This window comes from Peromyscus leucopus, chromosome 19, assembly GCF_004664715.2.
Source record: "Peromyscus leucopus breed LL Stock chromosome 19, UCI_PerLeu_2.1, whole genome shotgun sequence".
Lineage (NCBI taxonomy): Eukaryota > Metazoa > Chordata > Mammalia > Rodentia > Cricetidae > Peromyscus > Peromyscus leucopus.
The window spans coordinates 76,003,176-77,156,608 of NC_051079.1; the positions used below are offsets into that span (position 1 = coordinate 76,003,176).

Below are 1,153,433 nucleotides of genomic sequence, written 5' to 3' on the forward strand. Positions count from 1 at the left end.
GCCTGCCCAGGATCATCTTTCCCGGAATCCACAGGGAACATGCAGACTTGACTGTGAACAAAGCACTCAGCTCCCCCCTACAAAAGGTGTCATCAGTATCTTACATACTGCATTGTCTTGATTTTTGTGCTTAAAGAATCTGTTTTTTTAATTGAAAAATTTAATAAAATGTACTTTGATCACAGTTTCCGCTCCCCAAACTCCTCCGAGACCTTTCCCACCTCCCCCAACTTCACACCCTTGCTCTCTCTCTCTTCAAATGAGGCAAACAAACAAAACAGAATTTTTTTAAAAAGATAAAGAAATGTGTGTCCCTCCCCCATGAAAATTTTAATTTTCATGTTGTATTTAGACCTCTCAGGACTCCAAAGACGCTCTAGAAATTTTAAATGCACTATGGGGGTGATGTTTTTAAGATGAATACTAATAAACAAAGTGATAGTGCTCCTCTGATGGAATGTTTTTTAAATCTCTCCATCATCAACATCACTGTTTTAAAAATGTAGGTTATGTGAATGATTCAGCCTGATGAGGTCAACAGGTCAGGAGGTAATTGCTATTGAAAAAACAGCTTTTTACTAACAGTTCCCAAGAGAAAAGGCAAGCTACACCTTTGAGGACACAGGTCAAGCACCAGGGCTATTTTGGCGGCCACAGGAGTGAACTTAGCGGCATAGGAGCCCTTATTTGAGTTCCTGCTGGAAAGGCAAGATAAGGCTTGATGTGATGAAACATTTGAGTGGACTCGGGGGTTAGGGACGCTCAAGTTGTCAGGCACCTGGCCCTGGATTGTAGTGGGTAGCCATTCCAGCTTGGATCTGGAAGTTCCAACCCCCATTGAGACTCTGGCAACTGTCACGCCTACGAGGCGGGGCCAAGGGAGGTGTCTGGAGACCCGAGACCTGATTGGGCAAGCGCTCTCTGTTCCTGGACCCTAGACGGTGGAGGTTGACTGAGCAGAGCTCCAGAGAACACCGCTGGACTGCGATACACCTTCCCCAGAACCCCGCAATCTACCTATTCCTTCATTCTGTCACCCACTAAATAAATCTTCCTTTTAACTACGTGGAGTGGCCTTAATAATTTCACCAATACCGGATGCTTAGGGCAGAGGAATATTGTCTCTTGGGGTGCCTACACCAGAAAACAACTAGGTTCAAAGGTAGGTTCCTGGTGAGTGATTTGATCTAAGAACTGACTAACACAGAAAGGATTCCTTCATGTTTTCCATCTAGATTCCAGAATCAGAGTATCAAGAACTTGTAAAAAGAGTAAAGGTAATGAACTTTAGAAAAAGCATGGACCTGAGTACTTTTCCTGCATTGAGAACAAGTTTGTGTGACAACCCTGAGCAACCTGTGGGCAGGTGTCGATTGCTAGGAATCCTGCTTCAGAGAGACCTGTTAGTCTTTTCAACACTGTTTATAAAGGTGTGTGTGTGTGTGTGTGTGTGTGTGTGTGTGTGTGTGTGTGTGTGCTCCTGAAAAAGGAGTGCATGCATTGTGGGCATAAGTATGCCAATGAACAACCTTGGGTACCATTTCTCCTCAGGTGCCATCTACCTTTTTTTTTATTATCGAGACAAGGTGTCTTACTAGACATGTCTCACTGATATGACCAGTCTGGCCAGTCATCAAGCCCCAACGATCTGTCTGTCTCTACTTCCCAACACTAGGGTCACGAGATGGGCCATCACCCCTGGCTTTATCCATGTGTACTGGGGATCAAACTCAGGCCCTTATGTTTGTGTGACAAGCACTTACCAACTGAGTTATCTCCAGAGCCCCTGTTATAAAAAGAAACCTACTCAGTTATTTTGTAAAATGCCTTTACCTCTGGAATTCTGTGATTATAAATTCCTCCTCAAACCTACTGACTTAGCAAATGGTATAATCCGATGAAATCACTTCGAATCGTAGCTAACAGATTGATGTAAAACGTTTAAAACTGTACATTCTTCTTTTCCTTTCCGATACTATGCTTCTCCAAAAAGGGATTTTGTTTTGTGAGTTATAATTACCCCTGTTTACTGTGTACCAATTAAATATTTGACTTCAGAAAAGAAAATGTATTTTTTTCCTTAGGCTGGTGCCAACTGTTATTGTACATTTTTACCCCATTATTTGATCAGCTGTGATCTCTATATGCAGCTGGAAAAGGAATCGGGGAATTAATGGCTCATTGCCCTCCAGTGCTCTTGCAGGTCAGGAGTGCACAGGCTACTCACTCCCTTGCCCAACCATGAATGACTAGCTCTGCCTCCAAGGGAAGAAATACTGATAAAACAAATGGCTAGCTGGCAGACAAGTACAACCAAAAGTGGGGGACAGCAAGACCTCGAATGATATTACATCAAATGAGAGTCTCGCACTTCTCAGAAAATGCATGCCTGGACCCACATAAGGACTAGCTTGTGTGGGCCTCGAGATTGTTGAATCTAAAACTCCAGCCTTGAAGCAAATGAAATTTCACATTAAGTACATTATCTACTCATTAAATAGGGAACTCAATCTTGCTCCCCGACCTGCTGTTTTTCCAATACAGAACATAGATACTTGGGTATTAATGAATAAAAAAGCTACCAAAAAGGCATAATCATTTCTCCAAGAAATATATGTGCAAAATAAAACTATGATTTGCAGGTGGGAGCATTAACCTTGGTTAAGCAAGCCCCAACTGGAATGCATTTTAGTGAAACTGGAGGCAGAAGGAAATGGACAAAGAGTGCCAACAGTGACCTTTAGCCTGGCCAGCGGCTTGCAGTCATGAGAGAGAAAGGCAGGGACAGGCAACAGTAAAGGAAAGACCGGGTGATCGCGCCACTGGTCAGCAGCAGAGACGGGGCCACGTATTTCCTGTCTTTAAAGACCCCAGTGCAGCAGAGACGGACTCTTCAGAAGAACTCAACTACTGCAGGCAAACTGCGTAATTCTGTCTGCCCTCCTGCAGGGAAATTGCTACATATGTTCATTCAATACATTAGTATTGAACTTCTACTTATGCACAATTGACTTAATCACTTTAGTAGTAACAGATAAAATAATTCTAGCTTTTTCAGAAGTTTACTATTTAGTGATGGAAACAGCTAATGGAAACTTAATAAAACAAGCATCTCTGGAAAAATATACGTTAAAAATGTAAGGAAATACTCCTTTTATTTTGTTTATTTGTTTGTTTATTTATTTGTTTGTTTTGGTTTCTTGAGACAGGGTTTCTCTGTGTAGCCTTTGCTGCCCTGGAACTTGCTCTTTAGAACAGGCTGGCCTCGAAGTCACAGAGAACTGCCTGCCTCTGTCTCCCAAGTGCTGGGATTAAAGGCCTGCGCCACCATTGCCAGGCTTATTTTTATTTTTTACATATATGTTTGTATGTGCATGCCTGTGTGTGATACATATTCATGGCACCTTAGGAGGCAAGAAGAGATTATCCCTTCAAGAGCCTCTGGAGTTACAAGCAGCTGTGAGCAGCCCAACACAGCTGTTGGGAATCAAACTCATCATCTGGAGTAGCAACAAGTACTCTTAACTGCTGAGTCATCTCTCCAGTCCCAGAAAAACAAAAAATATCCTCACCAAAGAACTTATGCCAAAGATGAGATGTAGACTCTGATGACACAATGATCCAATGCTGCAATAGTAAAACCAATACCTTGGTGATATCCACTCACTCACCAATTGGACCTAAGGCCTGATTAACAAAAAGGGAAATTATGCCTTGTGCTAGGAACCTGGTCAACTACCAACCCATGGATCTTGGAGGAGAGCCTGCGACTGCCACTCTACTAAAGCAACATACTTCCTAACTACATCCTAAATATTTACCCTTATACCCACACCTCAGTGTAGTCCTTGACCCTCGACAGAGAAAATTCTCTTTGCAAAGGACCGAGGCCATTACAGAAAAAACCACAACCAATCAAAATTCAGAGACCAGGAGATTGTGTCAAGCCCAGTATCAGTTAATACCTCTACAACACGACACCTGCCCCTAAGGCTCCGGGAATCATTGCAGAAGAACAAGGTAGGAAGATTGTAAGAGCCAGAGGAACAGGAAGTTTGCTGTGAGGTTTTGTCTCCTAGAGATGTCAGAGAAGCTGCCACCATGACGTCTCATCAAAATGGCTGCCTAAATAAAACCTAAATAACAATGACACCAGTAAGTATGTTAACATGAAAGAGAGAAGGCTCTTGAGGCCTTAATCCTAGACAAAGAACTACTGGCAACTAAGAAATGCTGAGAGCTGGGGAGTGAGCAGTGTGTGGGTGGAACCCAGGCCACCGTGAGCCAGGGGTATTCTAACCCCCAGCTCCCCACCGGACTCCAGAGAAATCCCCCATCTGTGCCATGCAACCAAACAGGCCAACCAGGAGCCATATGGGCACCATAATGATCTCTTTGTCATGAGGAAGCATGGCCCAGCACACCACCAGGGTACCCAAGTGGAACAAGGAGACCCATATGCATGCCTGGGGCTATCCATTCCGAGCTTCAAGAAGAAAACATGGACCCCTGGTACCTTCCTGCACTAGCCAGATGGACACTATTAGTGTGAGCAGAGGTATAGGAGAGAGAGAGACAGAGTGGTTCACGCCCCATGGACAGAGAGGAAGGGAGTGAACTGAGATGATGAAGGAATTGACCCCTTGACCAGGGGCAACACACTGGAAAGCTTGCCCTGCACTTTGTCTGAGAAGCACAGCAGAGATCACCCTGTTTGTGAGAGCACAGGTGAGCCAACCCTGAGAATGTGACCGTCATCTCCAGTATGGCCGCATGGACTGGGGAGAGATGCCCTCCACCCGTGACCCCAGCCCATCAATGTCTAAGGAAGATGGGAGGGTTGACCCTGAGGTAACAGAGTGGGAAAGCTATCCCTGCCCCCTAACCTGCAACACTCTAGAGAGCAGGCCCTGCACCTCAACAGGGCCGCACAATAGAGCTCAGGTGTGGGTGAGCCAGCGCCAACGTTGTAAACATGGGAGAGATGTCCCCATTCCTCATCTATCTTGTGGCAACATGGGCAGGGGAATGATGGCCTCCCCACCACCCACCAATGCCTGAGGCAGGTGGGGGAGCTGGCCCTGTGGTCATAAGAGCAGAACTGTCCCTGACCACCACTGGCTGCAACACTTGGGAGAGCAGGCCCTGCACCAAGCCAGGACAGCACATTAGAACCAAGCCTGTTAGTGGAGGTGTGGGTGAGCCAGCGAAGTTGTGAGCATGTGAGAGTTGTCTCCATTTCTCATCTGCCTGAGGGAGGGGACGAGCCCCCCTCCCCACTCATCAATGCCTGAGGTCCTGTGGTCATAAGTGTGGGAGACCCATCCCTGACCCCCACCAACTGCAACCCTCGGGAGAGCAGGCCCTGCACCTTGCCAAGGCAGCATAACAGAGCCAACCCTGTCAGCTCAGGTGTGGGTGAGCCAGCCCCAAAAATGCGAGCATGGGAGAGCGGTCCCCATTACCCGTCTGTCTTGTGGTGGTTTGGGCAGGGGAGAGTTCCCTCCTCCCCGACGACCGTTAACATCTGGAGCAGGTGGGAGAGCCAACCCTGTTAGTGCAGGTGTGGGTGAGCCAGCCCCGAACTTGTGAGCATGGGAGAACTGTCCCCATTTCACATCTGGCTGACTAACCCTACAGCTTCCCAGGCCCAGACCCAAGGTTATGACTTGGCCCACCCCATCATCTACATCATCAGTGATATGCTGGAGCACATGAAGGGACTTGACCGGGAAACCCAAAGTTGCAGGGTCTCCACAACACCAGGCATCCAGGAGGAGTCCTAGCGAGGGCCCAGCATGGATAGTGTAGTAGAAATCGGAGGCCTCGAACCGGACTAATAACTCTTTGCAATGAACACTTGCAAACAGAGACATATGGACAAAGGGTTCATGGCGTGACTCACTGTGTCACACTGCAGAGTCCATGACAAGATTTTTAAGTTTTTCCCTTTTTTAAATTTTATTTTTCTTTCCTCTGGAATTTTGCTTTATTTGGAGAGTGTGCAGGAGCAGAGGGCAGATGTGAAGGGATGGGGAAATGAATGAGATCAAGATACATGATAGAATAAATAAATTAATTTTTAAAAAATGAAAAATAGACCATGAATTTGAGAAGGAACAAGAAGTGAAGTGAAAGGGAGAAATAATATAGTTATACTAAAATTTCAAAAACTATATAAAAATAGGTTAAAAAGAATTTTTTAAACTGTTTGAAATTTTGATTTTTTTAAATTAACACAATTTTTTTTATTGATTCTTTGGGACATTCACATCATGTGCCCCAATCCCACTCATTTGCAAGTCTTTCCATGTCTGCTCTCCACCCATGTAGTCTCCCACCTCAAAATAAAATAATAAAAATAACTAAAACGAAAAACCACTTCACTCCTCTGCCTTCCCTGCCTCTCCATCCATTTGTTGCAGTAGTCTTGGGAGCTGTGGTGTGTCACACAGGACACCCTTCTGCCCAGACAGCTTTACTTGCCAATGTTCATTGCAATGAGTTGTTGGTTTGGTTCAAGGCTTCTGACTTCTGGTACACCACCTGGACCCTCACTGAAACTTCTCTTGGATATCCTGCTGTTGCCCAGAGTCTTGGAGATCCTGCAGCTATGGTTCTGCAGGACTGGTCCTTTCACACACTACAGCAGGTCATAGATGGGGTAGATACTGGGGTGGGCCATCTCAAAGCCCTGGATGTCGGCCTGGGTGGTAGCTGAGTCGGTCAGTCTGGGATTTCCACCGGGACTGCCCTTCTCAGGTAAGGGTCAGGGCCAATTCTCCCAAATGCATGGTGAGGGATGGGGCTAGTTCTCCCTTTGTGGGTGGAGGTGGGGGGTAAGAGGAGAAGGTGGGGGTGGAAGGGGGGAGGGTCGGGGCCAGCTCTCCCATGCCCACACCACAGGGACCAGTTCTCCCTAGAGGGCCGGTGTAGCTCTCCTGATGAGGCAGGTGGTGAGGGGCTGGACCAGCTCTCTGGTGCTCAGGCCACCAGGGACAGCTCTCCATACCTCTGGGTATTAACATGGACATTAACATAGCCCCTAGCTGCAGTAGGGCCACAGACCCAGACATGGCCCTGGGTTGCAGCTGGAGCCTGGACTTCACCATTGTCTCAAGGAGGCTTACAGGCCACCTACATAAGCTTGCTCTTCGCTGTCCTGGCTTCAGTTCTGCTTCTCTCCACAATGTATGAACCACTCTGCCTCTCCTTTTCTCCCATTTCTCTACCACATATCCGTTCATCACAGTGGCATTCCCTGTGTCTGTCTGCCGCCCCACACATAATAAATTTAAAAAGAATGAATTTGATTTTTAAGCTAATTGAGAAAATCATCCTAGAAAGAGCGAACATGGCCGGGCGTTGGTGGCGCACGCCTTTAATCCCAGCACTCTGGAGGCAGAGCCAGGCGGATCTCTGTGAGTTCGAGGCCAGCCTGGGCTACCAAGTGAGCTCCAGGAAAGGCGCAAAGCTACACAGAGAAACTCTGTCTTGAAAAACCAAAAAAAAAAAAAAAAAAAAAAAGAAAGAAAGAAAGAAAGAGCGAACAAAGAGAATAAAGGTAGTCTTTCAAACAGTTTACCGAACCCTTCCAAACATGATTCCCTGAAGCTTCCTCCTCTTCTCCCCTTGCTGTGAAGAACTTGCTGTGAAGAAGAAGAAGGAACACTTTTCTTCTATCTTTCTTTACTTAGTGAACTTCTGCTCTTCCTTTGGAACACATAGTATTCTTGAGCTTTGCGGATCCTCCAGTTTCTCTCACAGCTACTCAGCTGTGCTGTTAGGATGAGAACACAGTCTTGGGCCATATCTAGTAGGAGAAGCATGCTGCATTGCAATATAGCTCTATTTTTAAAACCAGGAGGCAGGTTGGATTGTGCCTATAGATTGTAGTTTGCCAACCCCTGGGATAGGTATCAGACAGACACATCCTCTCAAGGATTTCCTCATCCTCTGAAGTGTGTGTGTGTGTGTGTGTGTGTGTGTGTGTGTCCTGTACAACCTAAATGACTCATGCTCCAGTGGATATCCTACTGAGATTCACATGTAACTGAACGTCCTGTAATCTATTGAATAATCCTATCATCACCAAGTAGAACACCCTGTCCTTATAACAATGCCAAAAAATGTAACTGCCCCTTTTCTGGCTAAACTGGAATAAATGCTAGCTTTTTAGTGTACCACTTCCCACTCTTTATCTTTATATCATAACCTTCTGTACTCTCCACCTTCTTCAAGTTCATTAATTTTTGAAAGACTTAGAAAGTAATTTTCATTTCCTTGAGAAGTGTGTGAAGAATTAAGAAGTTTGTAACAGCAGGGATGTGTGTGTTAGTGGGTACAGAAGATAATTGTGTCAAGGTCTGTGTCATTCTGTGTGCTTGAAAACTGTTCATTTGACCATCTGATGACCCTCCCAGCAGCACAAGCAGACACCGACTTTTCACTGGACCTGTTCTCAGCCACTCACAGAGTTTCTCCAGGGCAAACCTATTTTTTCTTATCTGCAATCAAAACTGTGTTTCCCAGGGCTGGAGAGATGACTCTGTGTTAAGATTACTTGCTGCTCTTACTGAGAACTGAGTTCAGTTCCCAGTACCCACATAGCAAGGCAGCTCACAACTGCCTGTGACTCCAGCCCCAGAAGCTCCAGAGATTTCTTCTCATCTCCATGGAACCTGCACGCATATGACATACACATACAAAGATGTGTACACACACATAAAAAACACATACAAAGACACACATGCACACTTACAAAGATGCACACAAACAAAGACACACACATACATACAAATGTACATACAAACAAAGACACACATACAAACACACACAAAGACACATATACCTACAAAGACACACATGCACATATACACATAGATACACATGCACACTTAAAAAGATGTATATATACATACAAAGACACACACACATTCAAAGATGCACACACTAAGATACACACATACATACATACAAACACATACCTACGAAGACCACACACACACACACACACACACACACACACACACCTTTTCAAAGTATATATTTTAATTTTCCTGCCTTCATTATCACTACTATCATCTTGACTATTAACATTACATTGTAAAAACTTAACAATGCATTTATCCTCCAGGTTATCCCCCAAACACATACTTAAATAATCACGTAGCCAGCCAGGAGTACATTTCTGCTTCTTACCATATCCACAAACAACAGTCAATACAGATGGCAATTTGGCATATTTTTATACTCAATATTAAGACTGGAGATATTTTTGAAGGAATGAATTTTGATGTAATTATTTCTTGGTATTCAGGGGCATTTTTCTAGTGCTGAAGTTCAAACTGAGGGCCCTGTACATGCTAAGAAAATCCTATACCACTAAAATACATCCCAGCTTTGGGAGTTTTCATTGCCAACAGACAATTATGTAGGTAATATCTTCTGTGAAGGAAGCTCTCTAGACATACTCACTGTATGTTCAGCATTCATTTTTGCCAGATGGGTGAACACATTGCCTTCTTCAGGTAAATGTGTTACTATGTAGATAGTGGTGTCATAGACCATCTCTCAGACCTTTTAAGAAATCAAACAAGATGACGTCAAGCCTGTTTTATTGGTCTGGGGAAAATGAACTTTTTGGTTTCAAGCTCAGCAGTCCTGTAGAATGGTGTTATTAGAATGATCTATTGCACCATGATGCATTAAACCTGGACACACAGTCTCAGAAGTGGGTTGACAGACATACTCTATAAAGCACAGCCCTGGAAAACAATCACCTCCCAACGGATCCTCAGCTCACACCTCTTACTTCACCAGGAGCCCCAGTCATGATATGAATCTAATGAATAAATTAACCAGTGGCATTTCTACCCAAATCACACTGCTCCCAGTGGGTAATAAAATTGAAGAAGTGTATTTTGATTTTTTTTTTTTGCTGAAATGCCAATTCTTTCACATACTCTAATTTTTAAAAGTTCTCTTATTTTTTAAAAATAACTCCAAGAAGAAAAATGTTTTAAAGATAGAATCTGTCAAGTGTAATTATATATCTGGAGAGGGGTAGTTGCAGAGTAGTTCTTTTTAATTCCTATATTTTCTGTGTTTTTAGATCTCTTTCAAGGCAAATAGACTTTGAGGAGTATACACAGTTTTTTGAAAACAAGAAAATCAACTTTCCTGGCTTGAAACTTCTACTTATTTATTGTCCTACATAGACCAAGTTGTCTGAGGTTTTCTCAGTGAGTGCTCATTATATGTATACCTTTGCCTCCATCCTAACGGTAGTCATTGAAAAACATTCACCAAATGTTAATTAAATAAAATAATCCAGCTAAGCACCTTTTTTTTTTTTTCCCTACTAGCACCCGGAAGAACACCACATGAAGTGCAGCCCATTGCTGCCTTATCATGAGTGCTTGGTGAATTCCAGCCTAAAAGAATGGAAGTGAGGATGGAAGAGGAGCAGGATGGGATCTCTAAGAAGTCCTCTGAACCATCGCACCTGGTGGCCCCACAAACATATTAGCAATACTAGAATGCTATGTCTATAATTGACCCTGGGCTATGTTTTTGATTTTATGGTTTTTGTTTGTTTGTTGCTTGTTTTGTTTTTAAACAGTGCTCACTCCAGACCTGAACCTTCTTCACACATCTCTCATATATTCTTAGCTACTTGTTTGGCTTCTTCCTCACTTCCCCCACTGTGTGGTGTGCCTAAGGACCCCTGCCATAAGATACATTTATAGCCTGGGTTAATTGCTGTCAACTGAAATACACCCACATCGTGAGTGGAATGTAATATGATTTTCCACACTGTCACCATGGCCTGCTTAACTACTGAACAGTGTACACCCTGCCTCTCCAGGAGACATTAACCTAGGTATGTCCTTTGCAAAACTAAGGCACTAGACCTAAAAAGCTCACCTCCTAAGGCTAATGGCCTTATGAAAGATTTTTCTCAGTACAAGCAAGTATGGTTGCTTGCTGGACTTGTAGATTGATTGGTGATGAGTCAAGGCCTTGTTTTGCGGCTCAAGCTGACTTTGAACTTGTGATCCTCTTGCTTCAGCCCTCCCAGTGTTAAGATTACAGTATCCCACCACACCTTATTCAATGTGCTACTTTTATTCAAACTTTCAGTTCAAAAGGAAGTTAATGCTGACTGGGAATTGATTCCCAAGGAAAAAAAGAAATGCTGATTTTACTTTCTAATAACTCTAGTGTCAAGATGAAGGTTTTGAAGCCTTTCCAGTTGTCTAGGAGGGCAACCTTGGATCAGGAGCTCTCATTCAATATTTTGGCAGAAGTAATCGGCCACAAAATGCAAGCAGCAGCTACAGCTACACCAAGATGCATATACCCTGTGCTGTGGAGATAGCCAGGGCCTCATCAAACTGTATTTGAGGAGACAAACAATGGATGGTACAAGATTCGTGTCAACATCATAGGCTCTGAAACATTATTTAGCAGACACATCACTAAACGAACTCAGAATGACTATTTTCCATGATAAGTAACCTGACCCACTGGTTAGGTACAGGTATGAAAAGCCAAATATAGTCCTAACTAGTGGTTGGGAGGAAAAGGTACAAGTACTCTTCACCAACAGAACTGTATAGTAACCCAAACCTCTGACCCATTTCTCATTGAAAAGTGCCCATTTGTTTCACCTTTACATTCAAATGTGTATTTAGAGTAAGTCAGCATATATCTTTATTTAGTTAGTGGCTTTCCATTTTTCTAATCTAAGATGTATCCCTAAGTTAAGAAGAATAAAGGGGTTGATTGAGCAAGGAAGAGGGTATTGGACCTCTGAGCTGTAACCCAAGCTGCCTGCCATTCATCAGGCAGTGAGTGGCCTCAGATGCGTAAGTACTTTCTAAGATGTGACCCTGCCTGGTGCACAAACCAGCAAACTACATGACAAATCCAAGAGAATTGGAGAATGAATGGCATGTGTCTACTTCTCTTTCTAAGGCTCATGCTTGACAGATGTGCTTAAGCATTGCAGTACGTTTAAAACAGCAAGTTCAGATAAAACCTTAGAGCAAGAGAGTCCATCTCTGGAAACTTCTGTCCTAGCTCTGGCCTCTGCTTTCTGTTCCCTCTTTTATTTTGCTGATGTCAGGTCTTTAATCTTCACCTTTGACTTCCCTTTTTTCTAGACCCTTCTCAGTATGAATAGACAAATCGTACGCTCTTTGACTGAAACATGTTCTCACTAAATATTCTGTTCCTGATTGTTAACTTGTACATCAATTTTAAGCTAAGAATGGCATATTACTGATTATGATGGTTAATATTAACTGTCACTTTGATAAGCCTCTGGGCACATCTGTAGGAAAGTACCTTGATCCTTGATTGCAATGACTGAGGTGGAAAGATCTGCCTACTGTGGGTGAACCATTTTCTGCCCGAGATCCTGAACTACATTAAGAGTATAAAGGGAACTGAACAGCAGCATGTGTTCATGTCCTCTAGTTCCTGACTATGGATGAAATGTGACCAGCAGGTTCAGTGTCTAGTTGCATTGACACTTATGTCATGATAGACTTTACTATGAGCTCAAATAAGCCGTTTATCCCTTTAATTGACTTTTTCAGAATGTCTAATCATGACAACAGGAAAAGAAACTATATACTGATATCATCCTAAGCTGCAAACTTATTCTAAACATGAATCAGTGTGTGTGTTTTGAGATTATTAGAAGAAAAGTCTAAAAAGACTTGCAGGTAGTCTTTTCCTCACGCCCCATTCCAACTACAGATGCCAGAATCCATCTGCACCAAACAGCATGCCCATGGACAAGAGTCTTAGCTTAGGTGAAATAACTACTTTTGTCTTTTCTCCACATTTCTCCATTATTCTTGTTCACTCCATTCCTTCCATGCTCAATATTTATGATGCCAAGCAACACAAAACAGAAGCCATCACCATGGTATCTAGGACAAAGGTAAGCAAGGGAGAAATTCTGAGTTCCTGATCCTCCCAACAGAACATGTGTGTTAGCCTACTTGGGCATCCTCAACAGCACCCTGGACTGTTTAACAACTGACACCTACCTTCTCACAGGTCTGGAGTCTGACACCATCTGGTGACAGAGATGTTCGTTCTTGGATGTACTGGCTAATCTTGAGTGTCAACTTGATGATTTTAAATCATTTAGGAGATAATCCTCTGGGATTGTCTGTGAGCAAGTTTCCAGGGAGGTTAAACTGAAGAGGGTGGTCTGCTCTGAGTGTGGGAGCTGTTATTCCATAGGGCTACAGTCCTGGACTGAATAAAATGGAGAAAGTAAACTGGGCATTAGCATCCATGTCTCTTTTTCCTGAGTATGGACACAATATAACTAGCCACCTCTTCTCCTGTCACCGTGCTTTCTTCACCACAATGGACTGTATTGTCAAACTGTGAGACAAAATAAGCCCCTCCTCCCTAAGCTGCTCTCGTCAGGTATTTTACACAGCCAAGATAAAGTAACTAAAGCAGTAAGGAGGTCTCTCTTCCCGCCGTGCAGGCAGCTGTCTTTTCCCTGTGACCTCACATGACCTCCCTTCTGTGCACTCACATGGAGAAAGAAAGGGAGAGAGAGAGCAAATAAGACTAGGTGCTTCCCTAACAACCTCCTTTAACCTTAGTTATACTCTCAAACAACAGCAACAAAAGCCTATCTCCAAAATTATTCATTTTAGGGTTTGAGAATCTACGTTAAAATTGGGAAGACACAAACATTCAGTCTAGCACAGCGGGTGGGGTGGAATTATTCCAGACAAGTTGAGAAGGGTGTTGAGAAGAGGTAGCTCCTTGGACTTGGACCTTCATTTTCGTGCGTGTTAACTAACAGCGAGGTTAGTGCTGAGAATGGAGATGGTGGTTGTGGTGAAAGCTCACAGATATTAAGTCAGGAACAAAATTGGAAGAGAAAAAATTGCAGCTTTGATGTAGCTAGGTGAGATCAGCATTAATTACAGCCATTTACTTGAAATTGGAGAGTAATTTAAAATTGAAGAGTGTAAAATTCACATGTCTGGTTAAGCCCACTAGTAATACTCTGCATTATTCTTTTTTAACTCCACAGTATCACTTGATAAGACCCTCAAAAGAGGGACTTTATAGCAAAAGAAGCTGAAAAATCATGAGGCAAAGTTTAAAGTTGTGGTATTTATCTAAGCACTAGCTACAGGGAAGGTAGCATTTCCAAGGAAGTATTCTCTTTCATTCACTCCCTAATTGTTGACTAATTATCTTCTACTGTCTGACAAACTCAACAAATGAAATCAGATTGCCCTTACAGCAAAATAACCAAAGGCCCTGTCAAGAAAACATGACACAAAGCTGGACTGAGAGCAGAAAGAGTTAAGGGCTGTGAAGTCCTCCTGGACAGAGAAAATGGTGGCCTAAACTACAGTGAAACTCAGTAATTAACATAAAAACAGGCAAGTTCCAGGGATAGACCACTAGGAGGTATGACCAGCTCATTTGGAAAGATAATTCTTATAATCAGGAAGAAAAAAAGAAGCTTTGGGTACCATTAAATATTAAGGTTATAATACCTACAGTTGAAATTAGCATTTACCATATATCTTTACCTACATAAAATATTTGCAAGCCTGATGAGGGCAGGATGCTACAAAGCACTTGCATATGTGTGTGTACTCACTAGTTGGGTAACCTTGGAAAGGTTAACTTCTTTGTGCCTCTATTTCCCTGACTGCTTTGTCACATTTCAGTAAGTCAATGTATGTCCTAGACCTCACAAACTTTTGTTTCTAGTCACTGGGAAATTCTTCTATAACCTTAACACTCCAGCAAGTACACCCACCCAGATGCTATTTGCCAACCCATGCTACCATGTCAGCAAACGTCTCAGCCTGGCCCTCAGCAATAAAAGCACCATACAGCAAAACTGGGTACATTCTGCAACCCCTGGGCTAATCTACAGATAATAATGGATTGGAAAAGGATGGCCAGCTCTATTTGTTGTTATTTTCTTTCTGAACAATGTTTTCCCATTGACAGTTATAAGGGACAAGCGTACAATTTAAATTTTGGTAGTTCTACTTTTAAAGTAACAAAGAGTCCAGAAACAGGACCACATAGACATGACTACTTAGTCTTACTGAAGAAAGAAAGACACTGCACTGGATGAAGAGTGATCTTTTAGCATTGGTTCAACTGGCCATACCTAGATTGTAGAAAGATTTATGACTTCAGGTTCACACAAAGGTTTTAGATATGACACTGTGGTGGTTTGAAAGAAAATGTCCCCAAAGGCAGTGGCACTATTAGGAAGTGTGACTTTGTTGGAGTAGGTGTGGCCTTGTTGGAGGAAGTGGGTCACTGTGGGGGTGGGTTTTGAGGTCTCCTTTGCTCATGCTTCGCTCAACACATATGAAGTTTTCAGGGAATAGAAATGTTTTTAAGAACAATATTATTTTAAGCAAGTGGCTTTTTGGTAAGACACGCTAGAGGATAGCTTGGCAGTGCCTTTCAAAACTAAAAATGGTTTTATCATACAGCCCCCAACTTGCAATACTGAACATTTATTCCAGAGAAATCAGAACATATTTTCATGGAGGGACTTGTAAGTTACTATTCATAGCAGCTTTACTTGTACTTGCCCCGAATTGCGACATACCCAAATGACCTTCAGTGGATAAAAAATACACAAACTGTCGTAGTCTATGCTATGAGATACTACTCAGCATGGTAAAGAGAGGACATTATCTGAACAAATCCCAGTAAATGACAGTGGATGAATAACCAACACAAGAGGTTATTCACACAACTTTCCCAAAATGACAACATAACAGATATAGAGAATGAACAGCTGTTGCCACGGATTAGATGGGGAGATAGTACAGACATGAGTCACTAAAAGTGATGTAAGGGAGCCCTACGATTATGGTACAGTTTTGTCCTTATTATGGAAGTGATAGCGTAAGACTACACATAATAAAACTGATGTAAACATACATTTCAATAGTTAAGCAGAGAAACAGAACCCAAAGGAAGGCACAACTGATAATCAATTGATCAGCAAGTAGACTTATTTGATTTTGATTCACTTTGTTATATGTTTGTTTTTGTTGTAATTTTATTTTTCACTTTTTGAGATGGGGTCTTAGCCTAAGCTGACCTCAAATTCACTATGCAGCACAGGATGACCTTCAGCTCTAGATTCTCCCTGCCTCCTTCCAAATGTGATTGTAGGCATGCACCACCATGTACAGCTTAAGGGGAGACATTTGAGGATTTCTCTCATGAAATTATGGAATTTAAGACAACTTCTGTGTGCTCAAGAACAGGGTAAGTGACAGCATGGCTCAGCCCAAGTCTGAAGTCTGAGGACCTGGGCAGGGAATACAGCAAGGTCAGCGTGACACTACAAGTCAGAGGCTGGAGAACCTGAAGATTTCATGTCCAAAAACACATGAAGATTAGTCTCCCATTTCCAAGAGATGGAAGGAAGAAAAAGCTTTGTTTAACTTTGATTTGCCCAGGCCCTTAGGCAATTAGCTAGTGTCTTTGATACTACTGAATAGAAGATCTTCCTTATTCAATCTATAAATCCAAATACCAATTTCTTCCAGAAAATCACTCATAGACACATCCAGAATGAGTGCTTTGTTGACTACCTGTGTAACCCTTAACCCAAGAAATTAATACCTAAGGTTGGCTTTCATACACTCACAGAAAATACTATGCCATGGTAAATCTAAATAATCATATGAATTGTACTGATGTCCATTTCTGGCTTAAATACTATACTTACATAGCATCTTTACACTGGAGGATATTATTTAAAGGCAAGATACTTGGTACCTTCTTTCTCTCCAAAACCTCCTGTGAGTTTATAATTATTTCAAAATTAAAATGTTACAATAAGAAAAAAATAAGTAAAAGGCTTTTCTGAATGTCAACTTAAGTTATTATTTTAAGCTCATCTTTCAATATTCCATACACACAATTCTCTGAAAGTTCCTTTTCCTATTAATTCATATTTTGTGCACACAAAATTGAAGAAGGTGACACTTAGCTAAAGGACAAAGGACGCTCGCATACATTTTAATGAAGTTTACAAGACTGATGATTATTTTCCACGGTCTGATGCCATATGTTTTTTTCAGATGACAAATGATATTTACAACTGCAATGGTAATGAGATGGCTCTTTCTTGAATTATTATTTCTTCATACAAAAGAAGATGGCAGTGGGAAAGCAATCCACAGACAAAAATCTAATGCTGATGCTCTCATTACAATAAACAGTTGAAGCCACTCTCTCAGGTCTATTAAAGCTGAATATGTATTCACCTCTTTAAAACTCACTTATCCCGACAGAGTTGAGTGATAGAGGAAGTGTACCACCTACTTGTCCAACAAGATTCAACATTATATTTTTTAACTGCCATAAAGTAGATGATGAGAGACTAGTTAGACAGGTGAAAAGATAAGAATAGAAAGCCCCAGTGTAGGCTCAAGCACTGATAAGCACGTGGAGATAATAAAGGCACATTCTACCTACAGATCTGCTATCTTGCTTAATAAATGGTGTCAGTAGAAGTTTACCATCGAGAAACAAAAAGGAAAACTGTGGAAAGTAGATGTCCTCCTGGAGCATTAAGGCTCTAAGGCAAGGGAATCAACTCCATGCTGAGGTCAAACCAGGAAACATATTAAGGGTGCATCCTTGTGAGTGTCTTTAAGGGGAATCTGCCTTTTCATATAGTATTGACAGTAACTATTTCAAATACTTTTAAACCAATGTGTATCTAAGCTGTATTAGTGTCCTAAGGTTGATATAACAGATGATCAAAAGCTGCTTGGCTGAGAGCAGCAGAAATACATCTTATCCAGACTTGAGTCGAGGAGTCTGAAGTCAAGGTGTTGGCTGTAGTGGTTCCTTCTGAAGGCTCCAAGGGAGACTGTTCCTGCTTCCCTCTTAGCTTCTGGTATTATGGGTTTCCTGTGCTGTTCCTTAGCTGGTAGTTCATCAGTACAATGTCTGCCAATTTTATTATATGGCCTTCACTGTGTCTTCAGTGTCATAATTGCCTTCCTTGTGTAAAGATACCGTCATTGGATTGAAGTTCATCCTAATCTAATATGACCTTGTGCTAAGTTGATCCCTTCTAGGAAGATCCTACTTCAAATAAGGTCACATTCACAGGTGCTGAAGGAAAATACCTGAACACATTCTTTTGTGGGATACAGTAAGCCAGTATACAAGTCAAACTGCTGATGCACTCCAGCTTAGATTATCAGCTTTTACTATCTATTTGATAGTGAAAAAATATCCAATTGGAATAATTCCAAGTACATTAAAATATGTTATATCAAACATTACAAAATATTTAAATAAATGCTTGTCCACTCAAGAGAGAAATACATTATAAGTGTGCCACAAAACAAAAATTTATACATAATAAGATTAGTACATTTATATTAATTGAGTTAAATTTTATAGGCTTAATAATAGTGAAAGACCAGGTCATCCAGACAGAAAATAAACAGAGAAATAATGGAAGCTAACAGATGTTATGACTCAAAGGAATAAACAGAGATCTACAGAACATTTTACCCAAACACAAAAGAATATACCTTCTTCTCAGCACCACATCAAACCTTCTCCAAAACTGACCATATACTCCATCACAAAACAAATCTCAACTGATATAAAAGAATTGAAATAACCCCCTGTATCTTATCAGACTATCATGGATTAAACATGGATTTCAACAACAACAGTAACAACAGAAAGCACAGAAACTCATATAAAGAGAACAACTCTCTACTGAGTTACCACTGGGTCAAGAAAGAAATAAAAAAAAAGTTAAAGACTTCCTAGAATTCAATGGAAATGAATGCACAAAATACTCAAACTTATGGGACACAATGAAAGCTGTGCCAAGAGGAAAGTTCATAGCACTAAATGCCTTCATAAAGAATTTAAAGAGATCTCATACTAGCAACTTAACACCTGAAAGCTCTAAAACAAAATAAGCAGACACACCTAAGAGGAATAGATGGCAAGAAATAAGCTGAGGTCTGAAGTAACAACAAAATAGAACAGTACAAAACATCAATGAAACAAAGAGTTGGTTCTTCAAGAAAAATCAACCAAATAGATAAATCTGTATCCAAACTAACTAAAAGGCAGAGATAGAATATCAAAATCAACAAATCAGAAATGAAAAGGGTATAACAACAGACTCCAAGAAAATCCAGAGAATCACTAGGTCATCCTTCAAAAACCTGTACTCCACAAAACTGGAAAAATAAAAAAAAAAAATAGACAAATTTCTTGGTAGGTACCATTTACCAAAGTTAAATCAAGATCAGATAAACAATTTAAATACACAGATAACCCCTAAAGGAATAGAAGTAGTCATTAAAAGTCTCCCAACCAAAAATAGACCAGGGTCAGGAAGTTTTAATGCAGAATTCTACCAGACTTTCAAAGAAGAGCCAATAACAATACTCTTCAAATTATCCCACAAAATAGAAACAGAAGGAACATTGTCAAGTTCTTTCTATGAGGCTACAGTCATCCTCATACCCAAACCACACAAAGGCTCAACAAAGAGAATTACAGATCAATTTCATTCGTTGATGCAAAAATACTCAATAAAATACTGGCAAACCAAATCCAAGAAAACATCAAAAAGATTATCTACTATGACTAAGTAAGCTTCATCCCAGAGATGCAGGGATGGTTCAACATATGAAAATTTGTCAATGTAATCAACCATATAAACAAACTGAAAGGAAAAAATACATGATCATCTCATTAGTTGCTGAGAAAGACTTTGACAAAATCCAAACCCCTCTATAATAAAAGTTCTGGAGAGATCAGGGATACAAGGGACATACCTAAACATAATAAATCAATATAAGTAAGTCCATTGCCAACATCAAATTAAATAGAGAGAAACTTAAAGCAATTCCACTAAAATCAGGAACAGGACAAGTTGTTCACTCTCTTCATACCTATTCAATACAGTACTTGAAGTTCTAGCTAGAGCAATAAGACAACTAAGGGAAATCAAGGGGACACAAATTGGAATGGAAGAAGTCAGTGTATCAGGCTTTTTCTTTTGGGCTACCAACTAGCTCCCAAATAATGATGCAGAGACTTATTACTAGATACGAAGGCACAGCCTTACCTTATGCTTGTCCCACTAGCTCTTATAACTTAATTTAACCTGTTTCTCTTCATCTATGCTTTGCCTCAGGGCTTTTAACCTTTCTTTCATTCTGAATTTCCTATTCTGTGTCTGGCTGAATGGTGGCTGCCTGGCTAACTGGCCCCAAGCATCTTCCCCTCTTTCTCCCTTATTCTCTCTCTGCTCTTCCTGAGCCTAAACTCCTCCTACTACTTATTCTCTCTGCCCACCAGTCCAGCTTATCCCTCTACTGTCTAGTTATTGGCCATTCAGCTTTTTATTAGACCAATCAGGTGCCTTAGGCAGGCAAGTTAAAACAGCAACACATCTTTACACAATTAAACAAATGCAGCATAAACAAATGTAACACACCTTTACATAGTTAAAGTAATATTCCACAACATAAACAAATGTGACACATCTTTACATAGTTAAAACAATATTCCACAAGCAAAAGTATCATTATTCACAGATGATATATATTATAGTATACATAAGTGACCCCAAAAACTCTACCAGGGAATTCCTACATCTGAAGAACATCTTTGGTCAAGTGTCTGGATACAAGATTAAATAAAAAAAAAAATCAGTGGTCCCCCTATATACAAAGAATAAATGGGCTGAGAAATCACAGAATCAACATCCTTTACAGTAGCCTCAAATAATATAAAATATCTTGGTGTAACTCTAACCAAGCAAGTGAAAGACCTGTATGACAAGAACTTCAAGTCTTTGAAGGAAGGAATTGATGAAAATATCAGAAAATGGAAACAAATCCCATGCTTATGGATTGGTAGGATTAACATAGTAAAAATGGCCATCTTACCAAAAGTAATCTACAGATTCAATACAATCCCCATTAAAATCCCAACAAAATTCTTTACAGACCTTGGGAGAACAATATGTAACTTCATGTGGAAAAACAAAACACCCAGGCTGGCTAAAACAATCTTGTACAATAAAAGAACTTCTGGAGGTATCACCATCACTGATTCCAAGCTCTACTACAAAACTATAGTAATAAAAACCACATGGTAGTGGCATAAAAACAAACAGGTGGGTCAATGGAATCGAGTCAAAGACCCAGAAGTAAATCCACACACCCATGGACACCTGATTTTTGACAAAGAAGCCAAAAATTACATAATGGAAAAAGGAAAGCATCTTCAACAAATGATGCTGGTCTAACTGGATGTCAGCATGTAGAAGAATGCAAATAGATCCATATCTATCATACTGCATAAAACTCAAGTCAAAGTGGATCAAAAGACCTCAACATAAATCCAATTATACTGAACCTGATAGGAGAGAAGGTGGAAAGTAGCCTTGAATTCATTGGCATAGGAGACAACTTCCTGAACAGAATACCAATAGGACAGGCACTAACATTGACAATTAATAAATGGGACCTCATGAAGTTGAAAGTTTCTGTAAGGCAAAGGACACCATCAATAGAAAAAAATGGCAGCCTACCGAATGGGAAAAGATCTTCACCAACTCAACATCCAACAAAGGGTTGATTTCAAAAATATAGAGAGAACTAAAGAAACTAGATACCAACAAGCCAAACAATCAAATTTAAAAATGGGGTATAAATCTAAACACAAAATTCTCAACAGAAAAATCTCAAATGGACAAAAAACACTTAAGGAGATTTTCAACATCCTTAGCTGTTTAATAATATTTGTTTACACTGTGTAAAGATGTATCACTGTGATTGGTTTAATAAAGAGCTAAAATGGCTAATTGCTATGCAGGAGAAAATAGGTGTGATTTCGAGGGAGAGAAAGAATTCTGGGAAGAAGAAAGGCAGAGATGCCAGTGAGACACAAAACAAGTCATACATATAGTACAGAGAAAAGGTAATGGAGTCATGACAGAACATAGGTTAATTAAGTTATAAGAGCTAGTTGGGGAAAGGCCAAGCTTTCATAATAATATGTCTCCATGTTGTTATTTGCAGGCTAGTAGTCCAAGATTGTCTGACAAGAAAGCTTACTACACTTAGCCATTAGGGAAATACAAATCAAAATTACTCTGAGATTCCATCTTATACCTGTCAGAATGGCTAAGATCAAAAACATAAGCATCAGTTCATGCTGGAGAGGATATGGAGTAAGGCGAACACTCTTCCATTGCTGGTGGGAATGCAAACTTGTACAACCACTTTGGAAGTCAGTGTGGCAGTTTCTCAGTAAACTGGGAATCAATTTACCACAAGACGCAGGTATACCACTCTTGGGCATACCCAAAGGATGCTCAACCATACCACAAGGACACTTGCTCAAATATGTTCATAGCAGTTTTATTTGTAATAGTGAGAATCTAGAAACAACCCAGATGTCCCTCAACTGAGGAATGGAGAAAGAAAATATGGTACATTTACACAATGGAGTATTTATTACTCAGCTGTTAAAAACAAAGACACCAGGAAATTTGAAGGCAAATAGACCAAACCAGAAAAAAAACTCATTCTGAGTGAGTTAAAAAAAAATCATGCAGACTGAAAAATACAAACACAGTATGTACTCACTCATAAGTGGATATTATCTATAAAACAAAGGATAACTATGCCACAATCCACAGACCCAGAGAGACTAGGTATCAAAGATGGTTCATGGTGATGGGGGGGAGGGGAACTCCCAGATCTCCCTGGGAAGGGAAAACAGAAATTTTGTGAGTAGAGTGAGGGCGGGTGGGAATGGGAACATGTGCCATCAGCTTGAGAAGAGGTAGAGGAGGACAATACTGAAAGAGACTACTTGAAAGGGGAAGCATTTCAGGGTCAGGTAAAAACCTGGTGCAAGGGAATCTCCCAGGAATCTACAAGGATGGCCCAAGCTAATTATCCTGGCAATAGTGGATACATAGCCTGAACTGGCCATCTCCTGGGACCAGATTGGTGCCTAATCCAATTGTCATCAGAGAGGTTTCATCCAGCAACTGATGGCAACAGATGTGGACATACACAGCCAAACATTAGGCAGAGTTCGGGGAATCCTGCAGAAGAGGGACAGAAGGGATTGTAGGAGCCTGAGGGGTCAAGGTCACCATAAGAAAACTCACAAAATCAACTAACCTTGGCTCATAGGGGCTCACAGAGACTGAACCAACAACCAGGGAGCCTGCATGAGACTGACTTAGGCACTCAGCATATATATGTTATAGTTGTATAGCTTGGTCCTCTTGTGAGACTCCTAACAGTGGGAAGAGGGGCTGCCTCTGACTCTTTTACTAACTTTTGGGACCCTATACCCCATACTTGGTCATCTTGTCTAGACTTAACATGGGGAGGCGCTTAATCTTACTGCAACTTGTTATGCCATGTTTTGTTGATACTCATGGGAGACCTGTCCCTTCCTAAACAGAAATGGAAGAAGAGTGGTTTTGGGGATGGGAACAGAGGGACTGGAAGGAGAGGAGGGAGGGGAAACTGTGGTCAGGATGCAAAATTAATTAATTAATTTAAAAAATGAACAATAAGCATGATTGGGCATGTCTTTAATCCTAGGACTCTACAGGCAGAGTCAGGTGGATCTCTATGAGTTCAAGGCCAGCCTGGTCTACATACTAAGTTCCAGGCTAGCCAGGGCTGCATACTGAGATCTTACTTAAAAAAAATAAGCAAATTGATTCTCAATGGTAACAAGAGGGTAGTGGTTACAAATACCATCTTTACATACACCACCAGTGTAAATTATCCAGTCTTTTTCAGGGCCACTTTACTATCTGGTATCAAGTCTTAAAGCATCTATCTAGAGTGCTCAGTAAATGACAAAGCCAAGTGGTCATAGCACCTTCCTGTAATTCCAGCATTCAGAAGAGGAGACAGAGCTTTGCTGAAGCAAGCTGGCTAGCTAAACTAGCCATATTGGCAAGCTCTCAGCTCAACTGAGACCCTGCCTCAATCTATAAGTATAGAATGGCTGAAGAAGACTCTTCACATCAATCTCAGGTATATGCACACATAACACACACACACACACACACACACACACACACACACACACACATACATACACACTCATATGATTTCTAAAAGTGGAATAATTGTCACTATGATATTCATCCTCATTCCTGGTTGGTAGCATTGTGGATAAATTTTCTTTTTAAAAATGTGTATTTTCATGAATTACTTTTACATGAATTAATGATTTTAAGAAAGAGAAATATTTTTGCTATTCCCCCCTTTACCTTGGAAAAAACAATTCATTCTATAGTTAACGATATACAGTTTCACTAGAAATGATCAAATTATTTATCCATGAAGAGTGTACACCTTAGGGACTGGTCCTGTTGACTGGTCTTAACTTACACAAAGCCACAGCATATAGACGTCATCCCTGGAGGCAGATCTGTGGGAATAGGTGAATCTTTCTTCTGAGAACAGAATTCAGTTTGCAGGGATGACTCCTTGTTTTCCTTGGCCCATAAGAAGCTCTGAGATTACTTGCTGTCTTCAGACACTTTGATTTATAGGTAGATCTGGACACGCTTTCCCAAAGGAGAGGGAATGCTACTGTGCACGGACTGTGGGAATAAACAATGTTGATGTTTGACAGCAGAAAAATCAATGAAAGGAACAATGAAAGAGAATTTGAGAACAAAGAAAAAATATTGTTAAAAATTATATCCTAAAAGTTTAAGTGTACTAACCAACAGAATTTCTGCTTAGGTGAAATTTTAGATTCAAAGAACGATTTGAGAACGAGTGAAAATATGGTACTAATTAAGTCATCTAAACTCAGATCAGTATATTTAAAAGACAATAAGGAAAGAAAATAAATAAAATGAGGGCACATGAAATAGTTCAATGTATAAAGATACTTGCCACTAAGCCGGACAACCTGAGTTTGATTCCTGGAACCCACATGGTGCAAGAAGAGAAGTGACTCTCAAAAATTGTCTTTTGACTCCACACACATGCAATGGCACATGTGAACCCATGCAAATAGATACACACACTTACACACACATAAATACCACACACACACACACACACACACACACACTTACACACACATACATACACACACAATAAATTGTGGTGGTATTGTGTTCCCCAAAATATTGTGTACCTTAATAAACTTATCTAGGGTCAGAGAACAGAAAAGCCACTAGTTAGGCAGTAATAGCACACGCCTTTAATCCTAGCATTCCAGAGGCAGAAATCCATCTAGGATCTCTGAGTTCAAGGCCACATTGGAAACAGCCAGGCATGGTGACTCACGCCTTTAATCCCAAGAAGTGAGCCTTTAAACCTAGGGAGTGATGGTAGAAAGCAGAAAGGTATATAAGGCATGAGGACCAGAAACTAGAAGCATTTGGCTGGTTCAGCATTTGGCTGGTTAAGCTTCAGGCTTTCGAGCAGCAGTTCAGCTGAGAGTCATTGGGATGAGGACACAGAAGCTTCCAGTCTGAGGAAACAGGACCAGCTGAGGATCCGGCTAGGTGAGGTAACTGTGGCTTATTCTGTCTCTCTGACCATCCAGCATTTCACCCCAATAACTGGCCTCGGGTTTGATTTTATTAATAAGAACTTTTAAGATTTATGCTACAATAAATAAATAAATGCAATAAAAAATATTTTCCAAAATACTGACATATTAGATAGAACAGCACATAATATGAATTAACCGTTTTACATTTGTGGATTATATATCATGTGAGTAGTGGTTCCATTCTTAGTAGAAGCAAAGTTTTCCAGAAAAATAATATTTAATTGCATGTGCAAAAAAATCATAGATTTTTATATTAAGAGAGTTTTCATATCTTCTTTCTTCTTCTAAAAACATAAATAATTGTGGTATTTTCTTTTTATATGTTCTTATATGATATTCTACCTAACTGCATAAAACAAATTATTCATTTCTCAGAACATGTTTGATGACAAATCATAAAAATAATTCCCAGTCAGATACTGAGAGGAATTTGTGAAAGTTAAAAAGTACAAGAAACCATTACAAAATAGACTACTTAAATCCCATCCCATAACCACTCATCCAGTAAGCACTATGCTATGTTTCAAAGATGCATATGATCTACTCCCTATGTACCAGTCAGGCAGAGAGATACATAAACTTTTATTTTTTTAATTTTTCTTTCCTGGCTCATATTTTTCTAATTAATCCATAATGAAGGAAGGCATATTGATATCTTCAAATAGTCATGGCTTCAAGTTCTCCCTAGTAGCTGTTAATGTGTTAATTTACATGGCAAGGGGGGAGGTAATGATTGCTTTTCTTGCTGGTTTGACAAAATGCCTGACAGAAGCAACTTAAAGAAGGAACTTTGCATTGGCTCATGGTTTGAAGAGGGAAAGCCCATCATGGCACTGAAGTCATGGCCCTGGGAGTATGAAGAGGATGGATGATCACAGAGTGTCTACCCTTCAAAGAGCAGAGAGAGGGTATGCTCCCTTTCATTCAGTCTGGGACTACAGCCCATGGAGTAGGTCTTCTCTGTTCAGATAAATCCCTCTAGAAATATCCTATGGAACCACACAGAGGATTATTTCCTAGGGGGTTCCAAATCTAGTCCTGACAATAAAATTTAACTATTAACAGGTTCAACCCTTGCCAACTTGACATACAAACACATCACATTAAATCATAAACATTTCTTGGGCTGGAGAGATGGGTCAGTGGATAAGGGCACTGGCTGCTCTTACAGAGGATCTGAATTCCATTCCCATCACCCACATGACCACATAACTGTTTGAAACTCCAGTTCCAGGGCATCCAATATCTTCCTCTAGCATCTGTGGGCACCAAACATGCAAATCCTGCATATCAGACACATACACAGGCAAAACACCCACACATAAAATAAAATAATAAAATAAATCTTAATTGTAACATTCCTACTCTGTCCCCCTTGCTGTGGATATCGCTCTGTATAAACAAAATGCTGATTGGCCCGTAGCAAGGCAGGAAGTATAGGCGGGACAAACAGAGAAGAGAATTCTGGGAACAGGAAGGCTGAGTCAGGAGATGCTGCCAGCCGCCACCATGAGTACCAACATGTAAGATACTGGTAAGTCACAAGCCGTGTGGCAAAGTATAGATTAATAGAAATGGGTTAATTTAAGATAGAAGAACTAGATAACAAGAAGCCTGCCACGGCCATACAGTTTGTAAGCAATATAAGTCTCAGTGTGTTTACTTGGTTGGGTCTAAGAGGCTGCAAGACTGGCGGGTGAGAGAGATTTGTCCTGACTGTGGGCCAGGCAGGACCAGGAAAACTCCAGCTACACCCCTTACCTTACTTTCCACTTTTGAGAACCAAGGGCAATAGTAATACTTCCTATAATATTTTGGGAGTCTCTTGAAAAATCCTGACCAGAAACTTCAAAGAGGGCTTATCATGTTCGGTGTTGAGTTTTTGTTAAATGGTTGTTAGCTCTTGGAGGGAATCATTGTCAGCACAAATAGGAAACTTTTATTTAAACTATACATGTATATTTATTCACTGGCTTAATCTTTTTAATTATTACATTTATTTATTTGGGTTGGGGAATGTACCAAGGGTTTCATGTGGAGGTCAGAGGATCCTTTCCTGCCATATGAGTCACAGAAATACAACTCGGGCCCCCAGCACTGCTTCTACCTGCTGAGTCGTTTCCAAGTCTCCAAAACAGACTTTGTTTTTTTAAGATAAAGAACATGTTTCTACTCTGAAAAACTATACAAACAGGTCAGGAGATATAACTGAAAAGACACACACAAGCCGGGCGGTGGTGGCGCATGCCTTTAATCCCAGAACTGGGAGGCAGAGCCAGGTGGATCTCTGTGAGTTCGAGGCCAGCCTGGGCTACCAAGTGAGTTCCAGGAAAGGCACAAAGCTACACAGAGAAACCCTGTCTCGAAAAACAAAAACAAAAACAAAACAAACAAAAAAGACATACGCAAGAATATTAAAACTTCATGTAAATGTGTGTTTAGCCATTTGTGGGGGGAAAAAAATCATGCAATCCACCCCCTGCCCCCAAACTCAGGATAGCTGAGTATCAAACCAACAAAGAAAAATGTCAACTACAAGAAAATATACCAAAATAGCTCTTTACTTTTATTAAACAATCTATACTTATAATAGGAATTTACTATCTATATCCCAGATACAGATATGAAAGAGGACAGTCCTATTTGTTTTCTAAAAGGAAGAATTTAAACACAGTAGTGTGCATTAAAATATTTAAAGGGCACTATCCTCAAGTACAGGAAGAAAACTTATGTGGAACGATGGGCTGGGGCCAGTATACAGCAGCCCAGCTCCTAACTGTGAGCACAGAACAGTATTCACCCTACAAATATCAAAACTGACAAAGTGCCAAGACGCCATCCACTGAAACAAAAGGATTTAAACTTTAGAGTCATTGGAGCGAAATCTCTGAATAATTCTTGCCATGCCTTAAGAAATGAATGCCCTGAAGATAATCCATCAATTAAATGCTGGAAAACAGTAAAGCCACCATCAATCTGGAATTAATTACAGCTGACTCAGAACTGATTGGGGCAATGCATGCCGTAGAATACAAAGATGGATGTGAAAATGTCAACTCGGACTATTTATCACAGCTGAAACTAGAGTTGTTTATGACTTTACGTTTCCCTACACTTGTCAGCAGCATTTCTGGACTTACAGAACAATAAAACCAGGATAGCCTACCCTTTCCCAGTGTCCTTATCATTACTAGGTTATTCCCACTTGAAGTTGCCGCATTAAAGTAGCACTGTTTATACAGCTAAATTATAACTTTAGTTTTATATTTAATATTTATAGTTGTTTTTATTGCCAGATAGCTGTTGTTGGTTTCAGGCTGTCCATACTCTGAAATTAGATGAGCAAAATTTGGCCCTGAACCCACACTTGACACATAAAATATAATTGTTCTGGTTTCCAGGTCCAAGAACCTGGTTCTGGTTAATGGCCAGGAACCAAGAGATGCAAGCTTAAACTAGTCTTTGTAAGTACTGAGAAATTATGGAGAATAGGAAAATGTTCTAAAAGAAATGGAGATGACAAATGTTGGTTGTATTTTGATACAGTCATAAACAGAGGTCTCAGGATTACAAGCACATTTGAAACTGATTTTGAAAAAAATTGAAACAAGTTTTAAAAATAGGTATTTTGTGACTTCAAATAAACCAGAAATCCTCTCAGCACTAGGGAACCCAGTAAACACTTCTCAGACAGCTTTCACATAATTGCTTTTCCAGAGTGAAAACAGAACCCAGAGCCCTTGGAAGCTTTAATTTCAGAAAGGCATTCAGCATGGGAGTTCATTAAGGTAAAGTTTGGCTGCTCAGAGTCACAGAGTCAAGAAATATCAGAGAAGTGACCCCAAGTGACCCATTCAACTAGTCCTGTTGACCACTTCATCTAACCACCTAGATGAAGAGTCGGGGCATTGTGTGAAATTTACAGAGGAAATGAAAATGAGAAGTGTAGAGGAAAGCATCAGGACCAGCAATCCCTGGAAACACTAAGCAGAAGACAAAGGCTAGGAAGCAAAAAGTATTATTGTGAGTACTTAGCAGCCATGTTGGTGATAGCAACTCCAACCCGGCAAAAACAGGAAAGAAAATAGAGTAGAAATCTTTGGGTGAAACATTCACCTGCATTTAAAGAAGATGGATAAAACTGGAAATCTGTATATTTCTGAATGTGAAATTAAAGTTGATTATATATGTTTTATGTAATCCATATTTATTTTTTTAAAGACTTGGACATACAAATAAAAATATAAATTGTTTATCAAAAGTATATGGTCTCATTGTTTTCCATATTACTCAGAACACACTGTTTTCTATAGTAATCTCCTATTAAGGGAGAACACTACCAACTACAGTGCTTCTAAATTTTATAATTAGCACTGTAAAATGTATAGATTTATAGCCTGAAAGTACCTTGCAGCTCAGAACCCCAACATTCTACAACTCTTACAAGAGTGGCTGATACCAGTATTCTACGCAAGCTCACCTCGTTCCCAAGTGGATCACACACATAAAACTCACAAGGACAGAGGGTTGCTTAACCTAGAAAAAAGGCATGTGACTGAGATACTGATACAGTGGGAAAGTATAAGTGAATTGAAAGGGACTTGAGTTCTAGGAGCTCCAGTAAGAAGGCAAAGGGTAACTTTTTCTAATAAAGACTCTCCACTGTGAGGATGGCCAGTATCTCAATGGGGAGAAAGCACAGTCATCAGGAATTTTCACAGGGAAAATAATCACTTTGGGGGAATACTACAAAAGCCTTACAAGACCCAATAGAAACTGAGTACAAACTGCTAAATCCTTTATTTCACCACCCCTCATAGACTAGTCTTAAGTCCTTGACTTTTTATTTTTCATAGTGAATATACTAATTTTAAAAAAAGATTGACGAGCCAGGCGGTGGTGCACACCTTTAATCCCAGCACTCGGGAGGCAGAGGCAGGCGGATCTCTGTGAGTTCGAGGCCAGCCTGGTCTACAAACCGAGTTCCAGGAAAGGCACCAAACTACACAGAGAAATCCTGTCTCGAAAAACCAAAAAAAACAAAGGAGGGGGGGCTGGAGAGATGGCTCAGAGGTTAAGAGCACTGACTGCTCTTCCAGAGGTCCTGAGTTCAATTCCCAGCAACCACATGGTGCCTCACAACCATCTGTAATGGGATCTGGTGCCCTCTTCTGGCCTGTAGTCATACATGCTGTATACATAATAAATAAATAAATCTTTAAAAAAAAAAAAGATTGACACATCCAACAATCACTATAACATCATACAGAATATTTGACATGACAAATGTAGGGTATTGTATTATACATTCTAATTCAGGCTTGAAAAACTTTTCTCTGAAATGAAACAATGTGGTATTACTTTTCTTATCCCACCATAAGTTGAAATATGGCAGAAGCTCTTCTTCATTATGACATTAGCTCTCTTCCCATCAGGTGGTTGTTTGTACTGTCCTTCTTGAACCTAATGGACCTTTATGACTCTCCTACCAACAAAATATGTTTAAATGGAAGACTCGTGGCTTCTAAGGTGAAATTTAGGCTCTTTGATCATACTTTCTTGGGAATCCTTGCCACTGTACGATCAGAAAGCTCAGGCCATGAGGAAAAGCTGTGTCTTACTTTTTCAGCTAATGCTAAGTCTCTTTATGTCAATCACACCAACAAAACTCAAAGTAGTGAAACACTTAATGTTTGACTGAGTTAGTTACTCACTGCTATAACCTAGCCAAGTTGACCATTGCATAACAATGAAATGTTTTCTGTTATTTTAGACTAGTAATGTTTAAGGTAATTTATTTCTACTTATTTGTTTATTTGACTTTCTGTTTGGTTTTCTGAGATAGGAGTCTCACTATATAGCTCAGGCTTGCCTAAAACTCAGTGTGTAGCCCACCTTAGCCTTGAACTCACAGCAATGCTTTGTTTCAGCTTTCTTAGAGTGGGGATTGCAGGTGTGAACCAGAACCATAAATCACCTTTTGCAGTGATTTATGCTTGAGGTCCTAAGTTTAATCCCAGCAGTACAATAAATACATAAATAAACATTCCTCAAGGATCTAATTATATTAATCTGATTAATATATCTGATATTATAATATATTTAATACTACCATCTAGATACACTAGGGTAAAAATAAAAGGCCTCCATATCCAAAATAACTGGGATAACTGAACAATGTGATGTCATCTAACAGAATGTGGTATAATGAGTAGGGCAGTTACCACATAGTTTCCTAATTAAACTAATCTACAGTCACTTCAAGGATTCAATTTCTCTCAGTCTTTCACATCAGTCCCTCCCACTCCTGTTGGGGGAGGGCTGGCTACATGACACCTCTATCTCTCCATGTATTCCCTCCCTGAGGTGTCTGCTGTGAGCTTGTTCTCTAGCAGGAACTAGATAACTCACACTCACAGAGGTTTACACAGGGGTTGCGGGGGGTACCTCTAGCCTGTGCATGTCCATGAGCTACCATTCTGCTGCCTTTTGAATTCAATCTCATGTCTGAAACAAGTCAAGCCCTCACCATAGGCTTATTCTGCTAAGATGCCCTTGCATGTATCTGTATCTTGGCTTGAGGCATCTAAACCAGGGAGAAGGACATGAAAAAAAATGGATCTGCATTTAACAAAGAATGAATTACATTTTAAAATATTAATTGTGTATGACAGCTGTAGCTAGAGTTTTCCTACCTGGCCCACAGTCAGGACAAATCTCTGTCACCCGCCAGTCCCACGGCTGCTCAGACCCAACCAAGTAAACACAGAGACTTATATTGCTTACAAACTGTATAGCCGTGGCAGGCTTCTTGCTAACTGTTCTTATAGCTTAAATTAGCCCATTTTTATAAATCTATACCTTGCCACGTGGCTTACCAGCATCTTCACATGCTGCTTGTCATGGTGGCGGTTGACAGTGTCTCCCTCCGCCTTCCTGTTCTCTCCATTCTCCTCTCTGTTAGTCCCGCCTATACTTCCTGCCTGGCCACTAGTCAATCAGTGTTTTGTTTATTGACCAATCAGAGCAATTTGGCATACAGACCATCCCACAGCAGACAGTCAACATGGGGAACTCTCTAGGCTCACAAAAGATGGAAGATATATCCCAGCCCTCAAAGAACTATGTGCTATTCCATGAATGGTCATGGACACCCAGCACCAAGAGTTTTATCTCTGTATAATTTTCCAGACTAATATTCACAATGTAAATAAATACCACGATTATTACAGAGAAAGATCCTAAGGCTCTAAGAGTTTAAATGGTCTGCTGCTCCTCTCCCTCACAGACGGCTGGGTGGATGATGTCTAGGAAGAGTGTGGTGGTTTGAATAGGTATGGACGGCCCCTAAAGACTCATGCTTGAATGCTTGGCCTACAGGGAGTGGCGATATTAGGAGATGTGGCCTTGTTGGAAGAAGTGTGTCACTGTGGAGGTGGGCTTTGAAGTCTCATAAGCTCAAGTTACACCCAGTGTGAGACACAGTTACTTCCTGTTGCCTGTGGATTGAGATGTAGAATTTTCAGCTCCTTCTCTGGCACCACATCTACCGGCACACCACCATGTCCTGCCATTGACAATAACAGACTAAACCTCTGAAACTGTAAGCCAGCCCCAATGAAATATTTTCCTTTAAGAAAGTTGCCAGCGTCATGGTGTCTTTTCACAGCAATAGAAACCCTAACTAAGACAAAGAGTAATCCAAGCATTTGTCACATTCTCATCCTAAATGCCATCATTTCCCTTCCCTGCTATAAGGAGACAGCTGAAGAGGATTTCCCGAGTAGCCTCACCAGGCATAGGCACAAACGCATAGGGCTTAGGCTCAATGCCTTCTTTCTATCCAAAACCAAAATCCACTTCTCCCCACTACCTCCACCTTGAAGAGTTAGTGCCAGCTGACTGCCTGAGTACAGCCTTGTTCCACACGATCATGCCACTGTAATAGACCCTTCCCTCTGTAGCCTGCTAGGCCCAGTTGTGGTGGTAATCTAATTGTACTGAAATATTATTTTGATTGTATGTTAATAAATAAAGTTGTCCGGGGGTCAGAGCTATTAGAGCCATAGCAAGAGTGTGGCGGTGGTGGCACATGCCTTTAATCCCATAAGATCTCTGTGTGTTCAGGGATATAGTCAGCATTGGAGATATATGCCTTTAAGACCTAGGGGGCTGTACATTCAGACAGTGACGAGGCAGTCATGTGTTTGGGTTTACAACCAATGAGAAGGCAGAACAACATACTATAAAAAAACGAACCGACAGGAAGTAGGTCTCTTTTCGCGAAGCTGGGACAGCAGGAGGAAGGGTGAGATTTTAGATCTGAGCTCTGACCTCTCGGCTTTCTCTTTTACATTGTTTCTGTGTTTCTTATTTAATAAGACGGTTGGATACATCAACATCTGGCGCCCAACGTGACAAGAATCCATTAAAAACTGCTTGGCTTGGTGGCACGTCCGCTTTCCCGCAAGGGCGGCAGACCGGGCGGTTGGCGTCCTAGTCCGAGCGCCGGCTTCCTAGTCCGAGCAGCGGCCCCCTAGTCCTTGGCCTCAGGCCGGACTAACTGAGCTGCTTGCTGCTTGCTTAAAGCCTGCTTGCTTAAAGCCGGTGCTACAAACAACTCAGACCTGCCCTGCCGAACAGGGCCCTGCCTGTAAAGCCAACGCATGTGGTCGGAGCTTAAGGAAGTCAGACCCAAGCCTTGACTTGGCACAAGAGGGAACACGTGGCTGCATTTAAACTTTAGCCAGCTATGCTTTCTTGTTCTCTCTCTCTCTCTCTCTCTCTCTCTCTCTCTCTCTCTCTCTCTCTCTCTCTTTGGATTTACACCTGGGACACTAGGTGGCTGTTTTGAAAATCCCCTCGGATTTCTACTGTTCTACGCAAATTTGGTAAGTCATAATATATCAGATATTTTAAAGGAAACTATCTAAAAGAGAATTTTTTCCCACATTAAAAAAAAATGGGTTTTATGTGTACATTGGAAGAAAATTGGTTTTTCGAAATTTTAGGCAGTCTGGCAATGGAACAACTATATAATATTAGTATTGGTGGAATTATGCACCTTATCACTATGCTAATCCACATTTTAATATTTAAAAAGATAGTCAATTTAAGTGCCAGGATAACAGCTTTAGAAGAACTTGTTAAACCTGTAAAAATTCAGACAGAAGAAATTAACAGTGAAGTTGTTTCAAGTCGGGATCATAAGGTTGCAGAAAGAAAGCCTGTTTTCACACAGTCACCCTTAATTTATCCTGTAACCGTACAGCAGATGCCTGATCAAATGGCTACACAAAATACTTGGGCTCCAATTGAAATGTTGGATTTAAAAAGGGTTAAGGAGGCAATAGTATCTTATGGCATGCATTCCCCATATGTAAAGCAAATGTTAAACTCTTGGTCATCATATAATAGGATAGTACCACAGGACTGGCGGGACCTTGCACAAGGTGTTCTGGAACCCAGCCAGAGACTTCAATTTCTGACTTGGTTTAAGGAGGAGGCTAAAACCATAGAAAAACAATGGAGGGATAAAGGAATACAAGTTTGCCAGGATCAGCTTATGGGCGAAGGCCAATATGCTTCAGCACAAACACAATGTTTATATGATGTCCAAACCCTAATTTTATGTCGAACGGCAGCCTTGAATGCATGGGACAGAGTTGAGGAACCAGGAAAAAAATCTGAGTCATTTACAAAGGTGATGCAAGGCCCAAAAGAGTCTTTTACAGATTTTTTACAAAGACTGGCTTCAGCAGTAAAGAGAATGGTCTCGGATTCAGAAGCTAGTAAGGCAATAATTGAATCTTTGGCCTTTGAGAATGCGAATGCAGCATGCAAAAGAATAATCAGGCCATTAAGGGCAAGATCTGCACCTATGGAAGATTGGATTAGAGAAACAATTAATGTTGAAGCTGATGAGCATGATGATACATGGGTAGGAGAAGTAATTTCAAAAGGTTTGAGGAGTGTTAGATGTTTTGGATGTGGAAAGCAAGGACATTTGAAAAGGGACTGTAGAAAGGTCATTCCCAGAAACAATGTTTCTTCAAGGAACAATGGCAACAGAATGCCCCTTCCTTCTGGAGTATGCAGAAGGTGTGGTAAGGGAAAACACTGGACCAACGAATGTAGATCAACAAAGGACAGACAGGGTAATCCTTTGCCTCAGTCTTCAGGAAACTCCCAGAGGGGCCTCAGGCAGGCCCCCAGTGCAAATCCAGTTCAAACCTTTCCTGCAGCCATAGAGGAAATGCCTGCTCTGGAGAGCGATTAAATAACCAAATGCCTATTGGAATAAATCATGCTGGTCAGGATGATGAAACAGAGAGAATAGAAAATTCAGGAGAAAACATAAAGAAAAATTTTTGGCAAACTTCTATTAATGAACAAAGACCAAAATTAACAATAAAAATAAATGGTGTTTTGTTGTCTGGTCTGGTAGACACAGGTGCGGACGTTACCATAATTGCACCAGAATTTTGGCATCCAACTTGGCCTCTTCAGGAGGTAAACGTTCAACTGTTAGGAATTGGGACATTATCTCAGGTGAAACAGAGTGCAAGATGGCTTGAATGTATAGGTCCAGAAGGACAGAGAGGAAAATTAAAACCATATGTGGCTAACATAACTATGAACCTGTGGGGTCAAGACTTGTTGCAACAATGGAATACTCAGATTAACATCCCTCCAATCTCAGAAACAAATCATAAACTAGCACATGTTACTGAGAGAAATATTAGAAGATATTGTTCTAATGAGTGGTCACCAGCCATCCATATTATACAAGAACAGGGCACAATAACTGATGATCTTCCAAAGACACCAACAGCTCTACCTTTAAAATGGTTAACAGACAAGCCTGTATGGGTCCAGCAATGGCCTTTAACAACAGAGAAACTCCAGGCTTTAGAAGAGCTGGTAGAAGAACAGTTAAATGCTCAGCATATTGAAGAATCAACCAGCCCTTGGAATTCTCCTGTATTTGTTATTAAAAAGAAATCTGGTAAATGGAGAATGGTAACAGACCTTAGAGCAATTAACAAAGTAATTCAGCCAATGGGCTCTCTACAATCTGGGATGCCTTTGCCTACTCTGTTACCAAAAGGATGGCCTCTCATAGTTATTGATTTAAAAGACTGTTTCTTTTCAATACCCTTACAAGAAAAAGACAGAGAAAGATTTGCTTTTACAGTGCCTACTTATAATAATTCTCAACCGGTTAAAAGATTTCAATGGAGGGTCCTCCCACAGGGAATGTTGAATAGCCCAACTCTGTGCCAATATTTTGTGCAACAGCCATTGGAAGTGATACGTAAAAAATTTCCTAAATCTATAATTTATCATTATATGGACGATATTTTACTAGCTGACTCAAATGCAGATACTTTAGAAATAATGTTTGAAGAAGTAAAGAAAATTTTGCCTTGCTGGGGATTACAAATTGCTCCTGAAAAGATACAAAGAGGAGATTCTATTAATTATTTAGGATATAAAATAGAGCTACAAAAAATTAGACCCCAAAAGGTGCAAATTCGGAGAGATAGACTACAGACTCTTAATGACTTTCAAAGATTATTTGGAGATATTTCTCATCTACGAACTATTGTTGGGGTAAAAAATGATGAACTGACTAATTTGTTCAGAACCTTAGAAGGTGACAAGGACTTAAATAGTCCAAGAGAATTATCACCTGAAGCTGAGACAGAATTGGCCTTGGTAGAAAAGAAAGTGCATGAAGGACACGTGGATCGTATTGATCCAAAGCTGGATTGCATTTTGGTTATTTTACCTTCTAGGCATTCTCCTACTGGAATATTAATGCAGAGGGAAGATATTATATTGGAATGGATATTTTTACCAAATAAACCAAATAAAAATTAAAAACTTATGTGGAAAAAATCTCTGACTTGATTTACAAAGGAAAACTGAGACTTCATCAATTAGCAGGCATAGACCCAGCAGAAATTGTCGTACCATTAACTAAGGAGGACATTGAAAAATTATGGACAGAAAGTGAACCTTGGCAAAGAGCTTGCAGTAATTTTTTGGGAGAAATTAATAGCAAATATCCCAAAAGTAATAGAATTGATCTTATAAAGAGAGCTGATTGGATCTTGCCTCGAATTGTATGGCAAAAACCCATATCTGGAGTTCGTACATTTTATACAGATGCCAACAAAGAAGGAAAGGCAGGTTACAAATCAGAAAATTTAAGTAAAGTGGTTCAAAGTCCGTATAATTCAGTTCAAAAATCAGAATTGTATGCTATTCTGTTGGTATTAATGGATTTTTCAGAACCTCTCAACATAGTAACTGACTCTCAGTATGCTGAAAGAGTGGTGTTACATATTGAGACTGCAGAATTTATCCCTGATGCTTCAGAATTAACTTCACTATTTATTCAATTACAAGATACAATCAGGAAAAGGAATCATCCTTTATATATAACTCACATTCGATCCCATACTGGTCTGCCAGGCCCTCTAGCACAAAGCAATGATGAGATTGATAAATTATTGATAGGAAATGTGCTGGAGGCCTCAGAATTTCATAAAAAACATCACGTTAATAGTAAAGGTTTAAAAAAGGATTTTTCCATAACCTGGCAACAAGCCAAAGAAATAGTAAAGAAATGTCCTACTTGTTCCTTCTACAATCAAACGCCATTACCAGCAGGATGTAACCCAAAGGGTACTCAGAGAAATGAAATCTGGCAGATGGACGTGTTTCACTTTGCAGAATTTGGAAAATTGAAATATGTACACCACACTATCGATACTTATGCAGGATTTCAATGGGCAACTGCTTTGAGTTCTGAAAAAGCTGATTCTGTAATCACTCATTTGCTAGAAGTTATGGCCATCATGTGTATACCTGCACAAATCAAAACTGACAATGCTCCATCATATGTCTCTGTTAAAATGAAACAGTTTTTTGCTTATTACAATATAAAGCATATTACAGGCATACCACATAATCCTACAGGTCAAGCAGTTATAGAAAGATCAAACAGAACTCTAAAGGATATGCTAAATAAACAGAAATGGGTAACAAAAACCCCCAGAAATAGACTGCATAATGCTCTTCTAACTTTGAATTTTCTGAATGCCAATGAGAAAGGAACAACAGCTGCAGAGAGACATTGGATAATAGAAAAAACTACAGAATTAAATCAGCCTATATACTTTAAGGATGTGCTGACCTCAGAATGGAAACCAGGGTATGTATTACATTGGGGACGAGGTTTTGCTTTTGTTTCTACAGGAGAAGATAAGCTGTGGGTACCATCAAAATTGATAAAGGTTCGATTTGAACAAGAGAGACCTCTTAATTGAGGAGGTGATAGTTCATCAACCAGCACGAACATCCAATTTAAACTAACTTGTATCAATAACACATGCCTTTTCATTTAATCAGATAATAACTTGTCAAAAGGAAACATCCACAAAATTAGTCTTGGGGAAAGGTTTTTGTTTTTGTCTTTTAGGAGAATGAAGGTTAAGGAATCTGAAGAACACTGGACAAATGAGACAACTGAAGAAAAGTGACAAATCATCTATCCCAAGAAACAGAGTGAAACGGTGTATGGGTATATATTATCTAAAAAATTTTTTATGTCTTCCTAAATGTTTGTTTCTGCTTTTCTCTAAAGATTTAACACTATTGGTTTTCTAATAGTCCCAGTTCAATTAAAATTTAAAGCTGACTTTGGAGTTGGAGAATGGCTCTCTCCTTCTTTAAACTCAAGCATGTTGTTAAAAGGAAAATGCAAACTCCCTGTATCATGCCAGAATAAGAGTCATCTTCTGCTATGGTACAGGACAAAAGCAAAATTAATTAAAGGACTATTCTATTACTAATCTCAACTCTTTGATTCTATTCTGATTCTTTAAACTTTTCTCAAAGTATAAATTTTATATCAAAATTTACAAGATTAATATATATATACACATTTTAAACTTTGTTAAGATATGAATGGTCACATAGAGTACTAACTAATTCTAGAAAAAAGGCTAGCTGCATATATATGTTTTTGTGTTCGAGTCTCTTATCAGCTTTCTGCAGGAAATCATGGCCAGGCCTAACATCAACTGAAGTCTCCAGAAAGAAGATGGGGCCCCACAACAACAACAATTCCACGTGGACAATAATAATATCATTAAGCTGACAAATATCATCCATAGATCAGCTTTGAACTATAAGGTGCTCAGAGCAATTTTGAGATGACTAGCTGAGATGATCCAGTCTCAAAGACTACTTGAATAAGGACTTGAGATAAACCCTGAACTTTGGCATTATACACAGACTGGATAATGAAGGATATAGTTACCTCTCCTAGAATTTGACAATTAACCTAAAATTTTTCTTTCAGGATAAAGAAAACTTCGCCCATACCCAGCAGGAAGCAATTTTAAGAATACGACGCCCACATTCCCAAAGAGGTGGTGTGGGGCGGGTGGTTTTTTGGTCTTTTTAATGGGTTTTGGGTCTGGGATAATTTTCAGTATTTAGGGGGCTTGGTAACAAGTTATTGTCAAGGGTTAGGAAAAAGGCTAAGCAAAGGAGATTAGGTTTAAGGTTCTTGTTTAAAAAAGAAAGAAAGAAAGAAAGAAAGAAAGAAAGAAAGAAAGAAAGAAAGAAAGAAAGAAAGAAAGAAAGAAAGAAAGAAAGAAAAAAGAAAGAAAAGAAAAAGACAATTACTAGTTTTAAATACTTTACATTGGATTGAATTGTTTTATATTGTATACAAATTTGAAACTGATATTGTTAGAAAATGCTATATGTATATTTCTAATTGTATTTATTCCATCCATTTAACAATGTAATACAAATTTCTGATCCTTGAATGTTATTATTATCAACTATTAGGATATAAAGAAATGAAAGCTAGTAGTTAGACATTATCATAGAACTTGTAGTCATATTAGATATGTTTTAAAAATTAAGCAGAGATGTTTTAGACAGGTCATCTTCAAACCCTTCAGAGATCTATAGAATATGGCATTTAAAATGTTTTAATAACTTAGAAAATTTTTCTTTTTTGAGACATGTCGGCTCCTGGCAGTACCAGTCTACTTTAGAGAAAATATGGGCATTGAAGAAACTGCATATGGAGTCAACTTTCATTCTGGCAAAAGTTAGCCACTGGACAACAAAGTATCCTCGAATCAACAGGACAAAATGGACAGACAGATCACGAAACAAGGGACTACTGATTCTTGCCAAAACAAGTGTGGTTATGGCTTTATCAAAAGGCATCTTCTGAGGCCAGGACAATATGGCCCCATCCCTGAAGTGGCCTTCGCATCCGAAAAAGGTACAGTGCCCTTTTCTTCGAAGGCAGCTTAACAGGCAGAGGGCCGATGGATTCTGTTGTACAATGGAACAGCAGATGAAAGCTCATGCCTCTCAAAAGTAGACTGGCATTTAATAGAGGGATGTGGAGAAGAAGGGGATGCTGAGATGAAGCCATATATACACAGCCAAGAAGAATGGACAGCTGAATTTAAAAACTGTCAACAATTTCCAGAATTTAAAATCCTGAATCATGACAGGACACTAGTGGAATTCAGGTGTTTCTGGTACGTGGACTGCTCTCACCCAATGTGAGGTTGAACTGTTGACCTTGTGTACATCCTACTTCACAAATGAGTCTGTCAGATACACTAAGCCTATAGGCTGAAGATGATGCCCCAACACTGCGGAGAAACCTCAGGTGACTGCCCAGGCAGCTGGCTGTTTCTGTCAACTCACAAAATTTTTTGGAAGTTGCTTGCATGCACTTCCTGTTTTTATTTTTGTTAGCTAATATTATTCCCTTCTTGGGTCTCTGAGGGAGTTGAAGATTAGTTAGTTATGGTTGAAGATTAGTTAGTTATAGTTGAAAATTAATTAGGATAGAAAGTGCATTAGATACATCTTGGATTTACCAAAATAGGATAGATAATGGAATTATTTTCTCTGATTTGTCAAATACCTGTTTAGGTATTTATTACTTGTATATATTGTATATAGTTATTGTACTTTTGTATATAGTTTTTCTTTTGTTAGTTATAACCTTTTGCTTTTTTTCTTTTTATTAAAATAGAAAAGGGGAAATGTGGTGGTAATCTAATTGTACTGAAATATTATTTTGATTGTATGTTAATAAATAAAGTTATCCGGGGGTCAGAGCTATTAGAGCCATAGCAAGAGTGTGGCAGTGGTGGCACACGCCTTTAATCCCATAAGATCTCTGTGTGTTCAGGGATATAGCCAGCGTTGGAGACATATGCCTTTAAGACCTAGGGGGCTGTACATTCAGACAGTGACGAGGCAGTCATGTGTTTGGGTTTACAACCAATGAGAAGGCAGAACAACATACTATAAAAAAACAAACCGACAGGAAGTAGGTCTCTTTTCGCGAAGCTGGGACAGCAGGAGGAAGGGTGAGATTTTAACTCTGAGCTCTGACCTCTCGGCTTTCTCTTTTACATTGTTTCTGTGTTTCTTATTTAATAAGACGGTTGGATACATCAACACCCAGTGGCTGCCACATTGACTTGCCTGTTTTTCCATTGCCTTGTACTATGACTCCTACTTCTTGGCCCAAGCCTGTTTCTCTTTGTTTATTTCTACTTATTTTATAAAACACTCTAAGATTGAGCAAACTTTTATGTTTTATTTTCCTGCCTACCTATACGCAACAGAACCTGAATAAGAATGAAAGTTTGCTACTTTACTTCGTGTACCTTTTCTACTTTATGGCAAACTTTTATGGAATATGATGTGAATTAGGAAGAAATTCATTTAAAAGAGTATTTGCTAAGTAGTAGCCCTGACTGGGAGGAAGAGATACTGCACAGTACCCATTCCAACGTTGTTCAAGTGGGAGTTAAAAAGACAAGCATGGTCACAATCACAGCGGTGTGTGTCATACAATACGCTGGGGGAAACAAAGACTACTTCACCAATACCCAGGGGGAGAGCTACAGCAGGCCTTGAGAACAGGGAAAGGCTAATGCAAACGGAAAGAGCAGTTTGGTGTTTGAGGACAGTGGTCCTAGCATGGGGAGGAAAGTGGGGAGCAAGGTGTGGTGGTCTGAGAGGAGACGGCCTCCAAAGGGAGTGGTACTAACGGGAGGTGTGGACCTGTTGGAGTGGGTGTGGTTCTGTTGGAAGAAGTGTGTCACTGTGGAGGCCTTTGGGATCTCATATATATGCTCAAGCCACACCCAGTGAGAAGACCACTTCCTGTTGCCTTCGAGATGTAGGACTCTCAGCTACCTCTCTAGCACCATGTCTGCGTGCATGCCACCATGTCCCACCATGATGACAACGGATGACTAAACCTCTCAACTGTAAGTGAGCCACCCCAATTAGATGTTTCCCTTTATAAGAGTTGCCGTGGTCATGGTGTCTCTTCACAGCAATAGAAAACCTAACTAAGACAGCCTAACATACTCAGCGGCTATAAAAATATTCTGTCTGCGTCTGAGAGACACAGAAGTAGACACCAAGGCCTCAGGGGATGACTCCCAAGCCAGACTCCCTGAGGGGCCTACCGGCGAAGACCACACCTCTGAGGGGACAGCAGTGCCTCCAGACAGCTCCCATAGCACCAAAAAGCGTGCCCACTGCTCTGTGCAGAGCCATGAGACTGATGCTGAGGAGGCCATAAGGCTCCCTGCCAAAAGACCCACACTCCAGGATGTCCGAGTGGCGGCCAGCCCCAGGCCTGGGGCAGAAGAGCAGATAGAGGCCCAGGCCTTGGCTCTGCTTGCGCCTCCTGAGGACGCAGGTGCAGAGATCCCCAGGCAGGAGAACCAAGAGAGTGTTGGTAGTTCCGGCCTGGAGCAGCTGGGCTGTGAGTTCCAGCTTCCAGAAGGCTCTGAAGACCCCCGAGGACTTACAGAGAGCAACATGGCCCAAGCAGCATGGGAGAGTGGCTGTGAAAGAGTGTGCTTCATTGGCCGCCCCTGGCGTGGTGTGGACGGGCGCCTGAATATGCCCGTGTGCAAAGGGATGATGGAAGCCGTGCTGTACCACATCATGTCCAGGCCCGGGGTTCCTGAGAGCTGCCTGCTGCAGTACTACCAGGGGGTCCTGCAGCCCGTTGCCGTGCTTGAGCTGCTCCAGGGCCTGGAGTCTCTCGGCTGTATCCAGAAGCGCCTGCTGAGGAAGCCAGCGGTCGTCTCACTCTTCTCCAAGCCTGTGGTGGAGGGCCTGGGCCAGGCCAGTGAGACTGAGGCACTCTCCTACCCCGAGAGCACCGTCACCTTTTATGAGCCTACGCTGGACTGTACCATCCACCTGGGCCGTGTCTTCCCCCACGATGTCAACTGGAATAAGTGGATCCACTTATAGATGCTGCCCTGGGCCAGTGGAGGAGCCTCTGCCCATGCTCTGTGGCTCGTCCTGGACTACCCCAGAGCCCTATCCCTCACAATGATAATCCTACATCTCTGGTGGGCCTAGCCCGCTTGTAGCAGCTGCCAGGTGACTTCAGTCCCCTCCACTCTGTGGCTCTTGCTTCCAAGGTGCCCAGCCTTCCTGCAGGCCCATGTCCTGCTCTGAACTCAGGCTCCAGCATCAGCAGTATCTGCGAGGGTGGACATTGTTTGGGCAGCAGAGCTGATGGCCAAGCCCTCAGTCACCTGGAACCCACGACACCATTCAGACTCAGAGAGGAAGGGCTTTGTGGAGACACACCACAGGGATACCTAGCAGAGTCTGCTCCTTTCTAGGTAGGACATCCCAATTGGGCTGAACCAAGCCTAGACCTCTGACTCTCATGGGGACCCCTCCTGCCAGAAGCAAGGCCTATAGGTTTTGCTTTTGTTTGTTTTGTTGTTTTATTTTGCTCTTTTCTCATTAGATACAAGCCCCTGGCATGTATTTATTTATTTTTTAATTAAAGTGAGATCAAATGCATTAAAAAAAAATATTCTGTCTGACTGGCATGTCAAGGTACTTGACAGACATGAAGTGTGCTGATGACCACAGGTGCCACTGTAAGCAGACTCAAAGGTTTTTCAACAGAAGAAGAGGATACAAAAGTGATGAGAATGCAGTCCCTGCCAGTGAGGAACTCAACACCTCCTGGGAGCCACAGGTATGTAAACAAATCATTACACAACACTTTGTTTAGTTCTAAGTATAGTCAACACACAAGGGCTTGGGGACTCGGAGGAGGATGCCATCGAACTGCCTGCGGAGAAGAAAGGCTTTGTGTAGGTGACACCTGAGCGAGGTGGCAGGTGAGTGGGTGGCAGCTAGTCCCTGGAGAAGAGGTGGCCCTCAGAGTGGGGCAGGAAGAGCACCTCCAGCTCATTTCTCAATACTGCATTAGTCAAATATTTGCTGCTCTCTTCAGATTTCGTGAATGTGTATCCCAACCCTGTCTCAGGAATTTGCCTGTCTTGTTAGAGATAGTGGATGTTAAACTGTAACCTACCTTTCTCGTCTCAAGAATTTTGAATGTTTGTATACAGAGAAAACCCATCTGGCACATTCCAGAAACAAAAAAAGCTTTTTCAAAATATTTTCCATACACAGAAGCTGGGTATGTCTCTGGAACCTGCATTCTTGGAAGCTTTATTCCATAAGCACAGAATTGGAAGGTATAAACACTGCATACCATGCCTGATAGGGGTGCACAGGACACGCTACACTGTGCCAGTTCCCTCCTCCATGCAGACAAACTCCGAACTTAGGTGCCCATGTCACTGGTATAAAAATGAATCCATTTTCTTCTTAACAGCAACAAATCTGAAAATGACTCCATTAAACAAAATACAGCATTTAATATATTCTTAAAGTTTGAAAAGTACATTGCCTTAGCACAGAAAATCATGATCTAGAAGATGCTCACTTGTTCCACAATCTCTTAGTACACAAACACAGCGAGGTGTGAGTGGTGGTATACTTGTGTCACCACAGTTTTCATATGTTAAAGCCTAACCTCCAACTTGATGGTATGAAAGAGGAGGTGCTTTGGAGAGTGAATAGATCATGGGGGTGGAACATTAATGAGTAAGATTAGAGACCAACGTCAGGGAGCCCACAGAGCTCTTGGGCCTTTCTTCCCTCATGTGAGAACACAACAACAACAACAACAACAACAAAAATAGGTTGTGGGCAACCAGAATCCAATGATGCTGCCCTCCTGGTCTCTGTCTCCAATGTCCAGCACTCTGAGAAATAACATTCTCTCATTATAAGCCAGTGAGTCTGTGGTATTTTGTTATGTCTGAGTCCAAGACCCACACAACATTCTCTTTGCTTTTAAAGGAAGTATGAAGAAAGTAGGTTTGGGTTGACTATCTCCACACAATTCTGTTACATGTGGTAATAGCTATAGAAATGTTGAAATAGAGATTAGATTGTATACAGGAGTTGAAAATAAAGGGGTGGACAATAACAACAGGAAAATCAAAAAAAGAAGAAAAAATACTTACGTTAACAGGAAGATAGTGTGTTTTGTTTTTAATACAAAATTTCAGAGGGCTGCTTGGGAAAGATAGTTTAAGGGTTTTTTTTTAAATTATGTGTGTGTGTATGGGTTTGTAAACATAAATGTAGTGTCCATAGAGGTTAGAAGAAGACATCAGATCCTCTGGAGATGGAGTTAAAGGAAACTGTAAACTGCCTGGTATGGGTGCTAGACTTGAGTTCCAGTCTTCTACAAGGATAGCATACACCTTTAACCACAGATTTTTTTTAAGGTGGGAAAATATTATAGTCATGAACTTATAAGTCCTGAACATACTAAACATATACTGTCTTAGTTTGTTTTTGTTTTTTTGTTTTTTTACTGTGATAAACACCGTGACCAAAAGCAACCTGGAGAAGAAAGTGTGTATTCCAGGTTACAGCTTATGATTTATCATGAAAGGAAGCCTGGGCAGGAATTCAAGGTAGCTACCTGAAGATAGGAACTGAAGCAGAAACCATGGAAGAATGCCTTTTACTAGCTTGCTCCCCATGGCTTGCTCAATCTGCATTCTTATACCATCCAGGACCACCTGCCCAAAGGTGGCACCACCAATACCAGACTGGGCCCTCCCACATCGATCAACTGGACCAGGAAGATGAGAGATCAGAACTTCAATCATAAACATAAAGCCAAGAAGAAAATGGAAGTGGGTGAGACTATAAACTCTCAAAACCCACCCTCAGTGACATACTTCCTCTAGCAAGGCTTCATTTCTTCATAACCTCTCCAAACAGTGCCATCAACTGGAGACCTAATGTTCAAATGTGAGGAAAATTTCTCATTTAAACCACCACAGATCTCGAAACAGTGGAAGGAACAATGGAGAAGGATCATGCCTCAACACCAACATTCTTAACATTTATATAACAATGATCTATTGAAAGAAGCCTGGGGAACGGGGGAACCTTTCATGCCAACTAGCTATGCATTGCATTAAAAGACAGGAAAATACTCATTTCTGGGATACACAGTCCTATTGACTTGGTCCCCCAAGTACTGGGATGAGAGACATTAACCACCACGCCCACCCAACACAAATTTCTTCTTAGTATAGGGCTAGTATGTAGCTCAGAAGAGAGTGCTTGCCTAGCTTGTTCTAGACTCTGGATTTAACACCAGCACTGCCCAAACAAACAAACAATAAAACCATTTCCAATCCTCTTAATAGGATCTCCTTGCTCATCTTACATTGAAAAACGTACAACAAACAACTAATGTGATATAAAGTGGATTGGGGAAGGGTGCTTTACTCAAAGACAAATATGTGAGAAAACATAGAAGGAAAGATTTTTCCATCATGATTTCAGAGGTTTCAGTACATAGTCCTTGGCTCTATTGCTTCAAGGTAGACAGAAGAGACGTAGAGTGACAGACAGGAGGACTGGACAAGATCCCACTCCCCAAGAGCAGCACCTCTCCCTGTAGCTACTTCATCTTTCTAGGTTTCATCTCCCAAAGTTTCCAGAACCTTTCAAAATAGCACCACCAACTGAATACCAGGCAGTTAACACACAAGCCTGTGGGAGACATTCCACACTTAAATCATAATACAGAGTAGGGAAGCCTGGCTTGAATCACTAAAATTTGATATTTGTTTACAAAAACCAAAAACTTTGTATATGGTCATCATCTCTCAGCTCAGAAGAATGCCCTTATAAATTTCTCTATCTACCTTTTATCAGTTATCAAGCATAAAAAGAAAAATATGCAAAGGTTTTCTAACCTCAAGTGACTAATCTTGGACACATGAACATATGAGCAGCATTAAATGGCCACAGTATGTTGCATACAATGTGTATACTTGAGAGGGAATTGAAGGACACGTGTGCTGGAGGACCATAGCTTTTGTCAACTTGACAGAAGCCAGATTCATTTGATAGAATGATAGAATGTCAACTGATAGAATGTCACTAGCAGATTGTTGGGTAGACAAGCCTGAGGGGCATTTTCTTGATTGATGTGAGAAGGTGCAGTCCACTGTGGGTGGTGCCATCCTTAGGTAGGTGGTCCTGGGGTATATAAGAAAGTATACTGAGTACGCCAGAGGAGGAAGCCAGTGAGTAGCATTCTTTCCTGGTCTCTGCATCAATTCCTGCCTCAGCTTCCCTTGATGATGTCCTATGACCTGTAAATCAAATAAACACTTTCCTCGCCATGTTGCTTTTGTTCATAGAGTTTATCACAGCAAAAGAAACCTAACTAAGACAATGTGGGAGGAGTTAGAGTGAGGAGGGAAATGTTGGGAGTGATGTAGATGCAGTGCTGATACATGAAGTTCTCAAAAGGAAATAATTTTTTAATTAATTTTGAAATTGTATTAGTTGGATAGGAAACAATGAATAAGGAATGATAAAATACTTACAAATCTGTAAAAGACATGGAAATTTCCCTTCTTCCTCAGCACTCTCTAGGAGGTGGCTGCCATCTGTTTTATGGCATCATGGCTTCCCCCCAGCCTCTGGTGAAGCTCAAGACTGTCAAAAAGAGGACTAAGTGTAGATGTAACCAAGTGTCTTATTAAATAAGAAACACAGAACCAATGCAAAGAAGAAAGCCAAAAGATCAGAGCTAAGAGCCTTACTGCCTGCTGCTAGCCTCTTAAGCCAAGAGACCTCTCCGAAAGAGATCTACTTCCTGTGTGTTTGTCTTTATATAGTCTTTCTGTTCTGCCTTCTCATTGGTTGTAAACCCAAACATGTTACTGCCTCGTCACTGCCTGTAAGTACAGCCCTCCGGGTCTTAAAGGCGTGTGTCTCCAATGCTGGCTGTATCTCTGAACACACAGAGACTTACCTAGCTCTGCCTACCAAGTGCTAGGATTATAAGCGTACGCCACCACTGCCTTGCTTTCCTATGGCTTGCTAACAGCTCTGACCCCTGGGCAACTTTATTTATTAACATACAATTAAAATCACATTTCAGTACAAATAAAATACCACCATAACTAAGGAGTTCATCAGGTTCCAGTCTCATCGATATGTCAAAATTAAGTGAAATGGGTGGAAACCTAGAGGTATCGACAACAGGGTACCCAAGAAGATTTAAGAGGTAGATCCTGGGGCCGGGCAGTGGTGGCGCATGCCTTTAATCCCAGCACTCGGGAGGCAGAGCCAGGCGGATCTCTGTGAGTTCGAGGCCAGCCTGGGCTACCAAGTGAGCTCCAGGAAAGGCACAAAGCTACACAGAGAAACCCTGTCTCGAAAAAAAAAAAAAAAAAAAAAAAAAAAAAAGAGGTAGATCCTGATGTCCAACACTGGTTATTGGAGCAACAAGAAAACTAAGCATGCACTGCCTAGCAGCTTCTGGAAGCTCTGGTCCATACTGAAAAGGAGCTGGAAGAGCTGCTACATTGCTACAAATCTTACCATGCTGAGATCACTCACGGTTCCTCCAAGAACCACAAAGCAGAAAGGGTAGCAACCACTGCATGTCAGAGTCACCAATCCAATGCCAGGCTATGCAGCAAACAAAAAGAGAGTAGATGGCTCATGTACATGTTTTATTCATGTTTAAATAACACCACAAAAGCTGGAAAAAAAGAAAAAGAAAATGTATCCTTGCTGCCTGTGGGTGTTTGAATAAGATGTCCGTCATAAATACTTGGACCCCAGTTGGGTCCAAATACTTGGAACTGTTTGGGAAGAATTAGGAGGTGTGGCCTTGTTGGAGGAGGAATGTCCCTGGAAGCAGGCTTAGGGTGCTACTCCTGTGTGTTCTTTCTGCATTCTGGTTTCAGATCAAGATGTGAGTTCTCAATGTTACCTGCTTCCATGCCTTTGCTCTGCCATCATGGACTCCAACCCTCTGAAACCAGAACCCAACTAAATTCTTTTATAAGTTTCTTTGGCCGTGGCATTTTATCACAGCAATAAAAAGGTAATAAGACAGCCAAGTGTGGTGGTGCATTCCTTTACCTGTGCCTCATACACAAAAGGAAAGAGACTGGATGTAGTACATTCCATGTGTCTGTCTAAATACTCTAAATACATGCACTTTATCACTGTCTGGCTGTCATCAACATCATGAATTCATGATTTCCAGACATAGTGGAAATAACTTTGTGAAGGGAACTTTAAAATTTTGGTTTTTCATCCTTTCCACAATAATTTCAATCATTACATAGGCCACGCTGGCCTTAAGATTGTGAACCTTCTGTCTGTAGATGTAGTCATCTTATTAAATAAGAAACACAGAGACAATGCAAAGATGAAAGCCCAAGAGGTCAGAATGATAGCTAAGAGCTAAAAACCTTACCCTTCACTGCCTGCTATCTTCCTCAGCAAGAGACCTACTTCCTGCCTGTTTGTCTTTTTTATAGACTTTCTATTCTGCCTTCTCATTGGTTGTAAACCCAACCACATGACCTCCTCATCACTGCCTGTGTGTACAGACCTCCAGGTCTTCTATGGTTGGTATTGAGATTAAAGGTGTGTGTCTCCATGCTGGCTGTATCCTTGAACACACAGAGATCCACCTAGCTCTGCCTCCCAAGAGCTGGGATTAAAGGCATGTGCCACCATCACCCAGTTTCTGTTATGGCTTGCTATTAGCTCTGACCCCCAGCCAACTTTATTTATTAACATACAAATAAAATCACATTCCAGTACAATTAAAATATCACCATATCTGTCTCTCAATCTCTTTGAACTATGACTATGAAAAATGTGCTGTGGATTATGCTCATTGTTAATAATAAAAAAAAAAACTGGCTGATAGCGGGTTAAGAAGAAATTGGGCAAGACAGCCTGACACAGAGAGAATGATTGGAGGAGGAAAGGCAGAGTCGGGGGAGTCGGGACAGATGCTAGCCAGCACTGACAAGCAGGATGTGTAGAAAATGAGGTAACAAGCTATGAGACACGTGGCAAAGCATAAATAGACATATGGGTTAATTTAAATGTAAAAGTTAGCTCGTAACAAGCCTGAGCTATTGGCTGAGCATTTATAATTAATGTAAGTGTCTGAGTGGTTATTTGGAAAGCAGCTGCCAGGACAAGAAAACTCCCATCTACAAAAGTACACCATCACACACCTAGGTAACTTTTACCACATTTTAACTGATGTTAAATAATCTTCTTTAGCAAAATTAAGTACTGCTAAGTGCTATTTTAATTTTACAGTGTAATGATTGAGTGGCTGTTTTGAGACAGCTGCACAGAACAAAGTCTAGGCTCAAACCCATTGCTTCTAATTCCAGACTCTTGACTCACTCCTGGTTGTTTGCATACCTCATCCCTCCCTCATGGTCAGAGGCCATATGCTAGACTTTCTGCAGTGAACAAATGTCTAACACTAGAGAGTAATGATGTGAAAATATAATAACACTTGAAACAAATAGGAAAAATAAACAAGCAAAACTATTTTAATCAAAATCTTCCTAACAGTATATGAAGCAGCAGTTGTATTTAACTTTCATAGAAGGAGCATACCTCAACCTAATAAAGCTACAAATATGTAACAAACTTATAGCCAACATCATGATAAGTAGAGAAAAACTCAAAGTCTTTCCACTAATTTAAAGACCAAGAAAAGGGTGTCTGTCTACTCTCTCCATTCCTATTCAATAAATTTAATTTTAATGAAAAAGAATAATCTTTTAGTTGCAGAATCTAAACCAGGAGCAAATGACAATTCACATTATCCAAAATCCTTAACTTTTATATTTGAACAAGATTAAAGTATTGGAGAATATGGCAATCATGGACTCACGGCAGCTGTGCTACTGCACAGGTTTCACAGAACCTGAGCCCTCCTACCAGTCAAGCAGGGAGGAGAAAGGGACTCACAGGGCCTGATCACACACTGCTGATCTGTTGGCAACCAGCACATCCTAGAAAGTAAAGCATGGTATTTATTGTGTACCCACCGGTGAGGCCCCAGGCTCTGATGGTTAGTTCCAAACTCAGGACAATACAAATGGCCCTGATTAAACTCTGTGGTACACTAAACAAAACAAAAACTAGTATATAGAGAAAAAAAATATGGGGTAAGGGACAATAAACAGGAGAATATGGGGAAGAGAGGAGTCAGATACAGTGTACATGTATGAAATTGTGAATGAACAAAATCTGCTAATAAAAAAAGCAAATAAAGGAATACTATTTTAGTGCAAAAAGAAAATTACACTGTTGTGAAATCCTTTCTGAAAGATATTACATAGTGCACACACATATATCAATGTCTCCTATACTTCAGGTATTGACAAAGGCTGGAAAGAGAGCTGACAGATCAGTGCAATAATCACACAGAACAAGCTTATGCTGCACGCTCCTCGCTCAAAGTAAGAACTAGATATTCTTTTAGTAGAAACAAGGCCCATGAGCCTAAGCCTGTGTGCTTCTTCCACGTTAATGTTGACCAGGAGCCAATCAAACAGCATAGGATGAATTGGGGAGCCAATCAGAAAGCTGTCCATTCACCACCAAGTTCTACCACCTCCACACACTCACAAATAATCTCACTAAGAAACTTGAAACCTAAGAAACTCAACCACCCAAGTAAAAGGTCGTGGAACCAAAGACTTCTGTTTGCTCTGTTGTCTTTCATGCTTTTCTGTCACTGTGACAGAAGTACCAGATAGGAAAAACCTGAGAGAATCCACTGGGCCCACAGTTTGTGAGGGTTTTCAGACCTTGGTCATTTAGCCCCATTGGCTTGGGGAAAACATAATGTTTTATGTGCTACCATAATGTGGTAGAGGAGAGCTACTCTCTTTATGACAAACCAAGAAGTAGAAAACGAGACAGGAAGAGGTCCTGAACAGTAATGGCCCACCAGGTCCTCAGGTAACACCACTTTCTGGGAACCAAGCGTCTAAAACATGAGCCTGGGGACATTTTATATTTAAACCACACTATCTGTGAAACTTCCTGTCCTTTCAAATCCTTTTGATTATACTAAAAGGGACTCAGGAGTACCAACTATGTGCTTCAAATAAACAATCACTCCACAGGTGTTCATCCCAAGGATAAATCATCTACTGTAGTCACAGATACAGTTCATTAAAATCAGAAGTGACACTCTTGCAAAACCAAACACAGCACCTGCAGCTGTCTTCCACGAGAGTTCCACTTCCCTTTGTATTTTGCCCTACTGTTAAAAGAGAAGCAGATAAAGTTACAAGTGGCTTGCCTAGATTGGCATATGACCTACATTACCTCTGTGGGAGTGCCTTGCTCTGAAGGGTGGCTCTCTGAGAGGAATGTTCAGAATTACACACTGCTCCACTTGACCCCACTCAGTAAATGATCTGGTCTCTGGGAAACAGAGCACAAGGCAGCATGAGCAGTCCTGGCTGCTGCCGGGTGCACATTTCCTGTGTGAGTAATCAATACAGAATGACTCAAGCTGAATTCACAAAACTTACTATGTTGTCCATCTCTCTGTTCAGTCTCTCCCTTCCTAATGTCCACACCCTCCTCCTTCTCGGTTAATCCAATCCTTTCCTCTACTCACAGAATTTTCTCTGACCATTCTACTTCAAATCGGTTAACCTCTTCTTGAAACTCTCATAGTTACAAAAGGAGGGAGGGAAGGGGAAGGGGAACAAAGAGAGAAATGAGATACAAGTTGTTTTATACTGTTGAACTTAGAATGTTCAAAGATCCTCATGACAGCATAGCCTCAGTATTTTAATTTTAAAGGTGACAGAGTTGCGTGAGATATGGTTCAAGTTCTCTTTATCACATTAGTAATGCTTTCAGCTTTTATGCAGAACTGTTGCTGTGCGTCTGAGATACTTCCACTCCAACTTTCCTATAAAGACCTTTAAGCTATCATTTAATTCTGAATCAAGGAAGCCTATGCAGTAGGAAGCAACGAGTTCATAAGATCCTTCATTCTGATAAATACAACTACAGTTTCCCTGTTGGCATGTGGTTGTGAAGTCTAACAGAAGATGCTTCATAATAGCTTGATGAAAGAAGTTAGTCTTTCTTACACATTACTCAGAGCTGGCCTGCGAGCTGTGTGCGTGTTTCAACTTGTCTCTGTAAGTTGGCATGCAGAACCTGAACAAAGTTTTCTAGGATTTCTACAAGCAGAGGGCTCAAAAGGTGCTTTTATTACTTTCTCAGAAGAACTTGGAAGTCTCTAAATCAATTTCTAAACAAAATGTCAACAGAGGAAAAGGAGGAAATAAAGGGAAAAATAGCTAGCAGGGAAGAAAGAACTAGTCCAATTAGTTACAAGGTTGCAACAGGCTGACTTCACAGTGAGTCCTCAGTTTGGTATTTCTGTTTCAATCAGGTTCCAAGAATAGGAACCTTGGACTCATGACACACCCAGGCCTTGTATTCAGCACTTCTTCAGCTCTTTTTAAATTTACATTGATCTTTGCCTGTAACACCATTAAGAAGGTTGGCATTGTAGCATCTAAAGATGACCTAAGTATCAGGGCAGTGTGTGTTACATACAAACACTATGCCCTTTTGTACAATGGACTTGAACATCCCAGACAGGCAGCTAGGCCACACTCAGAACTGCTCACTCGGAAGCTGCTCCTAGCCTTCAAGCTCAAGTCCTCTCCAGATCTAGCAAGGGCTGGGATTCCCTGATTCTGAAAGTGAAGTGGATGGTACTCAAGCTTCCCCCCCCCCCCCCCCGTGTGTGTGTGTGTGTGTGTGTGTGTGTGTGTGTGTGTGTGTGTGTGTGTGATGGGAAAGGTAGGTGATAGATAGAGCAGTCTCCTCAAGATGTCTCCCTCACTCCTTGGTCAACATAATGACCTTTGTTCTTGCAAATTTTATTTATTTAAGTGAACTGCAATAGACTGAAGGTTTGTATCTCCCAAAAATCAATGTTGAAATTCTAACAACTGAAGTGATGGTTGGGGCATGAAGACTATGTTCTCCTGAATGGAGTTAGTGTCCTGATATAAGAAACTCAGAAAGCTCACTGGCCACTGGAAAAAAGCACCGTCTACAAATCCAGAAAAGAGGCACTCATTAGACAACAAATACGCTGGTGGCACTTTGATCTTGAACTTGCCAGTCTCCAGAATGATAAGACTTATTTTATGATCCTCTCAGTTTATGGTAGAACTGTTCCTTGGTATCCATGTACTATTAGCTCTTGGACCTTCAACAGATGCCAAAGTCCCAGATGTTCAAGATCCTTGCACAAAAAGGCATAGTGTTTGCATATAACACAACCTGTCCTGATACTTAGGTCATCACTGGATGCAACCTGCCAATGCTATGAAAGAATTGTCACACTGTATCTTTGGGGGAATTGTGGCAAAGGGAAGAGTCTGAAACCTGCTCAGCACAGACGCACATTTTTCTTGAATACTTTCAATACACATCTGACTGAATCCACAGATGTGGAATCTTGGACACAGTGGGCACTCTAAGCAGATGTATATTTTCACATATTTAAAATACAAACGCATGTAAAGTTGTGAACATAAAACAGTAGAAAATGACCAGTGAGGTAGTTCAGAGGGTAAAGGTGCTTGCTGTCAACCCCTGACCTGAGTTAAAACTCAGGTACTCACATGGTAGAAGTAAAGAACTGATGAACAAGTTGTCCTCTGACCTCCACCAAGGCACTGTACCACTTGTGCACTCCCCCCCCCATACACACACAAAATAAAGATATTTGATCACACTGTGAAACCCAAGATTTCATTAAATAAAATCAACCATAGGTTGAGAGGCAGAGCAAGCAACCAGTTGATTGGAAGTAACCATAGAGTGAGGGGAAGTCGGGAGGTCAGAGAAAGAGAGGCACAGGAAGTGGAAGGGAGGAACATGCAGTTGGAGGAGTTCTGTTTTCAGAGTAGAGAGAGCTTGTTTCTGAGAAGATGCTGAGGAGGAAGGCAGCAGCGGTGGCCGTGGAGATGCAGCCAGCAGCTGAGGCAGCAGTAGGACCAGGTGTAGCGGTGTGCAGCAGATATAAAAATGACAGACAGACAGACAGAGGCGGGGAGAAAAAGGTGAAAGCAGTAAAGCAAACCTCATTTCTGGTGAAGTACAAGCATGAGTAGGAAGGCTACTTTCGCTTACTGGAAAAAGAAAATGAGAAGGTAAACTTTTGTATCTGACCACCTTAGCTTGTTCTCACTGTGAAAATGGATGTTCAAAGTAATGATACCATAATTTGCCTGACTACAGTAGATATACTACACACCACGAGCTGTTTAGAGACTACCACTTCCTTGGTTTATCCTCATTAAAAGAATTTCAGTTTTCACAAGATGGCAATGAGCCCAGCCTTAAAAGAAGAAGAGGAAGAGGAGGAGGAGGAAGAGGAGGAGGAGGACAGCAGGGTTGGGGCAATGGCTCATGGTTCAATGGGGTGATGATTTATGGCTCAATGAGTTTTGAGTAATGAAGAACCAAGTTTACATTCCCATCACCCATGTTAACAACAATAAAACCTGCATATAATGGTATGGATCTGTAGCCCCAGTGCTGTGGGTATGGGGAGAGAAGGCTCACTAGCCAGCTAGTTTATCTAAAATGGTAAAATGGATCCCCAGATTCACTGAAAAACCCTATCTCCAAAACTAAGGTAGAGCTGGGCAGTGGTGGTGCACACCTTTAATCCCAGCACTCCAGAGGCAGAGACTGGAGGATCTCTGGGAGTTTGAGGCCAGCCTGGTCTACAGAGCGAGTTCCAGGACAGGCTCCAAAGCTACACAGGGAAACCCTGTCTCAGAAAAACAAAAGCAAAAACTAAGATGGAAAGTGATTAAGCAAGACACTGAACAATGACCTGTGGCCTCAACATATATGTATGTGCACATACATTCATGCATGCCTACACACATACATGTGCACACAAACACACACAGTCCTATAACACCAGGTTCTCATGTAGCCAAAGGTATCTGTAAGAGGCAGTTAAGGTGAGATAACAGTTCTTTGTTTGTAGAAATGTCCCAAGGGCTGAAATGGCTATCGGTCCTTCCTCCCTCATGCATGTCCTTGCTCCCATATTGATAACATGATTCTCATTTGTTCTGCAGTTATGCTGGAAGCATAGCACAGCTGACAGACAAAGGTAACCAAAGTTTACACCACCCTCATCAGTCCCTGAAATGACCACCCCAATGCTGTTGCAATGGCAAATAAACCAGATGCTCATTTAAGCAGGGTCAAAAATCTGTGACCTTCAGCTCAATCGATATCAATAGGAAAATGTAGAATTGTAAGGGTCCTATAAAATGCTGAAGGAAGACCCCAGACTCAAATTGCATGTAAAAGCAAAGAGCATTTATTAATATTCCAGCATGCAGGGGTCGACCCCTGAACAAAATGGCAACGACCCCGAGAGGAGCATGCAGGCTCCTTTTAAGCACAGTTAAAGGGAGTTTCAGAGACAGTTAGGTCATCTCATACATAACTGGTTAAGCAAGCAGTAGTTACATTAGTATACTTTTAATTGGCTGAAGTTTAGTATTACCGTTTTTAGACATACTTGCACAAGTTTGGGCAAGTTCAGATGTGACTCAGAAGAGGCTGCTGGATTTGTCCTTGAGACATTGTGAGGCTGGCTCAGACCTCATCCTTGAATACAAGGGCATTGTGGATAAATGGCCCTTTGTTAGGAGAGACACCTGTTTTGTCCTTCTCAGAGAACTGAAACTAAAATTCAGTTGTGAAAGTGGGAGAGCTTAACCCCTTCAGAATAAGAAGTATCTTAGTTAGGGTTTCTATTGCTGTGATGAAATACTATGACCAAAAAGCAAGTAGGGGAGGAAAGGGTTCATTTGGCTTACACTTCCACAATGCTGTTCTTCATTGAAGGAAGTCAGGGCAGGAACTTAAGCAGGACAGGATCCTGGAGGCAGGAGCTGATGCAGAGGCCATGGAGGGATGCTGTTTACTGGCTTGCTCCCCCTGGCTTGCTCAGCCTGCTTTCTTATAGAACCAGGACCACTGGCCCAGGGATGACCCCACCCACAATGGGCTGGCCCCTCCCCTCTAAGAAAATGTCTTAGAGCTGGATCTCATGGAGGCATTTCCACAACAGGGGCAGTTTCCTCTCTGATGACTCTAGCCTGTCTCAAGTTGACACACAAAACCAGCCAGTACAAGAAGGGTTAGCTTTTCTTGGAATCCTCTGGGAAATTTTATTCCCAGCCAGTAGCTTCCTTTATTTCTGCAGAAAGATGTGTTAATTGCCCTTCTGTCTCACCAAAACCAACCTGTATACTCAGGAAGTCAGGTTTCAGGGCTATCATTTAGGCGAGACGAGAGAGGAAAACTAAAAGAGAGTCATAATTCACCAAACTTCTCCTAATTATGGTATTTTGTGCAACACAATAAAAATAAAGCTAAATTATATGGTCATGATGCCAGTCTATGTGTTCTATGTTCTTATCAATAAAAAATGGCTCTATAAGGAAAAGACAGAATCAATGATGGTGCATATTGTCCTCATGTAATTCCATACCAGGTCATCCCCCAACTATTCAGAGACAGCAGACTACAAATTCTAATGCAAAGGGAAGGAAATTGGAGAAAACGATGGTTTAAAGGGGGATTCTAGCATGGTAGCCCACTCAGCCATGTGGACACCCAAGGGATCCTAGTATTTCAGATGACGAACCCCAGTTCTGGATAGACTGTGCTAACTGTACTTAGACATAAAGCTTATCTTTCATCAACAAATGTGTAAAGGCAGCTATGAATACCCAGTTTCTGGGACTAGAATTTCTGTGCCTCAAACTGTCACTCTACATTTGTCAAAACAGTGCTGCCCACCTCCTGCACAATGCTTCATGAGAAGCAAACTGGTAACAGTACCATTTCTCTTACCTCTGTTCCTGAAGTTGCTTTGTCTTGTAGTATTTTCCTGGGCCAATGCCAGCACAATTTAAACAGATACATCTTGTACACTCAGCACATTTGAGGAACACTCAGAGACAGCGGGATGCAGTGCTGGTCTCTGTTTTTTCATCCTAGATGGAGAGAGTGGAGCTCCAGGGCTATGAGTGTGTCAAACACTGTCCTTGGGGAATGGGAACTTACAGCTACCCATGTGGCTGGAACCTGACCTGACAAAGGGCAGTGAGGGAATGAAGAAAGAACAGACTCATGATGGAGGAATGTCTTTTTGTATGCTGTGAAAATGTTGCTCTGATTGGTTGAGAAATAAAGCTGTTTGGCCAATGGTGAGGCAGAATAGGGTTAGGCGGGACATTCTAACTAGAGAGGAGGAAGGAGAAAGGCAGAACAGAGAGGATGGTGCCAGCTGCCTCCATGAGAAACAAGATGTAAAGATACTGGTAAGCCAAGAACCATGTGGCAAAGTATAGATTTATAGAAATGGGTTAATTTAAGATGTAAGACCTAGCTATCAAGAAGCCTGAGCTGATGGGCCATACAGTTTGTAATTAATATAAGCCTCTGTGTGTTTAGTTGCGTCTGAGCAGCTGCGGACTGGGAAGGGCATAGGAAAACTTCCAGCTACAAATGGCTACAGACACACAGACACATGTACAGAAAAGCTGGGGTCTGGTGGACTGTGCCCACTCTGATGGAGTACACAATCTGGAAACTTAGTGCCTTTATTATGAGTAGCACAGAAGGAAAGTTGGCTAGTCTCCATAGGAGGACTGTGAACATCAGGAGGAAGCTTTAGTTGATAGTGTTGCACACACAGACAACATTCACACTCTTGATCCTGACCTGAGAGAAGGATTTGCCTATTTTTCATGGATCTGAGGCACTAGTCCTTGGCATGGCCATGCTCATGCCAATAATACACATTCATTCTGGACTTCTTCAGATCTCCAAAAGTGCTACTGACAGGTAATCGTTCCTGTAAATGACACAGAAGGAGAAGACAGAAAAAGATCTTGGGAACTGTGATAAAGACATTAGTTAATCATTTCTCATTCCTTTTCCTCTCAACACAGATGTTGAACAATGAGATTCTTGCTCACTTTCTCAGTCATGCTGGGAGCAGTCCAAAGAAGCCATGAGATTTACTGACCCTAATAGGTGCAGAGCTAAGGGACTTCTGGGAAAGACTTTTGTTCATGGATAAAAGGAGAAAAGTGTTCTCTCACGATCTTGGCAAAGGCCCTGTTTCTGCACCTGTACAAATCCATGTAATAACTTGGCTTTGAGAAGTACGGCAATGATTTGGTGACTACAAAGTGTTAGACCTAAGGACAAAAATTAAAGATGCTACAGAATGAAGAAAAGAAATAGCATGGGACCCCATGACCTTAAGCCACCTGCAAACCTAAGAACACCTATTTCTACACATCATATTAATATAAACCCTTCAATTGGTGGGTTCATCCACCCATCTCTGCTATCCTGCATTATGGGAAACATGGACTTGTACAGATGAGAAGTAGAGCCTGTAAATTCATAAGCCTCCACAAATGCAAAAGCAACCCATCAAAACCTATCATGCCTTAGAAACAGCTACTACTTAGAAACAGCGGTGGTGGCAGATCTCTGTGAGGTTGAGGCCAGCCTGATCTACAGAGCTTATTCCAGGACAGCCAGGGCTACACAGAGAAACCCTGTCTCAAACAAAATAAAACAAAACAAAACAAAACAAAACAAAAAAAGAAAAACTAGCTACCAGCAGAGAAAGAGCTAGCTGTAACAGTTTGCAATGAATGCAGGTGAGCTCTGCAAGGAATTTCAAAGCTTCCTTCTCAATGAGCATGTGGTTGCTTAACTTGCAGGCATAACCGGGAAGAACAAGGAAGCCACAGAGAAACCTTGCCAGTGGGAACAATGGCAGTTTTACTTTTATTAATAATTAAGCTTTGCTTTGCTTTATTTTTAATAATTAGTATACTGATGGTGAAGTGAAGGGATAAAGGATGATGATTTTCATCCAAGGGGAGAGATGAAAAGAACATGCAATTAAATGATTAGCTGTAAGCCATGGTCAGAAAGCAGCCCCAGCTCAACAGCCAATAAACCAACAGAGGTGAGATGGCAAGGACTTTAGATCTCCATCCAGCCTCTGGCTCCCGGGCACTGTCCTGGTGACTCAGCACACTCAACTGAGTCACTCTGGCTCCCAGCACCTCCCAGAAACTAGGCTGGGGTATGAAGGAAATGCAGATAAGGTAGACAAATCAAACTGGCTCATTCAAATCATTAAGGCAGTCTACTCATTCTCTGATACCCATATACCTAAATAAAAAGGAATAAAGGGATAAAAAAGATATACAGCAGTGGTTCTCAACCTCCCTAATGCTGTGACCCTTTAATACAGTACCTCATGTTGTGGTGACTCCCAACCATAAAATTATTTTCGTTGCTACTTCATAACTGTAATTTTGCTACTGCTATGAATCATAATGTAAATATCTGTATTTTCCCATAGTCTTAGGCCACCCTTGTGAGAAAGCCCTTTCACACCCGCCCCCCAAAAGGGGCTGCAACCCACATGTTGAGAATCACTGACATGAAGGAAGAACCAGAATGAAAGGAGACACACGGTGTTGAAAAGTCAGCTGTTTTCAAACAACTTCCACAACGTAAACAAAACTGAAATGACCAGAACCAGTGGAGCTGGGGAAACAGCTCAGTTGGTAAACTGCTTGTCACACAAGCATGAGGCCCCGAGTTCAGATCCCCAGTACCCACATAAGAAGTAGGACATGGTAGAATACAACCCCTGTGAGAGTTGGAGACAGAGGCAGGAAGGTTCCTGCAGCTTGGTGTACAGTCAGCCTAGCCGAAGCATCAAGCCCCAGGTTCAATGAAACACACTGTCTCAAAAAAAAAATGTGGAAAGTAATTTAGGTACTCACGTGTACACTCATGAACATGTACACATGCATGCATGACATACAAATACTTATCAAATATATAAAACCAGCAGACAGGAAAATATTCTGTAAATGGGGGCAACAAGATGGCACCAGGACTTAAGGCACTTGCTGCCAAGTCTGACTACTTGAGCTCAATCCCTGGGATCAACATGATTGAACCTATTCCCCCAGGTGTCCTCTGATGTCCACATATGAATTATAGCATGAGTGAGCATGTGTGCATGATTTTGTTTGCATACACATATACCTACACTCATAAATAAATGTCATTTAAAAAGAGAAATATTCTGTAAATATGTAAAACATTGTTTGAGAGTTAACTGGGGTTCAGCCAGCATTTTATTTTATTAGTTAGCCGTGCTGCAAGTCTTTCAAAATAACATGAAATAGGTTGAAATTAAGTCTCCATAAACCAGAGGGCCTTTAGAACATAAATCTGCCTGCCTGAGGCCACACCCTTGCCTTGCCTCATCCTAGCCATATGATTAATCTCACTGCCTTGAATTCAGGAAGTTTATGAGGGTGTAACAAGGGCACCAGCCTCTGAGAGCTCTCACCTCATCTCAGAGTTGGTTTATCTGATGTTTCTGGAAGTAAGCCTGAATGAGAGTCATAATAACCAAGTGTTTTTGTTATGGGAAGAATTGAATGATATGATTAACAGATATTTAAAAACACATTCACAAAAAAAGTGTGTGTCATATGAACATTTGGCAGGTTTCAATAAATGATTATATTTTAGAACATTAAAGAGTATCTCAATGGATTCTAAAATCACAAAACATAAAACTCTTACTTTTGGGCTAGAGTGCAACAACTAACCAATCACTTTTCCTAAGTGTAGAATTCACATATCTCCTTACCACCTGACCACCATCACTGAATAACAATTTCTGCTCTATGGGAGAGCCTGGTGACTAGTAGTGGTGATATTTTTTCCTGCCAGGGAAAAATTTCCATTTATCTTTTTTAAGCATAATCCACTGCTTTAACTCCAAAGATAAATTAGATATTGAAGCTGTAGAGGTCCCACCAAAATATGTGCCTAATCAATTTTTGTTACAGTCATTTATTGCTACCCAAAAACTTTTCCAAAAGCTTAAATTGTTGTCTGAAGATAAAAAGCCATTATGTTTCATGATTTTTTTAGCTCTGGAATTTGAGTAGGGATAATCTTAGACATTCTTCAGTTTTATGACAGGTTGGCAAATATCACTTATGGTTCTTAATAGGAAAATGGAATACCATGAAGAGACCCTAAGTGGTATTATCAAGGCATAAAAACATCTCTCTGAGCAAGGTGGCTATGGGCTAGCTTCAGTAGATTTGTTGAGTGGGATACCTATGTGGAGCCTCCCCAACAAGGTAATCTCATAAGAACCAGAAATTAACATGTTGTGACTCAGATCCAAGACTGAAGCAGTTTGGCCTTTCATAATCTAACCACCAGAAGTCATAAATGGTCACTACTGTTTACTGTCAAAGTAGTCACAAACCATCTTAAATCAAAAGATAAGGTGCATAACACCATCTATCAATAGAGGGAATATTAGCCTCTATGTAGCCATGATGCTAAACTACTGTAGTTAAACAGGCATAGACGTGACACTGGGAGCATCCACAGTATCTTAAATATCAGAGGTCATTATCCAAAGCCACGGGCTGCAAAGCCGCCAGGGTTCTTGTGCAGTATACCTAATCGAAGGGGAGTTGGAAAGAGTCTACTAGTTTGAATTATATGTGTTAATCTCACCAAGAAAGCATCCATAAATTCTTATTAGAGGTTTAAATTTTTGTATACTCAAAACAAACTTACAGGACTGGAGAGATGGCTGAGTGGTTAAGAGCATTTACTGGTTTTAGCAGAGGACTGGAGTTCAGATCCAACCACCCGCATTTGACAGCTTACAACTCTGTAGCTCTAGCTCCAGAGACCTTATGCTTTCTGCTGGCCTCTGAGAGCACACAATCCACTCACACATATACACAGATATGTATAAGTATACATAAAAAGTAAAATAAAATAAAAAGTTTACTCTTGTAAAGTAAAACAGGTCTATTAGACTTAAATAACATGTCCATCATATTTCCTGTTGTTTGCTATATATAACAAATACAAATCTCCACAGTCCCCAAATAACAGATATATATAATCTCACAGTTCTGTAGACATTACATTAGGTAGGAGCCACATAAAGCTAAAGTCTCCATGTCTGAAAGATGGTTCATATCTGGACTCTTGGAAAGAGTCTATCTACTGTTCATTCTGATTGTGAGCTGAATTTGGCTTCTTGAAGTTCTGGTAATATATTGTGTACCCTAATAAAATTTGCCTGAAGATCAGAGAACAGAACAAGCCACTAGGTTAAACATAGAGGCCAGGCAGTGGTGGCACACACCTTTAATCCTAGCACTCAGGAGGCAGAGATCCTTATGGATCTCTGTGAGTTCAAACCCACCCTAGACTACATGAGATTGATTCAGTCTAGGAAACAGAGCCAGGCAGTGGTGGCACACACCTTTAACCTCAGTACTTGAGAGTCACACACCTTTAATCCCAGCATTAGGGAGGAGTTAAGACAGGAAGTGACATGGCTTGGCTAATGGCCAAGCAGTTATAATAATATTAAGCCTCTGTGTAATTATTTTATAAAAGGCTGAGGAACTGTGGGTGAGAGATTTGTACTGACCATGGTCCAGGCGGGACACAGGAAATCTTCCGACTACAAGAACTTTATTCTGTGGTCTACTTCATGAAGAAAAGCAAAAGCAACTTGATGAAAAATGTACTGAAAATATAGAAGGAAATTCAAATAGATCTCTTAGTATGTATTCAACCTTTAGATCTGAATGTATTTGTAGGAGCTCTGAACAGAAACCAGTATTATGTTGTTACAGGTGAAATTTTACCATGTTATAGCTGAACTTTTATTCTGGGGTTGATATGGGAAAAAACTGAACGAAAATGAATACATTTCTTGTAACCAGAGTTTTCTAAACATACATACTTTTTTGAACATTTCTATATCTTGCATTTTAACTTCCTCAGAAAGCCATAGAAATATATTCCTATTCTTTTCTGACCTTAAAACCCAGTTCTTATAAATAGGGAAATCCTTCCAACCCATTTTAACATCAGGGTTAAAATCCAAGGTTGTGTCAATTAATGATGAAGGATAACAATTTAGTAGTTGATAATACTACATATTTTATGTTGTGGCATGAACTCCTTTATACTCGAGTTAATAACTCAAAGTAATTAAATTATTAATTAAATGTAGAACTTACATTTAATCATCCAGTTACAGAGCAAATGTAGGTAGTTTGTAAAATTCCAGTGACTGAAGACAATATAAATGCACAGGTATTTCAGAATGCTAGGCAAAAAGGGAAAAAAATCAGTATCTTGATTTAAACTGTTCTAAGAACTCAAGTTCAGATTTCCCCTTCCAGTTGGCATTTGCTGGATTTCTGGATTCCACCAATTGTCTTCAAATTCTAAACAGGGAAAAACTACTTCCTTAGATGTAGTTTTAAAAAAACACACATATACACACAAAGAGAACTAAACCAAAACCAGCCTTCACTATGAGTGAAGTCTGCAGTTAGGATTCAAACAGTGAGTGCGAGTCAACGGCATAAATATAAACTTCTATATGCCACATATTAATCGTCCTTGCTAACTGAACACTTAAACATTACATGATTTCTAATAAGCAAATTACATCCATATTTTTCCCCAAAAATCAAAGTAAATAGATCAAAGTTACATTTCACAAACTCTTTTCTGCTCTCTGAAGAAATGTTCTCACATGGAAAAGAAGAAACTATGATATGGGTCAATCAAAAGACTGGCTTTAAAAGTGATCAAAACTGTGAAAAACTCATTCTATAAATGACTTAGGGTCATGCAGGCACATTTCCTGAGAACCCCAAGGTCCTATCAGAGCAAAGTACTGGTGTGTAATTTTGCTTCCTGCCTCTTCGTGCTATTTTCATTACCATGGCTTCACCGTGCCAGTGAAAAAAGAAGCTGTAAGTTTTCAATATTATAAAAAGAGCTTCAGCAGCTTGACCTCTCTCTTGCCTTTAATTTACTTGCAGTGAGTCTAGGAGGCATGCATTAGAATTGAATCTTTAACAACAATAAAAATCAAATCCTTTTTGTTTGTAAAAGAAAAGTGTGTTATATATTGGAATTACATGTATCAGTGTGATAGAGAATAAACAAAAGTAGTATTTCAGGATAACGAGGGCAAAACTTGATTACAATCAACAAAGTCTTAGATGGAGAATGGGTAAGAATACACTAAAATCAAATCAACACAGGAATGACTTTAATACCAGAGTAGATACATCCACTCAGATAATTACAGAAAGCAAAAGAAATACCTTCTTGGTTATGGCTTGGGTTTGCCCACAAGCTTTAACTCATCAAGATACTATAGAGTCATAGATAACATGCAAAAACATCATTAAAAACTAGTAGAAAACAGGGAGAGTCCAGGGCTACATAAATGAGGCTAGAGACTAGGTTAAAGAGCCGGGGAAGTAGGGACTATAACTAAAACAAGATCTACCTTCCATCAATAGACACCTCCCTGTCCTTGCCTATGAATCACATGAACCCATGCTGCTGTTGGGATTTGGGCCTGGTTCTATACTGGTCTTTTCGCTTTTCTTCATGTTTCTAATCCAAGGGAGGCATTCCCAAGAGAATACTCCTATCTTCCAGGAATGCTGGTCAGGCTTCATGGTCCTAAGTAGGGAAGAGTGCAGTCTTGTACAAAAGTAGTTAAAGGAACATGGCTACAAAACTCAGCTGTAGGGGCTGGGAGATGGCTCAGCTGGTAGGCACTGAAATTTGATCCCTAAACCCCACATAAAAAGCTGGGCGTGGTAGCCATTCCTGTAACACCAGTGCCGAAGGGTGAAAACTGGTAGATCCCTAGGGCTTACTAAATAGCCATTCTAATCTGAGACAGCAAGATCAACTTTGGGGAGAGACCCTCTCTCAAAAAATAAGGTGAAGCCACGGAGGAAGACATCCCGTTAACCTCTGGCTTTCTCACAGTTGCACACATGTACATACATGCATGCATACACACTCAAACACCTGAACTCACAAGCACACATACATACACATACAAACTTAGCGTACTTACTGGTTCCTTGCCAGGGTCAGGCCTCGGCACTTCCGAAGTCCCCGATTTGACTTCTCCATGATCCATCCTAGCAAACAGCTCTTTTTCTCCTCAAAGCCAGTGCTTCCTTTGGTTTGAAACAGTTCTATGTAGCCTAGTCTAATCTTGAACATTATGTAAGCAGAGGATGATCTTGGACTCCTAATCTTCCTGCCTCTAACTTCTGAGTGCTCAGATTTTAGGTATGAGTACCATGTCTAGCTAAAGCCATGCTAACGTGGGTTCATGACTGATCTTCCTGTAAAACCTAAATTACTTTAAGTATAGACCACCCTGTTCACACATAGAACTGCCACTTCAAAGGCACAGATGACCCAGGAAAAAATCCTCATGTGGTAGTGAAGTCTTACAGAGAAGAGAGGTCCCTTGTTGCTTTGGTTAAAGATAGCCGTGAGCTGCCCACGTATGTGCCATGAACAAAACTCATAGTATATAATGAGCAGTGGGCCTTTTTAAAGGGAAGGCTGGGCCATCTCTCCAGACCCAGGGCAGAGATTTTAAAGAAAAGTAAAAACATCACTGGAGGCCAAAATATCAGGCTCCGTGAAGACAAATTCAACTGAAATAAAGGTTAACTATTTTTATTCAGAAGTTAAAAGCCTCAGAAAAGAAAGAAAACATCTGGGCCTGGGGCAGCGGCAAGGAGTTAAGAATTTGAAGGTGGGAGTAAAAGAAATTGGCTCTTAAGCATAGGAGTAAATTTAGCATTCCAAGGCCAGACTGATGTTTCCAGTGAGTTAGCTGCTATTGTAGCACCAGATCCTTCATCCTCAGAGCATGGTTCTTTACTCTTGCCCTCCTCACAGAGACTGTAAGACCTTTAGGGACACCATCTGGCTTCTCAGCAAGTCCCCTTCTTCTTCTACAGGGTAGAATGAATGACTCTAGCAACAGGATGGAGGATAAAAGCAGGTTGTGTTTATATATTTGTGTACACATATGTGTGTGTGTGTGTGTGTGTGTTCACGTGCCTGGGTGCACATGTGTCTAACAATCTGGGAGGATGCTATCAACATGAGAGTGAAGGGGAGAACATGGAAGGAGTTGGAAGCGGCTGGAGGGAGAAAAGGGAAAGAGGAAATGATGCAATTTTCTTAAAATTTAAAATGTAAAAAAAAAAATTAAGTAATTCACATAAAACGCAAAAATTTCAAGTGCTCAAAATAACTGTAAGAAGTTCAACTCTGAAGATATCATTCCAAGTATGCTGTCACTATTGAATACTACCTGGGCTGCATCTCAGATCCTTGGGCCTGCAGGCCTGAGTCCCAGCTTTACTCATAGACAGTCTGAAATGCTCTGGATTGTCATGAGCACTGCCCATGAGGCCAGGAAGAACACATTGGGGTCTTCAAAATTTTGCTGTATGTGCTCTACTGACAAGAGCCATCCATTTTCTTAGAACCAGTCCTGCAACTGCATTAGGGAGAGCTCTAGAATCAAAAGCTGGCTTGGTAATAAGTTTCACCATGTCCCTAAACACACCCTAGATAAGACAGTCAAGAAGCAGGCTACAGATCTGTACATCCTCTTGTGATGATGGTCTTTGGGCCAATAAAAGAAGTTCAGTCTTGCCTTTGACGTCTGACCTGCAGGGCATTAAATGGAACAACTATTCTTGGCTAAGCTGAACCCTGAAGCTACTTGTTATTTAGATTTTATTAAATCTTGGGATTTGAAATTACTGAAGGCATGTCATAGAGGATTTTAGAAAATCATTCTGACTTCACAGTGATGTGTTATTATCAAGTAAGATAATAATTGGGAAAAGAAGGTATGACAATTAGTGTTAAGTGTCAACAGGACAAAAACCAGGAAACAGGCCTCCATGGTTTATCTAGCTCTGAGCTTGCCTATATGGGATTATCTTTTTATTGTTGTTTTTTAACTTTAATTTTACCTATCAGCCACAGATTCCCCTGTCCTCCCTCCTCCCGCTCCCCCTCTCCCCCCAATCCACCCCCCATTCCCACCTCCTCCAAGGCAAGGTCTCCCCGAAGGAGTCAGCTCAGCCTGGTAGATTCAGTCAAGGCAGGTCCAGTCCCCTCTTCCTCTTCACCCAGGCTGAGCAAAGTGTCCCAGCATAGGCCCTAGGTTCCAGTCATCTCGTGCACTAAGGAAAGGTCCTGGTCCTACTGCCTGGGGGCCTCCTCAATAGTTCAAGCTAATCAATCACCTGCTTTGGGCACTTGCTGTTTAAACTTCCCTAACATGGGCTATACCTTGAACTGTGAGCCCAAAATACCTTTCCTCCCTCAGACTGCTTTGGTCAGGGTATTTTATCATTAGAGAAAAATAAGACAGGAACTTTAAAAGCAGACAACTAGGGCTAGAGCATTGCTCAGTGGTTAAGGGTTGTTGCTGCATGAGGAATAGTTTGGATCCTAGCACTCATTTAACAAGCTGGGTGGCCCACACACAACTGTAAACCCTGCCCTGAGGGGGACAGACAACATCCCTGAGGCTTACTGGCTTCTGGTCTACCCAAGAAAATTTGAGTTTCAAGTTTAGGGAAAGACCCTGCTTTCAGAAGTAATAGGACATCCAATACCATCTTGTGTTTCAACCTTTGAACACACACATAGACACACATACACACACACACACACACACACACACACGTTTTTACAAAGCAGACAATAAAATTCAGTGGTTATTGGAAACCTCTTATACTCTTTTTCTGGTAAAATACTATTAAATAATGAGATGCTTTTTAATGTCCCAATCCAAACATTTTATCACTTAGCCTAACTTGTTTTTTGTAAGGTTTTGTTACCTTTGTTAGTTTGAATTTAGTCTTTTAGCAAGTCTCTCAATGCATTCCAGCCATATTAACCACTGAAGTTTATCAGCACCATCAATTGGTCATCTTGAATGACACTTCACAGTTCCCTTTTTACTAAAATGTTATTTTTTTCCCACTCTTCAGTATCTGCCCATTTCATTGAACATGTCGAAACTCTAGCTAATCATATACTAATAAAGTCAGGCCCTGCACCTGGACAGATGACAACAGATGTTGTGAATGAAACTTTTATTTACACACTGTATCTAGAAGCAGATACATAATTTTTTATACAATTGATTTCCCAAAAATGTGCAAGAAATTACTATAATTCGCTTACAAACCAAAACACTTATTAAATCAATGGACTTTGGATAGTTCATTCTGTGGTGTTCTCAGTACAAACAGTACACACCTGATTTGAAACGTACAAAGTGTAAACTACAGCAATCTGGATTGCAGGTATTAATTTCATAGCACACCAACTATGAGACTTCTTTACCCCAACATGAATACATACTGTTAGGAAATTCTAAGACCTCTTCATCCTCTCTGGTTGGAGAATTTGGGTCGCTTTTCAAAAAAAGTACATATTTGCCTTGTTATATTATGACTGATCAATAAAAAGGATGTCATAAAAACTTTATAGGATTAAAAAAGTATTAAAAGGAATCAAATTTTTTATTATTAACGTACCAATACCTTTATAATTTTAAAGTTATTTTTGGAAGTGGAAACTGTTCTTCATTAAAGAATATTCAACAAAACTGTCTATTGCTGGTAATGTCATTTCATTTTCTAATTAACACTTCACATTCAATGAAAGAAATTCAGATTTAAATCAAAATATATTATTTTGAATCATTCATAAGTTTCTTTCATTTATAACATGAAATGTACAGTAATTAAAGTTGGCATTCCTGAAAGCAGTTAGAGATACTTAGCACTAGCAGAGAAACTGCATAAACAGGTAGGATTTCAATAACTGCCATCCTATTTCAGTAATACTGGCTCAGAAACTATGACATATACTTTGTTTTATCTTCTTAATGCCAATGAGTTAGCCTTTATGGCACATGATTTTATTCAACAACAAGACGGTTGCCCTCTGTAGCTGGTTTTCTTAAAATTATTTTTTAGTTCCATGGTTATTCACTACGATATGTGACCTAAATTTTTAGATTATTGCACCATGTAGAAAGAAAACAGTCTTCCTTAGAGAAAACAAGGTACTTTTCAAGTACTTTCTGTAGTTCTCATATTTATAAAAATATGTTAAGTGTCTTAGGAAGCCCCAAAGTAACTTCCAGCCTTCAGCAAGTTTAGTGGTGAAATATCCGAGTAAAAAAACTGAATTACTTGTTACAAATGAATGCAGCTTTCCTGCTTGCTATTTTCTTGCCTTAACCTAGGAATTTTAAATGTGCAGATTTAAGAACGGCTTACAGGTTGTGTTTGTATCATCTAAGTTCAAAGGAACCCAGAGAGTTAACCAACTTCTATCTAAGCCAAGATACAAGACAAGGACTTACTCTTTCTCTTTCCATTTTTAACAGACACCATCCTACAAAGCCATTATTTCCCACTGTTTCTTATTTCTGTCAAATGGATGTCTTGGCTACAAAAAAAAAAAAAACCTGATAATACACCTTTCTGTGAATCTGATTTCTCAATAAATGCTGATTTTTATTCATAAACTATCAGAACCTGATGATTTCAAATTGAATTAGGACAGGTCATATGAAAAGTTGGTTTTTTGTAATATTAAGTAACAAAAGTTGTTTTTTGTAATAAAGATTGCCCTAAAAATAACACAAAATTTATTATTAGAAAGATTTAGATGAAAAATCAGAATACTCTTGACATTTAATGGGTAGATCCAAAACACAGGGCACCATGAGAAAGAGCAGGAAACAAGCTATGTTCATGTAAGACATGTTGGGGACAGTCCAGATACTTTTGTGAGCCATGATCTTGAGAACATGTGCATGTTTCTCAGATATGAAGCTATCTTGACATTCACCATCAATACGGTGACTATGTGACACCTGCCATCTAACGTAGATGCAGGGACTTTCAACTCACCCTAGATATATTTTCAGTTTTTTAAAAATAAATAGTTTTTCAAAAAATAGTTAAGTGTCTTGCATTAATTTGATAACAAGCCTACAACTCTGCAATAGTTCTTACTCCAATAGCTTATAATGAATGCATGTATTATTACAATATACTCCATATTCCATCATATCAGACGAAAGACATCAGAAAATGAAAATCTTTGTAACAAGGTCCAACCAACATTCCATCAAAAGTAGGTACCTTGCTCCTTAGAAGTCAAGATGCCATTATCACTGTAACACAATGGCATTGTGCCTTTTCTTGTAATATCTCAATTCTAACCCTTGAAAACTAGAGAAAAATTTAAAGATACAGATATGTTTGGATGACAAAGCCAGAAAGTTTGACCTTAAGACCTTTCCCCTTGTGATGTGTGTGGGTTTTTTTTGTTTTTTTTTTTTTTAAAGCATGTGTGGCTGGAAATACTTTCTGAATGGGGCAATCTTTAAATACTATCACTTAATAGTTTTAGTAACACCATTGCAGAACTCAGAACTTAACAGTCTATATTCCAAAATAAGCTTTAAATCCTGGCACATCATTCTCTAACACAATGATTAAAAAAAAAAAGAGATGCCAAGTTACTTAAGAATTAGCATAATTAGCATAATCTTCAAAGGGCAGTCACAGCAGGAAACTATTTTTGCATATCTGATATGGTTTTACAGTTTTTCTCACACAATGCATCACAATTTCCAATTATTTAATCGATGTCATTCAGGGAATGGTCAAACCCAGCCCACTGTAATGACTACACAGAAGAAAGATAAGTCAAATTCAAAATAACTTTTCTATTCAAATCAATTTACAACTTTATATAAACTTTAATGTAAGAAAATACAACTCATTTATGAAACTTGTTTTGTCAAGTTTTTGGAAGAAAAGTATTGACTAAAATCACAGATCAAACATTTAACTGAAAGAACCTCTCTCATACACACACCCATACACACTGCTCACAAGAAACCAGGGTTATCTCACTTTTGTAACAACGGTTTGGGCTTTACAGGGCTTTAAGTTATGCCAATTTGTACCCGAGTTTAATGACAGAAAAGGCAACAATTTCTAAATTGGGTATATATTTGTTTACAATTTTTAATGTAAGGCCATTTATCAAAAGAGACAAACCACAAGATGAAAATGAAGGCAACAGAAAAACTCAAAACAATTATCACATCCTTAGAAAATAATTTAGAAAAGTGTTGTACAAGATATGTTGCAGATTTACATTCCATTAACCAAGACTGAGTCAATTCAGAATTTTGAATAAATCTTTTTTAAAGTGTGAGACTTAAAAAAATCATTTTTCAGTGTATATGTAAATATGTTTTATCCCACACATTTATTCAACTGGGCCATTTAACGTCATGGCAATTTTTATTCTTTACGTTTCATTCAACTTTACTTAGGGTTGAATACACATGAAATGTGCTTTAATGCATAAGAATCACAGTGGATAGCAGCAAAGGACTGGGAGGGGAGCATTAAGGAGAATCTGGTCATTCACATTGTGATTATTCTGCACATAAGAAAGATAACTCACACTTCTAGATCCAAGACTCAAGACAACCCTTTCCAAAGAATCAAAATAAACTCAAGACACCTTGCAGACACTTCCCCACCCCTGAACAAATTGATGACCCTTTCAGACATAAAAACTAAAATAGTTATGGCAGCAAAGACTTCAATGGCGATGTACGTCTGTAAACTGTACTCCAGTCTTGTTTCTAAACCCCACGTGCAAGAAGCAGGGCTCCTAATCTCTCAGTAGTGCTTCTCCTGCAGATAATCCTTCATCTTGTTTGGCAGAGGCAGTTTCTGAATCAGGTCTATTCTGGTGTACTGACGTATGACGAAGCGGCACAGGTACTGCAGAGAGCACACCTGCATGAACCGGGACACTGGGTTAGTCAGTCTGACCGGGTAAGTCGCAGATCCAGGCAACCGTGACCGTGAATAACAAAATGCTCCGTTTTCAGAGTCCCTGATTAAATGCTCAATTAAGTCAACTATAGATGTATGCCCTTCTACGTCTGGCTGTTCGTAAAAGCTGAACCTACCATTTGAGTGCTCAATTCTAGTGTGAAGTGTGAAGTGTTTTACCATGGGAACGAAAGCTCAGGCTTAAAAGGTAGCGGTCATCGGAACTATCCCGAACAAGAAAAGAACCATCAGGCACGTTTGCCAGCTTCCCCTCTGCCTCCCAGTGTGTGATAGGACCCCAATACCACCCCTGTTTTGCAAGCTTCTTCAGCTCGTCCGTAAGACTTGTCACAACCATGGGCCCACTGCTCTGCACCGAGTCATAAACTCTTGAAACCCCAGGTGCAGAGTTGGGATCGAAATTCAAATGACAGCGCACGCTTTCGGCCATGTGCATGTCTGGGCCTGAGAGGCCGCTGAAGTTCCTTTGGATTGGGTTATTCTGCATTGGAGGTAGCAATGGTGAGAGGGCAGGGGCATCATCATGACCTGCTCTAGGGTTCTGCAACATGACTCCTGTGGTGCCAATCAACAAGTTGTTCACCGAAGAATCCACAAGGATCTCTGGGGCTACAACCACATCCTGGTCCACCTGACTGTCGTCTTCGGAGAAGGCGCTGGCCCCTGGCAGCACGGCCGACACCTCCATGGGCGAGGACGTGTCCAGGCAGCAGTTGCACGGCCCTTCCAGAGGGCACATCCCGTCTTCTAAAGGCACGGTGTACTGAAGGTAGTCCTGAGACATGAGTCCGATAACTACAGGCACGTGTTCCTCCAGATGGAGGCGCAGGTCCCCAGGCGAACCAGGGCTGCAGCAGGACTCTGGGCGTGGCTCTGGCTGCAGGTCCCGTAGCTCCCGGGGCTGCAGGTCCCGCAGCTCCTTGGGCTGCAGCTCCCGCAGCTCCTTGCGCACACCACTGACAGGGCCTGGGCTGGCAGCATGCACCAGGGCCTTAACCCGCATCTCCATCTTGATGCATGTCTCCTCCGAGCTGGTGGGCCTCAGCGGCCAGGGTGTGGGGCTGTAGTGGTGGCTGCGCAATGATGTAGAACGGATGGGCCGTGGGGCACGCACGTCCTTGAGGCCCCCAGGCGCTGAAGCTGAGGAGAAGGTGTCCTCGTCTGTGGGTGCAGTCCCACCCTTGCCCTTGCCCTTCTGCTTGGCGGACAATCGCCTCTTCAAGGTGCCCATCAGGCTTTCGCTCTTGGACCTGTTCTTCCCTTTCTCCTCCTCACTGCCAATGTCGCAGCTGGCCATGTCCTTGCCGTAGCAGCTCCCGAATAAGGAGTCATCTTTCACGAAGTCGCCAGGGGGCTGAACCACCATGAACTCGGTTTCGTCTTTGCTTTTACTCAGGTTGAAAGATTTCCGGAAGGTTTTCAAACTAATTTTCTTCATTGTGACTAGTTACCTAATCCAAACGGGTCAATTTCTCTCTGGAGCAGCTATCCCCAAACATCGGGAGGGGCTGTGATGCTTCATGGATGAACTCTGCCCAGCTTCATTCAACCTCTGGAGCTATTTTCCAAAAAAGAAAAAAAAATTAAACATTTTAGTTTTCAAATAAAACAATTTTTTTTAAGCTTCAAAACAAAAGAGTCCAAATCTATTCTTAGGAATTTCACCCTGAAGTTTAGGATAACTGCCTGCTATATACTGGGCATTGGGCAAATACTAGGTCCTTCATTTACTCCTTGTTTTTTGTTTGGTGTTTACTATACAGGTCAGGACTAGGTCTTTTCTATCTGACCAGGCTCATCTTCTGCACCAGCTCTGAAGGAGCAAACTCAGCACTGCCTGTGCACCAGGTGAAGGAGCAAAGCACAGTGAGGGCACTGTGAATGCCCTGGAAGAACAAGCCCTCACTTCAAGCACACACATGTACTGTGAGACCAGCCTTTTCTATGGCCCCTCATACTCCTGAAGGCCACAGCTCTTGGCCATCACAGGGGCACTGCCTGTCTAGAAGAAGAAAAAAACGTAACACCTTTCCAACTACTTAGTGCAACGCAGCTGATTATCAGGAGACCACAGCTCTAACTCACTGGGCCACTACTACACACACAATACAGTGCAATAATATGAATGCTAGTTACCATCTTAAGCCAGTAGAAGGGACATATATAGGAATGGTAAATTATAACCCAAATTCATCTGAAACACACTGCTAACACAGGTGGGAGTTGAGGGAAGAAAGAATCTGACAAGTGTTGTAACTACAGACAGCAGCTGGTTGATGTATAGACAGAATCTGCATGAAATCATGCTCAATGAAACCACTCAGACCAGACAACTTATCAAGAGGAACAGCTACATCATCTCCACAAAAAACAGCAGCAGTTTTAAGTCTCACTGTCATATACTGTTTTTGAAAGATACTGTGCGGTGGTATTGGTTCCCCAAAATATTGTGTACCCAAATAAACTCATCTGGGGTCAGAGAACAAAACAGCCACTAGATATAGAGGCCAGAAAATGGTGGTGCACACGCCTTTAATCCTATCACTTGGGAGGCAGAGATCCACGTGGATCTCTGTGAGTTTAAAGCCACACAGGAAAGAGCCAGTCACAGTGACTCACGCCTTTAATCCCAGGAAGTGATGGCACTAAGCAGAAAGGTTTATAAGGCGTGAAAACCAGGAACTAGCCTGGTTAAGCTTTCAGGATTTCAAGAAGTAGTTCAGCTGAGATTCATTCTAGATGAGGACTCAGAGGCTTCCAGTCTGAGGAAACAGAATCAGCTGAGGAATTGGCAAGGTGAGGTGGCTGTGGCTTATTCTGATCTTCCAACATTCAACCCAATAACTGGCCTCAGGTTTGATTGTATTAATAAGAACTTTTAAGATTTATGCTACAATACTGTAAAAATAGAATACTTATAAATATTTGGAGCACAAGCTACTTTAAACATTAAGCTGTACCCTGAATGAACTAAGTACCTGGTCTTGTCCCCAAGCACAGAAGCTAACTCTGAGACAGACTTGGTAGCTGATTCTTAAATGGTAAGTGACATCACTAAACCTGGGGTTCCAACAGTCCTGTTTGCCATTATCACATAGCTGCACCACAGATGAGAAAAGCACTTGGCAGGTATCTACTTGAAAAATGCTACTAATGCATATGCAACCGATTCTAATATTAAGGGAACATGATCCAATCCTAGATATTAGAAAGTAGAAGCTCAATTAAGCCATATGTTTTTTAATCTCTTTCCTGCAGCTTCTAGGCAAAGACTACTCTAGAATTTTTTAAAGAGTATCTATTTTCCTGTTTGCACTTCCAAAAATATATGCCATCTTTTTATAGGATTACCATCTGTCTTATGCCCAAGTAAGTTCTGAATCAATCTTGCCACTTTTCTAATTCAAAGTTTTAAGTTTAAGCATACACTTGAAAATTTGTATGGTACTTCAAAGGAAAAGGATTTAGGTATAAAAAAAAAAACAAAATAAAACAAACAAACAAACAAAAAACTCTACAGGGCCAGGCAGGTGTCCCAGCAGGTAGAGGTACTTGCCATTAAGCCTGATGTCCTCTGACCTACATACAAACAACAATGGTATATGCAAGCACACATACACTAAACATTAAAAACTGTTTAAATAAAAAAAGAATACTCTATAGACAGAAAATAACATCTAACTGCATTTTTACAACTTTTTTTTTTTTTAAGACAAGGTCTTGGGTAGACCAAATGGCGTAAAACTACTATGAAGCCCAACAAAAACCCTGAACTCAATGAGCCCAAGTGCTGAGATTACAGGTGGGGGCCCCCTCACTCTGGGCGCTACCACCTCTTTTTAAAGGGATGGTTCCAGGTATCCTTGCATACCATTTATTTTAACATCTACTATAAAAACTAGAGACATGTCAAACAATGATTTAAAGTTAACAAAGTAGTTCTGTTACCCTCATTTTACAAAAAGGAACCTCAGTCTCAGAGAAATTAAAACCTGTCCAATGAAGCGAAATCATTTGCTCCTGGGAACAGCGAGTTCTTCCCCTGTGCCACACACCCTGCTACAGGTGTAGTCCTTAGGTCAGTGCTCCTCAAACTTTCCACCTTCTGTGTTTTTAGTCTCTTAGAAGACTTTGAAAAATGCTGTTTGGGAATCACAAAATGTTTTAATTATGTATTTTGTGTCTGTTGAAATTTGTCCTATTAGAAACTAAAACTGAGTTTAAAAATATTTATCTATTTAAAAGCATTAATATACTCATTATGCACTAACATAAATCAATTTCCTGAAAAAGAACTTTATTTTCCAAACAATAAAAACAGTAAGAGAGAGAAGTAGCACCATTTCACATTACTAAAAATCTTGTGCTGACAGAGAACGCAGCTGAGCTTACATCTGCCTCTGCATTTCATCTTTCAATATGCTCTTTATTCCAAGGGTAAGAAAAAAAAAATCTAACAGAGACCATGGAAAGAAAAGATATTTTGCTTAATACCTTTTATATACTTTTATAAAAATATATTCATATTTTTCTTTGATAGTATATAAACTCAAGGAGTGGTTGTTTTGTGTTTCTGTACATGTGTCTGTTCGCACATCCACATATATGTGTACATGTGGATATATTCCTCCATCAATATTTTAAGTTGATGTTGCAATGTCTTCCTCTACTACGGTTTCTTATTTTTTGAGACAGGGTTTCTGGATGAACCTAGAGCTCAATATTCTAATGAGCTTTGGGAATCTGTCTATCTTTGGCCCCCTAGCACTCAGGTTACAAGAGGTGGGCTACAACATCCATCTTTCTACATGAGTTCTAGGATCCAAACTCTGGTATGCTGTGGATATCGCTCTATATGCTGTGAATGTTGTTGCTCTGATTTGGTTGATAAATAAAACACTGATTGGCCAGTAGCCAGGCAGGAAGTATAGTATAGGCCGAACAAGCAGAGAGGAGAATTCTGATAAGTGGAAGGCTGAGTCAGGAGACACTGCCAGCTACCGCTGCCATGAGAAATAAGATGTAAAGCTACGGGCAAGCCACAAGCCACGTGGCAAAGTATAGATTTATAGAAATGGGTTAATTTAAGATGTAAGACCTAGCTAGCAAGAAGCTTGAGCCATTAGGCCCAACAGTTTTAATTAATACAAGCATCTGTGTGTTTGTTTGGGTCTGAGTGGCTGCAGGCCAGGGCAGGACTGGAGAAAACTCCAGCTACACTGGTATTCATATTTGTGTAGCAAGTACTTTATCCACTGAGCAATCTCTCCAGCCCCAAATGATAATTTCTTAAAAGTTAAATTGTACTGGAAATCTGAAACTGCATCAAGATGTTTACTTTTACTCTGTTTCATACAAATGTATCTTGCATTTGAATCATTGCTCATACATGATTTTGTAATATTATGCTTTAGTTAGTCATACAACACCAAAAAAGGGTTTGTTTTTGTTTTCGCTTTTTACAAAAAAAAAAAAAAAAAAAATCACATTTGTGAATATCACCACTGATTCCACTAGAAAAGTCCTTAGGTAGAAAAAGTAGTTAAGGCAATGGTGAGAGACACAGATTTTTACAATTTTAACCTTTGTTTGAAATTTTAAAATGGGCCATTAACAATAATATTGTCTACTGGTTTCATGAAAATGAGAGGCTCATTCTAACCATTCATGGAAAAAAAAATCTGAAACTTAAAGTTGAATGACCATAGTGCTTGTCAATTGTTCTTTAAGTAAAAATGGTGGAGGAGGAGTCTAATGTCAGCCTGGGATACTGGAGAGGCTGACTCTCCCCAAAATTAAAAATTTAAGAAATTCAAGGAATTTGGGGGTGATAAGGACTTAATTACAGTGGGGCTTAAATGGGTGGATCCATTTGTCAAAACTTTATGAACTGTGTACTAAAAGATGTGATTTCATTGTAGATGAATTATACCTCATTTTGAAAACTCAAACCGAAATTTCTAAGAGCCATAGACTAGCTAACAAAAACTCTATTTCCAGGCATGGGAAACTGCCTTTCAAATTGGAACTAACTTGAAAGCCTCCTCCCTGAGGACTATCCAAAGGGAGAAAAGCAATTAATAGACCCACACAGTTTTAAGGCCTAGAAACCACAATGACCAGCATAGCAAGATATACAAAAAGGGTGCGACAGTGGCATGTGTATCTTGGGGGTAACCAATAGCCATCCCATTTGACTAAGGTCTATTCAATAGAAAAGAATTCAAACCTGGTACTGAAAACTTAGGCAACTACCCTTGGCTGTGAGGTCATAGACCCAGGAGAACCTACTATTGCCACTCTGCTAAACCAGTATATTACCCAACTGTATTCTAAATACCTATTTTCTTATTTTCACAGGTTCAGTATAGCTCATCAGAGAAGCCTTTTTTTGCAGGAGAAACCATCACAGAAATCCATAGCTGGCCAGAATGCAGAATGGCCATGGAGTGCCTACTCCCAATTGATACATCTACAACTCAACCCACACCTAAGGCTTGGGGAACACTGCAGAAGAGGGGACAGAAAAACTCTAAGATCCAAAAGTCCAGAACATCAGCTACTAGATGTTTTGAGATATGACAGAGAGCACACCCATGGAATCTTAACAATACAGTCACCTAAACAAGACCTGCAAAGTGACAACACCAGTTGACAACCTGAAGTAGATGGTAGAAATCTCACAAAATCCCACCTCTAGAGAAAGAGCTATAAGCAATCAATGACTAATAGAGAATTAATTTTCTTCAACAATGGGCCTCTTGAAAGGTAATCCAATCTCAAGTTGTCAGTCCTAAACACATATTCATGTAAGCAATAATAAAGGCTCATCGGGTGGTGTTTACAATGTTTGTGCACATATGCATGTGCAACAATAGCTGAAGAGATCATGTGTTTTCGAAAGGAGTGCAGTGGTTCTTGTTAAAATCAAAAGGGGGAAGAGGCAAGCATAGGAATTATATAAATACACTCATGTATGAAATTCTTTTAAAAGGTAAAATGTAATGTTAAAAAAAAAAAAAAAAAAAAAAACGTGGAAGAAAAGTATCTTCTGGTCAGAGAGATGGCTTACCAATGAAAAATTCTTCTGCTTTTGTAGAGGACCTGGATTTAATTCCTCGAATTTAGTTAGAGCCTTATCAGATGGCTCACAATCTTCTGGAACTGTAGTTCTAGAGGACCTGACCCTCATCTGGCCTCTGAGGACATTTGCACATGTGTGGTACACACATCTACATTCAGGCACACACATATATACATAAAATAAAAAATTAGTATTTAACAAGAAAAAATTAATACTGAACACTTGGAAAGATGGCTCAGTGGTAAAGAGCACTGGATACTCTTCCACAGGACCTGGGTTCAATTCCAAAAACCCACATGGCAGCTCACACCTGTCTGTAACTCTAGTTCTAGGGCTTCTGATACTCTCACACAGACAAAACACCAATGAACATAAAATAAAAACAAATTATACAAATAAAGATAATACCTTCACCCAGGAACTGGGGGAGTTAAATCAGCAGCATGATATTGGGAAGGACATCCCAAACTCAACACTATAGCTTGTCGATTAAATAGAATTTGGAAACAGCTGTGTAAGATTACTTAAAAACAATTCATACATACTTTAACCAAGTAGACATGTTTGTCTTTTGGATATGTTCTTTGCCAAAGCTATAAGACAACAATGTCCTTCCATCATTTGGTTTAAACAAACCTACTGCTGCTTACATTGTTTATGGTGGTAAATATAAGCTACATATTGCCAGAGTGACAGAAACTAAGTCTTTTGAATACACGGTTTCATCAGTTCTTATCATCTTAGAGCTTTGTAAATTTGATGAAGCAGTTATGACACTGTGGAACTAAACTGAGTTTATGCATATCTCAGCTCTCCTTAGCAATGATATGATCTTAGATATAACTAAATCTACCACTTATGTAACTTATGAAGTTAAAATATGCCTATATATGAAATGTCCTTAAAGCAATGCCATATACCAGTAGGCCAAATGCTTGCAGCTAGTAGTAAGTAGTAATAGTCCCATTAAATAAATAGGGAAACTGAGGCACAAACACCATAAGACACTTGCCTAAAATCACACACCTGATCAGTTGATTCAAAAGTCTACTTAATCACTACACACACCTTTATAATGCATAATTCATCTTATAAAAAACACAGCTTTGCCGGGCGGTGGTGGTGCACGCCTTTAATCCCAGCACTCGAGAGGCAGAGGCAGGCGGATCTCTGTGAGTTCGAGGCCAGCCTGGGCTACCAAGTGAGTTCCAGGAAAGGCGCTAAGCTACACAGAGAAACCCTGTCTTGAAAAACAAACAAACAAACAAAAAAAAAAAAAAAAAAAAACACAGCTTTAACCTAAACTGTAGGAAACAACAACAACACCACCACACACATCACATATCTATAGACTAGTTTAATAAATCATACAGGTGAAGAAAGATGTTCAAAAAACATTATTGAGAAAAAGAAAGCTATAAAACAAAATGCAAAAATGGTCCTATTTCTCTGTGTGTGTGTGTGTGTGTGTGTGTGTGTGTGTGTGTGTGTGTGTTTACATCTAAACTGGCACATTAAACACCTCAGGTGATACATGAACAACAATAGTCACACCTTAGAAGAATAGGAAAATATGGTCAGAAAGCCCACTTTACTTATTCAGTGTTACTTTCAGTAACAATCACTCCAAGCCACCTTATCTGCCAAAGTTGAACAGTGTATGACAAGACAAGGCTCTGCCAAAGGTACTCCCCTCAAACCCTCCCTAGCCATGTCCAAGTCTTCCTAGTTTTAAATGTCACAATGAAGACAGCCTTTTCATGTCTGACCTCATTCTATACATCCCACACTCACTTCAGCACTGCTTTCCAATTCAATCATAACTCAATCTACTGTGATGGGTCTATTCCCTAGAGCTTACAACTCATCCAGCCAAATCCCTGACATTTACCAACCTGACAACTGAACTCATCCAAAGCAATGGTTTCCATCACTCATACGATTTCCACAGGTTTCCTTCATTTATACCCATTTCTTTGCCTTCACCACTTCTTCTATCACTACAAGACATATGACTGTCAAGACACTGACAAAACATTATACTTCCCAGAAGAGTCTGAAGACTTAGCTACAAGCAGTAGTTAAAAACACAGGCTGAAGGACAAAAGCACTAATCTCCAGGACTTCAGATTCTAGCATGACATGTAAGATGTCAGCAATCACATACGGTAAAAAAGCACTTAGGATGCTGTACCATTCAGTGATTCAAACTAGCAGTAGGGATCTGATTCCATACATCTCCTCTCATTGGCTGACTATAGAGCTGATGACTGCAGCTATGGAAGTCAGAATGCACCAAAAAAGACATTTACTTTCCTGCCCCCTCACAAGAGCTCTACTTAAAAGAGGCCACCATGTTATAGAAAAACCAAATTAGCCTCAGACAGTTTAATAATGTCTCCCAAGTCCACAAGGACTCCTCTGAATAACATGCAAGCACTGAAAGCTGGTGAATGACTTAGAAGTGACCACTTATTTCAATGTATTGACATGAATGAAGTAGGACAATTCACAGGGAGATCAAGTACATAGATAAGCCATTCTTCCTGGGTCATTTCACAAGACCACTTATTTCCTAATGTTCTGCATGTCCCACAGTATGTTTCCTCATCCAGAAATATAGGCAAAAACAGTAATATTCCTAGGGGGTACCTGTAGCATGATGCAATAGGGAGGCTTGTGAGTCCTTTCCCCCACGAAGTAACTGAAGCTGAGCTCATATGTCAAGTAGTATTAAGATACATGCTCAGGAACATTACTGAAGTCTGGAGAAAGCAATCTATGCAGGAGATGGCAAGGTTGAGAGCAAGAGAGGAAGGATTCATCAGAAAGGAAAGCACAGATATAAAGGAGACAAAGGAGGCCAGAAGGGACTGGGATGGCACATTCAAATGCTGAAGGACATTCTGCTACCAAGAATTCTACAGCCAAATCAATGTGGGTAATCAGGAAGAAGAATTAGCATGAACATAAACACCCATGTGTTAAAAAGAGGCTGGGGTGATAGAAGGTCTGAACTACAAACACACCAGGAGGAAAGTGCTCCAGAGAAAGTGTCATTTGGCAATGACTGGAAATGATAAAAGTAAAGGTTAATTTAAACCCTCTCATTTCTCTGCTTTAAAAAACAAAATATAAATCAATTGTACTCATGCAGATGCAATATACAACACACACAGATACAATGTATGTAAAAGAGCACAAAGGATCAGAAGGACATAGGAAAGGGCAAGTTTATATTTTTACCAGAATTAACATGATTTTGAAGTACACTGTGGTAAGAAATAACTAAGGGCCTATGATGTAGTCACAAAGTACTCTGAGAATCTGAAGTTAACATTTAAAAGATATATTTAACACAAGAGTTCCCTATCATAGGAAGAAATATAAAATGAAGTAAATTTAAAAGCTGGCAAAATGACAGATGTAAATGTGACATCGATAAATGTAAATGGACTAAACTTTTAAGGCATTATGGCCCAAAATGTACTCTGTGGGCAAACTGAGCTAATCACTCTTTTTGTATGTTCATCACGGAAAAATAGTTATGGTATTACTACTAGCTGGCTAAAATCAAAAGAACAATATTTTATGACACAAGAAAATTATATGAAATTCAAATTTCTGTGCCTGTAAATTAGTTTTATCAAGCAACTATCACACTTCTATATCACGGACTGTCTATGGTTGCCTCCTCAAAACAAGGAGCTAAGAGGTTCTATAGCATGCAAAAGTTATATATGCTATTTTACAGAAAAAGTTGGTAGATGCCTAACCTAATCAAAGGACTGTCAGAATGAATAAAAAAAGAAAGTTATGTGCTGTATGCTGGTTATTTTCTTGTCAACTTGATGCAAAACAGGGTCATCTGGGAAGAGGAACTATGAGAGCCAAAGTTACATTTTAAGGTTTAATTATTATGCCTTAGAGATGCATGAAACAAAAATGTCTCTGATCTGCAAGCCTCTTGCTCAAGGACAGATAGTTCCTGAAATGCTGGAGGCTATTGTTTATGGGAGATAACAAGCCACACTTTTTTCACTCCCCCAAACAAGTTTGCTTGACCTGGTTCACAGGCAGGAAATACGTCAGGATATGCTTGCCCAAATTGGATATAGGCTGGAGGTATGTCAAGATGTATGCTTGCCCCTGATTGGACCTGATGGGAAATGCAATGAATTATGGGTTTTCATTCTTAAGCTGCTACAAACCATGACTTGAGGCCATTTCCCAGGAACCTGTTTGGACCTAACCAGAGCCCATCCAACTGGCCAGTATTTAATTAAAGCTTGCTTCAAATTTGGCTTTAAACTGTGGTAGTGGTCTTCTTCTTGATCAGTGGGATTAACAGAACCTCAACTGAGGAAATGCTTCCATCAGATTATATATAGGCAAGTCTATGGAGACATTTTCTTTCTTTTTTTGGGGGGGGTGGGGAGGCTGTTTTTTGAGATAATGTCTCTTGTGTAGCACTGGAATTCACTATGCACACTAGGCTGGCCTTGAACTCTGAGCCTGGTCTGCCTCTGCCTCTCAGAGTACTGGGATTAAAAGTAGGGACCATCTCAGCACATTTTCTTGATTGATATTGATGTGGGTATTGTGGGCAGGGCCACTGCTGAGTAAGTGGTAGTGATTTGTACAGAGAGCAGGCCCATGAGAGCAAGCCAGTAAATAAGAACAATCCCACATTGCTTCTGTTTCAGTTACTGCCTCCAGGTTCCTGCCTTGAGTTCCTATCTTGACTTCTCTCAATGGACTCTAAACCAGAATCTGTAAGCCAAATAAACCCTTTCTTCTCCAAGCTGCTTTTGGCCATGGTGTTTTTGACAAAGGAGCCAAAACTATACAATGGAACAAAGAAAGTATCTTCAACAAATGGTGCTGGCATAACTGGATGTCAATATGTAAAAGATTACAAATAGATCCATATCTGTCACCATGCACAAAACTCAAGTCCAAGTGGATCAAAGACCTAAACATAAATCCAGTTACACTAAACTTAATAGAAAAGAAAATAGGAAGCACTCTTGAACGCATTGGCACCGGAGACCATTTCCTAAATAAAACACCAACAGCACAGACCCTGAGCACAACCATTAATAAATGGGACCTCTCGAAACTGAGAAGCTTTTGCAGGGCAAAAGACACAGTCAATAAGACAAAAAGACAGCCAACAGATTGGGAAAAGATCTTCACCAACCCCACATCTGACAGAGGATTGATCTCCATCCACAGTATATAAAGAACTCAAGAAACTAGACATCAAAGTACTGAACAGTCCAATTAAAAAATGGGCTAAAGAGCTAAACAGAGAATTCACAAAACAAGAACTACAAATGGCTGAAAGACATTTAAAGAAATGCTCAACATCCTTAATCATCAGAGAAATGCAAATCAAAACGACTCTGAGATACCACCTTACACCTGTTAGAATGGCTACGATCAAAAACACCAATGACAACCAATGTTGGAGAGGATGTGGAGCAAAGGGAACACTCCTCCACTGTTGGTGGGAATGTAAACTTGTACAACCACTGTGGAAATCAGTATGGCGGTTTCTCAGAAAATTAGGAATCAAACTACCTCAAGACCCAGCCATCCCACTCTTGGGCATATACCCAAGGAATGCTGATTCATACCATAAAGATACATGCTCAGCTATGTTCATAGCAGCACTATTTGTAATAGCCAGAACCTGGAAACAACCTAGATGCCCATCAACGGAAGAATGGATGAAAAAAATGTGGTACATATACACAATGGAGTACTACTCAGCAGAGAAAAACAATGAAAGCATGAAATTTGCAGGCAAATGGATGGAACTAGAAAAAATCATCCTGAGTGAGGTAACCCAAACCAGAAAGACAGTTATGGTATGTACTCACTCATAGGTGGATTCTAGATATAAAATAAAGAACAATCAGACCACAACCCATAGAACCATAGAGGCTATATATATAGCATGGAGGTCCCTAGGACGACTGTGGCATATAATAAATTTCAGTTTTACTCAATTATTGAAAAAAAAATAGCCAAATGAATGGAAAAACATGAACTATGAACCAAATGCTGAGGGGCCCCCAGCTGGATCAGGCCCTCTGAATAGGTGAGACAGTTGATTGGCTTGATCAGTTTGGGAGGCAACTAGGCAGTGGGACCAAGTCCTGTGCTCATTGCATGAGTTGGCTGTTTGAAACCTGGAACTTATGCAGGGACACTTGGCTCAGTCTGTGAGGAAGGGACTGGACCTCCCTGGACTGAGTCTACCAGGTTGATCGCAGTCCTCGGGGGAGGACTTGTCCTGGAGGAGGTGGAATGGAGGGTGGGCTGGGGGTAAGAGGAGGGGTGGGAGGGGGAGAATAGGGGAACCCATGGCTGATATGTAGAACTGAATGGTATTGTAAAATAAAATATATATCTCTGTGTGTGTGTGTGTGTGTGTATATATATATATATATATATATATATATATATATATATATATATATATATAAATAAAAGTAGGGACCATCTCAGCACATTTTCTTGATTGATATTGATGTGGGTATTGTGGGTAGGGCCACTGCTGAGTAAGTGGTAGTGATTTGTACAGAGAGCAGGCCCATGAGAGCAAGCCAGTAAATAAGAGCAATCCCACATTGCTTCTGTTTCAGTTACTGCCTCCAGGTTCCTGCCTTGAGTTCCTATCTTGACTTCTCTCAATGGACTCTAAACCAGAATCTGTAAGCCAAATAAACCCTTTCTTCTCCAAGCTGCTTTTGGCCATGGTGTTTTACAACAGAAACAGAAAACAAACTAAGACATGCTATCTATAAGATTCCTCTAATACGAATGATGAATATCATTTCAAAGGATACAAAAGAATATACCAAGGGAGTAACCAAGAGAGCTAAAATAGCTCAATTAACATCAGAAAAAACACAGGCTTTAAGAGAGTAAGTACTACTAGAGACTTAAACATAGTACTACTAGAGAACAGACATCTTAAAATGAAATGAAGGTTGATACATCATGAAGATATAGTAACTATAAATGCATATGTGGTTAACATTAAACCCCAAAGTACATAAAGTAAAGATGTGAAAGGAGAAATAAACAATTCAATAATACTTACAGATTTCAATAAGGCAGGCTCTCAGTTCACTAGTAAACACAGTTTCCTGACAGAAACAAAGCATGAGTTCAATCCCCACTGTGAAGGGGGAGGGAAAGGAAGGAGAAGAGAGGAAGAGATGGAAGAATGGGGGGAGAGAAGGAAGAAGAATGAAAGAAGCGGAGGGGGGGGGGAGAAAGGGTGAGAGGTTAGGAGGTTGAAGATCCCTAAACTAAAAATATGAAACTTGAAACACACAGAAATCCAACATTTTGACAATTTCACACCTAACCTGGTGTGATGGATTATAGCCAAAAGGAAAGGTTGAGAAAAATAAAAATAACACCTTTATGCTATGTACACTAAGGGAACACAAAACACAAGAATTATTTGTTCAATCGCAGACTCTTCCCTAGGTCATCTCATTACATACAATCAAATATTCAAACTCTGAAAAGAATCCAAAATCACAAAGAAATACTTCTTGTCTCAAACACTCTGGATGACAGATGCTCAACCTGGGAACTGAACACTAACAACAGCTTTGAATGTTGTTTTTAAGTTTTTGTTCTTAGGATAGACAAAATCAAGACTCAACAAAGTTAAAAGGACTGACATCATATAGGATATGTTCTTTGATCACAACAGAACTAAATTTTACACCTACAACAGAAATAAATCTGGAAAACCATCAAGTATTAGGAAATTAAACAAAATACTTCTAAATAATCCATGGACTAAAGACCAGAAACCATAAGTTTTTTTTTTTTTTTTTTGGTTTTTCAAGACAGGGTTTCTCTGTGTAGCTTTGCGCCTTTCCTGGAGCTCACTTGGTAGCCCAGGCTGGCCTCGAACTCACAGAGATCCGCCTGGCTCTGCCTCCCGAGTGCTGGGATTAAAGGCGTGCGCCACCACCGCCCGGCTCAGAAACCATAAGTTTAAAACGTACTTCAAACAGAATATAAAATATATAGTGGTACTTGGAAAAGCAGTTTATAAATGCACTCATGTAATCCCAGCAACTGAATTTGAGGCCAGTGTGGATGGCACACAGGAGACCCTTGAGAACATACAGCTTAAATCAAGCCAATTCTGAAGAGTAGAAAGTATAATATAGAACTGAACCCGGGGGGAAACAAACACACACACACACACACACACACACACACACACACACACACACACAACGACAAAGTAGAAACTAGTAAGATAGATAGCAGGAAATCTCTAACAAATTCTTTCAGATGATAAACAAAGAAATAATTTGTAAATTACTCCAGGCAGTCAATACTACCTGATACCAAAGCCAAACACACTGAGAGAACTGGAGGTGGGTATTCCTCAGTGATCCAAAAAGCCTTAACTCAGTATCAGCAAACTAAATTTGACAACATGTAGAAATCATTATGGTCAAACTGAATTCTTGTATTTTTATGTGTCTGTGTGTGGGTTGTGCTGTCAGGATTGCTTTATGTAATGTGTTTGTATCGGACAACCTGCAGGAGTTGCGTTCTTTCTATAGAATTTGGTTCATCACCCTGATAGTGAGCACTGTTATCCACTGAACTACCTCATGACCCACAAACAAGTTGTTTAACACCAATGATCAATTAATAAAAACAGGGAGCACTCAGAATCATCTAAATAGCTCTATTTCATTATACAAAGAACTTATGATACATTCTAGATGCCTAGAAATCTCTCTGTATCAGTCCCACAGATTCCCTTGTTTCCTGCTTTGTCTCTGCATTTTCCCTTACTACATAATGATTATGTCTTTCTGTCTTGTCTTTGTCTCTGACTCTGTCTCTCTTGCACTCTTTTATTATTTGACCTTTTTTTTCCTCCAGAAATCCTTGACACTGAAATACAGTTTTTCCTGTATTTTCTACCAAAAAAATTGCCATTTATATTTAAGTTCTTGGTTAGTCTTATACTAATTTATATGAAGTAGGGATTAAATTTTCCACTTGGATAACTAATTGGTGTCACAGAAAATATTGACCCTTATAAGAATCAAAGTAAAAAACCAGTAAGAGCATTTTTCAAGTCAAATTAGCCAAAAATTTTCTAACCAATTAGCCATTGCTTAAAAGTATCTTAATACAGTTCTGCAAATTAATTTGGCAATATTCAACTTTTAAAAATTATCATACTCTCTCTTGGCAATACTATTTTTTCTACATTTTAAGAAATAACAATGCTCCCTAAATTATGATTTAAAATAATTGAGTTTTAAAAATCAAAAACATCCTAATTTCCAACAGTATGAAAGCAGTGAAACAAATGCTGGCACAGCTACACAATGGAACGTGGAGAACTCTGAAATTGGTATTTATACAGCTATAAATAACACGGGAGAGCTCGCAGTGTTCATTTGTTAAGTGCAAAACACAGGAAATAAAATTATATGTAAAGTGTGGTCTCAATTATGTAGAAAGAATAGGGAGTAAAGTGGACCAGAAAGAGCTGTTGTTAGATGGCAGAATTCTTTAGACATGTTAGTTAATATGAACTTGGAGTGTTTTTAAGCCAGTAAAATCTGTGAGGTTTTTGTTTTTCTGAAAATTGATTTTACGTGGGAATGGATAAGTAAATCCACCAGTTTCCAGCAAAGCAGAAATCTTCCTTTGGGGAGTCAAGTTATTTCACAATCAAACAAATTCATAAACAAAAAGTAAGTCAATGGATGAGACTATTATTTTTGCTTTAGTAAAACTTCAATATGTCCTCTTTTTTTATCTATGGAAAAGAACATTTTGTGAATCAGACATGAAATTTTTATGCTGATATATACAAGATTTTACACACAGTCTGAAGAGGTGGCTCAGCAGTTAAGAATACTGGACTGCTGTTCCAGAGGTCCTGAGTTCAATTCCCAGCAACCACATGGTGGCTCACAACCATCTGCAATGGGATCAGATTCCTTCTTCTGGTGTGTATGAAGACAGAGCAGTCATATACATAGAATACATGAATAAATAAATAAATCTTTTAAAAAAACAAAGGAAAAAAAAGAAACAAAAACAAAAATAAGATTTCACACACACACACACACAGAGTCATGGTCTACTAGCATTACATATTCGAAATTTAAATGACAAGAATGACAAGCCTATTTTCAATAGTACATCTCCTCCCTACTCAATCTGCGGTCCACAGCTAACCATTGTAATCACTCCCTTGCAGACACCCACTCAGTTTCCTCCCTCTACTCCTACACTAGAGCAGCAGTTATGTCTTTACCTAGGCCACACCTGCATAGCTAAAAATGGCCGGAAAAACAGGCATTCAGATTGGTCTCCTTTAGTTCTCAGGGCCATATATCTGAGGTTAATTTTTTTTATTTCTTGTTGAATTAAAATAAAAAAAAATTTTATTCATTTTACATACCAATTACAGATCTCCCCCTCATCCCTCCTCTCGCTCCACCCCTCATCCCTCATTCGCTCCTCCAACAGGCTAAGTTCTCTCATGAAGGGACAGCTAAGCCTGGTATATTCAGTTGAGGCAGGATCAAGCCCCTCCCCACTGCATCAAGTGTGAGCAAGGTGTCTGACCATAGGTGATAAGATCTAGAAAGCAGGCTCATGCATGAGGGATAGACCCTGATCACACTGCCAGAGGCCCCTCACACAGATCCAGCTACACAACTCTCCCATATGCAGAGGGTCCAGTCCAGTCCCATGCAGGTTCCACCAGGAATCCACCAGGATGACCCCAGATTAAACTACTAGCCACAGCGATGAGCGTGACTGAACTGGCCTACCCTGGTAATCAGATTGGTAAACACCCTGTCATCACAGAACCTTCATCCAGTATCTGATGGAAGCAGATGCAGAGATCCACAACCAAGCACCAGGCGGAGCTCCGGGAGTCGAAGAGAGAGACGAGGGATTATAGGAGCAAGCGGAAGCGGGGTCAGGATCATGATGGGGAAATCTACAGAGACAACTGAACCAAGCTCAAAGGATCTCACGAACTTTGGATCGACAGCTGAAGTTAATTCTTTTTTTTTTTTTTTTTTTTTTTTCGAGACAGGGTTTCTCTGTGTAGCTTTGCGCCTTTCCTGGATCTCACTCTGTAGCCCAGGCTGGCCTCGAACTCACAGAGATCCTCCTGGCTCTGCCTCCCGAGTGCTGGGATTAAAGGCGTGCGCCACCACCGCCCGGCTTTGAAGTTAATTCTTAATGTTACCTAGAAATCAACTTTTTTTTTGGTTCATTCTCTTTTGTTGCTAACCACTCCACCCACATCTTTCCTCACGTTTAAATATTCCATCTTCAATCTCAGCTGATGGCCCAGCTCTAATTCCAGAGAAAATAAGTCATCAAGAGGAAACTTCATGGCTAGGGATAAAGCTCAGCTGTGGAGAGCCTCCCCAACAAGCATGAGGTCCTATGTTTAAAGCTCAGCACCCAAAACTGAAGGAAAAGAGGAAATGGTAGATTTTTACCATGTGTCAATCCACTTAGCAGTATCTGCTACACAACGACTCCTCAACTCCTTTCTCAAGGCACTACAGCAACCTCATCTCCTAACAATTTTCCCCTTTGCTGGATCATTAGTAAAAATGTTATTTCTCACATAAATATCCCACTTTCTGCAAGCCATGTTCCCTAGAACAGTTCCCCTCACAGCAGTGGTCACCAGAGACCTTTGTAAAATCAGCAGCAATAATTCCTACTTTCCACAATCTCTTAACCAGCCACAGCCATCTCCATCACAGTACATGCAGCCCAGGGCTAACTGCTCAGTCCTTACCCAAGATGCTACTGAAACTTGTCAATACATTTGTGCCTTTGCTACAAGGGCACCTCACTTTTAGACTCCCTTGCTGGTTTCCCTCCAGCCTCTTCTGGATGGAACTTGAGACAAAGAGCAAATATTTCCTATGATATTATATGTGGTTTGAATTAGCAAGTGCCAACACAGGTGTAAAATGGGCATAATAGATTTAAATGTCTGTATACACCAAAAGACAACACTGAGTTGGTAGATTGTGTACCACTTTTCTTTTTGGAGACTGTACCTCACTTTGTAGCCTGTGGTCTGGAACTCAGTATGTAGACCAGGCTGCCCTCAAAGGCATAGGGATCTACTTGATTCTACCTCCGAGTTCTGGAGTTAAACGCATGAGATATCTACTACTTTTTTAAGTGCAACCTGTTAATGAATAAAGTAATTAAGGAAAAATGAACACTCATGTCATTAATTTTTAAAGGCTAGCTGCATTAACTTTTTTGTAAGTGAACATTTATTTCCTGTTGAATGTAGCAGGAATGTAGTAAATGGGGTTATAATAAAAGATTCTTAGAAAAGTGCATGTAAAACTTGCTCTGCAAGTTAAACATACAAGTCTCTCTGCATGCTTTAAAGATGAAGGCTATGGTAAACCTTACAATTTCCTGAATGATTAAAGTATCTTCCTAGATATGGCAGGTGACTTTCAATCACACCAGAGTTTAAACCAATCAAGTGACTTAGATTACAGAGTGGGAACTTTTAGCCCCACCCCGACATCATAGAGGGAAGGGATGAGTTAAGAGACTGATTGGACACTATACACACTCTTTAACTGGATCACCAACTTCTGGACACAATAAGTATTTGGAGAGTAGGGCATGTCAAGAGGGCATAGGAGCTGCAAATCACACACAACACCTCATCCCATGCAGCCTTTCTCCCCAGCTGTTCCTGGCATGTAATCCTTATAATGAATCAGTCAACTAAGTCTTTTACTGAGTTCTACAAATTAACTAATCAGAAGAGGTCCTCACTAGGAACCTCTGACTTAATGGCCAGTCAGCAACATGGCAGAGCCGGCCAGGACGTCAAGCTGGCATCTGAATGGGGAAAGTCTGTGGACTAAGCTCCTACCCGTGGGGTCTGTGCTACTCTGGACAGTGTCACAATGGAAAACACCAGTTTTCATGTTGGAAATTGATAACTGTACTAAAAATACATGGTAACTAACACACCTACATACCTGGGCCAGATAAAACAACTAACAGACATTTCAACAAACTGTTTCCTCAATAATAAACCAGTGGCACCTGGGCAACACTGATAAAGGAAATCATGAACATGCTACCCAAATTACTATCAAAATCCTAACGATCCCCACATACCCATTTTATTGACTAAGGCACAATTACAGCTGACTATTTGAAAAGATCTATTGTAATACTCAGTGATAAGTTATGTAATGTCATAAACCCTGTTCCCTGTTATAAATGTAACTGTTTAATAGAATTTACTAATACACAAAACTGACAGTTGAAAATTAAAATCAACTAACATTTTAATAAATGTCAACAGAATGGTATTAGCTGAAATATTTTACATTCTCCAAAATGCTCACCATTTTCACTGCCCACAAAATCAGTGTGACTTTTCTGATGAAGCTGCCAAGTAGATAAAGTTCTTTAAGAATTCTGGACAAACTGAACAATTACATAAAAATCCAAAGATCTGTATTTTGTCAGCTTGTTTTTATTCTGGAGCAGAGGTAGTATAGCAAAATAATGCTACTAAGTGATTTGTTCAAGAATTTGCATTTTCTCTAGAGATGTAATTTGCTCATAAATAAAAATCTCTTCAATATACCAAACTATTATAGTCAAAAAGTTTAACTCAGATTCCTTTTTTTCCCTCCAAGACAGGGTTTCTTTGTGTAGCCTTGGCTGTCCTAGAACTAGCTCTGTAGCCCAGGCTGGCCGTGAACTCTCAGACATCTGCCTGCCTCTGCCTCCCAAGTGCTGGGATTAAAGGCAATCACCACCACTGCCACTACTCCCTGGTACTTAACTCAGATTCTGAAAGACAACACAGACATACAAATAATGACTAAAAAGAAACAAATTGCTGAAGTCTATAGATCATACAGAAACTCCAATCTAAAAAGAAATTTGTTCATCTTTCAAATGTTTTTCCGTATAGAACACATAATTCTTATTATCTCTGCCATAAGTTATGAGCTTTATGTTAAAAAAAAAACCCAGCATTTTCTAAATTACACTTAAATTAAGAATGAGATTTTAGAATAACAGATTTACTATTAAATTTTATCCATTAATCTTAGAGCTCAGAGGATCTCAGAGAGTAGTAATAATCATTTAAACAATGCAACCCTACTAAGCAAAAAATTTAACAATCTCATAAAAAGATTGCTTGCTTTGTAAACAAATTATCTAAAATAATCAATTACTGAGAATTCCCAAAGATGAGGTCTCCTTCTACCTTTTTGTCTGTTTGTTTGTTTGTTTTGGTTTTTAGAAACAGGGTTTCTCTGGTAGCCCTGGCTGTCCTGGAACTTGCTCTGTAAACCAGGCTGGCCTCGAACTCACAGAGATCTGCCTGCCTCTGCATCTGCCTTCCAAGTGCTGGAATTAAAGGCATGCACCACCATGCCCGGCGTCTACTTACTAAATAAATGATCCAAGTTGGGCTAGTGAGCTGGCTTAACAGGTAAAAGATGCTGACATTGCCAAGCCTGATGGCCTGAGTTTCAGTCCCCAGAACCTAACCAGTGAAAGGAGAGAACCAATTCCTGTAAGTTGTCATCTATCTCCACATGTCCACCGACTGGCCTCTCCAAAACAATACAACTTAAACTACTCATATTGATCAGTGCAGCTTAACAGGCTTTGGGCAGGAGATGCAGAATGTGGTAAAGTGCTTGCTTGCCTAACATGGATAACCAAGGCCTGGGTTTTTGCTCTAACACAAGGGGGAAAAAGGAGGGGTGGGGGGGCAAGCCAGCTTGTGGTGATATTGTGTTCCCCAAAATACTGTGTACCTGAATAAACTTATCTGGGGTCAGAGAACAGAACAATGACTAGACAGACATAGAGACCAGAAAATGGTGGCACTCACACCTTTAATTCTAGCATTCTGGAGGCAGAGATCCCTCTGGATCTCTGTGAATTCAAAGCCACAATGGAAACAACCAGGCACGGTGACTCACGCCTTTAATCCCAAGAAGTGGTGACAGGAAGCAGAAAGGTATATAAGTCGTGAGAACCTGGAACTAGAGCCTCTGTTAAGCTTTCAGGCTTTGGAGCAACAGTTCAGCTGAGATCCATTCAGATGAGGACTGAGAGGCTTCCAGTTTGAGGAAATGAGATCAGCTGAGGAATTGGCAAGGTGAGGTTAGCTGTGGCTGGTTCTGTTTCTCTGATCTTTCAGTGTTCACCCCAATATCTGGCTCCTGGTTTTGTTTTTATTAAAAAGACCTTTTAAGATTCATGTTACACCAGCTAGCTGCTAGTTTTATGTGAGGTCCTGATTTATTAACCATATAGTTTTTGAGCAGAGTATGTGATACAGGCCTATAATCCTATCACTTGAGAGGTTGGGGCACAAGAATGAGGGGTTGAAGCCAGCCTAGACCACAGTGAGTTCCAGTCTTGGCAAGATAGCAAAACTATTTCAAAAAACAAGTGGCAACAAAAATCTCCATCGCCAACAAAAATGAGCATACATGTTAACTGCTACTTTCTTGGCTGGAGTTTCTATTGCTATGATAAAATACCATGATCAAAAGCAATTTGGGAAGGAAAAGGTTTATCTGGCTTACACATTCTGATCACAGTCCATTACAGAAGGAAATCAGGGTGGGAACTCAAGGCAGGAACCTGGAAAAACTGGAACAGAAGCCATGAAGAAACACTGCTTACCAGTGCTCCTTATGGTTTGTTCAGCCTTCTTTATCAACCAGGACCACCTGCCCAAAGTGTCACTGTTCCCAAAGAGCTGGGCCCTCCCACATCAATCATTAATCAAGAAACTGTACTACAGACTTACCTACAGGCAAACCTTATGGAGGCATTTTCTCAATTTAGAGTTCCTCTTGCCAAATAACTGTAGCTTGTGTCCAGTTGACAAAAATCTGATGAGCATACTACCATTCCCCCATACACAATGAAAACCTGAAAGCAAAAGAAAAGTATGACCCATGAGAACAATGTGAACTGGTAGAGACAAGCCTGAGCTGCAGCACCCAGCTCAGTGATAGTACACCTGCCGAGTATGTGCCAATTCCTGCTTTCCAGATCCAGCACTGAAAAAAATAAGTAAGTAAATTCAGTCGTAGAAGGGAAGAAAGAAGAAATAGGCCTGAGAAAAGATCACAAATTTGAAACAAGTCCAAGGTTATTTTTTTAAAGAGGTGCAGGAGGGCAATAAAGCCAAAATTAATTGTGAAACATTTATATATAACAAAAAACGCCCCCAAAAGATTGACATGAAAAACTGAGAAAATAACTAATAAATCAATCAACCCGGGACTTCCTGTAGCCAACAAAGAGCTTCAGAGAAGTAAAAAAAAAAAAAAAAATCATAAAAACTAGGGGAAGAAATTACAAAGGAAAGTTTAAAGTCTTTTAAGTTTAAAATCAACGGAATATTACATTCTATGAATAAAAGAATAAGGACGAGACATACCACTGAGAAGCTTTAGTATTTACTAGATAATACAAAAACAACAAAAGACTTCTGAAGACACACAGCTACTATAAACAAGCAGTAGCTGCCCCAAGGTAACAGTGAAGGCCGGAGACAATGGCATTGCTTTCAAACCTCCAAGGCCATCACCACAACAGTTCAGTGGCTCTCCTTGAATCTTCCACATTCCCTGGCATTCTTGCAAGACTACAGGATGGATTCTGGGTAGTGGATTAACAGTGAATCAACCTGTTATCCTCTCCACTTGTCTGGAGTCATAGGACAGCAATTGAAGAAGAACAGACAGACCCAAAAGAAGTCACAAGGATCCCATGCCTCCAAAAACTAGGAAAGCAAAAAGCCAACTGTCAATCTTCATAACACACTGAGATTTTAGGGTTAATCCATGAGTGCCACATAACCTATTTCTGAGTAAACTGTACCTAAAATTCTATACATAGCCAGACTATAAACCAAATACTTGGAGTAAGCATTTCCTGACACACAAGACAAAACCAGACAGGTACTGCTTCCTCCCTTTCCAAGAAGTTTCTACAGGTGTGAGTTCCAGCAACTCAAGGAGAACAAGGGATTCCCCTGGCCAAACAACTTCCAGACTAATACATGGGCTCTTTCTGTCCCTGCTTCTATATCTCCCCTAGCCAAACCCAGGCGATTGTCCATGAAGACAGAAGTACAAATGCCCAACTTCCAGGGTTAAATTAAACCACTTGTATCAATATCAAGAAGAGTTATGTGCATGAGATGCCATGTTGAAATCCTATAGAGAACTGATATACAAATAGGCTAACTGCATAAACATTGGTCTGAATTTATTTACTTATTTATTTAATCATCTGTAAAAGAATGAAGTCTGATCATAATCTGTTGAATTCCTTCTAGCCTGAAATTACAATTTTACAGATGTATAAAAACACAAAAATCAAGACACTTCCTACTTGTTTATATATTCCACCAGTCTGTGATATTTGGTAACATCATTCCCTAAATACGGGAGCTGTTTTTTGTTTTTGGTTTTCATTAAAAGGGATGGCAACAGACAAGTACTCATTGAAGAAGGTAATATTTCAATTGAAAACAGAGCTTGCTGGGTGTAACACACGCTTTTAATCCCAGCATTCAGGAGGCAGAGGCAAGTAGATCTCCTCTGTGAGTTCCAGGACAGTCTGGTCTACAGAGTGAGTTCCAGGACAGGTTACACAGAGAAACCTTGTGGTGGTGGCAGTGGTGGTGGGGGGGGGGGCAAAACAAACAAACAAAAAAACCAAAGCTAAACTTTTGGAATAATGTATTATAAATATCAAAACAAAATTTGCACAAGGAAAGTAACACACATGCAAAGTAGTAATCACCAATGAGAACTTATCTTAACCTCAGTGTGTTAACACAGTTGCTTCAACCATTTGACACTTCTGACACTATGGGCAGGATAATGTCTACAGCAAAGACTGGCTCTCTGAAGAACTTAGTAAACCAACCTAGCCTGTGTAATTATAAAGATCAAAACTAAATGATTTAAGTTTTGGTAAAAATCTTTTATCTAATAGGAGCCACGCAATCCTATGCCTTTGTAAGGAGGTAGTTTAAACACAAGTTCACACTGCCACTAAGGTCTTCAGACATCTTATATTCCATCATTTCTTTCTTTTCTTCTCTAATGTCCAAGAGTTGGCTATGGGAAAATGGGATAATCAGTCTTCAAAACCTTTTCAATAATTTTAAGACAATACTTTAGTGTGGTGGCTATAAAGAGGAAGACAGCTTCATACACGTCAAGGAACTTCACACCATCTAAGAGTATTAAGCCAACAGTCAAGCTCCACTGGCACCCATGCCATGACCTGTGCACCCCTGCCACACATACAGCACACACACACACACACACATACAGCAGCTTGTACACTACCAGTTATCCATGCAGATGCCCAGTTGCTTCCCCCTCATGCCCATTTCTCTTGCTACTGTCTTACACCCTTTTCTCATATTGGCTTCTTTAAGAAGAATGTCTGCATCATACAGAGACATTGCTGGTTCCTCAGCATATTCCTGTTGACCAACCCAAGCACATTTTAAACTAATTATTACTATCATCATTTGCTATATTCTAAACATCAACCTAGTCACATGCACTCTCAATTTTTCATCTCACCTCAGAAACTAATGCTTTACAGATAAAACAAAACTTTTAAAAAAGCTATTCTATAAAATCAAAATGTTAAAATTCAATCTAGATTTGTACTCCAATGAAAGAATGCTGCAATCAATCTTCTAAATGTCTGGCATGTCTAATTACAAATTGGTTTTTCTTTCTTGCTTGATTCTCTGTTGAAAACTGCGGCTGCCAAGAGGTTCCAGATAACTAAGGCCTGACTTCACTAAGCTATGTAAAGGAACAATGAGGAAATATGCTACAGAATAGTTACTTTCCACACTGACAAATAACCACCCTTATGAAAGTGAGCCAGATCTGTCCATCTGTGCCCTAAGCCAGTTTGGTTCATGAGAAACTCACACACATTATGCTCCACAGGGACACAGTTCTCTGTGAAGGGCTGTTTGGGTCATATGGATACTGTCATGATGTATTCACTTGAGCAGATCAGCTGGGACAAAGACAAACAGCACACAATATCAAAGGCTACCTAATATCTACACACCGAGCTTCCTTCGTTCGTGTGGTGAGTACTACATATACTTTCTGCACACTAGGTCCCTGCTCAGTATGCACGTTCCACAGGCTATGTTAAGGACACAAAGGGGAAAGTAGCTATCACAGGCATACTACCCTATGATCCTGTATGAGAACAGAGCAGAAAGAAGAGAACAATTAGACAGCATGTCTGAAGGACACATGCCAATTTGTTACTCCAAGGTACTTAGGAAGGTTCTCTGAGGTGGACACTGGCTATAAGGCCTAAGACTAAACCTCCCACACAAGTAGCCACTGGTGCACATTTACCTTCCCATGTTCTGTAACACTGAGAGTTAACGGAACCAGTGTATCAAGGCTGGGTGTTGGAAAGCAGCATGGAATGTTGAGGAATGGAAGGGCCGTGCTATGACTATGGTATAAGACAAGATGCAAACCTACGCAGAAATCCTGTAGCCCAATTAAGAGTTTGAGTTTACTTCAAATAAAATACATACTTAATATAACTGTGAGATAGATTTAGATCCACTTGAGGATAAGACTCAAAAGATCCAAAGTCTGTTCAAGGTCACAATGCTAGCAAATGAACACCCTAACATATGTCATTCTGTGTGCAGTATGGAAAGGAAAATCTTAAATATGGTCATTCAGATATCAACAAGACAGCCAGTTTAAGACAGCCACACTCTGATTCCTCATGAAAATAATAATCTTACAAAAGTAGAGGTACCAGATATCAGTGCCACCTTTACGACTACAAGAGGTCAGAAGAGAAGCCTCACTCTCCAGTGCCGTACACATGTGTGTATCATCCTGTTTCTGGTGAACACATTTTCTTGAGAGTGCCAGTGACCACCAAGAACTCAGAAATGGACATAAAGGCTTTGTCTCCTTTCCATGTACCTCAGGACTTCTAAATAAAATCACGCAATTACCTCTGTAAGCAAAATGAGAGATTCTCTTGCTAACACAAAGTTTCCTAAAACTGTTCACAGTGAAAAAAAATAGCAGGTTTTCTCTAAGGATAAAGTTACACAAGAAGGTCACGAAGGCGCTTGGTTTCTATTCTCTGAAAAGACAGCTCTTAAAAACAACGGCTTCTCCATTCTACAGCAAGACTGGAGAAGGACATGGGAAGGTAAATGTCTTGGGATCCAGTTGGTACAGCAGCACTTTTCCACACCACACCCTGTGCTGCTTCGGCTGGCACCCAAATCCCTGCCTGGCCACTCCCTGCAGGTGTCCTAAGGGGGGGGGGCACTCAGAGGACTCCCTGGTCAGAAGGGAAAGGAACAGGGCCAGGGACCAATTCAGAGGATGTCTTAAAAGATAAAAGGGAACAAGCAGTGTCTTTAAAGAGATGCTAAATGGAGTCCTAGAAAAACTAGAGGTTCAGGTAAATAACTTGGCACATCCTGACCCGGTCCAGCCCTGGATAATAAACTCTCCTACATCCCTGACGAAGCCCACTGTCCAGAAGTCATGCCCTCAAATAAACAAGGGTTCGGGAGAATGGTTATGGTGACCTACTTTCCTGGGGCAGGGACGGACCTTACACCTTCTTTCTTCCCACAGCCACACACGCAGCACTGAGGAGAAATCGGTGCAGAAGAAAGCCACAGATTATATACACTACCTCTCCTGAATTTCATCCGCGAAGCCTGTAAGCAATACCACTCGTGGTTTTCACTGCCTCCACGGCACTGAGAATTCCAAGTGAAATTCATTCATTCAAGTAAACTACGTGGATTCCACTGTGGGAGTTGGTGGGTTAAAAGTAAACTGCTGCCCTACCGTGGCTGATGTTTCACCTTTGCGTGGGGAAGGAGTTTACCTTTGTTTGATTATAAGTTTATCTTTATTCCAAGGAACACTGTAAATTAAAACCTGTATCTGGGAAGTCTCCCGAGTGTTAAATCACATTATAATTCTAACTGGTATCCTGCACAGTCCTCGGGCACAGCAGCAGCATGCTGCCTTGGTGAGACCTTCAGGAATCCCACGTTATCTCCCCACCGGAAGCCCGAGTCCCACCTCCGTCTCACCGGCCTCCAATTACAAAAAAGTGGGGACGGGAACCCCAGATCGCGTTCTGACTGCACACTAAGTTGGGTGCACACAACTCTTCCAAGTTTGGGGCCAGGCCCTGCTCGCTCGCCCGCCCGCCCGCTCGGGGGCCACGGCCATGGTGTGTACCTGAAGTTGCCAACTCGGGGCGCCCAGGCGGGAGGAGGGCCTGTGCGGGATCGGGGCAGTGCAAACGCCTCCTCGGCCGGCCCTCCTCCCGCGGCCCTTCCGCCGCACCCCGCTCCACTCGGCACCTCGGGCCCCGGGCGCCACCCCCGGGGTCCGGACGGCCGCGACGATTCCCCGGTCCCGCTCCGGCAGCCCCGCCGCGCCCGGCCCGGCCCGGCCCGCAGGCCCCGCCGCCCAGGCCTCGCCGAGCCCCGGCCTCGCACAGCCGCGGGCCGCGGGCAACAAAGGCGGCGGCGGCGGCGGCGGGCCCGGCGTGGAGCCGAGGGTCGGGGCGCGGGCCTGGGCCTCCCTCCCTCCTCCCCCCGCTCGGCCGCACGCGACCCCGCGGCTCTCCCCGCCGCCCCCCCCCCCCCGACCACCACCACCACCACCCCTCGCGCCGCTCACCCTGCGGCCGCCGGCTCCGTTTCCTCCCGGCGGCGGCGGCGGCGGCGAGTGCCGCGCTCGGCCCTCCTCAGGCCGCTCCTCCTCCCTCCTCCTCTTCCTCCTCCCCGAAGGGAGGGCGCGCGGCCGCGGCCCAGGCGGGAGCGGAGCCGCCGCACAGGAGCCCCGGCCGCCCGCGCCCTCGGCACAGCCCGGGAGGCGGGGCGTCGGGGGTGGGAGGGGGCTCCGGGGGGCGGGGCCGTGGCCGCGGGTGCGAGCGGCTCCGCCCCTTTCGGAGCCAGCAGCCCGGGCGGGTCTCAGTCCTCAGGGGCTGCAGGTAGAGGGTGGGACCATGGCTCTGCAATCCTTCCCGGGACTCCCAGGCCGCCTTGAGCCCCCGTCCACGCTCAGCCACAAGTGGGAAAGCCTTCCAGCACCTACTCTGGCTTGGTCTTCGGGACAGCTTAAGAAAACTAGGCGCTTATCCCTTCTGTCAACTCATTTACCCTTCTGTGGAGTTATTTTCAGTAGAATTCCTGCAATTAATAGGGTATAGGGGTGTGTGTGTGTGTGTGTCTGTGTGTGTGTGTGTGTCTGTGTGTGTGTGTCTGTGTGTCTGTGTGTCTGTGTGTTAGGCTTTGGCAACTTAACTCACTTTTTTTTTTTTTTTTTTACAAATTAACACAATATGCTTCTAATGTATAGCAGACCCATTTTATCACTGTTTATAAGTAGGCCAATGGGAATTTATTTTTCCTATAATGGTGAGCAATTAAAGAAAATATTAATATCTCAATAAAGTGGGTGAATACATATTGTTAAAAATCTAGCTTAGAATTAGTGTGAGCTTTGAAAGTGTTTCTTGAATGGTAGGTATGGGCCTTTTAAAAAGAAACTATACGAAGAGAAGAAACAAGGCCGGGGAATAGAAGAGTTAGAAGAGCTTCAGGTGTAAACTGCAAGCCTGCTTTCTTTCATCGAATATGTTAGTTTAAGAAAATAATAGTGAAGTTCAAATAATTGCTATTAATTTCCAGAAACATTCGGTAGTAGAAGGTGTTCATCTAAACACAAAATCTGGGTAAATAATAGAAAGTGGGTTAAATCGGTTTTTATAATGGGATGGTATAGCAGTGCCATTTGGCAATATGTGTTATTTACGAGACTGACCACTGTCATTCTCAGTATTACTTGAATGGATTAATGAACACTATCACTACTGGTATCCTGGTTGAAATGTAACTCACTCCATATTCTCCTTCTTTTCTTCCGTCTCTCTCTTGCCACCCCCAAGATAGCCACCTTAGTCTTGAGCCAACAAGCCCAGTCCCACTTAACTTGAAGTCAGATATCTGTTTTCAGTGAGTAACAGAATATAGACTGAAATCAAATTACCAAAGAGATCAATGGTGATTAAGTAGAAGGAAGCTTTTCAGTCTCTTGCCCGGTAATGATGTTTCCTCATCTGCCCTATGGACAGGAAACTATTACCGAGCACTAGACACCAATGACCATCGGCAGCAGTATCCATGGCCACGACCCTGGACTGTGAATGTGGCAGACCTGGACCATGTTACAGTTTGGACAGTTCATAGAACTATGTAAACATAGATTAGTTGCTAAGTTTTAGCCAATTTCTACCTTCAAAAAGTGGGAGTGCTTGGCCTTGACATTTGCCTAAAGAACTCGATGTCCTGCTCCACAGATACTTGGCTCAGCCATGTTCATTGCTGCTCTATTCACAATAGCTAGGTGTGATGGCTATTCTTGGTTGGAAACTTGACTACATCTGAAATTAACTAAAACTTCCAAATAGAGGGCACACATGTGAGGGACTTCTACTGAATTTGAAGTGGGAAGATCTACTTCTAATCCAAATCTTAGAGATGGGAAGATACATTTAATCTGGGTCATGCCTTCTGCAGAAAGCCCATAAAAGGTCATGAAAGAAGGAGGCCTTTGTGCTTTGCCTGCTTGCCCTCGCCTTGCTAGCAAGTCTATTCCTTCACTGGAATTAGAGCCTACGTCTTCAGGATCCCAGGGTCTACTGAAGACAAGCTGAGGCATCCAGCCTTGTGCAATGAGCAACTTCTAGATTCTTGAAGTTTCCATTCATAGCCAGCCATTGTCCGATTAGCTGGACCACAGGCTGTAAGTCACTCTAATCAATCCCCTAGATAGATAGATAGATAGATAGATAGATAGATAGATAGATAGATGGATGGATGGGTGGGTGGATGGATAGATGATAGATAGATAGATAGATAGATAGATAGATAGATGAGAGAGAGAGAGAGAGAGAGAGAGAGAGAGAGAGAGAGAGAGATTCATTCTGTAAGCTCTGTTACTCTAGAGCAGCAGTTCTCAACCTGTGGGCTGCAACCCCTTGGGCATCGAATGACCCTTTCACAGGGGTCACATATCAGATATCTTGCATATCAGATATTTACATTATGATTCATAAAATAGCAAAATTACAGTTATGAAGTAGCAACAAAATAATTTTATGGTTGGGGTAAAATTTTATAATTTTACCATATCATGACGAACTATACTAAAGAGTCAATACATTAGGGGGGTTGAAAACCACTGCTCTAAAGAAACTTGACTAATACACTAGGAAATGGAAACAGCCTAAATGTCCTTTAACTGGTGAATGAGTAATGAAAATATGGTACATATACACCATGGAGTACTATTAAGCTGTAAAGAAAACTGAAATCATGAGATTTGGGTGGAATTAGAAAATACTACATTGTAGTGATTTTGTGTTCCCCAATATATTGTGTACCCTAATAAACTTATCTGTGGTCAGAGAACAGAACAGCCGCTAGATAGACATAGAAGCCAGAAAATGATGGCACACACACTTTTAATCTTAGCATTCTGGAGATCCGGATCTCTGTGAGTTCAAAGCCACACTGGAAACAGCCAGGCATGGTGACACACACCTTTAATCTTAGGAAGTGATGACAGGAAGCAGAAAGGTATATAAGGCGTGAGGACCAGGAACTAGAGCCTGGTTAAGTTTTAGGCTTTGGAGCAGCAGTTCAGCTGAGATCCATTCGGATGAGGACACAGAGATTTCCAGTTTGAGGAAATGAGATCAGCTGAGGAATTGGCAAGGTGAGGTTAGCTGTGGCTTGTCCTGCTTCTCTGATCTTCCAGCATTCACTCCAATAACTGGCTTTGGTTTGTTTTTATTAATAGTACCTTTTAAGATTCATGTTACACTACATTGAGTGAGGTAACCCATATCCAGAAAGGCAAATCTTAAATGTTCTGGCTCATCTGAGGCTCCTAGCTCCAAATCTTCAGATGTGAGTGAATAACTCACATGGAATAACTACAGAAACCAGGAAAGTAAAAAGGAGATAAATACAGAAGGAGAGGAGGGTAAAATAATTGTAAGACATCTGAAAAAGTCATAAGGAATCATACTATTAACAATCTACCTGAATACACATATAATACACATAAGTTGCTATAAAAATGTACATATAGACTTTAAATGACAATGATTGCTTTAAGAGTCAAAGACCATCTAACAAAATCTCAACACTAGGCACAAGAAATCCTCTTTTAAGTAGTTGGTCAGAGTTGCCCAAGAGATTCCCCAAATATCATAAGCTATTGATATTGCTCTTGGTTGCTCCCAGAGTTGGAAGGCAAGTACCTATTGATGAAGACACCATATGCTTTAGACATAAGACCTGGAGAACCCTGAACTGAAACCTCCCTGAAAGCCTCCTCTCTGGGAACTACATTTCATGGTACCAGAAGGCACCATGAAGCTTCCAAAGGAGGGAAGCCACCAATAGTACTATACAGCTGTGATAACTGTGAACCACAACAATGACAAGCATGCCAAGGTAACCCTGGGGGTGCAATGGTATCATGCACATCTTGGCAGAACATACCACAAGAGCCCTGATGGCTACATGAGTGAAAATATCCTCAATTTTCTTCAGGTACAGTAAAATGTCTGTGTTATAGAAAGGAAAAGAGAAAATGTAGGTAGAGATGAGGAGGGATATGGTCAGATAGGCCTTGGTGCTTCTTTAGTTTGAAACATTGGCCATGCCAACATGTCAGACTTTGGGATGTTGATTTCTGAGCCTCAGTATCCATTTTACAAAGATGGCAAAGACATAGAGCCAGTCAGAAAATGGAAACCCATTGCAGTGGTAAAGAACACCAGAGTTGCACAATAAAGTCATTAGAAGATAAAGAAAGTTTATTCAGGAATTCTTACAAAGGAAGAAAAGAGATCTTATTACAGAGCTGAGCTCCATTCCAAACACAAGGAGACAGTGGGATTTGTAGTCAAAGAGAGAGGTCGGTGCACATAAATTACTAAGAGGAACATCAGAGGCAGAAGACATGGTTAAATCTGAGAATAGGGGTGAAAAGGTATAATATATAATCCTTCACATAAGATAGAGGTCCTTGGGGTTGGAGAGATGGCTCAGTGATTAAGAGTACTGGCTGCTCTTCCAGAGGACCCAAGTTCAATTCCCAGCACTCACATGGCAGCTCACAACTGTCTATAACTCCAGTTCCAGGAGATCTGACACCTTTACACCAATGCACATATAATAAATAAGTTAAATAAATTTTAAAAAAGATAAAGGTCCTGGATGACACTCCTTTGAAAAAGTATCAGGGCAATTAGCAATAAGCATAACATATTTACTTAATCAAGGTTTTATGTGGCATAGGAAGCTTCAGAGATAGAGACTAAAAGACCCAAAGAAAAACTATGTCTGTGCTTCAGTGCCATTAAGAGTGGACAGAATTGTATATTCAGAAATGTGACTGGGCCAAAAGGACTGAGATAAGGGTAACAGACTGACCTGGAGAAAGCCAGAAGAAAGGTCTGGTTTTGTTGTTGTTGTTTTTTCCCCTTCTCGGGTCTTTCTGTGTGGCATTCCTCTATAACTTTTCCCTCCGGAATGGGGGTTTTCCAAGAATCAAGGAGAAGGAAGAAAGTAACCTTTTCATGTTTTATGGCTTTCTTTGAGGAAGGGAGAGTCTAGTTTCTATGACTCACCATGAGAACAGAGTCTGGTTTCTATGGTTTATTTGAGGGTAGAGATAGGACAGGAGACAGAACAGGAGACAGGAAAGCAGAAATAACTTGATCTGGGGCCCTTCCAAACACCTTCAGTTCAAAGTTCTCAGCATATTAAGGTGCCATAAATTTAGAGTATTGTGTCCTGAGACACAACAGGAGAATGCTTGTGGCAGACAGGCCGGAGTGCTCACATAGCACCTAAGGGATGGTAGGGAATGAGTAACTTGTTCAGTTTTTTTTTTTCTAAACTGACCAAGGTCTTCTCTAAAACTGAATGATACAGGTTGACAACAAACAAAGGCAAGCACTAACCATCCAGGCTTCAGACATGGTTGGCTATAGTTAGGTTGTAGAAATCCGTCAACACTTATAATGGCTCTTATCTCATAGGGTTGCTAATAGAACTAAGTATTATATAGCATACTTAAGACAAGGTGAGTTTATCACAAATCCTTAATAAATGAAAAATATCTTTATTTCTCATTCACAGACTTTCCTATGAATGTAGCTATGTGATTTCTTATGTGATTACCTATTAAACTTCATTCTGTTCTGAGCCCATAAAATTCAGAAGGGCAGAGAGAGGCACCACATCCATCACTGTTCCTTCAGAACTTGCTAGTGCTGGGCACATTGTGTGAGGCAGGGATAACAATTCATTGTTGGATAAATGAATGATTTAATGATGCCAGTGCATTTGTTTTCTAAGACATAAACACGAAAATGCTAGGTCTGAATGACACCAAATGCATGGTAGGAAAGAACAGACTGACAATAAATTTGATTTATAGTGTTTTTTATTATTTCTGTTCACAAAATTCCCAGATGTGCTTAGAAAAAGTATTGCCAATTTGTGAATGAGAATCTGTGTGGGTAATTTGTGTGTGTATCATATATGGAACTAATTAAATAACTGTCATCAAGTTTGCCAAACTTTTGAGTTGCTTATAATTTAGTCACTCTTTAACAAACTTTATAACACATAGTTGTAAGTGAGATATATTTTGTTATTTATCTCAAGGCATGTTTAAAGTCTCACTTACAAACACCAGCTTCTGATGAAGGTTAATCATGTTTTAAGAACCTAATTCTTGCCCATAGTCTCAGCTATTCACAAGGCTAAAGCAGACGGTTTACTTGAGCCCAGGAATTCAAGACCAGGCTTTGAAACATAGTGATACTCCATTGAACAGGGATAAAGGCCGGTGTTATGAAAAAAAAAAAAAATACTAAAGACAAAGTCCCTTAACCAAGAGGCGCTCCAATAAAGTGTGATCTGAGAAGAATCCTTGCGTGGTGGTAAAGAGGATTCAGAACTCAACACACGGAGCGGTGACATCGGTAAGTTCTCCAGGAACGGTGACGTCGGTAAACGCCCCACAGTTCCTAATTCTCTCTCTCAAATGAGCGGCAGCCGCTGGTTTGAGTTACTGGCGGGTTCCTAGTGTGTGTGCTCGACCTGCAGTATGGCGGGAATGAGGCCTCTGCAAGTGGCACATTAAGCTGCGTGGTGGATTTAGCCTTTGCTAGTTACAAAACAAAAAAGGTTTCTGGGCTACACGCTGCTTGGATAAAAGCATAGACTCATGATAGCTCCCAGAGCTGGCGGTAAACGTACCACCGCCATGTTGGGAAGCTGAAGGGGGCGGAGCCAGCAGCCACAGAGCTGTTTCAGGCTTAGAAGGCTACAGTTTAAAGCAATAAGTTTGCAATAAGACAGATTCAGATGGAACAAGACTTTAAATGCTTTACAATGTGTGTAAAAATGTACATAGGCTTGGAAGAGAGAGGAAAAGGAACATAGACAGTTATATAAAGAAATAGAAAGTTTAAAAAAATAAAGTCTTTAAAGAGAAAGTAAAAGTAATATAAAAAATAAGCCATGTAAAGATGGATATCACACAGAGAGTTTGGATTATATTGTCTTTGGGATTTTTAACTGCAGAAAGACATGTGATTGTAAAGACTGCTCAGTTAAATCAATGTGTATATTTTAAAGGTATTTCAATTTTGAAAGTTATGGCTAAGGATGTTTTGCTAATGTAATACAAATTTCTGATCCTTGAATGTTATTATTACCAACTACTAGGATATAAAGAAATGAAAGTTAGTAGTTAGACATTACAATAGAACTTGTAGTCATATTAGATATGTTTTAAAAATTGAGCAGAGATGTTTTAGACAGGTCATCTTCAAACCCTTCAGAGATCTACAGAATATGGCATTTAAAATGTTTTAATAACTTAGAAAATTTTTCTTTTTTGAGACATGTCACCTCCTGGCAGTACTAATCTACTTCAGAGAAAATATGGGCATTGAAGAAACTGCATATGGAGTCAACTTTCCTTGTGGCAAAAGTTAGCCACTGGACAACAAAGTATCCTCGAATCAACAGGACAAAATGGACAGACAAAACACGAAACAATGGACTACTGATTCTTGTCAAAACAAGTGTGGTTATGGCTTTATCAAAAGGCATCTTCTGAGGCCAGGACAATATGGCCCCATCCCTGAAGTGGCCTTCGCATCCGGAAAAGGTACGGTGCCCTTTTCTTCGAAGGCAGCTTAACAGGCAGAGGGCCGATGGATTCTGTTCTACAATGGAACAGCAGCTGAAAGCTCATGCCTCTCAAAAGTAGACTGGCATTTAATAAAGGGATGTGGAGAAGAAGGGGATGCTGAGATGAAGCCATATATACACAGCCAAGAAGAATGGACAGCTGAATTTAAAAACTGTCAACAATTTCCAGAATTTAAGAGATTTGTCCTGACTGTGGGCAAGGCAGAAAAACTCTAGCTACACTCCATCTTAAAACAAAACAAACAACAACAACAAAATCCTAATTTTTTACAATTAAAGAAAGTCAGAAATCAACAGCAATTCAAGCAGTGTCAGTCTGTTTGGATAGCTATCACAAAACACTGTAAACCATGTTGTCCATAAGCAACAAACATTTACTTCTCACAGTTCTAAAAGCTAGGTGCTCAAGATTAAGATGCCAATAAGTGAAGGTTTCTTAGAGACCACTTCCTGGTTCATGGAGAGCCATCTTCAAAGGCAAGACTGAGGAACTCCCCAGGGTCTCCTTTATAGGAGCATTAATTCCACTCAAGAAGACCCCTTCCCTTGCCGGTATCATAAGGATTTCAACATATGAATTTGGAGGGTACACAGATTATTAGCAAATGGTAAGTGAGTCTTATTCGGGAAGGAAGCGCAGTGTAGGCTCAATTCCAAACACATGGTATTTACTAGGTCATTGGGGATACACAGCTGCAGAGCATCCGTGGGCAGTGGATGCAAAACAACGAAGAGCAAACCTCACTGGCAGCTGGGATTCTAGCTAAGCCAACTGGGCTTGCTCCCTGTTGCAGGCAGGCAAGGGGCACCAGGCATCACCCAGAGGACAGAGCAGGGACAGGGGAGGCCGAGGAAACGGTCCGATAGCGAAAGTGACTAGATACAAACGATGGAGGTTCTACACAAGCTGACTTAAAGGAACGCTAAGACTGAGCCACACGGGACTGGCTGATGGAGCCAAGCTGGGAAAGAGACCTGGAGAGCCCCACATAAAGTTTAGTTAAGGACAGGGTTTTTGTTGGTAACTAAATCTTTTTTCATTTTATTTTTTTCTTACGATATTAATTCCAAGTTACAAACTCCTAGGGTGATGTAGGCAAAGAAGTATGGCTTTCATTCAACCCTCATATAATCTTAGTTACTACAGAATGGTGAAAAGAGAGAAAGAGAAAAATGAACTTATTGATGTGTATATTCCACACATAATGGGAGATGTGCAAGGCAGGAGGTAACTTTGAATTTCATTATGTTATCAATGACAGTAGATGTGGCCCAGAGAAGAGCTGCCACACTTTGAGTTCTTCTCAGAGAACTCTACTGAGAGGAGCTCACAGAAAGGAATTTCAAAGATGAGTTACTATGAAGCAGAGCTTGAGTTTATTAAGAAGATTTTTTTATTTCATGTGTTTATTCGTTTGTATGTGCATGTACACACACACACACACACACACACACACACACACACACACACACTTGCCATAATATAAATGTGGAAGTTATAAGACAACTTGCAGGAGCTAGTTTAAAGTGTCTTCATAGCCTTACAGTAGCCAAACACATAATCTGGATGCTTCTGAAGTTACATCTCAGACAGTTCCTGGGGGTGGTTACTGACATGAATTGTAAGGTTAACCAGAGGTCACAAGGTTTGCACATGGAAGCTAAGACATGTTATTGTGAATGAAGCTTGTAGTAGAGTCCCAGAAAATTCTAAGCTTAAACCTGGGAAAGACAGGACCATGGCTGTTCTTGAATGTCATTTAGGTTACACTGCAAGCATGCTTCATTTCATCTTCATATTTTTATGTAAAATGTCTCTGCACTGTAAACAAAGGTTTTTTTCTCTGTCCTTCCCCATTCCACAGTCGCTTCCCAAATTACCCCTCAGAGGCTTATATTGATTATAAATGCTTGGTCAATGGCTCAGGCTTATTACTAGCTAGCTCTTACATTTAAATTAACCCATATTTCTTATCTGTGCTTTGCCACGTAGTTTGTGGCTTGTTAGCTCATTTTCTATACATCTTGCTTCCTCAGCAGCTGGCTGGCAGCTGCTGACTCCACCTTCTTCATTTCCATCCTCAGTTTGATTGTACTGCCTAAACTTATTCTGCCTCACCATTGACCAAACAGCTTTATTATCAAACAATGAAAGCAACACATATTCACAGCACACAGAAGGACATCCCACAGCACCATACAAAGGGAATATTGCCTCCATGCCAGCAATCTTCATAGCAACTTTGTTAATAGTGGTGGAATTCTTGACTCTTTGCCAGCAGGAGACTTACATCAGATTTTGGAGTGAGGGGATCCTTTCCTTCCCCAATGCCCCTTTAATTTTCCCTGTCTGTCTATCTTGCCTCAATATGAGATCTTCAACAAAGAAACATGAAGTATTAGAAAAATGATGAGACAAAGGAAAAATACTGTAAGTTTGTGTGGGCGGCAAAAGGAGGAAGGCAAAGTTTGGGTAGGCAAACAAGGCTAGTCAGTCAACACTAAAGCAGATAACTCTGGAACCACCTCTAGGCTCATGGAGTTCTAAACAGTCCTCAGGGATCACCTTTATTCTCTCTGGCAGAAAGCAGAAGGGCATTTTTTGTCTTTGTAAACTTGTGCACTGCTTTTAGGCAAGTAGAAAGAAAGTGCATAGTTTTCCAAAATTTGAGTCTAGTTGCTTCCAGAGCAACCATCCTTTCCATTTACATGTGGCACAGCCTGATACCCCACAGCACACACACTTACTTTGGAGTAATTCTTTTGTAATTTTCTATTCAGAGTCTCCTGAATGAAGATGCCAGATAATTAAAAAGAAGCATCTGATTAAAATGTAGGCTTAGCTGATTGAGAGAAACATCACTGTAAGAGGAAGGCTTTGAATAATGTGGTCGCACATCGTCAGCCACAGAGGGGCATTAGCTGAAGTCAGCTCCATACTGCTGCCATAGCAGCCCTAGGAGTTCTTTACAGAGACCTCCACTCGGATGAAGCTGAGATTCTTTATTATAGAAAAGAATTTCGGGATAGCCAGTTTGAAGCAGAGTTGGAGTTTAATAAAATGAGAAAATGTAGATTTAAGCTTGGACTTAGTAGAAAGAGAAGTACTGGAGAAAGAATGGTGTCCACCCAAGTGAGATTGTGGGTTTCTCAAGAATGTCACCCTTACGTGTCTCAGCAATAGTATACACGTGCGCGCGCGCGCGCACGCGTGTGTGTGTATGTGTGTGTGTGTGTGTGTGTGTGTGTGTGTGTGCATGTGTGTGGGGGTCAGGGGCTGATGTTGGATGTCTTCCTTGATTGATCTCCACCTTATTTTTGAGACACAGTCTTCCACTGAAATTTAGAGCTTATCCGTTCAGGTTAAATGGCCAATGAACTCTAGGGACCTGCCTGTCTGTGACTCCCAATTCCCACCCCCAGAATTGGAGTTACAGATTTGTGCTACTGTGCCTAGTTTTATGTGGGTGCTAGGAGTCCAAAACGAGGCCCTCATACTTGCACAGAAATTTTAAGATTCTTATTTGAAATACTTACTTAAGAGGAATAGTGCTTGGCAGTGGTGGTGAACGCCTTTAATCCCAGCACTCAGGAGGCAGAGGCAGGTGGATCTCTGAGTCTGAGGCCAGCCTGATCTACAGAGCGAATTCCTAAACAACCAGAGCTACACAGAGAAACCCTATCTTAAAACAAACAACAAAAAAAGAGGAGCCTGGCGGTGGTGGCGCACGCCTTTAATCCCAGCACTCGGAAGGCAGAGGCAGGTGGATCTCTGTGAGTTCGAGGCCAGCCTGGGCTACAGGGTAAGATCCAGGAAAGGCGCAAAGCTACACAGAGAAACCCTGTCTCAAAAAAAAAAAAAAAAAAAAAAAAAAAAAAAAAAAAAAAAAAAAAAAAAAAAAAGAGGAATACTGTATGGAGGGAATCTTCATAACAAATATTGTTAATTATGCTGGCATTCTTAGCTCTAAAGCTGGCAAAAGTCCTCAACCATAGTCCAGGGCAAGGGCCTCATTTCCCTTCCTGTGTCCCTTAATTATCCAAGGCTTTCTATCCTGCTTCAACATCACTTAGTGTGCAGCCCAAAGCAAATATATGGAATATAAATAGTGAGGTCCAGAGCTCCATCATGGGTTATTAAAGCACCGAGGCTCAGAGTATATCGTACAGACCTGATTTTACTTTCTTCCATTAGCAACAAACATGTGTCAGAAGTATATTATTTATGTTAAATAAAAGTGTTAGCTCATGGGCATTTAAGGTGCTGGTCACTCTAGATGACCACATTGCATGGCCTGAAGAAGAAATCAGGCCATGCCTCTATTTAGTTCTCTCTCTCTCTAGAACAGAGAGTTAAGAAGCCATGTTGTACTGCAGCCTAATAACCACTGGTTTATGCTGCCTGGCTCGTCCATGCTTTGCGCTATGTTGAACTAAATCCCATGATATGGAACTTCCCATTACTCCTGAAAAATATCAAGTCAGGTATTTTCCTTTGTTTGGGGGGATTACTCTGAAGGTTCTCCTTTGCCATCCTGTCCATAGAGACTCTCTCTTTTTTACTTTAAAATATCTCTCTTAATGATGCTCCTCTCCAAGTTTTAAATGGAAGCCTATTTTTCCACCTAAGGCCTCAACACACTGTCTTTGATATGATGGACTGTCCCTTTTTAATGTTCTCTCACCTCAAAGCCCAATCATAGCTCCCATGGCCATGAGGTCCTCTTTCCTAATAAAGCTCATATATGAAGGGTAATTTCATGTCAGCTCTTTTAATGAATCCACAGCTGCCATTCCATTTTCTAACAGAGGCATTGCTCATTTGAGTCTTTCCGTCTTTAGTAATTAAAATGCCTTTGAAATGGCATTCCTATCCCGAGTCACATCTTTATCTCAGCTGGCCAAAAGTTTGAGCCCAGAAAGAACTCTCGGAAAGAAATGCAGCACAGTTCCCACTGAGGGACTTTCCCGGCCAGGGCTCATTTAATGTCCTCTTGGCTCGGAGTGTTGGCTGAGGCTAGAACAATAGGTGCTAAGCACCTTTGCATTAAGTTATAGATAGTTCCTGCCAGACTTGCAAAAAAGGGCGCTTCAGAACCTGTTCTGCCTGAGCAAGTTCAACTGTCTGGCTTCAGGGTACAAAAAGATACATATGTCATCTTTTAGTGATGGAGAAACAGGATTTTCCTCCTCATATAAGCCCCGTGATCAGGTGATTTAGGAAAACTAAACAGAGACCCTGGACTGTGCCCTTGCTGCCTGAGTAAATCAAAGTCTCCCGTTGGACGGCCTTAGTCGGCAGCAACAGTTCCTCTCCCATAGTGCAATGGGTCCTCTCTGCATGTTGGCAATAATCTTTCAGAACAAAGTCTTCAGCTAAGTCTGGATTTGGGCTTGATTTGTTAGGACAAGCAGGGGAACAGATTGATGCATGCCTGGAAAGACAGTGTGGTGGTTTGAGCTCATAGGGAGTGGCACTATTAGGAGGCATGGCTTTGTTGGAGTAGGTATGGCATTCTTGGAGGAAGTGTGTCACTGTGAGGTGGGCTTTGAGGTTTCATATGTGCTCAAGCCACGCCCAGTGTCTCAGAGCACTTCCTGTTGCGGGCAGGTCAAATGTAAGAACTTTCAGCTCCTTCTCCAGCACCATATCTGCCTGCATCCTGCCGTGCTTCCCACCATGATTATAATGGACTAAACTTCTGAAACTGTAAGTGAGCCACTCCAACTAAATGCTTTCCTTTATAAGAGTTGCTGTGGCCATGGAGTCTCTTCACAGCAATGGAAACCCTAACTAAGACAGACAGGGACTAGAGGGTAACTGTGGGTATTTTGGTAGAAACACACTCTGAATTGGAAATGTAAATTAGAGAACCCAGTATTCACAGGGGTGAGTGCCTCCAAGGCCACACAGATGCTTTCCATTGGGAGGGGAGGGAGAGAGAGAGAGAGAGAGAGAGAGAGAGAGAGAGAGAGAGAGAGAGAGAGAGAGAGAGAGAGAGAGAGAGAGAGAGAACCCAGCACTGGGACCCTGGTCCCAAGCATCAGAGGATGAGTAAGAACGTGGTGCCTGTCAGCTGCCCTTCTCTTCCCTGTTGGTGCGTGCAGGGCACTGGCTTACAGCTGTGGCACGGAAGACAGAGAGAAAGAGAATGGTCAGGAGGTTTAGCCAAGCCCTGGACCTGAAGCTCCTAAAAAGGAAAAAAAAAATCAGGTTATGTGGGGTGATCATTCTGAGGGGTCATGTGTATGTTGTGGGTACCTGCAGAGGTCAGAAGAGGGCGTGAAATCCTCTGGCACTGGAGTTACAAGTGGTTGTGAGCTGCCCACTGTGGGTGCTGGGAATTGGACTTGGGTCTTCTGCAAGGATGGTAAGCACGTTGAACAGCTGAACCACGTTAGGGCTGATCTAAGTTGTTTTGTTGCTCTGGGATGGTGTCTAATGTGGAAGTAGTAGGTATCTCACACGTAAGACTGTGTGTTGCCACTTCCCCATTCTAGAGCAGGGCTGGAGATAGGACCTGGGCCTCTGGAGTGCTAGCTGTGTGCTCTCCCTGATAAGCTACATTTGCAGCACACTGAATTTGACATTACAGTGGACTGGAATTGTTTAGATCTGAAAGTAATGAGAGAATATTTTTATTACTTGATAATGCATGAAAAACCCGAGGATCTCCTTAGAGATAGCTTTTAGGAGTGAGAGCATTTGTGTCCCTGTAATTATTTCAATGAGACAGTCTTAGAAAGTAATATTTCTTTCTTAATAGGAGATTGCATATAGTAATTCCATATTAGCACACACCAACTATTTTACTTTGTGGATAAATAAATAAATATACCAATCATAAAGTTTGAAAAATCAAGCTTTTCTTTTTCAATTTACCATGTATATGTTGAATTCTATTTCTTTTAGGTACTGGAAAGGCATTGTCATGTTTTCTTGGACATCGTGGAAGGTGGTTATGATGGTTAATGCCATATGTCAATTTGACTGGGACAAGTGGTACAAAAATTCTGGGTGTGTCTATGAAGGTGTTTCTGTATGTGGTGGATATTGAATTGGCAGACTGAATAAAGCAAGTTGCTCTCTCTAACATAGAGTGGCACCATCCATTTTAATTAAAGAACCAAAAGATAAATAAGTGGACACTGATGTCTGACTCATGACTCATTACTCAAGGAACCTGTGAATTGATGAATGCTTCTTTTAAACGTCGTTATGGCTTGAATGTGAAATGTTTCCTGAAAGCACATGCATTTGGACTCCAGCTGGTGGCACTAACTGGGGAGGTTGTGGAATCTTTTGGACATGGAGCTCAGCTGACAGGAGTAATAGGTGCGAGCATTGAGGGTTATAGTCCAGCCCTGTTTCCAGTCTGGCCCTCTGCTTCCTGTCAGAAGTGGTGATGTGGACCAGCTGTGCTCCAAGCAATGCTGCTGTGCCTCCAGGCACCAGCCATCCCTGGACATAAGGGGCTGTGTCTCAAGAACCACGAACCAATATAAATCCTTCCTCCTTAAAGTTGTTTCCACTAGGCATTATGTCACAATGACAAGGAAGGTAGTTAACATAACCACCAAGTGTTCGGGTGATTTATAGTATAGGAGCTGTTAATTAATACGCTCAACTTTATAAATGAAAATCAAGTCACAAAGAAGTTAAGTAACTTGCCCAGTATCCTGCAGCTAAAAGTAACAAAATCAACCAAGCAGAATTCGCATGTGTATGTTGGTTCCAGCTATGCCTCTACTACTCAAAGAAGGGGTGTAGTGATATATTGTGTACCCTAATAAACTTGCCTGGGGATTGGAGGTCAGAGCCAGCCACTAGTTCTTGCCTCTACGAAATCCTCAGTCTAAAGAGAGTGAGTTCCTGTTTCTTCACACCTTATATACCTTTCTCTGCCCAGACATCACTTCCTGGGATTAAAGGCGTGCGTCACCATGCCTGGCTGTTTCCAGTGTGGCTTTGAACTCACAGAGATCCAGATGGATCTCTGCCTTCAGAATGCTAGGATTAAAGGTATGTGTGCCACCATTTTCTGGCCTCTATGTCTATCTAGTAATTGTTCTGTTTTCTGACCACAGATAAGTTTATTAGGGTGCACAATATATTGAGGGGACACAATATCACCACACATACCTTAATTCTTTCTAAGGTAGCAACCCCAGTGACCTAACTTCCTATCAGGAGGCTCCACCTTTTAAAGGTTCCAGCCCTTCAACACCAACATACCAGGGACCAAAACTTCCAACATGTAAACCTCTGAAGGAAACACTCAAATAATATACAAACCATGGTAATCAGTGCTAGGTTCACAACAAAAATGAACAGCACTTATTTATTTATTTTTTGCTGTGAAACCTTTGAATATTATTTGACCTTATTTAAAAAAAAAAAAAAAAACAGTTGTGGTTTGAATATGAAGTGTCCTCCAAAGGCTCATGTTAGAACACTTGATCTCCAGTTGGTACTGTTCGGGAAGATTGTAGTTCCATTCAGAGGTGTAGCCTATCTGGGTGAAGAGAGTCACTGGGGAAAAGTTCCTGAAGCTTTACAGCCTAGCCTTGCTCCCTGTTCTCTCTCTGCTTTTTGAATGTGTGTGCAGTGTGACCAGCCAGCCTCCTGCTTCTGCCACTAGACCAGCCCCCCACTGCCGCTCCCGCAACTGCTGCACCCTCCCACTGCCGGGGCCCCCCACTGTTGCCCCCACTGCCAGCCCCCCCCCCCCCCCGCCACACCTTCTCAGCTGTGATGATGGCATCCTTCTGGAACTATGAGCCAAAAGAAACCCCTTTACCTTCAAGCTGCTTCTGTCAGGATATTTTTAAAAATTATTTTATTTATTATTATTATTATTTATTATTGTTGTTGTGATGGGGGTGTGCCATGTGTGGAAGTCAAAGGACAACTTTCAGGAACTGTTTCTCTCCTCTACCATCAGTTCCAGATATCGAATTCAAGTTATTAGACTTGTATGGCAAGTGCTTTCACCAGGCGCCATCATGCATGCCCTTTGTTGGGGTATTTTGTCAGACAAAAAAAAGGATAACTAAGACAGAAACTGACAATGGTAATTGGAGATTTCATAATAAACATTTTCTTCACTTCTTGTCATCGTTGTTTTGGGAGGGAGCATATTGCTCTTGCCCAGATTAATCTCTCTTCTTCATTAACACCGGATTTATTCAAATTTAATTTGTAATGGTTCAGTGTTTAATTTAAACAACATAATGAAATAAACAACTAATGTTTCTAGACCAAAAAACATTCAACATTCACTTGTGAATGTTTAAAATACATTAACTGCTTCATTTCTCAATCCCATATCTTCATAAAAAGAAATCACACCCACCATATTCTTGTTCAAATCGACTCTTCTGGTTTCTCTTTCTTGTTGACAGCCTAACCCCTTGCTGTGACAAAAGAGGTCCAACCAGTTTCTACAGTTCTCCCATCCATAAACTTTATGATTACTACAAGTTACAAATGACAATATGGTAGTTAGATTTTTGATTGATTTGGTTTTAAGACAGGCTTCCATTATGTAATCCAAGCTATCCTCAAACTCTGGGTCTCCTGCCCTAGTCTCCTGTGTGCTGGGATCAAAAGTGTCTACCACCATGCATTATATTAATAATGATCACTACGTATAAATATTGAAGGCCACCAATGAATTCCTTTCCACTAATTTTCTCTTCAATACCTACCGCTAATTGTGACAGTGATAAAATAGGTCTTCATATGAGGAGCAAATACAATAGATTGTGCAGACACTTACAAAAGCGCTTGACCAAACATAGTTTTTCATTATCCAAGGAAATAGCTAAAAGCCTACCAGTACTGATTGCATCTTACATTTTCATTGGCATAAATACACATTTCTTACAACAGCAAACTACTATCTATTAACAATGGTCAGTGAGAAATTTTGTCAGAGATGTCTTGGGGTAGTTTTCTAACACAGCCCCTCTTAAAAAATTGCTATATCTGAATAAACTCAGGATTTAGCTTGAAAAGATAAAGCAACAGAGAGAAGCCTATGGGCCTATTAAGGAAATATCAGTATGAATTAGACCTGTCATTTAAGATTTTCAGGTTCAGTTGTGTTTAAAAATTATTCTGGGGGGATTGTAGAGCAAACAATTGTAGAACAATTACTTAGTTCTTCTTTGAGAGGACAGCCTCACTGGACTCCTGGCAGGCTGCTAAAGAAAATGGTAACTCTCACCTGAGTTGCTGATAAGTATTGAGTAGCAGCAAAATAAACATCCCTAACAAATGCCTGGGGATTTTAGTCTTTACTGGGGATTGGTGCAGAGCAACAGATTTAGGTTTAGGCAGGCCCTGTTGTGTCCATTGCAAAACACCCGCCCCCCTCCCAGCAAGACCACCACAGAGCCATTTTCCCATGCAAACACACAGGGGTTTATTGATGACAAGCTCAAGCTGGGTCTGAAGCAGCAGGTGGAGAAAACAGCCCCGAGTCCTCATAGTAAGGGGTTTCTAAAGGGAAAAACGGCAATCAGGGAGGTACAAGGCCTGGTGTTTCATGATTGGGTGAGGGTATGTAACTTTTGAATTTACTGGTTGGGGTCTGGAGGAATTTTCAACAATGGTTATCAGAAAGCCACAAGGACATTTGGAGCCCGAAGGTGTTGTTTACCAAAGTTTCTCATTGCCAGCCCACCCTGGTGGGGTCACCTTGACCGGGCCCTGGCAGTTTGTGATTTTTCTTGGAACTGTGTGGTTTCTATTGGAACCAGGTTCAACTCCTGGTCAAGTCCTGTTTAAAATGGAGTTCTTTCTTAAAATGGAGTTTGTCTTGTTCTCTTGGCCCTAAAGCAGGCTTGTTCATGAGTAGAAGTCAAGGAACCAGACAGTATATTTGAATAGAAGATATCACCTAGACCCATAGGCTGTTCAGAGCATCTCTAAAAGCAATGGCCTGGTAACATCAAGAAACAGAGGTGTCACATTTCATCATTTCAGGCTGGGGAAGTTGCTTAGATGGCTGAGCCTAAGAGCCCTGGGTTCCATTTCCAGAGTCATATAAACTGGGCGTAGCCAGCAGTTCATGCTTATAATTCCAGTATTCTGGAGTAGAGACAAGAGGATCAGAAGTTCAAGGTCATTCTTAGTTGCACAGCAAATTTGAGGGTTAGTGTTAGGAAATCTCAAATTCATTCAGGTCCATAGCAAAAATGTTTACCTCAAAACAAACAAACAATAAATAAAGCTTTTGTTTAAAAAAAAGAGAAAAACATGAAACAGTGAAACAGATTTTTTTGTGTTTTGTTTTGTTTTGTTGTTTTTTTTGTTTTCTGAGACAGGTTTTTTTTCTGTGTAGCTCTGGCTGTCCTGGAACTTACTCTGTAGACTGGTCTTGAACTCAGAGATCCACCTAACTCTGCCTCCTAAATCCTAGGATTAAAGGTGTAGTCAATCACCACCAAACTTGAAACAAATATTTTTGTGAGATAAAATAAAATCATGTTTTGTTTTCTAGAACTTAACTATGCTTCTTGATTATCATACAGTTAATTTGGCTTGTTGTTTTGATAAAGGAGGTAGAGATCCACTAAGTTAACAAATTAGAAATCTAAAAGTTAATAAATAAAAACACAAGTTTAAATTACATATGATTTTCAGAAATACTGAGTACGTATTTTAATGTAACTCACTGATTTCCTTGGAATTCCCATTATGTCAGTATTTTGCTCATATTTTTCACTTTGTTGTTTATCAGAGAAGAAATAAAGTCATCCTTCTTAATCTTATTTATACCTCTTAATCTCTTAAATCAGATGCTTTTTAATTGTCTAATTTGTAAAATATTCATTATATAAATCATGACTATTAAAAGGAGGAAGTATTTCCTAGGTATAAAGATTAGGTTTTTTTTATTTCTTTTTATTAATTGATTGATGACTGATACGGGATCTCTCTATGTAGCTCTGGCTGTCCAAGAATTCACATAGATCCATTGCCCCCTGCCTCCCAAATGCTTGGATTAAGGTGGTTGCTACCACACCCAGTAATAATTAGTTTTAATTATCCACTTACCACAGTCTAGAATTATCTGAAATGAGAGTCTTAATATGGTATAGTCTAGATCAAGTTGACTTGTGTCACATCTGTGGGAAATTATCTTGATTAGGTTCATTTAAGTGAGAAGACCCACCCATTGTGGGTAGTACTATTACCTAGGGAGGAGATCCTGAACTGAAGCTAAACAGAGCATGCATGCATAGGTTATATTTTATTCCCAATTATGGGAGTGACATGACCAACTTATTTCCCTGATATGGTTGATTGATATTAAAATATACCCTTTCTCCTCTAATTTTCTTTTGTCAGGACATTCTATCATAACAAGAGAAAAGAAATTAAGACATTAGGAAATCATGTGTTGTAAATATCGCTCTGTATGTTGTGAGAATGTGTTGCTCTGATTTGGTTAATAAATAAAATGTTGATTGGCCAGTAGCCAGGCAGGAAGTATAGGTAGGATAAGCAGAGAAGAGAATTCTGGGAAGAGGAAGGTTGAGTCAGGAGTCACCAGCCAGACACAGAGGAAGCAAGATGTGAAGGCAGAACTGAGTAAAGGTACCAAGCCACGTGGCTAAATATAAATAAGAATTATGGGTTAATTTAAGTGTAAGAGCTAGTTGATAGTTAGCATGAGCTAATGGCCGAGCAGTTTTAATTAATATAAACATCTGTGTGTTTACTTAGGTCTAAGCAGCTGCAGGGCTGTGGGAGCCAGGCAGGACCAGGAAAACTTCAGCTACAATCATGTAAAGAGAAAAAAGAAAAAATTCAAATTACTTTAATTTATATTTTATAAAATCGGCATTTTCTTGTTCATTTTTTTTGAATTGGCTACAAATAAAATAGCAAACATTCCACAACTCATTTCAGTTATCAAATTAGTTAAAAGAGATGCGCAGAAACTGACATTTATTTCTAACTAAATTAATTGATGTGGGCAGCCCAAATAGGTTGCAGAAATGCTTATATAGGTTTTTCTATTTTTAATGTTTTTCTTTAAAAAATTGATATTGGTGTGAGAGCAATTCAGCCTATCATTGTCAAAATAAAATGTGAAATATCGAAATCAGAAAAGAAATTAAAGTGTTTTTAAAGTGGAAAATAAAATACCTTCTGAGTGATTATCAAAGCCACTCTTCACCAGAGTCTTTTTAATCTTTTAATCCCATATCAGTGTTAAAGCTTTCTTGTGGGGCCCATGAGACTGTTCAGTGGGCAGCACTTGTCACGTATGCCTGTATCCTTGAGTTCACTGCCTAAACCCACTTGGAGGTGGAAGGAGAAGCTCCACACAGTTGTCCTCTGACCTCTTCATCCCCAACATGGGGCATGCACCTCCCCACACACATCAGCACATGCATGCACAATAACAATACATTTGGAAAATTAAAATATTCTTGTTATTGCAAATATGGCCATATATAATTAATTAATTAATAAAAAAATCCAATCACCAAGCTAGAGAAAATAACAAAAAAAAAACCCTCCACCTTATCACCTTGAGCCACCTTAAGGCTCAAGGCATTTGATAATTAATCTTTATTTTTATGAATACTAGCAAGATGTTCCAGGTCCCCAGTCACTGATTTTTGGGAAAACCTAAATCTAAAGCCCTACCCTGGACTGCCTTGTGGTTTTATGACTAAGGTAATCCTCACTGTCAGAAAGACTCACAGATGTGGGTTCAGGCTCTTTCTTGAAATGCTTCTTCATTTCCTCTTTGACTCTGTTTTTGTAAATGAGGTCCCATGAGACAAGAAGTATGCTCTAAGGTTGGCCCTCAGTTTATATGTGGCCCAAACTTCCTTTGCAGGGCCTAAATAATTTCTTCCAAACAGCCTGACTTCAGCGAAGTGTGTGTGTGTGTGTGTGTGTGTGTGTGTGTGTGTGTGTGTGTGTGTGTTGGGGGGAGGGGTGTGTGCTGTGGGATGGTCTGTATGTCAAATTACTCTGATTGGTCAATAAATAAAACACTGATTGGCCAGTGGCTAGGCAGGAAGTATAGGTGGTACTAACAGAGAGGAGAAAAGAAAGAACAGGAAGGCAGAAGGAGTCACTGTCAGCTGCTGCCATGACAAGCAGCATGTGAAGATGCCGGTAAGCCACGGGCCACGTGGCAAGGTATAGATTTATGGAAGTGGATTAATTTAAGCTATAAGAACAGTTAGCAAGAAGCCTGCCACAGCCATATAGTTTGTATGCAATATGTCTCTGTGTTTACTTGGTTGGGTCTGAGCGGCTGTGGTACTGGCGGGTGACAAAGATTTGTCCTGACTGTGGGCCAGGCAGGAAAACTCTAGCTACAAATGGCGCCCAATGTGTTGGCAAGAGTTCCCACCTAAAACCTGAGAAAAAAGATCCTAAAAAGAGTTCCTAGTTGTTTCTCTCAAGTTAGTGGCAGCCTGTGTGTTTGAGCTACTATGGCGGGTTTCTGCCGTGTGCACCTGCAGTTTGGCGGGAATGAGGCCTCTGCAAGTGGCACATTAAGCTGCATTTTGGATTTAGTCTTTGCTAGTACAAAGCAAAAAAAAGAGGTTTCTGGGCTACACGCTGCTTTAATAGAAGTATAGACCCACTATTTGTGAGAGTTGATGGCTCCCAGAGCTGGCAGAAAATGTACCACCGCCATGTTGGGAAGCTAAAGTGGGCGGAGCCAGCAGCCATAGCGCTGTTTCAGTCTTGGAATGCTGCAGTTCAAAACAATAGGCTCAAGGTAATACAAAAAATAAGCCACATAAAGATGGCTACCACACAGAGAATCTGGATTATGTTCTCTTTGATATTTGTAACTGAAGAAAAACATTTGATTATAAAAGCTGTTGAGTTAGGCCAAAATGTATATTTTAAAGGTACCTTGACTTCAAAATTTGGATGTAAGGATATGTTGCTTTGGAAAGGAGGTTCTGCTTATGTTTCCACAGAAAGCCAGAGGCTATGGATTTGTTCCAGATTAAGATACATCAGGTTTGACCAGCCAAGACCCCCTGAAAGGTCTCCGATGACACCATGACCCAGATGATCCAACATCCAGATCAGATTCAAGGCAACTGGCTCAGACGATGCACCCTCACGGACTACTCCATAAGGCAAGAGAAAGAATAGGTAAGGCTGGTAGGCAGGGAGTATATATAGAAGGAGAAAACTGGGATGAAAGAGATTTAATATCTAGGAGCCAGAGAAGAAGGATGACTCTAGGGGCCAGCCACCTAGCTACACAGTAAGCCACAGAGTAAAAATAAGATTTACAGACGTTAGAGAATGGGAAAAGCCCAGAGGCAAAAGGTAGATGGGATAATTTAAGATAAGGAAAGCTGGTGAGAAACTAAGCCAAGCTAAGGCCAGGCATTCATAAGTAATAATAAGCCTCTGTGTATGATTTATTTGGGAGCTGGGTGGCAGGGCCCCAAAAAAGAGTAAAAAACAAACAACACACACACGAGAGAGAGAGAGAGAGAGAGAGAGAGAGAGAGAGAGAGAGAGAGACTTACAAAAACTGCCTCATCACTCTCCATAATACAAGACCACTCCTAAAATATCAGTATTTTGTTAAGAAAGATACCTAAAGTGCCTGAGTCTCCAGTCAAACCCTGACACACATTGCTATTCTTTATTTTCCTATATATGCATTAGCTATTCAAGTATTTCTATTTTTTCCTTATTAAAGCCTTTTAAATATGTGAGAAAAGTCTGAGATCCTTTTCCCTTTGGGAATATAATTAAATAATTAATGTCAATCTGGATACCTATGATGCCTTTGTTGAGGCTATTAGCATTCCATAGCAGCTAAGAGTTAGAATTAAAATTCAAGGTAGCTAAATTTGTTATTTCTCAAACTATTGTGTCATAGTTCTTGGGGTTTTTTGTAAAGATACATTTTAAGTTATTGGCAGAAATTTTATTTATTTATTCTGTTTCAAATGTCATTTTATTGCAAGATGGTATAACTAATTGCAAGTTTAAACTCTCTAACTTGGTAATTTTAGTTGGGCAGCAAGCTGATGTAAATTGCTTATTCAAAAGTGATTATTGGACCACTCCAGATATAGAACAAGGGTCAGAAATACCTGAGTGGCCAATAGGTTAAGTCATTAAATGAACCTTGATCATTTTTCAGGAAAGGTACACTGTATTTTCAATAGACACTAACACAGGAAGAGTTCTTCACATATTCTAGTTTCAACTTAACTCTCTCTGGCCATCTCAATTGAGGTAGATACATCCACATAGCTGGCTGAGCTTGAGCCTTCTTTGTGAGCAGTTTTAGATGCACATGCACTTGGCAATGGTCTCCTCTTCCTGCTGCACTACATGCTGTAGAAGATTTCTCCAGTCCCTCCTGGCCCTGTGGTCTGGACAAATCTCTCCCACCTATGGTCCTGCAGCCACTTATAAAATAATCACTCAGAAGCTTATATTAATTACCAACTGTATGGCCTATGGCAGGCTTCTTGCCAGCTAGCTCTTTCATCTTAAATTAATTCATTTCTATTAATCTATGTTTTGCCACATGGCTGTGGCATTACCAGTCTGCCGGCATCTCCTTTAGTGGCGGCTGGCATCTCTTCTGCTCTCCTTTCTTCTCTCCATACATCTGCTTAGATCCCCTGCCTGCCTCTAAGCTGCCTTACCATAGGCCAATGCAGCTTTATTTATCAACCAATGAGAGCAACACTTATTCACAGCATACAGAAAGACATCCCACAACAATGCCTTTCTGTACAACATGCTTCTTCACCCAGTATATCACTTGCTCTTGCTCCTTGCTATGCATCATGTTCTAGTAGAATATATTTTAAGGTGTGTTACTTTTGTTTATGTTGCATTTGTTTAGCTCTGTAAAGCTGTGTTACTGTGCCTGTGTAAAATACCTGATAGTCTAATAAAGAGCTGAATGGCCAATGGCAAGGCAGGAGAAAGAACAGGCAGGGCTGGCAGGCAGAGAGAATATATAGAAGGAGAAACCAAGGATCAGGGGAAGAAGTATCCAGAGGAGGAGGAGGACTTCAGGGGCCAGACACCCAGACGCCCAGATACACAGCAAACCATGGAGTAAGAGTAAGATTTACAGAAGTAAGAGAACAGGAAAAGCCCAGCAGCAAAAGGTAGACGGGATAATTTAATTTAAGGAAAACTGGAAAGAAATAAGTCAAGCTAAGGCCATGTGTGATTTATCTGGGAGCTGGGTGGCAGACACCCCCCCCCAAATAAAGAGTAAAATACCAACAAAAACATGATGTCATGCAGAAATATGGTAGTCCAGACCACTTTGCCTCATTATGTGCTCTATGTCGCCTTTCCCAGGAAGTGACCTCCAAGGCCATTGGCAATGTTATTCCTCAGAATGTCAAACAGGTAGTGGCACTTCTGAACCAGTGCCTGCCTGTGCCTTCTCCATATCAACTGCATCCTGGATTTGTTTGATGGTTGACTGCTTACTTCTTCGAGTTGAACAATTTTTTGCTCATTAAGTTTATCAATACATTCTCCAATAGAGGCACCATATTTCTTAATCACATTGACAATCAACCCCTCTACTGATATGGTAGAAAGGTCTCTGGTGTAATCACATTTCTTTGGATAGAAAATACAAGCTAAGCACAGTTCCAAGCACGAATGTCCTGTTACCACAGTTCTGGGGTAAAGGAACTGGAAAAAACTACTCAGGGATCAGCCCAAGACATACTTTTCCTCCATGTTCAGGAACAGGTGTTACAGGGGTAAGATGTGTCTGTCCAATATGAAAGACCCCAGGACCGCTGTGTTCTTCAGACATGGGTCGCTGCGGTGGCAGAAAGTACCACCCGGGACAGAATGGTCTGCGAAAGTTCAGGCAGTGGTATTCGGGTCCCTGCGACCCCTACCCGAGACTGTCAGGGTTGGTGGAAATTTTAAATGTTCTACAAATTATTTTTATTCTTATTAGTCTCATCCTTTTCTTTTTAGTTACATGGTTATCTAAATTGGTCAGAAAATAGATGTATTGTGTATTTTTTATTGTTATTTGTAATAACAACCTCAAGCCCCTTCTATTCCAGTGGGGCTTTCTGGTTTTGTTTTTATAGAAAATAAAGATCTTAATTGTGCCAATGAAAATTTCCTTTATCTGGTTTTGGTGGCATACGCCTATAATCCTAGCACTCAGGAGGATGAGGCAGGAGCATTACTTGAAATAAACAGAAACAATATAGTGAAAAGCCATGAATGCAGTTGACCCATTTCTGATAGTGATGTAATTTATTTAATCACAGGGGCAATTTTCATATCCCCTTCATGTACTTTTGTGAAACTCACTATAATGTCAACCATATCTTTGTGTATGTGTTTATGTGTGTGAGGGGTACCAATGAATCCAAACTTTTCTCATTATGGAAGTGAATACATTTCAATTATCTTTCATATTTTGTAACTTAGTAAAATTTAAGACTCTGAATTAGGGTATATTCATTATTTGATAGAAATAAAAATATCTAATATATTCATATTTGATAGAAAATGGGTTACAGTATTAGATACTGAAATTCAGAAAAAAACATTAATATTTTCTTTTCTGCAAATGCCTTTGCTTTTATCACTCAGGTAACATTATTAGTTGAATCAAATTTTTATATTGAGAAAAGTTTATATTCATAAAAGTAGGTAAATTAAATGTGATCAGCATACAAAAGAATTTTAAGATATTTTGTTTATTTAAGACATGTAGCCAGGCGGTGGTGGTGCACGCCTTTAATCCCAGCACTCGGGAGGCAGAGCCAAGCGGATCTCTGTGAGTTCAAGGCCAGCCTGGGCTACCAAGTGAGTTCCAGGAAAAGGCACAAAGCTACACAGAGAAACCCTGTCTTGAAAAAACCAAAAAAAAAAAAAAAAAAAAAAAAAAAAAAAAAAACATGTATAAAAGGTTAAAAAGGGATAAAAATTAGTTGAATAGAAAAAAATTATTTGGAAAACAATTATAATCTAAAAGCCTGTAAAATAGTGTTTAGTGTAACCATTAAAATTTGAATCAATGCACCCAACGAACTCCCTCCTAAGAGATAAATAAGAGTACTAACATTAGTAAGAGCATGCATTATCTTATTTAATTAAGTGCTATCCATGATGGGACACATCAATCTGCATGATGGTGGACATGCACTGTTAGACTGTTATAGGAACTAAGCCAAGATTTTCTCCTAATTCTAAAAATCATTTTCTAAATCAAATATACATATTGGTTGCCACAGTGTTCATTTTCATTAGAAGATGTTTATTTCTAACATAATTGGAATGAAACCTGGACAGTGTTATTCTACTACTGCTATTATAACCCTTGGTAGCCTCCTACAAAGAAATAAGAAGCATGGCAGAAATTTCCCGAGTCTGTAACTAAAGGTGGGGTGGGGGAAAAACATAATTTCATAGGGAGGTCATCTGAAATTGGCAAACTTCAGGAACAAAATATATTTTGCATCGTTTACTGCCAGTGCACTGATTTAGTTTGTATGATATATATTTCACAATCCCCTAACATACAGACTAGCATAATGAATGGTAACACTATTGTATAATCTAGATCTAAAAGACACAGTAATCACTTGGATCTTTTAAAAATCACAGAAAAGAAACAGACTCCAATTTCTGGTTTGTTTCACTATGGAGAAAAGGAAAGGAATAATTTGCCTTGTGAATTTTATTTCTTCCTTTATGTAATAATAATTGGATATTTCAGGGAAAAAAATCAATATTTCAACAGAAGGTGAAAATTACCAAGTCATTATTTAGACTCAGAACTCTTAGTGGAATTGTTAAATAAATAAAAGTTAAGAGCTCATTTTCTGTCCAGGAAAACACAGAAATGAAATTATCCTTTTTTAAAAAATAGAGATTTTGCCATCAGCCTTTGAATTGATAGAAGTTGACTTTAATATTCCATACTTGGTACTGTTGAAATTATTTTTCCAAATGTTGTGATAATATTAAGCACATTATTTTTCTTTGATTAAATGCCTAGCAATCTGCTCTATATTAAAATTACCTGTGTAGTCAGTATCCAATTCTGATATCCTAAGTATGGATATTATTAGCCTTTTAGCTGTCATAGAATCGCAAAATAGAACAAACATGTCAATCAATGCATGATTGGGAGGATATTTTTATATGTCACCAGGGTTATAACCACATGCCTTACTCTGCAGGGTCTTGGCTCCCCAACTGACATGGAACTTTTGGTAATTGTAGTATAGACTGATTTTTCCCACATGAATTCAAAGACAAAGATGGTGTTGTTTTAGATCTATTCAAATGTATGGCAGAGCTCTTAAGTGCTCTAAGTTTATACAAATATAGTCATCTGGCTCTTTCTCACTTGTGTTTTAATTTTACAGAGTAATCTGCTGTGAGCTCCACTTCATGAATTTTCAGAGTAGAACTGCTGGGCTAGAATCTTAGTACAGCTCAATCCATTTCCAGGGTTGTCTGCCATGAAAAGACTGAGCCCCTTGGTTGGATCCCATTACCAGATTCCTCTTTTCTCTGCTCAGCAGATTTACAGGCCTATAAAACAAACATAAAGCCTGTAACACTGAAACGACATTATTTAAGGAGCTTCAGAGCCAGTATTACAAACTGAGGTGAGTGCATATTAAAACTAGGTTTGAGATGAACATTTTAAAAATGTACAAAGTCTTTAAAATAATGAGGATTTGTTCAAATATACAGAAATTAACACAATGTTTTATAAACCAAATAAAAACAAATCTTCCTTGCCAGGTGGTAGTAGCACACACCTTCAATCCCAGCACTTGGGAGGCAGAGGCAGGCAGATCTGAGTTGGAGGGTATCCAGATCTACAGAGTGAGTTCCAGAACAGCCAGGGCTACATAGAGAAACCTTTTCTCAAAAACAAACAAACAAAACAAAACAAAAACAAAAAATCCAAAAAAAAAAATTCCTTTGGAATAAAGGATACCAGATATGGAGACCAAGAGGTGTCTTTCACTCTTGCTCTCTACCTTATCTCCCACTAAACCTAGAACTCACCAATTCAATGAGACTGACTATCCAGTGAGGCAATTTTAGTAAAAGTGTAGGTCAATATTAACATGTGACTCATTAGCCAAGCACTCTTCAAAATGTGATGTCTAGGACAAGAGAAGCCAAGGTCTACATCTATTCAAATAGGACACATTTGAAGAGAGATAAGACCTTATTCAAAAGAGAGTGATTAAAATGGTAAAAGAATTTCAAAGCCCAAGATATGCAAAATGGTAAGAGGAGTTTGAAGTCAGGAAGACTGAAGGATCCAAAATCATGGCTTCTAAACATCTGAGATTATATTCAACCTTTGTTCAAAGGGTAAGAGATAAATGCCTTCTGTCTAGAGAGAGAAAGCTTATTGTGTGGATCCGTGTTTGCTGCACAGGTATGGGAACAGATAGTATTTGAAAATCACTGTCTGCTACTACCATTGAAACAGTCAAAACAGCCAAGATAACCAACTGATGCCAAAGCCAACAACATGTGACCAGAAGCTGGGTGTGGTGATGAATGCCTGCAATTCCAGTACTAAAACATGCATGAGAAGCTAAGGCAAGAACACTCTATCTCAACTGGGGGGAAAAAGCAGTGATGATGAGAAATGGAGTAGCTATATGGTATTGAAGTCTTACCCAGGGCTTACATCCTCCCATTGTATGGCTTTTTCTGAGACCACAGCTTGGTTTTACTAGGATTAATTAGGGGAAACTGGGACATACCATTAATTTTGCACTTGGCTATGCATGACTTAATTTACAAGAATCATTGTTCTGTTGCCTACTTCTCTGTACAAATCTCAGATCTTTTCAGGGCAACTATGGTGCATGTGATGTTCATGTGTTGCTTCCATTTGGTGCTCCCATTTTTATTAGGTTTATGCCTTTTGAAAAGTGCTTAATTGATGAAGTTTTTGTATGCTGTGCCTCTAGTCTTATTTTTCCCATAAACCTTAGGGTTTTGATTTCAAAACTGTGCATACTTGGTAATTTTTATTCATTTTATTTTAAAATAGCTTTTATTAAATTTGTTTTTGACCCTTTCACACATGTAAATAATGCGTTCTGGTCATTCTAACCCCTTCTATCTCCCTACCACCTTGGTCGACCCCTACCCCATTTCCCTAAAGCCCCTTCCTTATCCCTATCCTTTTGTTTTATTGCCGTGGGATGTCTTTCTGTATGCTGTAAATATATGTTCTCTCATTGGTTGATAAATAAAGCTGTTTGGCCAATAGCGAGGCAGAATGAGGTTAGGCAATACATTCAAACTGAAGACAGAGATGAAGAAGGGTGGAGTCAGGAGAGATGCTAGCCTGCAGCCCAAGGAGCAATAAGATGACAGCAGAGAGGTAATGCCATGGCCACATGGCAACATACAGATTAATAGAAATGGGTTAATTTAAGATAAAAGAACTAGTTAGCAAGAAGCCTGAGCCAAAGGCCATACAGTTTGTATTTAATATAGGCCTCTGTGTGTTTACTTGGAACCCAGCAGCTGTGGGACCAGGTGGGACACAGGAAAACCTCTGACTACATATCATTTTGTGACTCACTAGGTTTAAACAGGGCTGACAGTGCGACTATGAGTCTGAAACTGTCCACTGTGGCTCAGTGGCTCACCTGTGGATGTACTCCCCAAGGACAATAACTGCGGCCTTATGCTTCATATAAGATGAGCTAATAATCTGATATTAAGTACTTCTTGGTGGAATGTGGCACAACGTACATGAGAACCCTTAAAATAGCTGGGAATGCTTCTGAATGAATGCTCTTCAAGCTTTTCTATCTGAACACAGTGGTATGTACTTAGTATTTTATGTACACAAGGTTGGCATAGAATTTTCTTTCTTTTCTTATTTTTTTTTTTTTTTTTTGAGACAAGGTTTCTCTGTGTAGTCCTGGCTGTCCTGGAACTAGCTCTGTAGACCAGGTTGGGCTCCAGAGATCCAGCTGTCTCTGCCTCCAGGGTGCTGGGCTTAAAGGCATGCACCACCACGCTGGGCTTTTTTTTTTTTTTTTTTTAATTCTTTACATTCCTTTATTAGAGCAAGATTGCTGGTGATACAGTGATTTGCTAGGTAGAGTGCTGTGCAGAAATTATATACTCTACATCTAGACAGATTTTGGTTACACTTTGTCCATTGATGGAATAGTTCCATTTATTAAGTTTTACACATCAAAAAGCTTTGAGTTTGACCAGACTGTCCATTAATCATCTCTGAAAAAGTGGCAATTAATTTTAGTTCTGTTTACAACATTAGAAAGCTTATGCATCAGGTAGCTTCCCAAAACATTATTCCATGCACAGTGGCACTGAGCAGACAGAGCTCTTCATCCACCCAGATTTACAGAGTCACATCTGAGAGCTTCTGCCACATACCTGGGACAGAGTACTCTGGGTCACCTCATGGCTGCTGATTCTAACAGCCTACCTTCTTAGCTAGTTCACAGTGCCAGTGATGACATGCCAGCATCTGTCCTTCATATAGATGGCATGAGAGCAATGGGTCTGTGACATGGTGGGAGCAGGTGCTGTTATCCAGGTCAAAAGGCCCATTTAAAAAAATCCAAATTGAGAAAAACATCAAGGGTACTACAAGTCCATGGTAGCAAACTATACCCACTTCACTCAGTTATGGAGACATTAAGATATGATTAAAATCCCTTTAACTCAATCTGCATAGCTCCGAGGTCATCCTGCAAAGCAAGTATCAAAAAATACAAAGTTAAGAAGATAAAGTTTGATAGGATGTCATTATGCAGGTCAAACTGGGAAGGTCATGTTGAGCATTTGCTCTGACAGAGAAGCATCAGGTTCTTTGAGTACACATGGTTTTATTGTAACAAAGCAACTTGTACAACTCAACATTTAAAATAAGCACCTTTTTCCTTCCAGTGAAAACAAAAAAATAAATAAATAAAAATAAAGTTACAACAGAGAATGTCAACTCCAAATAAAACCCTATAGGTTCTTCTGATTCTCCCATTGAGTAGCAGGGCTCAAGTCATCGTTAGGAGAGAATTGTATTGTAAAAGTGTCATCTTAAACTGCAAGGATGTCCATTAAACACCACAATTCAACGTGCCAAAGGAGAAGCCATGTTGTCCCAATGCCCACTACCCGCTCCCCCAGGCACCTCAAACCCACCCTTGCTGACCTTCTCTATCCCCCTTTTTTCCTTTCCTTTTGTTTTCTTTTAATTAAATGAGAGAAAGTAGACAGGTACCTGTTGGTAAATGATGTCTGTAGTCACATAGAGATACAACTGTATCATAGAGATACAATATACAGAGAAAGGAAAAAAGCTAGAAGTCTATGCACTACTACACAGCCTGGCACCCCCAGGCTCCAGAGTACAGCAAGCTGAAGGGCTTTTCTTTTTTCTTTTTTCCCCAGAGCATGGTGGCAGTGTTGAATCCACAGTTTTTGAGACAAAAAGGGATAAAAATGAATTTAGAACAGATAAGTGGAGATTCTTTTCCCCTTGTATTTTGCTCAAGGTATCCTGCCTCTGCCCCCTCCAAATAAGTTGAGAAACATAGTGTTGAGAAGAGAGACCTAGAACAAAGAGCTACATTGAAAGTAAAGCCAGCTACAAACATTTGCAGAAAATTAGAGAAACCCACAAGGATATTTTGGGTATCGAATGGTAATAGGGAATTTTGTGCTTTTCTAGGTACGATGATCATCCAGGGGAATGTCCTTCATTTTCAGCAGATGTATACTGAAACTGAGGGAAAATGTGGTGTGCACAATATGAATGTTCAGCACTATATTTTTAAATTTGTTTAAAAACTTAGCAATGAGTAATTGAAAAACTGGATAAAATTAACCTTAAAAGCTGAATGAAAGGATTGGCAAGGGGTATTATTGTTAATGATATTTTCAGTTTAACTTGTGGTCTACTATTTGAAATGTTCATGTGAATTTTGTATTATATTCTTTGTGTATCACACACACATGTGTATTGGTGGAGAAATAGACTAATTGGTAGTAAGCTAAGATTGCAGTGACTGACGTTGAAGCTTAACACACTCCTTAATTGAAATGGTGAAATAGAGACAGGACTCATTACAACCTATGAAAAAAATAGAAAACATTTTCTAGGGGATGGCAACATTGGTACAAAAATGAGCAAGCAAGCAAATGCTTTCAAAACAGTTAGCTAAACAAACAATCTATGATTATGTTTGTATGAAATATTATTTCCATGGGGAGCCTTTCTGCCTGCTTATGTTCTCTCCTATAATAATAGATAACCAAGTATCTTACTTCTTGGTCACCTCTTCTCTGATGAGATTATGTCAAAGAAGCTCTTGCTCAATTTAATCAAAAATACTTTTAAGATTTGATGGGATGTGTTCTTCTGACTAATAAGAAAGAATGTTTCATTAGAGAAAAGTATGTTATGTGGCATCTATTATAAAAGCCTGCTCCCCTGCTTTAGCTTTGACACAACCGACAGCACTCTGTCACCTCTGATGTTGACAGCTTGAACCACAGGCAGGGCTTTGCTTTTCTGTTCCTTGGCTTGTCTTCAAATCATGAATCCTTTACATTTACTCTCTCAGTGATAAGAAAATGCATTTTATCTGTATCAATCTACGACCATTTAAACATGAACTTTTTTTTTGGCTATCAAAATTATAGGGGAATTTGATTCTCATGTATTTACTAAACAGGAATTTTATGTAATGACTTTACATTTGTCTCAGAACAACATTAACATTTATAAAGAATAGCAATGAACATCTGGGAATGAGAACCAGTCTAGTATGCCAGTGCTGCTGGTAAACGGGCAAATGGAGGAAAAGTCCGGGGAGCAGGGCCGGGTTCAAAAAGGCACAGTACAGATTGAAGGCTGTCACAAGACACTGTAATGCACCTGCTACATTCCAGACCAGAGAGCCAAATTAGTAGACAATGTCAAAAGGCCACAAAAACAAATGCAAAGCACGACTGGGTGGACAGAAGCATCCTAGGAATGATTCTTTCGAACACTGGTAATAGCCAAGATATGTCTATTATGTTTAAGTACTTAACTTCTGATTTCTTACTCTTTAAAATCTATTGGAGCTCTGACACCTTCAGTTATAAGTTACAGTTGGCCACACTTACAGTCTTTTGATGGCATGTGTAAAACATATCCTCACATTGTGGCATCAGTTATTTGTCTCAGAGGAGCCCAATGAAGGAGAAATGCACGAGAAAACCAAAGTGCACATGTACGCATTCACTCCAAATTTCTGAGGAGAAAGAAGAACGATTCCCCTTCTGCCTCTCTGTGACCTTTCTTTATCCTCAAGGGAGCTCTGGAAATCTACTTAACTAGATTTCAGCTGGACAATATTGATGGTTAGGAAGGGAAGGAAGCATGTAATATGATTACAAGTGCCCCAATACTTCCTAGAAATAGCCCTGTGCTCCAGATCCCCCTAAGGAAATGTGTTGCTGTTGTACAATCCGTACAGCATCTTATAATTATACCACCATTTGTTCCTTTCCTGCTTCAAATGTAACTGAGTTACTTATCTAACAGTCCCATTAAAACCCCCTTTAAAAAAACCATTAATCAGTTATTCATGAGTTTTGTCCATCTCTGAAGTATATTCATCAGGAAAAATAACCTCTATTTGCAATTTAATTGATAAGCATACGTACGGTGGTATCTGATAATACAAATGGTGATTCCTAGTTAAGTGCACCTTACATTTAGTAGGATTAAAATTATCTTTATTTACAGTCATCTTTTCTAATGTGATTTTCATAAACCCACTAAAATAAAAAGTAGAGATTGCTTGTATAATAATTGGCATTAACAATATCCATACAATTAGGATTGCCAGAAGAAATAGAAAAGGCTCCATTAAATCTGAATTTCAGATGAATAATTATATTTCTTCAAGTATGCCCTAAATTTTTTGTATGTTCAAATATGTAAGGTAGTTATTTCTGAAATTTAACTTTGTATCCCATATTTTAATTTCTTTAATCAAACAACCATACATACACATGACGTTTAAACTACGTAATTCTTTACTATTAATAAAAGTTTCTCCTTCTCTGGAGTCTTTAGAAGTGTTTCTGGTAGGGCTGAAGAGATAGTTCAGCAATCATGAGCACCAGCCTGTCTTCTGGAGGAGCTTGTTCCCAGCAACCACGTGGCAGCTCCCAACTGTCTGTGTCTCCAGTCCCAGGGGATTCAGTGACTTCCTCTGGTCTCCACTGTGCATTGCATGCATGTGGCGTACAGACATATATGCATCATTGCTTCTGCTCATACTCATCCTCCTGTCTCCCTCCTATGTGTGCTATAAGGATTAAGTCAGATAATCCAGGAAAACCTAACCATCTCAAAACCCAATTTAACCGTATCTTCAAAATCTTTCTTATCAGGAAAGTAACATTCATAGACTTCAGAATTAGAATGAGTCTTTATTCATTACTCAGCTTACCACAGGAAAAGGTTGGCAATCTCAAGTTGTTATAAATTTCTCCATCTGCATCATAAATAAATAATGTAGGGGCTAGAGAGATGGCTCTGTGTTTAAGAGTGCTTACTGTTCTTGCAGAGGACCAGGGTTCAGTGACCAACCTCCACATGGTGGCTTACAACTACCTATAACTCCACTTCCAGGGCATCCAATGCCCCCCCCCTTTTTTTTTGGCATTTGCAGCCTTCTACATGCTTGTGATACACACAAACTCATGTAGGCATAGAAATACATGCACATAAGATACATTTAGAAAAGTGAATAATGGAGCCTAGAGGGATGGCTCTGTAGTTAAGAGCATTGACTGTTCTGGGGGATGTAGTTTAATTCCCAGCACTCACAATGGTGGCTGGCTTACAACCATTCCAGTTCCAGGGAATCTGATGCCTTCTCTAGCCTCCATGGGTATCAGGCATGCATGTGGTGCACAGACATACATGCAATGGAAACCAATACACATAAAATAATTAAAAATTTAAAATAAAATTATACATATATACATATCTTGCATCTGCGAATCATTGGAAGTTTTCTGAAAAGCAGAGCTTTTACTTATAAGAACTACTCCTAGTAATACAGTGACATGATAAAATAAAATTATGGTTTTACTGCTTTTTATATATTTATTAATAACAATAGCAAACATTCTTAACTATTTACTATATGTTAGACATAGTGCTGGGAATATTTTATTTCCTTTAATTGTACTATAAGGCCAATTCTATTATTCTCACTTTCAGATAATGATAATGAAAGATTAAAAGGTTAATTAAATTAGCAACAACAACAATTATTGTTGAGTTTTTTTTTTTTTTTTTTTTTTTTTGAGACAGGGTTTCTCTGCTTAGCTTTGCGCCTTTCCTGGAGCTCACTTGGTAGCCCAGGCTGGCCTCGAACTCACAGAGATCTGCCTGTCTCTGCCTCCCGAGTGCTGGGATTAGAGGCGTGCGCCACCACCGCCCGGCTGAGGTTTTTTTTTTTTTCCTTTTAGTAGTTATTCATTCAGGTACAACAGCATTTTATAGACATTATTCCATTGAATTCTTTTGAAACTCCAACGAGTAGAAAATGCTTCTAATCTGTACACTTAGAGGAAGTTATGTGGACTTACGGTCACACACTTGTAAGTGGCAGAGCAGAGGTGCCACGCTAATCTACTGGAGTCTGAGGATCACAGTATTAAACACACACACACATACTATATATGTATATATATAGTGTGTATGTGTGTGTGTGCGACTATATGTGTGTGACACCACCTGGCAACCATACACTATATTAAGGCACTGGTCTATAGAGTGAACATGTAGCAGAATCAAAGTTACAACAACAAAAAATACCTATCTCTTCCAGTCACTAAAGTGGTGTTCCGAATGCAGCATAGGCACTCAGATCAGGTGAGTCTGTCTAGGTGAGGATGAATAGACCAAAAAGCCTTTCTGGGTGAATCTAATGCATAGTCAGGGTTGCAAGGTGCTGTCATAGCAGCATGTCCTGGTTAGTTTTTGTTGGCCACTTGATACAACCAAGAGTGACCTGGGGAGAGGAAGTCTCAACTGAAGGATTGCCTAGATCAGATTGGCTTTGCCATGCTGTGGAGAATTGTCTTGACTGGATGGTTGTGGTAGGGTCCAGAGCACTGTGAGATGTGCCACCTCTGGGAATGTGATCTTGGGTTGTATAAAAAAGCTGGTCTAGCACTAACAACAGGGAGTGAGCCTGTAAGCACTCGTCCTCCATGGTTCCTGCTCCAGTTCCTGCGTAGATTATCACCTGGAAGTGTAAGCTGAAATAAACTCTTTCCTTCCCAAGTTTCTTTTGGTCATGGCGTTTATCACAGCAAAGGAGAGCAAATTAGAATGGAGAGAGACCCTGAACTTCCAGGAAGTGGCATGCTGTGATGCAGAAACAAATCCAAATAAAATTATTCAGGAGGTCAGTGATATACCTGTGTCACTGGCCACCAGGATGATTGCTTCATCGTCGGGACTACGTGCATCTTGCAGCAGAGGGTTTGCAAAGGCCATGTGTTTGTAACTATTTATTTGATACCGCTATGTCTGACAAATAATAGTGAGCAGGAATCTCAACACTAACAATGACATCAGTGTTTTTGATATGAGGACAGCAGGAAAGCTCTTCAAACTGTAGATACTCAAATTTGTACCACTGTGTTCATGTCAACAGGATGAAAATGAGGGGAAGGAGAGAAAGCTAATAAATGGATTTCCCATAGTCTAATAATACCACATAAGAATATTGTTAGAAGGGTCAATATACATAATATTTACCATAGACTACACTGTCACACATTTGAAGAAAAATGTGCATTTTAGATATAAGAGAAGTGTATTTTAAAAATAGCATAGACTTACATATATTTTATAAATATTGAAAAATTCATTAAAATGTGTATGCATGGCATTTATCACTAGACACAACAGGCATACATAATCAAGTTAGAACTTCAGAGAACAATCAGAGAACCTGGCTCCTGCTAAATTTTATGCTCTTGGGAAAGTGAAGTCTTTCAACATTTCTTTGTGAATTGGTCTTCCATTCTACATTTCTAAGGGGGAAGCATTCTGCCTCCCTTGTCTTCTTTTCCCTCTTCCTCTTCCCCTTAAGGGGCTTGGTCCTGTGTTAATGAGACAGCTTACATAAGGAATAGGAATAGTGATGCCCTCATAAGTCATTAGGGGAAAGCCAGAAAGCTGGAGACATGTTCTCACTTCACAGTCTTACAGTAAATAAGATGAGGCAGCACACAGGTGACCCCAGCACTGGGTAGGCTGAAGGAGGAAGATGGAGAGTTCAAGGTCACCCTGGGCTACAGAGGAAGACTCTATCTCAAAAACAAACACACATCAACAATTTTTAAGGTAACATTTTAAACTTTGAGCTTGCAAATTTGGTATTCTCTAGATCATTCACCTGGCCTTCTGAGATAAGATTCTTGTCTGTCTCTGCAGCACACAGGGGTGCCTGAAATTGTTTTAGATTTCATAATAGATTTTTCAGTAGAAACTGACTCTCAGGTGAAGAGCACATATCTCCTCCTTTTGTTGCTATGTGAGTTTCATGCTGGGTTTATATTTCTGGCTTGAATTTTGTTTTTTTCCTTAAAAGTGTGTTGACGTTGTTTCATTGTCCTCAAGTCATTGACTCTTCTGCAAGCATGTGGCCTGTTTCTCTTTGTTGGGATATTTAAAATATCTTCTCTTCACTTCTGTTTTGAAGTTTTACAAATACTTTCTCTGGTGTTTTCTTTTTCCATTGTGTCGTGCCTGCGGTAGGGAATTTCACTCTGAATGATTCTTACCTCTCAGTTTGGGGGATGTTCCTATGATCCCCTCTGTTTTCTTTTAATCCCTGTTTCTGAAACTCTTATTGATGGAGTTTTTAAAACTTCTTTTTGGACCTAGTTTGCCTCTTTTTTCATATGTTTTCTCTTTGCCTTAGAATTTCACTCTCTGAGCAATACTCTCTACTTGATCTCTTAATTTTCTGTTACACTCTTTCCTTCTCCTATTTCAATACTAATTTCCCATTGTGGCTTTTGTTTTCAGAGTGGTTACATATATATGACTAGTGCTCATCTCATATAGGAAATATATAACTATGAGAATACCAATATATACATCATATACATACATACGTACATACATACATACATACATACATACACATACATACATTATATATGTATATATTGATGTGGGGTGTGTGTGTGTGTGTGTGTGTGTGTTCCTTCCATCTTGAGCTTTTCTACCCCTGCCAGCCTCTTTCTTCTCTTCTCTGTTTGACTCTTTTGTGTCTGGGTTCCCTCAAATGCTCTGTGATCCCTCATGAGCTATTCCTATTTTTAAACAGAGACCTGAAAGGCTGATTGAGATGCTCATTGGGGGCAGTGGCTACAGTCTTGTGAGGATCATGCAGGGACAGCATGACACAAGACTGTCTTGAAGTTTGTTTTTCTTTGGGGGGGGGGAATGGTCAGTTTTCTCACAAAGAAACACGTGTCTGCCTGTAGCTAGGACTGAAACTGGTGACACACTGTCAGTAACAAAGACCATCAGTTATGCCTTCTTTTCTGTGTTCGGGAAAGGGTACCATCTGTTTCCTGCCAAGATTGTGGCTGATAAGGTTTTGACTGCCCCAGAAATCTCTACTTCAGACCCCTCTAGTTCAGTTTTTTCAGGGACTTTGCCACAAATCAAATGAGGAAACAAATGCTGTTTTTTTTTTTTTTAAAGTAACAGAGTAGTGAAATAATACCTTAATTTGCAGAATTTACAGAATTTAAGATACTATGCATACACTCTGTTCCCTATACCTTCTCTACCCTTTGTTACATGAAATTTATGAAAGGCAATTATTGGATTGTGGTCCTACACCAGACCCCAAAAAGCCAGACCAAATCAGAATGGAGTCATTCATGAGGATGGGGACACACTGTAAATCATGAAGACCTTTGTTTTTTTTTTTTTTTTTTTTTTTTTTTTTTTTTTTTTTTTTTTTTTTTTTTTTTTTTTTAGCACAGGAAGGAGAATATGCCAGTCCAAGTGAGAATGGAGTCACCATATTATGTGAAAAAGAAAAAAGAAATCAGCCGGGCGGTGGTGGCGCACGCCTTTAATCCCAGCACTCGGGAGGCAGAGGCAGGCGGATCTCTGTGAGTTCGAGGCCAACCTGGTCTCCAAAGCGAGTTCCAGGAAAGGCGCAAAGCTACACAGAGAAACCCTGTCTCGAAAAACCAAAAAAGAAAAAAGAAAAAGAAAAGAGAAATCAAATGGAAGAGCTGGGAAGATGGCTCAGTGGTAAGGTGCACATAAGCACGGGAACTTGAGTTTGGATCCCTATGAGCAGACTGTCCCTGGAGCTTCCTGGATACATGATATTGTGGCATCAGTGAGGTTCAGATTAGGTAAGAGACTGTCTCAAAAGATAAGATGGAGAGCAATAGAGGAGGCTATCCAATGCTAACATATGACCTTCACGTGCAAGAGCGCACAAATGCATATGTATGCATAACACACACACACACACACACACACACACACAGCCACGCACTTGAAACAAATCTTACTGAACCTAGAAATGGATCGGTTTTCTGTAAGACAGAAGAGTCACAGCACCAATCCCAAGAGGGTTCAGTCATCCCTGGCATCACAGTCCTATGGCTTGGTTGCTGCAGTAACCATGAAACAATCAATCCGCATTTTGTTCAGTTTCTACTTTCTTTAGTTTCTTTTCCTTTTCCTTTCCTTTCCCTTCCCTTTCCTCCCTCCCTCTCTCCTTCCCTCCCTCCCTCCCTCTCTTCCTTTTTCTTTTCTTTCTTTTTCTTCCCTCCCCCATTCTCCTTCCCTCCTTTTCTTCCCATCTTCCCTCTCTTCCTTCCTTTTTCTGTCTACAAAACCAATCTTCTCTATTCAGCTTATCAACATTATAAGATCAGAAGCCAATTATTAAATCATGGTGATTGTTGGTTTTAAATACACAGTGCTGGTTACCATGTGAGAAAGGTCAAGAGGCACAACAAAACCCAGTATCAGAGCTTTACTGGAGGCGGGGCACAGAAGAGAGTGACCAGGCCTGGGAAGAGACACGTGAGGAGGAGGGAGAGAGGAGGAGGGGCAGAGAGCACAAGAGAGGGGAGGAGTCTGTGTCCAGCTTTTTAAGGATATCCCACATGTGCAGGTGGGCTCACAGAGCTACACCACCCATGCGCTGATTGTGTGACCACACTGTGCACATTTGCGCAATCATGCGGCCCACTGATAACGTAAGACGTAAGACCCCTTGCTTAGCTACTGAACTTCGCATGTGTAGTCATATAGCTATAGTGGCAGAATCCTAACATTCCAAACTTTTTGCTTATTATAAAAAAAGGTGGATGAACAGGAACAGGGGCATCATTTCTCCCAAAAAACTGCTTCCAGCTGACTCAGTGGGTGTTGGTTAACTCTTGGGGGATAGGGAGGGTGCTTCTGAGGTAGACAGGCATCCTGGGCTGTCGTTTGCTGCCTTGGAGATGTTCATCTTTCTTGGCCTGGGACTCTGGCTGCTTGTGTCTGACAGGATGCTGGTGACACCGAGAAAAGCTTAGAAGAAAGAATTATTATTATATTTATTTTTTCCTTTGGGGGGCCCCAGGGTGAGAGACGGAGTCCAGATATCAGGAAAGTTTAAGTTTGGCACTTATCTGAAGTAGATCCGACCTGTCCAGATAGACTTAAGCTGGTTTCTGGAGCTTAGAAAAAAAAATTTAAACATATTAAGAAGCAGCCATGAGAAAATTAAAGTCTTGGGCTGGTGACCATGACATGACATTGTAGTGTTTAGTACTCTGCTTATATTGATTAGTGTTAGTGTTAGTGAGAGAGAGACAGAGAGAGAGAGAGAGAGACAGAGAGAGAGAGAGAGATAGAGAGAGAGAGAGAGAGAGAGAAATATTGGAACATGTTTTAAATTTTTACCTGAGATAAGCCTTATCAGAGACAGATTATTTTAAAGCACCTGTTTCCTTTACTAGTTTAGTAGCCAGGAGACACTAAACTCTGTAAGCTCTGTAAGCCCACCTATGCAAATGCAGGGGTATCCTTAAAAAGCCAGACACGTGTCTCTTCCCAGGCCTGGTCACTCTCTTCTGTGCCCCCCACTCCTGGGGGTATGGGTACAGCAGGGTCTGGGGGCATTCCTTACTACCTGGGTATATCTAATGGTCCCTGGACTCCAGCTCTATGGTGATCCTGTAACAATTAGCTGAGTAGTTAATTAGAAGAGGGAACCAGTAAGAGAAAAGCTTGTGGGGTGAGACCTCATTCTTCTGGAATTGGTGACAAGGCATTGGATCCTGGTGTCCTCTGGAACTTGAGAGAGAGCAGGGCCTTGTCTGTGTCACTGTGCATGAGGAGGAGAAGCGCTGCTGACCCGTCTGGAGTGAGGGAGCAAATGAAATGAAAGCTCCTACCTTAGCTGGAAAATCTCCTCCCATTAGGTACCCCTGAAAGTACAATTGAGTGGTAAGAGGAATTAAGTGGTGGAGGTCTGGTGAGGTGGGTAAAGCTGTCCCCCTACCCCAACAATAGGGAAACGAGGAGAGGTGGGACCCCCAAATTCCCACAGGACTGAATAAGTGGCTCAGTGTCCAACAGGAAGGAAATGGATCGCCCCATGCTGCATCCTGGGTTCCCCGTGAGCCCGTGGCCAGGCCTACGAGGTCTGCTGGAGGTCTTAGTTTGATGTCCCCATGCCATGAGGTGCATGAGGGCAGTCAGCTGACCAGTTATCCTCCTAGGTGGCACTTTGAACAAGGCTCAGTTGATGGCCCGAGTGGGGCAGGGCACACACTAGCCCGTGTGGCCTTCTAAAACAGGGACCTGGAAGCCCTTATGCAGTTGCTCGGATAGCATGTGCCAGCATTTGGCAATTCGGTTCATGGGCTTTCTCATCTCTCCCATGGTACCTTAAATGCCACAGCTGCCGAATCACGTCACCAACGTTGATTTTAAGTACATGGTGCTGGTTACCATTAAATCCAGTATCAGAGCTCTGGGCGGCGGGGACAGAAGAGTGTGACCAGGCCTGGTGAGAGACTTGTGAGGAGGAGGGAGACAAGGGGGGGGAGGAGGGAGCAGAAGAGGGGGAGGAGTCTGTGTCTGGCTTTTTAAGGATTCCCCTACAAGTGTCAGGTAGGCCACGCATGCACTGATTGTGTGACTGTGCACGTTTGTGCAATCACACAGCACACTGATGAGGTAAGAAGTAGGACCCCTTGCTTAGCTACTGAACTCTGTATGTGCGGTCATATAGCTTGAGTGGCAGAATCCTAACACTAATGGTTTGAAAAGCATGAGTCTTCCCAAAACTCAGGCTGAGGTTTATTTAGTTCTTTACTCTGCCAGTGTTGGGAGGTAGGGCCACCCAGAAACATTTGGGGCTTTTGAACAGATACATGCTGTCTCCTGAAATTGCGTCCTCACTCTGTAGTCCTAGATGAGTTACCATGACAGTAGGTTGTCCGGAAGCAATGTTACCTCTTGTGTTCTTTCTCTTTATACTCAGTGCCTTGCCCTGCTGCTTTTCTGTCATGTAAGGCCTTCACCAGAGCCAGATAATCTTACTCAATCTTGGACTTTAGATCTCCAGAACTGAACCTCTTTTCTTTACAAAGACCTACTCTAAAGCATTCTGCTATACAAACAGAAACCAGACTTAGACAATCATTAAACTTAAGTTGTTGACACATTGTTATATACAATGCCTGGGTAGATTCCTTAGACTGTTAACAAGGGGTTACATCTAGGAAATGACTTGTGGAAAGAAAATAGTAACAGTGGAATCTGAATTTCTAAGCCTTACCTTCCCATAAATGAACATGTATAATTCTGTATAATCATTTAAATAAAACAGTTTCCTATGTAATTTTGATGTCTAGTTGGAACTGGAACTACTGGCCATGAATCATTCTTTGCTTTTCATCAGAATATTAGAATTAAAACCAGAAGAAGGCTTCTTATGGGGCTGTAGGAAAGTGGGTATTACATGAAAGTAAGGTTGGATTTTTTTTTCATTATTGCTTTGATGACATAAACATATCTGAGTATTCACCTTATGTAATAAAGTTAATTTTTTGTCTGCCTCTGAAAACTGGTTATACTTTTATTTTTCATATACTGATTTTTTTAGAGACAAAGTACAATATCTTTGAAAGTATTTTTTAATCAAATAAAAAAATAGTATTGTGTTTCTAAGTGTCTCCTGTTTCCACCCACTAAAAAAAAATTCCATTGCTAAAAAAAAAAAAAAAAGACACTTTTTCCCCTCAAAAACATTTTTAAAGTTCCATGGTTGTCTTTTTTACTTTTATATTTTGCCAGAGTGAAGGTGAGGGAAATCATGCTCTATGCACCATCATAATTATATTTTGAGAAAATAATTTTCAGTAAACAGAGAAATAGAGAGCCAAGTTTTTTATTTGTAACTCCTGCCTAGCTCTTTTGTTTTGGGACAAAACAAAACAAAACAAAACCAAAACAAAAAACAATAAGTTGTATAGTTTCTCTTAGGATGATAAGCTAGATTCCATGGAGCTTTCCTGAGGACCCAAATTAGCAAACAGTGTCATTCACTATTCATTATTGGTCTTCACATAGACTTTAGCACTTGGATTATGCAGAGTTCCATATTCCTTCAAGCCACACTGAGCTTTGTATGGCAGTGCCCTACATACTGACGTAAATAGTATGCCATTGTTCTGAGTTGGAAGGGGAGACTTCTTGAAAAAGATTACCTAAAAGTTCTCAGTGACTTTGTTTCTGGCTCCAATCAGAAGCAGCACCCTACCTGGTGAGCTTCCCCATGGCTGGAGTGCAGTGTCCTTTGGCCTCCTGCTGTAGCTCCATTCTGACTGTCTGCTCTGACACACCCCAGCTATTCTTTACTAACAAGGACACACCTTGGAAAAGCATTCAGGATGCTGGGTCACTTTTTCCATGTTATAAAATCTTACCATGGAGTTATGATGTGCTTGTTGTTTAAGCAATTAAACAAAGCTCCAATGAATAAAGAACAATTCACTGTTTATCCTCATAAAGGATAGTTGTAGAAAATGGAAAGAAACAGCTAAAAATACTCAAAAATGAGCTGTGCTTTGCCAAGCAACTCATTCGTTTACAAAACATGATTTTCAAAGCAATTTTTATCTTGCTGGCTGGAGACAGCTCTTGTTGATAAAGTACTTGCCATGCATCCTGAGTTTGATGCCCAGCTCCCATTTATCCATATGAAAAGCCTGGTGGCTTGTGCTTGTAACCCAGCTCTGGGTAGGCAGGCACAGAAGGACCCTGGGGGCTCCCAGAGGTCAACCAGCCTAGCCTACCTGAACAGCTCCAGGTCCAATGAGAGACTTTGGTTCAAAAGAGGGGGCAGAGTGAGGCTCCTGAGGAACAATAGCTGAAATTGACTTCTGACCTACACACACACACACACACACACACACACACACACACACACACACACAGAGAGAGAGAGAGAGAGAGAGAGAGAGAGAGAGAGAGAGAGAGAGAGAGAGAGAGAGACAGAGAGAGAATAAATTATTCTTTAAGAGAGCTTTTTTTGATTTAGATTCAATTTGTTTCTGTAAGATGGCCAAATGGAATGCTTTAAAACTAAACTTGCAGAGTTCTACTTTCGTTTTGTTTTGTTTTTTTCGAGACAGGGTTTCTCTGTGTAGCCCTGGCTGTCCTGGAACTCACTCTGTAGACCAGGCTGTCCTCAAATCAGAGATCTTCCTCATTTTTTAGAGAGCAGGCAGGTTGCCTAGTGAGTGCACAGTAATGCTATCCTAGTATTTAGGTAGATCCCCATTCTGTATAACACCGTGGGGCTTCTGCCCCTACACACAGCCAGTCCCTGGCTCTCCTTTTATGTTTCATGTCCCAAAGGACATTGTTACTCACACACAGACACACATAGCTGAAAAAAGGCATGCTGTCCCAGAAGGCAATTCTCTACAACTGGGACACATGCATAAGAACTCCAGACAACTAGGGAAATGGGGAGTTTCTTCAGCATTTGCTTATTAGCTGCTATTATTTGCACAAAGTCATGCCTTTTAAAAATTACTACTGGTGCATTTTTGCCTTTTCCTTTTTAGGCAATTTTCCCACATACTTCATTTTCTTTGAGATAGTGTCTCTCCTTGTATTCTAGATTTCCTTCAAGCTTAATTTATCCTATTTCAACCTGCAAAGTACTGGGATCATAGGTGAATGAGATTGTGTCTTTGTGTGCATATGTTAGTGTGGGTGCACATATGTACATGTATTTGCGGAAGGTAGTGGTAGGAATTGAATATCTTCACAATTGGCTTTCCACCTGATTTTATTTTATTTATTTTATTTTATATTATTTTATTTTATTTTTGAGACAGGGTCTCTCACTGAATCTGAACTCATCAATTGGATAGAGTGTCTGGTGACCAAACTTCATGCATCTGTCTGCCTCTACCTCTCAGCACTGGAATTAAAGGCACACACCTCAGGGCCTGGTCTTTTATATGAGTGCCAGGCTTCTAAACTCAAGAGCTCATGCTTGTTGGCAATTACTTTACCCAGTAAGCCATTTCTCTAGCCCTGCTCTGATTTTTTGGTAGGAAGAAAGGCAAATGATTCCATGGTTTGGTTTCCTTTCTCTTTCTACACTTTCAAACCCACTTGCACTCATTGGGGAATATGTCAGAAAGACATGAAATCACTTTGTCAAGGCCACATAAACTGATACATTGGTACTAGCATTTGCTACTGAGTTAGACTGACAGCTATGGTTCTTCCTTTGCAAGAAATCTTAGATAAAGCTCTTGGGGGAGGAGATTTAGGGAAATACACAACCCTGGGCACCAGCTAGGTTTCCTGTTTGAATCCAGTGGATTTGTAGCCATCTAGATTAAATTCAGATTCCATCAACACCAGTTACTGCAGCTGTCAGAATCAACTGATCAATCGTCAGTCCTGATTGAAGGACACAGAATGACAGTCCATCTATCCAGTGCAAATGACAGGCATGTTAGCCAAATGTGAGGACTTCCTAGGATTCTCAGCAGAACAAGGCTAAGATGATCCTAGGAAGAAGGCTGCACATGCTAGGAAGTGCAGTCAGTGGTCAGCAGGAGGAGGCTGCCCCTCAGTAGAGTGGGGCACCCAGGCCCTTCCTTTTCTCTAGAAGGAGTGGAACTGTCACAGCACCCTAGGGACTCAGTTTACCTGTACAGAGAACAGAAGCAGTTTGGGGTGCTGTGTACCTCTTTCCTCCAGTTTGGGTAAGACCATGAGTTCCACAGCAGTTTCCTCTGAGATCAACAATCCATCATTCAGAGAAGCTCACTAGACAGGAAACAAACAACTCAAATAGCTTCAGGAATTCCCTGAAACTGGCCAGATCCACCGGACCCCTCCCTCCTCAAGGGTATATAAGCAATGAAGACTGTAGAGAGTCACTGTCAGGCCAGTCTAGCTGCCTAGAAGAATCAGAGATCAGCTGAACTGCCCAGAACAGTGTTCTCAACCTTCCTAATGCTGCTACCCTTTAATGCAGTTCTTCATGTTGTGGTGACCCCCAACCATAAAATTATTTTCATTGCTACTTCATAATTGTAATTTTTCTAGTACTGCGAATCATAATGTAAATACCTGTGTTTTCTGATGGTCTTAGGAGACCCCTGTGAAAGGGTACTTCGATCACCCCAAGGGAGGCGTGACCCACAGATAGAGAAAACAAAAACCAGCTGAGCTGCTTAGAAGAGGTTCAGAACAATTGAGTCACCCAGGAAAAACACTCTTCATCCTGTTGAGCTTTCTGTTTGTGTGTGCTCTACAGTGTGCTCCAGGTTTCTAGCTTTAGTGAACTGTCATTCATGCTGGAGAAGTGCAGCTGCCTTTGAGTCATTTCTGCTCATGTTAACTAACCCCTCACCTATATTCCTGTAAGTAACTCCAATAAAAATTACTAGTTCATCAAGTTGGACTTTGGTGCCATCATTACTTTGATCTTTTGTCAGTTCCCTACTGACTGTGCGTAGACATTTGTTCATGTCTCCTCAGGAATAGTGTCCGACATCATTGCTGTGTAGAATCAAAGCAGTTGTGATCACACAAAGGAGACTCACAAGATGTCAGCATCATTATTCCCTCTTGCAAGGAGGAAGAGGAGGGTGAGGAGAGCATTATCAAGGCCCTTTCTCTTCAGAGGTTCTATAAGGTGGACAGTGGACTGGGACTGGGGAGCCTTTAGGAGTGCAGCTAGTCTTACTAGGTCAGTGCGTCTTTTTGATGTTACAGCTTTCCTCAGCTATTCATGATATGGGTGTGATTCATCAATGTATCTTCCTGTAAGTTGCCTAAGAGACTTCCTAATGGTTTAACTGCTTCTGATTTACCCATTAGTAACTCCAATAAAACCTGATTTTCCATGCTTGACTTAGACATAACACTTTCTTTCATGTATTGAAGGCTTTTCTATCTGGGATAAATATACATTTCTTTTTGGCTCTCTAGGAAAATTCATGTTACAGATGGGCTATCTAGCAGGTTGGAGGAAATAAAAACTATTTCTACTTCTAAGTATCTGTATAGTGAAGTATCTTGGTGTATGCTTCTCTAGATAGGGTTGATGAAAGAAAACTCCCAAATGAAAGTCTCCTAATATTAGTAAAACCTCCTAATATTAGTGTGGTTATTTATTAGAGTTAAGACCAGAGAATCATAGTGACATGCTAAATTTGACTCTAAACATTTGGCAGTTAACTCCCAAACTCAATCAACTATCTAATTGTTGTATGCCTCAAGTGTCAGCCATGTTACTTTTATTTGAAAATAACAGACTATCATGGGGAAATTTATAGCAATCAGCCTAAAGTGATGGTGCTTCTGTGAATCTTCAAGTCAGAGGCTCAATTATATCATCGAAGAATTCGTCTTTATTGCTTGCCCTCCTCAGAGCACATGAGCCACCTCCTCCTACCTCCCTGCAGTCACAAGCTGGCTACATCAGCTTCAGATATCATGTGATCACACAAAAATATCCGCAGGCTGAATGGACAGTGAAAAGTACATTCCTTTTCATGTCCTATTCTTAGAATCACTGGCATTTTAGATTCAGTCTCCTGTCTCAGGGGCTGACACTGCATTAAGCTATTCCACCAGTCTCTACTCAACAGGATGACTGGAGATATTCTACCACATCCACCCCTCCTCACACAAAGACTGAGGAGGACTAACGTCCTTAATAAATGAGTGTAACCCACCATACATTACCAATTTGGATTGCTGTAACAAAAGATTTATGATTTGAAATGAAAGAGGTGCAGTCTGCAGTTAAATAAATACTGTGGCACAGTATAACCTGCTCACACCATTAAGTTTGTCCAAGTGAAAAACCTAGTTTATTTTTTTTTATTTCATTACATTTGTTTATTTTTTTAAAATTTCATTACATTTATTTATTTATTCATTTATTTATGTGGGGCGTGCATGTCACAGTGTGTGAAAGAACTGGTCTCTCTTTCTACCATGTGAGAATAGGGGGTCAAACTCAGGCTGTTCAGCTTGTTTGCAAGCTTTACCTGCTGAGCCATCTCTCCAGCCCCCAAACCTAGTTTAACAAAATGAATAGAATCATTGCAAGTTAATCATTATGATCATTATCCTTCTAAAATACACAATTGCAATTGATTTCTCAATTAAGAATGATGTTTATTCATTACCTTAGTACGCTTTGTGAGGAAGCATGAATAAGCCATGGAAATGTGTGAAAACCACCACTGAATGTCAGGGACTATGACTCGGAAGTACAGAGTCTTCAGCTCTTTAGTGAGTGACACTGAGAAGATCACATATATGTGGCTCAGAAAGAACTGATGTTCTTTCAAAACACATTTCCTCAGAATTTGGTAAATCCTAAGGTCATTTTTTTCTTTTGGGAGATAATTCATATAGTTTTTTCCAAAATTCTAAAAACAGAATAATTGTAGAAAAAGCAATAAGTTGATCACTTTGTCCAAAGCAACACAGTTTTCATAAACTTACTTTTATAAAATCTTTGGGAAATCCTGAAGCTTCTAATAGTTTCAATGGTTTGCATATATTGAACAGAATGAAAATGAATTGATTTCTGTTGATCTTGGAGTTGCATGTATCATTGCATAAGCATTGGAAAAACCAAGATTGTCAATCACACAGGCCTATATCCTTCAAAGGAAGGAAATGAATGACACCTGGTCACCTGGAATGCCACAGTGAAAAGTGGTCAAACAACCTGGTGATTCTTTGCTATTTTGTTAGAAGCCAGTTTCCACCTGAATCTCTCCAACATACTGAGTTTTGTTCAGGCCCCAGTCCTGAGCTGTCTCTCAGAGATTGAAACCATCCCTACGAAAGAGACCCCATGTACGTTGTCTCTTCCACCAATAGAATCCATCCTTATGCTTACCACTGATCCTTTCTCTAGACCTAGCACTGAGCTCTGTTTATCAGCCAATAGAACTCATTCTTATTGCCAAGGTCACAGGTGCTTTGCTACTTTGCTAGGAGGTTTCTATGTACTATGCCTAAAACTTTGTTGTGATAATTATCATGTGGAAACCCTTTCCTAAAGTTTTACTGTGCTTAATTGTGTAAGAAGAATAAACTCTGAGTCAGACTCTGGAAGTCTGACCCAGTACCTGCAAAGATGGTACTGACTCTAGTCTTTGCTTCCCATCCATCATCAGGTGAACTGCTTTGCTCTACCAAGTGCTTTTCTGACATATACTCTGTCTTCCATGGCCCAGAAACAATGAAGCCTGCTGAACATGGACTGAAACCTCTGGAACTTAGAACAAAATAGACTTTATTCCCTCAAGTTGTTTCTCTTGTGTGTTTTGTCACATCTATAGACACACAAAGCAAGTACTGGGTTGTTTTGAGCTAAAGGCATTTAAAAAATTAAGTGTGAAAGGAAGAAACAAAGTGCTAGAGGCCCACAGAAATCCACAAAGATACCCCCACAAAAGACTGCTGGCAATGGCCGAGAGACAGCCGGGACTGACCTACTCTGGTGATGGGATGGCCAAACATCCTAATAGTTGTGCCAGAAACCCTCTCCAAGGACTGAGGAATCTGGATGCAGACATCCACGGCTAGGCCCCGGGTGGAGCGCCAGGAGTCTAATTAGTGAGAAAGAGGAGGGTTTATATGAGCGAGAATTGTTGAAACCAAGGTTGGATAAAGCACAGGGACAAATAACCAAACGAATGGAAACACATGAACTACGAACCAAAGGCTGAGGGGCCCCCCAACTGGATCAGGCCCTCTGAATAGGTGAGACAGTGGAGTGTCTTGATCTGTTTGGGAGGCATCTAGGCAGTGGTACCAGGTCCTGGGCTCATTGCATGAGTTAGCTGTTTGAAACCTGGGACTTATGCAGGGACGCTTGGCTCAATCTGGGAGGAGGGGACTGGACCTGCCTGGACTGAGTCTATCAGGTTGATCTCAGTCCTCGGGGGAGGCCTTGCTCTGGAGGAGATGGGAATGGGGGGTGAGCTGGGGGGGAAGGGGAGGGGGCAGGGAGCAGGAGAACAAGGGAATCTGTGGCTGTTATGTAGAACTGAATAGTATTGTAAAATAAAATAAAAAAAAATTAAGTGTAAGAAGTTCACTCTCATGTTACTTCTTTCTTCTTGAAAGCTAGAGATAAAACTCTCCCAAGGCAGATGCCCTCCCAAAACCAGGAAGAAGTAACGTACTTAATAAGGTCAGAAAGTTAAACCCTGTGAAGTCAAGCTTTGCCTTGCTAGTCACTTATCCACTCAACTAACTCTAACTCTGTGTTCCTCTTTATGCTTTCACAATATATGACTGCATATAATTGAGGATAAGCATTTAACTATGCTTCTTTGCATCTTCATTTTCTATGAGGCCCATAAAACTTAAATTACATACATTTGCATGATTGGGTCCTGTTAATGTACTTTCTCTCAGCTTAATTCTCAAGCCAATGCCCCAACTCCAAGACAGAGGTACATTTTCTCTCCTTCCCCTAGTTCCCTATCTTGTATGATGAAGGTATAAAAACTGCCATAGGATCATGAAAAATATTACTATAGATCTACTTTTGGGTGACCTACATTTAAGAAAAGATATTGTCACCAGAAATCAGGGTATTTATGTTCCCTTTTCCATCGTGGCAATTAATTTCCCCCTTAGGCCAGTGCCGATTTTCATTAAAAGGACAATGGTATATCTGGCACATGATGGCTATGGCAATTGGATTTGAGTGAGAACTTGAAGGGATTTGAAACCACCAAGCAAACCCATCTCTGGGAGTGTCCATGAGTGAGTTTTCAGTGAAGTTTAACTGAGGAGGAAATAGCTGCTTGGAATGTAGGTGGCACCATTCCATGGGATCCCAGAATGAAAAGTAAAAAAAAAAAAAAAAAAAAAAGCAGAAGGTGAGCCATGGACAAGTGCCATCTCTCCTCTCCTTTCTGAGTCCAGCTAGGACGTGACTAGCTGCCTCGCATGCCAGCCTCATTGCCTTCCCACCACGATGAACTGTACCCCATTGTTAATTTGGGGGCAAAATAATAGTTTTTCCTTGAAGTTGCTCCTGTTTGGTATTTGGTCACATCAAGGAGAAAAATAACTAATACAATGTGGGTTAGATAATCTTCCATAGGAAAGGAAAGGACTAACAACTGAATTTCATCGGTGGGGCGTGTCAAATGAGAAAAGCAAACACACACATCTTGCATAACAGGCTCCAGAAAAACAGCTCCCATACACAACTTCCACAAAATAAAGTTGGAACTACTAGTAAGTACAGGAGAGAGGGGTCTGATCTCCAGTTCTATTCCTGACACCAAATTTATGATCTTAAGAAGTTACTTTTTTTGTTGGATCTCAAGTTCTCATAAAATAAAAAAGACATTGGACCAGAAACTCTCTGATGGTCCTTAGGACTAAAGTTTTATTTAGGTTTTATTCTCTTAGAAGCCTTTAGCACCAAGCCTTATTATGTGCTTTGCTACCCACAACTAGTTTTTAAGTATCTTTCAGCTGTACTGATTAAAAATGATATGCTAATTCATGTGCTTCTTGCTATGCCCTGAAGTGTGTCCCATATGAAATTCAGATGAAGTCCTACCCCCCCTCAACTGTGGCTATATTTGGATAATTCAGTTTTTATGAGGATATGAAATTTTTCTTGATCTCATGCCATTAGTATCTTCATAAGGGACACCCGAGAGCCCATTCTTTGCCATGTGAGGATGCAATGAGGAGGTGGCCATCTACAAGACAGTCTTCATTAGAAACTGAATCGACTGACACCTTGATCATGGACTTTGAGTCTTTAAAACTTGAAGGAATAAGTTTCTATTATTTAATCTACATAGTATATTTTTAAAATAAGATATTCTTAATTATTAGAAGGGTGTGTCTGTGGTAGTGGATGAAGAAAAGAATAGCATGAGGCATTTTGTCTTGGGGTTCACACAGAACGACAGGCTTCTAATCAAAAGAAGATGAATAGTATCCATGCAACATGTGTGGTCCTTCCGTCTCCCTGCCATTCATCATCTGTGTACATCACATGTCATGTATTTTTCCAGCTTGTGTAGGAGTCCAGCTTCATGTAACTATAGCCACTTTATTGTAACTTCATTTGTTTCCACCAGGTGATCCTGGTACTCCGAACTTAGTAGGCTACACACAGCCATTAAGACAGTCAGCAGATCATTTTGTGCCATGCCTGGACTACTTCTTACCTGACATGCTAATAGTGTTTGAGAAAGCCCATGTCCATTCTTGTTGCCATTGTACACCTTTGTTTAGCTTGGCATACAAACCCCTTATTTCTGCCTTAGGCATGGGCATTCTTTTGTTTGCTGCCACCCAAGTGATGCTTCTGCCCATAAGTCCATAATTACTGACATTTTGTGCAACCCTAGGAGTCTTTGTCCCTCACTACTTTCTATTTTGGTGACTCATTCCTTTTTTTTTTTTTTTTTTTTTTTTTTTTTTTGATTTTTCGAGACAGGGTTTCTCTGTGTAGCTTTCCTCCTTTCCTGGAACTCACTTTGGAGACCAGGCTGGCCTTGAACTCACAGAGATCCGCCTGCCTCTGCCTCCCGAGTGCTGGGATTAAAGGTGTGCGCCACCACCGCCCGGCTGGTGACTCATTCTTGTTCACTGCATTTTTTCTACTACATCTTGGTTCCCGGGCCAAACCTAAAGTAAATTTAAAAATACCCAGTTTCCCTTCTTACTGGGACATATATTGCTTCCTTCATTTGTTCTTCCTTTCCACCAGGTATTGGGCATAAGGGTTGGCAAAGAGGATTCAGCCAAAGGTTTCTGGAAGGAGCTCATTTCATGAGTTAAAAATAACCTAGGTTTACTAGAACAGCTGGAGAATTGACAGAGATTAGGTTCATGGCTGAAGGGGAAACTGGACTCAGGGATGAAGTTACCATGGGAGTTTGAGATAAAGGAGACCTAATGGAAAGACAGAGCTCTGGTGTAATGAGCTGAGGTGCACACCTCAAAACAGCCCCAGACAGAGATGAGTGGAGTCTCTTGGTCTCTAAGAATGACAGATGGAAAGTCAGGAGTTATTGTATTTGTCACACAACTGCAGCTTCACCAGCTTTGAATTAAAGCATTCTGTTGCTCCTAAGAGGCTGTGGTTTTCACAGTTTGAACTCTGTATCATGTCCCCTTGGTACTATAGAGAAATAAAACTCTAAGGAAAACTAGATCTTAGATACCTGAATGGGAAGAATGATACTGTCACTTATTAATGTGTGATCATAAACGTTGTCTTTGGCTTTTTCATTCTCCTCTTGTATAAGTAGGAGTTAATAACAGGTTCCTTATGGCATCACAGAGATTAAATGAAAGATTAAAAGATTTCTTTGCAATGTGTATTTACTGTAAGCCATAGCTATTATGAAAAAAATAAATAATTTTAAAATGACTTTTTAAAAATGTGGTGCTAGGGATCAAGCCCAGGGCCTTTCACATAAGCTAGGAAAGTGCTCTGTCACCAAGTCATTCCTCAGGCCTTCAAGATGATTACTTTTATGAATTTAATAATCATTCCATAACCTTAATATACTGGTACTTCACCACTGAATTGTTTTTTTTTTTTTTTTTTTTTTTTTTTTTTTTTTTTTTTTTTTTCTCGAGACAGGGTTTCTCTGTGTAGCTTTGCGCCTTTCCTGGAGCTCACTTGGTAGCCCAGGCTGGCCTCGAACTCACAAAGATCCGCCTGCCTCTGCCTCCCGAGTGCTGGGATTAAAGGCGTGCGCCACCACGCCCGGCTTTCACCACTGAATTGTATATGTTTTATCTACACATTTTTCATTAATAGTTAGCCAAGCTGAACAAACTGGCCATTAAAACATGAAACACCGATTCTAACTACAAAAGAAGTACAATAAGCCTTCATCTGTGCGTTTTGCATTCCTATGTTCAAGTGAAGCATTTATATAATTATTCTCTTAATAAAAACTCGGGAGTCTATCAGGGTAAAAACTTTATTGATCAGAGAAGCGGCCAGTGACCTCCCCCCTCTCTCCTTCTGTGATCCAAAAAGAGTCAAGACCCTCTCTAAGCCCTGACCCACTACTTCCTGTGTCTATCTGTCCTCAGTCCTTCAAAATCTCTATGGTTAATTCTGATCAGCTAGTGGCTAGCTCTGCCTTCTGATTCAAAATAAACTTTATTGTTAGTCTCAGGAGCATCAAAATGCAATCAAAATATCACACAACATTCTCCCCCCCCCTTTTTTTTTGGTTTTTCTAGACAGGGTTTCTCTGTGTAGCTTTGTGCCTTTTCTGGAACTCCCTTTGTAGCCCAGGCTGGCCTTGAACTCACAGAGATCCGCCTGCTTCTGCCTCCCGAGTGCTGGGATTAAAGGCGTGCACCACCACCGCCTGGCAACATTTCCCTCTTTTTGTCTAAATAAAAAGGGAAGGTTTTAACTCTGATATAGGAAAACTATATACAATAAGAATAATTGGCCGGGCGTTGGTGGCGCACGCCTTTAATCCCAGCACTCGGGAGGCAGAGCCAGGCGGATCTCTGTGAGTTCAAGGCCAGCCTGGGCTACCAAGTGAGCTCCAGGAAAGGCGCAAAGCTACACAGAGAAACCCTGTCTCAAAAAAAAAAAAAACCAAAAAAAAAAGAATAATTATCAGGCAAGAATTACATTCACAATGTCTAGTCCATTTGCATTTGGCAAATTTAGAGAAAATGCTCCATTATCTATTGGTGAGTTCAAAGTTTTGTACCTAATTCACTTTCTATCCTTACTTGTATTACCAACCAAAAACTATCCTTGTATGTCTTTCAACCTTATACATTTTACACCTCTTTTGTGAGTTTCTTTTCTGAATTTGATAACAAGGAAAACTATAACTATGTAGTCTTCAACTCTATCAGAGACCTGAGAAGGATATATTACTTGAGTAAACAGAAAGTGTAGAGCAAACAACTTCCAAGACTATAAAAATGACAGAAACAGTTGATACCCAAGGATCTTCTGCAATGTTGGGGCATCCATCTTCAGCCTACAGGCCTAGAATACCTGACAGACTTTTCTGTAAAGCAGGAATTTTGAAGGACTATCCTGCCTTGTCTTGGTGAAGTTCAGCAGTCACTTTCTTTTGTGTCTTGCTTGTTCAATTTGGACAGCATACTGTCAGCAGCTGAGGCAAGGGCAGTTTGCTGCCCAGTGGCTAACTTTTGCCACAGAGAAAGAAAACTCCATATGGAGTTTCTTTGATACCCATCATTTTCTCTGAAGTAGACTGGTGCTGCCAGGAGCAGATATGTTTCATTGTCATGAAAAGCTTTATGTTATTAAAACATCTTGAATGCTATATTCTGTAGATCTCTGAAGTGTTTGAAGACCACCCATCTACCTAAAATATATCTTTGTTTGATCTAGAAAACATACCTAACATGACTACAAATTTGACTGTAATAGTTGACTATTTATTTCATTAGCATGCATTTCTTTATTATCCTAAATAGTTTGTAATCATAACTTTCAAAGACTAGGAATTTACATTACTTTGTTAAAAGAGCTGCATAGGTACAATACCTTAAATAAGAATAGAAACATATGTACAGTATGTTCTAACAAAAATAACCTTTAATTTGTATCAATATACAAAAATATCTTAAATAAGAGTAGAAACATATATACCGTATAACAAAAATAACAAAACAAAAAAATTTGTATCAATACCATTGTAAAATATTTAAGACTAGTAGTTGCTTTTTTAGTTTAAAAGTAGACTCAATAATCTACCCTTTTATCCTATCATTTCTATACCCCCCTTTTTTTTTCAGAACGAATCTAATCTCCCTTGTTCAGCTTTTTTCTTGACCATTACCAATACCAACCCCCTTACATGAGGACAAATATTTATAACCCATTAAATGACCAAAAACCACCCGCCCTACCTCTTGGGAATATGGAGGTCATATTTTCTAGATTGCTTCCTGTTGTCTGGGGGTGGGGGTGGCATCTCTAGGGGATCCCGAGAAAACTGAGATAACTGTCAAGTCCTGGAAGAGCTAGCTGTATCATTTGTTGCCAGTCTCTGTGTAATGGGAAAGTGCAGGGCTTATCTGAAGTCTGGGCTGGAGTAGTGCATGAGGCTGGACCATCTCAGCTAGCTGCCTTGAAATTGTCCTGAACAGTTTGCAATCCAAAGATGTTCTTTGGGTGATGTTTGTCAGTTTAATGGAGTTAACACAATCCAGGTGGAATCCTTGTTGTGGGGCCCCATCATCCTTTTGGAGACTTCAAAGGTCGCTGTTATGTATGGTCATGGTTCACTGAAGAAAACATTTTAAATGTCATATGCAGCAGATATCAGAGAGGTTCAGGACCACAATTTGTTAAGTACATCTGGAATACATAAACTTCATTCCTAGTTACCTGATTGAGACTCAAGACCGAAATTACATACAGGAAACTAGATGAAGCCTATTTCTAGAATTAGTTAGAACTCTATATGACTATTAATATCACAACAAAAAGTTAAATATATATATGTATATAAACTATAAATTTTGAGATAATATTTATAGCTTAAGAAAGCTTTAAAGAATCAAAATTAAACAAAGGACTATGAGGCTAGTGGCAACAGAATAGTCTCTTAATTTTTTTCTGTCCCATAGCAGGTGGCTCTGTCTGACATGAGACAGAGAAAAATCTGCTTGTGTTTAGAGAAGGAGAGAGCCACGCTCCAACTCCAAAGCCAGCTTTAATTTTTAATTGAACTGAGACTACAAAAAGACCATTTGCCTTGTATGTCTGTAGAGAAGAGCAGAAAGAAACATTTGGGAAAATTTATGAAATCTTATCCTGTTGGAAAAATGCTATTCTATTAGCCAAGTCACTCCTTCTCTTGGGACATTTTTTCTCAGTGATTCTCCCCCCCCTTTTTGTTTTTGTTTTTTTTTTTTTTGAGATAGGGTTTCTCTGTGTTGTTTTGGTGCCTGTCCTGGATCTAGCTCTGTAGACCAGGCTGGCCTCCCGAGTGCTGGGATTAAAGGCGTGTGCCACCACTGCCCTGACGGTTCTCCCTTCTTCTTCAGATGTTTCATTTGTCCTGTGGTCTTCAGATTCCTTAGTTGGATGCTTTTATTCTCCTGGAAAGACAGAAACAGGACCCTGACCCTGCCTTAACTTTGGGGGATTTCCTTTTTTGCAGGTTATAGCTGATCAAGTGAAAGGAATTGTTCATCTTATAAGCTAGTTTAGATTGAATGGCCATGCTGTTTGATGAACTATCACCTCTTCTAATCAAGAAGACTCTCCTATTTGAATCTAATCTTTATCAATTTTGTAGGCATCCATAGCTTTTCTTCTTCCGTGGAAACAAAAGGAAAACCTTTTCCCAATCATAATGCATATCCTAGTTTCCATTCTGAGGTCAACACATCTTTGAATTATATAGGCTGATTTAATTCAGCAGTTTTTTCTATTATCCATCGTCTCTCCGCAGCTGTCATTCCTTTCTCATTTGCATTTTAAAAATTAAAGTTAATAAAGCATTGTGCAATCTGTCTCTGGGGGTCTTTATTACCTGTTTCTGTTTATTAAACATATCTTTTAATGTGCATTTAGATACTTCTATAACTGCTTGTCCTGTAGGATTGTGCGGTATACCTGTAATATGCTTTATGTTGTAATATGCAAAAAACTGTTTCAGTACTAGAGACATATGCTCGAGAATTGTCAGTCTTAATTTGTATTATTCACATAATGACCATAACTGGTGGTCATTATTGGATGGTAATTGGATAAACTAAGGTTGGTTTTCTAATAACCTTGAGCGCTCCTCTTCAGTTTCATATTGTGAAGGTGCAGTAGCTTCTGCTCTAAACTTCTCTGTCAGTGTTTGAATATTTTTCTTAGTTTCATTAATATGTCTTCCTAAGGATTGCATTTGATCAGTCAATTTTTTTGTGTTTGTCATTGATATCAAACAACATTTTTAGGGATAAAACATGAATTACCAAACTGATAATGATTATACTTCACATTATGTCAATCCCAGTTAAGTTGATTATCCCTTCATTTAATTGTTCCATTTTCAAACCATCCGTTGTGGAACCATACATCGACCTAACTCCCTACATCATAACATTGTTTCCCATTTCTAACATGGGAAAACCTTTTTTTTATTAAAAAAAAAAAAAAAAAAAAACTAATTCCAATTCCCATCCTTAAGAATCCCCCCCCCCCAAAAAAAAAAAGAATTCCCAGTTACCTCACCAGATTTGCCCATGATGACAGTCAAGTGTGAGGCTGACTCTCGCTTTGTAGCAAGGCTGGGCAGAGAACACAGGCGATGCACAGCCTGCCTGAGGGCAGCTGCAGCTGCTGGCATGCATGTAGCTGGGAGCTGAATGTGTGGTGGTGGCAGTAACAAGAGAAGCCCAAGCGGGTTTTGGGAGTTGAGGTGGCTGACCTAGTATGGCAGCCCCCCTGAGGAAGGGGCCCAGTGGAAGCCCACAACCCGGGGACAGAGGGAGCTAGCTGCCTGATAAGCAGACACCGGGATGTGTGGAAGAAGCATGGGTGGCTGAGACTGAAATCACGGGGCTGCCTGAAGGCAGAGCTGGCTGGCAGTGGGCATCTCACTGGTGGCGACCGCATTTGGAGCCCGGGTGCCTGCGGAGTTTAGGGCCACGAATGGGTGGCAGCTGGAGGCTGCAACAGGAAAATCCCAGACTTGCTTAGAAGGCTTGGGGTGAGGGAGGAAATGGCAGCAGCTGTGGGGGCTCCAGCAGCGGCCAAAACTGGAGCAAGTGGTTAGTTACACTGTGATTTCATGCCCCGAGTTGGATGCCAGATAAAGTGCTTATCTAATTATTCTTTTTTCAATAAAATCTCAGGAGTCTATTTTGGTAAAAACTTGATTGATCAGAGAAGTAGGAGGGAAGTGACCACTGACCTCCTCTCTCTCTCTCCTTCCTTAAATCAAAAAAGGTCAAGATCCTCTCTAAGCCCCACCCTACTACTTCCTGTGTCTATCTGTCCTCAGTCCTCCAAAACCTCTATAATTAATTTTGGTCGGCTAGTAGTTAGCTTTGCCCTCTGATTCAAAACAAACTTTATTGTCAATCTCAGGAGCATCAGAATGCAAACAAAATATCACACAACATTCAACAATTTCAAAAAAAAAAAAAATTCAGAAACATTGCATCATGGACTCTAGTCATATGGAACTGTAAGCCCAGCTAAATATTTTTTTTCATAAGTTTCTTTGGTCATGGTATTTTGTCACAGCAATAGAAAAGTAACTAATACACCTTCTTCTAGGATCCATAGGCCCCTACACATGTGTATTCACGCACACAAAAATAATAAAATAGTGAATTTAAAAAGGTGATAGAGTGGATGAATATAATCAAAGTATATTAAAAGCTTAGATAGATAAATACAAAGTACAATGACATAAATGTTTGCAAATGTTATAATGAAACCCACTACTGAGCCTACTAGCTAAAAATTTGATAAAATGTTCTAATGGATTGTTTTATAAATGCAATTATTGAAAACATAAAAGAGTTGAAATATGGACATGTATCTGATCCACAAGCATAAGTGAGAGAGAGAGAGAGAGAGAGAGAGAGAGAGAGAGAGAGAGAGCGAGCCAGCCAATTGTAATGACATGAGACATTTGAAGATAAAAGTCCACCGCCAGTGACACACCTCCTCCAAAAGGCTACACCTCCTGATTTTCCCCCAACAGTTCTACTAACTGGAGACCAAACATTCAAATATATTCGCCTGTGGGGTCATTCTCATTTAAACCACCACAGTCGTCCTGCATGAGTCAGACTTTTCATCACTGAAATGAAAAACAGACACACAACTCAGGTAGGGTCTATTTGGGGTCATGGTTTCTCGGGTTTCAGTTAGTGGTTAACTGATTCTATTTTTCTCAACTTTTAGTCCACTGGGTCTGAGGCAAAGCTTAACATCATGGCAGAGGAAGTATGTAGATGAGGAGGATGCCCACTACATAGCAGGCAGGAAATACATAGGAACATAGTAGAACTACAGGAATAGAGCAGATAGAAAGAATGGGATCAGATCATGCCCTTGACCTACTTATAGTAAGGCCTCAGCTCTGGAAATTTCCACTACTTCCTCAAATGGTGCTGCGAGCTGGAGACCCACCACTCAAGACAGGAGACTATAGGGGACATTTCTCATTCAAAGTGTAATGCCTCCACTATTTCACATCATTATTAAAGTTATATTCAAAGCTGGGATTGTTGCTTAGTGGTAGAACACTTACCTATTATGCATGAGGTCCTGAGTTTGATTTACAGCAATGCAACACACACACACACACACACACACACACACACACACACACACACTCGAACATAAAACTGCATTCTTAGTGACTGTAGTTTATTAATAGATTTTTCATGCCATGTAAAAAGAATTCTTGTATATTTTTTCTATTATCACTTAGACTCAATTTTTATTTTATTTATTGACTTATTTATTACTTATTCATGTATGTGTGTGTGTGGGGGGGTGTATGTATGATGTCCACAGAGGCCAGAAAGAAGGCAGTTAAGGATGTTTCTGAGCTGCCATGTAGGCACTCAGAAAGAACCAGGATCCTCTGCAAGAGCAGCAAGTGATCTTAACCACTCAGCCCCTTCTCTAGTCCCACTTTGATAATATTTTGTAACAACTTGGGATAGCTAATTAGTTGTTCTTTGTAGCTTATCCTATAATATTTTTACTTTGCTTTTAAAAATATTATATAAAGCTCATTAAAATTAAAACAAGTGAGGTGTTACCTCAATGAATTTTAGGTATTTGCTCAATTCTGTGTTCTCATTAGTTAGTATGATGCATAAACTTTCATGCTTATACTATACTACACATCATAGTCTACTGGCTTCATTAACATTATGTGTTTCTGATGAAATATTACAACTTCAATCTTGTCTTGAATTTCTACTTATATGAAAAAATTCAAGCTATATATCTGATTAATGATACTGGTATAATTTCCTTGGTATTTAAACTCAGAAATGATCAAATAGAACATGAATAATCATACCTTGAATGGAGTTGTCAGTCACAGGTCAGTATTTCAGCAAGGAAAAGAGTAAAGAATTTATAGGTAAATGTAGTGGTATTCTAATTGTACTGAAATGTGATTTTGATTGTATGTTAATAAATAAAGCTGCCCGGGGGTCAGAGCTATTAGAGCCATAGCAAGAGAGTGGCGGTGGTGGCACATGCCATTAATCCCAGCACTTGGTAGAAGAGCTAGGTAGATCTCTGTGTGTTCAGGGATACAGCCAGCATTGGAGACATACGCCTTTAAGACCTAGAGGGCTGTACATACGGGCAGTGACGAGGAAGTCACGTGTTTGGGTTTACAACCAATGAGAAGGCAGAATGACTATGAAAACGACTTACACACAGGGAAATAGCTCTCTTTCGGGAAGCTGGGACCACTGCAGGAGGAAGGGTGAGATTTTAGCTCTGAGCTCTGACCTCTTGGCTTTCTCTTTTACATTGGTTCTGTGTTTCTTATTTAATAAGACGGTTGGTTACATCGACAGGTAAACTGTATTTCCTATAGGATAGAGATAAAAATCCATACAGTAATGGAGAGTCATCTTTAATAGATCTGTGGACGGATGGGGGCAGTTAACAGAAACATTATTACCACCTAGCAGGAACCATTGCACAAACTTCACTGAAGTCTAACCATAAACAAATTACCATTAACTATAGGCAATTTGGAGAATAAAGCATTGGCCATTAGCTGGATATTCAGAACAGGTTCCCAATTTAGGAAAAGAGGCACCTTATCCCTTGTAGGGGCCCTTTTTAGATATCACCTAAAATTGAATTTTTTTCCACTGCACTTGGAAATAAAACTGTGACCATCAAGACTTTAATTCCAATTGGAGCTTTGTGTCAGTGAAGAATTTCCAGCTACTATTCAGTAAAAACCTACTCAAATTTTGTAGCTGTGTTTGATGGACTGTTGTGCCAGTGGCTGAGTCCTTTGTATTGTGTTAGTAATGTGGAGGCAGGTATCTCTGAACCCCGCTTCTGCTTTACCATGTTGGTCCTGTCTTTAGGAAGGTTTGAATGCAGGCCTCAAGGAAGAAAGGAGTTCTCCTGTGACTTCCCACCTGCTCCTCTTGCTGTGAACATACCCTAGCAATGCTTCACGTAAGCAACAGTAAACAATGCACAGAATGAACTGAATATAGTTGTCTAATCCCAGATAGACTCAATCCACCTTCACACAGTGGACAGTAGCCGCAGCCAGCCCTCAGAAGTCCATATTCTGGCCCTACTGGACAAGTACCCTTCTCAGAGGCTGGGCTTCAACTGCACAGGGGCCCTCCTCCATGCTTCACTTTAGCTCACCAAGAGGATGGACATTCTACTCTCCACTGCTATTATATCGTTGGTGTTTGGTGTTCCCTTTTTAAAATCTTTTCTGTGCTTCTAAATGTAGCTGATAGTTTTTAGACCTTCATATTAAGTTTTCCCTAAAAATAACTCATGGAGTTCTGTCCTCAACCATAACAGTCGTAATAGAAGGAAAAGGATCAAAATGGCTCAATTATGAGTCACTCAAATAGTAGAGCTAGAACTTTCAAAATAATCATATTTGCTTAGAGTGCTATATGGCTGTAATTGGCCAGGCTTGGTGGCATACAGCTGTGATCTCACCATGCAAGAGGATGAGTCAGGAGGACTGCTGTAAACTTAAGCATAAACTCCAGCTTGAGCTGCATCCAGAGACCCTATCTCAAAACACCAAATCAAACAACGAACAAAACATATTTGATAAAGAGAGAGGTCATGGGAAAGTTCTCTCAAAATTGGCTGGATCCACATTTTTCTCTATCCTAATGTGAGTCTCATATTCTTCCTACTATCCCATTAATCTGAACTGGTTACTTTCGTATGGCAGCACCATATTTTCCTGATTATTATCACTTAATAGTAGATTGTGAAATTGTAAAGTATGAATCATCCAAATTTATTCCTTTTCAAATAATATTTGGGCTGATATGATTCTCTGACATTTCATATAAACCCTAAGATCATTTTCATCTTTTTCTGAAGAAAGGGTTGCTGTAATTTTGTAGATATTACTTTGAATATGCAGATGAATTTGGGAGTATTCCTATCTTAATTATATAAAGTTTTCCAATCTATGACACAAAATAGCAAGATGCCATTTAGGTCTTTCAAATTTCTTGCAGTGAAACTTTATACTTCCAAATATTTAACTTTTAGAGTTATTTTGTTAAGTTTTATAGTGGGACAGGCCCATAGGGTCACACAGACACAGACACACACACACAGAGACACACACACATACACACTCACATATAAATGTAAATTTAAAAAACATCTGAAATGGTCAGATGAGATTGTGTTGTATCTCATTGATAGTTTATTGTATGTCTGTTTTATGAAAGTAGAAGTAAAGTTGTTGTACTGATGTGTTGACCTCAGAAGAATCTTGCTGTTTCTAGTGCTAAGGAGCTCATGCAATATCCATGTATATAATGCTACTTATATTTTCTTCCATATAAATCTTTAGTTTTTTTAAAAAAAATTCCCAGTGAAATTAATTCATGTTATATATTACTATGGATATAGCTCAACTGTATGTAATTGCTTAAATATATCAGCAGAAGAAATATATCTGGGAAGATGGTTCCATGAGTAAATGGTGGCTGTATAATCAACCTTGAGCACCTGGGTTTGGATCCCCAGTACTCACATAAGGTGTTGGACAGTACAGTGAATAGCTACAATGCCAGGGTTGGGGATGTGGAGACAGGAGGGTGCCTGGATTGATGAGCTTCACATCAAGTGAGAGGTGCTGTCTCAAAACTAAGGTGGAGAGCTATGAAGAAAGATATTTGGGATTCAGCTGTGACCTCCACAGCTCATGCATGTACATGTACCTTCATGGACATGCACACATGCAAACAAAACATATTGGCAGAAAACTGCATATCTGACGTTGTATGAAATGATTTTTATCTTTCATGGGGTAGGTCATCCAATTCTGACTTTCACATAAAGATCCTGTCAGAACAATCTGTTACACCTAATGCTGTCAGCGGTAGCAGTCCAGCGTTGCTGCCAGTGGCCTGAAGATTCCCTCTCCCCATCAAGTAGAACTGGATCCTTAAGCCCTGGAACAATTCAGGATGAGTCAGAGTGGAGCAAAGTCCGTAAATTTATAAAGCATTTATAGGGGATAGTAAACACTTAAGATTTAAGTGTTTACACACAGAGAGAAGCTTAAAAACGTTATACACTCAAGACATGGAAATGGGTTTCTCAGGAGAGTCACACTTGTTTTTTTACATTGAAGTGTGTGTATGTGTGTGTAATTGTGGTTTTTAAAAATTACATTGTCCAAAGACTGTAACTTACAATAAAGTTTAAACACTAAGCAAAGTTTAAAAATTAAGTAAATATATGAGTCGGTTTACTTGTTTCTCTTATCTAAAAAGATTTTGCTTTGTATATGAAATCTATGTGCACTATTTATATTTAGGGACAAGAGAGAAGTGCTGATAGGTTAAACACTCTGACCCTAAGTAAACACAGTTTTTGAGATCTAGCTTTACCACACTGCTGTGGAATAATCCTCTTGTACACTATAAAGATTTGTCACTTGAATTGGTTTAATAAAATGCTGATTGGCCAGTAGCCAGGCATGAAGTATAGGTGGGGTGGCCAAACTAAGAATGCTGGGAAGAGGTAGAGCATGGAGAGGAGTCACCAGCCAGATGCAGAGGAAACAAGATAAGAATGCTGTACTGAGAAAAGGTACCAAGCCACGTGGCTAAACATAGATAAGAAATATGGGTTAATTTAAGTGTAAGAGCTAGTTAGTAATAAGCCTGAGCTATCAGCTGAGCATTTATAAGAAATATTAATTCCTGAGTGGTTTCTCAGGAACTGACAGGTGGGAGAAAACCATCTGTTTACACTACACTCTAAATTTCTTCATATATTCCTTGCTCTGAGAGACTGTATCTTACAAATAACATTTGGCCCAATCGAGAATACAAATGCAGAGGCAAATGACTCTATCTTGTGACATTAACCTGTGTGCAGTACCATCGAGGAGGAAAAAAAAATGATTAGCCTATTCCTAGAAATAAATGGATGACATCCTATAAACTTATCAAAGTAAATTGGGACAATATGAGCCACATGCGTATATTAAAATTATATGAGGAAAAGCAGGCTTGAGAACTTATTTAATGCACCAGACGAAGGCACAGCTGCAACACCCTCACTTGGTACCATCCAGAGGACATCAAATGATGTAATGGTGATGGCCCCTGCCAACCTGGTATCTTACCACTTGGTGTATGAGCCAAGGGATGGACAGGAAGAGAATTTTTCATGTCCTACCAGCTTCATCTCAGTTTAGTCCCCACTGTAGAGGTGACCTACTTGATTTCCCACCTATCTATGGATCTGCCCATTTGCCCACCTGGATCTGGTTCTCCATTTGCTTCTATGGCCTCCACAGTCATGCATGTTGCTTCTGGAGCTCTACTTGTCCCTGAGGCTTAGCTTAACCCAGATACTGAGGCTTGGCTTGACCATGTGACCAGTGCCTCCAACCAGGCTTGTTCACATCTTATCTAAGCACTTGGAACACTCTGCATCTGCACCAACCTCCTGTGAGCCCTCCAGTGAGGTCTCTTTGGAGCTCCTTGACCCCTGTGGTCACCTCTTTAACCTTTTTTTGCAGCCATTCTGTAGCCAACATGAATAGACGCAGATATAAATATTTTAACTGTGTGATGTGTGCTGTGCAATGAGAGCTAATATTCATAGTTAATATTGGAATACAAGAGCCTGTGTTTGCTCAGCCAGCCATCAAAGGAAATCAGTACAGTTGGCAAACTAAAGCCAATGAAACTGACATATGTAGCTTGTGAATTTGTTGTTACTCTATAAATTCTGACATTGTGGAAAGATGGATGTGTCCATTCATGCACCTAGCATAGCATGCTTGTGACAATAGTTCATTTGCTGTTTTGAACACCATTGTTTGAGATGTCTTTGGGAAAATCAGTGTTATCTCTGTTGGCAATCTTGGTTTTATTAGTTGTATTGATGTTTCCTGATTTTTAGCCAGCAGCAAATGGATCTCAGGGTGTCTTTCTTTACCGTGTCTCCTTAATTTTTCTTTCTCTCCTGCCTCCATAACCTCATGACTGTTCATTTCATGGACACAAGCTAAAACAAACTACACTTTCTTGGGTTTGCTCATGACAGTACCTGAAAGTGGTGGATTTATAGTTACTACCAACTAGAGTTCCAGGAGAAGCTGTGTCTGCAAAGCCTCATCGACTGATTAGAACTCAGTGAAGAAGAGAGGTTGGATGTTGCAGGTCCAGAGGCTATTTACCTTATTTTGGGCTAGCTTTACCGCCTCCATTCCCCCCAGCCATTTCTTGCCCACCTTTGTGTTGGAACTGACATCCTGTGGATAATAAATTCAAAACACTTTGTAATCTATGAATTTAGCAGGCCACTCGCTTCCACCATCCCTAAAACTCAGATGTCATCAGATAGCATCTGAGGTCTATATAAAAGCTCCCCACATCTAGCTGAAATAGCCTCTCTAATGTACCTACTGGTGTATTTTAAAATGGCCTTAAATAATGACTGTTCTGTAAAACTGACACTGCTTCCACTCTGGAACATGGAATTGGGGGTAATCTTAATTTGTCTTCTCTGGCCATGGTCACTTAAATTTGGTTCTAGAGAGCAGTGGTTCTCAACCTTCCTAATGCATCAATCCTTAATACAATTCCTCATGTTGTGGTGATCTCCAACCATAAAATTATTTTTGCTACTTCATAGCTGTAATTTTTCTGCTATTATGAATCATAATGTAAATAACTGATATGTGCCCCCCATGAAAATGTTGTTCAACCACCTAAAGAAGGCATGACCCACAGTTTGAGGACCACTGCTTTAAACTATCTATCATTCCTTTTAAGATGAATGCTGTCTGTCCTCCCCACCCCCACTACTGTGGAAATTAGGTATGTGGGGATGAGTTGATGCTGGGATGTTTCATATCTACAGAATCACAACCCAGTTTTCTGTACTGCTAATGTGGAGATCAGCTCAAACTGTGTCTGATTTGGCTGGTGCCAATGCTCCCTGGGTATCTGGAACAGACTCTTTTCTACCAAGTAGTGCTTTCGGCTGGGAGATCAATTTAATTAGTGAATAATTCTAATCTACTAATTTAGCTAACACTTCTTTTGAGAATTGTATCATTTGGCAAAATGTTTTGAGACTTCACAGAATCCTGCAAAGTTTCTGGGCAGTGTGCCTTCATTTACTGAATCACTGTGGCCCCTTCATATTTGATTAAACTATTCTGTGCTTTGGCATTGTAAGGTTTCTACCAAACCTACTGACTTGTTGTGTTCATTATAACCAGTCTACAAAACACCTGCTTTCCTGGGAAAGGATCTGATTACTGAAACACAGTTCTCACCAAGGAAAGGGCTTAAATTTCTTGGCCCGCTTCGCTTCCTGTTTTATCAGGCTGCCGGTTGGTCTTTCTGTTTGTTGTACTTAGCCAAAATTTCTTCCTTCTCTTTTGTTCTGGAAAGGCCCTGCTGTGAATCGCTCTCTATTTTCTTCTTTCTATCCTCTTAAGGCAGATCATGCTGTGCCCAGCCCAGCATCTAGATTGTGCTGTGATATGAATACAATGCATCTAGTTCCTGCTACCATCTCAGGGGAGCCCTTCAGATACAAGGACATCCAGAGTTAGGCCCCTGCCTCCACTCCACTGTACTCTTCTTTTGTTTCTATTCCAGGTACCTTTCTCCCTTTTTCATTAAAGGGCTCCTCTGGTGCTCTTGAAAGGCAGGACCAGTGGAGGCAGGGGTGCTTTCAATTCCTTCCTTTGTTCCAAGGACAGCTGGTTCCAGCAGTGCCCTCTTAAAAAATGGAAGGAATCCCACTGGGGAAATCACCTGAAACTCAAAATACTTTCTTGCAAAATGGAAGCAGAACCTACTGTTACTAACTCTGTGATCTTGGGTTGGAAGTAGCATTTCTTCACATCTCAGTGTCTTCCTGTGAAAAAGAACAGAGTGGACTAGATTTGTTTATTTTTGGCAGGTGGATAGAATGCTTTGTGAGTCTCTTGAAAGCCTTGGACTTTGTCTTTAGAAGAGTGCAAATCTGAAAACATCTATGAAAACTATAAACAAGTTAGGGTCTGACACACTGGAGATCCAAGTCTACTGGGTTAAACGAATAAAGTCATAAGTACAGCCTCTAAATTCATTTTGAAGCCTCATATTCTGAACATTCCTCTTGAGGCTCTTGACCTGATTGAGAATGTCCTCAGCACTTACGCCTCCCTCAAGCCTCATTTCTGTGAAGTGTCAAACGTTCTCTTTCCCACTAGTTAGTCATAAAGGGTCACCTTGGGCCAAATCACAGAAATGTAATAAGAAACTGTAGGAAGTGGCCAGCCATTATTATTATTATTTTTTTCTTTTGAAACTTGTTTTTCTCCTGTGGCTTTCAAAATTTCTTTAAAGTGGACATAACACAAACTTCACCATTTTAAGTATATATTTTGAGATTAGGCTGTGTCCTGCCCTAAGTTATCCCATATTGTATAAACTTGTGTTTTTTCAGGCATTGGCGTGCTCTATCAGACTTCATTTTAGAAATAGATTTTGACTCCATTTTGAGGATGGAGGATGACTGGGCACCTGGGTGAATATATAAAGGACACCCTTTGCCTGGTAACTGCTATGCAGCACAGACTGGTAGATAATGACTTACTTCTGGAAGGGGGCTGCACTATACATTTGTTGGGGGAAACTGGGACTGTAGGGACTCATGAGTTTATTAAGATCATATCAAGTAAAGCAGGCCTGAGAACTTATCAGCCATATTAGATCATTTGAAATGGTGTATAACTCCTTTCCCTGAACCCCATGAAAAGGTTAACACCTAGCACAGTAATAGTGATGGCTCCTGTCATCTGACTGCCCAGGATGCATATCAGGTGTGTGAGTCAAAGGACTGAGAGGCAGAGAACTCCTGTTTTATGAGCTTTGTCTTGGCTCTATTCCCATCGATTCCCATGTTGACATGGCCTACTCAATTGGTCCTTCTGTTCACCCACCTAGACCTGTAATCCATCCACCTGCTTGTTCATCCACCCATTTGGATGGCTCTTGCCCTTTGCCTCTGTAGCCCGACTCAACACTACAGTTCAATCTGACCATGCAGCTGAACCCTGCAACAGCAGATGTGGTGCCTCTGAAGAAAGCCCATCTGGTTTGTTATTTCATCTGCACAGAGATTCTATTTATTTTTCTATCAGCTTTTCAGCTTTGTCTTCCCAAGCTTATTTGAAATTCCTCAAACCTCCTCTCCTCTTAAATCTTTCATTGCAATTCTATATTCTACATATGTACATTTATAGATATAGATGTACTTACTGTGTGATGTGTAATGAGTGAGTAATTATTATTGGAATAAATAATAATTTATTTTTCATTTTCACCAAGGTTGTCAAGGAAAAAGTGGGAATATCTGGTAAATCATTTTCAATGAAAGCTCCATACCTTGTGAATTTATGTTTATGTGTTTGTATATGATTCTGACATTGCATGTTAATGACAATATAGTTTAGTGTCATCATGTACAAGCACACTGTTGTCTAACCATGACTACTATCTATTTCTGGAATTTTTTTTTGTCTTACAAAAGAAGTACTGTAACTGTTACTCAGGTGAAAAAAGGGTCCCTGTTGTGGGTTCTTGGCTTCATAGATGAAATAGTTTACGAACAATCTTAGAAGGTGATGTGAAAGTGGTTTTATTGGGGTTAGAAACACAAGGACAGGGCAGGAGAAAGAAAGCAGGCTCAGCAGGGGAAGTCTGTGTGCTGCTGCAAAGGAGGAACTCCGGGATACATAAACACAGAACATCTAAACACAATATATAAACACAAAATAGTATCAGTTATTTGTCTTATGGCTGCAATAAAATACCCGATAAAAGCAACTGAAGTGGGCAGGACAAGATTTTACTCTGGCTTGTCATTTGGCAGTGTATTCTACCCACCCAGGCAGGGAGGTCACGGTGATAGGATTGAAGATGTGACTGGTGACATTGCATTCACAGTCAGGAAGAAGAGAGAAATAACTGCTTGTGCACAGCTCACAAGTTCAGTCTAGGACCTCAGACCATCCAGTGGTGCCACCCGTTAGCAAGACAAGACCCATAGCTTCTGATTATGCAATCCTTGACAGGCATGCTCAGAAGCTATTCTAATCTAGGTAATCCACCACAGGAATGCCCTCAGTTAACCAAATACAGACAATTCTGCACAAGCATTCTCAGACGCTTGTCTCCCGGGTAATTTTAGATTCTGTCAAACTAACAGTATTAACCACTCCAATCATCAACAGTCACGTTTTAGCTCCAGGCTGGTATTTTTTAGGTTTGTAAAACAGGTCTTCACCCTTAATACAGGAAGCCCTGGCTGTTTCTTTACCATTGAGTCACTTTCTAGCTACATCTTAAAGAATGTCCTTTTGAAAATGAAATTGATTGCTCAGTGGTTAAGAGCACTGGCTGCTCTTCCAGAGGCCCTGAATTTGATTCCTTCCATCCACTTGGCAGCTCACGACCATCTGTAGATCCAGTTCTAGGTGATCCAAAACCCTTTTCTGGCCTCTATGGGTGCCAAGCATGCAAGTGGTACTTAGACATTCATGCAGGTGAAACACTCATACACATAAAGATAAAATATTTTTGAAAAGAAAATGAAATTGTAAGATGTTTTGTAAGGTGCATTGTTCGAGTCTATGAATGAGACCACTCTGACGATGGTTAAAGTTGAGTGTCATAAATGTTCTGCTATTATGCATGGCTCTTGAGCTGCTTTAATCCTCTTGTTTGAGATAATGTTCAGAAAAGAAGTACTGTCTCTATATAGGTGTTCTTCATAGCAATGTGTTTTTGTTTTCCAGTTGTGCTGACATTTATGATTTTTAGCCACTAAAATGTAAGCCAAATCTGAGCTTTGAGACTCCCTTTTCTTCTCACGCCTCCTTAACTTCCCTGTATTTCTAGCTTGCACAAATTCTGTCTTCTGTTTCTAGGAATTTACTATTCTAAAAACTTCATATACTGTAAGTAGAGTTGAAATGGGGAAGGGGGAATGCAGTGAATTTCATGGACAATAGCAGGCTGAGTTTAGAGAGGAATTTTATTGTAAAGTTATAGGTGGGGTGGGGAGGGTGTTAAAGAGAAGGCAGGGTTGCTGTGTAGCTAGAGTGGCTCTCCAAAAATGGGGTACTACTGAATTGCTTTTCTAGGGGTTGTTATGGGTCTTATAGCAGAAACTGGATTGAGGTATGGGGAGATGTTCAGTCCAGTTGATCCATTCAAGAGGAGTCCAGGTATCTCTGAATTTCAGTCTCAGCCTAACATGGCTTTCAAGCAGTAAGGCTCATCCAGGAAGAGTAAAAACAGAGAGAAGAACACGAGAATCAAGAACAGGAGCCAGAGGCCCCTTCTGAACTTCCTGGCTTCAAGTCAGGACAAAACTAAGGGCATTCTCAGTTTCTGGACAAGGACAAGAATCTTTTGAGGTTTTTGTCCTGAATTGCTTCACCAGTTTCAGTTTCTATTTCCCAATCTCGTCAGAACCATAGAACTTGTTATTTTATGAGAGGCAATTCTATTTATCATAATATAGTGGAGGTTTGTTGACACTGTAGCATTGCCAGAATTCAATTTTAAGGCTGAATAATATTTCATTATGTATACAGGCCACATTTTGTTTACCCACTCATCTGCCAATGGACAATTTCATTTCTGCTACATGAGGCTATTTGAATAATATTGCTGAGAACAAAGGTTTACACATATCCACTTGAGTTATTGCCTTTATTCTTTTGAGTATATGCCCAGAATGATATTGCTAAATCAAATGATAATTATATCTTTATACTTTTGAGAGATAGCCATATTTTTTTTTCCATAGTGGCTACACCATTTTACACTTCCTTTAAAGGTACCCATGTCTTCCAAATTCTCTACTTCATTGCTAACACTTGTTATTTTGTATTTATTTTGATACTTGACTTCTAGTGAGTGTAAAATGCTGACACACTGTGGTGCTGGGGAACCAATCCAGGGCCTTACACATGCAAGCACTGTCCCATTGAGCTCTTTCTCCAGATTTTTTGTGGTTTCGTAATACATTTTTCTAATGACTAGTCACGTATAATAATATCTTTTTGTGTGCTTATTTGCTATTTTGTATAATATCTTTGGAGAAATGTCTAGATAATTTTTCTCTTTTTCATTTTAGCTTGTGCCTTACTCCAAATTCACATGTTAAAGCCCTAACCCTCATGTGATAGCAATTTGAAGGTAAGCCCTTGGGAGTTTATGAGGTCATGAAAATCAAGCCCTTGGTGATGGATTAGTCTTTGTAAGAAGAGACATAAAAGCTGACAAGAAGGATCAGCAGGGAAAGGACCTACTGCCAAGCCCGATGACCTGAGTATGATGCCTGGGATCCAAAGAATAGATGAAGAGAACCAACTCCTCCAAGTTGCCTTTTGCATCCATTGGAGCACTGTACACACACACACACACACACACACACACACACACACACACACACTAATTAAAAATGTAAACTCTATGAATAATTGTAAAGCTGGAAGTGTGATGGATCTCAAAAGTAGAATTATATTGTGTTGTGAGTTAACTGCATGTCTGGAGAAAAGGCTTTTATGTAGAGATAACATTAGAACCTCAGAAGGTAGGACAAGTTAGGAAAAATTCATGACAAAACTGGGATAAAAGAGTATTTCGCCGGGCGGTGGTGGCACACGCCTTTAATCCCAGCACTCGGGAGGCAGAGGCAGGCGGATCTCTGTGAGTTCGAGGCCAGCCTGGGCTACCAAGTGAGTTCCAGGAAAGGCGCAAAGCTACACAGAGAAACCCTGTCTCGAAAAAACAAACAAAAAAAAAGAGTATTTCAAGCAAAAACCAAAACTGTGTGAAGGGCATGCATTAAAAAATATATATATATAGGAAAAGTCAGAGCTTCAAATAATACTGGAATGAGTGAGATATAGCCAGTGGGAACACCATGAGAGGACTTAGAGAAAGGGATGGTCTTTGTCTAGAACAGAATCTTCAGTGATGCCTCTATTCCCAAATCGTGGGAAGCCACTGAGTATTTTAACCCGTGGACCATGGAGGGGTGATATAATAACATCTGAGCTATACTTCACAAGCTTGTGCTGGTTTCTTGTGGTAAACCATTCTGAAGGGGTTTATGTAAGTCCACAATTTAGGTGGTCAAGTAACCCAAGCAAGAGAAAATTGTTGTTTTAGAGGTTGAGACTAACATGGCTCTGGAGGATAAGGATTGAGGAACTGTATAAAAGAGACATGTTAGGGATAAAAGTGATAGTATTTATCAATGCTGTGTTTGGAGATATTTGTACTTTGGAGAGGCATGAACATCCTTCCAGGATTTGTCTGGCACCACTCCATGATATTCAGATTAAAGAAGACTGTTGTAGTAGATTGAGCTCAAGATGCCTCTGAGAAGTTCAAGTAAAGATGCTGAGTCTGGATCTCAAAAGGAGGAAATGGAGATATGATGAAGTGGACTGTTTGCTGTTGAGATTCAGTGAAGCCAAATACAAGGATAAGATTGGAGGATGCAAATGAATAGAATGGGTCTAGACTTGACAATCACAGAGCCATCAGTAGGACTAGTTTTGAAGTCAACTGTCCCTAGTGCTTGGATTTAGAGAACACACATATTAAAACAATCCAACTTTTTTTTTTTTTTTTTGGTTTTTCGAGACAGGGTTTCTCTGTGTAGCTTTGTGCCTTTCCTGGAACTCGCTTTGGAGACCAGGCTGGCCTCGAACTCCCAGAGATCCGCCTGCCTCTGCCTCCCGAGTGCTGGGATTAAAGGCGTGCGCCACCACCGCCCGGCTCAAAACAATCCAACTTTATAAAATCTCTTTTCAAATATGATTATTTCTTTTATGATTAATGACTTTAAATCTCACTTCCTAACAGAAATGACCTACTTCAGCATCAATAGGCATCTTATTTGTTTATCCAATTAGAATATTAACTTATCATTTATCACAGAGCATCTTCCTGTGAAAAGTGGGTTGGAAATATAGCTCAATTGGCAAAGTACTTGCCTAGCATGGACAAGATCTTGGGTTCAGTCTTCAGCATGCATAGTTCTGCACACCTATAATCTTAGCACTCATAAGCAGGGGCATATAGGAGGATCATGAGTTCAAGGTCATTCTCAGCTACATAATGAGTTTGAGCTAGCCAAAAAAGAAAAGAAAAGGAGGAGGAAATCTTCAAGTAGTTAGAGATATAGCCTTTTGAGGGCCAAACTTATTAGGCCTATGTGGTGTCTGAAACTGCTGTGAATAAAAAGCATTATTAGATTATGGATATTGCTTCTAGGAGAGGAGAGCCCCAGAGACTCTTTTGTCATTTGAAAGTTAACTTGTTATAATTGTTTCGGTTTATCTGAGTGACATACAAGATTACCTTCGAAACTTAATACAAGATTTACAGCACTTTTAAAAAAATTACCAAGATTAACTCTTAGCTACATTTTTAGACTAGTCAGTTAACAGACTTCTCCCTACTACCATTGGAGAATCCTGAATTTCAAATCCATTGGCAACATGGAAAATTATCTACAGTAACAAAGAACATTCTATAGAAATGACTAGAATTGAATTTTACTTAGACTCAGCAGGCTCAAAGTCAGAGTCAGGGCCTGATTTTCACTGCAGAGACTACATTCAGGTGGAGCCCAAGTGAAGGCCGGTTATTATTGAAAATGGGGCAGAAGATACTACTAGCATGAAAGCCATGGAGATCACAGAAAAACCCTGTCTGTGTGCTGGGCCACTAAGAATGGTTCTTTCGCTTCTCTTCCTTCTGGAAGTACCTTCTACCTGGAATCATGCATCTGTCCACTCTAACTGTCATGATTAGGTTATGTGACTGAACATGACATCAATATTACTTTGAATTTACATGGCACTCTCCATCAAGGGCTTTCTATCATTAACTAATTGGATCTCATAGTCTGTAAAGAAGACACACACAGACGTCATTTTCAATGCAGATGACTGTGGAGTGTGTCTTAGAGTCACTCCAGCTGGAAGGAGAAAGAGAAATGGGACAGAAACGTCTCACATTTGCAGGCACTGGGGAAAACTAGGAAAGTGGCTGTGACATAAACACACGGACCTGTTTAACACATCACACTGGAAGGCCTGAATCTCCCTGCTACTAGATGGTGAAAGTTAAGTCTCACACATTCTCAGAAAATTGATTTTCTTTCACATTCTGTCTTGGTGTTGATACAAAGTAGGTTGTTTACATAATGAAACTTTGTTCCTATATTAATACCCCACTGCATTTCTTTCTGTGAAATTTTTTTGAGAGGTGAGTTATATACTAGACAGTCCCTAAACTTGAAGTTCATAATTTAATGGTATTTAATATGTTTACAACTATATGTTACCATCACCACTGGCAATCTGGGAACATCTTCATTTCAAAAGAAATCCCCTCCTCTTGTCAAGTTCCTTCATTTCCCTAATGACCCCAGAATCCAATCAACATCTATACTCTATCTCCATTCATTTGCCTGACTGGCCATTTCACAACATGTAATCACATATGGTGGTATGTGAGTGCATGCGTGTGTGCTTCGTAGGCTGGAGGTCAATGCTGAGTGTCTTCTCCAGTAACATTCCACCTCATGTTTTAAGACAGGGTCTCTCACTGAATTTGGAGTTACTGATTTGGCTAGGATGACCGGCCAGCAAGCCAGGGGTCAGCATCTCTACTTCTCCAGTGCTGTGGTTACTAGTACACTCCAGGGTACTTTGACATGGGTGCTGGGAGATTTGAACTCAGATCCTCAGGTTCACATGACAAGTACTTTCTCCACTGAGCCATGTCCTTGTCTAATACACAGGATTTTATAACTGGCTTCTTTACTTAGCATGTTGTTTTCACTGAGTACTTATCTTAGAGTACTAAGCTTCTCACTTAGCTTCTCATCCATCTTTTTTTTTGAGACAGGTCACTATGTAGCCCTCGCAGTCCTGGAACTCACTACACAGAGTAGGCTGGCCTCAACTCACAGAGGTCTGCTTGGCTCTTCCTTGTGAGTGCTGGGATTAAAGGTAGGCATCACCACACCTGGAACGTTTTTAACTGTTACAATTTTATGATACCTGTATAGGTATAATTTATTCTTTCTACCCCTGTAGACACAAGTTTTCCTGTCCCACTGCCACTCTCAGACAAACACATGAGCTTTTGTTAGATGTAAATGCTCAGTCAATAGCTCAGACTTGGTACTAGTTGACTCTTACATTTAAATTAACCCATATTTCTAGTTATGCTTTGCCATGTGGCTCATGGCTTGTTACCTCATTTTCTATACATCCTGCTTCCTCGGTGGCTGGCTGGCATCTTTCTGACTCCGCCCTCCCTTCTCCCAGAGGTCTGTGTGTTTGGCTGTCCCACCTACACTTCCTGCCCAGCTACCAGCCTGTCAGCTTATTAACCAATGAGAGCAACATGTATTCACAACGTACAGAAGGTTTATTCCACACCATACCCATCCATTGTTTATAGATTCATAAATTAATAAATATCTGCTTGTTCTCCTCTTCAGGATCTTGCAAATAATTACTACATATGCTTTCATTTTGATGAAACATACCTAGACGTGGGAGTTGGAACTGGTGGTCTTATACTAGATTCAGGAACTAATGATACTAGATTGTCTTTTTGAAGATCTTTTGACTGTTTTTCAGAATGGCTGTAACATTTTATATTTCCATCAACAGAGTAAGAGATTTGCAAGTCCTCCACATCCTAGTCAAAAATTGCTCTTTTCTGACCCACTAGCATCTCCAACAGCCACACTGCCATGTAGTCATCTATTACCTACCTCCTGAATACTCCCTTCAACCAAAAAATGAGGCAGTGTGCTCACTCCCTGTCCTCCCTGCCTACCCACCCCTTAGCAGCCAACAATTTGTTTTTCCAGGTCTCTGAGTTTGCCTTTTCTAGGTATTTAAAACTGTTATGAACTGAGATGAGTTTGTCTATAATCCCCAACTTCACTTGTTAAACTCCTAATCCCTAACAAGTCTGTCTTTAGACATAGGGACACAGAGGAGTTAATTATAGTAGAATAAGGTCACAAATGTAACACTAAGATGAGTCACCAGAGGTCTCTCTCTCTCTCTGGACAAGCACTGAGGGAAGGTCAGGAAGACATTCTCACTGAAAGCACTCTCAGTGCCTTCTCTGGTACTTCTCAGCTTCCAGAACTTGGAGAATATTCTTTGTTCAAGTCACCTAGTGTATGGGACATCAGCCTGAGTTGACCCATATACCTTTGAGTAGAAGTACAACAGCTAAGCTTTCATGACTTTCTTCTCCATAAACATAGCATTGTAAAGATCCCACCCTTGATATGTTAAGCAACTGCTTCAATCATTATTTCAGGTGAATAATATCCCATGGGATGGGTGAGCTATATTTTATCTATTCCTTAATGGATAGATATTGTTTTCAGTTTTGTAAACTGTGGGGGTCTGTCGGAGTCTAGCTCTGACCTGTTGAAGGGTTCTTGAGGGGGAGGAGGGAGGAATGAGAAAATAATAGAAAGAGAGGATAAGAACGACAGAGACACAGGACAGCTTCAGGAGGTCCCTGGGTCAACACCCAGTCACCCCAAGGTTTATTCCAAAGGGCTTTTTTATAGAATACCAAGGGACTAGGCAAAAGACCTTCCCCTTTTGAGATCAAAGCACACGTACAGTCAAGCATAGACCCTTCAAAACACCTGGTAACCATGCCCATGGCCAAATCATTCCATTATGCAGCGCTGCTAGGTAAAGCAAGCTCAGATTCTTGGACTGTGAGTAAGGTCTCATTAGGAAGCCTCTGTGGGTTTCCATAGTAAACAGTAATGCTGAAAAAGTGTTTTGTTTTCCTTTCTCTCTGGTATGGAGTAGTGTCCTCTCTGTTCCCCCCTCCATGATCTGTGAGCAACACATTGGAAGACCTTCAGTGGAAGTCTGAATGAAACTTCAAACAATACTGACTCCTATTTGTACCAGGGTTTCCTCTACTGTAGCTTTGATATTTATAAATATCTGAAAAACTTTAACTCGTAAACCAGGAATAGTAATAAATTAACAAAAATGATAAAACATTGATTATAATAATATATTCCAGGAAGTTATGTGGATGTGGTCTCTCTCATCATACTTCCTTAATGCAATTACCCTTCTTATAATGATGTGAATGGATACAGTGCACACATGCATGATGAAATAACATGAGGCGAAGGGCACAGACTTTGTGATATAGTGTTAGGCTATTATTACATAAGGGTTACTTGACCAAAGTGATACCACAAAAATTTGTCTTATAACCAAGGCAGCTAAGGACTGAGTGGGAAGGCAGAATATGTGGTGTGGAGCTGGTAGACAAGGGGGTGCCTCACATTTTGGGTGGGATGGAACAGGGCAGTATGATATTTCATCATGCTTCTCATAACAATGAGAAATTTAGAATTATTTTGGAGTCTAAGACATAAAAACACAAACAAGGAACACTTGTATATATTCAGGAGTAGAATTGCTAGGCTGTATGGTAATTCTAGGCTTACATTTTTGACTATTTTCCATAATCCTCCATCACTTTATATTTCCAAAAGGAATGTCTGAGGTTTCCAGTTTCTCCAAATGCTCACCAGTGATACTATGTTGCTCCTTTTTTGATGCAGCTATAGTATAATTATGTCTTCTTGACTCATGCCGGGGCCTTTCTATGCATTTGTTGGTCATTTATGTATCTTCTTGGCAAAAGGCCTGTAGCACGAATCTTAAAGAGTCTATTAAAAAAACAAATCCAAAGCCAAGTATTGGGGTGAACACTGGAAGATCAGAGAGACAGAACAAGCCACAGCTAACCTCACCTCACCAATTCCTCAGGTGATCCTGTTTCCTCAGACTGGATGCCTCTCAGCTGAACTGTGCTGCTCAAAGCCTAAAAGCTTAACCAGCCAAATGCTTCTAGTTTCTGGTCTCCACGCCTTATATATCTTTCTGTTTTTGCCATCACTTTCTGGGATTAAAGGCATGACTCACCATGCTTGGCTGTATCCTTGAACAGATGGATTTCTGCCTCTGGAATGCTAGGATTAAAGGCGTGTGCTACCACTACCTATCCTAAGTATCTAGTGGCTTTTCTGTTCTCTGACCCCAGATAGTTTATCAGGGTACACAATATTTTGGGGAACACAATACCACCACAAAGGCCTATTCTGATTTTTATCCCATTTTTTAAGTTGAATTCTTGTTGAGTTCATTTTACTGTTGTGTCATAAGAATTTGAAAAATAAATCCAGGACAATAGATCTCTATGTGATATATGATTTGCGACTATTTCCTCATGTTCTGTGGACTGTCTTTTCATTTTCATGGTAATGTCCTCATAAACCCAAAGCAATTTTTTTTGAGGACCAATCAGTCCTGTTCATTACTTGTGATTTTGATGGTATATTTAAGAAAACAATTCTTAGTTCACAATTATAAATACTTATAGCTGATATTTTTCCTAATAATTTCATGGTTCAGTCCATAAGCTAGTTCTTTGGCACATTCTGGACAGTTATCCACATAGTGTAAGGTATTACTACACATTCGTTCCTTCCCATGTGAATACTTAGTTATCCCATTTGTTGAAAAAAGGTACTCTTTTCTAAAGACTTGTATTGATGAACTGGTTCAGATAGTCAGTTAATTGTGGTTGTATTTATTTTTTTCTGTAATTAAGAAGCATTTGTATTAACTGTATAATGGAAGCAAGACTCAAATCCATGTGGGTCTTCTCTTAGAAATGTAATTATATTTTGTTCCAATCCTGCCACTTCAAAGTGGCATACAATACTTATCAGCTTTCTATTTTTGTGTTGGGAGGATAAGCTAGAATTTTATGCTGCTTTTATAAATTAAATATTATGTGAATTCATGGCACGAAGTTATGGTGCTTGATTTGGATAATTCATAAGTGGGGAATGAAACCTCAGGCGTCAACCGTTTTTCCTTCTAGCGACCAGTTTTATTAATAAATTGTGACCTTTATTCTTAAATAATATAGGGTGGCATTTGGGTAACTTTTTGAAAGACACAGAACATAAGCTTGCCGGAGAGACAAGAAATGACTTCTGCATATCTGTTGGATCGAGCCTCGTTTATTTAGGAATCTTTATTGTTAGCTCTTTTTATATATTGTTTTCATAAATAAATGAGGATTCCAATTAATTGTTGGAGGCTTGAGAAGGGTATTCTCCCAAGGTTACTCATATGAAGAAATGAGAAAAGAATGCATTCATTTTCTTTCACTGGAAATGTTGCCTGGCTATGGCTATTTAAGATTATGTACAGCCCTGTTTTTCAACTCCTTGGAACTTAAACCACCAACACCAAGGAAGCTGTCTTTGGCCTAATTTGAGATTTCCATTTGACTTGTGATTTGAGATTTTAACAGAAGTATCTTCCATAGGAGCTAGAAGGTGTAGTATGTTGTGTTTTCATTAGTACTGTTCACCTGCTGTGGGGCTAGAAAAGTTGGGAGGAAATATTGGAAGTGCAAATAGAAAATATTCAGAAACTAACAGCAACCTTCCTATCCTTTTCTTCTTCTCCAGTAAACTGACCTCAATGAATTTCTCATTTTCTTTGTATCTGCCACATTTCCTCTGAATCCTTTTCTTTGTGATGGCATGGTTTTCTGTGGTAGGAATTTCTCCTTTCTATTTTTTGGGCTCAGTACATTTTCTATTTATCGGAGATTCAACTCGTTTCACTTTTTTTAATCTCACTGTAACACACACACACACACACACACACACACACACACACACACACACACACACACACAGAGCATTGTTCTAATGGGGGCAAGAAACATAAAACTAGTTCCTTAATTTTACTTACTATTTGGTGTGAATTTGGATCAGTACTTCTCGAATTTTTAAATTTGTTCTTTTGCCAAGGGCGGGGGTGGGGTGGGGAGAAAGACAGAAAGAAAAAGGATGGGTTAGCTATCTTGATTGACATTCCCTCCCTTCCACGGGAGACTGAACAGACCAGTACTGAAAAAAAAAAAAAAACCCAAAAAACCTCTCTAAAATGCAAATCATTTCATAAATTTAATTGTGTCATCGCTCTTGCTATCGTTTATAATTTCTTTTCGTTGAGACTGATTACAGTGCATGTTAGAAAAGTCAATTTGGAAAGCATTTAATAGAATCTTTCCGCGCAGTTCCTTTCTCTCTCTCTCCCTCCTTCCCTCCCTCCCTCCCTCCCTCCCTCTCTTCCCCTTCCTCCCTCCCTCCCCGATCTCTCTCCCCTCCCTCCCTCTCCCTCTCTCTCTCCTCTTGTGTCAGTCCTCCTCTCCCCCTTTTGTGCCTTGTGTATACCTGAGGTGAGGTATCCCAGACGCTGCAGAACTTTGCAGTTCCGTTTTACAGCTTTAGTCATTTAATAATCAGGGAGAGAGTTGGAAGGGCAACTTTAGGAAACAAAACCCAACCTCTCGAAGCCATACAGTCAGATTGTCAGGGTCTGAACAAATCCCCCTCAGAGGGAGAGAGCAGCAGGGCCTTGGGTTGCAGCCAGGGACTAGGCTCCCGCTTCAGAGCCCGCGCCAGAAACCCGGAACTGTGTTCTAAGCCGCGATGGGGCGTGTCTGGAACTCTTGCAGGACTACAACTCCCGACATGCACGTTGGCGGAAGAGGATTCTACCTCCCCTTGACACCTTTATTCATTCCGGCTTCTTAGAGCCAAGATTGTGGTCTAGGGAATGAGCAGTAGTAACTTATAGAGACCGTACCCGTATGTGGACAGAAGCATCGGCAACATTTCACCTAATGCTCTAACCTCAAGGAGCGTCTGTCTAGCTTAGACATCGCGGAACCTCTGTTCCTATCGTCTCAGTTTCCGGGGGACATTAATTCTGGACGGAGGTTGTGGCGCGACAGTTTAATTCTCCGGCGGCAGATTGTGGCGAAGAGATGGTCCTGCCCGGGCTCATCAGGAAGCTTGGTAACTGTCTTTGTTGCCCAGGGTCGGAGCATCCCTCGGGTCTGGGCGTGGTGGTGCTAAGTTCCGGTGATGGGGTCCCGCGGTCAGCGCTCCTAGTCCCTGCTTGCCCAGAACAGCCCGCGGACCTTGCTCAAACGCTGTAATCCTTGGCTGTTTCTAGCGCACCTGCGGCCTCCCGAACACTTAATCTCCCCCCGGATTGTCTCCAGAGTAAATCACGCACATTTAGAATAAGTTATGGGTGGGTCGTCTCCAGAATTGGGAGACAAAATTACTTTGTGCCATCTTCTCTGACAGGCCATCAGCTGGTGGAGATCAGGGAACGCGCCCTCAAAAGTATCCTGTGCAAGATCGAGCACAATTTGATCTGCTATGCTGACCTGATTCAGGAAAGGTTGCTTTTTCTCCATTTGCTCGAATGGTTCAATTTCCCATCCGTCCCAATGAAAGAGGAGGTTCTGAACTTGTTAAGCAGATTGGTTAAGGTAACGTTTTGGAATAAAACAACCAGGGTCAAAATTAAATGTAGCATTTATTGAAAGACATACTTGAGAGTTAAAATAACTTTGAAGACAACCAGAGGTGTTGAATTTTAAGTCACCTGGATATATACTGTTTGTCATTTGTTGTAATAGCCCAATCTCACATTTAATTTAGACATTTGTATTAAAAGAAACATTTAAATAGTTTAATTAACATTGCATATAATGCTATTCAATTAAAAACAATGGTTTCTGTTCCTGTACCTTTCTTAAAGAGTAATTCAGTTGTCAAGACCAATGTGAAAATGTCAGTATAAGTTCAGTTTTTTTATACCTTTAAATCATTGTCCTCATGGAGGAATTCTAATGACTTTGGCATCTTGATTTACAGTGAGGATAGGATAAAGAAGAGAGCTTATGAGGCAGGGACCACCCAGCGTGGTGTGTGTGTGTGTGTGTGTGTGTGTGTGTGTGTGTGTGTGTGTGTGTGTGTGTTGGGGCGACAAAGTACAATGATGAATATGTATAAATATGTTTGATTCATGGAAGTTGTTTACTCTAGAGCACAGCAGTACAGAATTTGTTTTTCAAAACACGGAATGTTTGATTTACCAAAATAATTATGTTTTGATTGTGGTAAAATGAAGTTTAGAACATTTCCGTGTTCATGGCTATTCTTAAGACTTTTTCTTTTACTATAGTATCCCCCAGCGGTCCAACACTTGATTGACCTTGGTGCAGTGGAGTTCTTATCTAAGCTCCGTCCACATGTGGAGCCAGCAATACAGGCTGAGATTGATGGCATTCTTGATGGACTTTTTGTTCTTCCTTCAGAAGTTCCTGTACTGTGTTCTGCCACTTACCAAACTGATCAAATCGGTAACTTTTCTTTTTCTGTATTCAATTTTGTTAAATTTCTTTGCTGTGTATTTTCTTTAAAATCTTTATTTCATTTGTGTAATAAAATTTGTGTATGTATATGTGTGTGTGTGTGTGTGTGTGTGTGTGTGTGTGTGTGTATCTATGTGAACAGTCATTTTTTTCTTGTTTTGGAAGATACAATAGAGAACAAACTAGATTGCTTTTTTTTTTTTTTTTTTTTTTTTTGGTTTTTCGAGACAGGGTTTCTCTGTGTAGCTTTGCACCTTTCCTGGGACTCACTTGGTAGCCCAGGCTGGCCTCGAACTCCCAGAGATCCGCCTGCCTCTGCCTCCCGAGTGCTGGGATTAAAGGCGTGCGCCACCACCGCCCGGCTAGATTGCTTTTTTGTTTGTTTTGTTTTAATAATTATTAAAAGATTGAGAGAAAATAATATAATTTAAAATGAATAATTTTTATTTTATCAGGTGAATTGATAACATAGTAATTAATATATTTTCATTTCAGAATTGTCACAGCAACCCGAAGTTCTAACAGGATATTTCTCCCAAGACAAAAGTAGTTTCCAACAGATGGAAGTACCTCCAGGGCCAGTAGGTATGTATGTATAGGGAAGCTTTGACTGGTGAATAAGAAGACCAATGGACTCTTCTTCCTTGCTTGAAGATATGTTGTGGTCAAACTGGAAAAATCTAGCACAAAATTTAATGTTTCATTTGCTTTGTACTAACTTAGGATTTTGAGTCTGTGTGGTTAGATTTTATGCTTCAGTAACTGTATTCGAGCCACTGTAGGCAGGTAATGGTACTGTCACTAGGAGTTAGTGTAGCACGAATTCTAATTGGTCTTAATAAAAACCCGGAGCCAAATACTGGGGCAAATGCTGAAAAATCAGAAAAGCAGAGCAGCCAGCTACTAGTTCTTACCTCTACAAAATCCTCAGCCAGAAGGACACTCAGGTCCTGTCTCCTCCCACCTTATATTCCTCTCTCCACCCAGCCATATCACTTCCTGTCTCTACCTCCCTAGTGCTGGGATTAAAGGCATGAGATCCCAAGTGCTGGGATCAAAGGTGTGTGCCACCACTACCTGGCCTCTATGGGTAACAAGTGGCTGTCTTTGCCCTCTGATCTCAGGCAAACTTTATTTGTTAGAGCATACACAAAATATCACAAGTTAGTGCTTGTTGAACACAGGTTCTTGTCAGGTTTGTGCCGTGTATGGTACGTGGGTGGTCTTATTCATTCTCCAGCTTATGAAATGGTAACAACAAATCCAGTTATTCTGCTTGGAGACTCGTGGTCAGCCTAGCTTACTTGTCATCACTATTTGTGTAGCAGCCAGTTGACATAAGATTAGAGCATTGTGGTTTAGTGTTCTCTTCCAGGAGTCTCACTTCCAGGTCTCTGTGTGTGGTTGTCCTATGTCTGGTTTCTGCTCTTGTACTTCTGTTGTAGAGACCTTCCTGATGATTCTCTGTGGTGACTTAACATTAGTTTGTTTTCTATTGCTGTGATAAAACCATGACCAAAAGCAACTTGAGAGGAAAAGGTTAATTTCATCTTACAGCTTATAGATATTATGTGCACACTGTCATGTTTGATGTTTGTTGTTCCTCTAACAGGAAACTCGACTGTGAAGTGGCTGAAGTTTTCTGTATTTCCTTGGCTACCCCTGACCACAACAGACAGACATGTTCTCTCCTCCAATGAAAGGTACAGTTCTGATGTAGTGCAGGTCTTTTTGATTCTTTGTAGCCATAAAAATCTGATAGTTAGCACCATTGGTTTTCATCTGGAAATGGTCACAAGTGTTTAAAAGAGGTACAATTTTCAGTATTTCAAATAAGAAAGCCAGAAAATTATTGTACGTCTTTATCTTTGAGCAATCTACCTGTCCATTTTTTTCCCATGTTGTGTATCTGTAGTCGAGGCTGGCCTCAGATTTACTGCTTGTCATCAAGGATGACATGGACCTACTGACTCCTCCCTGCACTTTGCTCCTCTCTTGCGCTGTGGTGATAAACATGCACTATACATCTGGCTCATCCAGTTTCTCTTTGTGGTTGGAATCTTATATACTCTTTCATGACATGCAATCTTTATTGTGTAGATTGATTGCCCGTTTCCTGTGCCCTTCATGAAGAACAGTTGAAAAATTAAACATAAGTAATCTTTTTGGTAGAATATATTTTAAAATGTGGGCTCCACTAGGATAAAAACTTACCCCTCTTGAGAAGGTTGGACATAACTGCACTGATCTTCTCTAGTGTGTACTGATTTAAATTACTTTCAGAAGTAGAGGGCTGATATATAAAAGTTTGCAGAGTTTTGTTTGGTTTATTTTAGGACTGATCATAGTGGAAAGCACTTTTAATACAAGTGCTCTTTAGAAATAGACAGGTAGATCTTGGTGAGTTTGAGGCCAGCCAGGGCACCATATTGACACCCAATCTTAAAAATTAAAAATTGAGAAAGTTTTATTTGTATTTTTAATTATATGTGTCTGAGTGTGGGTTTGTGCATCTGTGAGTTGAGTGCATGTGCCAGAGAAGTCCAGAAGAGGTCATCCAATCCCCTGGAGCTGGAGTTACAGGTGGTTGTGAACTGAGTAATGTGGGTGCTGGGAACTGAATGTGGGTCCTCTGCAGGAGCAGCACGTGCTCTTGACTACTGAGTTGTCTCCCCAGTCCCGGAGAGTGTTTTTATTATCCATATTCACTTGGTACAATTTCATTGAAGTCACAATAAATGAGTTGCTTGCCTCTTTTGATAAGGTGTGAATTTAGGTGAAAAATCAAATTTGAAAGAGTTAAGGCAAGATACAGATGATTTCTGATAATGCTCCAATCATTTTCTTAGGGCAGAATATTGAAGAGGTAGTACCCACCTTAAAAAGGGTTGGGGATGCTTTATTAGTTGTGAGTCAGCACCTAAGGAAGAGGTGGACTGACTCCAGCTGAGTTCTTGAGGTGGATTGTATACAGTTGCTGCTCTTCAGGTAAGGAGAAGCTGAGGGGTGTGAGATAAGAAGATGCCTAGAACAGGGAAGATGACTAGATAATCGAATTCCATGAAATTACCACTATACAGGCTGTTATTTTTTCTTTTAATTAGAAAGTTGTGTTTGACCACACCAGTCCCATTTGGTAGAACTGTGATAGTCTTCACACTCAGGGGTTAATGTGATATAGCTCCTGTTCCTGAGTGTGCTCTGGTGGAGAGTCAAAACCAGCAAACACTCACCACATCACAAAGTGCAGGTATATGGAAGAAGTTCCTCCTCAGAGTTCACTACGGAAAGATGGAGGATGCATGCCCCGGAAAAGTACTGCTGCTGCCAGGCGTAAGGTGTATTGGAGACATGCCATTAGTTGACACGGGCGGGCATAGGTGGACTCTTTCTGATGTCTAACTCTGTTGTCTTAGCTCTCTGAGAAGTAGTAACCACACCCTGATCTGGAACACATGTGAGCTTCTGAAGGACGTGATCATGCAAGACTTTCCTGCTGAGATTTTCCTTCAGAGACCAAGGATTGTTCAGGTAAGTGTCTGTAATTGCTTTAGGTTTTAAAACAGTACAGTTTATCTCACTACATACTAGCAAATTGCATGGCAGAGTAATAGTCTTTGGGAAGAAAACTTGTATTAATATAGTGAAAAAAATGAAGTACTGAGTTATTTAAACTGCTTTCCCTCTAATTTATCTGGAGAGTTATAGTTCTTTTAGTGGACAGTAGTCTGTTGTTCTACCAAGTTTGTCTATTTCAAATTGTTGTTTTTAGGTTATCTTCTTTTTTAAATTTGAAGTCTTAAATTTCTTGTTGTGTGTGTTGACATGAATACCAAAGTGTGCAAGTGGAGGTCAGAAGACAGCTTTATAGAGTTGATTCTCTGCCTCCACCTTGCTGTGGGTTCTGGGCATCAAGCTTAGGTCACCAGGTTGCATGATGAATGCCTTTACCCACTGAGTCATCTCACCAGACCAATTTATGGGTAATCTAAGGGAGAGAATAACCTTTGGAAGTTAGGGGTAGGCAGCAGTAACCTTTGAGTATCTTATGTTAGGGCATAATGCTGGAGAAGTATGTTATCAATGAGCAATATTGATTAGCACTTTCCCTTTGTGCAGTCTGTTGCTTCTCCAGTAGATAGAGATTCAGGTGGGCATTGTGACATATCCATAGCATCTAGTAATACCTGAGCTCTCAGTCCTCACTCAATGCTGAGTGGACCTCAGTGACTAGCACTGTGGGCACCTTCCATCAGAGATGGCAAATGCAAACAAAAGAAACAGCTGTTCATGACCAAAGCCTAAAATGCACACAAATGTGTGAGGTGCAAAGGACTTGCTATGATTCTGTGTGCTGCGTAGTGCAAGGGGACTTTCCTTTTATCAGATGGGGTGTTCTACAGATATTAGAAATAGGAAATACTACTTTAGTCACTCTTTTTATTACTTTCTTTATTTTTTATTTTATGTGTATAAGTGTTTTGTCTGTGTGTCTGTATACCATTCGTGTGCCTGGTACCATGGAGATCAGAAGTGGGCATCAGGTCCCCTGGAACTGGAGTTATGGATGGTTGTGAGCCATCATATGGGTGCTGGAAATTGAACCCAGGTTCTCTGCAAGAGCAACAAGTACTCTTAACTGGTGAGCCATCTCACCAGCCTTAGTCAACTTTTGCAAATTGTTGTTGAGGAGGTGAGGTCTAGCTATGCTGCCCGGGCTGGTCTCAGACTCATGGGCTCAGGTGTACTGGCCTCTCAGCTGCTGGTACTACAGCACACCTTGACCTGTGGAGTTGATTCCCTCCTTTTACTTGTTGTGAATTCTGGGCATCAAACTCAGGGTGTCAGGCTTGTGTGGCAAGAGTTTTGACCCTCTGGCCCTAGTTTCTTATTTTATCAAAATTTGCAACCTTAATTTTTTTTTGACTGTTCATCTTTCCTAACTTAAGTGCCACATCCTTCTTTCTTTTTGCATGTAGTTCTAAAAACATTAATTAAAAAACAAAACAAAACAAAAAACTCATACCCTATTATATGTGTCCTGGAACTTGCTGTGCAGATCAGACTGCTGCCTTAAAGCCGTGATGATCCTCCTGCCTCTACCTAACAGGTGCTAGAATCCTGGACCTGCCCACCAAGCCTGGCTACGTCGCTCTTTGGAGTTAAGCTGTCTGACTGTTTTCACTCTCCCGTCTCAGGGTCTCTTGTGTCTGGTGAAGCTGGCCTTTGCGGGAGATGGGAAGCACCGTGTGGCGTTACAGTCGGTGTCCTGTTTGCAGCAACTGTGCACGTGTTTAAGGAACAGACTCAACTTTTACCGAGACCCCAACCTTTTCTCAAATAAACAAGGTACTTGGCTTATCTATTCGCCAGATAGTGATATTCTTTATCTTCTTCTGCACCTGAACTGTCCCCTGCACCTCAAAGTTTACTGTGTATGCATTTCACAATACAAATTCCCACTCCTAAATTGTTATCGGATTCTTGAACAGTAGCTAGGCAAATAACAGAACCACCATGAGCCCCCCCCCCCCTTTTTTTTTTTAAGTAAAGCAAAGTTGGAGTTACTATGAGAAAGACTTTCAAAAAGATTTAGGTGTGGGCACTAGGAAAGAAAGAGACACACTGAAGGACAGTAGCACACCTCCAGAGGTTGGTGCCAGCTTACAGAGATTTGCTTTAAGGGTCTGAACAATGGCTATGTGTGTGATGTTGGTGGCTTTTGAAGATAAATTGCTCAAAGGACTTAATAAAATATCAGGTAAAATGTTTTAGTATACTTATTTTTATCCAAAGAACTTCTCTTTCCTAGATGAGTTTATAAGGTGCATTGTGTGGGTTTACAGGCTCATAAAATAGGTCAGGAGAGGTCAATGGAATTCTAATGATAGGAGGTCAAGTCATTCATGGTTCATAACTTTCTGAGAAAATTATATATGAATATATATTCCTTTGCAGATGGTTTAAAATTATTCTTCAAAGATTAATTTTTATTATTTTTAATAATATGTAGTTTTATATCTCTGTGTTGCTATTTGCACATAAGTACAGGTACGTGAGGAAGCCAGAGATTTGAAGCTGGAGTTATAGATACATGTGATGCACCCGATGTGGGTGTTGGGAACCAAACCTGGGTCCTGAGGAAGAGCAGCAAGTGTTCTTCACTGCTGCACTGTCCTGTATTCTGGCTGCCCTCACATCACATCTCCTTCCCTTTTCTGTCATGTTTCCCCTCTGAGACTTCTGGCTTTTCATTTTAAGGATGGCTTAACAGAAGTCCCATTTTCTGAAGCTTCTTTGTGGTGAATTTTCTTGCTTAGACATTTGCAGATGCTTTTCTGTTTAGTTCCAGATTCTCTATCCTTATGGTCTTGAGGATTAGGATTCAGACTGTGACAATTCATGTGGGACTTAGGGAATTTTAATACAAGGTATATATTGTGTTAACAAATTGTTTTGTTTGAAAAACACTGATTTGTATTTTATCAAAACCCTGTTTATGCTTTTTGAGTTGTAGCATCTGTAGATGTGCTGGCAGCCACAGGCTTTTCATAGGAAAAGTGCCACCTAGTGGACAGATGGGGTACAGGCTGGCCTAAGCGGAATGGCCTCTACAACCTGATTTCTCTGAGTTTATACATTGTGCCTTGAAAGGTGAATACAAAACTCCAGTCATTTGTTACCCTGCTTTACAGTCTTCTTTACTTGGGAACTTCACTTATCCTCTGCTACTTGAGTATTTGTACTTAACGTTGCAATTACTATAGTTTTAAAGGCTGTGGGCTCTCACTGTATTCATGGGATATGGCTTTCTGTGAATGATCCCAGAGAGCTGGACCCCCGTACTTTATCAGAGAAAGAGTTCTAGTATTAACTGAAGATCAGCTATCTATTCATATATACTTCTGTGTCTCTTCTGGGTAGGTAGCACTGACCGAGCAGCCCAATACTTACAGTCTTGATTTTTTTTTTTTTTTTTTTGGTTTTTCGAGACAGGGTTTCTCTATGTAGCTTTGCGCCTTTCCTGGAACTCACTTGGTAGCCCAGGCTGGCCTCGAACTCACAGAGATCCGCCTGCCTCTGCCTCCCGAGTGCTGGGATTAAAGGCGTGCGCCACCACCACCCGGCCAGTTTTTTTTTTTTTTTTTTTTTTTTTTGGTTCAGTCTTGATTTTAGAAAGCTGAGGAAGATAATGAAAACCAGGTTTGTTTCTAACAAGAAGTGCTCTAAAGAAATAAAAACATGATGTGATAGGACAGGATGCCACTTCCTTTAGATAAATAGTTGTCTTCCTCTTGAAGAGTTGCAAGAGAGTATTCCAGGGGAAGTCAGAGCCTAAGGCACCAAGAAGATAATGTGCTTGAGCAAGGCAAACATGGCCGGTGAGAGCAGGGTGTCATGAACCAGGTACAAGGAAGTGAGGTGAGATGAGAGAGGTTACGGGGCTAAGCATTCGTACTTCCTGAATACTGTGAGAAGTGTGAGGCGTTAGTGTTTTCCCCTTGTAAATCTATCATCTATCAATGCATCCGTGTACCTGTCATCTGTTTATTATTATCTATAGCTTTTTGTAAATACATATACATATGTGATATGAAATGCTGTTATGTCTTCTTTCACTATCATGTGTCTTATCTACAGATACATGTGAATACATGCACATTTATTTATTTATTTATTTATTTATTTATTTATTTATTTGAGGCAGCGTCTTATTCTGTAGCTCTGGCTGTCCTGGAACTCACTATGTAGATCAGGCTGGCCTTGAATTCACAGAGATCCCCCTGCCTCTGCTTCTTGAGTGCTGGGATTAAAGGTGTGCACTACCATGCTCAACTCATGTGCATTTATAACATAAAATGTAATTATGGCTTTTTTAAAAAATGTTTTTAATGCTCACAGTTTTACAGCTCTCTGTAGACATTTTTTGCTACCCTGAAGAGAGGCATTACGTAATAACTCCCTGTTTCTTTTTCTCTAAACCCCCTGGTAACCTCTAATTTTATTGTGAATTTTGTCTATTCTAGATACATGTGAGATCATACAGAATTTGTCATTTTGTGTTGGCTTATTTTCTTTGTAATATTTTTAAGCTATGTTTTTATTATAACATATATCAGTATTTTATTCCTTCCCATTGCTGAATAATTTTACATTGTATGTATGTGTCCTATTTTGTTTATTCATTCATCTTTTGAAGGACATGTGTGTTGTATCTACCTTAAATCATGTGTCAGCGAACACATGTGTGTGTGAATCTGTTGTGTGTGTAGGAATGGAAGATGATACGCTAGGTCTTTCTTTACATTGGAAAGTCTCTAAGCCCTTCACGGCTTATTTCTATTTTTATAATATTCATTTCTATAGCACTGCATAAAGCTTCAGCACGTTGTAGTTACTCATTTATGCTTGCTTTTGCTCTTCATCATAACGTTTCATAGGTGCCAAGTGGTTTATCACTGTCCTTTTCGTTTGCGTCTCCAGACACTAGCGGTGGCTGACAGACTCCCTAGTGGTTTTCAGGTGCTGGTTGTTATTTGTGTGTCTTCTTTGGAGAAATGGCTGTTAAAGTCCTTGACTATTTTTCAGTTGTTTCTTTATTATTATTATGAGTTTTAGGAGTTATTAATATGTTCAGAATATTAAACCCTTACTAGGTATATATAATTTGCAAATATTTTTCCCACTCTGTTTTTTGTCTTTACACTTTCTTGTAATATATTTTGGTACATGAAAATTTTAAAATGTGATAAAGTTGGTTTATCTCTTTTACTTTGTTGTTTGTTTTTGATTTCAATATCTAAGAATCCATTGCCTTGAGGATTTTCTATTTAGTGTTTATGGCTTTAGCTCATGTTTAGATTGATGTTTCATTTTGTTTAATGTTTGCGTGTGGTTCAAGGCAGGGGTGCTTTGAGAGCTTAAAGCTGGGAGGTGTTATCAAGTGTTGTTCTGCTTCACAGTCTTGCTGCCACTACCCAGAGTTTCTTAGTCATGTCAGGAATGTACTCTGTGAGTGATTGCTGGAAAGGTTGAGTTTTCTCATTGAATTTTGTCCTTGCAGAATCATTCTGTCTCTTGTTATTTTTTTAGAAGCTGTTGGATAGAATCTCATTATCAGAAGCCTATTTCTACTAAGGGGTAATTATATTTCTTTATTTCTCCAGATACAATCTCCCAGAATTCTTCTTTGTCTTACTGTCATGAAACAAGAGGTACTTACCATTCCCCACACCCGTCTCCAGGAAGCAGCAGTCCTCGGCCTTCTGTAGTTGGGCGTACTGGCCAGAGGCCCCGAGGAGATGGTCAGGACTGGGATGCAGTGTCTTCCAGGTGACTGGCTCCTGTGTCTGTTTGTATTTTAGGAGGAGAGAATCATTCCTTCCTGCCTTCTCTTGAATAATTGCCCTGTGTGTAGGCCTGTTTAAACCGCTGTCTTTCATAGTTTTGTTATCGTGATCTGCAGGTTAACAAATGTTACCTTGAAACTGTGTGCTCAGAACACATTGATATTCTTTCTCTGACTCTGTGTGTGTGTTACCAAATACAACATGTTGACAGCATTTTACTTTGATTTGTTATTCTGCAACCAATCTGTATTACCTATTCCTTCCTATTTCCTTAAAAAAAAGAAATGGTTTTGCTCCACTAAGTTATTTCTATCAGTTATACATAGAATATTACTTATTTAAAAAACAAAACAAAACATGGCTTTAAAGCAGTGGTTCTCAACCTGTGGGTCAAGACCCCTTTGACAAACTTCTGTCTCAAAAAATATTTGCATTACAATTCATAACAATAACAAAATTATAGTTATGGAATAGCAATGAAAATAATTTCATGTTGGAGGGGGGGTCACCACAACATGAGGAACTGTATTAAAGGGGTCACAGCATTAAGAAGGTTGAGAACCACTGCTTTAAATGAATGATACATTTAAAAATTAGTATGTATGTGTGTGTTGCTGGGGGGGGGGGGGGGTTGGGATAGGGGCTAGCATGTCCTGCAGTATGTGTGGAGATCAGAGGACAACTTTGGATTTGATTCTCTTCTTAACCTTTACGTATGTTTTTGGGGTTAACTCAGATCATCAGGCTTTCATGGTAAGTGTCTTTATTCACTAAGCTGTCTCTCCATCCCTGACATATTTTTTAAATGGTATTTTTATACACATTTCTGTAAGCCTAATCATAATTTAAAATCCTGTGTATTTGGAAAGGAATGTTTAGAAAATATTGTTTAAATGGGGACTCTTTCGAGGGACATCATTTTTCTGTGTGAATGCAGATTTTTCATGTTTTCTTGAAGGGATGGCATTGGATTTCTGTTAGCTCTTAGTAGGCCATAAATTTTGTAACAGCGGCCTTCCCTTGTAACAGTGGCCTTCCCTTGTAACAGTGGCCTTCCCTTGTAACAGCATCCTTCCCTTGTAACAGTGGCCTTCCCTTGTAACAGCAGCCTTCCCTTGTAACAGTGGCCTTCCCTTGTAACAGCATCCTTCCCTTGTAACAGTGGCCTTCCCTTGTAACAGCATCCTTCCCTTGTAACAGTGGCCTTCCCTTGTAACAGTGGCCTTCCCTTGTAACAGTGGCCTTCCCTTGTAACAAACAGTAGCCTTCCCTTGTAACAGTGGCCTTCCCTTGTAACAGCATCCTTCCCTTGTAACAGTGGCCTTCCCTTGTAACAGCATCCTTCCCTTGTAACAGTGGCCTTCCCTTGTAACAGCATCCTTCCCTTGTAACAGCAGCCTTCCCTTGTAACAGTGGCCTTCCCTTGTAACAGTGGCCTTCCCTTGTAACAGCATCCTTCCCTTGTCACAGTGGCCTTCCCTTGTAACAGTGGCCTTCCCTTGTAACAGTGGCCTTCCCTTGTCACAGTGGCCTTCCCTTGTAACAGTGGCCTTCCCTTGTAACAGTGGCCTTCCCTTGTCACAGTGGCCTTCCCTTGTAACAGTGGCCTTCCCTTGTAACAGTGGCCTTCCCTTGCATATAGTCCTAAGCAATGTTCAGTGAGGTAGCCTGTGTCTTGACTTGGTTGTTGCTGCTGCTGCCCTACAAGCTCACACAGATTCAGGTGCCCATGAGTATGGTGTTAGTAACACAAGGTTTACATTCTTGACCTCTTTGTCCCCTTCAGACAGTTTTATAATAGGATAGGCATTGTTACTATTGACATACAGAAAAGCCTGCATTCTCAAGAGGTTGAAACCGTGGCACTTGTAAGGAGTAGTGTTGGGGCTGCGTGTGCTAAGAGCGCATCGTGCTCAGTGGTGGTTGGCTGATAACTTGCAGGTTTTCTTTTTCCTGCTGTAAGGCGTGCATTACTGCTTGGTTCTTCGTGTGTGTACAGCTCCCTCACAGGGCCTGTCAGACATTGAGAGAAACTTGGGTGGTCTACTTCCATGTTTTGGGATGCTTGGGATCTTGAAGCTAAGAAATAAGGAAATAGGCATAAAATCTGGGCAATTTTAAATGTTCTAATAGCATATCTAAATGATTCAGCTGTAGTTGTGGATAACAGAAGTCAGAATTTTGAGGACCCAATGTAAGATTTTTTTTTTTTTTTTTTTTTTTTTGAGACAGGGTTTCTCTGTGTAGCTTTGCGCCTTTCCTAGGACTCACTTGGTAGCCCAGGCTGGCCTCAAACTCACAGAGATCCGCCTGGCTCTGCCTCCCGAGTGCTGGGATTAAAGGCGTGTGCCACCACCGCCCGGCTAAGAATTTTTTAATGAAGAAACCTTTTCAAAATCATCATGTGATGTTGAATACACCAGTAAAGTAACCCATTTCCTGTGCTGTCTTTGAGGCTATTCTTAAGTTGCTCTCATTGGCTTACTTAGAACATTAGCTGAAAATCACAGAAGCCCTTGGCAACTTTATAAACTGGTTTTATCCTTATGATTGGCTCCCATCAATGCTTTGCTGTAAACCTACTTGTTTTGTTTTAGAAGTGAGTGGGCTATTGCTGCTCATGTTTGCTGCTATGGGAATGCTGGTATTTCAGAATCATTAATATGAAAAGCAAAGTATAAATAAATGTATTTTTTGCTTCATGTTCAAGTTTTCTTTTGTGGTGTTGCAGTTCTTAGTCTAGTACATGATAGGTAAGTGCTGTGTTACTGAGCTGTATCCCAAACTCCTTCGTGTGTCGTCTAGGCTCTCTGTATGGAATTTAGTCTAATTTGTCAGAATTCTTACAAGATCAGTGTGGTTGTGAGTGGTGTGAGTTCTACCGTGCAGCAGGTAACAGCAAGTCTGCTGGAGGGTTGCTTCCTCACTCAAGGTCTGTCTCTGTTTACTTTCCAGTGGAAGTAGTAGCCATGCTCATGTGAACTCTAGGATATCTGTGCGTTCTCCTTTGGATGTGGCACACGTCGATCTGCCGGAGCTGGAGACAGAGGATGCCCTGGAGCTGCAGTTCCAGCAGCTTAGTCTTCCTCAGTTCTGCATCTCCATCCTGGAGGCAGCAGTTCCTCTGCTGAGAACAGGTTAGCTGTGTCTGCAATCCCGTTTCCTACAGTTTGTGTTTGTGTGTCTCCTGCAGCTGACTGGCTCTTTCTCTCCTATTACAGTTTTTAGTATCTATTTTTACTTACCTTCCCTAAGAAATTAATAAGCCCCTCCCTTTTTTTACTTTACTAAATGTGAGTGCCATGCTGATACTCAAATAGAATATTCTCTTCTATTCATAGGTTTTTATTGTCATGGGCTTCTTCTGTATTTTAAATATGAACACTAACTATAAGATTTATGTGAAAAAAGTTAAGAAAGATAATTATGACAAGCAAAAAAAATTTGCTGTCGCTCTTTAGTCACTGTTTGAGTTACTCTACTTAACATTCATGTCTTTTACAGAAAGATTTATTTATATTTATGTGTGTGAGTGTCAGTGGTTGGTGCCTATGGAGACTAGAAAAGGGCATCAGATCCTCTTGAATGAGTAACAGGGTTATGAATCATCATGTGGGTCCTGGGAACCAAACCTGGGTCCTTTTTTAAGAGCAGTTAGCGCTCCTAACTACTGAACCATCTCTCTAGCCACATTTATATCTTATAAGCCAGGAAATGGTAACCAAACCCCTTAACTGGATTCCTACCCTTTATAACAATATATTTTACTGTAAAGAAACCCACACATATTCTGGGTCCTGTGTTACTCATATGTACTAAGTGTGCCTTACTGAGGAGTAGTAACAACGGTGAGAAAATGCCTGATCTCTGCCCGAGTTTATTAGTGAGGCCTGTGTTGAGTCCCGGCCTGCTCTGTCACTGAATTGTCAACAACCCACTTCCTCCTTCAGCAGTGGAAGGTAGTGCTTTGTCCTCACATTGTCACACGAGGAAACGAGGGTTTAAAGTGATTTTCAGGCTGACCTAATGTCAGATGGCCAACAGCAGAGGCGTGACAAAAAGCTTTTCAACATTTTCCAGTGTAAACAGAGGAGTGGAAGCAGTAATGATTTTATTCTGTGAGGAGTCTGTTTGTTCCTCCTCAGTGTCGGACATTGAACCAGGTTTTTATGTTTTCTAGGCAAGCACTCAACCCTAAACCTCCACATTTAGTAGTTGATGAACTTGTCAAGATATAAATATAAGCGAGTTTTGCCCTTGTTAGTTTAATCATCAAAAAAAAAAAAAAAAAAAAAAAAAAAATCCCGTATAACTAGTTAAAGTTTTAAGGTTTCTTTTGTTTTGTTTCTTCCTGCTTGGAGGTGATGGAGAGGAAAGTAGAACAAAGGTGTAAGTTTGGGAAGCATTTGTGCCCTGGAGAGCCCTGGCCCTGCCTTGCCAGAGTGGGGGCTGTGGCTTGCAGGAGTGTGGGTGCTGTCAGTGCTCTGTGATGGAAGAGCTGAACTTTGACATCATCAGGTGGTTTTGTTTGTTTGCCTGGGATAGTGGGAAGAACCGCTTTAGACCTAATGGTTTTCCATTTAACCTTTCTTTAATTTGCTGTAAAAAGTCAGATTGATAATTACAAAGCTATATCTTGCACATAAAAATTTCTAAATGTTCCCTTGCCCTTTTGCAGTAAATTATTGCATAATTTGTAGTTGTTCAGTATTGTAAGAAGTGCAGAGAGAGCTTGCTCCAGCTGTTAATGAAAAAATGAATGTGTATCTCTGTGATTCAGGAGTTTGCTTAACTAATAATTCATTAGGAATTAACCTTTTAGATAAAGGATAGGACAGTCTTATTTGAAAATTTGTCTCACTCAGAATTTTGGAAGTGTTTTTGTTTTTGGTCTCAGTAAAGAAAGGAGATTAATTTTTTTTTTTTTTTTAGAGGAGTGTTGGTTTTGTTCTTTTGAGATGGTCTGGTAATGAGACCAAGAACAGGTCATGTGGCTGGCATCACAGGTGTGTACCACCATGTCTAGTTAGCATAGCATCTCTCGGAGTGTTTGTGGGTAGTTGTTTTTTTTTTTTTTTTTTTTTTAACACAGATTCTTAGGTGCCCCAGCCTGGTCTTAAACATACTACATAGCTCAAGATGACTTTGAACTTCTGATCTTCTTGCCTTTACCTCTTGAGTAATGGGATCAGAGGTATGCCTTACCATACCTGGTGTAGGCCTTGCTGGAAGTGGAATCTAGGGCCTCAGGCAAGCCAGGAGGCTTAGCCTCATCCTCAGCTTTGGACGGTTTTCCTATAGTGTATGATACAGTGTGCATGGACACTTACTCTTTTAGTTTCTGTGGTACAGGATTAGCTTTCTGTGTGACACTTATGTGTGAAAATACTCATCTATGACAAAGTTAAAGCTTGTGGTAGTGGACAGAAGTGATTAGAATGCATTCCCTAAATTTGCTTATTTTGTTGTATATAATGTGTAACATGTTTGAAATTGCTTAAATCTATTTCACGGTATTTTTAGTTATTTCTACTCTCAATCCACTTTTCCACTTGTGAGCACATTTGATTTGTTGTGGTGAGTTTGTGATGTCCTCATTCATCTTGCCAGCAGTTTAAAAAACATCAAAAATGGGGAAATAGGAATTTGGAAGCATGCCTAGCTAGAGGGTCCAACTGATTATCTGAAAATGGAGTGACTTTCTTTTCTCTTGTCTTTCTCCTGTTTCTATGTCTAGGCAGCAGAGAAATGATCATAAGAGTTCTGGAACTGCTTGCAGAGGACATGATGCTCATTGGACAAGCAATTTCACCTGAAATCTGGAATGATAGCAGCCTCTTTGCTATAGATGTGGTGAGAATCATCTTCTGTGTGGTATAGACTTTCTGGCAAAATACATGATAGGCTCATTTTTATGCATCTCTAAATGAATGTTTTCCTCATTGGTTTGTTTTACATTAATAGGAACAAATTGTGCAGAACAATAAGAGGCCACTTCGGTATGATGGGTGTCAACACCATCCTTTCTTTTCTATAGTAGAACTATAGTATCTAATGTAAAGATTTACTGGTTTATATTGCTGTTTTCTGATTTTAATTTTTTTTATACTTTTGCTCATAGAAAGTGTTAGTTCATAACAAGAGCAAAATAATTAATTTTAATTGTTATCATATGTAAGATAGTTTGAGAATAGCAACATTGCTATCATGGAACAATTCAGAAAACTCAGTGTTTCCCAGCAGTTCTTTCTGACTTAGAGTAAATTTAAACCTTAGGAAATATAGTTGAAATATTGTATCTTACTACTTGAAATAATTCTTTTTTTTCTTACAATTTTAAGAAAAAATTATATTAGCTCAGTTTATTTTCAAAAAAGGTAAAAATGTAACTCTGGAGCCCCTGGCAGTGGGACCAGGACTTATCCTGGTGCGTGGAATGACTTTTTGGAACACATTTCCTAGGATGGGATAACATGCTCAGCCATGGAACAGCAGGGAGGGGCTTGGTCCTGCCTCAGCTTAGTGTGCCGGACTATTAGCTCCCCAATGGAGGTCTTACCCTCTCTGAGGAGTGGATGGGGGGTGGGAGTGGGGGAGGTGGGGAGAGGTGGGATAAGGGGAAGGAGGGGGAACTGGGGTTGGTATATAAAATGAAAAAAAAAAAACTTAAAAAAAAATAAATACATTTAAAAAATTACCAAAAAATGTAACTCAGATTTCTCTCCCTGAAATTTCTTACATTGATATCATTGCAAGTGAATTTTAAAGAAAAGAGTATTTGATTTGCCCTAGTGTCTAGAAATACAATAGAATGTTCTGTATTGATCTTTTATCTTGTGACTTTGTTGAACTTGTTGATTCTGAGAGTTTTTTTTCTCTCATTGTTCCAGTCTTGGTAATTTCTTTAGGATTTTCTTTCTATGGAATCACATTGTTGGTGAATAAACAGTGTTAGGACTGTGTTATCTATGGATAAAAATCTCATTTCTGTTTAGTCAATTTAGATATTTTTTAGTTTCTACTTGTGGGCCCATTGCTCTGGCTGGAACATCGAGTCCAGTTGGAGTGGATGTGCTGAGAGCCTTGTTCCTCATCCTGTGGGGTGTAGTTAGTCTTTGAGGATTAGATACAGTCTGAGTTCTCCAGTTTTGTGAGGTGCTCTGAGGAAGCTGAGAGGAAGTATATTCCTTGATTTGATGTTTTTGAACAGATGTTGGATTTTGTTCTAGCTTTTTCAGTGCCTTATAGAGATGACCATTTTTTAAAATAGAAGTTATTTGTTTTTCTGTTTATTTTTATATTTGAGTCATGGTCTTGCTAGATATTTCAGGTTGGCCTTGAACTTGATCTTGAAGATTCCTGCTTCAGCCTTCCCATTGCTGAGGTTATAGGTATGCCTCCCCGTGCTTGGCTGGATATTGCACTGTGTCTTGATTTTAATGCATTTGTCCTAACAGGCGGCTAAGCTATCTCCAGAGCGGGCTCACCTCATTGAGGCCTATTTAAAGTTTGCTAGAAAGGGTCTGAAACAGTGGCTTCAAAGTGGAGCACTTTTGTCCTCCAGTGGACGTTTGGCGGTGTCCAGAAGCATTTTTACGTCTCAAATTTGAGTGGTATCTGGTAGCTAGAAGCCAAGACAGCTCTTCATAAGAAATACGTTTTTAGCTGAAGGTATCAATAGTATCATGAGTGAAAAACTATAGTCTTAGAGTATCCTTGCATAGGTCTGGATTCTACTTAGGGTGAGATGTGGCCCCCTAGGGCTCCTATTGGATGTCTGCAGGGATTTCTGATGATTTCTACTGGTTGAGGCTCAAATCTTTATTGTCCTGTCTGCACCCTGTGATTTGTTCATGTTAAATCTCAGTGGTTAGATTTGGTCCACATGTATGCAGTTTGCATCTGTAACTCAAATCACCCATCTCAGCATGGACCAGTGGAACAGTGTTGGCTTCCAGACCTCTTTCTGTGCATTGCTCTTGTGTGTAGTCCTTTGGCCTGTAGTGTCTTACCATCTCAGATTCCGTATCAATCATCTCCATCTTCTGAAACCATTGTGGCTGTCATACTCCGCGGGCCCCTTTGTCTATGTTTTCTCTCTCATTGCTTTGGTTTTGGTAATTTCTTTAGGATTTTCTTTCTGTGGAATCACACACATACATACCTTGCAGGCACTGCAGGGCCTTCTCTTCTTGTTTTTCTTTACTCTGACATGACAGTTTTGTACTGCTAACTCCCCTGTGTCTACTAATTTTTTCCTTATTTTGTGCAGCTTTTTAGTTGTTTCTTAGGAAGAAATGACTAGTCCTTATTGCTATTTTATGACCCAAAGCAGAGGCTTTAAATTTTGCTGTTTAAGCAACTGACTTATCTGGAAGTTACCAGAGTTTTAATTGTCCAGTTATTCTACAGTATGGTCTACATCTCTCTGAGTCATTATGTGTGGACAAATGCTATGCTGGTTAGTTTTTGTCAACCTGACACAAACTAGAGTCACCTGGAAAGAGGACCTTAGTTGAAGAATTGCTGCCATTAGATTGGTCTGTGGGTATCTATGGGAATTTTATTAATTGCTGATTAATTTAGGAGAGCTCAGCACATGGGGGAGTGCCGTCAGGTGGGCCTGGGCCGTATCAGAAAAGTAGCCGAACAAGATAGAGGAAGCAAGCCAGCAGGCAGAGTTCTTCTGTGGTCTGTACTTAAGTTCCTGTCTCTGAGTTCCCGCCTGAGTTTCTGGTTGACTTCCCACGGAGATGGACTGTGATATGGGAGTGTAAGCCAAATAAACTCCTCCTTCCCCCAAGTTGGTTTGGTCAGTGATTTATCACAGCAAAAGGAAGCAATCTAGGGCAGATGTTTGTTCTCCACTCTCTGTATTTCATTTGGTAGAGAAGCTCAGAAATACACAGTAGCTCCAGGAATGCTGTATTATAGCATAACATTCAGGAGATCTGTAAACTTCCAAAGTTTGGTTGTTTTTGGTGCTAGAGCTTGAACCCAGGACCTGTTGCACAAGAATTTTACCACTGAAACACATCCTCAGCCCTTAATGTATCCTTAGTAATCAGAAACTATAACTTTTTTGACATTTCAGTGTAGCATAATTCATTTGTCATTTCTATCTTTTATTTTACAATTATCTGATAAACATTTTTCTTGAAAGAATGATATTGTCTCTTTTGTTAATGTCAATTAGTAATGTCTGTTCTTTTAATTTTTCTTCCTTTCTTTTTTTTTATCCTGTTAGGGAAATATTACAATAATTCATTAGTCATAGAAAATATATATTGCTTTTAAGATAAATTATTTAGTGTTTTGTAAATGTTGGGGATCAAACCCAGGACCTTGCATGTACTGGGCATATTCTTTCCACCTAGCTGTATCCGCAGCCCATGTGATGACTTGTAGTTACTGAATTTTCTTTGTTACTATGATTATGTCTGTCTATATTTAATTAAGGTCTATTTGGGCTGTTAGAAAATGGGCTGTTAGTAATCCTTCGGAATAGAAGTCAGAACACAAGTAAAATACATATAATGCAGATATTTACATAATAAATACTTGTATATTAATTATCTTTCTGATGCCATAATGAATACTTGATTTAACTTGTCAAGGGAAAGGTTTTTTTTAGACTTATAGTTTTGGAGCTTACAGTTTAAGAATGAGTGCAACCAGTTGCTTTAGGTTCAGGTAGGTGTGTGTGTGTGTGTGATAGCAGTGGTGATCTTTGTATGATGTTAATTTGCATACCGCATGGCCAGAAAGCAGAAAGAAAGGGGAAGAGGCTAAGGCTCTTTTGGTCCTCTTCAAATGAAAGCCTCGGGGACTTAAGGATATTTCACCAGGCTCTCCCTCCTGATGGCTTCATCCTGGAGACCAAGCCTTTAGCACTTAGACCTTGGAGGTAGTTAAGCTTCTAACTATAACAGCACCATGCATACACATATCTCTGGTGTTATTTTTTATGATACACGTGCCTTGGAAAGATAGATAAATGGCGTACAGGTTCAATTTCTGTGAATAGTTTTGTTTTTGAGACAGTCTCGTGTATCCTAGGCTAGCCTCCCCACTCGCTGTGTAGCAAAAGATGATCCTGAACTTCTGATCGTCTGGTCTCCATTTCCCAAATGCTTGGATTGCAAGCATGAGAGACCTTCCCAAGGCAGTAATTTAGAGCTTCCTGCATGCTGAACAATCATACAACCAATTGAACTACACCTCTAGTCCTGATAAAATAATTCTTCATCTTCGTTTTTCTTTAAAGTTACTCTCTTCATAGTACTTTTTTAAAAAAGGAGATTCCTTCCCCCAACCCCACATATTGAAGGTTTTCAGCAAGTGATTTTATTCTTAGAAATGTGAGGAATGGATTATCAGTTTTTTTCTAAAATTAACTTGAAGGAGCTTGGCCAGAACATTTATCTGTGAAAGTTAGTCATTCAGTTTTTACTTTTGATTGCTGATCTTTGGTGACTCAGTGGTTTTTTTTTTTTTTTTTTTTTTTTTTTTTTTTTTTTTTTTTGTTACTATAAAGGTTAAATCTGTTATACAAGTACCAGTTGGTAGGTAAGAAATGCTAGGTCAAATATCAGTACTTGAAATTATACACAATTTACTTAAGAATAAATACCTCCTTGGTAAAAGCTATTTTCTTCAGTGTTATATTAAAGGAAGCAAAAAACTGAAATTTCTTTTTGTTCCTACTTTGGCCAAATTTAAGGTAAAGATAGAATATTGTTGTTAAGTCATTAAAGGAGTACCACAATATATTGTTATCAATTTAGAAATTAAATACTTAAGGGTATATAATCATATTTCAAGATAGTTCTAAATAGTTCAGTCATGTCTAACATTCTGTAATTCAGTTTTGTTAAGCACAATATAATGAATCTTCCCCTAGAATTGAATACCTTTATTCATTTGAAGTAAATAAGAGAAAATTATTTTTGATAAAAGAGAAAATTTATTGCTAAGCATTTGCCAAAATTAGATTTTTTCCAGAGTACCTCATTCTACCTTGCATACAAAATCAGGTCTGCATTTTTCCTACACACATGGCAGTTAGGTCGAGGAGCTGCGGGCTGTGCCTTCCTCTCAGGTCGTGCCGGCCTCCTTCTGTGTCCTTCGTTTCTGTTTCACTTCAGTCCCTGGGTCCCTTCACCGTAGCTCACTGGCAAGTCGTCCTTTTTCATCTTCATGTCTCCGTGCTTCTAAGTTCCCAAGTGATCTGCAGTGAGTGTGCAGTGTGCTTAGTCTGCATGTGGCTTTCCATTCCAGCTTTTATGTTACTATGTTGGGAGTTAGACTCTTTATGTTTTATATATACACCTTTCAATGTGAAAGGTGCACTGTCCTGGCTAAGTGGTAAGTTTCGTGGAAATTTATAATAAAATATTTTCCTCTTAAAACAACATTGCTACTTGAGAAGAAAGTTGACATAATTTGATAGTTTTTTTTTTTTTTTTTTTTTTTTTAGTTTGTTGGCCTCTGTTTTATTATTTAATAACATTTGGATCAGTTTGAGGATCCAGCTGTTAAATTACATCCTCTACTCCATAATACTTGCCATTGTATTCGGCACATATTCAGACACGCATTAGAAGCAAGGTCCATATGTGTGTGTGCTCCAGTTTGGAACATTAGGCAGTGGGAACAGGGAGGAGTTTATAGCCCACTAAGCTTTTGTGTTTTATTGTTTTTATTGGCATTAGTTAGGATTTGTCATTCAATACTCAATCACTGGTAGCTTTTCATTACAATGTCAACACATTTGTCATTCCTTTGTGTTTTTATTATTATCACATAGATGATGGTCATTTGGTTGAGTGGCATACATTTTTGTGTTGGATTTTTAATGATAGTATTTTTTTTTATTAAATTTTTTTTATCCATTTTATATACCAACCACAGATCCCCCTCTCCTCCCTCCTCCTGCTCACCCACCCCCTGCTTTCTTCCCACCCACCCACACCCTATCCCCTCTCCAAAAGGGTAAATTCTTCCATGAGAGGACAGCAAAGCCTGGTACATTGAGTTGAGGCAGGACCAAGGACTTCCTCCCTGCATCAAGGGGGAGCAAGGTGTCCAACCATAGGTAATGGGATCCAGAAAGCCGGCTCATGCACCAGGGATAGATCCTGATCACACTGCCAGGGGCCCATAAAACAGACCCATCTACACAACTGTCTCCCATATGCAGAGGGTCTAGTATTTTAACAATAATATTTTATTTGTTCTCAATCATATTTACATGCAAAATTGATTGTTTTGTTTAGCTTTATCTTGTTTGGATGTTTTCAGAAAGAGAAACTGCTCCAGGTATTGGGATCCCTTGGAGAAACCATATGTTACCGTAAAACCAGCTTTAACTTGGAGCAAGCTGAGGCTCTGCTTGTGCACCACAGGATGGCTTTCATCAGCATTACACTGTTCACAGTTCGACTGTTGCAAATCCTTCTCCCCGTTGAAAAGGTAAGGGAGATAAGGCTGGGTGCTTGTATTAAGCATTGTAAATAAATGACTATTTAATGGTGTGAAGATGTTCTGCTTTAGAATATTTTCAAAATATATGTGGTATAGCACCACATCCTCCGTGGCTTGACCCTGGGAACCTAACTGACGAGAAAATGAAAAAAACCAACACACAGACCCATGTACAGAAAAGCCAGGATCAAGTGGGCCATGTGATCTGATGGAGACACACCACCACCTGCAGAAACCCAGAAGCTAAGCCTATTTATTTATTTTATACATATCAACCAAGGAGATATGGCTTTATTGTATACAGCTAAATAAGGAGGTAAATTTAGCTAATCTTTCTAGGAGGTCTCTGTCTTAGTTACTATTCTGTTGTTGTGAAGAGACATCATGACTAAGGCAGCATATACAGGAAAGCATTTAATTTGGGGTTTGCTTACAGTTTCAGAGGGTTAGTCCATGACCATTATATCAGGGAGCAGGGCAGGCAGGCAGGCAGGCAGGAATGGCAGTGGAGCTGTAGCTGAGATCTACCAGCAGCAGACAGAGAGAGAGGAAGAGAGAGACAGAGACAGAGATAGAGACAGACACTGAACTGGGCATGGTATGGCATTTTGACACCTCACACCCTATCTACCCTCATTGACACAATTCCTCCCACAAGACCACACCTTCTAATCCTTCCTAAACAGTCCATCAACTGGAAGCCAAACAGTTAAATATATGTGTTGTATGATATTAAAATATCATTATCATATCATTAAAATATCATACAACATGTATGAGCCTATGGGGACCATTCAGACCACCACAGTCTCTGTAGGGGAGCAGTCTCAGCTTGCAGTCATACTGGAGGAAGAAGCTGTGCTTGGTAATTTCTGCATATAGTGCACACTGATCAATAGAGAAGGCTTTGCAGATTCCCTCTGAGTTTCACCTGGGGATGGCTTTGCCACACCCAGTGTGGCTGAGGCATTGGGATCCTAGAACATGGCTATGCCCATGTGAGTAATACACATTCACTCAGGAAGTCATCTGCCCCTCACACATTTACCCAGAAAGTCATCTGCCCCTCACACATTCACCCAAGACTTCCTCTACTCCTCACAACTTCCCCTTCCATCCTTCCTTCCTTCCTTCCTTCCTTCCTTCCTTCCTTCCTTCCTTCCTTCCTTCCTTCCTTCCTTCCTTCCTTCCTTCCTCCCTCTCTCCCTCCCTTCCTCCCTCCCTCCCTTCCTTCCTTCTTTCCTTCCTTTCTTAATTTCTTTTAGTTTTGGTTTTTTCGAGACAGGGTTTCTCTGTGTATGTAGTTTTGGTGCCTGTCTTGGATCTCGTTGCCCTCGAACTCAGTGAGATCCACCTGGCTCTGCCTCCCGAGTGCTGGGATTAAAGATGTGGGCCACCACCACCTGACTTCTTTTTTATTTCTTAAATGCTACTGTTGCAGCTTGACTTGTGGTTCAACGGCAGTTTTTGTGAACTCTGGAACGTGGCTAAGGAGAGAAAACATGGAGGCCTCTGTCCTGGGTGATTTGTGTTTATTCTGCTCAAAAACTAGGAAAGCTTGAAAATCAGTAAGCTCTTTCCCTTGAAGCGGTCCTCTCTCAGGGCTGCTTTTAAGATCGCTGCTACAAGCAGCTGCTGCTGGCCAAGTCCACCAAATGGAAGGGACAGAGCTGTTTCCTGAGGTGGTGCCCAGCCTGCCCTGTAGTGGCCAGTGCCCTACTATCAAGGAGTTCCCATCCAAGAGGGCATATACTACCTCAGATCCTGGCTTCACAGACAAGGGCTCCGTAGCCTAGGGTGGGGAGGCTGGTTCAGTTATCCTGCTTTAGCTCAGGAGCAAGAGCAGCTTGTTTTTGCCAGAGATCAAGCTCAAACACAAGAGTCCACTGCCCCTGACCACTTCTACACCTGAGGGGAAAAAAGCCTAGACAAAGATCTGGGCAGGTTGTCTGGAAGTCCAGGAACTATTATAGTGTGGACAGGTCAATGGTGACTGTAACATGAATTTTAAAAGGTCTCATTAATAAAAAAAACACAGAGCCAGATATTGGGGTGAAAGCCGAAAGATCAGAGAAGCAGTAAGAAGCCAGCCATGTTCTTCCTGCTAGGAAATCTCAGAAGAGAGAGCTACTTCCTATATACTCATGCCTATATCCTTTCTGTGCCCTGTCATCTTGCTTCCTCCTTCTGCCCAGCTCTATCACTTCCTGTCTGTCTGTACAGACCTCCAGACTCTATGGTTAACTAGCACTGGGATTAAAGGCATGTGCCACTGTGCCCAGCTCTGTTCCCAGTGTGGCCTTGAACTCACAGAGATCTGGATAAATTTCTGCCTCCCAAGTGCTAGGATTAAAGGTGTGTGCCACCACTGCCTGACGTTTATGTATAATATAGTGGCTGGCTTTTTCCTCTGATCCCCAGATAAGCTTTATTGGGGTGCACAAATAAAATATCACCACAGGTAACCGACTATAAAGTGATTTGCTACAAACTTGTAGAACTCTAAAAACCTAAAGAATCCTGATAGTTTGGGAAATGAGTATAATCCATTTCAACAGCCAATTCATAAGGAAAATACCGCCAGTAAAATCTCTGTCAGAGAACTAAAATGTAACTTCAAAATATGAGCATAACTGCCTCTTCCTGGGTTCCGCCTGTCCCATGTTTCACACCTAGCACTTAGCGATGCACTCCTTCTCTCTTTCCCCCCTCCCTCCTTCCTCCCTCTCTCCCTCTTTCTCTTCCCACACTTCTCTCAGACCTACGTAACTTGGTCCTGGAAACCTGATTGGGGTGACCAAGGAATGAAAACAGGACAGACACACAGATGAATAGACAGCTGGAATTGGGTGGGCTGTCCACTGTGACAGACACAGACACCAACAGCCACCCTGAGACTCCGCGTGAGGAGGTGGTTTATTGTGTACAGTTGGACAAGGCGGTGGTCCAGCTAGTCTGGGCAGGAGATCTGTCTGTAGGGGAGCAGTCTCAGGCTGCAGTCATCCAACAGGAAGCTGTGGTTGCTACTTTCTGCACACTGGTCAGTCTTTCCTAAACGCTCATACTTGGACCAGAGGAAGGCTTTGCCATTCCCATGGGTCTGAGACATTGGGGTCCTTGACATGACTGTGCCCCTGACAACGTACACATTCACTCAGGACTTCATCCCCTCCTTACCAATTCACTCATGGCTTCCTCCACCCCCACAATAGAGTGATTTTAAGGGAGACATAGAAAGTGACTAGTACCTTGAACAGTTTTGGCAAATCATTTGATAGAAAGAGATTTTTAAAATTTCATAATTCTTTTTGCATATGTTAAATTTATTTGATTTTTCTACACTTGTATGTATATTCCTTCTATGTATATTCCTTCATTTGTTTATTTATTCAATATTTAACTCATTGTCTTTGGCTAGTAGTATTAGAAACTAGATGTAGAACTAGTTAAGTTAGAATTGGTCTCATAGAACTTAGTCTTGTCTAAAACTTGCTATTATTAATATATTTATTTACATGCTTGACTTGCCTAAGTTCATTATAAAACAGATTTATTTTGTGTGTGTTTTATCTGCATGTGTATATGCAGATCCCCTGGAGTAGGAGTTTTGGATGGTTATGAACTGCCATGCAGGAGCCAGAAATTGAACCTTGGTCCTCTGTAAGAGCAGCAAGTGCTCTTGTTCAGTGAACCTCTCTTCAGCTCCTGGTTTCATTTCTTTAATAAGTTTGGGGTCACATGAAGGGCAGTAATCATGTCTTCAATTCGAGTTCATTTTACTCTATTATTTTTACTCTTGCTAAGCATACAGCAAGCCTTAAAAATACCTCATGTATATAGGGAGACTGACACACACATATGTGTATCTAGTTAACTGATAGACCTTTTAATTGAATGGTTGTCAGTACAAATATAACCATGCTCTCCCCTCTGCAAGTGAGCAGCATGGCTCTTGATGCTAGTCATTCCTGGCAAGGTTAGCTGCTGTTTCTGTTCAGCTGGGTAGAGTTTGTTACTTATACCTATTCCCAGAATTCCTTGGCACATGCAATATATAGTTTCCAGCCTTTCAGAAATTACATCCTTGTTGCACAGCACATGCTAATGTCATCCATCTATTTTCTCTCACTTGACTTTTCAGAATAGATAAGCAGCACTTTAGCATCCAGGGGTTGATCAAGTTTGTTTCTTAATATTGTTCTTTTTTAAAATACATACTGTAATCTCAGTTGCATATTCTAGCTTAATAACGTCTGTGATTTATTTATTTACTTATTTTTTGATAGCACACACATATCTTGAACATTTTCTTTTCCGCTTGCCTCCTTTTACCAGCAGTATAATTACTTGATATTATTTATTTTTTCAGTTTACCAAAAGAATTTTTAAAAAATGCATATTTGGTAGTATTAAATATCCTGATGTTTAGGGACTAGAGAGATGGCTCAGGGCTTAAGAGCCCTGACTGCTTTTGCAGAGGACTTGAATTACTTCCCAGGACCCATGCTGGGCAGCACACAAGCACCTGTAACTTTACTGCCAAAGTTATGACAGGACTCTGTGGGTACCAACATGCATGTGTGTTTACATGTGCACACAGACACACATAAATAAAAATAAAATCTTAAAAATCCTAATTTTTGACTCATATGGCTAATATTTGATATATGGCTCTTTGTTTTAGTATCTAAGCTATATTGATGGTTTAAGCTAATTCTATGGATTCACGTTTTAGTATGTCTTTTCAAAGTTCTTTGTGATTGACATACTCTTTTGGAGAGCTACTTTTCTACCCTTGATGTTATTAAGCCTTCTTCTGTCCTAGTCTTTAGTTCTTTTTAAAAATCTACTTTTCTATTTTACCTAATCCTTTCTTTTTAAAACTTTGGTCTTTTAATTTGGAATCTAAAATAATCTCTTAGAGAACATTTTAATATACAAAGAAGGATAAAAATTTACTTATGATTTCATATTAGTTTGAGGTTTTCTTTTACTATCAAATTGAGAGTATCTATAAAAATTATGCTTTTATGATTCCTTATTATCTAATACACATTTCCACTTAATTAGGCACTTCATAAATTTTAATGGCTACTAATATTTTATGCAATAGAAATGTTCCATAATTTATAAAGACATTCTTTTGGAAATTAAATTTAGAATTTTTTTTAAATGTTGTAAGGAGTAACACTATGTCAAGCATATGTCTACATGCATTTACTCATATTTTGAATTACGTCTGTATTGCATTACTGGATCAAAATGAGCATCTAAAGCATGTTTTTATTTTAGGTATATTAAAAAATCTTGCAGTTCCACAAGGTGAAAAAATAGTACATGGAAAGTATAATTGTGATCTTACATGTGGGAAAATTATTAAAAAGAAGTACTTTTGAGAAGTTGAAAAATGTTGGAAGTGCCTTAAGTCAGTATTTCTTCTATTTATGGCTAAACACTACTTCTGAAATAATGAAGTATGATAGCTTAATTAGACCATTTAAAATTAAAATTTTTTAGGAGTCAAAAACCCATATTCTATAAAGGCTTTGTTTTTAGGTAAGTTTTTGTTATATCAGACAAGTATGTAGATGAATGCATTTCAGCCTAGTGACCCCCTCCTTGACTAGACAGAACATTACCAGCCTGCCCCAGGTTCTTCCTGTGTGTTACCCACACTTGTCCTCTCAACTAACTCCTCCAGGAAGGACTTTTCTCTGCTGACCAGTTTGTCTGCTTTGAAGGTCAGGTGATGGAACTATGAAGTTTTGTTCAACTTCTTGTCTTTGGAACTTTACTACCTTTGCTACTTGTTGAAGCAACTGGTTCATTTTAATTGCAAAATAGAATAACACTTGTTGTTTATTGTGTGTGTGTGTGTCTGTGGGTACATATGCCATAGAAGTCAGAGTCCTGTTTGTGGGAACTGGCTCTCTCCTCTACACTGTTGGTCCCGAGGGTTGAATTCCAGTGGACAGGTGTGGTGGCAGGTGACTTTACATACTGAGCTGTCGAAGTGGCCCTGACTATATTTTTAAATGTAAGGTTATATCTCAGAATTTGACTGTTAATGATAAAATATTGCACATCATTCATGTACAGGTGTTTTATAGTATAGTTATTAAAAACAAAAAAAGCTGGCCTACTTGAGTGAAAGTGTGTCAGTTAATGCATTAACAATAACCTCAGAGGGCACCAGTATGCATCAATATCCCATTTGGAAATGAAAATAAAGCAAGATCCTCTTGGATTAGTTTAACCAAGAACAAGTCTAAATCTGAATTCTCCACGTCTTTCTGCGCCCTCTGCCTGTCTGTGGTTTGCAGTTACTGGCCTGTCTATAATTTGTCCCTTGTGTGTGTCAGTGTCTGTGTGTGTGTGTGTGTGTGTGTGTGTGTGTGTATGTGTCTGTGTGTGTATGTGTCTGATGTTTGCCATGCCTGCCCTAACAAAGGGCTTTTCTCTGTATTTATTGAACACTTCAGGAAACATAGCATGGGAATGGAAAAGAGTTCTTTATAGAAATCTTTAACAGAATTTTACAAGAGAATAAATAACTGACCCCATATAGCACTCAGCACTGCAAACAGTTGTTATCAAGCTATATTCACAGATTGCTTTTAATATTTATAGTGAATATTTGTTTTAAGGTTGCTTCTAACCTATTGGTTGCTTTCAGCAAATGTTCACCACAACACATATACATTGTTCTGGGTCAGAAGCATGCAAGAGTGTGAATTTAAGACCCCAAATGCATTTAGCTTAGCTTGCACAAGCTAATTGCATGGTTCCTTGTTCAAAGCAGGTGAAACTTAGGCTGAGTACACAGCAGGACAGCAGGTTAAGTTCACAGTCTTAACTGATCTCATTGTAAATATTGGCTATGTCTAGAAAGTTTAGTTTTTCTGGAGTCAAGGGACTTTTTCAGAAAAATGTATTATCACAGAATGCATAGGAGAATCATGGCAACCAGAGAACTACGTGCTGTGCCTTTTCATTGTCCTTAGTTATTAACCATTTTTAGTTTTGTTCCTGGAGTTTGGTGGAGAATATAGTCTCAATTCTATTTTCTAGTAATATTAACACATATAATATATTGCCAGGTCAATTTGGAAAAAATAAAATTTGACATTTAAAACGCACATTTTTACTTTGTGAAACATTAAAATGTGGAACCCACTACTGACCTTGGTTCTCATGAACTACCCTACTTGTGATTTTTAAAACCATCTGCTTCTTTACACTCCTCAGATTAATGTTTCCATACAAGACCTATCAATTACCTGAACTGCAAGCTTGTGCATGGGTATGTGTAGATAGTGTGTGTATGTATAGTATGTGTATAATATGTCCAGTGTCCTGGCTTTTTTTGTTGTTGAACATAGATATTTTTCATTGTTTTTCTGAAGATAAATCAGTATCTGTAATTTTTGGTAGTATTTGTGTTTTTAACTTAAAACTTCACTAGATCAGTTTCAGACACTGCAGGAAATTGTAATTAATGTATTTATTGGGTACTTGGTTATAATTTTCTTTAATTAACTAAGTACTTTAAAATGGCATCTAAACAGATCCTCTTCCATTGCTCCTCATAGCTCCATTGTGTATAAACATTAAGTTTTGCTGCCCTCTGCCTGTGAGCAGCCACCAACAACTGGAGGGGAATTTGATGCCTGAAACTTGTCATGTTTACAGAGGTTTTTCCTTTGAAATTGCTAGTAAATAACTTTGAAGAGTATTCATATTTGGTTAAAATGTTGGTTATATTGTGTAAACTAAATTGGGAAATAAAATGAAGGTTATTTCATTTGGGTAAATATGTGTGTATATGATGGGGGAAGCAGGGTGGTGGGAGGGCTGAAAATACTAGCCTTGAACCAGAAAATGCAGAATCCAGGTGTATTCTAGGAATATACTTATATTATTCTCAGCTTGCAAGCAGAAGTAAAAATAAGGAGGACTTCATACACCAAGTCCTCTGGCCGTTTAGTGATGTGTGTCAGGTCTTGTGATTGATGCTGCTGACTGAGTGATTCAGAGCAGTACACTTTGAAGTTTAATGTGCAAACAGATCTCCTTGAGATCTTGTTACTGCTATCTTCCATATTCTGAGTCATCAGGGTAGGGCCTGAGCAGCTGCATTTCAAGCCCCCACCCACTATTGCTGGGGACACAGGGCCTTGTGCTTGCTAGGCAAGAACTGTACTATTGAGCTAAATCCTTAACCTGAGGTCTCCTTTTCTTACAGACTCTTAATGCTATACCATGCAAGAACTAAATTTAGGAACTTAGCACAGTGTTTTGAATTGTTGGTGTAATACAATTTCAGATACAAATATGCAGAGTGAAAAGGTCAGAATTCCTCTTTGAGGAGAAAAGGGGAAAGGAAGGAAATGAATATTTGTCAACTTCTGTTGTCTTAGGGTTCCTGTTGCTGTGAAGAGACACTGTGACTATGGCAGTTCCTATAAAGGAAAGCATTTAATTGGGGTGGCCTTACAATACAGAGGGTTAGTCCATTGTCATCATGGCAGGAAGTATGGCAGCATGCAGGTAGACATGGTGCTGGAGAAGGAGCTGAGAGTTCTACATTTGGATCAGCAGGCAGCAGGAAGAGAGAATGACACTGGGCCTGACTTGAGCATTTAAAACCTCAAAGCCTACCCCCAGTGGCACACTTCCTCCAACAAGACCACACCTACTCTAACAAGGTGACACCTCTTAATAATGCCACTCCCTATGAGTCTACGGGGCCATTTTCATTCAAACCACCACAACTATGTTGTGTGTTCTTTGCTTAATGCTTAATTCATACCCAGCTATTATTTTTCTCACTAGAATTGGGCATTATTCTTTTAAAGTAAAATGTAATTACTATGGAGTTAGACCCTCTAGGTTATATTATTTCACTACAGTGTGTCCAAGCCACCAATTCTCCTTCACTTATTCCTCTTTATTTTCCTCATTCTTGCAAATGTAGAAGACTAACCTCATCAAATATCCTCCTTTATATGGCCTTTAAATGTGATTTACTTGTTTATATTTCCAGGAAAGACATACACACATCATATCATATGGTTCATATCATCTAAATCTTATAGATCTCTTGTCTTCCATTTTGATACCTTCACTTGGATAGTGAGTGGTGTCTCTAACTCCTCACCTCAGACCTAATTCTTTGCTTCATAAGTGTTTTCTCCCTATGGACTTTGTTATTTCAATAAATAGTATCTTCATTTTTCATTTGTTAATTTCTTAGGCAAAAGTTCCAGTCCTTTAGTAGCATTTCTCCAGTGTAAAGTACCTGAGTTGAACCCAGTGTCCTGTTTGAGCTGTTACTGCAGTAAACTCTTTATTGGTTTCTCTATTTTTACCTTTGTGTTTTACCCTATATTCTTTGCAGACTAGTCTCAATACTTGCTTGTGTCCTGTCAAGGGTGTAGCAGGAATCTTAGAAGGTCTTATTAATAAAATCAAACCTGGAGCCAGGTATTGGGGTGAATGCTGGAAGATCAGAGAAGCAGAACAAGCCACAGCCACCTCACTTTGCCAGTTCCTCAGCTGGTCCTGTTTCCTCAGACTGGAAGCCTCTGAGTCCTCATCGAGAATGAATCTCAGCTGAACTGCTGCTCAAAAGCCTGAAAGCTTAACCAGCCCAAATGCTTCTTGTTCCTGGTCCTCACACCTTCTATATCTTTCTGCCTTCTACCATCACTCCCTGGGATTAAAGGTGTGTGTCACCATGCCTGGCTGTTTCCAATGTGGCCTTAAACTCACAGAGATCCAGAGGGATTTGTGCCTCTGGAATGCTAGGATTAAAGGCGTGGGCTACCACTGCCTATCCTCTATGTTTAATATTGTGGCTGTTCTCTTCTCTGACCCCAGATAAGTTTATTAGGGTACACAATATTTTAGGGAACACAATACCACCACACAAGGGCTTCCATCTGTGAGCAAGTCCTTAAGGAAAATCAAAGCCTTACTTGATCTGGTTCATCTCTCCCTATCTCCACCCCTCAGTACTATCTCTAATGGCCTACTTGGAGCTTGTGTACTTACTGTTTCCTTTGCTGTGACTGCTTTACCCCAGATACCTATATTTCCTGACTGTCCAGGTCCTTTATTATGCAGGCACATCTGGGAAGATGGAGCCTAAATTGAAGAATTGCCTCCATCAGATTGGCCTGTGGGAAGTCTGAGGGGCATTTTCTTGATTGATGATTTTTGTGGGAGGACCTGGTCCAAAGTGGACCATGCCATCTTTGGACAGGTGGTCCTGGGGTGTATAGAAAGGAAACTAAGCAAGCCATGGAGAGCAGACCAGTAAGCTGTATTTCTCTGTGGTCTCTGCTTCACTTCCTGCTTTCAGGTTCTTGGCTTGAGTTCCTCCCTGGGTTTTCTTTGGTGATGGTTTGTAACTGGTAAGCCAGATAAACCCTTTCTTCTCTAAATTGGATTTGGTCATAATGTTTATCACAGCAATAGAAAGCACACTAGGACACTCTGATGTCACCTTATAGAGAGGTTGTGCTGCTTCAAAGTAGTAGCCCTTCTTGTCCGTTCCACATCACTTTTCTCTATCTTTCCCATCCTGGTTTAAAAGTTTTTACTAGTATTCCTAGCTACATCTGACATTGTATGGATGCAGTATTTACTCTCTGCCTTCCTCAGTGGAATGTTGGCTTCACAAGGGCAGAGATTTTGTTTTGCGTTTGCTGTGTTCCCAGGATCTGTACAGTGCCCACCATACACAGGAACAGAGGGGAGTTAATAGATGTTGACTGAATTGTAGGTGAGCAGGTATGTGGTTTTCCTCTCTTTCTTTTTCAGTAGGAGAGTTACTCATAAAACAGTGAACATTCTCTTGACTTTCTAATACCTTCTTTCTTACGTATTTAAACTTTTCAGTGATTTTAAACTAAATTTGATTCCATCTTTTGATCTTCATTTTCTATTTGTAAACTATTTTCAGGGCCTTGTTGCTTAATTGATGAAGCATTTATCTAAATTGTTTTATTATTAATAAAAACTCGGGAGTCGGATATTGGGGTAAAAACCTGATAGATCAAGAAATCAGCAGAGGCATGGCGAGCTGACCCTCTCCATGCTTCCCAGATCAAAAAGACCTGTGAATCCTTCTAAGCCCCTCCATACTCTTTCCTGTGCCTCTCTATTGTATTGTATCCTGGGTCCTCCAAAATCTCTGTGGCTGATTCCTGTCAGCTAGTCATTGACTCCACCCCCTGATTCAAGGGTAATTTTACTAACAGTCTCAGATTGTCACATACGATCAAATACCCGGCAACAAATTGATCCACCTCTTAATATTAGACTTTTAGGCAGTTCATGATTATTGTTAAAATAGGACAGCCATGAAATGAATCATGGTTAAATCCAGTAAAAATGACAGAATTTCAGCCATACTACTGAGCCTGTTGAACGATTTTTCTTTAACTTTGACTTAACCACATTTCATTTCTTTAGTTAATACTTAGAATTTTACCACAAAACTAGAATCATTAAAAATCAGTTATACAGTAGCATGCCAGCTAAGCCTTTTCATTTTCACAATCCTCTTCAAGCTGGTGTATTACCTACTTTTCAGGAGTGGCTCTGTGCAACATTTATTGGCCTCCTGAAATTCATTTAGCCACCTTTGAAGATACATTAAAATTTATGAGCCTGAATGTAGCCATTATGAGACCATTAGTCCTGCTCCTTGTGAGCTGCCTGTTTTTTCTTTATGGTTCTTAGTTGTTCTTTTGCAGAGCTGCCAGCTTAAGTTGTGCTGGGATCAAGAAAATTGGGCCTTGGTGGTCCGTGTTACTGGAGTTGTATCCACGCCAGTGGATGTCCACACACTCGAGAAGAGAATTTGACATTGCTGCTGCCGCTGTTGCTGTTATAGCAATGGTGGCCACCGCTGCTACTGTTTCTGGGATTACCATTTCATAATTGGTTACTACAGCTAGCACAGTGGAGACCCTGACAGCAAAAGTAGCTACCACAGTTAGTTAATCTTTCATTCTATTGGGCATGATAAATTTATTTTAATAGTTATATACATTTCGATTGGCTTTGAAAATTATAAATTTATAAACTCAAGTTCCATTTACTTGTGGGATACCATCTTATAAGGACTCCAATTTTCAGTAAGGCTCGTTAAGGAAGAGAATGGTTCAGTTGCCTTTAGCCTACTGGCTATGGTAGGTTAGGACTTCTGTTGGTCTTTTCTGTGTCGAACACACAGATTGCAAGCCCAGTGCCACTTTGAGATCTTTGGCAGCAGTTAACTCTGCAGCTCACACATGATTGAGCCTGTATGATAATGAGTATTCAGAGACGGGTAATACCTGGAGGGTGCTCACCAACCTAAGACAGAGCACCTGTATGGCCTGGGCAGGCGTCTCCATGACTGGTAAGGTGACCTGCTGATGTCCCACGCAACCTAAGTCAGAAGCTCATTTTTTAGTAAAAGGGGGACCTGTAGGGCCCTGGCCCCATTTTGGGTAACTGTTGCCTTGCTTCTGACCTTGACCTTGATATCCTCCATATACTAATTCCCTGCCGGGTTCCACCCTCCTGAATGCTTAAGGGAAGTTCCTTGTCTGTGTATCCTGCATAATGGGCATTAACAGCTTAGATGCAATATTGTAAAACATCGGTAGCGAACTTCTGCCCTCCGGTATTCTCCCATTGTGCTGTAAGCCTGTATTTAAGACCTCCTCCCTCCTTCAATAAATGGTATTCGGCATTAAAAAAAAAAGATTATAGAAAGCATTCAACATTGTGTAAAACCCTGTAACAATGCGGTATTTGTTTTCTTTTGTTCTTTCTCTGTTGTAGAATATTTTTTTAAGGTGTGTTACTTTTGTTTAGGTTGCATTTATTTAACTCTGTGAAGCTGTGATACTGTGTCTGCCTAAAACACCTAATGGTCTGATAAAGAACTGAATGGCCAATAAAAAACAAATAAAGAAAATCAGTTATAATTTTAAATCCATTGATTTTGGTTATGAAATATATCTTAGTTTATAAAGCAACACAATAGGTCTGTCTTCTGTAAGTTTTCTGGAACTATTTGAAATGTGTGGCATTTCCTCTCAAAAAGAGCACAAGTCAATTTTTGCTCAAATAAATTAAGATGGACTTGAATTAGTGTTGTATCTTGTGTAGTTAGTAAGCCCTGCATTGCATGCTTATTTATGTCAGAGAAAATGTTTCTTTCTTCAGGAGTGTCTTAGCTTCATGCTTCATAGCAGAGTTGTAAACAAAGGGCAGCTCCTAGAGGAAGAACAATTTGATCCAGCAGGAGGAAGGTATTCAATCTCCCAGCCTGAGACAAAGAGTCCATATTTGGACTTCAGACATTTTAGGCAGAGAGAAATTGTATTGAATAGAACACAGAAGTAGATGATATGTTGATATATTGGAGAATACAATTTTCTTTTGAAAATGCATAGATACTTGGTAGAGAATATGGACTCAACTAACATTATATTTTACAGTATGTTTCTAAAAAAGCACAGTAGAAAATATTTAACTTTTTTTCTTTTTTTAAATCAAGGCGAGTGAATTTTTGCCAGAGCCCATGTCAGCAGCGTTATTCCTTGTCTCTTTGGACATGCCTATTTCTTTGGAATATCCAGAGTTTCACGACACTGTTGTGGCTTATTTGGAACAGCTGGATTCTGAAAACTACAGCATTTATAAACGAACTGCAGAGGCTGTTTATTCAATTGAATGTACCTGTAACTTTCTGTCTGATGTGGGGAAAGAGGTAAAATGTTTTGTAAATATCTCTGAAGTCTTTTTGGTAAAGCGGTTAGAAAATCTGACCTACACTGTTCTAACTGATAGGCATACAACAAGTAAATTGCTAGGTGTGAGATACATTTTTGTTGAGTGGGCCTGTAGTCTGATTACAATAAGGATATGGTTTGTACAAAAGCAACACAGAAACTTTAGTGTACTGAATAGTGTGTATTCATAGAATTAGCAGTTTCAGAAAGCCATAGCGCTGTTTTACTATATGGGAACTGAGTGATGATGGATTTAATTAGAATTATGATAGCTATGTTAATACATACTTATATACTTGTAGATACAATTTTATTTTAATTTTTTGTGACAGTTATTACATGCTTTCATGAAGAACTTGATAATTTTGTTGCTGTTAATTGTAGTCTTGAATTATTATTTTTAAGATAGTGGGTGTCTTGAGGTATAGTATTGAAGCACTAATTATTACTGTTTATCTCATTTAAAAATTCTATTGAAGCATAAAATATTATATTAAAAGACTAGTGGATCCTAGAGATGACATTGCCTTAAGTAGAGGTATGTGTAGCATCTGAGAATACCCAAATGAGTCTTGCACACAATTCTTATTCCTTTTGAAGTTTCTCTGAACCTCATGTTTATAATTTTCCTTTATTTATTCATTATGATGTTTTTCCTTCGCTTTTGCCATATTCCTTCTCCTGTCACCTTCCCCTGTACTGGGGATGGAATCTCAGGCCTCTAGCCCCTGTTCCTTTTTCTTATTATTTAACTTTTCTGTTTGTTTTTGTAAATTCACCAGGTTGGCCTGAGCTCATTCTGTAGTCCTGGAGGGCCTCGTGTGTGGCCTCAGCCTCCTCAACAGCTGGGTGAAGACCTGGCTTCCTGGCCTGCCTCACTTTTGTCACTTCTTGATGCTGCTGGCTTCCCAGTTCTTTCTTTAAAGTTTTCAGCCATGTCTTTAAGTGGATATTTATTTGGCATTCTGCAGTATTTTGGCTGTGCACCTGTAGATGCCTTCTGTGTTTCCAGAACTTGTTAGGATGGTAGAGAGGAGTGGTAGGTGATAAAATATACCAGTATTTTAGTAACGGAGGTCACAGATGAGTAAAGGAAACCCAAATAATGAATGGTCCCAGGTGATATTTCACTACAATTTCCCCTATACTTTGCCTTGTAGGTTGACATTTGTAGATTGATTCTTCAGAAAGTGGAGTTAAACAAATATGAACAGGGTCTCTGAATGGTTTGATTTCTTGAAGATACTTAGTTAACTATGAGAATGTTATTGCATATGAATTTCATATTTCCTGTCCCTTTTCTCTTTTGTTACAGGGAGAAAAGAATCTCCTAGAATTATTGGAGCTGGCAGACCAAGCCTTGAGGAGCTTTTCCTATCATCATCATTCCCCCCTAATAAAGGAAACCATCTGCATTTGTTCAAAGATGTAATATTTCCTTTTTTAAAATGTGACAGTATAGGGCGGTGTGTGTGTGTGTGTGTGTGTGTGTGTGTGTGTGTGTGTGTGTGTGTATGTGTATGAATGTGTTTATGTAGACTTAGGAATAATATAAATAAAAATGACCTTACATGTTTTCCTATTTTAGTTTAAATTGTTTTATGGGTCTCACTGTTAAATTGAATTACCTTATTAAATTGTATAGCTGCATTAACTAGTTAACTGCTTTATTCAAAAGTTAACTTTAACAGTGTCATACCTATAATGAAAATGAGTAGTTCTTGGATTTGTATACATTGTAGCCATCCCTGTCAACTACTCCAACAGTTATTAGTTTAAGTAGTCAGAGGTGCTGTGCTCAGGACACAGAAGCAGGAGATTTACTTGGAGTTCAAAGTCAGCATGCACTCCATAGTGAGACCTGATCTCAAAAAATAAAGTCAAGACAGAAATAATTCCCCAAGTTTACGATTCTTTTGTAATTATAATTTTATAAATTACCAATTTTATAAAACTTATAGATATTTAGAAAGCATTATATATTGGTTAATTTATTTTGAGGAAACTGGAGCAGGTTCCTATAATAAATTCCACAGTATTATGAATATCAGTTAACTTTGAGTTTTAATTTTATTTTTATTAATGTGTATCGATAATATGGTGCACATGCCATGACATATGTGTGGAGGCAGGAGGACAGCTTTGGGGAACTGGTTCTCTTCTTCCACAGTGGGATCTGGGGATGGAACTCAGGTCACCAGATCTGTGTGACAAGCATCTCCACCCTCTAAACCGTCTCACTGGCTCCAGGCCAGAAGTGCGTTTTTGTTTTTGTTTTTTTGTTGTTCAAATTTTATTCCTTTTGAATAAGGTCTGCCTGTGTAGCCTTGGCTAGCCATGGGCTTTCTGTGTTGACCAGGGTGGTCTGGAACTTAGTGATGTGTCTACCTCTGTCCCCTGTGTGTTGGACTTGAAGGCTTGTGTCACTATGCCTGGCTGCAAGTGTGAGTTTTTACGGGTGTTTTCTTTTTGCTTCTTTCTCTGTCCTGTAATAAGAGAGAATATTTTTTACTAAGGGAAGATCCACTCTTAATTTAAAGATCCTCAATTAAGGAACTAGAGTAGGAGGGGACCTTTCCCATCTTGCTTTGTACTCCTTTGCCTGGTACCTTGCTGGCCTCAGATGTTGTGGCTGTTTTTCTTGTTTACCAGCTGGAAATCTGCACAGGCCAGCCCGTTACTGCAGGGAGAGAGTCAGAAGGTGTTCCTCCATATGCTGTCTCACCCTTGGCCACAGGTGAAGGTGGAGACTTACCAGTGCTGTCTGGAGATTGTGAAGGTGGGGCTTTTCTTTTGCTTGTTTTTAAAATTAATTTGTTAATATGAGAACTAAGAATGGATTCTCATACTATGCCTTTAGAATTAAATTTCATGAGCTTTTGTGTTAGCCTAAGGACTGTATTCCATAAGTAGATGGTACTCATTAGTCAGCTCTCCGAAGGTTGCACTATTAAATTTCCTTTGGCTTCCTAGTCTCACTGAACTGCTTTATTAAATCTAACAACTCCTGTAAGTCTGTTTGGGTGTTGCCATTCTTACTTCTGATCTGTTTTCATATCAATAAAAAGACTACCGTTAAACAGACATGGCTTTTTCTCCCCTTCTGCACCATCGGTGCAGCTACTCTTGGTGTTGATGTGTGTCTTTCCATCCGTGTTTTTAGAATGTATGTTTACTGTAGACTCATGTCTTTATAAAGTGTATTATTGTTCATTTTGTGCACCTAAAGTATAGTTTCATACTATATATGTTTTTGCTAAGTGTTTAGTTTATCTGAAGGATTTGAGATCTACTTAGTTAATTCATCTTTACTGTTATAAGTTGGAGCTTGCTTCCTTTTACTTAATGGTGAATATTTAGGTTGAATCTCCTTTTTACTGAACCAAAGTTTTTAATCCTGAGTGCTGGGATCTTTACCTTGTGGTACTCAGATGGTACTATGCCCATCTGAGATGAGTTTTAAAGACTATAGTCTTGGTAATATCATCTAGAGATGGGCATAGGAGGCTTGTGGAAGGGATTATTATATATTATGGATGAATAAGCTGAAGCTCAGGGAATTGTGTGTATCTTAAGGAAGTGACAGCTGCTCCTAAACACTAAGGTCTTAGCTCTCAAAAGTTTAGATTATTTAATAATGTATATGCATATAAGTATGTGAAATCACATGCATATATTTTGAATTGTGAATTGTTAGTAGTTATAAAGACAGAGCAATTTCCAGTATGAAAGGAATTGAGTTTAAGTTTGTTACTCATTATTGCATGTGTTTCCACCTATTGTATTTGCATTCTATTAATATTTCTGATCACTTCTATTCTCTCTCACATAGCTTCTAACAAAACATTTTCTGTTATAATTGAGAAAGGATTTTTATGTTTCCTTCATGTATTTCTTCCCCAATATCTTTTCTTTCCTTTTCTTCTTTTTTAATTTGAATTTTGTTTTTCTTTCTCAAGCTTCAGTAAATCAAGTCACAAATCAAACACGTCAAGTTAAGGCTTTAGAGTTTTGTCATGTCTTTTATATCTGTTGACTTTTAGGGGTTATGGTTGCTTGGTTATTTATAAAGACTTTGCTCATTAGCAGAACATTACATAACCCACATAGACTTGAACAGCTAGTATTAGCTAAAAAACAATTTTATGATGTGAAAAATAAAATTGGAACTAAATTGCAAACAGAAGAAAGAGAATTCTTTTAGAAAAATCATTATCACTAATTAAAAAAAATTTGTGTTATTTTACAGGAATGTTTAGGTGTCCATAATGTCACTAAACCTGTATCTTCACTTTGTAGTGGAATTCATTTTCTGCTTCATCCAAAAGTCTTATATGAAATCTCTGCATTTGGTATTCAAGAACCCAAAAATGAGGTATGATATGTTAAAAATATGTACAAAAGATTACTCTACCAAGTCAAAGAAATGCTCTAATAAGATTGGACAGCTTCATGTGAAGGTACAAGGAAATGTGTACTTGGTATATTATTAAGTTCTGATATTATTTACAGAAAAATGTTAAAGAAAATGGGTAAATCAAAATACAGAATGCACTTGATCTCAGAATCAGATCAGCATTTTACTATGATTTTCTTTTAGATGTAAGGAACTACAGAATAGCTGTTATTTCAGATTTATTGCTAAGGGTAAAATAGCAGAAACTTAAGGGAGAAAACTCATTAATACCAGAATACAGAATATAGACGACATATGATGAGAGAAACATTTGAAGAAAGATAAGTTTTGTACCTTTTCAGATCTTATAAAACATTACAGGTCTGTGAGAGGACTCAGTGGGACATCTCATAGCATGGCTATGTCTTGTTGAGCAGGTGAATGCTGCTGCCAAGGCCATTCTGTTGTATCTGCTTCAGGGACGATTGGTGATGACAGCACTGACCTGGAACAAGTTTATCGAGTCTCTCTGTCCTGTCATTCCAGTGCTACAGGTACTCTGTGCAATTCATTTTTTATGATACCGTTTGTCTTTGGCTGGTTGTCAGTGATGTAAAAGAATGCAAGCAGCAGAACTGTCACATTGTGAGAAAAATGAAGGGGAGCTTTGAAGGCACTGGGGAGAAGTGAGCAGAAAGTGGGTGGCTGTCTTGTTTCTGGCAGAAGGTTAAACAAGGATAGCTAATTTGCCCATGTATACTTTACATATCTGGGTGGGAGGTCAAAAAGTATTGACTGTGCAAAATAGAGCACAACCTTTTATAAAGGCTTTGAGGCAAAGCCAGCAGTCCTTGTTAAGCAGACATTGCATAATTAGCTTGCCTCATGCATTCTATTTGTGCATGTATTTAATTAGAATGATACTTTGATTAATGAGCTCCTAGGAACAAAGCTTTCTTAAACAGTCCTCCTGGACCCTGAAGGAATTAGGAAAGTTTAGGTCTCTACCTCCCTTGGATGGAAAGGTAGGGCTAGTACTCACAAACCTATTTGCTGTAGTCCAACTGCAGGGGCGTCAGCATGAAGAAATGAAGTAGTATCTGACCATCAGATGAGTTTCACACAAGTGGCCAGCCCTGAATAACTCAAACCATCTTTATTTATACTTCAAAAACAAGCATATTTTACCATACCAACAAACATGTTTTCCCCACCCTCCAGCATTAACCTTTGGCAAAACAAATATGTCAAATATGTTTTTACCCAATTTTTACATCAGAACATCTTTAAACCAAAGTCACATCATTTTGCTAGTGTGACCAAATATCGAGCCAGGTACATCCTTTCTTCACAAAACTAAAAGGTGATTAACATAGGCACTGTGAATGGAGTTTTCCTGTCTTGACTACCTGGTCCCAAATACCTGGGAGCTGCTTCCCAAATTACCACACAGAGGCTTATATTAATTATAAATGTTTGGCCAGTAGCTCAGGCTTATTACTAACTACAGTAATAAGCTCTTACACTTAAATTAAACCACAATTCTTATCAGTGTTTAGCCACATGGCTTGGTACCTTTTCTCAGTACAGCATTTTCATCTTGCTTCCTCTGCATCTATCTGGTGACTCCCCAACTCCACCCTGCCTCTTCCTGTATCTCCATTCGGCTTTCCCGCCAAGCCTTATTCTGCCTGGCTGTAGGCCAAAACAGCTTTTATTATCAACCAATGAGAGCAACATACATTCACAGTATACAGAAGGGTCCTCCCACAGCATTTCCCCCTTTCTGTCTAATCAAAAAAAAAAAAAAAAAGAAGCTGCTGGGTATTTGAACTGGGTAGTTGTGACAGGAAAACTTCATTTACATATGATGCCCAAATGTTTGGCAAGAATTTCCACATAAAACCTGATAAAGCTTGGGGCTGGGGAGATGGCTCAGTGGTTAAGAGCACTGCCTGCTCTTCCAGAGGTCCTGAGTTCAATTCCTACCATCCACATGGTGGCTCACAACCACTTGCAATTAGATCTGGTGCCCTCTTCTGGCCTGCAAGGACACATGCAGGCAGAACACTGTATATATAATAAATCAATAAACCTTAAAAAAAAAGTCTTCCTAATTCAATTTTGGGTTGGGGATTTAGCTCAGTGGTAGAGCGCTTGCCTAGCAAGCACAAGGCCCTGGGTTTAGTCCTCAGCTCCGGGGGCAAAAAAAAAAAAAGTTTTCGAAACACACAAAAGAACAGAGTCAAGCACAGCTTCTTGGTAACTCTCTTTTCTCTGGTAGGCTCTGTTTGCTGGAGGTGAGCAGAGGCGCTGCTCCTTTAAGAGAGGGCTTCCTGACACAGTGTTAGAAGCAAAAGCCACATGTCTAAACATAGATAGGAATTATAGGTTAATTTAAGTGTAAGCACTAGTAAGAGTAATAAGCCCGAGCTCCCAGCCAAACATTTATAAGAAATATTAATCCTCTGAGTCAATTATTTGGAAAGTGGCTGCCGGGTATTTGGGAGTTGCTGGTAGGACAGAGACTTCCACCTTCAAGGCACACTTTTTCAAGAACAATGGTCTTGTTTAAAACATATTTACAAAAATAGTGGTGATTTGCTGTAAACTGCTTGTATACAGTTAGCTTATGTCTTAACTGCCCATTAACGTTTATTGCCACCAATCCTGTCAGCAGTGAATCAGAACAGTTCCCAGGATCTGGAATGACAGCAGGTATTTCCTGAAAAGCTTTGGTTTGCAAGGAATTTTAGGGGGAAATATTTGAGAAAAAAATAGGGTTTCCAGGAGTGATCACATCTGTACCATATGTGACTGACTGAAGTGACACTAAAAACCACCAAGAGAATCTTCACTATTATGAGAGAGAAGAGAGTGTGCAGGCTGCGCAGTCACAGCAGTATTCTGTGCTGCCCCAAAGTCCACTGGTCCTTGCTGAATGAGTCTCTGTGGCCTTTGCCTCATCTGGAGACCCACTGGACAAGCACTCATATACTGATCCAAAACTACACTGCATGGCAACCAAAACACATACTTATTTATGTTAATTAAATTTTACATATATATATATATATATATATATATATATATATATATATATATATATTTGTATGAGTGTATGCCATGTATGTGTGGGTACCCAAGGAGACCAGGATCACCTGAATTGGAGTGAAAGGCAGTTATAAGATGCCTGATGTGGATGCTGGGAACTGAAATTCAGTCAGAAGTGCTCCTAATGGCTGAACTATCTCTCTAGTCCCAGGTTTGTTTGTTTGCTTTTAAGTAAATAATTATATTTACCTTTAGAAGCTGAACAACTGTCATTTTACTGTAAAATAGATTGTTTCTGTGTTCAAAAGTTCATATTCAAAAATTATTTGCTCTATTTATTAAATAGGATCCTATTGTAAGTGTGATAAGATTCTCTAAAAATCTTGTTGGGATTCTTAGAGTTCAGGTGTTTTGCCTGAGAAAGGAATAATCTGCAGCTGACCCACTTGAAAGAAAGGATCAGAATTTGGGAAAAGCTTTTGTCTAGTGCCATGATGTAGGCGGAGTTTCTCTGTGTCTCAGCAGCTTCCAAATAACCGACACAGAGACAATAAATGCTCAACTGATAGCTCAGGCTGGTTACTAGCTAACTCTTACATGTTAAATTAACCCATATTTCTTATCTACCCTCTGCCATGTGGCTGTACCTTCTTTTAGCGTGTCATGTTCATCTTGCTTCTCTCTGTCTCTCGTGACCCTCAGACGCCGCTCTTCTTCCCAGCATCCTCCTAGAATGGTTTCCCACCCAACGTCTTCCTGCCCAGCTATGTCAGTAAATATCAAGTAACACAATGCAACATAGGTAATATAAAAGTGAGAAAAGAGAAGTCTTCTGAAGCACATTCTCAGATGTCCTAGTATGCGTTTACTGTCAACTGGACACAGCCTAGTCACTGTAATATATCACAGTCAGCTCTTTATTGAGACTAATACATAGTTACGGTGTACAAAGATTGTTCCACAGCACCATGAAGAAAAGTGGTTTTTATCCTTCTCTTCCACGTTTTCCTTTCTAGTTTTATTTTTGTTGCTATGACAAGTATCATGACCAACAGCAACTTAAGGAAGGAAAGGATTTATTTGGCTTATACTTCCAGGTCACAGGGCATCATCAGGGGAAGCTAGGGCAGAAACTCAAGCCAAGCCCATGTAAGAAAGCTGCTCTGTGGCTCGCTCTCTGGGTAGCTCATACTCATGCTCAGCTGTCTAGGGCTGGTGCTGCCCCAAGTGGGCTGGGTCTCCCACATCAGGTCATCATCAAGACAGTCCCACAGACATGCCCACAGGCTAGTTTGATCTCTGTAGTTCTTTGGCTCAGGTTTCCTCTCAGATGACTCTAGGCTGTGTCCAGTTGACAGTAAAAGCATACTAGGACATCTGAGAATGTGCCTCAGAAGACTTCTCTTTTCTCACTTTCATATTACCTATGTTGCATTGTGTTACTTGATATTAAAAATATGTAGAAGAAATGGCTGTAATTCACTGGAAACAGACTACAACTTCCTATGGACAATGGTTCTCTGTTCCCAATGGACACATAGGTTTTAGTCCTCAAAGCTCACTGGTCCAGTTTTCTACATGAAGTTCCTATACCACTCCTGCTTGGATCTGTTTGGAGAGGATTAAAGAGCTTATCAAGTGTCTTGAGTATGAACATGCTACTGCTAGGATCGTAGAAAACAGAAATATCAGCACATTTTCCTTAAAATGTACTTTAAAAAATTATTTTACTTTTAATTTCATCTCCTTATCTCACATTGGTTATTTTGAAAAGAGACTGTTATATAACTGACTTGAGGGGAATTGAATTGTATGACATACCTGTATAATTACTGTTATTTTCAAATTGAAAACTTAACATGTATAAAACTGAATGATAATTTCTCTTAAAAAATAATTCTTAGGGCTATGCTGATCCAGAAGATCCTTTAGGCAACTGCATTCTCCTTCTAAGCAAAGCGAGTTCTGAAGCAGAAGGCATTCTCCCTTCTACTACCCGGCTGAAGTCTGTGCTGCGACTTTTGCTAGTAAAAAAGCCTTCGTAAGTACAGTGTAACTTTTTGAATAAGAAAGATTAATGAAGGTGTTCTAGAAAAGTATAGTAATTATATGAATCTGAAACAGTAGAACTAAAGGAAGGAAGGAAGATGGCTTCATGTTATTACTCCGAAGAACCAATCAGTGTGTGGCTGATTGTCTGCTTTACTGAGGTGTTTTAATTTCATTTACTTTGTACTGTTACTTGGGGAGCTGAAAGGAGTTCTTTCCTTCACCATCATTTGTAGATGTAACCAACTGTCTTATTAAAATAAGAAACACAGAACCAATGTAAAAGAGAAAGCCGGGAGGTCAGAGTGCAGAGCTAAAATCTTACCTCCTGCAGTGCTCCTAGCTTCCCTGAAAGAGAGAGCTACTTCCTGTTTGTCTGTCTTTAAATAGTCTTTCTGTTCTGCTTTCTCATTGGTTGTAAACCCAACCACGTGACTGCCTTGTCACTGCCTGTAAGTACCGCCCTCCAGGTCTTAAGGCGTATGTCTCCAATGCTGGCTGTATCCCTGAACACACAGAAATCCACCTAGCTCTTCTAACCACCACACTCTTGCTATGGCTCTAATAGCTCTGACCCCAGGGCAACTTTATTTATTAACATACAATTAAAATCACATTTCAGTACAAATAAAATACCACCATAATCATTGGTGTGGGTATCATCTTAACTAAAATAACAGAAGGAGGGATGTATAGTTATGAATTTTCTTTGTTCCTTTCTGAAGTTAACGGTGAGAACATTTCCCTTCACTGAGAAGAGGGAAAAGTTTAAAGTCAAACAGTGATAAAGAGTATTCAAAAGGCCAAGAGGAGTAGTCTTTTTTAATTTTATTTATTTATTTAGTTTAAAGATTTTATTCATTACTTTTTTATTTTATGTGTATGGGTGTTTTGCCTGCACATATTTCTGTGTACCATATTTATACCTGGTGTTTGTAGAGAGCAGAAGAGGCCACCAGATCTCTTGGTACTGGAATTAGAATGGTTGTGAGCTGTGAGCTAGGTGCTGGGAATTGAACCCCATACTCTGCAAGAACAGCAAATACTCTTAACCTGCTGAGATTTCTCTAGCCCGAGCAAAAGTTTAGAAAATTTATTTTATTTTTAATGATGGGTATATGTGTGTGTCTGTTTGTGGGTGCCCATGGAGGCCAGAGGCACTGAATCCTTCTGGAGTTGGAGTTAAAAGCATTCCTGAGCTGCCTGGTTTGGGTGCTATAATCAAACTGTGTCCTATGGAATAGCATTATGTGTTCTTAACCTCTGAGGCATCTGTCCAGCACAGACATTGTTTTGAGAATAAATAATTTTGTTTTCCCCACATGATAAAGAAATATGTGGAAATAAATTAAAGCACCAAAGAATAAAAGGAAGAGACGCTGCATATATCTGTGCAGTGTGATGCAGGAAGAAGCAGAGCAGATAATGTCAACATGTTCCATGGAGACTGGCTTCCATAATTATTGCCATGGTCCCTGGCAAACACTAGTATTTATTGTGCTAGTACTGTACTCTTTCTCTCTTAGCCAACACCTGCATTTGGTGAAGCAACACAAAAGTGTATTTGTTGTTCTCTTAGGTAGATTGTATTAGTTATTTTGTTGTTGTTGATGCTCTGACAAAATACCTAACAAAAGCAACTTAAGAGAGCAAGGGCTTGTTTTGGCTCATAGCTTAAGGTATGTTATGTTGTGAGAGGCATGGCAGCAGGAGCTTGAGGCAGCCGACCACAGTACATGTGTTGTCAGCAGAGATAGACGGATGTTGGTGCTTAGCTCATGTCCTTTTCATTCAGTCCAGAACCGTAGCTCATGGGATGGTACTACTCACGGTTAGGTTGGGTCTTCCCTAATAATCCCTCTTGTGAAACACCCTCATGAACATGTCAGAGATGTTTCTGTGGTAATTCTAAATCTAGACAAGCAGACAGTGAAGATGAACAAACATCACAGGGGCCCAAGATCTCTAGTAAGCAAAGACACCCTCAACAGGATCCGTGAACAAGGTCTGAATTCTCTTTGAGTAAGAGCAAAGATCACAGTTTAACTTAGATATTCATTTTCTTCAGTCTATACTATCCCATCTATAAATTTAATGAAGTTGGGGACCCTGTCTACTGACTAATCTTTATATTTTTACAGAGTATATAAGTATATTTGGGATAAGCAGGTAAATATTAGAATAATTGGATTCTGGCAGCCAGAGCTTAACCTTAAAACATGCCAAGTTTATATACTAGAAAGGAAGACACAAAAAACCATGTTTTATCTTTCTCATCTCTAGCCTTGTTGTGTGTGAGTCATTGCCTAGAAGAAAGGAACAAACAATAGCACTAAGCAAATGTCTAACTTTCTTTCTTTCCTTTCTTATCAATGTGATAAGATACCATGACCAAGGCAACTCATAAAAGAAAGCATTTAATTTGGGGCTTACATTTCCAGAGGGTTAGAGACCATGACCATTTTGGTGGGGTATAGACGAATTTCTAAACAGTCATATTAAATAAGAAACACAGAGCCAAATACAGAGGTGCAAGCCATAGAGATCTGAGCAATAGTGATAGCCACCAACTAACCTTAGCTCACCACACCGCTGTCTCTTCCCAAGAGAACCAAACCAGCTTCTTCCTGTCTAACCTGCGCCTTTATTGCTTTGCTGTTCTGCCTTCTCATTGGCTCTAAGCCCAGCCACATCACTTCCTCATCACTGCCTGTCTATACAAACCTCCAGGTCTCTATGGTTGGTACTGGGATTAAAGGCTCGTGTCACCACACTTGGCTCTGTCCTTGAACACACAGAGACTCTGCCTGCCATGTGATTCCATTAAGGGCGTGTGCTACCACTGCCTGACTTCTGTTTATGGCTTGCTATGACCTCTGATCTCCAGGCAAACTTTATTTATTAACATACAAATAAAATATCACCACAGTGGGGAGCCTGGCAGTAGACAGGATGTCGTGGTCCTGGAGAAGTAGATGAGAGCTTACATCTGATCTACAACTATGAGGCAGAGTAGGGTGTGGGAGAGAGAGAGTAGGCTCATTGTGAATGGCACCGGGAATGGCTTGGGGTTTTTGAAATCTTAAAGCCTACTTGCAGTGACACATCTCCTTTAACAAGGGTACACCTAACTTTCCCAAACAGTTCCACCAAATACAGACCAAACATTCCTGAGCATATGGGGGGCCATTGTCAGTCAAACCACTACATTCTACTCCCTGGACCCCATATTCTTGTAGCCTTATCAAAATGCAAAATTCATTTAATTCAACTTCAAAATCCCCATGGTCTTTCAGTTTCAATACTTGTTTAAAAGTCTAAAGTCTCATCTGAGACTCAAGGCAGTCTCTTAATTGTAACCCCCTGTAAAAGCAAAAAGCAAATTACATACTTCCAAATGCAATGACACAGAATATACATTACCATTCCAAAAGGGAGGAAAAGGGACAAAATAGTGAGGAAATACTAAACTAAACCAAGACTGAAACCCAGCAGGGCAGACTCCAAATCCTGAAGCTGTGTCTCCTATGTTGAGATGGCTCTGCCCTTCCAGTTCTGTTGACTGCAACAACTGCTTTCTCTTGTGCTGGTTCTGCTTCCCTGTTTGGATATCTCCTAGGCAGATATCCCATGGGTCTGGCATCGCCACATCTTGGGTTTTCTAACACCTTACAATTTTGGTTTTATACTGGGCTTTATCACTATTTGTCCTAGGCTACTCTCAAACTCCTGTGTTAAAAATCCTTCTGTTGCATCCTTGCACAGTTGGGGCTACAGATCTGACACGAAGATTAACTGAAGTTGACTGTGTTTTAGTCTCTGTAAGTCTACCCAGTTGTTGTTACTAATTATTCTCAGTTTCTGATGTTATTTTATAAAACAAAATTGACTCTATGTGAAAATAGATCTATATGAAAGAGTTTTGTAGAAATAGGAACATACTACTGATGGCAGTATGTATATATGGGGAGTTACACTTTATTTTGATAATTCTTTGTATTTCTAGGCATGTTTATAAGCCTATTTATAAGCACAAAATACTGATTTAAATACCTTGTGTTTTGTTTTTAGGGTTCGTTCACTAGCATTAAAGCTGTTAGCATTTTATCTTACCAATGAAGAAGGGGCTGATACAAAGCGCCCATTAATAGATGCCAGAATTCTCTCCCGAATTACTAATCTATTTATTGTGAAAAAACCTATTGACCTTAAACTGGATGACAGACGAGAACTAGTTATTAAGGTAACAATAACTTTTGAGTTTGTTACTGTGTAGTAATTTGACACATTTATATAACATGCATTTTATGTAGTGACTTTCAGGCTGTGTGTGCATGGGGAGGGAGGTGGGTAATTTGGGACTAGTTTCTCATATTCTATATTGATCTGGCTTCTGGATGCCTTTGTTTACTGGGCAGATACTACTTAAGTGTGTTAATCCCACTGGTTGAGAATAAGACCATTACCACATTTTAAAACCAAATTTGAAGCAAGCTTTAATTAAATACTGGCCAGGTTGATAAACTCTCTGGCCAGGTCCATCTTTGGGTTCCCAGAAAATGACCACAAGTCACGCCTTGAAGAGGCTTAAAAAAGCAACCCCACAAGGCTACTGTATTTTTCATCAGAGCCAATCAGGGGCAGTCACATATCCTGACATATTTCCCATCCACATATGATCAAGCATGTCTGGTGTTGGTACAGATGGCTCAAATGAACTTGTTTAGGGGAGTGAAAGCATAAATAGCCTCTAGCCTTTAACTTTGGTTCTCACAAGTCCATTGTCTTCTGGGAATTATATGTATGTGCTGAAAGTGGAAGTTATTCATGGAGTGTCTGAAATGCACTACAGTTGAATAGAGTGAGAAGTGTTGTGATAAATTTTTATGTCTTTTTCTAATTTTTAAAAATCTATGTGCATGTGAATACAGTGCCAAGTTGAAGCCAGAAGAGGGCATTGGATTCCCTGGAGCTGGAGTTACAGATGGTTGTTAGACACTTGACGTGGATGCTGGGGACCAAACTCAGATCCTTTGGAAGAGCAGCATATGCTCTTACCCTCTGAGTTATTTCTTCAGCTCCTGTTTTTTTTTTTTTCCAGTTAATTTCTTAAAATGTATTTTTATTAGATTTATTGTGTGTGTGTGTGTGTGTGTGTGTGTGTGTGTGTGTGTGTGTATATGTGTGTGTGTGTGCGCGCGCACAAGGGCATGCCATAGAAGTCAGTTTTTTTTCCCATCATATGTGTTGCTGGAGATGGAACATAGATCATCAGGCTTGGCAGCAAGTGCCATTACCCATTGAGCATCTCACCTGCTCTTATGATGACCAAACAAATACATTGACATAAAAATACTGGGAATTGCCAACTAGGAAAAAAGAAAAAGTTCTTGTGGAAAGTATTCCAGCCTCTGCATTTTAAGAGAAACACACCCACACCCACACCCACATATGTATAAAACACACACACATATATATGTATCTCCAAAGCAGTTTCTCCAGGATTTTACAGTGATTATAAGATTTTTTTTTAAAACTCTTTACTGAATCCTTGGCCTTTGGCTCCTTTAGTTGACTCCAGAAGGTTAGTACCTGTGGTGCTGTTTTTTGTTTTTTGTTTTCTTTTGGTCAACTTGAAACAAGCTAGGATAATTTTGGAAGAGGGAAGCTTAATTAAGACAATGCCTCCATTAAGTCTGATATGTAGGTAAATCTATGGGCACTTTCTTGATTAATGATAGATGTGGAAGGGCTCGGCCCACTCGAGTTGCTGCCACCCCAGAGCAGCTTGTCCTAAATTATATCAAAACACAAGCTGAGAAAGCCACAAAGAGCAAGCTATGGTCAGTGTTTCTCCATGGTCTCTGCTTTGGTTCCTGCCCTGGATTCTCAGTGATGATTGTGACCCGGAAGTTGTGAGATGAAATAAACCCTTTCCTCCCCAAGCTGCTTTTGGTTTGTGTTTTATTACAGCAAGAGAGAAGCAAACTAAGACAGCATCTATTTAACCAGGGCTGTACCTACATCACTGAACTGATGGAGAATTCTGCCCTCTGTCCTCATTCTTGATTCCCTCCTGGGCTTTATAGCTTCCCATGTACTTTTCAGTTTGCCATCTGTCAGTTTTTATTTATACTTACATGAAGTCTCCAGCATGGGTATTAGCAACAAAGGGCCACACAGAGTAGTTAGTACAGTGCTGGCTTTTTTTTTGTCTCTTTGTTTTTGACAGGGTCTTGCTGTGTAGCTCAGGATGGTCTTGTGATCATAGTGGCCCACTTTTCCAAATGCTGGGGTTGTAGGTAAGGTTACCATACACAGATTCTGATACTGTTTTTTGTTGTGTTTTATTTTGTTTTTTAATGGGCAAATGCATTTTTAGTTTTGTTCTGAGCTTAATGTTTTCTGCTGTATGGTGGCGTTGGCCAGAAGATTTGAGGATCTTCATAGGATATTTAAAAGATACAGCTAGGGAATCAGTGAGTACCAAAATTCTATTATTCATTGTTAGGCTTTTGTAGAATTTGTAGAAAGGGGGGAGAGGAATTCCTGGGATTTCTTGTGAGTCTACAGTAGGGATATATTCTGGTTTGCTTTTTGTTGCTCTGAAAAAACATTGTCCAAAACCAATTTAGAGAGGAAAGTGCTTATTTTGTCTTACAGGTTAATCCATAATGAAGGGAAGCCAAGTCAGGAACTTAGAGCAGGAAGCATGGAGAATCATTGCTTGCTGTTTGTCCCAGGGTGAAGTTCAGCTACCTTTCTTTTGCAGCCCAGGCCCACCTTCCTGGGGATGATGGTGCCACTCAAAGTGGTCTGGGCCCTAAAGCATCAGTTAGAAATTAAGGAAATGCTCCATAGGCTTTCTCATAATCTGATGGAGCCAATTCCTCAATTGAAAATTTCCTTCTTAGGTGTTTCAAGTTGACAGCTGAGATTAGCTATCACTGGATAGAAGTTAGCAGAGGGTATGAGAAAAATGTAATGTTGCTTTAGGTCTTTTTTTGAATTGCTGTTTTTGCTATTTCACACTGCTCTGAAGTAAGCAAATATCAATCTCTGACTGTTAAAGCCATTGGACTTGTCTTCAGAGGCAGAGATGGTTAAAGAAGAGGACCACAGGGTTTGCAGTTGGTAGTTTACAGGACTGAGGGAAATCTTGAGTCATAGGTCTGAGTTGCTTGTCTCAGGTTAGTCTGGTATAACACAGAGATGCCAGGAAACCCAGAAGTTTTCTAGGATATTTGCAAGGTGCTAGTGAATTAATGGATTACTTATGACCCTTAACAATAATGTTCATTAAAAAGGAAGCTTATTTGAACATCATGCCTGTTTCTTTCTGATCTTGTTTCCCTATTACCTAACACACCATTGTTGCAAATTTACATATAAATGTTTATTTAAGTATGTTGACTCTAAGCTTTTGTTTTTATGGCGTGAGCTGTAAAATTTTATTGGGGAATTGGAAGCAGATGAAAATATGTATTTTTGATTTTCAGCTGGAGACTGTTGAAAAGGTATACGAAATCTTCACCTCAGATGATGTTGATCTTGTTTTGAGGAAGTCAGCTGCTGAGCAACTAGCTGTAATCTTGCAAGGTAATGAATTTTTGACAGTGTTCTTATTGCTAGCCTAAGATTTGAAGTTGCTGTATTAGTATTAGTTTGTCAGATAACTGTTGATAGGCCAGGCCTAGCCTCTGACATATTTTAATCTTCATGATAAGAATGTCTTTTTACATGTTTAGATTGTTGAACAAAACCAAGATCTAAGAATGTGTGGCAGACCTTACTTATAATGTTTACTATGGGGTTCTTCATGAAGAGTTTGCTTGTCAAGTTCATTGTCAATATTTGATCTATATAGACTGTCATAGGGGGGCTTATCAAATTATCAAATATAATCCAAAATATTAATAGAATTATGAGTATAAAGTTTTTTTCCTTTTAAAATTTATTGGTATGTGGTAATTTTGATTCCTACATGTTGCTCAGAGAAGTGACCCAAACAGTACTTTTGGATAAGACAAAAAATAATACATTATGGGCTGGAGAGATAGCTCAGTGGCTTAAGGAGCACCTCATGGAGGCTCACAACCATCCATAACTCCAGTCCCAGGGGATCTAATACCCTCTTCAGGGTTCTTAGGGCATGCTGTTGGTTTAAAATATGCATGCAGACAAAACAACCATACACATAAAATAAAATGAAAAAAAAAAAAAGCATTGTAATTCTGTGTATGTGTGGTTTATTGTTTAAAAAGAGTATGTATGTGGTTTTATTATTTAAAAATAAACTAGAAAAAGATAGCTTGCTTTGTTTGTAATATTGCTATTGCATAGGGTTAGTTTTTCATTTTTCCTAATCTTTGATATATGCATTTTAATGTTTCTGGAAAAAGCAAATTCTCACTTTTTTTCTTTTTAAATTTTATTATTCTTTATGGATTTCAATCATGCATTCTAATACTACATATCATCCCCTCTCCACATCAGCCCTCTGCCCTTGCAACCTCCCCCTCAATCAAAATCAAATTTAAAAGACCCCCCCCCAGAAAAATTATCATCATCATCATCATCATCATCATCATCATCTTGTCGTGGAAGCTGTAGTGTGGCCCTTGAGTCACAGTTTACTCCTTAGTCCATTCACCTTTACTTGCAAGTGTGTATGAGCGAGCCCTGATCCTCACTGGCTGCAGCAGCTGCCGTGCATGAGAGGGGGTTCTTGCCTCTGGTCTGGGCAGCCTACTAGAACTGACCCTGTTGTGGGGAAGCCCCTTCCTCCCTAGATGAGCCAGCCCTGAGGACATGAGAGCAGGAGAGCTGACCCTGCATCCCTATCCCCCCCCTGCCCTGCCCCCCCCATCTGCCATGCAGTGCAATAGGTGGGGGGGGGGGTGCGCTGGCCTCAGAGTCAGGAGAGTGAGAGAACTAGCCCTGCCCCTCACCAGCTGCAGCACACAGTAGAGTGGGCCCTGTACCCTGCCTGGGCGACACAGCAGAGCTGACCCTGTTGTCTAGGCTGCAGGTGAGCCTGCCCTGAGGGCGTGAGAGCAGGAGAGCTATATATATTTGAATATATGCTTATTAAATATTTTTTCAGAAATATGTAGTACATTAAAAAATTTCCTTTTATATTTCCTATTAATAACTAGAGGCTGAAAATCATTCATTAGTAGACTGATGTTCATATTCAACCATATCTGCTTATTAATTTATAGAGAATTCTAAATATTTTGAAGTAATCTATTTGAGAAAGAGAAGAAATGAAACAATTTGGAGAAAAAAAATTGCCATGTGGAACTAAAATAATTTGCTTTCTTAAATTCTAGTTCTACTTAGTATCTAAAATAGTTTGCATGTTTGTTAGTTTTTATAGATTTTTTTTTTTTATATTTCATATACCAGTGTGGGAATAGATGTAAGAATTTGTTGGGGAATATTATTTTAAGGTGTGTTACTTTTGTTTATGTTTCATTTGTTTAACTCTGTGAAGCTGTGTTACTTTGCCTGTCTAAAACGTCCATGGGTCTAATAAAGAACTGAATGGCCAATAACAAGGCAGGAGAAAGGATAGGTGTGGCTGGCAGGCAGAGAGAATATGTATATATAGAAATCTGGGAGGAAAGAGATCTAAGATCTAGCAGCCAGAGAAGGAGGAGGACTCCAGGGGCCAGCCACCCAGCTACACAGCCAGCTACAGAATAAGAATAAGATTTACAGAAGTAAGAGAATGGGAAAATCCCAGAGGCAAAAGTAGACAGGTTAAGTTAAAGTTAACAAAAGCTGGCTAAAAACTAAGCAAAGCTAAGGTGGGCATTCATAATTAAGAATAAGCCTCCGTGTGTGAATTTATTTGGGAGCTGGGTGGTGGACCCCCCAAAGAGAAAAAACAAACAAGAATTGTTTGTAACTTAAATGTTTCACAGTACACAGATTCATAAAAATATTTTGTCTTCTAATTTCAGCCCTAGGTATACCATATTTTTAATAGTTTGGAAGTTGGGTGCATAACTGTCCCATATATTTCAAAATGTTTTTAAAGCCACAAACACTTGTTTAACTTGAATATTGTTTTATCTGTAGATATTAAGATGCATGCTGTGGTGAAAAAGTTATGCTTAATTGAGAAGATAATCGGGTATTTAAATGAATGTGTGGGTCAAGATGGCAAGGTAAGACATTTTTTTGTAAGTTGGCCTTTTTAAAGAGAAGAGTATGTTTGTGTATGTGTGTGTGTGTGTGTGTGTGTGTGTGTGTGTGTGTGTGTGTATTATATGCATATGGACATGGAGTTTCACTTGCCTATGCATGAGTAGGTAGAGAACAGAAGTTGAAGTTGAATATCTTCCTCTATCACTCTCTGTATTATATTTTGTTAATATTTTTTTTAAGTTTTATTTTTAAATTGTTTACATTTATTCTCTCATATATACATCCAGACCTCAGTTTCCTCTCCTTCCTCTCTTCCAAGTACCCCTACCCCATCCATTCATCCTCCATTTGCCTTCAGAAAAGGGTAGGCCACCCAGGGATATTAACCAAACATGACATATCAAGTTTCAATAAGACTAGGCACCTCCCTTCATGTTAACGCTGGATGAGGCAACCCAGTAGGAGGAAGGGCCCCAAGAGCAGGCAACCGAGTCAGAGACAGCCCCTGTGCTCACTGTCAGGAGTCCCACAGGAAGACCAAGCTACGCAACCATAACTTAGATGCAGAGGGCCTAGGTCAGACCCAGTAGGCTCCCCAATGGTTGGTTCAGTCTCTGGGAGCCCTTATGAGCCCAGGTTAGTTGATTATGTGGATTTTCTTGTGGTGTCCTTGACTCTGTTTTCCTACAATCCGTGCCCCTTCTGTAGGATTCCCAAGATCTGCCTAATGTTTGACTGTGGGTCTCTGCATTTTAATCAGTTGCTGAATGAAGTCTCTCTGATGACAGTTATGCTAGGCTCCTGTCTACAAGTATAACAGAATATCATTAGGAATCATCACTCATTTCATTCTTTCTTTCTTTCTTTCTTTCTTTCTTTCTTTCTTTCTTTCTTTCTTTCTTTCTTTCTTTCTTTCTTTCTCTCTCTCTCTCTTTCTTCCGTCCCTCCGTCCCTCCGTCCCTCTCTCCCTCCCTCCCTCCCTCCCTCCCCCCCCCTCCCTCCCTCCCTCCCTCCCTCCCTCCCTCCCTCCCTCCCTCTCTCTCTCTCTCTCTCTCTCTTTTCTTTTCTTTTTTTTGCCAGTTGTGTTTTGTTCTATCCTAGGCCTTTGGGCCATCCAGCCTCTGGTTCCTAACTCTTCAGGCAGTGTCAGAGGTGGGCTCACTTTTGGGGCATGGGTCTCAAGCTGGACCAGTCATTGGTTGGCCACTCACACAGTTTCTGGGCTACCTTTACCCCAGCACATTCTGTATTATTGTTAAGATAGGGTATTTCACTGAACTTGTAGCTAACTCATTGTTTTGGCTAGGCTAGCTGGCCAGCGAGTCCCAAGGACCCATCTGTCTCCTCCCAGGAAGTTCTGGGTCACCACACCCAGATTCTACATGGGTGCTAAGGATCATATCCAGGTCCTCCAGCTTGCAAAGCAAGTACCTTTCCCACTGTACCATATTTCCGGCCTGATAGGTTGATTTTATTAGTTTGAACTGAATTTAGCTGAATTTGGATGAATACTTGTATTTTAAGGGAGACCCACCCATCTTTTATTTTTTTATTTCTAAAAGGGGTCTCTAAAGGAAAACTAAGCGTAAAAATTCTATGAGCTTTCTGAAGTGTATTCAATGTTGTTTCTATTTTTAAATTATTTTTTAAAATTAAAGAATTATTGTTTTATATGTATAAGGTGCATCATGTGCATACTTGGTGCCTATAGAGGCCAGAAGAGGATATTGGATTCCTTAGAAGTGGAATTACAGACCATTGTGAGCCACCACTTGGGTGCTTGGAATTGAAACTATGTCCTCTGGAAGAGCAACCAATGCTCCCTAACTGCTGAGCCATCTCTCCAACCCAATATTTAAAGTAATTGTTAATGTAATTTTAAAAACAGAATATCTAACATCTTTTCATTTTAGTTGCATGTAATTTAATGACCAAGCCATAATACTTAGAATAAGGCCATGTGGTATGTCTTATCTCATTTTCCATTGGCAGGTTGTAGAATGCTTGATTCAGCCATGCCTCACGCTCCTGAGGAAGGTTTTATATGCTGACCCAGTCATCCGTGTTTCCTTGTCACAGCAATCTTCTCTCTTGACCCTGTTGTTCAGAGGTGAGTAATCAGTGCCAGAAGGATAACTGCAGATAACATTTGCTTTTCATTGTAGTATGAGAACAACGTTCTTTACTGACTTGAAAAGTCATTGTGAAAAGCACTCAGTGCTTTTGTGGAAATGTCTCTTAGACTGTTGTTGCTTAAGTAGGCAGCAGCTGAGAAAAGCTGAGCTCTGATGACTCTCTGTACCTGCTTGTTAATACATAATTTAGTGTTTATATGGGCATTGTTATCTTTGAAGAGGTAAGGCCAGCTGCTTTCTCTTCCTTTTCTTTAACATCTGTACCCTACTTCTGGTGTCACTTGTCTTTTGGGATTATATCGCTAGCAATCCATCCATGGAGTCTATTTAATGAGCAAAGGAATTTATTTGGGGGTTAGATCATAAGACAGAATAAAGAGGAATTTGTCGCAGAATCTTGGCAGGATGAGGCACGGTCCAATGCTGTTCTCTGGGAAGCTCTGCTCTGTTCTGTTCCAGCATCCAAAACCAAGAGGTAGTGAAGAGAGAGCGTGCATCCCAGGTCTTAAGGGTCCCCCAGCAGCCATGCCCCAGGGGCATGTAACAGTTACCTGCTACCTCACTAGGGGTGGTGCTTCAGGGCATGGCTCTAAAGCTCCCACTACACTTGTCCCTTTGTTTGGCATTGGCTTACAAGATTAGACTGGGATAGAGACTGTAGACCCAGCTAAATCACACTGAATGGTTTAAGCATCTGTGTATGTATGGAAGTTTTAGAAACATTTTAAAAATGTGCTATTAAAAAAAGAAATCAGGTTAGTTTGATTTTAATGATATTTGGATAAAAAAATATTGATTTTTGTCTTGTTTGTTTGTTTCTTTCTTCTTTCTTTCTTTCTTTCTTTCTTTCTTTCTTTCTTTCTTTCTTTCTTTCTTTCTTTCTTTCTTTCTCTCTCTCTTTCTTTCCTTCCTTCTTTCTTCTTCTTCCTCTTCCTCTTCCTCCTCCTCCTTCCTCCTTCTTCTTCTTTTTCCCCATGACAGGGTTTCTCTGTGTAGTTTTGGTGCCTATCCTGGATCATGCTCTGTAAACCAGGCTGGCCTGGAGCTCGCAGGGATTCGCCTGGCTCCGCCTCTTGAGTGCTGGGACTAAAGGTGTGCGCCACCACCGCCCGGCTTGTCTTGTTTCTGCTTATCATTTGCTTTTAATAGACCTGGGTATTTTTATATTTGGCAAGGTTCTCTAGAGGAACAGAACATAGAGTGAGTTTGTATTATGATAAGTGATTTATTATATTGGCTTGCATGATAGGGCCAAGTACTGGCCATCTGCACACCAGAGAGGCTAAGAACCTGGGAGCTGCTCAGTCCTGGTCTGCTGGGATGGCCTGAGAGATTCCCAGAGAGTCAGAGGTCTTTAGTACCTGTTTGAAGGTAGAAGAAATGTGGTTCTGGTCTTGTTGGTTGTTTTACTCTTTTGGTTTTTTAGGGCCCACTACCCAGCTCCGAAATAAATACACACAGAGACTTATTCTTCCTTATAAATGCCTAGCCTTAGCTCGGCTTGTTTCTAGTCAGCTTTCTTTAACTTTAAATTATCCCATGTACTTACTTTTTGCCTCTGGGATTTTTCCTTCTCTTATTTCTATATATCTTACTTTCACTCTTACTCCGAGGCTGACTGGGTGGCTGAGTGGCTGGGTGGCTGTGTGGCTGTGTGGCTGGGTGGCTGGGTGGCTGAATGGCTGGGTGGCTGGGTGGCTGAGTGGCTGGGTGGCTGAGTGGCTGGGTGGCTGAGTGGCTGGGTGGCTGTGTGGCTGTGTGGCTGTGTGGCTGTGTGGCTGGGTGGCTGAATGGCTGGGTGGCTGAGTGGCTGGGTGGCTGAGTGGCTGGGTGGCTGAATGGCTGGGTAGCTGGGTGGCTGAATGGCTGGGTGGCTGAATGGCTGGGTGGCTGGGTGGCTGAATGGCTGGGTGGCTGTGTGGCTGAATGGCTGGGTGGATGAGTGGCTGGGTGGCTGGGTGGCTGAATGGCTGAATGGCTGGGTGGCTGGGTGGCTAGCCCCTAGTGTCCTCTTTCCCTTGTGCTCTTGCTCTTCTTCTTCTCCCGTATCTCTGCCTGCCAGCCCGCCTATCCTTTCTCCTTCTTCACTATTGGCCATTCAGCTCTTTATTAGACCATCAGGTGTTTTACACAGGCACAGTAACACAGCTTCACAGAGGTAAACAAATGCAACATAAAAAGTGCAACATATCTTTACATCATTAAATGAATGTTCCACAGCATGAGCAAATGTAACACATCTTAAAATAGTATTCTACAACATTCTGGTATAATGAAGTATGGCAGCAGCGCAGGATGGACCCAGTCAGGGCAAGGACTGAAGGCAGGCAAGTGGAACACAGTCCCTTTAGGCCCTGTCTGGGCTGCCGCCTGTTCCAGCCTAGAGGCTGTCTCTTGTCCAGCTGCAGTCAGATTCACAGTCAAGGCTGACCATCACATCGTTCTACAGCACTTTGTTTCCTACAATATTACCTCACTTTTTAAATTATTCTAAAGAGGGGTTTTGATCAAATACCTTGATATTTTGTGACCTGTTAGTCATTGGTAAGATAGTAAAATACATAGTATTATAAAATAATTTTATTTTAGCATATCCCCTCGATGATAATCTGCTTACAAAGTGAGTAGGACACAGTTTATTTAAGAAACATTTGTTAAAGTCTAAATCAGGAAAAAAAGACTCATTTTTAAGGTCATAAAATTTGAAGTGGAGTGTGAAATTTTTTATAGCTCTTTACAGAGTGATCACCTGAAAGAATTCTAAGTATACATTTCTGATTTTATTTCTTTCCTTCTAAAACACTTATTCATTCTTTTATTTCTAAAATTTATTTTTTGAGATAGGGTATTGCTGTGCAGCCCTTTCTGGCTAGAACTTGCTGTATGGACCGAGTTGGTCTTGAACTTGTAGTGATCGGCCTGTCTCTACCTTCTGAGTACTGGCATTGCAGGTGTGTTCCATGGTGTCTAGCTTCCAGTTTCCTTTATTCATGTTGGTAATTATCTTATTAATTGCATTTAATCTCCCATTTACTCATATTCATTTAAATTATTCCAATATGGCATTTATGAGTACCTAGCAGACACCACAGCACTTTTACATGTGTGAGATGGCGTTTGGAATCAAGCTCAGGTCATGTGTGTGCTAGATTACTGCTGCACCAGTGAGCCACACTCCCGGCTTGCAAAAGCACTTTGCATGGAAACATAAGCTATATCCTGGTGGAATGTTTAGCAATTGTTCTCTTTCATACATACGCAGGGAAAAATACCATTTTTAAATGAGTTACTCTGCCAGGAAAATTCATTCCTCTGTGAACATTGTGGAGCACATACTATGTTCTGGGTGCAGTGGTAGGCCCTTTTGTTAGAGTTATGAGCATGGCAAATGGACTGTCGGAGTCAGAGACTTTGACAAATAATTATAAATACAGCATAATACCTGAAGTGGGATTTCTGGTACCAGAGGAAGTGCTGAATGTATTAGTGTTAGGAGAGTATTAGATAATGCTTCTAGGAAATGATATTTAAGCTGGGATTTGAGAGTTGCATGGGAGTTCATATAGACATGACTGATTTACTGATAGAGCAAGAAGTTATGTTTGATATGTTGGTTTGTTAGGGACAATGGGATTTGAAGGAGTGTAGGTAAGGGGAATGTGGGATGATGTAAACAGGGCAGTTCATGCAAGATCCAGTAAGTCTTAATAAACAGCAGAGAGGAGCTATATGAGGTTGTTAAATGAGAATATGTATTTTAGAGATTATTCTGTTCTATCATGGGAAGTTGATTGACAGGCTTTAATGATTAAATAATCTTGCGAAACTCTGAATTATAAACTTGCTATGACAGACTCTTATATTGTATTTTAGGGGTAGAAACAAACTTAGTATTTGTTACATCATTACAGAGGGAGGAAATTGAAGTCTCAGAGAATTTAGGGACTTGGTCATAGCCATAACTAGATATGTGTTAGAGGTAGAACTCTAACTTCTTTATTTTTTTTTTCAATGATGACAAAGTTACATATCTCCATTGCAAAATTCCAGACAGTATAGAGCTATACATAATAAAATTCTATAGGTTTTCATCATCTGCTTTTTGAATAGCCTCAAAGAAGAATGTTGTATTCTTATTTCATTTGCCATATTACTGAATATTAGTTTCAGGTTTTTTTATTGTCAGAAAATTATTTGTCTACCATCTTGTGCATATACTGTCATTAGAACTGCTGCCCTCACTGTGGAGTATGGGTAAGTTCTTCTTCAGTGAGATAGATAAAAATAATGGTTCATATAGGTTATAGAATAATAGGGATGGGAAAATGAGGCTGTTGGGGAGGAGCTAGCCAAAATAAAGTGTGCATGAAGAAGTTTTTTTACCTGAGTAAAAAATAAAATGAGTGAGCCTAGTACAACACATGTGATGTGAGAACTGGCTGGGGGGCGTGGCAACTCAAGGTTTAAGCAGATATGGGGCAGGGGCGTGGGAGAAAGAAGGGGGGCGATAGAGGAATGAAAGTGTATGAAGAATCTTAGGAAGCTTCTCTAGTTTGTAAGCTGTTTAAAAGTATAACAAGAAAGGAGCTTCTGTTATATCTGAAACCTGTAATAAGCTTAAAATTTCATGGGTAACTTAGGTAAGGATCTAAATCTGTCTTAACCCCACACCGTAGCCAGTTGTAGTCCAGAAATGTCTTACGTATTTAAATACTCCAAACCATTCCGAACCATTATGTCTCTGCTGAGTGGAAATGGCTGTTTACTGTTAGTTCACTTCTACATGACTCTTATTTCTTTACTTTTTAGATTGTATTTTTAGTCATGCTAATTATGTTTTTTTTTTTTTTTTGTGTGTGTGTGTGTGTGTGTGTGTGTGTGTGTGTGTGTTCAAGACAGGGATTCTCTGTGTAGCCTTGACTATCCTGGAACTCACTCTGTAGATCAGGGTGGCCTCAAACTCACAGATCTACCTGCTTCTGCCTCCTGAGTGCTGGGATTAAAAGTGTGCGACACCACCACCTAGTTTATCTTTTCTTATAATTAGGAAAACTGTATTTTTAAAATATAGATGTCCTGTTCTATAAATTTGAAGATTCTGTGTTGTTATTATTCCTGTGTGATGGTACAGCTACTATTCCAGTTTGTGTAGACCTTCTTAGTTTTCAAATAGTGGAAAACTATACCATTGGAAATGTTACAGAAGTAGATGAAGCTTTTTTATGTTAAAGGACTTGACTAGGTCTCTGAACTAGTATGTGATGGAGTTGTGTTATTATTTCCTGTTAGCTCAGAAGATGTCTTTTTTCCATGTCCTCTCATAATAATAAAAAGCAGAATAACATAGCATAAACACAGTGTTTTAGCATGAAGTCTGAGCTAGGATTATGTTTGTTGTTAGGATCCAAAAATTATAAAGGATCTTTAGTGGGAAGATTTGAGCTAGAAATATGTGTCTTGACAAAGCATCTGTTGGACCTGGATCACTTTGCTGAGATCGCCTACCTCTGGGTGGTGTTTGGTGAGCAGGTCTGCATATGTGGCTCTGGACCAGTAGTGTCAGCGTTTTCTGGGAACTTGTTATAACGAGATGTACATTACATATCTAGACTGAGAAACTGTTTTATATGTCCCCCTGGTAATTCTCACACATACGATAGCTTGAGAGACACTAAAACACTTTTTAGTGATACCAGTTTTTCTGGGTTAATGCTGTATTTCTCTTTCTTTCAAGTTAAGACATTTTAATGCTGAAGTTCATTCTTTTTAGAAGTAAAAATATTTTATGAAGTTGCATTCCTTTTTCTTCCTCAGTTTCCTTGATATTTCATGAAGATTGTACTGTGGTGACTGAAGTCGGGGCATTGTTTTGTCTTCTCTTGTTTGATGAGGTATCAAGAATGGATACATGGTGAGATACAAGGATTTCTATTTGTTTTTACTCTGGCTCATCTAAGGTCTGACGCACCCCTACAGCAGTGCATTGAGTTCTTTTGACTTAAAGCTTTCTATTCTGTACACGTGTTGATGCTTTTTGGTTTGAATAAGTGGTATTTAAAAACCCATGAATTCAAAAAGTCACCCTGAATTATATTTTTGAGCATAACTAAGTATAAATTTGAAGTAATTATTACAGTGATTTTTGTCTTGGATATGTTTTTAAGTACATGTTTTCAGCTTTGTGTACTTTAACGTTATTATTTAAAAAGTATAAAGTATTTAGAATGATAGTCTTTGATTAAAATAACCTTAACAGTGGGGCTGGTATACCTTTAATCCCAACACTCATGAAGCAGTGGCAGGAAGATCTCTTTGAGTCCAAGTCCAACCTGATGTACAGAATGAGTTCCAGGACAGCTAGGGATGTTACATAGAGAAAATCTGTCTCAAAAAAAAAAAAAAAAGAAAAAAGAAGAAGAAGAAGAAGCAGCAGCATCGGTGGGAGGGGCCACAGGGTTCACTTGCTGCTATATCCACTCTGTTATATAAGTCTTTATATCAGTTCAGGTGGTGGCAAACACTTGACTACACTGAATGTTGGTTAGACTCAGTTACACAGTTATGCACTGTCCAAGGGTGGATGGGTTGTACTGCACAGAACTTTGGCCCACTCAGTTTTCTCTCCCCCCACCTTTATAGGTCTGTTGATCCTTGTAATAAACCTTCTTTGCCTTCAGTCTTCAGTCTGCCTGTTTCAGTCTTCAGGAGGTAAGGGATTGATTTATCTTATTTTCATGAATGACAAACTATTGTACAAATTACAGGAGAGCTGGAACACAGTGTGTCTGTGTTCCCTCCACCCTGAGTCATTCCTGCACTGTTAGCAGTTGCTCACATGCTGTCTCTTTCTCCATATAGCGTCTCTATTTTCAACCATTTGAGAATACGCTTTTCACTTTTTAAAAATGCAGAGTACAATCAAGATCATGTGCTAATTTGATTTATTTCTATTTAGGACTTGAAAATATGTAAGTCATTTTTCTTTTTTGTATAATACATATGAAATTTATATACAGCCCTTTTATTTTTTTTCTCAGTAAACACATCTGTAGAAATACTATGAAGATAAAGATGTAGCTGTTGCTTCTAGTTCAGAAACCCCTTCTGTTTTCCTTGGTTACTTTTTACTACTCCAAAATGTAATCCTGTTTTAATTTCTATCACTATAGCTTATTTTTGATGGCTTTTGAAGATTATCAACATAGTGCATTCTTACATTTTGTTTATTTTATTCAACTTGGAAGGATTTGCTTATGTCGTTTCATGAAGTAATATTTTTATTTATAGTTTTATTTAACCATGCTAACTCTAAGTTTAATATTTTTCATATTTCTCCTGCTTGATGCTTGAATTTTCTTATATGTTTGAATGGACTTGAAAGTTTTTTGCTAGTACTTATTTAAAACTTTTTAATTCGTATAAGTGTAAAGACTTTAGCAAAGACTTGATTCCAGAATAAGGTAGCAAGCACTGAGGACCTGAGCTTCAAGGTGTTCCTCAGTGGTGGTGTGGACATCAGCTCCTAGCGGCTGGCAAGAAAGGGAAAGGACAGGGTTTGGCTGGTCAGGGTGGAAGCACCCTAGTCCAAGGTTAGGGCAGCTTCTGGTTGAAGTCTAGTTTAGATTTAGATCTGCATTATGCAGTGATTTTTCGAGAATAAACACTATTACTTTTAAAGTTCTTATCTGATAACTTCACCATCTGGAGCATCCGTGATCTACTGCCCGGCTTTAAATGTCATTTTTGTATTAGTCAGCTTCATAGCAATATAATAAAATATTTGATATAATTAACTTAAAAGCGAGAGGTTTACTTTGGCTACTGTTTTGGAAGGGTATAATATTGGGGTCAGCTTTGCGTTGAGCCTCTAGTGAGGACATCACATTATTGCAGAAAGTTCAACAGTGCAGAACCACCTACCATGTGAACCAGAGAGTTGTGAAGCAGGAATGGGAGTCTCACTGTCCTTTTTGAGGAAATACCCTCAGCTGACCTAAGGAACTCTGTTGTGGAAATTAGCCCCACCAATGACCTTGGGGTATCTGGCCCGATAGAGGCGTGGTTTTTCTGGTATGTGAAGAATGTCAGAAGTTGGTATTTGTAGTTTTTATAGGCAATTATTCTGATTCACTTTGCTTTTCATTCATAGCAGTTAGTAGAAGTTCCTTGAATGATTTTTATAGAACAATATCTCCATTCCCTCTTTCTCCATTTTTATTAGGCCTATTCTTGAAGTATGTATGGTTATTTCATTAGTGTTGTTGAGCTAATCATGGGTAGTGGTGCTGGTTTTCAGTGAGAGCTGTGCTTCTTCCTATGAAGCGGATGCCTTTAGGCCCATGACTGCCTGAAGGTCTTTGTCAGCAATTTTGTATCCATTGATGACACTTTCTGTACAATTATTTCTTTAGGCTTGTTTTTTTTTTTTTTTTTTTTTTTTTTTTTTTTTTACCTCTATGGAATAGAGGTAAAAAGAAACCTCTGCTTGTTTTTCCTTTCTTCTTAGAGAATTACTATGGAACTTCCATAGTTTTGTTTTGTTTTTTTTGACTCAGCCTCCTGAGTGCTGAGATTAAGAGGCATGAGTCACCCCATCCAGCTTAGACCATTCACGTTTTAAAATAAAGAATATCATCCTTTATTCTTTGAAGTGAGATTATCTAGTGCTCTTCAGTTTTCTGACATGACTTTACAAATCAGTTAGTGCTTTGACGTTTCCTGGTGCAGAGACAGTCAAGGCACACATTCCTCTAGACCAGCAGTAGCTACTAGTCTAAGAAAACCTTTTTTTTTTTGTCTTAAAAACACTTATTTATGTTATTTATGTGTGTATGAGAGAAAGAGATTGTGTGTTGTGAGCATGCGGTTGGCCAGCGAGGCCAGAAGAAGGCGGCAGTGTCCCCAGAGCTTCACTTGCAGACGTTGGTGACCTGTGGGTGCTGGAAACCTCCTTAGTTTCTGCAAGAGCAACAAGTGCTCTTAACCACTGAATCAGCTCTTCAGCCCGGCTTTGGTAGTTTTCAGTGGAAAACTGCTGTTAAAATATTAGAAGCTATTAAAAGTAGCTTTACTTACTAAATTATACAGTCTGATTTGGGTATGAAATTCTAGTATTGATTCTTTCATTGGTATGTTGAAAGTGAAAATGAAAGCATGCGTCAGTGGCTCTTATAAACTAAGTGCTGCAATTGTATAACATTGGCCATTAATAATGTAAATTAGTGATTTGTGGGTTTAGTTTTTTAAAATTATATTTAAATTTTATTTTATTTTATTTTTGTGCTAGTGAACCCAGGCTTCCTTAATCCTAGACAAGAATTTGATCACTGAACTATAGCCCCAGCCTACTGGAATATGTTGCATTATTAAAATTATACTTAACATTTTTAATGTATTAGGTGTGACTGTCTTGCTAAACACTGTTAAATTATCTTGGATTCATTTAAGAGACATTGGTATTGAATTTCTTCATGTATCTAGAAATACTTATGGAATCTTGAGTTGATCCATCACTGTGTTCTTAGGGGAAAACAGTAAGTGGAGCTCAGTCACTTAGTGAGTTTGATCATGGACAATTCTGTAGCTTTCTTTTGTCCATCTGTACAGTGGATGCCATAGCAACACTCATGTAACTGGAGAGATTCTGGTTTCAGAAAATGTTTGTCCGGAAGTCAGTCTTCGTGTTTTAGCCAAGCATCTTTAATGCTTAATTTACTGTAGTCATTGTTGCTGACTTCAATGAGCACTAGGTATCTCTGCAACAATCCTAATATATAGACTGTAGCCATTCATCAAGAAAGAATAATGAAGTGTTTTGAAATGTGGGGGAAAGTGAAAGAATAATTAAAATATTATATAAAATGTGATAAAGAGTCACAAAACTAGCTCTCACTTCTGGCCCATTACTTGAGTCCTAGTTAAGAAATTACAGTGTGCAATTATTTAAATTCTTTTTCTTTAGGTATCATTTACCAGTTCATGTGATTGGCCACCATGCTGTGAGTCCTTATGCAATAGTTTTGCCGTTGTCTGCTGAGTGCTTGGCCTTAAAGCCCGTGTCCGACATGCTAAGAGTAGCTTGGAACCTGGCGTGGTACCATGGGAGTGATAATCTACTGAAACAAATGACCTCTGGAGCTAAAATTCAAGAGTAAGTAGTTATATTAAGGTAAATTACATGGAATTAATTAGGCTGCACCTTTTCTGTAGATTAAAAGCTTTTTTGCTTGATATTATCAACTGATTCCAACTTCATTATATTTTCACTTTTTTTAGATCTATGCCTATTAAAAATTATATAAAGCCACTTAAGCTAAAAAGGATTGTATTCTATGCTGTCTTAGGAACTATATAGTGTTTATTCAGTTAATAGATGTACTTAAAGGTGCTGTGGCATTAAAGTTCAGAAAGTGTACCTGAGAATGTTCCTACTTCTAGATGTCTTAATTGTCCCACAGGAATAATACTGTATTAGTGTGTCACTGATAAGGAGGAAAAAGTTAGTATCCACAGTTTGAATGCTATGTAAAACTATGACATTGATGGATTTACATATTAGTTTTCTTTAACGATAAGTTAGCCCTTAATGAAAAGCAAATGAAGACAAAAAGAATTTTTGAGAGAGGCTTATGATAGAAATAAACTTGGGATTATGTTCTTTTTTAATTTTTTTCTTTTATGCTTAGATTTTTAGATGTATTGCAGCTATCCACAGAAGATATCCTTACACTGAGGATCACTTACACAGCTAGTGGGCTGCAAGACTGCTTTCACTCCATTGTTCAGGCTGGAGGCCACAGGGATGTGAGGGCTGCTATCACCAGGATGAGTTTTTATCTTTTGAATGACAGACTGTCTTTGAAGGATGACATTGGTCCATGTGGGATTACGTTAAAATCCTTGGCTTGGCACACTGTGCTAAACAGGTTAGTGTAAGTTTAAGACTGCTAGTTTGAAAGACCTAATTTGAATTATGTTTAGGATCATCTTCAAACCTTTGAAGAGAAGAGTATGTATTTGTACAGTTGTTATCATGAGAGAAATGCTTTTTATAGAAAGAAAAACTCCAGGATAGTTTGTTATCTATAATAAATAATAACGGAAGAGAAGAACTTGACCTTAGTCCTGACATTCCTGAAGGGGTTTTTATGAATTTAACACAATTTATTTATTAATCTATCTTAGAAAATTTTATCCCACAAAATTAAATAATCAGGATACCACGTGGATGAGCCACACTTGAGTGTTTATTCCTGTCCATATTGTAACTGAATTGAGACATTAGTAGATTGACAAATAGCTTTGCTACACCTACTACTGGATGTTTTGTTTTGCCTGCATTTTCTTCTCAGATAAATGATTTCATATTTCTTTTTGATCAAATTTCATAAAGTTAATGACCATGTGGTTGTCTTTTGATAATTATTCGAAAGATTCTAGCTTGTAAATTTCAAATGTTGAACTGGTAGCAGATGGCTACATTTGAAACAACACTAAGACTGAGAAGCCCTCCCTGCAAATAGTTTTTTATTTTATCGTGCACATGAGTAGTGTAAATATGTAACTTTCTGAATAGACACAGTGTATAATTTTCAAAATGATAGGTCATATGAGTTTGTAAATGTGAATTTCTCTAGTTCATTGTTAAGGCTGTAATTGTAACTAAGCCTCTCCAGTGGTGTTCCAAACCAGCTAGTGAGATAGCTTTGCTGAAGAGCTGATGGCTTGATTTATGGTATTTTCAAATTAGTTATATGAAAAAATAACTATATGAAGTATAATTTCATATATTGTTAACGTATGAATTATATGAAAAGTAAAGGTAATAAATGTGAAAAATGTTACCCTTTAATTGCTTTACATTTTACTGTTGTCTCTGCTCTTGTGGTTATTTGTAATGAATCTTTTATGGAAGCGTTGTTGTATTGCGTGCTCCTGGTACAACTTTTCACAGCCCCCTAGTACACTGTAGCTTAAAATAGGCCACAATGGGGATATTATACTAGGTAAACTGGCAAACACAGCGTATTAGTACTCTGTTTTGTCAGACTTCTCCTTTTACATGTGCCATCGTAAGCATGTACAAACTTTGCTGTTTCAGTAAATTTGGTATATTCTATTTGTCAGAAAATTGAATGGCAAAAGCCATTAATATATCTTGACTTCATTGTAGACACTAGATTTTCTTTTGTGCATTAAAACGCTTATTGTATGCTATACCAGACTGAAGCAGAGGCTCTCTAATGTACCAATGGAAGCTTTTAGGTAGTTCAAATTGTACAGTGGCAGTAACTATAGGTGAGTGTCACATTTTTATGATGATGTTTTTCCATAGCTATGAATCTGCTGTATCCATGCATTCAACCAACTATGGATTGAAATACTAAAAAAGATTGGCTGGTCAGATGGCTTAATGGTTAAGAGAATTGCTGTTCTTACAAAGGACCCGAGCTCATTACCAGCACCCATATAGGGTGGCTCAAAATCGCATATAATTTCAGTTTATAGAGATTTTATTCCCTTATCAATCTTATTGGGCACCTGCACACACATGGTGCACATACATACATATAAATAAACAGTTCCCCCAAATAGAAGCATCTGTGATGAAAAGATGTTTTCCGTGTTACTGTTTCCTAAACAATACAGTGTAACAACTGTATTCATTATATTTACATTGTGTTGGATAGTCAAAGTTGTGTGGAGGTAATAGAGTGCTCATGGGAGGATATCCGTAGGTTGTATGTAAATACACTGCTATGCTACAGAAAGGAGTTGAGCAATTGCAGATAACTGTGCTAGGAGCCCAGCTGATGCAGACTGGGGAGTGTCAGAGCCCACAGGGGTGGTTTTGTCTTGCCATGTATCCGACGAGTCCCCTTCTGTGTTTCCCTGTTAACAGTCCTGCACCTCCAATGTGAGGACCTTTTAAAGAATGACTATTCCATTTTCGGACCTTGACCATAAGTTCTTGTTTTGAACTGTTACTTTGTAATTATACTACTAGTATGTCCTTAAATTTACTCAGAATTAATCATAACTATATTTGCATGTGACATCTTTCCAGTTATTTAAGTATAATTTCTTCTAATTTTTCTCCCCACTTTCTCTCAATGTTCTTTAGACTTTTTATTTGTTCATACTTCCTCTATCACCATGATGTGATGACTTTTAAAAGGGAAGTATTAATGTGGGATGGAGTAGACAAAGAAAAAAGAATATTGTTTTTTCCTTAGTGAATTTAGCAAACATTTGTTTACCTACTAGGTACTAGGCACTTCTAGGAAATTTAATAGTAAGCAAAACAAATATGTCCCCTGCTATCATGGAACTCATGGTGAAGGCAGCAAATAGGGTTACCAATAGTGGGATTGCTCCCAAGGAGGAGACTGGATGAAAGAGTTTCTAATCTCACCCAGGAGGGGCCTAGTGTTTCAGGGGAAGAAGTTTAAGTCAAGGAATGATAGAAGTAAGTACAATAGAAATAGGACAGATGCCAGGCGAAGGGATGAAGGCCTCCCATTAGAGAAGAGTACCTTTGAACAACAGAAAGAGAAATTACATGTGGAGGTAAGGGATATGGAGCTGATACAGAATGATGCTATAGGGATGATAGGATTTTGTTGGGTATCATGGAAGATTTCTTGAAATTTTTATGACTTTGACATTTTATTTTGTTAGAATCATTTCTTCATTCTGTCTTTAAAAAATGGTTTTCTAATTTGTATTCCTTTAAATCAAGATTTGGTGGGTTTTTTTTTCAACTGAATGCCATTTTCTCAAAGTAGACATTTTAAATGAAAAGGTGTAATATAGCAATCCCTATATTATATCAAATATCGCATAACTAACTTTGCCATGGTGATGGACTGCTTGCATTAGCATTTATGTTCTAACACTTAGAAGCCACAAGACCATGAAAAAATTACCTAACTATATCTTTGCCTGACTTTTCTCATTTTAAAAATGGAGCTATCAAGGTTTTGGAAACAAGCTTTTAAAATTGTGGCAAAAGGTCAGTGAGTAGTGGATGCTGTGTGACCTAATTCTTGTTATTGTTACTCAAACAACATATTGATAAAGCTCCTTTGGGTGTTTTTAAATAAGCTGTTACCAATGTTGCTGAATCTCATTTCTCTTCCCAATTGCCTTTTAAAAAATGTTTTTCTAAGCTTTACCTTTTTTCCCCTACAGAAATTTTCTTGTCTAACAACCTTCTTGCTATCTTACACCAGTGTTTATTTAAGAATCTCAGAAGGTTGGTTTGGCTTCTGTTATTCTTAAAAAGAGATTCTTCCTAAGCCCCCTTTCAGCCTGTTGCAAAAATCTAGCAACTTCTTTGCAAGATTGTGTATGTGTGGTCCCCCCCTTCTTTCTTGATTTTGCCACCTTGATTTTCCTAATAGTCAGACTTGGATTTGAAATCGTAATTCTTATCAATGAAACCTGGCACTACCAGTTTGAAAATGCACAAGCAGAGGGAGTGTTTTTCTCCCAGCATCCCCTTTGGCACTTTTCTTGAAGTTTCTATTTTAATTTTGGCGACCCTGGGTGAACCTGGAGTTCCATGCATGGGAGGCAAGTGTTTGACCCCCGAGCCTCAGCCCCTGTTGAGCCTGCGCTTTTTCTTACTGAAGAACTTCTCTTCGTTTTCTTTCATCACTAACTTCACATTTTTCTCCACCGTGGCTGATGTTTTGGGAGGCAAATGGCTTTCCTTCATCTGTGCGTTTCCCAGTACTCTAGAGTCTTGCCTTAGAAAATTTGTGCTTGTGTTGACTTTACATACTTGATGACGTGTGCATTTTTAAGAGCTAGAAATCATGATTACTGTCTGTTTCTAAAACACAGGTTTTTACAAGTGCTTCCTGCGTGCACTGAAGATGAGAAACTGCTAATAGACATCATACATTTTTTGAATAAGTTAATAAAGGAACAAAGAAAAAATCCATCAATAGGACTTTTACAGTGGATTCTAGAGTTACTTCTTAGGCATGTAAGTGTGTTCAAAGAATTTAAACTTTTTGTTTTGGAAGGAACTTGCTTGGAAAAACCACTTATATTGTAAAAGAATGTTTTTATAACATGTGTTTAGTAAAATAATTCTTATCTTGTGGTGAATGATCATTGCAGTGTGGCCTCTCTGATATGATTGACTGTTTTTTTCAATGTGCATTCCATAGAGTGAGTGAGACCTTGCATTTTGATGTTTAATAAATCCAGTTCTGTTTGTGAGTTTTTTGCTATATTTTAGTTTTTTTAATGTTAGTGAATTTTAGAAAGTTTTTATGTAATTTTGGAAATTTCATACAATATATTTTTATCATATTTTTCTCTGCCCTTACCACTTCCAGATCTTACCTCACCTCTCTACCCACCCAACCTTGTATTCTTTCTTTTAAAAAACTCTAAAACCCAAATAAACAACAAAAAGAAGTGTACACACACACACACACACACACACACACACACACACACACACACCCTGCTCCAGAGTCTCTCACTTTCTGTAATTGTCCAGTTGTGGGTCTATTTGTTCATTACCATCTATTGCAAGAAGAAGTTTCTCTGATGAGGGCTGAGAGATGCACTGATTTCTGGGTATAGCAGTATGTCATTAGGAGTGATTTTATTGCTTTGTGCATTTAGCAAGCTAATAGTAGTAGGTTTTCCCATAGGGCCTTTGACCAGTCTAGTGTCAGGCCTGATTCCATATCATGAAGCATGCCCTTAGTCCAGTTTAAAACAAATAAAGTTGTTAGTTACTCCTGTAACGTTTGTGCCACTATTGTGCCAGTTGGTATATCTTACAGGCGGGGAGCTATTATAACTTGGATGGTTCATAGCTGGCTGAGGTTGATGATGACCTTTCTTATAGCACCTTCCAGAATTATGAATGCTAGTCTGTAGGGGTGAAGCATCTAGCTGAATTGACCAGCTCTGTTTCTCCATGTTCTGTGATATAAGTATTTGGTGTTTTCAGCAATAGAATGTTGCTTTTGGGTTGTGGACTGTAAAGAGAAATATCAAAATATCAAAAAAGGTAATTGTGTTAGTCAGTGTTCTGTTGCTATGAAGAGACATCATTATCATGGCAACTCTTATAAAATAAAGCATTTAATTTGGGCTTGTTTAAAGTTTCAGAGGTTTTGTTCATTATCAGCATGGCAGTGAGTATGGTGGCATTCAGGCAGACATCATGGTACTGGAGAAGGAGCTGAAAGTTTTACATCCAGTTTCTCAGGCAGCAGGACAAGAGAGCCATGGCCTAGGCGACTTTGGTTTTTGACACCTCAAAGCCCACTCCAGTGACACATTTCCTCCACCAGGCCACACCTACTTCAATAAGGCCACACCTCCCTAACCCCTCTCAAGTAGTACTACTCCCGGATTAAGTTTTCAAATACATGAATCTGTGGGGGCCGTTCTTATTCAAACCATCACATTAAGGAAGCCTCAAGGAAACCTGAAGGATACCTGAAGATGAAGTAGGAGAGAACTGGGTGAATGGCACTCAGTCCTTACTGTAAGGTACTAAAGGATTTACTAGTCCAGGCTTTACTTGTCTTACATTTAGCTGAATGTTTCTAAGAAACTTGCTAAGGGCACTAAAGCCAGCTTACTTTGTGGTGCTCATGGCTTTGTTCATCTGTATATGTCTATGAACTTAGTAAGCCTTTTCAAATGAGAAAGTACACAGTAATTAGAGAAGAATGTCTGGCCTGTTATAGAAGATGGTAGACCTTATAAATAAGGCAACTATGTCTATTATGTTTTGACATATTTTCAAAGTTTATAAGAATACCAAGGTCTGTATGTCAAAACTTGGAAATTCTAATTGACAGGAATGTTTATATACAACTTAAGTTTTTTTTTTTTGATGTTCTTTAATGTAAACCAGTGAAATCAGGCAGTTTTGCTCATAATTAAATGCCTACTTCTATCTTAATACTGCCTATGAACATTTGTTAACTCAAACACATGTAACTTAATTTTGGAGTTTGCTTACCTGTACTAAAATGGCCATGGTAAAGTTTGTCCACGGTATATGTGCAAGTCCATTTATAAACTATAAATTTGTAGAATTATTGCTGTGCCATGTTGCAATTTCATGAGTATGTGCTCATGAATGGGTGCATGTGTGCGTTTTGAGTTTGTTGTTGTTGTTGGTATTGTGCTGAAAATAACTTACTTTTAGTGAGGTAGAGATGATTATACACTTGAGGCATTTTTTTTTTTTATTTTATTTTCTACAAATTGCTTCTTGATTTCTTGCTGGTTTTACTCCATAACTGGCTGGCTGCCTTCCTTTATTCATTCCTTTCACTCATTCATGAAGGAAGGAACTTTTCATAAATTAGGGAGACCTTTGAATTACAGGTACTTTTGTTATGGTTTGTCATTTATTGTTTGATCGATATAAATGCTTCATCTGGGCAAAGAATACTAATAGAAAATGAAAGACAAATTCATTAATTTTCAGAGTGTAGATTGGAAACTGTCCTCCTTTGGAATTTTTTGCCTTGGACCTTATCACCACTTTATTATAAGGAACATATTGTTTGAGAATTCTTTGAGAATATTACCTTACTCTTCTGTATCTTAATATAATGCTATTTTGTTTATCTAGAACTAGCTAATAAGAACCAATTCAGATTCTTATCAGAATGATTTTTAAATGGAAATTCATAAAAGTGGGGCTGTAATTTAATTTTTTCCTTCTTTTGGGGATGCTTCTCAGAACTGCTTTTTTATTGACTTTCCTGTAACATGTCCTGGTGCCATAGTTCACTGAAATCATTGCACAGCCTTCAGGCACAGACTGTTGATTAGGGTGAAGTTAGGTGTATGTGCACAAAGAAAATGAGCCATTGCTGTACAAATGTTTTGCTCTTTAGAGGTCAGCAGTGACAAATGAAGGCTCCAGTAGTTAGTTTAAAGTGAGGATAGAATACTAATACGAAGACAGAAGCTTGAGGTGCGAGAGATTAAGCAGCTGCAATCAGAAGACATCAGCAGAACCATCCTCCCTGTTCCCTTTGTACTTTTCTTGTGTTTAGAAGCGATACTGTTCAAGTTCACTGGGTTTGAACGTTAACATGTGCATTGAAGATACAGAGGGAGAAAAGTCACAGCAGTTGCCAAGCAGAGATAGCTTACTAGTTGGATTGAGTCTTTGGGCAAATCTTACTTTTAGATAAATACTTCATATCATTATGGCAGTCAGTGATTTCTGTTTAATTTTTACTTGTACATCAGAATAAATGTTTCTTTATTGTTACATATAGACATTTGAGAATCTTAGTATGGATCGGTTGTTTATTTTACCACTACTTATAGGAGTAAGTTGGCATATATGTGTGAGTCACCCTTTAGGCTATGATCCTATAGAAAATATATTGATTTTTTTTTTTAAAATAACCCAGGTGTGTGCACTGATTCTTTTATTCATGGGAGAAAATGGATTTGTCAGCTCTGTTTTAGGTAATTTTAATTGTCCCATGGGTATTTTTTACTTAAGATAAAATAAAAAGCTTGAAAAAAAGCACTGCTTAGGTAAAGTATAGTCATGTAAATTAGAACCAAGACAGCCCTCCCCAGGTCTTTACCAAGGTTTCCACTGATATACTTTTAGACTTACCTATCTGATTTATGTATTCTCAACATACTTTGTAATATAAATAACTTTTATATATTTTTATACAGAGAAGAAGATTTTTCTTTTCTGAATTTCTTTTCACTAGATGCAATGCAGGCATTTATTTTTAAGTTGAGTTCTTTACACAAATAATAAGAGCAGTAGCAACATTTAGATTTGATCAATTTGTATGTTATTCTATGCACTGGTGATGTGACAGTGTGCTAAGAATGAGTATTAACTAGATTTGGAGTGTGATGCCTCTTGCTCTGCATTTGTAGGATTTATCCTCTTTTTCTATTGGATTGCCTATTTGTAATACACATGTGAAAACAGATTTTCTAGTTACTCAGAAAGTTAAATGAAATCTTGTCTTTTCCTTCTTTAGCATGGTGTTTGTAACACCAAAATGATTAATGTACCACCGTCTAGTACCTTATAATGTTTTCTACACTCAATGTTGTTAGAAATAATAGTTTTTCAGTTGGTAAACAGGACAAATTTTATAAAGTAGAAGTTTGATTCACTTTTTTTCACTTTCACGTTTTGCTTAGTCATATAAGTCAGTACTTCCCCCCTACCCCCGCCCCAGATAATATGAAAGTTTAAGACTATTGCAGTGGTTTGTCTTGGTGATTTCTTGGCTTACAATTTTTATATGCGTCCTAATCAGAGATGTGCACACTCTTTGTTGCGTTCAGGGAAGTTATAAACCTTTGAGTATCCATAAGTATTACTATAAGTCATTATGGTTGAGAAACAGTCAGCCATCGTAATGAGGTGTAAAGAATATAGTAATCAGTAAAGCCAGTGTTTGAATAGTGGATCTTTCACTTAGTTTTGTGTAAAAGACATGATTATAATTCATTTTATATTTCTAGTCACAGAAACAAAGAGGGGAGTATGGAGCTATGTGTGATTCCCTTCCAGATTCCATTCTGTTTGATTTCATTCTCATTTGTTCCCCTTAGTTCTTTATAATGGATGCACGTTCTTCTTGTTGACATAATACATTAAGACCATGTTGAATTTAGAATGTGTTTATGAATGTAGTTAAAGCCTAGGACTGCCAATTTTGCTAGTTAGATAATAACACAGCAACAAAAAACTTACAGGAAGCAGCACATATCAATCAGAGAATAAGTATATTTTAAAAATGTTTATGTTTTAGAATCCAAACCCACTATTAGACCTGCTGGTTCTGACAGAGTCACAAACACGAGAAGAGGCAGATCACATCCGGACTGCAGTCAGACAGCAGCTCCAGAAAGAACTGATCGCGCTTCTCAATTCCTTGTTGCTGGTTTTCATCACAGTCACCGACAGGTACCATTGTGGTGTTTGTCATTCGGTTATATATAAAGCATGCTTTTCTTTGATTTTCAAGACTTCTTAATTCTTTCTTGACTTCTTAGTTCTTTAAATTAAGAGGTAAATGCTATTCATCAGATAGGCTCAATCTGTTTGTGTTTCTGGTACAGCCTGGTTGTAACTTTTTGATCATCTCTTAATATACTAGACAGATTTTGGTCCTTTGTCAGGAGTAGGTTGGTATAGCTGTTTTGGCTTTTTTTTTTTTTTTTTTTTTTTTTTAATAACAACTTCTATTCCATTGGCCCACACATCTGTTTTTAAGACAATGCCATGCTGTTCTTTTGTTTAGTTTTTTTCTTTTGGAACTATGAATAGCTGGAAGTCAGTTACAATGTCATTATACATTTTTAAAGAATTGCTTTAGTTTTTTTTTTTTTTGGAGTATTTTATGTTTACATATCAATTTTAGGAGTTTTTTTTATTTATATCTGTGGAGAGTGTCATTACAATTTTGATGGAGATTGTTTTTCTTCTTTCATCAGAATTTCTTTTTTAAAAAATACATTATTATTCGCCGGGTGGTGGTGGCGCACGCCTTTAATCCCAGCACTCGGGAGGCAGAGCCAGGCGGATCTCTGTGAGTTCGAGGCCAGCCTGGGCTACCAAGTGAGTTCCAGGAAAGGCACAAAGCTACACAGAGAAACCCTGTCTCAAAAAAAAAAATACATTATTGGCTGGGCAGTGGTGGCACACACCTTTAATCTCAGCTCTCAGGAGGCAGAGGCCAGCAAATCTCTGATTTTGAGGCCAGCCTGGTTTAGAGAGTAAATTCCCAGACAGCCAGGGCTACACAGAGAAACCTTGTCTTGGAAAACCAAGATAAATAAGTAAATAAATAAAATATACATTTTTTTAATTTTTTTTTTTTTAATTTTTAGGCCTTTTTTCTTCTATCCATTTATTGATTGCTTTGTGGCTGAGTTATCCGCTGAAGCGTGTCACTTCCCTGGCTTTCTTTTTGAGCTTTCAATCCGATGTACATTTTACACAAGTTCTTACCCATTTTTATCAGATTGCAACAGCAATTCCTAAATGTATTTCTTTTTCTAAATGAATCTTCAAAATATATTTATTCTTTTTTTAAATGCAGTGGGATACGTTATTGCTGAGAAGTATCTCCATAAAGACAGTTGAAGGAAGCAGAGCCAGCGTGAATGAAGAATGCAGTCACACCACACAGGCCTAAATGTCTGCATGCACTCCTTAGAGTCAGAGTCACCACATGAGAAGGTGTTGTCAGCTTAAGAAAAGGAGCAAATAGATATGTAGTCACAAAGGCACACTAATCCTTATTTTGTTTAATTAGCGAACAGTACTACAGAAACATTAATAAGTTCCAAAATAGCACATGTTAGATTTAGTTGGCAAAGTGCACATCTACCATAAAGTATGAGTTTACTCCTCTATGCAGAAACCAGTTACACTAAACTCTTACCAAAAAAAAATTTATGTGAAGATATCAGTTTAAGTGTACGATGGGTCTTTAATACAAAATTGTCTATGAGAACACGTCATTTTTTACTATATTCCTTTTTTCTTTATGTTAAAGTTATTAGTTATGCTATTGGGTTTAACCACGATAGCAATAAAAAGCAGCTAGGAAAAAGGGAAGTGTGTGTGTGTGTGTGTGTGTGTGTGTGTGTGTGTGTGTATACATACATACATATAGTGATTTTAAAGGTGAAATAAGCACAATCATGTTTTAGGAAGATGAAATAAAAATTCCTCAAGGCAAACTTGGTTCTCATTGGAGAAAATCAGTGGCTTTTATATTGCTAATGCCTGCGGTAGTCATCTGGGTACCGCTCAGCTTTGTGGTTATGTGGGAGGGAAGAGGAGGAGGGAGAGAAGGAGGTTTGAATGCTAAAACAAGGTAGGAATATTTTAAGTAGTATTAGATTGGTTGTGGTTAACCTTGTAAGGAAGTGAACTTACTTAAGTAACTTTTGGCTTTAGTGTAAGTTCTTTGTGCTTCTAAACTGCTTTAACAGTCCGCCATTGAGACATACGTAAAATAATGACCTTCGAAGAAATACATCTGGTGGAGTAGATAATGATGCAGTCAAAGTTGTCAGTTTTAGAGTCTTATAATTAGTAGTACTGAAAAAAATTTCAGGCTTTACTTAGCAGTTTGTTATATAAAGTTTTTTTTTTTTAATCTAAGAATTATATTTCTGAATCCATGCCTAGGCACTTAATTTTAAGAATTTGTTTTTTAGTAGAAAATGTTCTGTTTATGTCAGTTTTGATTATATGTTTCTATTTTTATGGAAAAAGGTGAATTTTAATTAAATGAAAACACTTTCATGACAGTGATTTTATTATAGTATTAATATATGAAGTTAAATTCACTTGAATTTTTTTTTTTTTTTTTTTTTTTGAGACAGGGTTTCTCTGTGTAGCTCTGGCTGTCCTGGAACTCACTCTTGTAGGCCAGGCTATCCTGGAACTCACTGAGATCCACCTGCCTCTGTCTCCTAAGTGCTGAGATTAAGGGCGTGTGACACCACCGCCCAGCAAAATTGTGTTTTTTTAATTTCAGCTTTCTGCCTCACCAAGGTGGCAATGCTAATATCCACTTACTTATTCTTTTCAGTGTACTTGTTACTTATATTTCCCATGACTTACCTTTGTTAATATTTTTTCTATGGGTCCCTTGAAAAACTTATTTTCAGAAGGAATATTTTCTACCATCTTGTCTAATTCATACATTTCTAATGTAATGCACCATCATGTAGAGGACCAGCCCCCATACTTATTTACCCTAGGAACTCTGGAGGAATGAGGGATAAAAGGCTTAGAAATAAAGAGGGAAAGAAACAGAGAGAAAATATTGGATAGACTGGGGTAGGTCTGGATCCTTATCCACCGAAAGGTATTTATTTGGAATAAAGATCTATTTATAACAATGCCAAGTGGTAGAGCAAAAGACCTTCCCCCTTGCTAGTTACAGTCACCTGGTACCCAGGCTCGTGGTCCAGTCAAGCTCCCATGCAGTTCTGCTGGGTACAGCCACTAAGAAACCTAGTGGGCTCCAACACCATCAGAAACCTCCTCAGGAGCTAAGACTGTGGTTTTCCTCTTTTTTCTACGAACAGGAAATGCTTGGAACTTTTTTATGTCTTCCAAACTCAGTTGTCTCTGAAGCTGCTCCAGTGCCTCAGAGTCACAGATGCTCCTCATTTCTATGGCTTGCCTGCCTTGGAACGGACCTTAGGAGGGATGGCTCACCTCACTGCTTTCCCCGGGTGGAGTGCACACTCTCCTATCTCAAAGCCACTTGAGATTTGTGGGAAATACTTGTCGGGTCTCCTGGAGGTAAGTTAGAATGACAACTCTAACACCTAGATACTGTTTATTGATTTTTTTTTTTTTATTTTCATGCCAGGAACAAATGCAGTATATATTGTTATATTTAAGGTAGATTATAGTACAGTATATGCATAACTTATAATGGTAAAATGTTTTAATTTTTAAACACACATGTGAGGTTATATATGCATACTTTCATTTTGAAGACAAGCTAAGGTTTATCCTAAGTATCTTTATAGAAGTGATTTGTTTTTTCACTTCCTTTTCCATGCTAACAAATTATTTCCACTTCTCTGGGCGTTGGGGCAGGGTGGGGTGATAGTCATGCATGCCACAGCACAGGTGTGATGATCAGAGAACTTATAGCTGTCTTTTCTCTCCTTGTACCATGTGAGCCATGAGGTTAAACTTGGTTCACCAAACTAGGTAACTGCTGAGCCATCTTGTTGTGCCCAGATCGTGACCCCCAGAGAGACCACCAAAGACGAGCATGCCGGAATGCAAAAGCAAGGTTTAATTCTGGATATCCAAAAGCAATACAAGCCTAGGCAGGGACTTCGTCCAATACATCCAACAGTGGAGGCTGGAGGAAGCGCCCACCTGTCTGCAAGCTCAGTTTTTAAAGGGAAAAGTCACAAGGTTACATCATTTAGGGGTGCTAGTACGGGTACAATTCTGATTGGTTCACTTCTAGGGACTTCTAGAAATTACTTCTAAGGGAGTGGTTGCCCGCCACCATTTTTCATTGGCTGCCCCCAGATGGGGGCATCTGGTGATTACACAGTCACTATGGAAACTAGGGTTGGGACATTCTATGGTCAAGCAGTTGCCTAGGGGGCCAGGGAGAGGACATTCCATAGTCCGGCAGCCATTACCTCCTGACTACCTTGTGACTCTGTACTTTTACACTTCCTGGTTTCTGGAATCTGAACTGACTGGTCTCAGTAACTTCTGGCCTGTTCTCAAAAGGAGAAATCTTAGGCCTTAATTTTAGGGTGAAAGCATTTTGGTCTTATTTCTAAGATGGCTCATTTTGGTCTCACAATCTCACCAGCCCCGTGCAAACTTTTAAATTGTGAAATATAATACATGTCCAGAAAATATGCAAAATTAAATATCCCAGTGAGTTATTCCATAATTAAACCTTACTAGATTGCCCTCAAATCTCCAAATAGAACCTAATAAGCATTTTGGTCTTATTTCTAAGATGGCTCATTTTGGTCTCACATTTCCCCCTTCTCATGTGCCTAATGGAACCCAATCATGGGTTTTGGACAGTTAGCTCCTAAGTATCCCTCTCTAATAATGGCCATGTATAGTTAGCCATCTTGTCTCTATGCCAGGGAGTTTCATTTTGACTCAGCATTTCAGCCTTTTCTGAACAGGGAATATGGGTGATGTATTCTCTTCTGGAACTGCTTCGAGCTGGCATTGGGGCGCCGATGTCAGGGGGCCCCAAAAGGCTGAAAAGCTAGTTAAAGACTGGGCAAGGGGGCATTTGTCAGAAGCATGTAGCTGCCTGACCCCATAGGGACAGGGAAGAACCATGTTAGCTGGGCTGGTCCACATCAGCTTTTAGCAAGTCTGGAGCTCACAGTCGTCTGGAGCAGTGGAGTCAGTGACTGAAACCTGGAGGTGACTGCCAGCTGAGTAGAAATCTGTTGAGACAAATTTAGCCTAAAAACAATGCTTTTAAGTTGAAGCTCTTCTAGCATCAAATACAGGTTCAGTGAGGAAACCAAAGCAAAATATCATTATACAACATTCTTAAGCCTGAACATACCTTGGGTAAGAAGAAACATTTTTTTAAGCCATTGGTTTTTAACTATAAAAACTGTTCTTAAAAGACTGAGATCTCTCAAATGTCTTCCACCACTGCAACTAGACTCTTTTTGGAACTCTAGTCCTGCATACATTTGCAAACCTCAGCTGTTTCCTATGACTCCTTTATGTTGCAAAGTTTGGCTGCCAGAGCAAGGTATATTCCTGTGAATAAAAGCATTGATGTGCAGCTTTAATATTAATCAAATACCTTATTTATTAAACATATGTTGCCATCTATTTAAATTCTCTAGAAACTTGCTGTTGAACACTTGGTAAAGACATAAGTATTAGGTGTTAACCCGAGTAGATCTTTATAACCTTAGTAAAAGATGGCTGCCAGCCACATGGCTGCCCATGAGGTTACCAGCCAAGATGGAGGAAGCCACGTGGTTGCTGTTTAAAGCTCATTTTTCTAAACAATAATTACTTGCACACATACATACAGTTGGATCCAAGTTACACACATACATACATACAGTTAAAGCTTGCTTACATTTTCAAGTCACATGCCTGTATACATACACACATTAGCAGTAGGCATTTTTAAGATGAAAACCAATAAGAATTAACTTTCAAATTCAGTATTTGCAGGTATAAGAAACCATAACAAACAGTTTACATCACATCCTCTCTGACCTTCTACGACCTTCCATGTACCCTCAGTCCGTTCCTTTGATCCCTCAGACATTTACTCCAGACAAATTGCGCTTTTTCTTTTCCTTTAAAACAGAAACTCTTACCAAAGTCTTTCTTGTGATTTCCCTCAGTACTCTAGAATATATTGTAAAGTTACAATATTTTAAACAAGAACAGAAATACATGCATATACCATAACAAGAATAACTCAATTTGCATCAGCACTGTACCACAGACAAACTGTTGGTGACATTCCATTCTTGGAGCCAGACCTTGATCAGGTTTTAGCCTCAGGGCAGGTCTTGGGAGCCCCACCCAACAGCATGGAAGAGAACCGGGAAAGTGTGCACCATGGAGACAAAAGATTGCTGTTAACCTCAGATTTTCAAGAACACGAGAATGACAGACTGAAAGTGACTCCACGCCGTGGCTGGGCCCACAGACCTGTAGGTCACTCCTCAGCTGTGACCCTGGAGGGGCAGTTAGTTCTCCACCAGCCCCCACACTGAACTCCTTGAGGCTCCTGCTGGCTCCTGCCAGCTCTGCCCCATGTCCACACAGGAGCCCAGCCAGAACCTGCCGGCCATATCTGGGCCCCACAGTGCTCACAGCCCGCTCTAGCACAAAGCCATGCCTAGTTCCCATGCAGCCAAGCCTCTACTCCACAGCTTTTTGAGCGAGCTGGGGCCCCGAACCCGCTGCATCTAGGCCCCGTGATGCCCACAGCCGCCTAGCCCTCTCAGCGGCGCCCTGGGTCCCCGAAGTAGCAGCTGTGTAGCCGCTACCTGCCGGACTCATTGCAAGCTTTCTGCTGCCTGCTGCCTGTGCTCTGGTCAGTGAGAGCAAGGAAGCAATGTTAGGTTAGTCTGTGCCAGTTCAACCACCGAAGGGGTCTCCATCCCTTCGGCTAGCAATCACCCACAAGTCCCAATGCACACACAAGCTCAGGCATAAAACACTCACACATGTGGCCACAGTTCTCACACATTTATACATTTATGAAGGTATAACAAATAACACTGACGAACAAGATAGGCAGACAAAAAGGAAGAACAAGGGCCCTACAGATGGTCCAGGCAGACAGACGAGAGTCCGGAGAGGGAGCCTCAAAAATGCCAAAGACCTACGGATGGGACAGGGAGAATTCAACAGAGTCTCCCGATCCCCAGATGGATCCAAACAGACGGACCCTTCACGGGCATCTCCCGATCCCCAGACGGATCCAAACAGACAGACCTCTCACGGGCATCCTAACAGACGGACCCCTCACGGGCGTCCTATGACGGGGGGACCTGTGAGGACCCCCGCGTCCTGATGAGGGGTTGGAACGTCTTCCAACTCCTCCAGGTCACCTTACAGGCGCGTCCGCCAAGGTGAGCCTGTCAGATTCAACCGCCGGCTTCGGATAAGAAAATGAAAGTAAAAGGAAAGCAAAGACAAGAAAATTGAGCGCTCTTACCGATCGGTGCAGATGGACCTCCGGAGCTCTTAGGGGTCCCGGTGGGGGGTCTCTGGGGATCCCGGAGAGCCCCCAAATGTTGTGCCCAGATCGTGACCCCCAGAGAGACCACCAAAGACGAGCATGCTGGAATGCAAAAGCAAGGTTTAATTCTGGATATCCAAAAGCAATACAAGCCTAGGCAGGGACTTCGTCCAATACATCCAACACAGTGGAGGCTGGAGGAAGCGCCCACCTGTCTGCAAGCTCAGTTTTTAAAGGGAAAAGTCACAAGGTTACATCATTTAGGGGTGCTAGTACGGGTACAATTCTGATTGGTTCACTTCTAGGGACTTCTAGAAATTACTTCTAAGGGAGTGGTTGCCCGCCACCATTTTTCATTGGCTGCCCCCAGATGGGGGCATCTGGTGATTACACAGTCACTATGGAAACTAGGGTTGGGACATTCTATGGTCAAGCAGTTGCCTAGGGGGCCAGGGAGAGGACATTCCATAGTCCGGCAGCCATTACCTCCTGACTACCTTGTGACTCTGTACTTTTACACTTCCTGGTTTCTGGAATCTGAACTGACTGGTCTCAGTAACTTCTGGCCTGTTCTCAAAAGGAGAAATCTTAGGCCTTAATTTTAGGGTGAAAGCATTTTGGTCTTATTTCTAAGATGGCTCATTTTGGTCTCACAATCTCACCAGCCCCGTGCAAACTTTTAAATTGTGAAATATAATACATGTCCAGAAAATATGCAAAATTAAATATCCCAGTGAGTTATTCCATAATTAAACCTTACTAGATTGCCCTCAAATCTCCAAATAGAACCTAGCTGACAACTCTGGCAACATCAAACATGTTCCTTTTGGTAGCCTTCCCCAAAGGATCTTGATTTCTTGGTACCCTTTTCCTTTTCTTTCTCATTCTTGATAGTTTTGCTGTTTATCTTGTGTAGGTATACAAAATGTTTTCTGAATTTTTTTAAATGTGCAAATGGAATCATTTGCTTAGATTTGTTTCATTCAACAATATTCTTAGAAAATTTATTCATTTTGTTGCTTATAGGTGGAGTTTAATTTTTTTTTATAGTAATCTACATACTGCCACAGTGAATTACATTTAGTGTTCTGGAGGGGGCCCAAAACAGCTTGACCACTCAGCTGCCATGACAGGCTTAGGGGCCTGGACACAGCTTCTGTGACAGGCTTACTGGCAGGCCACACCCAGATCCAGGAAAAGCCTTAAGCTGACACCACCCAGGGATCCACCCAGGGATGGGGAAGTACCTGATCTCCCAAACATTCCAACCATTAGATAAGGTGGCCAGATGTCCTTGAGCCTCTTACCAAGATATCCCTCCCACCCTGCCTGGGCTCAGGGCTCTCTGCTCAACACTGTGTCAGACAGAGGGACAAAGCCCCAGAGCTTGAAATAAAGGCCCTTTGCTTTTACATACAGGATTCACTCTCCATGGTGGTCTTTTGGGGGTCCCTGAGATCTGGGCATAACAGTGTTTTGATTTTTGTGTTCCCTGAACATTTTTGCCTTTTGGTGAAGATGAAGATGTTATATGTATTTAAAAATTTTTCATTCATGTTTATTTATGAAAATTTAATCTTGATTTATTGGCTCTACCCATTAACCTTGTTTCTAGTTTCTAAGCAAATGCCTTTAATTCTTCACTTATTGATAGATTTTGTTTATGAAATCATTCAGGCCTGGAATGTTCTATTTGGTAAGATTATGTTGTGAGTTGCATTTTTAGTAGATCTATAATTAGACTATTTTTTGTTTGTCTTAGTATGTTATATTTTTCCAGAATTAAAATTTTTCTTTATCTGTATTTTCAAAACCATTATCTAAAAATTATTCATCTCTTAAATGTCTACTGCATCTATAGTTCTTGCTATCCAGATATAAATTATCTTTTCTCCATTTTTCTTTCATTATCTCACTGGTGATAACGTGTTTTTAGTGTTATAGAGGAGTGACCCACCATCTCCTTGGTTCCTCTTTGTAGTGCTTTCCCTATTGATTTTATATACTTACAAAAAGTGTTCACTTACCAGTGCTTTTAGGTATGGCCTTACTTCACTAATTCTGCCCCTCCCCCCCAGCTTTTCTTAAGTAAGTTTTTTGTTTCAGTAGATTAGAAGCATGGCCTTAATTATATTCCACAATCATCATTTGGCTCAAAGTATTTCAAGTATGATGTAATTAATTTAACGAGGATATGGTTGTGCAAAGTTTTCAGAGAACAGTGTTGCTGTGTGTACTGGGAGCCTTACATTACCAGTTAATGGAAGTCTTAGCAGAATTTTCTGAGATTGTTCTGGAATTTGAAAGCCTAGGTGAAACTTGAACCTAATTAGTCTTATAAATAAAAATCAGAGTGAAATATCGGGGTAATAACCTGAAAGATGAGAAGCAGAGGAGCAACCACCAGTGACTTCTTACCTCTTGGATCCTCAGACCAAAAAAGGGCAGAGATCCACCCCACCTTATCACTTCCTCTCTCCAGCTCCCTAGTGCTGGGATTAAAGGTGTGAGCCAGCACCACCCAGCTTCTACAGTTTACTAGTGGCTAGGGGCCTTCTGATCCCCAGGCAAGCTTTATTTGTCAGAAGACAAAATATCCCACAACACCCAGGCGTCTCCAGGGAACTGACAGGAGGTTGATTCTCATGCACTTTCACTATTAGAAGCTGGCTATGAACGTTGTTTTTAATAGTTAGATATATTTTATTTTATATTTATGATTTTAATTTTTTTTTATCTTTAGAATTTTATACAATGTATTTTGATTCTGTTTGCCCTGTCCCCAAATTTCTTCCTTCTCCTTCTCTACCCATCCAACTTTTTGCCCTCCTTTTATTTTTTAAACTGATGTGTTAAAAGCCCACATCCATGTTAAGAATTTTGATAATCTTACATTTTGAGTGTTTTTCTGTTTTCTTTTTTCTTTTTGCACTTTGAATTTTCTGTTATATTTGGCTGCTCACTCAGAGCTTTTCAGCAAAGACTATTTGGCAGTTTCCATCTTTTATGGACAGCAGTCAGTCCATAGAATTTAAGGTTTAGCTTGCTTCATTCCTTTAATAAGCCTTTTTTCTTTCTCATAGCTTTGTTATAAATATTGTTTGCTGGTCTGTAGATGACCATTTACCTATAGAAACTTACATATGCCAACATTATTCAGTACATAATCTTTTAAATACATCATATTTTCTTTGTTTTACATATTTCATTGTTAGCTTGTGAGACTTGTCCTTGGACCATTTCCACTCCTCAGTAGCTATTTGAATGCTTAGGACAATGATTGTTATCTACAGTTTGTTATTCTCTAAAATTATGTTCTGTTTTTAAAAACAGACTTGGAAGTGCTAAGTTTTTTCAGAAGTACTATAAACTTCAGTACAAATTTTACTATAGCCTCCTTAATAAAATACAGTTTTTCCTAATTATATACATCAAAAGAGATATAATGTAAGCTTTCTCATTAATTACTCTGTGCTATAAGGTGATTGTGATCAGAAATATATGACTATTTTGCACAGGTATATTACCTAAAGAATTGGTTATAATACTTTTTTAAAAGTTAGCTTTACTCATGGATTTAAAATGCAACTTAACCTGCAGGTACCTCATTTGCACTATTAATTAAAGTATGTTTTAAAATTAAAACCATATGTAATTTTTATGGTATATATCTTCTTTTATTTATTTATTTTTAATTGCATTTATACATGTGTTTGCATGTTAATGTGTAGAAGTGCAGAGAGAGTACAGATCCTCTGGAGTTACAGGAGCTGCCTGATGTTGACCACAGGTGCTGGAAGTCGACCATGGAGATATCTTTCCAGCACCGCTATGCATCTCTTTAGAACAAACTTATAATTTTTTTTTTTAAATCAGAGATATGTAAGGAATTACAGTTTGAAGAGAAGCTCAACGTTCCATTTATATTTGGAAACTGTCAAATGTACTTTTGTCTTTAAGATTATTTCGAATCACAGGTGTCCTTCAAATTCTAGAAATCAAAATTAGCTATTCACATTATTGATAAATAAAGTGTTTAATTCTATGTAACAAACCAGTGAGAAGATAATAACTTCATTCTGAGTTCAGTATCTTGAGACAATGAGCATTAGCAGAGTGCCTGAACCAAGAAGTCGATAAAAATATTCCCTATTTTCTAATGTTTCATAGTTATGAAAAATTTGACTAGTAAGTCCTGATTTGGAATAAACAGGTATTTGTTTAATGCTCAATTGAAAATAAGGAGGAAAACATGTATGTCTTTATATTCCCTGATAGGAAGTTAATGTCAAGAAGTCACTTTTGTTAGAAATTGTAGCTGAGTTCTGCTTAGTTAATCAGGTGAATGGGTTCTGTTATCATGTACTGTCTAAACTCTCATTATTAAGGAGAAAGTAAAGCTTATGTGAGTAGACATGGCAAGAGTCGTTGTTGGTTCTGCTGATTTGATTAATGGTTCCTCTGTAACTGAAGCCAATTTCTCTTGAAAGATCCATACTCCCAATATCAGGTCTTTTGTTTCTATAGAGCAGATCTGTTACTTACCTTTTGCATATGTATGTTACATATTTGTAATGTATGTTATACATGTGATTTCCTTTGCTGCTTGAGTTGAAGAAACAAAAAAACAAAACAAAAATCCCTGAAGGAATCCCAGGAGGTGAGGTGGGAGGGTCCATGTGGAGGTTTACCATGAACAGAGCAGTGGGGCCTTAATCAGCATTTGCAGTTGTGTTGGTGCCAGAATTTACAGCAGAATTTTCCTTCAAATGTATGGGGCCTAAGTACAGCATCCTTTGAAAAAATATTAAGTAGGAACTAGAAATTTTTTTGTCTGACTGAATTTTTAAATTTTAAGTTGATAATCTATAGTTACTTTTTGCAATCTCTTCACAGTGAGTTACCAAGCCCCTGTGTGGGGATAAATGTGTGATCCATACAGAAATGCTTCAAAACAATTGCCACATAATTGAGAGAGTTTTCTAATCAGTAATCAAGACTTTCCTAATGTAGTTGCTTAGTTAAGAGTATCTCTTCACAAGGGAAATACTACTGTGTTGTTCCTGTTGGAGAAGTGTCAGAGCTCTCTGATGTGTGGGAAAGAAACAAAATGAGGTCAAGTTTTTAAATAATAAGCATATTCTCAAATGAGCAATAGAAATCTAAGATCACTCAGAAGTAAAGAAAATTTCTTTTTGCATTTAACAAAGTTTAGCATAACCCTGGTAGTGAATGAGTTTTGTAGAGCTAGTAATTTTGCATATACTTTTCAACTACACTTTAAAAATTTCTTTTAAATGCTGCAGCACTTAAAATATATTCATGTTATAAATCAGAAAAAATTTCTAGGAAGGTACTAAATAAACAACCTTTGAACCAATCCCAAAGTTGAAAACATTTAAAAACATTTTTTAACTATGGTAAAATTTACCACTCTAGTCACTGTTAAATGAATTAATAGGACTATTATAAATTTATGTGGCTGATGTTTGATTAGCTAAGTTAGGAGAAAGATGTTTACTGTTATGTACACTTAAGAGGAAAACCACCGTAAAATTTCATGTTTGCTTTCTAGGTCATTACTTCATTTTATGTGGAACGTGGAGGAAATGCTATGTCCTTCATGGGCAAAGGTGTTACGAAGAGCACAGTTCTTTGCTTACTTCACTTATCCCATGAGATGATGACCCAGGCACCAAGCTCGGTAAGAAGAACACAAGCTGCCGTTATCTGAACTGCTGCTGTGTCCAAAGCATTTCAAGCCTATGAGCTTGCTACATGAAAATGTTATTTTTGACTTGTTAATAAGACAAGAAAAGTTGTTTATTTGGAGGTGGGTGCTGGAGAGATGACTCAATGGTGAAGAACGCTTGCTGCCTTCCCAGAGGACCTGAGTTTGGTTCTCAGCACCCACATTGAGCGACTCACAACCGCCTATATCTCCAGCTCCAAGGGATAGATACAAAGCTGTTCTCTAACCTGTGCAGGCAACTGCATGCATGTGTGACACACACACAAAACATAAACAAAAGTAAAATCTTCAAGATAATAATAATTATTTGGGGTTACAACATTTCTTGGAAGTTATATATGTCTGAATTTATTTAAAAATTTATTTTGGTAGAAATCATTAAGTAGAAAATGACATTGGCTAAATAAATCATGGGAGAAAAGCCTCTGTTGAAAGGGAAGCAAATATTTTTTATTTGCTTTATTTTGGCTAAAAATACATTCTTACTTTTTGGTCTTTAAAAATTTAGTTATTTTAAGTTCTCTAAACTTACTTAAAGTTCTCTGTCCTTCGTTTTCATTCTAGGATTGGATGCCACTTTGGTTTTTGCCTTTGGGTAGTCACAGTGAAGAACATGCTCCTACTCAGCAAGGATTGGCCTGGCTAATTCCTTTATGGGTTGATCGAGACCCAGAGGTCAGTATAGAGGAATACCAAGTTTGTCAGGTCTAGATTGAAAAACAACTGAAACAAAACAGATATACTTATGTAATATTGTGGGTTGTTGTAATTGATACAGCTTGTTCCAGCATAGTCATGCTCTGGAGAGAGCTCTCACTTTCACTGCCATTCATATACCTGTCTTTGTGCAGAATGTCCACAGGCTTTTCACTGTATATGTGTCCGGAATTCACTAGTTGGGGGTAGGATCTCATTGTTAAGAGTTCATTTCATTTTAATTATCTTGAGGAAGCCCTATTTCTAAAAGGTCACATTGGAAATGAAAGCTTCCACTGAGATTTGGGGGGTAATTTTTCTACTTAGCTCTCCATCTCTTTCATTAAAACCCACATCCTTATCTTTTCAGGTAAATACATTAATTTCTGTAAATAGATAAAAGACAAAGCACCCCCCAACCAAAAACAATCTTAACCCACTGCAATATCAACTTTAAACTCTGAAGTCCAAAGCCTTGTGTGAGTATTATCTAAATCAAGAATAGATGAGAATTAATATATTTCATCCTGAGGAAAGAATTTGTTCTCAACTCAGTTAGGGACTGTGAAGCACAGAAATCACCTCTCTCGGATGGTGGAGTAGTCATAGGGTCCTAGTCCTGTGACAAGAGAGAAGTAGGAATGGAAGACATGAGGAATGGAAGACAACAAGCAAGTGTGCATGCTGGGGAAGCAAATTCCATCGCCCTTGAAGCACAAGCTCTTGTTTTGTACTATGGATCACAGACTCAGCTGGAGGAATAGTCTCAGCTCTAGCTTCCTACTACTCAGTGGGTAGCCTGACCTCTTCAGGCTGTCTCTCTGGACTCCAGCTGTGCTGTTGTGGCTAAGGATAGCATCACCATCTCTGAAGGACTGGACTGGGCCATCCTGGCCCAGTGGAATTAGAAAGGCAGCCATAGCATTAGAAACTGAGGAGAAAAGAGTGCTGCCTCCAAGCCTGAGGTAGGAGCGGCCAGCCTGAAGATCTCTGAATTATATTTGCTGTAGCTGTAGCTATCTCCAGTCCCGCTCAGGCCCAAGTCTCTCAGACCAAGTAAACACACAGAGACTTATATTACTTATAAACTGTATGGCCGTGACAGGCTTCTTGCTATCTTGTTCTTATATCTTAACCCATTTCTATTAATCTGTAAGTTGCCATGTGGCTTGTGGCTTACAGGTACTTTACATCTTACTTCTCATGGCGGTGGCTGGCAGTGTCTCCTAACTTAGCCTTCCTGTTCCCAGAATTCTCCTCTCTGCTTGTCCCACCTATACTATACTCGCTGCCTGGCTATTGACCAATCAGCGTTTTATTTATCAACCAAATCACAGCAACACATTCACAGCATACAGAGCGATTGATATCCACAGCAAATTGGGGCCATTATTCTCTTTGAAGAATGATGACACATATTGCTTATAGAATCCAAGCCCCACAGTCTTCCAGTCTTTCTGGTTCACTTTCCCATTCCCTGCCATTCACATTGGCACTGTCTTTGCTAATCCAGTCTCCTCTCCATTCTGGCTCCTGCTAAAATATCTAAAGACTCATAATCTTGTCATGGAACAGTATTTAGCCATACGTCTGTGGTCTTTCCAGAGCATGAGTTCTCATTTTGTACATAGCTGAGAATCTTCTTAATTGCCTATAATTATTCTTTTTACATATGTATTGTTAATTCCTTATTCAAATCTTGTTTCCTTTGCAGTTTGCTATAAGCACTCAGGAGGAATTAATACACTCAGCACTTAGTTTAGAAATATTTTCAGCTACGTGTACAATTTCATTGCTCATAAAACACTTAACACTTGAATACAGTTAAATCACTTTTATTTGTGTAAAGCAGCTTTACATTACTATAACAAATGCCAGAGTAAAACAACTTAAAAAGAAAGTCAAGGTGTACTTTGGCTCGGTTTTGAAAGTTTCAGTCCATGGACAGTCAGACTCATTGCTTTGGATCCTATAGCAATGTCTGTGGGAGCTCATGGAGTAGCTCAGCTGCTCCCCTTTTTGCAGCTGGGCAACAGACAGAGAAAAAGTAGAAGGGCCAGGGATTCAATATTTATTTTGGGAGGGCTTGCCATAATATGATTAGAAGACTTCTAACTGCCCTATCTTTAAGCAGTTCTGTTTCCTGCCAGTGGTTCCATGGACTGGGGACCATACATTGAACCCACAAGCCTTTGATGGTTACTTGTCCAAATCAAAGCACCATCTTTTAAGGACCACCTTTATTCTATACCATGTTTCTAGTAACATGTTCTTATTTCTTTCTGATATTACACCATAGTTACCCTTGTAATTGATCGTCCTGGTATGAACTTCCAGTCTTTTAGAGTCTAATCTGTTGTGTAGTTCAGAAGTTACTTCTATGTTTTTAGGTATTTGTTTCAGTATAGCTCCTCTTGTGGGTAAAAAATAATCTGTATTAATGTTCTCAGGCTGCTATAATAAATACCACAGAATGATTGCTTTAAACATCAGCAATGTCTTTTCTCATGTTTTTGGATGTGAGCAGTCCAAGGTCCACAACCGGCTTCTTGGGAGGCTCCCTTCCCACTGCAGGGGTGGCTGCATTATTATTATGTGCTCATTTTTCCTTTTCTTGTTGCAGGCACATGGAGGGAGACACCTTATCTCTTTCTTTTAAGGCAGCTATCTCACTTCATTTTAAAAGCCTAGTAATACTTAAGTGCCATTTTAGTACAAAATTCATATTATAACGAGTTTTAGCCATTTGTTCAGTGATATTGAGTAAGAAATGGTGGATCTTATTAAAAACCTTGATTTGTAGAAGTGTTATTTGATCTGAACTTGGTATAATTTTGGGAACTTTGCACTTAGACTTATTACTTGCTATTTTACGGCCATGTTATTTTTATCCTGTTTGTCACTGAAAATGTATTTTTGGGTCAAAATTCAGAAATGCACCAAATTATTATTTAGATAGCAGTTATGTTATAGCCAGCATTACTGTACCAAATTAAGTTTCTATGAAATATTTTTTTCTTTAACTTTTGAGAAAATACTACATGTTCTATAAAGAAATGTAATTCAGCTATATAATTTTGAAATAATGTATTAAAAAGTTAAAACTATTTATTTGAAAAAGATATTAATGACTTAAGAAAAATAGAACAAAATAATGGGTTTTTTTTATGAATGAGGAATAAATAGAAATCATGTTCAGTAAATATGACCAAGTGTCCTGACTGCTTTTCCTTAAAAAAATTGTAAATTATAATTACTTTAATGCTTACTTATAGTATTTAGTTTACCTTCATGTGACAGTTGACTATAGTATATACTTTTTTTTCAGGTCACTGGTTTTTTTTTTCCAGATACAGAATTTCTGTAAAGCCAAATCATACACATGTAGGGCACACCTGCTGAGTGTCTTTAGAATGCAGGAATGTAAAGCCAATGCTGTATTTACACACATGTAATACACTGTTTTTGTGTATGCTTTAATATGTAGGAATGTAGAGCCAATGCCATACTCACAGACATGTAGAACGCCTTTTCTGAATGTCCTTTACAGCATAGGGATATAAAACCAATGTCATATTCACTCAGTTCTAACACTTCTTTTGTACTAGAAGGATGACCTCATGTTAAGAAAGAGTATCCTTGGATTTGATTTCTCTGTCTTTACATAACAGGTGAGATTCACTTCACTGGGATTGGGATCAGCACTGACTACTATTGAAGCTGGCTGTGTGGCCTTGGCAAACAGTTGTCAGAATATTTCTGGTGGGCTCTGGGGAACCGTGGTGAACATTCTTCTGGATCAGTCAGAATGCAGTGTGGTGCGCCGGGAGGTATGTCTGTATGAGCAGCCTACTCCCACCCTGTAGTTAGAAGTTTTACTGTATCTTGCCGGCCCGCAGCCGCTTGGACAAGTAAACACACAGAGGCTTATATTACTTACAAACTACATGGGATTTCTCACTGGCTAGCTCTTATATCCTAAATTAACCCATTTCTGTTAATCTGTGTTTTGCCACATGTTCTGTGGCTTACTGGTCTGCTGGCACGTTGCTCCTCCCATGGCAGACAGCTGGCGTCTCTCCCTGCCTTCTTCCTGTCTCTCTGCTTGGATTTCCCGCCATAGGCCAATGCAGCTTTATTTATCAACCAATCAGAGCAACACATATTCACGCATACAGAATGACATCCACAGCACACCTGCTTGGTGTCATGGGAGTCTATTGCAGTGTCTATAAGCCTCACTTGACTTCTTGTTTAGCAGGGAGGACTGAGCAAAAACCATTATTTATTTTGCTTACAAAAAATTTAAATGAAAAGTTGCTAATTTATAGTAAAAATGCAAGTCATTTATTCTGATAAAATTAAGGCAGAATGTTTCAAACTTTTGCATTAAATATCATTTTGTGTATATATATATATATATGTGTGTGTGTGTGTGTGTGTGTGTGTGTGTGTGTGTGTGTGTACATATGCTTGTGCATTCACATGCTCTGCTGTGGAGGTCAGAGGACAACTTACCAGAGCCAGTCCTCTCCTTCCATCATGTGGGTTCTGGGGTAGAATTCAGCGTTGACAGCAAGTGCTTTTACTAGATGAGCCATCTTGCTTATATATTTTAATGTGAACTTTTATATCACACATTGAAAAGTGTTCACAGAAAACAGTTGTTTTCACTCAGTACATATAAGTATTAGTATTTATAAACCTTTAATAATAATATTTTCAAAACATATAATATTTTCAAACCCTGGTCTTCTTTAAGAGTGTTTATAAACCTTTAATGATAATATTTTCAAAACAATAATAATATTTTCAAAAATATATGTCAATAATATTTGAGAAGAAAATAAACCAATTTAATTCGTGTTTTAAAAATTATTTACTGGAGGAGACACTGCAGCCACCGCCAGGACAAGCAGCATGTAAAGACTCTGGTAAGCCACCAGCCACGTGGCAAGGTATAGATTTATAAAAATGGGTTAATTTAAGATAAAAGAACAGTTAGCAAGAAGCCTGCCATGGCCATACAGTTTATAAGTGAAAAAAAAAATTATTTACTTACTTGTGTCGTTTATTTGTGCATGTGTGTGCCTGTGAAGGCCAGAGGACAATCTCCAGAGTCAGTTCTCTTGTGGGTTCTAAGGATCAAACCCATTCTACTACAGCTGCCTCTACCCATTGAGCCATCTAGCCAGCCCCAATTGGTGTTTTCTGTCAAAGTGATGATTCACACTAGTAGCTTTAAAAAGGACAGGCAAATAGTTCTCAATGGTTTCTCAATGGTAGCAGTTCCTACCACTAACCAATACTTAGTAGTTAACGTATAAAGCCAGTTTTCTGTCATAATTAATTAGTCTGTCATAATTTCAAGTAATTATTCTTACATTTATGGATTTTTTTTTGCTTCATTAATTTTAAACTTTTAAAACTTACTTCCATTGAAGATGATGGAAAGTTTTACTCTTAGAATTCCCCAAATTCTTGTTATTCTCTGAGTAGAATTGTACCATAATCTTTCATTAAATGAAAATCAGTTCTTATATTTGTATGATTATTTTATTCTGTCACCGTGTATTCTGATAGGTAAAGCTGGACATTTGTGCTTTAAGAAGACTTTATATGAGAAAGAAGGAGTTTGAGGAGGGAGAGGACAAATATTTGCTATCTGTATGTAACCCTACAAAACTAAATTTTGAAATAGTAAAAAATGCATTTCCTAATGAAATGTTCCATAGTTTGCTCATCAGCTAATAAGAAATGCGGTTGTGAGATCTTATGAGGATCTTTCAGCGTGTATAACTGTCCAGCTGCAACCTCTGTTATTTCAGAGATGACAACAAGATGGCAGCATTGACATTTGTATTTTAATTTTCAGGCTGCATTTATTCTTCAGAATCTCCTTGTAGTTCCAATGCCTTCAGAAGTTATAAAGAATTATACTTGGCAGGTGGGTATAAACAGTTATCAACCTAGCAAATATTTTGTATTAACTAGTTTTAAATTTTCAGCATATATGTGCAGCTATCCATTTGTGTCTGTGTGTTTCATGTTTGTGGACTTAAGCAACTAGGAGTCAAAAATATTCAAGAAAAAGTAAATGTACTGAACAACTAAACAGTATTGCATGACAACCCCATACAATAACAATCAGGCATTGTGACTTAGAGAGCTTTTAGATTACACACAGGATATGCACAGATAATATGCAAATGCCACCCTGTTTATATAAGGAATTTCTCTGTCTACAGACTTTGGTATTTGTGAGAGTCTAAGTATCAGTCTGTTGTTGATACCAAGGAATGGCTAAACTTTATTACTTAAAAAACTGTGTGTATGGTAGCAAGTACTTCTTAACTAGAAGGTAGAAATTGTCTGATACGTTTTCACATTTATACATTCTCCTGAGCTAGTGAAATGGCCAGGAACAGGGGAAGAAAACTGGTTCTGTAAAGTCATCTGACCTCCACACACATGCTGTGGTACACGTATAACCCCACGACACACACTGCATTTACTTATTTTAGATTTGCTTATTTGATGTATGTGACTGTTTTGCCTTCATGAATATGTCTGAACCACATGCATGCCTGGTACCCACAGAGGTAAGAAGAGGTGACCAATCCCTTGGAACTGGAGTTACAGATGGTTATGAACCACCATACAGGTGCAGTGAATTGAACCCTGGTCTTCTTTAAGAGTGAAAAGTGCTCTTAATTACTGAACCATCTCTTTAACCTCCACTAAAACATTTATTTCTACCATCTATCTATCTGTCTGACTGTCTGTCTGTCTGCCTGCCTACCTGCCTGCCTGCCTGTCTATCTATCTGGAGTCAAGGCCTCACCATGTAGCCTCAGCAGGCTTTGAACTCACTGTGTAGACCAGATTGAGATCTGCTGTCCTCTGCCTCCCAGAGCTGGGAATAAACACATGTGCCACCATAGTCAGACTGATAAACACTTAAAAAAAAAAATCTAAGAAAAAAATCTCTTTTCTGTGGTGGTTAATACTTGTAGAATTATTGATGGTTAGCATGACATATGCTAGGTATTTTTCTAGAAGCTCATGTGTATTCACTAGCTTAATTTTTGGTGCTGTGAACTATTTTCCTCATTGTATAGTTTAGAAGTTTTAGCATAAAGGATTGAAGTAGCTTGATGAAGCCACATATTTAGTCAGTGGTACATCTTTGCTGTGAGTACAGATAGTCTCTTTCTTGTCCACATCATTAAATTGGTTCTATAATTTAATAATAAATAGAATTGGTTGTATTTACAAATGTAAGCATAATGTGGTGAAGTTTATTAGGGTACACATATCACACCACACATATTAAATTTCTTTTTCTTTTCCTGAGTTAGTGTACAGTTGGGGATTTGATTTTTCTCTTTTTCTTTATATTGAGTTTTTAAAAATAGTGAATATCAAGTCACGAAATAGTTAACATTTAAGTAGATAATTTGGAAAATATGAAAATGCTCTCATTGTAAGCATAAGATATATTTTTTATCATTTTATCCTCATCCTCATCTTCTGATTGTATGCTTATAATAATGTTATATAGTACTTTCCAGGATCCTCTATAAATCTGTTTATTTTTAAATTTCCATTGGAATATACTAATTGTTACTGAATCAAGCTGAGTTTCCAAAAGGCAGGCTTAAGTATGTCACCTGATGCATGATCCAGCTGGCCTTAATCTCCCGGGTTGTTTACTTCTCTAGACTTTACCAAGCCAAGTTTGTGGTGCTGGTACTGTAAGTCATCTCTTGTGTGTGTGTGTGTGTGTGTGTGTGTGTGTGTGTGTGTGTGTGTGATTTGAGAGGTCAGAAGACAGCTTTGTGTACTTTATTTTCTCCTTCCTCTTTTATGGGTTCCAGGGATGAAACTCAGATCATCAGGCTTGTACAGCAAATGCTTTTACCCTCATCTCGCTGTTCCCCAAATATGGTTCTAAAAATATTTTTACTATCCAGTATAGTTTTCTCTTCTCTTCTCTGAAAGACACTAGTATTTTATGTTTTTACTAGTAAAATGGGTTCATATTACTTTTACTGTATTGCCTCATTTCTTACCATTAAACTTTATCTTCTTATATAGAATGTTGGTTTTTAAAGGTTAGGGCCATAGTTTATTTTTATTTTTTTCTATTTTCTTTTCTTATGGCTCTGGGGATTGAACCCAAGGACTTGATGATGCTAGGCAGCAAATACTCTACCACTGATAAGTTTTATATTTTGAAAAATGTTCTACCAATTTCCACCGGAAAGTAGTAGATTGGCATTGCTTTAGCCTTCCTGACTTAGTGTGCAAAGCATTCATCTTACATTCTTGGTCTTATATAAGTGAAGTCTTTGTTTTGTATCATAATATCTCACTCTTTTTGTATGGATACAGAAATATGCTGGGGATGGATTGATCTTAAAGAGTATCATTTTTTATATGTGTTTTAACTAGTCTGTGTTATGGCTATTCTTGGTTTTCAACTTGAGATACCCAGGAAGGGGGAACCTCAGTTGAGGAATTGCCTCCATCCAGATGGCCTATAAGTATTTGTGGGGGTGGGGGTAGGTGGGTGGTGGGTGGGTGCATCTTCCTGATTGCTAAATGATAGAGGAGGGCCTAGCCCATGGTGGGCAGGTGGTTCTGGGTCGTATAAGGAAGTAAGCTGAACAAAATCAGGAATTAAGCCAGTAGGTGATCTCATGGTCTCTGCTTCACTTCCTGACTTGACTTTAGTTTCCCTCCAGAATGGACTATATAACCCATAAGCCAAATAAATCATTTCATCCCCAGGTTGGTCTTTTTTTTTTTTCTTTCTTTTTTTCTTGGTCATGGTGTCTATTATAGAAGCAGAAACCAAAATGTTTACCTGGTATTTTTTTTTAATTTTTGTGAACTTTTTGAGAATCACAGACATACTGCTGCTATTTCCCTTAACACTGAATGATGAATTTCCTAAAAAGAAGGACATTCTCTTACATGATAATAACAATTCTCAAGTTTTTCTAGTGTGTTAGGTAGTTCTCCCAAGGATCTTCTGTAAACTTAGTTTATTTTTATATTTTCATCAAATGCATCCTAACAGTTAACTGAATCAAGGAGCTGCTGAAGGGCAGATTTCAGGGTGTTACCTGACGCATTACCTTATATCTTCTGGATCATCCCACTTTTTTTCTTTATGGAGAAAGGAAATCCAGTCTTGTTTCAAACTTAGAAATATATTTTTTTCATTTAGTTGTTTTCATTTGAAATTCTAATTCTTCAACATTTATAACACTTTTGAAGAATACATGTGATCCAGCTTCTGTAATGTCGTTCAGCTATTATTCTTAACTGCTTCCTTATGATTGAATTTGGATTATTCAGTTTTGGCATAAAAGTCATAGAAATTATATACTCAGATTTATGTATTTTTTCTATTATTTTGGATACATCAATTGATTACTTGATTATTTCCTATTTTCTTCATTTTTACTGTTAGGATATTCTGACACTTTGTCAGTATGTTTCTTATCAGACTCCTTTACTAACTTTAATTTCCTTGTCTGAAGCAGTCATAGGACATTTACTAATGATTTTGTAATTATGTCATTTCTTTCTGTAGTCATCATATTCCGCTCTAACAAAGAGCTTTCCTTTTCTTTCCTGCTCTTTATTTGTTCACTTACTTGTTTGCTTTTGTACAGACTCAAGGGCTCTTAGTTTGCTTCACAGATTGCTACCCGTGTCTCTTTATTTAGTTGATCAGATTATTCTACTTTTGGCAAAGAGTGTCCTTGATGATGACTCTTGTGTCTTTTAAACTTGTCTTTAGGAAGCTTTGAACATTACCTTTATTTCTGGTGCAGAAAGGTATTGTCCTATAGTTCTCTGGCCCCAAACCTTTGCTTTGTGAGGCTCTGATTACTTTTCAGTAATTGAAGTATGTATGGGGGCTGGAGAGATGGCTCAGTGGTTAAGAGCACTTGCTGCTTTTCCAGAGGACTCAGAATCCCAGCTCATACATGACCTCTCACAACCATCTGTTACTTCCATTCCAGGGAATCTGTTATCTTCTGGCCTCTGTAGGCATCAGACATGCATGTGATACACAGACATATAGGACGGCAAAGCATCCATACCATACGCATTAAAAAATTTTTTTAAAGGAGTCATATGTATTCATGTATTAATTTGGACTTTTCCTTTTCCTTTTTTTTTTTTTTTTTTTTTTTTTTTTTGAGGCAGGGTCTGTAACCCAGGCTGAATTCAAACTCCTATGTAATAAGGATGGCCCTCTGATCTTGCCTTCACCTATCTCGTATGGGATTATAGGCATGCACTATTTACCATTTCCAGTTTGTATGGTACCAGGGTCTTGTGCATGCTAGCCAAACACTCTACCAACCAAGCCATATTTCCAACCTGCAGAGTAGTATTTAAAAATGAAGTCTGGCATCTGGATGGCTCACTGTTCTTGATTTATCTTGCTTCTGTATTCTGTTAGCACATAGAGCTAATAACCCTCTGTGCACACACTTGTTTATTTGTGTATGTGTTTTTGATAAAGAGAAGCACTTGTTACTATCTACTAATTAATTATAAATTAGTCATGTGTATGAGTATGTTTCATACTTGCTGTGGTTAATATACATATTTTTCATCTTTTACTGTATACATCATGAAGCACCTTCAATGTTCCATAAAATATTTCTTAGTGAAATCATCTTAATGCTGCTATAATTTATGTGCCTTTATAGATTTCTAATGTATTTAGTATCTTTTTTATAGTCTTTGGATTATATTATAGTAATTTCTATGTGTTACCAAACTAATTCCACTTTAAAATTCTTCTTACATACAAATTTGCTTCTAGTTCCATTTCTATCATATGTAAAAAGTCTATTCACACAGTGACTATATGAGTAAAATATGTGTCTTCCAACTGATATTCTAGTTTATTTCCTTCAGAACTGTTTTCAAGTTATTTGGGGAGTTCTAAGATAATTAATCTGCACTTTTTCTTGCAATTATGTTTATAATCGGCACCTGATAACTTAAGAGTTGCTTTTTCTGGGGTTGGGGATTTAGCTCAGTGGTAGAGCACTAGCCTAGCAAGCACAAGGCTCTGGGTTCGGTCCTCACCTCCAAAAAAAGAAAAAAAAAAGAGTTGCTTTTTCTTCATGCACTGCCATTCTCCCTGAAATTCAGCAGGTGTTCTGTGAGGTCCAATGTTCAGTTCACCTTCTCGGGGACAAGGGTGTTAAGAACACAGAAATCTTGAGATAGAGCTATGAGACCATGTGAACTTCCCAACAGTGCCAAAAGACACTGATTACAATTGAATCTGTGGAGGAAAGCCAGTATAAGTCTCTATTATCCTGGCCCTTGTGCCATTTATCCTCAGTGGAAAGCCTAAGTCAGTCTTTTTGTGCATATGCTTGGTATGGCAGCATTGCTGATAACACTCTCACCACTAAGAAGCTTTGCCATTAGAGAATAGTGATTCACCTAATAGCTTAGTTAAAATCAGTCAACTGAAAATAAATGATGCTGTCTAATACACATGAATTTCCATTCATTTGATTTTCTTTTAAAGATTTACAAGTGGTTTTAAGGGGCTGGAGAGCTGGCTCAGCAGTTGAAAGCACTTGTTGCTCTTCCAGAGGACCTGAGTTCACTTCCCAGCACTAGCTTACAACTGCCTAGATCTCTTGTTCCAGGGAATCCAATACTTTCTTCTGGCCTCCGTGGGTACCCACACATACATGACATAATGCATACAGAAACACACATAGAAATACTTAAATAAAAATGAATCCTGTAAAATGTTTTTAATGTAGTAATTGTTTACATTTTTACTTGATTGTGTCAAGTAACAAATATCCATAGTTATAGAAAGCAATAGAATATATAATGATATTCAGAATATTAATGATATGTATAATATTCACAGATATTATAGTTGTCCCATTCACAGGCATTTTTATCTCTGAATTTACTTCTTCAGGAGCCTACCATATGTTTCCAAATGATGTATTTCCAATATTGTATTTATTCCTTGGACACTTGCCTGTGTAGTTCCCGTGTGACTCCCTGTAGACACTGTTAACTGTTCACGTCAGTGACCAGCCTTGCTCTTGTTGACCTTGTTGCCTCTTACTCTGCAGGGCCTCCTTTAGAACACAGGCACACTGTGCCTTAGATGTCATATTAGTGTCCTTACTTCTTATGGTCACCATTGCCAGTTTTTATTTAAACCTTTGCTTTGTGAGGCTTGATGGTATTTACATTCTTACCTGACTTTTGTTTGCAGATTGATTCTGAACATTGGAAATTACTAATTCACTAGAGACATTAAGTGATTTCTGTTTAAAATTCCTTATCCACTCTTCCATGGCTGACCCATCTAGTGCTCAGTTCCTTATTTATGTGTATAAGTATGCTCAGGATTTAAAAAAAATAGATTCATGTGACATATCTTTTCTCTTCGGAAGGCCTTTTTGTTTTTCCTGCATTGTAAGTTTGTGTCACAGCTCCAAATTTTCTACTCTTAATCTTCTTTCCTCTTTTGTTAGAACTACCTTTTCTGGTAACCATCCCTAAAATGATCATAATCTTATCTACCTTGTGAGTTCTAGCATATTTAAAACTGTCTTTAAAGCTTTACTGGATTGGTTATTTACTATGTACTAGGTTGAAAACCAATCTTCCTAAGAATTTTACCCTATAGTCTTCTAGCATCTTCTAGCATCCAGGGCTGTTCACACTTTCTTTTCTTTTTATCCTTGACCTTTTACTCTTCATTATCTTTTTATTCATGATTTTCTAGAACTTTATCTTAATTTTTTTTCACTGAATACTCACTTAGCTCTTTACTTGAAGGTTTGGCTCTTCTATACTTTGTGACTTTTCACAGTCTCTTTATTTTTTGTATTTTTTTGAATGACTTTTCCTTTTTCTGTGTTATGGTTTTGATCTTAAATGTTCCCAAGGACTGTGTACTAATAGTGTGGTGCACAGTGGATGACAATGTGAACAGTGGTAGTGCTGAGAGCTGGGGCTTCATTGTAGGAAGTCTTTGGGGGACATGCCTTTGAGAGGTACATTTTGTCCATAGTATACTTGCCTTTTCTTGCTCTTCTGATTTCTGGCTGCTATGAGGTGGCCAGTGCTCAGCTGATGACCATGGTGGTCATGCCCTTCTTTTATGATGTTTCTGCTTAGACACAGACCTAAACTCAATGGAGCTAGCCACCTAAAGACGAAGCCTCTGAAATTATGAACCAACATGAACTTTTTTCTTCTTTGAACTTGACTTATGTAGAGTCAGTGTTGAAAAACTGATTGACACTGCTATGTTTTATGTTTCCAAAAATGAATCCCATAATGGGCTCTTGGGTTGATTTTCCCTGACTTCTATGTCATAACTAGATTTACACCGCTTTTTGAGATATTAATTTTTTTGTGGCTATGTCTCTACTATGATGTCTTCTGTTATCTCTGTTTTAAAATCTAGCTTATCTTCTTTGAAAGACTAGAAATCAAAGAGTTTAAAAAAATATTAAATAAAGGTAAGTGTAATTTGGTTAGATTATCTTTATAATTTTATAGTTCAGAGAATAATCACTAGAATTGTTATAGATAGCACTTATTACGTCTTACTTTACCACTGCTTTTAAAGATAGAAAAATGGGACCTCAGAAGATGGTGGGTTTGTGACCTGTGTTTCTAATGGTTGTTCCCATTGTCCATCCAAAAGGCCTTTGATGAGTTAAGGGCTCAGTAGATCTAACTTTTGTGAAGAGCACTGAATAGTTGTTTTTGTTGTTTTCATGATTTATACAATTTATATTTCATTACCTGTTCTCAGTAAATATTTATGAATTTAGGACTCTGGCTGTGATAGAGGAGACAATTACATAGACACAATTTATAAAATGAATTAAATAATTTGACATTAGTATATTGCAAAGTAAAATTAATCATCACTAGGAAATATAGAAATATAGAAAAATAGAAATTTTATGTTAATTTTGTTTTATTGACTGAGTTTGTTAAGTAGCTGTGAAGTTGGAGTTAACCTTTGAGAGCTGTTTTGTTTGTGTTCCTTTGTTTTTAGTGCTAGGGGTCAAATGCAGGGCTTTCTGTATGGCAGGTAAGTGCTTTATTGCACCCCCTAACCTGCCTTAACAAAACCCCAGTTTTTATTTAGCTTGGAAATTCTTGCTCTGGGTAACAGAGGATTTGCCTCATGATGTTTTGGTGTTGTTGCATGTCTCTTGTCTTTATCATGTTGTGTACATTTAAGCATACTAAAACACCCTTAAAACTCTTTGTAGCAGTGACAGTTAAGGTTTACTATTCAATATTTTTGACAAATAGCTCACCCAGCATAGTTTAGTAAAGTCATGCCTCAAAGGACAATATAGGGATAGTAGTGGCAGAGCACTCCTAGAGCATGGATGAGGCCCTTGGTTTCCTTGTCAGGATAATTTATAAATAAATGAGGAACCACATTGCTTGTAACTGACCTTGATGAGTAAGCATGGCTTCTGACCCCATTCTCTTGTCCTGTTTTACCTGTTTCTTTTAGACGTCTGTATTTAAGTTGTTTATTTTTGCTGACTCATTGATTAAGTAGAAACATTTTTAAACCATTACTTGGACCACATTATTTCAGGTATTTATAATAATTGTTTTACTCTTGTGTGTAGGTTTAAAGATACTATTGTGTTTGTGCTCAAGTGTGTAATTACTTGGATGAGAATGATCATTTCATAGAAGCATTTTAATGAATTGACCATTTAGGAGTTAGAGTTGATCAACCTTTTGCCAGGGGCCAGTAAAGTGAAGTCCTTTCCATTCTAGTCTAAGTAGCCATAACTAGAAAGACTTTGGTAGGATCTGGGACATCTTGGCCTTAGTGAGTTGCAATGGCTCTTTTTAAAGAAATGGTTTGTTAAATCAGTGCCTTTTCTCTGTCTTCCCCACAGGGCCCCTGTGTTCATGATGAGGATTCTGGCCTGTCACTGGTAGGAAAACCTGCCCTCCAGGCCCTTTTATATCATTGCCATTTCTATGAGCATTTGACTCAGATGGTGAAACATTGTTATGTAGGAAGATATACGTTTGATTTGAACTTTTCTGCTTTTACTGACACTTCAGAATGCAGTGATTTAAATGGTAAGTATAATACCTTTATTATTCTTATTTGTTTTTACAAAGTATAACTTCTTTTAAATGGCGTTGATGGGTCAGGTAGATAATTAAGTGCTTAAAAGAACACAAGTGAGATGACTGGGGTTTGGATCCTCAACACCTAAAGACATACAAGGTGTGCAAAGTAGTCTGGAATCCCTAGAGCAAGCTGGCTAGCTAGACTGATCAGACTGATAAGCTATTGTGGAAGACATGTGGCATCAACCTCTGACCTCCTTACTCAAGTGCACACATGTGAACATATATACAAGCACACATACCACCTACACATGCAAAAACATGACATTGAAACACATGTGTTCTTTAGAGAACATTTGAAAAATAATGAAAAGTGCACAAGATAAAATTATCTCCAGTCCCCCAGAGAATATTCTTAATATGTTGTATTTCTTACCATTGTTTTCTGCCATGTGATGTTTGTTTTATATGCTTTATGTGCATTTTTAGTCTCTTTCTCTAAACATTGCCTGAACATTACTCTGTGTTACAAATTCTTCTTGGAAGCCATGTTTGACATCTTATTAATGTTTTATAAGTTATTTTATGCCCTTCAGTAAAGTTTTATAATTTTTTTCCTCTAGTAAAAACTTAAACTCATTTGGAACATTCATTCCTTGAAACTCCACAGATTTTTTCCTCCAAACTTTTTTATGAATAAGATCTTTTGTAATTAAATTTTCTAATTTATTTGGTAAAGGTCTTAAAAATCTTCATTTTTGGTATGTCATGAATTTATCAGAATTTTTGCTGAAGTATTTTTACTTCTCTTGGTAGATGATTTTGGATTTTCTAAGTATTATATATTAATACCTAATTACTAAATTAGATCTCATAAAATGAATATCCATTTAACATAAATTGCTTTTAATATTGAAATTAAATATGCTTTAGAATCTTAACATAGAAAAGGTTCAATAAAAGTACAAAAGCCCTTAACGATATGAATTTATTCACTATCTAATGAATGTATATTTGTATGTACTTATACATAATTTTTTATGTCTGTATGCAGAAATATATGTATATAAAGAATAAACTGAAATCATGAAATTGCATTACTTTTATTTACTTAAATGTAATTTATAAATTGTAATTCACATTTCCATTCCCTTCTTAGGGGAACTGAAAGTAGCATATAATGAAGCTCTTAACTTTATAAATAACTGTCACTATTAGAACAGTAACTTACTCAGTTGTTTCGATTTTATGTATCACTGTTACTCCTAACATGGCTCTTGAGCCAATCTGTATTGATGTATTTTGGGTGTTTGTTAGAAATGTGCCTTCATTGTTTCACTCTGCTATAGGGTGTTAGAATTCTTAGGACAAGTGCTGTGGAGGAATTGCACCAACCACCCCTCCTTGAATAGAGCAAAAAGTCATTCTTCTTTGTTTATGGTTGGTTTCCTTTAGGAGTTGCCTTGTTAGTTGTTGGAGAACCTGGGGAGTGTCATGTTAACTGTTCTCTGTTGTCACAGGTTTAGATGACTCATTCAAGTTTTGGAGGGCTCCCTCAGGGACATCTACTCAGGATCATGAGCCAAGCTCTCTTTCCACCTCAGAAACAATGGTAATTGAGAAGGACATAGAAATGCTTCATTTTGAGTCTCTGAATAAGTTTGAATTTGCATAGTAGTAATAAAATATTGTATATAAGCTTAACGTTACAATTATAATCACTGTGGTTTTTAAGAAGTGTATTCTGAGAAGACTCCTGCTCTGCATTTACTTAAAATACTCTGTTTAATGTGTTCAACAACCATATATACACCCACATAACTATGTCCTTCCGAAGTTAAGTAACTGTGATAAATAGTGCTGTAAGAGGCAGGATTGGAATTTTTAACTAGGGATTGCCTGATTGTTGTCAGACTACATATATACTTTCAGTTGAGAGTCATCTACTACTTTTTCTCCCACCTTTTCTGATAGAATCTAGAGTAAAATAGTCAAAAAATATTTCATTAATAGTAGATGAGACATATTCTATATAATTAAAAATCATTAGTTATCTTGAGATTTTGGTTAAGGATAAGGCAGAATGAGAAAGTTTACATGTTCAGATGATCCAATGAAGTACTGATAATTTCAAACATGTCTCTAAATACTCGTATAAGAAACTTTTCTTTAATATCTGAAACGTGAAATTTGTGCATACTTGGATGTCTTTATTCATGCATATGTGGCTTTCTTCCTAATAACTGATGCTGGTCTTCTAAAAAGCATTTCTTCTAAATTAAAAAACACATTGATTTTTCAAGCATTTGTTGATAATGACAGTGTTGTAGAATCTATTAGGGAAGCAAAGGTTTGGTACCTTTGATTTTAGAAGTTTAAATAATAATATGTATATGTGAAAATGTAATTATGTAGACATTGATAAAATTTACCTCCTATATTGTCCCCTTTCCTTTTTCCCTCTTTTTATTAGATTCAAAAGAGAGGAATTGTATTTTATGTGGAAATGTAGAATAATTACCCTGCTCCCACTAGATGTCATACTTTCCAAGCTTAAATGTAAAGATAGTAGGTATCTTTAGTTCAGCAAGAGAAATAATATGATTTTAATACCAAAATGAGTTTTATTAATTGGTTCACAGAAAATCACAGGAAGGACAGCATCAATTCATGCTTAAAAGTAAGTTTCCTCAACTGGTCCAGTTTTTACAAGACTATGAAATAGCTATGCTAGTAAACCTTTAGTCTCCGTGACTAGTTGCCTGAGAAAATCTACCACAGGTAGGAAAGCTGTATTGAGGCTAACGGTTTCAGGGATTTAGGCACATGGTTACATGACTTTGTTGTTCTAGGCCTGTCTTCAGTGAGGCAGGGCATCATGCAGGGAGGCATGTGGTGGAGCAGAGATGTTCACCTCGTGGTATCCAGAGACAAACGACAGTTAGAGAGGAGGATTGGGGTGCACTGGGGGCAAAATCTTTAGCACAGTAGCATTGGGAGGAAATTAGACATTGGGCCCCTAAGATCAGCCTAAAACTCTTATTTATCAGAGCTAATCAATAAATAGTAATTTTTCTGTGTTAACTGTTTTATGTTATTCAACTTATATTTATCATATATAAGAAGAACTTGGTACAGAAAGAAGAATCAAATTTATATTTTTTGGTTTATACCAGCATTACAAGTTAAAGCACTAGATTTTTCTGAGAATTACTCTGGAAGAACTTAATTTACTATGATCCTTATTTAAATGGAAGTACCTTTGTGCTCATTAGCTTTGTGTTGATGTTGCAATACACTTGGAATAATCAACCTAAAAGGAATAGAGACTTGTTTTGTTTCCTAGTTTGTGAGGTTTCAGTCCACAGTTGCTGTGCACGGTTGCTTTTGGCCGGAAATTGCACAATACATTACAGTGTGAATATGTGCCAGAGGAAGCCTATTTATCTCATGACAGCCTGGATACTGGGAAAGACACAGAAAGTGGTTGTGACTCTGATATGTTCTTCAAGGACATGCCCAGTGATCTAAAGTTCTTCCACAAGCCCCACCTCCCAAAGGTTCCCCCATCCCTTCCCAGTAGCACTGTGGGCTGGCACCAAGCTTCAGTACATGGGCCTGTGGGAACTTTCAGTATCTAAACTCCAGCAATCTCTAAATTTACCAGTCCTTAACTTCTTTGTAGTCGATTGTTACATGGGCTGGTAAAATGGCTCAGAGAGTACAAGCATTTACTGTGCCCGCTTGATGACCTGGCTTTGGTCCTTGGATCTCACCGTGGAGGGACAAACTAACTCTCCAGAGCTGTCCTCTGATCTCCATATAGGTGCCATAGCACATGCATGCCCAACTCACGTACACATATACTTTTAATAAAAAATAAAATGTAAAAATATGTCAATGAGATTTTGAAGCTTTAAACATTATTTTTATTAAGTTATTTGATCATTTCATACATGCATATAAAGCATTTTGATGCTCCAATTCCTTGCCTTCTCTTGTCTGCTCACAGCCCAATCAGCTTCTCTTCCTCCCTATCAGTTCCTTTCATGACTTTTGGTTTAGTCTCATGATCCACTTAAACAGGGCCACCTGTGTGACCATTTAATTAGGACTATCCATTAGAGCTTATGAGGTCACCAGTGGGCATGTAACTTAAGGCAGTGGCTCCCATCTCCCTAAATATACCAGTAGCAAACAGCTGAGTAGAGAAAGTTAGGGCTCCCCAAGTGCTTCCTTCATTCATGTCTGACTGTTGGTGCAGTCCCATGTTGATCCCCTGCAGGCATGTGTAGTTGCTAAGAGTTGGTGATTACAATGAATGTGTCTTTCCTAAATGGTATCATTTGGTAGCCCCTCTTCCTATCTTCTAACTTACGTTTTATCTACTAAGACATTTATACCATCTCCACTAGAAGTTATTTTTAATATGTAGCCCTATGCACATCATTTGTATTTTCAAAAGATTAATATTTTTATTAGAGCTTTGTAGAGCCAGTTTCACTTTGTTATCATTATAATTTTATTTTTGAAGACAGTAGATTCCAAACTACAGTATTAGAATTACTGTTACTATTTAATTCATTCTAACTTCCATAATTATACTAATTGCTTTTCTTACCATGGCTAATGTGATGTGTATCTGTGTCCCAAAGAAACAATTCTGAAGAATTTATTTATTTATTTATTTTTTGGTTTTTTTGAGACAGGGTTTCTCTGTGGAGCTTTGCACTTTTCCTGGATCTCTCTCTGTAGACCAGGCTGGCCTCGAACTCACAAAGATCCACCTGCCTCTGCCTCCCAAGTGCTGGGATTAAAGGCGTGCGCCACCACTGTCCGGCTGAAGAATTTATTTACTGGTCACTGCTACTGTATGCAAAAGCAATTGCACTTAGATCACCTGATACTTCCTCTAATGTCTAGAATTGACTAGCATTATCTAGAATGTATAAGTTATGAATTGAGGAAACAAGATGAGGGAATGTCTATCTTGCTGATGGGCTTATCTGGCTGTTTATATCTGTATTTGTTCATCTCTCAGAATTGAGAAAAGTTAAGATCTACTTGTTGATTGGCTTTTCCATTTTGTCTTTTCTAAGCAGAGGACCCTCTTTGATTTGGATCCTGAGTACTGGGCTTGTCCACTCTATGCTGCCAGGGCCACTTTTGGGATTTAGTGATGTTCTCTAATGAACAGTAGTTCAGTCTTTTTTTTTTTTTTTTTTTTTTTTTTTTTTTTTTTTTTTTGGTTTTTCGAGACAGGGTTTCTCTGTAGCTTTGGAGCCTGTCCTGGACTAGCTCTGTAGACCAGGCTGGCCTCGAACTCACAAAGATCCACCTGCCTCTGCCTCCCGAGTGCTGGGATTAAAGGTGTGTGCCACCACTGCCCGGCCAGTCTTTTTATTTTTATTTTTATTTGTTGCAAGTGTAAGGGTTGGTGCCTGTATATTGTCTACAGTGCTGATAGATAAGCAGTGTCATGGGTTCACTGAAAGATTGCCCTAGTAAATACTTCCTAATTGTAGTTTCAATCCAACTAGGTCAGTGATACAGCATACCTTTCCTCATGGAACCATTTCTTTTTTCTCAAAAAGTTCAAAAAAGAGACATTTATACACAGTATACCCCAAATACAATGTAGCTTTATGACCAAGATTTGTTTTATTATTGCTTTAAATTTGTTTTATCTTTTGTCAGAATAAATGATGCAGAAAATGTGGTTCTTTTTCTTTAGATTTTTCCTTATATGGAACACAAATTTAAATAAGACTGATTTTTAGTTTATTTAAATATTTGAAAAGTTAAATTTATGAATCATCATTGTATTTGGAGAAATAAAATTACTGAACAGTTCTTGTTGACACTTTGTTGCAAAAGAAGAAAATGAGGGATAGTGTGAGACCCCGGCACACAAACCAGTAGAAGCCATGCAGATGCAGAGGCAACAACTCTGTTGCTGACCACAGTGTTACACTCCCCTTCAAAGTCACTGATGAGTTACGTAGTCAAAACGCAGTAAGGTTATACTCTAATAATGATTAAATAATTATTTTGTATATAAAATGGCCATTTGCAGGTCTGCTTCCTTTCTTCCGACACTTCTGTACACATATGAAAGTAGCTGAGAAACTCAGAGATGTTCAGTGCTTAAAAGAGCAGAAACTGTCTAAGACTGTAAAGCTTAGGTTGGAAAATAACTGACTATTGTTTGTTATATACTAAAACATTCAGAATGTGATGTTAAAGGCTGAAATTTGATTACCAAAGACAGGTTAGTCAAAGCTGAGTCAGCTTTTGGGTGTGAAGGAGTAAGATATGTCTTTACAGAGATAAAGATGTGAAGACATTTTATTCAGCATAGTGGAATGGCGTGTAATATTACAAGTGATACTAGGGAAATACCACTGACACTTGTTTGGGAATTAAAATTTGTTCTACACACAGACTGGTATATGTAGGGATGGATCAAGAGGCTTTTTAGAGAAATATTTCTGCCTGAATATCTCTGTTGGTATCTACATGACTTCAGTGGCACGGACTTTAGTAAAAAGGGATAAAACAAATAATATCCTTGTTTTAAATGAATTTCAAGTATTTATAGGACCTGCAAGAATTAAGTCTGTTTTTGCAGTTAGGAAAATACAAATGGAGTGCATTTCTTAAGCATTGTTCACATAGGCCACAGATATGTCAGCGTTTGTGTGTTTGGTTTTGGGAGCATAGGAATTAATATTTACTAGTAAAACTTAAATCTTGATAGTGAATTCTAAGAACTACTTTCTGATGTGATAATTTTCATTGTATAGAATTTGAATGTGATAGCTGTAGGAATAGAATATTCATTCTATTCTATTCATTCTATGGGACATATATGCATAATGTCATATTTTGTGAAGAACAATATTTTATATTTCTCTTTATTTTGTTGTCATTTAACAATATTTTCACACTAAGTTATTACAGGTTTATAGACAATACTATCAAGTGCTAATACTTATGTAAATGGACAGTCAATTTGTAAGTAAAGAAAAGCTTCTGGTTGCTGCTTCCCATATTTGCCATGTTTGGTTACTCATGTTATGTGCAAATAGATGACGATATTTAGTCTACATTATGTGGCGATGATACCCTTTGACATCAAAAGTGAAGTATAGGCTCCAATGTAGACGAGTTTCTTAACTGTCTTATTAAATAAAAAAACACAGAACCAGATATGGGTTGAAAACCTACTTGAGATATCAGGGAATTAGGGAAAACCACAGCTAACCTAACCTCACCAACTTCTCAGCTTCCAAAGAGTGAGTGACTTCCTGTCTACCCACTCCTGTATGCCTTGCTTTTCTGCCATCTGATTTGATCTCTCTGTCCAACTACATCACTTCCTCTCCCTGCCCAGCTCTGTCACTTCCTGTCTGTTTGTACAGACCTCCAGACCTCCATGGTTAATGAGTGTTGGAATTTAAGGCATGTATCACCACACCTGGGTCTGTTCCAGTGTGGTATTGAACTCACAGAGATCCAGACAGATCCCTGCCTGCCAAGTGATAGGCTTAAACATGTGCTACCATTGCCTGACTTCTATATATAGTGGCTGGCTTTTTCCTCTGATTCTCAGGTAAATTTTATTGGGAGACATAGAATAATGGAGGACACAATACATCACGACACTCCAGGGTCATGAGGCTAATTGAGGACAGAGTAGGGTAAGCACCCAGAAATGTACTACACTCTTCAGTTACTTGTCATACAGTGTGAGGGTCACAACTCAGGCATACTATTAGTCTCTGCTTGTGAGTTGTCTTCATTCTAGTTAGAGATGCATAGATCTTCTGTCATCCCAGTTCATTCCTTAAGTGATATTTTCTGTGCTTTCTGTTTTTTGTATTATACACAATCCAGTTGGAGTGATTTAGACTTCTTGGTACAATTTATGAAAATAGCTGATATCAAATCAGGAAGCTTTTCTGCTCTTGGGCACAAGGGTATCATTTATAAAAAGGAACATATAAACTATATTCTCACTGGAACTTTTTACACCTTATATTTTTTCATGTTTTTAAAATGTGGCTAGATATACATCCTATTTAGTATGCTAAATCAATTTAAGCATTAGTAATGATTTTCATGGAAGAAAAATGATGAAGTGCATTGTATAGTTACTTTGACAAATAAAATAGGTGCGTCCAGACTTTTGACATTGTGACATGACATCATCCACAGAATTCAGGCTCAAGAACTATTTAATCAAGCTACAGGAACATTTTCTTTTTTCTTTTAATATAATAATATTTTAAGAAAATTGACAATTTTGTGTTGTCCTTCATTCGTAACTATTCTGGAATGCATGCAGTCCATGGACTAGACTTGCCTTGTTGTAGTTTTGTATTGAGGCTGTTGTAATGAACCAAGGAAATTATGGATAAATTAAGTGGTTTACTGTTGGAATAGGATACACCTCTGCCTCCCGCTTAGACTTCTTACTTAAAGTGGTAAGGAATGAGAATGAGGATTATACTAGGAAGAAGGAAGGGCCTAAGCATGATGTTTACTCTAAGTAAGCCATCTTCCACCACCTCATATTGGGGCTGGACAGAAGTCCTAATCTAGCTGAGGGTTTCACATGGGTTCACAAAAGTCTGGAAAAAGAAGCATAATCTCTCAAACAAAGGCAGCTAGTTCCCTCTGTAGATGTAACCAACCGTCTTATTAAATAAGAAACACAGAACCAATGTAAAAGAGAAAGCCAAGAGGTCAGAGCTCAGAGCTAAAATCTCACCCTTCCTCCTGCGGTGGTCCCAGCTTCCCGAAAGAGAGCTATTTCCCTGTGTGTAAGTCGTTTCATAGTCATTCTGCCTTCTCATTGGTTGTAAACCCAAACACATGACTGCCTCGTCACTGTCTGTATGTACAGCTCCCCCCCCACCCCGGTCTTAAAGGCGTATGTCTCCAATGCTGGCTGTATCCCTGAACACACAGAGATCTATGGGGTTAAAGGCGTGCGCCACCACCGCCACACTCTGTCTATGGCTCTAATAGCTCTGACCCCCAGGCAACTTTATTTATTAACATACAATCAAAATCACATTTCAGTACAATTAGAATACTACCACATCCCTCCCTCTATAGATGTACCTGAGGTTTTCCTCCGATTGGAAAGAGTTTATACTGTCAATTGTAGACTTAGATTCCTGGTTATGGCCTTAACTAGTAGCAAATCCCTTGTCTTGAGGAACAGGACTAGAATAGTTCTTTTCTGTGTGAATTAGCAGCATGCAACAGCTAAAATAGTTAGATGTCAAAACACTTACTACTTGGATTTGAACAGATTTTTATATCAATATAGATTATTAAATATAAATAAATATTTCATATATGTGTTTTACCATTTTTCATGGAAGTGGAGCAGCTCATCTTAATGTACTTTTGGTTTTGCTTATTAAAAGAAGAGCTTACTAATAGGTTAAATTGAAAAAAAATATAGAGAGAGAACAGTGAAAATGTAGATTACCCATAGTCAATTTTTGAAACATAGTACCATGCAAAGAAGCCCTTTTATTTCCTCAGTCACATGAGGGAAGTTCTAATTTAACTCATAGATTCTTTCCACAAACATCTTTCTTAAGCTTGGGTTTCCCTTCTCTTCCCAAAGGAGCTAGTAACAGGAGACAGATATATTTATTATTCAACTCATACCTAGGTTGTGGTATTAGTCATGGTGTTTGATTGCTTTTCCTTAGAACTATAAAATTTATCTTGATTGCTTTGACAAGAATATTTTTATATGCCTCAATTGTCATCTGAACAAATATATTTGTAAAATAAGCAAGTATTAGGTTATTTTCCTATTATCTGAATTTAATACAAAATAAGGGATTCAGTGCTTGTCTATGAGTGATTTTAGATGAAACATTCATTCAAATGGCTTTTTATGCTTAAGCTCTGTGATTAAGCCTTCAGAATTTTCTCAATTATCAGTATCAGAACCATTACATTTACCTAAGATGAAAGCTAATGTCTTCTATTGAATGGGAGAATTTATTTTATTTTATTAACATTTTTTCTTTTACCTACCAACCACAGTTCCTCACCTCCACCCTCCCACTTACCCCCCTTCACATTCACTCTTCCTCCATTTCCATTCAGAAAGGAGCATGATTAAAGCGTGGCACACCAAGTTGAGGCAGGACCTACTACCTCCTCCCCTGCATCAATGCTGGTCAAGGTAATTCAGCATGGGGAACAGGTTCCCAAAAGCCAGCTAAGTGCCAGGGACAGGTCCTGATCTCACTGCTAGGATCCTTGCAAACAGACCAAGCTTCATAACTCACACACACACACACGTAGAGGGCCTAGGTCGGTTCCATGCATGCTCCCTAACAGTTGGTCCAGAGTCCATGAGCTCCCTGAGCTTGGTCAGCTGTTTCTGTAGGTTCCCCCTATGTGACTGTGAACCCCTTGTCTTGTACACTCCTCCTCCCTTTCTTCAACAGGACTCCAGGAGGTCGACCTAGTGCTTGGCATGGATCTCTGCATTTGCTTCCATCAGTTACTGGATAAAGGCTCTCTGATGACAATTAGGGTAGTCACCAATCTGATTACAGTAGATGGCCAGTTCAGGCACCCTCTCCACTATTGTTAGGAGTCTTATCTGGGGTCATCCTTATGGATTCTTAGGTGTTTCCCTGGCACCAGGTTTTTCCCTAACCCCAAAATGGCCCCCTTTATCAAAATATTTTTCCTTACTCTTCCCCTCTGTCCCTTCCCCAACCCACCTCCCATACCCAGCCTGCCCTACCTGCTCTATCAAGTTCTCATCATCCCTGTGAAAATTCCCAACCCCGCCCCCAGTTTACTCAGGAGATCTCTTCCATTTCCCCTTCCCAGGGAAGTCCATGCATACCCCTTTGAGCCCTCATTGTTATCTAGCCTCCCTGGGGCTGTGATTGTAGGTTGGTGGTTATCCTATACTTTACTCCTAATAGCCACTTCTAAGTGAGTACATACCAGGTTTGTCTTTCTGGGTCTGGGTTAGCTCACTCATCAGAATGCTTTTTTTCTAGTTCCATCCATTTGCAATACTCCATTGTATAAATGTACCACATACATTTGCCTATAATACTCCATTTTGTGAATGTACCACATTTTCTTTATCCATTCTCAGGTTGAGGGACATCTAGGTTGTTTCCAGGTTCTGGCTATTACAAATAATGCTGCTGTGAACAAGGTTGAGCATGTGTCCTTGTGGTGTGATTGAGCATCCTTTGAATATATACCCAAGATTGGTGTAGCTGGGTCCTGAGCTAGACTGACTCCCAATTTTCTGAGAAATAGCCATATTGATTTGCAAAGTGGCTGTACAAGTTTGCACTCCTATCAGCAGTGGAGGAGTGTTCCCCTTGCTCCACATCCTCTCCAACATAAGCTGTCATCAGTGTTTTTGATCTTAGCCATTCTGACAGGTATAAGATGATATGTCATAGTCCTTTTGATTTGCATTTCCCTGATGACTAAGGATGTTGAACAAGTGTATTTCGGCCATTTGGGATTCTTCTGTTGAGAATTCTCTGTTTAGATCTGTAGTCCATTTCTTAATTGGATTATTTGATATTTTGATGTTTAGTTTCTTGTGTTCTTTATGTATTTTGGAGATCATCCCTCTGTCAGATGTGGGGGTGGGGAAGATATTTGCCCATTCTCTAGGCTGCTATTTTGTCTTATTGACAGTGTCCTTTGCTTTACAGAAACTTTACAGTTTTAGGAGGTTCCATTTATTTATTGTCAATCTCAGTGTCTGTTCTACCAGTATTATATTTAGGAAATGGTCTCCTGTGCCAATGTGTTCAAGGCTACTTCCTACTTTCTCTTCTGTCAGGTTCAGTGTAACTGGATTTATGTTGAGGTCTGCTGTGGAATTTCGTTCTGTATGTATTGCACTGATTGGTTGATAAATAAAGCTATATTGGTCTATGGCAAGGCAGCTTAGAGGCAGGCAGATACAAGCAGATAGACAGAAAGAAGAAAGTAGAGAGAATGAGATGCCAGCCTGCTGCCCAAGGAACAACGTGCCAGCAGACCAGTAAGCCATGGAACACGTAGTAGAACATAAATTGTTAGAAATGGGTTAATTTAAAATACAAGAGCTAGCTAGCAAGAGGCCTGCCATAGACTTGTATCCTGCCACATTACTGGAGGTATTTGTCAGCTGTATGAATTCCCTGGTAAAATTTTGGGGATCACTTAGGTATACTCTCATATCATCTGCAAATAGCAAAAGTTTGACTTCTTCCTTTCCAATTTGTATCTCCTTTTGTTGTCTTATTCCTCTAGCTAGAACTTTGAGTACTATATTTGGAGATGGAGAGAGTGGACAGCCTTGTCTTGTTCCTGATTTTAGTGGAATCACTTTGAGTTTCCTGCCATTTAGTTTGATGTTGGCTGTCAGCTTGCTGTATATTGCTTTTTTATTATCTTTAGGTATATTCCTTGTATTCCTGATCTCTCCAAGACCTTTATCATGAAGGGGTGTTGGATTTTGTCAGAGGCTTTTTCAGCATCTAATGAGATGATCATGTGGTTTTTTTTTTTTCTTTGTTTGTTTATGTGGTGGATTACATTGACAGATTTTTGTATGTCCTGCATCTCTGGAATGAAGCCTACTTGATCATGGTGGATGATTTCTTTAATGTGTTCTTAGATTTGATTTGCCAATATTTTACTGAGAATTTTTTGCATCAATGTTCGAGGGAGATTGGTCTGTAATTCTCTTTCTTAGTTGTGTCTGTATGGGGTTTGGGTATCAGGGTAACTGTAGCCTAATAAAAAGAATTTGACAATGTTCCTTCTGTTTCTATTGTGTGGAACAATTTGAGGAATATTGGTATTAGCTCTTCATTGAAATTCTGGTAGAATTCTGTGCTGCAGCCATCTGGCCCTGGGCTTTTTTTGGTTTTGGGGAAGACTTTTAATGACTGTTTCTATTTCCTTAGGGGCTATAGGTCTATTTAAAATGTTTTTTTTTTTTTTTTGGTGTTGATTTAATTTTTATGTGTGGTACATATCAAGAAAATTATCCATTTCTTTTAGATTTTCCAACTTTGTGGCTTATAGGTTTTTGAAGTATGAACTGATGATTCTCTGAATTTTCTCAGTGTGTGTTCTTATGTCCCGAAAGGTAGATTTTTAATTATATGTAGGCTTCATTTCTATGAATATCTTTGAGTGCATATTGGCCTTATTACCAGAAACTACAAATGAAAATAATCTTAGTATTTGCTTTCATGTATCACTGTAAATCAAAGGTACAATAAGCTAGGAAGTATATAGATGTGACCTGGTGGTCTCTATGTTATAAGTAATGCTTATTTATGAGTTCTGTGGATGCTCCATGTCATGTGTACACACTGACAAGGGCGCTCTCCAGGTATGCCCCCTTAGTGCCCTTTCACAGAGAAAAAGATTGATGGCAAAAAAAAAAAAAAGGTATCTTCCCTTCCAAGAGAGGTATTTTTCAAATAAGAAGTACCAAACATAGTAGGCTGAGTGCATCCAATTTTAGAAGGCCACAAGGTAAATTTGTGTTTGCTTTCTACAGCATTTCTATTAGGTGCAATGTTTTTAATAATGTTCTGTTCTGAAACTCAGTGTCAGCATTTTGCCAAGCTTTTTTTTTTTTTCTTTTAAGTTCTGATATGAGGTAAGATAGAGAAAAATCTTTTAATACTTTGCTGATTTTTTAAATTCTAGATCTGCAAGGTTTTCTGCCACTTTATTTTATGTGTGTGGATTATTTATTTATTTACTTATTTGTCTTGTGTGTACGTCTGTTCACCAATGTGTTCCTGGTATCTGGGGCGGGGCGGGGGTGTAGAATAGGGCATCAAGTCTCCTGGGAATGGAGTTATATGTGGCCATGAACAGCAGTGTGGGTGCTGGGGATTGGAGCTGTGTCCTCTGGGAGAACAGCACGTGCTTTTAAATTCTGAGTCATCCCGTCTCTTCAGCATTTACACTGATTTTTATAGGCGTCATTAAACTTAAGAGTGCAATTTGAAACATCAAAAACAAACCATTTATAATAAATAAAATAGGGCTAGAGAAATGGCCCGACGGTTAATAGCTCCTGTTGCTCTTGCAGAGAATTTGGGTTCAGTTTACTCCATTTGCGGGGATCCAGTGCCTTCTTTCCTTCATGCTCACCAGACACATAGATGATAAATATACGTACATGGAGGCAAAACACTCATGTATATAACAAATCTGTGGTAAAGAAATGTGAGAATCTCAAAAACAATGCATTTTAGGTAGAGAAGTATATATCTTAAGCCTTTCAACATTTAGGCAGCAAGAGCCATAAGTTGCTTATATTAGAAACTTAAAATCTTATTGGGCTTCAAATTAAAACTTGGCTCTTTTGAGTTACTGATTTATGGACATTGTAACAGTTCCTATTAGGGGGTCATAGAAAATGCCCTTATCAGAAAAATAGCAATAACTCAGGATTTAAATTGTTTTGTAGTTATGTTAGCTGCTAAAATTCATTCTAAACTTTCTTTCTTAAGGAAATTTTGCACATCTACTGTTTGTTTCATTTTCCATGCTTCTGCATTAATGAGTAAAGTACCCTGCCTGCTTCACAGGTGGCGACCTCAGTGGGCAGCAGTGAGACTCAGCCTCTGTTGCCATCGACACTCGCTCCTGAAACCGCACTTGACCAGTTTGTGACTCAAGGTATTCTTCTTTTGTGTGTGAGGTTTTTAATCTTATTTTATTTCTTTAGTTTTTTTTCTTCTTCATGCGTGTGTGTGTGTGTGTGTGTGTGTGTGTGTGTGTGTGTGTGTGTGTGTGTGTGTAGGCCAGAGGTTAACGTTAGGAATCTTTCTCAGTTATTCTCCCCTTAAATTTTGAACAGCACAGAAAATTTAATATTTGTAAACTAAAGAGATTTTCAAACCGAAGGTGCTTTGAACTTGTAGTTTATGGTTTTTGTGAGGGTGAAGCTGTGTGACCCACATTTACTTCCTCATGAGTTTTCCATAGGAAGCCTGTAAGCTTCCTTAACCTGGACAGATGTCCTCTTGTGTGTCCTACACTTGCTGCACATTCCCTTTATACCATGTCCACTTGAGCTCCGTAGTTAAGATTTTTGAGCATTTTTTATTTTTCCCTTTAATGAGCTTTGAGCACAATTTCCTCCCTTTCTTTGGAGATAGCTCAACACTGCTCTCTATCACCAGGGAATCATCCATGCAGAGTGTTTCTCTGAATGCCCCACAAGTGCCAAAAATGCATTTTTGCTTATATTTTCTTTATTAGTTCTTTGAGAATTTTGAGCTTTGTATGTGTTTTGAGCATATTCACCCCTATTCTCTCCACTCTCTCAGATATACCCCATCTTTTCTATCCCCCAAACTGTGTTTTTAAGGGGATATTTTTGAGATAGGATCTCACAATATAGCCCTGGCTATCTTGAACTTCCTTTGAAACCAGGTTGGCCTTGAACTCACAGAGATCCTCTGCTTCCCAAGTGTTGGGATTAAAGGCATTCACCACCATGAAACCTTTCAATACAAAACATGCTTTCCAAATATTTTTGGATTGTTTTCTCCCACTGGGTCATGGTCAGTTTAACAGTGGCTACCATCTTAGAGAGAACTGTCTCTCTACCAGTAGCTAACATTTGCTCCAAGGCTGGGGGTGGGATCGTGTGTTCAAGTCCCCTCCCCATCATGTGTTTTGAGACACAGGAATCTGAATCTGGAGCTCACTGGCTGGCCAGTGATCTGCCTATCTCTGGCCTCGCAGGACTGGGATTGCAGATATTTGCTGCCATACCCAGCTTTTTCATGGATCTGAATTCAAGTCTCCATGGTGCTTGGCAAGCGCTTTACCCATTGGTTGATCTCCTGAGTTCACTCAAGTTACTGTTTTCTTTTAGGAAGATATTCTACTTTAATAGAAGATAGAAAGAGAGGTGGGTAGGGAAGGGGGAAAGGAAAAGAGAAAATACAGACAATTTTTAAACTAAATACCTGGAGAACAAATTATTAATTAAACAAATCACAGACATATTAGGATAATCTAGAATAAATAAACAGAATGTTTTGTTAACTTACTGTGAAGTAGTAATTGAGAATTTGGCTATTAAAAAGTCTGAGAGGCTAGAGATACGGCTCAGCAGTCAAGAATGCTATTGCTCTTGAAGAGGGACAAAGTTAGGTTCCCAACTCCTATGTTGAGCTGCTTATTGCTACCTGCAACTCCAGCTTCAGGGAAACCCACAGGGCGCCTGCACTCAAGTGGACCCTCATATTTACATACTTAAAAAAAATAAATCATTGAAAGAAACAGTTCATTGTTTAGGGAAGTGTTTATAAAACTATTCTAATTGCCGTATGGCTCCTTATTAGTTGAGCAATATTTTGTGTTTGAGTCAATAAGCACTGCATATTCATTCCATTTTTTTTAATTCTTGTTTTGGAAAAGCTTAATGATAGGTGACCTGAAAATGAAGAGACTGCAGTTGAGATGCAATCTTTAAGGCTGTGCCATCATTTGAAACAAGATCTATGGGTCTTTATGTTCTAGAAATTCACATGAGCAACCTACACTATATTTTGATTTATTTTCTTGAAACTGAGTACGAAACCCAGGGCTATGTTCATGCTAGGCATAAGCTAAATCCTCAACCTCCTGTAATATATTTTTACAAATGCCAGTATGTTTCACTCTTTGTATTTGGATCACAACCAACTCTGTGTTAAGTTGTATTTATAATGAAGTTTGCAACGCATCTTTTAATTATAGCGAGTATGTTGGTCTTATTTGATAGCATTAAATTTCTGATCCAAAAGAAATAATACTTTCTGAAAAGGAGTTAAATGTGAATACTGATGTATAGAAAATGTTCTTTGGAAAAAGTTTGCTTCATTGAATTTCCATTGCAATATTTGTTCCAATAATTTCATAAACAGGGTTCCACTTTGGTTTCTAGTAATTTGTGTTAGTAAATAAAATGTTTAATAATAGAAAATACTTAACTGAATGTCTACCTTGTATGCTTACAAATCTTTAAACAATTAATGATAAATAGTAAAATATTCACTAAGATAGAATGGCAAATAATACACAGAAATTGATAGATTTTGTATGTGCTTATAAACAGTGAATACAGTGTAGACAAGACATCTATAGTGCAACAGAGGAGTCAAGCTGCAGAAGCAGACCATAAGAAACATACAAAATATATTCAGGGTTTTTTTGCATTTTTAATTATCGTGTGTGTGTGTGTGTGTGTGTGTGTGTGTGTGTGTGTGTGTGTGTCTACAAATACCACACTGTGCAGTGGAGGTCAGAGGATAACTTTCAGGGTAGGCTCTTTCCTTCCACCTTGTGAATCCCAGGGATTGAGCTTTGGTTCCTGGGTTTGGCAGCAGCCATCTTTATCTGCTGAGCCATCTCATCTCAAAAGCCCCTGCAGCAGTTGTAGAAGAAAAAATTTAAAATATTCTCCAAACCCATGAAAATAGATGTGAACAAATATAAAAAACATCTATTATTTTTAGATAGGATACCTTGACATCAAAAAGATATCAGGTGTTAATCAATAAACAGTGTCCAGTCAAAATACCACCACATTTCTTTGTGGAAAACAAGATTCTATTCACAATTAAAACAAAACAAAAATGAGTATGAGAGTTTCCAGGAAAATGCTCTAAAATAGTCAAGACCTACATGGATATTATAACATACTGAGAAATGTAATTGAATATGTTTTATTGCTAGCAATGACAAAACAGAATTGGAAATGTATCCATAATGATTAAAGTGGCACCTCAGATCTCTGAATGAGCCATGGATCTTTTGATAACAATGGTGAAATCTTGCTGGCCATTCGACACAAGAGCACATCTTATACACAGTTACCTGGGTTTCAAAGTGAAAAATGAGTTTATGCAAATACTATAAGAAAACATGGATGGATGCCTATAAAATTATGTAGAAGGCTTTCCATTTTTGCTTCAATATCAGAAATCAATAAAAGGACACATTTTATGTTTAGTAATAATAATTAAAAAACAACTTATATGGCAGAAAATACCATAAAGTGAAGAAATTCCTTGACAAACTAGTGTAACTATTTGTAACATAACTTACAAAGAAAGCTGCATTGTAAGCATGTAAAGTGTTCTTAGTTCTTCAGAAGGAAGAGAACTAGCATCATGTAAAAGTGAACAGAAAGATGAGGCAGACACTCACAAAAGATGTGAGGGTCCCATATTACTGGATAAGTACAAATTAATGCTACACCGTGACCATCTTTCTTAGCTGTTAAATTAAATCACCAACATTAAAAAGTGCTGGCAGTGCATCCTCTTGGCCAGACTGTGGAAAACAACACTTCTATAAATTGAAAGAAGGAATGCAATTAGTGTTACATTTTTGGAAGGGAACTTGGCAGTATCTAATGAATCTATAAATTTATCTTATAGGTAGGAATTTTCACATGACTCATCGCTAAAAGTATGAAAATACATATGCACATGATTATTTAATGAAATATTATTTGCAATTAGAAAGTATATCAAATACCCAGATTCCCATAAATGGGGCTGGCTTTAAATTAATGTCCATGTAATGAACTATTCAGCTATTAAAAAACAAGGAAGATACCTTCAAATTGGTACACGGTAAATCCCCACCAAAATATTGATAAGTACAAAAGCACCTGGCTGGTTCAGTGGGCAGTGTCTGCTGTGCGGCCCTCTAGTGCCCATGTGAAGTGTTGGCTGTGGCGACACACGCTTTTCAGGCCAATAGGGGTATGGGGGGCAGAAGCAGGCAGATAAAACCGGGTTCATGGAGCAGCCATATATTGCCGAAGTTCATGTTCAGAGAGAGAGACAGAGACTCTCTCAGTACATAAACAATAAAGGAAAACAATAAAGGGGAACGCCCAATTTCAACTCTGACCTCCACATGTATATACTTGGGCATTCCCACACATACATCACACTTACAAAATATACTAAAAATATATACTTAGAATATATAGTAGATTTCTATGTTTTGAGACTTGGCTCAGTGGTTAAGAGTACTGGTTGCTCTTCCAGAGGACCTGGATTTAATTTCCAGCACCCAAATGGCAGCTCTCAATCATCTGTAACTCCAGTGCCATTGGTTCTGGCACCCTCCTCTGGCATCTGCAGGCACCAGGCATGCATACAGTGCATAATCATACACTTGGAGAAAACAAACATACACATGAAAGCAATAAAATAATAAAAAATACATGTGTGTCCTCATTTGTTATAAAAGAAAGCAGGAAGCTCAGGTATCAGAGTGGGTGGGTGTCAGGGAAGAAATACACGAGGGTGAGAACAAGGTAAAAGGGGCTCGACAGTGGGCATCGTCACTCTCTTACATATACTCCTAAGCTTAGTTGGGCTTTTATAACCATATTTTATGTTTCATGTGCTACAAAGAGAAAGAAAAGAAAACTTAAACTGGCAAAATGTGAAAGTAATGTGGAATACTGTGGAGGACCAGCCCCCACACTTATTTACCCCAGGAACTCTTGAGGAATGAGGGATAAGAGACTTAGAAATAGAGAGAGGAGAAACAGAGAGAAAACACAGGATAGACTCGGGTGGGCCTGGATCCTTATCCACCAGCCCAGAACTTTATTCCAAAGGTCTGTTTATAACAATGACAAGAGGTCGAGGAAAGACCTCCCCCTTGCTAGTTACAGTCACCTGGTACCCAGGCCCGTGGTCCAGTCAACCTCTTATGCAGCCCTGCTGGTACAGCCACTAGGAAACCTAGCGGGCTCCAACAGAATATAAGCAACTTGTTCTAGTAATTCATAGACTTTCACCCTCAGGTTTAATGGCAGAGAAAACTGCAGGCAGGCATTCAAGTCATGATGCTACTTTACCTTTTGCAACTAGCAATCCTAAAACTTTCTCAAACACACACACACACACACACACACACACACACACACACACACACACATATTACAGAGCAAAGGAGCTAGTAGACAATGGATGATGAAAGGGTGTGTGTGTGTGTGTGTGTGTGTGTGTGTGTGTGTGTGTGTGTGTGTGTGTGTGTGTAAGGGTTTGTGTTTGTGTGTGTAAGGGTTTTTTTTTGTGTGTGTGTGTATGTGATGAAATATTTGATAACTAAAGGTGTTCAATGGACCCTGTAAATTTATACTAGAATTGGAGCTGTCAGTATGAATTATTTTGTTGGTTCATTGATCCATGTGTATGTGCCCAGGTATATGTGTATATATATTATATACATACATACATACATACATATACACATGCACATATATATAAATGGACACATTTCCAGTCTCAAAACAATGGCACATCAATAGAAATATATATATATATACTTAGTGCTCAGATGTCAATCTTTGGTTCTGAATCTCATTCTCCTCTCCATACTTTCAGAACTCTCTGGAACAAATGCTTGATTTCAGGGCACGGGATGAGCAAAGAATAACTTGAACCTGGAGCAACAGAGGTTAATTAGATACGTGGGAAAAGATAAAGGATTGCTATAGAAAAGAATGTTCCTAGGATAATTCAAGCAAAATAAATATGCTATACAGATTAAGAATGTTTGAATTATACTAACGTAAGTAAGTGATCAGAAGGAAATACTCTTTCATCTGCTAGAAAGTCAACTAAAATAAAAAATGCTTTCATTGGAGAATTACCATTTGGTAGCCATTTTAGCATAAAGGAAAAATATATTTTACAGTTATGGAACCTATTAGACACTACCTGTCTCAGTAACATTTATGCCATTGCAAGCAAATTCTTTGAAAGAACAGTGTAAACGGAGGAAGTTCAGAGGTTTCAGCCCACAGGACTCCATCAGCACATTGGAGTGGATTGAGTGGCAGGAACTATTCACATCATGACAGACAGTAGAGAGGGAAACAGGAAGGGGCCATTGACAAGATATCTCCAGGAACCTCCCTCACCCCTTGTCCTAGTGACCCGCTCCCCTTAAGTAGGTCCTGCCTCCCAAAGTTTCCAGAGCCGTCAATTGGGTTTGGTGACTCGCAACAGGATCCTGTGCAAGACACTCATTCTAACCATAGCACTGCTTAGTTAAACAGTCAAAGCTTGTATCTCCAGTAGTGGGAAATAGAAGTCATATCCCATGATAAGATGTGCAGAGAATCTGATCGTGAGGAAACCTCAGAAAGATTCTCCATAAAATTGTCTTGGTCAGGAAAGAGAACAGGACCAAGGAACTCGACCAATTTAGAAAGCAGAACCATGTTAACTAAATGCAAAACGGGATTTCAAATAGGTTACTTTTTTTCTCTTGCTCTTCAGAACATTTGTGGAATGATTGACAAAATTTAGAAAAGGTCTGTAGTTAGATATTAGACAGTATCTGTGTTAATTCCCTGACTTTACTAATGGTGCTAGAGTAATTAAAGACTGTGACTCCATCTTCAGAAATTATTAAGGAAGCATGTATCTGTGAATTACAAACAATTCATAAAATAAAAGGTTCCAGGGCAGGTAGGTAGATAAGTAAAATATTTAGTTCAAAATTCCTTATACTCTTGCTTTTTCTTCAGTGGGAATTAATTCAAAATGTTTTCTCAAAAGAATAAACAAGGACTGAAAGTAATAAGAAAAATTGTTGAGGCACATTTGATTCAGTTAGTAAAGGTCCACAGTCCTTACCTAAAATCCACAGTTCCTGTCAATCAGATTTTCTCAGAAGTCAACAGGTGTCTACTGGCCCACACCCAATGACTGATGCTGCTTTGCAGTCCTGATCACTGCTTGATTCACCCTGTTATGACTGTGCTTGCTTCTCTACAGAAGTAGTTCAAAGAATGTCTACGCTCCCATTGGAGGTGTTGAAGAATGTACAGTCAACTGTACCCTAGTGCTTGTCTAAAATCCCAAAGTCTTTGGAAATTGGGAACATTCTGGCCCCTAGAATTTCAGGGGGGAAAAAAAGACTGTGTTGTAGCCTTGGCTCATATTACTCTTTCCCAGGACATACACATGTATTCGTGTATGTGTGCATGTTGAGTCCTTCTGTGCCCGCACATGTACACTCACGGGGGATGGGAGTTAAGAAGAGAAGCAGTCAATTTCCCTAGCTCCAAGGTTAAGCTGAGCCATGCAATTATGAGAATTAACCAACCACCTACCTCTGTTTCTTTAGGAACTTTCCTGTGTTATGAGAAGTTGTAAATTTTGTTAATAACCACCAGATAAATTGAATAATTTTTATACTCTATTATAAATCACAGGTCAATGTGAAACCAGACCCGTGTGCCCTCGTGACTCGCCGCTGTCTGCTCCTATGCACAAGCAGTGCACGCTTGTTACCCCGTCTCTCCTGTCAGCGGTCTGTAGCCTCTTAGACAACCTCTTGGCAGTTACTCCTAGAGAAGCTGCAAGTGCTTTTCAACAAGCCCGCCTCATAGAGCTTCTCTGTAGGTAAGAGATAAATGGGAGTAGAGACGAGTGAACACAAGACCGTGTGTGCCTGACAGTGTATTCGCATTTGTTCTTACACGCACTAAGTTCCAGGCTTTTACTTCTGCCAGTTGTCTTCACAGTTGCTGTTGTTATTTCCTCCCTCTGTTCTGTACTTTTATTGGCTTCTTAGCTTTATTATTTAGACTAAAAAGACTTTTTTCTTCAATTTAAAGAATTGAGATGGTTCTAAATCTTATGTGCCTTCTAGCACAGACAAGGCATGTAGTATAATCCCCTGCTAATTTTTCATTGGACATGAAGGAGGTTGAAGATTCCTGACTCTAGCAGTCATATCAGAATAATGTTCCCAGGTTGAAAATCACTGTTGAATTTTGCGGCGAGCTCCTCTACCAGCGAGGAAGAACGACCACCATGCAATGATTCTTCTCAGATCACACTTTATTGGAGCGCCTGTTGGTTAAGGGAGAACGGGAGGTGAGGAGCCCCAAGGACTAAAATGCCGCTGCTTATATAGGGAATCAGGCAAACGTGCCGTACTGTGATTGGGTCCCGCCAGAATGCAAGCACGGGGAGCCACGGGATAGGCTGAGGACATAAGGTCGATTACCATACCCGCGCATGCGCAGGTCACAGGACACATAGTCCTGAGAGCATAGCCAAATATGGAGTTTACAGCTAGGCTACCAGGAAGCCAGCGCCATCTTTGAATGGCGGCTCCCTACAGAATTTTATTTGGATGCATTTTGTTATGGGAAACTAAACTCATCAGAAATATTCTGGTAAAATTTAAGGAAACAATGACTTGATTCTTTAAATTTTTCATTTTCCTAATATTAGTGAGTGTCTGATGATGTTTTTAGCATAGTGGCAAAACTTTGGCTATTATGTTTAGGCATATCTAAGTTTATAGTTCATTCCTTGCATAGTGTTGTAGTATTGAACATGCTTTATCCTCTAGAGGGTTGTTGCTGACCCCAGCTTAAAGTGATGAGTGTGAGAAAAATTAGTGTCTGTAGTATACCTGCATATGGTGAATGTGACTTCTCTCTTCCTAACATCCAGCTACTCTAGCCCAGCATGTCTGCCTTCTTTTAACCACGTGCATATGTCCATTCCTCTTTCATTCTCTCTTTTTACTACTGAACAGTGCTGTCAGAAATGTCTTTCTTATCTTTGTTAAGCCATACTACCTTCTCTTTTTCTGGGATATGAAGAAAGAACTGAAAAAAAAAATTCTTCCTTTCCGTCCTAGGTATGGTGATAATTTATTTGTGATGAAATGTGATATTTTATTTGTATGTTAATAAATAAAGTTGCCTGGAGATCAGAGGTCAAATAGCCATTAAGCAAAAGTCAGGCAGTGGTAGCACACGCCCTTAATCTGACCACATGGCAGGCAGAGTCTCTGAGTGGTCAAGGACACAGCCAAGTGTGGTGACACAAGCCTTTAATCCTAGTACCAACCATAGAGACCTGGAAGTCTGTATAGATAGGCAGTGACAAGGAGGTCATGTGGCTGGGCTTAGAGCCAATGAGAAAGCAAAACAGAAAGGCAATAAAAACACAAGTCAGACAGGAAGAAGGTCTCTCTCTGGGGAAACAATGGTGGCAAGGTGGTAAGATGAGGTAGTCGTGACTATTTACCTCTGTATTTGGCTCTATGTTTCTTATTTACTGAGACTGTTTAGAATTTTGTCTACACCTAGGTTTTCTTTTGCTATAAAACACTGATCAAAAGCAACTTAGAGGAGCAAAGGGTTCATTTGGCGTACAGGTTACAGGCCATCATTGTCAAGAGAAGCTGAGCTAAGCTGAGGCAGGAACCTGGAGGCAGGAACTGAAGCAGAGACCATGGAGGAGTGCTGCTTACTGGCTTGTTCCCTCTAGCATGTTCAGCTGCCTTCAACCATCAGGTGCACTTGCCTGGGGATAGCACCTTCCACAGTGGGATAGGCCCACTCTCATCAATAGCAATTAAGAGCATGCTCTACAGACATGCCCACAGGACAGTAGGATGGAGGCAGTTCCTCAGTTGTTTTTGCCTCTGTTCAGATATGTCAAACTGACAACTGACGCTAACTGTGAGAGTTTCACTTTTAGAATTCTCTGTTTTTCACACTTGCCTGACACAACATTTTCCTATTTTCTGAAATACTCTGGGGAACCTTAAATATTTTATTTACTTGTAAAAGTCCTTTCTCATTATTTATATTCAGGTTTATATTCACACTTCAAATTGTGATGTTTTGTCTTTAATAAAAAGCATAGTAACTATGGATGGGGTATTCTTTATCCTTGACAGTACTGTGGATGCCTCTGTCATAGAGATGTGCATCCAGGAACTCAAGACCCCGCCACCCTTATCATTTGCTGTTGAACATTCTCAGGCTCAGGTAAGGAGCTCGGGTCTGCCTCTCATTTTTATCATGGGTTTCGTTGCCTGGAGGGCCAAACAACAAATTCTGAGGAAATCCAACCATAAGAAAAAGTTGGAAATCTCTTAGGATATATGTGGTATTGCATGCTTTTTGAACTAGGTTATGAAAAATTTTACCTTTAATAGAGAAACTGGGATGGAAGAAAAGAACAATGAATACTTTTCCTAACTCCATCGTTTAATCAGTTATGAATGTTTAATCAAATTTCTTTGAGAACCACTATATAAAGGGGCACTGGTATATTCCATTTACTCATTATTTTAGGCTATCTCTAGTATATCTGTTATTTTCACCTAGGTTGAAATTGTTAGACTAACATGTCTTTTTGTTGTTACTTTTCATGACAGGGTTTCTCTGTGTAGCTCTGGCTATCCTGGAACTTACTCACCCGATAGACCAGGAGGGCCTCAAACTCACAGAGATCTACCTGCCTCTGCTTTTTGAGTTTTGGGATTAAAGGTGTGTACCACTACAGTCCAGCTGAACCTTCCAGCACTCGGGAGGCAGAGGCAGGTGGATCTCTGTGAATTCAAGATCAGCATGGTCTACATAGTGATTTCCAGGATAGCCAGGGCTATGTAGTGAGACCTTGTTCTCAACAAAACAAACAAAAAAAACTAAAAACATCATGTATATTTTCAAAACAAGGTGAAAAATTTTAATTTTTTCTTCACAGCTCTTCACTAAATTTGGGGGTGCTTGCCTAATTCTGTATGTAAAATATGCTTAGCAATTTCCAATATAGTTGCTGCTACTAGAAATTTTATTTCAAGGCCCAAATTTAACATCCCATTTGTTTTGTGTGGGTAAGGGATGAAAAGTGGAAAGTGAAGTATTATTTGTGTTGCATTCTGTGAACATAGAAGGCCTCTAGGACATCTTGGAAATACTCTGCATGCCATTTTTGAAGCACACGTTCTTTCTAGTGTAGTGTTTTTATTAAATCAGCTGATTCACAAGATATATGTTCTCTTTACTCTTTTGTTGGTACAATTGAAAAATCTTCACTGAATACCTTCTCTGGTTTAGAATCTCCCTTAAGTTGTTAAAGACCTCCCCTTGTATTTAGAGAATGGATAGCAAATCCATGTATATCTAAGGATGACAAGCATTTCAGAAGAAAAGATAAAGCAAGGGGCAACACCAGATAGTGAGGCAGAGGCCTGTACTTAGTGTCCAGGGAAAACCTTCCCAATCATGACATGTGGTTTGAAGTGAAAAAGATGGTCCTGTAGGCTTAGCAAAGTCTCTGGGTCACAGTGTGGTTGGTCTGTCCAAGAAACAGCGAGGAGTCCAGAATTACTGGAGCGGAATCTGTGGGGGAGGCGAGGCTGGAAAGCACAGTTAGCAACGAGGGCAGACCTTGTCTGCAGTTGTGTCTTGAGTGGCAGTGTAGTTCCATGAGAGCAGTGGCAGACACTGATGGATCCATGTCTGAGTAAACACATGCACAAAAATCACATGAGAGATCATTGCTGTAACGTTACAAAGGAAATGGTGGCGGTTGAGGGATTTCACACAGTACTGAGCAGAGCAAGGAAAGTTGGCCATGCAGGTTGGTTCCAGAGCACACTCTGATCCACTGTGCTGTCTGCTTATGTGAATTGATGCTTGTACATTGTTGTTTGCACAAGAATTCAGAAAATTCTCTAACATTTACCAGATTCTGTTCTAGTTGCTGTTGATACAAAGCAAACATCTGTGCCCATAAGGAATCTATGGATTAGGTGCAAGAGACAGATAGAAGCACATATAAAAGTGAAGTATGGGACCAGATAGTAACAAATGGTATGGAAAGAAAGAGTGACATTCATTGGGTAAAAAGGGCGTGTCACAAGGGGAGCAGTGTGGGACCCACAGAGACCCCCTAGTAAGGCCTTACTGAAGGTCAGAAAGTCTGAGCTTGCTTTGCCCAGCAAGGCTGCATAATAGGATGATTTGGCGAAAGGCATGGTTACCAAGTGTTTTAAAGGGCCTACACTTGTTGGTACTTTATACCTTGACCTTGAAAGGGGGAGGTTTTTTTCCCCTCCCCTTGCTAATGTATAAAAAGCCCATCATGAATAAACTCCACGCATCTGTGGTATTGACCCAGAGCTCTCCCGAAGCTATCCTGTGTCTCTTTTTCTTCGTCTATGTCTATATTTCTGCCTATTATTTCTCAGTTCCTCACTTCTCCATTCGAGAACCCTTTGACAGGTCGGGGCTGGACCCTGACAGAGTGGTTGCTACAGAATGGTCAGGGAAAAAAAAAAAAACCTATAGAAGGTCAGAACAGAGCAGAGAAGGCTGAAAAGGAGAACAGACATAGATGTCAGAGGCAGAGCATGGTGCAGAATGCTGGTAGTGGGGTTACAGTCAGCTGCAGGCAAGAGTGTGTTGCAGTATGTGACTGGCAGGTTTTTGGGTTTTGTTGCTTTATGTTTGTTTGTTGGTTGGTTTGTTTTTAAGAAGGTTATAAATAGAAAAAGATAGTTAATTAACTATATCAATATTTAATCTTAAATGGTTAATTTACAAAATAATTCAGTTTTTCTCTCATGTTTCTCACTGGCTTGATTATAATATTTACAGTATCCATAGGTTAGACTTGCTATAACTTTAATAGGGCATAAAATGGAGATTACAGAGACTTAACAGAGCTGAGTCTCATGGTACATGCCTGTAATCCCAGCACTTGGGAAATGGAGGTAGGAGGAGCAGAAGTTCAAGGTCAACCTCAGGTGTGTGGTGAGTCCTAGGATAGCCCCGACTACATTAGACCCTGTCTCCAACAATATAAAAGAACAACAAAAGTGTTATAGAAATAAGCAAATTAAATTTCAAAATCTGTAGAAGGAATTTGCGAAGGATAAAGTTACATATACTTTTATATAATATAAATAAGCTAGCATATTCTATAATGGAATTTCAAACTCATAGAAGAAGTAAGAGAACAATTGTTTTTAAAAGGTTTGAGGCTGTGTACCATAGAGACATGCACACCTCCAGAAATGGAGACCAGTTCCCAACTCTTAATTATGTTCTCACAGCATCAGACTGAGTGAAAAGACATAGAAACTGACCTCAGCATAGCTCTATAAAATTCCCTTATAAGGATGTACTGCTTAAGAACAGTAACTATATAAGACATATTCTTTAACTGCTGTCTGTCCAGAGGAAGTTTGAAAAGAACATTTACCGGGTATTACTTATAGTATCAGCATTAAGAAAATTCCAAAGATAGTTTTTTAATTTTTCCCCTTACATTTAAGAATATTGTTTTTATACTGAAGGATAACTAAAAGCAAAAATAAATTTTATTGATAACATTAGCTGGGCTGTTAGGATAGATGTATTTTCTTCCATTCTTTTGCACTTTGAGGAATATTTTTGTAAGCAGAGTTCTCTTTAAAATGAGTTTACTTTGGCTTTAAATATCCTCTGTGCTTCTTTTAGGATATTGGTTCCTACTTTAAAAATATAAAGACTTTCTTTAAATGAAATACTGATTTCAGCTTTGGAAATACTACTTTATTTACTGGTGGTATAGTTGATAGTGCTGATGTAACCATTATTGACATACTTCTAGTATTAGAAACTGTGCTTTGCTACTTCATATTAAGTTTATAGCACATAATTTATAATGAGTGCTTTTTAGTGCTTTATTAAGTGTATTTTATGAAGAAGTAATTTCTTACAACACATAGAAAAGTAAAACACCATGATGCCACTGAGATTGACTTTTCATGAGATCTACTTACTCATTGTATTCTATGTCTTTTTGTAAATAGGCTTCCTTTCTCTTGGAATACCTGTCCTCTTTGTCCCAGCTTCTGCAGTCCTGTCTGTTGGTAGATCCTAACCTTGTGACACAGGGTGAGCTCTTGAAACCTCTTGTCACTAATGTCATCCGAGTTCTCATTGTGTGCACCAAAGATGTATTAGGTAAGTTTTTTTAAATTTTTAAAAAATTAAAATATAGCCACATCGTTTTCTTTCTACCCTTTCTTCCCTCCTACTCTTCCCATGTCTCCATCCCCCACTATCTTTCAGATTCATGGCCTCTGTTATCTTTCATAACCTGCTGAGTTTGTATAATGTTACTGATCTGTATATGATTTCAGGATAGGCCATTCGGTAAACAATTTGGGAGTTCTTCCCTGAGGAAGACTATTTCTCCCACTATCAATATTCCATATATGACTTTAGTTCTTTGTCTAGGGTTGAATCCCATGAGATTTCCCCCCTTCCATTCTAGCATGTCTGTTGGTATTGTCCTTTAGGTCTTTAGGCAGTCATGCTGATGAAACTTCATGGTTGCAGCTTCTCTGACATTTCTAGGAGATAAAATCTTACAGCGAACTTCTTGTTCCTCTGGCTTTTACAATCTTTTCGTCTTGTTCTTCTGCAGTGGTACCTGAGTCTTAGGGACAGGTGTTGTATGGTAGATGTATCAGTTTGGACTGGGCTCCACACAATCTCTTGGTCTCTGAATTTTGATCAAATGTGGTTTTCTGTAATGATTTCCATCTGTTGCAATGAAGCATTTCTTTTTGTTGCAGAGAGGTGAGGCCTATACTTATTTGTGAGTATAAGGCCAAATATTAGAATGCAGTTAGGGATTGTGCTGTTTTAGTAAATTGGCAGCTATAGGTTTTCGTACAAGATCCATGACTTCACTAGCCTTGGATAGTTGGCTAGGGTTACAGTAGTAGGCATTATTTTCTTCTTGTGGAGGAAATCCATTAGAGACCTGCTGGTTACCACCAAAGTATGGGTGGCAGAACTGTATATCCTTAGAGCTATTGTGCCATGCTAGTCACTGTGGTAGTTCATAGGCACCTTAGCTGGTTAGGACGATTGCTTGCTTCCCACCTTTGAAAACTAGAATGGGGCCTTCTGCTACCAGGAAATGTGTCCTCAGAGAAGAGGCTTTCAGGTCAGATCTAGCTCTGATTCTCTGGGTCCTGTGTCCAAAGTACATGGTGTCTTCGGCAATAGGGACTTTAGCTATGTTTTGTTTTTATAGTGTAGATGAGAAGTGAACAATATTGAGGGAGCAAATCTTAATCTCCTCCAGGTGACCCCCCACCAACTCTCCCAGTATTTTGGGAGGTTTTGAAGGTATGTTTTATAATTAGAATGATTTGAAGTAGCTCCAGGAGAAACTTAGGGCAGATGAGTAGCTTAAAAAATTGGACCAAAAGTCTCTTCTGTCTGTCAGCTGAAACACATGCTACAGTCTGCAGTGAGCTTGGAGTACTATTTTTATATTTGTGGTTAGGGCCAAATGACCGTTACAGGTATAAGTCAGTGCATATAATATGAACATTTCATAAGCTCTTAAAATATTGAGACCTACTTTATGTTGAAAACTGAATTTAATGGTTAGTAGTAAGAAAATTGAAACAAAAATATAGGGTTGAGTGAATAGTATAGTGGTTATATGTGCCAAACCTGAATTTTATAGACAGATATATGTGTTTATATTTATCAGTGGTAATTATCAAATATATAGGATCATATATGAATATATTTATTTTAAATATAAATCATTTATAATAATGTAACTGATCACTTCATTGACTTTCTTTTCATTCATTCACTCATTTTCCTCCATAGCCCAGAGATTTATGTAGGGCCTAGTACAAATTAGGTAAGCAATTTGCTGCTCAGTTACCTCTCCAACCTATTTTTTTTTTATTCATTTTACATACCAACCACAGATCCCTCTCTCATCCCTCCTCCCTCCCCCTCCAACCTTCCCTCCACCCGCAACCTACCCCTCATCCCCTCCTCCAACAGGGTAAGTTCTCCCATGAGGGTACAGCTAAGCTTACATTCAGTTAAGGCAGGACCAAGCCCCTCCTTGCTGCATCAAGATCCAGCTACACAGCTGTCTCCCTTATGCAGAGGTGCACAGGAAATGTGGGACACTATGAAAAGTCCAACCTATTTTTAATTTTTTTTATCTTGAGATGGTGATTTGATAAGTTGTCTACCCTGGCTTGAACTAATCCTGTAGCACAGGCTGCCCTTGAACTTGAAATCATTTTGCTTCAGCCTCTTAGTTAATCAGGAATTACAGACATATACCATCAGTCCTGACTTCAATTTATTCTTATTTAGTCCTGTGAATTGTGTGGATTTGCTGTGCCTTTGAGGTGTGAAAGTAAAAGATGCCATGATCCTGTGTTATTGGTTCCTTTTTACTCTTATACTCTTATCTCTTTGATCTTTTGCACACACACCCCACCCGCCATGCAGCTCCCAAATAAATCACATGGAAACTTATTCTTACTTATAATTGCCTGGCCTTAGCTTGGCTTGTTTTTTTGCCAGTTTTTCTTAACTTAAATTATTCCATCACCTTTTGCCTCTGGGCTTTTACCTTTCTCTGTCTCTGTATATCTTTTCTTTCCTCCTTACTCCATATCTGGCTGTGTGCCTGAGTGTCTGGCCCCTTCTTTTCTTGCTCCATGATCCTTCTTTCTTCTCCCTCATCCCTCTTTTTCTCCTTCTGTTTATTCTCTCTATCTGTCAGCCCCGCCTATCCTTTCTCCGGCCTTGGTATTGGCCATTCAGTTCTTTATCAGGTGTTTTAGACAGGCAAAGTACAGAGTTAAACAAATGCAATATAAAAGAATGCAACACATCTTTGCATCATTAAACAAATGTTTCACAGCATAAACAAATGTAATACAAACTTAAAGTAATATTCTACAACAACCCTGATCAAGTCCAGTCCTCAGCATCATTTATATCCATGTTAAAATTACCTCTGTGTTTGAGTTACAATAGTATCATGCTTAGAAATTTACTTCATGGTAGCAATAATTTAATTATGCTTTGTAGGTTAAACTGCAGTCTTAACAATAATAAAATTGATTCTTATGAGAAGCGGGTGAGTTAGATATTACAATGATGATCTAACAGAGTCAAGTTATACCTCATGAATTCTTTTTATTTAGTAATTTCTCATGTAGGATTTTTGTGGCTGTTACTTGACCAACACTGACATTAAGTTCATGAAGATGTGCAAAGCATTGCAACCTGAGTGCACCAAACTATGATGAAGATGATGAGTCACTTGATCTAGTACACCTGACAAGAGGTGGTGTGACTACTACTGTGGCCCTACAGATATTTTTTATTGTTCCTCCTATGTATTTTATCGTAAAGAACTATTTAATCCTATGATTAGTTACAAAAAGTACTGCAAGACAAAATTATCAATAATATCTGAAGGTACATTTAGCAGCTAAGTTTTTTTTCTTGTATCTTGCAAAAGTATAAATGTTCATTAAAAATCTATCTTAAGGAAAGTATTTTAAAATTGTTTTCTTAGAAACTAAATTGTGAATGATTTTTATTAAACTTTGGCTATATTTCTGTTTCCATATATTTCTAGTATATGCAAGTATGTTAGATATTTATATCGATAAGTATACTATATATTTATATGATTTGTTAATTCAAATATATAATTCAATTCCTTATAATATGCAAAAAAAAATTCAACTAAAATATTTAGTAAGTACAGTAATAAAGTTAAATGTTAATAACATTTTAAATTTACCTTCCAGCTTAAATATTTTACCATTCCTAAGCCTTTATTGAATAAAAAGAGTACTTATGAATTTTTAAAGGGGTACTACAAATATGCATGTAGTACATGAATATGTGAGTACACAGCATATATTTGGAATTAAATTTTTATGGGATTGGCAATGAGCAAACATCTAAAATACCTCTTAGTGAGTTTAGTGATATGATAGTTGAGGAGCCCTGGGACTGGTTGTGACCTGAATCCTTGAAAGGTTCTCTCTCCAAGCACCTCGTTGGTGCTGAGGAATGCCTAGACAGTGTCTCTAGCTTACTTTAGTGAAGTTTGATGAATGGTGACAGAACTGCAAAGGTGTCACTGGAGAGATTCCCGAGACAGCCACTGCTGTCCAACTTCCGTTTACACAGACAGCACCCTCACTGTGGAAGGTCAACTTCTCTAACATGGGGTCCACACAGGCAGCCGTGCTCAGTCCACTTTGTAGTGTAGCTTTCTTTGTGGAATAATTCTTTGCTTGGCTCTTCAAAGAAAGTTTTCTTTCTCTTCTGCCTTGACCTTAGCACATTGTGCTTTCCTTTTCATCTCTGCACAGAGATGCTAGAGGAAATAAAGAAAATAAGAGGAAAGTTTGTTTCACAGAAATAGACACTGTCATGTTTTATAATGTGCCTACTGTGCAGTTTTGAAATTGTAGTTTATATTTACTGTATCACAATTTCTGATTGTTGTTGACCATATTTTAATGAGAGGATGGCTTGTGTGATTTTGTAGAAGGGTGGAGGGACATACCTTTAAGAAGCAGTAGAAAAAAATGAAATTAATTGTAGTTCATGGATAATTGTGCAGGCTGATTTTTATGCTTGACTCGGAGTAGAGTCATATGGGAAGAGAACCCTTGATTGAGAGAATACCACCATTACATTGGTCTGGGGCAAGCCTATGGTGCATTTTCTTGCTTGATGGTTGATGTAGAGGGCCCAGATCATTGTGGGCAGTGCCATTCATGGACAGGTGGTCCTGGGCGCTATAAGGAAACAGACTGAGCATGAGGATTAAACCTGTAAACAGCACTCCTCCATGGCCTCTGCATCAGCTCCTGCCTCTAAGTTCCTGCCTGTTTGAGTTCCTGTCCTGACTTTCCTTAGTGATAGATGATGATGTGTCACTGTAGGTGTAACCATCTTATTAAATATGAAACACAGAGCCAATGCAAAGATGAAAGCCCAAGAGGTCAGAGCAATAGCTAAGAGCTAAAAACCTTACCCTTCACTGCTGTTTGTCCTCCTCAGCAAGAGACCTCCTTCCTGTCTATTTGTCTTTTTTATTGACTTTCTAGTCTGCCTTCTCATTGGTTGTAAACCCAACCACATGACCTCCTTGTTACTGCCCATCTATACAGACCTCCAGGTCTTCTATGGTTGGTATTGAGATTAAAGGCATGTATCTCCATGCTGGCTTTATCCTTGAACACACAGAGATCCGCCTAGCTCTACCTCTCAAGAACTGGGATTAAAGGCGTGCACTACCACCGCCCAGTTTCTGCTATGGATTGCTATTTGCTCTGACCCCCAAGCAACTTCATTTATTAACATACAAATAAAATCACATTTCAGTACAATTAAAATATCACCATATTTCCCCTTTTGTATTTTTTTTTTTTTGGTTTTTCGAGACAGGGTTTCTCTGTGTAGCTTTGCGTCTTTCCTGGAACTCACTTGGTAGACCAGGCTGGCCTCGAACTCACAGAGATCCGCCTGCCTCTGCCTCCCGAGTGCTGGGATTAAAGGAATGCGCCACCACCGCCCGGCTCCCCTTTTGTATTTTAATAAAAAGAAAAAAGGAAAAAGGTTATAACTAACATAAGAAAAACTATATACAAAAGTACAATAACTATATACCATATATACAAGTAATAACAATGTCTAGTCCATTTGTATTTGACAAATTCAGAGAAAATAATTCCATTATCTATCCTATTTTGGTAAGTCCAAAATGTACCTAATCCACTTTCTTTTTTTTTTTTTTTTTTTTTTTTTTTTTTTTGGTTTTTCGAGACAGGGTTTCTCTGTGTAGCTTTGCGCCTTTCCTGGAGCTCACTTGGTAGCCCAGGCTGGCCTCGAACTCACAGAGATCCGCCTGGCTCTGCCTCCCGAGTGCTGGGATTAAAGGCGTGCGCCACCAACGCCCGGCTCCTAATCCACTTTCTATCCTAACTAATCTTCAACTATAACTAATTAGTCTTCAACTCCCTTAGAGACCCAAGAAGGAAATAATATTACCTAATAAAAAATAAAAACAGGAAGAGTAGCTTCCAAAAAAAAAAAATGTGGGTTGACAGAAATTGCCAGCTCCCTGGACAGTCACCTGAGGTTTTTCCGCAGTGTTGGGGCATCATCTTCAGCCTATAGGCTTAGCATATCTGACAGACTCATTTGTGAAGTAGGATGTACACAAGGTCAATAGTTTGACCTCACATTGGGTGAGAGCAGTCCATGTACCAGAAACACCTGAATTCCACTAGTGTCCTGTCATGATTCAGGATTTTTAAATTCTGGAAATTGTTGATGTTTTTTTTAATTCAGCTGTCCATTCTTCTTGGCTATGTGTGTGTGTAGCTTCATCTCAGCATCCTGTTTTTCTTCATATCCTTCTATTAAATGCCAGTCTACTATTGAGAAGTGTGAGCTTAGTTACTCTTCAAGAATAACTGTTTCAGCTGCCGTTCCACTGCACAACAGAAGCCATCGGCCCACTGTCTGTTAAGCTGCCTTCGAAGAAAAGGGCACTGTACCTTTTCCGGATTGCGAAGGCCACTTTGTCCTGGCCTCAGAAGATGCCTTTTGATAAAGCCATAACCACACTTGTTTTGGAAAGAATCAGTAGTCCTTTGTTTCATGTCCTGTCTGTCCATTTTGTCCTGTTGTCAGCAGTTGATTCGAAGATACTTTGTTTTCCAGTGGCTAACTTTGGCCACAATGAAAGTTAACTCCATATGCAGTTTCTTCAATGCCCATATTTTCTCTGGAGTAGATTGGTACTGCCAGGAACCGACATGTCTCATAGTCATAACAAAAAGAAAATTTTCTAAGTTATTAAAACATTTTAAATGCCATATTCTGTAGATCTCTGAAGCGTTTGAAGATGTCACTGTTAGCTGAAATCTATGGGTTTATTTCAACCCATTCCTTCCCAAGTTGCTCTTGGTCATAGTGTTTTATCATAGTAATAAAAACCCTAACTAGGAAAATACTGATTATTGCGTTTCTTGAGCACTGGAATGGGCCTTGGGAACAGAATCCAGGGAGTGGGACAGTTCAGCTGGCAGGGAGGTCACTCTTCTGATTGGTGTGTCCTGCACCTGAGCCACTGGGCAATTATTGCTTTTCTTTTTGACAAGTGTGTGTGCGGAGTTATATATTTCTGAAGAGTTCGTTTGTTAATAACTTGAAGTATTTTGGTTAATTTTACAGATGTACAGTTAGTATTGGCTTTTCATCGCACATGGACACACTTATTTGACCTTCTGGCCACACTCCTGAGGAAAGCTAGTGCTGTTTCCCTTCTTCTTATTACCTCAACTCTTGCCGAGCACTGGGAGGCAGTGATTGGTAAGAAGATCATTGAATGATTGGGTCTTTCACCTAACAAAAATAAGATAAGTCTTTATTCCCAGTTAAATGTGTAAATTTTTCATGTAGTTATGGCATGGCATATGAAAGAATTGCAGGACTCTTGACTTGAGAATTATCAGTACTGGTGATGACCCTCCTTTCCCCCAAAATGCAGATTTGAAAAATTGCAATAAATTTCAGTATGCCAAAAACCAAGTAAGAAGAAAAGTCTATGGTTTCATGAAAACACACATGTTAAGTTTATAAAACAATTAGATTTATTTTTCTTCCCATAAAAATCAGGCCTTTTTTGCTATAAGCATTCTGTGTTAAATGTACATACATGGAATTTCATATAAAGCTTGAGAAGTTCTAAAATATTATATTTTGTCAAGACATTTTTATAGCATAAAAATACCAAAAATGAGGGTTTTTTTTTATTTTTTATTTCTCATTAATATAAGTAAGTGACTATTTTTTAAGGTAGTAAACTTTGATTTCTTTATAGTCTCATAAATTTTAGCATAGCAAGATTTTACATAGTATTTATATCTAACATTTGCTAGTCTTTTTAATATTCATTTTATTTAATTATTTTTAAAATATATTTTTAGGAAACATAAAATAGAGGCTTCCATATGAGCCACATACATGCTAGACAAGTGCTGAACCATACCTCAGCCATATCTCCAAGCTCTGGCTAACATTTTCATAGCACTGAAATAAAAATTCAGAATTTAAAAATTTTCAGAACTTTAGATGTTAGCTCAAAGCAGTCATCCATGCATTGTCTGTGTATATATACAAAAACACTCACATAGTGAAAAATTAAATAGATTTAACTCAGTATATTGCCTTAATACTGACTTTAAAACTTGATATTTCTTATCCGTGTGCTATTGATAGCTTTGCATCATTAAAAATAAGAATGCTATAAATTTAACTACTAAGACGAATCTGAATAATTCACTCCTTAATTTTGAAGTTTTCAAACATTTGAACCTGAAATCGTTCTCCCTTTAGATACATTGTGCAGATGTGTGGGCTTGTCAGTCAGGTCCCCTGCCTTGAGTATTGCCAGCCTCCAGTTCCTGTCTGTTCTCTTGGCGGAGGAGGAAAAGAGGCGTCTGCAGGACAAGGACAGAACAAACGCATGCCAGGCCCCAACAGTGGCTTTTCTTCTTGATGGAACTCCGGAAAGTCTTAAATTTTCAGAGCGACTTAATGAAACAATTCTTCAGGTGTGTGATTTCTTGATTTGTTTTTGTTTGTTTTCTAGACTTTATATATCTTTAAGGGAATTCACTTTCAGTATTCATAATTTAAAAATTTTCAATCTTATTAAGTAATCAATGTTTAGTTTTTGATTAGGTAAACAATAAAATACAAAACTATAAATAGATTAACAAGTATAGATAGAACTTTAAGAATTACCTCATGTAAAGCTGTGTGTGTGTGTGTGTGTGTGTGTGTGTGTGTGTGTGTGTGTGTGTGTGACATTATGCAGACATTCTATTCTGTCACTAAGCTGTAGCCCCAGCTCCTTGTTTTATCTCTTATTTTGAGACTAATTCTAAGTTGCCCATGCTGGCCTTGAACTCACCCTGTAATCTAGGCTAACGTTGAAATTATGATCTTCCTGTCTCAGCCATTTGAGTGTCTGACATTATGGTCCCGGGCATAAGGGCTAGCTTACCTTAAGTGTAGTTTGGTAGAGTGCTTGCATAAGCATGTGTAATTCTCTGTGTTCCAACTACATACACTGGGTATGGTAACATACACCTGAAATTCCAGCACTCAGGAGGTAGAGGCAAGAGAAGCAAGAGTTCAAGGTCATAGGAGGTGTTCAAGGCCAGCATCAGACATATGAGACACTGACTCAGGGATGGGTTGGGGAGCCTTTTAATGCCATCTTATGATTTGTATCACCTCTTGAAAGGTGGGAAAGGTGGAATCATGTATGAAGGATTTGTACGTCAGCTAGATGGAATTCACACCATTGTTCCCTCTGCTGATTTGTGGTGGTCCCTTTGCTGCTTTGAGTTTGGAGGTTTTTCTGTCCTCTTGATTGTGAGGACTATCCTCAGGAAGATGTTTCTGGTGTGACTACTTGTACATTTTTAACTCCAGCCTTAACTGTTGGAATGAAGAAACGCTGGTAGAAAAGCAGAAGTGAGAGGGAAATGGATGTCATAAAGGCAGAAGGGTGTGCTGCTTCTAGGTAGAGCTGGACCAGCAAGAAAGAGGGAGAGGGGAGAGTAATGGGGTGTTAATGACATGTATGAAAACATTACAGTGAAAGCTGGGCGGTGGTGGCGCACGCCTTTAATCCCAGCACTCGGGAGGCAGAGCCAGGCGGATTTCTGTGAGTTCGAGGCCAGCTTGGGCTACCAAGTGAGTTCCAGGAAAGGCACAAAGCTACACAGAGAAACCCTGTCTCGAAAAAACCAAAAAAAAAAAAAAAAAAAAAAAAGAAAAGAAAGAAAGAAAATGTTACAGTGAAAGCCATTTCTTTGTACATTAATGGAAATTTAATTAAAAGCAACAGCAAGAGGACAGAAGGAGATACTCTCTGGTCCAGCTAAAGGATGCATGGAAGATTTACAGGGCTCCGTGGGGGCACTTTTTTTCTCTGTCCTATGAAATCTAGTTGCTTTCTCAGTACAGCTAAGAATCCTGACAGCCTCCTACATTTCCTCATCTGCCTCCAGAAGCTGTTTGCTTCAGAAGCTTGGTCTCCTCTAGGAGCTCAGCATTTGAGTGAGGCCATAGTTCCCCTGTAGCTGCTGCCTTACTGGCATCCTCTCAGCCTCTCCCAGTGAAGAACGAGATGCTGGGTTGGAGAAATGGCTCAGTGGGTAAAGCACTTATGACTCTGGGAAAGAACCTCGGTCCAGTTCCCAGCCTCACACGATGGCTCACAGCCACTATGACTCCAGTCCAGGAGGTCCAGGGCCTCTTCTAATTGACTTCCATGGAATCTTCGATGCATGTGGTGCACGTTCATACACTTTGGCACACACACATACACATAAGGTAAATCTTAAAAAGAAAGAAACAAGCAAACAAAACAAAAAACTGGATGCTGTCTCTGATGTGTAGCTGAAGTTTTCCTGTGTCCCACCTGGCCCGTGGTCAGCACAAATCTCTCTCACCTACCAGTCCTGCAGCCGCTTGGACCCAAGTAAACACACAGAGACTTATATTACTTATAAACTGTATGGCTGTGACGGGCTTCTTGCTGTCTGTTCTTATATCTTAAATTAACCCATTTCTATTAATCTATAAGTTGCCATGTGGCTTGTGACTTACCGGTACTTTACATCTTACTTCTCATGGTGTCTGGCAGCATCTCCTGACTCAGCCTTCCTGTTCCCAGAATTCTCCTCTCTACTTGTCCTGCCTATACTTATTTCCTGCCTGGCTACTGGCCGATCAGCATTTTATTTATACAGAGTGAATTTCACAGCACTTCCCCTTTTCTTTTTTTCAAAAAGGAAGGTTTTAACTTTAATATAGTAAAATTACATATAACAAAACAATTATCAAGCAAGAATTACAGTTACAATATCTAGTCAATTTATAATATTTAGTCTATTTGTATTTGGCAAAATTAAAGAAGATATTCTATTTATCCTATATTTGTAAGTCTAAGGTTTCATATCTCAGTGTGTTTACTTGGGTCCAAGTGGCTGCAGGACTGGCGGGTGAGAGATTTGTCCTAACCATGGGCCAGGGGGGACACAGGAAAACTTCAGCTACACTGGTTCTGTCAGATTAACAAACTTTTTTTTCCCTGAGATTATTGCATTTTAAAGAGTATAGCAAACAAGAAAAAAAAAATTCATCCCTTTCCATAAGTTATTCCTCCATCCAGTATAGTAACTTATTTTCTAACTTTGGCCTTATCAGAACAGTTTTCTGGTAGAACAAGCTTTGCTTTTATCAGCATGTGTTCCTCTTGGGGGTTTAAATGACTTCCCTAGGAGAAGAATGCTGTAAGAATCATGTGCTCAACCTTTGTCTTCTGTCCTCTTTGAGAAGACCAGAAACTCAGAGAGTCTAGCCTCTTCCTGTAGCCAGTCCTGCTGGACCTGGTGAAATAGAGTTGTAGCTAGGGCAAAGAGGATATTGTTTTCCTAACAGTGCTCTATTCCATTAGATTCACAGTGAAGATGAGCCAGCTTATAGGAAGGTATTTGGTGAAAACTCCATGACAGAGGATTTACTGAAATTTGTCTTGCTCTTCTGTTTCCTTAGAACATTGTAATGTTATTTATTATAAAGCTTGTTTATACCTTTTGGTGTTACAACCTTGAAAAAAAATGAGGTATTATTCAACCATAGGTTATCATGATTTTGCTAATGACTGTGTTTCCTCTCTATTCTTCCAAATTAGAAAAGATACTATCATCCATTCATTCTGTGTGGATATGGAAACATGAAAACATGTTCCCTTATAAGTCATCTTATTCTTGTTCATATCAGCAATAGACTATGGATGCATAGCATTTATTAAAAGGAAAGGAATGAGAAAGCTTAAGATGGAATGAACAGAGGACTTTTATTTGTGTACACATTCTAGAAAACGTGAGTCTAATGTAAGGCAGGACATTGATAGTCTTATAAAACTTTGTTTTCTTTGCCCTATGGATAATACATGTGAGCCAAAGTATCATCAGAATGCACTAAATGGCAACCTATTATTATAGATGATATATGTATTTTTCTCTATGTTTATGTAGGCTATGGGTTTTGCCACATGCTCAAATATCAGGAGGTAGTTTAGTGTCCTAAACCTGATGTTCTTCAAAAGAATACTTAAAGTCTCTATAAAACTATTCTGAGAGGAATATCATATGTGGACCTTAGTCAAATCATTTAATTCATATGATTCAGTTCTTCAAATGCAAAATGAAAGGATTTCATTATTTGTTTCAGTTGCTTCTAAAATTTTTCATCTCATAGGAAATTATTATTAGGAAGTTAATTAAAATGTCATGTCCCAGAATATCTTCTAAATGACTACTTTATAGAATTATATCATAGGGAATACATACAGAAATAGTGTGTAGTTATATTTTTTTATCTCTTGATTCTGATTCTTTTTTCTTATTGGTTAAGAATTTCTCACATATGTATATTGGGTTTTATCAAGCCAATCACGCCCCATTCCCTCTTCTCTAATTCTTTGCCTACCCCTGCCACTAGTATTCCCTCCCAATTCAATATATTTCTTATTTTAAACCCACAGAGTCCATTTAGTGCTGACATTATGTGCAATGTGTGCCCGGGTGTAGGGCCAGATATTAGAGCATGCATGCCCTCTCAGTGTTAGTTTATTTTCTATTGCTGTGATAAGACATCATGACCAAGGCAACTTCTAGTAGAAAGAGTTTATTTGGGACTTACAGTTTCAGAGGATTAGAGTCCATGGCCATTATGGTAGGGAACATGACCTCAGGCAGACAGCCCGGGGTGACACTGGAGCAAGAACTGATAGCTCTCACCTTAAGACACAACTATGAGCCAGAGAGAGTGACTAGGAAGAGTGCAAGTCTTTTCAAATCTCAAAACCTGTCCCCAGTAATACACCTCCTCCAATATGGCCACATCTCCTAATCCTTTTTAAATAGTTACACCAACTGAGAATCAAGTCTTTAAACATGTGCCCCTATGGGGACCATTCTCATTTAAACTACCACATGCTCCAAGACCTCATTCATGAAAACTGACTCTCCCTCTTCCAGCAACCTTCAGTACCTCCTCAGATAGGAATGGGACTTCCTGACCTTCTCCCTGCTGGGATTTTGTCTAGCTCAGCCGATAGAGCATAAAACTCTTAATCTCAGGGTCATGGGGTCATGCCCCTTATTGGGCGCCAGATATTGGTTAAATTATTATGGCCACTCCACGTAGTTAAAAGGGAGGTTTATTTAGTGGCATAAATTACAAATGAAGGCATAGGTAGGTTGCAGGGTCTGGGGAAGACGTAGCGCAGTCTGGCGGTGTTCTCTGGAGAACTCTGCTTGTTCTACCTCCAGCGTCCAGGGTCCAGGACACAAGAGAGGCGGCACATTGGGATCTCAGGTCTTCAGGGTCCTCTCTTGGCCCCCGCCTTGTAGGCGTGACAGTTACCAAAGCCTCAATGGGGGTTGGAACTTCCAGATCAAAGTTGGAATGGCTACCCACTACATCAGTTCTTAGGTGCAACTGCTCTGTTGTATCCAGGAAACAGTTTTTCTCTGAAGTTGTCCACTGCCTGAATCTTACAATCTTTTTGTCCCCTCTTCCATGATGATCCTATCTTCAGGGATCATCATGGAAGAGGGGACAAAATGATCCCTTTGGAGGATGGGGTGTGATATGGATATCTTCTTTAAGTTTCAGCACTCTCTGCCATTCTCTTGTTGACCAACTGTGGGTCTTTGTATTATTCACATCTACGAGGGTGGAGAGATACACTAATATATGGGTATAACAAGAAATCTTTAGGAGTCATTTTAATACTGTATCCATTTAGCAGAATAATAGCAATAGATTCTCTCCTAGAGCCTATGCCAGCTAGCCTTAGGTTCTTGGCATTATTAACAGTGCCAATCAAAAGTTCTGTCTCAAATCCAACCAGAAAGTGGTTTGGATTCTTCTATGACATTGTAACAGTGGTTATATCTGCTGCATTGTAGGTCATTGTAGATCACAAGGTTCACAGCTCAGTAAGATTGATGATTACTTTCTCCTCTGTGCATCACACACTTCAGCTATATGAAAGCCAGCCATTAATGATAAACTTTCCTGATGAATATCAGCTGTAGTTTTCTATGTTCTATGACTTGAGTGTGTGTTGTCTTCAGCTCAATGACCAACAACTCCAAATGAGAAAATACATTCCTGGCACTGGACTTTTATTTGCTAGCCTGTAGTGTCTAGTAGCATCATTGTTGCCCTTGTTATAGGGTAACTCCATATATTTTTCAAAAGTCTTTAGTGTTAGTTGTTCACTCCCTATATCCTTCCTTTACCCTGTTCTCTCATCCTCCACCCTACTTACCCTTCTTTCTTCCTTACTCACCATTTTACCTCATTCTCCATTCTGCCTGTGTTCTGTCTCCTCTCTCTTCAAAATCCTCTCAACCATGTCCCCTTACTTGTTTCCTGACTTCTTGGGGTACTCCAGTTTTAACAGACATATGTAAAAATTCAAGGCTCACATCTACATGAGGTAAAACATTAGACTTTGGCTTTCTGGATCTGGGTTACCTCACTCAATGATTATTTCCAGCTTCATCCATTTACCTGAAAATTTTATAATCTCCCTTTCCTTAACAGGTGATAATATTACATTATTTAATCATACCACATTTCCATTATCCATTCATCAGTTGGTGAACATCTAGACTGTTATATTTCCTGACTTTTGTGCATAGAGTAGCAATGAATATGGCTGAACAATATCTGTGGAGGTTGATGTTAAGTCCTATGGGTATATTCCAAGGAGTGTAGAGTTGGCATTATGGTAGAACTGCTTTTAGCTTTTTGAGGATTCTGCACACTGATTTCCAGACTGGTTGCATCAGTTTGCAATCTCACAACAGTGAATGAATGTTTCCCTTTCCCACATTGATGCCAGCATTCACTGTCATGTTTTTCTATTTGTTTGTTTTTTACAATCTTTTTTGAGACCTTTATCAACGAACATTGCAGCTATATAACTACTTCCCTTCTCTCTCCTTCTTTTACTCTTCCTGTGACCCTCCCATTCATGAAATCATTATTATTATTACATATATATGGATATATTTACACACATATGTGAGTGTGTATTTGTGTACACACATACACATATAACATACTGAATCCATTTAGCTTTGCTTGTGTGTCCACATGAGGAGACAGAACACAGGGCTGCTTATTTGAGATTAGACAACCTATGAGGAATCTCATCTGTGAAGGAAACTGATTTTTCTTCTCCCATCAGTCATCAACCACCTGTAGCTCTTTGTCTAGGGGTGGGACCTCATGGAATTTTTCCTGTCTTTGTCGGTGTCAACCTGTATTGTCATTATGGTGGTCTTGTTTGGGCAACCATATAGCTGAGAGTTCGTGGGTGCACTTTTCCTGTCACATCCAGGAGATTCATTAACAGCAAGCATCTCGGGCCTCTGGCTCTTACAATCTTTTGTACCCATCTCCCATGACTTTTCTCTGAGCCTTAAATGTAGAAGTTGAATTGTAGATTTATTATTTGGGCTGATAACCCAAAGTCCACTTTTTTCTCTGCATTTTGACCATTAGTCATTCTCCAATTGATGCAAAAATGAAACTTCTTTAATAGGGGTGAAAGCTACACTGTTTTGTGGATATGAGGATATGCATTTAGAATGCAGTTAGAATTTATGTTAGTTTGGGAAAATGGCAATAGAAGGTACTCATCTTGAGTCTGTGACCTCTCCAGCCACAGGTACCTGACTAGGTTTACAGTGGCAGGCATGGGTTTCCCTCTTTTGAGGGCCGTAGGTACAATCAGACAAAGTAGGCTACACCCAGGATGAAAGTGCCACTGTCGCAGCACTGTGGATATCTTTCTAGCCTAGTTGATGTTATGTTTCTTGGTGTTAACAGCTAGATAGAACTGTAGATTACTTTTCTTCCTTGCAGTTTGCATGGCACTTTGGGGTACAATGAGAGAAAGCCCTTGGGGAGGAAACTTCCAGATCAGTTCCGTCACATTTCCTCCAAGTCCTGTGTCCGAAGTGCAATAGGGCCTTATGTTCAAATTCCGGGCTCCAACAAGGGACAATAGCAATAGTCTGTATTGTGTTAGGGGTCTTTTGGACTCCCCTGCCCAACCAACTCAAGAGGAATTTCTTGTGCTTGGTCCTGGGGTTTTCACTAGGTGGTCTGTGGTTCTTGGGGAGGTGCATTATTACTCCAAGTCTCATACCTTCATATAATTATGTATATGTATATACATATGCATAGATATTATATATAATTTTAGGTAAATATAAAATAATACAATTTCCTATGTTACTTTCAAGCATCCTTAGTGTTATTTATTCCTTCTCCTTTCTCTCCCTCTGCATTACCCCCTTTCTCCTGTTTTGTCTGTTTTCTGCAGTGCTATGAAGGAAAATCTCCCAAAGATGTCCTGAAAAGAGTTGCTGCAAATGCTCTGATGTCACTTCTGGCTGTCAGCAGACGAGCACAGAAGCATGCTTTGAGAGGTGATCTTCACCATCAGTTGTTTATATGGCATCTTGACAATCATATTTTCTACTACTTGTTTAATTTTCCTTAAACTAAAAATATAAAGAAATTATACTAAAATCTCAATGACACTTAAAATTTTTTTAGCAGTAATCATTCATTGTTTTTACTTCTTTATTTTAAGATTTATTTTATTTTTAATTATGTGCGTGTATGTATGTTTGTCTGTGGGTATGTTCATATGGGTGCAGTTGCTTATGGAGGACAGAAAAGGATATTGGATCCCTTAGAGCTGGAGTTAAAGGTTGTTGTGAGCTGCCTGACATGGGTGCTGGGAGCTGAACTCAGGGTCTTTGCAGTAGCAAAACGCTAACCATCTTAACTACCCAGCCATCTCTCCATCCCCACATGAATTGCTTTTAAAGTACAAAATGAGTAGGCGCTGAATAAAGTGCCTAGTGAACATAGGACCTGGACTTTGACCCTCCCCCCGTACTGAAAAATCAATCAATCAATAATACAAAGATGATGCTTGTAGATTGTGTTTCTGTTTACATGTAGTGATTGTTATTCTAGAGACTAGATATAAAGAAATTTCAAGCTTTAACCTATTACTCAGCTTCATAATTATTAGCGTATACAAGCACATTTTATATCTCTAACACATACAAACATAGTTTTTATGGTACAGTAAAACCAATGATATCAAATGAACAGTATTTTTATATAAATTTTTACACTTCTCAGCCTTTTGGCTAAGATCAAGTGTAGGGTGATGGTTTCTCTTCTGGACATCAGGGATTATAGGTCGGAGAGGTGAAAGAAAGTAATAGGAACACAAACCCCATCCATCCAACTAATGACTTGCTGCTAAGATGAAGCATGCAGGCCAGAATATATAAAGTAAATCTGGAAACTCACTAGGAAATGAAAACAAGCGGGCTGCAGTGTTGTGCTCTTCTTTTCCCTTTTAATTCATTATTCTCTCACAGATTAGACTTGTACAGGTTTTCAGTGACTTGAATATATGAAGCCTTAACATCTTCATAAATGGAATGGCCCCTTTTTCTTTCAGCTAATCTCATAGAGAACTGCATGGAGCAGATGAAGCATATCAATGCACAACTGAACCTGGATTTTCTGAGGCCGGGGAAAGCAACACTGAAAAAAAAGGTGACTTCAAGGTCTGAATTCTCATGTAAGGGAACATGGGTAGAGTGACTCTATCTCCATTGCTCTCGTGCCTACAAAGAGCACAAGGTTAAAATCAGTGTCTGACTTAGAACATAGGTAGAGGCAGTAAATTACTGAGATTCTCATTTGGAAATCTTTAAGTGAGACTTACATATTATTCATTCTTGTTATGCACAGATAAAAATAATTCACATGATATATTGCAAAAATATTTTATACAATGGAATATATAAATAAAAGTGTAAGTTCTCTAGGGCTTGAAATCTGTAACAACCATGATTAATTACATGTTCATATGTCAGGCACAGTCATACATTTCAAATTTATTATCTCATGAATAAACACTTGTAATGACATGGTCACAGAATCCTGCGATTGATGAGGCAATCTCCTTCTATGATTCCCAGATGTTTGTTCTAGCATTGAAATGCTTGACTGTGTATATAAATTGTACTTTCAAATAAACACAATATAACATCGTGGCTGTATATTACCTGTGACTCGCAATAATTATGACCAGTAACATTTACATTTATATTACTTTTTTTCAGAAAATGAATGTACATGTGCATAATAATAGTTAAATATACAAATATATATTCTACCTATTATGAATAATATACTAATTAATATACATAATAAGAGAGAAGGGAAGTAGTTATATAGATGAAATGCTCATTGATAAAGGTCTCAAAAAATTATAAAAAACAAACAAATAGAAAAACATGTGACAGCAAATGCTGGCATCAATATAGGGAAAGGGAAACACTCATTCACTGTTGTTGGGATTGCAAACTGATTCAGCCAGTCTGGGAATCAATGTGCAGAATAGTTTTTATTTAAAAACTGTTAAGAAAACAAGAAGGAGGTGGAGAGATGGCTCATTGTTTAAGAATATATACTACTCTTTCAGAGGACTTGAGTTCCAGAGGATCCAACGTCTTCTTCTGGTCTTTGGATGCACTGCATTCACATGAACACACCCCCACACAGACATGTGTGTGAGTGTGTATGTGTGTCTGTCTGTGTGTACATAATTTAAAAGTAAAGTTAAATCTTTAAAAAGAAAGACAACACTTTATTTCATAGTTTAACTGGTACATGGTAACAATCCATGTTGACAGCTTCTCTTCCTGCTTCTTATTTTCATGCCTAGCCAAAAGCCCTACTTCATCATTGAGAAAGTCAGCCAGCACCTGATATGATTGAAAACCAGTCAGTACCTGCCTTACTTTATTGGGATGAAACATGAAGACTATTATATATCTGAGTTCCTCTATGCTTGATGGAATAGAAATAGCTTTTTTTTTTTTTTTTTTTGGTGCATGTGTTTCTTGAGATATGGTCACCATACCTCAAAGTGTTGGTGGTCGGGCATGATTACAGCACAACTGCAAAATTACTGTTTCTAAAAAGTGCTACATTCATGTTTTCAACTTTTTTGTGTCTATACAGGAGGATGGCTTTATTAAAGAGTTAAGCATTACTATGCAGCTCCTAAGGAATTGCCTTTATCAAAATGAAGAATGTAAAGTAAGTAGAGCTCCTCAGAGTGTTGATAGCAGTTTAAGGTAGTGAACAGCTGAATCTTTACATGAGGTAGCACAGGAAGAATAGTAGACCCTCTGAGTTCTCTTGTTTAAGATGTGTAGTAGCTTGTTTCTTAAGCTCAGAGTTCATTCTCAGAGCTGGATACACTTAATCATGTCATCCTTCAACACTAATTACATTCTTACTTATATCAAGGCTTGAACTTCATAATTGAAACATAAATTCTTAAACTTATCTTTCATTCTATATTGGTAGGCATTTAGTTTTGTTTTTTGTTTTTTGTTTTTTTTTTGGTCTAGAAAGGAATAATAAATGGCTGCAGATGTCTTAGGAAGTGGAGGTTCTTAAAGGTGTTTGTCAAAACTGATTATTCAAAAGGAGTAAGTGATAGTATTTATAATTATAAGAAAAAAGATAAGCATGCATCCTACTTCAGACTAGACATTGTTTTGCTCAGCATGGTCATGTCACTTAAAGAACCCCCTTCTTCCATATCTGCTGTCTTCTGTGGCCTTTGCACAGTGCTCTTTGAGAGTCACCAAGTTATCTTGCTTTGTCTGTAAGTATTGGTTTTGTCCACTTAAGCAATCATACTATTGTGTAACATAAAATCTTCTGAACTCTTGAAGTTGGTCCATCTACAATGACCTCACTTTTGAGGCATTAACTTAAACTTTAGTATAAAAAAATTGGTAAGGCAAAGATCAATTGAGAAACTTCTTGTTTTAAATTTCTTGAGTTTGTGCTCTTGGTTATGGTAAAACTGGAAAAAGCATATTGTATTTGGAAAAACATGGTAAACGTATTACTTACGCTATATTAAGTAAAATACAGGTAACAATTATTTAGAAAAATAACTATACATTTGTGATATATGGCCCTATAGGCTCATATATTTGAATACTTAGTCACCAGGGAGTGGGACTGTTTAAGAAGGATTAGAAGGTGTGGCCTTGTTTTTGGGGAAAGTGTGTCACTGAGAGTGGGCTTTGAGGTTTAAAAACTCACAGTAGCGCCGTCTCTGCCTGCTGTCTGCAGATGAAGATGTAAAGCTCTCAGTTACATGCTTGTCTGCTTCCCACCATGAGGATCATGTACTGACCCTCTGAAACTGTAAGCCAGCCCCAATTTAACGCTTCCTTCTGTAAGAGCTGCCTTGGTCACGGTGTCTCTTCACAGCAGTAGAACAGTGACTAAGACAGCATTTTATAATTTCCAGAAGATGGATTTTCCTCAAAATAGATATTAAACTTATGATTCCTGCATGCTAAGTACTGTTCTTGTTATTTATCCATTGTATCTTATTTGGGAAATAACCTGAAACGTTTGACAGATGGCATCTACCTATGAAGATTAATGAAATAAGTAACCTGTTTCCTAGTTATTTGTTCATATTTGTGTTGTATTACATACTTATAAAAGTATAATTATTCAGCAAGTCAAAGTATTTATATTTTTCTGAGTTGCAAAGAATAAATCCAAACAATAATTACATTACTTTTGAGTATAAATATAAATCTATGGAACAGAAATTTTTTATTTTTTCCTTATTCCAGCTTAGGAAATGTGTCCTCATTACTAATTATTAATTATTAAGGTCATAACTCATTAAATTACCGTCTGCCACACCACCACAATGTATGCATATGCATATGTAACATTAAGGAGTTTTTATATTGAGAAGATCGTGTGGCTTTGAGTAAATTAAACTAAACAGTGGACAGCACTCAGGAGAGGGAACCATGATACCCCAGGAAAAAGATGAGGAGGCCTTAACCTGAGCAGGGGAAAATGTAGAGGGGGTGTAGAGTAGGAAAATCAGAAAAGTTGACATGGAAGAAGAGCAGTATAGAGCAGTCTAGAACAATTTCCAGGCTCCAGTTTAAGCTGCTTACCAGTATGGGAATGTACGATAGAGCACAGGATGGAGGCCCTGATGCTCAGGTTTGCCCATGTGTGTGCTGTGCAAGCCTTTGGGACATCCAGGTGGAGAATCTCTTGTAGCTGAGTTTGTATGGGCCTGAGGAGCTATACATACTGGGGCTAGGATACGTATGTAATTAGTATTTTTACCCAGGATTCTAGTTGAGCTTTTCCAAGATGGTATGCTATAACAGCTTTGATCGTATATTTGGAGCACATGTAAGAGAAGGCAAGATATCAGAGGAGTATGGAGGAGTAGAGCTATAAGACAGAAGGATGGAAATGAAGACAAACCTATAATAAATGCCCTGGTGCTGGAGAGTTTGGCAGCCACAAAAGTTAGAGTGGTCGCAGTGAACCATCAGAACAGGACATAAAATGAGAGGAGCTGACGGAAAAATGCGAGAAGGGGAAATGACAGCGGTAGCATTCCTTCTACAGCTTGACCATTGCATGACACGAGTATGTTTGGTTCTACTAATTGTAAACTACTTTAACGTCATCAGAGAAGTGAATAAATTAGGGGCTCGTTAATAAAGATGGAGATGACAAAGAACTAATGGAAAGATCAAATCCCCAAGGAGACAGGAGAGTCAAGTTTCAGAGGACAGATGAGTGCATAATTCCTGACAAGAGGAGCACTGACTCTCTGCCAGGCAAAGGAAAAGGATAAATGGATGAGAGGACAGATACATGTGGGTAGGATGGAGGATAGACAAAGAATTCATACCTAACCGTTTCTGTCTTTGTGAAATAAGTGAGCAAAGTCATTTGTTGCCAGTGTGGGGCTGAGTGAGAAGCTGAGAGAGTGATAAGAGGAAGACCATGGGGGTAACTTCAAAATTAGAGAGTATTAAATGTTTTGAATGACTTTGCACTTCATTCTACTGTTTGGTCATGTGTGCCCCAAAATGTGTGTATAATTTTTTGCACATGCACTCAAGTACATGTGGGTGTAGAAATTACCTTATAATTCCTGTTTTAAAAAGATACTGCTGCACTTCTGCAAGAACTGTATCTTATCTACAGCATTTTCACACTGGTAACTGATTTTTAATAAAGACTAAGTTACTTAAGAATCTGTTCAAATTATACAAAAGTAATTGCTATCTTCTGATACACAGCACACACACAACACACACACATGCATGCACACACTGTTTAACACATTAAAGATAATCTCAGGAATAAAAACAAAGGCACTTCCTTTTGAATTCTCCATTTCTCTCTCAGTACCTTCCATCTGTCTGTAGTTTGTGATTACTGGCTGATTGGTGATCTTCTCTTGTGTGGGTCTGCAGTTGTGTCTGAATCTGTGCCTAAGTCTGTTGCCTGTTGTGTATGTGTATCTGATGAGGCTTTACTCTGTATTAATTGAACAGCCTACAAAACATGCTATGGAAAGGAATAATGTGTTCTTTTTTTTATTTAAGAAATTTTTTTTTATTCATTTTACATACCAACCACACATCCCACTCTCATTCCTCCTCCTGCTATGTCCCCCACCCCAAGAAAGGGTAAGGCCTTCCTTGGGGAGTGAGCAAAGCCTGGTACATTTAGGTGAGGCAGGACCAAGCCCCTCCCCCCTGCCTCAAGTCTGAACATGGCATAGGTAATAGGCTCCAAAATGCCAGCTCATGCACCAGGGATAGATCCTGATTTCACTGCCAGGGGCCCCTCAAACAGGCCAAGCTATACAACTGTCTCTCGCATGCAGAGGGCCTAGTTTGGTCCCATGTAGGCTCCACAGCTGTCGGTCTAAAGTTCGTGAATTCCTACAAGCTTGGTTCAGTTGTCTCTGTAGATTTCCTCATCATAATCTTTACCCCCCTTGCTCATATACCTCTTCCGTCGCTTAGACTGGACTGCCCAGAGCTTGGCCTGGTGCTTGGCTGTGGATCTCTGCATCTGCTTCCATCAGTTACTGGATGAAGGCTCTGTGATGACAGTTAGGGTATTCACTAATCTGATTACCAGGGTATACCAGTTGAGGCACCTTTTCCACTATTACTAGTAGTCTAATGTGGGGTCATCCTTATGGATTCCTGGGAACTTCCCTAGGACCAGGTTTTTCTCTAACCCCATAATGTCTTCCTCTTTCATTACTCTCCCACTCCATCCCTTCCCCAGCTCGAACATCCCATCCCCTCATGTTCTATTCCCCCATCCCCTCTCCTCTATTGTCTCCCCCTCATCCCCAGTTTACTCCAGAGATCTCATCTTTTTCCCCTTCCCAGGGCGATCCATGCATCCCTCTTACAGTCCTCCTTGTTACCCAACTTCTCTGGAGCTGTGGGTTCTAGTCTGGTTATCCTTTGCTTTACATCTGTTATCCACTTATGAGTGAGTACATTCTATGTTGTCTTTCTGAGTCTGGGTTACCTCACTCAGGGTGATACTTTCTAGTTCCATTCATTTGCCTGCAAATTTCATGATGTCATTGTTTTTTATAGCTGAGTAATATGCCATTGTATAAATGTGCCACACTTTCCTTATCCATTCTTCTGTTGAGGGGGCATCTAGGTTGTCTCCAGGTTCTAGCAATTATGAATAATGCTGCTATGAACATAGTTGAGTAGGTGCCTTGTGGTATGATTGAGCATGCCTTGGGTATATGCCCAAGAATGGTATCATTGGGTCTTGAGGTAGATTGATTCCCAATTTTCTGAGAGGTCAGCATACTGATATTCAAAGTAACTGTACAAGTTTGCACTTTCACCAACAGTGGTGGATGTTCCCCTTGCTCGACATCCTCTCCAACATAAGCTGTCATCAGTGTTTTTGATATTAGCCATGCTGACAGGTGTAAGATGGTATCTCAGAGTGGTTTTGATTTTCATTTCCCTGATGCCCACAGATGTTGAGAAAGTCCTTAATGTATTTTGGGCATTTGAGATTCTTCTGTTGAGAATTCTCTGTTTAGATCTGTAGCCCATTTTTTAATTGTATTGTTTGGTATTTTGATGGTTAGTTTCTTGAGTTCTTTATATATTTTGGAGATCAGCCCTCTGTCATGTTGAGTTGGTGAAGATCTTTTCCCATTCTGTAGGTTGTTGTTTTGTCTTATTTACTATGTCCTTTGCCTTACAGAAGCTTCTCAGTTTCAGGAGGTCCCATTTATTAATTGTTGCTCTCAGTTTCTGTGCTCCTGGTTATATATAGGAAGTGGTTTCCTGTGCCAATGTGTTCAAGAGTACTTTCTACTTTCTCTTTTATCAGGTTCAGTGTAACTAGATTTATGTTGAGGTCTTTGATCCACTGGGACTTGAGTTTTATACATGGCGATAGATATGGATCTATTTGCAGTCTTCTACATGTCAACATCCAGTTATGCCAGCACCATTTGTTGAAGATGCTTTCTTTTTTCCATTGTGCCGTTTTTGGGTTCTATGTCAAAAATCAGTTATTCATATATGTGTGGTTTAGCTTCAGGGTCTTCAGTTCAATTCCACATGTCTGGTTTTATGCCAATACCAAGCTGTTTTTATTACTATAACTCTATAGTAGATCTTGAAGTCAAGGATGGTGATGCCTCTGGAAGTCATTTTATTGTGCAGGATTGTTTTGGCTATCCTGGGTATTTTGTTTTTCATGTGAAGTTGAGTATTGTTCTTTCGAGGTCTGTGAAGAACTGTGTTGGGATTTTGACAGGGATTACATTGAATCTGTAGATTGCTTTTGGTAAGATTGCCATTTTTATTATGTTGGTTCTACTTACCCACGAGCATGGGAGATCTTTCCATTTTCTGATATTCTTCAGTTTCTTTCTTCAAGGACTTAAAGTTCTTGTCATACAGGTCTTTCACTTATTTGGTTAGAGTTACCCCAAGATATTTTATATTGTATGTGGCTATTCTAAAGGGTGATGTTTCTCTGATTTCTTTCTCAGCTTGTTTATCATTTGTGTATAGGAGAGCTACTGATTTTTTTTTTAATTTATTTTTTTAGTTAATCTTGTATCCCGCCACATTACGGATGGTGTTTATTAGCTGTAGGAGTTCCCTGGTCAAATTTTTGGGGTCACTTATGTAGACTATCATTTGCAAATAGTGAAAGTTTGACTTCTTCCTTTCCAATTTGTATCCCCTTGATCTCCTTTTGTTGTCTTATCACTCTAGCTAGAACTTCGAATACTATATTGAATAGATATGGAGAGAGTGAACAGCCTTGTCTTGTTCCTGATTTTAGTGGAATCACGTTGAGTTTCTCTCCATTTAATTTGATGTTTGCTATAGGCTTGCTGTAAGTTGCCTTTATTGTGTTTAGGTATGTTCTTTGTATTCCTGATCTCTCCAGGACCTTTATCATGAAGGGGTGTTAGATTTTGTCAAAGGCTTTTTCAGTATCTAATGAGATGATCATTATTTTTCGTTCAGTTTATTTATATGATGGATTACAGTGACAGATTTTCATATGTTGAACCATCCCTGCATCTCTTGGATGAAGCCTACTTGATCATGGTGGATGATTTTTTGTTTAATGTATTCTTGGATTTTGTTTGCCAATATTTTATTGAGTATTTTTTGCATCAATGTTCATGAGGGAGAGTGGTCAATAATTCTCTTTCTTTGTTGATCTTTGTGTGGTTTAGGTATCAGCGTAACTGTAGCCTCATAAAAAGCATTTAGCAATGTTCCTTCTGTTTCTACAGTGTGGAACAATTTGAGAAGTATTGGTATTAGCTCTTCTTTAAAAATTCTGGTAAAATTCTGGCCCTGGGCTTTTTCTGGTTGGAAAACTTTAATGACTGCTTCTATTTCCTCAGGGGTATAGGTCTATTTAAATTGTTTATCTGGTGTTGATTTAATTTTGGTATGTGGTACCTATCCATAAAATTGTCCATTTCTTTTAGATTTTCCAAATTTGTGGAGTACAGGTTTTTGAAATATGTCCTGATGATTCTCTGGATTTCTTTGTTGTCTATTGTTATGTCTCTTTTTTTGTTTCTGATTTTGTTAATTTGGATATTCTCTCTCTGCTTTTTGGTTAGTTTGAATAAGGGCTTGTCTATCTTGTTAATTTGCTCAAAAAACAACTCTTTGTTTCCTTGATTCTTTGTATTGTTCTCTTTGTTTCTAGTTTATTGATTTCAGCCCTCAATTTGATTTCTTGGCATCTATTCCTCCTAAATGCGTTTGCTTCTTTTTATTCTAGAGGTTTCAGGTGTGCTGATAAGTCGATACTTTGAGATTTCACCAACTTCTTTATGTAGGAATTTAGTGCTGTGAACTTTCCTCTTAGCACTGTTTTTGTAGTGTTCCATAAGTTTGTGAGTTTGTGTATGTTGTGCCTTCATTTTCATTGAATTCTAGGAAGTCTTTTAATTTCTTTCTTTCTTTTTTCCTTGACCCATTGGTGATTCATTTGGGCATTATTCCATGATTTTGTAGGCTTTCTGTAATTTGTATTGCTGTTGAATTCTAACTTTAAGCCGTGGTGATCAGATAAAATACAGGAGGTTATTCCATTTTTTGTATCTGTTGAGATTTGCTATGTGACCGAGTATATGGTCGATTTTAGAGAAAGTTTCTTGGGGTGCTAAGAAGAAAGTATATTATTTTGTGTTTGTGTGGAATGCTCTGTAGATGTCTATTAAGTCCATTTGCATCTTAACATCTGTTAGTTCCCTTATTTCTCTGTTAATTTTCAGTCTGGCAGACCTGTCTATTGGTGAGAATGGGGTATTGAAGTCTCCCACTATTAGTGTTTGGGGTTTGAGGTGTGATTTAAGCTTTAATAATATTTCTTTTACATATGTGGGTGCCCTTGTATTTGGGGCATAAATGTTCAGAATTGAGATTGTCATCTTGATAGATTTTTCCTTCTGATGAATATGTAATATCCTTCTTGATCTCTTTTGATTAATTTTAGTATGAAGTCTATTATGTTAGATATTAGGATAATTTCACCAGCTTGCTTCTTAAGTCCATTTGATAGATATTGTTTAAATCTGGTTTTTTATGGAATATCTTGTTTACTTCATGTATGGTGATTGAGAGTTTTGCTGGGTATAGTAGTCTAGGTTGGCATTGGTTGTCTCTTAGTATCTGTATAATGTCTGCCCAGGACCTTCTGGCTTTCAGAGTCTCCATTGAGAAGTTGGGTGTTATTCTGATGGTTTTGTCTTTACATGTCACTTGGCCTTTTTCCTTTGCTGTTCTTAATATTCTGTCTTTATTCTGTATGTTCAGTGGTTTGATTATTATGTGACAAGGGGACTTTTGTTGGGGCGGGGGTCCAGTCTATTTGGTGTTCTGTAAGCTTCTTATATCTTGATAGGTATCTCTTTCTTTAGGGTAGGAAAGTTTTCTTCTATGATTTTGTTGAATATATTTTCTGTGCCTTTGAGCTGATATTCTTCTCCTTCTATCCCTATTATTCTTAGGTTTGATGTTTTCATGGTGTTCCAGATTTCCTTGATGTTTCGTGTTATGACTTTGTTGATGTTTTCTTTGACTAATGAATCTATTTCCTCTATTGTATCTTCAATGCTAGAGATTCTCTCTTCCATCTTTTGTATTCCGTTGGTTATGCTTGCATATGTAGTTCCTGTGTGTTTACTCAGATTTTCCATTTCCAGCATTCCTTGGTTTGTTTCTTCTTTATTGCCTGTGCTTCAATTTTTAAGTCTTAAACTGAGAGATCAGAGGAATATAACAAGCTACAGCCAACCTCATCTTACCAACTCCTCAGCCTCCAGAGAGAACTACTTCCTGTACACTCATGCCTGTATACCTTTCTGTGTTCTGCCATCTTACTTCCTCTATCTGTCTAGCTCTATCACTTCCTGTCTGTCTGTACAGACCTCCAGACCTCTATGATTAACTACTGCTCGGATTAAAGGTGTGTGCCACCATGCCTGGCTCTGTTCCCAGTGTGGCCTTGAACTCACAGACATCTGGATGAATTTCTGCCTCCTGAATGCTAGGATTAAAGGCGTGTGCTGCCACTGCCTGACCTCTATTTAATATAGTGGCTGGCTTTTTCCTCTGATCCCCAGATAAGCTTTATTGGGGTGCACAAATTAAATATCACCATGCATAGTCTTAAGTAATTTCAAGGCATATTATTATTAACTTGGTCTGGAGGTCTGGGCCAAGTTCAACCCCTTTGGGATCAAGAGCTATTTTCAGAAAATTGTCTCTCCTCATGTATACTGCATTAAGAGAAGAAAAAAGCAGAAGTATTTTCTTGACTACAAATCTCTATCTCTAGACCATGTCTGAGCCTTTTCAAGAGTTTATTTTTTAGTGAGAAATAATCACTTTCCTGCATACCTTACATTTATGGAAACTGTTTTCTACAGTTCTTCTCTCACTAATATATCCTAGTCACCCTTCCTGAGACTAGGCAGGCTCCTGATCAGGGCTGCCCAAGGGGAACACTGCTGACTGAGGGAAGGATATTCCTTCTATGCAGTGAAGATGAATTAAACTATTGCCTTATATAACTAACAACTTTTGGGGTATTTTAACCTAATTTTGCATTTCATATGTCCAGACTAATGGCTGTTTTTATTTCCTTCCCCAAACAGGTGGCTGCTCTTGAAGCACGTCTTGTGCCCGTTCTGCACTCTCTTTGGCCTTGGCTTTTGATGGAGGATTCATTGATGCAAATTGCCTTGCAGTTGCTTTGTGTCTATACTGCTAATTTTCCAACTGGTAACTGGAATCCAGTGTTGTTTTCTATAATAAATTAAACTACTAGTTTCATATGATGCTATTAAGCTGGACTGGAAAAATATGTATGTTGATGTATTTCTCCTTATAAGTGTATATTAGTTAAAGGCAAAATTTCTTATGGGTCTTCTTACTCCAGAGCAATTTAAGAATATGTTTGTTAACCCAGGAGAGTCATTGGATAGTTCAGTAAGTAGATTGGCCTGATTGTTGTGGATCAACAACAGTTGTGGGAAACTCTATCCAGTGAGGGTGAAAATTTATGAAGAAGATAGGTGAAGATTAGAGCTGTTATAGATTCCCGAGCAGGAGACAGGGATGATGGAAGTTAGTTCAAGCTACTGTTGGTTTTGTGAAAGTTGGTGTCACTGAGACTCCCTTTGTTCATTCATTTGTCAGTATTGGCAGACTAGTAAGTATTAGACTGTGAGGGGAACAGAAGGGTAGACGGTTCTAGGAAGAGAAGAGGCATGAAGCTGGTTTTTAGAAGGGAGGCAAAGTAAGTGTGTTGGGTGTGTGTAGTACCCATATGGTCAGACATAGGAGGTTTCACTGGTCAGCAAGTATGTATGATTTCTTCTGGCAACATTCAGTAGCTCAGCAACAGAGATGTCCACATACCGAAGGGTGGACAGGGAAGGGGTGGGAAATAAGTCATCTATGAGCCCATCTTGTCACTGCTACACACATGACAACATTTTTCTTGAATAGTCTAGTACCTTAGGCTGTCTGCATATAACAGAGTGAAGCTCGTGAACTGCATGGGATTCCATGTCTGATTGTAAATTGGAACGTCCTCTTTCCCTTCTACTGCTGCTTTCTCTGTCCCTTTCTTCTGCTTGAACAATCTCTTCTCAATGTATCTTCTATCTCAACCTCCCCTTTAGTGTGGCCAGCTCAGCATAACCTAGGAATGTGGGAGGTATAAAAAGTGAGTTGCTAAGTGTGAAGCAAAAATACATAAAAATTTTAACTAATTTGTGCCATATGCATCCTTAAACTTTATAGAATATTAGAAGTGGTTAGGGTACCACTAACCTAAGCAGAAATCTTATTTTTCTATTTGATGTGTTTCTAAGCAAAAATGCATCATTTAATAGAATATTGGTATTTGAATATAGCTATAAAGTTAGGAATACAGGGAAGATTTTTGTATTTGTGTGTACTTGTCATGTGTGAGTTTATTTCACAGACTGTTCATTTCCAATGTGACTTTATAAGCTGTTCTACCTGCATATAATTTTGCTTTGGGTTCAGATTACAAAGCACTTACCAAAATGTATTTCTAACTCTTTCATGGTTTTTTAATCCCCCAATAAGTCTCATGGTTACCTGATTTACTCAGAGAGCCCTGAACTCTGGGGAGCCACAGATACCACTGCTTGCTTCTGCTGCCTATGAACTCTTTGACCTTGAACAACCCATGAAGAGACTTTTCTGGGTTCTTTATCTTTACCTGGGTACTATGGAAGATAGTGTTTGAGCTATCTCAATTACCTCTCATTGTTAAAATTCTGTTCTTTCACATGAGGGTTTATTTAGATGCTTCTTTTGTGACTATTAAAAACCCCATTATGCTAATCTAATTAGGCCCTGAGTGGGGACCGTCAGTCTGTTGGGGTGAGTGTACACATCCGCATTAGGCTTCCCCGGTGCCTATTTGCAGTTCATGGGTGGGTGACCAAGTCATTCTGACAGACATATATGCTTACCAGTTTGTGTTTTTAAAAGCCAAGAAGTGGAACAGAGGCAACTCTGTGACAGGCTTTTCTTTTGAAGGCTGCAGTTCTCTTTGTTGGTCAAATTCTGGACAATATGTGCAAACTGCCCACAGAGGCCCCCCCAGCAACTCCCTGATGCTGTGTATCCTGAAGCTTGCTTCTCAGATGCCTGCAGAGAACACCACCATTCAGCAGATGGTTTTTATGTTTCTTTCAAACCTGGCCTTATCTCATGACTGCAAGGGAGTAATTCAGAAGGTAAGCACTTAGCTGCTCCTGTATGTCATAAAAGAGTTATTTGGCAAAATAATCCTGTCAATCCAATTTTAGAAGTCAGTTTCTGGGACTATTCTATTATGATTTCAAGACACTTTTTTTTTTTAAGATTGGTGAAAGAGTTAAGAAGCTGTCATTCAAGCTAGTTTGGAGGCCTTAGACTGAAGTAGCAGTAACCTCTGATGATGACGTGTCCTTCTAGTTATCTTCATCGCCTTACATTGTGTTTACCTCAAAAATGACTTTTAGAAGAAACACTGGTATCATACAAATAATAGGTCCAGTCTGTATGCAGACCAGTCAAACAGTAACAGTTCTTGTTCATATGACGGTGACAGAAAGCTGTATGACGTCAAAGCCCCTTTGCCCCAGTTACATTTTACTTCTTTATGGCATGAAGTGTCATTTTGTGAGGTCTCTGGATCTGCAATTCTAAACCTTCACTTATCACTAATTCTGAGTGTATAAAGGAAGGGAATGGGTGAGACAAACTCTAGTCCACGTGGACAGGGAGCAGAGCATCATTATGGTTATAAATGAACAGAATCCCTACTTGTGAATATCTTTTAAAATTTGAATGTTATCAGATCTGTTACTTACTAATGACAGTGATTTGAGTGTTTTTTGTTTTTTCCTCCCCTGCTTAGAGGTAAGACATAGGAGTTGAGTATCCCCCTCTACTGTTTTATGTCTCTGAACCCTTGAAAGATAGTTTAAATATAATCACCAAATAACTTGAAATGGCTTTCTTACTAAGGAAATGGATTGATTGGTCTTACTATGGAAATAGTTTCAATAATGTTTTGCACTCAGGTTACTCTGGCTCATGAGTGTCATTACATTTTTCAGAAATTTCTCAAGTCTGTTGTAATATTATCTTGAAATGCTTCTTGGGGGGAGCATTCACACCATGTAACTTGGCAAACACTATAATCAGTCATCTTCCTCACCCTCATTCAGCCAGTTCTGTTTATTTACTAGCATACAGCTCAATAATTTCTTCATGTACATGCTGATATTGCTACCATTTGTTCATATGTGTGTATGTGCATATTTATAGATATATATGCCATGTATGTCATGTTGTATCTACATATTTGAATATATTTCTTTATACATATTTTCATATAAATGTACACATTTCATATCTACCTATTTATCAGTTCTTTTGCAAGTGATATACACATCTTGAGCCAGATGTATGAGATTACCTTCTTCAAAATGAGAAGTATATACATGTTCATAAATTTAAGGAGAAAACACCTGTAACTATAATGGCTTGAACACCTTCACTCCTTCTAGAGTTGCTAACTCCTGTGCAGGCTGGATTTGGGTTTGTTTCCTTTCCTCCTACAGGATATTTTTAATGAGTAGCAAAATTGCCAGAAGGCCAGTAAGAAAGGGAACTCAGGAGGCCAACTCTGAATTATCAACCATAATAGAGTTGACTATAGTTATTTCATCCATTATCAGGAAAAATAGCAGGAATTAAAATTTAAGCACTATTTTGTTCTCGCCTTTACATTTATACTTGGAAATTGTATAGTTGAAGCGTTTGGAAGAATGAGAAATTAAAACTAGGGAAAAGGATATCAAAATGCTAGTTAATTGGTCACCAAGGGACTAGGAAAATAATGAAAAAGACCTGAAAACAAAATAATATTCTATCTTTACCCACAGAGCAACTTCCTACAGCACTTCCTGTCTCTCACATTGCCTAAAGGAGGAAATAAACATCTCAGCAATCTGGCCATTCTGTGGTTGAAGTTACTCCTGAATATATCATTTGGAGAAGATGGACAGCAAATGATCCTGAGGCTGGATGGCTGCTTAGACTTACTCACAGAGATGAGCAAATACAAGCACAAGAGCAGCCCTTACATACCTCTGCTGATTTTTCATAACATTTGCTTCAGTCCTGCTAATAAGCCTAAAATCCTGGCTAATGGTAAGTAGCCACATCATTTCACACATGTTTAGACCATTCTGCTCAGATTAAAACACAAAGTAGCTCTATAATTTCCAAGCTATTTCTTTATCGGGGACTATGGGGGTCCAGCCCCTCGATAGTCCCCTCCCAGGGTCTGGGAAGAATCTACAACCAGCTGATAATTAATCTTTGATGAGAAGAAATGAATCTATGTACACGAAACTCCTTAGTCCATATACTTTATTATTCTGTGACAGTTATAAGCTTATATTCTGCTCTCATATTTAGGTCATCTTTAGCCTGATTTCTCTCTACACATGTCTGCGATCCCCTCTAAGTTCTATCTTAATTCCTTCATCTAGTTCTGCCCCTTCTAGGTTCTCATCCATCTTGTTCCTTCCCATATCATTTCCTCTCCCATCTCCTTCTCTCTCATCTGGCTCTTCCTCATCTTGTTCTTCCCTATCTGGCTCTTTCTCATCTTCCATCTCGTTCCTCTAGTACTCTCCTGTAGCCCTTCAATCTACTTCTTCCCCATCTCAGTTTGTTCCTCTCAAGTTCTTACCCATCTAGTTCTTCCATTCTCTTCCTTTCTCTCTGTCCTCTGCTTTACAGTTATATATCTCCCCAAAATCACAATCCTCCCCTCCACCCAGGACACTCAGCCTGAACTTCCTCAGGCAGTGATTGTCCGCTATCAGGATCAAATGGAGGGTTGATAAGAATTACAAAGAGGGGCACTAGTTGTTAATTACCATTTGTGACCCAAAGGGGAAGTGACTAATGAATTAACTAAAGGCTAAATATCTAAGAAGAGGGATCTTACGTGCACAACTATAATCTTAAATGTGTTTGGTAAAAGATGTTAAAAATCTATAAGTTGCTAGGTCAATGGGAGAAAATAAAACTGTCTTCTTTTTTCCTGTGGCTCCTATCTGTCCAAGCTGTCTGCCATTTTTCTGCAGGGTGGGGGAAAGTGTGCTCAGTCTCGAGGCAACCTGTGTACATCTAGATGCCTCTGGTGATAGTTAAAGGGAGATCTGGAACTGGAGGTAAGGTTTGGGAAAGGAGGAAGTTAAGCTTAATTAGCACATCCACCAGGCCTTCTCAAACAGGTAGCCTGGATGCTTAAGTCTGTTCTTAGAGAGTACAGAGGTATCTCTGATAAGGTGCTTTCCTCCATCCGGTGATGGACCTGGCCGGATGCTACCAATAATGATAATTACAGGGAGGCTTGAACTGGGAGTTCTGGCTGAGCATAGCTGTTAGCACAGAAGGTTATCTAAAAATTCCTAGAAGTGGTTAGGAAAGTAGTTAGAGGTCTATAAAGTTAGTAAGGCTGTAAGAAAGGAAGGGTCTGAGCTAAATTGTGTAAAGCTATTACTTAATGTCTACCTGACCTAGGCGGTGTCCCCTTGTGGAATTTACCTTAAGTCAGGAGACTCGCCTGTGGGTTGTTATCACTGTTAATCCTCGGAAATTGGGTGACCACCTGGGTGATGTCTCCTTTAGTCCTTGAAAGTGGCTAGGGGAGATATCTGATTCCAGAGAAAGCCTTTCCTGAGGCTGTTCTCCAAATGCCTGGAATGTGTATGTCTAGAGAGTGATCAGTCTACACTGTTAGCCCTTCTTAGGGAAAAATCAATTGGGAAAACTATGAAGGCACACATGATTTTCATAACAGAATACAGCTGATATATAAGAAGCCAAGTAACACCAAAAACTCCTTGGGATTTGGCTTCCTCTGGAGGAATTCCCTGATTCCTCCAGGTAGTGACTTTGCCATAACCAGTTGAGTTCTTATGATATTCCTGCGGCCCACAGCATTTCTTAAACACCTGCTATGCTTAAAGCCCTGTGGGAGGCAGGAGCTGGGAGCAGGAGTAGGTATTCAAGAATGGGTCTAGCTTCTGCATGTTGATCAACAACTGTCATTCCAGGGGACCCGTTAGGTGCAGGGGAGAGAGCAGCAGTGGGCAGGGCTGGTCCCAATCTCACGCTCTCCTTCTCTCTCCCTTCTTGATCTGCTGTTATTCTTGTTCCCTTCATTTCTTATCTGTCTTTGAGCAAATGAAAACTTTGTAGAACAGCTGTCCTGGTTGTAACTCCTTACCTTCACCTTTTTCCATAGCATGGTCACTATCCGATATACTATGAATTTTATATGTGTGACTCTTTATTTCTATGCCCTTTACACTGAGACATTATATGTGTGTGTCTATCACCCATAGTTCTGCCTGTCACCAGTAAGCACTCCTTAAGTATTTAGTAATTGAGAGAAATCCTGACAGGCAAACTTGAAAGCCACAACCAGAAAGGGAAATCATTCTCTGAGATGTAGTGTAACCGGAGGCAATTCTAAAGGAGTCCAGGCGGGAAAGAAACAAGAAAGGAATTGGGGGAATCTGTTTCTGAAACCACAATTAACAAGTAGGTGGGTGTGAATTTCATATGGAATTTTATAGGAGTCACCCTGTTGTGATGAGGGGAGGGGAACCTTTAGTTGCCCATCCTCTGGTCCTGAATGCTCCTCTCGCCTTACATAGCTTCTGTGAAACTTCTCCATCCACAAAATACTCCCTTCTTTGTTTTAGTAAGAAAGAGTTTATAGAAACATAGAAAGTGCCTAGCCTCATTGCTTGTACATGGTAGATAGTTTAAGATATTAACCTTCTTTTCCTTCTGTGTTTTACACCTAATTTTTCTCAGAGACTTAACCACTCCAAGTTTTCCAAGTGAATAGAAATGACTCTGTGCTCATGTTTTGTGTGCATATATTAGTGCTTCTATTTTTTATAACAGTTACAGAATTGTTGAAAATGTTGTACAGAAAATTGTTCAGGTTCAGCCAGCTTCAAACTCACCTAAATTGACTGGATTTGCATCCAGTCTTCCGGCACTCTTCTGCTGACAGTGCTTTCCACCCCTGGGAGATGTGCAACACTGGTTATCTTTCAGTCCTCTTCCACTGCATCGGCTTTGGTCCTCACATCTATAAATAAGGATAATGATAAGCCCCACTTCAGGTGCTAAGATGAATACAGATCATCTGCTGACAGTCCTGATTCATGGGAGCAGCTCCATAGCATCTGGTTTGTTTATTCCCCATTCTCAGAGTAAGTGTTTTTTGTCCCCCTGCTTATTACAGCCTTACTGTTGAGTCAGGAAAAGGAAAGACTTTGGGGGGAGTTGAGGAAGTCTACACTTTACACTTCTACATCTCTGGATTTATGTTATGGATTTCCCTATAATCAGCAGTGTTTTCTCTCCCCTGTCAGTATTAACCAGATGGACACAGTTGGCGAGAAATTATTTTTCCTACTCTCTTGCACTTGACCTCAGTGGGCTTTCTAGGTAAGAGGCAGCTGTATAGGCTCTGTGTGGAGCTGTGAGGACCTGTCACAGGCCTTCCACATGGTGAGCCAGACAGTAGGCTTTAGGAGAGTCAGTTAAGTTACAGAACTGACTAAGGCAGGCTGCACCAGACACGTGGTGTAAATGGTTAGGATTAACTGTGCATTGGGCTTGACCTGGATGCTAAAAACATCCACAGTTTTCCCAGTTTCTAGTAATGTTCAGAGTGAGTATCTTTTGTAACAACACACTGAATAAGTGCCATACAAATTCACATCAAATTGTCCTAAGGTACGGGAAAGATAGTGGGAAACTTACATGCCAATTTTGATTGACAGCTTGTGTCCAAGTGGACAGCTCTTTTGCTTGAAGTAAATTTGCCAGTATTATTGCTTAGCTTTTGTCTAAGCTTTTGTCTAAGCTTTTCTTCTAAAAAGAGAAGAAAGGAGAAATAACTTTCAGGTGAGACTCTCCTTAGTACATGAAGCTGTAGCTTCAAAGACTCATTCTTGTAGGATGCATAATGAACACATTGTCCTTCCCAGTCTTTTTATTCAGAGGTACATGTTCTTGATGTGATCCCTGATTGGTTAATAGTGATCATGAGTCTTGGCAAGCAAAATTCCTCTGCTGGATAAAGGACAAGTTCATGCTAGACCTCAGAGAACTGCAAGAAATAACTTTTCAGGGCACTAACAAGAACAGTTAATCAAGTACATTGGGAAATTTAGCAACTTGAATAAGAATCAGCAGAGGAAAAGATACCAACTTCTCTATCTATATTACAAATAATTATAAGTATTTCTGTCATTTCAGGATGTTCTACTGGACAGTGTTACTTTAGAACATTAATAGCCTAAATTTAAGTTAATATGGATATCTGTTACTAACAATATACAATTTAGATGCAGCAAAAGAGATAATTTAGGAACAAGAAAATAGATTAGCAAAATATTATTCAGAATGCAGCAGAGATGAGAAAGAATTAAAAACATAAAAGTTAAGTGATATGAGAGAAATACCCTGAGACAATCTAAAATGTTTTAATAAAATTATAAATGAAGAGGAAAACGAGAATGGAAGACGAAATGTTTAAAGGGGGATAATGGTTATTTCTTTTTTGAGCAGGGGAAGAAAGGGTTTATTTCAATCTTAAAGCCATCAAGAGAAGCCAAGACTACATGGTGGTGTAGCACAAACCATAGGCATCAAGTCAGACCAATGACTAGTGGCAATGAACACTTCCAAGAAAAGATGAACAGACTAAAGGTTATAAGCTGTGTGACTCATGGACCACATTACAGCTTCCATGGCTAGATTCTTCTTTGTTTGTTGGTTTGGATTTTGGTTTGTCTCTTGGTTTTGTTTGGATTTTTGTTTTTCTTTTAAATTTGGTTTTGATTTTGGTAGGGGGAGGCTGCAAGCGCAAAGGGCAAATGCAAGGAGACAGGGAGATAAGTTAGATCTGAATGCATGATATGAAATCCATAAAGAATCAATAAAAGTTATAATTAAAAAAGAAAGAAAGAAGGAAGGAAGGAAGGAAGGAAGGAAAGGAAGGAAGGAAGGAAGGAAGGAAGGAAGGAAGGAAGGAAGGAAGGAAGGAAGGAAGGAAGGAAGAAAAGCCAAGTCAGGGACTACAAGGCAGGAACTTGAAGCAAAAACCACAGAAGATTTCTACTTACCTGCTTGCTCCCTGCTTTTGCTCAACTAGCTTCCTCATACAACCCAGGACCATGTGCCAAGGGTAGCTTGGTCCACATAGGATAGACCAACCTCCATTAATTAGTAATTAAGAAAATGCCTTGACCTTCTCCACCCCACACACATGAAAGACCACTGGCCAGCCTGACAGGCAGTTCCTTAATTGAGGTTCCTTCTTCCCATACATCTTAAGTTGACAACCAAGAGAGACATCATGGGCTGGCTCTCTTAACAAGGAAAGTATGAACTGTATCAAGCTGAATTTCATCTTTAGTTTCTGTGGCTCAACCCTATGCTTTTCTGTTTTCTTCATTTCTTTTTCTATTTTTTTTTTGAGAATTTTACACAATGTGTTTTGATCATACCTTCCACCCTCAGACTCCTCCCAGATCACCTCTTCTGCCTTACCCACACAAGTTGGCCATACCCCCAAACCCTTGAATCCAATCTGTGCTATTCGGATATTCTCAGATGTGTGGCCTTCATTTGAGTGTAGTTCCTTTCCTATTTGTCTGCTCTTTATCTCCTTCATTTGTCTTATTGTGACAGCTAAGACTTTCAGTTGTATGTTGAACATGATGGAGTAGAATGGAAATCCTTGTCATGTCCCTGATTGTAGTAGGAATGTTCTGAGTTTGGCTCCATTGCATCCATTAGGATGATGTGGTTACACACCACCCACCAGGGACTACACTCTTAAGGAAAATTGATCCCCTCTTATAGCAGCTATTGGTGCCACTACCTTCTTGGATAGGAGTAGGACTCCATGCTCATCTCTTCTGTCCATGCTAGGGGTCAGTCTGGTTTGTGCTTGTACAGATCTTATGCATCCTGTGACAACTGTTCTGAGTGTGTATATCTACTTGCCCTGTTGTGTCTGAAAAACAGTTTCTTTATGGTCATCCATCACCTCTGACTTTCACAAACTTTTCACCCCTTCTTCCTGAATGATCCTTGAGCCTTGGGAAAAGGATATAGTAAAGATCTTCCATTTAGGCCTGAGTATTTCATTCTTATTTTCTGTATCTTGATGCTTGTTGGTTGTGTTTATCACCATCCAGTGCAAACAGAAACTTCTCTGGTAAGGTTTGAGAAATGCATTAATATATATTAATATATGAGTGCAATGAGAACTTCTTAGAAGTTGATTTAATATTATATCCATTTAGCACAGTGGTTCTCAACCTTTGGGTTGTGACCACTTTGGGGGTCACAGATCAGATAATCTACATATCAGATATTTACATTACAATTCATGTTGGGGGGTCACCACAACATGAACTATATTTAAAAGGTTGCAGCACTAGGAATGTTGAGAACCACTGGTTTAGCAGAATATTTAGTAGTAGGTTCTCTCCTAGGATCTATGACCTATCTAGTCACAGGTTCTTGCAAGCAACATAATAAAGCAATATAGAGCAACCTCACAGTCACATCAAGAAGAAGCTTCTCTGATGTGTGTTGACTGAGGCACAAATCATTTATCCAAGTTGTGACTAATTGCTTCTTAGAAAATTTCCCTTGATTTCTTTTCTTAAACTTTTATATCCACAGTTAATTTGTAATTGTTATTCAGTCATGAGTTGACAAATGGAATTGTAATCTAATCTCTGCCCAGTAAATCTGAACCTGATAGTAGTGTGCCGAGTGTGTTTCATGTCCTGTGTAGGACATGTTCATTTGACTGATGTGTCTTTCAGCTTTCTCACTAAACCAACCTTGATTAACACATTTCTTGAATTCTTGGTATTTATATCTCACTCTTGCTGATTCATTTATAATTCTTAAGTCACTTAAGGTATTTAAAATTAGGTTTATAATCATTTATAGTTTCCTATTATCTGTTATGTTTTAATTAGAATTCACACCAACTTCTTGAATTTAAAATGTTTCATGTGCTTTTTTGTATGCATGTTATATTTAATGATAAAGTATTGTCTTTAAATTTTTTATTCACTTACTTTAACAGAGGGCTAATGTATTAATTAGCCTGTAAATGTGGTTTATTAAAAATGATAAGTGAAAGTTACTTGTTAAAGAAGTTATGATATAAACTTAGTTAAATCATAAGGATTATATTATCTGAATGTTTTGGGATATAAAATTACTCGATTCTCAGTTGGAACAAAATGAAATTACCCTCATATTTTATGTAGCCACCCACAATCCATATGCCAAATTACATTTGATAGCTATTTATATAGACTAATTTTGGATAGGCTATTTTATAGGAAAGCCATGGGGAGCTGGGTAATGCACATGAGGTATTCAGGCAGTAGGGGGCTGTGTGGGTAGAACATGACTGTTCCTTACCTGCCTACCACCTTGTCATTCTACCACACAAATTTGTTTAAACTTCGTGGGACATTTTTTTTTTCTTTTTCTTACAAAAGAGTTTGAATTCCTTCCAAAAATGTCACTTGGATTAGTTACTTTTTCATTGTTGTGATAAAATATCCTGACAAAAACCAAGTTAGGGAAGAAAGGGTTTATTTTGGCTTACAGTTCTGGAGGGATATACTCTTATCATGGTAGGGAAGGCATGAGAGCCGAAGGGACAGAGTCCATCATGGTAGGGAACACATGACATGTCAGCCCCTCCTGACAGTCAGGAACCATAGTGCTCATGTTTTATTTCCACATAGGAAGTAGAGACAGGAAGTAGGGCTAAGCTTTAAAACTTCTAAGCCTACCTCCATTAGCATACTTCCTATAGCAGCTCCTAGGGCTCCACCTCCTGGAGTTTCTACAGCCTTCCCCAACAGTAGCACGACTGAGTCTGTGGGGCACATTTTTTAGTCAAATCACAACATAATTTAAACAAAATGTTACTATGTTGAACTTTCATTCAGGTAGTATTTATTGAGTCCCTATAACATAGTGGCAGAGCGATTTGAATACATTAAAGAGACACGAGACACCCCCCCCCACCTCCACCCCCCCCCCCCACACACACACCTTTAAGACAGGGCAGACTTTTATTTGGGAGAAAACCTGCAGAGGAATCTCTTTAAGAATTAAAGTCTGCCTGCTTACAAGCCGGGGTAGTTAAAGGGAGAAGGGGGAGGAGACAGGAAAGAAGTAGAAAAGATTCCTTTGGGGGCCTGAGATTGCCCTTTGCTTTTAGTAAACAAAGAATGGTGAGTAGTGAGTGAAACAGTGTTTGTGGCCAATAAACATCTCCTATAGCCAGCCATTATCCAGGATCTGCAGTAGTATGTCTGGCAGGAATTTAGGGTTTAGTTTTGGAATGCTCACTACTGTGACTTCACAAATTGTAATCAAGATGGAAGAACTTTTTTAAAGGTAGGTAGAGAAGAAGGTTCAGCAGTTCTTGTACTTGTAGCTCTTCCTGCTGGGCAAGGTCAGTGTCCTCATCTGAGAGATCTTGGGGCAGTTTCTGCTATCAGAAAATTTGGAGGAAGGGAAGCTTTGAGGGAGGAGTCCTTCCTCAGTGGTCTCCAAGCCTGCTGATATCTTCTAGCTGTCGTATGTGCTCTCCTCAAGAGACACCATTTTAAAATCATTTAAGAGATGGACATCAAGTCAATCTAACTGCTTCCAGTTGCCATTGAAAGCATAGAGTATCCATTCTTGCTGACCTTCAGGCATTTGTGGGTAATCATGGGATCTAGGTAGATGAAGTGAGAGTGTTGCAGAACCATATGAGTGTGGATCAGCTTACCTGAGAGTAGATAAAATTAAGACAGCAGTTGCATACACAAAGTCCAGACATTAATAGTGTCACTATTAAGATTGTAATATATTTAATCCATTTCTATGGTGAAGATCCAGAAGTCCAGTTTTAGTACTGTTGGCCAAGGGGATGGTGGTGTTTGGTATGGTCTTAGTATATTCTTATGGATCTTGTAAAGGAGAAACTAGCAAGATTATCAAAAATATATAAATGGTAGGATGTTCCTAGTTAGGAAAAGCATGTGAGTCCTTTAATTTGGTTGCATCTGGAGTTGCTGTGATTATCCCCCATCAGTAGCCCAGATGTAAAGCGTGACCCATTGTTTATTTATATTATTATCAATGAGTTTACATTTGTTATACTTTCCCACTGGATATTTAAGACCATGCAGGTGGCCAAAATTAATCACTCTTTTTACTATCAAGGCCAGTTGAAGGTCTGGTTCTCAGGGGTCAATCTTTCCTAGAACAGTACTAGTTTAGTTAGATCTGCTGGGTGGTTAACGTGTAAATAGTTTGCTGAAACAAATGTTTCACCTTTAAAAACACAATGTTTTAAAAATCATATAACTGAGAAAAATAATGAAATTTAATGATATATGAAAATAATAAAAGTAAGTTTAAATTTTGTTTGAAACATCTTGACAATTGCCTTGGAAGTAGATGCCTCTGAATCTTCACTTAAAATGATCAGACTCATATACATAATTAGTAAGTCTTGATTCTCTCCTCTGATAGCTTTGCAAAAAGGAACATTTTTTATATATTGAAATGCCATCAAGTCAAATTTTCTTGTGATGTAAAATACAAAATTCCCATTCTATAGTATATTTGTATAGTGGTGATTATGCTTTTATGATAGATAATCTATTTTTATACATGTGAAAATGGGAGCTATAACAGAATAATTTAGTATAATTCATAATATACTTACTTTTGCATTATTGTCCTTCAGTGCATAAGCTTGTGTTGAACTTGGACCAGAAAATTTAGAGAGCACTGACATCTAGATCATCTGTACCTGGTGTGAAAAGTTTGTTCTGAGATACCCCTTCACATGCCTCAAGTTATAAAAGATGTTATTTGAGGATAGCAACTTATGTTTTTATTCTAATGGACAGTTATTCTGTTTATTGTCATAGATAAGATACAGTAAAGTGTGTGGAACTGAACTTTTATAATTTGCTTATTTGTAGAAAAAATTGTTACTCTTTTGGCTACCTGTTTAGAAAGTGAGAATCAAAATGCCCAGAGGATTGGAGCGGCTTCACTTTGGGCTCTAATTTACAATTATCAAAAGGTTAGTTTTTAAAGTCATTGTTTGAAATGGAGGAAGGGGAGTTGGTGCAGTGAAATAATTAAGACTCTTCGGATGCATTCACGAATATTAGAGGAATACCAGCTAAAGGTAAAAATAAACTTGCAGACCCAAGTTCCCTTTGTTCATTTATATGATTAATAATCTATCAGTTAATATTTTCATTTAATTATTTTATCAGGGCTCAATTCAGAACAGTACTTCTGTTTAATTGAATTTCCCTTTTAGTTTCAATTAAATTGTAAATTTGTTGTAATTTTAGTAAAAATTATTTCTTTGTACAATGTGCCCAGGAGAAATGCATCTTGATGGAAGACTGAATAATAATTTTATCCATGTATGTGATTTCACTTTCTTATGTATATATCATCACTTAATTTTACAATGATTTCAGTCCCTTTAGGAGCAAAGCACAAGGGCTCCCCAGAAGAGTAAAGGCAGGGGGTACTGTGGCCACTCATTCTCTGGCCGCTGGTCTTTTACCGCAAACATTTCATTCCTAAGTGAAATACGCAAGAATTTCTAGGGGGGGGGGGGGTCTCCGTAGATGGCAGTGTTGGGGCACACAGATTTCCTGGAGATGACATACCTCAGCTACCCATGCCTGTGTGGCTCCTCTTCACCCTGGACCAAAGGGTTGTTGCATCCTTCTCAAATGGGCTAAGCAGAGGTTTGGGCATCTTGAAGTCCCTCAGTAAATATATATTGAACAACCAGTAATGTTGGAAGTACTTAATCTGAAATTTAATACTTGAGGTAATGAGAAATTCCCTAAGGATGATTACTCAAAAGTAACAGACTGAGGTTAGGGGAGAGAGTAGGAATAAAGGGAAAGGTATAAACTGTAGAAAAGGGACCCTGTTAACTTAGAGATGAATGGAGGGGAAGCCTCAGAATGTCCAGTGGGCTTGACACAATAGGCTGAACTATTGTATCCAACTGTCTATATTCCTGTATCTTAACTCTATCCTGTTTAACACTGTAGTTAGTAATAGGTAGTTAGTATTGCATTATCCTCATCCTTAATATTTGGGAATAAATCTAACAGATTGTTTTATCTTTTCCAGGCAAAAGCAACTTTGAAAAGTCCATCAATAAAAAGAAGAGTAGATGAAGCATATTCCATAGCAAAGAGAAGTAAGTTCTAAGAGATTATAATTAAATGTGATAAGTAGTAAGTGAAATTTCTGGTTACTGAAATATTTGAGCAGGCCATTGCAAAATGGCAGTATTGTGCATTGCTTAGTTAGGTTTTGAGAAATTTATTCTGAATTATAATTTATGTGAGTTGTGGAGATGTATCCTTAAATATGCTCTAGATAAGCCATTGATAAGAAATGAATGAAAATTCTCTAACATCTTAATTTTATAAATGTAAAATATTTTTATAATTCTAGTTTATGGAGAACATAAATAGCTTGCTAACAAATATTTTTCATAGCTTCATGTAGGAGTGTCCACCCCTATATGTAGCATTAAGTTTAATAAATTGGTATTTATAATTCTTATTTTCCTATATCAGCTTTCTCCAATTCAGAAGAAAACCCTCTAAATGCCTACTATTTGAAATGCCTTGAAAATCTTGTACAGCTGCTTAACTATTCCTGAGCCATGAGGTACTCTGCTCCAGAGCTGACCCCATCCACAGGAGATCTGGATCAGAGACCAGCTTTGCACAGCAGCTGCTTCCTGAATGATGCTGACTCTGCAATATCAGTGGCTGCCTTCCCTGTGAGACATCGCCAGCCATACTGGAAGGGGTAGGACTGGCGACTCCCCACTCTGTTCCTTCCTGGCAGCTTCCAGAAGTAAAGACTTGCTGACCCAAGATGCTGCAGACATAGCGTTCTGGCAGTATAAACATTTTTATACTTTTCTATGCAACGTGTTTTGTAAAAATCCTATTTAATAGTTATTTAATAAAATAATATTTTTAGAAACAAAAACTGACTAGTATTACTTACAGACTTTTAAAAGTGTATTTTATTCATTGAGAATTTTATCTATGCAATGTAGTTTGTTTGTATATTTGTCGCCCACTCCTACAATTCTGCCCAGACCTTCCCCACACAATGCCCCCATCCTAATTTCATATCCTTTTTTTTTTTTATTAAGATAACCCATTAAGTTTAATTAATGCCAAACATAAGTACATGGATGTGAAATCAGAGCATGGTCAGCCTATCAAAGACTGTACCTCTAAATAAAACTGATTCTACCTGCCCTAGAAGCCATCAACTCTTAATAGAATAGTGATGAGAGATTGTGTGCCCCCCCCCCATCCATTCTAGACTATTGACTGGATTGATCTTGTGCAGGGAACCACAGCTGCCATGGGTGCAATGTTCCTGTCATGTCCAAGAAGACACTGTTTTGCCCCAGTCTTTCCTAACCTATGACTCTTAGCATCCATATCCCCCCCCCCCCCCGCCTCTTCTGAGATGTTCTCTGAGACTTTTGGGAAGAGGGTTGTCCCATCTGTGCCTCAGCATTCCAATGATGCTTATTCTCTGCACTTTTCTTTTGTTTATATGTGTTTTCCACAGCACACTCACAAAGATGTTTCTCTGATGAGATCTGAGAGCTGTGCTATTGTATGGGCAGAGAGATACCTACTTAAAAGACATCTTCATATTATCTCCATTTAGGAGAATAATAGTAATAGGTTCCTCTCGCAGGCCTGTGAGTTCCATTGCCATGGGTACTTGCCCAGGTTTACCAAGCATTAGTTTCCTTTTGTGGAGTGTGATAGCAATTTTTGGTTGTCAACATGACTACATCTGGAATTAACTAAAACCCAAGTGGCTGCGTACACTGTGAGGGATTTTTTTTTTCATATTAAAGTATTTGAAATGGGAAGACCCACCTCTAATCTGAATTTTTTGAGGTGGGAAAATCCACCGTAAATCTGGGCCACATTTTGTGGTGGCAGCCTGTATAAAGGCCATGGAGGAAGAAAGCGCTTGCTCTTTGCTGCTTGCCCCTGCTCTCACAGGCACATTAATTCCTTTTATGGCATTAGATCCTACTTCTTCAGGTTCCAGTGTATACTGAAGACCATCTGATACATAGAGCCTCGTGGACTGAACAACTACTGGATTCTTGGACTTTTTGTTGGTAGATTACCACTGTTGGACTAGATGGATCACAGCCTATAAGCCACTTTAATAAATCCCATATATTGATATGTAGATATAAATATGGATATATAGATGTAGATTCATTCTACCTGTTCTGTTCCTCTGCAGAACCCTGACCATTACATGAAGTGAACCTTAAATCCACCTGCAAGGCAGTTACCTCTATAACATTCATGCTCCTACTGCATCCATGGGCATAACTTGCTAAGCTGGCCATTATTGTAGCTAACCAGATTAATAGTGGGTAAAACTTGTGTTTACTTTCCTACTACAGGAGCCTGCATAGCGCCTTCTAATACCCTGAAGTTGGCTAACACAGAATATGCTTGCAGACTTTTATCAGTTGCATGAACACTGTTTTAGGAACAAAAAGGAATTTTATCTTGGTTTCTTTCCTGTTTAAATTTTTTTTTCATAGAATCTGATCCTGTCCATACCAATCTTGACTTTTATACTTGGAGAATACATGAGGCTGAACTGCATGTGAGTATGTGTGTATGATTTTAGAGCTTCCTTGCAGAATGTTTAGTGTCCCTAACTTCTTTTTATGTAATTTAAAAATCATTTGTCATTTTCATCTTTCAAGTTCAGAAAGGCTGTGTAATAATGAATTGAAGCATATGCTAGTGGCAGTATAGACCCTGGACTATAACCTTTTTAATTTTTTTATTTTATTTTATTTATTTAGAGACAATTTCTTGCTTTGTAGCCTGGGCTGGCCTTAAATTCATAGTCCTCTTGCCTCAGGCTCCAGAGTGTTATGATTTCAGATTATATCACCAAACCTAGCTGATATAATTATTCTTAATTAAGATGTAGTTTAGTGGTTTTTCAACATCTACTTTTAAGTTTTTTCTTTACTTTGTGTACATGTGCATGTGTGCCACAACACTCACGTGGATGTCAAAGGACAAGATGTTTATGAAGCATAGTTGTACATATCAGTACATGTATACAGTGTGTATATGATCAGGATAACTAGCCTATCCATCATGCTAATCATGTCTTCATATTGGAACATTCAAAATTCTATCAGCTACTATATTCTCTTTGGGCTGCAGAATATTATAAGTTATTCCTCATTGTCCAGCTACATTTCTGTGTATATTTCTATTTTGTGTAGAGTTTTGAATTCAGTAATTAAACAAAAACCAGTTCAGGTATAGGATAAGTGTCCTAAAATCTGCAACCCCGAATTCTCTGAAATCTGAAATTATTTAAAGAATTGAGCCAGAACTATAGCCACAAAATACAAGTCAAATATTGAAACAGGAACCAATTTGTACTCTGTGAGAATTATTAGAGATATTTAACAGAGTTTGAAGTGCTCTGAAACCTGAAACTTTTTGAGCAAAGTCACTCAAAAGTTTTCTGTTTTCAGATTAGGGATGTTCAGCTTAGAAAGTCTATGTAATTATTACAAACAAGAAAAACAACATTGATAAAAATGTCTTTTGAAATAACTGATCCTCAGTGTGTGATGAGCAATTGTTTAGGAGCTTTACACGTCTTCAAGTTAGGAGACAAAATTGTGTATGAGAGAAATAACAACTGTAATCCATAGGTATGTACCTACCTACAGTTATATACTCTAATTTTACAAAATTATTCAGGAAGTTTTCTTTATATTTTCTTCAATATGAAAACTTTTATTAAGTAATCTCAGCAAATTGCTTCAATCAATAAAATAATCCATGGATGATTATTATGTATTTTATATACTTAATTATTCATTTGTTCATTATTTTTAAGACAGAGTCTTGCTAAATTGCTAGTATTAAATTTGCAGATTTTTCCAGCTTCTGATTAGCTGGGATTATAGGTGTGTGATCATTTAGCCAGAAGTACAATCACAAATTCAAATATTTAAATAAGAATGAGTTTGTACTATGTTGGATGTACTGAGTAGAGCTGGGAAAAATCAAGGAAGCTCTGAAGTTTCTCAGTAGGTTAATTTGAAATAGCAAGAATGCCGATTTTTTTAAAATACACATTGCTTTATTAATTTTTCCTTTGTTGTGACAAATAAATAGACCAAAGTAACTTAATGAAAGATTTCTGTTGGTTCACAGTTCAAAGGAACATGGTTGGGAAGATTTGGTGTCAGGAGCCTGTGGCAGCTGGCCACATCGTAACTACTGTCACTAACAACTCAGACTTTTCTCCCTTCTCCATCTAGGACCTGCAGCCCAGAGACTGATGCCACCCAGTCTAGAGTCCCTTATGAATAACACCCAGTGGTTTTATTCCCATGGTGATTGTTTCTTTGTTTTGAGACAGGGTTTCTCTGTGTAGCTCTGGCTGTCCTGGAATTTGCTGTGTAGACCAGGCTGGCCTCAAGCTCAGAGCGCCACCACTACCCAGCTCCCATGGTGATTCTAAATCCCATCAAGATGACAAACAAGATTAAACATCACACAAACAACCCTGAAAACAGTAATCTTGGGAATTTTTCCTCTCTTTTACCCTCATTTTTTTTGTATTTCGTGTCATTTTATTTTCTTGAAGTTTTTCCTGATGAGTAAGATGGATTTTGTTATAACTTCCATTTAAGGAGATTTCTGTATGTCTCCAAGCACTAGTCTTAGAACTTTTACTAATTAATTAATCTTCCTAAAATAATACTGTTATTCTTATGTTAGAGTCTGTCTTAGTTACTTTTCTCTTGGCTGTGAAGAGACACCATGGTCAAGGCAATTTATAAAAGAAAGTGTTTAATTGGGGACTTGCTTACAATTTCAGAGGCTGAGTTCATGACCATTATGGCAGGGAGTATGGCAGCAGCAGACATGGGAGCAGTAGCTGAGAGCTTACATCTTATCTGCAAGTAGGAGATGAGAGAGACAGAGACAGACAGACAGACAGACAGAGAGAGACTGGACCCTCAGTGGACTTTTGAAACTGTAACGCCCACACCTAGGGACACATGTCCATCAAGGCCATACCTCCTAATCCTTCTAAAAATAGTTCCACCAACTTGGGACCAAGCATTCAAATATATGAAGCCATGGGGGCCATTCTCATTCAAACTACCACACAGGTAAATATAGAGTCAGGAGTGATAATTTGTTCACTTTTGGTGAATGGGTAAGAATGGATCCCAAGATACCTGCCAATACCCCTAAATGTTTGCTCTGTTTCTTAGTCCCTCAGCTATACTGCAACTATACTTTCATCTACCACTCCAGTGATTGAAAAAGGATTTGTGTTTGGATCTTGTGAATAACCACTACTTTTCTGGGGAAAAAAAAAAAAAAAACAGTTGCTCTCTTCAAGAGAATGATCATTTTCTTTATGATTCATTGGTTTTGACTTTTCCCACATCCTGCTATGCTGTGCCGTGTCCCTTTGGAACCAGGGTAGTTGTGACTTTCTCCCCTAGGAGTTCTGTTAGGCTGTGATGGACAGTTATTGGAGAAGCTCATGTCCACAGTCCTGGGGTAGATGTTGCACAGTCAGCAGATTGGCACTGTGCATAGACACTGAATGTACCTGGGTAGTTGGTACATTTAATTCTCTGACATCATGGGTTGAAACATTTCTTTTTCTGATTGACTTGTAAAAGTGGAAAATTGAAATACACACATTATTACCTTACTAGTAAAAAAAATTCTTTAACTTAAAGAATGTAACTTACTGCAATCCAACAAGTAAGGGAAATGAATGGCACCAGTGCGTTGTGTCTGTGAATAAAGGAAACGGTGAACTGAGACTTGATTCTTTGTAGGTTCATACTTAGGAACTTTCTTACACAACTTAAGCAGTAGGTCTCGTGGGACTGCATGAGAATCTGCAGGGCGTGAAGTTCACACTGTAGAAGACTGCCAAGACCCCAGGAATCCTGATCCCTGGCATCAGCACACAAGGAGCTCAGTGTGATCCTATTTCCAATGTACTCAACACTTATCTTTGCATCTCATTTGCTCCTTCTGCACTGAAATCTGTTTCAGAAAATAAAATCTTGTTTAACATTTCAAGGAACACCCTTATGGGCATATATAATGAATTTCTCTTTAATTTTGCAAAAAAATGGGTGTTCTATATAGACTTTTTTTCAGTATTATCCTTACCTATTTTCTCACTGACAGTGGCTAAGCCTTTGTTCTGTCAGTGTTTTGTGGATTAATCTGGTCAGTGATTTAAGCATCCTAGGGCAGACTTCTGGTAGTTCCCTGTGAATTCTGAAAACATTGTTCCTCTCAGTTCTTTATTAGAACATGTTTTCTTTGGCATAACATGGAACACATCAGGTAATAAAATGGAAATTTACTTTTAATTGTTTCCTAATCATATTCATAAAGATTGATTGTGGATTTGAGATGGTTTGGTGGTTTCCAGAGCACTTGTAGCTCTTCCAGAGGACCCAAGTTTAGTCCCCAGCACCCAAAACTAGGCAGCTCACAACTATCTCTAATTCCAGCTCTGGGTTATCTGTCTCCTTATTCTGACCTCTGTAGGTGCCTGCACTCATGCGCACAATACACATAATTAAAAATGAAGTGCATAATAAAATGTTGTTAAAAGGTTAACTGCCCAGAATCTGTTTGTGGTTATAATGCCTGTTTTAAGTCACTTCCTATATCTGTTTGGAAAAACGATGGTTTCATAGAGCTAAAAGTCCTAGACAACATGGCTTCAGTGAGTGAGGTCTTCTGCTTCTTACATTTTTTTCCTTCTCTCCTCCACACCTCCTCGTTCTTTCATGTACATGGCAAAGGGAGAGAATTATTTTCCACTTCTTAGATACAAACTGGTGATGAGGCCACAGCCAACTGTCCTCATGTACTCAAGTGCCCATCTTTCTGCTTTCTCATTAATCATCCTACCTTCAGTAAGTTGATTTGTGAGAAAAAAGCTGCTCCAGCTGTCTGCTATCTTTTTAGAGACTCTTTCCTGAGTTTAACAACTTGCACATTTGCATTCAGTCCTTGAAGTGAGTGAGCATCACATGTGATCTCTCAAGCTTGCAAGGGAGGCTAAGAACTGTCATCCCTCATCAGGACTCAGGGCCATGTCTAGGAAAATTGGTCTCTGTCATTCAAAAAATGGACAGTTTGCTTAGGCAACCACCAGTCTCTTCCCCAGATAGCAGTGCCCTAACTTGCTTGAACAGAAAAAAAAAAAAAAAAATGAGACATTAAGACTTTGTGATTAGTTCTGATTGCATAACTGAAAATATTAGTATGAGACAACAAAGCAAGATGAATTTCAGTGTGTGTGAAGACTGCTTCTCTTCAGTGCCCTGGGTAGAATCTGCCCTGTGGATGGAAGCTGTCAAATTCTTCCTTCCTGTTGTGAAGCAATGAAGCTAGGAAGAAAGCAGTCTTACTGAACATATTCCCAACATTCAGAAAGACAACAATTTGAAATTAGATGATCAATTAAAAATAAAATGGTTTCAAAAATTTAATAATATCTACCTCCAAGATTTTATTTGCAGAATCTAAATGTCTATCAATTCTCCAGTCTTTTGAAAGCCTAAGGCTTTTTAAATGCAGTTCATACTGGTTGGTCATAAGTCACACTTAATCCATCTGGATGGAAATTCTCCAGTTCCAGGCTTTGAGAGTGGAAAATATTAATGTACTTGTTAAACAAGCAAAGCTAACTGCTTTCAGTTTGCTGTTGTTGTTCATAGACATATGTGTTTATGAATGTTGTGTGCATCTGCATACCTGCCAGATGAGGCAGCTGTAAACTTCTGCTTTGGGTGCTGGGAGCCCAACTCTGCTTCTCTGGAAGAGCAGCAAGAACTCTTAACTGCTGAGCCATCTCTCCAGCACGCAGATTGTTTTGTTGTTTTACCATTTATCTCTAGGAAATCCTCCATTTTTGACAGTCACATCCGGTGTGCCTTTCTTGGCCATGTGTTTTACTGGAAAAAACTTACAGGTGTGGCCAGCCCCTTCTCTGTATCAGTTAAAAACACAATCCCTATCAGATTCCCAGGATTCTTCAAACTTTAAGGGCCTTTGTTTTTATGTGTTACTCCTTGCCTGGTTCCCTATTATTATGGACAAAACTTGTCTGAGAATATGTACTTGCTCATATATTATTCTCAGCTCACCTTTTAACCTCAGTGCCATCTTCAGATTCTCTGTTGTGTGGATCCATGTCCTTTCTTCTCTGAACTCTGATTTAACTCAACTTCTTTCCCAAGTGTTCACCCATCTACCTCCACCTTCCATTTCTACCTATTATAAAAGCCCAAGTGAAATGTCACCTTTTCCAGGAAGCTATGTCAGATTCCCAGCTGGGAAAAAAAGTTCTCTACTCTGAGTTTACACAACTACTTCAAGTGTTTAACTTTTAGGTCACTTAGTTCTTTTGCCCATGTGTTGTGCTGATTAGCTAGCATATAGTCACTGCTCCCACCGACTTCATGAGACACGACCTTGGATAAACTTGGGACTTGATGCTTTTTGTGATGCCATGACAAACAGATGCAAGGAGTGTATCTGTCTGAATGAATGAGTACGAAAAATACCTCAGTAAAACTAAGCATGACATAGAGTAAGTCAGGCTTACATGTAGTTCTAATGACCGCAGGAAAATACAAGACCATTAGTGTTTCTTTTGTAGATCCTGAATAAGTTGTGTTGTGTTCTTTTTAAAAAGGGAAATCTCTGTGTTAATTGAAATCAATTTTTAGATTTTTTAAATTTCATAAATAATGGAAGTCTTAACATGCTAGCTATGGTGTGAAAATAAAGCCAACACTGTCAAGAAAGAGGCCAACCGTGCTTTGAGGATCTCTAAGAATCATAGTTGGGAGTGTAGCATCAATGTCAGCTTTTGGAAAATAAAACAGCAAATTCTGGAAGTGACATAAGCTTCAATTGCAGCAGTGTGTCACCTGATGTATCACTGAGACTGAATCAGATCAGCTTCCTCCCAGTTCTCATTTCCTAGTGTTCATACATGGCAGCAAAACTCTGAAAGAGCCTGCCTTTGAACACGATGCATGTGACACATGTTTATTTGCAAAGAAATAGAGAAAGTAGAGGTAAAAGCTGGAGGAGCATTTATTAGCTTAACTTAATGAAAACCAATAACGATGCACATTGTTCTGATACCTCCACAGTAGGGAATACCATCTATAATTGCATTAATTTAAAACTTTCAAGCTTATTTCTTGGCAGCAGCTGATAACACATAGCTTCAGCTGCATGCAGAAAGACACTGAGAGTCTGTATTGTCAATTTAAGTTTGAACCCAAAGGGAGAGCTCTGACTACAGTCTAACTCAGAACTGGCAGGTCTGACACAAGTGACATTGCCTGTGTATAAGTTAAGGATTTAAAATTACTGGAGCTGGTGATGAATAAGACCCTAAACTACCAAGACTGTTGATAACCTCCTCTTAAATTTATTGCAGGGGTGTATTAATTCTTAGAGAAACTGAGGCACAGATTAAGAATCAGAAGGTTTCTTTGGACAGATCAAACTTGCACCCTGGGAGACACAAATTCAGGCACACATATTTGAGGACCTTACAGATTCCAAACCAATTTTATTAGCTGCTTATTAGGGCAGACATCACTGAACTCTGATGTTGATGTCCCTTCAAAGTGTCTGTTTTTAAGCTAGAACTTATGACTGAAGATGAGCATGTCCAGAGGGGATCTTGGGAGCAGATTTGTGACACGAGCTGAGTATGCCCCAAGTGTTTCTATTGCCATCTTTACCTTGCAACCTGAACATGCCCAGAGGCATTCTCTCACCCATCTTTTTGTCACAACATGAGCATGCCCACAGGCATCCCTTTCTGTCTCTTTATGATATCGTCTTGACATTCCTAAAATTCTTCTTGTCTGTCACTTTTTACCTTTTGAGAATGTAGTCCATAACCTTGAGCTAAGAATAGCAAATATTCGTCAGCCATATTTCCTTTTGGAACTGTTTTGTTAATATTTTTGTAATACTGGGGATTAGACCTTGAGCATATTGGCAAGTCTTGTATCATTGAGTTGTATCCTCAGCACTTAACTAGATATATTTTTAAACTAAGCATGCTTATTAATGTGTTTCTTGATTGGGTATGTTCCTAAATGTGCCTTTTCTCTGTGTTCTTTATGAATAGATGCAGTTTCCCCAGATAAAATTTCCATTTTTCCTTTGGAAATAATTCCCATGTTTACCTTATGTGCTTCAGGTAACAAGTCTTAGGCCACTGAATCATTTCTTCTTTTCCTTGTTTTGACTTTGCACTTAACCAAGATATGAAGCATTAAATTTGAAAGACTTTGAAAGGCAAAACTCACTGGTGGACATGAGGGTTACAACTGTTTGCAAGAATTTAGGTTTTTTTCTGTATCAATTGGGAGGACATATACTTTCTATCCTTAAAACTATGTGCTGCATTATATTTATTGATCTGCATATATTATGCAAAACTTGCTTCCCTGGTATAAAGCCCTGCTTAGTCATGGTGTATGATCTGTGGTGGTATATTATGTACCGTAATTAAATATGCCTAAAGATCAGAGAACAGAACAAGACACTAGATTAAACATAGATGTCAGGCAGTGGGGGCGTGGCACACATCTTCAATCCTAGCACTCAGGAGGCAGAGATCTGTTTGGATCTCTGTGAGTTCAAAGCCACCCTGGACTACATGAGATTTACTCAGTCTAGGAAAGAAAACAAAACCAGGCAGTGGTGGCACACATGCCTTTAATCCCAGGAAGTGATGGCTGGGTGGAGAAAGGTACATACGGCATCAGAAGACGGGAACAAAGGCTTTCGGCAGAAGCACCTCTTTCGGCTAAGGAGTCAGAGAGGTAAAACGCAGCAGTGGCTTGTTCCTTTGTCTCTCTGATCTTTCAGAATTTACACCAATATCTGGTACCAGGTTTTTTGTTTGTTTTTTGTATTATAAAACCAATTTAAGATTCGAGCAACAATGATCTTGACATATTGAATTTGGTATGCAAATGAATGAGGGCGGTAGAGCATGAGACTCTTAATCTCAGGGTCGTGGGTTCGAGCCCCACGTTGGGCGCCAATTGTAGCTAGAGTTTTCCTGCCTTGCCCACAGTCAGGACAAATCTTTGTCACCCGCCAGTCCCACAGCCGCTCAGACCCAACCAAGTAAACACAGAGACTTATATTGCATACAAACTATATGGCCGTGGCAGGCTTCTTGCTAACTGTTCTTATATCTTAAAGTAACCCATTTCTAGAAATCTATACCTTGCCACGTGGCTCATGGCTTACCAGCATCTTCACATGCTTCTTGTGCTGGCGGCATCTGGCAGTCAGTCCTTCTGCCTTCCTGTCCTTTTATTTCTCCTCTCTGTTAGTCCCGCCTATCCTTCCTGCCTAGCCACAGCCGATCAGGTTTTATTTATTGATCAATCAGAACAACTTGACATACAGACCATCCCCCAGCACAGCCAAGTGCAGACCATCTCAGACACCTGCACTCAGGCCCATGGTCCTAATCATCCTCTATGCGGACCTGCTGGGTAACACCACAAAGAACCCAAGAAGGGCTCCCACAGGACATACAGAACATCCCACAGCATGCAAGAGTGAGAGTTTTTGTGTGGATACTCATTAGGTGAATTGGTTTATAGTTTTTGTAGGATTTTTATATCATTTTGGCATAAGAGTAATGCTAGCTTTATATACTGAGTTTGATCGGATTTCTTTCCTATCTACTTTATGGAACAATGTCTATCTTTCCTTATTTCTTGCACTTTTCTAGTATCCTTTTACTTCTACAGATTCTTTGGATTTCCATGTGGGGTGTGTGTGTGTGTGTGTGTGTGTGTGTGTGTGTGTGTGTTCATAAAAACTGAAAGAGGATTTTGAGAGTGCAAGAAGAGCTCAAAGTGGAGAAAGAGAGGGTAGTGGAATGCATGTGATATGAAAATAGAAATGGATACTGTCTGAAGGAGAGAAGTGAACAAGCCAGAGGAAGGAATGGAGGAGGCCAGTGGAGAGGTTGATGAATTAGAGTATGATGGTGAACATTTTGTTCAAAATTTAAGATTACTGTACTTAAGAGAACTATAAAACAAAAATGCCTCTAACTTGTAAACCCCACTTGTCCAAGCACAGCTAACTTCCTGGAATGCTGGGACTGTTCTTGTCATTATCTGGTCTTGTACAATTTTAACAAAACTGTTATTCATGTAAGATAACAAACTGTGTGTTTTCACTTCTGTAAACACACTTGCTTGCGCCTGACTCCACGTAGGTGAGACATGTGCCTGATTACATGTAGACAGGAAGTACATCAGGATATGTGTTTGCCCTTGATTGTACGGAGGCAGGAAATATGCATAGCATTATGTCTTTTGCATTTATAAACCCCTGATTACTATAATTCAGGGATGTGTCTTGGGAGTCCACTGTGATGCAGTCCTGGCACCATGAGTATCCAGCATTGGTATCTAAATAAAACCTCTTCTTTGTTTAAAATTAATTCATGGTCAGATTGGTGAATCTGAATGAACCCAGACCCATAACAAGAGCACACTGTAAATATATATATATGAAAACTATCGTAAACTATTATTTCTTGTGCTGACTCTTATTATACTATAAAATTTTATTTTAATTTTACTATAAAATTATTTTTATAAAATAGAAGTTAAGTTAGTGCAATTGAATAACATACTACCTCACAATAGAAGAACACTGCAAGTTAATCTGTTGAACATAAGACAACAAATTCAAGTTGGTACTGATAGCTCCTTAACCAACTGCTGTTATTCTGCTAAATGGCGAGTATATAACTACCCTCTGAATTTATATCTCTAGACCCATAGATTAGTACAGCTATCAGAAGTCATCAAAGTTTCTTTGTTCACTGAGTGGTAGTTAATACAGAAACTCACAAATGGTCAAGTGCAGAGAACAAGTATCAGAGGGGTGCTCAGCCACAAATGGGACATCTGTATCACACCTCTTCCCCAAGGCTCAGTGACCATCAACAAGCATGTGTGGATAGAATATAAAGCCCAAAAGCCAAGGAAGACTGGACTGAAATAGTGTCATCCAGACAGAACAAGACTAATGCACCCATGAAACCATAGCAGCTGCTTGCTTGTACAAGATCAAGTCAACATTCTAATATGAAAGGGAAGGAATTCAGGAGTTCTCGCCTTAACTGAGAAGCTTTTAGGGGATGGAGTGTCAGTTTTATTTTAGGTTATGGCCTCTGTTAAGTCTACCGTGTCCCAGTGGATGGCCCCATACACATTTGGAATAAGTAGATTTTTTTTTTTAAAAAAGGACTTAAAGTAAGGAAGGGGTGGTCAGATGAAACTAGGAGCAGTTAGGCATAAGAGTAGAGATGAATATGATCAAAAACATTGTATGACATTCTAAAATAATTAATAAAAAGTAGAAGAAGCCTGACACAAAAGAATTCATACCAATTATTCTACTTCTAGAAGAATGATAATTGCCATTATTGGTGTGTGGTGATAGAGGCCATAATTTCTATAACCTATAAGTGGTTTACTGAAAAGGACACGAAATAACTTGGGCTCTTTTACTTCATATATTGTATATCTCAATACAGATTATGGTAACAAATGCACGCATAGGTATTATTCATGTTATTATATGTATATTATAGTTTAATAAGGCACTGAAAAATTAGCTATAGATAATAGATACATGAATGAGGAAAATACAAGAGCTATGAGAAAATGTTATGTTGTTTTTAAGGCTGTGGATGTTTTTTCTTTTTTTCTTTTTTTTTAGAAAGAACAGGTACAAATTAAAAGTAAATTGCCTATACTCATAAATATAAGTTCAAAAGATTGAACTAAATATATATAAATTTGCATTGTCTCCAGGGTTGGAATAAAAGGATAAAAAGTCCCAGTGACAAGCATGGAAAACTTCCTTTAATGTTACTGGTCAGGAGAGTATAAGAGACCCTCAGTATGGGCTATTGCCATTCCCTTTCAGGAAACAAGGTAAGGATCTATTGCTGATCACACCACGCACTTCAGACACAGGATTTGGAGGCATATATGTATGGACATGACATGGAGGCCTTCTCACTGAGGGTTATCCCTCAAAGTTTTGGACAGAGACAAGTAAGTCCCCATCAGAGAAAAGCAATCAAGAGCCCTATCCAGCTGTGGTGCCAACAAATCACAACTGTGACAAACAAGGCAAGATATTCTGGTAAGTGCAGCAGAGGCACTGGTTACCTGGGGTCACCAAGAAACACTGAGTCGGGTGTAAGGCCCTCGTAATGGAAGAGCATTCACGCCCACTACTGTAAACTTAGCCAACTGCCTGTGGTGGGTGAGGCCTTGGAAACCAGAAGAGAATCGAGTACTGCCAGTTTCCTCAACCAGCATGATCTGAAACTGCATTCTGAAACTTATCTTTGTACCCACAGACACATGCAGCTCTCATCTCTCATCAAAGCAGCTTCTTTTTGCAGCAAACAGGGAAGTGATAACTAGAGAAAGCCACAACTGATTCAGCTGCAGCAGCCAGTGGATAGTGGGGTACACTTCTCCAGCTGATACATTTGCCACACAGCTCCTGTAGTGAAGGCTCGGGAAACATCGTGGAAGAAGGGACAGGAAGATTTTAAGAGCAGAGGGTTAACGCAGCTGCTGCAAGATTGAAAAAGGACATGAGTGGGGGAAAAGGGTGTGGACCTGGGAGGAATTGGGAGGAGTGAAAGGTGAACACTATTCAGATACATTCATAAACCTCTCTAAAATTAATAGAAATATTCTAAAATGAATAAAGAAATAAAAATAAAATATGTAAGTTATGAACAATAATGAGAAAAATGAAAACCAAAATAAAAATTGTCATGAAAAAAATTGCCTTTAGTATTAAAAATTACAGAGATGAAAAAGGCCACTGCAATGATAAAAGAGTCAATTCACCAAGAATATGTATTTTCAAAAACTTATACATTTAATAACTTTGAAGTAGATGAAGCAAAATTTGTTCTAGAGTTTCTAGAATAAATTGCTAAACCTGTCATCACTTTAGTAGATTTATTTTTTTATTCTTTTTGTTTTTTGTTTTTGTTTGTTTACTTGATTTTTCTCCTATTAGTTAAAATAGATTCTTTTCTCATACAATATATTCTGATCGTAGATTCCCCTCCCTCTACTCCTCTTAGTTCTTCCTACCTCTTATGCCATCTAGCTCCACTCCCTTTCTGTCTCCCGTTAGAAAAGGTCAGGCTTCTAAGACAGAGATAACCGCCAAACCAACGAAATAAAACATAAGTAATACAAAAGCCATCACACCGAAGTTGGACAAGACAAACCAACAGAAGGAACAAGAGGTCACAAGAATCAGAGACCCACTTGTTCCCACACTCAGGAGTCCCATAAAAATACTGAATTGAAAGCTATAATATATATGCAGAGGATGGCACAGCTGCATGCTGGCCCTGTGCTTGCTGCTTCAGGCTCTGTGAGCTCATATGAGCTTCAGAGGGTCTTTTTCTCCTGGTGTCCTCCATCTCCTCTGGATCTTTCTGCCTCTTCTTTTGCAGGGTTCCCTAAGCTTGAAAGGGAGGGATTTGTTGGAGACATTCCATTTAGAGCTGTGTATTTCAAGGTCTCTCTCACAGCATAATGTGCGGTTGTGGGTCTTTATTTGTTCCCATCCATTGCAGGAGGAAGCTTCTCTGATGATGACTGGACAAGGCAATGATCTATGAACATAGCAGATATTATTAGGAGTCATTTTGTACTGCTTTTTTTTTTTTTGAGGTAGCTCTCACACTGTAGCCCAATATGGCCTTGAACTTGGGGCATTCCTCCTGTCTCCACCTCTCCAAACAAAGTTTGAGGAAGGAATAAATTATTTATTATTTAGAGATCAAGATGGAAAAGACATAAAAAGAATGTTGAAAACCTGAACATCTTAACTGACAAACTTGAGCCACAAGATTTGGCAAAGTTTTGCTACTAAAATTTAAGGATAATAGGCTTTTCTGCCTATATGTGGCCCATGTCTACTTGATCCTGGACAAATTTGTGTGTTACAAGAAGTCTTTCCACTTTGTAATTCAGTTATAACCAATAAAAAGAAGATAAAGTGTGTTGATATATTTGAAAACTTACAGATCTCTGAATAACCCCAAACTTAGAGCAGAAACCACAATGGAAATTCCTGAACGATGATGGATGATGAGAAAGTGTACCCACAATACCTGTGGGGTGGAGCAGAGGCAGGAGTTCTCACAACTATCTTCTAGAAAAACTTTGTCTTTAAATCTGCATAAAATGAAGGCCTCCAAATTAGTGAGTAGAATGTCTGTTAGAAGTTTGAAAAATCATGACAGAATTTATGTCTGGGTCTTCAATTCAATTCCAAAGTGTACATAATCATAATACTTTTGTTCAAAAATTAAGTTGCTGTAGAAGTGAGGGTTTATTTCTGGGACCTCTATTCTGTTCTATTGGTTTATATATCTGGCTTTTGTTTGCATGCTTCTTTTGTTTTGTATGCCAAAACCAATTTGTTTTGTTACTTCAGCTTTGTAGTAAAGTTTGAGATGTAGTATTATAATACCTTCTCTACTTAAGATTGCCTTGATTATTCCTGGTCTTTCTACTTCCGTATGAATTTCAGAATCACTTTTCTAGTGTCATGAAATGAATCATTGGAAATTTTATGGTGAATGTGTGATTCTGTAAACCATTTTGCTTTTTCTTTAATATTTCCATACAACATATTTCGATCATATTTTCTCTCCCTTAACTTTTTCCGGATCCTCTTCACCTACCTGTCTGCCCTCCCAACTTCATGTTCTTTCTCCCTTTCTCAAATAAAAGGAAAAAACAAAAATCAAAAGAAAGAAACAAACAAAAAAAAACAATAAGAAAAAACAATCATCAAATCACACCAAAACAAAAAAGCACACGAAAAACATGAAATCCATTTTTATTTTAGTCAACTATTCCTGGGTTTGAGACCTACCTGGGAATTCAGTTGATATATCCAGTGACACTCCATTGGAGAATTCTGATTTTCCCTGCCCCAGAAAGAATCAGTTACAAATAGCTTCTTGGAAAAGGGTACAACTTCTACTTCTACTTCTCCGTGCTCAGATTTGATCTGGTTTAAACTTGTATAGGTCCTTTGCATGCTGTTTCAGTCATGCCAGTTAATCTATGTATCAATCTTATTGTATCTGGAAGACTGTTTCCTTGGAGTCATCCACTACCTCTGGCTCTTACAATCTTTCTACCTTCTCTTGTGCATAAAGAAACATCATTTAGAGCTTAGTGTTCCAAAGTCTTTTACTCTGTAAATTGTCCAGTTGTGGGTCTCTGTGTCAATTACCATTTACTATGAAAAGACGCTTCTCTGATGAGAGCTGAACAATGCACTTAGGGCATGAAATTCGTATGGGCATAGCAACGTGTCATTTGGAATCATTTTATGCTATATTCTTTAGCAGAATAATAGCTGTAGGTTTTCCTCTAGGGTCCACGATCTATATAGTTTCAGGTTCTTGGCCACTTTAGCAGTGTCAGGTATGGTTTCCATCTCATGGCGTGGACCTTAAATCCAATTTTAAAAACAGTGATTGTTTAATCCCATAACATTTATGCCACGGCTGTATACCAGTATATCTTGTAGTCTCTGTAGGTCACAGGCTCTGTAGCTGGGTAATATTTATGATTACTTTTCTCCTCTGGTAGTATGCAAAAATACCTTCTAGAACCATTAGCTCTAATCAGTATGGGTAAGGCTTCTGTTTGGCCCCAGTTCAATCTCTTCCTGTTTGATGACATGAGTAAATCAATGTCTTCATCAACAGGGCCTTATCATCAGGTGAAGTAACTAAATAACCTTGGCAATATTATGTGATATTTGGGGAAGTTTTTTAAAACCCTTTGGTCAATGACTCAATAAAATGTAACCCATTCCTGGCACTGTTGTGGTTATTTGGGACCTTGTCTTCCTTATTATATGGTGACTCCATTTAAATTCCTTTCATGTATGTACATATTTTAGGAGTTTCTACAGTAATAGATTTCCATATAGCTTTTCAAAAGGCCTCTAGTGTTAGTTGTCCCTTACCATATTCCCTCCTTTACAATGCCCTTACATTCTCTGTCCCCATTTAATACTACTAACAACACTGTGTTTTATTTTCCCTTCCAATTAGATAACCACAGAGGGACTGAGGTGGGGGCAGGAGAGGATCTTCTAAGGATGGAAAAACAGAATACTTTATTACTGATTTCATTTTCATAGCATTAACTCTGCCAATCCCATGAGCATGACAGACCTGTCCATTTTAGAGATGAATGTAGAGACTAGGATTGTAGTCACTATTGTGCAATTCCAGCATGAATGGGCTGTTTGCATGAGACTATAAAACATGAGGGATGCTATATGCACCACAAAAACCATTAAGCTGAGACCATATTCGTATCTCAGTGAATCTAGAAAATAGATGTCATAATCAAAGATTTCCCTTAAGCCTTAAGATTTAATGTTGAGGTTTAGTTTTACTTTGGGAATAGTTAGAGCACTTTATTTCCTGTTATTTTTCCCTTTTTATAATGAGAACATCTGTGCTATATCTATCCAATTATTGTGTTTTAAAAACATAAAAACATGTTTGATTTCATAGCTCCATAACTTGGGAAGAATATGCCTGGGAGTGGACCATCCCTTGAGTCTCACTTGTATATGATGAGACTGTAGACTTCAGTTTTTTAAGTTGGTGCTGTAACAGGAGTTCTATAGCTATTGGAATAAAATGGATATATTTTATATTGTAAAATGGCATGGATTTGGGGAGACCTTGGGTGGAATATTTGTATGATTCCATATGTTGCAATCTAGTATGCGAAAGATGTACATAAAAGTGATTAAGTCATAAGGAAAGACATGCACAAACACACTTAGTTGCCAGATAGAGCATACTGATAGTAGCAGTGTGTTTTGATAATTCAATGGATAACACAACTAAGTCTACTTCATTAGAATTTCAAGAGCTAAGAAGGCAGCTTAAAAACTGTGCTGATATCAAGGGCCATGCTAAAACTAGCTTGGCCAATGGTTGCACTGGAGTTCCATCTGAAATTAGAAAAGTAAAATAACTGAGCTTATTAAATTCAGATACACAACACAGAAAGTTTGAAAGCCCATAAATCTCAAAGGGATCCTCAAATCTCAAAGAGGTGAAAATAGACAAGGGAGGTTTTATATGAATGGATTTAATAATTTGTGAGTTGTGTGCTCAGTGTTTCTCCTATGTCAAGAGAAAGTGTACTCTTCCCTTGCACAAACCATATACAGAAACACATACACACCACCACCATGCACACATCACAGATATAACTATATAAATCAGAGCTTAGAGAAGATATAAAGTGACAGAGATTAACTGGAAGTGACACAAACAACTTCAAATTAATTGTTTAACACTGCATTCAAGCTCCCTCATTGTTTAGACTCCAGCCTCCTGGAGAGCAACCCTACACTCCTCTGCAGAAGCATCTACCTACCTCACAGTAAGGCTTTTAGGCCTCATTCTATGGCATAGAACCCTATACCATCCATCCCTGGTGTGAATGTCTTGTAAAGCAGGGCATTTCTGGCTAAACTTCATCCTCAAACTAATTTGACAGCCAGTGCCAAACATTTAACCACCTGCCTCTTTCCTGAAAATTTAGTGAGGCATTGCTTACAGCAGTTGAAGATCTGTCTCCTTGTGCTCTGAGAGGATGAGAAAATAGAACAAAGTAACTTCTCTTTCATACTAGGGAGCTATGTATCCAAGTGTGCTAGGAACAGTCACCATTTCCTTCCAGTGTACAAGATACAGTGTGTGCGTGTGTGTGTGTGTGTGTGTGTGTGTGTGTGTGTGTGTGTGTGTGCGCGCACGCGCGCGTGTGTGTATGTGTGTGTGTGTGTGTGTGTGTGTGTGTGTAGAACCACTCATATTTAGCATTTTAGAATAATTAAACTTATATTATTCACTTTCTGCTCTATATTGTGCTCTATGGAAGGCAATATTGATCCTTTTACTCATGGGATTGTTACTGGACCAAAGGCAATTCTGACACAGCCTAATCTTTCACTTTTACTTCTAAGCTACGATGAGATTCTTCTCAATTCTGAGAACTTGATCTGACTTCTGAACCACCATGAAGGCTTTAGAATTCTGTGGCTTAAGGTTTGATTCATGTTATTTTGGGATTCTGCTGTCACTGTTCTTCAGCTCTTGCTCCTGTGTACTTTCCCCAAGAGGTCACATCACCTCTTTTGACTTCACTCATTGCCTCTGTGGGAAGGTCATGGATGTGCTTGCAAATTGTTTCCCTTATTTATAACTGCTTCATCCTACCACTATCCAACTGCCTCCCCCATGCTTGACTTCTCAGATCCTGTAGGTCTGAGTAGCCCCATCCCTGGAGTAATCCAGGTTTCTTCTGTGTTCTGGCAATCACTCTCAGAATAGCATTAGCACTAGAATGTTCTCTTTTCCCTGGAGCTGTTTGCTGCAGCTGACAAGCAGCAATTCTCCAACCTCAGATACTGGTATCCAGTTACTGCATGATATGTAGAGATCACACAGTCTTAGAGATCATACAGTCTCTCCATGAAGTTTGGAGAATGTTTTCAATTTACTTGTCCATGGGATTTTATAAGGAGTTATGGGAGTTAAGTAATAACAAAGAGACACATGGTTGGATTGAAAATGAAATAAAATATTCTACCATAAGCTCATGTGTGCCCCGGCCAACAAGGCTTCAACAGGAACTCGACCACCCTAAGGACGGAATGATAGGCACAGGAGACACAAAGGAATATACCAAGACAAGATTCTGATCAAGGTGAAACTTTATTTTTCTCCAGAAGGGTTTATATAGTTCCTGCAGGGGCAGGGGGGGGGGGGAAGCAAGAAATTGTTATCTGCATAGGGTGGGGCAAGCTAACAGGATGTGTTGTATAGGGTGTTTACAGGGTGAAAAGGTCAAGGGCTCTGACTCAATGTCCTGTTGCTATGCAACCTGACTGAAAGATGATCTAGTTCCCTGTCTTATGGGGGTCTGTATTTTTTTCCATTAACTAGAGATTCTGTCCTTGTCCCTGACGCATGTGTATTTCCTCTCCTAAAATATTTCTGCATTTGTTTCAGTACTGGGGATAGAACTCAGTGCTTTATGCATCCTAGGCAAGTGTAGATGTAACCAACTGTCTTAAAATAAGAAACACAGAACCAATGCAAAGAAGAAAGCCAAGAGATCAGAGCTAAGAGCCTTACCTGTCTGCTGCAGCTAGCCTCTTCAGCCAAGAGACCTACTTCCTGTGTTTTTGTCTTTATATAGACTTTCTGTTCTGCCTTCTCATTGGTTGTAAACCCAATTACCTGACTGCCTCATCACTGCCTGTCTGTACAGACCTCCAGGTTTTCTATAGTTGGTATTGAGATTAAAGGACTGTGTCTCCAATGCTGGCTGTATCCTTGAACACATAGAGATCTACCTAGCTCTGCCTACCAAGTGCTGAGATTAAAGGTGTGCACCACCACTGCCCAGCTTTTGCTATGGCTCTAATAGCTCTGACCCCCGGGCAACTTTATTTATTAACATACAAGTCACATTTTAGTACAAATAAAATATCACTATAGGCAAGCACCCTACTGCTGGGGATGTCTTTCTGTGTGCTGTGAATGTGTTGCTCTGATTGTTTAATAAATAAAATACTGATTGGCCAGTAGCCAGGCAGGAAGTATAGTATAGGCAGGATAAACAGTGAGGAGAATACTGGAAACAGGAAGGCTGAGTCAGGAGTCGCCAGCCGCCACCAAAGGATAAGCAACATGCCAACAGAGCAGTAAAGCCACAGAACATGTGACAATATACAGATTAACAGAAATGGGCTGAGTTTAAGTGTAAGAGCTAGTCAGTGGTAGGCCTGAGCTAATGGCCAAGCAGTTTTAATTAATATAAGCCTCTGTGTGTTTACTTGGGGGATGTGAATGGGAGAAATTTATTCTAACCTCTGGCCAGCTGGGACACAGAAAAACATTCAGTTACACCCTACCCCTGAGTTATACTCTCAACCCCTGTTCAAATATTAACAGACTATAGTCTTACCTCCTCATATTTACTGATCTTGTGAAAACTGTAGCACAACTGAGCATGTCTGGTAACATTAAGCTCCTGGACACTCTCAGGAATGGATCTCCTTTTTCTACCATCATTTCCTCTTAAAATTCCTCAGATAATTAGCTCAATTTTGTCCTGAAGCAAAAGGACTCTCAATGCCAAGTTACATAATGGACTGTATGATGTTTACTATATAATTAGAGCTCTCCAAAAGGAAAGTCAGTGGTGTTCATGTTACTCTATAATATGTGATGAACTCTTCTTTCAAGAGAGAAGGCTGATTGTGGAAGTTACTGCAGTACAGAGTCCAGGGCTCTTTCGCATGCCATCCACCTAATAATGGTAATTGGGCAGGACAATGTGACAACTATACTAAGCCTGGTTGCCTTGGAGAACTTTGTAAAGATACCATAGGATCCTGAACAAATCTTCAGGGAATTCCACAGTCATTGTCCCCAATGAGAGGGCTACTCATTCTGGATGTAGTATTCAACTACAAAATCTTAAAGGAGAATTAAGACTAGAGTGGTTTGTAGTAAAGAATTAGGTTTCTGTCTTTGGTGAGAGGTAGGTTAGCATGTGGCTAGTGAAATTGTTCAAGAAAGGAATTGTCAGCATTTGTAGAGTTATAATGACATCAACCCTCATAATATTTGTTCTGTTGTTTCCCTTGCAGTGTTTCTATGAAACGGTCTTACCATGTAGCCAAAACTAGCCTAGAACCCCAAGGCTATTTCATTCTCCAAAATGCTGAGATTATACTCCCATGCTACCATGCCTTGCTAGTGATAGAAAACAATAGACAAATTAAATAATATCAGAATGAGTATATTTATTCAAGAATATAGAATAAGAACAGTTAAGAAAATAATTGTTTCTGGGAAGGAGCAACCCAGGGTTGAGCACTGTGGAGTTTCTGATATACGATTTATGGATTCCAAACTGTGTTTCAGCACATCTGTATATATTACATGCTTCACTTCCAGTTCAGGGCAGATGTGGACATGGTTTCTCTGCCAACACAGCTGGCAGCTTGATGCCTGCTGTAGAAAGTGAGATCATGCACACGGGATAGGGTGACACAGAGAAAGACGTTTTTATAGCCTGATGGTGAGGATCTCGTGGCTTTAGGAAATGGTCACCGTGTGCAGGCCAAGGAATGGGGGTTTGCTTTGGATTCAGTGAAGGGTGAGAAGTCAAGAGAATGGGGAGAAATTAGAGCTTCAGCAGGACAAGAACAAGTGTGGCCTAGAAGAATTAGGAAAGAGGGTATTAGAGAGTTGCCAGGGTATCTGTAGGACATTGTGTCTCTTTCTGGCTCTCTCCACCCGACACTGCAAGAAGTAATTTATGCAAGGAGCCTTGCTTTAGGAGAAATGTATCCAGAGACAGGTTGGGGGTGGTTTGAAAACAGGCAGCTGAGTTGGCACAGCAGGTCCTTTTCAGTGGTCAGAATTGAAAAATGGTTTTGAAATTTACAAATGGGCAAGTAATTTCCAGTTTTCACTCAGTAGCAGAGTTCTTCCTCTCTGTTCCTCATTCCATGTTTGCGTCTCCTTCTCCATGGTGAGATTTCTGCTTCCCCATCACACTCAAGTAAAGACATCTCATTTCCTCTCCCTGAAAACAAAGTGATTTTCGAATTAGTATGCAAAGGGTACTACCAACAAGCTAGGACTCTTTAGACTTAGTGAAGTTCAGAGATTTTTCTTTTGTAATGATTTTGATCTATAACCCCAGAACTGAGAGGACACACACAAAGAACTGTGCTCAAAGGGCCTGAATTTTTTTCTAGTATGGTTTCATGTTTGATGTATGCTTGGTTTATTATTTTTATTTGTAGTAAATTTAGTTTGATTTTTTATCTTTACTTTTATTTTTTACATATAAGAGATACGTTCAGTGATACATTATTCCTGTCCACACCCCTTTCTTCCTACTGACCCGCAAACATACGTGCTGTTGTTAGCTTATATTTTATTCTTTTGAATTTCTCTTCTCCAAAATAAACAAATGTGCTATATATACAACTTTTAAATTTTTTTCAAAATTACATGTATAATTTTAAAAGTTGTATATATAGTACACCTACAGAGGTCAGAATACAACTCATGGAGTTGGTTTTCTCCTTCTGCCCTGTAGGTTCCTGGGTTGAACTAAAGCCTATTACAAGTTGTCAGGCTGGATAGCATGTGCCTTTACCTGCTGAGCCAACTCACAGGCCACATCTCCCTTTCCACAAGAAGCGTGCTTTTAAAATATCTTTGTACTTTCTTTTTTTTTTTTTTTTTTTTTTTTTTTTTTTCGAGACAGTGTTTCTCTGTGTAGCTTTGCGCCTTTCCTGGATCTCACTCTGTAGACCAGGCTGGCCTCGAACTCACAGAGATCTGTGGCCTCTGCCTCCCGAGTGCTGGGATTAAAGGCGTGCGCCACCACCGCGGGGCCTGTACTTTCTTACTTTAAGTTTTATGACTGTCCAGCAATCCATATCCTATTCTTAGTGCTCTCAGAAATGAATGTTCATAGTTACTTATTCTCTTGTGGATGAGGATTATTTCTCATATTTTGTTGTTACAACCAATGTCACAATTTTGAACAAAGTATTCCTATGTTGTTTTGTACTGTCAGTGACCTTTGTTTAGAGAGAATATTCCTAGAAGACTTGTTGGCTCAGAATCCTAGATATATAGGCAGTTCTTTCCAACTTCTTTTCGTAAAGACCCACTATGGACAAATAGCAAAGGGTAGTGAATGCCATACCCCAGACAAAAATCCAAAATACCATGCCCGGCATAACATGGAATCAAATTAATGTCTTTGAATTGTGTGCATTCTTCTTCTGAAGCTAACTCCAGCAATGACCTTCTCTTTCTAAAAATCATGCCCACTCATTGCCCATTGTACTCTGATGCTGCACTTGGGCCCCTTCAATCAGTCCTCCTTTATTAAAGTTTCCATTTTCATGGTGGGTGCTGCTTTGGTAAATCATACAAGTTTTGACTGTATCACCTATCAAATAACTATTCACTTTTCTTAATTAAAATCTCTTATCCTATTGCAAAAATTCTGTACTTTTACATAATTTAAAATAGTCAGAAATTCATCAGCCAAAGATTGACTTTAATGTACTAATCCAGATATGAACATCACTTATATCGTGGTATTATTTATTTTAACTTCTCAGTAACCCTTGAGGCTAGAATTGTGGCTCATTACCTAGCATTTATGAGGTTCTGGATTGGATCACCAATTTTTTCATAATCCTGGCATAATGATACATGACTTAAAGCCTATCAATCAGGTAGTAGGGGCAGGGGATCAGAAACTTAAGGTCTTTCTTGACTATATAATGAGTTTGAGGCTAACCTAGGCTATATGAGACCTTATCTTTTTTTTTTTCAGTAACTCTAGTGACAGTGCCTCTAGGTCAAATGCCATATTCAGTTAAAAGAGGCTTGTTATTTTCATGTTTAGATGTATATCTCACTGTCTGTGCGTGGGCATGTGCCTGTGAGTGCAGATTTCTTTGAGGTCAAGAAGAGGATGTCAGAACCCCTGGATCTGGAATTACAGGTGGCTATGAGCCACCCAGCATGGGCGAACTTGGGAAGTCTATAAGGGCAACAAGTACTCTTAACCACTAATCCATCTCTCCACCCCGGTATTCTTTAAAAGCATCTCTTTATCCAATAAAATATGCTCATTATAGATAAAAATAATTTACTTGCTGTCATTTAATGATCTTGTTCAGGGGATGATTTACTCATCTTGTCATTTCATGTATAAATTAATATTTTGTGTTATAAATCATGGTTTCATATTATTTTAGCAACTGTTTTATCAAGCAAATGGAATAAAAAGTTCTTTTAAATAGTCTCCTTGAAATGTAAAACTTTAAACTTAGATAAAGTATTAGAAACAAATGCTAGAGTCCTTTCATGAGTTTGTTTCTGCATGGTAAATTTTGTTATCAAAACATCTCTAGCATTAGGAATGATACAATTAAAAGATGACCAGTTGAGAATAGGAAAGCTACATGAAGGGATGTGGATGAAGTAGTGCTGTGGATATTGATTTGTATAAATAAAATGCTGATTGGCCAGTAACCAGACAGGAAGTATAGGCAGAACAAGCAGAGAAGAATTCTGGGAATTGGAAGGCTGAGGCAGAGAGACACTGCCAGCCGCTGCCATGACAAGGAAGATGTAAGGTACCGGTAAGCCACGAGCCACGTGGCAAAGTATAGATTAATAGAAATGGGTTAATTTAAGATATAAGAACTAGATAACAAGAAGCCTGCCACAGCCATACAGTTTATAAGCAATATAAGTCTCTCTGTGTTTACTTGGTTGGGTCTGAGTGGCTGTGGGACTGACAGGTAAGAGAGATTTGTCCTGACTGTGGGCAAGGCAGGAAAACTCTAACTACAAATGGTACCCAACGTGGGGCAAGTGTTTCCACCTAAAACCCGAGAAAAAAAGATTCTAAAACAGAGCTAAAAACAGTTCCTAGTTGTCTTTCTCAAGTTAGCAGCAGCTTGCGTGTTTGAGCTACTATGGCAGGTTCCTGGCGTGTGCACTCAACCTGCAGTATGGCGGGAATGAGGCCTCTGCAAGCAGCACATTAAGCTGCATGGTAGATTTAGCCTTTGCTAGTACAAAACAAAAAAAGAAGCTTCTGGGCTACACGCTACTTTGATAGAAGCATAGACCCACTATTTCTGAGAGTTGATGGCTCCCAGAACTGTCAGAAAACATACCACTGCCATGTTGGGAAGCTAATGAGGAATTACTAGAATAGAAATGGAGCAGAAAGACACATATTTCTGGAACCCTCTGTGTTGGAGTCAAAAGTGAACAGAGTAATTTTACATTTGCTCTCTCTGAATTATTTCGCATGCGCGTGCGTGCGTGCGTGCGTGTGTGCGTGTGTGTGTGTGTGTGTGTGTGTGTGTGTGTGTGTGTGTAAATATATACCTTTAACTGTGTTGTTCAGTGCTTCAAAGAGCAGGATGTGGTCACATTAAGCTTTATTCTTTTTTCATTTAGATAGAAAAACCAGTTATTTAGGATGTAGCGTGTACAAGTTTGCAAACATATCATGTAGCTGTAGGATGAGAATGAACCAGACCAAAGTTAAATAACAAGCCTGTGGTAAGAAGGAGAAAAAGTCAATCTTTATGTGTTACAGGTTTATATGGCATTTTTTTCCCCTAGCCAAGTATTACCTAATCTTCTGGAAGTAGTTTGAACAATTCTGTTTTCTTAAAAGTTGTAGAGGGCACTGTGAGGTTTAGTAATGCCCATGCAGGTTTATATAAATCTGCATCATAGTCAATTTTAGGCAGGAGAGAGCAAAAAGCAAAGTGATTGCAAGTCTCCTGAGCCCAAGTTAATGTCCTTCTGGTCTTGCTGAAAAGGTGACTGAATCTCCATCCCAGCTCTTGGCAGGAGCCATCTGGCAGAGGCCCTGGGGCAGCACCAAAGGATCATTAAAGTCTTATTATTCCCTTCTCCTTTTGTAGTTGAGATACTTGCAAATTCTCTTGCAGATGTAATAAATAAGCGAGAGACATTCCACAACCATTTACCCAGGGTCCCCCAAATGTGACAACTTACAAAACATATAACAATGTCACACTAGGGCACTGACACTAATACAGTAGGCTTAACTCCCTCAGATTCTCCAAGTTTTGCTTGTCCTCATTTGTGTGTGTCACTGAAACAGGAGGACCCCACAGAAGGGGTGTTACCATAGGAAATAAATTTATTTTTTCAATTCACATTGCTGACCTGGGGAGAATTATAGAATAAAGGAAATATGTACTAAGGTCACTTACCAACAGAACTCAGGAGGTTTTCTACCTGCTGTGATGCCCATTTATCTATTGAGTGGGGGAAAAGGTCGATACTGCCATAGGTGGACAGTGGATGTTAAGGTTAAAATGGTAGATTCTGTAGGCAAGCATCTGGGTTTGAATCCTGGCTTTGATAAGTAGGAGATGTCAGGAGGGGAACATTAGGTAAGTTACCTAAATAAAAATAATTTCTTAGTATACTTCTAAGATTTACAAAAGGATTAAGTGGATTTGCCTGGGGACTGGACCTTGGTGAGGACCTAGCTTTGTTTTTCCTGTGATTTAACCCATTCCTAGTCTGTTGTGTCAGCTGCTAATACCTGGAAACATTTGCTGCCTGGGACCCCAGTGGTGACACTGGGCTTGGACTCAGGTAGGTGATTCACAATATCCTTCCGGCCCTTCATGATGAACTCTGTTTTCATTCTTAGCCCTGTCACAACCCTTTGGCAGGTACCTCTCCTATCTTTTCAGCTCCACTTACTGGATTCTCCAAGTCTTGATACAAAATCATTTCTCCCCTATCTCTTTCATCTCTGTCTCTCCAGACATATTATTTGTTCTACTGCAACCTACTTGCAGAAAACCCGTATCCCACGACTCTTCTAAATCCTTGGGGACCTTGTCTTCTATTGTGGACAGAATCCCATTAGCTCTTTCCCACAGCCCTTCCCATCATTTTCTTAGTCCATCACTACTTCTGTTTTTACCCTGCAAACCTATAGAAGTACTCTCTATCAGAGAGACACAGTTACCACACTTTCATAAGATCCAGGGAAGGCAACAAAACCAAGGAATGGAGTACCCACCCAACAAACACAAGATAATACATCCACACTTACAATCATCTCAGTCATCTTAACTCCAGGTGCCTGGACAGCAGCACAAAGCCAGAAATATTAAAAGTCAAGACAAGAAGATCCCACCATAACCTGGCAACCCTACTACAATAGGCCTCAGGAAATGAAATTTAGCTAAAACATAAGACAAGGACTTAAAAATAGCAATTATGATGATATTCATGGACCTCAAAGAGGATATGAATAAAACCCTAATGCAGTCCATGAAAACACAAATGGTGGAATGATATAATAAAAACAGTTTAATACATGAAAGTAAAATAGAATAGTTAAAGAAGTCAAACTCAGAAATTATTTTTTAGCATAGAAATTATTTTTTAGCAAAATCATAGAAGAAAATTTCCCAAACCCAAAGAAGGAGGTTCTTATCAAGGTACAAGAAGCATTAAGAATACCAAGTAGACAGGACCAAAAGAGAAATTCTCCACAACACATAATAATCAAAACACTAGACCTATAGAACAAAGAAGGAATATTAAAAGCTGCAAGGGGAAAAAATCACAAAGTAATATATAAAGGCAGATACATTAAAATAACACATAATATCTCACAGGAGACTCAAAAAGTTAGAAAGGAAGAGTCAGATGTTCTACAGGCTCTAAGACACCACAGGCCATTACACCAAGAAAAACTAGCAATCACAATAGACAGAGAAAGAAAAATGTTCCACTATAAACCAAATTTAAGCAGTATTTACCAATCCAATTCTACAGACAGCACTAGAAGAGAAACTTCAGTCTAAGAGGTTAACCACAGCCATGAAGACACAAGTAATAAATAATCCCAGACCAGTAAATCAAAAGAAGGGAAGAAAACTCACACCATAAAAAAACAAAATAGCAGAAAAAATAAACACTTCTCATTTTTAACTCAACTTTTATTTTTATTTTATCATTATTATTATTATTATTATTTGGTTTTTCGAGACAGGGTTTCTCTGTGTAGCTTTGTGCCTTTTCCTGGAACTCACTTGGTAGTCCAGGCTGGCCTCAAACTCACAGAGATCCGCCTGGCTCTGCCTCTCGAGTGCTGGGATTAAAGGCGTGTGCCACCACTGCCCGGCCTACTCTTAATTTTTAATGGCCTCCATTACCTAACAAAAAGAGATAGACTAACAGATTGGATTAAAAACAGGATCCACCTTTCCACTATATCCAAGAAACACACCTTAACATCAAGAATATACATCACCTCAGGTAAAAGATATGGTCATTTTAATGTCTGGCAAAATTGACTTCAAACCAGAACTAGTAAGAACAGATAGTGAAGAACTCTAAATGCTCATCAAATCTGCCAAGAGGCTATTGCAGTCCTAAACATTTATGCCCCAAACACAAGGTCAACCAAGTTCATAAAGGAAATACTGCTAAACCTAAAATCTTGTATCACATTGTAACAAGGGGTGCAAGTTGACTATGATGACTCACTCCATTTTGGTACCTCAGATGGACTTTGTCTTGCTGAATATAGTGCCAGTAATGGAAAAGGAGAACGTAAGAATGGCAATTCTGGGAAGAAAAACAACTCAAGGACATAGGCTCTCTGGTGTCTCTAGTTTTGCTAATCATAAATTTTTTGCTTTTATAACTATCTGCTTAGCTGGCAGCTTTGGAAAGGGAAACTTGTGGATTTTCCAGGCATGTTGTGGTTTTTTTTTTTCTTTCTTTCTTCAATATGGACCTTGAGAAGGGCTTGGGCTGCACTTGGGTTCCAAATACCCAAGTGTAGTCACAAACTGGCTGGAATGAAGACTTTCAATGGGCTCATATTCAGTATCTGAGTGGTCTTCTCTGGTGGGAGCCCCACAACAACATAGTGGTAGTATGTGACTTTTATACCTCATTCTTGGCAATGGACAGGCCACCCAGACAAAAACTCAGAAATGATCAAATAATATTTATAATTGACATTACATCTATCCCATCAACATTAATTATCCTCTCATTTGATTGTTCCGTTTTCAGATTGTCTAATGTGTTATCAAACAGAGAACAAATTCCATCCATTGTAAAAGTGTTTTCCATTTTTTAATGTGGGGAAAAAATTCTCTTTTAACAAATTCCTCCCTTTAAGAAATCTTAACTGACTCACCAAATTTGCTAACAATGACAATTCAGATGTGAGGCTGACTCCTTCTGTGTAGAGCAGTAGATGCCTGAACATGTTTCAAGGCAGGTACCTAGTGTGCTAAGAGTCTGAGATGGGGATCCCAAGAGAGCTACAACCCACCAGGAGACAAGAAGCCAAAGAGACTCCAGCCCACATAGGGTGGAGACTCCAGCTGTGTGCAGCTCAGGCCTGAGCCAGGGGCCTGCAAGGCTATGGGCAAGCAGCTTTTTGTGAATTCATAGATGGATCTCTGTCTCCCAAGTGATAGAATTAAGGGTGTATGCCACCACTGTCTGGCCTCTATGTCTAATCTAGTGGCTGACTCTGTCCTCTGATCCATAGCTAAGTTTATTAGGGTACACAATATATCGCCACAGTGCTCCATTGTACAATTTTGGCTTCTTTGTCAAAAATCAGGTGTTCATAGGTGTATGAATTAATGTCAGAGTCTTCAACTTGATTCCATTGATCCACATGTCTGTTTTTATGTCAATACAAGCTATTTTTATCACTATAGCTCTATAGTAGAGCTTGAAGTCAAGGATGGTGATGGCTCTGGATGCTCTTTTATTGTACAGGATTATTTATCTTGACTATCCTGGATTTTTTGTTTTTTGATATGAAGTTGAGTATTGTTCTTGCCAGATCTGTGAAGAATTGTGTTGGGATTTTGATGGGGATTGCACTGAATCTGTAGATTGCTTTTGGTAAGATTGCCATTTTCACTGTGTTGCTCCTACCTACCCAAGAGCATCGGAGATCTTTCCATTTTCTACATTCTTCTTCAATTTCTTTTTTCAAATACTTTTTTTTCATTCTTCAAAGACTTACCATTCTTGTCATAGAGGTCTTTCACTTGTTTGGTTAGAGTTACCCCAAGATATTTTATGTTATTTGTGGCTATTTCTCTGATTTCTTTCTCAGCCCATTTTATCATTTATATTTAGGAGAGCTGCTGGTTTTTTGTTTTTTTTTTTTTTAGTTAATCTTGTATCCTGACACATTTCTAAAAGGGTGTATCAATTGTAGGAGTTCCCTGGTAGAATTTTTTGTATACTATCATGTCATCTGCAAATAGTGAAAGTTTGACTTCTTCTGGGAGGGGGATCTGGGGTTGGTATGTAAAATGAAAAAAAAATTAAATACAAAAATTGAAAAAGAAAGTCTGTGCTCCATTGTACATGAATTTCTAAACGGTCTTATTAAATAAGAAACACAGAGCCAAATACAGGGGTGAAATCCATAGAGATCAGAGAAATAGGAATAGCCACCAGCTAACCTTACCTTGCCATGCTGCCATAGCTTCCCAAGTGAATGAACTTCTTCCTGTCTAACCTGCACTTTGGCTATTAGCCCAGTCACCTGTCTCGATCTTCTGATTGTGCTGGGATTGAAGGCATGAGCCTAACATGTACTGGGATCAAAGGCATGTTCTTACGTAGTGCTAGGATTAAAGGTGTAAGCTACCACCTGTCCTCTATGGTTAACTAGTGGCTAGCTCCACCCTCTGATCTTCAGGCAAGTTTTATTTGTCAGAACACAAACAAAATATCACACTACAACCTACAGATTCAACACAATCCCCATCAAAATACCAACATAATCTTTCACAGAAATTGAAAAGACAGTTTTTGGCATCATGTAGAAACACACACACAGTCACACACACACACACACACACACACACACACACACACACATACACACACACACACACATGAAAACAAGACAGGTAAACCAATCTTGAATAATAGAAGAACTTTTGGAGATATCACCATCCAAAATTTCAAGATGTACTACAGATCTATGCTAATAAAAACTATAAAAACATGACTAGCATAAAAAGGCACACTGATCAATGGAATAAAATTGAGGACCCAGACGTAAGTCCATACACCCCTGGACACCCGATGTTTTACAAAGAAGCCAAAAATACACACGGGGAAAGTGTAGCATCTTCAACAAATGGTGCTGGTCAAACAGAGTGGCTGCATGTACAAGAATGCAAATAGATCCATACTTACCACACTGGATAAAACTCAACTCCAAATGGATCAAGTACCTCAACCTAAGGTCAGTTACCTTGAATCTAAGAGAAGATAAAGTGGGGAATAGTCTTGACTCAATGGCACAAGGAATGATTTTCTGAACAGGATACTGATAGCACAAGACCAATACCAACAATTAATAAGTGAGACCTCCTGAAAATGAAAAGCTTCTGCATGGCAAAGGACACCATCATTCAGACAAAGCTGCAAGTGACAAAATGGAAAAGATCTTTACCAATTATACATCTGATAAGGAGTTAATATCTAAGGTATAAAATGACAAAAAAACGGACATCAATAGAATAACCCAATTTAAAATGAGGTACAGATCTAAACAGAGAATTCTCAAGACATGAAACACAAACAGTTGAGAAATACTTAAAGAAATGTTCCACATCCTTAGTTATTAGAAAAATGCAAATCTAAACTACTTTGAGATTTCACCTTACACCATTAAGAAAGGCTAAGATCAATAAAACAATTATCAATTCATGCTGACAAGGATGTGGGCAAAGAGGAATACTTTATTCATTGTTGGTGGGAATGCAAATTTGTACAGCATCTATTGAAACCAGTGTGGTATTTCCAAAGGAAGCTGGGAATAGATCTACATCAAGATCCAGCTATACCATTCTTGGGCACATAGCCAAAGGACTACATCCTACTACAGAGACACTTGTTCATTTTTTGTTCATTGCTGCTTTACTCATAATCACCAGAAATTTGAAACAACCTAGATTTCACCAACAAATGAATGGATAATGGAAATGTGATGTATTTACATAATGTAATATTATATACTAAAAATGAAATTATGAATTTTACAGGTAAATGGATAGAACTAGAAAAAAATCATCCTGAATGAGCTAACCCCAAACAAATATTGTATGTTTTCTCTTGTATATAGATGTTAGCTTTTAAGACTTCAATAGGTGTGTTACAATATGTATATCCATGGAAGTTAAGCATAGAGTCAGGGATTAAGGGGAGTGGAGGATCTCTCAAGGAAGGCTAATTAGAATATGTAGTTATGTAGAGAAAGAGGGAGACTGGATTGGGAGGACTAAATGGGGGGAGACAGAGGTAAGAAGTAAGAGAGGTAATATGGAAAGGAAGTCAACACTATGGGCCACTTGAAGGGCCATATAGATACCTACTACTGTAGAAGATTCTTAAAATATATAAAAATATAAATGTATTTCATATACATGAAATCTAAGTGGAGTCACCAGGTAGTGGAGGAGACAATGCCTCAAATAGACATTTTTTTTTAACCACAAGTGAAACTTCCAGTGCCAGAATGTGTTACATCTAGTTGGTCAAAGGGGGCCCATGATGGAAAGCCCCAAACATCTCAGACTATTGCCAAAGCTATTGTTTGCTATCCACAAATTGATGGTAAGGTCCTATTCCTAAAGACAACATTATATGTCTCATTGAATATCAGAAGTTGAGCTGGTGACAAACCTAGAACCTTCATCCCTACTTACTAGTGTTCATGGTACTGGAAGATATTTGAACACTTCCAGAAGAGAAAGGTAACCACCAACCCTGGTACAAACCCTGTGATCCACAATGGTGACCTCTCTGCAAGGTAAGCTGGTGTAGTAGCAGCACAAGTCCTGAACAGATTCAAGCCAGAAGAAGTCTCAGTGCTTAGAGTGGGAAGTGGACAGAAGTTCCATGTCTAATTAAGAATCTATATCCAATTGCCATATACTTGCAAAGGAAAATTAGTTTTTTCTGATGGAGTCTCATTTTGTGTGTTAACCATACTTAAGGATAGGCCCCATGCCCAGCAGTAGATGGCCAACACAAAACAAACTCAATCATAATTTTGTAGACTTGGCTAATATTGCTTATTTGTTCATTTTTTCGTGGTACTTGTCTTTAGCTTGTGTATTATTGCTTCCAGTTTAGTGTTTTCATTGGTTTTGTGTGTATTTGTATCGTGTCTGTGTTTCTTTTTTCTTTTTTTTAAAAATTCTGGTTTGTTTGTTTGTTTGTTTTATATATAGAGAGAAAGGGTGTGAAGTTAGGTGCTAGGGAGGTAGGTGGATCTGGGCGGAGTTGGATGGGGGAATTGTGATCAGAATACATGGTCTGAAAAAATATCTTTTTTTGATTAAAAAAAGAAAAAGGATTATGAGGAAAGCATAGAATGAAGAAATAGAAGTGTTAGGGGACCATCAAGATGGCTCATCAGGTAAAGGCAGAAGTCACTCTGATCTGAGTTTGATCTCAGGAACCACAGGTTAGAAGGAGAAATAGACTCCTGTTGGTTGTTCTCTGACTTCCATATGGGTGCCATGCTACAAATGGGCGTGCGTGCACACGCACATGCACACACAAAGATACACACACAAACCACAAATGCACACACACACACAAAGATATACACACACACAAAGATACACACACACACAAAGATACACACACAAACCACAAATGTACACACACATGCACACACAGACACATATACACAGACATATACACACATACACACATGCATGTGCACACGCATGCATATATACACAATGCATACAAACATGCACACATACACACACTCAATCATAAATAAAAAATGTTATAAAAAAAGAGAGAAATGGAAAAAAAGAGAGAAATATTGGGCACATGACATTGATCCAATGATTACCAGCTGGAACGTCTACAGTTAGACAGTTAGGTGGGAGAACTAGCCAGACTCCTGATGACTCTGGGAAAGTAGACCCAAGGACAATGCATAGTGATCTGCTGATCGTAACAGCTGCTTTGAGAGCAAGGATGGTGTCAGTGGGAGTAGAAAGGAAGAGGCTGATTTTAAAAGTATTTTTATGGATATTATTCAGTATGTGGCAACATAAGATAAGCACATTAACAAGAGCAACTCAAAGATGGCACTGAAGTTGAGCCAGAAAGGAGGGCTTACAGCTGTCATGAATGCAGTGTGTCCTGGACATCAGTATAGTATCTCGAGGAATTCAGCACTGTAGGACAAAGGGTAAATCTTTCTATTTTGCCTTTATTGAGAGGAAGGAATATGAATGAAGTCATTTAGTCTGTTTATTCAAAAGTCTGATACTTGACAGATGTTGGTAACGAAACAGTCTGAGTGCATGGTTGTATTGTAAGGAGAATTATGCCTGTGATGCAACTTTGAATGTTGAGGACACCTCTGCTTTTGATTGAGGGCACTGGAGTGGTAGAATAGGCCCTCTGGGAGGGAATTAAAAAAGAAAGGCATTCTGGTACTCACAATCGAGAAAAGAAACAATACAAGTGGGAAGAATTAGAAAGGTCTCTGGTGAAATAAATATACATAAATTAAAGCCAGAAAAGAAAGTGGTGTTTGCAGTAGCAGAGGTTTAAGTAAACCGGAAACTTGATAAGATGACTTAGTATGACAGATGTATAAAATTCAACACTTTCTGCATATAGAGTGGTGGATTTTACCTGTGTTAGAATTCAGCTGGATTTTGTTTCCTTCTAATTTCTCACTTCCCTGAATTGTACCTTTGGATTGTAGCTGTTAGGAACCCAGAAGCCTTCTAACACTATTATCACAAAATAATATGTCTTGGTTCAGTGGTAAAGATGGTTGCCACTAAGTCTCACAGCAGGAGTTCAGTCCCTGGAGCCCATATGGGGGAGGAAGAGAACTGACTCTTTCCAGTTGTACTTTGAACACCATGCATTCACCACTGTGGCATACAGGTGTCCCTTCACTCCCTCACCCAAACACACAAGAACACGTAAATAAGTAAATAAGATCACACATCCAAAAGGATTTTCAACAAGGAATAACCTTACTAGTTATACATATGTATGGCTTAATACTGATTTGTATATCTTTCTTCTCTCATCAACAGCTTTATGATTTTTCCTTCCAAGTTGTCTTCTTTGGCAACCCCCAGAAACTGGCCACAGAGCTGAGGCCACTGCTAAGTCAGCTTTCCAGGATTCTGCTTATCTCTGCACCAAGGAGAGAATTCAATAAGCTAAAATCTTTGCTTTTGCAGAGAGAGAGAGAGAGAGAGAGAGAGAGAGAGAGAGAGAGAGAGAGAGAGAGAGAGAGAGAAGGAAATTAATTTGTATTTTCTTTGTGAGGAAGACATAATAATGACACCCCCTTTCCAGTTATGTGTATACATCCTAATATCTGGAATCTGTGAATGTGAGTTTTCATGAGGAGGGCAACTTCTCACAAGACAAGGATCAAAGACCTTGAGGTGGGAAAGTTATCTGGGATTGTGTTAATGGTTCCAATATAATCACAAGCATCCTCAAAAATGGTGGCAGAGTGACAGTCAGAAGGGGCGTGAGTGTAAAGAATGATCAGAGATGCTATGTTGCTAACCTGGAAGATTGAGAAAGAACCAGGGGTCCAGGAAGCATCTGCCTCTAGAATAGGCAAAGCCCAGAAGATGTGTTCTTGCCTTGAGCTGAAGGAGGAAGCACAGTTCTGTGGAGACTTAGGGTTCAGTTCAGACTCATGCTTCATTTTGTGCCACTAAACTTATGGTGTTTTGTTAAAATAGCATGTAGAGAATAAATGCAGAAGATAGGAAGGCCTAAATTATGTCCTGATATGGAGAGACAATGATGACGATGATGATGACGATGGTGAAGATAGAGGGGAAGAGCAGGAGGTGGAGACAGAAACAGAGAGATTTCCCCAAACAGCCAGATAAGGTGAATAGAGATGAGATAGAGGAGTAAAACTCCCCATATAGTTAATCCACAAAAAATTGTGAGAATTTTTCACAAAGCTCTAAGCTTGGGGAATTGTTTGTGATTTCATAATAGATAAGATGATAGATGAGCTCTGATTCTGGTCAGTATAGCCAGAGGAGTCTGCTGTATAAGATTTCTTCTCTGGGGAAGGAGAAAAACAGATGCAATTCTTCACAGCTGTTTCCTCTAAACAATTTCCTAAGGATACTGAATTATGGCCTCTGTCCCAGAGAAGTGTGGAGGGAAAAAAAATGTGAGAACTGGGATCCTCAAGCATCATCCACAGTTATCAAGTTTCCCTTTACCAGGCAGCTAACTTTTCTCCTACTTGACATGGTGTCCACAACTTACTAGATATAAATTATCAGTGAGAAGTAAATAAGGGAAATAAATGTGTTTGTTTAAGCAGGAAGAGATTGAAGTCGGAGGACTAGAGAGCTCCATAACTGAAGTCCTGAGGACACAAACTTCATGGAGTCATCTAAGATCTGGCTGCAGTCAAGTATTCAGGAATTAGAAGTTCTGGCTCTTCAAGAACACATTAGTCCATCACCAGCTGCCAGAAGCACAGGTGCAAGGAATTTTCAGGAAGGTTCCAAAAGGAAGCTGCTTCAAGCATTTTATGTGAAAAACTCCCTTATTCTTTTAAGCCTACACAGATTGTTAAACACACTGTAACCTGCTTAGAGGTTTTCCATCTGTATCTCTTTTATTGTCTATCTTTTTTGACTGTGTGAATGAACCTTTCTTTCTTTCTTTCTTTCTTTTTTTTTTGAGACAGGGTTTCTCTATGCAGCTTTGGAGCCTGTCCTGGAACTCTATCTGTAGACCAGGCTGGCCTCGAACTCAGAGAGAGCTGAGCAAACTTTTAAATTGCTAACCTACACCTGGATTCTCAACAAGCAGCTCTCTGCTGGCTCTGGCTGCTTCTCAGGTCTGAAAGCCAAGCATGAAACTCTTGGCCAGTCTGAGGTTTATCTGACCAGGAACTACAATCAACCTTCCTAAATCTCTAGAATGCTGATGCTTGCACTGTGGCAGATGTTTTTACTTAGTTTTTAGTTTCTACTTAATGTACAAGCTGCTCAAGGATTCATTGACTCGCAGAAACTGTCTGGCCGAAACTCTTAAAGGAGTCATATACTCTTTTTGTTGTTATTCAGGCTCTACATGGAAATATGAGCCTCAGGTTGGATGCCAATTTGTTGTTGGGGGTATTTACTCTTTTCTGGGTGGCCCACCACCCAGCTCCCAATAAATTTACACACAAAGTCTTATATTACTTATGAATGCCCGGACTTAGCTTGGCTTAATTTCCATTGGAAATAAAAAAATGCTTTGGAGTTTTGTTCCCACAGGAGATGAAAGGCAGTGGATTCCTTCAGGGTTAGTATGGATTAGGTGATATCTATCAGCAAAGGTTACTGCTGGTCATCCCAGGCCTTGGTCATTAGCTCAAAATTTTCTTTCTGAGACCCTAAAGATACTTCATCTACAGACAGCAGAAAGAAGTATGGAGAAAACTACATCCACATTCCCAAGAGTTGAGAGGTGTGGGTGACTTTTGATTATTTGGTGGGTTATGGATGTTTGTTGTCATTTAGGGAAAGATAGAATATTTATGCAAATTTAAAGTTATTTTTTGTTACACTGTAATATGTTTCTACTCTTGTTTAAAGGAATTTTGTATATTGATAAAAATTTAAGGTTGTTGTGTTACAACATATTGTATGTATGTTTCTACTTTTGTTTGAGGTATTGTTCCTATGCAGTTTATTTGGAGTGTAAGATAAAGTTCTAGTTTTTGAAAGCTATTATTATAAACTATATAGGTCAATCAAACATAGGTCAATAGTCATTCATAACAATCAAATTTGTAGATATATTAGGTATGTTTTCTAGGTTAAATAGACATTTTAGATAGATGGTCTTCAAATTTTTCAAAGACCTATAGAATATGACATTTAAAATGTTTTGTTAACTTAAAGTTTTTCATGATAATGAGACACATCTGCTCCTGGCAGCACTAATTTACTTTAGAAATATGGGCATTGAAGAAACTCTTTATGGAGTTTGCTTTCATTGTGCCAAGGCTAGCCACTTGGCAAAGAAAATAATTTTGCCTTTGACTGCTGACAACGTGCTGTGTAGACTGGACATGCAAAAAACACGGGAAAAACTGTTGAAGTTTGCCAAAACAAGGCAGGGCAGTCCTTCAAAATTCCTGCTTCACACAAGAGTCTGCCAGATATTCTGCAGGACACAGGAAAGTGACTGATGAACATTGCCATCACAAGGCAGGAGAGTCCAAAATTTCTGCTTTATAGAAGAGCCTGCTAGATACTCTAGGCCTCTAGGCTGAAGATAGATGCCCCAATGTTGCAGAGGAAATCTTGGTGACTGTCCAGGTAGCCAAATGTCTTTGTTGTTAGGTAATATTACATCCTTCTGGGTCTTTAATGGGGTTAAAGACTAGATAGTTATAGTTGCAGTTTTTCTTAGTTATGATAGAGAGTAAATTAGGTATAAAACTTTAGATTCACTAAGATAGGATAGATAATGCATTGTTTTCTTTGAATATGCTAACTACAAATGGGATAAATATTGTAAATTAATTCTTACTTGATAATTGTCTTTGTTGTATGTACTTATACTATGTTAAAGTTAAAACCTTTATTTTTATTTAGACAAAAAGGGGGAAATGTAGTAGAATATTTTAAGGTGAGTTGCTTTTCTTTAAGTTGATTTTGTTCAACTCTGTGAAGCTGTGTTACTGTGCCTGTGTAAAACACCTGATGGTTTAATAAAGAACTGGCCAATAGCAAGGCAGGAGAAAGAATAGGTGGGGTTGGCAGGCAGAGGGTATATATAGAAGGAGAAAACTGGGAGGAGGGATGGAAAAGGAGCCAGAGAAGGGGAAGGCATTAGGGGCCAGCCACCCAGCTACACAATCAGCAAGCCACAGAGTAAGAGTAAGAATTACAGAAGTAAGATAATGGGAAAAGCCCAGAGGCAAAAGTAGATGGGATAAGTCAAGTTAAGAAAAGTTGGCTAGAAACTAAGCCAAGCTAAGGCCTGGCATCCATAAGTTAAAAAAAAAAAAAAAGAAAGAAAAGAAAAGAAAGAAAAACTCCCAGACTTGCCCACCAAAGCTAAAGATGGCAGCAGTACAAATTTTCCATTTGAAATCATGCAATACTTTGGACTTTCATGTCACATGTAAATGTCTTCTGCCCCAAGAATTTATCTTGAAATCTTGCTGCCAAGACTACTGGGACACACACTCTCCAAGCTTTCACCCTCTGAACTGCAAGGAAGAATTCAGAAGGAGAGAATTGAGTTGCTTGGCAGGGAGTAAGCTGGTACACTGACCACTGCCTCCTCTCATCTTCTCCTAGGATGGAAAGTCCTGAAAGTAACAACATTATCACCCCCCCCTCCCCAGCTCACGGTTGTGACTAAAGCTCCCATCCAGCATGGGAGGTAAACCTAGACAATGGACCATGTTTGATACAGCAGTGAAGAAGGCAGGTTTCATGCACTTGAGGTGTGTATCCTTAAGTTGATGGCCCAGAGACAGACACAACACATGCACAGTATGACCACCTGTTCTGGAATGTGCAAGATCATGGGTTTCCCGAGACATGGGGCTTCAGTCCTAAAGTCCCCTGGGTGGCTTTTTGGTGACTGTAAAATTTATTATCCAAATCAAGACACTTTTGAGAATGAAAGGCAAGGCAGATAGATAGAACGAAAGGAAGGAAGGAAAGAAAGGAAGCCATATCTTAAGGCCATAGATTTTCTCCGTTGTAGGCAACAGAGATTTCTTCCAACACCCTAGGTACAGAAATACTGAAAGTATAGGAGGCAAAATAACTTGTGTGGCATTTAGGGTATTAAAAATATCCTCACTGGACTCTGCCAAAGGTAGAAAGGACTTGGTCTATAGTACCAGAGATGGGGTCTGCCTTCCTGGAAGCTTCAGTCTCTCTGGAAGAGAGTGCCATTGTAGCTGAGTAAGGATCTAGGCCTCCTTAGTACTGGAAGCACCATGGCTAGTCACACAGGGATGAAAGAACCCAAGTCACTGTACAGGACACACTCTTGATTCTCGATGACAACTGACTTTCTCTTGTAACCACGATGGAGAACTCAGTGTTATCAAACCGTGGCAGCACAGAGCAGTGTAGAATACAGAGGATGGCAGAGCAGTCATATTGGGAGACTGCACTGAGGGGAAGAGATACTGGGTATCAGAAAGCCTCTGTCCATCAGCATAGCTGGGCCGGCTGCTGCTTCCTGTTTCTTTCTCAGCAAACCATCCCAAAGAACTCAGCATTTGCGTAGGTCTTGTGCTTATGGTCTGCTTTCCCTTTAATGTACTTGCGAGAATACGTTTTATGGAAACCTTGAAACCACCAAGACAGCAAGGGTGAAAAGCAGAAGAAGAAGGAAAGGCCAGTGGCAAGGGTGGCATGAATGCAGAGGCTTAGGCCCTTGGTAATGCAGATGGCAGGTGAGGAGGAGGGCATGGGCTCTCAGCTGTTTTGTACGATGGTCTATTTCTTGTCTGTGGGGCTGTATGAGCTGTTCAAAGCTCTTCTCTCAGCACATTTCGTAAGTGTTACACGTCTAAATATAGATTTGTGTAATCATTGTAGAGCAAACACTCTCCTATGTGCATTTATCACAATGCATGCAGTCTGTCCATTAGAGATGAGCCCACAGTTATTTCTAATTCTTATTAACAGAACATGTAATAAATATTTACATGTTAGCAAATATCCTTGCTAACTTTGCCAAGTTTACCAGTTTTTAGGATATATCTTTTGAAGTGGTTTTGCTGGGTCTGAAGGTATCTGTTACAAGTCTGTTTCTCATATAGGCTGTTTAACTCTATAAACACACAGAAAATTTAGGAAATATATCAGTCGACTCTTTACCACAGAAATGTTTGTACTCGATCTTGTTAATAGAAACCATCGCCATTATTCTTGTGTATCTCTTTATACACCTAGTAAAATCAAAGTTGGCTTATAATTATTTTAACTTTTGTTACAACTGGTGAGAGTAAATTCTTTGATGTTTCACATCCTTAACTGTTTTGATTTAATTGGGAATATTTGTGTAATTTGTAATCTATAGTTAAAAAATATTATACTTCCCTCTCATAAATTTTGTTTATTCCTCTCCAGATTCTCATGGGTTTTTGCTTTGTTTTTGTATACTTGACATGCCAGAGTCCTAAGTTATTAGTAAGGAAAAAGCAATGTCACATTTCTCCTAACTTTGGAGCTTTGGTGGTGTATGTTTAAAGTGGTTTGAAAAGGACACAAGTTATAGTCTGGAGAGATGACTCTGTGGATATTCATAAATGTATGGACACATGTATGTATGTATGTATATATGTGGAGAAAGAGAGAGATACAGACAAAAAGAGAGACAGAGAGGGAGGAGAGAGGGAGAGAGAGAGAATCTGTCTCAAACCAAAGCCTATCTTCATCCCTAGCCTCCTATTTTGAAGACAATTTTTCTCACTCTTAATATTGAATGAGTTTGAAATTTTGGTCAATTTAGTGGTCAGAGTTATTAGTTGCAATATTTAGAAGTAAATCTATCTAACCAAAAAATAAAACAGTGTATTAAAAGGATGTAGTATACCATCTGATTAAAGGATAGTCATTGTCATGGAAGTATAATATGTTTTGGAGAACTGTACAGTGTGGTGCCCATAGTTACCCGTACTTTAATAGATGTTAACATTTCCTGAGAAGGTATATATGGTTTCAAATTTACCACCAATGTTTAAATGTATTTAATGTTTTTTAAAGGTGGAGATGAGAAATCCTTGGAGGTCCTAGGTACATTTATGAACTTGACTGTGGTGGGACTTTCACCAGAGTACTATATTCTTGTTTCTAAACCTGTGAGGTTATATACATTAAATACTTACATTGTTTATATCTATTCATACTTCAAAAGAATGTTTTTAAAAGGAGGTATGCAACAATTTGGGAGGTGGCTCAGTGGATAAAACACTGGCAAGTGTGAGAGCTGTTCATATCCCCAGATCCCTTGTAAAAGCCAGGCAGGTATGGCAGCTGCCTATACTCACACACATGTGACTCTGCATCCACACGCTCATGTGCACCCCATACATCACACACACACACACACACACACACACACACACACACAAAGAAAGGATATAGAACATGGGACATAGCTGAGAATAAATGGGCAATGGAGGCACAGAGGCTTGTTCAAGGTAACTCAGCACTCCTCTGCAGGTTAATGTTCTCCTCTGCCTGTTTTCTGTTTACAGTATTTGCTAGTTCTTCAGACTCCATGAACTCGGGCTCAGGCCTGCTGGAAAGATCACGTTCTAATGGCACCATTTTCTTCCTCCTGTGCTGCAATAGAAAACCTGCAATATCTGCTTGAACTTTCTTTAGGGAAGTTGGTCAGAGGGCGTTGACACTGCCAAATCCACAGTTCCTCTCATTGTAGAGGTTCCTATTCATCACTCACTCGGTGTCTATCTATCTTAGTAATTATCCTTGTTGACTGTTTTATCATGCATTAGAAAATGACAACATATATCGACAATAGGCATTTTCCTATACAGTAGTTCCATTTTTCTAGAAGGATAAATTTAGATTAATCTGGGTGTAATTTGTATGTGAACAATGAGATAAATATATATTTCTTTCCTCTCTTATACTTTGTTAGAACAATGTGTTGGTACCCTGGAAACTTTTAGGAAAAGAGGTAAAGAGTAGTTAATGTGATACCCCTCTAGTGATGTGAGTTTTACTGTGTCTCTTGGTTCTGTCAACAGATGGTAACAGCAAAGGGCATTGTTTAGTTTTAAATGATAGAAATGCCTTTTGTAAGGGTCCATAACAATGCTGGAAGGTGGAATTTGTCTATCTCCATGAGCAGTGGCCAATCTTCATTCGTTTGATTTTTCTGCCTTGTCTTCATTTGTTCTTCGGGGAGAACTTTGAGAGTGAAGCAGTTTCATTTGTCTCAGGATGCTTTCTGTTGTTTGCTTCCTGGCTGATGACTGGTTATGTGGCAGTCTTATATTCCTCTTATTTGCTGATTAAAATTATGTAGCTTTATGTTGGGGGGAATAATTCTACATTTCTAGGACCCTCATCACTGGGTGCCTTGCATTTCTTTGGCAATTATATAAAGCTAATTGTTGGGCTCTTTATATGACAACAATTTAAAATTCTTCAAGAATCAGCTGACAAAACTGTTTACTGATAGTTATATTCTTTATTATGTATGATTCTATTGCTGTGAAAATACATCATGGCCCACAGCAGCTTGAGGAAGATGGGGTTTGTTTTTTCAGTTCCAAAAGGATAGAATCATAAATGTCAGGGAAGGCAGTAGGAATCTGCTGATCACATCTTTATGTACAAATAGGAAGGAGAGAGAGAGAGAGAGAGAGAGAGAGAGAGAGAGAGAGAGAGAGAGAGAGAGAGAGAGAAAGTGGGGCAAAGGCTATACCCTGTCAAAGCCCAACCCTAGTGATGTATTTCTTCCAGCAAGGCTCCACTATGTAAAGGTTCCATCGTATCCCCAAACAGCACCACCCATCAGGGACCAAGTGTTTAAATACATGAACCTTTGGAGACATTTCTCATTTAAAACACTACAGATCCATCAAGAAAAAGTAGCTGTCTTGATTCTGTCTACAGTAATGATATCAATACCTTGTTATAGGATATGGTCATCATGAGGGCGTTCCTGGCTGGTTTTGTGTGTCAACTTGACACAAGCTAGAGTAATCAGAGAGAAAGAGGAGCCTCAGTCGAGGAAATACCTCCATGAGATCCAACTGTAAGGCATTTTCTTAATTAGTGATCAAGGGGGTGGGGCCAGCCCATTGTGGGTGGTGCCATCCCTGGGCTGGTGGTCCTGAATTCTACAAGAAAGCAAGCTGAGCAAGCCAGTAAGCAAGCACCTCTCCATGGCCTCTGCACCATGTAGCTCCTGCCTCTAGGAGTTCCTGTCCTGACTTCCTTCAGTGGTGAACAGAAATGTGGAAGTGTAAGCCAAATTAAGCCTTCCCTCCATAACTTGCTTTATGGTCACAGTGTTTTATTGCAGCAATAGAAACCATAGCTAAGAAAAATTGGTCCTGGGAGCGGGGTATTGCTGTGACAGACCTGACCATGTTTGGGGGAGGTTTGTGAAAGGACTTTGGAACTTTGAGCTAGAAGAGCTGTTGAATGTTAAAAGCTCTGTGGGATGTTCTATGGGAAACTGGAAGATAAGAATGCTGAGAGCAGTGCAGAAGATGGAGGCCTGGCTTGTGAAATTTCAGAGGGAAGATTAAAGACTCCACGAGGCCTGTTTGTTATTTTGAATTAAAATTCTGTGGTTCTACAAGGATACATGCTCAATTATGTTCATAGCAGCATTATTTGTAATAGCCAGAACCTGGAAACAACTTAGATGCCCTTCAGCTGAAGAATGGATAAAGAAAATGTGGTACATATACACAATGGAGTATTACTCAGCAGAGAAAAACAATGACATCATGAGGTTTTCAGGCAAATGGATTGAACTAGAAAGTATCATCCTGAGTGAGGTAACCCAGACTCAAAGACAAACATGGTATGTACTCACTCATAAGTGGATATTAGATTTAAAGCAAAGGATAACCAGATCGCAACTCACAGCTCTAGGGAGGCTACCTAGTAAAGAGGACCCTGAGAAAGACACAGGGATCGCCCAACAACAGAGAAATGGATGAGATCTACATGAACAAACTGGGGGTGGGGGTGGGGGTAATGGAGGGCAAGGGTTGGGGGAAAGAGAGCTTAGGGGAGTGGGAGATCCTAGCTGAATCAGGAACAGAAGGGAGAGTAAGGAAAGAGATACCACAATAAATGAAGACACCATGATAATAGGAAGAATCAGAGTGCTAGAGAGGTCCCCAGGAATCTACAAAGATGACTCCACTATAGACAACTAGGCAATGGTCAAGAAGGTGCCTGAGCTGACCTACACTGGTGATCGGATGGCCGAACACCCTAACAGGGTTCATGATAGAACCCTCATCCAGTGACTGATGGAAGCAGATGCAGAGATCCATGGTCAAGCCCCCCAGGCAGAGCCCCAGGAGTCCAATTGACAAGAGAGAGGAGAGATCATATGAGCAAGAATTGAGACCATGATTGGAAAAAGTACAGAGACAAATAGCCAAACTAGTGGAAACACATGAACTGTGATCCAATAGCTGAAGAGCCCCCATGGAACTGGATTAGGCCCTCTGGAAAAGTGAGACAGTTGTTTAGCTTGAACTGTTTAGGGGACCCCCAGGCAGTGGGATTGGCACCTGTCCTCAGTGCATGAGCTGGCTTTTTTGGAACCTAGTACCTATACTGAGATACTTTGCTCAGCCTTGGTACAGGGAGGAGGGGATTGGACCTGCCTCAACTGAATGTACCAGGCTCTGCTGACTCCCCAGGAGAGACCTTGCCTTGGAGGAGGTAGGAATGGGGGGTGGGGAGGGAAAGGCTGGGAGGTGGGAGGACAGGGGAATCTGTGGTTGATATGTAAAACAAATAGAAAATCTCTTAATAAAAAGAAAAAAGAAAAGAAAAAATTCTGTGGTTCTGGTTAGCTGGGGTTTAAGAATGAGCTGTGATTAACAGGATACCAGAAGAACTAAAGTGAAACCTTTACATTGCTGGGACAATTGATGCTGGTCAGCTGGAGCTAAGAAATTAGTGGTGATTAAGAAGAGACCAGCATCACTGGGGTGAAATCTTCTGGGAAGTGTTTGCTGAGAGCACAGAGAAGCTGTGTTCCAGAGGCGGCCAAGTTGAACCTCGTGTTGGCAGCAGGACTTTGTAATGTGTAAGCATTATCCACGTGGTACTGGTTTTGAAGGGAGGAAAGGGGTCGTGGAGAGCAGGTAAGGCTTGGCACCAGGAGAGTCCGTTGGTGAAGGTGCAGCCTCAGTAGCAGTTGAAGGCCCAGAACCAAAGGGGCCATGCAAAGAAGTTAAGTCTTGGCACCATGAAGAGAACCTATGAGAGGCTATTGGTAAAAATGCAGCCCAGTTGCAGTGAAAAATCCTAGGATTTTTGGAGATACCAACACCAAACAGCAGCAGTAGTGGAGCCAGCCAGAGCCTAGAAGACGAACTGTGTGTGCTGCAGAGGGCAGAGCTGGAGAAGTGACCCAAGCCCTTTGGAGGAGTCCAAAAGATTATGAGTGAATCCCAGACAATTGGATATTGAGTTATTTATACTGTAAGAGTTTGATTTTATTTGGTTCAGATTGTGATGGTACCCTGGTTCTTTCCTCTTGAAGAAGTTATTTAGTTTTGATTTTTAAAGGAGCCCACAGATAAAAGACTTGAGGTTTTAAAAGAGATTGGATATTTTGAAGAGACAAAAATTTTAATGTGTTAGAATTTGTAAAGACTGTGGGACTTTTAAAAATGTTTTAATGTGAGATCTTGGGGATGAATAAGTAAGGAAGGGTTGTGGTTTAACAGTGATATGTCTGTGTGTCAAGTTGACAAGGGTCAGTTACACTGGGTAGTTTTGTGTGTCAACTTGATACAAACTAGGGTCATCAGAGAGGGAGGAATATCAGTTGAGGAAATGCCTTCATGAGATCCAACCGTAAGGCATTTTCCCAATTAGTGATCAATGGGGGAAGGCCCAGCTCATGCATGTGGTGCCATCCTTGGGCTGGTGGTACTGGGTTCTATAAGAAAGCAAGGTGAGCAAGACAGCAAGCAGCACCCTTCATGGCCTCTGCATCAGCTCCTGCCTCCAGTATCCTGCCCTGTTTGAGTTCCTATCCCCAACTTGCTTTATGGTCATGGTGTTTTGTTGCAGCAATAGAAGCTTTAACTAAGACAAGGATGGTGGTGGTGGTGGTGGTGGTGGTGGTGGTGGTGGTGGTGGTGGTGTGTATGTATGTGTGCACTTGTGTGTTTATATATGGACACAGAGATAGGAAGTGAGTACAAATGATATAGAATGGAAGTTTGGAGTTATCAGTACACTTGTGAGACATGAAAGTAGAAAAAGTGCCTCACTTACAACAGGGCTGAGAATAAAGCTTACCTTCCCTAGTGTTAGGATCCTGCCCTCACTCCTCAGGGTCATGCATCTTACATCATCAGCGGGCACTGAGGGCACCCAATCTGTACCTTTAAAAAGGCCTGATGCGGACCCCATCCTCTCTCTTTGTTCTCTGCTCTCTGCTCTGCTCTCTCCCCTCAGGCCTTCCTCCCCTTTCTCTCCCCCACCCCTTTTCCTTCCTAATAAAGCTCTAAAAACTTCCACTGGGTTCTGTCATGACCATGACCTCTCTATGTGGCAACCAGCGCCATTTACCTATCACCTAGGATAGGGAGGCACTGCAAGACATAATGGGAATTGGGTGGGTGTCTCAGAAAGCCACCTCTGATCCACAGTAAGTGCTCAGAACTCTTGTGTAATGAAGGACAACTGTGGTGATATTTTATTTGTATATTTAAGTTTGCCTGGAGATCAGAGGAAATAGCAAGCCATTTTAAGGTAAACACAAAAGTCAGGCAGTGGTAGTCGCACACACCCTTAATTCGATCACTTAGCAGGCAGGGTCTGTGTGTGTGTGTGTTCAAGGCCACACTAGGGAACAGCCAAGCGTGGGGACACACACCTTTAATCCCAGTACCAACCATAGAGACCTGGAGGTCTGTACACACAGGCAGTGACAAGGAAGTAAGGTAGCTGGGCTAAGAGCCAATGAGAGGGCACAAAAGCAAGGCAATAAAAGCCTAGGTAGATAGGAAGTTGTGGCATTTTGGAAGCTGCAGAGCTGGTGAGATAAGGTTGGTTGGTGACTCTCACTATTTCCCTGATCTCTAAGGCTTTCACCCCTATATTTGGCTCCATGTTTTTTATTTAATAAGACCGCTTAGAAATTTGGCTACAGATAACACTGCTATTTCCTCTTCATGCTTTCAGACATACAGATAGTCTAGCAGCATAAGGCTACCCTGTATCCTGATGCATGATTAATGTACAAGGCAGTTTGGCCCTATAATGATTTCTCTTTTTCCAAATGCAACCCCACCTTCCCAGTATTTTCATACCTTGCAAGACCCCAGGCATCAGCCACATCCTTCAAGTTGACTTGACTAACAAGAAGACTTCATAATCTAGTTAATCAAAACAACAAATAAATTGTTATACTTCGGTGTTCCTAAAACTGGCAGGAGCCATGTGACTTCTTTGGGGAACAAGGACTGAGAATAGCATGAATGGCTCTCCTCATGACAAGCCCCTGGAGACCCTGACCCACTTGACAAAGACCTGTGGACAGTTCACTACATGATTCTGGGCATGACCCTGGGAGCATAGGTGCTACGTGTTCTCCTAGCCTTCACCATGCTAGCCATTACTGGCCTCATTGAGTAACAGTAAGTCATGAAGTTTAATATTACATAGTTGCATAACTGTTCTGGAAGGGATTAATTTAACCACAAGAGTCTTTGAGAAATGTTATTAAATAGATATCAGGAGTTAATGGGAACAGTCTAGGAGCAAGGAATGAAACAGAATCCTAGAAACCCAGAGTTCCTTTGTTTCTAGTAACTGTGCCAATACCGAAAGAAGTTAAGGGAGACAGACATAAGGACAAAGGATAAACAGTGCCAACTACTAAGAGCAAGTCTCCAAGTTATGTTGTCTGTAGGACAAATGGAAAAACCTGGAATATCCCCAGAGGAGGTAGAGTAGTACAGATGTGGAATGGATTGATCCAGCATTGGCTGGTGAGTTGATTATGAGAACCCAGACCCTACTAGATATAAATATTAGCCACAAGAAACTAAACTGTCTATCACCCTACAAGATGCTGTAACCACATGTGCTACCACCTGGGCACATTGCTCTACCTGTAGGAGTGCCTAGTTAGAAAAGTTCCTTTGCGGCTTGCAAGAATGCTTATGTTTCTAACAGCAGAGACATAGATCAAAAGGGTAGTGACTAGTGGTGGGAAAGTTGAGGGGGAGGGGAAAGAAGCATGGAACAAACTGGCAATTATTGTCACCATTCTTTAGAAACTTAGGAAGTAAAAACTGATTGTAAAATTGTTCATGCACACTATTAAAACTGAATAAAGACAGTCCAGGCTATCTGGGAATACTTGTTTGAATAACAGGTGATAACAGTCTCTTTTTGGTGCTGACTTCATCCATCTATTCCAGGTGATCGAACCCGTCTGGAGCAAGGCTTACAGCTTAAGATGTAGAATGTATTCCTCAAGGTGCAACAATGACACTCTTATCATAATGATAACCAATGGCTGTTTAAGTAGACTTCAGACACACTCAATAGAAGGAAAACGCCTGTTTCTAGAAATCTAGCTAACTTCCCAGGGCTAGTGGGGTGATGGATCTTTAAAGAGAATTATCTATTTCCTCTTCCTAGAGTGATCCATGCATATCCTCCTTAGGGGCCTCCTTGTTACCTAGCTCCTCTGGGATTGTGGATTGTAGCCTGATTATCCTTTGCTTTGTGTCTAATATCTACTTATGAGTGAGTACATACCATGTTTGTCTTTCTGGGTCTGGGTTACCTCACTCAGGATGATTTTTTTCTAGTTCCATCGATTTACCTGCAAACCTCATCATGTCATTGTTTTTTTACTGCTGAGTAATACTCCATTGTGTATATGTGCCACATTTTCTTTATCCATTCTTCAGTTGAGGGGCATCTAGGTTGCTTCATATTCTGGCTATTACAAATAATGTTACTATGATCATAATTGAGCAAGTGTCCTTGTGGTATGATTGAGCATCTTTTGGGTATATGTCCAAAAGTGGTATTGCTGGGTCTAGAGGTAGATTGATTCCCAATTCTCTGAGAAGCTGCCATACTGATTTCCAAAGGGGCGGTACAAGTTTGCACTCTTACCAGCAGTGGAGGAGTGTTCCACTTACTCTGTATCATCTCCAACATAAGCTATCTTCAATGTTTTTAATCTTAGCCATTCTGACAGGTATAAGATGGTACTTCAGAGTTGTTTTGATTTCCATTTCCCTGATGGCTAAGGATGTTGAGAAATTCTTTAAATTTATTTTGGCCATTTGAGATTCTTCAGTTGAGAATTCTCTTTTTTGATCTGTAGCCCATTTTTTAATTGGATTGTTTGGTATTTTAATGTCTAGTTTTTTTAGTTCTTCATGTATTTTGGAGATCGGTCCTCTGTCAGATGTGGTGTTGGTGAAGACATTTTCCCATTCTGTAGACTGTCGTTTTGTTTTTATTTACTGTATCCTTTGCCTTAAAGAAGCTTTTTCAGTTTCAGGAGGTCCCATTTACTAATTGTTGCCCTCAGTGTCTGTGCTAATGGTGTTATATTTAAGAAGCAGTCTCCTGTGTCAATGCATTCAAGGTTACTTCCTACTTTCTCTTCTATCAGGTTCAGTTCAATTGGATTTATGTTGATGTCTTTTATCTATTTGGACTTGAGTTTTATGCATGGTGATAGGTATGGACCTATTTACATTCTTCCACATGTTGACATCCAGTTATGCCACTACCATTTGTTGAAGATGTTTTCTTTTTTCCATTTACAATTTTTGCTTCTTTGTCAAAAATCAAGTGTTCATAGGTGTGTGGCTTGGGATGTCAGAGTTGGGGGAGGGATGGAGAGGGAGAGCAATGAAAGAGATATCTTGAGAGATCGAGACCTTATGGGGTTAGGGAGAAACCTGATGATAGGGAAATTCCCAGGAATCCACAAGGATGACCCAGCTAAGACTCTTAGCAACAGCAGAGAGAGTGCCTGAACTGGCCTTCTCCTGTAATCAGATTAATGACTACCCTAATTGTCATCATAGAGCCTTCATCCAGTAACTGATGGAAGCAGATGCAGAGATACACAGCTAAGCACTAGGCTGAGCTCCTAGAGTCTGGTTGAAGAGAGGAAGGAGGAAGTATATGAGCAAGGGGGGGGGGTCAAGATCATGATGGGGACCACCATAGAGACAGCTGACCCAAGCTAGTGGGATATCTCTGGGATAGCTGGGGAACCTGCATGGGACTAAACCAGGCCCTCTGAATGTGGGTGACAGTTGTGGCTTGATCTGTTTGTGGGGCCCCTAACATTGGGATCAGGATTTATCTCTGGTGCATGAACTGGCTTTTCGGAGCCCATTTTCTATGGTGAGATACCTTGCTCAGCCTTGATGCAGCGGGGAGGAACTTGGTCCTGCCTCAACTTGATGTGCCAGATTTTGTTGTCTCCCCAAGGAAGGCCTTACCTTCTTAGAGGATTGGATGGGGGAGGGGTGAGAGGGAAGTGGGGGGGGAGTGGGAGGAGAGAAAAGAGAGGGAACTGTGGTTGGCATATAAAATGAAAAAAATTTAAATAAAATCATCACTTTACTAGATTGTGGGGCGTTTACCCACCACCCCCACAGTTCCCCAGAGTTTTCTTGAGTGCAATCAGCAGGAAATATTAGATAGAAGGATTTATAGTGGAGAATCTTGCGGAGATAAACAGATAGAAAATAAAGGATAGCTTCGAGAGGGCCTGGAACCTATTCCAACAGGCCCCGACTGTCTCTGACCCAGGGTTTTTATAGAGACACCAAAGGGTGGAGCAAAAGACCTCCTCCCCCAGCACAGCCAAGTGCAGACCATCTCAGACACCTACACTCAGGCCCATGGTCCTAATCATCCTCCATGTGGACCTGCTGGGTAAAGCCATGAGGAACCCGAGAACAGGCTCCCACACTAGATCACTGTAATTCCTAAATGCATTCTAAAACTTGTCCTCAGATTACAGATGGGTATATCTATCACCCCAATCAGATAAGCTTTTTTAAATTTTATTTTAGACAGGCCATTGTAGAAAACCACAATGGGTCATAATACAGAGATCGATGGACTGTGGGGATCCTAGTCCCAGCTGTTATACACACAGTACAACTTCTGCGTGAAGAGTAGGGAAACATCATGGAAAAGGGAGTGGAAAGACTGTAAGAGCCAGAGGATCAGGAAGTCTGCTATGAGATTGTGTTTCCTAGACATGACAGGGAAGCTATACTCATGATACCTCAACAACATGGCTGTCTAAACAAGACCTGAACAATGATAAAATCATTAGACATGCTAACATGGAAGGGGAAAACCTCATTGGGGGTCTCACTTCTAGACAAACAGCAGCCACGTATCACCTTTTAGAAGGAAAAATTATACTCTCCAAGGAATGATGCCCCCCCCCCCAATTTCTTATACAATACGAAGTTGTCAGCCCTAAAATCACATACATACAAGTAACACTAAATAGACACGGTAAGTTGTAATTAAATATTGATGCATATTTATATGTAGCAATAATAAAAAAGAGGCCATCAATTTGAGAAGGAGTGGGAGCATGGGACAGGTTGGAGGTAAGACAGGGAAGGAAAGAATGATGTAGTTATATCGTAATTAAGAAATTTAATAACAAAGATGCTGCCTAATACATAGGGACTGATTTTGTTGACATCAATTTGCATTCCTTTATGTGTTCAGGCTGAAGGTTGATGTCAGGCATCTTCCTCAATCACTTCTCGCCTTACTTCTCAGGACAGGATTTGACTGGCCAGAAAGGTCCTCTTGTCTCTGCTTCCCTGGTGCTGCGACTGCAGGTATGTGTTTGTGCACCCTGTTGTTCACTTTGGTGCAGGGGATGGAACTCAGGTCCTCACGTTTGTGCAGCAAGCCCTTCACCAGCTGAGCCATCTCCACAGAACTCTGTTCTTTGCAGTGTGTTATCACAGAACAGATAGTAAAGAAGAGAGAGATCTGAGATAACAAAGCTTCCTGAATTAGAGATACTACTGAAGGTACAGTTCTTTGATTGGCGGAAGAAATGGGGAAATGAAAAGAAAGAAATGAACTTCAAGTTTAAAAATTGCATTTAGTTTCAGTTTGCTGTTAGAATGGAGTAGGAAAAGTGCACAGAGGCTCGGAACTGTCTCTGAGTTTGGAATGAGTATGGATAGATGAAGCAGTAAAGTTGCATCTAGATGCAGAAGACTTCTTGACTTCAGGAAAACTTGTTCCATGAACTAATGCTTGGTGTCAGTGGCTACTTGAGGAGGCTGTAGTGGAAAGAAAAGGGAAGAGCTGGTTTCCAGAAAGAGGCAAGTTCCCTGTGCTGGCCAGTGGCTAGGAAGTCCTAAACAATACAACGTAGCTGCAACAAGAATTACAGCCAGAGAGCATTGCTTGCATCAAGGTGAGTGCCTTCTTAGAAAGATTGGACTCCAGATTTTATGTATAATTATTAACTCCTACCTGTACATGTGACATGAAATTAGAACCAATGCTGTCTAGGAAGCTAAGGGGTTTAGTGGGAAGGGGAGGGGATAGGAGGATTGGGAGAGAGGAAGGTGATGGAACTTGGTGAAAATGCAAAACATACTTGAATGAAGAATGTTCTATGAAACCCAGTACTATAACTAATATATGTCAAATAAAATACTGGGCATGGCTGACTTGACACTTCCCACAATAAGTCTGTGGTACAGGTAGATAATGCAGGGTAGGAGCACTACAGAAAACAGCTGCTGTCATTGTTTGAATGTCAGTGCTTTGTAAGCCTGTGATTTAAGTGATGGGTATGGTTTTGGTAAAATGACACATTTAAATACTTTGCTGTGTCCATTCATGGAAAAGTTGTTTTTACCATAACACAATTCTTAGCATAAGAAAATTGATATGACTTTATAAGTGTCTGAGCTATCACATTTAGTCTTCCTTAAGAAAGTTTGAGTTGGGTGAACATAACCAGTGTCTGCTATCTGAAGAATTTTCATAGTATGAAAACATTGGCAAACTTTTCCTGTGGAGGACTGTAGCAAAAAATAGCCACAGTCAACAACTCAGCAGATGAGAAGGGCTGTGATCCAGCTAACTTTTATAGAAACCAAACAGTGGGCTGGATGGCCTCATGGGCCACCATGTATGGCTGCCCCAGATCACTGCTGAAGGCAAACTGAGGATTCTGAATGGGGGCGGGGTGTCAGTCACTTAGTGACAGTTTAACTATAGGATCAAGATTATAGCTGTTGAGATTCTAAGGGAGCCATGTTGCAGAGAAGATCCCAACTTCTAAACTGATGAAGACTTCCTAGAGGAGGTTCACTGGGTTTGAGTAGAAACCAAGGCCATCCCGTTTCTATGGAATCTACCTGGAGTTCCCAGCCCCCAAACAGCTAAGCTACAGTGTCCCAGCATGCAAACATCTTTTGCCTTTGAGAACAAGAACTGAAACAAAGATCTCATATCTGTGATCTTCCCAATAAGGGTCATGAATTTTCAGAGTAGCATTGCTCTCCTCTGCTTTCCCGTGGTTTGAGTAAGGGAAGAGAGCGATCATAGAGTGTGACAGAGTGAGTTTGGGGGTGGGGGTAGGTGCCTTTGGAGTAATCAAGAAAGATAAGAATCCTCTCAATGTTAAGTGGTAGAAACATTTGGGAATTACAATGTATCACAGATTTAAGATGCAATGAAATCAAAGAAATGGAGAGGGGCCTGCCTGTGTGGCTAGAAAGAATGTGTCTGAAGATGCTCACCAGAGCCATACAAGAAAGCTCTGAGGATAGACCCCTGCTCATGTGCCTTGCTGTGATGTTTTAAATAGTTGAAAAATCCAGGAATATGTTGATTAATGGCTTTCTCCAGGACAAAGCTCCTTTGCACAGGCAGCTCTATTAGAAAAAACTTCTCAAGCCAAAACCCCTCCATAAATCATGTGAAAAATGACTGCCAATATCACATAAATAGCTCAGTTGCAATCTCTATTTTTCTTTAGTAAGATGTTGATAAATAGGGCTTGTCCCCAGCAAATCGGTACCAGCCAAACTTTTATCTTCAACTGCAAGTCCATTGGTACCTTTGCAAATGAATCTGTGACCTCTAGGTGCTTAGATTTCTGAATGCGAGTGCATCTGAGCTCTCCTGTCGGGTGAACTGTCATTGGATGACTTGGGAATGAACTACATGTTGTTATCAATTAGTTAATATCAATGTTGCTCCCACAAACCTAGTCTATTACTCCTAGAGAGGAAATTTCTTTCCATTCTGTTTGTAAGTCACCGAGTGTGGAGGAAGTCACATCGCATCTAATTCCATTTAGATTTGTAAGAATACACCGTCACTCTATCTGATTTGTTTTTCTATATCATTCCACATTACATAATCCTGACCCCTTTCCTTTCCTGACACCCCCCCCCCCCCCGCCACACACACACACACACACACACACACACACACACACACACACACGTTCATTTAGCAGGCATTTATGTTTTAATCTCTCAAAGCCTTAATTGACAACCTGGACTGTGATCTTTTAATGATTTGTTTATGTTTTTATTTCATGTACATTGGTCCTTTGCCTATAAGTATGTTTGTATAGGTGTGTCGGATACCTTTGAACTGGAGCTACAGACAGTTGTGAGAAGCCATGTAGGTGCTGGGAATTGAACCCAGGTCCTCTGGAAGGGCAGCCAGAGCTATTAACTGCTGAACCATCTCTCTAGCTTCTGATCTTTTTACTATTTATTTCTAACTGTTGTCACAAGTGTGTGGTGTAGCATGTCACTGGGCTCTGTTCTTGCAATGTCCTAGGAAGCTTAATGTGCACCCCATTAGAACAGGGTAGGTAGTTGGAGGATCAAGTAATAATAAATAAATGACAGACAGCAAACTGTATTGGATTCTGCAGTTGGGAGTACAAAGGTTACAGTTGCAATCTTAATTGTAGCAGTGTTTGTTTTATTATAGTGAGATTTATATAAAAGTAATCATTTTTAAGTGTTTGCTTAAGATGTGTCTAAGAGATTCACAATACTCTATGATAAACATTTCACTTTTGGGAGATGTGATTTTTATTTTGTAGGTATGAGTGTTTGAATCTGTTTGTGCACTACATGTGCACAGCGCCCACAGAGATCAGAAGATGGCATCAGATCACCTGGAACTGGAGTTACAGATGGTTGTGGGCCTCCCTGTTGGTTCTGGGAATTGAACCTTGGTCCTCTAGAAGAGCAGCCATTGCTCTTTGTCACTGAACCCTTTCTCCAGCCCCAGTAACTACCTCTTATCCACTCCAAAACTTTTTTTTAATCATTCTTCAAGGAAACTTTATAAGTTAAGCAGCCACTCCCCATTGTATTATTCTGCCAGTCTTTGCAAACACCAATCTGCTTTGTGTATCTTATATTACACGTTTACCCACTCTGGTGGCCACTTGTGCCTACACTGTTTTATTTATTTTCCATAACCATTCATATCATGGCATAAATCAATGCTTATTTCTTGTTGTGGCAGAATAATATCTCCTTCTATGGTTATATTGAATTTGTTTATCCCATGCATATGATAGATATTCAGGTTGTTTTCATATTCTAGTTCTTGTGAACAATGCTGCTATGAACAATGATGTGTGAATGAGTATTTAGCATCTGCTTTTAATACCATGGGATGCATTTCTAGGAGTGAAATTGTTACGTCCTGTGATCCTGTTTGAGGCATGGCAAATTACTTTCCACAGCAGCTTCAATGTTTTGTATCCCTTTTAGTAATACACAAAAGTTTCAATTTATTCACAGCATGATTGCATCTTCTCTTTTTTTATGATGGCCACTTAACTGACTATAAAGTGATTTCTCAATGTGGTTTTTATCTGCATTGACCTTATAACTAATGATGTTGAATACCCTTTAATGTGTTTGTTGGACATCTTCTTTGAAGAAATGTCTCTTGAAGTACTTTGCCCATTTTAAAGCTTAGTTATATATTTTGTAAATTACCAGTCAGATATTTAATTCACAAGCATTTTCTTCCATTTTATTGGCCTGGTTTTTTAACTTCTTGACATCTCTCTTGATACACAAAATTGTTGATTTTGGTGGGTCTCCATTTACGTTTCCTTTTGTTGTTCATACTTTTGGTGTCATATCTAATAACCCATAGTCAACTCCATGGCCATGTAGCCGTATATTTAGGTCAGTTCATTTGATATCATTCTTGTGTGTGATGATAAGCACAAATCTAACTTCACGTGGCTGTCAGTTGTTCTAGCATCATTGTTTGAAGACTGTATTTTCTCCCACTGACTTGTCTTAATTCATTGTTGAATGTCGACAATTGACTATAGATGTGTTACTTAAGTTTTTTTTGAAGTTTTTAATTTTTAATAACAAAATAAAATAAGACAAAACAAAAAATAACACATCAAAGTTGGACAAGGCAAAATCAATAGAAGGAAAAGAGCCCCAAGAGAAGGCACAAAAATCAGAGATGCAGTTATTCATTCACTCTCGAGTCCCATAAAAGTACCAAACTGAAAGCTGTAATATATACACAGAGGACCTGGTACAGATCCATGTGGGTCCTGTGCTTGCTGCCTCAGTTGCTGTGAGTTCATATGAGCTTTGCTCAGTTTATTTAGAGGGCATTGTTCTCTCATTGAGGTTCTTTATCTCCTCTGGTTCTTACATTTTTCTGCCTCCTCTTTTACAGGGCTCTGAGGGAGGATTTTGATGGAAACATTCCATTCTCTCTCTCTCTCTCTCTCTCTCTCTCTCTCTCTCTCTCTCTCTCTCTCTCTCTCTTTCTCTTCATAACGTCTGACCATGAGTCTCTGTATTTGTTCCCATCTGCTGCAGGAGGAAGCGCTTTTATAATGATGGTTGAACAAGGTACTGGTATATGAATATAGCATATTATTAAGAATCATTTTATTGTTACTAAAAACACCCCAAAACAGTATTTTCTTTTACTCTAGGTCTCTGGGCTATCTGGTCTCTGGTTATTGGTCATCCAAGCTGGGCTGGATCAGAGTTCCTTCTTATGCAGTGGGTCTTAAGTCGAATCAGGCACTAGCTGGCTACTCCCCTAAATCTTGTACCGTCGTTGCCCTAGTATATTTTCCAGGCAGGGCAGATTGTAGATCAAAGGTTTGTGGCTGGGTTGGTATTTATGCTTCTCTTTTCTTAGCCTGCAGAGTATCTCCCCAGACCAAAGACACAAATCGCAGTGAAGGTTCTTTGCAGCCACCATCTTGACAACTCCATGTTCAATGGGTTGTGTGGGTGTTGTCCTTAGCAATGAGGTTTTGCTATCCATTTGCAGAGAGTAACCTCTTATCCCCGCAATTTCCTGGGTTGTTTGAGAATTTCCATGGGACCCCTTTGGCCAACAAATCAATTGAATGCAACCCAGTCCTGCTACTAGAACCTTGTTTTGTTTATAAACAATTGTCAGTTGGAACTCTGTCTTTCTCATTATTTCAAGACTTCATTAGTATGGCCTTCATATATCTTAGAAAGTTTCCAATGGATAGGTTTCTATACCACCTCCCAAATGCCCAGTTTTTGATTATCGCTTGTATCCCATTTGTTTGTGTCTGTCCTTATGCCAATATCAAGGTTTTGACTATTAGCTTTGTACTAAGTTTTAAAAGGGGGATGTACCTATCACTCAGCCTTTTGTTTTCAGGCAAATGTTGGTTGTTTAGGGGCCATCACAATGCTGTATGAATTTTAGGATCAGATTGCTGTGGGATGGTCTGTATGTCAAATTGCTCTGATTGGTCAATAAATAAAACACTGATTGGCCAGTGGCTGGGCAGGAAGTATAGGCAGGACTAACAGAGAGGAGAAAACAAAGAACAGAAAGGCAGAAGGAGTCACTGTCAGCCACCGCCATGACAAGAAGCATGTGAAGATGCCAGAAAGCCATGAGCCACCTGGCAAGGTATAGATTTATGGAAATGGATTAATTTAAGCTATAGGAACAGTTAGCAAGAAGCCTGCCACGGCCATACAGTTTGTAAGCAATATAAGTCTCTGTGTTTACTTGGTTGGGTCTGAGCGGCTTTGGGACTGGCGGGTGACAAAGATTTGTCCTGACTGTGGGCAAGGCAGGAAAACTCTAGCTACATCAGATTTTTCCATTTTTAACAAAAGACCACTTAAATTTTATTAAGTATTGCTTAAAATTCCCATTTTATGAACATGGATATATTCTAGATACATTTTTTACACATGCCTTTTCATTTTTAGGCCTTCTTTTAAAAACTAGCAATGTTTGGTATTTTCATTGTAAAGTGTTAATTCACCTACTTGGTTAAATTTATTCAGATGTTGTCTACTTTTTGGACTATAAATAGAATTGTTTTTTAAACTTCCTTTTCATGTAATTTATTGTTAGTAAATAACAGATATAAAAGAGTTTCACATGTTTATTTTGTATTATCCAATTTTTCTTTGTTATCTAAATAGTATTGGGTAGATGTTTCAGTCTTCTACTATACAAAATCATGCAGTCACTGTGCAGGGGATGGGATAACTTCTTCCTTGGCTATGTAGAGACCTTTTATTTCTTCTTGTTTATTTGCTGTGTAAAGCCCGGAGAGCAATATGAATAGCAGGAGTGAAAGCAAGCATCTTTGTCTTGCTCTTACTCTCAGAGGGACTTCCCCCCTTGAGTATGATGTTAGCTGTGAGTGTTTCTTAAGCATCTTTCACGAGTGGCAGTTTAAAATTTTGGATCATCGGTTTCCTTATTTGTCCTCCACCCCCTTTCCCCTGATGGATTCATTTCTTGACCTTTTCCAATATCTTTTGATGAGCTTCAGATCATTCAAAGTTCTAGCTTTAACCAGCAACCTCCATAGTGGGCAGCCCTCTTCCTGGATGCTTTAATGGTTAATACAGGAACAGATCCTTTTCAAAGCTTCTGTTCGAGTTATTTTCTCACCTCATATGTTTTATTATATTTATATTATCTACAAACTTCTCTAGCCATTTATTTTTGTGAAAGTACCTTCTACTGAATCTTGAGATATATTTACCTGACTGGATTCAGCCAGATGATGTGAAGTTACAGATGCCTATTATTGCTGTATCTTTGAGATAACAGGTCATCTCTTGGACGCTAGCTAATTCATGTCATCTGCAGGAAATCATCTGAGTCCTGGCTACCATTTTATGTTGTTTTCATATTGGTAAAGATGTTCTAAAAGTTGGTTGTCTGGAATTGCTCATTCACAATCTTATCTTCATAGCAAAGTCAGGAAAAAAAATTGTACTAGTTTAGATATATATGGACAGAAGTAGCAAAGACTTCTTACAAAATGTAATATATCTCACCATATGCTCTACACCATAGTTGTTGGATTCAGTGGTTCAATGATTCTAGATACAAGTTTGTTCCATCTTCTGACAATTATTTTCAGATTGATTTTTTTAGATAGCTACCTAGGGTAGTGTAGTGACCACACAACATTCTTTCTTGTTTACATTCAGGGAGTGGAGGAAAGAGAAAACCTTTTTCTGGCATAGAATGTAAATAATCTCCTGTGCTCATTGGGTCAGCTCAGGCTTTGGCTGTCTTTTCCAAATTCTCAGTTCAGCCAAGTAGAACTGTTTATATTCATTATCTTGTGGTATAGAGAAAGGAGTGGACACTCAAAGTCAAATTTCCCATGAATCATGAAAAAGGAAGTGGGTGACATTTAGTTATCCTTCTATTAATTCAAAGCAACCACCCAGAGTCTATAAGAACAAACCAAACCTTACCCCATTTGTCTATAAAGTGTCACCTCCCACCATTTCCTGTCTATTTCCTCTCTACTATCCACAGATATAACAGCATTGAAAATCCCCAGTTCCTGGCTAGGTGCACCTGTTCTCATGTCTGCATTAGCTGCTCATTCCTGCACCTGATCTCAGTGCCCAAATGGCTAGTGCTCCTGGATCTATAGGTTTCATTACATAGGTGGGCAAGTCTTTCCCCAATCATCCTTCCTATAGAAATCTGCTGGGTTGTCAGTCCTGGATACTTGGTCTTCAGAACACCCTTGTGAACTTCTTTCATCATGACATGACAGGTATTTTGCAAATAAGTATTTATTTGTATGTTTGTTCAATATTTTTCAACCCTTGGAATCCCTTAGACTATAACATACTTCTCTATTATAGTCACATATATCTCCCAATCATACTATCAGTCCATCCATACTCTGTACTTGTATCATTTTCTGAACATGCCCCATGTGGACACATCTTTATTTCCTCATATTTTATATGAAATATTCTCCAAATATATTAAAATGTACTGTTTCCTTTTTCGACTGTCATGAAACCAAATTGTAGCTGGAGATTTCTCCAGTCCTGCCTGGCCCACAGTCAGGACAAATCTCTCTCACCTGCCAGTCCCACAGCCACTTAGACCCAACCAAGTAAACACACAGAGACTTATATTGCTTACAAACTGTATGGCTATGGCAGGCTTCTTGCTATCTAGTTCTTCTATCTTACATTAACACATTTCTACTAATCTATAAGTTGTCACATGGCTCGTGGCTCACTGGTATCTTAACATGTTGCTTCTTATCACAGCGGCTGGCAGCGTCTCTACCTCAGCCTCAGCCTTCCTGTTCCCAGAATTCTCTTCTCTGCTTGTCCCGCCTATACTTCTTGCCTGGCTACTAGCCAATCAGCATTTTATTTATACAGAGTGATATCCACAGCACCAAATGAAGTAATATTTGTTCTTAAAATAAAAGGTGAAATACACTTTTGCCTTTGTACTTCAAATTTGATTCAATATAAAAGATTATCAGTGGGCATCAACTACTCAACCTGAGTATCTAATGGGGGAATGTTTTCAGAGAACATGAAGTTCACACTGAGAATGAGGACTGACCTCATTTACAATGTACATATTGCATCCTAGCTCTACTAATGGGGGCAATGGCAATACAATTCTTTTTATAAAGTTATAATTTTGATTTTTTTTATATTATCATGTTGAAATGCCCCCATAAAGTTTTAAGAACTAGAATTGCTATTTTATTTTAAATGTATTAGTCATTCATATTATAATTGTTTGTGTTTGTGTGTGCATGTGTGTGTGTGTGTATGTTTGTGTGTGTGTGCATGTTTGTGTGTGTATGTGTGTGTGTATGTTTGTGTGTGTATGTGTGTGTATGTGTGTGTGTATGTGTGTGTGTTTGTGTGTGTATGTGTGTGTATGTGTGTGTGTATGTTTGTGTGTGTATGTGTGTGTGTATGTGTGCATTTATGTTTATGTGTGTGTATGTTTGTTTGTGTGTGTATGTTGTGTGTGTATGTTTGTATGTGTGTATGTTTGTGTGTGTGTGTATGTTGTGTGTGTATGTTTGTGCGTGTGTGTGTGTGTGTTTAGGTGCCACAGTATACCTGTGTTGGTCGAAGCATAACTTTGTGGAGTTAGTTCTATCTTATACCTTTATGTGGATTCTGGGGATCTAATTCAGGTTCTCAGGCCTATGTAGCAATAACCTGTATTGGCTAAACTATCTTGCCACATCCCTGAATTGTTGTTTTTATAAGAGAAGGAAAAGAGAAATGATGAATCTTAGAAATCAATTCCATTTTGATGGTATAATATAGTTACATAATGTGCAGCCTCCAAGGGGACTTGTCTGGAATGTCTAATTTCTTAGCGCTACATAATTATTTTAAATAAAGTTAAAAAAACATCAGATACAATAGCATATTTGTATGTGTTGTGGACCACCATTTTCTTGTAGCTAGAGGTTCATTCTTTGTATGTATATGCTCAAGTCTAGTGAGGAGATGCAGCCAAAGAAGGCCACATGTGAGTGGCTGTCTGCTATGCAGGCTCATCCCGTCAACATCTAGTACTCACCCCCATTCACATTCTCAGTGAGGAGTTCCTGGACCAGCCTATATCAAAAGAGCTCGACTTTCTTGTATGCTTCACTTTTCTTCAGGTACTTGCCACCTTCAACCTACTATATCTAGTACACCTTCAGTGTTGCATCATTCTCTTCCTAAGAAAATGGCACAGGATGCTATTTTTAAGATGTGTTTTTGTATGTTCTTGTTGCATAGAGCTGAGCCTGACACAGGATATACTCAGTAAACATTTGTCAACTGAAAGCATCTTTCTTGAAAATTATTTCTTGAAAGTAAACTAACTGACAAAGAAGTAACTGCACTTTACCCATCCCTGTATAAGAGCAAAGCTGCTTTTGAAGTTAAAACTTTTCCTGTGCTCATACTTCAGAGAAAAAGATGCAGCTGATAACATCTGAGAGGAAGGAAACAGCGCTTCATGTTGAGTTGTGAATATAACATCATACACATTATTTTTTTTTTTTATGCAGGCTAGCCTTCTGAACTGTTTCCAGAGATGGCTTATCTTACTTTGCTTTTGGCTATTCTTCGTGTGCACAAAGGTAAAGACAATCCTATGTCTTCATTTAAAAGTTTTGTTGTGTTTTTGGTGTCTGAGTGTGATGTGCAGATTCCCTTAGGTAATTTCTCACTTGTTCAGAAATACTAAAATTTACAAAAGCCAATTTTGTAGATGAAATTGTCAGGCTTTACTATGAATGTATCAGACTATTTAAGTTTTATAAAATTTATCTATTTGGTTTTTCATGATTGCATATAACTCAGTTTATGTGATGTGTATTTTAGCACTGTGTGAAGAGACCTTTTGGGACACAGCTGTTCGGCTCTCTGAGACTATGACTCTGGAATGTGTGTATTCATTTACGGATAACTTAACCCAGGTGGAGTGGAGCAAGATCAATGGCACAGAAAAAGTGACCATAGCTATTTACAACCCTAGCCATCCTGTGCATATACAGCGTAACTACCGCCATAAAGTGCACTTTCTGAACTCAACAGTGGGGTTCCACAATATGAGCCTTTCCTTTCACAATGCCTCTGAAGAAGACACCGGCACCTACTCATGCTTGTTTCATACTTTCCCACATGGATCTTGGGAAAAGAAGATAAAGGTGGTCCAGTCAGGTAAGGAAAAACTTTATTTTCTCTCTCTTATTTTTTTTTACTTAAAATGTTTATTCTAAGAAATCCAACTAAAAGCTTAAAGCATTATTCTGTTCTTTTTCCTTTTCCATTTATAGATTCTTTGAGGTTATTTTTCCTCAAAGACTAATGTAAACCAATCCCATTTTTCTTAATTGCTGTCATTTCTGAGTGGAGGTGTCTCATGGGTTTCAGTGATGTGGGAAGAAGCACAGATTTACGTAGTCTTTTTTGATGACATGAGGCTTGATTCAAGTGATGTTGCCAACATGAAGATTCAGAGCCAATCCCTTCTTTCAAAGCTTATCTCAGCATTGTGTGGGACCATTTCTTTTTGCTGAGCATTTGGCACTAATTTCAGCCCCTGGATATCTAGGATCATTTCTGCATAACTTAATCTGAATTTATTAGCAAATTCTGAGCAAAGTTGAAGACAGACTCCATCTTCAACCTATCTACTTTCTTTAGAAACTGAGAGACATTGTATCAGAAAGAGAATAATATAGCCATCTGTTATAGGATGATTTATATTAAGTAGGATGGTGACTATGCTTTGATTCTTCTCATATGGCCACTTAGACTAGGTATGGTATATCAAAAGAGTCTGGGTTTTAAAGCCATCATTTTCCATAAAATCTTGTGTTAGTGGCTCACCCCCTCTCAATCTGAACAACAAGTGAAGACAATAATAATAACTTCCTTGTTGAATGTTTAGGGATAATATATTTAAAGAGTTTGGTCCATGGTCATTAGAGAATAGGGTATTATTACTATTAGTATTACTGATTTTTTTCTATTTTTGATACAAAAAATATTCACAGACTTTTCAGATAACAGTGAAAAGGGAAGGGTTTGGAATTGTAGTTTCCTGTCCTGTGGCTCTCAAGTCATGCCCATGGATACACAAAGGAGGATGTGTTGTACCATCTGAAGCAGAGCCTTTTTTTTTTATTAAAGTGATGAAAATTCTAAAAAAACAACAATGATCATGGTACAAGAGGAATAAGAAATGATTAGGAAGAAATGGCACTTTACACATGTAGGTTTTTTTCCCTCTTGGGTATAGCTAATCTTGACTAATTTTGTTATGAAGTGTTAATTAACAAAATATCTTTGGGCACTTGTTTATTAAAGGATTTGTTATACCACTAAGGAACCTGTTTGCCACCATACACTGGCACCTGTTTAGTGCTCTCTGCTAGTTCTAAGTATAAAATCCACTTTGACCCATATTTCCAGAAACAGAAGTGATATGGGCCTTGAATTAGGGTGATGTATTTCACGAGTGGCTTCAGCTGTCAGGGCTGAAAGGAAAGGAGTGCCCCTTCGTGGCTTGTGGTGTCAGGGTTTGTAGTTTATCTCCTACATCAGGCATTTTGATATGTGTCATAGAAGAGAAGATCTAGACATCTCTGAATGTTTAGTGTGGAACATGGAGCTAAACTGTCAGACCATTGTTGGATCAATGGAGGATTTGTAGCATAAGTTTTGGAAGAGTTTGGGGAGTTTTTTTCCTCCATTATATCGCTCAGATTTGCTGCCCCCTTTACTTTTTCTAGGTCAGTGAAGGAGAGACTCTGGGGGCTTTGAAATGGAATGGTGGTTCTTCATTTCCTCAAGTGTCTCTCATGGTGAAATCCTGAGACATGTTTTGTTGTTTTAAAAAATAATGATTTTTAACTTTAAAGAGCATATTGATGTAGTGGGCTAAGGCATATGGTCTACCTTATTCTGAGATTTGCAAGGGTGTTTATTTTATGATAATGATGAAACTAAATATTTGTTATATTTTAAAATTTGCCTTAAAATGTATCTAAAAAGCTCCTTATAAGGAGCCTCAGTAGCACAGTAGGTAGTGTGTCAGTATCATAAAAAGTTCCTTTTATGCTTTATTCACAACTTACCAAGATCTACAAATACTGTATTTTAAATAATATAAAGATAGAGTTGATCTATTTAATACTAAAAATATCAAACTTAACAATGCAGAAATCCTAATGTGCATAATAGATTGTCAGAATTCTAAAATAAAGGAGTTGATCTATTTAATATTAAAAGAAAAACAAACTTAAAAATCAGAAATCAAAATGTGTATGACATTGTCAGAACTTCATGGGAAGGAGTGATGCTACATGCTTATCATTAACACTGACTTCTGCTCTTCATTAGTAACTCTCTATGGAAGAAGGATCTTCTTTCAGTGTCTTAGATTTCCTGATTCTTCCCCACTGTACACTTGGATGTGGACATTACCTTCAGGATCTCCACATGGGGATGCCATGCATTGTAAAGTCTTCTAGCCTTTCCAAGGCCTCCAGCTCTGTATGTGTCTCGTGGTATAGCACCACAGGTTGATGTTAAGTAATATCTGGGGAGACATGAATCTCTAGGTCTTACAAGGATGAGACATGACCATTGTATATATACCTAAAAAGTTCCTTTTTGCTTTATTTCTTCCTCCTTTCCATAGTCTTTTAGCCTAATATTGAGCTAGTTGGAGATCTTATTCTGGATAAGTGACAGTGTTAGTAGAAAAGACTTTAAAAATGTTTGCTAGCTTTAAAGTAGGGATTTCTTAATTACCAATAAAATTAAATAGATAAAATTGGCTGTATTATTTTCACAATTCATGGTAAAATATATTGAGGTGACTTAGGCAATAACATTTCAAAAGTGCTCTTTGGTAGCAGAGTCTATGGTGGAAGTCTTGGGGAACAGATTGCTTACCTAGTATCTCTGGCCTTAGTGGTCAGTGAAATAAAACATATTTCTAGTTAAATAACTCCCTACCTGCTAGATAGTGACCCACTGCAATGTCCTGCCCAAGTTTTAGTAGATATCCTCTTTGTAGGAAGCAATCAAATGTCTCCTGTAATATGTTGGAATACTCAGCCACACAGAAAAAAACATTTTCTGGTTCCCAAATGAAGGAGAAAGGAGAGAGAGGAACCATCAGACCTGTTTTGGAATATGATACATTAGCTGGTTAAGGAAATACATATTCTGTGATATAATAATTTTGCTTTCTTTGATATTCTATTGACTGTGCACATGTGTCAGAAAATCCATGTTTATAGTAATAGTGATGATAGGAGCAATATTTGGGAACCATCCAGAAGTTCACGAGTAGGATAAGCAAATACACATGGTTCACTCATGAAGGAGGAAACTGCATTCCTGAGAAAGGAGGGATCACCACTATACTTATCAACAGAGATGAATCTCACCAATATCACACCAAGGGAAGTAAGCAAACCATAGATGACTTTGGGTGTGGTTCCTGTCTTTTACATTGTATAGGCATGCAAAAACTAAGCAAAACATAGTTGATTGACATATAAATAAGAACAACAAAATAAGGCTATAATGAACAAGGAGTTCTAAAGCATGATCAAGAAGAATACAGAATCAGCAGTGACCACCAGAGTCTTTAATATTCATTGTTACAGTGATATTCATATGGTTTTTATTTACTATTTCTCAAAACTATATTATAGCATTTCTTTCAAACATGCTGAATTTCTAGGAAAATGATGGAAATATTTAATTGCCGTATTTGAGCAGCTCAAATATACCTTCCTAAGGTAGGTATGAAAGCTCCACTCTTATTTGGTCTGAATATTAAAGAGAAGGAAGCTTCAAGAATGCCCTCAATTTTTTTTTTATGATCTAAGAACAGGAAAATGTTAACTTTAGTTAAAAAGGACAGAGAATTGGGGGACCAGATTGGGCTTGTCAGAAGGGACATAATTCTGGTGCCCTGGGTTGTAACATAGACTCTGAGCACCTGTCACTCAACATTATGGAACAGTGGAGCAGAAAAGCAGTTCAAGATTGAACATGTCAACTTTGATGTTATTTTGTCATCCAGTACATGTGAAAAAGAATTAACAAAGTTTCAGTGAGTAGGAGCAGAAGACTTAGGACATAACTTGGAGCAAGGGCACATTGAAGTGTGTGGAGACATTGTGTACAGACATGGAAGTTATAGGGAAAGGAGGAAGAGAGGCCAGGCTGTTAAAAGAAGGATGAAGCAGAAAAAATGGATCACTGGTTTGGGGGCAGCAGACAGTGGGACTCACAGTTATCTTTCTTGCTGCACCTGCATAGATGTTTTGGTCGGTTGTATCACATGGCTGTGATGTTCATATTCCAGCGCACTTATCTCAGATTGAACACTGAGTTGCTTCTCACTGTGTCCCTTTAAAGAGTTCCATTCATTTTGGGTGGGATAAGGATGCACATGTCTTTCACACCCCTTTCCATAGTCTCATATTCTTACTCCCTGCTAGTCTAGCACTCTTTGCCCAGGTGCTAGCAGATAAAAGGTTCATGCTTATGTATTGACAGTTAACAGTGCCTTAGAGATTGGAGGCCCCAGAGTTCGTAAAACAGCTTCTAAAGATAATGCTGACCTCCTTATCAAGTGGGGACAGCATTGTTTCTTTTCCCCTTAGGGTTGGTGATGCAAGGATTCAAAGGTGGAAAGGGGAGAGTGTCCTAGATCCAGTTTCCAGAAATAGATTTGCTGATATGGGAGAGTGAACTCAATCCATTAACTCATCCACCAAGTCTTTACTAAGAACTTAAAATATTCTAGGTAATGTTCAGTGATTTGGAAGATAAAAATCCGTGGCTCTGCATGTAGTTTATCCTGGTTTGCAATTAATAGCTTGTCTTATTTCAGTAGGTGGACTTTCTTTTGTAATCCTTCTTAATATATTACCACACTTTTATTTCAGCTTTTGTTTTGTTTATCCAGAATAAACAAAGAAAGAAAAATGCATAAAAATAACTCTACCTTGTGTAGTACTGACAGGTACAAAGTGATGAAGGTGGAGACTTGGTGTGAAAGGCCAAGGGCATTCTGAATGTCAAAGGATATTCTACAGCTGCTAAGAAGGCCACTAAGAAAAAATGTCATAGCCTCTTGCTACAAAGGTTACTGGAAATTGTTCAGATCTTTATCTTAATTCTTTAAATTCTCAAAGGTCGAGCAAATCCACAATTCTTCCACTAGTCCTTACTATAGCTACTCTTTACCCAGTCTGAAAGAAGCTGCTAACCACAAAGTCTGGAACATGTTTCCTCTACAGAGCAGGGGTTAGGGTGTTGAGTTATGTGGGGGCTGGTATGTGTAGGGGACAAGGCCTCATTCATGAGTAATAATAGCTGGTATTCTTCCATCAGTCTTTGGTACTTATTAGCATCATCATGGAACACATTCAGTCCACAGGTCAAGGCTACCTAAGACTTGCTGGGCTTCATTGTTGTTTAAGGTTTTTCTTTTTTTTTCTTATCAAAGGTCAAAAGCTACAGAGAGCAAGCATTGTTCTCTGTAGAATTAGTGCATAGATTATAAATGGTGATTACAGGAATATACCTATAGACTAGTTAGAGTGCTAACTGGAAACAAAATCTTAGTTTTCATTTTATAAAATGAAAGCATTGAATTTTGAATCTACAAACAAGGAATCAAACAAGAAAATAAGTAACTGAAGAAGGTAGGAGAAATAAAACTCTTGGCTCCAGGGCTGGCTTGAGAGAATCTTCTGAGAATTTTCTCTGAGCTGATGCTGCCAGTGGGGATATCATTTAGAGATGATAAGAAACAACTAGGTTTGTAAACTGTATTTTTTGTTGCTGGCCTTTGTTTTTGTTTGGCTTTATAGGGAGTGGTGATTAGAAGTAGAACAATCTATCCCTTTCTTCATGAAAATGGCGGGAAACTGTTTCCGAAGACATTAAAGGTTTTGAAACTGTTAACAATTTTAAGACCATCAAGTTGATCCTTCTGGGGTCATTGCAAAATGAGTCCCTGGAGCAACATCTCCTGTACTTATTTTAGAATAGTTTTAATTAAATAACACCACTGATGGGGCTATTGGCGCTTCCCCAGAGAGATTATTCACAATCCAATAAATCTTAATGTGAGGAAATTTCTCCCGACTTCAGCTATTTAGCCAACTTACATCTTAAAAGCCTGGTCTTTTCATATTTGCCCAGGGAGAAATGTTCATGTTTATAGGTTTTGGACATAGGAAGGTGCTTAGAGAAAGATCCACCATCCATAGGATATATGTATAGGAAAGATCATGTTTCAGGAAAGATCATGTCCCTCAGGATATGGGTATAGGAGGGTGTCAAGGGGAAGACCCATGTTCAGTAGGAGAGGTATATAGGAAAGTGTCTAGAGAAAGGGTGATAACATGCCATTTTATATTTACTCGTACTTGAAGTAGATATGGGTGACCCGCCTGTGGAATGCAGTGGAATGGAGATGGTGGTCAGCAAGGATAAAGTGTGGGTATGAGCTCTGTGTTCAAAAGTTCAACTTAGCTATCAGAATGCTCATGAAAATTCACATTATCATCTCATCTGACTGGTTCCCAATACAAACTAGGGTAATTTCTTAGGTGCAGAATGAAATTCATTGTGCTACCAAAATTGACATTTCAAAATGTCTTAGTGAAGGTGTGTGTGTGTGTGTGTGTGTGTGTGTGTGTGTGTGTTCCATGAATATGGTGTAATTTTCCTTTTTTAATTGAAAATAGATTCTTTCATACAATACATTATGACCACAGTTTCCCCTACCTTGACTCCTTACAGCTCTTTCCCCACCTCCCCTCTCCCCCAGATCCATTCCCCCTCAGTTTTCCTTCAGAAAGAAGAAAGATTTCAAGAGACAACAGCCTGCTGTGGGATATCATTCTGTATGCTGTGAATGATTGGTTGCTCTGATTGGTTGATAAATAAAATGCTGATTGGCCAGTAGCCAGGCAGGTTGAACAGTATAGGCAGGGTAAGCAGACAGGAGAATTCTGGGAAGAGGAAGGGCTGAGTCAGGAGTCACCAGCCAGACACAGAGGAAGCAAGATGTCAAGGTAGAATTGAGAAAAGGTACCAAGCCACATGGCTAAACATAGATAAGAATTCTGGGTTAATTTAAGTTTAAGAGCTAGTCAGTAATAAGCCTGAGCTAATGGCCAAGGAGTTGTAATTAATATGAGCTTCTGAGTGATTATTCCATATGCGGGCTATGGGACTGCCGGGGCTTCGCGGGACCCGAGAAACATTACAACTACAACAACCAAATATGCTAAAACAAGATACAGTAAGAGAAGATAAAAGCCCACCTATGAAGGCTATACAAGGCAACCCAATAGAAGAAAAAGCATCTCAAGAGCAGGCAAAAGAGTCAGAGATACAGCCATTTCCACTGTTAGGCATCACATAAAAACACCAAACTAACAAGTATGCAGAGTACCTAGTGCAGACTCATCCAGGCCCTGTGCTTGCTTCTTCAGTATGTGAGCCCATGTGAGCCCTGCTTAACCAGTTCAGTGGGACATGTTCTCCCGGTGTCCTCTGATTCCTACAATCCCCCCCCCTTCTGCAGGATTTCCTGATCTCTAAGGGGAGGGACTCCATGGAAACCTCTAATTTAGACTCTCTGTATACAATGTTTGGCTGTGGGTCTCTGCATCCACTCTCATCAGCTGCTGGAGGAAACCTCTCTAATGACTGGATAAGGCACCAATCTATGGATATACCAGATTATCATTAGGAATCATTTTATTGATTTTTTTCCCTGTGGGGGAAAGACAATTGTGTTTGGTTCTACCCTAGGTTTCTGGGCTATTCAGTCTCAGTTCTTGACCATTTAGGCAGTGTAGGGCATAGGATCTCTTTCTGGTGTGAGCCTCAAGTTAAACCAGATATTGGTTGGCCACTCCACAAGTTTTTTTTTTTTTTACCACTATTGCCCCAGCACATCTTGTAGGCAGAAGAGATTGTACACTGAAGGTTTTGTGGTCAGGTTGGAGTCCAAGTTTCTCTTTTGGTAGCCTGCCAAGTACGTTCTCACACCAAAGAGACTAGAACATAGGGGCAAAGGCTCCACGCAGGTACCAGCTCACCCTTTCTATGTTCAGTGAGTTATATAGATGTTGTCTTTAGCAATGGGGACCCCATTGTCAGTTTTTGAAGAGTGACCCTCTGTTCTGGCATCAGTCTGGGTTGTTTGGGGATTTCCATGGAACCCTTTCAGCCAATAACTTGACAGAATGCAGCCCAGTCCCACCACTGAAAACCTTGCCTGGCTACAAAAAATGACCAGTTCAGACTCGATATTCTCCATTACTAGGAGTCCTCAGTAGAGACATCTTCATAGATTCCAGGAAGGTTACACTGTACTAGGTTTCCACACTGCCTCAAAACTCTAGATTACAGGAAATTTTTAATCATATTTCCAATTAATTCCATGAATGGATAGAGTAAATTTATTTTCCTTTACAAACTACATACTATAATTGAAAACCCACCATTTTTCACACGAGAAACAGCCAAGGAATCCCATTATTATTTCTGATATGGGGCTTGGTAATATTTGTATATTTACTAAGAGATAGTTTGTTCATTAGCTCATGACATTAGATTTCTTGGAGGGTCCCTTCATTACCTATTTCTATGTGCGTGGTGCTGGGGATCAAACATCGGACCTCACACATGGTAGACAAGCACTCCACCACCCTTCTGTATACCCAGTGTCTTCTGTATTACCTCTAAAAATACATATTTATGGATAGTTAAATACATAATATTTATAAATAGAGCTTCTATTTCTTATGTGTTAGAACTGTTTCATAAAGTAGGAATTTAATCAGAAAGAAACATGTCCAACTACTCTTCCTGCATTTCCTTGAACTGACTCAATATTTGAATTCTCATTTTTAAAAATAGATACATTAATTTATTTTACATCTTGGCCACAGTCCCCCCCCCTGCAAACCCCTCTGTTCCCACCCCTCAGTCCACTCTTCCTGTATTTCTGTCAGGAAAGGATAGGTCTCCCATGAATAGCAACAAAACATGACATCTCAAGTTGCAGTAAGACCAAGCATCTCTCCATGTATTAAGGCTGGGCAAAGTGACCCTGTATGAGGAGTAGGATCCCAAAAGCCAGGAAGAGAGTTAGAGACAATCCTTGTTCTCACTGTTAGGAGTCCCACAAGGCAACCAAGCTACACAACTGTAATATATATGCAGAGGGCCTATGTTAGTCTCATGCAGACTTACTGGTTGTCGGTTCAGTGTCTGTGAGCCCAGGTAAGTTGGCTACTGGAAAAGGGGGTGTATTTCCCAGTCAGGTAAAAACTTGGCACAAGGGAATCTCTCAGGGATCTACAAAGATGACCCCAGCTTAGACTTTTAGCAAAAGCAGATCCATAGCCTGAACTGGCCATCTCCTGTGACCAGATTGGTGGCTCACCCCATTGTCATAAGAGAGGTGCCATCCATCAACTGAAGGAAACAGATGCAGACCCACAGCCAAACATTAGGCAAAGTTGGGGGAATCTTGCAGAAGAGGAGGAGAAAGGATTGTAGAAGCCAGAGGGCTCAAGGACACCACATGAATTCTCATTTTTAATGTAGTCTGACCATTACATTTTTAGTGAAAATAGCATTAAAAAAATTAAGCCAAAGGGAAAATTATAACCTGTTGCCAAGTGACATTATTATATTGAATTACAATTTATTGAATGTATTGAATGAATGATAGCAATCATTTAAATCCTTATGTAAATTCCTTCTAAACTCATTGAAAATTACATGTGTGTGTGTGTGTGTGTGTGTGTGTGTGTGTTTATCTGTGAAGAAATAAGAAAATGTCCTTATTATGAGTTATAATCTCGTGAAAGGCCTATGTTCATGCAACTTGAAATTATAACAGCTGGGCAAACCTATTACATGGGAATTGTGCTAAGTAGCATTCTTCATGGCTCGGGGAAATGAGAGATGGCTAAGATTTCTTCTGGTTTGGTGGGAACCATGGGCTGGGAATCTGGTATGTTTTAGATGACAGGCACATTAGGGATGAGAAGCTCTATGTAGAAGGCACATCTTATGAAACACTACTAACAAGGGAAATATAATTGAATATATAAAGTTGAATATAAACACATTTTGTTAGAGACTGTGGGATAGGTTGGGAAGTACAAATTTTATTTATTGGATTTCACTTAGCAGCTAGTAAAGTTTTTGTAAGGTGGAGGTCACATGTTAGCCACAGCTTGTAGTAGTATGAGAGTTGATTAGGTTGAGAAAGCAGAAAGATGGCATAGGTAAAGCTGATGAGACAAAGAGAGCCCTGTCAACTCAAGCAGGACAGGTGAAGCTTGCAAGGAATGCCCACAGTGCAGTCTGTTACCAACAAAGAAAGCTTCTACGCTAAATTCCATCTCTCCTTCCTCCCTCCTGCCTTTCCATACATACTTATCAAATGCTCTGAGCTATGTTAGGCAGCACATGTACAGTAGGAAAATATGTTTGTGTCCCTAATCTCACTCTCAGATCTGAATTACAGTCTAATCCAATGCTTGCTTGATGTGGGTGCCCTGAATGGGAGATGGTGATGTTAGGAGAAGAGAGGTGGTGTTATACACGCATGTTGGAAGGATGGAGCAAGAGACAGGGAAAGGGGAGACTCAAGGGATGCAGTGATGAAAAGACAATTGAATTGTCTCAAGAAGAAAGTTTAGAACTTCTGGAATTGGAGAATAATCAGACTGTTGCAAAATGGCTTCTTGTTAGATGGAAATCATGTTATAATGACACAAAAGCAAAGTGATTCTATTTTGTTTAGAGACAACTGGATTCTTAATAGAGCCCATGTAAAAGTTAGTTCAAGATGAATCAGAAGGGTAAAGAAATGGCATATTGTGCTATCAGTAGAAGGTCTAGATTATGATTGGAAGGGATCAGCGAAAATCATTAATGTGGGTTTAATCTACTAGAGTGTAGAGAGGAAAACCATATGAAGGCATGGGAAGGAGACAGTGTTCTGCAGCTGCAAGCCAAAAGAAGAGGCATCAAAAGGAACCAACCTGGCTGGCATCTTAAGTTTGGATTTTCAGCTTCCAGAATTCTGAAAATGAAATGTTTGTTGTTTAAGCCATCCATTCTGTGGTACTTTGTTAGAGCAGCTCCTCAGAAACTTCCTTTGTTATGATAATTGATCTTCATTGTCAACTTTATTGGAATTGAAGTCACCTAGGAAACACTTTTGAATGTGTCTATCAGAGCACCTCCTGAGAGGTTTAACTGAAGATGAAAGACTACCTAGAATGCGGCTTGGACTGAATAAAACAGTACACCGAGTGTTAGTCTTTCTTTTCCCACTCTGCTTTGTAGCTATGAATGAATGTGACCAGCCCCCTCACACTCTTGTCACCATACCTTCTTTGCCACGATGGACTTGATCTTAAACCAGGAGCCAAAATAAGCTTTCTTTTGGTCATAGCAATGAGAACAGTGACTAATACATTGCCCGTGTTGTTTTCAAATGCTATCAATTTTTCTGTTTCCTCTATGGACATCATTGGTGGGAACATGTTGTATACTTAGAAGACACGCTCAATAAAGTGATAAAAGAATAGAAGGAGATGATGCCTGTATACAAAGTCATCACCTTTAACCCTGGGAGGTACATAGGAAAACATTACTTTCAAACACAATTAAATGGGACATAGCAACCTTTTATGAGTTCCATTCAGGAAGTTAAATTTTTTTTTTTTTCTGGATTGTGGCAGAAGCTTATAGCTTATCTCATTTACCAAAGAGGTTTGAATGGAAGAGAAATATCTGCTGGGTCATTTATGGAAAGTAAATTCAAATGATAGCAAAACTGCAATGAATGAGGATGATAAGAGTCAATTTTAGAAGTACAGGTCAGAGAGACTGACGGTTTGAAAAAATAGGGGTAACTGGGGTGGAGAGTAGGATACTTGATAAAGAAAAAACAGTGACAGCACCTATTGACTAAGTTAGAGGTGTTGATAAAGACAAATGAGTTAAGAATGACATTTAGAGCTTGTTTGGAGGTTCTAGCAGGGGAGCGCAGCTACTCGTATACCCTTGACCAAAGACCGGTCCTCCTCTATTTGGGGAAGGTCGTCCTCTTCGACTGAGCACACAGCTTTGCAGCTTCAGGAGGGACGCACATGGAGCAGTGAGGGAGAAAGGGTTCACCTGCCTAGCCAGCCAGATAAGCCAAATCAACCCTGGTGATCAATGGGTGACAGATGTCGCAGGCAGATCACCCTGTGAGTTTGAGACCAGCCTGGTCTCCAAAGCGAGTTCCAGGAAAGGCATAAAGCTACACAGAGAAACCCTGTCTGGGGAGAAAAAAAAAGAATGACATTTAGTTCCAAACAGTAGGAGAATAGGAAGGACTCAGTTTGGAAAGGGGAATATGGCTTTGCTTATCTGTAAGTACGAAGTTTATAGAAGAGTTTGGAAATTTGAGTTATATTGTTTTATTCTTCTTTGCCACATGTTATTTCTCCCAAGGAAATTCTAGGGTTGGAGGTACACATTCTTTTTAATTTTTTAGAGATTTATTTATTATATTTTATGTTCCCGAGTGTTTTGCCTGGAATTCAGATGGTTGTCAGCTGCTATGTAGGTGCTGGTAACTAAACTGGGGTCCTCTGCAAGAGCAGTAAGTGTGTTTATCTGATGAGCCATTGCTCCTATCCCAAGGTAGACATTTTCATCTTAAGACCATGCTGTAGTTCTTATCCTAGTTTGTATTTGGTTATACACTAAGTATCAAAAATTTCCCAGACTAATTGGCCTTAATGACCTATACACCTTTAGACTAGTACCCAATGAAAATATAGCAGTGTTCTGAAATATGGTGTCTGTTTGCCAATACAGATGAGATTTGTGTCAGACCAGTTGGCTGGTTACATTTGTACAGCAAATTCAGTGGCGGAGTTATTATTCCCAGTGAGGTAATTTTTCCCAGTATATAAGTTAGATCAAAGGCTTATCATTTCTAGGAAGAAAACATGCTTCTCTTGGTTCCAGTAGAAGATTTGGGCATTCTTAAGGGCTTCTTTTACAAAGTTACTCTCTCTTCATCCACTGGAAAATTTTTATCCTCTGTGTCCACCATTTAACTTTCTCTCTTTGATGTTTTGAAATATTTTCTTTAGAGTTTGGGGCAGGTATTTTCAAATATTCTTTTGGCCTTGTTACTATTTGTACCTCTGGGCATTGTAACTCTTCCCAGTTGAATGGTATTTTTGCTTTTCTTTAAGTTGTACCTTTATCTGACTATGATACTTTGGTTTTGCATTTTAGCCATAAGGGGTTTTATTTTAATCACAGAACCTTTTAGATCTGTTAGAATGTATTTCCCTTAGACTTTCAAACATGTTTTCTAGTATTCGTGGGGTTTCTTTTGGGATTTTTACTTTTTAAACTAGAACTTATGTATATATTTTAAAAACCAGAATATTTGCATTTTAGAATGGTTTCCATTTGTTAAGTATGCAAAATTTCCAGTGAACATTTTCTAACTTTGACTTTCTGTTCAGAGTGGCAATTGCTTCAAAGCTCACAACTTATTCCACAGCACAATGTAAAATTCATTACATTTTTATTCTCATGGATTAAGTAACCACTTAGAAGAGCAATCTGAATGTATTAAGTTTTTTTTTTTTTTTTTTGACATGAGAGATTCAAGACAGAATGTGGACAATTTAGCTACCTATGGCCTCTGTGTTTAATTCTTCTGTCTAACTGGTTTTGTGTAGTTTGTCCCTTCATTCCGTTGTTTGGGCCAGGTTATTGACAGCATCACATGAGGGACAGGTTTCTACCATATAAAGTTTGACTTCTGTAGCAGTTGCTATTTAGAACTGAGCTAAGATGCCGGTAGGTGACAGTGTGTCTACCTTTGAAAAGTCTTGTTTTTATAGATTATCCTTTTTTTTCATTCTGAATCACTTTTGTTGGAGCTGTTCCCTTGCTTCTTGTTAATCCTTTCAATATTTTAAGACTTGGGTATTTGTGTTGGTCAACTGTGATTTTCTATTAGTGCTCAGATAAAGAGAGTAGTTAAGGCTTAAGGATCAGTAAGGATTTTGAGAAAGTCAGAATGGTTGGGGTTATGTAGGGAAAATGGAAAATTATATTGGAAGCAAGAGACTTGAAAAATCATGTGTTGAGGAAGAGGACTGGGTTCTAGTTGGTCTATATTGAATACCATCACCCTCCATGCTCTAGACTCTAGGTATGTCTTTCTGCACCATGACCCTTCTGTAGCAGGAATCTTAAAAGTACTTATTAATAAAATCAAACCTGAGGCGAGTTATTGGGGTCCATGCTGGTAGATCAGAGAGACAGAACAAGCCACAGCTATCTCACCTCGCCGGATCATCAGCTGGTCTTGTCTTCTCAGACTGGAGGCCTCTGAGTCCTCATCCGGAATGGGTCTCAGCTGAATTACTGCTCAAAAGCCTGAAGCTTAACTAGCCACATGCTTAACCAGCCAAAATGCTCTAGTTTCTGGTCCTCATGCCTTATATATCTTTCTGCTTTCTACCACCACTCCCTTGGATTAAAGGCTGGCTTTCTGGGATTAAAGGCTGTGTCACCATGCTTGGCTATTTCCAATGTGGCCTTGAACTCACAGAGATCCAGAGGGATTTCTATCTCTGGAATGCTAGGATTAAAGGTGTGAGTGCCACCATTTTCTAGCCTTTGTATTTAGTGGCTGTCTGTTCTCTGACCCCAGATAAATTTATTAGAGTACACAATATTTTGGGGAACACAATACTACCACACCCTTCCTTTCCAGTGTTATCCCAGAACTTGTTATTCTTCTACCATTGTACCCTTCAAAACCGTTCTCATAAATTTCTGTGAAATTCACCACTTTAATGCTATCTGGAGTGTAACCATGAGGACTTTAAAGGACCCTAATCCAGAGCATTTAATCGTTTCATTGTGGGTCCTTGAACTGTGTTCTGAATCTTGGTTTCTTAACGTTATTCATTTAGTGAAGAGGTGATTCCTAGTTTCTATTAAATTCAGCAGTTCTAAATCATGTTCCTGTAGTTCTTTAATATTAATTGTTCTATTTACCCTGTTTGTCTTTTAAACAGTACACACATTCAGAAAATACTCAAGGCCATTCTTCTCAATGCTAAAATTACTTTTCATTTCTTACACTAGGTCTGTATTCAAATATAAAACAATATATTTATTTAGAGCAAATTGCAAGTCTTGCAATATATTTGCAGTATCTCCAGTTCTAGTATAGATACATTAGTATACCACTTAGTAAATGACAGCTGGCCATTTATCATGAGGGATTTCCTGTATGTGAGGAAACTGGTAATGATGGATAATAAATGAGTGAGGACTCTTAGTGGCCCCTTAAGTATGGTTACCCAGAGATAGCCAACCAGAACACTCCAGAAAAGTAACCCCCCCCAGAGAAAGAACAAAAGTCAAACTAAAACCAAAATATAGCAAAAATTCAGGAGTAAATAATTATTTAGGAAATTAGGAATAAGTAAAGATTATCATGGTGGTAACATGCCAATTATCAAATGCAGTTTGGAATGTCAAAAATGATGTCATTTTATATATAGTTACTTCCTTTGTCTAATGTGGAGACAACTCATTTAAGTTCATTTTTAGAGATAATAAAAATGACATAATTATGACAGATGAAGTGCTATTTCAGTGTCTGCATTAGGTACACGGTGTCTGGCCCTGTGTGTAGAACAATTCACTCCTGGAGTCTGGGACTGTTGGCCTATTAGAGACATTACCTGTGAAAGTGGAAATGTTAGTGCCCTTCTTTGAGAAGGAAGCTGTTACTTCTCTGGAGCACTGGCCATATAATTAATCAACAGGATATGCTAAATTCTGACAGAAATACTGCAGTAGAAGAATGGGAAGGTAAGAGCCACAGCTTCAAAGCCAAAGGAGATACTTTAGAAGTTCACATGTGATGCTATCAGGATGAACATAGAATTTGAATATTTCAGCAGACAGAACTGTCTGTACAAAGACATGAAGTGAGTAAGAAGGATTATGAACACATGATGTCTTTTAACATAATAACTGTGATTACAAACTATGGATGGTGTGGGAAAAGATGGAACAGAGATGTTTGGAGGCTGACTATACTTAGAGAACTCTGTGATGTTAGAGGTTCCAAAATTGCAAGCAGGGATAGTTGAGATCAAATTTATATTTGGGAAGGAATTTCCTCCCATGGGAAAATTTGGTTATAAATTTTCCACCCCCCGCACAAAAACTAGAGAAACTGTTTTCTCTAAAACAGCAACAAACTGTATTGGTAACTTTCACATTGTTAGGTCCAAAATACCTGGTAGAACCCATTTAAGGGAGGAAGAGCTTACTTTAATTCGTGAGGTAAAAGGTTTGGTCCATCGAGGTGAGGAAGGAATGGTGACTATCGTGCCATCACGCTAACAGAAGGAGCATGCCACGGAGGCCATTAACATCACTGTAGATAAGGAAGCAGAAACCATGCCAAAACTAGGGGCTGGGCTCTAAACCTGCAAAGGCCTGGCCTTAGTGAACTGGTTTTACGAAGCAAAGATTCCACAGACTTTGAAAATGGTGCCACCAGCAGGAGAACAGTCATTTAAAACATGACTCTGGGGGTGATGTTTCTTATTCCGAACATAACACTGCCCATGCCATACAGCCCACAAAGGTTTGTGGTCATCTGTTTTCCTTTAAATAGGCAGTTTTATGGTTTCATTTAGAAGTAATAGTATTTTTTTAGTTTGCCTACACTTTTAATAATCTCTTTAAAAACTTTTTATTGATTATTTGTAGATTTCACATCATGCGTCCCCATGCCATTCATCTTCTAATCCCTTCATATCCTCTCTCTGTCCTTGCAACCTTTCCTCTAAAATAAAATAAAAGAAAATTTAAAAGAAAAAAATCTTGTCATGGAAGCTGTAGTGTGGCCCAGTGAGTCATACAATATACACTTTGGTCCATACATCTTTAGTTGCAAGTGTTCATTGCAAGGAGTCGTTGGTCTGGTTCAAGGCCTCTGGCTTCTGTTACACCCTTGATACTTGGCCCTCACTGGGACTCCTCTAGATTATGCTGTTGTTGCCCTGTGTTATGGAAAATTTTTGGCTTTGGATCTGCAGGAACGGCCCCTTTATATGCTCCAGCAGTTCATAGATGGGGTGGATATTGGGGTGGCCCAACTCACAGCCGTGGTTCTGGGCCTGGGTGGTAGCTGGGTTGGTCAGCTGGCCAGTCCTCCCTCATTCTCACCACCAGGGGACCTCTCCAGCATTGCTCCAGCTAGCTCACCCAACACAGCAGGCAGCAAGGGGCAGGGCCAGTTCTGTTGCTCCCATGCCCTGGAGACCAGCTCACTGGCACCCAAACCACTAGGACCAGCTCTGCTGTGTTGCCCAGACAAGGTGCAGGGTCCACTCTCCTGGGTGTTGCAGTTGGTGAGGGGGAGGGACCGCTGTCCTGCTCTCATGTCCCAGTGCCAGTTCTCCTGCTTGTTCTAGGTGGTGAGGGGCAAGTGGGGCGCGGGGTGGCGGGGGCGGGAGGCATCTTTCCTTCACCTGCGCTACCACATGGCAGATGTGTGGGCGAGGTAGAATCAGCTCTCCACTGCGCTCACACCCTCAGAGCTGGCTCACCCATCCCCCCCCCCCCCACGCGCCAACAGGGTCAGCTCTACTATGCTGCCCAGGTGAGGTGTGGGGCCTGCTTTCCTGAGTGTTACAGCCACGAGGGGCAGAGACAGCTCTCCTACTCTTATGACCCTGGGGCCAGCTCTCCTGCCTGCCACAGATGTCGAGGGGTGAGAGGCAAGGAGGGAGGCGTCTTTTCCTAGCCCATGCCACGGCATGGGAGATGAGCAGTCCCTGCCAACAGGGTAGTTCTACTGTGCTACCCGGGCGAGGTGCAGGGTGTGGTCATCGGTTAATGCTATATACATTTAGTTTGATTTCAATCGTCCTTTTGAGTCATTACAGCAACAAAATGGTTCGGAAGTTCAAAGTTTAAAGTCTTTTCTGAGATCCGAGGCAAATTCTTAACTATAAGCCACTACAAAATAAAGAGGAACATTATATACTTCCAGCACACAATGGCATAGAGTAAACATTGTCACTTCAAAGGGAGAAAAGGAAACTAAAGCGCTGGATTGAAATCCAGCAGGGTAAACAGCAAACCTCTAGCCCCTTGTCTGACATTTGGGGCACGTGCTGTTACGACGTGGAGATCCACTTAGTACCTGCAGTTTTCATCAGCAAATGTCTCACTTTCCTGGGACCTTAGGCTTCACCTTCACAGCTTCACAAATGTGTCTCTCAAGAATTCCCTGAAGAGAATGGCTCGGTTGCATATTACTTGTACTCCCAAGATTACTTTAAAAATCATTGTGCAAGATTCCATATCCTCTAACTCTTGGATTCTTCATGCCTACAAAACCACACAGATGGTGTACACTTCTTCTTCCAGTTTGGGTAGTAACAGAACAACACTCAAAACATGGCTGTGCCAGTGTCTGAATACTTGGTTTGCTGGACTCAAAACCTGTTCCCATAGGTCAGCCTTTCCTAGCAGGGTAGTTGGAGGCTCTTTCTTTACAAGCACCATTTTTTTTTCAAAGAAAAGCCTTTCAAGTGAGTTTGCATTTCTACTCCCTGGAGTCTTCAGTGGGTGGGGGACTCATCCTCAAAGTGCCCCTTCGAATATTCTAGAATATTCTAGTGTAAAGCCTGTGAGTTCTCTTTTGTAGTGTTAACCTTTAGCAATAAAGGCACTTTCTTGAAGTTTCTTTGCCAGAAACATTAAACATTCCCCTTTTCTGGTTAAATAAGACATTTTCCACATCTTTGTGTTCTTCCTTTTGCTAATTGTTCTCATAATTCTGGGTAAAGGTAGCCATCATCAAGCATGCTCCAGCTTAATGTGTTGTCTTGAATTTCCTCCACCGAATTCTTGAGTACATTACTCTTGAGTTCAGACTCATTCAAAATTTTAGGAAACAGACAAAATATAGACACATTCTCTGCCTGATTGTGAAGTGAATGGCCGCCAGTCCAGTTCCCAATACAGTCTTTGTTCCCATCAGGAACCTGTGAGTACCATGTTCTGTCTGTGTTTCTTACAGTGTTTTGGGCTTCTGAACTTCCACTGGAACTGCCCATTGAACTCTGCTCATAGCATTCTTGGGATTCTCTAGTTCCCACTGGAAACTTTTCCAAATTCCTCCCTGAAAATGGTGAGAACACCTTGATGAGTTGAGTAATTTTACTTTATAGACAACATAAACTTCACTTTTAGTGTCAAGTCTGTAGGGGGTATATATTTTTTGTGGGAAGTAGAGGGTTATAAATACGAAAAATAAACACACCACTGGTACACCTTATAGCAGAATAAATGGAAAAAAAATTGGGATAGCTTTCATGAGGTATGTAAAATGAATAATTTTCAGGGTTTTTTTTTTTTTTTTTTTTTTTTTTTTGCTTGTTTTTGCTTTTATTTTCTAGTCTCAGGTTTGGGCTTATGGGAAGAATGAGAAACAAAGTAGATGGAGTTGGGAAGTTCATGTACCTTACAGTAAGTAATAGCCTCTATTTTGAAATAATTTCATTTTAAAAATCCTCATTCAACATTTAGAACTGTTCTTTAAACTACTTATTACTATTAATAGTATGAATCAGTCATGATAAACAATTTTTTTCTGTTAGACTAAATCTTCCTCTGAATTCTTCAGCAAAGAACAATGAAAATGAAAATACACTTTGCCTGGTGTTATTTATTTCACACAGAGATAATATTCATTCTCTTCTAGCATTTATTTATCCTTAAAACTTCAATAATCTTCTTGCTTTGAGCTCCTTCAAAAAGTATTTATCGGTTCTCTTTTCTTTGATAGTAAGTATTGATTGAAGGCTTTTGCCTACCTCTCCAATGATCCTTTAAGTGTTGTGGTGCAAATGAAATATTTTGTCTTATGTAATAGTTCCTAGTTAAGGATATCTTTGAAATATTTTAAGGCATACTTTTCAGTAGTATACCAGAAATTTTCCTTCTATGTTTGTGGGTAGGCCCTAAACAGATTTATGGAATATCTGAATTGCCTGGGTTTCTTCATTCTTCTTCCTCACCTTGAGCATAATTAGAAGAGAGAGGCCATAGTCAGATTTTGTTTATCCTTAAGAAATGAATTGACAATTCAGCTCAGATAATGTCCAGCACTTATATGACCCAGCAGGTGAAGCCACAGCTGTCCAAGTATTTTCTGGATAAAGTTTTAATATTTCCCTGTATCAGACATTTCTCTCATTTTTTTTTCTTTTCACAACTTAGGTTTACCTTCTAGAGCATCCAGCAATTATATTCTTTTCAAATCCTCCTTCATATTTCTATTTGAATGACCCAGGTAGGGTTTCCATTATCTCCAGTCTCTCTACTTGCTTCCTACATAGATCAGTATACAAGAATATTGATAAGAATTACCATCCTGCCAATACATTCAGTGTGAAAAGTTCAAACTCCATCTGTTGGTCAATGTTTCTTGACTACAGTCCTTCCAGTCAATTTCCTGTTCAGACTGGGAGTTTCTAAAGTCCAGGTGATACATAATAATCTCTTGTTTTGTTCCAAGCCAACACTCATTCTTCTGCTTAGGGTAATTGTTCTGAAATTGTTTCCTTTATATACTCACATAGCACTTTACGTGTTAATTCTCTGTTTAATTTTATGGTTACTTAATAGTGTCTAGGCCCTATGACAAGAGGATCCCATCTGTCTTATTAACCATTCCATCCTTTTATCTTTTTTAATCCCTATCATACATCATTCCTTTATTAAATAATCTATCTATTTATTTACATTTGTTGTACAGGACTTAAACCAAGGACCTCATGGATGCTAGGGAAGTGTTCTAATAAGCGACAAGTCCAACCCTATCTTTAAACACTGAATTAGTGATTTCAGTAACTCTTTGTGGGCTCATTCAGGGCAGGAGTAATTATTACACATTTTTATAATCCATGAATCTTTTCCCATAAACCTTTATATGATAGACCTTTAGAGGCTCCATTCCTTGAAATTAACTCATTGAAGTACTCATGACTAAATGCTATGACATTTGTGAGTCAGCCTTGGATGAGCAGTTATGTCCTTGGGTACTTGGTTTGCCTATACATAGGGCAGATGCCATCTACCATTGCCTTGGGCCAAACGTCTTAGCACTTGACTCAGTTTCATGATTCAAAAAAGCAAGCTATTGGCTCTCAACTCTTATATTATTTAGTTTATCACTACTGTGAGCAATATTTGGCAGAATCAACTTAAGGGAAGAAGGGGCAACTTGGACTCATAGTTTTAGGTCATCACGATGGGGAAAGCATGGCAGTGTGGTTCTGCTCATAGCAGTGGGAACATGTGGCGGAGTTCTTAACATGGCTCTATACTAGAAAGCAAAAGGGACAAGGTTGGTATCACCTCCAGAGCCCCACCCCCATCATTACCTTCAACCAGGTCCCATATTTCAAAAATTCCATAGTCTTCTTAATTTACTGGGGACCAAACACTCTAATCATTAGCTTGTTAGGAACATTTCAGATTCAAACCCTCTTCTGAGTGAGTTGAAGTTGCTCATGGCTTTCACCATCATTTCCCCGTTACTTTAAACAATTTGATACTGTTCAATGACTTTGGTTTCCATAAAGTGAAATAAGGATAAAGTTATATACATAATTATGAAATGTATGGTGATGAAAAGAGCAACTTGGAGAAGTCAACTCTAATAAAGCAAGTTGGGTAAGAAGTTATATACAGCATTTAGCCTTGCTAAAAACACCAGCAACTATATGAGAGGAATGTCTTAGCAACATCACCATGAATTAAATAAATATATGTTAAAAAACAGTCTAAGAATGGGGAATTGATTGTTGGTCAACAGGGTTTGGAGAAGCTCAGTGGAAGAGATAGCACATGACTTCACAGACAGAAGAAGAAAGGTAGTGCTGTGTAGCAGAACTTAACTGAGTACTTGGAGGTAAAACAAGTGTATGTGTGATTCTTAAGACCATCTGAATTTAAGCCTGGGGTAGAGGTGCAGCAAAGCCAGCCCTGAGAACTCATGGTTCTTTACATAGCACTCATGGTAGTGCTTAGAAGTTTGAATTTAATTCTAAATGTTCTAGAACCACTTAAAATTTCAAACTAGGAAAGTACAAGCCTGGATTTGTTTTCCAGAATTGATCTGGCTGTATTTCAGGGATTGATGGAAATGAGGCATGAGCAGAGAGAATGGTGACATGATAACTGAAGGTCCATATAGTCGAGAATTGATAATTAGACCAATTGTCTTAGGGTTTCTATTGCTGTGAAGAGACACCATGACAATGTCAACTTCTATAAAGGAAAACATTTAATTGTGGTGGCTCACTTACAGTTTCAGAGGTTCAGTCCATTGTCATCATGGTGGGACATGGCAGCGTGCAGGCAGACATGGTGCTAGAGAGGTAGCTGAGAGTCCTACATCTTTCAGGCAACAGGCAGTGAACTGAGACTCTGGGTGTGACTTGAGCATATAAGAGACCTCAAAGACCACCTTCACAGTGACACATTCTCTCCAACAAAGTCACACCTACCCCAACAAGACTATACCTCCTAATAGTTTTTTGGGGCCATTTTCTTTCAAACCACCACACCAATTTAATTGAGAAAACAAAGCACTAGGCAAATGGAAGGCTACGAGAAGCAAAGAAGGAGTGATGGAATTTGGGGACAAGTTAAATGAGAAACTGGGCATGGAGGTGTAGGCTGACCTCGGAACTAGCTGCTGACATGTAAAGATACCATTTATAATAATGGATGACGTTAGAAGACTATCTTGTTCCAAAGTACACAAAGCTATAATGTTCTATCAGTATTCCTTAAAGCAAAATTGATGAGAATGTAACAAATGCTCATTAGGTACAGGTATGAAGCATAAACAGCTCTTGCCTTCTGTTATATGTGGACTGTTTCTGGGTATAGATTCTAGTTGATAAATCATGTTTTCACACTAAATGATGAAGCTAAAGTCTCTAGTCCAGTGACTCATCAGGAAGTATTATTTTGTGCTTAATTCTTGTCTAAGCATGAAGAGAACATTATTTTTACATCACTCTATAAATCAAACCCGTCACTGATACTTGTTGAGTTGACAAATGTTTTGAGTCATCTTTTCCTGAAAAGCATTTATTTAATAAAGATTAGTCTGCTGGCCCATTACTCTTTCAAATTATATTTCGAGAAAAGGAAACATGGAGATGAGAAGATCATCAGTATCACATAAGCTACTCACCAGCTCTGGAGTAGTCTTAAGTTTGATTAGTTAACTTTTGTTATATTATATCTATATATCATATAGAATTTTTAAGTACCTCTGCATCCAACTAACACCTTGCTGTAATATTCAGCATAGTTTTTTCTTCATCTGTGGATTTTTACTAAGAACTCACTGGTAGTCTTGGTAGTTTTCTCTGTTTGCTGAGGCAATCAGTGATTTATTTATATGCACCTTTCAGATGCCCAATTTAAGCCTGTGAATAAATTATTTTGGCCATTGCATAGAATTGAAAAGATGCTTTGTTCTCCTATTACTCTACAGCAATATGCCTCTGAAATGAAGTAGCACACTGTGATAAACCTCACCTTGATCGAAGCACATTAGGGTAGATTTGTAATTGCTGCTACTGGCGGGGCACATCCTGTGATTAGGCTCAGATCCCTAAATTTTATAGCTTTTTGTTTTGTTTTGCTTTTAAAAGGCAAACCCATAAATGTGATAAATGTATTCCAAGATAATGGAGTTAGGAAGCCATTACTGAAGGCAATTTTGGAGGAAAATGGAGAGTGTAAAATGATGACTTTAAAATATTTAAAATTATGGAGGTGGAAATTAAATTGCAGACTTTGGAGGGAAGTGTGCATAGTGCAGGGAAAAGAAAAGTCACCCCCAATTTAGAGACAGAGTTTACAGTGAGATAGATTCAGAGAGAGTGAAAAGCATTGATTGTTTAACAAGGAACCATGGTACATGGACTCATGGATTCAAAGGTGTCATATTCATCAGAGCTCTTTCTGACTGATCTGGAAACAGTTTAGTTTGCTTTTCTAAAGTTAATTTTTGCTTTCAGTGTTTATAATTTTAACATGGTTCCTAGATGAATTCCAGCAAATGGAAAGCCACAGGACAATTAAGAAAAACCTGCAGATTTTCAGATAGCTTCAAAGCATTGGGTGAGATTCAGTATAGGTACTTTGATAATTTACTAAAATACCTACATGTTTCTGTGCATTTTCCATTTATCCTTCTACTAAATTAAATCAAGTGGTAGCAATATCCAACTCTATCAAAAGTAATATTGTCTTTCATATTGAACATTTATAGGTCATCTTAACTGTTTTGAACTCATAGATAATGAAAAGTAGCTACAGATATCATCTCAAAATAATGCATATATACTCTGAGCAGGACACAAAGTAGTCAGTGTATTTACCCTCATTTAGAATCACTGAGATCTCACACAATGGAGATGGCTCCCATGGCGTTGCCATCAAATGCTGTTTGTGAAATGAATAATTATGTGTAAATTTTGTGTACTTCAAACTAAAATCTCCCTTAATATAAAATGGTAATGTAGTTTAAAAGTACTTTTTGTAGTTTTTCTCATACCACCCTTGTTTCAGATGAGGCAGTACCATTTGTATTATTAATTGTAATTCCTTTAAGGGTTATTAGATTTGGCCTAGAATTCAACACATCTTAAAAATAATAAGCTTCTCATCTGATGCCACGGGAGTTACCTTAAAAGTATAGGCGTTTGTGTTTTATTGTGAGCCACAGAGTGACAGCTAAGTGTGCCAGGCATGGTTTTGGTTGTCATTTTCAACTAGAGGGAGGGCTACACGGCTGATCTAGCATGCCTTTCCCTGTTTTCGACAAAGGATCCAGCACAAAGAATGAACTCTGGCACTTTACTGAGAATATAAGAATTTAGTTGAACCACTGAAAGGAATTACCAAGCACAGGTTTAGCTCAAAATCTGAAGATAAATACTCCTTCTCTGGTCTATGAATACAATGGATTTGCTGGATAGGTTGTGGATTGCAAGTTTGTTTTCTGGTGATGCTAGTAGGCTTGAACTAAGTCTGTTTCCTCATGTCCCCAAGGGCACTAATGCTTGGTGGGTGTCAGAAAATAATCAAAGAAGGTTCCATCAGGTCCATGGGATGCACTGCGACCCCTAGAACTGTTTTTATATGTCACATGGAATATTTTACACAGAGGTGAGATATAGGAGTCAGGGATTCTATCTTACTGAAGTATTATATGCAAACAAATTTCTTATGTAGAACTGAATCTTATTTTAGTTTATTATGTGGAAATAAAGGCAAGAAGATATGACCACAATGAGTTTCCCAGATTTTGGAAGGGTCTCTAACATAAATCTTGACTTTCCCTCAACTCACATTGTTTCCAGAAATCTTATAAAGAACATCAGAGGTGACAGAGAAAGCAGATATGTTCCTCCACATTATGAAGTATCTTTCCTTTTCTCCCTTTCCTATGTTGTGGTCTCTAAATTTTCCATTGTCTTAGACTGTAACCTCTCCCATTTGTCTTAGCTGGTCCTTTGCATGATATTATAAAAGCAAAGTATTTGACTAGAATACCTAAGGCCTGCAATCCAGACGGTATTACTTGTAGTGGAATCCCTATAAGGTGTTCTTCAACTCTAACTGATACTTACCCTGTGAAAAGACTATATGACAGATGACAAAGGTTGCTACTTAAGAGGAAAAATGTATATACTGAATTAGATCTTAAGTGTTCTACTTTAATGAGTAAACATGGATTGAAGACTTTCAGAAATTGCTTTAATTGGTTTTCATAAAAAGCTCTATGTACTGGAGCTGAGCTGGAACTTCCTCCCTCAGAAGGGACTCTTGTAGTATGGGAAGGTGCTATGAAAGCTGCTAAGAGAAAGGAATGCTCAGCCTCTAAGCAACAGTGACTGGACTTACAAGAGATCCAAATGGTGAAGTAGCGGCATTTTTCACTTGGATGTAGCCAGCAGCTGTTTAATTGGGCTTCAGGCTGAACAAGAGGTTACTTAAACCTTTCTAGTACTGTAAACCTTGCAACTTGTGCAGGCTGAAGAGGTCTTAGACCCAAGAGGAGAACCTACTGTTGTCAGGTTCCTAAACCAACATAATTTCTGTCTTCTGTATACTTATCCTTGTACCCACAGATAAGTGTACATCTCAGTCCTTATCAAAGAAGCTTTTTTTTTTTTTTAATGTGTGTGTGTGGGGGGTGGGAGCATAATGGAGACTATTACAGAGATTTGCAACTGGTCAAAATGAAGAGAATAAGTTACTGTAGGATGCCCATCTCCAATGGGTTCCTCTAAAGCTAAGGTTCAGAGAAAATCATGGAAAAGGGGATGAAAAAAAATCATAAGAGCCAGAGGCCTAGGATGCCTATTGAAAGATCATGTTCCCTAGACATACCACAGAGGAAAAATACCCTCTGTGATAAGATGAGCAAAATGGCAATACTAATTAACCTATCAATTTAGACGGGAAGTTCCATGTGTTCCTACTTCTAGCCGAAGAGCTACAGGATGTCAAAGGCTGCTGAGATGAGGAGCTGATATCAGTTGTGTTCCAGGATGGACTTCCACATAGATTATCCAATACAAAATGCTCAGTCCTGAATACATGAACATTAGAGCAAAGATACATGGACTCAGTAGGTTACACATACATGTATGCCTATATATTATATATGTATGTGCATATGCATGTACATGTGTCCAGACAATAACAATTAAAGAAGAAATCATGAATTTGGGAGGAGGATGGAGGAGTTGGAAATAAGAGTGGTGTAAATGTAATGCTAACGAAGGGAAAGTCTCAGAAACGCCCCTCCTCCTTCTTAAGTACTACATGTCTAAAGAGTAAAACTATTTTGAAGAATCTCTACACTGATTCATACAGTAACTGCATTAATTTATACACTTACCTGTGGTGGTATTGTGTTCCCCCAAATATTGTGTATCTTAATAAACTTATCTGGGGTCAGAGAACAGAAAAGCCATAATATTAAACATAGAGGATAGGCAGTGGTAGCACACGCCTTTAATCCTAGTATTCCAGATGCAGAAATCCATGTGTTCAAAGATACAGCCAAGCACGGTGACTCATGCGTTTAATCCCAGGGAGTGGTGGTAGAAAGCAGAAAGATATATAAGGCGTGAGGACCAGAAACGAGAAGCTTTTAGCTGCTTAAGCTTCAGGCTTTCGAGCAGCAGTTCAGCTGAGAGCCATTGGGATGAGGACACAGAAGCTGCCAGTCTGAGAAAATAGGACCAGCTGAGAAGTTGGCCAGGTGAGGTTAGCTGTGGCTTATTCTGTATCTCTGATCTTCCAGCTTCACCCCAATAACTGGCCTCGGGTTTGATCTTATTAATAAGAACTGTTAAGATTCACGCTACACTTACCTGTATGTTTTATTTGTAACAAGTAAGTTATGGAATCAGCCTAGGTGTCTATAAACTGATGAATGGAAAAGAAAACGTGACATCTCTCTCTCTCTCTCTCTCTCTCTCTCTCACACACACACACACACACACACACTACACACACACACACATATATATACACACACACATTAGTATTTTATCTAGCCACAGGGAAGAATTAAGTTATGTCATTTTCAGGAGAATAGATTGTGCTAGAGATCATCATGCTAAGTGAAATAAGCCAGACTCAAAAAGAGAGCTGTGTCATGCTTTCTATCATATGTGAAATTTAGAGAGGAAAAAGGAGTTGAGAATAAAAGACTATTAAGGACATGGAAAAGGGTAACGGAAATGAAAGATAAGAGAGAAAAGCAGGGGGCAATATGTTTAGAGAACATATATGCATATGAAAGGGTCACAATGACATCTGATATGCAGGTGGGGAGGGGGTAGAACAGAGGAGATGGGGGATGGGAACATGAGGGAATGGGATGGTCAAGCTGGGGGAGAGATGGAGAGGGAGAGCAATGAAAGAGGTATCTTGATAGAGGGGGCCATTATAGGTTAGGGACAAACCTGGTGCTGGGGAAATTCCCAGGAATCCGCAAGGATGATCCCAGCTAAGACTCCTAGCAATAGTGGAGAAGGTGCCTGAACTGGCCTACCCCGGTAATCAGATTGGTGAATACCCTAACTATCATCATAGAGCCTTCATCCAGTAACTGATGGAAGCAGATGCAGAGATCCACAGCCAAGCATTGGGCCAAGCTCTGCGAGTTCCATTAAAGAGAGGAGGAAGGCTTGTAGGAGCAAGGGGCATCAACATCAGGATGGGGGAAAACCCACAGAGACAGCTGACCTGAGGCAGTGGGAGCTGAGAGACTCCAGACCAACAGCTAGGGAGCCTTCATGGAACCACAAAAGGCCCTCTGCATGTGGGTGACAGTTGTGTAGCTTGGTCTATTTGTGGGGCCCCTAGCAGTGGGACCAGGATCTGTCCCAGGCACATGAGCTGGCTTTTTTGGAACCTGTTCCCAATGGTGGGATGCCTTGCTCAGCCTTGATGCAGTGGGGGAGGAGCTTAGTCCTGCCTCAACTTGATGTGCCATGTTTTGTTGACTCCCATGGGAGGCCTTACCCTTTCTGAGGAGTGGATGGGGATGGGTAGAAAGGAGGTGGGGGGAAGGAACAGGAGAGGAGGGAGGGGAAACTGTGGTTGATACGTAAAATAAATAAAATAGTTTAATAATAAAAAAGATTAACTCCTGATAAAAAATAGTAACCCCCCCTTTTTTTTCTAGTGGCGATGAAGCCATTGCTATGAGAAATGAGGAACTTAATCTGCAAAGTCCTCAGATCTTGTGATCTGTAACAACCAGTAACAAATCCTTTAGAAAAAATCAACTCTCCAGTTATTACCTAGCTTTGTTTTCAGACTCTGTCAATGCAATGGATTTCCTAAAATGTTCCTGTGTTTCTTTTTCAGACATTCTCAATATTTTCTACATGTCTCTCTTTCCTCTGCTTGCTTTTAAACCGTCAGAGGTAGAAGGATAGAAAAGATGCCACAACAGGTACAGGGACTATTTTGCTACCAATGTGGGGTGATGCTACATTTCTTCTGGCACTCCAGGGATCCTCCCACCAGATCAGGCTTTCTTAGACCCAACTTGTAACTCATAGGCCCATATTTAGCCCCAGAATGCCTTATTCTAATCACAAGGACATAGTGAATCGGAAAGCCATTAACCACCAGTTGCTTGTGCTGTCTGAGACACCGATCCTGGAGAAGCGTCAGAACAGATTTTGTTATATGTGACCAGGTCAGATACTGACTCTGCTCTTACTCATTTTGTCTCAGAATCTATAAAGTGATATCATTATATGAACCTCATTGGATTGCTGTAAGTGTGAAAATGAAACAGAATATTTAAATCATTGCATTGTAACATGCAGATAATAAGTACTCAAGAAAGCATGACCACAATTAGGTCAGACTCAGAGGTTAGATTATTATCACACTTTTGATGAGAGTCAGGTTCCTTCTTCAAGTGTGAGGATTGAAACCCTTGATAAGAGGGGTGACATGTTGTCACCTTCAGTGGGGAGGAATTTTATATCCGAAAGCTTAAAAAGATTTGTAGTTTAGACATCTTGGTCACAGAATTGAAAGGATTCTAGTTACACTTTCTTGGACTATGAAAAGAAAAAGCATGTGGATATAAACAAACGAAGGGCAGAATGAGCACCATGAAAAAGTAGCTGATCACTTACCTCATGCCTATTTTGCTGATGCTGGTGTATCTTGTGAATGTATGACAGACTTCCCATTTCATGTTGAATGGAGAAATGAGAGCAACAGTTTGAATAGACACAAGGAAGCAAAGTCTGTTGCATTCAGTTGAACAGAAAGTGTATTTCATAGCCCAAACATGCGATTAAGAGATAAGCTTTGTGAGCTGGCATTTTGTAACCTATTCCCTATAGTGGACGCCTCGCTCAGCCTTGATGCAGAGTATAGGAGCTTGGTCCTTCCTCAACTTTATATGTCACACTTTGTTGACTCCCATGGGAGGCCTTAACCTTTCTGAGGATTGGATGGGGTGGGAGTGGGGTAGAGTGGGGGAGGTAGAAAGGAGAAAGGAGGTAGGAGAGGGAACGAGAGGAGAGGAAAGAGGGGAAACTGGTTGGTATGTAAAATAAATAAAAAATTTAATATAACAAAATAAAAAAATATACTTTGGTGGGAAAAGTTTCTTTGATAGCATATTTTGTGTATGTGTGTGTGTGTGTGTGTGTGTGTGTGTGTGTGTGTACATAAACATGTATAAAAAATAAAGAGAAAGCTGAAGATTCCTTCTATTCCACCCTCTGTCTCCTGTTTAATTCATGTATATTTGGACTGTTAGTAAAGTGGAGATATCATGAAAATATTTCCTGAATTTTATGTGATAAACATCCTTAGCCTTTCAAAACTTATTTGATCTCAATATATTGCTGGATATTTAGATTATTTCCATCATTTCCTATTTCAACTAATCTTGATAAGAATATTCACACTCATACAGAGAAAGTTGTGTTTCCTGGGGTTGATGTGTGGGCTCAGTTCCTCTGATGGACAAAGGGCATAAACTGAATGCGGATTAAGATTTGTTTTCTTTTGTTCTATTACCATGCCCGTTTCCCCATTACAAACATATTTTGATAATTTGACAATTACATTTTAAAATGTCTCTTACAGTATATATGTGACAGGGGTATTCTTTGTTTCTTCCTATTTTTGAATTTTTTTCCCTTAACTGCTTGCATTTCTGGGCAGATCTGATAACTATAATTATCCCCCTTTAATAGCTTGTGCTCATTCTTATATTTCAATACTGTGATGATTAACTCCATTATCATTTGAGTGAAATGACTTCAGCCTCTCTTCCCTTAGAAGTTTGTGAGAAATATTGTCCATCTTTCTGTGGTTTGAATAGTACTTGGAACCTTTTGTAGCAAAGGTATCAAAACCACACATATTGAGGTCCTGGCTACTGTGTGGATTTGATACCAGGAGAAATAAATTCTGAATGTATTTCCTTTAGTAAATCAGGAAACAAAAACCACAGTTCACGTAGGACTTGGTATCATTCACTAAACTTTTAACACCTTGGGAAATGGTTAATAACCCATTCTCCATAAAATTCATTACACAAACTAATGTGCTTGGCATTGAATTAAGATTACACATTTTGCAGGTATGGTACCTTCGAGGACTCATCAGCTTCCTAGTGTAGGAAAGAAAATCAGCAAATAGAATACAGCATGGTAGAAAGCATCAAAGTAAAACAGTGCTTTTGGAATGAAGCATTAAGAGTAGAAGAAGGCAGCTGGGCGGTGGTGGTGCACGCCTTTAATCCCAGCACTCAGGAGGCAGAGGCAGGCAGATCTCTGTGAGTTTGAGGCCAGCCTGGGCTACCTAGTGAGTTCCAGGAAAAGGCGCAAAGCTACACAGAGAAACCCTGTCTCAAAAAACAAAACAAAACAACAACAACAAAAGAGTAGAAGAAGGCATCTGAGACTATATGGCTGATACAAAGAAATAAAGTAAATGCAGTTCTTTGGGAACATCTACTGTAGATTCCAGTAGGAGTGAGACAAGAGACAAGGGCAAGAGCAAAAGTATTTCTTTTTCTTTGTACTCAAGTGACAAGGAAGAGCATAGGGTATAATCAGTCCCATGGTTCACCTTCACGGTTTAAGAACCGACAAGGACCAAAGGGGAGAAGAGCTTGAACTATAGAGTCCATTTGGGTAACTATTTCTATGGTCCCATTGAAAAGAACAAGAAAAGCTCTGAAACTGTATCATATTTCTATCCTGTTTTGTTTAGAAGTCATTATTTCTGTTGTACAACATTCTCTGATACTGTGTTTAGCTCCCACAGGAGAAGTAAATGTGTTTAGCAAGTTGTTTTTGACCATCACATAGATGTGAGGTTCCTCCTGAGACTAAATAAGTATAATACATGATACATTTACTTTGAAAACATTTGAAACACAGCAGAGAAACCAGCAACAAATGCATATTTCAGAAATTATTTTTATCTCTATAGAGTCCAGCATAATTGAGAAAAGCAAGACATGCACACATGGGGTGGTATCAGCTTATCTTTTTCAAGCACAGCAATTTATTTTACACATTTATAGAAAAGTATGAAAAGAAAATAAGGTCTCCAAGACTCAGTGGTTATGTGACTTTTGTTCGTTCAAGAGAAGGATGTCTAGCCAGACTTTGGATGCAGGCAGAGGCTGACTGAGTCAAAGAAGAAGTCTTTAATTGACTCAAGCTGTGCCACTGTGAAGATTCTGGGAAGCCTTGTATTGTCTCTTGTGCAGACAGGATGGTATAAGTCTAATGCTAAGTAAGTTTCATAAAATCCCAGCACTGCAAACACCTTTAGCTGTGTTCTCCAAAGGCAGTGCTAGAGAGGAGGATAAATGTGACCAGACAGGTTAGTGTTTCCAGGAAAATCCTACAGGGAAGCCAGACCAAGGATGCAGAACAATGACCCATAAACAAGGTCCAGGGAGGTGAATCCCAACATCGTCTATCACAGAGTCCTGAGGGTGTCCAAGGCAAGGGAGTCCATCCTTCTTGTCATGAATGAGCAGATAGTTAGGGAATTTGGGTGCCAGTTACTCCAGGGGTTCTACCCATGGAAGAATGCAGTGATATATTGTGTACTCTAATAAAATTTACCTGAAAGATCAGAGGACAGAACAAGCCACTAGATTAAACATAGATGCCAGGCAGTGGTGGCACACACCTTTAATCCTAGCACTTGAGAGGCAGAGATCCATCTGGATCACTGTGAGTTCAAAGCCACCCTGGCCTACATGAGATTGACTCAGTCTAGGAGAGAAACAGAGCCAGGCAGTGGTGGCACAGGCCTTTAATCCCAGTACTTGGGAGTTACATGCCTTTAATTCCAGTATTTGAGAAGCACATACACCTTTAATCCCAGCATTAGGAAGGTTGAGACAGGAAGTAATGGCTGGGTGGAGAAAGGTATATAAGGCGTGAGGAGACAGGAACTGAAGGCTTTTCAGGCTGAGAAGTCCTAGAGGTAAGGTGTGGCAGTGGCTTGTTCCTTTGTCTCTTATCTGGTACTTTTTTTTTTTTTTTAAATAAAAACGACCATTTTAACATTCGTGTTACAGAAGAGAGTGCTAAGAAGTTTGATTGCCTGACATAGGTGAAGGGATCCCATGGGGACATCCATGGAGCATTTTTAGGGTCTTTGTTGTGTCCATTTCAAGCACTGCCTCTTTCCATAAACGAGGCTCCTGTGATATGATGCTTTTGCCCAGGCCGGAGTTCTGATCTTTCGGGTATTATTGACCTTTATGCACATGCAAAGTTCAGTGTTGGATCCATCATTGCATTTCTCTTTCATAGAATAAATCATTATATAAACCACACATTTCTGTTCCACAAATCCTGATTTTTATCTTCAGCTATGACTGAGGAAATATGACTGAGGAGAATGTTGAATGAGTCCCTCTGTAGCTGGATTTTCTTTAAGTACTCTTGGTGTTACTGCTTAGATGTGGAATGCTGAGTGTGAGCAGAGGGACTGATTTTCTTAACTTAGAGGAAATGACTTTTATTTCATAGAACAAGTTTTCCTCTTTTTCTTACAGAAATTTTAAGTAATGGCTTTCCTTTTTTATTTTTTCAGAGCAAAAAATTAGAGGAGTCACATTAATAAAAAAAAAATGGTTCACTTTTAAAAACTGCATGTAGCCAGGCAGTGGCGGCACACACCTTTAATCCCAGCACTTGGGAGGCAGATGCAGGCGAATCTCTGTGAGTTCTAGTCCAGTTTGGTCTACAGAGCAAGTTCCAGGACAGCTAGAGCTGTTACACAGAGAAACCTGTCTCGAGAAACCAACCAAGCAAACAAACAAAAACACACACAAAAACAAACAAAACCCACAACAAAACAAAAGCAAAAACCACGTCCCCAAAACAAACAAGACAACAAGCTGTATGTAAATCCTGATTTTGTAATTGATTTTCAAGTTTGCTTAAAGCATTTGTGTCTATAGGAAGTTGGAGTATGCAAGTCCACATCTATGTAAATATGTGTTTATTACATTTTGGGGAAGTGAACCTGTCATTTCTTGTTTTCATATTTTTAATATACCAGTTGCTTCTTGGTCATTACTAAAATATCATGCATCAGAAATGCCAATTAGTATTTCTGGAAAACCACCTGAGAATATAACTAGATAATGAAATGACACAGTTAGAAGATGTGGGAAAGGAAAAAAAAATGAACTTGAAAAATAAAGAAAACATAATTTATGTAAATGCAGTAACCAAGGGGAAATTGAATATTTGAGTTCAAGGCCTTAAGCAGAGTTTCCTCTGGAAAAAATTGTCTATTAACTTTGACAGACCTTAGTGAGCCCAGAGTCGGTGGATAGACACATATCAGAACTCACAGGGGTCCATGCAGACTTCTGTGGCGACTCTCTAAGGGTCACTCATCCTGGTACTTCTCTTTTGGCTTAATGAATGTGGGAGGGAACAGAGGATGGAAGGATGGAAGGAGCAAGAATGAAAGGAAAGAAGAACAGTGAAGGAGGGAGGGGAGGAGGGAAAGAAGGAAGGAAAGGGGGAGGAAGAAAGCAGGAACAAAGTCAACTCCATTGCAGCCTGCCTATACTTCCTCCCACAACAGTGCACCTAACAGGGGCTACTTCCCTGCACACAACTATGGTAGCATGGGTGAGGCAAAGCTGGCTCCTGACCTTGACACTTTCCTTTGCTACACAGCAAGTCTGCTTTGGGCCCCTTGTCTGTGGGAACCTGCTTCTTTACTTCTGCTTGAAAAACAATCTAATGGGCAATTTCACACTGTGTTGGTGCCTGCCAGGAATCGAAACTGTTATATGCATTTTAATAAGGATAAGGACAGAAGCTGATTTCTAATTATAGGATTTAAGGCATCAGAGAGTAAGATATTTAGGATCTAAGGCTATCTTGGGTCCTGTTTGTCTCTGTGAAATTCACCCTCCATGCAGGAAAAAAACAAAACAAGACAAAACAAAAACTTCAGTTATCTCTGCCAGGCTTCATTGTGATATAAGAATTGAGAGCTGGTTCAGTGGTTTGGTGTGGCTCCACACCCTCCCACTGGGGTGAGAAGGATTCTACCATTTATCAGCCGGTGGCTTCTCTGCAGTATGTTAGCATATGCCATGCATTTAATGCCAGCATAAAAGTGAAGAATTTTTCAAGCTTGATTGCCTTACTTTAAAATACACAGCAAATGGGAGATGGGTTTGCCAGTAAAGTGCTTGTGTGGAACTCATGTCAAAAAGCCAGATGAGAGGTATGTCCATAGTCCTCACTATACAGAGGTTGAAAAGGAGGATCCCTTGCTGGATAACCAGTCTAGCTGCATCATCAAGCTTTAGGTTCAGTTAGAGACTATTCTACAAAAGAAGACAGAAGCTGATCAATGAAGGCATCTGATGTTGACCCCTGTTCCCTACACACGGACATACATATGCATACACACCTATACATGAATATGTTCACAGAACATACACGTTTTCCTCCTTTTATTCGCCATAGATTCATTTCTCATAAAATATAATCTGAAAATGATTTCCCCTCCCTCTACTTCTTCCAGTTCCGCCCCACCTCCTCTTATATCTGGATCCATGCCCTTTTTGTCTCTCGTTAGAAAAGAGCAGGTTTCTACGAGATAACAACAAAATATGACAAAATCAAATATAAGGAAAATGAAAACCATCACATTGATTTGGACAAGACAAGCCAACCAAAAAATAAAGGATGCCCAAGAGAGGGCACAGGAATCAGAGACCCACTTGTTTACACGTTCAGGAGTCCTATGAAAGTACTAAACCGAAAGCTGAGATACATATGCAAAGGTCCTGGTGCAGACTGTTGTGGTGGTATTGTGTTCCCCAAAATATTGTGCACTCTAATAAATTTATCTGGGGTCAGAGAACAGACAGCCACTAAATACAAAGGCTAGAAAATGATGGCACTCACACCTTTAATCCTAGCATTCCAGAGATAGAAATCCCTCTGGATCTCTGTGAGTTCAAGGCCACATTGGAAATAGCAAGCATGGTGACACACGCCTTTAATCCCAGAAAGCCAGCCTTTAATCCCAGGGAGTGGTGGTAGAAAACAGAAAGATATATAAGGCGTGAGGACCAGAAACTAGAGGCATTTTGGCTGGTTAAGCATTTGGCTGGTTAAGCATTCAGGCTTTTGAGCAGCAGTCCAGCTGAGACCCATTCCGGATGAGGACTCAGAGGCCTCCAGTCTGAGGAGACAAGACCAGCAGAGGATCCGGTGAGGTGAGATAGCTGTGGCTTGTTCTGTCTCTCTGATCTACCAGCATGGACCCCAATAACTCGCCTTGGGTTTGAATTTATTAATAAGAACCTTTAAGATTCCTGCTACAGACTGTGTAGACCCTGTGCTTGCTGCTTCAGTCTCTGAGCTCATATGAGCCTTGCTCAGCTGTTTTAGGGGCCGTGTTCTCCCGGTGCCCTCCATCTCCTCTGTTTCTCTCACTCCTTCTGCCTCCTCTTTCATGCGGTCCCCTGAGCTCTGAGGGGAGGGATTTTATGGAGACATCTCCTTTAAAGCTGCACACACATGATTTTAGTATATGAGGTAAATGCTTGGTGTGCTCCAGCTTCTGTTCTCTGCTGGGGGATGATTAAAGAGAAGATTAATCTTCTGATAGAATTTTTTCTTTTTCTGTTAAGAATTTCCTACACAAAGTCAACATTTATTCATAAATATGGGAGACTCTTGATAACATTTTAGTAGAAAAACCCAAAGCTCTTGGACTGAAATATCTTTGTTTTAAAAGACCTCAGAAATGTACTCTTTAAAATTCTTGTACCCCATTATTTGTTTTTTCTGAGAGAAAATAATGCAGAATCATCGAAAAGTTGGACTTTTTCATGGAGTTCAGCAAACTGTGCTACCGACTTAAATAAATAGCATCACTTCCAGGTAGCAAGCATGGTGAGAGAATCTGAGTAGCAATTAAAATGTGCAGATCCTGGTTACCCTCAGACAAAGACTCTCTAGACGAAAGAGATCTTGGAAGCTGCCAGGAGAGCAGCTTGGATATCTCGGGTTGGACCTGCAGCCTGGATCACTGCGTGGACTTCTGGGTGGTGTGAATCAGATCTGCCAAGCCATGTGGCAAGCTGTTTTCTGTCTGGGGCTTGGGCAGGTGCAGCCTGTTCTGGACCTACTGTAAATCTTCCCTTTATTTGTGATTTCTGGGCTGAGTCCCTGCTTCATCATCTAGGGCTGATCTCTTTTGTTCCCTTTAGACAAATGTCCCTGTCTGTCCTGCCTTTGGGATGGCGTTGGCAGCCTGCTTTGGGAGGGCTGTGTTTGTCTCATCCTTCTCTCTTTATCATTGCTTTCCAGTCAAGCAATCTTTTAGCTCATTTTTATCTTGCTTGGTTCCTTTACCTTTTATCTGCACTTTAAATGAAGGATAGCAAACGTATTTTGTGGGTGGGCTGTGTAGACTCTTGCTTTTCTAAACGGCATCCTGGCTGCTTCAGAGTGGGCTGGTGAAGCTCCTATTACCCAAGTGTATTTCTGAGTTACTGCTACAGCTTCTGTAACAAGAGCTACACTCCATGTTGCTTGTCCAGATGGAGAGCATCGTGGGTGGATGGGCAAGTTCCTCTCACAGCTATGCCAGGCTTCTCCCCGAGACCCAGCCCTTCCTTGACTTGTGGTACGTCTCTGCCTTCATTCTCTTACAGCATTCTCCCTCTCCCTCTGTGTCTAAATTGCCCCTTTGTAACACAAAGATGCTGACCATATTGGATAAGAGTTGATCTTCTGCAGGATGACTTCATCTTAACTAATGGCATCCACAATGGACCTCATTCTAAACTACTTTTTTTGCTGGTGAAGGCTAAGAACTTTGCCCTGTGAATTTAGTGGAACACATTCAACTCATCTCCTAACTTAGTCATCAAGGAACATTGGGATATTTTAAGGAAAGGGTGTCTAGCCTATTTGTCACTTTTTATTTGAAACGAACACACTGCAATGATTTTACAGCAGTAATTGGGAGTTGGCCTGCTGAAGCTCTGAATAATGACATGTTTTAGGTTACAGGTTCCTGTTCCTGTTTGCTTGAAGTTCTTTTAAACTTCAGTTAGGGGTCTGCCACAACTGACTTTTTCTGGCTTTTGTCTGTCACAGGAAGAGCGAGGGAGGTGAAGCTACTTTGGGGGAAATTTAGTCTTTGGGGTCTGGCCTCCTTCCTCTGCCATTGCTACAGCATCCTCCCACACTGCCTGTTCTATGAATTTCAGAAACATCTTTTTTTCCACTTCCTGGACCCTCATTTCCACTTCCTGGACTCTGCTTGTAATTGAAATTAGTGTGTTTATTTACTTATTTTGTCTGCTTGTTTTGGAGAACTATATCTCAGGTCACCGTAGAACACTTTCTTAGTCATCATGCGGTCAATGTTTGTATTTTAGGAGAATTCCATTGTGCATCTTCGTGGACTAGGCAGGGAGGGGAATACATTGAAGCCACTAGTGCTAACACTTCTAATTAGCTGATGTAATAATAGGTACTACAGATGGCTTGGGGCAATTCTGCACTGTTCAACAGTGAGTCTATTTTAAACATCATAAGAACAAGTTATTGTCTTGTACTTTGGAAACCCAAGGAGACATCTGAGCAAGTGGGAGTTGTTGAGTTTTACCTTACTTGAACAAGAGGTGGTGGAGAAGTGAGGGTAGACATAGACACCCGAGGATGGCAAACGCAGAATGACATTCAGAGAGGAACACTTGAGAAAGAAGAGCAAATTCTGAAGGAGATGGAAGGCATGTCAGAGAGGAAAGAGGCAAAACAAGAAAGCATAGATGCCAGATGGGTTGAGTAGGGCTTTATAGAAGGTTGTACCTCTAACATTTAGAGTCAAGGACACAGGTGACGTTTGGAGTTTTGGTGGAATGGTAAAAATGGATGCTAACTGCATGAAATACTCATGGAAAATGAGAACACATGGGAGACCCACACATTCTGTAAATTTGAATGAATAGGGGAGAGTAAAGAATGATTGGACGTTGGGTACTATGTCATCCGGTCTGAGGTGGATCTCAGAGGGGAGAAATTTCCACTCAGGGATGAGTGGAAGAAGTCTGGTTAGAAAAGGAGGTGGAAAAGTAAGGAGACTGTTAGAAGTGGGAATATTCTGGCATGTAAAATGCATGGATTCAAGAAAAAATGAAATTTCTTTGATTTGCATTCTGTCACCTATAAGCATAGTGTTTTGGGAAGTTAAGTCACCCACATTTGTGAAACAACCTCATTATTACTTGATTACACAGTTACAGCAAAAATGAGAGCCTGAGAGTGTGAAGGGCCTTTACAACCAATGCTTCCAGTTAGCTCAGTTGTCTGGCTTCCCAAACTTTTATTAAACACATAGTTTTAGATCTTTAATTAAGAAAATTTCATTAGAAATGAAATGATCCGTGGGAGATAGTTATGGATGACCATGCTGATTAAATCAATTAGAAGTTTTACATTCCTTTTATTATCCAGACCAAGAACAGGTTTGTGCCTCTGAAAATTCTCTTGGCATTCAAATTCAGGGGTACAGAGTTTTTAAAGACAAAAACTACAAAGATCACCCGTACTTTACACCAAAGTTAGATGAGGGTCAGAGTAACCTTGAAATGTTCATTCTTGGCAGAGCAAAATAATAATTATTTTAGACACTACATGCTGATTATATTTTACTTATATTTCTATAGTTATTTTAGTTTACTTATTATTTGGGTTAATATGTCTGGACCATGGTCAAGACCATGAAAATCCCAAATGTCTTGCCAAGGCAGAGGTGATTATTATGGGGAAGAGGGTAAAGGGCTGAGAACTGTCTAAGCAAACACAAAATGGAATCAGAACAGAACAGGATGGTGTTACCTTAGTCATTCCAGAAATAACAGTAAGATAAATTCCTATGTGCCCCTTTTATAACTCGACAAACTATCAATCTTGGCCCTAATATTCCTGTTCTATATTTCTCATACTCCTTCTTATTAGATTTTATCTATTTTACATTTCTCCAGTTGTCTCAATACTCTGCTTTTCAACTCATGCATTAGAGCTATTTAGTCCTTTCAGACTTATAAGTTCCTCTTTCCTTTTCTTTTGTTATTGTTGCCATAAATTTGAGTTTTGTATAGTTCAATGTTCTGCCTCCTCAAGGTGTCATATAACACACTTCTCAACTCTTCGTAGCTTCATAAGTTGAGAGTAACTTTAAAAGTTTGGTTAGAGTTAAGCCTGGTTGTTTTGACAAGACTACTATTTCTTAGGAAACATGAATGTCTTTTCATGAATTTTCAGACGTATCTTTCTTTGGATAGAACTCTTAATTTATTTTGGCATTAAAATGTTATTTTGAATATATTTCCTAACATGAGGATTATCGCAGATGTCAACGCCACCCAAAAACAATCAAAAGGCATATTGCATCGACTACAATTGGGGTGTGAATTGACTTTCCGTTAAAAAACTATTAATTACCCTCTTTAATTTCTTGCAAGGGTGGCTCTTGGGACTCAAAACAGAGTGGTGTAACTTGTTAGTTGGTCTGCACAAAGGCTTGGCTTTGCGAAGCTGGTGTAGAGACCCAGGCTCTGTGACATTGATGAGGTTATTCAACCATCCTTTCTTGAGAGACACGGCACACATACCTATCTCCTTACCGCAGAAAGATATCTCATGATGGGCCAAATTTGGTGAACCAATAAGATTTTATTGAGGCAACTAACAGAAGTAGCTTCAAAGGAAGCTACATCGCCCCCAAAAAACACCCCAACAGACCAGTGGTAACTCCTGAAAGCACTAACCCCGGGGCTTTCTGCTTCTCTTGTAGCTGTTTACTGCCTTTACAACCCCAGGCAGGTTTATACAGGGATCTGGCATGTTTGAGCTTTCGCAGACTTCTTACATTTGTTTTACTCCCTGTGTCTCTGCCTTCCTCCTGGAGCTCTGGAAGAAACTACTGTACCTTTTGGGTGATGTGAAGAGCTTCCCAAACAGCAGACTGAGTGATAGACCTGTGAGGATACTGATGGTGAAAGTCAGTGGCTAGGGATGTGAGGTAAGCATGAAATATTAGCACACCTAGCAGTGACTGGTTCTCCAGTGGTGGAGCAATACTTGGAAGAGCAGATAAAGCACGGAACTATTTTTTTTTTTATTAATGATCTATAATTATGACAGAAAAGTCACTTGTAAACTTGAATATACCAATAAAAATTAGACAACAGTATTTTATATTCATTTTAGAAACTAATACATGCCTGAATTATAAATATGGAACCAATGGGTTTCTATTTTTTTTCCATTTTGTGGTTCAATTAAAATCAGACCTTTTCTCCCAATGAATTATGGAATTATGTCAGTTTTTTCTCTGATTTAAACGTATTCATCTTTGAATTTTCAGTGTGTCAGGATGGTGTACCCTCTTCTTTATGTCAGGTCTTCTTCATTGTTGTCTTTAGTGTCACTGTGGACAACCTTCCACTTGGATGAGCATAGCAGCCACAAGCAGCCTTCATGTGGGGCTTGGTTTTTGTCTCAGACCAAATAGTCAATTTTCTTAGAATGAAACTTGACTGGGGTGGGGTGGGGGCATAAGGGAAGTGTCTCTATGCTTCTCAGCAAGCTATCCTGGTTTTTCTGCCGTTTGAGTCTACAGGGAGCCTGAACTGGAACCCGTCTGCCCCTAACGCTCCCTCCATCCCTTAGGTCTGGGTGTTCATGGGTAGAGATTTTCTCTGGTGCTTCATGGATTTGTCCTTCATATAAATGCACGTAATTTCCCTATGCAGAACCTAGAACTTTGTGCCTGAATTGACAAATATATGGAGCTGCTCCTGAGAGCAGGGCAGGGTGAGAACAGCCTAAAGAAAGCTTCTGAGATGGAAGTAGAATGAAGACATGGAGCTGTGAATGTGAGTTCTGAAGACAAGCACCAAAACCTGTAGCCAGGGCTGTTAACTGCTGCTGTGGGATGGCCTTTCTGTACGCTGTGAATATGTGTTGCTACCACTGGTTAATAAAGAAGCCGCTATGGCCTATGACAAGGCAGAACAGAGCCAGGTGGGGAATCCAAGCAGAGAAACAGGAAAGAAGACGGAGTTAGGGGAGATACCAAGCACTGCCAGGAGAGCAAGATGTAATGGGACACAGGTACGAAGCCACATGGCAAAACGTAGATTAATAGAAATGAGTTGAAGTAAGTTGTAAGAACTAGTTAATGATAAGCCTGAGCCATAGGCCAAACAGTTTGTAATTAATATAGCCTCAGTGTGTTTATTTGGGACTGAATGGCTGTGGGGCCAGGTGGGACAGAAACTTCTGCCAACAACCTGCCTGCTCCTGAAGGCCCAGGATAGTTGGAATATAAACAGCAGGTGTTTTATTGCAGACTGCTACTATCTGATTTAGCGTTTTCCTTCTGTTTCCCATCGTTTTTCTAGTGACTTCCCCCAACTTAATTTTAACTTCCCCCTTCTCTCCTCTAAGCTTTGATTTTATTATTATTTTCTTCTTACACATTTTTCTCCCTTTAATTTTTTTCCTTCTGTTGTGTTGGATTGTAACCTAGAGATGGAACATTTTCTGTATGCCTCTTATGTGGTGAAAGTGTTACTTCTGCTGAACAGTTGCAGGGCCACACACTGAAATACTAGACAGCTGTGGCTTTTCTTTATGCAAGAGTTTTCACACCAGGAGCCACTTGCTGCTGCAGCCAGTTTTGGGTGCCGGTAGATACAAGGCCCTAATCTAATATGAACAGCAAATCACACTGTACTTTAGATTTGTATTCTTTTTCTTTTTTTGTCTTTTCAAGACAGGGTTTCTCTGTGTAGCTTTGCGCCTTTCCTGGAACTCACTCTGTAGCCCAGGCTGGCCTCTAACTCACAGAGATCCATCTGCCTCTGCCTCTCCAGTGCTGGGATTAAAGGTGTCCGACACCACCGCCCGGCTTGTACTCTTTTTCAAATGTGCCGTTTTCTTATTTTCATTGTCTCCCCTCCCTTCCTTTTCCTACTGATTGATTATTGTTTTATAAGCCCAAGCACTTGTTCGTTGCCACTTCTGAGCATAGCTGGCCCAGATAAGTAGATGCTCTTCTATTTTTTTTTTTCCATCCCACCTGCCCATAAGCTCTGTGACATCATTGCTGCTCAGACTTCTTCTCTTCTTGGCTAACACATCAGAGTTCTTGGTTTGTGGTAATAAGGACTTTGGATGAATGAAGCTGGTGCTTACTTCACTTGTTATGGATCTGAGCTAGCCTGATCTTAGAAATAAAAAGTTTGGGGGTTGGGGATTTAGCTCAGTGGTAGAGTGCTTGCCCAGCAAGCACAAGGCCCTGGGTTTGATCCTCAGCTCGGGGGGGGGGGGAAAAAAAAAAAAAAAAAAAAAGTTTGAATTTTAGTGTCTACATTAAGTTCACAAACTTTCTGGTCTCAAAAATGATGGAGGGCCCCTAAAGAACATTAGTTAATGTGGTTTATATCTATCATGTTCATAGTATTAGAACTTAACACTGAATACAATTTTAAACACAAGAATCTTTGGGCACTCACTGCACAGTATCTCAGAGGCTCTAACAGTATATACCTGAGAAATCAGGACTGGAAAAGGTTAATTTTATTTTTCTATTGCTTTGAAGATAAATTGAATCTTACAGATCTCCAAAAGGCACACAAATGTACCCAGAACATACTAACACATATAACTATTGAAATATTTGATGATGCATACTTGTGCTGTAAACTCCAGAACTGGTGGATAAAGGTAGGAATTTAGGAGAATATGTTTGGCACCAGAAATTTATATTACATGTGAGTCTCCACCTATGCACTAGATATTCCTGTACAAATGAATATAGTTAATAAAAAATGATGTAGTTTTTTTTGAATGGCCATTAAAACCTTAGTCTATTGTTTTATAATGTGGAAATTGATGTTACTGGCTTAGTTTTGTGTATTCAGACCCTGATATGATCACTGCAAAGAAAGTATCAAGGTTTTTGGTTATATTTTTCATTGTTCAATTGACGAAGTTACATTCAAAGGTCAAGCATAAATCTCTTTTCTGTCTACAAAACCTTAATGAAAAATCCATTCTCTTACAAAAATGCAAAGTGAAGATATTGTTTAATCTTGGAGCAACTGCATTAGGTAATGTCACCCATCACTTCAGTGACTTCAGTGTGAATTTCTGGGTAGCTTTCCTCTCTTGGTGTGAACATCTGACCACCTGCCTAAGCATCTGCTTTTTTTTTTTTTCCAGATAGTTTTGAGGTAGCTGCACCCTCAAATGGCAATCTATATGCAGAACCTGGACAAAATGTCACACTCAGTTGTCAGCTTCAAAGGAAATGGCCAGCGCAACAAGTCATGTGGGAAAAAGTCCAGCCCCATCAGGTAGACATCTTAGCTTACTGTAACCTATCTCAAAAGACAAGATACACATCACGGTACCAAAGGAAAACATGGAGCAACTGCAGCAAGGAGAGCATGCAGAGTGTCCTCATCATCCCCAGTGCCATGGCTGCTGATTCTGGACTTTACAGATGCCGCTCTGAGGCCAGCTCAGGAGAAAATGAAACCATTGTCTTAAGGCTGATCATAACTGATGGTGAGTGACAAGAGATGTTACAAGTGTCAAAAGCAGAAAAAAAAAACCCCAGCAACAAACAAAACAAACCCACTGTGAATTTGTCTTCATTCTTTTTATTTGCAGTACAGATAATTCTTTAATGGGATTTTGTTATATGTCAATATTTTTTAATGTTTATGTATGAAGCATCTAGAGTAGTAGGTTTCCATGTCTCTTTTGAAAAAACTTCAGTATGATTTATCTTTACCCAAAGTCCAAAAAAATTTTGCCTAATAGTCATATGAATATATATATATATATTTTATAAATATATGTTTTCATTGGTTTAATTATGTTGAACAATACTAAATTTTAGGATTTGGTATTTATTTATCTAGTTAACTCATACATCATATATTTATCAATGAAAATATTTCATTTTACTTTTTTATAGTGTGTGTATGTGTGTGTGTTTGTGTGTGTGTGCAAATGTGTCTGCATCTGTGTATACACATGCAAAGGTGAATAATTGAAATCTGGAGACTTCCTCTATTGCTCTCTCTACCATTTCTTTTCTTTTCTTTTTCTTTTTCTTTTTTTTTTTGAGACAGGTTCTCTCACTGAACCCAAAGCTCACAGTTTTGACTAGCCTGGCTGGGTGGTTTGCCCAGAATATTATCTGTTTCTGCCTCAACCCTTGCTGGGGTAACAGGCACACACTGTCATACCCAGCATTGTTGTGGGTGCTGGGAATCCTCATGCTTATGTGGCAAGTACTTTATTCACTGAGCCATTTCCCAAGCCAAGCATTAAACATTTCACTATTTTGTTTTCTTACTTGTTACATTTATGAACTAAAGTGTGTACATGCATGTGCACGCGCGCGCGCGCGCGCGCACACACACACACACACACACACACACACACACACACGCAGAGGGTATTATCAGCCTGTATCTTCATTATCTAACGCCTCACTGTGGTTTTGATGCCTGGATATTGCTATCCCCAGAAGTCACAGAATGCTGCTACAACAGTTTCTAAGACTTGGGAGGACTGCACTTCCGGACACTTGGCAGTGTGTCATTACCAGTTTCCCGGATGAGGGCCTGTATCCTTCCGGAACAGATGACGGACCTGGAGGTTTACAAAGCTGACCTTCAGGCCCTCTGGACAGTTTTCTTCTGTGAGGCTGCATTCTTTTTGTATTCAGTTTGTCTCCCCTCCCCTCCCCTCCCTCCCCTCCCCTCCCCTCCCCTCCCCTCCCCTCCCCTCCCTCCCCTCCCCTCCCCTCCCTTATTGCTGTCTTCTGTAGTTTCAGTGAGTTCACCTACCTTGGCAGTGATTAAATATTTATAGGCAGTTCTTTAGCCTGCAGCTGCCCCTCACAGTTTCTGCTCATATTGCAAACTGGTCTTTCCTTCCACCTTGGAATAAATAAGGGAAGATTTGTGTAACAGCAGCCTCTGTCCCTGCTGCCACTGTTGCTATGTGTAAAGAGGACGGTGGTTACTGGAGAACAGCAGATTTTCATGTGTTAGATAAGGTCATGAACTGAAGGACAAATAGACATTGGATTTAAAACCATATCAAAGAATGGTTGATTGAAAAAAATATATGGTGGCAGGGGTAGGCGAGGAAAGTGAAGAGCATGGTGTTGACTATTCCCATAGGCACAGACAGGAAATACTTCTCATCTAAAAAACTCTGTCATCACAGAAGTTATTTTGGATCTGGACAGAAAAAAGAATAACAATGGATGTTCATCTTTTGTTAAACAACAACAACAACAACAACAACAAAAAAAACAAAAACAAAAAAAAAAAAAAACAGGGCACGGCCGGGCGGTGGTGGCGCACGCCTTTAATCCCAGCACTCGGGAGGCAGAGCCAGGCGGATCTCTGTGAGTTCGAGGCCAGCCTGGGCTACCAAGTGAGTTCCAGGAAAGGCGCAAAGCTGCACAGAGAAACCCTGTCTCGAAAAACCAAAAAAAAAAAAAGGCACGAAAATATCCTAAACAGAAATGTCCAAAAGCCATTTTCAACCACGTATGAGAAGTCTTACCTAGTAAATGCTGAGAAAATGATTATAAATTATAAAATGATTATCTTAGGTCATAGAGCAAGCAAGGGGAATGGGTTTTAGGAGGTGATGCTGTTTAACTTTTACAAATTAGTGAAAAATGTCCTTCATATGCCCAACATTTTTCTCAAAATGATTTCTCTGTGTATAAACTGTAAACAATGTCAAAAATCAGCCACCAGATGGAAGTGACAGTGTAATAACAGGTATTGTTAGTGTCCACAAGCCTTGAACAGATGCAAAATAGTTTTTGACATCTAATTGACAGATTAAAAGAATAACAACTGGATTTTATATCCATTAGCAAAAATTAAAATTGATGGAAGATGACAACAATTGGTTGTATGTTTTGACTTAATTCTTTTTTTCAATTATTGTAAGTAAAGATAAAATCTAAAGCTACCAGAGAGCAAGCACGGAGGATGATTTGTGTTTCCTCTGGTGTGATTTTATTATCTCAAGTCCTGAGGCTATTTGGTCAAAAATCAATGTAGAGATTAAAGCCAAGAGACAGGAATAAGGTGTGAGGCGGATTTAATTCATCTCAACTGTCAGGGTAAAGGTGATTTTGACACATGTTTTATAAACTGCTACATATTCTTCTTCTCTTAGCTTCTATCCATTTCCTTTACAAGACATGATATTGCATGCATCCAAATGAGTTCTTTAGGGGTCTCGAATTTACACACACACACACACACACACACACACACACACACACATACATACACACACCCCTATGAGTTTCCCCAGGATTTCTGCCTGCTTACATTGATTTTCACACAAGAATTAATTAAAGACCACCCAAGAGATTTTAATCAACAATTGTCTAATAACCAGAAATATATATGGCCTGTGTCTTGATATATTTTAAATAAAGGATGAAGGTGGCAGAAGCATGAATTATTTGCCATTGAATTTCTTAGCAAAAAAAAAAAAATAAAGCTTCTTGCTGTTTGTGTATGCTCTTGGCTTTGGAAGCAGTAAGAAACAGTTACAGATTGAAATTACTGATTTGAACATAACCACAGAGGCCAATGACAGGAAGAAATGTGTGCTAATAGCCAAGGACTACAGTAATTTGTGTTCTTTAATATCCCTCAGATTTTAATTAGTCTCAAGAAAATATTTCAGGTCCCAAGGAAAAAATTGTGAGGTCCTTTTAATGTTAACTAAATGAGGTATAGACTATTATTATTTAAACTGCACTTGCTAACATAAAAAGAATGAGAATAAAATAAACAACTTCAACTCACTCAGGAAGTTCAGAGACAAGACTGGGAGGAACTGTTCACTAATGGTTGATGGACTTGCTGTAGTCCTTGTCCAGTCATCCTTGATGCGTTCCTTTGATTGAACCAAGTTTCATAGGAGGCAGTACTGATAACTAGAGCTGAGGAGTCATGGCAAAATAGGTCATGGAGGGCAAATTTATACCTGATAGTGGGGAAATGTATGTAGAAGATTATAATCAGACGACTAAATTGGCCCAGAGTGTCTGAGCCATGACTTAGTATAGAGCGAGGCAGGTTAAATGAAATGGCACATTGATATGATTATGGATCTTCTGTCATAATCAAGGAAAGCCACTACTAGCTTCCAAGCAAAGATGGTGGAATAGAATTCTGGAAAAAGTAGAGTGTTCATAATTTTCAGAATATAAGTCTTTCAACTTTGCTTACATTTATTCCCATCTTCATTTCTTCCTTTTCTCTTATGAATGAGATTATTTTCTTATTTTTTTGTATCATGCTATATAGAGAAACATGGATGATCTTCTTATATTGATTTTATACATTGCAACTTAAAAATACATTAATTCCAACAGTTGAGGTATATTTGTGTGTGTGGTTAAGCACAGTCCTTAGGGTTTTATGTATGTGTGATAATGTCACATGCAAACATTTGTTTTCCCTATTTTAACTGTATCTCTCACATCTAGTTTCTATGGTGAGGGCTTCTAGGGTTATCTTGATTGCAGTGGTGAGAGTGTCTTACTTGTTTTGTTCTTGAAGGAAAAGTTCTCAGTTCTTCACTGTTGAGTCTGATGTTTTATCTGTGGCTTTTCATACATACCCTTTATTATTGAGAGTTTCATATATGGCCATTATTGCTGAGAGATTTTTGTAAAGCATGATAAGATGTTAACTTACATCAAATACCTTTTCTACTTCTATTGATATGTTCATGTGGCCTTTTATATATACATTTTATGATAATGTGGTATATTGATTGATTTCATGCATTGACTTATTCTTGTATCCTATTTGATTGTGGTATACAATGCTTTTATATTCTATAGTAATTATATAATTAAATTTGCTGGTCTTTTACTGAAATTTTTCATCTATCTCCATCTACATTAGAGACATTGGCCTGTAATTGTCTTTGTGGCTTGCTTGTTTTGGTATCAGAGCAATGCTTTTCTCATGAGTTTGGAAGTATCCCTCACATATTCAGAGAGGTGAAGAAGGGTTGATATTAATCCTACCTTGGATGTTTTATTTAATTTTTCTATGAAACCATCTTCTGGGATTAGTGATGGGTCACATGTTCCAAATAGACACTAATGTGGCCTAGACATGAAGAAAGGGATACAGCACAGAGTCTCAGTTTCTGACTGTGGCCCCCTTGGCATAGCCCCACATTCTGTTCTACTTTCTCCTTGCCCTGGACACCATCTTTCACCATTTACTTTCATTCCCATAGAATCTAGTCAGCTCTCTCTGTCTTTGTGTTGTGTCTACATTAGCCCAAACTCCTTTCATGTCTTTGAACCTTGTACATTTACTGTCTTAAACTTTTATAACTTAAAACAACTGAAATTAAGTGATGTAGTAACTGCATTTGTTTGTGTGGTCCAGATTCTTAACATATAATCTTGTCATCTTTGGTTGTAGTTTTCATTAAAATAGAAAGAAATCAACTCTGTTGGAAGTTTGTGCGTATATTAAATATATATTTACTTATCTAATTCTTTCTTTCTAAAATAATGTTTGCTGCAAATAAATGGTATTTTTATTAATAATTATTGAATATACATATTTAGCAAAAAAGGAAAATTAAAAAATGTTTTAAATGTATTCACTTTATGAAATACATATAAAATAAACTTATTTTTGGATATTAGAAATATGAAAAATTATTTTTTACTCTATGGTGTACATATCACATTTATAATAAAAACTTTGTAGTTAGAAAATTATTACATCTATTTAGGTATTATTACATCTATATTGAAAGTTATCAAAGTATCCTTTTAGGATATGCTCAAGAACATTTATTGAGCTTGACATTTACTATATTAGAATTTACATCTTAGAGGGGATAATGTCCATATGAATTTTACATTTTCTTCATAGCTTATTTAAAGACTCTTTTCATATGTCATATTCCACATTGGAGGTTTAGAAATTACTGATCAAATAAATAGAACTTTTGAAAATCAAGTGCAATTTTGCAGAAGAAATTTTCATGAACTTTTGTTTGTATGTGTCAGAATGATCAATTTCCTTTTTTTATTATTTTTTCTTTTAAAACATAAATATTGTACAATTTTGTCTCCTTTGTCAAAAATCAAGTGCTCATAGGTGTGTGGATTAATGTCAGAGTCTTCAATTTGATTCCATTAATCCACATGTCTGTTTTTATGCCAATTCTAAGCTGTTTTTATTACTATAGCTCTATAATAGAGCTTAAAGTCAGGGATGGTGATGCCTCTGGAGGTTCTTTTATTGTAGAGGATTATTTTGGCTATCCTGGGTTTTTTATTTTTCCATATGAAGTTGAGTATTGTTCTTTCAAGGTCTGTGAAGAATTATATTGAGATTTTGATGGGGATTGCATTGAATCTGTAGATTGCTTTTGGTAAGATTGCCATTTTTACTATGTTGATCCTACACTATCCAAGAGCATGGGAGATCTGTCCATTTTCTGATATCTTCTTCAATTTTTTTCTTCCAAGCCTTAAAGCTCTTATCATACAGGTCTTTCACTTGTTTGGTTAGAGGTACCCCAAGATATTTTATTTGTGGCTATTGTAAAAGGTGATGTTTCTCTGATTTCTTTCTCAGCCCACTTATCATTTGTATGTATATGATTTTTTCTGAGTTAATCTTGTATCCTACCACATACTGAAGGTGTTTATCAGCTGTAGGATTTCCCTGGTACAATTTTTGGAGTCACTTATGTATACTATCATATCGTCTACAAATGAAAGTTTGACTTCTTCCTTTCCAATTTGTATCACCTTGATCTCCTTTTGTTGTCTTATTGCTCTAACTAGAATTTCAAGTACTATATTGAATAGATATGGGGAAAGTGGACAGCCTTGGATTCCTGATTTTAGTACAATCATTTGGAGTTTCTCTCCATTTAATTTGATGATGGCTGTTGTTTTGCTGTAAATTGCCTTTATTATGTTTAGGTATGTTCCCTGTATTCCTGATCTCTCCAAGTCCTTTATCATGAAGTGTGTTGGATTTTGTCAAAGGCTTTTTCAGCATCTAATGAGATAATTATGTGTTTTTTCTCTTTCGGTTTGTTTATCTGGTGGATTACATTGACACATTTTCATATGAACCATCCTTGCATTTCTGGGATGAGGCCTATTTGATCATGGTGGATGATTTTTTTTTTGATGGATTACATTTGCCAGTATTTTATTCCATTCAAGTATTTTTGCATCAATGTTCATGAGAGAGATTGGTCTGTAATTATCTTTCTTTGTTGTGTCTTTGTGTGGTTTGGGTATCAGGGTGACTATAGCCTCATGAAAAGTTTGGCAATGTTCCTTCTGTTTCTGTTTTATAGAACAATTTGAGGAGTATTGGTAATAGTTCTTCAAAATTCTGGTAGAATTCTGCATTGAAACCATCTGACTCTGGACTTTATTTGTTTGGGACACTTTTAATGACTGCTTTTGTTTCTTTGGGGGTTATAGATCTATTTAAGTTGTTTATCTGGTTTTGGCTTAATTTGGGTATGTGGTACCTGTCCATAAAATTGCCCATTTCTTTTTCATTTTCCAACTTTGTGGAGTACAGGTTTTTGAAGTATGACCTGATGATTCTCTGTATTTCCTTAGTGTCTGTTCTTATGTCCCCCTTTTCATTTCTTATACGGTTAATTCGGATATTCTCTCTCTGCTGTTTGGATAAGGGTTTGTCAATCTTGTTGATTTTCTCAAAGAACCAACTCTCTGTTTCATTGATACTTTGTATTGTTCTCTTTGTTTCTATTTCATTGAGTTCAGCCCTGAGCTTGATTATTTCCTGGTGTCTGTTTCTCCTGGGTGACTTTGCTTCTTTTTGTTCTAGTGCTTTCAGTTGTGCTGTTAACTCACTAGTGTGAGAATTCTCCAACTTCTTTATGTACACACTTAGTGCTATGAACTTTCCTCTTAGTTCTGCTTTGATAGTGTCCCATAAGTATGGGCATGTTGTGCCTTCATTTTCATTGAATTGTAGGCAGTCTTTAATTTTTTCCTTTATTTCTTCCTTGACTCAGTGGTGATTCAGTTGAGAGTTGTTCAGTATCCATGAGATTATAAGCTTTCTGTAATTTGTATTGTTGAATTCCAACTTTAAGCCATGGTATACTCATAAGATACAGGGGATTATTCCAATTTTTGTGTCTCTTGAGATTTGTTTTGTGACTGATCCCTAGACATCAACAAGCCAAATAACACAGTTAAAAAATAGGGTACAGATATAAACAGAATTTTCAATAGAGGAATCTCAAATGGCTGAGAAACACTTAAAGACATGTTCAAAATCCTTAGCCATCAGGAAAATAAATGTCAAAACAACTCTGAGATTCCATCTTACACTTGTCAGAATGGCTAAGATGAAAAACACAACTTGACAGTTCATGTTGTTTGAGGATGTGGAACAAGGGGAACACTCCTCCATTGCTGGAATGCAAACTTGTACAGCCACTTTGGAAATCAATATGGAAGCCAATTATCAAAAAAAAAAAAAAAAAAAACTTTGAATTGATCTACTGCAAGAACCAGGTATACTACTTTTGGGCATGTAGCCAAAGGAAGGGCAATGACACCACAAGGACACTTGCTCAACTATGTTCATAGCAGCTTTATTCATAATAGCCAGGAACTGGAAACAACCTAGATGTCCCTCATCCGAGGAAAGGGTAAAGAAAATGTGGTACTTTTACACAATGGAGTATACTCAGCTGTTAAAAACAATGATATCATGATTTTTTCAGGCAAATGGATGGAACTAGAAAAAATGATCCTGAGTAAAGTAATGCAGATGCACAAAGACAAACATCATTGGTGCTTTAATCCAATTGTCATCATTGAGGCTTCATCCAGCTACTGATGGAAATGATACAGACCCACAGCAAAACATCAGGTGGAGCTTGAGGAATCCTGCAGAAGAGGGAGAGAAACGATTGTAGGAGCCAGTGGAGTCAAGGATACCACACACACACACACAAAAAAAAAAAACCCTCACAGAATCAACTAACCTGGCTTCACAGGAATTCACAGAGACTGAACAGACAACCAAGGAGCCTTCATGGGACTAACCTGGGTCCTCTTCATATATATTACAGTTGTGTAGCGTGGTCCTCTTGTGGGACTCCTAACAGTAGCTGGCTTTTAGGACCCTACTCCTCACACTGGATTGCCTTGCCCAGCCTTAATACATGGGAAGGTGCTTAGTCTTACTGCAACTTGATATGCCATGTTTTTTGATATCCATGGGAGAGCTGCCTTTTCCTAAACAGAAAGTTAGGAGTGGATTGGGGGTAGGAACAGAGGGAGGAAGGGGAGGAGGAAATGGGAGAAGAGGAGGGAGGAAAAACTGTGGCTGGGATGTAAAATAAATAAATTAAAAAACAAAAACAAAACAAAACAAAAAACCATAAACAGAGCCTAATGTCTAGTCTGTAGGATTAGAGAATGAAGAGTATGAAGTTAGATCACAGGGGAGTATTTTCAGGGAACCAAAATGCCACAGTACGTACTTCCCCCACAAAAATGTTACTAGTGTGTTTCATTAGCAAGACTCATGGCTGGCAGATAACAAGAATAGAATGCTAACAATCGTTAAGATCCCTCATTCTCTTTAGCACTTTGTTTCTTCCTTTTCTCATGTGGTCTTCATTTACCATGGTCTCCTATTCCTTGTTCTCCCTCCCTGTTCTTGATCTAGCTGAGATCTCCCGCTCTTTTTCCCTCGACCCTTGCCCTTCATTGCTCCCACTCATGTCCAGGTTGTTCATATAGATCTCAGCCATTTCTCCATCATTGGGTGATCCCCGTATCTTTCTTGGGTCCTGCTTTCCAGGTAGCCTCACTGGTGATGTGAGTAGCCATCCAGTCATCCTTGTTCCACATCTAGTATCCTCCTATGAGTGAGTATTTGCCATATTTGTCTTTCTGAGTCTGGGCTACCTCACTCAGGATGATTTTTTCTAGATCCATCCATTTGCCTGCAAACCTCATGATGTCATTGTTTTTCTCTGCTGAGTAGTATTCCATTATGTATATGTGCCACAATTTATTTATCCATTCTTCAGTTGAAGGGCATCTAGGTTGTTTCCAGGTCTTGGCTATTACAAACAATGCTGATGTAAACATAGCTGAGCAAGTGCTCTTGTGATATGATTGAGCATTTCTTGGGTATATGCTCAAGAGTGGTATAGCTGGATCTTGGGGGAGATTGATTCCCAATTTTCTAAGAAAGCGCCATATTGATTTCCAAAGTGGTTGTACAAGCTTGCATTCCCACCAGCAGTGTAGGGGAGTTCCCCTAGTTCCACATCCTCTCCAGCATAAAGTGTCTTCAGTGTTTTTGATCTTAGCCATTCTAGATACCCCCACAAAAGACTGCTGGCAAAGGCCGAGAGACAGCCGGGACTGACCTACTCTGCTGATGGGATGGCCAAACACCCTAATAGTTGTGCCAGAAACCCCATCCAAGGACTGAGGAATCTGGATGCAGACATCCACGGCTAGGCCCCAGGTGGAGTGCCAGGAGTCTAATTAGCGAGAAAGAGGAGGGTTTATATGAGTGAGAATTGTTGAAACCAAGGTTGGATAAAGCACAGAGACAAATAGCCAAACGAATGGAAACACATGAACTATGAACCAAAGGCTGAGGGGCCCCCAACTGGATCAGGCCCTCTGAATAGGTGAGACAGTTGATTGGCTTGATCTGTTTGGGAGGCATCTAGGCAGTCTTACCAGGTCCTGGGCTCGTTGCATGAGATAGCTGTTTGAAACCTGGGACTTATACAGGGACGCTTGGCTCAATCTGGGAGGAGGGGACTGGACCTGCCTGAACTGAGTCTATCAGGTCGATCTCAGTCCTCGGGGGAGGCCTTGATCTGGAGGTGGTGGGAATGGGGGGGTGGGCTGGGGGGAAGGGGAGGGGTGCAGGAAGGGGGAGAACAAGGGAATCTGTGGCTGTTATATAGAACTGAATAGTATTGTAAAATAAAATAAAATAAAAAGTATTAAAAAAAAGTAAAAAAAAATAAACAAATGTCATGCTTAAAAAAAAAAAAGATCCCTCATCTATGCTTGGCAAAGCTTCTTGACTTTGACTCCCTGTGCTCTTGATAGTATGGAAGTATGATAGTATGGAAGATTTTGTGTGTGCGTGTGTCCATGTTCATATATGCACACATATGCATATGTGTGCCTGTCTCATTCAGGTTCTTATGCTTGCAAGACAAATACTTTGCAAAGCATTCCAGCTCCAAAGAGAGATTTATCAACTTTTATGAGTTGATTTGTATTCTAAGAGCTCTAGGTTATTAATTATTGCTTTGTGCTTTAGATTTTTATTCTTTTACAACCTTCTTTCTTACTTCCATGGGTTTGAACTAGATGTTCTAAGCTGGTATGTAGAGACCAGTCTGTTTCCATGACACAGTTTGATAAGTTTCAGCACTGGAATATTTTATATACATGGAAAATAAAATGTTCATGACATTTCTTTTATATGCTAGAATCACTCCACTAAAATCCCCAAGTCCTGCTGATTTCACTCAAAAGTTAAAATAGTTTCCCCTGAAGCAGATCAGATATAATTTCCACCTCAATTTAATATCAATTTAAACATTCTGAATGGCAGCTGGTTACCCAGATGTAACACACAGTTACCAACATCACAAGTGAGTTGAGTACTCAGTCACTGCCTATTATGTCATGGTTTCTTCACCTCACAGTTGCCTCTGCCCACATCAAAGATTTTTTTTCCTTTTAGTGAGATAATGCATTTGAAAGCACAAGTAGTCAGATAGTTTCTTTTGAAAGTCCCATGTAGAGATACATACATTTTCCCCAAAGTACAAAGTAAGGGAACGTTTGCTTGCAGTCATTTTATACATTCCATGTCTTAATATTGGATTGAATAATACTGTCATGTTAATATCACACACAAAAGAAATCTGAGAAACAGGAGAAAGCAGTTGCCCTTAGAAACTGATATTGCTATTTGATAAATCTTTGCCCCCAGAATGAGTTTCAACTTTTTAAAACATTTTTATTAATTTATTTATTTACTCTTTGTGAGTGTGTGTGTGTGTGTGTGTGTGTGTGTGTGTGTGTGTGTGTGTACGTGTTATGGAAATCAGAGATCAACTGGCAGAAAACAATTCTCTTTTTGCCATGTGGGCTTCAAGGATTGGAACTCTGGTTATCAAGCTTGGTGACAAGTACCTTTGCTCACTGAGCCATGTTGTCACCCTCAGTTTTTATTAAAAAATTAAACCTTTCTTGTTCCTTGGAATTTAGACAGGTAAAATTCAAATTCAGATCTGTGTACTTAGTTATCCCCCTTAAGATCCATGCATGGCCCTGTGGACTGTAAAAAAAAAAAATACCCTCCAAACACCTTGACTCTATAGTAATCTTTTTTTTTTTTTTTTTTTTTTTTTTTTTTTTTTTTTTTTACTGCTTTTGGTCCTATATACAAATTTCATCCTAAAACCCCCAGGAATTATTAATAGCATGTGGTTATGGTTATTCCATAGAGTCATACTAGAAATTGTATATAGATTAATAGGTAAAGTCTTTTCCAAACACATAAATACAATTGCCATTTTAAGAAATTAACTTTGTATAAGATTGACAGTATTTGATTCTTAATGGACCTGAATTCCAATCCCTGAAACCCACTTGGTAAAAAGAGAATTGTTTTCTGCCAGTTGGTCCCTGGCTTCTATACAACACACACACACACACACACACACACACACACACACACACACACACACAATCCATACATGCACACTCTCTCTCTCTCACACACACACATAAAACTGGAAATTACAGTTTTGAGTATTTCAATTTAATTATCCAGATGAATATTTTATGTGAATTTCAAACACACTGACCTGATTCTTGACAAATATTCAAAGGCAGTATAATGGCTTTTCAGAGGGCTATTTATTTAAAAGATCAGGACATGAAGAGCAAGAATGAATCTGCCACTCTCAGAGATATATCCTCAAAGCCCAATTTGCACCTTAAAGTTATAATTTACACCGACGTGATTCAAGAATTCTTAAAAGGTATTGACCCAATAGAGAAATATATTTTTCTTTTTCATCATCTGTAAAGTGTAAAATAAATATTTAGCAGTCTACATTGACCTCACTATGATTTATTTTCAGAATGCATTTAGCAAACTTCATTTTTGTTGGAACTCAAAAGTAGTCATGGTGCCATAATGTTTCAAAATGGCATTGGCATTTTATTAACTCATAGGACCTGATTTCCCCATACACAAATATAAATGTGAAATATCAGTGCTCCTAGTTGGGCTCAGAGAGATTAAGAATGGTTTTAGTCACGTTGATGGAGAGCAAAATGATGGAAAAGCTAATGACAATGCTGTGCATGAATGCAAGAAGGACCAGATGCTATGAGAGGAGGGTGTTGGCAAAGGTTGGAGTACTTCCAGTGGCTACATGTCAAAGATGCTCAGGGTCATGATATGCAAAAGCTCTGTGGTCTCGGATTGCAGGTTTACAGGTATGGAGAAATACAGGTTCACAAAGTATAATTGTTTTGATATTAATGGCTTCACTTTTCATGTCTTATTTGAAAAATTAGCACTAATTCTTCACTCTTATTTGTATGCGTGCTTAAGAATAAATGTATGTCTGAACGTGTGTGAAGGAGAGTAAAACAATCCTTATTGACTTGCTCTGTAACTGGAAAGCAGTTAATATGTCATCGTGTAGGCAGTTTTAAATGTGTACTTAACACAGGCGTATATGCCAAATCTCAGATAGTTTTATGAAAACAATTCACTTTGCTTTTATGTTGATTACTGTTTTCTCTCTCTGACTCCAAAAATGAAAGGCATAATTTTTGAAATCTAGTCATGCAATCAACAATCACTGGCTTTTTAAAAGATGAGAAATCGGGTGGGTAATTAAATTCTAACGGTCATGTCTAACTGTCACCCACAACCAGGATGTCTACGAGTGCAGCACAACACAAATCATAAACCACTTAAAACATTATGTGGTTTGTTTGCAATTTCTTTTGTAACTCAGTTGCATGATTCTTGAGTGTGAACTTTATACATGATAACATTATGTCACATCAAGCTGGTCATGCCTGTGTCTAGAGTATAAAACTATAGTTTTAAACAACAATATTACTCTTTATAGTTATGTGTTTGTTTTACACTTTAAAAGCATGAAGAGAAGTTTGTTCTTATAGTTCCTTAAATTTAGATAGAATTCACGTGCTAGACATTTAACCCAGAACTTGTATCCTGTATCATATCCTGACAAACATAACACACAAACAGCACATTTATATGTGAGATTTATTTAATGGCAATGCTGTAATATGGATCTTGAATGTCCAAAATGCCATGGCGTTAAAGGTTTGATCCCTTTTGGTGCCACTGAGAGGTGGTGGGATGTTTAAGAGGTGGAACACCGTGAGAGCGAGGTCTTTTGGTCTCAGAGGTGTGCCCTTGAACTGAATGATGAGACCCTGGCTCCCTTGCTCTGTGTGGGAGGTGGGTGGTTTTCTTCTCCCATCGGCTGTTTTCCCATAGGACTCCTCCCTACAGACCACAAAGCAGTGAGACAACTTGATCACGGACTGGAAACTAAAATAAAACCTGTTTTTCCTTCCAAGTTTATTCTTCTTGGTATGTGTCATAGTAGCGCAAAGCTGACTAACACACCATATGGTCTGAATCTTGAATGCACATGGTTTTGTGTTAATCTGTTTTGGATGCACACAGGTCATGCTTCTCTGCGTGCTGCTTGCTGGCCTAAGGATTTATGCAGAACCTACTCATTTGCTCCTCACAGCAGTTTCATCTCATCCACACTCTACAGACGAGAAAAGTGAAGCACAGCAAGTTTAATCAATTTATTCAAAGCTTCTTAGCTAATAAATACATGCGGTAGGCTGCAGAGGCTAGCGTCTAGGCTTCAGAGTTCCTGTTCTTAGCCCCAGCTCCTCATCCTGCCCAAAGTAGAAGTCTTGCTGCTCACCTCAGAAGCGGGTGTCAGTGAGGTCATGGAGCTTTGGTTTCCTCCTTTTAGATATTTATCCACACTGAGCTGATATGTGAAGCAAGCTGATATGTGAAGCTCACAACTGGGGCCTGATCTCTGACTGTCCCATTTCAGCACTGGGCGCTGCAGCTCAGCTGGTTACTGCCCTCATGCTCAGGACCTGTGTAGTTGGAAGCCCTTCTTCACCTACTATTGTCCACATTTCTTAGGGGCTTGTGGAGTCATCTGAGACTGGTTCTGCACACAGTCCTGGGGAACCAGCACAATCACAGCCAGTGTGAACATCCAGAGGTGGGGTGCTGGCCTCTGATAAAGTCAAGTCTGCACTAAAAAGAGACTAGCATATTGTGTGGTTTAACTGTATTCAATCCCCAGGGAAACAGTGTTAATGTTGGAGCTTTAATTGGGCCATGAGGGCTCTACAGTTATCAACAGATACATGCCATTATCACGATAGTGCTTTAGTAGCTCTGACAGTGGAGTCCTGAGAGAGGGATAAGTACAGCACCTTCTCTTCTCTCTCAGATGATGCCACCTTCCCTTGTCTTTCCACTGTCCACCATGGGATGATGCAACAAGAAGGCTTTCTGTTGCCTGTTGTTGTTTTGATGGTGGTGGTGGCGATGAGCAGACAGGTTCTTACTTTGTAGCCCGGCTGGTCTAGAACTTGGTATGTAGTCCAAGTTGACCTCAGATTTGTGCCAATCTTCCTGCCTTAACCTCTTGAGTGAAAGCATTATGGGTGTGAAAAACAACACTCAGATAAATGTCTGATTATTGCCACCTAACCTCTGGTACTATGCTATAGCCGTTGAAAGGGGCCCAGACACCCATAATTTTGGGAGTAGGATCTGGGCAAAGGACAATCCCAGTTCATGACAGAGACACCTGGGATAGCTGTGCATGACCTTGGACCATTGCAAAACACCAGTACACTAATTTTATGGTTGGGGGTCACTATAACACGAGGAACTGAATTAAAGGGTCACAGCATTAGGAAGGTTGAGAACCACTGTACCAGATGCTTAGTACATGGCAAAATGTGGTGCTGTGTTATTCTTTAAGCAGCACTGTTACCATGTGAGAAAAGCCACAAGGCAAGGCAAAACCCATTATCAGAGCTTTATTAGGAGAAGGCAGGGACAGAAGAGAGCATGACCAGGCCTGAGGAAGGCACATGCGGAGAGAGAAGGGGGACTAGTTACAGGAGCAAGCAGCATCTGTGATACAGAACTACTTCAGTGTGACATTCCAGCATGAATAGAAATGGCTTATTTAGTTAATCCTAATTTGGATTCTGTGTATAAAATATAAATGTGAATGTATAATTTGTGCAGTTAATAACATTTTTATAGTGTTTAAAATACTTAAATTCCACTATATGTTTTATTTAAATACCATTTAAATATTTAAATCATGCTTGGCATTAATTCTATCATCATTTTGCCACTTACAAAAGTGAGAGATTAAAGGTCCAGTATGAACTCTTCAAGTGAAATAAAGCAGAAGCCAGGCATAGGCCCCACATCTGTCCTCAATATCTGTGCTTTTGGTTTCCTGCTGTTTAATTTAAGATTAGATATTTTTCTGTCTCATGCTGAGAGTTGAAATGCAGAATGACTTGATACTGCAGAATCTGTGAGCGTATGAATATCTGCTTCATGCAAACTCACTGTATGTATATTTCATCTGTTGACAGACTAAGGTCTGACATTTGAGCTTCCCTTTTTAATGAGCCAAAGAGAACACTTTTACCTGATATTTGAAATGTGCCCTTCCTCACATGTTCTGGTCCTGTTAGTTAGATTTTTTTGGTGGTTCATTTCTTTTTCCTTTTTTCTCTCTTTTTTTAAAAACTTTTTATTGATTCTTTGTGGATTTCACATCATGCATCCTGATCCCATTCATCTTCCTGTCCCTTCCTTTCTGCCCTCTGCCCTTGCAACCCCTCCCACAAAATAAAATAAAAAACCCCCATAAATCCCAAAGCAAACACAATCAAACAAAAATACTCCACAAAACAAACAAACAAACAAACAAACAAACAAACAAACAAACATTTCTAAAATGGTCTCATGCAGCCCAGGCTGCTCTCAAGCTTGCTATGTAGCCCAGGCTGCATAGAAACTCTTGATAATCCTGCTTCCAACTCCAAAATATTAGGATCAAAGACATGGCCAAATGCACTTGCCTCATTATCTAGGTTCCATATTGTTTGGTGCCTTCACCCTCGACCTACCTAAGTCTCAAATAAAGACAAACAGTGGGCAGTGCCAAGGACTCTGCTTGCCTAGTACTGTAGAAAAGATCTAGTGGCATTTCTATCATGAGTCTTCTCTAAAGGTTTATAACTCAGTCATAAATACTTAGCCTGGCAGAAACTTACCCTGGAGGGTCATAGGCCTAGAGAAAATTATTCATTTATAAATTTCACTGACTTGCTTTAAATTGTTTTAACTGCATTTATCCTTTGTGATAGGAGGAAAACTAATGGCTTCATAGTTCAAGACAGTTTTGTCCTCCTATGAATCAATACAGTACTGGGACACATGAAAAAAGTCATTAGAAAGGGACCACTGAGAACAGATAATAATTCTTTTAGGAGAAGGGCTTGAGGGCTGGCATTATTCAACCACAGATCTATTAGCAGAACTTAAGGGGAAAAGCGAATGCTATGAACTATTGATTAGCTCCCCAAAGCATCCTGTTTGCTTTCTGTGTTTCCATCCATACAGGCCTTGTGGAGGTCCATGCTTACGGTACTCTGGCCATTTCCAGAGCAGCTACTTAAAGAAGACAGGGAAGGGAGGGAGAACAGTGGTGGCTCCAGGCTGTGCTGGTCCATGTGTGGCTGAAGCTGCATGTCTCTATACACTCACTTCCAGAGGAAAAATGCTTGTTTGGTGCCTGATGTTAAAACGTGGGGCTTTTCAAAGTAATGTAAGTTCCACTAAGTCAGTTATAAAGTAGGTGCGTATCTGTCATCCTCTGTTATGCCCATCACCCAGTACACTGAGAGACTGTAAACATTTAGACACTGAACAGAAGGGCCTAAAACTGATGGTCAGATTTATTGAAAGAGGTTGGTCATGGAAAACATAGTTCAAACTGAAGCATTTGAAACTAGGATTTATAACTGAGAACTCTATTAAAAATAGTCTAAAGTCATATAAATGAACACAACAAAAACATGATCTTAACTCTTAATGATTCTGAATCTACTTTAAAAAGGAGTCCCCACATTTTGTCTTTTAAATGTAACCACTGAAATTCAATAAATCATTCTGTTTTAAGCATATAGACTTATACTTTCATAGTTTTTTTTTCTGATTCACAAGCAACATATCATTTAGAAAATTTGGAAAAAAATAAAAAGCAAGAGAAACATATACTCTAAATCTGTGTGTATGTACTCATGTGTGTGTATATGTTTATATCTGTGCAAGTGAACCTGTGTACGTGCACATGTGAAGATCAGAGGCCAACCTTAAGTACTGTTCCTCAGGAGCTCTTCATCTTGCTTTTGGAGACTGGGCCTCTCATTGGCCTGGGGCTTACTAATTCAGCCCAGTGGTCTGCTTACTTCTGTACTTAACATAGAGTGAGACACCACAGCAGACTTCATATGGGATCAAAAGTCAGGTCTTTGTGATTGTAAGGCAAGTGCTTTGCCAACTGATCCATCTTCTAACTCTAAAAAATTAAATCTATATTCCCAAAGCTTAAATATATTCAGTGTGTCCAATATGAAGGTTTGGTATATGCAAATATTGAGCAAGGATTACCATCACCAAATTAATTAATACACCTCTAACTTACATATACTATACTCTATAGCCCCTGAACCTTTTCATCATATAACAAAAGCTTGTACCCTTGAGCATGACCTCATAGTTTGTACTTCCTGCTCTATGCCAGAGATTGCCATTCCGCTCTCTGCTTTCAGCATTTTTAGATTTTACCTACACTTAGACTCATAGTATTTGTCTCTATGTATCTGCCTTATTTCACATGGAATAATATTCTACAAGTTCATCTGGGCTGTCACAAGTCTCAAGATTTTATCAGAAAAATACTGAAAATGATAAAATTTTTAAATGAATGCTAGATCTCAATTGATCTTTTCTAAACAAAATGTAAAACTTGCCAGGAAGTATGGAAAAAAAATAGTTGGTGTCACTAGTCACCAGCAGAATTCAAAACCATAAGGTACGCATGCATGCTCATGTTTGTGCAAGTGCACATGAATCACATGACAAATAGCTAATATAAAAATATAAAGATATGATAAATGTTAGCAAAGGTGTGGCATAAAGGAATCCAGGTACACCCTTTGTAGGAATATAAATTAGCATAGTCATTGTGAAAAACAAAATGGAGGTGCCCCAAGGAACTGAAGGTGGAACTACTACACAACCTACTAATTCCTCTGTTGAGTGTATATCCAAGAGACTAGGGATTGGTTCCTTGAAGAGATTATTGTCTCCCTGTGTTCACATAGCACTATTCACAGCATTCAACATATAGAAACAACCAACATGTCTATCAGTGGTGGGATGAATAAAGAACATGGTATATATGGACAGAGCGAGGTAACATTCAGCAATACAGACAGAAGATTATGCCATCTGTGACCCCGAGATGAACCTTGCGATATTCTGTTAAATGACGTAAGCCAGACTCAGTAAGAGAACCACTGTATGGCTGCTCTCACTTATTCTTATAATACAGATTAAACAAATATAAAACTTAAAAACATCTTTTATTTGTCTTAATTTCTTTTGAATAAAGCTGGCCTAGACTTTAAGTTTTTATTGTAAGAAAAGGATTCAGTAAAACTGTGACTTAGGAAATATGGGTTGTCCTGAAGAAATATGAGGTAGAATGAGATGAATGGACATTCCTCTCAGGTTGTCATTGATTTCCAGACTGCAGTGGCAAATGTGCTGTCTCAGTAGAGAGCAATAAAGACAACAGGAAAACCTCACTTCAAATTCACCCCTGCCAGCAACTAATAGTGATGGGGGCCATGACAGAAGATGCTCTGTGAGTGGAAATGGGTGAGGGTGGCCATGGGCAGGAGGACACAAATAAAAGTGGGGTAGTCTCTCACCTACTTTTGGTACCTCCAGAGATGGGATTTCTCAAGTAGTAGCTCACCATTCTTTCAAATACTGATTCATCACCTCATTTGAGAGATGCAAGAATTCTGAACAGAGAAAGGTGGTGCCAGAGGACCAATCAGCTAAAACAGAGACCAGTCAAGGGGAAAATTTAGAGTCCCAGATAACACCAAGTTGGAGTAACATGTTCACCTTCAACACTACTTTTAATGTTCATTCAAATGTAGTACAAAGCATATTTTAAAAAAATTCTGGTAAACATTTCAGTTATATTGCCTACCTGGAGTATATGTCAATATAAGATGCAGTTCTATTAATATATTACTCCAGTATTATAATTTTTATCTGCAAATTCTTTTTTGTATATGATAATGAAAGAGTGTATGTGTTTAATGGGTGCAATTACTATTATTTGTAGTTCAGACTTTCTCTGGTCCCGCCCAGCCCTGTGGTCCTGCAGCCGCTTATAAAATAATCACTCGCCGGGTGGTGGTGGCACATGCTTTTAATCCCAGCACTCAGGAGGCAGAGGCAGGAGGATCTCTGTGAGTTCGAGGCCAGCCAAGTTCCAGGAAATGTGCAAAACTAAACAGAGAAACCCTGTCTCGAAAAACCAAAAAAAAAAAAAATCACTCAGAGGCTTAATATTATTTATTATTTACAAACTATATGGCCTATGGCAGGCCTCTTGCTAGCTAGCTCTTATATTTTAAATTAGTCCGTTTCTATTAATCTGTTTTGTCACGTGTTCTGTGGCTTTACCAGTCTGCTGGCATTGCTCCTTGGGCAGCAGGCTGGCATTTCTCCAGACTCACCTTTCTCTTTCTTCTCTCTCCTTGGATTTCCCACCTGCCTCTAAGCTGCCTTGCCATAGGCTAAAGCAGCTTATTTACTAACCAATGGGATGAACATATGTTCACACTGTGCAGAAAGACATCCCCCAGCAATTATTGTTCTTTTTTAAGATCCATTTTATTACTTGATGTGTATCTGCATATCTGTGTAATATATGTGGATGTGAGCATCAGTGCGTTTAGAAGTCAGAGGTGTCAGGTTCTCAGGTGCTGCAATTACAGCCAATTGTGAGCCATTGTGTAGTTGCTGGGGCCAGACATAGGTCCTCTGCAGGAGAAGTAACCAGTGAACCATCTTTTCAGCCCCATATTCTCGTTCTTGTGAACCCAACTTAGTCAAGGAGGTAATTAAAAACCTGTGATAGTCATAAGAATTAAGGAGGCTCTCAAGGAAAAATGCCTTTCCGCCTTATCCTATCCTATCATTATTAGATTCTTTGAGTTTGATTGTTGGCCTGTCATGATTAATGGCTCCTTTCTTCATTTTCTACCTTTCTTGGTGGCCTTAATTAAATTACTAATTTACACCCTAATTTTTTTCTTCTAGGTGGATCCAATAACCATTTTATCCTTCCCGTTGCTGGAGGGTCAGTTTCCCTGTTGTTTGTTATCCTAATTATAGTCATCACGATCATGCTTTATAACAGGTGAGTAAGGCAACATAGCCTGGGTATTATTTGCCTTGAATAATTCTGATATTTAAGGTTCTTTACAAATGACCCAGCAACTTATCAAGCTGACTCGGGATTTGTGTGTGTTTGTGTGCGTGCGCATGTATATGTAATTACTGTTCTCAAACAAGCAACAAGAAGCAGGGGCAGTATTATTATAGACAGAAACTGGAATCATTCACTTAGGAATTAGTAGAGTTGGCAGTGTGCCCTTATCGTCCTGCTCCACCTCCACCTTCCCTTTCTGCTTCTCCATGGGAACAGCTGTCAGTTGAGAAGGTTTGGTGTGAGGGGGCTGGAGAGGGCTACAGAGAGGGAGAAAGAGACGGGGAGAAGAAGGGGAAAGCTTTATTCATTCATCATCTTCTTTTTACTGAAATGTGGCAAATAAGAGGTAAGGAAGCTTATATATCAGCAAGATAACAAGTGGTTTGACAGTTTCTGAAGGAAGCCATCTAGAGATGTTACATGAAGTGACTTAGCTAGGCGTGGAAGGGTGGCCTTAGACAGAGGTTTAGGTTCTACTACAGCTTCTTACTCTTTGCTGTATTTTGACAGAGAAGAAAGTTAAAAACTTTCCTTAGTTGTCCCTTTATTTCGCTTCTAGTTCCTCCATGAGCACTGCTGATTCATCTAGTGTTTCTCATCCCTCTCAACTTTAATTATATTGGATAACTTATACTATGTACCAGCTGGAGTATTCCCTGCTCAAGGGAGGAAGGGACCACTCTTTGAACATTGATATTTTGCATGTCTGGAACAGCACAGGCACTTAATATGGTTGTTTTGATAAATGAATAAATAAAATTTCATTCTTCTTTTGCTGATAATATTAAAACACACACACTTATTAATATGGTTCTCCAGCAGGTTTTTATGACCTCTCTCCATATATTGTCCCTGACCCCCATCTCTTTTGCTGACTTTAATAACTGCTTTCACCACCATCCCACTTTGCTCTCTGACACACTTTCTCCTTCTAACCTATTGATTTTTTTTTTTTTTTTTTTGAGACAGGGTTTCGTTGTGTAGCTTTGCGCCTTTCCTGGAACTCGCTTTGGAGACCAGACTGGCCTTGAACTCACAGAGATCCGCCTGCCTCTGCCTCTGGAGTGCTGGAATTAAGGCGTATGCCGCCACCACCCGAACTAACCTATTGACTTTACCTACTTCTTTTGAAGATAGGACTAGTGATGTCATTCTCCTGATTGACACTTGTATTATCTTCCCCCAGACATCAGAATAATCTTGGAACTTGTTAACCAAGTCACTGAAGATACCTTGCATCTTGACAGCATCTTCATTTATATTGTCCACATTACTACTATCCCTTATTGCTGATTAATTTTGTTAAAACTAGAACCATTATACATATTTCTAACATGTCTAACTCACTTCTCAAAGGAGAAGAATTTTGCTAGGAAAATACAGTTTCTCTATTTTGGCTTCAGGCTTCATTCAGCATGCAAGGCATTTGTCCTCTTTCCCCATGCCAGAGATCTGTCCTCTTTTGATATTCTTTCAAATAGACATGATGTCACTACCTGGAATCACTTTGTCCTCCTTATCTACCATTCCTTGTATCTTACTTTGTATTTTAATTCTTCTTGTCATTGCCGTACCTTCCTCCACATCTATAATAATAATGTGAGTATGTTATGGTTTTCATTTTCACCATTCAGTTGTATTTAGCACTAATATGTCTAAATAGCACATATTCAATAGGTGTCTGTATAAGCTCTTGGAAACACAGGGAAGTTTTACCTTTCTCCCCATCACAGGTAGCCATAAGTTTTTTCTGACCAGAAATTACAAGTTGAAGTAAAAACCCCCAAGTGTTAGTATCATAGAAAATTCTACACTGCTCCACCTTGGTTTATTAAAAGATGCAAAGGGCAGAGGCCACAGGTGCAGTACAAAGGGCCAGGCAGCACAGCTGAAACAGTGAGTGGCAGGAGGGACCTCTGCAGGGTCACAGATGTTGGACATGATGGGTTTCGCTTCATGAAAATGCATTACTTTTATCTGAACAACTAAATTGAACCAGAGAGTACGTAGCCTCCCCCTGGTTAAATGTTATAAAAAGATTAATGGGCTTGACTGCATAAGAGTAGGTGAAAAGCACAAAAGAAAGGGCACATGTTCATCCTACTTTGTCACAAGTCTCTTTTGGTTGTTACTTCAAATGGAAACGCTTTGAAAGCTGACCTGAGGGCTATAGCAATGACCTAGAGCCCTGTGTCTTCCTGTTCAGAATAATGCTGCAGCTTCAGATGCGCTGAGTTGGACAGGAGCCAAAGCAAATCCTGACTTTGCTCTTGGCACCTAGTCACCTATGATTCTGATGTCCTTGGGAGCAATTCCTCTGCTTCTGATGTGTGCTTGTTACATGTAGAGATGAGAACGTTGACAATAGTGAATATGATCAGCAGCACAGAGTGTTGCTCAGAATGAAAGCAGCCAAAGTTTATTCATGAGATGGACATCCGTCTTTGTAAGGTGATATTTAATATTTAGTGAGAAAATATTGCTTATTCATACATTTTGTAAACATTTGCAAATTACATAATGTCTTGATATGCTGGAAACTCTCCTCTTTTCAGCACTGAAAAAAAAGTCACATACGGGGCAGTACCTTACAATTAGGCAAACCAGGACAACTGTTGAACACAAAACAAACTTTGGTGTATATACCAATTATATTGTAAAGGTAAAAGGACTGACGATGAGAGATATGGATCCCTCCTTGTCTAGCAAGTAGCACACCACAAGTTACATAGAGAGCTTTGAGATCTAAGTCAAGTTCTCTTTTATTCACCACATTGTATGTACTAGTCTTATTTAAATATAGGTAAACATACACAGAGACACACACCTACACATGGAGACATACCTATGCATATAGACACACAAATACACAGAGAAAGACATACACAGACACGTATAGATACGCATAGATACCATTTCTTATGAATGACAGTTTAACTGACCAGAGGCATAGATCCATCCAATAACAGCCATATCACATATTTTCTTAAAGAATAAGTAAGAATTGACTTACATAAACTTAGGAAAGTACCATTTATACATTATACATTTACACATGGAATGTGGAAATAAATTGAGGACTTGTTTCTTAAATAACAAAAACCAAATAAAAGCACATAAAGAGATAAAATTGTACTCAGGTAGTAGGGGTACTTTCAAGTAATTCCAAGTATACACTGCACGCAATAGCCATTACTGAGCAGTTTTCTTTGTAGAAAGAATATCTTGCTTTCAGATTTTCTACAGAGAAATTGAAATTGTATCTTTAAACAAATAATCAGAAACGGAAAGAAAACAAAACTTCTCACTTGTGTTTAATCTATTTCTGCTTTAGTTCAGTTAGAATCTTGTCCAGAAAGAGATGACAAAGAGAGTGTCATGATCCCCCATAACAGCTCTTTCAATATTCTCGGCTGTGGCTATTCTTTCTACACATTCAATTATATTATCATCTTTTTTTTTTGTTTCTCTTATATTTTTTTTCTGAGATTTTTGCCAGGAACCTTGGTTTTCCTAGGTAAGTGTGTTGCACACTATTTTTTCTGGATGGCCTGTTTGTTCAAGTGACTCAGTGAGGATGCCTTGGAGTCAGGTGGGAGGGCCCTGGCTTTAACTTCAGCAATACTACTAACCAACTAAGATGCCAGGCAAGATGCTATTTCCCCTCTCAGCACTTTCCTAATGTATTAGAGCTTTGATGAACTCTAAATAAAATAATGCATCCAGGAAATTTATAAAGACCCAGGAGATTTTATGAAACTTAAGTCAATTATTATTGTCATCCAATAAATTCCAATGCTAGCATTTTAAAGAAGTTTTAATTGTAGAAAACCTCTAAGTCCCAAAGCTGTAGGCTGTTTTAATACTAACCCACTATATAGTATCTTGTGAAATCACTGTGATTAATTACTAATATACTCTGCCCAAAGAGCCATGTAGCTGCCCTTCCCATCTATAAGCACACTGGAGAAGGTGAGATGTCATGCTTTTCATTGCTGTGACAAACACCAGGAAAAACAGCCCTAAGGAAGAACAGATTTATTTTGACTCACAGTTTGGAAATCATGGAAGCAAGAGTATGAGTAATCTGGTCATGTTGTATCCAGTCAGGAAGCCAAGGGAAGTGATTCCCAGTGTATTTTCTTCTTGCTATTGAGCCTTTGACCCCAGCCAGTAGGATGGTGATACTTATATCAGCATGAGTCTCCTTCAGATAAAAATTTCTGGAAACAAAAAATCATACCAGAAATACACTTCCATGATGACTTTAAATCTAGTCAAGCTGACAATCAAACCACCACAGAAGAAAGTATAGACATAAAGCAATTATTTATAGCCATAACTACTTATTCACCAGGTACACACTGGCTTGAGACACAGCAAGGATTTGAAAAGTAGGGATAACTAGTGCTAGAGTGCATTGTCTTAATATTCTTTGCTGAATTTGTGTTCTAGAAGGAGAAGGAGACAGGTGAGAACACCACTTAAAGAGCCCAGGGATAAACAGAGTAAGGTAAGTTGGTTGTTATTGCTCCTATTGTTTAAAAGTCTCCTGTAAGACCTCTTTTATTTTCAGTTATCAATCTTATTGCTTATTTCTCTTTCAATGATCTTGAATGCCATTGCTTGCAATTCAAGTATCAACTAGCTGAGGAAATACTCACTCTCTTATTGTTAATAGTTTTGAAGCCAGAATTTTAAAGATACAGTAGTGTAAAAAAATACTATATGCCCATAGTTCTAGTTCTTAAAAAAACTGAGGCAGGAGGATTGTGAGAAAAATAATAGAAATTACACTGACATTATAGTCAGCACAATACATTACTAAAATCTGCATTATGTGTGTTTCTATAACACATTGAACAAAATTGATAGTTTAAAACAGCAGATACGTACTCTTTTATAATTATGAGGATTGAAGTAAACAAAAAAAAATGAAGCATGAGAAGAATGACTACTTCTTAGGTAAAACTGGTCTTGCACTTTTCTTCCAACTTGTGGTAGTTTCCTGCAGTTCTGCACAGCCATTGGCTTGCAGGTCCATTGGCTTGCAGATCCATTGGCTTGCAGATGTGCCTTTAAACCTCTCCCTGTGTTCACATGATGCCTTATTTGCATTTGTCTGGATCTCTCTGGCTCTAATAAAGACACTGGTCATATTGGACTAAAGGTTGATGTTCCTTACTTCAGTATATCACATTAACTTTACCTTCTTAGGTTTGGGGTATGTAGATGTGCATATGAAGGCAAGTTTTGTTGCCAATATGTGCATGTGTGGAGGCCAGTGGTTCATGATGTCTTCTATTTTCCTCTATAGATCTCCACATTATTTTTTGAGACGGTGTCTCATTGACTGAGAGCTTGGCACTTTTGCTAGATTTACCGGCCATTGACTCTCTGAGATCTTCTTGTCTTAAATTCCTAGTACTTGGGTTGCAGAGATCTGTGCCCAGCTAGCACATGGGTGCTGGGAATCTAAATTCTATGTTCATGCTTGTCCACTAGGCACTTAGCCGCCAAGCCCTCCTATCTAGCTCCTTAGTGTTAATTTATCTGCAAAGATCTTACTTCCAAAATATGTTAAATAATGAAGTTTTTGTAAAGATATTTATTTTTAAAAATATTTATTTATTTATTTTACATCCTGGATGAAGTTTCCCCTCCTTACTCTCCTCCCATTCCCTTCCCCCAGTCCGACCCCTCTGTTCCCACCCCCTAATCCACTCCTCCTCCATTTCTGTTTAGTAATAGGCAGATTCTCCACATGAGAATCAACAAAACATGGCACATCAAGTTGCAGTAAGATTTAGCACCTCCCCATCTATTAAGGCTGGACAAGGCAGTCCAGTACAGTATCGACTAATCTGGGCTCATAGAGGCTTACAGATATGGGACTGACAATGAGAGCCTGCATGAGGCTGACCTAGGTGCTCTGCATACATGTTATAGTTGTGTAGCTTGGTCCCCTCATGGGACTCCTAACAGTGGGAACACGGGCGCTATCTCTTGTAAAGACATTTTTAAAGAGGCACCTATTCAACTCAGTACAGAACATAACATTATTTTATGTCATAAGGTTATTATGAGGGCAAAATTAAACCACAAAATGACTCAGAAGCATAGCACACACAAAGAAAGGTATAATGCATGACTTTCATTGATATTATTATCTTTGAATTAATTTTTAATTAATAAATGCTCAAATAGGTTATAAAATTACAGAATTTTCATGTGTGTTGTAGGATTGTAACAAACTATGAATTTTTTCTTTTCTACTCTGCTTTGCTTCTGCCCCCTACTGTTCAATTCAAAAAATGGAAAATTCCTTCTGATTTTGCAGATAGGAGGGAATGCTTTTTTCATGTTCATTGTCCCTAATTTTAGTCCAGATATCTCTATGTTAATAGCATATTATTGTATTTTTTTACGTTTCACTATAAAACATTGCTGGGAATTGAATGCTCATATGCCCCCTAAATTCATATATTGAAATAATCAAACCTCCAGGGTGATAGTATTTGCAAGTGGGGCCTTGCAGAGGTGATTGGGTTATAAGAGTGGAGCCCTCATTAATGGAATTAGAGCTCCTATGAGAAGAGATGTGAAGAGTTTGAAAGCCATATCCCTTTGTTTGCTTGTTTGTTTTTGTCCAAGGAAAAACTTGGCACAAGGAAAAATTTGGTATCAGAAGAAGGAAGATGAATATCTGTAATTCAAGGATCAAGCCCTGAGTTGATATTTGACCTTGGACTTTATATACTTTAAAATTGTGAGAAATACATGTTTGTTGTTTAATTAAGCCACTTATTTTATGCTCTTCTGTTATAGCTGCCTGAACTAAGACAAACATTTTCTCAAGTGCTATCCAAAATTACGTTAATTTTTCTTCACTTTAATTATTTGCAGTCAAGTTCTACATGGCTAAAGGACAAGTACTAAAAAGTCCCTGACAATCTGATATGTGTGCTGCAGACTTCTTAATAATCTATCAATTTAATTTTCCTCTTTTATGAAGCATTGGTCTTTGGAAATTATTTTTCCTGACTGATTCATAGTTTGCTTCTTGAAATCAAGTTCAAAACAAAGATGTCTTGCCTTAGTTCATCTGCTACTAGAGCACACAAGATGATGCTCCAATCCCAGCGCGTAGAGTCCTTTCTTTGTGCTGAACTTTTTGTCCCAAAAAGCCAATCCAAATGCAAATTTATTGCTATGAATTTTGAGAGTGGAAAGAAAGATGCTTTAAATTATCTCCACTAGATAGCCAATTGTTCCAGACTTCAGTAGCATAAGGATATTATAAAGGATTTGTGGACAATTTTAGTAATCTTAGATGATTGAAATCATCTAACCTTAGAACTGTGAAAGATAAAGGTGTTAGATATACTTGATTCTTTTGAGTGCTTTACACAGTCCATATCAATATCAAAGCACCTTTGTTTTCCTTTTGCTTTCTTCATACAGATGCAAAAATAATTTAATTTTGAATTAGTCATCAAAAGATCTCTCTCTCAGTGTATTTAGTTGCTTACTTTTTGTTTAAAGATAGGACACTGTGCACTTTAACATTTTTATTTATTAAAGAGAATATTGCTAGGTATGACCTTCCTTCTCTCAAGTTGTTGGTCAGGGGTGTCCTGGAGGAATTCCAAAAATACATTCTATTGCTATTCTTCTTGGATGCCCATGAGAACTTAATTATAAGACTATTCTGAAGACACCACACACTTTACCCATGCTATATGAGAGAAATCAAGTTGCTATTGACAAGGAAACTTCCTTCCCTCTGGATAGCTTTCATAAATAACGTCAACGGGCACTATTTAGGATGCTAGAGGAAAAAGTTCTCAAAAGTTTTGAATAACACTGGTGCATTAGTGGTACAAATATTATGGGCTAACCAACTACTTTCTGGTTGGATAAAAGGCCTGCTCCATGTGAGGATGTATGCTTGGTGCTGTAATTCTAAGACCTATGGTGGGGAACTTATAGGCCCCATGCATGAACTTATGGGTTTGCTAAATGGATGTAGTATTGATCTGCTCTCTAAATTCATATTTCTGTACCTATAAACTAGTGTAGCTCTCAGATATCATCACAAAAGTTTCTTTGTACAGTGGATAGTGGTTAACATAGAAAGTCATGACTCATTTTAAAGTGAAGAGAATAAGTATCTGTGTAGTGCTCAGCTATTCTACCTATCTATCTATCTATCTATCTATCTATCTATCTATCTATTCAAACCCACTCATCTATCTATCTATCTATCTATCTATCTATCTATCTATCTATCTATCTATTCAAATCCACTCTTCCCAAGGCTCAGAGATTATCAGATTATCAAGGAAAGGGGGGCAGAAAGCCAAAGTTTGGAGAGGGCTGGACTAAAACGCTGTCTTCTGGACTTGATAGGACTACTGACTGCACTGATGAATCCTCAGCAGCTGTGGTTGCCTATACAAGATCCATACAAGATGAAGCCAGCCAGCATTCCAACCTGGAGGGAAGATGGACTCACAAGCCCCAACCCCTAGATGAGAAGCTATTGAGAGTTGATGGCTTCTGTGGGAGGGAAAATCAGTTTTCTTTAAGGATGTGTCCTCTGGTGGGTCAACCATGTTCCAGTGGATGACTTCACATCTACTTGTATATGGGCAGAACAAATTGGAATAATAATCAGTGGGTTATCAAAAAATGGACATGAAGTTGAGAGGGATGGGCTGACGAATTTGGTAGGAGTTAGGGAAAGGAACAGTGATTAATATGACCTAAATATATTATATGTATATTTAAAACAATAAAAAATTAGTGAAAATATTATATTTAAAGAAAGTTTTATTTATTAAAGTATCCATTCATCAGATATTATTATATACACACTATAGAGAAATATACTAGACTTTGCATAGGTAGAGTACATCTTATCTTTGAAGAGGTAACCAGAATAATATTAAACCTGATAATCTGCCTTAAATTTGTCTAGCATCTATTCCAGTCTTGTAAATTGAGAATGTAATTTCTAAATTAAGTTTTAGATGATATGGAGAATATTTTATCAAATTATTTGTAATGGAAATTTGGCTAAGTGCATTTGTAGGGTAAGATCAAATAAGATAGAATGCCTTCAATTTGTGCTGAAATTTAGTGAGCCATTCAAATGTTCTGCTGTTTATTTTGTAGGTAGCCACCAACTGCAGAAGTCCCACTTCTCCCATCCAGTCTATAGATGATGAAAAAGAGGACATTTATGTGAACTATCCAACCTTCTCTCGAAGACCAAAACCAAGAGTCTAAGCTGTTCTTCTGGCCTGAGCACATTAGTGATAACATCTATGGCATAGATTTTTAGCCATCCTCTTTTCACCACCAGTATAAAATGTATTCAATTTATTTTATTTGCTAAAAAGAAATACTTCATCACCTGGGAACATTCTTAATAGAGATACATTAGAAAATCCAAATCTAATTAGCTCACATGTAAGAAAACTTGTCCCATTGTGCAATAGAACAGTCTAGAGAAGATGAAGTGTCATAAGGTTTTCTTGTTATATTTGAAATTAATGGTGGGCAGAAGCTTGTCTCTGGATCCTCCCTACAGTGTTGGTTCCAATATTACTGGTCCAATACTCTTGCTGCTTCCCTCAGATGCTCCCATGATGATTGCCAGTGACACTTGGTGGAAAGTTTACTGGTCAAACACAAGAATCAAAGTTTATTATTCACGTATTAGTAAGAGAATAGCATTACTGTAAAGGATGAGATGACTTAAGTCAGGTATGGGTTCTCCTATAAAATGGGGGTGGCACTAAAGTATTACTTGGGAATTCCAAGTACTGTTGAAAAGAAGGATGAGAGGGGCCTAGAAGTTGAGTTATTCCTAACAAACACTGACTACAAAGACATCACTTGTTAACCAGCTAACAAGTGAGTATGCTGCAAGATCAGCATAATTTTAAAAAAGTATATGTAAAGGAATGGCCAGGAATGAGACAGGTGTGAAATGTGTCTCTTCCCTTTCTAGGTTCAAATAAATTCATCTCCAGTTCTATAGAGAATTCTTGCCATCCACTGGGCCTAGTCTTTTATAAAATGAGATGCTCCAATAAGAAATAATGCTTTTGATAATGTTTTTTCAATTTTGAGATTTATTTTAATATGTAAATTTGTGAGTTAAAAAATTTGCAAAATGAATGCATGAAAGAGATTGGTGGTTGTAAGCAGTAGAGTATAGAAATGTAGGAATCTGAGAGCAGAGAGTTTGGAGAATGTGGGGGAAGAGGGAAAGGTGTCATGGAATAATGATATATGAAAGAAAACCTGTGCTCCAGATTTTGGACAAGTCCATCCTGACCAACACTGCTGCCATTGAGAGAATATGCCTGTTATAGTTCTATTCAGGATAGAGGAAAAAATAAGGAGTATTTGTGAAACTAAATAAAACTATAGTTATCTTCAAATCATGGTAGTCTTTATCAAATTAAATGATGCTTAGTATCTGAAAGACCCATTTATTATCTCTAAAGAAATTTAAAGGGTAATAATCTTTAAATCTTCATTGTCCAAAGTTCCATTTAAGTTTCTGGTTTGTATATTTTGTTACAAACTTAAGTGAAACAAATTCAGATGCTAATGCTGTTACATAGATTCTCAACTGTAATTCATAGTTTTAAGCTAATATTAGTAGATATTTCATATTTTTAACCTTAAATACCATGCATGATGAATAGGCCAATTATTTTGCCAACTACAGAAATTCAGAGGGCTATAAATGAAAATGACCATTTTTTAGTTGTGTTTATGTATTTATTCAAGAATGGTTATTCAGATTCTTATTGTTTGTTTGAAGATTTTTGTGTCTCATTTTGTGAACTGTTTCCATAAATATGTCAGTGTACCAAAGTTGGAAGACAATTAACAGAAAATAGTCAACATTTGGAACCACCAGAGATTATGTGGCTATACACCTCAGGTTGCACAGTGAAACAACTAAGTATTGTTCATAAAGCAGTCTAGTTATTTTCCACAAATGTTAAAAGACAACCAAAATACTGCTTTCTAGAATATTTGGGTGCCCAATTTTGTAATGGCTAAGTAAGTGAGAGGGAATGTTTTTATAATTGCACCATAGGAAGATATAAGTAGCTACCTGGTGGTCAGTGATTTGTATGAAGAGTCACCTAAGTAGACCAAGAAAGCCTCCAGAACATTGGGCACTTGTCTCTGTTGCTGTGGGAATTCACATGCTTTTTTGAAAAAAAATCACTCCCTCAAAATATATTTACTCTGCCTACCCTTCCTTTCTACATGTAATTCCCTTGCAGAAGTTAGTATTTATCAGCAACACTTATTGCGACCTCTGACCTCCCCATATCTTTCTTATGTTGAAGAGATGATGCTTGCTGTCTCTCTGGACATTTTAACTGCTGTCTTTGTATCCTGTACAGTTCACCAGATTTCTGGAATGTGACCTCCTCCAAAAATTGTGCCTGTTGTGCTGACTGGAAGCAGGGTGATCAAAACTGAGCCGAAAAGATTAAAGTTACCAATGAAATACAACTTTGTCTTTTTTTTTTTTTTTTTTAGTATTTGGTGCTGGTCTGGATGCTAGATGCTTTCTGGAGGTGTTTTACACACATAATGTATAACAGTATATAACACAACATTAAGTAAAATATACATGCTTGCATTAAATGCTATTATCCTAATATCTATATTAAACAATGAAAGGAAGTTGGGTTTGATTAGAGACAGAATACTTTCGTAGGCACTTACAAAAACTATGCATTCACTATTTTTTAAAATCAGACTGCTGTTGTTATTTAAATGTCTTCATGTTAACGTTAAGAAAGTAGAATGTAGCTGGGCTGTGGTGGCACACACCTTTAATCCCAGCACTTGGGAGGCATAGCCAGGCATATCTCTGTGAGTTCATGGCCAGCCTGGGCTACAGTGTGAGTTACAGAAAAGGTGCAAAACTACACAGAGAAAACCTGTCTCGAAAAACAAAACAAAAACAGAAAGAAAATAGAATATAAATATCTTTTTTCTCTTTTATTCTTTCCCATTTTTCTATTAATGAGGATTGGACTTGGGGCTTTTAGATGTCAGGCAAGTGCTCTACCATTGAGCTATAACTCCAGAATATAAATTTAAAGTTTAAGTTTTAAAACTTATTGCTAATATACTATTTAAAAAATTTTAAAGATCAATTTTAAAAGATAAAGTAAAAAAAAACTAGAAGGTTTGATTTTTTTATTTTAAACTTGCAAGTTATATTAATTTGCATATAGAACTCTATTAAATAAAATAACATCCTCATTACCATAATCTTTTTTTGATTAAAAATTTTTTTCATTTATTTTACACACCAAAGATTCCCCTCTTCCCTCCTCCCATCCCCAGCTTCCCCCTCCCAACCCACTCCCCCCCCCACAAAAAAGCAAGGCCTCCCATGGGGAGGCACATCAAGTAGAGGCAAGTTCAAACCCTTCTCCCTGTCTCAAGACTTCATGAGGTGTCCATCATAGGTAGTGGGCTCCAAAAGGGATGGATTCTGTTCCTACCAGCAGGGGTACAATAATCTTATAAATTAGGAAAGCCCAGATTAGTTTACATAGTTTACTTTTTCTATGTTCAAAGCACTAACAATGTTGTAAGATGTTGTTAGAAAATAACTTATTTGGGGCTAAGAACAATAACTCTCTAATCCTGACTTATTGCTTATTATCCCTGCTATAATAATATGTTCTATGACTATCCTATTTAGAACATTTCCAGTTTTACTTTTCATTATCTGAGACTGCATTTTTAGCCATAAAGTATTTCTTTCCCTTGATGTACTGTAGTCTGTTGTTCTGAATGAATAAAATATAGTTCTCAGTGGTCACTATAGAATTTTAGGAGAAATAAACATGTAGAGAAAAATGCAGAACAAACTTTAATCATGGAAACTTTGTAACTTTTATTTCAAAGCAATATTTTGTATATTTTATAAATATGTGTAATTCAAAGAGCTATGTAAGAATTTACTTTTTTTAGGGGGCAGGAATGTGTTTTATTCATTTAATACCAATCATTTGACTTTAGAAAAGAACTATTTGTGTGTGTATAGTCATAGTACAAGAATGGAAAGTATAGTTGTTAAAGATATTTTCCCATCTGTAGGGTAGTGTCCCAGGGCTGGTTTCCAAAATATATACAGAACTCAAGAAACTAAATATCAACAAACCAAATGATCCAGTTAAAAAATGGGGTACAGATCTGAACAAAGAATTCTCAACAGAAGAATCTCAAATGGCCAAGAAACACTTAAGGATATGTTCAACATCCTTAGCCATCAGGGAAATGCAAATCAAAATGACTCTGAGATTCCATCTTACACCTGTCAGAATGGCTAAGATCAAAAACATAAATGTCAGCTTATGCTGGAGAGGATATGGAGCAAGGGGAACACTCCTTCATTGCTGGTTGGAATGCAAAATTATACAACCACTTTGGAAGTCAGTGTTGTGGTTTCTCAGCAAACTGGGAATCGGTCTACCACTCTTGGGTATTACCCCAAGGATGTTTAAACATACCACATCTGCACTGCTTTCAACATTCTTATCTTCCAAGCTTCTACAAAACATCCCATTGAGTTCTCAACACTCACTGGCTTTTCTAGCCCAAAGTTCCAAAGTCCTTCAACAATCTTCCCCAAAACATGGCCAGGTCTCTCACAGTAATACCCTACTTCTAGTACCAATTTCTATCTTAGTTTGGGTTACATTTGTAATGATGAAGCACCATGTCTCTTACAGGTATTAGTGAGAAGAAGGTAAATTAGGCATATCTTGATTCTTCCTAAATACAGAAGGTAGCATACTCTCTAAGGTTACTACTGAGGAATATCTAATCTGTCAAGTATCTCTACTTGATGTAACTGGCTTTTCTATACATGTATATGTGTGTGTGTGTGTGTGTGTGTGTGTGTGTGTGTGTGTGTGTAACATTCAATAAATGTTTATTAATTTAAATTATGGAGTATTTTTAATTTTTTTATTCATTTTGCACACCAACAGCAGATTCCCCCTCTCATATACCTAAAGGATGCTCAATCATACCACAAGGGCACTTGTTCAACTATGTTCATAGCAGCATTGTTCACAATAGCCAGAAGCTGGAAGCAACTGACATGCCCCTCAACAGAAGAGTGGATAAAGAAAATGTGGTACATATACACAATGGACTATTATTCAGCTGCTAAAAGCAATGACATCATGAAATTTGCAGGCAAATAGATGGAGCTAGAAAACATTATCCTGAGTGAGGTAACCCAGACTCAGAAATACAAACATGGTATGTACCCAATCATAAGTGGATACTAGATGTAAAGCAAAAGATAATCAGACTACAACCCGCAGCTCCAGAGAAGCTAGGATACAAGGAGGATCCTAAGAGTAATTCCTTTTCTTAATCTTACACTTTATACATATTTGGAGTCTGGAATAAAAGCAGCTCTATCCACCTGTATCCACTATGACTTTTAACAAATTGAGTGAGTAAATAAATAACAAGTTCTTATACTATCTATAGCAATTGTTCATTTTTCCAAAGTGCTATTAAGATTTTGCTTGGACATTAGGTTTTATTGACATTCCATATAGCAGATAAATTACAATTTCCCTAAACTTTACTCTAGCTTGTAGATTTTTACCTTCAACTTTTATCTGAACTTAGATATAACTCCATAGAAAACATCAATCTCTGTTTTTTAAATTATGTGTATGCACGTATGCCTGTGTGTAGTTATGTGCACATGAATGCTAGTACCTGTAGAGGCCAAAAAAGAGTATCATATGTCCAAGAGTTGCATTTATAGGTGATTATGCTGGAACTGAACTCTGATTGTCTGCAAGAGCAGTATGTGTTCTTTATCACTGAACCATCACTCCGGTTTTGGAAATACAAAATTTTTTAATATGCTATCTACAAAGCTCTGAATAAAAAGTTGATTTTTGAAGTGGAAAGCTACTAATAAATGCCACAAATTAAACTAAGTGTTATTTGATTTACAGGAATTAACATTATAAGGTGAGAAGATAAAGCTCATCTGAGACTTCACAGCCATGAATTTAAAATATCAAACAAAATTCCTCATGCATTGCCAAGCCATATTTGTGAGACAGAAATCTTAGGAAGCTGATAATCCACTTTTGTTGCTCCTCAAAATTTACATGATCTTTATTGATTTTTTTTTCTTTTTTTAGTTTTTCTTGGAATTCACTTTTACGATGACGTAATCTTTGACTTATTACAGTCTTTATCTAAGATATTCCGAAGTTGCCATAGTAACAAGATCCTGAGCCTAATCATCTTTGTGAGTAAGGCTGAGGGTACTAATATACTCTCAGTGCTATCATGCTTTCTTGTAAAGCTTTGAAAGTAGCTTTAGGTGAGCTTATTTGTTCCACTTTTCATTTTAGTATATGAGTTATTAGAAGCAAGTTTTAATCTCTTTCTTATCTCCTGTTCATTAAAAAAAAATAATGTAAATTAAAAATGTAATGATTAAGCAGCTTCTAGAGACATATATTACTCTTCTAGGATTTTTTTTAAGAATACATTGTTTTTGTCTATGCAATTTTCAACAAAACAAATCAGTAAATAAAATTTTACAAGTCTCTGGTTACCCTTTCAAACACTAGGAATAGCTAGCACTTATAAAATTGGGTAATTGACAAAATTATGTATTTCTATTATGTGGTATAATTTTAAAGCTATTTCTTATATTCTTTTGTTAATTTTACAAAACTTCAAGATGGTGCCAAGAGAAACAGTATTATTGTAATTGAGAATTTAGTAGATACAGATGCAGATAAATAGTGTGCCAGACAGTACTATGTCAACTTGAGTAAGATGAGAACATTAATTCATACAGGAAACAGATTTTTAAAAATTTCCTGTAAGAATAATGTGAAATGTTGAACACTATTCTCTATAGGTCATTTTAGTCGTGTGGTGATGGGCTGATTTGAAAGGCCTATAAAGTTTCAGCCTTTCCTTCTCTATTATGTGCCCAGAATCCTCTGACTGAATACCCCATTGGCCAATTATAGCCTTACTTGCCAGTTCTTGTTGGCTGCAAAACCACCCATGCAAATAGCTACCCAATGGCAATAGCTTCGTGGGGTTCTCTTCCAAGCTTCCCTTCGCATGTCTAAAAAGATATAAAGCTAATACATTTAAAACCAAAAATGGTCAGCTGGTTTCCTGAAAATTCCAATAATAACTGATTAGATTCTGAAATTTAAAAAAAATCAATGCTATTTACCATAGCACTCAAACAAATTAAGAATTTATATCCAGCCAAATGCATGCTGGATCTATATGATTACATTCCTTTATCTTGGTCTTATTTATGAGTAAAAATATTTTTTTCATAAATTCTTTGGCATTTTTCACATAGACAATCATGTCTCTGTGTGAATAATTTAGTTTTTTTCCTTTTAAACCTTTATGTGTTTTCTTTTGTCTTTGTGAAGCAGTTTTTAATTCTAGAAAACAAAACCTTAAGATATTTCATTTCTGCCTTGTTCCTGATCTTAGAAAGTATGCAGTCATCACCTGCAAGCACAATCCTAACTGCAGGTATTTGTAGATGTTCTTTAAAGCTTGAAGACATTTTATATTCTTATTCAGATGCAATAATACATTTTTCATAATAAGTGAATGTTGGTTTTTGTCAAGTGTATTTCTGACTCAAGTGGTATAGCCATATGACATCTTGTTCATGTGGAGGATGATATTTGAGATTATTTTAATGTTGATCAATTCCAGCTTACATACCTGGAATTAGTCACATTTGGGCATGATCTGAATTCTTTGCATACGTTATTGGATTTAATTTATAATATTTGTATGATGATATTTTATTTTGTACTAACATGTTATTTGTATGTTAATAAATAAAGTTACCTGGGGGTCAGAGCTATTAGCAAGCCATAGGAAAGCTGGGCGGTGGTGGTGCACGCCTTTAATCCCAGCACTTGGTAGGCAGAGCTAGGTAGATCTCTGTGTGTTCAGGGATACAGCCAGCATTGGAGACACACGCCTTTAATCTCAATACCAACCATAGAAGATCTGGAGGTCTGTACAAACAGGCAGTGATGAGGCGGTCATGTGGTTGGGTTTACAACCAATGAGAAGGCAGAACCAAAAGTCTTTATAAAGACTTCAACACAGGAAATAGCTCTCTTTTGGAGAGGTAGGACCAGCGCAGGGGAAGGGTAAGGTTTTAGCTCATAGCTCTGTCCTCTTGGCTTTCTTCTTTGCATTGGTTCTGTGTTTCTTATTTACTAAGACGGTTGGTTACATCTACATATTTGTTGAGAAATTTCTCTTTAATATTATAAGACATACTTGTATTTCACTCTTTTAGTTTCCATTTTTAACCATTCACAATTACTATACTGCTTATTTGTTTGTACATTTTTAATTATTTAAACATTCCATAAATAATAATAGGATACAATGTGTTTTGAATAAATCCATCATCCATTCCACCTCTTCTACTCTTCCCTGTTCTGTCTGTCACATCTACTTCTTGAATTCATGTGGTTTTTTTAAAACCTACTGAGCTCACTTGGTGCTCTCTGTATGTGCATGGGTGGAGGACCGCAAGTGTTGCTAGCCTCTCAGAGCCTGCATCCCTGAAGAAAACTGATGCTTTATCACCCTCTATTAACTGCTAAACAGCTCCTTAACCAAGGGTGGGACTTCATGAGTCCATTCACCATTCATCCTGGGATTTTGGCCAGTTTGATCCTGCGTAGGTCATGCTCATATTATCACAGCTACTGTGAATTCATGTGTGCAATGCCTCTGTCATGCCTGGCAATTATTTCCCCTGTAATGCCTACTACTTCTGGCTCTCACAGTCTTTCCATCTCCTCCTTCTTTATGGTCCCCAAGTCTTGGGAGAAGAGGGATGATATAAATATGCCATTTAGAACTAACTGAGCATTCCACAGTTTCTTGTTTTCTGAAAACTAACTACCTGTGGGTCTCTGTATTAAAGTCCATCTCCTGCAAAAAAAAAAAGCTTCTTTTATGAGGTTTGATGGATGCACTGCTTCATGGGTTTAATGATATAAACTTTGGAGGTGGTTTATTATTATGTCCATGTAGCACAATAATAGTATTAGTTCTCCTGTAGGGCCTATGACCTAGCCAGCCATGGGTTTTTCACCAAGTTAGTGGTACCAGACATGAGTCTCATCTTGTGGAGAATGATTTAAATCCAATCAGAAACTAGTTGCTTACTGTAATGGGAATTTCCTTTTTGGCCCATGACCTTGGGCTATGTGACTCAATATGTGCTTCTTGCCTGCCTATGTGACTTCTTAAAAAAGGAAGAGGGAGGGGGTCACTGTCTCTTGGATGTGGAAGGGTTCCTGGAGCACTGTTTGGCGACCTGGTCTGGAGCTTTCCCCATCTTTCCCTGGGAGATGAAGAGGCAATGGTATCGCTTCATTTTGTATCAGTGAGTCTGTTTTCCCAATTGATGTATATGTATATGTATATATATATATATATATATATATATATATATATATATACCATTGAGGCTCTCGTTACAGCTTACTACCATAGCTTAAATGTCATTATTGCCCCAGTGAACATATCTTACTGAATGATCATTGTTGTTGCTTGCAGGATCCGTAGCTGGGTAATACCGTTGACTACTTTTCTCTGCCAGGTGCATGCATAGCATCTTCTAGCACTATGAAAGCTAACCAGCAGGGATGATGCTTCTGGGTTGGTACCAGTTTGATTTCCTTATGTACTGTGTGTCAAGTATGTGGTGTTTCAACAAGTTCTGGAGAGTAACTCAGAACGGTGAAAAGAGCCTGTAATGTTTAGGTGGGGGGTTGTCTATAGAAACCCAGTGATCGACATCTGGAAAAGAGTAACAAAATATCTGGCAATGGACTTTTTATTTAATAGCCTATGATGTCTTGGGAGGCATGTTAGCCTCTAGTAGGATAACTCCATTTAAAATTTTATATATGTATGTGTATATATATATATGCATATATTTTAAGAAGCTTTTTTAATTAAGACATTTTTTTCATTCATTTTACACACCAATCAAAGATCCCCCTCTTCCCTCCTCCTGCTCTCCCAGCTGCCTGCTCCCAACCCACCCCTTACTCCCCCCAACAAAAAGGCAAGGCCTCCCATGGGGAGACACATCCAGCAGAGGCAAGTCCAAGCCCTTCCCCCTGCCTCAAGGCTGTAGGAGGTGTCCCATCATAGGTAGTGGGCTCCAAAAAGCCTGCTCATGCACCAGGGATGTATTCTGATCCTACTGCCAGGGGGTCCCCCCAAGCCGATCAAGTTGCGCAATTATCTCGCCATGCAGAGGGCCTAGTCCAGTCCCATGCAGGCTCCACAGCCATTGATCCAACTTTCATGAGTTCCCACTAGTTTGGTTTGGATGTCTCTGTAGGTTTCCCCATTATGATCCTGATGCACTTGCTCATAGAATCCCTCTTCTTTCTCTTTGACTGGACTCCTGGAGCTCTGTCTAGTGACTGGCTGTGGATCTCTGCATCTGCTTCCATCAGACATTGGAGAAAAGCTCTGTGATAACAGTTAGGGTATTCACCGATCTGATCACTGGGGCAAGCCAGTTCAGTTCAGGCACCCTCTCTACTATTTCTGGTAGTATAAGCTGGTTGTGGTGGTGCACGCCAGTAGGATTTGCTGAAGGAGGTGGAGGCAGGAGGATTACGAGTTCGAGGCCAGCCTGTGCTGGAGAGATGACTCAGTCATTAAAGGCTAGACTCACAACCAAAAATATAAGAAGCTTCTATAGTAGGTTTCCACATGGCGTTTTCAAGGGACTTTAGTGTTAGTTGTTTCTCCCTATCCTCTTCCCTCTAGCCTCTCTTCCTGTCACTCTTATTTAACCCTTCCAGGTCCATTATTCCCTCTTCATTCTACCCATGTCTATCATCCTTCTCTGCTGCAGGTGACACTTAGTAGTTTCCTCCTTCTATGATTACTCCAATTTAAATATGCATATCTAAAGAGTCACAGCTACCATCCAAATATAAGTCAGAACATGTGAGATTTGTCTTTCTGCATCTGAGTTTCTTAATCCAGGGTACTTATTTCCAGCTCTATCCATTTACCTTTGAATTACATAATTTAATTTTTCTTTGGAGCTGAATAACATTTCATTGTGTGTATGCAAAATTTCACAATCCATTTAGACATCTAGGCTGTTCCCATTTCCTGGCAATTGTGAATTAAGCAGACTTGACAAGGATGAGTCAGAATCTCAGTAGAAAGATAAGGAGTCCTTTGGTAATGTACCCTGGAGTGCTACTGATGGATCCTGTGGTAGATTCATATTTAGAGTTTTGAGGAATACACACACTGATTTATACCATGGCTACAATAGTTCACATGTCCACTAACAATGGGTAAGTTTTCTCTTTTCAGCACATTCATGGCAGCATTTGTTATCACTTATTTTGATGTTTTTGTTTTTATAACTTAGCCATTCTAACTTGGGAAAGATGAAATCTCTACTTAGTTTTAATTTACATTTCCCTGAAGGCTATGGATTTTGAGCACTTAAAAAAACTGTTTTTAAGCCATTTGTATATTTTCTTTTGCAAACTCTCCTTTTAGTTCCATGATTCAAGTTTTAATTGAGTTGATTCTTTCTCCTCTTTTAAATTTTTATTGATTCTTTGTGGATTTCAATCATGCACCTCAATCCCACTCATCTTCCTGTTCTTTCATATGTGCCTTCTGCCCTTGCAACCTCCTCCTCCAAAATAAAATTTTAAAAAAATACAAAAATCAACAAAACAAAACAACAACAAAATCTTGTTGAGGAAACTGTAGAATGTCTCAGTGAGTCACACAGTACACAGTACACACTTTATTCTATACATCTTTTCTTGCAAATGTTCAATGCAATGAGTCATTGGTCCAGTTTGAGGTCTCTGGCTTCTGCTACTCTCAATACTGGATCCTCATGGGACTCCTCTTATATAAACTGTTGTTGCCTTGTGTCATGGAGATCCTACAGCTTTGGATCTGCAGGACCAGCCCCTTCATGTGCTTCAGCAGTCCATAAATGGGGTGGATGTTGGGGTGGGCCAAATCATAGCCCTGGATATGGAACTGGGTGGTAGCTGAGTTGGTCAGCCTGTCAATTCTCCTGCACCCTCACCAACAAGGTGAACTCTCCAGTGCTGCCCAGACTAGCTCACCTTATGCTGGAGGCAGCAAGGAGCAGGGCTAATTCTCCTGTTCTCACGCCCTCTGGCGGGCTCACCCTGCACCCACACCACCAGGACCAGATCTGCTGTGCTGCCCAGTCAAGGTGTAGTGCCTGCTCTCCTGGGTGCTGAAGCTGGTAAGGGGCAGGACGGCTCTCCAGCTCTCATGCCCCTAAAGCCAGCTCTTCTGCCTGCCTCAGGTGGTGAGGGGTTAAAGGCGGGGCATCTCTCCCTCACACACACCACTGCATTGTAGATGAGGGGCAGGGCTAGCTCCTCTGCTATCACACACTCAAGGGTGTGCCCCTGCCACCAGGACCAGTCTTACTGTGCTGCCTGGGCAAGGGACTGTTCTCCCTAGGGCTGCAGCCAGTGATGGGCAGGACCAACTCTCTGCAGCCTTTGGATATCAATATATGATTCTAGGCTGCAGCCCAGACCAGGGACACCCGTATGGCCTTTGGTAGTAACATGGGCCATGGACATTGACATAGACCTCTGCTGCAGCATGGCTTCAGACCCAGACATGGTCCTCAGCAGCAACATGGTCTGGGACTTCACCATGGCTTTAGGTGGCTTTGAAGGCTACTCCTATCAGGCTATTCCTCTCCACCGTCATGTCTCCAGATCCATCTCTCTTCATAGTGCTCAAAATGTTCTGCTTCTCTTTCTCTCCCATCTCTCTACCATCTCTCATACTTGCACTTTGTAGTGGCTTATGCTTTGGATAGTCCATGTGTTGGGAGGTATCTCTGAGTGTCTTCTTCCTATTTACTCTTCATGGCAGTGGGTGGGGCCTCTGAGTTTCTTCAAGTATTTGTTCAACCCAAAGCTTCCAAAGGAAATAAATCTCTGGCCAAAGTTAGATGCAGCATGGCAAAACTGTAACTCAACATAGAGTCATCCAGTCTCATGGTTGAACCACCACCACAACCAACTGGAGAGATTAGTGGTTAGGTCAATGATGAGAAGTAAACACACCAGTCAGTTGTGGGTCAGCTCGTTCTGCAGGTAAGGCTCTTCTTCCCAGATTAGGATACAGCTCTGTGAGTCACAACAATTCATAGAGTGGCTGGTTTTCTCAAAGGAAGAAGGAATAGGCCCACTAACACCAGGGTTTGTTACTGGTTCTATTGACAGGCAGTATAATTCACCTTTTCCTAAGGAGTAAGAACAGCAACTGCCTTGGTGTCTCCTGTTCTAACAGTTCATAGTGCATAAACTACTTCCATTTCCCTGCCACCTGTTTACTTACTTCTTATTCTCCCATCACTCCAGCATCTACTTACTCAATTCCCACCATGCCCAGCTGGGCGTGGGGCCACAGTGTTGTCTTTGCGATTTGCAGCATGCATGCTGGGCCCAACTAGAGCTGGCCTGGCTTTGATGTTGTCTAGGAACTTTTTGGCATTCCCAGGCCCTTTGTGGACCCAGTTTTGCCCTCTGTGTTGTCTAGGTGCTTTCTGGCATCCGGGACCTGTTTCTTGATAATCCCAGTCATGGTGCCTCCTGGGCTCAAGCATGCTCTATTGATGTTCCTTACAGTGTCCTCTCTTTGCAGCTCTCTTCTCTCTCCTGCCTAAGCAGGGTGGAGGAGAGGTGCCAGGGCTCTCACTGACAGGAGAGATCAGGGCCCTGGGCTAGGTGACAGTCTTCATAGCCACCCAGAGCCTGGAGCATGATACTAGGGTCTCCACGGCTGTCAGTGCCATCTTGACTGCTGGATCTATTCTTTCTCTTGGTGTTTTGTTTTCTGAGTCCTTTGTATCCTGGACACTAACACTTTGTCAGCTGTGTAAATGGTGGAGATTGTTTCCATCTTGTAACCTGTACAGGAACCTTTTAGTTTCACAAACTCCAATTTGTTAGCTATATTTATCTTTATTACTGTGTTCCTGTTCAGAGATTTCTTCCTGTGTGTGTCACTGAAGGGTTTTCCCTATGTTCTCTGCAGACATATTCAGGGCATTAAATCTCACGTTGAGGTGCTTGATACATGTTGTTGACCCTTGATCCTTTGGAGAAGGATCTAGTTTCTTCCTTCTATATGAAGCTATCCAGTTTGACCAGCAACCCTTCTTGAAGATGCTCTCTTTTCTCTAATGTGTGTAGTTGGCTTCTTAGTCAAAAAATAGGTGGCTGAAGGAGTGTGGGTTTATATGTGGGTCCTCAATTCTATTTCATTAATCAATGTTTCAGATTTATGCCAGTACCATGCTGTTTGTATTACTATAGATCTATAGCATAACTTAAAGTCTAGGATAGTGATACCTCTAACAGTGTTTTGAGATTATTTTTTCAATTTCTGCAAAGAACTATGTTGGAATTTTGATAGGGATTTCGTTGAATCTGTGGATTGCTTTTGATAAAATGGCTATTTTCCACAATATTAATCTTTCCAATCCATAAACATGGGAGGACTTTCAATCTTCTGCAATCTTCTTCAGTTTCTTTGATGTTTTAATACTTTAATTGTACAAGCCTTTCACTCTTTGCTTTTATTTATTACAAGATTTATTTATTTATTTAGAGCCCACTGTGAATGGGATAATTTTCTGGATTTCATTTTCAGATTGTTTATTATTGGTTTGTAGGAAGACAACTAATTTTTGTGAGTTGATTTTGTACCTTGCTACTTTGTTGAATGTGTTTATCAGCAGTAGGTGTTTTCTTGTGGAATGTTTGCAGGTTTTTGTTGTTGTTGTTGTTTTTGAAATGTGTAGAATCTGATTATCTTGAAGGATTCTTTGACTTTTTCCTTTCTCATTGGTTGCCCCTTCTGCTGTAGCTAAGATTCCAAGCACTAGATTAAACAGAAGTGGAGAAGGTAGACATCCTTGTCTAAATCTTGATTGCAGTGGAAATTCTTTTAGTTTTTCTCCACTTAGCATGATGTTACTGTGGGCCTGCTATATATTGTCTTTATTATTATTTTAAGACAAGTTTCTTTATACCTAGATCCAACAGGGCTTATTATAAAGGTATGTCAGATTGTGAATCCAGGTCATTTCTGCATTTAATAAATGATCACATCTTTTAAACGTGGTGAACTGCATTTAGTGATTTAGGTTTGCTGAACCATCCCCAAATCTCTGGAATGCAGACTTAATTGTCTTAGATGATTGTTTCTGATGTGTTCTTGAATTCAATTTTATTTTGCTGTTGTTGTGTTTTTATCAGGATAATGTTGCCTTTATAAAAACAATTTGGAAGTGGTCTTTCATATTTCATTTTACAGAAAAATTTGAAGAATATTAGTGCTAGATTTTTAATTCTGTGCTGAATTTTTCTGGTCCTGTGATTTTTTTTTCCCTTTGGGAAGATTTTTGTAGCATGAATCTTAAAAGGTCTTAGTAATAAAAACAAACCCAGAGCCAGGTATTAGGGTGAACACTGAATGATCAGAGAAACAGAACAAGCCACAGCCACCTCACGTGCCAATTCCTCAGCTGATCCTGTTTCCTCAGAGTGGAAGCCTCTGAGTCCTCATCCGAGTGGGTCTCAGCTGAACTGATGCTAAAAGCCTAAAAGCTTAACCAGGCTCTAGTTCCTGGTCTTCACACCTTATATATCTTTCTGCTTCCTGCCATCACTTCCTGGGATTAAAGGCATGTGTTACCATGCCTGGCTGTTTCCAGTGTGGCTTTGAACTCACAAAGATCTGTCTGGATCTCTGCCTCCATAATGCTAGGATTAAAGGCATGAGAGTCACCATTTTCTGGCCTCTATGTCTATCTGTTCTGTTCTCTGACCCTAGATAAGTTTATTAGGGTGCCCAATATATTGGAGGACACAACATCACCACAGATTTTAATTAGTGTTTCTATCTTGTTTGCTCTCCTGTATCTGTTTAAGTTTTCTCTTTCATATTGGTTAACTTTTATATGCCAAATGAATCTGAAATTTATCTATTTCTATTAGACTTTTTGTGTTAGCATAATATAGAGTTTTAAAGTATGTCCTTATGATTCTCTGAGTTTTCTCAGTGCCTGTTGTAACATCTTCATTTTGTGTTTAATTTTATTAATTTGGCTCAGATCTCTCTTATTAGTTTGACTAAAGGTTTGTCAAATTTATTCATCTTTTTATTTTGTTTTTGTAATGTTGTTTGAGGCCATTTTTTTTGTTCTTAGTAGTTTTGAAATTTTTATTTATTATTTTTATGTTTATCAGGGTTTTGCCTGCATGGATGTCTGTGCATTGTGTGAATGCTGTGCCCATGCAGGCCAGAAGAAGGTGTTAGATCACAGGGGACTGGAGTTCTAGACAGTTGGCAGCAGCCATGTGGGTCCTCTGGAAGAGCAGCTAGGTGCCCTTAACCACAGAGCTATCTCTTCAGTCCTAAACTTGTTAAATCACCCATTCTTTGTTTTGATTCTTTGTATTGTTCTTTTTATTTTTATTTTATTGATTTTCTTCCTTGTTTTGATTAGTTCTTCTTGCCTACAGTTTTATGTTCTTTGTTCTTTTTCCAAAGCCTTAAGATGTCATTGGTTTATTTATTTTTTTTAAAAAATATTTTTATTAATTTTACATACCAACCACAGATGCCCCTCTCATCCCTCCTTCAGCTCCCCCCCCCACCTTCCCCCTCCTCCCCTCTTTCAACAGGGTAAGTTCTCCCATGGGGGGACAGCCAAGCCTGGTGTGGGGCCTGGCTGGGAGACTGGCTCTCACATTTTACTGCAGGGTACTCTTGAGAAGAAAGGTATAAGAGATATTAGATAGAAGGACAGAGGGGAGAGAAACAGACAGAAACACAGGGCCTGAATCATTATCCACTGGCTCCTTCTGTTTCTTCTAAAGGATCTTTTATAGGAATTCCAATAGGTAGAGCAAAAGACCCCCTCCTAGCTCAGCAATGAGTAGACCCTTCCAATCACCTAGTAACTATGCACATGGTCAAGCAATCCTCTAAATGCAGCCTTGCTTCATAAATTAAGCTCAGATCTCACTAGGAAACCTTTATGGGCCTCCACAGTCTGGTATATTCAATTGAGGCAGGACCAAGCCCCTCCCTGCTTTATCAGGGGGGAGCAAGGTGTTCGACCATAGGTAATGGGATCCAGAAAGCCAGCTCACAAACCAGGGATAGATCCTGATCACAATGGCAGGGGCCAATCAAACAGACCCAACTATACAACTCTCTCCCATATGCAGAGGATCTAGTCCAGTCCCATGGAGGTTCCATAGCTGTCGGTCTAAAGTTTGTGACTTCCTTTGAGGTTGGTTCAGTTGTCTGTAGATTTCCCCATCATGATCTTGACCCCCCCCCCCCTGCTCATGTAATCCCTCTTCCCTCTCTTCATTTGGACTTTTAGAGTTCAGCCTGGTGCATGATTGTGGATCTCTGCATCTGCTTCCAGCAGTTACTGGATGAAGGTTCTATGATGACAGGTAGGGTATTCACCAATCTGATTACCAGGGTAGGCCAGTTCAGGCACCCTCACCACTGTTGCTAGTAGTTTAATCTAGGGTCATCCTTGTGGATTGCTGGGAATTTTCCTAGCACCAGGTTTCTCCCTTACCCCATAATGTCTCCCTCTATCAAGATATGTTGCTGGACGGCTTCTCTCCAGGTTTCACCAAGTCCTGCAGTCCCACAATCCATGTATAAAATAATCACTCAGACGCTTATATTACTTATAAACTGTATGGCCATGGTGGGCTTCTTGCTAACTGTTCTTATATCTTAAATTAACCCATTTTTATAAATCTATACCTTGCCACGTGGCTGGTGGCTTACCAGGGTCTTTACATGCTGCTTGTCCTGGCGGTGGCTGCAGTGTCTCTCCTTCCTTCTTCCTGTTTCCCCAATTCTCCTCTCTCCTTGTTCTGCCTATACTTCCTGTCTGGTCACTGGCCATCAGTATTTTATTTATATAGAGTGATATGCACAGCAAAGATATCTCTTTCATTGCTCTCCCACTCCGCCCCTCCCCCAGATTGACTATCCCGTGCCCTCATGTTCTCATTCCTTCACCCCCTGCCCTCTATTGCCCACCCCCCTAGTTTACTCATCAGGATCTCCTGTTTCCCCATCTCAAGGTGATCCACACATCTCTCTTAGGGTCCTCCTTGTTTCCTAGCTTCTCTGGAGCTGTGGGTTGCAGTCTCACTATCCTTTGCTTTACATCTAGTATTCACTTATGAGTGAGTACATACCATGTTTGTCCTTTTGAGTCTGAGTTATTTCACTCAGGATGATATTTTCTAGTTCCATCCATTTGTTTGCAAATGTCATTGATTTTTACATCTGAGTAATTCTCCATTATGTGTATGTACCACATTTTCTTTATCCCTTCTTTGGTTGAGGGGCATCTAGGTTGCTTCCAGGTTCTGGCTATTACAAATAATGCTGCTATAAACATAGCTGAGTAAGTGTCCTTGTGGTATACTTGAGCATCTCTTGCATATGTGCTCAAGAGTGGTATCATTGGGTCTTGAGGTAGATTGAGTCCCAATTTTCTGAAAAACCACCATACTGATTTCTAAACAGGTTGTACAAGTTTGCACTTCCACCAGCAGTGGAAGAGTGTTCCCCTTGATCCACATCCTCTCCAATACAACCTGTTATCAGTATTTTGGATCTTAGCCATTCTGACAAGTGAAAGATGGTATCTCCGAGTCATTTTAATTTGCATTTCCCTGATGACTAAGGATGTTGAGCAATTCCTTAAATATCTTTTGGCCACTTGGGATTCTTCTGTTGAGAATTTTCTGTTTAGCTCTGTAGCCTATTTTTTAATTGGATTGTTTGGTATTCTGTATGTTTAGTGGTTTGATTATTATGTGGTGAGGGGACTTTTTTGGGGGTCCAGTCTATTTGGTGTTCTGTAACCTTCTTGTATCTTCATAGGCATTTCCTTCTTTAGGTTGGGAAAGTTTTCTTCTATGATTTTTTTTGAATATATTTTCTGTGCCTTTGGGTTGGTATTCTTCCCCTTCTTTTATCCCTATTTTTCTTAGGTTTGGCTTTCTCATGATGTCTCAAATTTCCTGGACATTTTGTGTTATGACTTCTTTGGCTTTAGTATTTTCTTTGACTGACGAATCTATTTCCTCTATTGTATCCTCCATGCCAGAGATTCTCTCTTCTGTCTCTTGTATTCTGTTGGTTTTGCTTGAATGTGTAGTTCCTGTTCATTTACTCAGATTTTCTATTTCAAGCTAAATTGTGTCTTCTTCATTGTTTCTATTTCACTTTGCAGGTTTTGAACTGTTTCCTTCACCTGTTTAATTGCCTTTTCTTTTTTTTTTCCCCTTGGCTTTCTTTAAGGGATTTATTGATTTCTTCCAATTTTTTGCTTTTTTCCCTTCAATTTCTTTAAAGGCATTTTTCATTTCCTCTTTAAAGGCCTCTATTATTTTCTTAAGGGCATTTTTTAAGGTCATTTTCTTCTGCTTCTTCGACATTGTGATGTTCAGGTCTGACTGATGTAGAACCACTAGGTTCTGGTGGTGCCATATTGCTCTTTTTTTTTTTTTCATTTTAAACAAGAAGTTTATTTAAACAACAAGACGCTTGACTTGAAGGGAAAACTATCTAGGATCATTTTGTTCAAGAGTAATTTACCCCTACTTAAAGACAGATTGCCCTACATGTAACAGCTACGTACAAAAAAGTTATAAAATTGTCCTTGGTTTTACAATGATAAATGAAAAACATTAAAATTCTCCAATCAAACAAGGTATGCAAGGATTTTGTTGTTGGGTTCTTTTGTTAAAACGTTGAGAGCAAAATAACTTATTGGAATATAAAGATAAGAGCTGAATGAGCATGCCACTAATGGAGAAAGGGGGATATTTTCACAGAACCAGTACTTTCCCCCAGACCATCTCCATCTGATGTCAATCAAAACAGAACATTGGCCATTTAGTTTAAAAAAGAAAAAAAAAAGCGCAAATGCTTGTGCACATACACCAGTTACTTTATGTACAATAAAGAAATGGGGACAGGGAAATGAAAGAATAGAGAAAACTATACTGTAGTAGTCAGGATGTGGTGGAACCAAATTGCGGCTTTCTAATTGCGAATGTATTCTTGGTCTATAACAAAATTCTGGAGTAAAGTAGCAGGTTCCCTTTTTAGTAGACACCTCCTGTCTGCTGCTGGAACACATCAATCGTATCTTCATCCTCCATTTCCAACTGTGCAGGTGTATCTGTTTCATTGATTGGTTGACCATCAAACCGGAATCTGATCTGCCTCATTGACAAACCCTGTCGTTCACAATAGGCTTTCATTAGTTTACTAAGTGGTGTATGCCTCTTAATCTTAAACTGCACCACAGAACCATCCTGCCCTGCCACCTTCAAATTAATATGATCGTTGTTCTCAGTCTTGACTCCTTCCTTGGGTTTCTCGTCGGCCATGGCGAGCGCCGGGGTCTCCTCAGCTGCCGCTTCACAAAAGAGGCACCGGGTCCGCACTGGAGGCGCACACAAGCAGCACCAGCAGCAGCCGCCATATTGCTCTTTATGTTGTTGAATGTATTCTTACACTGGTGTCCGTCCACCCATCTCTCCCTCCAATTGGTGCAAATGGTATCTGTGTCTCAGGGAGCCCCTCTTGGTGCAATCTGAGCTCTTGGTTCAATTGGAGCTGTGAGAGTCTGTGTCTCAGGGAGCAGCTGCAGGCTGGAAGGATGTGTGGGTTTGAGGGGTGGATTGTGGCTTGTAGGTTACAGGGTCCAGTGTGGGATGGTGGTAGTTGGGTCTGCCTGTAGAAGTCTTGCCTGCTGGCCTGCAACTGGTTGTGCCTTTGGGCCTAAGGCACTATTAGTTTATTAATGTGAGATCTCTCTTAGAACTGTCTTCATTCTGTTCCATTGATTTTGGTATGTTGTATATTTGTTTTCATTCAAATCTAGGACTTTTAAAATTCCCTTCCTGATTTTTTCCTTTATTCAATTGCCATTCAGTGGTGTTTTGTTTAGTCCTTATGAGTTTGTGTATTTTCTCTAGTTTTTATTATTTGATATACAGCTTTATTCTAGTGTGGTTTTCTTTGTCAAGTTTCCTGTATTTGTGGACATTTTCTTTCTGTCTAAATATGTGGCAGGGTTTTGGAGAAAGCTCTGTGCACTGCAAAGGTGTTCATTTAAATTGATCTGATTCATGGTTTCACTTAACTCCAGTATTTCCCTGTTTAGTTTTTGTACAAATGACATGTCTATTGGTGGCAATGGGTTATTCAAGTTTCCTAATATCATTCCATTGAGGATAATCTTTTAGATTTAAATAGCATTTATTTTATGAAATTGGGTGCCCCTCTGAAGAATATATATTTAGTATTGTAATATCTTCTTGGTGTATTAGTCTTTTAAAAAGTGTGAAATATGTTTCTTTATCTCTTTTTGCCTACTTTTTATGTATAGTCTATTTCATTAGTTGCCAGAATAGCAATACCTGCTTGTTTTCTAGATATGCTTGCTTGGAATATGTTTTGTATTCTTTTAGCATAAGCTGTGCTTATTGTTGATGGTAAGGTGTGTTTCTTGGGGGCAGAAAATAAGACGGATGCCATTTCCTAATCCTCTGTGTTAGTCTATGTCTTTTCACCAGGGAATTGCATCCATTAGTATTGTTATATTATATAATATGTATATTAATTGTGAATATATACTATATGGATGTTATAACTGAATGATGTATATTAATTCCTACTCTTGTTTTTTTGTGGCATTTTCTTTAATCTCTTTTGATTAACTTCTCTTGAATTATTTGTTTTCCTGTGACCTCTTGGGTATGTTTCTCTTCTAAAGAATTCCTTCCAGTATATTCTATAGAGTGATCATAAATTCTTAATCTTAGAAAGTTTTTTTTTTTAATTTAATAGATACTGTACTGGTTATGTGTGTCCATGACATAAACTAGTCATCAGAGAAGAAGGAGCCTCAGTTGAGAAATGCCTCCATGAGATCCAGCTGTAAGTCATTTTCTCAATTAGTGATCAATGGGGGAGGGCCCAGCTGATGGTGGGTGGTGCCATCCCTGGGCTGGTGGTCATGGGTTCTGTAAGAAAGCAGACTGAACAAGCCAGGGCAAGCAAGCCAGTAAGCAGCTTCCCTCCATGGTCTGTGCATCAACCCCTGCCTCCAGGTTCCAGCCCTGATTGAGTTTTTGTTCTGATATCTGCTGATGATGTACTATGAACTGAAAGTGTAAGCCAAACACACCCTTTCCTCTCTAACTTGAATTTTGGTCATGGTGTTTTGTCATGACAATAGAAATCCTAACAAAGACAAATTGATTTCAGGAGTGGGGTATTGATGTAACAGACCTGACCATGTTTTGGGGAGGATTGTGGAAGGACTTAACAAGTTTGGGCTAGAGAAGTCATTGAGCGTTAAGAGCTTAGTGGGATGTTCTGTGGAAATTTGGAAGATGACAATGTTGAGAGCAATGCAAAGGACAGAGGCCTGGCTTGTAAAATTTCATAGGGAAGTTTAAAGACTATTGGGGCCATTTGTTACTTTGAATTAAGATTTTTGTAGTTCTGGTTAGCTGCAACTGAAGAACCAGTTGTGATTAACAAAATGCCAAAAGTAACTAAAGTGAAACTTTATATTGCTGGGATACTTGATGATGGTCAGCTGGAGCTAAAAAATTAGATTAAGAAGAGATCAGCATCACTGAGATCAAATCTTCTGGGAAGTGTTTCCTGAGGGCACAGAGAAGCTGTTCCAGAGGTGGCCAAGGTTGTATCTCATGCTGACAGCCAGACTTGGTAATGGTAGTACTAGTTTTGAAGGCATGAAGGGGTCATGGAGAGCAGCTAAGGCTTGGCACTATGAGGCCAAGAGAGGCCACTGGTGAAGGGGCAGCCTCAGTTGTAGTTGAAAGCTCAGGACAAAAGGGGTCATGCAAAGTTGAGGCCTGACACCAAGAAGAGAGCCTATGAGAGGCTGTTGGTGAAAAGTGCATCCCAGTTGCAGCAGAAGATGCCAGCATTTTGGAGATGCCAGTACCATGGGATGACCAAGAACAGTAGCAGCAGTGGAGTGGAGCCAGATACAGCCTAAAAGATAAGCTATGTGGGCCATAGAAGGTGGAGCCAGAAAAGTGACTGAAGCCCTTTGGAGGAGTCCAGAAGATGGTGAGTGGATCCCAGCCATTGGATGGTTGGGATTTGGTTTTGCTTTGATTTGATTATAACTGTGCCCTGATTTTCCTCTCTCAATATAAAAAATTATTTTACTAGAGCCCATAGTTGAGAGAGTTTGAATTTTAAAAGAAATAGGCTGGTTTAAAGGGACTGAAGTTTTAATGTGTTTAAATTTGTAAAGACTGGGGCTATTAAAATTCTTTATATTTTTAATGTGGGATCTTTGGAATGAATAACAAAGGAAGTATTGTGGCTTAATGGTGATGTATTTGTGTGTCAACTTAACAAGGGTTAGGTAGTACTGGCTGGTTTTTGTGTGACAATTTGAGACACAAGCTAGAGTCATCAGAGAGAAAGGACCCTCAGTTGAGGAAATGCTTCCATGAGATCCAGCTGTAGGGCATTTTCCCAATTAGTGATCAGTTGGTGAGGGCCCAGCCCACAGTGAATGATGCCATCCCTGGGCTGGTGGTCCTGGGTTCTATAACAAACTAGTCTGAGCAAGCCAAAGAAAGCAAGCTAGTAAGCAGCTCCCATCCATGGCCTCTGTGTCAGCTCCTGCCTCCAGGTTCTAGCCCTGTTTGAATTCCTGTTCTGACTTCCTCCACTGATGGACTATGATCTGGAAGTGTAAGCCAAACCAACCCTTTTCTCCCCAATTTGCTTTTTGGTTGTGGTAATTTGTCACAGTAATAGAAACCCTAACTAAGACAGTTTTGCTAGATAGAACAGGCTTTGTTGACCATTGTGGTCTTGCAGAATTTGTAACACGTTTTTCAATTATTCAGGCTGTAAACTTTCTGCTGAATAATCAGACGTCATTCCAGTGGGTCTGCCTGTGTCACTTGACCTTTCACTCTTGCTACCATCTGTACCTTTTTTCTTTTTCTTTTGTGTTTTTCAATTTAATATAATGTATCATGGGAGTTTCTCGTCTTGTTCTGTCCTTTTAGAAGTCAGTGGATCTCTTGTACATGGATAGGTGTCTCTCTCTAGGTTTGGGAATTTTAATTCTATAAATTCATTTAAAATATTCTTTATGCCTTTGATATATTCTCTTTTTTTTTGACTGCAGTGTGAATGTTAGAACTTCTCATGGTGTCTCAAAGCTTTCCCACATTCTATTCATAAAATTATTTTTAAATTTCTCACTGAGTTTTACTGAATGATCTTGTTCCTATTTGTCTTTCTGCTCAGACTGTTTTTCACATGATCCATTCTGTTTATGAGGTTTTCAAATCAAATTATCATTTGTCTAATTGAGCTTTTCATTTCCTATGTAATTTCAGTTCGGCTTTTCTGCAGCAATTCTATGCTTTTATTAAATTGTATTTCCATGTCGTGGATGGACTTCTTATTTAATTTACCTGTTTGTTTTTGGTCTCTTAGAGTATGTAGATATCCCTCACTGAATTGTACGAACATAGCTATAATCACTCTTTTGAAGTAGCCTGGAAGATCATCCATGTCATTCTCACTGGGGTTCATTACTACTGGATTGGTAATTTGTGATGGGGAGATTTTATTTTGTTGCATTACTTCTATTTCTGTTCTGGGATTTGCACATCTGTAGTTTGTTTTGTTTTACTGTATGCTCAAATCATCTTTCTTCAAGTGTAGGCATGTGTGATATTCAGGAGAAGATAAGGTGTGAGAAGGTTGACACACATAAATGACTTTTTTTGTGGAACTGGTATTGAAGATTGTAGATTCTATGATTAGTCTTCTCTTGAGATTCCACCGCTGTCAACACAAACACCCTGTGTGACTCAGCATGTCCCTTGCCTATCCTTTTCCTCTGTTGCCTTTTGGTGTGGCTACCCACATCTGGTTGCTCTACCTTGAGTTAGTTTTGATCAACAGTCAGTTAGGGATACGAGATTTGGGGAAGCTGTGTGTAGTCAAGCAGCTAATGGAGCATGGGTGGGAATGGGAAGAAGCCAAGACTAAATGATTAGTTAGCGGCAGAGGAAGGCCACGCCATGTCTAGGGAGGAACAGAGCCTTCTTGGCAAAGCAGGGGAGTGAAGTTCTGAAGTGTTTGGGTGGGCTTTGAGGTGAGAAGGAGAGGATCTAGCTGGTCATGCAGGGGTGGGAAATCCTGAAAAAATAGCTAGGCCTGTGGAGTACAAAGGAGAGGGCCCCCTTGGTTGCATTATAAGTCTCTGGAAGAACCAGGAAGCTTCCGGGGTGGGAAGGAGCACATCAATCTGGAAGGCTGAGGAGAAGTCGTCTCTCCAGGTGAGTGTACTGAATGGAAAGGAGCCCATCTACTTGACAGTGCAGGCAGGTGAGTCCCAGAAGAGCCAGGTGGGCTTATTTTGATAATATTTTTACCTAACTTTACTATTAGGACAATGCTGATCTCACAGAATAAGGACAAATTTCTTTTACTTCTATGTTCTGGAAGGCATGAGAATTGGTATTTTTTCTTCTCTAACCATTATGGAATGGAACTTTTCTGAATGCTATCTAGTATAGATTTATTTCTTTCATCAATATAGGCCTATTTAGTTTACCTTATATTTATTTGAATACACTTTGTATCATTCAAAGAACTGGTCGATTACATCTCAATTTCATCTAAGTTGTCAAATGTATTTATATAAAGTTGCCCCTTCTCCCCTTTTTTCCACATCTAATATACATTAAATCATTAACCATGGCCCTTCTTTCATTTATGACATCAGTGTGTATATATATTAGAAATTATAAATATATATAATTTCTCTGATTTTGTTATATCTCATGAATATTTTCAGACTCCCCAGGGAACTAGTTGGAATCACCACTTTTTAAAATTATTTCCATTGTTTTGTGTTATTTTGTTTGGCTTCTTTAATGTGATTAGATCTTACTCCTTTTCCCTAGTTTTTCTTGTGGTCATGTTACTAATTTTGTAATTTTCATTTTCCCAAATTTACATCCAAATACTATAAATTACACTGCATCTCATAAATTTTGATTAGTTTCATTTAACTAAAAATATTTTCAAATTTTACTTGCAAACTCTTTGGTCTTTTATAAATTTGATATTTATTATGTATTTTTTTGGAAATTTTCCTACTGTGCTTCAGTAAAGATCTCTAATTTAAAGCTATTATATTGAAAATGATTACTTGCATGATTTTATTCTTTTGAATGTGTTGTTTGATGGCTCAGAATATGGCCTATATTAAAGAACGTTGCATTTGTTCTGAACAGAATTGCATTAGGCTGTTAGATGTGGCACTTTGTAAGTGTACACAGGACAGCACTGATGGACAGTGCTATGCAAGTCGTCTGTAATCTTTTTTTTTAAATCTCCCATCTCCTTACTGACAGAGATATTGAAGTGTTCAGCTATCATAGTGAGTTTGTTGATTTTTTCTTGTGATTTTTGTCAGTTTTTCCTGAAACATTCTAATAGTCAGTTGTAAAGTACTGTACTTTTAGGATTGCTGGGTTTCTTGAAAAACAGAAGATCCTCCCATATTAAATATTCCTTTCGTCTCTCATAATCATCCTAGTTCAAATTGGCCTCTTATGAAATTACCATAAATATTTCAGCTTGGTTTTGACTCATGTTGGTATTGCATGCCGTTCACTGACTCTTGACATTGAAGTAGATGCATGTTTGTGTTTAAAGACAGTTTCTTTTTCTTTAAAAAGAAAGTTTTGTTTTGATTTTACATACCAATCCCAGCTCCCCCTCCCTCCCCTTCTTCATCCCCTTCCACCTTCCCATCCCATCCCCCACACACTCCTCAGACAGGGTAAGACCTCCCTTGGGGAGTCAACAAAGTCTGGCACACTAAGTTGAGGCGGGACCAACCCCCCCCCCCCCCTTGTGTCAAGGCTGAACAAGATATCCCACACTTGAGAATGTTTTCTGAAAAGCCATTTTACGCACTCAGGGTAAGTCCTGGTCTCACCACCAGAGGCTCTCCAAACAGATGTAGCCACATAACTGTCACCCACATTCAGAGGGTCTAGTCTGATCCCATGCACGTTCCCCAGCTGACAGGGCAGAGTAAAAACAGTTTCTTAAAGCAATGTATAGGTGAATCTTTAAAAAAACAGTGGAACAATCTTTATTTTCTAATTGGTATATTTAAACCACTCAAGAGAAAGAAGTTTTCTTACATAATTTATATGTTTATAATTATTTTCTACTGCTGTACTTATTCTTTGATTCTTTTAAATCTTATCTTTTTCTTTCATTCTATTCTCAGGTTTCAACTGGAAATTTCTATGTAATTCTACTTTCTTTCTGAGTGTATCTCCCAGAGATGGTCAAGGCTCCTTTTCATCTCACCTTTCCCTCTTTTACCTCCTCCCTTATTTTCTTGATTCCCTTTCTCCTCTGTCTAGTTCTGCTTTCTTTCTCTCTCTGTGTGTTCCTCTACTTCCTTCCACCTTCCTCTCTCTGTATTTATAGAATTTATATGTTCTAAGAACTTAGTGGTTCTCTGTTAATGCCTTTTCATAATTTTGGCAAATTCATTGATACTTCTATTTCAAATATTGTTACTTCATTCTCTTTTTATTCCTCTTTAGAGCTTCAGATTACGTGTGTGTTACACCTGTTGAAATTTTTCCACTGTTTTTAATGTTTTGTGCTTTTCTACCTGCTTAGGTTTTACTTTAAGAACTTTATATACATGACTAACATTCACATTAACTCTTTTCTCTTCATGTCAAGTTCTGAAGATCCCATAAAATACAGTCTTCACATCTGTAAATCTTTTTTTGTTAACAAGTTCCTGGTTTGTAGATTAATCCCAATCTCACTAGGGATTAGGCTATGTTTGGAGTCTGTTATAGCTGTGGGTGCTAAATTCCTTCAAATTCTTTACTTTCCTTGGGATTTTATTATTGTTGCTTGATTTGATTTTTTTTGTTTTTTGTTTTTGAGTCATGATATCATGTATAACAGGCTGGATTTGTACTTACCATGTAGCCAGGGATGACCTTGAAGTTCTGATTCTCCTATCTCTGCTTCCTTAGTGCTTGAATTACAGGTAAACATGATATGTGACTGTTTTGTGCAGTGATGAGGATCAAACTCAGGTGTTTTCTCCACGATAAGCAGTAACTCCACCAACGAGCTGCATTCACTTCCTGCCCTGCCCTAACTTTCTGATGCTTCCACTAGGAAGACTAGATGCAGGTGTTTGTCCTTTCTGACTTTGTGTGGTCTATGCTGCATTTTAAATCATTTTAGTGAATGCCATAACATTTAGGGTATACATAAATTGAGCATGAACTTATTTTAAAAAATAACTATAACATTATGAGAGAAAAATCTGAAGGTCGATTTAAATCATACTTTTCAGATTTCCTGATTATGCTTAAGTTACCTTTAAAATTCATAAAACTTTGCAAATCCAAAAGAAGCAAAAGGTTACAGGGATATTTTGTGTGAAAGTACACAAAGATCATATGTCAGGTCTACCCAATTAGCTAATACTGGAGGATATGAACTGTCAGTCCTGCTGATTCATCACTGAGGTCAGCTTGAGGCACCAAATTTTGAGAACTTTTTTTTTTAAATTGCCAAAATAAAACAAAATTGAAATGTCAGGAAGTGGTTTTCAACATTAGTTTTGCTTGGTTGGATAAAATTTTAAAAGTTGCAAAATGTAAATGAGGAATAGAAGACTTTATGGTGAGAAGAGCCAAGAAAGAAGAAGCATGGTCAAGGATTTTGTATGTGTGTATATATAATCATTAGTTTTCTTAGGAAAAACAGGAAAAGCAAGGGCAGATCAAAAGAAGGTAGAGAGCTTTTGTAGCCCTTGTTTGTTATTTGTGAGCAGAACCTCCTTTTTATGAATATATGAGTAATTTTAACAAGGTATGGAACCAAGTCTGTAGACTTGCCATAGAGATTTTTCACTCTATATGACTATGTTTAAAGATATTTCAAAAATTTAGTAAGTAGGTCACTGAATAATTATTTCTTATGCTGTAACCTACATAAGAGAAGCAACATTCAAATGGATTATTCCATTAGGTTACACTAAAAAGTAGCCAACATTCTGTAATTGCCCATCATGTGTTACTCTCTCTTCATTTTAGGAAAAAGCATTACTAGTAATCAAGGAGTAAGAATCACACATCATCAGGGAAATATTGTCTAGGAATTCCAACAGACTGAATGTTCTTTAACTCACTACTCAATAGCAATAATATGAACTATTTGAGAGTATGCCGTGTCCTGATGTACTAGAAATTATACTGTAAGTCTTAGAGTTTCTGATTCACTTATTATAAACATAGAAATAAGATGCCATTTTATGGTTTTATAATCTCTTAAATACCTAGGCCTTTTGATATTTCCTCTGGAGAGTTAGGAAAGGCAATGTTACATGAAGTGTTGAGTTATAATTTGTTCACAAATGAATTGAACATTTCATATTGTATTCAATGCAATGATAATGTTACCTGAGGTTTTAAACATTACCAAAAACAGATTAATGTCAGAACATATCAAAAATAGCAATGGACATTCTTTCACATTCAACATTATTCATACAGTTTATAAATTCTACATATAAAAGTCCTACTGCTGCTAACACTTCCCAGAAAAGTCCCTTAATGGTACATGAGATTTTCAATTTAGAATATCATTCCTTTCCACCATTGAGGACGTGGGTCAGATATTGGGTAGAAGTGCTTAGGAAGAAAGTTTACTAAAACATGCAAAATAACATTGTTCTTTCCATTACAGAACTGAAAATGAGATGATTTCCTTAGAGTGAGTGAAACAGGTTATTTCTAGGTAATGGCCTTAATACATTATACTTAGCTCTCTGAAATGTAATTAGATTTGTTTAAAAAAGTTGCAAACCTCACAAACAGCAGGCTATCCAAAAATAACATTTTATATATATATTGGAACTAAGGAGGAATGTGTAAAGCCAATGGTACTCCAGGGACACTCAGTGAATAAGACAAGACTAAGCTACCTGCCTCCTGACTTCTAGGTGATGCACTCTGGAAAAGTGTTATCACATTGTATTTTTGAGCTCTAGCTCTGAGAAGATTCAATTAAGGCTTTTTAGATTGGAGTTTGAAACAACTGTTTTCTCAATCTATTACCTTACAACTAGAGTTTACATGTATTCAGAGGAATTTTGATATATAGAGTAGGTCTCTATAATTGACACATATATAGAGAGTAATGGATGATGATGGAAACTCTTCATGAAGACATTTCTGATTTTGTCAAAGATAAAATTGAAGATTTAAAAAATATATATGAATTAACATTCCAATAGTGAGAGATGATTTTTGTGTTATTATTTGCTTTTGTTTCCTGACAATTATTTGTGAATAAAAAAAGCAGTTTGTTCAGTGAAAGAGAGGAGGCAGAGGAAAAGAAAGTGAAGGATGAGGGAAAAAAGGAGTAGGAAGAGGAATGAAGAGGAGAGTAAGGAAGAGAAAGGGGGAGGAGGAGTGGGAGGCAGAGGACAAAGTCGAGGACCTGGAGGAAGGGGGAGGAGGAGAGGGAGGAAGAGGAGGAGGAAGAAGAGGACTGGGAAGATGGTGGAGAAAGAGTAGGAGGAAGAAGAGGAGAGGGAAGAGGAGGAAGAAGAGAACTGGAAGGAAGGGGGAAGAGGAGGGGAAGCAAGAGGAAAAAAACAGGGAGGAAGAGGTGGGGAGGGAGGAGATGCATTTATTGATGGTTTGAGAAAGTTGACTTTTAGGAATCTGATCAAGATGACCTCTTGCTTTCCTTATTTCTAACCATTTTGTGATCTAAGTACGGCTTTGCTGTCAGAACCAATCCCTAATATTGGCACATACCAAAAGGAATTAAAAGGAGGAAAGAACAAAGATCAGAAGATATTGCATGTCCTTTATTTGTATTTTGGAGGTAGCAAGAACTCAGTAAGCATTTAGTGATTGACTGGACTTTGAGATCATACTCAGCATAAATCAGTAGCCGGATATTCTAAAATGCCTAAATAATAGGACAATTCACATTTTCATAAATGTTAGATATTCTAGCCAGTTCTTGCTCAAACATTTATTTTAATAAGTCACCATATGGATACCAAAATTAGATCAATTTATCTAACATATTTTTTTGAGTAACTTGGAAACAGACAAAGCTGGTTTGTTTGTATGTTACAAAAATAGCAGAGGAATTGCTTCAGGGCTGTGCCCTGTGGCAAGTATTCATTAAATATTGTCTTTGATGTCAGCTCTAAGCTTATATAAACCATTACATTCTTCATAAAGATACTTTCCCCAGAAAAAATAAATAGTCCCCATGATCTTAATTGTGACAAAAGGGAAAGAAACCCCACCAAATTCACATCATTAATTTCCTATGAAAATGGCACAAAAATTGGTATTCAGAATAAATTGTATTTTATTCACTATTTAGAAAAAATGGGTATTTTCATTTTCATTCCACTCTTAAGCATTTTTTCTAAACTGTGTAGCATCAAAGGGCCCTAGACATTTTTTATTGTTTTTTGTTCTGTTTTTTTTTTTTTTTTTTTTTACAAGTTGTGTGGCTATACTTCCCAATCAAGGGAACTTAACACTACTTGACTGTGTGATCAGGATCTACAATCTAATTTGGTTTCTCCAGGATTGAGAAACTTTAGAATTTCTTTAGGGGCATGCACTTTTTAGAAGGGGAAATAATTAAGCAACTAACCAGAAAGGCTCAGTTCATATCTAACCACCAAGTTTGAGAAATAGGCTCAGCAAACATCTATCTGTCTTGATAGAGGGACATTCAAATGACACAGACTGCTGTATTCTGAGAAGAAAATTAAAGAAGGAAATCATGGACCACATCACTGCAGGACAGTTAACATGTGAATTTCAATTTTGATGTCCAATCTTGCTGCCAAATATTCATTTTAATTAATTTTCATTACCCTTAATGAGTGAGCAGAAAGATAGAAGAAAACCCAAAATCTAATTACATCACATTTGTGTAAGTCACTTATGCTTTCTGGGTGTCTTTTCACTCAAAAACAGATAATAAATGTGTTGATTGTAATGATATCATTAGTACTAATGTTTCATGATTTCTTCAAAGCATATTCAATCCAATAGAATTCTAACTATTGTAATATAAGATTAGGAAAATACTGGAAATAATAAATTCTCAGTAACCTTACAATTAATAAAGGGCTCTCTTTCACTTTATTTTGAAAATCACAAGCTCATAAGTGATGAAAGCAGTTAACATTTTAGAGGTTAGCAAGATATGATTGTCAGAATTCTGGTTAATTACAAAGTTACATTCATCACATGACAAAAATAAAAGGAGATCACTATTACAGTGCTAGAAAAGTCAAATATTATGGATAAAGCCATTGCATTAGTTCAAAATTTCATTCATGCAGAGTTGTGGTGAAGAATAATATTTCAGATGTTTTACCCATTTTTAAGTGATGAAGCAAATTTTAACGTTGTACAACTATGTTACGCTCTTTGCAGCAATGCCTCTTTGAAATCCTAGGAATTATAAGAACTCAATAATCTCTTAAGGATTGAAATATGTACAAAATGATAAATTTAGGAGAAGCAAATTCTTCAACTACGTATTTTTACTGAAGGGCAAAAGTCACAAACACTAATTTAAAAACTGAATTTCTTAATTTTATTATTGCCTTATAATATTTTATGCTCAGTCAGAAATTCATATTTACTCTCCATGTACAGGTGTTTTACTTTACATTTCACTGAAAAGTTGAGTTTCAACTAGTATTTAAGTCCAGATATCCCTAGACTGTTTATTTGGAATAGATTGTAACTAAGAATAAGATGTGGTAGGTCATGTTTTCTAAGTGAAGCAAATTTGTAGTGGGTGTTTTATTTCTTAGTCATGGATAAATGTCTTGTTAATTTTATCAACAACAAATGCTATCCCTTTATAACAACAAATGCACAGTAGAAGTCTTCAGAAAGTATATATAAATTAGTTAAATAAAGATTTACAGGAAGCAGACGTATAATGTATAATTTAGTATATTTTTGAGATCACTGGGATAACTATTTTACAACAAATGATATTTTAAAAAGGCAAGTGCCGACTTCACTGAGAACAGAGTGGGTCAAAAGTCAAAGGTGAAGAGTGTATCTGTGGATGTGAGTGTGTGTGTTGGTTGGGGCCCATGGGAATGGACAAGGGAGCCATTGTCTCTTGTCACCTGCAGTGAAGATGACATTGGCTGGCCTTCAGCAGACGGATTTGCTGGTGTGGTTCATGTACTGCCTCTTACAGCTAAAATAACAGTGTCTAAGAAAGGAGAAAAGCAAACTATGTTGAACAGCTCATCTCCAGTGTAGAGTTCCACTCCCCTCATCTAGACATTAATACACCTCTCTATAGATATACTTTTTGTCCATATCAAGCATTGTTTCTTGAGCTACACAATAGATTCATGGGTCTGGATTCTAGCTCTTAATAATCATGTTCGGTTCTGATTTATGTGTGACATGAAGGTGATAGTATCACTGTCTTCTGTATTTTGTCCTCATCTGTTAGTGTGTCATATTGCCAGTGATCCTTAATAAGTATGAGCCACTCAGGATGATTCTTTTGAGGGAGATCATGCAGTGGCTTAAAATTAAATCATCTTTTTTTCTTGGAATTTATGGTTATAAAATTCAAATACTTGATTCTTTTGAAACTATCGATACCTTGAGTGACTTCAGTGATTGAGTTTCAAACACCATACCACTCCTGACCAGCTTGGTAGCTTACTCCACGGATACACAGTTCTGTCTACAGAGAGGGTTGATTTTATGTGCTCAGTCTAAAATTATCCTGAGAGTGATACACTTTTAAGTTATTTGTATTAACTATTAAAATTGATTCCAAAAAGTAATAACATTTTTTAAATAAATTATTTTCTGATAACCAGCATGAGAACTTCAGATTAGTGATGTTAGAGAAAATTAAATAACTTAAAATTAAAACTTATTGTGCATATGAAATTACTACAGGGGATATTTCTTTTACAAGTGAATTTTTTCCTTTACAAATATTTACAAGATCATACTACATTAACCTTGGGAAAAGTCTCTGAAAATGCAAGTAAAGGTGATTTTTAACTTTTTTCTTATTTATCTAAATTTCAAATAATTTAAATAATTGCCTACTTAAGTTCATAAGAAAAAACATGATGGATATGGCATTTAAATATTAAAAAAATCTATTCTCTTAATTTTTTTTGAGAATGGAAACTGAGGTTTCCATGAAAGAATGTGGCCCTAATGTCATCAGCTATCTAATCCAACTGTGACAAACACTGACCATGGAACCACAATGTCATGTGGAGGGAGGAAGACCCCTAAACTAATACTGACAGTTGCCATAGAGTTGTTAGTGGAGAAAAACAATAATGACAAAAAGCAAGCAAGCAGCAACAACAAAAATCTTCTTAACTTTTAGTTTGCATATTATTTGAGGTAATAAAGTATTGGATGACAATGTATAAATGAAAAGGTGTATGGCAATCAATGGCATGAGTTGCCCAAAAAGAAGTTTTCTGGGTATCCTTGGTGATGAGTCCAAGAGGAAGAAAAACACGTAAAAAAGGAAAGGCGAGCATTTCAAGGTACAAGGGCTTAAGTATTCTGAGACCATGTGCTATTACCCAGTTCCCACCACATTCTGCTGAGAGACAGGTGGAACTAGGGAACATTCATGGGGTCTGAAACAGGAGGAAAGCACCTCCAGTTGTTTATTGTCTCTGAACAAATTGCAACACCCACACATTTCAGTTTTCTTCCAGGGTAACATGAAATGAACCCTTCACTCTGTATGACCTTTAAATTGCTGCTAGGGCTTAAGCCTATTTCAAAAAAATGTGCCGGGATTCTCAAGATTTTTGCACAAAACTTGTTAAACTATTTAAACCTTCTCTGACAATAACTGTAGATATGTTTCGAGGTTCACATTCTTGAGTAAGAAAGTATGGACTTGTGGTAGATCTACACACAAAATGGATCTTTCTAATCCATTTACAAAATATGTAGATGTGGGGATATCTGTTTCTCTTCACATACTGAGCAACTAACCATTCTCATTGATAACATGACTTTATGGTGAAATTCCAAGGAGATTGCCTACAGAAAGCAATTCCTACATTACTAAAACTGCAGCATACATACCTTCTTTTGTGTTAATTTTTTTTTACAAAATGAAAGCAGCACATTTGTTGGTAGTTTGTGTTCTGTGCTTATGTCAATATATAATATGACTGAATAGTTTTAACTTGAACAAATTACTAGCTGAATACCAGTAAAGAAGGCAGAATCTGCCACACAGAGCGGGATCAGAATCTTGGAAAAGTAGGGTCCAAGTATTTTGCTGGTTGTACCAATGAATTCTTTATCATTTTGCTCAAATTGTCCTACTGACTGATCATTTCTCTTTGACTCTATTTCTTCTATTGGTAATTTCCATAAATTTCATAAACTATGAATACCCATAAATTTCCTAGGCTTGTCATTAATTTATGTAGCATGTCACTTACTTTAAAACTATGAGTACATACTCAAATGATACTTTTTGGGTCTATTTTTGGGACACTGGTAGTCCAAAGATTGTGTAACTAATAATTGTAAAAGCAAGTTGTCATTGCACTATTTTGGTACACATGTAAATAGATTTGAAGCAGTCATTAACATTATATTTGTACTTTGTGAAACATGAAGAATTAAAGGCCTAAACCTCAGGACCTCTGAATGTATATTGCCCATTTATAGTGGTGTATTAGAAAAGTCAAGACTGGACTACAATTTTTTTTATAATAATGTAATTTCCTTAGCTTGTTTTCACTGTAGCATTAATGGTTATTTTGTAAGTGGTTCCAGTAATCAAAGAAGTTAACTACTCATGCTTTCTTCAAAACAAAGTTTTGTGAGACCTTGACCAAAGAATGAGGGTTAAACATCAATCTTTGTGATGTATTTTTAATATCCATTTTAAGGATACCACATGCATTAAATTGGATTGTAAAGTCTACAGCTAATAGTGTGAAGATACAGATTACCCCACTGCTTGTATGTTGATGAGAGATGTGAATAGTTGGCCATTTTATAAGGAGGATGAATGATTTTCAAACAAAGTTTCCCAGTGAAGTCAGAAGAACTGCACACTGGAACTAGTAGTCTAGATACTAGAACAAGGAAAGGTTTAGTTCTAATAAATATGCTTCTCTTCATTTCACATGCTCTATCAAACAGCATCTTCCCTAATATATGAAACAATGGTGTGATTCTGAACCAGCAAAAGGCTCACTCTAGATATCTGTTTTATATTTTATTAAATTCAAATTATGGCAGTGGCCAAACGCTATTGATTCAAAACTATTTCCAACTTGTCTAAGAAAATTATCTCTGAGTGCCTATTTTTTGTTCAATCACTTAATGAAAGGTGTGTTTTTGTATCAACCCCAACGCCAACAGAATAGTAAATCAGTGGACCAAGGTCATTTATGCTTTTCTGCTTATTTAATGCATTGGTATGTGTTACAAGTCATACTTATAATAGAAGAAAAACACTAGGGTAGAAAAACCAACCCTCCTCATAAAATATTTATGTGAAATGTATATACCTTCAGGCTTGGTTTACTTCTTGAAGAGACTTTCTCATGCATGTCAGCCTTCTTCATCACTGGTGTCTAACAACTGGTAGAGATATGGTAACCATCTCACCACTCTGTATAAATCTGAGTGGAAGCCCAATTGAGTCATACTCAGAAGGGGCCAAAAGATGTCTTTGGTGCATAGCAGGCTCTATCTCACGAGAAAGTCACATGTGTATTTAAGGTATAATACAACTTCTGAAGTGAGAACAATTGCAAAGTATAGAGGCATTTTCAGTCAAGAACCTACAGGCTTGGGTGGGCTAACACATGCCCACAGCCATTCTAGTAATTATGGTAGAATGGTTTTATGAGGCTCCAGGAGACAGCTGCAAATATCTTTCCATCTTTGGTTTTTATAGGTTCATCTGTTTGTCTCTTTTATTACAATTAACACTGCCTCATGTTAAGAATATTAGGCTACTATAAATTCTCTTGCTGCTTTCTTAGCAGTTTCAACTTAGCTAAAATTTTTAAATATACTCAGAGGAGTATGCTAGAATAAAGCTCCTAAAAATGTATCATGAAGTATTTTTACAATATTATTCTCACTATGGTGAGATTGGGTTAAAGAATAAGGAGGTACATCTCTCACACTTTTTGTGACTTTGTTTTCAGAAAAAAATTGGCCTAAACTTATGCATGGTTTTCAGTTCCTTCTCAGTGATACTCATTGTTAATGATCAGAACCAAATGTTGAAGTTACTTTATGTGGGTACTTGTTGCCCACCAAAGAGACACAAGAGCAGACTCATAATTAGCAGAATCCCACCGGACTTGCTATCTGTGCTTCTGGCACATGGATAAAGCTGAGATGTGAATCAAGACCCCCTCAGGGCCTTTCCCCATAAGTCCCTTGTAGAAACTCGTGGTCTCCAAGCAACAGCTCGACTCAGTGAGCCAGGGAGAGGCTTGCTCTGATGGCCACACTAGGAACTGTGCTAGAACAGTCTCAGCTCAGAGTTGCTCTGATGTATTTACTAATGGCATTTCTACAGCAGATGCCATGTGTTAAAGAAACTCAGAGGCATTAACCCTGAAAAGTGGGATTCCAGGGAAGACTGCATTCTCTCTCCTCAGAAGGACCCAGTCATTTGCTCTTCTGCTGTGTCAGCAAAATCAACAGGGCATAGTTTGGGTAATTTTCTTTTTATCCCTGAAGGCTTATGATAATTATTTTTCACAGCCACATTAACTCTTATGATTAGTATCTTTATGAGATTTTTCATACCTATTTGAGTGATTTGGGGAGAGTAGGTAGTTACAGTAAGTTCACATTTATCAAGGAGGGATGCATAACCACTTTTCCTCTGTAGTCATTCACTGAAAGAAGTTGTCAATCTGCTCACAAGCTATGGATAAGGATGAGTGAAATCTTAATGCGGATCAGTGAAAGGCTACCCTTTTAGTAAAACATAGCTCCTAAATGAACATAGAACATTTTGCTATCAAGGAAAAAGTCAGATTTTCCTCTTGTTTGACCTTGGTTCTTGAAACCTGATCTGGATTCCTTGACAGATAATCTAGTTTAGGCACATGACACCAGGTGAGTCAAGCAGAGTAATTTGTATTTTCACTCCCTAAATTATGGGCAAACATGTCTATGTTGACCTGAATTAGCCAAACTTTTCCTTTTCAAGTAGAATTTCCCATTTCCCTTCAAACTGAGAAATTTGTCATATTCTAGAGCTGAAAAAATTTCAAGTGAAACACTCTCTTGTCATCTCAATCAAGTTCAGTACAAAAAATTCAAACCAAGCAAATTCGGATTCCATAGCAAATGCCAACCCCCTAATGACACTTGCAAGAATTCATCTGTGCAATTTAAAACACTAACGTCTACTTTCAGGTATCATTTGTTCTTCTCTTAGCTGTAAGATAGCTGAGTTCACTTTAAGTGTAGCTTTGTGTCTTTACCAAACATTTTGGTGTCTCTCATTGGAGTTGGAGATTACAGCAATTTCTCAAGTTGCTCAGATGGATAGCCATGGAGAGAAACAGTCAATGACAAGGCAACACCAACCAGACAGACAGCACAACGAACATGCAGGGCAGCAGGCTTGTAACCTTATTTCCAAAAGGCTTCACTCTTGGGTTTCTGCTCATAACCCTCATAGAATCAGAGTGGGCTAGTGTGATTCAATTGCTAGTAGGAAGCCATTTTCATTTTCTAACAACACTATTTTAAAAGTATCTAGTCAACAAAAATTTTAACACAACAAATTAGTTTCCAATAATTTAAGTGAGCATATCCTGTCACTCTCAGAACATTTGATATATCCTAATCTGTAGATGGATATAGCAATATCCTACACACACACACACACACACACACACACACTCATACACTCATACTCAAGCTACCGGGCCCTTCTTGATGGAATATTCTAATTTCACATCCCCTTAATTGTCACCGAGCTTCTTTACATGGAGAGTTAAGATGCCATGTGTAGGGCTTACTTGATTTGTTTCTGTCAAAACTGACAAAGCCACAGAGCTTATGGTGGGTCATCATTATGTTTAAAGACAGGCCCTGTGTCCAAACAGGAGCACACAGCATTAAGGACAAATGTCGGTGACTCCCACCCAGGCACAAACTAGAGTCGGCAATTTTCCCAGTGCCAAGGCTTCTCTTACTGTCAGACACAAAGAATTTTTCTTACTTAAATGAGTATTCATATTATTGGATTCTTTTTTTTTTGTAAAACATAGATTTCCCCCATAGAAATTCAATAAATAAAGGACTTAACCACTGAATCAAGGAAGCAGAACTCCAGTTTTTAACCTTCCAGTTGGGACTAGGCCCTACCAATGTTAATTTGTACTGCAATTGATCTTCCAGGAGGCACGGGGCGAAATGACCCCATGGCAGGTCCAGGGCAGACTGTTTTGCTGGTCACTGATGGCCTCTGTGTGTCATTGAATGAGGCTGGAGCTATAGCTGAATCCATAGCTGCTGGACCGTGACAATGGTGGCTGGGCCTCTTCGCTCTGTTCTGGAGCATAACTGGGAAATGTCTGTGCCCTGGACATCTTTGATGAGCCAAACCCATGACCTGGAGGGGAGGAAAGGAAAGCTGTACTAAGAAACACATCAGAAGAAGCAAAGGCATCTGTAGATTTGTTTGATTAGAACAAATAAATCTAATCAAAGACTTCAAACCCTTAACATTAAACTTATAAGAAAGATGGCAAGAATCTAGGCTTTGGTATCTTGATTCTTTTTCTATAACCCAATATTGGGAATTGAACATAGGGCCTCTTACATGCTAGTCAAGGTGTTTATTCCAGCTCTCTTCTTTACTTTTTATTTTGAGACTGAATCTTAGTAAGCTGCCAAGGCAGATCTTGAACTTCTGATCCTCCTCCCTCAGACTCCCAATTAGCTTTGATTACAGTCTGTGCCACCATGTCAGGCTTTATGTCTTGATCTTTGAGTTGAAAACATATTCAGGCATCAGTATTTTTCCCAGCTGTATCTTTCCTAAAATCCTGGACATGCAGAGACCTAGGCTAATATTTGAAACTCCCAACCTTCCTCTCTTCAACGTTTGAAATAAAAATAGAAAATCCTTCCCTTGGAAAGGTGTTTCTGACAGAAAGCCTGTTTCTTTCTCTTCCCTTATACTCACTTTCTGCAAACAAAAGCTAATGAAATGCTTTCTTTCAAGCATCTGTGAACAGATAATTTAGATTTTACCCTCATCAGTAACAACCAATTACCAAAAAGGTTTTACAATAATAGGTTAGGGGTTTTGTTTCTCCCTGGAACTTTGTGAGTCCCTGTAACTGATGAATATCTTGGTTTACTAAAGTGATTTAAGAGTTGACTCTTATATAAAATATACCTCAAGAAAATTCTGCTACAAATTTGGCTGTTTAGCTGCTACTTTGTGATACAAAATTGTCTAATGCAAACCAAAGCACTAATGATTGCTTAAAATGTGCCAGGATGTTCACAATGTACAGAGAGAAGTAAATATATATATATATATATATATATATATATATATATATATATATATGCTTTAGAAAGACTTTCCAATAGTTGTCTCAGTCTTTTTATAACCAGTATTCTTTGCGCTTGAGAATGGTTTGTACCTGATGGAAGGAAGGGTTTAGTGAGACAGAAGAAAAATAGGTCCTGTATGTGCTGCCCTTTCAGAGTTTATATTGTACTCAAGAGATGAAACGCAGTTAATTTGATTTGTGCTTTAGCTGATCTCTTGGGGGAAGAATCCAGAGAACACTATCTGTTAACATAGAATCATGGGACATCCACTGTCACACCCCCTCAGTGGCCCTGTCCTTTGCAATGTCATAGGCTCAAAGCCAGTTTTATTGCCACATGCTTGATGACTCCAAAAATATCCTTGCAGTGTGGAAAGCTTGAGATCCAGGATGAAAACCCATAGGAACTGGGTAATTAAAGGCTAATTAAAACTTGTAGAACTGCCTAAATGTTAAAAAAAAATGTGAGAGAGAAATCTTGCTTTCTAGCAAGAAATTGTTTTAATTTTGTTGTTGGTCTGCTTCTCTTGTGGACCAGGGACTGGGAAGAACTAGAAACTAGTTGCTTGAATATCTTGGAGGAAGACAAATGGGGGCATTCTTCTTGTCCTTCTTGGGGTCTCTCTTTTATCAGGTACATTTGAGCTTTTTGAACCTTTTGCTTGTACAGTTCTTCCTTATAACTGAATCTATGCTTGGTGTGATACAGTAAGTTGATATACATCGATAGCTACTAAAATGGTCTGAAAGTTGAATTGTGGATACTTACACAGTTCTCTACTCCTGTTTTCCCCCTTTAGTGTCTTCCTGCTTTGGGAGAGGGGTTATTACACATGGTTTTATGCATTTGCCTCACTTGCCATTAACTACTTTACCATTTCCTATTGGTCTCTACATTGTCTCTTCATTAAGTTACTTTAAATTTTCAACTGGATGCATCTGCTCTTTCCTCCTGAGGACTCTGATTATATATATATATATATATATATTTCATATATATATACAAGAATGAAACAGAAACAGAAAAGGGGGAGGAGTCAGACTTAGGTGGTCAATGGAGGCTGTGTTCAGGAGATGTTGTTAGATGGGGTTATGGAATGGGGTAGAGAGAAGTTTAAGGAGAGAAGTTAAGGAAGTGTTAAAAGACTAGGGTTGGGATCTCAAAAGAGCCAACACGAGGCATGCACACTGCCTTTGCTACTTTCTTGTTTGTAGTTAACTTTAAGGGATATAACTTTGCTCTGGGTTTCTTGGTTTCTTGATCTGAAATCAGATGATGATAACAAAGGCACTTAACTTATATTGTGGTTTTAAGTATTAAGTCCCTGAGCTAGCTTGTGCCAAATGCTGTCATCCAATAAAAAATAATTCTATGGTAGTCTCCATGAGTCTCACTGTTCCAGGGGGAAGAACTATACTTTCTATTGGTTATATGAACACTAAATATATCAACACATAGGAAGGCATCTGAGACAGTAGGTGTTTCCTAAATGTTAGCTAGAACAGTTAGTGAAGGTCTGTAAGGAGGTAGCATCTTGCCATGATATTGATGCTAAGCTGATGTAGTAAAAAGTACTAAATTTTTTTTTGGTGAGTTTTGTCTCTTTATCTTACCATTGACTAATGAGAACTTACAGCTTTTTTTTTTTAAAAAAATTAGAAACATTTTGTTTATCAGCATATAGCAGCTAGAAAGTGTAGTATTAAGATAAGAACATGTTTTTAGGGCTCATGAGATGGCTCTGTGGTTAAGAGTGTATACTTCTCTTCCAGGGGACCCAAATTCTGTTTCCAGAACTCATGCCAGGGAAATTAAAATTGCCTGTGGCTTCAGTTTCAGAGGACCTGATAACCTCTTAAGGCTTCCAGGGGCAACTGCACTCATGGCCACTTACCTGCCGCCCTCCCCATATATGCATATAATTAAAACCAAAATAGATATTTAAAAAAGAACAGTCTTGGCCTTGATTTAATGCAAATGCTATTAAAATATAAAAAAATATCTAAAGAGAGGTGAAGCATACCTTTGATTCATATTACTCATGGGCTGAAAGTGAAGGCTTAAGTTGAAAATAAAGATGTTTCCTATGAACATGGGATTTTCCTTTTACTTCTATAATATTGAGCATAAAAAGCAGATAATACAATGGACATTTACCAATGTTCTACTTTAAAAAGTCTCCATGAAAGAGCATGTCTGGAGAGGTGGGCCCTGATTTTACAGAGCTGATCAGCTGCCTTGAGGAAGATGGTCAGGCAAGGAGAGCAAACTACAACTACCAAGTAAATGGTTTGCTCTACTAATGCTGAGCAGAACCAGAGGAGAGGTGGATGATAAAACTACACATATCACTCTAGCACCCCAAACTGCTTCCCCTTCACAGTATGAGCAGTGTGCGTTTCACCACTATAAAGGGCTTCAGAAACAAAGCTTTGAATTTTGCTGTACGTTTGTGGTCTCATTGTCCCACATGAGAACATATTCACCATAGGTATTATGGAAATTAAACATGTTGACACACATGATCCTTGAAAACCAGCAGAAATGGAAGTTATGTACTTAATGTTCGTTTTCTTCCTTTTGTTCTGCACAGAGTGGGCTCACACTCTTACCATTCTCTGCTCAGCACCCACGTTTTCTTACCATCTTAATGTGCTGCCTCTCACTTTGACATGTTTTGAATATTATTCTCTTTCAAGGTCACCAATATTTTTTTTAACCTCCTCTTTGAATCATTTCTAGTTTAATTGGAAATTAATTTATGACTTTCTTTTACTTCAACTATTTCTTCAGACAGTTCACAAATTATGCTAATCAACAAAATAACATACCTCAATCAGAACTGAATATGTGAAAGCTGTTTGATAGAGACAATAAATATGAACAAAGAGAGAAATAATTAAGCCCTTTTTCAGCATTCATTGGAATCATGCCCTTAGGCAGTGTTGATGAAAGCAAAAAAAAAAAAAAAAAACAACAAAAATAAACTGTGAGGCTTAAATTAAAAACTCAGCGGAATAGACCTGTTCATCCTGTTGACAAGGAGTCTAGTGAAACGCTGTCAGTTTTTCCCCAGTTGGCCATACAGACAGATAAGGTGAATAGACACTCAGAGCATCTGCACAGTGTTACAAATTAAAAGCAACACATCTGCTAACAGTGATAAGTCTATTTAAAAAATACTTTTGAATTTTTCTTTCCCCTCTAGCTGCAGTCATGTCTGCTTTGGTAGAAAATGATGTTTTGTTCAAATGTTCCATGTTTCTATGGTGTTGTTGACTATATTTACTCAGTGGGTTCAAGTACCCTCTGACATGGTAATTGTATGTGCACCCACCAAACCTAATCTGCATAGTTTCACTCTAGAAGGAAGATAATAAGTTGGGTGTAGAGTTATTTAGGGCATTTGCTTTATTCTAATGAAATCATTCCGGGAACTGAAGAGCATCACATAACAATAAAGACACAATAAATGCTTGCTTTAAAAGGAAACTTCCCTGCTGGATCTCCAAATGCCCCAACTAGCAATGAACTGGAAACAGTGCAAATGTGGTAGAAAATGGCAGCCAAGCTGGAGTGCTGGAGCTAGGATTCTTACACAGAGAAGGCAAGAAGAGAAAAGGAAAAAGGCAGACATCGTGCCCTCTTCTCCCAGTAATTAAGAAGTATGTTGTCAGCAGTTTTTGCTCAACTCCCCAAACTTGACTGACATCTGGTTTTCTACTTTTATTAACCAAGTCTATTTTCAATGCAGATTCAAAAGAAAACTGTTTTCATGCAAGCCAGGTTTTTTTTAAAATATAGAACTCTTGGACACTAGTTGGTAAAAGGAATAGGCCTTGATAAAGATACTTGATAGTTATATGCTTAAAAGATTTGTTAGAATCTAGAAGAGCTGAAAGAGTGTTGTTCTTTTAACTAATAATACAACATAAAAGTTAATATTACAATAAATGAATTGGGAAAGTTCTTTGAGGAAGGAAACATGTGGAGTAAAAGCATTAATAAAAGTTTAGGCTGGATACTCAGGAGAGATATTGTTTTTAACAAGTACCTTCTAGCCACTAGCACCAAGAGTGAGTAGACTGCACCCATGTACCTGACAGGAGAGGAGTTGGTAGAAGGAAGAAGAGATGATTCGGAGCTAGGTTGACTGAGTGGACTTACCACAGTGTCTTGTGATAGAGGAGGGTTTTATGCTATGTTAATACGTGACTGTTAATCTTAAAAGTAAGTGAAAGTTGAAACCACACTAAAGTTAGATACAACCTACAGCTCCACCATATCTCAATAATTAACCAACAGAGATTAATTATTCATAGATATGCCAAGATTCATTGCCAACATTTCTTCTATATACCATATTTGAAACATACTCAGTTTTTAGTAGTTGAAATTAACACTAGTGTTCTTTTGGACTTGATCTTTGTGGTCTCTAAGAGTGCTTCTGAGATTCTTATGCAGATTCGAGGATGTAGCTTTATGACCTTGAATAAACTTGGGGTGCACGAGGGCTCAGGTTCAGCATATTTGATCCAATGGGGAAATGATAATTGGTTTAATCTGTAAGAATGGTTTAGAAGAAAATTATAAAAACTGCTGCTCATTGAGTACGAATTTCATGGAGATGTGTGCCAAGTATCACAGAAAATCTGTGCTTAAAAGTCATCCTATCAACTTGAGAAGGAGAGATTATGTATCATTTGTCATTCTGACAGGACTGAAGAACACTATAACTATTTCCTAATATATCTGTGGAGGTATTCTCTAAGATACTCAGTAGGTATTCAAACAAGATCTCCTCTCATCAATGTGCATGGACATCATCCAGTCATCTGTATAAAGTAAAAGGGAGAATGAAGGCAAATTCTCTAAGCCAAGGTGCCCATCTTTCCTGTTTTTTGGACACAGGATTCTTGATTCTCAGGCTTTAAGATTTTCAATGAATTATGTTACTGGTTTCCCTGAGTTTCCAGCTTGCAGATCCCATATTAAAGGATTTCCCTTTTTTACAACAAAACAACTCCCAATTCTTAATAAATCTCATGTATCTATACATATTCTATTGCTACTGTTTCTCTGGGTAACTGTGTGGCGATAAAGATATCAAGTGTCCCCTAAAAGGCTACTGTGCTAAGGGTTGGGTCCCTAGCTGTTGATGCTTTTGAGGAGTGACTCAGTCATTGATGAAATTAACATTCTAAAATTAAGGATGCTAATTTCATGAATGACTGAACTCATTGTTAATTTAATGGCTTAATGGGCTCTTGGGAAGTGATCCTAAGAGAAGAAGTAGGTCAATGGGCTATGTCTTTGAGGAATATACCTTATCTCTGGTCGCTATTCTCTTTTATGCTGCTGAAAAGTGAGCATTAAAAACAAACAAACAAACAAAAAAAACCTTCCTTCAATATGGCTTTCTGAAGTGATATTTCTGCCTTGAATTATGCCTAAAAAACGATGGAGACAGTTGATTACATGCTGAAACCTTTGAAACCATGTGTGGCATGACACCTAATTGGTCTTAATAATAAAAACCCAGAGCCAGATAATGGGGTAAATGCTGAAAGATCAATAAAGGAGCGAGCATTTACTCCCATATCTGGCTCTAGGTTTTTATTATTAAGACCAGTTAGGATTCATGCTACAACCATGCATCAAATAAACTCTCCTTCTGTTAATTCCTTTGTCAGGTATTGCATAATAGCAACAAATGGGTGACTTATACAATGATTCATATTTTCATTTTATATGTAGATAAACTAAATTAGGTCTATAGATGTTTAACAACTCCTCAAACATTTGTTAGGGCAGGTATCACAACTTATTTTCCTAACAAACAGAAGCCAAGGCATTGCCTCTAATATTTTATTCCATTTCCTCACAGAGGCTCTTTAGAAACATATCTCACTTTATCAGAAGACAATCAATCAAATGTCAATTTTTACAATTCAGCTCCTAAAACTTTACCTAAGTGCCTGTAAAATAATGAAGTAACTGTGAAAGAACAAAACTAATTCAAATAATAAAGCTATATCCTATTTGCTAAGGCTGCCCTAAAAATATTTCAGCATGTGTGACTCAAGCCACAGTAGTTCATAGTCTCAATTTTTGGTGCTGCAGCCTGACCAAAGTGAGGGTTAGTGTCTTCTGAGGTCACTCTCCTCAAGAAGTGGGCTTCTTTACTGGAATTACAACTGTCCATATTCTTGCTGTGTTCTGGTCTTTATTCTGTATGTACATGCCTAACTTCATCACTTTTTTTGAGGAGATTCATTGACTTGGTGAATCCTACCCATAACACCTCATTTTACCTCAATTTGTTCTTTAAAGGGTCTTCCATCAATGGCATTCTCATGAGGGGTTTGGAATTTAACCTATATATTTTCAAAGGGCACAATTCAGCACACATAAAATCTATAAAGTAAAATGAATCAAGAGATAGCAACATGATAGCAGAGGTATATTATCTTATTTTCTGTGACTATACAAAATACCCAAGACAATATGCTTTATAAGAAAAGAGAGTTAACTCTCTGGTCCAGAGACTGAAAATACAGAAAGCATAACACCAGATCTGTTGAGGATATCCTTGGCTGTAATGTGGCAGGTGGTGTTCAGGACAGAACTGTATACACAAGTGATCACATGGGAAGGCAGAAACACATTGGAGCCTTACAAGAATCATGTTAATCCCTTCCAAGGGTGTGTCCTCACTGATCTAATGATCTCATATTAGGCTCTGCTGCTAAAGGTCCCACTGTTTCTTAGCGTCATCACATCTTGGACCAAATGTCCAACATTTGAACCTGAGGGACACACTCAAACCATATCTAGTCCATAGAGCCAATAGATGACATTTTTGCTTTTCAGAGGAACTCTCATTGTTCATTAGTTTTAAGATATAATTGATGTTGGATATAGGTTAGCATTTTCCTGGCCTTTCTCTTTGGGTTATTTATACCTGTTTGTGAGGTGATATAATACAGTTTAAGAATGTATACAATGTGGTAAGCTCTTCGGATCTTCTTAGACCACCAGCCCCCAAATAATGACATAGAGACTTATTATTAAAGTTTTGCCTTTAGCTTAGTCTTGTCCCCAACTAGCTCTTATAACTTAATTGACTGATATTTTTTTAATCTACATTCTGCCACATGGTTCAGTTACCTCTCCATTGTATTGTATGTCTGACTTGGTCTCTGTCTCCTGGTCTCCTGTCTCTCTTCTCTGCATCCTCTCTCTCTCCCCAGAAGTCCCACCTACTTTTCCAAAGTTTAAGTATGAGAACTTACATATATCTCATTGGTATATAGAGGTTTTTAAAAATATATTTAAGTGTCTGTATGTGTCTCTGTGAGTATTCCAAGTGTGTGTGAGAGTTACGGAGGCCAGAAGAGGGTGTCAGATCCAACTTGGGTGCTAGGAACAGACTTCAAGGCCCCTGGAAGAGCAGCAAATGCTCTTAATTGTGGAACCATTTCTCTAACTCCATCGTTTATGTTTTGTTCATTTCTTTTTGTCACACAAAGTGCCTAAAACTACATTTTTAAAAATAGATCTGAGTTTTCGGTCTTAATAAAAATATTCTCTTTACAAGAATATTAAACCCTTTCCTTTACATTTTTCCAATATTTGCATTAAATTCTTTTTTCTCTTTTGCTCTTGAACTGATGGGGAATTTACTTCATGTTCTACATCAAGTGTGTCTTATTGTGTAGTGGTCAGTAGTATGAGTTTGAAAGGCTACTTGGTTTGGGATCTAGCTTTACCACTTATTCCCTTGGTGTGCCTAATGCTCCCTGACTACCCAGGTCCCTCAAGTTTCTCAGTATTGTGATGGTGTTTATAATAGTTCTACTAATAGAATATGTACTGCACTAACATGCTGTGCAGGCTGATAGCTAATTACCATATGCTAATATACAAAGAGCAGAGATGATAAGTATACTGACTTTTTTTAAAAAACCCATCAAATATAGTTTGTGCTGCATGGTCTTGTCTATGTGGTCTTTACTTGAAGATGATCATTCCACTAGGGGGCTCACTCTTTAAAAAGAATGATTCTCCCAATATTAACTCCCAATATCTCCTTAGCTTGAGGCGAGATCTGCGTCCACCTTCTTTCCTCATGTTGGAATTTTGTCTGATCTGAGCCTGCACAGTTGTGCATGCTCATGTAACTACTGTGAGTTCATGTATGAAAATACCCTGCTGAGTTCAGAAAACACCAGTTACTTTCCACTACCTATGGCTCTTACAGTCTTTCTGCTTCATCTTCCACAATGATTCCTGAACCTTGGAGAAGAGAGTATGATATTGGTATTCCATTTAGGGCTGAACATTTTGTAATCTCTTATTCTCTATAAGTTGACCTGTTGTGGGTCTCTGTGTTCATTACCATTTAATGCAAAGGGAAGCTTCTCTGATGAGGGCTAAACTAATCAATGGGTAAAATAAGTCATTAGGAGTTAGTTTAAAACTATACCTATTTAGCAGAGTAGTTAGTAGTAATAGGTTCTTCAGTAGGACCTATAACGTCTCTGTTTACAGATTCTTGGTGCTAGTAATGGGCCAGATATAGGCTACACTTTATGGAGTGCAGAAAGTAGTTGGTTACTTCCATAAGTAATGCCACTATTGAACCAATAGGTGTGACTTACCAGGCTGGTCGTAGATATAACTCATAATGTTTTAAATATTTCTGAATTACTCTCTCTTCTACCCCTCTCCTTTTTCCTGGACTCTCTGTTGTTTAAAATGTTTGAATACCGTATTTGTAATTGTAGAGTCCAGTTTCATATTCTTTGCTTGTTCTCTGACTTTGTTGTGGGTTTTTAATTTGTTTAACCTTTACTTCCAAACTTAACAAAATTGCTGGAAAATTATACCTTCTAATTTAAACTTGTAACAGCTTTCTCATCTTCTTTATTTCCTAATGTTTCTTGTCTTTAATGTGCAAACATATAGAAATATAATATTTACTGCTATTATTTATATTGCTGTTATCATTGAAGTTTTTGACTTGTCTCACAGGTGGATATCTGAATATTCCTTACTCAGATCTTTAAAAATTTTATAAAATATTCAAATTAGTTTTATATAGCACTCAGTCATAGTTAGACTGGTGATTTAAAAACATTAAGATACTGACAAATATCAGATACAATGTAGCTTTAGTACTGATAAAGATGTTTTGATTTATTAAACTAGAATTACATTTTAATAACCATTTCACACATTTTTCATAACAAAATAGTTTTATAAATTTTCTGGTTGATGTAACATCCATTTATTCTTATTTCTTGCATTTAATTTGTCTTATATTCTAATTCTTATAATTACCTACGAGGATATTAATTTTCTACAACTGTGATCTCTTTATGAAAGCTAGTTTAACTCTTTACTATTAGTAGATGGAGAAGCCATTTGAATAATTATAGGCTTTACAGTCTAAAGCAGCCAATAAAATGGCAAGTGTTAAAAGGAATATTTTAAGCTGAACAACATGAGTACAGAATTCATGAAATGAAAATCCATTAGTGTTGAACAAAAGGAATGGCAAATTACCTACAGTGATAAATTCAAATGGTTTTAAAAGTATATTTTGTCATCATTTTCAAAGGGTTATTTATAAAATTTGAGTAGAGTAAAAAAAGTATATTTTCTTATATATTGGGTTTCATTTGGGAGCATATTGGCAGTTTTAGCAATCAAGGAATTATTTGTCATTATAAATATACCAAGTTCAGATAGAGACCTGAACTCTATACTCAGTTGTTTAATACATTTAATGAAACATCACATTAAGTTCATACAAATTAAGAACAAGAGAATTCATATTAGCTAATGATCCTTAAAATTGCAATTAATAAGTAACTGGAAAATGTTGTTTGATGCAAATAAACATCCTTTTTTGAGAATGAGACTTCTTGGATTTGACTTACAATAATAATGCTATATGCAGAATTGTCAAATTCAAGTAAATTTGTATGAGGATGTATTTTCAGAAAGTCAGTCTAAATGAAACAAAAGACACTGTTTAAAAACACCTTCAGATTTTCAAATAATGCAGCACATTTTTATACTGCCACAGATTGAAGTCAAAGTTCACATTTAGCCTGAACACTAAAAAAAAATTTATAGGTTCCACTTCAATATTTGCATAACATGATGAAATCTGGATTGTTCATCTCACTGGCTCTAAATGTTTGTTAATATGATTATTAAAATCAATTCTTAGAGTAGGAGTTTGGCCAGGACTTACCTTTTAATAACTTATTAGACTGGTTTTTCTAAGATTCAGGAAACATTGGGATAATCACAAACAAATTCCTTCTTAACTTTGCAAATATTTAGCATATACATTAAAAAACATATATTCCTTGTCAGTCTTGTGTTTGTGTATATCTCACAAAGTTCTATCATATAGAGCAAGAACCAGGAAAATAATATAATTTTGGAAATATATTTTAGCGTTAAAGGTGCACAGTAGGGATAACTACCTTTTATGTAACACTATACCATGATCTAAAATGTGTGGAGAATAATCTGAATTATTTGTACACTAATGAAAGAAAAAATTTCCTCTCAAAGAACAGTTTTATTTCCCTTTCATAATTATGGAAGTTGTATTCATTAGTTTTCTTTTTTTAAAATTTTATAAGACACAATTATTTATTAGAACATAATCTATAATCAGGCATAGTGGTATAGCTGGTAATTATAGTCCTGGGAGGTGGTCACAGGTGTTTATGATATAGTGAATTCAAGTCCTATCTCAAAAATTAGAACATTAATGGGGACTATGGGGAGTCCAGTCCCTCGATAGCCCTCTCCCAGGGAAGAATCTAAGAGCAGCTGATAGTCTAATCTTTAACGATATTAAATGAATCTATGTACACGAAACAGTTCATTCGCTTCATTTTTCTGAGTCAGTTCTCTCTCTACATGGCTTCTGTTCTGTTTTCACATTCTGCTCCTCTCTGTCCCCTTTCCTCCTGTCCTATCCTAGTTCTAACTAAGCTCTTTTTGTTTCATTCTCATCTTCATCTTCATTTCTCTCCATCTTGGTTCCTTCCTGTTCCTCCTCTGGAATTGGTCTCAACCCTACCAGCAGTGTGACTCTTCCAATACCATGCAAAGCTTCCAAGGTCCCTCCCTACAAGAGCCAGCTTCATTTGCAACACAAAAGGGGAGTGGCTAGAGGAGGTGGGGGTCAGATAAGGCCAGGCATAAGCCAGAAGGGGAATTTATGTGCTCAAAATATATTCTTAAAAATAGTTAGGTGAAATGTTAGGAGTCTGTCATAAATGTACAATCTTACAGGTGGTTATGTAAAAGAGTCTATAAGTCACTAAAAATAAAACTGCCTCTATTTTCCTATGCCACCATACACTGGCAGTACAGGGTGACTCTGCTTGGAGCTAGGAAGCCTGCCTCATAGCTACACTGCATCTGGCATGCAAAAAGCCCTTTTGTTCTGAGTCAGTTGCTCTGGGATGCCATTATGGCTGTGAGGGAAAGGAGGGTCTGAGCTTCATTTGCACAAGAAACAAAGCTATGTGCCTGTCTCCTAAGTGCAGTCTCTGGAAGGGCGTTTACCTCAGGAGACTGTGTGCCAGTTTTGCCTAGGATGCCTGAGAAGAATTTCAGGTAAAACACACCATTAAAAGTTCTTGGGGAAGTTATGAACACACATGAAATTCACAGCAGAAGACAGCTGATATATTAAAAGCCGAATAACACCAAATACTCCTTAAGATTTGGCTTAATCCTCTGGAAGGCCCTTAGTTTCTTTGAGCTATTAGCTTTACCATATTCACCTGAATTCCTACTACATTCCTGCGGCTTATAGCAGAACATAATGTTAAAACATAATATATGTCAGAGTTAATCATTGGCACTGTTCTTAAATTTATGCAGAACATGGATACTGGTTCTAAGCTGGATTAGCAATAAAATTGAGATGGTAAAACACTATCATTTTTTGAACTTTAACAAAAACTGTATGGGAAATGCAGGAAAGTGACACAGAACCTAATTTGAGATGCCATAGACTTAATTTCGAGTCCTGATTTTGTAATCTGTAGTTTAATTGCCTTAAAATGGTGATGGTTGAGAACACAAATAAACCAGTAGATAGAGCAACACCTGATAGACTTAATCACTATATTTCATTATTTTTTTTTTTCTGGATCTTTGATTTACTATGGAGAAAACTTTCTCCAAAGAACAGAGGACAGATGTGTTAGGATTCTGCCACTCCAGCTATGTGACCATGCATGCGCAGTTCAGGGGTCTTATGTCATCAGTGTGCTGCATGACTTCGCAAATGCACATATCATGTCACACAGTCAGCACATGTGTGGCGTAGCTACATAAGCCCACCTGTGATATTAATTCACAACACGCCCTCACAGTTGGACATGGTTGCACATGCCCTTCGGGACCTAGTCACTTCCGCCTAGTCATTTCCAGGTCAAACGTCTGGTGTGACCCAGGACCGTGGCTTTACTCTTTGGGTAAAGCGCACAATGCAACCATGTGATCTATGCTCAAGCATAGAATAGCCTCATGGGCCTGTGTGCACAGGCACAGGCACAGCCCAGGCTTTATGGGCCAATGTCATGATTTCCAGTCCCCCTTCACTCACGTGTCTTTCCTCAGGCCTGTGCACATCTGTCCCTCCCTCTTAATAAAACTCTTGTTAGTGGATTCTGTCGTGTTTTGTGATTTTCCCTTGCAGGGCAAGAGCGCTGCAAAAACAACAACCTGTGCATGTGCAAGGGAATCCTTACAAAGCCAGACACAGACTCCTCCCCTCTCTTCTGCTCTTTCCTCCCCCACCCCACTCTCATGCATGTGCCTCTGCCCCAGGCCTGGGCACACTCTCCTCTGTCCCCTCTTCCTCCTAATAAACCTCGGATACTGGGTTTTGTTGTGCCTCTGACCTTTCCTTGTACGGCAAAAGCGCTGCATTTAAAACCAAGAGGATACCTTGCTGCTGTAAGAACTGGACAGGGCAAGCGTGTCAGCTGGAAATTGTACAATAGTACCACTCTTTTATCACCTATTGGCGAAGAAGGAGAGGCTTTTGAAATGAAGGAAACAGTCATGTTTCTCTACTTTGGCTTTCATCAACTGAATAACAAAGCATGATCAGGGAACAAGAACTTGGCAGTTACCAAGAATGTGTACATCACAGATGAATCTGTTACTCTTCTCAATTGTGTGCCCTTTCCTCACACTCACTATTGTGGGGATTGGCACACAGCATCCCTGAAGTTATATCTCATGCCTGGGGGGCCTCTGGTCTCCTGGCCTTGCCATCATCTCGTCATGCTGTCAGTCATGGAGCCCTATGGTGTTCACCTCCTCAGCTCCTCCCTGATCCACACATTTCCTTCGCGTTGTCTCTACCTGGACTTTATCATTAGCCTTATTGCTAAGATTAAAGATATCCAATTGTTTTTCTTCTCAAACCGACCACCTAAAGTTAATGTATTCTCAATGCAATTATGGACATCAGGCTACTACTACTCCAATACCTCTTTAGGGAGAGTGAAAACTCTTTAACATAATCGGGTTCTTAGTACTGTTAGAAACATAACTTTGGGGGTATTTTTAGCTATTAATTCTACTTCTCTAGCAAAATCTATAATAAAAATTTGTGGTGTACGCCTTTAATCCCAGCACTTGGGAGGCAGAGCCAAGTGGATCTCTGTGAGTTTGAGGCCAGCCTGGGCTACAGAGTGAGTTCCAAGAAAGGAGCAAAGCTACACAGAGAAACCCTGTCTCAAAAAACAAAACAAAAACAAAAACAAAAACAAAAAAATTGTATTTGCTATGGAAATAATGGTTTATATTAAGTGTCAGGGCTCTCTTCTAAGCAAATTGTTATTTTCAACCAATTCTGTCATATATTTGTATGAACATCTATTTATTCTATGTGTGTGCATGTGTTTATATGTGTATGATGTGTTGTGGTGTGTATGAAGTGATGTGGTGTGTGTGTGTGTGTGGGTGGGTGTGCGTGTATACCGACTAAGGGTTTTTATGAATTGAAATGTGCTTACTCTTCTACTCTTGTCTATTTCCAGGTTCTGTCTTATACTCATCTGAACTTTAGCTCTCACTAAGCTAAAGTCTCCACTTTTCCGTAGGAATTCATTTAGAAGAGGGGAGTGAAGGCCAGCCATGGTTACTTAGAGAGTTTCTCACTTGAGTTTTGTTGGGGAATATTACTTTAAAGTGTGTTAGTTTTGTTTATGTTGCATTTGTATAATTCTGTGAAGCTGTGTTACTGTGCCTGTCTAAAACACCTGACAGTCTAATAAAGAACTGATTGGCCAATGGCAAGGCAGAAGAAAGGATGGATGAGGCTGGCAGGCAGAGAGAATTAATAGGAGATATCTGGGAGAAGAGCAGAAGGAACGAGAAAGAAGGAGGAGGACATCAGGGATCAGCCATCCAGCTACACAGTAAGCCACAGAGTAAGAAATAATGAAAGGTACACAGAAATAGAGAAAGGTAAAAGCCCAAAGGCAAAAGCTAGACAAGATAACCTAAGTAAAGCTGGCTAGCAACAAGCCAAGCTAAGGCTGGGCATTTATAATTAAGAATAAGCCACTGTGTGTTATTTATTTGGGAGCTGAGTGGTCGGCCCTGCAAAAGAGTGAAAACAACAATAGTTGCCTTTCCTCTACCCAATGACTCTAGCTTGTATAAGATTGACACAAAACTAACCAGGAAACCTAGGAAGTTCATTCTGGAACAAGGAAAATGCTAAATCCTGATGCCAGTGAGAGGAAGGACTCAACTTACCTGACTAGTATTTGGGGGTTGGCCTGAGTATAGACAATGACGGGTCAGTGATGGCTAAGACCATGCCTTGACCAAGGTTTAGTTGTGCATAGCTCCTGCCCTCTATTTAAACCTAAACATTAGTTAAGACCCCAAACACGGACCAGAGAGGGTGTCACTAGAACTCTTTAGATATTTCTTTTCCTAATTTGGTTAAAATGAATAAATTTCCTTCTTTGACTTTCACCATTACCTGTGTGACAGTGTTAAGAAAATGGCCCCCAAAGAGAGTGGCACTGTTAGGAGGTACAGCTGTGTTGGAGTAAGTATAGCCTTGTTAGAGGAAGTATGCCACTGTGGAGGCGGACTTTGATGTCTCATATATGTTCAAGATACCACCCAGTGTCTCAGTTTACTTCCTGTTACCTTTAGGTCAAGATGTAAGGACTCTCAGCTCCAGCACCATGTCTGACTGCATGCTGCCTTGCTTCCTGCCATGATGATAATGGACTAGACCTGTGAACTGTAAGTGAGCCAACCCAATTAAATGTTTTGCTTTATAAGAGTTGCCATGGCCATAGTGTCTCTTCACAACAACAGAAACCCTAACTAAGACAACCTGTACCCTTCATTGGTCTGTTGAGAACAGGTGGCTGAGCCTAGCCTACTAGCACTACCAGAGCAAGGCTTTGGCCTTAACAACTCTGATAATAAGAGAAAGGACATGATTTTCCCCAGCTTCTCACAGTGACTTCTCCAGCAATGCCAGCATTAAGTTTTTTTTTTTAATCTGTGCCTTTCCTGGAACTCACTCTGTAGACCAGGCTGGCCTTGAACTCACAGAGATCCGCCTGGCTCTGCCTCTCGAGTGCTGGGATTAAGGGTGTGCACCACCAGTGCCTGGCTGCAATTTAAGATATTTTAAAAATTAAAATGGAAATGCATTTGGTGAGAAAATGAGGAAACAAAACAATGCTATTAAAGCTTGCTGGTAGACCGCTCTGTGGGTCCTTTGCACCTCTGCATGTTTTCTGAGCAAAGGCACCAATTATCATTTTTCTAAATAATCTTTTTAAGGGTATTTATAGAAGTCAAAGATTTAGATTTGGTTCTTATAGTATAAGAAATATAATATCTGTTCTGAGAACACGCATGAAGTTAGATATAAAATGTAGAGGTGTCTCAAATTTTGGGTTGCACACCTATAACATTTTTTTCCTGAACTGGGCCACCTGGCTCCTCTTAATGTCACCCAGTGGTTATGGAGCTTTGAACACCATTACAGTTGCTGATGGCTAGTAACAATGCTGTGAATAGTGAATGGTTGGGGGTATCTGTCATACATGTCTCAGAGATTCTACTAGCAGCCATGAAATGGTGGGGATTTAACTTCCAACATCACATGTAGAGTATAATCTCAGAGGTGTCATTGACGATAACAATACATCATGATATTTATGATTCTAACGCTAAAGGAAGATGTTTCAAAATTTGGAGGATTTTACATTTACCCATTTAGTAAGGCTGTATTAAGTTGCAATGAAATCCTTCCTAGATCTGAAATAAGCACCATACTTAGGTAATTTACACAGCAGTGACATATTGGATGGTTTCATACAGAGCTGAATAACTAACTCAATGAAAGAAGGTACAATAAATAAATATGGACAGCAGTTTTTTTGTTTGTTTGTTTGTTTTGCCCTAGAGAATAAAAAAATGAGTTAAGTGGTATTTTTAATCACTTAAATCTACAGGATTGAAATGGACTATTAATCCCAAGTAATTTCCAGTACAGACAGCTCAGGCACCTCAGAAGAGTTTTTCAAATTATCTCTTGTAACGAAAATAGATTTTGTTGGTGTTGTTGCTAGTATTGTCTTGTTGGAGAGACTATCTGTTCTTTAGATGATGTTTTTAAAGAATAGCAGGCTCTCAACAAAAAGATGAAACAAGAAAAAAATCAGAGAGCTCATTTGATTTTACACAGGAAAGAAACATTTATTTTAGTAGCAACACAAAGCAGAGAAAATGAATGATTCCTGTGGTTTTTAGAACCAAGCTTTTATCCTGTTAGAACCATTGTTAAAAAGAGTGAAGCACGTTTTCCTTCTGAATATGGTAAATTGTTCTCAGAGATTTGCTGCTCTCCTCAATTGCTCTAAGATACTATTGCTCTACGACAATAGGGCCCTTTGAAGGGTAGAAAATAAAGTAATTGAAGGGTAAATAGCTTATAAGCTGGGATGGTTAACATTCAGAGGATGACTCACTGCTGAATAGATGTCCTATCAGAGAGTTTTTGTTGAGTTTCTTTCTGTGCCCTGTAACAGTTGAACTGAAAGATGGCAGACACTGAGAGTTTTGGATCTGTGGTGTTTAAGAAGTGCCACGGAAAGCAGAGAAATGGCGGCCCACCTGAGGAAGTGGGTGTAGAGGGTTGGAGCAGCAAGTGAGGAGTCACACCTGCTTTTGTTCAATCCTGTGGCTTACCTCCTAATTCTAGACCATTGCTAACCACTGTGTTTAATTTCCATATCATGGCAAAACCTTGGTTTTATTCACACAAAAAAGTGATAATGTACTTAAGTAGTTTATGTTTCTGTCATTCTGATATTTAGAAACTTTGAATGATTTCACTATTTTGTTGAATAATAATGGGTTTCAATGCTATTCACATTGAAACCTCATATTTAAGTTTATTGTTTAAAATGACTTGCTATTTCTGAATGTATATATATGTAATTATAAAATTAGTAGGCTTAATGCTAGATGTCTTTTCCACCTTGCATTCTTTGTGTTGACCTTTGCACCACAAGATTCAATTCTGTGCACAGAAGTAGCTTGATATTTGCTTGAAATGGACTATAGTGTGTATTACTGGAAAAAATTCACCAACACCTTGTAATTTTGTTCATTTTATTTTGCCTCTTGCTCCCCACTGACATTACTATTTTAAAAATATTCACATGAAGTTTGTATAAATATATAAATCTATGTAGCAGAAATAAAATTTGTATATTTACAAACCTGTGTAGCAGAAGCTTGAAAACTCTTGAGTTTTGCTCATTCGGGTTCCTGCAATTTGGGGTTCTCATGTGGATTTTAGTGTAGGAAACTAGTTGGTTCTTGTGATTGTGGGCTGAAGGTTATTCACAATAGCTAAGATAAAGGAATATGTAAATGTCAATTGACAGATGAATGGACAGAGAAAACAGAAGTGTGTGTGCATGTATATGAAATGGAATTTATGTAGTAGAGCACTATTCTGCTTTATACAAGAAGGAAGAAGCCTAAAGAATGGATGGACCTGTGGTATATAATGCTACTAGAAGTTCCTCCTCTTCTGGCGTTTCAGTTATGAAAAGGAAGTAAGCACTAGAGCTGTGGTGAAGAAATCTGTGCCTATGCTTTATAATACTCTCATGCATAAATGAAGACTTGGCAGAAAGACGGATATCATATTAGTGTTCTTACTATCATAATTAAACACAGATAAGAGTTGGAGAAATGACTTCCTGGATAGAGTCTTTGCTGCACAACCATGAGGACCCAAGTTTGAATCCCAAGAACCCATACAAAAGCCAGGCATAGCGGCACGTACTTGTAATTCCAGTACTCATATGATAAGATGAAAGAAAAATTTAAGTGCATCCTCAGAAGCTCCAGGTTTGGCCTAGCACATGCTGTGGTGAAATCCTGTCTCAAACACTGTAGAAGGGAAGGACCTAAGGTGGTTCTCTAACTTCCACATATATACAATAGTGTGTGCGCGCGCACGCGCACACACACACACACACACACACACACACACACACACACACAAAGTACCCCTGAATCTGTATAAGTACATACGTGCCATCCTCTCCCATACACTCCATAGTAGACTATTTTTTGAAATTCCATATTATCTCTGGTATTATACATGCTGGAGTGAAAAATGGATCTGGGAAATGATACTACTTAATACTCAAGCACATTTTGTTGTAAATAAATATCTCTGCTATCAATAATGATAATACTATTAATAATAATAAATAATAATAATAACATAAATTCACTTATATACATATGAAAGTCTGTCTCATTGTATTTTTAAAGTTATTATTTGAAAACTTTGCAAGAGCAAGCCAGATGACAATTGTCACTCAGATTCTACTGGTGACTACTGACACCTATGTGACTATGAGGGGTTACACCAGCTGCCCAGGGCATCTTTCCTTCTTTTTCCCCGCTTCCCTAGCTGGTCGCCAGGCCTCCTTTAACATGCTGGCTCCCAGATGGTTGCAGTTCTTCTCGTGTTGCCTGGTAGCCCTTGACCACATAATGGAACGTTACTTGTAGGGATGGTTCTTTGTTATATAGACATGACAAATTATAGGCCCCAGTTGTCAGTCAAACACCAACACAGGCATTGCTCTGACGATCTTTTTATCAATGATGAAAATCACGAGGGAGATTGTGTGATTTAATCAGGTGAAATAACCCAAGAGAAGCACTGAAGATTCTTGGGAGGAAGACATTCTGCCAATGAATAGTAGCTCAGCTTTGCTGCAGTGTCCCATATGTCAGCCTGACAATTGTCTACATAGTACCCACCCCCCTCACATCATGTGGGCTGATTCTCTGCTGTAAGTCTCTTAATACATATCTCCTACTTGCCCTGCATCTTCTTATCCATTATAGAGCACACCATGTCCTAGAGGTGTCTCAGGATACAGTGGCCAATTGCAGAGTTCTGGGACAGCCACAGATGCAATACAACCTTGCACAAGGCCTATGGCCACTACTGTTTCTGTGAGCATCAGAAGCCAGGAGGTTTTAAGGCACTTGAAGTTCTTGATCCCAAACTGAAGGAAGATCTTCAGTGGGTATTCTTAGTGGCAGGCAGATATGTATTTGTTTAGTTCTGAGTCCTCAAGACTATTTCTAAATTTCACTGAAGTTTTATTTTTCCTTTGTAAGCTTGAAGGGAAGTTCATGAGTTCTTCTGAGATGGAAATGTAGGCAGTGAACTGGCCACAGGATATGTATTTTGCATTTATTATGTGGGTTCCTGGGATGAAGTCTACTGTTAGGAGACTGCTCTGGATTGAATTGTGCCCCTCTCAATATTTGGGTTGAAATTGTAACCCCGCAAAAGACTACCTAACTGTATCTTTCCCTTCTGTTTCCTGTGACTTGCTTGTCTTCTGTAAGCAAAGGTGAGGAAGAGTGCATGCCACAGAGTGCATGTGGAGATCAGAACACAGTTTTCTGGGATTGGTCCTGTTCTCGCACAGTGAGAGTTCCAGGCATTGAATTCTGGCCATCATGCTTGGTTGCAGTACCTTTACCCATTAAACCATTTCAGCTGCCCAGAAATGCATTTCAAAGAAAAGAGAGCAATGCAGGGTATTGGGAGGTTTTGGAGTGGGGAAAAAGGAGAAATAAATTGTATTATAATCTTAAAATAATTTTAATAAAAATGATAATAACACAGTTGATGGCCAATGCTTAAGAGGATGATGCTGTCTACACAGCATTTAATCTTGTAAATGTCCCATGCATGTCAGTTACTTAGGTTCATACCACAGAGGAAGATACATCCTTTCTCTTCACAAAACAGTGTCTCTCATTGCAAACCTGTTTTAAGACCTTGTAGTTAATTCATTGCTTTGCTCATAGAGAGTACAGAAGCTCTCATCATGTGTGGTTCCTGTTGTTTAGAAGAGAGACAAACACACTACCCAAGAAATGTAGAAGAATGGATCCTATTGGCAGAAGGAAATGCAGACCATCTGCTGTGCTTCCAGGGTCCAGCAGACCAGGAGGTTTGGAAATGAGCCTGGTAAAGCCTCAGGCCTTTCTCGTCTCGAATTTGACACTGTACAAATTGAGAGCAATCAGGCTGGGGAAGGTTTCCCAATAGATTAATGAGCATGCTTTAATGTTCTAAAAGACATAGTAATACAGAGGTTGAATGGAGATGTCTGTTTGGTTTGGACCTGTGTATTTGGCTCCACTCCTGTCTCAAGTCATAATGGTTATTTTCAGAAAATATAATTATATTCATAGAGATTGACATTTCCATCAATCTTGGAGGATATTAAATGTAGACAAAACAGTAGTTTTCCTCATATAGTCTATCAACCAATGAAACAAAATGAGGTGAAACAAAATTTTAGCCAAATAGTGAATCACTCAAGTTATCTACTTTTCTATATTCTGTCATTATCTATTGCCTATCTATCTACCACCCATCTGTTAGCTATTACCTACATATCTACTGCCTATCATCTACTATCGTCTATTTATGTATCTATCATTTATCTTTTTTCTTCAGTCTATTCTGTAGCATATTCTATCATCTTTATCTATCAACTTTCTATAGTCTAGCTAACCTTCCACACCCCTATGAAATTTCAGTTTTAGAGTCAACAACTGAACAATTTCATTTAGAGTTTAACTTAACCAATATTATAAAGAAAACATGTTTGCTATCAAGCTTTTTGTCACCTGTCATTTTGCTTGTTTTCATTTAAATCACTTATTCCTGCAGCCATGCTCTTTTGTTCAAGCATGACCTTTGCATAAAGAATGATTGTATTGCACTAAGCATATCAACATTGCAGGTGTGTAATGCCTTAATCACTTCACTGCAGTTTGTAGCAGGTCTCTCTGTCACAGATGATTAATTCTTATTTTGTTTTCTCTGGAGTTTCAGATCATACAAGGGATAAAAGTCACCAACCTTCTCTCTTCCTCGAGAGATGCAGAAATCTGTGTCATACTGTTCCCTGGTATGTTTCATATGTGACTTACTGCATTTGCATCTTTGTTCTGGTAACATTAAGTGGGGTAGGATGGAGCAGCTCATTTCCCCTTCCATTCTTATGGATGCTGGATTTGACTAAATTGGCTTCATAAAGATATATTTGGAAATATGAATTACCTCCCTATATTTCTTCTCCTTCTCCTTCTCCTTCTCCTTCTCCTTCTCCTTCTCCTTCTCCTTCTCCTTCTCCTTCTCCTTCTCCTTCTCCTTCTCCTTCTCCTTCTCCTTCTCCTTCTCCTTCTCCTTCTCCTTCTCCTTCTTCTCCTTCTCCTTCTCCTTCTCCTTCTCCTTCTCCTTCTCCTTCTCCTTCTCCTTCTCCTTCTCCTTCTCCTTCTCCTTCTCCTTCTCCTTCTCCTTCTCCTTCTCCTTCTTCTTCTTCTCCTTCTTCTTCTTCTTCTCCTTCTTCTTCTCCTCCTCCTTCTTCTCCTCCTCCTCCTTCTTCTCCTCCTCCTCCTTCTTCTCCTCCTTCTCCTTCTCCTTCTTCTCCTTCTCCTCCTTCTTCTTCTCCTCCTTCTCCTTCTCCTTCTCCTTCTCCTTCTCCTTCTCCTTCTCCTTCTCCTTCTCCTTCTTCTTCTTCTTCTTCTTCTTCTTCTTCTTCTTCTTCTTCTTCTTCTCCTCCTCCTCCTCCTCCTCCTCCTCCTCCTCCTCCTCCTCCTCCTCCTCCTTGTCTTTATTGGCCACAAACATTACTCTTACACACCCCCTCAGAGAGATTTTATCTGTTTACAGCTTCATTCTACCTACTTTACCCAAGATGAGTCAAAAGAGCCTTATAAGCACACATTTTGTGTTGCACAGCAGATTGTAACTGCAGATATCTCATATAGCCTTGTTCTTTAATTTCCCTTTTCAGTTGACTCCTAGTTTTGGCTGCCATACTGTGGAATTTTCCATCCTTTTTTATTGCTTTGTTTTCTCAAGGTTAGGGGATATATTAAGACTCTCATGGGTATCTCTTTTTCTTCTAGCTTCCAGGGCCATCTTCAGCACCAACCCAATTGGCTTCTGTCTTGTGAAGAGGCTAGTGCATCTTCTTGAGACACACCTTCTTGGCTATATTTCATGTGTTTTATCAAAGTAGTCATAAGTATATTGCTTTTTGGAGAAATACATATGTATCTCATTTAATTTTTAAAACAGCATCAAGAAATAGGTGGAAAACAAAGAAATATAAGTCACCATACCTCAAAAATACTTTCCCATCTACGATCATTGTAGAATTTTTCACAATAGCTAAGATGAAATCATTCTATAGCCCCACCATAGATGAATGCATAAAGAAACGATGGTATACAAAAACAATGGAGTTGTATTGAGCCATAAAGAATAAAATCATGTCATTTTCAGGGAAGTGTATAAAATGAGATCATCATGCTAAGAGTACTAAATCATATTCAGAGTATGTAAGAGTTGTTCACTCATATGTGGCATCTAGATTAATGTCACACATACACACAGTATAAAAATGAGGAGGACTATGCAGAGGGAAATAGGAGAGTAGAAGGAGAGTGAGGAGAAAAAGATGGAAAATCTAGATACGATGTGAAAGGGGCCATTGGGGAAATGAAAATAGCCTACAGGAATATGGACAAGAAAGGGGGAATGGATGGGTGAATATGAGCAAAATATAATGATATACACACATGAAAACATCAAAATGAAACCTACTTTGTATGCTAAGTGAAAATAGGGATTAAAATGAAAAGAAACCAAGGAAAAAAAGAGGCAATTTTTGTTCCTATTTTTTATCTGCAAGAGCTAAACATGGTAAAGTAAGCTTGACTCTGCTGTGATTGTTAGCATTGACTGAGCTCCTGGCTGGAATCTTGTGCTTATTCCCCTGTTCCACACACCAGCTTTCCTCTGTGTACCCACTTGAGTCATCTGGAACAAATAACCAAAAAGCAAACTCTCTGTAGGTCTACCTTCCCATCCCTGCACCCAGGGGGAAGCCCAGTTTGGACAGTAAAATAGCTATACTCTTCTATAGACGTTCTCTAATTCCATCTAAAGAAAATAGTCATACAGGTTTGCAGAGTGTTTTATTTTTCCCTATAATTTTGTTTTTGATACAAGTTTCAGTTCTATTTGGAGTTGCCCCAATCATACTTTCCTGGGTTTGTAAGTATAGAAAAGTCAGTTGCTGGCCCTTGACTGTCCCAGAGTTCTGCAGGGTGATGATACAGCCTTCAAGGGTCTTTACTTTCACTCTCACGCTTAATATTCCTACTAGGACTTCAGTGAAACAAATAAGCCCCAATCAACAAATCTGAATCCATTATATTGAGATTTTTCTACACTGCCAATCATGGACTTTGAACGTCCCAGGACATAATGTCTCTCAACTCTCATCTTCAAAATAAAACAGGACCCTTGGCACAGATTCAGGTTGTGAAGTTCATGTGTATCTGAAGTAAAATCCTGGCCTGGACACAGTATACCTTTTAAGACAGTATTACCTTGTCAATCAAGTGAAAAGCACTTCCTCAATTCTACTTCAGCGTTTTGCAATTTATTCCCTAATGTGTTGCAGCAAGACCAAGAATGTAGATTTCCTTGTAAGTGGGGATTATTCATTCTAATCATTCAAACTGGGCAGAGTTGGCCTTTCCCCTTAGTTCCTTGATACTCAGATGATGGTAATGACCTGTCCATCAAGGAATATCTGGATTTCACCCTCTTGGTTTCACGAGCTGACAAGGCAGTGCTATGATTCTTTCAATCTTTGCTATTTCATTTTTTACTAGCAACAACTATCTCATTTGGGATGTTTGAAAATTCTTAAAATTTTATGGTATTCTGTTTTTAAATCTTAAATTTTATCACAAAGGCTATGTTTTGATTATCACCATGAAAGGGGAATCTGATAGAAGATAGTGGTATAATAGTCATCATTATATTCTCTATAAGTTGGGGCACACAATATCAGGTGAAAATGTTTACAATTAAGTCAAGTTATTCAAGAAAAAGATTACAAAGAAAAGTATCTATAGGTTGGAACAACAAGTACAGAACTAACCAACTTTGTAGATGGCCTATCTGACAATTCTCTTTAATCTTGTATCCTCTGTAATTCAGTTTAGTTTTTTAAATAACATTATAAACCATTGACATTCTATTAAGTGTATGCTAACACTCACACACACACACTTGTTGCCTTTTTCCTCTTTGTGAATGTGTAATACATAAAGCTTAAAACCAGGTAATAACAGGAGTCCAAAAAATGCTTATTTTATCTTGATATATGGCATTGTCAAAAGTATTCTTGGGAAATCTGAGGTTCCTTTTGATTTTGATGACCCATAATTGTGTTAATGCCACTCACAGAACTGGAAAAAATAAGGTTGAGTTGTCTGCAATCCAAGCACACAGCAGAATCATCCAGATTTTTTAAAATGTGGGCTTCTGGGAAGGAGAAATGATTCGGTGGGTATGGCATATGCCACATGGATGTGAGAATCTGTTTGAATCTCAAGACACCATATAAAAGCCAGATGAAGTTGTATTTATCTGTCTGTAATCCCCGAGTTCCTATGGCAAGATGGGAGGTGTAGAGAGGAGAATCTTGGAAACTTGAGCCCAGCTAGCCCAGTAAGGAGTGCTGTTGTAAACAATAATAACGACAAAGTGACTCCGTCTCAAGGTAAAAGCCAAGAACCAACACCCAAGATCATCCTCTAACCTCCACATGTACACCATGACATGTTTACCCTAGCATGCACACATGCACAGTGTGCACACACATTCACATGCTCACACACAAATGTAAATAAATGTAGGCTCCTCAGTTCCCCTTCTAGAATTTCTGATTTAGTAAGCTAGGAAGTTTGCAGGGCAAGGATGGACATTTCTCCCAAGCTGTGTGTGGTATGTTGATGAGATGAATTTGAGAGGTTTTAAGAGTTATTGGCCTAGATAATATCTGAATTTCTATAAATTAATAGCAGTTTGTGACCAAGAGTAAGAGAGTGATTCATATCAATATACTGTCAATAAACCATGTAGCTTGGCACTCCTCATAATTAGCAATGAGATGAACTGTGCTTTTATAAGTCCCCTGGCAACTTCTGACCAGGTTTGCATAAAACATTATAGGAATTTATTATAGGAATTCAAAATTGAATGTATGATGGACTTGGTCAGCTAGTGTTTACATTTTATAAATTTATAAGGCTGTAACAGCAATCCAATTTCTGAATATACTTATCCCTTGACATAAAGATTTTATATAAAAGTCATCCCAGTAATGTCTGCTTCTGATTGCCTAGTGTGCCTTGCAAAATACTGATCCTTAAGGCTGATGATCATAGGACTATGATGATTGGTAAGTGATATTTACACCATAGTTCTGGTAGTTATAAAAGTACATCAAAATGTGTACATTTGCCCAATATTGCTGGTTTGTAGCCAGGAAAGTAGTTGCAAAATTTATTAACTGTTATTGTGCTGTGCTCATATATTCTGAAGGAAATAATCATATTTTCTGCCTAATAAATATGAGGTAAGCTCATTAATTACACTGGGATTAATGTGTCATTTCGTATAGATGCTCCAAAGATCATTTGCATTGAATATTTGACCTTTTATATTATTAAATGTTGTAATAGGCTAACACTTAGCATATATCATAAACTCAAAAATAGAAACAGTATGCTCCTGAAAATACATTGTTTTCAGTTGCCTTCCAGTAAGAATTTCTATGCACCATTACCATCTAAGGCAACATAATAACACTAATTTCTAAACTGTGGGGATTCCATTAATGACAGAATTTGTCCTACTAACTATAAACAGAGCAAACAATTCTCTTTAGCTGAGACTGTACTGAACTTGATAAAAAGATCCCAGATAGGAGAGACTTTTAAGTGGGCAGAATAAACATTTCAGCTTACAACTTTAAAATAGACAAAAAAGGTTCTTTGTGGTGATATTTTCTTGTACCCTAATAAAATTTACCTGAAGATTAGAGAATAGAACAAGCCATTAGATTAAACATAGAGGCCAGGCTGTGGTGGCACATACCTTTAATCCTATCACTTGGGAGGCAGAGATCCATCTGCATCTCTGTGAGTTCAAAGCCACCCTGGACTATATGAGATTGATTCAGTCTAGGAGAGAAACAGAGCCAGGTAGTGGTAGCACACAACTTTATTCCCAGTACTTGGGAGTCACAGGCCTTTAATCCCAGTACTTGGGAGTAACATGGCTTTAATCCCAGCATGTGAGATCTCATACCTCTGCTACCAGTATTTGGGAAGCACATACACCTTTAATCCCAGAACTAGGAAGGAAGTGATATGGTTGGGCAGAAAAGGTATTTAACGCGTGAGGAGACAGGAACTGGAGCACTTTGTGGCTGAAGCCTTTTCAACAGAAGGCCTTTTTGTCTGGACCCTTTCAGCTGAGGACACCTTTCAGCTGAGGACTCAGAGGCCTTAATTCAGAGGATTCGTGGAGTGGCTTGTTCCTTTGTCTCTCTGATCTTTCAGCATTTACTCCAATATTTGGCTGTGGGTTATTTTATTAAAAGATCTTTTTAGAATTCGAGCAACAGTTCTTGAATAAAAAGAGGCTATCAACTATCACCTTGAGAGTGTAAGGGGTTCAAGCATAATTTAAAAAGTAAGCACTAAAACATAAGTCATTATCTCCTTTTGCTATTAGATTAAATATTTAAAAAATAAATATCAATAATCTTACTTTCAAAGGTCAAATAATGAGATGTTAATGTAAGTTGTCAAATTCTTTTTCCTTAACAATAATAAATCAAACTTGGTGGAAAGGCCAGCTGATTATAATTGCTTTTCTTAAGGTTTATTTTGTAACAATTTCAGTTAATCCTTCAAATATATATGATTGGCATTTTTGGGAAACCATGTGTGGCTTACTAGCCTTACAATTACGAAACACCGTATATTTGCATATTATTTTTTCACATTGTGATGGTTCCTTTTAATGTCAACTTGTCACAAATGAGAATCACCTGAGAAGGGAGCTTCACCTGTACAATTGTCCTTACTGTCTTAATTGATGTGGGAAGAACAAACTTCTGAGTGTAGAGTGTGGGTGGCACCTCCTGGTAGCAGCCCAGATAAGGGGGGATGGAAGAAGGGCTATTTTTCACTTTGTGCTAACCTGACCTTCCTTCTTACTATGGGCCCTCCCTCTTCCCACTAAGAGATTCATTCTGTTGCTGCAGCTGCTTCCTTTGCTGATCTTTGAAGTAATGTTTCCAGGCTTTCATCACTAAGGACCAATGGAACCTCTCAGGTTGTGATGCTAGAGTAGAAATGCTGAGGCACCCATCCTTGTGAACTGAGCAAATACTCATTCAGTGTGAGATAGCCACTGTGGGACTACTCCAGTCGATGAAGGTAGTCTCAAGGACTTGAAAACTGCAAGGATCTCAGACTCTCAGACTCTCAGACATGATACAACTTGTTAATATTTTAGTGATGGACTAATCAATAAATTCTGTCTCTGTCTCTCTCTCTCTCCACATACACACATATACACATACACCACCATCACCATCATCCATTGGTTCTGACTTTCTAGATAATCCTGACTAAAAGATACATGTATATATTGTACATACATATACAACTTCCTTTATATTACATCAGGATTTATGTGGGATAAAATTGTTGATAAACAGTATGGTCTGTTATGTATTTTTCTTCAGTGTTATGGTTTCATGGAATATTAAAGAACACACAACTACAGAAACAGATTTAATTACAATTATGGCACCACCTATTTTGCATGTGGCTATGTTATTTTAAAAATAACTACATCTGTCTCACCTTTTTCATCAGCATTTTATTTCTTGGGTCACTGCTTCTCATTACTCCTTTTTTGGGACATCTCTCAATGACTGTCAAAAGCACCTTCAAACCTTGTGCTTCCCATTCCACCCTCTATTCAAGAACAGGGAAAATAAAGCCACAGTACAAGTGTTCATGAGCTTTAACTCCCTGAGATGGAAATACTTCTCCAGTGACTATTTTAATAGCTCAGTGGTATGTCTGCCTCCTTTGGACTAACAATCTACAGAACAGGAGTTGCGTTCCTTTATGTCCCGTGCAGCTTCTGACTAACTGATGGTCCTTAATCACAATAGTTGCTAGTGAGTAGCTTTCTAACCTCTCCTTCATGTGATTCCATTTTAGTAGTGAAACTGTATTGATGACAGTTTGCTCACATGTGCTACCCCTTAACTTTCATAGTACAAAGATTCTTCTTATTTACATAGCAGAAGTTTACTTTAACCTATTATCTCTATTCTTTTATATCCAAGCCTGTGGGTATCCCTTTGGTAGCTAACTCACCAAAATCAAAGTCAGAGAATTTGACTCATGCACAACATCAGAACTGGTTAGCAGTCTAGGGGCAACAAGCAAGCACATATATTAAAAAAAAAATTGATAGTGAGCTTTTATGGGAGGCTAGGGCTGAAATATAAGGTGCCATATGTGCTAGGCAAATGCTGTAATACAAGGCTCTGTTTGCAGCTTGCCTTAGGGTTCTCTGAGGAAGGGTAAAACGTAGTTTAGTTAGAGGCTGAACCAGTTCTGTCCTGATTCTTATACTCTATGCTATAATTGTGGTCATAGGTTACAGATAGAAATAGCAAGCACAACAAAAATTCTTCTAAAGGGTTCATGTGAGGAATGCATGAACATGAAAAAAGTAACAACCTGTGCATTCGGGCCACCAGCATTCCAGTGTGGTGACAGGAAACAAGAGTCCAATTAATGGGTAAGGGATTTCTTGGTATCTCTTTTAAGTCTCCTTGTTTTTAATGAAAATAAGGACTCAAAGGAATAAATGAGAATTCATAATTATTGTAGGATATGAAAGCTCTGCATCCAGACAAATAGTTTTCATAATTTAACTGTTGGTTAAAGGACATTTTCTGAACTCCTCAAGCATTGACTTGACTTCAGTGATCTCAGCAGCTGGCTTGTTTAGAAACTGTGAGTTGCTTTGGGGATCTGGCATTAGGGAACACTAAGTTTGCTTACTCATTGTCTCCATGAAAGCACTTTAGGCTCTCAGAACCTTAGACCTTCATTCACAAAGCTGAAGCAACAGAAAAACTTGAAAACTCTGATTTGGTTGTTTGGTTTGTTCTCTTTGAGCAGTCCATCATCAGAAAAACAACTTCCACAATTTTGTGGAGAGAAGAACAATCCTTTCTCTGAATTCTCTTCATTGAGTTACCTGTGTTTTTATTGGCTGGACTGTTTTTGAATGATAATTTATTTACAGTAGAAGTTTGGATAATGTATCCTCCAGTAGCTTTCTGTATCTCCCTTCAGGCTTTTCTATATCTCATTTTCCAAATTGTGGGTTGGAGCCATTTCTCTAAGAGATCTTTGCTACTCATTAGATCCTCCTGGAATTTCCTTCATCAGATTATCAAGGTTGGATAGGTTTTGTAAGGACATAAATCATCTTACTTTCCCGTGGGGCATTTTAAATCTATTTTATTGCATTTAATGTATTTATCTCTCACTGCAGGTTGTTTGCATTTTATTCAGAGGGAATTTTCCCAATGTTCTCTAAAATAAATTTTTCCTCTACTAGTAATTTTAGGGAAATCATTATCAAACATGTTGCATTTCTAGCAATTATGATAATAACAAGGAAGCATTTGAAAAATACAATATTGGTACCCACCAACATTATATAGTACACTGTAGAATTTTTAATTTGTCAATGTACTCCTTTAACATTCAAAGGCTATTTAAAAAACATTTTAAAATGTTTCTTTATTTTTAATGTATATGGATGCTTTGCCTGCCTGTATTACTGTGCACCATGTACATGCAGTGCCCACAGAGGAGGGAGGAGGGAAGAGGGTGTCAGATCCTCTAGGACTGGAGTTATAGAAGGTTGTGAGTCATCATGTGGGTGTTGGGAATTTAACCCAGGTCCTTTAGAAGAGCAGTCAGTGCTCTTAACTGCTAAGCCATCTCTTCAGCCCCAAAGTTATTAAATAACAGTCAATAATTCTGAGAGTGTGAGGAGGTAGGAAGTCTGCATACTAGATAAATCATCACAAAATAACACAAGCAATATAAAAATGAGACTTTTACTAATGGACCTGTATTTTTATTTTTATCTGTGGTCCTTCTGCCTACAAAGCAAGTACTTTACTGGCTGAGTGATCCTGTTAGTGCTGCACAGAGTGACTTATAGGAATCAAGGATCAGTGATTGATATCAGTATGCCAGGAAGCCAGTGTGAGGACACAGGAGGAAGAAGATGGGGGAGGGGTGTGGAATACACCCCAGAATGAAGCTTTCAAAGTCCTGCAGAGCAGATGAGACTTTATATAGGACTATAAGGGCAATCAGTGGGTTTTTAAGCAGGGCTTTAGGACGGGCAACATTATCATTACAGAACTACACAGACGTGGTGGTGGTGGTGGTGGTGGTGGTGGTGGTGGTGGTGGTGGTGGTAGTGGAGGGATGGATCACAGCAGATACAGAGGAGGAATTTAATTAGAGAGAGTAACTATATGGCTGTTTTGGCAGTTCACATCATCCATAAATGTTTGTAGGCCCTGAAATGATCATTTAGCTCTGTAACCTTTGGCTAAAATTAAATTAAATTTATTGAAATTTTTAGGTTTGATAGCTCCAAATCTATCCCCAAAGATGGAAACAACTTAAATGCCTGACTGTAGGTATTGATTATATCAAGTAAGGTAGGAATAAACTGGATGAAATGTCATATAGTCATTATGAATGATGCTATGGGAATTAATGATGCAGGGGAACTCCCATGACATATTGATAAGAAAAATGCATTAAACATAGCATTAGGGCTAGGGATATGGACCAATGAGTAAAGTCTTGGATGTACATATGTGAGTACCTGAGTTTGAATCACCAGCACCCACTTAAAATAACAGCAATGTAAAGCATGGTGGTGGATGCCAGTAACTTCTACACTGGTGAGAGAAAGGCAGCTTTAGTGAGAGATGCTATCTGAGAAGAATTAAATGGAAAGTGATATCTGTATGTATACATGCACACACATGCATAAATCATGCACATATATATAATCATACTAATCAAAATAAAAATCAAACAGCATTAAGACAGTTTAACATGCTATACATGAATAAATGGGTGAATAATAAATAAATCTAAATAAGAAGTCATGACACATTACCCCTAAATGCTAGAACAATTGTCTCTGGAAATGAATTTTAAAATAAAAATTCTCATTTTATCTTTAGTGTTCTTGTGTTTTTCTCCCAGACTTTCTTCAACAGCCATATATAAATTTTTACCACAAATACATTTATTGTGGAATAAATTTAAAATGGAAAGTATGCTTAGAAGATATGAATTATTTCCATTTTGTCCTCAAGATGAGAGAAATGATTTCAAGGGATGATTTGATCCCAAAAGATCCCACATTAGCTGGAAAGGTGTTAATAAAGAAAGTTGCCTGGGGGTCAGAGCTAATAGCAAGCCATAGCAGAGCTGGGCGTTCATGGCGCACACCTTTAATCTCAGCACTTGGTAAGCAGGGCTAGGTAGATCTCTGTGTGGTCAAGGATACAGCCTGCATTGGAGACACATGCCTTTAATCTCAATACCAACCACCGAAGCCCTGGAGGTCTGTACAGACAGGCAGTGATGAGGCAGTCATGTGGTTGGGTTTATAACCAATGAGAAGGCAGAACAGAAAGTCTATATAAAGACAAACACACAGGAAGTAGGTCTCTCTCTTGGCTGAAGAGGATCGCTGAAGCAGGAAGGGTAAGGCTCTTAGCTCTGACCTCTTGGGCTTTTATCTTTACATCGGCTATGTGTTTCTTATTTAATAAGATGGTTACTTCTACAGAAAGATAGATAACAGATCCTGTGCACAGTCTTTCTCTTCTTTGCCAGTTACGTTCCTTGACTCTTTGCAAACAGGGATGATCATATGTCGAAATCATGGCCTATGAAATGGAAAGAGAAGTCTATGCACAAATCCTGGGATGATTTTATTCACTGATTAAGAAAAACAAGCCTTACTATGAAAATGTTTCTTACCCTCCTCCTTGTTTTGAGGGTGGATGTGATGTCTTGAGCTACAGCAGCCATGTTGTGCACATTAGCTGACAGCTTGAAGACAGGAAGTGGAAGAAACACTAAGAGAGATCTTGAGCTCCAACACCATCACTGAAAAGCTCAGGCAATAGAATCAACCTAATTATTTTTTATTTAAGGAAAGCGTAAATATCCTACTGATATAACCTATTTTATGTCAGTTCTTTATGCTTACTTAACTTGTAGAAAGGAAGGAAGGGAGGGAGGGAAGGAAAGAGAGAGATGGAAAGGTGGAAGGAAGAAAGCGTTTTGAAAGAAATCCTTATTATGAGGGCCACTAACAAGATAGGCTGCTGGGATCCTAGCAACCGTCAGTTCTGTTGTAACTAATTTGCTTCTAGGTCCTTTGTGCAAACATGCCTGGGAGGTGAGAACAGCTTCCCACAACTTGCCTGCCAGGATATACACAGGCGTAGGTTACATTTTCTGATATGGTTTCTAAAGTGATGTTTCCCCTGAGATAAAGAAACTTGAGAGTTAGCTTATTTTTGCTAGTTTATACCTGGCAGGAAGTGGCTTCTGTGTCTTCTGCGAGAGCAGCACGGTCACCGTAGTCATAGCCACAGTGGACTGTGGCATGTTCAGAAGGTGGGGCTCTCTTCTGTTGCTTGCCTGCATTTCAGGGTAGTTTGTTACCCACTACTAGGATACAGTTGAATGCCACTTAAGATTCCATCTAGGACTCCATCTGAATAGTTTAGGAAGAGACTCATTGTCTCATTGTCCCAGACACTGTCAAATTTGCCACATATTCTAACATACACAGTCGGGAGAATAGAATTTGTAATTCTTTGGCATTTTGTTCAGCCAAATATGGTAACTTTAAGAATTAGTAGAACATGATGTTATAATTCTGAATTTATAGTCTGTGTACTCCCAAGGCCTTGAAAACGGGAGAAAATCTAGTGCAAGAATAAATAAAAAGTCATTTGTTAGGATTTACACTTTAAAATGTCCTCTGAAGACTTGTTAAAGGCTTGAGTACAGCCTGGCAGGTTTTGGAGAAGTCACTGGATCCTGGGATCTCTGACTTCATCAATGGATTATACATTAATGGGTTCATAATTACTGTGTGGAGCTGAAAGCTAGGAGGCAGCACCTAGTTTGAGAAAGCAGAACCTTGGTGACATGCCACAGAGGGATGTGTCTCCTGGCCTCCTCTTTCTTGCTGGCCACTTTCCTCTACCATGCCCCTTTGTCATGAAGTCCTACCTGACTGCAGGCTCAGAAACACAGAGTCACATGACCATGAGCTGAAATCTCCTCTATCCCTTCCTCTTATTCTTGGATGTTGGAACTTTAGATACTTAAGTCTTTGGAACTTGGCCCAGTGGCTTCTGGGCTCTTGAACTGTCAGCCTCTAACAGTTATTCCGGTTATATCGGTTTTCTTTGTTTGGTGGACTATCATTGAGCAATGTTGCCAAATTGCTTCAAGGTTCAGCTTTGAGCAGATTCATTGTAATTTTCCACCTCTACCCTGGAGGAGTGAGTCATTTCTGTTAATCAACCCCCATATAATATTGACTATTAGTATATATATTATATATTAATAATATATAATGTATAGTATATAAAATTTTCTATCATTTCTGACTTGCCCAGAACCTTAGATAAAAGGACAGTAACATTTGTGAACATTTTAAAATGGAGTAAATTATCAAAAGACTGAGATGTTGGTTCAGAAACTCTGGGCAATCAGGAAAATAGATGGTGATATAAATCATTATAACAGCCTTTTAGAAGTCACTTTAAAAATATAGAAGAAATGTGATTCTTCAATTATTATGGAAACAAGGTAGAAAAAGTGTGGAGCTTTTAAGTGTGAGACTTTTCTTCCCCGAATGATCAGATCTGACAAAATAGTGTAAGAGCTTTTTGTGTGATGGCAAGCCTCTCAGACATGTATGCAGATAAACGACACTGGATGAATAGTGTTTAATAATAGTACTTAATATCCTTCCCCAGAACATAATGGGTAATTTCTGAAGCATAAGTGATTTCTGAAAAGAGGCACTAACTAGAGACAAAATAAATGTAGGATGATTTAGCCTCTCTGTATGAGCAATTTGAAAATATAATCAGGAAAAGCAGAAATAATTGTAATATAGAAAAAATTAAAATCACATTTAATGAAAAGCTGTTTAGTTAGTTGGGTATATAAAAGAAAATGTTAAAATACTTTGAAATTGAGGAAATCCATAGATTAGTACCATTAGATTTCTTTTAGTATTTTGGTGCAATAGAAAAGGAAGGCAAATTGAATGGGTCTAATTGAGTGTCTTTATAGAGGACTGAAAATTCAAGAACTAAAAATAGTAAAAAGAAAACCTCAAACATAATTCTACATAGATAAGTTAGACCACAAGTGTTTCTTTCCTGCTGATTGTAACCTATTGCCTTAAATTGTATATGCTGGGACATGACAATGATATTTAGTTTTAATGCCTTTATATTAAAGTGAACAGTTTAGGGAATCAACGTGTGCTGTTAGGTTTAGAGGGTTTCTCAGCTGGGGTTGGGTTTTGAGGGCTCTTTAGAGATGACAAGTAAAATCACACCGTGAGTATATTAGCCCACATTTTCCTCAAATGGCCAATGTAGCCTAGATATCCCAGGCAGGGATTCGATGTCTTTAAACATTACATTTGGGTCATATGCCTCAAAGTTGTTAAAATCATTTTGTTTAAGAGCTTATTGACTTGGTAGAGGTATTTCTGGGATCTTAAATGCCTGTCAGAACAGTGCTGGCAACATTCAAGCAGAACTGAAGAACACACATCTTTTTTATAGGGAAGTTCATGAAGTACTTCGCTATATTTCCCAGCTGTGGACAGTCGCAGTAACTTTGAAATAAGAATTTCATAAGCCAGCTGTTGTATTTTGTCTCATAGTCAAGTGAGAATTCATGATTTCATTTGCTTACAAATTGAGGTTAGTTTTCAGATTTGAGATTTTTTTTATCTCCTCATATAACTGTCAGCATACTGCTGCTGACAAAAACTTTATCAAACAAATAATTATTTCTAATAGAATATAGAAAATAATTTAAAAGCATTTGATATATCAGGAAATGGTTCCATTTGGATCACAACTCCATTATCTTGTTCTCAGGTCAATATATTAAACAGTAATGGAAAAATACAAAAAATGGTGGCAGTTGCTGAGCAGTGGTGGCGCATGCTTTTAATCCCAGCACTCGGGAGGCAGAGGCAGGCGGATCTCTGTGAGTTCAAGACCAGCCTGGGCTACAGGGTGAGATCCAGGACAGGCTCCAAAGCTACACAGAGAAACCCTGTCTTGAAAAAACCAACCAACCAAACAAAAATGGTGGCAGTTAACAGCAAATATAAGTTTTTTTATACTGAGTTTTTTTTGATAGTTACATTACATTCTGCTTTTAAGCCAGTGACTAACATAGTTGTGTTTTTCACACTAATAATGACGGTACTGATTTGCAGTTTAAGATTCCTGCTCACATTTATACTACCAGCACCAGGCAGAGGATTTCAACAAAGTCTGCATGGCCAAAAAAGGTCTCCTCTGCAGTGACAGCATGATTGAGTTAAACAAAATGGCCCATCATTAAGATACTTGTCTTTATCATATAAAAACTTATGAATGGCAGCAAGTTAAAATTTATTCTTAAATTCTACAATTAATAACAATAGCATCTGAGTATCAGAATAAAAAGCAAACATCTTCTTTTCTCCACAAATCTGGTAAGATTGATCTAATTTTTAAATAACTAAATTTTTACAGAGATATGAAAAGTTATCAAATGTGCACATGCTTCATGATAGACATAGTTACCTTCTAGCTCTTTAGTAAAATTGTTAAAATGGTTGCATGTTACATATATAATACACACACACACACACACACACACACACACACATTTAACAGATTAACTACTTCATTGTATAAAATAGATGCAGAAAGATGCACAAGAATCTAGCTTCTTATCATTGTTAATTTGAATGAATATGGAGTCACTTAGGAAACACACCTTTGTGCATGAGGATGAAGATGTTTCTAGGGATGTTTGAAGAGGAAGACCTCCTTGAATGTTTGTAGCACCGTTCTATTGGCTGGAGTCTTGGATTAAAAAAAAAAATGGGAAAAAAAGGAAAGGAGCTAAGTACCTGCTCAGCTTTCTTTGCTTCTTGACAATGCGTACATCCTCTCGTATTATTTCCACAATGCCATACCTGCAAACTGTTGGCCATAAATAAACCCTTCCTTTTTTAGATTTGCCTTTGTCAAGCATTTTGTCATGGCAAAGATAAAGGCAACTACTATTGGCTTCAAATAGCTCATTGAGTATTTATTCCTATAGTCTTTGATCCTTCGTAACTATCATTCATATCAAAGCACAGAACTTTACTCTCCTACCTCAAAGCCCCTCAACATGTTCATTCTTACACATTTCACTTTCTCCTTCAAAATAAGCACTCTTCTCATTTTTGTATTAATCATTTATTTATAAATCTTCAAATTCATGCTTAGTCCTGCTGCAGCCTACCCGCAGGAATCCTGCCCAACCCAACCTCTTAGGGATCTGTGTAGCAGGAATCTTAAAAAGGTCTTATTAATAAAATCAAACCCAAGCCAGGTATTGGGGTTAAAGCTGGAAGTTCAGAGAAGTAGAACAAGCCACAGCTATCTCACCTCATCAATTCCTCAGCTGATCCTGTTTCCTCTGACTGGAAGCCTCTGTGCCCTCATTCAGAATGAATCTCATCTGAACTGTTGCTCAAAACCTAGAAGCTTATCAGGCTCTAGTTCCTCATCCTCATGCCTTAAATACCTTTCTGCCATCACTTCCTGGGATTGATGGTGTGAGTCACCATGCCTGGCTGTTTCCAGTGTGCCTTTGAACTCACAGAGATCCAGATGGATCTTTGCCTCTGGAATGCTAGGATTACAGGTGTGTGCTATCATTGCCTAACCTTTACGTTTACTGTAGTGGCTGTTCTGTTCTCTGAGGCCCAGATAAGCTTATTGGGGTGCACAATGTATCAAACACAGATCTGGTCTCTTGATGAAGACCCAGGACCCCACTACTTCTCCCTAGTGGCCCCTGACAGCCTTTCCTTCTAGCCCATCTCCATTCTTTGTGACTCTGACAACTGGCAGAACCTCTTTCTACCAGGCACCCAAAGCTACCACACTAGGTTGGGGCTCAGGTAGCAGACCTTCACTCTCTTTCCTATCCCATGTCCTGATCTTCCCAGACTTACCCTTAGTTCTGTGGCATCCTTCCTTCTTGAGCAACCCATCCTCACCCCAGTCCATCTCTATCCCTTTAAAATTTGTCTTCTTGGTGCTGACCCAGGATCTCCACAGCTCTTTACCATTGCTCCTCTCAACTTTCCTTCTAGCCCATCTCCCTCCCTTTGGGACTACTCTACAGACCTACACAACTGCTCTCTACTAGGAAAATGATATCTCCCACACTGGGCTGGGAACTACCACATTCATGGACCCTACAGTTGCCACACTTGACTAGGACCCAGAGTGGGCAACAGAAACCAAAGAACAGCATACCAAGTCAACAAAGATGAAACCAGGTATCTACACCAAAAACTACTTCAATCACCCTAACTCCAGATTCCTAGTTCTCAGCAAGAAGACAACATGAACTAAGAAAATATACCTCCCCCAGAAGCCACCAACTATATTGCATTAGGCTTCAAGAAAAGCAATAACTGAAGCATAAGATATGAATTATTTTCTTGAGAGAGGGTTTCTCTGTGTAACAGCCCTAGCTGTTCTGAAACTTACTTTCTAGATCAGGCTGGCCTTGAACTTGCGGAGATCTGTCGGCCTTTGCCTTGAATGAAACAATTCAAGATTTAAAAATAGGATTTAATACAAAATAATCACTAAAGAAAACCCAAACTGAAATAAAATTGGAAAAGAAAAACTGAAGATGTCAAACAAAAAACTTACTGGTAAACCAAACCAACAGCTTAAAAGATATAGAAAAGTGAATTTTGGGTGTTGAAGACAAGGTAAGAGGAAATAGGATATTTCAGTCAAAGAAATTATTAAATCTAAAAAGATCCCCATACAGGAAATCATGAGAATATGAAAACTTTATTTGCAAATGTTATAATTTTATACAAAAACACTGAGAATCCACCAGGGAACTTCTACAGCTGATGAGCAGCTTCAGCAAAATAGCAGGGTACAAAATTAATACACAAAACTCAATGCTCTTCAAAAGCACAAATGACAAACAGGCTGAGAAAGAAATCAGTACCTTTCAAAATAGCTACAAAAATGTCTTGGGCCAATTCTAACCAAGCAAGTGAAAGACTTGTGTAATAAAAGCTTCAAGACATTGAATAAAGAAATATAAGGCACCAGATGATGGAAAGGTTTGTCATGTTCATGGATCAATGGGATTAATATTGTAAAAATACTCATCCTACCAAAAGCAAACTACAGTTTCAATGTAATCTCCATCAAAATTTCAACACTTCTTCATAGGAATTAAGGGAAGAAATCTTAAATTTCATATGAAAACTCACATACACATACCAATAAACAAACAAACAAATAAATAACCAAGATAGTCAAACCAATTCTGACAATCCTGAATAAAAAAAGAATTATGGGGGCATTGTAGTGGGTAGCTATTCCAGCTTGGATCTGGAAGTTCCAACCCCCATTGAGACTCAGGCAACTGTCACGCCTATGAGGCGGGCCAAGGGAGGCGTCTGGAGACCCGAGACAAGGATGGGCGAGTGCTCTCTCTGTTCCTGGACCCTAGACGGTGGAGGTTGACTGAGCAGAGCTCCAGAGAACACCGCTGGATTGTGATACACCTTCCCCAGACCCCCGCAATCTATCTATTCCTTCATTCCGTCACCTACTAAATAAATCTTCCTTTTAACTACGTGGAGTGGCCTTTATAATTTCACCAATAGGGCATCACAACCCAAGCTGTAGTAATAATAACAACAAAAACATGGCAATATGGTATTGGCATAAAAGCAGACACATCAATCAATGGGATCAAATTGAAGATCCAGACATAATTCCATATATGGTGATATTTTAATTGTACTGAAATGTGATTTTATTTGTATGTTAATAAGGTTGCCTGGGGGTCAGAGCTAATAGCAAGCCATAGCAGAAGCTGGGCAGTGGTGGTGCATGCCTTTAATCCCAGCTCTTGGGAGGCAGAGCTAAGCAGATTTCTGTGTGTTCAAGGATACAGGCAGCATGGAGACACACGCCTTTAATGTCAACCATAGAAGACCTGGAGGTCTGTACAGACAGGCAGTGATGGGGAGGTCATGTGGTTGGGTTTACAACCAATAAGAAGGCAGAATAGAAAGTCTATAAAAAAAGACAGACAGGAAGTAGCTTTCTTGCTGAGAAGGACAGAAGCAGCAGTGAAGGGTAAGGTTTTTAGCTCTTAGCTATTGCTCTGACCTCTTGGGCTTTCATTTTTGCATTGGCTCTGTGTTTCTTATTTAATAAGACGGTTACACCTACATCCATACATGTATGGAGACCTGATTTTTGACAAAGAGGCCAAAATACAAAATGAAGGTAAGCTAGTCTCTTCACCAAATGGTGATGGTCTAATTTGATAACTGCATGTAGAAGAATGAAAATAGACCTGTGCCTATCACCTTGCACAAAACTCATCTCCAAATGGATCAAGGACTTCAACATAAGAACAAATACCCTGAATCTGATCACACACACACACACACACACACACACACACACACACACACACACACAAATGGGAAATAGGATTGAACTCAATGGCACAGGAAAGAGATTTCTGAATAAGACACAGAAAAATGGGGCCCCATTAAGCTAAAATGCTTTTATACAGCAAAGGACACCACCACTCACACAAAGCAGGAGCATACAGAATGGGGAGGATCCTTACCAATTATACATCTGGTAGAGGGTTATTATATAGATAAAGGAACTAAAAATTAAAAAAACCCCACAAAACAAATAACTCAATTAAAAAAATGACATATAGGACCAAATAGAGAGTTATCAAAAGATGAAACACAAAGGACTGAGAAACATGTAAAAAACCTTCAAAATGGTTAGATATCAGGGAAATGCAAAATAAAACTACTTTGATATTTTATCTTACCACAATCAGAACAGCCAAGATTAATGAAACAAGTAACAGCAGGGAAAGGGGAACACGTTCTGGTGGGATTACAAACCGGTACAGTCTCTATGGAAATCATATGGAGGTCCCTCAAAACACTGAAAATCTATTACATAATCTAGCTCTACCATACTTGGGAATATATCAAAAGAGCTCTATATCTTACTATAGAGAAATTTACTCATCTGCGTTCACTGCTGGCCTACTAATAGTAGCTACAAATTGGAGACAGCCTAGATATCCATCAACTGATGAACGCACAGCAGAAATGTGGTACATTTACACAATTTTAGCTAAAGTTTTTCTGGTCCCACCCAGCTCCCGTGGCTCCATGGTCCCAGAGCTACTCAGACCCAAATGAACACAGAGGCTTATATTAATTATGAACTGTATGGCCTAATGGCTCAGGCTTCTCACTAGCCAGTTCTTTCATCTTAAATCAACCCATTTTCACAAATTCATACTTTGCCACATGGCTTGTGGCTTACCAGTTCCTATACATCTTGCTTCTCATGGCGGTGGCAGCTGGCAACATCTCCTCTCTTTCTGTTCTTCTCCTCTATCTCTCCAGTTAGAATGTCCTGCCTAACCTTATTCTGCCTCACCATTGGCTAAAGAGCTTTATTTATCAACCAATCAGAGCAACACATATTCACAGTATACAGAGCGACATCACCCATCATACAATGGAATGTTATTAACCTGTTAAGAAATATGAAATCATAAAATTCTCAGGTAAATTGAGGGATCTAGAAACAATAATCTTGAATGAGGTAACTCGGACTGGAAAGACAAACATTGCAACTGTGAGATTTTAAGCTTTAGGTATACATGTTTGAATCAGAACAACCACAGAGGTTAGATAAGTAGTAAGAGAGCTGACATGAAGGAGATCTTCCAAGGAAGGGGATATAAAACAATAGTGCTATTAATTTGGATTTGTTTTTACTATTGTCAATGTTGTGACATTCTTTAAACCTTTATTTCACTTTGATTTAAATCTTTTCCTGCCCACTTTTCCTCAATAAGCATTATGTTTTATTTATTTTCTCTTCTGTTCTTTCCATTTTTACTTGAAAAAAATTGTTAATTTATTTCTATTTCTCTAGTTTTGACACCTAATTTCGAAGTTTTTCTCATGCTAAACTTAAATTGTTCAAGTGTAACGTTATATTCTGTATCGAATTTGAAAGTATAAGGTTAAAGCTTTACTGTTAGTAGCTGTCATTACTGTCTTTATGCTTGATACTTCCCTTCTGTTTGAGTTTGCTGAAGCTATTCAAGAAGAGACAGCCCAATTTCATGGAGATCCATCCAACTAGTTTGTACAGAAGGTTAAAGATGAGGACTCAGAGGCTTTCAGTTTGAGGAAACAGGATCGGCTGAGAAGTTGGAGGGGTGAGGTTAGCTGTGGCTTGTTCTGCTTCTCAGGTCTTTCAGAATTCACTCCAATACCTGAATCCCAGTTTTTTTTTTTTTTTATTAATAAGACCATTTAAGATTCATGTTACAAACATAGTTTAATAGTGCTTAGTTTCTTCCCATACTTCACATTTCATGGACAGGACAACAGAACTATGCATTTTGTGCAGATATGTTAGAATTTCCTAACTCTTCCAGGATAAACACATAATTTTGTTCACAGAATTATGATTCTAAAACATTAAATTAATTTCTGTGAAACTAGTTCATGAACAGCTTCAGTTTCCATATAAAGGAGTCACCATAGCAAGTGACTCAGGACATCAGATAGAAAAATCTTCCTAAAAACATAAAACTAAAACAAAATGAACATTCAATTAAGCTGGTGGTGTTTTTATCTCCAAATTGTACTCTGTCTTAAATACATCCTCCCGGGAGGTAGGTACACAGTAGCAATAGCTTTAGTAATCCAGTAACTACCAAAAACACATACAGAGAGAGCATTGTCACCCACACTTTCATCTGGATGTACAATGTGAGCTCCTGACTGCAACTTTCTGTACTAGACATACACCTTAAGTCCAACACATGGACATCTGTGATAAATGGGCCATGAGAGATATTTTCTAATTTATCAGAGAGAGAGAGAGAGAGAGAGAGAGAGAGAGAGAGAGAGAGAGAGAGAGAGAACAAGTGATTCTGATATTTCTTTAAGTTTTACTTTAGGAGCAAGATTTGTTCTTTGAAATCAATTTGTGCATATTTTGTGTATAAAATATAACTTTTGTGTATGAATGTATGTGTGAAAATACTTGTTTGTGTGTGGGGGCACATGCCTGTATACACATGTGAAAGGCAGAAGTTAACTTTGGCTTTCATTCCTTACATGCTGTCCACCTTGGTTTTTAAGACAGAGTCTGTCCCTGTACTTCATCTCTCCAAAAGGGGTAGGTTTGCTGACTAGCAAGCTCCAGAGTTAGCCTCTCTCCATGTTCCCAGTTCCAGGACCATGAGCATTTGCCACCACACTCAGCTTTCTCTTTCTTTTGTGTTCTAGAGACTAAACTCTGATATCCTGCTTGGGAGGCAAGCATTTTGCCAATGAATGTATGTACCTGCCTAGCCCCTAGGATATTCTACTTTTAAAGACAGATGTGTGGCTATCTAGCATTTCTTACCCCATAGTGTCCAGGGCAGTGATCTTACATCCTTAGAAGTTTGACATGTAGGTGAAAGCCAAAACAGATCACTGCCATTTTTGCTAGACTCAAGTAATCAACCGTCATATTTTAAGAAATTAGCCAGAATTGGGAAGAATGGAGTGCTCCACTTTTATTACTACAGACAAGTTCTTAGCCACACATTTTCATTATGTGGAGTAACAGAACTGGTGATTAGAAACACTGCTTGGGAATACAAACCCTCAAGTGCTCCCACAGCATGTGCCAGGCTTGTTTGTATGCTTCCAGGAACTTTCTGAGGAATCCTTATGTCCTCTCACTAAACTCACCTTGAAATGACAGGAGTTGCTTGGATCCATCTCTGCCTAATCCAGTAATTAGGACTCTGGCCACAGCCGGCTTTCCCTGCACTGTCCACTGCCCAGATAATTGCTGTGACATTTCATTTCTCTCTTCTGAAAGGAACACTCAGGCAGAAAGCTCATTCTTCTAGAAAGAGCTCCAGGCCCTCAGTTGCTGTGTGATTGCAGTTCACAGTTCAATGCCTTGCTCTTTAGTTCACGGTCAAGGGCTGCTTTCCAGTTTGATTACTTTGAGGTAAAAGAAGTCTAGACAGATACAACAGTTTTTCTTCTTTTCCACTTGTTAGGAGGTGGTTAAATGCAGATAAAGCTGCTTATTAAAGGCCTTTTCCTTTGAGTGTGGCAACATATTCTGCCTGCTAAATGGACAAGATTCCCACACAGGCCACCATTAAATGAACCCATCTGAATAATGAAGGAATTCTGTTACAAGAGAACTTGATATTTTGTATAGTACATTATCAGTGCTGTTTGAATTTGTAGATGAAAAAACACAATAGTAGAAAAACCATTCTGGAAGGTTCAGAGTAGATATTAATTTTCAATATAATTTCTTTTCCTTTGGACCAACAATAACAAGACATACTCATTCTCATACTGGAACATAGGAAAACCTAGGTACTATCAGAGATATGTAACTAAAATATATGAGGATACTTGATAAAAATTACTTTTTAAAATTAATTTTATCATTCGTTCTCTCTGTGTGTGCATGTGTGTATGAGAAAGAGAGACAGAGGCAGAGAGACAGAGACAGAGACAAGCATTCACCATATGCATGCAGAAGTCAAAGTCTGGGTGTCAGTTCTTCTCTGGTGTAGTTCTGAGAATCTAAATCTAAATCAAGCTTGTACGGCCTGCCTTTTACTCACTGAATTTTCTCCCTGGCCCTTGGTAGAACTCTTTACAATTGAATAGTGCTGAAAACATGGTGGATACTAAACATGAAGGTGAGAACTGAATGACATGAGACGTAGGCAGGATCCTGGCACAATGAAGGAGACACACATAGTAGACTATTAGTTTGCTGAGTAAAAAATAAACACCTTAGCTGAATGAGAAGCAGTCTGGGTTTATGACTGTCTTTAGCTAAAGCCTTACTACCATATGTCATAATGTATCTAAGGAGAATAAATAGACATTGATTTGTTTAAATTCAATGTCTACAATACCACAGCTTCTCAACAGAAACAGAAAACAGCTTCTTAGCTTCAGTCATGCAGTTTTACTTTCCATTCATGTTGCTTCTTAATCCTTGAATTTTCAGCATAGGAATGATTTTTTTCCTACAGATATTGAAAATGTCATTTCTTTCTGAATTCCTTGTTTCCTCCTTTAACATAAGGAAGAGATGACAGGAAAGTGGTGCTGGTTCAAAGAAAGCTTGAATTTTGTCTCCAGCTGTGAAAAGAACTCAAACTTTGAACTTAAATTTGTATTCTGACCCATTACATCATTTACTTTAGTTTTTTTTTTTTTTTTTTTTTTTTTTTTTTTTTTTTTTTTTTTTTTTTTTTTTTTTTTTTTTTTGTGAGGGAAGAGTTTGATTCTGAGTTCCTGCCTCATATCCCTAGTAGCCATAAGTGTTCACCTGGAAAGAAAGACTGCATCTTAAAACAAAAATGATCTTCTGTCTTTGGGTGCCAATGTGACGATAATCACAAGTCTCAAACGGACACTGGAGATATATGCAATGAATGCCAAGTTGCCTCATGTTTTAGTCACTTCTTTCATCACTAAATACCTGACCAAAAGCCAAGTCAAAAGAGGAAGGATTTATTTGGCCCATAGTCCAGGAGGATGAAGTGAGATATTTGCTGCCATGCTTCTTTGCCTCCTCAGACCCTGGCAAAACAGAAAGCAGGAGTCTGAAGTGGGCTGTAAACCTCAAGAGTGATTATCAGGGACCCACTTCCTCAACCTACACCCTACTCTCCAGTTTCCATACTTTCCCAAAACAGCACCTGGGGACCAAATGCTCAAACTGGAGCATCCCCACAGGATGATTCACATCTAAATCATAAAACTTCAGAACTCTTGAGCAGTAAGGAACCTACTTGCTTTTTTGTCCCATCACTATGCACAATGAATACATGCTAATACAAATTTTATGCATGAAAAGAAGTTAAAACTATTTTCTCCTTTAACAAAACCTGACTGTTACTATTATACATTAGAAGGAATGTTAATTTGAAATGGCAACTTTCCCAAGATGAAGTGGTGTAATGTACTCTATTCTGGTGTATTTCTATTTTTCATGCATTACTTACTACTCTTCCATGGGACCCTCTTGTTGAAACGGTAGGTCAGCTGAAGCTTTTTTTTTACATTGTTAATTTATAGATTGGGGAATATTAAGGAAGTAAATGAGACAGTCATTTCTCATCAAGTTGTCTGGCTTCATTACCTGGTGATTCTGCTACAGACCAGGGTGTGTTTAAGAGTCATTATGACAATTTACACATTCTGAGTACACTAATGCATAGTGTCTTGTGCCAAACTCTTTTGCCAGTGTTCCAAATGATCACTCAGGCTCCTTGGATAGCTTTACTCACTGTTGGTTAAGTGCCAATTTTAAATGGATCATATACTATAAACATTACCTTGGTATTGGGATTGCCATCTACTCCTTAATTTTTATGTTACATATCATGGATAATTTCTATTCTACCTCTCTAATACCCTATACAGTGAAACTGAAACTGAGCCTCTAATTGCTTCATATTACAAGGGTCTCATTTATAGTTTGGGGTGATGACCACAGTCCCTGGGAATTCAATCACTTGAGTGATGGAGAGAAAGCTATAGGTATCTAGATTCCTGATGATATTCTTACACACAGTGGGTAATGTGCCAGTTCCAGTGAGTTGCTGAGTGTTCACCCTGCTTCATAAGGAAAGTGTCAGTGCAACTGATTTAATCTCAAGGAGACCAAGTTCGTAAACCAGTTAATCCTTAGAAGTAAGAAGGATAGATGTGTTAACAAGGTATAGACTTTTTAGCATGTGAGTATTCCAGTAAATATACTCTCCCATCTAAAACACGTGTCCCTTCTGGGACTCTAGGAGGTTGTAGCACTGGAGAACTGGAAAATATTCTAGAGATGCCTGGTGACTCATGACTCAGCAGTTTCTTCAGAAATATTCTGATGGGCACTAACAGCAAAAGAGCTGTTAGTAAATAAACTAGATGAAGTGTGTGAATAGACATGAGCCAGCACCAGGCTGAATGAACATAAAGTGCTTGTGGGTACAGCATGGAGAACTTGATTATTTTTTACTGCATTTTAAGGTATGTTTTTTACAGTTATCTGCTTTTTGGGTTCCTTTATGAAGTATCTAAACTTATTGAATTAAACTTTCATTGTTTTATTGCTTACAGGAACAAATATTTCTTAGCTGACATTCACTAAATTTTTAAGTATTTTTGAAAATATAAATTGCATCTCAAAACTAGCAAATTGAGACTTTCCATTACTAGGGAGTTGTATTTCACTAGACAATATTCTATTTTATTTGGGGTATGAAAAAAATAAATTGACTTCAGCACTGAAATCCCCCATCACAAAGTATGAATAATGTATTACTTTTAACCTTTACCATTCCACATTTTAAGAATTGACTTCCTTATAAAAAAGATACATACACTATAGAGAAGAGACAGCATCTTCAAAAAATGGTGCTGGTTAAACTGGATGGCTCTATGTAAAAGAATCAAATAGACCCTTATCACCCAATCTCAACTTTAGATCTAAAGGGATTAAAGACCTCAACATAAGGCCATGTACTCTGAATCTGATAGAAGAGAAAGTGAGCAATGGTCTTTGCTCATTGGCCCAGGAAAGTACTTTATGAACAGGATACCAAAAGCACAGGCACTAAGAACAACAATTAATAAATGAGATATCATGAAACTGAAAAACTATATGACAAAGGACACCATCATTTAGAAAAAGCTGCAGGCTACAGAATGGGAAAAGATCTTTACTGATTTCATATCTGTTACAGGGGTAATATCTAAAATACATAAAGAACTGAAAAAAAACCCCTGGATATCAGGAAGATAAATAACCCAATTAAAAATGGAATACAGATCTAAAAATAGAGTTCTCAAAATATGAAATATAACTGACCAAGAAACATTTAAAGAAATGTTCAATGTTCTTAGTCATCAAGGAATTACAAATCAAACCTTTGGGATTCATCTTACACCACTAAGAATGACCAAGATCAATAAAACAAATGGCAACTCATGCTGGTGAGGATGTTCAGTAAGGGGAACTCTCATTCATTGCTGGTGGGAGTGCAAACTTGTATAAGCCACTATGGAAATCAGTGTTACAGTTCCTAAGGAAGCAGGGAATAGATCTACCTTAAGATCCGGCTATACCATTCTTTGGTATATACTCAAAGGACTCTACATCCTATTACAAGGACACTGTCTCAACACTTACTCATTGTTGCTGTATTCATAATAGTCAGAAATTTTATACTGTTCATTAAGAGATGAATGGGTAATGAAAATGTGGTACATTTACACAGTGGAATGTTATTCAGTAGTTAAAAAAGAATCATGAAATTTGCAGGTAAGAGGATGAAGCTAGACAAAAAGCATCCTGAGTGTATTGGCACATGGTTTCACTATATAGCCTGGACAAGAATGAAACTGTCCATCAGCCTCAGTCTCCTCAGTGCTGGGACTAAAGTCACATGCGGCCATGTTAAGGATTCTGATGTATTTGTGAGTAGTTTATAAATTATAACTTTATAAAAACAACCTCTCTATAAGCTAAAATTAAATCTCCTTGTATCTTTTCAACTTCAGGGTATTATTTTACCCTGTTAGAAATAAAACTTGGGATAATTGAAGGTTTTCTTTATTATTGAATAGAAATAGGAGTATCTGAAGAGTTGAAGACTTTGTTCTTTTAAGTTTCTGATGTTATTCTGCTTTCAGTAGGAGGAGAAAGGAAGACACCTCCAAACAGCCAGATGAATTGTATTCTAATTCCCTTTTATTTCTCCCCTAGGAGTCACCCTGATTTTAGAAAGGTCTCAAGTTTGGAGACACCTATCTTCATTTTGACCACTCTATTATTACTAGAATTACAAACCATACCAGTCACATTCTTCAAAATAGCTATCATAAAAATTATAATAACAACCATTGGCAAAGGTATGAAGCCACTAAAGTCCCATGCTTGTCCTAATGGAATAAAATCTGATATGAATGTTTGGAGAAAGGTAACCATACCATTTAAAGTTGAGAATATAAATAATTGATAACAAAGATGTTCCAGTTTGAAGATATAGAAAGAACATTTACAAAAAGAACTATTCATAATAAACAATAATTCTACATAGCTCAAATTCCAATTGGCAGTATATGATAGATAATTAATGTGACATATTCATAAGTACACTACAATATTATGTAAGAGTTAGAACCAGCCAATGGTTGCCATATGAAAACATATATGTAGTGGGTAGCCATTCCAGCTTTGATCTGGAAGTTCCAACACCCATTGAGACTCTGGCAACTGTCACGCCTATGAGATGGGGGCCAGGGGAGGTGCCTGGAGACCCGAGATCTGGATGGGCCAGCACTCGCTATGTTCCAGGACACTAGACAGTGGAGGTTGACCGAGCAGAGCTCCAGAGAACACCACTGGACTTCGATACACCTTCCCGAGACCCCACAACCTACCTTTCCCTTTTTTGTGAGTTACCCACTAAATAAATCTTCCTTTTAACTACGTGGAGTGGCCATAATAATTTCACCAATATCTGGCGTCCAGGCAGGAAGTATAGGTGAGACTAACAGGAGAAATAAAAGAACAGGAAGGCAGAAGGACTCACTGCCTGGAGCTGCCGCCAGGACAAGGAAGATGTAAAGTACCGGTAAGCCATGAGCCACGTGGCAGGTATAGATTTATGGAAATGGATTAATTTAAGATATATGAACAGTTAGCAAGAAGCCTGCCACAGCCATACAGTTTGTAAGCAATAGAAGTCTCTGTGTTTATTTGGTTGGGTCTGAGCGGCTGTGGGACTGGCGGGTGACAAAGATTTGTCCTGATGGTGGGCAAGGCAGGAAAACTCTAGCTACACATATACATGTCTTTATTGATCAAAAAGCTAAATTAAAGTCAGGATCGAAGTTACGGTCACAGGAGCAGCCATTGGAAGAGGACCAGCGTCTTCTGGCCTCAGGTTGGTTTTTAATTTGGGTGCTTTAATGAAAATTCATAGAGCTATATTGCAGATTTCTTTATTCTATTTTTTATGGTTTTCTTTTTACATCATATTTCTAAAAACTGTAAATTACTATATAACATTAGATTCCTGATCTAATTGGTTGATGAGTATGTCCAAATTTGGAGGCTGTATTTTATTTTGTTTTGACTCCAGAACATGAAACACTGTTCTAAACTGAGAGATAACTTTAATTTACTTCATGTAATGTGGTTTTCTGAAAAGAAATGGCTCACATTGACTCATGTAGACACGTGGTCTCTAGTTGGTGGCGGTGTTTGGGGAGGTTATGGAAACTCTAAGAGTTTAACTGTAGCGAGGTTCAGCCTTGCTGGAGGAAGCACACAGTTAGGGATGGGCTTTGACAGTTCATAGCTTAGCCCCACCCCTGCTTGCTGTCTCTGATTCATGCCTGTGTATGAAAATACAGTCTCTCAGCGTCCCTCTCCTGCCCCCTCAGCCATTTCTTACCAGCTGTTATGGAACCATAAGCCAAAACAAATTCTTCTGCAAGTGTTTTCTGGCTGTAGTATTTTATCACAACAGCAAAATTAGAAAATACATCACCTAAAAATAACTTTAGAACAGTTGTTGGTAGTTACTCTTCCACATCTCAAAAAGATGTGAGGAAAACATTTATCATTTTAAAAGTTTAAAGATCATTGCATCTGGAAGCTGTACTACTGTTCTCAAACAAGGGCTGGATCCTTCCACTTCCATTACTCAGGAATTTAGCTTTGGTTACTACTCAAAGTATCAGTGTATGTGTCCTATATGCCAATGTGTGGCCAGTGTCACCTACATGACATTTAGTACAACCTTAGGCATTAGTTCAGACATGTGGCAATTTGAATCTTTAATTAACCCAAGTGCACCTTACCATTTCCACCAATAATGAAAGTCCAGTCAGAGGAAGTTTGACAAGACCCTAATATTCCTTTTCCTTATACATCTTTTAAAATTTTATTGTTTTCATATGAAAAGTGGTCCATTTCTCTGTTTACATTATCTCCAATTTGTACTATCCCTTTTCTTCTCCCAAAACAGAAAGCATTATTTCCTTTTTATTTTATGATTATATTTGTCCCCACCCAACACGGTTGGCTAAAAATTCTACAAACTTATCCGATTTGGCTTGATGAATTTTTGGTAGAAAATCAAAGCAGGTGATTGCAGTATATTTTGCTATATACAGTATGTATATTTTTAGGGCTTTCCATAGAAAGTTTTGTCATGGATTTAAGATATCAAATACTGTAGGTCTCTCTCCATACTAGCTACAATAATTATTATGTCCTTTGATGCTTGAATAGAAAACATTGCCAACATTATCTCCTCTCCAAAGCGGCTCATAACTTATTTAATAATGTTCTCAGTATTTATGTAAGCACTATGGTTACTACAATCATAAAGTATTCCAAGTTTATCTAAATTTCCTGATCTTTTAGGAAAAAATTCTTTTTTGTGGGAAATAGTTCAATAGACAAAAATAAGTGGTCCATGCATTCATTAGATGGTTTCAACTGACCTCATAGTGATTTTAATGTGCCTTCAAAGGCACTGGATTGATAAACTAGAAAGCTTTTATCTCTTTTCTTTTCCTCCCTATACTATAACAAAACACATTATTGACTGCCTTTCTTTTCTTGTATAATTTGTTCTTTTTTATTACTAATTTTAGCATAGCAAAGGAGGACATACATTGAAGTGCAAAAATATTTTCTCAATGTTGCACTTATCGCAACTACATAATAACAGTCAGGTTGCTGAAAAATTCATATATATAATTCATATATATACATATATATGAGATAGTATAGCAAGAACTACAATTTTAAATATTTTCTTATAAAGCCTAGAATTCAGTGTGAATTGGTTTAAACACTATATATTAAATCATTCAGGCAAAGCACAATTAAATTGTCATATACATCAACTAATACTGTGTATTAATACTACATACACATATGCCAAATGCTCATGAGGTTTTGGTTCATTTACAGAAGATATAAATCTTCATATTTAAGAAAGGAAGACTTCAAAGAGTTAAAGCCATTTTATTTTTTAGCATAAATACTTAAAATGTGAATTGGCAACATATGTTTTCCTTGAACTAAAATTATGCATTCTTGAGTAATTTTATAACCATGGTACATAGAAGACCATTAAAAACATTAAAGGAGACAGAAATAATTCAGCTTGCTATCTCCTACTCTAATTTGTAAGGTTCATTTTTAGAGCTATGAAATGTTAGTTTCACATTATATCTTACTGGAGATATTTTAAAGTATGTTTAGACTGAGTATATACAATTTTGAGGGCTTCAATCAGGAACTATACCTCTATTAAAAAAAAAAAGATACCAAGCATTTTAATGATATGCTCTTTGTAGTTATCATTAACAACTTTATGCTAATCCCTCTTTCACTAAGATATTACATGACTGCACAACGTAAATAACAAGAAACAAACCAATTGAGGACTGGCGGACTTGTTCAGTTGGTTAAATGTTTGCCACATAAGCATGAGGATTTGAGTCAGGTTCCCAGAAAACATTAGATAAGTAAGCATTGCTCATGTAACTTAATCCCACTTTTGGAGAAGACCAGAAAATTCCTGGTGCTAGCTGGTCAGCCAGTCTAGCTCAATCAGCGAGCTCTAGATTCAGTAAGAGACCGTGTATCAAAAGTTAAGATGGAGATCTGTAGGGGAGGAGACTTGATGTCATCTGTTGACCTTTGGCATCTGCAGACATGAAGATGCATGAACACACACACACACACACACACACACACGCACGCACACACACACACACACACACACACACACACACACACGAGCACATGAGTGTGCATACATGGACCTTAAGTGAAATAATTGAAAAATAATGTTATGAATAAAGTATTGTAACAAAATAATGAAACCTAATATATGGCAACAATGAACACTGTGATTAAAAGGCTGTGATGGGATTCTAAATTATGCAATTAAACAGAAACAAATTCTGTAAGTAATGATATACATGATGGTAAATCTATTTAAAGAAGAATCCAATGCTGGGTACAATTTAGGGAGGATATGTGTCCATCTTTGATTGAATGTGGTATTGAGTCATTTAATTATTTTTCACTCAAGTATCTCTTTCTTTACTAAACTACAGTGGCTTCTGTTGCAGAATGAGAATCATTGAAGCGTTTAGTTGAACAAAGACCACCATAGTTAAGAAGTCTGAGGAAATAATTATAGGTGACCTGAAAAACAGAATCAATTGAATTTCAATGCACAATATACTTAAATGTAAACATTTTAATAAAATGCATAATTATAGATTGACATTTTAGAAGTAAATTCCAGGTTTGATGAATGAAATAGTTGATAGGACTTCACTCAAGTGATCTTTTTGTTTTATTGCTCCATACAGGCAATCTTCTGTCCCTCACTGTGTCAACAGTTTTGCTAATGGTGGACTGCCATTATACATAAAAGTCCTGGGAAATGAAAGTGCGTGGTGAATTACATACATCGTATGGCACTGATAATGGAAGGCAATCCACCAAGCCTGTGATTTTCCATTCCTTCAAAAAGACACTGAATGTACTTTAATTATAGTGAGTAGGATAAAAATTATGCTTTTCAGTGTAAAGAATTGCCTTTGTGTTTATAGAGTCAGTGTTTGAATTATATTTTCAGTGTCAGCACAGTTGATAAACAGTCTGACTTTGGGTTTTATAATTATACAAAAGAAATAATAAAGTAACTTTTACCTGCATTACTTAGAGGTCAGACATCTATGACCATAAAAATGGAAAGTCTAATGACTCTCCCCTTAACATTCCTAGGACACTATGTAAAAACTTTCTAAGAAAACAAAAATCTCCTATTTTGTAGAAATCTTTTTATTCCTATGGAAGAACTGTTGTCATATATAATGTGTCCAGGAAATTTTATGGATTCAATTAAATGCACCAATAAAAATTTTTACTTGAATAAAGTCAGTCAACCACAGCATGATGATTAATAACCATCACTCAATCATATTTTAGAAATGAATCACAACTTTGTATGTGTATAAGTACACTATAATGTTTGAGAGTAATCTAAGAGTATGCTTTTGATACTGAAATGCCATGACAGTGTTTTGAATACTTAAAAAGACTCCAAAATATGTGATTTTTTCTAAGAAAAAGCTTATAATTCAGTGCTAGAGGCATCTGTAGTTCATGTCTAAGGATCATGAAATTCTCATTATTTTTATTCTCGAAAATTTTACCACGTCCTAAATATATTTTGCAATTTAATGTGAAAATTACCTTGTGCTATTCTATAATATTAATGTCATGTTACTGACAGCAATGAAATGATAGGAACAGATTAATAACCTTTTTGAGCATTTGAATATTTACATATATAAGCATATATATGTACAAATTAGTGTGTATATGTGTGCATATGTGTGTGTGTGTGTGTGTGTGTGTGTTTCAAATTGGTGTCACATAGCTCTGTTAGTTTTGAACTAACTATGTAGCCAAGATCATTCTTGATCCTTGGCCTCTAATTCTCAAGGGCTTCTACTGCAGATATTCACCATGATGTTTGGTTTGAATATTCATTTTAAATAAAAATATTTAAATCATGTTTATTTTGCATGATTACATGAAATTTTATGCTCTCTGAAACAATGAATAATATTAATTGAAAATTATAATGTTTTATAAAGTTAGTATAAGGCTTCATATTCTTCAAGTACATCCTAAGTAAATCAAGTACAGAAATACCAAACCATATAGTATTAGTTTGGATTTCTTTTTGGTAAACAAGTAAATACACAGATTAATTAAAAAAAACTTGAAAGATGTTCTGAAACAGAGTTTAGGCTAGACTCAGAATTCATTTTCCTGGCCACCTGAGAACATAATCAGCATTTGGCTTGCAAAGACAAGACTTTGGTCAAAACAAGCATGTGGTGATGATGTACGCTTGTAATCCAAGCACCAGGGAGGAGACAGCTGGATCAGTGGGACTTGCTGACTAGCCAGTTTTCAGCTCAATTTCTAACCTCAAGATTCACTGAAAGACCCTGTCTCTAAAACTAAGGTGGACAATAAAGGAAGGCAGTTGCCATCTACCTCTGATTCTACATGTGCACACTATATACACATACATACACACAACTTACATACATGTACATATACACACACATACACATGAGAAGTAATGCCAAATCTCACAGCTTTCCCTAAGGATAACATGAATATAGCATTTTCATTTAAATTAACAGTTTTATAATTTTCAAGTATCAAGCATAAAAATATATTGTTTGTTTGTAAAAGGGGGAGTAAAAGAAAGGGTACGAAGTTGGAAGGAGGATATGGGAGGAGTTAAGAAGGGGGAAACCATGATCAGATTATATTGTGAAAAAAACAAACAAAAAACAAAAATGAAAAAGAACAGGAAAAAATATTTGAGCCTTTCTTGACTGATATGGAAACACATGTAAATCCTGTCATTCAATATTAAATGAGGTAAGTTATGAATAGTGAGTACACTGTGGTTAGGTTTAGCTGTAATGTTTGCTTACCTATACAAAATATACTCAAAGAAAATGTATAACATGTACATTTTTATTAATGCTGGGACATGCTCAGGGAAATATTTCACTTTCTTCTTAATACATTTTCTATATTTAATTAAACTCCACTTTCACAAATATTACAATGTGCAGAGATTGTGCTCACCAAAACTTACTTTAAAGAGCCCTCCTAATTCCTGTATTGTTTGTTTTCTGCAAATCTGAAAAGGGGTTTAACTTTTCTTGTACTAGTACTTATAGAATCATAGAATCTTTTCATAACTGAGAACACAGTTTTCTTTTTGCAATCATACACCATAAATAAGATAAATAAAATACTTTCACTGTTTTTTTTAACGAATGTGTGATAATTTTAAGTATATGCCATTTATTCAGAGACCATAAAGCATTTGTCCAAATTTATAGGCATTAAGGGAATTATGGGATCACTGGTATAATTTCACAAGAATAAAGCCAAAGAAAAATGCTGGAAGTATGGACTTAAACTAACTGTGCCACAGTGGCACATGTCCCCTCCCATGAATCCATGAAAGGTGCTGTTCCAGATGGGCAAATGGAGAAAGGAAGGTCTTTTCCACTTTGATAAGATAGTGTCTGCAAGTGGAGGCTGATATAAAGATATAAAAGACACTTCTCCGCACTTACAGTCAATCACAAGTGGAAGGATGATGGTGTCATGGAGGCAACAGGGTAAAGAGAGGATGAAAACTGGAAAGAATATTTTCCTTTGAGATGGTCAAGACCTGGATATCAGCGTCATTGGAAACGCTGGAGAGATTGGTGAGAAAAGAATAAAAAGCACCATCAATATCACTCGACAAGTATGTGTAGAGATGCCCTTATATACAGCAGGTATCTAACGGTTAACTCCCCTGTGTTCTCCATTGTATTCCAAACTACAAACGATGCATGAATTCTGTTAAAGATTTGTGTAGAAAAGAGCCTGTAAAATTCTGTCTTTCGTCACTTTTTCCATATCTTTTCAACTCTCTAGGAAAGCAGGTTTAAAGCCCCAATGTCTATAAAGGAACAAACAGCCAGGTATGATAGCCTGTGCCTTTAATCCCAGCACATGCAAGCCTGAGGCAGGAGGATCACCATGAGTTTGAGGCTATCCTTAGCTACAGAATGAAACCCCTTTACTAACCAACTATGAAAACATCAGTAACAGGTCCATCGTACTGCCTGACCCAAAATGCAGGCCAGGGTGGTGGCCCGGCTTCCAGCATTTGATGGAAGCATAGCACCGAAGGCTGGGCAGTCATCGGTGAGTGCCCAAGGGGGCCTTGAGGGGAGCGAGCCGGGTGCCATGCCTCCCTGGAGAGCTCTGCTTCAGGTGAGTGAAGCCCAGGCGCTGGCTGCCCATGAGGGAGGACTATGAAGCTTCCGAACATCCTGCTCACCGGTACACCAGGGGTTGGAAAAACCACGCTAGGCAAAAAACTTGCATCAAGATCAGGACTTAAGTACATTAATGGGGGGGGGGGCGGGTTAGCTCAAGTCTGATCACCGGATATCATGGACTCTGGCAAGATGGCTTCTCCTAAGAGCATGCCGAAAAGACGCACAGATGATGGCACAAATCCTGAAGGATATGGGGATTACAGAATATGAGCCAAGAGTTATAAATCAGATGTTGGAGTTTGCCTTCCAATACGTGACCACAATTCTAGATGATGCTAAAATATATTCAAGCCATGCTAAGAAGGCGACTGTTGATGCAGATGATGTGCAATTGGCCATCCAGTACCATACCGACCAGTTGTTCACTTCTCCCCCGAGAGATTTTTTTATTAGATATTGCAAGACAAAGAAACCAAACCCCTCTGCCGTTGATCAATCCATATTCAGGTCCTAGACTGCCTCCCCGATAGAAATTGTTTAACTGCCCCAAACTATAGGCTTAAGTCTTTACCAAAAAAGGGCATCTACTCCTGCAGGAAGAATAACAGTTCCATGGTTAAGTGTTGGTTCAGTTTCTAGCAGACCAAGTACTCCCACACTAGGCACACCAACTCCACAAACCATGTCTGTCTCAACTAAAGTAGGCACTCCAATTTTCCTCACAGGACAGAGGTTTACAGTGCAGATGCCTGCTTCTCAGTGCCCTGCACTGAAAGCTTCAGTTCCTGCAACATCAGCAGTTCAGAATGATCTGATCAATCCATCATTAATTGGGTCCAAAAACATCCTTATTACTACTAATATGGGATCACAAAATACAGGCAACGAGTCATCCAATGCCCTGAAAAGACAGCATGAAGATGACAATGATGACGATGATGATGATGATGATGATGATGAAGACTATGATAATTTGTAATCTAGCCTGGATGCATGTAACATGTGTACTTGGTCCTGAATCCATTCTACTGAAATTAAACAAGCATGTTTTATGTTCTAAAGCTATAGTTTAGAAAGTGATATTTAATAAGTATATGTACTATGCCTTTAAATGGAAATATTCAGTTTTAATTGAACTAGTGATGGTTTTTCATCAATCTTTATGCATAAAAAATAAAATGGTAATTTATCAATTTGAAAAAAAAAGAAAACATCAGTAACATTAGTTGAAGTACTATGCTACCTTGCCATAGGCTGTCAGAATCCTTTAGAGATTTTCCTCTAGTGTGTTTATCCATATTGCTAAATGATGCTGTGGGATGGTCTGTATGTCAAATTACTCTGATTGGTCAATAAATAAAACACTGATTGGCCAGTGGCTAGGCAGGAAGTATAGGCGGGACTAACAGAGAGGAGAAAAGAAAGAACAGGAAGGCAGAAGAAGACACTGCCAGCTGCCACCATGACAAGAAGCATGTGAAGACATCGGTTAGCCACGAGCCACGTGGCAAGGTATAGATTTATGGAAATGGATTAATTTATGCTATAAGAACAGTTAGCAAGAAGCCTGCCATGGCCATACAGTTTGTAAGCAATATAAGTCTCTGTGCTTACTTGGTTGGATCTGAGCAGCTGTGGGACTGGTGGGTGACAAAGATTTGTCCTGACTGTGGGCAAGGCAGGAAAACTAGCTACAAAATGACAACATTTTTATTTATTTATTTTTATTAAATTTTCTATTCATTTTACATACCAACCACAGATCCCCCCGTCCTCCCTCCTCCTCAACCCATCCCCCATTCCCACCTTCTGCAAGGCAAGGTCTCTCATGGGGAGTCAGCAGAGCCTGGCACATTCAGTTGAGGCAGGTCCAAGCCCTTCCCCTGCACCAAGGCTGTGCATAGTGTCCCACCATAGGCACTGGGCTCAAAAAAGGCGGCTGATGCACCATGGACAGATTCCGTCTCCCCTAAACAGTTCAAGCTAAACAACTGTCTTGCCTATCTAGAGGGCCTAGTCCAGTTCCATGGGAGCTCCACAGCTATTGGCCCACAGTTCATGAGTTTCCACTAGTTTGGCTGTCTGTCTCTGTATGTTTTCCTGTCATGAGCTTGATGTCCCTTGCTCATAGAATCCCTCCTCTCTCTCATCAACTGGACTACTGGAGCTTGGTCTCATGCCCGGCCATGGATTTATGCATCTGCTTCCGATAATATTTTTTATTTAATTTTAATTTTTTTGAGAATTTTAAACATGAGTACTGTATTTAGATCATTTATATCCCTCTCTAAATCCTGCTAATTGATGAAATATTAAAATTACACACACACACACACACACACACACACACACACACACACATATTGCCTGGAAGACACAGACAGTATAGAAATCATCATAAAACCATGCACTGGAGATTGGATAACCTATCAAGGTGCTTTATCCCTGGAGAAAATTATTCTCTTCCTCACAGCAGACATTAATTGCCTGTAGCTTTTCATCTAGGGGTAGGACCTTGTGAATTTTTCCTGATCCACATTGGTGTGTCAACTGGTGTCACTATATAGATTTTGTTCAGATAACCATATTGTTGGATTTTCATGGGTGTACCTTTCTTGTCATATCTAAGAGACACTATCTAGGCATCTTGGTTGTCTGGTTCTCACAATTTTTCTGCCTTGTTTTCTGAAACTTTCCTTGAACCTCAGGCATAGAAGTCCTGTTGTATATGTATGAATTAGAATGATGTACCCCATAGTTACTTCTTCATTTTGACCAACTGTGGATCTCAAACTTAGCCAACTACCAGTGTCTGACAGATGTTGACCCTAGAACAGACCCTATTACAGCTATCTTCTGAAACCAATATAATTTCCAACTATAATATAAATATTTGTCCTTATATCCACAGATAAGTATATCCTTTATCTCTCATCAATGCAGCTTACTTTGGAGGGTTCATGACAATGTTTAAAGCTGCAATTTGTCCAATTTTTGTTTTCACACATTATAGTCTTCCTTTTTGATAAGAAATATAAAGATTTACTATTCTTAACCATGCCCTCTCTGTAGCATGAATCTTAAAAGGTCTTATTAATAAAAAAACAAACAAACAAAAAAAAAAAACAAAAACAAAAACAAAAAACCTGGAGCTGGGAATTGGGGTGAATGCTGGAAGATCAGAGAAGCAGAACAAGCCACAGCTTCCTCACCTCACCAGTTCCTCAGCTGATCCTGTTTCTTCAGACTGGAAGCCTCTGCATCCTCATTCAAATAGATCTCAGTTGAACTGCTGCTAGAAGTCTAAAAGCTTAACCAGCTCTAGTTCCTGGTTTTCACTCCTTATATAATTTTCTGCTTTCTGCCATTGTGTCCTGGGATTAAGGTTGTGAGTCACCATGCCTGGCTGTTTTCAGTGTGGCTTTGAACTCACAGAGATCTGGATGGATCTCTGCCTTTGGAATGTTAGGACTAAAGGCATGAGTGCCACCATTTTCTGGCCTCTGTATCTAGTGGCTGTTCTGTTCTCTGACCCCAGATAAGTTTATTAGGGTGCACAATATTTTGGGGAACACAACATCACCACACCTCTCTACCTCACACATACTTCTCTTGACTCATCCCCAGAATGGTCACAACATTGTTAAGGCAGTGTTTAGAATATGCATTAGTTTCATCAATCTAATTACTTAGAAGCCAACTATTTAGTTTATAGTGATTTTGTGTTTTCCTCAAACTTCTGACTTCATTTCTGATTATTGTTTGTATGCTTGCTTGTTTGCAAAGTTTATGATGCTTTCTGCATTGCCTTTGTTTCTTCCAGGCTGCTCTTTTTTGTTTTGTTTTGTTTTTTGAGACAGGGTTTCTCTGTGCAGCTTTGTGCCTTTCCTGGATCTTACCCTGTAGCCCAGGCTGGCCTCAAACTCACAGAGATCTGCCTGCTTCTGCCTCCCAAGTGCTGGGATTAAAGGCGTGTGCTACCACCACCCGGCTCCCAGGCTGCTTTTTATTGTACTTATTTGCTACACCATCCGTATTCTTCTACACCTTTTCCAGGGTCTGATGACCATTACCTGGCTAACTGTTGCATGCTTTGACACATCTTGGCATCTCATCTGTTTCTCAAGGATCTGATCTGAAAACCAGGTTTCCATTTTTTTTTTTTCTGGACATATTTTTATATAGAGCTATTACTAATTCTTTATTTTAGGAATATCTAAATGTTCAACTTTTGTGTCAAACACACCCAGGCACACTTATTTCTCTCTTTTGGAATTCATTTCCTAGTTATTTTATCAACTCCTAATATTTCCAGAAATCTTTTCAGGTTATTTTCACCTACAATTCCCTGAACTACCAAGTGCTCATAAAACACTTTTATATGTAGGATTGTTATTTTCAACTGTGATGGACATCTAAGCCCACTCTATATCCCTTCCATTATTTGCATATTCATGGATGTCCTAATTCCTTTGACCTCTTCATCATGAAGTATATATTTTTAAAAATTTTCTAGATGTATGGAAACATAATTTTCTTTTTTTATATTTCCTTCATTACTTTTCTATCTGTCTACAAGCAGAAATCATGTTTAATACCGACTGAAAATATTTATTTGTTGGAGATCCAGCCAGCTTTCATTATACCTGATACTTTTGAAGTGTAGGGATGAAGGAAACATGAAGACATTTGAATTGGACATATGATAAACGTTATCAAATTGGTTCTTTGTGATAGATCTTGAGTAGCCTTTTGTGACATGAGGGGCAAGCCTAGAAAGTGGATCATCATAAAGCCTCTATGACTGTGGGCTGAAGATTTGGTCAGTTCTGTTATTCATCTGTCTCTAGTCAATTGTTGCAAAGCATACTGTTTTTTGTTTTTTCAAACTTATCCTTGAAGATGATTCTAGCTAGGAACATGAGATTCCAAAAAAATAATAGGTCACTGTGTGCTGCAGCATAGGTCTTAACTACCCCAAGTTCCAAGTATCAAGGCTTGGGAGGTGGTAGAAACTTTAGAGTTGGGGCATAGTGAGAAGTCTTTAGTTCACTGGGCTCATGCTCTTGAGTGGCACAGTTGAACTTTGAACTCTTTATAAGTTTCTCGGTTTTATATTGTGGGCACAAGGTAAATGACTTCTCTGCTATAATTTAGTGTCATTCTATGATATCTAGTCATAGGCCCAGAGTAATGGGTCAACTGAATGTATGATCACACCTTCAAAACTCTGAGCCAAAATGAACCCTTTCTCTTACCATGTTAAATATTAACTGTGTATATTTATCAGGTACTTTATACAGTTATGAATTACAGATTGAGTCAGTATATTAGTCATGACATAGGAACCCTTTCTGCAAACTGCCATTAGATAGTGCTACCACACTGTGACATACACTGTTGTTGCCACCAGGAGCTCAGAGACTCCTTGACCCATCTTCCTTCCTCTCTCATGTGACTTACTAAAATTCTTCTGATGATAGTCTTAAAATACATTTCAAAGAACCCCTATTCAATGGTCAAAGTAGAAATGTTTGTTTCAGGCTTTAGTCTCCACATCTAAAACACAGCACGGACCTTAACAGCAGAACTTCCTTGTGTTTGTGGTACTAGGGATTGAACCTAGGGCCTCACTTGGGCAGGCAAAAGTTCTTCTACTTACTTGTATTCCTATACTCATTTTGTTACTTTTTATATTGAAATAAGATCTTACTAAGTTACTCAGGATAGCCTTGAATTCACTATGTAACCCATACTAATCATGAACTCACTGTGTAGCAGAGGGTAGCCTTGAACTTATGATCCTCTTACCCAAATCTACCTGCCTCAGCTTCCCAAGTAGCTGGAATTATGGGCCTTTATGACTAGGCCTGACTTAACAATCTCAATGGTTCGATTTTTATAAGAAAGTAAATTCTTGAATTGTTTGACCTTCATTGCTTTATTTTGGCTGAAACTTCATTGTTTCAGATTAGGGCAAGGGCATTGAAGGCTTTGCTTGTTATAATTTACAAAGGGTCTGTGACTAAAGTTTCTTATCTGAAGAATGATGGGATTATAATTAGTCCTTAAACTTCGAACCTAGAGAAGTGGATGAGTTGTAAACTGCATGATGATAGAATGGATTATGACAGTCGAGAGACAATGAAGACTGAGAGTGCTGGTATTGGGATACACCATGACAGTGGAGTTAGAAATGAGAGATATTGATGGTAAATACAGGAGAAAGTAGTTGGATACAACTGTGAGCAATTCTAGGTCCTGGGTTGCATCATTCTCATCTTTATTTTTCAGAGCCTATTCCAGACCTGGTAATCAGCTGTTATTTAATGCTCATTAAATAGACTTGAGTCAATTGTTGGCTTAAGAGAGGATTATCAGTTTGTGAGAATGGATGCACAAGATTTTGGTGATGTCAAGAATGTTGCTAAGTAATTAATGCAGATGAAAAGTGCTACTATGCCAAGTACTGTATGGATGATTTTACCATAAATAAAATAATTAATAAATAGAATAATGGGACTTAGTGAGAATATCATACCTCAAGTTCATATAACTCATGAAAAATTACACTTCTGCAAATATGAAATTTTAAGACAGGGTAATTTACTAAAATAAAGTATCTGTTAATTTACTTGTCCTCTGGGATATATTAGTGAAAATAAATGTTAAGAAAAAATTATGTATGGAAAATAAATCAATATGAAGTGCTGGAATGTTGCTGGTTGAAAGATATCAATTTTACTTTCATCTTTTCTTTCTAAAGATCTAAGACAATGTAAGTAGAAGTGCAGGAAACTGATGTATGCCTTATGCAGATTTTATACAGGTGTCTTTCTTCAGAGTGGTTGGCTTTCTTTTTTTTTTTTTTGATAGTCCCCTTTTCAAATATTGACACCAGACAAATATGTGAGGGTAGTGCTCCCTTTTGTAGAATTTCATATAACTGGAACAAAACAACATGTAATTGTGTGATGCTCTACTCCCATGTAGACTGATGCTCTGGAAATCATGTTTGACTTCACTGACATCATGTGTTATGCCATCTCCTTCCTTCCATTGTAATAACAGAAAGTTGCCTTTGTGGGAGATTGTGGTGATATTTTATTTGTGTTCTAATAAAGCTTATCTTCGGATCAGAGGACAGAGCCAGCCCCTAGATTAGACATAGAGGCCAGACAGTGTTGGCACACATGCCTTTAATCCTATCACTGTGAGTTCATGGCCACACTGGGAACAGAACTAGGCATGGTGGCACACACCTTTAATCCTAGCACTTGAGATCTCATATCTTTGATTAGGAAGGACACATGCCTTTAATCACAGGAAGTGCTGGCAGGGAGCAGAAAGGTGTATAAAGCATGAGAACCAGGAACTAGAGGCTTTTAGGCAGTTCAGCTGAGATCCCTTCTGGGTGAGGATTCAGAGGCTTTCAGTCTGAGGAAACAGGATCAGCTGAGGAGTTGGTGAGGTAAGGTTGGCTGTGATTTGTTCTATCTCTCTGATCTTTCAGCTTTAACCCCAATATCTGGCTATTATTATTATTATTATTATTATTATTATTATTATTAAGACCATTTAAGATTTGTGTTACAGGAGATGTTATAAGTTATGGACCATTTTGAACTTTTGTTGAGAAAACCCATTTTTCCTTTCTGGAACTCTTATTTTACAATCCTTAGTTCTGTTCTATTAAAGAAGGGGTGGATTGTGTGTTCACACATCGTAGGGAGTATGTGTTTGGCACAGTTTTCTCATGAATGCTACATTTCAGGGGTGAGAGGCCATCTATGAGCACTTCAGTACATGGTTTGCTTTTTAAATAATGTGCATGAGTTCTGCCTGCATGAATCTAGAAGAGCAGCTAGTGCTATCAACTGCTGATCCATCTTTCTAGTCCTATGCACATTTTAAAATGAGTGAGTACTGGACTGTACAAAACATTTGTTTGTATTTGTTGAGATCATTTGGTAGCATTCAGCTTCAAGTCCTTAATATGAGGTAGTCTATTGATACATTATTATTAAACCAATCTAACAATCTTGGGATAAATGCAATAAAGCTGTAATGTGGGAGATTGACAACCTATATCTTCCTTTTATGCTATCCTCATTTAAAAGAAGCTGAATGCCTAAGTAATTAGTTAATTAGTTTTCCATCTATATGCGTATTTTCTTGTAAATACATGCATTTGTGGCTATAAAATTTCCACCAACTACTAGCTTAGCCATATCTCATAGGTTTTGTGCCATGGTCTCCTTGTCTTATACTTTAGCTTTTTGTGAGTTCACCAGTACATCTTTTTATTCAAGATCATAGAAATAGATCTATAAATTTCAAAAGTTTAAACTTTTGGCTTTTAATTACCATGTTCCTATTTGACCATATTATGACCAGAAGACACAAACACATGATTTAGTATCTTATAGATGTCAGGATATATATGTGGCTTCATACATTCTCAGTTTAATTAATGTTCCATGGATGTTTAAAATGAAATATTCTCTATTTTGTTTTTACTTGAACTTCTTTAATGTTGATTAATTATCTGTTTCTCTTGCACATTTTTTAAAGTGCTGTAATAATAATAGTGTGGTTATAGGGAGGAGAATGGACATGGTCATAAGGTAAAAAGACATATGGATTGTAAGAAGATTTTCAAGGGTAGTGAAAAGAGCCAATAGAAAAAATCCAAAGAGATTGAGTCACTGTATTAGTTAGGGTTATCTAGAGGAACAGAAATGGTAGAAATAATATTTATAAAAACTATTTATTAGAGTGGCTTACAGGTTGTGGTCCAGCTAGTCCAACAATGGCTTTTTATCAATGGAAAGTGCAATAAAACAGTAATACAATAGTTGTTCAATCCTTAAAGCTCCAGAAATGGAATTTAATCATAATCATTTTTACTTGCAGCGATGGGGGTATATTTAGTTAAATTTTTATATTGATTCTTTGGTATTTGTCAGATTTTCAAGATCACACACTAGAATAACCACTTTTCAGCAGAAGGTACAAAAAGTGTTTACTTAAGGGCAGTAAACCTTGAGGGCATTTGCACTTTTGCTAGGGAAGCCACTTAAAGAGTCAACAGTGAATACAGTGGTGAGACTCTGCTCTTCAGCCTCAATGCTTAAAGCAGAGAAGAAAATATGCAACAGGGTGAAAAGTGTAGAATAAAAGGGAGCAGTGACTTGGAGTGATTTTTTTCAAATCTCCAAAGTAAGACACAAAAGAAGTTGGAGAGAAGGAGGAACACATTTGAACTTGCTGTAAACTTAGTTAAAAGCCTGGAAGGTAATAATGAAAAGTAATGGTAACCCTCAAGGGTCAAATCAACCACTTTACATACACAATGTGCTTTAAACTGTTTTCACAAAAGGAGCAATGCCCCAACTATGCAGAACTTATCTTTAAACACTAAGGATTTTCCACAAATTGCTTAGATGACTTCCATCTGGGTCTTCTCATTTAAAGCCCATTTGAGAATAGCTGTTGCTTGTTCTTCAGAGAAATAATTCTTGTAAACCTTGATTATGGTTCAGGGAGAATGTACCCACACAGAAGGATGGAAACTATAAATGTTTTATTCTGTTCTGTCTTTAATTCTGTCAACCCCGGGGTTAGTCACAGAGCCATAAACAAGCTAAAAAACCAAGACAGCTTGTTTGACAATCCTAATATTTGTCTTGAAGGACTTCCTTTGCATTTTTGTCCTTTAGTTTCTTTACTTATGAAATAGAGACACTAATAGTACCAATGTCAGAGAATTGGTGGGAAAGTGATCAATAAATGTGAACAAAGTTGGCAGCACCTTTCTTCACACCTGGAACCTGCAACCATAACTAACTTCTTAGGAATTAAGGCGCTTTATGTAGGACGTGTATATGCACACTATTACCTAGTATCATCTCTTTGTTCACAGTGGAGTGCTATAGTGCATATACACACTTCCTTTCTGTAAAGCATTTCCAAATAGTTCACCTTCTTCAATTCCAGTATAGACTGTGCATATCCATGGTAGAAGTCAGTTCATTGTCTGTCCATGCTCACCACTTACTGAATATAGCAGTTAAGTTATTAAAGAAGGAGACTTCAAGTTTCCTGACTTACAGTATCGAGTGGTCTTCAGAAGGATGGGTTTGACTCCCAGTAGTCAGTGAAGATGAGGTAATACATTGTGATTCCTATTTTTACAAGCTTAAGTTTATTTAATACAACCTTAGAGTTACTATATCATTAATACAGAGACATGTTCAAGTAATAAAACTGATTATAATTTTTATCATCTTACTTATTACTTAACTTTATAATTTAATATAATAATATGCTATCATTACTTATATATATCTAATAACTGATATGTAATATTAGTTATATATCTTACATTTTTCATAACACCTTATTTATTAACAGTTTTTTTTAAACCACAAGGCCCTCTAAATCAACTGAACAAATTTCTTATGAACTCATAGAGACTAAAGCATCAAGCACAGGGCCTGTGTATATATATTATATAGATTTAAGTTTGGTATTTTTATGGGACTCCTGAGATATGCTGAGATAGCAAGTGTCTGTGTGAATATGCTCATGTGCATGTGTTTTTGCATGCCTACTTTTAAATATGTAAATGCATATACACATGGCCAAAGCTGAAGTCTTATTATTGTAGTTAAATAATTCAGTGGGAAAGTTTGGTGGGAAGAAATCAAATTTAGAGCATATTTTTAAAAAATTTGCATTTGAATTAAAATCATAAAACAATTTATTATAATTGTTGCTGGGTTATATTAATTCAAAAGAACACCTGGGAACCCTTGATCTTTTAGTTTTTTAGTAATTACTATATCACATCTGCTAAAAAGTGATTCAGTGTCTGACTTGCTATATGTCATGTCTTCAGCATTTGTCTTGTGCTAATCCAGCAGAACTCTGCTATCTCAGTCCTGAGGCTCACATCTGGTCTGGTCAATAATGTGATGCTCTTGAGAATAGGGTTGACAATACCAGATCCAACCAAGGGAGTGCCTGCCAGAGGAAGAGTGTTCTCCAAAAGGCCCCTCAACATCTAGAATAAGGGGATCAGCAACACTCAGATTTGGGAATAGAGATTGATGGGGTAAGGTTGGCAGTATGTAGAGAGTCTCTATTCAGTGATAGTCCTTGGTTCTGGAACTCATGGGATCCAAGAGCTTCTAGATTCCTTAGACAACCTGGACTGAGAGATATAAGTCTTGGGAAGAGTGATTTCTCTGTTGAGGATACTATGTCTTACACTTGATTAGTGAGAAGAAAAAATAATTCCATGAAGGCTCAAGACTGAATTTTATTTTTCTCCTGTAAAATCTTGGTGAGGCTTAGAATCAGTGTTTGTGGAATTCTAAAAGCTAGAAATTTTGTAACAATTTGAGATTTTTACGAAGTCTTTAGAAATAAGTGAAATTCTTCATGCACAGTGGAAACTGATTCTATTGGGAAGCTAATGCTAGAATATATTGGTATCAAGTAGCAAACTTGCTACATCCAGAGAGAGAGAGAGAGAGAGAGAGAGAGAGAGAGAGAGAGAGAGAGAGAGAACTTCTTAGTGTGAATTTAACTTATTTTAATACACTGACATTTACTTATATTTATTGAATACCTTGCGTTAAATAATCCTATTTATTCAATGTGGTAAGTTCTAGTATGCTTATTTTAGGAACAAATAAAATGTAGCTTAGAAAGGTTAAGTATATTACCCCAAATCACACAACTTAACAGTGGTACAGTTACCATTCAAATCAGGTTTATTTGACTTCAAAATTCAGGAGTAGATGATATCTTTTCACAAAACTGGTTTCCCACAGTTTGTCTGAGTCAGTAGCATAAAAAGAAAACCATCCACAATGTCACTAGATGACAGCCTAAGGGAAGAAGCAGGATTTAAGCAAATACATTGATGTAAAGTTATGCATTAGTGCCTCAGAGAGCAGGGAAGAAGGGCTGATTAGTTATGACTATAGGAGATAAGAAACATTTCACAGTGGGGATATTTTGTACATTTTTATGATGTCAACATTGGGGTGCAACTTATTAATTTATCTCAAAACAGTGATATCCAGAGAGGTACTTTTTGTTTTGACTTACTTCTCTTAAGGTAAGGATATGCAGTAAATTTCCATAAGTGGGGTTTAATAGGAAGAAAGTGTCGCTTCTGGGAGAGGAGTCGTATTTCTAAAAGCTGTTACTAAATCGCCAGGAGCATGCTGCTGCCACTGGGGAATGCTGATGTATTTGGTTACTTCTGACTGTTCTGCCTACTTACTCCCAAAACATACAATTTGAATATAGGAATGAAGCAATGTAGACTACTCTTTACTTTTACTGCAAATTTCTGTATTAGTTTTTAAGTTTAAGAAGGCTTTTACTCTGTAATTGGGAAAACGTGTCATGATGAAATTTTAAATAGAAAAATATCAATGGGAAAATTATACAGAACTCAAATGTAAAACTGAATTGGATGTAAAGAAGGACAGAGGGTCATAGCTAACTGAAGAATAAATAAAGCCTTTAATTTACCTCACTAGTCTATGTTGGAATTTTCTTTAGCATTTTCTGAAGGTTATCTCTAATTCTAATTGTCTGTTTCTGTCCTGTCCTTCTGAGAAATTGGAGCCACAGATGCCCTTTCCGGGAGCATCAAATGCCTTTGGTGTAATTAGGTAAGCTTCGGTGCTGACACTGGTGGTCTGTAGCTTAATTATGGACACACAGAGGGCAGAAGAGGGTGTGCAGTTCAGAGCTGGTATATGGATATTAATCGGTGTTAATGAAAGCAGAACTTCTAAAGCTCCCACCTTTGCAGAAGACGGAGCCCCAATCATCTTTGTTCAAACTGTTTAGAAACAATGCAAAGCATATCTATCTCATTTAATTTTATATGGAAATAAGAGATTACATATATCAGAAAATTAAGAGGAGCGTGCCCCACAAAGCACATTCTCTGAGACCACTTCACCTCCTCCTTCAGTGCAGTTTACTGAAGAAAAGCTAATCCCAGTGGGAGAGCAGCAGGCGACAAGTGGAGAAGCTGAGCTAACAGGTTAAAGGGGCAGCTTACTGCATTTCAGAACAGGTTGTGTGCCTGCTAAACTAATGACTAGTAATAGGAAAAGTCTATGTTCAGCAACAATGTCCCTCTCAGTCTTCCCCTGCCAATTACTCTTTCTCCTTCTATCCTTATTTTATTAGAAAATGTTGCTTCTAGAAGAGGCTCATCTTTCTATGAGCTGTTACTGAAACACCAGAAACAGGCTGATGTATCCCCTCAATATTTTCTAATTTTCTTTCCTCTCTCCCCCTTTCCTTCTCCACATCTATCCCAATGGCTTAAAAGTAAACATACAGTTTATAAGAATAGTAATTTTCAAACATAATTTCAGAGTCAAAAGTTCAAAATCATGTTTTCTTTTCTTCAATAGCATACACTTCCTTGACTTTAGAGAAAGAATTTTTGTATGTTTGTGACATGAACACTTGTATAGACAGAGAGGAAGTTAGATAAATATAGGCAATAAATCTCCTGCTAATACAAATTAAAGATCTTTACCTCTTAAAATAAAAAGAAGTACACTTCTGCAAGGAAAAGTGGACAAAGTTGACCTATCAGGAGCTACTTGGAGTGAAGGTGGTGAAGAGTAGCTATCTATCACCCACACAATGGGAGGCTTGTTAGAAGCTAATGATCTCTTTTCTCATTTATTTGATCCTGACTCCACAATCTCTCATTCTGTCAGAGGACCCTCGGGGAGTATTATGGAGAGACCAGCTTATTCTATGGCACTTATTCTCCAGTCACAAAACAGAATGCTGCATCTCACTATTTTGACATATTTGTCTTTAAAGGGGTATCTGGCAACATACGAAGAAATGAACAGAGCAAAACTTAGCCAAGTGTAAAGCGTAGGAGCTGACAGGCATTCAAAGTTTTATGTAAGTTTAATATAGATTAGTTTGTTTTCAGGCCATGAATTTTTTCAGCTTTAGTACATGTGCTGCTTATTAAAGAATCCAATCTATTAAACTTGGAGCACATAAAACTTTTCTCCTTTTCTTTCTGAATGAAAGCTCACTGAATTTAATCCACACTGATCTGCAGATTCATAGCTCGAATGTAAAAATATGATGAGAAAATTCTAAATGAATTTGCACTCCTGGATCTTACCCATGGTTTACTTGATATAATAGCTAATCTTCTTTGCCAGTTCTGCTGGATTTAGAATTTCCATGGAAACACAGTCTCGGATTGAGCCATGATAGTGTTTTTGGAAAGGGGTAACTTAAGAGAGAAGATCTGTCTTGGATGTGTATAGAATGATCTGATGTGCTTGGGTCCTGGGCTGAATAAAAGGAGAAAGCCAGTGGAGAGGAGCCGCCTTCTTGCTCTCCATCCCAAATAAAGTCCAAGTGTGACCAGCTGCCTTGTGCTTCAGCTGACACATGGTGACCGTGTTTCCCTGAACTGTAAAAGAACCTCTCCTCTCCTGGGCTGCTTCTTGTTTGCAGTCAATGAGATATAATTTACATTGAATGGGTTCTATTATTTGATGTACAGTAATTACCTTAGTACAGTGTTTTTGTTTTTGTTTTTCAAAACATTAACAAATCAGCTAACCAGAGAATAGTGGGGTATGGAGACTGTATGCATGAAAACTGACTGATATGCTTGACAAGTAACATTCACATTACTAGCCTCTGCAAACTGCACAATGACAGCCAACTATGAAAAAGAAATGATGCCAAGTCAGGGTCACAACTAAGGATGCAAGGTAACCAGACTTGTACATGCAGTTTTGCTAAAATTAGAGATTCACAAAAGGGTACTGAAGTTCATTGTTTCTATTTTTATTTCTCCCTTGTTTCAGTAATTTTATTTAATGCTGATTCCAGTAGAATTTAGTTCCAATGAGGAAAACTTCTGAGGATTCCTGTCCCCTGCTTATGTGGACTCCTATCACAGAATAATTCATTTTTGTCAAGTGTTCCTAACAAGTTCATATCTATAACTATTACCTATCATCTATCTACCTTTTGTCTGCCCATCTTTGAATCTAACTACTTATTTTATCTCTACCTGGCTATCTAGATAATTATTACCACCCTTATGTATGTTATAATGTTAAAAAAAAGGCTATACCAAATGTTAAGGTGTATTAGTCTAGAAAAATGCAGTGCAACAGTCAACCCACAGTTAATAAAATAGAATTTATGTTGAAAATATACCCATATGTCTATATGTATATAGTACCAAGTAATAACCAATCAAATAAATTTTAAATACTTAATATCTAGATTTTAGAATGCAAAATTAACATTGTCCTTAAAAGAATGTCTAGCAGTGTTTCAAGAGATAGTTCAACCAACCTACCCTAGTTATTTTATTGATGTGAAATTATTTCACATCAAAAACAAACTAAAGCTACTTTTCAGTCTAAATATTAACTCCTCCATTGGAGAAAAGCTTCAGTTAAGTGGTCATGGAAACAACCTTCTGTTATTCTGGAATTCATAACCAAATCACCAAGCAAAGCAGAGTTTATAAATTGTCTTCCAACCCTTTCTATTAACCTGTCATATTATTTTACCTAGATATTTAATATCAGTTATTTGATTCATATATTCCAATTTCTGCTTGAGAATAGTACTATCTGTATATCCATATTTATAACCTTAAAAACCTTAACACAAAAGGCAGGGTCAATCAAAGAAGATTATGAACTATTTTAGGGAGCAGTGGAGTGTAGACAAAGGAGAAACTTACTTACTCATTTTGCTCTCTGGACTTTTTTTTTGTTTAATACCACCGTCTTATGATATAGCCCTGGCTTATCTGGAACTCACTTTGAACCTCTCTGGATGTTTTATGTTTAATAACACATTCTTATGATGTGGCCCTTCCTTAACTGGAACTCATTGAAGAACAAGCTAGTCTCAAACTTACATAGATCCTTCTCCCTCTACTGCCTGTACACCTGGTCCTTTTCTTTCTGTCTGTTTTCTGGTACCAAGAGCAGGGAGCCTGGAACATTCTAGACAAGAGTTTGAGTACTAAGCCATACTCCCATTCTCTTTCTCTGATTTCTGAACTCCCTAGGACAGTTTCATTTGCTTTCCCTAACCTTCAGTCCTTAGTATTATAAATATCTTCTCACCAAAATAGGTAACACTAAAAAACACTGTCTTAAGAACAAGTATCAAGTCAGCCATAAATTTAAATGGCCATTTAAAGTATAAAATGCAATTGCCTTCTATAAACGACTAAAATCCTTCCAACTCCTTTTCCTTGAAGAACAAATTTTTAATCATTTCTTGGTAATCAAATTTCATTCATCTCTCTGCAACTCTGGCAAGCAAATGAGACTATAAAACATTCAATTGTTTTACTTTGCCTGTAACATAATTTTTGTGTAGCAAATCAATTAGTTCTGTTAATAAATACAAAAGCTAAAGTATAGAAAGAAAGCAAGAAAATGAACAGAAACTCCAAACTATGGCTTTAATAGTTATGCATTCACTAGGTATTTTACTAGGTGCCTACCTCATTCAAGCATAATATGTGTTTTCAGTGGCGCATTTCAGAATTATTCTTAAGTATCTTCCTCCAGAGAGAATATTCTATATGAAGGATAACAGTAATCATTTAAAATAAAAGAGAAAGGATAGAAAGGGTAATGGCAAGGTTTCTGTGGCTGTACATCAGTTGTCTGATACCTCTCTAGTCCCCTTATCCAGCAAACCATTCCCATATTTGTTAGCTGGTCACTGGGAAAACCACAGGGGCATCCTGCTTACATTCCACCCCTTTTATGTTGCCCCTCCTCAGTGGGTCTTCCCGCTAAGATGTTGGCTACACCTGAAAGTTTCAGTGGGTAAGTTCATGAAGCATTTTAGTACCAAGCCTGAAACCATCTCCTAACCAGATGCTTAATCCTAGGAAGAATAAAAGGTGCTGGAAAAGAAGTCCTTTGTAAAACAGCACAACAAAGACTTCAGCATTCAGCTTTCAGCTTTCCACGATGTGCTTTGTATAATGTTTTAGTCAACATCTGCCAAATTTTGTCCTTATCCATCACAATAATTTTAGGAATCACTTTATAGCATGCATGTATAAAATGATAGTTTTTAAAAAGTCATGGTGAATCTCACAGTTCCTCCTGTGCCTTGAGACAGTTGATGAATGGAAACAAAAGAAAAGGGAGCAATGCAAATACACAGCCATTTGTTGGACTCTCCCACAGGAGGAAGTGGGTGGCAGTCAGTGTCCTTTTGCCACTGTAGAGCTACTTGCCTTGCAAGCTGTAGATTTCTCCAACGCTGTTCTGACGCGTAATGTGATGCCAGTATGCACTACGTGGAAGAGAGATGGATTTCGATAACGTCATTGGTTCAGTCAAGCTCGTCTGAAGCTAAAAGAGAAGGAAAAGTGTATCTTAGGCTTTCCTGGAGATATCAAGCTCAAATCAACCTTTTAAAATGCCAAGGATTAAATGTGAGTGACAGAAAGAAGAATGTGCGAAAGATATCCATGTAATTCCCCATTCAATGGTAACTGTGTCAGGAGTGAAATTGCCACTGATAGATTTCCCATGCTCCAGTGGATGGCCCCACAGATGCGCACATAGGGACAGCACTGACTGGACTTGGAGGGAGGGAGGAAGGGAGGAAGGGATGGAGGGAGAGAGGGAGGCAGGGAGGCAGGGAGGCAGGGAGGCAGGGAGGCAGGGAGGTAGGGAGGCAGGGAGGCAGGGAGGCAGGGAGGCAGGGAGAGAACATTGGAAAGGGGCATGTTGGGGGGGATATGGGGAAATTTGCAGGAGGAAAATAATGTAGATAAGATCATATTTCATTGTATAAATGTACAAAATTATTAAAAACAAGGAAACAGCAAGGAAATATGGAAGGAAGAAAGGAAATAGCTCAATGGGTTAAAGAGCTTGCTGCACAAGAATGAAGCCTAGCACCTGCGTAAGAGTCGGATGGCCAGGTGAATTCCTGTAACCCCAGTGCCACAGGAGCGAACACTTGAACAGGATCGTGTGGGTCTGTCTACTCATCAGAGAGTGTACTCCAGGTTTGGTAAGAGGTCCTGTCTCAAGGGGATAAGTTGGAGTGCCATAAAACAGGATACCTGTTGGTCTTTTGGCTTCCATGCACAGGTACTCACCCGGTCACACATGTGCATACACCACACACATACCACGTGATACTATAAATATTAAAACACACATCAAAAAGAAAAAATATATCTATATATATTCTTCTTAAGAATGGAATCTGACTGATTAAGAGGGGCACGAAGAATCTCAATGGCTTCTTGCCAATGGAGAAAGAACAATAGCAAGTACCCGGGGTGGGGGGTTGGGGATAATCAATTGCAGGCCAATTTGTGAACTGGTTTGCATTTCAGTGGTTGAGAATTATTTACACTGCCCACAGTGTTTCCCAATGTATAGAATGGTGAAGCAATTCAAGAAACGAAGGAGCAGGCTGTCAGAGTGACATGTCCTAGAAAAGGTGCCAAACACAAGAGAGCCATTTTCAGAGTTTTCCTGACACCTCCTCCCACCTTTGTGCAGGGCTGCTTTCTTTAATGCATCATTTTCTTGCACATACTGAATGAATATTCTCTCTGAGAACCTGGGTGATAAGAGAGAGAGCTAAATGTGTTTGTATTTTGAATGTACTGTTTTGAGGTTAGCTGATTACATCATTCCCTGGGGCATATGATTAACAAAAAAAAAAAAAAAAAGGAATGGATTTGCAATTTTAAGAAAGAAATTTATGCTTATTTATTCATATTGTTTTAAAAATACAGAAATGGTTTTATTTGGTTTTTATTACTTTAACACGACCTGGGCAATGTACAAACAGGCCTCTTTGCTAACTGCCATCCCAAAAGCTAAGAATTCCATCAGATAATTTCTGAGGCCTATAGCAGAGAGATCTCTGCTTCGCTGTGACTTTTCCACCACTACTGTATTTGGAAAATGCCTCAATTTATGATGTTCCTTGTTCTGTTGCCATAAAATCTTCATGAAATGTTATCACATCGGAACATGGAATTTGGAGTAATCTGAATTTGCTATCTTGTACAAGATCAACACACTCAGTTTCTTTGAAAGCTTGCCACCAGAGCAACTTTGAAGCTGATTCTTACATATCTCAGATGATATATTTCAAGCTCTCTTCCCTATTTACACAGTGTGCATGCTCCTCACACCCGTGTTCCGTGTACTTTGTTTGGTACGTGGAGGAATGTGGAGGGAAACAGGTTTTGTTTTCTGTGCTGAGATTAAGTAGCACTTTCCGTACCTGCAGCATTCTTGTTACCAATGTCCCAACCCTGTGCAGGGCTACCCATGTTTAGATACCATCAAATATGCTCACAGAGGTAAACTTCATCTCCTACTATTGTATAGAAGTAGAGGCAGGTTTCATTTTATGGTGGTATTATTGAGAAAGGAAGCCAACTTCTTGTATAAAACATGGAGTTTATTAAACACAAATCTTTATTTAATTCATGTCAGCAATGCCATTAATAACATGAGCTAAAGTGAATTCATACTAATCATAATTCTGTTTGTTATCTCATTTTTACTACTTTCTAAACCTAATCTAATTTATTATTTTTCATAAAATAGAGAATTCTGAAATTAAATGAAAGTCATTTTCCTTCTGTAGTTTAATTTGGTAAACATTTTTTACACCAAAGAGTCAGTCTTGAGTATCATAGAAACACAGTAAGCATATGGTAACTGTTGAAAATAACCAGCAGAAAATTCCCTTACACATCTGAGGCATCACACCACTTGTTGCCATAGTTCTCCCTTTCCATGCTGTCAGTGTCTTTAGCTATACTCAATTCTTCATTACTGGGCCCTAACTTTAGTTACTTTCTATTTATTTGTAGAAAGAGAGACATCTGAATCTAAAAGTTGGTTATGGATTTTTCTTGACCTGTTTACCTATGTTTTCTTGCACATAGTAATTGTTTTCCTGGACACCAAAGTGTCACTCATTATTCATGCCTGTATAAAGTACTGTTATGGAGTGAACTGTGTTCTCACCAATTGCCTTGAAGTACAATATCCCAGTGTGATCATATATAGAGGCAGGTTCTGTGAGGAGGCTAATTAAGGTTAAAAGAAGACCACAGGGCACAACCCTAGTCCAAGAGGATAGTGACCTAATAAAAAGAAGAGACTCCAGGGTATAATAGTCATAGGAAAAGGCCATGGAATGACACAACTAGAAAATGGACATTTACAAGGCAAGCATTGAGACATAAGAAAAAACTAAACCTGTTCAATGTTGATTTTGAACTTTCAGACTACAGAACTGTGAAAAAGCAAATGTATGTTGGTTAAGCCACCCACTCTACAGTATCACTTACAGCCATTCCAGACTAATATAGAAGACTTTAAGTAACCTAACAAGGAAGATGTACACTCTCAAATATGATCTATCCAGTAATTTTTAATTATTACCTTTAAACAATGTATTGAAAATTATTAGTCTATGGAGAGCCATAGTAGAGAAAATTATATTTGTAATAGAAAGAAATATACACATTTGCATATATATGTACAAGAAAAATTATGAGACCATTTGTAAAAAGTCTCAATTGGGGTTTCTACTGCTCTGATAAAGCACTGTGACCAAAAGCAACTCAGGGAGGAAAGCTTTTATTACATTTTAAAACTCTTCATCACTGAGGTAAGTTAGGGTAGGAACTCAAGGCAGGAACCAGAAGGCAGAAACTGAAGCAGAAGCCGTGGAGCAACACTGCTTACTGATGTGCTGTATATGGCTTTATCAGCCTGCTTTTGTATACAATTTAGGACCACCTGCCTAGGGGAGTTGTCACCCTCTGTGGCCTAGGCTGTCTCACATCCATCATTTATCAAGAAGATACCATATAAACTTGGCTGTGGGCAATCTGACAATGACATTTTCTCTATTGAGGTGTTTGTTTGTTTGTTTGCTAGATAATGCTACCTTGTGTCAAGTTGAAAAATCAGCACACCATTTCTGTCTTATTATTGTGTTTTAATAAATGAAACTGGATTGATTTCATGTTTCCTAGTTTTTCTTTTGGGGGAATCTGCTATACTGCTTGTGTGTGTGTGTGTGTGTGTGTGTGTGTGTGTGTGTGTGTGTGTGTTTCATCTAGTGAGAAATTATTTAAGAAACTACAATAAATTCTGGACCTTTGTGCCAGCTTCACTGAGTATTTAACTACTAACTCTCCTGCAGGCAGCATCCACAGGCTTCTTGTTTTGCATAGGCAGGATTAAGATGCAGAAAGGATGCTTCAGCAGAGATGCAGAAATCAATCCTATGAAACACTTGCCAGTGTTTCCTGCCACCTCCTTGTCGTTGTAGCCATTTGAAACAACATTTAGTTCTCTGGGAGGCTGAGCAATGAACCAGAAAATGCTTATTTAGTGTCTGAAAAGAGTGCAGGTCACAGCTCAACCAAGTGTGAAGAGTAGTAGAGATGTCTGTGTTCTACCTGAGAGCACAGCCCATAAAAGCAAAGCCAAAGAACATGACTTCAGCCCAAAGTGCTTCATACACAAATGAAGTTGATGCCTATATGAGCAAGCTGCCTTAGTTCTTTTTTGGGCAATCAATTAAAAATGTTATTTATTTGTATATAGGTGAGATCTATAGGTAGGTAATATAACAACAGATCCTAGTACCATTTGCAAAAACAGAGCAAGCAAAGGAACGACATTGGAGGTGAAGACACATGTTTGGTCTAAGCCAAGGTGATCTATAGAAGAATAAAAACCTAAGGAAAAAATAAATAGAAGGGTCATTTGATCAATGTGGGCAGGTGAGGAAATGTAGAACAGAGATGAGCAGTGCTAAGAAGGATGTGTGTATTCATGAGCATGCCTGCATGTACATGTGATTGTGTGTACACATGAATGATTCAAACTAGAAAAGGATAGTATCTTTCTCTTCCTGTTGATATGATGACATACTCTGACAAACACAGCTTACGGGAGAAAAGATTGGCTTATACTTCCAGGATACAAACACCAAGGTGAGAAAGTCCAGGCAGCATGAGCACAGCTGCCATATCACAACCACAGCAGGAGGAGCAGCAGTGAACGTGGCTGCTCTTAGCCTGCTTTCTTTATTTATACAGTCCAGGATCCCAGGCAGGGAATGGTGCCACCAACAATGGGTGGCACTTACGCCTTGAATTGTAAATCAAGAAGATCTTCCACAGACTTATCTCTCAGGTGATTTTAGATCTGTCTAGTTAAAAATTAACACTAACCATCACACCTCTGTGATGAGTTAAATGCTTCATGAGTTATAAGTTAACACATTCTTTGATATGTCTGAAACAGGAGAGAATGGATAAGAACAAATGCTGTAAAAATATAACTGTTACAAAGACACCAATAACAACAACAAAAACCACACTAATATAACATGTAACATATGAAATGTATGTCAGTTTTAAAAAGAAAAATGTCATGCTTTGTAATAAAGAAGTATGTACAAGGCTCTCCAGGTTGAGAATGCTATGTTTTATTTGTTCTTAGAAACAAGTTCATGAAACTTTAAAATTGTATGTGAACAGAGACCCCAGGGATGGTAAGCCAGCCATGCTTGGCATTGTTTGTAGTCATTAAAACAACCCTCTGAAGTTTGATGGTTTATGGGCAATTGGTTTCTCACAGACTCGGCTTAATTTTCAGTAGGGGACACCTCACACTTAATCTTCCATTTTATTCAAGATAAATGGGAAGGAATTAGAAGACATTTTGCTGAGTTTGTTCCAAGGTAACAAATAAAATATAATTTACACAGTCATTTAATGGAAATTGTTTGATGTCATTCATTTGAACTTCATAGAATATTATTTTAATTTAGCTTGGAACAGTGATTGTTACTACTGTATATTTTAATTATATACTAACAAATTACATTTAGGTAATTTGAAAAAATATAAAACAAACTCTAACAGACTAATGGCATTAAAAGAAGTAGTTTTAACAATGTTCTTTTATTTTTAAAATCAATGATACTTTTAAGAATACATGTGCATTCAAGCCAGGGTTGGTGTTCCATGCTTATAATCTGAGCTACTCAAGACACTGAGGTGGGAAGTTTCTGAGATCAAGGCCAGCCCAGGACAATTAATGAAACCCTGAATCAAAATAAAAAGAATGGAAAAAAAAAAGCCTTGAGATAAAGGTTGGTGGGGGAGGCCTTATGTTTTGTCTCCAACAGCAAAGTGATTAAAGAATTTCTGCATATCCTTAGAGTATCCCAAGTGTAAATTAGAGGGTGGATGTATTTACAGAACTACTCTTTTAACATAAGGATACTGATAAACACATGCTACACACTAAACCTCAAGGTTGTTTACATCACAATTTTGCTCCTTTACAACTTTAAGTAGATAATGCTTTCTGTAAGTAATTTTCAGTACTGAAAGCTGGGATAAGATGCATTTTTTATCCCATTTACACACGTAGCTTATTTCTCTTTGTTAGCCTCTATATGAATTTGTTATCTCCAAGTTTTCAAGAAAGCCCTGTCTGTATACTAACTTTCCAAAGTTAGTTATTGCCACAACCTCTTATAGGAAGAGGTAGATAAAGAAGCTGCTTCATACCATGTGGCTTCTTTAGTCTTACTAGTGAATGCCACTTCCACATACCATAGGTGCTTTCACCTAACACCACAGGACACAGAGATGCGATTACTTTCACCAAAAGAAGACTGGTTACCCTCCCACGGAATTTACTTTGTCAAATAGGAACTTGCTACAATGCCTTTGAATCTGTGATCATCCTGTTTTAGGCTTCCAAGTGCCAGGATTCTAGGTGTATGCCAGCTCACCCGTTCTCACCCATCAAATGCTATCCTGACTTTTCTTAAGATTTATTTGCCTTTGATTGTTTGCTTTGAAATAAGGTAGCCTTGAACTTGCAATGCTATATTTGTATGCTGAGTTGTTTTAACCTTTGGAATCTATTGTTTCATTTAAGAAAAGTATCTGATAAGGGTTTCTCATTGTTATTTAGCTCCAGCAATAAAATAAAAGGAATAGACACACCTTCAACATGAAAGTAATGATCTTTTGTATTAGGCAGCCTTTTTTTCTTATATAGTAACAGCTTTAATTGAATAGAAGTAAGAAATATCTATCCTCCTCCTCCCCTCTCTAAACTTCATGCACACACAGTCTCTAAAGTGGCATCTGAACTATTTACAACTTGTTCTATGTAAAGGAGAGTGAAGTATCTTTTTGTGTCAATACTGTATTATAGCCTCATTGACCAGATAAGTTACATATAGGCTTCTGCCATGTCCACTTTATTGTTCATTTCTGAGAAAATGTGTGATTTTCATGTTCATATATCCTATCATGAATGTTTATAAAAAACTAACTATGGTTTTTTTTTTTTTTTTTTTTTTTTTTTTTTTAGTGTTTTGAAATGAAACACTAATAAGTAAAGTGATTATTTAGGGTCATAAGTTTACATTCATTATTCGACCATAGTGGTATATTTTAATTGAGTCATGTTGGTTAATTACAATCAATGCATATCAAAAGGAGAAAAATTTCATGGATATGTTTTTGACATTTCAAAATAGATACTTTATTATTGTCATTAATAACTGATGCTCTTGTCTTATGATTATTATTAATGTTGAGTAGTTGAGTCTTGAACTTTGAAAAGTAAATTTGTTTGCATTTACTCTTTTAAAAGAGATTCATTTCATTTTTACTTGTGTGTGTGTATACACACATGTGTTTGTGCATATATGTGTGTGTGTGTGTGTGTGTGAGTACCCGTGGAAACCAGAAGAAAGTACCAGATTCCTTGGAGTTAGAGTTACAAGCAATAGTGGGTGCTGCAGACTGAACCCTGGTCCTCCGCAAGAGCACTGAGTGCTCCTTAACTGCTGAGCCTCTCTCCAGCTTTTGCATTAGTTTTAATAGAAATCATTTGCCCCATGCATATGCATATGATTCCTAGAATTTTCAAAGCTTCTACGACTATACCCAGACAAGTATGTTAAAGATGTTCTGTGCATCACCATAGTAAGATGCTTCCAAGTTCTTCATACTTTTGCTGTGGAAAACTTTATCTTTCTCATTCTGATAGAACTCCCTCAGAATGTGTCCAAGAAGAATGTTTTAATGTAATCCTGCAGTGGAAGCCAAACTGCTAAGAATAGAACCCATATGGGAGTCCTTGTAGTTCCTTCAAAAGTTATAAATGAGTATATGCTTGCCACCTATAAAAACTATCACTATATTTCATATGCTCTAAAATTTCATCCATTTTAAGTCAAACCTTTATTATGCTAAGCACTACAAATGATTGGTTCTGCCACTCAAACTATGGCTTACATTTGAGTGAGAGCTGCTAAAATGAAGAAGGAAAAAGAAACAAAACCAAATCTGTCATCTTGGAATTGATGCAATATGGTAGTGCTTTCCAGATCACGCAACTGCCTATGAGACTGGAATGCTATCTACTTGCTGATAGAGCACATCATGTAACTATTTAGATAGAAGATCATTTCGTAGATGAGTGGTGATGAATGACTAGTAAGTGCTTCAGAAAAGTTTAATTGGAGAAGGGTGAGTTCATTCAGTTTCTATGGCTATTTAAATTACTTTATTGCAGAGCTCACTCACTCCCTTCTCTTTCTATCCTGTCTCCCCTGTGACAATGGAAATAAGGATTTCAGAAAAAATCATTTTAAATATTGATATTTCTATTTTATTTTTATAGACAGGGTTTCTCTGTATAACATCCTGGGTGTCCTAGAACTCACTTTGTAGACTAGGCTTGTGTTGAACTCAGAATAGCTGCCTTTGCTTCCTAAGTCCTGGGATTAAAGGCATGTGCCACCACTGTCCAGATAAATATTGATTTCTTTTACAAAAGTATAAAGCATAAATTTCTGTATGAGAAGATCTCAAATAGGCTTTTAAGTTACCTGTGATATCACAAGTTTAGAAATTACTACTCAAAATGCCTTTCTTTTATTTACTTATATTTGATAATGTATCAGGAAAACATTTTTCTTTCATTCATGTTTTCCTTGGCTATTGTTTAAACCATAGGCATTTTACCATGTCTATGATGCCAGTTAAACAACACAAAAAGAAGAATTAAAAAATAGGTTCCTATATCCTTCCTCCTCTCACTCCCTTTGAGATCTTCCAAAATAAATGTCTGTGTGTTTAGGGACATCTGTGACTTTCCTGTCTATCATGGGTAGAACTGTATTCAAATTCACCAGGGTGTAACATGGAGCATGTGTCTCTGAGCCTCTGATGGATGGTTTCATTTACAAGGGAGGTCAGCATTCCCCTGGGCAATATGGTGCCTTGATAGCAGAGCATCTTTTGGAAATGAAATTTGATGACTTTCTATAGTTCTAGAAAGAAGATTGTTATCTACGAGATAGAAATGGATTCTAGATATGACATTCTATTTAAATATCTAAATTAAATAATTGTATCAATGAGATGAATATTAGTAATGTATCAGAAATAGCTCCAGTTTAAAATGTAGTATACTGGCTTAATTCTCCAATGTACCCTAAGCAAAATTCTTCTTTTCTTGCTGTGTTTAAAATATTTGCATTAATTCTTTGAGGATTTCTTATGTGTGTGCATGAGTGTGCACGCATGTGCACCTGTCATGACGTGGATGGATGTCAGAGGACAGTTTTTAGGAACTGATTCTTTCCTTTCACTATGTGGGTTCCAAGAATTGAACTCAGGTTGTCAGACTTCACCACAAGCACCCTTACCTGATGAACTATCTCATCAGCCCTTTTAAGTGACAATAAAAAAAAAATGGCTTGCTTTAGATGAATGGAGACATCAAAATACACCAGCTGAGGAGGCTCTAGTGAAGAACTGTTAATAATGGTAAAACCAGCTTTAACAACCAAGTGTTATCAGAAGATCCTGTTGAATTCCTTCTTTTCAGGAAGAAATGGCAGCTGAGACACTATATTTATTGTATTTTGTACAAGTCTATAAATTCACAAATCATGTATCATTAAAAAGGTAAGAGTAAATGCTTTCAATTGCCTGTAAACTTTATGTTTAGGGCATCCATTGATTATAGAGTTTTTGGTTAGTTAATCTTTCAAAAGTCTTTGAAAGTGTATGAAAGTACATAATAATTTAAATAGTAATATCACATGGCCTGGTTTGAAAACAAAACAAATTAGAAATTCACTGTCACCATTCTTTCTTATAGTAGATATGTACATATAGTAAATACAGTGCCAACTTTTTGTATCTTAGAGGATTTTAGATACTATTTTAACACCTATTTTGTACTTTGACTAGTTTTCACACAGAACTTTATCTTATTTTAAATTGAAAACAGGAACCAGACAGAGTGCTGAAATGGTCTTTCATGCTTGTTCGAAAATTTTATGTTTTTAGAGGAGGTATATTAAAGGGGAAAATAATATCTTGTAGACTGGGAACCCTCCCAGTTTTGGAACTTAGTGTTCTTGAGAAGTTACCAAGCTGAGGTAGACTGCTCTCAGAAAAGTGTTAGATTAGCTTATTTTGAAGAATGGACTAGATAGGAAGTAATTTAATTTTACTAGCATTAAGCTTCACAGAAAAGCATACCTGTAAAATTGATATGGAATCTTATTCAAATGCTCTCTTTACATTTGATTTGATGAATTCCATTGTTGAGCCTCACTGAGTCCACAGTTTGAGCATCTGAGCCTCATAGAGAGGGAACACACCACAACTTTAGAATGTCTGAGATTTTTGTACAGGTATCCATCATCTCTAAGTCCTTAGTGATAACTGTCTGACTCTTTCCCCAGGTTTATCAGACTGTGATAAGCATACAGCAGCCCCAACTGATTTAATGAATTTTTATTTAAAAGAAAATTGGCTCAAGATTGTTAGGCATCCTTGAAAGGGTATGAATGATAAGCTGTCACCACATGTAGGCTGAATAACTTGCTTTTTTCACAGATATTGCAATGTTTCAAGTATTCAAAACCAACATGTATGCTGTCACCATCATAAGCTGAAGTGTTTCCTGAGCATGTGTATGTATCAGGCAACTAAATGGACAGAACTACTATAGCTCTGTTGCAGAGGAGAGAGAGACCTTTACAGATTTAGTACCCTGCCCAGGAATAAAATCTGTAAGCAGTGATGTTGGGCAGTGAATTTGGAGCCCAAACATGATCCTGTGTTTCATGACCAATAATTGTAGTCTATTGAAATAATTCTCAACATTTTATTCATGAAAATATAATAAAATTCTTCTATGATAATATGGACACTTAAAACAAGTATAAGTAACAAATTTCAACTCTTGCCTCATTCTCTAGCAATGCACACAGCTTTGGGTAACCAAGGCAACAGGTCATGCACAGATATATGGAGAGCAGGTCTTCTAAGTCCTGGACAAAAATAACTTCTGATATAGTGAGTAGGATATTGGCAGACATTAGAGGTTTGGTAATGGGCAGAGCATGGGTGGACACCATGCACTGCACAAATGGACTCATAGAAATATAGTATGCATCAGCCCAGGGAGATTCATTTACAAGCATTAGGTTAGAGGGATGGACCCTTACCCGGGCCTTCTGCTCCATTTCCAGCATTAATCTTTCATGTTGCTCAGCTATGGCCAGTGTTGCAGAGTGGACCTTCTGATAGATCATTTCTCCTTCCCTTGTTTGAAAAGTGAATAGTCCTTCTCCTGTGTCACACATCCTGTGAAAAAAAGAGATAGAGAGATGGGTCTCTGTGGATTCAAGTATGTCAACAGTTTCTATATAAAAAATGCTCTTACTCTCAGGTTTCCTCCTCCATGCTAATTCATTCTTGGACAAATCATTCAATACATGCATCTCCAAATGGCACATTAGGGGGAACTAAAGGTGAATATTCATGTGTACTCAAGTTTTTAAAAGCTTTTCAAACTGTGCAGGAACAAGTGAAAAGGATTTAGACATGCTCAGTGTGGAAGTCTGAATATTGACAGTGGGGTTTCCGTACTCACAAAGATAGCTACCATATGCTTTACCTTTTGGGCAAAGAAAAGGAGTTTTAATGTCTATCACACATACCCTATTTGAATTTAAGAATATTTGCTTTAACATAGAGTCTGACAATAACAGGGGTGTAAATTTAGGCAAGATGCTCACCTACCTATCTCTGCAATATTTCCAAAATTGGAATAATAGAACCAAGCCAAACAACCTTAAAAGTAAAAGAGTTGGCAAACAGTTTACAGTGTATACTCAGAGTGTTAAAAATTGTTAGCTACATTGATCATAAAGTTTGGAACTAATAATAATTAAAGTTTAGAGGTCATCAAGAAAATATCTACCCTAGGGAAAGGTTGAGTTGATCTATTTTTGCATGAAACAAACAGTGATGCTTTTATGTTATGAATTAGGAAGAATAATATAGTTAGTGCTATGGTAACAACATATAATAACAATGAAATTCTTACTAGCTATTCTAGTAGAAATATCAAAATTTAAATTCATTTTCAGTTATTTAATGATAATCATTTGATAAGATAGTCTTCATTGAAAATTGTTAGACAATAGATTTACAGATCAGTTTTATTAATAAAGACTAATTACAAAATAAAATCTTATTTTAATTAGTATTTTAGCCCAGCATTAGCCTATAACTGAAGAGTATCTATATCCATGTGATAATAGAATCTAATATGAAGAATTAGCTACGTTTCTATGCTGCCAGTTTAAAGTTACTATCATTGAAAGATTTACAGGCTACAATGTCAAAATATTCATGAGACAAAAACTATTGGACAATTTGGATTCTTCCCTATGACTCTCCAAGGGGATTTTAGTAGCAAAGAAATGTCTCAAGAGACTTCTGACATTGCCCAGGCTGTGACTGCCATCCCTCCAGGCCCATCCAACCAGTACTTAGCTTCTGTGAAAGCAATCTTAATAAAATTCACACGGCATGAAATGGAAAGTCCTGGGGAAAAATCAAGAGTTTTCACAAAGTGAAACAAATGGGCTATCTTTGTTGATGCAGGGGTATTTGGAAATGCAAAAGCCACAGAAAAACCATTGATAAGTCCTGAGCACATCTTGTTTGAGGTAGAGATTTTGTTCGCTGTCAAGTGCAGAACACTGCTTATTAGCCTCAAGAAATGAGATAATGAAGGCACAAATTGTTATTTCACACTCAGGCATTGAGATGTGAAGTGCTGATGCCTGTCCACTTCCCAAGACTTAATTCTGCCCAGTGTGGGACTCTGAATGATTACAGGAGGGTTTCCCTAATTTTGGAAATAACTACCATTCACTTATTTTGAGAAAGGAATAACCATTTGAATGTATTATAAAAAGTAAAGAAACATTAAATACAAAGAGCTTCTGCACTGTGATTATATCAACCACGGGCAAGGTTCAGATTCTTTATATGATGGATTCAAGCTTATTGTTTTTGTCAGTCAGGTTGACTTGAGAAGTTTAGGAGTCCTTGCCTTAGCATGTTCTGTCTGAAGGAGGATATGGAACAGAAATGTAGAGTTTTTCTTATCGGTTTAAACAGTGTTATGGTAGCAAGTCAATACTACAGGACAGACTAAGGAGGATACAATAACTTATATTGCTTTTGACTTTCTTTTCAAATTAGGGCCTCAAGACAGCAATACCTGTACCAGTGGAAAATTATTCATTGTTCTGACTTAAAATATGTATCTTAACAAAGTTCTACATATTCATATGAACAGTGTGAGACTCAACTTACTCTTTCCCTAAAGTGGGAAGAGCTCAGAGGTGGTCATTGCATTTGAGCATCTCGACTCTTTGCCCACCAACTTGACATTAAAGACATTCAGTGGTGCATTTACTTTATGAAAAGGTGAAAACTTGGATGCTGTGTATTTGGCTAACTCCAAACTAAAGGTTTTGTTCATAATTAAAGATGAGGGTATTATCTCTCTTCACAATTAAGATATTTGTACAGAATAATACTTTTTAATTAAATTACAAATTTTAATGATGTATATGAGTGTGTCTCTGTACAAGTGTTATCATGTTTGCATACAGGCTACATCCTCAGAGTCCATAGTAAGGCATAAGCTCCTTTGGAGCTGGAGTTACAGGTGGTAAAGAGATGCCTGACATGGGTTCTGGGAACTGAATTTGGGTGCTCTGGAGAAAGTAGACACTAATTGCTGAGCTTTCTCCAGTCCCCTCTTTACCTAAATTAAGTTGTTGAAGGAAGGTCTCCTTCAGCACTGAAGAATAGTTTGGAACCTTATAAAATTCTAGAAGGTTAGTAGGGTAGACACACTTGCTTGCAGGTTTGTTTTGTTTTATCTGATCATTATTAGGAAGGAAATTATATCAGTCTGGGACTCTGGGGATGACAGCATAAATTTGGACTTTCAGGTCATGGACTGTCATATACATTTATCACCTATTTGTAAATTAGGCACTGTTGTGTGACTGAGAATTAAAAAAGAGAGAAAACAAACATTATTTCTGAAACTATCCAAATAGCAGATGGGAGAAAACCATTGGTTAAGAAGTTCTATATAATATACTTAAGTACCACAATGTGGATGTACTATGATATGAACCACAGAGGCCTGACCTGAACACAGTTTTCAACTGTTGACTCTGACTTTTCGTCTGTAAAATGGAGCCAACAAAATTTGTTCACTAGTTTTAAAGGTCAAATGTATTTATTGGCTCATGAAATGACTTAGTGAAGATACTAATGATTAGGGCAAGGCTCGTTTGGCACATCTAGGTTACCAAACCTTCCTCCTTCATTGCATAGTAAAGAATGTCTTCAGGATGGTTCTTGGGATATTTCTTCTGTTTCTGAACAATGATGTGACTTGGGTGGTAGGCGATTTTGATGCTGAAGTAGTTAAATCTCAGGGTCTGTCTATATGGGGTCCTTCAGGGAAGACTTGAATTTTAAGGCTCAAGCTTGAATGTTAAGGCTCAAAGTCTTTGTTTGACAACACTTCACATGTGCTCCCCGTCATTGCAGAGAGAATTGTATCCCATTCTAGAAGTCTGTGCCCCATCACCTCATCTCTTCATTCACTGACTTTAATGTGTGTTGCATGGCAGTCAACCATATTGAGTAGAACAGCTTTTTCTTGTGAGTCTCATAGAAAACCCTTATGATGCTGAGGGTTTATTTTGGGCACAGTACCATTTGAGACATCTAGCATATGCTAGACTGTCAAGAGTATTGCAACATGATCAGAATCTGAAAGTTTCAGACTTTTCTCTGAATGGGGTACATTTTAGATTCTGTTTCTTGAGGAAATCTCTGAGAACTTCTCCTCTATCTTTATCCCATCTCAGTCCCTACTTCCATAATGACTCAAACTTGCAACTTTTGGTCTCATTTCTGTTATGTTCTAATAAACATGGAGTATCAAGACTGTGTGAGACTGTGTCTGTTCATAAGAACTTACATTTCAAATGATGCACTTTTCTTCCTGCTTTATGTAGTTGGCCTCAAGGAGACAAATAGCCTTAACATATAGAGCAGTAGAGACAGATTTCCTTGAGAAAACCCTCCATCACCAAACTGTAGCCAGTGTTATCCTTTCCTTATCTCTAAGTAAAAAAAAAATCTCTTTATGAAGTAGAGATTTAAAAATATCAATTTTTCTCCCAAATAACAAGCAAAAGAGGAGGGGATTGGTGAGTGTGAGAGATGGAAAAAAGACTGAGTGGTAGAGGTGTGCCTATGAGTAAGATATAATGATATGTGCATATGAAATTGTCATAATTCAACTCATTATTTTGTAAACTTTAATAAAAAAGACAAATATAGACAAAATTTTAGATTTTTCTTTGAGAGGAAGAAAGGGAAAACATGCAATTGGGTAGGTAGGGAGGTATGAGGTACCTGGGAGGAGTTTGAGGATTAAATATATTATGTTTATATGATATATGATATATCATATATGATATATATCATATAATAATATATAAAATATATGATAATATTTTATCATATGTTAAATATCAATAACATATGATAAAATAAGTTAAATAAAAAAATAATAAAAATAAAAATTGATGAAGCTCTGGGTTCAGTTCCCACCACCACATAAATCACTATGGCAACCTAAGTCTGTAACCTTAGCATTCGGAGGGAAGAAACTAGAGAATCAGGAAAAAGTTCATGGTCATTCTTAGCTACACAGAGAGTTCACAGCCAGCCTAGGACACATGAGACTTTGTCTTAATTTCACCCTCCAGAATATAATTAAAGTAATTATCTGTAAGTTTCTAGGAAAAATTGTGACTTATCTTCCACAAAGTTGTCATCAGTGAAATAGAACCAAAGCAGATTTCCTTACACTCCTGTATTTCTCTTTAGGATTTAAAATTTAGCATTCAACTACAGATGGCCTTGAAATCCTCAATACCACAGTTTTTCTTCAGAGTAATTTAAACCAATTAACACTTTTATTCTGCTCATGATTTAATATTTATTATCACTTAACAATGGTGGTATTGTACTTCTTTACTATGGAAAGATCCTTTCTGAGAACTCTGGTGAGTCAAACTTAGAAATGATAGAAGTCTAGAAATAGACCGAATGAATTTGTCAAGTAACTGACCAAATAGAATCCCAGATAGTAAGGAAGCTGGGATTTCTCACAAATTGTGCTAGATAATTATAATTAAGAAGAAAAAAAAAAAACCTATGTGAAACTATGTCTCCATCTACAATCATTTAAGTTCCCAGTTTTAAATAAAAGGATGGTAATAGTACAACACAAAAAATGTAAAAGACTTAGTAGATAAACTCAGAGAAGGGAAGGAATTTCAGGTCAAAATGTGATTGACTGATGAATCTATTGTGAAAATGCTCTCTGTGTATTATGTATGTGTGTGATGTGTATGCATATGCCTGTGCAGGCATGCAGGCCTGTGTATGTATGAGGAGGCCACAGATCGATACTGGGTGTCCTGTTCTGTCACTATACCTTATCGTTTGAGTCACAATCTGTCACTGAGCCTGGAACTATGCCAGTGACCAGTGAGTCCCTGCAGTTCTCCTCTCTTGTGGGCCCATGTGGGGTCACACTTGGCTTTTTATGTGGGTACTGAGATTCTAATTCTCTTCCTACTGTTTACACAGCAAGCGTTATTATCCAGAGATCCATCTCTCTCTAGCCTTGCAAAATTTTATTTTAAAAACAAATAAACCATAGGATATAAAGAAACAAAATTAGAAGTAGTGGAACTAACAGCACTAATAGTTTCTCACCTATAAAATAGAATGATACCACAGTATTTTAGAGTGTTTCTATTGTGTGTTTTGAACATTGAGATAATACATACAACTCTTAGGAGTACCTGTAATGCAGATGTTATTAAGTGAATATTATTATTACTACTACTAAAGATAGATTTCTAAAATATATTGCTAATTGAGAACACAAGATGGAAATACTGTGCACAGTGTGCTAATGTTTCTGTAAAATATGTGAGACAAAATTTCAGTAGCTAGGAAGAATTAAAGAGATTTATTATACAGCATTGTGCCTATAGCAATCTTTTGGGAGGTAGCTCAGTGGCCAAGAGTTTTGTAGCATGCACAAGATCCTGCCATCACGTGTCAAAAAAACAAAATCAGAATTGTTGGTAAATGATCTTACCACAAAAGTAAGTATGTGAGATAGATGATACATACTAATTAGCTAGCTTTGGTCATTCCATGGTGTATATACAGTGAAACATCTTTCTTGTATTTGATAAATACTTACTAGTTACTTTTTGATTTCTTAAAAGTGGAATGGGAAGAATTTATGGGCATTTATGCTTGAACATGCACTAAGTTATGGGAGAATAAAAAAATCAATACTGCTATTTTATGAGCATGAAATATTAACAAGGTGCACAGTGTAGAAAGGACACTTTCACAGATAACCCTTTATGTTAGAGGTCAAACATTCCTAAAGGTCGTAATTAAATTTAATTAGTGAAAATAAACTTACCACATTTCTTTTCTTTTTATTTATTTATTTAATTTTTTTTTTTTTTTTTTTTTTTTGGTTTTTCAAGACAGGGTTTCTCTGGGTAGCTTTGTGCTTTTCCTGGAACTCACTTGGTAGCCCAGGCTGGCCTCGAACTCACAGAGATCCTCCTGGCTCTGCCTCCCAAGTGCTGGGATTAAAGGTGTGCGCCACCACTGCCCGGCTCCACATTACATTTCAAGGCATGTTTTGCAATGCTGTCTCAGGATTGTGGTGTAGTTGTTGGGTTTACACTACTTAATTCAGTCCTGGTTCTTAGAAAAGACTTTCACTATCAGTCTTATAAAATACTGTGCTGATCATCACCAGTGACCTCTCATCATTTTAAATCCTGCTTCCCGCCCCCCACTCCCACTCCCCAGCCTTATATGTCTGAAACTGGCCTTGCTAAGTTTCAATTTTTTGAACTTGATTCAGTTGTAAAACATACTCATGAACTCACAGTAGCCATGGTTGTCTCCAGAAGATTGGCCAGTCAACACTCCAGCATGGATAGGAGCCTCATGAGGCCCTAATCCAAATGAGAACTACTGGCAGTTGATGGCCCCTGTGGGAAGGGAGTTCGTTCTCTTTAGTGGTGTGACACAAGGTAGATTGCACTTGGTTTTGTGGAAGATCCAGCTCTACATCCATGTGCATTTGGGCAGCACTAATAATTCTCAGTGGGTTATACAAAAGTAAAGATGTAGGAGACTTGAATTTTATAGGAGCATGTGTGAATTTCGGAAGTCTGGGAGGAGCGAAGTGCCAATGCCCAAGTCAGAGGGGCAGCAGGTGGCAGCTGAAGTTCTGTTGTCAGCCCACTAGGAGGCGAATCTCTGATGGGTGAATCTCGAATAGGCAAGGCCCAGAGACCACAGACTCCAGAATGTCTTTTGCCTCTGCTGTGCCTTTACATGTTTGCCACTGCCATCTTTCTCTGGTATCTGGCATGGTGTGAATGGGTGTGGGGAGATCCCCACTGCCTGTAATGTAGTGTGTTTATCTCATGGAAACATCTTGTTCTACTGAGCAAGCATGTTTACCTGTGGATTACTATGAAGATGATTTCTTCTTATGCTGTACTGTCTAATTGTTAATAGTAATGTTAGTTTAGTTTTGATGATAAAAAACATAAACAAGGAAGTGTCACACAGCTGGAACATTTGAGTTTCTATTGAGGAACCATATAGACTGTGGCTTAGGTTAATGATTATGAAAAACAACTGAGTCCCAGTAGCCCATCTGGTTTAAATTCTAATCTTAATGCTGGGAGATACGTTCATAGGTTTTGGGGTTCAACATAGCTGAAACAAAGCTTTGAAAATAACTTAAAGTTAGACTAAGACGTTTTTTGTCAAATAGCTTTGAGGTGAAAACCCAACAAGACAATCTAAAGTTTTAGAAAGGCACATAGTTGAATGAGGAACTTGTTAAGGTCAGAAACAAGAACAAAGTGGCCCAATTATTGCTAGTTGAAACACTTCTTGCTAGGATTGGTTAATGATTAATTCCTTATACCCATTTCTGCCCTCAGTCTCCTGATATAAAAACCTATTAATGAGTGGGTATGCACCCCAAAGATTTAAAGTAGAACTGACTGATTCTTTTCCATATATAAAAGTTTAGGTTTGTGATTCCTTTAAGATTTCTTATGAGATTAACTTTCTAAATAAGTAATAAACTGATTGGCCATTTCTTTGTAACTGTAAAATGCAGCCTACCAGTAAAAGACCTGGCTGAGAAGAATACTTTGCTTGCCTACACTGTTAATCTATAACAAGTTGCTTGGATATTAATGTATGTGAGTTCTTGGGATAATTTGTTTTCCACCTGTAATATGTAAAATGTTTAATCATATAAATGAGATGAAAAACATGCTTTTGCCTGCATTCATTATAATCATTGACTTAAAAAATAGAATGTAATTGTAGTGGGTAGCCATTCCAGCTTGGTTCTGGAAGTTCCAACCCCCCATTGAGACTCTGGCAACTGTCACGCCTACGAGGCGGGGCGAGGGGAGGCGCCTGGGGACCCGAGAGCTGGATGGGTTCGTGCCCCACGTTGGGCGCCAGATATTGGAGAAATTATTTTGGCCACTCCACGTAGTTAAAAGGATATTTATTTAATGGCGTAACTCACAAATTAAGTAATGGGTAGGTCGCAGGGTCTGGGGAATGTGTAATGCAGTCCAGTGGTGTTCTCCGGAGCTCTGCACAGTCAGTCTCCACCGGTCAGCGTTCCGGCACCGAGAGAGCGCCCAGCGAGAGCACTCGCCCATCCAGCTCTCGGGTCCCCAGGCGCCTCCCCTCGCCCTGCCTCGTAGGCGTGACAGTTGCCAGAGTCTCAATGGGGGTTGGAACTTCCAGAACCAAGCTGGAATGGCTACCCACTACATCTAATCACATTGCAATTCTTGTATTGCTTAAAAATCTTTGTTGGGACATATAAGCTGTAGAAAAAAAAAGTATACAGTAGAAAAAGAACATAGAAGGTTACGAAAAATAAAGAAGGAAACCATCAAGAGGGTGTGTGAGTGTCTTTTTCCCTAACCCCCTCAGATAAAAAAGTCTAGTATGTGCTGACTCTGGATTTCCCTTAGCGCCCTGTGTGGCTGGAGGTTGACACCCCCACCCCCCAGGCAGCAATAGCTAAGTGAGAGGAAGTGAGCAGAAATGATTTAAATACACTATATTCATCGATGAAATTGCCACAGACTATATGGTTAAAAAAATAAAGACAAAAGAAATACCAGAGTTGGAGAAAGTGTTCATCATTTAAGTAGCACATGCTCCATCAGAGCACTGGAGTTTGGATTCACATCCTCACAAAGACTTGTAATTCAGCTTTAAGGAATCCAACAGCCCTTCTAACCTACTACCCATAGATACACACACACACACACACACACACACACACACACACACACACACATGCACACATGCACACACACACTAAGTAAATAAATATAAAAAATAAATAACCCCCAAACCACATGCAGTTTCAAACAGTAACATGTCTACTTCCACTTCTGAGAAAATTAACTTATAAGACTTTGTTGCTGTCATCATATATCCTTTTTTATATTCTTTTTTAATTCCATTTTTAATGTATTCATAAATTTTTTGTTTTTTTATTAAGAAATTTTTTACTCACTCTACATACCACCCATAGATATCACCTCCTCCCTCCTCCCACCCCCTAGCCCTCTCTCCCAAGCCAACCCCCCATCCCCACATCCTCCAATTCAAGGTTTCCCATAGGGAGTCAGCAGAACCAGGCACACAGAGCTGAGGTAGGTCCAAGCCCCTCCCTGCAGCACCAAACTGTGCAAGGTGCCACACCGCAGGCACCGGATTCCCCAAAGCCTGCTCATGCACCAGGGATGGATCCCAATTCCCCTGCCCGGGTGTCCCTCAAACAGTTCAGGCTAAACAACTGTCTCCAGTATCCAGAGGGCCTAGTCCAGTCCCATGGGGCCTCCACAGCCATATATTCTTACAAGTACTCAGGTAAGAATTCTTCCAATCAATTTGGCCAGAAAATACTTTTCTTTAATTGTTGCCCATACTTCTTTCTAAATCCTCCACCATGTTGTTCCTGTTCTCTACATCTACTTAAGTGTTTTGAAAAAACTGAGTATAATTTATTCTAATGTTATTATCACTACAAAGGCTCTTGGTGCCATTAGAAAGTCATAAAAAGAAACCAACTAAAATGATACTTTTGGATGCTGAGCTTTTTTGATGATTATAATAAAATGAGTTCTATGGGCTTTACTTTCCGTTCTGAAGAGTCTACTATGGTTGAAGATCCATGTTCTATCAAATTTATATGTTGGAATCTAACCTCCAATGCGACATGTTCAGATTTGCTACTTTGAGTCCATCACCACAGAATCCATGTGGATAAACTGGATGAGTGCTCTTATAAGTCTATAAAACATTTCTTACTCAAAGTCCTGAAGAATGTGCCTGGTCTTATTGAGTCTTGTTATGCTGTGTTCGATATCCCTGGCAGGGCTACATTTTTCTGAAGGGAAATGGAGGAATAGTGGATGTGGGGGAGAGAGAAAGTTGGGAGGGGGCTGAGAAGAGTGGAGGGACAGGAGGCTGTGGTCAGGATGTATTGCATGAGAGAAGAATAAATAAAACAATTATATTATAAAAGTAAATATAAATTAGCTAGACAAAGGGAGAAAACACTTATAAGTTACCAGTGGCAATAATTTTTTTAAGTGGATAAATGTTGGCTGTGAAGGCCCGATGAAAGAGTGGGAGATCTTTTGCTGGCAAGAAAATATGGGAAGAGGGGGAAAAGATGCAGCTTTCTGTGTAATGTTTAGGACTTGAGGCCAGTTTGGAGAAAAAGGGGTTAACTAAAAATGTTCTAATGAGGAAGAGATAAGGTCAGATTTGCGGTGTGGAAAGTTTTCCCTGTGTAAAGATTTGCGAGTTGTGGAGAACAGGATGTGGGCAAAGGAGAAAACATGCAGTAGTCCAGACGAGAGTGACTGACCACATTAGAAGCAAATAAACAGGAAAACATAGTGAATGGTTTCATACATCATAGGAAATAACATGAATACATCCCACAAATAAGTATTTTATAGGCTTATGGAGTTTAAACTATTATCTTGTAGCTTAAAGACAGAGTCCAACAATAAATAAGAGTCAATTGTGCCAAACGTATTTGTGTGCTAGGGTTCTTTCTGCTCTGGTCCTCTGCACTGAAGATCAGGGAGTTTGAATTAGGCTAAAATCAATTGTGTGTGTGATATTCATGCTTGGCAAGCAAACAGAGGAACAGCATGGGGTGAGAGACAGGGAGTAGCAATGAAACAAGAGCCTAAGGAACAGGGAGACAAATGAGAAAGGCCACTGAGTCAAATGACATTAAAAAATCAATGAGAAGTAGGAAGAAAGTGATTATTCAAAAAACGAGGACCTTAGCTATATCCTTAGTACCAGAAAGGCCGTGGGAGCCAGAGCGAAGGGAATAAAGGTCAAACACAGCAGAAAAGACTGAATCAAATTTAAACCTATGATTTATTCTCAAAACCCCATCCTTTCAGAATATTTTATGCTTCTCTCTGATTGTGCATTTTGTCCACAGTCCTGGATGAGTGTACTGACTGCATTCTCATGAAAACCTAAGCCGGGCTACTGAGACAATTGAATTTTATCTGTTGGATGATTTAAGGTAAAGGACATAGGTGCCCCACATTAGATACTCAGTTGGGAAGGTAAACATCACTTTGGGGGTGCACAGCCTTTTATCAAGCACGTAACCTTCTCCAATTCATCTGTCCATCATTTTGTTTCATATCGTCGTAGTTTATAAGATACTCCACTACCACCGCTTCACTATATCTCTATGACTGGGCTAAAATATATTTCTTTCATGCTTCCCAGCATACTTTGAGTATAAATTAACTACATTTGGATAACTGAATACTGCTAATAAGAACAAGTGAAACATTTCTCTAGCTCAGAATTATTAACAGAAATATAACCATTTTTCCGGAGTGAGCAATTTAAGACTTTAAAAAGGGGGGGCAATGACAACTTTGGTTTCACCAACCAATAGAGTCTCATGGAGATGTTGGTGATGTGGTAGGTGAGGAAGAGGAAAGAATATGCTAAGTTGCTAAAGGGAGATGATACCAGCTGAAAGTTATTTAGTATTGTGGCAAGAAATGTGTGAGGTATCTCATGTAGGTGGATTACACCTGGATCCCTTGCAAACTTCCTTTTGGGGTGGCAAAATACAAGTGGGGAAAATATAAAATAGTAGGTGCTTGATTTCTTGTCTGGCTGCAATCCTGGTCCAGAATACAGCCTGGTGAAGGCAGAATGTTAGTGGAGTCTCCCTAGAACCTTTTCTTCTGTTTTCAGCCCTGTGCCAACTGTTGTAAAGAAGAGAATAAAAATGATAAAGGAAAATTGTTTTGAGATTTACTCTTTTACCCTTGAGACTTAATGGGAATTCAGGTGGTATACATTTTTATCTTATTTTTCTTAATGGTCAGTGCCCTTGGCTGTGTATTGTAAATACCTATCAGGGATAAAAGTAATCTTGGTGAAAGATATTCCTTCAGCTTTGCTAGCTGTTAAAGCTCCATGAAATGTTCACTTTAATCTTCTCTATGAACAAAAGAGTCAGCTGCTAAGTAATATCTACAGGGCTTCATTTTTCTCATGGAATATAAAGGTGAGATATAGAATCATAATTATGCAAAGTCTTGCATCTCTCTGCTGTCTAGGATTCTAAATGCTAGAGGTGCAAAATTACTTTATACTTATATAATTCAGAACTATATATTTTTCAAATTAGAATCGATTTGACAATTCAATTTCCAGTTATTATTTATGTCACTATTTCCATCAGATTTCCCAATACATTGAAGAGGAAAAAGAATTAGTAATGTTAAAAAGAGAAACTTAGCAAATCTCTTGTGTTTCTTTTTGATTGATGTATGATAAAAAAGTAGTAATGGTTTTGCAAGGAGGGTTAACTTTTCTGCTATACTATGTTAAAGGAAGCAGTAATAAGACCAATTATGGAGTTAAAATGATGCCCTTGGAAGGTTTATAGCAGCATCCCAAGAAAGGATGACAAGAAGCTGAAAGATTGGGATGAGCATTTCATGTCCTGGGAAAGTCATTTGCACTCCAATTCTAAACTCTACCTTACATACTTCAGAGAGTTGCCTTGAGGCTCAAAAATAAATACACATAGAACACTGCCAAGAGAGATAGCATGTTTATGGGATGTGGCTTCACATGAGCTTTGTACCATGTAAAAAGAGGCAATTTTCTCTACAGTAAAGTTTCTTTCTTTCCATTTAGAAAAGATTGTGTGTGTGTGTGTATGTTCATGTATGTATATGGCCATGTGTTTTTTTCTGGAGGTATAGTTGTATACATGTGTATATGAATGTGGATCTCAGAAAACAACTTTAGGCATCATTCCTTAGGTACCTTTAACTTTTTGTTTGTGACAGGGTGTCTCAATGACCTGGAACTGTGTCAAGTAGGCTAGGCTAGATGCTCAGCAGCTACCAAAGATACACCTGTCTCTGTTTTCCAGCTCTCTATTACTGGTATTATAAGCATGGACAACCCATCTCAGATTCACATGTGAGTCCCAGCAATCTCTTTACATGACAAAACTTTTTCTGGGGAGATGCAACACATATATCTATTCACCCAGTATCCTACCACAGACCAAAGTATAGATATCACCAAAGTCCAACTTGGTAAACCAATGAATTTGGGGGGGCGGTTATTTACAGAAATACAGGTGAGTAGTTACTTTCAGGAGTAGGCATGACTCAAATAGAGCTAAATCACTAAAACCTGCCCCAGCACAGGTGACAGTTCGAAACTCAGAGCACATTTCACAGCCAAGAAGCAGCTCAATAGGTTGGAGAATGCTCTTTTCAGGTGTCTCAGTTGGTCTAAGCCCTTTGTCTGAGCCAGCTTGTCTGATTTCTGTTTCTTCTAGGCAGCTGACCTGGTCTCAAGAGTCTTCTTTGCAGTTTAACATGGTTTGTGAACATAGTTCTATCTGGCCCCCTGAACCTGGTTTCAAAGACAGCTTCTCTTGTTCCTAGTTCTCTCAATAGTGTCTTCCCCTCCTCTATGGTCCTCCAGCCCCTGCTATTTGTGGGGACTCTAAGTGGAGACAACCAAGTCTTCTACAGGCCTTGATAAGCCAATCTATCATCGACTGATTACCCTCCTAAAGCTTTGATGTAAGCAGAGATGTATAGTTTTATTACTCAACTTTCCTGTCTCCATAGCTGTTTGTCTGATCCCATCCACTCCTATGTCCCACAGCCTCACAAACCAGGTTGCAACAGGCTCTTTTATTGCTTATTTAAATGTCTTCCATGATTCTAGCAATTCAATCACCAAGAATTTCTTGATAGCCCCAGTTTATTGCTTTGGACCATGGTTAATGCCCCCATCTGTATACAGGATTACAGATTTCCTCCCTTTTTTTCTATTAAAGTACCTGTAGGGTAGCTTCTCTTGTTCTCCTCCTCCTCACTCTCTAACTCTTCCCATGTGTTTCAAGTTGTTGGATCCCATGAAGTGCTTAGTATTGATCTAACATGTACTCTCTTTTAGTTCTAGACCCTAATCCTTAAGAAGCAGAAAGATAACACCTCTATCTTACCCTCTTGTTTACCTAATTTACATGCCAAATCAGTCACTAACATGAAGGATACCAGCTGCACTTCCCTTTCTTGTTGCAATTCCTCTTTTCCACAAACAAATGCCTGCTTGGCTACTGTCTTGGCCTCAGACTCATTTTTTTTATGCACAACAGAGGCCAGACAACCTCTGCTGCTGCTTGCTGACAATCTCAGCCTTTGCTCGCTAATCTGAAAGACTGTACATTTTCTCTAGATCTTTTACTATTTTAGATTATCTCCATAGTCACATGGTGGACTCCATTCATCGAGTAGGCATACCACCCCATACCACATAGCTGAAGATTACAATCCTGGGATTCCTTCTGATTCTGGTGGCTCAGCCTTAGTTGCACATTTCACTACCCATAGTGAAATACATAACCGTTCAAAGGCTGTCATAGCATAATGGCACACTAACATATATTGAAGGGGCTCTGGCTGGCCTGAGCATTGCCAAACATGGCTCTGGCAGGCCTTGCCCTTCTCCCCCTTTCCCTCTGCCTTGCTAAAAACCATTAGATTACATTCCTAAAGCTAGGCCCCCAAATCTAGTCCCTTATTTAACCACTTCCTCCTCCTGAGGCTACTACCAAGGAACAGCTATCCAAATATTAAAGTCCAGCAATCAAAAGCCCTCTTTGGCTCACTTAATTGATAGGCACTATTAAAATTAAACACTTCATCCTAACATGGGGTTTCCCCTTTTACCTTCAGAAACCACAATTTGTCTATGGGCTGTGACTGTCATATTTCTATGCAGAGGCAGTCCTTTGTCCCCCTCCAAGACAAATACCCCTTTCCCCTCTTCCCTTGTTCCCTCTCCTTTGTTCCCTACTCGTTCTCTCTCTTTATCTGTCTCCTGTCTTTGTCTCTTATCCCTGTCCTCTGTCCCTCTGGGGACAGTAAACATCCTTTTACTGAGAACTTGGTCTAGGGGTGTCCCGGGCTGATAACCATCCTTTTATACACCATGCAAGAAAAGACAACTCTAACAGGATTTCTTCTGGGGATGCTCTTCCCTCAGCCTTCTCAGCATCAGTGGCATACCTTGCTACCCACGGCTATGACCCTGCACTCACTCCTCCCTAAGTCATCTTTGGTTCTATTGTGTCCTTGTTCAGGTGCCAATTATGTTGTGTGACAAAACTTTCCCTGAGGATTTACAACACATGTGTCTACTCACCCCAGGCTGGGTTCACCTGGAAGACTATAAATTACAAATACTACCAAAGCACAACTTGGCAAACCAATGAGTTTTAAGGTTACAGGAATATGAGTGAGGGGTTACTTACAGGAGCAGAAATGACTCATAGAGATGCATCATCAAAATCCACCCCAGCCTGGGTGATAGCTCACATAAGGTGGGAAGCTGGAGCACACTGCACAGCTGGAAGGCCAGTCAACAGACTGAGAGTGTCCTTCCCAATTGACTCTGGTCTACACTTTGTCCAGGCAGCTGGCTTAGTCTCATAGTCCTCTTTGTAACTTTTGCTCTTCTGAGAATCTTTGCAGCTTTACTTTCTGTGAAGGGCGCTCAGCTTTTATTGTTTTCCTTGGCAGGGAGGGGCCTAGTGAATCTGGCCAGTTTTAGGGACTTCCTGAAGCTATTTTGAGATGTTTGGTGCTTCCCTGCAGAATGGAATATTTCCATCTGGGAGGAAACTGTTACACAATAAACCAAACTCAGGTTTTCTAGGCAATTACTTATTTGACAGAGCCACACCCAGCCCCAGTCCCTTCCCAGTCCTTAGCAAGACATAACTTTTGAAGCCTTGGCTACAACAATGTTGTTGGATTTTCTGTGTTTAGAAATAGCTTCTTCTGTTTTGAGACTGTGATTCACAATGCTTCTGATAGGCTCAGTCATAGCATATGTTCCATTAAATTAGCCCCTTCTGAGAATTTGTGAAAAACTACTTCCCTAGTAGACAGAGAGGCAGCTTTCCATACAGGAAGCCTCTCTAGGGTTCTACCAACACAGCCATTATAGAAGGGAGAAGAAAACACTAGTATTTAACCAGCTCATGGAAAGGTCATTTTTCAGCTTATTTCTCCTGCCCATGATTGTATAGCTCTGGTAATGTTTCCTTTTTCTAAATTCATTTTTGTTCTGGGGCCTGAGCTCTCTCCCCCTGCAGCAAGTTTCATTATATTTAGAGCAGCAGAGCGTGCAGAAGATGTAGTTAGAATCTCAGGCAAAATAGCCCACCCTTATTCCTATTGTCAGCTTTCTACATGTTTAATAGAAGTGCAGTATGAAAAAATATTTATAGCTGCTCAGGATTGGAGGAAACAGAAAGGCTTATGTCCTGCCTTTAGATTTGTGTAGCTTTATGCATTTTTTGTTTGGGGATACACTTTTTAAAAACGTCAATTTTCTTTGGCACAAAGGACAAGACAACAATTTCTTTTAGTGAATACATTTTCTTTGGAGTTCCTATGGTATTGCAGGGCTCAATTTGAACCAGTTTTATTAGTGAATAGAATGATGATCTGTATCTCCTCAAGATCCTATGCTGTTATTTGTGTGTTGGGTATTGGATGTTTGTTGGCAAAGTCTTAAATGACTTTGGATTTTTACTTCACAGACATGAAGTATTTTTCTATTAATGCAAATACTAGTTAAAGAAAATAATGCAATACTTTACTATTTAAATCTTGTAGTTTTGTTTGTGTGTTTGTCTTTTCATCATCGTGGATTCTGTTTTCACAGTCAAAGGCTTTTTTATTCTGGGTTCTGTTGATAATGGCTATGTGACCTTGAATGTTTGGCTTTCTCCCCATGTGTGCCTTGAAATCTGTTCTCATTGTCTTGCATCTCTAGCACTGTGATCAGGGGAGCAGACTTCCTCAGGTCCAGATTTCTTGCCTTCTGATTTGATCAAAGAGAGACGTATGTGTTCAAAGGGAGTGAAAAATGAGGTGTGCTCTGACGTCCTTGTAATTCTTGTCTCAGTACTGTGTTTGGACAGTTCGTCACCCTCCACAGATTCAGGTCATTTGTGGGTTTTCGTTTCCTTATACCTTTTGACCTTGTTTTGGGAAGAAGCGCCTTGTAAATGTGCCTCTGCGGCTCAGTGATGCTCATCCATCTTAAGATTATTTCTTAATCATGCTCACACCTCTTGAAATGGTCCCTTTACTGAGTTCTTAGCTAATCTGAGTAAAGCATTTCTACCATAATGAACCTGAACACAATTTATAACAATTGGTTTACACTCTCTAAGTCTCAGTTTGCTTCTCTATAAAATAGGAAAATAGTAGCTGTCCAGAGTCTGCATTGAAAGGCTATACTAAGGATGATAGGAGTAATCTAATAGTAGCTGATATGTGTGAAAACCTGTTTTGGAGCTAGCATTTATACACAATACCTCACTAAGGTACACAAAAATACTCACAAACTACTTTTCATACTCTTGCACTGTGTCTTTTTGAAACATAGTTAAAGTTTTTTTGAGATAATAATATAATTACATCAGTTCCTCTATTTCCTTTCCTCTTTGCAGTCCCTACCTATATCCCCCTTGCTCTCTCAAATTCATGGCCTATTTTTCTTTAATTATTGTTATATGTATGTGTTTGTTCCTGTATACACATATACAGCTTGTTCAGTCTGTATAATGTTTCTTATATGCTTTCAGGGCTGACTATTAAGTATTTGATAATCAACTGATATGCTTTTTCCTGGAGAAGACTATTTCTCCTCCCTCTCGGGTTTCCTTACTTGCATGTAGTTCTTTGTCTAGGGTTTTGAGGTCTTGAGGACTTTCCTCCTTCAACATGAGTGTGTTTATTAGTGTCATTCTTGTTTAGGTATGCCATGTTTAGACAGTCATGTGGTGAGAATGACAATATTCTCAGCCCCTCTTCTGGAGTGATTCCTAAGCCTTCGGTGTAGGAGTTGTGTTGTAGATGTATTAGTTGGGACTGGGCTCCACAACTCTATATTTTGATTGGTTGTAGTTTTCTGTAATGATCTCCAACTGTTGCAAAGAAAAGTTTCCTTGATGAGGGGTAAGAACTACGGTTCTGTGGATATAAGAACAAATATTTAGAATGTCGATAGGGAATGAGCTGATTTAGTAAAGTAGTGGCTGTAGGTTTTCTTGCAAGAATGACCTCACTAGTCCCAGCACTGGAACGTCAGCAGTGTGTCTGAAGCACCGCTCATCAAAGATGGAGTTTCTCCTTATCTTCTGACTCTGTGTCAGCCTGTGCCTTGTTTTGGTCAATAAGAAAACAGGGACTAAGACAGGATTGGCAACCCAATTTTCATTTAGGCATGCTTGCTACTTTGGAATCCCCCTGGCAGTTAATAAAAGTAACAGATACTATTTTCCTAATTTACAGAGAAGTAAACTGAGACTTAACAAAGTGAGTGAAGTCTAGGTGGTTTCCTGGTCTACTAGACACTCCAGTCACAGCAGCGTTCCGGCAGCCAACAGAAAATCAGAGGGTGTTTCATTCACCTCTAGTCCTCACCCAAGCTGACTACAGAATGATATATGAAAACTGCTTCAGCTCTTCTCTACTGTCGATGACCTAGGGACTTATGAGCAGAAGTGCTTGATATTCAAGCCATTACATTTTAGGTGTCCAGCAACAAGTGATTGTTGGAGTCATTCTTTACATTTTTTTTTTTAAAGCTAAATATTTTGTGTATTATAGATACAAAAGACTATCCTTTGTTACGTGACTGTCACTGTCATTATGGTAGGGAGAAAGTGCTCCAGTGCTGTGCTTTCTGGAGCTACTGCCACAGCTGAGGACACTGGGCTGCCCCTTTCGAAGATGAGCAGGAAGAAAATTTCTAACATTTGTTTCAAAAAGCCTGCCATGCATGCATATCAAAGAATGATTCTTGAGTGTTGCATAATAGAATTTGAAAGTTAAAAATATGTAAAAGAACAACAAAACAGGAATTAGGTGCAGAAACAGGTAAGTTTCATGCATTATAGTATTTTAACTACAAATATGTATTTTTTAATTGACAGTGATAATTCTAAATATTTATTGGATACTGTGCTGCTTTTTTGTACTAGATTATCCTCTTAAGAATGAGACAACCCAGTGGGGATGGAGCAGTAGCTCAGTCAGTAAAGTGTTTGCTGTGTAAGTGTAAAGACATGATTCATTTCCGAGGGACCAATATAAAAAGCTGAGCGTGGTAGTTGCACTTGTAATTCCAGACTGGGGAGATCAAGACAGACTGATCCTCTGGGCTTATAGGCCAGCCACCCTAGCCTAATCAAAGTTTCAGATTCTAGTGACAGACTCTGGCTCAGAAAGCAAGATGGTGCCTGAGAAGGAGAACAATACCTGATATTGTCTTATGTCTTCTAGAAGCATGAGCACATGTATGAGTCCATACATGAACTTGCACACTTGCATGCACGTGTGCGCACACCACACACACACACACACAGGGAGGGGAGATAATTTCAGCATGTTGGGGCTTTGGCTTAGGCTGTTCAAGCTTACTTAGAATGTGTCTAGGTCAAGGGTTAGGCTATAGTACCTTGTATCTTGAGAGCAAAGTTAATACTTACAAGATTGAAGTCCTAGGATCATAAATGTTACTCAAATGTTTCTCTATCCCAGTCCATGACTGCCTAAGGAAAATGAGCTCACTGATTTTTCTTAAGGGGTCTCCAGAGAATTGGGATGATTAGGCTGAAGAACTCAGGATCTGCATAGTTTTAGCTGGTGTTTAGTAAATTAGAAAAATAATGTTGGCTTACAGGGGGAACAACTAGGCCACTGTTAACTCAGAGAGGTTTCAAAGGTATAAGTCTTTGGAGGGGAGGGCATTGTAATAGTCTCTAGAATTTGCTCATTAATGTGCTTCTAGTTTTAGATCAAAGGAAAAAAAATGAGTCAGTAGGTTTATGCTCAATGCTGGCATCGTTCCTACTAATAAGGAGCTATTTGGGTGTTTGAAGGCACCCATTTGAAGAAAAAAGAATATCTTACAGCAGTAATTCCTTTTTTTTTTTTTTTTTTCAGAATTGGGAACCAAAAGTTCATAGGTATAAATATGGAGAGATGACATCATTTTTTTTTTTTTGGCATGGAGAATGTATTAAGAATATCAAAGCTTCAACTGTGATGAAAAGTGGCATGTAGTCAAACATTTTACTTCATTTTATAAAATGGAATTAATATTATTGCTACAGTTTAAATAACATCATATCATGTTTGAGCGAGGTTTCAATTTTTTCTAAATTCAAAGTCCCTGTGTGCATACCCTTACTGGACTCTTGCAGTCCAAACTTTACATGAATTAACTCTGACCACCCAGATGTTTTACTGACTATCCAGAATAAGTGTATTTCACACTGGCCCAAACACACTTTCCACGATCTTTTAGCTTGACTCTCTTAAAGGGAGCCCCACTTACACCACTTATTTATATAATTTTTAGATTGTCTTTTGTGACTGGAGGAAAAGTAAGTCTTTGTTATTTGTTTTCTCTATTTTCTGTTCTCATCAATAAATGCATGAAATACACACTTTAAGTAAATTCCTAATAATGCTGCTACTGCATTTTTAAAATTCCTTCCAAGGGAGATGGCTTAGGCAAGAACTAATATAATTAGCATTTTTTGATGGATGACTAGTGTCAGGATACAGAGATGAAACTGCTTATTACAGTTAAAGAATTCACCTGAAGGTGTACTGCACACAACAGCAAAATGCAACAGAAGACAAAAAAAAATACAAAAAACCTCACTTTTTATTTTAGAGCAAACCCATAGTGCTTCCTACTTTTATTCATTGTATTTTTATAAGCATGTTTCATTGGTAACATTATGAGTCTACTTTAAAATTCTTATCACATCTATAACTTGTGACCTTGACACTTCTGCTGAGTTTGTCGTTAATTTCCATTGAAAGAGGAAGTATGTCAAAATAAGAAAATTTCATCAATTATATTCGACTGGGGTATGATCTTCAAGTAATCAAGCAAATATTTATTGAGACCCTGATATGTAGTAGGAATATATGTGCTTGCTCAAGCAAAGAGAACAATTCTCAGCATTGATTTTGTGATACTTGTTGATCTCTTGTTAGGAGCATGGGAAGGATTATCTAATGCAGAGATTCGTATATAACAGAGGATTTAGGTCATGCTCTCGACTCTGATAAGCCTAATTTTAAAGTTTATATGCTACCATGCTACTAGTAAACATATTGAACATTAAGAATAAAATGATAAAGTGAAACCTTAGCCTCCAAATATATCTTGAAGCAGGTTGTATACAAGACAACATTCATTCATTCATTCCTTCCTTCCTTCATTCATTCATATTCATTTGAGATTGACTGACCTTGAATAAACTATGCAGCTGAGGTTGGTCTTGACCCCAAGATCCTCATGCCTGAACTTCATGATTGTTGAAGTTACAGGCATGCATAATCACACTAGGCCAAAAGGATTTTTCTAAGTATAAATAAAATAAATCCTTCTTTCTGGCTATATTTAGACCTTTCTATAAAGCCTTGTGCACTGTATTTCCTTCTTGTGCTAGAATCCACACCTGATTAAACTTGTTCTTGATAAACTACCGTACAGAAGATTTTTTAAATTTTTATTTCAGTATTTGTTTTTTAAAAGATCATGACCATACAATCATCATGCAAGTTGTACTAAAACAACAAGAACAACAAGAAAAATGCCCAAAACACAGGAGTCAATCAGCCTTTTGTTTAGGGTCAAGTGCAAACACCAGAATTTAGAGACTATGTGAATGGATTGATCAAGAATTATGTCCATATATAATAGCAACTCTTGATGATATGAGCTTTTTTTCTAAATGTCTCTCAGGATTTCTGTCAGCATTGAGATTCTGTGTCATCAGTAACTGGAATGTAAAAGATATGCATTCTGAATTAGAATGTTCTGTCTATCAACCAGCAAGTCTTACAGTTTCTTCCATTCTGGACAATCACATATAGAGTCAAATGGATCTGCCAATACCATGGTCCCCATTCATCTCCTGGATAATGACTGTTGGACATGATCATTGTTCAGCTGATTTGCATTTTTGTCAGTCCAGAATTTGAGAGGTAGTGATTTTCAAATTGTTCCAATATTATAACAAATATTATAATAGATGTTCACTACATATTTATTATCTTTCTCTATGCTCTACTTTTAATATTTTTCAATTCTTCAAAAAGTATTATTTTATAAGCACACACACACACACACACACACACACACACACACACTCTGTTCTTTGCTCAAATTCTTCCCTATCATCCTCTCTTACCTCCTCTGCATACCCTCCCATCAAGTCTTTTCTTCTTTTCCACTGTTTTTGTGGGCCCACTGTATTTAACTAGGGTTGTCTACATGAGTGTAGTTAAAAGGATTATTTGATTATTTGCCCGCACCTGCAACAAATTAGTTGTCTATAGCTCCTCTCTGAGGGGTGAGGCCTTATGAACCCCATCCCTCTGGATGTCATCTAGAAAGTTTTATAAAGAGAACAATAATTAAGAATAAAATTTTAATCCCAGCACTCGGGAGGCAGAGCCAGGCGGATCTCTGTGAGTTCAAGGCCAGCCTGGGCTACCAAGTGAGTTCCAGGAAAGGCGCAAAGCTACACAGAGAAACCCTGTCTCAAAAAACAAAAACAAAAACAAAAACAAAAAAATTAAAAATAAATAAATAAAATAAAATTTTAATACATCCCTATGATATTTTGGTTTTGAGCAAGATTAGAAGAAATGAGAAAAATTATGAGTCTATTGTTTATTGATATAACAGAAAGCTGATTTCATTGCTGGTAGTACATTACCATTAAAGTGCTTTCACTAGGGAAAGATATAACTATCATGTAGTTAGAAATAGAATGTGGTTAGCATCCTCACTCTCCCCTCTGAAATTTCTTCCACTCTACTCTGATTGGACATTATTTTTTTAAAGGCTGTAGCTTCTTTTGCTATCTTCAGTCTTCCCTCTACATGTGCATTCATAAATATTATAGTTTTGTTTTCCTGACTTTGTAGTTTCCTTTCCTACCATTTATTTTCTATTGTTTATTCAAGAGGATTCTACTTCAAAATATGGGAACGTTTAGATGATTTTACAATCTCAACACTCACTAATGTCCTTCTTTCTCATTCTCAGCATTATTGTGTATGGGTAGTCTTACTGAAATCTGTTATAATTTTCTGAGTGATTACACAATTCAGTTTACTGTTTATGTTGGATATTTAACCACACAGTTGGAAATTTGCAGTGTTAGGCAAGTTCAGATTGTCTTCCTTCATTCACAGACTACATTTCAGATTTCCTCACATCTCACAGCTTATGGCTCATTCATACTGAATGATGTCCCAGTGTCTGGAAAGACATCAGTTTGTCCCTTTATCTACTGATAGACGTATTGGCTGCTTCCAAGTTTTACAATTATAAATAAAGCTGCTTTTTATTTTTATTTATTTATTTATTTTTTGGTTTTTCGAGACAGGGTTTCTCTGTGTAGCTTTGTGCCTTTCCTGGAACTCGCTTTGGAGACCAGCTGGCCTCAAACTCACAGAGATCCGCCTGCCTCTGCCTAAAGCTGTTGAAACACCCCTGTGGAGAATTTTGTGTGAATATGTTTAAATCTTTTGTATAGATGACAATGCAGTGGATGGGCTACACCATAAGAATATGTTTTGAAAGACACTGTATCATCTGTAAAGTAGCTGTACCACATTACATCTCTACTATCACAAATAGTTCATCAGCATCTTGTGTTGTCAGTGTTGTGCATTTTGGAAGTCTAATATGTGCATAGTAGCATCTCATTGATCTAATCTGTGTCTCTCTGATGACATATAATACTGGACAGAATTTTGGTGAAGATCTGTCCAGGTCCTTGATCCATATATGAATTGGATTATATTTTGTTGTTATTATTGAGTCTTAAGAGATCTTTGTATATTTTAGACAATAGCTCATTATTAGTTAGTGTTTGCAGGTTTTCTTTTGACTATCTTTATATTGTATTTCATAGAATAGATTATTTTTAACTTAAATGAAGTCCAACGTGTTAATTTTTTCATGGGTGGTGTTTTTGTTTTACGTGTGTCTAAAAAATTACCACCATGCCCGAAATAATCAAGGTTTGCTCCTATATTATCAATTTTAGGCTTATAGCTTTGAGATTTACATTTAAGTTTATAATCTACTTTGATTCATATTTTATAAACCCATACCACATTTTAATTTCATTTTCATGTGGATATTCAGTAATGCCAGTAACATTTGTTGAAATGGTATTTTTACTATATTATTTGTAAAAGAACAGTTGAGTTTATTAGCGTTGGTGTATCTCTCTGTTATGCTTTATTAATCTATTTCATCTGTTCTGTTGCCAATACTTCATGATCTGGACAACTTTCCTTTATGTGAAGCCTTGAAGCTGAGTAGTGTTGGTCTCATAACATTTATTTTTGCTTCTATGTTGCATTGACTTATTCCAGTCTTTTGCCTTTCCATGTAGATTTTGCAATTAGCCTGCCAATATTAATATAATAACTTAGAAGGACATTATATTATAGAATATAAAAAAACTTTTAACATAAAAAATAAATAACATGCTGAGATGTTGATTGAGGTTGCAGTAAGTCTGTAGATCAAGTAGGGAAGAAATATTTTGAGGGTGTTTATGCTTCCTATTCATGAATAGAGACAACTCGCGGTTTATTTAGTTCATTTTTTACTTTTATCAAATTCTTACAGTTTTCCTCATGCAGATCTTATTCTTATTTTGTCCTTGTGTGTCAGTTTTAAGGTGTAGATATAAACAAACCTTAGCTTGTTGCTCTTCAAGACTGAACTGTCAAATTAAGGTGAATTTTTCATATTTTTGCTTTTGAATAAATTTGGTTTGATCCTTTTCATTTCCACATACATTCTCTTCTCACATATCTTTTCCTTGTTCTATGCTATATTTAGTCTCTTGTCTAGATTAGTTTTCTTTTTCTTGAAGTTTGCTTCAGTATGTTTAAGCTTTGATGTAGGTTTGCTGGGGAAGAACCTTTTCGGGTTTCACTAGTCTGAATAGTTTTTTTCACGTTAAGTAGACAGTCATTTTACCCTGGCACAGTACAGGTATGATTCCTTCATCTTCTTGCTTTGTATAACTCCTACAGTGATACCAGCCATAAATTACACCGTAATCCCCAAAAGTATGTTGTTTCTAAAATGAGGTTATCCTTCAAATTTGCACAGCTATCTTATAAAAATTCCCAACTCTTTGTTCTGGTGTCTTTTGTTACTTTTGAAATCTTTCCACAATTTTATCACAAATTTCGTATCTGTCTAATTTCCTCAACATCTTCTTTTCAAGAGTTCAATCCAGCATGAGGACCTTCTCTGTTTCTCATGCTCACTTCCATTCTTTTTTTTTATTGTGATTTTTTTAAGTGTTTGATTTTACCTTCTTTGCATTGATGATTTTTTTGTTTCAGGTATAACTTCTGCAGTTATATAGTTTTTTGTTTGTTTGTTTGTTTTCATTGTTCATGACTTTTTGTGCTAGATTCCCATCTTGTAGTTCAGGTATGTAGTCCAGGCTGGCCTAGAACCCAGTGGTCATCCTGATCCCCAAGTCTCCCAAGTACTGGGTTTACAGGGCATGAGCAACCATGCCTAATGGTTATGTACATTTTATTATTTTATATCATTTATTGTTATGTGTATTACATAGACATGACACATTTTTGTCACTATTATCAAATCAGAGTTCTCATGTCATCCTTGTTAAATATGATAATTCCCAAATGATACACTTCAAATAAAATTGAACATGTGTAACTTCTGGTTCAAGATTATGTAAATCAGTTTCCACCTCACAGGGTGTTTGCTTTTGCAATTCTATTTCTGGACTACACTGAAGATGTTGTTAGAGAGTGGTATTAGTGACTTCGTTTGTTCTATTTGAAATCTACATGATAGATAATATCCACCTCCCTATATATCAGTAGGGAAAGCTTTGTGATGATGCCTTCCCAAGTCACCATTTGATTGCAATCGTTTGTGAGAATTGCTCAGCTCAACTTGGATAACTATGAGAAAAGATGATGGCAATGATGCTAGGTCCTTCTATCACTACTCAAGATAATAACTGTGGGTGTTCAATATTATTAAGGTCGAGGTAGTAAATAAAGCTTGGGACATTAAATTTGTTTGTTTTGGAATTCTCATTTGCTCATTGTTGTAGTATTTTCCCATTTATTGATGAAATTCTCAATCATCAAGTATTGCAAGCATATTTATTTTGGAGCCTATATATGATAAATGTGATACCTGGTGATTTAGAGATTCATCATTATTCTCTACCTTTTTAATTTTTGCTTCAGTTTTCATATCAAGCTTTGTTCTGGTTTATTTTAAAATATGGCCATGGTAGAGATTTTATATTGAAAAGAAAAATTTAGTTCTAAGACACATGTTTTCTTCATTCTAAGACAATTCATGTCCATCCTCTCTAAGGTCCTGCCTCTTTAAGTGCTGCATGCTGAGTCAGAACTGCAGACAGAATGATCTAAAGGATGAAGAAAATTTCAGCAAATTGTAGTAGCAAAAATATTGACTGTAACTTTAATATTTTGAGAAATAAAGGATATGCATTAGGATTAATTTTTTTGCAATTAAAAACCAACACATTTTGGAAGCACAGAACTAATTTGTGTATATATACACTGAAGTCACGGAGACTTATAAGTTTAGTACCAGCATTCTTAAGCATCCTTAGTAGGAAAGAGGCCAATTAGTAACTAGTAAAACTAATTTAAGATAATAGATGCTGTGATATAAATACATTTCCTGCATTAGGCAATTTCAGAAGGGTTTGGTAATGTGCTAGCAGCAGCTTGAGATCTGAAGTTGGGTTGATTATCATAGATTTCTGCACATATGGGTAAGAGGATATAAATAAAGATTATAGATAAAAGCAATAACTTTGACTGATACACACTTAATAATATAAGTGCCAAGTATATGTCAATATAAATAATGGTAAATACAGTGATTAATAATTGTTATGTGTTAAAAATTGATGTTATACTAATAATACATAGACAGATTATAAAAATATGATAATAATTGTAACATTTGGAGAAACCAAAAGTTATTAGTTGGCTTAATAAAGTATATAAGGCAATAAAGCACATATTTGAACTACATCAATGCAAGTTGTATTTCATGCTAATATTTAGAACTGTTCCGTTAGTGATAATTAGTGCTAGTATATACCACCAATGTGCAAATGTGTAGGGCCTTATATCAACTGCATTTTCCCTTCAAAAATTCTACTATATTGTCTTTTCTTCTAAAACCACAGGTTTATCAAGAACTTAATATATAAAGATATGTAAAGCCATTGTTTAACAATCCTAATAGTTTAGGTTGTATTATGATTAGGGATATACATTCTATCCTTCTTAGTTGATGCTTAAATTCTTCTTTTCTAGTATTTAATGCTGTTTTTGGTGCCATCAAAAAGTCAGGGGCAAAGAGAGGGCCAGTAGATTAAGGAGGAAGTGGTATTCACAGTGGCTCTTACAGGGCTCTTTGGAGTGGTTGAACTCATGACTAGTATAAAAATGTCAGGCAAAGTCTGTCTTTATGTGCTACTGATACAATAGAAACTGATTGTTCACTCCTCATAGACAAGGCATAAAATACTTTTTCCTCTAAAGATAAAGAGGGCCCTCATCATAACTTTAGAGAAACAATTTCTCTAACAATTTTAGTGCCTTTTTATTTTCCACCCCAGAATCATAATTCCTTTTTTGATAAAATGTGCCTTTTTATTTTTTCCAATTTATATGGATTTGCTGCTTGCTGAAGAGAGGATCAAACAATTCTGTGTATTACCACACTTAGTTGGAACTTATTTGCTTCAGTGTTTAGTCAACTTTCCTGGGCTATACCCCATCTTCTCTCCTTAATTTCCCCAAATTGCTTTAACATTCAGTAAATTCCAAAGTGCAGGAACAACAAATTTCATCCTTGTCTCAGTACTCAGTGTGAACAGTAATGCAGATTCCCTAGTATGTCTTTTCTTTGTCAATGGTGACATAGAATCGAGCTACACAGGCTATACAAGAATTTCCTTCTACCATTTTTAAAAGATAGTCAAAGGGCTGAAGAGGTAGCATAGAGGTTAAGAGGCCAACCATGTTTCATTCCCAACACCTGCATCATGGCTCAAAACCATATATCTTTCCAGTACAATGTGATCTGATGCCCTCTTCTTTGGGCACCGCACACACATGGTGCACAGATAAACATGCAAGCTAAATAGCCAAATACACAAAATAAATTGTCTTAAAAAAGATAATCAAAAGAATGTTTAATTTCCAAAACAAACAATTTCAAAGGATTTCTTAAAGAAATATGCTGAAAAAACATTTTTAAAAATCATGTAATCTGATTATTTGGCATTTGGGTCCTATGAGTCTGGAAGACCTGCTCCTCAGCCAATTCTTACTGATCATCTAAACTCCAAGGATGCTTTTCAAATGCAAACTCATCCATCCAAAGTCCACAACCAACTCTGTCTTTATTTGATGTTCCCACCTTTCTAAGCTACTGTCTATTTGCCCTCATTATCTTAAAGATAGATACTGTTTTTGTTTTTTTCATAGTTCTCAAAGTTCTAGTTTTACATCTTAAAAAACAGAGGGCAGTGGTGGCGCACGCCTTTAATCCCAGTAATCGGGAGGCAGAGGCAGGCGGATCTCTGTGAGTTCGAGGCCAGCCTGGGCTACCAAGTGAGTCCCAGGAAAGGCACAAAGCTACACAGAGAAACCCTGTCTCAAAAAACCAAAAAAAAAAAAAAAAAAAAAAAAAAATGTACTTTGCCGGGAGTTGGTGGCGCACGCCTTTAATCCCAGCACTCGGGAGGCAGAGCCAGGCGGATCTCTGTGAGTTTGAGGCCAGCCTGGACTACCAAGTGAGTTCCAGGAAAGGTGCAAAGCTACACAGAGAAACCCTGTCTCAAAAAAACAACAACAACAACAAAAAACAAACAAACAAACAAACAAAAAAACCCAGAAATTATAAATGGTGTATGAGAACACTTTTATCTGCCAATCTTAGTATTATAAAGGCTTCATTCTGTGAATTTTTATATGATGTATGGATTGAAATGCAGAAATACATCTACATTGGTTGTTAAGAATTTATGGAATAAGTAAGTTAGTCTCCCACTTTGTTACATACTTGGTGAGAGAATTGTTAGAGTAGAAAAAACACCTTCTGGTCAAGAAAATAAAATCTCTGGCTTGGGTGGAGATGTGACATTATATCTGGATTTATATAGTAACCCAGCCACGAGAGCTGTTAGGAAGGTGGACTTGCCTTAGTCCTCGCTAAAGAAATGGGTGGAATAATTAGGACCTCAGTGAGATACTCTATTCCTCCTTCCCAGAATCCTCTTCTCTAGAACAGAAGCTTTTGGTTCCCCAGACACATGGCTTCATATGTCTGCCTGCCTCCGGAATTGAAAGGTTAAACATCCCATCTTCCTTTTCTCTCTTTTCCAAGCAACTTTGGGTTTCCCCAACATTTGGGCTTCTTCAGTCTTTCCTAACGTCTTCTTCCCTGCCTTGCAGCTGCTCGTCAGCTTGTGTGTCTGACCTCTGTGCCACCTCAAAGGCATTACTCTCAGACTCCTCTCTTTGCCACAGTCCTTCTAGGCAGATGGTGAGTTTTAAAGCTTGCCTGCCCTGGGAAATTTTTTTCTATAAATGCTAATAAAAATTTCTCTGAGTTTTCCTTTGAGCCCATTATTCGATTCTTTATTAATGAGACTGTGAGCCTCATGAATGACCCTTGATTCTCTTGTCCCTTGATTCTCTTGTATCATGTGGCAACCATAAAAGAACAATAAAACTCCAGCATTAGAATTATTCCTTTAAACAGAACAAATGAGCGTTTATGAGTCAAGAGCCTAAAACAAGGGGTTAGTGAGACGGCTCTTCTAGAGGATCGCAGTTTGGTTACCAGCACATAAGTGAGTCAGCTCACAACCAGCTGTAGTTGCAGCTCCATGGTGTCTGGCGCCCTCTTCTGGCTTTTTTAGGTACCTGTACTAAGGCAGACATGCCCACACACAGTTACATATGCACACACATAATCCCAAATATTTTTTCTTTTTTTTTTAAGGAAAAAAAAGATATTATTCTTGACTGGTGACAGGTTAAGCAGTTGTACTACATTCAACCACACAGGAGAAAGTAAACTGTACATGAAACAATGAATGGATCTCAAAAAATTTGTGCTGAGTGAGAGTCATCAGACACACAATCATTTCAGATTCTAGGAAACTGTGAAACTGGGAATAGAAATTAGATCAGTTTTCCCCAGGCACCAGGGTAGGCTGAGTAGCTGTGTTTCTTGTATGCCTATTTGGAAATTGCAACTAATTCAAAAATCCCTAACAAGGGGAGTGAAATTCCAGATACCCTTCTGGGGTAGGAATGCAATTAAAGAAAAAAGCCAAATCCCAGATATAGATAACCAGAGGAAAGCAGTTCTCTCATTTCTGCAGAGTTGCCATCCAAAGAAACTCTGGACAAGTGGAGACAGTCTGATAAGTCTTTTAAAGTGGCAGTTAGGATCCTAAAAGAGAAGGGGCATTTAAAGACAGATCAAGGTAAAAGTAACAGAGTAGCTATGATGCTGAACAAGCAGAACTTATATGCATATGGTAAAACCCAGTTCTTGCAGTAAAAGCCCTCACCAATCCCAGGGCAACAAAGAAGCACTAACACTTATCTTAGAATACTGCTACAACATATTTAGTTTGTCATTTATAATTTACAATATTAGCAGAATTTTAAATTACCCATAGTTCTCATTTTATACTGTCCTCAGCTAAAATGTTGCTCTATAGCCAGCTTTACAGAATACTTTGGCTAAGGGGTATTCTACAGTTTGATCAGTAGAAAAGAATGTTCCCTCAATGAGGTGCAGAGGTTACATGTCAGGACTTACTGTCTTGGCTTGCCTGCCACATTTGGGAAAACTATAAATGTACCATTTGAATATATGTGGTATTCAATCCCTGAGATGGTGTTGATAAGGCTTTTTTTCTTTTGATTAAATTTTCTATTTGCAAATAACTTAATTCTACAAGGATTACTGGTGGTTTATTTTCTAGCTCTGTTTTGAATAAACCAATTCCTGCTACTTTTCTTAATGGTAATATAATAAGTGAAACTAGAGTAGCTTCCAGTACCACCAAGTCAGTTCATAGTGGTAACATGAAAGCAAACAGAAGGTCAATGGGGACTTTCCATGCAATCAAGACCAATTTAGAACTTGATTTGACTTAGTTCAAGTGCAATACCATTGCAGAGTAATGGAGCGTGAGCTGCTCAAATGTTATTTTAGAGAATCCTTGTTTTAAAGGCCATAAGGTTGCAAGAACTCATTTATCCAAAGAAGCCCAGTGTTAATTGTGTGTTTCTCATTCCTTGTCAGGACTGTGGTAGACAATGCATCTGACGGACAATAGTGTAATGTGGAACATGGTATGTGAAGAAATTGTGCTCCTTCAGTTTGAAAAATGACCAGGCCCTATGTTCTTTAGTTTTACATGCAGGGGCACTGCACCAGAACATGACTTAACCTTTTCTTCTAAAATATAAAGAATTGGTCTTTTTTAAGTTCGTTTTCTTCTTTAAAATACAAGAGACATAACAAGGTTTTACTAATACCCATGACTCTGACTCCATGCCAGACGTCCTTTGTCTAGCACTGTGGTAGTCTTTTGGTATGTATCATCTCATCTCTTTCTAAAAACAACTGCTCAGGCTGTGAGAAAATCTCACTTAAGATGAATAAATTGATCTACAAGGGAGTACCGAACATTCACAGGAAACGTCAGCATAGGCTTATATACTGTAGATCTTATACTCTGAATCTAGTGTAAGCTACTGCATGCCATGACAAAATATGAAAAATGTATAATGCAACGCTACCAGATTTGGTCGTAAAATGGTTTGCATTTTAGTGACTTCTCCTCATTAATGCATTTTATATATAATATTTATTAAAATAATAGCAATAAAAGAAATATGTAAGATAAGTTGTGTGGTACAATTCACACAGACTTATTTGTGTCAAGTCTTCTTAATTTATATGCTTTTAGATAAATTCTGTGCATCAATAAGGATGTAGTTCAGTTTATCTAAGTTTATATGTAAATGAATATATTCATTGCATTTTAAGTGTCACTGTGTAAATAAAACATTTATTTACAAAATATTTAAAAATATTTAACAATGAGCTAACTTACCTTGCAAAATCCCCTTCTCATCTTTTTATTAAACTGCTGGGATACATTGCTATATTTCAACATGTTTACAAATTTTCTTCCTAAAAACATATTTACTTCTAGGAATTACTCATTGGAAAGGAACATGAAAGAGACATAATTTCTGTTCTAAATTTATTTTGTCAATTTCCTATCAAACATTATTGAGAATATTAGTGAGTAAGGCAAAAGTGGTCACATTATTGATACTGCTAAATATCAATTTAGCCACTAATACTAGTTACCAAGAGGGCATAGGCAAGGCTGTTAGAGGTCTGGGGAATCCAAAACATTCCCCCAGGGCCTTGTTGTAGGCTTGGAATGTGACTATCTAACCCAGCCAGATACATGAGGGATCTAAGAGTGAGGCCAGGGCACTTATAAGGGAATGCAGGATTAGGACATGTCCTTTGTAGCCCAAATGTTTAGTGTTAAGTGGCATTCCACAGAGTTCTGCAATGTAGTGTAAGTTTGCTTGCCAGACACAATCCAATATGAGGCACTCCCCACTAAAAGCATCAAGAGCACATTATGCGCTGTGTGGTAGATTTAGTCTTTACTAGTATTAAAAAAAAAAAAAGAGGTTTCTGGGCTACACGCTGCTTTGATAAAAGCATAGACCTACTATTTCTGAGACTTGATGACACCCAGAGCTTAAAAAAACGTACCACCGCCATGTTGAAAAGCTAAAGGGGGCGGGGCTTCCTCTGCTTCTTTGAGCTGGCTTTCACCCCAGCATCTGGCTCCTGATTCTTTACTGATAAAATTTAATGATTGAGATTTCTGTTAAAAACACAACAGAAAGTAGAGGATAGATTCAATGTGAGGGTCCTTGTATCTGCTACCAGAATGCTGGCGTGGGTCAATCTGCTTTTCTCCTTAAGAAAGAATATCCTTTGGTAGACTTTAATGTAAATCTCAATCATCTATTTAACTTAAACCTTTTCATGAAATCTAGTGTTAGAATTCTTGACATGTTTGTTTGTTTGTTTGTTTTTGTTTTTTTGAGACAGGGTTTCTCTGTGTAGCTTTGGTGCCTTTCCTGGAACTCCCTCTGTAGCCCAGGCTGGCCTCGAACTCACAGAGATCCGCCTGCCTCTGCCTCCCGAGTGCTGGGATTAAAGGGGTGCGCCACCACTGCTCTGTGACATATGTTTTTGTTCTATATTATTTTTGTTTTTCATAATCCAGTAAGTATTTTTCATCATATGTTATTATTTGCCTCTGGAAACAATGAATATCACAATGTTATTAATTTTTTGATATACAAAAATGAAACCTGAGGAATTTCAGCAGTGCTGTTTTATGAGGAAGACATATTCTACCATGCTCTTTGACACAGACAGATTCTATATCTCTGGGCATGTTGCTCTTTATTCCTGAGTTTTATTCCATTCATTTGTGATAATAAAGGCTAGAATGCTATTTTCATAGTGCTTTGGTGGTAGTGAGAGAGCGAGACAAACCCCATTTTAAAAGTTAAAATAGAAACTTCATTTTAAATAGCGCTTAACTAGGAGCTGAACTTAGTTCTAGTAAAAACTGCAAACAGTTCTGAGAAAGACCACACACTACAAGGACCCCTGGTCAAGGTGATCTTACCCAGGTGGGCCAGCCCATATGGAACTTGGATAAACAACATCTGCAGGCCCCTAATGTCGTGTGGCTTTCTGATAACCAATGTTGAAAAATTCCTCTTGTCCCTAACTAGTAATTTCAAAGGTCGTGTACTTTTATCCACTCCTGTAATACCAAGGCTTGTACCACCCTGCTTGTGGTTTTTCTCTTTAAAAATCCCTTACCCTGAGGGCTTGGGACCATTCTCCTCTACCCACTGCCTAGGAGTGCTGGTTTATGGACAGAGCTGGAGCTTGTAAACAATAAACCCCTATGTGTTTGCATTGGATATCAGCTCTGTGGTAGTCTTGCTCGAGTGTTGCAAGGTGGGCACAATAATATAAAGACATATGTTTGAAATACATTAATTTTCCTCCTTTTATTTGAGTCTGATTTGTTTCATTTATAATAATTGTATTATTGAATTTAGCATATTTGTAACTTTTAAAATAATCATTCAAAAATTTCCTGTGGATTTTCTTTTTTTTAAAGTTAGATGGAGGTCAACCAGTTGGCCTTTTAAATAATGAGTCTTGTGAAAAGGCAGCCAGGTGGTCGGCCTTTTTGTTTTGCTTTGTGTTGTTGCTTTAAGAAAGAAGGAACTGAAGAAACCAATTTGCAAGTTAACCAGCCTAAAAGACATTGTGGGAAGAAAAAGATCAGTTTGAAAGAGTTGATTTTTGACATACCTTCAATTTTCATCAAAAGTGTAGTTATTTTCTATAAGGGCTGGAAGATAGGGAGGAAAGCTATTAAATGCTAACTTCTAGACATGTCATTTCTGTTATACATCAATTTACAGCAGCCATATTTACCTGCACAAGACTTGTACAAGATAAAGATCACCAATATTATAGCATAAATGGGTGGAGGGACTCCAAAGGCACCACCCTTGGATAAGGAGTGGCAGTTCAGATGGCTGCTGAAGATAGTCACTTTCTCTAGGATATATGGCCCCTGTAGGTTGCATATGTCCTAGTGGATGGCCTGAAACCTGTGCTTATGGGCAACACTAACTGGACTTGGGTTATTAATAATAACGAAAAAAGAAGATAAATTTGGGAGATGGAATGGAGGTTATTGTGGGGAAATAGTAAGTAGGTATTGTGAATGGATATGATTAAAAACATTCTATAAATAGGAAGTCATTCAAAGAATAAATAAAAGCAATTCATTTTCTTCATATTTTTGCAATTGCTCAAATCCTAACAAGTATAATTTTTAAAATTTAGAAAAATATGACTAACTTTAAGATGTGTATTTTGAATTATATGCTAATATATATGTATATATATGATCATAGTATATATAGTATGATCATATGCACATATGATCATAGTAGCTGATATGCACACACACTGATGTATGGCTCATAACAGACACTTAAATATACAGGGTTAATTTCTATTGTTTACCTAGAATTTATTCAACATCAAGAGGAAAAAAAACTTTATAAAAACAAAAATGGTTTTGGTTTTGATTCACCTTTTACATCTTGGTGTTAGTTTTAACATTTGTTAGAAAATAACCTAGATTATTTGAGAACATACTTACCAACCTGCTATTTTTTTTTTTTTTGGATAGCAAACTAATATAGTGGAAAAATGAAGAAAAAATATCATTAGAGTTAATGATAAGCTCATTTATTTTATTAATTAGAGACCAAAATAAGTTAATTTATGTTGGATTTTGACAAGACTATGCCTATTTAATTAAAAATAATGTTAGCACTTTGTTCCTCAGTTCTCATTAGTCAAGGCTTTTGCATATGGGCTGTCACCATTCTGAACTAAATCACAGAGATGTGATGATCTTTAAAGGGCATATTAGCTTACTTAGAAAAGCTCTTTTTACAAAGGTTTTGTAAAATGGTCTAAACAATTGAGGAAATAGAAATAAATACATTGCCTTAATGAGGTGACCACTTTCCTAGAGAAAGCCCCTCTGTGTAATTATGTTCAAGCCACATGTCTGTTTTGGGATGTCTGTAGCTGGCACTGGAAAACCATATCGTATTGTCTTAACCTTTTGCATGGAAGACTGTGTCTTTCAAAGGCATCCTTCTTGATCCCTCAGATAAACCTGTACTGTTCTGTGCATGGGCTTCTACTGGGTTTAATTAGCTCCTCTGTTTGTGCTATTCAAAGGAGCTTTCAAAAACTTGTTTCAAAATCCATTATTTGGGTTTCACCTCATATCAGCACAGAAGGTGGACAGGCAAATATATTTTTCTCAAGTTCTTATGGCTGAAGAAATCAAGTCCCAGGAAGGTTAATGAGGTAAACGGAACTCCCATGGAATGTAAGTGGCTGACAGATTCACAAATCTCCTGAGTTGTCTGGTTTGTTTTCCTTTTTTGAGAATTCTATGATTGCTGTGAGAACATTGACCTAGATGTGCCATTTATTTGAAATTATTAACTTACTTAAATGATTCATTATTAAGGTATCTACCACAAAGTCACCATATAGATATATCTGAAATTTAAATCTGTGTTTACTTGCTTGCCTTAAAAAAAAAAAAAAAATTCCCTGATGGCTATAAGATAAAGTCCGAGTTCTTTTGTCATGACTTTATGCCACTTGGTTCTGAGTTTAATCTCCCTTTCTTATGCTTTCTCTGCTTACTTTCTGCTCCTTACTCTAAATCACAGCAGCAATAGCAAGAAAATATCTGCAACAACAACCATATAAAAACGAAACACCCAGCAAGGTAGAACACCTATGCACTGGACAAGCTCTTCTTTCTGGTCGAGTGCCCAGGTACTCTGTCTCCAAGGTATTCTCTCTTTAAATGGAAAAATTCCAGCTCATTTTAAATCACTATTTGTGGGAGGGGATTGTAATATAATTGCATAATTTCCCTCTTCCCTTTCCTCCCTTGAAGTCCTCCCACATAACCCTCCTTACTCTCTTTCAAATTCATGGCCTCTTTTTTGTTGTTGTTAATTGTTATTACACACATACATTTTTGTGTGTGTATGTGTGTATAGTATACATACATATATAAATGTATACAAACATATTCCTAAATACATAAATCAATATACTCTGTCTGTATAATGTTACTTTAATATATGTGTTTTAAGGGCTGACCATTTGGTATTAGATAACCAGTTGGTATGCTCTTCCCTGGGGAAGGCTGTTTCTTCTGCTCAGGTCTCTCATTGGACTTAAGAATTACTCAACAAGAGGGAAATCATGCTAGAACTTGAAACCCACTCAACCACCCAGGGTGAGTAGAGTCCTGGATCTTGAAGAAGAACCCACAACCACCACTTTTCTAAATCAGCATGTTCTCTAACTACATTCTGAATATTTGTCCTTATACCCACAGAGAAGTATATATTCTCACCACTTTATCAAGAAAATCTCATTGTAATAGATAGAGACCATTATAGAAATCTACACAAAAACCAATTAATACATAGAGTTGTGGATCCCAGTCGCAGTTCATATAAAGCTCATCAACAAAACCTCCTGCACTTGGGAGGGGGTAAAGATATTGTTAGCCAGAGGAAGAGTGAGTTTACTGTATGATTGTGTCTCTTAGGAATGTTGGAAGCTATATCTATTAAGTACCACCAACATGACTACCTAAACATTAAGTTGAACATGGAATCACATCAACAGACAAGTTTATGTAGCAAGGTGATACAATCAGGAGGCCTCAATCGTACACGAAGACCTCAGGCCACTAAAAAATAATGAGAACAGAAGGAATGTTCTTCCCCAGGTAAGAACATAACCAAATGATTAGCTAATGCCAATTGGTCAGCCCTAAGAACATACAAAAGTAACTTTATCCAGACTGAGCAGGGTGTCTTTATGTATTTAGGAATATATGTATATTTATAACATATAATAAAAATTATACATATAAACATATGTATATAACAAACCTTAATGAAAACAAGAGGCCATGACTTTGAGAGAAAATAGGGTCATATGGGAGGTGGAGACAGGAAAAGGAAGGGGGAAATGATGTAATTATATTAATGTCAAAAAACAAAAGAGACAATTTTTAAAGCTACAAAAAGAGGAATAGCTAAAATGTGCAATCTTTGCAACAATGGTAAGATTACTGGTTGATAAAGAGTGATAAAAAGATCACTACCTGCCGTGGATCCTGTGTCTACCATCATCTCTTAATTAGATGGGACAATGAATGTGTTAAGTGAGTCTTTGCTATAGAAATCTGATAAAGTCAGGGGACTAACTTTCAGACAAAAATGGTGGTGGTTGTGGGGAATAAACAATTATAGCAGGTATGAGAACTATTTCTAAAAAAATCTTTCCTTAAAATTTGGTACATATGACCAGATGAATTAATTATATAAGCCATTGGATGACATTCTAGCAAAATTTTATTGGGATAACTAAACCAAAATGTTTATGATTTTTGTTATTTTTAAATTTATAATAGGCTAACTATTCATTCACATATTTTATTTAGCAGTGTTTGCATTGATAGGCCACAGTGCTGTTTTAGAGACAATGGGTATCAGCTGAGATATCATTAGTTCTTTACAGAAGAGAGAAATGGAAATCATTTATGTATCTGCTTTTAGATCATGTGAGTAGCCTTGTGTGACACCACTTCAGCAGTGATTCATTTCTGTCGACACAATTTCCCGAAGAAATAACCCCTGTCTGGAATGCCTTAGAGCCTCCACATCGAGGACGAACTTTATTTCCAAATTACACATTAAGTGGTTGACGCTCTCTATACTGTCCTTTATACTTGATCCAACAATTACTATTGTTGCTAACAATTGTTTTGCCTGAGATTTTTCTGGACCCCAAATGCTGCCTTTGGTTACAGTTTGGTTGTACTCTTCAACTGAAGGTAAGTTAAAGCATGTAGGAAGTTTCAGTCTTTCTTGCCCTTCTCCTACTTCCTTAGGGCTATTATCTGATATGCCTCAGACCTCTAGCTTCATTTCTCAGTTGTACAAGTGGTTCAGAAACTTGCAACACCTAAGAAGAACCTTTTCCCATGTCCATGTTAGAGATAGTCAAGGAGAGCGATGAAGGAAAATCCTCCCAAGTGGAACAGGGCAGAGCAGAAGTGATGGGAAGATGAGCAAATTTCTGCCAAAAGAGACGAAAGAGGTCATGGATCTTTCTTAGAGTTTAAGGTCAGGCTTCCAGGATGTCTACTAACCAGCTTTTCAGAGCTGACTGCCCCATGGCTTCCAATCTTTTCTTTCTTAAGGGAGTATTTGCAGTGAAGGCTTCTTTTCCCTTTTAAACTACTGCTTATCTCATAGGATAGATGGAGACAGAAAAATGATCATTTTAGATCACTCCCCTGGAATCATTCCTCTGATATATTGAGTCAATGTTGCCTACATTACAAATTTCCCACAGACTGAACTTTGACCTACAATCTGGAAGTGTGGCACTTTTGAGAGGTTCTTTCTCTTATGGAGAGATTGATATGAAGGTAACATGGAAAATATTAAAAAAAAAACTTATCAGAGGTATGGTTGTGGCAGAGGCATTGACGCCTACCAAATATTCCACACAGTCTCATGTTTCCTTACGTTGATGGAGCTTGGCGGTGCAGTGTTCAGGACAGTGGGCTGTTCAAAGAAGTCTCACGTATAGTCTCTGTGCCAGAATATTTAGATGATTTGTATCATTTATCTCAGGCTGCTAAAACAAAATACCATGGATTATGGGTCCTAGATGATGGAAATTTATTTTCTCACAGTTCTATAGTAACTTGAGATCAGTGGCCAAAATCCATCAGCATGGTTGGATTTTGATTCAGGCCTTTTCTTGGCTGGTAGATGGTTATTTTCTTTGTTTTCACCTGGATTTTCTTCTGTATGCTGCATGTAAGTAGAATAGGAGAGGGATCTCTTTTTTCTTCTTTGTATGTAGATAGTGTCATACTGGATAATGACCTAATGTAACTTAATCAGCTTTGTAAGGCTTCATACTACTGTGATGATACTGAGGACAATGTTTTTATACATGAATTTTGGAGACACATAGTTCAGCCCATAACACCTACTAGAGATTTCCTCTGTCCTATTACCCTGATTTATCAGCTGAGGCAGTTTGGTCTGCTTGAATTTCATAATTGCAACAATCTCAGCTTTTTAATATAACTGTCCTGGCAATTTGTTCAGGCATGTATCATATTAGTATGATTAAGAGACATATTTTACTGTGTTTAGCCATTGAATATTATATTGGAACAATCACAATTTTAAATTATTCAGCATAATGCTTATTTTAATGATATGTAAACGTCATGGAATTTCTGTTATTGCAATTTCTACATCACATTATAGCCATTAATAGACCCATCTATATTGCCTCTTGAACTGCTTAAGGCCAGTCTGTATGGTTCTCATCTTTACTACTTATCATGGCATCTACTGAATGAATAACAGTTTAGAAAATAAGTCAGGTTTTTGATTTCACAAAATCATTCAATCATGGTATCTAATTGGGTTAATTACATAGTGTAGGAGGCAGGAATGGAAAGAAATGTAATGTGAGAAAAATCATAGCAAAAGAAGTATGTTAGACAAAGCCTTTTAGAAACAGTGATTTTTTTTTGAGTATCTAATTTGGTAAATCTCTTGCTATGATAATAGAACTAATTTTTTCCCCATAGGATATAGCATTAATTAAATGCCTTAGGAAACCATTCTTGTCATGAAATGGAGGCTCTGATCTTAGTTTTTGCTCCATTAACTCTAAAGTTCAATACATTTTTATTGAACTCACACATGCTTTAGTGTGAATAGCTTTTCACTAATTGGTCTATTGGGATCACAGTGACAGTTTTGTTCTTCCTTTTACGCTTTTTAATTTTCCTTCAGAAAGTTCCTAAACTTTGCTAATAGTCATTAAGTCAAACAGTGATTCCTAAACCCATGGGGGTAAAAATCAATAGGGAGACACTTGAAGTTCTGGTTTGATCTTCCATCTAGTATATGGTCACACTATTCATGTCTACCAGGAAAATAATGGAACACATTGGGTAATTCATTCACTAGATAGATACACATAGCTTTCTTTACATGCTGTCACTTCTGAAGCTGAGGTTGAATTGTTTTATACTATTAGAGGTATCATAGCTGAACTGGATTAGTTTTTGCTTTCTGCCAGGGATGGCAGTCACATAGCTGGTGTCACTTACACACAAAGTCAAACTGCCCTCAGGTTGATTGGAACCGATGCCCACCCTTCTTACACTCTAAAATATCCATCATGAACAAACATCCTTTGGTGGTTATAAAATACATCAAAGAGTACAGGATTTACAGATTGAGTATCAATAATTCAGACAATCTCTCTTTTATGAAGAAAAAATTCCATTAATACTCCTGATGGGAAACTTTTATTTTGAGAGAAAGAACAAGCAAGGATGGGGATGATTCTGGGCTTGTTTAGAAGTGCTTAACTAGAAAATTTTAGGCAATTTAAACATTATACAGGTTGAACATTCCCATTACCCAAACACACAAATCCAAATGTTCAAAAATCTGGAACTTTTGTGATATATATATTCAAAAAGTTTCAGATGCTGAACCATGTCGAGTTTGGTTTCAAAATTAGGGTCACTTCACTGGTAAATTCTATAAAGATATTCCAAAAATGTGCACATCCCCCAAATTTCAAACACTTCTGATCTTAAGAATTTCAGATGGGGCATCTTCAATCTGTGCAATGCACTGTGCACAATAAAGCCCATGTTATATATTCATATATTATACATATTTCATGATCTCACAGCATGTTTAAATGCTCTCTAGTTTATCTTTTCATTTTAACTGTTTCACTTGCAAGTTGATTAGAGAAGACAGGATTTCTGTCTTAATACACCCAATCTAAAAAGTTAGGGATAAGTAAAGTCCATCTATAGAATAGCAGAATCCTTAATTATATAACAAAGTGTTTTCTTTAACAACCTCTTCATAGGCACTATACTGTAGTATTTCTTCCTGTTTCTTATTTCTAACAGCTAAAAATTAGGAAGCAGGTTTTCTCCAGGCTTCCAAACACAGGTCATATTATCAAATTTAGTAAGACATTTATTTGAAATGCAATTTTGTTGTATTAAGCATTGTACTTAGAATGAAAGAACATATTTTGAGCAATTATTTTTATATAGAAATTTTTTATTCATTTTACATACCAACCACAGATTCCCCCTCTCATCCCTCCTGCCATTCCCCCCAGCCTCCCCTCCAGCCAACCCCCATCCCTTTCCCCGAAAAGTTAGGCCTCCCATGGCGAGTCAGTATGTTCAGTTGAGGCAGGTCCAAGACCCTCCCCCTGCATCAAGGCTGTGCAACGTGTCCCACCATAGGTAATGGGGTCCAAAAACCAGCTAATGCATCAGGAATAGATCCTATTCCCACTGTCAGGGGCCCCTTAAACAGACAAAGCTATACAACTGTCTTGCATATGCAGAGGGCCTAGTCCAGTCCCATGCTCCACAGCTGTTGGTCTAAAGTTCATGAGTTTCCACTAGCTTGGTTTGGCTGGATCTGTAAATTTCCCCATCATGCTCTTGATGCCCCTTGCTCATAGAATCCCTCTTCCCTCTCTCTGACCAGACTTCTTGAACTTGGCCTGGAACTTGGCTGTGGATCTCTGTATCTGTTTCCATCAGTTACTGGATGAAGGCTCTATGATGACAGAGTATTCACTAATCTGATTACTAGGGTAGGCCAGCTCAGGCACTCTCTCCACTGTTGCTAGTAGTCTAAGTTGGGGTTATCCTTGTAGATTACTGGGAACTTTCCTCACACCAGGTTCCTTCCTCCCTGTCCCCATGGTGTCTCCCTCTATCAAGATATCTCTTTCATTGCTCCCCCACTCCTTTTCTGTTCCAGCTCGACAATCTTCTCATATTCTCATCACCCATCCCCTACCCTCTATTGTCCCCCTCACCCCTAGTTTACTCAGGAGATCTCATGTATTTCCCCTTCCCAGGGCAATTCATGCATCCCTCTTAGGATCCTCCTTGTTACCTAGCTTCTCCGGGGCTGTGGGTTGTAGTCTGTTTATCCTTTGCTTTATATCTAGTATTCACTTATGAGTGAGTACATACCATGTTTGTCTTTCTGAGTCTGGGTTATCTCACTCAGGATGATATTTTCTACTTCAGTCCATTTGCCTGCAAATTTCACGATGTCATTATTTTTTTTACCACTGAATAGTACTGCATTGTGTATATGTACCACATTTTCTTTATCCATTCTTTGGTTGAGGGGCATCTAGCTTGTTTCCAGGTTCTGGCTATTATAAATAATGCTGCTATGAAATTAGTTGAGCAAGTAAGTATCCTTATGGTATGATTGAGCATCCCCAGGGATTTTTGCCCAAGAGTGGTATCATGGGTCTTGATGTAGATTGATTCCCAATTTTCTGAGAAACCGCCATTCTGATTTCCAAAGTGGCTGTACAAGTTTACACTCCTATCAACAGTGGTGGATGTTCCCCTTGCTCCACATTCCCTCCAACATAAGCTGTCATCAGTGTTTTTTATCTTAACCATGCTGACAGGTATCTCAGAGTCATTTTGATTTGTATTTTCTGGATGTTTAAGGATTTTAAGGATGTTTAGCAATTTCTTAAATGTCTTTTGGCCATTGAGATTCTTCTGTTGAGAATTCTCTGTTTAGCTTTGTATCCAATTTTTTAATTGGATTGTTTGGTATTTTGATGTCTAGTTTATTACCAAAATTAATCTATAGATTAATGTAATCCCCATCAAAATCCCAACAAAATTCCTTACAGACCTTGAAAGAACAATACTTAACTTCATATGGAAAAACAAAAAATCCAGGATAGCTAAAACAATCCTGTATGAAATCAACTTCTGGAGGCAACACCATCCCTGGCCTCAAGCTCTACTACAGAGTTATACACCTTGGTATTGGCATAAAAAACGATATGTGGACCAATGGAATCAAACTGAAGACCCTTACATTAATCCACACACTTATGAACACCATATTTTTGACAAAGAAGCCAATGGAAAAAAGAAAGCATCTTCAACAAATGGTGCTAGCATAACTGGATGTCAACATTAGAAGATTGCAAATAGTTCCGTATCGATCACCATGCACAAAACTCAAGTCCAAATGAATCAAAGATTTCAACATAAATCCAGTTACACTGAATCTGATGGAAGGTAGGAAGTAGCCTTGAACACATTGGCACAGGAGACCACTTCTTAACACCAGTAGCACAGACACTGAAAGCAACAATTAATAAATGGGACCCCCTGAAACTGAGAAGCTTCTGTAAAGCAAAGGACACAGTAAATAATACAAAATGACAGCCTACAGAATGGGAAAATATCTTCTCCAACCATGCATCTGACAGAGGGCTGATCTCCAAAATATATAAAGAACTCAACTTGAGCAATGATTTTATTAAAAAGGATTTGGGTTTGCTTGAAATTTGTCATGCAGAAATTGCCACTCATTTGGATTCTTGCTTCCAATATTCATGCATTTATGTGAAGTCAAATTGCCACATCAGCAGTTTGAAAAGTAGTGTTTTCTTTTATAGGGAAAAAAATGAGCATAATCAGGAGGCCTGTGACTTACTCTGCAGGTCTGGTAAATTTGTGATATTTTTGGAAACCAAGGTTCCATGGAAAATTGGTTGGTTCTTTTGCTCTTAAAATGCAGGTTACAATCATGGTGAAGGAGCAGTTTCTCCAAGCTGTTGTGAGAATATGAATGAATGCAACTCTCAGATGCTATGCCTCACCAAGGAAGCAGAGCTCTCTGCCTTGGTTTTCTTTCAGCAGTCTTTACCAGAGCATGTGCTCCTTGAGGTTTGGGAGGAGGTATGATTATAACCATGAGGGCAAATGAGCTAAGCTATCTTACCAAGATCGGTGGTTGGATACTATACCTATTGTTAATTTTCATAGCTTAGTGGCACAATAATATTGATTAGTATATTTGATTTTATCTGTCAGTGAGAAAAGTACTTTGAATTCTCCATTTTTACTACTTTCCATTAGAGTTAGTAACACACACACACACACACACACACACACACACACACGCGCACTATATATATACATATATATATATATGTATATATATATATGTATATATATATATGCAAAGTAATATACTTTATGCAATGGGATATTAAATAATCTTATATAAGGCTAAAATATCTAGGTTTCTGTATTTGACTGGTTGGGTCTCCCTCACTGATCTGCTCTCTAGGCAATCCCCAGCCTCATCTTCTAGGGAATAAAATGTCTCATTCTATTGGTTAAACATGGACTAAGCCTCTCAGACTTGGTTCTCTTTAACCAGAATAGACACAAAAAACTATGATCAACATCTCAATCTTTAAAGGGAAAACAGAAGTTCACTATGTACAAAAAGACAAACCTCCAATGTCAAAGACAAGTAAAAGAAAAGAAAAAAAAGTGAATGACAGGTCAAGGGGCTCTATCAAAAAATATCAATGTTAATGCATGTATTCATGGGGGCAAGAATGGCACTCTCTTTGTACTGTTAGCAGATGTATAAATAGATACTCCTTTTTTGAAAACAATTTGCTGTATTATAAAGAACATTTAAAAGTCTCACATGCTTTGACCTTGTAATTCTTTTAAAAGCCTCTGTTAAGAATATAATCAGAATTTCCAATTCTTTCCATAAATGTTTTTTGTGAGCTTATTTATGAAAGTTCATTTTCTAAATATCTTCTGTGAAATTAATAGTGGGCATAGCTTTATGTTCAGATATCATACTTCCATTATAATCTTTATTGTAAAGCATTCTCAATACAATAATAAGTAAGACATGAATGGTAAGATCTTTAAGTTCATTTTAAAATATGTTAGATAGAAGTCTATCAAAATATTGAAAGCAGTTTTATCTCAAGAGTGAGATATTCTGAGTGATTTTTTTATGATTTTTCTTTTCTTTTCTCCCTGCAAAGCTTATATTAACTTTTGAGATCAGACAACATAAGATAATAAAATAAATGTCAAAAAAGGAAATATGGTGATTTACTCCAAATTTTTTAAAGATCTAAACCTACACAAGGTGTGAAAACAGATTTGTGATCTCAATTTACTAGCACAAGAATAAAGATCTGGTCAGGCCCATCACCTTACAATATCTGGTTCATAGAATAACTAAGGGTTTCTTTCTTTCCTCATCGTTTTTTACATGAGGAACTTTGTAATACAGTTTGTATATAATGATTTGCAAATATGAGATATTTTGTTAACAATTCCATAATTTTCAACAAATGTCAAGCTGGAAAACAACATTGGTAATATGTATGTCTCCCATATCATACTGGCTTTGAAAAGATCATGCAGAGCAGCTGAGGATTTGTACCATGAGAAGACTGGAGAGGCCACTGGTAAAGGAGCATCTTCAGCAACAGTATAGACCCTTGGATACTGAAAATACCAGAAATATGAGATATCTGCCAAGAACAGTAGCAGATGTGGAGTGTAGCTGGTCTGAGTCTTTCAGACAAACAACATGTCTAGTGGATAGCCGAGTCTGAGATATGGAGCTGCCTAAGGTCTTTGGTACCCAGAAGATCAAGAGTGAGTTCCAGATATTAGACACTTAATTATACTGCTGGAATTTGGTTTTGCTTAATTGTTATTATTTTTGTGCCCTTGTCCTTCCCTCTTGAAATAAGAAAGCATGTAGGTTGTATTTTATTTTATAGTAGCCCACAGTATAAAGACTGAAGTCATAAAGAGATCTTGAACTTTTAAGTATTGAAAGTTTTAAAGACTGTGTGACTTTTAGAAATTGGACTGTTTTTAACTGTAGTATTAACATGGAATCTTGGGGATAAGAAATAAAAAGGATACAGTTTGTAGTGATATGTTTGTATGTCTAAGTTGACAAAGGGTAGAATGCTCTCTTCCAGGTATGTCTAGGTTTTTGTCAACAAACCTGGAGATATCTGAGAAGAGGAATCTTAATAGAGGAATTGCCTCCATCAGATTGGCTTGTGGGCATTTCTATTGAGCATTTTTTTTTTCTGATTAATTTTGGAGGTACCATAACACTGCAGGCCAAGCTACCTATGAGCAGGCAGGCCTGGGCTATATAAGAAAGGTAGCTAATGTCATCATAGAGTCTTTGTCCAGTGACAGATGGAGGCAGATACAGAGATCCACAGTCAGGCACCAGGCTGAGCTCCGGGAATCCAGTTGATGAGAGAAAGGAGAGATTCCGCAGGAGAGGGACGTCAAGATCATGATGGGAGGATGTGCAGAGATGACCGGCCACACTAGTGGAAACCCATGAACTGTGGACTAGTGGCTGTGGAGTCCCCAAGGGACTGGACTAGGCCCTCTGGATACGGAAGACGGTTGTTTGGCTCGAACTGTTTGGGGAGCACCCAGGCAGGGGGATCAGGATCTGTCCCTGGTCTATGGGTAGGTTTCTGGGAATCTGTTGCCTGTGGTGTGATGCCTTGCCCAGCTTTGGTGCAGTGGGAAGGGGCTTGGATCTCCCTAGGTTCAATGTGATGGGCTCAATTTGGGGGATGTGGGGATGCATAGTGGCTTGGGAAAGAAGGCTGGGGGTAGGAGGAGGGAGGAGGGAAGCATCTGTGATTGTATGTGGAGTGAGCAGAAAATTTCTTAATAAAGAAAAAAATTCATTCACATTAAAAATATAATCAAAGGCCCTTTGATTATATTTTTTATAACACTACAGAAAAAAAGGTAGCTGAGAAAGTCTTTAAGCAGTATTCCTCTTGTGTCTCTCTTTCAGTTCCCACTTCCAGGTTCTTGCTTGAATTCCTGCCTTGCTTCCACCAGTGATAGACTGTGACGTGGAATTCTAGGCTGAAGTAAACCTTTTGCTCTCCTCAATTTGTTTGGTTAATGTTTTATCAGAGTATTAGAAAGCAAACTAGAACTCCCTTAAATTTTTTTATGAGTGAGCAAATACATTGAAATAACAATTCTCAAAAGAATTCTAAATGGCAAAAATGAATAAAAAGCATAAAAGAGTGATCAACAGTATTAGTTATCAGGGAAATGGAAATCAAAAGTACATTGGGATTCTATTTCATCTGTTTCACAAGAGTGGTTATTATCAAGGAAAGAAACAACAAATGTATTGAGGATATGGGTAAAAATGAGGCCCCACTGTGAATTGGAATGTAATTGGTGCAAATAGTATGGAAATCAGTGTAAATCAGTATAAAGATTCTCTAGAAGACTAAAATTAGAAATACCAGACAATCCAATTAAAGCACTCCTGGGACTATGCCTAAAGGAATATGTCAGCATACTATAGACACCTAGAAACCCATATATTTTGATGCGTTAGTTATTGCCAAGTTATGCAATCGGCATAGATGTCGATAAATGGGTAAATGGATAAAGAAAATGCAGAATATATAAACATACATATTTATTATAAATACATACACACATAATGGTGTTATAGACAACCATAAAGAAGAATAAAATTATTCCATTTGTAGGAAAATGGATGGGAATGGAAAGTATTGTGTTAAGTGAAACAAAATGGACCCAGAAATACAAATATCACATTTTCATTTATATGTAGAAAATATATTTTTAAAATTATTAAAATATAAAGTAAGCCATGTGGGAAAAGGAAGAGAACTAGTGAGAGGTGGAGAAGGGGAAGACAAGACAGAGTAAAGAGGGAGTGATTACAAATATCACATTTTCATTTACGTGTAGAAAATATATTTTTAAAATTATTAAAGTATAAAGGAAGAGAACTAGTGAGAAGCGGAGAAGGGGAAGACAAAACAGAGTAAAGAGGGAGTGAATATGAGCAGAATACATGATATGCATGTTTTAAATGGCTTAATCAATCCTATAATTTTATATAATGGATATTAGTAAAGAATAGAGATAAATAATATATATAGTGTGATATTTTGAGATGCATATGCCATGAAATGGTGAAATGGAGCCAATTAACAAATTCATCACCTCAAATAATAATTTTTAATAGTGAAAACTTTTGAAATTTCAGGATATAGAATATTCTCATTATCTGAAAAGTTTCACTGTGCATATGAGTAGTGCATTATCCATGTACCTCAAACTTTCTGTCTAAATAAATTAGTTTGACTCATAGAATTTTATACAAATATATTCACATGTGTTGTTGTTTAGAATAATGTTTCTTGGCTTAATTTTGTGGAGTGATATTAGAAAAAGGTATTATATTAAATAATATAAGTATAATTTGTGTTTCCAGTCACACTTTCTGTAAAATGCATTGTTTCCATTTTGACTATTATACAGAAAGATACCAAGCACTAGATATGAGTATTATTTTAAAAATATATTTATAGAAGTAAAATTTCTTTGTCATATGGTATACCCAAAAACTATCAAAGAATTTCTGAAAATTGTAAGCCAGTTTTCTTTCACATTACTGAGACAATCAGAGTTGTTCTATGTCTAATTGACACACTCAGTGCTTTGTTTTGCTTTTGGCAAGGTGGGATGCAGTAGAGCCTTGTATTAGTTAATTGTTCCTGGTACCCAAGTTTCTGAGCATATTTTCTTCCTGTGTTTTCCAGAGTATCAGTAGAGCTTCTGTTATAAACTGATAACACCTTTGGCCCTTTTATGAATGGGCTATTTGCCATCTTATTTGGGGTTGTGAAATTGTTCAGTACTTGTGAATTCATGTAATTTTTCCAATAATGATATCATTAGTTTTTTTTTTCCCCTGGCTCTGGCTTCTGTTTTCATTTTGTCTTCAGAAAAAGAGTTTAGCTTGGATGACACAAAAATCATCAATGTATTTCTCATTGATTGTGTTTATTTTTAACAAACCCTTATCTTCATTTTTCTTACTAAATGTTCTTTGTGTTCCTTCTGTGAGTTCATAATTTTAAACTATGCATTTATGACAATGCCTATTGTCCTAGTTCAATTTCTGCTGCTGTGCTAAAATGCCCTGACAAAGAGCATCTTAGTGAATAAAAGGATTATTTTAGCCCAAAATGCCAGGTTTTACACAATCACAGTATGGAAGTCAAGGCAGCAGGAACTTAAAATAGCTAGTCACATCACACCTACAATTAAGAGCTGAGTGAAATCAATGCTCGCCTTCTCCACACTTATTCAGTCTAGAACCTAAACCCTATGGTGTTGTCAACATCAAGGCTGGGAGCAGCTTAAGCTACAGAAAATTATGATCTCACAGCTCTGAAGGCTGGATGGTTCAAGATTAATATGCTAGTAGGGTGTGTTCTCACTTGGCTTGAAGTAGATGTCTTCTTGGGTCTTCAGAGCAATAGTTCTCGACCTTTGTAATGCTGAGACTCTATAATGCAGTTCCTCATGTTGTGGTGACCCACAACCATAAAATTATTTTCATTGCTACTTCATATTGTTGATGTTATGAATCATAATGTAATTAGTTTGGAGATAGAGGTTTGTCAAAGGGGTTGTGGCTCACAGGTTGAGAACCACTGTTTTAGGTGCCATGGGAGATGAAGAGTAAGCAAGGTCCCTGAAGTCTCTTCTTTTGTCATTTTTAATATTTCTCATTGTTAGTTATGTGTCTCTGTGTGGTTGTGTGACATAATAGGGGCCAGAGGTGTCAGATCACCCTGGAGCTATAGACACTGGCAATTGTGAGTCACCTGGAACAGATCCAAGAAATTGAACTTGGATCTTCTTGAAAATCAGCAAGTTCTCTTAACTGCTGGGCTGTCTCTTTGTTACCTATGCCTGAATGAATATGTTATAATGGGGGCCCTGTGCTCACAATCTGACATTAACCTAAGTATCTTCAAAGGGCTTGGCCTACAGACACAGTTACCTTGTGAGGGCTTCAACATAATTTGGGGAGAACACAAGTGCCATCAGTAGCTGCAAGCTCAAGCTGAAGTTCAAATTTCTGACTTGAAGGTATGTAGTTAGACCAGCGTTACCTTACATAATAAGGTATGAAATTTTACCTGGAGTTATGGACTCTGCTTTCTGTCTGGGCAGCACACTAGAGCAGTGTTTGGAACACAGGTGAGCCAGCCCTGTGGGCATGACAGCAAGAGAGCTGACCCCACCCTCCCTTGTCTGCCAATGGGTGAGGGAAAAATGCCCTCCCCCTAACCCTTTGCTACCTGTGGCAAGAAGAGATGGTCCCAGGGTCATGAGAGTGAGAGAACTAGCCCTGTCCCTCCCATGAGGTTGATACACTGTGCACCCCAATGAACTTATCTGAGGGTCAGAGAACAGAACAGCCACTATATTGAACATAGGGGTTAGGCAGTTGTAGCACAAGCCTTTAATCCTAGCATTCTGGAGGCAGAGATCCATTTGGATCTCTGTGAGTCCAAGGCCACACTGGAAACAGCCAGGCATGATAACACACACCTTTAATCCCAGCACTTGAGATCTCATGTCTTGCTTGGGAAAGACACATGCCTTTAATTCCAGGAATTGATGGCAGGAAGCAAAAAGGTATATAAGGCATGAGGACCAGGAACTAGAGGCTTTTTAGCTTTTAGGCTTTTAGCAGCAGTTCAGCTGAGATGCTTTCCAGATGAAGACACAGAGACTTCCAGTTTGAGGAAACAAGATCAGCTGAGAAGTTGGCAAGGTGAGGTTAGCTGTGGCTTGTTCTGTTTCTCTAACCTTTCATTCACCCCAATATCTGGCTCTGGGTTTTCTTTTAATAAGACTGTTTAGAAATTTGTGTTACAGTCCCACATCAGGTACAACAAACAGGATTGGGCTCTGCACCCGACCTGGGCAGCACACTAGAGCTGACCTTGTTCTCAGGAGAGCTCTGTTCTCCTCTCTTCTCTCCTCCCGCCACGCCCCACCTAGTATTACCCCTATAGCACTCAGGAGAGATGGCCTTGCACTTTGCTGTGATGTGAGCATGGGGGACCAAGATTTGAGGACTCGAGGGCAGGAGAACTGATCCCACTCCTTGCTGTAAGCTACACTGGGTGATCTAGCAGAGGCAGTGCTGGAGGGAGATCTTGCTGGGGTAGTGAAGATTAGGGAAAGCTGGTGGGATGACCAACCCAGATACCACCCATGCCCAGAGCCTGTTCTATGAGTTGGCTTACCCCTAGCATCCACCTCATCTATGAACTGTTGGACTTGTGACCAGCAAGCTGAACCTGCAGATCCAAAACAGCAGGATCTTCATGACATAAAAAAACAGGATATCCAAGAGGAGCTCCAGTGAGAGACCATTATTGGTAGTGTAGCAGAAACCAGAGACCTCCAGCTAGACCAATGACTCTGATAGTGAACATCTGCAATTAAAGATGAATGGACTAAAGGATAAACTGTGTGACTTAACAGGTCATACTAAAGCTTCCACAAGATCATCATCTTCCTCTTCTTCATCCCTCTCCTCCTCCTCCTTCTTCCTCTTCTTCTTCTTTTTGTTTTTTGCTTTCTCTTAAATTTGGTTTTAATTTGGGGGCAGGTTGCAAGGGCAGAGGGCAGATGCAAGGAGATAAGTAGGATTAAAATACATGATATGAAATCCACAAAGAATCAATAAAAGTTTAAAAAACAAAACAAACAAACAAAACTACCTGAAGTGCATTTTCTATATATCTTAAACATTTAACATTATAATTTCATTGCTTTACAGTCTGATTTCTCCATAGACCATACTTTCACAGCAAAAAACTCATCTCAAAGAAATGTGTAGCTAGAGTTTTCCTGCCTTGCCCACAGTCAGGACAAATCTTTGTCTCCCTCCAGTCCCACAGCTGCTCAGACCCAACCAAGTAAACACAGAGACTTATATTGCTTACAAACTGTATGGCCATGGCAGGCTTCTTGCTAACTGTTCTTATAGCTTAAATTAATCCATTTCCACAAATCTATACCCTGCCATGTGGCCCGTGGCTTACCGGCATTTTTACATGCTGCTTATCCTGGTGGGCGGCTGGCAGTGACTCCTGCCTTCCTGTTCTTTTATTTCTCCTCTCTGTTAGTCCTGCCTATACTTCCTGCCTAGCCACGGGGCAATCAGTGTTTTATTTATTGACCAATCAGAGCAATTTGACATACAGAGCATCCCCCAGCACAGCCAAGTGCAGACCATCTCAGACACCTGCACTCAGGCCCGTGGTCCCAATTATCCTCTATCCGGACCTGCTGGATAAAGCCACAAGGAACCCAAGAATGGGCTCCCACAGGACATACAGAACATCCCACAGCAGAAATGCATATCATATATTAAAGAATTCTCATAAATCCCATGGGCTCTTAAATGGTAGACCCTACTAACCCAAACTTATGTAAGGGCAGCCACAGCCAACAGTATTTCCCTTTGATTTCTTCTCAAAGTCTTTGCATCAGTCACATTTTCACAAATGATCCAGATTCTGAACTCAGGGAACTCTGGCTTCTATTTCTAGAGAACTGAGACCTATCTATCAGGCTTTTAAAGGCAAGCGTCTTTCAAGTATTGTGTTTGGCTTTTTTTTTTTTACCACATTTCTTGTGGCTTATGCCAAGGGTGTAACCTAGTAGAATCTTACTTTGTCTTTGCTAAGAATTCTTCAAGATGAGCTAGAAAGTTCCTAAGACATTAGACACAAGCAAAATATAAGTTTTCTGGGGAAGAGTTTAAAAATGATTTAATTTATGCCAATTTTGTGGCAATACTGTGCTGTTTGCACATTTATGATCATATATTTACTCAGCTTTTTCAGATCCAGCTAGAAGGTAGAGATCACAAACATCCTAATGTAAAGAAGAAAACCCAACGTTGGAGTGAACAAACGGCCCAGGTTAAATGAGTGAGCAATAAAGTAGTGATGAAAATCCAACTCTCTCTAATTCTCAAGACTTCTGGGGGCATGGATATTCAATTGTAAAGAAATTATTCTGGCAAACAGCAAAACAAATAAAAATTGATAAGCCAACTGCGCAACAAATATTTGAAAAACATGAACCTTACATATTCTCATGTGTTTATTTATTTTCATGCATTTTAATACTATTAAAATAGTCAAGGTCATAGAAGTTCAACTCATGTTATCAAGAAAGTAGTTTGGTTTTGGGCTTGAGGATGCTAATTTTAAGGCTTGAGGAGAACATATTTATTCTCAAAGACTTTTAAAGAGTAAGTAAGAAATTCGTTAAAACAAACAAACAAACAAAAAAACTATAAAAAATATTAAAGTCAAACTAAAAATAAACTATGTTGGAAAACATAATGTGAACATTGTAAATGAAATGAAAATTCTGAGTAATATACAGAAAAAATACCATTTGTTTTTTAAATTATGGAGCCTATTGAGGGTAAGTATAGTCAGAAGGACACAGAATGGTATGTGGTAGGAAGGTAGGGCTAGGGGAAATGGAGAAAAACAATGATGAAGTAAGAGTTTCATTAAATTTTTTTTTGAGAGATCCCACTGTGTAGCTCTGGCTGGCTTGTGCTCACTATCTACAGTAAAGTGTCCTTGAACTTGAAGTCAAGTTCTTAATCTTAAATCCTGAGATTACATGTGTGAACCATTCTGCCCAGCAACAGTAGGTTTTACGCATGTGTATATATAAAAGCATATATGTGTTTATATGTGAATGTTCCTTTGCATCCAAGTTCAAATCTCTCTCTCTCTCTCTCTCTCTCTCTCTCTCTCTCTGTGTGTGTGTGCGCGTGCGCGCGCACGCATGCAGATGCTAGGGGACAAGATTGGGTTTCATCCTCAAATCACTGATCTCCTTCGAGACAGGGTCTTTCACTGACCCAGCCTACTTAGATGGGGACCACTGGTGCCCAGGTATCTTCCTGTCTCTGTTTCATTAGTACTTGGATTACAGGCACAGATCATGATGCCCAAGGTTGTTTTTTGTTTGTTTTTATTGTGTGTGTTCTGGAATTGAAATCAGGTCTTCATGCTTGTAATTAAACACGTTATTAACTTATAAATCTTCCTAGGCCCCTATAACACTAATTTTTAAGTTTATTAAACAATATTTATTTTAGATGAGTGAATCTTTAAAAGATTATCATCCCTTTTCTATGAGGGATGTGATAATTTTAAAAGCAGTGTACAATTCTAAAAATGTTCTTGCGTTGAAAATTTTATTTTCAGTTGTTATGTGGAATGTGATCATTATTGTACCCTGAGTTTCTAGGCAGAAAGGAACAGATAGTTGAAATTTAGGAGCTCAAAGTTCCTAAATAAACACAACATTCAAGACTCTTTAGAGAAATCAGCATTATAAAGTGTAATATTTCCTTGGTGTAAAAGTACTTCATTTTAGGAAAATTACTGTAGCTGAGGGATTTTCGTTCTTAAAGTTTAAGAGACATGTGACCTGTCCAAGATGAATATTGTTAGAACCCAACTATACATGAATATTTAAACATTTTATAAGAAGAAAGTTTTATGGATTAAAGTTGCTATGTCACATGCAATGTAACCTCAGCCATTATTTTGTTTAAGACTCTGAAATCTTTTGAACAGTGTATTAAATCAGTTCTCACCTGGGAAGACTGATACATTAATTGACATTTTGTTACATAGTAATCTTAAACCTAGGCTGAAAATGTAGCTTGATTGCAACACAAATCGCAAAAGGTCTTATTAATCAAAAACCTGGAGCCAGATATTGGAGTGAAAACTGAAATATCAGAGAAGCAGAAAGAAGCCAGCCATGTTGTTACCTCTACAAAATCCTCAGCAGAGAGAGAGAGAGAGAGAGAGAGAGAGAGAGAGAGAGAGAGAGAGAGAGAGAGAGAGTTCCTGTTTCCTCATGCATTATATACCTTTCTGTGTCCTGCCATATTACTTCCTGAGATTAAAGGCATGCGTTCTTCCCAAGCAAAGACATGAGATCTCAAGTGCTGGGATTATAGATGTGTGCCACCATGCCTGGCTCTGTTCCCAGTGTGGCCTTCAACTAACAGAGATTCAGATGAATCTCTGCCTCCCAAGTGATAGGATTAAGGGTGTGTGCCACCACTGTCTGGCCTCTGTGTCTAATCTAATGGCTGCCTCTGTCCTCTGATTCCCAGATAAGTTTATTAGGGTACACAATATACCACCACACTCTTTGGCTAGAGTACTCACATAGGGAGGAAGCTTTGAATTCAATTCCTGATGTGGAAAACAATCTCCAAACTTAAGTCTCATGTTAGGTGTATATTTTACCAAAGAGATCTGAGGATTAAAAATGTTAATTTGGTTGTTTTGAAGCTCATGTATAATTTCATGTCTATGTATAATAATTGTGAACAAACCATTCATTTTAAGCATTTATGGGCATCAGCCAGATGTTGTGATGAAAAAGTCAACCTATTTGCTTTATGACAATTGTGACTATGCCAAAATTTCTTCAGTCATTTTTAATTTTAAATTAATCACTAATGTTACCAGCATAAACAGTAGCATGAAGAAGTTGTTTGACTTATCTGAAACCTAAAATGTATTATATAAATAATTTTAAAATAGCACTTAATATCATTTACTTTTAATAAACTCATAGAAATAATGCAATCAAGGACACATTTAATTATATAGGAATATTACTGCATGAAAATGTGTCAAAGTTAGTATTATAACATTTTAATACCTTACTTTATTAAAATAGCTTGATATACATGTATGAGACTGAGATGATTGCCTGGAGTAATTAACCTGCAATATAATTAATGTTTTTCAAATCATTAATAAGAAGCAGAAGATATTTTTATTTGTTGACTTCCACCTTTTATAAAGATAATGCCTATACCTGGCAATGGTGGCCAGAATTTTCCTCACAGGACTCTGTTACACACCTGCACATTTCTGTCATGAAATTGGAACTTACCTTCCTGATTCAAAGGTGAACCATGTTGAATCCCGACCATATCTTCTTAGTGAGCTAAGAGGCCACATCACCAACTTGACCTTGGCGTTGTGGATATCCCAGAGATAGATATTCTCATGAGTGATCTGCATTGTGCATTCACCATAAATATCCAGGTTGGGTGTAGGCATAAGGTAGACATTGAATCGTTCTACAAAGAAATAAAAAGCATGGGGAAATTCAATAAAGTGTTCTCACAGTCTTTGACAATATTTATGTACACTGCAAAATACTATTTTTTGAAGAAGTTCACTAAACTATCATCACTCATTTGTTTACTCTCTCATTGCATAATGCTATATTGTATACACGTTCTATAGTGAAGATTGCACATTGATTAAACTGTACCATTGAAACAGAATAATAGCTAAGTAGAGTCTTTCCACATGATGCTTATTCTGCTTCTTCAGTCAAGTGGTTATCATAAACACAACTTTTTCAAGAATTGTCTTATTTATTTAAGAATTAATACTGAATCCCTCTTCTCCTTCTTCAACTGGACTCCTGGAGCTTGACCTGGTGCTTGGCTGTGAATCTCTGCATCTGCTTCCATCAGTTACTGGATGAAGGCTCTATGATGACAGTTAGGGTATTAACTGATCTGTTTACCTGGGGTAAGCCAGGTCAGGCACCCTCTCTACTATTGCTAATAGTCATGAGCTAGCTTTTTGGAGCCTATTACTTATGGTGGGACAATTTTTACAGCCTTGATGTGTGGGGAGGGGCTTGGATCTGCCTCTACTGAATATACCAGGCTCTGTTGACTCCCCATGGGAGGCCATACCTTGTTGGAGGAATGAATGGGGATGGTTTTTGGGGGGAGCCTGGTGGGGTGGGAAGAAGGAAGAGGGGCATCTGTGGTTGGTATGCAAAATGAATAAAAGATCCCTTAATTAAAAAAAAAACAATAAATACTGAATCAATCTCACCTTTGTGACCTGAAGTATTTTATGTACAATCAGAGTGATTCCCTAACTCCACAGGGACTGCAAAATTATCCAGTGTACATGTAAAAACAATGTAGTCAGGGTCAGAGTTGGCATACAGTAATTGTAGATAGTCATTACTGCCTTCTACAAAACTCGAGACATGCCCTTGGTAAGCAATCTAAAGGTATATAATTTCTTTCACTCTGGCATATTTACAGTTGAAAATCCTACTATTAGGCAGTAACTCTAAACCTTGCTTTGTAATTTTCTGTGCATCTCCAAGGCTATTGCAAAGTTTTGCAGCCTTTGATTCCCATTTAAATGCATTGAGTGCACTTTGAGAAACAAGGGTTTGTAAGTTCCAGGAAGTAAAGAACCTATAAAGTGCTGAATAAAATAAGTGTGCTTCCTAGCACCATATCCTTGGTTTATAGTAAGTAATCAATATCTATCTGTGAAGACATATGAATAAAGACAAATACATAATGAATGGAAGATGTGAAAATTGAGGCATACTGAAAAATAACATCATGATAAGAAGTTTAAGAATTACTGGCAAGGTCTCTGTACATTATAACTTAATTGAGGAGAGTGCTGAAGAGGCAGTGTGGTTGAATTAATTATTTTAAAAAGCACACTGAGGCTGCTGCAGTTAGAAGACACATTTTGAAATGTGTTGCTATCCATCATAACGCTATGTTCTTAAATACTGAATGCTTGCTGGTGCTCAGTGGGAATTGTTTGGATAATAAGAATTTTTCTGGCGGGTATTTTATCAAGTAAGGATTCTGTGAGTCAAAGAACAGTATTCAGATTCCAAGTGGGTTAAATTAACTTAAGCATGAAGGCTTGAACATTGATAGCCACATGGCATGCATTTATACTCAGTTCTAGATTTTTTTTTTAACAAAAGATAATTTGTTTTCATTTTTTACTTTGGTTACTGACCCATGGAACTAACATGTGTATGGATTTCACATTCATTTCCAAGGAAATAGCAATGGAGATCAATGTTATAGCTGAAAATTAAGAACATTGCCCCATTAGTTATCTACAATGAAAAAGCACAAATATGTACTTATTCCATATCTTATATTATTCTTACATTCAACCACTTAAAGAATAGACATTTATTATTACATCAATCAAATACCCACCATATTTCTCCTTCCAGTGGGATTATATATAATAAATAAGAGTTTTGTGTAAAGGATACTTGAACCCAATGACAAGGCTCAGACATCTAGATAAGGTTGAACATACTTCTTTGTTCAAGACACATTTGATGAAGTTTATCATTTATATCTGTAGTTCATCATATTTCAGTGGCATCTTTTGTGCATAGGGAAACTGCTGTTTGACATGTGGAAAGTAAAATATTCCTCTCTATTTTTCATTCCATTAATTTGAATCTGAAGATAGTTAAAGAATCAGTATCATGATGTTATAAATGAACTTCCTCCAAAATATTGAAATAAGCAAACAGAATTAATTATGACTACTACTGCTTAGGATTCTTGACCCTGGATAGATAATCCAATTTGTTGTCTTAATAGTAGGACACATTCAAATAACCTTATTAGTGAACAATACAGGAAACTTACACAAAAAAGCCAAAATACCATTCCATTTTCACAGAAATAATTATGTGATCAAATGTCAATGATAAAACTTTATATAGGAGAAATAAATATCAATCTTTTCCAGAACCTTGGAGATAATTAATAATAAGTGAATTAAAAGGGTCACATAACAAAATGTTCTAGGTATCAAAACCATGGAGCCATTTATATATGAAAATGAAGTGTGATTGGATAATTGTCTCAAAAGCAATCTCCCAGACAGCTATAGGCAATGCAAAGCCAATGGGTCTCCTTTTCTTTCTCTTGCCTCTTACTTTTCCTTGCCTCAAATATGTTTTAACCATACAGCTCAAGTTAACATTTTGTTTTTATGGTTTAGAGTCTCCAATTTTTCTTTTGATGCTACTTTTTACAATATTTGAAATAATGCAGTTACCTTTAGAAATATTATTTTTATGCTACATATGTTCAAAACCCATTATCTCTACTAGTGGCTGGGTTTTCAGGAATTTTAGATTCAATTAAAATGGTGCTAATTATTACTAACATTTGTGACAGGTTTTGTTGACAGGTCATTTCAGTATGGGTGGTTTCAATGGCTACCTCTACATTTTTTTTGTGATGTTTACTTTTAAAATTTTTTTCCGGTTTAACAGTGTTCCATGTTTGTATGATGAATTCTAGTCATTTTCACCCCATCTGCCTCTCTCATCTGTCTCCCTCTCCTCCTGGACACTTTTTCTCCACATCCTAATTCCATGTCTTCTTCTGTGTGACCTACAAGTGTAATTAGATTTTCTTGTCCAAATGTGGGTGAAAGGCTACTTTTATTTTTGAGGGGAGTAGAGGCAGTTCATCTGTATTTGTACCAATAAAGACAAGGACATCATCTGCCACATCAATAAAGACAATGACATCACCTGCCCAAACAAGTACTAGTTATCAACAATCTCTCAGGGAGGTGGAATAAGTGCACGAGGTGAGTAGTTTCAAACATGGTCAAAGAATGTTACTTTTAAAATGAAAGAGCAAATATTTCATTTTCATGATTCAAGTACCAATTTTTAGACTTTGATGTTCTTGAAAATTACCCATAATGTAGATTTAAACAGAGAATCAAGGCATCATCCAGCCTTGGCATCTCTACCAGGCAGATCTGAGATTTTACTTATTCCAGGAGATGCCAAAACTTTCACTTTCAGTTCTACATTTGTCACATTGTTGATTTTTAATACTAAATTTAAAATTAATAAATTAAAATGTTAAATTTTAAATGTAAAATTAATATTAAAATATGGCCAAGGATGAAATAATGGCAGAGAAAACAAAGCTTGTAAAATGTTAGGCCACGTTCTAGTAGGACAAACCTGCACACTCAAAATTATGCTCTAATATTTTCTCATTAATCCTATTTTAAATAACTTGTGACTGACTTGAAAAGAATAATTTTACATGCCAACTGGAACAAAAGAAAAGATATCAAAAAAAGGTTTTATGAAAGTTCATCATTTGCTAAATGCTAAAATGTTACTTGGTCTGATCTTATGCAATTCTTATATGGACAATGACAGCTGATGTGAGTTCATGAGTGTAGTGGTTCTCTCTTGTCTCAAAGATGCTGTTTTTTTGTCAGTCATTCTGAACTTCCAGGACTTACAATCTCTGGCCTTTGGGGAGGGGGTGTGATACAGATACTCAATTGTGTCTGTGTACTACACAGTCACTTATTCGCTATTCTTTAGCCAGTTCTGAGTTTCTACATTAACCAACATCTACTGTACAAAGAAATTTCTTTGATGAGGTCTGAGAGCTGCACTACATGCAGGTAGAGAGATGTAAATTTGGAGGGTAGTTCGATACTCTGTCCAAAGTCATCACTGTTATTTCTTCTACCTCTTCCCTCTCATATGGCACCATAATTTCAATTTTTGTAAGAGATACAAAACACAGGTAGAAATGTTAACAGACCAGAAAAGAGATATATCTCTCAGCCAAATTTATTGTTATAAATAGCATTTTCAAAAAGACGGTTTTTAAAATTTCACACACTTAGCATGTAACAAAGTCTAGTGCATTTGTGATAGCACGGTGGTACCATTAGTTTGTCTTTACTAGAATAAATTTGAGTAATGTTTGTTGAGCACCAATGTATTACTTTTTTTTCTAAGAATGTTCCTTTCATTAGCTGATTGTTGGTAACTTTTATTTATTCTATTCCATTTCTCCCTCTTCTTCAGAAGTGGTGGCCTTGGACATGATGAAATGCAATGCTAATTATCCTATATAGCCAGAAGATAGGAGATGCACACATTATTAAAACATTACATTTCCACAGAAATTGGTTAAATCCAACAATAATTTCCATCCATAGAACTCCTTATATTGGTATTATCTCTTCCTTTTACAATTTAAATAGTGCTCAGAAATATAAGTCCCACAAAATAAGGCATTGCTTAGATCTTAGGTTTTGAGTAATTCTTTGTACTAAGTTTTATCTGTAGTTTCCATTCTGTCTATTTGCCTGAATTTCAGTTTCATGGTTTCCCATAGCAAAAAGTAGAACACTCATTTATTTTTAAGATATATATTTTATTAATAAATAAACAAAACTAAGAATTATGTACATTTATATAAAGAGTTGTGAAATGACTAATTATGAATATGTAACCAGAAAAGTTGATGCTTTTGAATTTTATATATTTTCCTATTTACTTATGATTATATGAGGTAAAACTCACTATTTGTACATCTTTCCTATTAAAATACCTCTAAAGAATTAACTAAGATTATTTATAAAAGAGAGCATATAAGTTAAATTTATTCCTGTAATTAGTTCAAAAAACATGCAGGTTGAGCATGATGTACTTTTAAAAAGAAAGTTTATTTTCTGTTGCTGCTCCAGAATAACTATTATTATCCTCCTCTTATCTGTGATGTTACCTGCAACACATGCTCAGTTCTTACTTCACTGTCAGACATGAGGATAGATTCATCTTTATGCCACCAATTAATTACTCAGCCACTGTGATCTGGATTTAACATCTCACCCTCTTTTCTCTCTGGGGAGTCAGTGGCTTGGAACCCAACAGCCAGCCATTCTCATTTGCTCCAACATCTTATTTCGTCTCTAACTTCCATTGGTAGGGGTGTCTGTCTTGGGAAAGTGAATAGAAAAGAAAGGGGGGTGGAGAGTCCTTGCTAATTAGCTACTACTATTGGAGGTTAAATTTACTTCTGTGTTGCTGTATTCCTAATGATGAGCAATTCAGGAATTGATTGTCCTTTGGAGGATGAATAGAGCATTTCAGAGAACCATCACAATATCTAGACCATTACAGGGTAGTGAATCCTAATGGGAGTTCTCATTTGCACACAGGTTCCACACTCCTGAATTGTTCTTTTGCTCTATACTTCCATTCTCTTTCTTCAGAAGACACTTTGCACAGCTAGGCAAGTATCCTGATGTGGACCATGTATGTCAAAATGGTTCCAGGTGGGATAACCTTAAGTATCTACTTGTTTTCCAAGAAAACTCATGCATGATTGATGCAATCAGTGTAGAAATGTGGTTCACTGGCTGATCAGCATCTGTGTATTTGACTATTATGAAGAGCTGGATTTCATTTTAAACCTCAGACCTTAGGTCCATCATGGGAAAAATAGAAACCACTTCAGCTCCAAACACAGGTGCTCTGGGAACTTGGTCTGTTTGGTAGGATCTCTGCATTTCCAGCAGCATACTAGGGTGAACATCCTGTCTGCCATTGCCACCAACATCCCCAACTCTGCAAATAGCTCCATATTCCCCCTCTTTCTGCCAGTGCAGGGGGTGGAGTGTCTATATTTTCTACTCTTCTCCTATAAAAGCTATCCACAGAATTGTGTTCAATAATCCTCCACCCTGTTCCAAATAATTACTTAGTACTTTCACTCATTATACACAGTTCTATGGCTGACAGACATTTTTGAGCCCCAAATTCCCATTCTATAGTTGTTATTTCAGAATTATGAGATACCACTTGCAAACAAATTTTTGTAAGAATACAAAATCAATAAATATTTTAGACAGTACTATCTAAGAAAAGCATCAGACACTGGTGTAGTATGAAACACTGAGGAGTGAGTAAATATGGATCTATAAGAATAAATGAGCAAAAGCTTGAGATTTAGTATAGATATCCATCTGATTTGGAGTGTGGGTCCACTCCATTGTGTGATACAATCTGCTTTGTTTAAGTTGCAAGAAGTGCTAAAGAATTAAGTGTAACCTCATCTTACACAGAAGAAAAGTAGCCAGTGCTAGCCTCTTATATTTTACATATTCTTATTTTAATATTTCTACTGTACAGTGATATTGAAGTGGTCACCACTTAATTCAGGACCATAAGAAACTGATATGCACTGAGGAAGTTGATGATTGTATATCTAGATACAGCCTTAAATAATTAACAGTAAAAAAAACCATAACTAATGCTTTTCAAAAATTATAGAACTCTTTTGAAAATGTGATTCCATCCCTACCTAAACTAGGAATTTATCAAGATTTATTTGATTGTAATGTGTCTATAAATTGCACATCCTGTTTCTATCTGCTCAATGCATGGGCAGGTCTCTGTGAATTCAAAAACTGGAATACCTGCATTTCTTTAATTAATCACCAGTACTTAAAATTCTTAGTGAATTTCTAATGCCCCAGTTATTTCTAAATTTTGAAAAACCTGACTACTGATAGAATTTTCCAAGTAAATCAAGTTTATTTCAATAACTATGGAAAATATTTAAAAATAAAAAATCAGTTATTGTTATCCCTTGTAGAAGTAATTAACCCTCATTAGAGTGCACATAAACATATGAACATAGTCATACAAATTATGAGCTATTATTTTTTGTCATACTTATTATAGTGTATGCTCTTTCTTATGCTATTATGAGCATAAAATTCTTAATAAATGTTTCACTCTTTGGCTATGCTTTAACTTATGTGGAGATTATCCATTTGGAAAATGCTAAAGTTAAACCAACTTTTGTTAATATATAATTAACCTGCAATAATATGACTTTTATCTCAATTTGACAAACAACTCACTTCATTATGTTTCACTGATAGGCTTTATTGTAGCATGAATCTTAAAGATCTTATTAATAAAAACAAACCTGGAGTCAGTTATTGGGGTGAATGCTGAAAGATCAGAGAGACAGAAGAGGCCACAGCTAACCTCACCTCACCAAATCTTCAGCTGATCTTGTTTCCTCAAACTGAGAGCCTCTGAGTCCTCATCTGAATGGATCTCAGTTGAAATGCTGCTCAAAAGCTAAAAGCTAAACCAACTCTAGTTCCTGTTTTTCATGCCTTATATACTTTTCTGCTTCCTGCCATCACTTCTTGGGATTAAAGACATGTGTCACCATGCCTGGCTGTTTCTAGTGTGGCTTTGAACTCAGAGATTCGGGTGGACCTCAGCCTCCAGAAGGCTAGGATTGAAGGTGTGTGTGCCATCATTTTCTGGCCTATATGTCTATCTAGCGACTGTTCTGTTCTCTGACCCCAGATACATTTATTAGGGTGCACAATATATTGGGGAACACAATATCACCACATTTACTTTATGTTTGTGTATAAGGTATAGACAGTTTAAACATCCTTGATTATTATATACATTGGACACTAAAATCCAAATCATTGGGCTAAATTGCAAAAACTTTTTCAAGAATTGCTTGACAGTAGAATTCCAAATTCATTTACATATATATTCTTTTTTTTCCTTTTTATTATTATGAAGAGATTTTCTATTCATTTTACATACCAACCACAGATTCCCCTCTCTTCCCTCCTCCCACCCCTCAGTCTTCCCTTCCAACCCACCCCTCATTCCCTCCTCCTCCAAGGCAAGGTCTCCTATGGGGAGTCAGTTGAGGCAGATCCAAGCCCCTTCTCCTCCCTGCACCAAAGTTGCGCAAAGTGTCCCACCATAGGCACTGGGCTCCAAAAAGCCAGCTCATGCACCAGGGATGGGTCCTGAACCCCTTGCTTGCCTGGAGACTCTCTAAATAGTTTAAGCTAAACAACTATCTCACCTATCCAGAGGGCCTTTTAAAGGTCTTGACCAGGCTGATAAAAAAAAAAAAAAGTTGCATTGTTTCTTTTGTTGATTTGGGAATTCTGATTATGAGGCCCTTTCATTATCATGTTTATGATAAATATTTTAGCTCATATTTTCATTAACTTTTCTTGTGTTATTTAAATAAAGAGGGTAGGAAGTAATTTTAACGTCATTACTTTTTATAGTATTTTCTTGATTTTTTGAATATTGTTCCATATTGTGATGTATGAATGGAATGCTTATATCTTTTGGTTTTGACTAAGATACACTGGGACACAAAATATTCCTGTTACCTCAGGACATTCATTCTCTTCTAGCATGTTCTAGCTATTCATCACTCAGAAGCAAGTACAGCTCTGGTTTCTAGCACTTAGGATATTTTTGCCTCTAATAGTAGGCTCTTGTGAATTGGCAGAAGCCAGCTTCAGCAGAGTGCTAATTTCCTCCATCTGTGATTTCTTTTTTTATTTATTTCACCTAAAAATATGGTGATTTTGGCATTCATAAATTTGATTTTTTGATGAATTCTGGCTGATTTCTTTTTATAGCTCATGCTTTTAGTGTTGTATGTAAGAAAGAGTTGTCTTTAATTGCACCGATATTAAATTAATTCTTGAATGTGTTATGGACTAGAGCCTCAGATTCTGTTGTGTGACAAAACTTTTCTGTTGTGAGATGCAAAACATAGGTCTACTCATCCCAGACAGAGAGAGACAAAGTATGTATAGCACCAAATTCCAACTTGGTGAACCAGTGAGTTTTATACAGAAATATGGGTGAAGGGTTACTTACAGGAGCAAAAACCACTGACAGTCAGCTGTGTCACCAAAGCTCACCCTTACAGGGGTGACAGCTCACAAAACCTGGGAACTTGGATCACACTGTATAGCTTGCAGGTATCTCAACGGTTTAGAGAGTATCTTTCTAAGTGACTCAGTTGGTCTAAACATCTTCCAGGCAGCTAGCTGGTCTGGACTCACAGTCTTCTTTGCAGTTTGGTTCCACTGTCTGAGGAGGATTCCCAGATTTTATTGCTTACTCTGGCACAGAGAGGCCTAGTGAATTTCATCAGTGTTGGGGACTTCCTGAAGCCATTTTGAGTCATTTATCTTCCTGCTTAAGGAGCTTTCCTGCAGGATGGATTGTTTGAATCGCAGAGGAAACTATTGCACAACAGATTCATATGACTTCCTTTACATACATGCCATCATTCTAGAACAACTTTTTTAATGCCTTACTTTTCTCTGGGTATCTGAAATAATGCTTATGATCTGGTGACTAGGAAATTTGAAGAATTCAAAGCTAGAAATGTCTATTTATTATGCTTTTTTTTCTCCTAGCAACATTGTTGGAGGTCATGGAATAGGTTTGTGTGAGAGAGGAATAGACAAATGCGCACACACACACACACAGGAGTCAGGCAGAAAGAGAGAAAGAGAGAGGGAGAGATGTGTATTTGAGTCAATGTGAAAGCAGCTGACAGCACAAGATAAAGATCACAGTAAAGAATTTAACCAAGAACCACTTTTATCTCAGCACCCACATTATTTTTCACCTTTAAAATTATTTGCATAAATATCTATACTTAGCTAGCCTAGAAGTAAGTAAATAAGATCAAATTGTATGAAGAATCAGATAATAGTAGAGGAAGAATAACAATTTTGAAAGCAAAAAAAAAAGTAGTAAAAAAAGTAGTTTGACTTTCCTTGATTAGAGAACAGTGTGAGATCACCACAAACTACACTACAGTGATTTATTTTATATGGAGTCTGCAAGCCTATAGACCTTATTTCTCAGGAGAAAAAGGTCAGTGTAAATCTCAGTATGTGATTGAACATAAAACACAATTATATTTATAAGAATTATATATAGTTTATCATCTGATATCCAAATAACAAGGAAATAAACCACTAAATCTGTAATGGCAAATCTTTCATAAATGATTTATTTCAATCTGTAAAATTAGTAACTTCACATTGGCCAAAGGGCCACCATGGAAACTCCAAAACATCAGCAGCTGTTGCCAAGGCTATTGGTTACTCTCTGCAACCTAACTGATGGTAAGGTCTTACTGCTGAAAAGAATGCTTACATATCTCATTGAACATAGAACTTAAGCTATGCCTAACTAGAAACTTCATTCTTATTGACTGGTATTCATGGTATTGGAAGGTACTCAGAGGCTACAAGATGAGAAAGGAATTATCAACCCAGCTACAAACTCTGTGACATACAACAGTGACTTGCCTGTGAGATATACTGTTGAAATAGTGGCACAAATATTACAAGAGTTTTCAACCACTTTGGGATGAGATTTAAGGCCCACTCCATGACATGGAAACCTGATCTGACACTGCTTAAAAGGCCAAGCACTTGAGATTAGATAGGTGAGTCTAGGAGGAAACCAAATACTATTATTCTGCGAAAGTAACATAACAATAAAATGACATCTAATGACATTGTGCTGGACCCATAGGTCAGCACCTCACTCAGCCCTCATCAAAGAAGTTTCTTCTTTAGTAGATGAGAAATAACACAGAGACCCCCAAAGTGGAAAATGTGCAGAGATCAAGAGACTTTGGAGCACTCATTACTAAATGGGAATTCTTTATCAAAGATACTCTTCTAAGGTTCAGGTATCTATGTAGAAGAGGAGACAGAAAGATTGTAAGGGGCAGAGGTGATGGATGACTCAAAAATAAAAAAAAAAGTGTCTTTCAGGCATAGTAGGAGTGATTGATATTGATGGACATATAAACACTGTGACATCATTCAAATGGCCTTCATAGTTTCAAGCTAAATGTGGTCCCAGCACTGTGAGGGGGCAAATGGACATGAGCTCCCAGCCCTAATCAAGAAGAGACCTGCTATTGATACCCTGCTGTGGATATCGCTCTGTATAAATAAAACACTGATTGGCCAGTAGCCAGGCAGGAAGTATAGGCGGGGCTAACAGAGAGGAGAGAGGAAAAGGAGATGAAAGCAGAGGAAAGTAGACTCCAGCTGCCATTCAAGGAGCATCATGTAGAGGCAACAGGTAAAGCCATGGAACACATAGCAACATATAGATTAACAGAAATGGGCTTAGTATAAGAGTAAGATCTAGACAATGGTAGGCCTGAGCTAATGGCTGAGCAGTTTAAATAATATAAAAGTTGGTATGTTTATTTTATAAGTGGGCTCTGGGACTGGTGGGACTTGGTGGGAGCTGGAGAGAAATTCTCCAGCAACAATACCCACTGGCATAGGAAAATTTAGTTTTCCCCAGTGGAATCTAACCAGGTATATTAACATTTCAAGACAGGCTCCAAGCCCAGGAGGCATTGGCCAAGATAAAACAATCTGAAATGTATATTTGTAGACCTTTTGTATTGGTTGCTTTATCTTATTGGTCTTTTGCTTGTATATTTTGGTTTTCATTTATGTGGAGTTTGTGTGTGTGTGTGTGTGTGTGTGTGTGTGTGTGTGTGTGTTTCTGGTTTTTGTTTTTTAAAGAGAGAATATAAAATTGCATAGATACAGAGATGAAAAAGACTGAGGAGGAACTGAAGGAGAGGAAAATATGATCAAAATATATTGTATGAGAAAAGTTTTACAATAAGAAAAAGGTGCAAAAATCAATGACTTCAATCATGTAGTAAGACGTTAATGATTCCATTTACTTTTAAAAGTTTGTTATACTTGAAAAGTTTGGGGCAGTGATTTAGAGTAAGTGAAAGAATACCTTTAAAGATGTAAATTGTAAAGACTTAATTTGCTAACTAAAGCAAGAAGTATTCAATAAATAAGTTTTCAATGAAATAAGGGAGTAAATTGTCTATGGAACAGATATTTCTTTCAAGACTACCATCAAACCTGTAGGAGAGGATCTGTGCTGGCTGGCTGGAAACACACCTTAGTCTTGACCATAAAGTTTTGAAGCTTCCTGGCATTTATCTCAGGGAAGCTCTCAAGTCAAGTCACCATTTATATAGATGAGACATACTGACTAGGAAGGGAGAAAACTAGGGAATACATGCAAATTTCATGTTTGCTAGAATTATTAATAATTATCTAGCCATAGTAGAGTTTGAAAAGTTATTTTTGTTGGGTTGGTTTTTTTTTTTTTTTATTGTCCTCATGTAGTATGAATAGCAAATTTCAAACGTTTTTTGCTGCTCTTAATCACTAAGAGGAATGAAAGACAAAGGGATGCATGCAGACTCTAGCACTTTGAACAAAGGCTGTTCTGGAGGTCTTAGTAGTCAAGGGAAATGTGACTCATGGGAAAAGAAATACTCCCTACCCACAAATTTCTTTTTTTATTGCTAAATACTGAAGTTTTTCAGTAAGAATGTACTCTTGTGTGCCTCCCAGAATGTGTGGCAAAGTAAGATTTTCTTATAGAGTGATATTAGAGTTATCTTCAGCTGTCAAATTAACACAATTCAGTCATTTTAGAAGAAAGACTATCAATTTAAGAATTGCCTAGATGATATTGGCCTATTGCCACATCTGTGTAGTGTTTTCAATTATAATGTAATTGCATCATTTTTTCCTTTCCTCCTTCAAACTATTCCATACACACTTCCTTGTTCTTTTTTTTTTTTTTTTTTTGGTTTTTCGAGACAGGGTTTCTCTGTGTAGCTTTACGCCTTTCCTGGGACTCACTTGGTAGCCCAGGCTGGCCTCGAACTCACAGAGATCTGCCTGGCTCTGCCTCCCGAGTGCTGGGATTAAAGGCGTGCGCCACCACCGCCTGGCACTTCCTTGTTCTTTATTAATTTCCTGGCCTCTTTTTTCATTATTTGTTGTTATATGTGTGTATATATATATATATATTCAAATTGTGATTATGATATATACATATATGACTATGACAAAATTATATTTGTGAAATAATAATTAAAATCACACCTACCTATTGCATTGCTAAGATTATCAAAAATTCTTCTCAGGCAGGCATTTTTAGTTTTGCTGGTATTATAATTTCAAGTCTGTTATAAAGTTTATAGAGGAACTGCTTTTGCTGTATTTTCTCACTTATGCTTCTTTTTAAGAAAGCTTGTAATTTATTATTATAAAGGTCTTTTAAAGAGGAAAACTTATGCTTTCTTATTAAGGTCTTGCATATAATTTAATGTTTGCATATCCCGGAGTACATATTGAAAATTTTCTTTCAGATTCCAGACAAATCCAGAGTATCATCAAATTTGAAACAGAATTGTAATACACTGAAAAGATTACATTATCCACTAGGATGGAAACCTTACGCAATTCCAGTTATTTGATGTGAAAGCAAATAGTTTATACTAGGTACACATGGTCTTTCTACCCACAAGCTCAATTTGTTCATCTCTCCTATTTCCTTGTGCTCTTGAAAAATATTTATCAGTCACAGCTTTAACTTCTTAAACTTTGAATGGGGAGTGTATGTTACACAGCACAGTTATGGAGGTTTTGTTTGTACCACAGCAACCAGAAAACCTGACGGAGTGTGGGAGAGGATGAAAATATTGTAAAACATTGCAAAAGAGTTATAGGAATTTATTGATGATTTTGTAGAAACTATCCAAAGAGGCAGCATCTGGTGTGTGTGTGTGTGTGTGTGTGTGTGTGTGTTTGATCAGTCAGCAAGAAATTATTTGGTTTCTCATTTTAGTTACAAAGAAAACATAGTCTTTTAATAGACTATGAGATAATGATGCTTGTTAACAACATTGCTCTCAGTAGCAACAACATTATAATCACCAAGTGCTCTTATGACATGCTTTTACCAATGCTATTAATTTATATGCTACTGGTAACTCCTCAAATTCTTTTAAAAAGCAGGATCAAGTTTTATCTATAATACTAATTGAACATCACAGAAAACGTTCTACTTTTGTGATTCTAGATTTGTTACTTGTGATGATAATTTTGCAGTTAGATAAAATGGGCTGATGATTATTTAATGTTATTACAAACATAATCTAAAACATCACATTGAACAATATATTACTAGATGAAACTGGTTTAATTAGCATTACTAATCAAGACTATGAGACTCAAATTATCATGAGATTAAAGACACAATTGTGAAATTAAACAGCATTGTATTAGGTAAACACATAAACAACCTTCCTAACAGTAGAAATACTACCCAAATACTTTGAATGATTTAATATCCAGATAAGCCAAATTTTTTAATGTAATAATCTATATTAAACATCAAAGAAGATAAAAATGTTATTCATTAAAAATCCATATGTGCAAACCATAATAACTACCTAAGTTTTTAGACTTATGGCTTTGTCACTAACAAGAAAACAGGAACCTGAGTTATTAAACATGAGAATTTTCTCTAGTTGCTATACCACTAAAATCTTAATACTGTTGATATTTGCTTTCTTTTTTCAATATTTTTAGTAATTCTCTAAGAATTCCATATATTGTATTTTGATTATTTTATCTCCCCTCCCCAACTTTTCCCAGATTCACGTTGCTTCTTTAACCACCAAACTTACTGTCCTTGTTTGTCTTTATAACCCATCCATCGTTTTCAACTTGTTCTGCTCATATATTTTTGGATGTGTGGCTTCCACAGGAATTTTTTCAGGACCAGCATTCACATCCTTAAAGAAAATAAACTCTTCAAACCATGAATGTTCTGAGACATCTCTGAGGAGCTCTCCAGTTCAAGCCCAGCTGACACAGTAGAAAAGTAGGTAGTCACTCACCGTTCTGTTCTCGCTGCACCCCAGCTGCCAGTAGGTCAGGCTCCCCTAGGCTGATGTCATTCAGCCTTGTCCCCAGGCATTCCATGCAAAGGTGTTTGCACCACTCCTCAGCCTCCAGCTCTGAAAATGAGCATACGTGTCAGGACAGGGCAAATATAGTGGGAGAATGCTTCCTGAACTTCCCCCAAGAAGCTGGTAGGACTTGAACAAAGAAAGCTATATTGAGGAATCAAGAAAAATTTCCACAATCATTTCTCTCTATTAGTGTGTGTGTATGTGTGTGTGTGTGTGTGTGTGTGTGTGTGTGTGTGTGTGTGTGCCCAAAGAAGTCAGAAGAAGGCATCAGATCCCCTGATGCTGGTGTTATAGACAATTATAAACTGCCTAATGTGCATGCTAAGAACTGAACTTAGGTCTTCTGAAAAAGCAGCATGTGCCCTTAACCACCGATTCATTCCTCTAGCAACTAGTTCCCATTTTCCCAGGTGCTTTTATGCATTAACCATAATACTACTCATTTTAGAATGAGCAAAGTTTTTGATGAAAATTTCTTAGAAACGTAATTTAAATATAAAATAAAAATAAATAAGCAAACAAGTAAAAGAAAAACTTTATTAAGCATGTTAATGTTTTCCTGATTCTGCTTCTGAAATGTGTGGCCTGGAGGTCAGATCCCTAATTTATTGGGAATTACAAAGGATCATGAATCTGTTCTAGAATGGGATTACTTTTGTATGCATTGGGATTCCTTTACTACAAAGAGAAGGAAGGTGTCATGATCTTGTCACGATTTCTATGTAAAATTTGTTCTACAGGCTTGTATGTTTGAGCACTCAGTCCTTAGGTGATGGCACTGTTTGGGGAGGTTGTACAACAATTAGAACAGTGATTCTCAATCTGTGTATCATGACCCTTTGGAGGTCCTACGACCTTTTCATAAGGGTCATCTAAGACCATTTGCAAAATAGTTATTTAAATTATGTTTCATAACAGTAGCAAAACTATAGATAAGAAGTATAATTTTATGGTTAGGGGTATGGTTTGTCATCACTAAATGTGGAACTGTGTTAAGGGATCATAAAATTAGCAAGGTTGAAAACCACTGCTTTAGAATGTATGATCCTGCTAAAGGAGGTAGATTGCCTGGAGGTGGGGCTTGAGACTTTTAGCTGGCTTTGCTTTCAGCCAGACAGAGGCCTTTAATATTTTCTTGACATCTTATAACAACTACTCAGCATTCTCACCACTGAGGACCAATATGAGTCCTATAATCTCGCAGTTGTGACTGATTTGTTGATATTGATATCTTCTGAACCATAAGCCAAAATAAATAAGTCCTCCCTTTCAGATTTGCTATCACAGTAATGACAAAAATGACCAATACACAACTACAAAGTATCTTTCCAATCACTTAATCACTCATTATTCTTGTTTGGATTACTTCCCAGTTTCATTGCATTCAAAAGATATTCTTTTTTTCTCTGCTGGAAATACCAGAGTAGCTTCCATATATCCAGAATCCCATAGTACAAAAACTCTTGGGCTTTTGTTTACATGAGCTACTAAAGATCTAATATGAGGTCACTGTGGATGAGGGTTCAGTTGATGACAGAACAGGAGCCAAGTAGCCAAGCTACTTTGCAGATTTTTATAAAGATACAAAGTTTAATATCTAGGGGTAATCAGCAATATCACAATAGGAAAATTGGATCCAAACTTTTGCATTGGCAACTGCTCAGAGAAGTTTCTGACTTTCCCATGCAGCATAAATCTGTACTAGAACTATGTAATATAGATTTCCATCAAATCTCTTGCTCTTTGTGGATGACACTTCAACCTTTGCTTTGACATTTTAAACTCCCCATAAAAAGTTATCTGTGACAGGTTTTCTTGACTTCAGGGATTTTAATATCAAGTTCTTTCCTGCCATGAGGCCAACTCTTCCAAGGTCAAATGATGCTTCCCTCCTGAATTTGGTCACACTGCCTTAACACTAAATAGGCTTGAGTAACATGATATCAAGACAGATTTGCTGCTTCTTTTTAGTCTTATGTAGATCAAAATATTCAGTAGAACATAAGGCAGAAAAATCCTGCATTTTACCACATAATAAAAACAATGACCCCGATTTTCTAACTATGGGAGGCATTGTAACTACCTCTGGTGCTGTTGAGATATTTATGACTTTGTTTTGTATCTCTCACATTAGAGTCAGATTTTTGCTCATCTCTGCATGTGGGCATGTTAGTCATTTAAGTAATATTTATTAGAAACTGATAATGTCCTTCCTTCAAGGATGAAGACACCATGATAGTAACTAAATAGTAGCTAAAGTCTCAAAAATTGTAGGGATATTTACAGCATCCTTTCCCTGACTTCTGGAATATACTGAAAAATCTTCAAGTCATTACCTGAAACTGGTCACATTAGAATCTAGGAACAAGGAATCTTGTAAGAAGATCACTTCTTTATGAAACTGCTTTCTAAGTAGGAACAACCACCCCATTAATGGGAACAACTGCCCAGTAATGAGAACAGCTGCCCCATAATGGGAACAGAGTTTGCTCTACTATGCAAGAACAACCATTTCAGGATGGAATCTGGCTTGTTCCTCTAAGCAATGATTCTTAAAGTCCCCTTACAGAACTCTGAGGTTCAACCTGACTGTAGTCTGAACAAGCTAGTACTGCTTCAGTTCTTCCTGTTTAATTCAATGTTATATCAGGTGCCCCCAAAAGGAGATAAAGATAATTGCTCTGCTGTCTCATATGATCAAACTGAGTATTAAATTTATTTCTTGCCTTCAACATTGCTGTTTTCCTTTGCCTTCTTGGTGTCAGTTACTGCATATGATTTATTGGGATCTCCCTCCCTCCCTCCCTCCCTCCCTCCCTCCCTCCCTCACTTCCCCCCCTCCTTCCCTTCCCCCCCTCTCCAGAACTGAGCTTCTGCCCTGGGGCTTTGGAAACCCACTCTAGTGATGTGAGTTGCACCATTGCACAAGCCTAAACCCTCTTCTTCCCAGCAAGTGCCCTTCCTACTTTCAAGTCTTTTGAACGTGTGTGACCACTGAGTTTAAATGGTGTTCCTGCATAAGCCTGAATGGGAGGTTATTTCCTAGAACAACCTGGACAGTGTGTGTGTGGTGACATCGGTGACACAAGCAGCACCCCTTCCTCTCGTCAGTATTAACTGTCCTTTTTCAAATAGTGCATCCATGTTTTTTATTTGTACTTTCCTATGTAAGCTCTGTATGTTTAAATATTTTGTTTTTTATACATATTAGTTTAATTTGTTCTTTGTACTTAGTATTTTTCTGTGAACTCTGTTTCATAAAAACCCATGACCTCTTGCAAACTAGGAAAGTACTTTACAAATAGGCTATACTCTGTGCTTCTCTCTCTCTCTCTCTCTCTCTCTCTCTCTCTCTCTCTCTCTCTCTCTCTCTCTCTCTGTGTGTGTGTGTGTGTGTGTGTACATATATAGTTCTTCTTTCTTATAAAGCTGAAGTTCACTACAAATGGAAGTCGTATAGACCTATTGCCTTTTGTCATTTGTTTTACACATCAACCTTCTTAGTCTACTCAGAATGTGCAAATAATTAAATCCCTTTGTGGATGAAGAGACATTAAATGTTCCATAAAGTTTTCCATATTTTTCTCTCCATGAAAGAAGTGTTTTTTCATTAAGCACCTTTAACCTATTAGCTTGTGGCTGTGCTTAAGCTCTGAACTCTATACTAGAAACTCAAATATTTCATCATGTCTAATATTAAATTAAGAAAGTTGGTGATTTTCAAACTAAAAATTGAAAGGTATGTGGGAATAGCAAGATAAACAGAGAAAGGTGAAGTATGTGAGAAATAGATTTGTTTGTGGAGAGAAGTGATGGACAAACAAAAATTGTAGGCCAATATGTAGTTCATATCCGGGAAGGGTTTTCCACTTTCCCTTTACAGAGCTTCAAGGCAGTGACTGCATCCCTTTTAATATGGAAAATGGCCATTACATGGAATGTCCTAAGAAAGGACTTTTGAGTAAATGATTACATTCAGGTTTTATTGCTTTCATTAATTCTGGCCTTAAGACAATGACATACCACTATAGACTACTGGCAATGGTCGGGAGGGTGCCTGAACTGACCTGCTCTGGTGATTGGATGGCCAAACACCCTAACTGTCATGATAGAACTCTCATCCAGTGACTGGTGGAAGCAGATGCAGAGATCCACAGCCAAGCCCCAAGTGGAGTTCCAGGAGTCCGACCGGCAAGAGAGAGGAGGGATTATATGAGCAAGAGATATTGAGACCATGATTGGAAAAAGCACAGGGACAAATAGCCAAACTAGCGGAAACACATGAACTATGAACCAATAGCTGAGGAGTCCCCATGGAAATGGACCAGGCCCTCTGAATAATTGAGACAGTTGAGCTTGAATTGTTTAGGAGGCCCACAGGTGGGACTGGGACCTGCCCTTGGTGCATGAGCTGGCTTTTTGGAACCTAGGGCCTATGCTGAGACACTTTGCTCAGCCTTGGTGTAGGGAGGAGGGGACTGGACCTGCCTCAACTGAATCTACCAGGCTGAGCTGAATCCCCAGAGGAGACCTAGCCTTGGAGGAGGTGGGAATAGGGGGTGGGTTGGGGGGGGGAGGCTGGGGGATGGGAGGAGGGAGGACAGGGGAATCCTTGCCTGATATGTAAAATTAAATTAATTATAAAATACAAATATTTATTAAAAAGAAGAATGTTATGGAATAGTCATGCTCTATTACTCTCCCCCTGCAAAAAACAACAGTGACATTAAGTGATCCACAATGAGGTATACTTGAAAAAAAAAGAATTCCATCAAATGTATAGAAATATCTCCATCAGATAAAACTCCCATTGTAGAATTCAAAAGTATGGCATTGGTCACGTGCTACTCTATCATATGATCCAGGTAAGACTAATGTTTTGTGTTGATCCTAGACATAGCCCTAACTGCATTTAGCTTGTAGTAAAAGTCAAAGGCAAGTGCAGATAGAATATGCCTCTTATCTTCGGCATATCCCACACTTTTGATTGTACCTTCTTTTTAGAGTTTTCTATGATTGGGTGATAACATTATCTTCATATTTATTGAAGTATTAAATTCATGCTTTGCTGTAAACTGAAGAAAAATATTTCTCCAAAAAACTATTCCTGAGAGAACATAGGGCTGTTCCTCTTTTTCATGTAAAATATATAAAGCAGTGTACATTTGGTGAAGCTTCCATTCTTGCAAAACACTTTTTACTAAACTGGCCTCATTGATAGTTAATGCATTCTGCTTTTCCCTCAGACTTTAAGCGAGAACATTACTTCAGCAGACATGAAATGATTGCATCTCTGTTTAGCATATACAAAATAGTATTTCAGTGTCAGATTTGAAGAACTGATCTGCTTAGAGGTGGGGAATAAATAGTTTTGTTTCTGAAGAGGAGATATATCTTTATTTTCTCCCTGTAAAATGCCTCTCCTTTGATTTTTTCCTTACATTTGATTCACACTTAATTCTCCTTTAAAATTTGCCTCAAATACAGTCTTCACTCAGCTTCCCAGACCAATTTGGATGTGACATTGTCTTTCCGCATTTCTCTGTTGTATTTTATTGAAGTCCAAATGCCACTGACATACTTTTTGCCTTTCCTAACCATGATAGTTTAAGACATAGGTTTGTAAAAAATCCACTTGCTTTAGTCCCTTCAAAGCATAGTGCAGCACACAAACATGGAAAATGATAAGTAAATGCTGAACACATAAGTAGAAGTGACTATCAATTATTTCTTGGATATTGAATACAACTTCTAGGACCACATGAAAATAATATGGGAGTATCTTTTGTTGGATATTTTGAGGTAAATATTGAGTTCAATGTGGGCCTTGTAACCTTGGCTATCCACTGCTGGCTTACCTAGATCAGAAAGATCTTTTAATAGGAAAGAAAAAAATTAAATGACTTTCTCTGTCAAAGTCACCCACTTAAAATAATTTTTCTTCATTTCATTATCTATATTTTTCCTTTGACTTTATTAGGGATATTTATTTCATCTTTAAAGTAATACATAAATTGTATTTGATTCTGCATATGATAAATTATTGGTCAATTTTTATATTCTATATAGATATGTCAGTGAAATCTTCAAGAAAGGTCAACAATGGAAAGCCAAGACAACGAGTTACTACTTAAGTGTATCCTTATTGAGATAATCTAACTTATTTTCTTTGGTTTAACAGAAACTTGAATAGCAAAGTTTTTAAACTGGAAATTTCAGTGTGTTATTTTTCTCATTTTCTGAATTGTAAGAGCTAGGTTCGGCTTCCAGACAGTTGACTAGAAAGTGTACCCACTTGTTTTCCATTGTAACAAATGACAAGCATCAGCCATTGACAGAACGATCAAGTGTGATATTCCCCTGCCTGACAGGAATGCAATGTAGAGCGCTTTGATATGGAGGTTAGCAAATGACACAAAAAACTTAAAACTATTCAAAGAACACGAAAAAGGAAAGAAATGAACACCTTTAAGTAGTATGAAATTACATTCCAAATTATATTGCATGCGTCTATATGTGTACATACACGTGTATATACATGAGTGTATGTCTTTTTGTGAGTATGCATGCATATGTAAATGCACATAGGTGTTGATGCATGCGCGCGCGTGCGTGTGTGTGTGTGTGTGTGTGTGTGTGTGTGTGTGTATTTTATTTTTAGAGATGGGAGTATGGTGTTAAAACATTACAGGAAAAGCATTATCAAAAAGGAAGTTGGTACTATGTTAGCAAGTGACATATTTTTTTTCCTCTCACAGCCCACTATCTTTTGCACATGTTCAATGATGTCTTAAAAATGGTACATGGTAATCAGAGTTATTTGTCTTATAGTATTACAAAGATCCTTAAATTGCCTAGGTCAATAGATTGAAACATTTTATAATTCTCTGATGATTGCGAAACATCAAGATTTCTGATTGTCATTCCAGTAATATTGAATATCTAGCATTTATCCAATGCTTTGACACACAGTGTCCTCATAAATAACCACAGGCACACTGAGGTGGAAGTCATTTTTATATATTTTCTAAGACATTCCAGAATGTATTTTATCTCTAAGACAATGGTATGTTTGCATTCTCAGTATCCTGGCATTCCACTTCTATCCCTGCATTTAAAGACAAGTTTGCATGTGTCTGTAGTGTCCTTGACTTTATTTCTGGCTGCTTAACCAAATATACGCTTGGTCACTGTGAGCAATATTCCATTCCCCAGAGATCAATGCCTACATTAAAACATAAGGAACTCCATTATGCCAAAACCCATGGAATGATACCATGAGCTCTTATTTTTCTGGAATAAAATCATGTTGGTTTTCATGTTGCTCCTGTCACTCTCTCTCAGCAAGACTGGTCTTCATATGCTTGGGCAGCAAGTCATTTGGAAGATAACTAGTGAATATGGGTAGTTGTGATTTAAAAATATTATCTTCCATAATAATAAATATCTGTTGCAGCTTGTTACTTTGGAACAGATCAGGGATAAACAGTACATCTGCCCACCAAAGAAATTAAAAGGGAAATGTCAAAAGATACATGAAACTCAAATCTGGGTACTCATTAGTAGCCAAAATTCCCACATGGACTCATTATATGTATACATGGTTCAATTATTTGATTGTAGGGATAAAGAAAGTGTTCAAACCATGTCTATTTGATTTTAGCATGTTTTCAAATATTTGTAGTGGGGAAAGTATCATCCTTAAGGGACTTGGCAGAAGTGATATTGCTCTTAAGAGACAGTTTTCTCCCATTGCTTCCAATGGGTTATTGGTAATTATCACTATTGAAGCATCCTCACTTTCATAACCTCTTTTAGCTTCAGTCAGAGATACTGGAAGGGATGAACTAATAGCAAAAAGCAATGGCCAATCAACATTTTCTTATTGGAAAACAAGTTTATTTATACAACAACAAAGCACATCGAGTCTCATCATATTATATTGTGCTGTATTCTGAGATATTGGAAGAGGAAGATGCTTGGAAAATATTTTTCTGTCTATGAAAGAAATGTAGAAATACAAAAAGATGCTATGGGAAGACTAAAGTAGCATTGCCAAGAAATCAGAGGGCCCCCCTTGTCAGGGTAATTAGCCAACAAAACAGACCGTGGCTACAGTGTGTTTTCCATGTTGATCTGGATTAAAGAGAGCTTTTATGACAATTATAGCAACAGTTATGGTTACAGTAGCCATTATTCCAATTATTAAAACAATATTATTTTCAAAATATTAACCATGTTCCTAAAAATTGGTATTCCAATGTTTTAATTCATAGAGATATCCAGGTATCCTGATGAAATAGGTGCTGTTTGCTTTGTGACTTTAAGGTTGATCCAATGGAAGCTTAGGGATTTTCATTAAGTGTGAAAACATAGATGTAATATGTGAGGACTCAAATGTCACACCCAGCAATCCTACCTCACCTTATGTAATTAATAGTCTATTAAGGAGTTTTTTACTGCTTTATATTTTAGGCATAGTAGAATTCTGGAATTAGTTACAGAATTAGAAGAAAGTTAGGTCAAAATTTCAACTTTTCCTACATAAAGTACTAAACATAGAGATTTGTTTTGAGATTATTATTTATGTCAATATGATAGTAGAACAATGGCTGTCACCTGGAAAGGATCTAGAATCACCTAGGAGACAATATCTGAGGATGTCTGTTGAGAAACATTCTAGACTGAGTTAACTGGGGTGGGAGACCTACCCTAAAATTAGATGGCTTGGGAACAGGACCTAACACAAATGTGGTTATCACCAACATATGGGCAGGGGGTTCTACAATGAATAAGAAAGAGAAAACAATTAATCTGAAAATCAGCGTTCATCTCTCTCCACTTAAAAAATGTAGATGCGGTGTGATTAGTTGTGAGATGTTCTTGCTGCCATGTGCTCCCCCCTTCACTAATGTGGTGGATTGTGTGTGTTCCCAAACTGTAGCTGAAACAAGCTTTCCCTCTCTTAAACTGCTTTCCCTAAGTCATGGCAACAGTGTTACTAAAGAAGTGACTGGGGCTTTGGGGTTTACTGTTGCTTTTTTCTTTCCTTTTTTTTTTTAACTCTACTTCTAATACTTAACTTCAAAAAACTCAAATTATATCAGCTTTCTTTGTTTAGGCTTTACTTATGGTGTTTATTTTACTTAGATTGTGCTGTGGTAAGAACAGATGGCACAATATCAGGATTTCTTCAGTGTGTAGAAAACATTCTTATTAGTTCTTTGAGAATTTCATAAAACATGTTTTAATCATATTAAACAACATCCATTCTCTGACTCCGCCAAGATCCCTCCACATTCCTTACCAACCCAACTTTCCTGGTTTCTTTTTGTTTGCTTCTTGTTTTGTTTTTCAAAACAAGGCCAATTTATGCTTCCAAAATATTCTTGAATGTGTGACCTTCCTTGGGATCATGGGAGCTACACACTAGGCGTCTCCCCTTTTCCCAGAAGCTGTCATTTGCTGATAGTCTCTTGGCTGTGAGTGGGACTCTGCTAGGCTTTCCTCCATGCTGGGACTTGTTCAGGCTTTTGTGTATTCTGTCACAACCAATGTTAGTTAGTATGTTCCACTGCCCCGGTGTGTCTATAAGACACAACTTCCTTGTATCTGGCTTTCACATTCTTTCAGCATTCCATAATAATTTCTAAACAATGGGAGAAGGAATATGGCATATATATGTTCCACTTAGAGCTGAGCACTGTACAGTCTCTTATTTGGCCAGTTGTGAGATTCTGCCTTAATCATCATCTACTTTCAATTGAAGCATCTCTGATGAGGGTTGAGAGATTCATTCATCTATGAGTATAATGAAAAGTCCAAAAGGACTTGGTTTAATATGGTCTCCAAACATTACTTGCTGTTAACAATGCTCTTGGTTACTTTCCAAGGATGATATTAAGACCCTATTTCTGAAGACACTATGCACTTGAGTCACAGACCAAGAAAAAATCAAGCTGGTACTAACCTGGAAGTTTCATCTCTATTGACTACTTTAACAGCCCTGGAAGGTTTCATGTATATTACCAGAAGAGAATTTTAATCATCAGTGTTCCCAAGGTATTACCTCTGGGAACTACAATAATGACTGTTCCAGCAAGACATATTTACTGGCACAATAATGCCATGAACATCATGGAAGTAATAAACTACTTTCTGACGGGGTTTATGTTCTGCTCCATAAGACAAAATTCATACCCAGAACCCTTATGATGCAGGATCCCATGGCTAATTTTAGGATTTCTATAACAAGGTTCTTACTCCTTGTTCCTCACCTAGTCAGCCTCAAGTCTCTTCTGGGGGTTCTCATGCTATGACCAGTTTCAAAGGGAAGTCTCTTTCTCATGGTCAAGGTGAAAGAAAAAGCAATGAAGCCTTGGAATGTTGTTTGGGTATTGTTCTCAGCTTTCCATATTGTATTTTTCCCACTTTCTGTTCACCTTACCACTGTAATTCATATATTTTGGATTACAGCAAAGTCATATAGGTACTTTTACAGTGAATCTGGGGACCCTGTGCTTTGATTTTTCTTATTTGGAAAGTATTATATTGATCCTGGGAATTCTCACTGCTAAAAACTTCCCAAGTATACATCAGTATGCTGCTGGAGCAAAGACCACACTCACTCCTCGGTGCTGTAAATTACATTTCCCTTATAACCTCTCTCCCATGCATAAGAATAAACACAGTGTATATACTTAAATAAAATTTCTTCTCATCTTTATATTGTGTTTTAACCATCAATATTATATACTAAATTATATACCAAATCTGCTTTATGTTTAATTAATGAAGATGCTAGAGCTCAATGCTTCATACAAGCTATACCTCTGTGGCTACATTCCCGACCCCTAAAATGTAGTTGAAAGACTTATTGATGTTACTTTAAATTTAAGTGTGTTTACTTATTTTGAGACAACATTTAACTAACGTTATATCATGTATCAATGATTTATAAGTATTAACTTGTTTTATTCCTCTACATAAAATGTATGGTTTTATATTTTTATTAAAAAATTGTGGAAACAGGTACAGAGGGGGAGGATCATTTGCTGTTGGTTACACACCACACCTGGGTCATTAGTTATATTCAAATCACTTTGCTGTTTTGCCTCATCTTTGTAGACACTTTTGTTATTTGCTCAGGTGTTAATCTTTCCTCTTTTGGTACCAGAAAAGTTTCCCTCACTGTGTGTTATCCATGTCAGGAGAATTCTGACTGTGAGAAAACTCCAAGAAAGCAACACAATAGTCTTATGATCTCAGTTTCTTGTTCTTGGAATGTCCTTTCATGCCCTCCCACGTGTAGTGGATAGGAGTGAGGTTTTTTTTTTTTTTTAATTTTTTAAATTTTTTTCTTTTATTTTACAATACTATTTAGTTCTACATAACAGCCACAGATTCCCTTGTTCTCCCACTTCCTGCCCCCCTCCCCTTCCCCCCAGCCCACCCCCCATTCCCACCACCTCCAGATCAAGGCCACCCCCGAGGACTGAGATTGACCTGATAGACTCAGTCCGGGCAGGTCCAGTCCCCTCCTCCCAGATTGAGCCATCTAGGCAGTGGTACCAGGTCCTGGGCTCGCTGCATGAGATAGTTGTTTGAAACCTGGGACTTATACAGGTACGCTTGGCTCAATCTAGGAGTGAGTTTTATTAAGATTATTCATTACCACTGGCTATTGTTATCTGTTTATATGCATCTATGAAAACATGTTTTTGCCCTTGTTTATTTATATGCCTGTATGGAAAAACATGTTGTTGCTGTTTGTGGCTTGTTCACCATATGCAAGGGCTTGTCCATCATGTGCAAGGAGTTTGTCTGCCATGTACATAGTCTTATCTGCCAATTGCAAGGGTTTTGTTCACCATATTCATGGATTCATTGGCCATTTGCAAGGGCTTGTTGCCATGTACATGGCTTGTCCTGTCATTGTGATTGTACACTCTATCATATGACTCCTCTTAACCCACAGAGTATAAATTGTCTGATGCTCTGAATAAAATTGGCCGTTGCAAGATATGCTAATCCACTTCATTTATCTGCTCTATTGTTCCAGGTCCTATTGCCTCTAGAGCAGTGACAAAAAATTAACATTTATTTCTTTAAAGAAACACCAACATTTCAAATGCATAAGAAATTATTGCTTTTTTAAATCAGGAATTTTTGAAAGTATGAAAAATATCTGAAAACTGTTCTGAATTTTATCAAATAAATTCTTTTATACTTCTAGTTCTGTTTTAGGCAAGCAACAACTTCCAATTTTGTGGATTGGCTTGAAAGCAGCACTATTCAAAGATGATCCCCAGTAGTAGGAGAAAAGCACCTTCAGTTAGCTCAATATGTATAAGATAAGTCTAGGGGATTGGGGCTTGTGGAAGTCATTATAGTCCTAAGAAGAGTTAGCAAGCAAGGTCATAGCTAAAAGATTCACAAGGACACTGTCTGTGATCAAAGGCCACTGTCCCTCCCTTTGCGCCCCTTGTTAACAAATCAATTTCCTTTTCAAGCTAACTTAAATTAGTTTTCTTTTTTATTTTGTCTTAAATGCTGGCTGAATAATAAAACAACTTAAAGTTAGTTTAGTAGTCAGAAAGATAGCTTACTGGTCGGTTCTGTGAGAAGATGATTTAGAAAACAGACTAGAGTAGCTAATGTGAGGGGTTGAGAGGATGGGAAGGATATGATTGCCTTAGGAAGAGCCAAGAATTTGATTGCAAGGGTGAGGAGAATGATAATATAGATCCATAGGGGGAAGTGTGGACAAGTTTGAGAAAAAACTTCAGAAAGATTGGAGATACAGTTCAGGGTAGAGCTCTTGCCTATCATATGTGAATCTCCACATTTAGTATCTATCACCAACTGTTGGCAAAGAAAAGAAGAAAATATGTAAAACCTGACCATTTTCATAATCTGAAGGAGATAGATACAATTTTGAAAAAGCTATTGAATTATACATGGGATATATACTATTAAAGATTCCCTATAGTGTAAGAAGGTATTAGGTTCAAAATGGTAGATTAGCCAGAACAAGAGCCTCCCCTGAGAAGATGGGGTAGATGTAGATGTTGTGCATGCTTTGTACTAGAATGGATGTTAGAATAATAATACTGTGAAGAGAGAGAATCCATTACCTATTACTAGCATGCTATGTGCAGTTTTTCAAACATAGTACCAAATTGATTTTTGTTTTGTTTCATTTTTGTATTATAATTAGAGAATATTCCATATAAATATTGTAACTAAGTTTTAAATAATAAGATAAAATATATCAACACTTCAATGAATAAGATCTGGATAAGATGTTATATAAAAAAGAACCATCAATTAAGTAGCATGGTCATTTAGATTTAAAAATATACAACATTAAGAATTAGCAAAAGAATAATGGGGCAGTTGGAAGACAAATTTGAGATTATCAATATTTTATGGATTAGATCAAGATGTTAAAAATAGATGATAAATTACTAGGCTGTTTGTCATGGTAGTTCAAGATACAGTTAGTAGGATATGTTTCAGAATAATCAGACTGAAAAAGGAACAGAAGTAATTACCCAGGAAATGCTACTGAAGTTATAAAACTTCATAGTAACTGAAGGGAAAGAATCAAATCAACTTCCAGAGCACCAAAAATATCAGTGCTTCACAGACCTTCCAGTGACAAAAAATTACATTAAATACAAGGACAGCCTGTCAAAAATGGTTCATGTTTCTCATTTATCATATTAGAATGTAAGTTTGCAAATTTATGAGGATTCTAGACCTAAAAAATATGAATTAATATTGAATGGAAAATCAACAGCTTTTCATAATGTATTTTGAGCTGTCTTATTAAAGAATCATGAGTCTCTTCTGGACTTTCCATTCCTATTAACGAGTTTATTTGTTTATTTTTGGCTCCTACAACATATTTGCAATAACCATGATTTTAGTGTTTACTTGATTTTTCATGTTTTGGCTTATTTCTATTCATTTTTGTTGCTGTTGTTTTTGTGGTAACCTTCAATATGATATCTATTCTCTTAGTATTATCAGTTTTTCTTACAATGTGGTTAAATTCAGGTACAACTTTGTAAAACTAATCTCTAGAACTTATTTTTCTTTTATAGCTAAATATTCATGTCTGTTAACGGTTACCTCACTGTGCATGGAAACGATACAGTTTAACTAAGACACTTAAAGGTTGGGAGGAGCTTCTAGATTTTTCTTAAGTCCTTACTAAATGCATAGCAATCAAAGTCCAGCCATTTACCATACTGTTACTTCTTTCTCAGGTCCCAGGTGTCCTGTGACTCCCCCTGTGTATTAGTTACATTTTTCTTCATTGTGACAAAATAGGCAACAAAAGCCATTTCAGAAAAGAAACCCTTTTTGTTATTTGTTTTTGCTCATTGTTTGAAGATAAAGTCTGCCGTGGTCAATAAGATAGGACAGCAGGAGGCTGGTGACCACACTGAATCTCTAGGCAAGAAGCTGAGAAGAATTGGTTTGCTTTCTCCTTTTTAATTAGTCTAAGACAACAGACCACTTGAAGGTGTGTCCCACATTTAAGGTGTGCATGTTACTTTTATATTGATGTGATAAAATACCATGACTAAGGCGACTAATGAAAGGATTATTTGGGGCATACAATTGCAGAGGACAGGAGTCCATGGTGGGGGGATTGCAGCAGACAGGTGCTGGAGCAACTGCTGAATGCTCCCATCTTAAACATAAAAAGGAGACACAGAGAGCACTGAGGATGAAGTGAGACTTTGGAAGGCCCCAAACCTGCCCTCAGGACACACCTCCTTCAACAAGGTTGCACTTCCTAATCTTCTCCAAACAGCCACCAACTGCAAACAAGTTATATTACAAATACGTAAGATTTACAGGGGTTGGAGGTAGCAGGAATATTTCTCATTCACATACCCTCAGGCTGTGTGTTCACTCTTGTGTTAAACTTTTCTGGAAACACCCTCATAGATAGACCTTAAAGCTGACTGGAACAGACTGTTAGACATTTGAACAGACCCTAGTGAAGAGACCCTGCTGTCCAAGTACAAGAAAGGAATCACCCTGATACTCTTCCCCTTCTAATTGAGAAATTGCCCTTCATGTATTACTCCACCCACAGGGAAGGAGTAATTTCATATATTCTCCTGAATCCTATATAAAGTCAACTAGCCATTGCGCGGGGGGGGGGGGGGGCATATTCAGAATTATAGCTAATTTACAGAAATTCTAGAAGTTTTACAAATCCTTAAGTCATGTTAACTATCACATGGGACCTTAAGGCAGCAGCAAAGCACTAATTTCATGTGCCTATTCTTATCAGGACAATGAACACAAAACAGTTTCTGGAGTGTTTGTGTGAATAATGGTATTAGCCTCATGTTAGTAGCTCTACAAAAGAGAGATAAGAGAGATCTAGGTTCATGATCAAGTTTTATTTTATTTTGTAAATCTTAAATTAATGGTATTTACATTGCCCAGAAAGTTAAATATAAGAAGACTTGACTATATATAATAAGACTAAATATAAGAAGACTTTTACTATTTCATACACATTCAGCTTCTCACAGATTGTTACCTTTAGAGAGTGTATATAAGGTCTGTGTACATTCCATTGCCTTTTCTGAAAATGTATGATGTCTTTGTGTGTACAATCTTGATTCCCCTTTGTTCTTTTCCTTCCTTCCCTCCTTCATTTCTTGCTTTTATAAATGTTGTTGAGATGATAATCACACCATTTTCTATTCCCTTTCCTCCCTCTAAACCTTTCCAGATTTTATTAATCATAGGTGTTGAAAAGCTATTAATATCTTTCTTTTTTAGGGGTTTCCATGTGTCTTGGAGATGGTCATTTTTAGAGAATCCTTTAATACAAAATATATAGACACTAACAAAATCTGTGAAAAATTCCCTAGCAATGGGGATTTCTTAGGATTCAAGAATCTTTCATTTGGATGCTATATTCCAGCACTATCATCTCTAGTGGGATTATACACTTGGTCATGGCAAAACACATCTCATTTTAGTAAAAGATTCAGCTCATGTTCTTTCTATTAATTTCAGATTTTAAACACATAATATACATCTCAATATTTCCAAGGATTTAACCTTCTCTATAGAAACAACAAATTAAAAAAATAACTTATTACTATTTTCAACTGCATCAACAGCTCTTTTTCCTGCTGATTGGAACAGGGTGGCTGCTAAGATCTTTTTATACAAACTCCATTTTTAGGTATAAAGAATATGAGGATTGGAATTTAGACAAGGAAAGCTGAGCGTAAGGGCCACGTAGTCAAGGCAATGAGGTCCTGGCTAAGAGCTTACAGTGGATGTTGAACACATACACATTTGAATTCTTTCATGTCCTTTAATTGCAAGTCACAATTCTAGAATGTTAATATTTCTTATGATTGCTTTAAATTTTCTCTTAAAAAGTCATTCTTTATAAGTTCTCAACAGTGAGATAGTGAAAATATCCTAAATAAAATAGCTTTCTGAAACTAAAGTCTTTATGATATCATAAATATAACCATGGTTTTGCTTTGCATGTGTGGGAAATCAGAATTAAATTATTGGAATTATTTTTCAATTAAAACAAAAGAAAAAAGAAAAGGACATATCAAGCTTCATTTTGAAACAAAGCAAGCATTTGATACAGTGTTCCAGTTGTGGTCTTCAGAATCAGGGTCCTATCAGACATGGCCTCAGGGGCTCTGCAGTGGGCAAGAAGTGGGAATAAAACTAGGCTTGGACCAAACCCACATCTGAGAGAGGGCTGATCTCCAAATATATATAAAGAACTCAAAAGGCTAGATTTCAAAATACTGAACAATCCAATTAAAAAATGGGCTACAGAGCTTAACAGAGAATTCTCAACAGAAGAATCTCAAATGGCTGAAAGACATTTAAGGAATTGCTCAACATCCTTAGTCATCAGGGAAATGCAAATCAAAACAACTCTGAGATACCATCTTACACCTCTCAGAATGGCTAAGATCAAAAACACTGAAGACAGTCTATGTTGGAGAGGATGTGGAGCAAGGGGAATACTCCTCCACTTTTGGTGGGAATGCAAAATGTACAGCCACTCTGGAAATCAGTATGGTGGTTTCTTAGAAAATTGGGAATAAGTCTTCCTCAAGACCCAACTATACCACTCTTGGGCATATACCCAAGGAATTCTCAATCATACCACAAGGACACATGCTCAGCTATGTTCATATCAGCATTATTCGTAATAGCAAGAACCTGGAAACAACCTAGATGCCCCTCAAACTGAAGAATGGATAAAGAAATTGTGGCACCCACAGAACATATGGTGATGCATAGATTAATAGTTATGGGTTGAATTAAACTATAAGAGCTAGCTAGCAAGAGGCCTCTCATAGGCCACACAGTTGATAATTAATATTAAGCCTCTGAATGATTATTTTATAAGAAGCTGAGGGACCACAGGACTGGGCAGGACCAGAGGAACATAGGGCAGCAGCTGGGCAGGACCTTAGAAAACTTAAAGCTACAATACTGTCTTATCTATATCAAAATAAATACTCTATGCATGAAAATACTCAGAGTACACAGGGTGGTGGTAGCGGCAGGGCACACCTTTAATCCCAGCACTCAGGAGGCAGAGCCTGGTCTACAGAGTGAGATCCAGGACAAGCACCAAAAACAACACAGAGAAACCCTGTCTTAAAAAACCAAAAAAAAAAAAAAAAAAAAAAAAGAAAAGGAAAGAAAAGAAAAAGAAAATACTCAGAGTAATGGAGAAGTTCTCAAGGAATGGTTAATATTTTCATATTTAGTCATAACTCAAAGGAAATTAACATCTTGCTGGAAATCTTTTTGATGCTTTCTTAAGACTTAATTGCTCTTTTAAGTGTGTTTTTAATGATATTTAATAAATGGATTAAATATTTTATAGTCAAATGTTGAAAAAAAAAAGAAATTGTGGCACATACACACAATGGAGTAGTACTCAGCAGTAAAAAACAATGATATCATGAAAACTGCAGGCAAATGGATGGGTCTAGAAAATATTATACTGAGTGAGGTAACCCAGACTCAGAAGGACAAACATGGTATGTATTCACTCATAAGTGGATACTAGACGTGAGGGAAGGGATGGCCAGACTGCAACCCACAGCTTCAGAGAGGCTAACTCATAAGTGGATACTAGACATGAGGGAAGGGATGGCCAGACTGCAACCCACAGCTTCAGAGAGGCTAACTCATAAGTGGATACTAGACATGAGGGAAGGGATGGCCAGACTGCAACCCACAGCTTCAGAGAGGCTAGCTAACAGGAAAAGACCCTAGGAGGGACACAAGGATGACCTAGCGAAGAGGTGGATGAGATCTACATGAGTAGACTGGGTGTGGTGTGGTGGTGGAGGATGAGGAGTGGGGGATGAGAACATAGGGAAATGGGAGTGTCAAGCTGAAACAGGGACAGAGTGGGAGGCAGATACCATAATAGATGAGGACATCATAGGAATAGGAAGAGGAAGGGTGCTGGGGAGGCTCTCAGGAATCCACAAGGATGACCCCGCCTTGGTCTGCTGGCAGTGGTCCAGAGGGTACCTGGACCGGTCTAGTGAATAACCTAGCTGCCATCAGAGAGCCTTTGTCCAGTGACTGATGGAGGCAGATGCAGAGATCCCTGGCCAGGCACCAGGCTGAGCTCCAGGAATCCGATTGATGAGAGAGAGGAGGGATTCTACAGGCGGCAGAGACATGCAGAAATGACCAGCCACATTAGTGGAAGCCCATGAATTGTAGATTAGTGGCTGTGGAGACCCCATGGGACTGGACTAGGCCCTCTGGATACAGAAGACAGTAATTTGGCTCGAACTGTTTGGGGGGCACCAAGTCAGGGGGATTGGAATCCATCCCTGGTGCATGAGCAGGCTTTTGGGAATCCGGTGCCTGTGGTATGATGCCTTGTGCAGCCTTGGTGCAGTGGGAAGGGGCTTGGACCTGCCTAGGCTCCGTGTGCTGGACTCTGCTGACTCCCCATTAGAGACCTTGATCTGGGGGATGTGGGGATGTGGGATGGCTTAGGACAGAGAGCTGGGGGATGGGAGGAGGGAGGAGGTAGGATCTGTGGGTGGTATGGAGAGTGAGCAGAAAAATTTTTTCTTTTTATTAACTTGTATTTGTATTTCTCTTTTTTATTATTATTACATTTTTAAATTTATTTTACATACCAACCACAGTTTCCCTCCCTCCTCTCCTCCTGATCCCTCCCCACGCCTCCTTTCTTCACCCTTCCCCCCATCCACTCCTCAGAAGGGGTACTCCCATGGGAGTCAACAACTCATGGCATATCAAGTTGAGACCAAACTAAGCTCCTCCCCTCTGCATCAAGCCATCCGACCATAGGGACCGACTTCCAAAAAGCCAGCTCATGCACCAGGGACAGATCCTGGTCCTACTGCTAAGGGCCCCACACATAGACAAAGCCATACAGCTGTTACCCACATGCAGAGGGCCTAGGTCGGTCCTAGGTGGTTCCGTACAGGTTCCCTAGCTGTTGGTCTAGAGTCCGTGAGCTTCCAGAAGCTCCAATCAGCTGTCTCTGTGGGTTTCCCTGTTATGATCTTTGACCCCTCAACCCTTGCTTATATAATCCCTTCTTGTTCTATTCAACTGGACTCTCTTCAACTCAGCCTGGTGCTTGGCTATGGATCTCTTATTCAAGAAAAATGAAAAAAAAAAAAACAAAAACTAGGTTTGGTTACTCATCTAATTAGCAGCCTCAGCATTTTTCTTGTTGTCCATTTCACACAGGATGGGTGGGAGCTGATCTCTAAAATGTCTACTTGTAAAAGTCTTAAGCAGGAACATACATCTCTACAATCTGAAAATACTTTGAATGCATTTCATTCTTTCTTTTTCTGTATTCTCTCTAACAGTTTCTGGAAAATACAAGGAATATTGAGTGCTCACACAGAATGTGATTGAATATTGAAATACAAAAGTATGGTATGTTACATACCCACAGTTTTCTTTAAAGCATGATCTCTTCTTAAAGTCATAGGCATTTTTATTTGTCTCTGTAACACTCATGGCTTGCTTTGGATTTTCATGTACTTATGTAGCCACTTATATATAGTACGAATATTAAAAGGTCTTATTAGTAAAAATAGACCTGGAGCCAGGTGTTGGGGTGAACACTGAAAGATCAGGGAAATAGAACAAGCCAGCCAACCTCACCTTGCCAATTCCTCAGCTGATCCTGTTTCCTCAGACTGGAAGCCTCCGAGTCCTCATCCAAATGGATCTCAGCTGAACTGCTGCTCAAAAGCCTAAAAGCTTAACCAGGCTCTGGTCCTGGTCCTCATGCTTTATATACCTTTCTGCTTCATGCTATCATTTCCCGGGATTAAAGGTGTGTGTCACCATGCCTGGCTGTTCTCAGTATGGCTTTGAACTCACTGCCTCCTGAATGCTAGGATTAAAGATATGTGTGCCACCATTTTCTGGCCTCTATATCTAGTGGCTGTTCTGTTCTCTGACCCCAGATAAGTTTATTAGGGTGCACAATATATTGGGAACACAATATCACCACACTTAACACAGTGATATGAAAAACTAAGAGTTTGGACTCTCATAGCTCTCTTGGGGGCATGGACTGTGCTGGTGGCCTGAAGATTCTGAAAGCTGCAATATTTCTCTGCATATCTTCTGGCATCACATCTCAGAACAGACAAAGAATCACCCATAATCTAAGTATAATTAGGAAACAATAAACACTGCAAAGTCCAGTTGGTAGTTATGAAAAGAAAAAAAAAACACTGACACACGATAGATATATAGGTAGATAGATGATAGATAGATAGATAGATTGATAGATAGATGATAGACAGTGACTGTATGGGGAAATGAAAGAGTATAGTATGGTTATTCAGCTCACTCTTAGGGAGAGAAAGCCCCATACTGAAACAAAAAGAGAGATAACATGCTTAAGATTTAATGGGCAGAAACTGTCCTTGGACTCCCAGGAAATCATCAGGAAGAGTCTTGACAGGTTATGTCATGGCAGAGGGCAACTTCATGAAAATTCTGTGTCTGAGGTAGAGGAAAGTGTGCTTTAGAGTCTTGGAGTAAAGAAAAGAACATGCTGAACAATAATTCTGCTAAAGAGGAAAGGAGAATAAAAAGCAGCAACCATTTATCTTACACCCACTTATAACAAGTGGACACACAGAGGCCTGAGAATTAAACCAAATGAGCCTGTCAAGCCTCCAATCCCTCCACTTATGGAAATTTAAGGGGTGCATTATTTCAATATTAATAATATATAAGACATAAGCTATACTCTACTATAAAAAGAATAAGTTAGGGAAAGAGTATAAAAACATATCAACAAACACATTTTCACTAGAAATAGTCAAACAGGGCTGGGGAAATGGCTCAGCCATTGATTCCTCATCACACAAGGAAGAGGACCAGAGTTCAGATCCCCAGAACCTATGACAATGCCAAATGGGCAAAATGGCACCCCAGTAATTATAGACATGGAAGGCAGACTACTCTTATCTCAGAATTCTGGGTTTGATTTAGGATAAAGTAGAAGAGTGATGGGAAGTTTTATGCACCAACCTCAGACTACCACATACATGCACATATATGTGCCCAAACAGATATGGACATGAATATACATATATGCATGTAATCCATAGACATATCAAAAGAATACAATATTTAAAAAGACAGCAGAATAAAACTACAATACCACTCTTATTCTTATTTCTGTATTAAATATCCTCAAACAGTCCATTTTAGCCATGAGCAAAACAAATTATATCAGACCAGAATTTGGAATATGTATATATTTATTTGATATATATGTACAATTGATAAAACCAAATATCTATATTAGAAATTCCTAGAAATGATAGCCAAAACCATGGAGCAAAACTGAAATCATAATCAAAAGAAATAAACATCAAGACTTGCTGTCTTCCTGAATTTTCTAAAGGAGAAGCAATTAAGATAATAGCAACAAATTTATTGATGGTGAATGTTTGGTATATTTTGCTATACTTTATAAGTGTATCTATAAGAAAAAGCTAATCACCTCCTGAGAGATGCACTCACAAAAAACCAGAATGTAAATATTTGACAATGAAAAACAAAAAGATTGAGATAACATAGTTGATAAATGAAACAGTATGAACTGAAAACATGAAAATGAATTGTATCCAACAGCATGATTTTTGTACATTAAGTTTGTACATTAAGCTATGAAAGATTTCCAGATTTGTTTACAATCACAAAAACACATATAGATATTCTTAAAAAAATAAAACTTATCCATATGGCCCAAAATAGTACTCCTTGAGTATTTTCCCTGGGAAAATAATGTGTGTGTAGCAAACCTCGATGATAACAAATCCTAATACATCTGAATGGTTAAATACTAAAAAATGTAAAAGACTAAACTATTGATGCATGCAACAATAAGGATGACTATGCAGCTATTTTGCTGTGTGAACTCCATAAGTTACTGTGACTGACATTGAATAATATTCTTGACATGAAAAAATTGCAGAAATGGAAAACAAAATGATGGTTACTAGCAGCTATTATGAGGAAATAAGAGCTGTGAGCTTAACCACATGGGCTCACACAGTGGTAGATGCATAAACATGCATGTGGTAAAATAACACGAAACTACACACACATTGTATTCATGCTAATGTTCTGAATTTTGTGTTGTGCTACACGGACATAAGATGAGTCTATTGGAGGAAATGTCTGAGAGAGAAACAGGAACATTTGAGACCTTATACCAGACATATGAAACTTACGTCTACATGAAAGTGGAAATCTAGAGTGGCTTACACTGCAAAGGCTCAAAAATGGGAATGATTTAGATGTTCTCAGTAGGAGATAATCATGCATACAGTAAAGCAGCCCTGTACTTGAGTTCCCAGCAGTAATAGGAACAAAGTACTGAACTTGTGGGAACATATCTCAAAAGAACTATGTGAATAGTTTAGAGCAATTTTAAAAGGTTGCCTATAAGATGATCACATTTGTATAACATTCTCTGATTTTTTTTAAATGGTAGACATGCCCTAGGACATATGGGTAGAGTTGGGCTGGGCTGGAGTTCAGTATGATTATAGTGGGTAAGGTGTCTGTGGTTTGACTTATCATGACCTTACCTGTCTTTGCATAGGAATACCTATAGGTGATAAAAAAGTTTACAGCACTAAGCATACAGACACACACATGTCGACACACACATGCATACATGCACACATATAGAGACATACAGAATGAAAGGAAAACAAAAACCTTTTTTAATTAATAAAAAGTTAACTCATTTTACATACCAAATTTCCCCCTCTTTCCTTCTCCTGTCCCTCCAGGCTCCCCTTCCCAACCCAACTCCCATTCCCTCCTACAAGAAAGTAAGGCCTCCCATCAGGAGTCAGCAGAGCCTGGAACATTCAGTTGAGGCAGGTCCAAGCCTCCCCCCCCCACACACCACCCTGCACCAAATCTGTGTAAAGTGTCTCACCATGGATAGGCACTGGGCTCCAAAAAGCCAGCTCATGCCCCAGGGATGGATCCTGATCCCACTGCCAGGTGGTCCATTAAGCAGGTCAAACTACACAACTGTCTTGTCTATGCAGAGGGCCTAGTCCAGTTCTATGGAGGCTCTACAACTATTGGTCCACAGTTCATGAGTTCCCACTAGTTTGGATTGGTTATCCCTGTACGTTTTCCCATCATGATCTCAATGTCCCTTGCTCATAGAATCCTTCTTCTCTCTCTTCAACTTGACTCCTGGAGCTCAGCCTGGTGCTTGGCTGTGGATCTCTGCATCTGTTTCCATCAGTTACTGAATGAAGGCTCTGTGTTGACAGTTAGAGTACCCACCAATCTGGTTACCGGAGTAAGCCAATTCAGGCACCCTCTCCACTATTGCTAGTAGTGTAAGCTGGGGTCATCCTTTCCCGGAATCCACAAGCTTCTGGTGTTATTAGGAGACATAGTCTCACAGCAAACAGCTGAACAGGGAGGACACCAGCAAACATGCCAACTTGGATGGGGCGAAGCCCCCTAGGTCACAACCATACACAGAGAACTACAGGCAACTGAATAAAGCAGGGAGCAGGAGAGGTAGCCCTCTTAGGGAAGAGCACATCAATTACTTGTCTAATGCCAAATGATCAGCCCTGAAAACATATATACAAGTAACATTTCATGGACTAAACAGGTTATATTTGGAAATGTCTATCTATGTTCAATTACATATGTGCATGTAATAATAATGAATAAAAAGAACATAAATCTGAGATAATGGAGAGAAGTATGTGTTAAGGATTTGGAGGGAAGAAAGGAAAGGGAGAAATATAATTAAAATAAGTCTCAAAACTAAACTAAAAAGAGTTTGGTAAAGTATAGACATCAGTTGAAAGAGACAGGAAGAGGGAAGAGAAAATAATGTCAATATTGCAAAATGAAACCGCTGAGTTCAGGTATAAATGGGTCCTTTATAGCTATATTCCTTCCAATTTTTAAGTTTATAATATTTCAAAACTCATAAATAAATGGCTCTCAACCTGTGCGTCATGACCCTTTTACTTGGGGTCACATATCAGATATCCTGCATATCAGATATCTACATTAAAATTAATAACAGTAGCAAAATTATAGCTATGAAATAGCAATAAACTAATTTTATGATGAGGAACTATATTACAGGGTCATAGCATCAGGAAGGTTGAGAACCACTGACATCAATAAACAAAAATCCTGTAGTTAATAAGTGCCACTAAAGAAGTAAAAACAGCAAATTTATTCTCAGGAGTCAAAATTCTGGCAACTGGAGAGAATCAAGCTTACAATTTCATAAATCAGAAAGTATTCTGTCGCATATTTTAATGTTTTTCTTTGCTGTAGCTTGTGTCCAGCAATGTAGCTGCTGTGCAAATTAGGTGGAATTGACAATTTGGGATTTGATGCTGAATATTAGACATTGTTATCTTCAAGGAAACAGTTGACAACTAATACTTACTTTGGGGCCTCATTGCATTGTAGATGTCCTTACCTAGTGTCCTGATGTGGGAGCATAAATCTTATGCACCTTTAAATTAATTATATCCAGGAAAAAAAATCATTGTAAAAGCAATTAAGAGTTATTGTCATGATTTAATCATTCACTTCTTTAAAAATGGAGCTCTGAGTTCTGCTCCAGACTTAAAGAATTAAAAAGCATAGGATAGCTTCAGAATCTTTTTATAGAATCCACCCTATACCACTAATTATTTAATGTATGTGAGCAAGTGAAGTAAACTGTTATTCAAATATAAAAAGAGATGTAATCAAATTTTCCCAATATACATTTTGCAATCAGTTAATTGTTAGGTAGGATTTGTATGTGTGGGTATGTATCTATGTGTGCATTTTTATGTGTTTCTCTCTCTTTCTCTGTCCTTGTCTCTTCCTGTCTCCCCTCTCCCTCTCTCACTGTGTGTTCCTGTGTGTGTAATAACATCAGTGTTTCTTCCTATTTCATTATTGAGGTTAAGTTAGGTTTTTTTTATGAAGAAAAGAAAAACATGTTATAGCAAACAATTATGGTCTTTCTGTATGCTGTGAATATGTGTTGCTCTCATTGTTTAATAAATAAAGCTGTTTTGGCTTACAGCTAGGCAGAATAAGGCTGGGCAAGGGAGTCAAAAAGAGATACAGGGAAAAGGGCAGAGTCAGGGAGACATGATCCAGCCGCACAAGGAACAAGATGTCAGAGAACTGGTAAGCCACATGCCATGTGGCAATGCATAGATTAATAGAAATGGGTTAAGTTGTAAGAGGTTAGCTAGTGATAAGCCTGAGCTAATGGCTGAGCATTTGTAAGTAATACTAAACCTCCGAGTCAGTTATTTGGAAATGGCTGCTATACGGGGTGGGACAGAGAAAAGTCTCTGGTTACAGAGGTTGGCATTGTTTAAAATAAGAAGCTGCTGATAAGTGAGTACTTACAATATTTAGAAAAGCACTAGCAAAAGATATGGTTACTAATGGTTTAATTTATTTGTACAGCTCTAGAATAATGAAGAATTCGTTTAATGTCTTAGTCTTTACTACAAATGAAAATAGTCACTTCCTTAAGTTTAAGAATTGTGGTTCTCCATAAAAGGAAGACCATCTGAGAATGAAGCATCCCATCTCTCTCATGTTCCCTCTCTTGGCCCTACAATTTGCCTCTGTCATTTCTATCTCCATGTCACTGCCCTCCAGAAAACAGTAACATAAACTTCTGCTGCCAGCAGAAACATTTTTGCTTGTTGCCAGCCTTGTGGATATGATCTAAGATCCTGTTCCTTAAGACCATATTGTAGATTTGGACAGAAATTCCAAATAGCCATACACCTGGTGAAGAGACTGAGAGCTCCATGTAGCATCTGTCTTGCTAAAACGTTCATCTTACACAATTATGCCTTTTATAAAATAAGAATGAGATAAAACAACACATAATGTAAAACCAGGAACACCTATGAAAGCTTACTGAGACTATTTTTTCTTCTATGAGGTAGCATTTGGAGAACACAATTTAAAAGGCATAAAGGAAACTAACAAGAAAATGTGTAGGGATGCCAGATTGAGGTAATAGTTTGCCATATTTGTAAACTACAATTTTTCAGTCCATTGACAATGGGAATAGAAGGCTGAGGTGAAACAGCCAGACCTTGCCTGGCATGCAGAAGCACAAAGGCCAGCCAAAGCTTTTAGGCTCTATTAAGCAGCATACAGACACCATAAGCTCTTATTTCTTTGTTGGAGCCATGCTGTAGGTTAATCTGACATTTGTGTATGCAGCGAGGAGGCAGAGAGGATTCAGACATGGAAATTAGCAAAAATAGTGCCTAAAAGTAAAGGTCTTTAGTTCATGATGTCTGTGGGAGAAAAGACAATTAACTTGCACCATCAATTAATGGGGTCACATTCCAGCTGTAGCAGAAGAGAACTTGCGATTTTGGGAAGTATGGGTCTATTTTTTTTTGTTGTTGTTGTTTATAGACATGAAAGGAATAGGTACATAATGGGTAAAGCACTAAATTTGATTTTTCTCTACCAATAAATAGAAATGCTGCCATTTGTGCTTTTCTCCTCTCTTTACTCTCACATGCTCTCCTTTCTTTCTCTGCCCTCCTTTCCTCTTTCTTGAGTTGACTAAATCACATGTACACATCAGATGCTATCTTTTGGAGAGGCCTTTTACTGGTAGGAAACAACTGAGTGAAGCAGGCATTTCATTAGAATCCTACAGCCTCTTATTGAGAAGGAACACATAGATATTATACTTCAGCAACCATGGGAAGGAGACCCAAGCCAAGGTACCAGGGATTACAGGGTATATTGCAGGGTAACTGGAGAGACTTTACACTTGTCACAGGCAAACCAGATCTGGCCTTCCTAGGGCATCTTTGTTTTGTCCTCATTCTCTTCTCCAAAGGCCCTCTGTAGCCTCTTCAAGTGTGAACTCTTTATCTATGACAAAGCAAAGAAGGTCTTTCATTGAGGTGAAGAGGGTTCTCTAGGAGCCAGAAGATCAGCAGGAACTTAAGAGATATTTATTGTAAGGTTTGTTTCACAGTGATGGCAAAGTGTTCATTGATTCTAAGATTTAGCAAGGTGAAGTGGCTAAAACCTACAATCCTTGCATTCAGGAGGCTGAGACAGTAGGATTGATGCCAGTTTGTGTTACATGGGGAGCACCAGACTAGCTCTTCTTAATTAAAAAATGATCTTGTCAAAAGACAAAAACCGGAACTCTAAGATCCCATCTCATCAGGGAACTCTACAGATGTGTCTACAGATGTGGACTTCCCTAGGTGTTTTTTTTTTTTTTTTTTGTGTGTGTGTGTGTGTGTATGTGTGTTGTTTTTGTTCTTGTTTTCATGACTTAAGCTGTTACATTGCTTTTTGCTTCTTCTTCCTGAACTGTGGGAAAAAAGCAAAGATTATATAATTTAAAGTCTTGCCTTTATGGTCTAATTTACCAGCCATGTGATTTGAGCTTTTTTTTTTTTCTTTCTTTCTTTCTCTTCTTTTTTTTTTGAGTCTGATTCCTAGAATTTTAAGCATTGCCTTGTTACTGCATGAAATAACATCAGGATTGGTTACATCTTACGTGCTATTAAAAATTACTTTCAAGTAGCCATCTGCTATGCTGGGATGTGCGTGTATGAATTCATCTGTGTGCCCTGTATACAGATGCATTTACACTTTTATGTTCATGCATGTGGAGGCCAGAGCTCAGTATCTGGTTGGTGTCTTCCTCAGTTGATCTCCATCCCATTGTTTAAGACAGGGTCTCTCCCTGAACCTGGATCTCAATGACTTACCTAGACTGGCTGGCACTCAAGCCTCAGGAACCCTGTTGTCTGATTCTACCAAGAATAGAGATTACAAGTGTGTAGCACCACACACAGTGTTTCACATTGAGGCTGGAGGTTTGAACTCAAGTCCACATACTTGTACATCAAGGATTGACCATCTTCCAGTCTCAGGCTTCAGGTCCTTTATTGAATAATTTTACAAGCAACTTGTTATTTTTGTTGAAGAATTCTAGAACCTTTTTGGTGTTATTTGGATTTTCAAACCAAAATGAACCAACTGTAAATCATTCAAATAAAGTTAAAGTGCAAAGCTAAACAAAAACCAAGTATTAAGGTCCTTTGACTCAATGTTGACTTAGTTAAAACTGGAAAAATAGCTCTGTGCTACTCTTCTAATATAAAGGAAAAAAAATGAGAAGAAATCATCATATTTGTTTGAACAAAGAAATGCAGAAATCCTAAGCCTCAGTCCAAATAAAAGTCATACAGGAAACATTGGACTCTATGTTTTGCCCACAGGTTAGTGAAATGATAAATGACAACAAATATGTGATAGAATGTACTAGAAAAATGTTGACAAAATGTGAATTTCTTACTAGATCCTGTATATTTTCTCTTTTATAAATAATCGTTTTATTAATACACAGTGGTATTCCTATTTGTTTGCTTATTACCTAATACTGCTTTTCTGTTATAATGCCAAAGTTAAATAGTGTTTACAGATGCCATATGATACACAAAAATTGTCATATTCACTGTTAGGTCCTTAGAAAAATATTCCTCTTCTGGGAAAACCTTAAAAGCCATAGAAACATTGGCTGGGGTTTTAGCATCTCTGAAGTCTACAGAACAGTAGTGAGTCTGAGGCAAGACACACAACTGTTTGGAATATTAAGTGGTAGAGTATGGACAACACCAGATCAGATATGCTTAGGACTGATTATCAAATGAGAATTCAACCAACGGAGACTCTAAAATTTGGCCAAGAAATGTCAGATGTCTTCCAAAAGAATTACTGAACTACCCAAATAAACCTATAATTTAATGTTAAATGGAAACAAGAGAGAAGAGGGAAATCATTATTTTCCTAGGTTCTTGGTAGAATGCATCTTTCAGAGCATGTATATGGGGAGATGAATAGAATAAAATATCTATTTTGGTGATAAAATGTTTATGGAGAATTAGACTATGATTATGGGCCAGCAATTATTCCCTATGTGCCTACCACCATGCCAGAAGCTATTTAAAATGGAGAACAAGGCCTTCCAACACTAAATTTTGTGAACACAAATGTACCACATGGATGCTTCACAGTTATTGGGATCATGATTCTTCTGTGAAGAGTGGGAGGATGAAACATTCCCAGGGAGTAGTGGATTGGCATTTAAGAGAGAGATAAAGTGGAGTTATGCTGGCTCATAAGTTTGGTAATTACTGAATTAAATAAGGGCAAGAATGGCTTTCTATTGCTTTTTACTCTTTTAAAATCCTTTAATATGTAAATGTGCCTGATATATTTTCAAAAGGGAAGGCATCTACCATTTTATTCCCCAAATTCCTCTGACCGTGAAAAATCATTTTCTTGAACATTTCTTTAAAGCTCTTAAATAACAATGACTGGTAGGTTTTCATTGGGTAGATTTGTGACAAGGGCTTTGAAGGATAATTTGATTAAAGGATGAATCACGAGAATTGAGAGGGTCCACGTAGACCAAGCTGGGAGAATATATTCCTCTGAGGCCTCTGTAATGACTCAGCAGACCAGAAGTAAGGATATGAGATCTGCTTTCAGGTTTGAAAGATTTTTTAAGACTATACTTATATATCTAATCATCCTATAAACATAGTATAAAAACATAGTATGTACTTACACCCACCATGTGGCTTGCACTTTATCTCTTTATTTTCTGTGGGTTTTTTTTTTTTTTTTTTTTTTTTTTTTTTTTTTTTTTTGCCTTTATTCCAAATTTGGATTTCACTGACCTGGGTTTCATTCATGTAAGTGTTTGTGTTCTACAGTCTGGGAGTTAGGTGTATAATTGTAGTTTATTTAGAGAGTCTCTGATCAGAAATTTAGCCCAAAACTGATAGTTGCAAGAAGCAACAGATCCTTTGAAGAAACAGCTTTAAACAGAGCAGGTAACATTCAGTGCTGCCATGACCATATCACTTAACATTTGTTGTGTCTAATAATTTCCAGCTCACCAATAGAGGCTCCTGTTGCATGGACCAAAGTTGAGCAGTGTGTGATTTTAATGTAGTAAAATTAACTTCAAAAATTCAGAAATGTTTTCTTCCTGGTCTATTTAAAGAAACATAGAACTTATCTCAGTATGTCTTAACTTAAAAATACAGCATGATTAAAGAAAAAATATCTAAGGAGTCATGAGTAATGCATAGTGTAATATTTCTACTCTCAAATTCTGACAAAATACATACTGAGTAGAGACATATGAGTAGTGTACGTCGGAGGGATGGTTGATTTAACTACAGTTAAAACAAAACAGGACCCCCATATTAAACAATTTCTTTTATAAATTTCCCTAATCATGATGTCTTATTATAATAGATAAGTAACTACAACACTGTATATGATTATTGTGAGGAAAAATAAGTTAATTAAATTCAAGGTCTTATGTGTACACTGACAAGCAAGAGTTGCTTAATAACTACTGGCCATTGTTACTCTTTGAGAGTATTACACCTTCCTTTTTGTAAGAAAACTATTAAAACAATAATCTTTATATGTATGCATGTAATTGGGCACATGGGTATAGGCAGTGAAATTAGAAATGAAGTCATTGGAGGAAAATAAGGTACTGAGGAAGTTGAAAAAAGCAATAGGACACACGAAACATGAAAGCTGAAAAGTCTGTGTGTGGTACATGGCAGAGAGCAATGGGGATTCAGAGAGATAGAAGAGAGTGAGAAGGAGAAGAATAGATAAAAATAAATTGTGTGTGAAAATGTCAAAATGAAACCTAATAATGTTTTATGCTAATTAAAATTAAATTCAGAAATTAATTGAAAATAAATCAATGAAGGTTATAGAAACATAATCAAGGTTGGAAAGGCAAGAGTTGCATGGCTTCCTGATTGCCAATGAGTAAAATACAGTCTGAGAGTCTCTGGCTTAAAATTGTAAACTCATAACTGTTTCTGCATGAATGATAGAGATGGCTCCCATCACTGTGATCCAAGCCTCTCCTAGAAGCTCACAGTGATGGTAGCTACAGGGGATTGTATCTGATCAGAAGCATCATTATGGTTAATTATTGTTACAAGTAGAGCCAAACAAAGAAGCTCAAAGAAGAAAACTATACACAACTGTTGCTTCATGAATTAGCTGGATGCTAATACTGCTCTCTTTATATTTGTTGTGTAGGGATCTGTGGGATGTATTTAACTGTTGACTTCTCAACAAACACTTTAAAAGAAGACTATTGGAACTGTGTTACCAAATATACAAAAATACATTTAGAATAACTTCATCTGTAAGTTTTCTTATCAATTATTTTCTTATCAATTCATAGGATCATGCTATCTGTTGATAAAAGAATCTTAGTTGACCTAGTCTACTGAGTAACATTAAAATTTAGGATATACATCCAGCTTTCTTATACTGCTGTCTACCCATCTCTTCCTCTAATTGGTACAGTTAGGACCTGTGCCTCCAAGGGTTGCTGATGCCATGTAAGATGGTTGGCTGCAGGGAGGATGCTGCTCACCCATTACTGGGGCTGTGAGGGGTGGGGGAGGTGCATGGCATGTCCCCCTCCCCTTCCGATGGGCCTAGGGCCTAGAGAGTGGGGCTGTCCACCTGGGAGCTCCGACACGCAACTCTTCCTCCAATTGGTGCAGGTGCATGCTTAATATAAAAACTATATATAAATATATACTTAAATAATAAAAAGAATAAATGCCCATAGTTTCCTCATTAGAATAGAAATAATTTCCTGTTCCTGGTAAATAAATGTATCCTAATTAAACAAAGATTATAACATTTTCAACATATTGTTTAATAACTTGAGTAAACTTGTTTAAATAGTAGCATTTCAGTTACTCATATTTCTAAACACTCAAAGCGCTTTCATCTACTTTTTATCGCCTTATGATATCATAACAAAAGGCCAATAATTCACACTTCCTGAATAACAAAAGTGTTCAGCAGTTTTAGCAGTATCAAAAGCCTTTTACAGAAGCATTTCTTGGGAATTCAACAAAGATTTGTAATATCCAATGCAATATATTCAGTCAGAATACCATTTGACCATTCAATAGAGAACAAAGAAATCCAAAATAATGCCTGAGGCTTTGGCAATGGAAATGAATATAATGATTAATGTTTTGTGCAACTTGGGGCACATTTTCCTCAAGAAGAATTACAGTGCTACCCCATTATTATAATTTCATTTTTTTTACTGTACTTTACATTACAATAGCAACCTTTTTACTCTAAGCTCAGCCCTTTGGCTATACTCTGACAGTCTATTTGTGTTTTTATTTCATGAATAACAAATGACTAGAGTGACAAAGATATAGATAGCTCTCACTATTCATGCAATAAGTTTAAAGTAAAATAGATTTGAACATAAATGCTACTTATGAGCTCATGGTGATAGGGAGGTACTCATGAGGTCCCACCCCTTCCTGAGGGACTATTAGTCTTTAACTGTTTGGGACAGAGGGTGCAATTTTCTTCAGTATGTAGTGTAGCTCCTAATCAGTTGCTCTTGCTCTAGTAAATTACATCCCACTAATGTACAGGCAAGAAACTCTAATTCAACTAAGTGACTAAGTGAGTCACACATAGAAGACATGAAAGCTGGGGGACTTTATGCTGGCTAGTTTTTTTTTTTTTTTTTTTTTTTGACAACTTAACTCAGGCTACAGGTCTTCAGGGAGGAGTGAACTTCAGTGAAAAAGTTCCCCCATCACATTGGCCTGGAGGCAAGTCTATGGATATTTTCTTGATTAGTGATTGATGTGAAAGAATCTAGCCAACTGTGGGTTGTATCATGCCCTGGGCAGGTAGTTCTGTACAGTATACGTAAGTGGGCTGATCTAGTCATGTGCAGATATTCATAAAGCAATGTTCTTCCGTGGCTTCTGCCTCAGTTTCTACCTCAGTGTTCCTGACTTGTACATTCAGTGACGGAGTGTGACTTGAGTGTTGTACGAAAGAATAAATGGCTTTCTTCCCAATTTGCTTTTGGTCATGGTCTTTTATCAGAGCAGAAGAACCCCCAATTAAGACACTCAGATGGGTTCCAGCAGAATAAGGAGAGGGATAAGATCATGGAATGAGGGATGTGTGTGAAAATGATAAAAATTTATTATATACACATATGAAACTGTCCAACAAAACACTGAAAATATCTTGTATTACCTAATAAACTGCCATTGGGGATTGATAAGGTGCTTTGACATGACTATTAAATGCTCTTATATTTCTATTGAACATGCATTGATGTGTTCAGAGGTACATAGAGAGCAGTAGTGCTAAAGAAGAATCTTATTTGGAGTGCAGAGATCTATGACATTCTCACCTCTGTGGGGGGCAGTCTTCAAAACAAAATCATTAGTGTTCAAAGATGAAAACTGTCCTTTAAGTTGTAATTGGAGAAATAAAGTTGTTTATTTCATACCAACTCATTTTTCAATGCCTAGTATTCACGATGCTTTCATTCTGATTCTAAATAAATTAACATTAAAGTTCATTTTTTTGCAAATTATACTTTTTAAAAAGTGACAGATGCGAGAAGAGAGAGAAAGATGTGGGAGAAAAGAACCTGTCAGACTGCTGCTTTTTAATTAGATACAATATGTGGGATGTGAGACATGTCACTAGCAAGTTTAATATATGGCTATTTAATATGATCAAAAGAAAAAGCAACAATCATATTTAAGTCTTATTCTAGACTTCAGCAAGTCTCTATCTGAACTCCTGAATATGTAACAAACCACAGAGGCATTGCCTTTTTGCTCTCTGCCTCTAAAGACCATATCATCTCCTGGAGTGCTCTGAGCATTCCAGGCCATAGACCCTATACAAAGCAGCTGTGAAATATATTAGAGCTGAACTGAAAGGTCTTAGAACAGCAACCAGGGTAGCCTGCCATGGTCCAGGCTCCTCAAACTAGCAGATTCCTGACGTCCCTCCAATTGGCTAGGGAATCATCACGACTTTCAGCCCTTGCTACTAAATTGAGGCACAGCTTCCTTCTGTGTAACGTCTCTTTTCCCAGGGGTTAGATGCTCTCTGAATCTTGGCTATGATCTTTCCATAAATCCTTATATAATTTCAGAGATGTGATCAGAGAATTAAATAAGGTCTTGAAAGTTGAAAGGTTTTTTTTTTCTTTTTAGGAAAATTTGTATCATATAATCTTTTCTTGGACAGGCATAGCTTGTCATAACATATTAAATACTTTGAAAAGTTATAGCATGTATAAACTTATTCTTCAAGTAGTTTAGAATTTCTCAAACTTTAAATTACTACCACTCAATATTTCTCTTAAAATGTTAGTTATTTACTTTATAAAACACGGATGGCCAATAAACTACAATATGGAAAAATATTAATCTAAATATTAGTTATAAAAACATAAAAATTAAAACCAATTTTATAAGGATATTTTAGGGCACATTATTTTTTGTCTTACATAAAAATTAATTTAGAGCCTCTTATTTTTTTCTTTTTATGCATTTGAGTGAGTTGATAGGTTTATATGCCTAATATACAAAAGTAAATTATAGATAGTTAATGTGAAGAAAGTGTGCTGCCCCAAAAGACAAATTTTATCATGTTGCCAGGATTACTACTTTTGTAAAGTCTACTCAGTCTCTAACTTGAATGAGTTGATGCCTGGGATTCTTGTACTTAAAGGTCCTAGAGTTCAAGAAGGCATATCCATTCCTAAATCATCACTCAGGTGTTTCAATAAACTATGGACACATCCCCACAAACTTTATGGTATAAAGCAGAGTATAGTTTGATTCAACTTCTATTTGAACATCTACAGTTAGTTTTCAGTGTCTCCATTCCTCCTTTGGTCTGTCATTAGCACTTCTGTGTTTTGGCAATGTCTTGGCTACAGGAGAGTCACTGTTCTTTTCTAGGTTGATCTCAGTTTCTCAAAGCCCATCTTCCTCTTTGGTCCTATGCTCTAATTTTCTTAACTGCCAAACTGTGTTTTAGGTCAAGACACCTCATGCTTTTCAATGCTTATCTATTCTAGCCAGTCCACATTTAAGAACCAAGTACACATTGTAGTCAAGAATGTTAATTGTCCCTCATCTTTAACAGTATTTTAGTCAAGTTTCTTCCTGCCTCTAAACCTTGAAGTCCCTATCTATCCCCAGGCCCTTGAGGAAGACAGGTAGTCCAAACTCCGAGTCTTCTGTCTCTTTTCCCCTGTAGGTTTTTCTTAAGAAACTTGATGAAATAACTATCCCACTGAGATGTAAATCTCTTTTAAAATTCATTTGCAAGTTTGGCCATCCAAGGATATCTTTGTCTAAGGCCACCCTTTTAGTAATCAAAGAAGAGAATGATACCATCTCCTAGTCTCTGGGAGTTGGAGCCTAATGTTGAGACTATGCAGCTCCAACATGTAAAACTAACTTATTATGAAAGTGTAATAGAGTTGTTTCTCTGTATAAGACTACTATATATTATGCTTTGATTTTTTTTTAAGGAAACAGCCATTGCCACATTATTAAATGTTGTTTATCATATCTGTTTCCCTTATTTTACTCATTTCCCAGTGGGTTATATGTTTTTTGCTTACAGCATTTTTCCAGTATGGAATTTTCTCTGACTATTTGCTACATATCCCTAACAACTTAAAGCAACTTGGCTGACATCTAGTAAATATTTTCTTAGCTGCTGAATAAAGAAATACGGGAAGAAGTTAAAGACTTTTCTCTGGTAATCATCCATGAAAACAAATGCTGATGGATTAGAAAAGGTTTTGAAAGGGATACAGGGATAAGGGTGTAGACATTGATATATGTTGGTGCTCAGAGGAATTACCTGAGGACTTGTGTGTTAAGCACATCACAGATACTAATATTAACACAGAGATGGTGTTTACTTGGTCTAGGTAGGTAGAGAAGGCACTAGTCTTCCCTGTCCCATACTTCAGAATATGTTGGGTTCACTTACATTGACTTACTTGTTGTCCTTTTACTAGAATTATAGTCATGGAGATAACACTGACAAATTAAAATTTTGGAAAAGCTAATAGGCTTCAGGATAATCAAGCCTGAGTATATGAATATTTTCTCATAGAGTTCTGATTTTATGAGTACTGAGTCCTTAATCAAAGAAAACACAATAAGTGTTAAAAAAATGTTGTAATGGTGAATCTTGGAAATAACCAGCTACTTGATTTATATATTTATAGAGAAATTATGATATGCACTTGAAAAAGTCAAAGGACTTGAATATTTTTTCTTTTTTCAGAATACTAATTTACATTGTAAACATGTTCATTAGGCCTTATAATTTCAGAGCAAGATATTTTTTATTATCAGTAACAGCCATGAGGATCCTAACTGCAATGGCGGGTGGGTAAAGACTCTCCTTTCGTTTTGGCTACTGTACAATTTATTGTTAAGAATATGCGTCTCAGCAAGTCAGCTCAAGGTGAGTCATCCTCTTATGATGCACTACCAGATTACTTGATCAAGTCACAAATTTTATATCCATGACAAATTACAGACAAACTTAGTCTCTGGCCATAAAATATACTCTTTTCAGAATTTAAGTCATGAGTGTGTAATAAAACAACTCTAACTTGTGACCTTAAAAATGAATTCTAATTTGGTCTTGACACTCATAAAGAGTGTACTGCATTCTCAGGTCCTCCAATGCATGGCTTTATAGCCTTTTAAATGACAATGGACATTTACTTATATGACAAGGTCATGGAAGATGATAGAATAAATGGAGAAAACTAAGTTTCGTATCTTTTCTAGCATTGTTTGCTCAAGTTGTTCAAGAATCTAGTTCAACCTACAAAATATTTCTATACAATTAAAGTACCTACTGCCTTAAGAAACAAATACAATATAAACATGTTTCCTGGTTTTGTTACAATTCTATAAGTTCTTAAAGTTGTACTATATTGCTTTATATGCTTTATTTAATAGATATTAGTGATTTATCTGGTCATTATGTATATATCTCTAAGCTATCATTTGTTTACATCTTTTGATATTTGCATAAATATACCATACACCTCTCACTAGTAAGATGCTATTTTTCTTCAAGGTCACATGTTTGAACTTATACCTACTTCTTTGATAAATATGATTCTAGTTCATGATTTACCTCATATTGCCTATGTGTTGTGTATTTTTCTTAATTGGTACTTGATCTAGGACTCACACTGGAGTGTGCTTAAGTATAAACCACAAAAACATAGGTATGTCTTATAAGAACAGGAATATTTTCCAAGTCCTCATAAATATATGTGCCCTAAAACTTTAAATCATAAACCCTTATAGATAATGCTGAGAAGGAAGCATGGCACAAGATTTAAAAATGCGTGGACCTTCAAAAATATTTGTAAACTATGCAAAGAAAAAAGACCATGCTTAGCAGGATAGGCATAACTCACATCATTAAGTAAAAGGATGTAAAAAATACTTTATGGATGCAAGTTGGGAAAGAGTTAGCTTGTATGCATGAGAAAACAATTAAAATCAGGATTCATTATAAATCAAATAGATGATAACCATCAATAAAGAAAAACACACTATAAGATCAGTTAATTAATTTTTTAAATTGACCACAAATATCAACCAAAAGATGGCATTTTCATGAAATATTTACTAAGTATTAATTTGGTAATTGAATGAGATTTAAAGATGTAATGGCATGGAAAATGGTTAAAGTTCCACTTTTATATATAAGCAACACGAAACACATTTCAGCAGAAGGTTTATTATCACATTTGACTTTTCTATAACCACAGACAGAAGTTAAAGGATTACTCATTAAAGGTTAGTTAAAGGTTTTAGATTGTGAATGATTAAGACTTAATTTCTAAACCTGTTACTATCAGGCTTTATAAAATTGGGTATGTTTAAATATATATGATATACTTTCCAGTTTCAGCAAATAGGAGGCAAAAGTAAATATTACAAGGATGTGCCCAATCTGGGCACCATGGGCGAGGTGAGTGGTGTGGTGACTTCGGCGAGGAAAAAATGTCCTTAAACTTCTTCAGTGTTTGGAAGAAGGTGGGGAAGGTTAGGCACTAACTGACACAACAAGTTAATTCCTGAACTGGTTTCAGATTTGCTACCTATTATGATTCCTAAATGATTGAAACACCTTGATTCTTTATATACAGAACTGGTAAGTGTTAGCTGTCTCAGCCATAGCAGTGGTGGGTAGCAGTCATAGTACTGACTGAGTGCTTTATCTGTATTGCATCTAATTATTAACAGAACACAAGAGGGCTAAACTATAGGGACTACAGCAACAATGAGTGGGGGTTTTGAGTAACATTCCCTAGATACATACACTCCAGCTGCTCATGGGAATCATACCAATTGCCTATATTTCAATGCCTCTATCATGCACATGCATGGGAGGAGGGTGTCAAATAATGTTGCTATTGATATGATTAAACAAATTAATATGGGAAACACAGTCTCAGGCACACAACAGTATTCAGTGCATACAATGCTGCAACCATCCCTAGAGAGACTTAGTGGTTTGGCTGGCATCACGGGCTTATTGCTTTTCTGAGTTGGACTCATTATTTTTCACTGCTCAACAGAGTGTTATTTCCTTAAGAGACATTTTAACTTAAAAATATGATATATTTTATGCCAGTGTGACCTAGATAATACAGGTGTCCAAATATTTAGATCAACATCGAATTGTACCTTCCTGGATATATTTTAGGTAGATTTTATTATCTTTTCCCCTTATATACTAAAAAGTTTCCATGATTTTTGTTTTTAATTATTTAACCTTTATTTTTATTCTACGTGTATGTGTGTTTTGCCTGCATATATGTCTGTCAGAGAGGGTTTTTGATCCCCTGGGACTGGCATTTACAAATTGTTGTGAGCTGTCATGTGAATACTGGGAAACAAACCCAGGTCCTTTGGAAAATCAGCCAATACCCTTAACTACTGAGTGCCTTTCTAGCCCTGGTTGCTATGAGATTAATATATTTGATGTGAGAATAATGAAATGTCAATTCTAACTAATATGTTTTTTGTTAGATCAATGAGTGGAAGCAGCAGACACAAGCAATTGCTGTTTTCTTTTCCAATCAGACATTCCTACAAACAGAAATATTCCTATAATTCTCAAGCAGAAACTGGTCTAATGATCAGTTTCATTTATTTCCTTTTCATTCATTTCACTTCTAAGTGTGTGTATGCATGCTCACGTGTGTGCGCACACATGCTGAGCCCTTGGAGGACAGAGGTTTTATATCCCCTGGGGCTGGGATTACAGGTGTTTGTGGGCTGTAGGTGGAGTTTTCTCCAGTCCTGCCCAGCACCACGGACCCTGCAACCACTTATAAAATAATCACTCAGAAAGTTATATTAATTAAACTGCTGGGCCATTAGCTCAGGCCTGCCACTGACTAGCTTTTACACTTAACTCAGCCCATTTCTGTTAATATATATGTCACCACGTGTTCTGTGACTTTACCTGTTGCCTTTACATGTTGCTCCCTGGAGGGCAGGCTGGTGTCTCCTCCCAGCTTCCACCTCCCAGCCTCTTTTCTCTGTCCCGCCTATCTTATACTTCCTGCCTGGCTACTGGCCAATCAGTGTTTTATTTATCAATCAGTCATAGCAACATATATTCACAACATACAGGACATCCCACAGCGGTGGGCATTCTAACATGGGTCTGGAAACCAAAGACAGGCCCTCTGCAAAGGGACTATGCACTCTTAAATGCTGAACAGTATCTCTAGCTCCATGATCAATTTTTTTTTTAAAAAGCTGTTCATATTATAACATTTAGACAATGATAATTGCTATTCCTACTCATTGGTAAGAACTCCAAATTGCATTTTCCATGTTTTATTTTGGAGTTTAAGTTCAATGACTATACCTCTAGCTACAGAGGACATAGTAACTTGCATTACATCTAACTTTTTTGTTGACAACTGCCCACACTATTTATAAATAAGTTCAGTCAGAACAACTTAGCAAACCGCAGCTGTGTTCTTAGGAATATGTTTAAGGACAAGAAAATAAACTCCACTGCTAATTTCATAGCATTTCTAATGTACACTGAAGAAAAGTGCTTTTGGTGCAGGAACTTCTTATATATTATTTATACTTATATATACTTTGCAAGAAATAATAGTTGACAAAACAACTGAATCTTTAAGATGTCAGTGTGATGTGATTCTATAACACAGAGCATGGAATCACAGCAGACAAAGATTTTTGGATGGTGAACTATTTCATCATTCCCCAGTCTTTCTTTAGGGTACTTGACAAAGTCATGAATATAGGACATTGGGCTAATAAGCTAAGAAGAAATCTGTTTATTGTTGAACACATTGCACACTTTGTTCATTGAACATAGAGAATTAAAGGTAAAACAGCTGTAAGTGGAAGCTTCCTCCCTAGGGCTAGCTTTCATAGTGCTGGAAGTTTCTTTGTGGGCTGAAAGAGAAGAAAAGTCATCATCAGTCTTACCTATATGTGAGTCCTGTTAGCTATAATAATAGCTAACCACAGGGCAGGGTGTGTCCTCTGCTGCATTAGTGATGTGACTTTTGAGGGAATGGCTAATAGCTTTCTGATTGGACTTGAATTTCATGCTTGGTTTTATAAAGCTGGTCAAGAGCCAGAGGCCGTTCTGGTCATAGGCCATAACAGGGAACCTATTACTATTGTTTTTCTAATAATCATGTTGTTAAACTACCTTCTAAGTACTCATGTTTGTACCCATAGATTAGTGCTGCTCCCAGCCTTAATCAGAGAAGCTTTTTACTACAGAGAAAAATGGCTGATGCAAAACCTCACAACTAATTAAAGCACTAAGAATAAGTGATGGTGAAATGCTTAGACTTAAACGGGACAGTTAGTTTGCCTATCACCCACTTTGAGACTTAGGTAGCATTACAGACAAAGGGACAGGCGTGATGTAAGAACCTAGGGTGGGGTGATGTACAGCAAAAAGAAGTCTTCTGGATAGAGCAGTTATTGCACTCAAGATCTCACTGATGCTAGGGTTATCTGCTCAAGACATGTACAACCTTGGCCCCATCAACATTTCATCATAGATGGTAGCAAAGGTCTGAAAGACCTCTCTCTTCCTGAGTGACTATTGCCAAATAAGAGTCACTTGGGAAAGTGGTGCCATTGTTTTCAGTGATATAGCAACTGATAAACTGCCCTCCCTGCAGTAAATAATTTCTCACCCATGGTCAGGCAAGAAATTCTGATTAAACTCAGTGAGTCATATACAAGGAAAGGACATAAAAGTGTGAAGGGAACTTGTTTAAACAAAGGCTTTGAGAAGGGAGTGGGTAGGGGATGATGGGAAACAGGAAAAGAGGGTGCAAGCATCTAAAATTCAGGATATAAATGTATGATAACCCCAAAATTGAAATATGTTTTAAAAGTTAAATGAACTTTTGATTATATAATTTTAATAGACTGTGAGATCATTCTCTCTCTTCCAAAACACAATACAGTCATCAGCAATTGATTTTTATTTGTCTATTATGTACAGTACCTTATCTTCTATCATTAAGGGATTAACTATCAAAATAAACTATGTCCATGTCTCTCATTGAAACTGTTTTCAAGGGAACCCTTGTATGCCATTGTGAAATATATACTTCTATAGATATTGTGCAAAATAGTATGATTTTTAAATTGAAAATTAGAATTACTGTTTGAGTCATGAATCCCAACCCTGGGTTTATCCAAGGGAAGTAAAGCCATCATATTTAAAAGATATTCTTATATTCATGGAAGCACTAATCACAATAAACAGGAAAGGGAAACAGCAAAAATGTCTATGCATCAATGAATGGATAAAGTATGGTGTATGCACATAATGAAGCATTAACCAATGATAGAAAGAAGGAAAAGTCAGTTATGTGTAATAATATACCTAGAGATAGATTGTGAAACATGCCAGGATCAGAAAGAACTGTGCAGTTTTGTTCATACACAGACTTGTTCAATGTGGATCTCAGGAACTGAAAGTTGAGTGGTGGATTCCCAAGTGTTAGAGGCAGTAGTGGGAAGGAAGGGATTCATGTTATGACCAAAGGGTTCTTAGTTACAGTGTGATTAGTGTGAGAAGTTCTGGTGTGCTACTGCAAAGTAAGGAAAAAGTAGATAACTGTAATACCATATATATTTAAAAGTCTACAAGAGAGGAAAACATGCTTGAAGATATAGATATGTTTGAGCTGAATTACACATTATGCAATGTGTAGATCTATCAGAACATCACATTATCTCATTAGTATGTGAAATTGTACTTATTATATTGATTAAATTTAATTTTTAATGCAATTTCAGAGGAGTGTCTGCTATCTTTCCAGTTTCTCTACTGAGTGTATCACATTCAGCACTACATTGACTCATTTAAGACTTTGAACCCCGTGTGTTGATCTCCCACATCAAGTTCACCCATTCCGTTATCCTTCTGTCCTTTCTTTTTTCAGCCTAGTGTCAATTCTTAGAGTTTCATCAATGATAAAAGATGAGCTTCAAATTCTCATACCACCCTGGTTCCTCATATTTTCATAAGAAAATAAGACAAAAATTATTCCTTTCTACCAAGACTATAGCATGTAAAAATAGAAGAGAACACAAACATAAAATATTAATAATGAAAAGAGAGTGGATATAGATACAAGCAAGTTAAAATACTAATACATACAGTAAAGGCTATTATCACTAAGAAAAAATTTACACATAGCCACTGTGACAAGTAATTATATTCTGAAATTATCCTTAAAATATATTTCAAGAGCAAACACTTTGGATTCAAGCAAATTACCCCCAAATATGTTACTGGTAGTGGGGGACCTGAATTTGAACTTACGCTGATGATGCCAGAGGCCATTGTCTTGGCCACTTTACTCAACAAAGGATACTGAAATGCAGGGTGAAATGGTAATGTTCCAGAAACATCTATTATTAGAATATATTGAAATAGAGGTGTAGAAAGCCAGAGTGGCTATTACATTGGTTAAAAAATTTCTTTACAAAATCTTGACAGTAAGATGGATAAAAAACAATATGTAAGGTATAATGCATTTATTATTTAAATTGCTCTAGAGTTTAGAAACTGGAGTAACTTATAATATTGTTATGTAAACACAATATTCTGATTCTGAACCCTCAGTAAGAAAGTACAACAAATTCACAGAAATATTTAAACTAAGAACGGGATCAGGAAAATGCTGTGTGTTGTAAAAAAAAAATATAAAGAACCATACTTCAAAACATGTATCTACTGATAGAATTGTCACTTATCAGCTAATTAGCTTACCAAGTATTCTTACAAATATTCATTAAAATAACAAGGGAAGTTTTTTTTTTCTTTTCACATTTATGTGGCACTGGTCAGAGCCCTGGAAAATAGCTTTAGTGAATCTACACCATAACCTTGTTGCTTAATAGTTCAATATTAGTTAATGTGTTTGAAATAATTTAGTATAATAATTATTTAAAAGAAGCAACCTGCATTTATACTTATAAATACCAACCCTGAATGAGTGTGTATGTTAAGATGGGATTCCACTCTAAAAAACACATTACACTAGTAAATAAAAAGGAATTAACACTGAACATTTGGGAATACAGCATTTTAATGGAAATATCATTGATGCCTCCACAAGAAGTTCCACACACTGAGATAATTTTTTTGAACATCATGGTGCATAATACTAAATGTATTTATATCATACACATATATACATACATATGTGTATAAATGGGTTATGCATGTGTGTTTACATATATGTGTGTAAATGTATTATGTTATACAAGGGTGTTTATACATATGCTCAAATATATGATATTATTATGGTATGCACAGCAAACTGTTTTCCTCTTAACATATGGCATGCATCATTTCACAGAAAATGATAACATATGCATTACCAGTTTCAATTGCTGAAATATTTTTATATCAGTAACAAACTGATAAGTTATTGGTGCATTTTTTGTCCTGTTTACCAACAGAAATGCAATGATTATCCTCAAATACAGTTTTATCTGTTTTCCAAAATATCCCTGGGATCTTTTTATTATTTATTTTTTTGCTCATGATCTTGGTCATCTTTGCTGGGAAATCCACATTTCACATGTTACACTGAGGGCTTTTGAGCATCTGTCACTGAAGGTGAGTCACCAGATCTGGTTCATTTCAGATAAACTCCTTACCTTGGAATCATGGAAGTTGCATGAGGAAACAGAAAGCCAGTGATGGCCAGTAGACATAGATGTTTCCATGGAAACCTAGCTAGGAAAAGAGCACCTAGTTGTTTCCTTCAGCTTGTATTGGATTTTTTTGTTATCTAATTCTCCATGAAAGTGTACAAGGAAGGCCCTTTCATCAGCATATTGGAGCTCAGTGCACTCTGTTAACTGGCTACCGTCACTGTTGAAATGCACTGGTGCCCCACATTTATTACAGAGATGACAGAGATGCACATTCACACCCTGCTTCAGGTTATTCACTTTGGAAATATTCTTAACATCCCATCTTCTTGTAATACCTCTGTTCATTCCTATATGCTGAACATTAATTATCTCCACCCAATTGTACATTCCACCTTTTCCTCCAGGGTCTAATCTAGTGACTCTCCTACCCCATCCACACTTTCTCCACAACCTGCCAGATCTATAAGCTAAGAATTGTTTTTAACTGTTTCTTATGGCTTTCTAATTTTCACTGTGTGATTTCTCAATGCAAAACCATGATGTCATTTTCAGACAGCCTATAACATTTTGGTAATCAGAAATATCTATGCTGCTATCTATGAAATGGATATTTTTATGGGGGCTGTATATGTGCCTCAGGGGTAGAATGTTTGCTTAGCTTACCTAAGGCTCTGGGTTGAGAAAGGCGTGGACCTTATGTTCAAAAAATTCAAATATCTGAATGATTCTTAACTATTTCTACTCACTTCCCATTTCCAAAATCATTTATTTAAAGGACAGAGGAATTTGATAATTGTTTACCATAACACACAGAATTCTTTTCATCTCTACCTGCTGAAATTCACTCAAAAACACTACAAATAAGTTCATAACAATACACATCTATACACACACACACACACACACACACACACACACACACACACGATTTTAAACTAAGTGTGGTTGTGCATGCTTTTAATACCAGTAATTGAGAGGCAGATGTGAAAGGATTGCTGTAAGTTTTAAGCCAGCCTGGTCTATGTAGTAAGTTCCAGCCTACCCAAGACTATTTAGATCTTGCCTCACAAAAACAAAACAACACACACACACACACACACACACACACACGTTTGATTTTTATTTTGTATTTATTTTTAACCAATACAGAAAATATACTATTAATGAGGTATCACAAGATATTTAGATACATGTGTATGTTGTATCATATTATAATCAGCCTATGTATATCTATCTATCTTCTGAACCTATATTACTGCTCTGTGATAAGGCTTTCTCAGTCTTTCCCCTTGGTTTCCTCAAATGTGCAGTGCACAGCTGTGTCTACAGTCACTGTGCTATATACAACACACCAGACAGAAATCATTTCTTCTATGTAACTGTAGTAACTAAGTAACTATGTAACTTACCACCCACAGATCGAGGATTTCAATATTATTTGGAGGCAGTCTTTATCATTTTCCTGAGATAGTTTAACGAGTTATAAATGGATAGTTTAAAATGATCTGTTGTCTCATAGTTCTGAAGTGAGTGTTAGCAACTGCTGTTTTTTTTCCTAGCTCCTAGCTTCTTTTGGCCTTGGTTGGCATTCCTTGGTAGAGCTGCATCTTCTCTATCTCTGCCACTACCGCCAGGTAATATCTTTTCTCCCGTGTCTCCACATGTACATCTCTCTTTCTTTTCTCTTAAAGATGCCACACATTCTTCTATGCTGACACTGGTCCAAAATAACTTCATTTTGATTATTTCTGCAAACCCTTATCTCTAAAGTTATATTCATATTTGAACACACATTTTGAGAATACCATCTACTCCTATGCAAATTCTGTTGTTTTTCTTTGCTTTGAGAATATTCTGAACATCTTTGAGGTTTCTTGTACTACTTAATACTGTCAAACGTTTTCTAGAAATTTTAAACAACTGTCTTACATATCCTTCTGAGGTTTTTCAGGTATGCTGTTACTTTACAAAGCAAATTCAAGACCTCATCAACACCTCAGCTGAATCAGTTTTTATTATTCAAACCATTTTTCTGCTTCAAAGATTTCAGCAAGCCTGGCTCTCATTTACCAATGGCTTGATTTCTTAAAAGAGTACAGTTCTGTAAAACAGTAGCATATGTTAAAACTTCACATTGAAACTCAAAGGTAATATTCGCTATATAAACTCTGAAAAATAAAGTGAAAGTATATTTTCTTAATGCTCCAAGATTATAAATGGGAATGGCAATCCTTATCTACCCTCTCTATCAGAACCATGTTTATGTTAATTGTTTACAAAACATAAAAGATAGCTTTCAAATTCTTATGCATGGTGTAAATCATTCTATAATTACTTTAGGGGAGATTTACCTGTCTATTTTAGAGATGGGTCATGAAGGTAACCTGTCTGAATTATGGAATGACAGCCATGTAGCTGGAATGGTAGCATGTTGGCTGGCATGGGTCACTAGCATGGATAACATCTACCAAGTAAAACAAAATAGCAAGAGGTTAAAACGGAAAGAGAAAACTCCTGGATTTGGGAAGAGAAGGCAAACATTTTCATGATGTATATTAGGTCTTACTCTCAAGCTGTCATAAGCTTCTAGAATATTCTGCTATGATGTTTAGTGAGAGATTGAAACAGGATGCATTGAGATTTTGCATACTATGCTTAATAGACTCATTTCTTCTTCCAAGGTTCCAGTCTGAAATGCTCCTTAGAAGAATGATATATTAGCCACATTCATTCTGGATGGAACCAGTCCATCCCTGTCCTGACTGTGGTTGCTCTTCAGAGATTACTTCTGAAGGAGTCTCCCCATCATGGACACCATGAGATTCACTATAGCCCAAAATCTACAAACTAAAAAAAATAATAATCTTTCTTTGTCATATCAGTTTTCTCTCCAATGTGATTATCTTGCCAAGCTGACCAAATCATAGCCAGAAATCATTTAAATAATTTAAATTTTTATGCAATGGTAATATTAAATGAGTATGAGATACAATTTAAATAAAAGTATGAGATAATTTAAATTTGTATAAATCATGGTGTGACTTAATATTTTTCCTCAGTGTAAGTCTGTGAAGAACATTAAAAATTCCAAGTCTCATCACATTGTCATGGCTGCACACAGGATACTTTCGCTGTAGAATTAACTCTCTCAACTTCCCACACAGTTCAGATCACATTAGGCCGCTCTGTTCTTTTAATAAGTTCTTACGTACCTCTTACTGGGAGAGCTAAGAAGTCAATGGTTTTAAACTGTCAATAGTAGTCTGAAACAGTGGAGTCAGTAAGCAATAGAGGTTGTTCTTACTTAGTTCAAGGTGCCCTTTGGATTGAAGAATTGATAAACAGAAATGTCTCTCAAGACGCCTCAAGGAATGAATGGTTCATGAAAGTGCAGGAGCCAAATCACTGGAGTCAGAGGAATCATGCTGCCAAAAACCATGTCACTCTGGAGGCAGCATGGGAATTTGATCTTTAAAGCCATGTCCTAATTTGTCTTAAAAACAGTAAAACTTATTTCCTTCTCTATCTTGGGTATATACCAGTTGATATTTCGGATTAAAAATGGTGAACTCATAACATCCTGTATTTGACCATTTAATATCACCAAAATATATTAGTGGTTTTACTATCTTACTTTCATTACATTTGGTTCTATTATCATAAACATAACATGGCCTATTACCTATAATGAGCATTAAGTTACAGAATCTTTGAAGGAGGGACCCTTTCCTAATTATGAAGTAGATCAATACTTGTAGCTGTAGACATGCAGCACTCTAGATGGCTGGGGACCTGAAACCAGCTTTACATGGTTCCTAGCAAGCACTTTATCCACTGAGTGCCATCTCTCTAGACCCCAATTTTTCTTTGTTTTTCCATTGTTCTAACCTTATGACTCTAACAGATATGAGAATGCTAATTTCTTTGACATCCTGGTTTCAACTATTAGAGCAGAGAGTAGTTTCATTCTTAATTTAATATGAATGATAACTATGTATGTCTATGGGGTATGGTGTGCTGCTTGGTTTATTCATTTATTGTGTAATGGAGAAACAACATCATCTCCCATGGAACACATTCTTGCCAACATGTGCAATTTCCATGTTGTCTACAGCACTTGTCCTTTCTCTTCTTTTTTATAGGAAACACTTGGACAGGTTTTGTGTGATACATGGTTTTGATTTGTATTTCCTTGGTGATTAATCATGTATAGAGTTTTTTCATACACCTATTGGCATTTGCATGTCTTCTTTGGAAAAATGTTCTTTGTTATTTAAAAATTGGATTATTTGGCATTGGGGAAGTTGAAGAAACATATTTCTCAAATATTCTGGAGGTTGTCTTCTTATATCCATGATTTATTAACCAATAGATTTAACCACCTATAAGATACTCAGGAAAAACTGCATCAGTTGAATTTGAGCAGATTTTCCCACTGGCATTACTTAAACAGTGCAGTAGAATAGTTGCTTACATGACACTTTCATAGTATTAGATTGTACAAGTAGTCTAGAAATATTTCAAGTATATGAGAGAATATATGTAGGTTGTTTGTAAGTGCTATGTCATTTTTATGACCTTGACATGCTGGGGATTTTGGTGTCTGTGGGGTCCTGGAACCAGTAGACCATAGATATTTCATGACTGCATGTTAAAATAATGAAGATGTAAGATCAGTAATGCAAGTGACAGCTCATGCTGGAGAGGGTGTGGAACAAGAGTTACACTCCTCTATAGATAGTGGGAGTGCAAACTTTTACAACCATTATGGAAATCAGTATGGAAGTTCCTTCAGAAAACTGGGAATCAGTCTACCTCAAGACACAGATATATCACTTTTTGGTATATAATGCCTCCCCCCCAAAAAAAAAGCCTCATCCTATCACAAAAAGACTTGCTCAGCTATGTTCATAGCAGCATTGTTCACAATAGCCAGAAACTAGAAACAACCTAGATGTCCTTCAATCAAAGAATAGATAAAGAAAATGTGGTATATTTAGACAATGGAGTATTACTCAGATGTTAGAAAAATCATGTAATTTGCAGGCAAAGGGAATTAGAAAAAAAGAGCCTGAGTTAGGTAACCCAAACCCATAAGGACAAACATGGTATGTTATCACTTAAAAAGGGATATTAGCTGTTAAGTAATGGATAATCACAGAATAATCCATAGACCCAAAGAGGCTAAGTAACAAGGAGGGCTCTAGGGGGCACACATGGATCTCCCTGGGAAAAGGTAATAGAATAGATTTTGTGGGTGGACTTGGGGCAGGTGAGTATAGGAATAGGAGGGATCATGTTGGGAAGGGAGGGGTGGGGGAAGAGAGGGATTGAGAGAGAGAGTACAAGGAGAGATGACTGAAATGGACAGGGGGAGCATTTAGGGGACCATGTGGAAACAGCACCATGAAAACTTCCTGGAACCTATCAGGTTGACTCAAGTTAGGACTCCTAGTAATGGAGGATAGGGGACTTTAACTGGCCATATTCTGAAACCAGGCAAGGCTCCCAGTGGCAGAACTGGGACCACAATCCAGCAACAAAATGTTAGACCCACATCTATCCTGCCTGCAAGGAGTGCTGGTGTGATGATGGCTCAGAGTTTGTGGAAGTGGCCAACCAATGACTGCTCTAACTTGAGGCCCAAGCATTGAGAGGGAGGAAGTCATCCTTGACACTGCCTGGATGGCAAGGAACCAGAGGCTGAATGTCTCAGAGACCTAGGGGAGAACCAAACAACTGACTAAAACCAAACCAACAAAAAAACCAATGAAATAATTTGTAGCTGAAGTTTTCCTGGTCCTACCCACTTCTCACAGTCCTGCAGTCTCCAAATGAACACACAGAGGCTTGATATTAATTAAAACTGCTCAGCCATTAGCTCAGGCTAACTACTGACTTAACTTACACTTAAACTCAGTCCATTTCTGTTAATCTATATGTTGCCACATGTTCTGTGGCTTTACCTGTGTGCCATTACATGCTGCTCCCTGGACAGCAGGCTGGCATCTACTTACTCAGCCTTCTACTTCCCAGAATTCTCTTGTCTGTTTATTTCACCTATACTTCCTGCCTGCTTATTGGCCAATCAGCATTTTATTTATCAGCCAATCAAAGCAACACATTCACAGTATACAGAATATCCCACAGCAATAATTACTAATGATATTCTGCTATACTCATAGATTAGTGCCTAGTCCAATCACCACCAGAGAGGCTTTGTGGTGATATTCTATTTGTGCTGAAATGTGGTGATATTTCATTTGTATGTTAATAAATAAAGTTTGCTGGGAGATCAGAGGACATGGCCAGCCATAAACAAAAGTCAGGCAGTGGTAGCACACTCCCTTAATCCGATCACATGGCAAGCAGGGTCTCTGTGTGTTCAAGGCACACTAGGGAACAGCCAAGCATGGTGACACATGTAGTGATATTGTGTTCCCCAAAATATTGGGCACTCTAATAAACTTATCTTGGGTCAGAGATAGAACAGCCACAATATTAAACATAGAGGTTAGGCAGTGGTAGCACACACCTTTAATCCTAGCATTCCAGAAGCAGAGATCTGCCTGGATCTCTGTGTGTTCAAGGATACAGCCAAGCATGGTGACTCATGCCTTTAATCCCAGAAAGTGAGCCTTTAATCCCAGGGAGTGATAGCAGAAAGCAGAAAGGTATATAAGGTGTGAAGGCCAGAAACTAGAAGCTTTTAGCTGATTAAGCTTCAGGCTTTCAAGCAGCAGTTCAGCTGAGAGCCATTGGGTTGAGGACACAGAAGCTTCCAGTCTGAGGAAACAGGATCAGCTGAGGAACTGGTGAGGTAAGGAAGCTGTGACTTGTTCTGCTTCTCTGATCTTCCAGTATTCACCCCAATACCTGCCTCAGGTTTGATTTTATTAATAAGTACCTTTTAAGATTCCTGCTACAGACACATGCCTTTAATCCCAGTACCAACCATAGAGACCTGGAGGTCTGTACAGACAGGTAATGACAAGGAAGTGAGGTAGCTGGGCTAAGCACCAATGAGAAGGCAGAACAGCAAGGCAATAAAGGTGAAGGTTAGATAGGAAGAAGCTCTCTCTTGGGAATTTACTGTGGCATGGTGAACTAAGGTTAGCTGGTGGCTCTCACTATTTCTCTGATCTCTATGGCTTTCACCCCTGTAACTGGCTCTCTGTTTCTTATTTAATAAGACTGTTTAGAAATTCATCTACAAGACTTTCTCCAGCAACTGATGGAAGCAGATGTAGAACCCAACAGACAACCATTAGGTGGAGCTCAGGAAACCCAGCCAAAGAAGGGGACGAGAATTATAAGATTCAGAGGGATTGAGAACACCAGGAGAACACAGCCCACAGAATCAACTAAGCAGGGCTCATCTTAGCTCACTGAGACAGAAGCAACAAGCACAAACTTGCGTGGGTCTATGCCAGATCCTCTGCATGCATGCTTTTGTTGTTTAGCTTTGTATTATTGTGGGGGTCCTAATAGTGGCAGTGGGGGTGTCTCTGACACTTTTGCCTGCTCTTGGGACTCTTTTCCTTCTATTGGGTTGCCTTGTTCAGCCTTGATACGAGGGTTTGTGTTTAGTCTTATTGCATCTTGTTACACTCTGTTTGGAGGAGCTGTGGCTCTGGGGGAGATGGAAGTTGAGGGGACTGGGAGGAGTGAAGAGAAGTGAGCTGGGGTTGGGATGTACTGTATGAGAGGAGAATAAATAAGAAGAAAAATTATAAAGAGTAATGCGCAGAGAAGCAATTTCTATTTTTTAGTATTGTGGTTTTCTATCTGAGAAAATAGCATGTTTTAGTTCTTAGGAACCTTTTAGTTTCTGTTATATAGTACCTGTTATATAGTTTGAAATTCCTGAATATTTTAAGTTTTTGTTGCTATAGTACATTACTATCACATTTCTTATTTTATAAATGTAAAATTAAAAGGTATTTGTTAAATTTATATATTGAAATTTGAAATTTATATTATAAGATATGTATTTCAATTCCTAGTATTTTTATAGTAATTGATTTTTAATTATCTCTTCAATGTTCATTCCAATCTAAAGCATAGATGAATATTTGGCACACACTAGATATTTTATAAAAACAGATGAGTGCACACTAGAAGTTTAATAATTATGAGTGGCACACACTAGACATTCAATAAAAAACAATGATGGGCAGGATTCCAAAAGTGAATTAAAGAAAAATAGAGAGAAATTACAAGTTTGAAACCTTGTGTGACCTGAGTGATTAAATCTATCGTGAACTTCAAGCCTCCAGGCTGCTTTTTGCTGACTGTGCTACTCAGTAACACATCTCCAAATTGGGAGGCTGAGCCTTCTGTCTGGAGTCACCTGGCACCTGAAAATGTACAGCAGTGTGATGACCAGCCAACTGTCCTACTCCCAAGGTGGTAAGGGTTTGGCTTGTTGCTGCATGTAGTAATCTGTGCTGCTTGTCTAGAAAGTCCTGGGAACCTCTGGCAATCGGGTAGACAATGTAAAACAAATTCTAGCATGCTGAGAGATCCATCTAAAAACATACCATCATGGGACTTGGGGAAGATAAATATAACATGAATATGCTACTGCTTTTCTGCAGGGACAGAGTTCTTAGTTTCTGGCCTGGTGATGTTTTGCTATGCACTATGAACCATGAGTGATTAATAGATGAAAATGACAGTACTGTATACTTACATGCTTAAAGATCTTGTACCTACTTTGTTAAATTTACTTTTGAATATTTTATTATATAGAAGCTGTTACTGATTTTGTTGTTTCAAAAAGCATTAAAGTTTTTAAATTGTATTTATTAATAAGGAATCAACATGTTGAGATAGGTATTTTAATTATGTGTATACATATACACATATTCATAAACATTTTTTCATAGTGAAACATAATACCCTATCTTGTTTGTGAAATGTACAGTATATATTCATTATGTATAGTCACTTTATTGTACAATAACATGTTATAATTTCTTATTCCTCTTTAAGTATAGCTTTATATCTATCAATAAAGCTGTATCTATACTTCTGACCCCAATATAATTATTCTTTCCAGACTCTGGTAACCACTATTCTACTTTCAACTTCTATGAGGTCAACTATTTTAGGTTACACATGTGATTAGATTATCCAGTTCTTGATTTTCTGCCTTCTTTATTCCATTTAATGAGCTCTATCCATGTTACTGCATATCAGTATTTTATTTTTCTAAGCTGCATAGCATTCTGTGATGAGCATGTACATGTTTTCTTTATTCATGCTAATTGTTAGTTGAATTTTAAACCTAGAAAGTATAATTTAAAATTTTAAAATTCAACTAGCGACTACCTAGAATCACCTGGGAAGAGAGTCTTAAGAATGAATTACTAAATTAGGTTGCTAAGAAGGCATATCTATGGATGATTGCCTTTATTGTTGAGGTAAGAAGATCCACCTTGAATGTGAGTGGCACTATCTCATGGCTAAACCTAGAAAATATAATTTAAAAATTTAAAATTCAACTAGCCACCTCCTAGAATCACCTGGGAGAGAGAACCTTCTATAAGGTTCTCTTTCATCACATCTTCTCTAGTAGTGCTCTTTCCTCTTCTTGATAACAGCCTTCTTACTGGGGTGAGAGGATAATTTATCATGATTTTGTTTTCATTTCCCTTGCTATTCATCATGCTGAGAATATATATATCACTTGTATGTCTTGTTAGGAGAAATGTCTATTGAATACATTATAATCTGGAGCCCATCTCCCATTGAGTTTTCAGAGTTACTTGTGAATTTTAAATCCAAGCTTCTTGTTGCATATATATGCCTTCTATAGGTAATCTTTCACTCTATTGTGTTTTACTTTTGTGCAATCTATTTTGTATATTTTGGCTTTTGTTGCTGGAGGGCTTCTCTCCAAGTTCCCCAAGCCCCGCAGTCCCACAATCCACTTATAAAATAATCACTCAGACGCTTATATCACTTATAAACTGTATGGCCATGGCAGGCTTCTTGCTAACTGTTCTTTTATCTTAAATTAACCCATTTTTATAAATCTATAGCTTGCCACGTGGCTGGTGGCTTACCGGCGTCTCTACATGCTCTTCTCCTGGCGGTGGCTGCAGTGTCTCTCCTCCTTCTTCCTGTTTCCCCAATTCTCCTCTCTCTGTCCCGCCTATACTTCCTGCCTGGTCATTGGCCATCAGTGTTTTATTTACATAGAGTGATATCCACAGCAGGCTTTCTCATCCACATGCTGGGATGCAATTCTCCCACATTTTCCCTTCAATTCATAGTCCATGTATTTCATTAAAACCACCAATTATTTTTTTTTTTTGTTTTTTTTTTGTTTTTTGTTTTTCAAGACAGGGTTTCTCTGTGTAGCTTTGCGCCTTTCCTGGAGCTCACTTGGTAGCCCAGGCTGGCCTCGAACTCACAAAGATCCGCCTGGCTCTGCCTCCCGAGTGCTGGGATTAAAGGCGTGCGCCACCAACGCCCAAACCACCAATTATTTGTAGTTACTTTTTGTAACTCATGAAAGATGATGGTTGCAACAGGTAATTGTGGTTTTTATAATCACCACAGAAATGTATCCTATGGAGTGAGAGAGCCTAAGCTGAAGATTCTGCTTCAGGGATTTGTTATTCCTCAAAAGCAGCAGCCTAGGGAAGTGTTTCCCCTGAGTCAGTCACAGAAGCTGATGTAACTGTGGTTAAGCTGGGCCATGCTCCACCCTCAACTAGCAACAAAACTAGTACAGATTGAGAAGCACCATGGTTCCAGAGAGCCACTGAGGCAAGCAATGTGTAGCAGGACTGGAGTCTTTGCCTGGACATCTAGACAGGCCTCTATGTGAATGCATGAGGGTGAATCCTAGGTTGCAATTGAGCATGAGTTGCTATAAATAAGAGACATCTACAGAAAATCTCTAGAAATGGAGTGGAGCTGGCCCAAGAGAGAAGCTATGTTTATTATAGTAGCATAGAGGGGCAGAACTGGAAGGCTAAAGCCACCCAAGTTCTTTAGAGCCCAGAGGGTTCCATTATGAGTGCCAGATGCTGGATATGGAGTCATGGGATTTAGTGTTTCTTTTCCTAGGTTCTGGTCTTTTTTTTTTTTTTTTTAAATCAAAAACCATTTCTGAGTTTATTAAGATGCTCCTAAGATTCTTTTTTGTTCTACTATTCTTCCCATTTAGAATAAGAATTTTCATATTGTGCTGTTGTGTATTGGAAATACATAGCTTGTTTCTAATTTCGTAGGTTTTCACAGTTTAGAGATTGGTTGAGTCTCTAATGAGATGTAAACTGGACTTGTAAACAGTGTGGAAACTGCTGAGGATTGTGAGGACTCCTGAAGTTAAATGAATGATTCTGCATTATGGCATAGCCATGAACCTATGCAGATTCACATAGGGGTAGGATCTTATGGGTTTTTAATTGATGTGTTTACATATCGAGTTTCCAAATGGTGGAGTTGTGATGATTAATCTTGAATGTAAACTTGACGGGATGTAGAATCGCCAGGGAGACATATCTGTGAGATTAGATAAATTGAGATGAGAAGATATTTTAAAGGAGCTGGTGTCCAAGACTGAATGCAAAAGGAAGCTGAGTTGCAGCACTCCCTGGTCTCCACTTCTTGACTTATAGGTGCAACATGATCAGCAGTATTGGGCTTCTGCCGTCATGACTTCACCCATGAAGGACTGTGCCCTTAAACTGTAAGCAATACACCCTTCCTTTCTTCTTTCCTTCAGTTGATTTTATCAGCGTAATTTTTTTCCAATGAGGCAAATAAGTATTATGTAGGTTTAGTTTCACCTTTGTGCATATGGACATTAAATTTCCCTAGAACTCTATTTTGAAAAGGCTGAACATTTTCTAAAGCATGTTCTTTTATTTTTGAGCTATGATTTCACTATGTAGTCCTGGTTGGCTTGAAACTCTGTGTAGACCTAGCTAGATTTAGACTCACAGAGATCTGCCTACCTCTGCCTCCCTACAGCTGGGATTAACGTTTTGTGCTGCTATGCCTGGCCCTTAACTTGTTTTGAAATGCTCAGTTACAGATATGTTGGTTTATTTATGTTTCTATGCTTGTGTCAATGCAGTGTTGCTTCCGCTATTGCAGTTTTAGAATATATTACAAAATCTAGTAACAATGAATGTCTGTTCTATTTGTTCTAAATTTCTCTAGAAAATTTTGGTTATCTTTGAACTAAAATGCATCCTGGGATTGTTTTGTACAGTTATTAGAATGACTTTGACACAATAGAGGATTTATTCATAATATAGATTGCTTAGAATAACATAAACAATTTAACAATATTGATTCCTCTACTCTATGAACACAGGGTATCAATCTGTGTGTGTGTTTATTTTCTTTCATTGGTATTTTACAATTTTCACCATAGAAAAATTTTACATTTTTGAGAAAATTAAACTTATAATTAGGTATATAAGGCTTATAAGGTGATATTGGTTTATTTATTACAAAGATCAATTTGCATGAAACAATATTGCTAATTTTGTGTATGTTGATTATTTAACTCTGCAGAATTGTTAAATCCACTTACTTCTAATATACTAATACTTCTAATATTACTTCTAATATTAGTTTTGAATATATATGTACATATATGAAAATATCATCTTCAAAGAATACGAATTCTTTTTATTTTCCAATCTTGGCATCTTCATTTCTTTCACTGCTCTGAAATCTCTGGCTAGGCTTTCCAGTATTATGCTGAATGAAGTTAGAAAGTGACATTCTTATCCTGCTCCCTGCCTTATTTAAAAACTCTGCTTTCACAGTTCCATTTGATCCCAAGTTGGTTCATTATAAATTGTTTGTATTATATGTATATAGATATTTCTATTTCTAAAATTTCCAGAGTGTTTTCAAGTATGATAAGATATGAATTCTCTCAAAACATATTTCTGAATTTATTAAGATGATAATGATCATGGGCTTTGTCTTTCATGTAGTATGTCATATATCGATTTGTATGTTCAATTCCTTTCTAGAATGAATTTCAATTTATCATGTTTAACATGCCTGTAAAAAAATGAAACCATTACAAAAAATTCAAATTCCAGGCTCAGATTGCTACTGGTCCTGTATAATATAGACATGATAAACATCAGTCTTTTTCAGAATGGATTGTGTTTACAAAGATTGAATAGAGCTTTGTCTTATGCGTATAGAAGAAATCATAGAGATTTCACTGGCAGCATTTCAAAGAAATCGTCATTTCTTATACTTAATAATGGGAAGATCCAAAGTAAAAACTATGAAGATTTTCTGATTATCCTAAAGTTATTAAAACTGTTTAGTTTAAATAACACATGTGATGTTCTCACTGTGATTTGATGAGTCCATCACATGGCAGTTTTGACTCAGAATGGTGTTGGTATGAATGTGATCCATATATTTTGAAGCTATCAGGGCTAAAATATTTTTGCAGTGTTAGGTATGGATTCCATCTTACAGAACAGGCCTTAAATTTTGGAAAAATTCTAATGCAATATGTTGTAGCATTTGAATTTGTCTGGTTTTTTTTTTCCTTATGATTGCATTTGGTACACACTTTGCTAGGATAAAGACCATGAGACATGATTTGGGTTTCCACATTATAACAAAGGACTTATCACCATGATCCTTACCAGATTACTCAGCTAAGATAGAATGTCACTATTTTTCATTATCAAATTATTCCTCCTCACCCACTTCTCTTTGGAATGAAGTCACAGTACATATCTCACACTTGGAAAGTAAGGAATTATGTATCACTTTCTAATTAAAGATTATTCTGCATGGATATTTGTTTATCTCTGCTCAGCAATTCATTTAAACATTACATCAACATACCCTCATAATATTTACAAGGAGTTATAATCCCATTCTATCTCTCTTTGCTGCTCAAGTGCTGTGGATTTGCCCAACTTGTGCTCCTTCAATAGTTTGTTTGGATTGATAGATCAATTAATTCTGTTCTGTATTTTTTCAGCTCTATAAGTTGCTCTGACTTCCTCTTGACTAGTTCCTGCATTTAGTCCTAGAATCAGCCAGTTCTCTGAAAACCCTAGTTAACTATTTTTAGAAACTAAGTTCTAGATTCTGAGTATACTTGGCTATTTAATTTTAAATCCTAATCTCTTATGGCCTTCCTGGAAATTGTTTAAATGTACTTGTGAATTCATTGAGCAAACTGTGCTCAGTGCTGAGCCTTATGCTCAGGCTAGGGGACCTGGATGCTACATGCATGATGTCACAGTTTCTCTCTGGACATCTTGCTACCCTGATTCCTAGAATTAAATTGCAATCCTCATTTCAAAGTCAAGACTCCAAGAATTACAGATGCACACACAGGGTTGACTCTTTGTTATGAGTGTGAATATTTTTGAGTCAATGTACCAGTACTGAGACATAAGAACTTGGATTATTTTAGTCAGGCGTGAGGATGAAGCACCCACAGAACACATGTGTAGTATCTACTTAATACAAACTCATTAAAATATCTTTAAATATCAGAGTACAAAGCAATATCTACTTTCCCTCTGTCCCTGGTATATATCCTTTATCAGGCAAGGGAGGTGACCATGGTGATGAGAAAAATAACATAGAGCAGCAAGGGACTTTGAGATGGAATTGGGTATATGAACACACTATGTATTGTGTGATAGATTTTTTTTCTGAAGAGCTGATATATATATATATATGCCAACTTATCCTAAGAAGAGAGCCATTGACAGCCCAAAGCAATAATTCCAGCAATGTCAAATTTGGTGGACAAGTGACTTTGTCTATTGGGCTTACTAACAAGAGTGTGGATGAGGGGTCACAAGAACCAGGGATTACACAAAAGCAGCTGAAACATCAGAAAGCCCACCCTAGCATGGCTTATTACTTCTGAAAATGCAACCCTGGAGCTTTCTCAGCAGCCTACAAGCAGATCCACAGTCTGGATGTCTATGGCTGGTGAGAGTCTTCATTCCCAACAACTGTTTACTCCCATTTACATTGTTGGGTAAGGGCCCTCAATAATCTTTTAAGTTTCATTTTTTTCCTCTTCACATGTGACTTTTGGTGACCTTTAGTTTATCTCCCGAGTCTCATTAGCCTCCCTTTTCCTCTTGCAGAAAATATTGCAGTTCTTAGGGAATGCTGAAATTTGGAGAAATATGCCATTCAACACTATATACATACATATATTCGCATCTATACGCCAAGGGATATGCATCCTTACAAACATTTTAGAACATCAAAATTTGAAAAGGAACAATACCTTCTCAAAATTTGTACCCTACTTTAAAATCTAGCTGGTAGGAAACTGGACAGTGGATTATAGCTATTTAAATCATAAAAGCCATTTGATGCTATTATAGCACTGATAATTATCAGAGTCAAAAGGATAGTATATTGAATTCATTAAGTAGTTAAATAAATTTTGGGTTAATTTTTCTCCAAAAATTCCAAATAAGGTTTTTACCTAAATAAATATAATTAAATACCATTCTTTTTGAAATTTAACTCTAGAGTTCTTTATACATGTCCAATACTGCTTATTGCAATGTTGAAAATACTAAACAGTGAAAATAAAATTAGAAAAGTTATTTTTGTGTTTTTGTAGAAAAATTATTTCTTGGTTGTAATTAGTTTTAATATATGATATAAATATTATATATTTAGGAACTCAGAGAAAATTATATGCTTAGAGAGTTTTAAGGAGTTGGCCAAGAAGGCAGAAAGATGAAAGGTTTTAGACAATATCATATTTTAGCAGTGAGGTTGAAACAGGACCAATAACATATAAATTTTCATTTTACCAATTCAGGCAACTTTGCAACTTCAAAAAGTCTATTTTAAATGAGATGAGGCCAGATGGCAACCGAAGAGAAATATTCCAGTAGGGCTGATGGGTAAAGGTGTTAAAGGAATGAACTATTTGATAAATTCCAGTTCAGCTCAGCAAAGCTCATATAAAATTAGATAAGTTGTAGCAATTCCAGTTAGACAAAGTGACATTATTAGTTTTTATAATATAACCTTATTTTAATTAAACAAACTTTTAGCCATATCTCCCCTTAGAAGTAATATCAAAGCTTTCCTAAAAACTTCACTACTATTTTAAATTCATATTTTCAAAGCTTTGGACATTTTTTCCTGCATCTTTTCTAAAATCATCCATTATAAAGCAAATGCAGCATTTCATTGATTGAATCTTTAAAAGGCAATAAGCCAAGTAATGTGTTACATTGCATAGGGATTGCTCCATGAAAAATACTGCAGGTTCAGACGACAAACTGCTTGTGTCTCCATAATGTCAGAGTGTTTTATGAACTGGCATGCTAAAATTCAATCTAAAATATATTGACTTATAGTACTGAGACTCCATGAAAGCAACACATTGCTCAATGTTCAGTTCTAAAATGTCTGGGGAGCTAGGCCACTCTTGGGTGAGCTTTCTCATGGCAGCATTACTATTACACTAGCAAACGCTTCACAGCTGTACTTTGCCAAACCCTGAATACAAGTCGTATGCTGATTCTGAAACCCCCCGAGGTATTGTTTACTAAATTCTTAAAGCTTGAACAAAAACCCTAAGAGACCTCAGACAACCTGGGAACAAGTTCCAGACAAAGACAAGATAGCAGAAATCCAAAACATCTGTTTCTACAGTATACCAGTACGTTTAACTTTTTAAAGCCTTCTACCACACATTCTCATTACAATATGCCATCCTATTCAGACTTCTGTGTGGATTCATCTGTCTGAGTCATTGTCTCTGAAACAACTCAATTTCCTCAAGCTGTAGATGGGCCTGAAATTGCTTACCTGACTCACAAGCAAATGTCTTTGACGTTTCGTCATGAAAGATAATTGCCACTGCATGCTTCTTTGTCTCTCGAGGCAGTCTGGTTATATTTTTGATGTTGTGCAGTTCAGTTACCTTGAAAGAGAAAAATATTTTTTTTTTCTTTTTACTTTTGAAATTCTGGGGATAGGCCCCCAGAGCCTTGTATATACTAAGCAAACATTCTGTCACTGAACTACCTCTCCAATGAGATAAGATTTTTATTTTAATGTATAGTGTATGTAATACATTGCAGGGCTTTAAACAAAATGGCCAGTTATCACTACCTTATGTCCTTAAGCACTTTCTGATAGTTCATATTACTAAGTTTGAATGAATTGACTCTATCCACTACCAGCAAAGAACAAAACATAACGTCTTCCATTAGGCCTTCAGTTTTGGTCATCATTCATATTGGTTGCTATATTTGAAAATAGTCTAATGATTATGCAGAATAGCTTCATGGAGGCTGTGCTGTTATGAAACTTGCATCCACAGAAAGCAATAACAATTTGATACAAAGAGAGTTCCATTAAATATGTGTTGAATATTGATGAGATTTAGCAACAAGTCTCTCTAATACCTTCCAATCATACAGGTTCCAGATAAGACTAAGCCACACAGCATGTGACACCTGCCTAAACGATAACTCAGAATTTTAGCATTTTGACCTTCCAGTGTTTGAAAGAATAGTTTTTGGACCAATTTGTGTACCAATAATTTTCACAAGCATGAATCCAAAAGACAAAGAGCTAATTATTGTTAGCTGCCTGGTGCCAAGAGCACCGAAGGAGCTTGAGAATGAAATTTCAGCCCAAGGTCTGGTTCTAAAGTTCTAAAGTTCTAAGGTCTGGTTCTAAAGATTCCTGACTTCTATAGTTACTGGTCTCTAGAGTCAGATCAAGGTAAGGAATGTTTTCTTTGATAAAAATGTCTCTTTTGACCTACTTGTATAACAAACAATGCTTTCACTTTATTTTGTATGCTTCAATTATTTTGAAGAAAACTTGAACTTTTCTTCATGTTATGTTTTTCTTGTTTATTTATTAATAAATTTTGTTATTTGACAGTATTCACATGTACATAGTGCATTCTGATTACTCTTCCATCTCTATTATATTTTAATAACCACATTATTAGTGTGGAAATGGGCATTTCCACGTTTAGGTTTGATAATATGTCTAGGATCTTGAACTTCATTTATACAATATTAATGACATCCTAATGAGCTGATATTAGCTTTCATCATTGCATGAAAGGAAAAGAAACTTGATGATCAGAGGATATAGCTGTCCTTTACTACACAACCTACTAAGCAGGTGGACCAGGTCTGGTTCTAATGCCCAGATTCCTGATTTCTCTAGTTATTGGTCTCTAGGGTTGGCTCAATATAAGGAACATGTTCTTTGACAAAGACCTCTCTTTTGATTTACTTGTATAACAAAAAATACTTTCAATTTATCATACATGCTTCAACTTTTTTTGAAGAAAACTAATGAAAGGAAAAAAAACCCAATTCCATTTATAATTTAGAATCTATTAAGCTCAATAGGGTTTAGAACTATTAAACTTAGAACTATTGAGATCAATTGTGCAGTGCTTTATGTATAATGCATACACATATTTCATATATTTCAAAATTTCTTCCCCATATTTGAAAATAACACTGCTAATATTGATTAGGGTTCCATGGTATAGCCCAGTTAAAGTGATCAATTCCTGACCAAAACCTGTACTTATATAATATAAAATGACATGTACAAAATAAATGGATGTAGTTATTGTTTTAAAAGGGTTATAGTCTATTTTCCATCTAATCTTTGAAGATTTTTAGTATCCACATGCAACTCTTGTTCTGTCACATCAAAGACAATTCTTACATATTGACATTTGCTTTTCTCTCCATTTGTTGTCATCCTAAGATTAACATGCATCATTAGAATGGTACAATTAGTTATTTCAGGTATAATAAAGTTGTATTTATGTAAAAGCATATATTTGTATGTGTACATACACATTCCATCATCTACTTATGAATCTTCTACCTATGTATCATCTATCTAAGTAAGAAGAACTGCACCCAAATATCTTGTAATTTCTGATGGGTAACATCCTTTGGTGAAAGATGAACATTCTTTTTTTGGAACCATGACAAACATATTTTAATCACAACAAGGCATATTCTCAAATAAAATATAACTCTTGAATTTTTAAATGATGCTTAAACCCAATGTTATTCTAAGACAATAGATTGAAGTTACTTTTGAAAAGAAATATTATTTCCAAACATTATTAACTTTGCCTAAACAAATAGTATCAAACCTGAGTCTAAAAGCAATGATGAATATATTTTGCTTAAGAATTAATGTAAAATGTGAGTAAAAAGGTCATAATCTGCTACAGAGTTATATAAAATATCCTACATATACTAAACAAATAATATTAAAAAAACACGTCAGTAGTCCTTCACAGATACTTTTATTTACTAATGTAGAATAATACCAGAAAAGATATTACAGACTTCATTTTTTGTCATCATAACAAAAATCAACAAATTTAAGTGATCAGCAGATTTGAAAACTGTACTAAGGAATGCCTAACATCAGTGCTCAGGCAATCTGACAGCTGATGTAGTTCAAAGTACTTTTTCTACTTGAAAATTTACATTTAGAAATACAGGGAGCCTTTGCAAGCAGATCCCATTTCTAGGGCTTTTGAAATATATCAAGATTTTGGTTGTGGGTCAAAAGTGTGATGACTTAACCTCTTTTGTTTAAGAATTTAAAGAAATGACAAGAAAAAAAAAGCACTAATGAGGAATATAAAAATCCTACTTTAAAAAAGCTTCTGAATTCTAACTGCAATGTTTGAAAGACCTGCCTTCATTTTTCACTATCAATATTATCTAGATTTACCATATTGTACTCAACTGTATTTACTGAAAGGAGGACAACTTTTAAAATAATTTCTAGTGCACCAAAATAAAAATGTTTCTATTATCGTACTAAAACCTGTTAATGCAGCATAAAAATAATTATGAGCAATCATTAAATTTGTGAAATCTTGGATTTTTCAATCCTAAAATCAATATTTTTTCATTATTTAAAAAATTCATATTTATTTCTGAAAAATAATTTGTTATTAGATTTCTATGATCCATAGTATATTGTATATATTGTAACCAAAGGATTAAAGTAAATTAAATTAAATAAACATAAAGTTAATATGGAACTGAAAGTAATTCAATTTATTTAGGTCTCAAAAGATGTAATAGTCAACAATTTAAGATATTTCAATTTGACAAGTGCCAGAACCAACACTTAAATATAAACATATGTAGGTGAAGGGTTTATGGTGGTATTTTATTTGTACTGAAATGTGATTTTAATTGTATGTTAATAAATAAAGTTGCCCGGGGGTCAGAGCTATTAGAGCCATAGCAAGAGCGTGGCGGTGGTGGCACATGCCATTAATCCCATAGATCTCTGTGTGTTCAAGGATACAGCCAGCATTGGAGGCATATGCCTTTAAGACCTGGAGGGCTGTACTTACAGGCAGTGATGAGGCAGTCATGTGTTTGAGTATACAACCAATGAGAAGGCAGAACAGAAAGACTATATGAAAGACAAACACACAGGAAGTAGCTCTCTTTCGGACAGGTAGGACCACTGCAGGAGGAAGGGTAAGGTTTTAGCTCTGAGCTCTGACCTCTTGGCTTTCTCTTTTACATTGGTTCTGTGTTTCTTATTTAATAAGACAGTTGGTTATATCTACAAGTTTTTTTTTTTTTTTTTTTTTTTTTTTTTTGCTAACTGATGTTATATTATTTTTATTTAGGTGGTAAGCATTAAGTAATTCATGGGCTTAAATACACATATGTCAAAGATGAAAGATAACCCCTTTCTCTTGGAATATATAGAAGACAGTGCATACTCCTTTTACAGAAGACACAATTTTGACTACTAGAATTTTGACCCACGTTAGATGGGTCATAACCTCTAAATAACTCCAGCTTCTGGGGAATCCAACACTCCTTTCTGGCCTCTATGGGTGCTACACTCATGTGCAAACACACACACATACACGCATGCACGCACACACGCATGCACACACACACGAAAATAAAAATAAAATCTTAAGCAATGACATAATAACAGGAAAAAGTGAGATAAAGGATCTGGGAAAGATTTGCATTAACTTTTTCATTGTGTGAGGATTTTGTGCATGAATACAGTGTGTTTTGGGTAAATCTAACCATCTCAACCCTATTCTTCTCCAACTCACCTCTTTCTATCTAATGTGTGACTTCTTGTGTGGCAATATTGCAGGCATGACACTTGGGGTTAAAATAATAAGTGAAATGAAAAAGAAAGACAGCCTCAAATTATACCCTTTCATCCAAATGAATTCTTATCAGTATATACATACATACATACATACATGCACACACATATATAAATGATATCATAGTAATATTATATATTAAACTTTCTCATTTGTTTATATGTTTAAAAGTAGTAATAACCTCATTTCATGGTGAAGAAATGGCATTTAAAAATAGAATATTTCCCCAATATTCTTTTATTTTTGCAAAACTCTTAAATGTCTATCTTGTTTCACAACATCTTGATACTCTTTTCTGCTTCTGAATCCAGGCTCTTTTAATATGTCATTTATATCAAGTATAAGTAAGTATATGTAAGGTCTCACAAAGTTATAGAGTTATAAAACTGAAGATTAAATGAAGAACGTTTGAAGTCTACTGTAGCTATTGCTCTTGGGTTTTGCCTATAATTGACCAAATGTTTTTCTAAGGTTATAGCTGTAAGGATTTGAATCATGTTAAATACTTTCTTATATCAAACTTGATAAATCAATTTTCAATTTTCATAGGTATTTTACTCATTATGGTTTTATATCAACTATGTCTGGTCATTAAAAAGATACAAATTTACCAACTTGAAAATATTGACACTTTATTTTATAGGACAAAAATTCATTATTCTTACTCAATATTTTCAGAAAATTCTGTAAGTTTTGAGTTGTCAAGCTCTATGATACTGGTAACATGTTTCTCATATTTTAATTATCTTTTAAAAACTCCTATTTTCATATTTTTTTCGATAAATACATTCATTTGTTTCCATGGAAGATGAATTTAAAAGGATCAGTTTGAGAAAAATTAAGACAAATCCCACAGTCAGTGTGACCATAGTTTGTCACTCACCCCTTGATTAACATGGGTGTTTTTGTTCATTTTTATGAAGTTACTATTCTGTTGTGATTTCAACAAATACACCAGTGCTCCTATGTACTCTAATGCTGTATGATGGCCTTTCTGTATAGTGTGAATATATGTTGCTCCCATTGGCTAATAAATAAAGCTGCTTTGGCCTATGGTTAGGCATGATAAGAGCCAGGCAAGAAATCTAAACAGAAAGACAGGAAGCAAAAGGACAGAGTCAGGGGCAGATGCCATCCAGTTGCTCAAGGAACATGATGCCAGCAGAAGGGTAATGCCATGGCCATGTGGCAAAATATAGAATAGTAGAAATGAGTTAAGATGTCAGAGCTAGCTAGCAATAAACCTAAGACATAGGCCAAACAGCTTGTAACTAATAATAAGCCTCTGTGTGCTTATTTGGGACCAAGCAGCTGAAGGATACAGGAAAACTTTTGGCTACACTCTAACATCAGCATGCAGTGCTGGTTCACAGAGGCTTTCTATCTTTTTAGGGACATTCCAAGATCCTCACTGTGAAGTCTATGTTTAGTAAAAATGAAGAAATTTTACTGCTACAATGTGACTATATGTAAGGGAAGTAAAATGAAATTGCTATCCTCGTTATTTATTTATGCAACTGCCTGATAATAAAAATAAAGTCACTGCTACTACTGTCTAGAGAAACTAGCTTAATTACTGTTTTACCCATTTCTTGCTTTTACATAGAAACATATTAGCTGTAGCATGGGTGAACTATTCCTTTGGAGCCAACTGAGAGATACAGGGTTCTGTGTAAAGCTCTCACTAGGGCCTATAGTGTATTCTTTGTCATAAAGTTATGTCACTTTAATCTGTGAACATTCTCAAACTCCACCACTCTTGACTCATTCAAGTCCTCACTCTTCTCTTCTGAGATATTCCCATTGTGTTCCTATGAGCCCCATACTCACCACCTGCCACCATCTTATTCACGCTCCTTCTACACAACTATCTCTAAACTAAACTGTAACTCTTTCCCTCCAGGGACTTAAAACCATCTGATATCTTAAAAGGTAAGAGTTCACTCTTAAGCAAGGACTTAAGGACTTTAAATGACTTAATTACTTATGTAAATCTAGTCTTATCTTTTTTTCCCCAACTTCAACCTGAAACATAAGTTCAATCCATATTCTGAATATCCCAATTTTCCTGAATATAATATTGTCATTTAAAGGGTTTCTGGCATTCTCCATGGTGTCTCTGGTTCCTACATCTTCTTGTCAGATTCAAAATCACTCTTCAAGACTTAAATGCAAGTCTTCTTGTTTTCCTTTTCCTTTTCTGCTGTTGTGACAAAATACTCTGGAGAAATTAGATTATTTTATTAGAGAGAAAGGGTTTTATTCTCATTCACAGTTCAAGGGTACAGTATATCGTGGACAGGATGTCAAAGCACCAGAAGGTTGAAGCAGTAGTAATATCACATTTACAATGAGGAAAAAGAGATGAATGCACACAGTGCTCAGCTCACTTTCTCCGTATACATGCTTTGTTCTCCAGGGAATGGTATGGCCAGAATTAAGAAAGGTCATCCCACACCAAACTAATCAAGATAGGTATGACCAATAACTCATTTCTTAAGTGATTCTAGATTCTGTCAAGTTGACAGTTAATGTTAGCCACCACACTTTCTGAGAGACTCATGCAAGGACTTGTTCCTAATGTGGCCATTTCTTACGGCATTTGATCTCCACCTAATAGATGCATTCTTGACTTTTTATGAACTCTGTTAATTTCATACACTTGACTTAGTAGTTAAAGATAATGATTCCTTTGATTCATACCATCCATTATTAATTCTTTACCTAGACTTCAACATTGAATTTATTTATTCAGTGCTTTAGATCACTTTCTCTTCACAGAGAAGACCACCAGACATTTTAAAACTTATTATTTACTTTAAATAATGTTGAAGCAAAAACCATTAAGGCTTGCTTTCTTTGGATGCATGCTCTAAGAAGAACAGGCATAGATATTTTAACAGTTATAAATAAATAGAAGACCAGATATCAAGGGAAACCTGTGTGGAGAGTCAACATTGACTAATTAGGTTTTACTGTGACCGTCAGTGAACAGAGGGGATGTGCTATGTGCTGGTGAAATGGTGATATTTTCTGTGACTGACCCTTTGAGTTTCAGAATGACTAATGACATTTAGAATTAATAAATTAATATCAATTGTAATTTAAATTTCAGCATACTATGTATCTTTGCTTTAGATTGGTGGCAAATTAACCTTGATATCAGAATGTAACATCAATTTTCTTCTATAAAACTGTATGTACATTCAACCACTTTGGAAATCAATATGGCACTTTCTTAGAAAATTGGGAATCAATCTCCCCCAAGATCCAGCTATACCACTCCTGGGCATATACCCAAGAAATGCTCAATCATACCACAAGAGCACTTGCTCAGCTATGTTCATATCAGCATTGTTTGTAATAGCCAAAACCTGGAAACAACCTAGATGCCCTTCAACTGAAGAATGGATAAATAAATTGTGGCACATATACACAATGGAATACTACTCAGCAGAGAAAAACAATGACATCATGAGGTTTGCCGACAAATAGATGGATCTAGAAAAAATCATCCTGAGTGAGGTAACCCAGACTCAGAAAAACAAATATGGTATGTACTCACTCATAGGAAGATGCTAGATGTGGAACAAGGATGACTGGACTGCTACTCACATCACCAGTGAGGCTACCTGGAAAATGGGACCCCAAGAAAGACACGGAGAAATGGATGAGATCTACATGAACAGCCTGGACATGAGTGGGAGCAATGAAGGGCGAGGGTCGAGGGAAAGAGAGCGGAAGATCCTAGCTGGATCAAGAAAAGAGAGGGAGAACAAGGAATAGGAGACCATGGTAAATGAAGGCCACATGAGAAAAGGAAGAAACAAAGAGCTAAAGAGGCCCACAGAAATCCACAAAGATACCTCCTCAAAAGACTGCTGGCAATGGCCAAGAGACAGCCAGGACTGACCTACTCTGGTGATGGGATGGCCAAACACCCTAATAGTTGTGCCAGAAACCCCATCCAAGTACTGAGGAATCTGGATGCAGACATCCACGGCTAGGCCCCTGGTGGAGCGCTGGGAGTCTAATTAGTGAAAAAGAGGAGGGTTTATATGAGCGACAGTTGTTGAAAGCAAGGTTGGATAAAGCACAGGGACAAATAACCAAATGAATGGAAACACATGAACTATGAACCAAAGGCTGAGGGGCCCCCAACTGGATCAGGCCCTCTGAATAGGTGAGAGAGTTGATTGGCTTGATCTGTTTGGGAGGCATCTAGGCAGTGGTACCAGGTCCTGGGCTCCTTGCATGAGTTAGCTGTTTGAAACCTGGGACTTATGCAGGGACGCTTGGCTCAATCTGGGAGGAGGGGACTGGACCTGCCTGGTCTGAGTCTATCAGGTCGATCCCAGTCCTCAGGGGAGACCTTGATCTGGAGGAGGTGGGAATGGGGGGTGGGCTGGGGGGAAGGGGGGGGGAAGGAAGGGAGAGAACAAGGGAATCTGTGGCTATTATGTAGAACTTAATAGTATTGTAAAATAAAAAAAAAACTGTATGTACATTATTTACACATGATTAGGTGACAGGTATAATCATTAAAATTATTAAAAAATATCTTTCTGCAGTTGTTCTGCTTCCTGACAAGAGAAATATCTAAGTGCTAAAAACTTCTCATGATAAACCTAATTGTCTTCTAAAAAGTTGAAGGAAATTAATTTTTAGATTAAAAAAATAGACTCAAGTTACCAGATATATCACATTCTTCTCATTCATTTTCTCAATAAATATTATTCTTTTAATTTACTAATGTTTTATAATTGCTTCAATTAAGAAAGAGTTTTTATATTTTGAGAGTAAGATTTTAGAGCTGAGTTTTATAAAACTTTATTAGGATAGAAAACACTGATTTTGTTGTAAGAATATATGGAAGTTTTATGATTTCTTCTTATCATAATGATTATTACAATCAATAAATGTCATTGTCTCTATATTTGATTCCCAAGCTTTCATAATAATAATTTAAATTTTGTATCACTACACATGGTGCAGTGATTCACACACTTCAATAACAATCTGACAAAATTCCCATTGAAATATTATTGTTGCTTTTTCAAAAACTGTATTTATATCAGTTTCCTGGTACCTTCTTTCTTAACCTGGCCTCTTTTCTCAAATAAAAGTGAATGTGTTTCAGTGAACAAAAAATAAAATCAATGTATTCATTCTTAAAGTCACCTGTGATAGACATCATATGTTTTGACAGATTCCTCTCATGGGTCACTTTATAAATATTTCAGCATGTTCATTACCAGTAACTAGAACATATATCTTCTATACATTCAATCAATGTGAAATATTTCAAGTATAACACCACATTATATGATACAAATCTAGAAATGAGTTATTACACAAGCTGTTATGTTAGAACTGACATTAAATACAATTGGTTATCTACGTAGAACTGTTCTGTATCTGAGCATTTACCAACCACAAACTGAAAATACCAAAAAGTATATTATGTCTTTATGGAGCATGTAAAGACTTTCCCTTGTTATTTTGTAATCCATATACCACAATGATATTTATATAGTATTTATATGACATTAGGTATTACAGATAATCTAGAAATGACTTAAAGTATATGTGAAGGTGCATATAGGTCATATGCAAGTCCTTTGCTTTTTGGTAGGAGACCTGAGCACTTGCTTATCTGCTCACTAAAGTGGCATGGGTCCTCTGTAGACACTGAGGAGTAATGACAAAATGTTTAACAGTCACTGCCAGTCTCTACTCAGTTTACAGCTCCAGTTCCTTCGTTCTTCTCAGGACCCAGCTTATTCAGTTAAATTTTCCTTAATCCAATAGCTTTGTACCCTAATGAAACTCTCAATTTATAATTCATACTTTCAATGCTAACTATCTCCTTCTTCAAGCGAATTGAATAAAAGCCCTTAGAAATGAGTGCCCAAATGTTTTTGGATTCTCAAACACATGTAGAAATCATGAGTTTTCTGGGTATGGTGATGCATGCTTGTAATCCTGGTGCTAGGAAAGCAGACACATGAATCTCTGGGGCTCATTGGCCAGAAGTTATAGCCTATGCGGGGTACAGCCAATAAGATCAGATCGAGTTGTGAACTCAAAGTGTACAGAGGTGGTGGGAGTAAGGGAGGGAGGGAGAGAGAGAGAGAGAGAGAGAGAGAGAGAGAGAGAGAGAGAGAGAGAGAGAGAGAGAAGTCAATGCATGCCCAGGTGTTATTTCCAGAACGCGTTAAGGTGTCTTTGTTTGGGAAAAGGGTCTTTGCAAACATAATTAAATACAGAATCTTGAGGGAACATCTTGAATTTATTGCATGTATCACCTCCAATAATTGGTGTCCTTATAAGCTAAGAAGAGAAGGAGTTCAAAGATCAAGACTGAAAAGATGTAGTTTTGTGAAGACAAAGTAAGACATCTTGGTTTCTGATTCTGCCTTTTAAATAATTAGACTAAACCGTAGCTGAGATATTCCTGTGTCCACCTGACTCGTGCAGTTGCTCAGAACCAATTAAACACAGACGCTTATATTATTTAAACTGTTTGACCTAATGGCTCAGGCTTCTTGCTATTTAGTTCTTATATCTTTAATTAACCCATTTCTATTCATCTATATGTTGCCACGTGGCTTGTGGCTTACCGCTACTTTACATCTTACTTTTCATGGCAGCAGCTGGCAGCATCTCCCCACCTCAGTCTTCCACTTCCCAGAATTTTCCTCTCTCTCTGTCCCACCTATACTTCCTGCCTGGCTACTGGCCAATCAGCACTATTTACCAATCAGAACAACACATTTATAACATACAGAACATCCCACAGAACTAAACTTATATGACTTTAATCCAAAATGAATGTGAGGATTAGTTAGGCTAGACCTTGGAAAACATATAGTTTTACATAGTTACTTTATGATGAGTTTTAACTTTTTAATTCCAAACCGAAATTCTTAAATAAAAACAAAATGAAAGAACATCATAAAAATTTTATGTATATCATATACCCTAACAAGAGATACATCCTTCTTTGCTTTCTGTTTCTATAAAGAATTACATTTATTTTTTTTTTCTTTGACTATTGTTAACAAAAATTTCCATGCTGCTCTCTTATGTGATTTCCCCAGAGTCTGGACCAGTGACTGATGTACAGTCGTAGGAAAGGTGGAGATCCACTCAGGCAAGACCTTCCTGTCAACAAGCTTTGTCAGTATTGCAGTCCCAGGAGAAAGGCAGTGACAAGGTGACAAACTATAAAGCTTCTTTTGGAAAATGAACCTGCTGATATTTGATGGGGTCAACAGCAAGGCTGACCTGCTCCTGAGCTGGTGCACTGTTCTTAATTAGGGAGTTGGTCACTAGGAGTAGAGGACATGTACCTGCAGGAAGGGTCATTCAAAGGTCAGGACGAGAAGAATTGAATGGTGCTCCAGAGGAGATGATACTACTCATTCTTTGTCTTGTTCATAGCTGATAATTGCTTTTATTTATAGTTTGATTGTTTTAGCATGAAGCAGAAAAGAAATGGTATGTGGGACTTGACATCAACTTGAAAAGTCAAGTCCAAGAACCCCGGGAAGACTAACTTGAGTAGCAAACTCTCCTCTGAATAGAATTATCACAATCTATTTCATACCCTTCAAAGAGATTGAATATCTGTTGGCAAAATACTTTTCTATTTTTCCATGATTGCTGTGGATATCATTCTATATAAATAAAACACTGATGGCCAGTGGCCAGATAGGAAGTATAGGCGGGACAAGGGGAGAGGAGAATTGGGGAAACAGGAAGAAGGAGGAGGAACACTGCAGCCACCGCCAGGACAAGCAGCATGTAAAGACGTCAGTAAGCCACCAGCCACGTGACAAGGTATAGATTTATAAAAATTGATTAATTTAAGATATAAGAATAGTTAGCAAGAAGCCTGCCACGGTCATACAGTTTATAAGTGATATAAGTGTCTCAGTGATTATTTTATACGTGGATTGTGGGACTGTGGGGCTTGGTGCAACCTGGAGAGAAGCTCTCCAGCAACACATGATCTTTGATCTTTAACTGCAATGTTTTTCATGGGAACCTCCTAAAACACTTGGCTTTTATTTGAGCATATTATGTTGTTTATAATTTTGTAGCAACTGATTCTTACTGATGTTTCTGGACTCAAAATAGAGGAATATTTATTGAATAGTGAAGTTCAATGTTTAAATCATGTTTCTGACATTGGGCAAAAACTATCATGATGTGACCAGCATTGCTGCCACTTGATCTATTATAGGAATAAGGACAGGAATAGGTAGCATGAATAAAAATGATATCTTTAGAGAGTCTTGCTGTAAAATATTTTTGCAGCTGTTGGACAGACACACAACCAGCTGTAACAATAGCTCCAGGAGGTAATGACATCTTTGACTTCTGTGGACACCTGCATTCATATACACATTCATGTAATTAACATTTATTTCGATAAAATTAAAAAATACTGAAGAATATAATTACGTACTGTTCTGAGTATTCAAATTAGAACTGAAAAGTCAGAGAAAAAAAAATAAAGCATGGAAGATTTCTTCCAGAAGTACTAAGTGAGAGCTCCTTCATCAGTCAATTTCAGCCTTGTGAAATTTACAGACATACTGGGACATGCTTCAACCTACATAGTGTGTTCATAAATTGGTGCACTACCTACAGCTATGGTAATTGATTACTCAGCAGAAGAAATTTAATACCATACCCCCAATCTTGTCAGTGTTTGAAGTTCAAAATAAACTCAAGTATGCAATAGGAATGATATTAATTGGATCAGTTCATGTATAGAATACAGCTGGAGTAAACTAATGGCTCACCTCAGATAGGCAAGCTTAGCTCCAATATGGCAAATAAAATATTGGAGGTTAATCCTTACAGAACTTTATGATAGGATAGAAAGTTCTATGAGAAACTAGCAGACTCCCGGAAATCATGTTAAATTTCACAGTATATGTGATACCTAAATTGTGTGGAATAAAAGAAATAGAAAAATGGAACTGGGAAAATTTTCCTGTCATGGCAGATATTTCTAACATGTACAAGGTGTGTTTGTGTGTGCTTGTTAACCTGGTTGAAGCACATTTATCTCAAATGTTTTCCCCAAATTAATAAAACCAAATATACTAACAAAAACTTAGTGTCCGTCAACACAATATAACAGAATGTATGCCATTTCTTCAAATTATATGTGACAGTAATTTTAGGTTAAGAATGCAAACATCTGCTAATCACCCAACACATCATTTCACTGAATCTCAAAGCCTATAGTACTCTAGAAATTGACATTTTCTAGTCAATTAAATGTGTTTTGCAGTTGCTTCTGAATGAAAACAAGAATTGTTCCAAGGCAAATGAAATTTTTACTGTTGTTATTATAGAGTTATGGAGTTATTAACTTTAACAAGTTTTCAAATAGCAAGCTTATTAAAAGTAAATACAACTCATCATTATTATTTGATGAATGAAATATGCTAAATAGGCATTTTTTTTTTGGTAAAATGATTTACCTGGGATATCTTTCTGTATGCTGTGAATATGTGTTGCTCCCATTGGTTAATAAATAAAGCTATGTTGGCCTATGGCAGGGCCGGATGGAGCCAGGTAGGAGATCCAAGAGAGATAGTGAGAGAAGAAAGGCAGAGTCAGGGAGTCAGCTGCTGACAGGAGAAGCAAAATGTGAGAGAATAGGTAACATGAAGCTATGAGGCAAAACAGATTCATAGGAATGGGTTAAGTTGTAAGAGATGGTTAATGATAAGCCTGATCCGTAGGCCAAACAGTTTGCAATTAATATAAGCCTCTATATGTTTATTTGGAACTGAACAGCTGCAGGACCCAGTGGGACCGAAACTTCTGCCTACAACCAAACAAAATGACTCTTTTAAAATTACAAGCTACTTTTGTTATCTAAATGGTGTCAAAATTTTTTTACAGGTGGCATAAATTGTTTACCTGATCTCTTACTTGCATCTTCTGAAGCAGAAATGAACTGAACAATCAGACTCTGCTACTTTTCATCTCCTACAGACACAGTCTACTAATTTTTATTCTAGGATATTTGTGGTGATATATTATATGCCCCAATATACTGTGTCTCCCAATAAAATTTGCCAGAAGAAACAGCCAGCCACTATATAGAAGTCAGACAAAAGTAGCACACACCTTTAATCCTATCACTTGGGAGGCAGGAATCTGTCTGGATCTCTGTGAGTTCAAGACCATACTGGGAACGGAGGCAGGCGTGGTGGCACATGCCTTAAATTCCAACACTAGTTAACCATGGAGGTCTGGAGGTCTGTAAAGACAGGCAGGAAGACACAGAGCTGGGCAGGAAGAGGAAGTGATGTAGCTGAACAGAGAAGGCAGAACAGCAAGGCATATGGGGTGGGTAGACAGGAAGTAGCTCACTTTTGGAAGCTGTAGAGTTGGTGAGGTAAGGTTAGCTGTGGCTTTCCCTAGTTCCCTGTTCTCTCAGGTTTTCACCCCTATATTTGGTTCCATGTGTTTTATTTAATAAGACTGTTCAGAAATTCATCTATAGATATTACTTACAATTACAGATGGGGATATTTAAATTAGGCAATATACTTTTTTCTCTAGAGAGACTATTTTAATAAATTGTGAAAGAGAAAAAAAGCAGATTACTTAGAAAAAAACAAAAAAAAACTGAAATAGGGTTGAGAATGTAGTTCAACAGTAGAACCCTTGATGAACATGAGAAAGGCCCTTGATTCAAGCTCCTTCATCAAAATAAAAACCCAAAACATTCCCAGTATTTTTTATACTGTAAATCACACTGCCATATACTATAATTCAAGTTCAAATTCATTATACAATGAATTCATTTTACATTTGCTGTAATGTGATAGGTTGAGTAAAATATCCCACTTAAAATGTAATTTGTTTTTCAGGCATGGTTCACATGGAATAATTCTTATTGGAGCTGCCTCATATTTGGTGAAATTTTAATTGGCATTAAATCAAATACTACAATGTTCAAACTGAGCTCCTGAAGCTTCCTAATATCCTTAGGTTATAACTTTGCAGATCTGTTCTGGTCTTCTCCATATAAGAGCTCAAGTCCTGGACTCCTCTGTTTAACCTTGACTTAGAATCATTTACTCATATGCTTCATAGAAATGGCCCATCACACATTGGCAATTCCCTTTACTTGTCCCATGTGAAACTAATTTTCCACATTAATTTTCATGAGTGTTCCCCCAAGTAACTAAAACATGGAAATAAAATGAAGACAGTCAATAATAGAGTAAATAAAACAGCCCAGGATGATAGGTGGACTTTGACTCTCTCAGAACCAGGGTGTTAATAGCTATTCTTGTTCAGTAAATGAAAACTGCTTGCAGATGGAAGAATGTATTAGTGTGAAAGAGGATAAAGTTATACAAGATTTTACTCATAAAAATGATGCTCACTCTTGAATTTCTTTCAGGAATCAAGGCACATCAAGCCATTGAACACAGTCCACATTATATCAAGAATATGATCGTGCAAACATAGATCCTGTCTTCATGACATCAAAATGAGAAAGTTAACACATGTACTATGTCTACATAAAACATGTTTGGTTTTAAGGGTAAAATGTAATGGCAGAAACTTTTTACAAGGCAGCCTTCACCTTTTCCTGGTTTCTTCAGTTGTTTGTTTTAAATGAAATGAATATCCTGTACCAAGGAGGAGGGAGTAAAGAGAAACAATACTTTCAATAACAGGTGATCGGAATTTAAAACTGATGTTAGGGCTGGGCATATGGTTCAGTTGCAAGAGCACTTGGCTACCATGCACAAGACCCTGAGTTCATTCTCCAGCAATGAACTACCTATTCAAACATCATTTTTCTAACATCCTACAGTTTTCATCTCTGAAACTTCAGGACATCCTCCTCCATTCATCTTTTCAAGGGATTTTATTGATGTTTTCTCCCTAAGGACAGCATTCATGTTTCTTTCATTAAAATATCTTTAAACAGTTTCTTTGTCATCTGTTTGGAAAATTAAGGAAAATTTATTAGCTGGTCCTATGTAAATTGCTCTTGTTCAGTTTTCATCTAGGATAAATTTGTTTTGAATATCTATTATGACAATTATATACAGCCACATTCTCAACCCTAATGCATTTTTAATAACTTCCTCAGTAGCTAGTGATTTGAAATTCAAATTTCTTTCTACTAAGTTTAAAAAGTATATACCATTTTAAAATTGCTTCATATAAAATTGATTTATGCAGCAAGATGTCTTTTATAGTAAACATATCAAATGTCTAAATGAGACCATTAATTCTTGTAAGCATATTTCAGACAGGGCATAGCACACAGTCAAAGTTGATAAAGAAATAGTTGTATCCTTAGCTTATTTTTAGTAACTCTTCACTTAGGTTAGAAACATTTTGTTCATTTGATTTATTATTTTAATTTATGGATATTAAGCATGATTGTAGATTTTAGAGAAAGTCAAAATAACTATTTTGTAGTTTAAAAAACTTAAGAATTAACAAACAGAACACATATGAGAAAATTACAAGCTGTTTAAAGCTTTTCCAAACCTCTCTGTGGCTTAGAGGATAAAACCTCAACTTCTGTGCAATGTCTTTATGATCCCGCTTTGTGGTCATCTTTTTACATGCCAGCTCTTTGCGGAAGGCTTACCAGCACTAAACTAACCAAACTCTTTCCCAATCTAATGATAATGCAATTTTAATACTCATATCCGTACACATTCCTCCATATAATGCATTTTCTCCATCACTTTGCTTTTTGAAATCACGGTGATATTTAAGGAAGTCCTCACATATCCAATTCTTTCTTATTAGCTTCTAATTATCAGAGGAGGAATTAACTGTTGCACTCTGCCCATCATCATTGATTAAAGTTAACTATTTATAAATCTTTTCCTCCCTAGGTTGCAAAATGTTATAACAATAATTAGTTATTATGCCTTACCATTTAAGGTCTACTTCAGTGTGTGTGTGTGTGTGTGTGTGTGTGTGTGTGTGTGTGTGTGTGTGTTGTGGGGTGTCCCTCTGTATGCTGTGAATATGTTTTATTACCATTGGTTAATAAAGAACCTGCTTTGGCCTATGGCAAGGCAGGATAGAGCCAGGCGAGAAATCCAAGCAGAAATACAGGAGAAGAAGGGTAGAGTCTCGGAGAAGGCAGCCAGCTGCCCAAGGAGCAAGATGGCAGCAGACCAGTAACTCCATGGCCATGTGGCAATGTTGCTGTTTCCTTTTTCTCTTTTGGGGGGCCTGCCACCAAGCTTCCCAAATAAATCATATGTGGAGGCTTATTCTTAATTATAAATTGTAGGCCTTAGCTTGGGTTATTTCTTGCAAGCTTTTCTCAACATTAAATTATCCCACCTACCTTTTGCCTCTGGGATTTTCCTGTACTCTTACTTCTGAAAATCTGGCTAGCTGTGTAGATGGGTGGCTGGCTTCTTGGTCCTCCTCCTCTTCTTTTTTTTCTCTCCCAGATTTCTCCTATATTTTTTTCTCTGCCTACCAGCCCCACCTATCCTTTCTCCTGCCTTGTTATTGGCCGTTCAGCTCTTTATTAGACCATCAGGTGTTTTAGACAGGCAAAGTAACACAACTTCACAGAGTTAAGCAAATGCAACATAATCAAAAGTAACACACCTTAAAATAATATTCCACAACATGGCAATACATAGATTAATAGAAACAGGTTAATTTGAGTAGTAAGAGCTAGTTAGTAATAAGCCTGAGCTTGGCCAAGCAGTTTGTAATTAATATTAAGCCTCTGAAGGATTATTTACAAGAGACCATGGGATAGGGCATGATAGAGAAAAGGCTCCATTTACAAATGGCACCCAACAAATGGTGCCTGTATATCCACATAAGACCTGATAAAAGTTTTTAAAGGTTCTAATGTACCGAAATGGACCCACACTGGGTTTCCTAGTCTCTCACGCCAGCTGTGGTACCCGTAAAATGGAGCTGGCCATCAGCTGCCATGAGCCAAGCCAGTCTCTCACAGGGGCCACAGTACAGAAAGGCTTCTCCCAGTGACTGCCTGTTGGCTTAAGCTATCAGCACAAGCTCTGGCAATACATTGCCAGGCAGGTTAAGGTTTTAGGGTTAAAGCTACACAATAGAAACAGATTCATACAGAAAGGCCTCTAAATGGGTCGTGGTGTGTTTAAAAGATTACTTAGGCTTGATAGAGAAAAGAGAAAAAATATATACAGCCTTAAATTAAAAAATAGATTTAGCTGGGTGGTGGTGGCACATGCCTTTAATCCCAGCACTTCGGAGGCAGAGGTAGGTGGATTTCTGTGAGTTCAAGGCCAGTCTGGGCTACAGAGCAAGTTCCAGGAAAAACACCAAAGCTAAACAAAGAAACCCTGTCTCAAAAAACCAAAAAAAAAAAAAAAAAAAAAAAAAAGAAGAAAAGAAAAATAGATTTGAAATAATGATATAAAGTCCTTAGAAAGGAAAATAAAATAATATGAAGAAAGAGCCACATGAGCCACAAAGAAAGTCTGGATTATGTATATTATTATGTTGTCTTTAAAATTTTTGACTGCAATGAGATATTTGATTATAAAAGCTGCTGGATTAAACCAACGTACATATTTTAAAAATATCCTGACTTCAAAATTTAAGTTAAAAGGTATGCCACTTTGGGGGAGAGGTTATGTTTTTGTTTCCACTGGAAATGAGAGGTTATGGATTCATTCCAAGTTAAAGATGATCAGATTTGACCGAGGAAGACCCCCTGATATCCTGACTACAGACATGGATAAATAAACCTAAAGTAACTACAAGACACATGACATGTATTATACCTGCTCAGACATAAAACAAAAATTATCTTTAACTGGCTTGTGTACAATGCACAGTTTATATTTGTATTAATACAGATATATATGTTAACTTTATAAATTTATATATTTTCAGAACAAGAGGGCCAGACAGCAATAAAAACAGCCCAGATGATCCAACTCCAAAAACAGCTTCAAGGCTACTGGTTGAGATGATCCAACCTCACAGAGTCTTCCTGTCAGGACTTGACCATAATCCTAAATTTTCTCAGGGTCCCCCAAAGATCACCAGTACCCTCAATCAACAGGAAGTAGTATAGAAAACTATGCCCACATTCCCAAATAGATTATTGATGTTTGTATTTGTTTAGAGTGTGATTACAAATTGTTATTGGTCATAGTCCATCTGTTTCTAAAAGAAGAAAGGGGGATATGATATAGAAACATATGATATAGAAAAGACAGGATAAAAGGATGGATTATTGAATCTACTTTAATCCAAAAAACTATTAAACTTACATACTTTACATTAGTATGGATTTTGGTTAATTGATATAAATTTAAAGGCAATTTGATTATGCTGTATGTATATTTCTACTCTTGTTATATAAGGTAGTAAAACCACACCTAGCTTTTTATCTGGGTTCTTGGCAAAGTAAGCCTTTAGTTAAATTGTTTCCTGCCCTTCCAAACCTTCATAAATACTTTTTTTGTGGTACAGTATCTCATATACATTATAGCAGGCCTGGAGGTTAGCAACTATTGTCCCTGATGCATGGGAAGGAATATCTTCTGTCTATATCATCTTATGAAGCATTGCTTATTTTTACACTAGACACAATGGTATCCTATGAATATATATTGCATTAAGAGTATGTGTTAGCTTCTATAACATTCATAATGCCCATTACATAGAAATTGGGATTAATCTTGGTTTTATGATCAGATGGGTTCCTGAGTAGTTTCTTCATCACAAGTAGCAATTACTTTGAGACAAATATGCACTACAGTTTACATGTTAACCCATGAAAAACCAAAGCACACCAAAGTTGTTAGTAAAATATTCACAATTCAGTTACTTAAAGGGTAATCTTGGACAATTTATTATATTTGAGTGATAAAAATGTCAAGATGGAAGTATAACGGGATAATACAGAAGTGAAAGCTAAATAGGTATCCAAAGGGGAAAAAAGCAGCTAGCACTGTCATTGAGCTGGTTAGTACTGTAGCAAGAAGAAAAGGATGCACGTATGTAAGCATGCGGCTGTGAGAGAATCAGGTTGCTGGATATGAGCACCAGGCAATGGAGCTCAAATAAAACTAAACTGGTAATTAGACTGGAGGCACAGCCTCATGAAAATGAACCTTGATATAGCACCAAAGAGCCATGCTATAATTATTCTTCTGACTGACATCAGCCAAAACTTCTTATTTCAGTTTCCAGTTAATCAAAAGAAAAACAGAGATAAAATCTGTAATGAGTGTCTTAAATTACTAAGATTATGGCGCCAGCCCTGCCTATACTGTAAAGAAAATGTAGCAATAAAACATAGTCTTCATAGCACTGTCATGACAAAGTAAAATTTGATCTGTCACATATACTGAGTCATTATTAATGGGTTTTTGAAATCTGGAAAGTATAGTAAGTGAAATATGTTTGGTTATTCTTGAAGATACAATTTCCAGGATGAGGAGCTGACCCCTTCAGGAAAGTGCTTGCCACATATGCATGAAAGTCTGAGTTTGCTTTGTTGTTGTTGTGATAAAGCACTGGCCAAAAATCAACTTAGGGAAGGAAAGGGTTTATTTGGCTTTAATTTTACTGTCTATCATGGAAGAAAGTCAGGAAAGCAACTAAAGGTAGGAATCCAGAGGCAGAAACTGAAACAATGACCAAGAATGAGTGAATGCTGCTTACTCAACTTGCTTTCTTATAAATCCCAAGCCTACATGCTCAGGGACAGGGACACCACAGTGGCTGGATCTTCCTACATCAATCAGCTTTTAAGAAAACATTCCACAAACCTGTCTGATGGAAGAACAATTTTAAGTTGAGGTTTTTCTTTCCCAGATGTATTGAGGTGGAAACCAATATTAGCCTTTATAATGATGGCTTTAGCCATCTGATCCTCAGTTCTTTTGCTTGGAATGGTCTAATATTCGTGATATTTTCCCATTTTTAAGTTTTTTTTTCAGAATTATGTCCTGCATGATCCTTCCTTAAGAATCTTTCAGATGTTTCAAAACCATTTTCCTTCTTCTCCCTCCTCTATTTTAAAAATTGTTGTTGTGTTTTATGTGTATGGGTGTTTCACTTTCATGTTTGTCATGTGCCATTTGTAATGCCTGCCGAGGCAGAAAAGGGTGTCTGATCCCATGGAACTGGAGTTACAGAGAGCTGTGAGCCATTATGCTGTTGCTGGGAACTGAGCTTTAGTCCTCTGACAGAGCTGGCAGTGCTCTCAACCATTTCTCCAGACCCTTTCTTTACTCCTTCAAGATTTTTCTCCCATGTTCTAACCTGCACTATTATCAAGGTCAGTGATAATCAATGAACACCTTTAAAATCATATTTACACTTATTTTTCTAATCAACGTCTAGAAATTATGAGTGTTCTGTAGATATTTCTTTTCACAGACAAAGTAAAAGCTTGTGATTTCTACTTAAAACCAGATATAACAGGCTTCATCCTATCATAGCATTATTATTAATCACTTTATTCATGTTTAAGACCATAAATCATCCATGGTCACTTGCTTTCACTGCATACTCAACATTTGGTTTATAAGCGAATACTGCACACTGTTGTAGGTGATATTCTAATATTAATTTATCACAAGAAACAAAAGGAAAATAAAATATATTGATTGCTAAATGGCTATTTAAAATTGAGACAAGTACTATGTAAGGAAGCTATATTCTAGAATTTATAGTATATCCCCATGGTAGTTTAAATGACAATGGCCCCCACAGACTCAAATATTTTAATGTTTGGTTCCCAGATTATGATGCTGTTTGGAAAAGATTAGGCGGTGTGGCCTTGTTGCAGGAAGTCTGTCACTGAGGTTGCCTTTGAGTTTCAAAAGCCCATGGCATTCTAGTTAAGTCTTTCTCTCTTCTGACTCATGGTTGCTGTGTCTACATGTCTGAACTCAGGCATTGCTCCAGTGCTGTGGCTGCCTATCTGCATGCTACCTGCCCCATGGCATGAAGGTCATGGACTCTAACCTTCTGAAACTGTTAAATCTCAATAAACTCTTTCTTCTATACTTGACTTGGTTATGGTGATTCTTCACAGCAATAGAAAAGTGACTATGACAATCTCATTATGTAGTGTGGTTAGAAATCTTTATCTTCCTCAATAATTTATTTTTAAAGTAGCCTTTTTGCTGTTTATTTGACAATTCACACATCAAAATTCATTCTTGTAAACAACTCAAGGTCTTTAAACATGTATAAACTTGGAACAATTATCATCATAAAATAGAAAATATTTTCATATTCCCTCTCCTCTAAAACAGTTCAGACTATTATAACCTTTGCAGTCCATTCCCTACCCCTAGATCTACTCTACCAATCCACAAAGCTACATAACTGATAATACTTTGTTACTATAAATCCGTAAGAATCCATTATAAGAAGTATTAACTTAGGTCTGACTTCTTTAATTCAGCCTACTAAGCCTAATGTTTACTTGATATTTTGTACATAAGTATGATTTCATTTTCTGTTCTGTAGTATTTCAGATATTTGTGTTTCATATATTTACATTTAGACCATTTCCAACTTCTATTATACGAATTTATTTGAAACTGGTTTTCACTTTTATTGAATAAACTTCTAAAAGTTAGATGGCTGATTACCTATAACTTTTCTTAGTAAAACTACAATATTGGTTGTACAATTTCATAATTGATATATATCAATCACCATATATGAATCCTAGCTGCTCTACATTTTCACCAATTTTAGATATTTCTAGAGTTTTTCCTTTTGGCCATTTTAATGAATACAAAATGGTTTTTCCTCTTGGTTTGGTCTTGACAGATAACTAAGGATGATTCCTCCTGCTTCATGTATTTATCTTCTGTTTGTGTGTACCTGATGTTAGGAAGTGTAAGTTTACAAGTTCACATCTTGTCTTCATTTTTTAAGTGCAGGTTGCTTACTTTCTTGAGTTGTGATATTTATATATCCTTGATATATTTTGTCCTCTATATACTTTGTAAAATTCTTTTTCTACTTAGTAACCTGCCTTTTAAATAAAAAAAATGGGTAATTTGAAGGGAAATTATTTTAAATTATGATAAAGTTTAAATTGAACTTAAAGAATTTTTACTGTTTCTAAAATATTTTACTTATAGTATTTTTGCTTATAAAACAATATTCTCTTGTGCTTAATTCTGTCAATTTTACACTTTGACTGTGTAAGTGAGAACAGCGATCAGCTTTGAGTTTGGACTTCTGTCGTGTGAGGTGGCGTTTTCACTTAATGTTCAGTTCATTGTTGAAGAAAAATGTTCCCTGTTGACTTGTATTTACTGATTATATGAATGTATTGATCACACAGGCTTGGATTTGCTGCTGACCTTTTCCATTAACTTCCATTGGTTTCTGTTTACAGCCCATCACTTATAACACATGGTCATGATTTCTGTAATTTTAGACTGTTTTAACAACTTCGATAACTTCAAATTTGCTCTTCTGCATTAAGTTTGCTTTGGTCAACCTATGTTATATACAATTCTATATGAAGTTATCCTGTCAGTATCTACAAAAATAACCTAAAATTTTGATTAGAATTATGTGGGCTATGTGTCAATTTTGAGACAATAACAGCTTAGTAACACTGAGGAGTCTTAACACACAAACTTCAACATTTTGTCATATACATGTCTTCAATCCTTCATTCTAAGTTACTTTCCATAATTTTCAGCACTGAGGATTTTATATGTGGTTTTATAAATTCACTTATTATTTGGTGGCACTAACATTAATTCAGCTCTTTTTAACAATGCAATTTGCCAACTGTCATCTGCCATTATGTGAAAAATGCAATTGATTTTTACATACTAAAATTTCCATGCCTATTGTTCACTGCATTCATTTGTTCTGGTGTTTCTAGTTTAACAAGCATTTACAACAAATAATTATGTCATCTAAGAATAGAAAGCATTTTTCCTTTTCTTTGGGAAATTCTTGTTAGAAGCTCTTTTCCAAATTGTTAAAGCTTGTTCTATTCTTGGTTTATTGAGAGCTATGCATAATCAATGCAGGTTGAATTTTGACAAATGCTTTTTTCTGTATTGCTCTAAATGGTCCTGTGATATTTCTATCTTTTATTGATAGTCATTCCATTAAATTTCAAATAAAACCATCTGCTATTAACGACGACTTATTGTTTTCATATATTTTTTATTAGATTTGTTAATACTTTGCTAAGAAATTTTGGGATTTATAGAAAGGTTAGTAGTTTTTTTTAAGTATTTGTCTTATTTGGCATTGGGATACTATTGACAAATATAATCAGAAAGAAAAGAGGCTCTCAATTTGAAGGGGGGCACAGAAGGAATTTGAGGGAAGACAGTTGGTAGGAGCTGGAGGGTAGAAAGATGCTGAAGAGTGAAAGGGATACAATTCTATCTCAATTAAAACACTAAAATGAATAAATATAAGGGACAATTATTGTAAAAGAAAATAGTTAAATAAAATATAAAATGTAAAATTCCTGTTGGACAATTCAGAGATTGTGTCATTTCAGGTTTCTCATTTGTTGATTTTTCCCCACCCTCTCTTACTACATAGTGTCTCCTTTCCATGGTTCAGGCCCTACAGCATTTAGAATTTATCATGAACATAGTGAGTGTCATGAGTAAATTCTGTATTATGTTTTTTTTTTTTTTTTTACTTTGATAGTGTTTTGCTGTGATTGATTTCCTTAGACTGTATTATCAAAAGCTATACCTGTGGTGATCTGTGGCTCATGCTTTAGGCAAGGTATTCAAGCCTCAGCTATGAGGTAAGCCTAGTTTGCCAGATCCTGTCTAGCTCACTGTCACCCATGGCCCTGTACAGAGCATGTGCATGTCTTTAAGTAATCTTTCTCTGACTTTGTCTTTTAGAGTGTGTCTTTCTTACTCTCTGATAGCCCAACATGACCAGTGCCAGCTGTTTTCCCTAGCCTGTCTAGTGCTCCTGTGGGAGTGAATCTGCAGTGCCCCATGACAGCAGCTGCCACTGGTGGAAAGGGGGACATTTTGATTTGGCAACTCATTTGATTCTCCCTTACAAACAAAGTGCTTTTGTTAAGTTGTACCTATTTTGTTTTGTATTTTGATGTTTGGGGAAGGATTATAAAGTTAGGGATTACTGTTGTGTATAGGAAATGGAAGGAAAACTGGGCATTTGAACACAATAGTTATATGATACACTTTGCTGTTTAAATTTCTTTTATACATTTCCATCACGTGTGGAATATATATCAATTGTTTTTTGTTTATTTGTTTTTAATCTCTTATCCCACACTTTGGCCCAAACAGTCTTCTTTATCTTTAGGCATACCAAGTATCTCTACCTCAATTTCTTGTGCTAGGTGTTTTTGTCTTTGTTTTATGGAATGACCTTCCACTTCATCTTTGAAATACTTAAGGACTGCTCTTTATAATGCTTCATCTTTATCACATCAAGCTGTAGCAGTTTATCTTTTATTCTGATTTTCTTTAACAGTAAAAATACTTTATTTCCATAACACTTTCCTAGTCATTTACACTTAAGACCAATGGTAAACAGATGTAGTGTTTAATAATTTTTCTCCACCACTGAATCCCCAGTGCAGAAAACAATAGTACATATTTAATAAGGACTAGAAAATCAGACACATAATGAGTTTGAATTCTAGGTCAGGCAGATAGACAAGATAGCTCAAAGACTGAAAATTTCTTCCAAACTAACTGTTCACAATGGAAATGAAGAGATTTCAATAGGCTGCATCCAAGTCAAATCACAGCGAGCATGTTCTTTATCACTGAGCACTCTTATAGAGAGTGCATGATTGCCACTATAGTATAAAGAGAGATTAAAGTTGGAACAGTCTGCTTATAAAAAATGAGGAACGTCAGGCATGATGATTCATGACTAATTCCTTCACCGGAGTAGCTGAATTGAGAGGATTCCAAGTTCACGACCAGCCTGGGCTACATAATAAAACACAGTCTCAAAAATAAAACAAGGCCCCACCCCTAAGATGGAGAATTATGAGCAATTAATGACTGCTAAGAGAGAGAGACTCAGTCTGTTCCTGCAACAGGCCCCTGATAATTTATCCAATTCCCAAAAGTCAGTCTCAATCACAAATACATGTGAGCAACAATAAATGAACTCAGGATATGGATACATATATGTAACAAAGCATATATGTGGACCACAACATAATAAACAAGTAAAACAAAACAACAAGATAAGCAGGGAGAAAGGGAGAACTGATTTAGATGCCTTTTAGAGATGACCACTTCTCAGTAAATGATAGAGACATCACTCCCATTACTTTAATCATCCAAGTGTCATCTTTGTTATGAAATTTACTTGAATTCCAAATTATGGAAAATAAATACTTCTTTAACTCTCCTTGCTATGTTATATGTATATGCATTTTGTCTACAGTAAGATTCAAGCTTTAGGGAGACAATAGCTTTGTCTTACAACCTTACATCCCCAGGCATGAATATAGTACTTGGAATAGAGCAGACATTCAATATGTATTTGTATCCAAATTACCAGTCTACGTAAGCAGTCGAAACCCTAAAGAAGATGCATTTTTTTCATAAAAAATGGATAAGCTCAAGCATAAAATAATGTTAAAGCATTTTGCTTGCTTTATTCAGGAGAAAAAAAAAACATTGTAGTGACTGGAGTTTCGGTTAGTGAGTGGCACTGCTCTGCAGGCAGATTGCACTAGTTACTCTTGTATTGATTTGATAAAACACCATGACCCTGTGGTGATATTGTGTTCCCCAATATATTGTGCATCCTAATAAACTTATGGAGGCAGAGATCCATCCAGATCTCTGTGAGTTCAGAGCCACACTGGAAACAGCCAGGCACATGCCTTTAATCCCAGGAAGTCATGGCAGGAAGCAGAAAGGTATATAAGGCATGAAAACCAGGAACTAGACCTGGTTAAGTTTTTAGGCTTTTAGCAGCAGTACAGCTGAGATTCATTCCAGATGAGGACTCAGAGGCTTCCAGTCTGAGGAAACAGGATCACCTGAGAAGTTGGCAAGATGAGGTTAGCTGTGGCCTGTTCTGTTTCTCTGATCTTCCAGCATTCCACCCCAATACCTGGCTCCAGGTTTGTTTTTATTAGTAAGACCTTTTAAGATTCATGATACATGACTCTTCTAGAAGAAATACTTTATTTGGGCCTATGAATCCAGAGGGATTAGAGTCCATGGTGATGGAACAGAGACATGGTAGATTGAGATGGAAACTAAGAGCATACATCTTGAACTCAGAGCGAAAAGCAGAGAGAGAGAGAGTGAACAGGAAATGGTGTGTCTTTAACTCTCATAGTCGAACTCCAATGACATATCTCTTCTAATAAGGCCATATCACCTAAGATATGTCTTAGTTAGGTTTCTATTGGTGTGAAGAGACACCATGACCATGGCAACTCTTTTAAAAGGAAACATTTAACTAGAGATGTCTTACAGTTTAGAAGTTTAGTCCATTACCATGGTGGAAAGCATGGTAGCATGCAGGCAGACAAAGTGCTGGAGAAGGAGCTGAGAGTTCTACATCTGGCAGTCAGCAGGAAGAGAGACACTGGTCCTGGTTTGAGTTTCTGAAACCTCAAAGCCCACCCCTAGTGACACATTTCCTCTGACAAAGCCACATATTCTAATTCTTTCAAATAATGCCACTCCCTATGAACCTATTGGGACCATTTTCACTAAAACCACCATAGACTCCCAAACAGTGCCACCAACTAGAACCCAAATACTTAAAAAATCGAGAATAGGGAGATATGTTATTCAAATCACCACTCACAGCTCTAACCAGAATTGCATAGAACATATATGTTTAGCCCTCCACAAATTTTCCTCTAAGGGAAATGTGAGTTGGGTATAATGGTTCAATTCTATGATCCCTGCAGCTAGACCCTGAGATAGGAAGATTGCCATGCATTTGAGACCACCCTGGGCTAAATAGTAAGGCTCTTTCTAAAATCATAAAAATAAACATGTTCTCATCTCCCATTCCTCCCCCTACAGCTTACCCAGGAGATCTTATCAATTTTCACTTCCTAGGGTGATCCATGTGAGGAGGGAGGGGGAACTGTGGTTGATATGAAAAATGAAAAAAATTAAAAATAAACATTATGGCTTTATATTTAATTCACTGCTTGGCACTTATCCATAAGTCTGTTTGAAATTTATTTAAAAACATAACCGATGTTCGTGGTATACAATACCAATAAAATTTTAGAATGCAAATCCTTTCTTATATGACCAAAACAGGCAGAATTATGTTGGCCGTTTTATGATATAACATTCCAAATTATCATTAGAGACATGCAATATAACTGTTAAAATCCATTCACTAATGAGAAAACCAAAATGTCCATGAGCTAGTAAATTACTGAACAGAAAACCAAACTTGCTTTTTCTGGTGGTAGATCTATATTAATATGTAAAAGACTTCACAAAGTGTTATAACAACTTCAGTTTTGTGCTATTCGATCAGATTTAGACCCAATGTATATGACTGGTAGTTATTTTATAGTTGGGTTATATAGCTCATTAACATCAATAATATATAAAATGGGGTAAAATAAAACTGAATATCATGTAAAATAAAATACCACAAATTCATTATATCATCTGAAGTAGCTTATTCTCTGTGAGTCACTGTGTAAGTTTCTAATGAGGAATTAGAGTCTGTATTGAGTTTATTCAGGCAGTCGTATGCAGGCTATACAATTCCACAGTTCTGGATACAGTGGTTTGAAATTATCCTCAAAGATAAGTTCAGTCCATGTGTCTATGGCTATTTGAAGGTCACATGCTATATTCTTTTAGTTATTATGGAGCTGATATTTCACTCCTGGAATTTATGCAACATCTATCTACCAGCATGTTTAATGATTATTTCTTGTTAATGTGCTGAGTAAACAGCTAAGGCTGTCTGTATTAACAGTGTCATTAACACTGCTAAAGCTTGTCTGATAAATGTCATTTCCTAAATGCTGCCTATAGTTTAAATCAGATCAGCAAATGCACAATTAACCTGAACAGAGGAAAAGTGCCCACTCAGCACCTTAGAATGAATTAAGTTGAGTTATGACTCATCTAATTTTGCAAAGTTGCCATAAAAATGAGCTTTTCATTTTGCAGAAGTATAGCTGGGATTTACAGCAGATGATTAAGATAAGGAAGAAAAATAACTTTTGCATTTTATCAGAACAGGAGAGTTTTATCCTGGCCATGAATTTTTCCCTCTGTAGATTTCATCCATCAAAGAAATGTCTCCACAAGTTGTCAAGAGCCCAGCTGTTCCCCAGGGACCTCTACAAGTGTGACTTACCTTGTGAAAGTTTCTGAAATAAGCTGCCTTTTCATCTGGAAATTTTTCTAGCCTTCTAGGTCCCTTGCTAGAAGCCTTCTTAAAAACCAACCAGCATCGTCTGAAAATCTGAAACAAATAAAGGAATCTGATTATCCACCCTTTCCTATGAGTTTACTGGCACTTGAGCTGTTATCTATTCAACTAATCCATTAGGAATGAGTTTGCAAAACTCCATTTATTTCAGAGTAACTTCTTTAAAGGAGAAGTGTGTGACTAATAGAAATTGTAGCACAATTAAAAACATAATGTATTATGTAAAATTCAATGTGTTAATCTGTTGGTTCTAATCATCTTTAATATAAGTAATCACTTGGTTGTCAATACTGCATGCATGATAGTAATTCTTTATTTTATATCCCACTGCAGTGTGAATTTAGTCAGGTTAAGTGAAATAGATACATATTGCTAGTTTTCTAACTTTGAATATAAAATAATATTTATAGTTGTCTTACACAACTTCAGGATTTTCAACAAATGGTCATAATATAATTTAGAAAATAGTAAGAAATATAGTTTATACTAGGCATATCCAATTCCCTTGTTTTATAGTAGCTAGAATATACTATTTATTATGTAAAATATATTTTAAAATTTAGATAAACATTTAATACTGATAACTACTATTTTTAAACAAGTACTATTATGTTCATTTTTGATGAAGCTAAGAGGCAGGTCAAGGCTTGGGTACATGTCTTTCTGAATCTTTAGTTTTAGCTTTTAAAATTACCGTTAATTATGTAAGCTGATTTTATCATTTTTGAACATGTTCTTATTATATAGAAATAATCAATACCAAGCTTTTAGATGGCATCTCAGTTTTGCATGTTCTCTTTGGTATGTTGAAAAGGAAAGAAGTAAAATACATTTTTTTTTTTTTTACTTTCTAGTAATTGAACTTGCTTGGTAATTTGAAATTTCCTCAACTCTTTAATTTCTAAATTTAGCATACATTATTTCCTGGAGAAAATTTCTCCACTAGCATGAGGAGAAATTTCATCAGAGGTAATTTCAGAAATCTCAGTCAGTGTGTTTCTGTTCTGTGTCTTTATTCAAAGCCCACAACTGTCACAATCCTTTTTTTTTTTTTTTTTTTTTTTTGCTAGTAGAAGACATACAGTGTAATTCTTTCAAATTATTCCCAGGGACATTGTTTCTTACTCATTGAAAGACAATATTTTTCATGTTAAAAGGCACTCTCAGAGCAATCACAAATGAATTTCCCCAATATAGCAAAATAAGTAGAATAACAATGTGAACACTTATTCCCACTGCTCCTGCTGTCTTTCTTAGATCTTCTGCTATAGTTTTTAAAAATACATCAAGAATGATGTTGAGCTCCAACACACAATATCATGTCTTCCCATCTCTGGGATTAGATATATCTTCCTTATTAGCTGTATAACTGTAAATGAAGAACTGCTCAGTTTCTTTAGAACTTTATTGGTGTGATTTGATACATTGTGTTTAGCACATGACACTGTAGTTCTTTGTTGGATCTTTACCAATGCCCAATTACAAAGTGAAACTGTGTTAATGATTACAATATGGGATCAGAATATGATTTGTTTATCTCTAATTAATGAATTTTAGTCATTTTTACCCTACCCATTTCTCTTTCTCATCTCTGTCATTCTTCTGCTGAAATCTTCCCAGCAAATCCCTTTCTATTTGCATGTCTTTTTTGAATGTGAGACTCATTAAGCTTAATTAGTTTCTTTCCTCAGCATGGGTGGGAAGTTATTTACTGGAGCAAGGGCAAATTACCAATGGCTACAGAAGTGAAAAAAAAATGGCACCCTCTCTCTCAGAAAAACATACACTAGCAGTAATCCCCCAGGGAGGCTTAGAACCTCCTGAGTTCCTCCCCTAATCATGACAATATATATGCAAAGTTGTAACATATAAAAAAAGATGACTAGATTGTGAAAAAAATGGTGAAGCTTTCATATTTTTATTGTAGCTCTTTTATTTACTCGTCACACACCTTAAGCAGATTTAGTGTTCAGCTAATGAAGAAGGGTAGTGCATGAAATTGAGGGGGGGTGGAATTTAACAAGATGGGCCAAAGTTTTAGTGTACAGAAAATTCTACAGGTCCTACCCTGCTTTTAGGCTACTTTATCTTACTAGGTACTATTCACTATACTTGGCAAAGGTACACATAGTAACTTATTTTTATTGTAGGAGTTGTGGTTCTAACATTATTCAAACAGAATAGTCCGATACAAATATTTTGTATTAGCTTACCATTTTAAACATTTCAAATGATGCATAGAAAATAATGTTAATGATCTCCCAAACATGGGCTTTGGATTTAACAAAATATACTTGAAATTCCAGTTTTCATCTTGTTAGACACACAAAATTTAGACACACCACCAAGCCCTCTAGGCATGTGTCCTTAAATTGGTCAGGGAAAAAGAATGTTTCAAATGTAGGGTTAATTTTAAAGTAAAAAGAAACTAAGTATGTTAATACATTTCCACAGTGCATACAGAGGAATCATTGAGTAATACAGGGCAGCCATATACAAAACAGAAAGAAATGCTCTTAACACAGCCTTGTTTAACACTTCTGAAAAACATGCATATTTACCTCTACTTTGTTATAAAAACTGGCTTGTACAAGTACAGTTTTAAAGGTCTCACATGATTCTGATAAGAAATTGAATTGAATATATATGATCAATAAACAGTGTTCCAGTGTTCTATTGAATACAAATATCAGCTCATATTAATGTTTCATGATGGTTCAAATATATCAAGCAAGTGTGTGCATGCTTACATTTAATAATGCATACTAAAAAATGAAATTTATTCTCTTCTTAAAATTACTCTCTTCACAAAATAACATGAAGTAAGTTTGTGCTAAGAAATCACTTCATTTAAGCTTTAATCAAACTCTTGTATTAAAATTTAGAGCACTGTATTGTGGTATCTAAGAGCATAGACAACTTTCAGGTGAGGTTTTTATAATAATTAAATGTCTTACCTCAAATAAATTATTTAAGCTTATATCCAACTTTGTTTCTCATTCATATATTCATATGCATCTACTTCAGAAAGATGGGGGTCAACCCCTTAGATTATAATAGATGTCCTGAAGAAAACAGCTAGAGTGCATTTGAAAAGTAACCTATCCTCCTATCAGAAATTATTAGGGTTTGTGTACTGAGTTTTGTCTCTCCAAAATTCATACTCTGAAACAAGTGTGCTCTTATTTAGAGATATAATAGTGTTAGATGGGGTCATGGAGGTTAGTTTTGATGGAGGAATTGGTGCTTTCATGAGAACATACATGACCAGCATGCTTCCTCTCTTTCTGCTTATTCGAAAAGCAGAGAGCACATAAGCACATGTTGAGAAACCATAGTCTACCAGCCAAGAAGAAATTCTCACCAGAACCCAACCACATTGGCAGCCTATTCTCAAATATGCATCCTGCATATCAGAGAAAAAAAGGATTTCTGTGGTTCAGTCTACCTAATGCCTGATATTTTATTTTGGTAGGTTAGACTCATTAATACAGATGCCATAGATAGATAGATAGATAGATAGATAGATAGATAGATAGATAGAAATACAGACAGATAGATAGATAGACAATAGATAGATGATAGATACATAGATAGACAATAGATAGATGATAGGGTGATGGATAGATAGAATGATAGACAATAGATAGATGATAGATAGACAATAGATAGATGATAGAATGATAGAATGATAGATAGATAGATGATAGATAGAATGATAGGTAGATAGATAATAGATAGATAGATGATAGATAAATCGATAGATAATATTTAATTTGTAGCAGTGATAGGGTAGTGCTTATGACAATAGTTTAAGTAACAGTATTGTGGAAGTGAAAATCATTCCTATGAATCTGAGCAGAATTTGAACTCATCATAAGCAACAAATTCTAATATTATGTGCAAGGTGGGATGTATATAGATTATAAATACTTCTCCCAGTTTTCATGAATGCATTGGGAATCTTTCCTTGAAGGAAATTGACATGCAAATCTTCAGTAAAATGATTTTTTTTGTTCTTTCCTACTGAGAAATGGTTTCCCTTGTGCTGTTGGTCATTTTATTGCTCACATCTTGGTAATCATCAAAACAGCAAATGAAACCTTAAAATATTCATAGAAATCCATATATATAGGCAGTACAATGTTCATTTTGTGTTACCATAGTTAGTTTAATTTAAGAGATGAGCTAAATATAAGCCAGAAAGTCTAAATGTTATTGTTTAAGCATTCATTATTATTGCAGAACAGGTGTTAACAAATAAGATGATAGATTTAGCTATTTATCTAGTATCTTACCCTTTGGATATTACAACATTAACAGAGACAAACGACCACATACAAATGAGCCTAATTTTTAAAGGTTTCATGAAATAAACTGTTTGCCAGTTAAAGATCTGTCACTTAGTTTTGGAATGGATTTGCTTTTTTAAAAAGTTCCAAAATTTATACATCAAGTTCCCATGTATTTGACCTAGTTTCTAATATTAAAACCCTAAAGAGACTTTGTATGGTTTTCACCATGAAGATATTCACTTTAACAAAATACCAAAATAGTTGCTAAAATTGTTAAAAACAAATTTTATTCAGAATATAGCCTTATTTTCCTTAACCTGTTCTGTTTCTGGGACCAAGACCTCATTCCAAAACTTTAATTTGTGATAATTTCTTGGATTTTGTTGTTTTCGTTCATTTGTTTAGTTTTTTAAAACCTTAAAAGTTTTGAAGTACACTAGTCAGTTAATTTCCTGCAGAATTCTTTAATTTCTGTCTGTCTTGTTATTTCTGATATCTAAAATTCTAAGGAAAATCTGTCATCAAAATATAATTTATTGAAAAAATAATATGAATGAATCATGGCCATGGACTAGTTATTTTTTTAATATAATTTCTAAATGAAAATTTAAAGTTGAAGAGAGAATCACTTAATAAATGTTGATTTCTTTCCTCTTTAGTCATATTTTTTCTAAATGCTTTGGATATAAAGAAAAGAAAATAATAACTAAGACCATGGTATGGAGACATTTCACGTGTCACCTGTGTTGTAAATGGAAGCAAAAATTAAGTATGAGTCAGGAACTAAATGCCTCCTCCATGGCAGGAGTAGGAAGTGAATGGGGAGGTCTCTCCCCTTGACTTTTTCATCAACCCAGATTTTATCAGTGTACCACAATCTGCTGGAGGCCCTAGAACTGGTACTTTAAATTAGTGTGTTGGAGAATTTACAGATATGAACAAGAAAAATGACTGCTGGGAACTAGAAAAATCACTGCTATGAGAAAAACTATATGTAAAGAAAAAGGTTTATTTTGCTTTTAAACGAAAGGTGTAAAACTTTTGAAGAAATAAAATATAACCCTGCAATTGAACTAGTCACCTTAATGTTTTTGCATCCCATGAGAATGAACATTAGTTAATGACCTTTGTGGGTCTTTTTGGGAAATTGGTGGCAAGTGTTCTATTCTCCTTTGATGCTTCTTATATCTCAAGAACATAGACAGTTGCAACTCTTTGTGTTTGGGATGTTTAAGGACAAAATTTACTGCTTGGAGAAAGTCTCCTTGACAAGTGTCTGTCCCTTTGCAGGTGACATTCCTGCAGGTTCCACCAATGGTTAGGCAGTGTTTCACCTTCTATCTTGGAATAAGAACTGAGAATTCTATCTTCTCTTTCAGAAACCCATTCTAAATAAGCTGGTTGCCTAAGCAACCTGGCTAAAGGGTCTCCTTGTAGAAAAGGCCCTGTTGCTGCCAGAACTCTAGAAGTCGCATGGATAGCCAGCTGGCCCATTCTATGGTTTCCAATGTGTTAGGCCGGCAGGCAGCTTGCCATAATTACATACCCATTCCATCTGATGAAAACTTATTACCACATGGCATTTTTTTTTCTTTTAGCAACAAGGTGATTTTATATAAAGCCATCTTTTTCCAGTTAAGACTTACCAGGAAAAAGCAGATAGCAGATTTCTTGACATTAGTTCATAGCTGTAATTATATTATTTAGCAAGACTCATTCACAAGTTTAATATACTCAACATTAGATTTAATAGATTTATTCCATCACAAGCCATTGACATAATGAACCTTGCACATCAAAATAGGATTTCAGTACTTGGAAGAATTTTTGATTATAGGAATTGTCTAAGTTGACAGTTTAATTGCAATAAAGGAAGTCATAGATTATTTTTCTCTAGGGAATGTGTGTGTGTGTGTGTGTGTGTGTGTGTGTGTGTGTGTGTATGTGTATTTTGAGTGGCTTGCCTCTGAGTTTTCTCCTGAATGCAAGATTCCTTCTCCCTACACACACACACACACACACACACACACACACACACACACACACACATCACATTGACATATAAGATTCATTTGTTCAAAACTGTATCTGATGGAAATAAAATACAAATGTAAAGCCTACTCTGAAATAGTTATGACAAAGTTATGCTGAGTGCTATGAGTAACTTCCATCAGCTAGTACAAGATCTTTGTCCTACCATAGGAGATCATTTTGTATGTGTGAAAGTAATCATTAGATAGAAATATGTTTAATTACCTGGTGGATTTAGATTTATTATTGTTAATGTGAAACTAACTCTTGCTATTGACTTATACTTTATTGCTGTTATGCATGTTTTAATACCAGAAATCCACTCATTTATCCATCCATCCATCCATCCATCCATCCACCCACCCATCCATCCATCCACCCGTCCACCCATCCATCCATCCATCCATCCATCCATCCATCCATCCATCCATCCATCAGTATGTTCCTTCAGGTAAATCTCGAGAGATATAGATTTCATAGATATAGTAATAAAACAAACCTATTAATAACAAAAACCAAATATCTCTTCTTACAGACAGAATTCTTTCACTGTTGGACATATCCTTGAATTATCAGGCAGGTGGTAGCTGATAAATAAAAACTGCCTTTTTGATTAGTTAAACACTGTGGAAAGAATTATAGCACAGAGATGGGCTGTGAATGCTAGGCCTAGTAGCTCACCCTTCCTCACAAGGACATTTAATTCCAGCATTAGATCAAGTAGGAGAATGAGTGATTTGTACATCTGGGGACAGTAGGCTTCTGGGTGAGACCAATGAGATACAAATGTCTTGATGGGTTAAAAATAAGAAAATTATAACGGACTAACATCAATTAGCGGGAGCTTAAATTAGAGCTGTGGCATCTCAGGCATGTTCACATTCAAGTAACTGAGATGTCAGTGCATTAACCTTATAAACTATGATAAGAACTAGTCACCTCTTGTAATACTATGTCTGATTTTTTTTTTACTTACAAGAGGTTTGAGCTTTTCTGCAACAATCACAATTTTAACAAACAAAAACTGTCATCTACAGCTACCCTTCAGTTTAAACCATAAAACAGATGCCACTCAATAGGATCCTTTACACAATAGCAAGGTGGCTTGAATTCTCTGTTTCCCAACTTGAAATTCTAATGTCTCTATATAAATTTAGTCCTTCTTCATTCTAAGCTATATGGTTTGTACCTTGCCTGAATATTGGGATTTTTCCAACTGCTCCAAGAACTGAAAGAGGCCCAAAGAGTGAACAAGGAAACCAAAGTAAGGGAGAAAGGATTTTCAGTTATGGGGGTGTCTCCTGCTCCTGCATGACGTCATTAGAAGTTCTAAGTAAAAATGGATCATGGTACAACTTAAATGATAACAAAGAGGCTGTTGTATCAATATTTCTAAAGTAGGCATTGAGGGAACTGTACAATCTGAGATAGAGAAACCATAACCTGATTAGAAGTTAGTTCAGCAGAATGTATAAAATTTTCTGAAAATTTGAATATTTATATATGTGACCTCTACATTTTAAGTAAAAATATGAAAAAGGCATAAAAATCAAGTGAACATTTTTACATTCAAAGTCAGTATTTGTAAGAATATTCCTATGGATTCCCTTTCTTAAATGTTAACCACAGTACCTCTGTTTAAACAAGTGTTACAATACTAGCTGAGTAACATTTCTGCTCCTTTAATTTAATTTATGTGTATATATTTGTCTACATATTAGTATGAATACATGAATGTATGTGTCTAATGGTGACCAGAAGAGGTCACCTAAAGCTAGAGTCACAGGCATATGAACTACACAGTATAATAAGAACAAAATTCAAGTCCCCTGAAAGAGAAGTAAGAGTTCTTAACCACTGAGCCAATTCTTGAGATTATCTCCCAATATCTCTTAAAAGCGTGTTACTCTTCTTTTCCTGAATGATGTCACAAAGTTGCAGTCACAGGAGTCAGGTGAATTCTTGACACACATATTTAAGTCTTTGTAAATGAAGCTTTAGAAAGAGCAAGTACTGATCGCTATGTCAATGACCTCACACATTGGCCAAACAGGGCACTAAAAAATAATAAAAGAAAAGAAGGAATTAACTGAAGGTTTATTTTCCTATCAAGAATGAATATTCTAAGAAATGAATATGGAGCCATTGAAAAGGTCTTTGCCATACGCATGACTGCATGTCAAACATTTCTAGAAGAAGTAAAAAACTCCAACAATTTCAAAAAGCTATCCAACACAAGAAAGGGCAGGGTACTCGAACTGCCACTTACAAAAAGGAACTTTACATGTGTCTAGTAAGTTTAAGAATGTAGTAAATTCTTAAAACTTGAGATAATCTGAAGTAGAAGGCCAAGGAGACAGCTCATCCCTAACAAAACAAAATAAAAAAGATTCCAGGTTGTGGCTGGGGCAGTGTGCTTCTCTTTCTGCTGGAGAGATTCTGTATTAGTGAGTCTGGAAGATGCACAGCTATGAAAAATCTTGTGATATTTCTAGACATCCACATAGACATTAGCAATTCTGCTCTGTTTTTTTGTACACAAGAGAAAAATATATGTATCTTTTACAACATTTGTGATAGCATTACTCATAAAGGTATCAAGGGCAGACATTATGATTTATGTACACAACTGAGCAATTGACACCTTTGAAAGTATATGAACTATTGCTACACAGACAAATCTCAAAATCATCACTTTAATAAAATCCCAGTAAAAGATGACATTTGAAGCTCCATATAGTCACATAAATCCCCCAGGATGCCTGAGCCAAGCTGTGCTGTCTAAGCTATATTTATAAGTAAAGAGTACCAAGAACAGAAAAGTGATTTCTATCATAATCACCACAGTGATTGATTCATTGAGAGGCGCAGGTGTGAGAGGAGGGTCTATGTTGGAGATTCTTCTTCATCACTGGAAACATTCTATCTGAAGGCATATAAGTCAATATTTGCTTTCAGATGTCTGTATGTAGTTTATGCCATTTATCAGTTGTCTTAATTTTCTTGGAGTCTATGTATGTTCCCTCCTCCCTCCCTCCCTCCCTCCTCCCTCCCTCCCTCTCTCTCTCTCTCTCTCTCTCTCTCTCTCTCTCTCTCTCTCTCTCTCTCTCTCTCATGTGTAGTGGGTCTATGCATACAACAAAGGCAGAACAGAACACTGGGTGTTTTCTATCACTCCTTTATTACTTGAGACAAGTGTTTCACTGAACTGAAACCCTACCATTTCCCCATCTTTGCTGGCTAGTGAGCACTTGGAATTCACCTGTTTCTGCCACCAATCCTCAGGTTGCAGGTAATCACAGCTGTGCTTGGCTTTTCTGTGGGTCCTGGGGATTCAAACTCAGGTCCTCATTCTTGCTGAGCAAGCATTCTTACCAACTAAGATACTTTCCAAGTCCTTAGGATTGTTTTTTAAAGTTATAAAATACCATGTGTTCAAGTTTACAAAACTGTCAGGGGGCACATTTTACTTTTCTTCCTATTGTGGTTCCCATTTCTAAGTAGAAAATAAAGAAAAATAACAGATAGATACAGAAGAACCTATCCTCCAAGTATTTTCAGGGGAGCAGATGGCAACCGTTGATAAGTATGCTAAAAAGGTGTTAGGATCAACCATTAATTAGGCCGAACACAGCAAGGAAACAGACAGACACCACATAGCTTCTGGCTAAGACTCAGGCATCCCAGAAGTACTTATGTCTAATGCTATCAGGTTTCTTAAAAAGTCCTGGCAGCTTTAGTTTCTCTATTAAAAATCAGTTAACAAAGACTGGCCTTGCACTGGTACCTCTGAAGGGAGATAAAGCAAGACTCTAACTAAGGAGACCTTTAAATCAACACCTTCTCACCAGTGGCTGAAACATTGTTGGGGACTTCACATAGGACTGCATATTCTATGTACTTGTCCACATAGAAGGGGGAGTAGAACTAACCTATTTAACTCCAGCAGTTTATCAAAGAATGTCAACCCTGGTGGTGTTACCAAAGCTCTAACACTCTATTGTGTCTCTCTGGCTTCAAGGCCTGTGTTTTGGACCCAACTCTGTAGTTGACTCTATTTCCATATGTATTGTCTGTAATATAAACTGAGAGATACCTGACACATGATCACCTTTACAAATGAATGATAAACACACAGAAATGAAAACATAATTTACCTTTCACTATTTCTATGTAAAATAGCGACCATATTCAATTTTCATGGAGGTGTGTGAGTGTGTGGGTGCTGTGGGATGGTCTGTATGTCAAATTGCTCTGATTGGTCACTAAATAAAACACTGATTGGCCAGTGGCCAGGCAGTAAGTAGGTGGGACAAGGAGAGAGGAGAATTCTGGGAAGCCGAAGGCTGAGGCAGAGAGAAACTGCCAGCCACCACCATGACAAGCAGCATGTGAAGACACCGGTAAGCCACCAGCCACATGGCAAGGTATAGATTTATGGAAATGGATTAATTTAAGCTATAAGAACAGTTAGCAAGAAGCCTGCCACGGCCATACAGTTTGTAAGCAATGTAAGTCTCTGTGTTTACTTGGTTGGGTCTGAGCGGCTGTGGGACTGGCGGATGACAAAGATTTGTCCTGACTGTGGGCAAGGCAGGAAAACTCTAGCTACATGTGGGTGGTATGTATTCGTGAGTGTGCATTTAGATAGCAAATACATGTGGAAACCTGTAGTGATATATTGTGAACCCTGATAAAATTTGCCTAAAGATCAGAGAATAGAAGACCAAGCCACTAGATTAAGCACAGAGGCCAGGCCATGGTGCCACACACTGCAGTGGGTAGCTATTCCAGAAGCCCTCCAGCAACAGCACACCTTTAATCCTAGCACTTGGGAGGCAGAGATCCGTCTGGATCTCTGTAAGTTCAAAGCCACCCTGGACTACATGAGAGAAACAGAGCCAGGCAGTGGTGGCACACACCTTTAATCCCAGTACTGGGAAGCACACACACCTTTAATCACAGGAAGGGATGGCTGGGAGGAGAAGGGTATATAAGATGTGAGGAGACAAGAACTAAAGGTCTTTCAGCAGAAGCATCCCTTTCAGCTAGAGGCTTTTTCAGCTGAAGTCTTTTTGGCTGAGGAAGCTCATTTGGCTAGAGGTCTATCGGCTGAGGGTTTTTCAGGCTAAGGAGTTGGTGAGGTAAGAGGTGGTAACTATGACTTTTTCCTTTGTGTCTCTGACCTATCAGCATTTACGCCAACATCTGGTTCTGGGATTTTGTTTATTATTATAAGATCTTTTAAGATTCATGTTACAGAAACCAGATGTTTATTTCATGCCTTCCTCTACAGCTCTCCACCTTAGATTTGAGAGAGGATTTCTCCTAGAAGCTAGAGCTAAGCTGGATAGCCAGTGACTCCTCAGATTAGTGTTTCAGCACTGAGGTAGTCTTCAGGCAGCCTTTACATGCGTGCTGAGGATCTGAACTCAGGTCCTCATGCTCACACAGCAGGTACTTTCTTACTGAGCCACCTCCCCACCTCCAATAACACTTATTCTTGAAGGTGTCCTGTGATGGAAGTCATCACATTTGTCTTGTTTTTCAGTTAATGTTTCATTATCTTTCCTGCCAGATTTGAGAGCAAAATTAGTTCCCCTTTTCCTGCTTGCAGCAGTATAGGTCTTAAAAATACACAAAGACAAGTTAACCCCTCAGTGCTTGTGTCTCGCAGATAGCTGGTCTATTTCCTTGTACTCTGCTGGGAGCACAGTGTAGCTACAGTAGTACAGAAGGGGCTAGGAGCCCTAAGGTTTGACTTTTTCTATATCATGTGATACAAGAGGGACAATCATGAAGTCCAGGTGTCGACTGCTCAAGAAAAAGCAGAGAGACGATCTGTGTGAAAAAATTTGGAAATTTTTAAAAAAGCACCAATTATCTAAAATTCAATAAAATGTGTTTTATTAATTCAAAATATGTTGTAAAGAACACTTGCTTGTGCTGCTATTTTGAAACCATAATTTAAAATTTCTAACTTGACTTCCTCTACTTGTCAAAATGATGCATTATAACAAGAAGCAAATTGGAGAGTATTAAAAATTATTTGGAACACACTTTTCTCTATGCATATGGCATTGGGTAGACATACACTTTTTGTAATTTATTCAGCCCACAAACTTCTCTCAAGAATCTGATACTTGTCAGATACTTCTCCAGTAAGATGTCATCAATGAGCCAAGAAAATGAGAATACCCATGACCCCTGTCCTCATGAGGGTTTTCACCCAGTAATGGTACAGGAAGCATAATAATATGAATAGACTGTGGGATAGTAGAGAATGATGAGTAGGAAGAAAGTTAACAGAGAAGGGAAAATGGAAACCCAGAGGGAGAAGTGGGGGATCACACTATGATGCATTCCTACCTGGCCTGGAACTCACTATGGAGACCAGGTTGGCCTAGAATGGCTGTGAACTCAGAGATCTATCTGCCTTTGCAATCCTAGTGCTAAGACTAGGCTTGTCAGCTACCGTGCCTGGCAGTTACAACTTTTTCATGTAATAATAATCTGTTCTTCATGCTTGATCCATATATATATATATATATATATATATATATATATATATATATATGGATCTCATGGCAAAACATAATTTTGTATTAAATATTTGCACAAGGTATCTATGAGTTATAATTTTGAGTATGAATTTTCTTGCTGTTATCTCTACAAAGGAAAAAGCAAATAAAGTAATATTTAATATGTAACATTCACTTAGTATATTCATGTTTTTAATATATTCTATTATAGATTTAAGATATATTTACATATTTTATATTTATATTTTCCAACATCTAAAACCCCTTTTAGAATAAGACAATAAAATTATTTAAATTTTTTAAGCCTCTACAAATATATAATAATCCCTAAGTACCTTTCTTCTTGATGTATTTCGGAGACAATGACTTTCTCAAATGCAAAAAATGTTTCCCTTTAATCCTGTGCATAAGTTTCTCACTGCCTTCCAGGAAAGTGATTTTTTAATTATTTTATTTTTTGAGAGATGATAAGAACCAGAGGATGAGAAAGTGATTTTTATAATCTCCTCCTATTTAACAATCATTCAATTTTCTAGAAAACCAGTAAAATTTAATAAAAATATAATTTTCTTTCGTGAAGATGAGACTTGAATAAATAGTCTAGTACTTGAATATGAATGAGGCATTTTGTATTTTTTTGTATTTGTTCCATGGAGATTTCAAGATAATTTAGGAATTATTGTCTAAACAATGATAGAAATTGTCTTAATAAATTTAGTAAATTCATATGGTGAATACATCTTTATCTGTGAAGAATTTAATCTTCATTCCATAGCCTCATGAGTTTCCTCAGAAGAAGCATTTTGGCATTTTTCTAAATATGATTTACATTTTTCACATCTAACTGAGAGTATAAGTATTTTCTCTTCTATTTATAAGGCAGTAATTCATTCATGCATACTCATCAAGATTTTTATTGATTAAAAGGCATCTATTGAAAATAGAACCCCTTATAACTAATTGATTGTAAAAATTTATGTTTGAGACATTGAAATTAGTATTATTTGAATCTTAAATGCACCCTTTATAACTTATGTATCCAAGGCTTTGTCTTCTGTGCACCAGGGTGGAGTGGTGGAAGTGAATTAAGAGTCTGGAGTAAGCAGGTCACTGGAGGTTAGGACTTTCAAGGACACATTTGTTTCTCTATTTTTCTGGACTTTCTGTATCTGTATGTGAGCAATCCTGCTCCATCTCCGTTCACATCAGATGTTCTGCCTTGCCACAGCTACATGAAGAAATGAATTGCCTGACTCTGTACTGAAAATTCTAAGTGTATAATCCAAAATGAGTATTTCCTGCTTTTAGTTTATTTCTTTTAGGTTGTCAGAAAAAATTAAAGCCAGCTAATATACATAATCATTTTCTTCAAAGTTTTTAACTCATGTAAAATTTGTCTCTTTGGGTTTGCACATTAGAGCCCAGTTCTGAGTGCCATGATAAATCAAAAACAAAAACTACCTGAATTATATGCATTATTTTAGTAGTTTTTTGTAACTACTTAATTTTCTCAAGAAAATTTATCATTTAATCTCCTTAGAGGAAACTTTTGTAGTTCAATCACTAACCTGTACATACCTTTATTGCAGAATTTTAATGCCATGTAAAATATAACTCCATCAATCCACCAATATATACTATTTAGTGACTTGATTACATTACTACAATTATATAAAGTAAATGTTTTGGCATGTGACTATGTTTAATAAAAATGCTGAAAAATACTGTCCCAAAACAGCACTAAATAAGATATAATGTTTGCCATTTGCAAGTATATGAAGTTATTTAACCTAACTCAATCAACATGGTGTAATGTCTTCATATTTTTTTAAAGAAACACTCTCAAATTATGCTATGCAGTAGACTAACACATTACCTGGCACTACTGTGTGTTGAATAAGAAAGCAGATTTTCCAGTGTATGAGTGGACTACTGAATTCACTTAAGTAAATCCTTTCAAGATTCACTTAAGGAATCTTAAATCATTTAAAACATGCATTGAGGGAAATAAGGCATTTGTTATTTCTCAAATTAATTAACTAATATGTCATTAAGGAAATAAATTATAATCTGTAATATTTCCTTCTTGTCTAAAACATTTATAGAATTTTAGGGCAATTATTTTCCAATACACTCAAAATGCATGACAGCATGTGATGACCATAATAAAATCAATATTTACTGTATATTTATAGTACATGGAAAAACTGGCTCTAATTCTTGTGATTGCTGTGTTCTGGACTATTCCTGGGTATAGACAATGGCATTTGTTTCTTATATAAGATGTATTTCTTAGATAAAACTAAAATGCAGGTATGACAAATTCATACTTTGTTTAATAGGCTTTATAAACTATAAATGCCTTAGGATGTAATCCTTGGACACAACGGTGGTACACTTGTCCATTGATGGCATCAGTTTTCCTGAAATAGTCTCAGATAAAAATATTGAGCAAAACCCCACTCATAAAAAAAAAAAAAAACACTACAGGATAAATTAGAATATTAACTACCCTTCAGATAATTGACACCCAAAAGTACAGATACAAGATCTATCCGTAAGTTAAACCACTGACGTTTTTAAAATGTAATAAACAAAGAAACAAATACAGGATCAAGAACTAGGAAAGAATTGGTTGAACAGTGTATGGAATTATAAAATTTTTGGTTTCACAACTCTGCATTTTGACATTATGTTTTCAGTATCCTTGATGAGGAGTGAGAACTATGCCATGTGTAGTATAAGAACAAATATTTAGAAATGTAGTTAGGGAATAAACTTGTTTAGTAAAGCGGTGGTTGTAGGTTTTCCTAGTAATGTCAGAAGATACACCCATTACATCTCAACAATATGGGTGCCGAAATGTATCCTGAAGAAAGGCAACAACAGACATGATAAAGTGCTTAGTGGTAGGAAGGGGTGGGGGAGCCATGAGGCCTGAGCCCTACACAAAGAACTGCAGCAGTGGTCAGTGGTAGGATGGGGTGGGGGAGCCATGAGGCCTGAGCCCTACACAAAGAACTGCAGCAGTGGTCAGTGGTAGGATGGGGTGGGGGAGCCATGAGGCCTGAACCCTACACAGAGAACTGAAGCACCAAAGGAACCCTGGAATGGCAGAAATGGGCTTCCCCAGGAAAGGGCACACCAATGTTATCATTACCAAATTGCCAACCTCAAAACATACACACAAGAAGCATTACACATACTGAGTAGGTTGTATTTAGGAATATATGTGTATACATAGATGCATGTAGCAATAATGTGTTTAAAAATGGGCCATGAATTTGGAAGAGAACCAAGAAGCTTATATGAGAAGGTTTGGAGGAAAGAAAAAGAAGGAACAAAATATGTAATTTTATGATAATCTCAAAAAATGAAAAAACTCCCAAGGATGTACAGAGAGAATCACAGTCTATAATTTCCTGACACACATTCCTATACCACGTAGTAGTAAGAGCACTGTATTCTGTTAAATACAAAATTAATAAATAGTGTTTGTCTAATTTGCAAAGACTTTGTAATAAAAAACTGGCTTTAAAGACAGATATTTCCACAAGAAGCATTGTTACTAGAAATTTGTATTTCTGATTGTAGTGTGTTTTTCTTCTAATAAGCTTCATGCATTTTGATAAACATCCAAATGTTTCTCAGAAAGAAATCTATTAAAGTTTAAGTTAATTTTATAATTTTAAAGGCATTAACTCTTCCTTATGATAAAACATTTTAAAGTGAAATGAACCATAAACTTCTTAGATGAAATGTAGTAATTAATATTACAAATAAAATAAAAATTTTAAAGTAGCTCTAGTGAGCTATAATAGAAGCTTAAGGTACCTCAGTGTGACTTCTAGTAACTGCCTGGAGTTTTGTCTTCTTCAGAATGAAAGACTTACTGCAGTCCTCACAGCATTCACAGTTCTGTGGCTTATGTCTACTTAGGCTCAGGCAGCCTGAGAGTTTGTGATGGGCCATTGTGCCTACATACAACTAGGGCATGGCTCACAGCCTGCTGGCTCTATGAAAGAAATTCAGTGGCTCTTTCATAAAAAGCAAACCACACATAATCTCCAACTGATTATTTAACAGAAACACTAAGGAAGGCAAGAAGAACTGAAATCTAGGTCAAATGTAGCTCTAACGGGGCAGCTCCAGTGAAATACATGTCTTAATGAACTGCAGTGACAAAGAAGTGATGGACGCTCCAGGAAATAGAAATGCCAGTTGTGTTGATGTGATTATTACACATTTTGTAATTACATTACAACTCATACATTTCTACAATCATTATATTAAAACTATATTCATATTCTTTTTTTTAAATCAATATTTAAAATCAAGGTGGGAAGTCACCTGTAATCCCAGAAAACCGAGGGATGAGGATCCCAATATGTTCAAGGCCAGCCTTGGCTACTTATTGAGGTCCATTACAGCCTGGGCTACAGAGTAAGATTCGACCTCAAGAAAAAAAATTAAAACTTCTCTTTCCTTGAGTTATGGAATATAAAAACAGTTTTAAAAATATTTACACATATAAATACAACTTTGCCTAATATCTCAATATGCTTGCATTAGCTATTATCTTAGAATTATAAACATTTATACCTCACATTCAAGAGTTATTTTCCTTTAATAATCTAAGAATATTTTTGATGACCATTGTGCTTTTAGTTAATCTAAGAACAGGGGCACAATTTGAGGATTAGGATGAGAAGGGTCCAACCGTCATTTTCTGTATATATCCATTTCTGTACTTTGTGACATGTGTACATAGATTAATTTTGCAGTATAAAGTCAATTTCTGTATTAACATAAATAATATCCACATGTATATATCTGTGTACAATTTTTCTTAATCACATAGTTAGATCAAAATAAATGTGTTACTCTTACACTGTCTTGGTTCTATTAGGTTACTTTCCCTTTATATTAATGATAAAAAAAGATGGGATTACTAAAGGACTAAAGATGATTCCAAAGTTCTATCTGGTGGTAATTTTTGAGGCATCTAAGGATTAAAAAAATAATAATTTCTCCTGAATAAGTGGAGTTCTTCTGCATCTTTTTCTTTAATCGGGTCATCAATGAGATACTGTGAGAGAATACGCACATAGTTTAGAGTCACAGTCAGAAATGAAATGTTTCCCTCCAGGAGCAAGTTTTGGGTCATAAATGGAAATTGTCATCATCATCCTGTGGATGTAGAGCTCCTGCTGGGCAGTTCCTCAAGTGGAAGCAAATTTTAGAAACAATCACAGCACTGTGGGCACACTTCAAATTGTACCTTTCAACATCTGCTTTCAAATAGTTCAGCATTGATATGATGAGGGAAAAAAACAAACAAACAAACAAATAAAAAACAACCCTTTCCCTGTCTCTGACCTCTGTCTTCTGATATCCTGTTCTAGATTTCAGTTTTTTAAAAATCAAACTATGGTGACATCATGTGAACTTAGACTTTCTGAAACTCACCTGTAGAGACAGAGCCCAGAGCTTAGAATTCCCACCAAAGAGCAGTCTGGTTTCACTTTATGGACATCAATAGAGGCCATGTTCCTGTGTTCAAAGTTGGTCTCAGAAAGACATTGTTTTACAGATATCAGTGGCATGCAAAACTTCTGAAATTCTTAGCTAATCCTTTTCTTTCACCTTTGTGGACATTTATTTTCTTGTGGCTCTCCTTTGTTGACTTTTTAATATTTAAATAGTTTCTGTACTTTTGTTTTTGGCATCTTCTTAGGTTTGGTCCTCCTCACTGCCTCTTATAACCTGCTTGTGATTTCTCCCATGGACCATTTATTAAGGAATCACTTGTTCATGAATAATAAAACATCACTTCATGAGGCAGTAGAATCTTATGCTTTTAATATTAATCAAATTCTTCCTTGGCGATTGTGAAGCAAAAATGCAATGTATTTAGAATTTACTGTTTTTCCTCATTGCTTTAATAACAGCATTTAAAAATTTTGTAGTTCCATATACAATACTAAGATCATGACTTTATGTATAATTAGCAGTGTTCAAGGCAGTCACTTAGATTTTATTTGTCAGATCACAGTTTCTCAATTAAATGGATGTCATGGTCTTTATACGGTATACCGACTTATTGGGAGGTATATCACTCTGTAGGATAATCAGAAAATGTGTGTGTGTGTGTGTGTGTGTGTGTGTGTGTGTGTGTTGCATAAGTTGGATATAATCAAGAACTATTTCATCTAAGTATAAAATGCATCACCTGCTTGATTATTAGAGCTGAGAGGATTAATTTGAATGAGGGAATTAATTGTATGTTGGTAAGCTTTTATGATGTTTATGATGGAATGTTCTATATGAATATATGTAGCTGAAAGATTTCCTGTGACCCGCCTGGTCTGCAGTCAGGACAAATCTCTCTCACCCACTGGTCCTGCAGCTGCTCAGGACCAAATAAACACAAACCGGCTAATATTACTTTTAAACTATGACCACAGCAGAATTCTTGTTATCTAGTTCTTATATCTTTTTGTCATATTTTCTTTATTATTATTATTTTATTTTATTTTACAATACTATTCAGTTCTACATAACAGCCACAGATTCCCTTGTTCTCCCCCTTCCTGCCTCCCTCCCCTTCCCCCAGCCCACCCCCCATTCCCATCTCCTTCAGGGCAAGGTCTCCCCCGAGGACTGAGATCGACCTGATAGACTCAGTCCAGGCAGGTCCAGTCCCCTCCTCCCAGATTGAGCCAAGCGTCCCTGCATAAGTCCCAGGTTTCAAACAGCTAACTCATGCAATGAGCCCAGGACCTGGTACCACTGCCTAGATACCTCCCAAACAGATCAAGCCAATCAACTGTCTCACCTATTCAGAGGGCCTGATCCAGTTGGGGGCCCTTCAGCCTTTGGTTCATAGTTCATGTATTTCCATTTGTTTGGCTATTTGTCCCTGTGCTTTATCCAACCTTGCTTTCAACAATTCTCGCTCATATAAACCCTCCTCTTTCTAGCTAATTAGACTCCCGGCGCTCCACCGGGGGCCTAGCCATGGATGTCTGCATCCAGATTCCTCAGTACTTGGATGGGGTTTCTGGCACAACCATTAGGGTGTTTGGCCATCCCATCACCAGAGTAGGTCAGTCCTGGCTGTCTCTTGGCCATTGCCAGCAGTCTTTTGAGGAGGTATCTTTGTGGATTTCTGTGGGCCTCTTTAGCTCTTTGTTTCTTCCTTTTCTCATGTGGTCTTCATTTACCATGGTCTCCTATTCCTTGTTGATGCCTTTCAACTGAAGAATGGATAAATAAATTGTGGCACATATACACAATGGAATACTACTCATCAGAGAAAAACAATGACATCATGAGGTTTGCAGGCAAATGGATGGATCTAGAAAAAATCATCCTGAGTGAGGTAACCCAGACTCAGAAAGGCAAATATGGTATGTACTCACTCATAGGAGGATACTAGATGTGGAACAAGGATGACTGGACTGCTACTCACATCACCAGTGAGGCTACCTGGAAAACAGGACCCCAAGAAAGACACGAGGATCGCCCAATGATAGAGAAATGGCTGAGATCTACATGAACAACCTGGACATGAGTGGGAGCAATGAAGGGCGAGGGTTGAGGGAAAGAGAGCAGGAGATCCCAGCTGGATCAAGAACAGTGAGGGAGAACTAGTTCTTATATGTGAAATTAATGCATTTCTATAAATCTATACTTTATCCACATGGCTTGTGGCTTACGGTACTTTTACATCTTGCTTCTCATGGCGGTGGCTCGCAGCGTCTCCTCTGCTCTGTCTTTCTCTTTCCTCCCATCTGTTTGGATTTCCTGCCTGCCTCTAAGCTGCACTGCCATATGCCAAACAGCTTTATTTATCAACCAATCAGAGTGACATATTTACACAGCATACAGAAAGACATTCCCCCATCAAATCTAGGTTTCCAACAAGTAATATTTTAATGTACCTCGTAATACTAATCTTATCTAAACTTCTCAGAGATTATGAAACTATAATATTAATACTCAAGAGATGTCTCAGCACTTGCTGTTGAGTCCAACAACCTGAGTTCGATCCTAGGAAGGGGAGAATTGACTCTACCAGTTTTCCTCTGATGTCCCCAAGAGAACCGCAGAATTTACCTTCACACAAACAGGCATACACAAATGCACACATACAAATGAAAATGAATTAAAATACAATAAAAGTATAAAATATAATACTATAAAATTAATAACTGGCTTGGTCACAATCAAGAATAGCATGTGTTAGTATAGGTAATGTTTCATATATGAATTTTTATTTAAGACTAATATGTTTTTTCTTTGTGAATGTTCTCATCTCAGATTTCTGTGATTTTTCAAAGTAAATATAAAATAAAAATGAACCAATAGTGGTGCTGACAATCTGAAATGATGCTTCACAAAGGAGTATAGAGCATTTACACATAAGATAAAGTATCAACATAAAACTTCATACTGAGCAGGAAGCACAAGGCAGGTTAAGGTCAGATTTCCTGTGGTTGAAGGCAGCAGGATCCAGGAGGTAGACTGTCCAAGGTCAGCCAGAAGAATAATTAAATAAAAGCTCAGGGACAGGTTTAGAGGCATCCTGAATTTTAACTGTCCAACTCTTGCCCTGCACTCTGGCTACCTGGCAGGAACTAAACCATTCTGTAATTAAAATATAGAGAACCCAATGGAAAAATCAAAACTCAGAGAAAGAAAGAAAAATAAATAAAAGAATGTTGTGCCCTGCTACTGCTAGACCACTGGAATAGAAGCTGCATTTTTTCTTAGATACAGCTATATCCTCACGCACCTTAAACAAAGCCTATCCAGGCCTACAGATAGGGCAGGAGCCTTAGAGTAGAAAAGCATGAAAGATACTAATGCTTCACACAGAGAGCTGACTTTCTGCATCAATATTTATAGTACTTATAAATAAATCTATTAAAAATTTATATATAATTACTCCTTATATTGTTCATTTATTTACTATATTTTGATGAAGTTCTATTTATAATTTCAAATATATTTGTATGCTGAAGAAAGAAAAAATGGAATACATCAGTGAAGTAGTAACAAAAATTTGTGGCTTTAGAGAACTTTATCTTAATTTTTTTTATTGAAAATAGATTCTTTTCTCATACAATATATCCTCATTACAGTTTCATTTCCCTCTACTCCTCCCAGTTTCTCCTCCTCTCTCATTAGAAAAAAATAGGCTTCTGAGAGTCAGGAAAACATAACAAAATATGATATAATAAGATAAAACAAAACCATCACATTGAAATTGGACAAGGAAAACTAACAGAAGGGGAAAAGCCTGAAGAGAAGGCATAAGAATCAGAGACCTACTCGTTTACACTTGGGAGTACCATAAAAGTGACATGACTGAGTAAAAATTCAATTGAGTTTTTGGCTAAGGGGGTCTCAGAAATCACCAGATAACCCAGGCTATTGCCGAGACAATTGGTTTCTCTCAACAAGCTAACAGCTCAACCCTATTGCCAAGGACAACACCCACACAACTCATTGAACATGAAGAATTCAAACCAGTGCCTACATACATGGAACCTTCACTCTTATGTTCCAGTTGTCTTTGGTGTGGGAAGGTACTGCACAGACTACAAAAAGAGAAATGGAAACACCAACCCAGAAATAAAACCGTTGACCTACAATCTGTCCTGCCTGCAAGATGGACTAGGGCAATTGTGGCACAGGACTTTGATTTGACTTAAGGCTCACTCCATGAGATGGAAGCCATATGTGACACTACTTATGTGACCAAGAACCAGAGACTAGGTAGCACAGTGACCTAGGGTAAAACCAAATATTGCTAGTCTAAAAAAAAGTAACAAAATTACTCCTAGTGATGTTCTAACATACTCATTTATTTATTTATTCATTTATCATCAGAGAAGCTTCCTCCTTAGCAAATGGGAACAGATGTAGAGATCCACAGCCAGACATCATACAGAGAAAGAGTTCTTGGAACACACATCTCTAAATGGAATGTCTCCATCAAGTCCTTTCCCTCAGAGTTCAGAGAACTCCACAGAAGAGGAGGTTGAAAGATTGTAAGAAGAGTTAGAGGGGATGGAGAACACCAAGACAGCAGATTCACTTCTGACCCAACAGAGAAAAGCTCATATGAACTCACAGATACTAAAGCAGCAAGTGCAGGATTGACATGGATCTGCACCAGGTTCTCTCCACATATATATATTGTAACTTTCAGTTCACTATTTTTTATGAGAAAATTATTAAAAATTATTTAATTTATTTTTAATCATATACAGAGATGGGCAGCTAAAACTAATGCTATCTGGGGAGGCATATAGAAACCTACTAAAGCAGAAGCTTTCAAAAATACAAAAATACATAAAAATATTCTAAATAAAATTGCCAAATAATAAAGAAGATAAAGCACTAACTGAACATCTCCCATCACCAAATGAAGCTTTCAATACTGATAATGGGTTTCATCTAATTGAGTTGTTGGCCAAAGGAGTCCCTTGGAAACACCCAAACAACCCAGGTCATTGTCAAGTTCAATATCTGTTCTCCACAAACTGATGGAATGACCCCATTGCTGAATATATATGTATATATTCAAGACGAGTGTTCATAGTACTGAAAGATACACTGCACAATACCAGTGAAGAACCAAGCTGTAAGCCCTCAATCCACAATGATGACCTGCTTGCAAGACAAGCTAGTGTAATAGTAGCACAAAGCTTGTTGGAGTGACTAACCCATATCTGATTAGATTTAAGGCCCATTGTATGAAATGAGACCATTGACTAATACTGCTCAGGTGGCTAAGAAACTGAAATAGATAGACCAGGGACCTAGGAGAAAACCAAATACTACTGTTCTGCAAAGGAAGGTAACCATAAAATGACTCCTAATGGCATTCTGTAATACTCATATACAGGGCCTGCATGGGGCAAAACCAGAAGGGGGAACCAGTACTGCAAGAAGTGGACACAAGCCCCCATATCTAACCCAAAAGCTATGTACAATTAATAATCACTCAAAAATGAAAAAAATAGTTCTCTTCAGCTGAATTTCAGTGGGCATACAAACTACTCTTAAGGGCAGGCCCCATTCCCAGCAGTAGATGGCCAACACAAAAATAACTCAAAGGCATCTTTGGAGGTTCTCTGCCTCACAATATTTTGTCAGAAAATCTTCTTTTCCTTTTCTCTCTCTCTCTCTTTCTCTCTCTCTCTCTCTTCTTTCTTTCCCTTACAGTTCTTTTGTGCATATATTACAGTTTCTGGTTTTGTGCTTTTATGGGATTTCTCTATGAATGAAGGTTCATTCTTTGTGTCAACATGTGTTTCTTCTGCATTAGCTCTTTTTCCTCCATTGTTTCCTATTCTTGTTTGTTTGTCTTTATTTTATTTAACTATTATTGTCTTTATTTTATTTTATTATTATTCTTTAGAAATCTGTTTTCTAAGGAGATACAGAAAGAGTATGGACTCAAATGGGAAGGGATGTGAGGAGGATATGCAAATGGAAAGCATAATAAAAATATTTATATAAAATATATTTCTTTTTTCAGTAAAAGGATACTAGAAAATTAGAATAATTTTCTACTCTATCACAAAATGTACATAGTCCTTCAACCCCGAATAACACAATTAAAAGTTACTTATTTATTTGCTCATGAGCTTACTTTTTCTTTTTTTTTTTGAGAGAAGGTCTTTATAATCCCAGGATGGTCTCAAACTTCATGTATCCATGAAGTCCTGAACTTCTATCTCCCTGGTTCTGGGATTATATGTGTGTACCTGTTCCATAAAACATGAAAAAATATACTCACAAAAAAATTTTCACAAAAACTGTGTTTCTCCCATAAACTGACAGGTTTATCAGAGATTTAGTGCATATATGTTTTACACAAAATTAAAGAGCTACAGATATATTACTATAAATAAGAGAAACAAGCTATATCAATTATTTACTTTGTCTATTCTTGTAGTTATTTTTGTGCATGGTATATGTAGTGCACAAGCATTGTGTGAGTGTGAGTATGTATGCATGTGTGTGTGCGCAACTGGGGTCTATCTTCTTTGTATTATTTAGGCATTCTTTGTCTTTGTCTGATATTTTTATTATAAAAATCATCTTGTTAATAAAAAGGCATTTTAGTTGTAGCAATAACATACATGATTTTTTTAAAACAAAAGAACCACAGACTCCTGCTCTTGTGGAGGATCAGAGTTCAAGGTCCTCTGCATTGGGTGGCTCACAGTGCCTGTAACTCAAGATCTATGGGATCTGAGGCTCATAGCCTACTTGAGCACCTGCATTTATAAGCATGTACTACACAGACACATAATTAAAAATAAACCAAAGATATATGAATATTTTAAAAAATACACTAAGGAAGCAGCAGTGTTAAAGGAACTACAAAAACCAAGTTTGGAAAGAAAAGACAAAGGAGAAAAACAGCCTTGGAGGATAGCTTTGGGATTATTTTATAATACAAAATAATTTTTACTTTTAAGAATAAACTCTTTAGTTATCAGAGCCTCTAATCTTCCTTACACATCTCGTTGATTTGGATACATTTGCTGGCCAGCAAGCCCCAGCCATCTGGCTCTTTCTCCTGTCACAAGTGAAGGAGTTAAAGAAGCATACCACCTCCCTGGACTTCACTCGGGTTTTTGGGATTCCAATTCAAGTCCTCTTGTTTCTATTACATGAACTTTACTGATCTAAAACATTTCCCCAGCTTTCACTAACACTTTCTACTGCAGAGATGGAGAGATTCAGAGGTTAGGAGTGCATTCATCTCTTACAGAGGACTAGAGTTTGATTTCCAGCATCGATATTGTATGGCTCACAACCATTGTAATACACAGTCTCATATGTGAAAAGTGATATTTAAAATATTTCATCTTTATCCAACCCAAAATCAAAATCCAGTGCAATTCAGTGAAAATATGAGGTTTTTATCAAAACTTGAAAATATAAAGAATAAATGGACACAAATAAATAAATAAAATTTTGAAAAAAATCAGGGAAAATCCCTTCTTAGAGTAAAATCAGAAAGTGTTTCTAGCAAAAGCAAACTTGAATCCTTGTGACTTTCTGGCTTCTCTAACTCTTGCTTATTATTGGGACTAAATATTACACTTGTGTGGTTATAGATATATTTTGATTCTTAACTATTTCATTTTTCTTTCTCTATAAATAGTATACTTATTTTAGTCTTTTTCTACTTTATCATATGTTAATAAAACTTCTTAGATTGCTGCATTAGCTTCTGAAAGTTGTTGATCCACTCCATAAAGATGGCTGTTTTAGTTACAGGCATGGTCAGTGCCCACATGAAACACTCTTCTAGTTCTTTTCATTTTTCCTATTAAATATACTGAGATTTGATAGTTAAGAAGTATTGTCGTGGTAACTTTTAAGTGATTGATTGCTTTCAGGCTTTTTTTGTGCTAATATAATTTACATACTTTTGTGGTAGAAAATGTTCTATAGCATAGAGGTAGTCATGTATTACACAGGATTAAAAACTGATGAAAATGAACAACCTACAAACTTTTCAATGACTCATCACTCTCCAGGGATTAGAATAGGAATTTGTGTTTCTGTAGCTTGGCATGCAAGGCAGTTAGGATCTAATGCCAAATCACATGAGACATTAAACTCTCTGCTGAAGTTGCACTGGCTTGGATGCCATGGTCTTTTTTTTTGCATGTTCCTTTTTCAGCTTCTATGTACTATTTCCTGTACCTGGATAGCCCGTATTTTCCAATGAAGATATTAATATTTCCCATTTTCTTTACTACATCTCAAAAATTATCTTTCTGAGAAACACCCTTCACAATAGATACAAATAATATAAAAATATCTTGGGGTAACTGTAACCAAGCAAGTGAAAGATTGGTATGATAATAATTTCAAGACTTTGAAGAAGATGTCAGAAAATGGATCGACAGGATTAACATGTAAAAATGGTCATCCCACTAAAAGCAATCTACAGATTCAATGCAGTCTCCATCAAAATTCCAACACAGTTCTCTACAGACCTTGAAAGAACAATACTTAACTTTATGCGAAAAAACAAAAATCTGAGCATAGCTAAAACAATCCTGTACAATAAAAGAACTTTCAGAAGTATCCCTGGTTTCAAGCTAAATTACAGAGTTCTAGTAAGAAAAACTGCATGATATTGGCATAAAACAGACACCATGTTGATCAATGGAATTGGATCAAAGACCCAGATATTAATCCTTACACCTATGGACACTTGAATTTTGATAAAGAAGCCAGAAATATACAATGGAAAAAATAAAGCACCTTCAACAAATGGTGCTAGTCTAACTAGATGTCAACATGTAGAAGAATGCAAACAGATCCATATTTATCACCCTACACAAAACTTGAGTCCAAGTGGATCAAAGACCTCAACATAAATCCAGATACACTGAGCGTGATAGAAGATAGATAAACAGCTTCCTGAATGGAACACCAATTGCACAGGCACTAAGATCAACACGAGAATGAAAGGCTTCTGTAAGGCAAGGATGTCAATAGGATAAGATGGCCGCCTACAGAATGGGCAAAGATTTTACCAATTTCATATCAGGTAGAAGGCTAACATCTAAAATATTTAAAGAACTCAATACACTAGACATCAACAAATTAGATAATCCTATAAAAATGAGGTACAAATATAAACAGAGAATTATAAATAGAAGAAACTCATATGGCCAAGAAACACATAAAGAAATGTTCAACATCCTTAGCCATCTGGGAAATGCAAATCCATCTTAATCTATCAGAATGACTAAGATAAAAAACACAAGTGACAGCTCATGTTGGTTAGGATGTGGAGTAAGGGGAACACTCCTCCATTGTTGGAAGATCTTCCTGGGAAGGGAAACTAGAATAGATTTCATGGGTAGACTGGAGGTAGATGGGCTTGGGAACAGGAGGGATCAGATGGGGGGAAGAAAATATTGGGAGAAACAACTGGAGTTGGGGGGCATTTTAGGGGCAAGCTGGGAACCTAATGCAATGTAAACTTTATTTAATCTACAAGAGTAACTCTAGTAAAGACTCCTAGTAATATGGGATACAGAGACTGACTTGGCCTGTAACCAGGGAAGGCCTCAAGTGAGGGATTGGAACACCAACCCAGCCACAAAACTTTTGACCTAAATTTGTCCTGCCTTGTCTTATTGTAACTTGTTGTGATGTGTTTGGTGGATATCCCTGGGAGGCCTGCTCTGTTCTGATGGGAAGTAGAGGTGTGTAGGTATGCAGGAGATGGGAGGTGGAGAGGAGAGGTTGGGGGAAAGGAGGCAGGGGAAATTGATTGGGATGTAATATATGAGAGAATAAGAAAAAAATTTCTGGAAGGAGTGGAGGAAGGGAAAACTGCAGTTGAGATGTAAAATAGATAAGTACATTTTTAAAAATTCTGGGAAAATTTATCTTCCTTACCTTGATCACAAGGATCTCTGAGAAACAGCACAAATTTGCTTACAAATCATTGCAAAAAATTAATCTGTCCCTTATAGGCAATCTTTTATGAACTTCCAGAATGAACACTTATAGGCAATATACTAAACAGTTAAATTATACCAAGTCATTGCTCTTCTGCATCTTACCATGCTATTTTATTATCATTGCTTTTAGCAGGAAGCAAATACAGCACACAATTACTTAAGTACGAGTGGAAAAACATCCATCTATTTGAGGAAGCACAGCTCTAAAGTTTGTATTTATAATTATCACATCATGGCTTCTAGTGAGTTATGCAATTTCCTATCAATCAAGAGATACTCATGTAGCTAGTAAAACTTACATGAAGTTATGGAAACATCTCTCCTGGGTGAGAACCTGAGCTTGGGGTAGTTTGTGGCAAGGTCAGAGGAAGTATAAGCTGAGAACAAGGGATTATAACTGCAAGGAGAACAGATAGATGTATGCTTGTCTCTTCCTGATTTGTTTTCTAGTCTTGGTGGAAAGTACTCTTCCTTTGTCTTCTTCCATCCACCTATATTCCTTCCCCCCTGTTTTCCCTTCACTTCTCTCATAGAGAAATGTAGCAGGATTCTTAAAAGTTCTTATTAATAAAATCAAACCCGAGCCGAGTTATTGGGGTCCATGCTGGTAGATCAGAGAGACAGGACAAGCCACAGCTAACCTCACCTCGCCGGATCCTCAGCTGGTCTTGTCTCCTCAGACTGGAGGCCTCTGAGTCCTCATCCAGAATGGGTCTCAGCTGAATTACTGCTCAAAAGCCTGAATGCTTAACCAGCCACATGCTTAACCAGCCAAATTCTTAACCAGCCAAAATGTCTCTAGTTTCTTGCCCTCACGCCTTATATATCTTCCTGCTTTCTACCACCACTCCCTGGGATTAAAGGCGTGTCACCATGCTTGGCTGTTTCCAATGTGGCCTTGAACTCACAGAGATCCAGAGGGATTTCTACCTCTGGAATGCCAGGATTAAAGGTGTGTGCTATCACCGCCTACCTAGTGGCTTTTCTGTTCTCTGACCCCAGATAAGTTTATTAAGGTACACAATATTTTGGAGAACACAATACCACCACAGAGAAATGCACTAATAACTCTTAGAAGACAGCCTAGTCTCAAGAACTGAAAACTTGTTATGAAGGAGAAGAACTACTGCTGTACTCTGACACATCCACACTCCACTCCCAGGCAACCCTTCTAGAGCTGGTGGGACTGAAACAGTAGGTGAAGCATTGGCAACTTACCGTCCTTTTAGAGGTGTGTCACTACTGTGTTTGTTTGTGATTAAATCAGTGGAGAATTATCCTGTATTTTTTTTTTGTACCTGCCACCAGATCTTAGTAAAATATCCATCTAGCCGTTCTTTCTAGCCTCTCATTTTAATGACATACATTTTGCATAGTATATTCTACCTCTGGCCACAAGCTATTCAAAATCAATAGCTGCTGAGAAAGAGAAAATCAATTTTTTTTTCAGTTAAGTGACACTGAGTATATTAACTATGCTCCAAGGTAGGCCCCATGCTTAGGAATAGCTGGCCAGCACAAATTAGACTCCATGTTTCTTTGTTTTTTGTTTTTATTATTTTTTAAGAGAAATAACATGAAGTAGGGTGGGTAGGCAAGTGAGGGAGGATCGGGATGGAGTAGGCAAATGGAAATGGATATGCTCAAAATAATTTATATATATATATATATATATATATATATATATATATATATATATGGTATGACATTCTCAAAGAATAAATAAAAACACTTCAAAAAAGCCCTGAGTAAAAGAGAATGTCAAGTTCTATACTGTATGGTATTTGAGGATGTGGACACCTTTGTAGACTCACAAATTAGTCAGTTATTAGTAGTTGATGCTTCTCACCTTAAAACGTGAGGATTTGAAGGCACATGAACTGACAAAGCATTTCTGACTTCAAATGCATGAAACCCTCTGAAATAAAACATCTTATCTTAGCTTATCTTAGCTTTTTTTCACACAGAAAAAAGTCTATCAACTTACACAAAGTACTCAGTGTTTCCTTCTTTCTTACCAGTTTATTTTGGTTATTTTCACAAACTTAATTTTGGTTGCTGTTTTAAAACAGCAGCAGCTTGTTTGGAACACCACAATTAGATGAGAGGGCATGTTTGTCTTCATATTACTTTAGTGCTATGATTTAACCTGACTTTTCCTGGGTCAGCATTCTGGGCACCTCTGCATGTGCAGCAGCAGTGACCTCAAAATTTCAGTATCAATAACTGTCACTTTTAGTCCTTTATTCCCCCACTGTCCTTATAGTTTTACAAATATTAACATAGTTAAAAAGCATGCTACACAATACATAAGGCAATATAATTCAGTTTATAAGATAGACTCCTGCATAAAAATGTCCAATAGCAATATTTGGCAGAATATTTATAATTGTTTGAAAAGTGACTTTCTTTTTCTGGTTTATCTCTCATTCTAAATTATTCTATATTATAATATCGAAATATTTTTTTTCATATTTCTTGGACATATATGAAGGTGTGGTATTGTATTCCCCCAAATATTGTGCATGCAAATGAACTTATCTGGGGTCAGAGACAGAGCAGCCACAATATTAAACATAAAGGATAGGCAGTGGTAGCACACGCCTTTAATCCTAACATTCCAGAGGCAGAAATCCATGTGTTCAAGGATTCAGCCAAGCTTGGTGACTCATCACACCTTTAATCCCAGAAAGCAAGCCTTTAATCTCGGGGAGTAGCGGTAGAAAGCAGAAAGGTATATAAGGCATGAGGACCAGAAACTAGAAGCATTTGGCTGGTTAAACATTCGGGCTTTTGAGTAGCAATTCAGCTGAGACCCATTCTGGATGAGGACTCAGAGGCCTCTAGTCTGAGGAAACAAGACCAGCTGAGGATCCAGTGAGGTGAGGTAGCTGTGGCTTATTCTATATCTCTGATCTACCAGCATTAACCCCAATAACTTGCCTCGGGTTTGATTTTATTAATAAGAACTTTTAAGATTCATGCTACATGAAGGTTTCAGTACATTGATCAAATAATTAAAGTTGTGTAAATCTAACATGTATGACATCCCACACATTAGGATACTCCCTTGTGGAAATGTCTCTCCCGTTTATTCACACTGAAATTTCTTGTGTATCAAATCAACTAGCCAACATCCTCCTTATGCTTTCTGTATTTCATCATGTTTTGTAAAGTTGATTTTTTAAAATATTGCTCCTAGCAATATAATTGTGGTGGTATTGTGTTCCCCAGAACATTGTGCATGCTAATAAACTTATCTGGGATCAGAGAACAGAACAGCCACAATATTAAACATAGAGGTTAGGCAGTGGTAGCACACACCTTTAATCCTAGCATTCCAGAGGCAGAGATCCGCCTGGATCTCTGTGCGTGCGTTCAAGACCACACTGGAAACAGCCAAGCATGGTGACTCATGCCTTTAATCCCAGGAAGTAATGGCAGGAGGCAGAAAGGTATTTAAGGTGTGAGGAGGAGGAACTATAGCCTGGTTAAGCTTTTAGGCTTTTGAGCAACAGTTCAGCTGAGATTCTTTCTGGATGAGGACACAGAGGTTTCCAGTCTGAGGAAATAGGATCAACTGAGGAACTGGCAAGGTGAGGTGGCTGTAGCTTGTTCTGCTTCTCTGATCTTCCAGCATTCACCCTAATACCTGGCTTCAGGTTTGATTTTATTAATAAGACCTTTTAAGATTTGTGCTACATATAATAATTTCAGGGATGAACTCTTTGGGTTGACCATGGTTTTCTGTGCATTTCACTGCCTCTATTACCCATACTTCACAGTCTTATAGTCAACATGACAGGTACTATACCCATCTTATTTTTACAAATCAGTATATTGGAAATTCATTTCTCCTATTAGAGTCTTTGACCATTGAAGACAGTTTTTTTAAATTTTATTTTTTATTAAGAAAATTTTTATTCATTTTACATATCAATCACAGATCCCCCTCTTCCCTTCTCCCTCCTCTCCAGCATTTCCCCCCAACCTCTCTCCCATCCCATTCCCTTCTCCCAGAAGATAAGGCCTCCCATGGGGAGTCAGCAGTGCCTGCTACATTCAGTAGAGGCAGGTTCAAGTTCCTCCCCTGCTTCCAGGCTGTGCAAGGTGTCCCATGATAGGTAGTGGGCTCCAAACAGACAGCTCATGCACCAGAGATGGATCCTGATCCTACTGCCAGGGGGCCCCTTAAGAAGATCAAGCTATACAACTGTCTTGCTTATGCAGAAGGCCTAGTTCAGTCCCGTGGAGGTTCCACAGGTGTTGGAAGACAGGTTTATATGTCAGTTTGTATCACAATCTAATCCCACAGGGCTTCAATATATATATAAAGCGTGAATCCATGCCTTATATTCCTTAAAAATCAGTAACCATTATCCCATTCCTATGCAAAAAGTCAGCGATAGCTCATGAAAAGTTTAAACCTTAACAGCTGCAAGTGATTGGAACTTTTTTTTTAATTTTTGTTTTTGTTTTGTTTTAATAAGCCACTTTTATTTATTATGTACAGTGTTCTGTCTGCATGTGTCCCTGCAGGCCAGAAGAGGGCACCAGATCTCATTACAGATGGCTGTGAGCTATCACGTGGTTGCTGGGAATTGAACTCAGGTTGCTGGGAATTGAATTCAGGACCTCTGGAAGAGCAGACAGTGCTCTTAACCTCTGAGCCATCTCTCCAGCCCTTGAAACTTTTAATTATAGTAATTTATTCAAAATATGTGGATAATGTATGTCCTTAATGTCTGGATGCTATTCATTACTACTTTCTATTTCACATTCTTATATATTTAGCAATTATGAAGGCCATTGATTCCTCTATAACAAACAAGGAGACATTTCTGTTTAGAAATTATGCCAGAGCGTGAGAACAAGTTACAGCAGGTTTCAATTTCAAAGACTTAATTTATAATTGCAATTGCACAGTAAATACATGTTGACAACGTGCAAAGCATCATAATTGTGGAGAGTGAAACTTATAATTGCATTCAAGGAGAATATGGGGGAGCTACTGAGTTTTGTAATTGAATAAGATTTTGATTATATGTAAATATAATGGAGAGGAGGAGATAAAGGATTCTGAAGAATGCAGAGAAGTATTCCTAGGAACCAGGGAGTGAAATATGCTTATGCTTAAAGGTACTGTTGTGTAGAGACTCTAGAAAACCCCAGACAAAGGTGACAAACATTTTAAAATTTCTGTTGCGGATGACAAAAGGCAATTAATACCCAACTCAAGAGAAATGGCACTATTAGACCATTCGAGACCTCTGCTCCACATTTATACCATTCTTTTCCCATTTATCATCCATGAGAATTCTCAGATATCAAAGTAACATCTGTTCTCAAAATTTCATTGTTCTAGACAAGAGGATAGTTGGGATACAAGCCTATATACTGTAGATTTCAATAAAATAAGGGCAGGCCTGTAACTTCATATGTCATAATCATAAAGTATCAAATTGAACATGACAGTTTTATTTCAGATCCCTGCTTAGACTCAAATGCTTTTTGAAAATCCTTCAATCATTCCTTTAGAAAAAAATAGACATAAGAAAATCTTCTAAGGAGCTTATTTTTACTGGAAGCCATATCTCTGATCCATCATAGAATTTCTGGCCAATACTGTCAATACACTTTTAAGACACAGTGTCATAAAAACTATTAAGGCCAATATATTGTCCTCTCTAAAAGATATTTTAAAAGGATCTTGGTCAAGTAACTACTGATAATGATTTGAAGTATATTTTCTAGATGGAGTTTACAATTTTCCCTTGTTCCAAAACAGAAACTTAGAGCAGGAGCAGTTAGCATCTCTGTATAAAATCCATGCATGAGTTTATATAAAGAAGGATGAATACGAATATGAATACAAATATATTTAGTTAAGTAAATTTGCTTAGAGCATGTTTGGCTTTATGCTAGACATTGTATAACATAAGGAACTTGAAAAACACTAAAAAGGGAAAAGATAATGATGTTTTCATGATAAAAACATCTTTATCTCTCTGAGTTAGGGAAAGTTTTCTGATATAGCCTAGGAACAAAGGTTAAAAAAAATGTGTGTGAGATCTAATTCAGTCAGCAGTACTTGGGGAAAAAAGCAGAATGAAGTCTGGGACCCAAGTATTCATAAATCAAAATACTATAATCCTTATGGATAATTTATTTTATGTGCATATGGATTAAATTTTCTTTCTTCTATGTTAATGTGTATATCAATTGCACAATTGTGATTAGTTTAAGATACATTAAATTTAACCTTTGTTCACTAACCAAAATTTAGCAGCTTAAGCAGCCACATTTTATTATTTTTGTTTTGATTTTGGGTTTTCTTTGTGGACATGGTCTCTCCATGTAGCCAGTCTGGAACTTATGTGGAAACCCAACTACTCTAAATTCTACAATAATCCTTCTGTCTCTAACTCCTGTGTGTATTATTAAGGTTATAGGCATGCACCTTCCATAACTGTCTCAGCAACCACTCTGATTTACTCATCTTTCTTATAAAATGAGGACAAGAACTAAATAACTATTTAAAATTTCTTAAAATCAAAAGGTATAATGGTATATTGTGGATGTGCCCATACTGAACTACAAAGGTGATATCTCTACTCACATTGCACAAAGTTAAGTATATTTAGAAATAACCCTGTGGTTGTTTTACTAAGCTGATGACATCTTACTTATTTTAGGATTTTTAACTTATAAGTATAATATGATATTTTTATAATATAAAAATTTGACCCAGAATATTTGATCAATGATAAATAACCAAATAACTATGACAATTAGTATTTCATATAGATTAATCATATACCTGATAAATGAATATGTAAAAATATTTTATTTTATACATGGCAGAGATGTTTAATAAAAGTCGTGCTTAAGAACAAATCATTCACTTTAACATTTAGTTTTAACAAGATATATTTAGCATTTAGTGGTAATTTCCCTATCATTTCAGTTATCTTATTTTGAATTCCAATGTTGTTTCTCAGGACTCATTCCAGTTATTATTAATTTCCAAGATTTTTCATTTTAGGAGAATAAGCCGAATGCATTAATATTTGGGTGATAAATAAGAAATAAATAGCATTATTTCTAGTCCTTTAGATTAATGGTAATTTAGTAAATTACATGGGAAACAGTGAACAATTGGGAAATCCAATAGGAACCAATTATTTGCCTTATTAGTACTCAGAGTGATTTGATATTTGATATTGGCGACTTTTTCCTGTTAAGTCTCTGTTTCTGCAATGTCAGGGGCCTGAAGAGTGTGAGGGTGATATCAGCATGCTGCTTTTGATGTTATTTTTCATATATCCATGTTTCTTAATATCTGAACTACAGTAGTTTTCATAGCTTTTTCTGTTATGCAGATATTTGCAAGCCTGGCCTGTTGGCTATGCCTGTAACCCTAAACCTAGAGAGGCTGAGATAGGAGGATTTCTATAATTTTCTGGACATCCTTGTTTACATAGCACATTTCAAGTCAGTCTGAGTTCCTGAATGAAAGTATGTTACCATCAAACAAACAAACAAAAAGTGTTGTAGGTATTAATCTGCTACATTCTAGAAATCAAACACTCATAATGAAATTTGGCTGCAGCACAATAAAAACTAAACCAATTACTTCTGTTTGAAAATCTGAAGAACTCTAGACATGTATCTTTATTGTAATCTAAGGCCAGCAAATCTAAGGATTTCAAAGTTTAAAATACACCTGAAACTATTCATTATGTTTAGTATTATGGTCATTTTTCTCATTATTAATTCTGTCAATGAGTATAGGTGACCTTTCCATTTTCTAGTGACTTCCTCAGTGTCCTTCCTTATATTTTATATATTTCATTGTGAAGGTATAACCTGACACACTGAAATGCTAGATGAAAGCATAGGAAGTATCCTACAGGATATAAATGTGAGAAAGGACTTCTTGAATAGGACTCCAATTTGCATAGGAATTAAGGCAAGTGATTGACAAGTGTGACCTCATTTTTAAAAGCAAAGCAAAACCTTCTGTACAGCAAACAAAACAAACGAGTGAAGAGGAAGAAGACAGAGTGGGGAGAATACTTGCCTGCTGTGCTATGCATCTGACAGAGGATTAATAGTCAGTATATATATAAATCAACAACAACGACAAAAAATCCCAGAGTCATGAAAACAAATGGGCCAATTAAAAATGAGTTATGGATCTGATCAAACAGTTCTCAAAAGAAGAAATAAAAAAAATTAGGAAATATCTCAAAGTGTTCATCATAGTTAGCAATTAGGGAAATACAAATGAAAACAACTTTGATATCAAATCTTATCTCCTTTGAGTTGTTGGTTAGGGGAGTACAAGAAACTCCACAAATAATACAATTTATTGCTGCTACAAACAATAAAATTTATTGCTGCTACCCTTGGTTGTTTCTCTGCATTCTATGGTTGTCACCCCTGCATTCTAGTTTCTTTGGTACAGAAAGATACTCTGAACCTTACCAAAAGAGAAACATAAATACCAAATCAGCTACAAATTCTTTGATCTATAATGCTGTCCTGCCTGCAAGATATAATAGGACAATGATGGCATAAAGCCTGTGTGTGAGTAAGCAACCCATAAATGATTTAACTTTAGGCTCATTCTAGGAGATGGATCCCATACTCAGCATTGCCTGTTGACCAAGAGCCAGAGAATAGATATTTTGGAACCTAGGATAAAACCAAATACTACTGTTCTAAATATATAAATTCTAATGACATTCTTCCATAACCATAAATCAGTGCTGTGCTCAGGCTTCATCAGAAAATCTTCCTCCTGTAGCAAATAAAAAAAAAATACAGACATCCTCAGCCAGGCATTATGCAGAGTGAAAGAGCTTGGAAAACCCAGGCTAAAATAAGATGTCTCCCTTACATCACTCACCTCAGGGCTTAGGGAATCATGCGGAAGAGGAGGCATAAAGAATGTAAGAGTCGGGGACAGAGGACACAAAGAAAACAAGACCATCTAAATCAACATGAGCAGCGCTCATATGAACTCACAGTGATTGCAGCAGCATTCACAGGACCTGCTTCCAGTTTAGTTGAGCATGGGATTCCTAACCGTGCAAATGAATAGGTCCCTGATTCTTGTGCCTTCTTTGGGGCTTTTTTCCTTCTGTTTGTCTTGCCCAACACCAATGTGATAATTTCTGTTTATCTTATTTTCTTTTATTATTTTATTATTATCCTATAGAAACCTGTTTTTTCTTTTTCTTTTTAATGAGAGATGGAAAGGATGGCAGGGCATGTGGGGAGGAACTGGGAGGAGTAGAGATAGGTAAACCATAATTGGGATATATTAAGTGAAAAATATCTATTTTCAATGTAAGAAAAAAACAAAAAGGAAACAAATGACAATAAATCTAGACAGCCACTCTGAAAATCAGTGTGGAGAAATCTCAAAAAAGCTAAAATTAAATCTACCATAAGATTCAAACATTCCATTCTTTTACATAAGCCCAACTAACTAGCACGACATCCTACTCCACATAAAACGGTTCAGCATATTCACTGCTGCTCTATTCTCAATAGCCAGGACATGGAAACCATCTACATGCCTCTCACCAGACTAAAGAATAATTAAAACAGGCACACAAACAAAATAGAATATTATTCAGTTGAAAAGGAAAATAAAATTTTCAGGTAAATGGATGGACTTAAAAAATATTATACTGAGTGAGATAATCCAGACACAGGAATACAAAGACCACATGGCATCTGTTATTTGTGGTTCCTATATCCCAATCTTCAGATGCAAGTGCATAACCTGGAGTAATCACAGAAGACATAAAAGGAGTCCACATGGGAAAGGGACGAGGTCTAGGGAGGGAAACGGCACAATACGTTTGCTATGAAGTGCAGAATGGGAAAAAATGGGAGTGGTAGTTGTTAAAGAGGAGAGAGGGCATTGCAGAAGGAGAGAAGGAAATGAATAACATTAAAATGTTAGAAAAACATTAAGAATCATATTATGTTTACCATGTGTATATGATATTGTGAAATTATATCACTTGGGGTTATAATGCTTCCCCCAAGACCCATAGACTATCAAACAAAAAAAGATATTACTGGGCATAGGAAAGTTCTTTTGAGTTGTTGGTAAAAAAAAATCCAAGTAATATAATCTATTGCTGTTAACCTTGTTTTGTTGTCTGCTAAAACTTGAAGGTAAATCCCTATGCTGAACACACCACACAATTAGAGAATAGGATTTGGAGGAAGCAAGATGGATCTGATCCAGAAGCCTCCTCCCTGATTACCCTAACAGAAGTTAATGTGCAATATACAGCAACAAAGCAGCACACATAATTCTGTCTGTCTCTCTCTCTCTCTGTGTCTCTGTCTCTGTGTCTCTGTCTCTGTCTCTCTCTGTCTCTCTGTCATACACACACACACACACACACACACATACACACACACACACACACACACACACTATTCTGAGTCCTGACATAGCTGAAAGAGAAATTTAACAGGAAAAAGAAAGAAAGCTGTTTCTTTTAGTTCTTTTAAAAATATTAAATTACTCTGAATTTAAGAGTATTAATAGAGCAATTTTCCATCGAAAATTTCCTGATTTTTCAACAGGTAATAGTTCCCGTAAAATTTATCTAAGTTGATTTTAATCTCTGGAACTAAAATAATGTCATTTCTTCACTCTAGTCTTACCACTGAGAAATTATATGTGTAAAATATTAACATGTATATTATAAATCAGTAGCTAGGTGTATTATAAGTAAATGAATCAAACAGATTCTAAATTGATGTGACATTTCATTATACTCTGTAGAGAATATCTGGGGGGTAAGCTGGTTGCAATCTGTAGTAGCTGAAGGCTCCTTGTTCTCAATTCTAATCCTAGGCTTGACATCAAATATGTTCAACATAATCAGTGATTGTCTTCACTTATGCATGAAAAGAATGTCTCACTACTCATTATTCTCATCTGTAAATGTCACTATAATACAATTTTAATCTTTGAGTGGTATTATATGTTTTACATGTGTCTTTTCTATACATGTATATATATGTATATATTTGTATATGCATATGTACTAGACATATATTGGTCAATCTAATACATCTCTTCTAAGTTCATAGTAATAAATGACTACATTAAATTTGCTTCCAATATTTTTTTTTAATGTATGATGGTTTGAATGAAAATGGTCTGCCCCTGCTCATGTGTTTGAAGAATTGGTCCTCAGTTGGAGGAACTGTTTGGGAGGCCATAGAAGGTGTAATTTTGGAAGAGGTATGTACCTGAGAACAGGCTTAGAGGTTTCAAAACCCTAGGTCATTTCCACTAATGCTCTCTCTCTCTTCTACTTGCAGATAAGGATGTGCGCTCTCAACTATTGCATCAAACCAAGCCTGCATGCTTGCTTCCATGTTCCTCACCATGATGATCATATGCTCTAACTGACTGGAGCCCTAAGACTGTAAGTTAAATGCTCTGTTTTATAAGTTGCCTTGGTCATGATGTCTTGTCATGGTGATAGAAAAGTAACTGAGACATTATGTTTATGAAATTTATGTAAAACAAGTGACTGAATATAGTGAATTTTTGGGTGAATGTGTTCTTTGATTTCAATCTGCTCCTTTATCTATCCTTGCACTAAAAAACACATTCATAATTATTAAACCAAAATTATCAGTCTTTATACCAAAAAGAGAAAAGCCTCAATTTCTCTCTTCTTTAGCATCAGCCATGATTTTATATTTGTAAAGTATCCCAAATAGTTTTGTAACAGTAGTTACTAATGAGTGATAATAGCTTGAGCAAGGTGTGCTTGGGACACCTGTTTACCCTCACTGTGGGTGCTCCACGAAGAAGTAGCTTAGGTTGTTCAGAAGACTTGTCATAAAAGGTATTAGAGGCCAGGGAACTAGATGAGGTATATTAAGGGTTCATTATCAATTAAATGTAACATCTGAAGATGAGTGGATCCTTAATTGAGTAGAAAATTATGTAGGTTACAAAGGATGCACCCTTGTTTATAGACTGCATGGTAGGTTGTTACTAAATTCTATCACTTATTATCAGGGCATTCTTGTAGGTCCCGTAATGTGTTGGTGTGGGAGAACATTTTTCCTAAAAAAAGAAAAAAAATTCTTTCATATTAAATGTGTCATGCAGTGTGTAACTACTTTCACAGAGTGTGGTAAGAGGAGAGTTGGAGCACAGCTGGCTGCTGGTGACTCTTAGTGACTCCTTGGTGACTCCTGGTGAAGAGTGTGGACCTGTTAACCCCACCATTTCTTTATGTTTTGTGGGACTTTTAAAACTGTCATAATATTATTTTTGAAGGAAAATATACTTCAAATAGTGAGACGGTTTTCTCACCACAGTTGGTGGCACCATTCTCTTGGCTAGTGTCCTGAACTATATTAGAGCACAAGCATTCATCAAACTCTGCTTCTTGATTGTGGATATGATATGAATATCCAAATTAAGCTTCTGCTGTTATGAGTATCCAACCATGTTAGATGGTAATTTCAAACTGTGAGCAAAAAATAAACTTTTCTCCCTGAAGTTGCATTTGTCATGGTATTTTATCAAAGCAACAGGAAGGGTAATTAAGATGTTGGTGCTTATCTGAAAAAGGAAAGGGACCAATGGAAAAGTAAAAGTGAGATTAATGTAGGAATTGGGGGACACATATTATCAAAGTACCTCATTTAAGTATAAAATTTTACAAAATGTATATACAGTAATAAAAACTCAAATATACATACATTTATGAATATATATATATATGTGGAAAAGATACACATACATATGAAGTGGAGAATCTTTTATGAATAAAAGGGTAGCATAATATTTATTACCTATTCATATAATTTATAACATTTATATGATAACTTAAAACCCATCATTTAAATAAGTAGAGAATAATCAGGTGTCTAAATTCAGCACCAATTCAGAATAGAAGCTTTAAAGAGAAATACAAACAGAAATGGACATTTTCAATTTGATAAGGTATATGGAAAAGTATATAGCCAACATTTCACTTAAAGAAAACAGACTGAAACCTTTGTTTATTGGCAGTGCTCTCACTATACTCAGACTGAACAATGAGACAAAGAAATAAAATGAAGTTATAAAGATTAGAAAAGAGAAAGCCATCTTCATTTGTAGGTGTCATAATTGAATGCCTTTAAATTCAAAGGTATTGTTCAAGATCAGACCCCAAAACATTAAAAAATGATAATTTTATATTTTTCTTTTATCATAAAGCAGTATAAAATATTTAGTAATAACCCGTCCAAATTCCTGAATAACTTCTGTACTGAAGGCTACAGAAGAGTTAACAATACAAGAGTTAAGAATGCAAGCTTTTCCTTTTCTTATGTGGTCTTCATTTACCATGGTCTCCAATTCCTTGTTCTCCCTCTCTGTTCTTGATCCAGCTGGGATCTCCCACACCCACAGGCTCTCTTTTCCTTGATCCTCACCCTTCATTACTCCCACTCATGTCCAGGTTGTTCATGTAGATCACAGCCATTTCTCCATCATTGGGCGATCCTCGTGTCTTTCTTGGGGTCCTGTTTTCCAGGTAGCCTCCCTGGTGATGTGAGTAGCAGTCCAGTCATCCTTGTTCCACATCTAGTATCCTCCTATGAGTGATTACATACCATATTTGTCTTTCTGAATCTGGGTTACCTCACTCAGGATGATTTTTGCTAGATCCATCCATTTGCCTACAAACTTCATGATGTCATTGTTTTTCTCTGCTGAGTAGTATTCCATTGTGTATATGTGCCACTATTTATTTATCCATTCTTCATTTGATGGGCATTTATGGTTGTTTCCAGGTTTTGGCTATTACAAACAATGCTGATATGAACATAGCTGAGCAAGTGCTCTTGTGGTATGATTGAGCATTTCTTGGGTATATGCCCAAGAGTGGTATAGCTGGATCTTGGGGGACATTGATTCACAATTTTCTAAGAAAGCACCATATTGATTTCCAAAGTGGTTGTACAAGCTTGCATTCCCACCAGCAGTAAAGAGTTCCCCTAGTTCCACATCCTCTCCAGCATAAAGTGTCTTCAGTATTTTCGATCTTAGCCATTCTGACAGGCATAAGGTGAGAAACAAAGTGCTAGAGAGACCCACAGAAATCCACAAAGATGCCCCCACAATAGACTGCTGGCAATGGTTGAGAGACAGCCAGAACTGACCTACTCTGGTGATGGGATGGCCAAACACACTAATAGTTGTGCCAGAAACCCCATCCAAGGACTGAGGAATCTGGATACAGAGATCCATGACTAGGCCCAGGTGGAGCTTCGGGAGTCTAATTAGCGAGAAAGAGGAGGGTTTATATGAGCGAAAATTGTTGAAACCAAGGTTGGATAAAGCACAGGGACAAATAGCCAAACGAATGGAAACACATGAACTATGAACCAAAGGCTGAGGGGCCCCCAACTGGATCAGGCCCTCTGAATAGGTGAGACAGTTGATTGGCTTGATCTGTTTGGGAGGCATCTAGGCAGTGGTACAGGGTCCTGTGCTCATTACATGAGTTGGTTGTTTAAAACCTGGGACTTATGCAGGGACGCTTGGCTCAGTCTGGGAGGAGGGGACTGGACCTGCCTGGACTGGGTCTACCAGGTCAATCTCAGTCCTTGGGGGAGGCTTTCCTGGAGGATGTGAGAATGGGGGGTGTGCTGGGGGGAAGGGAAGGGAGACAGGACGGGGAAGAACAAGGGAATCCGTGGCTGATATGTAGAACTGAAGGTATTGTAAAATAAAATAAAAGGAAAAAAAAGAATACAAGCTTTTCAGTCACCCACAGATTTATCATATTGATAACTAAAAAGCCATATTTCAAAACAGAAATTGATAAGATAAATACTTTCTATGTGAATACATGTGACTTAAATAATTTTAAAAACAAACCAAGGACTCTAAAACATTGTTAGAAATTATACGTTATGCAAACCCTCCTACTGGGAAAAGTTTTCAGGTAACCACAGTTGCACTCAGTTCCTGAGTGCAAAGGTTACCTGCACAAAACCTGCCTAAGGTCATGGCTTTCTTCATAGATACTGCAGGGGCATGCAAGTCCTCATTCCTTCTTGAGGGACTACTGGCAACTCATGGTTGTTAGGGAATGGGGCACATTGTCTTTAGCGATGTAGCCACTAATAAGTTGTGCTTATATCAGTAAATAACCTCTCATCCAAACCCAGGCAAAAAGCACAGCAAAGCAAAACAAACAAACAGAAAAACAAATCAAAACAACAAATTATTAAACTCAGTGGTCCATAGTCAAAGTGAAGATATGAGAGTAGGAAGATTTATTGAGAGGTGTTCCAAGAAAAGAGTGAGGAGGGATAAGGGAGGGTAATAAGAGAGTTGAAAATAACTAAAATTCATCATAGTATATGAAATTGTCAATTAAAAATAAAGGAAAACTTTTGTCAGTTGCTTTTATTTATGTTTTTAATCTTTTTCTAGTTTAAGAATTAAAAATGAAATTGTCTAAAAAAAACTGTCTGGATACATTATGTGATGGTTGTCCTAGGCAGGCTAGTTACATATCAGTCTCATAGTTATCCTTTTATGGTGGTAAGATCATTAAAGATCCACCCACTTGGTGAACTTCAAGTATCCAATATGTTATTATCAACTATACTCACTGTTGTTTATTAGATCTCAAGATGCTATTTTTCTGTCATGTCTAAGGTGTAAATCTCATTTTTCCTCCCCAAGGCCCAGAAACCACCATTTCATTCTTGCTTTTATGAGATGTTATTTTTATTCCACACATAAGTGAGATTGTGTAGTATATGCCTTGCTATATCAAACTTACTTCATCTAACACAATACAGTGTCCTCCAAGTTCACCGACATCATCACAAATTGTTATTTTAAAATGAATAAAACACAACTGGCAAAAAAAATCAATGGAATAATTCCTAATAATACTTTGATATACTCATACATAGATCAATGCCTTGTCCAGTAGTCATCAGAGAGGCTTCCTCTAGCAGCTGCTTAAGAGGCCGGAGTTTTTGTCATTGTTTGTTTTGATCATAATAGTTGAGGCATATCACTTAGAGACATCTTATAGACTTAAGGTTCTAGCTTGAGAAATATGGTACTATCAATGAGCACTATATAGTCTAAAGATTATTTACAAAAGTATATTTCAAGGTTTCTAGTGGCTATAAGGCTGACACAGAAGGCTGTTAGGCAAAAACATTCTCTTTGAGCGGGTGTGTTTTAGTGTGTGAAGAAACTAATGAGCACAAACATTAATTTTTCTTAAAATTATGCCTGTTACATCCCACCTTTAAAAAAGAGGAGAAATATAAGTAAATAAACATAATTAAATGTAGTAAAATAGAGAGATGTCAGAAAACCAACTAGCAAAAATCAACTGGACATTCAATTTTGGAGAAATTTGTTCTCTGTAAAGAAAATGAAATTTTAGAATAAAAAGTATAGAATATAAATAATCAGTTGCATTTTGATCAGTTTTTTTATTATTTCAAGTTACTATATGTTACTGTAGAATAGAAATTTTCAATTATATGTCTCCACAGATTATAATAATATCTCTGGTAGAATGTATTGATTCTATATGTCCATTAAGTTAAGGTTGAATCTGATTTTCTTTACCTTAAACATTTTTTAAAAAGATTCAAAGAATGATGAACAACTTGGTTTGTATTACTACTCAGTTTCTTGTTTCACACACACACAAGCACACACGCACGCATATGCACATATACATGCACATATGTACACATACAAAGTCAAGTATAACTTCATAAATAGGCAAACTGAAGGGATTCCTTGTAATTATGTAAGCCTCCAGACTCCAAGCATTTATTTATAGGTGATATTTTCATAAAATGATAAAAAGCAATAATTTATGTCTTAAGTTACCTATAACTGTGGATAATTACCTGACAAGAATCAATCTAAGGGAGAAAGCATTTAAACATTTACTTTGACTCTTGATATCATCATGGTAGGAGAGTTGTGCGGGAGTTCATGCACTTCTCCCATCTCTGTAGAACAGGAATAGGAGAGAGAGAGAGAGAGAGAGAGAGAGAGAGAGAGAGAGAGAGAGAGAGAGAGAGAGAGAGAGAGAGAACAGGAGTGGCTTTGACTGTGGCTCTCAAGGTTCACAGGACTCTTTTCTGCAGTGAGGCCCAGTATCCACCAAGGTAGCCCTAGACCAGCATTCAAAGAAATGGAGCCAATGGAATGCATTTTACATTTGAAACAAGGCAGTTTACAAGTTAATCCCTTTTCTAAGTGCATAAATAAAAATTCTTTCCTACAGTTTCCAGGTTAATTATATTTATGTAATAGGAATCATCTCAAGTTTTTAATTTTCAGTGAGATAGTGCCCATTGCCTCATCTTTTTAAAAATAAAATTTAATTTATTTTTTGACAGTTTCACACTTTCATGCACATATAATATAGTTTGATCATATTCAGCATATTATTACAAGTAATTATTGTTTTGTAATTTCTCATGAAGTTTTATTCAACTAAAGCTTTGAAATAGTATTGTGGGTCTTTCCATGAGGAGTCTGTTTCTTGTCATCTCTAGTAGAGAAGACAATGCCAGGATGAATAAATGGTTCTATCTAAGTCTAGCTTGGTGAATCAGTAAGTTTACTGATAACTTAAAGGAACGTGGACAAGTGGTTATTTATTGGAACACGGGCAATTTACAGACAATTACCCAAACTACACCTGGCTGCTTTTGATGTGAATGGTCAGAAAGAACTGTATGTTGAAACTCAGGAGTCAAAGGCTGAAGGCAGGCCTAGTCAACAAGCCCGGTGACCCCATTAGAGCTTAGAGCATTCGTGAAAGTGTTCAGCTACCCAGGCCCTGGCACTATGGCCTGTGATAAGAAGAGCAAACACTGATAATCTTGAAAATGCCTTCAAATATTTGGCTTCCTTCTATCAAAACTATTCTTATTATCAAATGGTAGCTAGGTTCTACCTTTGATATTCTTTTCCAAACATGACTTTTTGTTTTTCACAATTTGGAAATTCAAAAAATCTTCCAAGTCTTTAAACTCTACTTTTTTAAATTATAAAATCCATACATGTTTTATTTATTTTCTTTTATATTTTTATATAATCAGTTAAGAAAAACCATGAAGGTCCTTCAACACTTTGGATATTTCTTCTGCCAGACTGTCTCCCTTTTATTCTGTTTGACTGAGTTGAAAATGTGTTGACATAATGTTAGATATGACATATTAACCATTATAGACTATGTGACAAGCCACAATAAAAGTATTTTTTCAAGGCAAATGAGGATAAAATTAAAATGGACAAAAATATTGTTAGTATGAAATTTGAGTTAATATTAGAGTTATATCAATAATGAGAAATAGTGCATGCCCGTCAATATTGAATTTACATAGTTTACAAAAATACTGGATGTAAAGCAATTTTAATGTAATGCATGAGATTTAATGTTTTGTTGTACTTATTTTTGGAGTGAAGTAAGATGTTCAGTTACAGTAACTAAACATATGTTAAGCTTTTTTGAAGCATAACTTGCTTTTATTTATTATTTTCTTGGAGTAACAAAGATTGTCACCTTTCAACATTGTCTGTATTCATTAGTTCCCAAGAGCAAAAACTAATTGATGTTCTCCCATGAAGCTGTTTTGTGAAAAGAAAAGCTGACTTTTTATAAATGTTCACTAACTACGGCAATTTGATTTTAAAGCCTTTTCCCCAGAAACATCTTAATGTCATTGACAATTAATATGCATTTACTAAAAAATATTACCTAAGTGTTTTAGAAAATTGTCACCTCATTTTTTTCAATTGGCCTTTGTGTGTTCATGTGGTATTGCATGTGGGGCTATTTCTGTGATTGTGCATGTGTTGTGAGCATGTATGTATGTGCCTTGTGCAGGTGTGTGTGTTTGTGTGTGTGTGTGTGTGTGTGTGTGTGTGTATGTGTGTGTGTGTTTTAGTGGCAGAGGTTGAATTAATAAGTGTATCTAGACAAAACAATTGGTAGGAAAAGCTTCTATTTTCACTTTTTTAAAATGAAGAAAATTTCTTTTTGTTAACTGACAATGTTACACACAAGATCATAAAGTTTTGTCGATTAAAATGATGCTATGGACTATGTCAGCACTTCTTGATAACTGTCCTTCTCCCTCAGGATACTGAGCATGAAACCAAGAGAAAGGATGAGAATTCTTTACTCAAACAAAAAATATTCTGTTATCTTTTACTTTTTTACTTTTGAATTTTACTTTGTTTCCTTTTATTGAAAATAGTTGTTTTCTCATACATTATATCCTGGTTGCAGGTCCCCTCCATCTACTCTCCCAGCTTCTCCCCACCTCCCATCCCATCCAGATGTAACCCCTTTCTGTCTCTTAGAAAACAGTCAGGTTTCTAAGGGTTAATAATAAAATATAAGAAGACAAAACAAAAACTAACACATTGGAATTGGACAAAACAAACAAACAGAAGGAAAAGAGCCGAGGAACATGCACAAGAAACAGAACCACTTGTTTGCTCGCTCAGGAATCCCATAAAAACAAGGGCCATAGAGTAAACAGGGAGAAGAATACATACATACATATATATATATATATATATATATATATATATATATATATATATATGTGTGTGTGTGTGTGTGTGTGTGTGTGTGTGTGTGTGTGTGTATGTGTATATATATATATATATATATTATAAAAAGTAATGAAAATAAAAATAAAATCTCTGAGACTACATTATGAGACAAGGAATCCCTAAAGATGCCCTTGAGTTCACTTTCTTTTGGCTATCAACTGCTGGACATGCAGCCCATCCTTAGAAGTCCTTTGTTTTCCCAGTGAGATTCCCTTGGAGGAAACTAAATTTTCATTTGCAAGTGTTTGTCAATTGGAGATTCCTTCTAGGTTAGGGATGGGGACATGTTTCCATTCCTTTCAGCCCTGGGACCCCATCCATGCAAGTCCTGTTCATGCTGCCTCAGTTTCTGTGAGTCTGTATGAGCTTTGATCACGTTGATGTAGAGGGCCTTGTTTTCTTGGTGTCCTCATTCCATCTGGCTCTTACATTCTTTCTGCATCCTCTTCTCCAGGGTTCCTTGAGCCCTGAAAGGAGAGATTTGATGTAGAATCCCACCCCCACCCCTGCATAATGTCTGGCTGTAGGTCTCTGCATTTGTCTCCATCTGTAGCAGGAGGAAGCTCTTCTGAGGATGGCTGATCAAGGCACTGATCTATGAATATAGCCGAAGGCCATTAGGAGTCATTTCATTGCTTTCTTTTTTGTTTTTCTTTTTCTTTTTTGAACCATAGTATTTGGTTTTAATTCTGGCTGCTAGAGAAGAACCTCATAGACTCAATGCTCAAGTCAGAGCTTCTAAAACCTTTCCATTTTTCACATTTACAACTCTTTTTCACCCCTGGAAGTATTATGCAACACTATATACACAGGTATATTAAACAGGCATACAAAGCAAATATCAACTTTAATAAATCAGATAAATTTATTTTAGAGTAATTCTTGTAAATAATGCAGTTTCAGCACTTATTTTTAAAGAAAATATGCACTATCCTGAACTAAATGTACTGACTATGTTGACATTTCTCAGCTGAATGTGTGATACTTAAGGATGTAGAACATCTCAACAGTTTTCAAAGTTGATTGATATTATGATTTTATTATCGGTGCTGAAAATATCATTTCATGTAAGTAAGGACATTTCAGAAATTGTTAGAAATTCTACAATTATATGCAAAAGTTATATGCAAAACTTCATTAGTATTTTTATTTTATGACACTCAAGGTAGCAACTCAACAGCAACTTTAAAAGTCTAACATTCTAAAACAATGCACTCCAAAAATGTACTACTTGAATTCTTATATTCTGAGGAATGATGATAGGAAAACATTAAGTCTTTGTTTTCTGCAGCTACGCCATTATACTTCTATAAAAGCTGAAAACTTTGTATGGAAAGTAAAATCAGTGCAATTAGAATATTGAATAGTCTCCAGTATGAGCAAGGTGTTTCAGATATTGTTTGCTGCCATTGTATTGCATGAAGACATGTGCAGTGCAAAGTGTACATGCTACATGTGTTCTGAAGCATATTTATAATTAGGTTCTGTGATGCAATACAGGTAAGTTTTGAACAAAATACCTCAAACTGTTATGTTTGGGGTACTGGATGAATTTTTAATCATTCCACATTTTAAAACATTTATTGTTACTAAATTTTTCAAAATCATCACATTCAGTTATGATTCCCTATGGGATCTCCAGTCACAATTTAAAAAGATGGAACTTAGACAAAAAGGTTTTTATTTTAATTTTCCCTGCTTGGAAGGCTAGGAAGTACAAGATCACAGTACTAAAATTCTAAGTGAGATCCTCTTATACCTGCAGAAAAATGTTTCCCCACTGTGTCCTACAATGGTGTACCAGAGGCTCCAAGTGAGGACATTAATCTCTTTATGGAGGCTCATGTTCAGGATTTCATATAGACCAATCACCTACCAAAGCAACAGATTTCTGTGTGTTGAACTGGATGAGAAATGTTCCCATAGGCTCATGTATTCAAATGCTAGGTCTCCTGTTCGTGGCATTGCTTAATGAGGTAGTGGATCCTTTATTAGATGCAGCCTTTCTAGAAGTATGTCCCTGGGACCTTGTTTTGAGAGTTTATAGCCTCACCCCTGTTCCTGTTTGTGGATGAAAATATCATGAGTTCCTTCAGGCATGACATGCAATCTCTGCCACTATGGACAACCCTCTTGTATGATAAGCCACATAACCTCTTTTGGTGAGTTACTTTGGGTATTTTATCACTGCAACAGAAAAGTAAGGTACATATACCACATCCAAAACCACACACACACACACACACACACACACACACACACACACACACACACACACGAGAGAGAGAGGGAGAGAGAGAGAGACAGAGAGAGACTTTGGACTATAAAGAATATAAAGAAGGTCATACTCTAAAAAAGTGTCATGACATTTTTGACACTTTTGAATGTATGATGTTATTTAAAGTGAGATTTAGGGGACCTATAACATGGAGCTAATGCTACCGAGTATTTAAAAACAATGTTTCAGTCACTAGAAAAATGGTGTGGCATATAAGGAAATGGAAGATGGGACTTTAAAGGCAGTTGCTTTAGAATACACCCAGAATATATTTTTTTTTTTTTTTTTTTTTTGGTTTTTTCGAGACAGGGTTTCTCTGTGTAGCTTTGCGCCTTTCCTGGAGCTCACTTGGTAGCCCAGGCTGGCCTCGAACTCACAAAGATCCGCCTGCCTCTGCCTCCCGAGTGCTGGGATTAAAGGCGTGCGCCACCACGCCCGGCTCAAAATATATTCTTTATAAATGACATAATGCTACTGCTTTCAGGCTCACAGAGACTGAAGTGACCAGCATGGGTCTGCATCAGTTCCTCTGCGTATCCATTTTGGCTCTTAGCTTGGTGTTTTGTGGGACTCCTAACAGTGGGAGTGGGTTTGTCTCTGACTCTTTTGACTGCCCCTAGGACTCTTTTCCTCTTGTTGGGCTGTCTTTTCCAGCTGTGATGTGAGGGCTTTTGCTTTGTCTTATTGTATTATGTTTTGCTATGTTTAGCTGTTGTCTCTCAGAGGCCTGCTTTTTTCTGAAGGGAAATGAAGGGGGAGTGGATCTGGGGTAGAGGGGAGGTGCAGGGGGAGATAGGAAGAGTGAAGGGAGAGGAAACTGTGGTTGGGATATATTGTATGAGAGAAGAATCTATTTTCAACTGAAAAAGAAAACAATTCAGTTAAGGGAGAAAATAATTTAAACTTGTATATGATGCAAATGCTAAACTGAAAGCCATATATATATAAGGACCTGGTGCAGAACCATGCAGGCCCTGTGCTTGCTACCTCAGTCACTGAGTGCATAGGAGCTTTGATCATGCTGATTTAGAGGGCCTTGTTTTCTTTGTGTCCTCCATCCTCTCTGGCTCTTATACTCTTTCTGGATATTCTTCTGTGGGGTTCCCTGAGCCCTGAGTGGAGGGATTTCATTGAGACATCCCATTTAGGGTTGTGTTCCAAATCTCTCTCTCTCTCTCTCTCTCTCTCTCTCTCTCTCTCTCTCTCTCTCTCTCTCTCTCTCTCTCTCTCTCTCTCCTCTCTCTCTCTCTCTCTCTTTGTGTGTGTGTGTGTGTGTGTGTGTGTGTGTGTGTACATAATATCTGGCTGAGGGCCTCTATATTTGTTCTCATATGCTACAGAAGGAAGAGTCGCTGATGTTGGTGGAACAAGGCACTGATATATGAGTATAGCACAGTGTATGAGCAGGTTTCATGTGCCATCTCTTGTTTTTTTTTTTTTTTTCTTCTGTTGGTTTGTCTTGTCCAACTTCAGTTTCACAGTTTATGTTTTATCTTATTTTATTATGTTATATTAAAAATGAATAGATGAATGAATTAAAATCTAACCAATAGGGTAAAGGCTAACAACTGAACTGTTGTTACCCTGAGAGGAAGAGAGAAAACCAGTTTTCTCCAATGGAGTGATAGTGGGTATATCAACCACTCCAAGGTAGACCTCATGTTCAAGAGTAGTCTACCAACATATAATAAACTGTAGTGTTTTGAGTGGGGTGCTTTAATTGAGTTACAGTTTGGTGGGTTTTTATTTTGTTTATTTTTCTTTTGGGGTGTTGTTTTATTTTGTTTTCTTTGTTTTGTGGTGTTTTATTTGTATTTTTTTTTTTATAAAGAACTTAAAAGTTGAGTGGGCATGGAGGAGAGAGGATCTGGAAGGACTTGAGGGAGTGGAAGAATATGATCAAATATATTTAAATTATAAATTGTTTTAAATAATAAAAATACAATAAATGTGCATATAATATTCTTTTACTTTAGAAAAAGGAGAGAGGCATGTACATGAAGGTTAAGAGAGAAGGTAATGAACATATTGGCTACATTCATTGCAATAAATTCCGACTTATTCTATAATTCAGGAGATTTCTCTTAGTCTGTTTATGCAGTTTTTGATCCCTGTGTGCATCTAGGCTCAACCTACTTTGTTCTCTGGACCTATCAGCAAAATAAATACCCTTTATTTCTCTCTTTCTGTTGCAAAAAGTGATAATGAATAAGATGATAAAAGCACAGCCAAACACTCTAAAGTGATGCTGTTTTCAAGTTTCAACCAAAATGGGTGTTGAGTAATGTTTCATAAGTAATGAGCTTGCTGAAGATTGCTTAAGGAGTTTTGGGCAGTGTTACAGTCTGGGTGATGGATGCTCATTCTACAGAGACCCAAATTTATTACATTTTACATTTAAATAGAAAGTCTAAAAAAGTAAATGCTGGAAAGCAGCATCTATTTACAGTTTATTGGCACTGTAACAACTTTTGAAGTTAGAACTCTCTTTGGGAAAAGCATTCTTACTAGAAAAGAGAGTCAGGGTCTACTATATGGCATCCCATGGATAAATGCCAAGCACAGGAACCAAAGTTGTTCTTGGAATAACTTGTCCCAGATCAGAAGACTCACAATCTGTTATAACCAATTGGTGAGTCTGGTGCTCCCTTATGTCAGTAATTTCCCTGCATTTACCAAATCTACATACCTTAGAAAAATCTTTAGTTCTTAAAATAAAAATAAAGGATATTTTATGATGGTATTATTGTGATGATAATTGTCTATAATTGTAATCAAACTTTCTTTGGACTGCCAACTCCAAAATAATAACATGGAGACTTCTTATTAATTATGAAAGCTTGGCCTTGGCTTAGGCTTGTCCCACCAGCTCTTATAACTTAAATTAACCCATTTATATTAATCTACTCTCTGCCATATGGCTCGTTATGTCTCCTCCATAGTGTATGTCTGACTTCCTCTGTGCCTTGCTGGTGAAATACCCACCTCTTAGATTCCTCCCAGAGTTCCTATCTTTTTCTGAAGTCCCACCTATCCTATGCCTAGCTATTGACCATTCAGCTTTTATTATGCCAATCAGAAGGTGCCTAGGCAAACAAGGTAAAACAGCAACATGTTTTCACACAGTGTGATCAAATATCCTGCAACATATAACACAACACAGGAAGAAGAAGGAATGTATTTTAAATCAAGAAAGACAACTGAGAGTGCAACTCTACTAGACTGTAGCATGTGCACTGAAAGATAACCTGCTTACATGCAAGCTTAACTTTCTCCAAGGACTGCTATTTAGCTCTATTTAAATAAGCAGAATCACACTTTGCAGGTATAAGGACAAACCAATAAAGCCCAGCATTTGCTTTTTAAAGTAGCCTCAATTTCTGCACTGATCAGTAGTTCAGTCAAAAGTATGTGTATCCAAAATGAAATGCAAAATATGAACAAATTGTCCCCCTATATTAAAAATACATAAACACATCCTCACTAAAATGGATAGAGAATTAAGTGCCAAATTAAATAGCTTCAGAAAATAGCAGAGCCTGGAAGACTAAAGGCAATTGTGTTTTCATACATGTTGAATTTAACTGATAACCTTTTTCTCCATAGACATACAGTGAAACAAATATGAAACATATATAGTGGCATCAGCAATTCATAAACAGATGCTGGGCTTTGGAAACGACATGTCTCACTGTTGCAGTGGGAGGTGATGGATAGTCAAGGTCAGGGGACAGAATGATCCACGTGTGAGAAGTGGAGCATCCGTAGGAACTCAGAGTTTTCTATTTAGCTTCATACTGATACAAAAGGTCACATATGGAAATGTTTATAGACATACATGTGTTAGCCTACATACAAATACCTCCTTGATATATCACTTAATTATTGTACAATGTATATAATTTTTATTAGGGACATGTGGAATATTACAAATATTATACTATATCATGAGGTCTCCTGTGAAATTAGAAGCCAGTAAGCTAGCATTTAAATTTTCTGTTTAGTAAAATATTCACATGATCTTGTAAATCTACTTTTTTGAAATGTACTCAAAATAAGTGAAAAGATATGACCACACACATTCAACAATAACAAAAAATGGTATGTTAACACTTATGAGCAAAAGTAGAAATAATACAAATATTCATCATCTGCTGAATAGAATAGACACTGAGTTCATATTTAAATTAAGATTATTAAGCAATATAAATGAATGCAATATGGAGACATTATGCCAAGGAAAATAAATTGGTTATAAAACATCGAAATTCCAATGTAAAATAATCAATGGAAATCACGACAGGTTATTTCTGAAGTTTGGCAGGCAGCATGGGGAAGTGGAATGATTACTTAGGATTACGGGAATTTTATGGTGATAAACTGCTGTATAATTGATCGTGCTGACAATGGAAACCACTGACTTGTGCAAACTAAGAAGGTGAATCATATTCCATGTTCTAGCTCAATAAAACTAGCACAAGAATTAAATAAGGAAAACCAAAGTTTAAGTAGATTTAATTGAAAATGATATATTTTTGTACATGTTTATTTAATCAAAATTTTTACAAATTACATTGTGGATGTGCTGTGGGGCTATAAGAAAATGGGCTAGAGGCAAGATTAATGTAAGATACAGAGATCCAAGAATGTGTTTTTCCATTTTAAGTACCTGAAAAAATATTATGCCATGAAAAGTGCGAATTATACAAAATTCAAATTTCGTTTTCCATAAAAGTTTTATGGAAGCAAGCCACTTTCATGCATATATTGTCAATGATGTTTTCTGCTCCAATAAAGAGGCAAGTAGTTTTAAAAGAGATGTTATGGCCCATATCATCCAAAATATTAATTCTCTTCATTTTTAGGAAAAAAATATTGTCAAATTTTCTACTCATGGCAAAGCAGAGAAATCAGTTGCCAAGTGTGGTAGTCTGTGTTTAAACTAAGGAAGGAACACTGAAGATAGATGGTGATATTGGACCCAGAACAATTACTCTTTGGTCTTTTCCTAAATCATACCCCTCCCTGTGGCCAGAATCTAATTTCTATAATAATTAACAACTCCAACTTCCTCAGTGATCATCCAAGTCTTTTCTATGAAGTAGAATCTATCTAAAATATGCAAAATATTCAAAATATGCTTTAAATTTTAAAATATATTTTATGGTTAGAATTTTTATAAAGACAACTGTAAGGTAAACTAAAATCTGTATCTTTAATATTGAGTGATTGATATTTGAAGATAACACCCCTGTTTATTATGGCCAAAATGATTTAGACTTTGAGGTGTACCAAGAGAAATGAAAAGCTATGATCACACCAAAAGTGTCTTTGAATGTTTGCAGCAGTATTATTTTACTAGCTCTAAGCAGAAATAACCCAAAAATTCATCCCCTCATGACAAGAGCACTAATAGCTGATGTATTTGCACAATGTGATATTTTCAGCAATGTAAAGGAATGTAGTGTCCATACATGATTTAATAAATTCATGATGTCAAGTGAAAGAAGTTGATAATAAACCACTATATGAACTTCAAAGGGAAGCTGAATTATACACACTATATTTTAGTCTCGTAAATGTATGTTATGGGGAAAGATATGGAGATTAATTTTTAAACCCTAAAAATAAATCTGTGAAGCAGCTATTCCAGTTCTTCGCATATGGACAAGGGGAATAATGTCAACATCGGGAATCAGCACAGGCACTCATCCACAGAGATAGGTGCAGTATTACCACTTCTGATACAGCAATGTTTTCCTGGCTTCCTGCTCTACTGCTAGAGTTAAACATTTACAAAAATATATGAAACAGTAACCCAAAGACACTAGGAATACAGAACTTTGTAAAGCACAAAAGAAATATTTTTCTTGGCACCAGATCAATAAAAAGAGTTTGAGAAATATACTAATGTCAAATATTGTAACTATTAAGAAGAACCTATGCACTGAATTGAAAATACAAAAAGAAAGTTGTGATGGTTTATACCCTGAGCTAACTGTAGTGCATTTGAGTTCATACTTGTTTTTTTTTAATTCACAAAATCAGTTATTTTCAACTGACATAAATAGAATCTTTATGATTTAATTGAAAAAAAGTCAAGAACTACTTATGGAACAAACAAAATATTGTCAACATTAAAATAAAATATAGTGATAAAAGCAAGAACCAGATAAGCAAATCACTAACAACTTCAATCCTAATGTAAAATCTAAAAAAAATGATTTCATATAAAATAGTAATAATAGATTTAAAAAAGTTGTATATGGAGGGGATTATAAAAATGTCCAAAGGGTATATATTAACATTTAAATAGGCATATGTTCAGCAAGGTGACTATTGTTTATTGACAATAGTCTGTGCTCTTAAAAATGACAAGTAATTAAGTGAATATTAAATCCTTCCAACACAAAATTATAACCTTGTGATGTAATAAATCAGTTAATTATCTAAGTTTAACCATTCAAAAATGTAGGGAGGAGGAGAAGGAGGAGGATGAGATGGAGGAGGGGATGGAGGAAAAGGAAGAAAGGCAGACAAGGAGAAATAGGAAAGCATGATATGCTTTGTGTTCATATTTTCAGTTTTGGAATAGACTCATTCAAAACTGAGAAACTCTGAAAACAAGTTCTACTTCACTACAGCAGCAGTAGTTTCCAGAAATTAAAGACTAATAAGCATTTTCTAAGTAAATCTTGTAATATTTATGATATATAATAATCATTTTATGAATTATTAAGAAATTATGGAAACTAAGCTGCCAGTAGCCATTGGGAAGAGCTACCAAGGGACGGTAAAAGTCAGGACTCTCCAGCTGTTGTCTCAAGATAGAATGTGGCCTAAGAGAAGGCAGGGCTACTGCAGTGTTTGCCATGAGAAGCAAGGTAGTGTGTGATGTGTAGGGCGCCTTCAGAAGTCAAATCAGACTGAGGGGAGTGTAAGCCCACAAAACAAAGGCAATTCCTTAGGTAACTGGATGGGACGCACACATTCGTGTTATTTACTGATCAGCATACATTATCTCTAATGAAAAATTTTCAAATGACCCAAGAGATATAACACCAATCTAAAATCGAGGTTGTACTCAGTTCAGAGGCATAGAAAGGCCACTAAATAGTCAATTGAAATTGAAAGTAATAATTTTGAAAGCACCTATAAAACATCGAACATCTAGCTATAGTCAATCAGTTAGCACATGTGTAAGTACAAAAAATGCTTCTCTCCATGACATGGTTTGCAGAAGAGACTACTTTCACTTTGTTCAACCATTGAAGTGTCTCCAGAAGTATCTAAAATTTAACATATATAAAGTTTTGTTCTCTGAAGTCATAAAAATATGCAAATTATAAATCTAATATTTATAAAATCTAGAAAGTAGGAATGGAGAGGTTTCTCAGTAAAATGATTGTTGTATAAGCATGAATACCTGAGTTGCATCCTCAAAACCAAAATAAAATAAAAGGCCAGGGTAAGCAGAGGAAGTAGAGACAGGAAGAGCCAGCCCTGAGGCTTGCTTGCCAGAGAGTCTAGCTAAATGAATGAACTTCAGGTTCTGTGGGGGAAAACCTTTGTTTGTACAAAAATAAGGTTTAGAATGAATGAGGAAGACATCTAAAATATAGATTTCTGGCTATCAAACACATGCATGCACCTGCATGTGCACCCTTACACATACATGAAGATACACAGAGGACCACAAACAAAATTATTAAAAAATACATAACTAAGATCTCAGTGTTTTGCTTTCCTTATGCAAACATCAGATGATATCACTGGAGGTATATTCCAGTCTGTCATTATAGTCTCATAGTGAAAACAAATGTATTAGTCTATTGGTGCTACCAACACTTGGGAATCAGTACTTTGCATATATGCTTAACTGGGAGCCCTTTGATTATTTTAATATTTCATGCATTTACCAAGTCTTTCCTGAGTTCATGTCCTCAAACACATCTGAGAAAAATATAATGTAGAGATTGTAATATTATTTCCCTTGACATTTATATTTGTGCAAACTAAAAATTTTTATAGATAGAGGAAGGAGAGACATGAAGTGCAGTTTCAATGTGAAAATGCAAACTACATAGAATAACCAAGATTGCATTAAAGAAGATGGATAAGACAATATACTGAATTTATAAAACAATGTCAATTTACAAAAGTCTTTGCCTTCAGAAGAATTATTATCTAACGAGCCTGACCATGTGTTTCATTGTATTTTACACATCCTGTTTTTGTCTCTTTGTCTTCACAAATACTTCTGTTCATGTCTCACTAGGAGAAGTCACTATATATTTTTATAAAATGTTAAATTTTAAAGACCTAGCATATAACAAGAATCCCCAAGATTTAAAGCTTTCATAAATGGAGTTCATCTTGTAAGATATCTCAAGTCCTCATAGCAACATGAAAAGCCTAAGTCCCCTGCTTATAGGACAATTGCAGATTTTTTGTAAATGTGGCTAAAATACAAATGTAAACCATGTTCCAAATTACCAGTAACAGGACAATAAAAGCTGACCAAGAGTTTGTCAGTCATGAAAATTGGTATAAATTAATCTGTCTTATAAATTTGTAATTAAATACATAATTATAAACTGAGATAATCACAGCATGTATTAACATGCTTGAAATTACTAAAACTCCCCACAATCTGGAAGTAGCCTCCAATTACAACACTTTCCAAATTTATGTGTTCATAAAGTGTATCTATATTACTCTGTAAAGCCATTCTTACATAGAAGTATCATTCTCCTCAACAAATGTTGACATAAAGTTACTCAACCATATTAAGTATCAGTGGAATGATTATCATCAATATATTTCTCATTTCAGAGTCATTCCTCTGTAATATCAGGTTTTTAAAATTACTTTTATTTAATTTTTTTCTTACACTATATTTTTATCATGTTCTTTTCCTCTTCCAACTCTGTCCAATCCTCACTTCCTTCCTACCCAACACAACTTCATGTTCTTCCCATCTCTATGTCAAAAAACAAAACTATAACAAAACAAAAAATAAAATTAAAATCAAAACAAAAATATAAAAACACAATAAGACAAAAATTACCCCCATAAAACAAATCACAATGTACACACAAAACTATAGAGTTCATTTCGTGATGGCCAAAGACTCCTGGGCAGGGACCTGTCTGGAGTGTACTTGATATACACTGTGACACTCGAATGGACAAAACTGATTTTCCCTTTCCCAGAAGGCATCAGTTATGAAAATCTTCTTGGTTAGGGGTGTGAATTTGTGTCGACTTCTCCTTATCAGGCTGCTTGATATTTTTCCTTTTCTGGTTTGAACCTGTGAAGGTCTTGTGCATGCTGTTACAATCTCTGTCAATTCTTATTTGTATTAGTCCCTTTTTTCTGGAAGATGATTTTTTACCACCTTATGCTCTTACAGTCTGTCCACCTCCTTTCTCACATAGATTCCTGAGGAGAGTGGTTTGATAAGGACATATCATTTAGGGATGAATGCTTCAAAGTCTCTCAATGTCTGCACATAGTCCACTGGGTGCTGTCTTAACTATCATCTATTGTAAGGATATGTGTCCCTGGTGACATTGTGACTAATTCTCTCTTCTTTTCTTTCTTTCTTTTTTCTTTAATTTTTTTTTTGAGACAGGGTTTCTCTGTGTAGTTTTGGTGCCTGTCCTGGTGTTTTGGATCTCGCTCTGTAGACCAGGCTGGCCTCGAACTCACAGAGATCTGCCTGGCTCTGCCTCCCCAGTGCTGGGATTAAAGGCATGCACCACCACCGCCCAGCTAACTAATTCTCTGATCTACAAATTCTATAATTTCATTTTCATAGCCACTGAATAATATTCAATTGTGTAAATGTACCACATTTTAATTATCCTTTCATTAGTTAATGGACATCCAGGATGTTCTCAATTTCTGGCTTACTCCCAGTCCAGCATAGTTTGGTCCCTGACAGAGAGTGGTTGTGAGGTTGAAGTAACAAAGCAATGGATACGGACTAGAAGGAGAGGCTGAAAGGACAAACCAGAAGAACTGCAAAGACTTGGGTCTGACAACATAAATCCCACTTGTAGCTGAAGTTTTCCTGGTCCTGCCTGGCCCACAGTTAGGACAAATCTCTCCCACTTGCATCCCCCAAGTAAACACACAGAGACTTATATTACTTATAAACTGTTTGGCCATGGCAGGCTGCTTGCTATCTGTTCTTATATCTTAAATTAACCCATTTCTATAAATCTATGCCTTGTCACATGGCTCATGGCTTGTCACTATCTTACATCATGATTTTCCTTGTGGCTGCTGGCAGTGTCTCCCTATCTCAGCCTTCCACCTCCAAGAATTCTCCTCTCTCTTTGTCCTACCTACACTATCCTTCCTGCCTGGCTACTGGCCAATCAGCATTTTATTTATCATCAATCATATCAATATATATTCACAACATACAGGACATCTCACAGCACCCAATTACGAGGGGATGGGGATGACTGGGAGGAGCAGAGTTTTCTTCGTATGTCCCTTTAAAGACACCTTTTATTTTCTAAGCTCATTTCATTATTTCCTTAGTCTAAACAGCTACTGTGGAACAATACAATGATATTCATGTTTTCAAGTTCTGGATGTTCAGTATGCCACTGGCTTTGTGGTAATGACATCCTCAATTGGTCCAGATACAGGTGGAAATAAGACAAACAATGGATTATGCATGAGGAAAAGCAAGTTTTTCAGTGGATATCAGAAGTCCTTGAAGCTCAGAACTCAATGGATGTATTAAGGTAGTCACCTTAAAGTTGGGAAACACATGCCTGACATTCTCTAAATAGAAATTAGTAAAGGTATAGCCCTCAAACCTGTGTAAAGATCTGTACTTGCACATTTAGAAAAGACTTTTTTGACATGTATGTTCCTATAACATAAGTGCATGAAGAGGTAGAAATTAATAAACTACATGTGACTAAACTAAATACCCTCCAAATCTTTTGATGTAAATTACTTTATCATTTCACATGCTGTAAATGCCTTTGCATAGAGGGTTAAACCCATAAACAAATGAGCTATTGTCTTATTCTTAGTCCCAAGCAAAGGCAAACTACTATGAACATCTGATTTAAGTATTTAAATTTTGACCTGTCATTTCTAAACTTGTCTAATGTGTCAGTCTAGTAAGTTATCAGAGCTTCAGATAGATCTGACACTCTGGGTTCAAGACATAGGTGAGTGCTAGGTTGAATAGCAATGCCTGTAGACTATATGTAATAATTAGTGAACAGATTCTTACAAGACAATGAATGTTTCATGGAACACAAGCCACTTGCTGCTTCATTACATTGGAGGATTTTTTTCTGAGTTCAATTTCCAATACTGTGCCATGTGGCTCTCAGCTGTCACTGTATGTTCTGATACAATCCAATGCCTCTGGCCTCCATGGTTACTTGCATTCATCTGCATATATCCAGATCTACACACACACACACACACACACACACACACACACACACACAATTAATCTGAAAAAAAACTAATAAAAATGAAATGCTTCTGTATGTTTTGAAGTAAAAAAATATGAGAGAAAAGATATTTTATGGCTGATTGTTATAGCAATGCTTTTACTCACCATTTAAATTAATGAATCAACCTACTACTTGTTAGTTACTAACACAGAAATCTGTAAGTGTTACAAGTACTTTGTTTTGCATTTTAAAGTTTCTAAATAAATCAGCTGACCTACCTATCAGGACTCACTCAACTAGTTTATTGCACATTTTTCAACATAATATCCTGTCAAATTTTTCAAGATGATTACTTTCTCATTTATTGCAAATTTAGCATGACTAGATTTGAAGATAGCTGTCAGTGTTAACTGTTCAAGCTGATAGCATAAAAATGTTTTGAGCATCTCTTTTACTGATGAATTTTGTCCCTTCTTTTCTTCTTTGATGAACTCATTTTATTTTTGTTATAAATTTGAATCAATATACTGATCTCAAAATCATCAGGAAAACAGCACATGTGTTCATCAATTCTGGTGTAGCACACAAATAATGAAAGTACCTAGAAACAGAACATAAATACAAGAAAAAATGGGAAAATATCAATGAAAAAAGGATATTCCATCTCGCCAATTTTGAAGCTTTTGAATCAGATTGTTATTATATAGTGTCTTTAAAAATAAATTAAGTACATTATGTACATAGTCTAACCAAACATAATATGTATTTTAAATCAAAATATGGATCTAGAATTTCATTAAAATTTTGTTGATCAAATACTAATATAAATTGTGAAATATATTTTATTAAAGATAACTTAGCTTTCAGCAGATAAAAGGTACTTTTAAAATTTTAAATTATAAAGTATACTTTGCCAGTTACATTTTTGAGAAAACTATAACATTTCCGTTTTATAATACTAAAAATTATGTTGATCCCTTGGCAAATAGGAATTTCATTTATTCCATGATAAGCAATTTAACCAAACAAAAATCTTGTAATAAATTCTGTATTAATTCTAGATTGCTTTGCTGTCTGAGAACTCTACCATGATATAAAAGTTCCCAAAGCCACTCCTGTTATGCAAGATTTCAAGTAATAAAAAGGCCTCCACACATTTTGTGGGAGGTTGAAATCTAGATTTGAACCTAGAAGTTTTTTCTTCCTTTCTTCCTTTATCCTAGCGCCTCTTCTCCCCTTCTTCCTTCCTCCCTCCTTCTCTCCTCCCTTTCATCCCTCCTCACTTGCCACATTTTTGTTAAGATTAAGACAAAATAAAAGAATCCTCATCTTTTATTCTTGTATCTGGTCCTACTTGAAGATGTGTAGCATTTTTTGGCATAAATTGTCATCTCTTATGATAACAAAAACATTCTTTGATTGTATCTACTGTGGAAACTTCCTGAATATAGCTGTCTATTTTTTCTCTAAGTAGAAGGAACACACTCTATAAAACAATGATTAAAAAGGATTGCTAGCAAATGTATACACCAGTAATAAGGCATGTATTACCATTATCATCTATCATTTCCTTGGTTAAAAAAAAATTGTACTGTGGTTTTCCCTGACCGCAGTCACAGGGGCCTCGTCTCCAGCATCACTATCAAGCATGGCAGTAACAGTAACCACAAGGTCCTCACGGCTGCTACACCAGGAGTCTGTGTCGTTCTAAAACTCCAGCCCTGTAGCACCTGGCTATAGCAATCCTATTATTGACCTGTATGCAGCAGGTGATTATAGTGCCATTAAGGTTTGAATATATAATGTCCCCCATAGGCTCATGCATTAGGGGTCTGCTTTGTTATCTGATGAGTTTGGGGGGATTTATTGGATCCCGAGGACTCTGATGTCTTCAATAGATTAATTCCTTACTGGGTTCGTTATATGATGGTTTTATTAGAAGCTATTAGAACATAGGAAGAGGGTCCTGGTCAGACTAAGTAGATCATTGGGGGCAGCTTTTGAAAAATATCTTATTTCCACACCCTAGATACCACTGTTCTTGATAGCTGTGAAAGGATTAGCTTTGATCTACTCTCTTAATCCCGAGGCTTTCCCTAACCACAGGCCACATCTGTGAGACCAAGAAGAAACCTCTGAGACCATGTCCCTAAAATAAGCCTTTCTCACTTTAAAATATTTCAGGTGTTTGTTGTAGGAATGAAGGATGACTGAACACAAATATGAGTACATGTATCACTGGGCCCAGGTGTTAGGGAAGGGTCAACTTTATGTTCATTACACACCAAAAATGTGTGTTTATAAATCCATAAAGGGAATAGAAACAAAGAACTCACTTGGTGTGGTATATTCAAGTCAAAAGAAATACCAAAGGTGAGAGAACCGTATGCCAAGATACACCACCAGTAGATTACATGAGAGAAAGATGGATCAAAATCACAAGAGTAATATAATTCAGAACAGAGACTGTTTTACAAGTGAATATAACATAGGACATGAAGGAAATAAATTTTATGTGACGAAAATGAAAATATATCAATTAGGAACAACCCATCTGTTTGCTCAAATCAATTCTCTAAACTTCACTTCCTCTTCTCAAAAGTTCTTGTTTCAATTCCCTTTGGAATTATATAATGCTTGCAGGATTACTCATATTCTTCCTCATCTAATCTACTTAACTTCATCTCTGACTGTTAAAAATCATGTGCTGAAATGTAGCCCAATTAATAAATTCTTTGCCAAAGTGAAAAAAGGGGAGACAGATCAAAATTAGTAATAGCAAAAATAAGCACAACCACATCTATTGAAGCTGAAACGAGTTTTAGAATTATTAAAATAATGTAAAGTTTCAAATTGTTGTTTGCTATTGTGAGAGGGGCTCATGTAGCCCAAGCTGGCTTTAAATTTGCTATGCAGCTGAAGATGACCTAGAAATTCTAATCCTGTTCCTACATCCCAATGCAGTGTTGTCAATCAAACTCAGACCTTTCTGGAAGCTAGACAGGCACTCTACTGTCTGCGCTACCTGCTCAGAGGAGGCCCAAGTTTATAAACATCTGTTGAACAATTTTGCTAATCAATTATGTTAAGTAAGGAATGTGATTTTCTGTTTTAACAACACCAGTTCAGAATCCTAAAATGCTTTCTACAGTGCAATAAAGGCAATTCCATTCTTGTTCATATCTTGTGCTGACACCAAAATACTATGAGTAGATAGATCACTTTGGAAAAAAAGGCAAACAAATTTGAATACACTTTGTTATTTGGAAAACCATGGGAAAATTTAAAAATATCTGACCTCATATTTGATAATTAAGTATAATAAAATCAATAACAAAACCAATTTCCTTCAGGCTGAATTGGTACTATGTATCAGTAATCTCAGCACTGTGGGAGGTAGAAACAGGGATATAAGGAGTGCAAGGTTATCCATTGCTACTCAGTGAACTTAGGGCCAACCTGACCTACATGAGACTTTGTCTCTAGAAAACAACAGCAAAAAAAAAAAAAAATAACAAATGAAGCTCTGTTTTGAAAATTATTGGCAAGTACATTCTTTAAAGTAATTAAAAATGGCATTAATATGAAAAATAATAGCTTATATTTACACAGGCAAAACTAATGACATGAACAATGATTGGTAAGGTATTCTGCTAAGTGATTAAAGATGTTTGCAATATTTAATGACTGATCGTAGCTAAAAGCAATACTGTGCAACTCCAGTAACATCAGAAAAGATATACAGAGTAATGAATTAAGCAAGCAGTGTCTAGTAGCTCCAATTTAGTGTAATAAATTTTATTGCCTTTGTGCTTAAGAAAAATGCTGGGATTCATTTGTTTTGAATAATTTTCAAATTTATCCAAAAAAAAAGTCTAAAGTAATAAAAAGTTTCTAAAGGACACATTAGAGTATTAATCTCCTAGGACAGTGATCACAGGGTGAAAATTAGAACTAATCACCATTTTCCATTAGGTGTGGGTGCTTCAAGAGTGATTTAATAATAAGCAGTTAGAGCCAGTTGATTATCACTAGTAAAAATCGTCCCCTGCTACTGCTACTGCTGTGTCTGTGTTAAGAACAAAAATTATGAGTTCATCTCATACCCACTTGCTCTAGCATAAATGTGTACCCCCTCAGACTCTCAACAATAGCACAACAATAATTTTGTTGTGTTCACCAAAGAATAAAATTACATGGCCATAATTTTAATTTAAATATAAACAGCCCAATCTACAAACTAAATACTAATTGTACAATATATTTTGAACAATGTCACTGAGATGAAGTAGAAAGAAAAGTCTCACTGTCACAGGCTGTAAGCAATTTGGCTATTAAATTTGATTTCTTGGTTACTCCCATAGATTTTGCCAAAGCTTTAAAAGATGGTTGGATTCCATATATGAAGGAAGAATTTTTTTAAAGATTGAAAGAAAAGCAATAAGCACAGATTATTTTTAGAACCACGATTCAAGTAATTTGGAAGAGTACAGATAAGGATAGGTCCTAGTAAACAGAATTCTTAAGACCTGTATTTATGACCAAGAAGACAAGTTTGCATTACTGTAAGCAAGGCCTAATCTTGGCTAACGCTGGAAATTTGATGAGTGTGTTAAATGTATAATATTAGCTATTCAAACTTTGGATCTATGTCATTGCTTAATTTAAATAGTATAAAGCAGAACATTAGCAACATCTACACCTTCTTAGAGCACCAACAGTCCCCTGGGTAGTTTAATAATGTTAGTAAGTGTCCACTAGTCACTTTCTACCAAAATGGTGACTTCATTCTCATTTCTCTTCCTCACTGTGTGAATCTTTTGACATGCAGTCATAAAGTCCTGTGACAGTTTTCACAAAAGTCATGACACAACTTGATGAAAGGGCAAATATCCAGCCATCATCTTCAATGATGATGAAGATCTATTAATGCTTTCATTATGTGAATTAAATAATCAAACAATGTGATTTTTCCATTTTCCCCAAAATTTACTCATTATTCCAATTTTAGTCTTTTATTCTTTGTTCTACTACCTAAAGTAACACCAGTCTCTATTTTCACAATACAAGATGCTGGTTCCAGATGTGATTTTCAAATAGCCACCAAAACATGCAACTTGTTCTTCTCCTTTTTTTCTCCCAAAATAAAGTTTCTCTATGTAGCTCTGGCTGTCCTGAAACTCTATGTAGACTAGAATAGACTCAAACTCACAGAGATCCACTCGCCTCTGTCTCCAAAGTGCTGGTATTAAAGGAGTGCAACCACAACCGCCTGGCTAAATATGCAACTTTTAAACACTAAATTTATATTAAAATCTTTCCAACAAAGAAAACTGAAGGTACTAATGATTGCATGTGCAAAATTTAACAAAAAAGTTGAGAAAAAAGTTTACTCATAGTCTTGCAAATCAGAAAATAAGGATCATTTCTCTACCATTCATCTAGGTTTACCATTGGTTGGACCACAAAAACCGAAACAAAACAGTTTTAGAAAAAAATTCAGCTACAAAATAATGACAATACAAATACAGTTATAAAAACCTTGGTCAAATAACATCAAACAGAGCCTGAAAATAGATAAAACATAATATGTAAGAAGAGAGTGGAGTTTATTCTAGGAATGTAAGCCTGGTTTCAACATTGAAACTTAATGAATATAATGTACAATATCAAGAGACCACAGGGTGAACAAACATATTTAATGAGGTAAATGAGGTTTAGAAAACACTGATATCATCCATTAAAACAACAGACACAGGAAATTATGACTACCAGGCAACTCCCTCAACCTAATTAAAACTGCTTGTGAAAAATCTGTATTTAACATCAGGTATAAATTCAAGAGATAAATATTTTCTCCTAGAGTTGTGAAGAGGCCAAGAATGTGTTCTCTTGATGCTCTTATTCAGTATTATACTGGATAATCTCTCTCTCTCTCTCTCTCTCTCTCTCTCTCTCTCTCTCTCTCTCTCTCTCTCTCTCTTTCTCTCTCTCTCTCTGTGTGTGTGTGTGTGTGTGTGTGTAAAACCAAATTATAGAAACCATTTTACAAAACAGTATAGCTTTAACTTGGGCTTAAAGAAGAAGCATTGATCTAAAAACTATACAAGAAAACCAATATTACAAAATGTGTTTAATTCCCAAAAACAAAACCATCTCATTAGTCTCGTTTGGCTTGAGCCATTTTCTGTGGAACTCTAACTGGGAGACAGCATGAATTAATCTATTTGAGGTAAAATGATAGGTATCAGTAGCATTCCTATCTAAATGTGTGATTAGGAAGAATCATATACACACAAAATGTTAACTACATGAGGTATTGGATATGTTAATTAGCTTGATTACAGTAATCACTTTATAGTGTATATGCCTATCAAATCATCTCTTTGTATGTTTTAAGTATTTACAATTTTAATGTCTCAATTATACCTTAAAGCAGAAATAACATAGAATAAAAACATCCCAAATAACAGCCACAAAGCTTACTTCTGTTATGTTTGTCATATTTAATATTTTTTCTTTTTGGGTATATCTCCCTGTTTAGGGTATGTGAAAATAGTTTCACTGCTTTGAAAAGATTCATGTATGAATTTCCTATACTGTTACCAATATGATAATATTTATATAGTCCTACAAATATGGCAATATTTAGCTTTATTAAATCAATATTCTTCATATTATAATTTTTATTCTTTCTCACCTGGTTTATTGGCTCTCAAATTTTAGTGTGCATTGTAATCACCTAAAGTGCTTCCTCAAAAACAGACACATTCCACTCCTGGTGTTTGTGGTTTAGCAGGTAATGGGGTGATTGCTACTAGTCTCTGAACACATTCCGAGAATGACTGCTGGAGTACAATACCCGTGTCTTGGTCACCAGAAGATCTGTGTGGGGATGGTGAACAAGCTCAGTATCTTCTTACCTGAGTTTTAACACACTTTCAAGCAAGAACAAAAATTAACAAATTTTTGTATCCAAGAGTGATTGGATAATGTAATATCTTTTAAAATACATCACAGTATATTACTAAAAAATGGTGTATTAAGACAGTTTCCCCTTCTAGATCTATTTTTATTTATGTGTATGCATGTATACACAGGTAGAAAGGGGTATCCCTAGAGCATGGGTTAAAGACACTTATGAACTATCCATTGTAAATGCTGAGAACTGAACTTTAGTCCTCTTCAAAAGCAGCAAGTGAATTTAACTCCTTAACACATTTCCCAAGTCCCCTTCTGTATTATTCAGAGGGCTATGGACTCCACATTGGGTGTTTGCAAAGATATATATTACATTTTTTATATAATCATAATATTGTGAGAAAGTCATGGTACTTTGGGAACAATGATAGCTGATTTTTATTGGGCTCACTGAGATGATTCTGTTCTCATTTAAGACTCTTACTCCTCCCAAAAGAGAAGTACTTATCCCCATCTGATTAACAAAGATGAAAACATAGGTAGATAATGGCACAGTATGGTTCAAAGCTAGAGTATCTGCAAAAGGAAAACACAAATCATTTCAGTACTTTTGATAGGTCCGTTAATATTCAAAACTGTAACATAAAATAAAAAAAAAAAAACAACAACAACATGGTTCTGTTGAAGTGGGAACTATAGATGCACCATGCAAGGAAAACGGAGCTCTTCAGTGCTGAAGCTGCTAGCATGGCCAACACAATCTTCTGTTTTGTATGATATCCACAAATTTAAAACAGACAGTTATGGTATGCTCTGCTCTTACATAAACAACACTGTGATTTATGTAGTTCCTATCATGTATTTTCAACACAGGAAATATTATTATTTCCCATTTATTTCAACCAATAAGACAATAAGTAGAGTTATAAATTCACCCAATCCAAGCAATCAGTTTTCTATATATTATTGACATCTTTCCAGCTGAATAAGAAGACATTCTTGGGAATTAGCATTTTATAAAATATATGACCATAAACATGTAACCTTTTTCTGGCCCACAACTCCAGCAGAAGCACTCTGCTCGACCAGATCCCACCTAGACCACCAGAAGTCCAGTTCCCAACTTGGGTGTAGACCCTCTACCCAAACACAGACCACTTCGATCAGAGTAGCAGAGAGGAAACAGAAACAAAGGAACAAAACATATATCCAACACAGACAAACTCAGAAGTCAGCACCGAGACCTATAATTCCCCAAACCCAGATGCCTAGATGCCAGTGCTTGAACACAATCAACAACAGCCAAGGCAACATGTCACCACGAGATCCCGCTATGCTACTTCAGCAATTCCTGAATATTCTAACACAGCGGAAGCATAAGAAAATGACCTTAAAACCAACTGTATGAAGATGATAGAGGACCATAAAGAGGAAATGAATAAATTCCTTAAATAAGTTGAGGAAAAGACAAACAAAAAAAATTGGAGAAAAAAATGAATCAATACCTTAAAGAACACCAACAAAGCCAAGAAAAGGCAAACAGTTAAAGGAAATTAACAAAACTGTTCAATTCCTGAAAGTGGAAATAGAAGGAATAAAGAAAACAAACTGGGGGAATCCTGGAAGTGGAAAATCTAGGTAAGTGAACAGGAACTACAGACATAAGCATCACCAAACTAAATCCAAGAACACATCAAAAATATCCACTATGATCAAGTGGGCTTTATCTCAGAGGTGCAGGGATGGTTCATCATAGGAAAATCTATCAATAAATCATCCTATAAACAAACTGAGAGAAAGAAAACCACATGATCTTCTCATTAGATGCTGAAAAAGCCTTTTAAAAAGCCAACAGCCTTACATGATAACATTCTCAGCGAGATCAAGGATACAAAGAACATATCTAAATATAATAAAAGCAATATATACCAAGTTGATAGCCAATATCAAAATAAACACAAAGAAACTCAAAGCAGTTCCACTAAAATCAGGAACAAGGCAAGGCTGTGCATGCTCTCCATATTTATTCAATGTAGTACTATAGTTCTAGCTGGAGCAATAAGACAACTGAAGGAGACTAAGGGTTTACAAATTAAAAAGGAAGAAGTTAAAGTATCATTATTTATAATGATAATAGGATAGTATATATAAGATATCCCAAGAATCCTACCAGGGAACTCCTACAAATGATAAACACCTTCAGGGAAGTGTCTGGATACAAGATTAACTCAAGAATCTGTATATACTTATATACAGTATATACCTTTCCTATATACTGATAACAAATGGGCTGAGAAAGAAATCAGGGAAACATCCCTTCACAATAACTACAAATAATATAAAATATTTTGAGGTTACTGTAATAAAGCAGGTGAAAGACTTGTATGAAAAACTTCAAGTCTTTGGAGAAAGAAATTGAACAATATATCAGGAGATGGAAAGATCTCCCATGCTCATCGATTGGTAGGATTAACATAGTAAAAATGTGCATCTTAGCAAAAACAATCTACAGATTCAACACAATTGCCATGCACATTCCAACACAATTCTTTACAGGTTTTGAAGTAACAATCCTTAACTTCACATACAAAAGCAAAATATCCTAGATAGCTAAAACAATCCTGTACAATAAAAGATCTTCCAGAGGTATCACCATTCCTGATTTCAAGCTGTACAGCAGAGCTATAACAATAAAACCCACATCGTTTGGCATAAAAACAGAGAAGTTAATCAATGGAATCAAAGACCCAGACATAAATCCACACACATATGGACACCTGATTCTTGAAGAAGAAGCCAGAAATATAAAATGGAAAAAGAAAGCATCTTCAACAAATTGCTCTGGCTTAACTGGAGGACGGGATATCCATATATACAAATATATCCATATCTACCATCCTGCACAAAACACAAGTCCAAATAGATTGAAGACCTAAACATAAAACCAGATACACTCTACCTGATAGAAGAGAATGTGGGGAATAGTGTAGCTAGAGTTTTCCTGCCTGGCCCACAGTCAGGAAAAATCTCTGTCACCCGCCAGTGCCACAGCCGCTCAGACCCAACCAAGTAAACACAGAGACTTATATTGCTTACAAACTGTATGGCCATAGCAGGCTTCTTGCTTACTGTTCTTGTAGCTTAAATTAATCCATTTCCATAAATCTATACCTTGCCATGTGGCTCCTGGCTTACCTGCATCTTCACATGCTGCTTGTCATGGTGGTGGCTGGCAGTGACTCCTTCCGCCTACCTGTTCTTTCTTTTCTCCTCTCTGTTAGTCCCTCCTATACTTCCTGCCTAGCCACTGGCCAATCAATGTTTTATTTATTGACCAATCAGAGTAATTTGACATACAGACCATCCCACAGCAGAGTAGCCTTGAACACGTTGGCACATGAGACAATTTCCTGACCAAAATACTGATAGCACAGGCACTATGATCAAAAATTAATAAATGAGACCTCATGAAACTAAAAAGCTTTTGTAAGGCAAAGGACACTGTCAACAGGAGAAAATGAGAGCCTGCAGAATGGGAAAAGATTTTCACCAACTCTACATCCAGCAGATGGCTAATATCCAAAATATATAAAGAATTCAATAAATTAGACATCAACAAATCAAATAATCTAATTTTAAAAAATGGGGTACATATCTAAACAGAGAATTCTCAATAGAGAAATCTCAAATGACTGGTAAACACTTAAAGAAATGTTTAATATCTTTAGCCATCAGAGGAATGCAAAACAACTACTTTGGGATTCTATCTTACACCTGCCAGAAAGAATGGCTATAATCAACAAGTGACCTCTCATGTTGGTTGTGAGATGGAGCAAGGGGAACACCCTTCACTGCTGGTGGTGCAAGTACAGCCCCTATGGAAAACAATATGGTGGTTCCTCAGAAAATTGGAAATTGATCTACTTCAAGACCCAGCTATACCACTTTTAGTGCTTTATTTTTGTCCACTTTTAGGTAAAAGATGTTCCATCCTATCACAGGGACACTTGCTCAGTTATGTACATAGCAGCTTTATTCATGATAGGCAGAAACTGGAAACAATCTAGATGTCCCTCAACTGAAGAATGGCTAAAAAAAATATTGTATATTTATACAATAGAGTTTTACTCTGTAGTTAAAAATGATGACATCATGAATTGTGCATGCAAATGGATGCAGTTAGAAAAAAAAAACGTACTGAGTAAGATAACCCTGGCCCAGAAAGATAAACACATGGTATGTACTCACTTATAAGTGGATATTAGCTGTTGAGTAAAGGATAATCATGCTATAATCCACAAGCTAATTAACAAGGAGGGCTCAAAGGGGGACACTTGGGCCTACCTGGGAAGGAGAAATAAGATAGCTGTTGGCAGTGTATTGTGGGTCAGTGGGGTGGGAACTGGAGGGATCAGGCAGAGGGGAGGGGTGGAAGGAGAGAGCACTGGTAGTGGTGACTGAAATTGAGGAGCATTGGGTGGCAATGTGGAATCCTCATGAAGTAGAGACTCCCTGGAATCTTTGAGAGTGACTCTAGCAAAGACTTCTAGTAACATGGTGCCTGAAATGGTCATCTTTTATAACCAGGCAAGATTTTCACAGTGGGACTGGGACATCAACCCACCCACAAATCCTTTAAATTACAGTCTGTCCTACCTGTAAAACCTTCACTAAACTTGTGGGAGTAGTCAACCAATGACTGACCCAGCTTGAGGCCAGTGCCATGAGAGGGAGCCCCTACCTGACACACCCTGGATAATCAAGAGTCAAAGACTAGTTCAGAAACCTAGGTGAGAACCAAAGACAACTAGCACCAAAAAAGTCAATGAAATGACTCCTAACAATATTCTGCTATACTCAGAAATTGGTGTCTAGCCCAATTGTCATCAGAGAGGTATCATCCAGCAACTGATGGCAGCAGATGCAGAGACCTACTGCCAAACACTAGGCAATAGTAAGGGAACTCCACAGAAAAGGGAGAGGAAGGAATGTAGGAAGTAAAGGGGTCAGGGACACCATGAGAACACATGGCCCACAGAATCAACTTAAGTGACAGTCATGAACTCTGTATGGGTCTGACCTAGTTTCTCTTGACACACATTATGCTGTGTAGCTTGGTGTTCTTGTGGGACTACTAGCAGTGTGAGTTGGAGGTTTTTCTGATTCTTTCCTGGTTTTGGTACCATTTTCCTCTTACTGGGTTGTCTTGTCCAGCTTTGATATGTGGTTTCTGACTAGTTTTACTGTAACTTGTTTGTAGCATGAATCTTAAAAGGTCTTATTAATAAGAAACAAACCTGGGCCAGTTATTGGGGTGAACGCTGGAAGATCAGAGAAGCAGAACAAGCCATAGACACCTCACCTTGCCAGTTCCTCAGCTGATCCTGTTTCCTCAGACTGGAAGCATCTGAGTTCTCATCCAAATGGATCTCGGCTGAACTACTGCTCAAAAGCCTAAAATTTAACCAGCCAAAAGCTTCTAGTTTCTGGTTTTCACGCCTTATATACCTTTCTGCTTTTTGCCATCACTTCCTGGGATTTAAGGCTCACTTCCTGGGATTAAAGTCTCTTGTTACCACACCTGGCTGTTTCCAGTGTGGCTTTGAACTCACAGAGATCCAGAGGATCTCTGCCTCTGGAATGCTAGGATTAAAGGCATATGTGCCCCCATTTTCTGGCCTCTGTATCTAGTGGCTGTTCTGTTCTGTGACCCCAGATAAGTTTATTAGGGTATACAATATTTTGGGGAACAGAATATCACCACACTTGTTATGCTGTTAGGTTGACATCTCTGGGAGGCCAGCTCTTTGTTGAAAGAAAATGGAGGAGGAGTGGATTTGGAGATAGTGGAGATGGTGGGGCCTGGGAAGAGTGGAGGGAGGGGAAACTGCAGTTGGAATGTAACGTATGTAAGAAGAATAAACAAAAGAGAAAAGCATGTGAGATCAGTCCAAATATGCTTGTATTTGCTGTTTGTTCTCTACACACTGATCAAATTTCCTTGGTAGAGTCAGTCAAGTTTAGATATAAATTTATATTTAGATAGCATGTCCAGAAATATTCTAGGGTAACCAATTGTAAACATATTTCATGTAAAGATACACTGTAAAGAGCCTCTGACATCTGGTGGCACATAAGATAGTGGTCTGCTGAAGAACAATGACTGCAATTTAGAGAACCTTCCTTCATGGCTATAATTAATATTCTATATAGATTATTGGGTCTTCTTTAGGAAATGTCATAACATAACATGGATACCCTTGCCCATTTATGACTAGCAATTCCATTACAGTGTCAAGATTAAAAAAAATTGATTTACAAATACAATAATCTTTCTATGTACTAACAACAAATATTCTGTGAAAAACATCATAGGCATAATTAACAGTAATAGAAAAAAACATCTAGGAATAAATCTAACCAAGGATGTGAAAAACCTCTGCAATGAAAAAGTTAAACCTCTGAAGAAAGAGATTGAGGAAGACTCTAGAAAATGGAAATGTCTTCAGTATGCTTATTTTAAAGCAAAATTAATATTGTGAAAATGACCATTGCATCAAATCAAGTTACAGATTCAAGGCAATCCTAATCAAAGTCTCTACATCATTCTTCATGGAAATAGGGAAAAAAGTTCATATGGAACCAACAAGAACCCAGGATAGACAAAGTAATCCTGAGCAAAAGATTGTGATGTTGGAGGAATTACTATTCTGGGTTTCATGATAAACCAAAGAGCTACATCAATAAAAAAAAAAAAAATACGGTACTGGCAAAAACCATGTATTTCAATGCAACAAAAATAGAAGACCTAAACGTGAGTTCACTTAACTACAGTCATCTGATATTTGACAAAGCTGCCAAAAACACATCCTGGAGACAAGAGCTTCTTCAACAATGGTCCTGAGAAAATTGAATGTTCACATGAAGAAGACCTGTACCTATGATCCAGCCCATAAATAAATCTCAAATGGATCAAAAACCTTAACCTGGCCGGGCAGTGGTGACGCATGCCTTTAATCCCAGCACTCAGGAGGCAGAGCCAGGTGGATCTCTGTGAGTTCGAGGCCAGCCTGGGCTACCTACCAAGTGAGTCCCAGGAAAGGCGCAAAGCTACACAGAGAAACCCTGTCTCGAAAAACAAACAAAACAAAACAAAACAAAACAAAAACCTTAACCTGAAACCTAAAGTGAAGAACCACTCTAAGAAAACACAGACAAGAAAAAGGACTTTCTGAATAAGACCCTGAATATCTAGTAATTAAGACCAACAACTGACGAGTGAGACCTCTTAAAACTGAAAATCTTGCTGGATTGTGGTGACACACACCTTTAATCCCAGCTCTAAGGAGGCAGCGGCAGGCAGATTTCTGAATTCAAGGCCAGCCTGGTCTACAGGGTGAGTTCCAGTACAGTCAAGGCTACACAGAGAAACCCTGTCTCAAAAAACAAAACAACCAAGCAAAAAAGTAAATAAAAACCTTCTGTGTAGCAAAAAGAACAGTTATTCAAGTGAGAATGATGCCCAGAGAGTGTGAAAGAGTGGTGGCCAGCTATATATACTACAGAGAGTTAACAACCAGGATATATATAAAAAAAAATCAAATAATAGTGTGAAAAAACAAAATACCAATTAAAAACTGGATTATGAATCTTAACTGAGTTTTCAAAAAAAGAAATAAAAATTTCCAAGAAACAGCTCAAAAAGTGTTCAATATCCTTAGCATTTAAGAAAATTAAAACAACTTAGACATTTCATCATCATACCCCAATTAGAACGAGTAAGATGAAGAAAACAACTAACAACAAATACTGCTGAGAATGTTGGGAAAAGGAAATCTTCATTCATAATTGGTGTAATTACAAACTGATAAACCCACCCTGGAAATCAATGTGCAGAGTTCTCAAAAAAGAAAAAACAACTAAAATTAAATCTATGTACAATTACAATACTCCTTACTATATGCTTAAAATACCTGACATCCTATTCCAAGGATACTTGCTCAGACACGGGGGAATAGTTACCAGTAGGACCAATGGTCTTCCCTACCTGTGACATCTATGAATTACAGTAATTGGACCAGCCTAGAAAGAAATCCCCAAAGGTGTAATAGTGACACATCCTATTGGTAACTGAAAAATGTCCAGTTGAACTTAGGACTTCCTCAATAAAAGGGAATTTATGTCTAGTACTGTAAACCTAGTCAGATACCTATTACTAGTGACCAGAGGGCACTGTAATTTCTTACTGCATTCTAAATACATATCATTATAACTACTGATAATTCATAAGTCTAGCTCTCATCAAATAACCTTTTTTTTTTCAACAGAGGTTAGAGACAATTATACAAAGCCGTAGCTGGTCAAAATACAGAAAACAACTGACTGTGTAGTGCCCATCACACATTGTATATATACAACACAATCCCAGACACAAGATTAGGAGACTTCGTGGATGATGAGGAAGAAAGATTGAAAGAGACCACGACTCTTGCTGAGAGACTGTGTCTTCTCTATGTGACAGGGAAACTGCACTCATGAAATTCCAACAACAAACTAGACTAATCAAGACCTGAAGAATGACAGCACGTTGACATGCCAATATGGAGGGGGAAATCTCAAAAGGTCCCACCACCAGATGAAGAGTTACAGGCAGGTAGTGACCCTGAGGGAGAGAAAATTAGTCTTCCCCAGGGAGGATCCCAAAAAGATTATTTAGTAACAGTGGTGAACACTGTATCTAATGGGTTAGCTTGTTATTTATTATCAATGAATATTTTTGTTGTACAAATGAAATCTTTTAGAAGCCAAACAAATCAATGTATGTGCACACAGCTCTGGTACTTTGAGCTGGAATTGTTGAGGAATGCTTAATTTTCTGAGGATCCCAAAAGCACTTTCTGCCTGCTTCGCTATATACTTTTCAGACCTAGGTTAGGCTGGGCCACTCTCCCATCTGCTGAAAAGAATAAGGATCCTATGTTCAATTCAGTGAAAAATAAATGTACAATAAGAGGAGGGGTATACTCAACTCACAGCATGTACTCATATCAAAATGGTGTTATGTAACATGGGTCATGGACAGTGAATGTAATGAAAAGATGTTAAAATGTTTAAATAACAAGCTTTGCTTTCCATAGAAAATCTTTATTCTCACAGGAGGCAAACAGCTAAACTTCTTTTTTCTTTTCTTTCTTAATTGTTCTTTCTTTCTTTCTTTCTTTCTTTCTTTCTTTCTTTCTTTCTTTCTTTCTTTCTTTCTTTCTTTCTTTCCTTCCTTCCTTCCTTCCTTCCTTCCTTCCTTCCTTCCTTCCTTCCTTCCTTCCTTCCTTCTTTCTTTCTTTCTTTCTTTCTTTCTTTCTTTCTTTCTTTCCTATCCTTCTTTTCTTCTTTTTCTGGTAGGGTTCCATTTAAAAGAGACATGTTTCCTGTATTTATAAAAAAGCATAATGGCTTCATTGCAGAAATAAAAAAAATACTATTTTCCTGCCATAGTTCCTCAGTCTGTAAGCATGAAATCACTGCATACATAAATGATGCTATGTTACAAAACTTGATTTTTTAAAAGTGTTGTTTTCTTGTAAAATTCATAATATAAATAAAGAAGTGATCCTATTGTTACTGTGTAAATGAATTCTACTTGGAAATTAGCAGATTTGATTTGATGAAATTAATTGTAACATATCACAGGTCTTAAGTAATAAATGTATGACATTATAATAGTACTTTACATTTATCACAAATATGTTTATTAAAGCAAAAGTAAAATACTTTTATATGAAATAAACTCGATTTTTATTTATTTATTGCTTTCATTAATTGTAGAATATAGAAGATAACAAACAGAATAGCATATAATTAGTACAGACTAGGCTTAAATATGTGATTCAGTTTTTAAGTTTCTAACTTCACATTGCTAAAACTTTTTAATTCAGCAGAAATTGTTCTCTGAGCTTTGCATTTTGAACATCTCCATCTGGAACAACAGGTGCTTGATCGTGTCTCGATACTGAGCACCCACAGGGAGATGCACCTGCTGTAGAGTCGTGTAAACAGGAACTCCACAGTTCAGCTTCTTAAACCAAGGGTGGTCACCCCTTGTCGGCTCAAGTAACTGAATGTGTTTGGGTGGTCATAAGGAGACTGACAACAGAAAAAGTTTCTTAATGCACAAACAAACATTACTTCAAAAGTCAATGAATCCAAAGTGTTACTGGCAACGTGACTTCACTGAAGCCTTGGTTCTGAACACGCATCATAAGCACTTTGCACAGCTCATGCTGCCATGCCTTGAGATACCACCAACACTGTTTAAAATACCTCGGCATGGGTTTAGATTGTGACTATTATAGGCTACGAATTGCAGTGTTTTTAGTGTGAACACAATATTTCCTCCTCTAATAAAAACATAATGGTTTACTTATGGAAAAGTCTTATTCCTCATCATGGAACTGTCAAATCAGTATATCTTTGGATGGGGTTAGGAATATAATATTTTTAAAAATCATTTTTAATTACTGAATTGAATCATGAAAATATTTTTTAATGAATTTTAGCTTAGGGGTAGGACAGAATTTTCAGCAAATTCTGAGATGGTTTTAAAAATACTTCTGCCATTTTGTACTATGAATTTTGGCAAAATGACATTCTAGGCATTGATGATTGCACACTTAAAATATTAAATATCTTGGAAAGATGTTAAAGATGCCCTATACTGTGCAGCACCAAATATTCTGCAAAATTTTATTATTAATGTAAAATTAAATAAGCATATCTCATGAGTAAAACAGAAGGGAGAAAATTTTATGGGATCTCACCTCTAGACAAAGAATTATAGGCAATTAACGACTGATGGGAAAAATATCAATTAGCCTTCCCCAAGAATGAAACCCTCATTGACTGTCCAATGCAGAGTGGATAGCCCTGAAATTATATACATACAAACTACAAAAAATAGATGAAGCAGGCTGTGTTTGTGTATTTATAAATACACACTTATATGTATATACACATTTGTGTGTATAACAATGATAATAAAAGAAAAATAGGCTTTATTCTTGAGAGTGTGTAGGGAACATGTGAGGGTCTGAAGGGAATATAATTGGGAAGGGGTGGGGAGAGTAGAATGGGGAAAGCAATGTAATTATATTTCAACTAAAACATTTTAAAAAAGAAAGTGCAGTGTGTGTGTGTGTGTGTGTGTGTGTGTGTGTGTGTGTAATGTATCCACCCATAATTTGGTTGTGGTAATCATACAAAGAACATGTAAACCACTATCAAGTATACTTTGAAGATATACAATCTTTGTCAATTAAATATTTATAATTTAAAATAGATGGCCAGATTTTACATAAAAATGAATATGTAAAGTATTTTTAGAGAACTATAATGGACATGGTCTAAATCAACAGAGAACTGATCTAGTTTTTAAATAGTTCATTGTAATGCATATTAATGAATGAGTAGAGGGAGATCTATTCTATATCTTAGTGTATAAGCTGCCAGGCTAAGACCAAGTTTTCAGCATGAAATATATAGTTTTTCCCAACTTTTCTAGTATCTTGGTATTCGTTTATATAAAGAAAAATACCACTCTTTTCCCTTTGATGTTCCAAAAATATCCTAGTCAAGAGATTTTATGTTATCCAAAGGTAGTGTTTTAAAGAAATAATATTAAAGCTACAAAACACAACATGTTTTCCTTTAAATTGAAGGCATCTTAGGTGACAAATGATAAGATAATTTCTGTAAGAATCTTCCACAGACTAATTAAATTTTTTTGTCCTTTTTCCATGATAGTTCCCACAATGGACCCAAAAAGCACATTTTAATCATATGCAAGGACATAATTTATTTGTTTTCAAAGGTACTAAGATCACTAATTAGCTTTTTAGATATAAATTCTATTGCTTTAATTTAAATTTTTATTTTTAAATTTGAATTTAAATTTTTATTTTTGTGGGTGCCTCAGAGGATAAGAGCACTTGCTGTTCTTGTGGACCCAAGTTAGGCTCCCAGCATGCATGTGAGGTGCTTCCCAACTATCTCTAATTCTTGTTCCAGGGAGCTGATGCCTCTGACCTCCTCAGACACCTACACTCAAATGAACATATCTCAACACCAACACACAACTACACATAATTTATAAAATTCTAAATCCATTGTGTATGGTCTTTCATAGACTCTTCTCATGAATATATACATTCATAAGCCATTCTGAAGTTAAAGTGAAGGAAGTAAAGGAAGTAGGCTCTTGGTAAAACAGTCCTGAAGCCTTTGTCCAAATGATGTCCAAATGGTAGAGTCATAAAACACACTGTAGGAAGTTAGGAACACAGAATGAATTTCATTCATGGAATTTAGGGTACAAGTAGAGACAAAATTTTAATGAAAAGCAAGTTACAATCCCTTTCATTCACAACAGAAATGATGCAATGAATTAAGAATATGAAGTTCACACCCAATTTGTTTTCACCCACCCTCTTCGCTGAACTACCATTTACTTTTCCCATCCTTTGAAGGAGAAATACTCAGTCTTTTATATCAAGGATCAGCCTTCTGGAACTTGTTCTGTCTGCCTATTTTATACCTTCTTATCATTCCTATTTATACTAAATGAAGTATAAATACATGCTTCATTTATTTCTCAATAACTATCAGCAAGTTCTGTTGTGCCTTCTCATTCCTAGTCTATCTCATCTATGTCTACTTTATCTAAAAAGAGAATTTACCCTGATTTTTTCAGTAACTCACTATTATGTCATCTTCTTAATTGCTATGTTTTAATATACATTTTTAAATATTCTTTCTGGGGTCCATATGATTCCATGGCTCTCAAACTCCTCAGTCCTTATACTTCTAGAGTATCTCAAAATTAGTACTATATATAAGTGCCCACTCCTGTAGAGCACTTCTTGAGAGCTATTAATAAATAAAATTTAAGTTTTGTATTTTATGGGAGAGTAAAGTCAGTTATGTCATAGTTTGACCAATACATAACTTTATACTTAATAAGTTAATAATTGAGAATAATTAATGAATTATGAGCAAGAGAATAATATAATATACTGTCCTTTCCAGATATAGGATCCTTTACAGCTTACGGATAGATGCTAAAAGCCTCATTGTGAACCTACAAATTCCATGTAGCTCTAAATATCCCCTATGACCTAACCAATGGCATCCAAGCCAACTGAATGATAAATATCACTTTTCTTACTCATTAGGTGCAAGCAGAAGTGGGGCACTCTAGCCACAGCACAGTGGACTGTGATAATTGATCAAGCTGTTGGGAATTCTGTGAGCTGTCATGGAAACAACGGTAGCTTGTCATCAGTCATGGCTGCCTTTCTATCCCAGCAATGTCCAGATTATAGCAATTCTCAAATTCCATCGTGTAAATAACTCCACCAGCATAGTTGATTTAAGGCTGCTAATGTGAAATCATGAAATAAACATAGACAGGATTGACTTTCCGTCAGCTCGTCTGTCAAAGTTTAATGTTTGGAAGTAAAGCACTGTTCTTTATGTTAGTAAACTAGGTATGGATTTAATGGATCCCCTGCATTTGCATTGGCTGTTTTATCCTCTTTTTTTTGTTATGAGCCTGGAATGTTTCTTGGAAAATATTTGAAAATTGGCATCCATGACAATATTAACATTTAAGTTGCTAGACCACAGAGGGGACTTACTAGTTTAGAATCAGTTTGACAGAATGGACTTGTACCTGAGTTCAGTGATGGCTTTTTGTCGAATTTCTTCCAATGCTCTTACATGAATAGCTTCCATTCTAGGTAGTGGAAATTTTGTATGTGTTTAAAATTCACAGAACTGTAACAGCTTGGATTCCATGTAACCTTTACTGGATCTTTTTTGTTAGGATAAAACTATGATTTTAATAATGTCTAACTACAAATACTAGGAAATTGATTTATTGTAAACTTTTTAAAATACAATAATAATATTTAATTTTTTAACATAAATTTATTTATTTATTTATTTTACATCCTGGCCACAATTTCCCCTCCCTCCTCTACACTCAGTCCAGCTCCCCAATCCCCCATCTGTTCCCACCTCCAAATCTGCTCCTCCTTCTTTTCTGTTTAGGAAAGGACAACTCTCCCCTGAGTATCAACAAAACAAGACATATCAAGTTGCAGGAAGACTAATCACCTTCTCATGTATTAAGGCTTGGCCAGGTGACCCAGTATGAGGAGTAGGGTCCCAAAATATTGGCCCCTTTTTGTTCATGTGACAAAATACCTGAGAGAAGCAAATTAAAAGAAAGGAAAATTAATCTTTTTACCCCAAATTTTAGAGGTTTCGGGTTGAAGGTTGGCATGCCCTATTGCTTTAGTCTTAAGGCAAAATATTATGGCCTTGAAGATGTATGGTGAACAAGGAAGCCCACCTCAAGGTGGTCAGGAAGCAGAAAGACTGAAAGAAAATACAGAGGCTAAAATATAGCCCTGATGACAGGTCCTCAGTGACTACACTTGCTTCCTCTACCTAGGACCCAACTCTCCATACTGTTATCAAATTATAGACCAACTGATGATTTTATCCATTGATCAGATTAGAGTCCTCACTCCCCAAAAGCTCCAAATGTAAACATACTGCCCTAAATAACCGTTTTTAAAAATTAATTTAAAAATTTTAAATATTGGCATTTTTAATGTTTATTGATTTATTTTATTTTATTTTATTTTACAATACTATTCAGTTCTACATAACAGCCACAGATTCCCTTGTTCTCTCCCTTTCTGCCCCCCTCCCCTTCCCCCAGCCCACCCCCCATTCCCACTTCCTCCAGATCAAGGTCTCCCACAAGGACTGAGATCGACCTGATAGACTCAGTCCAGGTAGGTCCAGTCCCCTCCTCCCAGATTGAGCCAAGCGTCCCTGCATAAGTCCCAGGTTTCAAACAGCTAACTCATGCAACGAGCCCAGCACCTGGTACCACTGCCTAGATGCCTCCCAAACAGATCAAGCCAATCGACTGTCTCACCTATTCAGAGGGCCTGATCCAGTTGGGGGCCCCTCAGCCTTTGGTTCATAGTTCATGTGTTTCCATTCGTTTGGCTATTCGTCCCTGTGCTTTATCCAACCTTGGTTTCAACAATTCTCGCTCATATAAACCCTCCTCTTTCTCACTAATTAGACTCCCAGCGTTCCACCCGGGGCCTAGCCATGGATGTCTGCATCCAGATTCCTCAGTCCTAGGATGGGGTTTCTGGCACAACTATTAGGGTGTTTGGCCATCCCATCACCAGAGTAGGTCAGTTCCGGCTGTCTCTTGACCATTGCCAGCAGTCTTTTGTGTGGGTATATTTGTGGATTTCTGTGGGCCTCTTTAGCACTTTGTTTCTTCCTTTTCTCATGTGGTCTTCATTTACCATGGTCTCCTATTCCTTGTTCTCCCTCTCTTTTCTTGATCCAGCTGGGATCTCCCGCTCTCTTTCCCTTGACCCTTGCCCTTCATTGCTCCCACTCATGTCCAGGATGTTTATTGATTTTGTTCTTTAACAATCTCATACATGTAGAAATTGCATTCTGATTTTTGTACTCTCCTGTCCTCTCTATTTTCCTTCTCACTGTTATTGACCCCACTCCTCCATACAATTCCCTCTCAAACATTCTTTTAGACCAACTGAGTTCAAGCAGTATCTTCTGTGTGACCACTGGTTCAGGGCTGCCCATTGGAACTTGGGCTCCTCAATGGGTACACAACCGAAGAATACACGATTGAATTTCAGCCTCAAAAAGACATTTAAACTTTTCCTGTAAGGATTGGGGAAAATTATAGAAGAGAGGGCATCAAGAATATGAGATCTAGAAGATAATAAGAAGGGTTGTGAAATGTCAGTGTCATTTCATCAGGACACAGCCAATCCATTCATAACTTCTCAACAGTGTGTATAAGACTGGGTTTATCAACAGTAGATCATAGATCTGAGAGAAGCCCAAGGAGTCTTATTTTTCTCTAATAGAAAAATTTTTTAGCACCCAAACTTTAAGAATATAGCATATCCAAATCTCAGCATACCTCACTAGTAACAACCAAAGCAGGCCAGAGACCCAAGCTCACTTCCCTATTAACTTTTTCATGGTTCAGTAAGCATCAGTGTAAACTCTTATAATTGATGTAGTGTAACACTCATGTTAAGAGAAGTGGTGCCAGGAGAACAGTGCCTGTGAGTCACAAGAACTACTGAGTGTACAACTCTAAAACCTAAAGGATCTGGGTGCATTAGATAGGATTGAGAATATGGGTACCATTTGAAGGAAACACAGTGTGTATATTGAATATCTAATTTTCCTCACAAATTATTTATTTAAGCTTTACTTCTAGTGCAATGGTGTTATGAAACAGTATCTTTGGAATGCAATAGGAGCTAGATGAAGTCATGAGAGTTGGGACATTAAGATAGCTGCTGCCTATAAGCTAATAGAAAAGGCTGCTGATAAAATAGACCTTGTTGTCACGTATATCACTGGACATCCCAGCTCCATTTTTTATTAGAATAATAGGACACCTGGTCAATGGCATTTTGCTATGCTAGCATGAGCAGCTAGGAAAAAGAGGCTTTATATGAATAGAATATCTATATTGATTGTGAACCTGGGGAACACTAAATATATCCAGAGAAGAGAGATATTTGGTGAGCACTCTTGGGGAATAACGTAAAGGAATGGGAAAATGTAGTCAGGAAATACTTCTAAACCAGAGTGATTAGAGCAGATCCAAAGTGATAGGCAGGTAATGATTATGACTCTGACATTTAAAATTTTTTATTTTTATTTATTTTTTATTAGTATATTTATTTTACATCCCAGCCACAGCTTCCCCTCATTTTCCTCCTGCTCCCTCCCCCTAATCTTCTCCTTTTCCATCTCCACCCAGGAAAGAGCACGTCTCCCATGAGTATCAATAAAACATGGTATATCAAGTTGCATTAAGACTAAGTACCTCCCCATGTATTAAGGCTCTGCAAGGCAACTCTGTATGAGGAGTAGGGTCCCAAAAGCCAGTAAAAGACTTGGAGGCAGTTCCTGTTCCCCGTTAGGAATCCCACATGAGGACCAAGCTACACAACTGTAACATATATGCACAGTGCCCAGGTCTTACATTGTTTAAGCTTGAAGAAGCTTGGTTGACTTTTCAATATAATGCAGTGAGATATTCCATAAGACTAAGATTCCAGGAAGATCAGTAGTCTTTCAGTGTACAGGGACTGAGATCTCACAACTTAGAGCTGATAAAAGGTCAGGGTCCTAACACGCCAGTTTATGAAATATCAATTACTATCATTTCCTCTCTCTCCTAGCTAGATGCTAGAGGGTTTTTATAACCTCTACAAAGATATATGAGAAATTTCTTACCAGAAGGGGTAAGTTCTTAAAATTCCCTCAGGGTTTAAGAAAGCAAAATTTTATAGTTTCATTTATTATAGAATAAATATAACTTTTATGAAGAATGAAGAATAAAAGGATATTCTATCCATATAAATTACAATTCAGGGAAAATAAAACAGACTGGCTTCTTGCAGCCTCGTTGGAGAGTCAGTGAAAATCTTGTTCCAGTTGCCTTCAATGCAGATTTTCCCATATCTATCTACCTTCATTTTCTCTTTGTTCCCTAGCTCAAACCACCCAACTAACATAATATAGAGACATGATGTATATTTCAAAGATGTTAATAAGGCATGGAAAACAATAAGTAACCATATATCCAGACATACACATCTGTACATGCCATTGGTTTGCCATGTTTACTAAGCCATTAACGAAAAGGAACACCGATCTGCTTGGACAAAGAGAGCAGCTGAGAGCCTTACTCTTTCCTCTCCTATTTATACATTTTTTTTTTTTTTTGGTCTCAAGAAGCCTGAGCAGGAAAGACATGGATGGGAAAACAATGACCCTACAGAACACAAATACCATCAATAACACAGAACAGAATTGTATGGGCTAGTTTTTAACACTAGATACAGGTTAGAGTCATTTTGGAAAAGGAAAACACAATTGAGAAAATGGCCCCACCAGATTGGCCCGTAGGCAGCTCAGAGACATTTTCTTGATTAATGATTGTTGTGGATGTGCCCATTCCATAGACTGTCAAACTGAGTAGATAATCCTGGATGCTACAGAAAAGCAGGCTGAGAAAGCCATTAAGAACAAGCCAGTAAGCAGCCTTCCTCCATGGTCTCTGCATCAATTTCTGCTTTCAGGTTCATGTTTTGCACTCCTGCCCCGACTTACTAATTGATGAACTACAAACTGTACAATGAAATAAAAGCCTTCCTCTCCAAGTTTCTTTTTGTAATGGTGTTTTAGTACAGAAATAAGAACCCTAACTAAGACAAGAATCAAGAATAAAAGAAGATTAAAATAAAGATACAACTTGGGAGGCAGAGGCAAGTGGATTTTTGTGAGTTCGAGGCCAGCCTGGTCTACAGAGCGAGATCCAGGAAATGCACAAAGCTACAGAGAGAAACCCTGTCTCAAAAAACCAAGAGAAAAAAAAAAAAGAAACAAAGGGCAGCAAGTCAAAGAGCAAAAAAATCATATATAAACTATAGATGTTATTTCAATCTGAAACTTTTATGTATGTTGTGGTAGATTTAGTATTTACTAACAAGAATTCCATGCTGACTTTAAAATTAGCCTTGAGAGACACAAACAACTATTAAATAAAATTCAATGTCTAGATTTTGTTGTATTTTTCATTTGACAAATATGAGTAAAACCATATACTCAAACAAAAAAGTTGGCACTGCCCCAGGCACTGTGATCTGAAGATGGTACACCAAATATTGAATTCTACAGTGTGTAAGATCCATGTTTCAGAACAGACTAAAGACAATTCTAGATTGTAGATAGCAGGAATGGGGAAACAAAATGTATTTCTGTGAATGATACTAAATCAAAGTGAGGTACAAAATAATAAATAAATAAACACACAGGACACTAATTATGCTTTCATTCAGTTTAGTATTCTTCTAAAATAGAATTTATGTATTTTAAAATGTTTCCTTCAGTTGATACTTAAAATAATTTCAGATTAAAGGAGTTTGTTTTATGATGAAGCTAGAATTTCCAGATAGATGACCTATTCTATTAGTTGTCTCTTCCATTGGCTTGCAGGCAGTAGTTGTCATGAGGACTCCAAGCTGCCAAAAAGGCCGTCCTTAAATTTGAGGAATTACCTGATATTAGAAAATAGATAGTCAATTTATTAACCAGACAATATACATGAGATAGAAAGCCACAAAGTGTTAAATAATATGAATCTTTCTCTGTCAGTTAATTTACATCTTTTCATACAAAACCTATAATAAAATTTTAGTTTACTTATAAATATTTTGTGGTTGAATATATTGAATTCCTATTTAGAAAAAAAGGCCTAATAAGAATTGAGTATAAATCAACTATCTTCAAAAGGAAGAAATGATATTATCAATTTATCAGATCATTTTCTTCATATTTAGAATTTTATTTCAGTGTATCTTAAATAATAAATAACAGAAACAAATATTTTTCACAGGGGAAATAAATGTCAAAGGCATAGAGACCACTACAGTAATTTCCATCAATGATTTAGACTTCAGTGTCAAACATTTACATAGTTTATATTAAAGTAAACAAATATGCATTTAGTATGATTGAACTGGCATTTTTCCAATGGATAATTTTCTTTAAAAGCTTGCTCAAAATATATCATAAAAGCTTTGGTAAGCCCCTCTCATTGCGATGCTTTTCATCCATGTTTCTGAAAGGCAATTCCACTTCCTGACATTTTTCTGTCTAAGGATTTTATAATTTTATGATCGTTTTATTTACTACATTTTATATATGTGAAAATTTATATTATCTGTACTGATAATATTAACATACACAACTCTTAAATTTTAAGATATAATGTCTATTTTCTACAATCAAATTTTTTATTATTGATTTTTGTCATGAAAAATCAAATGCATAGGAATATAAAATTAAAGATGAATAAATTTATTTTGATTAGCATTAAATGGCTAACATACTACAACATCAAGTTGATAAGAATCTTTTCTTATTGTGAAGCAGCTACATGGTAAATACATTTTTACATTCTTGTTGCATATTTTAAAGTATAATGTGCTTTGATATACATGGGCACTGCAAAATAATTACTACAGTCTGGTTTATTATCCTATTTTAACCTGCTCTATCTCATGTAGTAAGAGTCTTTGAAGTACCCATTTAGATATGTAGGGTTCCAACCACACAATGCAAAATTCATTGTTCCACTATAATTAGGATCACTGTCGTGAATGAACACATTTTATTTTATAAATAAAAGTTTCAAACAAAATGACACCTCCCAAATTTTTTATTCTTGCCCCCACTTGAAATCAGGTCACATGGCATACACTGACATCAATGCTCCAAAGAACCTTCAGGTTGTTGACAAGTACTCAATCCCAGCACTTGTCTGGCAGATGAAGTTTGCAAGTCTTCAATCTGTTCTCCACATCACCTAGCTCCTTGCATTCAGGCAGGACCATCTCAGGAGTAGTCATCATCAGCATGATGTGTCACCGTCAGCACCTTAGGTAGAAATACCCACGTGATGGGATTCAAGTAGGCCATATGTTTCTAATGGAATGCTTTCTATCCCACAGGACTTTGATTAACTTGGCTCCAAGTGCCTTACAGAGCAGAGCTTTCTCACAAACCTGAAATATTTGTATTATGTGTTTGCTCAAAATATTCAAATAGAGATAAAGCTTTCCTTTTCAGATCATTTGATCCTTTAGACATATTTTGACAGTAAGAAATAGACTGATAAACAGACATCTACTTGGAAGATACTTTCGAGAATTTGACTGAGCTAATTATTTACATAGCCATCCATGTCCTTCTGAACTGTTTCAAATATTCTGTCTTTCATACAAAAAGATACATGATAAACTGAAGGTGGGTAACAGATGCTGGATATATGATATGTTTATGATCGATATAGAAAGATAAATATAGTCGTTTGTTTCAATGAGAGATTTTGACATAAGAGTTGTTGAAAACTCATTAATTAACAAACATTCATTCACTCATTGTAAATTCATACATATAATTCATACATACAATATTCATATGTATTGAATAATTTTTCAAACATGGAAGATGGCCATGAAACATTTGATGTAAATCAATGAGTGATACTGTTTGTGTGTCAGTCTTAAGCTTCTCTGATCATTTAACTCTACAGGTAAAGAAAAGAATATTTGAGACTATTTATTAAGAAAATTTGAAATATATTATTATAATTGTTTTTCTTTCATTGTTGAAAAGGAAGGTGAGGGGTAGATAATAATATGATGGATCGTGTTCTAAGTCTAGGGCACTGCACTTGATTTAAATTTTCTGTGGAATCAGTTTATTTAGTCTCTTAAGTCCAATCATAAAGATGTTTCTACTCCTAGAGGATCACCAATCTCTCTACTTGAGAAAAGCAGAGGATGAGCCAACAGTCAATGAGGCCTGGCTTTATTCTTCTAAAGGGCCTTTAAAATGAAAATCAAACCAAAGGGGTAAGTCTGTCCCACGCATATATTTTGAAAGGTACATCTCTGGGTGCTGGTGGCTAATGAGGATATTAGATGACAGGTGGTCCGATGCCCTCTGTGCTCTGAGTTAAACATCACCTAAAGAGCAATGCCTCTCCCACTACTGTAGATTCCCACTCACTTTTTCTTTCTCATCTCCTACTTGTTAAGAAGCTTTATAAAGTACATTAAATGGATTAGTCAATATATCTTATATAGGAAGCTCTTTTAAAACAATATCGGATTGAACAATCTAAAACTAGTTTGTCTAGTTGCTACAAAGACTCTTAATGTGTATTCTCACTCTTTGCCTGAGGTCATCATTGATTAGGATCTGATGAATGTCATTGTGGAACCAAGGGTTGAATGAAGTATTGCTTCCAGGATTGCAAGCTACATCCCCTGAAGTCCAGTAAATGGTATGATATGTAATATAATTGATACTCTTTTTGTGAATTGTGTATTTGAATATTTACTGACTAAATTTCATTGTTTTTCCCTCATCTAGTGTAAACATGCACAGAGCAAGGCCAACTGTCATTGTCAAAGTACTTCCCACGGTCCCTATCATGAGAAGGCTATGATGTGCCTGTGGAGGAGACACACATTATGTAATCATTGTTCTGGCTGGAGTTACAGTGCAGGAGGCTGCAAGTTCAATATAAATGAGTAAATATAAATTTATTAAATGTCTTTAAATAGAAACATGCTCAAAATTAGTGCATATATAGATGTGTTGTTTAGACTATTACTTCAGGCTTGTGGGACCTGGCTCTGTGTCTCCCTAAGCAATGGTTCAATAGTAGTTTATGGCAAGGCTTAAGGTCCTTCTAAATTTTAAAATATTAGTTCTATAATTCATTGAACAAACTTGAAACACAAAAACTGAAAATGTCTGAAAGTATTTTTGGAATATATTATAAAAGAAAAATGACTTCTAAATTTAGGCTTTCTTCCTACCACCAAAAATAAATCATCTAGGCTTTGCTATGCATACTTACAAAGCTGAGACATTTATTTTAGATTCCTTCTATAAATGAAAATTTTAGTTACTTAAAGCTAGAGAGGCTTGGAACTGTTAAAAGCATGAAAATAATACATCAAACATTGATCAATGTGTTAAAAATTATCAGTTTCAGCTATACTAAAATTTTACAAATGTAGTGAAAGTTTACCTTAGCATTTGAGGTAGTTGCTTAAGAAGTGTTATTTACAAATCATGAAAATAACAATTTACTTTGCATTAGAACAACATACAACAGCTAGGAGTAGAATCCCTCAACCCATTGGCTTCTGATAAAGCAAGGAAAACATAGACTTATTAGGGGATTGATCATGCTTGTTAATTTGAAAACTAAAAGTTGGAAATTGAAATTAATTTAGGATACAGATTAATGGAGATGAAAATGATTCATTAAAAGAAAACAATTAATTGAAATAAAACTCATTATATAAATATGAAGGAAACCTGAAGATTGGAGTCTTTTCAAGACCATTCCTTTCTAAGTTTTGTCATTACAAGCCACAGTGAAACCTACTTACAGTTTCATGAAAGTACTGTTTTACTAAAAGAAGTGTCCCCTTTCAAGTTTCCTACTGCAATCTAAAGGTGAGAGCTTCTTGAGGTTCAAATGGCAACTGCAGTCTCTGGGGAAAAGGATCACAGTTCTGCAAGGGATCAGAAGAAAAGGTGACAAGAAGGGGCTTGATCAGAAGAAATCTTCAGGACAGTGTTTATACCGTCCAAACACCATGGAAAGAAGTATGTGATGACTAGCCCTCCTAGACAGCCTCATACAGCTTACATGAAGAGAGACTTATAAAATTCTGTTTTGTTATGAGAATGCATGTCCTAAACAGGGCCTCAGGACTCCTGGATTGCATCATGTCAGTAAAAAAGAGTAATCAGTGAGAAGACATCCAGGTTGTCCGTGTTTCTTAGGAAATTCTTTGGTTTCAATTATAAAAGTTCATCTTCTAGGACAATATTTTTTTCAAATATATCAGAAATATTCATGTACAAAACAACATAAAATTTCTAAAACATGCTCTTTTGTGTTATTATAAATCATTGATTTTTCTTGCCATTTTCAATTTTCCTCATAAATTCCCATATTGGCAATGGGCAGTCTGGAGCCAAAAGGGTCAATTTCTTCATCATATATGACACTGTTCTAACTCCATGGGGCATGAACATAAATGAATATAATTTGGCTTCAGTTATCTCCTATAAAATGCTCTATTCAAATCATAATGTTCTATTCTGCTTGTAGTAAATGGACACAATGCTATCTCTCTGATGATTTTCTGTGAGGAGTCAAGTCAAATGCCAGGAGCAGTGGAACACATCTGCAAAATCATAGAACTAAGGAGGAAGAAGCAGAAGGAGCAGACATTTTGACTGCATATGAAGTTGGAGGTTAGTCTTGAGGTCATAAGATCCTGTCACATAAAACAAAAACAAAAATAACAAAAGAAAGGAAGGATTAAAAAAAAAGGGGTTGTTTAGCATATGTTAAGATCCTCATTTACTGTTTGAACAATGTCTTACTTCCTCTCCATTTTTAAAAATGAATCACTGGGAATGGGAATGGGAAGGGACTTGGCATTTTCTTTCTTCTCTTTTGAATCCCTGGTGAGTGAAGACACTTGATAGTTTAGACTGGAAGCTTAATGATTCTAGCCATGCCTCACTCTTTTGCTGAATTTCAGGAGAAATTTCAAGGTAGGAGGTTGAATCTTCTCTTCACTTTCACATTTTGAAAGTGAGGAATTGTGATTTTTCTATACTCAGCCATCAGAGGACAATGTTTGAGATCTTCACAGCATCAGTGGTTCTCAAACTTTCTCATGTTGCAACCATTTAATACAGTTCCTCATGTTGTGGTTACCTGCAACCATAAAATTATTTCATTCCTACTTTATAACTGTAATTCTGTACAAAAGTGAATAGTAATGTAAATACCTGATATGCGATATATCTAATATGTGACCCAAAGGGATCACGACTTACACAGGGTGACAGCCACTGCTTTAGAGTCTTTCCTGTGCACAAGACCTCCTCCCCAGACATGCTTGATAATAAACACTTAAAAAGCTTGTTTGAGCTGTCTGTAAGTCCATGTTCCTGTGATTTTTTTCCAGTATAACACATTTTATTTCTGTTAATGTAACAATGCTTTCCAAAGAAAATATAATTTTTCTAATCACCAACCTTACATATGCAAAAGCAAGACAGAGAAACATACAAAATGTATATGTACACATTCCCTGTGATTCTTTCAAGATCACTACTTTCCTGGACCTGTGTTTTATCAAAGTCACAGCTCCCTCCTAACACATTTCTTATTGCTATGAGATTATTTCCAGCAGTGCAATGTAAGGAAGAGTTTTTCTCAAATGCCAATATGTCAACTGATAAATAATTCACAATTTCAACAGATCAAATAATACTAGCTTTACATAGTTTGATGTAAGTTTAGAACATTATATTATTAAAGAGACTATATATAAAGTATATATATATATATATTTAAAGTATATATATTTTTTAATATTTTTTAATATTTTAGAGATATTTTAGGTGTTGCCAAGACCACATTTTTATACAGTAATTTAAACAAGTATATATGACAAATGGTAGATATGTAAGTTCTTACCATTATTATGGTCTGTTAATAGCCAGTGGCAGTTCTCTCGCCATTTCAAAGCTCAGATAAGGAGGGCTTTAGAGATAGCTTAGTAGTTACAAGTGCTTGCTGCTCTTCCAGAGAACCTGGCTTCAGTTCCTAGCAACCTCATCAGGTGGCTCCCCTGTCACTCCAACTACAGTAGATCTGACAATCTCTTCTGGACTCTGTGGCACCTAATAAATGTGCATATGTATGTACACATGCGCACATGTACACACATCTACACACACAGAGTTACACGCATGTTCTCTCTCTTAAATAAATAATAGCTGGGCGGTGGTGTCACACACCTTTAATCCCAGCACTCGGGAGGCAGAGCCAGGTGGATCTCTGTGAGTTCGAGGCCAGCCTGGGCTACCAAGTGAGTTCCAGGAAAGGCGCAAAGCCACACAGAGAAACCCTGTCTCAAAAAAAAACAATAAATCCCTAAAGGAAACTTCTGGAAATAAAAAAATAAAAAATAGACAATTCTCCATATGCTTCATTCATTAGCTTAGTCTTATAAATTACACACGAAGAATAATACTTTAAGACACAAAATTCATAAGCTATAACATAAAAACTGAAATTTATCATTAGTTTAAAATCAAATTATTTTAATTTTAAATCATTACAACTATTCATTTATATTCAGTTCATCATTTTTGTTTGACAAATAGGAAGGCATTCATCAATAATAATGTGTCAGTAAATATAATGAAGCACACTATTAGTATATTCTGAAGAATTAAAAGGGTTTTGAATGTGCTAATTTATTAATAACTATTGAAATTGACCTGCTCCCTCTTGAATTGTATCTAAATTTATTAGTGGTTCTGATAATTAAATTAAAATTAGGTCACTTTTGCACACTCAGGAGAGATTAAACAGATGCAAAGTAAATTTTTAATTACATTAGTGTCATCCTTCATTCAACATCCCGTGTGAAACCTTAAGCATTTCATTAAATTATTTTATATCTGTACATAAGAGCTGTAAATAACATTTCCCCCTCACGATAAAAGTTATAATTTCATTCTGAGACCACAAATGTCCAAGGTCTATCCTTTTATTGTGAAGATGTGCTAAAGTTAATGAATACATTACATTACCCAGAGATGAATGTTTTAAATGACATAATATTAATGCACATTAGTAGCTCATTTTCTCTCTAAAGAATTCCCAATCACATCTTTAAAAATGTCTTATGATGACCATGTCACAAGAAATATCTGTAGCACAACAAAAACTGAGGGTAAAATTCTACTTCCTCAGTTCCTGAAACTTAAAACTGTGTCTTGGTGGTTTCCGCTTCTCAAGCAGCTCAGTACTGAAGTACTGAAGGCAAGACTTGGAAATATCATATACCTTATTTCACATCTTCTTGCTAAATATACTGTATTTCCTAGATTTTAGAGAACTGATGTGATTTCATACTCTCTGTCTGTATACAGAATTCTATATTGATTGTTACTCTTCTGTTTATACTTATTGGAACTTTTTGGGACCATGCTAGCTCACTTGTTAATATCCCTCCTCCTTTGGATCACCTGGCAGTCCCTGATCATAGAGTTTACACTGTTTGTAGAGTCACCATTTCCTGAGAATAGACACCATGAATTCATTTTTTAGTTACAAATTTCCTACTAATCTATCAGTCAGTAGTTTAGCAAAAAATTAAATAAATATAATAATGAGATAAATATCTAAAATGTCTTAATTTTTTAAGTTGAAGTCTGTCCTATATTCTGAAAGGTTTTTTTTGCCACAATTGAAAAACAGTAAGAAATTGAAATACCACTTAATACAATTCTCACATCTAAATTTTTTCACAGGGCAGCAAAAAGATATCAGTGAATAACTCATACCATGAAAATAAGGTCTAAAATTCAGTTGATAGTAACACACTGATACCAGTTTTTTAGCTTTGATAGGTCATGTAAGTTGTTAGCCCTAGGTTCTAGTTTTGATGAATGGGATACTATTTGTACAATCTTTGCACTCATTCTGTAAATACATATCATTATATTTACAGAATTATAATTTTAATGTCATTGTAAATAAATAACACATCATCTTTCTCATTTATAATACCAATACTCTGTCCCCAAATAGATAAATAAATTATGTATTAGAAATAAAGTTACGTAGTAAATAAGACAAAATGATAGCCTACAGAATGGAAAAAGATTTTCACCAACTCCACATATGACAGAGGGCTGATCTCCAAAATATATAAAGAAATCAAGAAACTAGACAGCAAAATACCAAAAATCCAATTTAAAAAATGGGCTACAGATCTATATAGAGAATTCTCAACAGAAGAATCTCTCAAATGGCTGAAAGGAATTGTTCAACATCCTTAGTCATCAGGGAAATGCAAACCAAAACCACCCTGAGATATCATCTTACACCTGTCAGAATGGTTAAGATCAAAAACACTGATGAGAGCTTATGTTGGAGAGGATGTGAAGCAAGGGGAACACTCTTCCACTGATGGTCAAGTGCAAACTTGTACAGCCACTTTGGAAATCAGTATGGTGATTTCTCAGAAAACTGGAAATAAATCTACTCAAGACACAATGATACCACTCTTGGGCCTATACCCAAGAGATGCTCAAGCATACTACAAGGACATTTGCCCAACTATGTTTATATCAGCATTATTCATAATAGCCAGAACCTGGAAACAACCTAGATGCCCCTCAACCAAAGAATGGATAAAGAAAATGTGGTACATATACACAATGAAGTATTACTCAGCTGTAAAAAAAAAAAAAAAAAAAAATTGACATTGTGAAATTTGCAGGCAAATGGATGGAACTAGAAAATATCATCCTGAGTGAGGTAACCCAGACTCAGAAAGACAAACATGGTATGTACTCCATGTATCCACTCACTCATAAGTGGATGCTAGATGTAAAGCAAAGGATAATCAGACTACAACCCATAGCTCCAGAGAAGCTAGGAAACAAGGAGGACCCTAAAAGGGATGTACAGATCACATTGACATGGAGAAATAAAGGAGATCTCGATGAGTAAACGGAGGATGAGGAGGGGTGCAATAGTGGGTAGGGGTTGGGGGATGAGAACACGAGGGAATGGGATCGTCAAGCTAAGGGAGGGACGCAGTAGGAGAACAATGAATGAGATATCTTAATAGTGGGAGACATTATGGGGTAAGGGAGAAACCTAGTGCTAGGGACATTCTTAGGAATCCACAAGGATGACCCCAACTTAGACTACTAGCAACAATGGAGAGGGTACCTGAACTGGCCTACCCCAGTAATCAGATTGGTGAATACCATAACTGCCATCATAGAAACTTCATCCAGTAACTGATGGAAGCAGATGCAGAGATCCACAACCATGCACCAGGCCAAGCTCTGAGAGTTCAGTTGAAGAGAGTGAAGAGAGATTACATGAGCAAGGGGGGGTCAAGATCATGATGGGGAAATGTATAGAGACAACTGAACCAACCTCAAGGGAACTCACAAACTTTAGACCAACAGCTGTGGAACCTGCATGGGACTGGACTAGACCCTCTGCATATGGGAGACAATTGTGTAGCTTGGTCTGTTTGAGGGACCCCTGGTAGTGAGATCAGGATCTATCCTTGGTGCATGAGCTGTCTTTCTGGATCTCATTAGTTATGTTTGGACACCTTGCTCAGTCTTGATGCCGGGGGAGGAGCTTGGTCCTGCCTCAACTGAATGTACCAGGCTTAGCAGTCCCCTCATGGGAGAATTTACCTGTTGGAGGAGGGGATGAGGGGGAGGTGCGGGGGAGTCAGAGCTGGAAAGAGAAGGGATGAGAGAGGGATCTGTGGTTAGTATGTAAAATGATTAATTTTTTTAAAAAATAACAGAAAATAGAAAAAAGAAATAACGTGATGGTGGCACTATTTATATGAATATATAGTAATAGAGTTAGAAGTAATAAACAGGAATTCTACAATGGTACACAATAAATCTGTCTCCCAAAATGATAAAAATGAGGGAATTGTAATTATAGAACTAGAATATTTTTATTTTCTCACCTTTTATGTATAGAAATAAAAGAGATATTTCAAAATGATTGTTTTCCAATAATGTTCTAAGAAAAAGAAGAATCAGCAAGGACAAGATGGAAGTGGAGGAGGAAAGTTCATGAGGGAAGCAAGTTAGCAGGGATCAGGTTAGAAATGGAAGCCTAAGAAGAATAAGCGTAAAAGGAAATTCATGACTAATACAATATGCCAACCAAATGTCCCGCACTAAAATGAAACTGTTAGTCTGACTTTTAAATTATACAAGAAATATAGCTAATTATAGTTTCTCCAAATCACATAGACACTGAAAGACGATTCTTTTCTTCCAATGAGCTCATGGAGACTTACACACGAGTACATACATGCACACACACACACACACACACACACACACACACACATACATACACACACACACACACATACACACACACACACACACACACACACACACCTCTGTACTTTGGAAATTATAGATTACTTTATACATGTGATTAGAATTTGAGGTAGTTTTCTATACTGAGTCTTAGGCCAACCTGAGATATGTATTGAGTTTAAGACCAGCCATAACTACATGTGAGGTTATGTTGGAAAACAATTAAGGCTGAAGTAGTAGTCTTTTTCATTGGTCTTTAAAGTCTCAAGCAGCAAAAAGTTAGGAAGAATGGGGACATGGATTAAGATTAAATTTATACTAAGGTGTAGGGTTACCATCTTGTCTGTTTAGATGATAAATGGACATTGGTCTCAAAAAGTTGTCAGTTTTTAAAATGTTTTCTTTGTAATTGCTATGCTGTCATATTAACTCTAACATAAACTAGAAATTGGGTCAACTTTTAATTTCTAAACACATGTGCATTAGCTTCTTCCAAATATATTTGATCCTATGCTTAAATATAAAGCAAAGGGCTGGAGAGATGGTGCATCCATTAAGAGCCCTTTATAGCCTTAAGAGCCTCAGATTAGTTCCCAGCACCCATATCAGGACACTAACAACTGCCTGTAACTCCTGCCCCAGGAGATGTCTTCTGGCTTTCACGGGTACTCAAACATACATTGTAGACACACAATGCAGATAGATATACATGCAAAAAAAACTTTAAAATAACCTTCAATATAAAACAAATAAAATTTTAGAAGAACTAAGTTAGACATCTTAGTATTTAACCTCTCACAACAATCAGATCTCAATATTTTTGAATAACTGAAGGACACAGCTAGATAAATCCTTGCTTGTTTCCATAGCTAGGCAATGACAGAGAAAGAGACATGTAAGATAAACATACTCATTCTCATCCAAATGAAAATTCAGAACCACTAAAACCACAAAATTTTAAAAACATCTGCTTCTGTGTTCCTGCTCTGTACCACCATAGTCTCAAGGAGAAAGAAATATCTAAATAACCCCACAACCAGTGCTTTTGACACTGAATGAATCTATGAAGCTTCCTTCCAGGCCTGAAAGTTTATACACTTTCAGTACCTATGAAAGTTGTTCTGAACTTTATTTGAACTTCAAAGATATATTTCTAACAGTTATCATTATCACTATACTTGCTTTATGCACCTGAGAATAATAATAGATACCCCTCAATATATCAAATCACCATTAACAATGCTACATGAATGCTGCAACTAATTTATTTATGAGGCAGATGTTAATGGAATTTATATATTAGGACTTCATTTTAAGTGCATATGAACCAAGTTGTTCCATGATATTTTCTTCATTCATAAATATAGGGATTGTACTCCCTGTTTCCCCAGCCCTTCTGGATGCTTCTTGCTGCTCTCTAGCCTACTTTGTCCTGGATGCAGCTTTCTTTAGGAATTTTTTCACAAGATTTCTGGCATCTGCCTTTCTCTTCCCCAGTGCTTTGGTTATAGATATACATCACCATGTCTAGCTTTAATAGTGAGTACTCAGATTCAGGTCCTCATGTTTGCACAGCAAGAACATCATCCAATGAACTACACACACATCCAGCCAAATCTTTTTAATCCCAGAGAAGGCTGCGGAAATTCTTGTGAGAGGACACAGAAAAATATCAAGGAGAATGTCGAGTAGGACGGTGAAGGATTGCTCATTCTTCTCAAAAGAGAAAGCTATCACTTATTTGCCTGTCTTTAGGCCAGACATTTTGATTGAGGTTAAATGAAAAGAAAAGAAAAAAAAAAGAAATCTTTCTTTGGAGAAATAATTTGATTGCATGTTTAGGTACATGTGTGAGTGTGTGTGTATGAGGGGGATGCATGTGTGTACAGGTGCATGTGTCTGTGTGTATACATATATATTGTATATGTTTAAGTGTGTGTATGCATGTGTGTATAGGGTGTTTATGTGTGTAGGGGCTTCAAATTAATGGAGTATTGTGAAAGAAGAGGAAGAAAAATATGTACTAGAAACAGCTGAAGAATTGTCTTCCTTGTGGGGCTAAGAAAGTGTTAGTGGTCATCCTCAGTCACTCAGGAAAGTAGGGGAGGAGCCCACCTGTATTAACATTTGACTTAAAAAACAAGTGCAAATCAAAGGCACGTATAAACAAGGAGGCTTTAGGTATCACAGTTTTCCATAGATACTTTAGATCCAGAGACATATATATTATATGATATGGGTGTTATCTAAGGAGAGGAATTCCCTGAAAATATCCTAATATTTGCAGGACTTGAGAAAGTAGCAACACAGCAGAAGAGATGGAGTGCAGTTCTGTGGTGTACAGCACTGAACTGGCTGATGCTCAAAAAATCAGGTAGATATCTCTGTTGTCCTGTTGCTACGTCCATTTAACCTCAGTAGAAAGACACCAGAATCTCTGGTGAATCATAAATATGAGTTTGCATAGTATTAGTAATATTACTAATTTTTTCACAACCAATACCAAAAAGTAAATTTCAGTTGGCAAAATGATGTCAGCCAGGCCATAGTAAACCAGATTACTTGAAAGTTGCAATGGGATATATGGTAGAATAATTATTCTTTTTTTATTTTATAATTTAATTTAATTTTACATACCAGCCACGGATTCCATTGTCCTCCCTGCCCCCCCACCCTCCCCCCATTCCCATCTCCTCCAGGGCAAGGACTCCCCTGGGGATTCAGCTCAGCCTGGTAGATTCAGTCTAGGCAGGTCCAGTCCCCTTCTCCCTTCACCCAGGCTGAGCAAATGTCCCTGCATAGGCGCCAGGCTCCAAACAGCCAGCTCATGCACTAAGGACAGGTCCTGGTCCCACTGCATGGGGGCCCCCCAAACAGTTCAAGCTAATCAAATGTCTCACTTATCCAGAGGGCCTGATCCAGTTGGGGGCTCCTCAGCTATTGGTTCACAGTTCATGTGTTTCCACTAGTTTGACTATTTGTCCCTGTGCTTTTTCCAATCATGATCTCAACATCTCTCACTCATACAAACCCTACTCTTTCCCGCCGATTGGACTCCTGGAGCTCCACCAGGGGCGTGGCCATGGATCTCTGCACCTGCTTCCATCAGTCTTTGGATGAGAGTGTTAGCATGACAGTTAGGGTGTTTGGCCATTCGATCACCAGAGTAGGTCAGTTCGGGCTTTCTCTAGACCATTGTCAGTAGTCTATTGTGGGGGTATCTTTGTGGATTTCTGGGGACCTCTCTAGTACTTCACTTCTTCCTATTCCCATGGGGTCCTCATTTATCATGGTCTCTCTTTCCTTGTTCTCGCTCTCTGTTCTTGATCCAGCTGGGATCTTCAGTTCCCCTAAGCTCTCTTTCCCTTGACCCTTGTTGCCCTTCATTATCCCCCTCACGTCCAGTTTGCTCATGTAGATCTTATCCATTTCTTTGTCGTTGGACGATCTCTGTGTCTTTCTTAGGGTCCTTATTACCGGGTAGCCTCCCTGGAGTTATGAGTAGCAGTCTAGTCATCCTTTGTTTTACATCTAGTATCCTCCTATGAGTGAGTACATACCATGTTGGAGATGGAGCTGGCCTCAGATCCGCCTTCCTCTGCTGGGATCAAAGGCCTTTTTATGCATCTTAAGTACTACATAAGCCTCCCTTTGTGACTGCAATGAATCTAATCTATGAAAAACCAGCTGCTGAACTCCCATCCGGACCAGAGGTGAGTACCTGAGGTCATACCCAGGGAAGTCTGCCCCTAGGTCCTATCCCTGGGCACCAGCCTTTCCAGGGGAAGACCCACACAACTCTGCCCACCAGCCTTTCCAGGGGAAGACCTGCCCAACTCCGCCCCAGTTACCAGCCAGAGGGCAGGGCTCCCTCCGGAAGGTTCTCATTCTCCAAGACCCCCCAGCAGACCCTGCAATCTATATTCCCTGCCCCCACACCCATCTACCCAAGACCCCCTCCCCCCATTTCCTGACAATTATTCTTTTAAAGTACAGGAAAGTTTCATCAGAGGACTTGAAGGCTTCTGCATAGTTCCCACTCAGCCAGGAATTACTGTGCATTTGAACAAAAGACAGTTTTCATTAAGTTAATCTCTAAGATGGAATATTGCAAAATCTTCAATGGTCTCCAAGATCCTTTTCTGGAAAGTTCCTAAAATACCACACCATGAAGGCTGAATGCTTTCTAAAAAATTATAAATCACATAAAGATAATTTCCTTCTAAAAGCTGGCCCCTATCTTCTTAGAAACCCTGAGATAAAGCCTCAGTATCGAGCCCAAGCCTTATAAAGCCCTGCTCACTGTCCTTTTTTGCATGCTAGCATACTACACTCACTTCCTACCATACTGACTTAATTTGTTCCTCAACACAGTGAGGCTATTCCCTAAGCTCAGAGTGTCCTTCCCTCTTCCATGTCCAGTCTGCCATCTGCAAGCTGCAGATGTTCTCTCCGTGTGCACTACTGTGCTCCCCACTTGAACACTTGATTACAGGTTACCTGAAAGTTGCAATGGGTACTTTTCAATGCACACAAAAGCCCACTCCCAAAGTCATTGCATCACATCTTAAGTCTTTATGTAGGATTTATCTCTATCTACTTCTTTTTTGATGGCCTATGCACTTGATTTATGTCCTGCTCCGCTCCCGTCACTAAAGTCAAAGTTAACAATTATTAATTAAATGAACAAAATGTTTTTATGCTTTGACTTCTAGTTTTCGATGGCGTTATTTCTAATCAATTTATGTAATAGGTCATAGGTTACATGTATATTCAAGTAAAGACAAAAAAAAATCCTTCCCTACAAAACTTCTAATCATCTTTTCCTATCTTGCAAAAGAAACACACACAAGAAAGGACTGTATTCATGATGGAGTATTATTTTAACTAATAGTAAGGTTATAAGAGATTATTCGAAGTTATTTAAATTTCATTATCAAATAATTATATTAAGAATTCAAATAAATCTGCTTTAAGGAATTACCAGCACTTAGATGATACTAGATGTCAATGAATCTTTACTTACACTTTAGTCAGTTTTGCTTCTGGGCAAACAAACCACACTTAAGAGCAGGTCCCATGCCCAGCTGTAGGTGGCCAATACCAAATGAACTCAGTGGAATTTTTGAGGTTCGTTTTGTCCTTTTTTTTTTTTCCATCTCCTAATGCTTTTTCCAGGCATTTATTTTTTATCCTTTTTGCCTATATTATTATGGTTTCTACTATTATGTCTTTATGGAGTTTCTGTGTATGCAAATATGTATGTATCTCCATTTATGTTTCTTCCTTTTCTTTAGCTCTTTTTTCTGTTTGTTTTTTTAATGCAGGTTTCTTTGTTTTTAACCTTATCTTCTTTCATTTACTTTTTTCCCTTTTTAAAAAAAATGTCCTTTTCTAATGAAAGAGAACAAAAAATGGTATGGGTTTGAGTGGGTAGGTAAATGGGGATGATCTTGGAGAAGCTAGAAAGAAGAGAAACCATAATCAGAATAAACTTTATAAGAAACCATGTGTTATCAATTTTAAAATCTAACTTAACAAAAAACTTTGTAGTTTATTATTTCCATCCAATTTTATCTGATAAAAGGGTACTAGAATTGTCAAAATTATAAGAGCTGTCATAAATTTACTTATGATAGTTCCATCACGAAACATCAAATAATAAATTCTATTTCTCTGATGGGAAAGAAGGTATAATACTATCAATTTCCAGTGTTCATTGTTTTATAGTTTAAGAAAATGAAAGTATACCCTCTCCAGGATAGAGATCAATAACACCACAGAAACACAAAAATTGTGAAATGGGAATTCTGTGTATATATTTACACTATCTTTTCCCCATAATTGGATTCAAGAAATCTTTGATCTCAAGAACATGAAACTGAATTGGATGTGCTGAAGTTTAGCTTGTAGTGCTAATAAAAGTGTTTAATAAACAATTAAGTTAGACAAACATGCTATAAAGAAAAATAAATTATTCAAATCATAGTTAATTAGAAGTAGTCCAACTGCCAATGTTTTCCTAACCTAATAAGTTCTCTGTTTAATTGCATGTAATAATGTTGTAAGTCTTAGTACTCTGTAGTTTTCATTATTCTGTGATTCAGACAGGGTTCATAATTGGCTCCAATTAGAAAGATTTTATTGATAAATATAAAATATCCATCCAAGGAATTGTGCCTACAGAATTGTGTCAATTACTTTCTATCAGTGATGAGGTATGCAAAACCCATAATTAAATATCACTCTTCTAGGAGACAAAGGGTGAAAGAATAACATTGCTACTTATGTATTCCCTTCCTCCCATTATCTAATGTAAGTCTCAGCTAGATAATCACACTGCTGTCACCAGACTGTCAACACATCTGAAAAGTAAGATTCTGGCAGTGTTGGCAACAGGTCCTTCCCTAACCAACAGAAAAGTGGGCCATGATAATTGAGACAGAAAAAAATAAACAGATACCTCCATTGACATGCACATCTTGTTTACAGTCTCTTTAAAAAAGCTTTTAACTCAAAAGGTTTTGAGAGAAACATCAATCCTGCATTAGGATATGTGACAAATTGCAGGAATTCATATTGATTAGATGATTTCTTTCAGAAGTGAGTCTGTTATTAGGAAAACATATTTACAAAAACAACATGCATGCTGTTAGGTTATTATCCTCATTAAGTGTGCTACAATTTGCAATTATGCTGAAAGCCTAGGAAAAGCTGTGCATTAGAAAATTGACACTGCTATAGGCATCCCATATTTTTATTCTTTTAGGTTCTAGATTATGAATGATAGGAACACAGACGGAAGCAGTTTTTTGTAACAAAATGTTGATAAAGTCTAAAGTAAATACAAACAGAAGCAGCAGAAATTGCAATGATTTATGTTATTTGATATTAGTAAGATGCTAGCAACCTCTTTACAAAAAATGACACACTGACATAATGTCAATATAAGAGGCCACAACTGGAACTAATTCACACACACACACACACACACACACACACACACATACACACACACACACACACACACACACAGATATTCTCAATAACATACCACCAGCACACATACGTTTTTATACATGCACATACAAGCATAAACACATACAATTATAACACATCAGTATATTCACTCTAATACAAATGACATTTTTATAATATCAATCATACACATAGATGCATAGACAAATATAAAGACATACACATTTATACCCATTCGAGCATGGACTCCACCAAACCTTCACAGACATACCTAAGCACAAATATAAATTCACAGATGAACATACCAAGAAACAAGCAAAGGCAAACACACAGATATATATGCACATAAAATACAGATACAATAATCCTTAAGTATTATGTATATATATATACATATATACATACATATATATGTATGTATGTATATGCATTCATATACAGGCACTCAGAGTCAGTGAAAGACAAAAATATACAATGAAACAGACACACAGAAGCAACGACAGATATATACAGAATGATACACAGATACACAGACATATGCACATAGATCCATACTTGTACACATAAACACAGACACATACAAAGAACTACAAGACCATAGGCAATGAAAGGTTACTTATCTGTAGGAGCTACAAACTGAAAAGTATGTTGTGGATTTACTTCTCAAGTGTCTAATTCAGTAATACATGGTCATAAATGTTCAGTGAGTAATAAAAACTTTAGTGTTGTAAATAACAGGAAACATGTTTAAGAGAAATAAGGAAGAAGAGAGGACAGAGTGTAGCTGGAGTTTTCTCTCCGGGTCCCACCAAACCCCAGCACTCTGACAGCCCACTTATAAAATAAACACACAGACGCTTATATTATTTACAAACTGTATGGCCGTGGCAGGCTTCTTGCTAACTGTTCTTATAGCTTAAATTAACCCTTTCTATAAATTTATACCTTGCCACGTGGCTCGTGGCTTACCGGCATCTTCACATGCTGCTTCTCATGGCAGGGGCTGGCAGTGTCTCCCCCACTCAGTCTTCCACTTCCCAAAATTCTCCTCTCTCCTTATCCCTCCTATACTTCCCACCTGGCCACTGGCCAATCAGTGTTTTATTTATACAGAACGATATCCACAGCAACAGAAAGTCCAAGAGTGAAATAAAACAAGATAAACTTTTTTGCTCATGTAGATTCTAGGTACAATGAAGAACTCTTAGGAGCGTAAGTGGACTGTCACTTGTGGGAATGGTTCTATTGGCTTTAGTGTCGGGCTGCCCCCAATTGCTGTGCTAAAATTTTAATTTTTATGGCTTTGGTATATGAAGGTTGAACCTCTGGACAATGATTAGGTAAAGAAGGTGGGGCCCAAAATTTGGCATTGATGTACTATGGAATAATCTTTGTTACTGTAAATATGTATTACTCTCATTGATTAATAAAGAGCTGACTGGCCTATAACTGGGCAGGAAAAGATTGAGGAGGAGAGCCAGACTAGGAGGATGCTGGGAAGAAGAAGGGAGAATCTTGAGAGTTGCCAGCCAGACACAGAGGAAGCAGGATGTGTACAAAATGAGGTAATAAGCCATGAGCCATGTGGCAAAAGTAGATTAATATAAATGGTTAATTTAAATTTTTTTTTTTTTTTTGGTTTTTCGAGACAGGGTTTCTCTGTGTAGCTTTGTGCCTTTCCTGGGACTCACTTGGTAGCCCAGGCTGGCCTCGAACTCGCAGAGATCCGCCTGGCTCTGCCTCCCGAGTGCTGGGATTAAAGGCGTGTGCCACCACCGCCCGGCAATTTAAATTTTAAGAGTTGGCTAGCAACAAACCTGAGCTATTGGCCAAGCATTTATAATTAATATTGAGTCTCCATGTCAATTATTTGAGAACTTTCAGGTCAGGGAAGCCTAGGAAAGACTCTGGTCCCCATATGACCATACAACTAGAAAGACAATCAGAAAGAAAGCCTTCACCAGAGCAGCATCTACTGGTGCCATGAATTTGATTCTTAGTCTCTAGAATTCTGATAAGTAAATTTGTACTGTTTATAAACCTCAAGACTATCACTAATTACAGAAGTCCAAATGAACAAGGACATTGGTTAAATGTATCCCACAATTCTTGGTCATATTCCACATTTTAAGCAAAAGTTTTATAGAGTCACCACCGAAGGTAATGGACAGCAGGCCAAACAGCTTTGTCAGGCTGTTCCCTCCTGGCTCAAAGAATTTAAAAAGCAGGATGATCCTTAATGGCTGTTGTTACTTGGGGATTGAATTAAAATAATTGCTCAAATTCCCAAGAGAAGCCACCTTTGTAATTCTTAAGCACTGTTAATCTGGATTTGCTGAATCTTGCAAAGATTTGAGTTTTGTAATCTTCTTGCAGAAGGATTTTGAATTCATACTGTATACAAATGGTTTTCAAAAATATTTTAGGTCAGAGTTATTTACTGAAGTTTTTAATACAAAGGAAGACAAAAAACAGAGTGCAAATAGGACTTTTTAAAAATCAATTTAAAGACTATGCTAAATAAATATGGCTTCAAATACTCATGATATTTAGAACTTTTAATAACAAAATTGAAAGAAGCAATAACATAATAAAAATATTCATGGAAAACTGATGTCTGAATATACATTTTATATATACTCATAACCTGCTCAGCCCAAAGGGAAGTTTAAGAATACATGCACGCGCGCGCACACACACACACACACACACACACACACACACACACACACACACACACACATCTATGCAGGAAACCAAATAGCTCATCATTTAGTTAGTGACTAGTGAATGATTTCTACTTAATAGAATTTATTGTAAATTTAGAGCACACACATTTAAGAAAATATGAAGAGTGCTTGCTTTTAACTCTTATGAGGTAGAAATATAGACGAATAAGTTATAATTGTACCATGATTATAACCAATATTTACAATGAGGACTAAAGGAACTTGTAGGGGGTACTGCAAATTTTGGAAGAATGTCAAGACAGATCTACTAGAAAAAGTGATTTCATATCTACATGAAAAAAATTATCAGCAGTTAATCAAATAAATAGGAGTAGGAGAGACAGCAGAGAAGAGAAACCTAGATAGCTTAAGTGTCAAAAAATGAGTAAAAGAAAAAAAAAAAAGAAGACACAATTTTAGAACTAGTCCACCCATTGTTGCAAACCAGAGAAAAATATTGGGTAACAGAGAGCGTGAAGCTTGTGAGTGACACTGAGGATATAATGACGACAGGTGGTGGTTCCACAGACTGACTAGGTCAGCTATCCACAAAACAGACAGAGAGGAGGATAAGAGATCATAAACTGCATGGTCATTCCTATTCCAGATTCTTTTGTTTTTCTTTTTCCCCTTTTATTAAACATAGATTATTTTTTATAAATATATCCTGATCATATTTTCCAAACTCTATTCCTCTATGTTCCTCCACTTTTCCCCTTCCCTCAAGATCCACTCTTTCTTTCTCTCATTAGGAAAGAACAGGCTTCTAAGTGATAACAACCAAATATGACAAAATAAAATATAATAAGATGAAGCCAAAGCCATCATATCGAACTTAGACATGGCAACTCAACAGGAGGAAAAGAGTCCCAAGAGCAGACTCATTCTCACAGTCAGGAATCCCATAAAAATACTGAGCTAAAAGCTATTATATATATATAAAATATCCAGTCTCATGTAGGCCCTATGCTTTCTGATTCAGTCTCTGATCTCATTTGTGCTTTGATTAGTTGATTCAGAAGGCCTGGTTCTCCTGGTGTCCTCATCCTCTCTAGCTATTACAATCTTTTTTACTCTTCTTTGGGATTTCTTGGACTCTAAGGGGATGGATTTGATGGAGATTTCCCATTTAGAATCTCTCTCTACTTAAAGTCTGGCTGTAGTTCTCTGCATCTGTTTCGATCTGTTGCCAGAGGAAACCACTCTGGTGATAACTGTATAAAGCACTGATCAATGAGTATAGCAGAATATCATTAGGAGTAATTTTATTGATACTTTTATTTTTAAGACCAGTAGTGTTTGGTTTCACCTTAGGTCTCTGAGCTATCTATGTCTCTGGTTCTTGGTTACCCAAGCAGTGTTGGGTATAAGTTGCTTCTCTTGGAGTGGACCTTAAGTCAAATCAGACATTGGTTGGCAACTCCTACAAGTTCTGGACCAACATTTCCTTAGCATATTTTGCAGGCATGACAGATTGTAAGCCAAAGGTTGTATGACTAGGTTGGTGTTTATATTTCTCTTTCAGTAGCCTGCAGAATACTTTCCCATACCAAAAAGAGTAGAACATAGGGGTGAAGGCTACATATAAGCACCAGCTTGACTTCTTCTCCATGTTCAATGAGTTGTGTGGGTGTTATCCTCAGCAATGGGGCTAGGCTGTTAAGTTTTTGGAGAGCATTCCTTTGTCTTAGCAACAGCCTGGGTTGTCTTGGGATTTCCTGGGGACTCCCTTGGCCAAAAAATCAATTTAATGCAACCCAGTCCTGCCACTGGAAGTCTTGCCTGGCAAAAATAGATGGCCAGTTGAAAGTCCTTATTACCCATTACTAGGAGCCTTCATTAGGATCACCTTCATACACTTCAGGAAGTTTCCACTGCAATAAGTTTTTCACATCATCCCTCAAATGTCCCCATTTCCACCCATCTCTCCCCATACTCTCTCCCTCTACCTCATCTCCTCCACACCTGATCTCCTGCTCCTTCCCCTATCCACCTCCAGTCTACCCATAAAAGTTATACTATTTCCCTCTCCCAAGGAGATCAATACATCCCTCCATATAACCCTGTTTTTTATCTAATCTCTCTGGGTCTATGGATTGTAGCTTGTTTATTCTTTACTAAATGGATAATGTCTACTTAATGCACATGCTGTATTCACACTGAAATAAATACCTTGAAAATTATGCTTATTTTTGTGGGGAAATGTAAGTCTAAAAACTGGAGGGCAACATGTTATTAAAATGTTTGTAATTTCATTTTTAGACAGTCTTGACTAGACATTTACATTAGTGAAAGTGAAAAGGGGTAAGGGAAATAATTTAAAGATGAAATTAAATAAAATAAACAGATTAAATAAAATCTGTTTTGTTTGCTTTTTTATTGCTGTGTTAAACATTATGACTGAAAGAAACTTGAAGCAGAAATGGCCTTCCCTTCAAATTATAATCCTTCACTGTCCATCATTGGGGGAGCTATATCAGTTATTCATCTATTGCTGTGATAAAACACCATGGCCAAGGAAACTTGTAAAAGGAAGGACTTATTTTGGCTTATAGTTCCAAAGGGATAAGGGTGCATTACCATCCCAGTGGGGAAGCATGACAGCAGAAAGGGATGGCCACTGGAGCATCAAGCTGAGAACTCATATCTTAAACTAAATGGGGAGCAGACAGAGATAACTCAAAAATGGCGCTAGTCCTTGGACTAGAAAAATCTGCCCCCAATGACGTTTCCTTGAGCAAGGTCACACTTCCTGAGCCTCTCCATACAGAACCACCAACTGGGGAACAAATATGCAAATGCCAGAGGCTATGGAAGACATCTCTACCACAGCAGAAGACAAGGCAGGAACTAAAACAAGAACTTGGAGCAGAAACTGAAGCAGAGACCATGAAGAAACACTGCTTACTGACTTGTTTCCTGGGTTTACTCGGTGATCATTTTTAGTCATCACAGTCCCACCTGCTTAGAGATGGCACCAACCACAGTGGACTAGGCCTTTGTACATCAACTAACAATTAAGAAGATGCTCACAGACTTGTTCACAGACCAATATAACAGAGGCAACTCTTCAGTTGAGAGTTCCTTTTCCTGGTCACTCTAGTTCGTGTCAAGCTGACAAAAAAATAACCTGCATAATAGTCCTACCAAGGATGGAGATGAGACCAAGAGAAGAACTGGAAGAATTAGATCGAGCAGGATGTGTATCTTTGCATCTGGATGGGCTGAGTAAAGGCATAGATAGAAACCAGTCCAATTGCAAAACATTTATTATCAAGCTGAAGGAACCCTGTTAGACAGTCTCAAGGTAAAGTGAGAATTGAGATTATTGTTTTGAGTGATGAGAAAAATGGTAGGTCAGAGGTTAACTGAGAGAGAAGAAGGTTGAAAGCAATATAAGAGAGTACTTGTGGGCTCCAGATGAAGTTCAAAATACTTCAGAAAAGACCTGTGTGCGTGTGACAGAGAACACCCAGCCTGAATTACACGCAGGTAAATACATGGAGAGTCAGAGAACTAGAGAGAAAATCTATGTGTATATGAAGTGTTATTAATTAGAAACAAAACTGAAACCTCCACGTTATAGTAACAGTATTAATAATACCAGAATTCTATGAATATTCAGCACTTCCCATGAGCAAGGCTGTAATGAAGATTGAGAAATCTTGCTCAGTGTAAGACTTTGCTCTGCTTTCCTTATACAGAACAGTACTCTATTTTGCACATGTTTTGTACTTGTGCATTCGTACACTAAAGCACTAAAACGTAAGATAATATTCACCAATGTGAAGCAGAAAGGGTTAGTACTCTGGAAATTTAGGAGTGAACCTGGTTTAGTTGGCAATAAGAGACTTCAGGACAGGCAGAAGTGGAATTTTAAAACATAAGCCACAAGGGGACTGAGGGTAGACTCAGTTAAGGACAGCATAAGCATTGGAACCTCAGTGCTAACCTCAGCGCTCAAGGAAAACACTGGATGTACAGTGTACCAACAGTATTGGGGAGGCAGCAGCAGGAGGATCACTGGGGCTTTCTTGTCAGACAGACTGGCTAAATTCATGAGCATCATGTTCAAGGAGAGACTCTGCCTCAAAAAATAAGAAGGAGTGGAGCAAAATAAAGGAAGATACCTGGCATCAACTCCACCCCCACCCCACCCTCTGTCTCTGTCTCTGTCTCTGTCTCTCTCTCTCTCTCTCTCTCTCTCTCTCTCTCTCTCACACACACACACACACACACACACACGTATGTTTCCACCTGAACTATGAAGAGACAGCAGTCTACTGTGGGGGCATCACTATTTTTTTATCTGTATATATTAAAATGTAAGAGCTTAGTCATCCCTCTAGCGTCAGCTGCTGGCAAGGTTTTGGCAGGAGTACTGGCTTGGCCTCAGGCAATCTATGACAATCTAGGCAACATATTAAGAAAGTGTATACCAAAAATGTATTAAGTTCTGTAGATTAGTTGCAAAATAATAAATGTACAAAATGTCTTTCAGTATAATTATTTTCAAGACAATGAGTTTATTTACAAGTTGGCTACAATTTCTTATCTATCCATAAAAATATGTATACATGACAGTATTAAATTATTTTTTCATGTTATATTCTGTATGTTGAAGCATTAATATACTCACTAACAAGCATAAATCAAGTCCAAGCTACACCTTTATACAAAATATAAATTAACTGATATATACATGTATATATATATATATATATATATATATATATATATATATATATCAAAACTTATTGGTATATATCTATGTATCAGTATACTATATTAATGAATTCTATTTTTGGTATATTATTGATGTCTTGACATAAATATCTTCTTGTTATTACATTGTATCAGGGTATGATGATATTTGGCTCAAGATATATAATTTTGTTGACTTACATAAATTAAGAATTTGTCATTTCAGGTTTTTATACAATTTTGATTCTGCACTGATTATTCAAGAATTATTTAGTACTGTGAAAATAGCTATCACTTATTTTGCATTTCTTGTACTTTTTTGGTAATAATGAATCATCTCCTCTTCCTTACACTTCTTAGATATTATGCCAGTAAAGAAAGGAAGCATTTCAGAACTGAGAGTGAAGTCAAGGGCACATACTAAAGTCAGCTGGGAGAAGCTATTACTGTCTACCTTAAGGACAATTTAAGCTTGAAAATGAATATTGAAGGTTTAGCTAAACAAGTCTGTCAATACAGAGAAGTACTATGTATTTCACTCATACATGGGATCTACAAAAGTCTGTGTCAGGATTTGAGAGCAAAGTTGGAGAGTACAGGAGAGGATTATGGGAGAGTAGTGGGAAAAGGTTCATCAGTTGTACCAAGAGAAGGTATAAAGAAGGAAGTTTTTCCACCATGCTCAGGGGATTGAGTGCTCAAAAAGAGGATGCGTAATAAGATTACCCAATAGAACCAGAAGAGACTTGCAGACCAAGAGATGCACACAATCTAATACAGAAAGATAAGAAATAGTAAAAAAGAAAAACTGGGTGACATTGTCCTCCAAAAGTTCAAAAGTCATCAACTACTGAATTAAAAAAAAAACTGAAATAAGCAAAAAGTCAGATGAATATCACAAAATTTTCCTAGTAAAATGATCAATGACCCCAAAGAAGATACAAACAACCAAATTAATTCAATTCAGGATAGAGAGGGGAAAATAACAACAGAGAAAAAAGTCACCAAAATAGATGAGAAAATAAACACCATGGAAGTCCATGACACAGGATAATTTCAAGAAGGAAGCTGAAATTTTGAATATATAATGTTGGAAATGAAATTTTTCACTGAGTCACATCGAAACCACCAGGGAAAGCAGTACCAATAGACTGAACAGAATGATTTCAGGGATGGAAGATTACTATAATCAAACTTCGAAGAAGAAATGCTACATTCAAAGATCAATTAAGCAGAAAGAAAATTGAGTGAACAAGAGCACAATATCCAAGAACTCTGCAATATGATCAAGAGAACAGACATAAGAATCCCCTGGATGGAAGTCTGAGATGCTGGGATAAAGGCTAAATGCTAAGCTCTGCCACAGGAAATGGAAACAATCTAATGTCCTTCAACTGACAAGTGGATAATGAAGATGTGGTGCATATGCACTATGGAATACTATTAACGCTGTAAAGAAAAAAGAAATGCCGTTCCTTGCTGCAGGCTACATTGGGTGAGCTAGCCAAGGCAGTGCTGGAGTGCTTTCCTGGGTAGTGATGATGAGGGAAAGCTGGCAGACTGACCAACCCAGCTACCACCAAGACCCATAACCAGGGCTATGAGTGAGCCGACTTCAACATCCACCTCATCTATGAACGGTTGGAGCATGTGAAGTGGACAAACCTACAGATCCAAAACTGCAACAAGCACTCTTAACTGCAATCCATCTCTCCAACCACAAAACATATGTAAAGTTTGTATGCTTTTGCATGACACAAAATTAAATAAGATAAATAAAATTATCTAAATAATAAATAAAATTAACAAAAATTTAAAATTTCTAATGGAGCTCATAAATTAGAGTAAAGAATAAGAAATTTATTTTTAAAGATGGATGATTATACTAAAAGGAAGTAGCTATTTTAGTAACCTTTACCCAAACACACAGCATCAAAATACAATTACATTACCAGTATTTATTTGAACTGTATATATTAGATCAGCTATGCACATTTTCAAGCCAAGTGCCAGATTAGTCATTAAATTGCTTTCACATTTCTTTTGGAGGCTATTTAAGGTGACTAATTAAATATTGTTCATGGTAAACTTCTAATTAGAGTGATGGAATATTATTCATGGAGAATATCAATGTGGAAACAGCAGACTGCTTTGTATGGTTACCATCAAGTAGCTTATTCCTACTTCCTAGTCAGGAGCATCCACTCCTCAAATGTAAGAACTGAACTATTAAAAAGCAAAATTCTGAGAATGAGAATATATCTTAAATATTCAATTTTATGTTATCACTTTCATTACTAGTATTATCAGATAACATGAAGACCAAATGAGGAGACCAAGAGGAAGTGTAGGTGAGAAAGTATATGCCTTTCAAAATGCTAGTGAGCCACAAACACACTCAGCATTAACTTTAAGTGATAATAAAGCTCAATGTACCGAGTTTGGAATATGATAAACTAAGTAATAACTACACAAAATAATTATATTTTGAAGAGCACCCCTAGAAATAAAAGAGTATTTGCATGTCAATAAGGGAATATAGAACATGCTTTCCTGTAGTGATTCTTTGCTGCAATAGGTGAATGATGAGTGCTTATCTTTATATGGTAGAAACAAATTGAACTCACATATTTTGAACATATTTTAAATCTTTGATGTCTCCTTTAAATTCTGGTTTTTAATTTGGATAGGCTGGAGCCAACAGAAGTCTCTTTAGAGAATTGACATTTCAATCTAGTTCTTCATTCTTTGGGGGGGGGTAATTTCGTCAGTATTTGCATGGATATAAAAATGATAAATGAGTTCAAATTGCCTATATTTTAGCTTTTTGAATTTAAATGACAAGTCATTTACCAATACAGCTTCAGGTAATTTTACTAAGAGAGGAAGATTGCCAATATTTTACATTTTATGTTGTGGCACTTCCCTCACAAATGTTCTGTGCTGTTCAGCTGCTGTCAGATAAAACCTTGAACTCGGATGGATTCTGCCTCACATCAGTATGTGAAAGCAGACCTCCACACTGATCTGACACTTCACATTGTACAAACAGGACTCCATGTGTAATGTTGTAATGACTATGACACATGTAGTGTCAGGAGAGAGAAAGACAGAGAATACATACTAATAAAATAAGAATATCAAGAATGAAATTCAGAATATTCACATGGACTGTGTTTAATTAAAGTGATATAAAGAAGTACCATTCAGTGCAAAGATTTCACTCAGTTTCTCATTTCTAAGAAACCCAAAGGAACCACCCAAAGCATGTGCACAAGTATTCACAATAGCTCTGTTCTATTTATTTACTTGAGACTTCTGTGCATGAATACTGTACGCATATCATTTCCACCCTTCCCTTATTCTCCCACTCCCCTCAAACTCAAGACCTCTTATTCTTTATTATCTTAATCACCAAGTGAAGTATGTCTACAAATGCAATATCATTCAGCTATGCACTTGAGAATTGATATAGATAAACATTCTTAAACCTCAAACACACCTGAGGTATAAGGGTCAGACACATAAGACAACACATCACATGACAACACATCATATGATCCATTTGCATAATATATTCAGAAAAGATAAATTCATAAAGATTGGGAGCAGAGAGTTACAGGATGCAGCGGTAGAAAATGGGTGATGACGTGATTGGAGATATGGGAGTATTTGAAGATGATGAAAATGTTTCAAACCAGAAAACATGATAGCTGTACAACACTATGAATATAAATGCCACTGAAGTGTACACTTAGGATTGTTAACTTTGTATTATGTTGCTTTCACTTCAATAAAAATTTATATAAATTCTCAATGTTTTAAAAAGAACTACCATGGCTTTTGGTACTGAAGAGACAGCAGTAAAATAATAAATTTATCCTTCTGAGGTTTCAACTGAGCAAACCTTAGAGAAATAATACCAAAGTACATATTATCATGCATAGTACTTGATGTCTGAATAAATACATTCCTAGGAAACAAACCCAAATTAAATCAATTCCATAGGATGCCATTTTCACATAACTGTGAAGGCAGTCAGTTCCTCTCATCAGAGATCCACGGCTGCTCTCTGATTCTCTGCTAGTGTCCAGATGTCATGAAGTCTTTCACAAGTGATCAGACCCTGAGGATGACTGTACTCCTTTCCAAAACCAAAAAGGGGCGGGTGCTTTAAAATTCCAAGTGGTCTGCTAAAAAATATTCTATCAGCTCAGTCATTTCCCCACAGTAATAAAAAGCCATCTTGAAACCTTTTTTAATTAAAATTTTTTTATTCATTTTACATACCAACTACTGATCCCCCTCTCATCCCTTTTCCCACTCCCCCCAGCCTCTCCCTATCTCCTACTCCAAAAGGGTAAGGCCACCCATGGGGAGTCAGCAAAGCCTGGTACATTAAGTTAAGGCAGGACCAAGCCCTACCCCCTGTGACAGGGTGAACAAGGTTTCCCCCCTTAGGGCTCCAGAAAGCTAGCTTATGCTGGAAATCATTCTTAAGATGCTTCCCTGGTTGCTCTGAAAGAAGAGGTGATATATATCATTTACTTTTATATATGTGTATACACATGTACATATGCAATTTCTTTACATTGCTATTCTCATGAATATATGTATGTGTAGTGGGTAGCCATTCCAACCTTGATCTGGAAGTTCCAACCCCCGTTGAGGCTTCAGTAACCGTCACATGTACAAGACGGGGCCAAAAGAGGACCCTGAAGACCCGAGATCCGGATGCGCCATCTCTCTTGGTTCCTGGACCCTGGACGCTGGAGGTAGACCGAGCAGAGTTCTCCAGAGAACACCGCCAGACTGCGCTATGTCTTTCACAAACCCTGTAACCTACCTATCCCTTCATTTGTAAGTTATGCCGCTAAATAAACTTCCCTTTTAACTATGTGGAGTGGCCTTAATAATTACACCAATATGTATGTATGTGGTAGTATATATATGTACCTGTTCATGTGTTTATGTTTGATTATATAAATACATTTTCACAGTGTGTGAGAATGCATGTGTGTGTGTGAGAGAGAGAGAGAGAGAGTGAAAGAGAGAGAGAGACAGAGAGAGACAGAAACAGAGACAGAGACAGAGACAGAGAGAATCAACTCCTACGCTATATGGATTAGCATCCATGAAGTTTACATGTAGGGCCGTTAAGTGCAAGCATAGATTATACACACATAGTTAAAGAAGAACATGGTCTTGACCTCTACCATTATACTTGGGAACCTCAAATACTAGAGAAGGAAAAAATTTAATACATTACAGTGCATAAAAGAAATATTGTTATGGATATCTAAGTAACAATATTAGCAATGCCTTCAAGCAAAGACAGAATCGGTAGCAAGTAATTATGTGTGGCTAGAGTATATAGCACAAAAGAAAAAAAGGTAGCATAGGGAAAAAATAGATGGCATAATAAGAGACACATTACCATAAACACACAATAGAAAGGCACAGCATAGTAGACACACTATAGTATATGTATAATAACAGACAAACAAGACAAGGGCTGATTTAAAGTGATCATGAAGTGCTAACTGTAGCTGGAGGGCTTCTCTCCAGGTTCCCCAAGCCCCACAGTCCCACAATCCACGTATAAAATAATCACTCAGACGCTTATATCACTTATAAACTGTATGGCCATGGCAGACTTCTTTCTAACTGTTCTTATATCTTAAATTAACCCATTTTTATAAATCTATAGCTTGCCACGTGGCTGGTGGCTTACCAGAGTCTTTACATGTTGCTTCTCCTGGCGGTGGCTACAGTGTCTCTCTCCTCAGCCTTCTGCTTCCCAGAATTCTCCTCTCTCCTTGTCCCACCTACTTCCTGCCTGGCAACCTACTTCCTGCCTGGTCACTGGCCATCAGTGTTTTATTTATATAAAGCAATATCCACAGCAGCTAACAGGTTCAGATTTTGTATGGAACAGAGTCCTGTCCGCTAACCAAATTTGGAAACAAATGAAACAAACAGGGCACTTCATTAGTTACTCATGCTTCTTCAAAACTAAGTTACAGAGGATCAGGTTTTCTCAGCTTAGAAAGAACTTCCTGTCCTAACCAGTTGCAGCCAGACAGTTTGGTTCTATGTCACTTAATATCACTAATATCACAATATTTGTGTGTGTGTGTGTGTGTGTGTGTGTGTGTGTGTGTGTGTGTGTGTGTAAGAGAGAGAGAGAGAGAGAGAGAGAGAGAGAGAGAGAGAGAGAGAGAGAGAGAGAGAGAGAGACTCTTTTCATGGATATCCATGACTTAACTCAATAATTATCCAGTGTATTTACAAAAGATAATTCCTAAGAAGAGTAATGAGGAAATGCTCCTTAATCACAATGTTGGCTAGTACTGGTGCTAAGCTTAAACTTGAGACAAGATTACTGTATTCACTTAACCATAATGCAGTGATATTCTTGCAAGGTCTTCTTGTATGATCCCTTAAAGATTTTGTGTCAAGGCAATACATGTGGCATATGTCCTCAAGAAAATGAGCCCGAGGAGGTCTTAAATATGACACTAGCCTGGGAAATAAAAAGCGATCTGGTCTCCAAACCAACAAAAAAGTCTGTGTAGAGTGCTTGCTGACAGGGAAGCATTTGTCAGATTAATCAAATCTCACTTTTAAACACTAAAATCTCTTAAAGCTTCAGGTATCTATTAAAATTAATGCATCACAAAATCATACTTGGAAATCTATAGATTCTACACAAGTATTGTCTTGACATTGACTTTGAAATGTTTTGCTGATTAGGTGCACTGATATATTGTTGTGAATTAGACAGCCCTTTTTATTTAATTTTTTCTCATTTTACATACCAACCACAGTGATCCCTCCCCCCTTCTCCCGCTACCCCTGCCACCTCCTCTCCACCCTCAACCATTCTTCAGAGAGGGTAAAGCCTCCATTTGGGAGGGAACAAAGTCTGGCATACAAAGTTGAGGCAGGACCAAGCCCCCTCCCTTTTCTATCCTTTCAATGACACATAAAAATATTATTTTTACACATGAGTGATAGCTAACTTTTCTTTGTAAATAAACTCAAATGACACCTGCTATGGTTTACTTTGAGCTGTGGGAATATCCTGAGAACGGAGCAAAGAGGTTCCAGTCTTATGCAACTCTCAACACCAAGTAAAGATATTGACTGAGTAAAATATTTGCTGAGATATATAGTTAAATTGTGGATATGTGTTATGAGGTGGAAACCACAATAATTTTAAGGAAAAATAACTATCCTGTCGAAGGTAGAATTAACTTCCTAGTACTGAAAAAGAATTCAAAGATATTATTAACAACCCTTAAAATCTTTAAAACTGAATAGATACAAAATAATTCTGAATATTATTATTAAAATTCTTAAGAGAGTGAAATTGACCCTAATTTGAAGAGAAATAAAAAAACCAAGTAAAGGTTCATATTAATTGTGAATTTTTAAAAATTGAGAAAACAGGAGAAAAAGGACATAATTACACATAATTTATTTACTATCATGGTTCTCTACACCCTCTGACTCCTTGATTTTGTTCTCCTTAGTCCATTTCAGCATGTTCCATGGAAACTGCATCAAAATCCCTGGCTTAAACAGTATCTCTTTTCAGAAAATTTTTTTCCAAACTCTACTCTCCTAGCCAAGAGAAGTTGGTCTTTGGTCTAAGTATACAATGTACTTCTTATGTCTTCCTTGAGGCACTCATTAGATAAGATTATACATAGCATGCATCGATGCTTTTCCTGTTCCACTGTGCGGTGTCTTTATAGCATAAGATACCTGTGGTGTTTTTCACAAGGCAACAGCTGTTACATGAACAATTCTCCTGTGCATCCTTGGTGGCTATTATGCAAAAGAAGAATATATTTTTATCTAAATTTATTACCACTGTGTCCAAAGTATGTTGTGGTGAGCCAAAGATTATAATTATCCCACTCAGAAATACCTTGGGAATTCAAGTTATCTATGCACCTGTGTTTGAATGCACCACTGAGCATAAATATCAGTACAGCTTTGAAAATTTCTCTTAATGAAAAAATATAGTTTTAAATAGGTCATTCAGATGTTGGAGTTTTACATGAAATGTTTTCCATACACCCATGTATTTGAACACATAGTCCCCAGGTGGTAGCTCTGTTTGGGAAGGTTGTGGAAATTTTAACAGATGAACCCTTGCTGGAGGATATGGGTACTAGCTGTGTACCTTGAGGCTCATATTAAGATTATTACCTTTTGGGTCTCTACTTCTAGTTCCACCCAGATGTGAGGGACAAAAACTTCCCAACCACATGTTCCTGACACAATGAGTCACCTGTTTTCATGTCTTCCCTATCATGATGGAATACATCTTCTGAAACTGAGTGAGAGGTATTTGCCCATTATTCTATTACATCTATGAGAGAGTAACTAATACTCCACACTCAGTTGAAGAACTATAGATCTATGCAGATAAATGTCTTGTTGAAGGAAAATGTTTCTTGATTTCTAATGTCTTCAACTACAAACATTCAAAAATATGAAAGAGTTGATATCTCAAAGGAAAGATGCATATGAAGGGAAGATATATATGAAAATCATGTATAATATTTATAAAAAGATGGATGGTACAAGGGCAATCTACTTATCAATTTAAATAACTAAAATTATCATAGTGATTTTATAATCTTTATATTTTGACAGTACAATTTTGACTATGACAGTATATTAACAATAACTATAGTGGAATGTTATTTTAACTTATTTTGGTATTGATGTAGGGTGTGTGTTTTCTCCCAGCTGAATTTGCTGAAATAATATGACTCTAAGCACACATGCAAGCACACACATATGCATATTTTACTGGGAACACAATACAGAGAATTTGACGTTTAATTTTGTATCTTTCTTCTATTATAATTTAAGTTTAAAGTATGTAAGTAATTTTTAATTAGCCTCCTAAGAATCAAACAATGGGGTTTGAAAGACTTCCAGAGACTGCTACAGCTTTCTACCCACTCAGTCAGTTCTTGTATTAACCTCTACATAGACAATAAATGGTTGTTTTTTTTCAATTCATATATTGAAATTATTCATAAATACTGTCTTTATTATTATTTTTCATGTTCAACATTTCTCATAGTTGTAGAAAACAGTGTACATTTTTAAAAGAACAGAAATCCCAGAAAAAAATAATTTTAGAAAAATGTGAGATAACAAAAGAACAAAGCTGTTCTTCAGTCAATGCTAAAAGGCACTGAAGGGTATTTTAAGTCAACCCTCACCTCTCGTGGGAACAATACAGGTTGAGTTGTTCTGTAAGAGCAAAAACACTCAACCCTAAGAGAACTTATTTACAACTTCTCTTACTGTCTTCATGGATCTATATACTGATAAAAGGTTAGAATTCATGTAATATGAATGTATACCAAAATAAAGGTGGCAACATGGAGACCCTGTGGTTTTGAATGGTCTCAATTTAACTTGTGTCCCTATAAGTCTATACAAATATTATGCATCAAATAAATGTAAACATATGAATGCAAATTCACATAAGTAATGTTTAAAATGCATGAGAACTATAATTATTATTTAAAATAAACTTACTTTAAAAATTGAGAAGAGACATCTAAAAAAGCATGTTAGTTGTCTCAGCAAGAGATAAAGGGACATTGACCTAAATATTTTACCCATACGCTATAAATAATGCACTTTTAACCAAGAGAAAGAAAAGAAGTACCTCAGGGGGATGAAAATAAAAAAAGAAATGGAAAACAAGAAAGAAAAAAAGTATGGATTTCTTTATATGTAAATATTGGTATTGTTTAAAATAATGAATTTTAAATATTTCAGGTAAAAAAAATAGAAAATTAAAAGATTTTAAGGTATATTCACTAAATGGGATGACAATATCAAATTTTATTCTAAAATTTCATACTATTTCATATGTTCAGAATATTGAAATAGTCATTTAGCATATAAGGGTGTTCTGGCCAGGGCAGATTATGGGTGTAATGGAGGTCTTATATAATTAAGACATTTAGTGATGAGATGGCTGCCTAATTTAGAATCACATGCTTTAATGCTTATATGATAAAGATGCCTAACAACTTATTTCCCTAGGTGGGAAGCACAGGACTGCAAAATGCGGGTTCAAGATCAATATCTTTAAGGAATGTTACAGCAATCCTTTCCCACAGTTTAATGAGAATTGTTGTGGAATATTGTTTTAAGATGTGTTACATTTGCTAATGCTGTGGAATATTAATTTTAATGATGCTAATATGTGTTGTATTCTTCTATGTTGCATTTGTTTAACTCTGTGAAGCTGTGTTTCTTTGCTTGTCTAAAATACCTGATTGGTCTAATAAAGAGCTGAACAGCCAATGGCAAGGCAGGAGGAAGGATAGGTGGGGCTGGTAGGCAGAGAAAATAAATAGGAGGAGCAATGTGGGGGTGGGGGAAGGTATCAAGGTGTGAGGAAAGAAGGCGTCAGCCACCTAGCCACACAGCATGCCACAGAGAAAGAAGAAAAGAAAGGTATACAGAAATAGAGAAAGGTAAAAACTTTTTGCCCAGAGGCAAAAAGTAGATGGGATAATTTAAGAAAAGCTGGCTGGAAATAAAGCTAAGGTCGGGTGTTAATAAGAAAGAATAAGCCTCTGTGTGTTTATTTGGGAGCTGGGTGGCAGGCCTCCCCAAAACCAAAGAGTTAAAAAAAAAATCCAAAACCAACTACAGAGAATTATCTTTTTCTGTGCTTCATAAAACTCAGAGAATCCCTCCAAGAATCCACAGACATTTTAGTTCACTAGACCATCCACTGAATCCAATGCATCTAAATAAAAAGAAAGATCCATGCCTTACCTGTCTTTACATCTCCAGCAGAGTGTTGAGCTTAAATGTTTGACAGACCTTAAAAGAAATGATATTGAAGCATGGGAACAACCTAAGGCTAGGGACTGGCAGATGAAAATGTATAAAGACTGGCTTCTGGGGCTCAGTATGCCACTGCTTTTAAGGACATGCCAGCTTTAAAACTTCTCAGGGAGCTGCAGACACACGGAACCAATGTGGCTCAGCTTCTCTTCCAACAATATCATCTTCTTCTTTTCCTTACACACATAATTCCCAAGAGTAGTCACAGTAGACCTTCCACATGCAGACCTTCTGGTACATTCTGCATTGGGGCATAGGAAGCCCTTGCATTTTAATTGAGCCTCAATCCAGTCTGGCAAGCATTGTTTTCCTTCAGTCTCCAAAGAGTTGTTTACAGTGTAGTTTTTAAATAGCTCATCCAAGGACACACAGAGAGCATACAGCAGAAGAATTAACCAGAAGGACAGTACAAAGGGCTAAAAGTCTAAGGCACCTGAAAAATGGGTGAAAATTTGGAGACATGTTTCAAACACTGCTATGCTACCATCCTAGATTACATGCAACTGAATATTACTTCATGAAATTATGCTTAGTAAGTTTACAACTCAATAAAATATGGTTAAGAAGAGCAATGAGGCTGAGCGGTTGTGGCGCATGCCTTTAATCCCAGCACTCAGGAGGCAGAGGCAGGAGGATCTCTGTGAGTTCGAGGCCAGCCTGGGCTACCAAGTGAGTTCCAGGAAAGGAGTAAAGCTACACAGAGAAACCCTGTCTCGATAAAAGAAGGAGGAGGAGGAGGAGGAGGAGGAGGAGAGATGTGACTAGTGATCTCAACTGGAAATATTAGATTTGAATAGAAAACATTGGTGTAGTTGGGTTATAAACTCCACATTGTACTGGCTAGTCTTATGTAAACTTGACACAAGCTGGAGTCACTGGAGAGGAGGGAGCCTCAATTGAGAAAATACTTCCATAAGCTTATCCTACAGGCAAGCCAGTAGAGCATTTCTTAATTAGTGATTGTGGGTGTGGCTACCCTTAGACAGGTGGTCTGTTTTCTGTAAGAAAACATGTCCAAGCCACGGGGAGCAAGCCAGTAGGCAGCACTTCTCTTTGGACTCTGAATCAGCTCCTGCCCCTGGGATCCTGCACTGTTTGAGTTCTTGTCCTGACTTCCCTAGATGATGAACAGTGATATGGAAGAGTAAATAAACCACATAAACTTTTTCCACCCCAAGTTGCTTTAGTCACAGTTTTTCATCACAGTAATAAGAAACTGTAACTAAGACAGTGATGTAATATTATGAGAGTCACACTTTGGCAGAACTTTATTTAGCATGTAGCAAATTTGAAGCAGAAAAGTACATAGGACAAATCCCAAATGTGAATTCACATTGCTCCTTCTGCATTTGTGCTCTCTAGTGATTTTTTACATTAGAAAAAAAACTATAACTTCAACTGGCTCCCAAGAATAAACACTCCACATACCCCCTCCCACCTAATCTGCTTATAGGCAGAAATTAGAGAAAAGTACCCATGGACTATTGGCAAGTGTACAGGTATCAGAGACCAAAAAAAACGCCTCTTAATTTTTTTTCCTTTTGCATCTTAATCCTACTCAGAGCAAGGAACCAGAGTGGGAGTACTTCCCAGCAATGTGCGCTCTGCATTGTTCTCAAGACAGCATGAGAATTGGATTATAGGCTTTAACTTTATTTGGGATAATTTTTTGGCTGCTATTTTGCTTAAAATACATTGTATTGCATTATTATTAACTCACACAGTTTTCTATAATAAAAATATGATTGCTTAAAAGTTATTTCTAATGTTCTACTTCCACCACCACGTGCCAAGAGTTGTCACAAAATGTCAGAGAGAAAGCTCTTTGTAAGGCAAATCTATTAGATTTTTGCCATGCCATTAAACAATTTTTAAAATATTTCATGAAATATCAGAAAAAGAAAAACTTATAATTTGAAAATCATTTTTGAAGACTAATTTACATACTCTTCCTGAAGCAGAAGTCCTCACAAATTGCACCTCATATGCAGGACTGATGGGTCTAGAAAACTAGTGTACAATCTGTTAGAATTTCAAGACAAACTCAAATGCCGTTAGTATGCAGACATAAACCAGGTTCAAACCCAGGAAAGCACACAGCATCAAGCTCTTTAAATTAGACTAAGTAAGATAATGAAACTTCTGTTTTAGTAATATCACAATTTTTACAACTATTACTCCCATGACAGGAACAATCAGTACCATTAAAATGAGCAAATCACTGTGCTATGGTATCAGGAATACATATCTAGAACGTTTAAGCCTTGATTTGCCAACACTGAGTTTACCAGAAATGTAATATACATTCATTTTATTTTCAATTTACATATTTCAAGCACAAGAACATTCATTTCTTTCTTTCAATTTCACTTTTTATTAAATTTATTTTTTCCAGCATGATCACAGTTTCCCTCCTTCCCTGCTCTCTCCCAGGTCCTCTCTCCAACCCCACCACCATCTACTCCCTCTCTCTTCCCTTCAAAAAAGAGAAGGCCTCCCGTGTACATCAGCCAACCATGGTATATCAAGTTGTGGTAAGACGAGACGAGGCACCTTTTTTCCTAGTAAGAGTGGACTAGGCAACCCAGTAGGAAGAAAGGGTCCCAAAAGGAGATGACAGAGTCAGAGACAGCCCCTGACCCCACTGTTAGGAGCTCCACAAGAAGACTTTGAACATTAATTTCTAAGTATTAAAATGACTGAGTTGTTACTGATGCTAGTAGATCTTACGTAATTTGTCAAACTGTGAATGAGATTAACCTCTCACATTGTAACCTTGCTGAAACCCAGAAATATATCTGTTCCTTCTCTTTTCTCAAAAATACTTAGGCTAGCACTCATATCACACGACTATTATTTCACTCAATTTATTCACAGTTACAGAATTTTTACCCATCTCACAAGAGTTAGAAATGATAAGTTTATTTGGTTTAGTAATTTACAAAGGGATATCTATTTAATGTGAAGTATGTTACAGAATATTCTTGAGTTTAACTGTAATTTAATTTCAAATTTGGTTTTCTTTATTGTCATTAAACATAGGTTCTCATGGTTTAACAGATATTTTAAATACATACATGTCTAAACCTGAGATATTAACTATTTAATACATGAAAAATAATGTTTTAAAAATAAGGTAATTTTTATTCTTATACATGTTCTAACAGAATACTGCATGAAAAGTATGCAAATTTTACACAACTTTACAGTTTTATACTAAGCCTAAATTTATCTGAAATTAAAAGGCTAGCAAATACAGAACATTTAACCTTTAGTTCTATTTATAAGACAACATCCATGGGTAAACGGAGTCCAACAGGAAAGTGTACTTAAACAAATTATATAATACCTGCAAATCATGCCTATTTAAAATTGTGCCCCTATATTTATTGTGAGGTATAACATTAGATTGAATGTGAAAATGTTCCATTCATTAGGTTAGAATAAAAGGTAAATTAAAGCTAGGTGTACAGTTAATACAAATAACTTTTCTGAAGAATACTACCAACACAGTTGCATATGGATATCCTCTCATCAGAACAATTTAATCTTTTCACTGGAATCTGTTAGACACTTTGATGTATAAAATTGTGTACATAAGAATAAAACTCTTGCCTGCGGTTGCTGTCCCTTTGACTTGGAGAAGCAGCTGTCATTGCTACCAAGGTACAGAGATTCAGTTAAGAGGGTGCGAGACACATTATTTTATAGGCAGCTCATCTTTTTAGTTTCCATGGAGAAATGTCTGAGTTTCTATCAAGTCTCAAAGCTGATGTTTACACCTTTCAGTTGTACTTTATTACACCTATAACAATCGCTACTTTATTTACATTTTACCTGAATTCCTACATTCCCTAAAACAATGTCATAAGCCTAGATTTTCCCTCCTAAGTATTGCCCACTGCAATGAGACTTAAAACCTGATGTTGCCTCAGAGTAGAAAAATTCCATGGAATGTATGGTCAATGGCATTAGGGTGTTAAGACAACTGACACTAGAAGACAAACATTGGTGCTTTGGTTTTAGGTAGAGAAAAATCTATTAAACAATGTATACACTCTGCTATATTTTTATAAAATACAAAAGCATTCACGTCTTTCACACTGATGAAAATACAAAAGTTGCCCTGTAAAATCTACATAATGACAACTGTAATAATCAGTAAGAGGGGTGGCTGTAAGGGAGTCTAATTTCTTTACAGTTTTCAATGCTATATGAATTTTACCTTAAAAACTGTGCTCATTTTTATAAGCATAGAAAAAATGAAATACTTTTAAAAGAGTAGGACTTAAGCAATCCCTAAGTTAAAACAAAAGTAGACAGAAGCATTCTGCAGCTGAAATCTGAATAATCCAAAGGTAATGATAATCCCCAAATGAATTATGTGGGGTTTTGGTTTCTTTGATTTTTGTTTCTTAAAATGCCTAGACTAGTTACTAGGTGAAGTGATATCTTGTTTGCCTACTACTAAAGGAATTGACACAGTTGATAAAGGTATTTCAGCCATGCTGCTGCTTTTTTCCACTCTACCACCACCAAATCAACTCTATATTCTGAAATGCAAAGTAGAACTAATTGCTACAACTTTGCTCTAGTAGGAGATTCATGATAATTCAAAATGTTTAGTTCAGTGATGGCAAATGGCCCTCTATCATGCTATGATTATTTCAGAAGGAAAGGCTTTACCTTAAATGCTCTTCAGTGGTTTTAAGTTTCATGTTTTCAATACAAAAACCCTAAATTATCAACATTTCATAAACAATAATAACTAATGTTTTATAAGATGACAAATAAGCTTAATCAGTTTCTCAAAAGGCAGATTCAAACATGGAGAAATTATGTGTATGTATGTAGACATTTCTAGCTATAATGTACTAATGTTAAAATTATCTTAAAGGTGTTCTTGATCCACTCCTTAGCATATCAATCAAAAAGTAAAATAAAATGGAAAGAGAAATCAGAAAAAAAATACACTTTACCCATTCATTGGAATTCTCTATTTTTTTTCAGGATTTTAATCAGAATTACTTTCAATCAAAATTGAAAATATTTGGACAAAGTTTGTTCAAAGAGCATCTTTTTGTTTAAAATTGGAGTTCCTTAAAGAAACAAAGAAAAATATTGATTAAATGATATGCAATGAATCAAATAAAACATTTTATAATTAAATCAAAATTGTAGTTTACATGTGAGATTTTATAAAATAAATTCATGATTGTGGAATAATTGAGAAAAATTAATCTAATGAATGAACAAAATATGATCAAAATCTGAAAAAAGATATACTTAAAGTATTATACATAACAAAAGGGGGAGGGAAGACACAAGCCTTATTTAAGATTTGTGAATAAATCTTATTAATAAAGGAATTTTTAATAAGCCATCACAGTGGAAATATAAGACATTATATGAATATAGGCATATATAATTTAAAGGTCAGAAGAGGTAGTTACCAATCCACTTAAAAATGATCATAAGCAATGCATGAAGGTACTCCACTCACTGAACATGACAGCATAGCTCTTCTCTGCTGCCCAAAGTCCTCCTTCATGCATTTTTTTGCTTCTGCTTCTATGTAGTATTTTGCCTCTATTTCTGCCCCCTGACAATCTAGAAAATACCTCCACAAAAGTGATTAATTTGAACTAACTTGACATACTTTATAGACTTGTAGCCATGAGGAACTTTGTGTTTCACATCAGTTAAGTGCCATGTAGACTACAGCTTTTTATATTACCTATTGAATCCTTTCCTCAGATTAGTCACCCAACAACTTCCAACCCTTTGAAAACTTCCTGGCTCTCAATAATAGAAACTTTCATACTTTCCCATTATCTTCCCTCATCCTGGGCTCATGTGAGTCTCCCCTCATACCAACTGTGTATTTTTATGGCTAATTCCTTAGTAGTGTTTCCAAGCACCTAAACAAGGCAATACCTTAGCACAACTAAGATGCAATTAGTGACAATATAACATTTTTCCAACTACTGCAAGTGAATAAAAAAAATATAGTTGTTGGAAAATTTGATTTATAAAAGCAAACACTATAAACCATGTAACAGTAAATATGTAATATGTATACATGGAACATTAGAAGTTAGATTTATCTAACAAATTTAAGCATGAGAATACTTAATGTAAGTGAAAACTGCCTATTTCAGCAGGAATAAACAGATCACAGATTCAAACATCTAAAAAAGACAGATTAAGTTATTAAAGACCTATATATAAAAATGTTGAAATAGCTCATTCTACAATTGGAATTGAAAATAATAATTTATTTTACTTCAGGAGATAATTTCTTAAATGAGACATAAAAACGTAAGTCAAAAAGAGAATAAATGTGTTTTTATTAATATCTAAAATATTATTAGTAAAACACATCATAAGAAAAATTAAAGGAAAACCATTACTTTAGATCAGATTAGTATTCAAATGGATGGAACTCCTCTGAGTAGATATCGTTCAATGTATAAAGTACAAGCAAAAAGACCTGAATTTGGACCTTCAGAACCTAAAATCAAGGTGAGGCTGAGACCTTCTGTAATCCCACCTATAGGGAGGTACACAGGATGATCTAGATGTTGCCAACCAGCTAGTTTTAGTACATGGGTGAGCTCTAGGTTCACTAAGAGGCCTAGTGCCCAAATACTAGGTGAGGAAGAAACTCAGACTTGACCTTGAATGTCCACACTTATATGCAAACATATGTGCATGAACCCCCATACACACATGAACTTGAATGCCTTCATAATATGTGTGCATTCGTACATACACACACACACACACACACACACACACACACACACACACACACACATACACACCTGGGTAATAAATACATGACCTCACAAGACCAGGCCAGTGCTCTTTTACTGAGTTACAATTACAGCCCAGTGAGTGTGACTTTGCAAGCCGAAATCTTACAATGGCCATTAATGAAGTGTGGCTTATTTATAGAACACCAGGTAAAATGATTTTTGAAGTGAAAAAAAACTAGATATGTATCTTCATATTACAATTTGCATTAGTAAATTCTCCCTAAAACTCCTGTGCATAATTTTATCAAGAGGTTCAAATGGGTTTTCAACATTTAACATTTTCCTGATTAAAAATAAAAGGAGAAAAACAGTACTAAGCAATGTTTGTAAATGTGGGTAGTTTATAAACAGAGGTTCACGATTCCCTGTAATTTATAGTAAATTTAAAACATTACAATAAAAAGCTAAATGCAACAATGGTGGACATTGTGGACAGCTTTGTATTGCCACTGTAATTTTAATTAAAATTTTAGGTAATGGGAAACTGTGGGAAAAGTTAAGAGGGGAGGGAGAATTACAGGTTTTTAACTGAAATTTAGAAAAGCAATCTTGCCAGAGATATAAGGGTAATCCAACAGAAAAAAAAATCATTAAAGTCATGGCAATTCCTGAACTTTAAATTAGAGCTGGAAAACATTTGTCTGTGAAAGAAGTGAGGCTTTTAAACTCAATGTACAGCCCCTGGGAGACATCATGATGTCTGGATGCTGTGAGATAAAGGAAAACCCAGTTCTCCCTCTCAGGCCTTGCACTAAAGAGTTTTAGAGAGGTGGGACTAGAGATGCTGGGTAATGCACTGTATTTAGACTCCAATAACAAGCAGTACTGGGCAGGAAATACTTCACAGAAATTGGAACATGCAAAACTGAAGATTGAAAGTGTGAACAAATTTTTTTGCAGTAGAGAGTTGTTCAGTTTCCATGAGTTTTTAAGCTTTCTGTTGTCTGTGTCCTTGTTGATAACCAGTTTAATTCATGATGGTCTGATAGAATGCAGGTATTTATTTTAACTTTTATGTATCTGTTGAGGCTTGCTTTGTGGCCGAGTATGCGATCAATTTTGGAGAAAGTTCAATGAGGTACAGAGAAGAAGGTATATTCTTTGCATTTGGGTGAAATGTTCTGTAAATACCTGTTAGGTTCATTTGGAGGACAGGGCCCTCTAAATCAACTGAGCAAAAATCATATGAACACATAGAATGAAGCAACCAACACAGGTTGACACGGGTCTGCACCAAGTCTTCTGCATATATAACTTTCAGTTTAGTATTTTTATGGGACTCCTCAAAGTGTGAAAGAGTGGGTCTATGATTCTTGTGCCTTCTCTTAGGAGTCTTTTCCTTTTGTTGATGGACCTCATCCAACTTTGACATGATGGTGTTTGTTTTGACTTAATATATGTATTTTGTTACGTTTTGTTGTTACCTCTTAGAAACCTGTTCTCTTCTAATGAGAGACAGAGAGTGAATCCAGATAGGAATAGAGGTGAAGAGGAACTATGAGGAGTAGAGGGAGGAAAAACTATAAATCAGGATATATTGTATGAGAAAAGGGTGTGTTTTTAATAAATGGGGGGAGCAATAAAAATAGAAACTAGAAAAAAACAGAAATAGGAAAAAAGAAGAAAAAAGTGTGAACAGAACTTAAAGTGTCTAATCAACGGAGATGTTTTTATGGGATGAGAATAAAACTATGGAGGCTCAAAATTAAAGGATCCTAAGAAAATAGAAAACAATTTTTAAAAGCAGACCAGTGGGGGAATTCTTGTAGCAGTTTGGCAGAAGGACTCCTGGCCACTTGTTGCTGTGTGATCACCAAGTACCAACAGCAGAGGAAGAGTCCTTAGAGAATTCGTGGAAGGTGAACTATAAATAGAGGGATTCTTAGGTGATACTGTACTTCTGGGGTGCCACCAATGAAGGTGAAATAAAAAAAAAAATACTTGTGAGTAACTGAACAGAGTGTTATGTTAATTAGGCAAAAGCCTGCAGCCATACCATTCTAGTTAAGGATACCTGGAATTCTCAAGCCAAGGTGCAACCAATTTATGATGCTGGCAACCTCCACACAGCTCCCATATTTTTTTTTGCCAGTATCAATACATGTGAATAACATTGTTACAGTAATATGTCAGCAACACTTAGTCATATAATGTTGTGCTACCTGCCTGCCTGTGTTGTGCTAAACATAAATCCAACAAAAAATTGTTTACTAAAGGCAAAGAGGAAGATAATTAATGTCCCAAGGAGCTACAATTCAATACAAAACATTCCAAATAGGTGGTACTGCTTATTTGTGGAGTGCCAAATCAGTATTTGTTGTTTTGAAACTGAAATAGCAACAGGTTAAAGGATACTTAGTTTTCCATGTCTATGGGATGCTGCCATTTGGAATTTGACACTTTAGGTAACTTCTATTAAAAATCTGTTTCCTCTGTTCTTTCCTTATGGAAGGCCAATAAACATTTTTGTTTGCTTTTAATAAAGCTAATTTTAGTGCTTTCCCAGAAATTTTAAAAATGGGTATGGTTAAAATTATAAAATGTACATTATGAAAAGTTAAGCATTGACTAGCTCCTTTTAGCTAAGCCATGGCATTTTCTAGCCAATTGCTCTCCATATCACACTACATTCCCTGAGAATAGCTGTCATAATTCATTGGCCTTATATAAAACATAAAATTATCATGTATTAAGATCATTTTTCTTAGATATAAAATGAAGCAAGCTATTCACCCCAATACATAAAGAAACCCCAAACATACCTACATACAATAAAAATAAGGACACTGTTCTAAAGAACTAGTATTCATATAAATACAGTCAACATACGCCTGTTTATATTTCTACCCTCCTAGCAATCTGACTGAAATCATTATTTACATAACATTTTAAAAACCTGAAATAGTTAATGAGACCAAAGGAAAATATAGAGGATTACAATCCTAGGGGAATTTAAGAAAAACTGAAATGATATGGACAGGGTAAGATGGTCTTTCAGAATTCCTGCTTCTGAAAGTGGTCTGTCAGATACTCTAGGCCTGTAACCAATTTGAATGCACCAACAATGCTGAGAAACATTAGGTGACAGTCCAGGCTGCCAGCTGTCTTGGTCTACTCTTGCAAGATTCCGGAAAGTTGCTTGCATCCATCTACCATTTCTCAGGTACCATTATGTTCCTCCTCAGGTCTTTGATGGGATTGAAGACTAACAGTTATAGTTACAACTTAGTATATATAATATCTTAGATAGAACATATTAAGTATTAGATTCAGGTTCTTTAGGATAGGACACCTTTGAATGATCTTTATAACATGCCGTTTACCTATGCTCTATACTTCTCTGGATTTTAGTATGTGTTTCTTGCTTGATATTGTTTGCATTGGTTGTAGTTACATCTTATCTAGGTCATTATCCCTCATTATTTCTGGACAATATTTGATAACCATTCCTTTGTATATAGTCTTGTATTAGTTTAGAACCTTCTTATTTAGACAGAAAGGGGGAGATGTAGTGGGTAGCCATTCCAGCTTGGATCTGGAAGTTCCAACCCCCATTGAGACTCTGGCAACTGTCACGCCTATGAGGTGGGGCGAGGGGAGGCGCCTGGGGACCCGAGAGTTGGATGGGCCAGCGCTCTCTCTGTGCACTCGCTCGGTTCCGGGACGCTGAACGGTGAAGGTGGACTGTGCAGAGCTCCAGAGAACACCGCTGGACTGCGTTACACCTTCCCCAGACCCTGCGACCTACCCATTACTTAATTTGTGAGTTACGCCATTAAATAAATATCCTTTTAACTACATGGAGTGGCCAAAATAATTTCTCCAATACTAGTCTCTGTAGCTATAGCTATTTGGACATCCACCAGGCATAGAGCTCACTATCCTATGTGTTGTCCACTGGGTAAAAACCTATATTCCATGAACCCGGGCGAAAAAGGAAAGGTGCTGTGCTATATGAGACAGTCTGGTGAGGTTAACATTTAATTACTTTGTTAAACATATGGAAATGTTAAAACAGCTTTCGCTATGCTTCTTAAGTGGTTAAGGAATTTACTTCAGATGTTTATCTCTGGCTACATTTCTTGGAAAATTAAGGTAGAAGATGGAGAGTCCTCATTAACTAAAAGAGAGCCACGTTCATGTCCAATTCTGTTATACGGCAAGGTGCTCTAGTTTGCTTTCTACTGCAATGGTAAACAATACCATAACCCAAAGCAACTTGGGAAGCAGAAGGTTCATTCAGCTTACAGCTTAGCTTAGAGGTCATCACAAAGTTCAATCAGCACAAGAGCCTGAAGCAGGAGCCAGAGCAGAGATCATGGCAGGACACTGCTTACTAGCTTCCTTGCCTTGCCTTGCTTGGCTACCTTTACAGAGCTCAAGTCCACATTCCTAAGACTGGTATGGCCCAAAGTAGATTGGGCCCTCCTGTATTAACTGATAATCAAAAATGCCTCATGGGCAATTCCACTGGCCTCTGGTCTTACACAGGAATGTGCTTGCACACAAACACCATACACACACACACACACTTACTTAAAAATCCAAATACATAACAAATTCAAATAACAATAGAAAGAAAACAAAGATCCCAGTTAAAAATAGACAAGTATACGAGAAAATTTTCATAACAGTTAACAATCAGCAACATGTAAATGAAAACACCAATGACACATTGCTTCACATCTATTAGAAAGGTTAACATCAAAAGACAGACGATAAAAAGTGCTGGTGAGGCTACAGATAAAAAGCAGTAGTAGTGCATTATTGGTGGCAAATAAAATAATGATACTATGACAAAAGAATATTTTAATCATAAGATTGACAAAGGAACTAATACATATATCGCTCTCATTACTGGGTATACATCTAAAGGAAAGAACATCACATATCAAGGAGACATGTGCATTCCCATGTTCCTTGCAGCATCACTCACAATATTATGTATGTATCAACCTCAGTGTCAATTAATAGATAAATACATATGTGAATGAAAGCATAATAATATTATTTAGTCTTTAAAAAGAAGTAAATGAGAAAAAACAAAGATAAACATGGAGGGTTGATTATATAAAAATAAGCCAGGAACAGACAAATGCAGGCTGGTCTCATTTATATGTAGTATCTAAAGGAGTCTATATAAAATTCACAGATAGGAAAATAGTAGTTTCCAGAGGTTGAAGAGTAAGGAGAGTATAGAAGTCATTGGTCAAAGTGTACAAAAATTCATTTCTCTGCTAAACATAAGCTGGACAGACTCAGAAAAGTAGGGCCAAATGAAAGGATCTGACACTTATGCCAAAAGCAAGAGCCATCAAAGGGAAACTTGATAAATTCATCCCATCAAAACTAAAACATTTCTACTTTGAAGGATTCTATTATGATAATGAGGAGACCAATATTGGTAGGCAGAAATACTTACAAACGACCTGCCTTTGACAAAGAACTAACTCCTTGCTTCAAAAAAAAAAAAAAAAAAATTCAAATTCTGTAGAAATGTAATCAAATTGGACTTAAGGCCTGTTTGGAAGGAGGTAATTCATGCCTGATACAGCAAGTTGAATCTACATAATGCATTGGGCTGTCTGCTTAAAATCTCCCCAAGGAGAAGTTATTCAATGTTTTCTATACACACTCAAATGTGAGGTAATATGTGAGGTGATAGACATGGTAATTAGCTTGATGGTGGTAATCATTTCACATTGTATACACTTATCAAAACATCACCTTATTTAGCTTGAATACACAAAATTTTTGTTGATTATAACTCAAACTAAGTGATATATATATATGTGAAAACTCAGGATTGTTTTCTAGAGGGATGTCTGAACCATTTCAAATTCCCACTGGCAGTGTCCCTGAGGCCTAGTTTTGTTGCATACTTGGTGGTGTTTGGTGATGTCATTGTTTTATTATTTATTACCAACTTGTATATAGTCATGTATCACTGTTGGAAATTCAACTTCCTAATGGTTAATGATGGTAAACCTCAAACATCTGTTCATCAATTTGCTATAAATGCCTATTTTTGTCTTTTTACAATTTCATTCATTTTTTCACTTTCATATGAGCACTATATTTACATTGTTTCCCCCTCCTCCCTCAGCTTTTCCCGTGATCACCTGTTCCCTCTCAAATTCCTCAGTGTAGTTTTCTGTAATGTTCTCCATATGCTATAAAAAAGAACCTTCCTTGAGGAGGGTGAGACCTACAGTTATCCGTGGGATGAGGTTATGTACTGAGGATGCTGTTAGAGACTGTACTGATTTGGGGAGGCAGCGGCAGTAGATTCTCCTCTAGGTTGCATGGCCTCACCAGCCCTGGGCAGTGAGTCTAGTTAACAGTATCAGGCATGAATTCCCTCCTTCCAAGCAGGCCTTAAGTCCAATTTGATTACATTTCTATAGAATTTGAAATTTTTTTTTGAAGCAAGGAGTTAGTTCTTTGTCAAAGGCAGGTCGTTTGTAAGTATTTCTGCCTACCAATATTGGTCTCCTCATTATCATAATAGAATCCTTCAAAGTAGAAATGTTTTAGTTTTGATGGGATGAATTTATCAAGTTTCCCTTTGATGGCTCTTGCTTTTGGCATAAGTGTCAGATCCTTTTATTTGGCCCTACTTTTCAATAATTTTTTTCATGATTTTATAAAATGTTTTACAGTTTAAATTTCACTCGTAAATCTCTGGTCTTTTAAGTTTGAAAGTGTGAAGTTGATGTTGATCCTCACATAGTTTATTTAGGGATATCCAATTATGGCAGCATCTACTGAACAAATCTTTGTCAGAAATATGGTATGACTTTGGGTCAGAATTTCTCCTTTTCTGAAGTTCTGGAAACTCATCTTGGGGCTTAAAACCATTTCCTTAATAATATCATACAAATGGTTGTTTATATCAAAGTTTCTATGTATCTCCTTAAATGAACAAGACTTTATTAATGAGATTCTTAGACTTTAATACAAGCAAGTATTGAGCGAAGGCAAAAATGATTTCCAATGGTCACATCTTTCTAGGAAAAGTTCTTAATATTCATGGCTCAAGATAGTATACTAATATATTGATCCTAAAATGTAAGCGTTTCCTCCAATAATGTCATCTAGTCATGTCTATGCATTTGTTGCAAGCAACAAAATATGCCACTGTAAAAGGAAAGGAATTTCACAGTTTTCAAACTATTCTTAATTAGGAATGGCTAGAGAACAAAGTTTAAGAATAAGCAAATGCAGGTGACTACAATAGCCTTCAAGTAGCTTGATGATGTTTTTGTCTTTTGACAGTAGTGGCAATGACCCCCATTGCTTCTATGACACTCCTCCATAAACAAGTTGATATGATAGAAATAATTGTTTCGTTTCCACTGTAAAAACAAAAACAAAAAACAAACAAACAAAAAACCCACTTTTTTTTCTACTTCAAAAGGTTCCCTGGGTTCATATGACTGATAAATACCAGCTTATGTTCACATGCCCTAGGTACAAAGTAAATGAAGCAAGAATACACTTGGTATTTCTTCTATACTGCAAAAAAATACTTAGCCATCTTCCACTAGAGTACTCTCCAACTAGCCACAAACTTTCTTTGTATTCCAAGGTTTCTTCATTGTATAACAATAGCTACCAACCCTAGCATCATATGAAAAACACCAAGAGAATAATGAAAGCTTGTGCTCATATGTCAGGCCAGTCCCATGAGAAAAGATCAGGCATAAGAATAAAGCTCGGGGGCTGGAGAGATGGCTCAGAGGTTAAGAGCACCGACTGCTCTTCCAGAGGTCCTGAGTTCAATTCCCAGCACCCACATAGTGGCTCAGAACCATCTGTAATGAGATCTGGTGCCCTCTTCTGTATAAATAATAAATAAATAAATATTTAAAAAAAAGAATAAAGCTCCATAGTTAACTGGAATATTTGCACATGGCTTTTTAAAATTAAAGTGTATATAATTATACACAGTGTAGGTAAACAAAAAATGTGGGTTTACGACAGAACACAATCCATGAATGAAGCTGTGTGAGGAGATGAATGAAGCTGTGTGAGACCTTGTGAGAAAATTCCAAGTAAACAAGACAAGAGTTTTGTAATCTCTGCTCTTCCATAACACTGGTTGTTCTTGGAGTGTGCTTTTGTGCCCCCCTCAGTGTAGTGGATAGGAGTGAGCATGCTTCAAATTATTCATTACAGCTGGCTATTGTTATTTGCTTATCTGCCTCTATGGAAAAACATGTTTTTGCAGTGTATGGCTTGTCCTTATGACTGTACACTTGACTCACGAGACTCTGCTTAACCCTCAGAGCATATGTTGTCTGGTCTGGTGGTCTGAATAAAGTTAGCTATTGTGTGAGAGTTTAGTCCAACTCATTTTTAGGCCCTGCTCTCCCATGTTTATGCTACCAACTAGAGTGGCAACAGATTTAGTCTTGTTCTTTTTTTTTTTTGTATTTATTTTACAATACTATCCAGTTATACATAATAGCCACAGATTCCCTTGTTCTCTCCCTTCCTGCCCCCCTCCCCCCAGCCCACTCCCCCCCCATTCCCACCTCCTCCAGATCAAGGTCTCCCCGAGGACTGGGATCGACCTGATAGACTCAGTCCAGGCAGGTCCAGTCCCCTCCTCCCAGATTGAGCCAAGCGTCCCTGCATAAGTCCCAGGTTTCAAACAGCTAACTCATGCAACGAGCCCAGGACCTGACACCACTGCCTAGATGCCCCCAAACAGATCAAGCCAATCGACTGTCTCACCTATTCAGAGGGCCTGATCCAGTTGGGGGACCCTCAGCCTTTGGTTCATAGTTCATGTGTTTCCATTCATTTGGTTATTTGTCCCTGTGCTTTATCCAACCTTGGTTTCAACAATTTTCGCTCATATAAACCCTCCTCTTTTTCACTAATTAGACTCCCAGCGCTCTACCAGGGGCCTAGCCGTGGATGTCTACATCCAGATTCCTCAGTCCTTGGATGGGGTTTCTGGCACAACTATTATGGTGTTTGGCCATCCCATCACCAGAGTAGGTCAGTTCCGGCTGTCTCTCGACCATTGCCAGCAGTCTTTTGTGGGGGTATCTTTGTGGATTTCTGTGGGCCTCTTTAGCTCTTTGTTTCTTCCTTTTCTCATGTGGTCTTCATTTACCATGGTCTCCTATTCCTTGTTCTCCCTCTCTTTTCTTGATCCAGCTAGGGTCTCCCGCTCTCTTTCCCTCGACCCTCGCCCTTCATTGCTCCCACTCATGTCCAGGCCGTTCATGTAGATCTCTTCCATTTCTCCGTGTCTTTCTTGGGGTCCCGTTTTCCAGGTAGCCTCACAATGACCAACAGTCCAATTGAGAAATGGGCTTTAGAACTAAACAGAGAATTCTCAACAGAGGAAACTCAAATGTCTGAAAGACATTTAAGGAATTGCTCAACATCCCTAATCATCAGGGAAATGCAAATCAAAACAACTCTGAGATACCACCTTACACCTGTCAGAGTGGCTAAGATCAAAAACACTGAAGACACTTTATGCTGGAGAGGATGTGGAACTAGGGGAACTCTCCTCCACTGCTGGTGGGAATGCAAGCTTGTACAACCACTTTGGAAATCAATATGGCGCTTTCTTAGAAAATTGGGAATCAATCTCCCCCAAGATCCAGCTATACCACTTTTGGGCATATACCCAAGAAATGCTCAATCATACCACAAGAGCACTTGCTCAGCTATGTTCATATCAGCATTGTTTGTAATCACCAAAACCTGGAAACAACCCAGATGCCCTTCAACTGAAGAATGGATAAATAAATTGTGGCACACATACACAATGGAATACTACTCAGCAGAGAAAAACAATGACATCATGAGGTTTGCAGACAAATGGAATGGATCTAGAAAAAATCATCCTGAGTGAGGTAACCCAGATTCAGAAAGACAAATATGGTATGTACTCACTCATAGGAAGATGCTAGATGTGGAACAAGGATGACTGGACTGCTACTCACATCATTAGTCTTATTCTTAATTCCGAATTGTTCTTATGTGTTATATGTATTTTGCACAGGCACTTAGTGGTTCATGGTTAGAGTAAACGTCACAAATGAGCACTAGAATGCTTTTGCTTAGAGGACATACCTGGTCAATACTGAAACATTCTGAAGTATAAGAGTCTATAAAACATTAGGAAAATGACAGATAATACAAAAGCATTGGTTCTAGGTCCTTAAAGCACTCAGGGAAATGTGTTTCTATTTACTGGTAAGTTAAACTACAATAAGACACGTTTGTCAAAGTAACTTCAACTATGAAAAGTGCACTTTTATTCCTATTTTTTGAAATGTGAGAAAATTTCCCAGATTCCTATAAAAAAGCTAAATATAGTATTTCATTGATTTATCCCTCTAAAAATGATAGTGATTTAGAAAATTATACCAATTGTCAATTTTAGGGCTAATATAATACCTATTTTGTTTTATAAAATAAGGAATACTTCAAGCATGCAACACTGTATAATAAAATTGCTCCTAGTGGCATAAGTATTTTTGAACCTGTAGCAGTGGTAAGTAAAAGTACCATTTAATAGTTTGTGTATTCAAAAGGTTTTTTTTGAAAATACATACTTATCACACTTAATAGTTATATGATATATTAGTGTTTAATATATGTATTATTATGTGTATATATGTATGTGAATACACATACATATGTACACATACATACACCTTTCAAATCATAGTACGTAGTTAGAGAAAAGCAACACCACATTTACAATTGAAAATTAAAGCTGGACAGTGGTGGCACATGCCTTTAATCCCAGCACTTGGGAGTTCAAGGACAGCCTGGTCTACAGAGAAAGTTCCAGGACATCCAGATCTACTCAGAGAAACCTTGTCTCAAACAAACAAACAAACAAACAAACAAACACATTATTTGACATGTATAAATTTAAATGTGATGTATTATAGATATGAACATGTAGAGTAATATAGCACCTAGAGCAATTTTCTCTTAATTTTGTTTTGTTTTGTTTTTTGAGACAGGGTTTCTCTGTGTAGCCCTGGCTGTTCTGGAACTTGCTCTGTAGACCAAGCTGGCCTCAAACTCAGAGATCTGCTCTGCCTTAGCCTCCAGAGTGCTGGGATTAAAGTGTACTCCAGCACTACCCAGCTAATATTTTTTGATAATTTAAAAAAATAAGAAAAATGTGAAGGATATCAATTAAATACTTCAGCATCAATACTGGACCCTTAAAAGCAATAATCAAAACAAACAACAACAACAGAGCGACATATGGCACAATATAGGACTTAATACTTTTAAATCTTGGGACCCATTGTTACATCGCTTGCTATATGATTACATCACTATGTACTTCCACTTGATTCTCAGTTCCCAGTAAGCTAGTACAATTTCTAAATGTATTTCCTTTAAGTGAACTCACTTTAATTCACATTAACTTGAATGTTATCTTTTACTTAATCACCTTAAACAAAAGATCATACCTATAAACAAAGATTAGGTCTGTTAGTTTTCTATTGCTTTGATAAAATACCATGACTAATACGACTTATCAAATAAAGCATTTAATTGGGTTTTTGTTTCAGTGTTAGAGACCACAATGGCAGAGTGAAGTCATGGCAGCAGGTGGCCAGAGCAGCACCTGAGAGCCTGTATCCCACAAGGTAAGGCAGAGAGAGAACACTAGAAATGAAGGGAAGCTTTTGAATCCCCAAGGCCACCCAATCCCACCCCCCACCACCACCACCCTTGGTGACATACATCTTCCAACAAAGCCACATCTCCTAATCCTTCCCAAATACTTCAACCAACTGAGATCTGTTATTCAAACACATGAAACTATGGTGCCATTCTTTTATAATTCACTACATTCTACTCCCTAACCCCTAAACCCTTGTGATAATATCATAATGTAAAAAGCACTTATCCCTACTCCAATGTCTCCAAAATCTTTCACATTCTCAACGCTGTTTTAAATTTTAAAGTCCTAAGTCTCTTTGATATCCAAGGCAATATCTTAATTTCAATTCCTTGTAAAATTAGAAAGCAAATTACACATTTCCCACATTCAATGGTATAAAATGCACATTACCATTCCAAAAAGGAGGAATGGGGGAATTCTGAGCACGTAATGGACAAAGCCAGACCAAAATGCAGCAAAGAAACCTCCAAATCTGGTAGGTCCACCTCTGATATCAAAGGGCTTGGCTGACTTCATCACTCCAGATTCACTGCCTGCAAAATATATTTTTTTCTTTGGCTGGTTCTATTCCCTTCATACAGCTCTCTTTGGTAAATATCCATGCCTCTTGGGCCTTTATGCAGGCACTAGCCTACCACATATTGTGGGACCTCAGCAGCTCTCCTTAGCTGTTGAGGAAGATTCCATTGCCCCTTTACTCTTATATCCTTCATAATCCTAAATCCAGAACCCCACGGATAACACTGCCAGTTTTGAAAACCAACTTCAGGTGAACCCTGCCACATTTGTAGCAGCTCTCGTTTGTTGTTGCTTTTGAGGCATATACAATTCCTCAGACCTTTCGTTTTTACAAGTGAGAAGCTTATCTGGATGGCACGACACCCTGAAAGCACCCCTCCCTTTATTACATTTCTGATCAGGTCACTCTTCAATCTTTTTTTCTCTTCCAGCACAAGCCTTGGAGCTAACATTAAATGTCCTGATTCTTTTTTTCTCTTCAAATTTTACATTTTGTGTTTCATTTTGCCCTAGTTGCTCATTTATATTGTAGACCTGCATAAGAGTGATGACTAATAACCACACAACAGAACCAATATTAGGCTGCTCTACCAAACAAATTGGTCAGTTACTTTTCAAATTAGCCTCGGGCAAATTCTTAGGGCAGGGAAACAAAGCAGCCACATTTTCCTCCCCAAATCAACCCAGGAATATTCTCTAGCCCAATGGCTAATATTCTTCACCTATCAAACTTCTTGATGAGAGCTCCTACTAGAATGGTCCACTAAGCTCTGCTTACAATGTTCAACCACTTTCCTACTCCAAAGTTCCAAAGTCTTCATGTTTCTCCACAAACAGCATAGTTAGGTTCTTCACTAAACACATTGCTAGGCCCACTTCCTGGACCTAACTTCTGTATTAGTTACTTTTCTATTACTTTGATAAACCACCACTATTAAGGCAATTTGTAAAACGAAATGCTTACTTTTGCTTATGGTTTAGAGTGTTAGAATTCATGAAGGTAGAGGAAAGGCATGGGGCTATGCAGTAGGAACAGCTGCTGAGGTCTCACATCTCATATGCAGGAGGCAGAGACCACACTGAGAACGATGTGGGGCTTCCGAAGCCCTAAAACCTTCTCCACTGACACACCTCTCCCAAAAAATGTATACCTCCCACACCGTTTCTCCAATTGGGGACCAAGCATTCAAACATATGAGCCTATAGAAACCATTCTCATTCAGACTACCACATAATTTAAGTATATTTTAAATGTTTTAAACTCTACTTAGACACTAGCAGCTGATATGGGGTCCTGTATGGGTTATTTGAAAGAATAAATTAGCCAAATATGAAGCTACAATCAATGCATATACACTTGTGACCATGCTGAGTGGCCTAAAAAATTCTCTAGAAAGACTTTTATTGTGGCATAAGTCTTTCTCTAAATTTCTCTTTAGTTGCAATCTAAATAAATTTGAGCCATGCAAGTGGCAATGTTAGCTTTATACCAGTTGAACAATGAAAAAAATGTATTTATTTTGGGAGCTGTGGAGATGGCTCAGTTGGTAGAGTGCTGGCTGTGCATGATAAGAACCTGAGCTGTGGTGGTGTGCATCTGCAATTTCAGAGCTGTGGTGTGGCAGACAGGGTGATACCTGGATCACAATGACCAGCCAGACCAATGGAAAGATGCTGGTACAGGAAGAGAGCCTGCCACAAAAGTGCAACACACACATGTACACAAAACTTTTTTTAGAGAGAAAAAGTATTTGTTTTTGAGAGTACATAAGAATGTGTTGCCTTTGACATTGGTAGCAAGATGAAAACTATTATACAGTAGATACAATGCTGAACTTGAAGTTAAAATCCTGCTTTCAATGTGGCAAACCCACAAACACAGCATGAGTTTCTATAATTCTAGTTGACACATTTTGCTCCTTTTAGATTTTAGTTCATAAGTGAAATAGGAATAAAAATGAAATGTACTGTCAAAAATACTGTTGGAAGAATTACATAAGATATGTGAGAACTTTTTATAATCTGAAAAGTGCAATGCACACAAAAAGCAGCATGACTGAGTTCTATGTTATATTTCAGATTAGCATGAACTCTGATGTATTAGTGTTCTCAGTTATCATACTAGTAAGTTTTAAAGGCAGTACTTTATAATGAATTCATTTAAATAGAAGACAAAATATCTTGCATATGCTCAAAAATTACAGCTACTATTAATAAGTCCAAATATCATGAAAGAATAATTCAATGTATATCTTCTGTTTACAACAAAACACCATCTATCATTCAATTTGATGGACAGATACAATATTCTTATGAGAAAATAATGATACAATGTAAAAACAAGTGACTGATCATATCTTAAAATCAAGCTAAAAAGGGTTTATATGGAAAGTTAATTAAAATGTCAGGGTGGTGGTGGCTCACTCCTTTAATTTCAGCACTTGGGAAGCAGAGGCAGTGGGCTCTCTGTGAGTTCAAGGCCAGTCTGGTCTACAAAGAGTTCCAGGATAGCCAGACCTGGTACACAGAGAAACCCTGCCTTGAAAAACCAATAATCCAAAAACAATAGACAAACAAATAAACAAACAAGACAAACAAAAAGGAAAACCTAAAAATGACCTCAGTCTAGAATTTGTGGTCTGTGGACAAAGTTTTGAGAGTCCAAAGGAACAAAAAGAAAAGAAAAGCAATACTCAGCAAAGCGAGGCGAAATTAATAAAAAAAATCTGAGGCTACAGAAATTACAGTTAACTCCCTTCTAATAAGTTAATTTCACTTGATAGAAATTACTTTTCCTCTTAAGCTAAAATTTCCTAACATGTGATGTCTAGGTATTATCTATAAATTAGGGGAAAGGTAATTTTTGTTTTGTTTGTATTGCTACAGCCTTATCCTCTGGCTTCAATGATGTGGTTCATGTAAGCAGAGTAGTGCAAAGGTTTGATTACTTCCTGGTTCCACACAGGTGTATCCTCATGGCTTTTTATGGTCCAACAAAAATATCAGTTAGTAAAAAACTACTTCATTACTGGCAAATCCTTTTTGCAACTACATGTCCTCCAAAATATCAACCATAGTTGTGTTTCTGAAAACAAGGAAATTAAGGAATGTATGTGTTACAAAGATATTTGATTTTTGACCAAAATATCATGAAATTATTAATTTTATCACTTAGGAATTTGAGTACTTAGAGCAGTTGCTCTCAATCTTCCTAACACCATGGCCCTTAATATGGTTTGTCATGTTGTGGTGACACATAAAATTATTTTTGTTGCTACTTCATAACTGTAAATTTTCCATGGTTATGAATCAAAGTATCTGTGTTTTCCAATGGTCTTGGGCAACCCCTGTGAGAAAGCCATTTAACCCCAAAGGTTGAGAACTACCAGCTTATGGTACTTGATATCAGAGGAAAGAAACAATATTTTCTTTTCTTTTCCTTTCTTTTTTCTCTCTTTCTTTTTCTTTTCTTTTTTTTTCTTTTTTTGGTTTTTGAGACAGGGGTTTTTGGTGCCAGTCCTGGATCTCATGGACCAGGCTAGCCTCAAACTCACAGAGAACCACCTGGCTCTGCCTCCCAAGTGCTGGGATTAAAGGCGTGTGCCACCACCATCTGGCAAGAAATAGTATTTTCAATTTCACCAAGTCATCCATAATGTGCAAATCTATCAGAGCATAAATGTAGTTATGAATCCTCATATATTCCTTCTGAATTTCAGTCTTCCATGAATTCTGTATACCTGATCACTTCAAATAAAAGTTCAGCCACATATCTAGGTTTAGTTTTTCTAGCTCTGTGTATGTGTGTGGCAGGGGCAGAGGGTAGATGTGTGTGTGTGTGTGTGTGTGTGTGTGTGTGTGTGTGTGTGTTTCACTTCCACATTTTTAAAATTAAAAGTCCTAGGTTATACTCATATGCGTATTTAAGATGAAAAACCTAAAAATAAATTTTGTTACTGTAGATAGTGTTTTCTAAGTTTATACTACATCTTATGCAATAATATATAGAACAAATAACGTATATGATTAAATAGAATACACATATGATCTTTCTCTACCTTGAAATTTAGAAATTATCTGTAGACATGTATACAAGTATAGAAGTAATTGACACAGTATGCATACTATTATATACTATGTAACATATAATGTTATATGATGTGTTAGTTTAAACATGGACCTAGAAAAAACATCAAAAATAATTGGAAATTTTCATTCATTATAAATCCATACTTAATGAGAAAGGATTATTTATAAATAAATATGAATATTATGGATCCTTTTCTGAAATCAATGTTCAAGACACACAATAGTATGAATAAATATTTAAATATTAGAATACAACTTCTGTGTCTTAAACACACCACTGATTCAGATTGGTAATGATGATCTTGGATATTTTTTTTTTAAAGAATACTAATCACATGAAGTAATATGGAATTTTTCACTTGTGGCTATGACCTTGGCACTCAAAAAGTATTTTGGGTAATTTCTGTTTTATGACCATTTATGATGTGAATGAAATTCTTTGACAACAATAATGTGATGTCTGAGTCTAGATTTAGTCAAATCAGCAATCTAAACTTTGTTCAGTCATGTTAGTGATGAATGATCTCATTCCATATTGCTATATTTATTTTGATAGATGAGTCAATAAGCAGGATATTCAGTCACCAATGATTTCAATGGCAGGTTTCTTAGTTTAGCCCCAATCAAGAAGAAATTGAATATTTTTTAATATGTGTCTTGATTACTTGAATTTAATCTGTCAGAGTTCAGAAGAAAATGGGCAATCAAGGCTTAGAGATAAATAAGCCTCATTAGCATGTTTTCATTTTTATTATTATTTTCTAGTATTCTTTCCTTAACAAACAAGCACAGGTTCTACGGTGTCTTGTGAATTATGGCAGTAATTGCTTGACAGAAACATGAGTAGAGGAATGAGATGGTTCTAAAGATACTGAAGTATTGTCAAAGATCACACACACGCACACACACACAAGTTCATAAAGGCAATGAAACTTTTGTACGGAATTTAAATTACTATTACATTTATGTCATACTTTAAAAAAATCACATGTATAAATTTTACCTATAAAATTCAGTGCTTTAACAAATATTTAAAAAGAGCTTTAGTGAATATTGGGGAAATATTTTATTTATTCCTCAAAATAATGTCCATGTGTTGGGAATGTAGTTCATTTGGTAAAATTCTCGCCTGATGTGCACCAAACCCTGGATCCTGAGCACTGCAGCGCAGCACATGCTAGTAGTACAAGAATTTTGGGGATGGAGGCAGGACAATCAGAAGTTCAAGGTCATCCTCAGTTATAATGCCAGTTTGAGGCCTATCTAAGATACACAGCCCCTTCACAAAACAATAATAATGATAACGATAATAATAATAATATAATCTTTCTAAATGGAAGAAAATATTGTTGATGAATCAAGACAAATATCAAAGTTGACTCAATTTTTCTTTATTAATGATTGTCCAAATGAGTCAACTAAAGCACATAGTGAAAGCCATCCAGCCACTGTAACCTGAAACCAACATACACAGAAACCAAGAAATGTTTTATTTTTTTCCCTTCAGTGCCATACTAAGCCCTCATTTAGAGGGAATAAGGTGTGCAATCGAACATTTCATCAAGAAGGCAGATCTCTGTGAGTTCGAGGCCAGCCTGGGCTACCAAGTGAGTTCCAGGAAAGGCGCAAAGCTACACAGAGAAACCCTGTCTCAAAAAAAAAAAAAAAAAAAAAAAAAAAAAAAAAAAAAAAAAAAAAGAAAGAAAGAAAGAAAGAAAGACGTTCTTAAGTCACAGGTATGCAGTAGGCAACTGGCCTCCTACACTGACCATTTGTCAACAAAATATTATAAAATTTGATCCTGTAAGTATGAGTTCTTTTCATAATATACCAAATATCAGCACAAATACAATTACAATTCTTTATATGTTGAAATAAAGTGTTGGTTATAGCCCACACAAGAAGCACCATATATCCACTGAATTACAAATGGTTTGTTTGGAAGAGTGTGTAGTTTGGCGTCCATAAATTAGAAACATATACCATTAATGGTAAAAGTAAGTATTAATGCCTATCCAGTTCCTATTTCTATGATTTGGGACATGATGATACATTTGAATTCTTAAGTGCACATACTGTTATCTTTAACTAGTGTTTTAGTATCTCATGGGACCTACTTATAAACTGTCACAAAGCCAACAATATAGAGCTTTGCCATTTCAACTTATTCTTTTGAGTGTAAGAATATTCTGAAAACATATATATATATATGTATATATATATATATATATAGTTTCTTTAACAAATTATGTTTTCCAAAATGTTTAAGGACATTTAAAAAATAAAGGATTCAAACATTAGATGTTGAAATACACATTCTTCACACAGAAAAGAAGTGGAAGGAAAAAAATAGTTTGTATATAGACACACTTTTAATGTTTTTAAAGAGGTATGTCCAATAAAAATGCTTATGTTTAAATAAACAGTGAGTTTAGCAAAAGATTTGTTGCTCTAAATATGTATGGGAACACATGGTTGGGTGGAAATGGTGTTCTAGAGTGACATTTCACGTGCTCTTAATGTCTAGTTATCCTGGAGGCAGTTGGTGGCTTTTCCTTGAACTTTATCTTGTAACTAAGCTACATATTTAGTTCTTATAGTATGTAATCCTGGATAGCTTAAATGGGGGAAGGGAGGGGATTCTCTAGTTATCGGTCCCATATTCCTTGACTGGGAGTGGAAACATTTCACTGAGATGAGGAAGGGGGCTTAATTCTTCCATTGATGCACACATTTGGAAGACTCGGACAAAACTAGAGTTCAATAGAAGTGACGGGATAGATAAGGAATAAGCACCCCGTCAGAGCAAAGGGAATCAAAGGTCCAGTAAAAAGGACTCACATACAGCAGAAATCCTATATAGCCTTTTTTGGCTGGCATGTCTGGGAGTCCCAGATAGGATCTTAGTGAAGAGCAACTGTAGGTTTTCACCAGGTCAGCTCTTATCTCTGGGGCAGGGGTGGGGGTGGGGGACAGGACAGGAGGTATGATCTTCTACCCAAGAAGAGCCCCTGAAACCTTGCCCCTCCCTTTGTTGTGGAAGTGAAGTGCTGGGCTGGGGGGATGGGAACGGGTGACATAAACTTGTCCTAGCTAGCTATGCATTTCTTGCTCTTTAAGCATGAGAATGGATCCCTGTGTCCTTTGGTCCTGTCTGTCTTCAGTGAGAATGCCAGCAGAGGCAGCAAAAGAGGCATCTTACTGCCTCCATCACCTGCCTCCAGCTAAGGGTCCATAAACACTTCTGAATGCGGGATGATCTACCTCCTTTCTCTGACTGATCCATACCTTTGTGCGACTACCCAAAGGCACACTGCTTTTATTCTCAAATTTACAATCCCCCCACTTCTCTGCATAAATTTAAGATCCACCTCTCCGGAGCCCTTTCATTCTTTTCCTTTCTCCAAGTTGGAATATTTACTTATTCAGGAGAGAAGTCCGGGAACTTTGCACCTCTAAACCAGGATTCTAGAAAGTCTAAGGATAGAACTTGTGAACTCAGGAAGACAGACACAGCCTAGGGAATGAGCAAACCCCCACTCTGCTGTATACTGAGCAGAATTTCCCTTTCATCTTGTGGCCAGGTGAACCTGGGCGGCTACACTGCTGTGTCTTGGAGTTGGGAATACCCCCTGCAAGTTAGTCTACTTCCATTCATATCCATCAGATCTGGAGAGCTCCTCTCCAGGTGCCCGCCCATTCTTTCCATCTATATCCTGGGTCCTTTGAGGACAGTCGGTACATCCCTTTAAAATACTTATCGAATCACCAAAGAAGTTTTGTCTTTCCTCTCACTTCCCCGCCCAGGTCCACGCTGTTTGTCCCCCAAGTCAGACCAAACATCTCTCAAGAAGAAAGTAAGATTCCATAAACTTTGCCTCCACGGACTTTCCTGCAGCGAAGAGCGAGTGCACCAACAACGCACACTTGCCTATACACAGGCACAAATACACGGGTCCGGGAAAACAGCAGCTGGGGCAGCTAGCCAGTGGGCAACTATTAAGGGCACGTTAAAGTCCTTGCTATAGCCAAAAGGAATGCGCTGCGCTTAAGAGGCATCAAAGGAGAATTTCGAAATGGGCTTGGGGAAAGAAGACCAGGAAATGGTGAATATAAACACACACAGACAAAGATACCATTTACACCTGCTGTCAGCACACAGCAGTTTTCCCGAGAGGCGCACAGTTTTGAGAGAAATCATTGTGGGTTGCACTGAATGCAATAAATACCCAAGGCTTATATATCTTTGGAACTGACACTCCCTGTGTTCTATTGGACTTCTTGCTGTGGTCACCATGAACCCAGCGCACTTGAGGATGGGGATTCTAGGCACTTCAGAGCCCTCACCTCGGTGTGCAGAGTACCCTAAGCAGGTGCCAAGCGCTCTTTGGGTCAAGCAACAAGCGGACTATCTGGGGAAGGCCAGCTGCCCTGGTACCCGCGCGGGTCACCTCTCCCCGCCCCCATCCCCAGCAGTCTGCCGGGCCACTGGAACGGAGGAGAAGGAGAAAGCCGAGTTAGCCACTCACCCCTAGCTTCCTGCTGCGGATTTTCACGTAGCCCTGCTTGACTATGTCGTTAAAGTTGGAGGCCATGGCCAGCGCGGTCGGGCTCCTCTGCTGGGCGATCCACTCCTTGGAGTCGACAACCGCTGTCCACCGCCCGGTCCACGCAGGTCTTGCATCCAGCCGGCCGTCGCCGGCAGTCGCGCCACCGCCAATTTCTCCCCAGGCTCCTGCCTGCGCCGACCCAGGGTCGATAGCAGGGCCGCCAAGCGCCGGGACTAGGGAATCGGGCCCGGAGCTGCTCAACAGCACCAGCACCTCGCGAGCGGTCGTCACCTTCGCCCCCGGCCACGAGCGGAGCACCGAGGGCCGCGCCGACCCCAGCTGTGCCCCACCTCCGCGCCGCCGCCCCCGGCAGCACCCACGGGCTGGCGCCTCACTCGGCGGCGCACAGCTGGCCGGAGCGCACCATCGCGGCTCCCCGGCGCGGAGGAGGGGGAGGGACGGCGGGGCGGGCCGATGCGCCCGCTCGGCTCCCTCCCCCTTGCCCGCGGGGTGGCAAGGCTGGAGGATCCTGGCAAGATGCACTCCATCACTCACTTCTCCGACAGGGAGCTCCGCCTGCCACCCGCGCCTAGGGTACCGCTCCCACCAGAGCCCTGGGCTGGCACCACTCGCCCAGGCGTGGATTCCTAAGGACAAGGATCCTCATTCCACCGCTGCTGCTAATCTCGCCATCCCAAGCTGGGCAGTGGGGACAGAGCAGTGGGGGACTTCACAGGTTCGCAGAAGGCAAAGGGGAGCGAAACAATTGTTTATTTTAGAAATGGCATCTATAATACATTTTTAGTTCTAGGCACACGTGGCCTTTCCAGGTCTTTGCCCTGTTGGGAAGTGTAAATCGAAGCCAAGCCCTTCCTGGAGCACACACAAAGAGACCAACCCTGCGCATGTGTCTAATCCTCAGGCTGCTGAAGTCAGAAGGAATCCGGGAGGCAGCAGGTCGCAGATGTCCTCTACAGAAAAGGCGGTGATGCCTAGATTGGCAAATGCGTTTTAGTTAAGTAAGGCTCAACGTGCTAGTGGCATTTCATCTATTCAGGAAATAAAAGGGAGAAGGGCTATCCGTGTATGCGCTGAAATGTTCAACTTGTCAAAATCAAAGGAATAAACTTTCTCCTCTTAGTCTAGGAAAACATACTAAAATGTATGTTTTTCTCTAATATAAAGACATAAAAATTTAAAGTTATATTCTTTTAAGTGATTTAAGGATAAGGAACACTGAATATTGGCTAGCAGAAATGTATGGATATTTAACTATAGTCAAGAATGTTGAATGTTTACAGTTTAAGTAGCTAAAGAGGTTGATAGTTAAGAAAAAAGATGTGCAAAGATTGAAATACATTGGTGCTTCTTCATCTGTGAGGAATTTATATTGAACGGATCTTCATAAGACCTCGTTTAATTCTGCTTTACATCACAAGTATTTTTTCTAGGTTCTCATTTAAATTGTCTTTTCTGTATTTGGATCATAATTACTTAAGGGAGATACAAACTAAATTTGAGGGAAGAAAAATAATGAAAGCCTGGAGAACAAGGTTACATGCCTTTCACCCTCAGTCAAAGGGGCAACTGTAAAAGGGCACATGGGAGATGCTGGTCCCATCCCTACCAAGAGACCCCATTTAAATCTAGTACAGCACAAGGGGCATCCTAACATGCCCTAACAGTCAGTACACATTCCTTCTACTTCATTTATTTGGTGACTCTCAACTCTATTAGTCTTTTACCCCTCCCACCATGCAAGCAAACTACAGTATACCAGGGTGAATGTTTAAAACAGCACCCAAAATTCCAATAAGTTTTTGCTATGAAAGGGGATAAATTTCGGATTTCCCCAGAAAATTTACACGCCTGCTTTCATTAACCTCCGTGGTTATCTCCTTTAAAAATTGGGTACTTTTTTTCTATTCCATTCATTTTTACTAGTTACACATATTTCATTTTAAAATGTGATGCAAAGAATGCCTCACACATTTCTAAATACATTTTTCACATGATCCTCTTTGCAAGCAGAAATGTCAAGTGAAGCATTCTCCCTACTTATTAGGAAGAATGTTAAGGCTCAGAGGTGTTCTGTGACTTGACAACCATTTCAAGGCTATCATAAACACTTTTATTTACATATCAACCTTTGTATTAGTTGCTTTTCTCATTGCTGCAACAAAATACCGACAAAAACAGGGCATATAAAGTTCATCATGACAGGGAGGGCATGGCGGCCATGTGATGATGCTAGTTGTTCAACACTGCATCTGATCACTTCACATGGGAAGAGGGATGCAGTTCTTAGCTTCCTCCTCCTCCTCCTCCTCCTCCTCCTCCTCCTTCTTCTTCTTCTTCCTTCTCCTCCTCCTCTACCCCCTTTCCTCCTCCTCCTCTTCCTCTTCCTCCTCCTCTTCCTCTCCTCCTTTTCCTTTTGTTTAATTTTTTTTTTCCTGGTTTAGGTCTCCAGCACACATTCCGGATGTGACTTCAAGTCTCTGAAAACAACCTCACAGAAATGCTCTGGGTATATCTTCTAAATGATTCTAAATGTATTCAATTTGATGATGAAAATTAACCATCACAATCTATTTTCACAGGAGTCCAAGACTTTGTTTCAGCAACCATTTTAGGGACTGGATAATGTTTAGTTTGGGTAAGCAACTGCAACTTTTAGGGATTATTGACTCATCTCATATAATCACCTAAAGCAATGTGTATTGCTAATAAGGTGAGGTGATATGTTTAATATCTTTATATTTATTTATTTATTTATTTATTTATTTATTTATTTGGGGATTGTCACCTGCATTCCACATTTGAATCTGTGAAGATCAGAGGACAAGTTGCTGGATTCATTTCTATCCTTCTTTGATGTAAGTTGTGGAGATGGGATCAGGTCATGAGTTTTGGTGGCAAGTGCTTTTAACCACTGAGCCATCCTGTCAACCCTGGCAATAAGTTTAAATGACTGGAATATTCTCTTGTACTAATGTTCCATTTAAAGTCTATGACACAGTGATTTCTGTGGTCCTTCTTCTATTTTAATATTGCTCCGTTATTTTCTACTTGAAAGTAGGTGGTTATTTAGGTTTTTTTTTTTCAGCTCTTAGCCTGTGTAATTTTATTTTTAAGGTGCCACTTAATATTTTCACTTAAGTTGATATTTTCTGTTAGCTAATAATATGGCTGAGAAACTAGATTACATTCTGGTTTTTCTTTTTGCAGGAATAATTCATGAGAAATGTGTACATCCTACTGAATCATACTGAATGGAACAAAAGGTCTAGATGTAGAATAGAAGTCTAAAATGTCAGCCTGATCCATACTTTATAAAGAATAAATTAAAGGAAACTAAAATTTTAAGACTAAAACTGGACAATTCTCAACTAACTTCCCATCTAATGGTTCAAAGGCATAATTTCATTAGGCTTCAAAGTTCTGATTGGTTAGTTGTATTTGTTTCTTGGATGTGTAAATTTTTATTCATTTACTGAAAAAAATTAAACAATTAAGCAAAAGCACCCTTCCTTGAAAATTAGAAGACTGTGGAGTTTTGACCATACTAGCCAGGTTTCAGAATCCACAAACAGATTCTAACAAGTTTCTAATGATCCCATATTCTCTTTGGAATATCTGCATATTTGGTGCATTTCCAACTTGAGTCATTGTTTTTTTGTAGTGTCTGGACTACAAAGGACTTCTTCAGGCAGCATTCTTCAAATTTAAAAGATAAGTACTGAAAGAATTTACTAGCCTTGGCATGAGGTAATCCAAGCTCATCATAATTTCCAGCTTCTATTTACTGATAAATAGTTCTCTTTTTTTCCCTTTCTGTTTTCAATGCCTTTGTAAGAAATCACTATCATTAGTGTGTGTGTTTGTGTGTGTGTATGCCTGTGTGTCTGTGTGTGTGTGTGCTGTCATTTTGTATATATAGGCAAGCAGAATGTATATGCATATGTATATGCAGAAATAGTGTCAAACATAATCTAGAACTAGAAGAGACATTTAGATCCCATATATTCTATTGGCAGAAGTCAATCTAAAAGAATCAGCTGTAAAAAATCTACTAAGTTACTTGAAACAGTGATGGTTACACAGAGAAGCGAGTGGATAGATGGCAGAACAAAGGATCAAAGATAATTATATTCTAACCTTCAGAACTTATCTAAGGACTTTCAATGTTTCTCCATCAGGATTTAAGAATTATTATTATCTGGTAAATTCTATATGCCTTCCATTTTTCCCATTTATGAACAAAAATATGTTCAGTACATGTATTAGGCTGGTCCCACTGTTACCTGTTGGATTTGAAGCAGAGAACTCTTCTGTTTCTAAATTTTAAGAAAAGATTATAGTTTTCAAAAAAAAGTTATACTTCAGGAGACTCTTTTACATTGGGGCCTGTTTTACATAATAAAATTCTGTGCTTTGAATGTATATGTAATAGAATGACAATTTGAGAAGGATTAGTGGAAGGTAAACATATAGTGCACACAGGATATATTAAATACTAGGGTCCTAAGGATAGACTATCACAGGCATTTTATAAGGTGGATCCTAATCTCCTTGTAATCTCCTCTGTGAGCTAGATTTACTGAGTGAATTATAGCAAATGTACTATGACATAAGAAATTAGATGCTATTTCTAACATTAGATTGCTTAAAAGAATGCGGATGTATTCCCTGGGTGTCTTGGCTCTTCCTGCCATTTGTAAAATGGGCATGCTTCTCGTGGGTGTCATCTGGAAATGCTAACTATCCAAATGCCAGGTTAGGACACTCAGGAAACAATGCACACATTTATTGCTTGTGCTTATTTTTAGTGGATTTTTATTTTATTTGACTTACAACTTTAGCTTTATTGAGGGAGGGGTAATTTAGAGTATCATTGGCATCTTTTTTATTCTCTCATCACAAAATTGTCAGAGTCTTATTGCAGTTGTCTTTATTTTTTAAATTATCATGCAAAAGAATTTATGTCATTAAGGCATTTCATATATTTTTTGTTAGTTTTCTTGCCATAAATCCCTCAAGTAATTCATTTCTTCCTAGTAGCCATAGTTTCTTCATAATCCAATTCTTAGGCTTCTTTAAACATCCTGCTTGGTCCTCTTCATCAACCAGTATTTGAATCTGAATTTCTATCCTGTTGTTTTTCCCGTCTTTCTTAGACCTGTCTTTTCAAGATTTGCCTTAATATTTCAAGATGCTATGGCCACTTAATTACATGCTACTGTTTCTGAATGGCCATAATCTCCCATGTGGAATATTCCATATCGTATCTTGCCAGCTAGTTACATTAAGGGACTGTGTATAGATTTTATTTCTCTAAGAATCACAAATGCATTTCTTGTTTATATAAAAGGATTTGAGATATTCAAATTAATTTTCCCCAGATAAATACAATCTTACAGAATACATTTTTGACCATTTTTTTATTTCCTCAAATCAATATTTATTTGGTAAGATTTAGTATTTCATTTCATCAAATACATATTTGAAGTTGTAATAAGTTTTCTATGATTACTGAGACCTGTTTGCAAGGTTTATGAGTTCCTCTTGTCCATCTTCAAAAAATGGGGAAATAGAAAGGGTTATTCTTCTATTTCTGTGAAAATAAAAAAAAATATTTTATTGAGCTTTGACAGATGCATCATTAGTACACAGTGTATAAGTTAGTTGTATCATCATTTCAAATTTGAGTTTAATTAGTCCCTCAGGTTTGTGAAATCTTTATCTCATGAACAAATGAAGTCTGGGCTCAGTTGCATCACATGCCTTGCACCTCTCTCCTATGAATTCCAAATGTTAATATTTATCTTATTCTTTTTAATTCCATTATTGTTTCACAGAATTTTATAACCTGGATTGTGTCATCTAAGAATTCACAAATTGAAATCCTCAGGTTATAATTATACTTAAAGAGGTAACAACATTAAAATCAAATCATTAGGCTCTAATCTAATATGACTATGTTCTAATAAGAAGAGAGAATTTGTACATAGCCAAGCACACAGGTAAGATAATAAGAGGTCACAGGAAATGTTTATCTGCAAGCCGTGCAGAAAGGCCCTAGAAGCAATCAACCCGGGTGAAACTTTGATCTCAGACTATTAACATTTAGCATTGGGAGAAAATAAATTACTGCTATTTGAGCGGGCCAGTCCATGGTTTTCCATTATGGGAGTCTGAGCAAGCTATAGTATTTTACCTTGAACATCTAATAGCGTTCTTAGAGATCTTCATATATTTTCTTAAATTTCTTGCTTGGTATTTGTCCTGGTTAATTTTAGCCAATTTGATTAAAGCTAGAGACATCTGAGAAGAATCTTCTGATGAGAAAATTCCCCCCATCAAATTGGCTTGCAGGCAAGCCTAGAGAATATTCTTGATTGGTCATTGCTATGGAAGGGCCCAGGCCACTGTGGGCTGTGACATCCCTGGACAGGCTGAGATATATAGGAAAACAGGCTGAGCAAGCCAAAGAGGCAATCACTCCTCGATGGCCTGGCTTCTGTTCCTGCCTTTCAGATTCCTGCCTTGGCATCCCTCAAAACCTTTTCCTCCATTAGTTGCTTTTTTTTTTTTTTTTTTTAATCATAACAGTAGAAACAGAAAACTAAGAGAATAAAATTTATATTTGATGTTTTAATGTCAATCTAAACAGTGGTGCTTTTCTAATGGTGTTGTACAATGTATATATACTTTGCTCTTGCATATAAAAATATTGATCTTGTATATTGACATATTGACCTTGCTAGATTCACCTGGTAAATCTGTGTATATAGTTCCAAAATGTTTTGGTTGCTCATTTATTCATCACATTTTCCTTAGATTTAAAGTAGATGCACAACAAAGAAGGATATTGTTGTACCAGGAACTTGGAAGCCTGAGTTTATGGGATCTTTTGAGTCCAGGAGTTCAAAGCTGGCATAAGAAACATGACAAGTCCACATTGGTTTTTTGCTTGCTTGTTTGTTTTAAATGATGGGCTGTAATCTTGGTTCAATGGTAAGGGCACTGGTTGTGCAAAGGTGAGAGCCTGAGTGCAATCCTTGATTACCTTCATAAAAAAGAAAGGCATGGCAACACATATGAACCTGTGTAATGGCAGTGCTGTGGAGGTTGGAGACAAGGGGATCACTTGCTGGTTGTCAGAGTAGCTCTAGGTTCCCTGAGAGACCATGTCTCAAAGGAATAGGCAGAGAGTGATAGAGCAGGATATAGAGCAGGATCCATGGTGTGTTTCCTGAGCCTCAATCTGAATGCACACGTACATGACCCCTAGACTCAACACACACACACACACACACACACACACACACACACACACACACACACATCCACACACGTGCATGCTCACAACACTCACAAAAACATATACAACCCTTTTGTTTTTTAGTTAAAAATTGATCTGGGCATCGTGATAGACACTTTTTATCTTAGTACTCCTGTGTCTGAGGTAAGATAATTGCAATGAATTTGACAATGGCCTGGGCTATGTAACAATACCTCTGCCAGTCCTTCATACAAAGATCCTGTCTCAGACAGACAGACAGAGAGAGAGAGACAGAGACAGAGACAGAGGACAGAGAGACAGAGAGAGACACAGAGAGAGAGAGAGGAAAGAAGAATGAAAAAGACAAAAGAAGAAAACAATTGTGCCTTTTTCTGTTCTCATGGCTCTGTCCTTTCCTTTCACTTTATTCACTTACAGTGAATACAGTCAGGCCTACTCAATAATATTAAATTAGAAATGGCAAAATTGGATATCTTTACTGTTTTCTTATTTGGGGAAATATTTTAAAATTATAACATTAATTATAATCTTAACTTCATAAGTAGCATTTTTTGCAGGGATATGTGTATTGCTGGCATTCTGTTCAGTTTTTATCATGAACAGATGCTGAACTTGATCAAATAGCAAATGATTTTAGAAGGAGACCATGTTCCAAGCACAGCAAGTCTCCAATCTGTTACTCAGACCTTGTGCCACTCCACTAATGCCATTTGGTTTCTCTTTTCCACAGTCTTGGCCTAGTGCTGGGAGCAAAGTAAAAATTCCCAGTCACCAAAAGGATCTGAGTAGCCAAGTGCCCTTAGGAAAATGTGGCTGTTTGCTGATGATTTCACCATGTTTTCTGTGGTTTTAAACATTTACCTGTGGGTAGTGTGGTAAAAACCTGATGGATTTCTGGCTTTAATAACCCAATGAAATGCTTGGGTACAGATTTTTTTTTTCACCTTTAACCAGAGTGCAAGTCCTCAAAATTCAATACATTCCATTGGAAGCATAACTGGCCAGATGTTTTCATCTCTTTAACTCTTCCGTCTGTCAGTACTCAAGGGACTTTTTTTAATAGTTCAACTAATAAGCATTTCTGATATGTATACGGAAGATTGTCCCTCTTGCTACTTTCTAGGGATTTCTGCAATTTTTCTATATAAATTAAATTATTCAACAGGGGTTACAGAGATAGCTCATTTGTTAAGAGCACTGGCTGCTCTTCCAATGGACCCAGTTTGATTCCCAACACTCTCATGGCATCTCACAACTGTCTGCATCACCAATTCCAGGGATCTGATACCCTCTTCTGGCCTCCACAGGCACTGAATGCACATGGTGCACACACATACATGCAGGCAAACATAAATAAATAAATCCAAAGAAAGTTGAATTCTATAATAATTTACAATTTGTAATAAATTTATTGACTTAAAATATGAAAGTATAATCAGTAAAAAAATCTGTTTTTAAGACTTGGTAAGATTTTTATAAGTGGACAAATAATTAAGAGATGGTGATTCAATGATTGATCTTTTTAACTAAGCTTTTGTTTTCCTTTTTCTCTTTTGTTTTATGTGGTGATATTTTATTTGTGCTTTAATAAATAAAGCTTGACTGGAGATCAGAGGAAAAAGGCCAGCCATTTTAAGTAGACAAAGAGGTCAGGCAGCAGTAGCACACGCTTTAATCCTATCACTCTATGTGTTCAAGGTCACACTGGAAACAGAGCCAGATGTGGTGGCACATGCCTTAATTCCAACACTAGTTAACCATGGAGGTCTGGAGGACTGTACAGACAGACAGAAAGTGACAGAGCTGTGTAGGAAGAGGAAGTGATGTAGCTGGACAGAGAACAAATCAGATGGCAGAACAGCAAGGCATATAGACATGGGTAGACAGGAAGTAACTCACTTTTGGAAGCTGCAGAGTTGGTGAGGTAAGGTTGGCTGGTGGCTTTCCCTATTTCCCTGATCTCTTTCAGGCTTTCACCCATATATCTGGCTCCATGATTTTATTTAATAAGACTATTTAGAAATTTTTCTACAGTCTTAAGAAACTAATTTGGGGTTCTTTCAGTATCACTTGAAGGGGGAGTGACCTAAAACTCTCATGTGGACTGAGAAACTCTGGACAGGAATACTGGCCTGGCTGATAACAACTATGACAGCTTCTGATAGGGAACCCACACACCAAACCCTGCTGGAATCTGCTGTGTTGACACTACAGGGGAACTGATGTCTCTTTCTGCCCTATAAAACCCCCAAGCCTCACCAAGCCAAGTATGCACAATCGCTACTTCCATGAAAAGACTACAACCATCCAGACTATGGCCCTTCGGTTGTTCTGATTAAAGGAACTATTCTGCTTCTGGAGATGTCTATCTGCTTTCTGTTATTTCCACATTGCCTACCCAGAGCAGAGGCCCTTCAATATTGGTCTAAAAGACTGCATCCACCACAGACTCACTGGGAATGTAAAGCCTGTCCAGTGTTTTGAGGTGCTCCAAACCTAGGCCCCCTGTGGAACTCTGGAAATTCCTAGGCTTTTGCCCCTTTATTTCCATAAGAAAAGGGCTCCTTCTGCAAATTAGGTTTGCTCCCTTGGCTGCTGTCCAAACTAGGTGAAGACTTGGGAAAGGACTGTAGCCTCCTCTCCCTTGCCTTCTGAGATGGGTTCCAAATTGTCTGTGCCCAAGAACACCACTTTGGCAGAGCCAGGCGGATCTTTGTAAGTTCGAGCCTAGCCTGGTCTACAGAGTGAGATCCAGGACAGTCTCCAAAACTACATGGAGAAACCCTGTCTAGAAAAACCAAAAAAAAAAAAAAAAAAAATTAAGGCTCAAACTTCAGGTCTTGTTGACCTCAGATTCTTAAGTGGCTCTCTATTCAGATCTGTCTCCAGTATCAATTAGACAAAAGCCACACCTGGCCTGAGTTAGGTACTTTCCACTTCAAAACCCTCACTAACTTAGATAACTTCACTAGACTAAATGCAAATGGTCTGCAGTTCCTGATCTTTAAGTTTCTCTTCTATTCTTCAGTCTTGTTCTCCCCTTTATTCCTTCATTTCATCACTTCTTCATTTGTTATCAGCTTCTAAACCTGGTAACCCCTCCCTGTCAGATGCAAATCTGATTGATGAGCACCCTCTCTATCAAAGGGGAGCACATTGTTATATTATCAAAATTTCCTTTGCTATTTAACCCAGTATGCTGGCTTTGGATGGGATTTGGCCTTCCCAAATGTCTGTTCTGGGTCAGGCTGGCCCCCTCACTCTGCCTGAGAAAGGGAGAGGAAAATAGTAAAACAACTCTAACCCCATCCTGGAACTGGGTTGGTAACATTCCATGAGAAGTTACTCCCTAAAGTGCCTTTATCTCTTTCTTCTTATCTCTGTGGCAAGTCTGCAGAAACTCCCTGCTGTGATTCTAGCTACTCTATCAGCTACTTATAGACTCAGCTTTCTTAAACTGAGACCATAAAATTCCTTCCATTATTTCTTTATTTTATTATTTTTGGTCCTACCTACCTAATCCATAGGGTATCATCTTCTCCTATTTCCATATTAGCCTACATAACTGAAGTATCTTTTTAAAGAAAAGGCTGTAAAAAAATTGCATTTGACCTGAAAATGGTGGCTTCCCCAGGGTCTTTTGCCCTAATAGGGAATGGGCTCACATCACCATGGTTCTGAGTTGGGTTTGAACAGAAAGCAGCCATGTGGTTTGATCAATATCTTTTCTAATGATTTCGTAAGAAGACAATGTCATGTAACTTCACCACCGTCTTAGCAAATGACACCACAGGGCACAAACCAAAATGGTGGTTCCCATAAAACTTCACAGTTCCATTGAGTCCTCTGGGGATCACGACACCTCTTTTATGTTAGAATAAGGAGAGAACATCAGACCTCTAACATATTTCATTTGCAATTTTAATGTTTTGATTTTAATTTTGACAGTTTTTATGTAATGCTTGTTCTAAGGAGAACCTAGAATTTTCCAGCTAAGAAAACCAGCACTGGCATGCTAACAAAGGAAGTTAATGTTTGAGATTCACAGATCACAATAGAGATTCAAAAAAAATGCCAAGTGCTACATAAGCTGCTGCCAATGAGGAGCTGCGATATAGCCTCTGCTAGGTCTCAGTGCCTGCTGTTTCTGTCTGTTATCTCCAGGCTGATTTTCCTCTGAGATAATATGTTCTCTACTCTCTCAATACCCCTTTGTTCCACATTTCTGCCTGATCTAACAATATGTTTACTTTTAACTTTCCCTTTTACAATAAAAATTATGAAAATATAATCTTAACAAATAATAATGCTTGAAATCTTGTTTATTAAAATATATCTTATGATTATCATATACATAAAGACTGTCCACAAGTGGTTGTGATTTGTTTTATAATATGTACCTAGTACCATATTGACTTATAAGTAAGTATTCATGTAACCTAAAATTGTTAACTTATAAAGCTTTATTTTTGCTCATAGTAAAATTAAAATTTTAAAAATAAAACTGATAAAAAACAAAAATGTGTTCAGTCAGTATGACCACATAGTTTAAATAAATAGAGATGGCTAATGGTCCCAAATCTTCTGTTGGCACAACACATGATTATGTGTCTTATCCTTAAAAGCAAGTTTTAGAATTTTAAATTTAAGAATTCATATAATTGTGCCAACAGAAGATTTAAAACACAGATCTCCTTGATCCTTATCCCAATTCTAGTTCTACAGCATTATCTCTATTACATGAAAGTATAAATTAACTTTGAGAGATGTTTACCCCTGTTCTAGGTTATGTTTCTCCCATAGGACAAGTGCCCTCTCTTTAGTTAAGAAAAACTTATGTCTGTGCTTTAAAATTGTTTTTTATGTAAATATGTATACATACATATATACATATATATATATATATATATATACATATATATATATGTAAACATTTCAAGGATTTTAAGAATAAATTTTTACCATGACAGCCTATTTAGAAACAAACAAATGAACCCAAGGATTTTTCAAGATCCAATGCAGAGCTTCTGTCCTATCTTCTGAGGTAAACAACTATATCTTCATAACTGGTACTGGCATAAAATGATCACAGCAGGGCATGCCATAAGTTAAAAGAGAAGATGAACAGGCCATCCCAGGCAGTTTGTGTGACCTCTAAAAAGGAGACGAATGGGTCATCCAACTCATCTCTCTATTTACCACTCTGGGCATTTTTCAGAGCAAAAATACCTGGACTGAGGCTCCCTTGCATCAACTAACCTCTCTGTCCTACCAGCTCTCAGAAAACCTTAAAGAAATTTCAGATCATCCTAATGTCCTTCAAGACCAACTCTATTCATTGTCACAGTACTCCAAAGTTAAAGAGGACTACATATCCTGACTACTTCCCCAGGGTGGGATCTCTGCCCTCCTCCAGGAGCAATGCTGCTTCTACACCAACAAATCCAAACTGGTTTGACATGGGGTCCAAAGACAAAGAGAAAAGACAAAAAAATTAATGACAAGCTTCTCACTTTAGTTGAGTTTTGTTCCTTGCCTCTCTGCTCCCAACCATCACTCCTTTTCTCTTTATTACCTCACACTTAAGTTTTTAACCCATCTTTTAATTGTTCTAATTACTGAACCTATCTCTCTTAAAACAACCAGACTCCCCCCATAATTGCACAGAAATATCCCTCCTTAAACTCTCTTAATGGTTCTTAACCTACAACAGCTCTATTTATTCCTGTTACATCTGCAAGAAGATGTTTGGGATGCTCTGGAAGAGTTCTGGCTGCAGGAACCTTTATTTCTTTCACCCCAGACCAGACAGAATTCTTTACATTGCTCCACTACTTTTTTCCTGATACTTTCTACTCATGGTCTGCAGCCTCCTCTTGCTTCTGCTAGCTTCCTTTGGAGCAGAACTCCTGCAAGTGGGTCGGATGGCTCTTGAGTGAAAGTTTCCCCTAGCATTACTTTACCAGGCTTATACTACAAGCTTTGGCTTTATGCATTGGACCCTTTTACCTCCATCTCTAACTTTTGAAAGTAAAATGTCCTTTCACTAGCCACAACCTCTTTATTTTCTCCCCTTGATCGTGATTTTCCTATGGACTCGAGTTTTTATCTCTTTCCTTAATCTTTGCATAAGAGAGCTGGGCACCCCTCTTAAATAGAACATACGAGTTCTTTATTGCAGCTAGTTCCACTTACTTATCCAACTGGTGGGTCTGTCTGTCCACTTAGTCCGGCACTACTGGAAGGTTTCTGTCCCTTCAAAACTCTTTATCTATACACCCTCTCAAGCTACATTTTAACCTAATGATTGACTCCTTTCTAGGTTGTATACCCATAACCTCCTAAGCTGTCCCAGTTTCTATCCTCTTACTATGCCTTACTGCTTCTATAATCTTTGTAGGGGAGCTATCACTCTCCTCAAATTTAACAACTCCATTTACACTCCTTACCATTGTGACATGACTCATCTTTAGCAAATAATCACTGCCATTCTAAGACAAATCTTTTCCTGCCCTATATTGGAGCCCATATCTATGGACATTGCCTCCTCTCCTTGCCTCTTCCCTGTGTCTACTGCTCCTAATTTTTACCTCGCTCTCTATGTTCCTGGGTAATCTCTCATTTTCATTCTGGAATCGAGTTATCCATTTCCAGCCCCCCCCCCCCCCAATGATTATTTTTAAAAAGTTTCTCCAGGAAGGAACGACATCAACCATACCATCCACTGAAGCCAATCAAGTTAAAACTGTATGATCCTGTGGACAGAGTCTAGTTCTTCCTTGGGTTGTCTGCCCTCACCTCCTGAAAGAAGCAGCCAACGAGCAAACACGGCCTGCTCCTTTTCTATATCTTCAGGGTCTGGAAAACTAAAGGCCTCAGGTGGACTAGAATACTGCACAGGAAAGTTGAGTCGACTAATAACACCTGTGGAAGCTTCTGATGAGGGGATTGATGCAGTAAACCCTGATGACATCTACCACTGAGACCTCAATGGAAATAATCTGTAGATGAAATCTATCATCCCAAATTTGTTCTTTCCACCCTACAAACCCCTCATCCCTCCAATACCATGCCTTGCGGGTACAGTCTCTGCTCCCTGAGAGTCTTCAGGCCTTTAGTTTTTCTAATTAAAGAAACAGCTTTGTTTCTGGAGATGCTTGTCTCCTGTCACTTCCACATCACCTTGATCAATTCCAATCTAATACCATTGACTTCTGTTTCTTTTGCTTGTATCAGAATTTGTGAAAGTTTTTAAACTTCATTTGGTGTTCTGTTCCAAATTTATTGGTGATATAGTTAAATTGCCTATTGTACCTTTAAGAGCATTATTGCCTTTTATTCTTATGTTGCATTTTCTTTAAAGTGAATTGCTAAAGTTACTGCCTACTTGCCCTTTATTTTTTATGTGTCTTTTTCTGAAGCCTTTTATTTCAATTCTTGAACTACATTAAATGTGCTCCATTTAAAGAGAGTTTTAAATTATAACCAAATTTGACTTATAATAAAGTAATTCTCTTAGTTATACTTATGAAAATTCTGCTAGATTTTTATTCAATTACTCACTTTGTCAATGACTTTTGCTTTGTTTATTTAATTTCCACCCATTAATATGTAAATTCTAGTGTGTTTTCCCATAGCAGTAATTAATTCATTACTTCTTTGTGGGCTTTGTTGTTGCTGTTATATTTTGTCTTTTCTTTTCTGTGTGTGTGTGTGTGTGTGTGTGTGTGTGTGTGTGTGTGTGTGTGTATGTCCTAGGCAAATATATGCAGTTAATCTACTCAAAATAATATATGTCTCTTCCCATAAAAATCAACATTTTCTTTACAGAGATATTTTATTTTCTTTAAGGCTCAATGAAATTTTAACTTCTATTTTAATTTCCACAATCTCTTACCTGTGTTTCCATTCCCATTAGAAATGTAGAATGATTTAATTTTACTAATTTTTCTCCTCCCTGATTGTGTTCTAAAGTAAATTCCATTAGGTTTAATAAAAGTTCTTGTATTTAATTTTTGAGAATTTCATATATATGAATTTATATTGACATTATATCTACCCCCTTTCTCTCCCCTTTTAAATCATCCAGTGTGCCCACTCTCCTCAAACTCATTACCTCTTTTACTTTAACTACTATTATTTTCACAAACAGTCATAGAGAGAGAGAGAAGGAGAAAGGTGTGTGTGTGTGTGTGTGTGTGTGTGTGTGTGAACTCAGCCTGCTGAGTCTATTTAGTGTTGTCCTTATGATTATGTGTTTGGGGTTGACCACTTGGGATTGGGTAACTTATCCATGGACTTGGCACTCAAATAGCTTATTCATCCTCTCTCAGCAGTCATTAATTGCATGTCATTTTGTTTTTGAAATACATTTAATTATAAAATAATTGCATCATTTTCCCTTTCCCTTATATCTTTCCAAATTTACCCATACCCTTCCTTATTTCCTTTCAATTTATTGGCTTCCATGAAATTGTTATTGCTGTTGTTATTGTTGCATACATGTTTATGTGTTTGTATATGCACATGTACATAAGTATATAAATAGAATTTTATAATTTATTGAGTATACATAGTATTGGTTACATGTGATTTCAGTATTAACCACTTGGTATTGAATAGCCAAGTATGGACTAATCTGTAAGTGGATTTTTCCATCCTGCCTGCCAGCTCCAAAGTAAACACATGGAGACTTCTTATTAATTATGAAAGCTCAGCTGATAGCTTAAGCTTGTTTTTAACTAGCTCTTATAACTTAAAATAACCCATTCCTGTTAATTTATGTGCTGCCATGTGGCTCATGGTTGGTTACTTCATCTCCTACATGTCATGTTTCCTCTACATCTGGCTGGTGACTCCAACTTCTTCTTCCCAGTGTCCTCTCTGCCCCCAAAATCTTGCCTAGATATTGGCTGTTTAGCTTTTTATTAAACCAATCACAGTGATATATCATCACACTGTGTAAAGGAATATTTCACAACATTTCTCTCTTTCTGTCTAAATAAAAAGGAAAAGTTTTAACTCTAACATAATAAAACTATAAACAATAAGAACAATTATCAGGTAAGAATTACATTTACAATGTCCACTCCATTTGTATTTGGCATATTTGGAGAAAATACTCCATTATTTATTCTATCTTGATGAGTCCAAAGCTCTGTACCTAACTTACCTTTTATCATAACTAAGGAAAATTGCAACTATAACTACCTAGTTTTTAACTCCATCAAAGACCCCAGAAGGATATATTACCTGAGTGCTGATGGCCATATCAGAAGAGCAGCAGGTGACAATTGAAGTTCAAGGTGTCAGCCCATGAGGAGGCAGTTCCCTGATGGGTGAATCTCAGGCAAGGCCCTGAAACCATAGATCCTAGAATGTCTTTTGCTTCTGCTGTGCCTTTACATATTTTCTGCTGCTATTGTTCTATTGTATCTGGCATGGTGTGAATGAGTGTGGGGAGATCCCCACTGCCTATAATGTAGTGTGTTTATATCATGGAAACACCTTGTTCAACTGGGCATTTTTACCTGTGTATTACTATGAAGATGATTTATTCTTATGCTATACTATCTTACTAATAATAATGTTAGTTTAAACTGAGTTTTTATGATACAAAATATAAACAAAAAAGTGTCACACAGCTAGAACATTAAACCTTTCCATTTTGATTAGACAGAAAATGGGATTGTGGGATATTCTGTGTGCTGTGAATGTGTTGCTCTGATTGGTTGATAAATAAAAAGCTGATTGGCCAGTAGCCAAACAGGAAGTATAGGTGGGATAAGCAGACAAGGAAAATTCTGGCAAGAGGAAGGCTGAGTGAGGAGATGTCAGCCCACCTTCTAGGGAGCAGCATGTAATGGCACACAGGTAAAGCCACGGAAAACTTGGCAACATATAGATTAACAGAAATGGGCTGAGTTTATGTGTAAGAGATAGTCAGTGGTAGACCTGAGCTAATGGCCAAGCAGTTTTAATTAATATAAGCCTCTGTGTGTTTACTTGGGTCTGAGTGGCTGCAGACCAAGAAGGACACAGCAAAACTTTCAGGTACAAGGAGCCATGTAGATTGTGGCTTAGGTTAATGATTAAGAAAAACAATTGAGTCCCATTAGCCCAGCTACTTTAAATTCTTCTAATTTTAATGTTGGGAGATGTTTTCAAAGGTTTCAATGTGTATCACTGGCTGAAGCAAAGTCTTATAAAAACTTCAGGTTAGATCAGATGTTTTGATAATAGCTTTGAGGTGAAAAACTCAAGAAAACAATCTGAAGTTTTAGAAAGGCACATGGTTAAATGTGGAACTTGTTAATTTCAGGGAACAAAAACAAAGCAGCCTCATTATCACTGGCTGACATATCTTTCTTGCTATAATTGGTTGATGACCAAAAGTGATGATTAATTCCTTATACCCATTTCTGTCCTCAATCTCCTGATTTTTAAAAAAAAAAAGAAAAAAAAAAACTATTGATGAGTGTGTGCATATCCTAAAGATTTAAAGTAGAGCTGATTCGTTTTCTATATATAAAAGTCTAAGTTTGTGATTCCTTTAAGATTCCTTATAAGATTACCTTTCAAGATAAGTAATAAAGTAATTGCTCCCCCCTTTTTTTTGTAACTGCAAAATGCAGCCTAACAGTAAAAGACCTGACTGAGAAGAGTATCTTGCTTGCCTTAAGGTTAATCTATAACAAGTTGCTTGAGTATGAATGTACATGGGTTCTTGGGATAATTTGTTTTTCACTTGTAATACATAAAATGTTTAATATATAAGGGATACGGAAAACATACTTTTGTTTTGTTTTTGTTTTTTCTGTTTATATTGTATTCATTGTAATCATTCACTTAAAAAACAGAATGTAACCACACTGTAATTTTTTATATTGGTTAAAATATTTTCCTGGGGTATATAATCTGTAAGAAAAAGAATAAAGACAGAGTTAAAATGTGTTAGAAGGAAAACATCAAGAGTTAGAGAGAGATAAAATGAGTTAGAAGGAAAATATCAAGAATGAGAGAGTTAGAAGGAACTAGAAGGGAAACATCAAGAATGAGAAAATTAGGTGGAGAACATCAAGAGAGTTAGAAGGAGAAGAACATCAAGAGAGACAGAAGAGACATTTCTGAATAGAGATAAGAAAAGAAATTATAGAACACAGAATGAAGAATATAGAATGAAGAAGGAAACCATCAAGAAAGTGTGTAAGTGTCTTTTTCCCTTAACCCTCTTAGATAAAAAAAGTCATAATAAGCACTGACTCTAGATTTCCTTTGAGCCCTATGGCTGACCCCTCAAGGCAGCAATACCTGAGTAGACAGAAAGTGCAGTGCAAACCACTTCCAAACCCAATCCACAACATTCATCCTTAGGGAAAGTGAATTCTCCTTTTCTCAGCATCCCTTAGTTGCCCATAGTTCTTTATCCAAGGGTGGAGTGTGATTACCTACTTCTGCATTATCACATCTATTGGTATTGTTCTTGTTCAGCTCCTGGTGAGGCAGCCATATCGCAAAGTTATCATAGGTTCAGCTTCCCTATCATAGGTAAAAGACACAATCTCACAGCAGATGTCACAGTCTTCTGGGCCTTACAGTCTTTCCACCCCTCAACTGTGATGTTCCCTGAGCATATGGTGTAGGGATTTGTGTTGTAAATATATCAGTTGGATTGCTCACTGCACAGTCAATTCTCTGCATTTTGATCCTTCTGAATTTTTGTAATGAACTGTCTGTTGAAAAAGAAGCTTCTTTTATGAGGCGTGAGAACTACACTTTTCTTTGGATATAAAGTTCAGTATTAAGAATATCATTACTGGGGAATGGGTGGGAATAAGAGGGATCAGTGGGGGAAGGATGCAGGGAGAGAGTATTGGGAGAGACAATTGGATTCTGGGGGGGGGGCATCTCTGGGATGAGCTAGAAACCTAGTGCTTTGGAAACTCCTAGGAATCTATGAGGGTTACCCTAGCTAAGACTCCTAGGAATGGGGGATATGGAACCTAAATCAGCCGTCTCCTGTAACCAGGCAAGACCTCCAGTGGAGGGATTGAGACACCAACCCAGCCACATAACCTTTGACCTACAATTTGTCCTGCCTACAAGATGTGCTGGGATAAAGATGGTTCAGAATTTGTGGGAGTGACCAACCAGTGACTGGCCCAGCTGGAAACCCATACCCTGAGAGGAAACTCACCCCTGAAGGCCAGGACCCAGAAGAAGAATACCCCAGAGACCTAAGAGAAAACCAAACACAACTGACAAAAAAAGTCAATTAAATGATTCCTAATGATATTCTGTGATACTCATAGATTAGTACCTACCCCAATGGTCATCAGAGAGGATTCACCCAGTAACTAATGGAAACAGATGCAGAGAGAGACCTGCAGCCAAACATCAGGCACAGGACATCCTGAGGAAGAAGGGGAGACAGGATTGTCAGAGTCAGTGGGGTCAAAGGCACCCCAAGAAAACCCACAGAATCACCTAACCTGGGCTTATAAGGACTCACAGAGACTGAACTGACAACCAGGGAGCCTGCATGGGACTGACCTAGGCACTCTGCATACATGTTACACTTCTGTAACTTGATCTTCTTGTAGGACTACTAACAGGGAGCAGGGGCTGTCTCTGACAATGTTGCCTGCTTTTGGGACCCATTCCTCCTACTGGATTGCCTTATGTAGGCTTAATAGAAGAGATGACTAGTTTCACTGCAGCTTGATATACCATGTCTGGCTGATATCCATGGGAGGCCTGCTCATTTCTGAAGAGAAACAGAGGAGGAGGAGTGGAGTAGAAGGAGAGGGAAGGTGAGGGGGAGAAGGACTATGAGGAAAGGAAGGAGAGAAAACTTTGGTTGGGATTTAAAAACAAATAAATAAACCAACATAAAAGTATAGCATTACTTCTTATATGAGCACTTATAATATATATGACGGTAGGTCATCAATTTATAGTATAAAAATATAAACTACAATGTAAATTTGACTTTTTCTTTTAAAAAATTTCTTTCCTTTTTAAGTTCATGTATATGTGCTTGCATGAGTTTACATTCACCATGAGTATGCAGATACATATGGAGCCAGAAGAGAGAGGCAGATGTCCAGGAATGGAGTTATAGGCAGTAGTGAGGCATCCTAGAAAAGTGCTTGGAGTCAAGCCCAGGCCTTCAGGAACAGCAGTATTGCTCTTCACTGTTGAGCTATGTTTCCAGCTCTAATTTTGAATATTTCTTGAGTTTATTTTTTTTCTGTCTGCTTTGAATCATGTTCTATCTTGTCTTTCTTAAATTTCAGGAGTATGTAAGGATAATGTGAGTTCTCACTAGAATGATCTAGACTTCTTAACACTTTAGCATGCTGTTGCTATAATAGAAGTACTGTCTCTGAACCCATTATTTATATTTTTTACTTAATTATTTTCTGCCTTTTTTTCTTTAGCAATGTTTATATTACTCTAAGGCATTGTTTCTTTACTGTTGTACCTCATCTTTTAAAACATCTCTTTATTTATCCCTCTCTCCTCTAAGATTTTCTTTGCACATGATCTTTTAGACCATAAACTCAACCAGCAACTATAATTTAGATTTTAATCAAAATTTATTTGTCTTTTGCTCCATTAAATGTCTAATTACTTCTTGCACTGAAATACAAATAATTCAATCATTCTCAAAGGTAGGAAATAACTTCTAAACTTCTTACATATTATTTTTGTATCATGTAATATATCAGAAATGTTTTTAATGGCATCCAGAAGGTGAATAATTATCAGATTTTTATTTATATTCCCATCATTGAATCAGCGGATGGTCTATGAGGTATAGTTTTACAAAATATATTTATGGGTCCCATCTCACGGAGCAGGTCTTAAATTCAATCACAAAGTTGTTAGTTACTCCCATAATACTCATACCATTATTGTGCCTATGGACATATCTTGCCAAGTCAGTCAATGTTGTAGTTTGTAGATTCCACAGGTAGGAGACAATAAAAATTCCTTTTCTCTTCTGGCCCCATGGTTACCCACCTTCACCTTCTCACACCATAAAAACTAGCCTGTAGGTGGTGATGAAACATCTAGATCAGCTTGATTTCTCCATGTTCTGGAACTCAAGTATGTAGTGTCTTCAGCAGTAGGATCTTGTCATGTTCTTGATTGCAGCCGATTATATTGGTAATAACCTACAATGATTGGGGGCCGATGTTGACCCAATTAGCCAATGTTCAAAAATGGTTAACAGATTCCTTCCATTTGGGGCTTTTATTTACTAGCATGAAGTGTCTAGTTTTGGTATTGTACTCTCTTTTAGGACAACTCCATTAAATCTCTTTTTATATGTGTACACATATATATCTTAGGTAGCTTCTAATATTTAAAAAGTATTTCTCAGCCACATGTATTTAATCTTTTCAGAAATCTGCCTTAGATCATGCACTGTTTTTAATTGGATTGTTTGTTTTCTTAATTTACTTTATTAATATTCTGAATACTAAGCCCCAGGCCTCTGCGCAGCGGGTAAAAATTTTCTTTCTCCATTTTGGGTGCTTCACCTTCACTCATATGATGGTGTTCTTTCCTGTACAAAATGTTTTTAATTTCATGTGGTCCTATTTGCCATTGTTGGTCTTAATGTGTGTACTACCAAGGTCCTGTTCAGAAAGTCCTTTCCATTGCATATAAGTTCAAATATGCTTCCTAATTTCAGACCCATGGTATCATGCATTATGCCAAGGTCTTTCATATACTTGGAGTTGGGTTTTGTGCTGGGTGAGAGTAAAAGATGAAATTTTATTCTTCTATATGCAGCTATCCATACTAACTAGCACTGTTTGTTGAAGATACTGTCTTTTCTCCAGTATGTACTTTTGGCTTCTTTGTAAAAAAGCAGTCAGTCATAAATGTATGGATTTATATTTAGGCCCTCAGGTCTATTCCATTGGTCAATGAGTTTGTCTTTATGCCAGTACTGTGTTGCTTCTATTATTATAGCTCTACATTGTAACTTAAAATCAGGGGTTATAATATCTCCAACAGTTCTGTGTTGTTCAGTATTGTTTTTGCTATCATTTTTTTCTGTTTCTGGATTACATTTAATAATATTATTATTATCATTAAAATTTTCTGTGAAGAAATGTGTTGGGGTTTCTATAGGGTTCCATTGAATTTAGATTATTTTTGGGAGGATGGCCATTTTCAAAGATTAGTTCAACTGATACATTAGTAAAGGAGATCTTTCCATCTTCTTATGTCTTCAATCCCTTTTTTCATGTGACTTAAAGTTTCTATTATACAAGTCTATGCCTTGCTTAATTGGAATTATTCCAGCATAACTTGAGGCTATTTTTAAGAGTAATGCTTTCCAAATTTCTCTCTGGGCATGTTTAGCATTTGTATACAGAAAGGCTACCGAATTTTTATTTATTTATTTATTTTTTTTTTTTTGTGTGTGTGTGTGTGTTAAATTGGTATCCTGTTACTTTGTTGATGTTGTATATCAGGTGTTAAAGTTTCTTGGTGGAGTCTTGAGACTTTTATGTATAAAATAGTATCAACTAGGCCGGGCAGTGGTGGCACAGGCCTTTAATCCCAGCACTGGCGGGGAAGGGGGGGAGGCAGAGGCAGACGGATCTCTGTAAGTTTGAGGCCAGCCTGGACTACAGAGTAAGTTCCAGGAAAGGAGCAAAGCTACACAGAGAAACCCTGTCTCAAAAAACAAACAAACAAATAGTATCAACTAAAATTCAAGCTTTGTCTTTACAAAGAATCACAGCTATCCTGACTATTTTGTGCATAGAGTTTTTTAGATGTAACATTTTCTTTGACTAAGCTATACATTTGTATTACCTGGCCTTCACCACCTGAAATTCTCTCTTCCATATCTTTTACACTACTGGAGGTTTTTGTTTGACATTCTGGGTTTTTCATTTCCAGTTTTATTTCAGTTTGGATTTTTCTTATTGATTCTAATTCTTTATTAAATTCCACTTTCATGTCTTTAATTGCTTTCTTTATTTAATTCATCCATTTATTTTTCTTAAAAATTATGAGATTTTCTTATTTAATCCAGCAATCTTTTTTTTTGTGTGATGGGTATGATTATTATTACTCTTATTTTCTATGTTCATATTTTCTAGTTTCTTGTTAATATTATTTGATTTTCATGTTTTTTGACACTTGTTAGTTTTTTTCCATTCATAGAGAACAATATTTTGGGAAAGTTATAATTTTTTAAAATACCATCACATATCATCAAAATAGCACACATGTAGGTATGAAATTCAGTAACTGAAGGAGATACATTGAAATACTCCCTTGGCTTTTCCTACTTTCTGAACCTTTATACTGTTTGTTTTATAAATCTTAACTTTTATTTATTATTACTGTGTGTGTGTGTGTGTGTGTGTGTGTGTGTGTGTGTGTAAGTCAGAATAACATTTTCCTTTCACTTTCTCTTTTGACAAGTATAGATACCTAAAATGCAAGCAGTTTGATGATGGACTATACACATATTTAGACTCTTTTTTAGGCTAAAATAACTAAGCTACTTATATAAGGGCCATTTCCTGAGTTGAAAACTTACATGGACTCCTATATCTATTATAATGTGTGTGTGTGGTATGTATGTAGCCTCCATGTCTAACAATCACTTAAAATATAATAGAATAATTGTGGGTTTTGTCCTGTGTAAATTGTAGGAAAGATGTCATATAGAGATGTCATGCCATTTAGCATCAGTAGACACCTCTGAATTATTGATGTCCCTTTTATTCACTGGGAAACTGACATTTGTAGAAGTTGTACTACTGCCTTGCTCTCAGCTTCATGCTGTTTCTTCAATGCAGTTATTTTCAGAGAATAATGATTTCTTAAAAACTATGAATTTGGACATTCTAGGGGTGAATTAGTGCCAAATTTTTTTCAAGGAGCAATTAGAGACAAATGAGAGTGCTAAGCAAATGTCACAATATCTAACTTTATATATTATAATTTTAAAATGACAATGAATGTAGAAAAGGGGTTTATGGGAAGGAGGGGGCAAGTAATAAGGATAGGAAGGAATAAGATGAGGATGATAGCAATCAGAATGTATCATATATATTACAGAATTGTGACTGAAGAGCCACCATTCCAGTCCCTTTTATTTAGTTTGTTTCTAAACTTATTTTTTATTTATTTATGTTTTGTGTATGGGTGTTCTCCTGCGTTTGTGTTTATGTACCATGTGCATGCCTGGTGCCTGTGACGGCCTGAAGGGAGCATTGCAGTTCTTGACACTAGAGATACAGATGGTTTGTGAGTCACTTTGTGGGTATTGGGAATTAAACCTGGATCATGTGGAACAGCAGCTAGTGCACTTAACTGCTGAGACCTCTCCAGGTTCCTAATTAAAAAAAGGAAAGTAAAAATCTTTACCATGGAGAGATACACAGAAGTTCTCACTCCTTTGCCTTTTCCCTTATACTCTTTACCTCCTTACCCAACCAACTTCATGGTCTCCTCTATCTATTTTTCTGTCTGTCAGTCTGTCAGTCAGTCTGTCTGTCTATCTATCTATAACAGCAATAACAACAACAATTCAATGTCAAAATAAACAATAAAAAATCAATAAGAAAAAGTAAACAAAAATTATTCTTAGTTAATTTTACATTTCACCTTTTCTGTTTGTTTTAGTTTCCTATGTTTTTGGAGTGTTATCCAATAAACACTGTCTATACCCACTTTCTGCAAAATAGATGGACCTAGAGAACTCTGTGTTAAGGGCTTTAAGTCAAACACTATTGGTTAAGTGCTACATGTTTTCTTTTATATGTGGAGGGTTAAAATGTATAACTGAATATGATTGTGATTGCCACAACTTCTGGTTATTATTTTTTGAAAGTTCTTATTGGTTCTTATAATCAATAGTAATAAATTCTAGATTTTCAGTACAGTGGGGTATCTATAGTTCAGAATAATCTACCATATACTCTGTGAATAACTATAAGACAGTGTCTTAAATTTTCTAAATACAGAATAATGTCAAGAATATACATGTTTTAAAGTATCCTGAACTTTTATACATATAAATTGTATGTGTACCAAATTATTATAATGTACTCTAATGGTGATGCATTATTAAAAACAAAAAATATTAAAATATAAAACTATAGTTTACATGAGTTTAGACTTCAAAATAAAGTATGGATTCAATACAAATAAAAGGTACAAATATAATTGGGATGATGGTTAAATAGTAACTGAATATAATTAGCCTAAACTTGAAACACATTGTAAATATAACCTCAGTTATTACAGAATATTTGAAAACTGCTTATAGGATAGAGTGAAGAGAACATTTACTGCATGAAAGTTTGCCATTTGATGCTGTAAGAAAACAAAGACAAACATGACAGATAATATTTTGCTCCTATGGGCACAATGTTCAACATGGTACAAAATAACCTGAAACACAACTGTCTTTTAAAAAAAAAGCAACTTAATGAATGATTTAAGTATGAAACTTGTAGATGAACAGTATTAAATAAGAAACATAGAACCAATTGCAGAGTTAAAAGCCCAAGAGGTCAGAACAGTAGCTGAGAGCTGAGCTTACCCTTCGCTGCCTCTGCTGCCCTTCCTCTCAGCAAGAGCGCTACTTCCTGTGTATCTGTCTTTTTATAGACTTTCTGTTCTGCCTTCTCATTGGTTGTAATCCCAACCACATGACCTCCTCGTCACTGACGATCTATACAGACCTCTAGGTCTTCTATGGTTGGTATTGAGATTAAAGGCGTGTGTCTCCATGCTGGGTGTATCCTTGAACACACAGAGATCTACCTGTCATGTGATTGGATTAAGGGCGTGTGCTACCACTGCCAGACTTCTGCTATGGCTTGCTATTAGCTCTGACCCCCAGGCAACTTTATTTATTAACATATGAATAAAATCACACTTCAGTACAAATAAAAAATCACCACAGAAACTTAAAGAGAGTGTTTCCAAATTTTTAAGAAGCACTTGTTTAAAGGAAAATAAAACACATTCAAGGTCATACTTAAGTGAACAGAAGAAAGACTTAGGACTTTCTTCTTTCCTCTGGGAATGCCCCATGCCATTGCAGGTGAAGGAGAGGCTGTCTCTTTTCCTAAGTCATTAGAGATTCTATAGACAGCAGCACGGAGGACAGAGAAGTGTTAAAGGGGTTCTCCAAAAGAAGCTACACTTTCAATTTGAAAACTTCTGCAGGGTGGGTTAACTAGTTAGAACACCAATGATTATGGAGGATTTGGAATGTCACAGTCTGAATGCTAATTATATTGGGCTATTTTTAGCTCCTTAGATAGCTATTCTTTTCCCACCTCTTGTTAGACCTGAGATTCTGTGACTAACAGATTAAAAACCCTTTGGAATTCATTAACTTAATAAAATTGTAGTTCCTACCAACTAAAAGGCTGAATCATCAGCAACTGAAGCTGAAAGCTGGGTTCTTTTCTGCTTTGCTATAATCACTGCCTGTTTGATGTTTCCACCTATATATATATATATATGAAAAGTGCCTTGATTTTGAGTTTTCTTTGTTATGTTACTATAAAAACTTCATAAAACTACTTCCACATTAGAACAGAGAATTGAGTAACCAAAGTCTGTATTCCTGGGACATGGCCACTCATATTTGGCTCCAGGATGAACTGTCTCTTTTCCATTTTGAGGTGAAGGTTGTTGTTTTCATACCAATACATGTGTGTATTATATCTCAAAGAAACAATTTCTCACAAGGCCGTGCAACACTTGATTTTTTGTGCCTTTCCACTCTTAACTTCTAACAATATTACAGGAATTTCTGCAACCAAAAGGGAGCATCACTTGCTCATGCTTTTAGATTTTTACATGTCAGAACTGGTTTCTATTAATAGACAGAGGAGATCAAATTCATTGAATAATATGCACAGTAAGTAAATAAATTAAAGGAGCATAATTAGAATACATCGAAAACATGTCTGGACGTTCTTATGCCATAATATCTAACCCAGGAAATGTAATCAAGGAATGGTGTTTGGGTTTTTCTTGTGAATTACCCTGAAGTGTAATAGTTAAGGATTCAAATATTTTTTTTTTTAAAGTCTGATATTCTTCTTGGGCGTTCTACCAAAATGACAAAACTTACTGAGTTGTTTGTGGAATTAGTATGTTTTCAGAAAAAGTTAATAATTTTGGAAACACACGTTGTAAATAATCACTCTCATTGTATAAATTATTTTGTAATGTCATTATTTTCTTAAATATTGATTTAATATGCTAAGCACTGAATTAGAACAAAGGTGGTACATAATTTGCCTTTTTATTCAGTTCTGCATATCATACATACTTAATAAGAAGTTCCCAAATAAATAATTGTGGTGGCAAATTTTATAGCCTCAAAAACAAAATGGAAAAGAAATCACATATAAGGACAAAAATGTTCTGAATAGGAATGCTTGACTTTAAGATTTAATTTTTCCAATAAAGTTGAGATGTGAGAAAGTTTTCCATGTTGGGTTAACTACAGAATTGAACTTTCTTGAGCATACTTTGTTATAGAACACATGGCTTCCTCTTTATGGCTGAATGTCTTGTGTGAATGTTTTTAAAACTGTTTTTCTTGAGTTTTATTGATTTCATGACAAAAAACTTAAGTGTGAAGGAGGAGGAAAGGTCTTCCATATGTGTACTGTTTCTTGAGTTCTAGAAACATTATCTGTCAAAGGATTAAAAAAGTGAATAAAAATAGTCATTTCTTGGAAAAATCATTGTAAAATGCATTTGGAGTCATGTTCAAGGCTTTGAAGAGTAAAATTCAAACTTGAAATTCATATCTAAAATGTACTGACAAGTATCACCAAGTCCTGATATCTAATATAGACACGTAAAAATAATTGTGCATTAAAAAATATGATTGGCAGAAGCTTGGGTACACTGCTTGTCTTGTATAGGAAAAACATCTAAGCAAGTCACAACACAGAAATGATACAGCAAGAGATGTACACACAGAAATATATGCCTAGAGTAAAACAGATGGAATAGAAGCAAAAGAAAAATATAGACAAAGTAAAGCAGAGGAAAGACATTGAATGATGTATCCAATGAAAATTTTGGTAGCTTAATCTCTGCCTTCAAATATAATTTTGGATTAGTTGTTTTATTAATTTAAATCTTGGCTGGGTGGTAGTGGTGCACAGTTTTTATTCCAGTACACAGGAGGTAGAGGCAGGTGGATCTCTGCAAGTTCAAGGCCAGCCTGGCCTACAAAGTGAGTTCCAGGACAGCCAAGGTTGTTACACAGAGAAACCCTGTCTCAAAAAATACCCAAACACCAAAATAGAAAGAAGAATCTCAATTATTATCAGTATTTGTGTTGTGTAGCAGTTTCCTCCCCGATTGAGTCATTCCAACTTACAGGGATGCTACTTAAAATTGAAAGTAAACAATATAAAATAGCATCAGAAAGTCCCTCAACTGACCAGACTCATTGGGCTCCTCCTTCACCTGGAATATTTAAGCAGTAAGGAGTCATTGCCAGACAAGACAAGCTGCAAAGAAGACTCCAAGAGAAGCCAAGAAACCTGAAAGAAGCAGATCCCAGCTGAATTACCTGGAAGAGAGTTAGGCTGACTGAGCCACCTGGAAAGGACGATGTCCAAACAGTTCCCATGCCTGAAGGCTGTGCAGTGTGCTCCCACTTCCCAGTTTTGTAACTTTTGATGACTTTTGTGATGCGTCTCTCTCTGAGACATTTCTGCTCCTGTAAGTAACCCCTCAACTATAGTCCTGTAAAAAAACAAACAAACGAAAAACAATAAAACTCATTGGTTCAGAACAATTTTACATAACTGTTGGGTAAATAAACTGACAATTTTAGAATAGATCAATAGAAAGTTTAAGAAAGGATTTATTTCTTAATTTATTTCAATGTACACTTGAACCTCATAGAAGCAATCTAAAAAACTGTATCAAGTTTGTACCTAAAACTAGCTATTTCCAAGAGAGTACCATATCTTTATCATCAGTTTGCATCCAATACTTCTAAGATGACTTTTAGAACTGTGAAACCCTATATTTACATACAAAAGCCAGACAATTCTGATAGGTTTTTCATCTCTTTGATTACCTTATATCTTCATTCATCCCATCTCTTCTAATTCTTCTCAAAACAAAGATCACTTCTGCTTTGGAAAACTTTCTTTGATGTCTTCATTCCTCATCATTATCTTTTTTCTGTCCCTGATGTTCCTCTGTTTATTCCTATAATGCCCATTTAATTCACCCAAAATGACACTAGCTTGCACTGTTTTGTTTGTTTGTTAGTTTGCTTGTGAGTCAGGGTCTCAAGCAGCTCAAGCTTGCCTCCAATTCACTGTGTAGTAGAGAGTCGTAAATTTCTCCTGTCTCCATATTCTAAGTGCTGAGATTACAGCCATTTTTTTTTCTTTTGCACCCAGATGCTTCTGCTATCTTTTAAAACCTCTTCTGAACTCAGTCCCTCCCTCCAGCTTGCATGCTATTTCCCTCCTGCTTCCATTTTTACTTCTTCACAAACTCAGGTAGCCCTTTTGATCCAGTGCTTTTTGATTTACATTTGGCTTCAGAGTTCAAATAACTCCATTTTTTTAATTTACAGATGATTAAGTCCAGGTTCCTAATTTATTAATGATTATGATGTGACAGAGAAAAAGATATAGGATAACACTGTTAACATCTATGTACATCTATACATGGAACTGGTCCAATAATAAGGTAGTAACTTTTCAAATCACTAATGTTTCTGGTGATATGTACAGCCCTTGTTTTCCATCTATTTGAATATAATTAGAGTTTTCCTGACTAGGAGGAAGGCTCAGTAAGAAAAAAAAGAAACAAATAGACAAACAACAACTACAAAACCCAATCTTGTTATATAAATATGAATACATGAGTTCAGATGGCAAGAACCTACATTCAAAGCCTGGGCTTGTAGCCCAGGCTTGTAATCCCAGCACCAGGAAAGCAGAGTAAGTATAGCTTAATCTGTGAACTCTAGACTTGGTGAGAAACCATCTCAAAAATTATGGGGAGAATAATTGAAGATCACACCACCATCATCTTGTGATCTGTGATCTAAATACACACACACATGAGAGAGAGAGAGAGAGAGAGAGAGAGAGAGAGAGAGAGAGAGAGAGAGAGAGAGAGAGAGAGAGAGAGAGAGAGAGAGAATCATCCACCCAGGAAGGGTCTAGCAAATAAGACAAGCTAAACAAACATTTCCATGACCAGCACTCACATTTAAAGCCTGGAGTAATAGCAGAGATTGTAATGCATCGAAAATATCTGGAAACCTCACAGAATTCTAGATGTTCTGGTAAAGTTTAGGAATCAGAGTTTTTAGGAAGCATAAAAGACAGTTCTAGTGAGTTATAGGCCACCATCTTCTATCAATCTTCAGAAAATGTCCTTAAAATATTATGTCTTAGCTAGGGTTTCTGTTGCTGTGAAGAGACACCATGACCATGGCAACTCCTATAAAGGGAAACATTTCATTGGAGCTGGCTTGCAGTTCAGAGATTTAGTCTATTATTATCATGTGGGAAACATGGTGTCATGCAGGCAGACATGGTGCGGAGAAGTAGCTGAGAGTTCTGTATCTAGATCCAAAGGCAGTAGGAAAAGAGTGTGAACCACTTGAGCTTCCGAGACCTCAAGGCCCACCCCCAAATGACACACTTCTTCCAACAATGCACCTATTCCATCAAGGTCATACCTCCTATTAGTGCCACTCCCTATGAGCCTATGGAGACTATTTTCTTTCAAACCACCACACATTATTTCAAAATTCAATAATTTTTCATATGTCAAGGTAGCCAAAATGATGCTGTAACCTGTGTCCTGTCTTCTGTTTTCAGAAATGACTTCTTTACTATAAAGCAGCGAGAAGCATTTGATTTACACATAGTATGTAATTTCAACACAGAAGATGGTGGTTAGGAAAGCTGACAGATACCTATCAGATTAACTGGGAGAGCTGAACTTGTATGAAACAACTTGGCCAAATCTGATTGTATCTATCGTTTTCCTCTGTATATGAACTCCTTAATATTTCCTGCTATTCTCAGCTCAGACTAACTAGAGGAGGTGCACAGGGCCTCTGCCACATGGCTCGTGTGATCCAGGGCACCTCAGATGGCTGGTAAAGGAAGACTGCAGGAAGGGACCGTGCTCTGTCTTCTTTTACTTTCTGGCCCTGGGTTAAACCACTAGATAACTTATGCCACTTCCCCTGTGTGATGAGAATACATCTGTATCTTTGCTCTAGGGGTGAGGAGCATGTTTAACTCCACAGCCATATAAACTTACATTGTCATTGTTTTGTGATAAATCATGAAGTTCAAAATTCTCATTCAGTATGACCTGATGGTTATACTTGTATAAGGCAAATTTAAACAAGACTGGGCACAGGGTGGTATGACTGCAGACATTTAAGGCAAATTTAATGTTTCAATTTAAAAGTCACATGAGTACTGTGACAATTAGAAACTATAAAAAGGAAGCACAATACTTTAATATCTGGGGATGCAAAGGACTGGTAATGATGTTAGTTATAATAGAGGTAACAAGTTATGGGTCAGAACGAAAAGTTCAAAGCAGAGCTGGGGCAACGAGCCCCACCTCCCAGTTGTGAAATATAAAGGGTGTGGAGGTAAACAGACAGTGGGGTAGATAGGAAAAACATAGTAGTAGTGATGGTGGAGAGTTGACTTATATTACCTTCATCTGTCCTATGTCTTTTTTTATTCAAAACTTTAGAACTTATGAATGAATTATGTGCTTTTTAATTGGTGCCTAGAATACTCCACCACATAATAGGTTTTCTATAAACATTTATTCAATTGAACCTTTATTCAGTGTCTAATGCAGAGGCACTCAACATTTAAGCTTTTGTATGTGGATAATTTTTATACTAGGAACATTAAATTATAATAGAAAGAACAGAGTGTTTTGATATTGGTAAACGTGTGTTGCACTCTTGAATGTTGTTTCTGAAAGCCTATTATCATTTTCTTTAAGAGGTCAGTAAATTGTGAATGCATTTAGCCTCATAGTTCTTCCAATGAAAATATAAAAAGAAATATGGGATCTCACACTTTTGTTTCACAATGAAAATAAGGAATTATTCTTTGGCTGGAATCTATAGGGAAGTGAGTTTTAGATGTCACCTTTTGTTAGAAAAAGAGATTCTATAATAAGTTTCCTCATGAAATATTGGATCTTTAGGAAAGAGAAGAGCCATGCTGATATAGAAAACATTATGGGATAGTGGTGAGATAGAAATGAGTGAAGCTGTGTATTTAGGAATGGTTCTGACAAAAAAAGTAAACTCCTAAATTCAGAAAAAAAAATTGAAGTAAGCAGCCCCATTCACTACGGTGTATATATTATATATTCAGTACAAACCATACTTCCAAATTTCCTTAATTCATCCTTGATCTATCAAAATCAGCTCCCATCAAGACCCTACCAACACGAATGTTTGCCTCTCTTCCTGGCTATGTGAAGATCAAGGTGCATTTGTATAAAGTTGAATACAGGTAATTTCTCACAAGAGCCTTTAGGCCACTGTTATTGAATGTCAACTGTTAATTTTAATTTTTAAAAATCTGTATACTTTGAATGCATACAAATATGTTTGCAATAGTCATATATGTTGCATATAGTTCTTGGAAAATGGAAACAACTTTGTATTCAGATCACTATCAACCTGGAAAAGGTGCATGGCGATAGCAAACAACAGGAAGGGGATAAATTATCAAGCTTACTATTTATTTAATCTAGGATTAGTTGTCTTCCTTGTTCTCCAAAGAATAAAGTGGAAATTATGTGTGAGGTTGGAGAAAAATAAGAACATATATAGAATGGAAAATACATGCAAGAAAACTACATTTATAAATTCATTGGAAAATTAATGAAAAGGAAATGATATCAAAATATCACTCTAGCACTTGGGACATAGATGCCTAGAATATTTAGGATTCTAGACTCAATTCTATGTACTTAAAACATAAATAAAAATTACTAGAATAGTAGGAAACACCCACAGAGCTATCTTAAGGCTAAGGTATGAGGAATAAGAAACAAAAGTGAAACAAAGCTTCCAGTGTCCTACAGAATATGGTCAGATGTCATAGTATCCATTAAGTCAGAATTTAGTGCAGACAGTGTCCAAAGAAATTGAGGTTGGAGGTGTAGTAGTTGCCTTTACTGTAAGTTCACAATAATAGTTTAAGAAAAGCATTTATGATAATGTGTTGCATATTAATTACATGAAGCTCATTCATGAATGACTCATCTGCTAAAACATATACTATTCTTGCAGAGGATCTGAGTTCTGCTCTCAGTACCTACATTTGTGGCTCACAACCTCCTTTAACTCCAGCTACAGAGGATCTGATGTTCTCTTCTTGGCTCTGTGCACACACACATAAATATACACACATACACATAAACACACACACACAGATCAAAGAATGATTCAACAGTATCTATAGAACTAGTAGCATGAACTAAATTTAAAAATCTTAAACCATACAAAATATCTTTCAAACATAAAATTACTTTGAGTTATTAAAAGATACTACTTTGATGCCACAAATATGATTGTGTTAAATTTACCATTCTAACTTCAAATACTCCATTATTTCACAGTCACTACCACTTAGTTCTAATGAGCTTTACTCTTTACTTACATATTATTCCTTACACTAGCCCTACTCATGTTCTCCACCTTACATCTCTGTACCTCACTTCCAGTCCACCATTGTGTATTCTTGACCCTCTCCCTGGGTGGATCCCATCTAATCATGATTTTCTAAAAGCAGAGAACCCTCCCAAAGATACCTATAGAGATGTAAGTTTACCAAATGAAGTCGGCCATTTGCTGGCTTTGAGGATGAAGGACAAAATACACAATAAAGATGCTGGATTTTAGCACCTGGGAGTAGTGCTCATGCATAGCAGTCAGAGTTAGGGTCTTCTCAGTCCAACAGTTTGAAGCACCGAATCCGACCAAAATCACAGCCAAAGTAAATGAAAGATCCTGAGACCTCTATAAAGCAGCAAGGTTCTCTGCTTTTAGAAAATCATGATTAGATGGGGTCCATCCAGGTAAGCCACATTAAACTTCTCATCTCAAGGCCTGAGATTATAACAGATTTATAGATGGATGACCTTTGCTATGTCAATTACACACAGGATTTTAGAAGTAGTTTGTGACCTGTGTGAGACCAAGGCAGTGCCTAACACATTCAGTAATGACTATTGTGTGCTTTCCTCCAACTGCCTCATCTGTAATAAAAGAGGCATAGAAGAGGCAGACATTTGGACATCATTTAGACAATGCTATTAAGTGCATTTGTATAAATGGTGGAATTTGAGATTTATGTGTATGTTGTGTAGTAATTTCCTCTAAAATGAAACATTCTTTTCTGGAGGAAGGAGAGCAGCTCCTAAGATTTACAAAGCTCAGAAATCTCCAAAATGTACAAGATTCACAAGGTCCTTCCCTGAGGTTAAAGAAGTAGTAAGCAATTCCAAGGATAATGAATACTCTTTACCATGGAAATCTACAAGTTATACAGAGAACTCCAGAGATTCACTCTTTTGATTTGTCACCCATGCTGAGGAGGCCTTTTATGCGATTCAGCTTGAGTCTTCCAGTTAGTAACCTCTTATTATGCTATGATATGTAATCTCAATTAACTGTTTCTAACCTCTAATTGGTTGAGGTGAATAATTGATTTGCTGTCCATTCCTTATCTACAGTAAATAGATGTTTGCTCACATCTTCACATGAAAAGTCACACAACATACTATGATATACTGACATCATAATTAAGAACTAAAGAAAATTTGAAGACAAATATCTTGGTAGTTAATAAGCTATTTACTTAATTGTAAGTATATTTTGAAAATTTCAATCAAAATATAAACATTGGTGTGTTTTTTCTCATTTAATGATAGATAATATTCATGCAACAGGACAAATGGTTTGTATGAGATTTGGTTATTTTTGTGTTTCTGTACCCAAGGAATTACAATTGCAGTGAATATGATGAACTTTCCATCCCTCACAAAGATTTCCATCTAGTCATTTAGAATCTGTTTTCCCTCCATTCTAATCTCTAGGCAATGACCATTTGTAATCAGACATTTTTGCCCCTACTGCCCAGTCCCAAGTAACCAACTCAGAGGCTGAATATGAATTATAAATGCTTAACTAGTAGCTCAGGCTTATTACTAACTAGCTCTTACATTTAAAGTTAACCCATATTCCTTATTTATGCTCTGCCATGTGGTGGTACCTTTATTAGCATGGCACATTCATCTCCTGCTCCCTCTGTGGCTGGCAACTTCTCTATCTCCGCCCTTCTCCCTCCCAGATTTCTCTCTGTGTGAGGCTGTCTCACTCAATTTCTTCCTGCGCAACTATCAGCCAATCATCTTTTTTATTAACAATGAGTGCCATGCACATTTAAAGTGTACAAAGATTATTCCACAGCAGCCATTAATCCTACTCTTTGAATAAACATTATGGCCATAAACTGAACATTAGTTCTTCAATTGTTAGGGATGCTCTATAAACCTCCATCACACTTAAATTTTAGTTTTTCTTTACTAAGTTTTAATTAAATTACAGGAACAAGTGTGGAGACAGGTGTGCTGAAGTACTGTGTCATGGTAGCACTGTAATCTTCATTGTAAAATTCCGCCAGTTTTTTTTTTTTTCACTATTCTGAAGTTCTGATAGTTCCTGTACACATATGATTGGTAAGCTCATATAACAGTTTATCATTTTTTTCACCATCCTGGAATAAGCCTCTTTATCTTAGGTGATGCATTTCATCTTGTAGCCTATTTTACATAATGGGAATGTAGTTTCTCCAATAGCTCTGACCTTCTACTTTTTAATGAGACATTTTTCTTCATCCATTTGCTTCTAATCTGTCTCATTTTATTTAATGTGTCTTTCTTATAGAAAGTTTATATTAGAATCAACTTTTATTTGTTATATCATTAAGGTTTCTATAAGCTCTAGGAATAAGAATAGATAAAATGACCTTTCATGGTTAATACTTATAATTATTTATCAGTTGAGTAAATTATATGATATTTCACCCATGTATTCCTCCTCTATACCTCCTCTCCCTGACCTACACAGTTGTTATTCAAATTATATAGACACACTTTGTATGCCCTATCAAACAATGGTGTGATATAACATTTACTATTAAATCTTTTTTATGTTTTCCTTTTTTATTGTTTTTGTTTTTCCCTTCAAGATATGGTTTCTCTGTTCTAGAACTTTCTTTTTAGACAACGTTGGTCTCAAACTCAGAGATCTGCCTGCTGGGATTAAAGGCATGTGTGCCACCACTAAATCTTCTCTACTTTCAAGAAATAAAAAGAGGCCGGGCGGTGGTGGCGCACACCTTTAATCCCAGCACTCGGGAGGCAGAGCCAGGCGGATCTCTGTGAGTTCGAGGCCAGCCTGGGCTACCAAGTGAGTTCCAGGAAAGGCGCAAAGCTACACAGAGAAACCTTGTCTCGAAAAACCAAAAAAAAAAAAAAGAAAAAGAAAGAAAGAAATAAAAAGAGAAAAGTAACCTTTTCAAGCAGAAATTGTTTTAGTTTTTTCTCCATTATTAATTCTATTTGACATCTTGAATATTTTTCTTTCATGTGAAAAACTTCTAAAAGAATTTCTTCTTTTTTTATTTACAATATTTTTGATTGGATAGCCATTCGGGGGTTCATTCCTGGTAGAGATTAATTCTCTCTCTCTCTCAGAAGTTGCTTGTTGTCTGTTTTTCTCTCTGGGGGTGGGCTCTGTGGCATTTTAACCTTCCACATTAGAATGTCTGTTGGTATTGTCTTTGTTCAAGTCTTTTTTAGGCAGCTGCATGGTTGAGGCGTTGTAGATGTGGATGTAGCTTCCCTTCCTTTTCTAGGAGACACAGTCTCTCCCAATCATCATGTCCCTTTACCTTTAATAGTCTTTCCAATCGTGATTGCTGTGTTATTCCCTGAGTTGTAGGTGTTGATTCCTGTGTTATGGCCAGTTGTGGTTTTCAGTATTGGTTTCTTCTTGCTGCAAAGAGAATCTCCTTTGGTGAGTGGGTAAGAGGCACATTTATCTGTGGGTTAGTATAAAGATCAGTTTTAGAATGCTGTTAGGCATTATTTTGGGAGTCTAATAAAGTGATGGCAGTAGCTCCTCCTTTAAGGTCCATTAACTTAATAGTCACTGGAAGATGATCAGTTTTCTTAGTACCAGGAATTATTTCTTTTCTGATGAGCAGGGCCTTAAATCCTATTAGAATTTGTTCATTCCCATCAATATGTGAGTACCATTATTGCAACTTTATGGATATTTTTCCATACTTGTCATTGTTGTGGTTCATAGGTGCCACATCTAGATAGAACTGTTGATTTCTACCCTCTCTTGGCAGTTTGTATAGCACTTTCTGGAACTGTGAAACCTAGAGTGTAGGAAGAAGGCTTTCAGGTTAGATCCCACTAGAATCTTCTGATCCCTGTGTCCTAACTATGTGGTATTTTCAGCAACAGGAACCTACCTTCAATATCTGAGAGAAAACCAAGACAATAGCAATAGGCTATATTGTTTTGGGAATTACTTAGACTACATGACCATCAATTCAAAAAGAGGTTTCTCATGTCAGACAATGGAGTTTCTGTTAGATAGTCTATGGCTTTTGTGAGGAGCATTGTCAGCTCAAGTGATATAACTTCATTAAATATAAATATTATGTATTAAGTATAATTTTAACATAATCCGACTCCCTGATGCCTTATTAAACATCCTTCATGCTATTTCTCCTTCCTTCTTGCTTCCCTTTTTGTATTGATTGAATAAAGTCTATTATTATTGTTATGTGAGATTTATGACGATTCCTAAATCATTATTTGTATTTCCCACTATAAGAAAGTCTCAACCATTATTTACATAATTTCTGCTCTAATCTATTTCTTCATATCTTTTAGTCACCAATAGCATAGAACATAACTGTTTAAAGGTCCTTGATTCTCTGTTCATTTTCTCTTCTTTGTAGTTTGAATGATCTTTCAAGCTGATTGATTATTCTCTGCTACTTCAGTTCAGTTATTGAAATTTCAATGATTTTCTGTTTCAGCTACTTTACAATTTTTAATTTTTCAATATTTATTTCTTTGCCAATAATTCTTACTTTGTCTTGAATTTAAGGTATGTTTTGCTTACTTTTTTTTTTTTTTTGGTTTTTTCGAGACAGGGTTTCTCTGTGTAGCTTTGCGCCTTTCCTGGAGCTCGCTCTGTTTTGCTTACTTTTAAAAGCTTCCTTAATCTTGGCATTAGACTCCACCATTATTCTAGTTAGATTTTCTTTTTTCATTTCATTTTATTATTTTTCTTTTCTTACTAAGAAATTTTTTATTTATTTTACATACCAATGAAAGATGCCTCTCTTCCCTCCTCTCACCCCTCCAACCTCCCCCTCACAGCCTACCACCCATTCCCTCCTACAAGAAGGTAAGGCCTTCCATGGGGAGTAAATTTAGTAGGGGTAGGTCCATTTTCTTTTCCTTTAAAGTCTGATCCTCCTTTCTTGATTTTTTTTTTTGTTTTTTGTTTTTTGTTTTTTGGTTGGTTGTTGTTGCTGCTACTGTTTGCTTTGCTTATTGTTATTCTATTTGTGTGCCAAGAGTTTCTGGTTTGTGTAACATACATTGGGATATTACACTATTATCATACCAGATCCTGTGAAGACCACCCAGAGAGAGTTACCTTTTTCATTTAAGTAGAAAACCAACCCATTCGTATTCTTCACAACACGATTTCTGATTCTTCTTTAGTGGTGGGTCAAATATGGATTCAGTTCCCAGAATGTTTGTTTTGTTTATTTGGGGCTGTTTAGAGCATTTATGCATATTTTTAAACTTTATCATTATTTCAGGTATTAGATAGATCTTTCCTGTGAGCTTGGTCTGTTCCATGGAAGTGAGATTTTGAAAATTGGGCTGCAGCTCAAGTAGCCATCAAGTCTCAATGCTTTACTCTTTTTATTTGTTTCTCCTTTGAATTTATATAGTTCAAGGGTGGCACTGGGACATGTCCAAAATTAGAACTACCCATTTCTGCTTCTCAACACTCTATTCTTTTGCTATACTTTGAAATGCAAGGCACTTTTCTGTTTTCTCTATCAAGGATACAGAACCTTGGGGCTCATAATATATCACTTTTTCAGCATAGTCCCTTGATACAAGGTCTGTCTTTCAATGTGGCACTTTCCTTTCATTTAGGTTTGCTGACCAGCTAGCCAGATCAATCCTTCTGTCTTTGTATCCCCTCCCTACTCTAACCCATTGGTTACAAGTGTATGTGGCTGTGCCTATCTTTTATGCAGACACTGGGGATCTGAATTCTAATTCTCCTGCTTGTACCTTCACCCACTGAGCATTATCTTCAGCCCCAGGATTTGGAACTTCTCAAGAAGTTTTGGCCATCACTACTATCCTGATACTAACTTTATGGGATCTATTCTAGGATAAGTTACTAACACAAACTCACCCACACAGTCATTTCTCTGAAATATATCTCTTCATCATCTGTTCTTATAACTTTTGAGTTTCTTGTCAATTGAGATTTTAAAAAATATATTTTGTGCAGTGGATTTAGTTTTCATCAGTGAGGAACATGCAGTAATAGATTTAAAACAGATTTAAAACAGGTTTAAAACTGACCTTGGCACACTTTATAGGATGCTGGAGTAGAAGCAAGCCCTCAGCTACTGAGAAAAAGAATGGGAATCTTACAGTCCATAACTGTAATCAACCATTGCTTCCTGGCCCACTCCTCTGGCTTCCTTCCCCTTTCCCCATGCCATTGTCTGCCTTATACAGTGACTGCTTCATCCATGTTCATTATACTCAGTGGTCTTAACTGAAACACATGATATGTAGATGTCACATATGGGGTCTGGTACAGGCATGGACAACTAATAGCTTTAAGAATTAAACAATTACAAATGTGTAAAGGATGTATAGGAATTAATTTCTTTGGCAGTGTAGCTTCATGAAATTTTAGAAGGATAATATCTTTTCTCTCAACAATAGCTATGTGAATTTGTTATAAATGTGTTTCTGAAAACTGGAGGATTTTCTCTTATTTTCTGTGGCTTCTGTTTACACAGCTTTCTCTCTCTTCTCTTCAATTTAATGTCATTTATCATTTTCAACTTCAACTTTGACTATGTGAAATAATGACTCTAAAAAGGAGATATGCTTAGTTACATGGGTATAGTTGGGAAGACTTTGGGGAAATTTGACCTCCTGCTCTTTAGGATACCTGTCAGTTGGCTTTTCCACTCTCATGAACTGTAAATCACTGGACTTTCAGTCATTTTAAGGAATAGGAAATCTTTATTGTCTTTCATTTTTAGCCTGTGACTAATAAGTTTGGCCTTATATTATGGTATATAAAAAGCCAACACTCAAATATTGTGAACTTTCCAATGTGCTAGCTACAAGTTTATTATCAAAATTTTTACTCACCAATCCTCTATTCAATTTAAATTTAGTAGAAATTCATTTAAACTCTTTTCTTAACTTCATATTCAATCATACACTATGTTCAATATTTCAATTTTAATTAATTCAAATGTAATAATAATTTCTTATCTCCCTCTAACCACTTGGACACATTATTTATACAAATATGGACTGAAGGCAAAAGTCATTTAGAAAATAAATTATATTTTGATGGACAAACTAAATTCTACAGTAGTCAAGGGATAGTTACATACTATAACCATGTTCTCAGCTTAAAAGAAGTCTCTGTTAGCAATTTCCCAATACTGATATCCAAGTGCATAAAATAGAAGAGTGATATATTAATTTGTATAAATATATTTCTAAAGGAATGGAGTCTAGAGTCTTTCATTTACATCCTAAAAGTGACTATGAATGTTTTACCCAGTTATAGAAATGAAGAGCAATTGGAGCATGGCGAGGGCTTAGTACTGAAGCCTGATGCTATTTTAGACGCAAATATTCACCTACTTGTTTAGTGAATTTTTACTTCTGTTGAGTTACACTGCCTGCTTTTATGCTTAGAGAAGATTGTCCTGGATGTCAGTCTGATGAGATAAACCCTGAGATGATGAACACACAAAAACACGTGCATATGTGCTTGCAAACCAGAGATTGCTACTGATAATGATACCAACATATCCGTCACATGAGAGGACACAACATACGAAAGACTTATTTCAGACTGGACTACCAAAGCTGACTTTTATTTTGTTTACTTGCTCATCTTAGGATTCATGTGTTTTATTGACAGTTATGTTTTTAGAAGGTTATTTAAAATAAGCCCTTGATTTTATATATATTCATATACATATATATATCATATTCAATGAAAATGAGAAGTTTTATTTTAACTTTTATCCCCACAGAAGAGGGGTATTAAAGGCTGTAGGAGTCAGAGGGGATGGAGGATACCAGGCCCACTGAATCAACTAAGCAGGGCTCACATGGGATCATAGAGCCTAAAATAGCAAGCATTAACCTGCATGGGTCTGCACCAGGTCCTCTGCATATGTTATGGCTCTTAGCTTGGTGTTTTGTGACCCTCCTAACAGTGAGGATGGTGTTTCTCTGACTTTTTGCATACTCCTAGAACTCTTTTCTTCCTATTGGGTTGCTTTGTCCAGCCTCAATATGAGATGATGGGTTTTGCCTTGTTTTACTATATCTTGTTTTATCCTGTTTGGTTGATGTCTCTTTGAGGCCTGCTCTTTTCTAAAGGGGGAGTGGATCTGGCAGAGAAGGGAAAGGAGAGTGAGCTGGGAAGAATGGAGGGGAAACTGTGGTATGGATATACTGTATAAGGAAAGAATCGAATTTTTAAAAAGATTATTTATTTATTATGTATACAGTGTTCTGTCTGCATGTGTGCCTGCTTGCCAGAAGAGGGCACAAGATCTCATTATAGATGGTTGTGAGCCACCCTGCGGTTGCTGGGAATTGAATTCAGGACCTCTGGAAGAGCAGTCAGTACTTTTAACCTTTGAGCCATGTCTCCAGCCTCAAAGAATCTATTTTCAATACAAAATTAAAAATAAAAATCAGAGAAACTCTATTATGTTACAATTCTATTTCATAATATTCTCATGATTTGAAAGAAAATGATATTTGTCATTAAAACTTTTTTCTTGATATGCTTGCCTTTCTAAACTCTTTATCCATCATTTGCATCAGAGTGTGTCTTGAAATATTTTAAAAATCAGTTAATTTCTGTTTAATAACTTTTAGTACCTGATGTTGAATGCACAATAAACCTGAATTCTTTGGTTGACAATCTTTTGTGTGATTTGGCTTTATGTCCCTCATTGAATGTCATCTCACTTCCTCACACACTTCTATAGGAAGTGTGATCAATTTTAACAGAAAAAACAATCTGGCTGGATGTATTAAAACTAAAAAGCATACAATCATTTTAGCATATCTTCTTATTTACAAACATGAGTAGGAATAACTGATCTGATAATAAAGCTGTTTTCAAGGATGTTTAATGCATAAGTTATTTAGTACATGAAAAACATCAGTGGAATAAAGAAATCCTTAAAATAATTATTCATCAGTTTAGGTACAAAAGCATCATAGAAATTACTCTAAGAAAATCATTGTTGCCAACTTTAAAATATAGCTGATGTTGATTTGGAAATGTATTTGTATGGGTATCTGAATGTGATTGTCAAGAAAAAAAAGATGCTATGTTAAGCAGTAAACTAGAATGACTACAATGGGCTGAGAGAATGTTTCCCTGTATGGGCCTTTACACCATGAATACCTCCTGTCGATTCTAAGACCTCCCTGCCAACCACATAGCATCATGCTAGTGGAGAGGATGATATTCATTCTAGTGTCACCAAGTCTTAACATATCACCAATAAAATAATGCTAAGTGCTACTGAGACCTTCAGACTCAATATCCAAAAGGAAGCAAAAAGAAGAAAATGCATAGAAACAGAGATAATACTAATAGAGAAGTCTATGAAATAGCCTAAATAAGCAAACTAACCATGATTGAGGGGAAAAGAAATTTTCAAATGAATCAAGGTGTGGAAGGTGTGATGTATTTTGCTTATTAAGAAAGTCAAACACGACTTGATGCCATTGTCCATCTTGAGCTCCTGTAACAGAAGCCCAATGACTGGGTAATTTATAAACTCTAGAAGTTTATTTGTTTCATGCTTTGGTGAAATGGGAGATCAAAAAGGTGTACCTTTTACAGCATTTCTTGCTGCACTGTCCCACAAGAAAAGATAAAAGGTTAAGACAGTGTGTCAGTACGAGACAGAGAAGAGCAGAGAAGAAAGGTAGAGGAAGCAGAGGGAGGAGGAAGAAAGAGATGTCTGAGTGAAGACAAATACACTTACCTTTATATCAAATCCATGTTGTCATCATAATGAACGTTTACTGTTCTGAGAGTGAAATTATCATAATGATCGCACTTTAACAGGCATGACACCAGCCCCCTCATCACCTAACTACCACTTTGAAGTCCAACCTCTCCTCACTGTTGCCTTGACAATTAAGTTCCCAACTCAATAACCTTGAAGGATGCATTCAAACTGGAGTATGTGACCAGTCACAAAGAGATAAATTAAATCTGTAGCATAATTTAGATTACCACTGGACAAGGGTAGATATAGCCAGGTATATTGCTAATTTATATATTAACTATATTATGAGTCTACTTGGTTTTTTACATAAATCTGAAATACTGTTAATTATTTTCATTTTGCCAATGCTTCTTTCCAATGGGAGTATAACTGCAAATTTGATCATTTGTGTAGCAACCAGTTCCATACTAAAATTAAAATTAGAGTTTAGAAAATTGCCATAGCAACTCTTAAGGATAAACAAAGGGCAGAAGGATGATAGAGGCTTATTTTATGTGCATTCAATATTGTATTTAGAAAGCCAGGTCAGAATTTTGGCTCAGAAGACTGGATGATTTCTGTAAAACTGTTCCCTGTCAGCTCTGTTTGGAGGCCGTGAAAGGATTCAGGAAATATTTGTTCTGACAGTTGTCTGAGACTTCACCTGATTTTTTTTAAGCTGGGAAAATTCAACTCTCTCTAAATGTTCCAGAAGTTATCATATCTGCCATTATAGATCTCATACTCTTTCCTAACACCATGATGAGGGAGAGAGATTGTTTTTAACAGTTAGAAATAGCATTGTATACACTCACACATTTTAAATAGCAAACTGTAATAAGTCACAAAATAGCTCAAGTATGACTATATATCACTAACTTGCATTCTGAAACTAGTATTTATTTATTTCACTTTAGCATTTGTTTTAGGATGTGTGCTTCTTTAAATAGAAGTACACAGAAGATGATATCACCAATATGTAGAAAACAAGTCAAATAGATGTTGCAGTTAAGGCAAATCTAGCCAATACATCTCTGGAAATAACTGTGACCAGCAATATGAGCTTCAGATCTGGCTTTCAGATTGAAGGTCTCAGGCATTTTAGCTAATGAGTTACAGAAGCTTCTCTCAAGACAAGTAGATATTAATTGACTCTCATCTGTTTCACTAAGCTATAGGCTTGGCAAAATGGTTTGAGTCATTGCTTCTTGACGTGGGCTAGTAATTAGAGTTTATGATGTTTATTTCATTGGTTTCAGATGAATTTTGTATTTTCTTTTGTTAAATACTAATGATGTCCACAAAAGAGCCATTAGGCTATCAGAAAGATGCTTGTGTGAAGTTTCAAAGACGGCTTGGTCATATATGTCAGGAATTGTATGTCTGCTCGGTCTAGCAAGCAAACACTACTGCTGTCTCAGAGCATCATGGAAGGCCATCATGTCTTGTTTGAATCTTGGCTTTGTAATATGTATGGTCTTCCACAGCCCAGTAGAGACAAAGATACACAGACACACATTCTGCAGTGAAGTGTTTGGGGACTTAGTTATAACAGTTGTAAGGTTTCTAATTTTTGTAATGTCAATCACCTTCATTAATATGAATTTAATAGTTTTAGTAATGTCTAAATGTCCCTTTTAACAAATTATGTTAATGTTAGAGAAACAGTGTGTGTTACTCAGATATTTATCACTGTGACAGAATACCATAAAGAAACATCTTAAGAAGAGAAGGATTTATTGAGGCTCAAAGAGTAAATACATAAAGTTTTGGTCCATAGTCCTTGGTTCTGATGATTTGGTGCCCATGGTGGAGCCCAGCATCATAGCAGCAGACACATTTGGCTAAGACTGCCTACCTCATTAGAGATAGGAATCAGAAAAAGAAAAGGCCAAGCAAAATCTTTCTCCTTTGTCCTTTTATAATCATCTGAGCTCCCAGACTATGAAAGTACTATTCATGTTCTTGGCAGGTTTTCTTCCTTAGTTAATTCTTTCTGAGTCAGAAGTACACAGAGTTGTATGGTAGTGTGCTAGACATCTATCAGTATGATCAAGCTGACAATTGAGATCAATAATCACATGATTTAACAATTTAGTGGGTAGTTTGAGAAGTGTGCTTGCTTTCAGAAATGAGAGAGTGAAATAATGGAAACAATGAAAGTAAAGGATAATGTTTTGAATAGAAAGACACTTTCTATTCAAAAAGGGGCAAAGATGCTCAGATACTGGCGATTTGAATGCCTAATAGATGCATATGTTTGAATGCTTGGCTTATTATTTCCCAATCTATAGCAAATACGTAAGCAAGACATGAACTAATAGGAACGGAAGGACTCTTAGGAAGATTTTCTTTAGCAGGCTTTCCCTTTATTCAGTTTCTGCCATCAACTTATGTAAACCTAAGCACTGGGTTCTGAAATACAAATTTTGTTGGGGACCATGCAAGAGGAATAGTAAGTAGCTTTGGAACTCATGGAAAATGGCTCACTGCTCAATATAATCACAGTGGGTGTGTTTCAGACAGACAGAGACTCAAGAACCTCATGATGTTATCGAGCATAGCTCTGCTTATTACCCTTGACCACACCATGTCCCTCATAAGCTATGAGTTGCATGAAAACTCTAAGTGGGTTTTTGTACCCTCCCTGGGCAGTATCAATGGTATGTACAATAATAGTGATTGACTTTTTCTGAGAATTGCTGCTAGAGCAGGTTAATGATTCAACCACCACCATTAGAAAGAATGTAGAGATGTAGATTATCAGTAAAGTTAGGTTAAGATGTTTTTGCTAATGGTTTTGATGTAAAAAATGTTGGGGAACAATTTAAAGTTTAAAAAAAGTACACTTTTAATAGTTGAGCGAGGGACTTGTTACTAACTGATGTGTCTTTTTTTTCTAAAGATGAGTTGGTGACCAAAGGTCAATTTCTTATACCCATTTTGTCCTTGGCTTTCTGGTATGATTTAATAAAAAATGATGATGAGTGAGTGTGTACTCTGAAGACTTAAAGTAGAAATGACTGATTTTTTTATATATAAAAATTTTGTGATTATTTTAATATTTTTTGTGAGATTATGTTTTGAGATAAATAATGAAATGATTGATCCTTTCTTTGTAACCACAAACAGCTGCCTACCAGTTCAACAGGAACTGGCTGAAATATACTTGGCTTGTTTAAAATTTTGTTAATCAATTATAAAAGAATCATTGCTTTGGGGTGAAGATGTTATGGTGGGAAAATTAATACAAAGAAAAATGTTTAGCTACTTATGGGCTTCTAAAATCATCATGTAACTTGTGATCATAATGTGATTTCTTCCTGTGTAAAGATTTTAATTTGTTTTTGGAGAATATGTAACTTGTAGTTGTGAGATAATCTTTTTCTTGCATAGAAGTCTTTCTACTGGGGTATAAAAGGGATAAGAAAAAATAAGAAAGATAGAAAGATGTAGATGGAATACATCAAGAAAGACATAGAAGAAAAACATTGGGGAAGAAATAGAAGGAGAACAACTAGAAAGGAGAAGAAAAATCAGAACAGAAGAAGAGCAGAGTAGGAACAAGCAACAGAGAGAGAAATGAAAAATTATACTTTGGCCCTCAGAAAAGTCTCCTGTGTGTATACACGCAGTTGCGCTGGCTTCACACCTCCTCTGCAGTTCCTCTGACCTGCTGAGGGCGAGTCCTTGGGCAAAATTTACTCAAGATAGCTGCTATAGGGTTTAATGATTATCTTTTTCATGGTGTCTAGGGATGGAGGCAGGAAACTGATATTATTCTGTGTTTTGTAAAGACATTTAAAAAGATTTTTTTATATTACAACATAATTATATCCATTTCCTTCCTCCAAACCAAATATCTATCCTTGTTCCTTTACAAATTCATGACCTCTTTACTTATTAATTATTTTTATAGACATGTATGTGTATGTAAATACCTAGTGATGACTTTATGATTTAAATCAACATAAAATAGTGGATTTTTATATTTTTAGCTTTGAAGAGCTCTGTAGTGTATTTCAATTACTCTGGACTCATTATGCCTGGATTTTAACTTGTATGTACTTAAATATTTTCCCTTTAATTTCTTCGTGAGAATTTTTAAAGAGCATAGCACTTAAAGAGAGCACAAGGAAATTAAAATTATTAATTGAAATTCATGAATTTTATCTTCATGATCATTGCTCAGCTCAGTCTACAGATTTGCTAAGACTTGATTTAGAAAAGAAAAGGGATAGAACAGAAGTTGCTTTAGTGAGGATCAGAGAGGTAATACATTACTCATCCAACACAGTTCAGCAGCACAGGGCACAGAAGTCCTCAAAACAAAAGTCTCAGATGGGTGATAACTTTATCTAACTGGGGACTTCCACCCCACATTTTCATCTCTGCAGCTATGAAAAGGTAGATAACAAGGAACTACTTAAAAGTAATCAGATGTACAAAGCTCAACTCTCCTCTCATTTTTCTTCTAGGCATTAACATCCTATAATGAGGCTACATTTTGTCTGTCTAGTAGTTAGGATGTAGACATATATAACTCTCAAGTTTATTCCCTCCTTTGCTAGGCTGAACACTACATTTCAGTTCAGTTGAACTCTAGTAATATATTTTTATTTGTTAGACATAGTTGTAAGTCTTTATGAAACTGTTTAGGATCTGATAAAGAGACAGGATCCTAATTGTACAATCATCCCTGGGAAATGCTGAGCAGAATGTTCTCCAGTTTTCATTCTAGGGCAGAGACAGAGGCACAAGGTTAAAATTAAAACATGTGGACCATGCTGAAGGACCATGACTTAGATCCATTTAGTCCTAGAATAGATGGTAAATTCCTAACAACTATATTACTTTACACTGATGAAAACTTTATAATTTGTTATTTGGCAAAAATAGTATCAACTAGTGCTTTCTCTAGAGCTGAACTAGTAGACAAAAATTGCTTAAATTTGTCTTTATTGTGAAAAGGTTTTGTTTTGTTTTTTAGCTGTGATTTATAATTTTTCTGGGTATAGTAGTCTGTGCCAGCATCTCAGAGATTGTAGACCATCTACCCAGGGCCTTCAGGCTTTCTACATCTCCATTGAGAAGTCAGGTGTTATTCTAATAGGACTATGACTCGGTCTTATTTTTTTTCTTGCATCTTTTAATATCCTTTCTTTGTTCTATACATTTAGTGTTTGATTACTATATGTCATGGAGAGTTTCTTTTCTGGTCCTGTCTGTTTGCCTCTTATCCTTTTATAGGTATCTCATTCTTTAGATTGAGGGAATTTTCTCCTATAAAATTACTAAAAATATTTTCTGTGCCTTTGACCTGGATTTCTTTTTTTCTCTATACCTGTTATTATTAGGATTGGCCTTTTTATAGTGTCCCAGATTTCCTGGATGTTTAGTGCCTGGATTTATTTTTTAGATTTAATATTTTCTTTGAATAAACTATCCTCTTCTAACTTGTCTTCGAGACCTGGATTCAATGTCCAGCACCCACATGGTCACTCATAACCATTTGTAACTTCAGGTCCCTGGGAACTAACTTCTGGCTATCCTGGGTACTGCATATATGTGGTACATATACATGCAGGAAAAACACCCACACACATAAAATAACACTTGAAAATATAGACTCAGCAATAATAATAATGATGCAAAAACTTAGGGTGTTCAAGAGAGGTATGATGGAGCTAGTGATGGATCTTTGTATCTCACTACACTGGAGAAGTTTCTAGAGAATAATAATGTTAGATACTGAAAAGAGAAGAGAAGTATAGAGTTCTTGGGAAGCCTCTAACCCACAAAGATCTTCAAAGAGAAAGAGCAAAATCAATTCACTGTGTTTGTGTGAATGTCTGATATTCTCAATATCCAAGATTTTGGGAGCCCACTAAAAAACTTTAGGCTAGAAACACAAATCATATGTGGATTTCCACCACTGAAAATGTGATATGTAATATTTTTGAGACTAAGTTTGATAGGATTCACAAGGAAATAAATGTCTGTGGAAGCCTCAGTGAGAGAACAAAACAGAAATCATAAGTACAAATGGAAAGCTGCTGGAAAAAATGTGTGACTTGAGCAAGGTAATAATACCTAAGGAATTGTACTAGAGACCACAAATGCTCAATTTCTGCAAATTAACAAATACCCAACACACACACACACACATACACACACACACACACACACACACACACACACACACACACACACGGGATGTTCATAACTACTGCTGTTAAACATTATTTTGAAAGGATAACACACACACACACATACACACACACCACAGATGTTCATAACCACTGCTATTGAACAATATTTTGATAGAAAAACAGAGATATAAATAACATAATCTGTAATTTATGGAAAAGAAGGAATACTATGGCTATAGCAGTTCTCCATAAAGGGCTCTTCTGTTCCCATTTCTTGAAACAGAATGGCAGATTCTTGTGTCTCTCAAAGCCTGGTTTAGCTATGTTATTTGCTTTGCCAGATTGTTTCATTTTGGATTCACCATTGTGTAGACCTACAGACAAGTATTTTAATATATTTCTATGTATTCTGAAGGAGGAAGTTTAGAAGAGTAAGCAAAATATGTCAGTGAAAGGAAGGACAGAGAACATGGGTTGAATTGTTACTAATTTAGAATCACAAGCCACTAAGGCATTTACTTAGGAGCTAGAGATACAATATACATATATCAGGTATATTATGATAGAAGAACGAGGTACCTAGTTTAGATAGTCATCAACTTTAATCAGTTGTTTCTGGAGGATCAAATTTAAAAACCCCTTGGAGAAGAGCAGGAGTCAGTAGCCAGTGAAAACTCTCAGAAAGGAAGCTTATTATAGTTAGAGACAGAAGTCATAAGAATGATTAGTTCTGAAAAGACTTGGGTGGGAATCAAGGGCATTTGGTCAATCTCCAGTACAACTCTAGAGGAAATCATTGGTGTCCTCTGAACTAAGTCATTAGCAGACAGTGTTGATCTGTTATATATACCTTTACACATGTAACTGCTTTTCTTTTCTGAGGTTGTTAAAATATAATAATAACAATAGAAATAAAACAAAACTTAGAGTGAGTTACTTATAAAGAGAAATTAATTTCTTAGTTCTAGAAGTTAAGAAGTCAAAGATGAAGGTGCTAGTAGATTGGGTATTTGATGGGGTACAATATTCTGATTTTACACAGCAGCCTTCTCACTGAGCTATCCTACATGGGATTTCCTAAGTGCAAACAAGAGAGGTGTTAATGAGCAAGAGAGGGGAGAGATGAAGACATCTGTCCTGTGCATTTTTTTTATAAAGAAGTTAATTCCATGTGAAAGCACTATCCTTTGGAAGTCGTCTAAACTTTCTTACCTCCACAAAGCTTCCTTCAAATGCTACAATAGTGGGAATTAGGTAAATTTATAAATTGGGAGATGGGATCATTCAGTACTTAGCATTATCTCTTACAATTTGGGTGGGGTAATAGTTTGATCTGTCCACATAAACTGATATGTTGAATTATCATAGAGGTGATTAATTAAGATAAGGTTGTTATGGAGCTGAAGAGGTCCCTAATCTAGCAAGGCTAGATACCTCCCAAAAAGATGAGAAGTTAAAAAGGAAAAAACAGCCCTGAGACACAGAATCCATCAGCTCCAATTACACCAAGGGATGAATGTCTTTTCTCCCAGCCCAGTAGTCCTGGCTCTAGGAACCAGGCCCTGGGGTCATTACACATGCCCCTCTTCCCTCACTCATCACTGCCCCAGGTGCAGGCTAGCAGGGAAAACTCCTATGGGCAGGCATCCCTACCAATATCCCCCATGCAGGGACATGACCCTGCAATCTATAAAACCCATTTCCTGCCCCAAACCCACCCATTCCTCTGAGACCTCAACAGCTCCCTGAGACACAGAATCTGTCATCTCTGATTGGACCAAGAGCTCTGATTGGATGAAGATCTCTGACTGGACCAAGAGTGTTCCCTTGAGACACAGACACAACCAGCACAGAGTGGACCAAGAGCAACTCTCTCAGACACAGACCCCTCTTGCACTCATTGGAGGAAGAGATGGGTAGACACCAGTGCAAAAATACATACAAGAGCATAAAGAGCAATATGGCATCACCAGATCCTAGTGATTCTACAAAGCAAGACCTGAACATTACAACATAGAAGAAACAGAAGAAAGCAACCTTAAAAATAACTTTATGAAGATGATAGAGGCCTTTAAAGATGAAATGAAAAATTCTCTCAAAGAAGATGAGGAAAAGACAAACAAAAAATTGGAAGAAATCAATAAATCCCTTAAAGAAAACCAAGAAAAAGCAATTAAATGGGTGAAAGAAACAATTCAAGACCTGAAAATTGAAATAGAAAAAATGAAGAAGACACACCCTAGGGAATGCTGGAAATAGAAAATATAAGTAAATGAACAGGAGCTACACATGCAAGCATAAGCAACAGAATGCAAGAGATGGAAGACAGAATCTCTGGCATGGAGGATACAATGAGGAAATAGTTCTCTGTCAGTCAAAGAAAACACTAAAGCCATAAAAAGTCATAACACAATATGACGAGGAAATCTGGGACACCATGAAAAGGCCAAACCTAAAAATAATAGGAATAAAAGGAGAAGAATACCAACTCAAAGGCACAGAAAATATACTCAACAAAATCATATAAGAAAGCCTTCCCAACTTAAAGAAGAAAATACTTATGAAGACACAAGAAGCTTATAGAATACCAACTAGACTAGACCCCCCTAAAAGTCTCCTCATTACATGATAATCAAACCACTAAACATAAAGAATAAAGAAAGAATATTAAGAGCAGCAAAGGAAAAAGGACAAGTGATATATAAAGGCAGACCTATCAGAATAACAACCAATGACTTCTCAATAGAGACACTGAAAGCCAGAAGGTTCTGAACAGACATATTGCAGACACTAAGAGACCACGGATGCCAGCCCAGACTACTATAGCCAGCAATCACCATAGATGGAGTATGCAAGACATTGCAAGAATGTTTAAAACCAGATTTAAACAATACCTATCCACAAATCCAGCCCTAGAGAAAGCACTAGAAGGAAAACTCAAACTTAAAGAAGTTACAGAAGTTACATGTACCCACAAAAACACAGGCAATAGATGACCCCACAGCAGCAAATCACAAAGAAGGGAAATACACACACCACCACCACCACCACCACCAAATGATAACAGGAATTAATAATCATTGGTCATTAATATCCCTCAATATCAATGGACTCAGTTTGCCTCTAAAAAGACACAGGCTAACAGAATTCATTCTTCTGCTGCATATAAGAAACACACCACAACTTCAAAGACAAATAGTACCTCAGATTAAAGGGCTGGGAAAAGACTTTCCAATCAAATGGACTTAAGGAGGAAGCTGGTGTAGTGATAGGTGATGGTGCTCTGCATGGTGTGAATATGTTGTTCCCATTGGTTGATAAATAAAATGCTGATTGGCCAGTAGCCAGGCAGGAAGGACAGGTGGAATAAACAGACAAGGAGAATTCTGGGAAGAGGAAGGCTGAGTCAGGAGTCACCAACCAGACACAGAGGAAGCAAGATGTGAAGGCAGAACTGAGAAAAGGTACCAAGCCACATGGCGAAACATAAATAAGAATTATGGGTTAATTTAAGTGTAAGAGCTAGTCAATAATAAGCCTGAGCTAATGGCTGAACAATTTTAATTAATATAAGCTTCTGAGTGATTATTTTATAAATGGTTGTGGGAACGCAAGGGCGTGGGAGTCAGGTGGGCACAGGAAAACCTTCAGCTCCAGTGTAGCTATCCTAGTATCTAACAAAATAGACTCCAAACTAAAATCAATTAAAAGAGATTAAGAAAGACATTACACATTCATCACAGGAAAAATCCACCAAGATGAAGTCTCAGTTCTGAACATTTATGCCCCACATACAAGGGCACCTACATATGTAAAGGAAACATTACTAAAGCTTAAATCACACATCAAACCCCACACACTAGTAGTGGGAGACTTCAACACCCCACTCTCACCAGTGGACAGGTCTGCCAGACAGAAACTTAACAGAGAAATAAGGGAACTAACAGATGTTATGGCTCAAATGGACTTAATAGATATCTACAGAACATTCTACCCTAACACAAAAGAATATATCTTCTTCTCAGCACCCCATGGAATTTTCTCTAAAATCAACTACGTACTGTAGCTAGAGTTTTCCTGCCTTGCCCACAGTCAGGACAAATCTCTGTCATCTGCCAGTCCCACCGCTGCTCAGACCCAACCAAGTAAACACAGAGACTTATATTGCTTACAAACTGTATGGCCATGGCAGGCTTCTTGCTAACTGTTCTTATAGCTTAAATTAATCCATTTCCATAAATCTATACCTTGCCACGTGGCTCGTGGCTTACCAGCATCTTCACATGTGGCTTGTCATGGTGGCGGCTGGCAGTGTCTCTGACTCAGCTTTCCACTTCCCAGAATTCTTCTCCTCCTTGTCCTGCCTATACTTCCTCCTGCCTGACTACTGGCCAATCAGTGGTTTATTTACTAACCAATCAGAGCAACACATTTGCCATACAGAACATCCCACAACATACTCTGTTACAAAGCAAATCTCATTAAATTAAAAAAAAATTAGAATAACCTCCTGTATTTTATCAGACTACCATGTCTTAAAGTTAGATTTTCGCAACAACAAAAACTACAGAAAGCCTACAATCTTATGGAAACTGAATAATGCTCAACTGAATCACCAATGAGTCAAGGAAGAAATTAAAGACTTCCTAGAATTCAATAAAAATGAATATACAACATACCCAAACTTACAGGACCCTGTGAAAGCAGGGCTAAAAGAAAAATTCAAAGCACTAAATGCCCACATAAAGATTTTAGAGAAATGTCACACTAGCAATTTAAGAGCATACCTTAAAACTCTAGAACAAAAAGAAACAAACTCACTCAGGGGGAATGGATGCCAGGAACTAATCAAATTGAGGGCTGAAATCAATAAAATAGAAACAAAGAGAACAATACAAAGAGTCAATGAAACAAAGAGTTGGTTCTTTGAGAAAATCAACAAGATAGACAAGCCTTTATCCAAACTAACCAAAAGGCAAAGAGAGAACATCCAAATTAACAAAATCAGACATGAAAAGGGAGATACAACAACAGACAATGAGGAAATCCAGAGAATCATTAGGTCATACTTCAAAAGCCTGTACTCCACAAAATTGGAAAATCTAAAAGAAATGGACAATTTTCTGGATAGATACCACATACCAAAATTAAATCAAGATCAGATAAACAATTTAAATAGACCTAAGGAAATATAAGTAGTCATTAAAATTCTCCCAACCAAAAGAAGCCCAGCATCAGATGGTTTCATTGCAGAATTCTACCAGAATTTCAAAGAAGAGCTAATACCAATACTCTCTTCAAATTGTTCCACACAATAAAAACAGTAGGAACATTACCAAAGTCTTTCTATGAAGCTACAGTTACCCTGATGCCCAAAGCACACAAAGATGCAAGAAAGAAAGAGAATTACAGACCAGTCTCCCTCATGAACATTGATGCAAAAATACTCAATGAAATACTGGCACACCAAATCCAAGAACACATCAAAGAAATTATCCACCATGATCAAGTAGGCTTCATTCCAGAAATGCAAGGAAGTTTCATCATATGAAAATCTGTCAATGTAATACACCACATAAATAATCTGAAAGAAAAAAACCCACATGATCATTTCATTAGATGCTAAAAAAACCTCTGACAAAATCCAACACCTCTTCATGATAAAAGTCTTGGAGAGATCAGGAATACAGGGAACATACCTAAACATAATAAAGGCAATTTATATCAAGCTGACCTCCAACATCAAATTAAATGGAAAGAAACTCAAAGCAATTACACTAAAATAAGGAAGAAGACAAGGCTGTCTACTCTCCCCATATCTATTCAATATAGTATTTGAAGTTGTAGCCAGAGCAATAAAACAACAAAAGGAGATCAAGGGGGTACAAATTGGAAAGGAAGATGTCAAACTTTCCCTATTTGAAAATGATATGACAGTATATATGTGACCCCAAAAATTCTACCAGAGAACTCCTATTCCTGATAAACAGCTTCAGCATTGTAGCAGGATACAAGATTAACTCAAAAAAATCAGTAGCTCACCTATATACAACTGATAAATGGGTTGAGAAAGAAATCAGAAGGACATCACCCTTTACAATAGCCACAAATAATATAAAATACCTTGGGGGTAACTCTAACTAAGCAAGTGAAAGACCTGTATGACAAGAACTTTAAGTCTCTGAAGAAAGAAATTGAAGAAGATATCAGAAAGTGGAAAGATCTCTCATGTTCATGGATAGGTAGAATCAATATAATAAAAACGACAATCTTCCCAAAAGCAATCTACAAATTCAATGCGATGCCCATCAAAATCCCAACACTACTCTTCACAGACCTTGAAAGAATAATACTCAACTTCTTTGGAGAAACAAAAATCCCAGGAAAGCCAAAACTATCTTGAACAATAAGACAACCTCTGGAGGCATCCCTGACCTCAAGCTCTACTACAGAAATATAGTAATAAAAACAGCTTGGTATTGGCATAAAAACTGACATGTGGACCAATGAAATTGAATTGAAGATCCCAATATTAATCCACATACTAGTGAACACCTGACTTTTGACAAAGAAGCCAAGACCATGCAATGGAAAAAAGAAAGCATCTTAAACAAATTGTGCTGGATGTCAACATGTAGAATATTGCAAATAGATCCATATCTAGCTCCATGCACAAAACTCAAGTCCAAGTGAATCAAAGACCTCAATATAAATCCAGTGAATCTGTCAGAATAGAAAGTAGGAAGTAGCCTTGAACGCATTGGCACAGGAGACCACTTCTTAATTATAACACCAGTAGCACAGACACTGAGAACAACAATCAATAAATGGGACCTCCTGAAACTGAGAAGCTTCTGTAAGGCAAAGGACACTATAAATAAGACAAAATGACAGCCTATAGAATGGGAAAAGATCTTCACCAACCCCACATCTGACAGAGGGCTGATCTCAAAAACACATAAAGAAGTCAAGAAACTAGACATCAAAATACCAAACAATCCAATTAAAAATGGGCTATACAGCTAAATAGAATTCTCAACAGAGAATTTCAAATGGCCAAAAGACATTTAAGGAATTGCTCAACATGCTTAGTCATCAGGGAAATGCAAATCAAAATGACTCTGAGATACATATTACACCCATCAGAATGGCTAAGATAAAAAACCACTGATGACAGTTAATGTTATAGAAGGTGTGGAGCAAGAGGAACACTTCTCCACAGTTGGTGAGAGTGCAAACTTGTACAGCCACTTTTGAAATCAGTATGATGGTTTTCTCAGAAAATTGGGAATCAATCTACCTCAAAACCCAATGATAGCACTCTTGGGCAAATACCCAAGGAATGCTCAATCATACCACAAGGACATTTGCTCAACTATGTTCATAGCAGCATTATTCATAATAGACAGAACCTGGAAACAACCTAGATGCCTGTAGGGAGCCGCCATTCTAAGATGGCGCTGGCTTCCTGGTAGCCTAGCTGTAAACAACTCCATATTTGGCTATGATGCACGAGTATGGTAATTGGCCTTATGTCCTCAGCCTATCCCGTGGCTCCCCGTGTTCGCATTCTGGCAGGACCCAATCACAGTACGGCACGTTTGCCTGATTCCCTATATAAGCAGCTGCAGTTTAGTCCTGGGGCCCCTCACCTCCCACTCTCCCTTAACCAAGAGGCACTCCAATAAAGTGTGATCTGAGAAGAATCCTCGCGTGGTGGTCGTTCTTCCTCGTTGGCCGAGGAGCGCGCCGCAACTGGTGCCGAAACCTGGGAAAGGCAACTTCGGACACCAGGTGAGGGGTCGAAGAGGATTCAGAACTCAACACACGGAGTGGTGACATCGGTAAGTTCGCCAGGAACGGCGACGACGTTGGTAAGTTCTCCAGGTATGCTGATTACTGGGATTAATCCGCAGCCCTTCGCTCAGACATGGTAAACGGGTATCGGTAATGCGGGTGTTACCACAACAGATGCCCTCAACCAAAGAATGGATAATGAAAATGTGCTACATATACACAATGCAGTACTACTCAGCAGTAAAAAAAAAAAAAAAAAAAAAAAAAAAAAAAAAAAAATGACATCATGAAATTTGCAGGGAAATGGATGAAACTAGAAAATATCATCCTGAATGAGGTAAACCAGACTCAGAAAGACAAACATGGTATGTACTTACTCATAAGTGAATAATAGAAGTAAGGTAAAGGATAATCAGACTACCACCCACAGCTCCAGAGAAGCTAGGTAACAAGGAGGACCCTCAGAGGGATCCATGAAATGACCTGGGAAGGGGAAATAGATGAGATCACCTGAGAAAGCTGGGGGTGAGGAGGGCAATGGAGGGTAGGGGATGGGGGATGGGAGCATGGGGAAATGGGATGGTTGAACTGGAATAGGGGTAGAATGGGAGAACAATGAGGGAGATATATTGATAGAGGGAGACATCATGGGGATAGGGAGAAACCTGGTGTGAGGGAAGTTCCCAGGAATCCACAAGGATGACCCCAGCTTAGACTACTAGCAGTGGTGTGTGACTGAGCTGGCCTACCCTGGTGACCAGATTGGTGAATGCCCTATTATCCTAGAGCCTTCATCCACTAACTGGTGGAAACAGATGCAGAGCCATGGCCAAGCACCAGGCAGAGTTCTGGAAATCTAGTCAAAGAGAGGGAAGAGGGATTCTATGAGCAAGGAGCATCAAGACCATGATGGGAAAACTTCCAGATACAATCGAACCAAGCTAGTGGGAAATCATGAACTTTGGACCAACAGCTGTGGAGCCTGCATAGGACTGGACTGGGCCCTCTGCATGAGTTGTGTAGTTTGGTCAGTTTGAGGGGACCCTGACAGTGTGAATAGGATCTATCCCTGGTGCATGAACTGGCTTTTTGGAGCCCATTGCCTATGGTGGGACACCTTGCACAGCCTTGATGCATGGGGATGGGTTTGGACCTGTCTCAGCTGAGTGTGCTGGGCTTTGCCAACTCCCCATTGGAGGACATACCTTTTTGGAGGAGGGGATGGAGGGTGGGCTGGAGGGAATGGGGGAATGGCTGGTGGGAGGAGGGGTGAGGGGGGATCTGTGGTTGGTATGTGTAATGAACAAAAAATCTTAATAAAAAATTAAAAAACAAAACAAAAAAAGGAAAACAAATTGTGATAATGGGGGCAGACTTGGGACTGATTATATATATATATATATATATGCTAAGGAACACCACACATTCCTGGCAAGCACTTGAAATTAGAACCAAAGAATCTGCTCTCAGCTTCCCTAGATGCATGGATATGCTGATACCTGGTTCTGATTGACAGCCTCCAGACTCTGAGATGATAAATTTCTGTTGTCTTAAGCCACTTGGTTCTGTGGTACATTTTCATAGCATCTCCAGGAAATCGATTCATATACGTCTGCTCTACCAGCTTGGCGTTAGTGAAGATAAATTGGAGAAGAATCTTCAGATGCCTTTTAAGAGGAATCAACTTGAGCAAGAAACAAATCATGATTTTTTTTATTATTGTTATTGTTGTTTTTGAAGACAAGAACTCACTATGTAGACCAGGTTGGCCCTAAAATCATAATCTTGACATTTTTTTTTTAAAAAAAGATATTAAATGTTAGTATTTTTTAACTGCAAATAATAGTCCATCCTGATTTCCATAATTTGAAATTGTACCCTGCTACTTAAAAATCTATATAAAATATGTGACTTGAACCAAATAGAAAGCAGGGGCAGCTTATAGTGGCCAAATCTCTATCAACAGGGAACAAGAACAGTAGTACAGTCAGCAACTGTGTTTCAGTCCAACACATAAATGAAATGTGTAATTTTTCCTAAATTCGGTTGCACTTTCCCCTCAGTAGATCAAGCACAGTTTCACAAAAAAACATAATTAATCATATAGTGTGGTTACCTTTCATTGCTTCCACATTACTCATGCCATAACATTTATTATGCTAATAAACAGTGGCTCGATTGGTTAAAATTCATTTGTAGCGTTTATCAAGGATTCACCCATAGGCTGGTAGATTTTTGTTAGTATTGTTTTCACTGTTCTGTTTGACCAATTCCAGAAAAAAATCTGCTTTTTAAAGACCATTATATTTTCCTCACACACTGTACACAAAACATCAGTTTGGCTTACTCCGTTACAGCCAATAAATATTTTCTGATCTCTCACTATGATCTAAAGATACAAGAAACAGGCACAATTATAATCAGTCTTAAGAAATCTGAGTCAATTATGTGACATCTACACTAACAACACAGAATATTGCTTTTCTTACTAGAAATTATGTCAACAGTGAACATAGTAATTGGTCAGTTCAACTTTTTCTCTGGGGTTCAATGTGTCCCCTGTACATTGCCTCCTGTGGATTATCACATTCCAAACCAATATCTTCTTCATTTGGCACATATCTTTGCTGTCAGCAGCTAAGGCATACATGATATATTATTCCTGCTGGGGTTTTAGCCTTCAAAATTGTATCATGCTGCAATCCCCTAAGATACTTGGATGAAATATGATTTGAAGAAATGTGTATTTAAGGATGGGTCAGCCTGAAATAGGGATATCAGGGTTGCACATTAAGTCAGTTTCATAAACAATTCTTCAACATTCACATGTGCATTTCTAGCCTCCCAGCCTGTGATCTCACACATGTTCCTTAACTTTCCAGTGTTTGCTCTCTGGAAATTAGGATAAAAGTTACATATATTTTCTTGGGTTACTAAGAAGATTCAAGAGTAAACTGTACAAACATAAACTTCTAATGACTGTATTACCTTCATTTTCCCAAACATCCTTCTATAAATAAAGGAGCTGATTTTCAATACAATGCTCAGAGGGAATATACTTAAAAATGTCTAATTCTGGAGAGTATTTGATTATCTCATTATGTTTCTGATTATAACTGTACAACATAGACTGAATTTTTATCATTAACTATATTTTATTGCTTTGTATAGGAAATTATCAGTTCTTACATGACTATCCAATGCTTTCTCCAGCTCTGGCAATATTGGATGGGTTTATGTGTACTCTCATATTTTGGCTATATTGTGTCCATGACATGGATTTTTAATCGATGTTTGAGAACAATACATTTATATACAAAAGAGAAATACAAGGGTAATTTTATTTTGCATAATTGAGCCAGGGCTTTACATAAAATATGTAAAGGTAGTGTATGCAAACTTTGTAAATGTTATACTTCTGAAGAAAAAGATAAAGTACAGGACAACCAGACAGGAGGCACCAAGAATCAATAAAATTTGATATTAATAAAAAGGATAATAGCACTGCATACACAAAAATGTGCAACTGCCTTGAGATTCTCTAAGTGATTGTTATTATTAAAAATCCACCACCTATAAATTAAAATGATAGTGGTAAGAAATAGGAGAATCATAGTAATTTACAAAGCCTGCCTGTAATTTATGATTTTTCTCTTTATTTGATCATCATGCTTTAAAAGCAATGTATATTAAATCTAATTCACAAATTAGATGAATTTAAATGATATTGTAATAATTTCTCAGGAAAAATCATGAGAAATATCATCAGTTTTCATAAGGCAAACAGGATCCACAGTCTTCTAAATAGAGTTTTTTTCATTTCTGCCCTGGGTTCAGTGTGTTAATTTTTACAATTGAGACAAATGCCTGAGAGAAGCAGCTCAGATGGAGGAGAATTTAATTTTGTCTCATAGTTTCAAAGGTTTCCCATCGGGTTGGCTTTCTTATTTGTGAGCTGTGGTAAGGTAGAATATCATGTAGAAGTGCATAGAAGAATTGCTCACTTCATAGTTTGTAGATGTAACCAACTGTTTTATTAAATAAGAAACACAGAACCAATGTAAAAGAGAAAGCCAAGAGGTCAGAGCTCAGAGCTAAAACCTTACCCTTCCTCCTGTGGTGGTCCTTCCTCTCTGAAAGAGAGCTACTTCCTGTGTGTTTGTCTTTAATATAGTCTTTCTGTTCTGCCTTCTCATTGGTTGTAAACCCAAACACATGACTGCCTCGTCACTGTCTGTTGTACCGCCCTCCAGGTCTTAAAGGCGTGTGTCTCCAATGCTGGCTGTATCCCTGAACACACAGAGATCTACCTAGCTCTTCTACCAACTGCTGGGATTAAAGGCGTGTGTCACCACTACCACCACCACCACCACCACCACCACCACCACCACCACCACCACACTCTTGCTATGGCTCTAATAGCTCTGACCCTCAGGCAACTTTATTAACATACAATTAAAATCACATTTCAGTACAAATAAAATACCACCATAATAGTTACCAGGAGGGAGACAGGATAGCAAGGGGTCAAGTGAACATTGTTGCCCAGTAGGTCCTATCTCCCAATGATGTCATCATATCATAAATCTGAGAAGGACTTCATCCACTGATTAGAAGAAATTACTTATGATCTAATCACTTTCTAGTGATAAGATCCATTAGCTCTGAACCTAGTTTTCAACACATTAGGTCTTTGGCTCACATTCAAACCATAACAGAAACACACAGAGATATGCTTTTCACAGCTCCCACATCTGTAAAACCTGTGCCAACAGTTTTAAATGCTTATTTTTTTGTAGAGTTCATAGCTAGATAATGCTTAGTGCAGTAACTATAATAAACACACTGTCCTGTAAAATACCCCAAATTTATACTTTGGGATATTCTTTTATATTTGCCACATTTTTTACATTTTGTTTATTTTGTAATATAATACTCCTAAGACTGTGTTAATTATTACTAAGATTGTGAGACACAGTGTCACACTATATATAAAGCAGAAAGTATTGGTAAAAATTGTATAGATTTTCCTCCACAAAGGGTGAAGAAATAACTCTCTGTGTTTGCAGAAAATCTGGGTTTGGTTCCAAGCATCTACAAAGTGGCCTACAATTGTCTGTTAACTACACTTTTAGGGCATCTGGCATTTTTTTCTGGCCTCTAGGTACACCAGACATGAACAAGACACACACGAATAACTACAGGTTAAACACTAATGCACATAAAGTAAAAATAAATAAATCTTAAAAAAGGAATCAGCACACCATAAAGAAAATCTTTCATGTCAGCTCTGCTTTAAGTTTCCTGAGATCAAATATACTTTAACTTTTAGATTTTAATCTTCAGTTCAACGTGTCCTTCTGAGTATTAAAATGCGAATAGAAATAGATCACTATCTATACTAGGTAAGCTAAGTCTAGAAGCAGAAAGATAACCAAAGAACACATAGTTCCATTTGCAGCTTATGGATCAGATTAGCACCACCTACGAGAAGGGGAGCAGCTCACATCACACATGCAGCTTACTTCTTGATAATGGAAAATAAGAGCCCCTGGAGAATAAGTAGAACACTATTACAATTTCAGAACAGGAAACTATTTAAAGCTAATTAAGTATGATGATTATTACATTGTTTATCTCTTCATAACTAATTTGTTGATCTTTAGAGAGACAATGCTTATGGAGAATGGAAGACTCTAGCTTCATCCTACATCTTCTAGTAGTTTAGTGTGGTACTCCCAGAAAATTCCACAAGTGTTCAAGGTCCCTTTCAGTCCTGCAACTCTGAGCTCTGATAAGCAGAGTCTACATTCAGTAATAAAGTTCACATTCTCTACTAGCTAAGAAATATGTCTTTCTATATTTGCTATTTTAGTGAAAATACAGGAATCTAAGAATTTTGAGAAACTCAAAGGCATAAAACAACCTGCATGAAATAAAATTAATTTTCAGGAAAAAGAGAATATTGTAAAGTGTTATCAATAATTGTCAAGGTAAAGAGACAGAACATGACCTTAATACATGCACTATGAAAAATAATTTACATTCCTGGAAATTACAAATGTGGATGATGATTGCTGAAATAAATCACTCTAAAAATAAACTGCTCTTGTAAGAGTGCTAGTGTCCGTTTACCCCCCTAGAAAGAGGGGGATAGACAGTGTGTTTGCCTTCCCCTTTTTCCTGTACTGTACAGTCTAGAGGTATCTAAGATCTCTTTGGGATCTTGACCCATAGACTTAGCAAGTCTACTTTAGCTATGGAGTGGAGTTGTGAGAAATAACCATTTTCTTGTATCTGAAGTCCATTTCTCCTAGGCTGTCTCTTTCCACAGATTGTGTTCATCTGAATCACTTTATTTTTTATTTACCAAAGTACTGTATTTGGCTATTTACTGTGTTTTAAGAATCAAATGTTTTTGTGTTTTGTGATTTGATCTTCAACACAAAGAAACTGCAAAGACATGCCACTTTATCTTTGCAATGGATTTTGTATACCAATAAATTCTAGTTTAAAAGCAAAAAAAAAAAGCTGCATAGCATGACAGACATGTGGTCTTCAGTGAGTGACTGGGCTTTAGGATCTTCTTCACTGTGCAGCATAAAAGAACACATTTTTTTATATTGGAAGACAATTGGATAACAATTTAAAAATATCAACATCATAAAAACATCATAACAATGATGCTGTTAATACAACAAGAAAGCTTGCATTTAACAAAGAAAGACAATTTTGGAAAAAAGAAACTCAGCATGCCTAACGTCCGTCATAAATGTCTAAAGGAATTGAGATGAGGAAAAGAGAAAAGACACAAAAATTCTGAGAGAACCAGATTCATATCTGTTTCTGTATATCTATCTGTATGTAGGTCTATCAATCATCTATATCTACCATCTATCTATCATCTATCATCTATCTATCTATCATCTATCTATCTATCTATCTATCTATCTATCTATCATCTATCATCATTATATTCATCCTTATGTGTTGTGAAAGGAAGAAATCCACCTCCAGACAACATAGACATTTCTATCTTAGAGTAAGAATTAGCTGCAACATTTCTATTCTTGTTATTAATACATAATTCTAAAAGAAAATGGAGGTAGAATTTGTATTTCTGAGAGAAAAAGCAGGAGTTACATTCTATAACTTCAGATAAGCATATGGTAGTGAAGAAAAAGGACTTATTTACATACATAAAGCTAAGAAAAAGTTATTTTCTAATTCTGGAAAAATGCAACAGATAATAAATTCCATTCGACTGCCAAATTCATCCTAATTAAAGGAAGCCATAGGATACTGAAAAAGCATAAGATTCCATCTCACGTCAGTCAAAATGGCTATCATTGAGAAAACAAAATGGGTTCAGAGAGAACTCAGTCCATAAAGTACTTACTTGATTCACAAACATGGAGTCTTGGGTTTAATCCTAAGAACCCACAGTGAAAATGTTGACATTGGTAGTACACACTTATAATCTCAGCACTGGAAGGAAGAGACAGACAGATCCCTGGGGCTTGCTACTTAGCCAGTCTCTCCTGGTTGATGGGTTCCCTGTCAATGAGAGACCTTGATTCAAAGGAGGCAGATAGAACTCCTGTGCATGAATTTTCAAGTTATGTTCTGGCCTCTACATCTACACATTCCCCCCCCCCCCCCGCCTCAACATACACACACACATGCACTTACCCACACATATATATGCACAGCACCTTCCAACCAAACCAAACCAACTAACCAACCAAATCCAAACACAAGTCTGGCATAATGATGCATGTCTTTAACAGCAGCATTTTTTTTTTTTTTTTCTAGACAGGGTTTCTCTGTGTAGCTTTGCGCCTTTCCTGGATCTCGCTCTGTAGACCAGGCTGGCCTCGAACTCACAAAGATCCACCTGCCTCTGCCTCCCGAGTGCTGGGATTAAAGGCGTACACCACCACCGCCCAGCAACAGCTGTACTTTCAGGGATCATTTCTATAGTTTGTTAACAGCAGCATTTTAATCCCAGCAGGATCTCTATGAGCTTAAGTTAGCCTGGTTTACATTGTATGTTCCAGGCCATCCAGAGCTACATAGTGAGACCCTGCTTCAAAAACAACAGACAAGTAAGTTGTGGTGGAGATGGGGAACAAAGTCAATGCGCTGTAGGCATGTAGATCAGTCCAGCCACTGGAGAAATCAATGTGGAAGTTCTTTAAGATATTAAAAGTAAAATTACTTTATGATCCTAACACATTTTAATTCCATCCATCTTTCAGAAATCAATTCAAAGTGAGTTTAGACTACAGATTCCTGCACATTTGTGATTATCATAGCAGTATTCAAAGGAGCAGGGATAAGCTTGATGCTTGTCAGTATATGCCCAGCTAGAAAACTGTGCTGTGTATATCTAACAGAGTTTAATTCAGCATAAAAAAGAACTATGCTGTTTACAGGAGAATGGATGGAAATGGAGAGTGTAATTTGAGCAAAATATGCCAGATTCACAAAAGTAGGTATTACATATTTTGTCTCACATGCAGAAGGAATTTCAGAGAAAATAAGGGATATGAAATAAAGGAACTATTTGGTATATGGAGGAAGGAGGAGACTAAAGGAAGCTAGTGAGTGGGAAATGCAGTCAAGGAGTGTTTGAAATCTATGAATCTATAAAAATATGGCAATAAAGCCAATAACTGTGTACAATTAATATATTCCAGTAAAGTAAACAAAATGGAAAACATAATTAAATGTAAATCATTGTTGAGAACAATTCTCAATTAATATAAAAAGTGGAAGTCATAAGCAAACAAAATATCTGCAAACATTTAATGCTATTGACAATTTATTAGAGCACAGGAGAAATCTTGATTTTCAGGTACACACAAAGCTGTGAGTTTGGTCCCCAGCACTGCATGATATTGATGCAAACCTGTAATACAAATGCTTTGGGAGATAGAGACAGAATAATCAGAAGTTCAGAGTCATCACTAGATACATAGAGAATTAGGGGTCAGTATGAGATACATGAGGACCTGTTTCAACACATAAAAATAAAAATTTAGAAAATAAAGTAGAAACAGGTAGAACCACACAAGTCAAGATAAAACATCATAAAATGATAACACAGTTTATCCCAAAAATTCATATATAGGAGATGATAACAGCCTCTAAACATTTTGAAATACTAAACTGTGTTTTATTTAGTAAATGCAAATGAAAGCATTTATGTTATCTAGAAAAGCATTTTATGTTATGTAGAAGAGAATTACAAATCTAAGTATCACAACTACAGAAGAAAAAGATTGGAGAAAAAATTTAAATTACATTATTAAATTAGGAAAATAATGACAAAAGGATTTAAAGGTAGGTAATGGGGAGGAATTAACCCAAGTTAGAAATTAGAAAAAAATAACATAGCATGTCTAGAGGGAAATTCGAAGCCATAAGCAAATCTGCAAAACAATGGAAGACAAGACTGTAGGTAAAAAGACTGAAACAATTATTGAGTTGCTTTGAAATATATAAGCCAATTTATATAAAGTTATAGATGAAAAAGAAAATTGATGAAAAAGAAAGGGAGCATACAATTTACAAAGACCTGTGGAAAGTCAGCTCAATCAGAAATGTAAAATACCGGGACTGGGGGTGTGGCATGTGGCTCGGTAGGTAAAGTGCTGACTTCTTAAGCCAGAGGATTTGAGTTTGAAATCCCAAGGTTTACCTTATTGCATTAGCACTTTTCTGGAGCCCCAGATCCCTGAAGGCAAGATAAGAGGCTAAGACAGGATCTTATAGACTGGCTATCCAGGCACACAAGTGAAGAACAAGAAGGGATCCTGTCTCAAACATATTAGAAGGTGAGAATCAATATAGAGGTGGTCTTTTGGCCTCCATATGCATGGTATGGCACACATGCACATTTATTTACTCACAAGCAACAAACACAAACACACACACATATACACACACACACCTCATATGCACATACATAAAAAGATATACACAAAAAGTAAGAAAGAAAAAAAAAACAAATGAAAATAGATAAGTGTTTTTTTTTTTTAAAGATTTATTTATTTATTATGTACACAGAAGAGGATACCAGATCTCATTACAGAAGGTTGTGAGCCACCATATGGGTGCTGGGAATTGAACTCAGGACCTCTGGAAGAACAGTCGGGGCTCTTAACCTCTGAGCCATCTCTCCAGCCCGAAAATAGATAAGTGTTTTATTTGCTTTCTGTTGCTGCGATTAAATATTGGGGAAGGAAAAGTTTTATTTGACTTATAGGTTACAGTTCCCCGTGGAGGAAAGCCAAAGCAGGAACTCAAGGCAAGAAGCTGGAGGCAAGAACTGAAGCAGAGGCCCTGGAAGAGTGTTGTTTACTTCTTGGCTTCCTCTTGTTTTCTCAGTCACATTTGACTTACATACATAGAGGAGGCCTACCTTTCTGGAGCTAGACTAGCCTTTTACATCATTTAGAAAACTTTTTACCACATATTTAGGTAGAGGCCAATCTAATGGAGGCAAATTCTCAATAAAGGCTCCTTCTTCCCATGTGTGTCAAGTTGATAACTAAAGGTAACTACGACAGTAAAGAAAATTCTGGTTCATGATCAACAGTTTTAAAGGGTAGATCATCACACATTTTCAGGAAAAAAAAATCTAAATGATCTCAGAGCATATTAAAAGACAATACCTTCCAAGTCATCCCATAAAGCAACGGCATCTTTACTTTTATAATGAAAATAAAGATAAATGAAAAGACACAGGTGAGCAAATATACATGGGATTGTTCCTTGGTGGTACTTTTTTTTGGACTTATGTCAGCATTGTCATTTAAAAACTTGCCTGGTAGAATGGCTGTTAGCACATTAGGGAAGAACACAGAACACTCTTGCTGGAGAAGACAAACTTAAAACAGTATTAAGGAAAATGATCAGTGTTCACTGAGTTCATTTTATGTCTAGGTACTATTCTCAATGAGTAGATTGGTATATTTCATTTAACACAGTTCTATGTATAGATTTATATTATTTCCATATAAAAAGTAAGAAAGCAGATATATATCTGGGGTTATTTGTATATATGGTTAGTAAGAAGAAAGAGAGGGAGAAAGAAAGAAAGAAAGAAAGAAAGAAAGAAACAAAGAAAGAAAGAAAGAAAGAAGAGAAAGAAACAAAGAAAGAAACAAAGAAAGAAGATGTGTGTGAGGGATGGAGGAAAGGAAAACAGAGGGGCGAGAGAGAGGAGAGAGAGAGAGAGAGAGAGAGAGAGAGAGAGAGAGAGAGAGAGAGAGAGAGAGAGAGAGAGAGAGATCAAACAGCTGGTGGACTGGATTGATTTGCTATTCTCTCCTGACAAAGAATTTGGGACACCTTTGACAAAAAGTATTGAAAAATATTGAAGCTAGCATTATTTGATTTCCTTGGCTCCTCTAGCGGTAGTGACTCTGAAAAAAGATTTGGTTACATCATGCTTCTATCAGGATGCCCTCAGTTTAGGATTGTGTTTGATTAGAAAAACTATAGAGTTCAGTTTTATGATATTTGACTAAAACATCACTTAAACTAACCATACATATAGATAATTTCTTCAGTATCCTAAATGTGTCCAGATACAGGGGTAGAACCTTCTGTAATGATCCCATTTTTTAAAAGAAAATGTTCTTGTCTTAGGAAAAAAGGGACACAAAAAGGAAACCTTGTTGTCCTAGACCCTCAATCTTTGAAATAGGTGTCTTGATTGTACCTTGGAATTTATTTGAAAAGCCAATAATGGATCAGAATCTGCATTTGTGGGTTTGATTGGACAGTTTTATACTCTATAATAACAGCTGATAAATGGAATTAGATCCTATCCTCTAAAGGACTGCTTAGCTATGTCTATATTTGTTTTGCCTGTTTTGAATATTTTTCTCTTTTCAACCCAGTTAATAATTTACTATAGGTACATCAACCCATCAGAAAACACGATTCTACTAAGATTCTAAAGAGTACTCACTTTATTTCTCTATCTTCATAAAGATATTGCCTACATTTGACAACAATGACCACCACAAAAATCAGTGTTTGAAGTGAAGGTAATCTTGTATGAATAGTATTTAAGCTCAATAAAAATTAATTCACTAACATACATTAAAGTACATGTATCATATTTATCTAGCTGTCTACAGATTTATAAAATTCTCTTTTCAGCATTTCTGAGACAAATAATATTTATGTAACACTTTTTAATCTACAATAAACCTTACATATAAACTCTCCCACTGGTGGCAATAAAGTGAATGAAGTTTTTGTGAGGCTGATCATGACATTTATCAATTATTACAATGTGACTTTTCAAATTTTATCTATACAGAAGTTTATCTATACCAAGCTCTCTTAAATATTTAAAAATTCAAAACATTTAATAATGTTCATAGAAAACAACATTTTATATTTTGAATATCTGTTCGTTTGGATGCTATTTTATCTATGTACATTAATAAACTAGAAAATGTCAACAAAAATCCATAATTTTACCCCTAATGTAATTAAAATAAACAGTTTTTAAAGCAGTTTTGAATGGTACAGGGGTTATAATGTAATAGAAATTTTGTCCTTGCTTTTGTTAAATTTATGAACTCTTTAACCTAGAGGATTTTCCACATGTTTTCTTTTATTACTTCAACAGAAACAACTGAAAATTATAAATGATGAATTACTTTATTCTCAGGGCAAGAAGAAAGAAATTGAAAAGAGTTATTCTCATGGTTGAAACTGTCAACCTTTACCACAGTCTATATCTAAAAGTATATGAATTTGCCAAATAATTAGTATAATTATAGGCTGCCTTAAAATATCCTTGTTTATTTGTAGCCTTAATTAGCTTTAATTACATATATATATATATATATATATATATATATATATATATATATATATATAACAACACAATTACATAAGCCTATGAAGGAAGCAGAAGTGAAGTACAGATTAGACTATTGGAAGCCCCCTGCCTTACATTCCAATTGGAAGCCCAAATGCTACTTTCTGTTGCTTTTGGGATGGCATGTTCTCAGATGTGGAATCTCTAATGCACTGCCTATTCCTGGGTGTGATATTGAAGTTTTACTATAGAACAGCGCTGTGGCATTTACTTTATAACATGGGGAATTATAAATTCATAGGACCATGGAAGACAGATAATAAGAAATTATGTTTAGAGTATTAAATACTTTATATCCAAATCAAATGTAAGTTATTTGGGACAACATCTAGACAAAACTCAAGCTATTGACAAAGGGACAGAAAAGATGAGCAGCTGAAAGCAAACTGAGGAACAAAAGAAACAGCCAGTCACAGATGAGGAAACAGTTTAGGCAGACAGATACATCCATACATATAAATTCTTCTTAATCTCCCTCCCTACTCAGTACTCTTTCACAAGGTAAGAGTCAAAATCTTTATTGCCATATGTGAAGTATCAAGGTATCTGTTCCCATGGTTCCAACTAGCACTTCTCTTGAAACGTTTTTCTTTCCTCACCCTTATCCAGCCATACTTTGGCCCCCAATTCATTAAATGAAGGTGGGAAAGTTGGTCTGAAGAAGGAGTAATTGCTTCATTTTGGTAGAGTATACATTTTACCTAGAAATACACACAAACTCCTATGAATATCTGAACTTCAAAGAAAAGAAAATATTTTAAGTTTACATATTGCAACATGAAACTCCTTGTGTGTGAATCTGACATGTGCACACAGTAGAGGGACCAGGACAAAGTCTCTAGGACAAATAGGACTTTGTGGTCTGTGTTGTTTAATGTTACAGCACAATATTCTATTACTTGAAAGCCCCATAGCTTTATGTTAGCAGTAACAGCCATACAGTATAAAAGACAACAGGAAGGAAGAGAGAGAAGAATGTAGAAGAAGGAGACAGACCATAATAATGTAGGACTATGCATACCCCTTGTGTATCTGAATGCAGAGACAACAGTAGGTTTTTAAAACTTACTCCATGTACCCATACACTTCTGATTATTTTACTTAATCTATATTGTGATTGGCAGAGTGGCCTTACCTCAGTGTTTATGCCTTTGAAGTAGCTTTCCTTTAGCTTTGACTGTAAACATACTTGTTTTTGTATGTCTATGTAAAATTTCTACTTAGTAACTAGATTATTCACATTACTCAAAACAATACATCTCCCCTTTGCTTGTTTCTTGATATGATGAGTCAAGGACAACCATCAAGCAGGAAGTCTTTCAATTGGATAAAACCATTGTTGTATGAGTGAAAACTCTTCTTCAGGAACCAAGATCTGCTAATTGAATCAAAATAAAACATACATACATACACACATGAACACGGGTGCGCGCGCGCGCGCACACACACACACACACACACACACACACACACACACACACACGATGTACCTGCACCTGGCTTCTGTGTTATGCTAATGAGAAAGACATATAATGACTTAGTCATGAAGTCAATGAATACACCCAACGTCAAAGATAACCAAAGTTTTAACTTTTCTCTTTTCTAAATTGCCCCTGTAAGTTCCTCTTCAGTTGATCATTTCATTACATTTGTTACTATAACTCATTTTCCATTACATTTTATGTGGTAAACCAGTGGTATGTATAAGCATCATTTTTTTTGTGAAGATATGTGTTTCTACCTCTGCAAACTACTATAAAAAAAACATCCCTAAGCATAGAGGTGATGACGTTATTTTGTGGAAACATTAATTTTTGAAAGGCAAATCTGTATTGAGGACAAATGTTTTTGTCAAAAGTTATTATTTTAATGAACCATAATATAGGAAGGGCATCATAACCATTCTGTCACCAACTGGTTGTTTCCCTGCAAAAAAAGTAACCTTCTGATGGCATTTCATGGTTGCTTTATAAAGTCACACATAAATCATCAGCTCTTTTTGCAAATTGTCAAGTTATGGATCTCCTTGTTAATTGCTATCTACTGCAAAAAAAAAAAATAAAAACTCTAAATGAGGGTTGAATGAGTCACTGATATGTGGATTTAGCAACCTATCATTAGGAGTCATTTTATTGATATGTTGCCTTATCAGAATAATAATATTAGGTTTTTTCCTAGGCCCATTATTTACATAGTCTCAGGTTGCTACCATCATGAATTTTCCATATTTGATAACATAAATTAAGTGATATCTTCAGCAATAGACCCTAATTGTCAGGTTGTGGATGGTAACCAATAGCTTCAATAATAGCCTGTGATGTTTGGATGTTGTATGGGTCCTGGTGGTTAACTCCGTAAAATATAATCCATTCCAAGGACTGAGGAAATTACTTGTTGGCATAAGTTATTTAATTGTCTGATACATTATATTGTAACTCCATTTAAATTCCTTTTATGTATGCATATATTTTAGGTAGTTTCCAAAATAGTAGTTCCCCATATAGCTTTTCAGAACGCCTTTCGTATTAGCTGTCCTCCTTTAACTCACCTTCCCATCTCCATTTGGTCCTTCTAAACAAGTTTTTCCTTCATTTCTTTTTTTGAATGAACATATTAAAATTTATTGAACAGAAAAATATCTCTACAGTAATGACACTGAGAGTAGATTTCTCATTACTAGCCCTAAATGCCAAAAGACGATTAGTTGCTTCAAAGAGTTAGTGTTAATAACTTTCATTTTTAATTGCAGGCCAGATTTTAGTTTAATTATAAAATCACTTTCTAGTACATGATTTTGAAGCACAGCATTCAGTAAAATTACATTACAATTACCTTGTTTTTTTTTTAATACATTTTACATTGTATTAATTCTTTACCCCTTTTATTGAAAATAGATTTTTTATATAACATATCTTTTCTAATACACCTATCTTGAATGCAGTATCCCCTCCCTCTACTCCTTCTAGTTTCTCCTCACCTCTCCTACCATCTGGATCCACTTCCTTTCTGTCTCTCATTAGGAAAGAACAGCCTTCTCAGAGAAAACAATAAAACTTAATAAAATATAAGATAAAACAAAAACTATCACACTGAAGTTGAACAAGGCAAACCAGCAGAACAAGCAAAAAGCCCCCAAAGAAGACATAAGAATCTGAGAATGACTCATTCACACATTCAGGAGTACCATAAAAATGCTAAATTGAAAGCTATAATACATATTCAGAGGACCTGGTGCTGATCCATGTTACCCCATGCTTCCTGCTTCAGAATCTGTGAGTTCATGTGAACTCTGCTCAGCTGATTTAGAGAACAGTGTCTTCCTGGTGTCCTCCATCCCCTCTGTCTCTTACACCCTTTATGGCTCCTCTTCTTCAGGGTTCCCTGAGCTCTGAGGGGAGGGAGATGATGAAAACAAACCATTTAGAGCTGTGTGTTGTTTCAAGGTCTCTCCCTCTCTGTGTAATGACAAACTGCAGGTCTCTGTATTTGTTCATAAATCCTGGAGAAGGAAGTTTCACTGATGATGGCTGAATAAAGCAGTGATCTATGAGTATAGCAGATTATTTTAAGAGTCATTTTATCACAATTTTATAAGGACCAGTAGTATCTGGGTTTACACTATGCCTCTCAGGTATGTAGTCTCTGGTTCTTGGTCACCCAAGCAGTATCGGGCATGGATTACATCTCTGCCAATACTCCTCAAATTATTCCACAGAAACAGAAGAAACATTACACAATTCATTTTATGAGGTCACAGTTAATACTGATACCCAAACCACATAAAGACTCAATTAAGAAAGAGATAATTACAGACTAATTTATCTTATAAACATAGGTGCAAAAATACTCAATAAAATACTTGCAAACTGAATCCAAGAACACATTGAAAAGATCATCCACCATGATTAGGTAGGTTTTATCCCAGAGATGTAGGGATGGCCCACTATACAAAAATCAAGAGTTATAATGCACTATATAAACAAACTGAAATTTTAAAAAAAACATGGTCATCTCATTAGATGTAGAAAAGGCCTTTGACAAAATCCAATACCTCTTCAGGACAAAAGTTCTTGATAGATTAAGAATACAAGGGACATACCCCCAAATAGTAAAGGTGGTTTGCAGCAACCCCATAGCCAACATCAATGTAAATGGAGAGAAACTCAAAGCAATTCCACTAAATCAGGAACAAGACAAAGCTGTCCATACCTGTTTAATATAGTACTTGAAGTCTTAGCTAGAGCAATAAGAAAACTGAAAGAGATAAACGGCACACAAATTAGAAGAAATTAAAGTATTTGTAGATGATATGATAGTATATATAAAATGACCCTAAAAATTCAACTTGGGAATGCATACAGATAATTAACACTTTAATCAAAGTAGCTAATTAAAAAATTAATTCAGGAAAATCAGTAGTCCTTCAATATACACATGACAGACTGAAAAAGAAATCAAGGGAACAAAAACTTTCACAATAGCCTCAAATAATAACTCTAACAAAGCAAATGAAAGACTTGTCTAATAAAAACTTCAAATCTTAGAAGAAAGAAATTGAAGGAGGTATTATAAGATGGAAAGGTCATGCTCATGGATAGGTAGGATTAACACATAATAAAAATGGCTACCCTAGCAAAAGCAATCCCCAGAATCAATGCAATCCACATCACAATTCCAACTTAATACTTCACAAACCTTGAAAGGACAATTCTTAATTCATATGAAAAAAAAAACCCAAAAAGTTATAGGAAAATTTTTAGTGGCCTGAGAGTCCAGCTCCCAGAACTGCTACCCAGGGTTACTCTGAGCAAGACTTCTCAAGAGTGGAGATAGAAAGCTTTCTTATCTGTAATAATTCACACATGATTTGAGGGTATTCTCTTTTATTCTTCTTCAGTTCTAATTCTATAGTTCTAAATCTTTAGTTCCAGTTCTCTCTAGTCTAAATCTTTGGTTCCAATTCTCTCTAGTTCTAGATCTCTTTAGTTTCAATTCTCTCTCACGCTACTCTCATGCTTCTTCTTTTTTTATCTCTCACACTTCTCTCTGCCCATTCAGCTACATCCCCCACTCGGCACACACATACTCTCACATCTGCCCAGTCCTTTATACAGCAGTTCTCTACATGGCTCTCCACATCCCCCCATCACTGCCAAATTCTGCACAAAATGTGTTACATTTTCAGGGTCACAAAGCATTTCTTGAGTAACAATCAGAGACAGAGTCAAACTGATACATGTAAGGAATCACCTTAGGCTAGGAAGGTCACATTGACCAGCCAGTGAGTAATGCTTGACCAAGCACTTAGCCTGAATGGTTAGCATCCCCAGTCAGAGAATGACATTGAAATTCAAGACTTAACAATAATAGTTAGCTGACTGAACCTTGAGTGGTAGGGGTACATGCAGAAAGAGAATTACTGCAGGGGATTATGTCTACCAAAGTTGCTTCAAGTCTGACCTTGATTCAGCAATAAACATCTGGAACTTATCTTTGTGTATTCTCTGCATGGATAGCCAGTCTGTTTTGAATTTGTTCTGAAATCTAAAATTAGCTGTCTTTGTGACTGAGAATATTGCTACTTTCTGTGTCAGTTAAAAATATTCTAGTATTATTTCTATTTATCAGAATTATATAGCATAAACAGAAATCATCCTCCTGACCATTCACAGCTATAAATGTGCCTAATAGATATAATATTTTCATGAGATAAACACCTGCATTGGGAAAATACCCATAGCAGTTCTTAGGGAAGAAATGTAGTAGCACATGAGAGAAATTACAGACAGGAGCAACAGGTCATTTACAGCTAATAACTCCATGGCTTTGGCAAGTTGGGCTCCCCATCTGGTGGGTCAACTTGTTAAATACTAGTTGTCACCTGTTGCATACTCTCATAGCCCCTGGCATAAAATAATCCTGAACAACAAAAAAGGACTGTTTGAGGTCTCGCCATTGTAAATTTCAAGTTCTACTAAAAAGTCAGAGTAACAAAACAGCAAGGTATTAGCACAAAAACAAAAACATTGATCAATGCAATTGAATTGAAAACCTAGTCATAAATCCACATACCCACAGACACCTAAATTTTTATAAAGAAGCAACAAATACACACTAGATAAAAGACAACATCTTCAACAAATGGTTCACATCAATTTGGAAGTCTGAATGTAGAAGAATCCAAATAGGTCCATACTTGTCACCCTGCACAAAACTCAATTTCAAATAGATCAAAGACCTCAACATAAAACCAAATATACTGAACATGCTAGAAGGGAAAGTGGGGAATAGCCTTGAGCTCATTTACACAGAAGAAATCATTCTGAAAAATACACTATTAACATAGCCGATAAGGTCAACAATTAGTAAATGGGACCTCATGAAACTGAAAAGCTTCTATATGGCAAAGGAGATTGTCATTCATACAAAATGGTATCCTGAAGTATGGGAAAAGATTTTACCAACTCTTCATCTGATAGAGGACTAATATCCAAAGTATATAAAGAACTCAAGAAACTAGATATCAAAACACCAAATAACCCAATTAAAAATGAGGTACAGATCTAAAAGGAGAATTCTCAATGCAGGAATCTCAAATGGCCAAGAAACATGTTACAGAATTTTTCACCATCATTAACCATCAGGGGAATGCAAATAAGACTACTTTGAAATTCTATCTTGCACCTGTCAGAATGGATAAAATCAACAATGAGTGACAGGCTATTGAGGTTATGGAATAAAAGAACACTCATCCATTCCTGGTGGGAGTACAAACTTACAGTCAATGTGGAAATCAGTGTGGTGGTTCCTCAGAAAGATTAACATTGATCTACATTAAGATCCACTATATCACTGGCTGGAATTCTACCAGGCAGTTGAAAAAAAAAGGAAGAGAGTATTCCATTGTGTAAATGTACCACTTTTCTATAATCCATTCATTAGTTTATGTACATCTAGGTTGTTTCCAATTCATGAATAGAGCAGTAATGAACATAAATGAGTAAGTGTCTGTAGGAAGAGTCCTTTGAGTAAATGGCTAAGAATGTTATAGCTGAATATTGTGTACATCAATCCGTTTTCAACATTTTGAGGGACCTCACACTGATTTACATAAAATCTATACCAGTCTGCACTCTTTTAAGTGATGAATAAATGTTGCCCTTTCCCCACATCCTCATCATCATGACCTGCATTTATTTTATTGATCTTTCTCATTCTGACTGATATGATGAAATCTCAAAGTATTTTAAATTTTCATTTCCATGATGGCTAAAGATGTTGTGGTGGTTTGAATGAAAATCTCCCCCATAGGCTCATAAGGAGTGGCACTATTAGCAGGTTTGGCCTTGTTGGAGTAGGTGTGGTCTTGTTGGTGAAAGTGTGTCACTGAGGGTGGGCTTTGGGGTTTTAGAAGCTCTAGCCAGGCCCAGTGTCACACTCTTCCTGTTTCCTTTAGAACCAAGCATAGAACTCTAAGCTACTTCTCTACCACCATGTCTATTTGCATGCCACTATGCTTTCCACCATGATGACAATGGCTTAAACCTCTGAACTGTAAGCCAGCCCTAATGAAACATTTTCCTTTATAAGAGTAGTGGTGATCATGTGTCTATTCACAGTAATAGAAACAGTAAGATAGAAGTTGGTTCCAGGTGTAGGTATGCCGAGCACGTCAGTCTGCAAAAGCCAAAGATGGTGCTGAGAGGAAGTGATCTGGGTCGGGACCTAACTTGTTTATCAAAAGTTATGATTGGCTCTTGGGATCAGAAGAGATGACCAAGGTGCATGGCCTCCTCATGATCATCATGCTGAGCTATGCCCAGAGAGGCTCGTAGATTGGTAGGAAAGCTGGCTTGTGGTTTGGTGCTTTATAAAGGGTATGCTGATGTTTAATAAACCAGTTCCTGCTTGACACAGCTCCTTGCTGCATCTGATTGTCTCTGGGTACTGGGAGGCTGGGTGACAGGCCAGTGGTGCACTATCTCTCCTCAGTCAAGGTCTGTTGAGGGGGTGAGTGGAGGGGTGGTGGTGGGCTTAATTCTTTGCTGAGGTCAGAGGAACCCCACAACCAGGGACTGGGATATTGCTATGATAGGCTGGATTATGTTTTTGTTTGGAGGAATGTAAAATTTGAGACTTTGCATTGTAAATCTGAATGATTTAGGCAGAATTTAATGGGTCATAACAGTAGGAACAGGAAGACAATAGTGCTGAGGGTGATTTGAACTTGTGAGCTTGGCTCAAGAGGTTTCAGAGGAGACTATTAGTATGTGGCTGAGAGATTGTTCTTGTGATATTTTGGAAAGACTATGGCTGCTTTCTGCCCTTGTCCAAACAAATTTGCCAGAGGCTTAGTTGAAGAATTATGTATTAACAAATTTAGTAGAGTATATTTTAAAACAACTTAGCATTGACTATGTTGATGCATATTAGTGGTCAGTTTTATGCCTATCTATAATGAACAGGAGCAAGCTAAACAAGGAAAAATACAGAATGTACAGTTTGAGGAGAAAAGAGCACCAGGAACTATAAGTTGATTAAAAGAAAAGTCTGATGCTAAGGGGAATAAAGGGAGAGGGGACCTCAGAGCAAGACTCCCACCCAGGTAAGCTTCCAATTTGTGAAAATGAATTAAATAAAAGTGCAAAGGAATAAAAACAAACAAACAGAAAAACTAGAGCCAGGCATGGTAGTGCACACCTTTAATCCTGATACTTGGAAAGCATAGGCTGGTAGATCTCTGAGTTTAAGGCCAGCCTGGTTTATATATTGAGCAAGTTTCAGAACAGCCAAGCTAAGGGCAGTGAAGTAAACCATCCAAACCAGAAAGCTGATGAAAATGTAATTGAATGAGGGGACCATGTTGCAGTCTCAGGAAGCAGCAGAACTTGGCACTTTCAACCATGTGGTTTTGACTTTAGAGTAAAGGAGATAGAAAGGGGTTATGTGATCTCCCTCCATGACTAAGGAAAGCCACTGAGGCCAGGCATGTGTCAGGGGTGACCCCACATGGAGATACCTTTGGAGAGGCCATTCCAAAAAGCTGTGAAGATGAAACCTGGACTGCCTTGGAGACCCCTAGATGGTAGATACCAGAGTCATGGGATACCTGGTAAGGAAAGCTGCAGACTGGGTGAGGAAACAGGCCACGAGAAAGAAGTGTGTTGCAGTCAACAAAGCTGAAAGGAATAAGGGATCTGAAGAGTGTTTTGACACCAGGAATGAAGATATGGAGTTTTGAGTTGGTCCAGCTGGTTTTTGGTCTTGTTTTGGTCCAGTATTTCCTTACTATGCTCCCTTTCCTTCCTTTTGGAACAGTAATATATATTCTATGCCATTATATATTGGAAGCATGTGAGATGATTTTTATTTTACAAGTGATTACAATTAAGAGATTGCAAGAAGAGATTTCAGAAGAGACTTTTAACTTTGGACTTTTAAACAGGATTCAGAATGATAAATTATGGAGACTTTTGAAGTTGGACTGAATGAATTTCTGCATTACAATATGACTATAAGCTTAAAGTGACCAGGGAGTGGAATGTGGTGGTTTGAATGAAAATGATTCCTATAGGCTCATAGGGAGTAGATTGAGGGGTGGTAGTAGAGGGGGCAGAGGGAATAGGAGGAGAAAAGGGAGGGGAAATGCGGTCAGGATGTAAAAAAAATAAATTAAATTAAAAGAAAGAAAAAAGTAATTTAGCACTTTCAAATTTAATTTCTTTTTTAAATTTAAAACTCTTATATCTTCATATTTCTTTTTTCTTGCAGTTACATAATATTTTTTAACTCCCTGGATCTATTTAGTATTGACAGTATGTTCAGAGTTTGGGCACTATCTACTAAGAGCATGGGGTAACCTCTCTGGAGACAAAACACTAAATAAAAACCTGACTCTCTCCCAGAAGCCATGGCCAGTAGTGTCTTCACTAGGGGAGAGGGACTTGATGAGCCTCTCCCCGATAATGGGATTTTCACTTGCTTGATTTGTTGCAAGACCTGTACAGTCACAGCTACTGTGAAATGTGTACAACATCCTCATCATAGCTGGAAAATAATGTTTTGTTGCAAACATCCACCACAGCTGGCTCTTACATTCTTTTGTCCCATTTTCTGTGATGACCATTGAGCCATGGAGGAAAGGAATATGATACAAATGTCCTATAATAGCTGTTATTGTAACTTACAAGGCTCACAGCTGGGTAAGACTGTCAATTTTCTCCCAGGATAATGCACATAACACCTTCCAGTGCTATAAAAGCTAGTCACTAGTGATGAAGCTTCCTGGTCACTACCAGCTTGATTTCTCTTGTCTTATAACTAATGTATGTGATACCTTAGCCATTTGGTCTTAGCATCAAATTTTAGAGGCAATAGTAGTACCCTATAATGTTTGGGGATCTAAGCAGCACAATATGCAAACAACTAAAAAGAGGTAGCTTGTACCTAGCACTGGCTTTTTATTTAGTAGCCTCTGATATTTGGAAGAGGAATTGCCCCCAACCCATTATAGGATGTGGTGGTTTGAATGAGAATGGCTTCCATATGCTCATATATTTGAATGCTTGCTTCTCAGCTGCTGGGCTGTTTATAAAGGATTAGAATGTGTAGTTTTTTTTTTTTTTTTTGAAGAGGTATATCAATGTAGAGTGGACTGAGAATTTTCAAAAGCCTGTGTCAAGTTTAGTCTTGTTCCCAATCACTGTATCCTGCTAAAGGATATATGTAAGGTCTTAGCTACTGCTCCAGTGCCATGTCTTACTGCCTGCTGTGATGCTTTCTGCCACAATGATCATGGACTAATTCTCTGACACTATAATTAAGCCTCCAATTAAATCTTTTTTCTATGAATTGCTCTTGTTATGGTGTCTCTTCATAGCAATAAAACAGTGATTAATAACTAGGGTAATTCTTCTTAAACTCCTTTTATATAAGTACATGTTAATATTTCTGGAAATTTTTGTAGTAGTAAGTTTTCATAGGGCTGTTGCAAAGGTATTTAGTGTTAGTTATTCTTCCCCACCCTCTCTTCCCCTCTGCTGTTTCTCACCTGTCATCTCTCACTCCATTTAACCTGTTCTGTACCATCATTTATCTTCTTCCATCATACCAACCTCTGTTCTATGTCACTGCCTTGAAATTTCCCTCATGGTCCCTTACTTATTTTCTGAGTTCTATTTATATTCCAATTTAAACAAACATATATAAACTTTCAAAGCAAGCAACTTTATGAGAGAGAACATAAGTTATAAGTGATAATAAAGATCTAGTGATAAAAATGTGTCAAGAATTCTTACACTTCAATAACATATTCAGTGTTGCTAAGACAGCTGTAGTCCCCACATTAATCACAGATTCTACTTCATCCTGGTCAAAATGCTGTGCATCTTTTATGGGTACAGACATTCCCAAAAAATACTGAACTCATATGCAAATATAAGGATGCAAAATTGCCAATGTGACCTTGAAATAAGACAAAATTTGAAGGATTGTACTTCTAATTTCAAAACTTTGTGAACTATATCAAGTAAGAACACTTGGTATCAGTCCAAGGGTGAATGTGTGGATATGCCAAATGCAGAGAGAATGCAGACATCAGCTCTTAGTTTATCATCAGTTGATTTTTAACATAAGTGCCAAGATAATTAAATAGAAAAATGGCATTTCTAACAAATGGTGACAGGACAACTGGAAATCCACCTGTAAGAAAATGAATTTGGAGAGATTCCTGACACCCACAAAGCTCAGCTCAAAATTAACCCCAGGCTTCATCATCAGAGACAAATATTTTAGCATAAAAATCCACAAAACTGTACTTTAATTGGTCAATTATTTTAGATATCATTTCAAAAACATAGACATACACAGAAAAAAGAGATAAATTTCACAAAATCAGAACATTCTTTCAGATTATCAAGAAAGTGACAAAAATAGAATGTAAGAAAATATTTGCAAATTATGTATTTAGTAAGGGACTTATATAAAGAAAATATTAAACTTTTTAAACACAATATTAAAGACAAATAATCAAATTTAAGGAGACTAAAAAGTCTGAACAACCCTTCCTTCAAAGAGGACACACTAGTGGCATTTATCACATGGTAAGATTTGTCATCAATAGTCACAAGGATAATGGAAGTCTAGTCATGATTCAGCAGTGATCCATTTATGCTGGATGGCTAGCGTAAGGCTGATAGTAACTTTTGATGAAGGCCTTCTAAATAGGAATCCTTATACATTGTTTTCAGGTTGATAGACTATGGCACAGTCATTTTTTACAACAGTCTGAACATTACTGGAAGTTTAAAGATGATAACAGCACATATAGGCCAATGACAACAAAAAGATATTTAAAGTGTGTAAAATGGAAATGATATGTAAGAATAGTGGAAGTAGTAATGATTTATAACAAGACAACAGTCATTAGTTGAGACTTTATTTGAAAATGTAAAAATGCAGTTTAAAAGGTTTCATAATAGGCAGAAAAATAGGAAATATGATTAGAAAGTGCTAACAAATTTTATAATTAGATATAATACCTATCAAGTGATTACCTAATCTATGAATAATTCTATTGGTGAAATTATTAAGGCCACTCCACGTAGTTAAAAGGAAGATTTATTTAGTGGGTAACTTATAAATGAAGGGATAGGTAGGGCATGGGGTCTGGGGAAGGTGTATCACAGTCCAGCGGTGTTCTCTTGCACTCTGCTCAGTCAACCTCCACTGTCTAGGGTCTGGAACAGAGAGAGCACTCGCCTATCCAAGTCTCGGGTCTCCAGATGCCTCCCCTGGCCCTGCCTCATAGGCGTTACAGTTTCCAGAGTCTCAGTGGGGGTTGGAACTTCCAGATCCAAGCTGGAATGGCTACCCACTACATCTCCCCCTTTTTGTCTAAATAAGAAGGTTCTAAACTAGTACAAGACTATATACAAAGGAATGGTTATCAAATATTGTCCAGGAAATAATGAGGGATAATGACCTAGATAAGATGGGACTACAAGCAATGCAAACAATATCAAGAAAGAAACACATACTAAAATCCAGAGAAGTATAGAGCATAGGTAAATGGCATATTATAAAGATCATTCCAAAAGGTGTCCTATACTAAAGAACCTGAATCTAATACTTAACATGTTCTGTCTAAGATATTATATATACTAAGTTGTAACTATAACTGCTAGTCTTCAATCCCATCAAAGACCTGAGAAGGAACATAATGGTACCTGAGAAATGGTAGATGGATGCAAGCAACTTTCCGGAATCTTGCAAGAGTAGACCGAGACATCTGGCAGCCTGGACAGTCACCTAATGTTTCTCAGCATTGTTGGTGCATTCAAATTGGCTACAGGCCTAGAGTATCTGACAGACCACTTTCAGAAGCAGGAATTCTGAAAGACCATCTTACCCTGTCTTGGCAGAGTACAGTGGTCGCTTTCCTTGTGTCCCGCTTGTCCAGGAAGGACAGCATTGCATTCGTACTGTCAGCCGTCAAGGCAAGGGCAGTTCTTTGCCCAGTAGGCCATTTTGTGCCAAGAAGACAAACTTCCAAATGGAACTGTCTTAGAAGCCCAACATTCTCTCGGGATCAAATTGGTGCAGCCAGAAGCAATTGTGTCTCATGTCAACAGAATTCTAAGTTATTTAAATACCATATTCTTTAGGTCTATGAAGTGTTTGAAGATTACCTGTCCATCTGACCTATGTATCTGTAAATCTGGATAACCTAACTAACATAACTATAGAGATGACAGGCATAGGTGACTATAAATCTATAAGTCTTATCTGCCGAAATAACCTAAGGACTAAGGCTTCATGTAAACAAGGTAAACAGTCTATAAGCAAATGTATGGTGAAGAACGATGACTTCAAAATTGTGACAATACACAAGATATTTATAACAGAGGTAGGAATATATAGTGTGATATGCAATATGACAATAATCTTAAATATATATCAATATACCGAATATCCTAAACAGAAGTAGAACATACATAAAGTATGACAGATATAAATTTACATTTGTATCAATATAAAAATATTTCAGCCGGGCGGTGGTGGCGCACGCCTTTAATCCCAGCACTCGGGAGGCAGAGCCAGGCAGATCTCTGTGAGTTTGAGGCCAGCCTGGGCTACCAAGTGAGTCCCAGGAAAGGCGCAAAGCTACACAGAGAAACCCTGTCTTGAAAAGCAAAAGAAAAAAAAATTTTTAAAAAAATTTCAAATAAGAGTAGAAATATATGTACATTATAACAAATATAGTTCTGTATTTGTTTCAATATACAAATTATCTTAAACAGGAATATAAAAATAGTTTCCATTTGTATCAACATATAAGAATCCATAACAGTATAAGTTACAGTGCAAATTATCTAAGGTTGCTATTTCACTAAATTTGTTTACTAGTATATACAATGATCTACCATAATATCTTATACCTATCCATTCCTTTTCTTCTTTTTCCTTTTTATTTATTTATTTATTTATTTATTTATTTATTTATTTATTTATTTATTATGTACACAGAAGAGGGTACCAGGTCTCATTACAGATGGTTGTGAGCCACCATATGGGTGCTGGGAATTGAACTCAGGACCTCTGGAAGAACAGTCGGTGCTCTTAACCTCTGAGCCATCTCTCCAGCTCAGTCGGTAGAGCATGAGACTCTTAATCTCAGGGTCATGGGTTTGTGCCCCATGTTGGGCGCCAGATATTGGTGGAATTATTAAGTCCACTCAGTTAAAAGGAAGATTTATTTAGCGGGTAACTTACAAATGAAGGGATAGGTAGGTCATGGGGTCTGCAGAAGGTGTATCGCAGTCCAGCGGTGTTCTCTGGAACTCTGCTCAGTCAACCTCCACCCTCTAGGGTTCCGGAACAGAGAGAGTGCTCGCCCATCCAAGTCTTGGGTCTCCAGATGCCTCCCCTGGCCCTGCCTCATAGGCATGACAGTTGCCAGAGTCTCAATGGGGATTGGCACTTCCAGATCCAAGCTGGAATGGCTACCCACTACATAATTCTAAAAAAATTCCATAAGTTAATGAGTAGAGAGACATGTGGCTTGAATAATTTAACATAGCAGGGGATCAAAACCATGATGTCAATAAGTTTATAGTATGAGCACTCTTTCATGTGAATCCATTGATGATTTGTAGTACAGAGTGTGTGCTCTAAGAAGAAAGAGCTATAAATAAAAGTAAACCCAAATTCATATACATTGTGTGCATGTTCTTTTTTTCAACTTCTGGTTGATATAATTAAAAAGAAGAATTTATCTATTCTCCTGCCACATGAGATCATTTCAAGCAACCACTTTTATTTCTATCAGACATACATACTAAAGGAAAACGGAAATTATGTTTTCATGTCATTCTTCCAATTATATAGATATCAGAGGGAGGTGTTTATTTCATCTTACAACACTCAGGTCACACTCTGTCACTTAGGGAAGTCAGGGCAAGAACCGAAGGCAATGTAACCTGAATCTTAAAAGTTCTTATTAATAAAAACAAACCTAGCCATGTATTGGGGTGAATCCTGGAAGATCAGAGAACAACAAGCCACAGATTCCTCACCTCGCCAGTTCCTCAGCTGATCTCATTTCCTCAGAATGGAAGCCTCTGAATCCTCATCCAGAATGAATCTCAGCTGAGCTGCTTCTCAAAAGTCTAAAAGCTTAACCATCTTAGTTCCTAGTTTTCATGCCTTACATACCTTTCTGCTTTCTGCCATCACTTCCTGGGATTAAAGGCTTACTTCTTGGAATGAGAGGCGTGAGTCACCATTCCTGGCTGTTTCCAGTGTGGCTTTAAACTTATAGAGATCCAGATGGATCTCTGCCTCCCAAGTGATAGGATTAAAGGTGTGAGTGCCACCATTTTCTGACCTCTGTATCTAGTGGCTGCTCTGTTCTCTGACCCCAGATAAGTTTATTAGGGTACACAATATTTTGGGGAACACAGTATCACTACATCAAGAACCTGGTTTCAAGACCTGAAACAGAAGCTGTCTGTGGAGGAAAGCTGCTCACTGGTTTGTGCTATGGGATAATGCTTTTGTACACTTGTTTAATAAAACACTGATTGGCCAGTAGCCAGGCAGGAAATATAGGTGGGATAAGCAGACAAGGAGAATTCTGGGAATAAGAAGGCTGATTCAGAAGACGCTAGCCTGCTGTTCAGGGAGCAGTATGTAATGCACACAGGTAAAGCCACAGAACATGTGGCAACATATAGATTAACATAAATGGGCTGAGTTTAAGTATAAGAGCTAGTCAGTAGTTAGCCTGAGCTAATGGCTGAGCAGTTTTAATTAATGTAAGTCTCTGTGTGTTTACTTGGGTCTGAGCAGCTGTGGACTGGGCAGGACACAGAAAAACTTCCAACTACAGGCTTCCTTCTTATATATCCCAGGACTACTTGCCCAAGGATGTTACCATCCACAGTAGGATGAGACCTTCCACATCAGTTATGAGACCCTGGTCCACAGAATTAACTAATCAGGGCTCATAGGGGCTCACAGAGACTGAAGTAACATAGACCCTGTATGGGTCTGAGCTGGGTACTCTGCATATATCTTATGGTTGTATAATGTGGTATTCTGCTGGGACTCCCAATAGTGGACATTGTCCCCATCTCTGAGTCTTTTGCCTGTGCTTGGGACCCTTTTACTCCTACTGTGTTGCCTTGTCCAGCCTCCATATGAGGGTTTGTGCCTAGTTTTAGTGTAACTTGTTAGGCCATGTTCAGTGGAGATCCTTGGGAGGCCTGCTATTTTTTTTTAATTCTTTTTAAGGGAAGCAGAGGAGGAGTTGAGGGAGTGGAGGAAAGGGAAAGTGCAGTTATATGTATGAGAAAGAATAAAAGAAAAAATTACCTACTAAATAACCTCTAACCAACCCTCTTCTCAGATGTTTAGCTTGTATCAAGTTGATAAAATACAGCTATGGCAGTTACTGACTTAACAATTTTTAAATATCACCGAACAAAAACTTGAAAACGACTAGAGAATTATTTCTGGATATCCAGTACCTACTCACTTGTAACAGCTCAAGTTTAATGAAGTGCTATTTTTTACACTTTCAGACTCCAATGTAATGATAGAGGACAAGATACAATGAAAGATTCAGCTCAGCATTCTTAACTTTATTTGCTAAAAGTCTTTAGGGTCTTTCATGTGTAAAATCATATTATCTGCACATAAATGATATTTTGACTTCGACCTTTCCTACTTGTATCTCCTTGATCTCTTCCCTGTTATTTTTGGTGGTAGTATGTGTGTACTTCTCTTCTTTGTGTTTTACTGCTGTGGCTATATCTATTGCCCGTGTTTTTGAGGGTGTATCTGACTTCCTTTGGTTGGAATTTTCCTTCTAGTGCTTTCTGTAGGGCTGGGTTTGTGGATAGGTATTGTTTAAATCTGGCTTTGTCTTGAAATGTCTTGTTCCTTCCATCTATGATGATTGAAAGTTTTGCTGGGTATATTAGTCTGGGCTGATATCCATGGTCTCTTAGTGTCTGCATTACATCTGTCCAGGTCCTTCTGGCTTTCAAAGTCTCCATTGAGAAATCGGGTGTTATTCTGATGGATTTACCTTTATAGGTCACTTGGTCTTTTTCCTTTGCTGCTCTTAATATTCTTTCTTTATTCTGTACATTTAGTTGTTTAATTATTATGTGTCAAGGGGACTTTTTTGGGGGGTCTAGTCTATTAGGTGTTCTATAGTCTTCTTGTATCTTCATAGGCATTTCCTTCTTTAAGTTGGGAAAGTTTTCTTCTATGATTTTGTTGAATATATTTTTTGTGCCTTTGAGTTGGTATTCTTCACCTTCTATCCCTATAATTCATAGGTTTGGTCTTTTCATGGTATCCCAAATTTCTTGGACATTTTTGTTCATGACTTTGTTGGCTTTAGTGTTTCTTTTGACTGATGAAACTATTTCTTCTACTGTATCTTCAATGCCAGAGATCCTCTCTTCCATCTTTTGCATTCTGTTGGTTATACTTGCATCTGAAGTTCCCGATCTTTTACTCAGGTTTTCTATTTCCAGCATTCCCTCTGTTTGTGTCTTCTTTATTTTTTCAATTTCCCTTTTCAGGTCTTGGACTGTTTCCTTTATTTGTTTCATTGCTTTTTCATGATTTTCTTTCAGTACTTTATTGTTTTCTTCCAGTACTTTATTGTTTTCTTCTAATTTGTTTGCCCTTTCCTCGAGTTGTTTACAGCGTTCTTCCATTTTTTTTGTCTTTTCCTCTACACAAGCCTCTACCTTCTTCATGATGTTATTCATAAGGCTGTTTTCTTCTGCTTCTTCCAATTTTGATGTTCAGGTCTAGATGTTGGAGGTGGGCTAGGTTCTGGTGATGCTGTATTGCTCTTCATTTTGTTGTATGTACTTCTGCTTTGACGTCTGCCCATCTCCTTGTGGTTTGTTCTTGATCTTATCAGTGTACATGGTTCAGAAAGAGCTGACAGATTCAGGAAGTCTCTCTCTCTCTTGTCCTGATGGGAGCTCTCTTGTCCAAATGGGAACTCCAGGGCAGGATGGAAGCTCTTATCTGGACCAGAAGTCTGGGGCATGAGGGGAGGTTTGTACAGACAGGAAGACCAGGGTAGAATGTGTGCTCTTGTCCAGAAGGTAAGTCCAGGTCAGGATGTGAGCTTTTATCCAGAAGGGAAGCCCAGGGCAAGATGGGAACCCTCTCTTGTCCAGAAGGGAAGTCAGGGGCAGGATGGGAGCTGGGGGCCAGTCTCTAAGTCTCAGGAAGTGGCTGGGGTCTCGGGTAGATGGGCGTGGGGGCAGGGCGTGGAGATTTCAGGGGCTGTCGGAGGGCTTGGAAAAGGGGATCCCTCCCGGTGGGGCTAGAAGGGGACCTGCCTGGTGGCCAGAACCTGGGTCCAAGTTGGACAGGTCTTCCCAGTGTGGCTGGTGCCCAGGGATGGGGTCTGCGTTGGGCCCGGATACTCACCTCTGGTCCAGAAGGGAAGTCGGTGGCAGGATGGGAGCTGGGGGCCGGTCGCTAAGTTTCAGGAAGTGGCTGGGGTCTCAGGCAGATGGGCGTGGGGGCAGGACGTGGAGATTGCAGGGGCTGCCAGGGGGCTTGGAAAAGGGGATCCCTCTCCCGGTGGGGCTAGAAGGAGACCTGCCTGGTGCCCAGAACCTGGATCCAAGTTGGGCAGGTCTTCCCGGAGTGGCTGGTGCCCAGGGATGGGGTCCGGGTTCCTTGATGTCTTTCAGTTGCATTGTTGTTCTAACCAAGACTTCAAGTCCTATATTGAATAGGTATGGCAAGAGTGAACATCCTTGTCTTGTTACTGATTTTAGTGAAAATGCTTTTCCTCTTCATTTAGAATGATGTTATTAGTAGGCATCTATAAACTGCCTTCATTATGTAGTGTTTTGTTCCTCATACCCTAGTCTATCTGTGACTTTTATCATGAAGGCCTGTTGGATTTTGTCAAAGACCTTTTCTTTACCTAATGGCATGATTGCAGGGTTTCTGTCATTAATCTATTTATGCGATATATTGTAGATTAAATATGTTGTACCATCACTACATCTCCGAAATGCAACTGATCTGATGTGTTAGATATTTTTGATGAATTCTTGAATTTAGTTTGCAAGTATTTTTATTATTTTTGTTCCTATGGTCATAAATCATAAGAGATACTTGTATTTTATTTTTGTTGATTTTTTGTCTGGTTTTGATATCAAGTATAGTGGTATTTTATTTGTACTGAAATGTGATTTTAATTGTATGTTAATAAATAAAGTTGCCTGGGGGTCAGAGCTATTAGAGCCATAGCAAAAGCTACGTGTTGTTGGTGCATACCTTTAATCCCAGCACTTGGTATGCAGAGCTAGGTAGATCTCTGTGTGTTCAAGGAAACAACCAACATTGGAGACACATGCCTTTAATCTCAATACCATAGAAGACCTGGAGGGCTGTATATACAGGCAGTGAAGAGGCAGTCATGTGTTTGGGTTTACAACCAATGAGAAGGCAGAACAGAAAGTCTATATAAAGACAAACAGATAGGAAGTAGGTCTCTTTTTTGGAGAGGTCTCTTGGCTAGCTGCAGCAGGCAGGTAAGGCTCTTAGCTCTGATCTCTTGGCTTTCTTCTTTGCATTGGTTCTGTGTTTCTTATTTAATAAGAAGGTTGGTTACATCTACATCAAAGTAGTGCTGGCTTCATAAAATGACTTTGAGAATGCTTCTTCAGTTTCTATTATTGAGAATATTTTGAGGAGTATTGGTATTGGTTCTTCTTTGAAGGTCTTGTAGAATTATTTACTGTACCCATCTCTCCCTGGGCTCTTTTGTTGAGAGATTTTAAATTTCTGCTTCTACCTATTATATGTTATGGTTTTGTTTAAATTAGTTACTTAATATTGATTTAATTTTGGTAGATCACATATAGAGAGTCACCTATATCTTTGGGGTTTTCCCTTTTTGTGGAATATAGTTAAGCCTCTTTAAAAAATATTAGCTTACTTTATGCATCTGTGTGTGCACCTGAGTGTGTTATGTGAATCACATGCATGCAGGATAATGAAGCCAGAAGAGAGCACTCTATCCTCTGAAGCTGGAGATCAGGCAGTTCTTAACCACCTGATATGAGTGCTAGGACCTGAACCCAAGTCTTCTGCAAGAGCAGCAAATGCTCTTAACCATAGAACCATCTCACCAGCCCCAAGGTTAAACCATTTTAAGTTCATAGTTAAACACTAATTTAAAATAATAAGACAAATTGGAAAACAGCTAAGGTATAAGAATGTTGTGAATTAGTTTTTAAAATTATTATTAAAGGAATTAATATACAAGTGGTATTGAAACTTATGAATATGAGTGATACAAAATATTATCTTATATCTATATTTTAATTTATCATATTATATCCTTAGTTTTCTGTTTCTTAACTTTAAATAACACAGTAAACTTGAATTTGGAAAATAAATATTATTTGTTTTCTGCTAAATTTAAAATAAGGTTTTATTACATTATCTAACTGGGCACATTCATCATTTAGACTTGAAATTTCATCTATTTACATCTATCAAGACACTGCAACTCATTGCAAGCTCCATGCCCAAACTTCTACTTATACCCCAGCTCACCTCCTTTTAAAGCTGGGTTTGTGCTTCTTTGGCTTCCTTATTTGTATATCTTCACTATGGAATTTAACACATGCATTATTTTAAAACTCTATTCTCTTTTCATCAGAATTTTTAGTAGAGTTGAAATTGGCTCTGGCTGCCAGTTTTGCTCTCTTGGAGGGCGATACTTCACAAATGTCACCTATAGCTCTCTGTTTCCTATTATGACAAACTAAGGCCTGAGAAAAACTTTTGTCCTGCTACTGATGAGGCAGCCAGTTATTTACCTCTCTAAGCTTTAGCACTATGAAAAAAATGCTTGGACTTTATGAAATTGAAAGTGTTCTGCATTAGTAAGTTTCCAACTGTGTGCTTTCTGAAGGTCTGGTTATCCTAATAGTAACTGGAGCAAAAGTGTTGTCTGCTGTCATTTGAGCCAGGAGATGTCAGTCATGTCCGGTCAGAAGTGAATTCTGCATACAGCTATTTTTTCATCATATTCACCATCATCACTATAGTTATAATCATTAACAAGTTAAATTAATCATGTACAAGCTGTTTCAAAGAAAATTCTTGAATGCATCATGATATGTATTTATGTGTAGTTAAATTGAGGAGTATTTTTCCTGTTATAATTAAATAAAAAGTGTTGTGTTACTGCTGAGAGGGGAGTAATTTCTTTTAATATAAATAAAAGCAGAATAAATAACACATGTAAAATAAAATCTGCTGCAAATTTAAATACTCTCTGACATCACAAGGTACTTTAACATTTGGTACTTAAACACACACTGATTTTTAGTTCCTTTCAAATTTAGAATTAATTATATGCCCTATAGTTTAGTTTCAACTGAGTTTATATGACTATCTCATTTATTTCTTTTTAGTGAGTTTTCTTTAGGCACATTTCTCTTCTAAATGAGCTTTGAATTTTTGTTTTAAAAAGTGGTTACATTTTAAAAAATGAAGTTGTTTTTCCTAAAACAGATGCCATCTGATAGTTTTAATTAAAGAAAATAAATCTCTGTTTTATGTTCCCCCTAGTGTGATGATTTCACTTCTCAATGAACATGGAATTGGTGCATTTCAGAACAAAATTGCTTTTAAAAATTATCACTTTTTTCAGTAAGAAGAAAAGCTTTATATATGAATGAAAATAAATGCATATTAAGAAGCACCAAGTGAACCCACAGACTCAGATGGAAACATGAGGGCAACAGTTAATGAAGTAGTGCTTTCCATTCCATGCGAGAAAGGGATTGCTTGAATTGAGGTGCCCATAAAAGCCATTAAGTAATATTTTATTCATTCTATTTTTTTAAAAGTCATTTAGAAATCATTTAAATTTTACTCCTCAATAGCCACATTTGATTCAAAACCTGAGAACAGTTTTTTAAATGTATAAATATTTTAAGAATTTTATCATTTAAAACTCCTTATATTCAGGACAAAACTAGGAGGCAAAGAGGAGCACTATTTTCATTTATTAAAATAGATGAGCAGTGTAAGGAAAGGGATGCTTAACTAGCTAACCCAGGTGGCATGATTCCTAGATAACAAAGCAGGAAACTGTACAATCAGGGAAGGAAACTACAATCAGGAAATTCTTCTCAACTGAGCCCCAACACACTTTTTTTTTTTTGACAGAAAGTCAAGTTGAACATTGCCCCTGGCATCTGTTTACAAATCTATGTGGGCTTCAATATTCAGCAAGCTTCAGTGTGAAACTGTTCAGTCATCAAATCTGAAGTCTGAGCTCTATGCACCTTTACAGAGGAAGTATTGCTCACCTGTGGTTTAAACTGTATCAAGACCTTATGCTTGCAAACCTATCACCCTATCCCAGAGAGACAGTTTCAGTACCATAAGCTTCTAGGTTAGCATGCCTTTCCAACATTTAAAAGTTTTGATATTTGTGTTTTAATGGGAAAAAACAAATTTTTAATCCTTAGCGTTGATTAATTTTCTGGTACTTTTTGTTATTTGTTTAACACACACACACACACACACACACACATAGACACTCACATATAATTTGTAGATGTTTTAATCCTTCATGCTTGCATACCATTTTATATAGTTTTGATCCTTTTAAATTTACTGAGAGATATTTTATTGGGTCTGGAAGACTAATTATAGTAGCCTGATAAAGGCTGATGATGAGTTTGAACATTTGCTTCCCAGCTGGTAGTACTACTTTGGAGGTTTGTCAAACCTTTAGGAGGCAGAGCCTTACTAAAGGAAGTGAGTCAATGAGGATGGGACTTGATATTGGTAGCCTTGCACTATTTCCTGTCTATTTTCCACTTCCTGACTGCAGACACAATGGGATCACTTCCTGTCTTCTCTGCCACAATGGACTGTACCTTCCTATAAGCACAAATAAACTTTTCTTCTCTTCAACTTGCCTTTGTTTGGTATTTGGCCATGAAAGAAGTAACCGATGCCCTAGGGTAAACTGCTCATGAACTAAAAAGAAGTTAGTGATAATTTCATTTTTAGTGTGTTTGATGTCACCTCTAGTAATCTTGTTTATCTGAGTATTTGATTTTAAAATTAGGCAAAGGGAGATGCTTAATTTATCTACTCTGGATTTTTCTTCTTCTAGTTCTCTTAGTTTTTCTTTATATATTTCCAAGTTTTCTCATATTTTGTTTACACATATAAAATTGTTTTGTCATTTGACTAATTGACCTTTATAATAATAATGATCTTGTTATCTTACTTAATATTATGTATTTAAAATGCAGTTTTTATCAATCAATATAGTTACTCCAATTTTCTTTTGATTGGAGTTTACATGGTATAACTTCCATTATCACAATTTTGACATATATCTGCCAATATATTCAAATATCTTCTCCAGACAAATGACAATCTAAAGAATACTTTAAGGCATTTGAATTCACTTAATGTCCTTTCCAATATGTCTTATGTTTGTTTTTAGTATATCACTGTTATTTTTTTTATTTCTCTTATGTTCTTTTTCATCTCATTTATAATGTCATGCCTGGTCTGTTTCTTACTTTTTTAAAAGTTCTATCCTTTATTTGCTATGCTTATTTTTGTTTACATTTTGGGCCTTGTTGCCTTTATGATATGTCTGACATATCACAGAAAACCTCCAATTATTATTCCATTGGTGTTGCTTGTATGTCTTTCTTTCTTTTTTCTTTTTTCTTTTTGGTTTTTCAGGACAGGGCTTCTCTGTGTAGCTTTACACCTTTCCTGGAACCTGTTTTGTATACCAGGCTGGCCTCAAACTCACAGAGATCTGCCTGCCTCTGCCTCCCAAGTACTGGGATTAAAGGTGTGAGCTACCACTGCCTGGCTTGCTTGTATTTCTAAATTCTGAGTGTTTTGAATATTTTGTGTCACCACTGCTTGACTCTGTTCTGAGTGTGGTCTTGAACTCACAGAAATCCAGATGGATCCCTGACTCCCAAGTGATAGGATTAAGGGTGTGTGCCATCACTGTCTGGCCTCTATGTCTAATCTAGTGACTGGCTTTGTCCTCCGATCTCCAGATAAGTTTATTAGGGTACACAACATATTGGAGTACACTATATCACCACATTTACCTTTTTTTCTAAAATAATAAGCTTATAACTAATATAAGAAAAACTATATACAATATATACAGTCAAGAATTACATTAACAATGTCTAGTCCGTTAACATTTGACAAATTCAAACTAAAAATTACATTATTCATCCTATCCTGGTGAGTCCAAAATGTTGTACCTAATTCACTTTCTATCCTAACTTGTATTACCAACACAAAACTATCGTTTGATGTCTTTCAAACTTATACACTTTACACCTCTTAGTGAGTTTCTTTTCTGAATTTATTGACAAGGAAAACTATAACTACAACTATCTAATCTTCAACTCCCTCAGAGACCTGAGAAGGAAATAATATTGACTAGTAAAGCAGGAAGTTCAAACAAATGACTGTCAAAAAATTTTAGAAATAACAGAAACAGCTGGCTACCTGGACAGCCACCCAAGATTTCTCTGCAACATTGGGGTCATTCTCTTTGTCCTATAGCCTTAGCATATCTGACAGATTCATTTGTGAAGCAGGATTTTCTAAAGAGCCTTCCTACTTTGCCTTGGCAAAGATCAATGATCCTTTCTTTTGTGTCCTGCTTGTACATTTTGTCAGCAGTCAAGACAAGGGCACTTTCTTGCCCAGTAGCTAACTTTTGCCACAAAGAAAGTCAACTCCATGAGGAGTTTCTTCACTGCCCATCATAATCTCTGAAGTATATGGATCCTCCCAGGAGCAGACATGTCTCATTGTCATAAAAAAGAATATGTTATTAAAACATCTTAAATGCTACATTCTATAGATCTCTGAAGTGTCTGAAGATAACCTGTCTATCTAAAATATATTTGTTGAAACTTGAAAACATAGCTAATGTGACTACATGTTTGATTGTAATGACTAACTCTTTACTTACATTTCTTATATCCTAATTAGTTGGTAATAATAACTTTCAAGGACTAGCAATTTGTATTACATTGTTAAATGAACTGTATAAGTACAATACCTTGAATAAGATTATTTATAGATGTACAGTATTTTCTTATAAAATCAATCTCAAATTTGTGTCAATATACATAATTTGTACACAATATACAAAAATCCAATCCAATGTAAAATATTTAAAACTAGTAGCTGCTTTCTAAAAGTAGATTCAATAATCTACCTTTTTATCTTTTTATATCCATATTCTCTCTTTTTTCATTTCAGAATAGATTCAATAATCTATTTCTTATCAATCATTTCTATATCTTTTTTTTCAGAGTAGATTCAATAATCTACCTTTTATCTTATCATAACCATATCTTCCTTTTTCTGCATAGATTCAATAATCTACCATTTATCCTATAACCTCTATATCTTTTTTTTTTCAGGAAGATTCAATAATCTATCTCTTATCTATATCCTCTTTTCTTTTCCTTTTTTTCAAACAAGAACCCTAAATCTAATTTTATTTGTTTAGCTTTTTTCCTGATCATTATCAATTAACAACTGGTAACCAACCATCCTAAACAATGAAAATTATCCATAACCCACTGAATGACCAAACACCACCTACCCCACCTCTTGGGAATGGGGGCATCGTGTTTTTAAAATTATTCCTCCTGTCTGGGGATGAAGGCATTGGAGCTAGAGTTTTCCTGCCTTGCCCACAGTCAGGACAAATCTCTGTCACCCGCCAATCCCACAGCCGCTCAGACCCAACCAAGTAAACACAGAGACTTATATTGCTTACAAACTGTATGGCTGTGGCAAGCTTCTTGCTAGCTGTTCTTATAGCTTAAATTAATCTATTTCCATAAATCTATACCTTGCCACGTGGCTCATGGCTTACTGGCATCTTCACATGCTGCTTGTCATGGTGGTGACTGGCAGTGCCTCCTTCTGCCTTCCTGTTCTTTCTTTTCTTCTCTCTGTTAGTCCCGCCTATACTTCCTGCCTAGCCACTGGCCAATCAGTGTTTTATTTATTGACCAATCAGAGCAATTTGATATACAGACCATCCCACAGCAAGGCATCTTTAGGGAATCTCAAAAGAAAAAAATTGGGTTAATTGTCAAGGCCTGGGAGAGTTAGCTATATCATTTGTCCATTCTTTGCATAATGGGAAAATGCAGGGCTTGTCTCAAGTCTTTCCTCAAGTAGTCTGTGAAGTTGGGTCATCTCAACTAGCCATCTTGAAACTGTCCTGAGTAGTTTGTAGTCAAAAGCCTATCTTTGGGTAGTGTTTGTCAGCTTGGTGGTATTATCACTGTCCTTATGAAATCATTGTTGTGGTTGTGGGATTGAATCATCTTTTTATAGACTTCAAATGTCACTGTTAGGTATGGTCATGGTTCACTGCAGAAAATCTTTTTCATGGGACATTTTTTTTTCTGGATGATTTGTCCTTTTTCTTCAGATGTCTCATTTGTCCAGTGTTCTTCAGATTCCTTAGCCTTCATTCTCCTGAAAGAAAAAAAAAAAAAAAACCTTTCCTAACCCTAATTTTGGAAAGTTTCCAAATCTAATTTTATCAATTTGATTTATGGTTTCTTCTTAAATTTTTGTTTTCTTTTTAAAAACTGTTCAATTATCCAGAGCAGTATGTTTTTTTGTTTTTGTTTTTGTTTTTTTACAATAGGAATTTAATTGCTCTGGGAAGAAGTTTCTTCCACAATGACAGGAAAGGACTGAACAGAATTTGACATGGTAGCCTGCTAGAGGCCTCTCATGGTGTTTCTAGATAGCAAAGGCAAGGGATTACCTTTCTGTCCTTGATGATCTACATTCCTTAGTCCAACGTTTGTCTTTGCCCCACCTTCTGCATAATCCAGAAGGGAGGGACATTTTTTTTGGAATTATCCCTCGAGAAAACATTGTTTCTAGGAACACCCTGTTTACAGTCCCTCTTTAGGTGACCTTGTTTATCACACTTGAAATACCTGACATTACTCTTTTTCTTCAGACCTCTGAAAAATCACCTCTCCTATCCAAGTATCATCATGATCATGAGATTCAATATTAATTGTATCTCAGATTCATTCCTCCAATAATTCTGATCTTGCCTATAATAGCCTAATTATCCATTTGCATTGTGCATTAGCATTTTAAAAAGCTAGAGATTTGATTATTATCTGTCTAACTTCTGAATTTTGTATCATTCTTTTTACTGCTGAAAGCAGCCTTTGTAAGAAATCAGTGAAGGTTTCTTTTGAGCCCTGTATAACTTTTGTAAATAACTCAATTTTTCCTGCTTCTTCAATTCTGCCCCAAGCATTCAAGGCTGCCATGCAGGATAAAATTAGCATGTGGTCATCATATAAAAACTGTCTTTGTATATTAGCATAATTGTCTTCTCCAAGAAGTTGATCTTGGGAAATTTCCATACCTCTAGCCCTACATCATTGTTCTCTATTCTTAGCCTCCTCTTTCCACCAGATCCTCCGTTGTAACTGGGTTCCAGCCTCTAAAATATCACAGAGGAATCAAACAAGCCACAAGTTCTTACCACTAGAAAATCCTCAGCCCAAGAGAGCTACTTCCTATCTACTCACACCTTATATACCTTTCTGTGCCCTGCCATCTTACTTCCTCTCTCTGCCCAGCTCTATCACTTCCTTTCTGTCTGTAGAGACCTCCAGACCTCTATGGTTAACTATTTATTGCTGGGATTAAAGGCATGTGTACTTTCCAAGCAAGGGCATGAGATCTCAAGTGCTGGGATTAAAGGCATGCATCACCACTGCCTGACTCCGTTCTGAGTGTGGTCTTGAACTCACAGAAATCCAGATGGATCTCTGACTCCCAAGTGGTAGAATTAAGGGTGTGTGCCATTACTGTCTGGCTTCTATGTCTAATCTAGTGGCTGGCTCTGTCCTCTGATCTCCAGATAAGTTTATTAGATAACATAATATATTGGGGTACACAATTTATCACCACAGAGCAAGCCACAGCCAGCCTCACTTCACAAACTCCTCAGCCAATCAAGTTTCTACAAATCCTCAGACTGAAAGCCTCTGAGTCTTCACTCAAAAGGGTCACAGCTGAACTGCTTTAGTACCTGTTTCCTTATGCTTTATATACCTTTTTATGTCCTCCTGTGACTCCCTGGAATTAAAGATGTATGTGCTTCCCAGTACTGGAATTAAAGGAGTTTGCCACCACTGTCTGGCTGATTCCAGTGTGGTCTTGAACTCACAGAGAACTCCATTTGGATCTCTGCCTCCTGAGTGATAGGATTAAGGATGTATGCCACCATGTCTGGCCTCTGTGTTTAATCTAGTGGCTGGCTTTGTCCTCTGATCCTCAGGCAAGCTTTATTAAGGTACACAATGTATCACCACAACAGACCACCCTGACATCATCAAAAATGAGCAAAATAGTTAAATAATACAATCAAAGTTATGGAGGACTGAAGAAGTCAATAGTGTTATCAATTCATGAAGAGTTGGACTTGATTGAGGGGATAAATTATCAACTTATTACTAAGCTAGGCAGTGGCAGGATAAAGGCTTGCTTTAGGAAATGATCCAGTCTGCCACATGAATTCAGTTTGAAAGATGCAGAAACTGGTAGACTGGTACCCTACTCACTTCCTTGCTTTTTTTGGTGTAAGCAGTTTAAATTCTATTAGAATGCATAATGATCTCATTACTTGAATTAAAATAAAAACAAATGAAATCTAGAGCTACAGAGATGTTTTAGTATTCTATGAGGAAATCCTACATAAATTCCAAAGATGCTCCTAATTATTTTCTGTCCCCAACATCACTAACCACTGGAAACAGTGCCATAGGACAATCAGCAGAGTAAGAATATGAGCCCCCTGATCAAAGCAGATAAATTTCAAATCCATTTCAGTAACTTTTATGCTTCTGCCAAGTTTTATCCAGCAATAAGACTATTCTTGCTGTCAAAATGATAAATGAATCTCGATGCTACCCATATTTATCATATCTTGAGTTAGTCATTATAATGCACTTTATCTGAACATTAATACAGCATGCAAATAAAGCTGCAGTAAGTACAAAATAGATCGGCTCACACAGTGGTAGGAGCAAACAACTCATATATGTAAGGGCACACATTCACTGCTACTGTGAGCACCAGTATGGCTGCCATATGTAAAGAACAGTTTTACATATTCAAGAGACTCTGTTGACTATTTCCCAAGTGCAGTGTCCATCCCCCCAATACGCATAATCATGGGTCACTTGTTTTTCTAGTACTGATTGAACACTCTAACACAATTCTTAGACTTTTTCATGTGATGGCAATTATCTTGGAAAAGTGTAAACCATGAAATCTTAAGGAAATTCCTAGATGGCAAGTGGTAAATAAACATCTGATGTATGTTCCTTTGAAACTTGAGCAAAGCATTCAGTATAAATTATTCCTGTCTTTTCATTTTCACAATTTAATATGGCTTTTAAAAATGAAACAATATTTCTTTTCCATTATAAATCACTGACATAGAATTTAGAGGCCAAATTTCTCCCATGAATAATACCATTAGGCAATCTATAAATCAAAGTTTGTTTTTTTTTTTTTTTCTGGCCAAAATTAGACTGAACTTCACACAATAAAATTAAACATTAGCAAAAACTTCAACAGGAGTGTTCTTCATTCTTTTTTCCTATACATTACCTTTGATACATTTAATCCATTTCCTGGTCATTGAGAGAGTAGGTTTCTGTACACTTTATGATTTCGTAGTGTATGTTCACAGATCTTAGGTGGGTAGTTGATAATGAGTTTAGTATAGGGAGTCACTGATGAGGGTAAAATTCATATCTTATATAAAACATGGTCCTATAAAGCAAGATAATTCATACAATCATGGTTAGAAACATGAAAAATAGAGGCAAATGCCACACTCACACCCTGACCACAGGTAAAGACTCAAACAGAGCAGATGTGGCATCTGTGGACCAGTACCCACGGGGCATTTCACAAAGGCACCCATATTCACCAAACCATCAATAGACATCCTAGGGCATAACCAGCATCCACACTGTGATTTACCTTCAAAGCTAAGTCAGATACAGGCCCTGTCCTTGTACAGTTCCTAGGTCTCCTTCCATCACTTTTACACCTATCTACTGTCTGATTCCAGCTTACTGGACCAGATCATCATGCTGGCACCACTGCTGGATGAACGACTGTGTTTTTACTATTTCACTTTTTGTTCTATCTTTAGCTGAAACTGCCTAAATCTCCTCTTTATTGTTTCTTCTGTTTATATCTCCTGTTTCTAATTTTATATGTTATTACAATATTTATCTTCAATCTCCTCTGCTTGAATCCTTTCCATTTCTACCCTTAGTAACTAGTGTCTCAGTCCACACTTTACTGTGATTCTGTTTTTTTAATTTTGCATTTATTTATTTTTGCCTTAATATATGCTACATAAAGCCACTTTTATGAAATTATTTAATATGCATACTACATTACCCTCTCCCTCCTTAAATCACCCCTCTTATTAATCCCTTTTGTCACTCAAGCAGTGTCATGTCCTCTTTCATGTTATCAAAACACATATATTTATGATTATTGATAACATCTGGTTATTGAGATGAGAGAAAAAAGGAAAATATGAAGTAATTTGTATTTCTGAGACTAGGTTAATTCACTTAATATGAATACCTTGCTGTGGATATTGCTCTGTATAAATAAAATGCTGATTGGCCAGTAGCCAGGCAGGAATTATATTCAGGACAAGCAGAGAAGAGAATTCTGGGAACAGGAAGGCCAAGTCAGAGAGAAGCTGCCAGTCACCAGCCTTGAGAAGAAGTTAAGATACCAGTAAGACATGAGGCACATGGCAACTTATAGATTAATAGAAATGAGTTAATTTAAGATATGAGAACAGTTAGCAAGACAGGCCATACAGTTTGTAAGCAATATAAGTCTCTGTGTGTTTACTTAGTTGGGTCTGAGCAACTGTGGGACTGGCAGGTAAGAGAGATTTGTCCTGACTGTGGGCCAGGCAGGAAAACTCTAGCTACAATACCTCAAGTATCAGGTCTTGTTATATTTGCAAAGTTATTGGAATAGAAGAAATAATAATTTTAATTGAGTATTACTGTATTTTTATTATGAACCTTTCCATCGATTGTGGTCATGCCTGGTGCCCCTAGTGTATGGGCTTAGAGTTTAGCCACTATAGGACAAATGTTTCTTGGGTCCTGCCTGGCCCCCTCAGACCCACAGCCACTTATAAAATAATCACTCAGAGCCTTAATATTATTTATAATTGCTTGGCCATTAGCTCATATTTATTACTGACTAGCTCTTACACTTAAATTAACCCATAATTCTTATGTATGTTTAGCCACGTGGCGTGGTACCTTTTCTCAGTTCTGCCTTGTCATCTTGCCTCCTCTGTGTCTGGCTGTTGACTCCTGACTCAGCCTTCCTTTTCCCAGAATTCTTTTAGTGTACTCGCCCCACCTATACTTCCTGCCTGGCTACTGGACAATCAGCATTTTATTAAACCAATGTACAAGAGCTTTTTATCCCACAGCAAGTCACTGAGATACACCTGCAGTCTAGTGGGAAGAAATAAAATTTCACCTCTATTGTAATGTAGTCCATGTTATTGTTTCACATAAGTACACTGAAGATATATAGGTAAATTAAAAAAAAATCTCACCAGATGCCCAAATCTTGAGAGTTGGAACAAAAGGTATCAAAAAGTCCTTTCTGTCTTTCCTTCTAGACTATTTCCTATTCTTTGTGTTGTTGTGTTGTCACTAACCCACAGAAACATTTTCTACTAGGAACAACCAGGCTGGGACTCATGTAGGCAGCATTTACTTCCTGTCCTCCATTTCCCTCTCTTCAGACCTACATTTAGACTTGATGCATTCTGACTTCACGAGATACTCTCTTCCCACCCCATCTCTAATACCAGAGGATTCTGCTTTTAATGCAGACCTAAGATCCTCCCTAGTTCTTTCTGGAACCCTTTTAGACTTTTATTCTAGCCCATCCCCATTCCTTTATGACATCCACATTCTACCATTAGCCATACTAGACTGGCATACAGTAGGCAACCTTTATTATGCTTTTACCCTCCATTCCATTTTCTCCAGACATACTTTCAGGCCTGGTACAATCTGCCATCAGGAACCTCACCTCCCAGTCCACCTTTGTTTCTTGGGGACTTCACCTCTTGATGGGGATACAAGATACCAGACTTGCTTTCCTGCCACCACTTTCAGTCTTTCCTACTATCTCATCTCCAACCCTTTGAGATACCAACTGCCTTGCAGAAACACTCTGCCAGGGATTCTACAGCCATTATATTTGGCTGTGATTCACAGTGAGAAACAGCAACCAAAGAATGAAACACCTACCTAAAAGATGAAGACAAATTCTACACTAAAAAACTCTTCACATGTCATAACTGTAGATGCCTAGAGCTCAGTGAAAAAAAAAAAAAAACAAAAAAACCAACCAACCAAACAAACAAAAAACATAAAGAAGGTGCATACTCCAGAAGCTAGTAACTCTACTGAAATAGACCAAAGACAAGAAATTTAGTTGAAATACCAAACAAGGATTTCAAAATAGAAATTACGAATATATTTAAGGAACTTAAAGAGGATAAAAATAAATGCCTTGATGAAGACCTTGAAACCACATAGTTTGAATAGCATAGACATGAAAGTATAATTTAACAAAGAAATAGAATCACTAACTCCAAAATGAAATAAATCTAAAAATGAAAAGCTAAGGATTTCAATAATAAACTTCAATGGTAAGACTCACCAATAGATTACAATCATGGGAGACAATATCAGATCTTAAAAATATGGTAGAAGAAATGGATAGTTCAGCTAAGAAAATGTTGTCTAAAAATCTCCAGACAAAAAGCATGGTAAAAAGACAAAGCCTATGAACAATAGGTATAAATGAATGAGAAAAAACCCAGGTCAAAGGCACATAAAATATTTTTTAACAAAGTCATAGAAGAAAATTTCTCCAATCTAAAGGAGGCTATTAATTAAGGTACAAGAAGCATATAGAACACCAGATGGACTTGAAACAGACTAGAAATTCCCCATGATACTTAATAATCAAAACACTAGATGTACAGAACTAAAAAAGAATATGAAAATTTGAAATTGAAAAACTCATATATAAAATCACATATAAACTAACTCATATATAAAATCAGGTCCTTTAGAATAACACCTGAATATTCAATAGAGTCTCTGAAAGCAGAATGAGATTATGCCATTTGCAAGAAGATAGATATAAGGAAAATCTTTATATTAAGTGAAATCAGAAACCCCTGAGAAATACAACTATCATGTTTTCTCTCATTTATGAATCCTAATTTTCTGTGGATTCTTAAAATCAAGTATATAAATGTGTGCATGTATACCACACATATACAACATGAAAGTTGAGGGAAGAAGAAACCCACAGGGAATAATTTGAAAGGGGACAAATGTAGATAATGGGAAATGAATACGGTCAAAGGCATGTTATACTTGAAACAAATTGTCTTGATGAAGCCAACACCATATATAATGAAAACCCACCAATGATAAAATAATAAATTAGTTCTGGATAGTATCAGAAGAATGCAGAAATACAGAAACAAGGTAAATAATAAAATAGTCATCACTGGTTAGCTATGGCTTGTTCCTTTGTCTCTCTGATCTTTCAGCATTTGCTCACACACAAAAAAGAAAGTTATATAAAATTGAAAATCTATGAAATAAACATATTTTAATATTACTATGGTAAGTATATATATAATTATATATACATATATATCATACTCAAATATATATTATTCTTTATTAAAAATTAGTATAATTTGCAAGGCTTTTATAAATGTATTAATGTGGAAATTTACAAACCTTTCTTGTCACCAACAAAATGGCAATTCATAATTTTAGTAAAGGTGGAGGGTTGGGAGCAGGATCTGTGGTTGGGATGTAAAATGAATAAAAAATAAAAAATAAATGTTGTAAAAATTTCTCAGATTATTTTAGAAGATAATTTTTCTATTGTTTTTTTATACCTACACTGTTCTTTTCCATAATCTTTTAAATGCCAACCAGCCAAGGGCCGTGGAAGTATATATCAGGTGACAACTAGTGTTTGACAAGTTGACCCACCAGCCATATAACTCCTTGATGGGGAACCCTACCTGGAAAAGTCATGTTGGTTTTTTTTTTTTTTTGGCTCTTTTTGAGGGGCCTGCCACTCAGCTCCCAAATAAATCACACACAGAGTCTTATTACTTATGAACGCCCGGCCTTAGCTTGGCTTATTTCTGGCCAGCTTTACTCAACTTTAAATTATCCCATCTGTCTTTTGCCTCTGGGCTTTTCCCATTCTCTTACTTTTGTAAATATTACTCTGACTCTGTGACTTGCGGTGTAGCTGGGTGACTGGCCCCTGGCGTCCTCCTCCTTCTCTGGCTACTTCTTATCTCTCCCCGCTTCTCCCAGATTTATCCTTCTATTTATCCTCTCTGCCTGCCAACCCCACCTATTTCTCTCTCCTTCCTCACTACTGACTGTTTCGGCTCTTTATTAGACATCAGTCAGGTATTTTAGACAGGCACAGTAACACAGCTTCACAGAGTTAAACAAATGCAACATAAACAAAAGTAACACACCTTAAAATAATATTCTACAGCAGGGCCACTGGTTGTGGAAATTGGTTATTTTCTCTCTGTGACTTTCTCAGGTGCCAGTGCTATGCCTCCTCAATAAGAACAGCTGTGGGGTGTGTGTGTTCCACAGCCCTTTGGTAGTGTTTTAGATATTTGGGCATACTTATAGTTGTGGATGGTCTGTGGTGATATTTTATTTGTGCTGAAATGTGGTATTTTATTTGTGCTTTAATAAAGCACAAATAAAGCTTGCCTAGAGAATCAGAGAAAAAAGAAAGCTATTTTAAGTAAACAAATAAGTTAGACAGTGGTAGCACACACCCTTAATCCTTAGCAGGCAGGATCTCTGTGTGTTCAAGGCCACACTAGGGAACAGAGCCAAGCATGGTGACATGCCTTTAATCCCAGTACGAACCATAGAGGTCTGGAGGTTTGTACAGACACACAGAAAGTGACAGAGCTGTGTAGGAAGAGGAAGTGATATAGCTACTCTAGGAGAACCAATGAGAAAACAGAACAAAAAAGGCATATAGATGTGAGTATACAGGAAGAAGCTCATTTTGAAAGCTGCAGAGTTGGTGAGGTGAGGTTAGCTTGCGGTTTGTCCTATTCCTCTGATTTTTCTCTCGGGCTTTAAACCCAAATTTCTGGCTCCATGTTTTTTTATTCATTAAGACCATTTAGAAACTCATCTACATGGTCAGGTTACAATTTCTGTTTAAGCTGTATAATTCTGATGAACATAAATATTTCTAGAATATTCTTTACTGACACAGAAAAAGTAGCAGTATCCTCAGTCTCAAAGACAGCCTTTTACACATTTTGCAGACCTTAAAACTAGTCCAAAACAGACTAAGCTGCCCCTGCAGAATATACACAAAGACTAATTCCCAAGTGTTATTTATTGCTAAGTCAAAGTCAGAGTGTTTACATCAAGACATCCTTGCTCTCTTTCTGCACGTCCCCTGACTGCTCAAGTTTCAGCTAATTGTTTAATGTCTGGGACCCCTCACCAATTTGGAGTTATGTACATAGGTCAATGTGATACTACTAGCCTAAGAGAAACTATATAACTTACCGTATGCTTTGAGAATGGGTAGGACCCTGGAATGTAATATATAGTTGTCCAGAGTTTGGCTGTGAGCAGCAGAGGCAGTATAGAGAGAGATGGCTGTGTAGAGCTATGTGAAAGCTACTGCAGAATGTGAGTGAAGGGTGTGGTGTGTGTGTGTGTGTGTGTGTGTGTGTGTGTGTGTGTGTGTGTGTGTGTGTGTGTTTGTATGTGTGTGTGTGTGTGTGTGTGTGTGTGCTGGGTGAGAGATGAAGAAGAAGCATGAGACAAATGTGAGGGAGTGAGTGGGTGAAAGAGTGAATGAGTAAAGAATGAGTGGATAATCTAGAAGTGTGTGTGTGTGTGTGTGTGTGTGTGTGTGTGAGAGAGAGAGAGAGAGAGAGAGAGAGAGAGAGAGAGAGAGAGAGAGAGAGCGAGCTGAATGGAAGAGCTTCTGCTATGTAGAGGAGCTATGCCTAGGAACTATATAAAGTGCTGTATGGTGAGAGAGCTATGTAAATGAGATGTTTAGCTGTGGCTGTATGGAGATTTGTAACTGTGGAGGCAAGGGTGATAGATGAAGCTAAATAGAAGAGAGATGTAGAAGAGAAATGTATGGAAAAGATAGATGTGTAGACATGAGAAAACAGATGTAGCTGTGTATAGAGATGTATGGCTACATGTATGTAAAGAAAGATATGTAGCTATTATGTATAATATGTAGCAGTGTGGAGATATGTAGATGTGTGGAGACAGAAAGAGTCAGAGACCATTTTTAAGATGAAGTAAAAGAGAAAGTTGCCATCAGAAAGTCTGTGTGTTTCCTTATTTCACCAGTCAGATAGATAGAAACCTATTCCTAAATAGTTTCCTATCCCTTGCTACACTGAGGCATTTCTTTTACTACCCTGAGCTGATTGTGGGAGCTGGTCTCCCCATCTGTGTTACCAACCTCTTCTTGTTGTCTGTATTTTTCATCACATACCACAAATAATCTTACTTGACCTCAACACTTTGGTTAGGTTATTCAGTATACAGCTATTCCTTGACCAATGTTCTTCTTGTGATGATTCAAGTCTATATACTTTAACTGATACTACATAAATTATCAATTAAAATGCAAGCAGCTCAGCACACCCTTGAGGAATTTTCTTGATTAGATAATTGGAAAAAGGAAGACCCACTGTAAATTTGAGCCACACCTTCTAGTGGCAGCCCAAATAATAGGACATGAAAAAAGGAAGTTTTTTCTTTTGGTTCTCTTGCCCTTAATCTAGCTGGCAAGTTCATCTACCCTGTTGCTGAGGCATTCCAATACCGGTACTGGAAGCTATGACTTCAGGATTCTAAGGTAGACAGAAGACTAGTAGCTCTCTAATAATCCACTGGGATTCTAGCACCATATTGGAAGTGCTGAGACATCAAATCTCATGGACCGAGCAACTACTGTGTTCTTGGCCTTTCCATCATGAGATAACCATTGTTGGACTACCAGAACCACAGCTCATATAACAAATATCCAATTAATATACATATATTCATTCTTTCAGTTCATTCTCTTTAGAGAACCCTGACAAATTCCAAAATATTTTTTAGAGTACTGGCCATCCAGATCACATGAAGATGAGTAATCTTAGTTCAGAATCTCTTTTCTTTTTATCTTTCTATCCCTGTGACCTAGTGTTATGTAGCAATAATTTTTCTGAGGAGACACAACATACATGTCTACTCACCCAGAGTGGGAGCCCAAGACAGATCAAAGTACCAATAAAGCCAAAATACACCTTGGTAAACCACTGGGTTTTACTGGGGTTATTGGTGAGGGATGACTTACAGGAGCAGAATGACTGAACAAGAGCTACACACCAAGGCCCACTTCAGTGTGTGTGACAGTTCATAAAATCTGGGAACCTCGAGCACATTGTACAGCCTGGTGGCAGTTTAACAGGCTGGATAGTATCCTTTGCAGGTGTCTTGGTTAGTCTAAACCTCTTCCAGGCACTTCATCTGGTTTCTGCTTCTTCCAGACAGCTGGCATGAACTTAAGTCTTCTTTGCAGGGCAAGTGCCCTTGTGGTATAATTGAGCATTCCTTGGATATATGCCCAAGAGTTGTATAGCTGGATCTTGGGGGAGATTGATTCCCAATTTTCTAAGAAAGCGCCATATTGATTTCCAAAGTGGCTGTACAAGCTTGCATTCCCACCAGCAGTGGAGGAGAATTTCCCTAGCACCACATCCTCTCCAACATAAGCTGTCTTCAGTGTTTTTGATCTTAGCCATTCTGACAGGTGTAAGGAGGTATCTCAGAGTTGTTTTGATTTGCATTTCCCTGATGATTAGGGATGTTGAGCAATTCCTTAGATGTCTTTCAGCCACTTGAACTTCCTCTGTTGAGAATTCTCTGTTTAGTTCAATAGCCCATTTCTTAATTGAACTGTTGGTCGTTTTGATGTCTAATTTCTTGAGTTCCTTATATATTCTGAATATCAGTCCTCTGTCACATGTGGGGTTGGTGAAGATCTTTGCTCATTCTGTAGGCTGTCGCTTTGCCTTGTTGACCGTATCCATTGCTCTACAAAAGCTTCTCAGTTTCAAGAGGTCCCATTGATTGATTGTTTGTCTCAGTGTCTGTGCTACTGGTGTTATATTTAGGAAGTGATCTCCTATGCCAATGTATCCAAGACTACTTCCTACTTTCTCTTCTATCAGGTTCAGAGTAGCTGGATTTATGTTGAGGTCTTTGATCCACTTGGACTTAAGCTTTGTGCACAGTGACAGATATGGATCTATTTGCAGCCTTCTACACGTTGACATCCAGTTGTGCCAGCACCTTTTGTTGAAGATGCTTTCTTTTTTCCATTGTACAGTTTTGGCTTCTTTGTCAAAAATTATATGTTCATAGGTGTGTGGATTAATGTCAGGGTCTTCAATTTGATTCCATTGGTCCACATGTCAGGTTTTATGCCAATACCAAGCTGTTTTTATTACTGTAGCTCTGTAGTACAGCTTGAGGTCAGGGATTGTGATGCCTCCAGAGGTTGTTTTATTGTACAGAATTCTTTTGGCTATCCTGGGTTTTTTATTTTTCCATATGAAGTTGAGTATTATTCTTTCCAGGTCTGTGAAGAAATGTGTTGGTATTTTGATGGGGGTTGCATTGAATCTGTAGATTGCTTTTGGTAAGATTGACATTTTTACTATGTGAATCCTGCCTATCCATGAGCATGGGAGATCTTTCCATTTTCTGACATCTTCTTCAATTTCTTTTTTCAGGGACTTAAAGTTCTTGTCATATAGGTCCTTCACTTGCTTGGTTAGTGTTACCCCAAGGTATTTTATATCATTTGTGGCTATTGTAAAGGGTGTTGTAGCTATGTTCATAGTAGCATTGTTTGTAATAGCCAGAACCTGGAAACAACCTAGATGCCCTTCAACTGAAGAACGGATAAATAAAATGTGGTACATATACACAATGGAATACTACTCAGCATAGAAAAACAATGACATTATGAGATTTGTAGGCAAATGGATGAATCTAGAAAAAATCAACCTGAGTGAGGTAATCCAGACTCAGAAAGACAAACATGGTATGTACTCACTCATAGGAGGATACTAGATGTAAAACAAAGATGACTAGACTGCTACTCACAACTCCAGGGAGGCTACCTAGAAAACAGGACCCCAAGAAAGACACAGGGATTGCCCAATGACAGAGAAATGGATGAGATCTGTATGAACAACCTGGTCGTGAGTGGGGTAACGAAGGGTAAGGTTGGAGGAAAAGAGAGTTTAGGGGAGCAAGAGATCCCAGCTGGATCAAGAACAGAGAGGGAGAACAAGGAATAAGAGACCATGATAAATGAAGACCACATGAGAATAAGAAGAAGCAAAGTGCTAGAGAGGTGCACAGCAATCCACAAAGATACCCCCACAATAGACTCCTGGTAATGGTTGAGAGAAAGCCCGAACTAACCTACTGTGGTGATAGGATGGCCAAACATCCTAATTGTCATTCTAGAAACCTCATCCAATGACTGAGGGAACCAGATGCAGAGATCCATGGCCAGGCCCCAGGTGGAGCTTCTGGAGTCCAATTGGCGAGAAGAGAAGGGTTTGTATGAGCGAGACTTGTTGAGACCGAGATTGGAAAAAGCACATGGACAAATAACCAAACGAATGGAAACACATGAACTATGAACCAATAGCTGAGGAGCCCCTAACTGAATCAGGCCCTCTGGATAAGTGAGACAGTTGATTAGCTTAATCTGTTTGGGAGGCATCTAGGCAGTGGGACTGGGACCTGTCCTCAGTGAATGAGCTGGCTGTTTGGAACCTGGGACTTATGCAGGGACGCTTGGCTCAGCCTGGGATGAGGGGACTCAACCTGCCTGGACTGAATCTACCAGGTTGAACTCAATCCCCAGGGGAGTCTTTGCTCTGGAGGAGATGGGAATGGGGTGTGAGCTGGGGGGTAGGTGAGGGGGCGGGTAGGGGGGAGAACAGGAATCTGTGGATGATATGTAAAATTAAATTAAATTATAAAATTTAAAAAAAATTTTTAAAAAGTCTTCTTTGCAGCTTGGCTTGTCTAAGAGTGACTTTTAACCCTTTTTTTTTTGTTGTTGTTGTTGTTTACTCCTGAGAAGGAGGAGCCTACTCAGTTCCAGGGACTTCCTGAAGCTATTTTGAATTGTTTTTGTTCTGGTTTACCTAGTTTCTCTGCAGGATAAAATGTTTTAATGTCCAAGAAAAGTGCCTCATAACTCTTAGTAGTGATAATTTAGAGAGGTCCCTAATATTCCCTTCCTATGCAGATACAATTGTTCTCTGTAATCCTGATTTAATAAATTTGTTGATGTATAATACATTTCAATCAATCATTTGATCTGTGTTTGTATTTGACAGAATTGAGTTAAGGAAGTAAGAACCATTATTCACTCAGTACCCTAAAATCTATAAACAACCACCATTATCTCTCAGTGGGTTCTACATTTGATATTCCTCATGTATTGGATAAGAGAATTTTTATTTAAAGTGATCACTTGCTAAATCTACAACTTTCTTTTCTAATTTTGCTTTGACTTGATTCTTATGTGGCCAATGGCTTATCATTTAATTACAGTAACACTTTAATTACCTTAGCCAAGAAGCATTCTTCTACTTAATCTTATATTAGACTGTTTAATGGTTTGTTTCCCTTGAACCTTGCAAGCATAGAGTAGTTACTTGAGAATAGAAAAACAAATATCTTCCTTAATCATTGACTTTACCTTGCTCATATACTTAATTTATTTATACTTGCTTACTTGTCTTATAATGAAATTATTTTTAAACATATTTGTTTTATAGCAAATAATCTATTTCTGTTAAAAAATCTACATGAAATGAAGTCTTTATATATAAAAGAAAGCTTAAAGTGAAACCTTAAAGCAGAATTTTATTTATTGAAAATACTAGGAAACCTCTTTCTGACCTCCCCTGGTGTCTGTCCCATGTTGTATTCTCTTTGGAAGAAAATGGTACCAGAATTATAGAAAACAAAATTAGAAAACGGTCAGTGAGTAAATTTTCTTGATTTTTTAATCAAAATTGTGAAATCTTGGTAGCCTGTGATGTTTATATTCTTTCTGTAGAATATCCAAGTTATGAAATTTAATTATTTAATATTGACTTGAAATGTACCTGCATATTTTATGATTAAGGCTATATCTATGTTGCCATGGGGATTTGACTTTAGCTTAGCACTTGGCCAATTTATTTTGAGAAACAGCACAGCTGCTGCAGTATGATAACTTGTTCTTCGGATGTGTGCTTTGCATTGAATGTTGTTAGCAGAACACACTGGCATTACTGTTGAAGGTGAACAGCAGTTTGCAATCCTATTATGCACCATCCTACAAATATCCTGCATGTTGTTGGTGTTTATTTTTAGTGTGGATTATTGTAATAAATTATGATCACTTGAGCATTCTGATTTAAGTAGATGATTAACAGAGGAACTATTTAAAATGATGGATTAAAGTGCTATATGATGATAGTCTTTTATCACCATGATTTATCTCATTTATCTCCACTAATACAGCCAATACTCAAAATATATAATTTTCAGAAAAAGTTGCATGTTTTATCATTTTCAAAGCAAGAAATTATCATTTAAGTCTAGATTTCATCTTTTAAGCTGTGAAAAAGGCATTATTTTGTCATGAGTAGAATTGCTGTCCATTGAAACTCTCTATTTTATTCTTTTCATGGGGATAGACCTACTAATTTTGTTTCTATTGAGATTTTTTTTTTCTTTCAAGACAGGGTTTCTCTGTGTAGCTTTGCGCCTTTCCTTGATCTCACTCTGTAGACCAGGCTGGCCTTGAACTCACAAAGATCCACTGGCCTCTGCTTCCCGAGTGCTGGGATTAAAGGCGTGCACCACCACCGCCCGGCCCGGCTGAGATTTTAACTAGAAAAAAGAGGGCTTATGAAATAATTTTCTCTATATATAATAAGAATTTTAATACTTTTTGGTGCACCTCTTTTTATGTTTGAACTTTCTTTTTTAAATTGATAGACCTTCCATAGCAGTTCCAGTGGTGAATGATATGATGGTTGAACCTTCTCCTTGTTTGCTTATCCTGAGACAAGGCATCATGTTATAGCCCAGTCGAAATTGAACTTACAGTCTTTCTATATCTGTATCTAAGTGTGGGACCATGGACATATGTCATCACCATGCCCATCAGATTAAGCATTTTTAATACTAATTTTAAAGTGTATAAACTATGTCCTCTGTTCTCTGTTGGTACCATTTGCAGGAAAACTTCAATTGAAAATAGTATGAATTATGTTTATTACAGTTTGTATATCTGCCTTAAATTTATTTATTAAAAACAGTTTTACACTTTCTTGAGTTATTTGGATATTTTGGATTAGTTTTAAAGATTTATTTAGTTATACGTGTCTATGAGTGCCAGCACATGTCTGGTGCCTGCAGAGGCATGAGTAGAGTGTCAGATCCTCTTGAACTGGAGTTACAGCTAGTTACTCGCACATGCCTCTTGGGTAACAAATCCAGGTTCCATGCAAGAGCAGTGAGTACTCACAACCACAGAGCCGCTTCTCAAGCTTGGTATGGATTTTTTATTTGAATTCTTACATGTATAATTTCCTCAAAAGGCATACAAAAACTGGAATTAACTGCATGTTTTCTCATTTCTCCAGATATATGAGTGTTTATTTTGGAAATCTAAATTACTCATGGAAACAAAATGAAGGAAGAAATATGCAATCAAAAACTGTAGCCATGATAAAGTAACTGAAACCATCCCAAGCCTTCCTTCTGCAGCAATGTAGGCATTGTTCACAACACATAAGGGGGCGTTGACTGGTGATTAACATAGAAAACACTCCCAACAGAAGAAAACACTGTAAGGCTCACACAGTCCACATTTTCACTAGTGTTTGGATTCTCCAAAGAGGGAGAGTCCAGTTAGAGCACAGCAGAGTCACAGAGGCTGTGGGGGATGGCTCACGTTATTAGATGCAAGAGCTAAAATTTTTAGTAAAGAAAAACAGAAAGGATATGAGCATAGAGAGAAAAATGTATGAAAATTTACAAATGTTTCTCAGTGTTTGGCTGAAAACAAAGTAGTAGGAATTCTGATAAATAACACATTATTTAGATTAGAAATCTAGCAGGGAGTCAAGGTAGGAGCAGAGATGATAGATTGCTGTGGATATTGCTCTATATAAATAAAACGCTGATGGCCAGTGACCAGGCAGGAAGTAGGTTGCCAGGCAGGAAGTAGATGGGACAAGGAGAGAGGAGAATTCTGGGAAGCAGAAGGCTGAGGAGGGAGACACTGCAGCCACTGCCAGGACAAGCAGCATATAAAGACTCTGGTAAGCCACCAGCCATGTGGCAAGGTATAGATTTATAAAAATGGGTTAATTTAAGATAAAAGAACAGTTAGCAAGAAGCCTGCCACGGCCGTACAGTTTATAAGTGATATAAGCATCTGAGTGATTATTTTATAAGTGGATTGTGGGACTGCGGGGCTTGGGGAACCTGGAGAGAAGCCCTCCAGCAACAATAGATGGCAAACAGTCTCAAAAACACTGCGGAGATCAGCAAGAAAGCCATAAGGACACAATTAGGAACTGACAGAGACAAAGTTTAAAGTGGGGCCTACAGTAGACCATTCCTGTATAATGTATAAAAATAATACCAAAGGATAAATATGCTACATTGCCATGTGACCTGCTCACCAGAACAGTACCAAACATCAACCAAAAGGAGACAACAGAACATTACTTATAGAAAATGGGCTCCGTTTAGTGTTCAGTATCGTATCCAAAGTACTAGAGTTATAAAGAAGACTCACTGGGAAAATAAGACTGATGGCAACCAGAGGTGATGTGATGCAGATGACAGAATTGGTGGTGAAAAGTAGTGAATGACTTATTACAGATAGGTACAAGGATTTAAAGGAGAACATAAATGAAGAAAATATATAAATGGGAAAAAGACAGAGTAACAAAATAGACTCAAGAGGAAAAGTATACTACGTAAAATGAATACTCATCAGATATCTTAAACAGTCACCTGGGGACGGGAAGTGAAAGGCCAGAATGTCAGAAGTAACAACTTCGTCTGGTGAACACAGACTCAGTGAATGAGAAAGAAAATACTAATCAATTAATGATGGATAAATTCAAGAGAGATGAGAGGAGGTAAGGAAGAGGAAAGACAGAAAATTGAGTGAGAGAGAGAAAGAGGAGAGAGAGACACAGAGAGAGACAGAGACAGAGAGAAAGGAAATAACTACCAGAGCATCCCCTTAATTTGAAAAAAATAAAATTATAGATCAATGAACACCCATAACTGTCAAACCGGATGAACATAATGAGAGTCACATTTAGGCACAACAAATTGTAACCATTGAAAGCTACAGGAAAATGAAAGAATCTTGAAAACAGTCTGGAAGAAATATGTGCAAAGAAGCTATGATTTGAATCGTTGCTAATTACAACCCGAAACAGGTCTAGAAGACAGTGAGGTGACAGCTCAGGCAATGTTACTGAGAGCATCCAGCCTGGATTCTCTACTCAGGACCCACACTGCACAAAACAGACATGAAGTCACTCTTGAGAGCTTGCAGAATTCATTGAGTTTATTTTTGACTGAAATAAGCTGACATCAGAACAAAGTTCAGATTTGTGAAAAGAGAATGAGCTGTACCTAAAATAATGAGCACGGTTGGTAGTATGTATATTTATGTACATCTATATGCTGAAGTAAATAAACATGCATGTTTTAATCTTTCTTAATCCTTTAAACAAGATCCTAAGAAAAGAAATTATAATATATATATTTAGAATGCATACAAATATACTAAATTTATGAATTATAGGTTCTGTTCTGAAAGATCTGTAAACACCCCTGGAATTTACTTTTAATTGTATGTATATTTAATCCTTCATTTCTATTATTATTATTAAATTCATATGTTATAGCTTATTTTATATATGATTGTTCATATATAGTGAATTATTGCTGGCATTTTATTTATTTTATATATTGAGTTCAAAGCATAATTATTATATATTTTGTGTATTTTCAAGATATATAATATATATGTTAGTCAGTCACATATATATATGTATACACACACACACACACACACACACACACACACATATATATAAGCATTTATGGAAAATTTTCTACTATTATTTTAAAAGTAGAACCATAAAATTGCTTTATGTATGTTTTACTGTCTGATAAATAAAATTTCATAAATAGCCTTTCAAGTTTATTAGTAAATAGAATACTATTCCTTTTGTTAGCTACACAATATTCCAGAAAATTAAAACAGTATTTCTGCAAATATTTCCAGGTGTTGGTACCACAAAAATTTGAATTAATAAAATACATTCTATACTTATTTAATGTATGAAATATTAGTATGCACATATTGTATACAAATTATTATGTACAATAATATACAGCATGTATATGTGTTATGATATAGTTAGAGTTAATACATTATGCTATGAAAAATACAAAGTAAAATTTTGGAGTAAAGAATTAATCATGTTCATTTTAGTATGTAAGACAAGCCATCTGTGAGTTGTTTAGTATATCCCCTTAGTTTTACTTGGATACTGATGTCTTAAAACTAATTTTATCAAGTATTATAAAACTAATAATTCCTTTTGGTCACGTGAATGAAAAATTCTTTTTACTTATATGTTCTCAAATAAAAATCTGGAATGTATTTTCGAATACTTAACTTGGTATGGACATACTTGTTGAGGAGAGGGAGGGGAGGAGGGAGAGAGAGAAAGGGGATTGAGATTGCATATCTTATACATTTTGGTTTGGATAGAGAAACTCTTCTTCCCTAGCTTAATCGTTAAAGCACCCGAGTTCCTTTCCTGTGCCATGTGAGAAAGGTACTGTCACTTAGAGGAGGATGACTGCATCTTTTGTGTGCCCAGTCCTTTTCCCACTGAAGTACTGATGTTTCTTTCTATATAATGCATTAATTCTGGGTTTAACCCTGGGGCCTATTTGTCCTCCTCCATGAATATAAGTTTATTTTTTCTGGTTTAATAAAGAATGGTTCCTTGATATTCCTTAAATTTATTTTCCCATACAGTGCCTGATTTTCATACATTTCATTGCAATATGTAATTGTCTAGTTGTTCCAGTTACATAAAAATAATAAAACTGTTCTTATATTCCGATTCTTTATTTTATTTATAAACAACTTACATTCTGCAAATTACACTTGCTTTTTCACCCTCGAATCTTTCCACAATGAAGTCATGAATTTTGAGTGAGAGCCATCATGTCTGCTTGAAATGTCTGAGGCCTACTCTTTCCTTCTGCTTTTGCCTGTGCCCTGGTGTGAGTTCAGGCCAGCTCCCAGACTTCCTTAGTTTCTACTTTTCATTATCTCACATAGCCTGAAAGCCAGAGTCCTCACCACCTGATGAAAGCCAGGAGTGGCCTTTAGATACATAAGGCTGCAGTTGTGGTCTCTGCTTGTGGTGTGTGGTTCCTGTCTCAGCGCTGCATTTTGCTTTTCTGCTACTGAAATATGGAATTCACTTACTGACACACTGACCATCCCTGCTTCTATCTCTTTTATGACAAGCAATTACAGAACATGACAGGACAATAGCCTGCTTCTACCTCTGTACTTAATCTTGCTTCCTCAGAGGGATGTTTCTTAAAGGTGGTAACTGAAATAACATCTGTAAATTCACAGAGAATATGTCCTGCTTTTTCCTCACAGCTTTACTTCTTCTTATAGAGCACAGCATCAAGATGATCGAATAGATACCGTTATGGCAGGGAATGTGTTTTATCCTTTATATCCTGAGTGACAAGTATACCAGGTGTGTTGTTGTTTAATTAACAGCCTGGGTGAATGAACCAACAATTTCCTGTGGGAATGATATCGGAATTTTACTAAAACTTGCATTGAACTTAATCACATAAGTGTTGTTAATTTACAACAAATAACTTAAGTTCTGATATTCCTGGAATTTTTTCCATTTATTCTTATCCTTCAATAGTAGTTTTTGCCTCACAGTGTGCTTTTTAAAACTTATTTCTAATTATAACTTATGATGCCAAAGCCTTTGAGTAATTTTCTCTTTTCCATATGTAGACATGTAAATTAAGATAGTGGGATGGCTCAGAGAGCACAATGACTTGCCTCCATGTCTGGCAACCTGAGTTGGATCCCCAAGACCCACATGGTAGACCTCATCTTGATGGCTTTTAATTATAAAAGACTAGAAACATGATTTGTTTTCTATAGTCAGTTTGTTTTATTTTATTCCTCACTATTTTCCCATTTAGATAATTTTTAATTTTGGTGGTAATCAGTTCATGCCAGTTTTTCAGTTCTTATATTTAATCCTCTTCTATTTTATCTTTGTCATTTTTCCCTCTATGATTTATGACATAGAGAATTATTTCAATTATTCAATTGTTTTTCAATTATTATAAACTTTTTTCCTTTTCCTTTTATTTTACAATACCATTCAGTTCTACATATTTTGGATTCTATAGTTATTCTGTATTATGAAATACTTAATGCAGGTTATAAATTGAATGATTCCCCAAAACTTCAAAAATTAAAATATTTCATTGCAATCATTGCTTCCATCTGCTTGGTCTTGTTGGTGAGCTAGATTAAGTCTTCCTCTTTGTTGGTTTATAGTGAACAGCCTTAGCTGTATAACATTGTATCTTCTCTTATGACATCATGAATGGCACATACAGTGTCATCTAGGACCCAAGTGCTTCTGCCCTGGGGGGAAAACTCCAGACAGTATGGAGAGTGAGATCAGAGACCCATGGTGGACTTCAAGTTCTTCCACAGAGTATGCAGAAAAGTGTACTCAATGCATCATGGCATAGTGCTGAGACAGAGGAAATTCAGGCACAGATGAAAGAAATTAGATAATGATTGATGGGATTTTGTTCACCCATAAGGAAAAATAAAATCATGAAACTTACAGGAAAATGGATACAACTAAAAATTATGTTAAATGAAGCAAGCCTTAGAAAGACAAACACCATAAGCTTTCTCTCATATACAGAAACTAGATGTGTGTGTGTGTGTGTGTGTGTGTGTGTGTGTGTGTGTGTGTGTGAATCTAGAAAGGACATGAGATACATATTAAGAGAGGTGGGAGGGAGAAGGAGAGAGTAAGAATAATGGCATATGGTTAATATGGAAACTTTTGAAAGGATGCCGTTGCAGAGAGGGAGAGAACATGAAAGGGGATAGTGGGTGGGAAGGGCAGTGGAGGAGGAAACCTGATATGAACAATTCTTGAAAATGCCTGTTACTTTGTATAACTTAAAAATAAATTATAATGTGCACTACTTAGAGTACTACCTGATATTAACACATAAGCTAGGTGATCATTATAAATGAACATGAAAAATAACAGTGTGACAAATTATCAGAACAAAAAGAAGCTAAAAAATGAGCCAATTTCCAATAAGATTTTTTAGAGGTAGCTGTAACCTAGCTACCAGATGGCATGGTTACAGGAGTAATCACAATTTTATGAGCATGTAGTTGGATCTTTTAGGAGCTGCTCATTGCTATAATGGTGCTGAGATTTTAGCAAACTGTTAATGATAGATGTGAAAATAAATTTAGTTTAGAGAATCAAGGAGTTTACTCCTGTGGGTTGCAGCTTAATCTCAGGGTAGAGTAAAACCTTAAAACATCATTCATTATGAAATTAATAATGTCTTTTTTTTCAGAAAGAAAATGAGTGATAGAAAGAATTTAATGTCTCTGAACTATGAAGCCTCTCTCTACAGTGGTACTCTGGTCCCAAGATGCTTGTTGTATTGTGATAGATGATGTTCCTTCTGTTAATTACTAAAGCATTTAACAGATATGGGGCTGGAGAAATAAGTCATTTCTTATGTCAGGACTCCCTGTCTCCAGGCTGTCCTTCTCCTCAAGAGCCCCGTTATTTTACCCAGTTAGATGTCTGGCCTTTTGTGGTTTAGCAGGACACTGAGCTGATGCAGCCTGTATCCTCACTGCTGCCCTGCAGCTGCAGTCAGTTGATGTGATCAACCTAGTTAATTTTATATTGTCAAGTATATCTTTTGGAAACAAAGTCCTCCTAGGTGATTTCATTCGAGTAAAATCCTTTGTCCTTAGCATTTTAGTAAACAAAAACAAAGTGTTCACATCAGCATGAATAGACTAGTACATATTTTGTAAATATATTACATTCCATATGGACATTTTATGAGGTATACCCTTGTGAAAGTTAACTGAGGAATTCACCAGAAGCGAATTCAAAGGATCAAGTTTCTTATATGAGAGTTATTGATTCAGTTGAGAGAATCTTTCAGGCTTTTTGTTAAGAATTCTTTTGTTCTGCAAAATAGTTAAAAACAATGTAAGAAATGGTCCAAGTTTCATTCTGTTGCTGTGACGAATACCATGAATAAAAGCAACTCAGAGGAGTAGAGGGTTTATTTCAGGTTACAGGTTATGGTCCATCATCAACTCACTGTACAGTTCCCACAGTCAAGTGAAGGCAGGCAGGAACTGAAAAGAGGAGCAGGCCTGTTACCTCTGATCAAGGAATTCATTTCACAGTTGAAGAGGAGAGGAGAGAGCATAAGCCTGTAGCCTGCCACCTTGGTCTCGGGATGGTTTATACTCAATCATCTAGTTTTCTTACACAGTTCAGGGCCATTTGTCTAGGGATGGAGTTGCCCAGAGTGTGGGGCCTTCATCAACTAAAACCAAGAAAGTCTCCCAAAGACATAATCACAGGCCAATAATCCACCAACTAAGACCCTTTTCGAGATGATTGTAGGCTGTATCAAGTTGACAGTTAAAGCTAATAGAACAGAAAGTGAACAAGAAGAAAGCAGGGACAGACACGTGGGAGGAAGAAGAGAGACTCACACATGTGTACAGAGAGAAAGAAACAGAGAGGAGCACACATACACAGACGCAGATAGACCTCCCCCCTCCACACAAACAAGTAACAAAGAAAACCCAGATTCTTGGCTTTTCCACTTCTGAATTTCTGACCATATTTTCCACCCAAAGTCATAGATTTGACTTTGATTTTACTATTAGTTGGACTAACTTCATTTTGAAATGTCAGTTGTGTAGTGACTGACTCTTTTATATTTTTACTGGTCACCTGTTCAGGTACTGACAACTTTCAAGATTATTGAACAATGTGAAGCTGTAGTGTTAGTGATCACTGCTGCTGTGCAGGTCTCATTTCTTTGTTTTACTGAGGCATAACTGTTGTGATTTTGTGATATTGAGTTTTCCCATGTAACTATCCAAGGTGGTTTGTTTCTCATCTTACTCACTTAGATAACTAATATGCCCACTCATTTGATATAGATATTTGAAATCCAATAGAGAAAAACACGAAAAAATTGAAATGTATCATCCTAAGTTTGTCATCCTAAACCTCAAGTATTGTCTGAAACATCTGCTAATACCAGTATAGTTGATTCCCTCCTTCACATGTCAAAATAACATTTAATAATTATTCCCATCAAACTTCTAACTTTTCTTCTTTACATCTAAACTAGTCTGAATTCAAAGATAAACTGTAAGTAGTTAACGACTTTACTTTTCAACATTACTTAGGCCAACCTGCCAAAGTTTATTTTATCTTCCTACCAGTTACCATGAATAAATACAGTGGTCTGGGTATTCTACATCCTTAACTCAATTACTGTGCACAGCAAAATGGACTTTAAGGCCATGAATACTCAAGGAATTTTTGATGGAAAGATCATTTGATGTGGTTGTGTTGTTTTGAATGAGAATGGTCTCTATAAGCTCATAGATTTGATTCTTAGTCACCAGGAAGTAGCGTAGCAATATCTGAAAAGATTAGGAGGTGTGGCCTTATTGGAGGAAGTGTGTCACTGGGGTTAGATTTTGAGATTCATAGCCCATGCCAAGTCCAGTGTCAGTGGATCTGGATATGGATCTCTCAAATATTTCTCGAGTACCATACCTGCCTGCATGTTGAAAATTTGATTGAGTTTGGCTGTACATGATATTGTGTTACTTTTCTCAGAGACAATAGAAAATTTCGTTCTCCAATACTATGAATTCAGTATATGAGGACCGTCAAATACGAATATAAAATCATAAAAGTGCAGATAAGTTATTTCCATTAGGAATGGAGAACTCTCTCTCTCTCTCTCTCTCTCTCTCTCTCTCTCTCTCTCTCTCTCTCTCTCTGTGTGTGTGTGTGTGTGTGTGTGTGTGTGTGTGAGAAAGAGAGAGAGAGAGAGAGTTTCATAGAATACAGAGTAACTTGTAATGTAGCTAGGTTTGAGCCGAAAAGCATCCCAATAAAGCATTTTCATCAGGTGTTCAGTTTGACAGTATTCCATATATCTGAATCACTTTCAGCAGCAATTTGGAGCATGAGGTGTAAGACACAACTGAGGGTGGGTGTGCTGAGATCAATAAAGTAGGAAAGAAGTTGGAAACAGAACAATTGTGGTGTCAGATGCATGAAGAGAAGAGGGAGTTGAACTGCTAATATTAGGCCATAAAATATTATACACTGATTTTCATGCAGACTTCTAATATACACATGACATAGCATCACATGAAGTTTTAGATGAAAAGTGAAAAACTGACAGTTCAAATTGTACACATCCATCTCATAGTTAATAATGAAAGAATCAACCAAAGCACTGGGCCTGTGACAACTGATTGGTCATATTGTACTATCTCAATTGCATATGATTTGGTGTCTAATCATGTGTGCATGCATATTTAAGGTACTGAAGACTGAATTCCAGGCCTTATTCATACTAGATAAAGGATGGACTACTGAGCTACACACATAGTTTGAAATATACATTTTGCAAGCTCTATTTTCAAGTAAAACTGCTTACAAATAAATTAGTAGTGTTTGTTTGTAATTGTGTAATTTGTACATGTGACACTGATAAATCATACTATGTTCTTTCTTCTGCATCCAGAAAGATTCACATAATGAGGCCACCATTTATGAGTATACAAGATGCTTATTGTGGAACAGGAAATAAAGACCACCTATTTTCAGGAAACTACTACAGTTCTCATACTTCTTGGATCACAAAGGACTCAACCACAGATGTTGCTGGTAGAATATTAAGATAACCCAGGTCATACTTCATACATATTATCATTTACTGCTGATTCCTTTCCATCTATACAGATTGTTCTCCTATGTGTGTTTCTTACTTACAATTTTTGATATATATGCTCAGTCACTGTGGGCCTTATAACCTGCTGGAAAACCTGAAGAGATTACTTAAATGTTGTCAGGAAGCAAGCCAATGAAAAATACTGAGAACATACCTATTGACAAGAAGCAGAGTGAAATGAAGAAATAATAGCTAAGATTATGCTCACACTCTTCAAAAATTATGAAATCTAAGCAATTTCAGACAAGCTGAAAAGATCTCAGTTAAGGAAGATCTTTGAGAGAATTAGTTTCCGCATAAATGTCAGAGCATAAAACCCCTCTTACAAAATGAATTTCTGTCCAGAGGGGGGGATTATTTGCTACTCTAATCGAAAGGGATAAAGGAGTTTATATGTGCTTTGTATTCCAAAATAGCTTTAGATATATACAGAAACCTGCAAAATCTATGCAACAAATGATGGTTTGATGGAAGAGATACTCCAGGCTACCCAAAAATTTTCTTTTCAAGATTCCCTAAAGATATCTTCACCGCTAGAAAGCAAAAAGAAAAAGAGAATAAGATATGAGATAGATCATTGAACCTACTCTGAGAAAAAAGATAAAGAAATGATAGGATAAATAGGTAGATCACTGAATCTACACTGAAGAAAAGGGACAAATCATCTATCCCAAGAAACAGAATGAAACCTTGTATGGGTATATATTATCTAAAAAATTTTATGTCTTCCTAAATGTTTGTTTCTGCTTTTCTCTAAAGATTTAACACTATTGGTTTTCTAATAGTCCCAGTTCAATTAAAATTTAAAGCTGACTTTGGGGCTGGAGAGATGGCTCAGAGGTTAAGAGCATTGGCTGCTCTTTCAGAGGTCCTGAGTTCAATTCCCAGCAACCATATGGTGGCTCAAAACCATCTGTAATGAGATCTGGTGCCCAACGTTTGTGTTATGAATTCATGAAAAAGCTGTTTGCCTGTGGCCTTGTGAGCCCGAGCTCAGGCCCAACGCTACACTCGGCCCGTTGTGGTGGCGCACGCTGGTAGGATTTACTGAAGGAGGCAGAGGCAGTAGGATCCCGAGTTTGAGCCCGCCTAGGAGGCTTGGGAGAAGCTTTGGCCTGGACTAATCCACAAACAGTGGTGGGACCATGGAAGCAGTGGCTACTGCTCCACGTTGCCAGCTCCTTCTCATCCTGTTGGTGACTGCCGTGATGCTGCTACCTGGGATGAAGGGTTTACTGCTGCTGGTTCAGAGAAGAATTGCCAGGACCATCGTGTTACAAGAAAGCATCGGCAAAGGTCAGTTTGGAAAAGTTTGGCAAGACAAAAAGTGGGGAGAAATTGCTGTGAAGATTTTCTCTTCTAGGGAAGAACATTCATGGTTCCAAGAGACAGACATTTATCAGACTGTGATTGTTCCAAACCACAGAGGAGGCAAAAAAAAAAAAAAAAAAAAAAAATCCGCAGGGAACCAGGACCACGCCTAACAATGACTTTGAAATCTTCAAAAATATGATGGGATCCTACAACGATGATTCCACATGGACTATGATAAAGCCTAGGCTGATTAACACTATGGAAAAATTGACTTTGGACTACAAACTGGTCAGGACAATTTCGAGATGACTAGCTGAGATGATTCAGCCTGACAGACTACTTGAGCAAGGACTTGTGACAAGCCCTGAACTTTCCTATTATGCAGAGACTGGACAAATGATACAGGACTTGATGATTAACCCAAAACTTTTCTTTTCAAGATTCCCTAAAGATATCTTCACCGCTAGAAAGCAAAAAGAAAAAGAGAATAAGATATGAGATAGATCATTGAATCTACTCTGAGAAAAAAGATAAAGAAATGATAGGAAAAATAGGTAGATCACTGAATCTACACTGAAGAAAAAGGGGAAGATATAAAAATGACAAATGGTAGACTATTGAATGTATTATGAAAAGAAAAAAGAGAGAATATGGATATGATAAGATAAAAAGGGAGATTATGGAATCTACTTTTAAAAAGGAACTATTTGTTTTAAATAAGTAATGAAAATTTTTTGGTCTGAGTTTATCAGATGTTACTGGACTGGACATTGTTTATATAATGGAATTTTTATCTGAATCTGTCAAATGTTAATGTACTAGATATCATTAATGTAATTTTTGTCCGTATAAATTGTATATACTTATTAGATAGTTTTTCTTGTATTAGTTATAAGCTTTCTTTAATTTTAGACAAAAAGAGAGGAGATGTGGTGGTATTGTGTTTCCCAAAATATTGTGTACCTTAATAAATTTATCTGGGGTCAGAGAACAGACAGCCACTAGATACAAAGGCTAGAAAATGGTGGCACTCACACCTTTAATCCTAGCATTCCAGAGATAGAAATCCCTCTGGATCTCTGTGAGTTCAAGGCCACACTGGAAATAGCCAAGCATGGTGACACACGCCTTTAATCCCAGAAAGCCAGCCTTTAATCCCAGGGAGTGGTGGTAGAAAGCAAAAAGATATATAAGGCGTGAGGACCAGAAACTACAAGCATTTGGCTGGTTAAGCATGTGGCTGGTTAAGCTTCAGGCTTTCCAGCAGCAGTTCAGCTGAGAGCCATTGGGATGAGGACACAGAAGCTTTCAGTCTGAGGAAACAAGACCAGCTGAGGAACTGGCAAGGTGAGATAGCTGTGGCTTGTTCTGTCTCTCTCATCTACCAGCATTGACCCCAATAACTGGCCTCGGGTTTGATTTTATTAATAAGAACTTTTAAGATTCCTGCTACACTCTCACGTTGTGTCTTTTGTTGTTAACCCACTTTATCCACCACAGTGTATTGCTTGCATTTGAGGGGGCATTCATGGGACAATGTGGCTAAGGACATTCCATATCTAATTAATTTTTTCCAGGTTTTGCTGAAAGTTCTTTACTTGTTGATAATTTCTTCTACATACTACATTTAATTTTGTTCATTTTTCTTTGGCATCCTCTGATTTGTGAGTTTTTCATTCTTGATGTTGCAGGTAATTTTATTGTGTAGTGGTCAAATATTTTGTAGAATGATTCTCAGTTCAGGTTTTCATGATTTTCCCCACATGGTTTAGGAATTCTGTATTTTCAGAACCAAGACTGCCAGAAATGTGTTATCAACCTCATCTCATCCATTGTTATTTAGCTCATCAACGTGATTGATTGTTATCATGATTAACAAGATTGTGAGGCAGTAAGTGTATGGAGAACTTTTCACTATTAGGTCATTGTTTTCTTTTTCCTACTCTTCTCTTTGGAAAGGCATGTGAATGTCATAAGATCTAAGGGTATTTAGAAATATGAGCATGTTTTCAGTGTTTTGTGTACATATAACATAGCTTCCTGTAGTTATGAAAATCTCCGGATATGATGGATTTTAAAGGTGAGCTCTGGCAAATAGAAATAGCCACGTATTAGGGATAAAATCATCTGATGTTTATAATTAATAAGAACAAAGAACACAACACTGGAGGATTTGGGGAGTATACACAATTTTGCCATTATAGTTGCAAAATATAAGCAGATATAGCTTCATACATTTCATTGCCTTTGTTAAAAATTTAGATAGTTCTTCAAAATTTATAGAAACTACAGAATATGATTTCTGGTATGCATAAAATACCTTGTATTTGATGAGATTTTTGACTGTCATTTATTTAATCTGTAGCTAAAGTTTCAAATAACTGATTATTGCTTTTGTTTTTTGAGACTTAAGATCTGCTCTACAAGAAGAAAAGCCTGTCTTATACTGAAAATCTAGCCAATTATCCAGAGCTAGGAAAGACATGGATCTTAGAGGAGAATCACCCCTTCACTTAACAGAATCCTTAACCACAGCATGCTAAATATCTGTCCTTATACCCACAGGTAAGGGTAGTCCTCATCCTTTATCAAGGTAACTTTTTTTTCAAAAGATAAATTATAGAACTCCAAAACTGATCAAAATGCAAAATTATGGATTCTAGTTCCAACTGATACATTCAAAGCTGGACCTAAATTTCTGGACCTAAAGACCAGGGTTTATTTTGGGAGAGGGGACAGAAATATTTTAAGAGCCAGAGGATCAGGATTTGCTATGTGCTTGTGCCTCCTAAAAATATCAGAAGCTATGCACATAAAGTCTCACTAACATGACTGTCTAAACATCAGCAAAATAAGTACAACAACAATTGTTATGGTAAAGAGGATGGGGGAAAGCCCAAGAGGCTTCAACCCTATGCAAAGGACTACAGGTAATTAAGAAATGCAAAGAGTTAGATAAATAGTTTTCTCTAGGAAAGAACAAACCAATTGGTTACCCAACACGAAATGGTCAGCTCTGTAAAATATATGCATCTAACATTCTAAAGACCGATCAGGTTGCATTTATATGTTTAGGAATATACATGGAAAAGAACCTTCAACACATATGCATATACATATATTCTTGCTACAATAATTAATAAAAAAGAGACCAGGAATTTGAAAGAAAATAAGTAGGGATACATGGGAGAGTTTGGAGGAAGGAACGAGAAAGAATAAAAGATGGTATTATATTATAATCTCAAAAATAAAGCAATTAAAACATGGATGCATGAATATTAAAAATATTTTAATGGAAAGTGTAAAGATAAAAATGAGGACTATATAAATTTCATGTATAAATGAAGTACACACAACACTAAGAACTCATTTTTCACCGGGCGGTGGTGGTACACACTTTTAATCCCAGCACTTGGGAGGCAGAGCCAGGCGGATCTCTGTGAGTTCTGAGTTCAAGGCCAGTCTGGGCTATGGAGTGAGTTCCAGGAAAGGCACAAAGCTACACAGAGAAACCCTGTCTCGAAAACAAACAAACAAACAAAAACCAAAACCCTAATTTTTCATATGCAAAGTAAGAGAGATCATAAATGCCACAAAATGTTAGAACTACACGAAAAGCTTATTTTAGTTGGAAACCTAGTCATTTCAAATTTGACTGGAGAAAAGACACAGAGTAGGAAATGATAGAATAAGTAAAAAAATATACTATCTTTAACTAAATGAATTAAATTTTGGATTCAATGGATTGGATTTAATGGTTTTGCATATGAATTTTGTATCACATACATATTTAATGAATATTTACCTCAAGTTTGGGACTTGCATTCATTTGCTCATTATTTTAATGTCTTTGGTGGATATGTAAGATTTCTGAATTTTAACAAAATTGCAATGATCCAACTGTTTTATTGTTATTGTTATTGGTCCGTGGTCCAACAAGAACAGTTCCCACTGAGTAAGGGTTTGGAGCTACTTGGATAAAAGGAGAATTGCTCCAGATATTTTATTGCAGTAACCCTCTGTGTTGGCTTAGTCCTGCAGTGCTGAGGAACATATTGGAGGTGGTTCTGTAATTCTAATGTATCCATGCCCTTCACTCTGAGATCACAATGTGACACAAAATATACTCTGGCCTTTAAATGGTCATATCAAATTCAAAACAACAGTTTTATTATTTTGAATTATTATTTCTAGATGAGCTTTGCAGCTGAATTTCATTATTCTTCAGTAATCCCCAATAGATATGTGAATTCATGCACACAAAAGCCCCCTTGAAGTATGACAAATATTTTATTTCCTATCTCTTCAAAATAATGAGGATTTTGTAAGATGAGACTATTTGCATTTTCCTTCTATATCATGGAGATATGTGAATCAGAGAAATATATATATAATTTAAGTTTTCTCCACATTTGATTAGTTCCTGAAGAAAGGAGTGCTTTTTTTTTTCCATGGTCAAATCCTTACAACAGTTTTAAGGGACAAGAAGCCCTAATACTCAGGTGCTGATGTGGATTCACCTGTGCTGTTAATACTCCTATTCTGACTTGGGAAAGACATTTACTGAGCTTATTTTTCAATTATTATTCATTATGCAAACTCATAATTGTATTTATGGAACTTAAAACTATGTATTCTAACAAGAAAATTACCATATGCTTTCCAAAGAAACATGAAAAAGAACATAAACTTCTTAAACACATCTAATAATATTTTAATGAGGAAAATGAAATTTTAAAGCAAGAGCTGTAGCTCAGGGGCAGAGTGCTCGCCTGGCATGTATAAGGTCCTGAGTTTAATCCCTAGAATTCTAGACATTTGTAAACAGAGCATGGTGAGCAGGGCTTTAATAAACAGATGTAGGATGTTGAGGCAAGAGTATTGCTTTAAGTTCAAGGCCAACATCAGCTACAAAGTGACTATCATAACAGTCATTGTTTCATAGCAAGACCCTGTCTCAAAACAAACAAATAAGCAAATCACAGAAATTGAAAAAGTTTCATTGATGACAGTCTACTACTGTTTGAAATTGAAAACTCATTCTTTAAGAGATTTTACATCATAGAATTGTATTAATAATTAAATTATTTGTCCACATTTACTGAGGAAATAAAAATCAGTATTGCAGCACATTCTTCATGAATTTGAACAATTTTATCTTTTGTATTTGAAAAAAATATTGATTTTTCAGGGGGCAGAAGAAAACCAAAGTTCAGTCACATTTATTCAGATAGGAAAAATCCTTCACAGCTTGAAAAACAAAAGGTAATTTCACTCAAAATATAACAGGGAAATTTTATTCCTTTTGATATCAAAGTACAAAGAAGCAAACTTAACTTCACTAATAGGAACTGAGGGAAAATGTCTAGCAATAGTGGCATAGCAACATGAAACAGGCAGAAAGAAACAATATCTTACCACCAACACGGAAATCTTCATTCATCCTGTACTTGGATTTTCTGCCGTAAAAAGTTCCACATAGTTGACCCACATTGATCATGAGTTCAAAGTTTGGTATTAAGAAAAAAAATACAATTAACAACTAAGCAATAGAAATGGAAATAAATTACCCTATAATTTACCCAATACATTTGTAAACAAGACACAGCCAGCTATCAGAGAGCTTCTGATCTTTAAGTACAGAAAAAAAATGGTATTCTATAGCAGTTTAATATCTGCTGCAGTAAGATACCAGGGAGCTAAGGACAGCAAGACTGCACACACAGCATCAGCATAGACCATAGAAATTTTTATAGGAAAGATAACTGCTTGGATTCATTCAGAATGGAATAGCACTTAGTCAAGGCAGCAGAGAGTTAAGACAGAAAGATAGAGGACAAGATGTAGAAATGCTTGCCATGTCCTCAAAACAATATTTGTATAGTGTGACAAGAGAAACATAATGTGTGAATGCTTCATCTGTAAGTTTTCATGTGATGTTAAGCATTTTAAATTTTACCCAGACTCAAGGTTAGTCATTTAATCATATAAGGAACCCCACTGGTAGGAACATTGATAGAAAGTATGTGGATATTAGGAGAAAGGAGCTGTGAGACATCTGTGCTTTTGTTGAATGAACAATGAAAATTTTAATTAAATGTAATTGGAAATAGAGAAAAGGAAGACACTATTGGGAAGCAAATTTGTGTTTATACATAGAGAATTGGCTTTACATATTTAAACATTTGTCTGGAAGAACCACAGTAGATAAAATTGAAGTAATATATTATTATGGCCCTCAAATTTTCATCTATGTAAAAATAACAACCCAATATCAAAGAATATCTGAAAGCTCTGTCATATAATTATGCTATCACTGTTACCACTATTATCTAGTTCATACATGATTTAGATTATTTCATCTTGATCTAGGTTCATATGTTTCTCTGAAATTCATAGACATGTTGATTTTAATGACATTGACCAGTCACAGAGTCATGTAAACTCTTACGTAGATTCTCTGCTTAATTTAGACCTACCATGACAACATGGTTTTGTTGTGACCTCCTACAGTCTTTACTTAGATTTTCTGCTCATAAATACTTCCACATAATTGATCCACATTCATCATGATAAAACTACCTCATGTGAGGTAATAGAATCTAAAGTTACTGCAGGGCCATATGCAGATATCAACAGTAATTATGTTGATGATTAAGGTTTCAATAGAAGCCACAGAGTTAAGTGCCAGAACCTATTGCATCTGGTGGGGCCCCTATGGTCACATGTGAGGGATGACCCTGAGAGGTGGCATGACCACCAAGACAGCAACAGATATCGATAAAAGGAGTGTGATACATAATGGACCAGGAACAGAACACATAAGCCCTGGATGGCTTGTGGCCTTCCTTAGAAGTCTGAAGTGCTTTAGAACAGTGAGGTCTGACCAAGGGGATAAAGTATTACAGAAGAGAGGGTGTTCAATCAATGAGGACCTTACATAGAAGAAACTAGTTGGAGGGAGGGACTTAGAGCTACTGCAATACTAAGAAAATCATCTCTTCTGGCCTTTTTTTTTTCATTTTGTGAATTTTTTTTTATTCATTTTAAATACCAACCACAGATCTCCCTCTCATCCCTCCTCCTGCTTCCCTCCACCTTCCACTCCCTCCCGCACTGCCTACCTCTCCTCCCCTCCTCCAACAGGGTAAGTTCTCTCAGTGGGGGAACAGCTAAGCCTGGTTCATCCAGTTGCAGCAGGGCCAAGCAAGTCCCTCCCCACTGCATCAAGGGTGAGCAAGGTATCTGACCATAGGTAATGGGATCCAGAAAGCCAGCTCATGTGGAACATTGTGTTTCCCTAATATAGTGTGTACCCTAATAAAACTTATCTGGGGTCAGAGAACAGAACAGCCATTAGATTAGACATAGAGGCCAGAAAATGGTGGCACACACACTTTTAATCCTATCACTCAGGAGACAGAGATCTGTCTGGATCTCTGTGATTTTCAAGGTCACACTGGGAACAGAACCAGGCAGTGGTGGCACATGCGTTTAATCCCAGAACTTGAGATCTAATGTCTTGCTTGGGAAAGACACACCCCTTTAATCCCAGGAGGTGATAGCAGTAAGCAGAAAGGTGTACAAGGTATGAGGACCAGGAACTAGGGCTTTTAAGCTTTTAGGCTTTTGAGCAGTTCAGCTGAGATCCATTCAGGTGAGGACTTAGAATCTTCCAGTCTGAGGAAACAGAATGGGCTGAAGAGTTGGCGAGCTGAGGTTGGCTGTGGCTTGTTCTATTTCTCTGGTCTCTCAGTTTTCACCCCAATATCAGGCTTTGGATTTTTTTTTTTATTAATAAGACCATTTAGTAATTCATGTTACAAGCTCATGCACCAGGGATAGATCCTGATCACATTGCTGGTCTTATTCCTTATATCTTTATAATCCCTTCAAGGGCCAAACTGTATTTACTCTTTGTTTTGGTAATTTAAAACAATAAAATCCTTACTTGGGTCAGAATTGTTATATTCTGGGATTGATCAATGGGAAACAAAAGATCATTTTTTGAAGAGAAATTTTCATATTCGTTGACTCTATTAACATAATTAAGTGGGGTCATGGTCATTCATATTTCGAAGTAAGGATATGAATTAAATATCCTACTGAATTAACTCATTAGCTTATTTAATGAACAATTTTGTAATTGTAAATTAGCCTTAAATTTCATAGAAATAAATATTGCTGTTAATTAGTCTTATTAACTATTGAATTTTGGCCTTGACTCAAGCCATTAGGAATGTTAAGTAATTTGCCTGGTGAGTGTATATTGTATTGCCAGTGGTTGCTCATTACAGGGAGGCAAACAGCAGGCACTGATTTGCCATTTATTAAACCACTGCTAAACATTTGCAAAAGAAATCTTCTAATATTAACTAGCTAGAGCAAGCAATAAGATAACTGAGAAATATCAAGGGTATACAAATGGGAAATAAAGAAGTCAAAGTATTGCTGTTTGCAAATAATACAGTAGTAAACATAAGTGACCCTAAAAGTTCTACTGGAGAATTCCTACAGCTGATAGATATCTTCAGCAAAGTAGCTGTATTCAGATTAACTAAAAAAAAAAAAAAACAGTAGCCCTCCATATATACAAATGACAAATGGACTGAGAAAGAAATCAGGGAAAAATACTTTCCACAATAGCCTCAAATAATATAAAATATCTTGAGGTAACTTTAATCAAGCAAGTGAAGTACTTGTATGATAAAAACTTCAATTGTTTCTTCTGGACCAGCGGTGAATATTCGGGCCCAACCCGGACCCCATCCCTGGGCACCAGCCACTCCGGGAAGACCTGCCCAACTTGGCCCCAGGGGCTGGCCACCAGGCAGGTCCCCTTCTAACCCCACCGGGAGGGATCCCCTTTTCCAAGCCCTCCCTGGCAGCCCCTGCAATCTCCACGCCCTGCCTCCACGCCCATCTGCCCAAGACACCAGCCACTTCCTGAGACTTAGAGACCGGCCCCCAGGTCCGACCTGAAAAGGGAAATTGAAAAAATAAAGAAGACACAAACACAGGGAATGCTGGAAATAGAAAACCTGAGTAAAAGATCGGGAATTTCAGATGCAAGTATAACCAACAGAATGCAAGAGATGGAAGAGAGGATCTCTGGCATTGAAGATACAGTAGAAGAAATAGTTTCATCAGTCGAAGGAAACACTAAAGCCAACAAAGTCATGAACAAAAATGTCCAGGAAATTTGGGACACCATGAAAAGACCAAACCTATGAATTATAGGGATAGAAGAAGGTGAAGAATACCAACTCAAAGGCACAGAAAATATATTCAACAAAATTATAGAAGAAAACTTTCCCAACTTAAAGAAGGAAATGCCTATGAAGATACAAGAAGCCTATAGAACACCAAACAGACTAGACCCCCCAAAAGAGTCCCCTCGACACATAATAAATAAACAACTAAATGTACAGAATAAAGAAAGAATATTAAGAGCAGCCAAGGAAAATGGCCAAGTGACCTAAAAAGGTAAACCCATCAGAATAACACCCAATTTCTCAATGGAGACTTTGAAAGCCAGAAGGACCTAGACAGATGTAATGCAGACACTAAGAGATCATGGATGTCAGCCCAGACTAATATACCCAGCAAAACTTTCAATCATCATAGACGGAAGGAACAAGACATTTCAAGACAAAGCCAGATTTAAACAATACCTATCCACAAACCCAGCCCTACAGAAAGCACTAGAAGGAAAATTCCAACCGAAGGAAGTCAGATACACCCTCGAAAACACAGGCAATAGATAAAGCCACAACAGTAAACCCCAAAGAAGAGAAGTACACACACACTACCACCAAAAATAACAGGGATGAACAATCACTGGTCGTTAATATCCCTTAATATCAACGGACTTAATTCACCTATAAAAAGACATAGACTTACAGAATGGATACGAAAGCAGGACCCATCTTTCTGCTGCATACAAGAAACACATCTCAAATTCAAAGACAGACACTACCTAAGAATAAAAGGCTGGGAAAAGACTTTCCAATTAAATGGTCTTAAGAAACAAGTGGGTGTAGCCAACCTGATATCCAACAAAATAAACTTCAAACTAAAATCAATCAAAAGAGATCAAGAAGGGCATTGCATCCTCATCACAGGAAAGATCCACCAAGATGAAGTTTCAATTCTGAACATTTATGCCCCAAACACAAGGGCACCCACATATGTAAAAGACACAATACTAAAGCTTAAACCACATATAAAACCCCACACATTAATAGTGGGAGATCTCAACACCCCACTTTCACCACTGGACAGATCTCCAAAATCGAAACTTAACAGAGAAATAAAGGACTTAACTGATGTCATGACCCAATTGGACCTAATAGATATCTACAGAACATTCCATCCTAACAAGAAAGAATATACCTTCTTCTCAGCACCCCATGGAACTTTCTCCAAAATCGACCACATACTTGGCCACAAAGCAAATCTCAACAGATACAAAGCAATTGGAATAACCTCCTGTGTTCTATCAGACCACCATGGTTTAAAGTTAGATTTCAACAACAACAAGAATTACAGAAAACCTACAATCTCATGGAAACTGAAAAATGCTCAACTGATTCACCAATGGGTTAAGGAAGAAATAAAGAAAGAAATTAAAGACTTCCTAGAGATCAATGAAAATGAAGACACCACATACCCAAACTTGTGGGACACTATGAAAGCAGTGCTAAGAAGGAAATTCATAGCACTAAATGCCCACATAAAGAAGTTGGAGAAATCCCACACTAGTGACTTAACAGCACACCTGAAAGCTCTAGAACAAGAAGAAGCAAAGTCTCCCAGGAAGAATAGACACCAGGAAATTATCAAAGAGAGAGGTGAAATTAATAAATTAGAAACTAAGAGAATAATACAAAAAAAATTAATGAAACAAAGAGTTGGTTCTATGAGAAAATCAACAAGATAGACAAGCCCTTATCCAAACTAACCAAAAGACAGAGAGAGAGAATCCAAAATGAAAAGGAGGGCATAACAACAGACATTGAGGAAATCCAGAGAATTATAAGGTCATATTTCAAAAACCTCTACTCCACAAAACTGGAAAACCTAAAAGAAATGGACATTTTTCTGGATAGGTACCACATACCTAAGTTAAACCAAGACCAGATAAACTATTTAAATAGTCCAATAACCGCTAAGGAAATAGAAACAGTCATTAAAAGTCTCCCAACCAAAAAAAGCCCAGGACCAGATGATTTCAGCACAGAATTCTACCAGATCTTCAAAGAAGAGTTAATACCAATACTCTCTAAATTGTTCCACATAATAGAAACAGAAGGAACATTACCAAACTCCTTCTATGAGGCTACAATTACCCTGATTCCTAAACCAAACAAGGATGCAACAAAGAAAGAGAACTACAAACCGATCTCCCTCATGAACATTGATGCAAAAATACTCAATAAAATACTGGCAAACAGACTCCAAGAACACATCAGAACAATTATCCACCATGATCAAGTAGGCTTCATCCCAGGCATGCAAGGGTGGTTCAACATACGAAAGTCCATCAATGTATTACACCATATAAACAAAGTCAAAGAAAAAAACCACATGATTATCTCGCTAGATGCAGAAAAGGCATTTGACAAAATCCAACACCCCTTCATGATAAAAGTCTTGGAGCGATCAGGATTACAGGGAACATACCTAAACATAATAAAGGCAATTTACAGCAAGGCAACAGCCAACATCAAATTAAATGGAGAGAAACTCAAAGCAATTCCACTAAAATCAGGAACGAGGCAAGGCTGTCCACTCTCCCCATACTTATTCAATATAGTACTTGAAGTTCTAGCCAGAGCAATAAGACAACATAAGGAGATTAAGGGGATACAAATTAGAAAGGAAGAAGTCAAGCTTTCCCTATTTGCAGATGACATGATAGTATACTTGAGTGACCCCAAAGATTCCACCCAGGAACTGATAAACACCTTCAGCAACATAGCAGGATACAAGCTCAACTCAAAAAAAAAAAATAAGTAGCCCTCCTATATACAATGGACAAAGAAGCTGAGAAGGCAATTAGAGATACATCACCCTTTACAATAGCCACAAATGACATAAAATACCTTGGGGTAACACTAACCAAGCAAGTGAAGGACCTATATGACAAGAACTTTAAGTCCCTGAAAAAAGAAATTGAAGATGCCAGAAAATGGAAAGATCTCCCATGCTCATGGATAGGCAGGGTTAACATAGTAAAAATGTCAATCTTACCAAAAGCAATCTACAGATTCAATGCAATCCCCATCAAAATACCAACACATTTCTTCACAGACCTGGAAAGAATAATACTCAACTTCATATGGAAAAACAAAAAACCCAGGATAGCCAAAAGAATCCTGTACAATAAAACAACCTCTGGAGGCATCACAATCCCTGACTTCAAGCTGTATTATAGAGCTACAGTAATAAAAACAGCTTGGTATTGGCATAAAAACTGACATGTGGACCAATGGAATCAAATTGAAGACCCTGACATTAACCCGCACACCTATGAACATATAATTTTTGACAAAGAAGCCAAAACTGTACCATGGAAAAAAGAAAGCATCTTCAACAAATGGTGCTGACATAACTGGATATCAACGTGTAGAAGGCTGCAAATAGATCCATATCTGTCACCATGCACAAAACTTAAGTCCAAGTGGATCAAGGACCTCAACATAAATCCAGCTACTCTGAACCTGCTAGAAGAGAAAGTAGGAAGTAGTCTTGAACGCATTGGCATAGGAGATCACTTCTTAAATATGACACCAGTAGCATAGACACTGAGACAAACAATCAATCAATGGGATCTCTTGAAACTAAGAAGCTTTTGTAGAGCAAAGGATACGGTCAACAAGGCAAAGCAACAGCCTACAGAATGGGAAAAGATCTTCACCAACTCCACATGTGACAGAGGACTGATATCCAGAATATATAAGGAACTCAAGAAATTAGACATCAAAACGACCAACAGTACAATTGAGATATGGGCTGTAGAACTAAACAGAGAATTCTCAACAGAGGAAACTCAAATGACTGAAAGACATTTAAGGAATTGTTCAACATCCCTAATCATCAGGGAAATGCAAATCAAAACAACTCTGAGATACCACCTTATGCCTGTCAGAATGACTAAGATCAAAAACACTGAAGACAGTTTATGCTGGAGAGGATGTAGAACTAGGGGAACTCTCCTCCACTGCTGGTGGGAATGCAAGCTTGTACAACCACTTTGGAAATCATTATGGCACTTTCTTAGAAAATTGGGAATCAATCTCCCCCAAGATCCAGCTATACCACTCCTGGGCATATACCCAAGAAATACTCAATCATACCACAAGAGCACTTGCTCAGCTATGTTCATATCAGCATTGTTTGTAATAGCCAAAACCTGGAAACAACCTAGATGCCCTGCAACTGAAGAATGGATAAATAAATTGTGGCACATATACACAATGGAATACTACTCAGCAGAGAAAAACAATGACATCATGAGGTTTACAGACAAATGGATGGATCTAGAAAAAATCATCCTGAGTGAGGTAACCCAGACTCAGAAAGACAAATATGGTATGTACTCACTCATAGGAAGATGCTAGATGTGGAACAAGAATGATTGGACTGCTACTCACATCACCAGTGAGGAAAACAGGACCCCAAGAAATACACAGAGAAATGGATGAGATCTACATGAACAGCCTGGACATGAGTGGGAGCAATGAAGGGCGAGGGTCGAGGGAAAGAGAGTGGGAGATCCTAGCTGGATCAAGAAAAGAGAGGGAGAACAAGGAATAGGAGACCATGGTAAATGAAGGCCACATGAGAAAAGGAAAAAACAAAGAGCTAAAGAGGCCCACAGAAATTCACAAAGATACCCCCACAAAAGACTGCTGGCAATGGTCGAGAGACAGCCGGGACTGACCTACTCTGGTGATGGGATGGACAAACACCCTAATAGTTGTGCCACAAACCCCATCCAAGGACTGAGGAATCTGGATGCAGACATCCACAACTAGGCCCCTGGTTGAGCTCCAGAAGTCTAATTAATGAGAAAGAGGAGGATTTATATGAGCGAGAATTGTTGAAACCAAGGTTGGATAAAGCACAGGGACAAATAGCCAAACGAATGGAAACACAGGAACTATGAACCAAAGGCTGAGGGGCCCCCAACTGGATCAGGCCCTCTGAATAGGTGAGACAGTCGATTGGTTTGATCTGCTTGGGAGGCATCTAGGCAGTGGTACCAGGTCCTGGGCTTGTTGCATGAGTTAGCTGTTTGAAACCTGGGGTTTATGCAGGGACACTTGGCTCAATCTGGGAGGAGGGGACTGGATCTGCCTGAACTGAGTCTATCAGGTTGATCCCAGTCCTCGGGGGAGACCTTGATCTGGAAGAGGTGGGAATGGGGGGTGGGCTGGCAGGAAGGGGAGGGAGGCAGGAAGGGAGAGAACAAGGGAATTTGTGCCTATTATGTAGAAATGAATAGTATTGTAAAATAAATAAAAAAAATACGAAAAAAACTTCAATGGTTTGAAGAAAGAAAATGGAGAAGATATCAGAAGATGGCAAAGTCTCTCATGCTTAGGGATCTGTAGGATTAACATAATAAAAATGGCCACCCTACCAAAAGCAATCTACAGATTCAATGCAATCCCCTCCAAAATTCCAATACAATTCTTCACAGACTTTGAAAGGACATTCCTCAATTTCATATGGAAATATAAAACACCCATGATAGCTAAAACAATCCTGAACAATAAAATAACTTCTGGAGGTCTCACCATTCCCTGTTTCAAGCTATACTACAGAGCTATAGTAATAAAGACTATATGATATTGGCATAAAACACTTTTATCAATGGAATTGAATTGAATTGAAGACCCAGAAATAAATCCACACACCTATGAACACTTAATTTCTAATAAAGAAGCCAGAATACACACTGGAAAAAAGACAGCATCTTCAACAAACGGTGACTGGTCAAATTGTATGCCTTCATGTAGAAGAATGCAAATAGATCCATACTTATCACATTGCACAAAACTCAAGCCAAATGACTCAAGTCAAAGACCTCAACATAAAACCAGATACACTGATCCCAGTAGGAGAGAAAGTGGTGAATAACCTTGAATGCATTGGCACAGGAGTTGAATTTCTGAACAGAGCATCGATAGCACAGGCACTAAGACCAGTGAGCAATAAATGGAAGGAACCTCATAAAACTGAAAAGCTTCTGTAAGGGAAAGGACACTGTCATTTGGACAAAGTAGCAGCCTACAGAATGGGAAAATATTTTTACCAACTCCACATTCAATAAAGTACTACTATCCAAAATTTATGATGAACTTCAAAATTGCATATCAAAAAGCTAAATAATCTAACTAAAAATGGATTATAGATCTAAACAGAGAATTCTTTATAGAGGAATCTCAAATGGCTGAGAATTACTAACAAATGTCAAACATCCTTAGCCACCTAGGAAATTCAAATCAAAACTACTTTGAGATTCCATCTTACACCTGTCAGAATGACTAAGATTAATGACAGAACAAGGGGAGCACTCCTGCACTGCTGATGGGAGTTAAACTTGTATAAACAGTGTGTAAACAGACTGCCTCAAGATCCTGCTTTACTACCATTGGGTGCTGCATCCTATCCTACCACAAGGGTACTTGCTCAACTATGCACATTCCAGCTCTATTCATAGTTGCCAGAAATTAGAAACAACCTGGATGTTCCTTAACAGAATAATAGGTAAAGAAAATGTGGTATATCTACATAATAAAGTATTACTCAGCTGTTAAAAACATCATGAAATTTGCAGCAAATGTATAGAACTAGACAAAAATCATCCAGATTGAGGTAACCAAGACCTAGAAAGATAAATATGTTATGTATTCACTTATAAGTGGATATTAGCCATTAAGTACATGACAACCAACTTAAAATCTATAAATCCCAGAGAGGTTAAGCATAACAAAAGGACCTCTGCGGAACACATGGATCTTCCTGGGAAGGAGAAATAAAATGGATTTTATGGGTGGACTCAGGGTGGGGTTGGATGCAAAGTGAAGAATCATGTGGAGAGGGGAAAGGGAAGCGGAGTTGAGGGAGAGAATTCAAGAAGAGACAGCTAGAATTGAGGGGCATTTGAGGGATGCTATGGAAACCTAGCACTGTGGAAAATCCCCAAAATGTTTAAGGTTTATGTAATGAGATCTCCTAATAATGGGGTGACATGGTTCCAACTCGCCATCTCTTGTCACCAAATGGGTCTTCCAATAGCAAAACTGGGTTTCATTCAACTGAGTTGTTGTCTAAGGGAGTTACATGGAAATTCCCAAATAACCAAGACTATTGTAAAGACAGTAAGGTTGCTCTCCACAAACTGGTGGTGGGCTTAGGATGTGGGCATTGCTGAGGACAACACCTGTACAACTCATTGAACATGGAGAAGTATAGCTACTGCCTATATGGAGCCTTCACTCTCCACCTTCTAGTCTCTATGGTTCAGGGAGGCACTGTGCAGGCTATCAAAAGAGAAAGGTAAACGTCAACCCATCCACAAAAACTTTGTCCTACACTATGTCATGCCTGCAAGATAAGCTAGGTCAGTGGTGGCACAGAACTCTTGGGAGTAACCAACTGATGTCTTATTAGACTTAAGTCCTACTCCATGAGATGGAACACATACCCAACACTGTTTGAGTGACCAAGAACCAGAGACGAGATAGCCTAGAGGCCTAGGGTAAAACAAAATATTACCACTCTATAAAAAAGAAAGTAGCTATAGAAATGATTCCTAGAGATGTGCTGCTATAGTCATAGATCAGTGCTCTATTCAGCTATCATCAGAGAGGCTTCCTCCTGAAGTAGATGGGAACAATACAGAGACTCACAGCCAGACATTACACACACAAACAGACCTTGGAATACACAAGTTTAATGGGATGTCTTCATCAAATCCCTCCCACCGGAGCTCAGGGAATCCCACAGAAGAGGACGCAGAAAGAGTGTAAGGGCCAGGGTGGTTGGAGTACACTAGAACAAGACCCTCTGAATCAACTGAGCACAAAGGCTGAAGAAGCAAGAAAAGAGCCGACATTGGTCTGTACCAGGTCTTCTGCATGTATATTATAGCTTTCTGCTCAGTATTTTTATGGTACTCCTGAATGTATGAATACATGGGTCTCTAATTCTTGTATCTATTCTTGGGGCTATTTCCCTCCTTGTCCAGTCTCTGTGTGATTGTTTTGGATTTATCTTATTATTACATTTTATGTTATCATGTTTGATTGTTATCTTTTCTAATGAGAAATGCAAAAGGAGTGGATCTTAAGAGGAAGGGATGTAAAGAGAGACTAAGAGGAACAGAGGGAGACAAAATTGTAATCCAATATATTGTATGATAAGAGTCTATTTTCAATAAATGAAAACTTTAAAAAACAGTAAATATTTCTTTGTCTGCTTTAAAGTTATTATTTTTTTCCAGAAAGGAGGATATTGAGAATTGAACTCAGGTGTCACATACCAATCAGACATATCTCTCCCATAGATCACCTTGATAGCCTATCATTTCATCTTGCTCAATTTTTTTTGTCAGTAAATTAGGAATTCATAGATTTTTTTCCCCCTAAAACATAATACCTTTCTTTCTTAATCATTACATTTTGGGATACATTTGCTAATAATTTGGCCCACAGTATATACCTGTTTAATGTATATATTTCCACTTTATCTTTGAAGTGGCAGTACTAATCTTTATTGTATTTCCAAATATAGTATAAGTGCTGCAAGTAATCACTAATCCAAATATCCAAGCACTAACTCATTGATTCTTTTAGAAAATACATGTTCAAATAGTCAAGACTCTTGGACTGTCAAGGAGAATAACACACACCCTGTCCAATGTGATAAGAGGACAAGTAGTAACTGAATAAACAGTGTTATCAGACACCAGTTTTCTTGGTTGATTATGTCTGTCCCTGCCACAAATACTATAGGACACTATCCCCTTATAATCAGCTCCAGTCTTCAGTTTTTAAGTCTTATGGATATGTTACCTAAAGTGTACACGGGATTTGAATATTTCCACAAGCCTTTTTTGACTTTTGTACAGCAATCCAAATCAGAAATTAAGTCCAACTACAACTTTGCTCTGAGTTTCTGATTTCAGATGTAACTTCGTACTCTCCTATATTCTTCAGGAGTTGCTGCTGTGAGGTCAGCGACAGAATGCTTTACTTTCTTCTGGTTCCAGAGTTCCAAAGTCTTCAGAAATCAAATCACATTAGCATGAAGAACATCAACAGCAAACTCAACCTCCTAATGCATATCTCTGAGATAACCAAGATTTATCCAGTATTTCAAAAATAGTTTGTGGAGGATGATTCATAAATTCCACTGTAGTTTGACATATAGTAAGTTCGGGAAGTCAAAAATTGAGGCAATTGGATGTTTTTAAACATGTTTTTATTGCCATTACCTTGATAAACCTGCACTTTAGCTAAAGAGAGCTTGTTATCCAATATTCCTGTTGGGTAAATGAGTAGTTACTAATCTCTTGAATACCATTGAAATCAATCTAAACTGGGCACAGGGAAAGTCAACTTCCTCCATTGTCTTTTGAAGACATTTTTTGATACTGGTTTCCTATAAGTGAAAAGGAAATGCAAATGGTAAACTTGGAATTTTCTTGGAGATTATAGTTTTTTTTTTCTTGTTAAGTGCCATCTTCATGCCATCATGGACTGAAAGACAACTTTCCTGACTTTTCACAGGCTACTTAACAATTTAGAGATTTAGAAGTTATAGTTTCTTGCATGGGAGGAGAGTCATGAGGCTGAAATCCCAGTGAGGGTTTGACAACACCTCAATTTGATGGTGGTGGTTTTTCTAAACTGTTTTGATATTTTTCTTCTTATTTCGTAAAAAAAAAAATATGATAGATAAAAATAATTTGACCTCATGCTTTTTTTTGGTACTCAATACAAGTTTAATGATTCTGAAACTGAATGGCTTTGCCAAATAAAAATTACAACTCCATCCATTTGTAATGATTTTGTAATGATTTTGACCTCATACTTTTAAAATATTAGGCTCGCAATTAAAAAGGGACATAAGGAGCAAAGAAATCAATCAAGCTATATCATCTACATGGAGGTCATAGAAGACCATGATGCTTGTTCCATTTGAAGTATGAGGTCTTTGGAATCATCAGTGTGAAATGTTTATCATGAAACAGATCTCCTGGATGAAGTTTTATGTCAGCAAAATTTGGTGAGAGAGTCTGAAATCAACCAGCAGGCAGAAACTGGCTAAAGTAATCAAGCATTGCAAATTCAAATCCTCTTTATACAGCTGTAGAGAGAACTAAGTTGTACATTTGACCAATGAAATCAAGTAACAAAAGAAACACATTTCTGCTAACAACTACAAATAATCTATGTGAACACTCATCAGCTAATACATAGGCCCTGGATATCATCCCCATGAGTAATTTGACTTATTAGTTAATAAATCCTGAAAGTATGTATTTAAATAAATTTGAATTCTAAATTCAACTATTGTTATTATTTGTTATCAATATCTTGTGTTTTTGTTAAATATAAAGAATATTTTACTAACCAAGTCTATTTTTTTTCAATTTAGCTGCCAAATAATCAAGTACACAGAATCAAATGGATATCTTCTTTCTCAAAAAGCTGGCACTGAAAATTATGTATGCTATTGTTTTGGAAGTAAAATTTCCATGAATCTGAAATAGTTAACTTTTTTAAATTTTTATTTTATTTAAATTTTAATCCAATATATTTTTATCTTGTTTTTCCCTTCCCCAACTCCTCCCCGTCCTCCCCACCTCCTTATCTAATCAACTAATCAACTACATGTTGTCCTCTCTCTCTTTTTCTCTTTCTCTTTCTCTCTCTCTCTCTCTCTCTCTCTCTCTCTCTCTCTCTCTCTCTCTCCTTCTTTCTCTCTCTCAGAGACAGGGACACTGCACAAGACTTGCATAGCTTTAAGCGAGCAGGACTCCCAGCACTATGCTGGGAAAGTTGATAGGTGATCCCACACCTTAGCAGAAATTAATTGCAACTGATACTTCTGGCAAAGAGAAAATCAGCATTCTTCAATGCAGTGTCATTGGTTATATCAACTACTTTTCAGAGTAGGTCCCAGGCTCCTGAACAGTTTGCTCAAACAAAATGAACTTCGTGTTTTTGTTTTGTTTTTCCTTGTTTCTTTTTGTGTGTGTGTGTGTGTGTGTGTATGTATGTGTGTGTAGTGGAGAAGTTTGCTTTTAGCTTCATTTTGATTTGTTTGGGTATAAAATAGTTAACTTTTAAATTGTAAATTCCATGATTATGACCAATAACGAGCCTATATATTCTTATTACCTAATGTGAAGGTTGAATACAAATATTTTATGTAACATCTGCCTCACAGATGTTGCCTTTGTACTGAATCATTGCCAGTAAGTTAATTAAAATATTATAGCATTATATTACTATAATAAAATTTATTTGTTCAGTTTAAATAATAATAGAAGTAAATATTATACTAATATAATAATATTCATAAAATATTATCCATGAATACATAGCAATATGAATGACTGTTGAATGAAAATAAATAATTGAGGTGGTTACGAATCTCCTACTCAGAAGAATTTTAAACATTAGTTATAGACCTTCTTGTTAAGGAGGGGATATTTAACTCCCCACTTATTAAATATAAGCCATAGTTACTATCTTCTCCAGAATGCAAGATGGCAGAAAAAAATGTAACTTTGAAGTAGAAAAACCTGGCATATTAGCATAAGAAAAATGCTTAGTCATGTGGGTTGTAGGTACCTTTGCTATGATGTGGTGAGAATGATACTTTATCTTTGGTCTTCCTCTAAAACCAAAGCAGCTTATAATCACCTCAAGCAAAATTTAGAGACTTGTCCCAATAAATGGCATCCTATAATATCCTAGAGTCATATTCTTACGTTATCACCAAAAGCATCAAAAATAAGAAACTGACACAGCCAAGAGGAGACTAGAGACACATAAAGAACAGGTAGAATGTGGTATCTTATATAACAAAAGATACATTGGGTAAAAAACGCAAAAAATATGAATAAAGAATGGGCCTTACTGAGCTGTATACCAATATTTCTTGATTAATTACAACAAATATACCTCAACCAATGCAAGTTAATAACAGACAAACTGAATGCTGCTACATGGACCTCTGGACTATCCATTTTTAATGAAAAATCTAAAATTTTTCTAGAATTTGAAACTAAACATTATATATGTACATTTAATTTGGGAAAACCCCTTGAATGCATGGACTTATGTGATTAGCAAGTTAATGTAGGAAAAACAGTATAATAAATCATTGATTCATATTTTCAGTGTGACATGTATTTCTTCCTCAGTTTATAATAATTTTGAATACTAATTAAAATTAAATAAATTACAAAGTGAATTTATTTACTGTAGCAGGAATCTTAAATGGTCTTATTAATAAAAACAAACCTGGAGCCAGGTATTGGGGTGAATGCTGGAAGATCAGAGAAGCTGAACAAGCCACAGCGACCTCACCTCACCAGTTCCTAAGCTGATCCTGTTTCCTTAGACCGGAAGCCTCTCAGTCCTCATCCAGAATGAATCTCAGCTGAACTTTGCTGCTCAAAGCCTGAAAACTTAACCAGGCTAAAAGCTTCTAGTTTTTGGTCTTCATGCCTTTTATACTTTTCTGCTTTTTGCCTTCACTCCCTGGGATTAAAGGCTCACTTTCTGGGATTAAAGGCATGAGTCACCATGTCTAGCTGTTTCTAGTGTTGTCTTGAACTGTTTCCAGTGTGGCTTTGAACTCAGAGATCCAGGCAAATCTCTGTCTCTGGAATGCTAGGATTAAAGGTGTGAGTGCCACCATTTCCTAGCCTCTGTATCTAGTGGCTGTTCTTTTCTCTGACCCCAGATAAGTTTATTAGGGTGCACAATATTTTGGGGGACACAATACCACCACAATTTACTAACATGTAAAGGCCATCTTCTGAAATCTGAAAATTGAATGTTGAGTGCTTCTTGGTATGTTTAAATTTAAGTCTGTAAGAAGCAGAAGCATTTATCTTCAAATATACTTTTCACTGTTACATTGTAAGCATGTTCCAGAATTGACTCACCAGTTATACATGAAGGATTGTTGTGTAGCAGTTTCCTAAAGATTGAAGCATTCTATCATGCACAGAAATACCTTAAGAAAGAAAGTAAATAGCTTAAAACAAGCTTCAGAAATTCTCTGAAACTGTCTAGATTCACTACCTCTCCCCCTCCCAAGAGTAAACAATAAAGAGATCTAACAGTCACTCTCACATAAACCAAGCCACAAAGAAGATTTTGAGACTAGACCAAGTTCTTTGAAAAATCAGAAACCAGTCAACCTGTCTTGAAACTATTTAGGCCAGAGTGAGGTCTCTTCTGAAGCCTGCAAAAGGCTGCTGATGCCTTAATCTTAGCCTGCAAAACCCATTTTAGAGTTCTGAACAACAAAATTAACAGAAGGAAGATCTATGTTGTCTTTTAGATTTGGATAATTTGTGATACAGCCATGCTTTCAAATATATCTCATTCTATGTATACACTTAATAACTCAATCTTTATTATTATGATAATTTTATTTACTCAATTCTGCTTTCTTTATGTGTTATGAATTTAAGTTGAGGAGAAATTTACTGCTTACAATTATAATGTAAAATGATTTGGCCACATGTTAGCATTCGGTAAAATAGTTATTGGGGACTTTGAGACAAATGATGTGTAGGCTTTGAAACAAGCTTTTAGTTTTCCTATTTTTAAATTTCCTAATTTATAGATTAAAAACTTGTGGTCTTTGTTGTTATAGGTTTTAATATTGCTATAAGGTTAAATTTTACAATTTAAAACAGGCATGTTTTCATTTTTTGTGGTTACACTCCTTTCCTCTTTGTCACAATATCTCTCATATGAATACTTATTATTAAAAGTAGTTTCACATAGTGAAGATGGGCTTCTGCAATGGGTTACTGTCCATAATAGATTACCTCTACAATTCCATTATTTCAGAGGCTAAGGCAGACAAATTGCTATTAATTTGGGAGTATCCTTCACTCCAGAGTAAGAAGAAAAGAGGCAAGGAATTAATGAGAAAACAGAAGTTTCCTTATTATCCCAAATGCTACTTTTTAAATTCTCATTATTAGATTATTCTAAGAGTATTGTGCCCTCTTGTTCTTCATCTTGTCAATAGCATGCACAACACTTCTTAAACACTGAATAAAGAGTGAATGAGGAGGAGGAAAATGCAGTTATGAAATCTGTTCTACTTCCACAACTATGAAAGCTCTCTAGGATTTACAGTCTTCCTACTCTTTTTTTTCTGCAATTTTAGGGGGAAAAGTTATGTTGCAGATATGTCTGTTCATGATGAGCACCCCATGATTTAGTGATGTAGCTGGAAGATTTCCCATGTCCCAGCCAGTGGTCAGGACAAATCTCTCCTACTCTCATCCCCCAAGTAAACACACAGAGGCTTCTATTAATTAAAACTGCTCAGTCATTAGTTCAGGCCTATCACTAACTACCTCTTACACTTAAACTCAGCCCATTTCTGTTAATCTATGTGTTGCCACATTTTCTGTGACTTTACCTGTGTGCCATTACATACTGCTCCCTGGATGGCAGGCTGGCATCTCCTTATTCAGCCTTCCACTTCCCAGAATTCTCCTTGTCTATTTATCCTGCAGATACTTCCTGCCTGGCTACTGGCCAATCAGCTTTTTATTTATCAACCAATCAGAGCAGCACATTCACAGCATACAGAACATACCACAGCACAGTTATCTCTGCATTATTACCACTTTTTGTTTTCTGAATGGTCTCTGCTGCAAAAAGAAGCTTCTTTGATGAATGGCAAGAGCTGGATTTATTGATGGGTATAAGGATAAGTTTTAAAATACAGTTAGGAACTATACTGATTTTGTAAAGGAAGTAATAGGTTCTCCTCTAAGATCCATAACCTTGGATATTTGGCTAGGTTTTCAGTACCAAATATGATTCTCCTCCTATTGTGCCTGTTTCAAGTCCAATCAGACCCTTGGTCACCACCCAGATATGAGTGTCACTGTCACACTTTAAGTGATATCTTGACATATTGGTTGTAGTTCATAGGCATCAGAGATAAAGAGGACTTTTAATTATGTCCCTTCATTGACAGATTACATAGAATTTTCTGGTACTATAGAAGCCAGACTTTATGAAAGAAACTTTCCAGATATTTCTATCTTGAATTTTGTGAGTCCTGTTATAGACAGGTGTGATTTCTTCACCAATAAGGACTTAACTTCAACCTTGGCAAAGCAACTAAGGATAGCAGTAATAACTTATATTGTCTGGGGCATTACTTGGACTATCATGACCAATAACTCAAATGGAAGTTTTTCATACCTAGTAATGAGATTTTGTTAGATAGTCTATGGCTCTTATATTGAGAGTTGCCAGTCCAAGCACCACTATATATATAATCAAACATTGTTGGTGGTATTTGTCCCCCCACCTTCATCTATTTCCTTCTCTCCTTCCCAAATTAAAGCCACCCTCTCTAGTTTCAAGGCACTTAAATGGTCAAAATATACCAACTTAGAAGAATTCTCATGCTCCTTAATTTGTGCCTTAGATAAGTATATTTTATATACACAGCTCATTTTTAATGAAATGGCTTTGGTCTTCACTTTCAGGTGAAACTTAGAAAATGAAAGTTCTATTTTGCAAGGTGGATTCAAGACTATTTTACAAGATTTGTTTGCAGAGACTGTTTCTGCTTCTATAGTAAGTCCAACCAAGTATATGAAAGACTCATGCAAGAGTTGGAAATCAGAGAAGTTTTCTTGATAAAGCTGTCACTATGCTGTATTTTCTCCATCCCCAACAAAAATCCAGAAGAAGGGACTTTAATCAGATAACCTGTACAGTTTGATACTTGCTTCTTATAAAGTCAAATATAAATGAGCCAATGCCTAAATAATACCTGAGAAATATGCATACAAAGCATGCACAAGCTAACTTATGATAGCAAAAATAGAGAGAGGTTGAGATGTTCAACTGTTAGAGAAATCCAGAACAGATTCTGCCCAGGGAAGTACAAGAAAGAGCAGTGAAATGAGGAATAAACATGAGAGACAGTAAAAGGATGTGTATAGAGAAGCAGCAGCAGATAGAGATATCCTGGAAAAAATTCATATCCCTACCACAGAGAGATATGGAAGTGAGATTTGAACTGATTTTCAAGAACCATCACTCCCAACTGGTAGTCTTAGTAAAAATGGCATCAATAAAGAACTTCCAAGCCAAGATATGAATATACAGAATTTCTTTCACTTTCTCTATACAACCTGACATAGTGAATGTGAGAAACCACTGTCATCTAGGTTGGTAGAAGCACCAGTATAAATAGACAGATTTGAGAGTAAGCCCTTTTCCATGATGGACACATGGCAGGGCAGAGCTAGAGTGTGGACATCTGTGAATGGAGTTTGAAGGCAGATAAACCTAGAATCATAAGTATCTACCTCAAACTGATTTAATTACTAGAAATACCATTTACTTGTATATGGTATTATACATATATTTAGCATGTCAGTATGCATAAAATATATTATGTATAAAAAATAGTACTATCCACACTTTCTAGACAACTGTAGGGCTCTTTGAGAATATTATCCATGGATAAAATGGGATACATAGCAATGTCATTATTTATTAATCATTCAATCTCTCTATATATATCATCTATATTCTATGTGTCATTTTACATTTTCCTATATTTCTCTCATCTATAAATTACCTATTACTTATATGTAATCTATGTACCTGTTTACAATTTCTCAATCTTATACTTCTGCATATATATTTGTCTATCAGTTATCTCTCTGTGTCTTGTCTGTCTTTTTCCCTCCCCATCTATGACTAGTCACTTGGTCTTCATAGATATCTCATGTTACTAGAAAATCATGGATCCTTTTGTAACTTTCTTACACAGGACAAGTCCTTGTTTTCCATATATAAATAAAATAGATTAAAGAACTGTATTTTGGAATCTCTGCTCAACTTTCAGCTCTTATTGGCTTTAGTGGTAAAGGAACAAGTTTAATTCCTTCTCTATCTATCATTTTGAGCATGTTAAAAAGAACTTGAGTGAAATTTATTTATTATTATTTGTATTACTTTCTTGGGTTTTGAAAATTACCAAAATAACTTGTAAAATACCTGACTAATATGCCATATAAACACTGAATAAACCCTACGCTTGAAAATTAATGTTTAAAATAAAGGTAACAGTGATTTATAGTTATCAGGAGATAACAACAATTGTCATAGATGTCTATGTGTCATAGTACAAACCTGTAATTCCAGAATGTGAGAGGTTGAGAAAGAAGTTTAAGGCCTATCTCAGCTACATAGAGACTTTGAGGGCCTCTTGGACCACATGTGTGTATGGGGGGGTCACACATAGAGAGAAAGAGGGAAGAGAGAAGCAGAGAGAGAGAGAGAGAGAGAGAGAGAGAGAGAGAGAGAGAGAGAGAGAGAGAGAGAGATCAAGATAAACTGCTATTTTTGCCTTGGCTTATAAGCTTTCTTGCATTATAATTTGTGTGTGTGTATAGTTAGCTTTATTTTCAGATTGTGTTACTTTCTATAATTGCATTATTGTAGACAATCATTTGAAATTCTAGTTGTATATCCTTGGATTGAGGAAGTACTGGAGAAGATAAACCCATAAAATTGAGGACTTAAGAGTCTTGCCAAACTGCTTTGAAAAACTTAAGTGAGAGTTGGAAATTACGTTGTCAGAGAATTATAGAATGCGAGGACATTTGGCATGATATACAGAGATTAGGTCTGCCAGTAAGTAATGAAATAGTCCAGGAGAGAGCGGGGAAACAACTCAAAGGTCATTTTGATAAGGGCCGACCACAGAAATGTCAGGCTGTGTTGAAGTGAACCACAGCTGCCTTGATGGAAGGCTTTTCAGGCATCACTGTCACGATAAATAAGGAATACGGAAGTGGCAGAGCCACATTTTGATTTTCTAAAATGAATGGAGTCATGTTCCACATGAGAAAGTTTAATTGTTAAGGTAAGATGCCAGGGAGAGGAACAGAAGTAAAATTGACAGAGAAATGTGCTCCTTGTCTAGTGACAAGAAGTTCAAAAATAACATGATGAGTTCTTTATCTTCAGAAATTATCTGAAGCTTCTTTCTAGGCAAGAGTATGTCTGATTTTTCATTATCATTTATATGGTGGTCTTATTGGGAAGTTTCTTTTATGATCAGATCAGAGAGCTGGTCAGCATTATATCTCAGTTTCAGCTACATTGGGGGCATTCTTCAGTGCAGAATGGGATCACTGTGAGTTTATGTTGCAAACTTTTCATTAATTCCAATGTCTGGAAAAATGTTGTAACATTCCACAGTTCATTTTCATGTAAATATATCTCAGATGCTAAATACCATATTTCATGTAGTAAATTCAAGAGGTATGTATCATATGCAATCATAGAAAACTCTCTCTTGTACTCTGTTGAAGAACCAGTGTTTGAAAGTGGTAAAATAATTTTTTTCTGCTCCCACATCAGTGTCAGGGACCTAGTAAGAACTCACACATAAAATATAAGTGAAATAATGAATGCATCATTTATATAATATTTTAAAAATTACTCTAAATTTTATTTCCTGTACATCCTTGTTACTTCTCACTCACACAAAAGAATAAGTCATGGGCAGTGTTAACAACTAAAAGTTAAAATTGTAATACAAAATCTTAACATTTTATTTTTGGTTCTATGAGATAGTCTCACTTTGTGGTCCAGTCTGGCCCAAACTGCAATGACCTTCCGGCCTACATGTCCTGAGTGCTATGATTATAGATATGAACTACCATATCTATATGGATTTGAATTACATAATTTTAAAATTGAGAAACCCTTACACAAATTTAAAAAAAAAAAGTTTATTCTGGTCACAATGAGATGGAGGAGGAAAACTTTGTAGTGCATTGACTGCTGCGTGGGAAAGGCCGGACAGGAGCTGCTGTCAACAGGAAGCCTGTTGTGTGGATCCTGCAGCTACTCAGAACTGGTATCATCACTCTGTTGGGATCACTGCGATTTTAGTCAGAAAGCAGTGCAACCTAGTCTACTTATTTATTTTATAGACGTCCAGTTACATATCTAGACTTTTTGTTAATTTATATGATATGTAATATGTCTCTTTTCTTTTGGGATTGTATTGAGAATGAGGAACATGAACTGTTTGTGTTTTGGGTTGTATAACATTTTTAGAATGCAATTTTTGGTGTTGTGGACTTGATTCACTCAGTAAGTTGCTGCCACACAGCACAGCGACCTGAGTCCTCAGAACCTATATCAAGGAAAAAGGACTCAGGCACCTTTTTGAACTCTTGTAGCCCTACTGTTAGGTATTGAGGAGGCAGAAGCCTGTGGATCTCTAAAGCTTGCTTGCCATTAAATGTAGCCAATTTGTAAAGTCAGTGTGAGAGACCCTGACATAAACAAACAGCAAACAGCCCAACTATTTCCTGAGTTACAGAGGAAGACACATGCCACCAAACTGTGGATCCAAAAACATGCACTACTACGCGCGCACACACACACACACACACACACATGCACACACACACACACACACTGTAGTTCTTTTATTTAAGATATTTTATTTAAGAGATTTAAGGAATTTTGGAGATAATTGACTTTCACAAAATGATAGGTATTTTATTTTGTTAATTACTAATTCTGTATATTTTTAATATATTGATGTTATCTTTCTTTGTTGCTGTAAAATTATAGAATTAAACTGGTACTGGGGAAGTATATTATGGGATAGAAATTTATGACTTTTAAAGCAAATAACTTATTATTGTATCTTATGTTAATTCTAGAGATACTTTTGAGGAACTAACTAAATGGCAATGTCTTTAAGGTTTAATTTTTTTATGTTTAATCCTGTAGTAGATCTAGAATGTACTTTGGTTTACTAAGTTAAAAGAGACAAACATAGCTATGTTTTTTCCAGAAGGAAAGAATAAATAATTTTACATTGATTGACAACTGATCTATTTTTTGCCTATTGATTTTAAGCTTTGTTATCCTCACACTATGCCATGTATATCCTAAGGAAAAGAATGGAATGTTGCAATATCTTCATGAGGAACGTCATGTGTACTGGACAGTCACTAGGTTGGCCTTAGAAAAGCTATGCTGTGAATGATTTCAAGTAGAATACTGATTGTGCTTCTATTAAAACAGTCAGCTAGTGTGAACTCAGAAAATGTAGTGATTCACTAGGAAGATCCCTAGAAATGGATTAAGAGAGTGGAAAGATATGAAGAATTATGAGACTTTTATTCAATAGATGTTTCCTTGGATGCTATACCTGGAAGCCCTCTGGCTACCAGGCCTGAGAATCAATAGGCAATCTTTACTCTCCTTCATGCTCTCCATTTCTAATTCTCCAGGCTTAGCCCTATAGTAGACCATCTGTACAGACCCGTCTTTCCTTTTTTCTTCCATTCCATGGGAGCGCTGCAGATTCTTATGGCAGACTCAGCTTTTTTTCAGCTTTTCTCCACCCTGTGGACCCTCTCTGCCCCCTAACACCTTCTATCACTTCTCCATTTCTTTGTCTCATGGCCTAATACATAGAAAAACATTCTACCTGGGATCCCCAGTAGCCATACTTGGTAGGCATTCCCTACCAAGCAACCCACTACCACCACACTTTCCTAAGACCCAGAGAAGGCAACAGAAACCAAAGAATGGAACACTCACCCAACAAAGAAAAGAGCAAATATCAAAACACCAAGAACTGAAACATCCAAAATCCAGATGCCCAGTTATCAGCATAAAATCACAGTAAATAACAACCAGATTATATGTCTCTACCAGAGCCAAGCAAACCTACCATAGTAGGCCGTGAGAAATGTAATGTAGCTAAAGTATAAAATAAGAACTTCAAAATTATGATTATGAATATGTTCAAGGAACTTAGAGAGGATTTGTATAAATACAAAAATGAAATCCACGAAAACACAAACAGTTGAATAAAATGAAGAAAACAGTTCAAGACATTAAAATAGAAATGTAATCACTAAAGAAAACCCAAACTGTGGTACAGCTGGAAATGAAAAATTTAGAAAGTTGAGGAGGAACCTCAGAATCTATGAATAACAGAATTTAGAGGAAGGAGAAGAAACCAAAGTCAAAGGCACATAGAATATCTTCAACAAAATAAAAGAAGGAAATTTCTGTAGCCTAAAGAAAGGGATGCCTATCAAGGTACAAGAAGCATACAGAACACCAAAAAGAGAAAATAAATTCCCCATGACACATAATAGTCAGAACACTAAAAGTACAAAACAAAACAAAAAAAAAGGAATATTAAAAGATGCAAGGAAAAAAGACCAAGTGAAATGCAAAGGGAGCCCCATTATAATAACACTTGACTTCTCAATGGAGACTTGAAAAGCCAAAAGGGCCTGTGCAGATGCTCTACAGACTCTAAGAAGCCACAGATGTGAGGCCAGACTACTATACCCAGCAAAACTTTCAAACAAAATTGATGGAGAAATAAAACCATTCCGCACTAAAACCAAATTTAAGGAGTATCTAACTACAAATCTAGTTCAACAGGAAGTGCTGGGAGGAAAATTCAATATAAAAGGTTAACCACACCCAAGAAAACACAAGAAATACATAATCTCAGATAAGCAAATCAAAAAGGTGAGGGGAACCACAGCACAACATATCAGGAATCAACAAAAACTGCTCATTGATAACTCTCAAAATCAATGCTCTCAATTCCCTAACAAGATGACACAGACATTTGATTTAAAAACAATATCCATCCTTCTGCTGCATTCAAGAAACACGCATTAACAGCAAGCATTGTTATCACCTAAAGGTAAAAGGATGGGATAAGATATCCTAAGCAAATGGACCCAAGAAGCAAGCTGGTGTAGCCATTTTAGCATCTGACAAAGTAGACTTCAAATCAAAACTAATCAGAAGAGCTAGGGAAGGACAACCTAAACAAAGGCACCAAAGTTCGTAAAAGAAACACTACTATAGCTAATAGATATATCATCCCTCACACCATGATAGTGAATGACTTCAATACTCTATGCTCTCCAGTAGACAAGTCCTCCAGACATATAACCACAGATTTCAGGTATAGAGCAAGTGGATCATGGGGCAAGATAGATATCCTTAGGAAGGAGAAATAGAGTAAATAGTTATATATGGAGGAGGGACTGGAATGGGAGCATTAAAAGGGCAGGGGCAAGGAAGATGTACAATTCAGCTATAAATTCTTTGATCTACAATGACAATCTGCTTGCAAGATAAACTGGAAATAGTGGCAATAAACTGGGGCAGCTAACCCGCCAGTGTCTGACTGGATTTACAGATCACATCGTGAGATGTAACATATCCCTGACACTGCTCAGGTGGCCAAGAACCTGAGACTAGACAGTCCAAGGATCTAGTGGAAAACCAAACACTATTTTTCTGCTAAAGGAATGTAGCAACATAATGTCTTCTAATGACATTCTCCTGTATTCATAGATTAGTGTGTCTGGCTTAGCCACCACCAGAGAAGCTTCCTTCTGCAATAGATGGGAACAAATACAGAGACCCACAACTTAACATTGTGCAGAGAGTGAGAAACCTTGGAGTATTTAACCCTAATTAGGTTTTCTCCATCAAATCCTTCCTTTCAGGGTTCATGGAACTCTGTGGAAGAGGAGGTGGGAAGACTGTAGGAGACAGAGGGGATGGAAGACACCAAAGGAATAAAGCCTTCTAAACACACCAGTAGTGACAGACATGCAAACTCACAGACTGTGGCAGCATGCAGAGAGCCTACTTTGGTCTAGGCCAGATGGGGTCCCAGCACTGAGAGTGAAAATGGACATAATCTCCCATCCCTAACCCAGAAGCTATTTCCAGTTGACAACCATTAGGAAAGGAAAAATTAGTTTTCTCCAATGGAATCTCACTGCATATACAAAAACAACAATAACAACAACAAAACCCTCTTAAGGGAGGGTCCCACACAGTAAATGACAAATATAATGAACTCAATGGTAGTTTTGGAGATTCTTTGTCTCATAATGCTTTCTCATGTCAATTTTTTAAAAATCTTACAGATCCTTTGAATATATATTATGGTTTCTAGTTCTGTGTTTTTATTGGATTTCTGTGTATGGTAACCTGTATGTCTCTGTGTCTATATCAGTTTCTTGTGTTTTTCTTTGGCTCCTTTTCTTCTGCTGTGGGATAATGCTCTTGTACGCTGTAAAGATTTTTCATTTGAATTGGTTTAATAAAATGCTGATTGGCCAGTAATCAGGCAGGAAGTATAGGTGGGCAACTGGACTAGGAGAATTCTGGGAAGAGGAAGTAAGGAGTCAGGGAGTCACTAGCCAGACACAGAGGAAACAAGATGAGAATGCCACATTGAGAAAAGGTACCAAGCCATGTAGCTAAACATAGATCAGAATTATGGGTTAATTTAAGTGTATGAACTATTTAGTAATAAGCCCGAACTACTGGCTGAGCATTTAAAAGTAATATTAAGCCTCTGAGTCAGTTTTTTTTGGAAGTGGCTGCTGGGTATTTGGGAACAGGCAGGCGGGAGAGAAACTTCCACATACAGTTTGTTTGTTTTGTCTTATTACTGATTGTTTTTGCTTTGTGTTATTTTATTGCTATTTTTATATACCTGCTTTCTAAGGAGCAAAAGAAGGAAAATGATGTGTATTTGGGTGGGATGTGAGGTGGGGAGGATATGGGAGAAATTGAAGGAAGGGAAACCATAATCAGAATATATTATATGTAAAAAAGCTATTCTCAATTAAAGAAAAATTAAATAAAAAGTAGGAGACAGAAAAAATGTTACCTTGGATGCAATACCAAAATGACCAAATCACCCAGTTGCTAAAGAATTAACATATTACATAACCTGGTCATGAGAGAGTCATAAACAACTAAATATATTATGTGATTTTTCTGTTTATTCATGACAACTCCTTATAGATAGCTTGCAGGCAATATACCTGGAATATTTTGGTCAGCCTATAAAGTTGACAACTCATGAGATGTTACTTAATCTTATAATTTCTTATCTTTGTGAATATCCATAATAATATATGTAGCATCAAATTCAATGAGATGATGCCATTCCCTTTCAATAAAAAATATTTAATTTGTTCAGTTGAAGAAAAAGGAAGATTTTCAGACATTGTAAAATTTGGTATTTTTATAGATCTTAGAAGTAGACCATTTACATCTAGACAAAGATGTGTCATTTGTCCTGGTGAGTTGACAAACAGCAACCAATAGAATGCCACATTCTTTGCAGAAAAACAATATTATATTTTAAGGAATGTGTAAGTTTTCAATTCACTCTCACATTTTCTTACCAGAACTATGAAAGCTAGGATTTGTGCTGACAAGAGATATTTGTTCTAAGTTTTACCCTGTATTGAACAACCTAAACAGTCTTGAAGAGAAATGATGAAGATAGCTAGGGAGATGATAAACAGATAATAGATAGACAATGATGATAGATAGATAGATAGATAGATAGATAGATAGACAGACAGATAGATGATAGATATAGATGGTTGATAGATGACAGATATAGATGATTGATAGATAAATGACAGATTGATGATAGTGTTGTAGAATATTATTTCAAGATGTGTTACTTTTGTTTATGCTCTGGAACATTTGTTTAATGATGCAAAGATGTGTTTGATTAAATAAATTTCACCTGCAGTCTGGAGTCTGTGTCAGCAGCTAGCTGACAGGGTGTGGTAGGGAGGCGCCAAGTGAAAAGGGGTTTAATAAGGAGGGGCAAGGAGAAGCACCAAGGGGGTTTAGGAGGTGGTGGGGTTGGGGGGGTGCTTTTTGGAGGACACAAGCAAGGAAAGGAGATGAGCTACTTGCTATTCAGTCTCTCTGGAGATCAGAATTCCACCTTAACCTTTGAATTTTGAGATCTTTAGAGGGAGAGAAGTTTAGTTAAGTTCCCTTCGTAGCTTTGCAAGAGTTGGAGCCGGAGGGAACAGCCCTTGCAGTCTAACCACTGCTGGTAACAGCAGAGTTGCAGTTGCTGACTCAGAAAGTTGTAGTTTAAAAGTCAGCAACCACCAGTTTAGTTTGGATATCTCTGTAGGTTTCCCTACCATGATCTTGATGCAAACCAGTGAGAACTCATGAACTTGAGATCAACAGTTATGGAGCCTCCATGGGACTGGACTAGGCCCTCTGCATAAGTGAGACAGTTGTGTACCTTGATCTGCTTAAGGGGCCCCCTGGTAGTAGGATCAGGATCCATCCCTGGTGCATGAGCTAGATTTTTGGAGCCCACTACCTGCTGTGGATATCATTCTATATAAATAAAATACTGATGGCCAGTGACCAGGCAGGAAGTAGGTTGCCAGGCAGGAAGTAGGTGGGACAAGGAGAGAGGAGAATTCTGGGAAGCGGAAGGCTGAGGGGGGAGACACTGCAGCCACTGCCAGGACAAGAGCATGTAAAGACTCTGGTAAGCCACCAGCCACGTGGCAAGGTATAGATTTATAAAAATGGGTTATTTTAAGATAAAAGAACAGTTAGCAAGAAGCCTGCCACGGCCATACAGTTTATAAGTGATATAGGTGTCTGAGTAATTATTTTATAAGTGGATTGTGGGACTGCGGGGCTTGGGGAACCTGGAGAGAAGCCCTCCAGCAACAACTACCTATGGTGGAACACCTTGCACAGCCTTGATGCAGTGGGAGGGACTTGGATCTGCCTCTGCAAAATGTGCCAGGCTCTGTGGACTCCCCATGGGAGACATTGACTTGTTGGAAGAGGGAGGAGAGGAGGATCTGTGATTAGTATATAAAATGAATAAAAAAATGTCCTTAATAAAAAAGGGCAGCAATCATTTTAAAAAGAACATGATAAATAAATGATCGATAGATAATAGACAATAGATAAATTATAGATAGATGATGATAGATACATCTATCCACACATACATGTATACATACATACATGCTTACATAGATAAACAGGCCAATAGATACATCCTAACTGACAGCTCTGGAAGGACTGAGGTCAATGGCAAACTGGAATACATCGCAGTGTTTAGTAAATACCCATAGATTCTGGGAGAAAAAAAGCCTCCCAGCAGACCCAAGACTGAGGTCAACCTCACTTATACCTGGTACTAAGTGCCCTCATTTTAAATGTAGAACCCAGTGTAATAATATTTAGTTCATATGAAAAGAATTAAAAATCTGAGTGATTCATTTCTAACCAATTGAATCAGGTTTTACATTTCAGTAAGATCTCCAAATTGCCGAAGGCAAAATTATCTGTGGTTCTTCCTCTCAGTACTTACTGTTCATTCTTTCAATTGAATAGCACAATTTGTAATGCAAATGAAGCCCTTCTAATTCATATTACAAACTAAATATAAAGTTATATCACTAACCTGTAGTTTGAATCTTAGATGGTCTTTAAAAAAAAAAAAAAATCCAGAGCCAGATATCAGGGTGAAAGCTGAAAGATCAGAGAAGCAGAATAGCCAGCCACTAGTTCTTACCTCTATGTAATCTGCAGCCTAAAGAGAGTGAGTTTGTTTCCTCACACCTTATATAACTCTCTGCCCTGCCATCAATTCCTGGGATTAAAGGCTTGTGTGCTTCCCAAGCAAAGGCATGAGAGTTCAAGCGCTGGGATTAAAGGTGTGTGCCATCACTGCTTGGCCCTGTTTCTCTCCTATACTGGATCAATCTCATGCAGCCCAGTGTGACCTTGAACTCACAGAGATCCAAAAGGATCTCTGCCTCCTCAATGATAGGATTAAAGGTGTGTGTCACCACTGCCTGACCTCTATGTCTAATCTAGTGGCTGGCTCTGTCCTCTGATCCTCAGGCAAGTTTATTAAGGTACACAATATATCACCACACTAACCTAAGAAGGACTAGGCCTAAGAGAGGTAGGGAAATCAAGAAAGACACTTGGAAAACAAGGGGGTGGGGGGCTAGCTAGTCATGTTTTTGTAGCATTTGTTGAACAACCCTGCAGTACAGTTTAATATCTTGAGAACAGGATACACACTGATATTCTCTTCTTGTAATGTTGTAGTCTAGAAGGACAGCTTTTAGAATGACCTTGGTATAGGGTATGTATGCACTGACAATCTTCAATATTGTATATCTTATGCATTTCCTAAGACACTATCTTTATAATGTTAATTTATTAGTGTTAATTTCTTACTAGAACATGTTAAATAAGGCAGGAGAAATGTTAGTAATGTATTATTCCAAAACATTTCTTTTTCCCACCAATAAATAAGATGACTGCCCTGTGACTATGCTTTAAAATCCCAGGATGAATCCAACAATTTTAAATAATGGATCAGTTTTGGCATACAAGTACATAAAGCTTAACATCTGATTAATATATCATAGAGATTCAATTAGTGATATAATTGAATGATACAATTTCATATTTTCATTTATAAATATAGTTGCCCATCAAATATATGTTGAATAGCTACCATCAGCCAATAATTTCTAAGATATAAGGATGTATAGCTAGTACAGGAACTTATAGACTAGTCACAAAACGATAGTCAACAAATAAAAATATACTTTTGGATTATTACTGTAGCAATAGTATCATGATAATAGAAACCAAGGTGATGCAACCTATGAATGTATGACAGCATCAACTAAAACATTTTTAAGGTAGATGGTTACAATGTTAAAACAATTAAAGGGCTCTAACCATGTGGAGACTCAAACAAGTATATTCTAGCTACCATTAACAGAAAACACAAGGAAGCACACAACTACCTTGAGGAAGATGCTCCTTGGGTTGTATACATAAATTTTAAGACTGGAATAATATAACAGTTTTGGTTTGTGAAGTAATATTATAATACTTAAGATATAATTTGAAGATGGAGTTGACAGACAGGTTGACAGTTTTGGGAATTGTATCCTAGGCTGGCCTTCAATTCATTATGTAGCCAAAGATGGTCCTGAACTCATCATTCTGTCTTACTCTACCTCCAGAGGACTGAGAGTACAGGCATGTGTCACTAATCCTGACACAGAACATATTTCCTATTTTTTAATGTGTGTTTTACACATCCTTTTGAAGTATGTTCTAACAGCAAGAAAAATAAATAGCATATGAGACTATGGAAAGCAAATTAAATTTGAAATAGATTATTAAATGAATTATATACCTTTATTCAATAAAGACAGATCCCTGCTGACTAATAATATTTAAAAATATTTTGGACAACTTTACATTAAGAAAGAGAAAAAAATTAGTTTTCTTTCATTGTCCTAAATCTGATTTACAATAATATAAAATCCTCACAAAATCCTCAACAAGTAGCTTTTTTCTTTTATTAATTGTTTTATTTTTAACCATAATTATTTTTCATTCTCACAGAACATATGCACTTTGAAACTTCTTATTCTTCAAATTTTTCCATTGAAAGTGGGCCCTATAATAAATCATTTTGACATTGAATTTTTCCATTTTCTCATTTTTTAATCATTCCAATTCCACAGTTATTTGAAAAGAATGGGTAAACGGCACTAGAAAAAATTAGTTGCTTGCCAATTGTACAATGAGTTCCAGGGATGTATCTTGTATAAATTTTCACCAATACTGATATGAGCTTCGTGATGCAGCTACTTTTAAGTTATCCGCCCTCCTGTAAGTATACCTATACAACTAATAGTAAACCCAATAAATTCAGTGGTTCATTAAGTTATACTTATGTGGAATAATTTCTTTGTTCTCTTCTTGGTGCCCTTTCTGGAGTAAATTGTCATTTACATATGTCTCCTCAGTAAAAGTCTCACAAATATGCAGTTCAAAATTTTAGCCTGCTCTTTAAGAACCTACAAAATATATATAATGCCCAAGTGCAAGAAAATATCACTCTGATCTTCCTAGTCCCTGACATCTTTATTAGTAACAACAAAACCAAACCTAACTGCATTAGCTCAGAAATTTTATTGAATTTTAATATCCTTTCAATTTCACTTTATTCACAACTCTACCACAGGAGAATTTCAGTATATATTCTACATATGCCTATGCATATACATGCATTTTATCATCTAGTGGTGTAACATTAATAGATCATTTTTAACTCTTGATTTCAGGATAAGCAATAAGAAGCAGAAAAAAATGACAAATTTATTTCCCTTTTTTACTTTTAATAAAACAAACAAAATAATTGTGAACCTGTAAATCTCAGATAATACCAAACAGAAATTAATAAGAACTGCTTTCTAAAAGTATTTCTTAGATACTAAAGAAGCCAGCCTCTAATGAGTCACAGTTCTTGGTGTTTGCTCTTACACAAATGCAATCCACATTGAATCTGTAACCAATGAAATTCAACTGGTGATGCTGTTAATCACATGTGTAGGACAGATTCTTCTAGCAAGCCAGGTGATAGGTAATAAGTCTGGTAATTTTGAGGAGGGTAAAATTAGTCATGTGTAAAAGGCATATAGAACAGGGCCTGGTTACAGCCATCCCCAGAAGAGAAGCACACAGAAGCATAGCTACTGTGTGTGAACTAGCTGCCTCTGTGGAAAAGAATCAGGTGGCAGGAACATTGCTCCTGTCTAATCAGGCCAACTTTTCTGGGATACACATACCTATAATAGGCACAATGCTACTATTAAACCATTTAAAACATGTCTTTACAAATGTCTCACCCATAAATCATGAGAAATATCAAAGGCTGCTTTATATGTCACCTCACTCAAGTCTTGAATAAAAAGTAGTGATCAGCTGGGGGAGTTAAAGGAACATATGTAGAGAAGGAAAGTAAACAAGGGCTTATGGAAATGGTAGATTCTTGTTCCCAGAAGGCATTGCAAAGAGAAATGGCAGGATGCCATAAGGGTGGATATCTATAATACAGTGATAGGGGAAGGAGGAGAACATGAGGCCCCTCTAAAATGTTCAAGCCAGACTCCATTTAGTGGATTCTCAATCTTAGGGCTCCTCTCATTCTGACCTTTATCTTTCTCACATACACAGTTCTTTGCCTCAAATAATGGGCTTGATGATCCCCTAGATGTTGACCTCCAACCCCTGTTATAGTTTCAACCTTTATTTCCAAATAAACTTCTGCAGAAATAGATATAACATGTGAGTCTGGGTCTTTGGTACAGAGCATAGAAGAAGAAGCTGAAAATTTATCAGAACAGTCAGCTTGAACTTGAGCAAAAAAAAAAAATCAGAAATTGAACTAGATTTAATAAAATGTATTTATAATAAGTGAATTATAAAGAGATAAGTATTTAGACATAATGCTATTTTAAATGATTTATAGTTGCTAAAATTCTATTTTTTGCTTATCTAACTAATATGATTAGATTTTTTTCCCTTAGGTAACAGTTTATGCAATCTTACTAACAGTGGTTACTAATATCAACTGCTGACTATTGAGGAGAGAATGGCAGCCAAGATCTCCACACTCTTTTACTTAAAACTGCAAATATGTATATATGAATCACCTGGCAAATATATTAGATTAGATTATCAGTTTTCCTCAATCTAATTACCCAAGTTCTTATCACAGAACTTTCTCAGGCTGGAACCAGAAGTGCAGAGTGGGCAGATACTGCAGAAAGTGAAGTTTCATACAATGAGGGAGAGACTAGGATCCAGAAGATGTAGGCAGTCTTTAGAATCTAGGAAGGATTCTGGCTGGCTTGAACTCAGCCCTTCCTTTGTGTGGTGAAGTCTGGAGTAAACAAAATGAGCTTGAAAGCATATTTTATATAGAGCTCCAAATAAGAATCCAGGTATCTATATCCTAGTATTTTACAGTCCCAAATACCGAAACTAACTGGGTCTCCCAGATTTATGACATACAGATATGTGAGATAAATGTTTGACTCTTCAAGTTTCTTAGTGTGAAAATTTGTGATACCAGCAATATAAAATTAACATTATAACCAATAAAACAGACTTGATAAAATTTGAACATAATACATTAAATTATTTAGTATATACTTTGGAGTTAGTTTTGTCTATAGATTAAAGTTTGATGAAATCTGAGGTTGGGTAGCGGGTTTGAAATGGGCCATGGGCATGATTTCAAGTGGTTTTTATGGGAACTGTATGGTAGCCTAGGGCTAATACTCTTCTCCCATTTCCTTGCTGGTAGCTCTGATGGCTAAATCCAGACAGTGATAAGAATGCACTATTCTGAGTTAAGAAGTTGGCTAGAACAAAGCACGTTCTGTTCCAGTCCTTTCCAAAAATAAGCTGACCCTCGTCACATTAGCCTAGCATATCATATGATTCCTGGAGTGTAAAACCAAGGTTTTCCTGAGTCCCTGAGCTGCAGTGCAGAAAGTCACATACAAAAAGTTGCCTAATGACCTCTAATATCTTACCCTAGCATCACAGGACTAGCAGGGAATGAATTCTATGCTTCTATATCACTTGCTGCTGCCTACCCATGGGTAATGAGCCTATTTTGTGTTACTATGTGAGAATGTCTGTCTCACTAGTCTAAGACAAGGTGGCAACTTGTATACAACAAACAGCCCCACATCACATACCACCAACAGGCCTGGACAGAGCTGGCTAACAACTTTCAAGTATTCAAAATTAAGTTGCAGAATGAGTTCTATATTTTAGTAATAAAATTGAATACATGTAAAACAAACAAAATCAATAATCATTGGAACATCTAATTCCAATACCACTAATGGAAAATCTCCATTTATTCCTTTTACTAATGTGGACAATTACATAAAAGAAATTACAAAGTATGCTTTTTAAGTGCTATCATTAGCAAAATTTTGTTTCTTTCTCTTTATTTATGTGTATCGAGTATCTGTATGTGTGTATGCCACAATGTGTGTGGATACTTGTGGAGGCCAGAGAGGGCATCAGATTCCCTGGAGCTAGAGGTATAGGTGGTTGTTAGCAGCCTAACATAAGTGCTGAGAACATAGTTGGGCCCCTAGGAAAGCAAGCAGTAAGGACTCTTGACCATAAGCCAGCATTCCATCCCCAGAAAAAAAACCTTAATAAAGCAGGGAATTTGGAAAGTGGTCATGCTACCAAGAACCAGAATCACAATAGACTTTGTTGATGTTCACTATGGTTGCTAATGAAAATTAGGTGATGCATTCCTTTTTGTGTCATAGATAACTATACACATTAAAATTCTATATACTTTGTAATATTTTATGTTAGTGTAGTCTAAGAAAATTTGCTTATGATATTCATATAGTTTTGCTCTAAAGATATAAAAATATTGAATTGACCTACAAGACTTGTCCTATAAAACTAAGTATTGTTCCTTTGAGACACTTTATTTTATAAAATAGAAAGACTGCAATAACACTTATCTTCTGACAGTCTGTAACATTATTATAATATACACAGAAGCATTGTTCAAATTATGTAAGCACTAACAAGTGGTAACATTTAACTTGAATGTAAAGTTAAAGGGTTGATCTAAGTCTTTATTTAATCTTGCCTGTTACACAAAGAAAAAAACAAAAATAAAAACTTTTAAGCTAAGACATAATACAATGTTAAGTCCTAATCACTGGGTCAATTTTTTCTTTCAATATCATTATTACCAAGTTCCAGTCCTTCTTAAAGGAGATGCAGAGTTTATCTACATTTCCCCATGGCATTTAAAATGCTTATACTTTTTCTTTGTTTCGGCTTGCTCTGCTTTTCTTTCCTCATAGCATCTGTGATACAAAGCCTGTTGTGATGGCATGAAATACATCTTAGAATACATATAATACATTTTAGATATATCCTTGTGGGCAAAGATAAAACTAAATATAAAATTAATGCAAATTATGTATTATTTCTCCAAAATAGGAATATTTTTTAATCTTAAATCTGATATTGCATGTGCCTTTGAGTAAGATCCAAAAGATCAAAGACAAAATACTGCTTGAATTTATTTCTCTCTTTTAGGATGCATTTTTACAGAAGTACAGTTGTTCCCATTATGAGTAAAGAATTTCAAACAAAGACATCTTTTAAAGATATAATTCAATATATTTTATAGAAATGTCTTTGTCATTTAAGAAGGAAGAAATAGAAAAGACAAAGAGCATCTTTCCAAAAATTTATAATTTATATACATAGCCATTAAAGTTTAATCAAAACTGTGAATATATATAAACATACACACACACTTAAAAGCCTAAGAATGTACCTAAATTTTCAAGTTAGTTTATCATAAACGTGAGGTTGAGATTTGTCTAAGAGCAGAAGCTCCATATTAATTTTAAATAGATTTTACTCTAAGTAATCTATAATGAGATCTAAACTGGCTGCTTTAAATGGTGCTAGAAAATCTAAACTCACCTGAAGTTTGTTCAGGTTAGCACAAATGTAATGGAATTTAAAATATGAAAATGTTTAGATGGAAAATGTGTTAAAATTGCTGTAGTTCACAATGACCTCATGATAGAGGTTCACCCACTTTGCTTTAACTTACATTGTTATCTGAATTGGGGCACAGTTGCAATGATAGGCACTGTGTTCACTGAAGACTAGAGCTCCATATGCTGAAAATGTCACCTGAAAAATATATTTTGGAGAAGAGACGATATTAGAAATAACTACTCAATAAATTTTCAAAGCAAAACAAATAAAAATCCATGTGTATTCAAGCAGGACATGAAGGCTGTAATTACTGTGACAATGGCAAAGCGAAACCTCCAATGCAAATGTCTTGATTGCTCTTGCTCACACAACAGAGTACTATTAACTGTCTGATACTATTTTCCCAGGAAACTGCAGAGACAGTTTTGTTCAACAGCTGCATGGCTTTTTTTTTTTTCTTGAAGCCGACTTGTTCACTGAAAAGAAGCCATTACATAGTGTGTGGGACATGAAAATTATCCTTTTTGTGTAGACCCACAGAGGTTTCCTAGTGAGATCTGAGCTTGCCTTACCCAGCAGGGCTGCATAAGGAGATGATTTGACCATAGGCGTGGTTACCAGGTGTTTGGAAGTGTCTGTACTTGGCTCTGAGGTATGCTTTGATCTAGCAAGGGGAAGGACTTTTGCCCTGCCCCTTGGCATTGTTATAAAAAGCCCTTTTGAAGAGACAGAAGGGGCTGGTGGGTTTTGATCCAGGTCCTCCTGAAGGTATCCTGTGTTTCTGTCTGGCTCCTCTCTGCTGTCTTTCTATCTAAAAGTTTCTTATTCCTCTCTCCTCCTCATAGAAACCCTTTAAAAGGCAGGAGCTGACCTTCCACACCTTTTAATTTGAAAGCTGGAGAAATCAAGTCAACAGGATAACAGAAGAGGAAGAGAGTTGAGCAAATATCTGACAACTGGCAAAGTATGGGGAAAAATGATTATACTAGTATTAAAGAAAAATGCTGTTGACTTACTCTCATTTTATTCATCTTGCTAATTAAAAAGTGGTTATAGAATTCAGAATGGCATTGTATCTTCACATATAAAAAATTAAGTGATTTTCTGTCTAAATACCACAATAAAAATGACTATACAAACTTTACATAGGTATATATAAACAGTAACAATTAACAAAGTGAAGAGTAAGTAAGCATTGGTTACAGACCATGTAAGAGTGTGATATTAGATGTTCTAAGGACTTAAACCAGAAAAAATATATGCAAATATAGCCTGAAAATAATATAATATCTTAAGCAAGTGGGCCAAACTGAAATATAGATAGTCAGAAAGAAGTAGCTTATAGTTAGTTGTTCACAATTAAAAAAGAGCTTATGGGGGAGCCTCAAAGAGTAATTGAATCCTAATATGATGAGATGGAGGGTATGGATTTGATTTACATGAAACAAATAACAACAGAAATAAGTGAGAGGTTGAAACACAAAACATTAAAATGATAAATCTCAAATATTGATGAACTTGAGAGAGGTTTTGACAGAAGAGAGTTATTTTTATCTAAAATAACCAAGGGAGATGTAAGGAAAATCCTTTTAAATAATATTGAAATAAGCATTTATTAGTATACCAACACACAGCAGTAGCACCTAAAAAGCAATTCAAAGTAAATTTTAAGTTGTATATGCTAATGTCAAATTCTGAAGTGAAATAAGAGAATGGGACCTTGGTAGTCCTGGAAATAAGACCAGTAATCAATAAACAAGATCTCATGAAAATAAAAAGCTTCTGTATAGAAATGGAAACAATCAACTGAAAGATGAATCAGACCACAAAATGGAAAAAAAAAATATTGCTGCTAGCTGTCGATGTAACCAACTGTCTTATTAAATAAGAAACACAGAAACAATGTAAAAGAGAAAGCTGAGAGGTCAGAGCTCAGAGCTAAAATCTCACCCTTCCTCCTGCTGTCCCAGCTTCGAGAAACAGACCTACTTCCTGTCTGTTCTTTTTTTTATAGTATGTTGTTCTGCCTTCTCATTGGTTGTAAACCCAAACACATGACTGCCTCGTCACTGTCTGAATGTACAGACCCCTAGGTCTTAAAGGCATATGTCTCCAATGCTGGCTATATCCCCGAACACACAGATAGCAATGGGATTAAAGGCGTGTGTCACCACCGCCACACTCTTGCTATGGCTCTAATAGCTCTGACCCCCGGACAACTTTATTTATTAACATACAATCAAAATAGTATTTCAGTACAATTAGATTACCACCACAGCTAGCTCTACGTTAGATGAAGCATTAGTATCTGTAATAATATAAAAAAAAAAAAAACACCTAAAACTAAACTACAAAAAACTATCACTAAGAAAACCACAAATCTGATTGTACAATGCTTTATCAAACTGAAGAGATCCTGCTGTTTTGAATCAGTAGGTTCGCCCTCTTCACATGCTTCAACAGTTCATAGATTCGGAGGATGTTGGGGTGGGGCAACTTGCGGCCCTGGTTCTGGGCCTGGGTGGAAGCTAGATTGATTGGTCAGCCTGCTAGCTTTCCCTGCCTCTTGCAGCCTGATCCAGGTCCCCCTCAATCAAATCCACAGGATCAACTCAACTGTTTTGTCCAGGTAAGGTGTAGGGCCTCTCTGATTTAGGGGGCATATGAGGTGGGGGCAGGGTCAACTCTACTATTCTCACAGGACAACAGGCTGTCCAAGAGGAGCCCCATTGAGAGCCCATTATTGGTGGTGTAGCAGAAACTAGAGGCCTCGAGCCAGACCAGTGACTTCTGGCAATGAACACTAGCAAGTAAAGATGAATGGACTAAAGGATAAACTGTGTGTTTTGATGGGCCACACTATAGCTTCCATGACAAGATTCTTTTTTTGTTTAGTTGTTTGTTTTGGCTTTTGGGTTTTCTTTTAAATTTGGTTTGGTTTAGTGGGGGGGGGGGTTGCAAGGGCAGAAAGAGTATGTGAGGGGACAGGGAGGTGAGTGGGATGTGAATGCATGAATCAAAGTCTACAAAGAATCAATGAAAGTTAAAAAAAGAAAGAAAATGAAGAGAAAGTTCTCTTATTGTGTATATAAACCACACTTAAAAGCCCAGCAGTAGGTGGCCAGCACAAAGTGAACTCAGTGTTACTTTTGTAGACTTTTTATTGTTTTATTTGGATGTGTGTGTGTGTTTTATTGATCTTCTTCCTGTATACTATGTTTCTGATCTTCTATTTATATGGGTTTTCTTATAGTGTATGTATGCGTTTCTTTTTGGTTGTTGTTTATTTGCTTGTTTGCCTTCTAATAGGAGAAAAAGAAAGGACATGGAGTTGGGTGGGTTGGGAAGTGGGAAGAATCTGGGAGGAGTCGGGGAAGGGGAAACTGTGATCAGAATATATTGTGTGAAAATAATAATAATAATAATAATAATAATAATAATAATAATAAAGAAAAAAGTTGTAAAAAGAAGAAACATAAATGGCTAGTAAGCTGTTATAAAAGTATTCAACATTCTTAGTGACCATGGAAATACAGATTAAAACTGCTTTAGGGTCTCTTTCACTCCATCCGGAATGGCACATAAGGGATACAAAGAGCATTTGCACAGTGCTGATTGATGGGAGTAAGAACTAATGAACTAGTTCTGCCACTAAAAAAAAAATCAGTCTGAAAATTTCTCAAAGGCCCTAGAATTATAACTCCCCCAACTTAATTATACACATCCTAAGCACATACCTTAAGGACCCTCCCCCTACTACACAGATACTTGTTCATACATATTCACTGATGATCTAATCACAATAGCTATGAAATGGAATCAACTTAGATATCATAAACTGGTGAATGAGTAAGGGATTATATAATATACATACATATATATATATATATACATATATATATTATATAATGCAATTTTATTCAACTTTAAAAAAAGACAAAATGATGACATTTTCAGGTAAATGGATTAAAATGGGAGAAAATATTATACTGAGTCAGGTAATCCAGACCCAGAAAGACAAAAGACATATTAGACCCAAGCTTTAAATATTTTTCTTTGTGTTTTTAACTTGGAGTAGTGTGGAAGACAGGAAATTAGAAATGGGCCACTGGGGAGAGGATACATTAAGAGGAAAGTAGAAGATAGTTAAAATGAAAGCAGAGACATGGAATATCAGGACCAAAAGTTTAAGCAAGGCAGGGGATGCAGGAGATAAGGGGGATTGGAAGTATAGTAACAAAAATAAAAAAAAAAAGGTTTAAAAAGATATATGGAAACCTTCTATCTTATAACCCAAATAAAAATGTAATTGATGCAAATTGTAGCCATATGTGGCACAAAAGGACAAATTTTACTGAAGGATAAATAGTAATGGGAATAAGACTAGAGGGATGAGAATGAAATAGAGTAGACATAGGTTAACTATGACTAATGATGAAAGAAAAAGCATTATGGAGACTCACTAGTGTGTTTGTGGTTTTTTTTTTTTTTTTTTTTTTTTTTTTTTTTTTTTTTTTTTTTTGTGTGTGTGTGTGTGTGTGTTAAAATTTAAATAGAGGTACCCTGTTTGGGTAGACTATACTGCTCTCATGCTCTCAGACTACGTGGATCATTAATGAAAAGCCCCAGTGTCAGGCATGTTATATAGCCCTATGAGTCACTAGTCACAGAAGCTGTGGAGGTAACCAAAATGGCACAGGCTGTTGCCATTGCTTTTGATTGTCCATCATAACTAGATAGTAACATTTTGTTTATGAATCACACACATCTCACTTTCAGGACACAAAGAAATCAATCTTAAACTGGCTGGGAGATTTATTCCTATCTGACTGAGTTTGATAGTGCCAGAAAGTGCTATTCAGGCCACTGGAGAAGAAAAGACATCAGTAGTTATAGTGGTTGGTTATCTGTGCCATACCCTGGAGCATCGCCCCTAGAGAGGTAGCAGGTAGCTACTAGGTACCTGCCCCCTTAGGAATGGCCCCGACTGGGACCCTTAAGACCTGATATGCACATGTGTGCACTCTCTTCTCTTTGCTTCCTCATTGTCTTGGATGCTGGTGCAGATAAGGGCAGAGCTCTGTGGAGAACAGCACTGGACCGTGCCTCACCTTCCTGGGATCCAGTTACAGTTCCTATTCCCTGTATTGTGAGTTTCCTGTACTGTGAGTTAACCCCCCAATAAATTTCTCTAATCTTTTAGCTATTTCCATGGATTGGTAGCAATTGAATCGCATTATCTGGTGCCCAATACAGTACTTGCCAGCACTGGACACCGAGTGCTTCAATGTCCATCTACTAGGCAAGATGCACTCCCTGTGAAACAGTGGCAAGACTATTACAGGACCTGAGGTCTGATCCCATAGGAAAGCAGTTGTGCCTAATACTGTAAACCTGATCAAAACCATGGCTGGGAAGTCATAGGCTGATTGAAGAAATTACTATTGCTGTTTCTCTAAATGATCATATGGTCAAACTGACATTTTAATATTTGTTTTTAGACCAATGTATTTGTACTATTCAAAAATTTGTTCAGAGAGGCATCTTTTTGCCGTGGATGGCTGTTGACTAGTAACTGCTCAAAGTACTGAGAAAAAAATGATTGTGAATGCTTATTGCTAAATGGGACAAATGTACCAACTCCTTCCCAAGACTAAGGAAATATCATGGGAGATGAAGAGGAAAGAATATAGAATAATAGGATTGGAAGAGTGTTAAGGAATGCTGTCTTTTAGACATCACTTTGCTATTATACTCATGAAGTTACAGTAGATATCATTACCTGAGAAGACCTGCACAAGATCATGCCAGCAAAAATTTCAGCATGGAGGGGTAAGGAGTCCATAGGACCCCAATCTCTTGATTAGGAGTTGCTGGTAGTTGATGGCTGCTGGAAGAAGGAAATTATTTCCTCTGTGGCTGTGGGCACTGGTAGATTTCTTAAGCTCTAGTGGACCATCCTATGCCCACAAACACTAACTATATTCTGTGTGATACAGAAGAGGGAAGATCTAGACGAGGAGAAGGGGGAAGAAGAAGAGGAGATTATGAAGTTTGGAGGGAGCACATTGGTGGGGATCAATGGGTGGATGGAAGTGGGAAATAACAGTTATAATTATGATCAAAATGTGCTACATATAGTTCATGTCTCCTAGTAATTTTAGAAGATGCACCCATTAAGTCTCACCAATATTATTGCCCAAACATGAGATAAACAAGAACTCCACCAAGGTACATAATAGTGGATGAGAAAAAACCCACATGGCTTCAACCATACACAAAGAACTACAGGTAACTGAGAAAAGTTGGGAACAGGAGAGATGGTCTTGCCCAGGGAAGAACATATTTGGCTTTCCAGTGCAAAATGGTCATCCCTGAATACACATATACAATAACATTTTATGGACTGAACAGACTATATTTAGGAATATATATGCATATACATATATGCATGCTATAAAATTTAGTGAAAAAAGTAGCCACAAATCTGAAGAGAGCAGGGATAGGTATATGGGAGTGTTTGGAGGAAAGAAAGAGAAGGGGAAATGTTGCAATTATATTATAATATCAAAAAGAAAGCTTCGAAAATTAGAAAATATATGCTATATATGTATGTGAAATTTTCAGGAAACAAATAAAAAGTATTAATAAGAAATAAAAGTCATTATTTAAAAGTCAGTAAATGTAGTTAACCTTAATATTAAATTAATTTCCATATTAATATTAATTCATATTAATATTTATTAAATCAATTCATATTAATACAAACTTTAAATAAAATTCCTTTAAATATAAATGTAATTCTGTGCTTGTGTTTCACTGAATAAGTAATTCCTCATATATTTTTATTATAGAAGGATATGTTTAATATAAACAAAGACATTGCTTATTAATGGAAGAATTCAAATAGCTAAACATGGAAACTTAATTTCTTGAGATTCTAAAAGTTTGTCTTTTAAACTTTTGCAGACATTTGTTAGACGATGTGATTAACATTATAGAAAATTTATATACTTAAAAAAACTTGCACATGAACTTTTTTGATAACTATTAATAATTGTCCCCATTTGGGAACATTTTAGATGGTCTTTGTTAGGTGAATGAATAAAATAGTATAGTCTTGCAATGGGATATTATTCATTAGTAACACAAATACTCATTTTAGTACTATTATGACAAAAAATGTGGAGTCATTTTGAAGGCATATTATTAAGTGCAAAAAGCCAACCTGAAAAGTCCACATCACTATTTGACTCTAAGTATATGTTACACCTAGAAAGCTAAAATTACAGATACAGTAAACATGTCAATGACTGCCATGCTTTATGTACAGTGAGGGATAAATCAGCAAATTACAGGGGAAATGAGGGCACAATAACAATTTTTATGATGCTTCAAAACAATATACATGCGATTAAACTTCCGTCAAATCATAGAATACATAAGAAAACTAGTGATCATTAATGAAGATCATGAGTGTTGGTCACTTATTTTGTGTTCATATTTCTTCATTCTTAACAAATGCTCTAAGCTGATGAGGAATGCTAGCATTGAGGCATGTGTGTCTGTTGCTTTTGTGGCAGAACTTTGGTCAATTTTCCTCTAAATCTAAACTGCACTAAAATTTATTCACCAAACAGAAATACTTGAATGATCTTCATAGGGTTGGATTTTAAATAATAGTTGTTTTTTTCTTTGATACTTTGGCAAATGACTTAAGACACTCTGAAAACAAGAAAGAAAGTGATATTGGCTGAATTTGTATCCTAGGCTATTACTTGTTCACAGTACCATGATCCTCTTGGGGAGAACATTCTAGCAGCTAATTCCTTGCAGTGCAGCCAGCATCCAGGCTTCAGAGTGTGGAATGTGTTGGGTGCCACTTGTGGTAAAGCACCCAGAAGATAACCTCTCAGGAGCATGTGGTTGAGGTTCTTTGGTTGCGTTTGTGGCTTTGGCTTTGGTTTTGATTCTGGACATTATCTTCTAAGAATGCAATGCTGGGGAAAATACAATGTTCTTATGACCACAAGGAAACTATGAGGGAAACTAAAATGCTTTTAGTCTGAAATCCTCAGCTGTAGAACCCAGTCCAGCGTGGATGGAAATCTAGACTATGTTCTGTTAGTTTAATCACAGCTGTGAAGGTTTCTTTTTCTACCAAGATCATTTTCCAGAGAATGTTGTGAACTGATAAGAGTCAGCTTCTCTGAGGGTTACAGAATTCTATAAGCAGAATGCCTACATGTGGATACCTATACTCTCATGTGTGTAAGACCAAGGCTTCACTTAAGTATCCCTATCAATCTGTATCACCTTGTATGAATCTATATTTTAATCATTTCTTTCTATCTGTCTACATGTGTCTATTAGCCATTGTGTGACTTAAAAAAGAGTGATTCCCATAGGCCTCTATATTTAGACCCTTTTTAGTATAGCAGTTTAGGATGCATTAGGAAGTGTGGCCTTGTTGGAGGGGGTGTGGCCTTGGTGAAGGTGTGCCACTGGGAATGGGCTTTGATTTTTCAAAAGTCTATGTCATTCCAGTTGACTGTCTTTCTCTGCCCTGTGGTTGTTATCTCAACGTGTAAGTTCTTAGCTACTGCTCCAGTGCCTTGCCTGCCTGCCTGCTGCTTTGTTCACTGCCATGAAAGTCATAGACTAACCATCTGAAACTGTAAGCAAGCACCCAATAGACTCTTTCTTTTATAAGTTACCTCATCATAGTGTTTCATCACAGCAATAGAAAACTAAGAAGGTGCTCTGTCTCTGGCCATTCCCTGTTCTCTCTGTCACACACATCCTTTAGCTTTAAATAAAATTTCTTTTAAATTTAATGAGGGACATTGGATATTTCTGACATATTCACATGTATCATTTACAGCCTGATTTCAAAAAGTAAGTAGTTTAATACTTTTCTACTTTTTTCATTTTGTTGTTTTTTTGTGTTATTTAACCATATGGAAACTTTCATTTCATTTCATGTAACATAATGGATTGTATGGCCAGAATTCTATGAAGGGCATGTTTCTGAGCTCTTTCTTTTCTAAAACATCTGTTTATCAGAGTTAAAGTGGTTTTTGTACCCCCAAGTCATGCAATTCTGTAATTGGAAGGAATTTGCAGAATTCAGCTAATCACTTAATTAATTTAGTCATGTATTCACTTGTGATTAGCATTAAGTCCCTCACTAGTAAATATTGGATAGTCAGCAATAAAACTGTAAAATACTTCAATCCTTACTGCTCTCACCTTCAGTGGGAGTAGAAATCAAAGTACCATCACACAGCCCTGTGATAATTCTACTATCACAGTTGCTAATCATTGTACAGCCTGCTGCTTATTATATTCAAGTAATATTAGTATCTTCATTTGTATTATCTCAATTGACTATGAAATTCAAAAACTTACTAGAATCAATTATGAGAAAAGTTATTTAGAGGAATAAACCCATCTCCTAACAGACAAAAAGCTTCTAGGTGACAGATTATAATTTTTCGTTTAGAGATCTGCCTGATGAGAGTGTTGGAGATGCAAGTGCTGAAGGTGCTGTGAGGGGAATCAAGACCACAGCTGAAGAAGAGGGGATGGGCGGTATGTTGGAAGAGTAATGGAGGGACCAGTGAATTCACCTATGACAGTCATCTGTAAGGAAATAGTAAAGATTCACATAATGATTCATGCATTTAAACAAATTAAACAAATATAGGTAGGGTTAACATAGTAAAAATGGCAATCTTATCAAAAGCAATCTACAGATTCAATGCAATCCTCATCAAAATACCAACACAATTCTTCACAGACCTCAAAAAAACAATACTCAGCTTCATATGGAAAAACAAAAATCCCAGAATAGCCCAAACAATCCTGTACAATAAAGAAACTTCCTGAGGCATCACCATGCCTGACTTCAAGCTCTACTATAGAGCTATAGTAATGAAAACAGCTTGGTGTGGGCATATGAATAGACATGTGGATCAATGGAATCGAATCAAAGACCCTGATAAATCCACACACCTATGAACAACTGATTTTTGACAAAGAAGCCAAAATTATACAATGGAAAAAGGAAAGCATCTTCATCATCTGCCAACATGGTACTAGCAGAATTGGATGTAGTAGAATGCAAATAGATCCATATCTGTCACCATGAATAAAACTCAAGTCCAACTGGGTCAAACACCTCAACATAAATCCAGTTACACTAAACCTGATAGAAGAGAAAGTGGGAAGTATCCTTGAACACATTGGCACAGGAGACTTTTCCTGAATATAATACCAGTAGCACAGACACTAAGATCAACAATGAATAAATGAGACCTCCTGAAACTGTAACTGCATTTCTTAATTTATTTTTATGTTTTGATTATGAAGTTTCCAATACAACCTTTCCAGTCATTCATCCTCAAGATCTAGATTTACATATAGAGAGTATCTGGTTTTGCTATCCAGGTTCTCATATTCAACATTCACTACATTATGACTTTTTAGTTATTTTAATGAGAGTATGTAGTTTTCCTGGGACTGAAAAATTTATTTAATGTCTCAAGTCACTATCATCCCTCCAAGGCTGAGATATGTGTTGATGCAATGTGGAGGAAATACTCCTGGCCTGAGAAAAAAGGAAACTGTCGGGGTATTTGAGGCGATCCAGAGGGGAAAGGAGGAATAATTTGTGCACTAGTCCCCTTAATGTTCTTAGTAAGGTAACTAGCTGCTAGTCTGCTTAAAGTCTAGAAGTAACAGGTGGGCTTTTGTGAACTTTGTATTCTGTTTCAATTTTAGGTATAAAAGTGGTTACTAGTTACATTAGTGCTAATATCCTGAAGCCTTGCACTATAATATTGGGGCCCTTCTGAGCTGTGAAGTTTTTCTCTTTTATTGCTGTAAATGATACTTTTTATAAATTAAGTAAAGCAGTATTTCTGTGATGAACTTCTTTTCTTTGTACTCAGGGCACTTGCGATAATTCTTGGGTGTTACTAAGCAGAAACAAAGGAGTTTTGCCATATCCCTATAAAGCTTAATTCTACTGAAACCATAGGCAATAATAGTAAAACTAACATGATGATGGAAGACTGTTTTAAATTTTAACAGTCTCTCATGTATGTGGTCTACTTTGTACCATAGAAGATGCTGCTGTTTTCATCTCCATTTTTACTGTTGAAATGGGAAGTATGCCATTCAAGATTTGAGTCTTGGCTATAGAGCTGCTGGCTATTTGCTACTCTGCCTTTGCTATATGTTTTAGGTTGCTACAGTGTTAAACACTTCAAAGGGGAATTGAAATATTCCATTGCTAGCATTGGAATTCTAATGATTTAAAACTTTTATAATTTCATTTACTTTTTGGAGTTATGATACTATTTCCCCCCTAAATTCCTCCAAATTCTCCCATATACTCCTTCTCTCTCTCTCTCTCTCTCTCTCTCTCTCTCTCTCTCTCTCTCTCTCTCTCTCTCTCTCTCTCCCTCTCTCTAATTAGTGGCCTTTTTCATTGTCATTACATACACTTATATGTATATACACATATATTCCTAGTTATGTAGCTACAACCTGCTCAGTCTTTGTAATATTACTTATATGTATATTTTCAGGGCTGTTTGGTACTTTCCTAGGGAAGATTATTTCTCCAACTCTTGGCAATCCTGAATTGTTTATACTTCTTTGATTAGGGTTGAGGCCCCAATGTCCTTTCCTCTGTCCATTTTAACATGACTATTGTTGTTTGTTTTAAAAATCACATATTTTTGTGTCTGATGTGTACACATGAGCTGGTGTCTATGTGAGAGTGTGTGTGTGTGGGTGTGGGTGTGGGTGTGTGCGCGCGCGTGCATGCCTCAGTGAATATGTGAATGTCGGAAGAAAACTTGCAGTAGTCCATTCTTACCTTGTTCTATGTGATCTTGGAGATAGAACCCAGTCTTAAGACTTGGCAGCAAGCACCTCAATCACGTCAGACATCTCACCAGACTGAGGTCTAGGGTTTTTTTTTTTTATTTTTTATTTTTTGGTTTTTCGAGACAGGGTTTCTCTGTGTAGCTTTGCGCCTTTCCTGGAGCTCACTTGGTAGCCCAGGCTGGCCTCGAACTCACAGAGATCCGCCTGGCTCTGCCTCCCAAGTGCTGGGATTAAAGGCGTGTGCCACCAACGCCCGGCAAGGTCTAGGGTTTTTATGGTGTGGATAATAAACTTGTACTTTCACTTGAGTCTACTAGGATTTTCTCCTTTCATAGTCTGAGCATCTATGTACTATGTGAAAGACCAACTAAAGGGACCATTGACAATATATATGAGATTTGAAAATGTGTAGCACAGAAACAGATACAAAAATAAGTAGGAATAAAAGCCAGCAGACAGTTCCTGAGAGTAAAACTATATTATGGTTATAGATTTTCTTTTATGACTTAGCTCAGCATGAATCCACTATGCTGGTTGGACAATCAGGCAAATGGCATCCTCAAGAGGAGAAATATTTACCATTCTGAAGGAGGATGGACATTCTGTCTTCATTGAAACATTACAAGTATCATATTAACAGAGGAAACTCAAATGGCTGAAAGACATTTAAGGAATTGTTCAACATCCCTAATCATCAGGGAAATGCAAATCAAAACAACTCTGAGATACCACTTTATGCCTGTCAGAATGGCTAAGAACAAAAACACTGAAGACTATGCTGGAGAGGATGTGGAACTAGGGGAACTCTCCTCCACTGCTGATGGGAATGCAAGCTTGTACAACCACTTTGGAAATCATTATGGCACTTTCTTAGAAAATTGGGAATCAATCTCCCCCAAGATCCAGCTATACCACTCCTGGGCATATACCCAAGAAATGCTCAATCATACCACAAGAGCACTTGCTCAGCTATGTTCATATCAGCATTGTTTGTAATAGCCAAAACCTGGAAACAACCTACATGCTCTTCAACTGAAGAATGGATAAATAAATTGTGGCACATATACACAATGGAATACTACTCAGCAGAGAAAAACAATGACATCATGAGGTTTGCAGGCAAATGGATGGACCTAGAAAAAATCATCCTGAGTGAGGTAACCCAGACTCAAGAAAGACAAATATGGTATGTACTCACTCATAGGAGGATAATAGATGTGGAACAAGGATGACTGGATGGCTACTCACATCACCAGTGAGGCTACCTGGAAAACAGGACCCCAATAAAGACACGAGGATCACCCAATGATAGAGAAATGGCTGAGACCTACATAAACAACTTGAGCATGAGTGGGAACAATGAAGGGTGAGGGTCAAGGGAAAGAGAGTTGGAGATCCCAGCTGGATCAAGAACAGAGAGGGAGAACAAGGAATAGGAGACCATGGTAAATGAAGACCACACGAGAAAAGGAAGAAACATAGTGCTAAAGAGGCCCACAGAAATCCACAAAGATACCCCCACAAAAGACTGCTGGCAATGGCCGAGAGACAGCCAGGACTGATCTACTGTGGTGATGAGATGGCCAAACACCATAATAGTTGTCCCAGAAAACCCATCCAAGGACTGAGAAATCTGGATGCAGACCTCCTCGGCTAGGCCCCAGGTGGAGCGCTGGGATGTCTAATTAGTGAGAAAGAGGAGGGTTTATATGAGCGAGAATTGTTGAAACCAAGTTTGGATAAAGCACAGGGAAAAATAGCCAAATGAATTGAAACACATGAACTATGAACCAAAGGCTGAGGGGCCCCCAACTGGATCAGACCCTCTGAATAGGTGAGACAATCGATTTGCTTGATCTGTTTGGGAGGCATCTAGGCAGTGGTACCAGGTCCTGGGCTCGTTGCATGAGTTAGCTGTTTGAAACCTGGGACTTATTCAGGGAAGCTTGGCTCAATCTGGGAGGAGGGGACTGGACCTGCCTGGACTGGGTCTATCAGGTCGATCCCAGTCCTGGGGGAGGACTTGCTCTGGAGGAGGTGGGAATGGGGGATGAGCTGGGGGGAAGAGGAGGGGGGCAGGAAGGGGGAGAACAAGGGAATCTGTGGTTGTTATGTAGAACTGAATATTATTGTAAAATAAAATAATTAAATAAATAAATAAAATTTAAAAAAAAAGAGATACTGAAAGTATGAATGTTGAAAAGATCAATTTGTAAAACTCCCACTTTCTCTGTTTCAGCAGCAGATTACAGGATGAATGAATGTTATTCAGTGGGTGCTGGTTTCCTCAAATGAACACAGAAGAGTGAACTCCTGTTTAACATGGGTGAAAATTCTCAAGAGTCTCTGCCAGGCTGAGATCTGCCTTAAAAAATACCATGTTAGGCTGGGCGTTGGTGGCGCATGCCTTTAATCCCAGCACTCGGGAGGCAGAGCCAGGCGGATCTCTGTGAGTTCGAGGCCAGCCTGGGCTACCAATAGAGCTCCATGAAAGGCACAAAGCTACACAGAGAAACCCTGTCTCGAAAAACCAAAAAAAAAAAAAAAAAACCAAAACCAACAACCCATGTTAACATCAGTTGGTTTGGAGAGAAGTTTATACATCCAAATTTATTGAGATTATGACCCTTGGAGCCCTTATATTAATCTTCAAATCAGCTTCTTTGGAGGGGTAAATTAATAATCATTACTGAAGATGGTTTGCATGTGTGTGGGGGTGTGGAGGACCAGCCCCCACATTTATTTACCCTGGGGACTCCTGAGTAATGAGGAATAAGAGACTTAGTTAGAAATAGAGGGGAGAGAAACAGAGAAAATGCAGGATAGACTCGACTGGGCCTGGATCCTTATCCAAACAGGCCCCAAACTTTATTCCAAAGGTCTATTTATAACAATGTCAGGGGGTGGAGCAAAAGACCTCCCCCTTGCTAGTCACAATCAAGTGTAGACCCTTACAAACACCTGGTACTCAGTCCTGTGGTCCAGTCATCCTCTTATTAAATCCTGCTGGGTACAGCCACTAGGAAACCTAGTGGGCTACAACTAGGGGGGAGGGTTGTCCTTATAAAACATGGTGTTATACACAAAAAAGGAGAGATTTATGTTAAACTAAAATATACATATTTTTGGATTTTCAAGACAGAGTTTCTCTGTGTAGTTTTGCACCTTTCCTGGAACTTGCTTTGTAGACCAGGGTGTCCTTGAACTCACAGAGATCTGCCTGGCTCTGCCTCCCGAGTGCTGGGATTGAAAGCGTGCACCACCATCACCCAGCTAAAGTAAAAAATTTTAAGAACCATTTGTTGTAAAAGAAACTTTAGGTGTCAGACCAACTTTTTGTTGTTATCTCCAAAGGGTTTCAGTGAGAAAAGATGGGGCCTGATATTTTATGAATTTGTGAGAGGTTTTGAAATGTATGAATTGCCTACACTTTCAGAGTTGTGCTTTAACAAAACCCCACATGAGGTGAAGGGAAACCATAACCTGTCAAGGTGGTCTGGTTTGAAGGGAAGCCCAAACCTTCTTCAGGGTAAACTTTTAAGTATAAAAAACACATCCTGGATTGTTTTTTGACCTACTTCATTTAACAAGAACATTTAGCCAGAAGCAGAACTGCAGAAGCCCCAAAGCAAGATCAATACATTTGGAGACCTCCCCAGAACTATGGATTAGGTCTTTGTTTTCGTTTTGGCTGATGGTTTGGTCTATGTGCTGAGTGCTATGGCCTGAATGGCTTTCATCATGGAGTCAGTTGGACTAAGGTCTGGAGGCCTAATAAGGTCTGGATGCCTGGTACATTACTCTTTCTTTCCAGGCAAAATAAGCTTTTACAGATCTAAATGATCAAGTAATATTGTTTTACTAAATAAACTAGTTACTTGTCATATTGCTCTGACAAAACACTCTGACAAATGCAACCTCAGGAAGGTAGGCTTTATCGTGGATTACACTTCACATACGTGTTCCATCCTGGTGAGGCAAGTTTGGTGGCAGGAAGGTGGAGTAGATGGCACTTTGCATCCACAGTCAAGGAAGCAGGGAGATGTGTTTGCTAGTGCTCAATAGGCTTTCTCCTTTTTGTTCAGCCCAGGTCTCCTTGCCAAAGAATGTTGCTGCCAATATTTAGAGTAGGCTATTCAATTAACCGGATCTAGATAGTCTTTCACAGTCATGCTCAGAGATTTGTCTCCAAAGTGATTCTATATCTTGTCAAGTTGACAATCAGAATAAAGCAACGAAATAATTTACCTAAGTAGTAAGTTCTATACAGTTCTATCTGTATCAAGCAATATGTGTAAATTTAATTACAAATTAAATGGAGATAAAAAAATTACCCATAAATTACAATTAAAAGTCACAATATTATGTAAATTTCATCAATAATATTTTGCAGAAATGAAACAAGTCAAATGAAGTGGATAGAGATCTGTTACCCACTAGTTCTCTAGAATTCTGTACTAGGAAGTGGCAATCTGGGACAGTGTGACACAGCTCTGTGCTTTTGTTGTTTGCTTATTTGTTTGTTTTGTTTTTAATTTCTTTGAAACTTTCACTTGTACCTTTCCATGCACACTTTTCTCACTGCTAATACATTGCTTAGCTTACTTTTGGCTCTTTTATTTCTATATAGCTTGTGACATTTAAAGTAGTATTACTTAGAGATTTTTGTCATTTTAATCACAATCCCAATTGCAGCTGCTGAAATTGAATGTCAGTGGTTAGGTGCAAGACAGCCATCAGAATGATCCCAGGGATATAATCACAACTAAAACTAAAATGCACATTTTTGAATCTCACAAAGATCTGTGACAATAAGCAGTCTCAGATCCTGTCTTGATAAATATTTGCATATATCACTGCCATTGCCTCATTCTTACAAACACTCTCTCCTCTGTCAGATTCATGCTCTGTTCTGAAGGAGCCTGCCCTCCTTGCCAAACTAATCTCTTATCACTGAAAATGTAGTCTTTCATGTTTCACACAAATACTGATTTGCTTTAGGTATATGATTCATAGTGAATTTATTTATTTATTCTGTGTGTACATGTATATATTGTATATGTGCAGAGCATGAAGTATGCAGGGCTAGCAGTGGGCAACCCACATGTAATTTTCAGCATGGAAAAACATGGTTAGATCCATGACATGGGTTTTTTTTTTTCAAATTTACTTAGAATAGATCAATGAGATGCAAACATTTTGCACTATTAACATAAAGGAGTAGATTTCAGCTTTGTATCATGAAAACGAGAAACATTTCAGCTGTTCCTCCACTTACATCCTGATAAACCCATTATAAACTGAAAATGCCTTCAATCTAAAATGCATTAATCACACCTAGTTGGTAGAGCATCATGACTTAACAACAAAACTCAGTGCAAAGATGCTGTAGATGTTACCCCTGTACTTGAGTGGCTGAGTGGTAGTGTAGCTCACTTATGTGCCTGGCATTATAGGAAAAGGTCAAAGCATGTGTCCTCAAGAATCAATATTCAAAACACAGTTTCTATGCCTGTATACTGTTTCCACACTTCCCTAACATTAACAAATAATAGGTGAAACCACCCTAAATTGTAAATCGCATATACTGGATACTTAAGTTACTAATCTTACTAGTTTATGTAAATGTATAATACCAGCTTTAAACATGACAAATAAAATTTTTCTTTTCTGGGCCTGGGAAAGTGGTTAAGCGCACTTGCTGCTCTGTCGGAAGACCTGAGTTGGGTTCCTAGCACCAACCATGGGTGGTTCACAACTGCCTGTAACTATAGATCTTGGGGATCAGACATTCTTTTCTGGGCTCTGAGGGTACTCTACTCATGTGCACAAATGCACAACAAGACACATATAAATAATTAAAAATAAATCTTTAGTTATTTTTCTTTTCAAGAATCTTCTATTAGCTTTGACACTCATTCTTATTTTGAATCGCTGGTGTTTATAGTTGGTATTCATTCCACCTATGGCCTTTGGGTATCAGCGCCTAGGGCATGGCCTCTTGACTAGCTTATGATCTAAGGAGCCATTCACAGATCCTTCTCTCTTATGCTCTTGGATGGTGACAACCAAGTCAGGCTGCTTGAAGTAGTGTGGGACTGGTTCTCAGCCTTCCAGGGACTCTGAGACTGAATTTGTCTTATCCTGTACCAGTGAGTTGTTCCCCCATATAGTCCATTAATAAATAGTCTCTTTCTCAGTAATCCATGGATTTTCTGCATTAGGTCTCAAACTTCCTTCTTTCTAATCCAAGATTAACCAGTCATCACATTTTTCGAGGGTAGTTTTTGTTTTGTTTTGTTTTCACAAGACTCACCCAGCATTCAGACATTCATATCATACTCCTCTGCAACTATGGCTCCTAGTAGAACTCATTTATTGCTTATGATTACCACCCTGAGAACTATAGAAGGCATACAGAGCATGTTGGGGTAGATTAATGAGTGTACAAGCACACACATCTCAGCTCTAGTACCTAACGGGGGTCTATAGTCCCAGAAATGTAACAAATGGGAAAAACTTCAACCTACTAAATAGATTTTAAAAATGTTAGTAATTCCAAGCTGTGTCATCAACATTACTCAATGCTCTCATCCTCAGTAGAGCATTAAATTTTTCTGTGTATTTGTGGTGACAAAAATCTCGGATCATTAATCATGATGGAAGGGAGACTGTAGTAATATAATTGCTTTCACATAGAAGAAGATTCAGGATGATCACACACCCAGTTCTACCTCATACCATGTAATAAATGTCCTTTTGGGATCTTGTAAGGATGTGTCTGTGATAACAGAGGGCCCATAAAAAAGAAGTAACCTTCAAAATATTCTTTTAGATAAACATTTGGGCCAGACTAGATCAATATTTTTAGTAAGTTTAAGGTTAAAAGTCTAGATCTTGATGCTTGAAAAAAATAACTTTCATAAACAAAAGATCAATTTGTAAAGGCCATGTACAGAAACTTCAGATGGACTTTTCACATGTGATAATATAAAAAGTACTCTTTTCTAAGCCAGCTTTAATTAAACACTGTGTTACTGTGGCCAGAGCTACCTAACTAGGCAGGTGATGTGGATCAGTAGATTAAAAACACTTGCCACCAAGCCTGACAACCACAACTGGAGTTCAAAACCTGTAACTCACAAAGCAAGACAAAAACAACTCTGGCAAATTGTCCTCTGATCTCCACCCACATGCTCAGCAGCGGCCCTGACCCACACCTAGACATATAGTCAATAACTCATAAATAAATGTAAAAAACCAAGAAACAACATAAGCAATATATCTATTATAATACTAACTAGTGATTAGACATGGTCACCTGAATGCAAGGTTAATATTGGTGTCATTCCAGGATAAAATTGGTTAGGTCTCTCATGCACATGGTACACAGCCAATTCCTAAGTCATTAAAGATATGCTTTACAATCTCAAGTGGAATATGCAGTCAAGAGGAAATGCATATTTCAGGCAGGTTTTCAGAACAGCCCCTCAGCTTTCACTCTTGTAATTTTGACTAACACAAAATTTAGAAAATATTTTCCCACGCTACATGCTCAATGTGAAAAGGAGTTCATCTAAATGAATCTCACCAAAGTCAGAATAGATTCCTTAATTCATCCCTTCATTAGTCCATTTCTATTTCTGTGACAAAATACCTGAGGCTGAGTAACTTACAAAGCAAAAAGCTAAAGTACACATAGCATGACACTGCCCCATTTCAGAGATACCTGCCTGTGTCCCACCTAGCATGATGGGTGAAATGACAATCTAGCATGTGCAAGAAGGAGAGATTACATGGCAAGATGTGAGGGATGGGAATGGTTAAGGCTATCATATTAATAAGAACTTGTTCTCATAAGTAATTCATGGCCAAATGACAACTTCCTTACTTACTTTCAAGTACCCTCAGTGGCCCAGTTTTGTTCCAGTCATAGACTTGAACACTTAAGAAACTTATTACATATATAAAATATCAAGTCTCTAAAATTAAAAAAAAGATAATAAATGACTGAAAATTTCCAATAAACATGCCTGAAATTTTACTCAATCCATACACATTAATACTTTCAAATTGTCTCAGCCTTTGCATATCTTTAATGTACAAGAAAATACAAAGGAAAAGGAAGGAACAAATGGGGGGAGGAGGAAAAGAAACCCAGGGCTTTGAGTCCTTCTAATATCATATGATCATGACATCTTCATTCTGGGAAACTTCATTACCAAGTAATTAAAGTTTATGCTTTACAGGTGGATATTAATTACTGTCAGGAACATTGTTCTTTAGAAAATTCCCATGTGTGTTCTGCGCTATATCTGTACAACAACTTTACTGCAACATGCCCAAAATTATCTAGTATGACCATAAAGACAATACTGGCTTTTATCTTGATGAAATGGAAAATTATTAAAAATATCAATTATATTGTCAAGAGTAGATAAGGTAGAAACATTTCTTTTTTATTTCCACAGATTCAAACCATGATTTCGTCAAATTTACATACACATATATTGGTGGGCATTCCTGTCAAACATGCTAATGTGCTCGCTATTAGAAAAAAAAAAGCCATAAACCATTAAGTACACTTAGTCACACACCTTGGTCAATTAAGGGAAAAAGTTGAATTGATCAATGTATCATATCATGAAATCTTTAAAAATGTCATCCTACAATTCTAATTAAGAAAGCTAGAGATGGGAATGCTTTATATCTCCACAACTGTCATTCTAGTTGTAGTATTAGACAAAATCATTTTTTAAGGGGAAATAGTGACATTTCAATGCTGTGGTCATAGGTGCCTGCTAGATTGTAAACAAAGCCTTAAGTAATTCAAGAGAATGTGCCTATGGTTATGTTTAAATAAAACTTTATTAATAAAACAGAACTATCATTTGATAAATCCTATTCTAAGCACAAAATGTCTCATACAGCATCATAATTCCTAGGTGTTTTTATATCCATTATTAGCATCTAGCCTTCCATCAAGATGATATGAATCTACACATTGAACCATAAGTGAAACAAATGTTTGAGTTCTTTAGCTCAAATGATATCAGTTTGAACAACAGAAAAGGCTTGTTTTCAGAGCCCATTAAATTCTCAGAACCTTCAATTTCAGCCCAGAAGGAGTGAGAAGATAAGATGTGACAAGTGAAAGACTGAGTGTCAGGTCCTGAAATTTTCCCTTTGGTAATTAATCACTTAGTATCTTGAAGGCTTTCACGTTTTCAGACTTTACTTATAGATGTTTAGCTCTGAAGGAAGGCGGTTATAGAAAAGATCAACAGTTCTGTGAGTCCAAGATAAGGTCCATGAAATTAGAGGAAAAATTTGATATATCACTGATAATAGGTACATTTCCAATCAACTTAAAATTGTGCTACAGTTCTGATCATTGAAAGAGAGTGTGTGTATTCAACAACATCACAGATTCATGTGAACATGGAATTTTAATTCTGAAAGGGAACTTTAAAATGAGCTGAATTAATACTGCATTTTGAAAATGAGGAAGCATTCATTATGGTCTAATTTACAGGGAAGCATCTTTCTGGTTTTATTATAAGATCATAATAGACAAACCTGATCCTTAGAAATGGAAATGGTGACTGAGTAGGGCTGGGATCCAAATTCCTTATAAAGGCCTTTGCTGGGGGATGAAGATAAAACTCAAAAATCAATCATTTCAATAACAGGTATGTCACTTACTAGCATAGAATTTTTATAGTATAGAAAGCCTTAATTGAGTTGGTTCTGGACACAGATTTGTCAGCTCTATTTATATACATTAGGATTTAATTGTTAAATCAAATTTCTTAAAAAGGAATAATGTTATTCTTTCACTTGAAGAAATGAGCTGGAAATGAAAGAGAGAAATACAGAATTTTAGTTCTTGTAATCGAGGTAACTTTGCACTGCTTTTTTCATCATCAGTTTCCTGATTTTCTGTATCTTAACAGGAAATAAGGCATAGGGTTTTTTTATTTTATTTTTATTTAAAGGGTCCACCAAAGAGCATGAAGTCACTGTGAACTATGCAGGATGCCAGCAAGACAGAAGAGCCTTGAGGTCATCTTTTAATACCCAAGTGACATCGTATCTGACAACATGGGCTCTGAGCTTACCAACAAGTGGAGTTGCTGACCCAGTATGTCTTTACAGAATTTCAAAGCTTTATTTTTATTTCAAAGTTAGAGCTGAGATGATAAACATGTAAAAGTTAAAGTGATATATACTAGATTTAGCTTATGGTAAAGTCCCTCCTTCTCCAGCTTGCATTCACCCAAACTCATTTTCATCTCTGATACCTACCACAATACTCCCAATGTTTCTTTTGCATTGGCCAAGGGGATTCACTCTCAGTTCATTGATATGTGCCAAAGCCTTCTGGCATCCATAGAAGTCACAACTTAGACTCATAAAATCATTATTGAGACAATTGTAATCTGGAAAATTTAAGAATGAATGACTAATTGTTGGCCAAATTATGTAGAATTAAATAATAGTGTCAGGAATATGCTGAAGAGTTTGGTACAAAAAATAAAGCCATAGATTTAGAAAGAAGCAAGACTGTGAATTGAGAACACAGTTTTTCTGTATTTCAAGAATATAGGTTCAGATAAATGAAAAGTGGGAAATACATTCTTAAAATTCATTTTATCCATCTCACTTGTTTTTTACTTGAGTGCTTGCCAGAATTGCCCTGTTCTTCCAATGCTAAAGAAATTGAATAGTATCCTGTGCTCTAAATTAAGATATGATCCATGAGCAGTCCAAGTACACTTGAAACAAAGCCATCCAATGGAGAGAGATAAATTGCCTCAACATGAATTTTTTCTAGATGCCTTTGATGCTTTGAAACTTCAATAAGAAATATGATATACATATTTGACCAATCTGAACTTAGAAAATTATTTTTCATAGATAGAAGCAGTTTCTAAATATCTTTATTTTATTAACAACATGGTTTCACAAACTTAATAATTTCTGTTGTGCATTGAAGCTATAGGATTCTGAGTTGGTACTGGATCAAATATACCATAGTAATAAGATATTTTAAGATTTGCAATATAAGAAATAGAAAATTTACAGTAGACATAAAACCTTTTAATCTCTTTAAGAACAACCTATTATCAACATTTAGATAAATATGCCATAACTAAATACTTCAATGTAGAGTCTAGAGTGAGGACAAAGATATTCTGTTATCTTTTTACTTCAATGCCTAGAAGTCTTATGGCTTCATATTACTATGAGGTTGATTGAGACTTTAATTTTTAGGAAGGTTTACTATATATTAAGAAATGTTACACTTAAGATTTTTCTGCATCTTTAACATAGAAACATATCATTTTACCTTGAAGTTTGTCATCCAGTGAATTAATTACCCTGCATTTAGAGGAGAGGTGTGCCTTAAGAAAATGTCATAAATTTGGGTTCATGTCATGACAATCAACTTCTGAGGTTTTGGTTTCATGAATAGTCTGAGGAAACTAAGTCTGGATTTACTGATAGCTATTTTTTGGTAGGGCACATGGCCAGAAGGTGAAAAGTGTCTTCACTTCTCAGACCTCTGGTGTCTTGCACATCTGACTACACTTTGTGAAATTACACAACACACTGCTTTTATTTTATAAACAAAAGCATCATTTTTAAATCCAAGAAACAAATATAATATTACATGAAAATCAAACAAAATAAGCTCTTATATTAATTGTGTAAAAATGGAATGATAGAAAATAGAATCAACACAGCTTTAACAATGGAAGTTACCAGGTATCAATGAAAAACTCAGAGATGTAGTTAGTCCATTGCTTTGAAAGACAGAAAATGAAGAAAGCCATTCTTGGTTACTGATGGCTAAGGGTTGGCAGTACTAATTAAACTTATTCTCTGCAAATAGTGAGATCAATGTGCTTGACTACATTGAAATTCTGATCAGGGTTGTTTTCTTTTCTTTTCTTTTCTTTTTTTTTTTTTTTTTTTTTGAGGGGGGACACATGAATTAGTCACACATATCATGTTCATCTCCTTAGCTATAAGAGTTATATTCAGTCTTGGGAACTGGTTTCCAGCATCACATATTTTCTTAGTCCCTTCCTGTTCTGTGCTTCATCTGCCTACTTTATTGTGCGTTAGGATCTAGATTTTATAGTGGTATATGGTGAGATAAACTGAACACAAGTACATGATTTTGAGTATACACTCTAATATATATCAGACAGAGAAAATAACCTTTATTGTGATGTAACTTATGCTTCCTTTTCCTTTGTTGTCTTAGATATAAAGTAAATATAATAATAGCATTTACTTTGTAAATGATTGTATAAGATTTAGTGAGCTAATACTTGCAAAGCACTGTTAAACATCTGGTATTTACAATTAAACACTGATTCGACCTATGCTGATCTTTCTGTAACTAGAAACTGTACACTACTGAAGTGTGAATATCTGATAATGGTTGGTGGGTAATAGAGAGGTACACTGTGTTAGTTGCTTTCCCATCACTGTAACCTCAGACCTGACAGAAATTACGGAATGTCTTCTTTAGTTTCATGTTTTCTGAAGGATCTGATCTATAAAAGAGAAGTAAAAGTTCTGTGTCTCTACATGTGATGGTAGGAGAATGTCATAGATAGAAGGCAGAGAGAAGCTGGAATCCTGATCTTACATTTTATTGTTTCATTAAGCATTCTGTTCTGAATGGAATGCTTATTTCTTGATTTATTTTCTAGTTTATAGTTAATATTGTCTTAAACTAAATGCTTTAACTATTACTTCATACCATCTTTACTTGTAAAGACACATTCCAGGAATCTTCCCTGATATCTTTAGGCTTGGCTTGGTGAAGTTTCCGGTCTTCTCTTGTTCCTTTGGGAAAACTTCAGGGCATTTACATTGTGTGTGTGTGTGTGTGTGTGTGTGTGTGTGTGTGTGTGTGTGTGTGTATGTTTACATATGCACAAATTCCTGTGTATATATCAGTACTTTAGGGAATTTGTATCTGTGTGTGTATGTTCATGTGCACACATGCCCACAAATACATAAGTGTTTGTGTAGACAAGAGGGCATCAGGTATCTTCCTTCCTTAAACATCTCTTCCTTGTTTTTGGAGACAGGGTGTTTCACTGTACCTAAACCTCACCCGATTGACTAGGTGGCCTGGCCAATGGAATCCATGGATCTTTTCATCATTGCCTTCTCAGTGTTAGAGTTCTAACCAAACAGATGTAAATGCACATGTACCAGGCTTTTTTCATGGTGCTGGGGGTCTGTGGTGGTTTGAAAGAAAATGGCCACCAAAGGGAGTGGCTCTATTATGAGGTGTGGCCTTGTTGGGGTAGGTAAGTGTGTCATTGTGGAGGCAGGCTTTAAGTCTCATGAATGCTAAAGCCATGTCCAGCAAAACAGACCACTTTCTGTTGCAAGCAAGATGTAGAACTCTCAGCCTCTTCTCCAGCTCCATATTTGTCTGCATGCTGCCAAGTTCTACCATGATGATAATGGATTAAACTTCTGAAATTGTAAGCCACCCCCATGAAATGTTTTCCTTTATAAGAGTTGCCATGGTCATGGTGTCTCTTCATAGCAATAGAAACCCTAACTAAGACAGGATCCAAATTCAGAGCCTCATGCTTAAATGACAAGCATTTACCCCTGAGTCATCTCCCCAGGTCCAATCATTTTTCCCCCATTATATGGAAGTAGGCTGAGAAACTTCCCTTGGGAAACAGAATCTTATTTTCTCATTATCAAACTCTGTTGTATTCTAAGCATGTAAAACACTATTAATTAGTGCATGCTGCTTTGATCTTGGCCCCTGTTAAGATTGCAAAAACTGCTTGGTTGTTAGAAGAGCTTGCAGGTCTCCATATACAGCAAAAGCCATATTTATGATCACAGACTTGCTTTTGAAAAAAATCAATGGTGAAAAACAGCAAGAGGCTATGACCAAGAGGGAAACAGGCCACCCGTGTTTTTTACCATAAAATTTCATTAATATATGATAGAGAGTCATTGTTTTCCCTAAAATTATGATAGTTTTGTTTATCACAGGTTTTTATTCAGGGAGCTTCTGAATTTCAGGAGTCTTGGCTCATGTATTTTCTTCTTCAATGTTAATTATAATATAAAATAACTTGGCCTCACAATGACATTATCAATTATTCTACCTTCTGATCCAGGTAATTATGTATACTAATCATAGTCAGAACTGAAAATGATGAGAAAAATATACACAAAACATCTTTACTAACATCTTTACTTTTTAAACTAGGTGTTAAGCTTTAGATAAAGGTAATAAGGATACTTTAGGGGTGCATTTGAAAATGCAATTAGATAACAAGGACTTTTCAATTATCTTAAGGTACAGAATTCTTTTTTTTTAATGATCGCTTAGACTAAACATCAAAAGGCAGAAAAGACTGATGATTTTTGAGAAAGTATACTTTAAATAACTATCTAAAAGAAGAAGTGACAACTAAGCTTGGATAACATATGAAATTTATTATTGATGAAATTTACTGCACAAATGATTTCATAAAAACTCAAGAAGAAAAGCTATACATGGTTATTCAGAAATGCATTTGTTTATATTATAAATATAAATATGACATAAAACTCATGTCAACTATTAGGAATTTTTAAAGATTTTTTTTCTAGATCAACTAAATAGTTTTAGTCTATATATTATAAGTCATTAAATATATTTAATGAATAAATTTTATAGTCATGTTTGATAAAAATAACTGTACCTTTTAAAATAATATGATCATATTTACATTTTTTTAGTGCTTTGGTAGGTTTTTACTTAGTAAAGTTGACATATTATGACTAAATAATGCAATGTGCCTGTGTATATGTCATGGTTAAGGTTTTTGAAAACTTGACACAAGCCTGGGTCATCTGGGTGGAGGCAACCTTAATTGAGAAAATGTCCCCAGCAGTTTGGTCTGCAGGTGAACTTGTTGGTAATTATATTGCTTAATGACTGATGTTAGGAAGTCCCACCAGTAAGCAGCATTCTTCCACAACCTCTGCTGCAGTTCCTGCCTCCGGGTTCCTGCTTTGCTTGAGTTACTGCTTTGCCTCCCTTCAGTAATGGGACTGTGATTGGGACAATGAGCCAAATAGACACTTTCATCCCTAAATTGTTATTGGTCATTTACCACAGCAGTAGAAAGCACTAGGTTAGACATAAACTTAAGATCATCAAGGAGAGGATAAGGATCATTTACTTATTTTACTGTTCTATACCTTCATTTGGAGTCTATCTAAATGACCTTCTATAAAATGTTGGGCTCAGTGAATGGAATTTGTTCCATTTATAGTTAGTTGTTTTCATCTATTAAGCACACAGGAAGAGCCATAAGTTCTATGATCGTTATTTTTCATTGTCAACCTGATGGGATTAAGGATTATTTAGTGAGCATACTTTCTGGTATGTCTGTAAATATATTTACAGAGAAGATTAACTGGAGATGAAAGAAGACATTCTATGAATGTCAGTGGCTCCAGCCTTAGGGTCTGGGGTCTTATGCTAAATGAATAGGAGAAGGAGAAAGCAAACCTATTGTTAGCAAGTTCTTTTATCTGTTTCTTGATTTTCCAAGGTGTGAGCAAGCTTCCACTCCCAACAATGAGCTATTCCCACTGTTAGACTTTCCAATCATCATTTAACCGTGTCCTCTTAAACCAGATGCAAAATAAACATTTCTTCCTTAAGTTGTGTTAGCTGGGAATATTATCACAAAGATGAAAACTAGTATATAAGTGATGCTTGGATTTCTGACTTTTCAGAGAGAGTATGGCTTTCCTAGGTCACCATTATGTTTAAGTCCAAGATGATTTAAACTGATAGAGGAGCTAACTGAGGTGCTTTGCTCAATGCTGAGTGTTGAGGTAACAGCCAATGAGTGTTCTCACTTACACAGAATCACATAAATAATAAATAATATCAATATCTTCTCATGTTACTTCTAGAGTGAACAGTCCCTGCTGAAAAATGACCTCGACATGCACCACTGTGTCTCCCATATGTATCAAAAGAACACAAGTAACTCTGGAAGAAATAAACTGGAATTCAAAAGCTGAAAGCCAAATGCAATTTAGTTTACCAATTTCACTCCACTGCCTTTAATATATATATGGCTTAATTCATCATACTTGGCTCAGAGTAAACATTTCATATGATGTACTAGGCACTAGCAGGTATATGAGAAGGTGATTTTTCTCCTTCCTGCTACCAAATTTCTCATTTGTCAGGCAACTATGTAGGGAGATTGTTGACTAATATAACATTTATTTGTCAACAAAACAGAAGTATGAAGAAAGTTTTGTCATGTTAGTCAAAATAATTGTCTCAGACAGCAAACTGTCTTCTCCATTCTTCTTTAGGTAAATTTTAGACTGAATGTCACACAAACAATTTTAAAATTTGCTGACTCCGGGAGTATCACAGAGAAGACTAAGAAGAGGAAGAGGAAGGAGAGAAGGAAGAGGAAGAAGAAGAAAAAAATATATTTATGTACATATATTTATATGTATATATATGTGTGTATATACATATATGTGATATATATATTGAAATGTGGCTATGGTTGAGGGTCCAATTAATTGAGAGTTCAGTTTGACTTGGACAGAAAAGTGCCTGGCCTTCCTCCAGGCATACATACATATGTGACCATGTAGAAGAGACATTGAAGAAGAGAGAGGAACTTCTGCTCCCACACAACTGTTTTATCTTAATTTCATCAGTTAACTATCAAGGAGTAATCTGGCCTTTGAGAGTCAAAGGACAAATATCATCAATCTACAAGCAGTCTGTGTAACCCATTTGAAATTTTATATATGGCATAGAGCTCAGATGTCTTTCTCAGTCTGACTGTATAATGGTAATGCAAGATGAGGGGAAGCAGGTTACTGTAAGAAATACCATCTCTCTGGTCTTCTTTCTAGACCGATCTCTAGTAATTGGGTAGATCCTGGTACAATCGATTCTTTATTAAAAAGACCATCTAGGGCTGTAGAGGTAGCTCTATTAGTAAAAATAGTTGTGTAACCATAAGTTTCTCTGGTCCTGTCCAGACCCGTGGTCGGGACAAATATCTCCCACCCACGTCCTGCAGCCACTTGATCCCAAGTAAACACATAAAGGCTTGTATTACTTACAAACTGTATGGTCTATGGGTCAGGCCTCATGCTAGTTAGCTCTTAATTTAACTCAACCCATTTCTATTCATCTATATGATGTCACATGACTGTGGCATTACCGATCTGCAGGCAGGTGTCTCCCTTTCCTTCCTTCTCTTGTCTCTTCAGTTTGAATGTCCTGCTTCACCTTATTCTGCCTTGCCAAGTAGCTTTATTTATCAACCATTCAGAGAAACATATATTCACAGCATACAGAAAGACATCCCACAGCACTTCCCCTTTCCTGTCTAATCAAAAAGGTCTGTTTAACTTTAACATAGTAAAATTATATATAATAGAACAGCTATCAAGCAAAAATTACAGTTACAATATCTAGTCTATTTGTATTTGGCAATATTAAAGAAAATATTCTATCATATATCCTATATTTGTGAGTTTAAACATTCATATCTAATTTATTTTTTATCATAACCAATGAAAGACTATCTAGTCTTCAACTACATCAAAGACCCCAGAAGGATACAATATTACCTAAGTAAACAGGAAGTGCATGGCAAGCAACTTCTATAATTTTAGGAATTGTGGTGGTATTGTGTTCCCCAAAATATTGTGCACCCTAATAAACTCATCTGGGGTCAGAGAACGGAATAGCCACTAGATACAGAGGCTAGAAAATGGTGGCACTCACACCTTTAATCCTAGCCTTCTGGAGGCATGGATCTCTGTGAGTTTAAGGCCACATTGGAAACAGCCAGGCATGGTGACACACGTCTTTAATCCCAAGAAGTGAGCCTTTAATCCCAGGGAGTGATGGCAGAAGGCAGTAAGATATATAAGGTGTGAAGACCAGAAACTAGCAGCATTTGTTTGGTTAAGCTTTTGGCTGGTTAAGCATTTAGGCTTCCAAGAAGCAGTTCAGCTGAGATTCATTCTGGATGAGGACTCAGAGGCTTCCAGTCTGAGGAAACAGTATCACCTGAGAAATTGGTGCGATTCATGCTACAAGGAATGAAAGAGATATCTGGCTGCCTGGACAGTCATCCAAAGTTCCTGTGTAATGTTGGGGTATCTATCTTCAGCCTACAGGCCTAGAGTCTCTGGCAGACTTTTTAGTGAAGCAGGAAATGTGAAGGATTGTTTTGTCTATTGGCAAGGTTCAACAGTCACTTCTCCCTGTGTCCTGCAGAATGTTTGACAGTCTCCCCTGTGAGGCAGGAAGCTGAAGGACCATCTCACCCTGTTTAGGCAAAGTTTACTGGCCACTTTCCCATGGGTCCTGCATGTCCAGTCTATACAACATATTGTCAAGCAGTCCAGGCAAGAACAGTTTCTTGCCCAAATGGCCAGTTTTGTCAGGAAGAAGTTAAACTCCATATGGAGTGTCTTCAATGCCCAGCTTCCTCTTTTAAGTAAACCATTGCTGCCAGGAACAGACGTCTCTCACTGTCCAGAAAAATTTAAGTTTTTAAAACATTTTAAATGCCATATTCTGTAAGTCTTTGAAGTGTTTGAAGATTACCTATCTAATTGAAATATATCTATGTATACCTAGAACACATTTGATTATCATAGGTGACTAATTATTAATCTATATTTCTTAATTATGCATTACAATTTTAAATGAGTTGCATAAACATAATACCTTAAACAAAAGTAGAAATACATACAGTATAACAAAATTAACTTTAAATTTGTATCAATAAATTAAAATCCATAGCAATGTAAAACATTTCAAACAAGTTGTCGCTCTTTAAAAGTAGATTCAATAATCTATCCTTTGATCCTATCATAACTATATCCTGTAGCACGGATCTTAAAAGGTCTTATTAATAAAAACAAACCCAGAGCCAGGTATTGGGGTGAACGCTGAGCTGAAAGAGAGATCAGAGAAACAGAACCAGCCACAACCAACTTCACCTCTCCAATTCCTCAGCTGATCTTGTTTTCTCAAACTGAAAGCTTCTGAGTCCTCACCGGAATGGATATCAGCTATACTGCTGCTAAAAGCAAAAAGCTTAACAAAGGCTCTAGTTCCTGGTCCTTACACCTTATATACCTTTCTGCTTCCTGCCATCACTTCCTGGGATTAAAGGTGTGTGTCACCATGGCTGACTGTTTCCAGTGTGGCTTTGAACTCACAGAGATCCAGATGGATCTCTGCCTCCAGAATGCTAGGATTAATGGTGTGTGTGTGTGTGTGTGTGTGTGTGTGTGTGTGTGTGTGTGTGTCACCATTTTCTGACCTCTATGTCTATCTAGTGGCTGTTCTGTTCTCTTACTCGAGATAAGTTTATTAGGGTGTACAATATATTGGGGACACAATATCACCAAAATATCCTATATTTCTATATTATATCCCACTTTTTTCTTTTAGAAGGAGATTGATTATGACCAATAATAATCTGTAACCAAACCCCTAAACAAAGACAACTATCCATAATCAAATTTTTGGGGGGTTGGGTCTGTGGGCATAGTCCTCTAAGCTACTTTCTGCTGATTGGTGTGTTGTTAATCTTATGGGAATCCTGAGAAAATTCAAGATAATGGTCAAGTCCTGGGAAGACCATCTATAATCTTTGCTGATAGATACCATCTGTCAAGGTTCAGGAGGTCTTGCTTGATCAAATATGATCCATCCTTAACTGGGAACATATCCACAGCCTCTTGCTTCCTGTGGAAACAAAAACAGAGCCTCCTTTCTAAATCAATATATCCTTAGACCCAAATTTTGAAGTCAAGATACATTTAAAATATGTATATTGGTTTAACTCAGCAGCCTTTACAATCAAATGTCTCTCTCCAGTTAAAAATACCAAAGACAACACAATCCAGACTCTGTATAATTTTCACCTTTACATACCTTAACTTTTATATTACCTTTACTGTCTCTTTAAAGACTTTATTTTCAAAACTGTTTCTTTATATAACTGCATATATTCCTTGTTCTCTCTCTTCCAAGCCTACATACATTTTTTTGGGGACAGGGTTTCTCTATGTGGTTTTGGTTCCTGTCCTGGATCTCACTCTCTAGACCAGGCTGGCTTCAAACTCACAGAGCTCCACCTGGCTCTGCATGCCGAGTGCTGAGATTAAAGGCATGCACCACCACCACCCGGTCAGCCTATATACATTTTTACACACACTGAAAACCATTTAGAGTTTTATTCCATTTGAATCTGTCTTGTTGTCAATCTATAATCCTCTGATGAGGAGAGATTTTAAACTGTTAGCTGCACAGCAAGTTTGGTTGTTGACTCTGCCCTGCCTTCAGCTTCCTAACATGGTGGAAGTTTGTTTACCACCAGCTCTAGATCCATGCTCACTGCTGAGACTAATAAGCAGTGGGTCTATGCCTCCATCCAGCAGCGTGTAGCCCAGAAACCTCTTACTTTTTTGTTGTTTGTTTGTTTGTACTAGCAAAAGCTAAATCTACCAGGCAGTGTGCTGCACAGCTTTGAGACACCTCTGTGTATTGCAGCAAGAATCCACTGTATTGTAAGTCAGGCTCACATGCCAATGAACCTACTGTACTGTAGCTCAAGCCTGCATGCTGTGGTATCTCTGTATCATGGCTTGCCTGAGAGACACACCTAGGAAGCTGCTCTTGGCCCCATTTTAGAAGCATTGTTTTAAAGCTTTCTCAGCATTTGGGTGGAAATTCTAGCTACCTCATTGGGTGGCAAAATGTAGCCATAAGTTTCTCTGGTCCTGCTTGGACCTGCAGTCTGGACGAATCTCTCCCACCCATGTCCCACAGCCACTTGGTCCCAAGTAAACACACAGATGCTTATATTACTTATAAATTGCATGGCCTTTGGGTCAAACTTCTTGCTAGTTATTTGTTATAACTTAACTAAACCCACAGCATACATTGCATCAAAAGCATGAGGACCAGAGTTTGAATCCTCAGAACTCAATGTCATGTTTGTCATCCCTGTATTCTTATGGCGATATGGGAGATGAAAAAAGAACAATTTTCAGAGACTTATTGGCCTGATAGTCTGGTATATTCACCAAAAACAAAAAGTAAAGAAACAAAGAAAACAGTAGAGACTCTACCTTTAATGGGATGGAAAGTAAGAACTGACCGTGGAAGCTGTCCTTGGACTGCCACATTCACACAGTAGTATATGCATCCTTATTTCCATATATACACACACAAAAGTAAACAAAAACCCAGAATATGGATGGCTTGTATGGCTAAGCACAGACTAAAAACTGTAACTTCCTATACTAAAATACCCATGTAGCCTTAAGCATCTTAAGTGAATAAGAGTTAATAAAATTAGTACTATAAATTCCTGGAGGGAAGACTTGAGATGATGTGTCAGGAGTCACATATCCCAAAAAAGAAATATATTCTGAAATAATCTAATGAGAATAGAGAGTAACAAAATGAGTTTAAGAACAAGACTCATGGTAAAGAAGGTGAAAGAGGATCCTGTTCTGAAACCACAGAGAGAAAATGATCCTTAGATGAAAGGAGAGAGAAATTGTCCAAGAAACCAACAAAACCTAAAACAAGTCAGTTATTTATATCATTGACTGGAAAGACACGTTAATGTAAGAAGGAAATTGACTTATATCAATCCAAGAATTCAAATGAGAACTAAAATTAGTTCAGTAGAGAAATAGACCAAGGAAATATGATGGTGGCCTATAAGGAATGCAAACTTAGGTGATTTTCAAGTACCACATGAAGTCCAGCAATGACATGTTAGTGTGCTGTACAGCAGAATATGAGTGTGGTGATAAATTAGAATAAAAAAAAATGAGCTTCTTCAAATCAGGGCTCAAAGTACATTAAAGCTGGATATAAGAAGTGTGAAGTTGGCTACATTTCTCTGTAATGAGGGATCTGTTTTTAGAATGTACTGTAAATAATAAGCTTCCCTTCCTCCAATGTAATTCCTCCCCAATCTGCCGAAGGAGCAGAATTTAAATCTCCCTACATCTGCAGCCAAGAAAAGCACTAAGTATTTATAAATAGAAAGCTACAGGTGGAATTCAAAGGGAGTGGAGCCATTTCTCAGCAATAAATATAGTAGGAAGCTAGCAGCTTGTAAAGATGACTTATAGGCAAGCACTTTTACTTCTGCTGTGGTCAAATTACCACTGTGTAGCTAGTATTAATAAAATAATAATTATCAAAAATTAAGAAGAACCATGAAGTAATCAGGTGCCAGTCTATTATGAGTCTGTATTTATGTCAGCCAAACTCACAAGAAAGAGCATCATGAACTTCCAGAAGAGATGATGAGGGGCTCCAAATGGTCCTTGATGAGAAAGAACTAGATAGACTTATGAGGCTCTGCTACATTGCATATGTACTCACCCCATAGTAATACTAGCTATTGTTAGACTTACTGGTGGTTGAATAGTTACTGTCCTAAACAACTAACTCATCTTGTTTGTTTGTTTTGTTTGAAACATAGCCTTGGCTGATCTCAAATTCATAGAAATCTACTTGTGTCTGCCCCCTGGATGCTGAGATTAAAAGTGTATGCCACTACACTTGGCTCTAGTTGCTTTCAACTGTCAACTTGACACATTCTAGAGTCTTGTGAGAAGGGACTTAAATAAGGGATTTCCAGGATCAGATTGTCCTGAAAGCATGTCTGTGGGGATTGTCTTGATTGTTAGTTGAATATTAAATATTAATATTGGGTAGCAATATTCCCTGGGAATGTAGTCCTGGACTGTGTAAAAGAGTTAGCTGAGAATACACCAGTCTAGAATTGAGCCAGCAAGTAGCATTGACTAAGTCAAGAATGTTGCTATGAGTGAACATAATACTAGTATAACATGATGGGCAGAAAAGCTGGAGAGTTCAGTATGTTCTAATTATTGCTGCTGTTTATTTTTCACAATGACTTTTACCATGTCTGCAAATCCATGTTTTTACCTTTACCTTACAGTACCCAATGTCTTTGTCCTAACAGTGAGTAGGTGGTAAAATCAGGGAATTTCCAACAACATTCGGTGCTACTGAAAATCCTTTATATGTAGAAGGAAACTTTAAAATTAAGGATTCTCTCTGGTTTCTTTCTTTTTATTTCCAATTTTTTTAATATATGTTCCATGTGTGTATGTGTATTTGTGTGTTTGTGTGTGTTTATACATGTGGCCCAAAACTGCTATCAGGTGTCTTTCTAGATCAATGTGTACTTTGTTTGTAGAGACAGGGTGTCTCAACTAAACATGGACCTTGCCACCTCTTTCTAGTCTAGCTATCTAGCTTGTCCAAGGATCCTGTTTTTCTGCCTCCCTGGTGCTGGGATTAGAGTTACCCACCACATATCTCATGTTTTTATGTATTCTGGGGACTCGAACTCCTGACCACACACTTGAATGACAAGTGCTTTACCCTCTGAGCCATATCTGCAGCCCCATAAGCTATTTTTGGTGTTGCATAATTTTCCCCATTTCCCTCCCCTCTTATTGAAAATAGATTTTTTTTTACACAATATATTCTAGTTATGGTTCCCCCTGTGGTAGTTTGAATGTAACTGGCCCCCATAAGCTCACAGGGAGTGGCACCATCAGGAGATGTGGCCTTGTTAGAGGAAATGTGTCACTGTAGGGGTGGGCTATGAGGTCTCACATATGCTTAAGCCACACCCAGCATCTCAGTTCACTTCCTGTTGCTTGTGGGACCAAGATGTAGCTCCTTTTCCACTCTCAGCTCTTTCTGCACCACCATGTCTGCCTGTACACTGCCATGTTCCTCCATGATTATAATGAACTGAACCTCTGAAACTGTAAGCCACCCAATTAAAGGTTTTCCCTTATAAGAGTTGTCATGGTTGTGGTGTCTCTTCACAGTAATGGAGACCCTAACTAAGATACCTCCCAGCCCCTACAAGATCCTCCCCACTTCCCCATGAATACAAATACACACCCTTTCTATCTCTTAGGAAAGATAATAGCATGTAAATAA

General features: G+C 37.8%; 6 protein-coding genes, 2 long non-coding RNA genes and 2 pseudogenes across 13 annotated transcripts; 5 read left to right on the forward strand and 5 right to left on the reverse strand.

The window, feature by feature from the left end:
• Window positions 1-6,698: 6,698 nt before the first annotated feature.
• Window positions 6,699-44,591, forward strand: LOC114705155 (general transcription factor 3C polypeptide 1-like). Its single transcript, XM_037196926.1, has 2 exons — window positions 6,699-6,762; window positions 43,127-44,591. The coding sequence occupies exons 1-2, from the start codon at window positions 6,699-6,701 to the stop codon at window positions 44,023-44,025; spliced, it is 963 nt and encodes a 320-aa protein (XP_037052821.1). The 3' UTR covers window positions 44,026-44,591.
• Window positions 44,592-70,142: 25,551 nt separating this feature from the next.
• Socs6 (suppressor of cytokine signaling 6) lies at window positions 70,143-103,088 on the reverse strand. Its single transcript, XM_037197238.1, is given in 4 exon segments — window positions 70,143-74,117; window positions 74,119-75,528; window positions 96,959-97,083; window positions 102,912-103,088. Coding segments are annotated over 2 exon segments (1,617 nt in total). The 5' UTR covers window positions 75,409-75,528; window positions 96,959-97,083; window positions 102,912-103,088; the 3' UTR covers window positions 70,143-73,790.
• Window positions 103,089-116,618: 13,530 nt separating this feature from the next.
• LOC114705156 lies at window positions 116,619-162,560 on the reverse strand (annotated as a pseudogene).
• Window positions 162,561-180,862: 18,302 nt separating this feature from the next.
• Window positions 180,863-186,094, reverse strand: LOC119086297. Its single transcript, XR_005089554.1, has 3 exons — window positions 185,843-186,094; window positions 185,358-185,405; window positions 180,863-183,250 (listed from the first exon to the last, which is right to left on the reverse strand). It is a non-coding gene; the product is annotated as an uncharacterized LOC119086297 (long non-coding RNA).
• Window positions 186,095-186,181: 87 nt separating this feature from the next.
• Window positions 186,182-367,736, forward strand: Rttn (rotatin). 2 transcript variants are annotated; one of them, XM_028886849.1, is made up of 49 exons: window positions 186,182-186,469; window positions 186,767-186,954; window positions 187,653-187,830; window positions 188,338-188,427; window positions 189,455-189,545; window positions 191,259-191,373; window positions 193,041-193,191; window positions 197,010-197,175; window positions 200,148-200,329; window positions 202,930-203,045; window positions 209,496-209,666; window positions 223,243-223,455; window positions 224,793-224,905; window positions 226,130-226,256; window positions 227,727-227,852; window positions 228,311-228,427; window positions 232,832-232,968; window positions 237,048-237,219; window positions 240,476-240,575; window positions 243,066-243,154; window positions 245,127-245,244; window positions 251,084-251,180; window positions 251,909-251,977; window positions 255,231-255,419; window positions 255,955-256,194; window positions 260,120-260,264; window positions 265,078-265,232; window positions 268,379-268,598; window positions 278,111-278,239; window positions 278,852-278,962; window positions 282,655-282,813; window positions 284,859-284,930; window positions 293,962-294,151; window positions 295,666-295,757; window positions 308,782-308,872; window positions 316,449-316,638; window positions 318,944-319,034; window positions 322,853-323,006; window positions 330,099-330,236; window positions 331,263-331,480; window positions 339,361-339,466; window positions 340,525-340,622; window positions 342,099-342,176; window positions 351,652-351,778; window positions 353,576-353,775; window positions 355,474-355,741; window positions 365,674-365,777; window positions 366,863-366,932; window positions 367,318-367,736. In XM_028886849.1, the coding sequence occupies exons 1-49, from the start codon at window positions 186,439-186,441 to the stop codon at window positions 367,401-367,403; spliced, it is 6,678 nt and encodes a 2,225-aa protein (XP_028742682.1). In that variant the 5' UTR covers window positions 186,182-186,438; the 3' UTR covers window positions 367,404-367,736. The 2 variants fall into 2 exon arrangements, 1 of the variants encoding a protein (XP_028742682.1); XR_005089555.1 differs by lacking the exons at window positions 353,576-353,775; window positions 355,474-355,741; window positions 365,674-365,777; window positions 366,863-366,932; window positions 367,318-367,736 and having other exon boundaries at window positions 186,212-186,469; window positions 340,525-340,633; window positions 351,652-351,739.
• A 41,171-nt stretch (window positions 367,737-408,907) lies between these two features.
• Cd226 (CD226 molecule) lies at window positions 408,908-510,052 on the forward strand. Of its 3 annotated transcripts, none has more exons than XM_037197240.1 (7): window positions 408,908-409,154; window positions 431,861-431,932; window positions 432,177-432,515; window positions 476,879-477,226; window positions 498,325-498,424; window positions 502,952-503,009; window positions 507,677-510,052. In XM_037197240.1, exons 2-7 carry the CDS (start codon window positions 431,887-431,889, stop codon window positions 507,788-507,790), a joined length of 1,005 nt encoding a protein of 334 aa, XP_037053135.1. In that variant the 5' UTR covers window positions 408,908-409,154; window positions 431,861-431,886; the 3' UTR covers window positions 507,791-510,052. The 3 variants fall into 3 exon arrangements, with proteins under 3 accessions (XP_037053135.1, XP_037053136.1, XP_028742685.1); XM_037197241.1 differs by lacking the exons at window positions 408,908-409,154; window positions 507,677-510,052 and adding exons at window positions 421,518-421,909; window positions 506,909-507,083; XM_028886852.2 differs by lacking the exon at window positions 408,908-409,154 and adding an exon at window positions 421,519-421,909.
• A 17,207-nt stretch (window positions 510,053-527,259) lies between these two features.
• Window positions 527,260-528,241, reverse strand: LOC114705153 (small ubiquitin-related modifier 2). The gene has a single exon (XM_028886846.2). It carries the CDS (start codon window positions 528,154-528,156, stop codon window positions 527,869-527,871), a length of 288 nt encoding a protein of 95 aa, XP_028742679.1. The 5' UTR covers window positions 528,157-528,241; the 3' UTR covers window positions 527,260-527,868.
• Window positions 528,242-538,721: 10,480 nt separating this feature from the next.
• On the reverse strand, window positions 538,722-950,260 carry Dok6 (docking protein 6). Of its 3 annotated transcripts, none has more exons than XM_028886850.2 (8): window positions 815,178-815,640; window positions 798,401-798,508; window positions 768,658-768,772; window positions 706,970-707,089; window positions 691,621-691,810; window positions 634,232-634,370; window positions 622,890-623,007; window positions 538,722-547,558 (listed from the first exon to the last, which is right to left on the reverse strand). In XM_028886850.2, exons 1-8 carry the CDS (start codon window positions 815,313-815,315, stop codon window positions 547,419-547,421), a joined length of 1,068 nt encoding a protein of 355 aa, XP_028742683.1. In that variant the 5' UTR covers window positions 815,316-815,640; the 3' UTR covers window positions 538,722-547,418. The 3 variants fall into 3 exon arrangements, with proteins under 3 accessions (XP_028742683.1, XP_037053137.1, XP_028742684.1); XM_028886851.2 differs by lacking the exon at window positions 815,178-815,640 and adding an exon at window positions 949,825-950,259 and having other exon boundaries at window positions 547,419-547,558; XM_037197242.1 differs by lacking the exons at window positions 798,401-798,508; window positions 815,178-815,640 and adding an exon at window positions 949,825-950,260 and having other exon boundaries at window positions 539,369-547,558.
• Window positions 605,573-606,545, forward strand: LOC114705162 (annotated as a pseudogene).
• On the forward strand, window positions 888,046-889,486 carry LOC119086298. Its single transcript, XR_005089556.1, has 2 exons — window positions 888,046-889,200; window positions 889,290-889,486. It is a non-coding gene; the product is annotated as an uncharacterized LOC119086298 (long non-coding RNA).
• Window positions 950,261-1,153,433: the final 203,173 nt, after the last annotated feature.

Excerpts from the sequence above, each read along its gene's own strand:
- Dok6 (XM_028886850.2), bottom strand. The coding sequence starts at position 815,315 with ATGGCCCATCACAAACTCTCAGGCTGCCTGAGCCTAAGTAGACATAAG. Across the intron at positions 634,371-691,620 it reads TTCACCTTTGAATCAGGAAG|GATGTGTGACACAGGAGAAG; the intron begins GTAAGTTCCAAT and ends TTTTTTTCACAG. Across the intron at positions 547,559-622,889 it reads AGAAATCTACAGCTTGCAAG|GTCATGGGTTTGGCTCATCA; the intron begins GCAAGTAGCTCT and ends CCTCCCCTCCAG.
- LOC114705155 (XM_037196926.1), top strand. The coding sequence starts at position 6,699 with ATGTCGGCCTGGGTGGTAGCTGAGTCGGTCAGTCTGGGATTTCCACCG. Across the intron at positions 6,763-43,126 it reads ACCGGGACTGCCCTTCTCAG|CGGCTATAAAAATATTCTGT; the intron begins GTAAGGGTCAGG and ends TAACATACTCAG.
- Cd226 (XM_037197240.1), top strand. The coding sequence starts at position 431,887 with ATGGCTTATCTTACTTTGCTTTTGGCTATTCTTCGTGTGCACAAAG. Across the intron at positions 431,933-432,176 it reads TATTCTTCGTGTGCACAAAG|CACTGTGTGAAGAGACCTTT; the intron begins GTAAAGACAATC and ends TGTGTATTTTAG. Across the intron at positions 498,425-502,951 it reads ACGATCATGCTTTATAACAG|AAGGAGAAGGAGACAGGTGA; the intron begins GTGAGTAAGGCA and ends TTTGTGTTCTAG.
- Rttn (XM_028886849.1), top strand. The coding sequence starts at position 186,439 with ATGGTCCTGCCCGGGCTCATCAGGAAGCTTG. Across the intron at positions 186,470-186,766 it reads CGGGCTCATCAGGAAGCTTG|GCCATCAGCTGGTGGAGATC; the intron begins GTAACTGTCTTT and ends CTTCTCTGACAG. Across the intron at positions 255,420-255,954 it reads TCTGGAGCTAAAATTCAAGA|ATTTTTAGATGTATTGCAGC; the intron begins GTAAGTAGTTAT and ends TTTTATGCTTAG.
- LOC114705153 (XM_028886846.2), bottom strand. The coding sequence starts at position 528,156 with ATGGCCGACGAGAAACCCAAGGAAGGAGTCAAGACTGAGAACAACGAT.